At 34.0% G+C, this 939,446-nt stretch overlaps 11 protein-coding genes and 1 pseudogene across 38 annotated transcripts; 6 read left to right on the top strand and 6 right to left on the bottom strand.

The window, feature by feature from the left end:
- The first annotated feature begins 55,469 nt into the window (after nt 1-55,469).
- On the top strand, nt 55,470-126,981 carry LOC141462340 (suppressor of lurcher protein 1-like). The gene is made up of 6 exons (XM_074144129.1): nt 55,470-55,696; nt 68,032-68,222; nt 83,394-83,601; nt 101,677-101,924; nt 117,214-117,351; nt 126,202-126,981. The coding sequence occupies exons 1-5, from the start codon at nt 55,485-55,487 to the stop codon at nt 117,273-117,275; spliced, it is 921 nt and encodes a 306-aa protein (XP_074000230.1). The 5' UTR covers nt 55,470-55,484; the 3' UTR covers nt 117,276-117,351; nt 126,202-126,981.
- On the bottom strand, nt 104,769-108,217 carry LOC141462339 (uncharacterized). Its single transcript, XM_074144128.1, has one exon. The coding sequence runs from the start codon at nt 107,840-107,842 to the stop codon at nt 104,939-104,941; it is 2,904 nt and encodes a 967-aa protein (XP_074000229.1). The 5' UTR covers nt 107,843-108,217; the 3' UTR covers nt 104,769-104,938.
- A 15,562-nt stretch (nt 126,982-142,543) lies between the features above and the next one.
- On the top strand, nt 142,544-190,870 carry LOC141462341 (facilitated trehalose transporter Tret1-like). Of its 4 annotated transcripts, none has more exons than XM_074144133.1 (8): nt 142,544-142,715; nt 154,421-154,526; nt 162,510-162,645; nt 162,777-163,162; nt 165,236-165,452; nt 171,143-171,339; nt 182,067-182,332; nt 185,700-185,794. In XM_074144133.1, the coding sequence occupies exons 1-8, from the start codon at nt 142,693-142,695 to the stop codon at nt 185,746-185,748; spliced, it is 1,380 nt and encodes a 459-aa protein (XP_074000234.1). In that variant the 5' UTR covers nt 142,544-142,692; the 3' UTR covers nt 185,749-185,794. The 4 variants fall into 4 exon arrangements, with proteins under 4 accessions (XP_074000234.1, XP_074000231.1, XP_074000232.1 ...); XM_074144130.1 differs by lacking the exon at nt 185,700-185,794 and adding an exon at nt 189,257-190,870 and having other exon boundaries at nt 142,551-142,715; XM_074144131.1 differs by lacking the exons at nt 154,421-154,526; nt 185,700-185,794 and adding an exon at nt 189,257-190,870 and having other exon boundaries at nt 142,565-142,715.
- Nucleotides 190,871-226,156: 35,286 nt separating this feature from the next.
- On the bottom strand, nt 226,157-644,264 carry LOC141462335 (suppressor of lurcher protein 1-like). Of its 11 annotated transcripts, none has more exons than XM_074144108.1 (17): nt 634,262-634,352; nt 574,367-574,421; nt 554,500-554,566; nt 516,938-517,118; nt 500,644-500,864; nt 468,223-468,364; nt 467,519-467,701; nt 458,516-458,575; nt 444,289-444,485; nt 435,891-435,941; nt 410,843-410,866; nt 305,654-305,840; nt 298,006-298,196; nt 290,009-290,216; nt 235,293-235,540; nt 231,117-231,236; nt 226,157-226,351 (listed from the first exon to the last, which is right to left on the bottom strand). In XM_074144108.1, exons 2-16 carry the CDS (start codon nt 574,370-574,372, stop codon nt 231,181-231,183), a joined length of 2,022 nt encoding a protein of 673 aa, XP_074000209.1. In that variant the 5' UTR covers nt 574,373-574,421; nt 634,262-634,352; the 3' UTR covers nt 226,157-226,351; nt 231,117-231,180. The 11 variants fall into 11 exon arrangements, with proteins under 11 accessions (XP_074000209.1, XP_074000213.1, XP_074000207.1 ...); XM_074144106.1 differs by lacking the exon at nt 634,262-634,352 and adding an exon at nt 644,170-644,264 and having other exon boundaries at nt 226,159-226,351; nt 231,104-231,236; XM_074144105.1 differs by lacking the exon at nt 634,262-634,352 and adding an exon at nt 605,879-606,106 and having other exon boundaries at nt 226,159-226,351; nt 231,104-231,236.
- Nucleotides 545,704-550,522, bottom strand: LOC141462330 (uncharacterized). The gene has a single exon (XM_074144094.1). It carries the CDS (start codon nt 550,266-550,268, stop codon nt 549,339-549,341), a length of 930 nt encoding a protein of 309 aa, XP_074000195.1. The 5' UTR covers nt 550,269-550,522; the 3' UTR covers nt 545,704-549,338.
- On the bottom strand, nt 632,313-632,442 carry LOC141462342 (U2 spliceosomal RNA; annotated as a pseudogene).
- Nucleotides 642,521-656,161, top strand: Sec24CD (COPII coat complex component secretory 24CD). Of its 4 annotated transcripts, none has more exons than XM_074144095.1 (19): nt 642,521-642,677; nt 645,181-645,309; nt 645,385-645,553; nt 645,638-646,275; nt 647,762-647,941; nt 648,822-649,016; nt 649,131-649,310; nt 649,390-649,585; nt 650,199-650,314; nt 650,406-650,609; nt 650,686-650,892; nt 651,004-651,130; nt 651,230-651,390; nt 652,077-652,256; nt 652,332-652,533; nt 652,633-652,827; nt 653,789-653,971; nt 654,054-654,247; nt 655,769-656,161. In XM_074144095.1, exons 3-19 carry the CDS (start codon nt 645,397-645,399, stop codon nt 655,907-655,909), a joined length of 3,456 nt encoding a protein of 1,151 aa, XP_074000196.1. In that variant the 5' UTR covers nt 642,521-642,677; nt 645,181-645,309; nt 645,385-645,396; the 3' UTR covers nt 655,910-656,161. The 4 variants fall into 4 exon arrangements, with proteins under 4 accessions (XP_074000196.1, XP_074000197.1, XP_074000199.1 ...); XM_074144096.1 differs by having other exon boundaries at nt 642,521-642,698; XM_074144097.1 differs by lacking the exon at nt 642,521-642,677 and adding an exon at nt 644,485-644,632.
- Ir8a (Ionotropic receptor 8a) lies at nt 654,052-677,881 on the bottom strand. The gene is made up of 17 exons (XM_074144103.1): nt 677,862-677,881; nt 675,121-675,211; nt 672,874-672,984; nt 671,442-671,648; nt 671,198-671,364; nt 668,556-668,729; nt 668,296-668,445; nt 668,022-668,219; nt 666,816-667,031; nt 666,629-666,728; nt 666,366-666,543; nt 666,003-666,186; nt 665,260-665,381; nt 663,317-663,464; nt 662,841-663,010; nt 662,536-662,657; nt 654,052-662,062 (listed from the first exon to the last, which is right to left on the bottom strand). The coding sequence occupies exons 2-17, from the start codon at nt 675,185-675,187 to the stop codon at nt 661,800-661,802; spliced, it is 2,577 nt and encodes an 858-aa protein (XP_074000204.1). The 5' UTR covers nt 675,188-675,211; nt 677,862-677,881; the 3' UTR covers nt 654,052-661,799.
- Nucleotides 656,664-686,450, top strand: LOC141462332 (uncharacterized). Of its 4 annotated transcripts, XR_012463189.1 has the most exons (4): nt 656,760-656,836; nt 663,725-663,839; nt 663,923-664,015; nt 665,947-666,082. XR_012463189.1 is itself a non-coding variant. In XM_074144101.1 (2 exons), the coding sequence occupies exon 2, from the start codon at nt 683,617-683,619 to the stop codon at nt 686,299-686,301; it is 2,685 nt and encodes an 894-aa protein (XP_074000202.1). In that variant the 5' UTR covers nt 656,664-656,836; the 3' UTR covers nt 686,302-686,450. The 4 variants fall into 4 exon arrangements, 2 of the variants coding, with proteins under 2 accessions (XP_074000202.1, XP_074000201.1); XM_074144101.1 differs by lacking the exons at nt 663,725-663,839; nt 663,923-664,015; nt 665,947-666,082 and adding an exon at nt 683,617-686,450 and having other exon boundaries at nt 656,664-656,836; XR_012463190.1 differs by lacking the exons at nt 663,725-663,839; nt 663,923-664,015 and having other exon boundaries at nt 656,739-656,836; nt 665,947-666,087.
- On the top strand, nt 658,715-661,429 carry LOC141462333 (uncharacterized). Its single transcript, XM_074144102.1, has one exon. The coding sequence runs from the start codon at nt 658,715-658,717 to the stop codon at nt 661,346-661,348; it is 2,634 nt and encodes an 877-aa protein (XP_074000203.1). The 3' UTR covers nt 661,349-661,429.
- A 2,477-nt stretch (nt 686,451-688,927) lies between the features above and the next one.
- Nucleotides 688,928-702,707, top strand: LOC141462336 (scavenger receptor class B member 1-like). 2 transcript variants are annotated; one of them, XM_074144118.1, is made up of 11 exons: nt 688,928-689,076; nt 694,160-694,312; nt 696,944-697,035; nt 697,112-697,272; nt 698,142-698,283; nt 698,373-698,576; nt 698,821-699,069; nt 700,378-700,519; nt 700,774-700,892; nt 701,654-701,782; nt 702,245-702,707. In XM_074144118.1, the coding sequence occupies exons 2-11, from the start codon at nt 694,174-694,176 to the stop codon at nt 702,386-702,388; spliced, it is 1,521 nt and encodes a 506-aa protein (XP_074000219.1). In that variant the 5' UTR covers nt 688,928-689,076; nt 694,160-694,173; the 3' UTR covers nt 702,389-702,707. The 2 variants fall into 2 exon arrangements, with proteins under 2 accessions (XP_074000219.1, XP_074000218.1); XM_074144117.1 differs by lacking the exon at nt 688,928-689,076 and adding an exon at nt 689,309-689,461.
- A 2,017-nt stretch (nt 702,708-704,724) lies between these two features.
- On the bottom strand, nt 704,725-898,717 carry Syt7 (Synaptotagmin 7). Of its 8 annotated transcripts, XM_074144126.1 has the most exons (10): nt 898,233-898,717; nt 842,831-842,842; nt 732,084-732,231; nt 719,922-720,062; nt 718,050-718,197; nt 713,642-713,751; nt 712,508-712,676; nt 711,853-712,065; nt 710,002-710,111; nt 704,725-708,884 (listed from the first exon to the last, which is right to left on the bottom strand). In XM_074144126.1, exons 1-9 carry the CDS (start codon nt 898,295-898,297, stop codon nt 710,011-710,013), a joined length of 1,107 nt encoding a protein of 368 aa, XP_074000227.1. In that variant the 5' UTR covers nt 898,298-898,717; the 3' UTR covers nt 704,725-708,884; nt 710,002-710,010. The 8 variants fall into 8 exon arrangements, with proteins under 8 accessions (XP_074000227.1, XP_074000221.1, XP_074000223.1 ...); XM_074144120.1 differs by lacking the exons at nt 842,831-842,842; nt 898,233-898,717 and adding an exon at nt 818,599-818,653 and having other exon boundaries at nt 711,850-712,065; XM_074144122.1 differs by lacking the exons at nt 842,831-842,842; nt 898,233-898,717 and adding an exon at nt 818,599-818,652.
- Nucleotides 898,718-939,446: the final 40,729 nt, after the last annotated feature.

Below are 939,446 nucleotides of genomic sequence, written 5' to 3'. Positions count from 1 at the left end.
ACATTTCCTTCATATTTCGAATCGCTGTATCACCTGTTTTATTCGTGTAATCTCTGCGGAAATATAGACAATCATAGTACCGTTTACCTCTAAATTTGTGCACAATTCCAGCTGTCTAACTGTATTTATAAAGGAGATATAAGGTGATAAAGTTTGGCATCTTTTCATTTCCTTCATATTTCGAATCGCTGTATCACCTGTTTTATTCGTGTAATCTCTGCGGAAATATAGACAATCATAGTACCGTTTACCTCTAAATTTGTGCACAATTCCAGCTGTCTAACTGTATTTATAAAGGAGATATAAGGTGATAAAGTTTGGCATCTTTACATTTCCTTCATATTTCGAATCGCTGTATCACCTGTTTTATTCGTGTAATCTCTGCGGAAATATAGACAATCATAGTACCGTTTACCTCTAAATTTGTGCACAATTCCAGCTGTCTAACTGTATTTATAAAGGAGATATAAGGTGATAAAGTTTGGCATCTTTACATTTCCTTCATATTTCGAATCGCTGTATCACCTGTTTTATTCGTGTAATCTCTGCGGAAATATAGACAATCATAGTACCGTTTACCTCTAAATTTGTGCACAATTCCAGCTGTCTAACTGTATTTATAAAGGAGATATAAGGTGATAAAGTTTGGCATCTTTACATTTCCTTCATATTTCGAATCGCTGTATCACCTGTTTTATTCGTGTAATCTCTGCGGAAATATAGACAATCATAGTACCGTTTACCTCTAAATTTGTGCACAATTCCAGCTGTCTAACTGTATTTATAAAGGAGATATAAGGTGATAAAGTTTGGCATCTTTACATTTCCTTCATATTTCGAATCGCTGTATCACCTGTTTTATTCGTGTAATCTCTGCGGAAATATAGACAATCATAGTACCGTTTACCTCTAAATTTGTGCACAATTCCAGCTGTCTAACTGTATTTATAAAGGAGATATAAGGTGATAAAGTTTGGCATCTTTACATTTCCTTCATATTTCGAATCGCTGTATCACCTGTTTTATTCGTGTAATCTCTGCGGAAATATAGACAATCATAGTACCGTTTACCTCTAAATTTGTGCACAATTCCAGCTGTCTAACTGTATTTATAAAGGAGATATAAGGTGATAAAGTTTGGCATCTTTACATTTCCTTCATATTTCGAATCGCTGTATCACCTGTTTTATTCGTGTAATCTCTGCGGAAATATAGACAATCATAGTACCGTTTACCTCTAAATTTGTGCACAATTCCAGCTGTCTAACTGTATTTATAAAGGAGATATAAGGTGATAAAGTTTGGCATCTTTACATTTCCTTCATATTTCGAATCGCTGTATCACCTGTTTTATTCGTGTAATCTCTGCGGAAATATAGACAATCATAGTACCGTTTACCTCTAAATTTGTGCACAATTCCAGCTGTCTAACTGTATTTATAAAGGAGATATAAGGTGATAAAGTTTGGCATCTTTACATTTCCTTCATATTTCGAATCGCTGTATCACCTGTTTTATTCGTGTAATCTCTGCGGAAATATAGACAATCATAGTACCGTTTACCTCTAAATTTGTGCACAATTCCAGCTGTCTAACTGTATTTATAAAGGAGATATAAGGTGATAAAGTTTGGCATCTTTACATTTCCTTCATATTTCGAATCGCTGTATCACCTGTTTTATTCGTGTAATCTCTGCGGAAATATAGACAATCATAGTACCGTTTACCTCTAAATTTGTGCACAATTCCAGCTGTCTAACTGTATTTATAAAGGAGATATAAGGTGATAAAGTTTGGCATCTTTACATTTCCTTCATATTTCGAATCGCTGTATCACCTGTTTTATTCGTGTAATCTCTGCGGAAATATAGACAATCATAGTACCGTTTACCTCTAAATTTGTGCACAATTCCAGCTGTCTAACTGTATTTATAAAGGAGATATAAGGTGATAAAGTTTGGCATCTTTACATTTCCTTTATATTTCGAATCGCTGTATCACCTGTTTTATTCGTGTAATCTCTGCGGAAATATAGACAATCATAGTACCGTTTACCTCTAAATTTGTGCACAATTCCAGCTGTCTAACTGTATTTATAAAGGAGATATAAGGTGATAAAGTTTGGCATCTTTACATTTCCTTCATATTTCGAATCGCTGTATCACCTGTTTTATTCGTGTAATCTCTGCGGAAATATAGACAATCATAGTACCGTTTACCTCTAAATTTGTGCACAATTCCAGCTGTCTAACTGTATTTATAAAGGAGATATAAGGTGATAAAGTTTGGCATCTTTACATTTCCTTCATATTTCGAATCGCTGTATCACCTGTTTTATTCGTGTAATCTCTGCGGAAATATAGACAATCATAGTACCGTTTACCTCTAAATTTGTGCACAATTCCAGCTGTCTAACTGTATTTATAAAGGAGATATAAGGTGATAAAGTTTGGCATCTTTACATTTCCTTTATATTTCGAATCGCTGTATCACCTGTTTTATTCGTGTAATCTCTGCGGAAATATAGACAATCATAGTACCGTTTACCTCTAAATTTGTGCACAATTCCAGCTGTCTAACTGTATTTATAAAGGTGATATAAGGTGATAAAGTTTGGCATCTTTACATTTCCTTCATATTTCGAATCGCTGTATCACCTGTTTTATTCGTGTAATCTCTGCGGAAATATAGACAATCATAGTACCGTTTACCTCTAAATTTGTGCACAATTCCAGCTGTCTAACTGTATTTATAAAGGAGATATAAGGTGATAAAGTTTGGCATCTTTACATTTCCTTTATATTTCGAATCGCTGTATCACCTGTTTTATTCGTGTAATCTCTGCGGAAATATAGACAATCATAGTACCGTTTACCTCTAAATTTGTGCACAATTCCAGCTGTCTAACTGTATTTATAAAGGAGATATAAGGTGATAAAGTTTGGCATCTTTACATTTCCTTCATATTTCGAATCGCTGTATCACCTGTTTTATTAGTGTAATCTCTGCGGAAATATAGACAATCATAGTACCGTTTACCTCTAAATTTGTGCACAATTCCAGCTGTCTAACTGTATTTATAAAGGAGATATAAGGTGATAAAGTTTGGCATCTTTACATTTCCTTTATATTTCGAATCGCTGTATCACCTGTTTTATTCGTGTAATCTCTGCGGAAATATAGACAATCATAGTACCGTTTACCTCTAAATTTGTGCACAATTCCAGCTGTCTAACTGTATTTATAAAGGAGATATAAGGTGATAAAGTTTGGCATCTTTACATTTCCTTTATATTTCGAATCGCTGTATCACCTGTTTTATTCGTGTAATCTCTGCGGAAATATAGACAATCATAGTACCGTTTACCTCTAAATTTGTGCACAATTCCAGCTGTCTAACTGTATTTATAAAGGAGATATAAGGTGATAAAGTTTGGCATCTTTACATTTCCTTTATATTTCGAATCGCTGTATCACCTGTTTTATTCGTGTAATCTCTGCGGAAATATAGACAATCATAGTACCGTTTACCTCTAAATTTGTGCACAATTCCAGCTGTCTAACTGTATTTATAAAGGAGATATAAGGTGATAAAGTTTGGCATCTTTACATTTCCTTTATATTTCGAATCGCTGTATCACCTGTTTTATTCGTGTAATCTCTGCGGAAATATAGACAATCATAGTACCGTTTACCTCTAAATTTGTGCACAATTCCAGCTGTCTAACTGTATTTATAAAGGAGATATAAGGTGATAAAGTTTGGCATCTTTACATTTCCTTCATATTTCGAATCGCTGTATCACCTGTTTTATTCGTGTAATCTCTGCGGAAATATAGACAATCATAGTACCGTTTACCTCTAAATTTGTGCACAATTCCAGCTGTCTAACTGTATTTATAAAGGAGATATAAGGTGATAAAGTTTGGCATCTTTACATTTCCTTTATATTTCGAATCGCTGTATCACCTGTTTTATTCGTGTAATCTCTGCGGAAATATAGACAATCATAGTACCGTTTACCTCTAAATTTGTGCACAATTCCAGCTGTCTAACTGTATTTATAAAGGAGATATAAGGTGATAAAGTTTGGCATCTTTACATTTCCTTCATATTTCGAATCGCTGTATCACCTGTTTTATTCGTGTAATCTCTGCGGAAATATAGACAATCATAGTACCGTTTACCTCTAAATTTGTGCACAATTCCAGCTGTCTAACTGTATTTATAAAGGAGATATAAGGTGATAAAGTTTGGCATCTTTACATTTCCTTTATATTTCGAATCGCTGTATCACCTGTTTTATTCGTGTAATCTCTGCGGAAATATAGACAATCATAGTACCGTTTACCTCTAAATTTGTGCACAATTCCAGCTGTCTAACTGTATTTATAAAGGAGATATAAGGTGATAAAGTTTGGCATCTTTACATTTCCTTCATATTTCGAATCGCTGTATCACCTGTTTTATTCGTGTAATCTCTGCGGAAATATAGACAATCATAGTACCGTTTACCTCTAAATTTGTGCACAATTCCAGCTGTCTAACTGTATTTATAAAGGAGATATAAGGTGATAAAGTTTGGCATCTTTACATTTCCTTCATATTTCGAATCGCTGTATCACCTGTTTTATTCGTGTAATCTCTGCGGAAATATAGACAATCATAGTACCGTTTACCTCTAAATTTGTGCACAATTCCAGCTGTCTAACTGTATTTATAAAGGAGATATAAGGTGATAAAGTTTGGCATCTTTACATTTCCTTTATATTTCGAATCGCTGTATCACCTGTTTTATTCGTGTAATCTCTGCGGAAATATAGACAATCATAGTACCGTTTACCTCTAAATTTGTGCACAATTCCAGCTGTCTAACTGTATTTATAAAGGAGATATAAGGTGATAAAGTTTGGCATCTTTACATTTCCTTTATATTTCGAATCGCTGTATCACCTGTTTTATTCGTGTAATCTCTGCGGAAATATAGACAATCATAGTACCGTTTACCTCTAAATTTGTGCACAATTCCAGCTGTCTAACTGTATTTATAAAGGAGATATAAGGTGATAAAGTTTGGCATCTTTACATTTCCTTTATATTTCGAATCGCTGTATCACCTGTTTTATTCGTGTAATCTCTGCGGAAATATAGACAATCATAGTACCGTTTACCTCTAAATTTGTGCACAATTCCAGCTGTCTAACTGTATTTATAAAGGAGATATAAGGTGATAAAGTTTGGCATCTTTACATTTCCTTTATATTTCGAATCGCTGTATCACCTGTTTTATTCGTGTAATCTCTGCGGAAATATAGACAATCATAGTACCGTTTACCTCTAAATTTGTGCACAATTCCAGCTGTCTAACTGTATTTATAAAGGAGATATAAGGTGATAAAGTTTGGCATCTTTACATTTCCTTTATATTTCGAATCGCTGTATCACCTGTTTTATTCGTGTAATCTCTGCGGAAATATAGACAATCATAGTACCGTTTACCTCTAAATTTGTGCACAATTCCAGCTGTCTAACTGTATTTATAAAGGAGATATAAGGTGATAAAGTTTGGCATCTTTACATTTCCTTCATATTTCGAATCGCTGTATCACCTGTTTTATTCGTGTAATCTCTGCGGAAATATAGACAATCATAGTACCGTTTACCTCTAAATTTGTGCACAATTCCAGCTGTCTAACTGTATTTATAAAGGAGATATAAGGTGATAAAGTTTGGGGCTATTACATTTCGTTCATATTTCAATTCGATGTAACTCCTGTCTTACTAGTGTACTCGTAATCTCTAAATTGTGGCTCTGTCCATAATATCCGCTTAAAAAAAGAAGAAGCTAATTGGTATTACTTTTGCATTTACTGGAAAATGATAATAAAAATTATTTTTCCTTAAAGAATATTACGTCCCCCTATTGTTTTTACTTTTTTTACAAAAATAATAATAACACGGTAACATACTAGAAAATGAAAATACAGAATATCCTTTGGCTATGACCCAAAAAGTCTCACATACTCCTGTAAGGACATTTTGTTTGTGTTGAAAATATAGACAAAAAAGAGAAAAGAAAAGTGGCCATGTTAGGAAAGCTGAGGATGAATCACATGTACTGGCATTGCGCTGACAACTGAGTGGACTAGAATTGTCTCTTAGAATTGCAGGCTCGATAGGGGTTGGCAGCCTGATTGCCAAACAAAACTAGATCCAAAAATATTTTTGTGTCAAGATATTTGTATACATTATTATTATATTTTATATCTAATAAATAAAATAGCTTTTTTATTTTTTAAAGTAATAACAGTTATTTTTTCAATTAATACTGATATAACAATTTGTAGCCTCTTATTACGAATTAGCGAAGTCTATCATTGCTTATCATAAATGGATATAGCAAGCGTTGCTTAGCTTCATTTCAAAATAAGATACTAAGCAACTCAACGGGAACAATAAATCGCTTGGCAGTTTTCAAATCAAAGAGATTACGCGATGACCATAATTTATGTTGGTGCTGACCTCCTCTATGTATTATTTACGTTTTTGACGTGAATACGGTTTTAAATTTGCTATCATATGGAGGCAATCCAAAAAACCTAATGATAACAAAATCGGGGGATACATTTTGGCATTATAGTTTCGAATCTATCGTCTACATCCAAAATTAAATTAGAACACTGGTTAGCTAAAGGATCAAAGAATTCATTACGATAAGCGAGGACTGTGACGCATCGCGCGCGGTGGAGGGAGAAGCGCCGCCATTTCGAGATCATTTTGCTGCTTATCAAAATTTGCAACTAGTATAACTTTTGACCTGGAGAAGTTACTAAAGTTTTAATCGTCAGCTGTTGCCACAATCTATCGATTGTATATAAAATATTAGTGTAAAATAGTGACAGTGAATATAATAAGGTGTTAGAATAAAAAAATATTATCAAAAATATATAATGTCGGTCTATACGCGTCGAAAAGCCAAAACCAAATACAGAGATCGTATACCGTTGGAAAGGGCTTCTCAAGAACAATCGAATGGTAATAATAGAACAACATATGACCGAGTCAAGCTGTGTCGGGGACCGTAAAAGATTGAATGCGGACGAGCGGATCAACGACAGTGTCAGTACATCTGCAGTTGGGGTGGTTGAAATTATGCAAGTGGATGATGAAATCGCTTCTACATCGAAAGGGCATAGATTGTGTTCGATCGTCGATGATGAAGACACATTGGGCAGCAGCTAGTGCATGTTTCACTACGACGTTTGTCAACAATCCATTCGGACATAAGTGTGATGTGTGTGATCGTCTATGGTTTCTGCGCTCATTGAAGCTTTAAAAGAAAAACACTTACCGCTGCTTTTTGTTTCCTTGATTTCATCCTAAATACATAAATAAAAATATTTTATATAAAAATTGTAACCCGTTACGTAAACGTATTCACGTACAACACACGGCCGTGTCCATGACACAGTCACAGTATTTTTTTTTCTTTCATTTTTGTGCTGGTATGTTTTTGATATTATTTTATTTGTTTAATTTGCAAACATTGTGGAGTGCAATCAAGAGATAACAATTTAGTTATTTGAACTTAAAAAATATAAATGAAATGAAACATTAAGATAATAATGAATTCATCAAATTCACAGGAAATGGTCGCATCTTCACCGACTTGATTGAAAGTGGTTTGCTAATAAGTTGGTTCCACTGTATTGTTCTCTACTCGCAAACAATTACGACCCACCAAGGAGGTAATTTGTTGGTGGAGAGTATAACTACCATAGAACTCTCGCAACTTCATAATTTGGGGTACCATCTTTGGAATAACTGAGAATGGAGTTGTAGGAAGGGGTTTCATTGGGCACTAGGGAATGGTTAGCCCTGGTTATCCCTCTCTTTCTTCCTAGAACTTTCCTGTACATCCTGGCTGAGTTGTTTCAACACCAGGAGGTGCTGCTGGATTAGTTGGTTGCAGTACAAAATATCTCGTTAACAAATAACGAATTGCATATTGTTTGCACCTACTATTTCCAGTTCCTTATGTATTCATACATTTTTGTTTTGTCCTCTTATTGAATAATTTTTAAAATTATTTAAAAATAAAGAATCTAAATTTGCCACGTACACAATAGTTATTTATTTAACAAGTGTAGAAAGTAGTACTTTTCCTCACGCGAGGCAGGGTTTCACGCACGAGCGAGCGAGTGCAAGTGCAAATTGTCGAGTGTGAGGAAAATACTTGACACTCGAGTTAAATATTATATTTTTTCTGCAACCATTAGATTTATTAACTAAAAAAATTAAAAATTTCATTTTTACAGTCTACAAGAAGTAATTTATTTATTATAAACATTTATTGTTATATTACAATTATTTACATTACTTATGTATTTACATTACTTATTACATTTTCTGCTGTTTCTTTTATTGATGGAGGAGTGTTTTCTAAACAGGAATCACTAGAATCCATTTTAAATTTCTATAAGGTAACACTATAACCTTTATAACTGTTATAATTAAAAATATCTAATTATTTATTAAAATATTATTTTTATTTCTATATTCCTTTCAATTTTTATTTTATTTTTTAATATTCGTTTTTTAATTATTTAGTTACGTTAAATAAGCTTATTAAAGTTTTACAGAAAATATTTAATAACAAAACTTCTTATATCAAGGAAGCACAATAAAGTTTTTTCACTCACCAGTGAGGAAAGTGACACTAATGGGAATTTTTCCCCACTAGTGAGGTAAAGTTGGGCATTACACAGCTGATTTTAATTGAGTAATGAGAACATTCCTACATGGTTGCAGAAAAATATAATTACGAGGCCCAAATATCGCTTTCAGGAAGCCAAACTTTAGTTTCTTGCGGGTCTTCTATACATACTCGTACATTTAATTTCAAATAAACTTGCCTATATTCGATAATAATTTAATAGAATTTTTAATAGATTTCTGCAGCTTGCCTATTCCAGACATTATCTTCTGCTAATGAAACCAGTTGTAGGCGGCCTTATTCTAGAAACAGTGCCAGCGTTATTTTATTAAACGTAAAACAATTATATACATATATCTGTAACCAACAATTGATAATCGTGCCCAGATATTACTTTTTAGTAACTTATGGTAGCTATATTCTGATATCCTGAATTAACTATTACTAAATAATAGAAAACAATAATTTTACTATCCCTTACTCCAGTAGTCAGAGAATTTATTGCTTTCGATTTGGCTTTATCATCCAAATACTATTATATTAGATGTTTAGAGGTCTCCCTTCCATCTTTTAATGAAGATACTGTTGCTATTTATTGAGCAGCATAACTCAAAAAAACAGCTTTTCATACACAAAAGGCCTATAAACTTACGGCGAAATCGGAAAATCGGCACGATTACAATCCTCTCTCTTTCTCCTAGCAAGTGAAGATAAAGAAAAAACATTAAAAAAGAGAAAATCATTATTAATATTACTACAATTTGTATAAAAAGTCCATAACAGTTGCTAAACTTTATTGCGAATTATTGCTTTCAATCATAAAAGAGACATTATTTCCTGAAGACCGGTTAACATTACTGTGATTTGACGAACCGTGATGTGCACAACAATGAGCTGGGATCTGGCTACTGATCAATTTGCCCACCAATTACATTTGGTTGATTTATTTTGAAATTACAATTGTTGTTCGGTCGTTGATAAAATTAATTCTACAGCCAATAAAGTGTTTTCTAAAGTGTAAAACTGTAAAAGTTTTTATTTTGTATCTGTGTGAGAGCTTTACAATATAGCTTAACTTTTACAGCTTAACAATTCATTTACAAAAACAAACGACAATATCGTAATATCAGGATTTTCAGTAATTTTGTTTTTAGGGCAGCCAAACATACAATTAAGTGAAATAGCTCTTAATTAAAAACTCCTAATTAACGTTTGATAAAAAGGTGAGAGCATCCCCCCCAAAAAAGATACTAAATAGAGCTCACCGAAATAAGTGCCTACGTCAAACCCGCGGAGACAGTTTGCGGAAAACTCAGACTAAAAAAAAAAGGCGTTGAACTCTAGGAAAAACTTTTGAGTTTAGTGTATTTTAAGTTAAAGATTGTCTTAAAAAATGAAAGTTGTCTTTTTGTAGTCTTATCTGATATGTTCATTGCTTAGAGAAACCACTTTAGGGATATCAGCTTGGAATTTGAATTGATAAAATTAGGCTGTTCTCATAATAATTTGTATTCCTTTTTGTGTACTTAATATACGAGGGTCGTTTGAAAAGTCCGTGCAAAAATAAAAACTACTTAATTTTTGGGGGTAAACCTTTTTTATTTTTCAACATAGTCTCCTTTTAGGCTTATACACTTCGTCCAACGCTGCTCTAGTTTGTTGATCCCTTCCAAATAATAGGATTTGTCCAAGTCTGAAAAATAGCCATTCGTTTCTGCAATCACCTCCTCGTTTGAATAAAATCTTTTTCCCGCCAGCCATTTCTTCATATTGGGGAACAAATAGTAGTCCGAGGGAGCCAAGTCTGGAGAATAGGGGGGATGTGAAACGAGTTGGAACCCTATTTCCATTAATTTTGCGACCACAACTGCTGAGGTGTGAGCTGGTGCGTTGTCGTGATGGAAAAGGACTTTTTTGTGGGCCAATCGTGGGCGTTTTTCTTGCAGCTCGGTTTTCAAACGGTCCAATAACGATGAATAATATGCACCTGTAATAGTTTTACCCTTTTCCAGATAGTCGATGAGGATTATTCCTTGCGAATCCCAAAAGACAGTCGCCATAATCTTTCCGGCCGAAGGAACGGTCTTCGCCTTTTTTGGCGCAGATTCCCTCTTGGTAACCCCTTGTTTAGATTGTTCTTTGGTCTCAGGAGTGTAGTGATGTATCCATGTTTCATCCACAGTGACGAAACGACGCTTAAAGTCCTGCGGATTCTTCTGGAACAGCTGCAAACCGTCCTTGCAACACTTCACACGATTTCGTTTTTGGTCAAGCGTGAGCAATCGCGGCACCCATCTTGCGGATAGCTTTGTCATGTCCAAATGTTGATGCAAAATATTATGTACCGGTTCATTCGAGATGCCCACAGCACTAGCAATCTCACGCAACTTCACTCTTCTGTCATCCATCACCATATCATGGATTTTATCAATGATTTCTGGAGTAGTAACCTCAACAGGGCGTCCAGAACGTTCAGCGTCACTTGTGCCCATATGGCCGCTCCGAAAATTTTGAAACCACTTATAAACTGTTCTAATCGAAGGTGCAGAGTCACCATAATGTTTATCAAGCTTCTCTTTAGTCTCCTGAGGCGTTTTGTCTTTCATAAAGTAGTGTTTAATCAACACACGAAATTCTTTTTCGTCCATTTTTTGAAAATCACTCGACTTCCTCGATTCAAACGAATGCCAAACACAAAGAAATGGACCGATCTGGCTGAAACTTGGTGTGTGTTCTTTCAAGAGATGCTACTAACTAAAACATAACCTCGATACGCGCCAGTAGTGCTATCTCTCTGACTTTGCACGGACTTTTCAAACGACCCTCGTATGCATAAATGTCAACAACTAGCGCTACATTATGTCCATTCTGATGAAAGTGAAGGAGGGAATAATTGGGATTGAATTGCTCTGTAGTTAGATCTGAACAAGTGCACAATTGTTCCTTATGTAATCTTTCTGTCGTGGAAGACATCTAGTACCATTTCATTGCTGAATGCCCTGCGAGGATTTCGACGGGCAGCTTTTAATGCGGAGTGGTTAGATTTTAATTGTTTTTTGGCATATTTAAATTTGGCGGAATTGGCAGAATTTGTTTATTTTAACTGTAAATGCCATAAATTATAGGCAATCTTTGATAGAGGAAGTTAATTTTTGGTTAATTGCAGGTTAGGTTTACTGTTTATGTTGAATAAATAGAAGGCATTTTATTATTTTATAATAAGGGTTATGTTTTGTTTTGTTAAAAGTGTATCTGTTCGTCTTTTGTTTTGTTTTAGGATATTGTATATATTATGTATGTAGGTAGGCGATAATTTATTTTGTTCATTAATTACTTCTAAAATAAGAGGTCTGTTAATTAAGTAATGAGACTGATTTTTTTAAATTTTTTTATTCAAAAAGAATTACAATTCTATATTGTCACCTTCAAAATAACTTCCTTCTGAAGCCACACAGCGCTGGAGACGTTTCTTCCTCATAGCAGTGCTCGAACTCCGATACAGGAATAGCCTTCAGCTGGACGGTTACAGCCGTTTCAATGATCTCGACTGCCCCAAAATGAGTTCCCTTGAAGTGATTTTTCAACTTCGGGAAGAGAAAAAAGTCACAAGGACTCAAGTCAGGCGAATAAGGAGGAATGTTTTTACTGGCCAAAAACTCGGTTTATTGAAATTGCTGTGTGACAAAGAGCATTATCGTGATGCAACACCCACTTGTTCTTGATGTTTGGTCTCACACGAATGACCCTTTTTCGAAGTTTTTCAAGAACCTCTCGGTAAAAGTTGTTGATTGACCGTTTGACCTTGAGGTAGAAACTGTTTGTGGACGATTCCGTGGATATCGAAAAAAACAAATCAGGGTCATTCGTGTGAGACCAAACATCAAGAACAAGTGGGTGTTGCATCACGATAATTTACAGACTTCGTATGTAAAGATTTAAATAGTTTGTTTTTAAGTTTCATCAGAATATTCTTTCTTTGTTGAAACAACTCTGCAGACGGACATATGTTAGTCCATGTAGATGTATTTGTAATAACAGATGTACTTGTAAGTATTTATTTATTACTACATAAATAAACGCCATTATTATTATTATTATTAAATTAGGCTGAGATAGATAGTTCACTTATGTTTATGGAAGCTCGCTACTTTAATTTATTGTAAGAGCATTCTCATAAGATGGTACTGGCTAAAGTTATAGTTTTATAAGAAAATTGTCAGGTGAGAAAAACTGCATTATGTTTGGTTTTAACCAAACTATTCTTACAATTTAAGCCTATTATTGTGGTCGGAGTTCTCTCTAGCCTGCTTCCTGGGTTTCTGTCTGAAACAGGGTTCATGTAAGTTGTGCTGGAGGGGCAGAAAAGAACCACAGTAGCAACTTACAATGCATTTTCTTACCTAGCAAGGACTCAATTTGATATTCTATATTAGAATAGATGTAAATGTCTAGGGTTCCGTACTATGATTTTATTTAAAAATTCCTGTTTAAGTTGTTTTCAACTGCGGTAAAAACAAATAAAATAAAAAAGTATAAATGAGAAATGGAATCTGAAATAGGAGCTCGTTAACTTCCATACAACCAATTTGCAAACGTATATTGTTTTCCTCTGCTCTCGCGTAAAAACTATAATTTTCTTTTCTTTTTATCAATTTTACAAGTTTTTCTTTATGCGCAGTGGATTGGATGCGTTGGTTTGTTTCATTTTTAAATAAATCGTATACAAAGCTTTAATGGGGCGAGATGTTTTCTTTCTGCAAAACTAGGGTAGCTTTTTTTTTTTTTTTTTAAATCTCGTTTGATTTACATTTTTATTTCTTATTCTCCCATCTCTAAAAAAAAAAAACTTATGTGATTAAAATGTAATTTACAAATACTTTTAAATTGATGAACTTCACATAAACAGTTCATTGCAAAATTTAACCTCAGCTTCAAAGAGGGTTTGTGAAATAGCTGAACAAACAACTCCCCCGCATATTGTTTGAATACAAGGCCAGAATAATCTCTTTGTATATAGTTAAGGCAATAGTTTTGCAAGAATTTAACAAAAACAGATGGACGATCACTTCGACCAGGTTTACTGTAAAATTTTCATTTGAGTTGAAATTTAATAAATGCTAATCTATTCGCTTCTTATACACCTTCATTAAATACATTTTTAGGAGTTGGCAATCAATCTCTTAGAAATAAGGATATTCGATATACGATATAACATATAAGGTAAGTACGGGGAAGACGCCAGTCGGGGAAAGACGCAAGTACCGTCACATTTTGCATATCTACAACTGGATGACAGCAACTCCTACGTTAGAGTGTGTAGTCATCAACTGTGAATACCGTGCTAGTGAATATTTCTATTTATATCTAGTTTAATCGTCGTTAAACTGAAAATTCAGCTCTTTGAACCTGGCAAGTACACATATAATATTTCGTTGTCGATACTTAAGGTTTGGTGACGGATTGACTAGATTAAACGTAATAATTCCTTGATATTTGTGTCGTGTACATCTTGGTGAGTACGTGTTAGCTTGAAACAACATGGCTGAAGCCTTAGTACAAAAATAAATCTATGTGACGTCTTCCGCCAGTACTTGGGGTAAGATGCCACCTATTGAACTGTTTCAATTTCATATTTATTCTCATTCATTATTACATTTTGAGAATTTTAATGAAAACCAAGAAGTCAACGCACCTCTGGCAATAGCTTCAAGAAGCAGCAGCGGTTCCAACATGGCAATTGCTTCAACAAGCAGCAGCGGTGCCAACATTTCTTTTGAAGAAATTAGTCCTATCCCCAGATTTCAGAAACCCAAGCAAACTCGAAGAAAGAAACAAACTGCTGAAGTCCTTAACGACGGTGCAGAAACGGAAGGCATTGAGAAGAAAGGCTGATCTGCCGACGAGAAAAAGGGGGGAAAGTACAGCAGAAAAAGAAAAGGAAGGACAGTTCATCTTCAGCATCCTCCGCTCCCGATAATTTGGTAATGACCAGTGGCGAGGATGACATTGAAGAGGAGGACGATGGTTTTTGTATTGAGTGTAAAGGATATTTTTATGATAGGAAGGGCCCAAAATGCGATTGGCTTCAATGCATAACATGCAAGAGATGGCTACATGAAATTTGCAGCAAAGACAATTTGCATTGCAAAAAATGTTAAAAATTAAACAAAAAATGTCTTTTGTTCGGTGTTCCTTCCCCTCACTGTTTAATGAGAATATTTTGCTGATTACCTAACATTAAATTTGTAATTTTTTCTTTCTCAATTTATATCTTAAGATATTGTTGCATCTTCCCCGTTTCATCTTCCACATGATGGGGAATGCATTCAAATGCATTTTTATCGGTTTTGCAATTAATCTAATATACTAATATATATATGTAATTAAAGAATAAAAAACAACCTGGACGTTGATACATTTGGTGTTGTTTTTCGATCACCCAGTTTCCTACAAAACGGAAATAAGTGTTAAGTGTGGTATCTTCCCCCCACTTACCTTACATAAACATACTTAAGTAAATCTGTTGAATCATTTGAAATGTTGAACAAAAAAGTGTGCAAAATAAGAGAAAACTATCTATTCAAAGCTACGAGTTGAATTTCCAGTAGCTTGGACAGTCCCTATGGAAACGTCGGATTCAGACAATGTAATGGATTGCCAGAATATAGTTAGAGAAAAGAGATACATTTGAATTGATGTAATAATGGAATAATATAGAATTAACTTTATTTTGTTTTTGGTAGGTTTGATATTTTGATATTTTGTTTGAATGAGATTTAGGAGAATATATGAGCTCTGCAAGCAAAAATCAAATTAGTGTAATTTCTAATCTATAAATATTTATGTTTATAGGCTTATGTAGGTACATGAGCCTATAACTATAAGTAATCGCCTATTTTTTTGAGGCGGGGCTTAACGTCCAACTCCCAATTTGGTGTCGTGAACGGAGGCGACTAGCAAACATACTTTACTGTAAATTTCTTTTATTAATAATTAAATAAAATTCAAGGCCTAGGACCGGGAATCGAACCCAGTACCACAATACATTTTAGCTTCGCAGGTCTCGCCTCTAACCACTTGGATGAGCCTATAACTATTTATAGGCTAAATCCTACAATTGTTTTAGTCCTATTTATTGCGTCACCTTGCTTATTAAGCATTTTTTTTCCAATTACAAATGTGAACATGGTTACTTGATATTGTATAATTAAATAATTTAAAAAAAAATGATTTATTTCGTTATTTACATTCTGTATATACATGTATACAATTAGTAAATAGGAAGAATAAAAGATCAATGAATGCGTGAAAGGCATGAGGAGAGAAACTACCTAGCGGCAGCACTCTCTACAGGATATGTATGCTGTTTATGGTCTTCATGCTGCAAGGAAGTCGCAGGGCCACTGGCGATTCAGTCGACAAGGAGGATTGTAAAGGATGTCAGAGGAGGCGAGAGACAGTACAAGAGGATTAGCGCAAGTGAAGAGAGTAGTAACGAATTTTTGATATTTAATCTTGGCAAGTTGGTGTACGAATGAGATGTTGAGGTAGTTGTGAAGAATGAGGTTAGTCACTGTAGAAAGGAGCGTCAAACTCTCTGTCGGAGTAGTTTTGACTGAAATGTTTGCACAGTCCGTAGGTTTGTAGGTTTGGCTGAATCCCACAGCTCTAGTCTGTAAGTCCGCATAGGTTTGAGAATAGTACTGTATATTAAGCGTTTGAGTTCTATGGACAATTTGGAGTGTTGTTCAAGTAGTCTGTAAAGCAGTTTCGCACGTTTTGTCATTGCTTGTCTTTTAAGTCTAGTATGTGGGTTCCACTTGAGTCGTTTGTCTATGTAGAGCCCAAGGTAGCGCACCAGATCTGTACAAGGAAGAGGATTGCTGTTGAAGAGGAATTAAATAAATAAATTTATAAAATATAACATTACATTTTATGTGAATATAAATATGTCTACATATTTCTGTTTTGAATGTCTGCAATGTAAAGAAGTATGCCACTGTTACATTTAGGTTATAGAAGTGGATTCATCTGAATCGTTGCCTATGAAGAGCCAGAAAGAGCTCTAGTTACACTTATCAATTGGTTACAACAGTTATGTGAAATAGGAAGAGAACTGTTATTCCTATAGCCTTCCCAGAGAACACAATTGAACAAAAAAAGACCCTGAACTTTAACCACTTTTAGCTAACAAACAAAGAGAAATCTCCCACAAACGTGCTTTTCCTAATATCCCGTTTCAAACGTCCTGATCTTTTTTAAACTTAAAAGAAGAAAAAAGGTTATATGACATTCTCACAAAACCACGAAGGAGAGAACATCACAGAGATTTTATTTTTATTGTCTTAAATAGCAATTTCTGCTCACTTCAACAAATTTATTAAAAAACTTAACAACCACCTCCACTGTTTTGTGTCAATTCTCCCAGTAAGTCATAAAATTTAATTTTTCATCCGATCGATTTCGGATTCAGCAAGGCTAGTGGGTGTTAGAACCATAGTAGAATTTTTGGCGATGGATAAGTAGGCAAAACTGGCCATAGACAATTTCAAAAACATGCGCCCTAGTATGATAAAACTAAAAGTGTTTTAGTAGTGCAATAAGATAAGATTCTAATAAGGCGGCCCAAGGTCTCTGCCCCTGCGACCCCTTTGGATCTATTGTGGTCCCATCACTGTAGAGCTCGCCCTCTAAAGAGACCCGTCCGTTTAATCAGACTCATAATTCTGGAAAGCTCGCCGGCCTTGGTCTTTCCTCCCCAAGAAGTAACATCCTTAGCCAGACAAGCCTCTTACACTGACACAACACATGCAGTGCCGTTTCCTCCTCCTCCTGACAGAGCCTACTAAGGCTATTATCTGCCAGGGCACCCAGACAGTCCCATACCAGCCTTGAGTTAACCTGATAGTAACCAATAGCTCTTAGGGCAGCCAGGCTGCCCGAGAAAATCACGATCCTAGACTTACTTATTCCTCGTTTAATAATCTCCGCGGCACAGAACTTAATTGCAGCTAGCTCTGCCTGAAAAACTGTGGCTAGTTTACCTAGGCTAACCGGAAAGTCACATTTCGGCTTTGCCCCGTACACTCCGACTCCTACACCCTTCTCTGTCTTGGAGCCATCCGTGTACCACATCGAATCCCCCACAACTGAGGGTCCATTCTTCTAAGCCTCCCGGTCCCAAATAAAGACTTTAAAAGGCTTGACAAAGCTATATTTGGGAGTCATGACATCTAAAGGTTGACGCAAAATAGGGGGTCCAGCTTCTGCTCCTCATATAGCTCCTGATACGCCCCTACATGCCTAAAGCCGATAGGAGATTGTCCCCTCATAAGCCTATAGACAACGGCCGTAGCAACTTCTTGAATGTATATGTGCAATGGAGGCAAAGTAGTGCATTTCTATGAGGTATGAAGTGCCACGATAGCCAAGCGGTTAGAGGCGAGACCGGTAAAGCAAATATGTATTGTGGTACTGGGTTCGATTCCCGGTCTTAGGCCTTGGATTTTATTTAATGGTTAATAAAATAAATTTACAGTAAAGTATGTTTGCTAGTCGCCTCCGTCCACGACACCTAATTGGTAGTTAGACGTAAAACCCGCATGAAAAAATGGGCAATTACTTAATTTGAGGTATGATTGAACTCATACCTCAAAGTTCAACTTTGAGGACATAATCACAGTTCTGACTGATGAAATAATAGACGGGAAAGCAAATTAACATTCTATTCATTTACATTAGAAATAATAAATAAATTGGGTCTAATTGGGAAATCTTTATGGCAGATTATAGAATTTTGATTCAATGAAACAATTCAGTTTTTGTTCACTTATATTTTACAGTTTTTATTTGGAAATAAATCTACAAAGAAAAAAAACAGCATTTTAAGTAAATAAACAAACAAATCCTGAAAAATTGTGAGCCACGTGTTGTCATGTGATTAACAGGATTGCAGTGAGAGAAGCGAATATAAGAAGTTGTCAGGAATTGCCGCTCATCCACATCACTCATAGCGGAAAGCCTGATACCAGGCCATTGGCCTTATCAGGAGTACAGCGCAATAGTAATAAAAACGTAACACGTATTAGTCTGGTGAAGCAGTTAGGTGATATCTCTACCAAGTTATAAAGGTCTTATTTATAGTTATGGTACCAGATCTTTACGGCATCAGCATCACCTACACTGCTCTGCCAATTTCTGTAGATCGCGTCCTCCCCATGTACACTCTCGTTTCACACGTTATTTATTACTGAATTCACTTTATTTAGTAACCTATTTTATTTTTATTTTTTTCATATTTCGCTCTTGCAGGGTTCGTTAAGATGCCACCACGAACAGTTAGAGACCTGCAGAGCTATGCTTTGTACTGGTTTCGATTCTCGGTCTAGGCCTTGGATTTTATTCAATGGTTAATAAAAATAAATTTAAAGTAAAGAATGTTTTTCTAATCGCCTCCATCCACGTCACCTAATTGGTAGCTGGAAGAAAGCCTGCCTGAAAAAAATTAAAAGGTCTCCTATTAGGTATATAAGTATGTTTCCACTTCTGGCTCCATACATACGAAGTGTGGCTATTAAATAACGAGACTGATGCTGCTACAGAAGAACTATGCATGCGCCAAATCCTAACGTCCGACAGCTGTGCAGCGTCTCACGTGTTAGTAGAGAAATCAGTCTGACCGGAACTGTCGTTTGTGTAAGAGGTGTTAGTTTCGTTTTGCCGAAAACATGATACTACATATGTAGTAGAGCAACGAATTGTCGTGAATTTTATTAAAAGAAGTTTATGGTGATGAATGTTTATCACGTGCGCAAGTTTTTGAGTGGTTCAAGCGTTTCCAAGATGGCCGATAAGACGTCGGTGATGATGACCGCTCGGGTGTCGCCCTTCCACGTCCAAAACGGATGAAAATATCGATTATAATTAATCAACATTACTACCGTGAGGTGCTTGCTCAACTCCGTGAAAGAGTAAGGAAAAAACGACCCGATTTGTGGAAGAACAAGTCATGGGTTCTCCAACAAGACACTGCATTGTCTGTCAAGACGTTTCTAGCCAAGCACAACATCCCAGTTTTAGGCCACCCGCCATATTCGCCTGTCCTGGCCCCATGTGACTTTTATCTGTTCCCCAAAGTCAAATCTGCAATGAAAGGGGCACGATTTCAGTCCGTTGAAGCTGTGAAATAAAAAGCGGCACGCGTCATGTAGGAGCACACAGAAAAAGACTTCCAGCACTGTTTCGAACGATGGTAAATTCACATGGAGCGTTGTAGGGATAGGGGAGGGGTGTATATTGAAGGTGATAATAACTAAATATGTATAAATTTAAAATAAAATGTTTTACAGCAATAGTCTCGTTATTTAATAGCCACACCTCGTACCGGCGATACCTTGTTAACACTGAAGATCAAAAGTCAAAAAAACATGTCTCCGATGGCCTGTTTTCTGCCCATCTGAATATTTTCTTTTTCATTTACTATTCTAATTTGACTCTGAAAATTTTGTAAGATCTCTCTTTCCGGTGTTGAAGGCTCCATCCCCTTTATAACCCCTTCTGAAAATATTAGGTTGTCCGGAAACTATGCTTTCAAATTTCCTTTTTTAAAACAATCATTATTACTTAACTTGTTGGCTCGGAGATAGCGGTATCAATTTTCATCCTGTTTTACCCAACAACTCTTACATGAAAAATGACTCGAGCATGTTTGTTATCTTCAAAAGAAATCCATTTGCCAAGAGTAACCCGATGGATACATCTCCCGGTTGCCCTTATTTCCCTCAACAAAAATGAAGTAGGGACCTTTATCACTAGACTTCCTTTTATTTTCTGCCAGTAATTGGAAGGTTTCTATGGCAACATTACCACTGTTTTCTATAATTTCGGTTTCACCCAATTTGGGCTTAGCCCGGATTATATTCTGAGGAGTCCCCTCACGAACCAGCGATCTTTTATTTGTTTTGCCTGCATTAGGATTCACGCTATAGTTGACTGTAGGCGTTAATATTATTGTTATTATTATTACTATTATTAGTAGAATACTTATCTGGTTTAATGGTATGTGTTGGTGGTTCTCTGCCTGTGGCAGTCCATCGCTAATCTCCTCCATGTTTCCTTTTGAGGTTTATTCTTTTTTTTTTTTTGAAACTTTGTTATTGTGCAAATTACAAGTATTAAAAAACTCTTTTTTTCCGCAGAAAAAGCGAAAACATTTTGATGAACGGCTCTTTAAACCCACAAAGTTCCTTATTATAGATAAATTTGAGGAAAAAAAAAAACGCAAACTTTGTAGAGCCAAAAAGTTAAATTGTCGCCATAATTGTTTCCCTTCGTTAATGTATCTAAAACAAAATAGTTTATATTGAGCACATTTGTCTTATTTAGGGGCCGAACCACTCCGAAAAAAGCTATTTATATGTACGAGGGGGTACCCAAAAATAACCGGAATTGCGTTGCCGCGCATGGAGCTTATGTAGTACGCATTTCTGCCGCTAGACGTGTATAGCGCAATTCCTTGCCAGTTCAGTCCTGCCTGTGTTGTCTGCCTGGCTTGTTCTGTTCATCTGCAGTGATTGTTTTTACCAGCGCTGTTTTGTTCTTTTTTCGTTTTTTATGATGGCAAGTTTAAGTGAACAACGTGCAGCTCTGAAATTTTGTTTTCTACTCGGCAAAAATGCTGCTGAAAGTGTTTTAATGTTGAAAACAGCTTACAAAGATGACGCTATGGGAAAAACTCAAGTATACGAGTGGTTTACTCGGTTTAAAAATGGCGACATGTCGATTGATGACAAACCTCGTTCTGGACGTCCATCAACTGCCCGAATCGACGAAAATGTTGAAAAAAATCGAGAGCTGATGTTCACAGACCGTCGACAGACAATTGATCAACTGTCAGAGAGTAGTGGGTTATCTTGGAGCTCGGTTCAGCGAATTTTAACGGAAGATTTGGGGATGAAAAGAGTTGCTGCCAAGTTTGTTCCTCGAGTTCTGACTGACAATCAAAAAGAACATCGAGTTGAAACATGTCGTGCTTTGAAACAACAGCTTGAAACTGATCCAGACTTTCTGTCAAAGGTCATTACTGGTGATGAGTCATGGTGCTATGGTTATGACCCAGAAACAAAGCAACAGTCGAGCCAATGGAAGACGTCATCTTCACCCCGACCAAAAAAATGTCGTCAAGTCAAGTCAAACATCAAAACAATGCTGATTTGCTTTTTTGATGCCAAAGGCGTAGTCCATTCAGAGTTTGTCCCCCCAGGACAGACCGTCAATCAAACCTTGTATTGGAAGTTTTGAAAAGATTGCGCAATAGTGTTCGCCAAAAAAGACCCGATTTGTGGCAAACAGGAGACTGGTTCTTCCACCACGACAATGCACCTGTACACACAGCCATCTCTGTTACACAGTTTTTGGCTAAAAATGGCATGGTTCCGCTGCCCCACGCACCTTACTCGCCTGACCTGGCTCCGTGCGACTTTTTCTTATTTCCACGCATGAAAAAGGGCATGAAAGGTCACCGATTTGACAACATTGAAGAGGTCAAGAAAAAAACGAAGAAGTAGCTGTCAGCCATTTCTAAAGATGACTACAAAAAATGTTTCGAACAGTGGAAGCACCGGTGGGACAAATGTATTAGTTGTAATGGAGAGTATTTTGAAGGGGATAAGGTTGTTCTGTAAAAAATTTGTAAATAAATAGCTTTTAAAAAATAATTCCGGTTTTTTTGGGTACCCCCTCGTAATTATGTAAATTAAAAAACCATTTGTTAATGATGTGAGTCTGTTTTTTAAGGTCACAATTTTTTTAAAGAACGGAACTCTTTTTAATAGAACTTTTTTCTTGCTAAGAATGGAATTGATGCTGTGCTGCTCTTAATCTCAATATGATACTCTCGTTCTTCTTGATGGAAGATTAATATCCATAAAAACAACTTGTGTCTGATGTTTTTTTTTTTAATTTCCACAGAAATGTGTGTCTCTATATTAAAGAAAATAATTGATAAATAATTTCTTAAAAGAAAATAAATATAAATTAAAAAAAAATTGTTTAAATTTTCTTGATTTTCCATTAACCACGCGCAGCATGTTGTAAATTTTCAAAATACTCTCTAAAAATTTTGCAATTTCTAAGTGATAATCCAGAGGCACTGAAAAACAGTGCACTGAAAAAAAGGCTGCGGGCGACAATTAATAACTGAATATTTCAAATTAACCCCTGCAGGAATAGAACCACTTACCATTTTTGCGAGCATAATTTTTTGTTTTTGTTTTATCATTTCGTTTATCATTTGGATGGTTATCTGTTTTTACAATTTATTTTTAGCTAAGAAAATTATTTAAAATTTTCAATTTCGGCTTGCACCTAAATTTCTCGCATTAAATTAAGTTATAACAAAACATAGCTACGTGATTTTAATTTCGGTTAAGCTATAAGGATGGCAGGAATATAGAGTACTGGTCCATCAATTAGTTGTAGTATATGTAAATAGTTGTATATAGTAGAGGGATGAATGTGTGAAGCGAATGTATTTATAAGTAAGAATGGAGAGTGAGAGATATTCTAGTGATAAGCGCCTAGACGATGCTGGCTGTTTGGCGAAAGCCAATGCCAAAAAAAGAAAACAAAAAGAAAAACATAGTTAAAATCTAACTGTTATCTGTAAATTTAACTGTTGACTGTTATTTTTTATTTCATTTACGAAACTGTAATCCCTGCATTTATCGCTTCTTTCATCTTATAGCTTGCCTATCTCTCATGAAAACCGCAGCTGAAAAAAAGATGTGTTTCCTCGTTTGGTCACAAGAATCTACGCAGGAGCAAAGAGCACTGTCAATCAGCTGAAATATATGGAGGTACGATTCCCATCATCACTTAGAGCTTGGGTTGGCATAAATCCCAAAGGCAAATACTCTGCTTTTTTTTTGTGAATAGCGTTCTTTAGTAACGCTTCCTTTAGTGGTCCTGCGCCAATATGGTGAATGAAAGAGAGAGATAGAAAGCAAGGTTTTTCCTCTAAAAGAATGTTTGAGTAAGTAAAGTGGAGTAATTGCCTATTATTTTAGGCAGGGCTTAACGTCCAACTACCAATTAGCTGTCGTGGTCAGAGGCAAAAGCACATACTGTACTGTAAACATTTGTTGGTTTTCTTTTTTTTTTCCTAACAAACAAAAAGTAGCTATACGCAGGTTTCGAACTGGGGATCTCCCTCTCACAAAGCCACGCTGCTAGCCACTAGTCCAACCGACCCGTCCACTGTTTGAGTTCAATGTAAAGTTTTGTTTACAACATATTACAAAGGAACGTTAAATATATGCCGAATTCCCGAGCTTGATAGAACAATCTAGAACTAAAGTTCCACATTACTGAATGAGTTAATCAATTTTTCAAATACTCTCAATTAAGGTTCCATTGATTTATTTTAAACTTTGTATCCTCAATAGTCTACAGTATTGGTTGGTCTAAAACTTTTACCTGTGAAAATGTTTCTGGATACTTTCATTAAGAGGATTGTTAGAAGAAAAGGGTGAATATTCTTTCCACTATTTACCATTCCTGTCTTTAACCATACCTGAATAATCGGTAGTTTAACGTTAAGCTCTGCCTGAAATAAGAGGTGAATACTTTACTTATTCAAACAGTCCTTTAGAGGAAAACCTTGTTTTCTCATTTTCACGCCCCATATTGGCGTGGGACAACTAAAGGAAGAGTTACTAGAGAACACTTTCCAAATTCTAAGGGAAAAACTACGGAAAAGGTCAAAATGCCGGCCTAGTTCGTCCGCAAAAAAAGTGATTTTTCATCTTAAATAATTATCTCCTTAACAAAAACTTAAAAGTTAAGTATAAGAATTGATTAAAAGCCAAAAGGTACACAAATCAGCTAGTGCCCAACATTTCATTAATACTTCTAGAATCATATTTTTTAGAAGGTATTAGATGTCACAGACCCTTGTGCTGGCCTTTTATCACCTATAAATATTTTTCTGTTAGAATAATAAAAGATGTATCCCATCATCATAGTTAGTATTAAAAAGGCACTTCGTTTTAACTCTATTCCAAATTATTCTCGTGATTTATCTTTATTCTGAATAATCATCACATTCACTCGCATATTAAAAAGCAAATGAGAAAGTAAGAGTTGGTCTAATACTGTTGTAATTTGAATTACGGAGTTTGAATTTCAGTCTTGAATTCGTCTTACGTGAGCACAAATTACATAGTTAATAACAAGTAAATCATACTTGCAATTATAATTCATTCATTTTCAACCATTTATTTAATGTACTTGAGTACTTGTAAACACTGAGTACAACTGAGTACTTGTAAAGTTTTATAACCAACTAAAAATTTGCGTGCTTATTACATATCCAGGGTGACCAAAGTTATATGCTCCACCCACTTTTTTTTTTAACGGCGGGAAATTTCAAAAAAATAAAAAACACGTATTTAATCATTTTTAGTCTAGTTTATTTCCAGTAATTGACCCATTTTTTTAAACCCTTCGAGATACAGCATCCAACTGTTGTTTTTCAAATGGAACGTTATATTTTTTGTTGCATATTTTTGTAGTATTTGAGCTCCTAAAAACAACAAAAAAATTATTTTTGAAATCGGTTAGGTTTTTCAAAAGTTATGGTAATTTAAAATATGAAAAACAAATTTCAGTTTACTGTCAAAATTACGTTATTTTTTTTAAAGAATCTATTCAAACTGGGCACAACCAACGGATAGGCAAGCCAAAACTCTGGACTCCCACGCTTTGCTTGTAGCAACACTTATGGTGGCGAAGTAAAGATCTAGGCAGGCTAGAGTTATTCGACGTTCAGGTTGTTTTTTCTACAAACGTTTGGTGTGGAGTTATAGGAAATCAACTAATCGGCCCATACTTCTACAGAGAGAACTTAACTGGTGAAAGATATCCAACTTTTTTTTCAGAGACATTTTGCCAGTTCCGCTTGAAGATGTTCATCTACAACGTCGGCTAGATATGTATTTTCAACAAGATGGTTGCCCGGCACATAATGCGAGAGTTGTTCGAGGACAGAAATTTCCATGAAAAGTGCTTAGGGACTCATTGTCCCATCCAATGGCCACCTCGATCTCCGGACTTAACCCAAATGGGCTATATTTTGTGGGGATACCTAAAAAAATAAAGTGTAAAGTATCCTTAATCCCGTGGCTTCAGTCGATGATCAGAAACGTCGAATTACTCTAGCCTGCCTAGATCTTGACTTCACCACCTTAAGTGCTGCTACAAGCAAAGCGTGGGAGTCCAGAGTTTTGGCTTGCCTATCTGTTGATTGTGCCCAGTTTGAATAGATTCTTTAAAAAAAAATAACGTAATTTTGACAGTAAACTGAAATTTGTTTTTCATATTTTAAATTACCATAACTTTTGAAAAACCTAACCGATTTCAAAAATTTTTTTTTGTTGTTTTTAGGAGCTCAAATACTATAAAAATATGCAACAAAAAATATAACGTTTCATTTGAAAAACAAAAGTTGGATGCTGTACCTCGAGATACAGGTGTTTAAAAAAATGGGTCAATCACTGAAAATAAACTAGACTAAAAATGATTAAATACGTGTTTTATATTTTTTCGAAATTTCCCGCCGTTAAATAAAAAAGTGGGTGGAGCATATGACTCTGGTCACTCTGTATAACATTGTAGGGAGAACACCTAGATTAACAATGTCATTGAGGAAAACTACATTAACAAACTAGATTAATTATTAATTTCGTATTATTATTAATGCTAAACTACTGTATAAATAATTATTTTGTAGATAAGGACTGGTTAACATAAGTTTGAAACAAAATTTCAATGTGTTAATTAAAATAAAAGAAAAACGCAGTTTTTGACCAAATGTTTTAAAAGTCTAATTGAATATACATCATTATCCTTAATAATAATAATAATTACTTTTTTTATTATTTATTTGATTTTTCTGATTTTTACATAAGTAAAATACAGAGAGTTTGCCTTGAGAAATACAAAAATAAAATAAAAATAAATAAAGTATTATTTTATTGCTGCATAATAGTAATGATACTTATAATAATATTTTAATTTTAATAATAATTAAAATTTACATATGTAAATAAAAGTTTGTTGTAAGAGAACGGATTATCATCTATACCTCTTCACCTTGTTCTTAATTACATTTGTCTTAGGTTCTACTTGTGCTGCTGAGAACAATGACCAAAAAGCCCTGATCTAGTTGTACCAAATTAAGTTGGTTTAGTTCGTTTATGTTTTCAAAGCTCGTTTACTTCATAATTAGTTATTAATTAATAGATTTATGCCGTGTGGTATTTTGAAAGAAATTGAGACAAATTTCCTTCCATTAGTCTCTCACATATTGCACACCTGCAAGTTAGCAATACGAGACGTCTATCTTGGTGCATCAATAGCTAACCTTAAGAACTTCTTTTGCAACCTTTGTTTTTTTCTTTAATTTTGTTTCGCATCTCAAATTCCAACATGGAGCTGCATATGTCGATGTTTTGTTGATGGATAACAATATTTTATTGGCAACACTCGCTGAAGAGTTTTTCATTTAGGAATGGAAACGAACTATTAGGCTTGTACTATTGCGTTATTGTGGGAAATGAAAGCAAGAGATCCGCCCAGTGTGACTTCCAGGTACCCTGAATAAATAATTTAAACAAAATCTTTCCTTGATGTCGCTCAGACGTTCGACAGGGTTTGGCACGAGGGACTACTGTTTAAGCTGAGGTAGATTCTTCCTCATAGTTACTACCTCATCTTCAAATCTTACCTAAAAGATCGATATTTCAGAGTCAACTGTGGAGCAGCAGACTCTGATATCCGCCTAGCTCGAGCTGGTGTTCCTCAGGGCAGTGTCCTAGGTCCTCTTCTTTACTCCCTGTATACAGCAGACATACCTCAACATCCAAATACCATTCTTTCTACCTTTGCTGACGATACTGCAATCTTATCTCCTCATTCCGATCCTCTTATCGCTCTCAAATTCCTACTCTACAAACACACATCAACCACTTCAAGTGGAGAATGAAAACCAACGTTACGAAGTCAAAGTTTATAGTATTTACTCTCAGACGGAAAATCCTACCTCCTATCATCTTGAACCAAATTCCAATACCAACTGTGGACAAAGTACGCTACCTTGGACTGCACCTAGACAAACGGTTGACATGGAATCCCCATACTAGACTGAAAAGACAAGAAACTAACCAACGCTACAAACTTCTCGCCAGACTACTTAACAAACGATCGAAACTTAACCTACATAACAAAAGACTCTTATATCTACTGTTACTGCGACCTATTTGGTCATACGGCATCGAAGTATGGGAATCGACTAAGCGTTCCAACTCACTACGCCTCCAGGCATTACAGTCAAAAATACTTCGAAAACTTCTAAACGCTCCGTTCTATATTTCTAACCTCACTATCCATAATGACCTCAAAATTCCTTTCATTACAGATCTTGCTAACACTCGTTTCTTCAAATTTCATTCCTCTACAGCAGCTCATCCTAACCCTCTCATAGAACACCTATCTTCCTCCACATTACCAGGTGATCCTCTAAGGAGATTGAAGAGAAGATGGCCTCGTGATCTTCTCTCATCGTGAGAGCAAAGCACGTTACTGGAGTGGCACCACTGGGGGCCTTCTCCACTCATGATCTCTTCTATTTCTTTTTTCTTATACCATATTTGCTTGTAGCAACAACTGTTGCAGTGGTAAATTACAATAAAAGATTTTAAAAAAACAAACAAAATCGAGTTCCTGAGGGCTGATTTTAGCACTGTAATTCAGCAATTGGTGCAGCTGCCCCATTCATCCTCCCAACTCGGCCCAATCTACATGTAAACACTACATCGATACTGATTTTGATTATGCGGCAAGTTCACATATTATATCACAAAATAATCTGGCTATAAGCACAACATTAAAGAAAGCTTACTATACTTTATTTTCATCAATATTATGTGTATGTTACAGCTTCAATAAACATCAATAACATATCCTCCTTGTATTAAGTGCTTTTTGACAAGCATTCACCCGTTAAATAGATCTCTTCAAAATTTATATTATAACTAAATCGTTTGTTATTCTTCTATCTTTTTTTTGTTCACCCCTTAGGTTATCTTTAAGGTAACCATACTTCCAGGTCATAAAGCGTTAACACGGTTTGTGAATTTATTTTTCCTCACGTTTAAGAACGAGCCATTAAGTTTCCTCCTAGAATATTGTGCAATATCAAAGAAGATTTCCGGTGAACTAACAACTTTCCACTACAGGATATTGTAGCTACATTTTTAAAAAAAATCTCCTTCATAAAAACAAAAAATTATAGCTTCATTTAAAGTATGTTTCTTGCAGAGAGAGAGAGAAACAAATAATAATTATTCTTAACAAACTCTAGATAATATGGTATAAGAACGCTTTATATTTTATAAATCCTCTAGCTCCAAAATCTTTCTTTTAGAACTCTTCCTGACAACCTGACGAGACGTCTTAAAAGACTGTGGTGGCCTCGTGATCTCCTCTCAAGTGAAGAGAGTGACTAACCATATAATGTTTTGGAGTTTTACCACTGGGTAACTTCTCCACTCGTTACCATATCATTTATTATTCAATTGTACCATTGTTATTTATAGCGCTAACGCGCTGATTGTAGCACAATAAAAGCAAAAAAATAAAATAAAAAAATAAAGATTTTACTAACCCTGCAACTCGGAATGCAACTTGAGAAACGCCTAACATGGAACCCCTCACCTGAGACTCAAAGAAATTAACCTCAATCTTAGATATAACATGTTAAAAAGACTTCTAGACAAACGTTCAAAACTGACCCTGACGAACAATCGATCACTATATACCGCTCTACTTGCCCCAATATGGACCTACGGAATACAGCTCTACGGAAGAGCCAAAAAATCGAACATCAACCGACTTCAGACCTTACAGTCTAAAATCCTGAGAACAATAGCTAACGCTTCCTTCTACATCTCCAATCTCGTCTCTTAAATAGCCCTGATCTCGCTACACAAAGCTCCACTCAAATCTACACCGTCATTCAAAACCCTCTGACCCACAAGATGTCCACTACAACACTTCGTTTAAATCCACAGCGCAGACAAAAGCGGCGGTGGCCACGCGACCATATAACATATAACACCGATCTCCTAGGATAGTTGCTGTGTAAGCTTGCCAACCTGGCTAACTAACGGCTTCCATCACTGGATGGCCGTCGTTCACTCCACTCACGTCTCTTGGCGCACATGCATGTGCGCGTGTATGTGCATATATATAAGTGCATGTGTATTTGCGCTGTCCTACTCAACTATTTTGCTTGTTATATTGACTACAGTTGCAAAATAAATTAACAAAATAAAATAAAAAATGAAAAAATAATAAAGATCTAACACTGCCTTCATAATTCTGAAAACTCATATTGATAACATGGTTTAAGCAAATATCTAACCAACAATAAATCTCCTTTTTTTAACTAAGATCCAAATGTAGCAACAAGTTCAGATTGATAATAAGAATTGGATGAATTTCTGTAAAAACATGAGTGGTTCTCATTAAATCTGATTCCTTTACAATCCTAAAATGATTCGTGCAATACAACTGGTTCATTTTATTGATGGATAAAAAGCGAAGTGCTTATCGGTAAGAGTATGTGAGAAGGGCCAGAAATACTTTTTTTATAGGATATTCATGAAAGACAAAACTAAACCCATTTCGGCCATATTATAAACACAAAATTAAATTTAAGAGATCTTAGTTGGCTTTCAAGAATTCGAGTGGTATTATTAAGTTTAAGTAGTGACCCTTGATAGAAGCGGCAAGGCGATGAAGGTTTTTGTACCTTGTGTTCTTTACGACTAAAGGTGGACCTTTTCCATTTACTTGGAACCCAACTATAAGTGAACTCCGACTTCAGATCATGGGTTGGTTCTAGTCTATTTGGCCATTACCTTAGAAATTTATTATCTACCTCGGAATATCTTCCGCTGATTGCCTTTACCAAAAAACGTGTGGAATTTAAAATATGAGGCAAGCTTAAGTATCTTTTTATTTTTACTTTAATTAAGGTTTCTACATTTATTTTGTTTTTTTTAGCGTTTAAATGTTCGCTTTGCTGCTACTTAGTTACAATCTTAGAGTAAAAAGAAATAGTTTTTACTTAGAATTCAAGTATCCATTTTATTTATTTTTTCTTTGGATTTTTGTTTCCACATTTTTAGAGGACATTTTTATTTGTTTTATATTAGCTAACTCAAATAAGCAAAGAAACAATTTATTATAAATAAATATAGAGTTATCATTATTAATAAAGAAAAAATGTAAAATATCCAAAGTTTCGCGTTAGAGAACTGTCACCCAATTTGAATTAACGACTTTTAATATCAAAAATTTCAACTAATTCTTTAGTAATTAAAGAAGATTTATATCACTTTAATAATAAATTCCTGCGCTAATGACTCTGGTAATTGATTCGCCAAAACAAAACTGAAAATATAATTACACGTTTGCACGACTTACAAAATAAATTTATCACCGGCAGCATTTTCTTAGCTCTTTTGTAGTAATTTGGGGTGGAATATAATTAAAATAAATTTCCTTCAGCATCTTCCTTAGCCTCAATTCATTTTACTCATCACATTAAAAACGATTTCTCTAGCCCACTCCAAAAGTTTATTGAACAATAGCAATTAGGGTGAAGGGACCAGTAATTGACATACCAGAAATAAACTGGTTTTATAAGGGATATGAGCCGTTCTTAGTGGTGATTCTTTCAGTTTCGTTATTGAGAAGCCTTTGGGCAGCAGTTCCAGAAAAATATTAATTATTGGAAGTTTCCTTGGTATCAGTGGAAGGTTATTTGTGTTAAAAGTTCAAAATCAAGGAAAAAACAAGCCGTTGCTAAGGAGGATTGATAAGAAAATAATTTTCCTTTTTTCTTATTTTTCGTTTATTTGTTCATATATTCATGTGGTTGTCAATGTTCTGTTATAATTAGTATGACTTGTAGATTTCATTTATGTAGTTTTTTTTTTTAATTACAAGAAGCATTGAGGATTAAAATGGGGCTGTCAATCACTGGTCCTTGAAACGGCTACAGTCCTACAGCTTTTTTTTTTGGAACCAGTGATTGACTTCCAGGGAAAATGGTAAGATAGGTTGATAAATTTTATTATAATTAAAAATTCAATACATTGCAAAATAAAATCATTGATAAAAATCGGCAACATGAAATAAATAGTAAAACTTCCAACAAAATATGTTTAAATTAATGAATTAGCAAATGTACGCCTTATTTCAAGAGGGCATGCAGAATGATTATTCTGTTCAGAACAACAATGTATGAACAACAAACTGGAATAGTCGAGATCGCCGAACAGCTTCCGAGGCCTACGTGATTGATAAAAACGACGCCCACTTATCGGAGTTGAAAAGTCTCTCATTCTCCCTCAGTTTTGGGTCCTTACCACATGACAAAGAAGAAAGGGAGGAAATGGCCGAACTATAGAATTCCTTCAAATAAAACGGCCAGAAAAATGAAGCTCCCTCAAGAGAAGTACCAGGTGCGAAATCAAACATACGTGGAGAGTTGGTGACTTTGTGATGTTACACATTAATAACATAAAATGATTGTAAGATCTATTGTATTTACCAATTGACAGACATGTTGACCGAAGACGAATATATAGCATCCCATAGGCTAAATAGGCTAAACTGTATTTAAAAAAAATGAAATCGGTATGAAAACCATTTTTAATTTCTAAACACGTGAAGGTTGGATCGCCCTGTACTACTTTATGGAGAACGTTACCAATTTAATAAAACCGTTGATGTGTGAGGTTTTCAAATGGCTTGTGATTTCAAGTGGCTAATTATCAATTACATAAGATATATTATGATGTTCATTTCCTATGTATTCCGAAAGAATATTTTGTTTTTTTATTCATTTTTTCTTGGTGTGCCTATTTTAATAACACATATTTTTGTCAATTGGTTACCTAGTTATGTGAATATCAGTGGTTTATTTGTAGGTATGTATATATTAATACCTATCCTTTCCAAGTTAAAGAGTCAATAACAGATATATATTTTTTAATCTAGTTTTTTTTTCATTGACGTTTCACTTATTTATTACTGTTATAAGTGCGAATGCTTACAACCTGTGGCGGGACGCGATGAACGTGCACACAATGTATATATACATGTGCCCAAGAGGCAACTCGGTAATAATAAACAGTAAAATACTGAATAGACGCAGAAAGTAAGAATGAATTACATTCAGATAGTTTGGTTTGCATTGTCTAATTTTAAAATTTTTTAAAACCTAACTCGAATTTTCTTCTGCAAGTTAATACTTTTATTATTCTCTTTCCTTGTAGTAATTATGAATTAAATTCATTCTCAAATAAAACAATGTGCAATAATTGATGCAGAATAAACTTAAGTAAAATTGTTCAATATTTTACCAACTTATTAAATAATATGAGAAACAAATGCCTATTTTTCCTCGTGAACTTTATGTCCCACTGGAATACGAGTATGATCTGGAAAGTCTATATCTGAGTATGATCTGTGTTTACTATCTGGAGTAAATTGGCGTGGAGTTTTGTTTGATTTAAAGTTTTACTTTACGATAAAAATTAGTTGAAGCTGAAGTTGTCTAATTCAAACATTAATAACAAACATAGGATTCAAGATTATCGAGGAATCGATCAAATAAAACAACTCGTCTTTTTTGCCAACGTTTCGACAAATATATTGTCTTCTTCAGGGCCTGGACATTTATTTTGAAATGTGCCACATAGTAAAACAGAACAACACAGTTAACTTTAGGACAGACACGTCGAATTTGGCCGACTGCTACAATTTTGTCCATAAATAGATATCCAAATTTTGTACATAATTATTGCTGGGTTTTTTAAATTTACTTCTAATCTTTTGGTTACTTGTTATTTAGTTCATAAGGGTTATTTGGTTTTTCATATGTTTGTCATTAACGTTTTTGTACTTAAAGAAGTATTCCAACATCTATTTTACTCTTTTGTCAAATTGAGCATTGTAATTAGTCTATTGTATCTGTCCCATCTCTTTATTGTTATTACCGAAATTCCCGTGTAAGTCCTACACGTCTGTATACCTACTTATCCAGTTCTGGCTCTTAGTTTCTGTAACTCAACCAACCCGCACAGCCACGTAAGTTTCAATAATTATATAGAATTTTTTGTATTTTACTGTTTATTTTTGTATTACTGAGTTTTACTGATTTTCTATGCTACTGACTCTGTAAATTGTTTTGTATTTGTAATATCCCGGCCTTGAAGAAGACAATATATTTGACGAAACGTTGGCAAAAAGACGAGTTGTTTTATTCGACCGATTCCTCGCCAATCTTGAATCCTAAGTTTAACAATCTACGGTCGCGAAACCTATATATTCAGTATTAACAAAATAAATAAATAAATAAATCCTACGTATGTATATTTTTATAAATTCAGAAACCCACTCACTGCCTGCCGGCGTTCATATATACACAATTGTATGTATAGCTAACTAGAAATATAAGGGGAAAAAAATGAATAAAAATAAAATACCAAACAAAACCCCAAAAGAACTTTATAACCTTCCTACAAACAAGAATATCTCTTTTTCATAATAAAAGCTGTGGTTGTTTGGAGATTGTCAACCGAATTGTATGACATGAAATTTCTTTTAAAATAATATTTTCATGTTTATTTTTGGTTCAATAAACTTTCTTTAATAAACATTTTTTGATGCCAATCAAACCTAATATGTCGTCGATGTTTTTGCTTGAAAAAGACTGTATGAGAAGGACAGAGGCACAGATGGTGGGGTTGTCGAATGAAGCGCTAAAATAAGACTAAAAAGAAAACGAAAAGAGAGAAAGAATACGGAATGTTGACATACGGGAAGAATTGGATATATACAATATCAATGAATTTATAGAAGAAATTAGAGATAGATGGAGGGAGCATCTTAACCGTATGTCAACTACAAGAATACCTGTAATGGTCAATATGTACAGACCTAGAGGAAAACGTAGTGTAGGACGACCATTGAAAAGATGGAGATGAAAACAAAACAAAAAAAAATAAAAAATAAATAAATACAAAAATAATGAAATAAATAAAATATTGTGAAGACGGAACAGGCATGTTGCCTAATCCCTGAAGTGCAGAAGAAGAAGAAGAAAACGAAACAAGTAAGATAATAAAATGTGTGGAAATAGCTGGGCTCTCGCATTCGTTGCATTTTAATCGTAGATAATGTGCGTGTTTTAAATTTCATGCAGTAATTTTATTTTTCTCTGATTATCATGTATTCTGTCCCATATTTGTCCAGTATTTTATTTGAAATGAACTTCCATGTTTTTATAAAATTGTAACCGGAATTTTATAAGAATTGCTAATTTTAAATTGGAAGCCTCACAGAAATACCAGCGTGCCACGTTTACTCTACGGCGGGGCTCCTGTCCACCTGTCCTCTTCAACAGCAATCCTCTTCCTTGAACAGATCTGGTGCGCTACCTTGGGCTCTACATAGAAAAACGACTCACGTGGAACCCCACACACTAGACTTAAAAGACAAGCAATGACAAAACGTGCTAAACTGCTTCACAGACTTCTTGGACGACGCTCCAAATTACCCATTGAACTCAAACGTTTAATATACAACTACATTATCCTCAGACCTATTTGGACATACAGGACTAGAGCTGTGGGGTTCAGCCAAACCTACAAACCTACGGACGGTACATACATTTCCTCTGACAGATAGCTGACGCTCCTTTCTACGGTGACTAACCTCACTCTTCACAACGACCTCAACATTCCCTTCATAGACCAACTCGCCAAGACTAAATACCAAAAGTTCCATGCTACTCTCTCGACTAGCTCTAATCCTATTGTACTGTCTCTCGCCTCCTCTGACATCCCTAATACTCCTCGTCGACTGAATCGCCAAAAGCACCACGACTTCCTCGCAAGAAGTCTGAAGACCTAAACGTCATTCTTGTCCTATAGAGAGAGCTACCGCTGGATAGTTTCTCTCCTCCTGCTCTCCTCCCGCACCAGTTCCTCACTCTCTCCATATTTACTGATTGTATGCAATGTATACAGATAAATTAAAAAAAAGCCTGATTAATCGCAATGAATTTTACTCTTTTGTCAAATTGAACATTGTAATTAGTCTATTGTATCTGTCCCATCTCTTTATTGTTATTACCGAAATTCCCGTGTAAGTCCTACACGTCTGTATACCTACTTATCCAGTTCTGGCTCTTAGTTTCTGTAACTCAACCAACCCGCAAAGCCACGTAAGTTTCAATAATTATAAAGAATTTTTTGTATTTTACTGTTTATTTTTGTATTAATGAGTTTTACTGATTTTCTATGCTACTGACTCTGTAAATTGTTTTGTATTTGTAATATCCAGGCCTTGAAGAGGACAATATATTTGTCGAAACGTTGGCAAAAAGACGAGTTGTTTTATTTGACCGATTCCTCGCAAATCTTCCATCCTAAGTTTAACAATTTGCGGTCACGAAATCTATATATTCATAAAATTCAATTACAATAAATTTCTTTATATTATTTTATGTACATAGAAATATATATATTTTCTTTTAAAGCTTTTATAAAATATCTATAGGAACAAGTGTGCAACATTTTAAAACTTGAGGCTGCCGCACTTAAACTCTTTTTAGATTCTTGTGAGCAGTGGACATCAGAAACATCTGTCTTAAAATTTTTTGTCCATTAAAAATTTTGTTTATTTATTTTTTGTCTTTACTACAGCGAACAGCGTTTCCTTGTACTGATTCTGTTCATTACCACGGACTATACATGGTCGCAGTTTTTTGTCATGGAGTTTACATGCACGCTTTAAGAGACAATAACTGAAGAAACGTTTCTGCCTTCTGACAAGATTTCTTAACAGTCGACTGGAATTGACACTAAATAACAGATTTACTTTATACGTAGCTTACTTTAGTTACTTATAAATAACACGCTACTGAGACTGATTTGAACTTACTAGAACTGTGGAGTTCAGACAAGCATACCAAAATCTGCCGACTCGACTCCCTGACACTACAGTCACACAAATTCTTCGACTTTTCCATGCAACCGTCTCTAACAGAACCATTCACTTCGATCTAAAGGTGCCTTTAATTTTATTATCTTCGATGCAAGAAGTTTCATTGTAATCTACTCATTGACCGGCTTTCATCTTCTCTACGCTTCCCTGACAATCCCAACCGCCGAATGAAACAGCGATTTACTCCAATAATTGGAAAGCCACCGATGGTAATTCCTCTAATGTCACATCCAGTGTCATTTGTTTTACTTGTTATAGGGGAAATTGTAATTTTCAATAAAATTATTAGCAGAAAAAGAAGATTATTTTCATTCAACAATACTCTCTTAAAATACAAATGTAAAAAGTTAAAAAAATGGCTACCCCAATACTCGATAAAGAGATTTAAGTGTGAGGCCGAACAGTCACCCATTAATTACACAGTGAAAATTAATATCGGACATACAGCAGGGTAGGAAACACGGTTACATGATATGAAACATATCAGTTAAGATTGTAAATTGAACATTTGCATATGATATCTACCAATCAGGGTTTATAATTGAAATTCATTAGTTCGAATCTTTTTTAAGTATTATTTGCACCGAATCCACATCATAAACATCCATTGATATAATTAGAATTACGTTCAAGTTTAAAATTCTCTTGGGCCCTATAAATAATATTTACAAATTTAAATTTGCAAACGCTTTACTAACAACAACTCACAATATAATTCACAGTCCAGACATTCAGCCAGTTTAACGAACTTAACCATACACTTGTTTTAATTTTAATGCCCTCAATTGCCACCAAATATAGATCATATCCGGCAGGAAACGATTGTATTCAGTATTTTACTGATATAAATCCTATAAATTCGAGTATACATGGAAATCCGTTAAAACCCTAGCTGTTTCCAGGTACTTCGGTGAATCCTGGTCGGTAGGCGGAGAAAATTTCATGATAAATACTGTAGTTTATAAGTTCAGATAATGGTTGAATATCACAATACTTGCGCACCATAACACAAAAAAAGGTATTACTGGTTATTAATCTGAGATGCTGGTTATACTCGTTACTTTTGTGATATAGAAATTTTATTATTTAAAATAAATATTACTCCAAACGCTATTTACCCCATATTTTCCTTTTTATTTATAATAGCACTGATGTAATTTATTTAAATATAGGCACCACGGTAGCAGAGCAGTTACAGGCGTGTCCTGCAGTACCTTGTGGTACTGGGTTCGATTCCCGGTTTAGGCCATGGATTTTATTTAATGTTTAATTTGAGAATTTTGTAGTAAAGTATATTTCCTAGTCGCCTCCGTCCATGATGCCTAATTGGTAGGCAAAGCACTCCTGAAAAAATAGTCATTACTTTACTTTTTTACTAAAATATTTATACTTTACAATATTTCAATTCTTCTTTTCGCCTCTCTGTTTTAACAAAATATCAGTTTTACTATTTTCTCCTTATTTTTGTATCTACAGGGTGGCCAGAGTTATATGCTCCGCCCACTTTTTTTTTTAAACGGCGGGAAATTTCGAAAAAATAAAAAACACGTATTTAATCATTTTTAGTCTAGTTTATTTTCGGCGATTGACCCATTTTTTTAAACCCTTCGAGATACAGCATCCAACTGTTGTTTTTCAAATGGAACGTTATATTTTTTTTTTGCATATATTTGTAGTATTTGAACTCCTAAAAAAAACACAAAAAAAGTTTTGAAATCGGTTAGGTTTTTCAAAAGTTATGGTAATTTAAAATATGAAAAAAAAATTCAGTTTATTGTCAAAATTACGTTATTTTTCTTAAAGAATCTGTTCAAACTGGGCACCATCAACGGATAGGCAAGCCAAAACTCTGGACTCCCACGCTTTGCTTGTAGCAGCACTTATGGTGGCGAAGTCAAGATCTAGGCAGGCTAGAGTTATTCGATGTTCAGGTTGTTTTTTCTACAAACGTTTGGTGTGGAGTTTTAGGAAATCAACCAATCGGCCCATACTTCTACAGAGAGAACTTAACTGGTGCAAGGTATCTAACTTTTTTTAAGAGACATTTTGCCAGTTCTGCTTGAAGATGTTCCTCTACAACGTCGGCTAGATATGTATTTTCATCAAGATGGTTGCCCGGCACATAATGCGAGTGTTCAACGTTACCTGGACAGAAATTTCCGTGAAAAGCGCATAGGAACACATTGTCCGAACCAATGGCCACCTCGATCTCCGGACTTGACCCTAATGAACTATTTTTTGTGGGCATATCTAAAAAATAAAGTGTACAGTAACCTTAATTCCGTGGCTTCAGTCGATGATCTGAAACGTCGAATAACTCTAGCCTGCCTAGATCTTGACTTCGCCACCATAAGTGCTGCTACAAACAGAGCGTGGGAGTCCAGAGTTTCGGCTTGCCTATCCGTTGATGGTGCCCAGTTTGAACAGATTCTTTAAAAAAAATAACGTAATTTTGACAATAAACTGATTTGTTTTTCATATTTTAAATTACCATAACTTTTGAAAAACCTAACCGATTTCAAAAATTTTTGTTTTGTTTTTTTTAGGAGCTCAAACACTATAAAATTATGCAAAAAAAAAATATAACGTTCCATTTGAAAAAACAAAGTTGGATGCTGTATCTCGAGGTACAGGCTTTTAAAAAAAATTGGTCAATCACTGAAAATAAACTAGACTAAAAATGATTAAATAAGTGTTTTTTATTTTTTCGAAATTTCCCGCCGTTTAAAAAAAAAAGTGGGTGGAGCATATAACTCTGGTCACCCTGTATATTTAGCCGTAGATCTCACATGTCTAAATATTTGTTATTAGTCAGTCATGTGTGTGATTAAATCTGAAAAAAATTGAAACAAAAAGAAATAGATAAAAACAAAAATAAACTAACATATCACACAATTCCTGAATAATTTTCTTTTTACTCGCTTTGCTTATTTAATTCATAAAGGAAAAAATAAATACATCCTGCTTTATTTTTGAGTTAAATTAGTTTAACGAGCTTCCCCCACCCTGCAAAAAAGGTAGTTTAATAATTAAGTGTAGCTGCCATCCAGGTAGACAAGGCTAAAACTGAGAAAAAGACCTTGGAAAGACAGCAAAGAGAATGAAAGCTTGGAAAGACATCTTATATAGATAGTGCTCATCAGGCCAGAATGTTTAATATGATTAGTTTGATGGATCAAGTTTCTCCAGTACATAATTCGAAGCAAAATGATTGATGAATATTAACTGTAATTAGTCAAGACTTGATATTGACATGTACAAATTTCCTAAACTATACATGCTTTAATTAGATAAATGTAGACAATTTGGAGTAAAGCACTAGCGAGGCTTTTTCTTGCTACAGTTAACATATATTTAATTGGAAAGCAATTATATCTTGCTTGAAAAATTTTACTCTACATTTTTTTGGTCCTTAATTAAAACTGTCCGGTAGGACAGTTGTATTGGGGTTGATCGTCAAATAGTGCACGAAAAAGTGTAAAGCTGAAAAACACCCAACTTTGACAATTTTTTTCTCTTTTTCTATAAAAGATTAAAATTCCCAAATTTTCTTTATAATTTAGGGTGCTACTCATTACTAAACAAATATTTTATGCATGAAAATGGCCAGCATAAGGGTCTCTGTCATCTAATACATTCTAAAAAATATGATACTAGAAGTATTAATGAAATGTTGGGTACTTGCTGATTTGTGTACCTTTTAGCGTTTAACCAACCCTTATACTTAACTTTTTAAACTGTAAGTTTTTGTTAAGGAGATATAATAATAAGTTCATATTGGACCTGTGCAGATAGTCCGATAAAATGTTCTGCAATTTGATTATTGCTGTACGAATTGGAATTACCATAAATTCTTCCGCAGTATCGCATTAGAAAAAACAATTTTTTAGGAACAAAAGTTATACAATAAAAGCTACTGACTTATACAATACACAATTTGAATGCAAAATTTAAATACAATTATTGTAGTCCAAAAAATGTTCGTTAAATAAAAAAAGTCTTCAACTTACCAGTCTAAGTTTATCCCATCTTCTCTTTGTGAAAGTGCTAGCGAGAACCAATTTGTGGAGTTAGGTTTCTAGTCTGGCTAGCCTCCTGGAAGAGTGATGATCTTTAGCATAGATCACGGGCCCCATAGCGAAGATCTGATGATTGGTGATTCTTGGGAGCACTACTCCACCTGCGACAAATGGAGCATCAAATTCCATCATACTAATCTCTTTGCTGGTCAAGGTAAATGGAACACCTCGTCGTAATCCCACCGAAAACTAGCCGTACACTTTGCTCCGGACATTGCCGATCTAATCTGACATTTTTATAGGGTACGTACAGTTAAACTCAGGAAACGTTTTCAAATACGAGGTGTGGCTGTTAAATAACGAGACTGATGCTGCTACAGAAGAACTATGCATGCGCCAAATCCTAACGACCGTCAGCTGTGCAGCGTAAAGCCTTCTCTTTCGATTGCAGCGTCTCAAGTGTTTGTAGAGAAATCAGTCTGACCGAAACCGTCGTTTGTGTGAGAGGTGTTAGTTTCGTTTTGCCGAAAACATGATACTACACATGTAGTAGAGCAACGAATTGTGAAATTTCTCATGAAACTTGGTAAAACATTATCTTTTATTAAAAGAAGTTTATGGCGATGAATGTTTATCACGTGCGCGAGTTTTTGAGTGGTTTCAAGATGGCCGAGAAAACGTCGGAAATGATGACCCCCTGGGTCGCCCTTCCACGTCCAAAACGGATGAAAATATCGATTATAATTAATCAACATTACTACCGTGAGGTGCTTGCTCAACTCCGTGAAAGAATAAGGAAAAAACGACCCGATTTGTGGAAGAACAAGTCAGGTTCTCCATCAAGACAACTGCATTATCTGTCAAGACGTTTCTAGCCAAGTACAACATCCCAGTTTTAGGCCATCCGTCTTATTCGCCTGACCTGGTCCCATGTGACTTTTATCTGTTCCCTAAAGTGAAATCTGCATTAAAAGGAACACGATTTCAGTCCGTTGAAGCTGTGAAAGAAAAAGCGGCACGAGTCAAGCAGGAGCTCACAGAAAAAGACTTCCAGCACGGTTTCGAATAATGGTAAATTCGCATGGAGCGTTGTAGGGATAGTGGAGTGGTGTATATTGAAGGTGATAATAACTAAATATGTATAAATTTAAAATAAATTTTTTTATAGCAATAGTCTCGTCATTTAATAGCCACACCTCGTATAGGTGGTTAGGATCAATCTGTATGCAGCCTATGTTAGAAGAAGAGGGAAATGTCTCTGTTTTAGATGCAATCAGTAGTTTCAAGATGAGGCCAATGATACTTGGAGACTAGAGTATTTATTATGCAAACAAGGTAGGTGGGAAAACACTCGACCTTCTATAAAAGGAACGTTTCTCCTTTAAAACATCAAAGGGGTCTACTTTGGTTGCAGTGTCTGAGTTATCTATGTTCTAGCTTAATCCTAGAATATTAATTCTAAAAGCTGAAAGACTGAAGCTATTACAAGGTATACAGTGAAATCTTAACTTTATCTTTTTTTTTTTTCATTTTTTTTCCACCAACATTACGCTTTTTCGTGCAGTTTTTGACGATCAAATTCTTTTACAACTGTCCTACCAGCAGACAGTTTTAATAAAGTAGACACCTAAAACTGGTTTATCGCAAAAATGAAAAAAGAAATTCTAGTAAAAGTTAAAAGTTCCAACTCAAAACACTTTAAATAGTGTAGAATAACAATTTACTCAGAAGACGTAAATGCACTAACAATTTAATTATGAAATTGGGTATCCAAACTTCTTTAATAAAAATCGCCAAAAGAATTGTACAAAAAACAAATTTATTTTTATAATAATTTGAAGAAGTTTTTATTAAGTTATTCTATTTGATGAAAATAAACTTTCGGTTTCCAAACGAATATTAGTTATTTATTATGTGAGAGTAAGTTATTGTGGCGTTTGAGGTCATTGGAGCTGTAATTGAGTTGTTCTAAGTTCTCATTATTTGTTTTATTGGCTAGTACTACAGAGTTAGTCCTCTAGTTCATCCTTATCTCCCTCATATAATAACAGTCCTTAATAATAATTAACTCCAATTAATACTTACTTTTATAAAATACAACGTAGGTGCTTTGTACTTCAATGCAGCGTTTCCCGTGCAGCTGTGGTACGCGAGTTGCTAGTTGGTGGTACACGAAAAATGATTAATAATGTACATAAAAAAAATTAAAGCATAAAAATAACATAGAAACGTTTTTTCCTATAATTCATAAAAAATATTTTAATTAATAACATTATACAGTAAAGTTGTATGTACAGTAATAAGGTTAGTCTGTCTCAAGATATACGAGAAAATATAATAGGATTAAAATTGTCTCTCATGGAGTATTTTCCAAAACCCGAAAACACAAATGATAATTGGATTTCAAACCCCTTCTATAAAAAGAAAATTTGACAGGATTATCATGTGATAGAACTTAAATGATAACTATGCAAAAATCTGCTTAAAGAGACTGATGGTAATGAGTAAGCATTAATGAGTATCCAAGCAGCATTAAATTTAATTGGTACTTACAGGTAGTTGAATGCTTAAAAGAAATTAATTTAGAAGATTTGGGCACAAATATAATAATCCTAAAGTAGAACTTTGTAAATTAATTAATAATTTTGATGAGAAAAATATGTACGCAATTTTTAATTATTTAAAAAAAGTTTTAAAACTAGGATCTTGCGCTTTACAAAGTTTATAAAGTGAACATGAACTTGAACTGCTTTGTAACAGATACATTGTATCTCTATACAAATACAGATAATTATAATAAAATAGCACACTCGGAATTACAAATTTTACGAAATAAAATCTTTTTTTATGAAATTGTACAAATTAACATGATGTACTACCAAGTGGTTCGCGAGCCAAAAAAATATTGAAAAACGCCGCATGTATAAAGTAAAATGTTTCATTTTGAATTTATAGATTAATAAAATGCAAATATCTCATTTTGACAGTTAATTTGAGCTAATTATGTTTGAACTCCAATTTTACTGAGACATCTTAGAGGTTAACTCTTGAATATATAACTGCATTAAGGGAGATGAGCCCTTTATTCTGTGAATAAGGCTACCATAATGTACTTCAAGATGTGCCATCCCTGCTACCATGATGTTCGCTTCGTTGAACACTTTGACATTTTGCTTTTCATGGAACATAATTGCATATTATTAAGAACCGCCCACTATTTTATTTATTGCTATCACAGTGGAAATAAAATATTAAAAGGTGAATAAATGTTCCTGTCCATTACTAAGGAATTATATGCTCTTTTAGTCGTTTATCAAAGAGAATAAAATTTAATTATTATTTGTGGAGTTTACTGATTTAGTCAGGAGTCCTACATAGTGTATAGTTTACCCAATAACTACGATTTATTTAACCTAAAGTTGGTACCAGATTCAAGAGGCGTGGAAAGATATTGAGAATCTAAATAAAAATAACTCGAAACACGAGGAACAACCCTTATATAAGAGAGCAACATAGTTTTTTTAAAGAAATCAATCAAACGCCTTTTCAGATATCAATGGCGGCTTTTGATACTTCTCTGAAAGCACTTTGAGGTCATGCAGAATACAGCTCTTAGGTTAATTGCCGGAGCTCCTTACATAAAATAGAACTTGTAAAAAGAATTAATATGAAACATCCTTCGTATACGCCGTCGTTTCATGAACTACAATTATTGGTAAATCTATTATTTTGCTATTCATCTCGTGGAAATTAACAAATATTATCACTGAATAATTGATTGCTATTAGTTTTAGATGATTGCCTAGGAATTTTTTTTTTAATTGATCAGTGAATGTATCCAGTAATACTCGTTCTTTCGAACATCTCTGCAGCAAATTAAAATCAAGGCCATACCTACATTTTTTTCCCTTAATCGTCTGCTTAATGTACGTCTTAATAAATTAGTGTTAGTTTCCTTCTCCACTCTACATATTATTGTATCATCATTATTACAAATAAAGTCAGTCACAGTTCAGTTGTGCTTGCTCTATCACATCCTCATATATCACAGTCTACGTCTATAGAAGAAAGTTACAGTAAGTATAAAGCGAAGTTTTGTAAGTGAAAGTACCGAATACTTCAATACAAGAAATAATAAAGAATATGTGCTTTCTGGTCCAGTGTAATAGAACAAAGTCTCTTAAGGTTACCAGATATAAAACTATAATATCTCTATCCGCGTAAGATTATTTAGTTTTTAGTATCTAGGGTGCCCCGAGCTATGCATTAGCAAAAAATAAATAAAACAGTATCTGGTGAGGCGAGCCCCAAAACACAACGGTGTAGTTACGTTAAGATAAATAAATAAGTTTAATACAATAATAAAAGGTTAAAACTCTCTTTTATTGCATCTGTTTTATAGATATTACCAACGACAGATCTAAATGTTTAGAAACGTTTTGTACCACTAACCTTATTCTTCATTTTCAATTCCTCTTAAAATATTCTACATTACTATTATAGTTATATCCTTTTACATAAAATACTGCAGTTAAAGATGTGCATTACCTGATTTAGTATGTTTCACGCCCAGTTATCGTCAAATGTAAGAGTAAATACGATTTCAGTCACAAGATACTGGTAACCTCTATCTTTAGTTTCTTAACCCTTAACTGGTATCCTCAAAATCTCAACTTCAGCTAGTATCGTCGGGTCAGCTTTGACCCAATACTTTAAATGCATATCACTTTTAAAAGGTCATTGATATAATTAAAGTCGATTTAGTTTTTCTTTGAAAATTTATTTAGCAAACGAAAATGATGAATATTTTGTTAAATTTGTTTCATAAGATTAAAAAAAAAAACAAAAAAAGAATAACAAAAATAGTTATTTATTTAACAAGTGTGGAAAGTAGTACTTTTCCTCACGCGAGGCAGGGTTTGCACGCACGAGCGAGCGAAGCGATGCGAGTGCAAGTGCAAATTGCCGAGTGTGAGGAAAATACTTTACACTAGAGTTAAATATTATATTTTTTCTGCAACCATTTATTAACTAATAAAATTAAAAATTTCATTTTCACAGTCTACAAAAAGTAATTTATTTATTATAAACATTTATTGTTATATTACAATTATTTACATTACTTACGTATTTACATTACTTATTACATTTTCTGGTGTTTCTTTTATTGATGGAGGAGTGTTTTCTAAACAGGCATCACTAGAATCCATTTTAAATTTCTATAAGGTAACACTATAACCTTTTTAACTGTTATAATTAAAAATATCTAATTATTTATTAAAGTATTATTTTTATTTCTATATTCTTTTCAATTTTTATTTTATTTTTTAATATTCGTTTTTTAATTATTTAAATAAAATAAATTTAAATAAACTTATTAGAGTTTTACAGAAAATGTTTATGTTAATAACAAAACTTCTTATATCAAGGAAGCACAATAAAGTTTTTCCACTCACTTGTGCGGAAAGTGACACTAATGGGAATTTCCCCCCACTAGTGTGGGAAGTTGGGCATTACACAGCTGATTTTAATTGAGTGATGAGAACTTCCCTACATGGTTGCAGAAAAATAATATTTACTGAAAAACGTTATTTTTCTATAAGAAAAGTCCTAAAGAAAAAACTTTTTTTCCCCCCCTAATTCTGCAATTACTGAATTATCACGATGCGAGTATAACATACTTGTTTTGTTTTGGTACAATAAACCACCGTTTTGTTGCCAGTAAAAACAAACAATGAAGTTCCGATGGTAGTTTTTTTTATTTGGAATGTCCCCGAGTAAGACAAATTTAGCTTTCCTAATTCATGGACCAGCTTAACCAATCATCAGCAATATTAAATATTATGTATATTTACTATATAATATTTAATATAATAGAATAATATTAAAAAATAGAACAGAAAAGAAACACCAAAACATAGAAATAAAAAATATTAAGAAAAAGGGTATAACGTAAAGTGGTATGTCGGGTCAAATTTGACCCAAAACCTGTATTTTATTTACTTGCACTGCTCAAGAACGACTGATTTGTATGATCGATTTGTATGGTGAGAATGAAAGAGGAGAATTCAGAGAAGGGGAGATGTTTACAGGTATTTCCCACAAAATGCCACACAAAAGAAAAACGCGCGGGTCAAATTTGACGAGACTAGTTGAGGGTTAGTAAAGCAAGTATTGCGTTTGTATCTAATTTTAGAAATAGATTATTTGGGATTGTGGAAGAAGATAGATGTTCGATTAAAGGGTTAAAATGGAGCTGCTTAGAGAGGAATAGAAATTTAAGGAAACGATCTTTGACGAAGGGGCTTTTGGGGTCATTATGGCTTCTGAGTGAGGTTACATGCATAAAACGGAGCGTTAAGAATTATTTATTTTTGATTGTAATGACTGGATGCACAGAGAGTTTAGAACGAACGTTTAGTCGACCCCTATACTTCGATATGATCAAATAAGTTGCTGTAGGTTAAAGTATTTTGTTATTTAAACGTCATAACTGTAACAATAAAAGGTTTGATCATCATCATAAGTTTGATTGTAAGATTCAACCTGCAGTAGTTTTTGAGTCATTGTTTCCATAAAATAGCACAGGCTTCAAAGATTTTAAACAAAAAGAATCGAACTAGGGGGGACAATGATTTGTGGTTAATGGAGTGCCCAGAACTGGAATATCAGGTACATATCTTGCTACCATTAGACTTTAATCTTCTTGGAAGTCTACGGCGCATTTTCTAGGGACACCTGCTCTTCCTCACCATCTTCAATTTCAGCAGGACCCTCAGATTTTAGCAATGATATGGGTTCAGTTACCCATGCGTAACAATTTTTGTAGTAAATAAATTTGTAGTAAAATAAACATATTTGGTTAAATTTCTGTAAACTAAATGGTCTATACAATAATACATACATCGTATATAACTATGAGAGATACATTGAACCAACTATTTTTCGGTGTACGTAACACTATTGTACAGTTTGTTGGAGAGTTGTTGCAGAAATTGTGCTAGTTAGAGTGCTGTTGTTGTTATTGCACAAGTATGCTAGTAGATACTTCTTGGAGCAACGCCACATTTAGACAAGTTTCTCCGATCACACTAACTTGGTAAACTCCTCAACAAACTTATGTTCTTCAGTTAACTATTAATCTCACACCCTTTACCGCATAATGTACTTCTAGTTTAATCGATATTAAATATAAACTGTTATTATTGTGTTTACGTTCCGCTTAGGTATAACATAATTTGCTGTGTTTTAATTAGTTTTAATATTTTTAGAATAATTCTTATGTTCATAATTATTATGGTCTTGCCAAGTTTACGGTTTTATTTTATTTTTTAGAGGCGCATAAACTGAGATTGAATGAACCCTAAAATATGTCAATATTCAAGTAACATTGCCATAGAGCTTAGCGATTAGATAGCATTATGGTTGAGCTTCGTATTATTATACTATGTGGGGCTGCTGCTATTTACTCAAACAAATACAATAAGATAATATTATATGAGCATAAATATCTATTGTGAGATGAATCAGTAATGATTTGGATTCATTAGTTTTTAAAATTGATTGGAATACAAATTATTTGATTGGAAGGAAGAACACAAATAGTTAAACTAAAATCTTTTAAATTACTTCCTTTTCCTGTCCTATCTGGGGTTCCTCAGGGTTCTCATCTGGGGCCATTTCTTCTGTTTAACTTATTCATTAATGACATAAAGCACAATCTTCAAGATTCTCCTTTTTTTGCTATTTGCGGATGACCTTAAACTATTTTTGTCAATCTCATCCCTGCTTGTATGTAGGAACTTGCAAAAGGCGTTGAATTCCTTATCTCGTTGGTACCTTGAGAACTGTTTAGATCTGAACTTGTCCAAGTGTAGTGTAATTTCCTTCACTAGGCAGAGTGACCCCGTGTCTTATACGCTGAACGGCTCTTTGCTGATTAGGGTATTGTCAGTAAAGGATTTGGGCATCACTTTCAACTGTAAATTGGATTTTATGGAGCACATGAATAGGATCAGAAGCAATGCTTGGGTTTGTATTTAGGAACAAGAGGAATTTCTCTGACAGCCGTTCTTATATCATATTATGTAATTCCGTTGTAAGACCCCAACTTGAATATGGTTCAAAATTTGGAGTCCGTTTAGCAAGGTAGATATGGCTTCTATTGAGGCTGTTCCAGTACAAGTTCTTTCGGTGGTTAGCTTGCCGTTTGAAAATCCCTAAAGAAACCCTTATCTATTTCGATCTACAGCTCATTCTCAATATTCCTCCACTTGCCACCAGAAGAATTTATTATGACCTCTCTTTCCTCTGCAAACTTCTCCATTCTCAAATAGACTGTCCTTACCTTCTTTCTCTAATTTCTTTTAATATCTCATCCCACACTACACGACATTCTTCTCCATTCAATGTACCGTACTGCAAGCATAATTACGTTTTTTACTCCCCTAACTTTCGTATGATGCGGACAACCAATCATTAGATCTTTTTGGCATTGATACAAAAAAAATTTGTAAATAAAGCCAGAGATCAACTATTACGTTAAATTATTTGTATTATTATTTTCGTAAATTGGATTATTGATCCGTTTTTATTTAAAAGTAAAATAAAATAAAATTGACGAGCAGCAAAAATGTTATTTATTAACTACGTTAATTTGTGGCAATTGAGATTAATCCTATTTTGTTATTTTGACTTTACAATGGAATTTACTTTGTTCAATATTCAAGGAAGAATATTAATGAATCTAATTTAAAAAAAAATTGTACCTTTGAAGGATTTTATTCAGGAGGTAGGGAAGTTGATCTATCTGAAATTAGGTAGCGCTTAGAACATTGGAATTATGTATATCACAGTGTTGTCAGAATAAGGAAAATCCCTTTGATGTGATGCTCCAGGTTATATAACTTTCCTAAAACCTAGGTAAGAGTTTTAATGGCATTAAAGGAAAGTGCCATTATATTTTGGACTAGAATGGAATTTAGTTTTTGACCTTCAGTCTCTAAAACATATTAATCTTTAGTGATAAGGCGTTTTTTTTTTTGTCAAACTTTATTTTATTATTAAGGGACTGTCGCCCATCAAGTAGATAAGAGCCCTTAAAGTGAGAATTGTCATCTAAATTAATCAGAATATAAAATTAATGTGAATAATTGGCTGGACTGAAAATGGGGTATTAATTGTTTGTACTTATTAAACAGGTATCTTGTAAAATAAAGATCTTTGAAAATAAAATTTGTGTACTCTCCATTTTCTCATGTCGCAAATTTTACTTGAGCTAATTCGCTCCACTGCAGTTCTTTCAACTGGGGAATATTATTCCATTTAAAAGTAAACCAAGAACAAATGTAAATTTACAATTCACACAGAGAATTTATAATAGAGAAGCAGTAAAGGTTTTTTTTTGTTCAAAAGTTGGTTACACTGGGTTACCACTGTTTTGTTTAAGCTACAAATTAGAGCTTTATTATTTTCTGTTCGGGTTTATACTTAAAATTCAGGTGTACATAATTAGCAACATTGTTAGTCGTGAATCGTTTACCGAAGAGTGTTGGAAGTCGATTTTAGAAGTAAGTGCTATAAAAATATATCAAATGTAGGCATAACTTTTCAAATTATTGAGTAACACGACTTGTAAAAACTAAGTCACTAAAATGGCGGCGTCTCAAAATACGTTATTTTGGATTTTTTGTTTTTAAAAATCCTGTTTAAGGGTCTGTTATTTTTCAGTTAATGTTAAATTCCCCCAAAACGAATTGGCACAGTATTTGATTTCCACTAGGATGTAGCAGATTTGAATCCATCTTCTTGTCCTTAGATTTCCTTTTTTAAAACACTCTTTACTGCTCACCTTCAGTGTTGTCTAAAACAAGAGGACACTTTCTGGAAGTCGTCTGTCTGGGCCTGGGCACGGAAAAAGGCTTTGAGCGCCTGTAGCTTAAAAGATGTTCACGTGTCTTATTTTTAAAAATGAAAAGAATTACCAAAAGGGATTGGCTCCAATTGTCAGTACTCTGGAATCCCTAGTTTTGAATCCTTGGACTTTTTGGAGCTTCTTGCAGCTCACAGTTCGGTGATAGAGAGTTTTATCTGTTTTGAGTATCAATGTCCGGCATGCCAGTGATCTTATATGTTGAAAGTTTGAAACTTGAGAATTACAGTTAGAGAAAATGGTATGATACGTGATACACACTTGATCTTTTTTGATTGTTTCTTGATGTTCAAAAATCACGAAAGTTCAAAGTTGTTATTTCGTTTTGATACTCCACTTTTTTTAACCTAATTTCGTGAATAGATATGTATATTACTGGATCCAATAAGTGGGTGATTATTGTTAAAAGTAGGACCATTTTTATGTTTATAAACATCGGCATCTAGTTCTTTTCAAAAATAATACATCTTAACGTCAGAAGCTATGCAATTACGAGGGTTGGCTGAAAAGTAATGCACACATGCTAGGAGAGGGGGAAAGAAAAGTGTTATCAAGTTCGGACAAAAAGTATATTAAAGTGCAATTCTTAAGCTTCACAATTGTGTATTACTTTTCAATGCAGTCACCATTAACGCTAATACATTTCTCCCAACGTGAAACTAGTTTTTTCATTCCGTCACTGAAGAATTCTTTTGACTTTTCTTGAATCCAGGACTTGACAGCTGCCTTCACCTCATCGTCTGAGGAGTATTGATTACCCTTGAGGTCTCTCTTGAGTAGAGGAAACAAGATCCGAGGAATAAGGAGGGTGTGGAATTGGTTCAAACTTCAGTTTTTCCAGAGCCTCTGCAGTTTCGCCGCGCGAGGTGTGAGGACGAGCGTTGTCATGTTGCAAGATTATCGGTGCCAAGCTGCCTCTAACATGACAAACTCGACGTCGGAGGTTTCTTAGAGTCTGTAAGTGCCAAGAAGAATTTTATCGTTGTCCCTGGATCCAGAAAATCGGTCACATAAACTTGGTGAGCATCCCAAAACACAGTCAGAAGAATTTTTTTTTTTTTTGCGGACGGTTGTATTTTGAACTTTTTCGGCCGAGTTGAAGACGCATGTCGATATTCAGTGCTCTGCCTTTTCTCTTCTGGGTGTCGTAATGGTGGACCCATGATTCGTCCCCTGTCATCGTCTCAAAAGAAAGTCGATAACTGCACGCTGTTTATCTCGCAGTGGCATAGCACTAGTACACGTGTCCATACTTCGGCGTCTAAAAGTACACTGGCTGAACGCAGCGAATTGAAACTGCGCATACGTAATAAGAGGAAATGTGACTCCCAAACGCCACCTCGCGCGCTTTTGGAAACTCTTCGTTCGCGCTCAGCAAGCATGTGTGCATTACTTTTCAGCCAACCCTCGTAATTCAATAATTATTGTTAATTAGACTTGAATGCTATGATATAAAATAAACCAGATGAAAAGATATTTTTTGAGAGAGTTATCAAAGAAACTTGAAAAATAATAAAGTCTCAATTAAAACCTATCGCTGGATCCATGAAATAAAGTACCACTAGATAATGCTAAATAATAAGTCATATTTAAAAATGAATAGTATTAAAATTTTATAAACTTACAATGTACGAGTATAGTGTTCATAAATAGAAATACATATATTACGGATCAAGAGTTAAAAGAGATATTATAACGGTCTACGGCCCGTTGTTTACTGCTGTTGTTCTCCGCCATTCTGATAACCTTAAACCTCTTTGCCATAAATTCTGTCTCTAGACTCGGTTGTGGAAATAGGGCACAAATAGGGACTTGTGAGAAAAACAGAAAAAATATACTACATTCGCATTGGTTGCACTAGGTGTAGAATTTTCCTTCTCTGGTCTGTAGAAGTGCGTCAGTTTAGAAAGACGAGGGGCAGGAGAGAGTATAAAAGAAGGGATGGTTGCTTTTCCTCATCTACCCAGGAATAGACCCAGTTAGTGTTGGAAGATCCATGAAGTCCTATAAAAGCATTGTTTTATCGTTTCATGCAGTCCTCTGGAACAAAAAATAATGTTAATAGGTTTTGAAAATAATAAACCACAATATTCTTAGTATTATAAAGTCAAAATACAGAAGTTTAACTCCACCATCTTGTGAATAAGGTAAATTTTAGTTGATACAACCTTTGCTAGCTTGTATTGCACCAATCATGAGCAACTACCGGAAATTACACTTCTGCCAAGAGGTTATCCTTTTCCGTTCTAGCAGCTTGTTATAGGAAGTAATATTACTTGTCAAATTTAAATGGGTCCTACAGTAAATTTCAAATTATTTTCAACAATTTGTAATATTTTAGATCGAGTGGTACATTTATAACGGACAGATTGTGAAATTTTAAGTTTCCACTTTCACATATTTTGCTGTCATAAAATAGAATTTTTCTTTTTTTTTTAAATTATGAAAAATCAAAGGGAAAACAAATCTAAAAGAGGTAACAGTGTAACAACCCATTCAGGTTAGTACAGTCGAACTTCTCAATAACGGACACTGGCGGGGGAAAGCAAAGTGGCCGCTGTTTGGAGGTGGTCGTTAAAAGGAGGTAGGCAAGTTTCATAATGAAAATATATGGGTTTTTTCCAAACATCTATTTAAAAAATAATATATTTTATAATAAGGTAAGTGGGGGGGGGGGGGGGGGGAAGATGCCACACTTAACACTTATTTCCGTTTTGTAGGAAACTGGGTTATCGAAAAACAACACCAAATGTATCAACGTCCAGGTTGTTTTTTATTCTTTATTTACATATATTTATTAGTATATTTAATTAAATGCAAAACCGATAAAAATGCATTTGAATGAAATTTGTCAAAACTGGCATCTAACCCCATCATGTGGGGAAGATGCCAGTTGATGCGGGGGAAGATGCAACAATATCTTAAGATATAAATTGAGAAAGAAAAAATTACAAAATTTAATGTTAGGTAAACAGCAAAATATTCTCATTAAACACTGAGGGGGAGGAACACCGAACAAAAGACATTTTTTGCAATGCAAATTTCATGTTGCTATCTCTTGCATGTTATGCGTTGAAGCCAATCGCATTTTGGGCCCTTCCTATCATAAAAATATCCTTTACCCTCAATACAAAAATCATTGTCCTCCTCTTCAATGTCACTCTCACCACTGGTCATTACCAAATTATCGGGAGCGGAGGATGCTGAAGATGAACTGTCCTTCCTTTCCTTTTTCTGCAGTACTTTCCCCCCTTTTTTTGTCGGCAGAGTAGCCTTTCTTCTCAATGCCTCCCTTTCTCCACCGTCGTAAGGACTTCAGCAGTTTGTTTCTTTCTTCGAGTTTACTTGGGTTTCGGAAATCTGGGGATAGGACTAATTTCTTCAAAAGAAGTGATGGCACCGCTGCTGCTTGTTGAAGCTATTGCCAGAGGTGCGTTAACTTCTTGTGTGGCATTCAAATTTTCTTTAATATTGGCAGAAATGGTATAAGCATGTTCTGGAATTTTTTGCGGATCGTATGGATAAATTCCACATGCAGAAAATCCCACGCTGCCATTTCCAACAGTGGCTGCCCTATTCCACGCGGCGCTCAGCAAAGACCCAAATTGAAGTCTGGTGATTCTGCGTCCCGGGTTAGAATGGATCCAGTTGTTAAGGGCCAACTGCCAAAAAGTTTTGTCTTTGATTTCTATTCCCTATAACATGATATTAGTTAGTTTTCCTTTTTATTTAATAGTTTTTAATGCTGGGTCAATATGACCCGAGGTGACGGGTTATGGCACTTCACATAAGGTGACGGCTCAAGGGTTAATAATATTAATGTATTATACAAAAACTATAGTTCGTGTGTCAGTAACTGTTTTATATTGATTTTATATTATAAAATATATCCTTATAATGTAATAATGAATGAGAATCAATATGAAATTGAAACACTTCAATAGGTGGCATCTTACCCCAAGCACTGGATGAAGACGCCACATAGGTTTATTTTTGTACTAAGGCTTCAATCATGTTGTTTCAAGCTAACACGTACTCACTAAGATGTACACGACACAAATATCATGGAATTATTACGTTTAATCTAGTCAATCCATCACCAAACCTTAAGTATCGACAACGAAATATTACAACATGGGTACTCGCCAAGTTCAAAGAGTTGAATTTTCAGTTTAACGACGATTAAACTAGATATAAATAGAAATACTCACAAGCACGGTATTCACAGATGTTTACTACACACTTTAACGTAGGAATTGCTGTCATCCAGTTGTAGATATGCAAAATCTGACGATACTTGCATCTTCCCCCAACTGGCATCTTCCCCCCTCTTACCTTATGTAAATTTAAAAGATTATTGGCGCCTGGAGCTATTTTCAGTGCACTGCCGGTATTCTGACATTGGTCTCTCAGTACAGACAATATTGCCAATCACTGGATAGTGAGCTGTAAGAAGAAGCTCTTAGGAAGAAAAAAATTTAGCGGCCGGTAGCTGGTTTCAAACCCGGGATTTTCGCGTGGGAATCCAGGACTTAGTTTAAATTCTCATTTAAAATTACATATACATTTACTTACTGATTAAAATATAATATATATACCCATAAAAAGATATAATGTCTATATTAATTTCAAATCTAGAAATAAAAATTTGCCAAATCTTTATTGAGAAAAAAAAATGTTTTACTTTCTATTTTGTGCAGGGCCAAGTTGTGACGTGAAAATAAGTAGTGATCAGACAAAAAATGGCAGCATTACTTCGCCAGGTTTTCCTGGACAATACCCGCCGAAGACAACTTGTCAATATGAGTTTATTGCCAGCGGACGCGAGAGAATACAGCTGGTCTTCACAGATTTCTCTCTATTCGCACCAAACGAACTGCCTAAGGAGTAAGTATATGAATTTTTGATAATAAGAGATTATTTTCTTATATGTGAATCTACAATATTAATTAAATGATTGAAGTAATAGAATATATTCGGAAATATCTGGACAGATTTACAATTACAAGCCACTTTCAACTGTGGACTGCAAAACTAATAAAAGATGCTTTGAAAGAAAGATTATTGCCAATTTCAGTCACAATTTTGTATTACTTTTTGCCAAGCTTTCGACCTAGGGACTAAGCATATTCAGGGGCTTGTGCTTGTTTACTTTTATAATATTTTTTTTTACATTTTTAACAACAAAGGTTGGCGTGTCTTTTGTCCTGCATTATTAGGTAATTTTTCTTCCTTACGGATCCAATGAACACCAAAAGCGATGAACACTATTCTACAAAATGTGTTATAGTTTTCTTATTGAGCAAAAAAAAGGAAAATCTCTGAAAATAAATAAAAAATTGATATTTTATGGGCTAAAAAAATTAAATAATTTTTTTCTTATTCTGATATAATTAGAGCAATATGTTGTCAGCTCAGGCATAATATAATGTGCTTTTAATCAGCATCTCTCTTCAAAAAATCATTAATGTGGATGTAAATTTAAGGAAATAAGAAAGTAAAAAGATTTTTTTCAAAAAAAAGCAACTTTTGCAGATATTTGAGAATGTTTAATTTCTTTGTGCTTAAATTTGGGAATATATTGTATTTACAATACGGTCAGCTGGTATAGTGGTATATAATTATGTAAGATAAATAAAGCAAATAACTGTAATGTAAACTTACATATTACAGGGATTATGTTTTGTAGATTACATTTCATCAGGTAGATAAATAATTATGTATTCTCTTGAGTAAAATAAAATAGTACCTGAACGGTACCAGAATATACTATAAGCTATACGAGGCCTTTGAGAAGATAGAACCCGTTCAGAAAACATTAATGGAAAAATAACAGCAGTGAAAATGGTTGCCAAAAAATGAAAGAAAAACCAGGCGAAAAATGTAGTGTAATTGTGATGCGGCAATAATAGCGCCTGTCTAGCCAGCGTCGAAAGGAGTTGATAGAGTTAGCCAATACGATATCTATGAGGTAGAGAACCTGTCCTTAAGGGAGTGGAAAGGCAGATCATTTGGCTAAGAGATGAACAGAGTGCCTAATTCTGCCATTCTTAAAGGATCCTCTGATATAAATTATTGTTCTATTAGGTGCCACGGTAGCCGAACGGTTAGAAGCGAGGCCTGCAAAGCTAATATGTATTGTGGTACTGGGTTCGATTCCCAGTCTTAGGCCTTGGATTTTATTTAATGTTAATAAAAGAAATTTACAGTAAAGTATTGTAATGTTTTTGTTCTTTTACTAAAAACTTCACAACTATAACTAATGCCTGCCACTAGTTAATTTAAATAATATGTGGGTTTGATAAAATAATAAAACTCGCTAAAATTGTAAGTAATAACCTGATTTATTAACACTACCTTTACTCACATTAACATTTACTAGCAACTAACGCTATTCATTACAGTCACCATTTACAACAGTCACAACAGTTTACTGTTACTTACTCACTACGTAACGCCACAAAACTGTTCCACGACTGACCACTGGTCCGCACTGCACCGAATTGCACTAGTCTCTGCTACACCAACAAAGCTCTACTCACTAACTGACTAACCGCCTGACTAGCTAACTTTGAAGCACTCCGCAACTCTGACTCTCTCAAAAAACTGTCACTTCCAAAGTGTCACTCCAAACTAACTTTCCAAGACTGACTCAAAACTCACTCAAAGACTAACTCAAAAACTAAACTCAGAACTGTCTTCTCCAGCTGTGTCTGCCTCCTTTTAACTGCGACTGCCCCACTCCGTCTCTCTCACGCCCACCGGCCGGTCACTGGCTGAGGAAAACACATACTGCCACCACCCCAACTGGGGCCGCTCTCTTCCAGCTCTCTGTCTCGCTCCAACTCCGTCTGTCTCACTCCAACCTGCCGCTCATTGGCTGGAAAACACATACTGCCACCACCTCAGCTGGGGCCGCCCTCCTCCTACTCTCTGTCTCACTCCAACTCCGCCGTCTCGCTCCCACCTGTCAATCACTGGCTGGGAAAGCACATATGCCACCACCCCAACTGAGGCTTTTCTCTTGGCTAGCTTTTGCACAGAGGTGGACCGTTACAGGCTACGGTCACTAAACTCCTTAAACAATCTAGCCGTTTCTTTTCCAGTTCAGGTAGAGACCGGCCTTTTTGTCTACACAGTGGTGGCCTGTTACCGACTTTGGTCGCTTAACCCCTAGAACAATCTAGGCCTTTCTTTTCTCCTAAGGTCAACTTCGTTACAGTATGTTTGCTAGTCGCCTCCGTCCACGACACCTAATTGGTAGTTGGACGTAAAGCCCGCCTGTAAAAATAGGCAATTACTTTACTTTAAATGATAGTCCTATTGTTGCGGCCAACTGGAAGTAAAAAAAAAATGGTCGAGACAGCCGAGTTGGTTCATTTCGCTTACCAGCTACCTCACAAAAAAACATGTTCATGACAAAGTCGAAGAGCGAAGCAGGAGCATGGTCGATGATCAGCAAGCCCTGTTTTTTTTTAGGATCAGCGTATAATGCACTCGGACTGCTAACTCTTGTGCACTTAGTGTTAGACAGAGTGCGAGCTCCTCAGTATAAGGCGTCTTTGTATTAGAAGAAACAGAAGGAGAGAAGCATAGGGTCTCAAAGGCACAAAACGGGGATAATCCCACTTAGAGGAGGTTAGGTTAAAAAAATATGTATGGCCGGCTAAAACTGAAAAGGGACATTTAAATGGAAGAGCAGTGACTCGTTTATCAGATCTCTCCAAAAATTAACTTTACCCAGAAAATGTAAAATAAATTGCTGGGCTTAAGTTTCAGTAGCAATTAGTGGAGAAGAGTTAACGGACAAAAAAAAAAAACATAAATAAATGAGTAACGATTAAAATAAAAATAAATAAAGCAATGATATTTATATAGAACAGATTTAAAAAAAATAAATAAATAACTTATGTAAGTTTGTGTATTTTATATTACAAAGAGAAGTGGGTAAGTCGTGTGGCAAAAATATTGTGGTGCTTGTGTATTGTCAAGTGCAGAGTTTTGCATTATTTTAGTATCCAGTGGTTTTGTGTATATATATATATATATATATATATATATATATATACGAGCGAAATAATTTAGTTAGATTGTGTTGGTGAGTGTATAGTTAGGGAAAGAGAAAGGTTATAAAGAAGGGTCTGGCCGGAAGCAGGGCCTTACAGGTGAATGAAAGTGGGATGCCTAGAGTGCTTTCCCTTAATACCAAATAAAAGGATAAGAACTTCATTTCGTTGCCATCCCTTCTTTCAGGAGGGAAAAAAAGGAAAGAAGCAGGAATCGAATTTTCACTGATAAAACGAAGGAAGAAAAATTAGATTTTATGATTTACTGGGAAAGAAAGAAAAAAAAAACTGAAGAGTTCACATCGAAGAACAGACAGTGATGGAGGCTGATTATAGTGAAGAGGAAAATTTGCTTTTAATTTAACAGTGGTATCTAGAGATGTTTTGATTTTTAGAACTTTTTTTTTTAAATAAACTTCGTAATATTCAATCATAACATCTCTCTATAAAAGAATAACTAAATATTTGAACTTGGCGTAAGATTATTTCTAAGGCTAGAAACATAGTGGAGCGGCGAGCAAAGCGGCGATGATAGTATTCTTCAAATCAAAGAGACCGACGAGCAGCGAGCAAAGAGTCGCACGCACATAGTGACGAGTTTAGTCGCGTTTCTCCTTTCTACGAGACATGATGGAGGAATTATTTCTATATGAAAATTCTTCCTTGAAAAATTGGTGTTTACAGCAGCTTAGAAGCAGGAGCTGCAGCATTCATGATATAAACAGGACTAGACATGAACATGGTGAATTCTATGACTTGTACCAACAACTTCGGGAGCATCCTGACAAAAAAAATCAAAGAAAAACGAGGGAAAAAATGTAGTGTAATTCTGATGCGGTAATAATAGCGCCTGCCTAGCCAGCATCGAACGGAGTTGATGGAGTTAGCCAATACTATGAAGTAGAGAACCTGTCACAAAAGGGCCTCCTCAAGGGAGTAGAAAGGCAGATCATTTGGCTAAAAGAAGCACAGAGTGCTTGTCTCTAGCCTAATTCTGCCATTCTCTGATATAAATGATTGTCCTATTGTTGCGGCCAACTGGAAGCGAAAAAATGGTCGAGACAGTCGAATTGGTTCATTTCGCTTACCAGCTACCTCACAAATAAAACATGTTCATGACAAAGTCGAAGAGCAAAGCCGGAGCATGGTCTATGATCAGCAAGGCCTGTTTTTTAGGATCAGCGTAATGCAAACGGACTGCTACCTCTTGTGCTCTTAGTGTTAGACTGCGAGCTCCTCAGTGTAGGCGTCTTTGTATTAGGGGAAACAGAAGGAGAGAAGCACAGGGTCTCAAAGGCGCAAAATAGGGATAACGCCACATTGATTGACATTCGTATTTTCGAATGTCTATTTCAACATTTAATTACTGACTAACTAGAGTTGAAAGCTTGTTAATTTTATTGCTTAATTATAGATTATTTTATTTATATCTGAGTGCCAACCATCAAATGATTGGCGTAAAAAATCTGCTGTAAGGACCTGAATCTGTCATCATAAAGACTGTTAGTTTTTAGAAACCACTAACAGATTTCTTATCTGTTAATGTAGGCAATCTACTCTCTGATAACTTAAGTAAATGTAGCAAATTTAGGTTTCTAGAGCACACACAATAGGATTTATTCATCAACAAAGCAATAGCTCATTGTTTGGTTGCTTCAAAATGTACAATAGCCCATAAATATTAACCCATAAATAAAAACGCAACTCTTGTAGAAATTGGAACATCATAGAAAAGAAAAACAACTCTGGGTAACAACCAAGAATTTAGCAATAGTGTTGCTTTAGATAAAGAACAGGTTAGCAAAATGTTTTATGCATTCATAGTGTACAGAGAACTTAGCAACAAAAACACAATTATGAATAATATAGGTAAGGTGTTTTGGTGAAATAATTAATTTTTTTTATTCTCTTTCTTTGTTTCATGTTATTATTATTTATATTGTTACAATTTAATTTGCCGCACATATAATTAAAAGTATCGATTCCTTTTAAAGATTCATATTACAAAAGATAAATAGAGCAACGCAAATAACATTATCAACGTTACCATGTAAATAATCAATATCATTGGCTATAAACTAAATGTACATTGCAATATTTTGTGTTGCAGAGGCTGACGGTACGCATTCTCTATTATTTTTATCACAAAATCATCCCGATTCTTCATAATACAAATAGAAACTAAATAAAGTGAAAAAGTTTGTAAATCAACTGGATAATAGTTTTTTTTCAATTTAGCTGAATGTATTTTATTTTTAATCGATTCTAGGTTAGAGTTGGATGAAATCATGTGAAATTAACACTATGGACACACTATCTACTAAATCTTCGAAGTCAATACGTCATTAAAACGCCTAGTGGCCATCTCAACCGCACAATTAAAGAAAATATAAAATACGGAATTCCAATGGCGTAATAATGAGTTGCAGCCATCCTGAAAGGGGTACCATCAAAACTTTCATCAATGCAGTTTTAGCGATTTTTTTTTTTTGGGTCCAGAATTACGGGCGAACATAACTTACTAAAATTTTATTTACAAATTCACAATTTCTGAGTACGTCAAGATGTTTTTTTAAAAACTTTTATGCAGTGAAGGCACCGGTTCGCGCGAACCGTTTTTTTTTTTAAATTATGAATCTTTGGGAACCGGTTATTAAAAATAAATGAATTACTCTGACTTCAGTTTTGAATCGTGCGCCATGCAGTGTTGCAACTGTAGACTGCCTAAATCCGGGAGTCGTACACTATTGCAACTGCAATCTGTGTTGCAATAGTGTACAGAATAGTGGAAAAAGTGGTATTTTTAATGCACAGTGACGTTAAGTGATTTGTTTTCACTCTTAAAAAATAAAGAATAGTATCTTAGATATCACTTCGACTTTATGGAACTGGTTCCTAAAAAATTTTTCAGATGCCATCACGACTTTTATGACACCGGTGAGGGTGAATGCATCGTTGGACATGGATCTTCTGCCAGCTAGTCCACCTTTTCGAGACATCAAATGATTTGGCGATTTCTTAAAACAGCTGAACCCCCCCCTCAAAAAAAGTAATCTTTTCTTTTGGCATTGCTTAAACTTTTTGGAAATTGATTCCATTGAATCCCAATAGCCAAGGTACTACTCCTCTTGATTATATTAGACGAATACTGATTTCACTGGGTGCGCCTAAGAGCGAAAACGCGCTGCTGAAAATGAATGTGTTTTTTTCGTACTTTTATTACTATTTCTATTTATTCAATTTTTCATTTTCTATTGTTAGTTTATGGTGTTTAAAATATACTGAAAGTTCAAAAGGAAACGTAAATAACCTTTTATTAAGCTTCTTTTAAGCTTATTTATAAAGATTAAGGAAATATACATTTGTAACTTTTTATAGGTTTACGATACTGCAATCTTATCTCCTCATTCCGATCCTATTATCGCTACACGAACTCTACAAACTCACATAACCACTTACAGGACTGGCTTTTCAAATGGAGAATCAAAACCAACGTTACGAAATCAAAGTTTATAGTATTTACTCTCAGACGGAAAATCCTACCTCCCATCATCTTGAACCAAACTCCTATACCAACAGTGGACAAAGTACGCTACCTTGGACTGCACCTAGACAAACGGTTGACATGGAATCCCCATACTAGACTGAAAATACAAGAAACTTCTCGCCAGACTACTTGACAAACGTTCGAAACTTAACCTACATAACAAAAGACTCTTATCTAGTGTTACTGCGACCTATTTAGTCATTTGGTCATCGAAGTATGGGGATCGACTAAGCGTTCCAACTCACTACGCCTCCAGGCATTACAGTCACAAATACTTCTTAACGCGCCGTCCTATGTATCTAACCTCCACTATCCATAAGGACCTCAAACATCCCTTTCATTACAGATCTTGCTAACACTCGTTTCTTCAAATTTCATTCCTCTACAGCAGCTCATCCTAACCCTCTTATAGAACACCTATCTTCCTCCACATTACCAGGTAATCCTCTAAGGAGATTGAAGAGAAGAGATGGCCTCGTGATCTATTCTTATCGTGAGAGCAGTATAGCAAGAGCACGTTACTGGAGTGACACCCAACGGGTGCCTTCTCCACTCGTGATTTTCACGTATTTTTTTTATCAGGTACCATATTTGGTTGTTGCAGTTGTAAATTCCAATTAGAAAAAAAGAAAAAACTTCTTATAATACGAATTCCGTGGAACTATTATTTCCTTGATGTACGATAAATGAGGGTGAATGCAGACCGTGAAATTCTCGAGAAAAAGAGAAAAAAAAAACAGACTTCAGAAAGTTGGGAAAGTGGAAAAATGAAAAAAGAAAAGCCTATTAAAACTTTTCTGGACTTTCTTTCTGGAAAGATGAGGAGATACCAACCTGTACAGAGAACTACTTAAAGTGGCCAATTCTTTGGAAAAATATTAATTAACCTGGCAAATTTTTGAGGAATTTCTCGATCTCCTAGTTCTACAAAAACCTTTAAACAAATTCTTAGTCCAGGAAAGTACTTTGAAGCTGTAAGTATACCTCAAAAAAAAAAAAAAAAAAATCAAAATTACTGAGAAGAGCCGAGGTAAACATCACCGCTTAAACGTATTGGTTGGTGGGTTGTTCGTACTGATGAGCTAGTAATTAATTAAGGAATTGCTCTAATGTTTGGTTGGCCTGAACTTGCCAATTAAATTAGTTCGCATCATAACCATGTTATCATAATGACCGCTACCTTAGTATTAAATGGGTCCATAGACAAACGCTGGTTCAGCTCTCAAACGTTCTAAAAGTGGGGCGATAACGTTCCCTTACATTTTAATGTTGGGCAGCAAGTTTTCTGTAAACAGAATCCTCATCATTAAACTTCATACTGTTTGTATGAAGCTTTTGCTTAACTTTTTTTTTTTTGTACAAATACGCTTTGACGATGATGATTTTGGGATGATGTGCAAAAGACATTTCTGTAGTGTACATTTCTATTATATACAGTGTATTTTTTTAATTTTTTTGGCGCATCAACAGCTGAGGTTATTAGCGCCCGGAGCTTTTTCCAGTGCACTGCCGGCCTCCGGACAGTGTTCTCTCGTTACAGACAACACTGTCCATCACCGGACAGTGAGCTGTAAGAAGCTCCTAGGAAGAGAAAATCTAAGGGTCAGCTGCTGGATTCGAACCCGGGACCTCCGCGTGGGAGTCCAGTATGCTAACCGCATAGCTAATCCCTTCCCTCATACAGTGTATTAATTTTGAATCTAGTTTGAGCACTCTGAGACAAAGTGTCAGAATTTTTGAAATTTAAAAAGCAAAGTAATCTCCTATTTTTTTCAGGCAAGGCTTAACGTCCAACTACCAATTAGGTGTCGTGGACGGAGGCGACTAGCAAACATACTTTACTGTAAATTTCTTTTATTAACATTAAATAAAATCCAAGGTCTATGACCGGGAATTGAACCCAGTACCACAACACATAATAGCTTCGCAGGTCTCACCTCTAACCGCTCGGCTATCGTGGCGCCTCATTTTTGAAATAGATTTCTTTATAAGATTACTGTTTATAAATCCACCCTTCATACCGTAAAAATGTGCATACTACCAATTACTTCAGAGCAGCCATAGAACTAAATTTGTCTAGACAATTTTTTACAATTAAAGCTAATGAGCTAATTGAATCTAATGCATTGCACAAATTGTATTTTTAGCCTTGAGTAATTTTATTCAAATGATACGTGAGATTCAAATAGGGTGTGATTGCAGTACATTTCTAATCTATTTAAAGAGAAATAAAAATAAATCGTTAAAAGTTCTTCTCCAAAAATGAGTGTGAGGCGTCTGCTTTTTCGATTTTAGTTTTTTCTGGACTCTCATCAGCGAGTAACAGTGATAACAAGGATCAGTAGATACAAAAGAGTGGAGAAGTTACCAAAAACAGTCTATTCACTTGAGAGGAGAACACGAGGCCACTGTCTTTTAAGACGACTGGTTTGGGTTGTCAGGAAGAGTTCTAGAATTTTGAGCTAATGGATTTGCGCATGATTGCAGTTTGAAATGAAATTTCCTGTATCGTGTTTTGGCGATGAAAAGAATGCTAAGATGTATATATGCAGTATGGTTAGAGACGTAAAATGGAGAGTATGAAAGTATTTTAGATTGTAGCGATTGTAATACTTTGGAGATTGGAGCGTTTGGTTGAACCCCACAGCTCTAATCCATACACCCAGATGGGTTTTAGATCAGTTCTATCAGATCTATCGTCTAAGAGTCTTTCAGGTTTTCGAAAACGTCGAATTTAGTTCTGTTTTAAGTCTAGTGTGAGAATTCTAAGAAAGTGTTCGGTCTAAGTTCAAAAAATAAGGATAATAAGCAAACTAAAGGAATAATTTCTTCAGACAATTCCACAATTTTAGACAACTTTTCTTCAAATTTTTGTTGGTTCTAGCCGTAAAATTCTTATAAATTTTACGAGGGTCGTTTGAAAAGTCCGTGCAAAGTCAGAGAGATAGCACCACTGGCGCGTATCGAGGTTATGTTTAGTTAGTAGCATCTCTTGGAAGAACACACACCAAGTTTCAGCCAGATCGGTCTATTTCTTTGTGTTTGGCATTCGTTTGAATCGAGGAAGTCGAGTGATTTTCAAAAAATGGACGAAAAATATACATTATGGTGACTCTGCACCTTCGATTAGAACAGTTTATAAGTGGTTTCAAAATTTTCGGAGTGGCTATATGGGCACAAGTGACGCTGAACGTTCTGGACGCCCTGTTGAGGTTACTACTCCAGAAATCATTGATAAAATCCATGATATGGTGATGGATGACAGTAGGTGCGTGAGATTGCTAGTGCTGTGGGCATCTCGAATGAACGGGTACATAATATTTTGCAACAACATTTGGACATGACAAAGCTATCCGCAAGATGGTTGCCGCGATTGCTCAAGCTTGACCAAAAACGAAATCGTGTGAAGTGTTGCAAGGACGGTTTGCAGCTGTTCCAGAAGAATCCGCAGGACTTTAAGCGTCGTTTCGTCACTGTGGATGAAACATGGATACATCACTACACTCCTGAGACCAAAGAACAATCTAAACAATGGGTTACCAAGGGGGAATCTGCGCCAAAAAAGGCGAAGACCGTTCCTTCGGCCGGAAAGATTATGGCGACTGTCTTTTGGGATTCGCAAGGAATAATCCTCATCGACTATCTGGAAAAGGGTAAAACTATTACAGGTGCATATTATTCATCGTTATTGGACCGTTAAAAACCGAGCTGCAAGAAAAACGCCCACGATTGGCCCACAAAAAAGTCCTTTTCCATCACGACAACGCACCAGCTCACACCTCAGCAGTTGTGGTCGCAAAATTAATGGAAATAGGGTTCCAACTCGTTTCACATTCCCCCTATTCTCCAGACTTGGCTCCCTCGGACTACTATTTGTTCCCCAATATGAAGAAATGGCTGGCGGGAAAAAGATTTTATTCAAACGAGGAGGTGATTGCAGAAACGAATGGCTATTTTTCAGACTTGGACAAATCCTATTATTCGGAAGGGATCAACAAACTAGAGCAGCGTTGGACGAAGTGTATAAGCCTAAAAGGAGACTATGTTGAAAAATAAAAAAGGTTTACCCCAAAAAATTAAGTAGTTTTTATTTTTGCACGGACTTTTCAAACGACCCTCGTACTTCCCGAAAAAGGAAACCATGTAAACAGTATCAATTTTGATGCCCGGAAATCTCTGTGCTTCATTTTTCACACGAAAAATGCTAAAAAGTGACAGCTTTTTTTGATAAAGCTGACAGTGATGGGTCGGCCATAGAATTCATGGAAAATAGTGTGTCGCTTTGTTTGACGATAAAATTGAGATAGTAGATAATTGATAATGGTTAATTTTCCAATTGGTATATTGTTGAAGCGGATTACAAAATCTTTCACTTAGTGCCACCACATTCTTATAATTCCTATTACTTATTTTTGTATACTCACAATCATAAATAACATTTCTAAATTAGTTCAGCCTACCTTAATATTTACTTATGAATGAGGTTCCTATTTTACTATAAACTAATAATTGTATAACGTCCAAGTGACATAATTGGCGCTGTGCATAGCTAATAATAATTATTTTCACTTCATTTCAGACGTCTTGGCCAATCGTCTACAATATACATACTCTTTTTTTTTAATTCGACATCTTTCTTAGGCAAGAAATTGATTGTACAAGTGGCCAGTCATCATCATCATAATCTATTCCCCTTCTACCGCGTCAGCAGTGTAGGGGCCTTGCATAATCTTTTCCATTCGGCTCTGTCGCTGGCTAGTTCCTTACTTCTTTCCCATTCTATTCCTCTTGATGTCAGACCGGCCCTCACTTCCTCCTCCCATGTTCTTCTAGGACGGCCTCGACGTCTTCTTCCCTCCACTCTGGCCTCATATACAGTTTTCGCCATTCGGTCCTCCATCATTCTTGTCTCTATGGCCGGTTGAACACCCAAGTCTCTTCTTACTGTTGCATTTCTAGCTCTATCTCTTCTAGTCTTCCCTATAACTTTTCTCAAATAGCGCATCTCCATCGCTTGGCTTTGGCTCTTCAATCTTGTTGTAAGGGTCCAGGACTCACTTGAATACGTTAGAATCGGGAGAAATACAGTTTTGTAAACAGAGTCCTTCGCTTGCGTGGAGACTTCCTTTTTCCCAATGAAGGTGTTTCTGGTTGCTTGAAAGAACCTTCCTGCCGCACCAATTCTTTCTCTTATTTCCAAGTGGCCAGTACTTTTATATGATAGTAGATGCTTTTAAAAAATATCCATCATTGCAAAAATATATAAAAAATAAAATAAGTAGATATTAAATAGTGGTCTCTAGTTTTACAGGAGAAAACAAATTAACATTGCTGTCTTGTTTTTGAAAGTATATTTCATTCCTTTCAGTTCTTGAGGATAAATATATCCTTACTATCCAGACAGCTATTTGTCCTTTATCTTGACATGGACAATTTCTACCGCTCACAAGTCAATTTAACTCAATATTAGAACTTTTTCAATTTTCAAGTTTTCTTTATGTAAAGTTTCTTATTCGTAGACATATTATCTACAAATTTTTGTAATTCCGAAATTTAAAAATAGTTTTTAAAATAAAGTTATATATACTTATAGAGTAATTTTGATATAGCTGTATAGGTGCAGACAACTTGGTTGCCTACGTGATGTTGGACAACCGATTGGAAAAGATTGACACATATTGTGGAGTACAAGTTCCGAAAGCTGTTATGTCGAATGGCCCAAGATTGATAGTACATTTTGCTGGCACATATTCATCTAGACACGCCCGTGGATTTAGGGCTAAATTTGCTTTCACCACAAGTAAGTAGAAATTTTTCTTAAATTATTATTATTTTGTATAATATGGTGTGCTTCAACATCTGAGATTATTGGCGCCCGGAGGTTTTCTCAGTTTTACTGCCGGCTTCCGGACAGTGTTCTCTTTGTTACCGACAACGCTGTCCATCACCGGACAGTGAGCTGTAAGACGCTTCTATGGAAGAAAAAAATCTAAGGGCCAACTGCTGAATTACTTAATTATAACCATTAATATGTTTAAATAAGTAGTGGAGAGGGGGGGGGCTCATTTGAACAGAATTTACATTTTCTGTTACAGAGTGCACAGAATCGTATTATTGAACCTTTTTATTTTGTTTTCTACAACTTTCAAGTCTTCTTAACAGATCTATATCAATAAACAGTTGGTACTTTACATACATATCTATATTTTTTTAATTTAAAAGTTTTGTGTCAAATGTTGATATCTGCCCCACTGGTGGGGTACCTTTGAACACAATACAAAATGGAAAGAAATGATATTACTTTACTCTGAATCGACCTTCTATCAGTTATTTCTCTCACTACTACATTACTTTCTCTTTTAAACCACTGAAATCTAGTTCAAAAATCAAGAATGACTCAGTTCGGGACGTTGTACCCGAAGTGATGATGGGTTTAGGAAATTTGAACAAAATATTCGGTTTGTTGCGCTTCTTAATGTAGGTTCGGACCACTTTCCCCTTCTCTGCGATTAAACAAAACAAAGTCACAAACTTGCAGGTCGGTAGGGCGGCACATTTTAACTGTGATGTTGAAATGTGGCCTCTCTCTTTCCATAAAAGAAAATATAATATCCAACACTTTTTGCAAGCAAATAGACTTATGTAAATGCTAGATTTAAGAATACGAATTCCAAATGATAATATGGACTAACAATACTTACACCTTGTCCACTACAATCTTTACAATACACTTCCAAAGCTGCACCAAAAATTTTACTTCCACCCTTGCAAAATATAACATTCCTCAATTCTAACTTTACAAACAATGAAAACGAAGGGAAAACTCTGTCAATTATACAACAGGTCTACCACAACATATGGAGAAAATTACCAATAATAAATGTTTTAAGTATTTGGCGAGAAATGAAAACTGTTCAAAAGTGCCCCCTCTCCACTACATATTTTTCGCATTACATTAGATCTAGTTAATGAAATTAGTGATTCCTAAGGTTCATTTTTCTTTTTCTTTCTACGTAAAGATTCTTCATTGTTAGTATCGAGTTAAACTACTCATACAGAAAAGAAATGTTCTTAACGTTTGAAAACAATTCCTGCAGCATAATTAATGATCTCTTCTTTTCCCAGAAGTTTTACCATTGTAATACTCAGCTGTGTTGTTAGTTGCTGAAAGTAGTAAGTAGCATTGGGGAACATTCTGAATAAAGCATCACTAATGTAGTCAGTTAGAAAAGTATTCACAACAAGTATCAAGCCTAATTTTTTTGAATCAAACTCAAATGAGTTAGACAATGTATGGAGTCAAACGATTCAATCACTTTTCAACTTTGATTTGAGTAACCTCTTCTTATCTCAAGGCTCACTCCTTTGCAAGTTCTACTTGTTCTAATAATAAATAAAGCTAGACTTGTCTTAAACCACCTTTATAACAGAAAATCCATTAGAATTAGTTAAATTTAAACAGTGTTTATTTCAAATTTCAACATTTATTCAATAAACTAACGAACGACTGAAGTAACAGTTTTTACAACAAAATATTTTATTTAGATTAAAAAAACAAAAACAAGTACGATATCTCGGACTACATCTTGACAAACGACTAACATGGAACCCCCACACGAGACTCAAACGAATTGACCTCAATCTGAGGTAAAAAATATTGAAAAGACTACTCGACAAACGTTCAAAAACTTGACAAAAGAGAGGTGGCCACTGAATCGCCCCCTGTGTCGTTATAACACGCCCATCAAATTTCCTATCAAGATATCTCTTTACATGCCTGATGGTGTTATATCGACACAGGGGGCTATTCAGTGGCCACCTCTCTCACCGGATTTGACACCTATGGACTATTTCCTCTGGGGATACCTGAAAAATAAGGTGATTATTCATAACTTTTTTCTTTCTTTTCTTATTTCTGCTTACCTAAAAGCGTTTCTAAATCTAGGTGTATCAGAATCAAGCCGGAATTGCATCTGTAGATGAACTAAAGCAGAGAATAATAGATACCTGTAACTCGGTTAAAGCCGAATCTATTTCTTTGGCAGTAAGGGACAGGAAAGTGCATGTCTATGCATCTCTAATGGTGGAGGACATTTCGAGCATGATCTGTAATATTAATGAGGAGTAAAATTTATAATAAAATAGTACTTTTCTTCTTATTCAATCAAAAAACCGTTATAATATTATCATTTTGAAATTTCTTATAAGAATCATGTTTTCATTCATAACTTGTAAAATATCGCTCACAGAAAAAAACCGTTCAAGTAAATTTTTCTTTAAAAAAATAGAGGAATCTATTTCTGAAATAAAAACCGCACCTTCCTATTTGAAAAAATGAAGTTGGTGCCTGTATCTCGCTTCTGGAAGCACCGAAAAAAATTTACAAATTAAATTTGGATTCCTATCAAAAAACTAAGGGAACACGTATTTTTTAGTTTTTTTCTAGCAATCTTAGTTTCCGAGAAGAAGTCGTTATCCATGTAGCTTGGGACACCCTGTATATGTGCATGTGTATTTGCGCTATCCTTATCACTCATCTCTTTTGCTTATTGTATTGCATACAGTTGCATAATAAATAAACAAATTAAAAAAAAAATGTCTTGCTTTTGGAGGTCAGACAATTGAGACGATCGAGGCGAAAATTAGGTGAAGGTTTTACCAAGGCAAGCAATTGTTGAAGATTGCAGTATCATGGCAACCAGGTGTTAATATGTGTTTTCTAGAGGGCGTATGTATTTTCCTAAAAAATAAGAAAAGCTGCGAGTTTCACTGTTAAAAACCTGCTCATAATATTTTTCAAAGTAAAATTGGGAAGAAAAAGAAAATAAAATTACCACAATAGCCTCGTTCTAATCAGTAACCAATTAAAGGAAAAAACAGGAATTTGAAATTCATTGAGTCAAATCAAATTAAATCGATCAATTTTTATGTAATTGAATTAAGTCACTGAATCAAATAACGCGTTCTTTGAATTTTATAGTACATTATTAATACTAGAGATGAGAGGTTTGAATTTGTAGGAACCAAACTTATAGATCATTTCAAACTCGTGAGTTTGATACTTCAATACTGGCGTTTCTTGGTTCTTATCGCTCACGCTAAGTGAGATATTTCTATACATCCATTGGGGGTAAACTGTCCAACAAAATAATAATAAATTAGACACCAGAAAGTACAGATAAAAGTTGATTTTACTTACCTAAAATATCCCAAATAGAGAACTAGATTAGTATACACTGCAAATATATGATAATTATAATTCAACATTGACTATTAAATTCCGTATGTTGTATTTGTATATTATAGTATATTGAATGACCTAAATCTGGCATGTCTTTGTGAAATTCCCTTCAATTAATTACGTATGCTCATTGCGTACAGAATGTAGTGGACTGCGTACTGGATGTTCTATATCAGTGGCTATCTTGACTCACTATCATCCTATAATTAATAGGCATAACTAAATACATGCTACCCTAACTGCCAACTATTCTACTTATTACTAATTATAGTTATTTATATTCCCGTATACCACCATCTTACACCTTCTCAATGTAACTTTTTACCCGCCATCTTTTTTTTTTCTATTGGTAAGTTTGGATACTAAATAAATGAGATATTGTTCACAAATATATTAAATAAATTTAACTCGTGCGCTGCCTGTTAAAAGTTTCTACAAGTCAAATTTTGGTTCTCTCTATTTTCGTTTATTATTAAATGTAAATTTTTCTCGTTAAAACTTCGTTATTTCTTTTCGTTTAAATTGTGATGCTATGCTAACAAGAGTATTAGAGAGGAGCTAATAAGAGTAATAAGAGAATTATCAATTCAGTGAAAATGGGGCAGAACAATATTGTTGTTCCTTTAACAAATAACTTTTTATAAAAAATTGTGGTAATAATGGTAAAGAAGCGAAGTGTTTTAGGTCTATACAATCTAAAACAGGGTACACAGGAACCTCTTATGCTTTTGCTGTAACAGTTATTTTAGTCTGAAAAATCTGTTCTCTTCAAATGAAAAACTTTCCTTATATTATTAGATAAGTATACATCAGTCAAGGGACTTAGATATTTAGAACTTTTCTGTACACACACCGATATCAAATGTACAATTGCAAAAGCAGCACTACAAAAATGGCAGATACATTAACAGTAATGGTAATAAAGGGAGATTCTATAAAACTATGGTAGATCAGTTACCTAGACAACCATGGTTTATAAGGGAACTGTCATTAATAAATGGGTTACGACTATAAGCAGGCTGAGAGCGAACAACGAGGTGTGCGGCTCGTATCTTCACAGGATCAACAAAAGGTCCTCTCCTCTTTGCGTAGATTGCAATGAGGAGGAAGATTTCAAACATATAATAATGATATGTCCACGTTATGTGGTAGAAAGGAAACGAATGTTTGACGACGTATACAGGTATTTAGATGCACCATTTCGCTACGAAGTCATAATATTCTCCTCCAACATCTATGTGCTTAAGTCTACGAGTATAGCAGAGCTAGCAATGAAATATGAATGTATTTAAAAGTTATAGAATGAATGCAAGGAAATGATTACAGAAGGAGAACGTGATTTTAATTTCGGTTAAACTATAAGGATGGCAGGAATATAGAGGACTGATCCATCCATTAGTTGTAAGGTTTATGTAAATAGTTGTAAATAGTAGAGGGATGAATGTGTGAAGCAAAGGCCAATGCCAAAAAAAAGAAGCAAAAAAAACTTATCTGTAGTTTATAGTTTTGAATTTAATTAAATATACACAGAGATTGTATTTCTAACGTGTGGTGGCTAAATACTTTAACATCTTTACAACTTTGAAGTTCACATATTGAGTTATGCTTCACCTTCTCACCCCTTAAAGTGGCAATGGCATGCACTAGAAGATGAGTATAATTGAAACAATGTTTCTTAACTTTCCAATTCCTTACTCTCGGATTTTTTTGTTTTTTGTTATAAAGATGACCGTAAAAGAGATAGATACAAAATTACGTAATAGAAATGTAGCATACTACTCCGCCATTCATGTTGCCTGAATTGATTTGTGTTAACATGAAGACTTCTTATGCATCTTATTTTTTAAATTCTCTCGTTATGTCTTAGTACTTCGTTCTTCTCATCTGCCTGTGACTAAAACTTCTACTTTTCGAAACCCTGGAGTTTACAACATCTATCAACCAAATGTACTTACATCAGAACTTAAACATTCCAGTTCTCTTGTCCACCATCACCTTCCAGATCATCCTCAAAGGCGATTAAAACGCCAGTGGTCTCGTGATTTTCTCTCTTCTGAAGAGATTAGTTTTTGCCTTTTTTTTTTGGCATTGGCTTTCGCCGTACAGCCAGCATTGTCTAGGTGCTTATCACTAGAATATCACTCACTCTCCATTCTTACTTATAAATACATTCGCTTCACACATTCATCCCTCTACTATATACAACTACTTACATAAACCTTACAACTAATGGATGGATTAGTGCTCTATATTCTTGCCATCCTTATAGCTTAACCGAAATTAAAATCACGTAATCCTTCTCTAATCATTTTCTTGCATTCATTCTAATCGGCTATAAATTTTAAATACATAAATACATTCATATTGCTAGCTCTACTATAGAAGTAGTTGGTGGAGAATATAATGTCTTCATAGAGAAATGGTGCATCTAAATACCTGTATATATCGTCAAACATTCGTTTCCTTTCTACCACATAACATGGACACATCATTACTATATGTTTGAAATCCTCCTCCTCATTGCAATCTACGCAAAGAAGAGAGGACCTTTTGTTGATCCCCCAAAGAGAGTAGTTAACCCTGGAGATGAATTAAAGAGTGGTACCGCTGGGGTAACTTCTCCCCTCAGTTAATGAGGGTGTCGTAGTTTCAATGATGGCAATTATTCAAATAGTGCATTTAGAGCTGGAGTAAATTACAAAATAAATAAATAAAAAATAGTGTTTATTGAAGTTCAAAGTGGAATACGATATTTAAAATTCCATTTTATTAAATTATTTCCTACGGTAACATTTATTGGAATGTCACTGTTCAACGTTCTATTTACACCATTGTAAAATCAATTACAACTGTACCAGGGGAGAATTATGAGTTACCAAATAAAAATAATGTTAACAAATTAGAAGAAACATTAAACAAAAATTAAAATTAAGATTTTTTGAGACGTTTTTACTTTCATTTTTGGAATTGATTATTTATCAAGAAGAATTGAGAGGATAGCGGAGTTTCTAATTTTCGGATTTGAAGGCATTTGTTTCAGTGTTCAAATCGATGAATAAAGTGGAGAGATTGTCTCTTGAGGATAGAGTAACCTTGTCAGCAATGGGAGAGTCAGAAAGATTAATGCAAATCTCTCTCTTTTTTCTAGGTTTTAGCGAGGGTAAATGTTTCTTCTGTGAAGTGCTGTCTGTTCTAGATTATTCGGAACGTTGACAGATCTCTTAGTGACTTTGGGAAAAAATAAACTTTTTCAATTAACCAAAATAATAGTATTTTTATTTAAATATGTACCATTGAGTGCATCTGTGAGTTGGTATTGCAGAATTTTCTCCTTAACTAGGACTGAGTCAACTGTCTTCGTCTGGCGTATCTCCTATTTGATGGAAGTGGTACTATCTCGAATACGATTGGTACAATTCAATAAATAAGATTAATTACTTCAGGTAAACTTTATTTAACACTAAACCTACCACGGCCGGTCAATTGACTGTTTTTTAAATTTGATTTACATTTTCTAATTACAGCGTCATCATACCGCCATTAAACTTCACGACTTTTCCTAAAATATGTATACAATTGTTTTTTTAATATTCACTTCTTTTCCTAATATTTGATTTTTGAGAAAAATTTGTAGTCCGTCTTAACTACCGCGACCGGTCATTTGACCGGCTGAATATTTTCATTTTATTTACTTATTATTTAATATTTTATTTTATTTATTTATTTATTTTTGTAACAGAATTCTCTCAAAATCTCAATTTGATAATGCATTTATCGGATTATTGTTTGCATGTGGTGCATATGAGGCGAAAAATGTACGATATTGCCCTTTTCACTGGAAGAAAAAATAGGGACGGGCATTCTTCTCAAACACTATGAGCAGAAATGTATAGACGGAAATTTTCGAGGTTTATTCGATTGGATCAAAGAAATCATCGTTTACAAACCGATAAATTGGCTTTGATTTCTAAATTTTGGAACAAATTCGTTGAGAACAGTCAAAACTGTTCTAACCAAGAGCATTTATCTCTTCCAAGGACGTTTGTTCCCAACAAAGTCAAGATGCAGATTTCCACAGTACCGGACAAATTTGGTATCAAATCTTGGCTAGCGTTCGATGCAATAAAAGGCTTTCCATTTTTGGGAAAACGTGAAAGCAGAGAACCTATAGTTCCGCTTGGGGAGTTTGTCGCTCTGAAATTATCAGAAATGTATACAGCTCGTGGAAGAAATATAACCGTGGAAAATCTCGGAGATGGCCTCAACAAATAGTTTTCAATATCCTAGACTTAGCAGGGATAAATGCATGGATTGTGTATCAAAAACTACCGGAAGTGAAATTTCAAAGCAAAACTTTATGTTACCATTGCAAAAGCACGACAAATATTAGTACACGAACAAGTGGTCGGAAAATAGCCAAATAAGATACTGCAAAGGCAATAAGACTAAAAAATGCTGTCCTAAATGTAATAAGTAAGTATGCGGGAAATGTGCAATTGAGAAGCCTATAATTATAAAAAATGAAACAAAAAAGATTAAAATCTACGAGATTTATTTTTAAACAAAAGGAACGACGCTTTTTCATTGTTAAATAATTATTATCTTCATTCTAAAATAAGAAATTTAAGTAATTTTAAAGTCCGGTCATTTGACCGGTCACGGTAGGAATAATTATGCATAAATGTCGGTAGGTTTAGTGTTAAATGATACTGCGCATTTCGATAGTGACAACTGCAACGGAAGTAGAAGACGCCCGAAGAAGATTAGAGACAAGAAATAATATAACGCTAGAGAAAAAATAGCTATGTCTCACTCTACAAGAAGCAAGAAGATAGGAATGCCCTCCACTCCAGCACATCAGAAAGATTAATCAGTTAAGCGTGTTTGACGTGTACACGTCAAACCAAATCTTTATTACGGTGCGTTCGACGAGTAATACTCGTTGTGAAAAATATAAAATTGTCATTAACAATAAAAACTCGAAATTTTAATAAAATACAATAAGAATATTATTTGGTGGTATGTTTCCTTTATCTTACCCAATAGAACTGCCAAGACTTTTATACGGAGAGGGTTGGCGGGAGTCAGCCAAATGATGTTGTTAGTACATGTTTGGTCTCCGCATTAGAGATTGGGAATTACGCAAACAAATAGAAGCTCTCAACCCTTGTGCAATGCCGTTTTTTACCTTGAATAGAGATTCAGACCTCAGTACGAGCATGATTTCATTTTGCACAGAATTCAAAGCTCTTTTCTTCCTTGTAAAAAAGCTCTTGCGTCTCTAGTTAACTAGAGCAATGCATACGTGAAGCGGTGCAAGATTTTGAATGAGCACAAAATGCTCTGTAATCTCAAGTCCCAGAAATTGCAGAAAAAGTCGCTTGCAGTGACTATTATGACGTTGTAAACTTTTAGTTGTTTTGCCGCTGCGTTCGACGTGTATACACGTCATTGTCTGATTTTAATCCCGCACACTGTGGATTTTTTTTTTTTTTTTTAAACTAAATTCCACGCTTAACTGGTTTTAAGAGACGGGAACTATCTGGAGTTCAATGCAGTCTAAAGAATTTGCGCCCATCTGCATTTAGTAGAAACTGAGTTTCAAGAAACAGCGTTTTTATAACCACGCTTTCCAAATATTTACCCTTGCTTACCTCTCAAGCAGACAAATCATCACCCCTAATTCATAATTTCTTCATTCATAATATCATTTCTTAATGAAATTCATGATTGTTCGTTGTGAATAAATAAATATATCGTTATGTAATTAATCAATGAGTGCTTCAGGAGAGCTTTTCACTTCCTACTATTCACTCAATCACTTACGTCACACTTCTCAATATATATTTTCACACTTAATATTAAATCCAACAGAAGTCATTCATACAAAAGTTTAGTTCATCATAAGATTGCAGTTTTTTTCAAATGTTCCTTTTACTTCTCCAATTTTTATGCAGGGCTTCATCAAAGATACGAGGTGTGGCAATTAAATAACGAGACTATTGCTGTAAAACATTTTATTTTGAATTAATACATATTTAGTTATTATCACCTTCAATATACACCCCTCCCCTATCCCTACAACGCTCCATGCGAATTTACCATTGTTCGAAACGGTGCTGGAAGTCTTTTTCAGTGAGCTCCTGCATGAAGCGTGCCGCTTTTTCTTTCACAGCTTCAACGGACTGAAATCGTGTTCCTTTTAATGCAGATTTCACTTTAGGGAACAGATAAAAGTCATATGGGGCCATGTCAGGCGAATAAGGCGGATGGCCTAAAACTGGGATCTTGACAGACGCAGGCGCGAACCCATGACTTGTTCTTCCACAAATCGGGTCGTTTTTTCCTTACTCTTTCACGGAGTTGAGCAAACACCTCACGGTAGTAATATTGATTAATTATTATCGATATTTTCATCCGTTTTGGAAGTGGAAGGGCGTGCCGGGTGATGATCATCTCCGACGTCTTCTCTGGCCACCTTTGAAACGCTTGAACCACTCAAAAACTCGAGCACGTGATAAATATTCATCGCCATAAGCTTCTTTTAATAAAATACAAGTTTTAGTAGCGGTTTTACCAAGTATCATGTGAAATTTCACGACAATTCGTTGCTCTACTACATGTGTAGTATCATGTTTTCGGCAAACTAACACCTCTTACCCAAACGACGGTTCCGGTCAGACAGATTTCTCTACAAACACGTGAGACGCTGCAATCGAAACTGAGCCCTATCCATCGCATCCATCCCAAAGCATTTCCGCCGAAAACCACTCAAAACTGGACAAAAGTGTTTCACCATTTGGTTATCACATATCAGTTCTAAGCTTCAGAATACGAGTAGTACGGCAATGAAATTATATTAAAAGACACAAGTTAAATTTAGTATTTATGATTTTAGAGTTACCCCAGAAAGAAACGTGCTCTTAATGAGATGGAACTCTACGTTATTACAGACATTAGTGAAAGTAGAGAAAGTAATGAATACTGCGAGCTGCAAGGCTGCCTTTTGAGAGAGGATATCTTAACATTATGTGCAAAGAAACCCTAGTTATTTCCAGTGTGATTAATCTAATGGATTACGATCATATTCTAGCAACTCTCTTATCCAAATTTGATTAATTTAATTGTATTGCTGTCAATCACCACTACGTAAGTAAATGTAGATGAAATCATTTCAGTTGAATTTGCAGCCAACTTTACCTTTAATTTACATTAGAACCTACCTGCTCTCATTATAATTATACTCATTCAAAGTAATTACTAATTCACTTAACCTAATTTGTGTATGACGTTAACCAATTGGTACACTTTCACTTAATGCTTAATTCACTGAAGTCTTTTTCTTTTTCTTAATATCTCAGATTAAATTCGTTGATAGTGTAAAGAAAATATTTGAAGCTATTTTCGCCAAAATTTAAAATGGGAAAATCATTTCCGAATAGCTCTAAACGAATCAACGTGTTTGAACTTCCTTTGACTTTTCATTTTGTAATATTCTGATTTAAAAAACACACAGACCCTGGCTAAAAACGCTTTATTCGTTTTGTAACACACAACTAACTCACAAAAAACAAAGACCACAAAAACAACAAATAAATAAATGTTCTGTGCGGTACATTGAACGCCGTAGAATGTCGTGTAGTATGGGATGAGATACTAAAAGATATTAGAGAAAGAAGGTAAGGACAGTCTATTTGAGAATGGAGAAGAATTGCAGAGGAAAGAGATATCATAATAAATTCTTCTGGTGGCAAATGGAGGAATATTGAGAGTGTGCTGTAGATTGGAATAGATAACATTATATTTAGGGATTTTCAAACGGTCAGCAAACCACGGAAAGAACTTGTTCTGAACAGCCTCAATAGAAGCCATATGTACCTTGCAAAACGGACCCAAAATTATTGAACCATACTCAAGATGTGGCCTTACATGGGAATTAGATAATATGATATAAGAACGGCTGTCAGAGAAATTCCTCGTGTTGCTTATGTCTTATTCTTACTTTTTATCCCTTTTATTAGAAGCTAGTTTCCTTTACATTATTTTAAAATGTAGGTGCGGAAAATATAGTTGAAGGGACGGGAGAAAACAATCGAGTTGATGATAAAAATAAGTTACACCAGCGCTAGATACACTACGACTATAACTGTCACCACTACAAACTCACTAAGTGAGGGGAGAAGTTACCCAGTGATAACACTCCCCAAGTCGTCTCCCAGAATTAGCTACTCTCTTCAGAAGAGAGAAAATCGCGAGGCCGCTGGGTGTTTTAATCGCCTGGGAGGATCATCTGGAAGGTGTTGAGATGATAAATGGCGGACAACAGGATTGGAATGAGAGTGCAAGTTCTGGTGAAAACTTTTATAGTGAGTTCGTGCAACTTGGACCTACAAACGGAATTTCCAAGTCTGTGTGGATAGTTAGATTTGAAACGTAAAATTGAGCGTTAATGATAGTGCGGAGAGTTTTAGACTGAAGTGATTGAATTCTGTGAAGATTGGAGCGTTTCGTTGAACCATACAGTTCAATACCGTACGTCCAGGCGGGTTTTAGTATAGAATTGTAAATTAGTCGTTTGTTATTAAGTAAAAGATTTGATCGTTGATCTAGTAGTCTTTTAAGGTAAAATCATTTTACTGTTGGTCTTACATTTATAACAGTGTTTGGCGAATCTGAGCCTAGACAACCATGGTTTAAGGGAACTGACACTAATAAATGGGTTGTTACGACAATAAGCAGGTTGAGAGCTAAACACACTGTGTGCGGATCGTATCTTCACAGGATCAACAAAAGGTCCTCTCCTCTTTGCGTAGATTGCAATGAGGAGCAGGATTTCAAACATCGTATAATAATGATATGTCCACGTTATATGGTAGAAATGAAACGAATGTTTGACGACTTATACAGGTATTTAGATGCACCATTTCGCTACGAAGACATTATATTCTCCACCAACAGTTATGTGCTTAAATCTGTAGCAGAGCTAGCAATGAAATATGAATGTATTTAAAAGTTATAGAATGAATGCAAGAAAATGATTAGAGAAGGATTACGTGATTTTAATTTAGGTTAAGCTACATACAGGTATAAGGATGGCAGGAATATAGAGTACTGCTCCATCCATTAGTTGTAAGTTTGTATGTAAATAGTTGTATATAGTAGAGGGATGAATGTGTGAAGCGAATGTATTTATAAGTAAGAATGGAGAGTGAGTGATATTCTAGTGATAAGCACCTAGACGATGCTGGCTGGATGGCGAAAGCCAATGCAAAAAAAAAGTCGTCATCTTTTCAGATTAATCTATTTCTTAATCTTCAACACCTCCTTCAATTCAATTCACATACCTAAATTGAACGATTATAATCATTTCTTTACATAATGAAGGAAGTAAAAAAGAAAAGTCCAAAAAACGCGAGGAAATTTGATTTAAGAACGGATAGAAGGCCGGAAAAGCAGGAATCGTTTAGAAACATCGAAAGTAACATAAAAGTAAGAAAAAGGTTTTCCACTCGCTCATGTACCTAAACTTGAACTATCTAGGGAACTTCTTTGGATATGGCAACAGAGTGTAACAGTGAGTCTTGGTGTTATCTGCTTTACTATCAGTGAGGGGCAGATTCCCTCTCTTTCTCGTAGATGGGCACACGACTACGCTGCCACTTACAGCATCCTCTTTCATTGCTTTATATTCCCCGCTATACCCGTAACATTTTATATTCTTCCCTTCTTAACGTATCTCTGACACATTACCCGCTGGTATACATTACTATATTCACATGCATTATCTTCTTCCTACAAGACGCTATTTCCTTGATGCAGTTTATATTCATACATTTATGTATATAAGTTCTTTTTAAGAAACATTTCTAAGTATATAAAAAAGAAAATTCAGGTCTAATCAAGTTTTGGTGATGTTGTCTTGAACAAATTAGGTTTGACCTGGCAAGTAATGTTTCGCTACCCACATTTTGCTGTAGCAGTGTTGACTTAATGTGTCTCTGAGCCTTTACTTTTTATTAAGGCAGGTTATCAGTGAACGGGTAGTGTGGAAAAGAAGCTATCTATTACCCTGTCTGATCGTGAAGCAATCGTTAGTTTGTAACTTGAGGCCTCAGACACTCGAAGGCCAGAGGAGGTATTGATATAATATACTGATATAATATATGTTTCCAAATATACGGCTGTCTTCATGTCGACTGAGAGATAACCACCAGTATGTTCTTTAAGATTACTTGAAATGAAAAAACTTCTTAATTTCATACACGTCAAATCAAATCTCTATTACTCGTTGTGAAAAATATAAAATTGCCATTAACTATAAAAACTCGAAATTTTAATAAAATACAATAAGAATATTATTTGGCGGGATGTTTCCTTTATCTTACCAATAGAACTGCGGTGGGTAGTCAGCCAAATGATAAGTGGTTGGTACATGTTTGGTCTCCGCATTAGAGATTGGGAATTACGCACACAAATAGAAGCTCTCAACCCTTGGGCAATGCCCGTTTTTACCTTAGATAGAAGTTCAGACCTCAGTAAGAGCATGATTTCATTTTGCACAGAATTCAAAGCCCCTTTTCTTCCTTGTAAAAGCTCTTGCATCCCTAGTTAACTAGAACAATGCATAAGTGAAGCGGTGCAAGGTTTTGAAATTGCACAGAATGCTCTGGTAATCTCAAGCCCCAGAGAGTGCAGAAAAAGTCGCTTGCAGTGACTTATTATGACGATGTAAACTTTTGGTTGTTTTCGCCTGCGTTCTACTTGTGTACACGTCATTGTCTGATTTTAAAACTAAATTCCACGCTTATCTGGTTAAAGAAATTTTGTTTCTTCTTTTATACACAAAACAGATGTTTGTTAAAATGGGATATAATAAACATTTTACAACATCAGTTTATACTTTTCCAATATTATCGCTTTTAAATAAATTTACGTGGTCATTTTCTCTTATTTCAGTTTATATATAATTTAATAGACGTCCTTCTTGACCATTCAGGAAAACATCATTAGAAACTAGAGATTTATATCTCCTGATTAGTTGGGTAAACTTTTAGAAAGACCATTCAGCCAGTGTTTTGTAGAGCTGAAGTCCACTGGGAACTTCCATCCAACAAGTACAAAATAAAGTAGTGGAGACTAGAGTGCAGGTAAGAGATAGTCTAGTCAGTGAGAGGGATGAAATACTGTATCCTAAACTTTCCTCTTCAACTGCATTCCCATAAGGACCATAGTAATGACAGTGTACTGCTAGATTCTTTGTTTTAAATTCTTAACAAGGGCTACGATACACCTCTATCGTTAGAGCCAAATGAAAGGCAATTTCCAAGGTTGTAAAATAACATTTGGACTTCGAAATTGTAGATTTATTTATGTTGAAGCCGGTCAATAAAATGAACTCTTAATTATAAGCAAACGTTCAGTATTGTAATTGTATGGTATTGTAAATAGCTTCCAACTCACCCAATAATAATAACAATTCATTGAAGGAATAATAATAATTAATGATTAAATAATAATATAATAAATAAATAAATAAATAATATTAATAATAATTATAATTAATGTCAGGTCAGCACTGGCTTTTTACTATTTTATTTATGGAATCTTTTTATTGATCGAAACCAATCTTCGCTAGTGTAACTCCTCAATTACCTCTAATTGGAACCATCATTACTGTCACAGCTTTGCAAAATTAGTGTAACATTTTTTCTAATTTTTTGTTTTTTCCAGATTTTGGAATACGTAGTGGTGAACAAGTTGACGATTATCCCTGTGCGTTCAGGTATAGAGCTGGCGCATCATTGGAAGGACAATTTACCAGTCCAAATTTTCCTGGACTCTATCCAAGAGACACTGAATGTCATTATTTCTTCCATGGGTCCGATAATCATAGAGTACGAATTATCTTCCATTATTTTGACGTAGAAGGAATTCATCCGTAAGTTGATTCTATATTTTATTAGTACTTTTTTTTTTTTTTGTTTCACTTTGAGAGATTCTTTTATTACAGTTTTAAATTAAAATGAAATTCTGATTGATATCAAATACTAATTATTTTTAGCAGAGTTAGAATTAAAATAAAAGTAACCGACATTTAATAAATTTAAGAATTAAAAATTAATGAAATTTCGACTGTCATAAAACTGAACATATCGCATTTATTGGAAATGGACATTAGTATTTAAAAATTTTATTTAAATTAGAAATTGACTTAAAAGATTTAGTATTTACTTCTTCTTTCTCCATTTTAATTTCTCTTTTTCTTAATATCTCCTTAACAAAAACAGTTTAAAAAGTTAAATATAAGAGTTGATTAAACGTCAAAAGGTACACAATCAGCAAGTACCCAACAATTCATTAATACTTCAGCTCGTAATTTCAGCCATTTGTATATGTATACGAGGGTCGTTTGAAAAGTCCGTGCAAAAATAAAACCTACTTAATTTTTGGGGGTAAACCTTTTTTATTTTTCAACATAGTCCCATTTTAGGCTTATACACTTCGTCCAACGCTGCTCTAGTTTTTTGATCCCTTCCGAATAATAGAATTTGTCCAAGTCTGAAAAATAGCCATTCGTTTCTGCAATCACCTCCTCGTTTGAATAAAATCTTTTTCCCGCCAGCCATTTCTTCATATTGGGGAACAAATAGTAGTCCGAGGGAGCCAAGTCTGGAGAATAGGGGGGATGTGAAACGAGTTGGAACCCTATTTCCATTAATTTTGCGACCACAACTGCTGAGGTGTGAGCTGGTGCGTTGTCGTGATGGAAAAGGACTTTTTTGTGGGCCAATCGTGGGCGTTTTTCTTGCAGCTCGGTTTTCAAACGGTCCAATAACGATGAATAATATGCACCTGTAATAGTTTTACCCTTTTCCTGATAGCCGATGAGAATTATTCCTTGCGAATCCCAAAAGACAGTCGCCATAATCTTTCCGGCCGAAGGAACGGTCTTCGCCTTTTTTGGCGCAGATTCCCCCTTGGTAACCCATTGTTTAGATTGTTCTTTGGTCTCAGGAGTATAGTGATGTATCCATGTTTCATCCACAGTGACGAAACGACGCTTAAAGTCCTGCGGATTCTTCTGGAACAGCTGCAAACCGTCCTTGCAACACTTCACACGATTTCGTTTTTTGTCAAGCGTGAGCAATCGCGGCACCCATCTTGCGGATAGCTTTGTCATGTCCAAATGTTGATGCAAAATATTATGTACCCGTTCATTCGAGATGCCCACAGCACTAGCAATCTCACGCACCTTCACTCTTCTGTCATCCATCACCATATCATGGATTTTATCAATGATTTCTGGAGTAGTAACCTCAACAGGGCGTCCAGAACGTTCAGCGTCACTTGTGCCCATATGGCCACTCCGAAAATTTTGAAACCACTTATAAACTGTTCTAATCGAAGGTGCGGAGTCACCATAATGTTTATCAAGTTTCTCTTTAGTCTCCTGAGGCGTTTTGCCTTTCATAAAGTAGTGTTTAATCAACACACGAAATTCTTTTTCGTCCATTTTTTGAAAATCACTTGACTTCCTCGATTCAAACGAATGCCAAACACAAAGAAATAGACCGATCTGGCTGAAACTTGGTGTGTGTTCTTCCAAGAGATGCTACTAACTAAACATAACCTCGATACGCGCCAGTGGTGCTATCTCTCTGACTTTGCACGGACTTTTCAAACGACCCTCGTAATTATATATTTTAATATTGTGTTTGTATAATATACATATGTCTACATCTAGTTTAAGTAAGAGTAGAAGTACATACTAGGTGGGGCAAAAGGTATGAACCGGCTTCAAAGGGATGTAAAACAAAAACAATTCAACTTACAGAAATTATGTTTATATTGTTTAATTCAGTACAGAATCTAGTTTTTTACATTAAGTTTGAAAGATGATATCACTTGCCTCAATCTCGCCATTGAAATCCTAGCAGTGTGGGATGTAGCCCCGTCCTGTTGGAATCAGATGTCTCCCTAGGATTTCAATGGCGAGATTGAGGCAAGTGTTCCCCCAGCGCCTCGTCTCTTTGTGGGGTGACGTGGAGTGGGCCTGCGCGCTCACCAGATTTGAGCATTTGTGATTTCTTTTCTTTGGGGGTACATAAAGGAAAACTTTTTAAACATCGTCCACATACCCAGGAAGAACTTAAGGACCAGAATCAGAGAGGAAGTTACGGCAATACCCATCGAAATGTGCAGTAGAGCGGTTGAAAACTTCAGAATTCGCCTCCAAGAGTGCATCGCGGCTGACGGCCGCCACCTACGTGATATCACCTTTCAAACTTAATGTAAAAAACTAGATTCTGTACTAAATTAAACGATATAAACATAATTTCTGTAAGTTGAATTGTTTTTGTTTTACATCCCTTTAAAACTGGTTCATACCTTTTGCCCCACCCTGTACCATTAAACGGTCTACATAACGTGCTTAAAATGTTACTCCGAATTCTTTCTTTAATTGTGGAACAAACATTCCTGTTGCACAAATATTTTAGACGTTGTTGCCGATAGTGAGTGTCTCATTCCTAACTCGCGTGGGGCGAACTCCTCTCTTGAGGATGCGCAGCGTCGAGACTTTTAAAATGTAAATCTAACCTACATAAAATTTCAAAGGGTTTTTCCCAGATTTCAGACTTGGTTTTTTTTCAGGAAGATTTTTAATGATTTCTTATTAATTAATAGTTAATTCAAATGATACTTTATTCACGTTCATCGGTTCACGCGACAATAGTTTGAAAAGATTGCAATACTTCCCCTTAGCAGTTGTAAGAGCAGTAGGCGCTTTAATTACATGGGGAAGCCCTAACCCCTTCATTCTGCCAAATTTTATCCAAATCAGGATAAGATTTAATTTCCTACCGGACAGTTTTAATAGTGTTCAAAATTATTTAAAAAAAAAGAAGTCGCTTTACAGTATGGATTATCATGGTTAGTTGAAAAGAACTAGAGAAGAACAACTTTATCTCCAAGTATGTAAATAAAACATGATTTGCATTAGCTACTGCATGAGAAGAGTAGATTAGGTTACTAAGATCGCTAGGATGGAGTTACTAAGAGAAATCTACTTGAAAGAAGTTAAAATAGTGAAATCTACTTGAAATAATGTGCCTACTTTATTTCTTTTCAGTGATTTACTACTTTTATAAGCTAGAAGTTAATTTTAAGCTAAAAAGAAAGATGAAACAGGAAATGATTGTCCCAATTGGAAGTCCACATACCCAGGAAGAACTTAAGGACAGAATCAGAGAGGAAGTCCATTCGGCTGATAGCGAAGGTCCTTGGGTTTAAGTCAACTGGCTACCATGATTTGCTCTTAACAGAAAACTCTTACAGAAAAGATGACAGTGTTGTCTATAACGAGGAAACATTGTCCGAAGGCTGGCAATGCATTATGTGGCTCCAAGTAATAACAAATAAAGAAACGTTGTGAAATATTTTCATTTAAAATTTTCTCAATCTCGAGATTGTCTCGACACTAATTCTTTTTTAGGCTTGTAAATTTTCCAAGCACCTACGTTTCTGCTCAATGATGTGTGGGAAATTGTTTCTTATTAAAATTTGATAAAAATATGATTAAAAAAGATTAAAGATGAACTTTGATGGTTCTTGCATTTTTTTTAAAAAAGTTTTTTATTTCAACGTCGCAAGTTACTTAAAAACAAGCATAAAAAAGTAACATAAACTGGGAAAGCCAGCACAGTGCTGCAATCTATAAACATAAAAGTTGTTTTTTAATGTAAGTGAAATATAATATTCAGGTTGAAATATAAGGTAAAGCAAAGGAAAGGTTACGAGTTGGAATGGAATATTTCTACCAGCGAGACTTTTTACTAGAGATTAAATAATGTTTCAGACGCCGCTGATACCCCAAACATAACAAACTTACGAAACCCCTGACGAAAAATAATTTAAAAAAAAGATATCCTATACAGTACACTGCGTGATTCAAGTTTTGTTTTAGCAAGGGCTTTAGAAATCACATTTAACCTGCATTAGTGCATACAGTATTTACGAATCCTCTGGATAAGAATTGCCAAGAAGAAATTAAAACAGATTCTTAATGGTGGAGTGCCTTACTTGTGAAACCACAGCTTCATCTAAGATCGCTAGTTAAAAATTCAACCTTGCAGCACTGGTTATCACCGACACGAGGAGACAGAAATCTATTTTGTAAACAAAGGACCTCTGAAGTTTTTATTTTAATACAACTTAACTGAACATTAATATAAGATATTAATTTTTAAACTCAAAGAGTAACTCACTGCCCAATAGAGAACAGCTCCGAAGAAATAAATATGTTCTTTTAAATAATTCAATTGAGTAAAACTAACTGTTAAAATAGGATGAAAAATTAATGCCAGTTTCACTCATGTTAAACTTTATTATGCCGAGCTTTCGACCTAGGGACTAGGTCATCTTCAGGGCTGTGGAACATACGAGGTATGTTCAAAAAATAAGGTGAATTTTCAAATTTCGCGGGCTACGTACATTCGAATTTCGATTGTCTTTTTTTTTTATGTTGGTACACTTGTCTCGAACATATTTTCAAAGTTGTAGCTATATAGCATGTTTAGTTTGTATGTTAGAGGCATAAATAAGACAAGTGTTTTGCGAGTTCGGCGATTTTCTTCTGTCGAAAAAAATGGATCAACGAATTTGCATCAAATTTTGTGTAAAAAATGGAATTAAGTGTTAAAAAACACTTGAAATGTTGAGAGTGGCGTACGGTGAGAGTACTCTGTGTCAAAAAAATGTTTACAAGTGGTACAAGCTTTTCACAGAAGGTCGAGAAGATGTGAATGACGTCGCTCGCCCTGGACGCCCCAGCACATCAACAACCGATGAAAATGTTGAGAAGAATCGTCGAATCACAATTAGAGAAGTTGCTGAGGTTGTCGGCATATCGGTTGGCACATGTCCTGCAATTTTTTTCGGAAATTTTGGGCATGAAGCGTGTAGTAGCGAAGTTCGTTCCAAAATTGCTGAATTTTGATCAAAAAAACCGTCGCATGAGCATCGCTCAGGAATTGTTGAATGACATTATCATGTCTCAGTCACCGTATTCACCAGATTTGGCGCCCTGCGACTTTTTCCTGTTCCCATGATTGAAGAGACCCATGAAAGGACGGAGATTTGCGACGATTGTGGAGATAAAAACCGAATCGCTGAGAGAGCTCAAGGACATACCAAAAAGTGCATATCAGAACTGTTCCGAGGATTGGAAAAAATGCTGGCACATATGTATTATATCTGAGGGGGACTACTTTGAAGGAGACAAAATAAAAATCGATGAATAAATAAATATTTTTTAAGAAAAATGAAAATTCACCTTATTTTTTGAACACACCTCGTATTTACAGGTTGTTAACAATAATTCTATTAAAGTGAATATATACAAAAATTATTTACCTAGTTTAGAAAGTAATATTTTTACATTACAGGGTTGGTGTGTCTTCTATCTTGTCTGTTCATGGACTGAGTGTGATCGGTCTGTGTGTGGTATGTGTTAGGTTGCGTGGAAGTCAGTGTTGCCAATTGTCAAGTATTTTGTATTTTGTAGTAAGTTTGCGTATATGTTGTTTAAATTGTTCGTGTCTGTTTTGAAGTCATTTTAATAGAATTATTGTTAACAACCTGTAAATATGTTCCACAGCCCTGAAGATGACCTAGTCCCTAGGTCGAAAGCTCGGCAAAATAAATGTATCACGATTGAAAACTGTCAGTTATTTTTTCATCCTATTGAAACTATAAATCAGTCACCAAAAATAATGAACAGCTATAACTGTTAAAAGTAAATATTTTTTCCCTTGAAGTAAAGGAAAGTTACTGTAATGGAAAATCCAAGATGCTATGCACGTGATATAAGAAATGCGGCGGAAATGCATCACTGCAATACTCCTACAAAGGTAGTAATAAATAAAACAGCAGCCAGTCTCTAAGGATTTAAGCTGTTAGGCTGAATTCCCTCTGATTTCTCTATTAAGGATGGCACTGAATCTTAACCCATGTTAAGGATAAGAATATTTATTTATAAATGGAATTTTACAATCTTAAAAAATTTATAAATTCATATTCATTTCGTTTAAAAAGAAATACACAAATCAAATTGATATTAACTCACTTGCAAGTAGTAAATACTGTATTTCTTTAGCCCTAATTGGTAAGCAAATCTATTGTCCACCTGAAGCACGCCATTAAAAAGCGTAATTAATGTTACTTGGCGATGTTGGGTAGCCACGTAGCTATTTTACTAGTTAACCATTAATATCTTTTGAAGGATGTTTCACGAAAGAATTTAACGGAGAATCCGTTTGTAGACTAAAAGTTCACGAACAGAGATCTATTGATGAATCTCAGTCCAATACTCATTACAGAACTGGAGTAGGAAGTTAGTGAGCGTCCTCACCCTTACGTCTTGAACTGAAGATTGGGTCTAGACTAACTAGGTTGTCGAAACTTTCTTTCTTTTCCGGTCTAACATACCTTCACACAAAAGTTCTGACTGCCATTACTCATTAGAGGACTTTTTTTTTTTTTACAATCAATGTTGATCTTAATTCAGAGGTTTGCTGTTATTCGATTTACACTACATTGATTTATTGCTGGAGAGACTTTGTTATAGTTTTGTGTCTACTACGAGAATGGGTATTTGTTCTCATCCCTCACGACACCCAAGTTGATGTTCTGTAGGGAGGATGAGGAATGGAACTTTTCGTTGCTAAGAAGCTTTTCGTAGCAACTACTATATCGATGGTACCTTTTGGGGATATCATTACTACTGGTCTACAATCCTAAAAGTGAATCCTACCAAAATAGTGATTGAAAACGGTCATAATAAAGTAAACTAACGATAATGAAGTTCGATTGTCGCGTCAAGATGATGGCCAAAACTCTTGCAGTACAGAGATGGGGTAATGATCTTCCACCACTGACTGATGTTGTTCAAAGGGTTTGCAGAGATGAATATTGCCTTTTCACACTTGGTATTCGCATATATAAATTCAAGGTTATATTCTATTAATTTATTTATTTAATCTTACGCAAACGTTGTAAAGAAACGATTATCGAATACAATTAAGTTTTATTTTTGTCGAGGCCTTTGACAATATAGTTTTTGAAAGAGTCATATCTGTCAATCAATCAAATAGAATGGTCATAGAAATAAGATAAGATCGAGCCGTTTGAATAGGGGTACCTCCTTGATAAAGAGTTGTGATGAGTACCTAATAGTTCAAGAAATTTACCTCAAGTATAATCTCACTTATATAATCAATGAATAGTTTAAAATTAAGGATGCAGAGTTATTGCGTGATTACTAGAAAGCAGTAGCCAATCCTGTGAGAACTGACTAAAAATTTGTATTATTCCCATAAATAACTATAAAATATTTTCAAGCTTATCGCGTAAAATGAGGTAAATATGAGTAATGTAACTACTTCTCCACCTTTATTTTCAAATTCTAAAACCAATTTCATCACACTTTTATGGTATTTAACGTACAAGATCTTTTTTCACAAACTAACCTAAAAAACCACATTGATCTAAAAAAAAATACAGTCAAAGCGAACCCGTCAAATATTCTTGCTACAAATTTCATCAAAATGTAATACCCAGAGTTTAGGAAGCCCTAATCCTTTATCATCACAGAACCAGCTACCAATCCACTTATGATACTGCTGCTTAAGTATGGTTATCGCCAACGTTCTATCCTCTTCAGCCATTGATTTTTGCAATATTTCTTCTTTTTTCTTTACACAGCTTAATTCCTAATTTTAAATGTTGGAAGGGCATAAAACAAAAGTACTCCCAGCACATTCAAGAAAAACTCTCTGCAGTCTAATATACAGGGTGTTCATTTTAAGACGGCTCAAACGCATTTCATGCTTAAACGCTTAATCTGAGCCAAGAATGGCAGAGGAAAAATTTGTTGCCCGTCACCTCTAGTTTCAGAATATGTGACTTGATTTTAGATTCCTGCCCGCATACGCGGCTGACGCGCGACCAAAAGTGAGGATTTGCAGTTGACCCCTATTTTCATATATGCAGTTTTAAAGAGTATAAAAAGTTATGAAAGAAACCGGAAACCGCAATTCGATATCTTCAAAATTAAAGCTACTAGGCCATTTCAAAATCTGGTATTTATTAATCATATTTCAATTTTTTTAACTTGTTATCAAAGAGAAAGAAGAGCACGCGATAGGTCATTTTTATGTATTTTTTCATCCCTTTTCTTCTAAAAAATATTGCCACGGCAGTAAAGCTAGTATTTTTCTTAATATCGGGAAATAAGTAGTTTTCGAGTGATTTTCGAAGCAATAATCAAATGTTAAGAGCCTTCAAAGGTGCCTCCTGTGGCTCGCAAGCCAGGTTAGCCAGGAGGTTACCAACAGGCTTTCTGTATCTGAGGAGGCACCTTTGAAGGCACCGTAAATGCTGCACAAGTTGCATAAAGTGCATTATTTGATAAATTAAGGAATAAGTTTGATCATTTACATGAAAGATATTGATAACTTAAATATGTGGCAGGAGGTTTCCAATTTTTTTGGTAATTAAACGCAACTCTCCCGAAATTACTAAATAATTATTAAACTTTCTTGTTTGTAGCAGATTTAAAATTAATTTTTAACCATTTTGTGTATGCTTGAGAACATCTAAAGCTCTTAACATTTTATTTTTCTTAGAAAAATCACTCGGAAAGCGACTTATTTCCCGATATTAAGAAAAATACTAGCTTTACTGCCTTGGCAATATTTTTAGTAGAAAGGGGATGAAAAAATGCATAAAAATGACCTATCGCGTGCTCTTCTGTCCTTTGATAACAAGTTAAAAAATTGAAATATGATTAATAAATACCAGATTTTGAAATAGCCTAGCACCTTTAATTTTGAAGATATCGAATTGCGTTTTCCGGTTTCTTTCATAACTTTTTATACTCTTTAAAACTGTGTATATGAAAATGGGTTTCAACGGCGAACTCTTACTTTTGGTCGCCCGTCTACCGCGTATGCGGGCAGGAATCTAAAATCAAGTCACATATTCTGAAACTAGTGGTGACGGGCAACAAATTTTTCCTCTGCCATTTTTGGCTCAGATTAACCGCTTAAGCATGAAATGCATTTGAGCCGTCTTAAAATGAACACCCTGTTTAACTACAAACTAGAAACGTTTCTAAATTTTAAAAAAAAATACTCGATGCCAATTGGAAATTCGGTAATAATTATAATTTAAAAAAGGAATGAACGTTCAGAGGTTTTGTGCAATGGAATTTCGCGCGGAGATCTCGGGTTCCAATTCTGCCATTAGATTTGCCTCGATGTTGGATGTAGTATGGGCAGTGCACAAAAAAGGCAGTCATTCCAAATAAGTGTTGAGATGTAGCCTAACATTAATAATGTTTTAAAATAAAGCAGTGTTTAGGTTTCAGTAGTACACAAAGCAAGTCAATGCATTAACAAACTCAATTTTGATAGTTTGTCTCCAACGTAATAACTAAGGAACAGATTTTTATGTATTTAAAAATGCCAAATATTTAATTAAAATATGCATTTATTTTCTTAAAATATTTTCTGGAATATTTAAGTAAAATGGACATTTTTTTTATGAAAATGGAATTTTTTTTGAGGGGAGGCAAGTTATAATTATTTATACAAGAAAAGAACATTTTTACAATTTATAATAATTTATTAGGAACAAAATAATTTGTTTTTACAAGTTATAATGATTTATACAACAAAGAACATTTTTACTATTTATAAAAAGATGTGTTAAATTTTCAATTTTGAAAACTTCACTCTTCGAAATTGTTTGCAACCACATGAAATTTCAAATGTTGTAACGTAAAGTGACGGCGATCTGGGCGTAAGATGGACTTGTAACAACTAAAAGATCGTTCAACATCTACAGATGTTATAGGTGCCTTGCTGAAAGAAGTTATCTCGTTGGTTGTAAAGGGTACACGATGTTCTGAGGTGACTTCTGTTCCACTGATAATATCAGAAATCTGGCAGATGGTCTCCCCCACCCTTTGTTCTTGCTCAGTACTTCTACCAGTTTTGATCTGATCAGATCTCCCTTACTCCCAGATATTCCTTCCACCTTTTCGATGACTTTTTTAACGTTGGACACGTTTTCTGTCAGTCGAACATTTTGGGACTCAAGTTGGGTAATGGCTTGTGCAAGAAATACGCAATTGTCAGAAATGAATGCAAGGTCGTTCCTTAAATTAGGTTTCTCGAATAAAGACTTGGCTGTATTTATCGCTACTGCTTCGTCTTCGAGATGTGAAAGGACATTCTTGATTTTATTGTAGTTTTCATAGTAATACTGAGCTGCTTCCAGCCAAGTACCCTATCTTGTCAATATTGGTTCTGGTGGAAGGCACAAGTCTGGATAGAGATCTTTTAGCATTTTAATGCGACTTGGTGCTTTTAAGAACACTTTTTTAACCGAGGAGATTAAGGAATCTACGGCACTGAACCCAAAATGAAAAATATGAAAAAATATGTACATATTTTGATTAAATATGTAGAAATATTTATTTATTTTAATCAAATATGTATAAATATGCGATAACATCCAAATATGTGGAAATATGTGAAATAAAAGTAGACTCAAACGGCTTAAAAAGTGTCAGTATGAATACTTCTACTTGAAAAACGTCTGTAAATTGCCTAGAAAAAAATATGTAAATACATACGAATCCGTTCCCTAGTAATAAGATTGATTTAACTTGTTAAGCGAAACCTTTTTTGTTCTAATGGGTCTCAATTTTAATTGTAGCAAAATTGTTTTACATTTATATTTATAGCTTAAAGCAACTTTTTAGTTAGAATATAATAATCAAAGAGAATATTTAATTTTCATACAATTTACACAAACAAATTGAATTATAACCAACATCATATATGAAAATTATAATAACATAGCCAATAAAGGGTCGAAACGTTGCTGAGAACAAATAATATGAATATTAAAAAACTACTTCAATATTAGAAACCAACAGGAAAGAAGAGTTTCTTTTCATAAATTAAATTGCTAACTTTAACTGGTCTAGCAAAAACAGATAGAAGTACGAGTAAAAGAAATATAATGGAAATTATATCTCCGAAGTCAGACACATCTGCCATTTTCTTGTTCTGTAAAGTTAAATACCTTTTTATAAAAGTAAATATAAAGCCAGAGGGCGGATTGCGATTGGTTCGTTTCACTGGCTGCCAAGTACCATCCTATCATAATCCTCTATTCACTTTAAAGAACAAATTGATATTCTATTTTCATGATTTTAATCTGGTCGGTGATCAAGAGTAAATAAAACTATACTTTTTGATGAAATAATTGATTGTTTTCAAAACTCAAACCAATCTATAAATTCCATTTAAATATACACTCACACAAATTGAATGTCTGGCCCGCTTTCTAACGCACAATATAATTTTTCGCATTTATATATCTTTCTAATCTGGAGCAAAAATTTCTTATTAGGAGATAATAATGTAGGATTTATGGTCACAAATGACTTTTCAGGTTGACCTGAAAAATTTGCAACTCTAATGTCGAGCTCCAAAATAAGGAATAATTTTCTTCCTTTAAATTGGTCACTTGAATTATGTAAATTATTTTACACATCTTTCTTCTAGAACTCTCCCTGACAAATCGACAAGACGTCTTAAGAGACAGTGGCCTCGTGATCTCCTCTCTTGTGAAGAGAGTGACTAACAGCCTAATGTTTTGGAGTGTTATCACTGCGGTAACTTCTCCACTCGTTACCTTATCATTTGTTACTCTGTTATCACTGTCACTAATCAGGCAACGCGCTGATTTTAGCAAAAATAAACGCAAAAAAAACATATCTTCGCACAATTGTTATTAGGTTTCTCAGCATGAACAAATAATTAATAAGAAATCATTATCCGGCGGGGCTCCTGTCCACCTATCCTCTTCAACAGCAATCCTCTTCCTTGTACAGATATGGTGCGCTACCTTAGGCTCTACATAGACAAACGGCTCACGGTAGAACCCACACACTAGACTTAAAAGACAAGCAATGACAAAACGTGCGAAACTGCTTTACAGACTTCTTGGACGACGCTCCAAATTACCCAGTGAACTCAAACGCTTGGATATACAGTACTATTCTCAAACCTATGTGGACTTACGGACTAGAGCTGTGGGGTTCAGCCAAACCTACAAACATACGGTACGGTACAGACATTTCAGTCAAAACTCCTCCGACAGATAGTTGACGCTCCTTTCTACGGTGACTAACCTCATTCTTCACACCGACCTCAACATTCCCTTCTACTAAATACCAAAAATTCCATACTACTCTCTCGACCAGCTCTAATCCTCTTGCACTGTCTCTCGCTTCCTCTGACATCCCTAATACTCCTCGCCGACTGAATCGCCAGTGGCCCTGCGACTTCCTTGAGGTCTGAAGGCCTAAACGCCATTATTCTCCTATCTCTCCTCTCTCCTCGTATTCTCCTATCTCTCCTCTCTCCTATAGAGAGTGCTACCGCTGGGTAGTTTCTCTCCTCCTGCTCCAGTTCATCACTCTCTCCATATTTACTTATTTTATACAATGTTTACAGATTGTAAATTACAAAATAATTTAAAAAAAGAAGAAAAGAAATCATTAAAAACCTTCCTGAAAAAAACAAGTCTGAAACCTGGGTACTAACGATGATAAATACGACTTTTCATCGACTTGCGACGTTGAAATAAAAAACTTTTTTAAAAAATGCAAGAACCATCAAAGTTCATCTTTAAAAATAATAATAAATTAAAATGAATTAATTATAATTACTTAAATTTTGTTTTTGCTCTTCTTCACAAATGAGACCAATTTTAAGATTACATACTCAAATTTTATTACGGAATAATCCTATATTTAAAGATAAGTAAACTTTTAAATGGTTGCCTAAAATAAACCTGATTGCTAAACCTCAGGAATAATATCTTAGAGAATCATTAGCCTTCTGTCTGAGATATAGAATGGCTGTTAGATGTAAATCGTGAATACATGCAGGCCCACGTTTAAAAACCAACTGGGCCAAGATATTCAATGGTTTGTTGTAAGGTAAAACTTGCGAGTTAAATGGGGTAGAAGTTGGGCTTTATTAGAGGTAAGATTCTACTCCCATATTTGATCCTGAATAGCGGCATGTTAGCCCTTCGCTCTGAACAATTTCTTTCTCTAGTACAAGAATCAAGCTTTAAAAAAGCATTTTCTTATATTCTACAATTCTATGTTTTCCCTCATTTAGAAGAGCAATCCTTCCAGACCACTCCCGGTTATCTTTGTTAGAGGTTTCTTTAAAATGTTATTACATATAAAAGAATGCATTAGTTTGTAAAGTGCAATTTTTTAAAAAAAGAAATTAATTAAAAGCAATTAAAAGTAGATCGCTTGAAAATGTTCATATTGGTGTTAAAACCGTTTTTACAGAAAATTCACGGGAGAAAGAATTGCTTCTATCTTAACTGTGGCTCCTGAACTACTAAGTGTTAAAGTGTACCAAGTCTTATTCTGATCAATCTTAAAGATATTGTAAAGTTTTTCCAAATAACTTTACTTACACAACTAATGCCTGCCACTAGTTATTAAATATGTGGGTTTGATTAAATAATAAAACTCGCTAAAGTTTGTAAGTAATAACCTGATGTATTCACACATTAACATTAACTAACATTAACATTTACTAGCAACTAACGCTATTCATTACAGTCACCATTTACAACAGTCACAACAGTTTACTGTTACTTATTCACTACGTAACGCCACAAAACTGTTCCACGACTGACCCCTGGTCCACACTGCACCGAATTGCGCTAGACTCAACCGCACTAGCAAAGCTCTACTCACGAACTGACTACCTGCCCAACTGGCTAACACTGAAGCACTCCGTAACACTGACTCTCTCAAAACTATCACTTCCAAAGTGTCTCCCAAAACTGTCTCTCAAAGACTCACTCAAAACTAACTGATTAAAACTGATTAACACTCGTTAAGAACTCCTTAAAACTCTAAAGACTCCTTAAAAACTGACTTCTCCAGCGGCGTCGGCCTCCTTTTAACTGCGTGCCTCCCTCCAACTGGGACTGCCCTCCTCCAACTCTCTGAGCATAAGTTTCCACGCCCTCCTGACGTTCATTGGCTGGAGAAAACATACTGCCACCACCTCAGCTGGGGCCGCCCTCCTCCTACTCTCTGTCTCGCTCCTACCTGTCAATCACTGGCTGGGAAACCACATATGCCACCACCCCAACTGAGGCCTTTCTCTTAGCTGGCTTTTACACAGGTCACTAACTCCTTGAACAATCTAGCCCTTTCCTTTCTAGTTCAGGTATAGACCGGCCCTTTTGTCTACACAGTGGTGGCCTGATACCGACTTTGGTCGCTTAACCCCTAGAACAATCTAGGCCTTTCTTCTCTGCCACAGGTAGATACCGCCCTTTTGTTTATGCAGTGGCGGCCTGTTACTGACTTTGATCGCTCAACCCCTAGAACAATCTAGGCCTTTCTTCTATGCCCAGGTCAACTTCGTTACAATATTCTTTACAGGAGCCGTTCACTGCACAAATCGATTAACTCCACTTTTTTAAATATCTTAAATTTAAGTGTCAAAGCACTTTGTTCAGTCATAGCTTTTTTTATTTTTAATAAATCTCCCAAATAATAAAGATTAACACCATTAAACGACCAAAAACATTTGTCCCCAATAAATATTAAATAATTGATTTTGGAAGCCATTTTGATTAATTCCGTGCTCTAAATCGTTAGTAAATCGTTGCAATAATTAAACTCAAATGCAGTAGCAGGCACTGAATGATAACAGTAAATTTATTTAAATTTATAAAGAATTATAACAACAAAGTACATTATTTCATCGCATTTCTCCATTTTGTTGATTTATGGAGTTAATCAAGTTGTGCAGTGAACGGCTAATATAAAAATTGGTATTATTTTTAGTTGGCGAGCAGCACATATTCTTGATAGAGAGAATCATGAATATAAATGACTATGAAGTAGTTTATATTGAACATTATAAAAATATTACACAGGGTGTTCCAATTAAAACGCACCAATCGCTAATAACTTTTTAGGAAAGCGGAAATCCTGAAAAACCCATTAAATAAACTATATTTTTTTGGGTCTACTTTTCAAATTTTCTAACCCCGATGCTGTATCTTGGGTTACGGCCAAAAAACTGATTGGGGGTTTCATAAGGACCACTGGTTTGGCCAATGATTAAGAAAACTACATTAAAAAAATGTGAAAAATGACCCCGTTTCGATATCCCTAATATTTGTCGAGATATTTAAGATCAAAGTTACAATTTTATCTTATTCGTGAACGGTTTTCAATATTAATTTTCCACCAGAAATACACGTTTTGGGAGGTCTTCTGACTGCAAAAAAAAAGAAAGTTATTTGTGACGCAAAGAACTAAAATAATAATAATTGAAGATTTTAAAAAAATGTAGCGTGGGAGAATCAGGATAAATTTGTTTTATCATCAAATAAAAGCAACCAGCACATCAGTTTAAAGTACCTCGTATGCAAGACTTCTTGTCCTATGATTACGATAAGAAAATCTTGATGGATGTTTGCTTTTATTTAATGGATTTTTTTTTTTTTCAGTATTTCCGCTTTCCTAAAACGTTATTAGCGAACTATTATTGGTGAGTTTTAAATGGATCACCCTGTATATTTACTATACGTACAAATTTGTAAAAACAGGACTTGTATCCGAGACAAAAAGTTACAAAAAATTGAAAAAAGTTATTCAAATATGAAAGAGATTGTTGTCAGTAAAAATTATCATCGATTTTGACTTTCGGCGTATTGCGGCTTTATCAAAAAGTTAACTGAGGCTAGGTTTGTTGCCTGGAGACATAAAGAATTCTACGTTCTCGGAAGTTTTCTTTATAGAAGCTTTTATTGACTCGTTGTTTCTTCAGTCGTTTTTTATCAAAGAAAAGAAAATGGGATTTTTTTATGGTTTTAAACAAGAAAATTGTAGATTATAATTGTAGATTATTATAATAAGCATTAAAAAAATTATTAGCACATTTTAAAATCACGAAAATTCAGCAATGTACCAAAACTTTATTTAGGAATAGTGTACGAGGTGTGGCTATTAAATAACGAGGCTATTGCTATAAATCATTTTATTTTAAATTTATACATATCTAGTTATTATCACCTTCAATATACACCCCTTCCCTATCCCTACAACGCTCCATGCGAATTTACCATTGTTCGAAACAGTGCTGGAAGTCTTTTTCTGTGAGCCCCTGCATGACGCGTGCCGCTTTTGCTTTCACAACTTCAACGGACTTGAAATCGTGTTCCTTTTAATGCAGATTTGACTTTGGGGAACAGATAAAAGTCACATGGGGCCAAGTCAGGCGAATAAGGCGGATGGCCTAAAACTGGGATGTTGTACGAGGGTCGTTTGAAAAGTCCGTGCAAAGTCAGAGAGATAGCACTACTGGCGCGTATCGAGGTTATGTTTAGTTAGTAGCATCTCTTGGAAGAACACACACCAAGTTTCAGCCAGATCGGTCTATTTCTTTGTGTTTGGCATTCGTTTGAATCGAGGAAGTCGAGTGATTTTCAAATCGTGTGAAGTGTTGCAAGGACGGTTTGCAGCTGTTCCAGAAGAATCCGCAGGACTTTAAGCGTCGTTTCGTCACTGTGGATGAAACATGGATAAATCACTACACTCCTGAGACCAAAGAACAATCTAAACAATGGGTTACCAAGGGGGAATCTGCGCCAAAAAAAAAGGCGAAGACCGTTTCTTCGGCCGGAAAGATTATGGCGACTGCCTTTTGGGATTCGCAAGGAATAATCCTCATCGACTATCTGGAAAAGGGTAAAACTTATTACAGGTGCATATTATTCATCGTTATTGGACCGTTTGAAAACCGAGCTGCAAGAAAAACGCCCACGATTGGCCCACAAAAAAGTCCTTTTCCATCACGACAACGCACCAGCTCACAACTCAGCAGTTGTAGTCGCAAAATTAATGGAAATAGGGTTCCAACTCGTTTCACATACCCCCTATTCTCCAGACCTGGCTCCCTCGGACTACTATTTGTTCCCCAATATGAAGAAATGGCTGGCGGGAAAAAGATTTTATTCAAACGAGGAGGTGATTGCAGAAACGAATGGTTATTTTTCAGACTTGGACAAATCCTATTATTCGGAAGGGATCAACAAACTAGAGCAGCGTTGGACGAAGTGAATAAGCCCAAAAGGAGACTATGTTGAAAAATAAAAAAGGTTTACCCCAAAAAATTAAGTAGTTTTTATTTTTGCACGGACTTTTCAAACGACCCTCGTACTTGGCTAGAAACGTCTTGACAGACATTGCATTGTGGGCCGGCGCGTTGTCTTGAACCCATGACTTGTTCTTTCACAGATCGGGTGGTTTTTTCCTTACTCTTTCACGGAGTTGAGCAAGCACCTCACGGTAGTAATGTTGATTAATTATAATCGATATTTTCATCCGTTTTGGACGTGGAAGGGCGACCCGGGCGGTCATCATCTCCGACGTCTTCTCGGCTATCTTGGAAACGCTTGACCTTCTCAAAAACATGCGCACGTGATAAACATTCATCGCCATAAACTTCTTTTAATAAAAGATAAGTTTCAGCAGCGGTTTCACCAAGTTTCATGTGAAATTTCACGAAATTCGTTGCTCTACTACATGTGTAGTATCATGTTTTCGGCAAAAAGTAAACTAACACCTCTTACACAAACGACGGTTCCGGTCAGACTGATTTTTTCTACAAACACGTGAGACGCTTCAATCGAAAGAGAAGGCTTTACGCTGCACAGCTGTCATTCGTTAGGATTTAGCGCAAGCATAGTTCTTCTGAAGCAGCATCAATCACGTTATTTAATAGCCACACCTCTTATAATTTAATTTTCTAATTCAGGTTATTTTTTTTTGAAAAATTTAATAAACTGATAGATTGGCTTCACTATTTTGCTACAGGTGTGATCTCAGTTCAGCCAGTGATTACGTAGAATTTTCCAATTTCATTGGTTTAGACAGGAAATATACCAGACAATGTGGACAGATTAGCTCTGGTATGGTAGTGGAATCTGAAAGGAAATTCTTCAGGGTCACCTTTAAATCTAATGATAGACTCGATGCGACTGGTTTCAACGCTTCATATCAGTTTATTGAACAGGTCACCATAGCGCCAACCACAACCATCACGCGCTCTGCTGGTCATCCAGGTATGCAGTTTTATTAACATAATTACGGAATTTGCGAAATATATTACAATGTCACCACATTTACAGTATAACAATATTGTTTATTGGTCAACCTTTTAGAATTTCACGCCTTCAATTTTTTGTATTGTTCAACCACGATCAAATTCACTGTCATTAATTTCAACTCCGCTGCAGTATCCTTTTTTTTTTTTTTTTTACCCCGTCAGATTTCGGATCATCATCCACCTTCAGGGAGTGAAGATATCAGAAAGTGACAATAGTTTTTCTCTGAAACTCAAATTTCCTAGTAATCCTATTTTTGAAAATCCATTTTCAAACAAACTCCGAAACTGGTCAAAATTTAAAGAAACAACATTAACAATATCATTAATTCCTTTTTTTTGTACTATAAATGCATCAATTCTAATCCGACGAATTCATTATTTCGTAAAGTAGTTAATAACAGCTTTAATGGTCGAAATAGATGTGTATGAGCATTGAACTCACAAAGTGATGCATTTTTTTAAAGTAACTTCATATGTACTGCATTCACGAAGATCTATAACCTCTATGTGACCTCTGTTTGGGAGAAAAATTGTTAGCCTATGAAAGCCAGTGAAAGCAAATGAAAATATAAGCCAAAAATAGAATTAGAATTCCGGGACCCAAGCTCCACAGCACTGCAGCCGCAAGAGGCTTGTTGTGCCAGCCCCTTTCTTAGATCTAGGGTACGAACCCTCCCTTCCTAAAGAGGTTGAGGACTTTCCCTACTAGTTCTTTTTGCGCTACTATCTCCTTATTAGGTCTCAGCGTTCCAAAGGTTTCTTAGCGCAACCGCTCGATCGCAACACAATCGAACAACAGGCGAGAGGCCGTCTCCTCCTCTTCCTGACACAATCTGCACAACGGTTCCCAGCTAATAAGTTTCCCATCTTGTGCAAACATAAAATTGTGGAATGAACACAGACTAGTTTCTCTTACTCCGAGAGTTCTAACTTACAATTTTTCTTCAAATCATCTTACCATCATTATACAGCTTGTAAAATATTACCCAGAAATAATTTAGAGAATCTAACCCACAGTACAATTTATGAATTCAGAAAGAGTTACGGGCGATAGAGGTTATTAATTATTACTATACGAGGTGTGGCTATTAAATAACAAGACTATTGCTGTAAAACATTTTATTTTAAATTTATACATATTTAGTTATTATCACCTTCAATATACACCCCTCCCCTATCTCTACAACGCTCCATGCGAATTTACTATTGTTCGAAACAGTGCTGGAAGTCTTTTTCTGTGAGCTCCTGCATGACGCGTGCCGCTTTTTCTTTCACAGCTTCAACGGACTGGCATCGTGTTTCTTTTAATACAGATTTGACTTTGAGGAACAGATAAAAGTCACTTGGCGCCAGGTCAGACGAATAAGGCGGATGGCCTAAAACTGGGATGTTGTATTTGGCTAGAAACGTCTTGACAGACAATGCAGCTGTCTTGATGGAGAACCTGACTTGTTCTTCCACAAATCGGGTCGTTTTTTCCTTATACTTTCACGGAGTTGAGCAAGCACCTCACGGTAGTAATGTTGATTAATTATAATCGATATTTTCATCCGTTTTGGACGTGGAAGGGCGACCCGGGCGGTCATCATCTCCGACCTCTTGGAAACGCTTGAACCACTCAAAAACTCGCGCACGTGATTAACATTCATCGCCATAAACTTCTTTTAATAAAAGATAAGTTTCAGTAGCGGTTTTACCAAGTATCATGTGAAATTTCACGACAATTCGTTGCTCTACTACATGTGTAGTATCATGTTTTCGGCAAAACGAAACTAACATCTCTTACAAAAACGACGGTTCCGGTCAGACAGATTTCTCTACAAACACGTGAGACGCTGCACAGCTGCTGTCGGTCGTTAGGATTTGGCGCATGCGTAGTTCTTTTGTAGCAGCATCAGTCTCGTCATTTAATAGCCACACTTCGTACTCTGACGGAGCTTAAAGAAAGGAAACAGGAACCATCTGCTTATCACATAATTTCGAAAATATGAAGAAGTTCAATTATTTTGAATTCGATTTGTCCGAGAAAAAGAAGTATAGCGCACAAATCGAGTGTAGAATAACGGCAGTTTGTTGGTGTTTTTAAGCCCTACTAAAAGTGTTAAACTTTCTTATCTATCAAGTGAAGCGAATATGGCAATATATAAGACATTTAAGAGCGATAGTGACGTACGCCAGGGAGAAATTGATGATCACAATATTGAAGATAAACAGTACAGAAGAACGTAATTTTGAAGTATTTAATCTATTGCTTTACCCACCTCTGAAACAGTCTTCTACTCTCTATATTCTGAATAGCTTTTTCGCATTATTAAAAACTTCCATCTTTTAGTTGTCTGTGGAGCCTCTGAAATTAATTGAGAATTAGTGTTGAAACAATATAAAAAACTTATTTAAAGATAAGATGTTTCTTATTTTAGTGTGATGAGGGTAGTAGGTTAAGAGGTATAATTACCAATTTGGTGTTTAGAAAACTGATTAATTCAGTGGATCAAGTTTCTTCAAGCAGCGGACGGGCAAATTGGAATCGCTTATTACCAGAGCGGAGTGCGAACGACTCTACAACTAACTTCCCAACTGGCTCACTCTAGCGGAATATTAACTAAACTCAACCATTTAATAACTTCCTTTTTGGAAAATTCACCACAGTCACTACCATTGTTTCATCTACTTTGCTGTGGATAAATTTTAAAGAACTCGAACTTGCAGTTTCTGTAAAAAAAAAAGTGACATTACGAAAACATTTGATAACAATTGTTGTCTCCTTCTTTCTGGGAACAAAAGGAAAACGCAAGAAAGATCGAACGACAACCTTTATTATACACACAGTAAAATCAAAACACAACAGAATACACAATATATAATATCTTTTTTCACATTCTCCGCCATATTACACACAGTAAGTCCCTCGTACACACTCTCTCAAACAGTGTTGCCACATATTCGGCCATCCTACGTTCTAAATTGGCCTCAATTTAAGTCGTAGTCCTGGAAGTAAGCGGGTGCCCTTCTCTTTCGTTTGTGCACATTTAAGGGTGATGATCTGAAGCCCTCTTCCTGTGCATCGACCACTTCTTCTTCTTTTTCCTCTTCTGTGTTTATTTGGCCTTCCTCATCATCTTGTCCGTCTCTCCCGGGTTTCCAAATTTTCATGTCGCTGGCGTGGACTGAGGTGGCAAACTGTCGTCCCTCTTTACCCTCTAGGTCCGTCACCGTGTACGAATCTCCTCCACGTGCAGCAGTAACAACCATCGGTCCTCTATATCGTGGTTGGGTCTTCGTGGGCACTCCAGTGTGCCCCATCGCTCTCCTGACAAACACCAGATCGCCTATCTCAAAGGAAGTCGCTTCACATGCCCTCAGGTCAAATAACTCCTTCATGTATTGCTGACCATCAAGCACTTTACTTCTAATATTATCCTGTAATCTTTCGGGTCGGTTGTATTCGGTCTTTAGGAACTCTCTCAACCCTGAATCTATACTGGGTAATCGTGGATGGTAACCGTACAAGGCCTCAAAAGGTGATTTTCCGGTAGCTCTGTTGATATTAACGTTGAGGGCCATCTCACATTCTTCCATTTTACTGTCCCAATCTGTACCATCTTCCTTTAAGGTTAATGATCTAATCACGGGTAAAACTGTTTTATTCACTCTCTCCACCATCCCGTTGGCCCTTGGGTGTCTCACAGAAATCAGGTTGTGTTTTATGCCATAGCCTTGGCAATACTCCTCGAATTGTTGACTGGTGAAAGCTGTTCCTCTGTCGGATACGATCATGTCCGGTATTCCTCTTTCCATCACTAGCTTCTTCAGGCATTTCAACGTAGTCGTGGTTTTCACGTCCTTTACGGGGTACAGTCTCACGAAACGAGTGAGATTATCAGTGACGACCAGAAGGTGCTGGTTGCCTTTCCCACTCTTCACGAAGGGTCCCAAGTGGTCCGCATGTAAGATAGCAAACGGCCTCTTCCCGGGTGCGATAGGGTGAAGTTTTCCTCTTTTCTTTCCTTTCTTAAGCTTCACTTCTTCATTCGACTCATTTCTTATCATTGTGCAGAAAGTTTCTTCTCCAACAACTGTTTCTACAAGATTGATGCTAGCTGGTGGTAGATTAACATTCTCATGTACCATAATCACAGACTTTGTTGATGCTGGTGAATCTATCTGTATGTTTTTGAAAGGATCCTCTTCTCGGTAACCAATCTTCAACATACCATCAACACTACAATAAGCCACATGAGGTTGGTCTAGCCAACTGCGACCAATTATCATTTCATATAGTTGGGCCTTGTCTGGAACAATTAATAACTTCACTTCCGTGCCCAACACTCCGTCTACGCTAAGTACAGCATTCGTCCATTCTTCTACCTTTAAAGATTCGTGACTTCCTCCAAAACCAATTAGCTCTGTCTTGCCAGGAATTCTTCTCAAGTCAAAACGTTTTGCTACTGAGTCTCTGATAGTGCAATCTGATGCCCCAGTATCTACAAGGCAATGAGTAAAGGAATCTCCATTAATTTGTACCTGTTTTATATATTTCAGACAAGTAGGATTAGGTGCCTGAGCAATCACATTGATCTGACTATCCTTTGTGCAATCCTTAGCCACATGTGTTGTGTCCCCACACTTCCGACACTTTCTTTCACTTGATGAATTTGGACATTCCCTGGACAAGTGTCCCTGTTTGCCACAAGCGTAACATCTAGGATTAAAATTTTCTCGTGGGCTACTTTTTCCTGAGTTTTCTGTGCGTCGGAAGAATTCTGTTTTCTTACTACTGACACTCTTAGCCCTACCTTCGTTAGTATCATCTTCACTTCTACTCGATGAATCTTTATTTTTATTTTTCGACTCTCTACTCTGAGTGCCCCAATTCTTTCTAATTCTCTGCAAACGGGCTTCGTTAACTCTCTCATATTCCTCAATAGAGTCCCTTAATTCGTCTTCGTCGTGATGTGTGATACTTAATAGATGGTCACTAAGCTCTTTAGACCACAGTCCTTCAATAACTTGTAACTTGATCTCCTTAAAGGGTAATTTCAACTCTTTACACAATCTTACCTTTTCCTGCAGGTAATCTTCAGTATCTTCTTGTTTTCCCTGAGCTCTATTTGCCATTTCCCTCCATTTAGTTCCCGCATCAATCTCACCTACATAAGTTCTTTTAAATTTACTTTGAAAATCATTCCAGGTTCGAACACTCTTTGATTGAAACCAGTCTTTAGCCGGTCCGGCCATACTTGCTCTCGCCGCCTCCAATTTAAACTCATCAGGCCATGCGTGTAGTTTAGCGATGCTATTCAAGGCCTCTAACCATGATTCTGCCTCATGCCGTGGAACTTTACCATTAAACTTTGTGATATTATTCTTAAAGTCTGGAATTATCTTAAATTCTTTTGTTTTGTTCATGCTTAAACTTCTGATCAACGCTTCATTTTGCGCTAGCATTCTTAAAAGAATAGAATTCTCACCAACCTCTGCTGTCGCTTGATTTAGTGGGGTTTCGATATCGTATTTTTCCTCCTCAGAATTTTCATCATCAGAGTCATCTTCATCACCCGAGTCTGAAAAAGACCCTAAATCATTTAAACTATAACAAATCTGTCTAGCTTTCTCTTCCACTGAACCTCCAATATCTAATCTAAGAAACTTGCAAACCGCGATTAACTCACTTTCTTCGAATCCCAGGACAATTTCCCTAATTTTACTATTAAACATTTCGGATCCTGGCTCTAACTTGAACCCTTCAAATTTCCTTAATCTCTTTCGGTTCGCTCTATCTCCCTCTCGACTAAAAATTAATTTATAAATGATCTTGATCGTCTTTGTAGAAGATTCTGATATATTTTTTTTCAACCAAATAATCTTTTCCATTGTCTTGTAAATAAATGAAACAATTTCGTCAGCACAGAAATAAAAGTTATTAAAAATTACTTACAGTATATTGTCCAAAAGATATAAACGAACAAAGAAAACAACTTAAAATTTATATTTAACTTCTAAATAAACTTAACTCTACTTAAGCGTCACAATTACACACAGTCTTTCAATCCTTTTACACAATTTGTCTTTATATCTAAATCTACATAAATCTAGATCCCTATCCCACTTCTGAAATTTGTTGTCTCCTTCTTTCTGGGAACAAAAGGAAAACGCAAGAAAGATCGAACGACAACCTTTATTATACACACAGTAAAATCAAAACACAACAGAATACACAATATATAATATCTTTTTTCACATTCTCCGCCATATTACACACAGTAAGTCCCTCGTACACACTCTCTCAAACAGTGTTGCCACACAATATTCTCATCAAACTTTCTCTTTCTGCAGTTGGCGATCTTAAATTTTTCTTACAAATTACAATTTGTAAGGAAAAGTAGTTCAACTCAATATTATACTCGTACATGTCCAAGTCCTGACGGAAATTTGTCTTCAAATTCGGATTATTTGTTATATGTATATTTAATTCTATTTTAATACTTAATAGGTAGTAAGTTCATACATACACTGAAATGGCACTTTCCAGAAAAATTCATCTCCTCTCTTGCCTAAAGTGTCCTTATTGGGATTTCCAATCAATAAAAAAGGTTTCAAAATGAAAAGGTTACACAAACACTTACATTTTTTTTTTTATTTATTTATTTGTAAAGTTACACTAGCGCTAGACACGCTATAAGTAACAATGACAATATCTGACATCGAATATCTAATTGAGGGGAGAAGTTACCCAGCAATAACACTCCCTAAGTCATCTCTAGGATTAGCTACTCTCCTCAGAAGAGGCCACTGGAGTTTTAGTCGTCTGGGAGGATGATCTGGATGGTGATGAGACGATAAATGGCGGACAAGGGGATTGAAATGAAAGTACAAGTTCTGATGAAAACTTTTATAGAGAGTTCGTGCAACCTGACCTATAAACGGAATTTCGAGGTCCGTATGGATAGTTAGATTTGAAACGTAAAATGGAGTGCGGACAATTTTAGACTGAAGAGATTGAATTCGTTGAATATTGGAGCGTTTCGTTGAACCCCACAGTTCAATACCGTACGTCCAGGCGGGTTTTAGTATGGAATTGTAAATCAGTCGTTTGTTGTTAAGTGAAAGTTTTGAACGTTGGTCTAGTAGTCTTTTAAGTAGTCGATAACGCCTGTTAACTTCAGTTCGTTTAAGTCGTGTATGCGGGTTCCAATTCAGTCTTTTGTCTAAATAAAGCCCAAGATAACGGACAACATTGGCAGGAGGAATTGGAATTGAGTCATAGAAGATCGGAGGAAGAGTGATGCGGCGGAGAGTAAAAGTAATATTTTGAGATTTGGTTTCATTTAACTTGATTTTCCATTTTTTAAACCATTCCTCAAGAGAAAAGAGATGAGTTTGAAGGTTTCTGTGTGAAGTTACCGGATCAATGTGAGGAGAAAGTATCGCGGTATCATCTGCATAAGTTAGAAGGACAGTTTCAGGATGGATTGGTATGTCTGCAGTGTATATAACATATAGGATAGGTCCTAAGATGCTTCCTTGAGGAACACCCGCTTCAATACGATGTTTAGCTGAAAACGATGTCCCGATTTGAAAATGACGATCAGACAAATAGGACTTCAAGATGAGGAAATGAGTGAACGGAAGAATGCCCTTGAGTTTCCAGAGCAAGCCCGGGTGAACACTTACATAAAATAGAATTCTGGCTAAGAAATGTCGAATTAATAAAATGTTTACTCTCCGGCAGGGCTCTAGTCCACCTGTCTTCTTCAACCTTGGACTCTTCATAGTCAAACGACTCACGGTGGAACCCACACTCGAGACATAAAAGACAAACAATGATGAAACCAGCGAAACTTCTTTTCAGACTACTTGGACGATGCTCAAAATTGCCAATAGAACTTAAACGTTTAATATACAACACTATTCTCAAACCTATGTGGACTTACGGACTAGAGCTGTGGGGTTCAGCCAAACCTACAAACATACGGACTGTGCAGACATTTCAATCAAAACTACTCCGACAGATAGCTGACGCTCCTTTCTACTGTGACTTACCTCACTCTTCACAACGACCTCAACATTCCCTTTCCATACTGCTCTCTCTACTTGCTCTAATCCTCTCGTAAAGTCTCTCGCCTCCTCTGACATTCCTGACAATACTCGCCAACTGAATCGTCAATAGCTCCAAGTCTTCTTTAATATCTGAAGATTATCATCGATTTACTGTTGGGAGCTACCACTGTGTAGTTTCTACAGTAGTTTCTATCCTTCTGCTCTTCACGCACTATTTCATCTTCAGCAGATTTACTTATTATTTACTGGTACATAAATTTATATACAAATTCTAAGTTGCTAAATAAATTTAAAAATAAAATAAATTAAGTTAACCTAAACTCAAGCATGTTTTATTAAAGATTTAAATACATAGAAATGAAAAAAAATGTAAGTATATACGAAAAAATCTTTTTTCTGCAACCATGTAGGGAAGTTCTCATTACTCAATTAAAATCAGCTGTGTAATGCCCAACTTCCCACACTAGTGGGGAAAAATTCCCATTAGTGTCACTTTCCGCACTAGTGTGTGGAAAAACTTTATTGTGCTTCCTTGATATAAGAAGTTTTGTTATTAACATAAATATTTTCTGTAAAACTTTAATAAGCTTATTTAACGTAACTAAATAATTAAAAAACGAATATTAAAAAATAAAATAAAAATTGAAAGGAATATAGAAATAAAAATAATACTTTAATAAATAATTAGATATTTTTAATTATAACAGTTAAAAAGGTTATAGTGTTACTTTATAGAAATTTAAAATGGATTCTAGTGATTCCTGTTTAGAAAACACTCCTCCATCAATAAAAGAAACAGCAGAAAATGTAATAAGTAATGTGAATACGTAAGTAATGTAAATAATTGTAATATAACAATAAATGTTTATAATAAATAAATTACTTTTTGTAGACTGTAAAAATGAAATTTTTAATTTTTTTAGTTAATAAATCTAATGGTTGCAGAAAAAATATAATATTTAACTCGAGTGTTAAGTATTTTTCTCACACTCGGCAATTTGCACTTGCACTCGCATCGCTTCGCTCGCTCGTGCGTGCAAACCCTGCCTCGCGTGAGGAAAAGTACTACTTTCCACACTTGTTAAATAAATAACTATTTCCGATTCTTTTCTTTATATTTTTTTAAAATAAAATTTCAGTCAATTCATTCAATTCATAAAATTAATTCAATTTGAACCTGCAAAGGCAGAAGCAAAATTATAAATCCTAATGGATAAAACATTTACAATATAAATAAATTACAATAGAATAATGAATCAAGTCGCATTTTTATTGATGAAATTTATCTTTTTATCTATTAAGTTGTCTGAAGAAGATTACTAATCTGGGAGAATTAGCTTCTAGATATTGAACACTAGATTAGCCAGAGCAAAAGATTAAAGAAAAAAGAGTGAATCGTACCAATTTAACTATAAAGAATCTAAATTGCTACAAGTAATTTCATCTTACAATTTTTGTTTAATGTTAGTGTTCGCAAAAAATGTCCAACCCATCTGGTATTGAATTGTTTCAATTTCAACATCTGTGTTTTACCACTTTTTCTATTCCGTGAATGTGTACTGAAGGTATGTGAAAAAAAAATTGCAATGCTTCTGAGTTTGGCAGGTTGACATTATGGAATCACACGACAGTAGGATTTCAACACTAACAACCTCGTTGTAGAATACTATTATCAATACGAAGATCATACTTCAAAACCGGAATGATGTTTTCAATAATCATCATTTTGAAATAAAAATGGGTAGTTTCTAGTTTCTATCCTCCTGCTCTTCACGCAGTATTTACGTCTTCAACAGATTTACTTATTATACACATTTATAAGAATTTATTAAGTTTTTAAAAAAGACCTTCAACGAACGCTAACCGAAACTATAAATGAGAATGGGACACAACTTTATCCAAACGGCTACCACAACAATACTATGTTCATCTGGAACAGATAATTATTGACTATGCCTAATAAGATGCCAAACGATAAAACCACAAAACATTTAGCCATTATTAGAGCTTTCTTTCTAGACTACAATTGTGTAAAATACGTAAAATAACTTTTTAGATTATTATCTTATCGGAGAGACTTAACTTTTTAGAGTAGTTCTTTGAAAAAGTTCAAACGAATTTGAATTCACATTATTAACTAAAATGAATTGTATATAATTTGATTTCTGGGTTAATGAGAAACTGTTTTTAAATGGTGTTGATGCAACGTAAATTCTATCTCCATCAAAGATTGTATAAGGCAAAAGTTATTGTAAATTGAATCTCGAATCGATTTCGTTACGTAACATTTCTAGAGTGAATCCAATATTAAAGGAAATAGAATTTTTTACCTTTTACATTTCCTTATAACATTGTAAAGAAATTAGGTTAGCATAATAAACCTGTGCAGCGTTCTTGTTCAATGAGAAGACTCTAGGTGCCTACGATCAAGATGGTAACGCTTTTTATAAAAGAAAGAAGTGAAAAATCAAGATTTTGCACGTTATACACGACCTCTGGCAAGAAGACAATAATTATAATAACTGGTGGGTACCATGAAACGCCGCTTTTGAGAGGAGCAGATCGATTAGTGCTTACTAAGTCCTAATAATTCTCAATTGTTAAGTACAGTTTAACAAATTTAATTTTTCACTTTAGAACAAGTAGTAAAAACCGAGACCAAATGTGACAGTTAACGTGATTGATTACTCAGAAGAGCAATAATCAAGTAATAACATTTGAGATGGACTTCTGGTGGCGAAATAGCGGATTTTCTCGTTTAGAATATGTTCCTATCAGCAGGGTTAGGAATAAAACTAAATTTAAAAATCCTTCACCATGTTAGCTACAATGCCAGTCTAAAATTAAAGGATGAACCATAGATGCTATACTAGACTATGTTGCTGGGAAGGACGAAGTAAAAGAGGGCCGTCCTAGAAGAAGGAATGAAGTGGAGGAGTAGTTGATGGAAAGAGATTTCTCGTCTTCGGGAGGCCAAATGTCTCCCTACCGGAGATAATCTTTACCAGAACCTAGAGAGGTTTATTCAGTGCACTGGACGATTGAGTCGTCATGCTCCCTAGTGTCCTGTTACTACTTTATTAGTTTATTGTATTGGTATCTGGCAAACTTTAGCCGGATTTGTTGTTTTAAAGCCCTGGAATCCTCTCTTGAGATGAGAGGTGGACGGGGAACAATGGACTTTTTGGATTGCCTGCGTTCCTTCCCCTTTTTGGTGGAACCGCCCTTCTAATAACAATCTACAATTTGATGGAAAGAGAGAATTTAAAACAAAATTGTAATACCACAAGAAAGAGGTTAAGTACTTTAAATTTCTAATAATTGGGACCACGTTGGTTCTAATTCTTGGCTTTTGGTAAGATATTTGCTGAAATTTATTTCTCCTGTCAGGGCTCAAACACTTATTGTGGAAAAGTTCTACGGGAAATGGACATTTCTTTTGAAAAACAGGGTGCACATTTTTTAAATTTCATTTAAAGAAACAAATAATTAACTGCAATGAAACAATTTAAAAGACATGGAAATGACATTATTAGTTAACGATAAATTCCTTTTTAAGGCATTTCCCTCAAATTCAAGTTTTTTATAAGTAAATATAATTCAAATATAAGACCGAAAAGTTTAATTTTCTGCTAAAAATCTGCTGGAGAAGTAAAAGTATGAGTGATTACTGGACATACCTTCTTGCCGAAGGAAGACCTCTGGCGAGTTAAGTGTCGGAGGGCTTGTCAACCGCACATTAAATTTGCTGTAAGGTTTAGTAATTCGCTAAAACAATATTAAACCACAAAAATTGTGTAATTATTTTTGTTTTTCGTTTTAAATGTATTGCGAAGTAACATTGATAATTGACTGGTTTTTGCTAATTCAACAAAATTGAATTTCTATATTATGCAGTTAATAATCAGACAAAACGAATAAGTTTTTGTTTTTATTTCAGTGCTTAGTTCAACCATTAAACAATCAATCATTATTCATTCTTGATACTTTAAATCTTGGTTGTGGCTTTAACGTAAATGTTCTATCTTTAGATATTGTGCTAACATAATTAATAGAACCAGCAACCAGGTTCAATAATGTGTAGAAAAAGACGCAATAAATTTGATTGATTTTGTTTTATAATCTTTTTTTGATCAATGTTTTCAGCTTTGAATATTTATTGAAGCTGATTGAAGTGGTCAAATCGTAAAAGGATTGTGACAGCAAAAAAAAAGCGGTTATTTCTTTGCTGTTAGGATATGAGTTGTTTGAAAATGAATAACAAATAGCTAAATATCAAATGGAAATAAAGGAGGCCGTGGCGCTCAGGATAACCTAGAAATAAATAATGAACTGGAAGTGTGTCCTGGTTGATTTTCAATCAAAACATTCATTTTAAGGATTTTAATTTCTGATGGTTTATGGTTAACATCATTTTTATTTATTCATTAAAAATAATAGAAACCCTCCGACATTAGGCGTTCCCTTCCACTAACAATTAAGCGCGTCACCAAACTTATCATCAATGAAATCCCTGGTATATATGACTTAATTACATTGAAATTCTCCGCCGTCAAAAAAGGAAATCATATATACATCTTTAACTCAATTCAGAACTAATTACTTTTCCGTCTGGTCGAAATTTTCTTTAATTAGAATGCTTCCGTAATTAAACAGGCCTTATTTTACTTTTTCCCTTTGCACTAACTGCTAATTACCTCAATTATGGTAAAAATATTACAGAATTTCTTATTAGTAAGTCCTACGGGCGCGGCGCCAAAATCCGGACAAAATATACATTTTTCCCAAACATATTTTTGATTGCAAAACCGAAAAGATTTACAAAAAAAAAAATTATCCATATTTGTAAGGTCTTAAAGATCACATTTACTGAATAGATCTTCCGCTACTTTGTGCAGGCGCGCTTTAATGTGTCTCGGTCCTTATCGGCGAATGCCGCTTTAATAGCGGCTCTCAATGATGCGACGCTTGGTTGTCTTGACTTGATAGTAACCCTTTCAACTACGCTCCATACGTAGTAGTCCAAAGGATTCAAATCTGGGCTGTTGGGAGTCCAGTATTCTTTCGACCAAAACATGTCGACGTTGTCCAACAACCAATTTTGCACCAAATGACTTGTGAGGGCGTCATACGGCTTTCCAGACGACACAGTGTCCATCCACGGCTTCACTACATTTGTCAAAACGCAAATAAACTTAATTTGTGACAGTTCCTTGGTTGTTAAAAAATGACATCACCCTCACTGGACACAACTCCTAGCACTGAACATTCGCAGGAAATTTCATTCTTGCAACAATGGGGACATCTTCAGGGTCGTGGGCGGGCCAGCGGTCATTCCTTCGATTGACTTTCGTATCCACCGTAAAAATTTTCTCGTCAAAAAAAAAACCTGAGTCGTCCGGCAGCATTGTTTCTTAAGGAACAGATTGCGGCGTTCAACTCGCTTTGTCCTGGCGGCTTCGGTAAGCATCTGTTTCACTTTAATTGTGTAAGAGTTATAGCGGAGGCCCTCCTCGACGACTCGACGCATAGTTTTTTCGCTTACATCAACAACCGACGACATTTTTCGGATCAACTGCCTGGGTTCTTCAAAAATTAACTCCTGAGCCCGTTGAATGATGTCGGGTTTCCTGACAACGCGCTCCTTCTAGTGTGTTTTTCTCGCCGGTGTTGCAAAACCTTTCTTGGACTTCTCCAACACATTATACTTCGCGATGACATCATACAAAGTCGATCTCGGGTCCCCGAAGAACCGAATTATTTCTATCGCCGAGCGCCTAGCGCGAACACTTTCGATAATCGCGGCTCTATGGTTATACTCCGCACTTGGTTTCAAAATTGTGACTGTTTAGAGGTTATGATTGTTTAGTATATGTGTCCAAGCTATGTGAACGCTAATCGCGACATCTACCAGTGGTATAGAAAGGCTGGAATCTCAATTTGTATTTTCTCCGGATTTTGGCGCCGCACCCTGCAATTATGGAAGCTGTACAAGTCATTCTTTCTCATCAATTTGTGGCTTTCGGCACTAATACAAGCGTAATTCATCAATGTCATAGGATAGTGGACGCCACATTGCTTCTTGTCTTTACAGAAAACAATCTAGTGTTTTACTGTATGTGGCTCAAACTTTAGATCGAATATGGCACTCGGGATTATTACAGGAACTAAAGAGAAGTTTTCTGGCAACTTATTTATTTAATTACAAAGCCTCGCTACCTTATCAAGAGCGCCACCACTTTAAAAATATTTATTTATTGAAGTTCACGGTACAGGTTGTAAATATAAAAAAAAAATAATAATATAAAAAATCCTTATAAAACATTTATCTTCAAAAAATTGCAACGCAGATTTTATATTAAAAAGCTCTGGATAGAAGTAAGTGGTGAAAATGTCTGTCAATTAAAGAAGATTGAACTGACAAACAAACTTCTGTACATGTTACATTTAAAATTGAATTTAATTTCAAGTTTGGCAATGTTTATATTTGTATATGAGTGTATGTATACATGTACAGAAGTTTCAAGGGGCATTAATTCTCTAAGAACTAACTTCTAAAATTATTAGCATTCTATTTAATTTTATCTTTATTTCTTGTTTTAAAACTTATCTAATTAATTGAAAACCATATTGTAGTTGAACAATCCAGTTTCTAAGTGCCATTTTATTATCAGTGAAGTATTGCCTTTGTTAAGAAACTCTAAGGATTTACAAACCTGATTATTTTTTCATAGACTTAAAACTTAGATTTTATTTTCTGTTAAAAACATTTTGAAAATGGTTTTTTCCATAATTAAATAATGGCTAGCGCCCGCGGTGGATTTACTTCCAATAAAAGTCTTCGGTCTTTCTAACCTTGTTCCTTTCTTTTGGAGAGGTGCACTCAAGGTTTTTATTTCTCCTTCCTTAATGTGAAATAACAAGGATTGAATTTGACATGACATCAAAATTAAAAGTGGCATTTCTCTTAGTTTTATGCCTTGAAGCAAGATCCCACGTTATCAGCTTTGTTGTACCATAAATAAAGTTTGGTTACTAATTTACCCATACCTATTTACTTTATATTACGAATAAGTTGGGAATCGAAGTACTGCCTTCAAATAATTAAAGTTATCTGACATCGAAAATACAATCTCGAGATACAACAAAGAAATAATATTAAAAATTTTGTGTTTTTTGTGCAGGTATTTTGATACTGAATAACTACTTCCTGATATGCATGCTGGCTGCTGGGTTCATCACGTGATCTTAGATGTCTCCAAGGACTCTATTTAATTAAACCCTCTTCAAATCTGTCCAACACGGAAAAGAACGCCATTGATGTATGTTTATTCTATTTACTTTGAGAATTAATAATGATTTAATTTGATTGGATAAGAAGGGGAGAATCAATTTATTTTATGGATAATTTTTCTTGTTCATTTTGGGCATTTTTTGTTTTTATGGATTGTGCATTTAATTGCAAACTATTGTACCCTTATCCAACACAATCATTCTCTAACAGTATGGATGTTTATGGCTACAAATTGGTTTCATTGGTTAAATCTTGTTAGCAATTATTCTTCGGCAACTTCTAATACCTAAATAACCTCACAGAACAGTATTGGCTGACAGTTTTTGTCAGATCCAGCACTCTAAACTAGTAACCGCACACTCTAAACCTCAAATCCTCCAAAATCTAATTTATAGTTCAAATTTTACGCACGACGTATGAGATGAATTTTAGTAGTGGGATCGGTAACTGAATTTGTTTTATTTAAAGTGTTAATGTGTAAAAAAAATTATAAACAAATTACTTTGGTATCTTCAATTGATTTTATAAACGTAACTGCATTTCAGATTTGCAAATTACTGTGAAAGATTCACTTTTTAATTTTGAAAATGTTTTATGGGAGGGTTATTTGGCGTAAAAAAAGGTAAACAATATGAAATGTCACTGTTGATTTGGGGGAAGAAAAGGTCTGGTATTAGTACTATTGAGTAGTTCTTGTTAAACAATAATATCGAGTAAGGAATCCAGTCACGAAACTCATAGATGCCCGTGAAAAGTACAACAAATTCTAATCAAAAGACAGCATTTTGACTAGTGCATCGACAACGTAACGAACCCTAAGATAAAAGATGAACGTTGAAGGAGTCTACTTGTTTCGATGAAACCTCCTGGAATGTTGTCAGGAAACTTTTTTTTTTTTTTAAATTTATTTGTTAAGTTACACCAGCGCTAGATACACTATTAGTAACAATGACAATAACTGACATCGAACTAACTAATTGAGGGGAGAAGTTACCCAGTGATAACACTCCCTAAGTCATCTCTAGGATTAGCTACTGTCCTCAGAAGAGAGAAAATCGCGAGGCCACTGGCGTTTCAGTCGTCTGGGAGGATGATCTGGATGGTGATGAGATGATAAATGGCGGACAAGAAGAGGATTAGAATGAGAGTGCAAGTTCTGATGAAAACTTTTATAACGAGTTCGTGCAACCTGGACCTAGAAACGGAATTTCCAGGTCTGTGTGGATGGTTAGATTTGAAACATAAAATGGAGCGTTAACGATAGTGCGGAGAATTTTAGACTGAAGAGATTGAATTCGTTGAAGATTGGAGCGTTTCGTTGAACCCCACAGTTCAATACCGTACGTCCAGGCGGGTTTTAGTATGGAATTGTAAATCAGTCGTTTGTTATTAAGTGAAAGTTTTGAACGTTGGTCTAGAAGTCTTTTAAGTAGTCGATAACGCCTGTTAACTTCAGTTCGTTTAAGTCGTGTGTGCGGGTTCCAAGTCAGTCTTTTGTCTAAATAAAGCCCAAGATAACGGACAACATTGGCAGGAGGAATTGGAATTGAGTCATAGAAGATCGGAGGAAGAGTGATGCGGCGGAGAGTAAAAGTAATATGTAAATAACTAAAATCATATGAAACTAAATGTTCATACAAACCAATAAAAAATAAAAGAGTACTCACGAATAAACATTTGTAAATAAATACTTGTTACTAATAGTAATAATAATAAAGAAATCAAACTTAATGTTAAGGTTATACCTGCCTGATACAGATAATTATCACTTTGTTTACATCCTTATTTGTACCCTTAGTTCATATTTCATATTATTCATAATATTTTCTCACAAAAATCTCTTATACCCTTTTCAACCAACTTCCTTTGTTACTCTATTGATTAGAGGACAGTTCTCACTTGTTATTAGACTGTTACTAGCTCTCAGAAAATGGTGTATAAAGTTTATGAGATATTTGATTAGATAGGACTAGAAAGTTAACAGGTTTGTTGCCCTTGATGTTCAGTTGCAATAGCAACTGGCACTATCTTTCATACGGATTCCTTTAGTACATTTTCAGTCTTCATTTCTCTATACTTCATTCTCACTAACAGCTCCTTTCAGGGCTGGCTTCAGATCAGTTATGATCTTTAGTGGTCAGGCATTTAAATAAATACCTTTAACAGTTTTCTTTAATACAAATTTTTTTTACACTGCTAGAGAGCAGAGTTGGGCACTGATTAAAAAAAAAAAAAAATCTAAATTTAATTGATTAAAATTTTTAATTGATTAAATTTATTTTTAATTTTAATCAGAATTTAATCGGCGAATTTAATCGTAATTTTAATCATATGACAATTATTTAATCAATTAAATTTCAGATTTAATTGTTAATCAAACTAATTTAATCAAACTAAAAAAATTATGATTAAATCTGAGAATTAAATTGAACTTTAATTTTAATCACCGAATTAGTTCAATTTCAATCGTTAATCAAACTAATTTAATCATCCACTTTTATTTTTTGGGTCATGAAATTCTGTAAAATTATGGCCGTTCTATATCTCCCACCGTAAACCACGTATTGATATGGAATTTTGTTCTCTTATATACTTTGTTTTTCTCAATTATAAACTATAGTTATTTTGTGCACAGATCTATAAATGTAGAAAATATAAAGGGTTGAAAATTTTTTGGGTCATGAAATTCTGTAAAATTATGGCCGTTCTATATCTCCCACCGTAAACCACGTATTGATATGGAATTTTGTTCTCTTATATACTTTGTTTTTCTCAATTACAAACTATAGTTATTTTGTGCACAGATCTATAAATGTAGAAAATATAAAGGGTTGAAAATTTTTTGGGTCATGAAATTCTGTAAAATTGTGGCCGTTCTATATCTCCCACCGTAAACCACGTATTGATATGGAATTTTGTTCTCTTATATACTTTGTTTTTCTCAATTATAAACTATAGTTATTTTGTGCAGAGATCTATAAATGTAGAAGATATAAAGGGTTGAAAATTTTTTGGGTCATGAAATTCTGTAAAATTGTGGCCGTTCTATATCTCCCACCGTAAACCACGTATTGATATGGAATTTTGTTCTCTTATATACTTTGTTTTTCTCAATTATAAACTATAGTTATTTTGTGCAGAGATCTATAAATGTAGAAGATATAAAGGGTTGAAAATTTTTTGGGTCATGAAATTCTGTAAAATTATGGCCGTTCTATATCTCCCACCGTAAACCACGTATTGATATGGAATTTTGTTCTCATATATACTTTGTTTTTCTCAATTATAAACTATAGTTATTTTGTGCAGAGATCTATAAATATAAAAGATATAAAGGGTTGAAAATTTTTTGGGTCATGAAATTCTGTAAAATTATGGCCGTTCTATATCTCCCACCGTAAACCACGTATTGATATGGAATTTTGTTCTCTTATATACTTTGTTTTTCTCAATTATAAACTGTAGTTATTTTGTGCAGAGATCTATAAATGTAGAAGATATAAAGGGTTGAAAATTTTTTGGGTCATGAAATTCTGTAAAATTATGGCCGTTCTATATCTCCCACCGTAAACCACGTATTGATATGGAATTTTGTTCTCATATATACTTTGTTTTTCTCAATTATAAACTATAGTTATTTTGTGCAGAGATCTATAAATATAAAAGATATAAAGGGTTGAAAATTTTTTGGGTCATGAAATTCTGTAAAATTATGGCCGTTCTATATCTCCCACCGTAAACCACGTATTGATATGGAATTTTGTTCTCTTATATACTTTGTTTTTCTCAATTATAAACTATAGTTATTTTGTGCAGTGATCCATAAATGTAGAAGATATAAAGTGTTGAAAATTTTTTGGGTCATGAAATTCTGTAAAATTGTGGCCGTTCTATATCTCCCACCGTAAACCACGTATTGATATGGAATTTTGTTCTCTTATATACTTTGTTTTTCTCAATTATAAACTATAGTTATTTTGTGCACAGATCTATAAATGTAGAAGATATAAAGGGTCGAAATTTTTTTGGGTCATGAAATTCTGTAAAATTGTGGCCGTTCTATATCTCCCACCATAAACCACGTATTGATATGGAATTTTGTTCTCTTATATACTTTGTTTTTCTCAATTATCAACTATAGTTATTTTGTGCACAGATCTATAAATGTAGAAAATATAAAGGGTTGAAAATTTTTTGGGTAATGAAATTCTGTAAAATTATGGCCGTTCTATATCTCCCACCGTAAACCACGTATTGATATGGAATTTTGTTCTCTTATATACTTTGTTTTTCTCAATTATAAACTATAGTTATTTTGTGCACAGATCTATAAATGTAGAAGATATAAAGGGTTGAAAATTTTTTGGGTCATGAAATTCTGTAAAATTGTGGCCGTTCTATATCTCCCACCGTAAACCACGTATTGATATGGAATTTTGTTCTCTTATATACTTTGTTTTTCTCAATTATAAACTATAGTTATTTCGTGCACAGATCTATAAATGTAGAAGATATAAAGGGGAAAATTTTTTGGGTCATGAAATTCTGTAAAATTATGGCCGTTTTATATCTCCCATCGTAAACCACGTATTGATATGGAATTTTGTTCTCTTATATACTTTGTTTTTCTCAATTATAAACTATAGTTATTTTGTGCAGAGATCTATAAATGTAGAAGATATAAAGGGTTGAAAATTTTTTGGGTCATGAAATTCTGTAAAATTGTGGCCGTTCTATATCTCCCACCGTAAACCACGTATTGATATGGAATTTTGTTCTCTTATATACTTTGTTTTTCTCAATTATAAACTATAGTTATCTTGTGCAGTGATCTATAAATGTAGAAGATATAGAGTGTTGAAAATTTTTTGGGTCATGAAATTCTGTAAAATTATGGCCGTTCTATATCTCCCACCGTAAACCAGGTATTGATATGTAATTTTGTTCTCTTATATACTTTGTTTTTCTCAATTATAAACTATAGTTATTTTGTGCACAGATCTATAAATGTAGAAAATATAAAGGGTTGAAAATTTTTTGGGTCATGAAATTCTGTAAAATTATGGCCGTTCTATATCTCCCACCGTAAACCACGTATTGATATGGAATTTTGTTCTCTTATATACTTTGTTTTTCTCAATTATAAACTATAGTTATTTTGTGCACAGATCTATAAATGTAGAAAATATAAAGGGTTGAAAATTTTTTGGGTCATGAAATTCTGTAAAATTATGGCCGTTCTATATCTCCCACCGTAAACCACGTATTGATATGGAATTTTGTTCTCTTATATACTTTGTTTTTCTCAATTATAAACTATAGTTATTTTGTGCACAGATCTATAAATGTAGAAGATATAAAGGGTCGAAATTTTTTTGGGTCATGAAATTCTGTAAAATTGTGGCCGTTCTATATCTCCCACCGTAAACCACGTATTGATATGGAATTTTGTTCTCTTATATACTTTGTTTTTCTCAATTATAAACTATAGTTATTTTGTGCACAGATCTATAAATGTAGAAGATATAAAGGGTTGAAAATTTTTTGGGTCATGAAATTCTGTAAAATTGTGGCCGTTCTATATCTCCCACCGTAAACCACGTATTGATATGGAATTTTGTTCTCTTATATACTTTGTTTTTCTCAATTATAAACTATAGTTATTTTGTGCACAGATCTATAATTGTAGAAGATATAAAGGGTTGAAAATTTTTTGGGTCATGAAATTCTGTAAAATTGTGGCCGTTCTATATCTCCCACCGTAAACCACGTATTGATATGGAATTTTGTTCTCTTATATACTTTGTTTTTCTCAATTATAAACTATAGTTATTTTGTGCACAGATCTATAAATGTAGAAGATATAAAGGGTTGAAAATTTTTTGGGTCATGAAATTCTGTAAAATTGTGGCCGTTCTATATCTCCCACCGTAAACCACGTATTGATATGGAATTTTGTTCTCTTATATACTTTGTTTTTCTCAATTATAAACTATAGTTATTTTGTGCACAGATCTATAATTGTAGAAGATATAAAGGGTTGAAAATTTTTTGGGTCATGAAATTCTGTAAAATTGTGGCCGTTCTATATCTCCCACCGTAAACCACGTATTGGTACGGAATTTTTTTTTCTTATACACTTGAGAGTCACCAACATAGTGCAGGTGAGACACCAGACTGGTAGAATGAAGGTGCCAAGTTTGGGAAAGGTGTTAATATTGATAGAGAAGAGGCACCAGCTAGGCGGAGTAAAGATGCATTGGTCCGATTCTGGTTTACCCATTGGCAATGTTTGGTTTTAAAAATTTAATCTCTCAAATTTTGATTAAATTAAAAAATTTAATTGTCCAAAGTGATTAAAACTACATTTGGAAATTAATTCAATCAATTAAAATTATGATTATTTAATTTTTGATTAAAAATTTTAATTGATTAAATTCCCATTAAATTAAAATTTAATTTAATTTTAATCAAATAATTTTAGCCGATTAAATTTTTTAATTTTAATCATGATTAAAATTTAATTTCGGTTTAATTCCATTGTTTTTTAATTGATTAGATTTTTTCCCAACTCTGCTAGAAAGAGAAGTTATTGTAATCGTGCAGATTTTAAATTTTGAAATTTTAGAACTATTGGTTTTGAGAATATTTTAATCCGAAAAATTGGTCTTTACTAATTGGTCTGTTTTGATTGGTCTCTTTTGAGAATTGTAAGATCCTATTTCACAAGGTAATGTTAAAAGTGATTAAATATGTTGTTGCAATTCTGTGTTTTAAGCGAATTCCTTAATCGTAGGTCTCTTTACTCTATTAATGTTCGCGTTTTTTAAACTCTTTCGTTAATGGCTCGTAGGATTTTATATATTATAGCCACTTACATTTACAGCTTTTACTTAACCTTCTTTCTAGAAAATTAAGTCTAAGGCTAAGTTAATCTAAAGTGTCTTTTTAGTACAATTTACGGTTTTACAAACTATAACGTAGGTGAGAATCAAATATGACTATGGCTATAAGTGAAGGAACTTGCAAATTGTATTAAAGAAATAGGTCGTATGAGCGTTTACTCTATATTCGTTTTGAGATTTGTAAAAAATAAATTTTCGTTCATAGTAGACCTCAATTCTGATATTTTTGGTTAAAACCTCTGGAATACGAAATGTGGCTATTAAATAACGAGACTGATGCTGCTACAGAAGAACTATACATTCGCCAAATCCTAACGACCTACAGCTGTGCAGCGTAAAGCCTTCTCTTTCGAGAGATTTCGAGAAATCACTTGCTCGAGATTTTGAGTGGTTCAAGCGTTTCAAAGATGGCCGAGAAGATGTCGAAGATGATGACGGCCCGAGTCGCCCTTCCACGTCCAAAACGGATGAAAATATCGATTATAATTAATCAACATTACTACCGTGAGGTGCTTGCTCAACTTCGTGAAAGAGTAAGGAAAAAAACGACCCGATTTGTAGAAGAACAAGTAATGGGTCCTCCATCAAGACAACGCACCGGCTCACACTGCATTGTCTGTCAAGACGTGTTTCTAGCCAAGTACAACATCCCAGTTTTAGGCCATCCGCCTTATTCGCCTGACCTGGCCCCAGGTGTCTTGTATCTGTTCCCCAAAGTCAAATCTGCATTAAAAGTGAACACGATTTCAGTCCGTTGAAGCTGTGCAAGAAAAAGCGGCACGCGTCATGCAGGAGCTCACAGAAAAAGACTTCCAGCACTGTTTCTGAACAATGGTAAATTCGCATGGAGCGTTGTAGTGATAGGAGAGGGGTGTATATAGAAGGTGATAATAACTAAATATGTATAAATTGAAAATGTTTTACAGCAATAGTCTCGTTATTTAATAGCCACACCTCGTACAATAATTTCTACGTATGAGGAGTTAGAGATAGCTGAAATAAAATAATTAATGAAGGTGCGTCTTTAAAATAGACATTCTACTCTTCAAGTAGCGTACCATTACTGAAATTACTGTTTATTAAATTACCAAAAATAAATTTGGGATTAAATTGCAAACATGAAATTTATTCAAGATGAACATTCATCTTGATCAAAATGTGGAAATATGTATCTCATTTATGAAAAGTATGTTTGTTCATTATACATGTTCTTCACTTTATTAAGTGAACTATGCAATAATTGTATAATTAATTTTGTAATCTGTTGTGTGCAGTTATGTAGAATAACAATGATAATTTAATTAATTCTAAGATAATTTTGTTACAGCGGTTTTGTTTATTTGGGTCTTTTGTATATTATTTGGTCGACATCTGACGCGAGGTGGTTGGAAGATCAAATCTCGGCGCTAATTACCATGTTAATAACACTTTCGTTCCGCCAACATTCCACTTCCACTGTTACCCATCTCTCCCCGCCCATGGGCGGTAGAATGTACATTGTCTTCATCCGACCTTCCTCAACAGCTAACCCTTTCAATTCAGTTGTAACTTATCCCATGAATATGCAACACAAATTGTACTATCAAAATTAACTGTAACACAGCAGCAACATCTCAACAAACCAACACAAAGATCAGTCTATCGAACTTAACCGCTCAACCCCAAATTATTCTAAATTATTTTAGTTATCCTATAATAAAAAGTTGGTCTTAATAACTAATTTGTATTCGAAAATAAACTAACTAACACTCACTTTTTATTTAATGCATTAGATTCTGTTTAATATAACATTTATTTAAAAAACAAACATTATTTTAAAGCTAATTTACAGATCCTAGTTTCATAAAACATGTACTTTAGTTTAATCGCTTTATTATGTATGTTTGTTAATTACTTAATATTTTTCATTTAAATTAAATTAAAATGTAAAACTTTATAAAATGTTAATTTATGAATATTTTAATCTGTTCCAGGTTGATAGAATTTCCCAGAACTGTTTAATCCAAAATATGGTGTTGAAACGGAAATTTGCACACCCTTTCATTAAAAATGGCACTTAAATTTTTTTTTTTTAAATGAATTATAATTTTATAATACAAAATATGTGAAATAAACTTTAAAGAAAATCCTCGATCTTTTTTCGAAGGAAAAAAAAATACAGTACGTTTTAGGGAAATCCCAAATCCATATTTTACTACTGCCTCGAAAAAAGACAAACTACTTGTAAATGTATCATGTAAATAAATATATTTTAGACAAAAAATAAAAAAAGTAACGTGTTTTTAAATCAAATTTTCTTCATTTATTGTCAATAATACTACCCATAATGTTTAGGGAGTTTTTTATTATTATTATTGGAATTTCTAAAGCAAAATAAATTATTTATTGAGTGAGTATATAATTATAACAAAAAAAAAAAGTTAGTTCGCCAAAGAAATGCTTACAATAAACAACTTGAGATTAGTAAGAAGTTGTTCGAAATGTGGTTGTTCTCTCAATGCCAAAAATTAACATATAAGTAATTAGGGCCATGAAGGTCCAGAGCTAGGTGAATTTTATCCACACTTTTTGATGTGCTATTTATTTCATTTCCCCTCTTAAATTAATGTATTCTGACAAATGACTGGTGTGCATACTAAAAAGAAGATAGATTATTTAAAGAGATTTATATAAAATAAGTAATGAAAAATATTACAAATTAAGTAAGTAAAACATGTTACAAAATACAGTAAATAAAATCATTATTTTCTCTATTTGGATTATTATTACTTAGATTCAAAAAGAAATGAGGTACGGTGAGAAAGTAAGATTTGCTTAGTTAGTAAAAGAAGTAGTTCACATTTCTGCCCACAGAATGCATGAAAGCTACCATTTGTTGCTCATATCTAAGTAAAGCTAATGTACTACATTTGCCAATTGGTCTACACTTAGGAACAATAAACAATCCATTATACAAAACTCCTTAACAAAAACTTACAGTTTAAAAAGTTAAGTATAAGGGTTGATTAAACGCCAAAAGGTACACAAATCAGCAAGTACCCAACATTTCATTAATACTTCATTGATATTATTTAAGTAATTTTACCGCATTAATTTTCATTAATATTTTTTAAGAATTTATTAGATGTCACATACCCTTATGCTGGCCATTTTCATCTACAAAATATTTGTTCAAGTAGCACACCATTTAACTTAGATTGACTGTAATATCTATTTATCTATAATAATCAAACTATTAATCACTGGTGAAAAAGAAAACGTTATAAAAAATAAAAAAATATGAGGCTAAAAAATTCATAAACTTTTTTAAAAATTGCTTACACCAACTTACATCAATGATTTTATTTATTTTTATTTTTAAATAAAAATCGTCGGTTTAAGTTCATTCTTCGATAAAGTAATTGTTATTTTATGAAGTAGTCAATCTGGCTTTATCGTAAATAATATAGTTTTCTTCAATTACATTCTCCATCTAGGTGTTCTTCCCACAATGTTGTGTATATGTAATATAAAATAAATAAGATATGCATATTTTTAGGACAGCTAATTATTCCAGTATTTTACCATAAGTAAAATTAGGGGAACTAAATTAAATTACAATTGAGAAATGAATAATTGTTGTTGAATAATCTACTTGTTATTAACTGTGTGTTATTTGTCCTCACGAATATTTCGGTAAGACGAATTCAAGACTGAAATATTGCTTTAAATCCTCCGTGATTCAAATTTAAACAGTAGCCGGCTCTAAATTTGTCTTTTTCTAATTTAACATGCATGTATATGTGACAACTTCAGAATCAGAAGAATAATTTGGAATAGAGTTAAAATAAAGTACCTATTTATACGAAGATATAATATACATTTTATCACAATTATAACTATTATGAATGAACTGGCCAGCATAAGGGTATGTGACATCTAATAAATTCTTAAAAAATATTAATGAAAATTAATGCGGTAAAATTACTTAAATAATATCAATGAAGTATTAATGAAATGTTGGGTACTTGCTGATTTGTGTACCTTTTGGCGTTTAATCAACCCTTATACTTAACTTTTTAAACTGTAAGTTTTTGTTAAGGAGATTTTTGTACCTTTTGGACAGATTTTCCTTTTTGTCTATTAGCAAAGTTACATATCTGCTTTACAGATTGGATTTTTTTAAAATTTGGAATAAGCTATTCTATCATTATAACCTGATAAGGTGTTAAATCGGAACCGTAACTACCACTGGAGAGATCTTTTTAAAGAATGGTTATAGTTGCGGTCCCCAAACCATCCTCAATAACAATTTTTTTGAAAAGCCTTTTTATATAAAATAGGAAGGTATTTGTACGTAAATAGCAAAATTAAACTGCGATTTCAGTACTTCCTTTTAAGAGGAGCAAGAAAAATAAACTGCGATTACAGTACTTCTTTCTAAAAGGCAAAGATTTTGAATCGAACGACAATTCATTGATGTAAATCGGTTCACTCATTGATAATTTTAACGATTGCAGTACTTCCTCTTAGTAGGTGTAAGAGCATGATGGCACTTCACAGCCACGTAGAGGAGCTTTAATCACTTCTTCGTGCTAAATTTTATCAAAATCGGGTTAAGCTTTGTAGAAATATTGGTAATAATAGTTTTAGAAAGGGCCTTATTTGGGTGGGGCAAACTCCCCTCCTTATGAGGCATAGCGTCGAGACTTTTAAAGTACAAATCTGTACAAAATTTCGATTCATTCATGAAAATCGGTTCACGTGTCGATAATTTGAAACGATTGCTATACTTCCCCTTAATAAGTGTAAGAGCAAATCGTCGCTTTATTGTTAGGTAGGGGAGCCCTAACCCTATCATCCTACCAAATTTTATCAAAATAGGGCCAAGATTTACAGAGTAATTAGTAATAATAATTTTGGAGGAGGCCTTACATAAAGGGGGCTAACTCCTCTCCCATTCGATGTACAGGGCCGAGACCCCCAAAAGGCACATCTACATAAAGTTCCGAATCGAATGACACCTCATTCATGAAAATCGGTTCACGCGTTTAGGCGCTACGTTGTTTACAAAAAAGGTAACAAGAACAACAACAAGAACAACAAGAAGAAGAAGAACAAGAACAAGAACATTTTTTGAAAAAGCCGTTTTTGCTCATTTTCGGCAACTTTTTTCTCGAAACCTATTAGATCTGGGTGGTTGCAAAAAAATTATAGTTATAAAGGAGAATTTGGAGTAAGATTTAAAGAAAATTTGGGAATTTTATCTTTTATAGAAAAATAGAAAAAAATTGTCAAAGTTGGGTGTTTTTCAACGTTACACTTTTTCGTGCAGTTTTTGATGGTCAACCCTTATACAACTGTCCTACCGGACAGTTTTAATTTTACCTGCAAATTAGCTCTGATAATCTTCAGCCCTGTAACCTTTATTAATTTTAATAGATTTCTACTTATCTACATCTTAAGGATCTCAGGCCAAGAATTGCTACATTGCAATAAAATATTCATCTTATTAATTGCTGTTCATTATTTTTGGTGACTGATTCATAGTTTCAATAGGATGAAAAAATAATTGCCATTTCAGTCGTGATACATTTATTCTGCCGAGCTTTCGACCTAGGGACTAGGTCATCTTCAGGGCTAGTTTTCAAAGTAATATTTTACATTACAGGGTTGGTGTGTCTTCTGTCTTGTCTGTTCATGGACTGAATTACTTTGTTAACTACCCCTGAAGATGACCTAGTCCCTAGGTCGAAAGGTCGGCAGAATAAATGTATAACGACTGAAAACTGGCATTTATTTTTTCATCCTATTCATCTTATTAATGTTCAATTTTAAATGTTCTTAACAAATTTTGTTCTGAAAGAAAGTGCCTACACAAAATTTCTGCTGAAATAATTTTCTAATCAATAAAACATCATTCTGGTGGCTCTGTAACAGTCATAGAATTAAGAAATATCAGTTTCCTCGGCTCGATACATATGAGCAGCAACATAACGGCAGTAGTTCCAGATTAGGAACGGGATAAAGAATTTCAGCGTCGTTAAGGGATAAACCAAATGTAAAGAGAGTTTTCTGCTATTGATACTGGTCTAATCACGGAAAATTTTGAATTTTATTAGACTCAGATGCCTAATTATACGTTGAGTAGTTTATACGGTATGCCCCACGTTTATGGCACGTAATAACTGTTTCTAAATTTACTACAATACCAGATGTAATCTTCCAAGTCGAATGAAGTACCGGTGGCCACGTGATCTTATAGGATGTAGGATGATTGTAATGCACTGCTCTTTTTTAGGAGTTTTACCAGGGTCAATTATTTCCTCATGCCACTCATATAATTTGTTTTGATTAAGTTCAGCTTCATTCGTAGCAGAAATGTGCTGCAGTAGTGAAAATAAATAAGGAGGAAAAAAATGTATTCATTCGTTCTTGTTTTTCTTTATGTATAACACTGATAATAACTCCTTAACAAAAACTTACAGTTTAAAATGTTAAGTATAAGGGTTGATTAAACGCCAAAAGGTACACAAATCAGCGAGTACCCAACATTTCATTAATACTTCATTAATATTTAAGTAATTCTACTGCATTAATTTTCATTAATAAGTTATTTTTTAGAATTTATTAGATATCACAGACCCTTATGCTGGCCATTTTCGTCTACAAAATATATGTTCAAGTAGCACTGTAGATTGACTGTAATATCTAGTTATTTATAATAATCAAACTATTAATTACAGGTTAAAAAGAAAAACGTTATAAAAAATAAAATAAAAATATGAGGCTAAAAAATTCAAAACCTTGTTTAAAAAAATGCTTACACTAACTTACATCAATGATTTTGTTTATTTTATTTATTTATTTTTATTTCTTAAATAAAAATCGTCGGTTTAAGTTCATTCTTCGATTAAAGTAATTGTTACTTTATGTAGTAGTCAAACGTTTATAATAATAGGTAATAATTATCTGGCTTTATCGCAAATAATATAGTTTTCTTCAATTACATTCTCCATCTAGGTGTTCTTCCCACAATGTTGTATATATGTAATATAAAGTAAATAAGATATGCATATATTTAGGACAGCTAATTATTCCAGTATTTTAGTATAAGTAAAATTAGGGGGACTAAATTAAATTACAATAGAGAAATGAATAATTATTGTTTAATAATCTACTTGTTATTAACTGTGTGTTAATTGTGCTCACGAATATTTCGGTAAGACGAATTCAAGACAGTAGCCTACTCTAACTTTATCTTTACTTTAACATGCATGTACGTATATATGATTTATCATAATTATAACAAAAAAATAATATAAATGAAGTGGCCAGCATAAGGGTCTGTGATATCTAATAAATTCTAAAAAATAACTTATTAATGAAAATTAATGCAGTAGAATTACTTAAATATTAATGAAGTATTAATGAAATGTTGGGTACTCGCTGATTTGTGTACCTTTTGGCGTTTAATCAACCCTTATACTTAACATTTTAAACTGTAAGTTTTTGTTAAGGAGATTTTTGTACCTTTTGGATAGATTTTCCTGTTTGTCTATTTTACAAAGTTACATATCTGCTTTACAGATTTTTTTAAAATTTGTAATAAGCAATTCTATCATTATAACCTGATAAGGTGTTAACTACCACTGGAGAGATCTTTTTAAAAAATTATTGTAGTTGCGGCTCCCAAACCATCCTCAATAACAATTTTTTAGAGAAAGCGTTTTGAATAACATAGGAAGGTATTTGTACGTAAATAGCAAAATTAAACTGCGATTTCAGTACTTCCTTTTAAGAGGAGTAAGAAAAATAAACTAGGATTGCAGTACTTCTCCCTAAAAGGCAAAGAGGCAAAGATTTTTTAATCGAACAATTCATTGTTTTAAATCGGTTCACTCATTGATAATTTAAACGATTGCAGTACTTCCTCTTAGTAGGAGCAAGAGAATCAGCAACGTAGAGGAGCTTCAACCACTTATTCGAGCTGAATTTTATCAAAATCGGACTAAGCGTTACAGAAATATTGGTAATAATAGTTTTAGAAAGGGCCTTATTTGGGTGGGGCAAATTCCCCTCCTTATGAGGCACGGTGCCGAGACTTTTGAAGTGCAAATCTGTATAAAATTTCGATTCGAATGACACTTCATTCATAAAAATCGGTTCACGTGTCGATAATTTGAAACGATTGCTATACTTCCCCTTAACAAGTGTAAGAGCTGATCGCCGCTTTAATGTTACGTAGGGGAGCCCTAACCCTATCATCCTACCAAATTTTATCAAAATCGGGCCAAGATTTACAGAGTAATTAGTAATAATAATTTTGGAGGGGGCCTTACATAAAGGGGGCTAACTCCTCTCCCATTCGATGTACAGCGTCGGGACCCCCAAAAGGCACATCTACATAAAATATTGAATCGAATGACATCTCATTCATGAAAATCGGTTCACGCGTTTAGGCGCTACGTTGTTTACAAAAAAGGTAACAACAAGAACAACAACAACAACAACAACAACAACAACAAGAACAAGAACATTTTTTGAAAAGGCCGTTTTTGCTCATTTTCGGCAACTTTTTTCTCGAAACCTATTAGATCTGGGTGGTTGCAAAAAAATTACAGTTATAAAGGTGGGTTTGGAGTAAGATTTAAAGAAAATTTGGGAATTTTATCTTTTATAGAAAAAGAGAAAAAAATTGTCAAAGTTGGGTGTTTTTCAACGTTACGCTTTTTCGTGCAGTTTTTGATGGTCAACCCTTATACAACTGTCCTACCGGACAGTTTTAATGCCGTAATCATATTATAAAATATTAAAATCTTATGAAAACAGCAGAAGACCTAGCTGTAATATTTCTTTGGTTCTTAGAAAATTAAGCAATTCGTTCTAATGAAAATTTTCTCTTGGCAGATTAAATAAAGAAATTTAAGAATTTATAATTAAATTCCTAATTTAATTTATTTCATTTTCATTTTCAAAGAAAAGTTTTCCATGAAAAATTGTTGACATTCTTCATTTCTAATGTTCATTGTACAAAATAATACATCCTATTTTTTTTCTCTTCACAATTATTATTACAAAATTGTATTATAATGGATTTATACTTATATAATTTTCTTTTTTGTTTTAAATCTTTTAATTAATTTACAACTGCAACAAGATTGTTGCAACAAGTAAATCTGGTACATGATTAAAAAAATAACGATGAAAATATACGATTGGAGAAGGCACCCAGCAGTATCACTCCATTATCTTGGACGTATGACAGCAGATTGCGAGGCCATCTCCTCTTCAATCTCCTTGGAGGATTACCTGGTATTGCAGAAGAAGATAGTTTTTCGATTAGAGGGTTACAATGAGCTGCTGTAGAGGAGTGAAATTTGAGAAAACGAGTTTTAGCAAGATCTTTAACGAAGGGGATTTTGAGGTGATTATGAATAGTGAGGTTAGATACATAGAACGGATCGTTAATAAGTTTTCGAAGTATTTTTGACTGTAATGTCTGGAAGCGTAGAGAATTGGAACGCTTTGTCGATCCCCATACTTCGATGCCGTATGACCAAATAGGTCGCAGTAACAGTAGATATAAGAGTCTTTTGTTATGTAGGTTAAGTTTCGAACGTTTGTCAAGTACATAGGTAGTCTGGCGAGAAGTTTGTAGCGTTGGTTAGTTTCTTGTCTTTTCAGTCTAGTATGGGGATTCCATGTCAACCGTTTGTCTAGGTGCAGTCCAAGGTAGCGTACTTTGTCCACAGTATATAATTGTATAATTAAATTTAAAATTCCATCTTCATGCTATTCAAAAAGGAATAAGAAATATGATTACATTAATGTTCGGTAAAATGTTGCGTTATTTAACTTGGAATTTGTTTCAAGCTTGTGTCCTTAATTTATTTTATTGCAGAAGAAGATAGTTTTTCGATTAGAGGGTTACAATGAGCTGTTGTAGAGGAGTGAAATTTGAGAAAACGAGTTTTAGCAAGATCTTTAACGAAGGGGATTTTGAGGTGATTATGAATAGTGAGGTTAGATACATAGAACGGATCGTTAATAAGTTTTCGAAGTATTTTTGACAGATGAATGGATAAAGGACAGATGAATCTACATAGCTTCCATTATTTATAACACCTGGTAATTATCTGGAAATATATAGACATAAATAGATAAACATAGATACCTACATGAATAATGAATTAAGAAATTAACATATTTTACTTTATCCCTGAATCATTAAAAAAAAAGGTTTACTGCATTTACAGCTGAATCCCTGTTAGCCATCAAATTTAACTTTAGATAATTACTTTAAATTAGGAAGTGATTAAATCATTATATCAGTCCTTCAGGCATAAAGGACAGAAACATAGTCTGGTTAAATGCGGTGCCTGAAGCCACATCTGATATTATCTGACATTTATGGTATGATATCTGATAATCTGACATTTCTTAATTTACTCGCAATAAGGCTGATAATAACAATAGGGTGATAATAACTAAATATGTATAATTTGTAAGAGGTGTTAGTTTCGTTTTGCCGAAAACATGATACTACACATGTAGTAGAGCAACGAATTGTGAAATTTCACATGAAACTGGGTAAAACCGCTAATGAAACTTATCTTTCATTAAAAGAAGTTTATGGCGATAAATGTTTATCACATGCGCAAGTTTTTGAGTGGTTCAAGCGTTTCCAAGATAGCCGAGAATACGTCGGAGATGATGACCGCCCGAGTCGCCCTTCCACGTCCAAAACGGATGAAATTATCGATTATAATTAATCAACATTACTACCATGAGGTGCTTGCTTAACTCCGTGAAAGAGTAAGGAAAAAAACGACCCGATTTATGGAAGAACAAGTCACGGGTTCTCCATCAAGACAACTGTATTGTCTGTCAAGAAGTTTCTAGCCAAGTACAACATCCCAGTTTTAGACCATCCGCCTTATTCGCCTAACCTGGCCCCGTGTGACTTTTATCTTTTCCCCAAAGTCATATCTGCATTAAAAGGAACACGAATTTCAGTCCGTTGAAGCTGTGAAAGAAAAAGCGGCACGCGTCATGCAGGTACTCACAGAAAAAGACTTCCAGCTTTGTTTCGAGCAATGGTAAATTCGCATGGAGCGTTGTAGGGATAGGGAAGGGGTGTATATTGAAGGTGATAATAACTAAATATGTATAAATTTAAAATGAAATGTTTTATAGCAATAGTCTCGTCACACCTCGCCACACCTCGAATAGTCTCCGTGCTGTTGTGCCTGATGAGACCACTGATGAACCACATCTAGTTGATACGTATAATAGGTCCCTCAGACTGTCTTGGAATTTCTCGAAGAGCGGAAAAGCTGGTAGATTAATTACTACTTAGTGCCAATACGCATTTCCTTCAAAGGCCCACACTAAATACTCAGAAGAAAACTGCTTAATTTAAAAAGAAATTGAGGATTCTAAGTAAGGTATACACATATTCCCCTCTCATACCTGGTAACTATCCAGGCTGACCAGGAAAGCCCCAGTAATAGTGGAGTACCTTTTTGCAGCAACTCTCTCTCTCTTCAATACCTTTCTGGGTGGAGGCCTCTTTTCTTTAACGCCTGGAGAATTATCTGGTTATTAATTTTTTTCGAAGATGGTATTTTACCAAGTTTTCGCAAGGGCAGGAGTCAGTATATATTTATCATTTAGAAATTTTAGTTATTTAAAGATTTCAGTTCGACATATCTTTAAAAATTTTCTTAAGGATGAGAGAGAGACTTGTTAGTAAGAAAGCCAATGACATTCGACTCTACACCGACATGGGAAAGATATAATTTCAGTTGTACACAAACATTGGCGTATAGCTTTTTCAAGTCATCCAGTCTCAAAGGCCTTCCTATATTTTTCAACTCCTTAAGTTTAAATCCTCGATCCATTCCCGTAACACTAGATCTCGCTCATCCGATCTCTATATTCCCTCTCACCGTACCTCATCCTTTGACAAATTCTTCCTTATAAGTGCTACCTCTCTCTGGAACTCCTTGCCATCATCTGTCCGCCATGCTCCTCCTTATCTATCTTTAAATCCCGTCTATTCAGTTATCTCCTTTCTATTCAGCTTCCTCCGAAATTCTAATTGTTTTAATTTATTTCCTTAATTTCTGCTGTTATTTTTATTTTCACTTTTTGTAAATACTTATTTATTTATTTATTTTCTTTTTAACACAGGCCAAACTATTAAGGCCTCTATTTGTTCCTGTATTTATTCTTAGGGGACAATTGTCCCAGAATAAGAAATTTCTTTTCTATTCTATTCTATTCTATTTTCCATAAATGCAAGGCATGATTCTTTATGATGATTATTATATAAATTTTGGGCAAATTAATAATATGTTCATTTCACAATGTTTAACATTGATTGGTTTATAGACATTCTTGCACTGATAGAAAATCAGTTTTAGTGTCACTGTATATTTTAGTGCTCCGAAGACCAGGATTTAAATTAATGAAAAACTAGGCAGTAAACATGCAATTTTAATACCGCATGTGGACAATAATCTTTGTAAGTAATTGTTCAGTTGTGAGCAGCACATGTTGGCTACTTGTGAAATACGGGAGTCGCATTTCGTGCAAACGAGATTTCAAAACATAAACATTATTTCTGGCAAATCATATTATTCTTGCGAAAGTAAGACAATAGTTTTCTTTGATCTGTGTTCAGGACAAAGCAGTTTTTCAGAAAATTCTGATGTATTCCTTTTCCTTTAGTGCATTTAAAATTTAGTCTTTAAAAATTCTGTCACAACGCAAAAAAGTATGAAAAAAATTGTTGGAATGTAATCATTATTTTGGGCTCTTTGAACTAACTACCTTGAATTAATATTTTATTAGTTATTTTTAGGTCAACAGCCTTGTTTGTTTGCCAGGAAACAACAGAATAATTATAACTTCTAAGGGCACAAACAGTCTGACAAAAATTGAACATTGACAGAGAAAGTCAAAGCATAATAACTCAGCGTTGGAACATTCTGTAAACAATTATCGGCAAGAATTTATTGCGTAACAACTAAATCTTGGATATTATGTAAAAAAAAATTAGACTATATATCAAAGAAAGACAACATGGATTACGTTGAGCTTGTTATGAAACAAATATCCATTTATAAAGAATAATAATAATAATTTTAACTCTGCAATAAAAATCTTACCTATATTGTATGATAAGGACCATTCTTTGTACCATAATGCTTATTGCATTTCTCTGTAGAATGCAATTTTTCAAGTACTCCAGTACATGTTGCGCCGTTTGATAAAATAAATAAATCACCGCTATCAGCTTTGCTACAAATCTTAGATTTAGCAATTTAACACTGAAGAAACTGCAGGTTTAAATTAAATGATCTGTAACATTTCACTTGTAAATTTCTCTGACTTGACCATTTCTACGTTATGTCGTTAGTTAATTTTTTTTCTGAAACTAACCACTTAAAAAAAATCTTAGTTTTACCTTGAACAAAAAGTTGAACTCCACCTAGAATAAAGTAAATACTGGAAAACTGAATATAATTATTATCACACTCACGCCTCCCGAAGATCATTTTACAAAATGAACTCGTTCTCTACCAAGTGGTCAACAGGCCGATGTTAATCAACGCCTGCTTCGCCTGAAGCCTGGGCCTGTAATAATAAATTCAAAAAACTCCCAGACAACTAACAACAAATTCCTCTGACTTGTGATTGACTCTCCTCCATGTTCTAGAATCGATTCCCTCCATGAGATAGCTTTCATAATCCCAGTACACTCTTTTATCCAAAACTATCCACTAAGTTCCCTTCCAATTCAGATTGTTATCCTAACCATTTTTTTTTTTTTTTGCCGCGAAATAGCCTCTACTAACCTTTCCATTTGTTACAAATATTAAATAATTCAACATTCTACACTGGCTGTAGAAGTTTTTCCCTGCACATGATCAATTCCTTATTCTACTAAGCCTTACTGCAACAAATTGGAAGAAGGTTAAAGCAACTCCTTTTTGTTTATATTCTATATGTATATATTTCTAAATAAAGTTTATCTCAAAATATCTATTTAGTTTATACTATAATTACCTTATTACTTACTCTTTTAACGAAAATTTAGTTCGAATTCCGTGTTTAACTTCAAAGGATAAGGAATTATGGAATCACAAGAGGATCAATAAAGCGATGCTACATTCGAAATCCGATGTTTACTATTCTTTTATTTGTTTTTTATATTGGACATCTCTTTATCTCTGCTTTACCAAAAAGTTTCAACAAACAAATTGTTCCAAATATTTTTCTGTCTACTTTTAAAAAATGAAGTATCATTTAATAATTTGCGAAATAAACCTTACTAAACCCTCAATTTATTTTACAAACAGAAATAGCCAACTTTTAACTTAAAATTCCTGAACTCTGTTTCATTGCTTGCAAAAGAAAGTGCAGTATTATTATTAAAAAGTGACATCTGATTATGAAAAAAGGATTATTACTGAAAAGGATTATTGTGTGCTGTGTTTTAACATGATCTTGTAAACGTAAGAATCACAATTTGGGTCTTCAATCTGGTTGCCATTCTAAGATTTCAGTAAAAATTACTATTTTTTAACAATTTTATAAAAAAAAAAAATGGTACAAATTTCTTAGTTGGATTTAGTATTAAAACACCAAATCCTTGCATTAAACCACATATACGTTGTTTTTTCAGGAAATTGATTTTCGGGGGGTTTCAGAGGAATGCAATTTTAGATTCTTCTACAGCAATTCAGGACCGGATACAAATTATTTAATAAAAGTAGATACAGTTAGGATGGAAGTTAAAGTGCTGAAATTTACATGATAAATGAATAGCTTTATTCACTTTCTGTTGCTAGAAATTAAAATTATAATTTCAGTTTGTTAAAAAATAAAAATCGTGAGCTTTTATACTTTAATACTTGTATTATCTCTTGCTCTCTTTTCTTAATAAATACTTCGCAGTAATTCAAAAGAATATATTTGATTGCATAACATATTAACAGCCATATTATATATGTAGACTGTACTGTGCCAACAATGTTCTTAGCCTTAATTCCAATTTATATAAATATTATTTTAAAATAACGCCATTTTATTTATTATAGTTAGAAGATTATAATTTTTTTTTAAATATTTTTGCACTTAAGTTTGTTGTTGTAGTGCTAATAACACATAATCTTTTTTAATTTTTTCACACAAAGTTTTGGCAAAGATTTGTGCCCTCAATTGGGGGTTGCCAAGATATGGAGGGTCGTAAAATGTGAGAAGTCTAATCCTTATGGAAATTACACTCTAGGATGGTTATAATAATCCACTTACAATTGTAACTTAAGCTTAATTGAAACGGGTTCTTTCTTTAACTAAGTAAACATGTCTTTTTTTCCTTTCTCCCCTTATATCCTAATATACTCGTACATTCTTATTTTGTAGGAATAATAAAAATATTGAGTATTTAAGGGATCTAGACTGAAAAGTTTCCAAATTTAATTGAAAACAATTTACAAAATTGTGGAGTAAATACAGCTATTGGAGCTTTAAAAATGCACTGTTTTTCCTTCATAAATGAATTCTCATCAACACAAATGGAGTATAGAATATCTGCAACTCATCTGACAGTGATATAGTTTGTATAATTCCTTCTTTAAAATACATATATATATATATTTATAATGTTATTTTTATACGCGTTCCTGAGTATCACGTACACTGAAAGCGCCTCATTAACGCGATTAATTAGGTCAATTTATTATGTGACTGATTGCAAAAATAAATTTCGGTGCAATCAACTGTGAGCGACAGAATTTACGCGATATCCAATTGATCTCAAGAATGAATCTTAAAGAAGACACCAGTAAAATTTCTGGTCCATCTCTAAATGCATATTCGCATACAAGTAGCGAACACCGTGTCAACTTTTTTCAGCTACGTGATTTCGATTATTTTACTATGTAATTCTCAGGTAGTTAATCTAAAAAATAAAACTTAGACATGGGTATAAATAATTGAGTTGTAAAATAAAGTAAATATTGAAAACGTTATGCTAAATTGGTAGATTATGACGAGGAAGACGTTGGTTAACTTGACGACATAAGTGGAAGTGTTGATATGACGGGATGTTGAACAGATATCAAAAATGTACTAGATGACGACAGGGTGTTGCTAACAGAAGTGATAAGTTAGTAACTCTCTCAGCACTGGGTTCAACCTCCCGCTGCCTCTATTCTCAAGTTCCTTCCTTCTAACCATTGCCTATCGACGCTATCTTGGAGTCTGGCCAAATTTTTAGCACTTAGCATCTCCCTTCTACACATCATTTACCTTCTTATTCTTTTTTCTTATAATACATCATTGCTGCACTGAATTATATTTACCAATTTTTTTGTAAATATTTTATCAAAGATTAAATGAGGTTTAATGTTAAGCCAATCAATGTGTGACGCGAAAACACTGATTTTGATCTTCTCCCGGTGCCAATATATGAATGTCTTCAGAAAATGATTCAAATATAAGTTAGTAGGGAAGAATGTTGCTATGCGGTTAGCGTAGTGGTTCGAATCCAGCTGCTGACCTTTAGATTTTCTCTCCTTAGGAGCTTCTTACAGCCGGTGATGGGCCGTGTTGTTTGTTAATAATAATAATAATAATAATAATAATAATAATAATAATAATAATAATAATAATATAGGGAAGGGATTAGCTATGAGGTTAGCATACTGGACTCCCACGCGGAGTCCCGGGTTCGAATCCAGCAGCTGACCCTTAGATTTTCTCTTCCTAGGAGCTTCTTACAGCTCACTGTCCGGTGATGGACAGTGTTGTCTGTAACGAGAGAACACTGTCAGGAGGACGGCAGTGCACTGGAAAAAGCTCCGGGCGCTAATAACCTCAGCTGTTGATGCGCCAAAAAAAAAAAAAAATAATCATCATAATAATAATAAAAGACAGATAGACCTGCTAGTGTACGAGCATACCTTGTTTAAAGGATATTGTCGGGGTCGTTTTCGTTGAAATTTCAGAACTAGTACAAAAAAAAAAAATTCTACGTAAAATTAAATTTCCAGTCAGCACTTTTAATCGATTGCTTTATTTAATCGATTGTTGAATTTAAAGCGATTGCTTTATTATATAGTCGAATCTTCTGGTGGGACAAAATCGAAAGTATCCAGACATTTAACTTTATATACTGCGGTTTAAGCACATTCTTCTAGAATTGTAAAGAAATCATTTATGGTCTCAACGTATACTTGACTGTAATTTGAGTAAGGACATTTTTATGAGTGCTGAGATGGATTATTAATAATGTATTGTAATTAGATCCTTAAATGATTTTGTAGCTGAGCGCTATTTTATTCAGTGTCTAGTAAGAAAATTCCTTTATCAATTCTAGGAGAAGATTTCATTGCTATCTCAATGTATTATTATCATTACTTATTAATGGTGAGTTTCATATATTCAGGAGAAAAATGGAATATAGTTTTTCCTAGATTACTACATTACATGTTATCTTGTTATTGACAAAGATCTTGGCTTTAATTGAAGACAAAAATTTAGCGAATACTTTAAAGTCATTAATATAATCAGCAATTCAGTAAAAGTACAAGATCTTTTCGAAATCTCTCTTTAAGGATGCTTAATCGAAAATTTACAAAAATCATTTTCCAAAACTTGTTCGTGCATGTTAAAAAATAATATTTAAGATCTCTCTCTGCTGAATTAAAATTTCCTGCTAATTAAGACAACATCCGACTTGTTTCCATTTTTCTTAAATTTTAAGATCACAGATAAATGAGAGAGATATTTGAAGATTACAGATTTAAAATAGAATTTTCACTCCCGGCTACAGACTACCCAGATAAAATTACCACGCTACGCTGCTGAGAAAACATGTCCAATTTCGGTCACTTCCATTCTGTACATAGTATTGACCACTTTTGAATGATTCAGAAATGAATAAACCCGATTTTGTACTGAAACAGACATTATAATGTAAATATTTGTGTTTGTCTAAAAAATACCTCTTAAAACGAAGGTTAAACCATTTTTGTTTACATTTCTTCATTTATACAACCTCGACAATCGTGTTTTCAACTAATAAATGTTATTCATCGAAATGTAAGCTATATTGTAAAACCTACCACTTAGGTAGAATCGATTCAGTTGTTTGGCAGGTCATCTCCAATTTTATTTATGTTAATTATAGGATTCAGTGATTTTAATTAGTTTACATCTTATCTGAGTGTTATTACAGCAAGGGATTTAGTGAACTCTTCTTGAAAGCTGTAATGTGCTAGCGAGCTCTCCGCTATCTGTTCCACATTCTTATATAATGTATTTTATATGTGAGACGTTATAAATTAAAGCGGAGATTGTAATGGCCCTTCGAGTCATAACCAGCCTTTCTACCTTAAACCTCTACACAAAAGGCTATTTGACACCGGCTGCACCGAGCTTGTGACAACTTCATCATCAACATCATCATGGCTCCGAACCCAGCACACAGGTAAGAAATAATGTTTATTTTGTTCGAATTAATTTTTTACCGTTATTAAATGTTCGTCCATAAATTTCTGTTAAAAAGAAGGGAAAAGTTTAATTGAAATGTGCTGCTTTGGAAAAATAATTATGTCTTTAACAACTACCTGCTTATTTTTTACTGTAAAAAGAAAACGAATTCTGGTTTGAAACGCAATTTTCTATGAAACACATTATTGCTGGCAAATTTTAACTGAAGATTTAAAAGTGAGCTATACATTAGGACAAATTTAGAGGGTTAGATTTAGCTACTGGTTCTCCTTCTAACGTTAAGCAATCAAAACAAATCCTTTACACTTTTAATCACGGTTTAATATAAACGCTATACCTTATTTTCCAAATCTTCTCTAAGAGCAAGTTTTTCTTATATTTTAAATAGTATAGTTAGAGCAGTTTGTTTAACTGGTTAATGCGTTCTTAAAATGAAAAAAGGTCATTTTCGAAAAAGTTCTTAAAAAGAAAAGAATCAGCAATCAAGTCAATGGTAAAAGTTGTTAAAACTGCCCGGTAGTATTAACATCTAAACTGATTGTCAAAAACTGCACAAAAAAGCGTTGAAAAACACCCCGGCTTTAACAAACAGTCTCTTTCCGCTTTTAATCTATTGAAGATAAAATTCCCAAATTTTCTTGCCGTTCACTCCATAACTCCATAATACAAAAAAAAAAAAAAAAAAAAAAAATGAAGAAATGCGCTGAAATAATGTATAGTGTTTTTTATAATTCTGCTTATAATTTTTTTTTTTTGTAATTTATTTGTTATTCACAATCTACAATAGAATAAAATGCAATCAGTGAATATGATGAAAGTAGACTTTATGGCTGGATCAGCTTGAGGAGAGAAGCTGCCCTCCGGCAACACTCTCGCTGGAGTTCCTTACATTACTGGAGCTGGTCACGAGGCCAACAGCGTTTCAATCGTCGTGGAGGACGATCTGGAATCGTTGTGGAGGCAAGATTTTGAATAAGAGGATTGGTACAGAATGGAAGAGAGTCAAAGAATTTTCTATATTTAGATTTGGATTCGTCAGTTACGTATGAGATTTTGAGATCGTTATGGAGGGTGGAGTTAGAGACATAAAATGGAGAATTCGTAATCTGACGGAGAATTTTTGATTGGAAGGACTGTATTTTTTGTGAATTAGAAAGTTTGGCTGAACCCCACAGTTCGAGTCCATAAGTCCAGATCGGTTTGAGTACGCTGTTGTATATTAGTCGTTTATGTTCCAGTGGTAGTTTGGATTGTCTGCCAATTAGTCGCAGTAGTAATTTGTTTCGTCGGTTGAGTTCAATTCTTTTCAGTTTAGTGTGCGGATTCCACGTTAGTCTTTTGTCGATGTGCATCCCAAGGTAGCGAACTAAATTAGCAGAAGGAAGAGGAATGGAGTTGAAACTTACAGAGGGACAAGAATTACGACGCAGAGTAAAAGTTATCTGTTCGCACTTTTGAGGATTGAATTTGACTCTCCACTTTTTGGCCCAGGGTTCTAGTTTGTGTAGATGTGTCTGTAGATGAGAGGAAGCGGTAATGGCGTCTGAGTTAGAACAGAGAATAGCAGTATCGTCAGCGTAAGTGCAGAGCAGTGTGTTTGAGTCAGTTGGTAGGTCAGATGTGTACACAGTATAGAGGAGCGGTCCGAGAATACTACCTTGAGGTACACCAGCCCGTGCCAGAGAGTAGTCGGAAGAGGCAGATCCACAACTTATCTTAAAGAATCGGTCGGTAAGAAATGATAGTAGAATTAAGTAATAAGTTGATGGAAGAGCTCTCTTTAACTTCCACAATAGTCCTGGGTGCCAGACTCGATAAAAGGCCTGAGCCACGTCGAGAAAGGCCCCACAGCAATATTGTTTACGCTCCAGAGAGGAAGCAATGGCGTCTACTACTCTGTGACACTGGTGAATAGTGCTGTGCTGTTGTCGAAAGCCAAACTGATGTGTTGGAATTACAGTCGCAGATTCCAATATTTTTCCCATAATAGGTAGCAAACTAATAGGTCGGTAAGAGGTTGGAAGGTGTAAAGGTTTATTAGGTTTCGGTATCATTTTTATTACAGAGAATTTCCAAGTTAAGGGAAAGTATGTTGTCCTGAGAACTGAGTTGTAAATGTAGGTTAGGAAAACGATTGCTTTTTTTGGAAGATTGCGAAGAATTTGTGCTGTTATCAAGTCGTATCCTGGAGATTTTTTGTACGGTAGGGATTTTATTACGTGTTTAACGTCAGACGGAGTGAATGGTTTTGGTGGTAACGAAAGTGGGAGAGGGATGTCTAGGTCTGCTATGACGTCAGTGCTGTGTGACTCGTCTTGAATATCTGGGTGAGGAGTGAATACGTTAGTTAAGTAGTTCTTAAATTCGGTCGCTGTTTCATTGTCGGTAACTGTCCAAGATCCGTCGTCACGTCTAAGAGGAGAGGAGACAAATTTATATCTGAGAAGACGTTTGGTGGCTGTCCAAAGAGATTTGCGGTCAGATACCAGAGAGGTCACGTACTCGTCATACTTCAGGGTACTGTGTTTTTGTAGCTCTCGTTTCAGCTGTCTCGTCAGTCGGTTGAAGGTCAGCTTGTCACTCGGGTAGCGAGTGTGTTGCCACACAGCTCGGGCTCTTCGTTTCTCTCTAATTAGCATTCTTATGGCAATAGGTACATTGTGATGTCGAAAATTATTCTTTAGTGAAGTGCATTTGGTGGATTCGGAAATGGAAGTTTGAATGGAAATAGTAAGTGTCTGTACTGCGTTATCTATTTCATCAGGGGTTTTCAATGATGTTAACAGATTTAGTTTGTTTGCTAAGATAGTTTGGAAGAGAGTCCAGTCTACAGGCCCAGTGTTTAGTATAGGAGGTGAAGGAGTGGGTTTGGGTACTACACTGAGTGTAAGGAGTACAGGGCTGTGGTCGGAAGATAAGTCAGTAAGTGTATAGATGTCTTTGTAAATGGATGTCGTATTAAAAGAGATGAAGATGTCCAGAATGTCAGGTAGTTTGGACTGTGCAGTAGGCCAGTATGTCGGTCTGTCTGGTGATAGAACATCGTACTGTTTCAGTGAAAGAACATCCAGCAGTGTGAGTCCCCGTGGATTGGATGTACGACATCCCCACTGAGGATGCTTGGCGTTGTAATCTCCTCCAGCAAGAAATTTAGGCCCTAGAGAATGGAAGAAAGATTGAAAGTCCGTTGCTGAAATAGCTTTATTAGGAGGGCAGTAAACTGATGCTAGATTGAACCCTAGAGGTTGGCAGTCTAGAGAAATGGCTGTGGATTGAAGGAATTCTCTCTGGTAGAAAGGAATTTGATGATGATTTAGAGTGTTTCTGACTAAAATAGCTGCGCCACCATGAGATGTGTCGTCTGGGTGATCGGTCCTGTACGTTTTGTATCCGGTAATGTAAAAGTTGGATCGTCCAGTAAAGTGAGTCTCGGTAATAAGTGCAACGTCAATTCGTTTGTCATTTAGAAATATCTCTAGTTCGTCTCTGTGAGAGTTCAAACCATTTGCATTCCAAAGGAGAATTGCGAGTGATTGTTGAAGATTAGAGTTCAACGTGAGAGTTTGGGAATGATTTCTGTTACCAGAGAAGTGAGTAGTGTGATGAGTGGAGTGATGAGAGACTTGAATTCGGAGAAGAATGTATTAAGGAGAGAGGTGAGGTCGTGAGAGATGGGGGATGGTTGAGTAAGAGCTGGACGAATCGTTGAAGGCCCCGCAACTTCTGCATATGTGGGTCCATTGCTGGTGGTGGTTGGAAGAGGTTGTTGACGAGTAGATTCTTTAGCAGGAAGCACAGGAAATTCGGAGCTTTTGGAAGGAAGAGCAGTTTGCTGTGATGAACCATTTTGATGTTGATCTGGCCATATTCCATTTTTGGCATAGATGTTTCTTCTTCTGAGGCGCTGAAGTTCTTTGTGAACAATGCAACCTTTGTAATTTGCTGAATGGGCTTCAAGACAAAGTGCACATGTTGGAGGAGTTTCTATTGGTTTCTTGCATTCTGAAGATGGATGCATACCTGCACATCTTACGCATCTGGGATTATGGTTGCAATATGACCTCGTGTGGCCATATTGTTGGCATCTTTTACACTGTAGAATTTCTATTGTTTTGTGTGGTTCTTCGATGTTAATTCTGGTATATACTATCGTTTGTAATTTGAAAATATCTTTGTTATTTGGTTGGGGCTCAAGATCAACGAAAAATAATGGAAGCGGTAATTTTGATTTTGGATGTCTGACGTTGGTTACGTTTCTAACTTTGAAATTTTGGCGTTCCAGGTCATCTTTAATTATTTCAGTTGGGGTGGAGTGGTGAAGGTGCCGAATAACAATGCGGAATGCTTTTTCTGTCTTAATTTGGTAGGTGTGGTATTCTGCTTTATTGGCTTGAAGATAGTGTATTGTCAATCTATATGCTTCCACTGTCTTTGTAGACAGTCTACGACTGTCTACACTGGATTTACATTCGAACGAGTCTGGACCAATAATCTGAGTTAGTACTTTGCAAAATTCTACATAATTGGACACATTTTTGATGAATATTGGAGGTGGTTTGGTATTTTTGGGAGGTTGATTTTCTTCATGTGTTGGTTCATCTTCCACGCTCAGGGGTGCAAATGGATTAGGAGTATAAAATTTAGATTCACAATTGCTAATTTTTACCGGGGAATGATCAATCTCATTGGCTGACGGAGGATTTTCTCGGAGAGATTCTAATGATTGGTGGATACTTGTATTATCTTCGAAGATCTCGTCGTCCTCAGTAGAGGAGGTCTTTCGGGATTTTCCTTTATTTTTTTAATTTTTTTGTTGAGTATTGGAAGATGTATTTGTTCTCTTAGAACATTTATTTATAACCGTATTGATGCTCATGTCATCTTGATCACAGCTGGTTGTTGCATGGTTACACTCCATATGGACACTTAATTAAATTAAATTTAATAAAATATATAAATATAAAACAAAATGTTCAAATAACTTACTAACTAACCTTAAAAGTTCAGTTTATATTTGTAGGACTAAATAAAATATTTTGGTTCCTACATCACAACTTAGAGTTTTAACATGCACTGAAAGTTAAGCTATATGAGAGAAGAATCTCCACACACTAAATTGTATACTTTTACCTTTGAAAATAACACAGATTTCAAGAGCGAAATTTATCTATACTTTCCGTGTCACTAGCCACAGCTGGTTCCTGCTTATAATATAAATTTAAATAAATTTACCGTTATTATTGACCGGCTGCAACTGAATTATAGTTGAATTATTGCAACGATTTACATTAGTGCACTGAGTTAATCACAAAACGGCTTCTGATATAAATCATTTATTAGTTAATAGCCAAAAAATGTATTATAAATATAAAAAGGTATGACTGAATCAAGGGCTTTGACACTTAATTAACTTAAATTATTTCAAAAAGTCGAGTTAATCGACTGTAAGAAGAGAATTCTGAAACCCTACTCGCGATATGCCCCTACCTAGCAAACGAATAGTCCCTTATCCCAACTGACAAAATCTATTCTATCTTCCATCGTCCGACTCTCACCATACAGGTTGTAACCACCTGCCTTATAACCACAAGTCTCGCCGAAATAACCTTTTCAAATCTGTCAGAAACCGGTTCATAAAATTTTCTCTGAATCCAACGAATCCTTAACCTGCATAACACAAACTGTGAGCATTAATTGGTTAATTAACCTCTCTCCAATCTTATACTGTTATCATAATTATCTTCAAGTTGAACAAGTGTCAAGCAACAGGTGAATGTTCGGTTATCAGCGCCACTAGTTTTCTTAGATTCCATCCTACTTTACATTCAGATACTATCTAGAGAATCCTAAGGCTTAAATCTTTGTGTAAATCTCTTCAACGGAGCGTAGGAGTTAAATGGACGCTATATTGACGCTATATCTTTTAGTGCCCACACTTTGATTACTTCTCTTGACTGTTTGAGACCTTACAATAAATTTGATTGGGTCAAAAGATGAATCACGGCATTGTATGTAAAGCGCCTGGGATTATTGACAAACTGCTGCAGTAAAACTCACATGAAATTAAAAAGAAGTAATATTATTCGATTTATTTAATTTTTCTATATGTACAAGGCACGTTAACATCTGCCTGTCTCAAGACAATGTTCTTTAGTTACAGACAACTCTGTCCATTACTAGAAAGTGAGTTGCAAGAAGCTACTAGAAAGAGAATTTGATTTATTTCGGGGGGGAAAAAAAATGAAATAACGAAATAATTTACATAATAAAAAGCCAAACCATGTCAAAACGCAAGTTATATTGTTTACGCGTCGAAGGCCGGTTGTGAATAGTTTTGTTCAAATTAACGGTAACTCCCTTCCGTGGAGTAAGGAAGTTAAATACCTGGGGTTGGTGTTAGACTCCAAACTAACATTCACCAAATATATAAATACAGTTTGCGATAAAGCAAAATTGGTGTTATGTGTAGTCTGTTTCCTCTGTTAAACCGCAACTCTAACATAGATTTTCTTAATACTCATATAAAAAATTAATGTATTATCTCTACATCCGTTCAGTACTTTTATATGCAGTCCATGTGTGGTCCAATACTTGTCGCACCAACTACGGGAAGTTACAAAGAGTCCAAAATTAAAGTTATGGAGTGTATATGTAGGCACTACAGCTTGAAACCTCCTTTGTATAATTTGTATTCTATTTTAAACTGTAAATAAACTTTTTCAATTTCAAAATTTCAAATAAAAATAAGAAATCTAAGGTAAAAAAAAAGGTTATTTTCTAGACATTGGACATGCGCACATTTCTGTTACAAAACACAGTATGATATCGAATTTCGTTATCATTAATTGTATAAAATTGAGCTCTTCTTCCTAGATTATCCAAGGTATTTGAAAAATACAAATTAAAAATAATACTCAGTACAGTTAACGTTTACATAGCTCATTTGTGTCGATCTGTCTTAACTGAAGAAATGTGTGGAAGGCGACAGACGAGATTGTAGGACCTCGTAAACCTAACAGAAAGAAATAAATTTAATCTGTCATTTATTAAATGTATTGGAGAAATTTACGAAAAGCCTGTACAATAATCCATATTGTAGAACAAATAATCAGGTTGGCTAATGGCCTAAATTTAATTGTGTCCTAGAGACAGCTATACCTAGTTATTGCAAAAGCAGAAGATCAAAGTCTTTGGTATAGCGACGAAAGGGATCAAATTAAATTCAAATGCACTATTGGCAAAGGTCTACTGAAAAGCCAGCACCAACTAAAGGCCAATCAAAATGGAGTGAGCACTAGGGTCATTAAGACTATATTGGCTTTATGATTAACACTGACCAAATCTGCGGCTTCATTCCGCTACAATTAAAATACTGTCAGAAAGATTAATGCTGCGCTCCATCAAAAAGGTTTCGCCATTAGCAAACGGCAAACTAATAGTGAAATTATACTTTAAAATTTAATGTATCACAACATAAAAATTCAATTTATACAAAAAAGTATGTACACACAAATGCAAATATTATAATAATGATATACTTAAATTCACATAGGTTTGAACAAATCTTTTATGTTCATTTAAATCATACAAGTATTTACAAAAGAGGCATAAATATTCCTAGATTTATATCTGCGTTTGAAGTCCTTTAAATTCTGGATTAGCTAATAAATTGTATCGTAAAAAAATGTTTAATAAAAACTTAAAAAAAGTTATGGATGCGAATCATCTCTCAAATTATTTTAAATATTAATTTTTCTTACCACTGACTTTAAAACTAAGCAACACTCACGAATAGAGATATGAAAATTTCGGGAGTTTTGATTTTGCTTTGTCGAATGAGTGTGGCAAAGAAGTTCAAAAGGAATTAGAACAAATTACTGTCAGGTATCGTTTTCATGAGCATTTTTGTTATAATATTGGTTTAAGAACAAATTCGTTTAAATGATTTACTTGAAAGTTGATTCACGGACTTACTTAAAGTTGATTTTACAATCAAGTATGTTCTCAAATTTTTTATTTAGTTAGCGTAGGAATTTGTGGCATTAAACTTTACTTGAAAGTATTGTTTAAATTCCAGTTAAATATTTTGTAAAAGTTGTAAAAAAAAAAAAAATCATTTTAGAAAGATCTTGAAAGAGAATTTTATATATAGTAATAATTGTATCTTGCTGTTTATTTCAGGTTTTATTGTTAATTTGCATTAATTTAAAGTGAATTACGAATAATGAATCTATAATAGTCTAAACCCAGCAAACACATGGCGTAAACTGATGAGATTTCATCTCGAACAAACGCTGTTTTTTCAGGAGTGTCATAGAACTTGAAAGGAACCTCATCAAAAATTGAGCCGAAAGATGAATGAAGATGAATAAAAAACAAAGCTTATGATGGGTCTTCGAGGCGAATAAGGAAAGGTAGAAAAGGTTTTATTCTCATTAATAATTACAATTCAAGATGGTTGAATCCTTCAAATACTGATGGGGAAACTGACCAATAAAAATGAAATTATTCGTGAAACAAAACAAGAATAGCAGAGCGAAACAAATATATCTTTCTCTTATAAAAAAAAAAAAAGATTAGAATATCGGAACCTGGCTAGAAGATAGTAAATCATCTCTTTTTAGCAATTTTAAGGGAATCTGATCTTTGGCGAAATTTGAACCAAAGCCTAGACAGAAAAGAGATGAGAAATTACATTCAAAAATGTTATTTCACTCATTCTCTAACGATATTGAATGTATAGTTAATGCAAAGAAGTATGTTTTGTATAATCTATTAAGTCAAAATCCTTGTGTGAACTTATATTCTACCGAATAAATTACGTAACACCTAATCCAGGCTGTAAGTTTTAATCATCTAGACAAAAAAAAAGAATAAAACACATAATTCAGTCGATCGTCATATAAGCAATTGAACCATTACTCTACTGTAAAGAACTGGAAAGAATAGACGTTTTGGAGTAGGAAAGGAGAATGCTTAGAAAGAGTTACTAGTACAATGTTTCGCGATGGCAGTTGAATTAGCAATTCCCAATCAAGGAATTGACGAGGGTCGTTTGAAAAGTCCGTGCAGTCAGAGAGATAGCACTACTGGCGCGTATCGAGGTTATGTTTAGTTAGTAGCATCTCTTGGAAGAACTCACACCAAGTTTCAGCCAGATCGGTCTATTTCTTTGTGTTTGGCATTCGTTTGAATCGAGGAAGTCGAGTGATTTTCAAAAAATGGACGAAAAAGAATTTCGTGTGTTGATTAAACACTACTTTATGAAAGGCAAAACGCCTCAGGAGACTAAAGAGAAGCTTGATAAACATTATGGTGACTCTGCACCTTCGATTAGAACAGTTTATAAGTGGTTTCAAAATTTTCGGAGTGGCCATATGGGCACAAGTGACGCTGAACGTTCTGGACGCCCTGTTGAGGTTACTACTCCAGAAATCATTGATAAAATCTATGATATGGTGATGGATGACAGAAGAGTGAACAGGTGCGTGAGATTGCTAGTGCTGTGGGCATCTCGAATGAACGGGTACATAATATTTTGCATCAACATTTGGACATGACCAAGCTATCCGCAAGATGGGTGCCGCGATTGCTCACGCTTGACCAAAAACGAAATCGTGTGAAGTATTGCAAGGACGGTTTGCAGCTGTTCCAGAAGAATCCGCAGGACTTTAAGCGTCGTTTCGTCACTGTGGATGAAACATGGATACATCACTACACTCCTGAGACCAAAGAACAATCTAAACAATGGTTTACCAAGGGGGAATCTGCGCCAAAAAAGGCGAAGACCGTTCCTTCGGCCGGAAAGATTATGGCGACTGTCTTTTGGGATTCGCAAGGAATAATCCTCATCGACTATCTGGAAAAGGGTAAAACTATTACAGGTGCATATTATTCATCGTTATTGGACCGTTTGAAAACCGAGCTGCAAGAAAAACGCCCACGATTGGCCCACAAAAAAGTCCTTTTCCATCACGACAACGCACCTCAGCAGTTGTGGTCGCAAAATTAATGGAAATAGGGTTCCAACTCGTTTCACATCCCCCCTATTCTCCAGACTTGGCTCCCTCGGACTACTATTGGTTCCCCAATATGAAGAAATGGCTGGCGGGAAAAAGATTTTATTCAAACGAGGAGGTGATTGCAGAAACGAATGGCTATTTTTCAGACTTGGACAAATCCTATTATTCGGAAGGGACCAACAAACTAGAGCAGCGTTGGACGAAGTGTATAAGCCTAAAAGGAGACTATGTTGAAAAATAAAAAAGGTTTACCCCAAAAAATTAAGTAGTTTTTATTTTTGCACGGATTTTCAAACGGCCCTCGTATATAACATTTTAACATTCGTCAAGAGAGAAAGACAGCCCGTAGAAAGGAGGTCAGGGAAAAGAACATCGAAATGGATATTTGTATGGTAAGTGTGATGCTCTGAAAAGCCAAGAGTGGCAAAGAAAAGTGTCAATGTTCTCCAAAATATTAGAGTAAGGAAGGCAAAGAGCCGAAAATCGTCCAGAACCGGCTACAAATTGTTGAGGCGACCATCTGTAAGTCAATCACGTCTACAGCAATAACGCGGGCAGCTAAAAATTAAATGCGTGCCATGTAATAAAACTTAAATAAATATTCTTTACCCTCTAAAAAGGCAACAATTTTTGAAGTAAAAGCAATAAGATGGCGATCTACAGGAAATGAAGGGTTTACATGCCAAACACAATGTATCAAAGCAATAGCTCTATACAGGGTGAAAGATAAAATGTTACAACAAAATTCACCTCGTGATGGTAATATTTACACTGAAATAGAGATGTGGAGGCACTCTTCAAAACCACAAATACCCTTATCAAAAAGTCATTCAATATTTATTTATTTTTTATATTTTCGTTCTAAAAATTGTATAGTGTATTGTACAAAAATATATATAGCAGCCGATCGATTCGGCGATGGCATTCCCAATTGAAGGAGAACTTTGTTCGCGATTTCTAAGCACAAGTTTTCAATCATTATCAACGCTTCGTTGTAGATTCCTGCTGTGAAATCCATGTTCATATTGGAATTTTCCTAGCGTATTCGACGGAAAATATCTTCAGCCATGTGCGATTTATATTTCTCCCATAACTCTGTTGGAGATAAAGGAGAGCAGACGGTCAATATGATTGTAAACAATTCAAGAATATGATTTGGATATTAAGTGTTGCATGCATACATCCCATTGTTCTCCAATAAATTCAGATCTTGACATGCACCGCAGAAAGTGGGATGTGGTAACGCTGCTGACAACTCACAATTGCTAAGACGTTCGACCGGGCACATTTACCTTCCAGCATGCAAAGAAAGAAGCATTCATCTTGATTCAACTTTCAATTTAACAATGCAATCGGAAATATTGAAATGGAATCGTAAAATATTTAGTGTAGCGTGTGTTGCTTTTACGCCCAACAGATGGCGCTTGTCACAGGGGTGACATTTGTATAGTAGGTATATAAAAACACTCCCGTATTCGAATGCAACGTTGTGTCCAAATTTCAAAGCAATCGGTGAAGAACTTTTGGAGATTTAAGATTTCAAACAAACGAACATTTAAATTTTTATTTATATTAATTCTTTATGAAGTTTTATTTAATTTCAGCAAGGCTTAAGATTGATAAAAGTAGCTGAAGAGAATTAATTGAGTGATTGTTGCAGCGAGACATGTCGAGACCCAGAGGAGAAACATGCTGATAGAACCAAGCTGACACTAGATCTTGGACACTACCCAGAAGATCGATCTTTCAGGACTTCTCTTCCACAAGTCAGTCTATTTATATGCTACTACTTGAAATATAATATGTTACTTAAAATAGGGAAGGGATTAGTTATGCGGCTAGCGTATTTAGATCAAACATACTTTTACTATAAATTTTACTCCTTCTGTTAATAATCATACTTGCATTCGATGTGACATCAATCTGTTAAGGTTTTGTAAAATATAATGTGAAAATATAGTAATTGGATATTTCATATTCTTCACACAAAGCGCCTCGCAGCGTTTTTGATACTTTATTCAGACTTGACATTTGTTCCATAGATGTTCAATGAGGTTTTATTAGATGTGGCCTAATTGTTTAACTAATTTTGTCAATTCTTGGCAATAGTAATATTTTGAATATTAACAAAAAAATGTGTGATATTATAACACAATGTTACCATATTTTGCGTAACACTCGCATCAGATTGCGTGAAACTAGTAATGCCTATTACATCCTCAAGCATATTTACATATTAGATTCTGTATGCATATAATAATATAATCTCTCTCAAATCTTAATTACAGCTATTGTCATTTATCTTGTCAAATAAAGTCGCTTTGCAGAATAGTAAAGAAAATTATTTTGTTACAAACAGTCTTATGTTATTAAACTGTGGACATACTAGATAATCTTAAGGAAAGTAATTTAGCCTTAAAACATAAATTTTACTGAAATAAATTGATTTAAAAAAAATACATGTTTTTTTACTTAGGTATTCTTTTTGAGGAATGCGTCAACGGGAAATACAACTTTAAAGAAAGTGTTCCAGTTTTTTCAATTTTCTTTTAATGAATAAAAAAAATAAACAAAATAAGAAATAATCTTCTTCTTCTGGAACTCCGTTCCATGACCTGTGTTTAATTATTATTACATATTATTATTATTATTTCAACTATTTTTTTTTCATTCTACGCAACCCACTCCAATTTGTCTCAGATCTTCTCCACAATCTTATGTGGGGATCTCTTTTTGCTCCTGCACCTTCTAGTTTACCATTTCTCATTTTTTGCAGTGACTACGACTGCTAGGTACTTGCAGTCTTTCACAACTTGTAACTCGTAATCTACTATCCGAAGACTTCCATGGAATCTTACTTCTGATTCTTGCGAATTCGGAGACTACGGCTATTTACTTCTTTATTCGTTAACAGCGCCTGCCAATGCTTGTTTTCTTGAAGGAATGACCACATTGTCGGCTTAAATTTATTTGCTGGCAATCTTCATTGAGATGTTGAATTTATGTTTGCGACAATCTATTTCACCTTGTCTTAGCTGCGTTAGACTTTTTCATGGATGTTTGCGCTGAATTTGTTAATGTAATTAACTTTTTTGGAGGCACTTAATAAGACCATACCCTAAAATAGAATGACCATAGTTAGCCGCTTAGGATGTTACTTCTCGGGGAGGAAAAACCAAGGCCTGAGAGCTTTACCCAGGAGCCGCTCTCCAGAATTAAGAGCCTGATTAAAAGGATGGGTTTGTGAGAGTGAGCTCTAGAGTAGTGGGAACCACAATAGATCCCTTCAAGGCCGCCCTCCTAGGATGCTAGGAAGTTGGTGGCTGGTTGTATTACTGTTTCAATCTACTAGTAAGTGATGTAGTGATGATATCACGTTAAATTCAAGGAATTTTTCTAGCATTTATTTGAATGCGAAAATGTTAATTGTAATAGATGTCATTTTGGTGTTCCCTTCTTGTTCATCGAAGGAATTATTTATTGTTAATGGTTGGAAAATATCTTAAGCATGGTATGCATAAACAAGAACAATAATAAATCGACTCTTCGCAGTTTTGCTTACAATTCTTCACATATCTCTCGATTTCTTTTGTAACCATTACTTTCTAGATTTTTGATCGATTTATTTTCTGAAATAGTAACCCGTTAATACTAGGCAGAGTTGCTACTTGTTTAATTTAAAGCCACAGGCAGCATTCAGTGTTGCGAATTTAAGCCCCATTCGTCTTCTTTGAGTTAAACCTCACCTGACAGTTCTCTAGTTAGTTACACTAAATTTTAATTAATTCTAAGAAGTTCTGCTGCTCGCAAGTAAAAGCTTGATTACAAAGCTTAGAAAGTAACTAAAACGTGTGATTTACATCAAAGAAATTACCTATTAAAATTATTTACCTACATAACTCAGTCAACTTAGAGCTGTGGATGATATTTAGTTTTTGGTATAACTGGAGTTTCAATCTTCTGCCAGGAGTATTTAGGTTAACCAATGGAGAGGGATGTATTATGTGCGCTGATTGAATGTTGTGTTATCTCTTGAGGCGAATGAAGAAAGGAGCGCTTAGAGCAATTATACTCAGTAGTTTGTTAGGAAATAACAGAAGTTGTTTCAGTCGTCACTGTGTCAATGTCTTGTAAAAACAGTACTTTGCAGGAGTGGTGGGTCTTTTCAATTAATAAGTGGGTATTACTAATTAAGTACTTGTAGTTTAAGGTTATTATGTACGTGTATTTTCTTGAAGGGTCTTGTAAACTATCTAGCATTACGCCGAGAATAGAAGAATAGAGTTCTGCTCATAATTGGTGACCTTTACTTATTATTATTTTTAATATAATCGTTAAATGAAGCGAATTAGTTTTTCAGATCGAAAGTATTACCTCGCACATATCATTTTAATGAGTAATAACGCATAATTTCATTTATCAAACTATCGGCTATCTGTGGCTCTTTCAACACGTGTGAATATTACACACGATATTCTCGTATGTTCTTTAACATGAGAGTTTAAACTACATTCTAATAAATTATTAATTTTGAGTATAGAAGATTTTATCTCACCACATATCCTTTGAATAAACACATTATTAAAAACAAAAGTGAAAGGTAATTAATCGTTAAAAATATTTACTGTTAGAATCTCTGAAGATTTACTAAGCAAATAAAAACCTTTATAATCTGCCATAAAGTAATTTAGCATGATCTTAAATTTCATCATACAAGTTATATGAAGATTTATCTTTCTTAAATCTTAATCTATATTTCATAAGATGATGTACGGACACAAAATTACAATTTTTTGTGTTTTTCATGACGCATCGTCTTATTAGTCCATCAACCTGCAGAGTTTCATCAGGCTAACTTATTGTTATAATTTTGGAGAATTGTTAGGTTGGGAGCTGTCCTTCATACCTGTCATTTATATAATTTGTATATATGTACCTGTATTTATAGGTAAAGCAAAGTAATCGCCTATTTTTTCAGTCGGGGCTTAACGTTCTGACTTATTAGGTGTCGTGGACAGGGGACGGAAGTACATACTTTCTTATAAACAATATTTTCTAAAAAATGAAAAGTAGCCATGCACGGGATTCGAACTGGAGATCTCTCACTTACTAAGCCATACTCATGATCAATACCCAATAATTTCTGTTAACGGGAGTACTCGTACCATTTTACTCAATAAATTTTCACATTTCTGAGATTTTTGAAAATGTTTTCTATCAATTTCTCTAAATTTGGTACGTATTATAAACAAACCAAACTCAGATAGGTTACTTTATTTATGTAATTTTCAAGGAATTCAAGGTTGATAAGAGTCAAAACTAAAGATTGACCTGAAATGGCTGCAATTTCCTGTACACTCTTGTTTTCTTTCCTCATAATTAATGCTTCAGTTAGCTTGTGCATCAAAGAGTTAGTACTCAGAAGAGGTTGATGTAATTGCGCTTTGTGGTTCCTTTGAATGCTCATCTAAGACACTCTATTTATACTCCTGCAAAGTATAAATAATGTATTTAGCAATCACCTGTGATTCTATTTCAGTCCCTATTTATACTCTTGCAAAGAATAAATAATATATTTAGCAAGCACCTCTGATGTACTAATTTTTGGATTCCTTAGAATCTTTAGAGAATTTAAAATTTAAAATTTTTCTTTCTTATCAATTACTTTTCATGCGTTATTTTGATTAGTACAGGATTTAGGAATTTGTAATATCTTTTAGTGACCGTAAATTATTAACATTAAGGATTCAAATAGCGAGAATTCGGTCAAAATAAAACAATAACCGACAAATTTATTGGGCCTAGGATATTTCAAATAACTCAACAATAGACTATTGAAACACTGGAAATAACATTCACAACATCTTATTGAAAAACTATAAGAAATTAAATCGATTCTTTAGAACTTATATGAGTTGTTGAGTTCCAAAAAAAACTGAGAACCATAGAATGGAAAACAGATAAATGTCCAAATATAACGGGATTTACATGGGGAATTTCGGTAATGATTATGAAGTGATGAGGCGAATACAATATAATAACAAAACTTGTTTGGACAAAAAACCAGACTATAAATTGGAAAAATTTTTAATACATCAATGAAAACAAAGGAAAAACCACAAAAACTAACAATTATTTAATTGATGATGAATAGATAATTGAAGAACTTCTTAAGACAGTAAATTTGTCGATACGTTGGCGTAAAGACAGAGTTTTTATTTTTATTTTGACCGCATCCTCATTATTTCAATCCTAAATATAGGATTTAGGTTAATATTTAGATATTTTAGAAGTTTTACTGAGAATTCCGGACTTCATATTTATTTAGATGCTATTATGATTTTCTCACCTTTACTCCGTGGAATTTTAGAAGGTATCATGCGCATGGTAAAGAAGTCATCTGACGATGTACGGATCACTGGGCACGGTGAAGTCATCTGACTAAGTACGAGTATTGTTTACGGACAGAGATAAGCGCGACCTTTACATATCCCTTGAAGGATTTATGGGTGCAGAATAGGTCTCAGGAGTGTTGGCTCGCCACCACTGGGCAGAGATAGGCGGAGTTCATTAGAGGCTATTCGCCAAGGCTGACTGCAGAATTAATCCATCAAGGCCGTGGGGCTATAAGGATAATTGTAGGACTATTAACTGGCCAATGTAGGCTCAGAAAACACATACATCGCATGGGCCTGGCGGATGATAGCCTCTGTAGGTTCTGTCAGGAAGAGGAGGAGGAAACGGCACTGCACGTGTTGTGTCAGTGTGAGGGGCTCGTCTGGCTAAGGATGTTACTTCTCGGGGAGGAAAAAACCAAGGCCTGTGAGCTTTACCCAAGAGCCGCTCTCCAGCATTAAGAGTCTGATTAAAAGGACAGGTCTGGAGGGTAAGCTTTAAAGTGAGGGGAGCCACAATAGATCCAAAGGGGTCGCAGTGGCGTTGGCCTTGAGGCCGCCCTAGTCTAATCTAATCTAATCCCTTGAAGGATTATTTAAATTTAAAAAACAATATGGTTCTGATTCTTGTAACTAGATGTGATCACTTACTTTGACTTTTCACAAATAGAAAGCTTCGAAGATTCAAACTCAGAATTTTTGAAATATAATTATAATGGTATGCATGTTGTAAAATCGATTCAGCCATTTACGGGAAACACTCAAAGTAATTGAGAAGTCCATACAGAAAGTGATATTCAGGTTGTTAATTTACATATGTCGAAAACCTTATTGTAGAGTCCCTGATATAAAGTAAACCAAAACATCAAATTTGAAGTTTCTGAAATTTTTCGAGTTGTGAAGCGTTCTTGAATTATGTTGACCAGACACACGCGCATGCTTCCAATCTCACATATTTATAAAAAACAATTTTTTCTTTTTCAGGAGGACGCGTTTTGCGTAAAAAAAAACCAAAAACAAAAAAACACGTACCACTAGGTGTTTAAACATCTCAAATCATTGGCACTCTTTGGTTATAGGCAACACTGTCCAGTGTCCATTGCTGAAGCTGGTGGAAAGAGATAACCAAAAAATAAAAGTAAAAATTGTGGATTTTCAGCCGGCACCTTCATTTGCTTTTCCACATCAATTACTAAGCTAATCGCCTCCATCCCTGTTATCAATTATTTTACAGAGATAATAGATTAGTAAGTGGTATGTACTAAAAAATTAAATATTTGTTCAAACCGGTTATTTCGCCGACATTAACTGTTTGGAGTATCCGAAGAGGATTATGAATGAATAAAGAATGTGAGTATTAGGTGCTATTTATAGAGACAGCGCTTTTGTTTCTTGCGTTTTGTCTACTATCAAATAATTTACTCAGGTTAACTATTGTACACCACTTTATCACGGACCATTTTAACCAGATAAAGTTAAACTTGGATTAACCTTTAACCAGTTTATCTCATGGTTAAACCAAAAATGATTTCCTCATAGCTAGTTAAATCGTCAAACAAATTTTAATTTACAAAAGAATTAAAACCTCCATTTCAGTTAAAAACCAGGACCTCTTTCATCCATTTGTTCTAATCAACATTTCATGGTTAAACCACTGTTAATTTGTTTAAAAACTTTTTAAATCTTTTACAAATCTCTTCACACGCAATCGCATATCGTTCACACATTGAAGAGAATTTTATCCAGTAGACTGAATTCAAGTAGCTACCTAATCCCAAATTGGGTACTGGTGTTGTAATGTGTCTTACCTGGCTCGAAACTGGGTATCAGAGTTTTTAGATCTGCCATTGTTCTACGACTTTCATATATGTTCAAATTTTCTTGCATCTCTTTACCAGCAAGAACAATAAGTTAAGAAAACTGTTTAATCAATGTATTTTTCGTTACTCATTTGATATTTATTTGAGTCTAACTGAGATTGTTCACCTATTATTTGAGTATTCCTCATCAGTTCTTTAATCATTTCTTCAATTTCGTTCGTAGGATCTTTTTTTTTCACGGGTACTAGAGCCCAAGCCTGTGGCCGTTAACTATTGCTTTTCTTCAGATATTTCTTAAGAATTCTGACACTTTCCGTTAAGTTCTTTGCAGCTTTTGAGAATAAAGCCACCATCATTAAATTGTTTTATAAATTGTTTCCATGCATGTTCTTTTTATTTTGTTTTATGAAATGTAATCTGTCTTTTTGTCATTCAAAAACACATTTCTTTGTGGTTACAAGGATCATGGTAAGTTATCTTCCTCTTGGTTAAAGATTTGCATCTTTTATTATCCTCCATAACTTCTCTTTTTTACAAAATTAGCTGAATATTCATGCCAGTTTCAGTCATTATAAAATTTATTCTGCCGAGCTTTCGATCTAGGGACTAGGTCATATTCAGGGCTGATAGTTTCTAGGTCGAAAGCTCGGCAGAATAAATTTTATAATGACTGAAACTGGCATTAATCTTTTCATCCTATTGAAACTATGATTCAGTCACCAAAAATAATGAACAGTAACTAAATATTCATGTTTACAATTATTATTGGCGTAATAAATAAGTCCTAAGATATGATAAACAATTAATCAGTTAAGCCAACTTGGTTTTAAAATAGAGGCATCCAATTTAAAATGAATTAAAACCAAAAAAGTTTGGTTGAAAATAATTTTGAATTTAAATTATCAATTGGTCATACGGCATTGAAGTGTGGGGATCGACTAAGCCTCCGGGCTTTACAGTCAAAAATACTTCGAAAACCTTTTAACGCTCCGTTCTATGTATCTAACCTCACCATCCATAATGACCTCAAAATCCCTTTCATTACAGATCTCACTAACACTCATTTTCTCAAATTTCATTCCTCTACAGCAGCTCATCCTAACCATCTCATAGAACACCTATCTTCCTCCACATTATCAGGTAATCCTCTAAGGAGATTGAAGAGAAGATACCCCTGTGATCTACTCTTATCGTGAGAGCAAAGCACGTTACTGGAGTGGCACCACTGGGTGCCTTCTCCACTCATGATTTTCTTGTATTTCTTTTTTCTTTTACCATATTTGCTTGTTGCAACAACCGTTGCAGTGGTAATCCAATAAAAAATTTAAAAAAAAAAAAAAAATTATCAATATCATTTATACTAGTTTGATTTAATCTAAGTTTAACTGATGAATATGGCCTTGAAGCTGCTACAATAACTGCGGGCCATGCAGCTACACAGAACATTTATGTGAAGATTCCACAAAGATCTTACTAATATATACTGCAATCAGCCTTCATAACACTCATCTAAAAATCAGAATGAATGTTGCAGGTGCTTGCAACAATGGCGCAAAGTATGCTTCTGTTAGCGTTAGGAATGCTGGTCAGTGCACCAACGGTTGTCATTGGTGCGTTGCATAATGCTCCTACAGGCCTAACTCTGAATGATAAACAAGCTTCATGGTTTGGTTAGTATTGTAAAATTATTACCCTACAGTTAATTTAAAATAAATTTAATGCATTTTAGTAAATAATAATACATTAATTAATAGATGGAACTTGTATTTAATGTCATTATAAAATTAATATAATTTTACAGCTGGAATACTCCTTATAATGCAGCCATTAGGTAGTGTGCTGTCCGGTGTTATACAGGATTCGCTGGGCCGTAAACGTTGCATGTTAATGGTTAATCTGCCCCAGTTAATTGGTTGGATACTCGTATATTATGCCAAGTCTGTGGAGATGCTGTTTGCTGCGGCTGTTACCATGGGATTTAGTGTCGGTTTTATGGAAGCACCCACTCTCAGCTATGTGGGTGAGATATCTCAGCCACATCTCAGAGGAACACTGGCCTCCTTCACTAGTGTCTACATATCTACTGGAAATCTTATAATGTATCTGATGGGAACATTCACAGATTGGAGATCAGCAGCGGCCATCAGTACTGCTGTTCCTGTTATAGCTTTTGTAGCCATTTTACAGGTAATTCCAGTTCATTTGTAGCATTATTTTTTTAATAGGTTTTAGAATTCTAGATTTGCAAGCAGTTCTTTGAGTAGTAGTTCTCAATCTTTGTAGAATTGCGGTAACACAAACATACAAAAATGTAAAGTACTTAGTGGGTATTGCAGAATTAATGAACAATTAGAAAGAAATAAACCAAATTGCATGAAATCTGTTACTTTTATTGTATTACTATAAATACATTCAAGGATTTCTTGAAAACAAATTAATACTTGTGACCAACTTAAGAATAAATTTAATATGAAAGCAGGTCGAACAAACTACAATGTTACTCTCATTTCATGCTCTAGGTTTTCGAATTTTTTGCCTTTCATTATTTCATAATAACATGTCTAGCAAAACTAAATTCGAGAGCAGTTATACTTTCTTTTTTTTTAATCGCCAAATATTTGGTTGATATCCTTCGAGTGATATTTTTTAAATTTTAAGCAAATACTAACTTAAAAATTGTGTATAAAGTTATAATCGATTTAACTAGTTACAGTGAAATAATTTGTTATGACTCTATTACACAAATATCTATTCGAAGTAGAAATGATTAAGCTAGAATTTGAAATTTTCTATTGTATGTCTTGAAACATTTTTATAAAATTATTCCTTCTAACCATTATAATAATAATCAATTAAATCCACTTTGGAAACAATATTTTCATACTACATATCATTATTCTAATTTCTTTCAACGCTGAACAGATAAGTATAAAATATACCTCACCCTTTCTTTGCAAAAGATTGCACAAAGAAAACTGCCTTAGCTGTTCACCTTTCTTGGGATTAATAAATAAATTGAACTTCCACCTCCCGAGTCCTAAAGAGCCAGCGCAAATCTCTAAAGCTGTTACTATCAGTGGATTGCTATTCCCTCTGTCTGACAGACTCAGTTGTGCATAAAGTTAAAAGAAGTAGGATTCTTGACACCTTTCCGTGCATTTCTCTTTATAGGCTGCGAACCTCATTGCTTGGGTTTAGCTATTTTATTTTTCCATTTATTTTACTTCCAGTTAGGACTGTTATTAAGGGAGTACCTCGTATATACCTTACTTTATGATTAAAGAGTGTAAAATGTAAAACATAAACTTTCTACATAGTTTCACCAGGTAAATTAAAAATTAAAAACTTAATTATACTACCTCCTGTTAACATGAAAGGAAAGTAATTATCTATGTCATGGTTGGGCCATGTTCCATTAAATAACTTTTTTTAAATTTTCACTCATTTGTTAATGGTAGATTCTGTAATATTTAACAATATTTTCATTTATATCTTTTATGGCTTTATTCTATTTTTTAAGCATAATAGTATTCTTTCATTGCCTGAAATATTTAATGAAATTACTTCCATCAGAATTATTTGTATAATTTTCCAAACCTTGAATGTAAAAAATTTAAGACTTCAAATACTAACAGTCCAAAAATCTTTAACTTATTACCTTATATATTGTGAATTATGTTTGCCAGGATACGGTCAATAAAACCACTTTTATTTTACACCAACGTTTTCGTCAATTTTATTGCCTTTCTCAGAGGGTTGTTGTGTGAATTGGTTGGTGTTACTATACTGATTGTAAACTGCATTATGGTTGTCACAGTTATTGGCCAACACCACAGTTGACATTAGAAGAAAAGAAAAACAGTATAGTAGTATTTGACAGTTTTAGTATTGGTTTGTATTTTATTTATTTTTAGTATTGTTTGGTTGTATTGTAATTCACAAACAACTTATTCAATATCATCCTGGTGATGACAATAAATTTGTAGAAACGACGTAAAATTTAGGGTTTTTTTTCCTCCGAATCCTTGCAAATATAATCTACAATGTATAATATTTAATGGCTAAAAAGAAGAAATATTGATTCTCACTATATCTCATGAACTACCTTACCATTAAATGACTGGTATTTTATTAAAACTGTCCGGTAGAACATTAGTATAAGTGTCGATTGCATTAAGTAGTTTTGGTTGGAAAGTTTTTAGTTGGTTTAGGTTTGAAGTAAAGGGTCAAAGAGATAATATTATTCTTTATTTATATCAGGTACCAGAATCTCCTGTGTGGCTGTTGATGAAGGGCCGGAAGGACGAAGCACGCGCCTCGCTGGCCTGGCTGAGAGGTTGGGTAAAGCAAGAATCAGTGAGCCGAGAATTTCGTGGCATGGAAGCACACTGCGAGGCCAGTAAGCTAAATAGCCCCGTCAGCAGTCCGACAACACCTCCTTTGCCCTATATTCCAGTGCCATCCAACGAAACTGGAGGTAAATATTCACCCATAATTTGTTGGAAAATTTCCAAAAAATATGAAGTACCTATGATTAATAAAAATTAATTTGAAAAGAGAGAACTATTTAATTTGAATGATATAAAGTTTGTACGTTTAGGTAAACAATACAAAGGAGTTTGGTCTTACAATAAATGTGAAAGATAAATACAAAAAATTTGTCAATAAAGTATCTAAACATCAAATTAATTATTAAAGATTAAACATTCAGAGAAAAATTGCAGGGCAAATAAGCTTAACGTTCGTTTTTCTTTTTTATACGAGTATTTATTTATTTTATTTTTTTAAACCTTTATTTTGTCTCTAACTCAGTACTCCGGAGGTACACAACACTGTGTCCAATTTTAAATTTTTTACAAGAGAGCAGATGAAAGAGTTTTTTCGCGATTTTTTCTTACTTATAAGCCCGCGGGAGTTATTTTGCTTAAATCTTTGGTCGACATAGATACACCATGAGTGATGGTTGGGTAATAAAAAAAGAACTATTGTACTAGAAACATTAAACAAAATACATTTTGAAAAAATGGACCTAGTGTTGTGTACCTCCGGGGTACTGTTATAATATTGTGATTATTAATAAAACAGAGGTATAAAATTAATAATAGTTTGCCCAAACTTATTTAACAAATATAGCATGAAAGCTCGTTTAGGTAAAGTATAATTATGTATAATGTTTAAAAAGGAATTATTTATTTCTGTTTTTAAGCACAATATAAAACTAGAAATGTATGATTTGTGCAGACCTTTTTTAATTTTGCAAAAGGAGTCTTCTTTTGCAAACAGATTGTTTGTGCTTAGTGCTTTGCTAAACAATAATTTGCATTATTGTTTAAGGCGAAAGAAAAACGTGGCAAGCGAGATTTTCTTTAAATTTTGGAGTTCCATTTTGGCTTCCACTTCTGGCACACTAATTTCTGTATTTCATTGTGACTGGCACCGCGCCTAATTTTCAATTTATTATGGGAAAAACATTTCCTAAAAATTTGGTAACATAGTTTTAATATTTTGTAAAAGTTATTTTAAATAAATTCTATTATTTTTACTAAAGCAGAGGTGCACGTACTACCGCTAAAGTAGAACTAATGAGCCCTAAACTCAACCAGACCAGTTATCAATTTTCTCTAGGGGAGTTCCAGCAACAGGGGGCAGTTGCCGGCTGTTTCAGGGGTCCACCACATGCATGCCAAAATTCTCTTTCTCACCAGTGTCAAATTCAAGAAATTTGAAAAAGACTTTCCGAAATTAAAAGAAAACTGAATGGATGATAATTCAAATTAATTTTGTTACCGAGGAAGCCCCAGGAAGGAACGGAAAGCAGAGGTTGGGGATAACCACTGTCTGTTGCCAACATATTCCCTTCTCTTAATGCTCCTAAAAAAAATCTTCAATCGACAGTTATAAAAGTCGGTCTAGCAGTTAACTTACTAAGAAAACTTAGAAACTTAGAAAAACTTAACTTACAAAAGAGACAAGAATGGAGTCATATTTAAGTCTGCTATTTCAGTACTTTGAAAAAAATTTCATCAAAAAATTGGTACACCACAGTACCGTGGCGCTCTGATCTGCTTTACAAGTTCTTCTTCAAGAGTAGCCTCTTTCGAGTAAGGATCTTTCCATAATTATTTTTTCACATGTCTAGATTTTAATGCGGATGTTTTTTTTTGAGGGGGGGCATTGGCTTTCGCTATACAGTCAACATCGTCTATGTATACAGCCAGCATCGTCTAGGTCAGGGGTCGGCAACCCGCGACTCGGCAGCATGCGGCTCTTTTATCCAAATTGTGTGGCTCTTCAGCCTGCCCAAAATATATTTATACTTTAATGTTATTGAAACAAATGAAAATTCCATTTATTAAAGGTATTTTTTCAAAAATAATTTTAAATGTGATAGGTTCGAAATTGAATAGAATTGTACAATATCAAAATAAAGTACTGGATTTATTTTGTAAGACTGCCGCCTTTTCATTCCTTAAGTTATTATTTATTTGTTTATTTACTTTGCAATATGTGAAAATAAATATATAAAACATTTAAATGTTATTGAATATCATAAAGTAATAATTTGTGAATACAAATGATCTACAGAGTTGTTTATACTATCATCCTTGCGGCTCTTCGTAAGATTTATTAAAATTATTTAAGGAGAAATGGCTCTCCACTTGAAATAGGTTGCCGACCCCTGGTCTAGGTGCTTATCACTAGAATATCACTCACTCTCCATTCTTACTTATAAATACATTCGCTTCATACATTCATCCCTCTACTAGATACAACTATTTACATAAACTACAGCTAATGGATGGATCAGTACTCTATATTCCAGCCATCCTTATAGCTTAACCGCAATTAAAATCAAGTAATCATTTTCTTCCATTCATTCTAATCGGCTATAACTTTTAAATACATTCATATTTCATTGCTAGCTCTGCTATAGATTTAAGCACATAGATGTTGGTGAAGAATATTATGTCTTCGTAGCCGAAATGGTGCATCTAAATACCTATATATGTCGTCAAACATTCGTTTCCTTTCTACCACATAACGTGGACATATCATTATTATATGTTTGAAATCTTCCTCCTCATCGCAAACTACGCAAAGAGGATGGGACCTTTTGTTGATCCTGTGAAGATACGATCCGCACACCGCGTTGTTCGCTCTCAGCCAGTTTATTAGTTGACAGTTCCCTTAAACCATGGTTGTCTAGGTAACTGATCTGCCATAGTTTTATAGAATCTCCCGTTATTACCATTACTGTAATTTGTCTGCCAAATGCGGATGGTTACTTCTAATAAAACATCAGTTATAATTAAGATTTAAGAAATAATTTTTCAATTAAATCGTTATTATTTTTAACATTATCTTTTTTATTTTTGTACTTTAAAAATACTTCTCTCTTTTGCCTTATGCATTAAATTATATCAAATCAATGACGCTTGCTTCATACAGAGATTAATTCATATTCTAGCCCGATTAAGTTTATTGTGGACTACAGTGGTTTAAAGGCATCTACTTTACATATTTATATACACACGAGTTCAAACAATATATATGTATGTAAAGTAAGGTAAAATAATAGCCTACTTTTTTAGACAGAGCTTAACATCACACTACCACGTGCTAGAGATACAACTAGGGATCTCATACTTACAAATAAACGCTTCATAACCACTAGTCCAACACCCACTCCATATACAGTTATATAAACCCTTGGAAAAGAACGAAGGAAGAAATAGACCACTTTAAAGGACTGGCGTTGCAACTGCGAAATGGCTGCGCTGTTGTTAAAACATTTCTTCATTCATTAGTATGAATATAGCTTTTGAAGAGCAAAGTGTCTAACTACGCAAACATTTACTTCATCACAGTAAATGGACAGGAAACCGAGTGAAACTAAAAGTTAAAGAGACAGAAAAGTGGAAAGAGTGGAGGGAAATAAAGTCATTTAAATAAATGACTTCTAATATTTCTTTGGTTTTGTTTTCTTATCTAAGATAATTTCTACTTGCAGCTTTTAGTTAGAATTTAAGAATACTTTTCTTCTACTGCTATACTTTCTCAACTCTGTTTTGAAAATTGCGTTAATTAATACGTTTCTTTTAAGGAAAAATTTTTTTTTACTCTTTTTGTTTTTAAAAATAAATTTTAAAAAAACCTACTGACTGATTGAAAATGAAAATAACATTCAAGCAAATTTTTTCCCTGTTTTGAAGGGTGATGTGACACCGAAGCATTTACATAGCGGATAATAATTTACATAATCGGGCACACCATTTTTTAATTGGCTAAAGAATAATGCATCATTTGAGTAATCTGCTTCTAATCTGTTTCACGTAGAATAGATATACCAAGTGGTAGGAAAAATCGCTTAAAAATAGATGTAAAACATGGAAAAACAGCTCAATTAGTTTATGATTTATAGTATTTCAATTATCTGCTGTTGCACTAAGAATTAGTGCGAGAATAGTTAATTGATTAATTGTTGAATTTAAAATTTCACTAAGATTGCTCAAAGTTCAGCCCTTGTTTGCTTTGTTTGGTCATTTAAAACTGAACATTTTTGTGAATCAATGAGAATCTCACTCAACAGAAATGTTTATTTATTAAGAGAAACTCTATTATAATTATTCAATCATTGATATTAAAAACTTTCTTTGAGCAAACTTGATTTAAGGCAAATAATTTCGAGGTGTGGCTATTAAATAACGAGACTGATGCTGCTACAGAAAAACTATGCATGCGCCAAATCTTAACGATCGACAGCTGTGCAGCGTAAAGCCTACTCTTTCGATTGCAACATCTCACGTGTTTGTAGAGAAATCTGTATGACCGGTACCGTCGTTTGTGTAAGAGGTGTTAGTTTTGTTTTGCCGAAAAACTTGATACTACACATGTAGTAGAGTGACGAATTGTCGTGAAATTTCACATGAAACTGGATAAAACCGCTACTGAAACTTATCTTATTAAAAGAAGTTTATGGCGATGAATGTTTATTACTCCGAGAAGACGTCGAAGATGACCGCCCAGGTCACCCTTCCACGTCCAAAACGGATGAAAATATCGATTATAATTAATCAACATTACTACCGTGAGGTGCTTGCTCAACTCCGTGAAAGAGTAAGGAAAAAAAACGACCCGATTTGTGGAAGAATAAGTCACGGGTTCTCCATCAAAACAACGCGCTGGCTCATACTGCATTGTCTGTCAAGACGTTTCTAGCCAAGTACAACATCCCCAGTTTTAGGCCATCCGCCTTATTCGCCTGACCTGGCCCCATGTAACTTTTATCTGTTCCCCAAATTAAAATCTGCATTAAAAGGGAACACGATTTCAGTCCGTTGAAGCTGTGAAAGAAAAAGCGGCACGCGTCATGCAGGAACTCACAGAAAAAGACTTCCAGCACTGTTTCGAACAATGGTAAATTCGCATGGAGCGTTGTAGGGATAGGGGAGTGGTGTATATTGAAGGTGATAATAACTAGATATGTATAAATTTAAAATAAAATGTTTTACAGCAACATCTCGTTATTTAATAGCCACACCTCGTATACTTCTACTGTTTAATTTTTAAGCAACTCGATTGACCTTATTTTAAAACTACTTATTAGCGCGACCAAAATATTAATATAGACAGACCAAATTTTTTTTTAATAAAATATGGACCTAACTACATTTTCATCAAAATATTAATTTTCAACCATGTTACTGGCTTTAATCAGAACATTTTTTCGTATTTCATTTTAAATACTATTAATTAAAACTACATGCCTATTAAAACAAAAACAACAAATTCCTATAGTGTGTAAATACAATAAAAATCTAATCTTACGATACCAGATATACGCGGATGTGTTAGGGTTTTTAATAAAAATTAAATGAGTACCTACTATTGAAATAATAAATATGATGATCTGTGACAGATACCCTTAGATACCCTTAAATGCCAAAAGGTACCCTGCTACTTTGTTTGAATAAAGTCCATTTATTAGTTTTTCAGATTTAAGGTATCGTTTAATGTTAGAGTTGACCCTAAATTTTTCTTTTTCTTTAGTTTTAATGCCTCACAATCTATTTTATAGTATGCAGCGTTCCTTGAAATTTGGCTAAAATAGTCTAATCTCTTGATAAGTGATTTAATAAGATTTTTTTGTTTTATTTTATTCTGCAGGTTTCATCATGCACGATTACAAGCCAACATTCGCTGAGAAGATGAAGGATCTAGTGAGGCCTGAAATGTTGCGACCCCTCAGACTCGTTGTATTGTACTTCTTATTCTTACATTGTGCAGCTTTTAACGGCAGCAAACCTTACTTGATCAAAGTATTCAAAAGATTAGGCCTACCAATAGAGCCGTTCGTTGCGACGGTAAGTGATTTCTTTTTTCCATTTTAGTAATAAAGCAATAACATCTAAAGCGTTTCTGATTTTGTTTCAATTGGCGTTTCTTAATTTCGATCTGTTCTATAGGAAGAGGCATTTAAAAAAAATCTATTTTGAGCCTTTTTAATGTCTTTTACATCGTCTTATAGCCAAAAAGATTATTTTGGAAGTGATTTATCAGCTTAAAATCTTCCTTTATTTAAAGCTATTTGAAAAGAAAACTCTAAGCATTTACTTTTATCTATAATTTTATTCGACGTAGTATTTTATTTTCTTTTAATAATAATCATAATTATAATAGTAATAATAATACACTTTGGGAAGGGATTAGCTATGCGGTTAGCGAACTGGACTCCCACGCGGTGGTCCCGGGTTCGAATCCAGCTGCTGACCCTTAGATTTTCTCTTCCTAGGAGCTTCTTACAGCTCATTATGGACAGTGTTGTCTGTAATGAGAGAACATTGTCCGGAGGCCGGCAGTGCACTGAAAAAAGCACCGGGCGCCAATAACCTTAGATGTTGACGCGCCTTAAATCATAAAATAATAATAATAATAATAATAATAATAATACACTTTATTGAAATTAATTTACAAACTTTAGAATGGAAAACACCAAACAAAAGCGTATACGGCTTGGTAGTCCGTCAGCCAGAAGTCAGGTGCTTTTTATAATAATTGGGTAGAAATAAAACAAAAAATGACTCAATAGAAATGAGAGTAGAACTAAACAAAAATCATCACTAATGAGGAAAAAAGAACACAATTATTTTATAAATACAATAAGAAAAATTTTCTCCACGAAGTAATAATAAACATTCACGGGGAAAGTCAAGAGAAAATTAAAAATAAAGCCACAAAAACACAAATAAAATTAATGTACATGTACATCTTCATAATCTAATAATTAAATTCTTGAATTAATTGGTATCTATACAACCAGGCAGAGCGAGCATGATTAATAAGATTGAGACAGTTAGTAGAGTTTAAAAGTTCTCTTAAGTTAGGCAAGGATTCGCACTTTAAATTCTGCCAGGATAGGACAAATAGCCAAAAAATGAACTATGTCCTCTCTGGTCTTTAAATTGCATAGTGAGCACAACTCTACCTCCCTGTCAACCAAAGGGGTAAAATTCAAAATAGAGTAGTTCGCCTCTCATCTTAAACAGCCAACGTAATTCTTTTAAATTTAATACTGTAGACTGAGTTGAACAAGAAAGATAGACAAGCATTAACATTAAGCTCTCTCTATAAAAAAAAAAAGTAATTGTATCTATTTGAATCTTTGGCGCTAGTAACACACACTTCCCGATGAACTATCTTTATTTTATCTGACAGAACAACAAACTTAATCTTCCACAATGACACACACTGAAATTAAGACTATTTTCTTTTATTATAACCGGTCTTGGATTTTCATTCATCTTAAAAGTTTGATTCATCAGAGAGCTCAGGGGTAGCCAAACCACCAGATGTACAATACAAATCTAAAAGAAAGATTTAAATAAGTGATCTTAGAGAGCAGCACTGTCCGGCTCTACAGTATTACTAGTTTACAAATCCCTAATTTCAGCAATATAATTAATTTAGTAAATACAGCATAATTAGATGCGAAATTAATTAGATTTTGGCTATAATAATAGCCGTCCAATACAATTTATCTTCCACTTAATCCTTTAATTAACTTAGGTGAATTTCACTTTAATTCAATGTTACTGCTTCTTTTATTTTACTAGGATTTTAGGATTAGTAGAGATGGGATTAGATACATTGGAAAATCCCCAAACGGGTTGGCATCATGCATTTAATGTTCGATAAGAATGGAGGTACATCTAAAAGCGGTAGAAATAGTTCTGGCTACAAGCAAAGGAGGCTGCAACTACCAGCATATAGACTGGTCGATGCTTCTTTTTGTTATCTCTTTCTCTTCCTTTAAGTAAAGTAATCATGCAAATGAGTGTTCTCGTAAACTATTTTTCTGTTTTAAAAAATTTCTTATCTTTGTTTAAATTGTTGCTGACAATTTTTATTTTTAAATTCACAGATAAAATTGTCTGTGCCGTAAATTCAACATTACTTTTATATTGTATTTTGAAATTATTTACGAAAGTTTTAGGAAACTGGTTGTTTTTAAGAGGGGATAGACTCCCCTTTTTTGAATACATGTAAACTGAGACTGTTTTTTTTTAAGTTGAGTTCTCAGGTTTGTTGATGAAAGGATAAGCACTATTTAAACGAAGTTCTAGTTCTTCTTACAGCCTTAAACAATACCTTGCTGGTCAGCTTTTAAAATATAATGTTCCCCTTTTCAAATGAGAATAACTCATTAGTATTTATTGAAAATTGGTTATTATTCAATATTAAATAATTATTTTCAATTGGAAGCAAGTTATCCTTTATTGAGAATTATTATTAACAATATGATGTTCAGACACCTAATTTGAAGTTGGACGTTAAGCGAAACCTGAAAGAATGGGCGGTTACTTTTCTGATTTAGCTTTACCTTATAAATGAGTTCGAAAAATGTTATTAAGAGAAAAATAAAGTTAATTAAATAAATTATTTAAACAGAATTGTAAACATTCTGAAACTCAAATAAATTGAAGAATGTTTAGTGTACGTAGTAAATAGGTCAACCGTATATTTATTCTCCTATTTAATTAAAAAAAGAAAAAAATACAATTTTTTCATTTCCGAGTAAGATCTTAATTAAAAACATAAATCTTGTCAACTCAAATTGAAATCATTTCCATCATTAATTTATTCCATTTGTTTTTCTTCAAATAAATGATTGTGGACGTCTTACCCCTTCTTACTAAAACCCGAGTAAATGGAGTGAAAATATTAATGGTAATAAATTTAAAATAAAATACTGTTAGCAAGCTTAAAGTGGTAGTGGTTTGTTTTGAAAAGGTTTTTGTTGTGGGGGTGCGCGTTTTAGGGTTGAAGAAATATTGACAACCTTGTGCTCACTAAGTTTTCTCCAACTTATCTCCGCATTAGTCCTTGATGGAAAGCCCTCTCTTCTAAAACAGATCATTTATTTATTTTTACTGACTTTCTCAGTCAGTAATACTTTGCTAACAGGAAAAGTTAATGTAGGAAAACAAAAGTAGCAAACTACAATGTTCACCACCATTTATCATTGTTTCTATTGTTTCTGACTTTAATGAAATGTGGGGTAAAAAGAGAGAGAATGGGGTGAGGAAAAGAGAACCTAAAGAACACAAAAATAACCTCCTTAAATTTAGCACTTTATCATGAATGCGATGGGCACGATTATTCTTCTATCACTTTTCTTCATTGATAATTACAGAAATTTATTAGCTCTTAAAATTAAATATGCGAATTATATATTGAATGAATATATTTTTAATAATTGAGTTGTCTTGCTTTACTTACTCTTTTTTTCGAAACATTCGCAACATAAATAAAAATAAAAAGGAATAAATGGGTGTCTTGACAATCCTAACTCAGTACGTAATTCTATTTATTTATTTATTTTATTTATACTTTTCAAATGGAGAATCAAAACTAACGTTACGAAATCAAAGTTTATAAGTATCTACTCTCAGACTTAAAATCCTACCTCCTATCATCTTGAACCAAACTCCTATATCAACTGTGGACAAAGTACGCTTCCTTGGACTGCACCTAGACAAACGGTTGACGTGGGATCCCCCATACTAGACTGAAAAGACAAGAAACTAACCAACGCTACAAAACTTCTCGCCAGACTACTTGACAAACGTTTCGAAACTTAACGTACATAACAAAAGACTCTTATATCTACTGTTACTGCGACCTAAGCATCGAAGTATGGGGGATCGACTAAAGCGTTCCAACTCTCTTCGCCTCCCAGACATTACAGTCAAAAAATATTTCGAAAACTTCTTAATGCTCCGTTCTATGTATTTAACCTCCTCTATCCATAATGACCTCAAAAATCCCTTTCATTACAGATCTTGCTGACACTCGTTTTCTCAAATTTCATTCCTCTACAGCAGCTCATCCTAACACTCTCATAGAACACCTATCTTCCTCCATATTACCAGGTAATCCTCTAAGGAGATTGAAGAGAAGATGGCCTCGTGATCTACTCTTATTGTGAGAGCATGATTTTCTTTTATTTCTTTTTTTTACCATATTTGCTTGTTGCAGTGGTAAATTCCAATAAATAAAAGATTAAAAAACAAAAAATTCTTATTATTATTTTTTTTTTTTTTTTTTTTTAGCGCATCAACAGCTGAGGTTATTAGCGCCCGGAGCTTTTTCCAGTGCACTGCCGGCCTCCGGACAGTGTTCTCTCGTTACAGACAACACTGTCCATCACCGGACAGTGAGCTGTAAGAAGCTCCTAGGAAGAGAAAATCTAAGGGTCAGCTGCTGGATTCGAACCCGGGACCTCCGCGTGGGAGTCCAGTATGCTAACCTCATAGCTAATCCCTTCCCTAATTATTTATTTATTTTGTACCATAGAGCTAACTGAAATAACTCAACTTTTACTTATTGAGGAAGTTGGTAGCTTTTCTTACAGTATCAGTCCATTTTTATTTTAAATTCAGTGTGTAAAGCATCTTTGCGGTTTGTCGTAATACTAGATCATGACACAGATTATTTATTTTACAAGAGCTATTTGACTTTGTTTGATTGTTTTTATTTTTTTAAATCAGAAGAATGTAAATTTATACTTACATGAAATTTCACAATGCGGGTGTTGGTCTATTGGTCAAGAGCTTGGCTTTATAAGTGGGAGATCCCCAGTTCGAATCTCGCGAATGACTATTTATTATTTGTTAGAAAAAATTGTTTATAGTAAGGTATGAGCTACCGCCTCCGTCTACGTCGTTGGAGTTGGACGTTAAGCCTTGCCTGAAAAAATAGGCGATTACTTACACGTATAAGTATGGAGCTTACTTAAAGTATAAGTAATTAGCGTTATTTTAAATGTTCTGCCTAAAATCTAAATGAAAGATTTAAATGTGTGATCTTAGAGAGCAGCACCGTCAGGCTCTACAGCAGTAGTGGTTTACACATCTACTAATTAATTAAGTAAATACAACATAATTAGATGTGAAATTAATTAGATTCTGGCTATAATAATAGCTGTCCAATACAATTTATCTTCCACTTAATCCTTTAATTAACTTGGGTGAATTTCACGTTAATTCAATGTTATTTTGCTCCTTTTATTTTACGAGGATTGTAGGATTAGTAGAGATGGGATTAGATACAAAGGAAAATCCCCAAACGGGTTGGCCATTGCAGGATTGGTCCATCCTCCAAAAAGTGCTCCATAAATTTCCCTGGTTAAATTTTTCAAATAAATATTATGGGCCTATAAATAGTTAAAGGTCGTAGTTTTGAGGGAAACATTACAAAAGAAAACACAAATCTGATTACCCACTCACATTTTGTTTTTGTTTTTGAATTTAAGGCGCATCAACAACTGAGGTTATTGGGCGTTGGGAAACTTTTTTTTTTTCAGTGCACTGCCGGTTTACGGGCAATGTTCTCCCGTTACAAAACTATATTGTCCATTACCGGGCAGAGAACTGTACAATGTTCCAAGGGAGAAAAAAAATCTAAGAAGCTAGCAGCTGGATTCGAACCCGTGATCTCGACGTTGGAATCCAGTATTCACTAACCACTCAGATAAACCCTTTTTTTACACTGTTGTATTTTATGATAAATTATTTTTTCTATTTATATTATTAAATTACAGAGTGTAATTTTCATTTAATTATTCATTTACAGGTAATTAATTTCATTTAATTAATTAACAATGTGTTATCCGCTCTTCATGTATATTCTGTATTTACTAATTATTTAAATATATATCGTATATTATACATACTAAGGTCTTGCCGCATTATGTAATGTATATTCGTCAATTTATTTTTAGTTTAAATGTACGTTTACCCTGTATATTTAATTTTATATTAATATTTTTTCAATTTCTCTAAAAAAAACTATTGGAACACATTGATTAATTTGTTTTTTAAACAAAAACAGAAGGCTTCAATGATTACACATCCGGTGGAAAGCAGGACGATCTCAATTCTTCCTCTTACGTTTCCCTCTAACATTTTTCTAAGTAAGATTACCATTAACAGAAAACACCTCGGTTAAGATATAGTAAAGTAGTTGCCTATTTTTTTTTTTTTTTCAGGCGGGGCTTTATGTCCAACTATCAGTTAGGTGTCCCATGGGCAAGCGGTTAAAATATATACGATATATATATATATTTGTGTGGAATTTCGAGTGGCTTAATGTCAAGACTTGTTTCGTGAGAGCTTAGACATATATATATATATGTATATATATATATATATATATATATATATATATTATTTTTTTTAAATGGTAGGTTGATTTAGTAAAAAAAAAAAGGTAATGTAGCAACATGACACTACTGTTAATGTGGTGGGGAAACAAAATGTAGTTTTTAACTGAAATATCGTGCTCTGTTGGTGAAAATCGACATATAAAACCTTCGAACGGTAGGTCTTGGATGCGTTGAGGTAGGGGAGGTTATTTTGTCCCAACCTTCATACTTTATTAACAACACAAATTTAAAATTTGTCATATTTTCTTTTGCTATAATCGTAATTTATTTTGTAAAATAAAATAATTTTAATTAAATACATTATGGAACCCAACGAGGTACAGAACACATTTTAATTAAATACATTATGGACTCCAACGAGGTACAGAACACATTTTAATTAAAGGTCAATAACGCGATGTCTCTTTCATATTGTCATCTCTTTCAGATAACAAACCATAAATTGAATTGAAGCTAGCATAGAAATACACAATTTGTTAAACTCATATCCAATGTTAAATGTTTGGAACAGAATGTTTAAATAGAACACTCAGAAGAATTAGGAAGAAAAGTTTACTTTGTTGGCTTGGACCAACAGCCTGATGAACAATTATTGTAAAATTTTCCATATATTTTACCAGCCACATGGCTTTGATAAAACCAACTCGGTTATAAACCCTACAATGTATGACAGTATAAATTATGTTTGGAGAAAATTGCGCTTAATGTTTAACTAGCCTCGTATTTTGTTTTGCATTTTATTGCAGTTAGAATATGTTTGAGTTGAAATGTCAAATAGATTCTTAAAAATTGAAGAAAAGAGAAAAACTCATTGTAATGTTAATTAGATTAATTTATTAGTACTCATTAAACTTTAAATTTCCTAATTGATCTCAGCGAGAGAAAATGCTATATTTTTCTATTATTTATTCACATTTTTCCCTTTAAGTAGTACTCGGCAGCTTTTTCTATCACAAGGCAGGATGTAACAGATTCCTTGAGGTTGTAATTTGTTGGGTTCTTCCTCTTGTAGCTCTCAGAAATAAGTTTATTATTATATTTTTCTTAAAAATTAAAGAGCGTTTTCATTTGAGGTCATTAACGTATGGAACCTTAAAAAATGCACTCTTTATTCTCTACCTTGGAAGTCTGACCCTTCGTGTTTCCATTAAGCTTTCCTTTACCTAAAAGGTTATTTATTTATTTTTTGGCGCATCGATCGCGTTGGTCATTAGCGCCCCAAATCTAGTTTCCTTCTTGTTCTAGAGGTACTCGCGCTGGATAGCACTGGCTTCTATCCTACAAAAGCTTCTACCCGCAACGTCTTGTCCAGCAAGGTAGGGCGGATAGGTCTTTTTGCACGATATCCTCCTCTTACTTCATCCGCACTAGTCGACGAGAGGATGCTTGGAATCTTATTTGTGCCATCCCTCATCTTTCTTGAACTTGTTTCTATAACAGTGTTGAAAGTCTTTCTTATGTTTTGTGTTTATCTTGTTATTTTATAAAAGTGTGCAAAGCTTAAAGACTTTTTGTTTCTTTTATTAAGTATTATTTAAATTTTTATCTAACTTGTAGCCTGTATTTACTATTAACTTTATTTTTTTAAAAAAGTTATCTGGGACTTGCAGTACTTTTAACTATTATTCCTGCCCACTCTAAAATAACCTAACCCTAAAATAAACTCAAATCTAATAAGTTTGAATTACTTTTTATAATTTCTTTCAACCCCAAACTAAAAATACATTAGGTAATAATAATATTAATAATAAAGCCTTTAATTCCAGAAAAAACAATAACTACAAAATATATTTCATTCTTTAAACATGATAAATAAAAGACAAATACGATGGGACCAAAAGAAATCCGTGGGATTGTTGCCTAGAATATACTTAATATACTTATAGCATCACAAAAATTGCTTTAAACTTTAATTATAATTAAAAAATCACAAAAATATTTCTGAATATATCATAGCATTATTTATTAGAATTTAATTAAATCAGATCATTGTGACGAAAATTCCATGCATATTTACAAAAATTTATAATTGATTTCCATTTAAGATAACCATTTAGATATGAATACATTAGTTAAGTTGATCTATTTTTGATCACATTAATTTATTAGATGAAAGAGTGAAATTTTTAAATGATCAGTAGTATTTGAAGGCTTTTGTTTCTGAAGACTCATAGTGATGTACTATCCTAAACGTTTAGAGGCTCTTCTTTCATTTTAGTTTGATTCTAGAGTTTTTGTAAGGGTTGAATGTTTTTAGCGATTGTTTAAAGAACTGATAATTCAAGTAAATACGAGGGTCGTTTGAAAAGTCCGTGCAAAAATAAAAACTACTTAATTTTTTGGGGTAAACCTTTTTTATTTTTCAACATAGTCTCCTTTTAGGCTTGTACACTTCGTCCAACGCTGCTCTAGTTTGTTGATCCCTTCCGAATAATAGGATTTGTCCAAGTCTGAAAAATAGCCATTCGTTTCTGCAATCACCTCCTCGTTTGAATAAAATCTTTTTCCCGCCAGCCATTTCTTCATATTGGGGAACAAATAGTAGTCCGAGGGAGCCAAGTCTGGAGAATAGGGGGGATGTGAAACGAGTTAGAACCCTATTTCCATTAATTTTGCGACCACAACTGCTGAGGTGTGAGCTGGTGCGTTGTCGTGATAGAAAAGGACTTTTTTGTGGGCCAATCGTGGGCGTTTTTCTTGCAGCTCGGTTTTCAAACGGTCCAATAACGATGAATAATATGCACCTGTAATAGTTTTACCCTTTTCCAGATTGTCGATGAGGATTATTCCTTGCGAATCCCAAAAGACAGTCGCCATAATCTTTCCGGCCGAAGGAACGGTCTTCGCCTTTTCTTGGCGCAGATTCCCCCTTGGTAACCCATTGTTTAGATTGTTCTTTGGTCTCAGGAATGTAGTGATGTATCCATGTTTCATCCACAGTGACGAAACGACGCTTAAAGTCCTGCGGATTCTTCTGGAACAGCTGCAAACCGTCCTTGCAACACTTCACACGATTTCGTTTTTGGTCAAGCGTGAGCAATCGCGGCACCCATCTTGCGGATAGCTTTGTCATGTCCAAATGTTGATGCAAAATATTATGTACCCGTTCATTCGAGATGCCCACAGCACTAGCAATCTCACGCACCTTCACTCTTCTGTCATCCATCACCATATCATGGATTTTATCAATGATTTCTGGAGTAGCAACCTCAACAGGGCGTCCAGAACGTTCAGCGTCACTTGTGCCCATATGACCACTCCGAAAATTTTGAAACCACTTATAAACTGTTCTAATCGAAGGTGCAGAGTCACCATAATGTTTATCAAGCTTCTCTTTAGTCTCCTGAGGCGTTTTGCCTTTCATAAAGTAGTGTTTAATCAACACACGAAATTCTTTTTCATCCATTTTTTGAAAATCACTCGACTTCCTCGATTCAAACGAATGCCAAACACAAAGAAATAGACCGATCTGGCTGAAACTTGGTGTGGGTTCTTCCAAGAGATGCTACTAACTAAACATAACTTCGATACGCGCCAGTGGTGCTATCTCTCTGACTTTGCACGGACTTTTCAAACGACCGTCGTATATGTTGGGATGTTTTCTTTGTTTCCTCCTCTGAAAATAAATTAAGTAATGGATGTATCGTTCGTTCCGTCGCTGGCTTCAATTTGTTAAATTTTTTTAGTTTAATTTAGTAAAAAGTAAAAAAAGTAAAGTAATCGCCTAACTACCAATTAGGCGTCGTGGACGGAGTTTTATTTTGTATATTCGCGATATTTTTTTTAAGTCGGTTTAAATTAGATAATAGATTGCACATAATTATTCTGGACATTTTCTTCTATCAATTCATAATCGTGGAGGCACCCACTAGGGAAGGAACGCAGACCAGGTACTAACCATTCTCCTCACACAAACCCTGAAGAGGCGAAAAGGGGTTCGAATAGTCCACACTTACTGTATTCTTTATGCATTTGTATTAGAAATTAACTGCTTGTTAATTCTAAGGCGCATCTATTATATAAAATCAATTCTCTCCCGATTGTGTCTGGAAAGATTGAAGGATTAATAAATCTTTTATGAATTCACTTTTTAGTTTCAGTTTCATTTTTAATGGAAATGGAATTTTTATTTATTTTAATTTCAGCTTCCATTATAATTATTCTGGACATTTTCTTCTATCAATTCGTAATAGTGGAGGCTTTCTCAGACGCCATCATCTTTGGTTTCCCAGTCTAGGATTTCCATAGTCATTCTTCCGTCTTCCATTCTGTTTCCTTTCTTAATCTTTCATACCTTGATATTCGTGCTGGCCTTCTCCAGTAATCCATCTGTCAAAAATAATAAAAACATTTTTACAATTACAGGTGATCGCAGCATCTAGTCAAATTTTGGGGAGTTTCGTCTGCATGGGAAGTGTTCGTCGGCTGGGCAAAAGAGGACTATCATTAATATCAATCAGTGCCTGCTCTTTAATAACTTTATCTTTGGGCATATACTCTATCCTACATGAACATCGTAATGTCAATCTTAGCTGGCTACCTCTGGTATTGTTCTCATTATTATATTTCTTTACGAACTTTGGAATTGGTGTCATCCCATGGACATTATTGGCAGAGGTATTTCCATCCAGGTATGTTATTAACAAAATTGAAAATTGAGTGAGAGAGAGTGAATAAGAGTGATGCTTATGTCCATGATTTGAGGGCATAAATATCAGCGAAATCATTTGAAACATACAATTATGAATTGAAATTTGTATTTACCAATCTATACAAATACAGCATCAAAAAATGTTTCAGGCTAACTGACTTCATACCCTAAATAAAAAATGAAAATAAAAGCATTTACCTTGAGTTAAATCTCAGCATTTTAAGGGAAAAAAATAATTAAAAAGAAAACCTTAACGCAAAAGTTACTGTATAGCAAGATGTGCTTTTAGTCTTTTGTGTTTATATCTTTTGTCCAGCATTGTTATAATCCATGACTTTGGTGACACGAATAGCTAGACTGTTTGAATAAACTGAACAAACCTTTTGGTTGAGTTATAACTAGTGGTAGATACACTAGCAACATCTAGCGGGCATATGGTCAATCGGTGTCCATCTGGGAAAGGTCCCGGACTAACCGCTAACATTTATTTTGCACCAAATTTTAATGGGCTCTTACTAAAGCTGAATTTTCAATAGGCATACTTCGTAGATTTTGTAAATTTCATTGAGACATTAATGTAAATTTCTAAAATTCTTTGAGACTGTTGTGTGAAGAAATTTACATTGAAAAATGTGCCCAAAGTTTAGGGGGAAAATATTATAACTATTTAACTCCTATCTAGTTATTAATTAAAAAACTATCAAAACCCTGCTGAATACCATGGTGTTGATCTGATTCCATTCCAAAATAATAAAAGGTTTAAGGGAAGGTGATTTCAGATTTAAGGGAAAGCTTTGATGGTAGTTGTCTCAAGGCATAAAGTAGCGGTCCTCTAGGATTGCACAGCTTCCTCTACCCTAAAATTTACTTTTCCAGCAATCTTGATTATAAAGAAGAAGAATTCTGAAGGTCCGCAGTGCTTCTTAGAAAGCCATGAGCGCCAATGAATTCAGACAATTGACTAAGTATAAAGTCTTCTTACTAACCGATTGCTGTGTGTCAAGCACCGTCAATAAAGATTAGAAGTAGGTTTAGGAAGCGACTCCTTTCTTTTTTCTTGTACATTGGTTACAGTTATCCCAAGCCTGCATTGGTATTAATGTTATTAAGGTTAAGAAAACTGTAGATATGCCTAATTGTACGTTGATTTTATTACCAACAGAGTAATCATTAGGGAACGGATTCATATGTATTTACATATTTTTTTCTAGGTAATTTACAGACGTTTTTCAACTAGAAGTATTCATACTGATACTCTTTAAGCCGTTTGAGTCTACTTTTATTTCACATATTTCCACATATTTGGATGTTATCGCATATTTATACATATTTGATTAAAATAAATAAATATTTCTACATATTTAATCAAAATATGTACATATTTTTCATTTTGGGTATATTTTCATAATTGGGAGGTGGTTGACAGGAAATGTGAACCACAGACTGTAGGGCTGTGAATCACAGTGGTTAAAAAAGTGTTCTTAAAAGCACCAAGTCGCATTAAAATGCTAAAAGATCTCAATCCAGACTTGTGCCTTCCACCAGAACCAATATTGACAAGATGGGGTACTTGGCTGGAAGCAGCTCAATATTACTACAATAAAATCAAGAATGACCTTTCACATCTCGAAGACGAAGCAGTAGCGATAAATACAGCCAAGTCTTTATTCGAGAAACCTAATTTAAGGAACGACCTTGCATTCATTTCTGACAATTGCGTATTTCTTGCACAAACCATTACCCAACTTGAGACCCAAAATGTTCGACTGACAGAAAACGTGTCCAACGTTAAAAAAGTCATCGAAAAGGTGGAAGGAATACCTGGGAGTAAGGGAGATCTGATCAGATCAAAACTGGTAGAAGTACTGAGCAAGATCAAAGGGTGGGAGACCATCTGCCAGATTTCTGATATTATCAGTGGAACAGAAGTCACCTCAGAACATCGTGTACCCTTTTACAACCAACGAGATAACTTCTTTCAGCAAGGCACCTATAACATCTGTAGATGTTGAACGATCTTTTAGTCGTTACAAGTCCATCTTACGCCCAGATCGTCGTCACTTTACGTTCCAACATTTGAAATTTCATGTGGTTGCAAACAATTTCGAAGAGTGAAGTTTTCAAAATTGAAAATATTTAACACATCTTTTTATAAATAGTAAAAATGTTCTTTGTTGTATAAATCATTATAACTTGTAAAAACAAATTATTTTGTTCCTAATAAATTATTATAAATTGTAAAAATGTTCTTTTCTTGTATAAATAATTATAACTTGCCCCCCCCCAAAAAAACAATTCCATTTTCATAAAAAAAAAATGTCCATTTTACTTAAATATTCCAGAAAATATTTTAAGAAAATCACATATTTTCCACATAATTGACGAAAATAAATGCATATTTTAATTAAATATTTGGCATTTTTAAATACATAAAAATCCGTTCCTTAGTAATCATCATTGACCGCCTAGTATCGAAGGGGCCTTTAACAATCGAGAGAATAAATGTTGAGATCACTTTAAATCTAGATAAACTTAGCTTTTTATAACAATAAAAGATACAGCTGGATAGCTTCAAACTGTCGCTCATGATTATAATGAGTAATAATTAGTATTATACATAAGTAAACCAACAGATGGTTCTTAATAAGACTGGATTTAAAATATTTAAAGAGATCTCATGATCTCAGTTTTCCAGTTGAATGTGTTCTTTTCTTAATTCTTTAATAAATTTTTATTTAATGAATTTTTAAACAGAAATTAATTAAAAAAATGTGAACGTTATTTTTTTAACTGAATAAAATCAGTTTCTGCTCTAAAAGAAAACAAAATAGCTCTAAAGTGAAATAATTTGTGTATTCTTGTACAAGTTACATTGCTACACTTTTTTTGTGCTCTTAATGTAAATTTTCTATTTTTTTTTTTTTTTGCATAAATAAACCTTGATTGAAAAGCCTTTTTTTTAAAAGAAATTAAAATAAAAAAAGTTAGATTGCCAATTGTGATTAATTTACATTACATACCTAATTCTTTTAAAAACATCACCGTTTTCATTTATCCAGTTGTATTAGGGCATCATTCAAATAACTTATTTGTCAAATGATTATGTGATCATTTGTCCGCCATTTGTTAATCACGTAAATAGTTGTTCTAAATCTATCGTAATTTAAAGCATTTGATTTCCCTTCGTTTGTGATTAGAAGATTGCATATAATTAATTATTCATTATCCTTCTTTATAGTGCTCCTAATGAAGGAATTTCAAAATTGTTTTTCACTACAAAAATTTGATTTGTGTTCAAAAAAAATTACATGAGCCGAAACTTATACTGATTTTTTTTTTTTTTTTAGGTATAACCAAAGAAACTGGTATAAAAATACAGTGTCCAAACTTAAATAGCACCAGATGTAGATACATAGTTTAGGATTAAAAATGTTCAATGATACGCTGAGGATTTTTAATTTTTTTGATTATCTTTTTCTTTCATGTTAAAAGTGAACAATTTCCAATTAAGAATAAAATTAATTAAAGAATTGCCAATTTTTAAAGGATTTTCTGCAGTTATATGTTAGCAAACTGTAGCAATAATCAGTGTTCAAGAGCATCTTCTGCCCTAACTTTTGGGTACTGCACCAATAGAAGACACACTAATCTGTTATGTAGAAAATGTAAAAAACAAAATTATAATTTCCAATAAGCTATATCCCTAAAGATGCCTTAATCTCTAGATCGAATGCTTGGCGAAAAAATAATCAAACATTATTTATGAAATTGGCAATTCTTAATTAGGAAGAATTAGAATTGTGAAAGACGCTATTCCTAATTTTTCTAGCTAAATGAGTTATTATTTAATTTAACTCTTTTTATTGATATCTCGGAATAGAGTAGTTCATTCATAGTAAACAAAATAGTGTTTGTTCTTATGAGAAGTTTTAGCTAAACATCGTGTAGTGGAACTATTAGTCTAAGATAAACAGAGTTGAACACTCACTTTCATTAAACTTTCCAGGATCGCCTCACACTCCTAGCCAAGCCCGCTGTGTCTGATAGTCCTTTCTGCAGTAGACAACTTTTGTAACTGTTAACTGCTAGGCATTTATGTTAGTTCACGGCTTTTGGCTATCGCTCGCAAATCCATAGAATACTTACATAATTTTGACCCACGTACACAGTATGTTCCTATTAATCAAATGCAAACACATTCTGAACTATTACTTAACATATTTAAATAATAAAATATTTTCTGTGAAGGGCTGTCCCTAACAACAGGTTGCCCTCTCCTCGAAAATTTGAACATTATCTTGTCATATGATGATGATGATAAATGATAAGATAGAATTAAATGATTTTATTAAAAATAACGAATCGAAATTACCAAAATTAAATTGAAATCACATCAGAAGGAAAAAGAAATAATTGAAATAAAGTAACCAGGACACAACAAACGTCATCCTAAAACTTTCATTTGATTATGGAATTATCCCACTTACAAAACTGGCTGCTTTGCTTAATTCAAAAATAAAAATAAAAAGTAGAATAAAATAAAACTTATAGGAGTACCAGATAAAAACCAGACTTTAGAATGCAATTGTGAATCTAATTTAGAGCAAAATGTTCATTTGTGTCTGAAACCCAAGACTTGCAAATTTTTATTTTTTCAAAATTTCAAGAATTCGCCCATAAAAAATGGTCCTACAGAGAATTAGAGCAATCAAATTTAAATGAACTAATCATTTGAGAGCTTAAAACTTAAACATGCAATATATGTACGAGGGTCGTTTGAAAAGTCCGTGCAAAGTCAGAGAGATAGCACTACTGGCGCGTATCGAGGTTATGTTTAGTTAGTAGCTTCTCTTGGAAGAACACACACCAAGTTTCAGCCAGATCGGTCTATTTCTTTGTGTTTGGCATTCGTTTGAATCGAGGAAGTCGAGTGATTTTCAAAAAATGGACGAAAACGAATTTCGTGTGTTGATTAAACACTACTTTATGAAAGGCAAAACGCCTCAGGAGACTAAAGAGAAGCTTGATATACATTATGGTGACTCTGCACCTTCGATTAGAACAGTTTATAAGTGGTTTCAAAATTTTCGGAGTGGCCATATAGACACAAGTGACGCTGAACGTTCTGGACGCCCTGTTGAGGTTACTACCCCAGAAATCATTGATAAAATCCATGATATGGTGATGGATGACAGAAGAGTGAAGGTGCGTGAGATTGCTAGTGCTGTGGGCATCTCGAATGAACGGGTACATAATATTTTGCATCAACATTTGGACATGACAAAGCTATCCGCAAGATGGGTGCCGCGATTGCTCACGCTTGACCAAAAACGAAATCGTGCGAAGTGTTGCAAGGACGGTTTGCAGCTGTTCCAGAAGAATCCGCAGGACTTTATGCGTCGTTTTGTCACTGTGGATGAAACATGGATACATCACTACACTCCTGAGACCAAAGAACAATCTAAACAATGGGGTACCAAGGGGGAATCTGCGCCAAAAAGGTGAAGACCGTTCCTTCGGCCGGAAAGATTATGGCGACTGTCTATTGGGATTCGCAAGGAATAATCCTCATCGACTATCTGGAAAAGGGTAAAACTATTACAGGTGCATATTATTCATCGTTATTGGACCGTTTGAAAACCGAGCTGCAAGAAAAACGCCCACGATTGGCCCACAAAAAAGTCCTTTTCCATCACGACAACGCACCAGCTCACACCTCAGCAGTTGTGGTCGCAAAATTAATGGAAATAGGGTTCCAACTCGTTTCACATCCCCCCTATTCTCCAGACTTGGCTCCCTCGGACTACTATTTGTTCCCCAATATGAAGAAATGGCTGGCGGGAAAAAGATTTTATTCAAACGAGGAGGTGTTTGCAGAAACGAATGGCTATTTTTCCGATTTGGACAAATCCTATTATTCGGAAGGGATCAACAAACTTGAGCAGCGTTGGACGAAGTGTATAAGCTTAAAAGGAGACTATGTTGAAAAATGAAAAAGGTTTACCCGAAAAAATTAAGTAGTTTTTATTTTTGCACGGACTTTTCAAACGACCGTCGTATATATTTTAATTTGAAGTAAATTTCTCTATCAAAAACTCTTAAGTTAAAAGTTGTCCATATTAAAACTGTACGGTTGGACAGTTCTATTAAGATTGGTCGACAAAAACTGCATCCGCAGTTGCAGAAAAATTGATTTAAAATACAACAGAAAATGTATTGCTTTCTATCCCTTTATGTAAAGCATTGTCATTCTTTATTCTTAATACTCAATAAAAATCAAAGCGGAAAAAAAATCATATACATTTCTGGTTGTAACAATTTCAATCAGTCTCTTTTCTCTCTCAAGTTTTGCAAAAAAGAAAAGAAAGTAAGATCAGCACTGTTGACAGAGGTTTCGAATCCAACTATCTCATAACCTTAGCTTTTTTTATCTTCCTATAAACCACTTACAGCTCACTATCTTTTGAAGGCCGTTTTATAAGGAGAAAACACTAGCCCTTTTTTTCGTTTCATTAACTTTATCATCTTGGATGAAAAGGTATGTTCGGTACAGTTAAATTTCTTCAAATAAGACTTCATGAAAGATTTAGGACAATGTTCTCTCGAAACAGATTTGAAATGTTTATTAATTGATAAAAACAACGTCTTCATAAAAGTAAAGTAATGCCTATTTTTCAAGGAAGGCTTTACGTTACAGTATCTAATTACGCATGGAGGCGAATAGCAGACGAATTTTACTTTAAAGTTCTCATATTTAACATTAATTAAAATCCAAGTCCTAGACCAGGAATTGAACCAGTACAATAGTACATCTTAGCTTTGCAAGTCTTGCCTATAACGTCAGGCGAAACCAACATTGTTTATTTAGTTTTTGTGTCTCTTAATATGTAACTTATGTTTTCAGAGGCCGAGGTGTGGGAGGAGGAGTGTCTGCAGCCACTTACTACTTTTGGTTCTTCTTGGTTACTAAAACATTTTTAGATCTTGAAAATCTAGTACAATTGTATGGCGTATTCTTTTTTTATAGTTTTCTAGGTTTTTGTGGTTTCTTATTTTTGTATACATTCCAACCAGAAACTGAAGGTCGTAAACTTGAGGAAGTTGAAGTATTGTTTCAATCAAAGAAAAAACGATCCAGCCCTTTATAAAAACTAAGAAAAAAATAAAATAAATAAGAAGTGAGTCCAACGTAAAATGTGATTAAGCTAACACATTGTAGAAAAATATCGCTGATATTGTCCGTCATGATTTGCATGTTTTCTTTATAAGTGAGTGACTTCAAAAGTTGATCATCAGTTCGATGCAGAAGTTTCTGTCAAGAAAAAAAGAGTGTGACAAATTCTTCTTCATAAGTGGATTTTTAAACGTTTATATCAAACTTCTTATCAACCTCTATGCATTAAAATCTGAAATCAGCCAGAACTAAAGAATACATGCGTTCATCGATAGATAAAATCATATAATATATACTTTTTTTTACATGAAACTTTTTTAAACTATAAATGAAAACATTTAGTTAGATAAATTATTGTTGGAGTTCATGAACTACAAGTGAAATACGTATTTATTTTTATGCATTGATATTAAATGGAGAAATATGTATTTTTTCAAATGTAATTTTATTGTGAGACGTCTAAAGCAGAAAAAAATAGTACACCAAACGTCATTTTTATTTGTGTTCCACGTACTAACTTCTGTTTTTAATGACTTGTTCTACTCTATTCTATTTATTTTTTTTAAACAGTTTAATTTAAAATTATTAAAGTTAGAACATCCTAATTAATTACAGAAAAAAAGGAGATTTTTTTATTTTTATAAAATTAACATTCCAAATTTTCCTTAATTAGGTTTTAATATTATATCTCCGAACCTGTATGTAGTGAGAGCTGTCAAAAAGATGGCATTTAATACAAAGTCTATTTCTGTAATTTTACACAACTTTGTTTGTTTGTTTTGCAAATTGTAAATAATTCTGTATTTTCAAAAGTGTAATTTTTAACAATACAAATAGCTGAAAACGTCATCAATTGTTAAACTAAATTAATGTATATAATTATAAATTACGATGTTATTTATCTATGAGCAACAATTAACTAAATTTAAAATAGAAAAATCTATACATTTTAGGTAAACAGTAAATTTAAGAGTGCGAAAAGTCAAACAAGACTGATTAAATATATACACAATAAGTTACTATGGGATTGTTTAAAGTTATTGTCAATTAGTAAGGAAAAGTTTGTTGTTCAATAAAATGAATTTAATTATTTCAAAATAAATATATTTAACTGCAATATTTATATCTTTAGCCCACACTGAATCCCTTAGAGAATTTTTTAATACCCAAATTTAGTGTCACCTCATTTCAATCTCATTTCTTTTTTTTCTGACTTTTGCTAGTGAATAACTCATTGAAAAATGAAGGTTGTATAGATTCCTTTGTTAGCTCAGCTTTAGTTACAAGCCTTCTGGTTACACTTACCTCAAATTGTATACAAAAATATAATTAATATGTCTGAAATTTATTTCTATATTTCAATCCCTTAATATCTTTTTGCTTTAATCAGCTACTCTCTCCATCGAATGACATTTCTAAACATACTAGGAAACCCAGACTCTTAACATATATTTCAGTAATGAGTCAAACACTATTTTACGCGGACAACATCCTATATCTCCGCCCCTATTTTATTTTTATTTTTAAATAAAAAACGGATCAATATCCAATTTACAGAAACAACAATAAAATAACATAAATAATACAAATAGTTCTCAGTCTATAATTTAGGTTTATAATTAGGCTTTAGCATTTTATTTTTCCTTTTAGAGGTTATAAAGATTATACAGATTTATACAATACAAATAACTCAAAGAAATAGTTGACATCTGACTTTATTTAGAAAATTTTGTATATCCATGCCAAAGAAATCTAAGACAAAATGATCATACGTAAGATAGGGGAGTAAAAAACGTAATTATGTTTGCAGTACGGCACATTGAACGGAGAAGAATGTCGTGTAGTATGGGATAAGATATTAAAAGAAATTAGAGAAAGAAGGTAAGGACAGTCTATTTGTAGAAGTTTGCAGAGGAAAGAGAGATCATAATAAATTCTTCTGGTGGCAAGTGGAGGAATATTGAGAGTGAGCTGTAGGTCGGAATAGATAAGGGTTTCTTTAGGGCTTTCCAAACGGCAAGCTAACCACCGCAAGAACTTGTTCTGGAACAGCCTCAATAGAAGCCATATGTACCTTGCAAAACGGACTCCAAATTACTGAACCATATTCAAGTTGGGGTCTTACAAGGGATTTATTATAATGTGATATAAGAACAGCTGACAGAGAAATTCCTCGTGTTCCTAAATACAAACCCAAGCATTTGTAGAGATTTGCTTCTGATCCTATTCATGTGCTCCATAAAATCCAATTTACAGTTGATCGTGATGCCCAAATCCTTTACTGGCGATACCGTAATCAGCAAAGAAGAGCCGTTCAGCGTATAGTCATAAGACACGGGGTCACGCTGCCTAGTGAAGGAAATTACACTACACTTGGACAAGTTCAGATCTAGACAGTACTCAAGGCACCAACGAGATAAGGAATTCAATGCCTTTTACAAGTCCCTACATTCAAGCGGGGATGAAATTGACAAAAATAGTTTAAGGCCATCCGTAAATAGCAAAAAAAGAGGAATCTTGAAGATTGTGCTTTATGTCATTAATAAATAAGTTAAAACAGAAGAAATGGCCCCCAGATGAGAACCCTGAGGAACCCCAGATAGGACAGGAAAAGGAAGTAATTTAAAAGATTTTAATTTCACTATTTGTGTTCTTCCAATCAAATAACTGCAAATCCAAAGAAAAAGTTTGCCATGAATGCCATAAGCTACGAACTTCGCGAGTAAAATACAATGATTAACTCTATAGAAAGCCTTGGCAAAGTACCTATTGTACCTAAAATATTACTGTTTATGTCAATTACAGAGCTAGTTATTGTCTACAATCGACAGATTTATTATAGAGTTCTGAGCATAAGAAACCAAGATATTAAGAGTCTAAGTTTTGGTAGATTTGGTATTTTGGGTTTTGATAGTTATAACTATAACCATCGGTGTTTATTCGTGCAAAACTATTGTGATTAGTTCGATGTAAACTTTTGTTATTAGCTGGATATCATGGTTACCTGCGACAGATGAAATGGTGAATTCTTTCCGACACATATATCGTCACCTAGTGTCTTTTAAACGATAACTTATTCTTTTGCTCTAAAATAACTTTTTTTTAAAAATAAAACTTTCCAATTTACCAAAACAAAAGTTGACAAGCGTCCATTGTACTAAAATTGTTTAATTTTTCATGCTGTAAATTAGGACATAATAGAATATATTTTAATTATAGTTGCATTTAATAAATCTTTGGATTTTTTATTTGGATCATTTGTATTCCACTCTTGGTGTGAAAAAAGGATAGTATACACAATAGATAGTCCCAGTTTGGCTGGGATGGGATAAGAGGATATGAATGTTAGATGACATCTTGATATATGAACAGGTAGAAATAGGGCACTCTCCAGTTCTGGGAATCTTATTTTATATCTTGGACCCTTAGATTGGTTGAAAAAAAAATTGCAAAAACTCAGGTCATAAGATATTAACCATTTACTTCTGGATTAGGTACATATATTTTTTAACATACATATATTCTCTGATTTATATTTATGTATTAAAGAATACTACACATAAAAACAAAATGTTATTTCCTCAAAATCTAGACGGTAAAAGTTATTAAGAAATGCTTTTAATACTACATTTTTACTCAAAAAGTATACTATTTTTGGGTTAATATATGCCCATTAAAATGTAGCAGCTTTCAGTTAAGAATACCTTTTTATAAATTTTGTAGGAAGAAAGCATTCTTGAATAATAAATATCCCTGGAAAGGAGATCATATTCAGTATGAATAAGATAAATAAGTAAACACTCAAATCCAGTTTATATTAATATTTTTTTATTATTATTTTAAAGAATACATATCTTCACAGCGTGGAGTTGCTACGAAATAGCAATAAATGTAATAAGAAGAAAAATAAGTTAAACGATACAAAAAAAGCAAATCGAAATAAATACGAAATACACAAGTTTTTATTAATATTATATAATGATTTCTATTTATGTGTTTTCAGTTAGAATTCGCGCGCTCTACCCTTACAAAATGCAACTACTACTTTAAAAATTCTAATGCACTGACCTTTCAGGAGATTTTAACAATTAGCTGATAGAGGGGCACATTTGTACAGGGGGCAACTTTGAACAGTTTGAATTTCTCGCCAAATATTTAAAACATTTATGATTGATAATTTTCTCCATATTTTGTGGTAGAGCTGTGGTATAATTGACAGAGTTTTCCCTTCGTTTTCATTGCTTGTAAAGTCAGAATTTAGAAATGTTATATTTTGTAAGGTGGAAGTAAAATTTTTGTTGCAGCTTTGGAAGTGTATTGTGAAGATTGTAGTGGACAAGGTGTAAGTATTGTTAGTCCATATTAACATTTGGAATTAGTACTTTTAAACCTAGTATTTACAAAAATCTATTTACTAGCAAAAAGTATTGGGTATTATATTTTCTTTTATGGAAGGAGAGAGGGCACATTTCAACATCTCAGTCAAAATGTGTGCCCTACCGACCTGCAAGTTTGTGACTTTTTTTTTTGTTTAATCGCAGAGAAGGGGAAAGTGGTTCGAACCAACATTAAGAAGCGTAACAACCCGAATATTTTGTTCAAATTTCCTAAACCCATCATCACTTCGGGTACAACATCTCGAACTGAGTCATTCTTGGTTTTTGAACTAGATTTCAGTGGTTTAAAAGAGAAAGTAATGTAGTAGTGAGAGAAATAACTGATAGAAGGTAGATTCAGAGTAAAGTAATATCATTTCTTTCTATTTTATATTGTGTTCAAAGCTACCCCACCAGTGGGGCAGATATTAACATTTGGCACAAAATTTTTAAATTAAAAAAACGTAGATATGTACGAGGGTCGTTTGAAAAGTCAGTGCAAAGTCAGAGAGATAGCACCACTGGCGCGTATCGAGGTTATGTTTAGTTAGTAGCATCTCTTGGAAGAACACACACCAAGTTATCTGGCTGAAAAATCGTTTGAATCGAGGAAGTCGAGTGATTTTCAAAAAATGGACGAAAAAGAATTTCGTGGGTTGATTAAACACTACTTTATGAAAGGCAAAACGCCTCAGGAGACTAAAGAGAAGCTTGATAAACATTATGGTGACTCTGCACCTTCGATTAGAACAGTTTATAAGTGGTTTCAAAATTTTCGGAGTGGCCATATGGGCACAAGTGACGCTGAACGTTCTGGACGCCCTGTTGAGGTTACTACTCCAGAAATCATTGATAAAATCCATGATATGGTGATGGATGACAGAAGAGTGAAGGTGCGTGAGATTGCTAGTGCTCGAATGAACGGGTACATAATATTTTGCATCAACATTTGGACATGACAAAGCTATCCACAAGATGGGTGCCGCGATTGCACACGCTCGACCAAAAACGAAATCGTGTGAAGTGTTGCACGGACGGTTTGCAGCTGTTCCAGAAGAATCCGCAGGACTTTAAGCGTCGTTTCGTCACTGTGGATGAAACATGGATACATCACTACACTCCTGAGACCAAAGAACAATCTAAACAATGGGTTACCAAGGGGGAATCTGCGCCAAAAAAGGCGAAGACCGTTCCTTCGGCCGGAAAGATTATGGCGACTGTCTTTTGGGATTCGCAAGGAATAATCCTCATCGACTATCTGGAAAAGGGTAAAACTATTACAGGTGCATATTATTCATCGTTATTGGACCGTTTGAAAACCGAGCTGCAAGAAAAACGCCCACGATTGGCCCACAAAAAAGTCCTTTTCCATCACGACAACGCACCAGCTCACACCTCAGCAGTTGTGGTCGCAAAATTAATAGAAATAGTGTTCCAACTCGTTTCACATCCCCCCTATTCTCCAGACTTGGCTCCCTCGGACTACTATTTCTTCCCCAATATGAAGAAATGGCTGGCGGGAAAAAGATTTTATTCAAACGAGGAGGTGATTGCAGAAACGAATGGCTATTTTTCAGACTTGGACAAATCCTATTATTCGGAAGGGTTCAACAAACTAGAGCAGCGTTGGACGAAGTGTATAAGCCTAAAAGGAGACTATGTTGAAAAATAAAAAAGGTTTACCCCAAAAAATTAAGTAGTTTTTATTTTTGCACGGACTTTCCAAACGACCCTCGTATGTAAAGTACCAACTGTTTATTGATATAGATCTGTTAAGAAGACTTAATAGTCGTAGAAAACAAAATAAAAAGGTTCAATAATACGATTCTGTGCCCTCTGTAACAAAAAAAGGAAAATTCTGTTCAAATGTGTCCCCATCTCCCCTACTAATTTTTATTTAATAATTTTTACAATATGTTTTACGATTTATTAAAATTTTGAATTACATTCATACACACCATGTAACCTCACTCACTCCCTGAAAGTAACGTAAGTGAAATCAAAATGATTAATCCATTTTTAATGAGGAAAGAAAGTCCAAAAATATCGAACAGTGATGCTACAAAGATGGATAAAATCAAAGATCTTATACCAGTCGTGAGGTTTTAACCACAGTTTCCATTCAGAGAGATGGTTTTCGATCTTTATAGATCTTATGAAATCTTATGATAACCACTGTTACATTGAAAACACAGTACGCCACCACAATCCTATATAATACAATTGCAGATAATCGTGGCCTGTAGCAAGACTGAAATTAACCACAAAGTAGTATTTTTTTGGTAGATTTACCAAAGATTTACCGCTGGCTTTTTCTTTTCTATCATTTGATACTATTGCTTCGCTTTTATATTTAAGCTCGGCTATAACTTGTCGATAAATAACTGGCGTGACAGACAGCATTTAATTGCAACTTGCTTCTTCTTTTACCAACCTTGTTATTGCCAAGAATGTTCCTGTAAATTGATATCCACTGCTACATAATCTACCAAGTTTTTGTTATCATGTTACTGATTTTTTTTTTTTCCGTTCTGGTAATTTGTTCACCGTCAGTAATGTACAGAAGGTCGGCGAGTGCCTTTATTACCCACCTGCGAATCTAAGTAATTTGCAAAATTATTACTTGCGTATGACAATGTCTACATTTTCAACCATCACTACCGCCACACTTATCACTTTTCTCTTCGGCTTCAAAATGTGAAGCCAGAGTAATCAACTACCCTCAAAATATTCTGCAAAGTGAATTCTGCTCAGGCGGCCCGCATGTGTCGCTTCTCAGCTTAACCAGTTGTGTTGATGTGGATCCCAGACTACCCTGGGATACTTGTATTGACCACATTCCTTAACCACAACATTGCCTTCAAGTCTAATTCTTAAACAGCCTCTCTCCTTGTATCTGTTCCTATTGAATCGCTTTTTGCGAGCTTAAAATATGAATCAATGGCTGTTCCATGTTTATTCCAGACTCATATTTGTTCGGAACTTAGTCGCTTTTACTAGCAACTTCTTTGGCATTGCCTTGCTGAGTAGTAACAACAGAACTGTAGCGGGGAGTCGCTTTATTTTTCTACCAAATTCCCTGTAATAGTCTCACATCTCGAAGTGGTCTTCGGAAGATGTATTTCCACTGAAAAAAATAGAAGTAGACTTTCAGGTTATTTTTTTATATTAGCGTAACCAATAAAAATGTAAAAGTATACAATACAAATAAACCGAGAGAGTAGAAATAAAAAAATAAATATCTTGTTTATACAGGTAGAATCTCTAGCCTTTTTTTTTTTTTGGCCCTTGGCTAAACTTGTTGCATAACTTGTACAGGACTTTAAAAAAGTTTGTTTGACTTTTGTTATTATTCCTACTTTGAAAACCAATTCCAACTTTACGTTCTAGATATAACTTCGAAAATAAAAGAATCCCTTTTTTTCCCCCATCATTGTCTTAATTATCTTTTATAATAACCAGTGGGTGCCTGCTATTTCTACAAGGCTCAAAGTCTTGAGAAGAACGTCTTTGTAAAATACCTATTTTAAAATGTACTTTATTGAAATGTTCTAGCTAAACTGTTTTCCATTTGTACCTCGTTTTATTTTCAAAGAAGTTGAATTTATTTTGGACCAAAAGATCACTTACAGGTTCAGTTAAGACAAAAATCATTTTACACTAGTGTTGTACATAAAACAAAACGTTGCATTTAAGTAATCAATCAAAGTTGTATAAGGACTTCTACTGATTCGGTATTTTGGGTTTTGATATTTATAACTAGGGAACGGATTCGTATGTATTTACATATTTTTTTCTAGGCAATTTACAGACGTTTTTCAACTAGAAGTATTCATACTGACACTTTTTAAGCCGTTTGAGTCTACTTTTATTTCACATATTTGGATGTTATCTCATATTTATACATATTTGATTAAAATAAATAAATATTTCTACATATTTAATCAAAATATGTACATATTTTTTCATATTTTTCATTTTGGGCATATTTTCATAATTGGGAGGTGGTTGACAGGAACTGTGAACCACAGACTGTAGTGCTGTGAATCACAGTGGGTACAATGGTTATTGTAATTTACACAGAATGCTGCTAAACATGACGGGCACTTGTTAGTTCTTTGAAGTTGTCTGACGTTGTCTGTTCTTTCAGCTCGTTCGTTGAAGTGTCCAATTCATTTCGTTCGGTCACTTAGTGTATTCTTTTTTGGGTGAAATGCCACGAACATCGGCCTCAAACAAACAACTGGTTGCTAAATATCTTCTCGAGTTTCCAGCAGAACTTTTTCGAAGTGATGGAGACATTTTGTACTGCACAGCTTGTGACAACATCTTGTCATATCTCGAAGACGAAGCAGTAGCGATAAATACAGCCAAGTCTTTATTCGAGAAACCTAATTTAAGGAACGACCTTGCATTCATTTCTGACAATTGCACAAGCCATTACCCAACTTGAGTCCCAAAATGTTCGACTGACAGAAAACCTGTCCAACGTTAAAAAAGTCATCGAAAAGGTGGAAGGAATACCTGGGAGTAAGGGAGATCTGATCATATCAAAACTGGTAGAAGTACTGAGCAAGAACAAAGGGTGGGAGACCATCTGCCAGATTTCTGATATTATCAGTGGAACAGAGTCACTTCAAAACATCGTGTACCCTTAACAACCAACGAGATAACTTCTTTCAGCAAGGCACCTATAACATCAGTAGATGTTGAACGATCTTTTAGTCGTTACAAGTCCATCTTACGCGCAGATCGTCGTCACTTTACGTTCCAACATTTGAAATTTCATGTGGTTGCAAACAATTTCGAAGAGTGAAGTTTTCAAAATTGAAAATTTAACACATCTTTTTATAAATAGTAAAAATGTTCTTTGTTGTATAAATCATTATAACTTGTAAAAACAAATTATTTTGTTCCTAATAAATTATTATAAATTGTAAAAATGTTCTTTTCTTATATAAATAATTATAACTTCCCCCCCCCCCAAAATCCATTTTCATAAAAAAAATGTCCATTTTACTTAAATATTTTAAGAAAATCACTTATTTTCCACATAATTGTCGAAAATAAATGCATATTTTAATTAAATATTTGGCATTTTTAAATACATAATAATCCATTCCATAGTTTAAACCATCTTTGTGTCGGTGTTTATTCGTGCAAAACTATTGTGATTAGTTCGATGTAAATTTTTGTTATTAGCTGGATTACATGGTTACCTGCGACAGATGAAATGGTGAATTCTTTCCGACAAATATATCGTCACCTAATGTCTTTTAAACGATAACTTATTCTTTTGCTCTAAAATAACTTTTTTTTAAAAAGAAAACTTTCCAATTTACCAAAACAAAAGTTAACAAGCGTCCATTGTACCAAAATTGTTTAATTTTTCATGCTGTAAATTAGGACATAATAGAATGTATTTTAATTATAATTGCATTTAATAAATCTTTGGATTTTTTATTTGGATCATTTGTAATTCCACTCTTGGAGATCTAACTCAGCTGGTTATAAATCTTTACCTTCTCTGCAGCTTTTCGATTTGGATTTTAACAAGAAATATTCTTATAGAACTATAAATACTAAAAAATGGATTTTTACAAATTGGTCCATCTCTATGGAAGTTAAAATACCGTAACTCAAAAAAATTTGGGAGTTTAAACCTGATTGCTATTTCGATGTAATGTGCAATTTTACCACCTGAATAATGTAAGTGAGATTTTAAACTACGTTTCTAAATTCTAAGTTGAAAAATAAATGTTTCAGTTATAATGAAGATAGTTTATTAAAAAATAAATTGTATGAAGGTTGAAATCAGGATAGTTTCTCTGATAGTTTACTTCTTAAAAACATGAGGGATCTTTTGATATTTCCACATAAGGTTTGGATTCACTTTTAGCAAACAAGTAAGTGTCAGTTCGTTTTGTTCTCAAGTAATAAGAGTTAATCAGGCTCATTTTGAGAACCATCTTTAATATCATGTTAGCAGATAGGAGAGGCGGCGTAGGGCCAAATCAGGGTGAGATATAAACAAGAATGAACAAAAGTATTTGTTCGGTCGTGACCGAGACCATTCGGCCAGTTTGGCTAGCGTCCGTCTCTCGCGAGTCAGCCTCGCGCCCGCGCGCGTACTAATGTACGCATCCGCCTTAATTTCCTTCTTTCTACATACTTCTTATCACTTTTTATTATGTTATTATTTTACACCGTTTTATTCTCTTAAACTTTCTATCGATCTCAACATGTTTCCGTTTTTTACGCCAAATGCGTCACTACCTATAACCTTCTATTTCCTTTCCCCGTTGTTTGTGTGTCTATATTCTAGACCCTTTGCCCCACTACTTCCTTTTGGACCATGTGGTCACTCCTCCAGTCTGTACAGTTCCCTGCTAGTCCTTGCTTAAGACGCTTCTCTGCTCACGCTTTAGCAACTTTTAACGCATCTCAGCCCGCTTCACTTCCGCTGACACCTAACAGTACGCATCATCCGCATCTAAACGCCTCTCCCGAATATCGCTTCACGCATATTCCACCGCATATAGTGCCCTTATTGCACTATTCCCCCTTTACTCTTCCGCTTCCCTCATTTCCACTTCCGATACGCTTCTCTGAGCCTGAGCCCAAATATTGCCTCCCTTTCTCAGAGCTCAACACACACACACACTTACATAAACATATATACACGCTTCCGCTCCACAGCTTCCTTTCCTCTCATCGCTTCTCAGGCAGCTTATCAACATACCTCACGCACATCGCTCCTTGCAAAGAGTAAGTACCTTCCCCTTTTTCTTTTATTTCTCTTTATTTTTTCTATTCTTCTTTGTCTACTATTATTTCGTACAGCGCCCACTTGGGCCTCTTAGCATTTGGGTGTAGGCGGCAACGCGCGCCTACAGTATTCAAAATGGCCTATGCTTTTATTTAATGGAAATGTAACCAAATCCTACTATCCAAAATTGATGTGTGGAGTAAAAAATGAGACTTTACCCATTAAGGACCTTTGTTGCCAAATGACAACGCAAAATTCTTTATATTTTCGACCTATACATCTTGTAATAGGTTTATCGATAATTAGCAGTTATTGGTGTTAAGAAGAAACCTTTTTCTCTGTAATTAGTGGCTTGGTTTTTGTTTATGACGAGTAACTAAGTGAGAGAAATGGTAAAATTATCAACTGATCTCCAATACACTCAGCAGCTCCTAGAGTTAGTTAATTATTATTTGTTTACTGTTTAATTGTTAGTGAACTTTCTCAAAGTCTTTTGTTTTAATAGATGTATGTGTACTACTAGAAAAAACAAAAATTAATTTCGCCATGTTTACATTGAATGTACAACAAGTTAAAGTTTACTGTTGCCATATTATGGCAGCAAAGATCCTTTGTGCTACATCCACTTCTTTTATTTTAGGCCTGGTTTTCCTGCTAAAGTTACGACTATGAGTTGTTCCCTGACTAAATTTTTGTTGAATTCCCAGCGCCTTCTGTTTTGATTGACGATGAATCAGGTGAGGAGGAGGAGGAGGAGAGGATATTACCCCTTTACCCGGTTGTCAGTTACTAGCTCCTGCTGAATTAGTTTTTCGACATTCAGTTAGGTATGACCAAATGGTGCATATTGTAGCGCAAACGGAAGGAAAAAAAGGAAAGGAGATGTGCAGCCACCGGAAGTAAATCAATTATCCGCACAATGTACAAAAAATGTCATGTCGGTCTATGTATCGATGGTTTTGCTGAATTCTTACATTTTTAATTTTCTTTTTCAAATAGGTAATAAATGATAGTCATTTAAATATTAATTAAATTAGGTTTTATTGTTTAAAAATATATTTTTTCCGCAACCATGTAGGGAAGTTCTCATTACTCAATTAAAATCAGCTGTGTAATGCCCAACTTCCCACACTAGTGGGGGGAAATTCCCATTAGTGTCACTTTCCGCACTAGTGTGTGGAAAAACTTTATTGTGCTTCCTTGATATAAGAAGTTTTGTTATTAACATAAATATTTTCTGTAAAACTTTAATAAGCTTATTTAACGTAACTAAATAATTAAAAAACGAATATTAAAAAATAAAATAAAAATTGAAAGGAATATAGAAATAAAAATAATACTTTAATAAATAATTAGATATTTTTAATTATAACAGTTAAAAAGATTATAGTGTTACCTTATAGAAATTTAAAATGGATTCTAGTGATTCCTGTTTAGAAAACACTCCTCCATCAATAAAAGAAACAGCAGAAAATGTAATAAGTAATGTAAATACGTAAGTAATGTAAATAATTGTAATATAACAATAAATGTTTATAAAAAATAAATTACTTTTTGTAGACTGTAAAAATGAAATTTTTAATTTTTTTAGTTAATAAATGGTTGCAGAAAAAATATAATATTTAACTCTAGTGTAAAGTATTTTCCTCACACTCGGCAATTTGCACTTGCACTCGCTTCGCTCGCTCGTGCGTGCAAACCCTGCCTCGCGTGAGGAAAAGTACTACTTTCCACACTTGTTAAATAAATAACTATATTCCTATAAAAGAAAAAAGGTTTTTTGTTCTCTTAAGTCCCTTTGTTGCTATTTGGCATCATTGACAAAAAACCATACTTTTTCCAAAAATAAATTATTTTAAACATTTTTCCTGTGTATTTTTCACCATTATAAAGCAAAATATCGTTAAAAAAATGCATAAAAAAGTTACGGTCCTTAATGGGTAAGGTATGTTAGTTATTTTGGCAGAAACACCCTGAAGGAGTTAATGGAAGAGAGAATGGCTGACCAATCTAGGAAACGGTCCAGTTTGGTGGAAGCGTGTTTGTTTAGTGCTGGAGCTTCGCTAAACGGCCTGAACTTACATAAATCTATGGTTCTAGGAATAAGCCCTGAGTTTACCTTACCGAGATAATTTGCAATATTCCGCTGCCTATGGCTGGAAACATAGTGGAGCGGCGGGCAAAGCGGCGATGATAGCTGCTTCAGATCAAAGAGAGCGACGAGCAGCGAGCAAAGATTCGCATGCACATAGTGACGATTTTAGTCGCGTTCTCCTTTTGACAAAAAACAAGATGGAGGAACTATTTTTATATGAAAATTCTTCGTTGAAACTTTGGTATTTGCAGCAGCTTAGTAGTAGGAGCTGCAGTGCACATGACATAAATAAGTTTAGAAATGAACTTGGTGAATTTCATCACTTGTACCAACAACTTCGGGAGCATCCTGGCAAGTTTCATGCGTATTTTCGTATGTCTATATCAACATTTGATTACATACTAGCCCAGTGTAACCCCATTAATCAAAATCAAATTTTATTGTTTTTGAATAATACAACTCACAACAAAAGTTAGGCACAATATAGAAAAATTAACTAAATACAAATCTGTGTAACCCCATTAATCCTAGCAGTCCCTTTAAGGTAAGAAAGATATAAACAAAAACAAAATAGAAATATATGCAGATAAAAAGAAATTAGTTAATTAAAAAAAACACAATAATTTTATTAAATCACTACACCATGATTTGTCGTAAATTAATGTTGTTCATATGAAAAACTGGAGTAGTACGACGCTACAGAAGAAGGATTGGAGAATTCGTTCTGATCAGAAGTAGTAGGACGTGAAAATGTAATTTAATTTTGCCTAGTATTTAGATGAAAGTTAGCATTAAGGGAAAGAGAACCAAATTAAATGTAGCAAAAATTACCTGAATTCTCCATTAACTACTAATTGTTAAATAATTTTAACTATTAATTATTAATTGTTAAAAACTATTGTAGCTTCGCAAATATTATGGTTCCACAGAGGTTTCTTTAAACAAACTAAACCAATAAATGTAACAATATCCATAACCTTTGAAAAATAACCTTTACAAATTGAGCGCGATGAGAGCGAAGAAATCAAACATGTCATAACGCTTTGCTCTACTCTCTATAGATAGCGTTGCTCTATCTTTGCTTTGCTCGCCACTATGCGCGGTCCCATATGTTTACTTGTGTTTGATTTCGCCGCTTTGCTCTTCGCTATCATCGCCGCTTTGCTCGCCGCTCCACTATGTTTCCAGCCTATTTGAGAAGTAGCAGCGAGCTTATAAAGAGTCTGGCAATGTAGGATACAGCCTACGTGAATAACAACCGCATCGTGCACTGAAATCTGGCCGTCAAGGGCTGATTAATCCTAGCCAGCGTTAAATAGGCAACAGTGCCTGTACACTATTCTTTTCATTATTGACAGAACGCCGATTGTTGGCAACCATACCTTCTCGGACCTAAGCAACGATCAACAAATTTAAAAGTAGATAAATAATTTATTTAAGACAATAATCTTGGAATTTATTTAAAACTTTTAACAGCTAACCATTGCTCAGCCTTCCCTTTCAAAACAATTTGCATAATCTACTTGCGTAAACTTTAGCTTTTATTCTACCGATAAAATGGCAATCAAAAATATAATGTCGCCCAAGTTTGGGGGAGGGGCACATCCTATCCAATAGGTTATGATAGACTCACGGCCAGTGTGAAACTTTTGCAAACAAGCTTTATTTTGCCTTGTTATAACAGTGTCTTCATCTTGAGAATTATAAAATGCTATTCTAATACTTCATACCACTCTAGGGAAATATCTGTCTTCTCCTTCTGTTTCACGCTGCTATCCTTTTTTTCTGAATGTTCCATTCGTTAGCTGAATTTAGTATACGGATGGGGAATAGGGTGTTTTTAGAATAACTTCCTTGTACTTCTTTACTAACCGTTTTTGCCTGAAGATTGTGTTTCATGAGTACTAGCGTTGAATCCATTCATTATTATTATTATTTATTTATTATACACCAAGTAAAAAGAACTATTGCAGCGTGCCAAATGTTTTCATAAGAAATAATCCATAAGAGGTCCTTTAACTGCTAAAATAGTGGTTTTTAGAAATGTGTTTTCATTCTGTGAAGTTGCCAGTATTAAAAAAGTAAAATAAAATAAAACAATAATAGCAATAATAATAATAATAAAAAGGAAAATTAAAAACCGATATCAAGTGTATAATTGCAAAAGCAGCACTACAAAAATGGCAGACAGATTACAGTAATGGTAATAAAGGAAGATAAAACTATGGCAGATCAGTTACTTAGACAACCATGGTTTAAGGGAACTGTCACTAATAAATGGGTTGTTAAGACAATAAGCAGGCTGAGAGCGAACCACGTGGTGTGCGGATCGTATCTTCAAAGGATCAACAAAAGGTCCCATCCTCTTTGCGTAGTTTGCGATGAGGAGGAAGATTTCAAACATACGAGGTGTGTTCAAAAAGTAACGGGAATTTTTAAATTTCGCGGGTTTGGAGAGTCTGATTGTAAAATTTTTTTTTTTATTATGTTGGTACACATGCCCCTGAAGTACGATAAAATTTTCAGTAATATTCATTGTTTACTTCTTAAGTGGCAGCCGTTAAGGTTAGACGTGTTTTTCGAGCTTGGCGATTTTTGTTTGTTAAAAAAAATGGATCAAAGAATTTGTATTAAATTTTGCATAAAAAATGAAATAAAGTGTGTGAAATGTTAATAAAGGCATATGGTGAGCCTGCTATGAGTAAAACAAGGATTTACGAGTGGTATAAGCGTTTCCAAGATGGCCGCGAAAACGTTGAAGATGACGAACGACCTGGACGTCCAAGCACATCAACAACCGATGAAAACGTGAAAAAAGTGAAAGAAATGGTTATGAACGATCGCCGAATCACAATCAGAGAAGTCGCTGATGATGTTGCCATATCAATTGGCTCATGCCATGAAATTTTTTCGGATGTTTTGGGTATGAAACGTGTGGCAGCAAAATTTGTTCCAAAATTGTTGAATTTCGAACAAAAACAGCGGAGAATGGAAGTTGCTCAAGAGTCACTCAATGAAGTCGACAACGATGCGGATCTACTGAAACGTGTTATAACAGGTGACGAAACATGGGTTTACGGATATGATGTCGAAACTAAGGCTCAATCGTCCCAGTGGAGGCATTCTGGATCGCCAAGACCGAAAAAGGCTCGACAAGTGCGGTCGAATGTGAAGGTTATGCTCACTGTGTTCTTCGATTTTAATGGCATAGTGCATCATGAATTCTTGCCACAAGGTCAAACAATCAATAAGGAGTACAAGTTCAACGCCGTTTGCGTGAAGCAATCCGGAAAAAACGCCCGGATTTGTGGCAAAACAATTCATGGATTTTGCACCACGATAATGCACCTGCTCACACTTCATTGCTTGTTCGTGAATTTTTGGCCAAAAACAAAACTTTAACGATGCCCCAGCCTCCATATTCGCCAGACATGGCTCCATGTGACTTTTTTCTATTTTCAAACATAAAGAGAACATTAAAAGGCCATCGTTTTACAAGCATAGATGACATTAAAAGCGAATCGCTGAAAGAGCTGAAAGCTATCACAAAGATCGAGTTTCAGAAGTGTTTCGAGGATTGGAAAAAGCGCTGGCACAAGTGTATTGTATGCGAAGGGGACTACTTTGAAGGCGACAATATTAATGTAGATGAATAAATAAATATTTTTTTCAAAAAAAGGAAATTCCCGTTACTTTTTGAACACACCTCGTATAATAATGATGGCATGTCCACGTTATGTGGTAGAAAGGAAACGAATGTTTGACTACATATACAGGTATTTAGATGCACCCTTTCGCTACGAAGACATAATATTCTCCACCAACATCTATGTGCTTAAGTCTATAGCAGAGCTAGCAATGAAATATGAATGTATTTAAAAGTTATAGAATGAATGCAAGAAAATGATTAAAGAAGGCTTACGTGGTTTTAATTTCGGTTAAGCTATAAGGATGGCAGGAGCACAGAGTACTGATCCATCCATTAGTTGTAGTTTATGTATATAGTTGTATATAGTAGAGGGATGAATGTGTGAAGCGAATGTATTTATAAGTAAGAATGAAGAGTGAGTGATATTCTAGTGATAAGCACCTAGACGATGCTGGCTGTACGGCGAAAGCCAATGCCAAAAAAAAAAAAGTAGAAATCTAGTTTAGGTGCCTTTATCGGATGAGCATTTACATAAAAATCAACCTTTTGAAAGTGTCACTTCACAAAAGCAATTTTTCAGTTTTTTTGAAATCTCCTCAAAAATAAGTACCATGGTTTTCTTTACATTTGGTATACTTACGGTACATAAAAATTGGAAAAACTTTTTATACGTTTTTGCCAGAGAAAATTCAAATAAAAGCATTTTTTGGACAGGGTAGTGGTTGGACTTGTCAGTTACTTTATTAGTTACATAACGATTTATCCCCTAGTAAATATTAAAAAGGATAAAATTTAATGTCTAATCAAATTTCCAAATTTTGACAAAAAACAAGATTATTGTAAATGTTGTTTTGCTATAAAAATTACATTTGCTTTGGTTAACTGAAATACTTTGGAGTAAATTTTGATTACATCCATCTATAATGATTGATTATGTTGGGGATGAGTTATTTTATCTTTCTGTAGCTGAAAAAGTAATTTTGACAAAGGCTGGTTGGTATAACTGCTTAGTACAAAGAAAGACTTCCTCTTAAACTACAATAAAATAATGAATCTTGGGTAATATCTATTTGAAATAAAAATCTAATTATACAATAAAAACAATGAGGATTTTTTAAATGAAATAATGAATTTGAGAATTAATCACTCTTTTTAATGATTGAATTTTGCCTTAGAACTTACAAACCCTTCTTGTTTTTTATTAAATTAAAATGAGTAACATGAAATAGTATGCGTTCCATTAGGGCAGCTGACAAGAAGGAAACCTTTTGTGGTGGAGCATATAAGGGCAGCCTTCTTGTCTCTACACATTCCCTTTCAACACTCTAGAATTCGGGTGGCAAAATTGTAATTTCAACCCTAATTCATTAACTTCCCTTTGCAATCTTCCATCACTGGATACAATGTCTTGTGGTTAGGTCATCTCAAAATATTTTTTGTTTTTTCAATCATAATGTAAGTGGAATTCTCATAATTTGAACCATTAGAAAAAAGTTTTGTTCATTTTTATTTGTCTAACACGCTAATACGCTAAATTGGTAAATTTTATAATCTATTATGGAATACGAGGTCTGTACATAAGGTAATGAGACTGATTTTTTACAATTTTTGTATTCAAAAAGAATTACAATTCTATATTGTCACCTTCAAAATAACTCCCTGAAGCCACACAGCGCTGGAGACGTTTCTTCCACTCCTTATAGCAGTGCTCGAACTCCGATACTAGAATAGCCTTCAGCTGGGTCGGTTACAGCCGTTTGAATGTTTTCGACTGTCCCAAAATGAGTTCCCTTCAGGTGATTTTTCAACTTCGGCAAGAGAAAAAAGTCACAAGGACTGAAGTCAGGCGAATAAGGAGGCTGAGGTGCCACAGGAATGTTTTTACTGGGCCAAAAACTCGTTTATTGAAATTGCTGTGTGACAAGGAGCATTATCGTGATGCAACACCCACTTGTTCTTGTTGTTTGGTCTCACACGAATGACCATTTTTCGAAGTTTTACAAGAACTTCTCGGTAAAAATGTTAATTGACCTTTTGACTTTGAGGTAGAAACTCTTTGTGGACGATTCCGTGGATATCGAAAAAACAAATCAGCATGCATTTGATCTTCGACTTCGCCATCCTTGCTTTTTTGGGCCTTGGAGAGGTTGAAGTGTGCCAATCCATGCTGTGGCGTTTGGTTTTTCTGGGTCGTACTCAAATACCCAAGACTCGTCACCAGAAAATGGGATCAAACCTCAAGGGAGACTCATTTTGGGACAGCCGAAAACATTCAAACGGCTGTAACCGACCAGCTGAAGGCTATTCCATATCGGAGTTCGAGTACTGCTATGAGAAGTGGAAGAAACGTCTCCAGTGCTGTGTGGCTTCAGAAGGAAGTTATTTTGAAGGTGACAATATAGAATTGTAATTCTTTTTGAATAAAAATTTTTAAAAAATCAGTCTCATTACTTAATTTACAGTCCTCGTATGTAGATAAGATTCTGCAAAAATCGACCAAAAAGCTAACGTCAGTAGACTCTGAGCACCTTTTTTCCAGTCCTGATTAATTATACTTTAAGGGCTGGTAAGACAATGTTTGAAGGCTTATAGGCCATACGCACACGCCAGAACATGCACGCACAACACAATGACACAAATAATAGTACACAACCTAGGGCTACCTTCTAGGAGAGCTTGAAAGGAGACGTTGTGGCCTAAATATGGCAGCCCTGCCACTACGCTAAGGCACTGTGGGCGTTTTCCCTCACGTCCCCAAAAAGCTAAAGATTAAAAAAGTAACCAAAGAACCTCAGACGATCCTTGTGGAAAACCTCAACACCAAAGGGTAGATGAGTTAATCGACTGAGACATTATCGTCAGGAGCTTAATCAAAGTTGTACATTAAATGATTATATCAATTGGATTCAGCATGTAATAATGACTACATGGTAATTTATGCTAACGGCGGCTTATACTGGGGGCAGATCTGGTTCGGAACGATCCCTGAAATCTGCATTTAACTGTGCTCTAAATCGGCTTTTCTGGCCATCGATTAGCATTCAATATGTATATAATCTTTCACTGTGCTACTCCATAAATTGCTCGTCAATAGATAAGCCAAACTTGAAAATGCTCTGCGCACTTTCAACAGCAAACTAATCATTCATTTTGTAACTGATAAACATTTATCGAAAGGGCTGTGTTTTTTACTTCGCTGGATACGTCTAGGGCACCACTGTAACCGGAAACTTCCTCTACCATCCATCGCGATACCATTGCGTGTTAATAATAAAAGAAAGGTTTCCTTAATTATGACACAATACCTTTTTTTAATTAGACGTCGACTTAATTACAAAAAAAAAAAAGTTAAATAAAATTTTAAGAGAGGAATGACAGCTCAAGGAAAAGTATTTTGAACTAAAGTTGTACACCACAACAGTTCATCTTTCACGTCTACTTTACTTTTTTCGTGCCGTACGTTTTATAACTTTCTTTTATTCGAAACTTTTACGAGCAAACCGCTATAAATCCATTTCAATTTTTCCTCCAGGATGTGTACTTTGCTGAAAAAACTAGTTGCGTTTTCTTTTTATTGTTTTCTCATTAATTATACATGTCTAAAAAGTTGCAACATATGTAAATGAGATCAACAAATTACTGAATAACTGTATCAATATCTGCACATAATATCTTTGATGTAGCTTAGTTACTATGTTTAGTAACAAATCTTTCACTTTAGCAAGCATCTATTGTTAGAATTAACTAATTCTAAATCACCTAGAACAAATGTAAAAGATACATTAGTGCTACTTATAACTTCTTGAAATGTTGAAACGTGAATATTGGGTGTCACTCTAGAAAAGACATGTCAAAAACTATTAACTGCAGAAAAAATCACTGTCCAAAATTCTCACTGCACATAGAAAGGAATCAAATAAAACATTGAAATTAACAATACTGGACATTCCAGAAAGAAAACGGATGAAATTCTATTCTTTTCAGTCAATTTATTTGAAACTGAACAGATTATAAACATTTACATAAATGTGTATTTACAGAATATAAGTATTTCATTGTGTCACAGAGCTAGCTCAGTGCCATAACCGGTATGACATGATGAGAGAAACCAGCCAGAGCTGGAACTCTCTAGGAATTTGTTGGAGGTTGGGAAGCAATGAGGGCGTTTTAAGCGACGTGGAGGATTGTCAGGATGGGACGATGTGGACAGTGATTGAGCCAGAGGATTTGGGTGATCACAGAGAGTTTGCTGTGGAAATTTAGGAATCCGGGTGTGGATTAATTCATTTACATGGGGAATGCTGAAGTCATGGTGGAGGGTGCGGTTAACGATTCGGCGGAGCACTTTGGCCTGGAAGATTGGATAGAGGTAGGGATTGGGTAGATATCCATTTTAGTCTAAATTATCTTCACTTAAGATCGAATTCAGTAAAAATAAAACAGTCTTACTTAACTCTTAGAAACCCTTTAATTGACTACCGTGCACCTCTAAAATCACAATACTCCTCACTTATACCCATATCTTGTCTCAGATATCTACTGACTTATGCTAGTCACGTCTGGCTAGCTATAGGGGCTACTAAGGCTGTGATGAATAAGTTGCAGGTGTTCCAAACAAAGTTTTACCTAAGGGATACATCAATTCAAACAGAGTGTCCATGGTGGAGCTGGACGTACGAATACACTTAGACTTTATACGCTGGATAACATACAAGATTTTTAAAGCATCTACCAACCAAAGAAACTGGACATACCATCGACTCGGATAGGAAACAGGCAGAAACTAAAATTATTATTGTACATACTATAATCTTACCATGCGTTTTAGTGACGAATAAAGTCAGCCATATCATCCATACATTTTTAAAATGCAGGATAAAATCATGTATTTTATTTTTGATGTAATCAGAATTCCGCTAGAATGAATATTATCAATATTTAGCGAATACAGCTGCTGGCTCCTTAGATTGTCTCTTCCTAAATTCACTACCCAGTGATGGCCAGTGTTGTCTGTAGCGAGCAGGGGCGGCTCTAGCTCGTGTAGCGCCCGTGTGCAATGAAACCCTGGCGCCCCCTAGGCCTGACCCCCCCCCCGCGGCTATAACTATTAACTAAGTTATCGCGTTTGATAACTGCCGCCACCGCGCTGGCTGGCCGCTTCTGTCATATCATTGTTGTACCATGATGGTCCAAGACGATGCTCTTAGCTGTCTCAGCGCCCTGAGACGGCGGCGCCCGTGTGCATTGCACACCCTGCACTATAGGTTAAGCGGCCCCTGGTAGCGAGAGAACACTGTCCAGAAGCCGGGTTAAGGTTTCTCTAAGTAATATTAAAGTAACGTCCAGCACTTACACCTAATGGTAAGGGAGTATTGCTTACAATTGTTTTAAATTATCGACGCGTGAACCAGCTTACGTACTCATAACTTACCATTTTACAATTCTAAAACATTACCTAAGCACAAATTAATGCACATCCCTTTGATACCTTAAAAATATAGGATTCTTTAATTTTATTTCAGCATTTGTACAAAGAAAAAGATGTTCATATAGAAGGATTTGTACCAACAACGTCCGTCATGTTCAAGGGCCGGAACGATTGAAATACTTCCACAGAAGAAGTGTGAGACAAAGTAAAACAAAAAACTGAAACCGTTAGTTTACAAAAAAATTACAAAAACTAATTTACTGAACGTCTTTTAATTGTTTAAGGAATTTGAAAGTCTGTCAGCATCTCAATATGTTAGATCACAATCCCAATAGCAGTTGGTAAAAATCCTTTTTACTGAACGTCTTCTTATTTTGTACAAATGCTGAAATAAAATTAAAGAATCCTATTAGGTATTTAAGGGATATGCATGTTTTGTGCTTAGGTAATGTTTTAGAATTGCAAAATGGATGTTGTGAGAACGTAAGCAGGTAAAACTGAATCATAACTAGTTCATTTGTACTGGGAAATAATTGTTAAATTAAATATTGATGAATACGTGATTCTAATCGTTTAACAAATGAAACGTAAATAAATAAAATCTTAACTAGAACACTTTTAATAGTAGAGAACATGCTACACGCTGGTTACATTCATGCTTTTTTGCGAGGTTTGCTCAGCTGTGTCGGCGTGTTTAGTAGGTAGGGAATGACTTTAAAGAGTGTACCAGAGTTATAGGTTATTTGGTCTTTCGTATTGTTTGAGTAAATGGATTTCTGATTTAAGTTTTCCTTTTTTTTCCTGTATTTGACAGAGTTATTGTGCTATTGTTACTGCCCAGTTAATAATTTTTTTTATAAGGAAATTTGTTTAAGTTCTGTTAGTATACTAGTGGATGTGCTATTTGTATCTATCTTGCATTTTTCTCCTACTCTGTTTTCATAAGGTTTGTTAATGGCCATTTTTGCATTGTTTCCCAGTTTGTTGTTGGTCTTAAGCGCGGGTTTGAGGATCTAGTTTCTTGAAAAGGTTACACAGTGTGTATGTCTTGTTTCCTATTGTAATAAAAGTGGCGAATACGTTGGATGAGTTTTTTGTTTTTGTCTTGCAATATTTGTTTGAACTTAGTAAATTTATAAATAATAACTTGTGGCCATTGTGCGAATGATGTTCAGTCCTCACTCATAGTTGGTCAGTACAAGAGGTTTAGTATTCAATCTGTCAGGTGTCTGAGAGCGACTGGTTTATGTTGAATAGGATGGTAGGAACTGTTGTGTATAATAGTATCAGAGGGCTTTCTGAATATTCCGAATTCTAAGTTGTTGTCTTTTATATTAAGTGTAAAATATATGTTAGGGCGATGTCTGTTTAGTTAAGAAAATAATTTACATATGTCTACATCTAATTTGAGTATGAGTAAAATATATTCGTAATTTGGCAGGAAGAAGTGGCAGAGGACTTATTGCAATCATGAATAGTCTGTTTAGATATCCTAATGTTTATTTATCATTAGATATATTGAAAGTTGTTCAAATCGTGGAACAAAATAAAAATATTCCAACTAAAGGAAAAATTTGAATCGTTAAATGTTAAAGATCGTTCAGGAGTAGTTTTATTAAGTATTCAAATCTCATTATGAAGATTTATGCGTTTACCATTAATTTGTTACTATTTACTGGTGAAGCTTACTTAGGGGAGGTAATGGATGTTTATAAAAGAAAAGAGAATGTAATAAACTGCTAGAGGTAGAGGGTATCCCAATTACAGTCGAGTATAGCGATAAAGAGAACATCCTCTCTGCGGGTGTCTTCTGGGAATATGACTAGCAAGTGGTGAGGTATTCCCCTTTAATGGAATATTTGAAGATGATAAAAACAAAATGGAAGAAGTTTATGTAACACACACAGCCAAGCTGTATCTGTGGTAGTAGGTCAAAACGGCGGGATTAGCTGATCTGGCAGTAAATTGCCTTCCTCGGCTTATACAGCTCAACTTCTTTGAATATGAAAGCTAAATCAAATAATCCCTAATTTGTTTGTCTTATTGTTTATTATTTAAAGTTATTTCCTCTATCAACCGGTTTTTGGTTAGAACAACTGTACGGTAGTGCGAAGGTTTAATTCTAACAATCTCCAGGGTCAAATGGGGCGGAGCTTTTCGGGAAAGACGTTTCGGAAGAAGATTATGAATACTTTCTAGACCTAAAGACTTCTTTTTTTTCTCCTAGATTTAATTATTGATATAGATATTTTTTGGGGCCGGTCAGATTGCAGTCAGTTTATGCAAAATTATTGATAACAGAGTACAAAAGGAGAAAATTTACAAATAGGATGTTACCTATCGATATAATTATTAATCAGGAGCTGGTATTGGTCTAGTGATCAAGTGCATGACTTTGTTAGTGGGAGATTCCCAGTTCGAATCCCGCCTATGACTACTTTTTATTTGTTAGCAAAAAGTTGTATATAGAAAAGTATGAGCTTCCGCCCCCGTCACTTCACCTAATTGGTAGTTGGACGTTAAGCCTTGCCTGAAAAATAGGCGATTACTTTACTTACTAATATTAGAATATAATTTGCCTCTGCAGGCCCTATCAAATATAATTTCAAATCCTGCATAAATTTAAAACGTTATTTAGTCGAAAGGGAAAACGGTCAAAGGTATGTTTCTTTGTGGTTATTAATACTCTTGTTTACTCAATATCGTGACTCAGGAACAATGTTCTTCCTGTCCAGGTCTAATTGCTCCTCGCACTCTTCTGTGGATAAAATAACTGTGGCTGTGTCATGGATACGGCCGTGTGTTGTACGTGAATACGTTTACGTAACGGGTTATATTTTTTATATAAAATATTTTTATTTATATATTTAGGATGAAATCAAATTTGCCATTATTTATCGACGTTGATGAAATTAAACTCATTGAGTCGCGATTTAGAACCCAACTGTGGTGCGATACAGTCCCGTTGTCAATGTAGAAGCGATTTCATCATCCACTTGCATAATTTCAACCGCACCAGCTGCAGATGTACTGACACCGTCGTTGATCCGCTCGGCCGGATTCATTCTTTTACGTTCCCGGCACAGCTTGACTCGGACCATATGGTGTTTTATTATTACCATTCGATTGTTCTTGAGAAGCCCTTTCCAACCGTATACGATCTCTGTATTTGGTTTTGGCTTTTCGACGCGTATAGGCCGACATTATATATTTTTGATAATATTTTTTTATTCTAACACCTTATTATATTCACAGTCACTATTTTACACTAATGTTTTATATACGATAGATTGTGACGACAGCTGACGTTTAAAACTTAAACAAACATCGTAGCTTCTCCGAGTCAAAATGTATACTAATTGCAAATCTCGATACGCAGCAAAATGATCTCAAAATGGCGGCGCTTCCCCCTCTACCGCGCGCGATGCGTCACAGTCCTCGCTTACCGTAATGAATTCTTTGATCCTTTAGCTATCCAGTGGTCTAATTTAATTTTGGATGTAGACGATAGATTCGAAACTATAATGCCAAACTGTATCCCCCGAATTTGTTATCATTAGGTTTTTTGGGTTGCCTCCATATGATAGCAAATTTAAAGACGTATTCACGTCAAAAAGATAAATTTCTTTATTAATACTTGGAAAACAAACTAAATGAAATTAAGTCACTGAAAAAGTCTACAAATTTACGCCTGTTTTTGCATGTGGGCTTTAATTGAAATAAACTCAAAAGGGACTATTAACCCAATTCAATAAATGTGGTGAGCTGCTATTGCAATTCGAGTAAGATCATAATATATTCGAACATCTGGATGATCTTGAATTGTTGTACGAATTCCTATTGTTTTCATTTCAGTTAAACTGATGATGGATTATGTTCCCGCGATTGTCTTAGTCATTTGTAAGTCTCGCTTTATACAGTGAGGGCTGTGTGGTAAAATACTCGTATTGAAGCAAAAAACGAAACAAAAACTTTTCACCTATTACTTTACTGAGCCAATCCGATAATCAGTTTACTGTAGTTCTCGCTAGCCCTCAAAAAGATATATTTAGAATGTATACACTGGAACCCTGGGTTCCAGTTTGTCTAGATTTCTAATTGTTTTGTCACTGTTATCTAGTTTTAAGGGCGATGCTAAAATATACATAAAGGGTAGCCATCTTTTGGAAAATATAGCATAAAATTCAACGGGAAAATATCGAATTGGGTTCCAGTTCGTTTAGATTTTTACTTGTTTTGTCAATGTTATCTAAATAGTTTCGTGGCCAGAGCTAAACATCTTTTTAACAAAAAGTTACAGTTTAAAAAGTTAAGTGTAAAGGTTAATACAGTTAGTAATAATAGTTTTAGAGAGGGCTTTACTTTCGTAGGGTAAACCCTGCTCAGTAACACAGCGTCGAGACTTCTAAAATGTAAATTAATATAAAATATATATTCGAAAACACTTCAGTCATCGGTTCACGCGTTGACAATTTGAAACGTTGCAATAGTTTTCCTTAATAGTTGTAAGAGCACGATTTGGCTTTTGGGTTACGTAGAGGAGTCCTAACCCTTTCAAATTTCATAACAATCGGGTTAAGTTTTACTGAGTTATTAGTAACAATTATATTAGAGGGAGCCATTCATAAATGGCGCTAACTCCTCTGCCAATGCATATACAGCTTTAAGACCTCTAAAAAGGCACATCTTCATGAAATTTTGCATCGAAATGACACCTTATTCATGAAAATCGGCCTACGCGTTAGGCGCTACAAAAACGGTAACAACAAGAACTAAAACATTTTCTGAAAATGCTATTTTTTCCCCCCATTTTCAGCAACTTTTTGCTCGAAATCTATTACATCTGTGTTGTTGCAAAAAATTTCAGTTGTAAAGTAGAAATGGCCCTTTATTATAAAGAAAATTTGGGAATTTTATCTTTTTGTAGACAAAGAGAAAACAATTATTAAATGTGGGTGTTTTTCAACGCTTTTTCGTGCAGTTTTTTTGGCGATCAACCCCCGTACAACTGTCCTGCCGGACAATTATAATTCAACTTCTTGCAAGACAAGATATAATAAATTTCACAACTCTTTCTCTCTTATTGAGGACTAGTTCGGCACTCTTGCACCTTTTCTATTCCTAGGAATTCATAGATAACCTTCGGGAAAACGACCAATACTACCTCCATAGAGCTTTCTTGTGGATGTTCCTGTCGTGTTTATTTCAGTGCAACCCTGTCTGATATTACCTACATTAATGTTAAGATTACTTATTAAGCAGGGTGTAACTTTTAAAAGAAGATATTAAAACTGTCCGGTAGGAGAGTTGTATAAGGGTTTATCGTCAAAAACTGCACGAAAAAACGTGACGTTGAAAAACACCCAACTTTTTCTAAAAAAGATAAAATTCTCAAATTTTCTTTAAAATATAAGGCCAATCCTCCTTTGTAACTTTAATTTTTTTGCAACAACCCAGATCTAATAGATTTTCGGAAAAAAGTTGTCGTAATTGAGCAAAAACGGTATTTTCAAAAAATGTTCTTGTTCTTGTCGTTGTTGTTCTTCTTCTTGTTGTTGTTGTTACCTCTTTTGTAAACAACGTAGCGCGTAAACGAGCGAACCGATTTTCATGAATGAGGTGTCATTCGATTCGGAATTTTATGTAGATATGCCTTTTGTAGGTCCCGACGCTGTACATCGATTGGCAGAGAAGTTAGCCCCATGTATGTGAGGCCCCCTCCAAAATTATTATTGTTAATAACTCTGTAAATAATATATTTAATTTATAAATCTTTCATTTACGAAGTAATGTTAAAAACAATACTTATAGTCTAATGAAGTAAATGAAATTTATCAATGAGTATGGAGTTAACACGATCTAGTATTTTACGCGGATTGTTAAGTAAGAATATCGTAAGTTGGTTTGCATTACTTTTTTTTTTTTTTTTATCTGCAGCCATAAATTTATATGCATTTTAGAAAGCTATTAAAAAGAGCTGTTCGAGGATATTGCCGTACCGGTGTTGCAATCATAACTTCTAACTTCCGCAGGTAACGCTTTAATTGAATTTTCTTCCAACGGATACCATGGAGAAGTAATATACTTTTTCTAAGATCAATAAAGAGGAAAGAGCAAGGCTGCTCAGAGCATTCTTAGATTTAGGAAGCATTTAAAGTAGCAACACAAAATTTCTGTCATGTTTTAAAAATTTAAATTTTTTTTCCACTAATATTTCAAATAGATGAAGGGTGAGATTAAATTAGTAAACGTCGGGCGTCAAAAACTACTAACACTATTTTCACTGTAAATGACAGGTTTACTATATAAGATTATTTTTCATTAAACAAAAAATTAAGATAGCGTTCTCCGTCAGGTATAAGAAAATAAGTCTTTAAACATCTATATCAGCAGCCAGCCAGCGCTTCCATTAAATTAGTCTAAGATATTACTTAAACCGATTAACGTCGCTTTTTCTGTAAATTAATGGAATAAAATTGATAGGAATTATGTGTAAGTTTTTAATTACTAAGTTTAAGAAAAATCACTTTTTTTTTGAGAAAATTCAAAAATTTAAGGGGTGTAGATACGAGGTGTGGCTATTAAATAACGAGACTATTGCTGTAAAACATTTTATTTTAAATTTATACATATTTAGTTATTATCACCTTCAATATACACCCCACCCCTATCTCTACAACGCTCCATGCGAATTTACCATTGTTCGAAACAGTGCTTTAAGTCTTTTTCTGTGAGCTTCTGCATGACGCGTGCCGCTTTTTCTTTCACAGCTTCAACGGACTTGAAATCGTGTTCATTTTAATGGAGATTTGACTTTGGGGAACAGATAAAAGTCACATGGGGCCTGGTCAGGCGAATAAGGCGGATGGCCTAAAACTAGGGATGTTGTACTTGGCTAGAAACTTCTTGACAGACAATGCAGTGTGAGCCGGCGCGTTGTCTTGATGGAGAACCCATGATTTGTTCTTGCACAAATCGGGTCGTTTTTTTCTTTACTCTTTCACGGAGTTGAGCAAGCACCTCACGGTAGTAATGTTGATTAATTATAATCGATATTTTCATCCGTTTTGGACGTGGAAGGGTGACCCGGGTGGTCATCATCTTCGACGTCTTCTCGGCCATCTTGGAAACGCTTGAACCACTCAAAAACTTGCGAACGTGATTAACATTCATCGCCATAAACTTCTTTTAATAAAAGATAAGTTTCAGTAGCGGTTTTATCAAGTTTTGATGTGAAATTTCACGACAATTCGTTGCTCTACTACATGTGTAGTATCATGTTTTCGGCAAAACGAAACTAAAACACCTCTTACACAAACGACGGTTCCGGTCAGACCGATTTCTCTACAAACACGTGAGACGCTGCAATCGAAAGAGAAGGCTTTACGCTGCACAGCTGTCGGTCGTTAGGATTTTGTGCATGCATAGTTCTTCTGTAGCAGCATCAGTCTCGTTATTTAATAGCCACATCTCGTAATAGTATTTCTGATTTGTTTTATTTTTGTTTTTTTCAAAAAAAGAGAATCGTTTCGGGTTTTCTAGAGCTGAGTTTCATTATCAGTTCTAAAGATGCTGTTTGAAGTAGTAATGGTACTACTTAATGCTTTTTTTAATCTTTGAACTCAAATAGATCACGAGCGGCTTAAACATTTAGCTCCATTTTTCCATTTCTCCATTAAGATGAAATTTTTCTCAGAATCATAATCCACTTTCTAAAACACAATATTTTTTTTTAATATGTCACATCCAAAGTTTATCAATTTTGAAGATGAAAGCCGTCTAGGTTTAATATAATGGAAGCTGAAAGTAAAAACGTGGATTGAAAGATATTTTTTTTATCTCTGTAAATGGAGGTATTTTTTTTGTGAATTAAAATAACTTCTCAAAGAATATCCTTTGATCTTTCCAATATTTTTTTTGTTTTGTTTTGTACTAAAAACCCTGATACTCAGTAGCGTAGTGCTTCTAAACCCTAGATAAGCTGTAGCCGGAGTTAATAATATTCTTCAGTCATGATATCGATCCAAAAATAGTCTTTTATTAAATCGAAATTTAATTTTACCAAAAATAGCTTAAGGTTCCGTTATTTTCGCAGTTGCCTACAAAGCTTGGTTAGAAAAAGTCCAATCAAATAAAGCAATACGCATTTGTCTGGCTGCAAAAAAGGTTAACACCCACTAATGTTCTTCTCCTAGTGGAGGCTAAAATTATGCCGTCGAGAATTATGGTTTGGGAAAGTCCTTAAGCAAAAGATTAATTAAGTTTAAACAGGTTTCCTTGTTGAGAATCTCAAAGCTCGCAGAAATGGTGCGCTCACACAAGTTTTGGTTAAAAAAAGAAAACGCCACTAATGTGCAGAAATGTTTTGGGTTTACGGAAAATTTATACTCTAGCGTAGCACTATTTCAAGCGAATCCGCTAAGATTACTAAACTATGATGTATCTTGTCTGCATTTAAGATTTATGTGATAATGAGTCAAATTGTTGAGGGGAATATTCAAACTTAGCTTTTATAGCGCATTTTAAAGAAAACTTAATCAAACCCTATTTACTATTTGACTAGGAAAGGTTAACATACTCTTCTACAATGCTTTTTTAAAAAAGATAATGGAATAATCAGCTGAAATCTAGACGCCAAGAAGAAGCAAGCTGCTTTATTTTATGTCACTCTAGCGACAGTCCTCCGTACAAACTTTGATGTCTTCCTAGATAATATTAAAGGACTAATGTTGCACATCAAACAAGAAGCGAAAAAGTCAGATCTTCCCGGTTTTCTCTAAGCCTTCAATTTGGTATTTGTGCAGAAGCTGTACCCAGCTGTAAAAGTTTTGTTGAAACCCAGAGTTCACTTGTCTTGCTTTCTATCGATTATATCCTATGTACTGAAAGTGCCCCTTCTTTACTTACGTATAGATCTGCGAATGGATCTTATTTTCAATGGATCAAGCTGCACTGAAGGCCCTTACTTCTTTCAGAACTACCTCTCCCCTGGTTTGGGAATGTAAAAAGGCCCTAGAACTACTGGCCCGGCACAATAAAGTTCGGTTGAAATGGATGCCGGGTCGTGTGGGAATTGAAGGGAATGAAACAGCCAATCAACTGGCCAAGAATGGAGCTAACACTCCTTTCATTGGCCCGGAACCTGTCCTGGGGATCTGCCAAGGGTGCAGTTCGTGCGGCTCTCAGAGGCTGGATCTGGAGGGAGCACGAGAAGAACTGGGTGATGTGTCCTGGGGTCGCACACAGTAAGTGTGTAACGCCCTGGCTGTGTAAACAAAGAAGTACCAAAGAGACTCTGTCTGTGCTTGGGCAGAATGCAGATTACTCTGATCACAGGCATATTCACGGGTCGTGGTAGGTTTAGGAATCAGTTCTGTACAAGGTGGGGGCTTATTAGCTCGGAACCGTTGTGCAGATTGTGTCAGGAAGCTGTTCGAGGCAGCTGTCGGAAGCATTGCAATCGAGCGGTTGCGCCATGAAACCTTTGGAATTTTGAGACCAAAGGAGATAGTAGTGCAAAAAGAACTATACTGAGAGGCCAAAAAAATGGCCACCTTTCAGTATGTGTACTGATTTCCAATCAGTTTCTTATTATCGTCTCCACATACTTTTAGAATAAATAACAGGCCACATATAACATACGTACATAGGCTTTAGATCTGAACTACATGCTGGCCACTCTAAACTCTTCGGATTGAAACGTCTTCCAGGTAGCGGGAAACAATCTTTGCTGTATGAGGCCGTGCATTATCGTGCATAAACGAAAATTCTAAAATTGGAGTCTTGGAGTCTACTAAATCCAAAGGGGAAAGGCACAATAAGTCTCTTGTGGCTGCTGTGCCGTGGGGCATAGGTTCCGTACCTCTTTTCCTATTCTGTTCTATTCCTTACAAACGTACTATTTTCTTGCGTAACTTAAATATTATTCCACTTATCCATTATAACGGTCGTTAACATCGTTCCCAAAATTTTACTTATAGAATAAATAAACAATAACCTTCCGATACTGTTAGCATTGTAAAGAATACAAAAAAGAAGGTTATGTAAACAAAAAAGGAAATGTAAGTGACGAAAAAAAGGGGTAAAGGGGAAACAAACAAAAAAATAAGTAGATGAAAGCAATTAAACTGACAAAGTTATCTTAACCAACTTCACTGCTTAAGGCTCTTTTAGGTGCGCAGTTCTGTCAGTTCTCACTTAATTTGACAAGTCTTTTTCCCTACCAGGGTGGGATGTAAAACAAACACCTGTCGCCCATTTCCTTCATCCATCCCTTAGTTCTTCCTTAGAAGCCCTTATCCCTTATTGGTACTTAACCTTTTATGATCTCCTTTTATTTTCCTGTTTAGGTACCAGTCAACTATTGTCCAATCATCCTTTTTGTCTCTTACTCATGAGAGATAGAATTACTCTGTTCTTGAATTAATCTTGACTATCTAAATTCTCGAATATATTCCAGCTACTTTCACTGTAATGAATCCCAATCTTTTGATAGTAGCTATCCAAAACTAGTTTGGATAATACGTAGTATACTGAAATAACATAAGAGGTACTTTTCATACCAAATTTTATTAAAAACATTAAGACGTGAGTAGAATTTCGAGTAGTCGACAAATTTAGAGTACAATGAGTCTTTGATAGTCGATTCAAGATAGACTAGAAAACGGTAAATAAACTCGTAAATTTATAATTACGTATCAAAGTAGGTACATTAAGTAAACATTAAATACGAGGGTCGTTTGAAAAGTCCGTGCAAAGTCAGAGAGATAGCACCATTGGCGCGTATCGAGGTTATGTTTAGTTAGTAGCATCTCTTGGAAGAACACACACCAAGTTTCTGCCAGATCGGTCTATTTCTTTGTGTTTGGCATTCGTTTGAATCGAGAAAGTCGAGTGATTTTCAAAAAATGGACGAAAAAGAATTTCGTGTGTTGATTAAACACTATTTTATGAAAGGCAAAACGCCTCAGGAGACTAAAGAGAAGCTTGATAAACATTTTGGTGACTCTGCACCTTCGATTAGAACAGTTTATAAGTGGTTTCAAAATTTTCGGAGTGGCCATATGGGCACAAGTGACGCTGAACGTTCTGGACGCCCAGTTGAGGTTACTGCTCCAGAAATCATTGATAAAATCCATGATATGGTGATGGATGACAGAAGAGTGAAGGTGCGTGAGATTGCTAGTGCTGTGGGCATCTCGAATGAACGGGTAAATAATATTTTGCATCAACATTTGGACATGACAAAGCTATCCGCAAGATGGGTGCCGCGATTGCTCACGCTTGACCAAAAACGAAATCGTGTGAAGTGTTGCAAGGACGGTTTGCAGCTGTTCCAGAAGAATCCGCAGGACTTTAAGCGTCGTTTCGTCACTGTGGATGAAACATGGATACATTACTACACTCCTGAGACCAAAGAACAATCTAAACAATGGGTTACCAAGGGGGAATCTGCGCCAAAAAAAGCGAAGACCGTTCCTTCGGCCGGAAAGATTATGGCGACTGTCTTTTGGGATTCGCAAGGAACAATCCTCATCGACTATCTGGAAAAGGGTAAAACTATTACAGGTGCATATTATTCATCGTTATTGGACCGTTTGAAAACCGAGCTGCAAGAAAAACGCCCACGATTGGCCCACAAAAAAGTCCTTTTCCATCACGACAACGCACCAGCTCACACCTCAGCAGTTGTGGTCGCAAAATTAATGGAAATAGGGTTCCAACTCGTTTCACATCCCCCCTATTCTCCAGACTTGGCTCCCTCGGACTACTATTTGTTCCCCAATATGAAGAAATGGCTGGCGGGAAAAAGATTTTATTTAAACGAGGAGTTGATTGCAGAAACGAATGGCTATTTTTCAGACTTGGACAAATCCTATTATTCGGAAGGGATCAACAAACTAGAGCAGCATTGGACGAAGTGTATAAGCCTAAAAGGAGACTATGTTGAAAAATAAAAAAGGTTTACCCCAAATAATTAAGTAGTTTTTATTTTTGCACGGACTTTTCAAACGACCCTCGTATAAACGAAGAAACCCAAATTGTTTAGTAAATGAAAAGGAAGGGAAAGAATAAGCTTTTAAAAATAGAAAGCGAAGAAGCAAGAAGTACAGCTGGCGGTAAGATACTCGAATTGGATTTCAGAACTCAAATTTATTTGAGTCAAAAAAGTGATATAATAATAATTTGGACTCCCACGCGGAGGTCCCGGGTTCGAATCCAGCTGCTGACCCTTAGATTTTCTCTTCCTAGGAGCTTCTTACAGCTCACTGTGTTGTCTGTAACAAGAGAACACTGCCCGGAGGCTGGCAGTGCACTGAAAAAAAACTCCGGGCGCCAATAACCTTAGATGTTGACGCGCCTTAAATTATTAAAAAAAATAATAATAATTCGTCTTTATTCAGAAATACAAAATAAAATGACAACAAAATACATTCTTGTAGACATACCTCACTGGTCCATGAACGTCGGAGGGAAAAAAGTGATATATATAAAGGGTGCGGCGCCAAAATCAGGACAAAATATACATTTTTTTCAAACATATTTTTTATTGCAAAAACGAAAATGAATGACCGCTTTTAATTTCGGTCTGAAGCGTGCGCAGGCGCGCTTTAATGTGTCACGGTCACAAATCGGCGAATGCGCCATCAATAGCGGCTCTCAATGATGCAACCTTTGGATGTCTGGACTTGTTCGTGAACTTGAATGATGAATGGTGAATGATGTCGGGCGCCCTGACAACGCGCTTCATCGAGTGGGTTATTCTCGCCGGTGTTGCAAAACCTTTGTTGGACTTCTCAGACTCATTGCACTTTGCGATAACATCATTCACAGTCGATCTCGGGTATCCGAAGTACCGAATTAATATTTCTATCGCCGAGCGCCCAGCGCGAACACTTTTGATAATCGCGGCTCTACGGTTAAACTGCGCACTTGGTTTCAACATTGCGGCTGTTTAGAGGTTATGATGGTTTAGTACATGCGTCAAGCTATATGAACGCTAATCACGACATCTACCAGTGGTATAGAAAGGCTGGAATCTTAATTTGTATTTTTTTTCCGGATTTTGGCGCCGCACCCTGTATATTTAAATTTTAGTCCTTAGGTAGAATGACCTGTTCAGAGCGGTCATCTCATAACGTTGATGAGTCTTTTCAGGAAGCTGAGGAACAATTCCTACCACAAATAGCTTCGATTTTTATCAGTTGTAGCGCGCATGTTTATTGTATATCTCAACGGTTTCGAAGTTTTAACCATCATAAGATTATTGAGTTTGTTGTAGAGATTTTGAATTCATTTATGTTGCCTGCTTGTATTGCATTTGCTGACTACCAAAGTCCGAAACCTGTCACGAGTATAGTAAACATGCGTGCTATCACAGATAAAATCAAAGATATCTTAGCATTGCGGGCCCTAAAACATGAGACTTCCTGGAATGTGTTTTATTATTTATTTTTCAGCCACATTTCGATACAATGAACTGTGTTGTCGTTACCAAGGAAACTACGAGCAGACTTGATTTTATTTATTTATTGCAGATTAATGGCCTCGAATTTTCACCGATCAAATGTATGATCACTTAAGCCTTATTTGCTTTAATGATCTGAGCGGAACATGGCCTTCCCACAAAAGAAAGAAACATTTTAGAAATGGCGATAAACTTTGATTGTTGATAAACAATGCAAAACTGCCAAAAAAAAAATCATTCCATTTTTGCAGTAAATAAATATTCGCAATTAGTGTTCATTTTGCAGTACCAGTTCTCAATAAAAAACGCCAAGGTCAAAGTTTAGGGTATTGTACATAAATGATTTAAATTTTAAATTAAGACAAGTTTGGTTTAAATTAAATTTCTATTCAAATTAAATGTATTAAAATTCAAATTATTTTATTACGAAATAAACAGAAGGCTGTGACCATGTTAATTAGTTTTTGCTGAAGAGAAAACACTGTTTGTTATTCACATGGCCATCAATAGAAGAAGTGTATCTCGTTACGTGATTAGGAAGGTCGCTGGCAGTATTACAGAAGGAAAGTGAACAAGTCCCCAGGATGTCATTACTGGAAGGACCATGTTAATATACCATCGATCCATCATGGTACTGCTATCATAAACCTTCTTTTTTTATCTTATATTACAATATATGTTTCTTTTTTTATGGTAGCTGATGCTCAAAATAGCTCATTCCATATTGTAGCCACTCTCGTTCACTGCCTTCCTAATGAACACTAACAAAAAAAAAAAAAAAAAATACTAGAAATAAAATACTAGCTGGGCAAAAAAAATCAATAAATGTCTATAAATAATTTATTACATTAAATATTTATTTACAAAATTAGGAGCTTACATTTATACATAATTATTTACAATTATAGTTTTCCATTATTTCTGCATTTTTTGAGGGAAGGAAGAAATTTAGAACTTGAAGTAGTATTTACATTCAACAGCCTGGCAAGGAGATATTTACAGGAAATACACCAATGACTTCTTTAGAGTAACCATATCAACTGTAACATAAACAAAAGGCACATTTTATACACTACCGGATTCAAGGATGCAGAATGGCATTAAGAGAATAATTTTTCAAGGATCGCAGTTTCACTAAGATTAAGGAAAATAAAATCCTTACGAAAACTAAAAAAACAGATTTCTAATTTTAAATAAAAAAATATTGGATTACTTGTCAAAAATAAATAAATAAATAAGAATTTAAATGTCAAAATTTAAATTTGAATTCGTAATATCATATTACATATCGCAGTATATTAAATACAAATTAAGAATGGGAAAAACTTGAACACCAAAATGATTAGAAAGTGAAAAGGAAGAGGAAGAATCGGTTTTTAAAAATAGAAAGCGAAAAAGCGTTAAAATATTTCAAATGGAAGTGACTCGAATGAGGAAGGATATGCTGCTGTAATGGAAAGGGATATTAAGGTGTGAAGAGAAGGTCGAGTGCGGCTGAATTGGAAATGTACAGTAGATTTTTAATTCTGAGGAGTTGGAGGAGATAAAAAGATGCTGGGAATCTGAAGGCCTGGAATAGGAAATCTTCAAGAAAACATTGGCGACGTAACTGACGTCTAAGGAAATGAGAGCAACTCTAGAGATCTCGAAGATTTACTTAAGGTACAACTTTTAGTTTATTTTCGAGAACTACTATACAGGGTGTATACAGAGGAGTGGTCGAAACTTCGGGAGGTGATTCAGCAGCTCAAATGCAACAAGTTATTTATTTAACAAGTGTGGAAAGTAGTACTTTTCCTCACGCGAGGCAGGGTTTGCACGCACGAGCGAGCGAAGCGATGCGAGTGCAAGTGCAAATTGCCGAGTGTGAGGAAAATACTTTACACTACAGTTAAATATTATATTTTTTCTGCAACCATTTATTAACTAATAAAATTAAAAATTTCATTTTTACAGTCTACAAAAAGTAATTTATTTATTATAAACATTTATTGTTATATTACAATTATTTACATTACTTATTACATTTTCTGCTGTTTCTTTTATTGATGGAGGAGTGTTTTCTAAACAGGAATCACTATAACCTTTTTAACTGTTATAATTAAAAATATCTAATTATTTATTAAAGTATTATTTTTATTTCTATATTCCTTTCAATTTTTATTTTATTTTTTAATATTCGTTTTTAATTATTTAAATAAAATAAATTTAAATAAGCTTATTAGAGTTTTACAGAAAATATTTATGTTAATAACAAAACTTCTTATATCAAGGAAGCACAACAAAGTTTTTCCACTCACTTGTGCGGAAAGTGACACTAATGGGAATTTCCCCCCACTAGTGTGGGAAGTTGGGCATTACACAGCTGATTTTAATTGAGTAATGAGAACTTCCCTACATGGTTGCAGAAAAAAAATATTCTCTTCACTTTTGCTCGATTCTCAACAGAGTCCAAGATATTTGCATTTTTAACTTTTCCGTCGATATTCGCGTTTTTCACCCTAAAAACGTCCGTAACTTTTCTACCCTTTATCCTCCAACAAATCTGCTTATTCCAAACGAAAGAGCATTAAATTTCCTATAAATCTGCTTAACCCAAAGCCTCAAAAAGTTTCTTGAATGTCTAAAAAAATTAGTTCTCGATGATTTTTGTTAAAATTTTCAACTGCATTTATTCAGTGATTAATGAATCAAGGAGTCACATAATTTCAGAAAAAGTTGCGCATTTATTGAGCTTCAAGACCATATGGATTTTTGTTGGTTTTTAATAAAACCCTACCCCGAACAGAGGGGGGTGTAAATGCAGAAAACTGGGATTTTGCTTAACTGACTTTTCACTGCTAATTTACTCAAATGTCAATTTTTGGAGAAAGAACAAAAAGAAAAGTAACCATTTTAGTTTCTAACAATTATTATTTAATAAAACGGAAGTAAAAAATAAAGTAGCAATAACGACTAATTTCCCGATATTAAGAAAAATATTAGCCTTCGCAATATTTTTAGCAGAAAGGGGATGAAAAAATGCATAAAAATGATCTATCGTGTGCTCTTCTTTATCTTCGATAACAAGTTAAAAAATTGAAATATGATTAATAAATACCAGATTTTGAAATGGCCTTGTACCTTTAATTTTAAAGATATCGAATTGCGGTTTCCGGATTCTTTCATAACTTTTTATACTCTTTAAAACTGTATATATGAAAATGGGGGTCAACTGCGAACCCTCACTTTTGGTCACGCGTTATGCGGCTAGGAATCTAAAATCAAGTCACATATTCTTGAAACTAGAGTTGACGGGCAACAAATTTTTCCTCTACCATTTTTAGCTCAGATTAACCGTTTAAGCATGAAATGCATTTGAGCCGTCTTAAAATGAACACCCTGTATATACAGGGTGTCCCAAGCTATATGGATAACGACTTTTTCTCGGAAACTAAGATAGCTAAAAAAAAAACTAAAAAATACGTGATCCCTTAGTTTTTTGTTAGGAATCCAAATTTAATTAGTAAATTTTTTTCGGTGCTTCCAGAAGCGAGATACAGGCACCAACTTCATTTTTTCAAATGGGAAGGTGCGGTTTTTATTTCAGAAATAGATTCCTCTATTTTTTTAAAGAAAAATTTACTTGGACGGTTTTTTTCTGTGAGCGATATTTCAGAAGTTATGAATGAAAACATGATTCTTATAAGAAATGTCAAAATGATAATATTATAACGGTTTTTTGATAGAATAAGAAGAAAAGTACTATTTTATTATAAATTTTACTCCTCATTAATATTATAGATCATGCTCGAACTGGCCTCCACCATTAGAGATGCATAGACATGCTCTTTCCTGCCAATTTTCCCTTACTGCCAAAGAAATAGATTCGGCTTTAACCGAGTTACGGGCATCTATTATTCTCTGCTTTAGTTCATCTACAGATGCCAACCCGGCTTGATTCTGATGCACCTAGATTTAGAAATGCTTCTAGGTAAGCAGAAATAAGGAAAGAAAGAAAAAAGTTATGAATAATCACCTTGTTTTTCAGGTATCCTCAAAGGAAATAGTCCATAGGTGTCAAATCCGGTGAACGAGGTGGCCACTGAATCGCCCCCCGAGTTGATATAACACCATCAGGCATGTAAAGAGATATCTCGACAGGCTATTTGATTGGCGTGTTATATCGACACGGGGGGAATTCAGTGACACCTCGTTCTGAATTTGACACCTATGGACTATTTCCTTTGGGGATACCTGAAAAACAAGGTGATTATTCATAACTTTTTTCTTTCTTTTCTTATTTCTGCTTACCTAAAAGCATTTCTAAATCTAGGTGTATCAGAATCAAGCCGGGATTGCATCTGTAGATGAACTAAAGCAGAGAATAATAGATGCCTGTAAGTCGGTTAAAGCTGAATCTATTTCTTTGGCAGTAAGGGGCAGGAAAGTGCATGTCTATGCATCTCTAATGGTGGAGGCCATTTCGAGCATGATCTGTAATATTAATGAGGGGTAAAATTTATAATAAAATAGTACTTTTCTTCTTATTCTATCAAAAAACGGTTATAATATTATCTTTTTGGCATTTCTTATAAGAATCATGTTTTCATTCATAACTTGTAAAATATCGCTCACAGAAAAAAAACCGTTCATGTAAATTTTTCTTTAAAAAAAATAGAGGAATCTATTTCTGAAATAAAAACCGCACCTTCTCATTTGAAAAAATGAAGTTGGTGCCTGTATCTCGCTTCTGGAAGCACCGAAAAAAATTTACAAATTAAATTTGGATTTCTAACAAAAATCTAAGGGAACACGTATTTTTTAGTTTTTTTCTAGCTACCTTAGTTTCCGAGAAAAAGTCGTTATCCATATAGCTTGGGACACCCTATATATATATAAAAAATGTAAATAAAATAATCGCCTATTTCTTCAGGCGAGGCTTAACGTCCAGTAACCAATTAGGTGTCGTGCACGGAGCGTAAACTCATATAAAAAATTACTATAAACAATTTTTTTCTAACAAATAAAAAGTAATACGTGGGATTCGAACTGGGGACCTCTCACTTACAAAGCCACGCTCATGACCTCCAGACTCCAGACCAACACCCGTCCCAAACTGTATGTATTGCAAACTAAAAAAAAAAAAAAAAATCTATTGTGTCTATGTTTATATTCTCTATAGTGTGGGTAACAATGTGCAGGAGTTTGTTAGTGAGTTCTCTAAAAGCCCATGCAGTTGCAACATCAATTATTCTTGTAACATTTAGGTTTTATAGTGTGAGTGTTAGGGGAGCCAATAATGGAGTATTGTTAGACTAGGATACCCGCTTGTACGCCAGAACAATATAGCGAATAGAATGCAATGAAGCGGTAAAAATAATGAATATTTCGATAGTAATCTTTACAACAATAAACTTTAAATAAAAAGCAAAAAGTAATCAGTTTTTGGGGTTTAATAAATGACGCTACGAATTCACGAAGTTATTTAAATTAAATGTTTGGCTGTCCTTTAAAAGACTAAAAATTTATTATCAATATTTGCTAACCTAAACATCAATAATGGTTTACAGAAGTCTAAAAGTCTGCTATTTTTATTAGCACCTCACTTGCAGCTAACCGCTATGATTGCATGCTTATCGTACCAAAGAAACTCATGAATACTACAATCAGAATGTTCAACAAACGAATTTCATTTGCTCTAGGGTTCCATTCAATAACTTCTTAATGAAACAGTTCTTGAACTGTAAGTATCATAATTCAAACGACTATTTTACTTGGTATAATTTAGAATATTAAAATGATATACATACAAGTAATTCTTACAAAACTTCCAAAGAATAGATGAGCTTTGGAGGAACAGGTGATTTCATGTAGAATACATCCACAATCACGTTATCTTCCAATATATTATAACTCCAAACACTATTACCATCAAGTTGTAGCCTAAAAAAAATAAAAAAATGTTAGTAATATGATGTTTGAATGGATAAAAAGGATATTTCAAAAGTCATTAGATAGATTGCTAGGGAGATTTAGGTTAGGTTAGGTGGATACTAAAATAGGTTGGTAGTTGTTATTAAAAGTAGTAAGAATTATTTTGTAAGCATTTTAAGAATTGATTGATTTTTTTTAAGAAATTGATAGTTTTTGTGTAATTTCCAAGACGTTTGTAGGAGATATAGCCAAGAAGATTTTGAAGTTTACTAGTTTGTAAGAATCAATTATTTATAAAGATTCGATGAACAAGTAAATCATGCTGGTCCATGGAACAGTGAATAGTGGAAGAATTAATTTCTTGCATTCATTCTATAACTTTTAAATACATTCATATTTCATTGCTAGCTCTGCTATAGACTTAAGCACGTATATGATGGTGGAGAATATCATGTCTTCGTAGCGAAATGGTGCTTCTAAATACCTATATATTTGATTTATAGGAGTATATGTCGTCAAACATTCGTTTCCTTTCTACCCACATAACGTGGACATATCATTATTACATGTTTGAAATCCTCCTCCTCACTGCAATGTAAGCAAAGAGGAGAGGACCATTTGTTGATCCTATCCCAACATTCATTAAGTGAATCTTGACATTCTCCTATTTCGGTCTTTCACGGTAACTTCTCTGCAAAATGAGCTAATACTTAATATTAATAATAAACTTATTAATTCTTCCACTAAATAAGTCAAATGAAAGCGAATGGAGAAAGTTATTTTAAATTTCTACAACAAACTGAAGAGAAAAGAAACTTTAAAAGTTAATAACTGAAGAGGATCAAGGATACTTAAATTTCAAGAATATTAGAAAAGCTTCAAAGAAGTGCAAATGAAAATTAATATTAAATTCATTAAAAAGTACTCTCTCATTTTCAAACTAAATTAAATACTTTGAAAAGTCGATTAAAGTTTTCAACTTTAAATAGGAAATTCCATTTTACCCCCATTACAATGTGATATTCATTTGAATAAAATATTAATGGCAAACAAAAAAAATTTTTTTTTTTAATCAGAGTATATATATATATATATATATATATATATATATATGTTTTTTAATTAAAATTTTAATTCTAAATCTTTTTGCTGAACGAGCGATGTTCGTGTGGAATCGATGTTCAATTTTCTCTCCCTCTAAACTCTACCCAGTGGATGTAGTCCGCATTAAATCTGGGCCTTTAGCATTGTCAGTCACTATTATACCAGTTTTCCGCATGGAATTCAATTCTTTTCTGGGGGGTTTAGTCGCAAATTTGTTTTCAATGTCCATTAAATTGTTTAAATTCTTTTCCAATATGGCTGAAATGTTCTATCTATGATAGGAAAGTTCATCTAACCATAATGTTTGAAACACAGTATTCCTTTCAATGTGCCAGCGAGACTTTTTAATTTTTTTTTAAATAAGGTCCTTAATTTCCTTAATTCGACCTTACTAACTATTGCTTGTTTTTCTATGTTTTTCTCTACATGTACACAACAGGCAAGTTTTAGTTTTAGTGCATTTGTTGGGTTCCTGAGAACCGACTTAATCTCAAATATCTTCTACTGTTTTTCATTTCAATGTAAGGTGCAAAAAAGTAGTCATTGAGCTACAAGAAGTCAAGATAGCACACCTTAAGTATCCTTCTAGATCCATTCATTTTCACTATACGCGTCCTGCCCAAGATCACAGTCTCCTGCATAATGAAGGCTTTCCTCTAAGCAGAGAAACTAGTCCAGTAGAGATGAAACCGATTACCAAGATGGCCACAGGCATCCAATTCCACTGACATGCAACTTCAATGTCAGACCCTACCATTATCTGTCATAGTTGGTTATTATTGTGATTACATTAAGTCAAGGGCATGAACATCTGAGGTCCTTGCTGTCCCGAGCGTATTTTTCAATGCAGTGCTGGTCTCTAGTCACAGTGTTCTTCTGTTATAGACAACACTGTCCATCACTGGACAGTGAGCTGTAAGAGGTTCCTAATGTAGGATACTATAATCTTTAATTTTAATAAACTAATCCTGTAACACAAGAAACTAACATTTATCAAGTGCGAGATTGAATCGTCTCTTAAAGAATTGGAGTATAGTTAGATAAAAAAATTAAAGTTCAATACTTTTTGAATTAATAATGCTTTGTACTTATTAAATGTGTGGAGGAGATTATTCTGCGAAGTAAGGGATAGGATCGCATTACTTAGCAGAGAGTAAAACCAATTTGGCCGAATATATAATCTTCTGAGTCAACTATATTGCTCGTAATCCTCATATATTGGCCACCCTGATTATTACATTCTGTTATCGTGGCTATTTAATACATTCAGCTGACTTACATTAAATACTTGGATCTAATGGCACCTCTAAATTCTCTAAAATTGAAAATTTGCATCACAAAGTCTCAGATTAAATTCATCCCTTTTCTCGACCAAATTCTTATATTTTCTTTTTAATCTTTGAAGGACTAGCTCAACACTAAGTTGTCCACTCAGATCAAGCCTAACACTAGAGAACAATCGTTTCTTATACAACACTTTACTGAAACCAATATGGATCCTTTATGGAGACAAACCATGGTTCCGCCAAGCCCAAGCGTTTCAACCTCCTAAGAATCCTAGGGTAAAACTGGCTCCGCTCAATTCTCTCTTCTTAGTATTCATAAAAACCTCGATACTCCTTTTCTATCTCCATTAAACTCAATCGCTATAAAATAAAAATCCACATCGCCTTATCTACACATCAGATATGCATCCTTTAACCAGTTAAGCGCGTTTGTCGTGAATACACGTCAAACCAAATCTCTATTACAGTGCCTTCGACGTGTACACACGTGAAAAATATAAAATTGCCATTAACTATAAAAACTCGAAATTTTAATAAAATACAATAAGAATATTATTTGGTGGGATGTTTCCTTTATCTTACCAATAGAACTGCGGTGGAAGTCAGCCAAATGATAAGTGGTTGGTACATGTTTGGTCTCCGCATTAGAGATTGGGAATTACGCACACAAATAGAAGCTCTCAACCCTTGTGCAATGCCGTTTTTACCTTAGATAGAGGTTCAGGGACTCAGTACGAGCATGATTTCATTTTGCACAGAATTCAAAGCTCTTTTCTTTCTTGTAAAAGCACTTGCGTCCCTAGTTAACTAGAGCAATGCATACGTGAAGAGGTGCAAGATTCTGAATGAGCACAGAATGCTCTGGTAATCTCAAGCCTCAGAGATTGCAGAAAAAGTCGCTTGCAGTGACTATTGTGACGTTGTAAACTTTTGGTTATTTTGCCCCCTGCGTTCGACGTGTATAAACGTCATTGTCTGATTTTGATTCCGCACACTGTGGGTTTTTTTTTTTAAACTAAATTCCACGCCTTAACTGGTTAATCCTTTTAATCTGTTGCCTTTCTTCCTGAACATTTCATGAAGATCCTCTAATCAGAGGTGATTCGTGTTGTCTTTGACAAGAACTGGGCATAAGTTTAAGTTAAAATTAATCATTTTACAGGTTTTTGTTTTTACTTTAAAATTTTATAAGATTTAAATTAATGGAAATGAAGCTTAGACTGCGTATTTATGCAGAAGTTTAAAGTATGTCAAATTCAATACTTTTTTCAATTCAATACTCCAATACAAAGATAGAGACCTCATCCAGAAAAAGAATAGAAAAATTGAATTCCGCTTTAAGGAAAAGCGTGTTTTAAAAAGTTCAATTGTCTTAATATTGCCTAAATGTAAGAAATGTCAGTTCATAAACTTAATTCTGTAATACAGGGTACAACCGCGACGTTTTCAAGGCACCAGCCGCCGTTACTGGTTCAACGAAAATACTACGTAAAATCAGCATTGAATTAATTAACCTGATACAAAAAGTTAAATAGAACTAAAATAATTGAAACTTATCCTACCAAATAATTGAATAAGATCTTAACATTTACTGATTCAAGGGAAGAAAACCACTTTTGCTAATGTATATAAAAAAACATTTAATAATATAGAAAAGAATGAACTTGTCTCTTACTCAATTGGCTGGTGGTGCTGGCAGGAGCAACAGTTGGTGCCACTGTCACCTGTTCAAGAAACTGATATGTTGCATTGAAGCCAGTCGCGTCCAGTCTGTCGTTAGATCTAAATGTCACCCTAAAAAACTTTCTCTCGGATTCCACGATCATTCCAGAAGTGATCTGTCCACATTGTCTAGTATATTTACGATCTAAACCCATGAAATTGGAAAATTCTACGTAATCACTGGCTGAGCTCATATCACATCTGTAACACACAAAAAATAATTATACGTGGTACGATTAACTGAAAGCAATTTTCATTATATCTATACTAAGTAGGAAGAAGAAAAACTGATGTAGAAGAATCGAGGTCCAACAACCAGAAACCCAGAGGCTTGTAGGCCCTACATCGCTGAACAAGAAGATGCATTATATGTTTATTGCATTCAACGTTCAAAGAAAATGACAGCTTAGAATAAAAAGAAACAAAAAAAGTGAATAAATAATTGTAAAACACTAATTTAGAAGGTATCAAAAGACCAAACAAGATGTAATGCTGTGCTGATCAATTCGAACCACCATTTAATGAGTCAAATGTACAAAATAAATGATCTGATTTAGATAATCATACACAAGCAAAATGCGAGCTAGGACTGACAACCGAGGTAAACAAGGCCACTACATCAGTAATGGAATTGAGAGCTGTAGCCCTGGAGACTAACGCTACCAGATACCCTTCACCCCCCTGGACGCATATATATACAGAAGGCTCGGCTTCTTCAGCCAATAGCAATGCAGGCGCAGGGGTTTACTCCCTTCTGAGCCGGTGGGTAGCGTTGCGACCAATTTCGTTGGCGAGATCAGGGCCATTCTTCTTGCCCTCTCTCCGGTGAGCAACAGAGCTGAAAGCAACCTGGTAATCCTGGTCGACTCTAGAGCAGCAATCTCTGCACTGAATGGAGACCTTGACGAGATGCACCCGTATGTGATCAAATGCCTCATACTAATTAGTAAAGCGGAGTCGGAAGGAAAAGAAATAATATTTCAGTGGATCCCCAGCCATTGCGGATTGTACGGCAATGAGAGAGCGGACGCATTAGCGCGAGAAGGCTCATTGAAGGCCCAGCCGGTGAATGACCTGACGTTCCACTCTGTGAAAAGGATCACGCAAAGCCACTACAAAGCAATTCGAAATGAGAAAAACTCCCAGGCTGCAGTAGGGAAACGATGGGAAAGTTTACTTAACATAACATCCCACCTGACCTGAGGAGAGACATGGCAGTTGCATGTTTTCGATTGGCAACCGGGCATGACTACCTTCCTAAGCATCTGCATAGAATTGGTGCGTTTGACACCTCCATTTGCCCACTATGCAGACAAGACGAAATGGATGCCGAGCACCTCGAGGAGTGTTCTGCTTTGGCAGACGCTCGGGAGTCGGCTAAAGACCTGAATCAATATAGCCGGGCAGGATGCACTATTGGGTTGCGCGTGGTCTAGTGGCCGCAAGGCTGGAGACCGGCGTAGGTTAAAAAAAAAAATTTAGATAATCAAGGACCGAAGTTCTGTTTAGTTTCCTCGTTATAAAATCAATCGAAAGGTAAATGAAGGACTAGTTAAGCGAAAAGAAGTTGACTAATTTAAAAGTCTGGAGAAGTGCAGTTGCCATTTGTTCGGACTTTTGGCGTCAGATATCCCACAGTAAATTAGAACGTTTCGACGATCGCAGTAAGTGCAAAAAGTCTTATTATTTTTCACACCAGATTTCTTATTTTATTTCAAAATTAAAACACTAATAAAAGTGTTGTTTACAAAAAACCTAAACGGAGTTAACGCTAAATATTTGTTGTGTCCACAATTTTGGTTAACATTCCAAATCACGCTCCTTTGGAAAACGCCATTGCAGCCGAGTGGATAGAGGCGATACCTGCAAAGGTAAGATGTGTTGCTTAATTCTGGGTTCGATTCCCGGTCTGAGCCTTGGATTTTATTTAATGTTTAATACCAGAACTTTACAGTAAAGTATGTTTGCTAGTAGCCTCCGTCCACGGCCCCTAATTGGTAGTCGGACGTAAAGCCTGCCTGAAAAAATAGGCAATTACTTTAATTTGACTTTTATTCATCTAGATTTTTTCCCCAATTTCAATCAAAAATTTAGATAATAGTTTCTACTACATTAAAATTATTTTTATTTTATTTTATTTAAAAACCCTGTTTGCTTTGAGAGGGCTTTCAGAAAAACAAACTCACTTTACAAATAAAATTCAGAAAGCCATATTAATAATGAAATAAACCAACAAAAGGATATATGCTCTCTCCGAAACTCTCTTTTCTCTATATACTCGTACAATATAATATAATACAGATCATTCTCAAACAAAAGAAGCGTTCTCTCCAAAACTTTTTTTTTGCACTCCCATCACATTTACATTCTTGAATATGATTGAATAAACAATCGAAACGTCAGAAGAGAAAAGAATAATTTTTATTCTTTCCAGTTCAACTTTCTAGAACCAAGAAATATTCTATATATACATATATATTATAAAATAAAACTGGCAATCCGCCAATCCACATACCCCTCTTAATGGCACTCTTTTAAAACTAAAGTTCATTATGGCTTTTTAATTTTTACTTCCTTACTCATCTGATTTTTTTTTTTTTAAATCCAAATTGAATCCATTTTTTTCAGTAATTCCAGAAACATTCTCTCCAGTTCAGCGTTCAATTACGTAGATGAAAAAGACTCTTTTTTTTGTCATCAAACAAACGGATTTGTGGGAATGTAAAAGTTATGAATTACATTTTGTACTCTTCTTTTTTTGTTACTAAATGCTCGTACTTAGATTCTAAGTCTTAGAATCTAAGTGTGATTACAAAAGAAGTCTTTAGTCAATTAAAAAAATATATATATAAATATAAATTGCTTAAATATGTATAAATTATAGAATTCACAAATTAATAAATCAAATATTAATAAGAAAAACAAAAAATCTATTTTGAATTTTTACTTATATTTAGCCATAAAGACGTCCACGTGGTACTCTGGCCGTCAAGGGATGATTACGAATCGTGGCTTGATCCTGGCTTCTTCCTCTTCGTCCCCAGGAGGCCTGCTTAAGTATAGATAAGAACGATGTTTAAGATGATCTTAAATATATTTTTAGTTGCAGAAACAGGAACTATTTTCCGTCTCCAATTTCAAAAATAATGGTTCCTAACCGAAATAGATATTTCATATTCCTGGATTATTTGAATAAATAAAACTTTGCCATAAACCACTTGTTCAAATATTTCTCTTTAAAAGCTTCATTTATATTTCAGATAGTGGAGGCCTTGTGCTCTCCAGTTCTGCTGCATGTAGGCAGGAGTTATGCATACTTTTTTTATTAGTGGACAGTATTTTACAGGAGCCTCACTGTTTCTGCTGGCAACTTACTCCCATTTAGTTTCCATTTCATCTGGATTAGCTTCTACTTTATCTGATTAGTTAATATTTTATCCAGATGATACTTTTTTTTTGGACAAAAGAATACTTAATCAAAAAAATGGCTAATACACTCAGCTAATAATCTTAGAGCAGGCCTGTGCAGTCCTTTTCTTAAATTAAACTCAACGAGCTTTTTGGAAACATTTTGAATTGCTGGTGGGTACCTGCTTCGTAATGCCCCTTCACGATTCGAAAAATATTTTTTTAATTTCTCTGAAGTATGTCTTAAGAAAGACCTGCAGTTATTTTTTTTTATTTTTTTGAAAATAAATTGACAATTATTTCAGCCCTGATCCACCCACAACTGTCGCGTCATTCTGAAGAGAAATTGTTTGGATTCAACTGATGTGTCGCACTATTTTTTTAAAATATTTTTATTGATTATAAGAACGGAAAATAAACTTGATTCCAAAATAAGTAATTAAAGTAAATTATTGCCTATTTTTTTTCAGTAGGGCTTTTTCAGTCTAACTACTAAATTAGGCGTTCTGAACGGATGCGGATAGCAAACTTTCATTACAATAAACCGTTATATAAAATCTAATACATTTTTATATAAATGGTCATTCTTACTTCATCGATGCCACATTATTGTGCACTGTCTGCAACCTACATGAGCTGGAGACGTTAGAACACATCCTCTTGAAATGCCCTATTTATGCACCTGTTAGGAGCCATTACCTATCCAAGTATATCCAAGGCGAAGTTGATTGTAATACACTAATTGATGTTTTGCAGGTGGACAGTCTTCGGAAGTTGAATGACATCTTCTGTTGCATTGCGGGCGTCATGAGGCTGAGGTCCTTCGCGCTCGACGAATGAAGTTATTTTTATGTTCCATATTTTTTATTACTTTAATTTTTGGTTATTCGTTGGGTGCGAACGATCTTGCCTTCTTGACGCCGCTGTTGTGGGGTGTCTTTTGACTTTGGGAGCTGCCCTCTGGCTAGATTTTCCGTTTAGAGGTTGACTGAGGCAGACTATTTTTCACTGAACCTCTTAATTGACTACAGGTTATTTTGGGTTTATTGAATTGCTATTAAATTTAAAACATTGAAATATTTGATTTAAATATTATTTAATTAAAGTATTTGTATTATTATTTAAAATATTAAAATTATGTTCAATCTAGTTTCGACTGGTGATATTTAATTGGCTTTGTATAACTAATTTGAGTTCAATTAATTTTGTATTTTGTTTTTAAACAAATTATGTTATATGTTATTTGAAATTGTACCCTACTCCTTGCTACAAGGAATTCCCTTATAAGCAATAAAGTTTATTATTATTATTATTATTATTATTATTATTATATAAAATCCAAGACCCAGATCAGGAATCGCATCCAGTACCACAATACATTCTGTAAAAATTTCAGTTTAGTTTTGGAAATGAATCGATCAATCATTCGGTCGATGATTGCAAACATGTGGGTGTTAAAATTGTGAAATATAAAAGAGCAAAATATTTGTATAAAGCTAAATTAATGATACAGAAAAATAAAATGCGAAAAATATATATAAATAACATTGCAGAGGAGAACTCAGCGATTCTTTGTACGAAGAATTCTCTTCTGTTTTTTGGAAAACCTTGACGATTTTCAGTATCGCGAATCCAACCATATTCAGAAGGTTAAAAAAATATATTAGTTTAAAATATTGTAAAGTTTTTGTCCTTTTACTAAAAACTTTACCTATAACTAATGACTGCCATTAGTTATTAAATAATATGTTGGTTTGATAAATAATAAAACTCGCTAAACTTATTAGTAGTCGGATTTATTAACACAGTAACATTACTAACAATTAACATTTACTAGCAACTAACGGTATTCATTACAGTTACCATTTACAACAGCCACAACAGTTTACTGTTACTTACTCAGTACGTAACACCACAAAACTGTTCCAAGACTGGCCACTGGTCCGCACTGCACCGAATTGCACTAGTCTCAGCTGCACTAACAAAGCTCTACTCACTAACTGAGTGACTGCCCAACTGGCTACCTCTGAAGCACTCCGCAACACTGACTCTCTCAAAAACTGTCACTTCCAAAGTGTCTCTCCAAACTAACTCTCAAAGACTGACTTTCCAAGACTAACTTTCCAGCTGTGTCTGCCTCCCTTTAACTGCGACTGCCCCACTCCGTCTGTCTCACTCCAACTCCGTCTGTCTCACTCCCACCTGCCACTCATTGGCTGGAAAACACATACTGCCACCACCCTAACTGGGGCCGCCCTCCTCCAACTCTCTGTCTCACTCCAACTCCGTCTGTCTCACTCCCACCTGCCACTCACTTGCTGGGGAAAACACATACTGCCATCACTCCAACTGGGGCCGCTCCCTTAGCTTGTTTTTACACAGCGGTGGACCGTTACAGGCTACGGTCACTAAACTCCTTGGACAATTTAGCCCTTTTCTTTTCCAGCTCAGGTAAAGCCTTGCCTTTTGTTTACACAGTGTCGGCCTGTTACCGACTTTGGTCGCTCAACCCCTAGAACAATCTAGGCCTTTCTTCCCTCCTCAGGTCAACTTCGTTACAATATGTATTTTGAAAAAAAATAATGAATTCTCGGTCATGGACACAATATTAAAAAATAATAATTCAGAACTGAATTCTGATTATCCTAAACGAAAAATTATAAACAGTTCGCATTAGTTTCCAATTTTAAGACCATACCTTGTTGAATTTTGTGGGTAAAATGTTCATAACAAGTTTCCAAAAATACTTTAAACATTTAATGAGCCCACAATAAATTAGAATTTGAAGTTAGCAAGCAAAATGACCATGTTTACCATAAGCTTTCAAAAATCTAACCAATATTTTTTGACAGCCAAGTATTTCCAGCTGGTTTACCAACTGGTAATTTACGTACAGATTTTCTAGTTGAATGTGATCAATCATCCAAATTAATAAAACTAAGAGCCATCGCATAAGCAGTGTACGAGTTTCTGCAGAGTGATCAATACGTTGCCATATTCTCTAAATATTTATGTTTTCCCAAAGGGACTATACATTATTCTTTTTGTACACAAACTTTCGCTTGCAGTATAGATAGATGGTTGAACAGTATTTTGATAAATTTATTTTTGTTGCTATTTCTTTTTTTAACTTATTGTTTATGCGCGAGGACAAATGAATACAATAATTTTTCATCAAGATACACAAATTTTATTTAAACAAAGCAAACGGCCTTTCACTGTAAAACTGGTCATACGTCTACAAAATTTTCACAGTTGCAACAAATTAAAATTCATTAGAAGTGGTAAAATTGTAAAATACACAGAAATGGCACTTTACATGGAAGCCTAACTCTATTCATGCCTCTTTTCTGCCTTAAATTTTGAATTTTCTCTCAAAAAAAGTAAGAGGTTTAAGGAAAATTACCCAGCGGTAAATTTGCTTGAAAAGATTAATTATGTTAGACTACCACAGCCACTCCAATACGTTTGCCTATAATTGTTTCTCCCAGTTGAATGGAAAATTGTTAGCGGTAGGAATAGCTGATATAACTAATATTGATTGTATTAAAGCCCACAAAACAATAATTCGAAATATAGTGGAGAAAGTCAAAAATAATAATTTCTGCCTTGATATTGAAGTGGTACTGCAATCCAGATATAACCCCCTTTTCCGAAATATATGTAATCTAAATTTAGAAGAATATTACCCGCGTCGTTTCATGTTAGCTTTTGGAAGTTAAGAATTATCAGCCAGCTAAGGTTGGCACCACTTGGATATTTAAAAATATATTTTAAAGGAAAGAGTTTCTTATTTTTTTTGAAGAAAATCTATAAAGAGAACATAGATTTTCTTCAAAAAAAATAAGCTTGAAAACCCCTATCATCTATTCTTTAGATGCTCTTTTCACAAAGAAGCTAGGTCTCAATATTTAGGGAAACATATTGCTCATAATTTTAATGATGAAGAGAATTTAGCGAACATATTACAAATTGAAAGCTGTGCTAAACTCAATGATATTTATTATTACATTGTTAATTGTTTAAAAAGACTAGAATTTCTGGAAGATTTATAAACATTTATATATGGTTTATTTATTGGACTGAGCTATTTTAATATAAAAATAATGATTAATTTAAGTTAATTATAATTTATGCATTCATTTCTTCTTATTATGTTTTCTTTTATTTCTGCATTCTTCTTTGTTTAGTTTTTTAATTATTTTTATTTGCTTAATTTTCATTTATTTATATTTACAACAAGCAAGAAGCGCAATATTCTTAATTTACCATTTTGTTATCTTATGATTCTTAGTTTAATTTGTACGTAAATTGTAAGCAAGTTTGTAAAAAAATCTATTGTAATACGAGTATGTCAACTCCTTGCTAAGGGAGACTTACTCTCAAAAGCAATAAAATAAATAAATAATAATAAAATAGGATATCGCGAGGCCACCTGTCTTTTAATACGTCTAGAAGTGTTGTCTTGGAAATGTTCTGGAAGATAGATGTTGTACAAGTGGATTGTGATGTGTTTGAATGTTAAGATGGAGTTTTCTGTATCGTGTTTTAGCGATGCGACGAAAGGAATGTTCAAGTCTGTGTGAATGGTTTGATTGGTGACGTAGAAAGGAGCTGTTTACTATAGAGCGAAGAATTTTAGGCTAAAGGACTGGATCCTTTGGAGGTTTGAGCGTTTGGTTGAACTCCAGTTTTTGATCGTGACCGATTTGGAACCCAAACGCTTGATATAGTTTGATCAGCTGGTAAGTTTTTCCTCAAGTTTTAGATATTTTTAACAAATACCCAAATACAGACCATTTTTTTGTAAAAAACAATTCATTCTCAAGGTACGAGTACATCAAAACATATTTTTTTGAACTCTTATCCCAGTATAAGTGCTAGAAAATAGATGTACTCCTAAAATTAGCTCCTAGCAGCGGTAACAAGAAGTTGGTTGGTTTTTCTAGTAAGATGATTCTAATGGAAGTATAAAAAATGATACTATTTTGTACATACTATATACCGCTGGAAGCTAGTGATTTACGGTGGTTAGCCTCTGGGCATATTTTACAAGGAATGGGCTTACTCTCTTAGCTAGGTCAGCTTCTCACAAGCTGAACTGCAGTATATCGTATATTACTTGTTACTTGCCCGCAGAGCATTACCAATACTCACCAATTCCTCAGGAAATAGTACCATCTCTTATCAATGATAAGTACTCAACTATTATTGCTTCTGTTAATTCATTAATTACTTGATGTTACAATAATCTATTTTAAAATTAATTAAATTAAAATTAATTTTTAACAAAATATCGTTTTCTTTGTGCATTTTTCTCCCATGTGCCATTTTCGTCTATTTTTCGGTTTTACGAATTAGTAACTTTTTAAAATGTCGAAGATTGCAAATATACGAAGAAAATTTAAGATTTACGGTGATACAACTGTTTGTTTCACACTAAATTTCTACTTCTCTTATCCCTTGTAAAAGAAAGTACCAAAATCTTGCCGATTTTAGAATATCGAAAAGTTTATAGAAAATGCACGTTCAGAAGTCCTCTGCGTGCGAGCAAGTAGGTGATTTTATTTTCTAATTAACGTAGGGTAAGGAGTGAAAGGTACCTTCCAAACAGAATATTGTTGGCAGTTCAAATTCCATAATTGGTTTATGTTTTACGATGGAATTCGACAGTAAATCGAAACCGAAGTGGAATCTTTACTGAATCTGTTTTTATTTAGGAGTTTTCACTAAAAAAAAGCTCAAGTTATTTTGTTTGAAATCTATACTTCAATACACATGGATTTTTTAGCTTTTACGTGAAACTCTCCACGAATTTATAAGCTTGTTTTTTTCTATGATACGAAGTGCTTGATAATTTTAAAAAAAGCTTGATTTTTAAGCAAAAAGCAAGCAAAAAATGTTTCAATCAAACAGATAGACGAATTTTCTCTTTAAACAAGAATTTTTTAAAAGACTTTGATAGAGCTTTAAAGTACACCTAAATAATATTGCCTCAAGATTAGGAATTTCATTTCGGCACAAGCTCTGTAAAAGCTTACGAGGGTGGTTTGAAAAGTCCGTGCAAAAATAAAAACTACTTAATTTTTTGGGGTAAACCTTTTTTATTTTTCAACATAGTCTCCTTTTAGACTTATACACTTCGTCCAATGCTGCTTTAGTTTGTTGATGCCTTCCGAATAATAGGATTTGTCCAAGTCTGAAAAATAGCCATTCGTTTCTACAATCACCTCCTCGTTTGAATAAAATCTTTTTCCCGCCAGCCATTTCTTCATATTGGGGAACAAATAGTAGTCCGAGGGAGCCAAGTCTGGAGAATAGGGGGGATGTGAAACGAGTTGGAACCCTATTTCCATTAATTTTGCGACCACAACTGCTGAGGTGTGAGCTGGTGCGTTGTCGTGATGGAAAAGGACTTTTTTGTGGGCCAATCGTGGGCGTTTTTCTTGCAGCTCGGTTTTCAAACGGTCCAATAACGATGAATAATATGCACCTGTAATAGTTTTACCCTTTTCCAGATAGTCGATGAGGATTATTCCTTGCGAATCCCAAAAGACAGTCGCCATAATCTTTCCGGCCGAAGGAACGGTCTTCGCCTTTTTTGGCGCAGATTCCCCCTTGGTAACCCATTGTTCAGATTGTTCTTTGGTCTCAGGAACGCAGTGATGTATCCATGTTTCATCCACAGTGACGAAACGACGCTTAAAGTCCTGCGGATTCTTCTGGAACAGCTGCAAACCGTCCTTGCAACACTTCACACGATTTCGTTTTTGGTCAAGCGTGAGCAATCGCGGCACCCATCTTGCGGATAGCTTTGTCATGTCCAAATGTTGATGCAAAATATTATGTACCCGTTCATTCGAGATGCCCTCAGCACTAGCAATCTCACGCACCTTCACTCTTCTGTCATCCATCACCATATCATGGATTTTATCAATGATTTCTGGAGTAGTAACCTCAACAGGGCGTCCAGAACGTTCACGTCACTTGTGCCCATATGGCCACTCCGAAAATTTTGAAACCACTAATAAACTGTTCTAATCGAAGGTGCAGAGTCACCATAATGTTTATCAAGCTTCTCTTTAGTCTCCTGAGGCGTTTTGCCTTTCATAAAGTAGTGTTTAATCAACACACGAAATTCTTTTTCGTCCATTTTTTGAAAATCACTCGACTTCCTCGATTCAAACGAATGCCAAACACAAAGAACTAGACCGATCTGGCTGAAACTTGGTGTGTGTTCTTCCAAGAGATGCTACTAACTAAACATAACCTCGATATGCGCCAGTAGTGCTATCTCTCTGACTTTGCACGGACTTTTCAAACGACCCTCGTAAGTTTGTATCTCAGGCAATAAGTAAAACCCATGAATATCTTTTAGGTACCAATTTACCACTGTTAAAAATTGTTCAAGCTTGGAACAGACATGCTATTATTGTTAAGAAAATAATTTAAACATCTCTTTCATTTTTGCAAATTATACTGAATTAATTAATCGATTTAATGTATTTTGGTACACAAATCTATAATAATGCAAGGAAACCATTTCCTTATTTTGACATGAACTTCACTCACTCTGAATGATAAAAAAAAATAGTGCTTCTAGTGAAAATATAATTGTAAGCACAAATAGGTACGTTCAAGATTCTACGGAGATGATCCACTATTGTAGTGCAGATGATGGGGCAACGTAATTTTCACGAATTGATACCAAAAACTTATTTTTTTATTTAGGTATGTATTTAGGATGAAATCAAGGAAACAAATAATTACTGTGTTACAATATAACTTTATCTATTATAGGTCTGTGGTACCACAGTGTCCACATCCACGGGTACATTAATGACTTGTCCGATGATACCATAGCTGCCGTCGTAATGCAACCTACGTACCTGCATGAATGGCAGTCGCGGTGATACTAGACTTGCACTGATCAGATCTAATACGGGCAACCCGTGTTGCTTAGGTGGATACACAAATCCGTTCGAACATGACAACGTGGGCACTTTGTCCGAGTCCAGTGATTTTTTTTACACGTACCGCACAGTTTAAAGTCCGCTACTGGCGCTTCAGGGAAAGTATTATTAAGCAGAGGTAAGTGTTTTTCTTTTGTTAGCTTCAATGAGCGCAGAAACCATAGACGATCACACACACATCACACTTATGTCCGAATGGATTGTTGACAAACGTCGTAGTGAAACGTGCACTAGCTGCTGCCTAATGTGTCTTCATAATCGACGATCGAACACAATCTATGCCTGTACAGTCCGTTGTCAGTTTTTATTATCATTAGATTTTTTGGATTGCCTCCATATGATAGCAAATTTAAAGACTTATTCACGTCAAAAAACGGTGAAGTTTTTTTTTGTCTGCATTCTTCAATTTCATTCCAGATTGGAGTTGTGAAAATGAATTTGCAGAGACATTTTTGATTGATATTTTTTTTTTTTTTAATGTTTTATTAGGGATATGAAAGAACCTCTGGTTTTCCGGAAAATTGCTAAATTAACCATAACTGAAATTAGCTATTAATTCACTTTTTGGCTGGAAATTACACAAACATTCTTTCAAAATGTTTAAATCTAATATTGATAATAAAATAAATACACAAACATTCTTTCAAAATGTTTAAATCTAATATTGATAATAAAATACACAAACATTCTTTCAAAATGTTTAAATCTAATATTGATAATAAAATACACAAACATTCTTTCAAAATGTTTAAATCTAATATTGATAATAAAATACACAAACATTCTTTCAAAATGTTTAAATCTAATATTGATAATAAAATACACAAACATTCTTTCAAAATGTTTAAATCTAATATTGATAATAAAATACACAAACATTCTTTCAAAATGTTTAAATCTAATATTGATAATAAAATACACAAACATTCTTTCAAAATGTTTAAATCTAATATTGATAATAAAATACACAAACATTCTTTCAAAATGTTTAAATCTAATATTGATAATAAAATACACAAACATTCTTTCAAAATGTTTAAATCTAATATTGATAATAAAATACACAAACATTCTTTCAAAATGTTTAAATCTAATATTGATCGTAAAATACACAATAGTGCGCTCGCATAAAACTTGTGGTTAAGGATTGATTGCTTTCAGACAACACTGGCAAAATATGTTTATTCATACTTATTTTTCTCTACGCTTTACTTCTCATCAGACTAAGCAACAAAACAATGTTAAAAAACTACCATAGATCATCTAGGTTGCGGTGTATTTGCCTTAGTAGTTAGTCTCATTTAATGTAAAACATTGTGTAAGGTTGCCAGACAGAAACCCCCAAATGCAATATTTTGTTGTTTTTTTATTCACAAAGTGAAAAAGCAAAAGTAATGAAAGTCCACTATGAATGCTTGGGTGTAATTGAAATGAAATACATTTAGAGTATTAAGGGAGTTACAAACTCACACATGCACACCCACCAAGTACATTTTTGGATGAAAATGAATAAAAAAAGTTTGCTAAAGCACGAAATATGTATGTACGCTACAGTTGGGTGAACAACTTTTTTCTCGGTCTGAAGTTATGACGACTGACGAAATATGAATATGGTCAACCCAGTTTTGGCGGGAGATAAGAGAATGAAGTTGGTAGAAGCATCATATAGAGTGTGCCTATCAAAATAAGAAAGGGAGATATCAAAACGTCTGTTGAAGTGGGGGTTATCTTTGATGAAAGTTTCTACTCCTTTGAAACAGATCTGAACTGGGTTGCCTCAGTAATGTACCCCCAAGAACTTTTCCATCATTATCAGCAAACTTACTTACAAAGAACACTTTTACCGCACAACAACTTATTTGTAGAACAAAAGCGAAACTTTCCTTAGGCCGACCTCTCATCTCAGGCCAATGATTATTTAGAAATATAAAAACTTTTTACATCGAAAATATCTTCTTTATTTTTGGCATCCTCGCATTAACCCTTGAGCCGTCACCTTATGTGAATTGCCATAAGCCGTCACCTCGGGTCATATTGACCCAGCATTAAAAACTATTAAATAAAAAGGAAAAACTAACTAATATCATGTTATAGGGAATAGAAATCGAAGACAAAACATTTATTTATACTTTAATAAAACAGAAATACAAATTTAAAAAAAAATCAGTAACATAAAGATGTAATTTCTAAATGAGGTGCTGCTTAGCTTGTAATGAAAAACAGAGAAAATATTTACAGTTTACAATTAAAATTAAAACAGTTAATTAATTACAATTATTTCTACAGTTAGTGCAAATAGTTACTGAGGGTATCTTACATACGTAATTTTTACAGTTACTGCAAAAAGTAGGATATTTATTGTCCCTTGTACTAGGGCATATGTGGCATCTTCTTCGTTTTTTAGGGTTAGGAATGACTTCTTCATTTGTTGCAATCGAAAGAATTGTTGCGTCTTCTTCTTGCAGATACATATTGATCCTCACCTTCAAATTCCGTAGGATCACGGTGCTCAGCGACCTTCTGCTAATGACGTTTCGCAATAATTGATGCCCCAAACTTTTGAGGAAGGTGCGACGGTCCATTTTAAAATTTATATTTTTACGTTGAGCATTATTTTTACATGTGATATACGCATTAATGCCTGACACATTAAGTAAGTGGTAAAAAATTGCCAGAGGCTATCTATTTGTTTTTTCTTCCTACACAACAATTTGCACAAAGTTGGTCATTAGTATCTACCCCTCCTTTGGTAGCATTGTAAAAAGTTATAATTTCGGGTTTATTTTTGTTCCCTGTTCCGCTGCCAATGGATCTATCGCTGTGCATTGTAGATAAAAAAATTACTGCTCTTGATTTTTTGGGTACATAAGACACCATAGAGAGACTTCGGTCACTCAACTCCCAGAACAATCTCCACGGACAATACCTACATCCCCCTCGGCGGCAAGGCAACTTTGATACTTGTACAATATTATTAGTAGCAATAACAATAAAAAAAATTCCTTTTATTGAATAAATTAAAGAAATACTTGCTTCGGAGACAGTTTTATTGGAGAAGAAAAATGTTACTCAAGGAATCACCTCGGGTCAAAACACTAAGAAATGAATGACACAAGCCGTCACTACGGGTCAAAATTGCTGGTTCGAGCCCGTACAGCTGGCGGCGGGAAAAAATCCTATGCCATCTCAATCAAAATACGTCAAAAAGTATAAATAAAAAAGATAAATAAAAATTTCGCGAGCCCAGCCCTTATAGATATTAAAATAGAAGACTTGAAAGTATGAGTCGGGTCAATATGACCCGACGTGACGGCTGAAGGGTTAACTTTGCTGTGGTTTTATTGTCCTGGCTCCGTTTAGATTAGGTTAATTGAGAAAAATTCAAACTACTAGGTGTACACGAAGTATTGTATTCAAGCAGCGCGAGAGTTTTGAAATTTGGGTATTAGATGTATCCAACAGGATGGGATCTGACAATAAATCTTTAAGCGCAACTTAAAAGATATTTCAGCGCATTATAGATAGATAATCCTATTGTCAAAGCTAATTTAAAGTGGTGCAGTAGTTGGAAGTATTTTCTCAATATAACCTTAGTTATAATTTAAAACTTACCCTGTCAATATGACCCGACGTGACGGCTGAAGGGTTAACTTTGCTGTGGTTTTATTGTCCTGGCTCCGTTTAGATTAGGTTAATTGAGAAAAATTCAAACTACTAGGTGTACACGAAGTATTGTATTCAAGCAGCGCGAGAGTTTTGAAATTTGGGTATTAGATGTATCCAACAGGATGGGATCTGACAATAAATCTTTAAGCGCAACTTAAAAGATATTTCAGCGCATTATAGATAGATAATCCTATTGTCAAAGCTAATTTAAAGTGGTGCAGTAGTTGGAAGTATTTTCTCAATATAACCTTAGTTATAATTTAAAACTTACCCTGTCAATATGACCCGACGTGACGGCTGAAGGGTTAACTTTGCTGTGGTTTTATTGTCCTGGCTCCGTTTAGATTAGGTTAATTGAGAAAAATTCAAACTACTAGGTGTACACGAAGTATTGTATTCAAGCAGCGCGAGAGTTTTGAAATTTGGGTATTAGATGTATCCAACAGGATGGGATCTGACAATAAATCTTTAAGCGCAACTTAAAAGATATTTCAGCGCATTATAGATAGATAATCCTATTGTCAAAGCTAATTTAAAGTGGTGCAGTAGTTGGAAGTATTTTCTCAATATAACCTTAGTTATAATTTAAAACTTACCCTGTCAATATGACCCGACGTGACGGCTGAAGGGTTAACTTTGCTGTGGTTTTATTGTCCTGGCTCCGTTTAGATTAGGTTAATTGAGAAAAATTCAAACTTCTAGGTGTACACGAAGTATTGTATTCAAGCAGCGCGAGAGTTTTGAAATTTGGGTATTAGATGTATCCAACAGGATGGGATCTGACAATAAATCTTTAAGCGCAACTTAAAAGATATTTCAGCGCATTATAGATAGATAATCCTATTGTCAAAGCTAATTTAAAGTGGTGCAGTAGTTGGAAGTATTTTCTCAATATAACCTTAGTTATAATTTAAAACTTACCCTGTCAATATGACCCGACGTGACGGCTGAAGGGTTAACTTTGCTGTGGTTTTATTGTCCTGGCTCCGTTTAGATTAGGTTAATTGAGAAAAATTCAAACTACTAGGTGTACACGAAGTATTGTATTCAAGCAGCGCGAGAGTTTTGAAATTTGGGTATTAGATGTATCCAACAGGATGGGATCTGACAATAAATCTTTAAGCGCAACTTAAAAGATATTTTAGCGCATTATAGATAGATAATCCTATTGTCAAAGCTAATTTAAAGTGGTGCAGTAGTTGGAAGTATTTTCTCAATATAACCTTAGTTATAATTTAAAACTTACCCTGTCAATATGACCCGACGTGACGGCTGAAGGGTTAACTTTGCTGTGGTTTTATTGTCCTGGCTCCGTTTAGATTAGGTTAATTGAGAAAAATTCAAACTTCTAGGTGTACACGAAGTATTGTATTCAAGCAGCGCGAGAGTTTTGAAATTTGGGTATTAGATGTATCCAACAGGATGGGATCTGACAATAAATCTTTAAGCGCAACTTAAAAGATATTTCAGCGCATTATAGATAGATAATCCTATTGTCAAAGCTAATTTAAAGTGGTGCAGTAGTTGGAAGTATTTTCTCAATATAACCTTAGTTATAATTTAAAACTTACCCTGTCAATATGACCCGACGTGACGGCTGAAGGGTTAACTTTGCTGTGGTTTTATTGTCCTGGCTCCGTTTAGATTAGGTTAATTGAGAAAAATTCAAACTTCTAGGTGTACACGAAGTATTGTATTCAAGCAGCGCGAGAGTTTTGAAATTTGGGTATTAGATGTATCCAACAGGATGGGATCTGACAATAAATCTTTAAGCGCAACTTAAAAGATATTTTAGCGCATTATAGATAGATAATCCTATTGTCAAAGCTAATTTAAAGTGGTGCAGTAGTTGGAAGTATTTTCTCAATATAACCTTAGTTATAATTTAAAACTTACCCTGTCAATATGACCCGACGTGACGGCTGAAGGGTTAACTTTGCTGTGGTTTTATTGTCCTGGCTCCGTTTAGATTAGGTTAATTGAGAAAAATTCAAACTACTAGGTGTACACGAAGCTCTGCTTCCCAGTCTATGTATTTAATTTATTACGCAAATCGTAATATGGCCATTATGCAGATAATTTTTAAAAATGTTAACGAAAAACTGTTGCGAAAATATTTAAAAGCCTAAGGGTCAGAATTTGTACTGAAGTAATGAAGAAAATAATCTTATTAGTGTTTTATAGTACGATACTATGAGGGGCGGGTGTTGGTCTAGTGGTCAAGAACGTGGCTTTGTAAGTGGGAGATCCCCAGTTCGAATCTTGAATATGACTACTTTTTATTTGTTAGAAAAAATTGTTTATAGTAAAGTATGAGCTTCCATCCTCCGTCAACGACACCTAATTGGTAGTTGGACGTTAAGCTCTGTCTGAGAAAATAGGCGATTACTTTACTATAGTACAATAAAACTATAGATTATAAAATAATTTTCATACCTAACAAATTAATGACTAATTTAATGTGAATTTTTTATAATAATAAGAAAAATAGCCTTAATAAGAATACAGATACTCAGGTACGAGGTGTGTTCAAAAAGTAACGGGAATTTTCGTTTTTTGAAAAAAATATTTATTTATTCATCTACATTAATATTGTCGCCTTCAAAGTAGTCCCGTTCGCATACAATACACTTGTGCCAGCGCTTTTTCCAATCCTCGAAACACTTCTGAAACTCGATCTTTGTGATAGCTTTCAGCTCTTTCAGCGATTCGCTTTTAATGTCATCTATGCTTGTAAAACGACGGCCTTTTAATGTTCTCTTTATGTTTGGAAATAGAAAAAAGTCACATGGAGCCATGTCTGGCGAATATGGAGGCTGGGGCATCGTTAAAGTTTTGTTTTTGGCCAAAAATTCACGAACAAGCAATGAAGTGTGAGCAGGTGCATTATCGTGGTGCAAAATCCATGAATTGTTTTCCCACAAATCCGGGCGTTTTTTTCGGATTGCTTCACGCAAACGGCGTTGAACTTGTAGGTAGTACTCCTTATTGATTGTTTGACCTTGTGGCAAGAATTCATGATGCACTATGCCATTAAAATCGAAGAACACAGTGAGCATAACCTTCACATTCGACCGCACTTGTCGAGCCTTTTTCGGTCTTGGCGATCCAGAATGCCTCCACTGGGACGATTGAGCCTTAGTTTCGACATCATATCCGTAAACCCATGTTTCGTCACCTGTTATAACACGTTTCAGTAGATCCGCATCGTTACCGACTTCATTGAGTGACTCTTGAGCAACTTCCATTCTCCGCTGTTTTTGTTCGAAATTCAACAATTTTGGAACAAATTTTGCTGCCACACGTTTCATACCCAAAACATCCGAAAAAATTTCATGGCATGAGCCAATTGATATGGCAACATCATCAGCGACTTCTCTGATTGTGATTCGGCGATCGTTCATAACCATTTCTTTCATTTTTTTCACGTTTTCATCGGTTGTTGATGTGCTTGGACGTCCAGGTCGTTCGTCATCTTCAACGTTTTCGCGGCCATCTTGGAAACGCTTATACCACTCGTAAATCCTTGTTTTACTCATAGCAGACTCACCATATGCCTTTATTAACATTTCACACACTTTATTTCATTTTTTACGCAAAATTTAATACAAATTCTTTGATCCATTTTTTTTAACAAACAAAAATCGCCAAGCTCGAAAAACACGTCTAACCTTAACGGCTGCCACTTAAGAAGTAAACAATGAATATTACTGAAAATTTTATCGTACTTCAAGGGCATGTGTACCAACTTAATAAAAAAAAAAAAATTTACAATCAGACTCTCCAAACCCGCGAAATTTAAAAATTCCCGTTACTTTTTGAACACACCTCGAATAACGCACGAAAAAAACTGGTTTGTCAGAGCAATCAGTAATAAAACGCGAAAAAAAGCGTTTGTTAGAAGTTTTCTAATCATTTAAGGCAAACATAAAACAATTTAGAAAAGGCGATTTTCTTTAGATTTGAAATTCTAGCTTTGCTTTTAATGACTTCAAGATATTTCGTAAGATGTAGGACAAGTAAATTGTTCATCAAGATCTTTAGAGGGTAGCTTAAGATTGCAGCTCTAAGAATCTCAATAAAATCAACTTTCTGGGCTAGTTCAGGTAAAGGTGATTTACACTAACAGTATTTAACTGTTTGAGTAAATTTGAATGATTTTGGTGGAATAGTTAAAAAATATGCTTAGCAGTAATTCGTCCATTCATGTTATGATCTTAATATCGCAGATTACTTTTTAATGAAAGTTGGTTTCCCAAAATGTTTAATCTACTTCTGAAGGGTGAAAGATCGAAAGCGATCAGAGATGCAATACACAAGCATGCTACGACGGATAAAATGATATTCCCGGAGGAAAAAATTGTCAAAGTTGGATGTTTTTCAACAGTACGATTTTTGGGCAGTTTTTGATGATCAACCCTTATACAACTGTCTTACTAGTTAGTTTTAATAAAAGTTTAAATCATAAGTGATATTTCGATGTGGACAATATTTAATTTGAACAAAAATGGAAGAATAAGTAAGGGAAAACCTTCTTTCTTCAACATAGCGACTTACCAGAGACTGATCGAAACTGATCTCCAAAAATCCCAAGCAGTCAGAGTATCAATCGGTTGGTCTCATTCTCCTCACAAACACTACAAAGGCCCTGCAAGTCATCTAGCTAGGAAACTGAGAGTAAGATACAGCTGCTGTGAGAACAGCATTTTGAGTGCAACGACAACTCAACCAAGTTCAAATGCGGGTGTAAACTGTATTCTGAGAGATTTTTATAAATACACTGGTTCAATGGTGATAGACAGTTACATATATGTTGGCTTGATGACTGATTGCATTTGCATTTCGTTCAGTTTTATGATTGATTTCATTCGTATTTCAGATTTTTAATATGGACCATATTAACTGTTAAAAAAAAGAAAAAAAAAGATACGAGGTCTGGAAGATTTAGAGATGTTCAAGTTTTTACAGAAGAAATCCTCTAAGTCCCTAAAATTCATATCAGATAAATACATTTCACTAAAAACAAAGTTTTCTTCCCAAATGAACGTGAACATTGCAGGTAATTTCAAAGTACTGACCGCAGTTCTACTGGCAACAGGAGAAAAAGGTAGAGATCGTTATTAAGTAGATATAAAAACCATTTTAAGTGCAGTAACTATTGCTAGTACTCACAGAAAAGTAATTTAGAAAGCCTCTAGAGAAGCGAATAAAACATTTATACTTCCTTTATTTACTCGAAAAAGATATAAACAAGAATAAACTAAACTTGGTTAATATTTGCAGCAGAAAAGTAGATTATGGAGAGGAGTACTTATGAATACCCGGGAGGCCCTAATAAAGGGTAAAAAAAAAGCAAAAATGATAAAAATTAAAACAAAGAGTAAAAATGTTGGGCGAGGAAATAATTCATCTCAAAGAAGGAGAACAGACTGACACAAATTTAATTAGCATAAATTTAATTGCAAAGTATTGAAAATTGCCTGCCGCAAAAGTTTCTAAAGGAGCCTTGACCCAAATATTTAATATATATTAAATATTTATTATATAAATATTTATATATGTATATTATTTCTTATAAGAAAATGTACATTTCTATAGCAAGAGTTTGGCCTCTGCTTAGTAATAACATTTATGATAAGAAATAGACACTACTTATTACTTTCAAATTTGGAGAAAAATAAACGAAAATAAAAATAAGGCAAACAAAATTAAACCTTCATAAAATTATGTCTTTAAAACAAAGAAATTTAATGACATCTGAAATATTACCTTAATCAAAATATTGGAAATACGATTTCATTTGTAGAGAGCCTATTTATGTGTGCATTTGTCTTTTTTTGGTCTCATTGCATTTGCTAGATTATATCGTCTAAAAGACTTTTGCATGTTGCAAAAAATGTTTTTTGTTCTTAGCATAGTTTTTTTTTGAGAATGTCAAATAGGTTTTTTTGTTATTAATATTGTCAAAACTAGTTACAATCGTCTTGGTAAGAATACTTGTCTTTTAGGAATGAATGAATGAATTATTACTATAAATATATAAGTACATAAAATAAATACAGAAGTGTAAATGTATTATACATTTTAACTTTTTTAACATGGCAGATCAGTAACCTAGACAACCTTGGTTTTAGGGAACTATCACTAATAAATGGGTTGTTACGACAATAAGCAGGCTGAGAGCGAACCACGCTGTGTGCGGATCGTATCTCCACAGGATCAACAGAAGGTCCTCTCTCCTCTTTGCGTAGATTGCAATGAGGAGGAGGATTTCAAACATATAATAATGATATGTGCACGTTATGTGGCAGAAAGGAAACGAATGTTTGACGACATATACAGGTATTTAGATGCACCATTTCGCTACGAAGACATAATGTTCTCCACCAACATCTATGTGCTTAAATCTATAGCAGAGCTAGCAAAGAAATATGAATGTATTTAAAAGTTATAGAATGAATGCAAGAAAATGATTACAGAAGGATTACGTGATTTTCATTTCGGTTAAGCTATAAGGATGGCAGAAGCACAGAGTACTGATCCATCCATTAGCAGTAGTTTATGTGAATAGTTGTATATAGTAGAGGGATGAATGTGTGAAGCGAATGTATTTATAAGTAAGAATGGAGAGTGAGTGATATTCTAGTGATAAGCACCTAGACGATGCTGGCTGTATGGCGAAAGCCAATGCCAAAAAAAAAAAAACTTTCTTAACTAGTGAAGAAAGAGAAAAGTTAGATGAGGAGGATTGGAATGCAGGGAAAAAAGGAGAGGAAAAACCTGCAGCTATGTCTTTTACGAAAATATTCTTTCAAACCTACGATTGCTATGAAAGGAGATGCTTTAAACCATATACTTGAGGTAGTAAAAATGTTTAAATCAAATCTTAAACTAAGAATAAAATAAAGTCTAATATTTTACCGGCGAATAGATGTTAGGTGATTGTTAGAATCTCCCAGCGATTTTAGATCGCAGGAAAGTAGTGTTTCGATCAAAAAAAGTAGTTTATTTTAATTTAAGGCACTTCTACAAAAAACTTAGTTGGAATTGAGAGCAATTTCAATGCTCTGCCTTTCTTTGGATACAGTTAGTCACATCATCAGAAATCAATGAAAATTTGAGAGCAGAAGTCTGGATCTAGTGTCACCGGCATCAACTCCTGTGCTCTAACAAATCAGCTAATTTTGTGTTCCCACGTTTTACTCCTGATATAATATGGAAATAATAAAGGAAACTCCCAATTTGAAAAAAATATCACGTATAAAAGATTCTTCATGTAATTTTTGCTTTCTCAAAAAGAGGAAGTATTGTATTCAAGCAGCGCGAGAGTTTTGAAATTTGGGTATTAGATGTATCCAACAGGATGGGATCTGACAATAAATCTTTAAGCGCAACTTAAAAGATATTTTAGCGCATTATAGATAGATAATCCTATTGTCAAAGCTAATTTAAAGTGGTGCAGTAGTTGGAAGTATTTTCTCAATATAACCTTAGTTATAATTTAAAAATTACCCTGTTATTCGGTAGAGTGATTTGGATTTTAAGGTATGCATAAGAAATGAAAGGAACCAACCTTAATTTGTACAATTGACCTTTACAACTTCCCAAAAAGTACATCTAATTTTGAAATTAGAGTGGGCACTGGAACATTCAAATAAAACGATTATTAAAATTCACATTCAAGTATTTAGATTGAGAGTTTAGAAATGAACCTGTCCAGATATCGGACATTTGTTACAAAAAATTACCAGAGATAACAGCGGTTAACTGGGTCATGCAAATCGTCAGATCTCTTAAATCAAATTGAATTAGATTTAGCGATTTATACCACAAACAGATACATAAATTGATTGAATTGATGTTTAGCGGTTTTAATAAATAGCGGCTTAAAATACAGCAGGCAATAGTTGAGTTGCATCTACACCACTCTTCGCTTGATTAGATCATTATTACACATTTAGTAAATACTTTCAACGTTAGTATCCTGAGTCTAGGATTTAAAACATCCATTGAAAACACTTGATAAAATTAAAAATCCATAAAACGATGAATAAAACTGAAACTTGTTCAATATTCTGTTTGATTACTCGTAACTAATCTCGTTCAATTGCCGCAACCAAAAGTGTGACTTCCTAACTTCGCGGACTTTAGAAACGGCTACAACTAAGTCTTTCTAACTTTTAACACGTTCCGTGTCAAGCCATTTTTGCCTGACTTGTCATTCAAGCCATTTGATATTTTGACTAAAGGTTGATATATTATAACTAGGGAACGGATTCGTATGTGTTTACATATTTTTTTCTAGGCAATTTACAGACGTTTTTCAACTAGAAGTATTCATACTGACACTTTTTAAGCCGTTTGAGTCTACTTTTATTTCACATATTTCCACATATTTGGATGTTATCGCATATTTATACATATTTGATTAAAATAAATAAATATTTCTACATATTTAATGAAAATATGTACATATTTTTCATTTTGGGCATATTTTCATAATTGGGAGGGGGTTGACAGGAACTGTGAACCACAGACTGTAGGGCTGTGAATCACAGTGGGTACAATGGTTATTGTAATTTACACAGAATGCTGCTAAACAGTGACGGGCACTTGTTAGTTCTTTGAAGTTGTCTGTTCTTTCAGCTCGTTCGTTGAAGTGTCCAATTCATTTCGTTCGGTCACTTAGTGTATTCTTTTTTGGGTGAAATGCCACGAACATCGGCCTCAAACAAACAACTGGTTGCTAAATATCTTCTCGAGTTTCCAGCAGAACTTTTTCGAAGTGATGGAGACATTTTGTACTGCGCAGCTTGTGACAACATCTTGTCACATCTCGAAGACGAAGCAGTAGCGATAAATACAGCCAAGTCTTTATTCGAGAAACCTAATTTAAGGAACGACCTTGCATTCATTTCTGACAATTGCGTATTTATTGCACAAGCCATTACCCAACTTGAGTCCCAAAATGTTCGACTGACAGAAAACGTGTCCAACGTTAAAAAAGTAATCGAAAAGGTGGAAGGAATACCTGGGAGTAAGGGAGATCTGATCAGATCAAAACTGGTAGAAGTACTGAGCAAGAACAAAGGGTGGGAGACCATCTGCCAGATTTCTGATATTATCAGTGGAACAGAAGTCACCTCAGAACATCGTGTACCCTTTACAACCAACGAGATAACTTCTTTCAGCAAGGCACCTATAACATCTGTAGATGTTGAACGATCTTTTAGTCGTTACAAGTCCATCTTACGCCCAGATCGCCGTCACTTTACGTTACAACATTTGAAATTTCATGTGGTTGCAAACAATTTCGAAGAGTGAAGTTTTCAAAATTGAAAATTTAACACATCTTTTTATAAATAGTAAAAATGTTCTTTGTTGTATAAATCATTATAACTTGTAAAAACAAATTATTTTGTTCCTAATAAATTATTATAAATTGTAAAAATGTTCTTTTCTTGTATAAATAATTATAACTTGTCCCCCCCCCCAAAATTCCATTTTCATAAAAAAAAAAGTCCATTTTACTTAAATATTCCAGAAAATATTTTAAGAAAATCACATATTTTCCACATAATTGACGAAAATAAATGCATATTTTAATTAAATACTTGGCATTTTTAAATACATAAAAATCCGTTCCTTAATTATAACACAATCTTTCATTACATCATTAATCGATAAGTAGCTCTCATGTTTAGGAGTAGCTATCACACCGTGTACCACTTGTGGTATGTAAATAACTTGGAGGATGAAAATAACAACTCGTCTTCAGAAACTGCGACCAACTCTAGAAGACACCACGAAATTCAAAAGAAAGAGGGCAAAGCGAGGACAGCAAGACGAACGTTGCATTTCTTGCTGCAAACAAAATATTAAAAAAATTCGGTATTGAAGCAGCAAGGGAGAAAACTATAAGAGTGATGACGTTTTGCAGCGATTGCCCGAAATAGCCGTCTCTATGCCTCCCTCTGCTTTAACAAAATCCATTATTAAATGTAATTAATTGTATAGATAACAATTAAATAAAATTATGTGTTTTGATCTATACTCCATTTTGTATAATGCATCATTCTTTTGGTAGAAATATATTTTACAGAATTACATTTGTCATAAAAAAAAATTTTTTAACGCATTAAATAGATGTGACTCTCACCGGTGGTACACGTGGCACGGAACGTTTTAAGTTAATTAAAAGACGAAGTCTAATTTCATTTACGAAATTACAGAATCTCTCAAAATTATACCGGACCATCAGTTTGGTTTCAGAAGCTGCCACTAGACGATCCAGCAGGCCCATCGTGTTGTAGACACCATCGCTTCTTCACTCGAGCGAAAACAATACTGCGCTGGAGTATTCCTCGATGTACGATATCTCAAGCCTTTGACCGAGTCTGGCACGAAGGTCTACTGTGGAAACTAAAACGCATCCTTCCTAGCACTTATTACCTCATACTCAGCTCTTATCTCTCTGACAGATTCTTTCAAGTTCTTCAAGGCACTACTCACTCTTCCATCTATCCTGTCCTTTCTGGTGTGCCACAGGGAAGTGTCTTAGCTCCTCTTCTTTACACAGTCTACACTGCCGACTTACCTTCTAACCTTAATACCTCTATTTACACCTTCGCTGATGACACTGCCATTCTCTCCACACACTCTGACCCTATCCTCGCAGTACGCTCTCTACAGTCCGACCTTCACTCAATAGAACCTTGGTTAGAAAACTGGTGTATAAAAATTAACCCAACTAAGTCTAAATGCATAGACTTCTCACTCACACGTCAAACTCCACCACCTGTCTTCTTACATCATACACCTCTCCCACCAGCCGACCATGTGCGGTACCTTGGAATGCACCTAGACAAGAGACTTACATGGAACCCCTTAAACGTACCGAACTAAACAAACGATTCAAACTTCTAGCCAGACTACTCGACAAACGCTCAAAACTCTCACTACAGAACAAACGACGACTCTATACAGCTCTTCTCACACCAATATGGACTTACGGAATCGAACTTTACGGAACAGCTGAAAAATCAAACATCAATAGACTGCAAACCCTACAATCCAAAATTCTCCGCCGCATAGTAGACGCTCCATTCTATGTTAGCAACCACACAATACACACAGATCTCCAAATTCCACTCATCTCCGAACTTGCCAAAATTCGATATAAAAATTTTCACCAAAAACTCTCACTTCATCCCAACCCTCTAGCTGTAAACTTATCTTCAACTACGCTACCCTCCAATCCTCGAAGACGGCTGAGGCGCCGTTGGCCCCATGACCAACTGGGTGATTAATGGCGGCCATCACGTCTGCCACGTTATTCACATACACTTATCGCATTTACCTATTGTACTCTGTAGGTACAGGTGTAAATTACATTAAATGGATAAATAAAAAAAAAAATTCATTTAATATTAAATCTTAACTTTGTAGGGAAATTGGAATGTGAGTGGCCGCCCGGTTGAGGGTATCTGAGAAGGGATGACCGCTAGGGGTGGCAATAAAGTTACAGGTAGCAAGGGACATTCCTTTTTCCATTCCATTACTGTGTGTGATGTGCGTTGGGCCTTGTGTTGGCGTTAGAATCTTATGTCTTATGTGAATAAACTATACTTATGATAGATTGGTGTTTATTTCTACCCTTAGTATTTAAAGTATTAATTTGTGTTTTGTTTTCTTTAGTTTTCCTTTAACTCATTTTATATTCTACAACTTTAAAATATTGAAAAAAAATCCTACTTGAAGAGTCAAGAACTTGCTGATGGAAACTACGCTGCCTTCTAGTTCGCATCTGTGCTAAAAACTATTTTTTGTATGAGACCCACAGAATATGTATTTCAGTAAATCAACAATAAAATAATATTTAAATATAAACTCAGGAACAATATTCAGGACAGTGAATATGTCGTCAACCACCATTTTGTTTTGTTTAAATTTTTTTTATTCAAACATTTCTTTTCTCTTCCCGGGACTTTTTTTTTTGTTTTTATATTCAAGCACCTGTCGTATCCATCATTCGCACACCCGCATTGTTCTAGTTATGTGGTGGCCATGACACCTGTAACTGTACCAAAAATTAATCTTTTTCGCTGCTTTTTACAGTTCTTTTTACTTTCATTGTTTCTCAAAAATAAGTTTTCGCAATTCTTTTTCATTTTATTGTGAAATATCGGTGCCGCATTATTTTGATTTTCTTTATTATGGGCAGGTGTTCATCTCAAAGTCCATCGAAGATGTAATTCTGGTGAGAATCAATGACTTTCCCCAAACGGTAGATGATCAAATTAAAAATGATAGATAGATAGATAGATAGATAGATAGATAGATAGATAAAAATACTGTATTTTATGTATTTACATATTACAGGGGGTTCTGTTTGTGTGTTAATTTCCATTAACAATCTGGTAGTGTTTAGTAAACAAATAAAATTAATTACTCAGTTACAAAAATAAATTATACATAAATAAAAAATATCTAATGACAAAAAAAATTAAATAATAATTAATAATAATAAGACAAATAATAATAAAATACTTAACTAAACTCAAGACTTGACATGACAAAGTAAATAAAATAGAAATAAATAAAATAGAAATAAATAAATTAATTCCGACTAAACTTAAAATATTACCTTCATATTCGGACTGTATACATTGAAGAGGATTCAAAATTAATTTATCTTTTGAATTAGATTTAAACGATAGTAATTAAGGCTCAATAAAAATTTTCAATTATTAACATTATTATTGTACTATTATTCGTTTATTATAAAAGATCTTAACTTGAGTACTTCTATAGTATATTGGTACACACTGTTCAACTGTCGGATTGAGCAGATTGAGAGTATAGCAGTTAAATTGGTGTAATTCTCTACATTGAGTATATATTTAGGTAGGTGATGCTTTCTAAGAGGTGAATGTATTGGACAGACCAAGAGGATGTGTTCCAGGCTCTCTTTGCAGTTCAAATTACAGAGGGTACAGGTAGAGCTTGTCTCGATGGAATGGTATCCATTTCTATTTCTTATTCTTAAAAATCTGTCACTAGAAACTCTTAATTGACTAAGCACCCTGAGTTTGTCTATAGCACATGTATAGTGAATATATTCCTCTGGAATTCCTAACAAACTTATTTCTCTGTAAATGTAACTATAACCGGAATGAATAGCTCTCTCCACATCCAATGAGATCGCATGGTTAGTCCACTTCTCAATTAAATCGGGGATATTCTTTGTAATATACTCCACACTATCAGAGTGAATAATATCCAACTCCCCAATGTTACTTAGCCACTCAGAAAGCTGTGTGAACCAGTTCCACTCATCTTTATTATACCCTGAATTATGTAGTTCTCTCAACCTGAGGAAACAAATTCTTGGCAGCCCATCTTCACTCATTTTCAATAACCTCAGCCAATGGTTCAGAGTTCTCTTAAACACTTGCACACTCAAGGGATTAAATTAAAAATGATCAATTTACTTCAATTTGGGATATTTTAAGACAAATATTTAGCATTGACATTACTTGTGAATATAGGTAAGGAGGTCAGAGTTAAGTGCTTTGTTAACTGAGTGGCAGTTTAATCGAGAATAATCAAATTCTCTCTAGCAAACAATCTTACAAGTTTAGGCCAGACTTCTAGGACTAGCTTAATCAATTCAATGGCTCTTACAAACTAACTAAGCATAAAATATGCTCTTCAATTAAATGTAATTTTATTTGTGAGTGAATTAATTTTTTAGAGAACATGTTGCAGTTCTCTTCAGAGTTACTCAGAACCAAATTTTTAGAAATATTATGCAAATTAATGATAGTTTTGGTTTTCGACAGTTGTTAATTGATGATTTCCCCGTAGGGGAAAGTGGATTAGCCACTTCTTCAGGGTAATTGGCGTCCCTGCGGGTATACCAGCCTAACAACATGAACATGAGCAACATATACTGGTTATACCCCAATACATTTACACAGTACTCACAGAGCATAGTCATCTGTAGTAAGGTGCGGGCTTATTAGCTCGGAACCGTTGTGAAGATTGTGTCAGGATGAGGAGGAAACGGCCTCTCACTGGCTATTCGATTGTGTTGCAATCGAGTGGTTGCACTATGAAACATTTTGGATCTTTGAGGCCAAAGGAGATAGTGGCGCAAAAAGAAATAGTATGGAAAATCCTCAATCACCTTAGTAGGGAGGTTTCGTCTACTAGATCTCAAAAGAGGAAAGCACAATAAGCCTCTTTTGGCTGCGTTGCCGTGGGGCATAGGTCCCACCCTGATAATCTAATCTAATTAATGATTTTGGGGTGATATTGAGGTGGGGTCAATAAATTCAAAAAGAAATTTTGTTTCTTCATACCAACGTTTCGGGTAAATATATTACCTTCTTCTTGATGATATAGCTAAACATTAAACTCCACAAATTTTACAATACCCAATACAATTATGTTAATATAAATGTTAATACAATATGAAGAAACAAAATTTCTTTTTGAATCTATTGACTGCACCTCAATATACACCCCGTAATCATTATGCAAATTATTTGTTACTTCATGCGTAAATGAAATACAATATTTAGCAAAAATTATTATCCTTTACTTTTCACTTAGATAGCATTTAATATAAAATTGAATATGTATTTTTTCGATGTTATACAAACATTCATACTCGTACATTCATATTATATTTTATTAACAAATCCAATGCTTATTATAGCCATAATTTAGCTTTCTAAACTTTGAATAAAGTGGTTAAAAAATGCTGTTAACAGATTTTTTTTTTTTTAATATAATAGAATTTTGGTGTAACTTTAGTTTGTTCTTGTAATATAAGAAAAAGATGGCCTAGGAAAAAGAGTAGGCGATGCAAAAGTGTTGGAGTTGAAAGTTGGAGAGTTCGTGAGAAGGGTTAAGGTTGAGAGCGCGATGAATGGATTTGAATAGCGGGATAGTTTGGAATGAAATTTCAGGTTCCGAAATTAGGCCTTCGTGAAATTGAAGGGAATTGGTGAGGTTTGAGGATACAGATAAAATGAGTTTCTTATAAGCAATATTCTGACAATAATCATAATGTTAGTTAATTTCCTGTAGATTTAAATTCAAACTATCCGGTAGGTCAATTATATAAGAATTGATCCATAAAATATTTGATAAATTTAATTAATAATAATAATAATAATAATAAGACACTTTATTGAGAATAATTACAAACTTTAGAATTGAAAACAAAACAAAACAAAAGCGTATACGGCTTGGTAATCCGTCAGCCGGAAGTTAGGTGCTTTTTTAATATAATATAATTAAGAGGGAAGGGATTAGCTATGAGGTTAGCATACTGGACTCCCACGCGGAGGTCCCGGGTTCGAGTCCAGCAGCTGACCCTTAGATTTTCTCTTCCTAGGAGCTTCTTACAGCTCACTGTCCGGTGATGGACAGTGTTGTCTGTAACGAGAGAACACTGTCCGGAGGCCGGCAGTGCACTGGAAAAAGCTCCGGGCGCTAATAACCTCAGCTGTTGATGCGCCAAAAAAAAAAAAAAAAAAAAAAATAATTAAGCAAAAATAAAACAAGAAGTGACTTAATGAAATGAAAATTGTATAAAACAAAACCTATTATTAATAAAGAACCAGAAAATACATAATATTACAAATAAGATAAAGAAAAAAGAAAAAAGAAAAAATCGCCTCCATAGAGTACAAATAGCCATTCATTGAAAAAGTAAATAGAAAATTAAAATTAAAACAAAAATAAAATTAATGAACATGAACATCTTCATAAACTAATAATTAAACTCTTGAATTAATTGGTATCTGTACAACCAGGCAGGGCGAGCGTAATTAATAAGATTGAGACAGTTAGTAGAGTTTAAAAGCTCTCTTAAATTGGGCAAAGTTAGAGAACGAACACCGAGGTGTCGCAATCTAAATTCTTCCAAGATAGGACAAATAGCCAAAAAATGGAATATGTCCTCTCTGGCCTTTAAATTGCATAGTGAGCACAACTCTACCTCCCTGTCAACCCAAGGGGTAAAATTCAAATAGAGTAGTTCGCATCTCATCTTAAACAGCCAACGTAATTCTTTTAAATTTAATTCTGTAGTCTGAGATGAAAAAGAAAATAGACCAGCATTAACATTAAGCTCTCTATAAAAAAGATATCTATTAGAATCTTTGGCGCTTGTAACACACACTTTATCTTTATCTTTATTTTATTTGACAGAATAGCAAACTGATTCTTCCACAATGAAACATTATTATAGGAGAAACAGAAATTAAGATTGTACTTTTCAGCCAGTTTTATCCAGCTGTCAAACCAAAAGGTTTTGTGTTTAACGATTTCTAGTGCAACTACTCTAGGGAGTCTATATGCCGGTAATTCAAGGATTTTCAGAATGTATCTGAAATGGAGCCCTAAAGTAAACGTAAATAACAAATCGACACCAGTTTCAAGATACAGCATGAAGTTTGGAGTAATTGAAGGCAGGGAATATAATTTCTTAATAAAAAAACGCAATAATTTCTCCAATACATCATACTGCTCATACCCCCAAACCTGAGCAGCATAACAAGCGATAGATCTGAAAACAGTATTAAAAAGTTGGAACTTATGGGACAAGGGAACCATGCACTGAGCAACAAGGACTGACCAGACTGTATTAAGGGCCATTTTAGCCATAAAGACTCTCTCCTTAATGTACGTTTGGAAGGAAAGGCGAGGTGTCAGAGTAACCCCCAAATATTTATATGAATTGACCACATCTATCAGCATATCCCCATATCTCCAACTTTCCCTTGACGAAAGCCTACCTCCTCTTCTAAAAACAACAATCTTGGACTTCGCCAGATTTACCTCCAAACCCCACTGATCACAGTTAAATTTAATTACTGTACATGTGATGTTATACATAAAGAAATTAGCAAATACTGAAAATGGGGACTCGCAGTTTGTATTATTATTATATTATAAAGGTTATTATATTAACGGTTATTTCTCACAAAATCAGTCTGTTCAAATCGTGAATAGTAAAGTAAAGTAAGTAGTAATTGCCTATTTTTTCAGGCAGGCTTTACGTCGAATTAGATGTCGTGGACGGAGGCGTCTAGCAAACATACTTTACTGTAAATTTCTTTATTTTTAATTATAATTTTATTATAAATAAAATCCAAGGCCTAAGACCGGGAATCGAACCCAGTACCGTGCAGACAAATCGTGAATAAATTCAATAGATATTAAAAAACTTTTTCTGCAATACTGTACGAGTATGTCCTCCGTATCAACTACCTCGGATTGTTTCCTGATGTCATCACCTTCCTGAGGCTTCAGGGACAATAAATATACTAAATTATTGAACAGAATGGAGGTAAAAAAAACTTCTGAAAAATAATTAGCGTGATCGAATTAAAAAATTCAATCTAGTGATTTATACAAAATGGCTGAATAATTTAATAAGGAAAACAGAATACAGGTTATTAAGGAAGAGCTAACATTTTGCATAATTCATTTATGATATCCTTTTTTATAAGGAGCAAGTAAGGAAGAGAATTAGCGGGCTGAACGGTGAAGTAAGAAGCAGCAAACCAAAGTACAGAGCCCTTAAGGCCTCTGATACCCTTAATGGTTACTTGCCCTTTCTGCTTAACTCTAACAGCTTCAAAAAAAAAATCCAAGCCATTACTTCAAGGGAAACTATAAATTATACTGAGTCTAGAGAGTGGCGAAATCTTTACAAATAAATTCAAGATTATGCTCTTTTTTTTTTTTAATTTATCGTAGGTACTGTCTTTCACTTTAATCCTCTAACCAGAAATATTGCCGATCTTGTTAAATTTCAATTTAGAGAAGTGGTCTGAATCTATAAGTATTTCCGACGGAACGTGTAACCAAGATATTCAAAAATGAAGAGTTTGTATCAAGCCAAATTTTATATCAAGTATTGATACCATTATCGAAACCGACAATAAAGTTTTGGGATAAAATAAAAATTTAATTTCCTGCGTAATTAATTTAATATCTGCGGTAAGAGAATGCTATTTGGGTTTCCTTCTCAGCTATATTTTCTTAAATCCTAAAAACTGACCAGAAAACCTTTTTTTGAGGCTCCTGAGTCTGGGTTCTTCAAATACGGTCTGGATTTAAGTGAACTTAAACTTGACCATCAAAATTCCTCTAACAGCAAGATTACTTTATGGAAATAGTTTGGCAGTTTTTTAAAAATTAAAACTGTCCGGTAGGGTTGATCATCAAAAAGTGCGTTGAAAAACACCCAACTTCGACAATTTTTTTTCTCTGTTTCTATAAAAGATAAATTCCTAAATTTTCTTTAGGTTTACCGACATCTTTCAAGGGTTGGAACCTTAAAATGTTTGTGTTTTTCTTTCAATTTCGCTATAATTCATGTTTCTCTGCAATAGTTGGTTCATTCATTTTTAAGATTGATTTTGTATAATAGTATGGAACATCATCATAGGATCTCCCAATAAACTTATTAAAAAACTAAGAGAGAATTAAAACTAAAACAAAATCAGTCTTACAAAAGCCTAATTACTAAAAAAGAATGATGAGATTGTCCTGTGATATCGTCTTAAATGGTTCGTGTGGGTCCCATGTTTGAAAGTAGAACGTTCAATGGCCAAAAGTAGGGAAGTCACGCACTGTACTCGCCTGGTGAAACAACTATGGTTTCAATTTCGGGTCTTTATGGGATCTGCGAGCGAATGGGCACTAAAATAGTTGATATATTACTGATACTTTTAATAAAAGGCGTTAGGCTATATTTAATATGGAACAAATTATGTTTGCTCTGAGCTATGGTACACATAGAAACAAATACTAAAAAATTATAAAAACTATCAAAATATTCACAGATTTCTGTGTTTTTAAGGAAATATCTCTAATTGGAGAATCAACCAGGTCAATGCAGGCCTAACTTTGCTTATCGCTTCAAGAGCCGATAATTTATTTTTATTTATTTATTTATTTGTATTTAAGGCACGTCAACATTGTCACCCAGAGTTTTTTTTCAGTGCACTTCTGAAGACTATAGACAACAAAGTCTTATCACCGTACAGAGACCTGTAAGAAACTCTCAGGAAGAGAAAAAAATCTAAGAGCCAGCAGCTGGATTTGTACCTGAGATCTCCGCGTTGAAATCCAGTATACGCTAACCGCTCAGCTAAGGAAATACGATATTGTTCTGCACTTTCCTTGCCACCTAATTCCATGCCTTGCACATGCATTAACTCGATCACTATATTTAACTAACAGCTAATTCATATAGTCAAAAGATCATGCTTTACTATTAACATTTTTTCGACCAGTAGAAAAATAGTACCAGCAGAGGGATCTCGAACTGACCAGTTCCCGTTTTTAACCACAGTCAAAACCCACCTGATGGTGATTTATATATTTTTCTATTTTATTTAAACTTTTTTTAGAATATTAATTTTCAATTTGATTTTGCAGTATTATCAATTTAAAATAAGGCTAAAATGAATGGCTAAGGCCGTCTAGGAGTCTCATAATAATATAAATTAACAGTGATCCACCAAAATGAACTATAAATAAATCAAAACAATCTTTCGCAAACATTAATAAACATTAAAATCAGAATGTATAATAGAGAAACGTAAAATTATATTGAAAACAATAATAAAAATAAGAAAGAAAAATTACGATAGACTTTTACAAAAACAGTTTACGAGGGTCGTTTGAAAAGTCCGTGCAAAAATAAAAACTACTTAATTTTTGGGGGTAAACCTTTTTCAACATAGTCTCCTTTTAGGCTTATACACTTCGTCCAACGCTGCTCTAGTTTGTTGATCCCTTCCGAATAATAGGATTTGTCCAAGTCTGAAAAATAGCCATTCGTTTCTGCAATCACCTCCTCGTTTGAATAAAATCTTTTTCTCGCCAGTCATTTCTTCATATTGGGGAACAAATAGTAGTGCGAGGGAGCCAAGTCTGGAGAATAGGGGGGATGTGAAACGAGTTGGAACCCTATTTCCATTAATTTTGCGACCACAACTGCTGAGGTGTGAGCTGGTGCGTTGTCGTGATGGAAAAGGACTTTTTTGTGGGCCAATCGTGGGCGTTTTTCTTGCAGCTCGGTTTTCAAACGGTCCAATAACGATGAATAATATGCACCTGTAATAGTTTTACCCTTTTCCAGATAGTCGATGAGGATTATTCCTTGCGAATCCCAAAAGACAGTCGCCATAATCTTTCCGGCCGAAGGAACGGTCTTCGCCTTTTTTGGCGCAGATTCCCCCCTTGGTAACCCATTGTTTAGATTGTTCTTTGGTCTCAGGAGTGTAGTGATGTATCCATGTTTCATCCACAGTGACGAAACGACGCTTAAAGTCCTGCAGATTCTTCTGGAACAGCTGCAAACCGTCCTTGCAACACTTCACACGATTTCGTTTTTGGTCAAGCGTGAGCAATCGCGGCACCCATCTTGCGGATAGCTTTGTCATGTCCAAATGTTGATGCAAAATATTATGTACCCGTTCATTCGAGATGCCCACAGCACTAGCAATCTCAAGCACCTTCACTCTTCTGTCATCCATCACCATATCATGGATTTTATCAATGATTTCTGGAGCAGTAACCTCAACAGGGCGTCCAGATCGTTCAGCGTCACTTGTGCCCATATGGCCACTCCGAAAATTTTGAAACCACTTATAAACTGTTCTAATCGAAGGTGCAGAGTCACCATAATGTTTATCAAGCTTCTCTTTAGTCTCCTGAGGTGTTTTGCCTTTCATAAAGTAGTGTTTAATCAACACACGAAATTCTTTTTCGTCCATTTTTTGAAAATCACTCGACTTCCTCGATTCAAACGAATGCCAATCACAAAGAAATAGACCGATCTGGCTGAAACTTGGAGTGTGTTCTTCCAAGAGATGCTACTAACTAAACATAACCTCGATACGGGCCAGTGGTGCTATCTCGCTGACTTTGCACGGACTTTTCAAACGACCCTAACGTAAAGCTAACTGTATTGTATTACAAAATTTAAAAAAAATATTAACTTTTTATCATTACATAATTATCATAAATTCATTTTTAATTTTTTCAATATAAACACCTATTTTTTAGCAAGATTGAATTTTTGTAAACAATTTAAGGTTAAAAAAATAAAAAATTTTGATTTAATCCTGTAAGAATAATTTTATTTTCTCCACAATTTTACTGTTTCATAATAGAAGAGAATAACGAGAAATAATATGATGTTTTCCTTCTATTGCGATAAGAAACTACAATAGTCGTGTACTTACTCAGTGATATTGTTTGCTTTTCTTTCCTCAGGTTTAGCAGGTTATTTTTATAAGATGTTTTTTCAAGTGCTTTATTCAGAAATTGACTTATTCCATGAAGTAACTATGTCAACTACAGCATATACCTTGAAAAGGACTGCAGTTCAATACAATATATTTTATTCTTAGATTATTTTTAAGAGTAGTATACTTTTCTGGGAGCTGGTAATATTTTAATTTATTTGCTATTCACAATTTACAAAAGAATAAGATGTAATCAGTGAATATTGTAAAAGAAGACTTCATGACTGAATCAGCTTGAGGAGAGAAGCTGCCCACAGGTAACACTCTCGCTGGAGTTTCTTGCACTACTAAAGCTGGTCACGAGGCCAACAGCGTTTCAAGCGACGTAGAAGACGAGCTGGAGTCGTGCTGAGGCAAGATTTTGAACAAGAGGATTTCTTGCAGAAAAAGAAGAGAGTCAAAGAATTTTCTATACTTAGATTTTGATTCTTCTGTTACATATGGAGACCTTGAGGCCGTTATGAAAAGGGTAGTGTTAAAGACATAAAATGGGAGGAATCCATTAATGTGACGAAGTATTTTTGATTGAAAGGAGTGTATCTTTTGTAATTTGAATGTTTGGAACCCCCCACAGTTCAAGTCTGTAAGTACAGATCAGTTTAAGTACGTTCCTGTAAATTTGTCGCTTATGTTCAAGTGGTAGCTTCGATTGTCTGTAGTCGCAACAGTACTTTGTCCCGGCGTTTAAGTTCGTCTTTTTAGTTTAGTGCAGGGGTTCCCAACCTAGGGGTAAATAACAGAATATTATTATTATTATTCAAATATTTTTCATATTTTTATTTCTCTCGCAAATATTTCAAGGAAATTATTATTTTTTGTAAAGTATACTTTCTTTGTTATATACTCCATGTGTTTGATTTTTTTTTTGTCATATTTATCCTCGAGCAAAATATAACTTTCAAGAGGTGTGAGGTGTTCGAGTGAAATTTCTTTAGGGATAAGGGGCGAAAAAAAAGGTTGAGAACCACTGGTCTAGTGAGTAGGGACCACGTTAGTTGCCTGTAGATGTACATCCCAAGGTAACCAACTAAGTTAGCAGAAGGAAGAGGAATTGAGTTAAGTCTTATAGAAGGACAAGAGTTAGGACGCAGAGTGAAAGTTATCTGTAGACGCTTTTGAGTATTGAATTTGACCCTCCACTTTTTGGCCCAGGGTTCTAGTTGGTGTAAGTGAGTCTGCAGATTAAAGAAAGCTGTTGTGGCGTCCGAATTAGAAGATACAATGGCAGTATCTTCAGCGTAAGTGCAGAGCAGTACCAGTTGGCAGGTATACAGTATAGTGAAGCGGTCCGAAAATACTACCTTGAGGAACAATAGCCTATGCCAGAGAGTAGTCGGAAAAAGTAGACCCACAATAGAGTGAAATTGAAGAACTGAAGACTGAAGAAATGATTGTATAGTTGTAATTATAGCATAATTAAGTAATAAGTTGATGAAAAACTTCTCTAGGAGCTGATGTATTTTTTTTTTTAAGATGAATTTCGACGTTTAAGAAAATTCGAAATTAAGAAATTAGAATTTTGGTCGCTGTCTTTTTTATTTTTTAATACCAGAGCTATCACTATTAGTAAGAATGACGAAACTGTGAATGAACACAATGAACCCACTAACTGAAGGGAGAAGTTACCCAGTGATAACACTCCCTAAGTCATCTCCAGGATTAGCTACTCCCTTCAGAAGAGAGAAAATCGCGGGACCACTGGGCGTTTTAATCGTCTGGGAGGTGATAAGATGATGAGTGGCGTACAAGGGGATTGGAATGAGAATATATTGTTTTTCGAGCTAGTTGATTTACAAACAGAATTTCTAAGTCCGGGTGTACGGTTAAATTTGAAACGTAAAATGGAGTGCGGAAAATATTCGACTGAAAAGATTGAATTCTTTGAAGATTGGAGCGTTTCACTGAACCCCACAGTTCAATAACCTAGAAAGGGTTTTAGAATAGAATTGGAATCGAGTCTTAGCAGATCAGAGGAAGAGAGATGCAGCGGAGAATGAAAGTAATGTTTTGAGATTATCTTAATTTTTAAAATTAGAAAAACATTCCTTTTGCTTTTAAGACGTATTTTTTTATTCGTTTCAGAGACTGAATTGCTTTTCTAAAAAAGGTTTGGTCGAAGCGAAATTAAGTTTTATATGACAGAAAGATGCACAGGGAATGAGCCAAGGCTGTTGCCAAGAAAAACCTCCTGGATAAGAGTAAAACTTTCCCGCCTATAAGGGATTCACTGGGCCGCACTGTCTGTAGAGCGGCCACAAGATCTGCTGAGTTTTATTCTATCACAAAGGCCGCTATTCTCTGAATTCAATGAAAGTTTTCTTTTCTTTACTTCGACTTTTCTTCTTAAATTCGATAAAAGTCTCTTCTAACTGTTAATTTTGTCCCAACAGTTTACTTTTAAAGAACTAGTAACCCAGAGGAAAGGTGTTAGAAGTAACATCGTCATAAGTTAGCCACCAAACTGTAAGAGTAAACTAGGCCCTGTTCTGGCTCAATATTTCAATTCGCTGCGTCATATTATCTAATATCGGCCCCTCCTAATGCTGTTGATCAAGCATATTCCGCTTATTGAGAAGGTATAAAACATTCATTAAACGCATTTTATAATTTTTATAGAAGTAACATATTAATAATGTTCATTTTTGATCCTAGTATTGTAAGCTTGGCCACATTAAAACGAAATATTCTCTCCAATTAACGTTAATGACATTAATTACTTCATTAATAATATCTTTGGCAATTTATCCATTTGGGAACATAATAATTTGATATTAATAACGATGTTTGTAATAATTCAAATTAGTTAATAACAAATTACTCGGCGTATTACAGACGTTGTGATTAGCCTACTGAGATTCTCGGTACTGTATTTTTAAATCCTGGATAGGAATTAAAACATATTAATAATAAAGATTCAAGAATGAGAAACAATTAATTTCATTTAATACCACCGAACCCACCCATTTAGATCTAGATAGTACAAGGATTGGCCAAAAAAGCTTACCGCCATTGGGTACTAAAGGGGTCTATTCTGGCACCCAGTAATTAGAGCACTACTAAACAACCAGTCCTGTATGTTTGACTGGATTTAGAAGTCTGCCCATACGCAAAAATTAAATACTTGATTAACTTAAATAGTCTAGACTTTTTTAAATATTTCTATTTACAAACAATTAAGTTATTTATTCATTACCGCTATTTTTTAATAGAATAAAATAAAATTCCAAATGGAAATGAAACAGAATAATTAAAAAAAATAAAAACAAACTTCTTAAGATAAAGAGCAGTAAATTTTCTATTAAAGAATATTTAAATGCCAAGATTGAAGCTGAAGAAAAATGGGAAATTAAGATTAACCAACTTAAGGATATAATAACCTTAGTGGAAACGATAACTCCTTTAAAAACCTGGATACTTATCAGGTTAACAGATTAGTTAATTGGAACATCTGGAGTGAACAGCCTCTCGTCTTTCTCTAACTAATCTTTCCAAAGTTTAGAAACTTCGCTTTTTTATTTTTAAACTGACTGTTTAAAGTTGTACAGTTTTTAAATTCTTAAATTTACTGAACTGACACTTTGGAAAGAAGATTTTCTCCTCACAGAACTGCCATAGAACGATTTAACCAGATATGTACATTAAAGTAACAAAATTTATTGAAAATCTGTTGTATATAGTTTAGAAATTTGCGTACGAACTTTGTGAGATAAGAAGTGTACGTATGTTTAAAAGAACAAAGATAATGCGTTTAGATCAAAAACTATTTAAACTATTTTCCAGAATATCCGAAACAAGCGAACAGTTCATTCAGTAAAATGGTACAAAAACTTATAATAGAATTTTAGCAACTCATTTTATCTAATTAATTGTACTAAAATTATCTGCGTTAAAATCTTTTGAGTAAAATGACAACTCTCTCAAATGTTTTAATTAGGATCTCATGATCTTGTCCAGTACTTCGTAGGATCGAGTATAACTAAGAGAACACGATAAACTTAGAACTGGAGGTGTGGAATAATCGAACCAACAGGCTAGTACGGGAGATAGAAAGGTTGATGTGTTAAGTTGAGGCTGCAAACTTACTTTTCGTCCGCCTTCCTCAACTGTTGTCAGAAAGAATTAATTAGAAAGCAAACCTTATTAGAATTTTTTAAAGTTAAGAACTATAATTAAAACATTATTTCCTTAACACTGCGTTTCCCAACCCGTGGTACCGGCGAGTTGCTGGTTGGTGGTATGCGAAAAATAATCAATAATGGTGGACATAAAAATGTAAAAAAATTAAACCATTAAAATATCACAGAAACTTTTTTTTTCCAAAAAATTCTTATAAATTATTTTAATTAATAATATTTTGCAGTAAAGTTATGAATATGTGCAGTTGGTCCTGTACTAATAAGGTTACGTCTGTCTCAAGATATACAAGAAAAGATATAATAGCAAATTTAACAGGATTAAAATTGTCGGACTATTTTCCAAAAACCGAAAACACAAATGATAATAGGATTTCAAACCCCTTTTATAATGAAAATTTAGGAAAAGCTACATCATTATCGAAAAAGATAAAGAAAATTTAACAGAATTATCATGTGACAGAACTTAAATGATAACTATGTAAAAATGTGCTTAAAGAGACTGATTGTAATGAATAAGCTCTATACAAGCAACATTAAATTGGTACTTACAGGTAGTTGAATGCCTAAAAAAATTAATTTAGAAGATTTGGGCATAAATACAATAATCTTAAAGAAGAACTTTGTAAATTAATTAATAATTTTGAAGAGAAAAATATGTACGCAATCTTTAATTGTTTAAAAAAGTTTAAAAACTAAGATCTTACACTTTACAAAGTTTATAAAGTGAACATGAACTTGAACTCCTTTAGCAAGATGTACTACCAAGTGGTACGCGAGCCAAAAAAGGTTGGGAAACGCTGCCTTAACACATACCCACTTCAGGGACTAAAACTTCAGGTTTTTTTTTTGAAGAACTATGTAACTCCTACTTATAAAAGCATCAGCACTTCGTGGCACCGACTCATTCTAAATTCGAAATAATCTAATGCAAACTGTAAGATTTTTTTTTTTCTTTCTTTTTCTTTTAACTGGGTAGAAATACCAAAAAAACTTAACGTCCAACACTTGGACGGAGTCAATAGGTCTCTTAACAGTTTTAATGTTCGTACTTATTTTTGGAACTGAACTGATTACTAAGACGGAACGTATAACGCGGACGGAGATCCGTTAACAAACCGTATTATGCTAATTAACTCCTTTTATGAACCGTAAAACTGAATCCAAGAACTAAATTTGGAATCGAACCCAGTATCACAATACTATAACTATAATTACGAATTATGTAGTTTTTGTTTCAATAAAAGTACAATTGAATATCAGAATTTCAGTTTCCGTCCATTAGGACCCAAATATAAGGGTGTACGTGAACATATCAGACCCTGTAGTATCCCAATGCATCTTATCAAAACTAGGCTTTACGAGAAAAATAATAATCAATTTATAATCATTGCAATAAAACATTTCAATCTGTTTAATTTTTGAAACAAAACTCTTTAATTGCTAAGATACATACTGAAAACTTGTTATAACGGTAGCAATTTCCATCATTTGTAATTGTATTACATTTAACTTTAAAAGAAAAGGAACACTTTCTTAAACAGTTGTATTTACTCTTTTAAAAGAATCGAAGTGAGAAATAAAAAAAACCTTTGCGCTGAAGTTAATTAAGTAAACCTGTCCAGCAAAGTATTAATCTAAAGTATTCAAGCAGATAGAAGTCGCGGAGATCTGAATTAACGACAAGTGAGGGGAGTAGATTTAAGTTAGCCTTAACTAGTCTCTTTGGAGTGCTTATTTGGGTCTTTCTGATTTCAAAGCGTGCCACTGGTCCTTACATAATGAGGTTCAAACATGAGGAAATCTGTTTGAAAAAAGCGAGTAACTTTCACTTTGAGTCTTCACTTTAATCTTTTCATAAATACACCTTGATCTTTTTAACTGTAGCCAAATTAAGTTTAACGTTAATTTTTCTATTTGCTTCACAAACTAAAAGAGAAGTATTGCTACAAACAACTAACCAAAATCATTATCTCACTGTATTATTTATTTATCGAGTGAAGGATGAGGCCCTTGTTCCCCAATGCATCGCAGCCAAAGCGGCTAATTGTACTATCCCCTAGACCAGGGGTGGCCAACTTTTCTGTATATAAGATCTACTATTTATCTTAAAAGGGTGTCGCGATCGTCTTGTTGTCATAGGCGTAGTCTAAGGGGGAAGAAGGGGTGTGAAATGCATACTATGTTTGTACACTGTGTTTCAGTATAAGGTGCATTCCAGCGAGATATGGGTAGATAAGTGAAATATATTATTATTTTAAATCACTTATTAAGTTTTCGAGATGTAGGCTCATGAAGAAAATAAATTTCCAGACCAACTTTTGATAGCAGCATTTGGTTTTCCGACACTTATTCAAGATAGATTTTTACTAACTTAAAATGCAATTTAATTTTTGTTTATCAACTGCAATGTATAAGTTGTTGTACTATTTGTTCGTAAATACGAGAAAGTTGTTATAAAAATGCACAATATGGCTGATAATTTGATTTCAATATTTCATATTCGCGTTTCTTTTTTGGGGCCAGGAAAATTTATCATGAAAGAATAATATGAGTTACTTTTTGCTAATCTATCAATAGCTCGCTGAGTACACCTCGTACTGAAATATAGGTATACGGCTTATCTACCTACGCAAAAAACAACAACAATTATTTAAAAGGCCAAGAAAAGCCGATTCGCATAGGTAACTACATAGATACGAAACAAGAATAGATATATTTGCTACATTTGGTGATAGGTACTGGGACATTTTTCTTGGTTGATATATTTCTTCACGTTAACAATATTACTTCACGTTAATTGTTAAAATTAATAAATTAAGGATTATTATCCAATTAAGAATAGCAAATAATAAGGTAGTTATGCTATTGATAAATGGTGAAGTATATTACTTATATTAATGGTTAATATTAATAAATTAAGGATTATTAGCCAATTAAGAATAGCAAATAATAAGGTAGTTATGCTATTGATAAATGGTGAAGTATATTACTTATATTAATGGTTAATATTAATAAATTAAGGATTATTAGCCAATTAAGAATAGCAAATAATAAGGTAGTTAGGCTATTGATAAATGGTGAAGTATATTACTCATATTAATGGTTAATATTAATAAATTAAGGATTATTAGCCAATTAAGAATAGCAAATAATAAGGTAGTTAGGTTATTGATAAATGGTGAAGTATATTACTCATATTAATGGTTAATATTAATAAATTAAGGATTATTAGCCAATTAAGAATAGCAAATAATAAGGTAGTTAGGCTATTGATAAATGGTGAAGTATATTACTCATATTAATGGTTAATATTATTAAATTAAGGATTATTAGCCAATTAAGAATAGCAAATAATAAGGTAGTTAGGCTATTGATAAATGGTGAAGTATATTACTTATATTAATGGTTAATATTAATAAATTAAGGATTATTAGCCAATTAAGAATAGCAAATAATAAGGTAGTTAGGCTATTGATAAGTGGTGAAGTATATTACTTATATAAGGAAGAGGTTTGCAAATTATGCAAGCATTTAATATTGAATTCTGTTGAACACCTCTTGTTGGAATGCCCTATATAGTATACTATATTCCAGCATTCGATCTAAGTTTCTGAAACAGTATATTGTATCTCATGAGAGCACATCAAATCTGGTTAATATCTTAAATTTTCATAGTGTTGAAAAAATAAATAATGTCTATTTTTACATATTAGAGATCTGTGGACTGTCAGCAGAATTAAAATGAAAACCAACAGCATTTTCAATATTAATAATTAATATTTTGTAAAGTTGAGGAACTCTGTTTCCAATAATTAGGAGCTTAAACAAAAGTTTTCTTTCCTTTTTTGTGCAATATGCGAAATTTTGAGAGCTAAATTTTAATTTATTTTTCTACCATGTACCTTATTATTTTGTAACTACATTATTTAATTACTCCTTAACAAAAACTTACAGTTTAAAAAGTTAAGTATAAGGGTTGATTAAACGCCAAAAGGTACACAAATCAGCAAGTACCCAACATTTCATTAATACTTCATTGATATTATTTAAGTAATTTTACCGCATTAATTTTCATTAATATTTTTTAAGAATTTATTAGATGTCACATACCCTTATGCTGGCCATTTTCATCTACAAAATATTTGTTCAAGTAGCACACCATTTAACTTAGATTGACTGTAATATCTATTTATCTATAATAATCAAACTATTAATCACTGGTGAAAAAGAAAACGTTATAAAAAAAAAAAAAATATGAGGCTAAAAAATTCATAAACTTTTTTAAAAATTGCTTACACCAACATACATCAATGATTTTATTTATTTTTATTTTTAAATAAAAATCGTCGGTTTAAGTTCATTCTTCGATAAAGTAATTGTTATTTTATGTAGTAGTCAAACGTTTATAATAATAGGTAATAATTATCTGGCTTTATCGCAAATAATATAGTTTTCTTCAATTACATTCTCCATCTAGGTGTTCTTCCCACAATGTTGTGTATATGTAATATAAAATAAATAAGATATGCATATTTTTAGGACGGCTAATTATTCCAGTATTTTACCATAAGTAAAATTAGGGGAACTAAATTAAATTACAATTGAGAAATGAATAAATAATGTTGAATAATCTACTTGTTATTAACTGTGTGTTATTTGTCCTCACGAATATTTCGGTAAGACGAATTCAAGACTGAAATATTGCTTTAAATCCTCCGTGATTCAAATTTAAACAGTAGCCGACTCTAAATTTGTCTTTTTCTAATTTAACATGCATGTATATGTGACAACTTCAGAATCAGAAGAATAATTTGGAATAGAGTTAAAATAAAGTACCTATTTATACGAAGATATAATATACATTTTATCACAATTATAACTATTATGAATGAACTGGCCAGCATAAGGGTATGTGACATCTAATAAATTCTTAAAAAATATTAATGAAAATTAATGCGGTAAAATTACTTAAATAATATCAATGAAGTATTAATGAAATGTTGGGTACTTGCTGATTTGTGTACCTTTTGGCGTTTAATCAACCCTTATACTTAACTTTTTAAACTGTAAGTTTTTGTTAAGGAGATTTTTGTACCTTTTGGACAGATTTTCCTTTTTGTCTATTAGCAAAGTTACATATCTGCTTTACAGATTGGATTTTTTTAAAATTTGGAATACGCTATTCTATCATTATAACCTGATAAGGTGTTAAATCGGAACCGTAACTACCACTGGAGAGATCTTTTTAAAGAATGGTTATAGTTGCGGTCCCCAAACCATCCTCAATAACAATTTTTTTGAGAAAGCCTTTTTATATAAAATAGGAAGGTATTTGTAGGTAAATAGCAAAATTAAACTGCGATTTCAGTACTTCCTTTTAAGAGGAGCAAGAAAAATAAACTGCGATTACAGTACTTCTTTCTAAAAGGCAAAGATTTTGAATCGAACGACAATTCATTGATGTAAATCGGTTCACTCATTGATAATTTTAACGATTGCAGTACTTCCTCTTAGTAGGTGTAAGAGCATGATGGCACTTCACAGCCACGTAGAGGAGCTTTAATCACTTCTTCGTGCTAAATTTTATCAAAATCGGGTTAAGCTTTGTAGAAATATTGGTAATAATAGTTTTAGAAAGGGCCTTATTTGGGTGGGGCAAACTCCCCTCCTTATGAGGCATAGCGTCGAGACTTTTAAAGTACAAATCTGTACAAAATTTCGATTCGATTGACACTCCATTCATGAAAATCGGTTCACGTGTCGATAATTTGAAACGATTGCTATACTTCCCCTTAACAAGTGTAAGAGCAGATCGTCGCTTTATTGTTAGGTAGGGGAGCCCTAACCCTATCATCCTACCAAATTTTATCAAAATAGGGCCAAGATTTACAGAGTAATTAGTAATAATAATTTTGGAGGGGGCCTTACATAAAGGGGGCTAACTCCTCTCCCATTCGATGTACAGGGCCGAGACCCCCAAAAGGCACATCTACATAAAGTTCCGAATCGAATGACACCTCATTCATGAAAATCGGTTCACGCGTTTAGGCGCTACGTTGTTTACAAAAAAGGTAACAACAAGAACAACAAGAACAAGAAGAACAAGAACAAGAACAAGAACATTTTTTGAAAAAGCCGTTTTTGCTCATTTTCGGCAACTTTTTTCTCGAAACCTATTAGATCTGGGTGGTTGCAAAAAAATTATAGTTATAAAGGAGAATTTGGAGTAAGATTTAAAGAATTTTATCTTTTATAGAAAAATAGAAAAAAATTGTCAAAGTTGGGTGTTTTTCAACGTTACACTTTTTCGTGCAGTTTTTGATGGTCAACCCTTATACAACTGTCCTACCGGACAGTTTTAATTTTTTATTTTGCAAAAGTTATTCTTTTAATTGTAATACTGAGAATGTCATCTCCATGCTACAGGTGTATTCTAATAGCAATAAATATTTTTTTCATATTTTTCTACAATCGCTTCAAAGTCCAATGGTAAACGGAATTCCACCCCAGACATTGCGAGCGATTGACCGGTCCATCGCGATCGACTTGTTGGCCTCCTCTGCCCTAGACAATCTAGCAGATAAATTCTTCCCTTTTTTTAAGGTACAGGGTAATCTCCAGTCTTTATTGTCATATGATCTCTTCGGTCAGCAGAGAGCCAAATATCTCTTGTCGCTACATCGCTTTTGCTAAACAATCAATTTAGAATAATCGGCAACCAACCCTTGGGTCCAAGAAGCATTTTGAACTCCATCTGCTCAAGAAGTAGGTATATCAATACTCAGATTCTGTCCATTAAGATGCACAAGGGCGTTCGTGAACATATCGGACCCTCTCTTCCTAATACAGGGAAGGGATTAACTATGCGGTTAGCTTAATGGATTCTCAAGCGGAGATAACTCTGTTCAAATCCAGCAGCTAGCCCTTAGAGTTTCTCTTTCTAGGACCATTTTACAGCTCACTGTCCGGTGATGGACAGTGTTGTCTGTATCGAGTGAAGACTGTTCGATAGCCGGCAGTGCGCTGAAAAAAAGCTCCGGGCGCCAATAACCTCAGATGTTGACGCGCCTTAGTGAAAAAAAATAAATGAAAAACTGAAAAATTATTAAGTTGAATGGTTCTTCTGATTCGCCAAACCGCAATTGATGCGCCCACTGGTGTGCGGTACTGCTAGACAAAAATCGAATTAAATTTTAATAGATCTTTGGTAGTACCCATGGATACTCACGTACTCACGTACGTACCAATACCAAGTATGCTATCAATTTATAAAACCGATACTGAACAAAATAAATTTTAAATTTACATATACGAGGGTCGTTTGAAAAGTCCGTGCAAAGTCAGAGAGATAGCACCACTAGCGCGTATCGAGGTTATGTTTAGTTAGTAGCATCTCTTGGAAGAACACACACCAAGTTTCAGCCAGATCGGTCTATTTCTTTGTGATTGGCATTCGTTTGAATCGAGGAAGTCGAGTGATTTTCAAAAAATGGACGAAAAAGAATTTCGTGTGTTGATTAAACACTACTTTATGAAAGGCAAAACGCCTCAGGAGACTAAAGAGAAGCTTGATAAACATTATGGTGACTCTGCACCTTCGATTAGAACAGTTTATAAGTGGTTTCAAAATTTTCGGAGTGGCCATATGGGCACAAGTGACGCTGAACGATCTGGACGCCCTGTTGAGGTTACTACTCCAGAAATCATTGATAAAATCCATGATATGGTGATGGATGACAGAAGAGTGAAGGTGCTTGAGATTGCTAGTGCTGTGGGCATCTCGAATGAACGGGTACATAATATTTTGCATCAACATTTGGACATGACAAAGCTATCCGCAAGATGGGTGCCGCGATTGCTCACGCTTGACCAAAAACGAAATCGTGTGAAGTGTTGCAAGGACGGTTTGCAGCTGTTCCAGAAGAATCTGCAGGACTTTAAGCGTCGTTTCGTCACTGTGGATGAAACATGGATACATCACTACACTCCTGAGACCAAAGAACAATCTAAACAATGGGTTACCAAGGGGGAATCTGCGCCAAAAAAGGCGAAGACCGTTCCTTCGGCCGGAAAGATTATGGCGACTGTCTTTTGGGATTCGCAAGGAATAATCCTCATCGACTATCTGGAAAAGGGTAAAACTATTACAGGTGCATATTATTCATCGTTATTGGACCGTTTGAAAACCGAGCTGCAAGAAAAACGCCCACGATTGGCCCACAAAAAAGTCCTTTTCCATCACGACAACGCACCAGCTCACACCTCAGCAGTTGTGGTCGCAAAATTAATGTAAATAGGTTTCCAACTCGTTTCACATCCCCCCTATTCTCCAGACTTGGCTCCCTCGGACTACTATTTGTTCCCCAATATGAAGAAATGGCTGGCGGGAAAAAGATTTTATTCAAACGAGGAGGTGATTGCAGAAACGAATGGCTATTTTTCAGACTTGGACAAATCCTATTATTCGGAAGGGATCAACAAACTAGAGCAGCGTTGGACGAAGTGTATAAGCCTAAAAGGAGACTATGTTGAAAAATAAAAGAGGTTTACCCCAAAAAATTAAGTAGTTTTTATTTTTGCACGGACTTTTCAAACAACCCTCGTACATCAATGTCGGACAAGGTAAATTTTTCAAAATTAATTTCCCTTGCAGTTTTAATGTTATTAATTTTTAAACATAATTTTTCGAGAAGCCAGTTTTTTATTTAAACATTGTTTTATTCCAATCCTTGATAAGAATGTTTAAACAAAATAAATAAAAAATTGAAACCAAAACCATATTGCGTAATTAATTGTTGGAAAAACAAGCCATAAGAATGGCAAAGGGGTGGTGCCCGCTATGCTGTACGTGCTGCGAATACATAATAATTAAAATATCGTGTATACTTTGCGCATGGTAATTCGACATCATGTTAATTACATTTGTTATTAATGTATTCATTAGGTTGAGTAAATGGTATTTCCGATTCAACGGGCCAAAACTTATCTAAGCGAAATGTTAAATTTCAATGCTAGGTCCCACGTAAAATGGTTGCAAATTTTTCTGTACTACTTTTTAGTATTTCTGGCTCGAAGATGGTAAAATAATTATTCATTACCCTGATGAACAACCTCACAATCCTTGAGTTCGGGTACGTATTTCATCTCACAGTATGTCCAGAGTAATCTCGGAGCCAGTATTCATTCTTCAACAACTCTTTTAAACACAAATTTAACTCTTCCTTCGTGATTACTAAAAAAAAAACACAAGTACCCTAAAAAGAGATCGTAGCCTGCATTTGCATGTTCAGCAGGTTCTTTACTCCATTAAACTTTTTAGCCATTTTCAAAATTCCTATACAGGGTGTTCAGCATAAGACTACCGTAACTTCGGGATGCGATTCTGGGCATTATTGGCAACAAAAAATTCCATATAAACTATGGCTCGATTCTGCTTCGTTTTGTAGATATTTTTAATTTTCTATTTTTTTCAAGGTACTACTACTTTCTAGCAAATAGTTGCCTATATTTCTTAAACTATTAAAGCTACAGCAATTTTAATAAGCTCATTAGAAAGATGGTTAAATTTCCTTTTAAATAAGCTAATTTGTATTACAAAATAATAATTACAAGTATTTTACTTTGTGGCCCAAACATAAGGAATAGCAAGTTTCTAATTTTTTCCAAAAACATTTGACTTCATTTTTCTCAAAAATATTATATATGAAAAAAACGTGCACTATTCATGAAAAACATCTACATACAATTACCTTTCGAAAGGTATACAATGCAATGGGGTTATTTTAAAAATTGATGCAGAAATCTGTGATTAATTGCAAAAAAGTAGGCCTCAAAACAGCGTCGGCATTATGAAAGGAATTCACCTACCATAAGAATATTGTAACATAGTGTGTTGAGTGGTGGGAGTCTAAGGGACCCGCCGCCAAAAGGGAAGGAGAGGGAGTTAGTTGTAGAAAAGTAAGGAGTGGACACGCACCTACCGTCCGCCAGGGCCCGAAGACCAATTGGTACAATATTTTTTTGAGCTCATTATTTTTAAATCTTAATTAACTTGATTATTTAAATTTTGTATTTTAAAGGAAACTTTAACTGTTTTATTATTTTAGTTTATTTATGGTTTATATAACTTGTTACCCAGCTGGCATCATTATTTAATTTAAAGAAATATACTTTGGTTTGTTCAGTTTTGATATGCGTTTTTATTTTTTATTTATTTGATATATCACCACCTCTGAGGACAACCATAACGTTGCAATATAACTGATCAGAATCATCAAATCCAGTACGATTTTTTGCAAACGTGTAATTTAATAATTATTTAAGAACTATATTCAAAAGAATAAAATTTACATTACAAATAATAATAAAAAATAAAAAGAAGAAAATGGTGTATGAGTGTTAGGTACCAATTCCGAAAGAAAGAATTTTCGTTTAACGAGTTCAGATCTGTGTGCTATTCTTTAGTTAATTAAAGAAATATGCCAAATAATGTGAATAAAACACAGATTTTCTTGAACTACACAATAAACTTTTGGAATTAACAGGTTGTTAAGAGCTAATGAATAAGCCGAAAGTGGCTATTACAATTCTGATTCCATCTTCTTGAGTTCGAGAAGGAGGTCAATGGATGGGCTAAAGAAATTAAATGAGAGCCACACTATATTGTTTAGGAATAATCAAACCAAAAATAGATAAAAATAAGAAAAAAAAATTCTATATATTGTAAATAAAAATTTGAATGTTGGTTTGTTCAAAATCTTAAATCTCCAAAAGTTCTTCACCGATTGCTTTGAAATTTAGACACATAGTTGCATTCGATTACGGGATTGTTTTTAAGTAACTGTTATATAGATGTCACACCAGTGACAGGTAAAAACATGTTAAAAAAACAAACAGTGCTATCTGTACGTAAAAATATCACTAAATATTTTACGATTCCATTTCAATGTTTCCAATCGCATTGTTAAATTGAATGTTTCTAGATTTCAATGTGCAAATGTGCTATTTAGCCCTGAATCCACAGGCTACAACGTTAACTACTTTTTTCACGTTATGTCAAAATGAAGCTTTTACGAAAACACTGCTGTATTCGAAAGTGCCTAGGTATTATACATGGAATGAGAGTAGAAAATCATTTGAACTACGCAAACGAGGAGAGCGAGTAGATGGACAATCTAGCATATTTAAAGGAACTACGAAAGGCAGACTGTACACCTTGCATCCCAATCAAGATGAATGCTTCTTTCTTCGCAAGCTGTTGGTAAATGTGCCCGGTCCAATGTCTTCCAGCAATCGAGAATGGCTGAAGATAATTTCCGTCGAATACGCCAAGAAAATTCAAATATGAGCATGGATTTCACAGCATAAATCTACAACGAAGCGTTGATAATGATTGAAGATTTGTGCTTAGAAATAGCGAACAAAATTCTCAATAAATCGGTAATGCCATTACCGAATCGATCTACTGCTGCTTCGTTCGATATAGGATTGAAAGGCATTTACGATCAAATAATGGAAAACTGTCAATAACAGGGTTGGAGAAATCTTCTTAGATGCGCCAGGAGTAATGGTAAAAGGTTTCTAATTCGATTGTTTTTGACAGCGATTGGCTACAAAATGAAATATCGTTAGCTCTTGCGTCGCCAGGAATAGATCCATATATCCAGACTGAGCGACAACAACCCGTGGCCGGGTGCAGCTAGTAAAAAATAAATAAATACATAAAATAGATAATTAAATAGAACAGTAATAACTGACAACTAAGGGAAGGGATTAGCTATGAGGTTAGCATACTGGACTCCCACGCGGAGGTCCCGGGTTCGAATCCAGCAGCTAGCCCTTAAATTTTCTCTTCCTAGGAGCTTCTTACAGCTCACTGTCCGGTGATGGACAGTGTTGTCTGTAACGAAAGAACACTGTCCGGAGGCCGGCAGTGCACTGGAAAAAGCTCCGGGCGCTAATAACCTCAGCTGTTGATGCGCCAAAAAAAAAAATAAAAAAAAATAACTGACAACTGAAATAGATAAAAAAGGAAAACTTAAGATGAACCAGAAATAATAAAATGAGTTAAAAAACAAATATAAATAAAATAAAATGAAACTAAAATTAACTGACGAAGGGTCTTTTGGAACTCAGCTTTGCAACACAGCGTAGCGTGGTACTGTTTTCTTCGACATGTTAGCTTCTTATTAGTCGTGCTTTTACACCTTACGATCAGATCTGATGCAAATTTGGGAAGCCTCCACCTCAGGTTGTAATAAACTCTTTTAATTTTCCTTGTCCAAACGAGCCTGTACTTTCAAAAAAAAAAGTGGAGCAATCCGATTCTTTCATATTTTGTGGTCCATTTTCCTCCTTAGTCGTCTTCAAATATTTTGGAGAACATTGCTAGCCTGCTCAAAAGGGCTCTAATATTGTGCTTTGTGATTTTGTGCATACATCTACCTTGCGATTTACAAGTGCTGTTAGAATATGTTTATGTTTGGTGATTTCATGTTAGTTTAGTTAATTAATTTCTGTTTTCGTTAAGCGGAGTAGTTGATGTTTATGTTCTGAACTTCTAAAGTGCTATCCTTGATTTAGGTATATTATTTGCTACCACTATACCCTTTAAATTTTGTGTTTTCGTTAACTAAAAGGGTCGTGATTTGATTATGTTTATAAACTTCTGCAAACCGCGAATTAAAATTCTTGTTTCAGTTAAGACGAAACAAAACTACCTATATTTCGATTTGCATCTATTTTTTTTTCTTTCATTTTCGAAAAAATAGCCAAGTTTATTTCATTATTTTAGATTACAATTAGAGTATCATTGCAGTATAAAAGATATTTTACTATTTTTTATTTGTCTTTAGCGATAGAACCACCTTTTGCAGTCCTTCAAATAGTTCTCGCTTAAGAGTAACGACTCTTATGATCAACATGGTGCTGGAAAAGCAAGCAGTCGGCATAGGACATAAATTACAATTTACCAGAATTAGTTGCTACAAAATTTTGACTTATAGAAAATTCAACGAGTATCGTTTCAGTTTTGGGTATTATTAGAATTTTTTTTTAAAGAGGACACTATTTTCATTGCAAAATTTAGTTGGTGAACTTCTAATCTGAATAGTAGAATAATTAAATTTGGACTTTATTTATTTATTTATTTATTTGAGGCACATCAGTCAATAATGGCGCCCGGAGCTTCTTGTTTGCAGAGAGTGCACCATTGGCCTCTGGACCAAAACTGACCATCACCTAACAGTAAGCTGTAAGAAGCTACAAGGAAGAGAAAATTTAAGGGCCAGCAGCTGGATTCGAACCCGGGATCTCCGCGTTGGAATCCAATACGCTAACCACTGAGCTAATTCCTTCTTCCATGGATTGTTTGAACAGTTTTTTAAATGTGTATTTTCATTTGTTGGAATGTTTAATTTCGTTTTTTGTTTTTTAGTAAGTTGAGGTTAGATGTGTCTGTCTACTTAGACCAAAAGCTAAAAACGATCTTTCTAGTCGCTATACACTCAAACCTGTTTTTGTGCGGTGGATAGGGACCGAATAAAAGAAAACGCATAAAAAAAATTGCATAAAACTTCACGAGTAACCTATAAGAAATAGTTTTCGAAACAATATTAAAAAAAATCTCACTTATAAAATAACTCATAACCATAACTAGCAATTGCTTTTTTAAACGAAATCAAGACACGAGGCTTGGCAGCTCTTCGAATCTCGCAAAACCTTTCGGAGCCTGATTTAGAAAAAACACATGCGAACATTGTTAAATATTTTAATTACATATGTATTTATTTTATACATACGAAACTGCAGATGTCCTTTAATGTTTATTTGCGATCAATGCATTTTTGCATTGCTACCCAAAAATTCAATCGCAACATTGTATTGCACATTTTATTCGTTGACATTGAAATTATTGTCAGTTCAATAATTAAATTATGAGATCGCACAAAAAAAAAACGCACAAATAAAAAATCGCATAAAAAAGGACCGCATAAAAACAGATTTGAGTGTATTTAGACAATGTTTTAACATTTGTATTTAAATCTATTTCTGATAGATTCTTTAAAAAATTATAGCAAAGATTGATTTATAATTTAAATAGTTAATTCAGAGAAATAATTAAACAGATATAATACTTACGGGTGTACTCCTTCAATGTCGAAATAATGGAATATTATGCGAACTCTATGATTAGCTGCACCATGGAAAAAGTAATGACATTCAGTTTCCCTTGGGTAGAGGCCAGGGAAATTTGGACTGGTAAATTGTCCTTCCATTGATGAGCCAGCTTTGTATCTGAATGCACAAGGATAGTCGTCGACTTGTTCACCACCGCGCATGGCAAAATCTGTAATCAAAGAGAATATAAGAATATTACTAAAGTTCTTTTCGCTGGTAATGATTATTATTAGTCTAAGTGGTGAGTCCCTGCTCTGCATCTTCCAGAGTCTTTGTAGAGCAAAATATTGGCTACAAAGCCCTCTGAGTGCGCCCAGATTCCTGAAGAAGTGACGAGTCCAATTCTATTCAAGAAGCACGCTGAACAAAAAGTCCTTAACGAGTTACACCCACACCAAAAAGCAGTAATTTACTTTAAAAAAAAACTATCTTAATTGAAGATTAATTGAATTGATTTGCAGCTCAGACGACCCTTACACTGTTTAAAGGTATAGAACTGGGAGTGAAGAGTGAATATTGAATGATGCGCTGGCCGCTCCCTCGGCGATGGTCAGTACTTAAACATCAGTGAGTGATGTGATGACTCTACTCAGCGGCATTTTTCAAAGAACTATATTGATATAAATTATTATTATTATTTTTTTTAATTTATTTCGTAATTTACAATCTGTATACATTGTATACAATCAGTAAATATGGAGAGAGTGATGAACTGGTGCGGGAGGAGAGAAACTACCCAGCGGTAGCACTAGAGAGTTCCTATAGAGATAGGAGAGAGGAGAATACGAGGAGGAGAGAGGAGAGATAGGAGAATAATAGCGGTTAGGCCTTCAGCCTACAAGGAAGTCGCGGGGCCATTGACGATTCAGTTGGCGAGGAGTATTAGGGATGTCATAGGAAGCGAGAGACAGTACAAGAGGATTAGAGCTAGTCGATAGAGTAGTATGGAACTTTTGGTATTTAGTCTTGGCGAGTTGGTCTATAAAGAGAATGTTGAGGTCGTTGTGAAGAGTGAGGTCAGACACCGTAGAAAGGAGCGTCAGCTATCTGTCGGAGGAGTTTTGATTGAAAGTCCGTATGTTTGTTGGTTTGACTGAACCCCACAGTTCTAGTCACTTAGGTTTGAGAATAGTACTGTATATTAAGCGTTTGAGTTCAATGGGTAATTTGGAGCGTCGTCCAAGAAGTCTGTAGAACAGCTTCGCACGTTTTGTCATTGCTTGTCTTTTAAGTCTATTCCCAAGGTGAACTAAATTATAAATTTAGAATACATGAAATATTTGATTAAAAAAATTAACTTTAATAAAAATGATTTAATCCAAGGACCAAATTCCAGATGAAATTATTCACAAGCAGCATCATCATCACTAGGCCTTTTTTATGCATTCAAAGAAGAGGTTTGGAAAATATGAAATTATATCTGAGGAAAGTAATCAGGGCATTTATAAATAAAGTGAAATATAATGTTCAGATAGATTTGTGTTTTGTTATTGACACTTAAAAGAGTCAGGGCCATTTAAAAGCATTACTGCACAGAATACTATAAATGTACAGACAATTCTGAAAGCAACCATCTGGTGCACAGCCTCAAAAAAAAAGAAACAGTGTATAATTCAAAATGTAATAAGTAGATGTAGAAAAGCAATCGACAAAATAATGCATGCGTGCTATCTAGGTGGCAGACCAAAGGTTCGTGGGTGGCTAGAATTGAAACCATTTTAGATAAAACGTATATTCTAGGTTATTCTTATTTATGAGTACAATTTTCTACCTTTGTATGTTGTTTTTTTTGGAATCTAGCTAGAATCTTTTTTCGCAACTAGAATGTTAATAAAACCTAAGGAAAGCATATGATTGTGATTTATCGGATTTAAAAAATAAAAACTAATCAAGAATATTCTTCCGAAGTCATGAAAACAGTTCATTACTGTTTCATACATTTTGCAGGCTACAAGTTGGGGCTTCCGATAGCGACTGTACTAGCACGATTGCTCTAATTGTTGGTATTGACCGCTAGAAATCGCAGGAATAACAATTTTCCGTTTTAATTTAGTTATACTGATAATTCGTTTAACCCAATTTTTTGATCACGTTTTATATTTTTTAAAAAAGACGTTTCAATTTTAAGCTGTCTTTATTTTATATTATTGAGTTTTACTAACTTAAAAAGAGAGAGGTTGGCCACATAGTTTCTCTAAAAGATTCTCGTAACTCACATATAGTGTCTGTACCAAGACCAATATATAATTGGTTCTCTCAACTGTACAGCTGGTACTTGGTATTGATCACAAGCATGAGAAATTGAGTTGCAATAGCTACTTATTTTTTTTTCAAAAAAATTGTTGTTTGCTCAGTAAGAGATAATTTATTAGAGCGCTATAGATAACTTCTTGAACAATTGAACATCAAATCGTTCACCGATAAGAACTAGATAAATCAATTCCTCAATCAGCGGTTAGATAGATTCTCTTAATAAATTTTCGTGTACCTCATCATGTTTTCGTTCCGATGCATTTCATTCAAAGAGGAATCTCAAGAAAAATAGCTGGACTCGAATCCTGGACCTCCGAACCTGAGACCAGTTAATCTGATCTCTCATGATTACAAGCTAAAAATAAATTATGCGCTTAACATCGTGGATAGTATTTCTGGATTGATTTAAGAACGAACAAAAGCAAGCAAGTGAATGGAGCTTCTTCATAACTATAGAAGTTTGTATAGTGAGCATTTAAAGTTAAGCCACCTTACGAGTTCTACCAACCCAATTATCCTCATAGGCATTTTTGTTCCGACCACTATCTGACAATTTATCTACATAGCTGCTGTACTAACTATCCATCAGGAACTATGAATTCTAACTATGCGCCAATGGAAAGTTTTTCAAAAAAAAAATTTCGTCTAGAACAGCGGTTTTCAACCTGTGGGTCGCGACCACGGCGGGGGTCGAACGACCAAAACACAGGGGTCGCCTAAAGCCATCGGAAAATACATATTTCGCAATTCGAAGCACTTTTTAGCGATAAAACTGAGCTGCAGGAAATAGCTTACTTGGTGGACATCTTTGTCATTTTGAATGATTTAAATTTATCACTGCAAAGGACCAAATGCAACGTGCCTCGATTTGTCCGAAAAAATTAGATCATTAGAAATAAATTGGATAAAAATAGAATTTACATGTTTCCTACATTATCTGCCTTCTTTGAGGAACATGACATTGAGCCAGACAAACAAAATTATGATGATAACTTCTGTGAAAGAACATTTGCACATTAGATTAGATTAGATTAGATTAAATTAGGGTGGCCTCAAGGCCTGCGCCACCGCTACCCCTATGGATCTATTGTGGCTCCCCGGCTTTAGAGCTCACCCTCCAGACCCGTCCGTTTAATCAGACTCTTAATTCTGGAGAGTGGCTCCTGGGTAAAGCTCTCAGGCCTTGGTTTTTCCTCCCCGAGAAGTAACATCCTTAGCCATACGAGCCCCTCACACTGACACAACACGTGCAGTGCCGTTTCCTCCTCGTCCTGACAGAACCTACAAAGGCTATCATCTGCCAGGCCCATGCGATGCATGTGCTTTCTGAGCCTGCAGTGGCCCGTTAATAGGCCTACAATTATCCTTATGGCCCCACGGCCTTGACGGATTAATTCTGCGGTCAGTCTCGGCGAATAGCCTCTGCAGCACATGCTTGCAGACAAAATTTCATCATACTTTCCTAATCTAACTGACACCCAATTTGCACTTGCCAGAAGTCCATTCACAGTGAAAGTTGAAGATGTTCCGGAGTTTATTGACCTAATTAACAATGATGCAGCGAGAACAGATTTTTCTACGATGCCACTGACAAAATTCTGGATTAACTGTTTACAGTTAGATCCTATTCTGTCTGAGACAGTGTTGCGCCTTCTTCTTCCTTTTCCAACAACATATCTTTGCGAAACAGGGTTTTCTAGCTTGCTAGTAATCAAGTCTAAATACCGAAGTAGACTTGTTGTTGAAAATGATCTTCGCTGTGCTCTTGCAAAGACAACCACAACCATCACACTGAATTTGGCTGCATACTGTTGTAAAATATTGCACTGTTGTATAATGTTACATTACTGTTGTTATATTTAAACCCATGCTATGCCATGGTGAAAATTTATTGGAATTAGTAATAGATATTTCTCAATTTATAATTAAATATTGTTTTTGTGATTAATCACTATGTTTAAATTATGTTTGATTTGTCGCAATGAGAATAATGCATATCTACATTCCGAATCATAATTGTAGCAAAATTACAGTTATGAAGTAGCCACTAAAATTATTTTTTGGTTTGGGGTCACCGCAACATGAGGAACTGTATGCAGGGCCACGGCATTAGAAAGGTTGAGAACCACTGGTCTAGAAGGATATATAGGAACTCCTTTTCAACCCTATCTGGACTCACAATCGGCTGAAGCTGATTTTCGCCTGTTATTCCATTCCAGAAGTGAAAAAAAATACACGCATAATGCAAAACATTCAACTGAAGATGAACCACCCTCTAGATCAAGGGCTTGGACTATTAATCAAACAAAATATTTATAGGAATTGGCAATAATCTTTCTTCTCCTTAGAATTATGAATCAGAAAAAAAGATGTTGAGTACTCTACACTATTTATTGTATAAATTTATAAGTTTTACCCAGAAATTCTTACGAAACCTCTTCATTTCTATACATTAATATCATTTAAAGCAATGTTTTTTGCTATTGGCTCCGAAGACATTCTCCTTATCGTAGAACCCTGGTACACTGCGTACCCATTTCCACAGCCTTGTAGACAGTTTTAGAAACAAGTTCCTGTCTGAAGAAATACAGTTTGTGTTGAACTCCAGATATAAAATCTTATACAGGCATATACTACAGCAAGCACCTTGGTATTGTCAGAAATTACATTTCAGTTCAAATATAAACAAGATAAAGCTTCTGAGCCAAATTCGCGTAGCCAACCTCGAGCGCCAGAATACTATTTAATAATGAAAAATTTATTTTTTGTCAGTGATGAGAAGTGTAAATTTTGTGGCGACTGGCATTCACTGACCCATTGTTTAGTGGAGTGTCCGATATTCGATGGCGCAGAAGAGATTTAATCTCCGCATATTTACAGTCGAGTCCAGAAATTGGACTGAAGTATTTTGCAATTTATTTTTATTGACGATCACTTCTCAAATTAATACTGTTTTCAATTTTTTAGTCAAAATTTTGAATTACAGGAAATTGTTAACCAGTACTTGGTTTTGTTTGCTTCAGTTTATGTCAAGTTATCTATTTCTTTCTTTCCTTTGTTTTATTTATATATTTATAGAATCTCTTTGCTTTTAACTTAGTTTTTTATTTTCATTTAATAATTATTAAGCTATTAATCTGTAAAAGGCGAAAGATTTATTCGTTTTGAAGAGAGACCAGAGTCGCCGGTGCTTTTCTCCATTTATCTGAATGACCTGCATCATGAAGTCGGTGGAGGTATATATCTAGGGGGTTGGAATATCCGTTTGTTATTGTATGCAGACGATGTGGTGCTGATGGCTGATAGGCCAGATGTGTTGCAAAGGATGATAGACGCCCTGGGTAGTTATTGCAGAGTGAATTTAGCAAAGTCCAAGATAATGATTGCTAGAAAGAAGGGAGGAAGACACGCTGTCAATGAAAAATGGAATTTAGAAGGAGAAAACATAGAAATAGTTAACAGATACAGCTATCTAGGAGTCTGCCTTACACCGTCTCTCTCCTTTGAATTAACGATAAATTGCGCTTGTCTAAATTCGCCATCAACTGCACTTGGGCAAAATTAATTAATAATTGTAATACCCCTATTAATGCTAAATTAAAGGTTTTTTATGCAACTTCCCGCTCGATAATGACATATGCAGCCCAGGTTTGGGGATTTAAAAAATATGACAGTTGAAAAATTGCAACGGTTTTTTTGTGAAAAAATTGTTTAAACTGCCGAAAAATACTGCAAATTATATAATCGAGTTAGAAACGGGCTTGAACTGCATGTATGTGTATACATTAGGACTCCAGATAATATATGTTTTAAAAGCAATAAAAATGTCTGATAACAGATTACCAAAATTAATAGCCCATAGAATTTTATCTAATAAAATGTTATGGTGGCGAGACTGGGAAAATCTGTGTATACAGCTGCAAGTGCCACTATTTCAAATAGAAAACACAGAAACTTGGAAAGGTAATTTGGCACTTCTTTTACAACGTATAAGCGAAAATGAGCGATTGAATGCTATATCCAGGGCGAGACAGGGACAACACCACATTGTTTACCCGAAGCTGGTGTATGACAGATGCGATTACCTCTATAGCGAAAAGTTTGAGGATGCACTGTTGATTTTGAAAGCAAGGTCAGAATCGCTAAATTTAAATTACAGACCGTTTGATCCGGGAGCCTCCCAAACTTGTGCCTTATGTAATTTAAATGAGGTGGAAAATATTGTACATTTTATTGGAGTTTGCCCGATTTTGGCGCCTTACAGAGTACATTATTTAAAAAAAAGAATCCTATCCACAGATGAGGTCTGTTTTATTTTGAACGGAGACAACTGGCAGAATTTGATTAATTACTTAAAAGAGGCACTGCAATGTAGGAAGGCACTTGTTGACGAGTTTAATTATTGATCTTTGTTTTTTCAATTTTTATATTATTTTTTAGCTGCAGGAGGGTTATCTGATTGTATAAGATAAAGAGGAGAAAAAGAGAAAGGAAGAGTGAATAAATAAATTTCTCTTTTGTAAAAATGCAACTCGGCAGACGGATATTTCCATTGCCATTAAGAGTTTTTTTTATTCTTTTTATTTTTATAAGGAATTTGATTGTTTATTTCGTTTTTTATCTTTTTACTTATTTTTGTGTTTATAAGAATCTTTTGGCAATAAACTCTATTATTATTATTATTATTATTATTATTATTAATCTGTAATAATTTATAATCTTACATTTTGGTATCATTAGTCGTAACAATTAATTATGAATCTTTATTATATTAATAATTACTTATATTCATATTAAGTATTAATCACTTATTTTATAATGGTTTAATGTTTCTTTTGTACGTATATTTGTATTTTGAGTTAACTCCTTGCTGGATGTTTATTGTTTTCTTTAATCAATAAATAAAATAATAATAATGTACATTAATATCAACGATTATCAAAAAAATACATTTTCGTGGACTGAATAGAGGCAAAGTGGATACTTCGGTTCTTTAGAGAATAGAGATCTTTACTTTTAATTTGATGCGTTATAAGTGCGGCTTTGATTTCACTTATTGTTAATGTCTTAAATTTTAACCTCTAAAATGTATGTAGTTGATCGAAGCCAAGTTTTTGATCTTCAAATACTTTTTTAAACTAATGAAAAAATGACAGTATCTTTTCTTTTCCAGAAAATATTACGGTGCAATTAGAATAACTACGACGAAATGCTGCTAACAGATCTCACTAATTACAGCATCTGTATTCCAAATACAAGCTAGCCATGAAGTAGCATTTAAAGTGGACAGCAGCGCTCAACGATAAACAAAGAACATTTCAGTTTGTGATGAAGTGTTGAATATAAATCAGAATTTCACGTAGCTTGCACATGTTCGCGTTGAACTAACACGGCCACAGATGACCGTCCCCTTAAGGAGAACCTAATTTGTGTTGGTGTCCCATTTTCATAAAGCCTGGTTCTCTGGCTTTTCTCTGAATCATTTATTAATTAAATTATTCTGAGAAGAAGTAAATGGGGCAATTAAATTAAATTTTTGTCCTAAAAAAAAATTAGCCCAACAAACGTTGTCTTAATTAAAATAACAATTCATTTTTAAAAGACAGATATTACAGTTGAAATTAACTCTTTACCATGGCTGAACATTATCTTGAAATTTTATAAAACAAGATTATTTTAGATTTTTGTTAACTGCAATTACTTACTTGTGGTAAAATGAAATTTAGCTCTAAAACCTCGGGCATGCCTGGACGAATGTATTGCGGTAAACCTTACAAGTAACCGTGGACCGTTGGACATAATTGACTTTGGTATGGTGACACCGCAATAGCTGTCGATTTTCTCCATTCTACCGTCAAGAATGACGAAAGCGACAACTCTGTCAACACCTTCGCAACTGTAACAAAATAATTTTAACTATGGTAAATATAATCGTTAATTTTGTTGTTATTGTTTAAATGCGTGTAATAAATGCACTTTGGAAGGGATTAGAATTATTCCTCTTACTAGTTAGATTACTTCGATAATTGTAAGTTAAAGTTGTATCCTTATACAAAAAGATCAAATCAAGAACAGAACTGTAGGAGACCACAGTTTTACTCAAAACAAAAGGTGTACTTAAATGCAACTGATTACGTAGATATTAGGTTTACTCGTAGATTCCGTGATGATAGTGCTCCCCGCGCAGGTATCACCGAAAATGTCAACGGATATTTTCTGATAGTCAACCTTCTCAGAAACTCTAAGGAAACAGGAAAATGCAACTGCAATACTGGCAATGAACAAGTGACTGAAAAATATAGTCTTAATTTCAGATTTGCCTGTAATAACGTGTCATTGAGGAAGAATCAGTTTGCTATCCTGTCAGATAAAATAAAGATAGTTCATCGGGAAGTGGGTGTTACTAGCGCTATAGATTCAAATAGATACCTTCTTTTTTTTATAGAGAGCTTAATGTTAATGCTTGTCTATTTTTCTTGTTCAACTCAGTCTGTACATAGACAAACGGTTGACATGGAATCCCCCCACACTAGACTGAAAAGACAAGAAACTAACCAACGCTACAAAACTTCTCGCCAGACTACTTGACAAACGATCGAAACTCAACCTACACAGCAAAAGACTCTTATATCTACTGTTACAGCGACCTATTTGGTCATACGGCATCGAAGTATGGGGATCGACTAAGCGTTGCAACTCTCTACTTCTCCAGACATTACAGTCAAAAATACTTCGCGAAACTTCTTAACGCTCCGTTCTATGTATCTAACCTCACCATCCTTAATGACCTCAAAAATCCCTTTCATTACAGATCTTGCTAACACTCGTTTTCTCAAATTTCATTCCTCTACAGCAGCTCGTCCTAACCCACTCATAGAACACCTACCTACCTTCTTCCACATCACCAGCTAATCCTCTAAGAAGATTGAAGAGAAAATGACCTCGCGATGTACTCTCATCATGAGAGCAGTTTAGCAAGAGCACGATAATGGAGTGCCACCACTGAGTGCCTTCTCCTATCCATATTCATGCCATTGTTATAATTATATTTCCTTGTTGCAACAGTAGTTGCAGTTTCGTATTTCAATGAAAGATTTTTAAAAAAAGTCAGTCTACAACATTAAATTTAAAAGAATTACGATGAGAGGCGAATTACTCTATTTTGAATTTTACCCCTTGGGTTGACAGGGAGGTAGAGTTGTGCTCACTATGCAATTTAAAGACCAGAGAGGACCTAGTTTATTTTTTGGCTATTTGTCCTCTCTTCGCAGAATTTAAAGTGCGAATCCTTGCCTAACTTAAGAGAATTTTTAAACTCTACTAACTGTCTAAATCTTATTAATCATGCTCGCTCTGCCTGGTTGTATAGATACCAATTGATTCAAGAATTTAATTATTAGATTATGAAGATGTACATGCACATTAATTTTATTTGTGTTTTTGTGGCTTTATTTTTAATTTTCTCTTGACTTTCCCCGTGAATGTTTATTATTACTTCGTAGAGAAAATTTTTCTTATTGTATTTATAAAATAATTGTGTTCTCTTTTCCTCATTAGTGATGATTTTTGTTTAGTTCTACTCTCATTTCTATTGAGTCATTTTTTGTTTTATTTCTACCCAATTATTATAAAAAGCACCTGACTTCTGGCTGACGGACTACCAAGCCGTATACGCTTTTGTTTGGTGTTTTCCATTCTAAAGTTTGTAAATTAATTTCAATAAAGGGTCTTCTTCTTCTTCTTCTTCTTCTTCTTCTTCTTATTATTATTATTATTATTATTATTATTATTATTATTATTATTATTATTATTATTAATTATCGTTATTATTATTATTATTTACTTGCAATGAACATAGGTAAAGTTAGGAATGAAATTGCAATCAATTAAAACTTTTTGCCTAATATTCTTTTTGTTGACAGGCGCAATTTAAGTCAAATCAAACTAATGACTTAAAAGGTCTTTGACGAAATCATTTGCCGTGCATACTGACGTCTCGTCAACGTCATTTTAAAGTGAATACATGGAAAGGCATTTTTAAAATTTCTTTTCTTTCAACAGAAATGGTAACACAGAAAGAAGTTTCAATATTATTTATTAGTCACGTAACTGCAAATGCTGCACCAAAATTACGATGAAGCCACCAATAGCCCAGAAAACTGTTTAACAGGCATCAATCTGATAGGTGGTAAGTCTCTTGGTGTGCTAAAAAATTGATCCATAAAGTCGCTCAATCTAAAATCTTCTTTATATTTATATACGGCTTTATTTCAGAATGCATTTAGGAGACACCTTGAATAAGACCCTTTATTATTTATTTATTTTATTTTTTTACCCGCATTCTGTGACAGAATGTGTTCCTTACTTTAGATAGATAGATAGATTAAACTAGGGCGGCCTCAAGGCCTACGCCACTGCGACCCCTTTGGATCTATTGTGGCTCCCCACACTCTAAAGCTCACCCTCCAGACCTGTCCTTTTAATCAGACTCTTAATTCTGGAAAGCGGCTTCTGGGTAAAGCTCACAGGCCTTGATTTTTCCTCCCCGAGAAGTAACATTCTTAGCCATAAGAGCCCCTCGCACTGACACAACACGTGCAGTGCCGTTTCCTCCTCTTCCTGGCAGTACCTGCAAAGGCTATCATCTGCTAGGCCCATGCGATGCATGTGTTTTCTGAGCCTGCAGTGGCCAGTTAATAAGCCTACAATTATCCTTATAGCCCTACGGCCTTGACGGATTAATTCTGCAGTCAGCCTCGGCGAATAGCCTTTAATGAACTCAAGCCACCACTCTTGAGACCTACTCTGCACCCATAAGTTAATGGCCGCAGTCTTCACACACTTGGGAACCTCAAAACAAGGCTCCGGGCCAACGAAGTTTCCCGCAGAGCCTTCCCGGGCCAATAAATCTACCGCTGCGTTTCCCTTATGACCTGAATGACCAGGTACCCAAACCAGAAAGACCTTATTTTGGTCACTAATTTCCTCCAGGGCACCCAGACAGTCCCAAACCAGCCTTGAGTTGACCTGGTAGGAACTAATAGCTCATAGAGCAGCCTGACTATCCGAGAAAATTACGACCTTAGAATTAGTTATTCCTCGTCCGACAATCTCGGTAGCACAGAACCTAATTGCAGCTTGCTCAGCCTGAAAAACTGTAGCTAGTTTTCCTAGGCTAACCGAAAAGCTACATTTCGGCTTCACCCCGTACACTCCCGCTCCCACACCCTCCTCCATCTTGGAGCCATCAGTGTACCACATCGGATCTCCCACCACTGGGGGTCCACGTCTCCATGCCACCCGGTCCCCAATGCAGACTTTGAAAGGCTTGTCGAAGTTATATTTGGGAGTCATAAAATCCGAAGGCAGGCCCAGTCCTTACCTTAATTTGATGTATATGAAATCCATTATTAGAAACAATGGATCCAAATTTCTGTTTACAGTTTATCTCAAAGCTTAAAATTATTCTTTTTCCAGACATTACGAAGAATTCCTTATTTTCAAGGAAGCAGCTAAGTTTGAAAAGCCTAAAAAAAAAACCTCTCTTGGTTTAAAAAAAAAAAATAAAGTGACGTGAAATGAGAGAAAGAAGGTTATGCATGAAATGTGTGGAATTTCATTACAATGTACCGTCTGAATAATATGTAAGAAAAATGTAAAGGCAGTCTAAGTATCAGATTTCTTCCTAACTTTGTAGAAATGAAAGCAAATCTTAGCCACAGTTGGACACTTGGCTGTAAAATTTAATAATACACAAGAAAATGTTTTTAATTCTTACAGTGGATAGCAGTAGGGATGTGGAGGAATTAGTAACGCTTAGCTGGTATTCTGAAGGAGTTCTCATGCAACGCATCATAACAACGTAAGACTCCTTTACTTTCAGAACTAGTTCTTTATTTTCGCACCCTATCTGGAAGAACTCTTACTCAAATATCATTTGTCTTATTATAAACTTTAAATACAGAAGTAGGTTGAGCAGACTTCATGGGCTTTTTGTCCAAAGTGGTTCTGACATGTTAAAAATTCATTAAGTAGAATTTTTTGTTTCGAAGCTTTTGTTTAACTATTTTCCAGATAGAATGAAAGAAAACAAAGCCTATATGGGCAGTCACAATATCCAAACAATACCAAACTAACTGATTGGCACGTCCTACACCCCATTAATCACCTTTCCAAACAAAGGTTACCCACACTATTTTATCTCAATATTTCACTCAAACATATTTTTTCCGTATTTATGATTTATTGTTCTCAATTTTTGCACTTTCTCATAAATGTTAATAAGTTACCTCATCGCTAAGTCGAAACTCGTAAATCACCATCTTTTACTTGGTCTTTTATAACTTGAAGTAGGCCTACATAGTTACTTTTATGGTATCATCGATGTCGAAACATTTTTGCTCCAGATCTGCTTCTCTTTCCTTCATGATAACTAGTCTCTGCCTCTCCACATATTCCTTATCAGAATTCACTGCCAAACCAATTCAGGCTATCTCTCAGACGGCATTCTTCTTTTAAATCAGCGTTTCCCAACCTTTTTTTGGCTCGCGTACATCATGCCAAATTGTACTACTCCGTAAAAATTATTGTATTTCGTGAAATTTGTCTTACGAGGGCATTATTTTACAGATACAATGTATCTGTTACAAAGGAGTTCAAGTTCATGTTCACTTTACAAACTTTGTAAAGTGTAAGATCTTAGTTTTAAAACTTTTTTTAAATAATTAAAAATTGTGTAAGTATTTTTCTCTTCAAAATTATTAATTATTTTACAAAGTTCTTCTTTCGGATTATTATATTTGTGCCCAAATCTTCTAAATTAATTTCTTTTAAGCATTCAACTGCCTACCTCTAAGTACCAATTAAATTTAATGATGCTCGGATAGAGCTTACTCATTACAATCAGTCTCTTTAAGCAGATTTTGGCTTAGTTTTCATTCAAGCTCTGTCACATGATTTTCTTTATCTTTTATTGATAATGATGTAGCTTTTCCTAAATTTTCTTTATAGAAGGAGTTTGAAATTTGAAGGATTTTATGTCCGCCATTATTGATTATTTTTCGAGTACCACCAACGAGCAACTCGCTGGTTACCACAGGTTGGGAAACGCTGTTTTAAATTACTGAACCATCCTAAACTTCTTTTTTTTTTAATCTTTTGAGCCGCTGATTCTTCGACACCTGACGGAACACAAAATTACTTATTTTGTTCCATTCTTGTTTTCTTTAGACACTCTTTAGAGTGATCAATTCTTCCACTTCTTCCTCTGCAAGGCTTTTTTTTTTGAGTAGGAAAACAGTTTACTGCCCTATACTTTTATCTTTTTTATAAGTAGCCCTGTTCTACAGCAGAGTGCACAGAGTAATGCATTCTCCCAATCTCTTTCAGTGACGTCTATAATACTGTCCACCCTCAGCTTTATCAGTAGCTCTATAATGCAACATAAACGAAGAACTTCTTTATTGGAAAATCTAGTTAGAGGTTCGGTTCGCTTTGATGGATAAATCTTTGCTTTATCCGTCACAGAATACTTTTATTGTATCCCTTGCCGGTTTTAGAAATTCATGAATAGAAATAGATGAATCAGTCACTTATGGGTCAATCTCGCACTATACTTGCAGACTTAGTAAAAAAACAAAAATACAAATAAACACTACCAGAGTTGGCAAAATGTATTGCTAGACGAAAGGGAAGTCAAAATCTTTACACAAGACTGATATTATTCTTAATAAAATCTGGTGAAATGAATCATGGTCAGAGGTACAATAAACAATACGTGCTATGACGAATAGAATATAGGAATGTAAAGCCTAAAAATAATCATGATATAGCAGAGAATTTCTTTCTGCTTTATCCAAAAAAGCATTTGGACAGTTGAATCCACAAAGCGTGTTGCTAAAAAGACCAAACTCACACGAACAGTCTCAAAAGCTTTCCGAAGTATTAAGGAATTGTTGGGTCCATTTTTAGAAGATTGCAGATGGATTGTCCAATTTCCTTCTATTCAGCTTCATTTTTCAGCCTAACTAAACTGTATCTCAAGTATTTTAGTGCCTGCATTTAAAATAATTTTTTGTACATCAATTTGATTCAGTGCATGACCATCGTGGTAAATGGTAGAATTATTAGAAAACACGCAAAAGTAGAATTACAAGGTACATTTGATACGTTACAACATTCGCCCTTTCTTTGTCGAGAAAGAGTATCTCCGCCATTAAGAAGATGAATGAACATTGCCCATTCTACCACTTTGAACTAGAAAATTAGATCAGTTATTCAATCAATGCGCTGCAATTAAATAACTAATTTAAACTCATTTTCAAGGAAATATTTTGATATTATTTAAATTTTAAATACTAGCTCAGTAGTTGCCCGCTACCTTGGACTTTACTTAGACCGAAGACTTTCTTGGAACCCCCACTCTAGACTATAAAGAACAGAACTAATCAGACGCTATCAACTACTTAAAAGACAGAAAGATCAAAACTCCCTCTAGACAACAAAAGACTAATTTATACTTCTATTTTGAAACCCATCTGGGCGTATGGAATAGAGCTGTGAGGTTCAACCAAACGCAACATACCTCCAAAGGATTCAATCCCTTCAATCTAAAATACTTCGAACTATTGTACACGCTCCATTTTATCTCTCCAACCTGGACTATACACACTGACCTTAACATTCCTTTTATCACCGAAGTTGCTAAAACACCGTACAGAAAACTCCACTTCAACCTGCAATCACATATAAATCATCTAGCTAAAAAAATCTTTCTTCAAGAACTCTTCCTGATAACCCGGACAAGACGCCTTAAGAGACAGTGGCCTTGTGATCTCCTCTCAAGTGAAGAGAGTGACTAATAGCCTAATACTAACTTTTTCATGATATAATAGAAAGTAATAAATTAACTTCACTAGTAAATATTCAATTTAATAAAAACTTAGAATCAAGTTTTGCCGTGTCCAGAGAAAAAAAATAGTAAATTTATTTGCAACACGCTTATTAAATTCTCAGCCTTTACCCAAATGCAGTTTATCCGGCTCATAAATTTAAAAATATGTAAATCTAAATCATAGAACTTCCTGCCTCTAGATACCATTGCGTAAACAACACATTGCTAACAAAGAAGTCGTAAACAGAGCGAGAAATATGCGATTCGTGTAGTTTCATGTGGAAACTAGATATATGTTCTGGATATATGTTTACATCATAGTTCCTACTGAGTTTGCATTATAAATTGCATTAAGCCAAAACTAGTTGGATTAGATGTAATTTGTTATTTTATGAATGAATAATGTAAGCACATAAAACGTAATATATCAATGGATGTGAAATTGAACATAATTTACTTACTCCTTAGGCAGTTCGTTTGGTGCAAATAGAGAGAAATCTGTGAAGACCAGCTGTATTCTCTCTCGACCGCTGCCAATGAACTCATATTGACAAGTTGTCTTCGGCGGGTATGGTCCAGGAAAACCTGGCGAAGTAATGCTGCCATTTTTCATTATATCGCTATTTAATTTCACGTCACAACTTGGTCCTGAAAATGAAAAGGAAAATTACATTAATCTCAAATATTCATTAACAGCATACTTAAAGATAGATTCAATTTTTTATTAAAATCTGCTTAAGAAACGTCTGGCATTTAATCTCTGCATCATATACGAGGTCTGTAAATTAAGTAACGAGACTGATTTTCTTAAATTTTTTTGTTCAAAAAGAATTACAATTCTATATTGTCACCTTCAAAATAACTTTCCTTCTGAAGCCACACAGCGCTGGAGACGTTTCTGGAGAAAAAAGTCACAAGGACTTAAGTCAGGTGGGTTTGAGTGCGACCCAGAAACCAAGCGCCAGAGCATGGAGTGGCACACTTCAACCTCTCCAAGGCCGAAAAAAGCAAGGATGGCGAAGTCGAAGATCAAATGCATGCTGATTTGTTTTTTCGATATCCACGGAATCGTCCACAAAGAGTTTCTACCTTAAGGTCAAACGGTCAATCAACACTTTTACCGAGAGGTTCTTGAAAAACTTCGAAAAATGGTCATTCGTGTGAGACCAAACATCAAGAACAAGTGGGTGTTGCATCACGATAATGCTCCTTGTCACACAGCAATTTCAATAAACGAGTTTTTGGCCCAGTAAAAACATTCCTGTGGCTCCTCAGCCTCCTTATTCGCCTAACTTGGGACCTTGTGACTTTTTTCTTTTCCCGAAGTTGAAAAATCACCTCAAGGGAACTCATTTTGGGGACAGTCGAAAACATTCAAACGGCTGTAACCGACCAGCTGAAGGCTATTCCAGTATCGGAGTTTCGAGCACTGCTATGAGGAGTGAAAGAAACGTCTCCAGCGCTGTGTGGCTTCAGAAGGAAGTTATTTTGAAGGTGACAATATAGAATTGTAATTCTTTTTGAATAAAATTTTTTTAAAAAAATCAGTCTCATTACTTAATTTACAGACTTCGTACTTTCGAAACCACAAATAAGCAAAAACTGTTGCAATTGCATAGTTTCTCGTTTCGCTAATAAAAATAGTTACTGTTCTAGGCTTGAAAAGGTAGTCTTTTTATTGAATAAGTTTGTTAGTCTTTTGATCGACAGCACGATTCTCGGAACCTCTGCGAGTGATGAAACTCAGAATAAATACAGTCAACAAAAAAGTTGGACAAACAGAAAATATAGAAACTTACTTAGCCCTTTGAAATGAGGTTCTTCAGTAAAGAAGAATCAATTGTATTGACTAAAAATGATAACAATGTAATCACGTAAGACAATAATAGAACTGTAATACTACGTACTTCAATCTTTCAGTTAAATTTTAATACTTCACTATTTAGACAGCGTAAAGGACTCTAATATGTAGAAAAACGCCGCGGGGAAGCGATTATACAGCATTATCATAATTACCACTCCACTGCTGAAGTTTCTTTGGTTACAATGCTCAAATTGGTTTAGCGCTTTCCAGTACTTCAGAAGATTGTAAAAACAGTTTATTCTTTTGTTGAATTATTCAAATAAAGCAAAAAATAATGTTAATGGTTTAATGCAAATTTAGTACAAGAAATAAACTTTTCAAGCTTATTTTTGGGAACTTTAGGACAAAGACATCATTTCATGCTGTTTACAATCCATTATTTAGTAATTTTCAATATTTTGATTATTCTCTGATCTTACAGTTTCCTAAAATAGGAAGTATGATTAATCTGTGTAACGTTTTGTGCAATGTGCAACAAAATTGAACATTGTAATTACTCTATTGTATCTGTCCCATTGTCATTACCAAAATTCCCGTGTAAGTCCCGCTATATCTGTATATACAGGGTGATCCAAAACGCACCAATCGCTTATAAATTTTTAGGAAAGCGGAATTTCGAAAAAACCCACTATATGTTTTTTTAAGTCTAGTTTTCAAATTTTCCACCCCAAATGCTGTATCTTTATTTTTGGCGGAGTTACGGCCAAAAACCCACTTAAGGTTTCATAAGGACCACTGGTTTTGACAATGATTTTGAAAACTACATAAAAAATTGTGAAAAATGACGTTGACCCCGTTTCGTTAAAAATATCTTGCCAGGGATGGGCGGGTGTTGGTCTAGTGGTCATGAGCATGGTTTTGTAAGTGGGAGATTGCCAGTTCGAATCCCGCGGGTGCAGTCATTCACAATACTTGATACATCATAACACTTTTTTAAAATAAAATGTAGTCATACGTGGGATTCGAACTGGGGACCTCCCACTTACAAAGCCACGCTCTTGTTCACTAGACCAACACCCTGGCAAGATATTCTTACCGTAATCATAGGTCAAGAAGTCTTGCATACTGGGTGCATTAAAATGATGTGATGATTACTTTTATTAGATGATAAAACAAATTTATCCTGATTCTCCCATAACCATTACATTCTCTACATTCTTTAAAATCTTCAGTAATTATTATTATTTTACTTTGCGTCAAAAATAACATTTTTTGCAGTCAGAGGACCTTCCAAAACGTGTATTTCTGGTGGAAAATTAATATTGTAAACCGTACACGAATAGAAAAAATTGTAACTTTGATCTTAAATATCTCGACTAATATTAGGGATATCGAAACGGGATTAACGTCATTTTTCATAGTCTTTTATGTAGTTCTCATAATCATTGTCAAAACTAGTGGTCCTTATGAAACTTTAAGTGGGTTTTTGGCCGTAACTCCGCCAAAAATAAAGATACAGCATCAGGGGTGGAAAATTTGAAAACTAGACCAAAAAAAAACATATAGTTTATTTCGTTGGTTTTTCGAAATTCCGCTTTCCTAAAAAGTTATTAGCGATTGGTGCGTTTTAAATGGTTCATCCTGTATATATCTGCTTCTCCAGTTCTGGCTCTTAGTTTCTGTAACTCAACCAACCCACATAGCCACGTAAGTTTTCAATAATTATAAAGAATTTATTGTATTTTATTTTAATATTACTGATTTTCTTTGTTACTGAATCTCTAAATTGTTTGTATTTGTGTGTTTGTAATATCCAGGCCCTGAAGAGGACAATAGATTTGTCGAAACGTTGGCAAAAAGACGAGTTGTTTTTTATTTGACCGATTCCTCGCCAATCTTGAATCCTTAGTTTAATAATTTACAGTCACGAAGCCTATATATTCCTATTAAGCACTAAACCTAACTTTTTGTATTTGTTTCTTTCTCTCAATTTGTATTTTATTGTTTAAATTCTCTGTTGTTGTAATATCAACTCTTTTTACAGAGCGATTCCCTTATAGCAACTATAAATTGAGGAATGAACTGGAAAAACGAAGACAACGGTCAGAGCTAAATTTTTCATGAAACTTGCTTTCGAGCTCCTCGTTTCGAGTACTAAAAGTGCCCTACACATAGCAGGCTTTTCTTTTTTTTTTTTTTGGAATTTAAAAAGCTAAGTAGTGTTAACTTAATAATGTACAGCGTAGAATGGAGTCCACCTAGTATGATGGTAGATCACAATTACATTCTAGGTTGGAGGTTATAACCTACATTCTGCAAAACTCTTTACAAGCCACATATTATTTGAAAAGACTATTTCTTGGACATAGCCGATTCATTTTTCTTTTCATAATTTTATTCCTGATGAATCACGAACTATGACAAAGAACTGAAATATTCGAGTTCTTGACCTGCAAATGTCTGATATGTGCAAATGGCAATTATTATACTGGAATCTCAGTAACATTAAATCTATGTATCATCGCAAAAGACATGCATAAAGTACTTATTTAGTTATGTAATTTAATGAGATGAAATAAAATAATATACTATAATGCAACGTTCATGAAATAAGATTGAATAAATGCAGCGGGAAAGACACATTCATTAAAAAGGGTTATGAAGTTCGAAATTGAAAAAAAAAAAAAATATTATTTTAATTAAAAGCAACTAAAAAAAAAGTGAAGTTGCAAGAAACCCATTAAGCCTTTTTATTTGCAAATGGCTAAAGCTTGGTAGGCTACTTAACTCTTTGTTTCAATACTTTTAACACTAGCCTACTCTTAAGCCTAAAATATTCCTTTTTCTTGCAACCATTTACTGAGAGTTTACAGTTGGTAAGCTACTTACAGTTTCTATTGGGTATATAAAGACAATATACACTGCTCTTTCAAACAATATCCAAACACAAGCAATTCTATGTTTAAAATAAATTTAAAAAGTACTTAAAATGGAAATTCTTATTTTTGGTACTTTTTTATATTTACATGTTGCCAATAGGCAGTTGTAAAGTAAATAAAGATAGTTATAGAGAATATTATAATACGGTATTATGTTTGTTTTATATTATGTATTATACAAAGAAATACCTATTTTTCAGGCAAGCCTTCCTAATTAGGTGTCGTGAACGGGGGCAACAAGAAAACGTACTTTACAATTTAATTATCACATTATCTATTAAATAAAATCCAAGGCCTAGACCGAGAATCGAGCCCAGTACCCACAATACAGATTAACTTAGCGGCGGTAGCCTTTAATCGCTCAGCTATCGTGGTGGGGTCATTTATACATACGAGGGTCGTTTGAAAAGTCCGTGCAAAAATAAAAACTACTTAATTTTTTGGTGCAAACCTTTTTTATTTTTCAACATAGTCTCCTTTTAGGCTTATACACTTCGTCCAACGCTGCTCTAGTTTGTTGATCCCTTCCGAATAATAGGATTTGTCCAAGTCTGAAAAATAGCCATTCGTTTCTGCAATCACCTCCTCGTTTGAATAAAATCTTTTTCCCGCCAGCCATTTCTTCATATTGGGGAACAAATAGTAGTCCGAGGGAGCCAAGGCTGGAGAATAGGGGGGATGTGATACGAGTTGGAACCCTATTTCCATTAATTTTGCGACCACAACTGCTGAGGTGTGAGCTGGTGCGTTGTCGTGATGGAAAAGGACTTTTTTGTGGGCCAATCGTGGGCGTTTTTCTTGCAGCTCGGTTTTCAAACGGTCCAATAACGATGAATAATATGCACCTGTAATAGTTTTACCCTTTTCCAGATAGTCGATGAGGATTATTCCTTGCGAATCCCAAAAGACAGTCGCCATAAACTTTCCGGCCGAAGGAAAGGTCTTCGCCTTTTTTGGCGCAGATTCCCCCTTGGTAACCCATTGTTTAGATTGTTCTTTGGTCTCAGGAGTGTAGTAATGTATCCATGTTTCATCCACAGTGACGAAACGACGCTTAAAGTCCTGCGGATTCTTCTGGAACAGCTGCAAACCGTCCTTGCAACACTTCACACGATTTCGTTTTTGGTCAAGCGGGAGCAATCGCGGCACCCATCTTGCGGATAGCTTTATCATGTCCAAATGTTAATGCAAAATATTATGTACCCGTTCATTCGAGATGCCCAAAGCACTAGCAATCTCACGCACCTTCACTCTTCTGTCATCCATCACCATATCATGGATTTTATCAATGATTTCTGGAGTAGTAACCTTAACAGGGCGTCCAGAACGTTCAGCGTCACTTGTGCCCATATGGCCACTCCGAAAATTTTGAAACCACTTATAAACTGTTCTAATCGAAGGTGCAGAGTCACCATAATGTTTATCAAGCTTCTCTTTAGTCTCCTGAGGCGTTTTGCCTTTCATAAAGTAGTGTTTAATCAACACACGAAATTCTTTTTCGTCCATTTTTTGAAAATCACTCGACTTCCTCGATTCAAACGAATGCCAAACACAAAGAAATAGACCGATCTGGCTGAAACTTGGTGTATGTTCTTCCAAGAGATGCTACTAACTAAACATAACCTCGATACGCGCCAGTAGTGCTATCTCTCTGACTTTGCATGGACTTTTCAAACGACCCTCGTATGTTCCGGAATTAATAATTTTATAGGCTACTGGTCTGGATATTGGGATGTAGGTTCTTGTTTCAATTTATATCAAGAATGAACTCAGTGCCCAGCGAACTTAAGGCTCTAAATGCATAAAATCAAATTTGACTTCAAGACCTACATGTTCGATTAAGACTCAATACAAACATTTGGTACGATTGCAACAATTATTCACTCTAAGGAGATTTGACAGAAAAGAAGGAAAAACTAAATAAAAAGAAGATAAATTTTAAGAGGAATTTCAAAACAGAAAAAGGTAAATAACAGCGTTGAAAGTGAGATCCATACACACTTAACACTGCATTGCCAAATCAAAAAAATAGGAATGGTCTCTGCATCCCACATCTCATAGCAGCAAAAACTTGTAGCGAATTGGGTAATTTCCGATCTGTGTCAACAGCGCACTGTAATTGAAAAAATAGTGAAAGTAATTACAAAAAATGAAAAAGTCAATCAGGGTTCTAGAAAATACTGAAATTACTGCGATCCTAAGTTGAAGTTGATTCCTTCTGCGTGAAATGTTAAAGCCGATTTGTGGACAGCGCCAAAATTTGTATTTTCGTTCTTAATTCCTTTTCTTTCTCATCCTTTAATGCAAATTTGATTATTAAATTTGAAATCAATACAAAAAAAAAAAATTTTGGAGTCAATATGACTCCACGTTGGCATTAACTGACTAAGTTCGAGCATTAGCAATGCATTGTTAAAGACCAATCCTGACCATGAATGACTCTAAATGGATAATTACTTTTTGTTTGATTATGCACTACTATTAGAAGGAGTTTTCTGTACCAAAAACAGAAATTATTAAGTAATGATATTGACAATGATATGTTCATTATTAAAGTAATTTTAAAGAAGCGATTGATCTAAAACGGCCAGAACGATGTCAAAATTAGAAACAGTTTATTGTATCTTGGTGGCAGAAGAAGTAGGCAGCGCTGTTACTAGAACGTGCAAACAAAGAAAAACAATTACATTCAGGATGAAACTGAAGGATAAAACAGGATAAATGAAAAATGATTAATTACTAGTTCTGCAAGAAATTACAGGATAAATGGAATGATTAAAAGTTGAGAGAAGATGTTGAGGATTATTGTTAAATTAGATATTTCCGTAAAATGAAGGCAGAGAATCTAGATATCGATTGCCAACTAAATCGAAACTGATACGATTCTGTAACAACCTTATCTATATAATTAAACAAGTATAATCTCCAGCTACTGCCCGCATGTTTGCGGTAATCTAGGTTTTCCAGTCTTTCATAGCTCTAAAACATTTCCGTCATTTAATTAATGAATCACGTGTAATTATTTTATCATTTATACATACATTTAAGTCATGCTCACCAAAGAAACCCTAAAAAGGAGTCGACAGTTGAAAATAAAACACTCGTTGAACCAAACAAATCCTTCCACTCTAATGTCTTCACCAAGAATTTCAGAAGAACACTGCTCAAAATTAAAAGAAGCTGATTGGATACTAATCAAATCCAATTTTCTCTCCAAGGAAGAGCCCCACATAAAACGTGCAGCCCCAAGATAGAGATAGCCCCTCTCTGATGCCGACCCTCCATGCCCCCAGTGAGGATTCATCCACCTCCTTACATCAACTCGTCAACTCAGAAAAGAGTCAAGGAATGATAGTCTGCTATTTCTCGACCCCAGAAAAAGATTTTTTTTCTGCTCAATAAAGTAATTATATTTAAAAATCACGTCACACCTTTCTGCCAAAGAAATGACAGTTATGTCATTTTTATCACAGAATATGGTTTAAACTAATTTTATTTGGGACATAAAGCAGAGGCACGTCGCTTAGGGAAAACCTTGACAGCAAATAATTAGAGAAAATGTTGAAATATTTAATTAATGAATGGAAACGACTGTAATTTTCGTAAATACTTCATTAGAGTGAGATGGCGCACGTCACCACTATCATACAAAAGACTTGGACGCTAGAAATAAATGAGTGGCAGTTAAGCCAAGCAGTTTTAGGGCTGCTGCTGAAAAGTCAGTTCTATAACATGTTAACAACCGCTTACAGAATTTGAGCATAGCTTTTTTTAAGATTACAAAGAAGCCACTGATAAAAGTGCATGGAAATTCTTGCTAAATACTTCAGCCCTAAAGAGAAAAGTATTTTACTTTCATTTCACTCGTTCTCAAGACAAACAAGAACTTTAAAGTTAATTGTTCTGACAGAAATTTTACGAGTTTAATATTTAAAAATAGAAGTATTGAATTCCAAATCTTTATTGTACAAAATACAAATTGAGAAACATAACCACGTACGAGTGGAAAATAAATACATTTTTCTAAAACTAAAAACGTTTTTCTCTAATTTTGTTTCCAGGTTTTTGAAGATTTTCTTTGTCAAAAATTTTCCATTCCAGACTTAAACCCCCCCTTAAAGAACCTCTTCAGATTGATCTTGGTAAGTTAATAAGTTGCCCAAGATAAACTTGTCAACCCATTTCAATTTTCTGTTTTTCGATTTTATACATGCGGTTTGTTAGGGGGCAAAATGGTTTTTCTTTTTTTATTTAATTTTGTAATTTAAAATCTGTATACATTGTATTCAATCAGTAAATTGAAAAGTATGATGAACTGGTGCGGGAGGAGAGCAGGAGGAGAGAAACTACCCAGCGATAGCACCTTCTACAGGAGAAGAATGACGTTTAGGTCTTCAGGCTGCGAAGAAGTCGCGGGGCCATTGGCGATTCAGTCGGCGAGGAGGAGTATTAGGAATGTCAGAGGAAGCGAGAGACAGTACAAGAAAATTAGAGCTAGTCGAGTTGCCTTGGCGATTTGGTGTACCAATGGAATGTTGAGGTCGTTGTGAAGAGTGAGGTTAGTCACCGTAGAAAGGAGCGTCAGCTATCTGTCGGAGTAGTTTTGACTGAAATATCTGTACAGTCCGTATGTTTGTAGGTTTGGCTGAACCCCACAGCTATAGTCCCGTAAGTCCACATAGGTTTGAGAATAGTACTGTATATTAAGCGTTTGAGTTCAATGGGTAATTTGGAGCGTCCTCCAAGTAGTCTGTAAAGTAGTTTCACACTTTTTGTCATTGCTTGTCTTTTAAGTCTAGTGTGTGGGTTCCACCGTGAGTCGTTTGCCTATGTAGAGCCCAAGATAGCGCACCAGATCTTTATAAGGAAGAGGATTGCTGTTGAAGAGGACAGGTGGACAGGAGCCCCGCCGGAGAGTAAACATGGCATGCAGGCATTTCTGTGGGTTCATTTTAAAAATAAAATAATTTAATAAAATAAAGTAAAAAATGGCTTTTCAGTTTATTTCCAGCAATGCTGTTTTGTATAATGCATTCAATTTTTTTTTACATTATACTAAAACCATAGCAAAAACACTGTTTGAAACATTTAAATCAACAAAATAATAGAAATGCTACATTGCTGTTTTTTCCAAATGAATGTTGTAATTTTTTTAAAAAAATACTCTTTGCTCAACACAGCGAGCGATTATCTGAACGACCTGGTCTACATTAAAATAATCACATAATTATTATGGCTTTTTTAAATCGATATTTTACCCCAAAGGCTACAGCAAATTGTTAATGATTTCCTAAACTTCTTCTCTTAAAATAAAGGTACCACGTCCAAAAAATGGCTTCATCCATTTCATTACATGGTACTTTTCTGACTCTTAACCAAAACATTAAAAGACTTAAAACTTTACTAAATAAATCCACTTTTTCGTGAATAAATAACTTTTTTTATGGAAGTTGGCAAATACCCACTTTTTCCTGTAGAGGTGTTGAAGAGGATGAAAGCTTTTAACCTACATTTTTTGTTTTTTTTTTAACGCATCCTAAAGCCTTGGAAAAAATACTGGCTAGTGATCATGTACTTCTTTAGATAATACAGATGCCTGGGTTAGTGGTAGTGAAGCGTGGGTTTGTAAGGGAAAGATCTAGTAGTTCGAATCCCGGCTGGTAGCTACTATTTATTGGTTAAAAAAACGTAAAAAGTTTTTAATAAAATACGTAAAAAATATAATCCCGCGTCTCCTAACCTCGGCACCTACTTGGTATTTAAACTTTAAGCCTCTATGAAAAATAGGCGATATACTTTACATGCATACAGAAAAGAAATCCTATTAGTTACATTAATACCAAGCAACAAACAACTTTAATACAAGTAAAGAACTTAAAAAAAAAGCATTTTAACAATTTTAAATACTTATCACGCAACTTTTAAATCTTCTTAACAATTTTCAATTTAAAAAAAGTTAAGTATAAGGGTTGTTTAAACGACAAAATGTACACCAAATCAACTAGTATCTAACGTTTCATTCATATTTCAGCTGGTAAATTCAGCCTTTGAAAAAAGTTTAATTAAGTAATTAAGTTAAATTTGTTTACTAATTTTGTTCGTAATCTTTCTGAACTGATTTCATTCGCCTACTATTGGGTCATTTTATGCACTATTTCCTCTAAAATCTGTCTATGAACAATCTTTCTTAATTCCTTACAAAAGATATTAAAATAAGCAACAATGTGCTGTATTTTTGGAAATTTAATTTAAACGCTACCTTGGGCTGTACATAGGCAAACGACTCACGGTGGAACCCACACACTAGACTTAAAAGACAAGCAATGACAAAACGTGTGAAACTTCTTTACAGACTACTTGGACGACGCTCCAAATTGCCCTTAGAACTTAAACGTTTAACATACAATACTATCCTCAAACCTATGGTGGACTTACGGACTAGAGCTGTGGGGGTTCAGCCAAACCTACAAACATACGGACTGTACAAGACATTTCAGTCAAAACTCCTCCGACAGATAGTTGACGCTCCTTTCTACGGTGACTAACCTCACTCTTCACAACGACCTCAACATTCCCTTCATAGAGCAACTCGCCAAGACTAAATATCAAAAGTTCCACACTACTCTCTCGACTAGCTCTAATCCTCTTGTACTGTCTCTCACTTCTTCTGACATCCCTAATACTCCTCGCCGACTGAATCGTCAGTGGCCCTGCGACTTCCTTGTAGGCTGAAGACCATTATTACTCTCCTCTCTCCTCCTCGTATTCTCCTCCTCACATTCTCCTCTCTCCTATAGAGAGTGCTACCGCTGGGTAGCTTCTCTCCTCCCGCACCAGTTCATCATAGTCTTCTTATTTACTTATTGTATACTGTACGCAGATTGTAAATAACAAAATTAATTAAATAAAAAAAATAATAAACAACAGATATCATTTAAATAATTTTATTGCATTTTATTTTCATTAATAACATCCAATAGTCCTTTATGTTGAACCGTTTTCACCAGTGAATTATATATTTAAATATAAATATCTACCTCACTGCTCATCCCTAATTATCAAACACACAACACCACATTAAAACGGGCCAAAAAAATGCAGATCTCAACCAAATTTCAGATTCAAAGAAAATCCGGTCTTTTTAATCAAAAATTAGTCGCCAATTTAAAGAAAGCTCCATTTTATGTCTCAAATTACTCATGGCAGTGATTTGAAAATGTAAAATGTAACTGAAGCAGCACAAACTAAATAACGTAAAATTTTCTCCTCTATCTTCATTTCCACTTTAGTTGCCGTTGGCCTCTTGACCAACACCATCAGTGAAATACAACCAATTCCAGCGAGAGGGTTGCCAGTTGGCAGCTTCTCTCCTTCAGTAATGCAGACAAGAAGAATGCATTATCACTTTCACGTATTACATATTTCTCTGTAAATTGTGGACAGTATATAAATTACAAAAAAAAAAAAAAAAAAAAAAATACAAATATTATTCTCAACCAAACAACTTATGGGAAGAAGCTCAAATATCATCAGAATTAAAATATTTCAAGACCAAGAATAGAATAAATATTGGTCAAAAGAAGAAAAAAAGACACAAACACCCTTTGCAGGACCAAAGTTCGAACAAACTGCAGTAAATATTTGTGCAAACTGGGGGAAGGTGTTGGTAGTGGTCACGAAAGCGGATTTGTAAGTCGTAGATCCCCAGTTCGAATCCCGTGTGTAACAACTACTTTTTATTTGCTAGAAAAACAAAAGAAATAGCAGTGAAGTATGTGCTTCCGGCCCCTCCATGATACCAAATTGGTAGTTTGACGTTAAGCCCACCCTTATAAAATAGGCGATTTACTTCACTATTTTTTGCAAACTATTCTGTAAACTATTTGTAAACAAGTTCTGGAGAAGACAAGTTTTCACTCTAAATGGCCAAACGTTCTAAGTAAACGTTTTAATTGACTGCCCCAACCCAAACGAAAATGTGCTATTACCTAACACTATCCTACTCATATTACTTCATTAAATGGAACTAAATACAATACCCTAACATACAGTGGAACCAGAAAGGTCAATGTAAACCTCGTGCCTATCCACACTGTAACCTGAATCCCTATCTCTGCTTAGTGCACACAATCTGAATGTATCTCTCTTTGTTTAGCTCTGTGTTTACGCTGTGGAGCGTCACTAAACGTCGCTGCTGTATGGGATGAGTTGTATAGCTGATATAGATCTGAATAAACCTTCCGTAACTTAATGCAATGATCGTGTGCACAACTTCTCCATTAATTGTGACCAACAACGTGATAGTTTCGTCACATTGTAGACAGTCATAATGAATACCAACTATTCTGTAACTATACTATCCTGCTACTATGTTGATCTGAATTAGATTGAAACCGTACTGCATGAAGCGCAATCACGTGAAACCTTTCATTACAAAGAGTATTTAACTATGAATACTTGATTTACAAAATTAAGCTAGACTTCCTGTAGGATCTATTCTACCTAGCTTCCGACTCTAATAAATATTAACAAAGAAAACAAGATAATATTTATAATTTATTCGCCTTTGACAACGGCACATGACAAAATACTTGGAAGCGTGTCTGAAAAAATTGGAATTACAATCGAACCTCTCAATAACGGACACTGGCGGAGGAAAGCAAAGTGGCCGCTATTTGGAGGTGGCCGTTAGAAGTAGAGCAGGCAAGTTTCATAATGAAAATATATGGGTTTTTTTTTCCAAACATCTATTTAAAAATTGTTTATTATTAATAGATTTAAAAACGTACATAACTGCATAATTATTTAGCTATATGATATGCATCAAGTTTCTCTTATTTATCCAAAAAAATTATCAAAAAACTACATATTATTGACTTAATTAATAATTTTTATAATAATCATCACATTTATTCGTAACAATAATAATTTATGGTAAAATTATCATCATACTATCATCTATTATTAGAAAAATAGAACAAACCTTTCGGCAAGTTGACGATGGCTCGATTTGGTTTTTGCAAAATCTTCCAACACATTTATTTTCTCTTCTAGAGTTAACCACTTTCGTTTGGGAGACATATCGGAAAAAATAATATTGTTCGTCCAAAGTAATATTGAAAAATGATTAAAATGGTACAAGTGTTCTAGCTTATATAGGAAACTTTAGGAAAAACCAGAAAAAAAGAAAAACTTGAGAGGGGATAATTCTTTTTATCACCGCGTCAAACGAACTTTTAATAATAAGGTGGTCGTTGGTGGGAGGTGAAACATTTAATCCGTTCCCCAAAAATCAATGTCCGCGGTCGCTATGTAGAGTGACCATTAGACGGAGGTTCTTTTATATAGAAAGTGTATAGGGGTAAAACGGGAAAATCCAAAAACTTACCGTAAATGGAGGTGGCTGCTAGTGAGAGTGTCCTTTATGGGAGGCTCCAGTGTACTATTCTTTTCTTATTTCAAATATTCAGATAGATTTGAAAATTTATGGAATTTTCGCCAAGCATAATTAGAAAGTTCATATCCTCGATCCATTCTCGCAATACTAGATCTCGTTCCTCTGATCTCTATATTCCCTCACACCGTTCTTCATCCTTTGACAAATTCCTAAATTTCCTAATTCGCGCTACCTCTTTCTGAAACTCCTTACCTTTATCTGTCCGCCATGCTTCTACCCTTTCCATCTCTAAATCCATTCTGTTCAATTATCTCTTTTCTACCCAGCTTCCTCCGAAATAATAATTAAATGCCTTTATTTCCTTCATTTTTTAGTAAATACTTGCTTATTTTTGTACATAGATATCTAAAATACAGCCCAAACCAATAGGGCCTCCAATTGTACATTTACTTATTCTAAGGGGACAATTGGTCCCAGGATAATAAATTTATTTTCATTCATTCGTTCAAAAAAGCTTTGAGCGCCAAATAGTTCAGATGTAGACCTGCGTTAATTAAAAACAAGTTAAGAAAATTACATTGGGATGTAGTCAACCAGCAATAAATATTGATGCGGTAAAGAAATATAACAAAAAAATAGATAGAATGTCTATTCTTAGCCAATCCTCAAGGAATTCCGTCTAGCTTTATTTAGTACAGCTTAACTTAATATGGAATAGTTATTCAACTATCTTAACGGAAATGATTATATTAATTTAGTTCATTTTGTAAAAGTGGAAATGAAATACAGGTGCGCCCAAAATTTATTTATTTTATAAGCAGATTTGGATGTAAGTATATCCTGTGTCTCCCATTATAATTTCTACTATCGTATTATTTTCATTTTCCAAACATGAACTCTGAAAGGGATGAGATTTGTAACCTTTATTCCATTTTTAACTGGAGCAAGTTATTTGTTTCGTTCCTTTTCTTGGTTATACGGATTTTAATTTTTTTAAAATTATTTTATTCAGAAGGAAGAATAATGCCAGTTTTTTAGTAATTATTATTTTGCTTTTGACATAGAAACTAGGTCATCTTCTGGGCTGTGGATCATATTTTATAGTAGAGTTATAATAATTGTGTTATAATTAATTTGTATAATGTTATTCATTATAACATTTATTCTAGCTGTACTGTATAATATTTATTTTTATTTATTGTTTTATAGTAAACTGAACTTTAAGAGAGTTGGCTTGATATACTTTTGGCAATACGTAATAATATGGATCAAACTAGAAAACAAAAGCAAAATTCTTACTGAATTAAACGAACACAAAAAATTATAAAAATAATAACACAAAAAAAGGTAACAAACAGACAATACTATCATAGAATAAAACTTCGAAAAAATCAACATATTAAAGTGAAATTTAAAATAAATATATAATTCAAACTTAAATATATGAATGTAGCATAAAACAAATAGTTATTTATTTAACAAGTGTGGAAAGTAGTACTTTTCCTCACGCGAGGCAGGGTTTGAACGCACGAGCGAGCGAAGCGAGGCGATTGCAAGTGCAAATTGCCGAGTGTGAGGAAAATACTTGACACTCGAGTTAAATATTATATTTTTTCTGCAACCATTAGATTTATTAACTAAAAAAATTAAAAATTTCATTTTTACAGTCTACAAAAAGTAATTTATTTATTATAAACATTTATTGTTATATTACAATTATTTACATTACTTATTACATTTTCTGCTGTTTCTTTTATTGATGAAGGAGTGTTTTCTAAACAGGCATCACTAGAATCCATTTTAAATTTCTATAAGGTAACACTATAACCTTTTTACTGTTATAATTAAAAATATCTAATTATTTATTAAAGTATTATTTTTATTTCTATATTCCTTTCAATTTTTATTTTATTTTTTAATATTCGTTTTTTAATTATTTAGTTACGTTAAATAAGCTTATTAAAGTTTTACAGAAAATATTTATGTTAATAACAAAACTTCTTATATCAAGGAAGCACAATAAAGTTTTTCCACTCACTATTGAGGAAAGTGACACTAATGGGAATTTTTCCCCACTAGTGTGGGAAGTTGGGCATTACACAGCTGATTTTAATTGAGTAATGAGAACTTCCCCACATGGTTGCAGAAAAAAAGAATTTAATATTTAAAATTATAAATATTTGAAAGTTATAACCTCCCAATCATTCAAGATAAAACCTATATATCTAATTGCCTTCAATTAAATGTCAATAATTGTTGATACCAGTCATGCAAAGATATTTTAACATCATTACTTACTGGCAGATTGGTACTAAATAGATTTAATGTAGGACACTCAAACAGAAAATGCAATAAAGAGTCGGGCTTCATCATACTACTAATTATACAAATATTAACATCAAATTCAAATTTACTATTAATGAAATATAAAGTAATTTTTTTTAAAATACGAGTTCTACAGCCCTGAAGAAGACCTCGTCTCCAGGTGGAAAGCTCGGGAAAAAAAGAAGTAATCATGACTGCAATTGGTGTTATTTTGTCTTCTTTTTGGATTAATGAATCAGTCACCAAAAAATAATGAAGAAAACTATTTCATTCAGTTATTTCACTCGCTTATAATAATGAATAATTGATCTTGTAGACCAAATAATAACCTTTTCTTGGATAGTTTTAACTAAGAAATTTATACTTGAGTAATTATTCAAGGATAATTAGTTTAAGTAAATACCTTGCTATATACTCTTGATTCATTAAGAAGTTTTTCATTCAATTTCGCACCGCGGGTCGCCCATAACTCGTCTAGTCTAGACGTCTGGAGTAATGAGGTTTCCAGAGGTGTCCGATGGTTAATTAGTGGGTTCTGCTATCTGAGAGTTTGTTGGGCCTGTCTTAATTTCAGTGTAATATATCTAATCCACAGGTTTGCCTCGTGCCAATTTAAGTGTAACTAAAAATTGTCACTAGAAGATTGTTGCTTTATGGTCCCTAACAAAAATTAATATTAATAATAATAATTTTTTTTTTTTTTTTTTTTTTTTTTTTTTTTTTTTTTTTTTTCCCCGGGGAGTAAAATCTAATGGATACCAGGTGGGCCAGTCCTGGTGATGTGGGACTCACACCCACTAAAAACCTCCCCGTCTCCTAGCTAAACCTTCCACGGAACCGTTTACCACATTACTTCGTGGAAGGCCTTCGCTATTTGCCCTTTCGGGCTTCCACATCTTTAGGCCACATCTACTCTTTCTCCCTCTCAAGTGGCACGGGACACTTGATTAATAATAATAATAATAATAATAATAATAATGGTAATAATAATAGTAAATGGAAAGTATATCTATTTAATAAAAATGTAAATGTTCGTTTGTTCAATATCTTAAATGTTCGAAATTTCTTCGATTGCTTTGAAATTTTGACAACGTTGCATTCGAATACAGGCGAGTTTTGTATACCTATTATACTGATGTCACACCAGTGACAGGTAAAAAACATGTTTTTTAAACACGCTGTACCCTAAATATTTTACGATTCCATTTCAATTTTTCCGATAGCGATGTTAAATTAAATGTTAATAGATTTCAATGTACAACAAATAGCCCTGAATCCACCGGCTACAATGTTAACTGCTTTCTTCACGTTATGTAAAAATGAGGCGTTTGCGAAAACACTGCTATAGTCGGAAATGCCTACGTATTACACATGAATGCGAGTAGGAAATCATTTGAACGACGCAAACGAAGAGAACCTGGCATATTTAAAGAAACTACGATAGACATACTGTACACCGTGCATCCCAATGCAAGATGAATGCTTATTTCTTCGCAAGCTGTTGGTAAATGCGCCCGGTCCAACGTCTTCCAGCGATTGAGAATTGTCAACAGCATTACCTCATATCACTTTCCGTAGTGCATGTCAAGCTCTGAATTTATTGGAGAACGACCGACACTAGGATGTATGCATTAATTACGCGAGCAACACGTCACATCTAAATCAAATTCGTGCATTGCTTGCAATCAGATTGACCGCCTGCTCTACCTTCATCTACAAGGAAAATTCAAATATGGACATAAGATTTCACAGCAGAAATCTACAACGAAGCGTTGATAATGATTGAAGATTTTTGCTTAGAAGTCGCGAACAAAGTTCTCAATCAATTGGGAATGCCATCACCGATCGATTTGCTGCTGCATCGCTGCGGACTGAGCTATACGAGGGTCGTTTGAAAAGTCCGTGCAAAAATAAAAACTACTTAATTTTTTGGGGTAAACCTTTTTTATTTTTCAACATAGTCTCCTTTTAGGCTTATACACTTCGTCCAACGCTGCTCTAGTTTGTTGATCCCCTCCGAATAATAGGATTTGTCCAAGTCTGAAAAATAGCCATTCGTTTCTGCAATCACCTCCTCGTTTGAATAAAATCTTTTTCCCGCCAGCCATTTCTTCATATTGGGGAACAAATAGTAGTCCGAGGGTGCCAAGTCTGGAGAATAGGGGGGATGTGAAACGAGTTGGAACCCTATTTCCATTAATTTTGCGACCACAACTGCTGAGGTGTGATCTGGTGCGTTGTCGTGATGGAAAAGGACTTTTTTGTGGGCCAATCGTGGGCGTTTTTCTTGCAGCTCGGTTTTCAAACGGTCCAATAACGATGAATAATATGCACCTGTAATAGTTTTACCCTTTTCCAGATAGTCGATGAGGATTATTCCTTGCGAATCCCAAAAGACAGTCGCCACAATCTTTCCGGCCGAAGGAACGGTCTTCGCCTTTTTTGGCGCAGATTCCCCCTTGGTAACCCATTGTTTAGATTGTTCTTTGGTCTCAGGAGTGTAGTGATGTATCCATGTTTCACCCACAGTGACGAAACGACGCTTAAAGTCCTGCGGATTCTTCTGGAACAGCTGCAAACCGTCCTTGCAACACTTCACACGATTTCGTTTTTGGTCAAGCGTGAGCAATCGCGGCACCCATCTTGCGGATAGCTTTGTCATGTCCAAATGTTGATGCAAAATATTATGTACCTGTTCATTCGAGATGCCCACAGCACTAGCAATCTCACGCACCTTCACTCTTCTGTCATCCATCACCATATCATGGATTTTATCAATGATTTCTGGAGTAGTAACCTCAACAGGGCGTCCAGAACGTTCAGCGTCACTTGTGCCCATATGGCCACTCCGAAAATTTTGAAACCACTTATAAACTGTTCTAATCGAAGGTGCAGAGTCACCATAATGTTTATCAAGCTTCTCTTTAGTCTCCTGAGGCGTTTTGCCTTTCATAAAGTAGTGTTTAATCAACACACGAAATTCTTTTTCGTCCATTTTTTGAAAATCACTCGACTTCCTCGATTCAAACGAATGCCAAACACAAAGAAATAGACCGATCTGGCTGAAACTTGGTGTATGTTCTTCCAAGAGATGCTACTAACTAAACATAACCTCGATACGCGCCAGTAGTGCTATCTCTCTGACTTTGCACGGACTTTTCAAACGACCCTCGTAGCAACGCGTGGCCGGGTAAAGCTAGTATATTATATAAAATAGATAAAATCTACCGACTCCTCTGAAGGACTAAGAGCAATGAACAGTATTTTAAAAATATTTTCTCAACTTTGAGCACTATTTTTCTGTGATAATGGCTGCTGGGTCATTAGCGCCCAATTATTATTATGTTTATAATTGAGAAAAGTCCTGTGTCACATGTGATTTTTTTCTCTTCTTCGACTTGGTAACACAAATTATAAATTTTTAATAACTGAAAAAACTTAATGACAGCCATATAGACGTACGTAAATTCAGAAATAAGAGGTATTTTCACAAAATAGTTCTCAGCGGTGTCTACCACGTAAGAATCTAAATATTAAATAGAAGTTTGACTCGTCAAGTATGCACACTTCTGCAAACATTGAGCATTGCTCGTAGATTTGTTGACTGAATAATAAGTAACTCCTTGTTGGCTTCGATTCTCCGTTTAAGATTTATGTGGTTTGGAATTAATATGAATTTTGCTAAGTAAAGTTTGTAAACCGCTTCTAGCCAGAACGTCTGATTGGTATTCAACTTATTGAATAATTGAACAATTTACGATTCCACTTTCAGTGCCAAAAAAAAATTAATAATTTAAAAATAATTCAGATCGTTTTAACTGCAGTGTCCCATAATAAATTTATGAAATTAGGAAATGAATTCAAATTAATCGTTATTACGAGTATTTAGTATTTTACTCCGCGAACTTTGGTGTATGTTGTGTGCCAAAATTTCTCTCAATTAAATTATTGCCGACCTAGTAAATTGAACACGACCATTTCTTTATTGCTATCTGGAAATCCAATTAAGTTTACTTTATCGGGACTACCAATTAACTCAGTCATAAATGCTAACTAAATATTTACTTTAAAAATTTAGTTTATCATCAGAGATTTCTAAAGTGATCAACTTTATTTCTGTGGCCATCGATTGATTTTGTAGTGTCCATGAATTTGAAAGTTCTGCTTCTTTGACTATGAATATGGGTTAGAGTATTTACTCGTATTAATAAGTTTACTTGATTATCTAAAGCACCGAGTGTTTAGTAGTAAGAACGGCAAAGCTGGGATGTATTGTGCAACGGAGTTAGTTTGCCCGGGCTGCGCTATGAACTTTACTTAATGTGTTAAACCAAACTTAAAAGACGGGAACTTAACGATGGTTATAAACTACTGTACTAACTACTAGGTAGGCGATTGAACGTTCAATGCGAACGTTAACTATTGATTAACAGCACTATAATCAAACCGATGTGAATTTGCGAACTAGAATTGCCGGGTTCAACCTAACGCACTAAAATTCAAGTCTTCCAATTCTCCGACAATTTACAAAAGCTCCTTTTTATGCTTCACTACAAAGATCTAATACACTCCGCACATAACAGATACTGCGAATTCCCAATATTTTGTATAACTCTCTTTCTTCCTAACAAGATATCAAGGACGGTGGCGACTAGCAAACATACTCCATTAGGAGTATAGACTAGTACCGCAACACATCTTAGCTTTACGGGTCTAGTCTATAAACTCTCGGCTATCGTGGCGCATGGGTAATTGTAATTGTGTGGTACGGAGAGGGGGGCACATTTGAACAGAATTTACATTTTCTGTCACAGAGTGCACAGAATCGTATTATTGAACCTTTTTATTTTGTTTTCTACAACTTTCAAGTCTTCTTAACAGATCTATATCAATAAACAGTTGGTACTTTACATACATATCTATATTTTTTTAATTTAAAAATGTTCTGTCAAATGTTAATATCTGCCCCACTGGTGTGGTACCTTTGAACCCAATATAAAATAGAAAGAAATGATATTACTTTACTCTAAATCTACCTTCTATCAGTTATTTCTCTCACTACTACATTACTTTCTCTTTTAAACCACTGAAATCTAGTTCAAAAATCAAGAATGGCTCAGTTCGGGATGTTGTACACGAAGTGTGATGGGTTTAGGAAGTTTGAACAAAATATTCGGTTTGTTGCGCTTCTTAATGTAGGTTCGGACCCACTTTCCCCTTCTCTGCGATTAAACAAAAAAAAAGTCACAAACTTGCAGATCGGTAGGGCACATTTTAACTGAGATGTTGAAATGTGCCCACTCTCCTTCCATAAAAGAAAATATAATATCCAACGATTTTTGCGAGCAAAAATAGTTTTTTGTAAATACTAGGTTTAAAAATACGAATTCCAAAGGGAAATAAGGACTTACAATACTTACACCTAGTCCACAACAATCTTCACAATACACTTCCAAAGCTGCTACAAAAATTTTACTTCCACCTTACAAAATATAACATTCCTCAATTCTGACTTTACCAAACAATGAAAACGAAGGGAAACTCTGTCAATTATAAAATAGGTCTACTACAAAATATGAAGAAAATTACCAATCATAAATGTTTTAAATATTTGGCGAGAAATTAAAACGGTTCAAAGGTGCCCCCTCTCCCCTACAGTAACTTTATAAATAAATTTATTATGGGAAATAAGCTTTTATTTGTTGAATATGAAAATTGACATAATTTTTTTCCTAAAAATTAAATTTGAATTCGAGTTGGTTAATCTACATTCCAGTAAATACTTAATTAATTTACTTTTTTAAGATTGGGCCTACAACTGTTTTGTTCCAATCATCCGGCATTGTTCCGTTGTCCCTTAAGTCCCAAATAAGAAGGTATATTCCATTTTGCAAGAATTCACTTACATGCTCGTGGGATTCTGCTTTTAGCCAGGAGGTTATCAACTGCTCTCTGTATCTGAGGAAGCACCTTTGAAAGCACAGTACATACTGCACAAGTTGCGTAAAGTGCATTATTTGATAAGGAATAAGTTTGATCCTTTAATGAAATATATTGATCACTTAAATATGTGGCAGGAGGTTTCCAATTTTTTTTGGTAATTAACCGCAACTCTCCCAAAATTACCAAATAATTATTAAACCTTCTTGTTTGTAGCAGATGTAAAATTAATATTTGGCCATTTTGTGTATGCTTGAGAACATCTAAAGCTCTTAACTTTTGATTTTTCTTAGAAAAATCACTCGGAAAACGACTTATTTCCCGATATTAAGAAAAATACTAGCTTTACTGCCTTGGCAATATTTTTAGTAGAAAGGGGATGAAAAAATACATAAAAATGACCTATCGCGTGCTCTTCTTTCTCTTTGATAACAAGTTAAAAAAATTGAAATATGATTAAAAATACCAGATTTTGAAATGGCCTAGCATCTTTAATTTTGAAGATATCGAATTGGGGTTTCCGGTTTCTTTCATAACTTTTTATACTCTTTAAAACTGTGTATATGAAAATGGGGGTCAACTGCGAACCCTCACACTTGGTCGCGCGTCAGCCGCGTATGCGGGCAGGAATCTAAAATCCAGTCACATATTCTGAATTTTTCCTCTACCATTTTTCGCTCAGATCAACCGTTTAAGCATGAAATGCATTTGAGCCGTCTTAAAATGAACACCCTGTATAATATAAAAAAAAACAAAAAAAATGAAATTGACAATATTTTGTTTAAAAATTTTATAGTGTCCTTTACCCATTGGCCTTCACATAGTGACAAACAAAAAATTAATTTCAAATAATAATTTCTGAATTTATTTCTAAAATTAACCAAACAAAAAGCATGAGAATAATAATTAGTTTAAAATCTTTTACAGCGTAAAACCTCTTAAGTGAAAACACGTTGATTTAAAAGAATTATGGCATTCTTTGTGTAGTCCAGAATGAAAGAATTTAAATTTATTTTGCTAGAAGTAAGGGTTTTGGTAAATGCCGGCTAACAAACACTGCACCTCTCGCTTAAATACAAAAGAGGTTTATTTATTTGTCGCGCACAAAGTGATAGAAATAAAAAAGAAATATAATCTTTCAGCAAAGGGGGCCAACAGAGACCAATTCTCTTGCTTACAAAGTATAAATCTTGACGCCCCTTCTTGTGTCCTGGAGTGGCTAAAGCACTCCTCTTGATACTTCCAAACCTAACTTATTCATTTACTTAAAGTGGCTCTGCTTGTAATCTTTAAAATAGATAAGAAATAAATAACTTTAATAGCAAAACAGTGCAAGTAGAAATATAGTAAACAATTATTTCTTTAATAAATTTTTACTTATATGCGACATTTTTTCCCATTTTGTGGTTCCCCGAGTCCGAAAATGTGTGTTTTTGTTTATGAGTGTGGTGAGAGGAATCCATCGTAACTCAAAAAACGGTAAATAGCAGAAAGTCCAAATTTTATTTTTTAGCTAAGGTGTAGATTAGGGTGTTTCAAAAAATCCAAAACTCTGGACTCCCACGCTTTGCTTGTAGCAGCACTTATGGTGGCGAAGTCAAGATCTAGGCAGGCTAGAGTAATTCGACGTTCAGGTTGTATTTTCTACAAACCGTTTGGTTTGTGGAGTTTTAGGAAATCAACTAATCGGCCCATACTTCTACAGAGAGAACTTAACTGGTGTTAGGTATCTAACTTTTTTAAGACATTTTACCAGTTCTGATTGAAGATTTTCCTCTACAACGTCGGCTAGATATGTATTTTCAACAAGATGTTTGCCCGGCACAGAACCGGCGAGAGTGGTTCGAGGTTACTTGGACAGAAATTTCCATGAAAAGTGCTTAGGGACTCATTGTCCCATCCAATGGCCACCTCGATCTCTAGACTTAACCCAAATGGACTATTTTTTGTGGGGGATATCTAAAAAATAAAGTGTAAAGTATCCATAATCCCGTGGCTTCAGTCGATGATCAGAAACGTCGAATTACTCTAGCCTGCCTAGATCTTGACTTCGCCACCATAAGTGCTGCTACAAGCAAAGCGTGGGAGTCCAGAATTTTGGCTTGCCTATCCGTTGGTTGTGCCCAGTTTGAACAGATTATTTAAACAAAATAACGTAATTTTGACAGTAAACTGAATTTGTTTTTCATATTTTAAATTACCATAACTTTTGAAAAACCTAACCGATTTCAAAAACTTTTTTGTTGTTGTTTTTTAGAAGCTCAAATACTACAAAAATATGCGACAAAAAATATAACGTTCCATTTGAAAAACAAAAGTTGGATGCTGTATCTCGAGATACAGGGGTTTAAAAAAATGGGTCAATCACTGAAAATAAACTAGACTAAAAATGATTAAATACGTGTTTTTTATTTTTTCGAAATTTCCCGCCGTTTAAAAAAAAAGTGGGTGGAGCATATAACTCTGGTCACCCTGTATAAATAAAATTAAAATTAAAAATAAAAATGAAACTCAACTCAAACAACATAAAATGAAACCTAAAGAGCTGAAAATAATAATAATAATTAATAATAAAACAATGTTAATAATACTAACATAATTGCATAATGTAGTATATCGTATATAGACCACACCCATTCTCAAACATCAGAGTTTTAGAATTACACAGGCTTTGAATTACACAATTATTTGAATAGACTTTGTTGGTATGTCAGGGCGGCATTTACTTACAGAGAGGTTTTCTAGTTGCCCAGTACATTGGTTGAATAATGTTATTGATCTGTATAATGCGACTAAAAAGAAGTGTATTCAGCCGTGTGATATTTTCGTTTGACTGATTTTTGAAATCTAAATTTCATCTAACACCTACACTAGGGTATTTCAAAAAATGATGACTTTTAAATTTTAAAGAGCACCGGGCGGAAAATCAAAGTTCATTTAAAAACAAAAAGTTTTGTCCGTATTAGAGCAAAATCGATTAATATTTAGAGGTCGATACCATTGATCAAAAGATTTTAAAAAAATCCTAATTAAATGTTTTGTATCTTTTCAAATTATTAGCAAAACATGTAATTGTACAAAGTTTATTTAAATATAATTTGCTATAAAGTCAATGCAGTTGGAATCATTTTGATGGCCTTTTTATTTTCAAAGTTATGAATAATTAAAGAAGCTGTATTTAATTGATTGATTGATAGGTTAGGTTTTTCAAAAGTTATGGTAATCTAAAATATGAAAAACAAATTCAGTTTACTGTCAAAATTACGTTATTTTGTTTAAATAATCTGTTCAAACTGGGCACAACCAACGGATAGGCAAGCCAAAATTCTGGACTCCCACGCTTTGCTTGTAGCAGCACTTATGGTGGCGAAGTCAAGATCTAGGCAGGCTAGAGTAATTCGACGTTTCAGATCATCTACTGAAGCCAGAGGATTAAGGTTACTGTACACTTTATTTTTTAGATATCCCCCACAAAAAATAGTCCATTTGGGTTAAGTCTAGAGATCGAGGTGGCCATTGGATGGGACAATGAATCCCTAAGCACTTTTCATGGAAATTTCTGTCCAAGTAACCTCGAACCACTCTCGCCGGTTCTGTGCCGGGCAACCATCTTGTTGAAAATACATATCTAGCCGACGTTGTAGAGGAAAATCTTCAATCAGAACTGGTAAAATGTCTCTTAAAAAAGTTAGATACCTAACACCAGTTAAGTTCTCTCTGTAGAAGTATGGGCCGATTAGTTGATTTCCTAAAACTCACACACCAAACGGTTTGTAGAAAATACAACCTGAAAGTCGAATTACTCTAGCCTGCCTAGATCTTGACTTCGCCAACCATAAGTGCTGCTACAAGCAAAGCGAGGGAGTCCAGAGTTTTGGCTTGCCTATCCGTTAATTGTGCCCAGTTTGAACAGATTATTTAAACAAAATAACGTAATTTTGACAATAAACGGAAATTTGTTTATTTGTAGAGGAATGAAATTTGAGAAAACGAGTGTTAGCAAGATCTATAATGAAAGGGATTTTGCGGTCATTATGGAGGGTGAGGTTAGATACATAGAAGCTTTCGAAGTATTTTTGACTGTAATATCTGGGAGGCGTAGAGAGTTGGAACGTTTAGTCGATCCCCATAAACGAATATCGTTTATTCGATGCCGTATGACCAAATAGCAGTAACAGTAGATATAAGAGTCTTTTGTTATGTAGGTTAAGTTTCGTACGTTTGTCAAGTAGTCTAGAGAGAAGTTTGTAGCGTTGGTTAGTTTCTTGTCTTTTCAGTCTAGTATGCGGATTCCATGACAACCATTTGTCTAGGTACAGTCCAAGGTAGCGTAAATTTCTAAGAGAAATTATTGCAATCATGTGAGATTTCGATGCCGAATAAAAGCTTTGAGACTTAAAAGCGTGCTTAAATTTTAATTTTACGGACGGTCCATAAATAAGAGGACAAGAAAGAAATATTAAGTGAAAGAATTCACCAAGGAGAATAATAATCAAAATGGAAGAGCTTTTCGTAAAGCTCTCTTTCTGAAAGAAAGTGTAAAAACACAAACAACTTAAATGTCAAGCAAACAAAAGTAATGGGTTAAGAAAAGAAATAACACAAGGGTTTAGTAAAATGACAAAAGAATTATTTACTCAAGTTCAGCAGCTTCAGATAAATGCTTTTGAGTAAGAACAGAAAGAAACATAACGCAGTTTGTTGGGGTTAAAAGAGGTTCACTAAAGACGTAAACAACCATTTTATTATTATAAGCTTCAAGATCTCAAAAGAAGTTGACGCTTTTTATTTTATTGAATAGCTGTAAATCAAGAAAGTCTACACACTTGGTTGACCAGTCATCAAGAAGGATTGCATTACCTAAATTTATTTACATTAAATTGAATGGAACAAATGGAGCGTGGCTCTATTTCCTAAAAGCGAACACGAAGCAGTTTGTTACGATGAAGAAAGGAGATGAAGTGCGTTAAGACATAGATTTAGAGAAGCGTGGGCCAAAGGAAAACGAGGAGGGATTGAGTGATGACGGAATGAAAATGACAGCTTCATTCTCTTTATCGGAGTTCTGCCTACAGCTGAATGAATTGTTTTCCTAGATGCTTAAATTTTAAGTCGCACTACGGTCAGAAGTAAGATGTCCTTTCCATTATAATGAAAACTAAGATCGTCTTATTTTTTGATTAAAAAAGAACCAAGAAAATTGTTTTTATTGAATAGATGGCTTGTAAAGAGAAGCTGATACGTCTATATAAAAGAGTAACAAAGAGTTTTTAAAAATATAACTTTTACTAATTAAATAATAAATAAGAAGACAAAAAATTGAACTTAAAATTAAATAATATTTGAAAAATAACGCTTAAATTTATGATAGTTTTATAATCCACTATTATCACTAAAACAATGCAATTTATATCAGTTGTAGAGCTAACTTTTCTCTACAATTCGATATAGAATTCATTAAAATCGGAACAATACAAAGAGAGATACAATATAAAGGTTTGAAATTTGAACGATTTACAAAACCTCTAAAATTTAACCTTCTACGAGGGTCGTTTGAAAAGTCCGTGCAAAAATAAAAACTACTTAATTTTTTTGGGTAAACCTTTTTTATTTTTCAACATAGTCCCCTTTTAGGCTTATACACTTCGTCCAACGCTGCTCTAGTTTGTTGATCCCTTCCGAATAATAAGATTTGTCCAAGTCTGAAAAATAGCCATTCGTTTCTGCAATCACCTCCTCGTTTTAATAAAATCTTTTTCCCGCCAGCCATTTCTTCATATTGGGGAACAAATAGTAGTCCGAGGGAGCCAAGTCTGGCGAATAGGGGGGATGTGAAACGAGTTGGAACCCTATTTCCATTAATTTTGCGACCACAACTGCTGAGGTGTGAGCTGGTGCGTTGTCGTGATGGAAAAGGACTTTTTTGTGGGCCAATCGTGGGCAGCTCGGTTTTCAAACGGTCCAATAACGATGAATAATATGCACCTGTAATAGTTTTACTCTTTTCCAGATAGTCGATGAGGATTATTCCTTGCGAATCCCAAAAGACAGTCGCCATAATCTTTCCGGCCGAAGGAACGGTCTTCGCCTTTTTTGGCGCAGATTCCTCCTTGGTAACCCATTGTTTAGATTGTTCTTTGGTCTCAGGAGTGATGTATCCATGTTTCATCCACAGTGACGAAACGACGCTTAAAGTCCTGCGGATTCTTCTGGAACAGCTGCAAACCGTCCTTGCAACACTTCACACGATTTCGTTTTTGGTCAAGCGTGAGCAATCGCGGCACCCATCTTGCGGATAGCTTTGTCATGTCCAAATGTTGATGCAAAATATTATGTACCCGTTCATTCGAGATGCCCACAGCACTAGCAATCTCACGCACCTTCACTCTTCTGTCATCCATCACCATATCATGGATTTTATCAATGATTTCTGGAGTAGTAACCTCAACAGGGCGTCCAGAACTTGTGCCCATATGGCCACTCCGAAAATTTTGAAACCACTTATAAACTGTTCTAATCGAAGGTGCAGAGTCACCATAATGTTTATCAAGCTTCTCTTTAGTCTCCTGAGGCGTTTTGCCTTTCATAAAGTAGTGTTTAATCAACACACGAAATTCTTTTTCGTCCATTTTTTGAAAATCACTCGACTTCCTCGATTCAAACGAATGCCAAACACAAAGAAATAGACCGATCTGGCTGAAACTTGGTGTGTGTTCTTCCAAGAGATGCTACTAACTAAACATAACCTCGATACGCGCCAGTAGTGCTATCTCTCTGACTTTGCACGGACTTTTCAAACGACCCTCGTATATCACACTAACTATTATCTTTAAAACAATGCAATCAATATCTGTTACAGAGCTTACTTTTCTCTACAATTCGATAAAGAATATATTAAAATCGAAACCATATGAAGCGCGATATAGTGGTTTGAAATTAGAGTGATTTACAAAACTTCCAATTTTTTATAAGACAAATAAGTCTTACTCGCGTGGAAGCGAACTTCCCGCCTAAAGATTCACAGCGTCGAGACCTCTAAAATGAACATCTACATAAAATTTGAATAAAATGACCCCTTCATTCATGAAAATCGGTTGAAGAAACGATAATACGAACGTCGCTTTAATGTTACGTACGGGAGTTCTAACCCTTTTATATTGTCAAATTTCATCACAATCGGGCTGAGATTTCCAAAGATATTAGTAATATAATTTTGAAGGGGCCTTACATACATGGGAGCCAACTCCTCACCCGTTCGATGTACAGCGTCGAGACTCCCAAAATACACATCTACATGAAGATTGGTTCGAGCGTTTAGGCGCTACGTTTTTTTACAAAACAAGGTAACTAGAAGAAGAATAACAACAAGAAGAACAAGATCATTTTCTGAAAACGGTGTTTTGGTTCATTTTTGGCAATTTTATTTTCGAAATCTATTTTATCAACGTAGTTGCGAAAAAATTACTCTTGTAAACGATCTTTTGCCCTATATTTTAAAGAAAATTTGAGGATTTTATCTTTTATAGAAGCAGAGAAATTTTTTTTTCAAAGTTGTGTGTTTTTCAACGTTACGCTTTTTCGTGCAGTTTTTGACGAACATCCCTTATACAACTGTCCTACCGGACAGTTTTAATAATAAAAAGAATTTTGCATTGGCGATAAAAATAGGTTCAACACATACACAGCGCTTTGCATATTCTAATCGACAAGTAAACGCGAACGTCACAGTGCCGAGCTAATATTGCTTCTCCAGCACAATCAGTTCAATACATCATTCTCTCACCGTCCTTTGTCGGTCATGATCTCTTCAATGCCGTTCTTCTTCTATCTATGAAGGCTTTCATGCATCCTGCTTTCTTATTTCTTTTTAAACACCAGCGTAACATACTAATTTCCTGTTTTCAATTTCTTCCAGAATAGCGCACATATTATTTCATTTTATTTATTTTCTTTGTTTGCCTCTTGCTTTGTGACGAAGTGCCATTCCATTATAGGGCTACATAAAATGTAAAGCCTATTTTTTGTAGGCAGGCTGCTGGCTTTAAGTCCAACAACTTGGACAGGTGTTGTGGATGGAAACGACTAACAAAAATACTTTACTATGAAGTTCTCAAATTAACCATTATAAATAAAATTCTAGGGCTAGACCGGGAATCGAACCCAGTGCGACAATACTTCTTAGCTTTGTGGGCCTCGCCTCTAACCTTTCGGCTATCGGACCGCCTTTTAGGGCTACATAATTATTTTAAAAATTTACATCAAGATTTGAGGTGCCTGCAATCTTCTCAGTGTGCTGGCGTCTTCAGGATAGAGTCTTCTCAGCGGAGAAAAACGTAACAGAAAGGTCCTGTTTGACGACTTTTCCATCTGCTGGATGTCCACAGGCTACTACAGCTCGCTATTCCCTCTGCTATGAAAGTTTAGCACGCTAGAATTCATTTTTTTTTCTCGAACTTTTTAACTTTATTTGAAATTTACAATTGCTGGTGCGATAAGAAGTTTTAAAATGACGATGTATTTTTTTTTAGGTTTAGGAATCATTTGTTACCGCAGAAAATTTCCGCTAGATTGGGAAGTAGGTGGTCCTGAGAACAGAATTTTATGCAGATCTGAGAGAAACTTTTAGGGAGGTTAGAAAAAAAGTCTTCTGATGTGATTAGATCGAAACCTGGGGCTTTGCTTTCTGGCAGATGTTTAATTATGAAAGAGACTTAGGAAGGAATAAATGCTTTTAGATTGGAGGCGGAGAGAGCTTCATTGTTCTAAATGAATTGACTTCTTTGATCATTTTTTTTTCTTTAAACAAAGAGAAATTTTAAATAGAATTATTAATCTGATTGATGACGTAAAATAGTTGCGCTTAATTAAATTAAAACAAAGATACGCAAAAAGTACCGCAAGCATAAAGCCTTCTGATAAGTAATTTCTAATAATTAAAAGTTTTTTTTAATATTAAACTTTAAAAAAAAAAATGAAGTTTTCTCATTAATTTTCAGCTAAAGAGAGCGGATCTTGATGAGGAAACCCGGTCAAACTGGATTGTTCGACTCTTCAATACGGTTGAACCAACTCTTTTAATCTGCTTACCCGTTTATTAATCAATAATAACACAGACTCTATGAAAATATAAAGTAATTGATTAATCCCCTTTTTTTAAAAAAATCACTGATTAGTGAAGCCATGATTATGCACAAATTTAAATGAATTTAGAATACTAGAGAGACTACCAAATAATAAGTATGCAAAGATGAGATATGGTACTGGTTTCGATTTTGGATTAATATTTAATGTGATAATTGAGCCTTTTTAGTTAAATTCATCCGTGCAAAACACTTTCACTGATAGTTAGGCGTAAAGTCCGCCTAAAAAAACAAAAAAGCATTACATACTTAATGATTAAAGGGGAATGTATCCATCCCTATACTCCAAGTCCTCCTCAACATCGTCAAGCCAACGTCTTCGCGGTCGGCCAACTCTCTTCTTCATGCCTACGAAGGACAACGCGCCGGCACACACTGCATTGCCTGTCGTTTCTAGCCAAGTTCAACATCCCATTTTTAGGCCATCCGCCTTATTCGCCTGACCTGGCCCCATGTGACTTTTATCTGTTCCCCCAAAGTCAAATCTGCATTAAAAGGAACACGGATTTCAGTCCGTTGAAGCTGTGAAAGAAAAAGCGGCATGTGTCATGCAGGAGCTCACAGAAAAAGACTTCCAGCACTGTTTCGAACAATGGTAAATTCGCATGGTGATAGGGGAGGGGTGTATATTGAAGGTGATAATAACTAAATATGTATAAATTTAAAATTATATGTTTTACAGCAATAGTCTCGTTATTTAATAGCCACAACTCGTATTCTTTTACAACCTGTGGTACATTTTTAGGACCATAAGATTTTAAATTTAAGATAAATGGCGACCATAGCTTTTAGAGCACTGATGAATTATTTTTAAATAAAAAAATAAACTTTCTCAAACTTAATTGAATGTAAAAAAATAAAATGATTCCATAAAAGACTAGGAAACAAGTTAAAATGAAATCGTCCAAGCAAAGCAGTTTTTAAACAAAAAATATTTAAAAAAAAAATGGAATTAACAACTGGTTTGATTGCTCTTGTAAACACAAGATTGAAGAGATCACGAAATAATGTTCGACGAGCACGTATTTTAAATCACAAATGTTTACTACCCACCGTGCGAACATTCTAGCACATTTTCACAAAATGGGGCGGAAATATGAGCATGTATTGGAGGATAGTACATGTTTTCGCTATTGTAACGCCCCTTAACACGAATATCCTGAAATATTTTGTGGCAAATAAGAAACCTCGGAACATGAAATAACAGAATTGTTTACTAACATAACATTAAAACATGATTGAGTGCTATAACTAAACTATAACTATAGTTTATAACTATAAACAAACTATAGTTATAACTAAACAAAATCTAAAGTACTTTAGTGGGGGAAAAAATGAACTTTAGTGAAAGAAATTTTGGTCAGCAGAAATCGCTGAGTTTAACAATTCGCAGTCTGCTTCAATTATGCTGAACAGAGAGTTGTGACTTTACTGAATCCACGCTCAACTAAATAAGTTGAAAGAAAAGCTTTTAATAACTTTTGTACGTCAGCATTAATAGGATCCATATATTTGCTTCTGTGGCCACCAATGTTGATAATCGGATTTAAGTTAAAATTAAAACGACGCTGGCTCAGATATTTACTCCACTTCGCCTCATACTCTTAACTTTCAAAGTAAGTTACATTAAATAGGAGGACAGCATCCCCAGTTTTCAAACTTTTTATCATATCATGATTTTGCACGCCTATATCTTATAATAATTAAAAATGAAAGCCCGGTAAGAATAATTTTATACAGGGTGGGGCAAAAGGTATGAACCGGTTTTAAAGGGATGTAAAACAAAAACAATTCAACTTACAGAAATTATGTTTATATTGTTTAATTCAGTACAGAATCTAGTTTTTTACATTAAGTTTGAAAGATGATATCACGTAGGTGGCGGCCGTCAGCCGCGATGCTCTCTTGAAGGCGAATTCTGAAGTTTCCAACCGCTCTTCTGCACATTTCGATGGGTATTGCCGTAAATCCCTCTCTGATTCTGTCCTTTAGTTCTTCCTGGGTATGTGGACGATGTTTAAAAACTTTTTCCTTTATGTACCCCCAAAGAAAAAAAATCACAAATGCTCAAATCTGATGAGCGCGCAGGCCACTCCACGTCACCCCTCAAAGTGACGAGGCGCTGGGGGAACACTTGCCTCAATCTCGCCACTGAAATCCTAGCAGTGTGGGATGTAGCCCCGTCCTGTTGGAACCAGATGTCTCCCAGTTTAGTTGCTTCACTCAATTCTTCCAGCTCAGGTTCAAAAAACTCTTCCAACATTGTCACATGGCGCTCAGCGGTGACAGTGACGGTTCGCCCATTATCCTCGAAAAAGTAAGGACCAATAATCACAAATTGGGATACTGCACACCATACAGTCACTTTAGGGGAGTTACGGCAATACCCATCGAAATGTGCAGAAGAGCGGTTGAAAACTTCAGAATTCCCCTTCAAGAGTGCAGCGCGGCTGACGGCCGCCACCTACGTGATATCATCTTTCAAACTTAATGTAAAAAACTAGATTCTGTACTGAATTAAACAATATAAACATAATTTCTGTAGGTTGAATTGTTTTTGTTTTACATCCCTATAAAACCGGTTCATACCTTTTGCTCCACCCTGTAGTAAATCCCTCTTGTAATTTTTCACTAAAATTTGAACGCCTTATAATGATTTTGGCATGTTCTTTTTTAAAATATATTTCAATTATCTTGGTCTTTAAATTTTTTATACAGAAATTTTTTCACAAATGAGAAATAACAATTTTTGATTCAGATGCAGATTGTTTTTACGAAAATCTGTAGCCTTCTTTCACCCTTCAGATGACAGACGTTATGGTATAAAATGATTATTTAGTTTAAACCATTATAAATGTGAAATTGTATAGTACTATTCCTGTATTTACAGAATGTCAAGGTGGTAATGTTTTACAAAACATTTGAACAGGCACTGGATATAAGAAATCTAATTGCTCTCTAATTATACAGTTCTACTGGAAGGGCTAATTCTAATTGTAAGGCCTACTATCATTTTACAGAATCAATTTCCAGAATATCTAACGCAGGCAATAATAGTAACCCGAGACTATGTGTGTCTTTAAATAAAACGCTCATTATATCTTTACTCAAATTGTTTAAAATAACTCAAATTTATTTTTAAGTAAACAATAATTTGGATATAATCTTAGTTACCTTTTCAGTACAGTTAGACTTTTAGTGCATTAAGAAGTAAAAAAGAAGATGGAGCAAAAAAAAAAAGCCTATTCTACCAATGCTAAGATTTGCCCAGAAGATTGAATACACAAGATAACTGCATCCAATTTTCTCTGGCATGACATGTAGCACCAACTTCTAGACTTTGCCAGAAGAAATGCAGCGTCTAAATGGGGTGTCACTGTTTTCCAAAGAGATTTTATCATTGTTATAAATAAAATCTTGTCTTCCCATTTTTACCTCGTAGAAAAAGTAGTACTACATTTCATTTTTAATGGAATATCTTTAATTTGATTTTTATCACAAAATCGGCTAATAATTTTTTGCCTTAACAAGAAAATATGCAAACTGCGTTATGTTCTGCCTACAATTAATATCATTACGACCTGCTCACCAGTAATGGAAATCACTTATGTTATACTCCTCTTTCTCAAAAAAAGACCACAATTAAGTATAAGCAATTGCAGAATCATCAAAATGTCTTAAAACTTTTCTCCCATTTTGTCAAAATAGGATTCTAGAAATTTAACTGTTATACGCAAGCCGCCAATCCTTATACCGTTAAAAATAAATTTTAACTATTCTCTATTTTTAAATATATTATTTGAAAAAGTTATATTGTTGTAATTCAATATTTTCTACAGTAAATTACATGATAACAATCAATGTACGTGATGATGATAATACAGAAAAGATAACATAATAAATTATGTATAATGTATATTATAATTTATTACTGTTCATTCTTTTTGGTAACTGATTCATTGTTTCAATTATATTATAATTAGTTTTATTTTCAAAATTATTCAACCCATACATGACCCATACATGTATTGTTTTTAAATAATACAAAATACATGAGTGAAAAAAAAAACACAGCGTGTTGTTATATTTAGATAAAATTGCAAACAATCTCTGCTTAAAATAAAAATAAATTTGCGCTATAATATTTCAAAAATTTATTATTAACAACTAGCTGCAACATGTTGGTGTGGCTCAGTTTGCAGTGAAGAGGTAGCAGATCGATTCGGGTGTTCCAGCAAACGAGTCATTTGGACATAACGTGAAGAAAGCAGTTAACGTTGGTAACCGCCGGTGGATTCAGGGCGATTTGTTGCACATTGAAATTTAATGAACATTCAATTCAACAGTGCAATCGGAACCCTTGAAATGGAATCGTAAAATATTTAGTGCAGCGTGTGTTGCTTTTAGGTCCAACAGATGGCGCTGTTTTTTTTTTTTAAAAAAAGCATGTCATAGGGGTGACATCTATATAATAGGTATATAAAAACACTCCCGTAATCGAATGCAACGTTGTGTCAACATTTCAAAACAATCGATCAAAAGAACTTTTGGAGATTTAAGATTTTGAACAAACGAACATTTACATAATTTATTTACATAGTTACTGTTTTGAAAGTAAATGAAATAGTATTTAACTAAACATTAAATTTGAAAGGACTTTTTTAGCTTGTTGATATAATAAATTATATCTATGCCATAGAAGTTGATTTTATCCGTTTATTGTTCCCTTGACTAGTTTCGGACCTATCAACCATCACAGCTAGATTTATCAGTTTGGATCAGATAATTAATTACTTATGCTTCCGTCTAACACTAAACTTGCTAACTCTAAAATCCGTCAGGAACAATCCAAATAACTTGATATAACTTAGGCTGATGGGCTCATGTTTTATAAATGTACTCATTTTATAAAGCTTTTAGATTGGTAGCCGGTGGATTCAGGGCGATTTGTTGCACATTGAAATTTAATGAACATTCAATTCAACAGTACAATCGGAAAAATTGACATTGAACCGTAAAATTGAAAATTTGGAAATTATAAATGGATTGTAAACTGGATACATTGAAATAGAATCGTAAAATATTCAGTATAGCGTGTGTTGCTTCCAGAGAGATCTAAAGTACGAATCTCGCAAGAAGCTACTTATTTATTTATTCTTATTTTTGTTTGGGCTTCTAGCCCGTACAAAAAGAGTTGGATACATAATTGAGTACAAAATACATTCCTACAAATAATAGTGAATACAGAAATAAAGAATAATGAAGCACATTTTATGTGTATATACAAAACAAAACAAAAGCAAGTATAAGAATGACAGAACAAGACAGCACAAAATATCAAAATTAAGAAAAAGTGAAATTTAGAATTTTAAATTTTATTAACGTGTTAAGTTAACCTAACAAATCAGACAAATTCTCTCTACAAATGCTGATACCAAAAGTAATGAAAATTATAATTTATTCATATTTAATATAATTCATAATTATATTTATTTTTTGGGCATATTTCTCACACAAAGAGAGAAATAACTGGAAACAAAATACATTCTTACAAGTATTAGTAATACTTAGGATTAGAGTAATGAATATAAATAAAGAAAAAATCGAGAGCAATGGGGAATAATGTTCTAAATTAAATTAGCTTATCAGATTCAGATGATGAGTCAATCGAGTTCACTTCCTAAGTGCAGATACCATAAAGTAATAAAGGTTATACAATTTATTCGCATCATCGGCAGAGCTGTATGATAAGAGCGAGACAAGACCCATAGAACTACCGAGCAGATATGTCTGTAAATACTTTGCTCTAAGGCCTTTGTAAAAAGGACAATATGAACAATAAAATGTGACAAAATCATCCGAGAAATTATCGAAACAAGTTGGGCGCAATAATTTTCCAGGTGCAATTTGTACTTGACCCTATTTATATAAAAAATGGGGGGAACTTGCCACTGGAAAGCCCTAAGTTGACAGAGCAATCGTAACACATTCATGTCCACACAAATTTGTTTAAATAATCCTCAACTTCACCAAGAAGCTACTTATTATTTTCTAGAAAAAAATGTACAGTATGCGCACATTTTAAAAAATTGTTTACTTAGGATTAAAGGTCATCAAAAATATTTATTGTGGCAAATAGAAATAATTGTGAGAATATCCTAAAGTTGTTTGTTAAAAATTTAATCTAAAAAGAGAAAAACTATTTGAATAATTTACTTTCTAATTGATCTTTTTAGAACAATATCCCCCTTTCTAGAAGTAAATGAGAGATAGAGGTCATGATGCAATTATTTTATTTAATAAAGCTGCAATAAGTTTATTAACTGAAGGGTGTATTATGTTTTAGGCAAAAGTAGGAGATGATGAAGGTACTATAGTTCGAAGATAGAACGGCCCATATTATGCAGCCAGCCGACTGGTGCGGCCATCAAAGCACCGCTTTGGTCACCACAATTGGTCTGACCAGACTCCATTACCTCGCATAATACCTTTGCCAGCGGCGTCACTATCATACTATCCACAACGCTGCACACAGAAAGAGAGATAGCTTTTTTTTCCATGTTTTGTAAGGTCAAATTTCCTGACCAGGAAATACACATTTGTTAGAAAACCAATTACATTTAACGGTTTCAAAAGGCTTTGGTCATTTCTCTCCCTTCAAATTCTCATCAAAGTTTTTAGTCTTCAGTTAATCCCTTTTCAAGTAACTTCACCACAAAAATTAAAAAAAAGAAAGTTAAGAAAATACGAGGGTCGTTTGAAAAGTCCGTGCAAAGTATACAAACGCCTCAGGAGACTAAAGAGAAGCTTGATAAACATTATGGTGACTCTGCACCTTCGATTAGAACAGTTTATAAGTGGTTTCAAAATTTTCGGAGTGGCCATATGGGCACAAGTGACGCTGAACGTTCTGGACGCCCTGTTGAGGTTACTACTCCAGAAATCATTGATAAAATCCATGATATGGTGATGGATGACAGAAGAGTGAAGGTGCGTGAGATTGCTAGTGCTGTGGGCATCTCGAATGAACGGGTACATAATATTTTGCATCAACATTTGGACATGACAAAGCTATCCGCAAGATGGGTGCCGCGATTGCTCACGCTTGACCGAAAAAAGAAATCGTGTGAAGTGTTGCAAGGACGGTTTGCAGCTGTTCCAGAAGAATCCGCAGGACTTTAAGCGTCGTTTCGTCACTGTGGATGAAACATGGATACATCACTACACTCCTGAGACCGAAGAACAATCTAAACAATGGGTTACCAAGGGGGGAATCTGGGCCAAAAAAGGGGAAGACCTTTCCTTCGGCCGGAAAGATTATGGCGACTTTTGGGATTCGCAAGGAATAATCCTCATCGACTATCTGGAAAAGGGTAAAACTATTACAGGTGCATATTATTCATCGTTATTGGACCGTTTGAAAACCGAGCTGCAAGAAAAACGCCCACGATTGGCCTACAAAAAAGTCCTTTTCCATCACGACAACGCACCAGCTCACACCTCAGCAGTTGTGGTCGCAAAATTAATGGAAATAGGGTTCCAACTCGTTTCACATCCCCCCTATTCTCCAGACTTGGCTCCCTCGGACTACTATTTGTTCCCCAATATGAAGAAATGGCTGGCGGGAAAAAGATTTTATTCAAACGAGGAGGTGATTGCAGAAACGAATGGCTATTTTTCAGACTTGGACAAATCCTATTATTCGGAAGGGATCAACAAACTAGAGCAGCGTTGGACGAAGTGTATAAGCCTAAAAGGAGACTATGTTGAAAAATAAAAAAGGTTTACCCCAAAAAATTAAGTAGTTTTTATTTTTGCACTGACTTTTCAAACGACCCTCGTAAAGGGACAAGGTTCTTTGGTACTGAATTAACGAGTTATAATCAAAAGCAAATTCTAGTCGGTAAAAATACAGAAAAATGAAATAGAAGTGGGATTCCACAGTTTGTTTTGTTAGCTAGTTTAACTTAATTTATAAATAAATAATGGTTAAATTTATTATTATTTACAAGTGTTAATTCACTAAAGAGTAGAAATGCAGAAAACTTCAATTTTGACCAAAGAATTTTCATTTTCTTTTTTGCAGTTTTCAGATAGACTAACATACTTCCGTTTTGATCGGAAATGTCTCGTTACAAATATTCGGTCTTAAAAAAAAAAAAAAAAAAAAAATCAATGAATAAATTTGTCGTAGTTGCATTTTAAATATTGTAACGAAGATGACCTAGGCAGAAAAGAAAGGCCTAGATTGTTCTAGGGATTGAGCGACCAAAGTCGGTAACAGGCCACCACTGTGTAGACAAAAGGGCCGGTCTCTACCTGAACTGGAAAAGAAAGGGCTAGATTGTTCAAGGAGTTTAGTGACCGTAACCTGTAACGGTCCACCGCTGTGTAAAAGCTAGCTAAGGGAGCGGCCCCAGTTGGGATGGTGGCAATATGTGTTTTCCCAGCCAGTGAGTGGCAGGTGGAAGTGAGACAGACGGAGTTGGAGTGAGGCAGTCGCAGTTAAAGGGAGGCAGACACAGCTGGAGTCAGTAAGTCTTGGAGAGTCAGTTTCGGAGAGACACTTTGGAAGGAACAGTTTGAGAGAGTCAGTGTTGCGGAGTGCTTCAGAGTTAGCTAGTTGGGCAGTTAGTCAGTTAGTGAGTAGAGCTATGTTAGTACAGCTGAGACTAGTACAATTCGGTGCAGTGCGGACCAGTGGTCAGTCGTGGATCAGTTTTGTGGCGTTACGTAGTGAGTAAGTAACAGTAAACTGTTGTGACTGTTGTAAATGGTAACTGTACGAGGGTCGTTTGAAAAGTCCTTGCAAAAATAAAAACTACTTAATTTTTTGGGGTAAACCTTTTTTATTTTTCAACATAGTTTCCTTTTAGGCTTATACACTTCGTCCAACGCTGCTCTAGTTTGTTGATCCCTTCCGAATAATAGGATTTGTCCAAGTCTGAAAAATAGCCATTCGTTTCTGCAATCACCTCCTCGTTTGAATAAAATCTTTTTCCCGCCAGCCATTTTTTCATATTGGGGAACAAATAGTAGTCCGAGGGAGCCAAGTCTGGAGAATAGGGGGGATGTGAAACGAGTTGGAACCCTATTTCCATTAATTTTGCGACCACAACTGCTGAGGTGTGAGCTGGTGCGTTGTCGTGATGGAAAAGGACTTTTTTGTGGGCCAATCGTGGGCGTTTTTCTTGCAGCTCGGTTCTCAAACGGTCCAATAACGATGAATAATATGCACCTGTAATAGTTTTGCCCTTTTCCAGATAGTCGATGAGGATTATTCCTTGCGAATCCCAAAAGACAGTCGCCATAATCTTTCCGGCCGAAGGAACGGTCTTCGCCTTTTTTGGCGCAGATTCCCCCTTGGTAACCCATTGTTTAGATTGTTCTTTGGTCTCAGGAGTGTAGTGATGTATCCATGTTTCATCCACAGTGACGAAACGACGCTTAAAGTCCTGCGGATTCTTCTGGAACAGCTGCAAACCGTCCTTGCAACACTTCACACGATTTCGTTTTTGGTCAAGCGTGAGCAATCGCGGCACCCATCTTGCGGATAGCTTTGTCATGTCCAAATGTTGATGCAAAATATTATGTACCCGTTCATTCGAGATGCCCACAGCACTAGCAATCTCACGCACCTTCACTCTTCTGTCATCCATCACCATATCATGGATTTTATCAATGATTTCTGGAGTAGTAACCTCAACAGGGCGTCCAGAACGTTCAGCGTCACTTGTGCCCATATGGCCACTCCGAAAATTTTGAAACCACTTATAAACTGTTCTAATCGAAGGTGCAGAGTCACCATAATGTTTATCAAGCTTCTCTTTAGTCTCCTGAGGCGTTTTGCCTTTCATAAAGTAGTGTTTAATCAACACACGAAATTCTATTCGTCCATTTTTTGAAAATCACTCGACCTCCTCGATTCAAACGAATGCCAAACACAAAGAAATAGACCGATCTGGCTGAAACTTGGTGTGTGTTCTTCCAAGAGTTGCTACTAACTAAACATAACCTCGATACGCGCTAGTGGTGCTATCTCTCTGAATGCACGGACTTTTCAAACGACCCTCGTAATGAATAGCGTTAGTTGTTAGTAAATGTTAATGTTAGTAATGTTAATTTGTTAATAAATCAAATTACTACTTATAAGTTTAGCGAGTTTTATAATTTATCAAACCCACACTTATTAAATTTAACTAGTGGCAGTCATTAGTTATAGGTAAAGTTTTTAGTAAAAGGACAAAAACTTTACAATATGGAGAGCAAAATGCCGACGTTGAAAAGATATTTTCAATAATTAAAAAGATGTAGTCTGAAAAAAATGATATAAAACGACTGCTTCAACAATAAAAGTTTGGTTGCGCTGCATCAGTTGAACTAAAAAAGGTTCATGTTAGTGATAAATATGTTAGGTATCGAAATGTATGCGCTAATCGTAAAACTTGAAGGTAGTCATTATGTTTCTTTTTTAATATGATCAACAATTATTGCCTAAATGCTTATTTGATAAATTTATATAATTTTCATAGAAAGTATCAAGGCACAAAACAAAAAGCCTCTTTCTAGAATAGATTTTCTGTCCGAATTGCAGCAAAAACTTGCAGCGAATTGGGTAATTTCCGATCCGTGTCAACAGCGCACAGGACTAGAAAAAATAGCGAATGTAATTAAAAAAAATGAAAAAGCCCCTAATCAAAAGGCAGCCAATCAGTATTCTAGAAAATACTGAAATTACTGCGATCCTAAGTTGAAGTTAATTCCTACTGCATGAAATTTTAAAACCGATTTGTGGACAAAATTTGTTTTTTCGTTCTTAATTCCTATTCTTTCTCATCCTTTAATGCAAATTTTATTATTAAAATTGAAATCAATATAAAAAAAAGATAAAAATAAATTATGGAGTCAATATGACTCCACATTGGCAATAACTGACTAAGTTCGAGCATTGGCAATGTAGTGTTAATTTGTCAATAAAACTGTCTGCGAGTTTTGTAGGACTGTCTTAATTTTAGTGTAACTTGTGGAGTCCAGATTAGTCTTACGTCGAGTTTAAGAATAACTAAAATTTATTACTTAAAAAATTGAGCTTTTTGGTATGTATTACGCAATTTAACTTATTATAGTTCAACAAATAACGTAGAAGGCCTTGCTTTTTGTTCAAAACAAACTGTTGATGTTATCCCGGTTTAAAACAAAATATTATAAAAGTATATTTCTTTACCATTTCTAGAGAAGTATCTTCTGAAAATAATCATGAATTCTTTAAATTATGTTATGTAAATTTAAAAATGTTCTTGTAACCAAATGTTTTATTTTTTAAAAACAAGTACTATAGAACGGATAAACTCGTGGTTAGCGAAATGGATTCCCAAGTAGACATGCTGGGAAAGAATAATTTTATACTACTGTAACTTCTTTAAAATCTGCCTGTCCGCAAAAATATGGCCGGTGGTTTCTATCTCATTCTGAATCCCCACTAGTATTCACGAGAATTCTTTCACCCTCAATACCAACAGTCTGTAAGAGATAGCTCAGGATGGTAAGTGGCATATAGTTGAGAGCAGCACAACTACTCTTTAATTCTTGTAATCCAAATTGTCTCCATTTTCTTTTGCGCCTGGATTTTGCCCAGACTGTAGCCTTAAGATTTTTTTCTACTTAGGAGCGCTTACAACTCCACTATCCTGTGATGGATTGAATTGTCTGTAACGAGAACACTATCCGGAGGCCAGCAGTGCACAGAAAAAGAAGATATGGTCGCTAATGACCCCATATATTGACGCCCCTTAATTTTTTTTTAAAAAAAAGCACGTGTGTACAAGAGTTAAAACATGTGAATCTGCCCCACAGAACATTAAAAATAGATTGGAATAATCTCACTAAACAAAGAAATAAAAAAATTATCTCTTTAAAAATTAACTACTACATGCACAACCAGACTATGTGCATTTGACTTTATGACTTCTCTACAGAGTGAAAAAAAGCCAGATAAGTTAGTCAGAAGCCATAAGAGACGCATAGTAACGTCCAGACTATTTTATGGCAGAAATTAAGTGCGACCAACCTTAAAACTAGAAAATCCAATTAAACGTAAAGTTTTAAAACTAATGCCTAAAAAAGAAGAAAAGTACTTCATAAATGAAGGATGAAGCAAAATTTCAAGTGAAGATATCCCGATTCAGGAAAAGTGGAACATAACAACTCGGAGGAAATCTCTGCAGAATAAAACGTGAGGCAAGAGAAACATTTAGATTTAGATCAAGTTGGCAAGAAGTTTATACAGAAAAGGACAAGATCTAGAAGAAGGAGGATTGTGGAAGAAGAAGAAGAAGAAAAGGTTATAAAAATCATTTGAAGACGAAAGAAAAGGCAAAAGGAAGCCCAAAAATTATTACAGTATGTACTTCCAGACCAAAAGCAAAAGAACGTTTCACAATGGAATGAGAGAAATAACAATCGGCTTCCAACTCGGGGAGGATTACTTAGAGATGAACAAGAAAACATGTTATTGCTGTCATAAGTACAGCACTTTCAGAGTGTTCAACGAATTCCTATATGATAATAAAGATATTCTGGAAGAGGATGAAACTTCAGAATGCTCTCTTTCTCGAGAAATAAAATGAGAAACAAAAGAAATGAAGAATATCTTCTAAACTGGGCCAAATGCAGGTGCAACTACTGAAATCTGGAAAAAAAGAGAAGAGCCAATTTATAAGCATATGCGGGAAGTAAGGCAGGACAAGAAGTTCTCCGAATGTAAAGCAATCCTTTAACCAGGCGAAAGAGAAATAGAAGACAATTTGGATTACAAGATTTAAAGAGTAGTTTAACTATGTGCAACATACAATCCTGAACTATCTCTCACAGACTGTTGGTATAGTATAGTGCAGGGGTATCAAACTAGCTGCCCCTGAGGTAATTTCTTGTGGCTCACGTTGCACTGAAATAAAATGAAAATATATAAAATTTTAAATATAAAGTAGAATTATAAAAACAAAATATGAATAAAATAGCGCTTATGGGAGATTGAGACAATACCGTATACACCAATTCCTTGTTAACCCTTTAATTACAGAAGACGAGTTTACGCGTGGCCCAGGGCCTTTCCTGGGGGATCAGGGGACATGTATAAACGCGCTGACTCAGTTCCAGAGACGTTTGGAAGCCATACATCTGCCACTCTCAGTGGAATTCCAGAATGATTCGGTTTTAAAAGACGAAGTAGGAATTCCCAAAATATATTCTTATTTAGGTGAGAAATATCCAAAAATGTATGCTGAACAAATTTTGTGTTACTTTAAGAGTATGTCCTTGTGTGAACATCTATTTCCGTCTATGAAATTAAATAAAAACGGCATACAGATCAAGATTGATACTGGATAAACATCTATCTGCCTTAATGAAGATTGTCTGTTCTCAGTCTCTGTATACAGATATTGGGAAACTAGGAAAAATTTGTAAATATGTTGTGGCCAGCGTGAATCTTGTTTTTCGCACCATGTGGCCCGTGGTTTAATCGAGTTTGACACCTCTGGTGTAGGGTGAAAGAATTCTTATGAATACTAGTGGGGATTCAGAGTAAGATGAAACCATCGGCCCATATTTTCAAGGACAGGCAGATTTTAAGAAAGTCATTCTAGGATAAGGGTTAATCTACATTATTTATTAGTCCGAAAAGATAGGAATTACCAAATGAAATAAGCCTTCACATAATGTGTGAGCAATTTTGGTGAATGGTAAATCTAAGGGAATGATTCAAGTATTTTTCAGTGAGCCGGATAATTAAATAAACAATAAATTAGTTTAAGATAGCTCGTGCATGTCAATGGTAGTCGCAAGATAGACCATCAAAGAAAGCTAACAGGAAGTGAAAGAAGACGAAGTTGTTCTCGGATAAGATGATGTAGAAGTAGATGTAAGTAGATGGCGTCAAGTAGTTATTTATTTATTTTTATTTTATTTATTTAAATTTACAAGTGGTTTAACCATATATGGTATACAGTTGGAGATAGACCTCAACAAATACAACGAAAAATAAAATAATAATAATAAATAAATATATAAGTAAACTTTTAATATAAGTAAAATAATAATAAATAAGCAAATGGAATACATATTTTTTTTAAAAATAAGAAAAAATAATAAAATTAATTCTAACATAAACAAGAGTCTCATACGGCAAAAGAAAAACAAAAATACTCTTATGTACCAACAAAACAAGAACAAAAATAAGAAATACTTCTGTGACCTTAATAAAAAAGAAAAAATTCCTCCTATTTAAAAAGTAAATAAATTCAAGAGTACTTAGTAAAAAACAAAATACTAATAATAATAATAATAACCAAAAAATAAATATAAAAGGCAAGAATAGTAAAAAAATAAATAAAATGATAGAATAACTTTGAAAACTAACAAAAAATACTTCTTAATTTAAAAAGATTTTGACAGAAAACAAAAACATCATTCAACTTACTGAGATGACCTGGCTCCGTAAAAGAAAGAAAATTTACAAAGATGTCATCACAATTGTCCACAGCACCACAGTATTTCTGAACAAGTGGATCTCTAAAAGATGAAAGGGTAGGGCACCTTGCGATGGCATGAGCAATGTCATCAGGTTCATTTAATGAACACAGTTGACATAATTTATTATTATTAAATTCAAATTTTTTCCGATCGAAGTATATTTTACAGATTTTTTTGTAACTTAAACGGAGCTGAGCCATTAATCTCAACTTTTCAATATGAACATTGTAAGTAAAGGAAACTTCTCCAAAATTTAAATTACTTAAATGTCTGTAAAGCGGATTATAGCGACTATTCAGGACTGACTCGATATCTTTAGACAGTAAATTGTTCCTGAACGAATCCAATACTCGACGGAATTCTTCACGAGCCACATCTACGCTCTGACCAGCCCACAGGTCCTAAACACCGATAGAAGAGAAGCAATGTCTCAACGAACTCATCCAATTATATGGTATATTACCACTACCATCCAATTCGTTCAACCTTAAATAGCACAGTTTGGGAAGGCTACAATCTGGCATTTCTAGCAGCCTAAGGCTGGAAACATAGTGGAGCGGCGAGCAAAGCGGCGATGATAGCGAAGAGCAAAGCGGCGAAATCAAACACAAGTAAACATATGGGACCGCGCATAGTGGCGAGCAAAGCGAAGATAGAGCAACTCTATCTACTTCTAGTTTTTGTTTTTGCCGCTTTGCTCTTCGCTATCATCGCCGCTTTGCCCGCCGCTCCACTATGTTTCCAGCCTTAACCACCAGTCTAATACTCTTTTAAAGATCTTAAAACCAGTATGTACCCTTCCCGTTTCAATCCGTACAAAACAATCAGGTGTATTCCTTGGTAAATGCAGCAGTAATTTTAAAAATTTCAGTTGTAGTTAACAATAAACTTATTGAGGAGGACTAGGTAATGGTATTAGAAAGAAAAAAGGAAATGAGCAATTTAAGCTTGGTACAATTAAGCTTAAATAACTAAAGGTGCAATTAACATTCCGCTTTTTAACGCAGTTTTTGAGAATCAATTTTTAATACCATCAATAATCTATTTTAAAGGTTTGAAAGAACCAAATGAATTTCCAAAGTTTAAAAATGAAACAATGAAAAATAGGGTAAAAAATAATAATTAAAAAATATAATATTTAACAACTAAATCGATAAATTTGCGATAAGTTTATCGACAATTTAAATATTAAGATGATTTAAATATACTTTATATTACGAGTAATTGCCTTTGCTCACCCGTCTCAGACGTTTGAATTTATACATATACGAGTATAATAAATCAGCAAATGACTGGGAACTGTTGGACGGGCTCCGTACATAGCAACCGATTTACGACATTGTATGCGGGACACCAGCGGAAATAATAATTTACGGACATTAATCCATGTGATTGTTGTTTCCCCACTCATCAATGAATGAAGTTGTTGATGGTTCAGATATTTTAGAAAATATCAGTGATTCAGATCCATTTTAATTTAAATTGAGCCGCGAGCTGCAACATATCGTTCCTAATTCTTTTGTTTTCATCTTAAATGAAGTTCACTGTAACAAAGCATGTACCGGACATACATTATTCAACAATGCTTTTCACTCATTCCGTTTTAAGATTAAAACCGTTGCTATACAACGGAAACCTTTTTCCAAACCATTTCACAAACGCTACGCACAAATTAATTTTTACTTTTACTTATTTTATATTTTTATTCTATAACCCATACTAAATATGAGAAATAACTGTTCAACCTCTAAAAATATTCTCTCTATATTATTATTTTTTTTTTTTAATATAAATAACATTTGAAGTTGGAGTAGGTTAAAACATTACAACATACCCAATATTTGATGTGTATCCTGGGCATGACATCTCATTCATTTTAAAATTGAGCCACAATAAATGTAACATTGAAACAATTTTACAACAATGCCCCAGTAGTACGTGAAAGAGCTTGGCATAAGCTCGTTCTAAAGTTAGATTAGCATTAAAATACTAGTTTGAATCAATTGCACGACTGCGCGAATCCACAAACTAAAAATCAATTGCAAAAATTCTGTATAATTTCATTATTGAATGAATCAATGAGAAACAACTACAAAACTGACTGAGTAAACGTGAATTTCGAATTATCATTTGGAAACAAATGAACTTTTTGGTACTCAGTAGCGCGGCCTTTACACTTTGTGTGGTTGCAGTACGAGTACATTGTAACTATTGGTAAATCTGGATCTGTTACTGCAACCAACATTATGAACGTGCTGTAATAAGTACTGTAAAGTAAAGGATTTTGGTATTAACTTTGTCTGTATTCCGATCATATGTTACTCGTAAACGTAATTTAAAACTGAACTTAAAAATATTAATTGAGAGAGTTAAAAAAATCACAAACTATCCCTTGATATCCAGACAGTCATAAATTCTCACTTTAATTCCAACTGTAAAAGTAATAGTAGTTTCGAGATAAAAGAAGAGCAATATTTACATGAAAGAACGCCTACATATTTCCAAGCTCAGCATTAGCCAATTACGAATGATCAGCCTTCTCTACTTTAGAATCGTTCACGATGGTAGACTTTATCAATTTCAAAGCGACATTGATTGCCCAGTGTGTAATACCAGCGACCAGGACAGTCTAAATCACATTCTGGTTATATGCTCTAATTATAAACTGCCAAGAAATAAAGATATTTTGGAGTAGAAATTATTAATAATCTACTGCTAATTTCAGATAATGTTAAATTAGACGATATCTGCTACTTTACCATTAAATCATTAACAAAATGAGCAACATCAGTTGGAGATATTTTATTGTAAATTACTTTTCAAAGTTGAATAAATGTAAGTTTACGTTAATGTATTGCAAACTAACTCTATTTGTACGGATATCCCTAAACCAAGTAAATGAATCTTTTTCCTGCGGCCCGCGTCACAAAACGTCAAATATTAAACTTATAAATCATAAAAGATTTCAAATTTTATGCTAATAAAGTTTGGTAATTTTCGCTAGTACAATTATTTTCTCAGCGTTCAAATCTTATATTAGTAATCCGTGCTCTTTCTTTGTATGATTACTGGTCTATCTATCTATTTGCGCAAAATTATACAAGGTAAAATGCCAAGTTTCTCCCAATGGAAGTACTCCCTAGTTTTACTTGTAAATACTGTTGCAACTGTAGTTAATTAAACAAAAATTTTAGTTAAACAATAAATATTGCAGATTAATATTGTCCAAGCCAGGTTAACACCCAAAACAAAGTTAATACTAAAATCCTGAATTTACTTTGACATAGCTGAGGGAATATTAGGACCAGTACGGTTTAAGTCTTCTGTGGGAGACTGTAGGGAGCCAGGACAGTTTTTGTTCAAGTGGGTAGATGAGAAGATGTGAATCTTTCGTAGCAGGATGTTATTAGCTGATGTTCAAAGGAGATTTTAAGATCTTTGTAGAGGAAGACCTGAAACATAGAAGCACTGTCCTATTTTACGAAGCACTTTCAACTAGAATGCTTTGATAGGTAAGAATTGGGAATTTTTGGCTGAATCCTGACACCGTATCCGTTGTAAATCTAGTGCTTCAATTACTTTTGCTTGTATGAGTTTTATGTTTTGTGAGCTCGGTACAAAGGGCGTCGGTTTCGCAGATTAGAGTGAAGTTTGTAGCGTTAGTTTAGTTTCTTCTACAGTCTTGTATGTTGGTTCCAGGTGAGTCGCTTATTTAAATAGAATCCAAGTTAGCGAACTGTAACAACGTTGGTAATTTTGGTCCAATGAAGGTTAGGTGGAAGGGCTGTATGCAAAAGTTAAACTGACTAATTCTAACAGTTTTCTTTGTTTAGGCACAATATTGCCATTCATTTTACAGCATACTATAACTTTAAGCATGTACAAAATTTGAATTCTGGTTAACTTAAACTTAGACTGTTCTCTCTACTTGCTCTAATCCTCTCGTACAGTCTCTCGCCTCCTCTGACATTCTCTGACAATCCTCCTCGCCGACTGAATCGTCAATGTGCACCACGAATTCTTTGCAATCTTAAGATCATAATTATCATTATTATCCTGTAGCAGAGGTGGGCAAAGTGCGGCCCGCGAGCCACTTGCGGCTCTTTTAACATTTTCGTGCGGCCCGCGACACAAAACGTCAAATATTAAACTTTTAAATCATAAAAGATTTCAAATTTTATGTTAATAAAGTTTGGTAATTTTCGCTAGTACAATTATTGTCTCAGCGTTCAAATCTCATATTTGTAATTCGCGATGATCACTCGACATTTATTACGCCACTTTTACACCGAACAAAGCGTGTTCTCGCCAACGAAGCTACAGATTTTCGTTTCTTCTCTGGTAATTTATTTTATGGTGCAACAGTTGATGTATAAATATGTGAATGCAATCGCATTATTTTTATTTCGTCTGGCTTTTTAATTTTAAATAGAAAAAATGATATGAAACAATTTCATAAACATCACATGCCGTTTTTATGTTGATTTGTTAATAAATTTCATTATTATTAATTAATAAATTATATTATAAATAAGTATGAATACATAGTTTTCGTGACCGCAAATTGTTAACCTTAGGATGGAAGATTTGCGAGGAATCGGTCAAATAAAACAACTCGTCTTTTGGACAACGTTTCGACAAATATATTGTCCTCTTCAGGGCCTGGATATTACTAATACAAAACAATTTACAGAGTCAGTAACATAGAAAATACAGTAAAAATCAGTAATATAAAAATAAACAGTAAAATACAATAAATTCTTTATAATTATTGAAACTTACGTGGCTATGTGGGTTGGTTGAGTTACAGAAACTATTCCATTTCTGGCTCTTAGTTTCTGTAACTCAACCAACCCGCAAAGCCAAGTAAGTTTCAATAATTATAAAGAATTTTTTTGTATTTCACTGTTTATTTTTGTATTACTGATTTTCTATGTTACTGACTCTGTAAATTGTTTTGTATTTGTAATATCCAAGCCCTGAAGAGGACAATATATTTGTTGAAACGTTGGCCAAAAGACGAGTTGTTTTATTTGACCGATTCCTCGCAAATCTTCCATCCTAAGATTATAAATAAATAGAAACAATTAATAAATAAGAACCCGAAATAAATTAATTTAAATAAAAAGAAATATATATATATATACTGCGGCCCTCGGTAATAAACCAATAACCTTTTGTAGCCCTTTATAGAAAAATTGTGTCCATCCCTGTCCCATAAGAGAGTGCTACCGTTGGGTAGTTTCTCTCCTCCTGCTCTTCACGCACCAGTTCATCTTATTTACATCCTAATTTACTCTTTGTATATATTTATACAAATTTTAATTTACTAAATAAATAAATAAAAAAGTTCTCTTTTAAATAAATAGTTATTTATTTAACAAGTGTGGAAAGTAGTACTTTTCCTCACGCGAGGCAGGGTTTGCACGCACGAGCGAGCGAAGCGAGGCGAGTGCAAATTGCCGAGTGTGAGGAAAATACTTTACACTAGAGTTAAATATTATATTTTTTCTGCAACCATTAGATTTATTAACTAAAAAAATTAAAAATTTCATTTTTACAGTCTACAAAAAGTAATTTATTTATTATAAACATTTATTGTTATATTACAATTATTTACATTACTTACGTATTTACATTACTTATTACATTTTCTGCTGTTTCTTTTATTGATGGAGGAGTGTTTTCTAAACAGGAATCACTAGAATCCATTTTAAATTTCTATAAGGTAACACTATAACCTTTTTACTGTTATAATTAAAAATATCTAATTATTTATTAAAATATTATTTTTATTTCTATATTCTTTTCAATTTTTATTTTATTTTTTAATATTCGTTTTTTAATTATTTAGTTACGTTAAATAAGCTTATTAAAGTTTTACAGAAAATATTTATGTTAATAACAAAACTTCTTATATCAAGGAAGCACAATAAAGTTTTTCCACTCACTAGTGAGGAAAGTGACACTAATAAGAATTTTTCCCCACTAGTGTGGGAAGTTGGGCACTACACAGCTGATTTTAATTGAGTAATGAGAACTTCCCTACATGGTTGCAGAAAAAAGATTTTTGTTCCTTTAACTGAAAGAATGATACAAAAAAATCATTTGAATTGTAAGATTTCCGTTATTTACACCTAAAGAGATTGAAAAACACTAGATTTTATTCAACAATTTGGTTTGAAAAATTCGTTACCCCCCAAAAAAAAGAAGTATGAATATATTTTTTCGAATGTATGGAAGCTAGAGTCAATCATCTGGAGCTCCACAATCTTTTGATGGGCAAGATTTTGTATCAGTTATCAAACTGGGTGAAACATTATAAAGCCATTTAAGCTCGTGAGGATACAGTTCGCGGAGTGGAAAAGACGAGGGACGCTAATATCAACAATTATCGAGGCGCCTTTAAACCAAATAATAATATAATAAATATAAAAAGTTATAGTATATTACATAATGCAACTAGTATATAACAGTGCAATGAGGGAAGGGATTAGCTATGAGGTTAGCATACTGGACTCCCACGCGGAGGTCCCGGGTTCGAATCCAGCAGCTGACCCTCAGATTTTCTCTTCCTAGGAGCTTCTTACAGCTCACTGTCCGGTGATGGACAGTGTTGTCTGTAACGAGAGAACACTGTCCGGAGGCCGGCAGTGCACTGGAAAAAGCTCCGGGCGCTAATGACCTCAGCTGTTGATGCGCAAAAAAAAAAAAAAAAAAAAAAAAAAAAAAAAAAAAAAAAAAAAACAGTGCAATGAAAATGCCTACATACTTAAAAAATATGGCGTCCCAATTTTGGCCAAAACTTCATTGTAACTCTGTTGGCCGCTGAGTAAAATTTACAATTTGGACTTTTTTTTCACTATCACGTAAGCCGATTCGTAAAATACCACTTAAGTTCACGGACCTCACATAGACAGCAACTCAAAATCAGAAATCTGCACGACCACAATACTTCCTTTTATGTAAGGTTACTTTTACTCAAAACAGTGTAGGAATGTGAAATGATTGTTCGGTCTAAAATATATTTTTTTGTGGATATAACGTGGAGCATGATGCGATGGCCATTGGCGCCCCTAAACATTTTTTTTTCCATCTCTTCCATTTTTCTACTCAAGCTGAGGTGGCGTGTGACTGATGGCTTCTTTTCACGACAACAAGACTCTGGAAGCCCAGATTCTATCAACACAGCCTCTCTTATTACCACCGATTTGATCGAAGAGGAGGAGTCTGGATTTATTGTTTGTTGTGTCATCTCTTTCTTTTTTTTCCATCGCTCACTTCTTATTAGTAGAAATAAAAATCACTTTTGTCCGTAAAAAACCAAGGTATCTAGCAGAAGACAGAGTTTTTTTTATTCCAATGATATTTAGAAATAAGTATTTCAAAAGCTTTCCATTTGAACATTGAAAGCATAGAAGGCAATTCGCGTAATGGATATCCAAATGCCCAGTATCTACTTTTAAGCAATGTTCCTGCAAATCGTGGAATAACATAACTAAACATAACATAAGCCCATCGGAAAATACAGACTTCTTTTAATCGCGGAAGAGCAAGAACAATGTTCTAATACTATTTATTTAATAAATAACAACTAGATGAAGCCTGCCGAGACCTCTATTTTGGAAAGAATTATTACATAAACTGGGAAAAATAGTAAAATTAAATATAACAAATATAGTAAAGTAAATGCCTATTTTTTCAGGCGGGGCTTAACGTCCAGCTACCAATTAGGAGTCATGGACGGAAGCGTTTAGCAAACATACTTTACTGTAAATTTCTTTTATTAACCATTAAATAAAATCCAAAGCCTAAGACCGGGAATCGAACCCAGTACCACAATACATATTAACTTTACAGGTCTCGCCTCTAACTCCGCTCGGATACCGTGGCGCTTAACATAACAAATATAAAATTCGAAAATGTTAAGCTGAAATATAATAAAAATAAATAGATTAAATCGTAATTTAATCAATTTATATACCTTATTATTGTAGTTAAATATAAATCATTAAAATTAAGTCTACATAAACGTTATTCCAAAAGATTGATTAAGTTCATTGATAAGTGTTTCGCGATCTTCTGTAACTCTTTGCTCACTAAATCATCTACTTTATTCTGGTGTGCTACTAAGTTTTTAGTTTATTACAGAACTTGGTTTTTTAGTAATTTGGGGATATACTTTTAACACTGATATTTGGGAATTTATTCTGATTTACTGAAACACCTGGGCTTCCAATGCTTCGGATTTCCCTCAATTGACGTTTTTTTTTGTTTTGTTTGTGTTAAATTGATGTTCGGTACTAATCCGAAATAGATATATTGAGGCCTCCACTCAAATCACTTAGCGTTTCCCAACCTGTGGTACGCGAAAAATAATCAATAGTGGGGAACATAAAAAATATACAAAAAATTAAAGCATAAAAACATCGTAGAAACGTTTTTTCCTATAATTCATAAAAATTATTTTAATTAATAATATTATACGTACAGTAAAGTTGTTAATATGTACAGTAATAAGGTTGGTCTGTCTTAAGATATACGAGAAAATATAATAGTACATTTAATAGGATTAAAGATGACTTTTCTGGTGTATTTTCCAAAACCCGAAAACACAAATGATAATTGGATTTCCAACCCCTTCTACAATATGACAAAATTTAGGAAAAGCTCCATCATTATCGATAAAAGATAAAGAAAATTTGATAGAACTATCATGTGAAAGAACTTAAATGATAACTATATAAAAATCTGCTTAAAGAGACTGATTGTAATGAGTAAGCTCTATCCAAGCAACATTAAATTTCATTGGTACTTACAGGTAGTTGAATGCTTAAAAGAAATTAATTTAGAAGATTTGGGCACAAATATAGTAATTCTAAAGAAGAACTTTGTAAATTAATTAATAATCTTAAAGATAAAAATATGTACGTAGTTTTTAATTATTTAAAAAAAGTTTTAAAACTAAGATCTTACAGTTTACAAAGTTTATAAAGTGAACATGAACTTGGAACTTCTTTGTAACAGATACATTGTATCTCTATACAAATAAAGATAATAATAAGAAAATAGCACACTCGGAATAACAAATTTCACGAAATACAATCACTTTTATGAAGTGGAACAATTTAGCATGATGTTCTACCAAGTGGTACGCAAGCCACAAAAAGGTTGGGAAACGCTGCTACAGATAATTAAACAAGTTACCCATATCCTCTAGGGTAGTACTTAGAGCGATGGAAGCCGGCAATCAAAGGTCAAGGGTTTAATCAGCCTTGCTCTCCGGAAAAACATTGGGAAGAAGCCGGCAGTTGGCGATAACGTTAACTGATGTTCTTCGGAAGCCGCCAGTCAAAGGCCAGTACTCGCTTTCAGTTCAAATCTTTCAATTCCTTCCAACGCCTTTTAACAATTTACAAAAAAGATTTCCCCAAAATAAAAGTTGCTAATTGAAATCTAGTTTCCGCTTTAAGGAAATCCTTAGAAAGGGAGGAACAGGATGATAGCACACGTTATTGTGGTGTGATGGAAGAAATTAAATTTCTATTTTCAAAACTAGCCGAAGAACAAACGAATCCTGGAAACAGTAGGAAGAGAAAAGTATATTTAAAAGGCTGGAAACCGAAAGTTAGGGAACAACTGACACCACATTTAGTAAAAACTAAAAACCTTTTGTTCATAATTTTCAAACAACAATAATCAAACATTACTGATACTATTTTTTGTTTCACATAAAAAAAGTAAAATAAATAAATACAATATAATTTGTATAAATTAGGTACTAAAACCTGTCAAATAAATTTATCAATTAAAAAGAACATATTTCATACAATGAAAATGCAATAAACCTATTAATAATTTTACAATGTAATCAACTACATTAAAACTAATTAAAACTGTAAGCTGGTAAGCCTGGTATGAAGTAAATTTCCCATGGGTTATTAAAGTTATAGCGAGTGTAAACGATATCAATCATTCATTGGTTGTGAACCAAATAAAAATGGCGAGAAAAAGTGATTACTCACACTCGACAAAAATTGGATTAAAACTATTTTCAAACGGCTTTGCCACATTAAATCACCAGGTTCATTAACTTTTATTTTTTGTTTAATTCACTTTGACGTTCAGCTTGTCAAAATTAGCATGGAACTCTGCGCAAGTGATTCTAAGCATTTAATTGATAAAGCTTTTTAATAAAAGCTGGCCGCCCTAAACTCTAACAACAGTTCTCTGAATTTACAGTAGCTTAAAATCCATTCAGGCAACACTGTGGGAAACTATCAATGTGGTTTTTGGTAAAATAAATTGAATTACTATTTTCAGGACTAACCGAAGAATCTAGGATCCATTGAAACTGTAGAGTGGGAAAAGTATTTTTAAATAAATTTTCGTTTACCTTCTTTTCGTAAAGTGTACTCGTAAATTATAGTGATTATGTTTCTAAATGTTATCTTATTAGATATACAGGGTGGGGCAAAAGGTATGAACCGGCTTCTTAGGGATGTAAAACAAAAACAATTCAGCTTACAGAAATTATGTTTATATTGTTTAATTCAGTACAGAATCTAGTTTTTTAGATTAAGTTTGAAAGATGATATCACGTAGGTGGCGGCCGTCAGCCGCGATGCACTCTTGAAGGCGAATTCTGACGTTTCCAACCGCTCTTCTGCACATTTCGATGGGTATTGCCGTAACTTCTTCTCTGATTCTGTCCTTAAATTCTTCCTGGGTATGTGGACGATGTTTAAAAACCTTTTTCCTTTATGTACCCCCAAAGAAGAAAATCACAAATGCGAACCGTCACTGTCACCGCTGAGCGCTATGTGACAATGTTGGAAGAGTTTTTTGAACCTTAGCTGGAAGAATTGAGAGAAGCAACTAAACTGGGAGACATCTGGTTCCAACAGGACGGGGCTACATCCCACACTGCTAGGATTTCAATGGCCAGATTGAGGCAAGTGTTCACCCCAGCGCCTCGTCTCTTTGAGGGGTTGACGTGGAGTAGCCTGCGTGCTCACCAGATTTGAGCATTTGTGATTTCTTTTCTTTGGGGGGTACATAAAGGAAAAAGTTTTTAAACATCGTCCACATACCCAGGAAGAACTTAAGGACAGAATCAAAGAGGAAGTTACGGCAATACCCATCGAAATGTGCAGAAGAGCGGTTGAAAACTTCAGAATTCGCCTTCAAGAGTGCATCGCGACTGACGGCCGCCACCTACGTGATATCATCTTTCAAACTTAATGTAAAAAACTAGATTCTGTACTGAATTAAACAATATAAACATAATTTCTGTAAGTTGAATTGTTTTTGTTTTACATCCCTTTAAAACCGGTTCATACCTTTTGCCCCACCCTTACATTTAGAGCAGTGATTCTCAACCACTGTGCCGCGGCACGCAAAAGTGCCGCAAAAGTTTCGAAGTGTGCCGCTAAATTTTAGAAATGCACACAACAAAAATTGTAGAAGACGATATGAGAGTAGCATTATCATTTATACAACCACTTATAAACGAAATTATCAAAAAAACATCAAGCTCAAATTTCTCATTAAAAGTATTCTTATTATTAACTTGAGATAATTAATCCCTTACTAAACATGTACAGTTTCACATATTATTTTATTTTATATTGAAAATAAACTATTTTAGATAGTGTATTATGGATAAGTAAAAATACTTTTAAACTTATTGTTAGTGTATCGCCAAATTTTGAAATTGTTAAAAGTGTGCCACGACAAAAAATAAAAAAGGTTAAGAATCTCTGATTTAGAGGATAAACATGCCCGACCGTACAGGACATATCGACAACCCATCTAATCCTCTACAGGATTTTGTCAGGATATTACATTTATATGAAACCCATTTACCCGACTGAAAAGACAAGAACTGGACAGGAGATATTCTACTAAAAAGACTGAATTCCACTGTAAATTTAATATTAATAAAAAAATGTTACATCCCTTATGAATATACGGAGTGGGGCTCTGGGGATCCGCCAAACCAACTAACATCAAGAGAAGGAAATCCTTTCAATCTAAAGTACTCAGACGAATCATCAATGCTTCTTATTAACTCCACAGTAATACCCTCCATAACAAAGTACATCATGCCTTTCCAAACTACTCCAACCTCTTTCCTTACAACAGGATGAAACAAATAACAGCCATTTTCAGTCTAGATATACTTTTATTACGCCGAGCTTTCGACCTAGGGACTAGGTCATCTTCAGGGCTAATTGACAATGTAATATTTTACATCGTTAAAAGGTTGGTGTGTCTTCTGCCTTGACTGCTCATGGACTGAGCCACTCTTTCCTTATACTAACCTACCCGTTTCACCAAGGCTTCTTTTTCATTGCGACAATCCGTCTGGCTGCTTGATGGCCTCGTGATTTAGTGATCAACCTTGACATGAAGAGTTCATGAAGGTCTAACAATACAGAACCCAGTGGGAACGGGATTGGTGCCCATTGCATGACATGTACGATATTCAATCAATACAGCAATATGTCTATCCTTTATTTGTACAGGATGCAATAAAAAATATAATAAAATAAAACTTGTCTCTGCACAAAGCGTATTAAAAATTAAAAATTCTGTTTTTATACATATTGAACTACTTTATTAATACTAGTCCAGTTTAATATGCTTGCAGCGATTAATTAGTAGTACAGTATTGTTCATCGTTTTGGTAGACTGATGTATCATTACAAAAAGTGTTGGCAATTTCAGTGATTACTTCTTTATTTTTTGCCGGAGCTTTTAACCTAGGACTAGGTCATCTTCAGGGCTAATGCTATTCGCAATTATAATTACACATTGTTATTTGTGAGGGTTCGTGTGTCTTCTGTCCAGACTGTTTAAGTACTAAAAATACCGACAAATTGGGAAAATTCTTCCCTTCCCTTTGTTTATTATTTATTGTTGGATATTAACTCGTGATACGGGTAATATCATTTCTAATTTTAGTTATTCTTAGTTTGGGGTTGCAGTAAGTATGATAAAGTTGAAGTATTGTTTAAATATTTTATTAAAAAAGCTTACAATCTGCCATTAAATACCCCGGATTTTATTTTATATTTAGTAACAAATCTAATGCCCACCTTTCTGTACACTGTTAAAAACCATCTAAATTACATCTATCGATGCCAACAACTACCACCTAATAGGAACCCAAAAATTCTAATAAATGAAATAATGGAGAAAAAAAATCTTTTTTTACAAAGAATGGGAGAGGCTTAGTTCAGAATACGAGTTCTCATTAGAAGAATTAATCAGTCAGAAAGCGAAAACTCAAGACATTTTAGTAAATATTTGAACAAAATTAATAAATGAATTTAAAATAAAAGCCCAGAATAGTCAACACTATTCAACATATAAGGAATTAAATTTAGAATGTAATCTTTTATACAAGACGTTTGATTCCCAAACCGTAAGCTGGACCATTAAATGTAGGGAGGAATTATTGTATTTAAATAAATACACTTTTGGAGATAGAGGTAAATTATGCTCATTGTGTAAGAACTGATGAAAGGATTGAGGATGTTTTTCATTTCACAGCTATTTGTCCAGTCCTACGAGAATTTAGAGTTCAATACTTAAATAATATACTATTTGTTCCTGTATTTATTCTTAGGGGACAATTGCCCCAGAATAATAAATTTCTTTTCTATTTCTATTTCTATTTACGTATGACGAATTTATTACAATCTTAAATGGGAATAATTGGATGAATTTGGTTAAAAATTTGTATTTTGTTTAAACTTTGTAATACTTTAATAAAGACTTTATTATTATTATTAATTTTAGTTATTCTTGAATAAACCTTTTACACCTTTGAGCCCAAATAGAACTAGGACTGATAATATTTGATTCTTAATTAGAGCGATTAGGATAATAGTTTAGCACTTGAAGGAAGATGTGTACAAAGGTGGGCTTTGGCTTACGTATTCTGGAGAATTGGTGGACAGATATTCGACAGATTATGTGGAAAGAATAAGTAGGTTCTTTTGATGGTGGCGCAAAATATCTTTAGACCTTTTTCGTTACCATTTTTTTCATAACTATTTTCTACTAGGTGCGTTTGATCTGATTTTATTACTATTTATTTTATTTTTTCAAAAGATCTTTAGACTGGTGAAGGCGTAATTCCTTTGACTTCAGTACTTAGTTGTAATTAAGACAGTAATTGCATATTAATACAGAGTACTTTCATGATGAACATAAATAGCGTTACACCTGTAGAACATAAATTAATTAACAAAATCAAAACTTACGAAGACAAAAACAAACTAAATACGAACAGTAGTACAATTGGTTAAGTTTATAGTTTCAGATCGTTTGTAACATTTAAGTTACTAATTAATACTTGGCTATCTCCAACTGAGTGTTCCAAGTTGGAGCGAACTTGAACGGAACAACTGTTACCACATGAACAAAACTCCCAAGTTCCAAAATGTAATCTACTTACTTTATCAATCCGTTCGTTAAATTTGTTTACAAACTTTTTTTTTTTTTGTAGTTACTATTTTTAGTAAAAGGGGAAAATAGGCAAGATCCTAGATTATTAGTTCACATAACTTTTTCTGTGTGCCGTTGCAGTTTTCATTTTGGAGATAATATAATTAATGAGGCTTATTCGTGAAAGAAATAGCATGCAATGATCATAGGATGCATTGATTGTTGCATTAGTTTAAGCGCTAATTGTGAAAATAAGGGTACAATGGATTCAAGTAGTGCTTGATCACTAAACTGATGGAATCAATCAACCACAATCCTATTAAAATGAAGCTTATTCGCAAGTTCTTGTTACAATCTCTCCAAAATCAGCAGTATAATTGAAAATAAATAATTAAATATTGTAATTTAACTCCTAATACAGTTTAAAGAAGGATTTAAAATTGCTTGTTTCGAATCGAAATTACATTAATAAAATTATATTCACATTATTCAGAGTATTTAGAATTAGTCTAAATACATAGTCTTCACACTCAAACGACAAACTCCACCACCTGTCTTCTTACAACATACACCTATCCCACCAGCCGACCATGTGCGGGGTACCTTGGAATGTACCTAGACAAGAGACTTACCTGGAACCCCCATACGAGACTTAAACGTACCGAATTAAACAAACGATACAAACTTCTAGCCAGAATACTTTACAAATGCTCAAAACTCTCACTACAGAACAAACGACGACTCTATACAGCTCTTCTCACACCAATATGGACTTAGGGACTCGAACTTTACGGAACAGCTAAAAAATCCAACATCAATAGACTGCAAACACTTCAATCCAAAATACTCCGCCGCATAGTAGGCGCTCCATTCTATGTTAGCAACCACACAATCCATACAGCTCTCCAAATTTCACTCATCTCCGAACTTGCCAAAATTCGATATAAAAATTTTCATCAAAAACTCTCATTTCATCCCAACCCTTTAGCTGCAAACTTATCTTCAATTACGCTACCCTCCAATCCTCGAAGACGGCTGAGGCGCCGTTGGCCCCGGGACCAACTGGGTGACTAATGGCGGCCATCACTGGATGACCGTCATTTACGTCTGCCACGTTACTATATACTTTCATCACATTTACTTATTGTACCCTGTAGGTACAGGTGTGAATTTCAATAAAAGGATATTTAAAAAAAAAAATTATTTAGAGATATAAAATAAAAACTAAAAAAAATTAAAAAATCCTTCTATAAAATGAGACAAGAGAGTCCAGTTTTCTAACCAGAAATGTTTTTCTTTCTGGGGGCCCATAGCTCATTGTTCCGAGAAAAATATTCATAAATAGCTAAGGCGCGATCATTTCTGAGGTTATAAGCGCCCTAAGCTTTTTTTTCCAGCTTTGTAGCTACTGTTATTAATCAATTTGAAATCACGTGAAGTTCAAAATGCAATCTCTATTTGCTCCAATCCTTTAATTACAGTATCTCGCCTCCTCGGCCATTCTTGAAAATTCAGCCGACTGAATCACCAGTGAACCTGAGACTTCCTTGAGGTCTAAGGATATTATCGTCATCATCGATTTCCTGTGGAGATTGCTACCGCTTAGTAGTTTCTCTCCTCCTGCTCTTCACGGATCATCTTCAACACTCTGTTTTTTTACAATTGTATATAAATTATGTGCTTTTAACCAGATTTTGTACAGAACATGCTTGTAATCCTTGATCGGTCTTTGTACTAGACTTATATATAAATCTAAATTAGTTATGTTTAAAAAAAGGTAACAAGAAGAAGAATGTCAAGAAAAAGAACAAAAACTATTTTTGAAATTGACGTTTTTGCTCATTTTCGGCAAGTATTTACTCGAAATCTATTGCATTTAGGTTCTAACAAAAAAATTACTCTTATAACCGAGGATTTGCTCTATATTTTAAAGAAAATTTGGCAATTTTATCTTTTATAGAGAAAGAGAAAAAAAATTGCTAAAGTTGGGTGTTTTTCAACGTTACGCTTTTTCGTGCACTTTTCGACGTTCAATCCTTGTACAACTATTCTACCGTACAGTTTTGATAATTGGGATTATTCTATATAAAACAAATTATGAGTTGTCGCTGAATTAAATGCGCTGTTATATTTAGAACATAACTGTCAATAACAACAGTGGGCTAATAGATTTTACTTTTCTTTGTGTTTACTTCGTCAGCTGTGATAAGTTTGTTTTGGCATCCATCATCTAGCCGTTGATGTTCTCTAAAAGTTCATCTCACGGAACAATTTCTCCAGGGAATGTGTTTGTACTTTCAACCGCAGAGTAGTCTATAGCATTTGAAGGAATAAGGTGGTAGCAGTGTTTGTAGATTAATAAGATAAATATTGTATTTAAGAAAATAATCCGTCTATTTTTGTTCTCTTTTTCAGTTTGTAATGATTTTTCTTAAAAACCATGGCTATTAAACTTCTAATACTACTTTTCGATCTAAAAACTTGTCACTTTTATTTAGAACCTCTTAAAAAAGAACTGATTTTAAGTGAATTTTGGTCACTAAAACAAGTTAATTAAAAAGTCGAATTAATGTCCGCTCTTTGTTTTCCAATAACATGCTGTATAAAATATGTAAATGTAAAGGAAGACTAATATACATTATTCAAGATGTACCAACTCTAAGACAAGATTAATGGCTTATCTCTCCTATATCTGGATAGAAACAAAAATCCATCTGGTGTCTGCATTCTAAACATAATTCTTTAATTTAAATATTGGCCCGTAATTTTACGATTAAATTAGCTACAATGAAAGGGTTGTTGGACAGCCTGTAACTCCACGGCCATCGGATTTATTGTGGCACTTTTAAGAATGAAGTTACCTCGTCTGTTTGATTAAATCTAACAGTCTAGAGAGGAACTAAATCTAAAGTTGGCTCCATCATTACTGCACCAATTTCCTTTGATGTAAATGGCTACATGATCTTTACAGCAATGTTCCGCAAACGGTGGTCAGCAGGCTTTGTCTAGGGCAGAGGTTCTCAAACTAATTTCGTCTATCGCCCCACTTTGAGAATCAATTATTTTCTAGGGCCCCCTAAAATTTTTAACTTCGCCACATCTTAAAAATCACAATCGCAATCATTACTTTAGTTTAATTATAGCGTGTCATATGAGTCTAATCCTGTTTCTGAGTTCAAGCTTACATTTGAAATGAAACTGTTCTAATCAGAGCAATAAAACGAAACTTTATAAATAATAAAAAAGAATTTATTCAAATTAAAACAAACATTTCAATTTAAATTTTAAAACTAATCTAATGTGGAGGATAGTGATCTCAGATCACTGATCTGATGATTTTTAACAAGTTTGTTAATATCAGGCTCTAATTTACTCAAAATAAGGAATTAACCGCAAAATATATGGCCCAGTTAGGTACGGGCAGATATGGAGAAGAAGGAAGAACCAGGATCTTTACAGTCTAAATGAGGAAATGGATGTGGTAAGGTTTATAAAATTAGGAAAGCTAAGATGGGCAGGACACGTCATTCGAATGGAAGAAGGCGAGGTAGCCAGGAGAGTGCTGAAAGACGAAATCCACAGTCTAAGAAAGATTGGCCGTCCGAAGGCAAGGTGGATTGATGGTGTTGCCGCGGACGCAAGTTCATTACTTGGCGACACAAACTGGATGGCTGCCGCACAAAATAGGGATGCCTGGCGGAGGCTTATTGAGGAGGCCCAGACTCATTAGTGGGTTGTTGCGCCATTTAAGTAAGTAAGTAAGTCGAATTTACTCAAAGTCACCGCGTTTGGTAACATGCAAACGATTTCTCTTTCTAGTTAGCAGCGTTCCTACAGCACTAAATCCACGTTCACCACAAATACGACGATGGGAATGCTACCAAAAGTCGTTGAACAATCCAAGGTACAATTTGTAGCCAAAATTAACGAAAAAGCGAAACAAAAAACAACAAAATAATCGATGTAGTGTAGTAGGTTTGAATTTAGTTTAAAATATTAGAAAAACACGGGCGTCACGATAGCCGAGCGGTTAGAGGCGAGACCTGCGAAGCTAATATGTATTGTAGTATTGGGTTCAATTCCCGGTCTTGGGCCTTGGATTTTATAACAATAATAATAATATTTATTTTTGAAAACGTAATTTACATTAGATAATATATACAAAATATACTAGCAATGGCTTTAGCCGTCTGCCAGAGTTCACTGCAAAAGTAATTAATTTTTCTTCTTGTAACTAAACAAATTAAACTACAAATAAATAAATCAAACCAGTATAATAAAATAAAAAGGTAAAAAACAAATAATAAAAAAAAAAACAAAAACAAATAAGTAAATAATTAATCCAAAAATATAAATGAAATAAAGAGTTATTTAAAAAAACAATAATTACATACAAATATACAAAAATGAAAATCACGCCTAGAAGATACAAACTAGTTGAGATATAAAAAGGGAAATAAAAAACAAAAAAAAAAAAAAAGAAAGAAAGAAAGAGAGAGAGAGAAATAAATAAGGCTACACAAAAACTAATTAGAGTCAGATAACCAACCATACCTAACCTTCCAGGCATGGCGAGCGAACTGGAGCAAAGGACGGGCATGTTCTTGGCCTGATAAAAAAGAAACTACATCAGCTCTCGAGAGAATGTGCTTATTAAAATAGAGTAAACGAAATTCTGCCAAAAGGGGGCATTCTCCAAGGAAATGATACATATCTTCCGGCCTACCAGAATTACAAAGTTGACACCTTTCCAGATCAGAGTCTCTTTCGAGTCAAGGTCTGAAATTCAAGAATAAAAGTTCACCCCTTAGTTTAAATAACCAGCGCACTTCATTGAAGGAAAGATCGTGCGATAATGAGGCTGTAACCTGGTCCCTATACTCACTTAATAGAAACCTATATAAAAGGAATCTATCTGAAGCAACCGCTCGACTCACAGACTGTTCGAGATGAGCTGCACAAATCTTAGATCTCAAAGGAGAAAGCTGGCTACCCCACTTCGAAAGATCGTCTAAACTACCGTTAAATTGGCAAGAATATGTTCGTGATAGGGTGAGCCAGTGCTTAAACCAGTAAGATCCCCCCTTTATCACCTCAAGCACCACTTTCTTAGGCAGTCTGTAATCCGGGAGAGAGAGTACCTTGAGGCAATATTTAAGATGTAAATGAAGTGTGAAACACTCCAGAGGTTCCATAGCTGTTTCTATTGCTAACATATAATTAGGAGAGGATGAAGGTAGGGAAAACAATTTCCTGATGAAAAATCTCTGAAATTTTTCCAGCACATCGTACGACTGAAAACCCCATACTTGGGCACCATAGCACACAACTGCACGCGAAATACTGCCGAACACCCGGTACTTGGAGCTTAAAGGTACATTTCTATTCAGAATGAAGTTTGACCAAACTCTGTTTACGCCTATTTTTGCTTGTGATACCCTGTCTTCTAGGTGGGGAAGGAAGGAAAGACGAGGAGTCAAAACTACTCCAAGGTATTTATATCTGTTGACCACCTCAATTCTTTCACCCCTATATGTCCATTTTTCCGAAGAAGCAAACCTACCGCCTTTTCGAAAAATAATTATTTTTGACTTCTGTAGATTGACAGAGAGATTCCACTGGTTACAATATACCTCTAAAATATTAATATTTCTCTGGAGTGTTACTGGATTATCTCTCCTTGGATTTTATTTAATGGTTAATAAAAGAAATTTACAGTAAAGTATGTTTGCTAGTCGCCTCCGTCCACGACACCTAATTGGTAGTTGGACGTTAAGCCCCGCCTGATAAAATAGGCGATTACTTTACTTTTTTATTAGGAAAACACTTATCAGTCATCGCCCTCCTCAACAGCTACAACACCTCCCCAATTTTCTCTGAGCCCTTTACCGCTCCCTGTAGACCTTCGGCGTCCACAAGGGGACGTTATCGCCCACCTTGAGAAAGACTGGTCTAGGAGATCCTCGAGTAACCTAGTCAAATTATACTAAAGTAGAACAATGGTTTAAATAAAATTTATCAAAATCATAAAATACAAAAGACAATAAAAATTGTAATTAATAGAATTCTTAAATCAGAAACGAACATTTTTATGATCGATTTTTTAACGTAAATCTTTCAATTAACGTATTTTTTTTTTTTTTTTTTTTTTAATCGATGTTTTTAAGGTTCAATTTTAAAAATAGTGTTTTTTTAAAACACATCCTTAGAATAAGGGGTCCGCTAGAATTCAGACATCTTGGGGGGAGATGTCCTGAAGCCAATGGTGATGCGAAACACTGCTTTGGAGGGGTTTCTAAAGAAAGGATTTCCGAGCCAGGATAACTTCCTACTCATTACGCTTTTGTCCAATCGTAGAACTTATTAACCCAGTAGTGCCAACTGAATGTCGGAGAAAAATATAACTGCGGATTTGTTTCTCCTTGTTTTATAATCTCAACAGCGCAGATTATAACAACAACTAGCAGCACTGTCTTCTGTTAAGCCAAGTTATTCCTAGGCAATCCGAAATATAATACCTCCGCGGATTGGCACAGTAATCCCTGGCTGCCAATTTCTCTGTCCTAGAGCCGTCCCATGACGTCATAATGGCATAAATTTAAAGCAATCACTTTATTATTAAAGACTGTCAAGTCTTTATTTTGGTTAAACATTTTCTCCGTAAACTTTTTATTAAAAAAGTGATTGCGCGGTATCTTAAATATTTTTAAAATGAATAATACAATAGCAATGGGGACCTATCATCCCCTCCAAAAAAAATTCTGGGTTTGCCTGATATTTTTTTTATGAATAAAAATAGATCATTCGACGAAAAATTTCTATCACAATTATTTAATTGAAATCTTGAGTGCTCTCACCAAATTTTTATTTGATTCGTTTTGAAAAAACGAACTTTTATTCAATTTTTCATCATGTTAAAAGCCATGAATTTCATCACGAATAGAACATATTCTATTCAAAAAAATATTTAAACAAATTATTGCCTTTTTTCTGAACTTTTCAATTATTACTTTTTAAATTACATTTACATATCATCCCCTAGGTAGTCAGGCGTCTATATTGAATTGAAAGAAACATATAACCAGCTGAAACATCTCATTTTCACCCAACAATAAATTCAATTATGTAGATATTAAGAATTCGGAGCTTCCATTCTTGGGAAGATATGAATAAATAAAATTTGGTAGGCAGAGATCACGAACAGGAGCGACAATAATTGACTCAGATCTGTGTGTGTTTTACCAATCTGAAAATAGAGCAGGAAATGTGAAATAAATGTACTATACAGGGTGTCCCAAGCTATATGGATAACGACTTTTTCTCGGAAACTAAGGTAGCTAGAAAAAAAAACTAAAAAATACGTGTTCCCTTAGTTTTTTGTTAGAAATCCAAATTTAATTTGTAAATTTTTTTCGGTGCTTCCAGAAGCGAGATATACAGGCACCAACTTCATTTTTTCAAATAAGGAGGTGCGGTTTTTATTTCAGAAATAGATTCCTCTATTTTTTTTAAGAAAAATTTACTCGAACGTTTTTTTTTCTGTGAGCGATATTTTAGAAGTTATGAATGAAAACATGATTCTTATAAGAAATGTCAAAATGATAATATTTAACGGTTTTTTCACTGAATAAGAAGAAAAGTACTATTTTATTATAAATTTTACACCTCATTAATATTACAGATCATGCTCGAAATGGCCTCCACCATTAGAGATGCATAGACATGCTCTTTCCTGCCAATTGCTCCTTACTGCCAAAGAAATAGATTCGGCTTTAACCGAGTTACAGGCATCTATTATTCTCTGCTTTAGTTCATCTACAGATGCAATTCCGGCTTGATTCTGATACACCTAGATTTAGAAATGCTTTTAGATAAGCAGAAATAAGGAAAGAAAGAAAAGAATTATGAATAATCACCTTGTTTTTCAGGTATCCCCAAAGGAAATAGTCCATAGGTGACTACGGTGAATTCCCCCCGTGTCGATATAAAGCCATCAGGCATGTAAAGAGGTATCTCGATAGTCAATTTGATGGGCGTGTTATATCGACACAGGGGGCGATTCAGTGACACTTCTCTCACCGGATTTGACACCTAAGGACTATTTCCTTTGGGGATACCTGAAAAACAAGGTGATTATTCATAATTCTTTTCTTTCTTTCCTTATTTCTGCTTACCTAAAAGCATTTCTAAATCTAGGTGTATCAGTATCAAGCCGGAATTGCATCTGTAGATGAACTAAAGCAGAGAATAATAGATGCCTGTAACTCGGTTAAAGTCGAATCTATTTCTTTGGCAGTAAGGGACAATTGGCAGGAAAGAGCATGCCTATGCATCTCTAATGGTGGAGGCCATTTCGAGCATGATCTGTAATATTAATGAGGTGTAAAATTTATAATAAAATAGTACTTTTCTTCTTATTCAGTGAAAAAACCGTTAAATATTATCATTTTGACATTTCTTATAAGAATCATGTTTTCATTCATAACTTCTAAAATATCGCTCACAGAAAAAAAACGTTCGAGTAAATTTTTCTTAAAAAAAATACAGGAATCTATTTCTTAAATAAAAACCACACCTCCCCATTTGAAAAAATGAAGTTGGTGCCTGTATCTCGCTTCTGGAAGCACCGAAAAAAATTTACAAATTAAATTTGGATTTCTATCAAAAAACTAAGGGAACACGTATTTTTTAGTTTTTTTCTAGCTATCTTAGTTTCCGAGAAAAAGTCGTTATCCATATAGCTTGGGACACCCTGTATATTGACTATATTTAATATCCATTACACAACGAACATAAGTATTATTAAAAGAGAAGTAGTGTAGCGTTATTTTTTTATCTAGGTAGGCTATAGGTGGTTTGAATTTTCAATTTTAAACTAGCAAATATTTGCCTAACTTTAAATAAATAATATTATCGCATATTTTATTATAAATAATTATTTTCAAATGTACGAATATTAAAAGACAGTAGGTAGGAATGTAAATATAGATCAGTGGCGAGAGACGTACCCTCTAATAGTATATTACGTAGTAATACAATAGTTTTGTAGTAGTGGGTACAGCGAATTGTGCAGAAGTATTGTGTGAAATTGCAAGGCTGTTGCAAAGCCTTTGTTATTGTTTTATCAGACTGATAACCATTATACGTAGGCTATATGTACATGGCCTTCTCATTAGCCTTTACCCGAAGGAAATCGCTCCCACTTTATGTATCCGTTATTTATTTCTAGATACATTTACATAAGAAAATATTTGATAAATGTATCTATTTAGCTTTCATCATATTCATCTCACAATAACTGCAAAGAATATCGCACTTATGATGTCATTGTCATAAAAAAAATAGGGTATGACATCTTGTTGTGAACTATCACAATTGGGAGGAACATCATGTACAATTTTAATTTAAGAGAAATCTTAAACACTGTTTTGAATTTCTTGACCGAAATTCAGGATTTTTTTTCCTTTAAACATAAGAAATTATTTTTAGAAAATAGAGACAATTTTCCTTCAAGTATCCTTAAAGAGAGGTTGTAAAGGTTAGTAGGCGTTTGTGAGCCATCAGAGATTTTATTAGTATCGTACATATCGACAGTTTAATTTTTAATAAAAGTCCAAAGTAACAATTTTCCCAATAAATCAGAAATTCCTTTCATAATCAAAAATAATTATAATTATAAAAAAAACAAAATACAAACTAATAAAGCAAGACAGCAACAATACCCTAGTCTAGAATTATAGAAACTAAACGAACTCGGCACTGAACAGGACAAAGGATTAAAATTTTACTTAAGTCTTAAGGTAAAAAAGCAGTGATATCAATGCTAGCCAGAAGTCTAGCCTTTCAGATCCTTATTACTAATAAGCAGTAACCACAAATGGAGTAGATTACTGCGCACTTGCAGGATGCTGCGAAATGCGACAGTTTTTGGCATATTCATGGAATTTTAGGTTAGTTCTTTTATTCGTAGAGCATAAAGTTCAAAATAATTTTTTTTTTTTAATGTAGCATTTAATACTGAAATAAATATTGTAATAAAAGCAATGTTTTCTTTATTCGAAAATTATTGGATAGCTTAGCCTGGAAGCCTAAAGGCAAGCGAATCCCTACTTCTGTGGAAACCTTGATTCTACTTCTCTAAGTGTCTATTGTGCTTGAGAGGTTAAACAGACTGAGCTGGAGTTCTATCACATCGCAATCTCTCACGATCTTCTTACTTTTCTGAGCGTTTTCTTCTTTCATTATATTTTCTCTATTTTATTTATTTTTTCTCAGGTATCATTCCAGCTTCCCCGCATAGTAAAATTGTTCACTTGAAAACTTTCAGATAACGATGAAAGCTTGGCACATAACCCGTATCTACGCTAAATGTTATAATTTTTCCTTTCTTTGTATTTTAATTTTTAAAATTTTAATTATCATCCCTATATCAAACTTTAGATCAACTACAATCTTAGTAAGAACAAATAAATAGTATTTGACATAAATTACTAGTAACGGGCAACAAAACCTAATGACTGATTGAAAAACTAGCCGTCAGCGTTTTTCCCTCGATTCTTTTTAAAGACCAAACATACCATAACCAAGTAAAAAGTCTTTTTATAATGAAAAATTATGGTTAAACTGAAAAAGTAATATAAATAGTTTATACTATTCAATTATTAGGATATAAACTTCATCATCAATTCCACAATTGAATGCTTTAATGTTACAAAAGATTCTAAACAATTCTGAGATGCAGTAAAAGTATGTATAAAGCAAAATTTTCTCTACATTGCCAAAATTATGATTGAGTAAATTTATAGTATCATTAAAAAACATGATTTTAGTCAACGGCAGCATATTTCTGCAATAAGTGAAGCTGATACAACATGATACATAGTGTAAATACATGAGCAGCATGAGGGGAGAATTCGTCCAATGGTGATATTCCACTATTGTACACTGGCACCTTACTTCATTGAGAAGATCACAATGCAACTACAACCGTCTTGGAGGATTTTCTGGCCAAGCAGTAAGTTGGAAAACTAGAGGACTAGAATTAGAGTGAATTGAAGTGTGGAATTTAACAAAACTGGATTTTGCAGCTTTAGATACATAAGAGAACAAGAAGAACTCGGTGTAAGGTAGAGTTTGATACAAAGTAAAGAGCTTTAGCGATTCTATGGAGTGTTTTTGACTGGAAGGATTGGATTTTGTAGATATTGGAAGCTTTGGCTGAGCCCCAAAGTTTTATTCCGTAAGTCCAGGCAGGTTTCAGTATCTTAGCGTAGATAAGTCGTTTATTGTTTAGTGAAAGATTCGATTATTTGTCGAGAAGTCTAGGTATCTCTACAATAATAATAAAAAAAAAAAGGTTTATAGTAAAAATTAATTTGTAAATCAACTATCCTCAATAAACATGAACAACCAAGAAGTACACGATAAATAATATTTTTCCAGATTAAAAATATTTTTTATGCTGGTATTTCGTTTCTAACTGAAACTTCTATGACAGTTCGTTAAACTAACAAAAAAATGCGAACAAACAGAAGAACAAGAACATTGTTGAGATAGAAAATGTTGACTTTTCTATTGGTGGGAGAACAAAAAAAACCTACTATAGGACTTTGCTGATTCAATTTCCATGAGGTTATCAAGCACTCTAATAAATGAAAGAAAGATTGGAATTGCCTTTTTGGAAGTTACAGAGGATCGGAAGTTTGTTTTTTGAAAAACAAAAGTTTAAATTGATTACACATTCATCGTTTTTTCGCATCAATAAAATTTCCATAGTTTTTTATTTACTTTAAAACATTAATAAAAGATTATACAGATAGAAAGTAGTATTAGTCCTAAGAGAAATATAATAACGTAACATGTGTTCCAGAAGCAATGAATTACGTGTGTTACACTCGTAAAACATTTCTCAGAAAGTTAAGTCTTCTTCAAACAACAATCTGCCAAGAAATGTTATGCAGTAGCATTACGCAACTATTTCACCAAGTAGTAGCAAGAAAAGTACTCGAAAGAAATCTTTAATAAAGTTCAAGTAGATTTGTATGGGAAACTGAACGCCAATGGTGGAGGTAATAACAAATATTAGCAAAAGGCTACAATATTAGACGACCATTATTTTTATTCTAGTCGATAAAATATTTGTTGTACGTGTTAACAACGAGTGAAATAGCTGAATAGTACGCATATAGTTTACTTTCAAAACTGCCTTAAGTGGAATTAAACAGTCAGTTTGTGTTTCAACTACTTGATCTTTTTCAGATTTGTACGGTACTGTTCGTTATGAAGTAATGCCTGTTTTTACAGGCAGGCTTAACGTCCAACTACCAATGAGGTGTCGTGGAGAGAGGCGATTAACCAACATACTTCACTACAAAGTTCTTATATTTAACATTAAATAAAATCCAAGACCTAGATCTAGGAATCGAACCCAGTACCACAATACATATGTATTTTTTTGTTAAGACATGTTTTATGTTAACATACTCATACTTTGTACCCAAGTGGTAACTATTAAATTAGAAGATCCTCCGCCAGTTCGTCACTATGGTTTTGTAAAAGAGACTTTTAACTACAAATGTAGTTCAAAAAAACTAGATAGAAAAGGTATGACTTCCTAAAGTTCAATCAATAATCCTTTATTTTTATAAAAAAAATAATAACATTACAAACTACAAAATTTAGGAAATTGCATAGCTTATAGCCGACTGCAGTCTGCAGGAGTTAGCCTTTAGGTAAAATAAGAAAAAAAAGAAAAGGATACAGGCATCGTCCAAACTCCTCACCAAACCACGGAGAAGTATATTGGTAGATGATCAGAGATGCAATAAAAAGAGACGCAGCACAAATCATTCACCAAACACTCCGGACCACCTATGCAAACTGACTTTCCCTGTCACCGCAGCCTGTACCATTTAAAATAGCCAAGCCGTAATCATCGCAAAGCTCCAAAAATCTAGACCCCCCATTTCGTTTACTATTTCATCTCTTGACCGCCTAACTGGAGACCATAATGCAGAATCTAGAATTAGCCCCTCGGGAAGAGTCTGGAAGATACCCACCCTCGCATTTACACTATGATATCATACTCCTGTGATAAAACATGTAAAAAAATATTTAATTCATTAAAGTTATTCAACCAGAAACTGGGATTAATTAGACTTGTATTAAATTAAATCATTCATATACTTTATAAAGAAAATTTGGGAATTTTATCTTTTATAGAAAAAGAGAAAAAAATTGTCAAAGTTGGGTGTTTTTCAACGTTACGCTTTTTCGTGTAGTTTTTGATGATCAACCCTTATACAACTGTCCTACCGGACAGTTTTAATTTACGAGTATAGTCACTTATAAGGCCCAATTTTAAACCGTACCACATTCCTCCGTTAGACTTCCTTAAGTTTTAATATAGATTAAGTTATATTTACATACTAGCTGTACTCGGCCACGCGTTGCTGTGGCTCAGTCTGGTTTTAAATGGAAAAGATAGAAAATAGAAAGCGATCGTTGGACCGGAGCACATTTACCAACACAGCATGCGAAGAAAGAAGCATTCATCTTGATTGGGATGCACCGATGTACAGTCTGTCTATCGTAATTTCTTTAAATGTGCCAGGATGTCCGTCGTCTCGTCTCCTCGTTTGCGTCGTTCAAATGATTTTCTACTCGCATTCCATGTATAATACGTAGGCAGTTCCAAATACAACAGTGTTTTCGCAAATGCGTCACTCTGACATAATAATCTTAAGAAAACAGTGGAACGTTGTAGCCATTAGATTCAGGGCGATTTGTTGTACATTGAAATCTATGAACATTCAATTTAACAATGCTATCGGAAACATCGAAATGGAATCGTAAAATATTTAGTATTGAGTGTGATGTTTTTACGTGCAACAATTGGCACCGTTTTTTAAAATTTCAAACCGATAGGTTATGAAGTTTCGGAGATACAATACAATATTTTGAATAAAACTTAAATGTTTTAATATTAAATAGAACTGAAGCTTTCTAGAGCACTGCCGGCCTCTGGAGAAAGGTTCTTTCGATATTTACATCACTTTCCTTCACTAGACGAGAGCTTTACTGTCAAAGGAGCCAAAATATACAAAATAAAGGTTCCCCACAAGATTTATTCTAAAAATACAATGAACTCTTGGGCTCTCCAATCCTTTCTACCGCCTAAAGCTTAATTAGCTTTAGAATTAATTATTCCTCCGACATATAAGCTCCTTATCGTCGACTTCCAAGAGTTTATTATTTTTGAATTATTGCTCTGTTGCCAGGTAGATTTCCTTTAGGGCAACTTATCTTTTAACCAAGTTGCTGCCAGAAATAAATAAAAACGAAAAAGAGATCCGCAGCTCACATTATCTACGCAAAGTAAAATTATATTTATATTATATAAGTAAGTTTGCTAGTCGCCTCCGTCCACGACACCTAATAGGTTGGACGTTAAGCCCCGCCTGAAAAATTAGGCGATTACTTTACTTACTTTACTTTTAGTCCTGAAGCTGTTGTTAGCATGTCTCCTAGGTCATGTCTAATCAAGCTTCCAGGATTAGACGGTTTCACAAACCTTCACCTTTGAAGATGAGTTTAATGCATTGTGGGCAGTTTAAAAAAACTTGTTGATTATTGGTCCGTACAGCATTTTCGCGAATCTATCTAAAAACTTCTGTATAGTTTCCGTATTTGGCAGGTTACATGGGTTCAGGGAGATATTCTTACATAATAACGAGGCTATACAAGTAATTATTTTGTGAATTAGTGAGATATAAAAAGAAATGCCTATTCATCCCACGATAGTTTATAGAGTGAAAAGATTAGGTTCATAGTTCGGATTTGGATGCCTACGGAAGATAGTCTGTTATCCGCGATTTATTTGGGATAGCTATACATCCCTACTCTCCCTTAGGCACTATTCAACCCTAAAGAAAATAGTATGAAGCCCTAGTCACTAAGAAGAAAATTAATTAAAGTTTAAGAAGATCTTAGCTGCGATCTAATTCTAAGTTCACTCCAACTAAGGCAGGAATTGACGAATAAGTAAAAACTTGCAGGCATTTAGTTCATTCATCAAAAATTAAAAGCATCTTTTGTTCAGATAAGTCTTTAAGGTAGTTACTAAAGAAAAAGCTAACTTATTAAACATTAATTAGAATGTTTTTTTGTAATTAGAGCAAGATGAGCTCCCAAAAAACCCTTCAGCGTTAGCGCACGGGTAGAAAGTTAGGAAATATAATCAGGGTTGTTAAAGAAAATTAGTTAAGAAGTGGTTAGATTGGTTAGAGCGGAAGTTTCCAATGCGAAGGACTTATATCCGTCGAAGAATCTTAATTACTTAAGAAATATATTTAGAATATGACTAAGAGTTCTGGAAAGACTAAATTAATCCTTTGCACGTAAGAAAATTGCCTTCAACTTTCAATGTGTTTTAAGATACATTAATTTACCATACTTAAGTTCAACTTCTCTAATTTATGTAAAACTCAAAACTTAATTAAAAATTTGGTAGTAGTAATGTGTATAAATGTTGCACCGACAAAAATACAGAGTTTAATGCACTACATCACCACGTAGGGGAAGTGGTCTAGCCACTTCCTTAAGATTTCTTGCGTACTGGTGAGCCTTAATGCACCTACACCGACGTCCCGAACACAAATCAAAGGAATTTAGGATGAGGAAATTAGTTAATGTAAACAACTAAATTAAAGTAAAGTAATCGCCTATTTTTTCAGGCGGGGCTTAACGTCCAACTACCAATTAGGTGTCGTGGACGGAGGCGACTAGCAAACATACTCGTACTTTAACCTTCCAGCGGGCGCGCCCAAAAAGTTACAAAAACGGGCTCGCGTATCTTACAGATAAACTTTGGTATTTTTAATTTTTTCTATCAATAGAAGAAATGAAATTAATTAAATAACATCTATAATTATTAATAATGAAATAACAAATAAAAAAAGACTCAGAAAACGACAGTACTTTTTATTTTTTACAAGCCAATAAGTGTAATTTTACAATCACCATGTTCAGCCACTAGACTGTCTGAAAGTATTCGCAGATATTTCCTCCTCGTATCTGAGATATACAAAGTCTTTTTCTGTCAGTAGAAAACAATATTCTTATAAACAATGTTGAAAATAGTTCAATTTGATGAACACGTAAAAAAGAAAAAATATAAATAATTGATAAGTCAGGAAACTTACTCGAATGGTCGCGAGTATAAGTCAGGCACGGATCGACAATTGAAAAGAAATGTACAACCCCAAACAAGATAAGATTTTTACTGAAGGAAACTAGTCATCAGGGAGTAGCATTGCTTAAAGGACAGCATCCTCCGCCGCTCCGTCTCTAAACTGCGATTATTTTAGTCTAAGCTTGTATCTGTGAGATACGCGCGCCCGCTGGAAGGTTAATGTACTCGTAAATTTCTTTTATTAACCATTAAATAAAATCCAAGGCCTAAGACCGGGAATCGAACCCAGTACCACAATACATATTAGCAGTTCACTACATCACCACGTAGGGGAAGTGGTCTAGCCTCTAACCGCTCGGCTACCGTGACGCCTATCGGCAGCAAACTAGCTCTTCATCAATAAATCGATGCGCCATTCTCTGTGTACAAATCGATTAAATCCATTTTTTGAAATATCTTAAATTTAAGTGGCAAAGGCACTTGGTTCAGTCATAGCTTTTTAAATTTATAATAAATTTCTCAAGTGATAAAGATTAACACCATTAAAAGTCCATTGAATAATAAATAATTAATTACAGAAGCCATTTTGATTAACTCCGTGCTCTAATGTATAATTCAACTCAAAATTCAGTAGAAGGCGCTGAATGATAACGGTAAATTTATTTGTATTTAAATTATAAACAGAATTATATAAAAAAAAATTACATTATTTCATCGCATTTCTCGTAACTTTTTGTTTTATGTAGTTAATCGAGTTGTGCAGTGAACGGTCCATATATAAAGAAAAATTGATTTAGAACCTAATGCTTGTTTAAATGCAGTTTATGCAATAATTCTATTTATATTATTGTAATGAAAAAATAAAATAAAATGGCCACATTATTAGATTCATCTCCGTTGTGTTGTATGCTGCACTAGTTAGTACCGATACCATTGTAATCAATTACCAAATTAATCAGTTATTAGAGAGCCAAGGTCAATATGTCCTAAGGTTAATTGAAACATTTCTCCGGAGAATACCAATGCACCTGCATGCAGCATTTGGAGTTACCATTGTGTCAACAATAATTGATAGAAACGTTTGTAAGCACCCTGCTAACGTAAGGGGTTATAGGCAGTCAGAGGCGCCAAAAAAGTCATTTTTTCAAATTTTTTTGGGGGGAAAAACGTGTTTACTTTTTTATTCGGGAACTTTTGCGTCATATCAGTCCATGTTTAAAGAACTTATTGTAATTTTTTCGTTACAAATTATACTAATAATTGTACTAATGGCGAATATTTTAATGCAAGACGTCAAAAAAATGCAACCCTCTCGTGGACATGATATCTTGAGACTGGGTCAACTGAAATCAAAATTTCGAAAAGATTTCGTTAGTAGATGACTTTATCTCGTACTTGACCGAAGGATTTAGAAAAAAATTGAATTTTTAATTTTTGGGACAACTTTAAAGTTTGATTCACGATTTTCACTAAAAAAAATTGACCATTTTATGTTTGTAAAACAAGTTCTATTCATTGAGAAAAAAAAATCCTTCGTCCAAGTTCGATTTTAATCTGTGTAAAAGAAATACGTAAAATTTCAAAAAGATCGGTGCAGTAGATTTTGAGATATCGTGTCCACCGACTTTGAAAACGTAGTTTTGAGAAAAACGCGTTTAAAGTTTTCAGCGGTTAAAGGTTTGCGAATAAAACCTGGATAATCTTTTTTTCAACTTACACAGTGTCATCGATTCCAGGCCCATAAAATAAGTCCTCCATGTCTTCTAAAATGTCCAAGTTTTCCGATTTCTGCTGTCTGCGTAGGATTCTTGAGCTCCCGCGTAGCAAGTTGAGCTCTGTGCTCAGCGATGGTAATTCGAACGGTCGGGGCTTGTAAACACTTTCACTCTTACAATTTTGCTCGGATCGACTTGAAATTTTAGGACAACATTCCTAAGATACTATACTTTAATATAAAAAAATTTAAAAAAAATCGATTTTTTTCAAATTTCTGACTGCCTATAACCCCGTAAGCGTATTGCTAAAAAATTGTGTATTATAGTCTTAATATCTTTTCAATATAGGAAATTAAAACTGTCCGGTAGGGCAGTTGTATAAGGGTTGATCGTCAAAAACTGCACGAAAAAGCGTATCGTTGAAAAACACCCAACTTTGACAATTTTTTTCTCTTTTTCTAAAAAAGATAAAATTCCCAAATTTTCTTTATAATGTAGGGCAAATCCTCCTTTATGACTGTAATTTTTTTACAACCACCCAGACCTAATAGATTTCAAGATAAAATTTGCCGAAAATGAGCAAAAACGGCATTTTCAGAAATTGTTGTTGTTCTTGTTCTTCTTGTTGTTACCTTTTTTGTAAACTGCGTAGCGCCTAAACGCGTGAACCGATTTTCATGAATGAGGTATCATTCGATTCGGAATTTTATGTAGATGTGCCTTTTGGGGGTCTCGATGCTGTACATCGAATGGGAAAGGAGTTAGCCCCCTTTATGTAAGGCCCCCTCTAAAATTATTATTACTAATTACTCTGTAAATCTGGGCCCGATTTTGATAAAATTTCGTAGGATGATAGGGTTAGGGCTCCCCTATGTAACATTAAAGCGACGATCTGCTCTTACACTTGTTAAGGGAAAGTATATATTAACAGAAAAGGCTGAAAAAAAAGTAAATAAAGTAATCGCCTATTTTTCAGGCGGGGCTTAACGTCTAACTACCAACTTCGTGTTTTGAACGGGTACACAAAATATGCTAATGCATATGCTAATTGAATGCAGTTATTGGCTTTATTTTTCCTTTAGATATATCATGAATATTTTTAGTAATATTGAATTCATAAGCTTGAATCCTTTAAACTTGAAGGCACATTACCTAACACAGTATCAAGTCTTCAGATGGATTTATATTGGCTTTTGAGGGTGTTATCTTAAGTTACGTCTTCTTCCCTTTTTTTGGTGCTACAGCCCATTTTGGGCCTTCAACTTCCACAGTAATGGCTCTCCAAAAACTATCCTATCATGAGCGTTTTACTATTTGGTTTCCTAACAATTTATTTTATTTATTTTTAGTTTTGATAATCCTAAGGATAAACACCCGCTGCTTTGAAGGACCTAGAATTTTTAGGTTTTCCACAACAGAGACGGAAATCCTTAGATGTGTACTGTGATGCCTTTATATTTGACTGCACCTTAAATGTAGTGTGTTTAATGTATTGATCACTGTTCTAGTGTTCTGAGCTCAGCTATCAGTAGAGTCGCTCCAACCAAAGGTGATTGGCATGCGGGTTAGGCTCCCTATAAAATTGAAAGCAAAATAGAATGCGCTGAAAAATCAATTTAATCAGGACTGTATGAATAAGAGAGGAGCTGAATAGATTATACCTTCAGGCAAAGAGAATATAAATTGCGAAATGCCATTGTTATATAATCAAAGAGATAAAAATTTCAACCTACAATATAACCTATAACAAGCACTGATTTCTCTTTGATAATTTTACTTTTAAATTTTCTCGAATAAACCAACCTCAGTATAAAGTATTTGTTAATAAAGAGATTATCTTTGTGGCTTAGTCAAATTTAAATACAAAGTATTACACTCTAAATAACAACTAGATTACTATATTAATACACTTCATGAATACATATTTATTTCTAATTAATAAAATAGGTAATGTATTACAGATTTCTTCACAATTTGGAGAACGGCACCATCCCTCCAGTAGTGGGGAGAGAAGTATCCCCCAAAAAAAGATTCCATTCAAGAGAAAACAGTTTTTGGTTTTTGTTTTTTGTAGAGAAAGGATTTTGTGTTTTGAGAGGAATTTTTGGTTAATGAAAATGGCGATAAAGAAAAACTTATTAAAGATTTAAGACATATCTATAACTGTGTACCACGGGTACTTCACTTTAGTGCACTACCGGCCACTAAACAGAGATCTTTTGTTACAGAGACCATAGAGGGGATCGGTGTAGTAATTATGACTTGCAACTAATAAGAGATGAATCAAGGTCAGCGTGTAGCTCTTCTTTTAGTTTGCTGGTAAAACGTTAATAACTAAGTATGAACTACTGCCTTACGACACCTAATTTTGTACTCTTTGACATTAAGCAAATTACGAAAAAAATATGCAATATTTTAATACATTCTCAACGTTTTATAAAAATTATCGTACAAACGCTGCGATAGTCAAAAGAGGCGATGAACCGTAAATCATACCATACTTGGTTTGATTCCCGGTTAAAAAGGCCTTGGAATTTACTTCAAAAGTTAATATGTGATATAAATAAAGTATGTATGGCAATTGCTTTCGTCCACGAAACCTAATCAGGTAGTTGGACGTGAAACCCAGCCTGGAAAAACAGGCATTACATTAATATTATTTTACTGATCGCATCATGGAACAGTTAGCTGTAAAAAGCCAAGAAAAGACAGATAGATTCGAACTTAATTTTGATAATGTACTCATGACCTACAAAATTTTATACGAATAATCTTTGGTTTACTGTGGAAGTTATAAGGGCCCAATTTTACTGCAAACCATGACCCAAAAAAATTTCAACTCTTAGTATCTTCTAACTTATGTATCATACTCAAGAAATTAGTTGTAATCCCTTTTTAGCACCATAGAATAATCTTATTTCACTTCAGTTGGCATTTGGTTCATCCTAAGAGTTTTATTAAAGAAAATACAAAGCGCCCCAAGGAGTTGTTTTTTTTAAAAAACATCTTTTAATATATCCTTTGCAATATAATCATCATCACCAGGTACTTTATTTGACATCAATTTTCATCAGACTGCCCTACTTCACCGATCATTCTGCCTTCATTATTTCTCTACTTGTTATTTATTTTTCTTTTACCATCTACTGCTGCACAATTTTTTATGGAATTCTGTCGCTACAGAGTTTTTTTATTTTCCTTTCGCCCTTCTATAGTTTCTAAAATCGTCCAGCAAACGCCTGAATATCGCTATTTCTTCAATTTTAATTTCTTTTATTTCCAGTAAAATAAAAAAAATATTAATCGAACTGATTTTCAATTTTTAGATTTTACCGAAAATAATATTTTTTTTGAAATATCCATTATAGGAATCTGTAATTCATGAAGTTTAGATGCCACCATCGAGAAATTAGATAACCCTTTATTTCAAAGAAATGAAAGCACAAGTTGGAGCTTTTCGGAATACCATAATATTAATAATAATAATAATAATAATAATCATGTTTATTGATACATTCAAAGGATTAAAAGCTTATAAATTTAATAAAAGATATATAATATAATAATAATAAAATTTAGAAGATTCCTAAGATTGCTCTGGTATCGAGAGACAAAAGCCGGTGACATAATGGAATTTACTGGTTTGAATACTTTACAGTTTCGTAGACAAGCCACAGACATAATTTTTATTTTCAAAATACTAAATAATAATATTAACTGTTCTGAACTGTTATCATTGTTAAATTTTCATGTACCAACAAACAGTACTTGACAAAGATACGTGTTTTCTAAAGTGTGCCATAGTACTAATTATCGTAAGTTCAGTTATTTTCCAAGAGTTGCGGATCAATTTACCCGCTGATTTTGATTTATTCAATACCAGCATGATTGAATTGAAACGTTTTTTAAATAACTGATTTTGCAATGATTGGTACTAAGCAAAACTTCTTACCAGTTATTTGTGATTTAAGATTTATTAATTATTAAGTAAAGTTTATCTATTTTTAAAGTATATTTTATAGTATATATTTTAAAGTACATCTATTAAGTAAAGTATATCTATATATTATTTCTATTTTATTTTTATTTCTATTTTATGACTATATATGTATACAGGGTGACCAGAGTTATATGCTCCACCCACTTTTTTTTTAAACGGCGGGAAATTTCGAAAAAATAAAAAACACATATTTAATCATTTTTAGTCTAGTTTATTTTCAGTAATTGACCCATTTTTTTAAACCCCTGTATCTCGAGATACAGCATCCAACTTTTGTTTTTCAAATGGAACGTTATATTTTTTGTTGCATATTTTTATAGTATTTGAGTTCCTAAAAAAAACAAAAAAAAAATTTTTGAAATCGGTTAGGTTTTTCAAAAGTTATGGTAATTTAAAATATGAAAAAAAAAAATTCAGTTTATTGTCAAAATTACGTTATTTTTCTTAAAGAATCTGTTCTTACTGGGCACAATTAACGGATAGGCAAGCCAAAACTCCGGACTCCCACGCTTTGCTTGTTGCAGCACTTGTGGTGGCGAAGTCAAGATCTAGGCAGGCTAGAGTTATTCGACGTTCAGGTTGTTTTTACTACAAACGTTTGGTGTGGAGTTTTAGGAAATCAACTAATCGGCCCATACTTCTACAGAGAGAACTTAACTGGTGCAAGGTATCTAACTTTTTTTAAGAGACATTTTGCCAGTTCTGCTTGAAGTTGTTCCTCTTCAACGTCGGCTAGATATGTATTTTCAACATGATGGTTGCCCGGCACATAATGCGAGAGTTGTTCGACGTTACCTGGACAGAAATTTCCATGAAAAGTGCTTAGGAACTCATTGTCCCATCCAATGGCCACCTCGATCTCTGGACTTAACCCCAATGGACTATTTTTTGTGGGGATATCTAAAAAATAAAGTGTACAGTAACCTTAATCCCGTGGCTTCAGCCGATGATCTGAACAGATTCTTTAAAAAAATAACGTAATTTTGACAATAAACTGAAATTTGTTTTTCATATTTTAAATTACCATAACTTTTGAAAAACCTAACCGATTTCAAAAACTTTTTTGTTGTTTTTTTTAGGAGCTCAAATACTATAAAAATATGCAACAAAAATATATAACGTTCCATTTGAAAAACAAAAGTTTGGATGCTGTATCTCGAGATACAGGGGTTTAAAAAAATGGGTCAATCACTAAAAATAAACTAGACTAAAAATGATTAAATACGTGTTTTTTATTTTTTCGAAATTTCCCGCCGTTTAAAAAAAAAGTGGGTGGAGCATATAACTCTGGTCACCCTGTATATGTATGATATATGTATATTCTATAAATTATTATATGTTGAGTTATTATTAAATATTATTTTAAATTATATTTATTTGTAACTGGGTGATTGCCCGTCTTGTAAATAAATAAATAAATATAATTACAAGCAATATAGGCATGGACATCAGTCCGTCTGCCGAAATGTTGCTAATATTAAAACAAAAGTCTCCCTGAATATATAAAAATTAAAAATAATACAAATTCTTCAGAACTTAAGCTTACTTCAATAATTGAACTCCAAAACCAATTCCCTCCTATACTTCAGTGCTAATATTGTATAATTGAAAATGCCTGCCAGTCGTTACCATTGAGACCACAATAGAAACTGTGTCCTATCCATCGCATCCATCCCAAAGCATATCCGCTGAAAACCAATCAGAACTGGACAAACGGTCATAAAATGATACGTATCCTCTATAGACAACATACGAGTATTATGCCGATCAGCTGTCTGGGTCACAGAGTAATTTAATGGTAACACCACCCCTCTAACCTTCATTATAAGCGACATGAACCTTAGCTTATTCTCATCACAGACATATCTTTTACTTACTTTTTATAAACTTAGATCTTAGGTAAATTTTATAAAATTTTGATTCAGCCCTTTTACATAATAATCCATTTTGAAAATCTATTTTCATTAAATCTAACAATTTATTTACAGAATCATAACCTTGGTATATGTTATTAGCTATACGAAATAGATGTGTCACTTTTTTGAGATTATTAGGGAAAAAAACAAAGAATTTAAATTGAATAAAAATATTTTGAGCTCCATAAAAACAAATTTTTAAACAAAGGAAATTGTTTATAACCATCTAAGGAATACAGATAATCACGGTAGTTATGTTTACAAAAGTAGAGCGGTACAAATATTACTAACAGCAGCGATCTCTACAGCAACTGAATTCTGACAGCTGATGAATGATGGACAGAGTATTTTTCCAGTTTTATATTCATCTATAAACAGCAAGAAGAGAGGGAGGAAAGAAATAAAATTCCGCTCAACAACGGAATAAAAAAGATACTTTAAAGACAACCAATCATTATTCACGCTGAATAAAATTTTCCAATGGATTTAGAAATCGTAAATTGAGCCTGAAGAAAACAAACTAAAAACTGAAAAATTGAAAAATAAAAATGTATTGTCTAATGGAGAACACATCTGAAAACGTCCCAAGATATCTTTCTAGGATACAATATCGCCATCTTATTCTGATAATTATCCTGATTCTGTTGTCTACAGCTTCCAAGCAGACAGGATAAAAAAGTAACGATTAGATTAAAATATTGAAGCACACTGCCCCTACTGTCTGTTACCTCAGAGATTAAATTTTAACAAAATTTTCGAAGTATAAGAAAAAGGTAGTTGACATCAATATGTGTATGTTCTTTGAATTTATCTGTCTTTAACACACATGATTATTGTATCCCTTACTGGTATCAGACCTTCACTCAACATCAGAGGTATTAAAACTGTCCGGTAGGACAGTTGTATAAAGGTTGATCGTCAAAGAGTGCACGAAAAAGCGTAACGTTGAAAAACACCCAACTTTGACAATATTATAGAAGATGAAATCCCCAAATTTTATTTATAATATAGGGCAAATCCTCCTTTATAACTTGGCAACAGCGTATATCAAATAGTTTTCTAGAAAAAAAAAGTAGCCGAAAATGTGCAAAAAATGGCATTTCCAAAAATCGTTCTTAGATCCAAAAGATGCTCCTTTCGGATGATCACCATAGTAAAATAAGGATCATTTGGATTAAGGGTCATGCCAGTATTGGCGGCAATAAAGTGGTGGATGCCTTGGCGAAAGAAGCAATCACTTCGGGAATAGCCTACTCAGAGCCATATTTGGCAGCTGATATCAAAAATCTGGTCCGACGAAGTAACTATACCGCTGTGGCAAGAGGAATACGATAGAAGCAAAACCGTTAAAGCGAAATTTTACTCCGCCATACAGCCCTCTATTCCAGTCAAACCCTGGTATGACACGTTAAGTGAAAATAGAACATTCTACACAGCTATAGTCCGATTAAGATTGAACCATAACCGAACTCCAAGCCATCCATTCCGCATTGGGGGTTCTCCCCGATAAGCAGTGCACATGTGGGGAGGAATCAGAAGTTGATTCCAACCACTTAATTTCAGCATGCCCTCAAAGGAGTAAAGACCGGAACTTGCTTTGGGAAGCCATATTGGAAAATAAGTTGGAACTACCGACGTACTTAAAACAGATATTGACAAAAGTTAATGTGGTAACACTGGAGGCAATAGTAAACCATATCAAACATAATAAAATTCTAATATAATTAATTAGTTATCTACAGAACGATTAAATATACCCACACTCCGTATTAATGGCTAATCTGCACGCATAGAAGGCCAAAAAAAAAATCGTTCTTGTTCGTGTATGAACCAGTTGAGTGTATAGTATTCGACTTCACCCACATTACCGTCTAGTACTAGTCTTGTTGATTGAGTGACGGTGGATGTGTATAGGGGTTATTCAAAATGTTTAATGAATCGTAAAACATTTTGTAGAAAATTGTTCAAAACACACGTCATAAAAACAAAAATGCAAAGGCGATAGGAGACCCATACTTAGAAAATGAGATAATTCCTTCTATAATTCATACAGCATTGTTATAGTCATTAATTGGGTCCATTATTATTCATTCGTCCTTTATTTAGTATTTAATTACTTATTTCTTCTTTAATTTATCTTTAATGTATGCTCATAGTTTAACACAAGCTTAAGATAGTTTGATAATTTAAACAATTTAAAAGGAAACCTCCCTAGAACTGTATTCAGTTTCATAATTTTAATTATCTAACAATAATATAAATTAAATATTTCGCTTAATTAAAGGGAAAAATAAGATTTCTGAAAGATGAAAAGAATGAATTTTAGATGATTTAGAATCAAATAAAAAAGAAGTAAATTGGCAATTTTCCATCGCATTTACTTTATCTCAAGGATTATCCTTATTCAAATTAATGAGTGTAATTCAATGAGAGTAAAGAATTATCTTCAACGAATTCAATAAAGAAAATATTAAAAATCTTCTCAATAAAGATTTACTGAGATAAACTTTCTTAAAGAAGCTCATAAAATATTCTCTTGCAAATTATCAACCTGATTCCAGCACTAAGAACTACAATTTCCGTTTTCATACAGTGGAAAACAATAAAGACGACTGTCGTAAACAAAATCCAGATTTGGAACACAATTTCCTCTCAATGCTCGTAACTACTAAATTTGTCTACAATCTTTGAAATTCAGGTGAAATTAGGTGCTTCAATATTGTAACGAAGTTGACCTGAGGAGGGAAGAAAGGCCTAGATTGTTCTAGGGGTTGAGCGACCAAAGTCGGTAACAGGCTGACACTGTGTAAACAAAAGGCCGGTCTCTACCTGAGCCGGAGAAGAAAGGGCTAGATTGTTCAAGGAGTTTAGTGACCGTAGCCTATAACGGTCCACCACTGTGTAAAAGCCAGCTAAGGGAGCGGCCCCAGTTGGGGTGGTGGCAGTATGTGCTTTCCCCAGCTAGTGAGTGACAGGTGGGAGTGAGACAGACGGAGTTGGAGTGAGGCAGTCACAGTTAAAGGGAGGCAGACACAGCTGGAGTCAGTTAGTCTTGGAGAGACAGTTTTAGGAGACACAGTTTTGAGAGAGTCAGTGTTGCGGAGTGCTTCAGAGTTAGCTAGTCGGGCGGTTAGTCAGTTAGTGAGTAGAGCTTTGTTAGTGCAGCTGATACTAGTGCAATTCGGTGCAGTGCGGACCAGTGGTCAGTTGTGGAACAGTTTTGTGGCGTTACGTGGTGAGTAAGTAACAGTAAACTGTTGTAGATGGTAAATGTAATGAATAGCGTTAGTTGCGAGTAAATGTTAATGTTAGTAAAGGTAATGTGTTAATAAATCAGGTTATTACTTACAAATTGAGCGAGTTTTATTATTTTATCAAACCCACATATTATTTAATAACTAGCGGCAGTCACTAGTTGTAGTTAAAATTTTTAGTAAAAGGACAAAAACTTTACAATATTATAAAGGTTTAATAAAAATAAAACGGTATTTTTAAGACCAGAGTAACGTGCCAGTTTCCCCTTTTAGAAGCTGAAGTTTGAACCAAATTTCATTAAAAAAAAGTAAATCTCAAAAGTTAAAAAAAAAGATAAATACATTTTCATTCAAAATAAAAACCATTCTACGGCATGGAAATTCCGTCTGCCGGAGGGTTAACGCAGAATAAATAAAACAAAATAATCACTAAGTAACACACAGTACAAAAATTACAGAATTAGAAAGAAAAATTAAATAATAAATTGAAATCTTGAAAAAATGAAAAATAAATGGAAACAGAATAATAGATACCTGCTAATCTAAAAGATATAAAAGAAAATTATGTATACTCTGGAAAAAGACTTTGAGAAATACATAAGTAAATAGAATAGAAAATAAGAAAACTGAAAAGTACCTTATTAGATGGCAAAAATGAAAAACTAAAGAATGTAATATACCTAATTAATATATAAAGAAATACACTCAAGCCTTGAAAAGAATAAGACTGTGATGGCCAAATCATATGTCGGCGATAATGCCAAGCAGGTCGCGCAAAGTCGATTAACTGTTTGTAATCCTTCTCGGAAGATGCGTTAAGAAAGGGTATCAGTGCTGATGCACCCGCAGTTTGCAGTACACTCGCACAAAAAATGCTACAAATCCTCCCTCACAAAGGGATCACAAAGAGGGCAGTTAATATCAGGAGATCAAGCAGCCATGGCATGAAATTTAAATGTAAGAGCTCACATCTGAGCTTAAACAATCATTTTAAATCATTCAGCACTCAGTCTCAAGACAAAAAAGTTTAACATAATTAATGTTTAGTAGAGTATGATTTCCGGATAATTGGAATACTTCAAATATTGACTTTTTACAATTAATTTGATTGTTACATCGGTTATTGATTTAAAACTAAATAAAAAATCTGAATGATGGAAAAACTCGTACTTCGTTTTACCTCCAATGGGAATTGAAAAAGTAAATAAATAAAATAGAATCAATGAAGGTTAGAATGTATATTTTATTAAAAAATAACTAAATGGAATTGATAATCTATCAATGGCCTACACAATTTATGGTAAACTGGGCACTACGGAAAAGCTATCTCTGGAATTTATTGTACTAAGTTCCACCGAAAATCCTATCCTACGGAATTTAAACCAAAATGTTTGGAATTTAAATAGTTCATGAATTTATATTAATTTCCAATTAATACATTTGTTAAGGTGAATGTAAACAATCAAAAGCTACAAGTTCTAATACTTACCTTCTGGTAAACCTTTTGAGGTAATATCTTTGAATTAAGTATAAGTTAAAGCATTCAAAAGGTAACTTTTACTTAAAGCTCCTTTACCATGAAAATTCCATTCTGTTTTTCCGACTAAAGAGCATTTCTACTTGTTAGATAAGACCCCTGGGTTTTGTCTGAAATTCTTGCGTTGCAAACTGATTTTTATTAGAGCTGAGATATTAGGATTCCTCCAGAAGTCCTTATATTTCAGCGCATCCATATTAAAAAAGTAGTAAAGAGAAATTCGTTTTTATATAGTGTTCACATAGGCTTATTCTAAATGATTACGTTGTTTATTGTTATTATTATGATTTAAAGCACGTCAACATCTATGTTGTCATTGGCGCCTGGAGCTTTTCCTAGGAGGGTACTGCCTCCGTACAGTGTTCTCTTGTTACACTCACCATCATGGAGGCAGTGAGCTGTTAGAAGTTGCTAGGAAAAGGAAATCTAAGAGCCAGCAGTTGGATTCAAACCCAGGAGAAATGATTAGCTATCAACACCTTCGTCGTTGGTATTAAAACCTTGGCAGACAAAGCAGAAGATGATTGTACAATTTGAAAATAACTAGCATTTCCTGAAATATATTTTTCGGAAACTGATATCAATGAAGGTGTCAGGTTTAATAACTGCATCAGCCCTTACATAATACACACAAAATTAAATATATTAATAATAATTTATGAGAGAAGAAATTAGCTTAGTGTTTATCGCATGGTGGATTCCAACGCGGAGATCTCAGGTTCAAATCCAGCAGCTGGCTCTCAGTTTTCCGTTTCCTGAGAGTTTTTTTTTTTTACAGCTCACTGTCCGGAAGTCAGCAGCGCACTGAAAGAAAGCTCCGGATGTCAATGACTTCAGATCTTGACGCTTCTAAAAATTTTTAAAAATAAAAATAATTGATGAGTAAAGTGTTATTGCGCTGGATTGATTGAGAATCCGGATTGAGGCCTGCCCTCGGACTTTATGACTCCCAAATATAACTTCAACAACCCTTTCAAAGTCTGTATTGGGGACCGGGAGGCTTGGAAAAGTGGACCCCCAGTTGTGGGAGATTCAATGTGGTACACAGATGGCTCCAAGATGGAGGAGGGAGTAGGAGCGGGAGTGTACGGGGCGAAACCGAAATGTAGCTTTTCGGTTAGCCTAGGAAAACTAGCTACAGTTTTTCAGGCTGAGCTAGCTGCAATTAGGTTCTGTGCTACCGAGATTAAAGGGCGAAGAATTATTAACTCTAAGGTCGTAATTTTCTCGGATAGTCAGGCTGCTCTACGGGCAATTAGTTCCTACCAGGTCAATTCAAGGCTGGTTTGGGACTGTCTGGGTGCCCTGAAGGAAATTAGTGACCAGAATAAGGTCTTTCTAGTTTGGGTACCTGGTCATTCAGGACACAAGGGGAACGAAGTGGCAGATTTATTGGCCCGGGAAGGCTCTGCGGGACACTTCGTCGGCCCGGAGCCCTGCTTTGGGGTTTCGAAATGTGTTAAGTCTGCGGCCATCAATGTATGGGTGCAGAGTAAGGCTCAGGAGTGGTGGCTTGCCACTACTGGGCTGAGACAGGCGAAGGAGTTCATCAGAGGCTATTCGCCGAGACTGACCGCAGAATTAATCCGTCAAGGCCGTGGGGCCATAAGGATAATTGTAGGCCTATTAACGGGCCACTGCAGGCTCAGAAAGCACATGCATCGCATGGGCCTGGCAGATGATAGCCTTTGTAGGTTCTGTCAGGAAGAGGAGGAAACGGCACTGCACGTGTTGTGTCAGTGTGAGGGGCTCGTATGGCTAAGGATGTTACTTCTCGGGGAGGAAAAACCAAGGCCTGAGAGCTTTACCCAGGAGCCACTCTCCAGAATTAAGAGTCTGATTAAACGGACGGGTCTGGAGGGTGAGCTCTAAAGCCGGGGAGCCACAATAGATCCATAGGGGTCGCGGTGGCGCAGGCCTTGAGGCCACCCTAATTTAATCTAATCTAATCTATTGTGAGTTTAATTAGACTTATTTTGTTTAAAATATTCGTAAAAGATAGTGTAAAGGAATGTCTAAAAATATTTCCTCTTCACTATTGCAGGAAAAAGTTGAATTTGTTATCGAATGAAATTGCAACCGTCCTTTAGAATAAAATTTCTCAAATCTAATAACAAAGGATAGATATCAGTTTCTCGTTTTAGCCGCTTTACTTTGTTACAAATCAGTACGGCGCCACCGCTTTCTAAATATCAATAGCTTCCGACTCAGTGTAGGGACATTATTGCCCCCGGGATATTCCTCGATATTGCCAAACCTTTTTTTTTGATTGAGTTTGACATCGTGGATTGTTGAAAGTTAAAGGCGTTCTTCGGGAACATTTATTTACTAAAAGTTTTATTTATTTGAGAGAAAAATTCTTCGGCGTTGACTCTACTTTGATTACAAAGATCTCAACTTTTTGTTTAAATAAATAATCTTACTTCAAACAAAAACCTTGGACCTTTATAATTCTCTAACAATCAATGAGACTATTCACAGATGATAAGAATATAAAAATTCCAAATTTGGTACATGACTTTTTTTTTTACTAAAAAATAGGCGTCACATTTTCTTACAAACTCAAAATTCCAGCAATATTTATGTGTACTTATTTCAAATCAGTTTGTTAATAACGTCTCCACATATATTAGAATAAATAACAGGCCACTTGCAACATACTTAGGAATATTCAAAGTAAATAATAACAAGTGGTATTTTAAAAAGAAAAATTATTAAGTAATTTGAAATTAACAAAATGTTAGGGTATGTTTCCGCCTCTTACGTTTATTAGGGCTTGCATTCGAAGGGGGCATTGACCTAATAAGATTTTGAATAATTTCCTGAGGGATATTCTCATATTCTTCTGCTAGTGCAACCCTTTGGGCAAAAACCTTGCAGGTGGGTGGAGTCCGGGCGCTCAGTGGTATTCAAAGGCTAGCTTGCCTGAGTGTCACTGGTACCATGAGGACCTCCCCTACTGCGGCCTTGGAGGTTTTGTTAAATCTGCCCCCACTGCACATATACATTCAAGGCGTTGCAAGGGCCGTTGTCGTTAGGCTTATGGAAGGACAAGCTCCTATTACCGTCAGGCATGGAGGAGCATATCAAGAGTTATATGAGGAGCTGGAGGCCGATTCTATTTTGGGCCTGCCTTCGGATTCTATGACTCCCAAATATAACTTCGACAAGCCGTTCAAAGTCTGTATTGGAGACCGGGAGGCTTGGAGACGTGGACCCCCAGTGGTGGGAGATTCAATGTGGTACACTGATGGCTCCAAGATGGAGGAGGGAGTGGGAGCGGGAGTGTACGGGGTGAAGCCGAAATGTAGCTTTTCGGTTAGCCTAGGGAAGCTAGCTACAGTTTTTCAGGCTGAGCTGGCTGCAATTAGGTTCTGTGCTACCGAGATTGAAGGGCGAGGAATTATTAATTCTAAAGTCGTAATTTTCTCGGATAGTCAGGCTGCTCTACGGGCAATTAGTTCCTATCAGGTTAACTCAAAACTGGTTTGGCACTGTCTGGGTGCCCTGAAGGAAATTAGTGACCAAAATAAGGTCTTTCTGGTCTAGGTACCTGGTCATTCAGGACATAAGGGTAACGAAGCGGCAGATTTATTGGCCCGGGAAGGCTCTGCGAGATAATTCGTTGGCCCGGAGCCCTGTTTTGGGGTTCCGAAGTGTATTAAGACTGCGACCATTAACTTATGGGTGCAGAGTAGGTCTCAGGAGTGGTGGTCTGCTACCACTGGACAGAGACAGGCGAAGGAGTTTATTAAAGGCTATTCGCCGAGGCTGACTGCAGAATTAATCCGCCAAGGCCGTGGGGCTATCAGGATGATTGTAGGTCTATTAACTGGCCACTGCAGACTCAGAAAACACATGCATCACATGGGCCTGGCAGATGATAGCCTCTGTAGGTTCTGTCAGGAAGAGGAGGAAACAGCACTGCACGTGTTGTGCCAGTGTGAGGGGCTTGTTTGGCTAAGGATGTTACTTCTCGGGGAGGAAAAACCAAGGCCTGTGAGCTTTACCCAAGAGTCGCTCTCCAGCATTAAGAGTCTAATTAAAAGGACAGGTCTGGAGGGTGAGCTTTAAAGTTAGGGGAGCCACAATAGACCCAAAGGGGTCGCAGTGGCGTAGGCCCTGTGGCCGCCCTAGTCCAATCTAATCTAATCTAATCTAGTGCAACCCTTAACTCCTGAAGCGAATCTGCTAATGTTGGACGTCTTGACAACTCATTCCATAGCTTTTCTATAGCTTTATATCTGGACTACATGCTGGCCACTCTAAACATCGGATTGAAACGTCTTCCAGGTAGCGGGAAACAATCTTTGCTGTATGAGGCCGTGCATTATCGTGCATAAACGGAAATTCATCGTCAACGTTTGGTACGAATGGGACAACAGCATCCGAAAGAATGTCGGTCTATGTAGCCCGCAGCTGTTATGGAGACTACTCTATAAAAATTAATTCAGTCCGAGCTTCAAATTAATCCTGGCTCAAGCTCAAACCACATCACTGTGAATTTTAAGGATTACAGACCAAAGTTTACAAAAACAAACGGTGTACTAGGGATTGTTTGTGTTATTTTCTTAGTATTTTCTATATTTCTTTATTTCCCCATTTTGAATTTCCTTATCATTTCTTTAAGTTCCTATACGTTTATCAATAATGCATGCTAAAAATATTTTCTTTTTGCAATAACGAATAAAGAGTGGTTGAATACATTTTTTTAAGGGTGGCAACATTTTTTGCCGCTCATTGTATTTAATTCGAAATAACATCACTTAGGCAATGCACCCGTAGAAAACTCCGAAATGGCTCTTCAAAGAAAGAAACTCAAACACTCATTCTAACAGGAACCTTCCAATGATTTAGTTTCTTACATTAGTAGCTGTAACCAAGTTCAAAGCACCATGGTAACCAAGTGGTTACTGACGGGGCCCTCAAAACTGAAACTGGGGCCGCTTCCCGGTCTACGACAGTAGAACGTGAGTTCTTTATAATTAGCTGAATACATCTACATAATTTGGTAGCTGGACGTAAAGCTAGCCTGGAAAAACAGGACTTACTTTTTCAATTTTCTACACTGAATTAACCAATTTCAAAGAGTTCAGCACAAATTATTTTTTTGAAAAAATCCAGAAAAAGATCCTCCCATACCTTAATTTTCCCCAATGGCTGGTGTACTTCACCAGGTAATCCGAAACAGCCTCCAGTTAAGTCTGAGTTAAATTTACCTTCTTCTTCTTCTTCTTCTTTCCTGGCTCTACAACCCAGTGATGTGGGTCTTGGCCTCCTCATCATGCTTCCGCCAGTCGTCTCTATCTCTAGCGGCAGCCATCCAGTTACGCAGTCCGAGGATATTCCTCGCGTCCTGGGCAACTCCATCAGTCCAACGCAATCTAGGTCTCCCTACCCTCCGTCTCCTATCCGGGGTCCCGCGCAGCAGTTTGGAGAGAATCTCATCGGCACTCAGCCTCGCCACATGGCCTGCGCCCATCTCAGCCGGTTTAATTTAATCCAGGCTACTACTGGGGGCTCCTTCATTAGATCATATAGCTCTCTATTCTTCCTACGTCGCCAGGTCGTGTCTTCACGTACTGGGCCGTAGATTTTGCGCAGTAGCTTTCTCTCGAACACCTGCAAACGACGTTCGTCTGTCTTTGAGATGGTCCAGGTTTCTGAGGCGTATGCCAAGACAGGCCGAATGAGGTTCTTGTACAGCCTAAGTTTGGTGCCTCTTGTCAGCAATTTACTTTTAAGGTGCTTATTTAGGCCGTAATAGCACCTGTTAGCCGACATCAACCTCCTTCCTATTTGAGTTAAATTTGCCAGAATTAGAAAACTACAGTATTATTGATGCGTATAATTGAAAAAATATCCTTATCTATTTCTTTCGCTTACAACTTCAAACCACTTACAGCCAGCGAAGTCTCTAGATACCCAATCGAACGCATGATCGGTTGTCTAGATCGCCTTTAATGTAGCATATCTAGGGTCCTTTAGGGCAGTGGTATCCAAATAATGGGGTTTGCTTCTCTAGATGAATGTGAAAAATTTGCAAAAAAAGCTTGCAACTTTGGTCAAAAAGAAAAAACGTTTTTAATCACAAACAAGCCACAAAAGTATAAATGAAGACTACACGGAAAAAAAGGGTTTAGTCCAATTTCAATGACAATGAGTAGTTCATCACACAAACTTTCAGATGGGTCAACTTAGTTGAATGTAATGGTTTAAGTCTCAGAGTTATAGCCAGATAGAAAATATGAGCTGTTATTTTTGAAAGTGGTATAAGTCCAATTTTTAAAAAAATGAGTTAATGGTAATTTCAGAAAGATATAGACACATTCTTTCCATATTTATAATAATACATTCAATGGAGTACGATTTTTTTTATAAAGTCAACAAAAGAATTTTGACTATAAAATGTTATCACAAAAATATTTTTTTGAAAGTGGAATAAGTCCATTTCTAATAATTATAATTAAAACAACTTTCTTATTGCAATTATTTTTGATTATTGCTACTTCTGTTTTTTTTTTATTTATATTTTTAAATATAATATTTTTAAAATAATTCAAATGCAAAACCTTAAATATCTCGATATCTTGATGGAAAAATGGACTTATATCACTTTAAAAAATAACAACTCATTTGATATACACAGAGAAAAGTCCATCCAAAACACGGTCAGAAAGAGTTAAGTCCTGCAGGTGTGGATTTCTAAGCTTTATTAATTTTTTTGTCCGCTTTTATGAAAGTTATTTATGAAAGGTATATATTATAATTTACAAAAAGTTCATTCAAAATAAAAGCAGAAAATTTGTAAACAACATTATTATTTTCTGAAACTCTATTAGTCATGAACACCCTGTATGATAGACGACTAGACTCACAGATGAATAGAAATTTTGTCGTGGGAGTTGCATGGAGTTTATCTAGTGAAATATGATCTCTAAATTACATTACTCTTATTTTCACAATCTGATTCGAGGGTTATACTAAGAAACTAGAAACTAGACATACAGACAAATAGACACGGAGGCCCCACAATTTTTAAAAATATTTGTTCGGAATACTAAAGAATGGTCCATTCAATGCACTGTATAAATTACAAACGCATATTTCAATAAACACTGAAACTGTAACGTTTCAAACTTTAAAGTTGCTCTCCTGAAAAATCTATAAAATGGACATAACCCTTTCTTCCCTCGTAGTCTTCAAATGTTATTAGCCTAATTAGGCCACAAAATAAGGAATGAAAGATGAAAAATAAGGGGTGTATAAGCAACATTACTAAGAAATTTGTATGCCACAATTACAGCGGTCTATTTAACTACAAATGTAACTTGGTTAGGCATAATTGTAATTATTGGGGTGATATTTGTGAGCGCGATTGTATTTATAAGCAAGAATGTTAGCATAAATGTCTAGGTTAGTATTCTAACTTGGGATGTGCAGGATTTTTTCTTTTTTCCAAAATACTTCTTCCCCAAATGTAGCTGTAGTTATTATAGTAGTTACATTTTGGGTTAGAGAATTAAATAGAATGAGTAGTTATATTAGATTATTAAATCGAATAAGCAAACAATTAGAAAATGTTTCTGATCTAAGATCTCTACAACCCACATACAACTACCGGACAGTTTTAATCACTCATCGACTGGTTTCGATGGACAGATGAACTAGAAGGACGGCAATTGCTACCAATCTCGAGCCGTGATAGTGAAGTATAAAGTCATTGATCTTTTCGCAATTTGAGAACACCGGTAATAAATATAATGTATAATTAACAATAATCCCCCATTTTTTAATAATAACTTATTTTGACGATTATGGAAATATATAATATATAATTTTATTTTATATTTTTGCCGAAATAATATATTTCTGTCTTTATTGATAAGAGAGTTCTTGAATGTTGAGAACAATGGTAATAGCACAAAGAGGTTCGGAGCCAGTAGTACATCACGATTTTCTCTTTGAAGATAAATTGAAGATAACATACATGTCAGTCTCAGCTACAGCTGTAATTCAAAGCACGCTTGCATAGCACTATATTATTAATCCTTAATTGATAATGCCGGCATTCATAAGCTCGCAGATTTCGAATGTATTTGGTACAACAAAAAAGATCCTTTCAAAAAGTTTAAATTAAAAAACAAAAATTAAAAGTGACAGCTTATTAATTAAGTTTTGCAACTAAATGTATACATAATAAAATTAAAACAATTACCCCATTTATGTAGATACAGAGATTAGACTCATATAAAGAATTTAGTGTTTTTTTTAAGTTTAAGTTTTTTATCTTATGACTTGAATTTAGTCATTGTAAGTTTTAATTACGTTCTCCTATGACTCTTTATTACTTCAATGATTAATGTTCAAAGTTACTTTGCAACTAAATTAAGATTAGGGTTAAATCACGGAAAAATATTTTACATACGAGTGAAGTTTATTATCTACGCTTTTTATTCTTCCTTTTTTAATTTTTTTTTTTTTAAATGCTCTTCACGAAATAAGGTCATTGGCAACCGGCCAGCCTCCTGAATATGTTCTAACGGGGAGGATGTGAGTCGGGTTCAAGGAAGGCACAAAAAAATGTAAGAGAAGCCAGCCGGATTCGAACCCTTGATCTTCTCCGGTCTCCAAGATAAACTATCCCTGAGCTAGTATTCCAAATTTAACAAGTCAGCGATTGTTGGTTTTTCCTTACAAGCCTAATAATTAAGAAAATGTGGCCTTAAATTTCCGGAGCTTCCAGCAAGGGCTATAGATAAAATAAATATATATAAACACAGATTTGACCAGGTTGGGTAAAATTGATTCAAAAAAAAGTTTTGAAAATTTAGGGGATACGTCCCTTCATTTGCAACTAGGACTAAACAATGCTTATAATTTTAATAATCTATAAGATCTGGGTTGTTACCAAAAAAAATACAGTTATAAAGGAGGATTTGCCCTATATTATAAAGAAAATTTGGAAATTTTATCTTTTATAGAAAAAGAGAAAAAAATTGTCAAAGTTGGGTGTTTTGGAACGTTACGCTTTTTCATGCACTTTTTGACGATCAATCCTACCGGACAGTTTTAATAAGATATTATTATTGGAAAATAACACTGAAAATCTGCTTTAAAACTTAATTAATAATATAAAACTGATAAAATTGATAAAAACTAAAAAACATTATTAAACTCTCTCACGACTCCTCCCACAAATAAATACCGAAATGGTGGGGAAATGCAAATGATTCTGAACCTTTATGAGTATATTAATGCACTGCAATGTAATCAAGTCATTTGCTCCCTTAACATGCGATAAATACCCTTCAGAGCCTAGAATCCACTTAAAGTACCCAGTATTGGAAAAAGGTTTAGAGATAACTATTAACAACTGGGGTGGGTACTTTGGCCCTTAGAGGTTACTTTGGCCCAATGCCAGAAAAAAAAAAAAAAACAATGTTTTAAATTGCTTCCAAAATTCATGATAGATTGAAAATTCAGCTCATAAACAGTAGGGCTTTAGTTTTTGTAGTAATAATGAGTATTTTATAAACATTACGCAAGAATTATCATAGATTAAGCGCTACAGAACTATTAATTGCGTATCCACGTTAAAAAAAAGAAAGATAAGTACTGCAACTTTCAACTAATTATTACAGTGATGGTAATGAAGAGAGATTCTATAAAACTATGGCAGATCAGTTACCTAGGCAACCATGGTTTAAGGGAACTGTCACTAATAAATGGGTTGTTACGACAATAAGCAGGCTGAGAGCGAACCACGCGGTGTGCGGATCGTATCTCCACAGGATCAACAAAAGGTCCTCCCTCCTCTTTGCAATGAGGAGGAGGATTTCAAACATATAATAATGATATGTCCACGTTATGTGGTAGAAAGGAAACGAATGTTTGACGATATGTACAGGTATTTAGATGAACCATTTCGCTACGAAGACATAATATTCTCCACCAACATCTATGTGCTTAAATCTGTAGCAGAGCTAGCAAAGAAATACGAATGTATTTAAAAGTTATAGCCGATTAGAATGAATGGAAGAAAATGATTAGAGAAGGATTACGTGATTTTAATTTCGGTTAAGCTATAAGGATGGCAGGAATATAGAGTACTGATCCATCCATTAGTTGTAGTTTATGTAAATAGTTGTACATAGTAGAGGGATGAATGTGTGAAGCGAATGTATTTATAAGTAAGAATGGAGAGTGATATTCTAGTGATAAGCACCTAGACGATGCTGGCTGTATGGCGAAAGCCAATGCCAAAAAAAGAAAAAAAAAACTAGTTAACAGTTAGTTACTTCTGTTAACAATGTGTTACAATAAACTAAATGAAAAAGCCATTTCTTAAAGTTAATTTTACAGAGATTAATTCCAAAAAAAACAACATGATAGATTTTTGAATGGGCTGGGATTAGGAGAAAAATAAAAACTCGCGAGTTTCGAGTAAAAAAGAACACATACTAATTTAAGTTCGTTTAACATGATTTAATCAGCAACTACATACATGTTTTGGCGTAAAATATTTCTTATGTGTTTATTTTGGTTTAAGTGTAATTAAAGGTAATAATGAAAATATTTTTCAACAGTACGAGGGTCGTTTGAAAAGTCCGTGCAAAAATAAAAACTACTTAATTTTTTGGGGTAAACCTTTTTTATTTTTCAACATAGTCTCCTTTTAGGCTTATACACTTCGCCCAACGCTGCTCTAGTTTGTTGATCCCTTCCGAATAATAGGATTTGTCCAAGTCTGAAAAATAGCCATTCGTTTCTGTAATCACCTCCTCGTTTGAATAAAATCTTTTTCCCGCCAGCCATTTCTTCATATTGGGGAAGAAATAGTAGTCCGAGGGAGTCAAGTCTGGAGAATAGGGGGAATGTGAAACGAGTTGGAACCCTATTTCCATTATTTTTGCGACCACAACTGCTGAGGTGTGAGCTGGTGCGTTGTCGTGATGGAAAAGGACTTTTTTGTGGGCCAATCGTGGGCGTTTTTCTTGCAGCTCGGTTTTCAAACGGTCCAATAACGATGAATAATATGCACCTGTAATAGTTTTACCCTTTTCCAGATAGTCGATGAGGATTATTCCTTGCGAATCCCTAAAAGACAGTCGCCATAATCTTTCCGGCCGAAGGAACGGTCTTCGCCTTTTTTGGCGCAGATTCCCCCGCAGGAGTGTAGTGATGTATCCATGTTTCATCCACAGTGACGAAACGACGCTTAAAGTCCTGCGGATTCTTCTGGAACAGCTGCAAACCGTCCTTGCAACACTTCACACGATTTCGTTTTTGGTCAAGCGTGAGCAATCGCGGCACCCATCTTGCGGATAGCTTTGTCATGTCCAAATGTTGATGCGAAATATTATGTACCCATTCATTCGAGATGCCCACAGCACTAGCAATCTCACGCACCTTCACTCTTCTGTCATCCATCACCATATCATGGATTTTATCAATGATTTCTGGAGTAGTAACCTCAACAGGGCGTCCAGAACGTTCAGCGTCCCTTGTGCCCATATGGCCACTCCGAAAATTTTGAAACCACTTATAAACTGTTCTAATCGAAGGTGCAGAGTCACCATAATGTTTATCAAGCTTCTCTTTAGTCTCCTGAGGCGTTTTGCCTTTCATAAAGTAGTGTTTAATCAACACACGAAATTCTTTTTCGTCTATTTTTTGAAAATCACTCGACTTCCTCGATTCAAACGAATGCCAAACACAAAGAAATAGACCGATCTGGCTGAAACTTGGTGTGTGTCCTTCCAAGAGATGCTACTAACTAAACATAACCTCGATACGCGCCAGTGATGCTATCTCTCTGACTTTGCACGGACTTTTCAAACGACCCTTGTATGTGGCGTCATTTTAGTAAAAATAACTTCCAGCATAAGTACTCGTACTTTAAATGAAAATTAATAAATGGGACGTATAACCTTTTGATTTGGGTCACGTTGGAACATTTTTAAAAATACGCAGAAAAAACTGAAAGATTAAAAAACAGAATTAATTCAAAACAATGCCTACATGTTTGTAAAAAATAATTTGAAACACATGTAATAACCCTGTTAGCAAGTTCACTACTAGCCGTAGTTACAGGGCAATGTAGCTTCTGGTTGTTAGAAGCAGGTACTTAGGTGTTGTTAGGTATCTTTTAAAAGGCTCGCAATTATTGTTGCAGGGAAGTCAAAATATGGTTTCGGGTGAAAATTTGAACTAAAGAGTGTTCAGAGAGGAGGCAGAATACTTTCACAATAAAAATTTACATTTTTTAAAGGTTAATTAGAATTTAAATCGCCTCAAACTACATTAGTAAAGTAAAGTAATCGCCTATTTTTTCAGGTTACTAGTTATGCCATGGTTAATAGTTACACTTAGGTTACAAACTATCACTATTTAATACAGGAAACTATTTAAATTTATTCAATAAGCGAAGCCTAGTTCATTTGTTCAAAATCTTAAATCTCCAAAAGTTCTTTTGATCGATTGCTTTGAAATGTTGACACAACTTTGCTTTCGATTACGGGCGAGTTGTTATACACTCAACAGCAAAAAAAAAACCGGACACTCAGATTTGGTCTCATAATTTTGTTAAATACGCTAATCTTTTTAATTTATGGTAAGAATTGGTTTATTTATAAGTTATTTACAAAAAATCTGCCACAAATGACTAATTTTTATTAATTATTAAAACAATATTATAAAATAAAGAAAAAATAAGAAATTAACATTTTTTTTTTAAACTTTATTCTTCATTTTTATCAAGTTTTCTGACAAGGGATGTTCTTCTAATAGCGGGTATTTCTCCCTCTTCTACGTCGAAGGGCCCTAACCCTGTCAGGCATAGAAGAAATTAAATTTTGGACGTAATCCACCGGCAGAGCATCCCATTCTTCACGAAGAGCAATTTGGAGCTGATTTAAGTCACTAGGAGGAGGATGACGATGTCTAACACGCCTTCCTAAATTATCCCATAAATGTTCTATGGGATTCATATCAGGAGTTCGTGCAGGCCAGTCCAGAACTGTGATTCCCACTTGCTCCAAGTATTCGGTAACAATTCTGGCGGTATGTGGGCGAGCATTATCCTGCATCAAAATGAATTGGTCACCAATAAATGGAGCCAACGGGATCACAGCCTCTAGGAGCACTTCCTCAATGTACCTCCGAGCAGTCAGAGCCCCCATTATCAATGAAAATCAGTTCAGTACGGACGTGGAAATTGATTCCACCCCAAACCATAATTGATCTCCTTTCCAAAGGTTGTGACTCGCGAAGAGTACATTGAGCAAATCGCTCCCCTGATCGTCTCCAGACTCTGTCTCGATCGTCTGAGTGGTATAGACCAAAGCGAGATTCATCTGTGAATAAAACTGTTCCCCATTGCTCTACAGTCCAATGAAAATGTTGGTCGGCTAATAATCGCCTTTCTCTACGATGCCTTTCCAGGAGTTGGGGCCCTGTCGCGGGGCGCCTTGCTTTAAGTCCACGCTTCCTTAGTCTCCGCCGTACTGTGTCCGAGCGCCACTTGAAGCCTGTCCCGAACCTCAGGAGCAGTTAAATGGCGGTCTCTCAATACTGAGAGCGTGATAAATCGATCGTCAACTTCAGTTGTGGCCCTTAGTCGGCCACTGCCAGCCCTCCGCTCGTAAACTGCCAGTCTCCCGGAAACGCCGGAGTGCATCATTAATGGCGGACTTCGCTACTCCAAGGGTTTCTGCGATAGATCGGACGCTCCGGCCTTCTGTTGCCAAGGCATCAGCTCAGGCTACGTCTACATTCGAAAGAACCATTATTCTGGACCAAAATGAAAAAAATCACGTCTATTAATGACAGAAAGGCGCGGTTAATAAATTAAAGATCTCTCAAGGTGCGAAAACCTGCTTACAGTTTAGAAGAGTTCCGTCAGGTAAAGCAGCCTCAAGACAAATAAGCCACATCTGAGTCTTATCTCATGCCCTACTAATCCTGACTAACCCTTCCTTCTCTGTAATAACCAGATTACCCACAAAAGCAAACACATTACTGATAATCAGCTTTTAATATAAAAAATATTAAGTGTCCGGTTTTTTTTGCTGTTGAGTGTATATCTATTATATATGTAGATGTCACCTCTGTGACAAGTAAAATTGATGAATTGAATGTCGAACAAATAATCCCGAATCCACCGATTACAACGTTCAACTGCTTTCTTCAAGTTATGACAAAATGACGCTTTTGTGACATTGCTGTATTCGGAAGTGCTTAAGTATTACCCATGGAATGCGAGTAGAAAATCATTTGAACAACGTAAATGAGGCGAGCGAGTCGACGGATAACCTGGCATATTTAAAGACACTACGATAGACAGACTGTATACCGGTGCATCCCAATCAAGATGAATGCTTCTTTCTTCGCATGCTGTTGGTAAATGTACCCCGATCCAACGTTATCTCTTTTCTTTCTTTTCCATTTAGAACCAGACTGGCCGCAGCAACGCGTGACCGGGTACAGCTAGAATATAAATATAACTTAATCTACATTAAAACTTAAGAGAGAGGAGTTCATACCTTTTCTATCTAGTTTTTTAAACTATATTTGTAGTTAAAAGTCTCTTTTACAAAACCTTAGTGGCGAACTGGCGGTGGATCTTCTAATTTAATAGTTACCACTTGGGTACAATGTTAACATAAAACATGTCTTAATAAAAAAATATGTATTATGGATACTGGGTTCGATTCCTGGTCTAGGTCTTGAATTTTATTTAATGTTAAATATAAGAACTTTGTAGTGAAGTATGTTGGTTAATCACCTCCCTCCACGACACCTCATTGGTAGTTGGACGTTAAGCCTGCCTGTAAAAACAGGCATTACTTCATAACGAACAGTACCGTACAATTCTGAACAAGATCAAGTAGTTAAAACACAAGCTGAGTGTTTAATTCTACTTAGGGCAGTTTGAAAGTAAACTATATGCGTACTATTCAGCTATTACACACGTTGTTAACACGTACAAGTATTTTATCGACTAGAATAAAAATAATGGTCGTCTAATATTTTAGACTTTTGCTAATATTTGTTAAATTAAAATCTAAACAAAATCTAATAAATTGAACAGGTACTTTGTCTAAACTGATTTTAATCATCTTTGATCTATTTTCAGGAAGGCAAAACAGTGAATTGTCCTTGGTATATTAATGTTAGAAGAGAATCTCTATCAATAGGAATCGCAAGCTATTAAGAAAGAAATGGAGCACCTAAAAATTTTATGGAGCTTACAACGAAAGAAACAGATGCGATAAGAAAGTAACCTTTAAATACATTTTCCAGAAATTCATTGATAAAATTGATATTAAAATAAAAATGCAAAATCAGTTTTGACCCTTCAAATATTGCTTTGGTTAAATTTTTTTAAAAAAAATTGTATCCAGCTAATCTTAAAATAGAAATTTACGGGAAAACTCAATTTGGATAAATTTGATGCAATCGCAACATGCGTAGGAGAAATCAGATTGAAAAATTAGAGTATTAAATAATTACAATTAATTAAAATGAAAACTTCACCTGCAAATTTATATTTTGACATATTTCAGTTTGCTTAGATATTCCAAGCGATTTGTTGTAAAAGTTATTTCTAAAAAAGCAATGTCAAAAAAAAATTTAATATAAATTGAATAAATGAGACGGCGTAAATTTAACATTGAATTGCATGACCGAGACACACATATCTGCCCATGTATTATCATCGATTAAAAAAAAAGGTGCCTTTTGGATAGATAATAATTTGTTATTCAAGTCAAGATTTGATGTTCAATAGATAATCTAGAAGGTAATTTAGAACGTCTGTTTCAGACGTGCCTGTCGTTTCAGACGAAGGACCAGTGTTCAGTTAATCTCTTTTCAATGAAATCTCCACGTATGCACGGTGTTCGTAGGAGGTATTCAGTACTATTAAGGTAATTTACAGGTACAAGGACCAGTAAAGAACTTCATAGATTAAATATTATCTTCCAAAATTGTCTAGAAGTGTAAAGTATGGCAAGTAAAAAAAAAGCAGAGTATCGAAAATAAAAAATAACGTTTACCTCAGCAAGAGTTAAGAGTAGAGTTATTTTCAAAAAGACAAGTAGACAAAAAGATAAAATGCTACCTTAGGGAGACATTCGCCGCCACATGGAGGATAAATGATAAAGAGCCATTATCACTTGACAATACTTGGTTTGACAAAGAAATAACAAAAAAGGATAAACAGTATTTTAAGTTGTTGTGAACTAGGTCGAATGTCAGACACAATTCAAAGGCAATTTGGGAAAATGCAACCTAGCAACTCGCTCTGCTAAGAATAGTAAAAGAGAAGTACAAAAACTTAACGGTAAAATAACAATAATATTAATGTAACTACGCTTTATACTTGCGTTAATACGCTGGTCAAATAGTCTTTTAGATAGATAAATAAATAGTTAAAACTTGAGATAAATGACAGACGATAAAAATTGAATTGAATGATGAGAAAATGAATTACTTACTGTGCTGGATAAACCTATCGTAACCTAAAAAAATAAAGAAAAATCACTACATTTAGAATAGGTGTAAATCTATCTTATCTAATAAAAATCAATAAAAAAATCACACTTTTTTACTACTATTAAAATTTAAATTAATTTATTAAAATTCTAATGTAATAAAATATTTCATGATAATCATGAAATCTCAAAAAAACAGTTAAATAATTTTATTTTTCGTATTAAAATGATAAAAATAAAAGTTTAACGAAATTGCAAAAAAATAAAGAAATAACGAGTAGAATACCTCTCAACACGTCTTGGGCGGTGATATAGAGTAGTTGCCAAGTAATGCACGTAACTAACAGAAAGAACATCGTGGCATGACTGAATACTGTTCATGCTTCTCTAATGGCACAGACCAGAGCCAAGTGCTCTGGCTACAATTCGCTACCAGTTTGGCGGCATCCAGTTGGCGCTTGCGCCCCATCATCACCATCTCGGTAACCCCAGCTGACTACTCATCCCCAAAGGAGCCGTACAGTGCTGTTGTAATTATTTTTTAAAAAACCTACACATGATCTGTTTAATTTGTTTACAAATTGTTTCCACATCTCTAACGCCTGGGGCCTTAGGGAGTATTGCCAGCCTACTAAAAAGTGTAGATATTTTGCTGGCAAATCCAGAGTATTTTTTTTTTTTTTTTTTAAAGAGACCGGTTTCCTTAAATTGAAAACGCTGTCCTCAGACTAAGCCTAGAAAATAGCCTACGTTTTGGAGGAGAAATTAATGTACCTAGAATCGACTTGGTTTTCACTAATTTGGGAAAATATTCTTTAAATCATCAGGAAAGGCACTGAAGGGATGGAGTGGCATGGGTGCAGTTATCCCTGGATTTCTGGCTTTCTGCTCTTCCTAAGACTTCCATAGAGAAAATGGGAATATGGTTTCGTCAGCTTGGGATGCAGTTCAGTGAATTGGACGGATTAACGAGGTTTATAAAATTATCTTTACTTCTAATTTTCGAATGTAATAATAATAATAATACGAGTAATAATAACAATAGGGAAGGGATTAGCTATGAGGTTAGCATGCTGGACTCCCACGCGGAGGTCCCGGGTTCGAATTCAGCGGCTGACCCTTAGATTTTCTCTTCCTAAGAGCTTCTTACAGCTCACTGTCCGGTGATGGACAGTGTTGTCTGTAACGAGAGAACACTGTCCGGAGGCCGGCAGTGCACTGGAAGAAGCTCCGGGCGCTAATAACCTCAGCTGTTGATGCGCAAAAAAAATAAATAAAATAAATAATAATAATAACAATATAAGGGAAGGGATTAGCTATGCGGTTAGCGTACTGGACTCCCATGCGGAGGTCCCGGAGGGAAGGGATTAGCTATGAGGTTAGCATACTGGACTCCCACCGGATTCGAATCCAGCTGCTGACCCTTAGATTTTCTCTTCCTAAGAGCTTCTTACAGCTCATTGAACGGTGATGGACAGTGTTGTCTGTAACGAGAGAACACTGTCTGGAGGCCGGCAGTGCACTGAAAGCTCCGGGCACCAATAACCTTAGATGTTGACGCGCCTTAAATCATTAAAAAATAAAAATAAATAAATAATAATTGTAATAATAACAACAATAAAAAGTAAAATAAAGTAATGCCTATTTTTTGAGGCGGGCTTTACGTCGATCTGCCAATTAGGTATCGTGAACGGAGGCGACTAGCAAACATACTTTACTGTAAATTTCCTTTATTAACCATTAAATAAAATCCAAGACCTAAACCGTAATCGAACCCACCAGGTTCGTTTGCAAATCCGGAGAACTACTAATCGGGCCACATAGTTTCGAGGGAGTGAGGAAATTCAAATATTTAGGAGGTAACCCTCACCACCATGAATGAGGTCGGCGAGGAAGTTAGTAGCAGAATATCGTCATGTAACAGATATCAAAGTACACTTCGTAATAAGCAAGTCTCTAGGACAAGCGAAAGTCACCATATATAAAACAATTCTACGACCGGTATTAATATGGCTAGGAGGCAAGGGTGTAGACTGCAGCAGATGAGCTGAGATTGAACTGTTGGACTGGGAAGACTTTCGAGGTGTATTTATGGCCCAATAGTTTCAAAAGGGCGTGTACTGGACCACGTAAAAACACTGAATTGTATCAGCTCTATAGAGAAGAGACTCTTGTGGCTGCCATCAAAGTGGGAAGTATGCGCTCGTTGGGTCACTTCCCCAGAATGAATGTGGAAAGAGCCCCTCGAAAGGTATATGAAGGACACCCAAGGGAGGTAGAAGACCTAGATGTAGATCAAGGTTGAATTGGCTGCAGGATATGAGTGAGACAGTGGAAAAGTAAAAGCCTGTGGTTGGGACTGTCTGCTAATGAAGGCTAAGGCACTGCAAGGGCTGTAGCGCTTAAGGAAGAAGAAGGACAATGTAAGCGAAGAAGAAGACAACACTGCGAAGGGCTCCATTTACTCAGAGCGTTTCAAAATTAAAGAGTTTTGTATTATTTTCCTTAAACATTTTTTTGATGCAAGAAAAAAAAAATAGAAACCCAGGAATTGAATTCAATCAAATCAACAATAAAAGGTTAATAAAGTGCAAACATAAATGAACAAAAATATGGTAAGAACTAAAAACAGTAGAAACTCAAATCATTGGCTATATTAAACATAGGTATTATGTAATAGGTATTAAATCCAAAACCCTAAATATTAATATTGTATTACGTAATTATGTAATAAATAAACATGAAGAGAGAAATATATGCATGCAATGAGTGTCAGTTTGCATACAAAATGAGTCATTAACAGTTTGACGAGTAATAATCCCGCTTAGCGTCAGCAATATCGTTACAGCCACCTGCTAGATTTAATATTTTGCTTATACAGCAAAGTTTATACTAGTATGGGCCAACAATATTTACAAACAGTAAACATATGCACAGTATGTTGCTTGTAGTATTGCAAACAATGCTGAACTGCTCTTAGTAACCATATATCCTAAATCGAGTGTGATTAAATTATACAAAGATATTGCAAAATGTAATCTTTTTCGGTTAATACGAGTTCTGTAAATTAAATAATGAGACTGATTTTTTTAAATTTTTTTTATTCACAATGAATTACAATTCTATGTCACCTTAAAAATAACTTCCTTCTGAAGCCACACGGCGCTGGAGACGTTTCTTCCACTCCTCATAGCAGTGCTCGAACTCCGATACTGGAATAGCCTTCAGCTGGTCGGTTACAGCCGTTTGAATGTTTTCGACTGCCCCAAAATGTGTTCCCTTGAGGTGATTTTTCAATTTCGGGAGGAGAAAAAAGTCACAAGGATTCAAGTTAGGCGATAAGGAGGCTGAGGAGCCACAGGAATGTTTTTACTGGCCAAAAGCTCGTTTATTGAAATTGCTGTGTGACTAGGAGCATTATCGTGATGCAACACCCACTTGTTCTTGATGTTTGGTCTCACACGAATGACCATTTTTCGAAGTTTTTCAAGTACCTCTCGGTAAAAGTGTTGATTGACCGTTTGACCTTGAGGTAGAAACTCTTTGTTGGACGATTCCGTGGATATCAAAAAAACAAATCAGCATGCATTTGATCTTCGACTTCGCCATCCTTGCTTTTTTGGGCCTTGGAGAGGTTGATTTCAATAAACGAGTTTTTAGCCAGTAAAAACATTCCTGTGGCTCCTCAGCCTCCTTATTCGCCTGACTTGAGTCCTTGTGACTTTTTTCTCTTCCCGAAGTTGAAAAATCACCTGAAGGGAACTCATTTTGGGACAGTCAGAAACATTCAAACGGCTGTAACCGTCCAGCTGAAGGCTATTCCAGTATCGGAGTTCGAGCACTGCTATGAGGAGTGGAATTAACGTCTTCAGCGCTGTGTGGCTTCAGAAGGAAGTTATTTTGAAGGTGACAATATAGAATTCCAATTCTTTTTGAATTAAAAAAAAAAAATTTAAAAATCAGTCTCATTACTTAATTTCCAGACCTCGTATATCTCCTAAATAAAGAAGAAAGATGGAGAATGAATTAAGAGAAAGAATAGGTAAAGCATAGCGTTCTAGAACAGTTTCCTTGGAAAGTAGGTAGCTGTTTTAAAAAAATTATGTTCCGACCCATTTCAAAAAACTCAAAATGACTCTTGGATCTTAACAAAGAAACTAAAAAGCCAGATCTAAGTGATGGAGTTGCGCTATTTAAGAAGAGTACAGGGTAAGGCCTACGCCCGCAGGGGGTGTCTGATGCATGCAGGCACTTGGGGAGTAGCGTCCCCACGGGTTACCATGCAAACTCACCAGAACAGTACACACTACCTAATACACTGACAAAAGCACACTCACAGTACACATTGGGGTGTTTCGAAAAATGATGACTTTTAAATTTTAAAGAGCGCCGAGCGAAAAATCAAAGTTCATTTAAAAACAAAAAGTTTCGTCCGTATTAGAGCGAAATCGTTTAATATTTAGAGATCGCTACCATTGATCAAAAGATTTTTGTTTTGCTTTTTCTTTATAATAAAAAATCCTTATTAAATGTTTTGTATCTTTTCAAATTATTAGCAAAACATGTAATTGTACAAAGTTTATTTAAATATAATTTGCTATAAAGACAATGCAGTTGGAATCATTTTGATGGCCTTTTTATTTTTAAAAATATGAATAATTAAAGAAGCTGTATTTAAATAAAAAAATATTAAGAAAAATATACATTTTTGAAAAATTGCGATTAATTAACGTTAAAATCACTTCATTTTTTTGTGTTTCGTACAGAATTTAAAAAACAAATAATTTTGGTTACTGAAACGTCTAAATTAGGGAATATTTTGCATTTATTGTTTTAATTTGAAATTAATTACTGTCAATCAATCAATTTCAAATTAAAACAATAAATGCAAAATATTCCCTAATTTAGACGTTTCAGTGACCAAAATTATTTGTTTTTTAAATTCTGTACGAAACACATAAAAAATGAATTGATTTTAACGTTAATTAATCGCAATTTTTCAAAAATGTATATTTTTCTTAATATTTTTTTATTTAAATACAGCTTCTTTAATTATTCATAACTTTGAAAATAAAAAGGCCATCAAAGTGATTCCAACTGCATTGTCTTTATAGCAAATTATATTTAAATAAACTTTGTACAATTACATGTTTTGCTAATAATTTGAAAAGATACAAAACATTTAATAAGGATTTTTTATAAAAAAAAAAAAGCAAAACAAAAATTTTTTGATCGATGGTAGCGACCTCTAAATATTAATCGATTTTGCTCTAATACGGACGAAACTTTTTGTTTTTAAATGAACTTTGATTTTCCGCTCGGCGCTCTTTAAAATTTAAAAGTCATCATTTTTGGATGACACCCTAGTACACACCCTAGGGTTACCGCCCCTAGGGAGCCGCCTCGGATAGGGGAGCAGATCTGGATGTTCTAAGGTAGCAGCCCTATCACCCAGACTCGGGTGCTGTGGGCTAATCCCGCACACATCCTAAATCAACTGATTATGGAACCTGATCGAGGAGGCCAGGACCTAACTAACTGGGTTGTAGAGCCATTGAGAAGGAGAAAGGGAGACATGGCAAGGCCAGGAAAAAACAGGATTAATAATGTAACTATAAAAAGAAACCGAGGCTTAGAGGCGTCTTTAAACGAAAACAAAATCTTCAAAAATCGCAGCAGAATGGTCCGAAAACCAGTTCTTTAAGGCTGCCTATGATGCTACAGCGGAAGAGAGAAGAGGGGTTCCGAGGCCGCTTCCGAAGTAATGGAGGAAGAAGTGAGATAAAGCTCTTAGGCTGGAGGGATGGTTTGATGTAGTGTGACATTGGTTAGGGATCAGAATGAAGAAGCTTTATAAGACCTTTATATTGCCAAGGCGGTAGCTGAGGATTTGGTCGAGTTGGAGAGAGATTGGGACTGACTTGGGAAGTATTTAAAGACATTAAAGAGTTAAGCGGAGGATTTTCTTGTTCTTCCTTTTACTAATGTAAGAGGATTTATCAGAAGAGATTTTAAAGTTATGATTGATCTAAAATAAATATAAATGCGCATTTAGAATGATGAAAAGAACGACAAGCACTAAGCTGTACAAGATATGTCTAATAAAATCCATGGAGAGATAGAAAGCAATAGCAACTAATAACTTTATTCATGGTTCGACGATTTTTATCTGCATTTCAACAATTTATTGGTTAACGATAAAAAGAAGGTACAAAAATGTGAAGGGAGGTTAGTAATCCTTGGGAACTTGCCTTATCTAGAAAAATATTTAGCTAGAGGAATCGATGTAACGGGCAAAGTGGTAACAAGCTGAAGTAGAGACAGAGAGAGGCCAAAGTCAGGAAGCAATGCTGTGGTCCATATTGGCAACCTGCCCAAACTAACCACCACACTAGGTTACTCTCTAGCTTTTTGTTGGCTAGTAAGAGTGCCGCGTGAATCTAGGCGCCACACTGAAAACCACTCAAAAAAAGTGTATGACCGCAACAACAAAAATAGATTCTAAGTCCGGTCCTGTACCGCCAACTTTTATTAATTACAAATGTTACTTCTTATTAGCACTAAATCTAATCGCTTGTACGTGTTACACCTTGTCTTATAGTTAATACCTTTTTTCTGCAACCATGTAGGAATGTTCTCATTACTCAATTAAAATCAGCTGTGTAATGCCCAACTTCCCACACTAGTGGGGAAAAATTCCTCACTAGTGAGTGGAAAAACTTTATTGTGCTTCCTTGATATAAGAAGTTTTGTTATTAACATAAATATTTTCTGTAAAACTTTAATAAGCTTATTTAACGTAACTAAATAATTAAAAAACGAATATTAAAAAATAAAATAAAAATTGAAAGGAATATTGAAATAAAAATAATATTTTAATAAATAATTAGATATTTTTAAGTATAACAGTTAAAAAGGTTATAGTGTTGCCTTATAGAAATTTAAAATGGATTCTAGGGATTCCAGTTGTTTTTTTTTTTTTTTTAGTTAATAACCCTAATGGTTGCAGAAAAAATATAATATTTAACTCGAGTGTAAAGTATTTTCCTCACACTCGGCAATTTGCACTTGCACTCGCCCTGCCTCGTGTGAGGAAAAGTACTACTTTCCACACTTGTTAAATAAATAACTATTTTTTCACAAACTTATTGGCTAGTTATTCCATAGTTTTTCACAGTCATTAAATTTTTTAAACCATTTTTACCATTTATGTGTTTAGAAGTAAACTTTTTAATATCCGATGTTACATTGTGCAGTCAAAAATTAACTTAATTTTATTTTAAGTAACAATACAACCGAAAGAACTGCAGAAATTACCGCATTAGAAGGAGTTTGTTTATTTTTAAGTCTAAGCAACCACAAAATGTTAAACTAAGAGGCAGTGTTTACAAAATCGGCAAAGAATATAAAGTAGGTCATTAGCAGCAAAGGAAAATATACACTGGAGAACCCACCACCAATAGAGAATCTCTTTGGTTTTTTTTCAGAGTATACTAAAGGAAAAGAATTTCCTGAAATCGGCTGAACTAGACAGCTAGCTCATTGTGCGTTTCTGAACGTGAAGAGATAAGAAATATCCATCACTTGCTTTTCACTAACGTTAAAGTAGCCAAAAGTAATAAAATAGTACGTTAAGTGAAACTACCAAGATTAGGGCATGTTTTTCTTTTGTAGTAATTAAAAATTTTAATTAAGAAAAACTTAAAACGATTTTCTCATAAAGAATTAAATTTTTAATGAAGAGAATGACAAGTAACTACAAAAACTGAGCTACAAAGAAATCCCATTGCTCTTTAACTCCTTGGCATTGTTCAGTTTATTCTAATCATAAATCAGGTGAGAGAGAGAAATATTATTTTTCAGGATATCTGTACAATATCCTGAAAGATAATAACATTAATAGTCTTTATGCGTTTTATTTTTTTATTTTTCTTTTTTTTCATAACTTTTCAATCTGAAAAGTAGTTGTACAAAATAATAAATGGAAAAATATTTCAGAATGACCTAAATCAGTTGTACTTAGGAGAAAAAAATTTCTATCTAATCCAAAAAAAAATATGAGGTATGAGGAGTGTCTTTTAAAATTAATTTATAATAATGTAAAGTAAGTAAAGTATAACTGCCTATTTTTTCAGGCGGGCTTAACGTCCAACTACCATTTACTAGGTGTCGTGGACGGAGGCGACTAGCAAACATAATTTACTGTAAATTTCTTTTATTAACCTTTAAATAAAATCCAAGGCCTAAGACTGGGCATCGAACCCAGTACCACAATGCATATTGGTTTTGCAGGTCTCGCCTGTTAACCGCTCGGCTACCGTGGCGCCTTTAATTATGTATTAAATAATCTATAATAATGTAACAATAATAAGGCTAATTTATTGAAAATAAACGTACTTTAGGGAGAAAAAAATGGAAGATACAAAAGTAATTTACATCACGGTATAAAATCATTTGCTGGAGGTTGATGGAACACAGAAGTAAACAATAAAGGATTAAAAATTAATTAAAGTTATGTTGTTACTCCAAAAACTCTACGTTAGAATTAGGCACCATGTTAAAAAACTTATGAAATACCCGATCGACGAAATTAACGAAATTCCAGAATAAAATAATGCAAATAATAAAGATAAATTAATTTCCGCTAAAAAGAACTGAAGAGTACCAACTTCTGCTCAAATTGAAACCAATTAACTTGCTCCGAAACTGTCTTTCAAATAACTTCCTTCAAAATTTTCCTTTAAAACTGTCACTTAGCCGTAAGTAAAATCGACAAGAAAGAAAGATAATATAAAGTATATAGCTCCAGCGCTTACCTCATCTTTCGATCTATTTATTATATTATTTTCTTTCATATTGTCAGAAATGGTATAAGCATGTTCTGGAATTTTTTGCGGATCGTATGGATAAATTTCGCATGCAGAAAATCCCATGCTGCCATTTCCAACAGTGGTTGCCCTATTCCACGCGGCGCTCAGCAAAGACCCAAATTGAAGTCTGGTGATTCTGCGTCCCGGGTTAGAATGGATCCAGTTGTTAAGGGCCTGCTGCCAAAAAGTTTTGTCTTTGATTTCTATTCCCTATAACATGATATTAGTTAGTTTTCCTTTTTATTTAATAGTTTTTAATGCTGGGTCAATATGGCCCGAGGTGACGGATTATGGCACTTCACATAAGGTGACGGCTCAGGGGTTAATAATATTAACGTATTATACAAAAACTATATTTCGTGTGTCAGTAATTGTTTTATATTGATTTAATATTATAAAATATATCATTATAATGTAATAATGAACGAGAATCAATATGAAATTGAAACACTTCAATAGGTGGCATCTTACCCCAAGCACTGGAGGAAGACGCCACATAGGTTTATTTTTGTACTAAGGCTTCAGTCATGTTGTTTCAAGCTAACACGTACTCACCAAGATGTACACGACGCAAATATCACGGAATTATTACGTTTAATCTAGTCAATCCATCACCAAACCTTAAGTATCGACAACGAAATATTATAACATGGGTACTCACCAAGTTCAAAGAGTTGAATTTTCAGTTTAACGACGATTAAACTAGATATAAATAGAAATACTCATAAGCACGACATTCACAGTTGTTTATTACTTTAACGTAGGAATTGCTGTCATCCAGTTGTAGATATACAAAATCTGACGATACTTGCATCTTCCCCCCACTTACCTTATGTATATTTATATTGTAAAAGAGGAACACCCCAAGTAAAGGTAGGTAACTAGAGAATGAGGCCGATATATGCTCAATCGTTTCTCTACGCGGACGATGTAGTACTGTTAGCTGTGTTCCAAAGAGCATCTGCAGCATTCAGTAGCTGAATGGAATGAAGTGCTCAAATGGAAAGGAATGGCGCTGAACGTGAGTAAAAGCAACGTAAATGCACGTTGGACACAGGAATCAATCCGGGTGGAGTGTGAAGGGGCATTCATGGAACAGGTAGAGGAGTTTAGGTACCTTGGAGTCTTGTTTAGCCGGGATGGCAGAATTGATAAAGAGGTGCTGAATCGGGTGGGTGTAGCCAATAAAGCCTACGATCTGATCAGAAATACTGTGGCCGGTAAAAGAGAGCTCAGCAAAAAAGTGAAAATGACCGTCTTGAAGACCGTCTACTTACCTCTTCTTCAGTATGGGGTAGAATCGTGGACTATGCTGGGATAAGCATGCCAGCCGGGTTACAGCTACCGAAATGAGATTTCTCCGCCGGGTCGAAGGGAAAACTAAGCGAGATAAAATTAGAAATGAAACAATAAGGAGCAGCTTAGAGGTACAACCCGTCGTAACCAAGTTGGAGAATTTGGGGTGGTTTGGCCATGTCTGCACGGAGAAGAGAAGAGGAGAAGATTAGGTGCTTGATGGAGGCCAAATCTGAAGGCCGCAGACCAAGAGGCAGGCCAAGATTGGGCTATTTGGATTACATCGGGCGATTGGCACAAAAGCGAGGTCAGACTAGGTCTGCTATCCGAAAATTGGCAAACAGGGAAGTTTACATCCGTTGGTTAAAGGCCTAAGTTATCTAAAGCTCGAAGCTGGAAGGCATAAGAGCATTAGACAAAGAAGATATTTATATTATTGGAGAACAAAAAGTCCAGATCAAGGAATGTTTATTTACCTTTTTATCCTTCCTTTTTTTAAAACATTTCCTTAATTGCCTTTTTAAATTATTCCGATACTGATTTCCTCAAATGGAACAAAAAATCAATTAGAAACAATATAAAATATTATTTAAAAAACAGAACAAAAAAGGTGGAAAGAAATATATAAAATAAGGAGAAGCTTTGCATTAAATACGAAAATGAAATAGATGAAAAATATAAATAAATAATAATAATAATAGTAATGTCTTCAAAACAGTCTTATTTTCTTCCTTGCAACTGAGATACTAAATGGTTATTACGAAAATTTATAATAATCTCAAAGAAGAGAATTTATACGTACTTCTTCAATAAAACAACCATTTTGGGTGCATCCGTCGCATATTTCAGTTTCGGTACTGTTGTCGATCCTTTCCCTAAACAGCTCTGTTCAATCAAGACCTTTCTATTTAATTTTCCTCGCGTTCAATCCCCTTCCAGCTTCACTTTGACTACTTAGCGCTGATTCCTTAGAAAAGTACAAGCCGCCGGCAACACCCAACGAAAAAATGTCTTAAAATCAGCATTTATCGTTCCTCGTGCTAAGCCTAGCATCAATAAACTATAAAAAGTAATAAATTTAACTTAAATAAATAAAACTTACTATCACTTCTTTCCAAAATCCTCGAAAAGCTACTTCTTAAAAGACTTTATCCTTTGATGTCAGAACAAAATATGATTCCGGATCATCAATTCGGATTTCGGAGACATCACTCAACTTCTCACCAGGTGCTTCGCGTTGTAGTCACTATCGCTACCTCCCTCGAGCGAAAGCAGTATTGCCCGAGTGTTTTCCTTGACGTCGCTCAGGCGTTCGACAGGGTGTGGCACGAGATTCTTCCTCATACTTACTACCTCATCCTCAAATCTTACTTAAAAGATCGATATTTCAGAGTCAACTGTGGAGCAGCAGACTCTGATATCCGTCTAGCTCGAGCTGGTGTTCCTCAGGGCAGTGTCCTAGGTCCTATTCTTTACTCCTTGTATACAGCAGACATACCTCAATATCTAAATACTATCCTCTCCACCTTTGCTGACGATACTGCTATCTTATCTCCACATTCCGATCCTCTTATCGCTACACGAACTCTACAAACACACATCAACCACCTACAGGACTGGCGTTTCAAATGGAGAATCAAAACCAACGTTACGAAGTCTAAGTTTATAGTATTTACTCTCAGACGAAAAATTCTACCTCCTGTCATCTTGAACCAAACTCCTATACCAACTGTGGACAAAGTACGCTACCTTGGACTGCACCTAGACAAACGGTTGACATGGAATCCCCATACTAGACTGAAAAAACAAGAAACTAACCAGCGCTACAAACTTCTCGCCAGACTACTTGACAAACGATCGAAACTTAACCTAGATAACAAAAGACTCTTATATCTAATGTTACTGCGACCCATTTGGTCATACGGCATCGAAGTATGGGGATAGACTAAGCGTTCCAACTCACTACGCCTCCAGACATTACAGTCAAAAATACTTCGAAAACTTCTTAACGCTCCGTTCTATGTATCTAACCTCACTATCCATAATGACCTCAAAATTCCTTTCATTACAGATCTTGCTAACACTCGTTTCTTCAAATTTCATTCCTCTACAGCAGCTCATCCTAACCTTCTCATAGAACACCTATCTTCCACCACATTACCAGGTAATCCTCTAAGGAGATTGAAGAGAAGATGGCCTCGTGATCTACTCTTATCGTGAGAGCAGTGTAGCTGAGCACGTTACTGGAGTGACACCACTGGGTGCCTTCTCCAATCATGATTTCCTTGTATTTCTTTTCTCTTTCACCATATTTGCTTGTTGCAACAACTGTTGCAGTGGTAAGTTACAATAAAAGATTTAAAAAAATAAATAAATAAATAAATAAAAAGAAATGAAAATGAAAAAATAAATAAAATTCATGAAAATAATAAAAAATGGAGCACATTCTTTTATAACTCACGACTTCTTTTGTCAGCAACACCAATCAACGTTCGTTTTCTTTTCCAAACCATGATCTGCTTTTTCAACTCTACTTTAACATTCAATTTTTTTTATCTAATTTACGGGAATTACGTAGAAACAATGAGCATTGAGTTCACGACATTACAGGCATTAGGAATGAATGAGTTTAGTTGCAAGAGATAAAGTTGCAAGCTAAATTTTTATAAATCAAGTATTTTATTTATTAAAATAATCAGGTAAGGAAACCTGATTTTCTAATATGGCTAATAGCAAGTTTAGTTTGGATAGCAGATATTAACTACCAGAGAAGCTCAAGTTTCCCCAATGGTAGTAACCAACATCGCCAAAGTATTTACAAACTCTCTTAAAAGGTATTTAGAGAGGTTATTTAAAGAGGTGAAATATTGAAAGTTAATAAACATATATTTTCCTTTACTCATTGCCATTATCATGTGTAAATCATCATATTTCAACCACTAATCATCAACCATGTAACCTTATTTAAGTGTTTACAAGTAATAATGACTAAGAGTTCTCAAGTATCTGATTATTTTATATCAAATACAATCACTTAGATGGGAAAATTAAAAAAACCTGGTTACTTAAACTAATTTAATCATCCCTTTCCTTTAAACATTTTAAAATATAAATCTATTGTACTGGCAACTGCGTATTATTGTAGTGGCACATCAAGCAAATGTGATAAATGTACCAAAGTAAAGCGTACAAATCAAAACAAGATAAAAATAAACAAATGTAAATAGCAATATTATAGAACAAAATCGCCTGAACAGCAACATTCCGAAAGTACTGAATTGAATTCGAAGGATATCCTGTTTATATGTTCGACCAGGTTATCGCGAAAGTAGTAAGGATCAAGAAGCTGAATAAGAGATTTTGGTGTAGGAAATGCTTGGATTGGAAACTATTAAAGCAGGACTAGGTGAATCGCGTTTCAGTGGGATGGTTGCTGACTTATAAAGGCGCTTCCGTGATTTTTCTGAATCGCTTTGCTGTTCCACATTGTTCAAGTTCTTAACTCCGTACAGAAGCGAGCAGAGCTATGTGTAGGAATTTTCTTGTTTGTAACGATCTGTTTCAATACTTTGTCAAATAGTATTTTGTGCATTAGTCATCACTTTGAGTTCCAGTTGTTTCGAGTCCAAAGTGTGGATAAAACTTGTGTAGCTTTTCAAGGTAAAGAGTAAGATGTTGAACGGTAAAGTAATATGGTTCAAATATTCTGGAGAAGTGTTTGTTCTATTAATAGTGAATGGTATGCAGTGGGATTTGTTTCCATTGACCTCCACAGCGTACAAGGATATCAAGATTAGCCTGAAGGAAAGTAGCGATAACAGGATCAGTATTATGGTAGAAAATTGGAGTATCGTCTGAGATCTATGTTTTAAATTCAATTTAACTTCAATAAATATATTTTTTTTTTTTTGCGTTTATTGTGCTACAATCAGTGCGTTAGCGCTATAAGTAACAATGATACAATAGAGTAATAAATGACAAGGTTACGAGTGGAGAAGTTACCCAGCGGTAACACTCCCAAATATTGGATGGTTTGTCACTCTCTTCACAGGAGAGATCACCAGGCCACTGTCTCTTAAGACGTCTTGGCGGGTTATCAGGAAGAGTTCTAGAAGAAAGCTTTTGAGCTAGAGGATTTATGTGAGATTGCAGGCTGAAGTGGAGTTTTCTGTATCGTACTTTAGCAACTTGGGTGACAAAGGAATGTTAAGGTCAGTGTGTATAGTCAGGTTGGAGACATAACATTGGAGTGTTTAAGGTAGTTCGAAGTATTTTAGATTGTAGCGATTGAATTCTTTGGAGATATGGAGCGTTTGGTTGAACCCCACAGCTCTATTCCATACGCTCAGATGGGTTTCAAAATAGAAGTATAAATCAGTGTTTTGTGGTCCAGAGAGAGTTTTGATCTATCGTCTTAGAGTCTTTTAAGTAGTCGATAGCGTCTGTTTAGTTCTGTTCTTTTAAGACTAGTGTGGGGGTTCCAAGAAAGTCTTCGGTCTAATAAATATAATTAGGTAAATATCTTTACGGGAAACAGAAACTTTTAATTAAGTAGAATAATACCAACTGAAGATACTTATCACTATAGTTACAGACTAACTTTTAGATAAGCCCCTTATCATGAATATAGAAACAATAATAGACTTAATACATAACTTGAAAAGCCCTGTTGAGCCTACTTGTCATTTGATCCTGCTGCCTATAGTTCTACTCCCAATTTATAGAAGATAATATAGAGAAAATACCTCCATTTATATTGGGGGCAAATACGGTACAGGTTTCTTTACAGGCTAAATTTACAGCGAGCCTATTTAAAGTTGGAAGCCATCGTACCAGAACATATAATAATTTCGAGAAAAAGTTTGTGAACACCGAGCTATCGATATGTGACTCAATAAATGTTGAATTGAAATTGTAAAAATCCCATTAAACAAATGACTTTCATTCGAAGTGATCATAGTAATAAATCAAATTCCATGGAAAGGGCAATACCAAATTATACCAAACTTAAACACCGTATTTGACGGCATATAAGACGCACCCTTATTTAGAAGGCCACACACAAGGAAAAAAAGTTTCAATAGTCCGCGCGACAGCGCGGTACCACAATAACTTAAAATGTGGTTTCTTTTAGTTCTCACGTTTCGTAAAAGCCAAATAATCATTGAATGCAATTACCAAACATATTTTTATTAAGGGAAATTAACAAACGGCAAGCTAGTTTGAACATGATATGTAAATTTCAGTTCTATGGGCGCAAAATTGATCCAAAACCAAAAGAGAGGGTTTTCTTAAGAGTCCACCAGGTCGCCTCGCCCATACGTTCTGTAACCACAGTTTCATTCCAGCTTCGTCCATCCAGCCTTTCGGATGAACAGTCAATTATAAATTAAAGCATCGCAGTTTGGTCATTATTAAACCTGATAAAATAATTATGGCAGATGTAGAAAAAGTTATGTGTGTCTAGACCTTATCCGGGCTAAAAATAGCATTCAGTATTGAAAGTTAACCTGTGTCCATCACGTATAAGACGCAGGTAACTTTTTTGAGACCTAATTTAGGCAAAAAAGTGCGTCTTATATGCCGTCAAATACGGTAATTAAATCCAAATTCCCTGAAGACCAATTGGTTAAACTCACATACAAGCGTTATATTCATTATGAATACAAAACAAAAAATAAATAAATATACAAAATACTCGTAATGAAAGATCTTTAAAACTTGATTCCACAACAATCTACCATTCAACGTAATCCAATATCCAACAATTTCATTTAAAAACTTCAGCGAAGCACACAGAATTCCTTTCTATTTTTATATTTTAGCGATTTATAAGAAAATAAAAAAAAAAAAATGTTCCGCTAGCCTAGCAATTCTGTTAAATTAAACTTGTTCGCCTCATTCTGCTTTCTTAAGAATCGAGTTAAGTTATTGTTTTGAACGGAAATTATAAAAAATATTCTGAGCATAAAAGTATTTAACTATTAATAAATACTTTCAAATAATATTTAGCACCAGCTTCTTTCTGTCTTTCGAGTTAAGACTAAAAGTATTTAACTTTTAATACTTTCAAATAGTATTTAGCACCAGTTTCTTTCTGTCTTTCGAGTTAAGACTAAAAGTATTTAACTTTTAATACTTTCAAATAGTATTTAGCACCAGTTTCTTTCTGTCTTTCGAGTTAAGACTAAAAGTATTTAACTTTTAATACTTTCAAATAGTATTTAGCACCAGTTTCTTTCTGTCTTTCGAGTTAAGACTAAAAGTATTTAACTTTTAATACTTTCAAATAGTATTTAGCACCAGTTTCTTTCTGTCTTTCGAGTTAAGACTAAAAGTATTTAACTTTTAATACTTTCAAATAATATTTAGCACCAGCTTCTTTCTGTCTTTGAGTTAAGACTAAAAGTATTTAACTTTTAATACTTTCAAATAATATTTAGCACCAGCTTCTTTCTGTCTTTCGAGTTAAGACTAAAAGTATTTAACTTTTAATACTTTCAAATAGTATTTAGCACCAGCTTCTTTCTGTCTTTGAGTTAAGACTAAAAGTATTTAACTTTTAATACTTTCAAATAATATTTAGCACCAGCTTCTTTCTGTCTTTGAGTTAAGACTAAAAGTATTTAACTTTTAATACTTTCAAATAGTATTTAGCACCAGCTTCTTTCTGTCTTTCGAGTTAAGACTAAAAGTAATTAACTTTTAATACTTTCAAATAGTATTTAGCACCAGCTTCTTTCTGTCTTTCGAGTTAAGACTAAAAGTATTTAACTTTTAATACTTTCAAATAGTATTTAGCACCAGCTTCTTTCTGTCTTTGAGTTAAGACTAAAAGTATTTAACTTTTAATACTTTCAAATAATATTTAGCACCAGCTTCTTTCTGTCTTTGAGTTAAGACTAAAAGTATTTAACTTTTAATACTTTCAAATAGTATTTAGCACCAGCTTCTTTCTGTCTTTCGAGTTAAGACTAAAAGTAATTAACTTTTAATACTTTCAAATAGTATTTAGCACCAGCTTCTTTCTGTCTTTCGAGTTAAGACTAAAAGTATTTAACTTTTAATACTTTCAAATAGTATTTAGCACCAGCTTCTTTCTGTCTTTCGAGTTAAGACTAAAAGTATTTAACTTTTAATACTTTCAAATAGTATTTAGCACCAGCTTCTTTCTGTCTTTGAGTTAAGACTAAAAGTATTTAACTTTTAATACTTTCAAATAGTATTTAGCACCAGCTTCTTTCTGTCTTTCGAGTTAAGACTAAAAGTAATTAACTTTTAATACTTTCAAATAGTATTTAGCACCAGCTTCTTTCTGTCTTTCGAGTTAAGACTAAAAGTATTTAACTTTTAATACTTTCAAATAGTATTTAGCACCAGCTTCTTTCTGTCTTTCGAGTTAAGACTAAAAGTATTTAACTTTTAATACTTTCAAATAATATTTAGCACCAGTTTCTTTCTGTCTTTCGAGTTAAGACTAAAAGTATTTAACTTTTAATACTTTCAAATAGTATTTAGCACCAGTTTCTTTCTGTCTTTCGAGTTAAGACTAAAAGTATTTAACTTTTAATACTTTCAAATAGTATTTAGCACCAGTTTCTTTCTGTCTTTCGAGTTAAGACTAAAAGTATTTAACTTTTAATACTTTCAAATAGTATTTAGCACCAGTTTCTTTCTGTCTTTCGAGTTAAGACTAAAAGTATTTAACTTTTAATACTTTCAAATAGTATTTAGCACCAGTTTCTTTCTGTCTTTCGAGTTAAGACTAAAAGTATTTAACTTTTAATACTTTCAAATAATATTTAGCACCAGCTTCTTTCTGTCTTTGAGTTAAGACTAAAAGTATTTAACTTTTAATACTTTCAAATAGTATTTAGCACCAGCTTCTTTCTGTCTTTCGAGTTAAGACTAAAAGTATTTAACTTTTAATACTTTCAAATAGTATTTAGCACCAGCTTCTTTCTGTCTTTCGAGTTAAGACTAAAAGTATTTAACTTTTAATACTTTCAAATAGTATTTAGCACCAGCTTCTTTCTGTCTTTGAGTTAAGACTAAAAGTATTTAACTTTTAATACTTTCAAATAGTATTTAGCACCAGCTTCTTTCTGTCTTTCGAGTTAAGACTAAAAGTAATTAACTTTTAATACTTTCAAATAGTATTTAGCACCAGCTTCTTTCTGTCTTTCGAGTTAAGACTAAAAGTATTTAACTTTTAATACTTTCAAATAGTATTTAGCACCAGCTTCTTTCTGTCTTTGAGTTAAGACTATAAGTATTTAACTTTTAATACTTTCAAATAGTATTTAGCACCAGCTTCTTTCTGTCTTTCGAGTTAAGACTAAAGTATTTAACTTTTAATACTTTCAAATAGTATTTAGCACCAGCTTCTTTCTGTCTTTGAGTTAAGACTAAAAGTATTTAACTTTTAATACTTTCAAATAATATTTAGCACCAGCTTCTTTCTGTCTTTGAGTTAAGACTAAAAGTATTTAACTTTTAATACTTTCAAATAGTATTTAGCACCAGCTTCTTTCTGTCTTTCGAGTTAAGACTAAAAGTAATTAACTTTTAATACTTTCAAATAGTATTTAGCACCAGCTTCTTTCTGTCTTTCGAGTTAAGACTAAAAGTATTTAACTTTTAATACTTTCAAATAGTATTTAGCACCAGCTTCTTTCTGTCTTTGAGTTAAGACTAAAAGTATTTAACTTTTAATACTTTCAAATAATATTTAGCACCAGCTTCTTTCTGTCTTTCGAGTTAAGACTAAAAGTATTTAACTTTTAATACTTTCAAATAGATTTAGTACAAGCTTCTTTCTGACTTTGAGTTAAGACTATTTCTTTATAACTAATTTTATATAAAAAAAAAAGAAAAAGTAATTGTAAATTTCGTCTTCATTTTATTAAGAAGAAAAGATAAAAAAAACTTCTCTTACAAAATCTAAAATGCTAAAATATAGAACAAAAATAAATAATAATTATAATAGATAAAATATTACACTCAAGCTTTTGAAATCCCTTTGCTGTTTTCATATAAAGTTTAGAGAAGAGTGAACGAACATTATTCTATTAATGAAAGCAGCTTTCCGAGAGCATACCAATCTGGCAACAAAAACAACGGTATTATCCCTTACGAACACACATCAGGTGACATAAAATCCACTTGAGATGATGATAGATATCCTTAGGGAACATAATTCATTTTCTAGGATGCAACGAAAAGCAAATTAATTCCAACAAAAAAGGCTTCCTGCAAATAGATTTTCTAATTTTAGGAGTCTCTTTGTGTGCACTGTGATGGGCAGGATTGACTCAGAGCACGATTTGTAAAAAAAAACTTATACTTACATTTAACCATATTAATTTCACTCATTCATACGGATAGATTTGAGATACCCCAATTAGCGGACTCAGTGAACAAAATTAGAAATAACTCTTCTAATTCAAATCAGTGATCAGTCGAACGCCAGCGATCCCTATGGCAGCTACTTAAATGTTAAATTTCTTACGGTTTATCATCAGAAAGTCGCATAAAATTTTGTTGTAATCTTTTTCTTGCACGAAATTTATATTAACAAACTAACTGCATCACATAATAAATAATGGAGAGATTTAAATGGAACCTTTCAGATTTAAAATGATGGTAACAATAACTGACTGGAAACAAAATAAATTTTCTCGTACAACCTCAACAAATGGAAAGCTAGGAAAAATTGGCGAGATGTTGAAGAAAAGTTAGCAGCGTACCCGCTGGAATGTTAAAAAATGATAATTCCGTGAAAACGTTAGACGAAAACACGTCTTACAATATCGAAGTAATGTAAAAATCTGGAAGTAGAATATTCCTTAAAAATATTTTATCTGATTGATGCCTAACGTAGACACTTTTTTTTTTTTTTAAATTCATTTGTAAAGTTACACCAGCGCTAGACACGCTATAAGTAACAATGACTATAACTGCAGAGAAGTTACCCAGTGATAACACTCCCTAAGTCATCTCTAGGATTAGCTACTCTCTTCAGAAGAGAGAAAATTGCGAGGCCACTGGCGTTTTAATCGTCTGGGAGGATGATCTGGAAGGTGATGAGACGATAAATAGCGGACAAGAGGATTGAAATGAGAGTACAAGTTCTGATGAAAACTTTTTGTAGCGAGTTCGTGCAACCTGGGCCTACAAACGAAATTTCCAAGTCTGTATGGATAGTTAGATTTGGAACGTAAAAATGGAGCGTTAACGATAGTGCGGAGAATTTTAGACTGAAGCGAGTGAATTCGTTGAATATTGGAGCGTTTCGCTGAACCCCACAGTTCAATACCGTACGTCCAGGCGGGTTTTAGTATGGAATTCAACGTTCAAAACTTTCACTTAACAACAAACGACTGATTTACAATTCCATACGTTGACACTAAAAGTAAAAAATAATAAAATAAAATAAATCAAATACTCCTTTTACAGGCAGGCTTTACGTCCAACTACCAAATTAGGTGCTGTAGACGAAGGCGACTAGCAAACGTACTTGACTATTTTAACAAATAAATAAAATCCAACGCCTAGATGGGGAATCGAACCCAGTACCACATCCAACCTTGCGGGCTATTAAACCTCTCAGCTGCGCAAGGATCATACTAATCTTCTCTGTATCATTCTAATTTTTAGTATATGTACCCCCGAAGTGAGGACAAAATTGACATTATAACAAATCCTTAACAATAAGAAAAATTCATCGTTACTCATCCTTACAAATCCTTAACAAAGTCTCTGATTTTGTCTTTCTCTCTTTTAGAAAAATGGATGGATTTTTCTAATCTTTTGTAGATGGAGTTCAGCTTCTTTGTGATAAGAACTTTAATTGAAAAAAAAAAAAATTGAAAGTTACCAAAAGTTTTATGAAATATCAAACTTGGTTTGGTTTCCAGGAAGCTGGTAAAAAGAGATTACTATTATTATTGCTTATAATCGAGAATAACCTGAAGAAAGAATAAAGCCAGTTTGACTACTTCACCGTTCCTTTCAAAGAGAAAACTTTATCAAACAACTTTTCTTAACTTCCTGCCACACTGACACATCCGAAAATATTTAGAAGTGTCTAGGAACGATATTCTCGCGTCACTTCCGCCAGCTAGTAGCTAGTTCTTTCTTTGACATTTAATAAAGTTAATCTCTTATTGAGTTGGGTTGACTAGAATGAAAGAAGAAATGTGATTACCGGTAAAGTTTCGAAAAAGTTTTACCGCCCATTGGAGGGGGGGGAGAGGGAATTAACTGAGAAAAATATCTTGATATAATCAGTAATTGTTTTAGAAAACTTTTTGGCCATGAGAGAAATCTTGTAGGTAGGGCTTTTGACAAGATGAAACTGATGAAATTGATCTTGATTATTAGTCAACTCTCAATAATAATAAATACAACAATAATGATAGGGAAGGGATTAGCTGTGCGGTTAGCCTACTGGACTCCCACGCGGAGGTCCCGAATTCGAATCCAGCTGCTGACCCTTAGATTTTCTCTTCCTAGGAGCTTCTTACAGCTCACTGTCCGGTAATGGACAGTGTTGTCTGTAACGAGAGAACACTTTCCGGAGGCCGGCAGTGCACTGAAAAAAGCTCCGGGCGCCAATAACCTTAGATGTTGACGCGCCTTAAATGATACAAAAATAATAATAATAATAATGTAAGTAAAGTAATCGCGTATTTTTTCAGGCGGCGCTTAACGCCCAACTACCAATTAGGTGTCTTGGACGGGGCGGAAGATCATAAATAATTGTAAACAATTTTTAAATTATGGAAACTAACTAATAAAAAGTAGCTATACGCAGGATTCGAACTGGGGATCTCCCACTTACAAAGCTGTAGCAACAAAGTCAAAAGAACATTACACTGAAATGTTCACTCTAATGTGACGCTGAACCTTCCCAGGCTGTAACCTAACATTCAGGTTGTATCGCGGTGTCGTCAGCACCCTCTCTCTGATGCACTTTTACATATACATATATTTATGATAAACGGTATATTCAATTTTTATGTCCGCTAAAAATTTATTAAATACCTTATTTTTTTTTTCCTTCCAACAGAAAGGATGAACAAAAACAGAAACCTGCTCCCAAAAATAACCCCAACTTATGGAAACTCGTCGAGAACTTAGCCCATGAAGGTAATAAGGCTGTCCTACAAAAACACTATTGTCATAGATCTTCAATGTCGCAATGGAATATTGAATATTAATACACCTAATATTTTGTTATAAAAACTGGAAGATCGCATATTCTGACATAGTTAAGAAGCCAAAATAGTTCATCATTTTACTATCATAACAAATGTAAAATTGAATACACAAAATGGAGGAACAATCGCATAAGCGCATTAGGACAGAAAGGTGTTCACTGAAGCGTATTTCAAACAATTCGAATTAACCGCTTTGAAAGGTAAAAGGTATATAGTATATCCAAGCTGGTATTAACGTGTAACAGCCTCTCTGATAATCTCACCAACTTATTAAATTTCAGCGAAACTGGAATCCCACTTTGTAATACTTATAATAAATAAAAAAAAAAAAATACTTCCTCCTAAAAAATATTAGAGTAGAGGATTAATGATTAAATGACTGGCTATTCTAGCAAAACTTTAAATTAATACCAAGAAATATGAATAACTTGAAAGTTGAAATTATCTCCGAATATAAGGGTGTTGAGGTACTTAACATAATGCTATAATTATTTATCATGTTCACACCCATCAACCACAACAGTATCTGTACAATTACACTTCTCTAAATCGCATATACGCTCAATTAAGAACTCCTGGCCACTTTCATAATTCATTTTAATAATCCTTACAAATATCTGTTCTCATTATACTATTAGATATCCTAGAAAATTTAGTTCGAATCCTAACAAATTAAAATGATATAAAGAAATAAATTTAAAATCTCTCTTTGGATTTTCTGATTAAATAAACATAAATAAGAAAAACCGATGCATCTATACAGGGTGTTCAGCATAAGACTACGGTAACTTCGAGTGGCGATTCTGGGCATCATTTGCAACAAAAAATTCCATATAAACTATGGCTCGATTCGGCTCCGTTTTATAGATATTTTTAATTTTATGTTTTTTCAAGGTGTTACTACTTTTTAGCAAAAAGTTGTATATATTTCTCAAACTATTAAAGCTACAGCTATTTTAATACGCTCATTAAAAAGGAGGTTAAATTTCCTTTTAAATGAGCTAATTTGTATTCCAAAATAATAATATTAAGTATTTTACTTTGTGGCCCAAACATAAGAAATAGCAAGTTTCTAATTTTTTCCAAAAACTTTGACTTCATTTTTCTCAAAAACATTTTATATGAAAAACCGTGCACTATTCAGGAAAAACATCTACATACGATCACCTTTCGAACGGTATACATTAATTGGGGTTATGTTAAAAATTGATGCAGAAATCTGTGATTAATAGCAAAAAAGTGGGCCTCAAAACAGCGTCGGCATTATGAAAGGAATTCTCCTACCATAAGAATATAACTGATCAGAATCATCAAATCCAGTACGATTTTTTGCAAACGTGTAATTTAATAATTTATTTATTTAAGAACTATATACAAAAATATATAATTTACATTATAAATGATAAAATAAAATAAAAAGAAGAAAAATGAATATGATGTTAAATGAGTGTTAGGTACCGATTTCAAAAGAAAGGATTTTCGTTTAACGAGTTCAGATCTGTGTGTTATTCTTTTTATTTTATTTTATTATTTATGATGTAAATTTTATATTTTTGAATATATTTCATAAATTAATTAATTATTAAATTACACGTTTGCAAAAAATCGTACTGGATTTGATGATTCTGGTCAGTTATATTCTTGTGGTAGGTGAATTCCTTTCATAATGCCGACGCTGTTTTGAGGCCTACTTTTTTGCTATTAATCACAGATTTCTGCATCAATTTTTAACATAACCCCAATTAATGTATACCGTTCGAAAGGTGATCGTATGCAGATGTTTTTCCTGAATAGTGCACGGTTTTTTCATATAAAATGTTTTTGAGAAAAATGAAGTCAAAGATTTTGGAAAAATTTAGAAACTTGCTATTTCTTATGTTTGGGCCACAAAGTGAAATACTTAATATTATTATTTTGGAATACAAATTAGCTTATTTAAAAGGAAATTTAACCTCCTTTCTAATGAGCTTATTAAAATAGCTGTAGCTTTAATAGTTCGAGAAATATAGACAACGTTTTGCTAAAAAGTAGTAACACCTTGAAAAAACATAAAATTAAAAATATCTATAAAACGGAGCCGAATCCAGCCATAGTTTATACGGAATTTTTTGTTGCAAATGATGCCCAGAATCGCCTCCCGAAGTTACAGTAGTCTTATGCTGAACACCCTGTATATTAATGAATTTATGGAAAAGTTTAATATAAGAAAAAATGTATTTGTTATTAATTAAAGACGGTAATACATCTTTAATAATTAATTTTATTCAAAAAATACAAAATAAAATAAAATATTTAAATTATATTTTTATTTATTCATTTATTTTTAGTGTATGAACAATTTCCAATGGGTGGTAATAACTGCATTTAATAATTTCAGGATTAATTGCATCTGCAGTTGTAAATCTATAATGTAATTTAAAAAAAAAGAAAAAAGTATACCTACGTATATAATGTAAACATTTATATTTTAAGCTTATTAAATACATTTAAGCTTTATCTTTTGCTTAGAAATTTTAAATGGCCAAATCTTTGGGATTTAGAAAAAAAAAATCAGTTATAAATATTATTATTATTATTTTACTCATCGAAACTGAGCTTATTAGCGCCTATTTACTATGACTTGTTAAAAAAGAAGGTAGAAATGTTTCATGCAAAACTCACTAGTTGCGCTAGCTGCTGGACCCACTTCTTGACTCTCCTCATTATCCGTTTCTGCAAACAATCATCTTACACATTATATACTACATCAAAGTAATTTTAATAAATTTATATAATTAATAAATTATTTGATATTTTGGTCCTTTTTTTTTAGTTTAAATTCAGTACACTCTTACTGGTATGAACGGTAGAGTTTGGTAATATTTTAACTTTAACAGATATTGGCTCAGCAAAGAACTGGAGGTAAATCTTGAAAACATTTTCAATAAATAATAAAAGAATAAAATACTTAAAAATAAATTGAGAATGTGATTTTAATTTAAGTTCTGAAAGCACATTTCATTTTAAGAAAAACAAGATATCAATAATAATCCAACTTTTTGATGAAAGTTGAATACAGAAATCAATTTTATTTAGGTAAATGATTTTGAAGTACTTGATCTTTTTTTCCAGTATTTTCTGATCTGAACCAAAGTGAGTTCAAAACCAAACTCATTACCCTTAGACTTCTTTCCCAGGAGTCACAACAGCTCATGTCCGGTGATGGTGTTAAAGAAAAAAAAAAATATCTCAGAAAATTGTCTAATTATAATTTCAATTGTTTAAAGGCACGTCTCTGTCAGAGATCGTTGGCACTAGAAGCCTTAATGCTTTGCCAGCACACCAAAAGTGACACCAATTGACAGTGTTGTTTGTGACAAACTACAGGCAGTGAGCTGTAAGAATTTTTTAACAAACAGTATAGCATTTCTTTGATATTAAATATAATCCATAATTTTTTGCTATTTCTAAATTAATAATTTAATTTTATAGCACTACTGCCCCCTCAATTTTGAAACATTTTTTCAAACCGCTGTCATGTTTTCTGAGATTAGGGATTATCTCAGTACTTAGTGCACAAAATTCCCACACGGGAGGATCCCGGGTATAAGATCAGTTGCTCTTAAATTTTCTCTGAATAGGATCCTCTTACAGCTCAATATCTCGTTGACGGACAATATTTTCTGTAAAAAGAGAAAATGTTTCATTTAAACACTGAATGAACACCATGGCCTTGAGCAGCGCCCAAATTAAAACGAAAAGATTATTGGATTACATGAAATAAAAGAATAGTTGATTTAAGAACTTTTTTAGATTAAAAACAAAATAATAAACCATATATAAAAAAATCCGTTTTTCTTAAAAATATTTAATAAAGAGCACTACTACAGTGAAATGTATAATTTACAGTGAGTTACACATTATGCAAACTGATAAAGTTTAAAGATATTCTTCTGAATTTGAAGTTTGATCCTATTGTTAAAACGCAGTATTGTGAGCAGAATGAAAAGTAACTACAAATTTAGCCGCTAGATTGCAGCAACTTAAAGTACTGAGATTGGTTCCTACTGGTGTCCATAGATGGCAGAAATCTATACTTGGCACAACCAGCAATAGCAATAAACCATAGGCAATATTTAATTAAGTCGCTCATGGCTTTAAAGAGAAATAAATTTTTAAAGCGCTCTTGGCAATTTTCTATAATAATAATAATAATAATAATAATAATAAACTTTATTGCTTATAAGGAAATTCCTTGTAGCAAGGAGTAGGGTACAATTTCAAATAACATATAACATAATTTGTTTAAAAACAAAATAAAAAATTAATTGAACTCAAAATTAGTTATACAAAGCCAATTAAATATCACCAGACGAAACTAGATTAAACATAATTTTAATATTTTAAATAATAATACAAATACTTTAATTAAATAATATTTAAATCAAATATTTCAATGTTTTAAATTAGTAGCAATTCAATAAACCCAAAATAACCTGTAGTTAATTAAAGGTACAGTGAAAAATAGTCTGCCTCAGTCAACCCCCAAACGGAAAATCCAGCCAGAGGGCAGCTCCCAAAGTCAAAAGACACTCCACAACAGCGGCGCCAAGAAAGCAAGATCGTTCGCAGCCAACGAATAACCAAAAATTAAAGTAATAAAAAATATGGAACATAAAAATAACTTCATTCGTCGAGCGCGAAGGACCTCAGCCTTATGACGCTCGCAATGTAACAGAAGATGTCATTCAACTTCCGAAGACTGTCCACCTGCAAAACATCAATTAGTGTATTACAATCAACTTCGCCTTGGATGTATTTGGATAGGTAATGGCTCCTGACAGGTGTATAAATAGGGCATTTCAAGAGGATGTGTTCTAACGTCTCCAGCTCATGTAGGTTGCAGACAGTGCACAATAATGTGGCATCGATGAAGTAAGAATGACCATTTATATAAAAATGTATTCTCTCAGTCCCGCTTAGTCGTAACTGCAAGATCACCCTAATTTTTTGAATGGGGCCATTTAATTTAAGATAATATTCCCCGGCACCCAGGTTACTAACGTGTCTGAAGACCGGATTAGAATTAGAACTGCACACTTTCTCAATGCAATTTTCTATTGTAAATTGTAGATCTGTTGGTATTTAAAATAAATAAATAAATAAAACTTCTTGTTTTAATAATTGCATTTTAATGATGAAGGTTTAAATAATTGTATTATTATTAATCAAAGAATTTACAGTAAGATGTGTAAAGTAAGTGTAAAAAATCCATTCTTCGATGGGAATCAAAATTAAATATTAAGTAAATGCTAGCAATCAAAAGAACAACTTTTAAAAAATCTTCAAAATACTAATTTATTTTATTAAAAATAATTTTTAAACTATTTTTTATTGATGCAAGAGGAATATCTTTGATTATATCATAATTTTGAATTTATGTTGGGTAGAAAATAAATAATGAAGACCCCGTTTTCAGACAGTCAATGTGAACTTCGGTGGAAATCTCAGTGGGGAATCAATCCTACGGTTCAAATGCAACTGAAAATGTGGCGAAAATTTCCCGAATAATCTATCGTTCGGATGATATTTCAGTATTTTTAAACTTTTCGTGATTTTCCGTATTTTCAGACTGGACTGACAAAAAGAAAGAAAAAATACATATAAGGAACGCTCAAATTGAAAGTGATTCTGCTTAAGTTTAAAAAGCAGTGCCAGGTGGTCAAATTTTAGAATACATAAATAATGATGGAGCATGAAACCTAAGGCCTACAAACATTATTAAGGCCCAAAAAGCAGATCTATTGTATCATTCCTTAGTTAATAAACAATAGCTGAGAGCATTATCCATAAGCCCAATGAATCACAAGCAAACCCTAAAGCTTCGTGAGAGATACCTTTAACGTCATAGACTTCTACGCCCAGTTTGAGAGCATCACTAAACTGCCAAAACCTTACTAGATCAGAACAGAGTCTTTCGAAGTTTAAACCAGACCCAGCGAACACACTCTATAACTCTTATAAGAGCCTCCAGCTCTCATGAAGAACGTCTGCCGTATGGTTAAGCTTTAGACTTCTGTGTCCGATTTCTACTATAAACAAAAAATAATAACAATGAGTACAATGCTTTAATCTGCCAATTTGAAGTTCTCAGTAGTACTGCCGCAAGTAAATTAAGGTTATGGATTTTACTACTTCATTATCAACCAATTTTAATGCAATCAATGTACTAGATAGCAGTGCCAAGTCGAGAGAACCTCCTTGCTGCTTCTGAACTTCCTTATCGATACATCTATTTGCATTGTCTGTTCTATTTGATCTAACTATTCAAAGAAACAATATCCAGTGTTTCCAGATAAAATGAAGCTTTATTCAAAACAAAATGTAAAAGAAATAGACTGTATTCAGGGATAGCTTAGAAATATTTTGCTTAGAACAATCACACTATTCCCGAAATAAATATATTTTGTTTCTTCAACAAAACTAAAATAACTTAAGGGAAAGTTTCTGGCCAGCAATATGTTATAATATATTACAAGGGTTTGGAAAAATTCAGCATAAACTTTGGGGTAATGTAGGACCAACACCAGCCCGCAAGGAACATTTTATACAGACTTCTATTTTTTTCTTTTTTTTTTTGTGTACTATAAAAATGGTTCATTTAAATACATATCTTACCTACCAAAAATATTCTAAAGAAATAACCAACAGACGAAAATGCCCGTGAAAATTGGCATGGTGTAGTTTAAACCCAAGATATAGAAAAAAAAAAATATTGTAATAAAAATTACTTTCAAGCAGTATTTGTTTTTGTAATGAAAAACAAAATGGAGAGGAAAAATATGTAGCACTGTTATGATAAGCAAGGTATTCTAAATGAATTTTTTCTTCAAAAATAAAAATAGTAACCTACAAAATGAACGGTGTTCTCGTAAGTGTAACAAAAAGTTAAAATGTACATTTCAATGAGAGGAGTGGAACTGTTTTTGGTCATCAAGTATTTTCTTGATGTTTGGAGAGTATGTTGTAGCAGCCATTCTGATGCAGTTGTCCAAATGTTCATCGGTCAGTCTGTTTCTATATTTGCTTTTTATGAACTTCATACTTGAAAAAGATGCTTCACACGAGTAGGTAGAGCTGAACGTAGCTTTCAACCTCAATGCAACTTGAATTACAATTGGATATTTTTCTTTGGGGGACTAGAGGCCAAATATTTGCAGTGGTAGAAAGGGTTCTTAGAGACAGATAATTTTTGAAAATCGACAAATTCCATTTCAACTGCAGCCTGATCTCCACCCAAATGTTTTACAACACAAGCTGAGAAATCTTCTGCATCGATCTCTACAATAGGAGAGTTGACGAATTGTGCCACAATCAATATGCTTTTAAAATCTTGGAATCGTTGATCGAATTGTTGTCTTAAGTCTGAAAGAATTTCAACGTATTCTTGGTTATTGCTGAGGTGCTGGGGAGGATTTTGTTTGTGGCCGTGAGCTACCGGTAGCTCGCGATCGACTGTTTGGCGACCACTGAGTTAGAGTATTAATCAGATAAATTACTACTAGAACTGTTTACCAGAGCATTTATGCACACTTGACAAAAAAACGATAAGGAATAATGTATCTGTTACTATAAAATTAATAATTAGTCGCTGGATAATATGATCCACATCCTCTGAAGATGACACAGGTCCGAAAGCTTGGCACAAAATAAACAAAAAAGTTATGAAAGAAATAGACAATAATCTTTCTTCCTATTGGACTAATATTTTCAATATTTTTCTTTTTGTTTCTGAAAGTTTTCAAACTTACATTGAAAAAAAAAATGAATTTTCATGGCGGCTTCAACCTTGATTTCACGAATTTTTTATTTTCTTTTCAGCACAGGAATTTGATTCTAAAAAGGAGGATTGGTGCGTTAGATCTTTCTTTGTTATTTGAACTGTTACAACAGAAATAAATATTTCAAACTATAATGGGAAAGAAAACAAAGAGGTTGTCCAAATACGAAATAATTCAAAGAGAAAAAAGTATGTAAAAGAAAGGTAAAATTAAATTGTAAAGCTGAATTTTAAATACCGGAAAAGGAATAATCACATGCACACTCATAAAGCGAAATATTTAAAAGAGAGGCCTACAATAAGATAAAAATTAAAATCACGATTGGGGCAGTGAACAGCCAGGCTCATAATAGATTTAGAAACAATTTTTGAGCTAAATTGATCAAATTTAGAAAATTATAGTGAATGGTTTTTAAATGAAAGAGAAGGGAATTTTGCTTTTCAAATATTGCTGTTTAGTTTTTCAGACTGAACAGATAGCTTTTGAAAGTACATCTGCGCTGTAAGACACAACACAGTGAGCCATTAGATCTATTGTGGTGATAAACAGATGCTTGCTGTTGACGTATTTCATTCTATTGTATTTCTATCATAGTGAAGAGAGAATGACGTAAGATTAATTTTACTGATTGTAAACTTCCCTGGCAACATTTCTATCAAAATCCCCAAACAATAATGACTAGTGAAGTGTAAGCGTAAAGTGAAGAACAAAAATTCAACAGAATTTATTAAATGCAAGGTGTGATTCTGAGGTTTTGTTGATCTATCCGCAAGACTACAAAACCATCAAACCTATTGCAATATATGCGAAACGGGTGTTCAGAAAAAAAAAAAAAAATGAAAAGATCTTTGGGGTCTCGGATAGAATTCAGTAATTAGATTCGGCCTTAGAAATTTTTGGAGAGCAAGGTATAGTCGCCCGATACGTGGAGAGGTTTCTTCAAAAATTATTAAATAAAAAACCAGAAAGCGCAAGAATTCGATGGGGTCCTCGACTTAAATGGTTGGACAACGTAGAAGAAGATCCTCCATCGGGTAGGAATGAGAAGATGGCCGCTTTAAGGCTGCAGACAGCAATGATTGGAGAAAACTTATTGAAGAAGTCCAGGTCCTACTCTAAAGGACTGTTGCAGCGAATTGTAATTAAGTAAGGAAGGTCAGTAGAAGGGCGAAGTTTCATGCAAACAATGACAAGGAATATTGTGACCAGCCTAAAAGCTGTCTCTCTCTAACTGATCGGTTCCCCAAGAATCATTATTATTTGACAATTCTATCAGCGCACTCTATGCGTTATTTACCTTTCGTTAAGTTAGTGACATTAAAAACTACACAATATTCAAATCTACCCTCATTTCCTAGGGCTGTGGGGTTCAACCAAACGCTCCAATCTCCAAAGGATTCAATCTCTACAATCTAAAATACTTCGAACTATTGTACACGCTCCATTTTATGTCTCCAATCTGACTATACACACTGACCTTAACATTCCTTTTGTCACACAAGTTGCTAAAACAAGATACAGAAAACTCCACTTCAGCCTGCAATCTCATATAAATCCTCTAGCTCAAAATCTTTCTTCTAGAACTCTTCCTGACAACCCGGACAAGACGCCTTAAGAGACGGTGGCCTCGTGATCTTCTTACAAGTGAAGAGAGCGACTAATAGTCTATTTTGGAGTGTTACCGCTGGGTAACTTCTCCACTCGTATTCTTCTGTTATTTGTTCTTACTGCTGTTACTTATAGCGCCAACGCGCTGATTGTAGCAAAAATAAACGCAAAAAAAAACTCATTTCCACTATCCTTTTCGATAGACTATTCCTTGCAATAGTCTAGGTTCCATCACAAAAGCTAACGAAACTGCTGGATCAGGAATACCTGGGTATATCTGTTTAATGAAAGTGGTTTTTAAGTTACCATAGGTCCGTTTTGATCCATTCCAAAGATACGGTCCCAACCATGGATTATTTTGTCCCGGCTTTATTTAATAAAAACCGCAAAGTACAATAAAACCGTTTATAGCTCATCTGCAAATTAATTACAGCCAGTACATATATATAAAACAAATTAAGTAATACATTTTACTTCTTGCATTGTAGTAAAGTATAACACAATTAACAGTATTCATTCTATTAATTTCTAATGTTTATCAATTTTTGAAGATAAAGTAATTACTTTTTTAATATTTCATTGATTTTAATTAAAAAACAAACAGCGACTGATTCCTGCGAACCAGTAAGAGTATAATTGCATGGTTACATGCTGTTGTTGACTCTTGTCATTGTTTGGAATTTTGAAGAGCAATATTTATATTTTTTTTCATTAATTTCGTTCTTATTCGTTTCTAATATTATTTTCACTTAAATTAAAGCCTTGTGCCTAAAAAAGTTGCAGCAATGGGCTCATATAATTGATTAAAACCAGAAATAAAGATAACTCTAAGGGTACGTTCACAACGGAGCTGTGAGCATAGATAATAGCGGAGATGGTAGCAGTGAGGCATCAGCGCTTAAAGAAAAACCTAGTACATTCTTATGTGAGCGTGCACAACGAAGCTGCGACTAGTGACTCATACTCGCTGCTATAAACGAGCATAGATGATAGAATTGAATTTTTCATTTTTCTGCTAGCTGAACTCCAGTATCGGAGCTTCAAAATGGACGTAGAAAAATTATTTAGTGCTGTCTTTACTCATTATTTTTGGTTATTATTTTATTATTTACTTTTAAACAATATTTTGTTTTTTAAATCGTGCTTACATTTATTTTCATGTGTATTTGTTTTTCTCAATAAAACCATTACTTACCTAAGAGTAATCAGTAGTTTTTCTTCTATGGTTATAGGATTTCCATGACAATTTTTCCAAAGTTTTCTTAATTTTGACCTTATTTTTTCTAAAATATAGTCGAATGTGGGTGGACCCATCCTCACATATTCAAAAAAACGATCCGGATAATTTCTAAGTTCCTTATATAAATGGTGAAATTCACCCAAAGTACTTGTTTTTTATTTGTGGGATGTACGTGATATTTTCTAAAGCGTTTTTTCTTTAAAATATACCTTTTTGTTGCTGCTGAACATAAAAACTCTTCTTCACTACTCGACATGTTGTGCACACTAATCAGCGATTATATTTTACTCTATCAGTTATCATCTCTGCTATCATCTATACTCACAGCTCCGTTGTAAACGTACCCTAAGTCACTGTAATTATTATCATTTTTAAAAACAATTTAAGTTACCTGCTTTATGTACAAAATGGTATACAGCTTTAAAACCATGGCCGGGCCATATAGAAGTAGAGGTAAACTCAATGAAGAGAGATTCCTTGGTAGATATTACCTCAGTGTTGGCTCCTTGGTTGCATAGGAATTTGATTACAGGAGACAGCGGTCCAGTACCATCATGTACTCGAACAACATCCTCTCGTAGTAAACAGCTGCAAAAAAAATAAATATTGATTAAATGATTTATTAATTAGAGATTTTAGACAATTAAAACAAATATAAAGCAATCTTTTTTTTTTTAATTCTCTCGGTTATTATATTATATTACCGAAAGAATTCAAATAATTCGAAATTACTTGTCTATCGGCATATTTTGTTTTACCAATAACTCATAGGTTTAGAAAGAGGGAGATATTCCCAAACATCCTCCATATCATTGCCATAGTGTCTGCAAAATCAAACCAGAGCCTCGATACGTTTTGAAGAAAAATCCCTACTTAAAAAGCTCTAGTAATGAAAGCCAGCACAGGTTTGCTGCTTTAAGATGGATTAATCCAAAGCAATGCTCTTTTCTTTTTAAGTTTGAGCGTGAATTCAAGCTCAACCCAATCCAAGCGACATGTGCCGAAGGAAAGGTCCCTGGTCCCAGAAAATGTTAATTTGTATAGTTACGGGGGATATCCCATTTAGTGCCAGGGTAAATCTCTCTAGAAGTTTTGCCACTTCCTAATTTTGGGTGCCATCTTTAGAAAAATTAAGGGATAACATTGTGCTGAAAGGAGTACAATTAAATGGACAATTAGAAATTCTTGTACCCAAATAAAAACAAGTTGGTAGAGTGGTTTAAAATGGTTACCTCTAACTTACGACTCTCCAACCTACTGTGGCTTATAAGCCTTTTGAAGTTATCAGGAGTTGCAGCAGAGTATATCCTAACTAGAACCTTCAACGTTTACTACCAAACCACAGAAAGTTTTTTTTTTTTTAAAAAAAAAAAGAACTTGATGATTTCAAACTTCTTTTAAATCTACCCTTTAGTCCGCACGAATAGAATTTGTTTGGGTTCCTGGCTGGAGATAATAAATTTACCAGAAATTGAAATTGGATAACAGGATCCCAAACAAAAAAGAAGTTAAATAGCAAAAGATCCAAAAGCTGGCAGAAAGATTGCATTCAACAGTAAGATGTATTTTGAACTTTAATCAAATATTCACAAAAAGTTGTTTTTTTTAATTGACTTTTGTTTTACAGTTCCCCTACCCTTTGAGTCCACTGAATCCACAGCCTTAGATTGTTATCATGATTTACCTGATCCACAATGGCAACCATTTCACGCACAAAGGGCCAACACTTCTTGTTTGTATAGTACAAAACATAAACATTATTTTTATTTGGAACATTATAACAAAATTATGTGAAATTCAAGTGTTTATGAGAAGTACGAACTTCCATCGCCAAGGTGGTGGACTTACACATAAAAGACTAAAGACTAAGCAAAAAGTTGGCCATTTTTGATGATGATCCCCAGGTAACTTTGTGCAACGTACTTATTATTTAATTCCAACTTACAGGAAAGGCTTGACACCAGATAACCATTTTCAAGGTTCCCCGCGAAAATTAGTCAAGGATGCTGATATCAGCTAGCGAGGGTTTTTAAGTTTCAACATTAATGATACCCCAGCTAATCTTTAAATGTAAGATCATAAATAAAATAGTATTAAAAACTAGATCAGCGACTGAAAACCAGGTTCAGCCGACTAATAAAAGAAAACTTTAAACAAATAATAAGAACATTCAGTATTCATTGCAAACTTCTATTTTCTCTTAGCAAGGCTTACAAAATCATACATATTATACGTATACGTGTGTTAAGGGCTGTATGTAATCCCTGTCCGCAATAATTTCTCATAACAATGGTCTTAACAAAATACTTTTAGTACAACTTCATTCCAACACTGAACAGTGAGTAGATATGGTTGTTTTATTTAGTTTAGTCACGTGACTTTTTTCTTTCCTTGAGCTCAAATAGTGGTATACCACAAAAGGTACTTAAAAAGTATAACATCGTGGAAATATAAACGAATGGATATTATTAATAATTAATACTTTTATAACTTTTAACATAATATAAAACAATTGTTTGTTTGAATGTATTATTAGGCAACAATTATAAATTAGATTTTAGTGTCTTTTTAATTTAAGTTCACTTAATTAAGATAAAGAGGGATGGTTAGAAAAGGAGAAGAAAAGATGGGCCAGGTTATGAAGTTCAAGTACCTAGGAGATGAGGAGATCAAGGAAAGAACGGGTGCTATTTGGTAGTTGTTCATCGCGGTAAGGAAGGGGTTCCTTAATGACAAATTTCCTTAAAGAGTACGAAGTTGTCTGGTCTATAGGTCGATATTTCTGCCAATATTCACTTGGTCATCAGAGTCCTGGACATGGACAAAGAAGCTCAAAAGTAAAATACAGGTAACTGTGGAAGATAGAGAGGAAGACCTGAAGAGACAGGATTCGTTACGTCAATGTACAGTCAAAAGAAGAAATAATAGAACAGAATAGGCATCCAGCGAACACGTTCTACGGATGGAATCACCGGACAGTGAGCTGTAATAAGCTCCTAGGAAGAAGAAAAAATCTAAATGCCAGCAGCTGGATTCGAACCCGGGTTCTCCGCGTTGGAATCCAGTATATGCTAATCATTTTATTATTATTATTTTTGCGTTGGCAGCTAACACCATTAGCTTAATTTATAACTGATATTTTTAATTAACAAATAATTCAATAAAGTTCCGATTCGTTAATTGAAATCAAGGCTTCCTTTTTAGAATAATTAGGTACATAATTATTTTATTGATCATGTGTAAGGATCTCAAGCCAGGATAATATATATTATCAACAATAATAATATATTGTCAACAATATTATCAACAATAATAATATATTGTCAACAATATTGTTGTTATGATGGTTGAAATCAACAGATTTAATCCACTACATCACGCATTTTTCTATATTTCTGAACAATTACATTGTAAACATTTTTGGTGACAGAAGCAAATCTACCTCTCTTTATTTTAACAACGGCTCAAAACATTCTCTAGTTGGTCTATAAATAAGAGAAGGCGCATATTGCACAGGAACCCCATTCTAGCAAACAACTTAGCCCTGGATTAGGTGACGTACTGACATCTGATCCGATGTAAAGACATGTGTTTTGACCTGCAGACCTGAACTAACATCCCTTAACACTGACCAGTACTCTAGTTTTTAGATTTTATATTAGTACTTAAAATATATTCTCTCGCCTCTCTAATTTTCCATATTAATTTAAATGGAGCATTTTGCGTATATAATAAAACAACGATATACTTCTTAATTGTCAACGGGTGGCCTCGAATCCGTCATTACCTTAATAGTAACCGTAATTGCAACCACAAAGTTTTCATTAAATGGTATGATTAAAGAAATATCCCAACATAAAGATAAAGACCTAAGACCAATCTAACCTAAGACAGATCCTTCGCTCGTAATCTTAAAGAAATTAAACGGCCACTCGAATAGGAGTCGACTTGTGACAGACAAATATTGTCAGAGTTAGTTGTCGCGAAGAAAAGAAAAACTTTACCGAGTGATATTGTTAGAATGGAGGAACAAGGCCTTATGCGATCCTTCTTGATTCCTATCATTACACCAATATTAGCGTTTGTTCCAGGAATAAAGACGTTTTAAAGAGAAAGTACGATGAGTGATAATGAGTCAGTGTGTTAGAAGAAACCTTTACCGCAAACATCTGCATTATTCTGGTCATCAAATGTTTGCGCTTGTCGAGAACATTATACCTACTTAGTAAAAAGCCGCAATACCCGGCGGGCTTACACCCAGGTGAAGTAGTCGATTATGAAAAAACAATAGTCGCTAATAATAATCTAAACATAATTACCAACAAGTTAGAGTAAGAAATAATAATATAAAAACAAAAGGCATCGTGATGATATAAATAGAATTATGAATAATGAATGAATGAATGAATGAATGAATGAATGAATGAATGAATGAATGACCCTAAAAATAATATGCCAAAATACAAGCATGAATAACACAATTTCTAAGCCATCCCACTAACTGCAGTAAACAGAAACTAAGTATTTTGATCGAGTTATAAATTAATAATCAATCGAAATTTAAAAGATCGAGATAAAATAACGGACGACGAATTTCAGTGCTTCAAACGCTTTTAAAATCTATTTATCTAAAACAATTTACAGAGACTATGAGCGCAGTTAAAGTACTCCAAAGGCCCAAAATGGGTCGCGTGCCCAGTGCTTCCAATCCGCTGTTATACGACTACAGCACTTTTAAGACAAAACTGATGAGGAAAACAAGTAAAGGAAGTCCACTGCACCACTACGATGATAAAACGAGGAATTTCTGAAGAAAAGGAATCCTGCATTGGATTACACACGATGGGGGGAAAAAAATGAAGAGCACGATGTTGGATCTGTAAAAAATATGGCGCTATGAATAAATGAATAACTTGTTTCTTCAAAGTACACTTCTGAAAATGATAAAGCGCGTCGCAAGGATGAGCAAAATATCTGGTGAGAAATATATACCTTTTTTTTTAAAAAAAACTTTTCACGTTTACTTCAACTTCAGTTACATTCCTGTTACAGAACTATACATTAAAAACAAATGTTTCTGAAAATGTATAATAATAATAAATTATAGTATAAATTACTGAAAAAACTAAATAACAAACCGTACAAACTAAAAAAAAACTGTCAAACGCAAATTTCATTTGAGTGGCTGTATGGAAATTTGTAATGGCACAGTAACGGGACAATCCTGGAACGATATTAACGAATAAGTAAACTTAAATAAAACAAACAAAAAAAATATTTTAAAAAATATTCTTTTAAGATATGAACTTATCTATACCGGCATTCAAATTTGTATTTAAAAGTAAAATGAGCATACACCTAAAAAGCCGCGTATTTCAGGCATGCATCCTCACCTCCTTTCTTTGTGGAATGTAAGTCTGGACCTTGATCAGGAGAGCTAAGTGTCTTCTTCAAGTTACTGTGATGAAAAGGAGCATGTTAGGAACTCAAAGAGCTCAAAAAATTAGAAATATTAGGAAATTAATGAAAGCTGCTTTAGTGCTTAAATAGAACTGATTAGGACACGTGGTCAGAATGAGAGAAGGTAACTGGGCGAGGAGATTAATAGAATGGATCCCGGTCGACAGGACTAGGTAAAGAGGAAGGCAGTTCTTGATATGAAGGATGATCAGGATTAATTCTACTATGGACCAGAGCAGCTCAAAACAAAAGTAGAGGCATTTATCCTAAGATGGGCCTAGTTACCAATTATTTTGTGCTTTGTTAATTTATTTTTATTTTTGTGTGCAAGTATTCGTTTAAAGAGTTATTAAAACTCTCTGGTAGGTCAGTTAGTTGTACAAGGGTTGATCGTCAACAAATGCAAGAAAGAGCGTAAAGTTAAAAACGCCCAACATTGAAAAGATTTGCTCTTTTCCTGTAAGAGATAAAATTAAAGAATATTCTTTAATACAGCCACTCCTTCTTTACAAATGTAATTTTTTTAATAATTACAATAGTTTTAGAGAAAAACATCACTAAAAATAGGCAAAAACGGCATTTACAAAAAAAAGTTCTTGTTCTCGTTCTTCATACATGACAAAAACATGTTCAGTTCATTAGTTCTACAGCGCGTGAAATGTTTTTCGAAGTTAAATATTTAAATTCAACGTAAAACTTATTAATTTTGTTAAATGTATCTTTAAAAATAAATAAAAACTTACGATTTAACTTAGCCTTGGTCTATTGGAAATGTTTAGGAATAAAATAAACGAAATAACTCACAAAAACCTACGAAGTTACGTTATTTGTCAAAATTCCTATCCAAAATTGAAGTAAAATTCTCTTTTAAGACCAGTAGAACATGTACGTGATGGAGCTAGCCGTGACATCTACCAGGAAAGGTTATCACTGATTGGTGGTAGGTACCAGCCAATCAAATATCGCAAAACTGATCTCCATTTTCCCCAATTTCAACTTAGCCAATGCGATACAGGAATCCTACTGGGCAATATAAAGGCCAGCTCTACTACTTCTGATTGGCTGGCTGTTTCTTCCAATCAGAATATACCTTTTCACCAAGAACGTGCAGCGAGCTCCTATGGCATCATTTACCCTTTTTAAGTATGAATTGATGACATTTTACCGTTTTCTTCAAATCCCATTGCATTTTTGGAATTATTTACATTCAATAATACTAACTTCCTGTCTTATTAAACATATCAAAAAATATTTATACTGTCCGGTAGTTGATCGTCAAAATCTGCACGTAAAAGTCTAACATTGAAAAACATTTAATTTTGAAAAGTTTTTACTCGTTCACTATAAAACATAAATATTATAAATTTTATATGAAGTATATTGCAAAACCTCCTTTTTAGTTGTCATGCACTCTTATGTCTGTGACATTTAATAAATTCTAATCAATATTAATGAAAATTTAATGTAGCAATATTACTCAAGTGATTAAAATTTTTATACATATTTGAATTTAATACACGTTTTTTTGATTGTTTCTTAATGGCAGAAATACGAGCCGAAGTATTTGACGTTTAATGTGTACCTTGGACTTAGTTAACTTTTTAAACTGTAGGTTTATGTTAAGTTGATTAATTTATTTATGTTTTAAGATTTTATTCAGGCTAATTCTTTTCGTTTAGTTTTTGGTTTCTTTGTAAATACTTAAATATTTGAATTAATATACATTTATATATTTGTAAACAGATTAAGCTGATAAGAACAGATACTACACTTTGATCTTAGCCAAAAGGTGGAGTGGCGCCACAGTAGCCGAGCGGGTTAAGAGGCGAGGCCTGCAAAGCTAATATGCATTGTGGTACTGGGTTCGATTCCCGGTCTTGGCCTTGGATTTCATTAAATGGTTAAATGTAGTTGGACGTTAAGCCCCGCCTGAAAAAATAGGCGATTACTTACCTATATTTGTAAACATTTAAAATTGGGATTAAAACTAAAATACTTGCGTACACTCTATATTTGTTAATAAAGGCTGTTATTATTATTTTGACGGAATTAGATTAACAAAACTGAAAACCTCTTTCAATCAAGAACTCATTTTGAGGAAAACCAGAAGATAATTTGGTAAATGTTGAAAGATTCAATTGATAAATAAATAAGTGCACTTAATTCGATGTTGTGTTAGAATAAAATTGGACTTAGTTTAATGTACTGTAAGGTGGTTGAATTTCAGACAGTCCCTGTCTGATCATATTAGAACAGTCCTAAATGCTAAATTCACTTTTGTTGTTATACCCTTGAGGGAGAACTTTGACTTGTTACCCGTGCCCTCTTAATGCTATAAATAGGCTTACCAGTCTGTTAGATATCCGATTACGATGAAGACGGTGATGATCATTATTTGGGTACATTAAAACTTGTTCATTACATTATTTATAGTTAACGATTTTTATTAATAATAGGCTGTGATGTAAGAAAACCAATCTAATATAAAAAAAAGTTGAACAGCCTCATTAAGTAATTGGGTTAAAAAAAGAAAAAGTAAAGTCTTAAAGAAATGTAAACAAATGCATAAAAGTTACCATCGTTGAAAAGATAAAAACAAAAGCAGTCTTATCTGGAGAAAAAGAATAATATAATCAAAAATTCAAGCGGACCCTAATGTCCAACTACCAAATTAGGTTTCGTGGACGAAAAGCTTACACAATATAATAAAAATTTGTAATATGATTAAAAAAAGTTTACACGGAACTCGAACTTGAGATCATCCACTTACTAGTTCCCTCTCATAACCACTTTAATAGCGATTTATCAAGGTATTTATGATTTGTAATAAAGATACTAATTGTTCAATATGACAACCGTAAAGCAATAAATTTGTTATAACCTTGATTTTATTCGTCGTAATAAGCGTATTTATTGTATCTCTGACTAATTTCAGACTTTCGTCCATCATTAGAGGTAAATTAATCATTTGGTGTGTATATTTGTACTTTTTGGTGCGAAACGGAAATTTCAGTAAAGTATCGAATTATCAAAGACATTGTCTAACACTAACCAAATCAATACTTTTATTAGATTTAACCTTCCAGCGGGCGCGGCCAAAAAGTTACAAAAACGGGCGCGCGTATCTTACAGATAAACTTTGATATTTTTAATTTTTTCTATCAATAGAAGAAATGAAATTAATTAAATAAAATCTGTAATTATTAATAATGAAATAACAAATAAAAAAAGACTCAGAAAACGGCAGTACTTTTTATTTTTTACAAGCCAATAAGTGTAATTTTACCATCACCATGTTCAGCCACTAGACTGTCTGAAAGTGTTCGCAGTTATTTCCTTCTCGTATCTGAGATATACAATGTCTTTTTCTGTCAGTAGAAAACAATATTCTTATAAACAATGTTGAAAATAGTTCAATTTGATGGACATGTATTAAAGAAAAAATATAAATAATTGATAAGTCAGGAAACTTACTCGAATGGTCGCGAGTATATGTCAGGCACGGATCGGCAATTGAAAAGAAATGTACAACCCCAAACAAGATAAGATTTTTACTGAAGGAAACTAGTCATCAGGGAGTAGCATTGCTTAAAGGACAGCACCCTCCGCCGCTCCGTCACTAAAGTGCGATTATTTTAGTCTAAGCTTGTATCTGTGAGATACGCGCGCCCGCTGGAAGGTTAAGAAAAAAAAAAATCAAAATTACTGTTAATTATTTTTGGTGACTGATTCATTGTTTCAATAGGATGAAAAAATAACTGTCAATTTCAGTCATGATATTAATTTATTGTGCCGAGCTTTCGACCTAGGGACTCTGATCATCTTCAAGGCTTTAATCAAATTAATTACAAAAATTTTTTCATTCTATTAAAAATCAAAATTATTATTTCTACTGATCGTGAGAAATTGTCTATGATGTCTGTCTTCGTGGAGACCAAAGGAGACAATACTTAACTATACAGGGTATTTGCACTTAAAAAAAAAAATACTTTTGATCTCTCTGAAATATTTGAGAAAATGTTAGGAAATATTTTAAACAAGTACTATTTTTATAAACAAAAATTCATACGCACTTACTCCAAATTACAATTAAAAATTGACTACTGGTCCATCTAAAAGAGTTTTCAACGAATTAAACAACTTGATAACTAACACTGTTGAGTGCTCGTGAACACGTTTTCTTGTAAAACAAACGTAATTTCTCATACGAATATAAAAGGAATCCTGGAAAATGATATACCGTTTGAAAGCCCATTAAACAAGGAAACTTTTATAAAAAGTGCCAGCACCTAGGTCTGATAATGATCACGTAAGGGCCGAATGAGTTTTCTTGAAAATGTCGATTACTATTATTTTTCCAGCATCCGGAGGAAGATTGAGGCTGTTTGGAGAATAACTTATGCTTCAAATTGTGTCAATTTTTAGAAAATTTATCTGCCTTTCTAATCGTGTCATCAGAATCGAATTCGGACTAAAACTTTCTGAGTAATAACATTTTTATTGCAAAAAAGTAAGGTTTCTAGACAAAAAAATTAAAGTGACGTCCCTCAAGAACAGTGGGCAATATGAAGTTGGCCAATACTTCATTGAACTCCACTTTAGATGTACTACACACAGTAGGCCTATGGAGATAACTTAATGGTTCACCCTGTAGAGTAAACCATGTAACTTAGAAAAAAAAAAGAGACTTTTCACAACAAAAGGTCGGCACAATAAGCTACTTTTGGCTGCACTGCCGAAGAACAAAACTTACCCGAGACTCAAATCTCAGATGGCCGTGTGGCAAAGGATGGGCAGTGTGCTACCCACTGTATTGAGGACAACTCGAAGAAGTGAAATAAACCATGCGCTAAAATAATACTTTCGGTTTAAGGACATTAATTGCTAAGTTACAGCTAGGACGCATCAGAATAGGCAATCGAATCTGAGCTAAATGTTCACATATATGTAACAACTCTATCTTACACAGAAGTTTAGCGCCCTAGGGGACCTCAAAATGTGTGTATCAGGTGATAAATTCAATTTCAAACATTTGAAACAATTGCAATTCTAATTCTTATCAAAAGTAAGAAAATTTATTTTATTTACTTATGTATTTATTTTTTGGCGTTATTTTTGCTACAATCAGTGCGTTGGCGCTATAAGTAACAGTGATAACAGAACTATGAATTACAGAGGTATATGAGTGGAGAAGTTACCCAGTGGTAACACTCCAAAATAGGCTATTAGTCGCTCTCTTCACTTGAGAGGAGATCACGAGGCCACTGTCTCTTAAGGCATCTTGTCGGGTTGTCAGGAAGAGTTCTAGAAGAAAGATTTTGGAGCTAGAGGATTTATATGAGATTGCAGGTTGAAGTGGAGTTTTCTGTATCTTGTTTTAGCAACTTGTGTGACAAAAGGAATGTTAAGGTCAGTTTGTGTAGTCAGGTTGGAGGCATAAAAAGCACAGTGTACAATAGTTCGAAGTATTTTAGTATTTATTGTATCCTTTGGAGGTTGGAGCGTTTGGTTGAGCCCCACAACTCTATTTCATATGCCCAGATGGGTTTCAAAATAGAAGTATAAATCAGTCATTTGTTGTCCAGAGAGAGTTTAGATCTATCGTCTAAGAGTCTGTTTAGTTCTGTTCTTTTAAGTCTAGTGTGGGGGTTCCAAGAAAGAAAATTTAATGTATATACCTATATATACACGAGGGTCGTTTGAAAAGTCCGTGCAAAGTCAGAGAGATAGCACTACTGGCGCGTATCGAGGTTATGTTTAGTTAGTAGCATCTCTTGGAAGAACACACACCAAGTTTCAGCCAGATCGGTCTATTTCTTTGTGTTTGGCATTCGTTTGAATCGAGGAAGTCGAGTGATTTTCAAAAAATGAACACTACTTTATGAAAGACAAAACGCCTCAGGAGACTAAAGAGAAGCTTGATAAACATTATGGTGACTCTGCACCTTCGATTAGAACAGTTTATAAGTGGTTTCAAAATTTTCGGAGTGGCCTTATGGGCACAAGTGATGCTGAACGTTCTGGACGCCCTGTTGAGGTTACTACTCCAGAAATCATTGATAAAATCCATGATATGGTGATGGATGACAGAAGAGTGAAGGTGCGTGAGATTGCTAATGCTGTGGGCATCTCGAATGAACGGGTACATAATATTTTGCATCAACATTTGGACATGACAAAGCTATCCGTAAGATGGGTGCCGCGATTGCTCACGCTTGACCAAAAACGAAATCGTGTGAAGTGTTGCAAGGACGGTTTGCAGCTGTTCCAGAAACATCCGCAGGGCTTTAAGCGTCGTTTCGTCACTGTGGATGAAACATGGATACATCACTACACTCCTGAGACCAAAGAACAATCTAAACAATGGGTTACCAAGGGGGAATCTGCGCCAAAAAAGGCGAAGACCGTTCCTTCGGCCGGAAAGATTATGGCGACTGTCTTTTGGGATTCGCAAGGAATAATCCTCATCGACTATCTGGAAAAGGGTAAAACTATTACAGGTGCATATTATTCATCGTTATTGGACCGTTTGAAAACCGAGCTGCAAGAAAAACGCCCACGATTGGCCCACAAAAAAGTCCTTTTCCATCACGACAACGCACCAGCTCTCACCTCAGCAGTTGTGGTCGCAAAATTAATGGAAATAGGGTTCCAACTCGTTTCACATCCCCCCTATTCTCCAGACTTGGCTCCCTCGGACTACTATTTGTTCCCCAATATGAAGAAATGGCTGGCGGGAAAAAGATTTTATTCAAACGAGGAGGTGATTGCAGAAACGAATGGCTATTTTTCAGACTTGGACAAATCCTATTATTCGGAAGGGATCAACAAACTAGAGCAGCGTTGGACGAAGTGTATAAGCCTAATAGGAGACTATGTTGAAAAATAAAAAAGGTTTACCCCCAAAAATTAAGTAGTTTTTATTTTTGCACGGACTTTTCAAACGACCCTCGTATATGAATAAAATTAAATATATCTATAAAAATTAAATATGTAAACAAAACAAAAAATCTATGAAGCAATATTGTGAAATAGTAAGCGGCACCTAACTGGCCAGCATAAATTATTTCCACGTCCGCCGCACACCTCTGTTATATTTCCAAAGCCGAGAGGAGCAATAAATCCTGCTTGCCTTTTCCCCTCTGTCTTTAATATTTTTTTTATTTATTTTGGACCCACGGTAAAGCTTAAATGAGATATTACAATTTTTTACATTCCAAGCTTACTACATACCTTCTAAAATATGCAACATACAATTATAAGTACTTTTATTTTCCTCAATTAATATAAATATTTAAATAATTTATTACTGGTTTTGTTTTTCTTGCTTAACATACAACAATATTTACAATGACAACACTAACAAACAACGAGAGGTTGACTGTACTTCAATGCAACAAACAGTCTGATTTAACAAACTTGTAGAGAATACACACTGTAGCTTGTTTGAACATACAATCAGCTAAAGTTGGATCCGCCAAAGTTTAGTAATAATAATGGATCATTTAAGCGGAATAATTTTACTGTTTTCTTGGTTACAAAATATTCTCTAACTCTGTCACTCCAACTTTAAGTATTTCATACTCCTAGATTTTTTTTTTTTTTTTTTTTTTTTACCCTACGCCTTCACGGTCAATGGCTACTACGGCCATGCGACGTCTGGCAGCCCAATATAAAATACTATTTTTTTTTGTGTGGGTCCGTGGGCATGCTCCCAACACACCACAAAGCACACAGATACTGTTGTCCTTAATGCCAATTCGGTGGAGATGCTTCTGAAGGTAATCATGCCCCGTCAATAATCTAAAGCATGCCACAGCTGTTGATCTAGGCAGATCGGTGGGGAGTCTTCCTTTGATATTTTCAAGCACCTCCCACTGCTTCCCTTGTGCTTTTCCCCTTTGTTCTTCGGCCATCTTTGATCGAAATCGGAGCCGGATCTCTCTCTTAGCAGTTCTAAGCGTCAGCGGGGCCTTGAACTGAACTTGATTCGCCCCCTCTTTTGCCAATCTGTCAGCTTCTTCATTGCCCTGGAGTCCAACATGACTCGGGATCCACTGCAGTACAACTTGCTTCCCTTGCGAAAGTAACCTATCTATGAGAGCCCTGCATTTCTTAATAAAGATACTCCTAGATTATAATTGAATTTTATTGTAGTATTTTTATTTTTTAATTAAGCTCATCGTTTGTCGTCAGATTCCCATCTAGAAGTTTTTATACCGCGGCTTTACGAGTATTATTTTTTGTACTATTCTGTAATTTTTACATTAAAAAAAACCTATTTCAGTAATTAATCAGTAAGGTACGAAATAATTTATTTAATAATCAATAACAAAATAATAATTTGTTCAGTCGAACTCATCTTTTCACGGCGCACCCTCCTTTTAAATTTTCGCGCCATGCTTTTCCCGCGTTTTGGTTCCCGCCAAACTTCTGTAGCCTCGCATCTTATAACCTTTGCTGTGTTCTAATTTCTCTTCTTTCTAGGCTACTGTGCATCTCGTTCATCGGCAAGAAGAAGGAGCAACAACCGCTTTCCTGTATCCTTTACATTACACTTCTCTTCAGCATCAGTTTTTCTCTATCTACATCTGCTGGGGTTGTCTCGGTGTCTATTGTTTGCCCTCTTTATGACCCTGGCCCCTTCAGGCCTTGACCCCCACTTGGTGTCCAACCTTGTCGAGGTGGTGGAGCTTACGCACTAAGGGCACTAGAGATTAACCCTCTCTAAAACTCTCGCATTTCCGCTTCTGGGTGTAGGCGTCTTCGCGCGCCTACATAATTAATGACTTCAAGCTTATAAACTATATCACAGAATGGGATAGTAGCAAGCACTTCATCAACACTTGTTAACATTTACTGGCCCTCTAACTTCAAATAGGTTGTACATCCTTTGGTTAAACGGAGACTGGCTACTATGAGTATACAGAACAGTTAACTCACAGTTTGACAAACTAGGTATACTTTATCAAACAGTAGTTAAACGTTTGCTAGGAACTAGGAACTTCTAACTTTTTTTATTCATTATCAGATATTTGTTCTACCAGCTTCTTTTCTGTAAGCTCTGTATTTTTATAAAATAAAAATTTAAGCTGCAATAGGAGTGGGGTGAGAATAAGGACATAAGAATTATAATTTTAAAGATAATTATTTCTCACCTGATATCCCCTCTTTGTAGATCAAATTCCTCAAATATCAGCCTTACTTGTCCTCCTTCTCTGTCAACATTTATAACATATATTGTAAATAATAAACTCTTAGCACAGATTTTTATGTAATAAGTAGGGAACGGATTCGTATGTATTTACATATTTTTTTTCTAGGCAATTTACAGACGTTTTTCAACTAGAAGTATTCATACTGACACTTTTTAAGCCGTTTGAGTCTACTTTTATTTCACATATTTCCACATATTTGGATGTTATCGCATATTTATACATATTTGATTAAAATAAATAAATATTTCTACATATTTAATCAAAATATGTACATATTTTTCATTTTGGGCATATTTTCATAATTGGGAGGTGGTTGACAGGAACTGTGAACCACAGACTGTAGGGCTGTGAATTCACAGTGGTTAAAAAAGTGTTCTTAAAAGCACCAAGTCGCATTAAAATGCTAAAAGATCTCTATCCAGACTTGTGCCTTCCACCAGAACCAATATTGACAAGATGAGGTACTTGGCTGGAAGCAGCTCAGTATTACTACGAAAACTACAATAAAATCAAGAATGTCCTTTCACATCTCGAAGACGAAGCAGTAGCGATAAATACAGCCAAGTCTTTATTCGAGAAACCTAATTTAAGGAACGACCTTGCATTCATTTCTGACAATTGCGTATTTCTTGCATAAGCCATTACCCAACTTGAGTCCCAAAATGTTCGACTGACAGAAAACGTGTCCAACGTTAAAAAAGTCATCGAAAAGGTGGAAGGAATACCTGGGAGTAAGGGAGATCTGATCAGATCAAAACTGGTAGAAGTACTGAGCAAGAACAAAGGGTGGGAGACCATCTGCCAGATTTCTGTTATTATCAGTGGAACAGAAGTCACCTCAGAACATCGTGTACCCTTTACAACCAACGAGATAACTTCTTTCAGCAAGGCACCTATAACATCTGTAGATGTTGAACGATCTTTTAGTCGTTACAAGTCCATCTTACGCCCAGATCGTCGTCACTTTACGTTCCAACATTTGAAATTTCATGTGGTTGCAAACAATTTCGAAGAGTGAAGTTTTCAAAATTGAAAATTTAACACATCTTTTTATAAATAGTAAAAATGTTATTTGTTGTATAAATCATTATAACTTGTAAAAACAAATTATTTTGTTCCTAATAAATTATTATAAATTGTAAAAATGTTCTTTTCTTGTATAAATAATTATAACTTGCCCCCCCCCTCAAAAAAAAAAATTCCATTTTCATAAAAAAAAATGTCCATTTTACTTAAATATTCCAGAAAATATTTTAAGAAAATCACATATTTTCCACATAATTGACGAAAATAAATGCATATTTTAATTAAATATTTGGCATTTTTAAATACATAAAAATCCGTTCCTTAGTAATAAGTGACTGAATAAAACGGGAAAATAATAAAAAACTTTATTATTTGAATGAAATATCGTAAATGAAAGTACTGTGATAGAAGATTTGCTTCAGTTTCTTTTCATATTTTTTCAATTTAATATTTCAAATAAAAAAAATAATATATCTTTTATTTATTTATCGGTGATCCCATAAAGGAACGAAATATTATAAAAACAAAATGAAATTTAAATGAAAGCTTTCAATTTTTTTCAGTATTCAATGTTCGTTTATCAATCTGAAGCGACTGTAAAGAGAAATAAGTCCCTACAGCTAAAAAATTTGGTGTATGAGGTTTTATAAATAATTATGAAACTAAATAATAAATAAATTTAAAAATAAAATAATGTAGTTTAATATGTTGTAATTCGAACGGAAAAAACCAGGTAAGATCCTAAAAATCAATTTTCCTTGAAAATATAATCAAATTCCCTTATATTTTTAAGGTTTATGCACTTACGGGAAGGACACAGAACTGACATCCTCATTGTGCCTCATATCCCTTGACGTTACCTAACTTTACGGTTCTATCCTTGTCAGAAACAGTTTAAATATAAAATAGAAGCAATAAGATTAAAATAAACAGCACATTGACCGACCACCTTACAACTCTACCCGAAACTACGATCAAACAAAATTACTTCAGTCTTAACAATAACTCATACCAAGCTAATGACGGTACACCCAACGTCGACAACAGTGCCAGAAATATTTTTGTGATATCTTAAAGAAAGTATTTAGAATTTACGCACATCATGTAGACGACTCAAAATGTGTACAAGATGTAGAAATAAGCAAATTATTGACTGATTTAAACATCCTTCACCCACATAATTTCATACTCGAGCATAAAAATGACAAAACACAACTTCCTGGATATTACTAGAAGAGACTAGAAGACTATTATGCACAACAGTTACCAGCCACCATCTTACTCCAACATAAACTAGCCGCTCACAGGCACCTGACAAAAAGATTATTAAAAACCATAATTCTTTGCAGCGAACAAACTATAAGCAAGATAACAACACCATTTGCACAACAGTTACAAATAACGGTTATACTTACTGTAAACATTATTAATAAATTACTAGATAATAGTAAATCTTCATAAAAATGAGATGCGGAAAGCTTAAGATTTGAAGGATAAAGAATGCAGAGAAAAAGGAAGGAAAAACCTGCAGCTAGAGTAGAGAGTTAGAGAAGTATCTGTTTTAGTCTTTTGTGTCTGTAGGGTATAGAAGGATCTGTAGGAGGCTACGTCGCGGCAGAGTGGATTAGGATGACAGTCTAGGATGGAAAGGAGTTTGAGCAGAAGATTTTGGATATAGGAGTGTACGGGAATAATGAATGCAGTCTCGTGGAGTGATTTTAGTGTGTCGAGATGAGTCTGAAAAATTTGTTGTGTTGTCCTGGAGTTTCTTGATGTTACTACTACAAGTCAGGGCTCCAGGCGGAGCAGGCGTAGAGCAGCATCGACCTGAATGAATTTCTAAATATAAATAAATAAAATATTGCCCAAACCATGGACAAAATAATAACCCATCAAATATATTCGCCACCTTCACTTATACCAGTAACGTGACATGCAAACTTTTCAAGAAACTAGGCCTCAAAAAATTGCATTTAAGACCAAGAACCAACTGTGAAACAGAATACTTGCACATACCGAAAAACTAATAACCCTTATAAAAACAGTGGTATTTTGTCCAGGCGGAGGCAAGGGCTGGCGCGAATAGACTAGCGAGAAATGGACAATGGAAGCGCATTAGCTCCTCTATTAGACACATGAATATTACAGACAAGGTCAACTCTTTGCCGGTCATAGACATGGTTGGGGACAGTTTCGAGACGCCGTTTCAAGTGATCCTCAGATCAAGAACTGAATGGAGGGTAAACTGGACAGAACAGTGCCGGAAGGGAGTCATGTGGTTTACGGATGGCTCTAAGATGGCCTGTGGGACCGGAGCTGGAGTGTATGGGGTTAAACCTGAGAAACTCATTGAGAGAGCTCTTGGGAAATATGCCACCGTCTTTCAGGCCGAGGTCTTTGCCATTAAACCTTGTGCTGAGGAAAAACCTGCGAATTGGTCTTAGAAATAGGGAGATTTGCATCTTTTCGGACAGTCAAGCTGCGCTGAAGGCCATTGTTTCTTTCAGGATCACCTCTTCCCTAGTCTGGGAATGCAGAAAGACCCTAGAACTACTGGCTCGGCACAATAAAGTTCGGTTAGAATGGGTGCCTTGTCATGTGGGGATTAAGGGGAATGAGACAGCTGATCTACTGGCCAGGAATGGAGCCAACAATCCTTTCATTGGCCCAGAGCCTGTCCTGGGGATCACCAAGGGTGCAGTTCGTGCGGCTCTTGGAGGTTGGATCTGAAGGGAGCACGAGAAGAACTGGGTGATGCTTCCTGGGGTAAAACACGGCAAGAGTGTCATGCCCTTGTGTGTAAACAAAGAACCAAAGAGACTCTGGGCTTGGGTAGAAATCAGATTACTCAAATTGTTTTTACACAATGTTTTACGATTCATTAACAATTTTGAATAATACAAAAACGCACCACATAACCTCCCCCATTCAGTCAGCAAGTACATTACGAAACGAAAACGTAAGTGAAGACGAAATCACGAGGCCAAATTGATTAATTGATCTCTGATGATTGATTGAAGTCCGAAACCGGTCAGGGATGCGATAAACGCGCGTGCTACGATCGATTAAATCAACGACATTTAAAAATCTATTAATTATATATAGATGGAAAATTTGTCAAGAGTAACTTAATGAGTTATTTCTATTTAATAGGAATATGTAGTTGTATGCTGGAGGAAGAGGGGATTGCGATGCTCAGAGGGTGAGAAAGGCAACTCCGCTGGTTCCAGAGGGATGTGAACATACAGCGCACACCCATGTCTGCACTTGCAGATATATGGCTTTAATCTAAAACACCTTCATAATTTATCGCATATGCATTATATCCACTTTCAACGTCATAACCCACATCTGGAATTAATATTAAAAGGAGAATATAATCAAAATCATTACAATCAAAACTTTTTTGCTTAGAGTTTGACTGCAAAGTTTTCCATATTTCTCTCCATTTTCTATAGCTCCCTGCTTTTTCATACTTCATTGCTTCAGAAACGCCCAGCTCATTTTCTCTTTCTAATTAGTTCTTGACTGAGCTTTATCTTTCGGCATCCTTTTCTCATACAACCGTCTGGGAGGTTCATTCAAAAATGAATTTCGAATTACTTTGGCTTGGTCGGAAGTAATAGACAAGTTTTTTTCTTTATCAATTCTCTCTTCTTCATAGCTTTTCTTAAAGTACTCATTTTATTGTTAGGATTGTCTTCCATTTGTATGGACCCCAGAAAAGTTTAAAGTTTAAAAAAGATGAAACCTGCCAATGACTCATTATAATGTAGTAAACCTCACTTCTCTCCTTGTGGACAGTCTTCCAGAAATTGAACAGATACGTTCTCTAGCAGTAACAGTGTTATCACATGAGATAATCAACAAAATGAGTCACCTTTTGACCAAATCAAAACGGATAGGAAATTTTACTTTCTTCTACACCACTAAATCAGAGCGGATTTTTTTTTTTATTTAGAGATTTCGCCCTGAAATATCAGTTTTAAGATCTCCGGAGTTTGAAAAAGTGAAATCTTCGAAAACTCACTATAAACAACGTATGAACCGCTACAACTTCGACAATTCCTCCTCACTGTCCGATTCATGAACTATAATAATTTTTACTGAAATTAACCACAATGAAATTGAAGAAGATAGAACACCTGGTATTATACAAACGTTGAAGTGGTGTCCTCTTGTTGGTATTAACTTGAAGCTACACGAGATTTGCAAGCCACAGATGCTCTGGAGAAAAAGGCTTGAGAGAGAGCCAGTAACAGTTATTTATTTATTTTTTTTGCTAGTTGCAGTTTAAAATTGAAAACTTTTAGACTACATGCTGTATGTACTCTTCTTTATTTTCTATAGCGATATGTTAGGGTACGTTTACAACGGAGCTGTGAGTATAGATGATAGCTGATAGAGTAAAATATAATCGCTGATTAGTGTGCACAACGGAGCTGCGATACATGCAACATGTCCGAGAAGTGAAGAAGAGTTTTTATGTTCACCAGCAACAAAATGGTATATTTTAAAGAAAAAACGCTTTAGAAAATATCATTTACATCCCATAAATAAAAAACGAAGTACTTTGGGCGAATTTCACCATTTATATAAGGAACTTAGAAATTATCCGGATCGTTTTATTGAATATGTGAGGATGGGTTCACCCACATTCGACTATATTTTAGAAAAAATAAGGTCAAAATTAAGAAAACGGAAAAATTGTCATGGAAATCCTATAACCACAGAAGAAAAACTAGTGATTACTCTTAGGTAAGTAATGATTTTATTGAAAAAACAACAAATAAATACACATGAAAATAAATGTAAGCACGATTTAAAAAACAAAATATTGTTTAAAAGTAAATAATAAAATAATAACCAAAAATAATGAGTAAAGACAGCACTAAATAATTTTTCTACGTCCATTTTGAAGCTCCGATACTGGAGTTCAGCTAGCAGAAAAATGAAAAATTCAATTCTATCATCTATGCTCGTTTATAGCAGCGCGTATGAGTCACTAGTCGAAGCTTCGTTGTGCACGCTCACATAAGAATGTACTAGGTTATTCTATAAGCGCTGATGCATCACTGCTATCATCTCCGCTATCATCTATGCTCACAGCTCCGTTGTGAACGTACCCTTAGTCATGTCTGTGAAGCTTTTTAAAACTTTTAATTTAATAAATACTTATTGAAGACTACTTAAGAGTGCGGACAAAACATAAAGAAGTACGGTTCATAAAAAAAAAAAGAAAAAAGCAGAAAGCAGTGAATAAAAATTAGGGCATAAAAATCACTGTAAATATAAAATGGGGAGTAAAAAACATTTACAAGAAGTTGGCGACGTTGTAAAACAAGTTATTTAAGTGAGGAAACTTAATTAAATAAGAAATAAGAAAATATAGTAAAAAGCGACTCCTCCATTCTTTCACTCATACCAACCCACTGTCTCTCTCCCATTCATTGTGGTGTGTATGTTGGAAACTTTTCTTTCTGACCCCCAACTCTAGAAACAAAATTATTTTAACAATATTAAGGGCACTCAAATTGTTTAAGATAAATAATAGAAAAAAGTTAAGAAATAAATGAGAGAGAAAAAAATAATAATGTACCGAATGGCAATCCATTCTGGATTTTCAAAATTGACTTTACAAAAGGTGTTCAATTTTACTTTCTTCTATTGCTGTAGGCTAAGTGGACTATCGTGAACTCTCAAATTAGCTGTGACTGAATTCAGTGGGGAAAAAAAGAGAATTACACGTTAGCAGATAATTAAAAGTGCCAGAGGGGCTACTGGTCTGATAGTAAACACTCTCTAAAAGTAGTTAGTTACTCTTACAAAAAAATTAGAGGATAGATTTACTTTATTTTTTAATTATTTTTGTATTGAGTGTTCCACAACATCGCAAGGTAGATGAGTGAGTAGATACTAAGTATTGAAAATAATAATAATAATTATCATTATTAATAATTTCAATTAATAGTATAATTTTATGGGATTGAAAAAATAACTGCCATTTCAGTCTAGTAAAATTTATTTTGCCGAGCTTTCGACCTAGGGACTAGGTCATCTTCAGGGCTAGTTTAGAAAGTAATACTTTTACATTACAGGGTTGGTGTGTCTTCTGTCTTGTCTGTTCATGGACTGAGTGTGATATACTAAGTATAATTTTATACTATTTTTGAGGTGAATTATTCAAACCAGAAATCAAATTGTCGGTATGTCTAGTTACATTGATTTTTATTTGTTTAATCATCATTTGCTCTCATTTAAAAACGCATCAAATCTGTGAGTAGCCCTCTGAACGTTTTTTTTTTTTTTTTAGAGTACTACCGGCGGAATAGTGTTCTCTCGATACAGACTTCACTGTCCATCATAGGTAGAACCATGCTAAAGGAGAAGGGAACAGAGCGATGGCTCTTGGAAGTTCCATTCAACTTTTTTGTAATCAAGATTATTTATTCAAGTTAAAAATATTTAGAATTTTATTTTTATGGTGAGAAAAAAATCAAAAACAAAAAAAGAGCCGTAAGAAAAACACGCCGACAACTAGTAAAAACTGTACCGCAGAAATCCTCCTAAAATTATTATTTTTTAATTTTCATATGCGCTCAAGACCATCCTTCCAGTCACCTATTTCCTCATTTTGAAAACATACTTGACTGACAGACATTTTAGAGTGAAGATAGGAACTATTCTTTCTCCATTCAGCCATGCTGGGCGCTGGAGTTCCGCAAGGCAGCATACTAGGCCCTATTCTGTACACAATCTACTCCTTAGACCTACTTATTCAACTTCAAAGTACTCTTCTCACCTATGCTGAGGATACTGTCAACTTATCTACTAACAAAGATCCATTAATAGCTCATAGAAACCTTCAGTCTCACCTCACCTCCTTAGAAAAATGGTTCAAAAAATGGGGCTATCAAACTGAACGAAACAAAATCTCAAAACATTACTTTCACTCTTCCTCCTGTCTTTTACAATCTTATTGCTTTACCAGTAGTCAACGTAGTCCGCTACCTTCGGCTTTACCTTGACAGAAGACTTACATGGAACCCTCATACTCGACTTAAGAGAACAGAACTCAACAGACGCTTCCGACAACTGAAAAGACTACTCGACAACAGATCAAAACTCTCTCTGGACAACAAAAGACATATATGTAATAAGTATATTAACGCCAGTCTGGTCTTATGACATCGAACTGTGGGATTCAACCAAACGCTCAAATCTGCAAAGGATCCAGTCCTTGCAATCTAAAATTCTTCGCTCTACAGTAAACGCTCCTTTCTACGTCACCAATCAAACCATTCACACAGACTTGAACATTCCTTTCGTCACACAAGTTGCAAAAACACGTTACAGAAAATTCCATCTTAACATTCAAACACATCACAATCCACTGGTACAACATCTATCTTCAAGAACATTTCCAGACAACATTTCCAGACGTCTTAAAAGACAGTGGCCTCGCTATCTCCTCTCTGATGAAGAGAGTTAGTAGAATTTAAAATGTTTTTGGAGTGTTACCGCTGGGTAACTTCTCCACTCTGATATGTGTGAATGTTATTTATTGTTTTCATTGTTGCTTATAACGCAAAATGCATTGATTGTAACTAAATAAATGATTAAAATTTTCATATGCATCATAGTTCTAAAAACCACCTTGGATTTGGGAGGATTCCCTATAAAAACGAGCATTCCGGATAAGAATTACACATTGAAAATCGTTTCGATCGCATACTTCCTCCTACTATGGAGTAACGGAAAGTAAACACAGGACAACCTGGTACATCGACCGTCCTCCTGTAGTTTGCGCCGAGCCTCCGTGATGGTGCAACGACTCTGACTTACCCTTTCCATTTGTGCAAACTCAAACCTTTAAATTTCCTACAAGAGTTTAGCCACAGTGTTTCAAATATCTACCTAGGAGACCCGGTACTGCCTTCGCACTCTGGCGGAAATGTCAACTCCTGCTTCAGCAAAATCAGTGGAGCAGTCTGAAGAGGGTAGATGTTTATCTCCTTCATAAAGTTTATTAACTTTACCCAGAATACACAGATTGTAAACACCCATAAAGTGGAAAACTTGCAAACTCTAACAAAATCTCTGCAAAAAAATAACATAATAATAATTAAATAAACTTCATTGCGTTAGAATTATTATAAATAAAAAAGGAGGCCTCCGCTACAGTCGTCAGAATTTGGGCAAGATTTGTCTTGAGAGAGTACACCAAAGGATTTATGGTGAAAGGATATGGAGTAGAAGTAATTTTTATACAGAATTCAGGATACAAAAGGAAAGTCATTACATACGGTTTTGTTGGCGACATTATAAGGAACATTGGTGATTTTGCGGCGAATTTTGGATTGAAAGGATTGGATTGTATAGACTGGATGATAATCCTCTGAGGAAGTATAAACCCCTGCAGTAAGTTATTCTACACAAGTTTGTTTTGTAAAGTAAAGTTTGACGAGAAATCTTGAACGATGAAAGCTTTTTCTTCTACTTAGTAGTGAGTTATTAACTTATTAAACAAGAATAGAAACAAAACCGCGGCTCAGATATTGTAAAATAAAAATTAGTGCTGCACCATTAATTAATGATTTAAGAATTACTGGCTAGTTTACCTGGCAGATATGGTGTAGGTACATCTTGTGTTGCGGGGATAACTTGATGGGTATTTAGGTGAGTACAATAGCCCTGTTGGTTTTGTTTCGTATAATTTATAATCACAGCTTCCCATTGTACCTCCTGGCATCACGTACTTTGCTGTAAGTATTAAAAAATGTTTGTTTTAATCATTACAAAATAAATATTTAAATTTTAAAATAATTACCTTTATATTTCTGAATTACGGAATACAGAATTAAAAAATACATCAGTATTGATTGCTTATAAAGTGTCACGAACCCAGAATCCCAATGAACTCAATGATTTAAACATATTGCCAACCACTCGGGAAAATCTCCCCGTTTGATAACGCAATGCAATGGAGTACTGAATACATGGTTATAAGTATGTGCAGGCCTGTGATCTAGCGGCAATTATTCAAACTAATGAGAAAATACAGTTCCAGCTGTCGCGACTAAGTTGTAAGAACATGAATAACAAAACAATACGAAAAGCTATGGGTGAAAAAATAGATACCAATGCCAAAAGTATATCCAGCAAGGTACTAAGGGAAAAGCATCGAGTATGTGATACCAGATATGAATGATAATTATCGATTTGTAAAATTGTAACCTACCACAGCAATGTGTTCATACTATATGATTTGAAAGTAAGCACAGGGTTTGGAGCCGAAGGAAGATTTAATTTTAATAGATCACTAATGGAAGTTTTAGTAAGTAATATTCATTAAATAAAGTAGGTTTTTATTCAATGAAGATTCATGCAACAAGGAATATTATTTCTCTTCTTAAATTCAGATCCTTAAATATATTAAATAATACGGGGTATGAGCGAACAACCCTGCTTCTTAGCCTTCCTCAATTTTAATTTTCTGGGACAGCTTCCCATTCTATTTCACTCTGCATCTTCCATTTTTGTATTATTCCTGTTGCATATTTAATCTTATACATGTTCTTGACATAGACAGTAAAAAAAGAAGTGTAGTGGCGCGGGGTAGAGAGCGCGTGAGAGGTTTTTGTGGACTCTAGTTTTCGCAAAAAAAAATTTAAAAAAATCTAATTTCATTCGATAGCGATGAAACAATTTATAAGACCCGAAAATATGTAGTGAAATGCTCTAGGTTTGGTTTAAGCTTATGCGGCAGAGTTTATACATAATAAAGAGAACCCTAAAAGCCTAAATTTCTAAACTCACCGTGCCTAAACTTCTCCCTTTATTTCCCGATTATGTGTTGTTTTAGCGCAGAGGTAATAGAGACGAATTTTTTGAATTAGTATGGGTACCTGTACAGGTCGATGTTTGAGGGCCTTCTTAAACTATCGTTGGTTATACGACAACATCTAATAGCAAAGATCAGGCTGTTCTGCAAGAGAATCTCACATTTGCGGCTTTTGATCTGAAGATGTGATTACTTAGCGTAAACATGCGACAAACAAGCCCTTCCCATTTATTGGTGAAGTCAAAGAGCAAATCTTCCTCAGATACTGCTCATAACTATTCGGGTGTCTCAAGCTGGACTAGTCTGAGGAGTGCCCTTGATATCTTGAAGCGATTAGAATTGCAGGAGAGGTGAGTAGCAGCTTGGATGCAGTTCAAGCCCTATACCTTATTTTCTGGAAGATAGTAGCGGAAAGAGTAGCTTACCATTCTCCGATCTGATCCGCTTAAGATGGAAAACATGGACATTACCAAATAGAATTAAGGATGGTATGAGGACAGTCAGCATGGGATGATGCGCTAATGTGAGTTCCACCCTGCTCTTGTCAGATTTAAGTACGAGGTCTGTAAATTAAGTAATGAGATTGATTTTTTTAAATTTTTTTATTCAAAAAGAATTACATATATTGTCACCTTCAAAATAACTTACTTCTGAAGCCACACAGCGCTGGAGACGTTTCTTCCACTCCTCATAGCAGTGGTCGAACTCCGATACTGGAGTAGCCTTCAGCTGGTCGGTTTCAGCCGTTTGAATGTTTTCGACTGTCCCAAAATGAGTTCCCTTGAGGTGATTTTTCAACTGCGGGAAGAGAAAAAAGATACAAGGACTCAAGTCAGGCGCATAAGGAGGCTGAGGAGCCACCCAAGACTCGTCACCAGTAATGACACGTTCCAGAAAATGGGGAGCACCTTTCCTTCCTGATGTTCTTTTGGTCTTGCGAAAGGTTTTTTGGAACCATTTTTGCGCAGATTTTTCTCATCCCCAATTCATTGGTCAAATTTTGATGACCGAGAGGTTCTTGAAAAACTTCGAAAAAGGGTCATTCGTGTGTGACCAAACATCAAGATAATGGGTGTTGCATCACGATAATGCTCCTTGTCATACAGCAATTTCAATAAACGAGTTTTTGGCCAGTAAAAACATTCCTGTGGCTCCTCAGCCTCTTTATTCGCCTGACTTGAGTCCTTGTGACTTTTTTCTCTTCCCGAAGTTGAAAAATCACCTCAAGGGAACTCATTTTGGGACAGTCGAAAACATTCAAACGGCTGTAACCGACCAGCTGAAGGCTATTCCAGTATCGGAGTTCGAGCACTGCTATGAGGAGTGGAAGAAACGTCTCCAGCGCTGTGTGGCTTCAGAAGGAAGTTATTTTGAAGGTGACAATATAGAATTGTAATTCTTTTTGAATAAAAAAATCAGTCTCATTACTTAATTTACAGACCTCGTAAGTGCAAGAGAACAAACGAAGAATTGCAGAAACATCCTGTGTCAGCAATGAGTGCCTGATGTGGTGAGACAATGAGCTAAGCATATTCAACCCTTCGAGAGAGTGGGCGAGTAGTAACATTGTGAACAATATATTACCATTAAACATTCTCATGATCTGAAACGCGGGTGACTTTGCTTTCTAGTTTTTAATTGAATCATTTCGAGGATTATGTTACTATATTCATCATTCCGCTTCGCAAAAGCAATTAGAAGATTCACAGAAGATATACGTCAACAGTAAAAGAAGTTTAAAAACTATTTTTAGAGATAATTACTTTTAAGATACTATTCTTTTCTTTATCGATTAATTCTAATGTAATCAGCTCTTAATATAACACGATAATGGAAAAGTAGGATTGAATACAAATTGAAAAATTAAGTTTCTACCAAGTAAGCAATTATTCTTGGGCACTATGTAAACATGTGTGCAACAATGACTTAAAATTTAAAGTGATTAAGCGTTGCATTTAACTATAATTTGGAAATGTGTGTATACGTGTGAGTGAATGAAGAGGAGAGATGAGTGTTTAGAGCATTAGAACATTCAAATAATGAGTTGCACATTCAGTAAACACAAGAGAAGAAAAGGAATTTACAAAAGGATGCTTCATGGAGATTGAGTGCATGCATAGTTCTGAGTAGAAGTAACAGTACCACTGGATTGTAACTAGCTAAGGAACACAAGGAGAATAGACCTTTACCAAAGCTACAGAGCATGCCTCCCACCACATCAACTTTCAGACTGACAAACTGCTTGTAACAACCTAACAACAGAAAAGTTTGTTTTCTAGAAAAACAAACTATAGTAATTGAGTTAAATCAAAACAAACTTCTATTTTCACAAGTAAACACTTAATCCTGTACAACAATCATCGCTTCTATTTCTAAATAATAATACAAAGAGATTTTTTGATATAAATCAATAGAAATTCTTATTGATATTTCCTCACAAAAGTAAAGTAATCGCCTATTTTTTCAGGCGTGGCTTAACGTCCAACTACCATTTACTAGGTGTCGCGGACGGAGGCGAATATCAAACGTACTTTACTATTTCTCATTTAACCATTAAATAAAATCCAAGGCCAAGACCGGGAATCGAACCCAGTACCACAATGCATATTAGCTTTGCAGGTCTCGCCTCTTAACCCGCTCGGCTACCGTGGCGCCTTTATTTCCTCACATTAAATGCTACTTTATTCTTATCAGTATTTCCTCATTATGTTATATTTATTGGCCAACAATTTTTTGTTTAACTTCCACTGAAAGTTTGAGGAATAAAATACCTAGAAAATTGTGGAAATACTTTTAGTGTCCCTACAGCAAAAACTTATTAAATATGCATTTAACTGAACAATGCACGTATAAAGTAAAATAGAACCAGAATCTTGAAAAAATAAAAAGCATAATTGGATTTGTCCTCCAACAAATAACTAGTTTTGTAAAAGATAAATAATCATCGAAGCAGTTCTTAAACATTGCTCCATTTCGTCCAAATTTAGTACAAATATTCTTAGGATTGGCACTCATTCCTAGAACGAACTTCTCCTTTACAGGAAGAAAGGAATATAATTAGGTTTTGGACGGTGCTAAAACATAGAACAAATTTTCAATTTATGTAGTTTGTCTTTACATACAAAAATTCCAGCAAAGAATTTGAAACAAATGGCCACAAGATTAGCTTAATTAAGAATTAACTTTAGTACCAAATAATAAAAAGCTATCAACCTGGAGTCGTTAGCATCCGAATCCTTGTCAATAACTTTTTCCGGCCTCCGGAGTTTGCACCTTCGGCGAAATGTCCTGTACAGATGTTTTTTTCTAACCTACATACATGCCTTATAAGAAGACATAATACACCAAATTAAGACAAGAAGTTCATTCGGCTTGGACCTGCTTTGAGGAGAGACATTTGCCTGATCAGCAGAGGCTATGCTATGAACTTGTACAATATTAAGCATTTGGACCTTAAGAAACATACCTCTCCAATTCAAAAGTCCCAAAGCCCGCTGGTGGGTTTTTGCTACAAAGCTAAGTGCATTTCCTCATCCAACGCATCACTTAAACCATCAATTTATGGAATAATTGGCGCTGGATTCATTTAAACCATAAATAAGTGAGCCTCTTAGTTCAACTGAGTTTCAGTTTACATTTAATTGTTATCTTTTGATCATGCTAGAGAGCTCACACATCTGCCAAAATTAAGTAACAAATAAACCTAATTAAAAGCCTACGCCCTCTAAATACTAGACCTTGCAACCGCTTTGTGATATCACCACGAAGTTGAGCTTTAAGTAGTTACTTTATTTCCTTCAGCCGCCTAAATATATGAAACTGCCCCAACGCAGCCAACTAGCCTATACTGAGTACATGCCCTTCCACGATATTTTGAGAAATGGTATACTTCTAGCAAACTAATTAGTAATAAATTGAATCAATATTACACATAATTAATATATTTATACGGACATCCAATCCAGTAATCGAATCATATCAACTAACAAAAGTTGGTTCCACATTGATTATATGTTATTAAAACCAGCCTAAAACTAATAAGTACTGTACGCTTTCAGGTACGCTGATTTATACTATTTAAATTCCCATTTTATGTTTTAAATCCGCACATCCCAATTCTTTAAGAAATTTTATCAGCAAACTATACAACTTTTGACCATCCATTCCCTTATTTAACCAATTGGTGTTTCACCAACGCATTACATTCTCCGGAATATTATCTGATAAAAGTTTAAACCAGTTTTAATTGATTCTGAGCATGCTTACAAGTTCAATACTTATTGCGATTGTTTTATAATTATTTTTATTCACAAAAAGAAATTAGGTTTGCGTTAAAAATGTAGAAAACTTAATTAATTCAAATATTATGTGGGAGTTTTAATTAAACGCCCAAGCTAAAAAATTAAAAATAAGTATTTTTAATAAATCTCAGAATTATTAAACCTTGTTTTTAAGGCGTTTAGTGGTGTGATTATAAACGAAAGAAAACAAAAATTAAGATGGCAGCAGACCTTGACCAGTTTTTAACAGATACTTTTTTGAGAAATTTTGAGTTTTAGTTAGTTTTTGAAAGAAACAAATCTTTATAAAACATTTCGACCTTACTTCATTATAAGGAGTGCATTAAAAAAGAAGAGATCTGCAAGTATATCAATACAGCAATTACGATTATTCTTCGGTAAAATTCACATTAATTAATGATGAAATTACGTATATTCTCCTGGTGATCAAGTAGCGTGTTTATAACCTTCTTTTTACCTTTCAGTAGATTAACGGCGTTCTTGCGTCACATTCCCCTAGGTCAGGGGTCGGCAACCTATTTCAAGTAGAGAGCCATTTCTCCTTAAATAATTTTAATAAATCTTACCAAGAGCCGCAAGGATGATAGTGTAAATAAACTCTGCAGATCATTTGTATTCACAAATTATTATTTTATGATATTCAATAACATTTAAATGTTTTATATATTTATTTTCACATATTGCAAAGTAAATAAACAAATAAATAATAACTAAACCTGTGTTTGAATGAAAATGGCGGCAGACCTATACATTACGTACTGTATTTTAATATAATTCTATTCAATTTCAAACCTATCACATTTAAAATTCATTTTTGGAAAAATATCTTTACTTTAATAAATGAAATTTTCATTTGTTTCAATAAAATTGAAATATACAATTTATTTTGGACAGGCTGAAGAGCCACAAAATTTGGATAAAAGAGCCGCATGCGGCTCGCGAGCCGCGGGTTGCCGACCCCTGCCCTAGGTCCCTAGGCGGAATTAACGAAGTCCCACATTTAAATTAGATTAGATTAGAATTTAATGGAATGGAACCTAATCTTCAGAAGCAACTGGATCATGTTTTAAATAGTAGTTAAGCTGTATATAATATCAAAAACAAAATACGCCAAAATCTACTTATTAAAATTGTACCCCAAGGATTTTATTACATTATTTCGCAACAAATAATAAATTTCACCAAATAAATTTTGAGACCGGGTTAATTAAAAGTTTGATGTACATTCGTATTTAACGAATAATTGGCGCTGGATTCACTTAAACTCATAAATGAATGGATGTTTCACAGTTTAATTAAGTGTGTTTCAGTTTACATTTAAATTGTTCTCTTCTGATGAATTAGATTTTAGTAAGCTTGAATCCATTGGCAAGCTTTTATTGAAAACTAATCCAGTTTCACTCATTTACTGAAGTTTGTACTTGGGAAACAAAAGGGTCAAGGGACACGTACTATTTTGACAAGTTGGCCCTTTACCTAAATATTTAGTAACCAAATTTTAAACTACGCCTAATTATAAATGTACCGAACTTTAAAAATATCGTGCTATTAAAACAAAATAGCATAATTAATGCAAGCACTTCATCAAAGAATTGTTTAAAAGGTACTTTTAGTAAAACCAAATTCGCCTAAGGAAAGTTTTAAGTAAAAGTTTAATACCTTAGCATCTTTTAATCAATTCTTGCATAAAGCATCTGAAGCTACAATAGTACTAAAACATAAACTATTTTTTGAGCTACATAATGTACACAAAAGAGTCATTGAATATGGTACAGTTATTATCATTGCGCTAGCTGCAGATTTTTCCTTCCTTTTTCCCTGCATCCTTATCCTACACCTTAACCTTTCTTGTTATCCCAACTTGTTAGGAAGGTTACAATGTTTTGTACATTGTTACTTCGTATATACATATACAGGGTGTCCCAAGCTATATGGATAACGACTTTTTCTCGGAAACTAAGATAGCTAGAAAAAAACTAAAAAATACGTGTCCCCTTAGTTTTTTGTTAGGAATCCAAATTTAATTTGTAAATTTTTTTCGGTGCTTCCAGAAGCGAGATACAGGCACCAACTTCATTTTTTCAAATGGGAAGGTGCGGTTTTTATTTCAGAAATAGATTCCTCTATTTTTTTTAGAGAAATTTACTTGAACGGTTTTTTTCTGTGAGCGATATTTTAGAAGTTATGAATGAAAACATGATTCTTATAAGAAATTTCAAAATGATAATATTATAACGGTTTTTTGATTGAATAAGAAGAAAAGTACTATTTTATTATAAATTTTACTCCTCATTAATATTACAGTTCATGCTCGAAATGGCCTCCACCATTAGAGATGCTAGACATGCACTTTCCTGCCAATTGTCCCTTACTGCCAAAGAAATAAATTCGGCTTTAACCGAGTTACAGGCATCTATTATTCTCTGCTTTAGTTCATCTACAGATGCAATTCCGGCTTGATTCTGATACACCTAGATTTAGAAATGCTTTTACATAAGCAGTAATAAGGAAAGAAAGAAAAAAGTTATGAATAATCACCTTGTTTCTCAGGTATCCGCAAAGGAAATAGTCCATAGGTGTCAAATCCGGCGAACGAGGTGGCCACTGAATCGCCCCCTGTCAATATAACACGCCCTTCCATATATCTCTTTACATGCCTGATGGTATTATATCGACACGATGATAGTCCCATGTTTTAGCCAATATAGCCAATTGGGAATGTATAACGAAAGAAGAATAAATATTATAAAGACAACAGATATGTATGGGATACAGAAGATATATACATACGTATGTAGACTGAGTTCAGAGAGTTTACAGTACATTCTGGGTTATTCTCCACTCTACACAGGATTGAGAAACATACGAGGGTCGTTTGAAAAGTCCGTGCAAAAATAAAAACTACTTAATTTTTTGGGGTAAACCTTTTTTATTTTTCAACATAGTCTCCTTTTAGGCTTATACACTTCGTCCAACGCTGCTCTAGTTTGTTGATCCCTTCCGAATAATAGGATTTGTCCAAGTCTGAAAAATAGCCATTCGTTTCTGCAATCACCTCCTTGTTTGAATAAAATCTTTTTCCCGCCAGCCATTTCTTCATATTGGGGAACAAATAGTAGTCCGAGGGAGCCAAGTCTGGAGAATAGGGGGGATGTGAAACGAGTTGGAACCCTATTTCCATTAATTTTGCGACCACAACTGCTGAGGTGTGAGCTGGTGCGTTGTCGTGATGGAAAAGGACTTTTTTGTGGGCCAATCGTGGGCGTTTTTCTTGCAGCTCGGTTTTCAAACGGTCCAATAACGATGAATAATATGCACCTGTAATAGTTTTACCCTTTTCCAGATAGTCGATGAGGATTATTCCTTGCGAATCCCAAAAGACAGTCGCCATAATTTTTTGCGGCCGAAGGAACGGTCTTCGCCTTTTTTGGCGCAGATTCCCCCTTGGTAACCCATTGTTTAGATTGTTCTTTGGTCTCAGGAGTGTAGTGATGTATCCATGTTTCACAGTGACGAAACGACGCTTAAAGTCCTGCGGATTCTTCTGGAACAGCTGCAAACCGTCCTTGCAACACTTCACACGATTTCGTTTTTGGTCAAGCGTGAGCAATCGCGGCACCCATCTTGCGGATAGCTTTGTCATGTCCAAATGTTGATGCAAAATATTATGTACCCGTTCATTCGAGTACTAGCAATCTCACGCACCTTCACTCTTCTGTCATCCATCACCATATCATGGATTTTATCAATGATTTCTGGAGTAGTAACCTGAACAGGGCGTCCAGAACGTTCAGCGTCACTTGTGCCCATATGGCCACTCCGAAAATTTTGAAACTACTTATAAACTGTTCTAATCGAAGGTGCAGAGTCACCATAATGTTTACCAAGCTTCTCTTTAGTCTCCTGAGGCGTTTTGCCTTTCATAAAGTAGTGTTTAATCAACACACGAAATTCTTTTTCGTCCATTTTTTGAAAATCACTCGACTTCCTCGATTCAAACGAATGCCAAACACAAAGAAATAGACCGATCTGGCTGAAACTTGGTGTGTGTTCTTCCAAGAGATGCTACTAACTAAACATAACCTCGATACGCGCCAGTGGTGCTATCTCTCTGACTTGGCACGGACTTTTCAAACGACCCTCGTATAAAGAAATATATAGTGGAATGATTAGAGAAAGAAAATAATACCAAGGTATGTTTCTAAGCAAAATGGAAAAGAAGCCATCTTCGAGACCATATTTCTTATTAAAAGTTTCTAGTGTTCATGAGGAATTCCAAAGGAATGATTGGAAGGAGAAGAAATGATAAAACGGTGGAAAGTTTTGATGAGGATTGTATCAATAGAAATGGCTCCAGATTTCTAAGTTTACGTGAGCAGTTTGATCTGAGGATAGAGGTTTTTTAAACACAAAGATATCCACAAGTTTACTTGGCACCAACCTACAAAAGGACTCTGATAAATAATTGATTATATCATAATGAGTCAAACTGATAAATTTAAATTAGAAGATGTTTAGGATTATGATAAGAGCCGAGTGTTGAACCGACCATTTTATTTTGAAATGGATTTAAATCCCACAATCTTAAAAATCCTAAACCATCCTTAGTTAATATTGCTTCAAATGAAACTGCAAAGTATTCTGTCGAAAGCACCAAGATTCAGTGAAGACTCTAATTTTAGGCTAAAAGAGAAATAAAAAGAATGATTACGACAATAACGATATAAACATATACACAAAGTTAGTAAAAATGCATTCTTGCTGCGGCTACGGAGGCTGTTAGGATCGTGACCAAAAACAAATAGAAGGGTAATAAATATGGTGTAATTAAGTTGTAGACCCTTCAAAGCAAAATAAAAATAAACGCTTATATCATATTTGGTTAAACAGACAAAACGAAGCGATTTTAAAAGCTAAATAATAAGTTTTTAAAAATAGACTTAAAATTTCGTAAGCGAACAGTTTTTAAACCTATAAATTTTTATGGCGTGCAATCGCTTGCCTTGGTATACATTGCTGACAATAGTTAGTATACCTAAAAAGCAACGAATACAGAAATTTTATTTTTCTAAAAAGCAGTAAAAGTTATGGATAAAAGGGATCTTTTAATACCTATTGTGCATTTATCAGGAAATAAATGTTAGTTGATAAAGCTTTGTGTTTTATTGAAATCTAGTTGTTACAACAACAAATCTAGTTTCGTATTTATGTAGATTGTATCTCCATCACTGTATTTCTAACAATTTATTATGCAAATGTGCTGGCCCTTGGCAACTATCCACCATTTCAATTTGTCCAATCAATAGTTTTTAAAGAACCCTTCTTTATTTCTCTCTCAATCTAACCAACTTTTCCTTCCTTTAATAATCAGTTTGGTTTTAGTGAAATTTATAGAATAAGTTTTACAATGAAAATTTAATGGTTGTCATTTAAGAAAAATGGTAAATACGTACTCACGTTGTTATTAATCATTCTTTAGAAAGAGAAATCGTAATTACACAACTTTTACATTAAATTAAAGACATAATCCTACCTTTGACTTGGAAAGTTGATGTTCAATCTTTTGTAAATAGTTTTAACTGAAAGTGAACATACTATAGGAACGAATTCTAACAAAAGTGCAGAAGAACTGCAATAAGATAAAGTTTAGTAAGTGTTTCAGAACAAATCTATTACTAATTATTATTTGTGCATATTATATTAGCTGTCTGCTATTTGTAAAGTGAACACAACATTTTATTAAATTAATAATTCTAAAGAGACAAGAGTATTTATAAGCAGGTAGTAAATTAATATCGCAGAAGATAGAAATACCTGTTATCAAGAAGAGAACTAACACGATTACGAACAAGATGTATAAGTGTAGTTCTAAGTGGAAGATCTTTTCACATAGTCTCTAGAGTGCTTTCAACAAGGCGATTTCCCCAGGGAATAACTGCGGATAGAAAACAATTACCTCCAAAGAAAATAACCATCGTGAGTCTATCTAGAAAGAAATTACGGCGTACTGGTCGTCTTAGAGTGTGGGGTTCCTGCCAATCTTTTACTAACTTAACTTCGTCCACCTTTTACAGAAAAGAAATATATATTATTCTATTTACTATAAGCTTTGATAATATTGCGGTAAAATTTTTACTTTATTTTGTTTTAATAAATATTTATTGAGATATTTACAATTGTACAAATGTGCATCTAGTAAGAGGTGTGGCTATTAAATAACGAGACTATTGCTGTTAAACATTTTATTTTAAATTTATACATATTTAGTTATTATCACCTTCATTATACACCACTCCCCTATCCCTACAACGCTCCATGCTAATTTACCATTGTTCGAAACAGTGCTGGAAGTCTTTTTCTGTGAGCTCCTGCATGACGCGTACCGTTTTTTCTTTCACAGCTTCAACGGACTGAAATCGTGTTCCTTTTAATGCAGATTTGATATTGGGGAACAGATAAAAGTCACATGGGGCCAGGTCAGGCGAATAAGGCGGATGGCCTAAAACTGGGATGTTGTACTTGGCTTAGAAACGTCTTGACAGACAATGCAGTGTGAGCCGGCGCGATGTCTTTGATGGAGAACCCATGACTTGTTCTTCCACAAATCGGGTCGTTTTTTTCCTTACTCTTTCACGGAGTTGAGCAAGCACCTCATGGTAGTAATGTTGATTAATTATAATCGATATTTTCATCCGTTTCGGACGTGGAAGGGCGACCCGGGTGGTCATCTTGGAAACGCTTGAACCACTCGAAAACTCGCGCACGTGATTAAAATTCATCACCATAAACTTCTTTTCATAAAAGATAAGTTTCAGTAGCGGTTTTAGCAAGTATTATGTGAAATTTCATGACAATTTGTTGCCCTACTACATGTGTAGTATCATGTTTTCGGTAAAACGAAACTAACACCTCTTACCCAAACGACGGTTCCGGTCAGAAAGATTTTTCTACAAACACGTGAGACGCTGCAATCGAAAGAGAAGGCTTTACGCTGCACAGCTGTCGGTCGTTAGGATTTGGCGCATGCATAGTTCTTCTGTAGTAGCATCAGTCTCGTTATTTAATAGCCACACCTCGTAAGTGTAATAAGTGCAAAAGATGAAAATAAAAGTGTACAATAGCAGCTACTAACAACCTTCCGAGATATTTATTAATGATTTACGCAGACGATAGTGAATGAAATGAAGGTATTTACAAGAAAAGTTCTGGGAGATGGCGACTAATTGGTAGGCTATCAACGCTTAAGAGTTCAACTATAAAAGAAGGGGAAAGTAATTTTTCCACACTTCATGATATTTGCAACAAAATTTAGAGTTCACTTTTATTCCACTAGTAAATCTGTTGGCATTGGTAAATCTACTTAATTTAGGAATGGAATAGAAAGAGAGTATCTGGATTAAAGGATTGAGATGGAAAAAGAGAAAGAATTATGAAAATTTTAATACCTGGATGATAATGAGGTCGCCGGATACAAGGGACATTCAGATCATTGTGGATGGTCTGATTGGAAACATGAATTGGAGCATTAGTGATTCTGCGAAGGATTTTGTTTTGGAATATTTGTAGCCGGTGTTAAAATCCCTACACTTCTATTCCGAAGACCATTAAGTTTTAAGCGTAGTATTGTAGGTAAGAACTTTGTAGTATAGAGTAAGATGGGCAGATTTCAATTTCTATTAAATACTTACGACCTTCAATGTTTCATTAGCAAGCATTACTAGACATAAACCGAAACTGCAATTTAGAAGGAGACCAATTACTGCCAAAATGTTTCAGATTTTACATGAAAATTAGAAAACGTAACTAAAAATGTTAGGACTTCTTGTGAGTGCCCAGTAGGCAACTGTAAATAAAGATGTCTTTAGGAAAAAGTAATAAAAACTTAAAAAAATCTTCGAATTTAAACTTTCGATCAACCGAATTCTGCAAATTATTTACATAGTTATTGTTTTCAACGTAACCGTTTTTTTGAGAGTTTTTGACGATCAAAAAGTTGACGATGGTTCTTCATGCTGTACTTTTACATCTGCCCTAACTTCAGTATTTTGTAATACCAGATAATTTTAACAATTACTTATAAAATTAGAAAAATGTTCACTATGTCACTAAAAACTATATGATCTTCAGGAACCAATGACCTCCTCTTTCCACTCTTTACTGGACCTCTTTTTTTTGGGGGCGTTTATTTTTGCTACAATAAACGCGTTGGCGCTATAAGTAACAGTGATAACAGAACTATGACAGAGGTTTACAAGTGGAGAAGTTACCCAGTGGTAACACTCCAAAATATTAGGCTATTAGTCGCTCTCTTCACTTGAGAGGAGATCACGAGGCCACTGTCTCTTAAGACTTCTTGTCTGGGTTGTCAGGAAGAGTTCTTGAAGAAAGATTTTGAGCTAGAGGATTTATATGAGATTGCAGGTTGAAGTGGAGTTTTTTGTATCTTGTTTTAGCAACTTGTGTGACAAAAGGATTGTTAAGGTCAGTGTGTATAGTCAGGTTGGAGACATAAAATGGAGCGTTTACAATAGTTCGAAGTATTTTAGATTGTAGAGATTGAATCCTTTGGAGATTGGAGCGTTTGGTTGAACGCCACAGCTCTCTCTATTCCATACGCCCAGATGGGTTTTAAAATAGAAGTATAAATTAGTCTTTTGTTGTCCAGAGAGAGTTTTGATCTGTCGTCCAAGAGTCTTTTAAGTAGTCGATAGCGTCTGTTCAGTTCTGTTCTTTTAAGTCTAGTGCGGGGGTTTCAAGAAAGTCTTCGGTCTAAGTAAAGCCGAAGGTAGCGGACAACGTTCTCTACTGGTAAAGGTGTTAGGTTATAGATGACTGGAGGAAGAGTAATGCGCCGAAGAGTGAAGGTGATATTTTGAGACTTGCGTTTCATTAAGTAGAATAGCCCATCTCTTGAACCACTGTTCTAATGATTACTGAACCTCAAAATACAAGTTCTGCAGAGGTAAGAAAAACAGAATAAACTAGCAGTAATTATAACAGAACGTGCTGGCCTCCAGTCACAGCGGCTAGAAGGTTATTACGGCCATAGACTGATCATAGAATAACGGCAGCCAGAAAACCTAGCAGCCATTTAGGAACAAATAGCTTAAGTTTTAAACATGTTTGGCGAGCATGTATTGTGCGATATTTAGAAATTTTATGCACGTACCGAAGGAGGAGGAGCAGAGATGGTGGAGGATGCCGACAAAGAGCAACCTCCGTCGCATACTTTCTTGAAGAGGGTGAGTTTACTACACAGCCATACAAACAAATCCTGCATAAAAGTGGTTTAAAGTTTGTACGATATTATTAGTAAGGCGGTAAAATAGAGATTGGAGGGCGAACCAGTTGGCCGGAGGCTAACTGGGGGCAGATCGAGGCGATTAGTATTCACAAGTGTGGCTCTCACAGGACCGCCTCCGAACTTCTACAGTACAACAACTCGCCACCCCCGCAGATTGTCTGCCCCTGAAATGCGGCCAACACGCTATCATTATTAAATTTGTCCTCTTCTTCCACATTTTAACGCTAATATTTCTCAATTAACTCAATTAAATAATGGTTTAAATTTGTATTAGCATTTATTTAACAGAAACCTAAACTCTTGTGACTTTTCTCGGCTATTAATTAGAGGAATATTAGAAGAATCGTTAAAATCCGATGAGCCAATGGTTAAATTGGTTTAATGTGCCAATAAATTCTCTTAGTGATGTTTTATGGCATTAACATTTACTCGTAAAGAATGCCTACGTTTCTTTTGACAAAATATACACCAACTTCAAACATTTACTCTCGTTTAAAATATTTTTCAAGAAAAATGCAAATTCCTGGTTCTGCTAAACCAGGAATGGCGAACCTTTTTGAGACGTGGGTCAAATTTTGTTCATTTTTTTTTAACACAAGAGTTAATTTTTTTTTTTTTATCTTTTATTGTAACTTACCACTGCAACGGTTGTTGCAACAAGCAAATATGGTAAAAGAGAAAAGAAATAACAGGAAATCATGATTGGAGAAGGCACCCAGTGGTGTCACTCCAGTAACGTGCTTTGCTATGCTGCTCTCACGATAAGAGTAGATCACGAGGCCATCTTCTCTTCAATCTCCTTAGAGGATTACCTGGTAATGTGGTGGAAGATAGGTGTTCTATGAGAAGGTTAGGATGAGCTGCTGTAGAGGAATGAAATTTGAAAAACGAGTGTTAGCAAGATCTGTAATGAAAGGAATTTTGAGGTCATTATGGATAGTGAGGTTAGATACATAGAACGGAGCGTTAAGAAGTTTTCCAAGTATTTTTGACTGTAATGCCTGGAGGCGTAGTGAGTTGAAACGCTTAGTCGATCCCCATACTTCGATGCCGTATGACCAAATGGGTCGCAGTAACAGTAGATACAAGAGTCTTTTGTTTATGTAGGTTAAGTTTCGATCGTTTGTCAAGTAATCTGGCGAGAAGTTTGTAGCGCTGGTTAGTTTCTTGTTTTTTCAGTCTAGTATGGGGATCCCATGTCAACCGTTTGTCTAAGTGCAGTCCAAGGTAGGCGTACTTTGTCCACAGTTGGTGCAGGAGTTTGGTTCAAGATGACAGGAGGTAGGATTTTCCGTCTGAGAGTAAATACTATAAACTTTGACTTCGTAACGTTGGTTTTGATTCTCCATTTGAAAAGCCAGTCCTGTAAGATCGATATTTCAGAGTCAACTGTGGAGCAGCAGACTCTGATATCCGTCTAGCTCGAGCTGGTGTTCCTCAGGGCAGTGTCCTAGGTCCTATTCTTTATTCCTTGTATACAGCAGACATACCTCAACATCCACCTTTGCTGACGATACTGCTATCTTATCTCCACATTCCGATCCTCTTATCGCTACACGAACTCTACAAACACACATCAACCACTTACAAGAGTTAAATTTAAAAATTTTAAACTGAATATTTTCAAAACTAAACATCTTTAAAAATTCAGTTGGCCTAACGGGTAAAACGGGACGAAACAAGTGCTATGGAAGTCTCTTTTTACAAACATAACTGAACAAAACCTTACAAAAGTGTGTTTTATCTGAAGAAAAATCTAAATATGGTTATTTGCTTTGGGTTGTCTATTTTTTTTTAAAAAACAAAATAATGAGTAAAATTATACATTTTAATTGATATTTTTGTAAACACTTTTGCTTTATTTCAAATATACTACAAAAGCATTCGTCGTCGTTTGCGTTTTAGAACTGTAATGATCAAACTAAAGGTTATAGATAGCATTTAAATTGCTTTTGTGTCAATGTGTGATTGAAAAAAAATACAGATAGAATATAAATTATCCACACAATTAGAAAATCTAATCAACCCGCGTAAACAAACATGTGGTTGCCTAGCAATTGTGTGGGTCAGTGAAAAAGCTTGCGCGGGTCATAGGTTCGCCATCACTGAGCTAAACTTTTATAAAGAGCCAACGCGAAAGGGTGAATGTTTTTCTTCAAATTTTACTCTATTTTCTCTAAAACATCACGCAGTTTTCTTGTAAGTTGGGGGTAAGTAATAACCATCATATAAAACTAACACTTATTTGTAACTTTTCTCCTTGAAAATTGATTTGAAGATGATTTTAGGAAAAGTAGACTGTTAAAACTTATAATTAAATCATTTTTCAACCGTCAGAATTTTTAGTCCTACACAATTGTTAGTATAAATCCATACTTTAACATGAAATTTCGAGATTTATGAGAAAAATCATAACCAAAAGTGCTTTTTGCTCGAAAATTATGGAAGCTTTTCGTAATATTTACTTAGCAAAAGTTCGAAAAAGTGGTTTAAACCAATTAGCGTGCTTGTTATGAATGAATGTTTCCACCATAACTCAAAAATCGCGAAAAATTCTATATTTAAATTTGATATTTAGCTTAGGATTCACAATAAGGTCGTGATCAAAATTAGTCAACCGAGATTATTTACTTTTCAGATACTTATTTTTCAGTTTAAGTTAAACAACTTATTGATAATTCTTTTATTTGAAACGTTCTCCCATGAAAAGTCGTTTAAGGACACCTCTGGGAGAAAGGGTGCGGTCAGACTTAACTCTAAAGCGATGATACTGTTCATTGTATTGGCTAATCTCCTGTGGTACAATTAACAATGAAGAAATGATGGTAATGAAAACACATTAATAACAATTATAACAGTTGAAGAAATAGGACTACTTAAGGCAATGACAGATGAGCTGAGTATAGGTAATTCTATAAATTTTAAATTACGTCTTTCTACTACAATACTTCCATAAGGTCGTTAAACCGCCCAATAAAACTAACAACCTAAAAGTATTATCGCACACATGTCGTGCTAGACCTTTTAGAAATAAGTTGACTGCAAAAAAAAAAAAAAAAAAAATGGAATTGTTATAACTTAAATAATAAACAAACATTAAACATAAATATTGTAATTTCAATGTAAATGCTTGACTAAAGAAAATCTTTCTAAGAGTGTGTAATGTAAACAAAATACGGGAAGTTGTCTTCCTCTTTGGGACACATGATAGACATTTCAGGAGCTTAATTTAGTGATAGAACAAACCTAATAATGGAGTTGGTGTTTGAAAATGTAACAGAACAGGAGGAAAGAAGCTAATCCTGTTACTGTACATGCGCATCAGTAATAAACAAGGTTAGTGGAGCCATTTTTTAATGAAAGGTTAACAAATTTTGTGGTCACTTGTCATGAACTCCAGTAGGAAACAAAGGAGAAAAAGTATTCAATAGAGACAAAAACAAATGAGAATACATATTGTATCGAAGTTGACCTGGGCAGAGAAGAAGGGCCTAGATTGTTCTAGGGGTTGAGCGACCAAAGTCGGTAACAGCCACCACTGTGTGAACAAAAGGGCGGTCTCTACCTGAGGAGAAAAGAAAGGCCTAGATTGTTCTAAGGGTTAAGCGACCAAAGCCGGTAACAGGCCACCACTGTGCAGACAAAAGGGTCGGTCTCTACCTGAACTAGAAAGGAAAGGGCTAGATTGTTCAAGGAGTTTAGTGACCGTAGCCTGTAATGGTCCACCGCTGTGTAAAAGCCAGCTAAGAGAAAGGCCTCAGTTGGGGTGGTAGCATATGTGTTTTCCCAGCCAGTGATTGACAGGTGAGAGTGAGACAGACGGAGTTGGAGAGAGACAGAGAATTGGAGGAGGCGGCCCTAGTTGTGAATGTGGCAGTATGTTTTCTCCAGCCAATGAACGTCAGGAGGGCGTGGAAACTTATGCTCAGAGAGTTGGAGGAGGGCAGTCCCAGTTGGAGGGAGGCACGCAGTTAAAAGGAGGCAGACACAGCTGGAGGAGTCAGTTCTTAATGAGTTGTTAGTCAGTTTCAATCAAGTTCTTAACGAGTTAATAGAGTTTTACAGTTGTTAATCAGTTTTAATCAGTTAGTTTTGAGTGAGTCTTGGAGAGACACTTTGGAAGTGACAGTTTTTGAGAGAGTCAGTGTTGCGGAGTGCTTCAAAGTTAGCTAGTCAGGCGGTTAGTCAGTTAGTGAGTAGAGCTTTGTTTGTGTAGCAGAGACTAGTGCAATTCGGTGCAGTGCGGATTAGTGGTCAGTCGGGGAACAGTTTTGTGGCGTTACGTAGTGAGTAAGTAACAGTAAACTGTTGTAAATGGTGACTGTAATGAATAGCGTTAGTTGCTAGTAAATGTTAATGTGAGTAAAGGTAATGTGTTAATAAATCAGGTTATTACTTACAAATTTAGCGAGTTTTATTATTTAATCAAACCCACATAATATTTAATAACTAGTGGAAGGCATTAGTTGTGTAAGTAAAGTTTTTTTCTTAGTAAAAGGACAAGAAAAACTTTACAATATTTTACATATCTTCATAGAAATGAAATCCTGATCTCCAAAATCTATCTTAATACCTTCGGAAAAGCAAAACAAGCGTTAGCATTAAGTATAAGCAGTTCTTCAGCAAAGTATACACCTGTTGCTTCAATATTCCAGTCTTTTACTACAAATTTTTTGTTCCTCTAGGAGGAAAAGAAAGATGTTTTCTTTCATAGTCAGTCAAAACAAAATTAAAAGATATTTGACTATGTATTTTCATGTTTCAACATGACCAAACATTGTTAAATTTTATTACTAGAGACGACCGTATAAAAGGTAATATGAATTCAGATTGATTTTTGCTTTTTGGAATTTTCTCTTCGACTGTTTATTTTAAGGTGAATTTAATTGAAAACAGTAATTAATAATTTTTATCTTAAAATTTGAAAAGAGAAGGATTTTTTTTGGACTTTATATTTCTTGTATTCAGTTAAGTAAATATGTTGAATTAAAAGATGGGTTGAAAATGAATGAAGATGAGCACAAAGTAGACTGAAATGTTTCAAATTTAAAAAAATTAAAAAGAATTGTGTGACTGTAAAGTTTATTCAACTGCTGATATCCAGCCAAATCTTCTAACATTACTGTTTAAGAAATTTAGAAAAGGAAATAAACTGCGTTTAAAATAATTTGATGTTCATTTTCTGCCATTTTTTATTGTAAAATAGGTATACATTAGTGAGGAGAGTTTAAACAAACAAATAAAACCTAATAATTCACAGTCATTAAAACTGTCCGGTAGGACAGTTTTATAAAGGTTGATCGTCAAAAACTGCACGAAAAAGCGTAACGTTGAAAAACACCCAACTTTGACAATTTTTTTCTCTTTTTCTATAAAAGATAAAATTACCAAATTTTCTTTAAAATATAGGGCAAATCCTCCTTTATAACATTTTTTTTATTTTTCATTAGAATTTTACTACTGCAATTCCAGTAACGTGCATTGCTACACTGCTCTCACGATGAGAGATCACGAGGGCCATCTTCTCTTCAATCTCCTTAAAGGATTACCTGGTAATGTGGAGGAAGATAGGTGTTCTATTAGAGTTTTTGTTTTTTTAGTCTAGTATGGGGATTCCATGTCAACCGTTTGTCTAGGTGGAGTCCAAGGTAGCGTACTTTGACCACAGTTGGTATAGGAGTTTGGTTTAAGATGATGGGAGGTAGGATTTTCCGTCTGAGAGTAAATACTATAAATTTTGATTTCGTAATGTTAGTTTTGGTTCTCCATTTGATAAGCCAGTCCTGTAAGTGGTTGATGTGTGTTTGGAGGGTCGGAATGAGGAGATAAGATTGCAGTATCGTCAGCAAAGGTGGAAAGAATGGTGTTTGGATGTTGACGTATATCTGCTGTATATAAGGAGTAAAGAAGAGGTCCTAGTAACACCAGCTTTAGCTAGACGGATATCAGAGTCTGCTGCTCCACAGTTGACTCTGAAATATCGATATTGTAGGTAGGATTTGAGGATGAGGTAGTATGTATTAAAATTAATTTTAAAATCAATTTTTTCTATTAATATCTCCAGGTTTATTATGAAAATTTTATTAGACTTAGTTTTTATTTGGGTGTAATAATTCTTTAGAATTACAGCAGGTTCTTGGGTTGCAGGTTCTACGAGGGTCGTTTGAAAAGTCCGTGCAAAGTCAGAGAGATAGCACCACTGGCCCGTATCGAGGTTATGTTTAGTTAGTAGCTTCTCTTGGAAGAACACACACCAAGTTTCAGCCAGATCGGTCTATTTCTTTGTGTTTGGCATTCGTTTGAATCGAGGAAGTCGAGTGATTTTCAAAAAATGGACGAAAAAGAATTTCGTATGTTGATTAAACACTACTTTATGAAAGGCAAAACGCCTCAGGAGACTAAAGAGAAGCTTGATAAACATTATGGTGACTCTGCACCTTCGATTACAACACTTTATAAGTGGTTTCAAAATTTTCGGAGTGGCCATATGGGCACAAGTGACGCTGAACGTTCTGGACGCCCTGTTGAGGTTACTACTCCAGAAATCATTGATAAAATCCATGATATGGTAATGGATGACAGAAGAGTGAAGGTGCGTGAGATTGCTAGTGCTGTGGGCATCCCGAATGAACGGGTACATAATATTTTGCATCAACATTTGGACATGACAAAGCTATCCGCAAGATGGGTGCCGCGATTGCTCACGCTTGACCAAAAACGAAATCGTGTGAAGTGTTGCAAGGACGGTTTGCAGGTGTTCCAGAAGAATCCGCAGGACTTTAAGCGTCGGTTTCGTCACTGTGCATGAAACATGGATACATCACTACACTCCTGCGGGGGAATCTGCGCCAAAAAAGGCGAAGACTGTTCCTTCGGCCGGAAAGATTATGGCGACTGTCTTTTGGGATTCGCAAGGAATAATCCTCATCGACTATCTGGAAAAGGGTAAAACTATTACAAGTGCATATTATTCATCGTTATTGGACCGTTTGAAAACCGAGCTGCAAGAAAAACGCCCACGATTGGCCCACAAAAAAGTCCTTTTCCATCACGACAACGCACCAGCTAACACCTCAGCAGTTGTGGTCGCAAAATTAATGGAAATAGGGTTCCAACTCGTTTCACATCCCCCCTATTCTCCAGACTTGGCTCCCTCGGACTACTATTTATTCCCTAATATGAAGAAATGGCTGGCGGGAAAAAGATTTTAGTCAAACGAGGAGGTGATTGCAGAAACGAATGGCTATTTTTCAGACTTGGACAAATCCTATTATTCGGAAGGGATCAACAAACTAGAGCAGCGTTGGACGAAGTGTATAAGCCTAAAAGGAGACTATGTTGAAAAATAAAAAAGGTTTACCCCAAAAATTAAGTAGTTTTTATTTTTGCACGGACTTTTCAAACGACCCTCGTATTTATAATGGCACTTGATGAGTACTCCTAGATCAGCTTGGGATTTAAGAAGCGCCTTTACAAGAAATGGATTTCATTTCTTGCGAAAACTAATTTTATAAGCACGAGACCATTACATTCTTTTTTACATTAAAAAAAAGATAGCAGAGCAGTTTCCTACTCTAACAAAAAAAGAATAAGATCTTTGCTAATGACTTAGGATTAGTCTAGAGAATCTAGCGAATTATTCTAATTATTCTAACTTGTATAAAAAACAAAATGAATTTGGTAAGGAAAAAAAAACCTGGACATCTTTAAAGAACATTAAGTGAGACTGGTACAACTTTATGTGCCAATTATTGGCACAAAAGCAAACTTAATAAAACTAAATGAATTAAAAGAAAGAAAAGTAATTAAATTGATAAAAGCATTAGTGAAGTTTTGGAAGTTAATAATTGACTTTAGTCAAGCCTAATACATTAAGTAAAGCCTTATAAGTTCTAAGTAGTATATTCATGATGAAAAGTAAAGCCAGCAGGAGAAGGAGCATGTTGTGAATTTCATGAATGATGTTGCGGAGAGTTTAGCCAAGTTTTGGGGTTGTACGAACTATCAATATGGGAAGTTGTGGCCACACCTGACCCCAATAGCTGCTTGAACTGCAGGCTGTATACTGTAGCCTCTAACTATACTGGGCAGAGCAGGCCGCAGTCAACTGACTGGGGCCCTAGGACCGACACATCTGTCTTCACTAGCCCAGTTTCCCCCAGGGTTACAGCCCCACTTTCTACAAATAATATCTTCAGCGCAATGGTTGGTGCCATTGTTTGGTGCGATTTTATACGGCAATAATGTCTTCTCTTTTTTTTTGCACTTTTACTATTTTTATTCACAGGTAAAATAGCTCTAAAGTGATTCTTGTTGGGCTCATACAGTTCTCACTTTAAACAAGTTCTCCATGATAACTTCTCACCGCTATACAATATCAAATATTTAAGAGAAACCCAGAGTGCGGCAACCTGTCGAATGCTAGAAAAGTTTAGGAGATTTTACAGGACTGTTTCTTCTCAAACAAGAAAGTTGAGTCACCTAAAATGTAATGAAGTTTTGGGCATAAGTCTGAATCCGAATTAATGGTCGATAAGGTCGATTTTTTAAGTCACAATATCATTCAATTCTTTCATTTTCCAATTAATTTAAGTAAAGATAAGTATGTGGGAAATTAATAACCAAATGTCATGCCGAAATTCCGATTTATTACAACAATAATAAAAAGCTAAATCTAAATCAGGGGAGTATACTTGGTCCCGTTCTCTACACAGTATACACATCAGACATACCTGTACAACCCTCTACACTACTCTGTACATATGCAGACGATACAGCCATACTAGCTACAAGTACACATCCTTCATCAGCTTCATACAAGTTACAGACACACTTACATAAAATAGAATCCTGGGCAAAGAAGTGGCGGATTAAAATGAACCCACAGAAATGCCAGCATGCCACGTTTATTCTCCGGCGGGGCTCCTGTTCACCTGTCCTCTTCCTTGTACAGATCTGGTGCGCTATCTTGGGCTCTACAAAGACAAAAGACTCACATGGAACCCACACACTAGACTTAAAAGACAAGCAATGAGGAAACGTGCGAAACTGCTTTACAGACTACTTGGACGACGCTCCAAATTACCCATTGAACTCAAACGCTTAATATACAACACTATTCTCAAACCTATGTGGACTAACAGACTAGAGCTGTGGGGTTCTGCCAAACCTACAAACATACGGACAGCACAAACTTTTCAGTCAAAACTCCTCCGACAGCTCCTTTCTACGTGACTAACCTTACTCTTCACGACGACCTCAAAATTCCCTTCATAGACCAACATGCCAGGACTTTTTTTTTTTTTGCGTTTATTGTGCTACAATCAGCGCGTTAGCGCTATAAGTAACAATGATAACAGTGAACATGTCGAAGTAAATGAGTGGAGAAGTTACCCGGTGGTAACACTCCAAAACATTATATGTTTAGTCACTCTCTTCACTTGAGAGGAGATCACGAGGCCACTGTCGTTTAAGACGTCTTGTCGGGTTGTCAGGAAGAGTTCTAGAAGAAAGATTTTGAGCTAGAGGATTTATATGAGATTGCAGGCTGAAGTGGAGTTTTCTGTATCTTGCTTTAGCAACTTGGGTGACAAAAGGAATGTTAAGGTCAGTGTCTATAGTCAGATTGGAGACATAAAATGGAGCGTGTACAATAGTTCGAAGTATTTTAGATTGTAGCGATTGAATCCTTTGGAGATTGGGGCGTTTGGTTGAACCCCACAGCTCTATTCCATACGCCCAGATGGGTTTTAAAATAGAAGTATAAATCAGTGTTTTGTTGTCCAGAGAGAGTTTTGATCTATCGTCTAAGAGTCTTTTAAGTAGTCGATAGCGTCTGTTTAGTTCTGTTCTTTTAAGTCTAGTGTGGGGGTTCCAAGAAAGTACCAGGACTAAATATCAAAAATTCCATACTGCTCTCTCTACTTGCTCAAATCCTTTTGTACAGTCTCTCGCCTCCTCTGACATCCCAAATACTCCTCGCCGACTGAATCGCCAGTGGCCCCGCGACTTCCTTACACTCTGAAGAACTAATCGTCATTATTCTCCTATCTCTCCTCTCTCCTACTCATATTCTCCTCTTCACATTCCCCAATCTCATATAGAGAGTGCTACCGCTGGGTAGCTTCTCTCTTCCTGCTCTTCCCGCACCAGTTCATCTTATTTACATCCCATTTACTTATTGTATATATTTAAAAAGATTTTAAATTACAAAATAAAAAAATCTTTTATCTGAATAAAAATCTAGGAGCTGCTTTGTTAACAGGTACTCTAATTCTAATACTGTTAACTGATTCTCTTCCTGTCGAAAATGTTTCTTAATGTTTAAAAGTAAACCGTGAACTTTAAAAGAAGTAAATAAGAATACTTTTGCCATTTTTTTCCCCCTAAGGTAATTATTAAACAAATAGAATGTCTGTTGGTAATATATTCTCACTTTTGACATATTGCAATAGAAGCGGCCGACTGATGGATAAAGCAAGTGACAAGTAAGTGAGCTGTAGTGACTGGATATAGCGGTTCACTTCGTCATACACTTCTTTAGCACCTCCTCCATTGGCTCTCCAGCAGCGTGATGGAGTACACCCTGTTCGTCTCAACCAACCCTACATAATACCCTACTTTACTATAGAATAAAATGGTAAAAATGAAGAAGAGTATTCAAGATTTATAGCCGCAATTATATTCTTTCTTAAATGTTCTGTCCTCACTATATTCTCTATCCTTAGAAAGCAATAAAGTGGATTGTAGTTGTAAAATAATTGTTTTATTCTTGAATAAAATTTATGTACCCTCAACTACCTCTTAAATGTAAGCACATAAGACAATTTAAATGTCAAAGAATGTATTTAGATAAAGAATGTATTTATCAGTTCTTACTTTAAAATAATGCTCTCCCTTCGCAGCAAGCGTAAACAATAATTTCAGGAGATGATCCCTGTTTTCGTCAAAAGCTTGTAATTTTTTTTTTTTTTTTTGAATAATCAGGTGCTTCTTGAGGTTGTAACTAAATACGCTATTCGTCATATTACTACGTCATAACTTATTGTTGTATTAATACTTTTTATCTACACCAAAAATCTTTTATTTAACTTAAATTTAAACTAAATTAAACTAACTGATTAACACCAAAGCAGTCGTTTAAAATTCATCATCAACATCATGGGCGCTACAACTCACTGCTGAGTCCTGGCCTCCTCAATCAGTCTCGTCCGTGCAGCCGTCCTCCAATTAGCTACCCGCAGAATGGCTCGACAATCTTCACTAACGCAGTCCTCCCATCGTAGCCAGGGCCTGCCTACACGCCTAACTCTATCAGGTCGCGCCAGCATCAACTTCTTAGGCAGTTCATCATTGTTCATTCTGGCCACGTGTCCTGCCCATCTAAGCCGACCCAACTTGATCCATTTAACAATATCTATCTTCTTTTAGAGGGTGGCTAACTCTGCGTTCGTCCGCCTTCTCCATTCGCCATCGTTGGAACGAACTGGTCCGTAGATGCGTCGGAGAATTTTGCGCTCGAACACTAACAATTTGTTCTCATCCGCTCTGGTGAGACACCTTGCTTCTGAGCAGTAGGTAAGGACGGGACGGATTATAGTTTTGTAGAGTAGGCATTTAGTCTTCCTGGAAGCAAAGCGGGTACCTAACTGCCGTTTTAGGCCGAAATAGCACTTATTTGCTGCTACGATCCTATTTGCTATTTCTGCAGAAATATGATATATAGAATTCACCTGGGATCCTAGATAAACGAAGCTATGAACTGTTTCAAACTAGTAATGGCCATGGAGATCGGAGTCTGTGGCCTTCTATTTGAATCCATAACTAAGTACTTTGTCTTGCCCTCGTTAATATTAAGACCCATAATTCGGGCAGAGCGTTTGAGAGCAAGAAATGCTTCTTCTACTGCTCGATAAGACCTTCCGATAATATCCACATCGTCGGCATACGCTAGAACTTGGACTGATTTATTAAACACAGTCGTTTAAAATTATATTTCTTTATTACTGAACTTTAATAGCAGGACTTTTTAATTATTATTGTTATTATTATTATTTCCAGCCGAGAATTTTGTTTTGAGCCCTTAAAACAAAAAAGCTTCGGATATAGAGCAGCAATAAAGGTTTTTTTTTTAAACAAATATTCCTTATAACATCAAATAGAGGATGATTTTTTTAATTGTACTTGAACTGTTAGAATAGAAGACACACTAATCTTAGATTACGAGGGTCGTTTGAAAAGTCCGTGCAAAAATAAAAACTACTTAATTTTTTGGGGTAAACCTTTTTTATTTTTCAACATAGTCTCCTTTTAGGCTTATACACTTCGTCCAACGCTGCTCTAGTTTGTTGATCCCTTCCGGATTTGTCAAAGTCTGAAAAATAGCCATTCGTTTCTGCAATCTCCTCCTCGTTTGAATAAAATCTTTTTCCCGCCAGCCATTTCTTCATATTGGGGAACAAATAGTAGTCCGAGGGAGCCAAGTCTGGAGAATAGGGGGTATGTGAAACGAATTGGAACCCTATTTCCATTAATTTTGCGACCACAACTGCTGAGGTGTGAGCTGGTGCGTTGTCGTGATGGAAAAGGACTTTTTTGTGGGCCAATCGTGGGCGTTTTTCTTGCAGCTCGGTTTTCAAACGGTCCAATAACGATGAATAATATGCACCTTAATAGTTTTACCCTTTTCCAGATAGTCGATGAGGATTATTCCTTGCGAATCCGAGAAAACAGTCGCCATAATCTTTCCTGCCGAAGGAACGGTCTTCGCCTTTTTTGGCGCAGATTCCCCCTTGGTAACCCATTGTTTAGATTGTTCTTTGGTCTCAGGAGTGTAGTGATGTATCCATGTTTCATCCACAGTGACGAAACGACGCTTAAAGTCCTGCGGATTTTTCTGGAACAGCTGCAAACCGTCCTTGCAACACTTCACACGATTTCGTTTTTGGTCAAGCGTGAGCAATCGCGGCACCCATCTTGCGGATAGCTTTGTCATGTCCAAATGTTGATGCAAAATATTATGTACCCGTTCATTCGAGATGCCCACAGCACTAGCAATCTCACGCACCTTCACTCTTCTGTCATCCATCACCATATCATGGATTTTATCAATGATTTCTGGAGTAATAACCTCAACAGGGCGTCCAGAACGTTCAGCGTCACTTGCGCCCATATGGCCACTCCGAAAATTTTGAAACCACTTATAAACTGTTCTAATCGAAGGTGCAGAGTCACCATAATGTTTATCAAGCTTCTCTTTAGTCTCCTGAGGCGTTTTGCCTTTCATAAAGTAGTGTTTAATCAACACACGAAATTCTTTTTCGTCCATTTTTTGAAAATCACTCTGCTTCCTCGATTCACACGAATGCCAAACACAAAGAAATAGACCGATCTGGCTGAAACTTGGTGTGTGTTCTTCCAAGAGATGCTATTGTACTAACTAAACATAACCTCGATACGCGCCAGTGGTGCTATCTCTCTGACTTTGCACGGACTTTTCAAACGACCCTCGTATAAAAATGTAAAAAAAATATAACAACTCTCAACAATCACAAGCCCTAAAGATGACTTAGTCCATAGGGAAAAAGCTTGGCAAAAAATTAGTGAAAAAGTATGACTGAATTTAGTAATATTCTTTCTTTTTCCTTCAGGACTTTTTAGTTCCCATTTAGTGTTGAGAAGAGGCAAAATAAACTGTATCAAATCATCTTTTATTTCTATTTTTCTCATTTAATATGACAATTTTAATTTTATTTGTCTGTTAATACGATCCCCAGAAATTTGTTTATAGTATCCCAGAATTTCTGAATAATATTATTACATGGGTAAACCTTCAGAATAAAAGGGAAAGGCAGGTCAAGAACAAGACTAGTTGATTAAAGTGTTGATTAATATTAATAAGTTATAAATTATCCTAACAAGTTATTTATTTAAATATATGCTTAAAGTCTTTTGATAAAACAAAATATTTGAACTATAGAAAATTGCCCGTTTAATATTTCCAAGGAATATTTTATAAACAGATCTCTTCCTTCAAATGACTTATTCCTGAGAACTATTCAAATTCAAATGGCCTTTATAATTCTAATAAATGAGCTAATATATTCCTTTTAGTTGATTCCTTACAGTAATATAATTTTTGAATATAATTAAATCTAATTTCACAGGAGTTTAAAATGTTAAAACCAACTTGATGAACACTTCATTTTAATAAATTATTTTATCATTATCTTTTACCCATTATCTTTTTTACCTTAAATTAGTTATTCTTTAAAAAAAATGATTCATGCTAAGGCCAATATCTGGCTTCAACAATTGTACTACTTAATGAACTGCTCAAAGAAGGGTTAATGTTGAATATTATCCAATATGGCCACTTTTTCCTATAAATGATAAAATTTCTAAATTTTTTTTGTGTAAATACAGAATATATCCTCGTTTATAATTTTTTTTGCAACGCTGCAGATTAAATAGATTACTAGAAAAAGGTTGCCAAAAATTGGCAAAAACGCTATCAATAAGAATATATAATTTTTCGTGACCGCAAATTGTTAAACTTAGGATGGAAGAATTGCGAGGAATCGGTCAAATAAAACAACTCGTCTTTTTGCCAACGTTTCGACAAATCTACAATCGACTCTCGATAATTCGAATTTTTCGATAATTCGAACTCTACAGCTGCTAACTTCGGTAAATCGAAAAAATGCAGTGTATTTTGATACGCTCGATAACTCGAAATCCTTTTCTTAACAGGGGAAGAGAAGGCTCTATAATTCGAACGAGGCCGCCTTCCCCTCTTTATAATTCGAATTTTCCCTAGTAATGTTTACTTCTCATATTCCGCTTATTGTTCATTTCCTGCGTAATGTTTCTCTCCTTCCAGCCCAGTTTAACTTTCCAGTTCTCTTTCTTAGTTTGTCACGATGGGAAGTACTCGTACGTCTCCCTTACTGTGTCCGACAAAAAGAAAAATTATCGCGGCCGTGAAAAATGGTTCGAAAAAAAAAGATATCGCCAAAATTTTCAATATTCCACCATCAACGCTTTCTACAATTCTAAGTCTCTTAACTAAGTCAAGCCACATTGAAACAAAAACTGTTCTTCATTTTTTTAATTAGGTACATATGTATATTATTATTTATTGAAATGTTAATACATATGTATTTTTTTTGTTCTTTTTTGTCGTTTTCATTATTTTTACTATTTTACTCGAGGCTATATATGTCTAAAACTTAGGTAAGCTCATGCGTATTTTCAATATACGTATGTACATACATATATACATAATAAAAACACTTAATAATTCGAATGTTTTTTCCATTCTTGATAATTCAAAGTCTCGTTAATTCGAATTTTTCCTGTAGTCCCTTGGATTTCGATTTATCGAGAGTCGACTGTATCTCAAGGTAACGTTTCGACAAATATATCTCAAGGCAAGGGTGTACCAGCATCAGTATGATTGTAAGACAAAAAAAGACAACAATTCCACCGCGCTACTTAGACACCACATTGACAACAAACACAATTTTGACTTTCAGAATGTGACAGTACTCGATAGGGGAAAAAACCAGTATAAGCGAAATTTTCTTGAAATGTGCCACATAGTAAAACAGAACAACACAGTTAACTTTAGGACAGACAAGTCGAATTTGGCCAACTGCTACAATTTTATCATTAAAAAATAAATAGATATCCAAATTTTGTACATAATTATTGCCGGGGTTTTTAAAAATTTACTTCAAATCTTTTGGTTATTTGTTATTTAGTGCATAAGGGTTATTTGGTTTCTCCTGTGTTTTGCGTTTAACGGTTTTTGTTGTTTAAAGAAATTTCCCAATATTTATTGTATTTACTCTTTTGTTGTAATTAGTCTATTGTATCTGTTCAATTGTAATTACCAAAATTCCCCTGTAAGTCCCGCTATATCTGTATATATATATATATATACCTACTTCTCCATTTCTAGCTCTTAGTTTCTGTAACTCAACCAACCCGCATAGCCACGTAAGTTTCAATACTTATAAAGAATCTAGTGTATTTTACTGTTTATTTTTGTATTACTGATTTTTACTGTTTTTTCTATGTTACTGACTCTGTAAATTGTTTTGTATTTGTAATATCCAGGCCCTGAAGAGGACAATATATTTGTGGAAACGTTGGCAAAAAGACGAGTTGTCTTATTTGACCGATTCTTCGCAAATCTTCCATCCTAAGCTATCAATAAGTAACAGGATTTTATAACATATTTCCTTAAATAAAAGACAATGCTCATGTGTTTTGGATCTTCTTCCCGAAGCAAACCACATAATCCTAGACTGTAATAAATTTAAGAAAGGCAGAGAACAGCTTTGGAACGCTGATAATGACTCAAAATGCCCCACTATCTGCCAACTTATTGATGATACTAGCCAACCAAACCGATCAAATACATACTTAAACATTTACAATTTTTATAAAAACCAATAATCATAAACTATAGACAAACCGTTTTCTCCACAAACCCGATACAAATTATACAAAACTATTAATAAAACCAAATTAAAACTAATAACAACAACATTAAGCCACTATTATAATGTTACCACACCATAGCAGCCATATAACTTCAACAATAAACTCTTTAAAGCAACATAACATAACTTGGCTGTTTGCTAAGAACACAAGGCCAAAACTTTTTTAAATCGATTGCTTTTTTAATTATAAGGTGATTGGAAGTTCGTTGCTAGGAAATATTCAATCTAAGCAATCGATTCACGATAAATAAACTGTATGTTTCAAACCTGTAACCTGTACAGCTGTCTGGGTCAAATTAGCAAGTAATTTAGAAATGTCAATGTAATGGTTGTATGTTGTCGTTTAAGAAATTCGCAGGTGTAATTTAATCGCATATTGCAGTAATCGCAGCCCTGTTTACTTCTTGCAATACAAAGAGTTTTTAGTTTTGGTACCAGTTTTGTATGAACGTTTCTTTTGTTAAGTTCACCATGTATCAGTTATTCTATTTTTCACCATTAATTTGTCTCTGGCCTAAGGGGACAGCTTGCCTCTTCCTGGCCCTCCAGACATCCGCTTCTTCTTCTTCTTCATCCTTTGGCGCTACCGCCCTTGCAGGGATTTTGCCTTTTTTTATTAGACAGCCCAAAAACCATCTTTAGCCCTAGCTTTCCTCAGCCACTGACTGACGCCCATTTTCAGCAGACATTCCACATTCTGCAGCCTACGCAACCTTGATCGACCTCCAGGTCTTCTACATCAAGGGGGATCCTTCATAGACCTTTCGAGCGGCTATTTCCACACTCATTCTATGGAGGTGACCCGATCAGCACAAACTTTCCACTTTTATGGCAGCCACAAGAGCCTTTTCTCTATAGAGCTGACACAGATTAGCGTTCTTAAAAGGACGATTCACACAGTTCTCAATACTGGGCCACAAATACACCCAGGCATCCAGACATTCGCTCATGCTTCATGCAAAAAAAAAAAGTGCTTTTTTACAGTAAGATGAGCGTGTAAAAAATAATTGTGATCCCATCGAACCCCTAAGTCTAACATAAATTCAAAACTACTTTTAAAAAAAATTTGTAAAAATACTTACACGTATCGATAAAACGAAAAGTACCAACAAAACCAGAATAATTGGCGTTAGTTGGACGATGAGAAGTGTGTAGCTCTAATATCAACACAGAACCAGAGCTGTACAGTAAATGTGGAAGTGAAGGTAACGCTGAACAAAGTAGTCCGGTTACTGGACTAAGCTCCGAGACACGGGCGCTGTCCAACTCTAGGTATACCCGCAAATAATCTCCAGTACTGCAACTGTAATCAGCAAAAACGGAATTAGTTTTCATTCGAGACATACAATTAGCAAAGAAGAATTTTGGTAATTCAAATTTCAATAAAAATCAAGCCATGAAAATTTTTAAAAAAAAAATATATACCACAATTATAGAATACTTTCGTTTTGGCGAGCACAAACTTGTCTTTTACCTCTATTTTTAAACTTCTATGACAAATTTGGAAATCTGAATTTTGGGCAATCTATCGCACGGTTCGGCCAGAACGATTTTAACTGAAAAGTTCACCAACATGAAAAAATTTTCTTTCTCCTTATTATTTGGGTCAAAACTAACCAAAATCCACTAAAAAATCGGTTTACGTTGCGGATTTTTTTTTTTTTTAATTTTTCAGGTCAAAAAACGGGAAAAACTACTTTTTTTTGCATTGTTAAGCCTAATAAATGGAAAAACAATACAGTTTTTTGCAAAACCAATACATGCATTTTGAAGTTGAGGGAATTTCCGACAGATTGATGTATTTTATAAATGATAAAAATGAAATTTCGACATTCAAAATCAATAAAAAAGACATTTTTGAGCAAAATAAGGCAAAAACAAGGTGTTTCTCGCATTTCAAAGCTTACTTAACAAATAAATCATCGTTTTTTTTCCGGAAGGGAATGGGACTTTTCAAAAATGAGAAAAATTCCTGCAAAATACAATATTTATACACTGGGTCATTCCATGTCAAATCAACACAAAAAAAGACCATTTTTGACCTCACCATCTCGGATTTTCTTGAAATTTGGCACATGTGTACTATTGGTATAGACTTGGAAAAATATGAAATTTTAATGTGATATGTCAACTGGTTTATGAGTTACAGGGCTGTAAAGTTGCCAAAAATGGACTAAAAACAGGGAACCCCGTGTTTTTGAATTACTGTAGAAGCTTTCCTAATTGAGCTACAGACTTGGAATTGGTGTCATTTTATAGCATATACTCCTTAACAAAAACTTACAGTTTAAAAAGTTAAGTATAAGGGTTGATTAAACGCCAAAAGGTACACAAATCAGCAAGTACCCAACATTTCATTCAAGCTTAGTTGATATAATTTAAGTAATTTTGCTGCATTAACTTTTCCTTCACATTTTTTAGAATTTATTAGATGTCACAGACCCTTATGCTGGCCAGTTCGTTCATAATATTATTTGGTTATAATTATGATAAAATGTATATTATATCTTCGTTTTTAAATAGGTACTTTATTTTAACTCTATTCCAAATTATTCTTCTGATTTATCTTTAATATGCCCTTTATTCTGAAGTTGTCACATCTTATACATGCATGTTAAAGTAGAAAAAGACAAAGTTAGAGTCGGCTACTGTTTAATTTTGAATCACGGAGGATTTAAAACAATATTTCAGACTTGAATTCGTCTTACCGAAATATTCGTGAGCACAAATAACACACAGTTAATACCAAGTAGATTATTCAACAACAATTATTCATTTCTCAATTGTAATTTAATTTTACTTACAGTAAAATACTGGAATAATTAGCTGTCCTAAAAGTATGCAATACTTATTTATTTTATATTACATAACATATATATAACATTGTGAGAAGAACAGCTACATTGAGAGTGTGATTGAAGAAAACTATATTATTTGCGATAAAGCCAGATAATTATTACCTATTATTATAAACGTTTGACTACTACATAAAATAACAATTACTTTAATCGAAGAATAAACTTAAACAGACGATTTTTATTAAAAATAAAATAATCGAAATCATTGATGTATGTTGGTGTAAGCATTTTTTTAAAAAAGTTTTTAAATTTTGTAGCCTCGTATTTTTTTTTATTTTTTATAACGTTTTCTTTTTAACCTGTAATTAATAGTTTGATTATTATAGATTAATAGATATTACAGTCAATTTACAGTGCTACTTGAACAAATTTTTTGTAGATGAAAATGGCCAGCATAAGGGTCTGTGACATCTAATAAATTCTAAAAAATGTGAAGGAAAAGTTAATGCAGCAAAATTACTTAAATTATATCAACTAAGCTTGAATGAAATGTTGGGTACTTGCTGATTTGTGTACCTTTTGGCGTTTAATCAACCCTTATACTTAACTTTTTAAACTGTAAGTTTTTGTTAAGGAGATTTTTGTACCTTTTGGATAGATTTTCATTTTTGTCTATTTTGCTAAGTTACATATCTGCTTTACTGTTTTTTTTAAATTTGGAATAAGCAATTCTATCATTATAACCTGATAAGGTGTTAAGTAGGAACCGTAACTACCACTGGAGAGATCTTTTTAAAGAATGATTATAGTTGCGGTCCCCAAACCATCCTCAATAACAATTTTTTTGAGAAAGCCTTTTTATATAAAATAGGAAGGTATTTGTACGTAAAAAGCAAATTTAAACTGCGATTTCAGACCTTCCTTTTAAGAGGAGTAAGAAAAATAAACGGGCGATTACAGTACTTCTCCCTAAAAGGCAAAGAGGCAAAGATTTTGAATCGAACGACAATTCATTAATGTAAATAGTTTCACCCATTGATAATTTTAACGATTTCAGTACTTCCTCTTAGTAGGTGTAAGAGCATGATGGCACTTCACAGCCATGTAGAGGAGCTTTAATCACTTCTTCGTGCTAAATTTTATCAAAATCGGACAAAGCGTTATAGAAATATTGGTAATAATAGTTTTAGAAACGGCCTTACTTGGGTGGGGCAAACTCCCCTCCATATAAGGCGTAGCGACGAGACTTTTAAAGTGCAAATCTGTACAAAATTTCGATTCGAATGACACTTCATTCATGAAAATCAGTTCACTTGTCGATAATTTGAAACGATTGCTATACTTCCCCTTAACTAGTGTAAGAGCAGATCGCCGCTTTAATGTTACGTAGGGGAGCCCTAACTCTATCATCCTACCAAATTTTATCAAAATCGGGCTAAGATTTACAGAGTAATTAGTAATAATAATTTTGAAGGGGGCCTTACATACAGGGGGCTAACTCCTCTCTAATTCGGTGTACAGCGTCGAGACCCCCAAAAGGCACATCTACATAAAATTCCGAATCGAATGTCACCTCATTCATGAAAATCGGTTCTTGCGTTTAGGCGCTACGTAGTTTACAAAAAAGGTAACAACAACAAGAAGAAGAAGAAGAAGAACAAGAACAACAACAATTTCTGAAAATGCCGTTTTTGCTCATTTTCGGCGACTTTTTTCTCGAAATCTATTAGGTCTGGGGGGTTGCAAAAAAATTACAGTTATAAAGGAGGGTTTGCCCTATATTTTAAAGAAAATTTGGGAAGTTTATCTTTTATAGAAAAAGAGAAAAAAATTGTCAAAGTTGGGTGTTTTTTAACGTTACGCTTTTTCGTGCACTTTTTGACGATCAATCCTTATACAACTGTCCTACCGGACAGTTTTAATAATGCCCTTTCCTGTGATATGCGACACCATATGGGTTAGGATAAATAAAGTTTGTTAAATTTAAATTTAAAATTTAAATTTTTTAAAAAGTACATATTTTAAAATTTTAAAATTAATACTATGAATAGCTAGTAGTGTTATGAATCACTGGGCAAAATATTAATTTGGGACGACAATGGCTTCATTGTTAAAAAAATTTAAGACTAAAGCTCCTTTTCATGGAAAATATATTTTAATAAAATTAAAGTAATAAATAAATTGAAAATAGTAATAATGAATCAATGAATCATAATTAATAATTATTAAGATTTAAAATATTGATTTTGAAATCATTTTTAGAATTAATAATTATGATTACAGTAATTATTCATATTAATTATAATACATTATTTTAATGAAATTATGCAGTTAATCAAATTATACAAAAATAATTCAATTCAATATCTTTGTTCAAGAATAGTCTTCTTTGGCTGAGATATCAGCCTCTTTAAGTTGGTTTAAGTCGGCAAAGGGCCTTGTGATTGCGTAGGGGGTTCGGTAAAGAGACTGGCAGCTCATGCCAGTTTGCAACGACCCTATGAAAATCAAATTCAAACTTCACTACAACTTTTTGAGTGGGCAGTAGAAAACATCACCAACATAGACTTTGCATATTCAACCCAGGAAGACTATGTTGAATCTGAGTATTTTTTAAAAAATCGGTTTGCTCAAGCATTGGCTATTAAAGGAACACAGCAATATCATGCTTTCATTCCCAGAAGTAAATCCAACATATTGGTTAAAAACTTTTTTATGAACTCAGAAGCTTGCGAAATGGAAGTTTCAAAATTCCCTGATAAACTAAAATTAGCCGACATATCAGGTTATATCAGTGTAGTCACTGATATAACCTGATACTGGTGGCTTGGATATTTTTTTAGAGAAAAATGAAGAACTTGATGAAGTAAAAGTAACTTTTCTTCATCCAGCTGGTCCCTCTAAATCATCTCGCATCCAAGAAATGCCGATATTCTTAGGGTCTCAGTAGTGGATGTTTTGATAAAAATTGATCCTGTGACTCTGACTGGAAGAACTTACATATGTCCTACTAGAAAGTGACGCATGTCAAACAAATGAAGCGTTTTCAAGCTTAAAATAATAAAGAGATCCTATTACTTAATAGTATGTTTTACTTTGGACTTGTTAGTGGAATTATTATTAGCATTATTGTATTAACATGAATTCAGAGTTGAATTAATCGGATTGGAGCTTTAGTCTTAAATTTTTTTAACAATGAAGCCATTGTCGTCCCAAATTAATATTTTGCCCAGTGATTCATAACACTACTAGCTATTCATAGTATTAATTTTAAAATTTTAAAATATGTACTTTTTAAAAAATTTAAAATTTAAATTTTAAATTTAAATTTAACAAATTTTATTTATCCTAACCCATATGGTGTCGCATATCACAGGAAAGGGCATCATATATGCTATAAAATGACACCAATCCCAAGTCTGTAGCTCAATTAGGAAAGCTTCTACAGTAATTCAAAAACACGGGGTTCCCTGTTTTTCAGCCCATTTTTGGCAACTTTACAGCCCTGTAACTCATAAACCAGTTGACATATCACAGTAAAATTTCATATTTTTCCAAGTCTATTCCAATAGTAGACATGTGGCAAATTTCAAGAAAATCCGAGATGGTGAGGTTCAGTGGAAAAAGTGAAATTTTCCAATTCGAATTCATTTAATGAAACTTTTTGGATTAAAAGAGCCCAAATAATTTTTCTGTCGGAATTTCCCTCCGCTTCAAAATCAATGCATTGGTTTTGCAAAAAACTGTATTGTTTTTCCATTCATTAGGCTTAACAATGCAAAAAAAAGCCGTTTTTCCCGTTTTTTGACCTGAAAAATTACAAAAAAAAAATCCGCAACGTAAACCGATTTGGTTTTCAGTGGATTTTGGTAAGTTTTGACCCAAATAATAAGGAGAAAGACAAATTTTTCATGTTGGTGAATTTTTCAATTAAAATCGTTCTAGGCGAACCGTGATCGTATAATACAATCAAACAAATTGAAATAATAACTTCCACTCAAGCTTGCTGGGAATGGTTCTTCTGTGTTTGAGGTTTATGGGAGTTACTAGAGCATCTGCCATCCCATCTAAAGAGAAAAAAGTTCAAGAAGAGACGGACGCTAATAACGCTAGCAGCCGATGCGCAAAAGTAAATAAATAAATTAAATAAAAATGAAAACCCTTACCGACAGTGTTCTCCTTTTTTTCCCTTAAATTTCCATTCAAAATGTCTATACAACCTACTGTCAGGTACAGCCCTCCATGCCACTTCATAAATGCAATCAGAAGCAGATAAAATTTGAACACTTCAATAAATTAGAATAATAGGAGTTTAGTTTACGCGCCAAAGAACAAGCTAAAACTACTAAAACTGCTTCAGAGAGTTTGGAAAATATGTTTATTAAAACTGCAGTAAAATAAACGAAAAACAAAGCAATCGGCTTATATAAATGTTTATAAATATTATAAATAAATGTTCACTCTGGTTTGTGAAGTACGTTAAAGTGTAATAATAATATAAAATGTTGCAAATCTAGGCGTCCTAAATATTAATTTTTTTAACCTTTTTGTAAATAGATTTTTGTATAGATTTCTGGAATAAGATTTAATTTTGTAAGAAGAAACAACCAGCAACAATTTAATCATTTAAGTTTAGGGTTTCACTGAACAAAAATTTGGTAAAATAAATACTTAAATATTTTATAAATTTTGGCCTCTTCAGCGACGGAGTCATGATTCAGTAATTTCTGATTAATCAAACCCTATTTTATGCAAAAACTAATCAATACTAAATTAGAAATTTTATCAAAACTTAAATAAAGCGAATTACAAATTACTGTACTTTTACAGATATCTTGCCAAAAAATTAAATAACTTTTTCAGCGTTCAAAACGAAATTGTACTTAAATCGTACTAATCAACAACAAGTTTAATATCATTAGAGAGAGTGACCAGATAGAATGTCTATATTAGTTTGGGATTTACGTTAGGAAATAATATGATAGTTTTAATGAACACGATAGAAGTTTCATGTTTGTTTAGTCGATTTGCACACAATGTTCAACTATTAATGACTCAAGTCCTCAATAGTCCCAGATAAGATTATGCTTGCAATATGGTTTCACTTAAATACACCCAAATTAGACAGAAAAGGCAAACCGAGCCCACACTGTTATCAGCGCAAATCGTGGTAACAAGTTAAAAATCCTGTAAATGCTGGCCTAAATACAATTTCTTTTTTAGTATAAAGGAATAAAAACTTGGTCAAACTTTAAAAAAAAACTTAAAATATATACTCGTACTTGCAAACACAAAAATTTCTATTAGCCATTTTTATTAAGTTAAATACAACTTTTCAATTTATGTAGATAAATTAGGTTTTTACCAAGAAAGATGAACACGAACAATTAGTTTATAAAATGGTTTAAATGGCTTCTTTCAGTTCAACAGTAGTCGTCGTACTGCAACAACTCAAAAACGAAGACGTTCAAGATTTTATATTTCATTTAGGTGCCGCCAGAGGAGAATTGAAATTAAGATTTTGGTCTAATTCAGACAATATGAAGTGCAAATGTAATAAATAAGTCGATTATTGTTTTCTTAGATGTAAATCTGATTTTTTTTTATTATTATGATTTTAATTTTGTATGCTCTAGTACACTTGCTTGAAAGTGTCAATTTCTTGTATTGTTAGAACAAAATTTTTTTAATGTTCTTGCCCTAAAAGCAAATAATTTTTATACTATATCATGTGTTTGAAAAATTTCTCCAGGTAATTATATATCAAGCCTAGATCCCTATTGACAACAACTACATGAGATTATGTTCCAAAATAAATAATGAAAAATGGCTAGCAAGTTTTTGAATAAAGACCATCTAAGCCGATAACTGATCATTAGAGGGTTCACGCTTAACACCAATTAAACGAATTCGAAGAATCTTCTATTTTGCTATCAGATAATCGCTAAGCCTTCAGGGCAGAGGTTCTCAAACTTATTTCGTCTACCGCCCCACTTTGAGAATCAAAATTATTTTCTAGCGCCCCCTAAAATTTTTAACTTTACCACTTCTTAAAAATCACAATTGCAATCTTTACTTTAATTTAATTATAGGGAGCCATATGAGTCTTATCCTGTTTCTGAGTTTAAACTTACTATATTATAAATTTAGACTGTTCTAATGAGACCATTAAATCGTAACTTTATAAATAATATTTAGAAAAACTTTTATTCAAATTAAAACAAACATTTCCCTTTAAATTTTAAATCTAATGTGAAGGATGAATCTGGTCGATTTTTAACAAGTTTGTGAATATCAGGCTCGAATCTACTCAAAAACAGCTGCTACAGGTAGGTTTTGATTTTAGATTGAAATATTAGAAAAACAAAAATCAGCCTAAATCGCTTCAACATCACCCCAATTTTCCCTGGGCCCTATACCGGCCCACCTTGAGGCCTCCAGCGTCCAGGGGGCATTATCACCTACTTTGGGAAATACTACTTTAGGGAAAATTCGAGTAAAGGGTAGTTTTGTAGAGATAACGTACATTATTTAAGGGAATAATGACCACAGCTGTACAAACATACTTTACGACAAAGTTCACAAAATCGTTACCTTTGTAAAGTTATACCTAAGCGTTTTAGTTTTTTGCTTTTAATGAGTAGTCCAATCTAGACAAATTATGTATAAATCCAAATTAAGATCAGCTTATCATAATGATTTCTTTTTTATTGATAATGTCAGTTTATAACGCAAGATACGGGATAAGATTTGTAACAGAGGTGATAAGTTAAAAATGTGGCAACTCTCCCTGAAATATTCGTTCGCTTTCCGGAGACCTCAAAAAATGATTAAGGTAAAGTAATGCCTATTTTTTCAGGCGGACTTTACGTCCAACTTCCAAATTAGGTGTCCCAGACGGAGGCAACTTGCTAACATAATTTACTATAAAGTTTCTCATATTAAACATTAAATCAAATCCTAGGCCTAAACCGCGAATCGAACCCAGTAAACCACAATACGTATTAGCTTTGCAGGTCCCGGGCTCCAACCACTCGGCTACCGTTGGGCCTATAAGTTACATACCTAGTATTATTAGAAAAAAGGCCGATCGAAACAGCACTTAATGTAGCTTTTTACTGAAACATTTATAGGAAATTCCTATTTCATTGTTAGTCGAACTAAAAAGGTATTCCTTCTTTTATTTGCTATTTTACTTTTTTTTATGTTGCAAAGCATTGAGAACAACTAATCCGGGTTTTATTTCGTATTCTTTGTGCAGAGATGTGGGCATGTAATGTGATACACTCATGTTGAACAGTATAAAGGAAGAAATCTCTCTCTTTTCCACTCTCTTCAAGTACACATCGGCTCAGAATTCCAGCAAAGAAATCAGCACTGCTGGCACTAAAACATCCCTACCGTCGTACCATACATGCTGTCTACTTGTATTAGCGATCGATTTTTACTACTTTCCACACAACTTTACTATAAAAATCGTTTCAGATTTTAATACTTCTTTTTTAGTCTGAAAACCTTTTCTATTATCAGGTACTTGAAATTCACCACATCATAGAACCAACGTTCACATTTTTACGTTTTTTATGCTGATAGACGAAATCCACAAAACACTGCAGTATTTTTGTTTCACTTCAATGATATTTAACTTCTTTCAGCGGACATTACAGCCTTTTTGGTTACAAGCCCTCTTCCATCGTTGGTTGAAGAGATAAACTCAAAACTACTCGCATTCCTATATATCTTTCGAAGGACGTTTGGCGTACTTTAAAGACAAATTTCTCTCGCTTTATGTGGCCTAGTCATCAGTAGCTTGGTTAATTCATCTGGGTAGGCAGTATCCAAAGTGAATTTTAAATTTAAATCAGTAAAAGTTCACCTTGAAGGACTACTACAATTTTTCGAACTTATAAATGTTTCGTTTTCAAGGAGGCACTGCATTGACCGCTACTTCTTGTAATTCAGCATTTTTCTGGTTCCAGTTCCCAAAATCTGCGATAAATATGCTGTCTTAGGTAATCATTTATTGCCAGATCATGAAATGAAGTGATCTCGCTTAGTATTGCAACCGACCTTTCTCAAAAACTTGATAAAAGCGGAGGCATCAGGTTGAATTGTCTTTTCTGTATACTGTTAAATAAAATTTGTTAAATTGAAAAATAACAGAAACCTATAAATTGGAAATTAGTTTAAAATTCAACAAAAGCTCAAAAGAGACAAGAAATTCTCGATTGAATTCATTGACTAGCCAGTACAGATTTTAGGGTCCAACAATTAAGCTGTAAAATTAATGCTATACTTCACATATACAATATAAAGTTAGTAAAATGAGTTATTAGTACTGGGAAATTCTGTGAAAGATGGCCAGTTTCGCTAATCCTCTTTTTTCGTGAATAAAATATGAAAATACAACAAACTTACCAATTATGGACTGAGTTTCTGGGAGCCATTCAAACGATTCTCTACTAAATGGCCATCAAATTTGCACGAACGTTTCAGTAGAATATTTCATATTTCATGAATAACAACAAACGATGAAAGAAACAAAATGTATGAGAATAAATATTTTCTCTGCTCTTATATTTTCTCTTCCTAGAAACTTTTTACAGCTCCCCTGCCTGGTCAGTATTGTCTGTAACCTTCCAAAGGCTGTAAAGGGTTAGGATTCGCTCGAAGGTTATGTTCTTTATTTAACTATATTGCCTTACTTCTTCCAAAATCCTTGCTAGGCCCTTATGAAAATGTGCGTAAAACTTCTCACTAAATAATTACATCGGCAGTCTGCAGGATAGCCCCGATCACCTCGGACTAAAGATGGGCACGATAATCACAGATAATCCAAAGTTCACTTTTATTAAAAATTTATATTTAAGTAATGTAAGTGCCTATTTTTTCAGGCGGGCTTTACGACCAACTACCAAATTAGGTGTCGCGGATGGAGGCGACTAGCAAACATAATTTACTGTAAATTACTTTTATTGACCAATAAATAAAATCCAAGGCCTAAGACCGAGAATCGAACCCAATATCACAATACACATTAGCTTAACAGGTCTCACCTCTAACAGCTCGGCTACCGTGGCCGCCTTGATTATTACTATTATACTGTGTTTATGATATAAAGGTTATTTCGTTAATCCGACTTGTGGGTCCGAGAGGTCCTTGTGCCATTGTCATAGTGTATTATATTATGGTTCATCACTTTATGATACTTGCTGAAATTTATATTAATAAAATGCCTTATCTTTAAATTTCTAAATATATTATTATACATATATTTATTATATTATTATACATTTCTAAAGTTAAATTATTTTTTACGCGCCTGTGCTTAACGGACGCGGGAACACTAAAGGGGCAAATATTTAAAAGCAATTTCTATTTATTTATTTTTAATTTAACTTATGCAAGGATAATGATGATAATGATGATAATAATAATAATAACAATAATAATAATACTATAATACCTTATGCAACAAATAATCGGCAGTATACTGTAGTTCTTTCAGTTCAGTTTTTACAAGACATAGTCTTCATACTTTCTTTCAACTTTGGAAGAAGACAACATCATAAATACAGAAGCGTAATCTCAATTAGAGAAATTAGATAAACGAAATTTTCAAAAATTTATATTAATTAATACACTTTTAACACAATTAAAAAATAAAGGAATAAAAAACGATGAAATTAGTTGTAATGCCGGTCTAATTCGCATTGCGTACAATACGTGGAGTTTTTAAATAACATCGGTTAAGGAAATGCTTAAATTAGGAACAACTCTCCTTATTACTCTTTCCGCAGGACCTACATAGCTTAACGCACTGTTTTTATATCTTTTCCTACCTTTACAATTTTAACTGAGCTTACGCATTTCGTTTTGTAGGACCAACTTATACAAATGTAATAAAATAATTAATAATTAATTTGTACATCAAAATTTGGAATGATCACTCTCACAACTTTCCTCTACTTTTCAAATTTGAAACTCACACATTTTCCACCGATTTGATTGAATGATTGAGCCACATATTTAATTTTTAATTACTTTAGAAGGAATCTTCTTTTCAAAATTCTTCAAAATTTACCTCAGAATTATCCTTAAGATACTTTTTGGCTGATCCAATTTGTGACATCCTCTGGTTTGTTGGAACTTAAACTTTATTTTTTGAATCTTTTATTGGAATTTACAAACAAGCAAATATGGTACTGGATAGCAAAAAAATACGTGAAAATCATGAGCGGAGAAGGCACCTGGTGTCACTCCAGTAACGTGCTTTGCTATACTGCTCTCACGATAAGAGTAGATCACGAGGCCATCTTCTCTTCAATCTCCTTAGAGAATTACCTGATAATGTGAAGGAAGATAGGTGTTCTATGAGAGGGTTAGGATGAGCTGCTGTAGAGGAATGAAATTTGAAGAAACGAGTGTTAGCAAGATCTGTAATGAAAGGGATTTTGAGGTCATTATGGATAGTGAGGTTAGATACATAGAACGCAACGTTAAGAAGTTTTGCGAAGTATTTTTGACTGTAATGTCTGGGAGGCGTAGTGAGTTGGAACGTTTAGTCGATCCCCCATACTTCGATGCCGTATGACCAAATAGGTCGCAGCAACAGTAGATATAACAGTATTTTGTTATGTAGGTTAAGTTTCGAACGTTTGTCAAGTAGTCTGGCGAGAAGTTTGTAGCGTTGGTTAGTTTCTTGTCTTTTCAGTCTAGTATGGGGGATTCCATGTCAACCGTCTGTCTAGGTGCAGTCCAAGATAGCGTACTTTGTCCACAGTTGGTATAGGAGTTTCGTTCAAGATGATAGCAGGTAGGATTTTAAACATAAACTAAATATCAAATTTAAATTTTTTGAGAGTTATCGTTTTTTGGAGTGACAACCAGAGACCGTGAGAGGGAGCTAGACTGAATGCGCTCATCTATTTGTAAATAACACTTTTTCAGATTCCTAAAAATAAGCCTTAAATCACAACCTTAAAACTGAGCACTCCTCCAATTCCTGTGTTTAGGCATTAGATTCTGAAGAAAAAAAAGACCCTGAATAAGGCTTTAAAAGCATGAATTTCATACGTGCTCTAAACACTGACAAGAAATACTCAATATGAGTAGTATCTACTTCTTTATGTCCCAAAAACAAAAAGAAAAGTTCTGGGTACGCCTCTGTACACTTAAATGAAAACATTGTTATTCGGAACATTGTTATATACAAGCTCAGTGCCATTTTCCGCTTAAAATTTACGGAAATTGCAGTGAGATAAAGGGGCATATTCTTAATCGTACTTCTCGTATCACCTTTAAAAATTGTTAAGTTTTTTTTAAAAAAATCTTTGATTTGTTCACAGCAAACCAAACAGGAGGTAGCTTCCTAAAGGGTTGGGCAGAAAAAAAGCGCAGTCTTTACCATTATATAAATAAATGAAGAAAAAGAATAATAAAAATTAATTTCTTAAAACTGTTCAATTTTTTAAAAATGAAAGGTAAGATTTAATAATATTTATATAAAAGGAGATAAAGCTTTTGAAAAAGGAGAAAAAAAAAATTAACCATCTAAAAAATAATTAGCTTTAGTTGAATAAAGAGAAGCAAACTGCCCAGAGCGGAGCGGAATGGCGGTGAAGTTCAAAGGCCTGACTGTACCAGTATGATTAGCAGATGTTGACAGAAAGAAAAATTCCAGAATCTTACAAAGTTAGATTTAATTAGCTTAAACATCAATCTTCAGTTGGTGCCCAAAGATCCCAACAAAAAGAAGATCCTTATTAGACGGGAAAATGATTTAAGAGATCAAGTTATACGCATTCCCTAAGTTGTACTGGTAAAATTAAAAATAACTTACGACAACCATCGTAATACTTTTCTTACTGTAACACTGCTATTATAACTGACGATCTTCTTGAAGTACACAGTTAACGAGCCCATAAAAAAAAAAAGGAATGTTATAGCCTTGTCTATTTTCAGTCAGGATTAACATAACGTCCAACTACGAAATTAAATGTCTTTAGCCAAGGGTAACATACTATAAAAAAGAAAAACAACTTTACTATTAATATTTTTCCAACAAATTTAACTTTTAGTTAACTAAAAAATAAAAATAAAATAAATAAATAAAAATGAGCTTGTTGGAGAGAATATCTGAGCTGAACTTGTAAAGTTATATCAAAAGAGCTTAGCATCTTAAACTTAAAAAAGATCACTTTACGGACCCCAAGAAATATCTTTGTATTATTTATATCTTCAATAAAATAACTGATAAGCTACTCAATTTCGAGGAAAGTATTTTTTTTACAGAAATCTTTTATTAAAATTTGCGACTACAGCGATTGTTGCAACAAGCAAATGCGATATAATAAAATGTCGTGAATGAAGATAGGAGAAGGCACCCAGTGGCGACACTCCATTAACGTGAACAGATGCACTATACTGCTCTTATGAGAAGAGTAGATCGCGGGGCCATATTCTCTTCAATCTCCTTGGAGGATTACCTGGCAATGTGGAAGAAGATAAGTATTCAATTAAAGGATTAGGATGAGCTGATGTAAATGAATGAAATTTTAAGAAATGGGTCGTTAATGAAAGGGATTTTGAGATCATTATGAATGGTGAGGTTAGAAATATACGAGGGTCGTTTGAAAAGTCCGTGCAAAAATAAAAACTACTTAATTTTTTGGGGTAAACCTTTTTTATTTTTCAACATAGTCTCCTTTTAGGCTTATACACTTCGTCCAACGCTGCTCTAGTTTGTTGATCCCATCCGAATAATAGGATTTGTCCAAGTCTGAAAAATAGCCATTCGTTTCTGCAATCACCTCCTCGTTTGAATAAAATCTTTTTCCGCCAGCCATTTCTTCATATTGGGGAACAAATAGTAGTCCGAGGGAGCCAAGTCTGGAGAATAAGGGGGATGTGAAACAAGTTGGAACCCTATTTCCATTAATTTTGCGACCACAACTGCTGAGGTGTGAGCTGGTGCGTTGACGTGATGAAAAAGGACTTTTTTGTGGGCCAATCGTGGGCGTTTTTCTTGCAGCTCGGTTTTCAAACGGTCCAATAACGATGAATAATATGCACCTGTAATAGTTTTACCCTTTTACAGATAGTCGATGAGGATTATTCCTTGCGAATCCCAAAAGACAGTCGCCATAATCTTTCCGGCCGAAGGAACGGTCTTCGTCTTTCTTGGCGCAGATTCCCCCTTGGTAACCCATTGTTTAGATTGTTCTTTGGTCTCAGGAGTGTAGTGATGTAGCCATGTTCTAATCGAAGGTGCAGAGTCACCATAATGTTTATCAAGCTTCTCTTTAGTCTCCTGAGGCGTTTTGCCTTTCATAAAGTAGTGTTTAATCAACATACGAAATTCTTTTTCGTCCATTTTTTGAAAATCATTCGACTTCCTCGATTCAAACGAATGCGAAACACAAAGAAATAGACCGATCTGTCTGAAACTTGGTGTGTGTTCTTCCAAGAGATGCTACTAACTTAACATAACCTCGATACGCGCCAGTGGTGCTGTCTCTCTGACTTTGCACGGACTTTTCAAACGACCCTCGTAGAATGGAGCGTTAAGTAGTTTTCGTAGTATTTTTTGATTGTAAAGTCTGAATCCGTAAAGAATTGGAACGTTTAGTCGATCCCCATACTTCGATGCCGTATGACCAAATACAGATCGCAGTTACAACAGGTATAAGAGTCTTTTGTTTTGTAGGTTGAGTTACGATCGTTTGTCAAGTAGTCTGGGTGAGACGTTTTGTAGCGTTGGTTAGTTTCTTGTCTTTTCAGTCTAGTATGGGGGATTCTATGTCAACCGTTTGTCTAGGTACAGTCCAAGGTAGCGTACTTTGTCCACAGTTGGTATATAGGAGTGTGGTTCAAGATGATGGGAGGTAGGATTTTCCGTCTGAGAGTAAATACTATAAATTTTGATTTCGTATTTATTATTATTTAGTTTTGATTCGCCATTTGATGTGCGTTTGAAGAGTTCGTGTAGCGATAATAGGATCGGAATGAGGAGATAAGGTTGCAGTATCGTCAGCAAAGGTGGAAAGAATGGAATTAGGATGTTGGGGTATATCTGCTGTATAGAGGAAAGTAATAAATTGTGAATTTGAAATTTCTGAATTACCACAGTAACCTTACACAGGCCTCTTTTTACATCCACCGATTTTTCAAAATTTAACTATCGATTCTTATCGTTCCAGCACTGGTACTCTGATTGTAGCAATAAATTTTGAATTAATCAGTGCCTAATTGTGGCGCAGTTATCGTATTTACACAATGCGTACGTCTTAAGTTTGCAAACAAATAAATGCTAAAAAATTTGTAATAAATACATAAATGACAATTTAGAGTAAAACTTATAATCACCGCTTTTGGGAGGGGGTGAGGCGCTTCGATTTTTGTTTTGTTTTAGAATGTTTGAAATAAAAGTTAGCCAAATATACTACCATTCTCAGAAATATAGATACAAAACTTGAATTAGAAATATCTGAAAATCATTAATATAGTTCTGTAGTGGTTCAAAAAACTAGAGAAACTAGAGTTTTGTACTTAATTCAATTAAAACTTAATTACTTACTCTTCTGATGAAGGATGTAGATCAAATTGACGGAAATTAATTTCAACAATTTCCGTTGGTCCAGCTATAAAAGTGTACAGGATGCAGTTGATATTATCTGGATAAGATTTAGGATAATCTGGAGTGCTGAATCTGCCGTATTCCTTGCCGAAGGTACCCGTGTAAACTAGACATTCACAACCTGCAATGAAACAGAATTAAAAAACTTGGTAAATAACATACAATTGTTGAAGAAGTTGTAATAATTATTCAACTTTATAATTAGCGAATTTGTATCGTTAGTGTTTTACATTTTGACACTGTATTGTTAAGATAGAATTAATATTCACTGAGTCAGTAAACTCGGAGCTTTTGTAGAAGTAGAAAATTAAAAACAAGTATTGGTTAAAGATATATATATTTAAATATATATCTTTATTATTGTCTCGAAACAGTTTTGTAAGGGCATCCCCCATTAGATTACTAACAGCAAGTAAGTGTATCCAAAAGCAAGTCATTTGAATTTCGATACTAAGGAGATTTTGATGTTCAAAACGTAGATTCGAACTGGCTGCATAGATTTTATTATTTTCTTTTACTCAGCTATTACGTCAAACTTTTAATTGTTGTAAAAGTTACGTCATACTACCCTCTTAGAATTTAGATACTATAAAGGTTTTTCTGATCAACCTTTATAGTATCTAAATTCCATGTGACACGTTATTGTGGCTCCCGCTAGTTGGTGTTGTATGTTTAATTAGACTTAAGAGTCTGGCGACAAGCTCCAGGGCAAAGTATGAAGTTGCATACAGTGGAACCTCGCATAACGAGCACCTCTCTTAACGAGTAATTCGCATAACGAGTAAAACAAATTGATTCTTATAGCGAGCGATGTTTCGCATAACGATAGTTTTCTAATGACATTTCGCTGACTCATCGAAAACTGCGCATTCTTCGATTAGTCATTCCTGTTTACGCATATGCGTTTCATATTCTCCACGTATCTAATGCATTGATACAGTCGAAACCGAACTTCACCGAATGAGTGGTGTATAGGGGAAGTCCATATAGTGACATTTGTGTTTAAATATTATTGTGTATATTTTGTTATCCCTCTAACAAAATGGCTTCGAAAAGAATTAAAATAACGTTAGAATTGAAACGTAAAATCATTGAGAAACGAGAAAATGGTGTAAGTGTGGCTGATCTAGCAATTATCCCCTTTTATTTTAATTTATATGAAAAAAATTGTTTCGCTTAACGAGTATTTCGCGTAACGAGTAAGGTTCTGGAACGAATTATGCTCGTTAAGCGAGGTTCGACTGTATTTTCTTTCCCGAAGAGCTGAACTTTGAATCAAACTAGCTCTTCTATTGATACAATAAGTGCAGTACACTTATTTTCCTTTTTAGGACATGCAGAAGTCCAGTGCCAATGCGATACATGCATTAATACATTCATAATCATCACCCTGGCTCTTAGGAACAATGCAGCAGTAAATTTAGGACGAGTAGCAGCTAATAAAGTTTTTCGCCTGCCCTTGACCTTGGGTTCACATCGCATCATCACACTGCGCGGTGACTTATTATACACAAATTCTCTGATAGTCGCTCTGCAAGGCATTTTTGAGATGCAGCAAAAAGTTTTAGGTGCCGTGAAAACTGCAAGGACCCCTTCTACGGCCAAGCGACCCGTCGCCTTATTACTCTTGTACCCGAATTCACGGCTACCAATTCTTGACAGGATTTGTTTAAATAGTCTCTCATTTAGCTGTGGATAAACTTAATAGATTTCAAATCCGCCTAGTTGTCTCAAAATATATGACAACCCTGGACTTTATTGGAAAATGTGGTTTTTTCCTTAATTTATATGTGGTTGAACGTTTGTCACGTTGTACGTTTCATTCGAGACCCAAATATTACACTGATTTCGCATTAAATTCCAATCTTCCCTCATTACTGTTCAAAATAAGTTTTTTCTTATAGTTGGTCATTCTTATTTGAGTATTATCTTTGCTTAATAATTGAAAATATTTTAAAAACTCTCGAGTATAAAGTGTGAACTAATGGTTTTATTTTTATCGTTTTCCAAGAAGATCCTGGAAAAGATATAAAATACGATTAATTTGTACTAAATTGAAAAAGAATGCCTGAAGATTGTTGGGTGAATGGAATAGATGCGTGGACCAATGAAACAGAACTGAACAGGTGTGAAGATGACCTAATGACCATGTATATGAATTTGAGACCCCTCTGTTATATCTTCTACTTCACATCACAATCTTACCAAAATATCAAAATAATATAATTGTTCAAAAATGTTTTGGTTATGAAGACCAACTTTTAAAAGGTGCCGTTTCTCAAAATTTCACGAAAAATTTATTGAAATATTCAGTAAAATCATCTTCCGCAGCACCTGATTTTTTTTTTCCAAAATTGCCTTCATTATGAAAATGAACTTTTGAACACTGATTTGCTTTCAATGAATAACATTACAGAGGAAACATAAGACATCGCAATTTTGGCTAAATCAAATGGACAGATAAGTTCGACAATTAGAAAAATGAAAGTCTATACATCGTCAAGTCTTAAGACTGACTTTGTTGCTTCGAGTTCAAGTAACATACGAGGGTCGTTTGAAAAGTCCGTGCAAAGTCAGAGAGATAGCACCACTGGCGCGTATCGAGGTTATTTTTAGTTAGTAGCATCTCTTGGAAGAACACACACCAAGTTTCAGCCAGATCGGTCTATTTCTTTGTGTTTGGCATTCGTTTGAATCGAGGAAGTCGAGTGATTTTCAAAAAATGGACGAAAAAGAATTTCGTGTGTTGATTAAACACTACTTTATGAAAGGCAAAACGCCACAGAAGACTAAAGAGAAGCTTGATAAACATTATGGTGACTCTGCACCTTCGATTAGAACAGTTTATAAGTGGTTTCAAAATTTTCGGAGTGGCCATATGGGCACAAGTGACGCTGAACGTTCTGGACGCCCTGTTGAGGTTATTACTCCAGAAATCATTGATAAAATCCATGATATGGTGATGGATGACAGAAGAGTGAAGGTGCGTGAGATTGCTAGTGCTGTGGGCATCTCGAATGAACGGGTGCATAATATTTTGCATCAACATTTGGACATGACAAAGCTATCCGCAAGATGGGTGCCGCGATTGCTCACGCTTGACCAAAAACGAAATCATGTGAAGTGTTGCAAGAACGGTTTGCAGCTGTTCCAGAAGAATCCGCAGGACTTTAAGCGTCGTTTCGTCACTGTGGATGAAACATGGATACATCACTACACTCCTGAGACTAAAGAACAATCTAAACAATGGGTTACCAAGGGGGAATCTGCGCCAAAAAAGGCGAAGACCGTTCCTTCGGCCGGAAAGATTATGGCGACTGTCTTTTGGGATTCGCAAGGAATAATCCTCATCGACTATCTGGAAAAGGGTAAAACTATTACAGGTGCATATTATTCATCGTTATTGGACCGTTTGAAAACCGAGCTGCAAGAAAAACGCCCACGATTGGCCCACAAAAAAGTCCTTTTCCATCACGACAACGCACCAGCTCACACCTCAGCAGTTGTGGTCGCAAAATTAATGGAAATAGGGTTCCAACTCGTTTCACATCCCCCTTATTCTCCAGACGTGGCTCCCTTGGACTACTATTTGTTCCCCAATATGAAGAAATGGCTGGCGGGAAAAAGATTTTATTCAAACGAGGAGGTGATTGCAGAAACGAATGGCTATTTTTCAGACTTGGACAAATCCTATTATTCGGAAGGGATCAACAAACTAGAGCAGCGTTGGACGAAGTGTATAAGCCTAAAAGGAGACTATGTTGAAAAATAAAAAAGGTTTACCCCAAAAAATTAAGTAGTTTTTATTTTTGCACGGACTTTTCAAACGACCCTCGTATATGTATTTATTACACACTGATTTCTTTGAACATTTTAAGAAGAAAATGACTTATTTCTTAGCTGATCGGAAATGCGAACATTTCAAATCGCAACTTCATTACGGTTGGCCGAACACAAACTACTTAATTAAATTCTTGTTATATATATATATGTAAAATATATGCATACAGAAATTAGAAATGACTGTTGTGAATTAGTTGGTACTTTCAGCGGACATACCTCGCTTACAACGCACTTAATTAAAGGTTTAATTAAAACTAAGTATCTTAGTGCTGTCTCAACTCTATATTTCAAATAGTTGTAAAATTTATAACTAGCCGAATTCGTAGTAATTCTAAATGAACATATATTATAATTACTATAAAATAATTTCTATCGTCAGTAAGAGTACGATTAAAGGCTTGTTAATTTTTTTTGAAAGGAATTTTAAACTTGATCCACTTTTTAGGCGGACTTTACATCCAACAATGAAATTAGATGTTGCGGAAGAAGGGAAGTAAACATATTTTACCAAAAATTTCTCATTTAAATAAAATCCAAGGCCAAATAGACCAGGAATCGAACCCAATTACCACAGTACATCTTAGCTTTGAGGGGGTCCTCGCTCTAACCGCTCGGCTACCGGAGCCCCTTTGTAGCAAACTATTATTCAATAAAACTTTACCGAGAAAACTGCAGCATATTGCCACAACGCTAGAAATCTAGAACAAATCTTCTTGGATCCTGCTCTTGGAACCTCCTGCATAGAACCAGCTGAGGTACCACATCAAATTCTCAGACTCCATTAACTAAAATATTAAGGTCCTTTTTCTCCTGTTTATCCTTAAATATGTGAAATTTATGGTTGAAATACCTTTTGTTTTTCAGTTTTCATCAATTTATGTCCCTCATTACATCATCGTTAGTTTTGTAAACCCTCCTATTCAAGACTGGGTAGGGCATCCCTTCCCGTGATTTAAAACTCTGAAATGATACAAATACCTACTCTGGATCATCTCTTGAAATCACTTTCTCAGCTACTACCTTGGGGCATTTGACCAATCAAACTCTCATTCGTCTATAGCAGGGGTGGCCAACAAGTCGATCGCGAGGCCAGTTTTGGTCGATCGTCGTATTGTATCACCAAATGTAGCGAATACATCTATTCTCGTTTCGGATCTACATACCTATGCGAATCGGCATTTTCATACTTGAAGCTAACCAAGACTAAACAACGTTCTGTCTTGACTGATTCCCATATTGATGACTCATTATCATTATCTTTGTGAAGGTTATACTCCTAATTATGATTCCTTGGTTAGAGATATGCAAATCAGTCTTCCCATTAATGTAGTAAATTCTAAATCTGTCCAGTAGCTAATCTGTAGCTACTTTGAATGAATAAATATTGTTAATAATTATCCATGTTCTTTTAATTCCCCTGGATGTGAGTTTTTTTGGCTCTTTAAATAATTATTATTGTTGTTTTTTAGGTAGGTAGATAAGCCGTATATCTATATTTCAGTACGAGGTGTACTCAGCGAGCTATTGATAGATGAGCTTTTGCTCATATGCTTGTAAGTCATATTATTCTTTCATGATAAATTTTCCTATCCTAAAAAATAAACGCGAAAGTGAAATATTGAAATCAAATTATCAGCCATACTGTGCATTTTTATAACAACTTTTTCATATTTATGAACAAATAGGTAGTACAACTTATACATTGCAGTTGATAAAAAAATTAAATTGCATTTTAAGTTAGTAAAAATCTATCTTGAAAAAATAATATATTTTACTTATCTACCCATACCTCACTAGAATGCACCTTATACTGAAACACAGTGTACAAACATAGTATGCATTTCACACCCCTTCTTCCCTCTTAGACTACGCCTATGACAATAAGTCGATCGCGACACACTTTTAGGATAAAAAGTAGATCTTATATACAGAAAAGCTGGCCACCCCTGGTCTATAGCTTAGGGTGGCTCAAGCATTATCCCACCTAAGCATCTTTTACAGACGTTACTCCACGTTTCCAATGAAGTGCATTGCTCTATTGGCCTAGTGTTCCTACCACCATCGTCTCACAGAAATGAAAGCTAGTTCTCTCTCTTCCTTTGCCTTTTGTACACGGATTTCCCGAGCTTAAACATCTTTCACTGTACACTGTATTCTCCCATCTTGTCTTCCTCTTCAATAAATTAACATTTGCAGGGGGGCGGGTGTTGGTCTAGTGGTCAAGGGCGTGGCTTTGGGGGAGGTCCCCAGTTCGAATCCCGCTTATGAATACTTTTTATTGGTTAGAAAAAAATTATTTATAGTAAATTATGAGTTCCGCCCCCGCCCACAACACCTAATTGGTAGTTGGACGTTAGGCCCCGCCTTATTATTTACTTTACTTTTACTTTTAACCTTTGTATGGAGAGCATCTAGTCCAATGGGATTCCTCCTCAGCAACACCTTACTCTCCGGACATACATTATCCTTTAGAATAATTACTATTGCTTGAACACATTAAAAACTGACAAATAGGCAAATTTTGTGTCCAATGCCCCACTATAGAATACAACACAAAATGTGAATGTAGCATAATGTGGGTTGCATTTCCATAGAGGTATACTTAAAAAGTAGTAGAGCTAAAGGTTTATACTTAGTTGGACGATAGTATTCAAGATGTGGAATATTAAAGGTAGGCGCTGACAACTAAAAGTGGGATGGCTGTAACTCGACAAGCTATATTCCTAACAGCCACTTCTTTGATAGTAAAATATGCAGGGCTAGACGTTGGCAGTAAATCTTCGGATAAGTAGGCTACCTGTCAATGGCACTACCTAGAATCACTTGTAGAACCGTTTTGCTTATTCTCACCAAAAAAAAAACATATATATACGAAAATATATAATACCTAATAATAATAAAATTAAAATAATAATAATAAAAATAATAAATACACTTCGTCTAACATTTGTTTTGTATCCCTTTACAAATAACTTTAATAGTAAATAAATAAACGTAATTTAGTTTTTATATAATTTTTCAGGCAGTTTTACTTCCAACTATCGCCAGTCTCGTAGATGGAGCCGTGTAAGTTAAGAATAGAAAGCAGTAGCAGATTACAAAACAGTTTTGCGTTCCAATTTAATTATATAAGAAATTAATAATCTTTCGCTAAGAAGTTAAAATTAAGAGTTCAAAAGAAATGAACTTATTTAGATTAATAGCCATTTTTAATGAGAAGGGGGTCTGCATTAAATTTTCTGCGGGTAAGAGGTCATTGTGATATAAAAGAAAATGAAATTGTTGATAAACTTGCAAAGGAAGCCACCAATATCCATAGTGGGGAAATGGCTAATTATAAATTACCACACACCGATATCAAGTGCATAACTGCAAAAGCAGCACTACAAAAATGGCAGACAGATTACAGTAATGGTAATGAAGGGAGATTCTATAAAACTATGGCAGATCTAAGTTACCTGGACAACCATGGTTTAAGGGGAACTGTCACTAATAAATGGGTTGTTACGACAGTAAGCAGGCTGAGAACGAACCACGCGGTGTGCAGATCGTATCTTCACAGGACCAACAAAAGGTCCTCTCTCCTCTTTGCGTAGATTGCAATGAGGAGGAGGATTTCAAACATATAATGATATGTCCACGTTATGTAGTAGAAAGGAAACGAATGTTTGACGACTTATCCAGGTATTTAAATGCACCTTTTCGCTACGAAGACATAATATTCTCCACCAACATCTATGTGCTTAAATTTGTAGCAGAGCTAGCTAAGAAATATGAGTGTATTTAAAATTTACAGCCGATTAGAATGATTGGAAGAAAATGATTAGAGAAGGATTACGTGATTTTAATTTCGGTTAAGCTATAAGGATGGCAGGAATATAGAGTACTGATCCATCCATTAGTTGTAAGGTTTATGTAAATAGTTGTATATAGTAGAGGGATGTATGAGTGAAGCGTATGTAATTATAAGTAACAATGGAGAGTGAGTGATATTATAGTGATAAGCACCTAGACCAGGAGTGGCCAACAAGTCGATCGCGAGGCCAGTTTTGGTCGATCGTCATATTGTACCACCAAATGTAGCGAATATATCTATTCTCGTTTCGGATCTACATACCTATGCGAATCGGCATTTTCTTACCTGAAGCTAACGAAGACTAAACAACGTTCTGTCCAGACTGATTCCCATACTGAAGGCTCATTAATATTATCTTTGTGAAGGTTATACACCTAATATTCCTTGGTTAGAGACATGCAAACTCAGTCTTCCCATTAATGTTAAGGCAACAATGTAAGCTCTAAATCTGTCTTTATCTGTAGCTACTTTGAATTAATAAATATTGTTAATAATTATCAATGTTCTTTTAATTCCCCTGGATGTGAGTTTTTTGGCCCTTTAAATAATTATTGTTGTTTTTTACGTAGGTAGATAAGCCGTATACCTATATTTCAGTACGAGGTGTACTCTGTGAGCTATTGATAGATTAGCAAAAAGTAAGTCATATTATTCTTTCATGATAAATTTTCCTGGCCCAAAAAAACGCGAAAGTGAAATATTGAAATCAAATTATCAGCCATACTGTGCATTTTTATAACAACTTTTTCATATTTACGAACAAATAGTGCAACAACTTATACATTGCAGTTGATAAAAAATTAAATTGTATTTTAATGCAGTAAAAATCTATCTTGAAAAAGTGTCGGAAAATCGAATATTTTAGGTACCGCATGTACGGAATGCTGCTATCAAAAGTTGGGTCTGGAAATTTATTTTCTTCATGAGCCTACATCTCGAAAACTTAATAAATGATTTAAAATAATAATAGATTTTACTTATCTACCCATACATCACTGGAAATGCACCTTATACTGATACAGTGTATAAACATAGTATGCATTTCACACCCCTTCTTCCCCCTTAGACTATGCCTATGACAACAAGTCGATCGAGATACACTTTTAAGATAAAAAGTTGATCTTATATGCAGAAAAGCTGGCCACCCCTGGTCTATAGCTTAGGGTGGCTCAAGCATTATCCCACCTAAGCATCTTTTACAGACGTTACTCCACGTTTCCAATGAAGTGCATTGCTCTATTGGCCTAGTGTTCCTACCACCATCGTCTCACAGAAATGAAAGCTAGTTCTCTCTCTTCCTTCGCCTTTTGTACACGGATTTCCCGAGCTTAAACATCTTTCACTGTACACTGTATTCTCCCATCTTGTCTTCCTCTTCAATAAATTAACATTTGCAGGGGGGCGGGTGTTGGTCTAGTGGTCAAGGGCGTGGCTTTGGGGGAGGTCCCCAGTTCGAATCCCGCTTATGACTACTTTTTATTGGTTAAAAAAAAAATTATTTATAGTAAATTATGAGTTCCGCCCACGCCCACAACACCTAATTGGTAGTTGGACGTTAGGCCCCTTTTAAGATAAAAAGTAGAGCTTATATACAGAAAAGTTGGCCACCCCTGGATCTAGACGATGCTGGCTGTATGGCGAAAGCCAATGCCAAAAAAAGAAAAGGCAAAAAAAAATTTAGATTAGTCTGTCCATCCTGTTACAGTCTGGTGAGGATCACAATGCTCTAGTGTTATTGTTTTTTGGACGAGGGTCTTAGTTTTATGGTTTTCAAATATGTAAAATGATCAGATATTTTTAAAAACTGATTCGTAATCGTATAGATTGTGCCATTTTTTTAAAAAAAAGCTATGGACCTTGTGATATTTTTTTTTTCTATCTTTGAAATATCCTAATTTTATGACCCTTCGGAATGAATAAACCAAAATTGATGCAACTCGTCTTTTAATTACTGAATTTGTTAGAAACATATTTTGCAAAAGAAAGAAGCAATGAAACTTTTATGAATGAAGTAATGCTTCATTAATAGGATGGTCAATATCGAATTAGGGAGAAACCCCTACGGGTCTCTCTAGTGAATACTCCGTAATGAGGTCATACCCTACCTCAGCTTATGTAAACTACCGCTTTTCCAATTCAGGAAAGAAAATCTAAGATTAATATTTACTTTATGATTAAAAAAAAAACAAGATAAGGAGTATCTTTGAAAATTAATGGGATGTTTTATAAGAAGAAAATGAAATTAAGTTAAACGGGTCAATGGTCATTCAACCAGATGCCTGATTACCTATTAATTTTATAAATTAATTTGACCAATTAACTGATTCTTACACCTGACACTTTCTGCACAATAATTGTTTAAATTAAGTCAATTAAGCTTTAATTAAGTCCTTGCTTTTTTCTTTTTAATGAAATGAAAGTCATGTAAAATGTAACTGGTAATTATTAACTATTATGAGCAAACATAAAAAGTGACAATATATTTTGAGGAATCTTCTAATTGAAAAGCGCTCAATTGGAGGCCAATAGAACTGAATGGGTAGGCGAAAAATAGTTTGGAATGAAGAAATGAGAAAAGTATAGGGTGGTGTAAAAAGAATGGATGTAAAACGGAGTGAATTGATAAGCACTTGTTATGCGTAGATCAAAGGTACTAAAAAAGTAAATAATGAAACCATTATCAATTATCTACAAATACAAGTTTAAAAGATAAATAATTAAAAATACAATTTAGCTAAGAAGTTAGAAGTGATATGTCAAACAATTTAAATGGTAAAGATTTAAATAGAAAACCAATTTAAAAATAGAACAAGACAATTTAGTTTAATACTTGGTTCATTTTTGTGGAAATATTTTAATTTACTTTAGGTTAATTGAATAAAAAAAGATTAGAAGAGACATTTTATTGGAAAGTAATGGAGGAATAATTATAATCAAACCAAAAGCATTGACAGGTGATCACAACTAAGGCTGAGTTGAATGTTGCTTTTTAAATAGTTTAATTTTCATGTGAATTGTAAACTATAGTGACTAATTTTTGATAAAATGGATTATTATTTTTTTTTTTTTTTTTTTTTTTTTTTTTTTTTTTTTTTTTTTTGGCGCATCAACAGCTGAGGTTATTAGCGCCCGGAGCTTTTTCCAGTGCACTGCCGGCCTCCGGACAGTGTTCTCTCGTTACAGACAACACCGTCCATCACCGGACAGTGAGCTGTAAGAAGCTCCTAGAAAGAGAAACTCTAATGGTCAGCCGCTGGATTCGAATCCGGGACCTCCGCGTGGGAGTCCAGTACGCTAACCACATAGCTAATCCCTTCCCTTGTATTATTATTATTATTTTTTTTTTTATGATTTAAGGCGCGTCAACATCTAAGGTTATTGGCACCCGGAGCTTTTTTCAGTGCACTGCCGGCCTCCGGACAGTGTTCTCTCGTTACAGACAACACTGTCCATCACCGGACAGTGAGCTGTAAGAAGCTCCTAGGAAGAGAAAATCTAAGGGTCAGCAGCTGTATTCGAACCCGGGACCTCCGCGTGGGAGTCGAGTATGCTAACCTCATAGCTAATCCCTTCCCTATTATTATTATTATCACTTCATATACTAATTGTAATTTTTACATATAAAATACAGTTTACTGCTTTTTATTTAATGTGTTTAGTTTGTTTTTTAAGAATTATATTTTATTCACAAATGGTAAAATGCATTCTTGCTTCTACGAGGTTACCTATTTCATATTTTTCGATGATATGTAGCTTACGGCTTATTTGCTCTACAAACTAAACATGCTTTATCTCTCTACATTCTACAAAACCCAAACTTAAAGAGTTTGTTCATTCCAATTGGATTGGTAAATAATATTATATATTTCTCTTTTTTGTGCACCATTACCAAACCAGCAATAGCTAACTAACCAGAGACAGCTTGTTTACATTTTTTCCTTTTTCTATTTTTCTTTTTTAAGCATTTTTTTATTTTATTCCATTTTGTTAATTTTTTTTTACAGAATACATTCACAACTCACTCAGTCAGAAAAAATATTCATCACCTTCAATTTATTTCAAGCAACGTAAGTATTGAACTACTAACTTGCAAGTCCTGTCAGTATCTAAACTAAGTTTATAGTTAGAAAAGACAGTAGAAGTTAGTGAAAGCAACTTGTTAATAAAAATATTCTTATCCCAACTTCTACTCATTTTTTTTTTTTTAATTCTCAAATTTCAACTCTTTAGCATAAAACTGCTGCTAGAAATAGAGTCTAAAAAGTTTGAACTTTGCAGGCACTGAGATATTATTACTTCTTATACAGTTTAGTGCATACAGTTAACGATTTAATTCAAACTTTACCGCAGATAATTTATCTTTTAGATGGTGCAACTAGGAAGGCGCAATGAGTGAAGTTATTGCTTCTAAAAAAAACTTCAATAATTCATCTCAAAATTTTCATATTTATTTTTTTCAAAACCATACCAAGGAGCTTTTAGTTAGATAGATTAATTTCAGTTTTCTTAAGTTTCTGTCTACGTGCTATCTGTTTACAGTTTGTAAACATCCTGTAATTACAATGTAAAAAGTAATAACAATAATAATTATATAGGGAAGGGATTAGCTATGTGGTTAGCGTACTGGACTCCCACGCGGAGGTCCCTGGTTCGAATCCAGCTGCTAACCCTTAGATTTTCGCTTCCTAAGAGCTTCTTACATCTCACTGTCCGGTGATGGACAGTGTTGTCTGTAACGAGAGAACACTGTCCGGAGGCCGGCAGTGCACTGGAAAAAGCTCCGGGCGCCAATAACCTTAGATGTTGATGCGCCTTAAATCATAAAAAATAATAATAATAATAATAATAATAACCCAAAACAAAGAAAGATTATCACCAGTTTGTTATAATTTTTTTATTTGTATTAATGCCAAACTTTGAACCAAGGTTTTATAGTCCTCTACAGCTATTTGTTATTTTTCAGTTATGTGTTTCACATTATGGATATTTCCTTTAAAGGCTGCTATCTTTGATTCGGACTGTTTAGGTGATTGTTCTAATAAATAAACTGCTCCACAAAAAAAGTGGCGCAGTTTGAAAAAAGCGTTAATTTTTTGTTTTATCACATTTTGGGGAAAGATTATTAGTTTTAATTATTTTCATAACCTGTCAGGGAACAATTAATCGAATCAAGGTTCAAAGTTTCTTGTAAATAGAGAAGCAATTCCTCGTTTAATCCCCTTCGGTGTTTTTGTGTAAACAACAACGTGAACTTTACCTCAACAGTAAATAAATTTATTGACCTCTTCAGTTGCGTTTCTACTTTTTTCAAGCTGAAAGCATTGCAAACTCTCAATTACAGCAGAGCAAGTGGCCGGTATTATTGCATTAGTTGAGGATGGACGGAGTCAGCGGTACGCAGCACGAACGTTAGGGTTGCCTGAGACCACCGTCCGTAGAGCCATCCATCGTTACCGGGAGACAGGCCTCTGCACTCGCAGGCAAGGTTCGGGTCGACCAAGAGCCACAGAAGCACTTGATGACCGATTTATTAGAATTCACACTCTAAGAAATCGTACATCAACTGCTTCTGAAACAGCTCAAACACTGCTTACTGTTCGTGGAGTTTCAGTCAGTGCCGAAACCGTACGAAGAAGGTTCGCTGAAATGAATTTACGCTCTAGGAAGCAAGCCACAGGACCATTGCTCACCGTAGATCCTCGGAGAGCCCGTCTAGAGTTCGCTAGGAAACACCGCAACTGGTCTGAGGACGATTGGAGAAACGTTCTCTTTTCAGACGAGTCCCGTTTTGCTCTCTATGCATCTTATGGGTTTACCCAGTTTACCGAAGGCCTGGGGAGCGCTACGCTCCGTGCAATATTTCTGGTAGACTACCATTCGGAGGTGGTTCAGAGATGGTGTGGGCTGGGATTTCTATGGGGGCTTAGACTGAGCTCCACGTGTTCAACAGGGCAATCTTGAAGGCAGATTTGTATGTGAGGGAAATTTTGCAGCAATGTGTGATACCCTATCACCATTTATTGGGGAGAATTTTATTTTTATGCAAGATAATGCCCGACCACACACTGCCGCCTGTGTTGTTCAATATCTCCACGATACTTGCTTTCATGTTCTGAGATGACCAGCACGCAGCCCGGATTTAAACCCTATTGAACATCTTTGGGATGAGCTGGGTAGGCGATTAAGATGGAGAAATAATCCTCCCAGGAGCTTAGAAGAGTTGCGAGGTGCTCTGGTGGAGATATGGGAGGAATTAACACAAGATTTCGTGAGAACTTTAATAAGGAGTATGCCGAGGAGATTGGATGCAGTAATGCGAGCAATACACGTTACTAAAATTCTTTTTCTCCTTTTTTAATCGGAAGAAATACTTTTTTTTTCCAAATTCATTTTTTGCCGAGAAGTACTTTTTTGTTAAATTAAAGGTTTTCATTTCTTTTAGATCATTTTTTATTTTATTTTAGCCTTCCCGTAACTTTATACATCTTATATTTGCTAACTAAAATGAAATGTAGAATAAAAAAGTTACATTGAAGAAAAAATAACGCATTTTTAAAGTGCGCCACTTTTTTTGTGGAGCAGTGTATTAGCCCTGAAAGCTTCCTAGGTCGAAAGCTAGACATTAATACAAATAAAACTATTATGGCTGAAATTGGCAATAATCTTTATTCCCTCAGGATCAATGAATCAGTCACCACAAAATATGATCGGCAAACAATTATAATAATATTTAATCAGTCAGTAACTTGTTGAGGTTAGCTACTAGATTTCCACACGGAGATCCCAGGAGATCCAGCTGCTAGACCTTAGATTTTCTCTTCCACAGAGCTTCTTATAGCTAAATAGTAGCTGAAATTGCGGTAGTTAATTGGCAGTGCTTGGAAAATAAGTCCCTTCTGGCCCAAGGATAAACTTCTGACCTAAGGCCTACCAACTCTTTGAATACAAAACGTTCAAAAGCGCAAACTTACTGAAATGGCAAAAGGCTCTTAGAGATACAAATTCATCCATCCACATCCTTGGATAAAGACACAGCGAATGGGGGTTAATGACGCAGAGTTACAGTTTTACAAATGACACCCTTTTTTCAAGGACATACGATGAGAGAATAAATAAAAGCTGGCTATACTAAACAATTTTGGTTGTAGAAGCTATTCTTGATTTTGGGAGGCAGTCTTGATTCAGGAAGTTTTCAATAAATTTAAAGAAGTTTCGCAAGAAATCGGCACAATTCTCGCTTTTAACTACCGCTTCGCCATTTCGTCAACGCTAAATGATTACTCTTTGCTCTGTAACATGATATTATAAATGTAATTCGTGTGCTAGACAGTGAGTTTTGTGGTTTTCTATATTACATCCTAAGCCACAAGTTTACTGTAACAGTCTTTTCGCCCTTTCAACAAAATTATTAATCAGAAAGGTACTAGAGTAAAATATCATTTTTTTCTTTAATTTTTTCACTTTTTTTTCATTTTTTATAAATTTGCGATTGCAACGGTTGTTGCAACAAGCAAATGTGATGTAACATAATGTCTTGAATGTAGAATGGAGAAGGCACTCAGTGGCGACACTGCATTAACGTGAACAGATGCACTATACTGCTCTTATGAGGACAGTAGATCGCGGGGGCATCTTCTCTTCAATCTCCTTGGAGGATTACCTGGTAATGTGGAAGAAGATAAGTGTTCAATTAAAGGTTTAGGATGAGCTGCTGTAAAGGAATGAAATTTTAAGAAACGAGTTTTAGTAAGTTCGTTAATGAAAGGGATGTTGAGGTGATTAAGAATGGTGAGGTTAGATACCTAGTAGAATGGAGCGTTAAGTAGTTTCCGTAGTATTTTTGATTGTAAAGTCTGAATGCTTAAAGAATTGGAACGTTTAGACCATCCCCATACTTCAATGCCATATGACCAAATAGGTCGCAGCAACAACAGGTATAAGAGTCTTTTGTTTTGTAGATTGAGTTTAAATCGTTTGTCAAGTAGTCTGGCGAGAAGTTTGTAGCATTGGTTACTTTTCTTGTCTTTTCAGTCTAGTATGGGGTTCCATGTCAACCATTTGTCTAGGTGCAGTCCAAGGTAGCGTACTTTGTCCATAGTTTGGTTCAAGATGATGGGAGGTAGGATTTTTCGTCTTAGAGTAAATACTATATATTTTGATTTCGTAACGTTAGTTTTGATTCTCCATTTGATAAGCTAGTCCTGTAAGTGGTTGATGTGCGTTTGAAGAGTTCGTGTAGCGATAAGAGGATCGGAATGAGGAGATAAGATTGCAGTATCGTCAGCAAAGGTGGAAAGAATGGAATTAGGATGTTGGGGTATATCTGCTGTATATAAGGAGCAAAGAAGAGGACCTGGGACACTACCCTGAGGAACACCAGCTCGAGCTAGATGGATATCAGAGTCTGCTGCTCCACAGTTGACTCTGAAATATCGATCTTGTAGGTAGGATTTGAGGATAAGGTAGTATGTATGAGGAAGAATCTCCCTCAGCTTAAACAGTAGTCCCTCATGCCACACCCTATTGAACGCCTGAGCGACGTCAGGGAAAACACCCAGGCAATACTGCTTTCGCTCGAGGGAGGTAGCAATAGTGTCTACAACGCGAAGCACCTGGTGAGAAGTTGAGTGATGTCTCCGAAATCCGAATTGATGATCCGGAATCATATTTTGTTCTGACACTAAAGGATAAAGTCTTTTAAGAAGTAGCTTTTCGGAGGATTTTGGAAAGAACTGGTAGTAAGCAGATTGGTCGGTAGGAAGTAACGCTAGTGATGGGCTTCGTCGGTTTGGGTATCATTTTGATGATTGAGAATTTCCACAGAGTGGGAAAGTGCGTCGTTCTGAGGACAGAGTTGTAAAGCAGTGTGAGGAATAGTATGGCTTTTCTTGGAAGTTCGTTTAAGATGGTTGAGGTTATGAGATCGTAGCCAGGTGATTTTTTTAGGTAGTCGGCGAATTTTGTACATTACGTCTGCAGGTGTAAAAGGGTTTAGGGGGTAAGCTTTTTTTCACTGCAACCTAAAACTGAAAAATTATTTCACTAAAATGGTTAGTGATAAAATGAAAGTGATCAGTGTGAAACAGTTACTTAGATAAGAGTTTAAATAGATAAGAAAACAAATAGGACTACGTTCGAACTTACTGGTCTTAAACATCTAAATCTTCCTACTTAATCCTTGAATTAATGGATTCAAATTACCATCCTCTTACTCTGTGCAAAGATCCATTAAGTAAACTTACCAAAACAATATAGTTTACGGACATTCATTTAAAAGGAAACAACTCCAAATAAAGGTTGTACCACAAACATAAATAATTACTAAGGATCACGAAAGGAATTACTTAGCTCATTGTTATTTTCAATAACCTTCCATCGCTCTTAAGACAACAGAAGCGCAATTCTCTAGTTGTAACGTAGCGTGCTTTCTGTGAAACATAATTCTATAAGGTTAAGAAAGAAAAGATGACCAACTGGATAGATTGCGCTAAACTTCTAAATTAAGAGTAACAAATGTAGAAATAATTACTCAACCTAAAAATTCCAAACATGTTTTGAATACAAATTCTTTCTTCAGCCGGATTCATCAGTAATTTCAGAAAACTTATCATTAAAAAAAAGAGTATAACCTGCGATATTAATCTGAATTATTTAAAGCAAAAGTTTAAATAGCCATGTTAAATGGCTAGGGTTCGAGGGAGCTCAGGGATTATAAAATTTAACCAGATTTAATTTGATTAAAAATTTAACGTTCCTAGGGCTATTGCAAACTCTTGAAACGAATAGATTTCATATTCTTTAGCAAAAGAAATGTGAAAACAAGAGACTATTGCTTCTCTGCTCGTTTAAGTGATGGATTGTCGTGATTTTTCCGGAAACAACCTGCTAATACCACGGAACAGTCATAATTGGCGAAATTACTGGCTGTAGATCAAATCCTAGGTGGAAATAGATTATTCCCGAGCGAGACCATAAACCTTATATTTATCTCCTTGACTTGTCATGATAAGTCACGATAATTTGTGAAAGATAATTTAATAGAAACCTCCTTTGTTATGTTCGTAATCGCTACAAATATTACAGCTCGACTCTTTGACCAGCAGTGACCTAGAGGGCCGTGGCATTACCTTATTTGAGCAGATCACTGCACAACTTGATTAACTCGATAAAACAAAAAAATGGAGAAATCCGATGAAATAATGTACATTGTTTTTTAGACATAATTCGTTTTTGTATAAATAAAAATAAATTTGCCATTATCATTCAGCGCCTGCTACTTGAATTTGAGTTGAATTATTGCAATGATTTACATTAGAGCATGGAATTAATCAAAATGGCTTCTGAAATTAATTATTTATTATGCAATGGCCAAAAAATTTTGTCCTTTTACCCTCTGCCCAGAAGGCTGTGGGGTCGGATCCGACCTAGCTCTTACATTTCTGTGAACTGCGCACGTGATACCGTTTTGGCGCCAAAATATACTCAGATATCCTTTCTCCCAATATCGATAAACACGTTCAGTAGGGAGGTTATGATTTTAGTATTCTGTTAACTGAGTTCTAATATCATTTTTACAAAATTTTGTCTCTTGGGGTCGGATAAGACCCCACCTTGTTTATAAAGTGCGAACTTTTTTTTTAAATACAAGTTTCCCAAGACAACTAAATTGTTTTTTAGTCCATCAAAATGAGGAAACAAATATTTTTATTACGGAGGATGAAATAATGGCGGAGTTTTTAAGACATAAGACTGAAACTGATGGCGCATCTGTGGAAGAAACATGTTCTGAGAAAGAGGGTGACGGTTTATCAAATGATGATAATCAGGACGATGTTTTCGATGCAGGAGGTGAGGGACGTAAGTTATAATGGTGACGACGAAGATAGAGAGGAAAGAAATTTGATTTTAGGAAAGAATTTGGAAACTCTATGGTCTGAGAAACCTCTTAAATCAAAATTCTCCAAAACTCCTAAAAGAAATATTGTTACACATCTCCCAAGGCCAAAGGGTGAAGCCAGAAAGCTTTTTGAAGGAGGAGAATTATTCTCGTTTTCTTGAGTAACTTTATAACAGACAAAATGATTGGCACCTTAGTTTGTTGTACAAATAAAGAAATACAAATGAGATGTGAAAAATAGAAGACTAAACAGTGGATATAGAACCACAAACTAACATTTATCATTATTAGTTGATATTAACTTTAAAAAAGCAAAATGAGAAGCAGGCGAAATAAAAAAATGTACAGGGTCGAATTCGACCCCACCTTGTGGAAAAGTGAACGATGATTCACCTTGTGGGCAGAGGGTTAATGGTGCTAATCTTTATTATTTGGGGAAATTTACTATAAATATAAAAAGCTATGACTAAACCAAGTGCTTTGTCACTTAAATTTAAGATATTTCAAATTCAAGTTAATCGATTTGTGCAGTAAATGGCTCATAATAACAGTGTTATGTAGGTGACCAGCTGTCTGTATCTTGCCCGGTTAGTATCTCCAAAAATTGTAAATTACTTCTTCTTGCTTCTCAAGGTACAAAGGAAACACCCAATTGACGTAACCAACTAACTGGAGCTGTGCACTGGACCAGATCTTATTCGTTTTAGACTTTCCCATCTGTCTGTCATCTTTTTGGTCCATCGCCTCTCCAGTAAGCTCATTAAAATGAACAGTATTTACAATATCACTTTGCTTTCCCTGCTAACAGTGTCGCAGCAGTTTTCATAACAATTTTTTTTTCACCATTAAAATGAAGAAAAAGAAGAAAACAACTATTTCCAAGAAAATATATATATATATATATATATATATACAGTGGTCAAAAAAGGTATTCATAAGTTTGTTTACTTTATCTACTGAACTTTTGTTTCTAGGATGACTATTTCTTCTGCACTGAAATCGAAGATTGTAACAATGAATTTAATATGTACTCTCATTCTCTTTTATAAACATAAAGAATTGATTAAAAAGCAGAAAAATAATTTATTATATACAAAATAAGTATTCATACCCTCAGTCTGAATGTTATAATTAACGCAAAACTAAAGACCTAATATTTTATAAGCAATCCCTTTGCATTTATTATTGCCTGAAGCCTCCTTGGCATAGATTCCACCAGGTATAGTGTCTCTTGAGATGTGGTTTCTGCCCATGATTTCTTTAAATTGGTTCTGAGCTCTTTTCTGGAAGAACATTTCAATTTTCGAATTTTTCGCTCCAAACAAGACCATGAATTTTCAATAGGGTTTTATTTTTCTGCTTTTTACTCAATTCTTTATGTTTATAAAAGAGAATAAGAGTATTAAATTCATTGTTACTATCTTCGATTTCAGTGCTGAACAAATAGTCATCCTAGAAACAAAAGTTCCGTAGATAAAGTAAAAAAACTTAGTGTATGAATACTTATTTTTTTACCACTGTATATAGCAGATAAAATACAATTTTGCAAATCCAGAATACGTTATGGAAGTTAAAAAGAGAGGTAACAGGAAATGTGTCTGGAAGTGAGGTGACAAAGTTGGTACACTGAGTTAAATTAATTTCCTCTTCGCTCAACTTTCTGCTTTGGGAAAATTCAGCGACATCTACCGGGTTATGGGGGGCAAGAATGGTGACAGATAACTGGATAGAGTTTGATAAAAGATTGTATCAGTAACACTTTGTCTAACACTAGCAGACGTCATATTATTGCCTTTACTTTCTAGATAAGTAAGAAAAGGATCTCTCGTTCTCACTCCATCCAGAGAGGCTTGTTGGAGCATTGAGTGGTAACTGGGTAACGAACTCATTGAAATATACAAAATATTTATTAATCTAGGTTTTTACAGTATAAAATACAAAGATAAACACATGAAATTACTAAACTAATTATGAACTCTATATTACAATTGCCAACACAGGTTGCGACCTTAACGTATTTATGAATACCAAAAAAAAACAAGAGCCTCTCTCTGTTGCCGCGACCAGAGCACCATCTGAAAAAACCTCCCCTGGTTATCTCCTGTGCCCCACCAAAGAGGAAGGTGGTCGACATCGATAGCTGTTAACTATCGATGTACCTTAGTACTATTTACGGATTCCTCTGGGGGCTAAACGACATCATTGTTAGCGCTCACTACATCACTCCCCCCAATGATGGCGTCGAGGAATCGCACGCTACGTTTGACCTGACGACCGCTCCTCGTGTGATAGCAGCTCTCTTTGTTTGGAGCGGGTTCTTCTGTTGAGGCTGCCAATAAGAAGGCGGGTTTGATACGATCCAGTGACACAGTCAGTTCCTTGTCAGCCAGCTGGATAACGCATGTTTTCTCTCCTCGTTTGAGAACTTTGTAGGGTCCTGAATATGGAGGCTGCAGCGGTTTCTTAACCTTATCTTCACGCAAGAAGACATGTTCGCATGATTTTAACTCCTGAGGTTGGAATACTGCTCTGTTGCTCGAGCGAAAGGCCGCAGGAGTAAGCTTGCGCATCGCTTCCTTTAGCTCCTGTACCAATACGATTGGGTCCTCTGTCGTCGAAGGAGACAGGAACTCTCCCGGGAGTCGTAATGACTGTCCATATACTGCTTCGGCAACACTTGCCTGCACGTCTTCACGAATGGTCGTCCTGAGTCCTAGTAAAACAGTGGGCAACAACCTACTCCAATTAGCAGAATCTAAATGGGCTATCAGTGCGCTCTTCAAGGACCTATGCCATCTTTCCACGCAACCGTTGGCCTGAGGGTGATATGCCGTTGTTCTCACCCGCTGAGTACCCAAGAAAACTGTCAGGCGATGGAACAGATCAGACTCAAACTGGCGTCCTTGGTCGGTAGTCACTTTCGCAGGCACTCCAAACCTGCTTACCCATCCTTCGTAGAAGGCAACAGCGACAGTCTCCGCCGTGATGTCCTCTACGGGTATTGCTTCTGGCCAGCGTGTAAACCGGTCGATGAACGTCACACAGTACCTTTTGCCATTTGATGGGGGCAGAGGACCAATTATGTCCAAATGGACATGTTGAAAGCGTCCCACTTGACCGAATTCTCCGGGCGGGGTAACAGTATGCCTTGTAACCTTGGCCCTCTGGCAAGCTATACATGACTTAGCCCACATGGCTACGTCGCTATTCAAGCGTGGCCAAAAATATCTTTGCGCCATCAACCTTTTAGAGGCGCGGATGCCAGGATGGCTAAGTCCGTGCGTTAAATCGAAAGCTGACCTGCGAAAACTCTGTGGTAAATATATACGCGCGCGTTGGGTGGACGTTTCGCAGAGTACTGGCTCCTTGGTGCCGGGTAGGTGGATGTACTGCCACTGAAGGTTCTCCTGTTCCTTCAGAGGTTTCAGTTCCGGGTCATTCCTTTGCGCCTCAGCAAGTCCTTCTAGATCATTAGTTAGGTCGATCTCCTCAACTCGCGATAATGCATCTGCCACTTGATTTTCCTCCCCTTCCACATATCTAAGGTCACTAGAGAATTGGCTAATGAAGTTTAACCAGCGAATCCTTAGGGGCGAAGCAGAGCTAGCTTTCTGCCTCATTGCATATATTAACGGCTTATGATCAGTAAGTATTGAGAATTGACGGCCTTCCAACACGGGTCTGAAATAACGGACTGCGGAGTAGACCGCCAGTAGTTCCTTATCGTAAACGGAATAGTTGCGTTGGGAGTCAGAAAGCGCTTTAGAGAAGAACCCAAGCGGTATCCAATGATCTTCCTTTTGCTGAAGTACAGCCCCCATACAATTGCTGGATGCATCACATGACAGTGAGAGTTCAGCATCGGCGTTCGGATGTCCTAGTATGGTGGCTGATGCAATACCTGCCTTACATTCATTGAAAGCCTTGTCGGTTTCCACTGTCCACTCAATCGGGGTTTTGTCATTTTTCTTCGACTTATGCAAAAATTGTGTAAGTGGTCCTTGTACGGCTGCTGCTCTCGGAATACACGGCCTGTAAAAGTTGAGCATTCCCAGAAATCTACGTAGGTCTCGTACGTCCTTAGGCTTGGGGAAATCTTCTATTGCTTGAATCCTTCCTGGCAGTGGTTTAATTCCCCTATTAGTTACCAAATATCCCAAAAACTCAATTTCTGAGAGTCCAAATTTGCATTTACCAGGGTTAAGGGTAACGCCATGGTTATCTAATCTTTGAAATATTTCACGAAGATGGCAGCGGTGTTCGTCTTCATCACTTGAGGCTACCAAGATATCGTCGACATAGACGAAACAATATGGCAGGTCCCTGAGTATTGAGTCCATAAATCGTTGGAAGGTTTGGGCAGCATTACGCAGCCCGAAACACATCCGCGTGAATTCGTAAAGGCCAAATGGCGTAATTATGGCCGTTTTGCAGATATCTTCTTCCGCTACGGGAATCTGAAAATATGCTTTAACCAGATCTAACGTGGAGAAAACTTTCTTGCCCTGTAAATTGTTGCGAAAATCTTGTAGGTTGGGTACACTATACCTATCCGGGATGGTTTGCGAATTTAGTTGCCTATAATCTCCACAGGGGCGTAAGGTGCCATCCTTTTTATCTACCACGTGTAACGGGCTGGCCCATGGACTCCTAGATGGGCGGCATATCCCCTCCTCCATCATGCGTTGGAATTCCTCTTTCACTGCCTTATACTTTGCTGGGTGCAATCGGCGAGCTTTAGCGTTTACTGGACGTCCGGTGGTCTCTATAACATGTTGCACCTGGTGTTTAACTTCTCTAGTCATCGCATTTGGCCTGATTATCCCTGGGAAATCCCTCAGGATATCTCCATATTTCAGACTTTCTGGAAGTGTTGAAATCACATAAACGGGTTGGCTTAAAACTTTTCCGAAGGAAGTGCGTCCTGTTTTTTTGTCAATGAGCTGCCTACCGTTTAGGTCTACCAATAACTCGTACGTGTACATGAAATCTGCCCCTATAATGGGTTTGGGAATGTCGGCGACCACAAAGTTCCACTTGAAAGTGCGCCCTAGCCCTAGGTCCAAAGTGCCTGCTCGTTCACCATATGTCTTTATTGTGCTTCCATTTGCGGCATACAAATTAAAATCACAGGGGTTCCGTTTCTGTAGGCTACTAGGTGGCACTACGGAAACGGCAGCACCAGTATCAATCAAAAAATACAGTCCAGACCTCTTGTCTCTGATGTAAAGGCGGCGCCTACTCTCTTCGATGCCGGACGACGCCATTTCCGACATCTCATTTATTTTCCCGATTGATCTTCATCTCTTCGCTTCCACGAGCATGGTTGCTCGCACTTTTTTGCGTTTTGTTTGAACTTGAAATGGTAGAAACAAAGCCAATCAGGACTGTTGGGGTTACGTCCCTTTGAGTTGCTCAGTTTTCTTGTGCGTCCATCGTTGGGTCTTCCGAGCTTCAATTCAGCTATCTCATTCGTTAATCGCCGGATCTCCTCTTTAAGGTTGCCGATTTCATCATTTGCAGCTACGGAATAAACTTCTGCTGGGTAATGAACCTCTTGAATTCGGTCGGCCACCTCTGCCAGTTTTTCCAAGTTGGTATGTCCGGTGGATATGAGTGAAGCTTGCATGCTACTCGGAAGCGACCTCATCCAAAGAGTTTTCAACATTTCATCCGCTATAGTTGCACCTGCCAATTGTTTCATTCGTCTCAATAGGTGAGAAGGCTTTTCATCTCCTAATTGCCGACCTTCCAGAAGTTTCTGTAGCCTCCTATGTTCCGATTCTGTATAGGCGATAACTAGCCGTGCCTTAAGATCTTCGTAAGGGGTGGTAGAAAGAGGTTTCTTAACAATATCACTTGCCTGCTGAAGAACGTCAAACTCCAGCGCGGGTACAATAGTGTGAAACTTGGATGCGCTAGCAGTGATATTATTCTTTTTAAATACAGACTCGACCTGGTGAAACCACAATTCGGGGTCCGTTTTGTGAAAAGACGGAATTCTGAGTACGGGAGAATAAGCTGCCACTTCTACTTGCTGGTTATCCGCTTCCTCCATCTTTGCAGTACCACCTTCTTCTGTCTTTAGAGTAAGACCTTCCATAATATTACCACTACGTAAACGCTAAAAACTACAAAGAAAAGCGAAATGTTGAAAGCTTAAAACTAAATAATGTTCTTTAATTAAAATTGAGAAAGAGAAGTAAACTATTTGTTTGATATAATATAAAAACAAACACTAAAAATTAAAGAAAAAATGAATAGAATCTCAAGAAGAAATGAAATGATTAGATTCGAAAAACATAAACTGATACTTTAACTAATTGGTACATCCGGGCATAAAATGTGAATGATGTACTACCGCCTAATTTATAATTACAACAATTTACTTATATTAAACTTTAATTATTAAAACAAATCACCGTAAACTACAAATAAAAAAACTAATTAGCATTACTCACGTCGGGGTTACCACTGTTGGAGCATTGAGTGGTAACTGGGTAACGAACTCATTGAAATATACAAAATATTTATTAATCTAGGTTTTTACAGTATAAAATACAAAGATAAACACATGAAATTACTAAACTAATTATGAACTCTATATTACAATTGCCAACACAGGTTGCGACCTTAACGTATTTATGAATACCAAAAAAAAACAAGAGCCTCTCTCTGTTGCCGCGACCAGAGCACCATCTGAAAAAACCTCCCCTGGTTATCTCCTGTGCCCCACCAAAGAGGAAGGTGGTCGACATCGATAGCTGTTAACTATCGATGTACCTTAGTACTATTTACGGATTCCTCTGGGGGCTAAACGACATCATTGTTAGCGCTCACTACAGGCTCTCTATTTGGCCTCTCACACAAAGTCTGTTGGTGTTAGTATATTGATCGAAACATTAAACTATCAGCCTAACTTATGCTTACTTTTATGCTTTATACTTTATACTATAACAATTTATTATAAAAAGAATCAATCTTTCAGGTCCTACAAAAAAAATATCAGTAAGTGAGATTGTAGTTGGTGGCCAATTATAACATTTTCTATATAAAGTTCGACAATTATCAACTTCAAATGATCACAAGATTATCCTGGGCCGCAAACGTCATTCATCGGTCTTAAAACAGAATTATGATTTTGACTATTACAAATTCTAAAGAAAGTGGTAATAGTAAGCTTAAAGGAAGGAAATCTCCAAATATTACCTTTACATTTCGTCGCATTACTCTTTATTCACTCAACTATAATCTAATCTTTTATCAGTAGTTTACGTCGCCCGTTTCCTTGGGCCTAAACTTAGAACAGAGAACGTCTTAAAGTAACTGATAAAAAAAAAACAAAACAGATGATGTAGCAAACTTAAAATATTCTTTGAAATCGTTCTAAAGTCCTTCTGGATAGAAAAAGACTCATTTACGTATTTCTCATTTTCAGGGTCTAGCTGATCGCAGAGATTTAAGCATAGAGTTTAACTAAAACGTAACCTTCTTTAAAGAAAGCAATTGCCACAATTAAAAATACTTTTTTCCAAGGTAAACCTCCCTTTTTATGTCTTTAATCAGAAGCCTCTTTTACAGTTCATAATATGTCTTTAGCCAAATCTCTATTACGGTGCGTTAGACGTGAATACTCGTTGTGAAAAATATAAAATTGCCATTAACTATAAAAACTCGAAATTTTAATAAAATACAGTAAGAATATTATTTGGTGGGATGTTTCCTTTATCTTACCAACAGAACTGCCAAGTATTTTATACGGTGGTAGGAGTCAGCCAAATGATAAGTGGTTGGTACATGTTTGATCTCCGCATTAGAGATTGGTAATTACTAATTACGCACACAAATAGAAGCTCTCAACCCTTGCGCAATGCCGTTTTTACCTAAGATAGAAATTCAGACCTCAGTACGAGCATGATTTCATTTTGCACAGAATTCAAAGCTCTTTTCTTCCTTCTAAAAGCTCTTGCATCTCTAGTTAACTAGGTAATGCATACGTAAAGCGGTGCAAGATTTTGAATGAGCACAGAATGCTCTGTAATCTCAAGCCACAGAAATTGCAGAAAAAGTGCTTGTGGTGAGTATTACGACGTAGTAAACTTTTGGTTGTTTTGCCCTGCGTTCGACGTGTATACTACGTCAATTGTCTGATTTTAATTCCGCACACTGTGGGTTTTTTTTAAAAAATTAAAATCCGCGCTTAACTGGTTAAAACCCGATTACCGAAACCCATTTAATTGAATTTCTATTTCAACTAGCCGGCACATACAAATCTTTCATCCTGAACTCTTCTCCATATGAAGACATCCTTAAAAAGGCGGTGATCTTCTGTCTAGAGTAAAGAATGTCTAGAGGGGTTCCTTTCTATTGTCATGGAATGATTTCTCCACAATTTAGTGTTGAATAAAGTAAGTAAAAGTAAAGTAATCGCCTACATTTTCGGGCGGAGCTTAACGTCCAACTACCACTTAGGTGTCGCAGACTGGGGCGGAAGCTCAACTCGAAACAATTTTATCTAACAAATAAAAAGTAGTCATACGCGGGCTTTGAACTGGGGATCTTCCACTTACAAAGCCACGCTCTTGACCACTAGACCAACACCCGACCCTAGTGTTGAATAATTCAATGAGATCATTGTTACTTGTACCTCAAAAGCCTAGATGTAGAATAAGTAAGATGAAATATAGTGAGTACCAGAACTGAATAAATAGGAGATTTAGGGCTTCATTGCAGCATCAACCAAGCACCATCGACGCTATTAATGGTCTTGCTAGTACATAATAAAAACAGAAAAAGTTATTCCTTCCCTTTTATTCATAGAAAAATTTCTGAATCTCTCCTTTGATTGAAATTTTTCTTAACTAATGATAAAAAACAAGAATGACGAACAATATATTTTTTCTGCAACCATGTAGGAAAGTTCTCATTATTCAATTAAAATCAGCTGTGTAATGCCCAACTTCCCACACTAGTGGGGGGAAATTCCCATTAGTGTCACTTTCCGCACTAGTGTGTGGAAAAACTTTATTGTGCTTCCTTGATATAAGAAGTTTTGTTATTAAATATTTTCTGTAAAACTTTAATAAGCTTATTTAACGTAACTAAATAATTAAAAAACGAATATTAAAAAATAAAATAAAAATTGAAAGGAATATAGAAATAAAAATAATACTTTAATAAATAATTAGATATTTTTAATTATAACAGTTAAAAAGGTTATAGTGTTACCTTATAGAAATTTAAAATGGATTCTAGTGATTCCTGTTTAGAAAACCCTCCTCCATCAATAAAAGAAACAGCAGAAAATGTAATAAGTAATGTAAATAATTGTAATATAACAATAAATGTTTATAATAAATAAATTACTTTTTGTAGACTGTAAAAATGAAATTTTTAATTTTTTTAGTTAATAAATGGTTGCAGAAAAAATATAATATTTAACTCGAGTGTTAAGTATTTTTCTCTCACTCGGCAATTTGCACTTGCACTCGCATCGCTTCGCTCGCTCGTGCGTGCAAACCCTGCCTCGCGTGAGGAAAAGTACTACTTTCCGGACTTGTTAAATAAAATAACTATTGTATTTAGTCAAAAGTAGTGATCAGCTACTTCGAATATTCCTCTCCTGACTGAGGGATGTCTGATTACCCAGTAACCAATTATCTACTATGGACTAAATCAAAAAATAGTGGAGCGTATTTTTAGTTCCTTATTCATTTGATCTAATTTTATTATTGTACCATTTTAGTAACACTAATCTTCAGAAAATAAATGTAACTACTCGTATCAGCAGTAAGTATCACCGCCTCTCAATTTTCATTCTCCCCATTTTGAACCATTCCTTATTCTTTGTAACTCTTCAGGAGGTAGAATAAGATTTATTTTCAAAGAAATTAAAAAAACCCTATCACTGAAATGCAATATCCGTCCAATTATGCCCAAGTTAAACTAGGTTTTTTTACTAAAAATAGGTCGTAAAAGAGGTTTTATTAACAGCATAAAACTGCTTGTCAGATTACTTGCTTAAAAATCGAAAAGACCCTTACCTATTTCAATTAAATTGAATTTGTGGGTTTATTGGCTTCTGTTATACGCCATATAAATAAATAAATATAAATAAATAACTTTATTGCTTATAAGTTTACAACTTTTTGCAATGAGTTGGTTAAACATAAATAAACTTCAGTGTACTACATTAAATGAGCATAATGTAAAAAAATAATAATAATATAAACATAAACAAAAATAAATGATACATTTCACTAAAAATTATTGTTATTTCAATTTTTTTTTTCCTTAAATTAATATACTCAACTGTGAATTTTACTTGAGCCCTAATATTACACCTGCTTTTTGCCGCTTTTCCAAAGCTTGAGTTACAAAATGGTATAAATTCTGTAACTCTAATTTAGAGTGGAAAGTCAAAAGGGAAACTATTTCCAATGTATATTTATTCAAATGCTGATACCTTAAGGGACTGTAGTAAGGGCACTCTATTAAGAAATGTTCTAACGTGTCAGATTTAAACAATGAACAGGTAAAACAGAGGTTTTCTGGCTTAAATTTAAATTTCCTCCCCATTATGAAAAAACTTGGAGATTTATTGCTAACAAGCCTTAACTGCACAAATAATCTTAAAACTGCAATGCTCATGTTAACATTAAGAAAGTGCTCCTCGATGCCTAAAGCACTTACTAACCTGTAGTGAAAGTTAAACCTGGAGTTCAGAACATTATTTACATCCTTACACAAAAGGTTATTCTGAAATGAAATTTTTAAATTGGTGAGGTTGTTCTTTAGAAGGACTGGATTTTGACTGTTCCAAATATCTATGGCACCGATGCTGTACAACATATTTTTTAAACGTGAACACCAATTGTAAGGAATATTTGTATTATTATTTTCCTGAACTAATTTTAAATAACAGATTTTCTGAATTTGATTATTAGGTAATGATAACAGTTTGTGCCAGAATTTAATCATTCTATTGAATATATAACATTTTAGGTGATAACTATTTACTTCTAAGCGGATGTAACTATTTGGGGTATTGGAAGATAAATGTAGCAAGTATTTGAAAAATTTTAATTGTACTCTTTCTAATATATCCAAATAATCAGCAGCCCAATTTTCGGAGGAATACAGTAGGGTCGGCAATATTAGTGACTTAAAGAGTTGAACTTTAGAGTTCCAACCATCAGATTTATAGCGAGATAATATGTTCATTACTCTAGGAATAACCACCTCGCTTTTATTCACAAAATAATCGCAAGCTTTTCTAAATTTTCCCGATGAAGACAGTGGCACACCTAAATAATTAAAAGACTTTACTAAATTTAGCGGCTGCTCATTGTACATAAATCTATTATTTATTTTAAAATGTCCAGCTTTTGTGAACGGCATTACAACTGTTTTTGTAATATTTACTTGTAAATCATTTTCAATGCAGTAATCGTTCAATAACTTTAATTTCAGTTGTACATCATGCCATGAGTAGGCTGTAATTGCAATATCATCTGCGTACAATAACATTAACAGGTCTTGTTTACTGTTTATATTAATGCCACATGCTCCTTTTTTCCTAAAGTATTCCACAATATCACTAATGTATAAAGAGAACAGCAGAGGACTCAGGCTTTCACCTTGCAAAACTCCACGGGTAACATCTATTATCTCAGATTGAGTATTATTCTTTTCAATGATAATATTTGCAAGTTTATATATTCCCTTAATGACACGTATATATTTCGGACTTACTCCAATACTAAATAATTTCTGCCATAACTTATCGTGCGGCACTGTATCGAAGGCCTTTCGAAAATCAACGAAAATTACGTACACCTTCCTCTTTTTCACTGTCAGCTGTAGATTGATAGCCGATGAGAGAACAAATATTGCATCAGAACAGCCTCTATTAGCGCGGAAGCCTAACTGTTCATCGGGAATGACATTGTTGTTTTCTGCCCATATTGTCAGACGAGTTCTTAACATTTGGGTAAAAATTTTAACGACGCAGTTTACAAGTGCAATGCCTCTGTAATTGGCCGTATCATGAGGATCGCCCTTTTTATGTAATAAAATTAGTTTTATTAAGCCCCACTTTTCCGGTATGACTTCTTGACTCCATATCTCATTATACATATTCAGTAGGTAATGAGTCCAGGCAGGTGTGAGAGACTTGAAACACTCATTAGGAACCAGGTCTAACCCAGGTGATTTGTTTGCTTTAGAACTATTAATACTTTTAAGAAGTTCATTCATTGAGAATAGGTCATCTAATTCTGGACAATAAACACCAAAATAATCAATGTCAGCGCAGTTAGGCGTGTTTACTTTATACAATTCCTTATAAACCGTTTCCCATGTTTTTAAATCAATGGGGTTAGAAAAACTTTTAGCCTGCAACCTTTTAACCAGACTCCAAAACTGTTTTTGGTCCTTGGTGTTCCTAAACTGTGCTTTGATATATTCACTATACTGTTTCTTTGCCGTAACTAATTTTCTGTTGTAACATTTTTTAGCAGAGGTATATAATTTCAGATATTCTTCAGAGAATCCACTCCTTCTGTAATCTCTTAAACACCTATTAACCAAACTTTTGGCCTCTTTACAGTCTCTGTTGAACCACCTGTTAACTGTTTTAACTGTATTCCCATTAATAGTTATATTTCTAATAATACCTACATCATGCGCGGCAGTTTGAAGAGAATAGATAAAATTTTCACTTAAATCGTTTATTGACCTACTATTAACATAAATATTGGGGGAGCTCTCTAAAACCTCACCAAAGAAAGTCAACGATGTTTCAGTTGGTTTAACTATTGTTTTATTTATTATCTGTGTTTCACAAAAAAGTTCTGTACTAACCGTAATTTCACACAATAAGTGATCTGAAAGATGAGCAAAGTTAGTATTTATTTTAAAATCTACACATTCCTCTAGCATTAAATAATTTACCCAGAGCAAATCAATCACACTGTTGCCATTGTGCCCCAAAAATGTATAATGAGCAGGAGTATCACTCGGAGAGCGACCGTTACACAGAATTAATCCCAAATCTTGCTTAATATCAACTAAATTCTGTCCCCTGCTGTTCACTTTTCCATCCATAGACAAACGATCACAAGAAAAAACAGATTCATAAAAAAGTTCCTGATCGAGATTATTTAAATTACCAACCCTACAATTGTAATCTCCACCAACCAACAATTTTACATTATTATATCTCAAAATAATATCCGCTAAAACATTACCAAATGAACTCATAATTAATTTATCATTGGCACCGGGTTTTAAATAAATTAATCCAATGATCAAGATTTCACTAAAGTACTCAGTTTTTAAGAACAACCATTTATCACTACTCTCCACTTCTTCAGTATTTTGAAAAATATCTTTCCTAAGGAAAATAATCAAGCCACCACTGCTTCTACCTTTCGAACTCACTCGCTCGGCTTTACTGTAATAGAAATTATAATTATTCAAACAACTAGGAACCCGAACTATATCTTTATCCAGCCAAGTTTCACATAAACATATACCATGGTAGCTCGATAGATTTTCAATATCATCATTATTCAAATTATACAAAACATTAAATCCACTCACATTCCAATAAGCTAATTTCAACTCACCAACAGACTCCTTACTAACATTTTTTGGATGACATATCGAAGATAACTCCTGACCATTCCTAGAATTATTACTGAAGTTTCGAAAGGGCTCTTTTCTTCTTTTCTTCACAGCTACTATTTTGCACTCTCCTGGGACGACTTCCGTATTAAAAAAGACTTCATATTACCAAGACCAGCTCGTTTCAACTTTCTTTTCTTGTTTACGCAAGATTTTCCAACCTTTACAGATGAACTGTCAGTTCCTTGCCCATCAGTTTCGCCTTCATCGTCTGAAAACATGCCAACTAGCGTTTCTTGTTGCTCCAATCCAATGTAGGTAATTAAATCCTCTTGTGTAGAAATAACCTGGGGTGACGAATTTTCCAATAACCTGACATATATTTTTCCATTCCTAGTCCATACAGAATGTAAATGGCCCTCTTTTTTGTAAAATTTAGCTTTCTTCAATACATTGTACTTCAAGGAGGAGAGATATTCATTTACGTAAATTAATTCACTTGAATTTGGTTCAAATAATTGTGCTCTTAACTTGCTTTTAGATTGCTTAGAGTGAATTAAAAAATTTGTTTTCACTGAATTCATAACAAACTTTACAATTATAGATGGGCAATCAATCACTCTTTTAGATCTCTGTCTGTAAACAAAATCAATGGAATTCTCGTTCAGTTCTACATTTATTGCGTTGGAAATTGTTTTTAATAAATCTATTAAATTTTCTTTTTCCTTAAAGGGAATATTATCTATTCTAATAAAATTCTGGTAGGGAACTTGTGAAAATTCGACAATTTGCTGTTTAGCGTAACTCATCTGCTGATTTAATATTTTCGTCTGTTTCCTATTTTCAACAACCTCTTTCTTAGTAATCAGAATATCTTTATTTACCTGTTGAAGCGAATTATTCATATCCATTTTAAAAGAATTTAGCTCGGTTTTAATAGTAGCCAATTCTGATGTAATATTATCAAGCTTAGATAATATCAACGTAATAGGGTCTCCAGCCCCACCACCGCACACTTCACTATTTACAACGGCCGACTGTGCCATACTGCCGTTCCAAACTCCAACAAAAATAAAATAAATTCTTAAAGAAAGTCAACTAATATTTAACTTATTTAATAAATAACTATTAATCATTCAAAAGTTAATAAAAATAAATTTGATCACAATGTAAAGCACTTGAAACTGAAAATTCTGGTATAAAATTCAAACAGAAAAAACGAAAGTAAACCAACGAAAAAATACTTTAAACACAGAGCACCAAATTAAGATGTGTACTGAACGCCTACCTTAGGCCAACTCCTATACGCCATATAATAAACTTAGTTTATTGTCTTATTACAGAACTCATTCTTTAAGAATCATTTTTATTACTCTAAATAGAGCTAAGTTATCTTGGGCTGAGAGAAGCAGGGTTATAGATTCCTTAAACCAAGCATAATAGTAATTAGAAAAGACCTACTTATTTGTAGATCCTAGAGGAGTTTGTTTTGTGGTTAACTGCGAATTAATACCTCTATTTACACCTTCGCTGACGACACTACCATTCTCTCCACACACTCTGACCCTATCCTCGCAGTACGCTCACTACAGTCCCACCTTTACTCAATAGAATATTGGTTAGAAAACTGGCGTATAAAAATTAACCCAACTAAGTCTAAATACATAGTCTTCACACTCAAACGACAAACTCCACCTCGTACATCACACACCTATCCCACCAGCCGACCATGTGCGGTACCTTGGAATGTACCTAGACAAGAGACTTACCTGGAACCCACATACGAGACTTAAACGTACCGAACTAAACAAACGATACAAACTTCTAGCCAGACTACTTGACAAATGCTCAAAACTCTCACTACAGAACAAACGACGACTCTATACAGCTCTTCTCACACCAATATGGTCTTACGGACTCGAACTTTACGGAACAGCTAAAAAATCCAACCTCAATAGACTACAAACACTGCAATCCAAAATACTCCGTCGCATAGTAGACGCTCCATTCTATGTTAGCAACCACACAATCCATACAGATCTCCAAATTCCACTCATCTCCGAAAAAAAAACAAAAAACTGCGAATTATGTAAGACAATCAAAGTGATACTCCATAATCTTGGCCAATTGGCAAGTTAATATGTCTTTTACGATGTAACTCACGTATCAGTTTTGTAGTTAATATATTTTTTAATCTTCTTCCTTGAACCAGGAATACATTCTATTGGGAATTATATAGGTAAAGTACTGATAAAAATGTATTTTCACATTTAGAGGGGTTTTAAAAAAATCCAAAGGATAATCGGATTCTCCAGCTGCGATTGGAAAACTCGATCACTCTGATAAAATGTTCAAAACACATGAATCGAAAAAAGATTAGTAAAAATTTTTGTACAAAAGCAATACTTTAACTATCGTTAAAATAAAATAATCTTTTCCGGCTATTGTAAAAATGCCGGCCTCGATTCTGCCATAAGCTTAATATTCAGCTTCCGGAAAAAAAGTCAATTACACTTTTTTCACACTGATGCACCAATGAATGTACAAAATATTAATGAAAACCCAAACTCAGACGAAACAGATTCCAATGTTCGAATAATAAAATGAATATGTAGTTAAAATATTCTTTTGTCAAATAAAGGAACAATAAAATATATTATATTATTTTTTAAAAAATAAATTGAATGTCTGGTAAAAGCAGACGCAAAAAAAAAAAAATAAATAAAATATCTGTGGCAATGTAATTGTGTTACCAATGTCATTAAAACATGAAATAAACTTGAATTGAAATAATATACATACATGTCTGGTTCTACATAAAATTTTGATCACAACTACACGATATTTTTGATATGATTTAAAAACTGCGAACAATCATTTAAAATAAATCACAGTTTTTTTTTTGCTATGTTTTATTGGCTAGTAACAAAACTTCTCAACAACGGAGAGTTCATCTGGTTATTGGTGAAATGATAGGAGAATCCGTGGGATATTTTAGATATGAATGGGGACCAAGAAATATTTTAGTGTTTCCTCCAAGATACATGGATTATCATCAATTTGGATCAATAATTTTAAAAAGAAGGATCAAATCAGCTTGAAGCCTACATCTTACAAGATTGCTGAGAATTGAACTAATTAAAACTGTCCGGTAGGACAGTTGTATAAGGGTTGATCGTCAAAAAATGCACGAAAAAGCGTAACGTTGAAAAACACCCAACTTTGACAATTTTTTTCTCTTTTTCTATAAAAGATAAAATTCCCAAATTTTCTTTAAAATAAAGGGCAAACCCTCCTTTATGACTGTAAATTTTGCAACAACCCAGATCTAATAGGTTTTGAGAAAAAAGTTGCCTTTACTATTAAAGTAATTCAAAAGAAGGGTCAGGATCAGAATGCGGAATATTAAAAATTTAACTATAAAAGTGAATCTCTTTTATTAATTTATTGAAGTGTTACGCTACTGCTTTCGAGAGTTTCGGATTTCTATTAATTTCTATACAAAATTCACTATATCACTTTTCTCTTCAGATTTCTATAGTAGACGACATACAGTTTAAATGATATGCGCATATACGAGGGTCGTTTGAAAAGTCCGTGCAAAGTCAGAGAGATAGCACTACTGGCGCGTATCGAGGTTATGTTTAGTTAGTAGCATCTCTTGGAAGAACACACACCAAGTTTCAGCCAGATCGGTCTATTTCTTTGTGTTTGGCATTCGTTTGAATCGAGGAAGTCGAGTGATTTTCAAAAAATGGACGAAAAATATACATTATGGTGACTCTGCACCTTCGATTAGAACAGTTTATAAGTGGTTTCAAAATTTTCGGAGTGGCCATATGGGCACAAGTGACGCTGAACGTTCTGGACGCTCTGTTGAGGTTACTACTCCAGAAATCATTGATAAAATCCATGATATGGTGATGGATGACAGAAGAGTGAAGGTGCGTGAGATTGCTAGTGCTGTGGGCATCTCGAATGAACGGGTACATAATAATTTGCATCAACATTTGGACATGACAAAGCTATCCGCAAGATGGGTGCCGCGATTGCTCACGCTTGACCAAAAACGAATTCGTGTGAAGTGTTGCAAGGACGGTTTGCAGCTGTTCCAGAAGAATCCGCAGGACTTTAAGCGTCGTTTCGTCACTGTGGATGAAACATGGATACATCACTACACTCCTGATACCAAAGAACAATCTAAACAATGGATTACCAAGGGGGAATCTGCGCCAAAAAAGGCGAAGACCGTTCCATCGGCCGGAAATATTATGGCGACTGTCTTTTGGGATTCGCAAGGAATAATCCTCATCGACTATCTGGAAAAGGGTAAAACTATTACAGGTGCATATTATTCATCGTTATTGGACCGTTTGAAAACCGAGCTGCAAGAAAAACGCCCACGATTGGCCCACAAAAAAGTCCTTTTCCATCACGACAACGCACCAGCTCACACCTCAGCAGTTGTGGTCGCAAAATTAATGGAAATAGGGTTCCAACTCGTTTTACATCCCCCCTATTCTCCAGACTTGGCTCCCTCGGACTACTATTTGTTCCCCAATATGAAGAAATGGCTGGCGGGAAAAAGATTTTATTCAAACGAGGAGAAACGAATGGCTATTTTTCAGACTTGGACAAATCCTATTATTCGGAAGGGATCAACAAACTAGAGTAGCGTTGGACGAAGTGTATAAGCCTAAAAGGAGACTATGTTGAATAATAAAAAAGGTTTACCCCCAAAAATTAAGTAGTTTTTATTTTTGCACGGACTTTTCAAACGACCCTCGTAATCATGCTCAACTAAAGAGAAAAAGAAACGTGTTCAGTTAAGTGAAGTGTTCTCTAAAGCAAACTGGTTTTCATCTCTGATGATGGATGTAAACCAGTCAGGAAAATAATAAAAATGCGTCCTAGAACTGATAAAATCAACGATATTATCCACGAAAGTCGATCGAACATCATTTGAAATAATTATTTATGTTTAGACTAGTAATTAAATAAAAATATATAGAGATTGCAAATTCGTAGATATTATTTTAACATTTTATTAAAGCTTTATATAAATCAGTGAATCAGTAACGTTGGACTAAAAAAGTAATTTTTGTGTTTTTAATTTGCTTACTTTTCATCAAGCATTATTATTTATAAAAAAAATAAAAGTTTATTGTTTTCTTGCTTAAATATTTTAGGTTCGAGAACATCAAACTTGTTTAAAATATATTATGATGTAATATTGCAAATAATACATAAAATTAACACAAAATACATATACAATACCTGGATTGAGAGCCTGTCCGGTGAGCATAAGAATTGATCCCAATGAAACAGTTAAAATTAGCCACCTCTGCAAACAAAGAAATTTCATTTTAACATTTTTTTGTATATAATAGGATTTTGTTAAAATTTAGGAAATTAAATATGCATTTTAGGTTTGTCTTCTGATCTGTCTGCTAGGGCGAACCTCCTTCAGAGGGTTAAAGTTCTATTTGTTTTGAAATATCTTTGGATTCTAAGAGTCTAAAGTCTTATATAGCATTTAATGATAGCAAGGCAATCAAATAAAATTAAAAGAGGACGTTTTCTTCTACTCTCATTTTTCTACACAGGGGTTACAAACAGATATTAGAACCACATTGTGGAGCCTGATGTATCCAGTAAAAAGGCATAACATTAGATCGCATGAGCATTCAGGAAAGTGTGAAACCGAGACACAAGACCAGTTACTGGCCAGTCTGCTTGCTTGCAGGTTTACCATTAGCACTGAGCAGCGAAGATTGTGGGATGGATTTTATACTGCTTTAGCTGGCTGTTAAGCACAGTAAACTACTACTGCTAACCAAAAGCTGTAATTGGGCAAGGGCATCTCAAGTTTCAGCGCTGAGCTTCCAAATAAACCCATACCTCCCACATCATCATAAACTTGGGTTTAGCAGAAATCCTAGACTAGAAATCCATCTTGTAAACTATTTCCTGTTATTTTTAAGTGGCAATAATCCGTTCTCAGAAATAGAGAGTTCTATTTATCCTAGTGACATCGTGAAAAGCAGCCCAGCCAGAGCTACATTTCAAGCCGCTTCATCTTTTATTGATTCCTTTAAAAATGAATTAATTTCGAGACTGAGAGGGTGGAACCATATTTTATTAAAATTTTCGAGACAAATAAAAAGTAGAAAAAGTGCCACCTATTATGAGTATTTTTTATTTTTCAGGCGGGGCTTTACGTCCAATTACCATTTAGGTGTTGTGGACGGAGGCGACTAGCAAACATACTTTACTGTAGATTTCTTTTATTAACCATTAAATAAAATCCAAGGTCTAAAGACCGGGAATCGAACCCAGTACCACACAATACATATTAGCTTTACAAATCTCGCCTCTAACCACTCGGCTACCGTGGCGCCTCCATTATAAGTATACTGTTGCAACAAACACTACAACACCCAGCCCTACTTCTTACTTGAAATGGAATAAAGTGGCTCATTTTAGAGAGTAAATAATCGAAACGTTCTCTTTCAAAACAAAAGAGTCGCCCTTAAAAGATAAAGTAGGAATTCCCAAAATATATGTTATTATTATTTAGGTGAGAAATATTCAAAAATGTTTGCTGTACACATGTTTTGTTATTCTTGGAGTATGTACTTGCGTGAGCAACTATTTCCGTCTATGAAATTAAATAAAACAGCATACCGATCAAGAATGACTTATAAAACAGGTAGTGAGCAAACATGGTACTAGAATCACATAAAAACTATTAAAATTGTTTACAAAAAAAGGTAGAAGAAGAAGAAGAAGAAGAAGAAGAAGAAGAAGAACAACAAGAACATTTTCTGAAAATGCCGTTTTTGCTCATTTTCAGCAACTTTTTTCTCGAAATCTATTAGATCTAGGTTGTTGCAAAAAAATTACAGTTATAAAGGAGGATTTGCCCTATATTTTAAAGAAATTTTGGGAATTTTATCTTTTATAGAAAAAGAGAAAAAAATTGTCAAAGTTGGGTGTTTTTCAACGTTACACTTTTTCGTGCAGTTTTTGACGATCAACCCTTATACAACTGTCCTACCGGACAGTTTTAATACCTCAAAAACTAAATAATACAAATTTCGTTTGTTTTAAATGTATACAAACTAAATCCGTACTGGATAAAACTAAAACGGAAAGATAAAATCACTATTTTACAAAATTTGAAACTAATTTATTGAAGCGGACAATTTGTTCTAATATCAATTTGGAATGTGACAGTGTTATGACGTAGACCCTCTGACAGCTATCCATAGATCAACATTAATTGTTAAACAGTTGCCGCTAATGGTTATAACACTGAATTTCAAACTGGCCCGCCACTATCGCACCACTAGTTTTAATTGGTTCAAAGCAATATTATTAAAAATTGAAAAATGCTTTAGCATTTATTTTTTAATCATTATTTTGTGAACAATATCGCTTTCCATCTCAAGTATTACAAATAAAATAAAACGAATGGTGGACATTCAGCGAACAAAACATTCTCCACTCTGGCAAATCTCGTGGAATCTTAACTGTTGTTTAATCTATCCAAAATTATTGAAAAAATTATCCGCCATTGTAAAATACTACTGAATATCCTCTCTTCGACTCACAATATTTGTTCAAGAATAGTGAAGATTTATAAATACTTATGAAAGCGATATGAAAAAGGATCTGTTATCTTACAATATATGTCACATCACTTGAAGTAAGGCATGCTGATATATCTTTCAAATCTGATTTACCACGGATTTAAAATATAAAAGAATGTAAGATATCCAACTGTTCATGTGATCAAAAAATACACCTCATTCTAAAGATAACCTTTTTTCTTTTATTTATTTATTTATTTTCCAAATAATAGTGTATAGAGAATTTTTGGTTATTCTTTTTCTTTTGAACTTTGGTTGCAAGCTCTTTCAAAATTATGTTTTACTTTTTTAATGTATAGCAATTGATACTTAGAATGGAAGATTTGCGAGGAATCGGTCAAATAAAACAACTCGTCTTTTTGCCAACGTTTCGACAAATATATTGTCCTCTTCAGGGCGTGGCTATGCGGGTAACTCAACCAACTGTAGTTTCTGTAACTCAACCAACCCGCATAGCCACGCCCTGAAGACGACAATATATTTAACGAAACGTTGGCAAAAAGACAAGTTGTTTTATTTCACCGATTCCTCGCAAATCCTCCATCCTAAGTTTAACAATTTGCGGTCACGAAAACTATATATTCGCAATTGATACTCGTATCTTCCTAGTACATGCCAGATAAATTGTAATTCTTTGAGATATAAGAGGGAAGGCTAAATCAATTATTTCAAGAAGAAAATGGTAAGAACCATTTTTACTTATTCTTTACAGCCTATTTAGAGCCCATCGTGCTAAATATACTCCTCTCACTTAAGGACAATAATATAATCCCCGTCTAAAAAACAGATATTTTTTTATTCGTTTATTTATTTTGCAACTGTATGCAGTACAATAAGCAAAAGAGATGAATGATAAGGGATGGCACAAATACACATGCACGCGCACATGCATGTACGCCAAGGGCTGAGTGGAGTGAACGACGACCATCCAGTTGGCAAGCTTACACAGCAACCATCCTAGGAGGTCGGCGTTAAATGTTGAGATGATCGCGTGGCCACCGCCGCTTCAGTCAGCGATGTGGATTTGAAGGAAGTGTTGCAGTAGACATGTTATGGATCAGAGGGTTGTAATGACTGAGTAGATTTGAGTGGAGTTTTGTGTATCGAGATCAGGGCTATTTCAGAGACGAGAGGAATATTTAGATCAGAGTGTAATGTGTGATTGGAGACGTAGAAGGGAGCGTTAAGTATTGTTCTTAGAATTTTTGATTGTAAGGTCTGAAGTCGGTTGATGTTCGATTTTTTAGCGCTTCCGAAGAGCTGTATTCCGTACGTCCATATTGGGGCAAGTAGAGCGGTATATAGTGTTCGTTAGTTTGTCAGGGTCAATTTTGAACGTTTGTCCAGTAGCCTTTTCAACATTTTATACCTCAGATTGAGGTCAATTCGTTTGAGTTTCGAGTGGGGGTTCCAAGTTAGTCGTTTGTCAAGATGTAGTCCAAGATATCGTATTTGGTTAGTAATTGGTGCAGAAGTATTGTGGAAGGAGAGAGGAGGGAGAGTTTTCTTGTTTAAGGTGAATACTATGTATTTAGATTTCAATTAATTCACTTTGATTCTCCACTTTTGCGGCCAAGGCTCGAGAAGATTTAGGTGTGATTGGAGTGTACGGCTAGCTATTACAGGATCTAGATGAGGAGAAAGAATTGCAGTGTCGTCGACGAATGTGAAAGACGGTTAATTTAACTTTTTATTTTATAAAATTTAGGTGATTTCTGATGATCTAATTATCTAATCTGTTTTAAATATCAAGTCCAGCTTTTAAAAGTTTAAAGATAAATGTGTAATGAGTAGAGAAAATAGATAAATTGTTTTACCTGTAGAAGATTTAGAGATTTCAATCGATGGTAACTGAAAAACAAACAAGTTAATTTGGGTTAACTAGCGAGAAAGAGGCCACCACCAAATTTCCATGCTTAATTCGTCTTTAATACATAAATAACTGCTCCAAGAAGTCTTTATAATTGTGTTTAGTTTCTTTAAATAGATATAGCAATTTGCTAAGGTTATAATTACCCATTTGAAAGTTTATGGTCTTGTAGTTTGTGGAGTGAAACTAAGTTTGTACAAGTTGGAAGAAGAGGGCTGGGTACAACACTTGGAATGTAATAGCGACGTTTGGTATCTAAGTTAAGATATCGTGATCGACGAACATTAGGGAACAGAAATCGACAAAAAGGTTTTTAGGTCAGAGCGTACATTTACGAATAGATTTCCCATTCACACATGTAAATATATGCAGTTGTAGCCCAACCGTTGTTTACATTTATTTGTTTTGTTTTATTGAATATCAATGCAAGACAAACAATGCGTTGAAGTTAAAATTTGCAATACAATGCTAGTTTACTAAAACAACAATTTATAATTGTTGACATATTACACAATAAAGCAGTTTATTGACTAAATGCGGGAAGACAAATGCTACAAACTAAATTCCAAACTAAATCATACGTGAAAACGCTGCTACTCTGTTATTACCTGAACTAGTATACTTGCCTTTGAATAGTTTTCTATTGTTGATATTAAACAGATTCACCAAAATTAAGTTGTTTCTGTAAAATGTTCCAACTAACAGGTGAATATGCCTGAATATATCGGACTTGAAGAAATGAGAATGAGTTTTTCATAATATACATGAATGATTCCACAGTGCAACGAACCAAGAAAAAAGTGCATTTCTGGGCAATTGGTGGATGATCCCAGGTATACTTTCTAAACATCGTTAGTTCAGTACCTTTGTTGCAATCAGAGCAACAAAGAAAGAGATTGCAAGAAGACGGTACAAGGAAAACAATGGTCCACACTTTCTGAAAGCTATTGCCGAGCTCGCATAGCGGCTGAATTCAAAATTTGGCAAAGTATAGAAGATCCCCGTAGGGGGGAAGTGGATTAGCCACTTCCTCAGGGTACTTGGCGTCCCTGCGGGTATCCCAGCATAACAACATGAAGATGAGCAATATATACTGTTACACCCCAATAAATTTACACAGAACACAAAGGGCATAGCACATCTGATCAAGGAGGGGCTCTCATTAGCTCGGAACCTTTGCGTAGATTGTGTCAGAAAGAGGAGGAACGGCCTCTCACTCGATTACGTTGCAATCGAGTGATTGCGCTATGAAACCTTTGGATCTTTGAGCCCAAAGGAGGTAGTAGACTCAAAAAGAACTAATAGGGAAAGTACTCAACCTCTTTAGTAGGGGAGATTTCGTACACTAGATCCAAAGGGGATGGCATGATAAGCCTCTTTTGGCTGCAGTGCCGTGAGGCATAGGTCCCACCCCGATTACCTAATCTAAGTATAGAAGAACATATTTAATATTGAAGTAGCCGATAGCCCCACTTGCCCATTTTTTTCGGCAGGAAGAAATGGACGCTTGTGACGAAGTGTGGGTTTGACTGATAAGTAACTTGCTCAGACTGAAATCGCCAAAGCTTGGCGAAATCAGATTGGGTAGCAAGACAAACACCGATGAGTGTTGTATTAAGCTATAATTTTCGAAATTCGTAAAAGCGGGTTACAAATTTCTAAACATTAACTTGTTGAGCACAGCTTAAATGGACGTTGTTTTGTCTTTAGTACAACTCCTGTGGTAGCTTGTTCAAGGAAACGCCAAGGGCTTCTTTCAAGTTCAATAAATGTGTACAATGTGGTTCAAAAGAAGACTGTTCTAAGCTAGGGACCGAAGTTAAGTTAGTTAGACCGTTAGTCCTGCTGAAAACTGAATGCTTACAAAAGATTTGTGTTAATATATTCGCAATAGTACGATAAAAAGGTAGGTATTTTGAGTAAATGGACATGTTTTGATTTTTCAGCTTTTTTTCAAACTATTATTCCCCAAGATAAAAAAAAAAAAAAAAAACGGCTGAAAATTATTCATTTTGGGAAAGCTAAAAATACCGAGGCAGCTGCTAAATGGGATTTGAATACCATCTTTTGTGATTATGACTTCCGCCACTGCTGTGGAACGTAAGCAGCGCTTTTTTGAAGAGGTTAGACTGTAATCTAGTGTTCATTTAAATATTTATATTTAAATACCTATGTAAAAGATTGCAGCTCAGTAAACTGATTTTCATGATTGTACTTAAGGATATGCAAGCGATAATAAAATTAGCCTTTTCCTTAACCTTAATTAGCCTGCTCCTTGTAACCTTTATAATTGTCTGAAGCTCTTGTAAACAGCTCTCATTTTGTTCCATCTTTTTAGGCCCTTCAACCCGCTTAATGATCTAAGTGAGATTATCGTTACTTTAAGGAAATTTTTAAAGAGCATCAATTTTTAATAAAATCAAAAAAATCGATCCTTAAAAGTTGCATTTTCTTTTAAACGTTAATTTTTTCCTTCAAAATTGGAAAACAGGGATGTTTTTAATACTCCAATTCAAAAGTGAAGTGCTCTTGGGTATAAAAGCAGGCCTCTTCTTGAAGTGAAAACCAGTTAAATGTAATATAATCTCTACTTTTTCTGACAGGCTGTTCATCTAATTACCGACCAAGTATCATGAACAGAGGTGAATAGCGAACGTGCTCACTATAAATGTCTATATTAACAAATTGAATAAAATCAAGGTCATGGAACTGTAACCATTATTGCAATACATTTTAGCTTTGCGGTAAACCTGTCAGCTACTTTGGCAACTTACTGAAAAATTTAGTTAACTTAATTTTACTAAATTAAGTAAAAATTACTTAATAAAAAACTTAATTAGAAAATTTTTTGGAGGGAACCTCCATTGAAGAAATTATCGTCAACTATCTTAGTACAGACTATTTCAGACTCAAGATATGCAACCAATTAGTGGTGTCCCCTAGTCTTCTTCTAATTGACATTCTAGTATCCTCTAACGTGTTTAGACTTACCATAATATTTTCGATTCAACAGGGGTAATTTCGCGAGTTTGTTCAAAAAAGAAAATAAGTGCATCCTAAGCAATGTGCTTAAAATTTTAAAAGCTAAATAAATAGCGGATTAATTACTAAAAAGCAACAAAACTCGACACGAGACTAACTCTACTCATTACACTGAAATTAAGCCAGGCTTACCAAATTCTTAGATAGCTCTATCTTCTAGCTAACCGACGGATACCTATGAAATCTCAATTGTCTATTATACCCTCGTATATGCAGAGAATTAGTGACTTAAGCTTACACCGTATGTTTGGTAAGACTACAATGGATATGCTGCATGTTTTTGAATACAAAGTTTTGCGCTTGGAAGTGCCGTGGTTCATCAGAGAGAGTTGGAAGTAGTCTTAATAAAATACTTTATAGACAAGACAAAATATTGCTGTTTCTAGAGCACCTGAGATCCACAAAGGCTAGAAAAATACCATCGGCTTGGATCGCACGAACATAACAAACAACCAGTGATAATTTTAAATTTACAATTTCAATTATTGTAATTATTTTACTATATTATTGTAATTTTTGTCTGTTATCTTGTATACGAGGGTCGTTTGAAAAGTCCGTGCAAAAATAAAAACTACTTAATTTTTTGGGGTAAACCTTTTTTATTTTTCAACATAGTCTCCTTTTAGGCTTATACACTTCGCCCAACGCTGCTCTAGTTTGTTGATCCCTTCCGAATAATAGGATTTGTCCAAGTCTGAAAAATAGCCATTCGTTTCTCCTCGTTTGAATAAAATCTTTTTCCCGCCAGCCATTTCTTCATATTGGGGAACAAATAGTAGTCCGAGGGAGCCAAGTCTGGAGAATAAGGGGGATGTGAAACGAGTTGGAACCCTATTTCCATTAATTTTGCGACCACAACTGCTGAGGTGTGAGCTGGTGCGTTGTCGTGATGGAAAAGGACTTGTTTGTGGACCAATCGTGGGCGTTTTTCTTGCAGCTCGGTTTTCAAACGGTCCAATAACGATGAATAATATGCACCTGTAATAGTTTTACCCTTTTCCAGATAGTCGATGAGGATTATTCCTTGCGAATCCCAAAAGACAGTCGCCATAATATTTCCGGCCGATGGAACGGTCTTCGCCTTTTTTGGCGCAGATTCCCCCTTGGTAACCCATTGTTTAGATTGTTCTTTGGTCTCAGGAGTGTAGTGATGTATCCATGTTTCATCCACAGTGATGAAACGACGCTTAAAGTCCTGCGGACTCTTCTGGAACAGCTGCAAACCGTCCTTGCAACACTTCACACGATTTCGTTTTTGGTCAAGCGTGAGCAATCGCGGCACCCATCTTGCGGATAGCTTTGTCATGTCCAAATGTTGATGCAAAATATTATGTACCCGTTCATTCGAGATGCCCACAGCACTAGCAATCTCACGCACCTTCACTCTTCTGTCATCCATCACCATATCATGGATTTTATCAATGATTTCTGGAGTAGTAACCTCAACAGGGCGTCCAGAACGTTCAGCGTCACTTGTGCCCATATGGCCTCTCCGAAAATTTTGAAACCACTGTTTCAAACTGTTCTAATCGAAGGTGCAGAGTCACCATAATGTTTATCAAGCTTCTCTTTAGTCTCCTGAGACGTTTTGCACCATAGTCGAAATGGGGGAATATAATTAACAACCATAGTCGAAATGGGGGAATATAAGAGAGGAAACTAGGAGTTGCCGGGTCTTAATTGGAAAAAGGTGACGGGAACTATTAAACTGCTTAAGGATATGGATGGAACGACGAGAGATTTGGGAAACATGGTTTTTCCAGGATAGGTTTTGATCGAAAGTGATACCAAGGTTTTTCACAGAGGAACAATATTTTATTGGGGTATTGTAAAGGAAAAGATTAGGAAGAGGAGCCAATGATTTAAGGAGTGGGTTGGAGCCGATAACAATAGCTTTGGTCTTTTCTACATTCAGGGTAAGCTTATTGTTCGTGGCCCATGCTGAGATATTATTGAGGTCTTCATGAAGTATTTATTGTATTTTACTTTTTTTATTTTTATATTACTGATTTTTTTACTGATTTTCTATGTTACTGATTCTCTAAATTGTTTGTATTTTTAATATCCAGGCCCTGAAGAAGACAATATATTTGTCAAAACGTTGGCAAAAAGACGAGTTGTTATTTTTATTTGACCGATTTGAATTCTTAATTACCGATTAGCTTTGCGGGCTTCGCCTCTAACCGCTCGGCTATCGTTGCGCCTTTTCTTACTAACCTTATTCAGCGAATATAAATAGCTCTTTACGATTTTCATTGAAAGAGGTACTGTAGCCAGAACACTAGATCCGAACCTTCAAAACGGGAGGTATGGCTGTCTGAGCATATTCCAATTAATTATCACAAATTACTCCATTTTTTGTTAAAAGATTTTTTTGTTTTGTAGCATTTTTTATTTAGACATTTTTGGAAAGTAAATAATAGAAATAATAGATGAAGGAATGAGTTGAGTCAGCTGACAAGAAGATGGAAGGCAGAAACGTAGTTAGAGAAGGCATGCGAACGGACAATGCGGCGTCCTCATTGTTCAGTTCCAACAGTGATCCTCCCAGTACAACTCCTAGGCACCCTTCCTCCGCTACGAGATATATATTTTTTGCCTCCCGTTCCGGTAGTAATGTCATCAATCACGGTGTTGTGTCGAGAATTTCGTCCAGGTCAAGAAAAGAATAGTAGGTAATCTGTTGTAAAGGTGGTATAGCTGGAAACTGTCCTATCAGCACACTGAACATCACGCTACTACACATGTTTCCTCTCTGATGATACCTGTAATTTCAGCACGCTATCAGGCCATTTTATTATTTAAAAAAAAAAAAAGAAGAAGAAAATGCAACAATATTAAAGTGGACTAATTCATCTAACTTGTGAAAATAAAATAGAACGATTTAGAGAATCCAGGCTCTGAAGAAGGAAATATATTTGTCGAAACGTTGGCAAAAAGACGAGTTGTTTTTTTATTTGACCGATTCCTCGCTAATCTTGAATTAAAACTGTCCGGTAGGACAGTTGTATAAGGGTTGTTCGTCAAAAACTGCACGAAAAAGCGTAACGCTGAAAAACACCCAACTTTGGCATTTTTTTCTCTTTTTCTATAAAAGATAAAATTCCCAAATTTTCTTTAAAATATAGTGCAAATCCTCCTTTATAACTGTAATTTTTTCGTAATAACATAGATTTATTAGTTTTCGAGAAAAGCAATGTGAAAATTGCGCAAAAACAACATTTTCAAAAATTGTTGTTGTTCTTGTTGTTGTTGTTGTTACCTTTTTTGTAAACTGCGAAGCGCCTAAACGCGCAAACCGATTTTCATGAATGAGGTGTCATTCGATTCGAAATTTTATGTAGATGTGCCTTTTGGGGGTCTCGATCCTGTACATCGAATGGGAGAGGAGTTAGCCCCCTTTATGTAAGGCCCCCTCCAAAATTATTATTACTAATTACTCTGTAAATCTTGGCCCGATTTTGATAAAATTTGGTAGGATGATAGGGTTAGGGCTCCCCTACGTAACATTAAAGCGGCGATCAGCTCTTACATTTGTTAAGGGGAAGTATAGCAATCGTTTCAAATTATCAACGCGTGAACCGATTTTCATGAAGTGTCATATTATTCAAAATTTTATGTAGATTTGCATTTTAGAGGTCTCGACGCTGTGCATATTTGGGAGGGGAGTTCGCCCAATGTATGTAAGGCCCCCTCCAATATTATTATTACTGATAACTCTGTAAATCTTAGCTCGAATGATAAAATTTGGGAGGATGAAAGGGTTAGGGCTCCCCTGCATAACAGTAAAGCGATGGTCTGCTCTTACTTTATTATATTATATATGCGTTGTAGTTTTATTTTTTATATGTGACTAAACTAACTGACGGACTAAGTCCGCCAAGCCGGTCCCAAGCCCAGGTGAGAAAGGATGAGGGGTCCGTCGGAGTTACTTATGTTTCAGGATCTAAAGGCTAACTATACGCAGAGCCAGGAGAGGGAGGATATATTCATAAATGTTTATGCTGTGTAAATATGTTATTGTTTGCAACCCTCTATAAAACTATAAATAAATTTATCCAAAAGGTACAAAAATCTCCTTAACAAAAACTTACAGTTTAAAATGTTAAGTATAAGGGTTGATTAAACGCCAAAATGCACACAAATCAGCAGGTAACCAACATTTCATTCATACTTCATTGATAGTTGAGTAATTCTACTGCATTAATTTTCATTAATAAGTTATTTTTTAGAATTTATTAGATGTCGCAGACCCTTATGCTGGCCACTTCATTTATAATATTTTTTTATTATAATTATGATAAAATGAGTGATGAATTATTATGAGTAGTCACATATACATGCATGTTGAAGTAGAAAAAAACCAAGTTAGAGTCGGCTACTGTTTAAATTTCAATCACGGAGGATATAAAACAATATTTCAGTCTTGAATTCGTCTTACCTGTAATTAACAGTTTGATTATTATAAATAACTAGATATTACAGTCAATCTACAGTGCTACTTGAACATATATTTTGTAGACGAAAATGGCCAGCATAAGGGTCTGTGATATCTAATAAATTCTAAAAAATTTAATAAAAAGTTAATGCAGTAGAATTACTCAACTATCAATGAAGTATGAATGAAATGTTGGTTACCTGCTGATTTGTGTGCATTTTGGCGTTTAATCAACCCTTATACTTAACATTTTAAACTGTAAGTTTTTGTTAAGGAGATCCTTAGTTCAGATTATAACTTACAAATTTACTGAATATGAAGAAAATTAGAGGAATATTAAATTAATATTAACATTTTTTAAATCCGTACACTACACTGAAATGTAAACTAACAGATCAGTCAACCTCAATTTTTTCCCCCTGAATTATCCTAAAACGAATTATTACGAGGGCGTTAAGCCCCTCCTGAAAAAATAGACGATAACATTACTTTATATATCGACGAATTCGAAGGTATTGTAAAGTTTTTCTTAAAAAAAAAACTTTACTTACACAACTAATGCCTGCCACTAGTTACGTTAAATAATATGGGTTTGATTAACTAATAAAACTCGCTAAAGTTGTAAGTAATAACCTGATTTATTAACACGTTAACATTACTCACATTAACATTTACAAGCAACTAACGCTATTCATTACAGTCACCATTTACCACAGTCACAACAGTTTACGGTTACTTACTCACTTCGTAACGCCACAAAACTGTTCCCCGACTGACCACTGGTCCGCACTGCACCGAATTGCACTAGTCTCAGCTACACTAACACAGCTCTACTCATCAACTGACTAATTGCCCAACTAGCTACCACTGAAGCACTCCGCAACACTGACTCTCCAAGACTAACTCATAAACTTGACTAATAACTATAAACTCTAATAACTCCTTAAAACTTGCTTAAAAACTCTTAAAAACTCAATTGAAAACTGACTTCTCCAGCTGTGTCGCCTCCTTTTAACTGCGTGCCTCCCTCCAACTGGGACTGCCCTCCTCCAACTCTCTGAGCATAAGTTTCCACGCCCTCCTGATGTTCATTGGCTGGAGAAAACATACTGCCACCACCTCAGCTGTGAGCCGCCTCCTCCCATTCTCTGTCTCTCTCCAACTCCGGCTGTCTCACTCTCACCTGTCAATCACTGGCTGGGAAACACATATGCCACCACCTCAACTGAGGCCTTTCTCTTAGCTGGCTTTTACACAGGTCACTAACTCCTTGAACAATCTAGCCCTTTCCTTTCTAGTTCAGGTATAGACCGGCCCTTTTGTCTACACAGTGGTGGCCTGTTACCGGCTTTAGTCGCTTAACCCCTAGAACAATCTAGGCCTTTCTTTTCTGCCACAAGTATATACCGCCCCTTTTGTTTATGCAGTGGCGGCCTGTTACTGACTTTGGTCGTTCAACCTCTAGAATAATCTAGGCCTTTCTTCTCCGCCCAGGTCAACTTCGTTACACTGCTCCCCTCTTAGAACTGTTCGTCCCGAACAGAAGTCTCCTTCGTGATGTAGGGCAGCAATCGGTCCAAGTGTACCACCTTCATCTTGGATCTGGGCGTGCGTTGAATCCGTTACACCAGGTCGTTGAGCCGACAGGCAATGGTGCAAGTTCCTTCCTAGTAACTTAGGAGGTTTTCCCTTTTTGCGGACACGTTTAAACGCCCAAATTTTCTGGCCTCTCCGGAACGTTCTTCCGATGACCTGCCTGTCATACGATGCCTTCTTCCGGTCACCATCCTGCTTCATCTGGTCGCGTACCTTTTCACGCACAGCTCTCAACTTACGGCGAAGTTCCGCAGTACAGCTATCCACGTCCGATTCGTCCGTCTCTTGGCTGCCAAATAAAATGTCTCTGGGTAGTGGAAGCTCCCTACCGAACACATCGCTAGCAGGTGTCCGGCCAGTGGTCTCCTGAACTGCCGATCTGTACGCCATCGTTATGGGAGGTTACATCGATTACACCCACAAAAACACAAATAATAATTTATTTAGGAAAATTGTTCGAAATAGAAGTGTTTGTTAAATATTTTTAGAATTCTATTCATCGCCTTTTGGTGACGACTCATTTATCCAAATAGAAGAAAGAATTATTGCCAATTTCCGTCGTAATGTATTATTAACTTTTTTTCCTAAAACAAACAGTACTTAAAAAATCAGCTTACAAGACACACCAACCTTTGAAGTTAAAAATATAAATAATATTTATTATTATAATGAATAAGCATAAGCCCTGTAGACGACCTAAACTGTAGATCTAAAGCTAGGCAAAAATAAATAAAAAATTATTATTGGAATTGTCGTTAAAAGTGAAAATTATGCACAATTGTAGAGGTAAATGAGTACTATAAATTGTCTATGTTTTGGAAGTGTTTATTTACTCTAAAAGGACAGGAGAAACTGCAATTCAAAATATGCATAAAATGACAAGTTCACAAAATTTATACCTTATATCAGGAAAACAGGAATTCTGCTCATTTGTATTAGTAAACTACATTCAAACCTTGCCAAACCTAATGAGTATAGTATTCGCTTAGCATGAAAATTCAATGTCAGAAACAGAAATTAAGAAAATCCCAGCAAATCAATGGAAAATTTTGTATTTCTCCCTTGTTTCTGAATCTCTAAGTACAAAACTAGGCGACCTAATGTGTATAACCCTTGCCTGCAGGGAAAATAAAATGATAAAAAACTGAAATTTAAAATTTATCAATTTTTTCACCTTACGTTTTCTTAAAAAATGCAGCTAGAGTGCTGGGATTGTGCACGATTGTCGATGTAAATCAGTACTACTATTGTCAGGGCCGGATTTAGATGAAAAGAGGCCCTAGGCTATTCCATTGATGAGGCACTTTCACCTCCAATTTTTAAGTTTGTAAATTACATGAGAAATAATAAAATACATCACTACTGTTATATATATCAATATGTTGAATGAAACATGTTGCTATTGGCACTGTTTTTAAAATAGTGTAATTTTAATTTGCTAACAATTTGAATGGAGGCCCCTCATGATCTTGAGGCCCTAGGCTGAAGCCTAGTTAGCCCGTAGGAAAATCCGGCCCTGAATACTGTACATCATTTCGCGGAGATTACACGAACAGGACAGGAGATACAGCAATTCGAAATATGAAGGAAATGTAATGATCTCAAACTTTATCACCTTATATCTCCGTTATAAATACAGCTAGGGTGCTGGGATTGGGCACGATTGTAGAGGTAAACGAGTACTATAAATACCCATATTTTCGCTGGTATTACACTAACAGGACTGGAGATAGAGCAATTCGAAATATGAAGGAAATGTAATGATCTCAAACTTTATCACCTTATATCTCCGTTATAAATACAGCTAGGGTGCTGGGATTGTGCACGATTGTAGAGGTAAACGAGTACTATAAATACCCATATTTTCGCTGGTATTACACTAACAGGACTGGAGATACAGCAATTCGAAATATGAAGGAAATGTAATGATCTCAAACTTTATCACCTTATATCTCCGTTATAAATACAGCTAGGGTGCTGGGATTGTGCACGATTGTAGAGGTAAACGAGTACTATAAATACCCATATTTTCGCTGGTATTACACTAACAGGACTGGAGATACAGCAATTCGAAATATGAAGGAAATGTAATGATCTCAAACTTTATCACCTTATATCTCCGTTATAAATACAGCTAGGGTGCTGGGATTGTGCACGATTGTATAGGTAAACGAGTACTATAAATACCCATATTTTCGCTGGTATTACACTAACAGGACTGGAGATACATAATTCGAAATATGAAGGAAATGTAATGATCTCAAACTTTATCACCTTATATGAATCCTCCATTATCAATATTGACAGAAAGCTAATACGACTAACAAACATTGCACGATCCAGAAATATAAGAGCCACTTTCATAATAGTTTTCTAAATCTTGAATACAAAATTTGAAAAATTTGTCTTGCTCTACAGTGAGTAATGCTTAATCTGCAGTTTGATATCTACAATTATCCAATTGCGTTGAAATATAGCTTTCATTTTTCTTGAATACAAATCCAGTTTTCAAATTTTGAATGTCCTAATACAAAGGAAAGAATCACAAACATCTAAGAGACAAAATAAAATAAAATAACTTTTTCCTATAAGTTAGGGCGTGATGCATTTCAACTATGTTTCGTTTACTTATTTCTCACTTTCCATCTACCTACCCATTTCCTATAGAAATATAATGAGCGTGCCACAATAGGCTTTCTGGCCAACTCTCGAAGAATTGATGTATGACAGAATTTATTGTACGATACATTCTCTCCAATTTAGAGTCTATATAGATTCGCTAGGCTCAAGGATCTTTGATCAAAATCTTTTTTGAGAGTGATAGGGTATGAAAGTAATACTGGTTTGTAATTATCATAAAGACAAGCAAAGTTTGCCGTAATGTAGGATATTAATTAAAAAAAAATTAAAAAGCACAGAAATGACTAAATATTTTGAATGTTAGGGTAAGTTTCCCTCACACCAAACCAATAATCAATTTTAGCAGCTAGAGGAGTTCAAAATCTACGTTTTATTCATACCACTTATCAAAAAATATTGTCAAAAATAACAAATGGACATGCGCATATTGGATTGTGACATGGACAGAAAAAGTATTCACGACGGTCCACATTAGTTATAACTTTTTCTATTAAAGTTATATATTGGGAAACTATATTCATAGTCATCGCAAAAGTGGTGATTGGTTGAGCAACAAATATTTTACACCTTAGTTGTTGCGAGCACTTCAGTTCATTGTTACATTCAACTGAATGGTTTATTTCTTGCAAGTTAGTTAGCTGAGGTCAATTTTTAACAACAAAAAGATGTTATTTCATATCAAACAATTCTTCTTCATTTTATAATTTAGTTATTTTATAGAAGGTATTGAACTGTGGGGTTCAACGAAACGCTCCGATCTTCACAGAATTCAATCTTTTCAGTCTAAAATTCTCCGCACTATCGTTAACGCTCCATTTTACGTTTCAAATATAACTATCCACACAGAACTAGAACTTCCGTTTGTAGAACTTGCACTCTCATTCCAATCCTCTTGTCCGCCATTTATCTTCTCATCACCATCCAGATCATCCTCTCAGACTATTGAAACGCCAGTGGCCTCGCGATTTTCTGTCTTCTGAAGAGGTAACTAATCCTGGTAGATGACTTAGGGAGTGTTATCACTGGGTAACTTCTCCCCTCAATTAGTGAGTTTGTAGTGGTGCCAGTTATTGTCATTGTTACTAATAGTGTATCAAACGCTGGTGTAACTTAACAAATAAATTAAAAAAAAAAAAATGTTATTTTATAGAAAAATAAAGTACATTAAAGTGAAACTATTTTTCGTTATTACCCCTACCTAGTTTACATGTTCCTTTATGTAAAGTTTTTCTTCCATAACGTAACCATTTATGACAGATTTTCCCCTGGACATGACGTAAGCATACCATACAACTTGTCACTTTCCATTTACCTAAATTTAATTATAATGAAAGCCTTTGACACTACCTAGTTATATTCGTACCATAATTCTATTTCTGTTTCTACCACTGTTCTGTAACCATAATTCTTGTTGAAACTGGAATAGATAAAAAGTGGAAGGATGAAACTAGACGCTAACTAAATTATTCAGATAAACTTACTCAGTTAGACACAGCTACCCAGTGACACTATCATGCCAACGGTAACCCACATCACAGAGACCAACCTCATTTTTCTACTGACGTTATTACACAATAGTAATTTGCCATCCATTAGAAGTGACCAGTAGGGCTCCGTACGAGGTGTGGCTATTAAATAACGAGACTATCGCTGTACGCTGTAAAACATTTTATTTTAAATTTATACATATTTAGCTATTATCACCTTCAATAAACACCCCTCCCCTATCACTACAACGCTCCATGCGAATTTACCATTGTTCGAAACAGTGCTGGATGTATTTTTCTATGAGCTCCTGCATGATGCGTGCCGCTTTTTCTTTCACAGCTTCAACGGACTGAAATCGTGTTCTTTTTAATACAGATTTGACTTTTGGTAACAGATAAAAGTCACACGGGGCCAGGTCAGGCGAATAAGGCGGTTGGCCTAAAACTGGGGATGTTGTGCTTGGCTAGAAACGTCTTGATAGACAATGCTGTGTGAGCCAGCGCGTTGACTTGTTCTTCCACAAATCGGGTCGGTTTTTTCCTTACTTTTTCATGGAGTAGAACAAGCACCTCACGGTAGTAATGTTGATGAATTATAATCGATATTTTCATCGGTTTTGGACGTGGGCGACACGGGCAGTCAACATCTCCGACGTCTTCTCGGCCATCATAAAAACGCTTGAACCACTCAAAAACTCGCGCACATGATTAATAATTCATCGCCATAAACTTCTTTTAATAAAAGATAAGTTTCAGTAGCGGTTTTATCAAGTTTTGATGTGAAATTTCACGAAAATTTGTTGCTCTACTTCATGTGTAGTATCATGTTTTCGGCAAAACGAAACTAACACCTCTTACACTAACGACGGTTCCGATCAGACAGATTTCTCTACAAACACGTGAGATGCTGCAATCGAAAGAGAAGGCTTTACGCTGCATAGCTGTCAGTCGTTAGGATTTGGCGCATGCATAGTTCTTCTGTAGCAGCATCAGTCTAATTATTTAATAGCCACACCTCATATTTACGGCAGCTAAGGAGAATCTTTGTGTCTCAAGTTAGGCAATCAGCTTCAGTTCTGTGGCGCCCGATTTGTATAATCGTTAATTTGTCTCTGATGTTGGTTGTCTTATTCAAATGAAAATAGTCTGAATCAATTCATATTATGTGTTTTTTAACCTATCTTCTATTAGACGGTGCATCTATGATTGTAATATATCTAAATATAGTATAAGAAAATCTAAAAATAGAGTACAAGTCTAAAGAAAAACCCTAATTAGAAACGAGGCAGGCTAGATGCTAATCAAAACTTTGTAAGAACTTTTGGTGGGATTTAAACAAAAGATCTAGTTGGCACCCTTTTTTTAATGTAGAGATCACATTAACAGTAGACAGGACACACTGGAAAGAATACTTTTTCTAAACACTCGAAGGACTAAAATACAAAATTTTCCTCTAAAACTCATAAAATCAATTCTATTCCATTGAAATACTACCCTCTACAAGAGATGAGGGAAAACAGAAATTAAAAATTATTAACTTGAATTCAGTGCATTGTTGCTCCACCCCAAAAAAGTATCATTTCTATTAATACTTGTGTACCTGTGCCCAAAATATTTCTGAAATTTTACCAGTCTGAGAGGAGAAAACGTGCAATTCGCTTAGAATAAAGCATTCTCTTTTCTTCTAAGTAAAAGAAACCTACAAACTAATATTAAGCTCAAGTAAAGCATACACATTTTTAAACTGGAGTGCGCTGTTTTAGTATAATACAGTTTTATTATAGAATCTGTACTAAACTATCTTTCCGTAATTATCCAATAGTTTGAAAACAAAAGAGTGAATTAAAGAGAATAGTAGTAAAACAAAGACGTGAAGATGCAGCCGATTTATTGTTTATTATTTATGAAAATTTGTGAACGATTTACAACTTAGTCTTAGAAAAGAGAAAAGTAAACTGCAGGGATTGGTTGGTTATGTATTAGGTGAGATAAAGGGAACGTGATAAAGGGAAGGTATTGGACCTCCATGAGTATGTATATTCAGTATCAGGACGACTGGGTTTTGGTTGGATAAAAGTTTTGTTAGATAAAACAACTTCATTTACAATAAAGTAAAAACTGTTCCATCTTCTGAACTCATTCACAAATAATATGAAACTAGCTTCTCTAAATAAAAGATTAACAGTGGTTCCTGTGAAGACAAGATATTTTTTTAATGTGTACGACCCTTTATCAGTATTGCTTATAAGTACGACGAACAATCCCCAGAACTACTGAAGTCTTCAATAATCTCACGCTAATGGGAGAATTAAAAAAAAAGTATATGTATTCCTTGAACTGAGCATGGCAGGAATTCAGTTTTCGAGCAGAGGATGCTAAAGGAAAAAAAAATTGCAATGAATATTGTTATCCTTACCTCCATGCCACTAGCCGGTGTCAATGGATATCCTCTGTCCCGTTATCCTGCATTCCTGTAACAAAATATAATGATTATGACTTGCAGGGTATAGAACTGGAGTGAATGTCTAAAACCTCTTCGAACAGCAGATGAGAGGCCGTTTCCTCCTCTTCCTGACACAATCTGCACCTGCTAATAAGCCACCACCTGGTACAGATACTTCCTTAACCTACCATGTCCCGTGAATAGGCCTGTAATCAGAGTCCCCAGCACAGAGTCTCTTTGGTTCTTTGTTTACACATCCAAGGCATTATACTCTTACTGTGTTTGACCCACGGAAACTTCACCCAGTTCTTTTCTTGCTTTCTCCAGATCCAATCGCTGAGAGCCACACGAACTGCACCCTTGGTGATCCCCAGGACTGGTTCTGGGCCAATGAAAGGAGTACTAGTTCCGTTCCTGGCCAGTAGATCAGCTAATTCATTCCCCTTGATCCCCCACATGACCGGGCACACACTTTATTGTGCCTAGCCAGTTGTTCTAGGGCCTTTTTACAATCCCAGACCAGGGAAGAGGTGGTTCTAAAGTAAGTAAGGGCCTTCTGTGCAGCTTGGCTGTCCGAAAAGATGCAAATCTCCCTCTTTCTAAAATCAATTCGCAGATTTTCCTCAGCACAAGGTTTGATTGCAAAGCAGACACACAAAAAAAAAAAAATAAGGCATTTTTGCTGAAGAAAAAAAATTCACTTGAGACTTAAGTATTCGTTCCACAGCATCAAGACATCAAGAGTAATTGAGGAGCAGTGAACAGTGCAAAAAAGAAGAATGCTTTTAGCTGATCGCGTTCTATCAGTCAATTAAAACAAAAAAGTCAACTCCTTTGTTTGTAAAAACAGATTTTATGAACTAACCAAAGGATACAGCACAGATAGTGATAAAATGTTCAACTAAATTCAAGTGTTTGTAATGAAATATAATGGCATCCAAAATTTGTTGATCTTTCTACGGCTAGAATCACAAACTATTGTTTTAGATAATGAATAATTAATCAAAACAATTCTCTAGCTTTATCAATATCAAATACATAGTTTAGATATTGTTACGGAAGCAGAGGTGTTAAATATTTAATAAATTTCAATAATTATATTTTTAATAAATGAAGATAATTATTGCGGTTAATTACCAATTTGAAAGATGGTTGATAATATTAACTTGTTGAATAAGTCAATTGAAGCCAGTTTTGTGGTAAGAATCTATAAAATTCATAGTTAATATTATCATTACCTGGTGCTTTTCCAGATTTGCAATGGTTTAATATATGGTATACTTCTGAATCAACTATAGGAGCATCTAAAACAGGGTGTCTTATATCTAAAAATGTCAAATCTATAACATTTCTGGCAGGATAGGTGTCCCTGTAATAAGATACCCATTCTCCACACGAAATAGATAATTCCAAGGGAATATTTTTGGCTTTACGATATAGATTAATGGTATTCCAGAAGACCCCACTACTCCTACAGTCACCAAGTTTTTCTATAATAGATACAGTATATGACTTCTTTTTATTTTTAACTAATTCAACATACTTTTTCATTTCGTTAATAAAAACATTCTTATCAGATTCATTATATTTAGAGAGCTTCATCTGTTTTAAAACTTGTTTGACCCTCTTTTTAGACTCGACACATTCCAAATCATACCAGGGTTTATTGGTCCTGTACCTGTTAACACTTCTGATTTTTTGACATTTAAACAATTCTAATTCACTAGAAGTTTCCTGAATAGCAGATACCAAATTATCATACATAATAAACCTTACAACTAATGGATGGATCAGTACTCTATATTCCTGCCCTCCTTATAGCTTAACAGAAATTAAAATCACGTAATCCTTCTCTAATCATTTTCTACCATTCATTCTAATCGGCTATAACTTTTAAATACATTCATATTTCTTTGCTAGCTCTGCTACAGATTTAAGCACATCGGTGGTTCGTAGCGAAATGGTGCATGGTCGTCAAACATTCGTTTCCTTTCTACTACATAACGTGGGCATATCATTATTATATGTTCGAAATCCTCCCCCTCATTGCAATCTACGCAAAGAGTAGAGGACCTGTTACAAATCTTATTCCATAAAGAAATTGGTTTAAGGATGCCTTAAGAGAATTTTGGCACTATATTTAAAATAATGGAAACTCATATTAAAAACAAAAAAAAAGTATAGGTTCTCTTAACATTAAAGCAACTTTAGCTTCTTTAAGGTCCTCTCCTCTTTGCGTAGATTGCAATGAGGAGGAGGATTTCAAACATGTAATAATGATATGTCCACGTTATGTGGTAGAAAGGAAACGAATGTTTGACGATATATACAGGTATTTAGATGCACCATTTCGCTACGAAGACATTATATTCTCCACCAACATTTATGTGCTTAAGTCAATAGCAGAGCTAGCAATGAAATATGAATGTATTTAAAAGTTATAGCCGATTAGAATGAATGGAAGTAAATGATTAGAGAAGGATTACGTGATTTTAATTTCGGTTAAGCTATAAGGATGGCAGGAATATAGAGTACTGATCCATCCATTAGTTGTAGTTTATGTAAATAGGCGTATATAGTAGAGGGATGAATGAGTGAAGCGAATGTATTTATAAGTAAGAATGGAGAGTGAGTGATATTCTAGTGATAAGCACCTAGACGATGCTGGCTGTATGGCAAAAGCCAATGCCAGAAAAAGAAACAAAAACTAGCAAATTGAATTAAGTAAAGTTTGCTAAATAAGGATTTGCACAGCTCCTATTAAGGAAATTATAGACATTTTATCACAGTCATGTGCCAGTTCAGTCATGTCTAAAAAGGCAAGAGAAATGATATTACTAATAATGGTAAAAGAAATGCCTCAACGGCAATTACAATAATAGATAACATTTTTTCTTATTCTTTACAATGAATGTCTTGTTTAGATCATGCAGCCGCTTGCTTTGACCTGCTTCCAAAATTTCAACAAATGAAAACAATTATGGAGTAAAAGATGACAAGATTTTGTCTTATTCTCACGATTCTAACTTACAAGTTTGCTTATTCCGAAAATTTGAATCATATTTAATTAGACATTACCAATATTATACAGTTAGTGAAAAAGGAAACTGAAAATTAAAATTAAACTGAAACTGAAACGGAAAATTAAAAAAAAAAAAACTTACCACAACCCATCCCCATGAAATGCCCTAAAAAAATCACAGGAGCCATTTTTAAGAAAACTGAACAACCCAAAAACTAAAGACGTACTTTTGAAGGAGGAATTTTCTTCAAGCTAGGAATTTGAGCTACACATTTAACGTTTTATACGTTTTTCATCATGACATTTATAAGTGAAGTTTTTGACGTCAAACCCTTGAACAACTGCCTTACCATTTTTTTTGTAAACAGGAGGCTTAAATGTGTTTTCGTGATAAAACTGAATACCGAAAGAGAGACACAATCAAGATGTGAATATTGATAAAAGAAAAATAAACATACTAAATCTAAATTAACAACCATTAACAGTATAGAATCAATTGAATGATCAATATTTGAACGGTTCGCTAAACACTACTAATTTACTGTATAACTAATATGTAACAATTTTCCAAGCAAAAAGAAAATGTCAGTGTATTTCAATTTTCACATCTTGCGATGAAGCAGAAAGAGTTATTTTTTTTTTTTAATTTTCACTTTTCACTTCATTAATCAAAGAAAATTATCTCTTTTAGACTTTGTATTTCATGTATTTATTTCATATCTTTACCGTCACTAAAAACCATTATCAATATGTACAAACTGAGAATCAATAAAATAAATACGATGCCCAATAGATTTTGAGATAATCTCCAAAAGCCACCTTTTAGATCCAATAAATAGCAATTATATGAATAATTAGCTTCGTCCCTCGGCATTTCGTTTATCCTAAACAAATATTATTATTATTACTAAATTAGGACCGTTAAGTTCTAATTATAAACTCAATCATGTAATACATTAAGCATTAATTAGTTGATAATATTGAACATTATATGAGGAGATGCAAAAGCATTTCTATATTGTCATAAAATGCCTCCATAATTCATATTTCGCCAATTTTTCCATTTAATAATTTTATTTTAAAATTGTCGACATAAATTTAATCATTATGTATAATAACTTATAATTTAATTATATGTTATACATTGAGACCGCTGTGGACCTGTTGGAGGTATTTACTTTGAAACTCCATTTTAAATATATTTTAAGAGTTTTAGATCTCCCCCAGTGCCGCTTACCGAGAATCTTAGCGTTGGAGATTATCAATAAAAAGTATTTCTGGTTTCGACATTGGATAGACTTGGCTCAGAAGTATTCCTGCGATTTTTGTGGCCTCTGTGGAAAAGATACCTGCGTGGAAGGATCAATTAGCCTCCCTGTTGATCAAGATGAAAGCAGCTCATCGTCGAGGGTTTCTAGACCGCGTCTCTCTCTCGTCCCGCTTCCTTTTATACAGAGAACTTGACCACTCATTTAACCTTTGTCACCTGAATGAGGATCATTCCTTGGGTCTAACTCTAATTGAACTCCGCTGGATCTTTAAGTTAAGATATGAGCTTGTCTACCTGAATCATACGCCATGGCTGCCTAGGGAGATTGAACTTTGTTCTCTTTGTAATTCAAGGTGCATTGAGGACGTGGTTCACTTTCTTGGTGACTGCTCAATTCTTTCTGAAATCCGGAGACTCTATTTCGGACGTTAAGTACTTACGAGAGAACAACTGATTTCTTTCCTAAATGGAAAGCAAAATTGTCAACCTCTTATTAAATATGCTCACCATGCCTGGTCTTATCGTTATCAGCTGGTTCAGGAGTTTAATTATTAATTTATAATTCTGTTATATATTTGGTTATTTCGTTTTATTTTTATTTCTAGTTCAGTTATATTTTTATTATTATTATTTTTTTTTTTTTTTTGTGATTTAAGGCGCGTCAACATCTAAGGTTATTGGCGCCCGGAGCTTTTTTCAGTGCACTGCCGGCCTCCGGGCAGTGTTCTCTCGTTACAGACAACACTGTCCATCACCGGACAGTGAGCTGTAAGAAGCTCCTAGGAAGAAAAAATCTAAGGGTCAGCAGCTGGATTCGAACCCGGGACCTCCGCGTGGGAGTCCAGTATGCTAACCTCATAGCTAATCCCTTCCCTGATATTATTATTATTATTATTATTATTATTATTATTTGGTTTATTTGTTTTTCTTTTCTCTATGTATGAATGTACATATCACTATATAGTAACATCGACTCCGGCTGACGGATTTTCCAAGCCATACAATATTTTCATTTTGTAATTTGTAATTTATATTTCCTATGAATAATAATAATAATAATTATTATTATTATTATTATTTAATGATTTAAGGCGCGTCAACTTCTATGGTTATTGGCGCCCGGAGCTTTTTTTCAGTGCACTGCCGGCCTCCGGGCAGTGTTCTCTTGTTACAGACAACACTGTCCATTAGGGTGTTTCATTTTGTAGGGAATAAAAAAATTAATATAAAATTTTGGCAGACTTTGCTCGCCTTCCGAGTCTCAGTAATTTAAAAGTTACGCATACCAAATTTCGAGAAGATTTGATCATATTTAGAGGTTGCACACTTTGAACACTTTTATATTGTAGTATTTGGAAAAAATACGAAATTCTCAATCACTGCAGTGTTCTGTCACGTCGTAGATCCCAAATAACTCAAAGAACGTCTTGGTTTTTTTGGTAACGAAATGGCTCACGTCTTTTTCTTCAAAGTCTAGATTTTTACCCTCTAATCTTTACAATTCCTTTTTCTTCGCAGATTTGGTTTCCAAATTTTGAACCATACTTTGTTTAACGTCTTCAGTAATACGTTCTCCAAAAAAGCCAATCACACGTTTGTTTCCGACAGACACTGCACCGTTTTTGACATCTGTATCCGGGTAAGAGTCCAGAAGCTGTAGCAAATCCAAAACATTCTTTGGAGCCCATCGACTTACAGTTGCCTCGTGCCAAAATCGAACATATATGAGACTGATAAAATCGGCTACGCGTTTCATTCCTTTCAATTCTCGTTGAGACATATTCAATTGTACAGCAAAAGGGGCTATTTTAAATGCATATAATGCCTTTGCCATCCACCTTGCTTGATATTAGCAAGTTAGCTAGTTTGAGATAATAGTGACTAATGTGAGCAACCTCTAATTATTGTCCAATCTTCATGAAATTTGGCATATACATCTTTTGTAATACTTAGACTCAGGAAACAAGCAAAGTTGTGAGATACTCACAACTTCGGAAAAATGAAACACCCTACTGTCCATCACCGGACAGTGAGCTGAAAGAAGCTCCTAGGAAGAGAAAATCTAAGGGTCAGCGGCTGGATTCGAACCCGGGACCTCCGCGTGTGAGACCAGTATGCTAACCTCATAGCTAATCCCTTCCCTTATTATTATTATTATTATTATAATTTATAATTTACGTCTGTTAAATAATCTCCACATAGCCAATGTGCAAGCCGTTTTAGACTGTTTAGAAGAGGGTAAAATTTTAAGTAAAAACAGTTTGAGGATTAATGAATAATTAATAAAGAATCAATCAATTGATTTAGCAAAAAGAAGATAAAATTAAAAAATGCGATTTCGCTATAAAATTTGAATTTTTTATTGTCTATGAAAATCCAAGTTAACGCTTAATACAAAAATTTTGTTTCTATCCACCATACACAATGTAATTTAGCAGAAAAAATATAAAAAATATTTATTTTATACAATTTAGAAAATTGAATTAGAACGTTTTTTGTTCAATGAAATGAAAGAAGAAAATAATACATAAATTACTGTGCAGGTTCAAAACAATGCAGGTTTATTTTGAATGTAGATTTAAAACAATCAGGTCCACATGCTGCTCCGCGAATAACTTGTCAGCAGATTTAGTTCATCAATTTTACGGACAAACAATAACGCACTTTCGTAACATTTATAAACTGATAACGAACAAACGAAAGTGTATTTTCTAGTAGAGATTGTTTATAAACACCAGTGATACAGCAAACAACCATACTGAATATTAATGTGACTGATGCCAAACGGTTTCAAATCAAATTTTATTATACTAGCTTATCTTAAAAATTAATTATACTATGTTAGCTTATCTTAAAATTTTTTTAAATAATTTAAGGCGCATCAACATCTGAGTTGATACCGAGAAAGCCCCGCCTGAAAAAATAGGCATTACTTTACTTATGTAATTCGAAGTCAAATAGATGTAGTAATATTGAACATATATCGTATAATAAAATCGTATCTTTTAATAATTAATTCAATACCCGTAAGGATTATTTATTAATAAAGAACACAATTTTATAATTTTGTAGCTAAAAATTAATATTTGAAAAACCGAGACTGAGACCGAGACGAGACTTGAGCAACCGAGACCGAGATCGAGACATGATATATATCTCGTCGAGAAATCTCGGTCTCGTCTCGGTTTTTCAAATATTAATTTTTAGCTACAAAATTATAAAATTGTGTTCTTTATTAATAAATAATCATCAATAATTGAATTAATTATTAAAAGATACGATTTTATTATACGATATATGTTCAATATTACTACATCTATTTGACTTCGAATTACATAAGTAAAGTAATGCCTTAAAATTACATAAGTAATTTTTTCAGGCGGGGCTTTACGTCCAACTACCAATTAGGTGTCGCGGACGGAGGCGACTAGCAAACATACTTTACTGTAAATTTCTTCTACTAACCATTAAATAAAATCCAAGGCCTAAGACCGGGAATCGAACCCAGTACCACAATACACATTAGCTTCGCAGGTCTCGCACCGCTCGGCTACCGTCACGCCCCCTTCGAATTACCTAATTTTTACATAAATTTACTATTCATATCATTCATTCATTCAATTTCATTTTCACTATTAATAATCTAATACTTTGAACTTAGATATTATTTGAATTATATTTTAGAATTTTAGAATAATTTTAGAATAGTGAATTTGAAAAAAAAGACTATCTATGTATCTAAAAAATATTGCCACAAATTTTCGGTTTTAAGACACTCTTTGCCCAAGCATTGATTCATAAAAGAGTATTTACTGAGTCAGAAGTTAAAGAAGATCTTCTATTGGTCATTATCATCGCAGCTTGTGAAAATAATCTTTCCGATGGCACTGAAGTTGCACAGATACTAAAAATATCTTTCGCCATTCTAGACAAATTTTTGAAGGAATTCTCAAGTGTTTTCCACCATTCTAAAATGTCAACGTCTACTGGTGCTTGGTCTAATTTGGTATAATTAATTATTTCTGTCTTCCATGCTTCGGTGATATTTGCTGATTTTTGAGCAAATAGTGCAAAAATATTGATGCAGTCAAAAGGTGGATCATCAGATTCTTTATCTTCACCAACAGCCATAACTAATGGAGTGGGAAGTTTGTTGGGAGGTGTATTTTTTATTTCACGAATCGACTTGTTATAGCAGGCAGATATGTTATTTTGGTCTTTCATTTGGCGCGTTTTTAACATCTTTTTGAAATTATAAAGATATACATATAACAGTAATAGTAATATATGATGCATTGAAGTGTAAGTAGTTGTCTTCTTTTACACACATTTTCATTAACAATATATAAATTAAAATAATTATTAGAAAATAATAACATTTTTTGAAAAGATTATTAATAGCAAAGCACTTTTAATACTTAAATAAAAATTCAAAATAACTGAGACCGAGACCGAGATATCTCGACGAGACCGAGACCGAGATTTGAGCGACCGAGACCGAGATCGAGACTGCATAAAGTCTCGCCTCGTCTCGGTCTCGTGCAGTAATGAATGGTTTTTTGGCTAGATGCTTAGTGTAAAAATTTGCCCTTAGATTTTTTTCTCTTCCTAGGAGCTTCTTACAGCTCACTGTCCGGTAATGATCTTGGTATGCATGGTAATTTGTCTCGTTTCTCGTGCATCACTATTCATTACGAATATCATTAAAGTTTTCACTTGATCACTCATTCTAAGCTTAATCTCTTTTAAATAACATTTTTCTCTTTAGATTATTTTGGCCATGGTCCATATGAAGCACTTTTACATACTTAGCTTTCATTCGCTACTGAGATAAGAAAACAGTAGTTTTCTTGAGCTTTCTTTTCTTTCCATGTAAAAAAGTTTTAAGGGCAATTCAAGTTACGGAAGAGAACAGCTAAGTTCAGGAAGAATGTATTCTGAACTTAGTTTCTCTAGGGGATAATGAATCGATCTTTGCATTAACGGAAGTTGTTGCCGAAGAGTTGAAGATAAGACTCTAAAAAAAAAAAAACAAAACAAAGGAAGTGCCTATCTATAAGTTGATAATTTCGAACTCTTCACTGGTGAATAGCGATCTCTACTGAACATTTAACAGACAATAGTCAGTTTTCTTCCCTTTTGCTGAATTTTATCCAACAATAATGAACAGAATAATTGCTATAGCAAATCAGAAATGGTACGCAGAGTTATTACAAATAGATGATTGAGAAGAACTCTGGACATTACTTGGTCTCCTATCTTCAGAACAGTCTCGGGCGTTAAGCTACTTACTAACGTAATTTTTAGAATTATACCTTACTGTTTACAAGGTTAGCATTTAAAACTTACAATTAAAAACTATAGTCTTTTTTGCCTGAGAAAGATCTTGGAGTTGAGTTGAACTACTTAATTAATTTGTTTTGTTTTAATGTGTAAATTATTCAGAAAAGATCAACATGAATAGACTGACTACATATTTTTGTAATTAAGAGTTTTTTTTAAAAAAAATGGCCAGAATTTTTCAAACTAAAATAGAACTTCCAGTAAAGTGTAGCAATTCATTTTCTCTCCTCACTTTGTAATTATGAATCAATTAAAAAATAATGAATGAAAAGAATTCTGCAGCTAAAAAAAAAAAAATCCGAAATTTTATAGCAACCTGATAAAGAAAAATAAGTTACATGAATTCCTTTAAAGGCAAATAATTATAACTTAAACTTTTCGTAAAACATTCAACTTTTCTCGTCCTTAATCAATACAAGTGAACGACGTCTTAAAAATTTGGGAACTATATATTTAGGGCGATTCAGCTAACTTAAAGTGAATTATCATACCACTTCAAAGCCTATCATCTAGCATAAAGTTCTGATGAGTGTTGCACACTCAGTATTGCTGTATGGGGCAGAAGTTTGGGCGGACGCCCTAAACAGAGATACATATAGGAAACGATTGGCGCGGGTACAGAGGCTCGGTGCTCTCCGGATAGCCTCTGCTTACCGGACTGTTTCGGAGCCAGCTGTGACGGTGATTGCGGGGGTCATTCCTATTTCATTTCTCGCCTCCGAACGAAAGAGAATCTTCGGGAGAAGGAGGGAAATGGACAAGACAGCAGTCACTCGAGAGGAGCGGCTGCGTACTATGTGGGAATGGCAGGCTGCGTGGCTGCAGGAGACCAGAGGAAGGTGGACTGCGGAGTTAGTCTCGGACGTGAATAGCTGGACTGGACGGTCTTTCGTTGAGGTAGATTACTATCTCACCCAGCTCCTCACTGGTCACGGCTACTTCCGAGACTATCTGCGGAAAATGGGCAAGAGGCCGGGAGGGGACTGCCCCCTTGGGGGACGATGCCCATCACACCTTTTTTGAGTGTGAAAGGTGGGGTCGTCTCAGAAGGGATTTGGAGGGGAGCGTCGGCCGGTGGACTCCTGACCGATTCCAAAGTATAGTGCTCACAAGCAGAGCGAATTGGAGTGCGGTCACCACTTTTGCCAGAGAAGTTTTAATAGGTAAAAAAAGGGAGTTGGATGAGGAGGAAGCGAATCCCTAATTAGTTTCAGATTGGGGGGCCTAGCCTGATGTACGAGCAATGCTGCATAAGTGAATCCAGGCTAGGTCCAGGGATGAAGGGGGTTGTTTTAGCCGGTAGGCCATTTTGTTGGGAGTCCGGCACTCTGTGCGTAAAAAGCATTTCACCTCCTTTCAAAAAAAAAAAAAAATCATCTAGCATAAAATGCTAAGTGCAATTTTAAAGCTCAATCTAAAATCTTCTAGCCTGGGAATCCACCAAAAATTATTTCCCAAACTCCAAGTATGTCTTGTAATATCTTCCTTGTCCTGGTTGCGACAAAAAGTGGTTAAATTGCGACTTAAATTTGTGCCGTAATTTGGGGTTTCTCTTTATGGCCATTGGGTTCCCAGCAATCATTGTTTGCGTTCATGCAGTAACTTTCCCTGTTACAAAGAACTGGGACAAAATGTGATTTCTGTTCTCCTCGATGAGCCTCCTGGACCAGGCCAACTAAAGCGGTTTGAGCCCTTGTATTTTTGCCAGGATTTAAGCTATTTCTCAATCTTACACCTCAACATCTTGCTGAGAGGTAGGAAGAAAAGGCAGCAAGATATCCCAAACTGATGCTCCCATACTCTTTCTAGCATTTCCCTAAATTCAACCAAAACGTCAAGCGACTCTTACCGAAAGATTGATGGCAGAATAACTGAATTAGAAAACGGAGTTCCTGATGTACCGATCGCCTTCGGAGTAACATTCTTTTTATAGTTGATGTGGACTTTTTTGGGGGGGGGGCATTGGCTTTCGCCATTCAGCCAGCATCGTCTAGGAGCTTATCACTAGAATATCACTCACTCTCCATTCTTACTTATAAATACATTCGCTTCACACATTCATCCCTCTACTATATCTACTAAACTACAGCTAATCAGTACTCTATATTCCTGCCATCCTTATAGCTTAACCGAAATTAAAATCACGTAATCCTTCTGTAGTCATTTTCTTGCATTCATTCTATAACTTTTAAATACATTCATATTTCATTGTTAGCTCTGCTATAGACTTAAGCACATACGAGGGTCGTTTGAAAAGTCCGTGCAAAAATAAAAACTACTTCATTTTTTGGGGTAAACCTTTTTTATTTTTCAACATAGTCTCCTTTTAGGCTTATACACTTCGTCCAACGCTGCTCTAGTTTGTTGATCCCTTCCGAATAATAGGATTTGTCCAAGTCTGAAAAATAGCCATTCGTTTCTGCAATCACCTCCTCGTTTGAATAAAATCTTTTTCCCGCCAGCCATTTCTTCATATTGGGGAACAAATAGTAGTCCGAGGGAGCCAAGTCTGGAGAATAGGGGGGATGTGAAACGAGTTGGAACCCTATTTCCATTAATTTTGCGACCACAACTGCTGAGGTGTGAGCTGGTGCGTTGTCGTGATGGAAAAGGACTTTTTTGTGGGCCAATCGTGGGCGTTTTTCTTGCAGCTCGGTTTTCAAACGGTCCAATAACGATGAATAATATGCACCTGTAATAGTTTTACCCTTTTCCAGATAGTCGATGAGGATTATTCCTTGCGAATCCCAAAAGACAGTCGCCATAATCTTTCCGGCCGAAGGAACGGTCTTCGCCTTTTTTGGCGCAGATTCCCCCTTGGTAACCCATTGTTTAGATTGTTCTTTGGTCTCAGGAGTGTAGTGATGTATCCATGTTTCATCCACAGTGACGAAACGACGCTTAAAGTCCTGCGGATTCTTCTGGAACAGCTGCAAACCGTCCTTGCAACACTTCACACGATTTGAAAATCACTCGACTTCCTCGATTCAAACGAATGCCAAACACAAAGAAATAGACCGATCTGGCTGAAACTTGGTGGGTGTTCTTCCAAGAGATGCTACTAACTAAACATAACCTCGATACGCGCCAGTAGTGCTATCTCTCTGACTTTGCACGGACTTTTCAAACGACCCTCGTAAATGTTGGTGGAGAATATTATGTCTTCGTAGCGAAATGGTGCATCTAAATACCTGTATATATCGTCAAACATTCGTTTCCTTTCTACCACATAACGTGGGCATGTCATTATTACGTGTTTGAAATCCTCCTCCTCATTGCAATGTACGCAAAGAGGAGAGGACCTTTTGTTGATCCTGTGTAGATACGATCCGCACAACGCGTGGTTGACTGGGCTATTGAACTCTCCCAGAAAATGCTCGTAAATATAGTGAATTAACACTTTAACTGATTCAGTACTTTACACAGTAATTCTGTACCCAACAGTAATAACATTGAGCTGTAAATCAGTGTACATAAATATTTAGTGGACAGAATCAATCTTTTAACAGTGTGAAGCCAACTTTATTGCCATTATCTTTCTCTGTATTATTGTTGTAACTTCGCCTTTACTTCAAACTATATAGTCTGTAATAAACCTATAACTGTATATTTCTTCCGTTCCATTATAACTTTAATATCAATAAATTTTTTTATCAGTAAAGTCAGTTATATACTGAAAAATACAAGTAAGGTTACCTTTTATTTATTAAGGAATTATTTCCTTCTATTTTATCAAAAATTTAGAAACAAATTACAATTTAAATCCTGTCGAGAATTAGGTGTATACTAAATTAAATTATTTTGAGTGCCTTCATCCAACTTGAAGGATGTTCAAAATTTGAAAAAGAAAAAAGAAAATCTTATAAGAGGTTCTCACTTTCTATGCTGTTTCCCAACTGTTAATGGTAATTCAAATTAGCCTCTTTTAATTTCTTTTACCAATAATCTATTTTGATGGTGTCTCACTCTTTTGGTATTGAGTGTTACTTGGTAAAACATGTTCAAGTCTCCTGCAGAACATAGTTGTACATGTGCAGTTCAAATACGAGTAAAATGTAGGAAAATTTAAATAGTTCGTGTCCACAAGTTCCGATAGTTACTTTCACAACTTTTATTTGAAATATTTAATCAGAAAAAATTCGATTAAGAACAAGTTCTAGAAGAGGAGTCGGTGGTTACACTTCTTTGAATAGTGCTGTTTTAGGCTAATATGCATCCCCTAGACCTTACCTATATCGTATTAAAGTAGATTAAATGAATTACAAAAATTCTGCTTTCAAATAAATGACACTTCCCGAAGTCCCTGTTTCTGCTTCATTTTCCTTGGAACTATTTAAACAGTGCTCCAAATTCTAAAGAAAAGTACGCTTAGTTTTCATTGAAATATTTCTCTAGTACATTGATTTTATGAAACAATTTAGTTTAAATTTAGATATTTGCTACACAGTTTGCATGATTCTCACTAATTTATTTAGTTAGCTAAACCGTACAATATGAAAATGTTGACGAATTTAATCAACATCAGTAGATGATGATTGTTGTGTGCTCACATTGAGAAAAGAGACATCTATCCTGGAAGCTGATATTTCAAATTACTGTTTCTCAATAAACAATTATGAAGCTAACGAAAACATTCATCAATTTTTACAGCTTGAATAAGAGTGGATATTACAATATAAAACAAAAATTATCTTTTAAAAAAAGAAGCTTAGATGATATTTTGAAATCCGATTTAAATTGCTTTTGGTGAAATGAAATCAGAGTCCAATTAATTGAAGATTTAAAAATAGATTGTAGTTTTAATAAATGGTACATATATATGAAATGAAACACACGTGTGATTGACTTACCTCTTGCAAAAAAAAAAAAAAATCTATGTTATTTGAACAAACACCGTTCATTAATTACTGTAATCGTTTTTGCGTACTTATTGACTAAGTTAACGGTAAGTGGTTTCCCGTAGATCCAGCCGTAAATAAATACGTGATATGGCGATTCCAGTCAAGTCAGTTTAAATAGGATTTTTCCAATTTTCCCTAGGCTATGTTTTTTTGTTTGTTTACATATACATCCAAATTACTCTAAAATGGAGATATTGCAATCATACAAATTTTTCCCTTTTGGTATTTTATGTCAGAAATTCAATTTTTTAGGCCATCAAATAACAAAAGTTTTGTCTGTAAAGCCAAAAACTCAAAAATGAAAACCACTGGATGTTTAAATTTGTTATTTCTTTTATTCTTTTGTTGGTGCTTTCAGAGGATTCTAATGAAGTCTTTGATTTTATCAGTCGTAGCATGCAACGAATCCCTGACCGATTTCGACTTCAATAACGTTACCGTCTCACTCTACCCTCGAGGTGAGGCTATTGAATAACGAGACTGATGCAGCTACAGAAGAACTATGCATGCGCAAAAATCCTAACGAACGACAGCTGTGCAGCGTAAAGCCTTCTCTTTCGATTGTAGAGAAATCTGTCTGACCGGAACCTTCGTTTGTGTAAGAAGTGTTAGTTTCGTTTTGCAGAAAACATGATACTACACATGTAGTAGAGCAACGAATTGTCTTGAAATTTCACATGAAACTTGGTGAAACCGCTACTGAAACTTATCTTTTATTAAAAGAAGTTTATGGCGATGAATGTTTGTCACGTGCGCAAGTTTTTGAGTGGTTCAATCGTTTCCAAGATGGGCGAGAAGACGTCGGAGATGATAACCGCCCGGGTCGCCCTTCCACGTCTAAAAACGGATGAAAATATCTATTATAATTAATCAACATTACTACCGTGAGGTGCTTGCTCAACTTCGTGAAAGAGTAAGAAAAAAAACGCCCCGATTTGTAGAAGAACAAGTCATGGGTTCTCCATCAAAACAACGCGCCGGCTCACATTGCATTGCCTGTCCAAGACGTTTCTGGCCAAGTACAACATCCCAGTTTTAGGCCATCCGCCTTATTCACCTGACCTGGCCCCATGTGACTTTTATCTGTTCCCCAAAGTCAAATCTGCAATAAAAGGAACCCGATTTCGGTCCGTTGAAGCTGTGCAAGAAAAAGCGGCACGCATCATGCAGGAGCTCACAGAAAAAGACTCCCAGCACTGTTTCGAACAATGGTAAATTCGCATGGAGCGTTGTAGGGAAATGGGAGGGGTGTATATTGAAGGTGATAATAACTAAATATGTATAAATTTAAAATAAAATGTTTTATAGCAGTAGTCTCGTTATTTAATAGCCACACCTCGTATAAAGGAGAACAAAAAAAAGAGATGCTGCAAGTTCGAATTTGAAGCAATCTGCTTGACCAGATGTACGAATGTTCAAAAAGTTTATTTTTTTCAGTTTCTCGCAATTTTCCCTGGATGACCGCCATACTAAACCTCTTAACTAGAATTTCAAGAAACTTATTTATAAAAGAGACCAAATCTTAAATAATTTGAATGGAAATTAATTAATTGATGAGTTAAATTAATTTGAAACCAGTAAAAAAGAAAATGTACACATTAATATAACAAGAAAGCACAGTTACTTCGGACAATAACTGAGCAATAATAAACTTTTACGGACTCTAAATGACGTGTGATTGAAGAGCAGATAGTTTTAAAAGCTCAAATTTGGAGCCTAAAATTGAACCCACTCAAGGAAAAAATAAGCAACTCTACCACGAGTCACTGCTCTACTAAAGCTTTTTTTACCATTGCTAATTTATGAGATTGAAAACTTTTTTTTTTTTTAATTTGTTTATTTATTTTGCAACTGTATCCTGGTACAATAAGCAAAAGAGATGAGTGATAAGGATAGCGCAAATACAGATGCATGTGCGCCAAGGGCGTGGTGAGTGGAGTTAACGACGACCATCCAGTGATGGAAGCCGTTAGTTCGCCAGATTGGGCAAGCTTACACAGCAACCATCCTACGGAGATCGGCGCTGTGTTGAGATGATCGCGTGGCCACCGCCGCTTTAGTCTGCGCTGTGGATTTGAAGGAAGTGTTGTAGTAGACATGTTGTGGATCACAGTAATGACTGTGTAGATTTGAGTGGAGTTTTGTGTAGCGAGATAGGGCTATATTAGAGACGAGAGGAATATTGAGATCAGAGTTTATACGTAGTATGATTGGAGACGTAGAAGGGAGTGTTAACCTTCCAGCGGGCGCGCCCAAAAAGTAACAAAAACGGGCGAGCGTATCTCACAGATAAACTTTGGTATTTTTAATTTTTTCTATCAATAGAAGAAATGAAATTAATTAAATAAAATCTGTAATTATTAATAATGAAATAGCAAATAAAAAATGCTCAGAAAACGACAGTACTTTTTATTTTTTACAAGCCAATAAGTGTAATAATTACAGTCAGCATGTTCAGCCACTAGACTGTCTGAAAGTATTCGCAGATATTTCCTCCTCGTATCTGACATATACAATGTCTTTTTCTGTCAGTAGAAAACAATTATCTTATAAACAATGTTGAAAATAGTTCAATTTGATGAACACGTATAAAAGAAAAAATATAAATAATTGATAAGTCAGGAAACTTACTCGGGCAAGTAGAGCGGTATACGAGGGTCGTTTGAAAAGTCCGTGCAAAGTCAGAGAGATAGCACTACTGGCGCGTATCGAGGTTATGTTTAGTTAGTAGCATCTCTTGGAAGAACACACACCAAGTTTCAGCCAGATCGGTCTATTTCTTTGTGTTTGGCTTTCGTTTGAATCGAGGAAGTCGAGTGATTTTCAAAAAATGGACGAAAAAGAATTTCGTGTATTGATTAAACACTACTTTATGAAAGGCAAAACGCCTCAGGAGACTAAAGAGAAGCTTGATAAACATTATGGTGACTCTGCACCTTCGATTAGAACAGTTTATAAGTGGTTTCAAAATTTTCGGAATGGCCATATGGGCACAAGTGACGTTGAACGTTCTGGACGCCCTGTTGAGGTTACTACTCCAGAAATCATTGATAAAATCCATGATATGGTAATGGATGACAGAAGAGTGAAGGTGCGTGAGATTGCTAGTGCTGTGGGCATCTCGAATGAACGGGTACATAATATTTTGCATCAACATTTGGACATGACAAAGCTATCCGCAAGATGGGTGCCGCGATTGCTCACGCTTGACCAAAAACGAAATCGTGTGAAGTGTTGCAAGAACGGTTTGCAGCTGTTCCAGAAGAATCCGCAGGACTTTAAGCGTCGTTTCGTCACTGTGGATGAAACATGGATACATCACTACACTCCTGCGGGGGAATCTGCGCCAAAAAAAGGGAAGACCGTTCCTTAGGCCGGAAAGATTATGGCGACTGTCTTTTGGGATTCGCAAGGAATAATCCTCATCGACTATCTGGAAAAGGGTAAAACTATTACAGGTGCATATTATTCATCGTTATTGGACCGTTTGAAAACCGAGCTGCAAGAAAAACGCCCACGATTGGCCCACAAAAAAAGTCCTTTTCCATCACGACAACGCACCAGCTCACACCTCAGCAGTTGTGGTCGCAAAATTAATGGAAATAGGGTTCCAACTCGTTTCACATCCCCCCTATTCTCCAGACTTGGTTCCCTCGGACTACTATTTGTTCCCCAATATGAAGAAATGGCTGGCGGGAAAAAGATTTTATTCAAACGAGGAGGTGATTGCAGAAACAAATGGCTATTTTTCAGACTTGGACAAATCCTATTATTCGGAAGGGATCAACAAACCAGAGCAGCGTTGGACGAAGTGTATAAGCCTAAAAGGAGACTATGTTGAAAAATAAAAAGGTTTACCCCAAAAAATTAAGTAGTTTTTATTTTTGCACGGACTTTTCAAACGACCCTCGTATAGTGAACGTTTGTTCGTCAGGGTCAGTTTTGATCGTATAAAACATAAAATTTTAATTCAACAAAATTTGTTGAGGAATTCAAACTCAGCTGTGTTAAAAAAGTTAAAGTTCATTTAAAAGAAGATTGTTTCATCTGATTCATATGATACTCATGATGATGAATCATTGATTGCTCATCATGTGAAGAGTGACTTCAAGAGGTATTTCTAATATATTATAAAAGAACACGCGAAAATGCAATAAAAGGCCTATTGTTGTTTCGTGGCATTACTATCTGCTTTTGTAGAGAGACAGCGAAGTACCCAAGGCCAAATGAAGAGTTAGAATCGAATTCATTTAATTCTGCTTTCAGATGGTGGTAGTGGTGAATGTGATTGGCTTACAACTGTTTGGCCAGTTTTAAAACGATCTAAATGAAGTATTTATTGGCCCACTAAATTCACCCACTCTTATTTATATTTGATTTATTATTTTTGCGTTCGGATTGTCCCTCGTTCAAATATTGAAACCTCTCAATTTAGGTGGGTGGTTTAGTTTTTAAAATTGCAATAAATTTTAAATATAACAGCCAAAAAAATATACCCTGTTATGCAGTTCGTAGGAATGTAGATAGCAGCAAGAAGACAAAATAGACTGGAGAGGAATTAAGAATGACAATCGTAGCTAACATTTTACAGCAAAAAATAACTTGGGTAAATCACGATAATTTTTACTTTAATGTTTCTTGGTTATGTAAATACCAATAATCATGTAATAGCCCAGTTCTATAAACATTATTTGGCTGATCTTGATTATTTTTCTGAACTCTTTAAGTTCTGTTCTGCATTACTCGTATTTCTTCGCTTGACTTAATATTAAGTCACACCTATTTTTAAAATGTTCTCTTCCAAAGAACCTCCAAAGATCACGGTCTGGTGTTTTTGTAAAGAGCTGGTCATGAATGCAGCAATGCACACTGCACAACAAAGAAATTAGTAACTTTTTTCTTTCATTTTTTTTTAATGATTTAAGGCGCGTCAACATCTATGGTTATTGGCGCCCGGAGCTTTTTTTTCAGTGCACTGTCGGCCTCCGGACAGTGTTCTCTCGTTACAGACAACACTGTCCATCACCGGACAGTGAGCTGTAAGAAGCTCCAAGGAAGAGAAAATCTAAGGGTCAGCAGCTGGATTCGAGCCCAGGACCTCCGCGTGGGAGTCCAGTACGCTAACCGCATAGTTAATCCCTTCCCTGAAATTAGAAACTAAAGAACGAAGAGTGATGTGACATTGATGGTGAAAAAAACTATTTGTAAGAAGTTGTTAACATGAACTTGTATTAGCTTTTAGTGACCATAAAATATTTATATTATTTAGTCAAATAGCGAAGTATCGGCCTAAAATAAAACTCAACCAATTCGCATAGCCACGTAAGTTTTCATTTGATATCAATTCTTATAGTTCTTTAATAAGACGTTGTATTTGTATTTATGTGACTCAATAGTCTAATTGTTGTGCTATTTATTTGTAATAACCAGGCCCTGAAGAAATCAATAAACGAATCGTTGGCAAAAAGACGGAGTTGTTGTTTTTTATTCTGGACCGATACTTAATCCTTAACATACTCGAGTTGTTATCATGGTTTATCAAAAAGAGGTACATTCCCATTTCTGGAACCCGTAAATTCTATTCTATTCAAACTTACTAAGAAGTACTGCCATACTTTTTTATACTTAGTATTAAGGCTACTTGCTTCAAAAGTAGAATTTGGTAATTTTTTCTTTAATGTAAAGTAATCAATGATTACAAAGAGTACGGCTAAAATAGATTTAAACAAAATTTAAAAGTTTAAAAAAATAATCACAACTTATAATTTAGAAAATAATCACAACCGGATTATTATTATTATTATAATTCATCATAAATTTGAAGTTTATACCGTGATTATGAATAATACAATTATTTTGGTCAGGGAGCCTCTGAGCCGGATAAAGGGGGATTAATTTGAGTAAATTAATTAAGACAGGTCCCTACCCCTCAATCCCTTTAACACTCACTAACACACTCTCTCTATGTGCAGTGTGTGTGGGTAAGTTTGCAGCAAGTGTGCGTATGTATGAATTGGGCATGCTCCTCAATTCCTAACGCAATCTGATATTAATTCAATCATTGCTTTAATAATAATTTGAAACTTGAAATCTGAAATGGACGGAAGCCATGTTATGTTACAAACGTAGATTTACAAGTTAGATAAAATTATCACCATAATTGATAACAGAACATGGGTTAGCGTGAAGTATGTTCCATATTAATTTTAGAAAAATAGAGCGATTTTTATCCTTAATTTAGTACATATTAAATAATGTTATAAATTAAAGGTGGGTTGTAGTGCATAATTTAATTAAAATTAAAATCAAAAATTGTATGCTCAAAAATTTAAAATTTTCCTTTCTTTCACTTTAATGTTAAATGTCATTTTTAAACGAAGGTCTAAGGGAATAAAATAATTGGTGTTTAATGACTTTAAGTAAATCAGGATTCGTTAGAGAGCTACTCGTTAGAGCTCTCCACCCATCCAGCGATAAATATTCCGAGATGTAAATATGTACAAAAAAAAAAAATTAGCCTCAAGGATTGTTCTCTTTTCTAAGCATTCATTTCTCTATCATAAGAATTTTTAAAATTCAGTTTAGTTACAAATTCAAACAAACTGTTATAAAGTGATGACTGAGTCTAACCAAATATAAATAGACCATAATCAAACTAAATATATATAAATGAAAAGTACAAAGAGTGCCAGCTGATAAATAATTCAAGAGTGAAAATCCACATCATTCTTTTGGTATGGATTTTAATCCACCTTATTCCTTGCAAGAAGTAGGGTTTAATCGGGTAGTTTCTCCTTATGGAATTACCCTTAAATCCATTCATTATATAGGATATGAAGGACCCGAAGTACAAGTGGTTTTTACGAATGATCTGAGAGCGTTTAAAGAAAAACCAAATCACCAACAAATCAGAACATTAATTGCTATACCTTTCTTTTTAAATCTGTTTTTAAATTTAAAAAATCAGGGCAGTGTCCTCTTCTTTACTCCTTATATACAGCAGACATACCTCAGCACCCAAATACCTCAACTTTGCTGACGATACTGCAATCTTATCGCCTCTTATCGCTACACGAACTCTTCAAACGCACATCAACCACTTACAGGACTGGCTTATCAAATGGCGAAACAAAACTAACGTTACGAAATCAAAATTTATAGTATTTACTCTCAGACGGAAAATCCTACCTCCCATCATCTTGAACCAAACTCCTATACCAACTGTGGACAAAGTACGCTACCTTGCACTGCACCTAAACAAACGGTTGACATAGAATCCCCATAATAGACTGAAAAGACAAGAAACTAACCAACGCTACAAAACGTCTCGCCCAGACTACTTGACAAACGATCGTAACTCAACCTACAAAACAAAAGACTCTTATACCTGTTGTTACTGCGACCTATTTGATCATACGGCATCGAAGTATGGGGATCGACAAAGCGTTCCAACTCCCAGACATTACAGTCAAAAATACTTCGAAAACTTCTTAACGTTCCGTTCTATGTATCCTAACCTCACTATCCATAATGACCTGAAAATCCCTTTCATTACAGATCTTGCTACCACTTCTTTTATTCAAATTTCATTCCACTCTGCAGCAGTTCATCCTATCCCTCTCATAGAACACCTATCTTCCTCCACATTACCAGGTAATCCTCTAAGGAGATTGAAGAGAAGATGGCCTCGTGATCTTCTCTTATCGTGAGAGCAAAGCACGTTGCTGGAGTGGCACCACTCATGATTTTCTTTTATTTTTTTTCTCTTTCACCATATTTGCTTGTTGCAGTGGTAAATTACAATAAAAGATTTTTAAAAAAATTTAAATATTTTTTGCATGACATCTGCTTGTATTTTGTTGTGCCAATTTACATATTTTATTTTATTTCTAATTTTCACTGGTCCTTTTCTTTTTTTTTAAATTTAATTAAATGGATCTATACAGGTTATTGAAGGATGAGTTGGCGTATGAGTTAGTCATTAGGGGTATTTCCGGTGAGGGTACAGTCCCCGATTTAAGAAAACGTTTAGTTAAGGCTCTGCAATCTAAGGTACCACCGAGTGGAAGACTGTTTTCTACTCTACCTGCAATACAGGAAGTTGCAGTGTGCTGTCGGAAAGTTGAGGCTATTAAAGAACAAACGGAAGTTATTGCGGAAGATGATCCCAACGAACTTAAGCGACTTAATACGCGACTTCTTCATGTTAAGCTTCGTTTAGAAAGGATCACTGAGCTCGACGGCGATGAGTTACAGAAACAGGAAGCTATGAAGGAGGAAGTAGGCCGGCTTTTGAGAGATGTTAAAGAACTTCAAGTAAAGTCCGAAGGGCAAATTCCACCGATGCCATCCTTATCAAAAGTAGGAACCTTAACCACCTCTGCGATTCCTACGGAAGTAGATGCCAGTTACCATCCGACCCCATCACAGTCCACGCGTGAGCCCAGTGGCTGTAGAGACTTAAAGCTCGACCAATGGGGCCTCAAATACACTGCTGATGTCACGATTTGTTAGGAATCGCAGAGGTGGTTAAGGTTCCTACTTTTGATAAGGATGGCATCGGTGGAATTTGCCCTTCGGACTTTACTTGAAGTTCTTTAACATCTCTCAAAAGCCGGCCTACTTCCTCCTTCATAGCTTCCTGTTTCTGTAACTCATCGCCGTCGAGCTCAGTGATCCTTTCTAAACGAAGCTTAACATGAAGAAGTCGCGTATTAAGTCGCTCTTTTCTGGCAATGGTCGAAGATCGAAGAACAGCCAAGGGGATTTCTAAACATGAACTTTTCCGTTCGGCCAGCGAATTGTTAGGAGGCACCGCACTTGCATGGTAGACTTAGAGGGTAGTCCCTTGGGTTACTGGCACGTGGACCAATTGTAACCCCATCCCAATCCCCCTCCATAATCCCGTTCCGTTCATTCTCTTTCCAATTCCCGACGTTCCTCTCCGGAGGCAAGGGGGGAATTGTTACCGACTAAAATTCGGGTAACAAAATTTAGTTAAACTTTTAATTTTAAATAATTTAATCTATAAAGCAAATGCAAGCCTAGCATAAGCAATACGTAGTTTTTATGCACAAAACAATAGAATAGAGTGAAGGTGTACTTCGGACTGCTGACGAAGGGGAAAAAAAGCAGAGTGGCGCATAGTTAAGAGGTGTGAGGGTCAGTGAGCGCTGGAGCTCGGTGCGAGGCACATGGCCACCTTTTCCTGCGGCTAGGCCGGATTTGGACCTCTAATTTTCCTGGTTGGGAAATTAGGGAAGTTCTGGAAAGGAAAGGGCTAGGAGGACAGTGTGAGAGCTAGCGTGCGGTGTGAAGGACCGGATTTTCCTTTTTCTACGGCTAGGCCGGATTAGTATTCCTAATTTTTTCCTTATTAGGAAATTAGGAAAAATTGTGTAGCGGGTGAGTTACCAGTGGTAGTAGTAGTGCCGTGGTAATATACCCCTGAGCAGGGATTGTACGCTACAAAATAAAAAGGGTGAAAAGGGAAGAAGAAAGTGCGAGGAGGACTGCGCTGGAAAAAGCTCTGGAACAGCATCGTGGGGATCCCGAAGAAAGAAGACAGCGGTCACCTCCGTAAATATCATTCTATGAATTATACCAAAAAGAACAACAACCAGGCCTGGGGTAAGTCCCGGAGAAGCGTCTGCTGGCAGGCTCTGTTTGGATAATCAAAGAACTTTACCTTTTCTTTTAGTAGTTACTAGTTTTACTATTTCGATTCTTTCTTTTGTTGCATGTAATTAATTTTTCTGTGTGGTATTAAGGTTTTCATTTTGAAAAGTGTTTCTAGTATTTTTGTGTTAACATTCAGCTTTTATATAAGTTCTAGTTTTTTTTGTCTGTGTAAGGAAGCTTCCGTAATTAAGGTAATTAGCGTAACGTTCAAACTGGAACAAGTAAACTAGGTTGCATTTGCCATTATTTCTGTTTTTTGTGCTTAATAGTTTTTAATATACGCATTATATACTCCTACTTGCCTTTTCTTTGATTTTCTTCCTGCTCCCCCTTCCCCCGTAGGTTTCGCCGTTTACTACGGGAGTTCATGTTAAAACGGCGTGGCGCCCAAATATAACGCAGGTATATATATATATATATATATATATTTCCAATTTTTATACACTTTATTTTATTTTCTTTTATTTATTTATCTCTGATGCCTACACCTCGGCCCACCCCGCCTCCACTGAAGCTACGCCGGGGTAGCGGAAGTTTAGTGTAACAATTTGTAATCTGATTAAATCTTGGAATGGATGAAAAAGGCGTAAAAGACAGAGGTTTCAAATCAGCACACAGGAAATAGTTACTAAAATTTTTCAAACCTCCCTTTTGAAGCTCAATTTATTCCAATAGTTATTTATTTAACAAGTGTGGAAAGTAGTACTTTTCCTCACGCGAGGCAGGGTTTGCACGCACGAGCGAGCGAAGCGATGCGAGTGAAAGTGCAAATTGCCGAGTGTGAGGAAAATACTTTACACTAGAGTTAAATATTATATTTTTTTCTGCAACCATTTATTAACTAATAAAATTAAAAATTTCATTTTTACAGTCTACAAAAAGTAATTTATTTATTATAAACATTTATTGTTATATTACAATTATTTACATTACTTACGTATTTACATTACTTATTACATTTTCTGCTGTTTCTTTTATTGATGGAGGAGTGTTTTCTAAACAGGCATCACTAAAATCCATTTTAAATTTCTATAAGGTAACACTATAACCTTTTTAACTGTTATAATTAAAAATATCTAATTATTTATTAAAGTATTATTTTTATTTCTATATTCCTTTCAATTTTTATTTTATTTTTTAATATTCGTTTTTTAATTATTTAAATAAAATAAATTTAAATAAGCTTATTAGAGTTTTACAGAAAATATTTATGTTAATAACAAAACTTCTTATATCAAGGAAGCACAATAAAGTTTTTCCACTCACTTGTGCGGAAAGTGACACTAATGGGAATTTCCCCCCACTAGTGTGGGAAGTTGGGCATTACACAGCTGATTTTAATTGAGTAATGAGAACATTCCTACATGGTTGCAGAAAAAAGAATTTTTATAACCACCAGAAATTCGGTAATACATATTTTGAAAATAAATAAATTAAAATGTTCAACTTTTTGTTAATACGTAAATAACTATACCATAATTAACAATTTATTGAATCAAAATCCATCTTATATTTTTTAATCGTCTAACCAGCCAGGATTAAATATGAAAAAGGATAAGAAAGGAAAACATTTTGTTTAGTTTTATTTTTCAATTATTAGCTTCACCCTCTTTAGGCTTCATAATTTTTCTCTTTTATATCTTGGCTCTGAAAGTAGATTTATTAAAATTCTTTTGTTTAGTTTTTTGTTCTTATTTATAATTAATTAATTATAAATTTTATAATTCTTCCTTTATTCTTAATTAAACTGAAGTTAAAAGATTTGAGCTCCTTGCTGCTAATTTAAAAATAATAATAATAAATAACTCCATTTTTGTCCTTAACAAAATTTTTATTGTTACAGGGGATGATGGTCAGATGTAAATATATTCCAACATAGTGATTCGAATTCAACTAGTTACAGCTACGTAGCAGCTTCTTACAACTTCATCCGGTGATGGACAATGTAGTATGTAACGAGAGAATGCTGTACCGCATTATGACCATTCTACTCCGCTTCTTGGACTTCCTTCTTGAGTTTTACTAACTCAGTGAAATGTACGTTAAAACACTTTTACAATATTGTGTTTAATAATTAATTTATGTCATTTTAATCGTTTGTTTGTGCTAATTTGTGGTTACATAACATCTATGAATTATATTCCTTAGACTATGTGTAACAGTGGTTGAGTGCAACGAACCAAAGGTGTAACTTGGTCTTAGTGATACAGATAGTACTCTGTGGTTTTATCTGTGTGTGGGTGTGTTCCGAGTGTGTTATTACCTTCAAGTTTTCTTTTCCTTAAATTATAAGAAGTAAGTTTTCCCTAAATATGAACTTGGATTGTGGGGAAGTATCGGCAAGGCCACCCGATGATGTGGAGATGAAGTGACAAAGGATGAATAAAATGGTAAGTTCTAACGATGCTATTGCAAAGCAGATACATACAGTGCCCGTAAGTAAAAGTACAATTAGTATGGAGTATAGAAGTACTGATTTAGGACCATTCCAGATAATAATAGAAAGTACCGAACGAGACCAAAAAGGGATTGCTAGGATACACCCAATATCCATTGGGAATTACTTTTTGAACATCACGCAGAAATCTCCCAAAATATTGACAACGTAAAAAAAAAAAATTGGCATAAATAGGTTAAGAGTTGAATTGAACAATGGAGTCTCAGCCAATAAATTGCTGGGATCTTCTTTGTTCAAAGATAAAGGATTTAATTTGTACATACCGAGATATCTATTGCAAAGAAGAGGGGTAATTAGGGGAGTGGATACTGAATTGTCTGAGGCCGAAATAAAAGAGGTTCTTAGAGGTCCACCTGGGATTCTTTACGAAATATTAGAAACGCGAAGATTGAAACGGAAATTTAGAGATAGGGAAACTAACAGAGTAAAATTGGGGCCCACCCAATCTGTTTTGATTACAGTTAGGGGACAGCAATTATCGCAATATGTATATGTCTATTACGTAAGATGTGAAGTGAACAAGTATATTCAAAACGTAGTACAGTGTAAAAACTGTCTTCGATTTGGACATTTCCAGGATCAATGCAAAAGGAATAAAAAAATGGGAGAAATGTGGCATGAACCATGATGTATCTGCATGTTCGAAAGATAACCAGCCCAAATGTGTGAACTACAATGACTGATGTCATTAGCAAACAGTAGCTTGTTCCAGTGCAATGCCAGTCTGCAGATATTGAAGACCACACTATCATAGAGAGTTTTAAGAGGCTCCTAGAAAAAGAAAATTTAAGGGATAGTAGCTAAATTCAATCGAAAGATATCTGTTTGGGAAGCCAGTAAGGTATCCTCTGAGCTGATACTTTTATTATTATTATTTTTTTTTTTATGATTTAAGGCGCGTCAACATCTAAGGTTATTGGCGCCCGGAGCTTTTTTCAGTGCACTGCAGGCCTCCGGATAGTGTTCTCTCGTTACAGACAACACTGTCCATCACCGGACAGTGAGATGTAAGAAGCTCCTAGGAAGAGAAAATCTAAGCGTCAACAGCTGGATTCGAACCAGGGACCTCCGCGTGGGAGTCCAGTATGCTAACGCATAGCTAATCCCTTCCCTGATAATTTTATTATTATTATTTCTGACTCCTTATTAGGGAAATCACTCAGGGGGTGGACTTTGCCACAACCCCTTATCTAAATTACTATCATCTATCTCTCGGAATTAAAAACTAAATCCAAATAATAACGGGCTGCACGCAGCGATTGGCTGTAATGATCTGCTTAATGGGCAGCACTCAGGAACTTTCGGACGATACGGACCGTATCTAGGAGCACTGCCTTCTGCGCCTCTACAACCAGATCAATGGATAGGCCCAACTCATTGATAGCAGTCACCGTTGTACTGGGCACGAGGCCACTCGTGGAAAGTATTATAGGCGCAATCGTCGTTTTATCCAGGTTGTACATTTCTCTTAGTTGGAAACTAAGGTCCTGGTACTTCCGGATCTTTTCGCCCCTGCTTTTCTGCATGTTATCATCATTGAGTATGGCGATATCGACGATATGTGCCACTCTACCCTTCCTATCCATAACTAGTATGTCCGGCTTGTTGTTAGCAACACTCCTATCCGTTACTATCTGAGTGTCCCAATATACTTTTGTGTGCGCATTCTGCAGCAGCGTCGGCGGGTTATATTTATAATATGGCACTTCTGTCTTCAGCAGCCCAAACTTTGAGCAAAGTGCTTTATGGATAATTTTAGCCTGAAAAAGTACTCCTTTTATTTTTATTTTATTATTATTATTATTATTCGTACGCTAAAACTTTACTTCCCAAACTAATAAATAAACAGGTAATATCATCAGAAATGTGCCACCTTATTCCTCAACGGGACGGGATGGGTTGTCAAAAGAAATTCAAGCTAACGTAACTTTTCAAATTCAACCAATTTAACCCGTTCTGTTTACTTTGTTCACATTTGGGTATGTTTTTTCGCGCGGACCATACAGTATTATCTGAACCCTAACTGAACTCTAAAACATAATAAGTAATTACACACAATAATGATTCGACAATTAAGCAAAAACTGTGTTTTACATACAGCTGTTTTTGGGCAATATTTAAGAATCATGGGGCCCACGCGTCTCAAAAATTTTTCATTATGTCAAAAAAAAAAATTCGATCCAGAAAAGATGTAGAAAATTCCTCTGACAAAGAAAAAAATTGCTCCAACAATAAAAGCTACTGCCAGTGACAGGGAAAATATAATTTACAATTATGTTCTACAATAAAATAAACCTTATATAATATATATATAATAAAATGAAAGTACCCCATTAAAGCTTTTTCTTCTTTTAATGAAATAATGAGTTTTCTTCAGAAACGAACAAGTTTTTCCAGTTGCTTTCCAAACTTTTATTACACTACAGTTTACTTTTGTACACTTTATATCCCACTTGTTAATTTTCTTTGGGCAGTCTACAGCAATTAAAGAAAATCGTGCTAGCTGTAAGAGTTCTATGTTGGGCACAAGGAGTACTGACCACTGTCCTGAGTCAGGAAAACTAACGCTTTACTCTCAACATAAAGTTCAACTTTTGTTGCAATATTATTTAGTTGTCCGCTCCAAATTATTTATTCTATTTTTGAAAATCTAACATTAATTCCTCTCCCAAAATCCGTAACGACATTTCCATTAAAACGGATTTTTTTTTTAACCTGTGCATGAATAGTTTAATACTTCATCTTATCAATCAATCTAATTTAAATGGGTGCTACACTTTACTGAACAAATATGTTGTATTTGAAAATGGGTGTTGCAAATGGGAAAACGTGTACCTTTTATGGTTTAATCAACCCTTATACTTAACTTTTTAAACTGCAAGTTTTTATTGAGGAGATTTTTGTACCTTTTGGATAGATTTCTTGATTGTTTCACGATTTGAACAACTTTAAATATATCTAATGATAAATAAATATTAAGGATATCTAGATTACTCTAGGCGATTTACTATCGCAATAATTACCCTTCTACTTCACTTCTTCCTGCCAAATTATATTTTACTCATGCTCAAACTAGATGTAGACATGCGTAAATTATTTTCTTAACTAAACAGAATATGAGAGCGACAAAACTCTTAACTTCCTGGATATCATACTTACTATAAGGGTACGTTCACAACGGAGCTGTGAGCATAGATGATAGCGGAGATGATAGCAGTGATGCATCGGCGCTTATAGAATAACCTAGTACATTCTTATGTGAGCGTGCACAACGAAGCTTCGACTAGTGACTCATACTCGCTGCTATAAACGAGCATAGATGATAGAATTGAATTTTTCATTTTTCTGCTAGCTGAACTCCAGTATCGGAGCTTCAAAATGGAGGTAGAAAAATTAATTAGTGCTGTCTTTACTCATTATTTTTGGTTATTATTTTATTATTTACTTTTAAACAATATTTTGTTTTTTAAATCGTGCTTACATTTATTTTTATGTGTATTTATTTGTTTTTCCTCAATATAACCTTACCTCAGAGTAATCACTAGTTTTTCTTCTATGGTTATAGGATTTCCATGACAATTTTTCCAAAGTTTTCTTAATTTTGACCTTATTTTTTCTAAAATATAGTCGAATGTGGGTGAACCCATCCTCACATATTCAATAAAACGATCCGGATAATTTCTAAGTTCCTTATATAAATAGTGAAATTCACCCAAAGTACTTCGTTTTTTATTTATGGGATGTACATGATATTTTCTAAAGCGTTTTTTCTTTAAAATATACCATTTTGTTGCTGGTGAACATAAAAACTCTTCTTCACTTCTCGGACATGTTGCATGTATCGCAGCTTCGTTGTGCACACTAATCAGCGATTATATTTTACTCTATCAGTTATCATCTCTGCTATCATCTATACTCACAGCTCCGTTGTAAACGTACCCTAAGAGACAACAACTTAGAATTCTGAATATTCAGAAAGCCTACTGACACTATTATACACAGCAGTTCCTACCATCCTATTCAACGTGAACTAATCGCTCTCAGACACCTGACAGAATGAAAACTAAACCTCTTGTAAAAAAGTGTAGATATCAATTCCAAAAAATATATACATCGAAATAAAGAATGCTAATTTAAAAAAAAATAAAAGTTAAAAAATGCAGTAAAAGGTAGTAGAAATCCATTCCAAAAACAATTTAGAGAAACAGAAAAACTAATTTATAAAAATAGTCGATTAAATAAAAGTTTAAAGGAAACATTAAATTGGTTTAAATATCAAATTCAAAAAACAATTTGAGGAAACCAAGAATGCTAATTTAAAACTTATGAGATTAAAAAGAAAAAATCAAAGAATACCTCAAAAAGACTTTAAACACAATTTGGGGAAACAACGGTTATTTAGAACTTATATTCAATTAAAAAGAAATAAGGAAGTATATATAAAAATGGTTTTGAATACACTTCAAGACACAACATGGGAGAAAGAACTAATTCCGCTAATTTTGAACTTATAGTTGATTAAAAAGAAAAGATTATAGAATACATACATCACAAAAGTTTAGATATCAATTATCAAAAACAATTTGTGGTAATTTTCAACTTATAGTCAATTACATCTATAAGGTTTAGCCAATCAATCGAAATACTTTTTGTAGCGTTTAAAATTAAAGAATTAACCAACCCAGAATCTAGTCAAGGCGAAGCACTAATATTTTTTCGTAATTAATAATTAAATAATATACAATTTTCGTGCAAGAATAATAAAGGTATAATTTTAATTTAAAATAAGAAATTGATAATAAAGTCTTACCTTGTTTAAGGTTTATAAAAGTTCAACAGCATCTCAATAGATCACCACTCCAATAGCACTTTACACTTGTTAAAATAATTTACAAAACTATTCGCACTGAAACTGTATATCAAGCACTAAGTATAAAATATTCACAATTTGTAAAATAGAACTTCACTTTAACACGCACTAATATTAACTTAAAAAATCACATTAGTAAAGAAACACGACTGGCGAGTTAAAGATGGCCGCCGGAAAATGGCTAGTCAGATCAGCTGGAAGGTAAATTAAGGTTATCTAAGCAGAGTGACCGAATTTTTTTTCCATTTATTGATGAAATAAAATCCCTAATTCGCTAATTAAATATTTCACTAATTTAGTTTATTTTTGTAAATTATTAATGAAAATATTTTTTTTTTAAAAAAAGTTGATCACTCTGCTTAGATAATCTTCATTTACCAGCTGATCTCCCTGTCACGTGACTTTTTAAGTGAATATTAGTGATTGTTAAAGTGAAGTCGTATTATATGAAATATGTTGCGAATTATTTTAAAAAGCGTCACATGCTATTGGACTGGTGATCTATTGAGATGCTGTTGGACTTCTATATCTTTTATAGAAATAGAGACAAAAAATTGTTAAAGTTGGGTGTTTTTCAACTTTAAGCTTTTTCGTGTCCTACCGGACAGTTTTAATAAAATAATATGATTAATAATTAATTTAAATAATAAAAAGTTTAGAGTTGTTTTTAAGGAGTGTTTTCGGAAGCAGAGACATAATTAAAGTGATATTTAATTGTAGTGAACCTTCATTTCCTAGTCCATTTTTTGGTCATCTGATTTTGTATGAGGATCCTAAAGAGTTGCAAATAATCTTCAACGTTGTTGACTCTCTATCATTTCTTTTATTTTGAAATGATAATAATAACCTGCCACCCAGTTTGAACTCATTTAACTTTTTCTAAAAGAAGAAAGAGTGCCAAAGATTGAAATCGTGATCGGATGAAGAAGCTAAGCCTGGACTGTAGGGTGGGAGTAAAAGAAGTTCAATGCCACCTTCAATTTTTCCTTTGTCTATGAGTTATAGTTGTAAGTTACCATATAAAAGTGAACCTGTTTGCGATTAACTGAAGATCGATTAGGCTAGTTCAATTTTTAAGTAAAATAATTTAAAGAAAGAAAGGACTTAAGGTAACTCCATTAAAAGGACAACTTAATGAGCAATTACTTCTTCAAATTTCAAAGATATCTTACTGTAAAACCTCATCATTGTCGAAGAACATATTATCAAAAAGAATGCCGTTTGTTTTAAGGCTGAATTAGGCTATTAAATTTCGAAATCCAAGCAAGAAAGTATAATCATCGAGGATATCTTTCCTATTTACATATTAAACTACGTAATTAAACTCAATTTTTGAAATTAGACTATCTCTAACCCCTCCTTATGTCAGAATAAGAGATAAACTAAGGAAGCTAACAATTTTTGCGCGTTGATATTTAAGTAGTTTTTACCTTTACATTTATTTTAGGTGCACTTAAGAAACATATATTTCAAATCAAGTGCTGGCTAAGGAAACATTAAGGAAAGTTACTTAGGATCGGCTGTTAACCTCTCCACCTTAATACATCCTTAACTGCTTATCGCGCAGGAGACTACCCTTCCTTTATGGTTCCTTTACTTAAGGAATACTTAAGTAGGCAAAAATATCTATTGAAATGATGTAGAAGGGAAACCTACTTCTTTTCGCCTCTTTTAAAAAAAAAATATAAATGATTAACCATTGAATATTAAACACCTTCCAGTATTTATAAATTATTTATTTTTTTAAAAGTAATTTCATTAAATGATTAATATTTTGAGGAAATAAATTATCACTTTCTGTAACTTATCGAACTTTACATATGTGGAGTTTTCACTAGAAATATCTACTATGAGGACAGTTACTTAAGAATGAAAAATCGTAAAAAGTTCCAAATCGATATTTTTCTTAGGTTTTCCCAGTAAATGATTAATATCGACATTAAGGTAATTATATAAAATTGTAACTCTTTACTAAATCGATTGTTCAGCTTTAAGATATACAGGGTGATCCATTTAAAACCCACCAATCGCTAATAACTTTTTAGGAAAGCGGAATTTCGAAAAACTCACTGATAAGATATTCTTACCGTAATCATAGGTCAAGAAGTCTTGCATATGGGGTGCATTAAAATGATGTGATGGTTGCTTTTATTTGATGATAAAACAAATTTATCCTGATTCTCCCACAACCATTACATTACACTACATGTTTTAAAATCTTCAATTATTATTATTATTATTATTTCACTTTGCTTCACCAATAACATTTCCTTGCAGTCAGAGAACCTCCCGAAACGTGTATTTCTGGTGGAAAATTAATATTGAAAACCATTCACGAATAGATAAAATTGTAACTTTGCTCTTAAATATCTCGACGAATATTAGGGATGTCGAAACGGGATTAACGTGACTTTTCACAGTTTTTTATGTAGTTTTCATAATCATTGTCAAAACCAGTGGTCCTTATGAAACCCTAATCGGGTTTTTGGCCGTAAGCGCCAAAAATGAAAATACAGCTTCGGGGGTGAAACATATAGTTTACTTCGTGAGTTTTTTCGAAATTCCGCTTTCCTAAAAAGTTATTAGCGATTGGTGCGTTTTAAATAGATCACCCTGTATATATATATATTTATTTTAAATTCTAAAAATATTATTAATATTTATCACCTCATTTCTTTATCAATATCTAAATGTTTAAAGTATCCCATATTACTGGACTCGTATTTACGCTCACAGGCAAATTTTTGGAATTTATTAAATTTAAATCCATTTATCAGATTACCAAATAATGATTTAATCTTCAAAGCTGGATAGTATTGATTTTTTCTGCGTCAATATCTATTCAGTATTTTTTTTTTGATCAGTTTTTCTTCTTAAATGAATGTCAGATTGAATGGAAATAACCAAGTGCTGTAACTAATAAAAATCGTTACATGAAGTTAGTAAATAAAAGGAAATTCTAAAATCAATGCATGGGTTAGAAATAGTTCAGAAAATCTTTTCAGAAAATCAGTTTTCTGGTAAGAAATGCTTTAGACCCAAACAGTAAAATATTAATAACTTATAATTTACTGGACTTAACTTTAAAAAATGGCTTTAACTTGGGAATGTACCTAGTTCATCTTGTCAGGTTTAGCACAAGAAAGTTTTGAGGTTTCATTAAATATAATTCTGTAACACATTTTCTCATATTTTTTTCATTATAATTAACATAAAATATTCATATATTAATAGAAAATTTAATATATTCCAAACAAAACGATACAAAAAAAGTGCAGTGTCTGCTCAGTCAATTTAGTGGGTAAGCTAAAGCCAATAAAAAAGGACACAATTTCTGCCTCATTAAATGTTAAAGAGAACTAGAACTGCGGACGTCTATATCGAGGATTAACTAGATAGCGGTTTCCCAGCACAATTTCCACCCGTTCATCCACTGTGGGCACAAACAGGCGAGATATCCTTCCCTAAATGGCACCTTGATTATACCATACTAGCACATTAATGTTACACAAAATTAAGGATATTTATATTTGTCACTATTACAACAGTTATACATTGTTTAATCTGTACAATAGCCTAAAATATATGTTTTAGTAATTTCTACATGTGAACTTCATAACATTTAAATGTCTTCAACTGCAAACATACTTTTTAATAAATGATTACGAACACATTTTAAGGCAAAAATAATACACCAAATAAAATAGATCTCTCTCAATGTTCTTTAATATTTATTATCATATTACTCCTTATTATTTATCTCTCTTCAGGGAAAAACCCTATACAAAAAGCAAGCGTATTTAATATGGTGAACAAACGTTAAAAATAAATAATGTAAAATAAAATTATAAACTTACATAACATATACGTACCGCCGAAGCAAGTACGCGGATGATATTATTTTCTCCACGGACCGTCCGCAACTCCGGACTATAATACAATCGTTCGCGAATTGTCAAAGTGGAATTTGGTGGTTAACTTGAGTAACGTAAGTTGCAAGATAGTGGTGTTTAAGAATGGATGCAGGCCGGGTAGCAATGAAAAGTGGTACTTTAAAAATCAGAAAATAAAGATATCTAATTCGTACAAATATTTAGATATAACATTATCATCTAACTTGTCATTAAATGCCCACTTTAAGCGAGAGAATTGAACATTCCCGAATTTGCAATTAACGCCTTTAATACCAATATTGTTTAATAAAAATATTGCCTTTTCTTCAAAGCTGCATATCTTTAATGCAGTCTTAAGGTCAATTATCTGTTATGCCGTAAAACTGTGGGGAAATAAAATGTATCAGGTTCAGGAAACATGCCTACGTACTTTTGTAAAGAAATGCTTCAGTCTAGCGTTGAATACGCCTGGGCTCATTAAATATATTGAAACAAAAATTCTTCCCATATTTTTGTACATCATTAAAGTTCATTTAAAATATGTTCATAGATGTTCACAGCTAGTTCCAACCAGACACCCATGTATGCTTGTAAATGAAATAATTAAAAGGAAAATATTGTGGTGCAACGTCTAGCAACAATTATGAAAATGTATTATATAGATTTTGATTAATTTTTAAGAAGAGAATTTAATATAAATGACATAATTAACAAAATTCAAAGCAAAATAGTAAATTCTTTCAAGTTAAAATCAGTAAATAGCCAAAATCATACATTATATAAATATTTGGAGAAAAACAATTATATTTATAGCAGTATTGACAGCCAGGCGGCAGGTTAGATAACTAAAGTGAGAGAAGAATAGTTGTATCTGAATAGATACCTTATGGGCGACGCTATTAAACTCTATTGGTTTTGCAATAGAAGGGAAAATGAAGATGAATTTTTAAAGATAAAAATAAATTAATTTAAATAATCTGAACAAACAGTATACGAGGTGTGGCTATTAAATAACGAGACTATTGCTGTAAAACATTTTATTTTAAATATTATACATATTTAGTTATTATCACCTTCAATATACACCACTCCCCTAACCCTACAACGCTCCATGCGAATTTACCATTGTTCGAAACAGTGCTGGAAGTCTTTTTCTGTGAGCTCCTGCATGACGCGTGCCGTTTTTTCTTTCACAGCTTCAACGGACTGAAATCGTGTTCCTTTTAATGCAGATTTGATTTTGGGGAACAGATAAAAGTCACACGGGGCCAGGTCAGGCGAATAAGGCGGTTGGCCTAAAACTGGGGATGTTGTACTTGGCTAGAAACGTCTTGATAGACAATGCAGTGTGAGCCAGCGCGTTGACTTGTTCTTCCACAAATCGGGTCGGTTTTTTCCTTACTCTTTCATGGAGTAGAACAAGCACCTCACGGTAGTAATGTTGATGAATTATAATCGATATTTTCACCCGTTTTGGAAGTGGAAGAGCGACCCGGGCGGTCATCATCTCCGACGTCTTCTCGGCCATCTTGGAAACGCTTGAACCACTCAAAAACTCGCGAACGTGATTAACATTCATCGCGATAAACTTTTTTTAATAAAAGATAAGTTTCAGTAGCAGTTTTATTAATTTTTTATGTGAAATTTCACGACAATTCGTTGCTCTACTACATGTGTAGTATCATGTTTTCGGCAAAACGAAACTAATACCTCATACACAAACGGCGGTTCCGGTCAGTAAGATTTCTGTACAAGCACGTGAGACGCTGCAATCGAAAGAGAAGGCTTTACGCTGCACAGCTGCCGGTCGTTAGGATTTGGCGTATGCATAGTTCTTCTGTAGCAGCATCAGTCTTGTTATTTAATAGCCACACCTCGTATATGCGGTACTTTGGAAATTGAGTGTTGCTTCTAAGAATTATATTTAACTACACATTTAAATAGATAGGCTTAGGAAGTTTCCTAATTAGCAAATTAAGGTATAGCAAGGTTCCAGACATTGCTGAACAAATAATAATATATGTAGTACTATAAGTGGTAATTAGAAAAAGTTGGTGTTAAGTAGGGTTACCATACGTCCCGGTTTGGCCGGGACTGTCCCGATTTTAAGCACTTGTCCCAGCGTCCCAGCAGGTTGTTAAATGTGTCCCAGTTAAAGGTTAAAAAAAAAGATTTAATATTTGTTAAATATAAAGAAATCGTTTGCTTGAGTGTAACGTTGGCGCCTTATTATTTTGTAAAACTAATCTAAATTTGAAATGTAGTAAAGTTTATGATTAAATTAGAAATGACGAAAACTTTCTAAAAAAAAGTACAGTCTTCTGAGAAATACTCTTGTACAAGTAAATAATATGCATATATTACTATTATTAATATGTAAGTGCATTTTATTATATTTTTATATTTTATACCTACATTTTTGCGATTTTTTACGATATACGTTTAGTTTTGTGACACTCAATAATATTAATAATTTGTAATAACAAAATATTCATAAAAGTGTAAGTTATACTTTATTAACAATGAAAAAATCTAACAAATTATAGGTACTATTTATTTATTTTTACCTGACTGTCCCGGTTTGGCGTAAAAAATATATGGTAACCCTAGTGTTAAGTAATTGTGGTTTTGTTTGTAGCCGATAGATAGCACTTAAATTCACTTAGTTGAGCGTCTAGTGCAGTGGTAGGCAAACTTTTTTAATGGGGGGCCACAAAGTTTAAGAAATTCTAGAGGAGGGCCAGAATTATAGAAAAAATGCATTTTGTGTTAAAGCTTTTAATTATAATATTATAAAAACATTACAGCATTACACACTTGTGTAACTACGCGGCTAGTTTAGCTTCACCTATAGGTTATGCATCTATTATTCTACTAAGTAGAATCTACTTTATACTTCTCGACCGTCAAAACGTAATTATAGCGGGCCATATACTATCCATGTCGATGGACCCTCGGCGGGCCGGATTAAATACTTTCGTAGGCCGGAGTTGGCCCGCGGGCCGTACTTTGCCCATCACTGGTCTAGTGCATAATATTTTTCAGAAAGATATTATCACAAAGTTCTTTTCTAAGTTTTTTTTTTTATCGTAAGATGTGATAAATTTCCTACTCTCTGTGAGAGTGAACAAAAAACTCATTGGTTCTCCTCATCTCTGGTGGTGGTGCAGTTTTGTGGGGGGGTCAATTAAGCATTCTAATCCTCTAACTAAGCATCCAAAGGTCTTCGCTTCAAGGAAATTCAGCACCCTCAATTCACTTATTTACAAGCCCCAGCAAAAATATACCAAATTGTAGCTGTATTTCCAGGAGGCGGAAGTGTTTTCAGTTAGCCTTTGCAAATGAGTAGATTATCCACTAATCTTTCGTATTTACGAGGGTCGTTTGAAAAGTCCGTGCAAAAATAAAAACTACTTAATTTTTTGGGGTAAACCTTTTTTATTTTTCAAAATAGTCTCCTTTTAGGCTTATACACTTCGTCCAACGCTGCTCTAGTTTGTTGATCCCTTCCGAATAATAGGATTTGTCCAAGTCTGAAAAATAGCCATTCGTTTCTGCAATCACCTCCTCGTTTGAATAAAATCTTTTTCCCGCCCGCCATTCTTCATATTGGGGAACAAATAGTAGTCCGAGGGAGCCAAATCTGGAGAATAGGGGGGATGTGAAACGAGTTGGAACCCTATTTCCATTAATTTTGCGACCACAACTGCTGAGGTGTGAGCTGGTGCGTTGTTGTGATGGAAAAGGACTTTTTTGTGGGCCAATCGTGGGCGTTTTTCTTGCAGCTCGGTTTTCAAACGGTCCAATAACGATGAATAATAAGCACCTGTAATAGTTTTACCCTTTTCCAGATAGTCGATGAGGATTATTCCTTGCGAATCCCAAAAGACAGTCGCCATAATCTTTCTGGCCGAAGGAACGGTCTTCGCCTTTTTTGGCGCAGATTTGGTCTCAGGAGTGTAGTGATGTATCCATGTTTCATCCACAGTGACGAAACGACGCTTAAAGTCCTGCGGATTCTTCTGGAACAGCTGCAAACCGTCCTTGCAACACTTCACACGATTTCGTTTTTGGTCAAGCGTGAGCAATCGCGGCACCCATCTTGCGGATAGCTGTGTCATGTCCAAATGTTGATGCAAAATATTATGTACCCGTTCATTCGAGATGCCCACAGCACTAGCAATCTCACGCACCTTCACTCTTCTGTCATCCATTACCATATCATGGATTTTATCAATGATTTCTGGAGTAGTAACCTCAACAGGGCGTCCAGAACGTTCAGCGTCACTTGTTCCCATATGGCCACTCCGAAAATTTTGAAACCACTTATAAACTGTTCTAATCGAAGGTGCAGAGTCACCATAATGTTTATCAAGCTTCTCTTTAGTCTCCTCAGGCGTTTTGCCTTTCATAAAGTAGTGTTTAATCAACAACGAAATTCTTTTTCGTCCATTTTTTGAAAATCACTCGACTTCCTCGATTCAAACGAATGCCAAACACAAAGAAATAGACCGATCTGGCTGAAACTTGGTGTGTGTTCTTCCAAGAGATGCTACTAACTAAACGTAACCTCGATACGCGCCAGTAGTGCTATCTCTCTGACTTTGCACGGACTTTTCAAACGACCCTCGTATCTCGCTACCAAGTTCACGACTATCATTTAAAATCAATCATTATTATCACAAGCTAGTTACGGCCTTCTCGCCTCAACTGTTAACATTGGTGGTAACATTTGAGCACCAGTGCTAACAGTTAATTAAACTGTTCTTTAATGTCGGAAGAACTTTGTATTCTAGCAAAGTTTAAACTGCTGTTGGCCCAAAGCAATATATATATTATATAAATATATAATCTTCCACAACAATTACTTACGGAAATTGGCTTACTTTAAATGAACACACACATAATATTCTCAACTCAGTTTCATAATGTTTAATTTTGGATCACTTTAATTAATCGTAGTAGACAGCTAGTTTCATTAGGCCGAGACGTGTTTAGGAATGTATGTGTGATTAAAAGAACGTATAAAGGTTAAGTTCACTGTACACTAATTAATTATATAAGCAATAGTATTTAAATAGTTTAGTTTGTAGTGACCGAGAGTATTGTTAAATGTGATGATGATACATTTAACGAAGACATTAGGTAGTTGAAGAGCGTTGTTTTCAGCATGTTAGCGGTAACCCGAATAGACTTTTTGCCCACCAAAACGCGTGAGCGATATGATTATTGCGAACAGTCGAGTAGCAACTTCATGCTGTTAGTAGGACTTTACCACTTACTTAGTTTGTCAGTGGTTCTGATAAATGGGGTCAAGTTACGCCCGTTATTTCTTAGAGAGAAATAGAGTTAGAGATGTGCGAGATCTTCTTCATTTGCGTTGTACAATCTCACTTTCCAGTTACTTTTTTGGACATCTTGTTCTCCAAATATCGCCAATTAACATACAAGAATAAAGCCCAATATTATTATGTGGTACCTCATAACCTAATAATATTTTACACTCCTTAATTCAATCGCAATTTTAGATCTGTAAATTGTAGAGAAAAAAAAAAAAATAAAATGTAGGGGGAGCATTTTAGAGTAGAAATTTATTTAATAACTGCAAATTGAGAAACGCAGATGGTTATAAGAATATAAAAAATTTATCAAAAAAGTAATTTCCTAAGAAAATTGTAGTCATTGACTCTTCACTCAAAATTTATTGTGCATTGTAAGCGATAGAGGAATATAAATTCCACAGAATTCATAAATATGAATGAAATGAGCAAGGTCGAGTAAATATCTGAAACATGTAAAGATAAAGCACGAAGACAGATAGTGACTAGCCCATTTACGTTATTTCTCTCTAATAAGTGAATAAGAAACTAGATTTTGCTAGAACGTAATTAAGTTTGAAGATTTCTAGTTGGACTTGATTACAGTTCGATATTGATAGCTCAACCATCAACATCCTCGTCACTACCGTTTAAACACTTGTAATATTTTTTTTTTCTAATTGAGAAGTCAATTTGTTTAAGTTAGTGTTGTTGCAAGGTGTCAAATATTTAAATATTTATAATTCAAGAATCAGGAAATAGAATGTCTTTGTTTTTCAACAGTATCCGGGATGCCGCACTTTGCTTTAGAGACAATGGTAATATCGGAAACTAGAATTGGAAAAGCTATTTAAAAAAAAAAAAAATATGGTAAAACTCATTGTTCATGAATAGCCGTGAGATACAAAAAAAAGCTCTGAACTTTTTAAGCCCAAATGTTAAATCTGTTTGGCAAATATTGTTGAATATGGATGTTTTTTGTGTTATTCATTTTTGCTAAATATTAACGTAGATAATTGTATTCACCTATACCGGTGCTTGATCCCAATCCTTCGACAATACGAGGGTCGTTTGAAAAGTCCCTGCAAAAATAAAAACTACTTAATTTTTTGGGGTAAACCTTTTTTATTTTTCAACATAGTCTCCTTTTAGGCTTATACACTTCGTCCAACGCTGCTCTAGTTTGTTGATCCCTTCCGAATAATAGGATTTGTCCAAGTCTGAAAAATAGCCATTCGTTTCTGCAATCACCTCCTCGTTTGAATAAAATCTTTTTCCCGCCAGCCATTTCTTCATATTGGGGAACAAATAGTAGTCCGAGGGAGCCAAGTCTGGAGAATAGGGGGGATGTGAAACGAGTTGGAACCCTATTTCCATTAATTTTGCGACCACAACTGCTGAGGTGTGAGCTGGTGCGTTGTCGTGATGGAAAAGGAATTTTTTGTGGGCCAATCGTGGGCGTTTTTCTTGCAGCTCGGTTTTCAAACGGTCCAATAACGATGAATAATATGCACCTGTAATAGTTTTACCCTTTTCCAGATAGTCGATGAGGATTATTCCTTGCGAATCCCAAAAGACAGTCGCCATAATCTTTCCGGCCGAAGGAACGGTCTTCGCCTTTTTTGGCGCAGATTCCCCCTTGGTAACCCATTGTTTAGATTGTTCTTTGGTCTCAGGAGTGTAGTGATGTATCCATGTTTCATCCACAGTGACGAAACGACGCTTAAAGTCCTGCGGATTCTTCTGGAACAGCTGCAAACCGTCCTTGCAACACTTCACACGATTTCGTTTTTGGTCAAGCGTGAGCAATCGCGGCACCCATCTTGCGGATAGCTTTGTCATGTCCAAATATTGATGCAAAATATTATGTACCCGTTCATTCGAGATGCCCACAGCACTAGCAATCTCACGCACCTTCACTCTTCTGTCATCCATCACCATATCATGGATTTTATCAATGATTTCTGGAGTAGTAACCTCAACAGGGCGTCCAGAACGTTCAGCGTCACTTGTGCCCATATGGCCACTCCGAAAATTTTGAAACCCTTTATAAACTGTTCTAATCGAAGGTGCAGAGTCACCATAATGTTTATCAAGCTTCTCTTTAGTCTCCTGAGGCGTTTTGCCTTTCATAAAGTAGTGTTTAATCAACACACGAAATTCTTTTTCGTCCATTTTTTGAAAATCACTCGACTTCCTCGATTCAAACGAATGCCAAACACAAAGAAATAGACCGATCTGGCTGAAACTTGGTGTGTGTTCTTCCAAGAGATGCTACTAACTAAACATAACCTCGATACGCGCCAGTAGTGCTATCTCTCTGACTTTGCACGGACTTTTCAAACGACCCTCGTAAAAGACTGATCAGCCAGTTAAGGGTGAATGCCCGAAAATGCTTATTATTTTCTCACGAATAGATGCTCATTCAGATTGAAATCAGAACCGCAGTATACATTTGTACTTTTGGCCAAACGAAGAGTCTCAATCAAATGCTCTGAGAGTGCTTTATTATAAAATACACGGAGAGATGTATGCGGGCTATAAAACAGAAATATCGCAAGGTTATTAAATCCACAAATTATTGATCATGTGAACAACCCTTTTATTTTTAATAAACCTTTTATTTGACTTAGTTTATATTATATTTAAATAACATATTCAGACTTACATGTAATTCAGAATAATCCATTGCTGTTAAACTCCCTTTTCGAATTTCAAATTATGGATTGTTACAAATGTGAAACAAAAAGTCTTACATGGAAAAATAGAACTGAAAATCAAGTAGAGTGTAAGTTTTGGCTTGTAGAATGGAGCACATAAATCACCTCGAGTTAACTATACTATAAGATATGTCATTTTAAATTATGTTAAACTCAAATGTAATAAATTTATGACAGATATGAATCACATCTCTGAAGATGTCCTCAGGTCGAAAGGCAATAATTTCTCTTGTGATTTATTTCTTCAACTACAAGTCGTTTGGCATATTATGCGTACCAGACTTTGAAGCTTGTGTGCAGCTTGATACTTCAAATACCCAACCAGCCTCACTTTTCTCACTGGTGAAGCTAATTCCCTTGAAACTGGGTGGAAAACAAATTCGGGGTTTACTTATAATTTATGGTTTTCATTCAAATTTTTTTACCATATTCGTGCCAAACTGAATGCTTCAAATTCTAAAAAATTGCTGTCAGATCGTGAGTCGTACTGAGGGTTATGTGAACAAGTTCACTATTTTCTAATCCCACTATTTTAGCCTTTTTTTGCTGCAGCTCTATTTCCCCAAACCTTGGTAATTCTCATCAAAGGCGAGGTGAGCGATAAGACTGCCAGAAAGCATATCGATTCTAGAAACATGTTTTTACGTGAGATTGTTTAAAGCATCTCTTTAGTTTTGTGATGAGTAAATTTTGAACAAGGAGAAACACATCCTCTTGAAATAGTAAAGGAAACTATACTTTTTTTACTATAAATTTAAAATTTTTGTAGTCCAATTAGAGGAACATTACTGGTCTACTTAATGGTGAGAAGACGCTGGCTCTCTCCATGCCTATATTTCTCACGTTGTTAAAAAGAGGGTGCAAAGTCTAGTATTTGGAATTAAATCTCTAGTCTGAGATGCTTAAGAATTGTCGCGAGTCTTGATCCCGATCATGCCGAGTGCTCGTGCCAAATAAATCAGGCCTTATGTTTTCTCATAACGCACGAAAGGTCGGAACAAAGTTTGCCTCAATTGAGTACAGACAGCTATTGTAAAAACTATGACAAAAGGAAGAGAAAACTTCTCTAAAATCCAATCAGATTGCACTGCAAATGCTGGTTTGGTTGTGAGTCTTGGAGTCCACAGGGGAAAATGGGCTAAAGCACCTGGGAAAAAACTCTTAGCCCTTGTAAAAGAGGGAGGTGTTTATTCTACTAGAACTACAATAGGAGGTCATAAGAAGTCTCTTCTCTTCACAGAATAAAGTGATTAACCTAGGATCTCCTTTGCAGACTCAATAGGATCAGAAAATGGCATTTTGATTGTCAGCTTCGCAATTGCGGTATGAAATGTCTTCCACGCAGAGGGGATCAAGGGCTCATAAAACGGCTAGAACAGGGATCACAATATATTTACAAATTTGTCCTAGTTTCCCAATATCTGTATTCAGAGACAGAGAACAGACAATCTTCATTAAGGCGGATAGATGTTTATCAGTCAATCTTGATCTGTATGCCGTTTTATTTAATTTCATAGACGGAAATAGTTGCTCACACAAAAAACTACTCCAAAAATAACACAAAATTTGTACAACAAACAATTTTGGATATTTCTCACCTAAATAAGAATATATTTTGGGGAATTCCTACTTCGTCTTTTAAAGCGTAACATTCTGGAATTCCACTGAGAGTGGCAGACATATCGCTTCTAAACGTCGCTGGATCTAAGTCAGCGCGTTTATTTAAGCCCACAGGCACCCAGGAAAGACCCTGGGCTACGTGTATACTCGTGTATAAATTCCCGGTAACTGGGAATTGTGTGTACTGTATTGCCTCGATCTCTCCTAAACGCTCATAATAATTTTTTTCTATTTTCATTTTATTTCAGCACATCATGGGCCACAAGATACCTCAGCGGCCTGCAGGTTTGACACCCCTGGGCTAGACCATAATTCGCTGGACCTTCGTAAAAAAACGGAGGATGGATCTAGTAGAATTTTCAAGCGCAGCGACTTAGGGAACAGAATCAGCCTCATGTTTGTATAATATAAAATAATATTGTGCTCTGCTTATAACGGAGAACAAGACTCTTTCTAGTTATTATAAGCCTTAGTTTGTATTTCTGAAGACATTTTAATATTACATTTTTATTTAATTTATTTGCAAGATTACTCTTTTATACTTTTGACTTTAAGAAGTCTTCCATTAAACATAATTTTCTGAAAGTAAAATGGTATTAAAGAAATCCTTTTCAACGAATGAAAATATCTTGGGTTTTTGGAGGTAGTTGGAGGAAATGTGCTCTTTTAAATCTTAGAGTCTTCGTAAATATTAAATTGAAATTGAAGAGATAATAATAAATGATTAAATTTCTTTCAATATATATTTATATTATGTATGTCCATGTTCAGTGGATTATAATATATCTGAGGATTAAAACAATTTTAACTGAACTTAGTGCACACCTTGCGTACATCAATAATACTTTTATTTGAAACATTTTTTTGAAAAATTTAGTTAAGGAAGGGAATTTCCGTGGAGCGAGATAGTTTCCTTTTAGATTTTAGAGAAAGGAACGGTTCTATCAATTGTGCAGAGCTTCACAAATGGTGTGCCTTAGTCCTCCAGTGTGAAATGTGCGTTGTCAAGTTTTAAAACAGGTAATCACATAAATAGAAAAAAATCTTTTCCTGAATTATACAAATAAAAAAAAATCAAACAATTCTGTAATCACTGATTTTGAATCTTTGTTAATTTTTTTTTAATACATACTGAAAGTTTTGATATGATTCTTTAGTATAATCAAACATAAATTAGTATAATCTAAAAAATTACAACTAGGTGTTTAAGGAACGAATGAAGCGTTTTCAAAAATGGGCGCTGTATTTGACGGCTGCTAGTATATCAAAATCATTTTTAATTATATTATTGTAACTTAATAATACAACTTTTATGTTTTCAGTATTGAGACGACCATGTTTTTTTTTTATGGCAAAACGATCTATTAATATAATATCCGAAAGATTATTGGGTGGAACACGTTTTGCAATTTTATTTATTTATTTATTTACTCTGTTTATGCCGTTAGGCATACAGAGGGAGTTGGCTACATATGGAAAATTACATAAAATAATACTTTTGTTACAATTATACAAAATTAATTAAAGTAAAAATAAAAATAAATTGAAATTAGAACACTTTCTTTACCTAACAAAATAGTAGTATGTTACTTATGTACATGAATTAAAACAAGTAAACAAAAAACAGAAAAACAAGCAAAAAAGCAGAATTACAAATAAAGAGAAAGAGAGAGACAGGAGATTTCTTGAAGTTACAATAATAAACCAATAACATTAAGATAATAAAGAATTTTTTAATTTAAAACTTTCGGTGCAAAACAAGTATATATCTTTTATTTTCTCTTCCGACGTATTAATAGAAAAACTTAATAATGAAATAAATTTATCGTAGTCTGGGGTTGCTGAAAATTTTTTTTCTAAATATTTAGCCCTGTGTGATGATGAGGCCGGGCAATTCAATAAAAAGTGAAATAAGTCATTTGGTGCTTGTAATTGGCAGAGAGGACAAGTTAAATCTGCATCAAATTGATAGCATTGGTTATTAAAATGTATGCGACACATTTTTTTGTTATAAAGTCGCAACTGCACTATCAACCTAAGCTTGCTTATATGCATGTTTACCTTAAGATGCGGCTCGTCTAGATCATAGGTACTTAGATTGCGATAATTGAGATTATATCTACTATTTACAATGGCTTCAACATCACGACTTACTAGATTATTTCTAAAACTCGTTAAAATAGACTTATATTTTTCTTCAACTAGTTTCAAGTTCTGTGATTGCCATACGTTGTCAAAACCGATACAAGAAAGATAATGTTTCAGCTCTCTTGCCCAATTAAATGGCATGCCTGTATTGTCTATCAAATCTAATTGCTTCAAATAACAGATTTTAGAAACAGATTTTAATGAGGCATTTTCAAAATAGCCACCAACTTAACATTCTGCTGAAAACTTTAAATTGTATGTGCACTCTTCCGCATTCCATTCTAACATAATGGTTGGGAGTACTTCTAGGCAAATGTAGCAGCAATTTAAAAAATCTTAATTGACCCTTCTCAATTTTATCCGAATATCTGCATGCCCAAACCTCTGACAAGTACAAAAGAACACTTTCAGAAATTGCTTCATAAAGTTTACATTTGGTTTCCCAGTTATCGCTTCTACATGATTTTAAAAGAGCTAGGGGCAGATTGAGTGGCAGCCATATTTTTCCCCAGAAAGTACTCAGTGGCCTTTCTAAATTTAGCAGATGAAGCAATTGGGACTCCTAAATAAATAAATTTATTCTGATAATCTATGGGCTCAGTTCCATACTTTAGAAGTTTCTTTTCTGCAAATGTTCCAGATTTAGTAAACACCATTGTTATTGTTTTTTTAATATTTACTTTCAACAAGTTTTCATCCAATTAAATTTCAATTATTTTATTAGGAAAATATTTCTGGAGGCAAATTTGTGGTTATCTTTTATTAATCGTCTGTAAAATATTGATTAGCTATTTTAAGAAAAATGCAGGAGAAATAACGAAACGGGACACTTTTTCCTTTTTTTTATATATATAAACCACAAATAGATTTAAAATCTAATTGCAGAGATATGGGTTAACTCTTGCTTGGAATAATTAAATATTCACAAAACCCAGCTTTAATTATCAACTAAGTATTCTGCATACGTAGCCATAACTGTATTGTTATCTATTGATATTATACCATAAATATAAAAGCTGTATGAACGAAATCAGTATGGTAGTAGCGCCGCCTGTGTTTAATAGCTTTCTTGTAATTGATGTTTTTTACCAAAAAATATAAATAAAGTGATGGCATAATATTTTTTTAAATTACCCCTTATTATCTCCTTTTATCGCAATTAAAAAAGGTAAAAAAGAAATCAAATAATAATATTGCCAATATAATAATAATATTATTAAAGGAATTAAAGGAATGTATTCCGTAGAAAATCCAATTTCGGATGAGATTATGTTCCCGTTTTGAACTCACTTTGTGAAGTTAATAAATGAAATGCTGAATGGAGGTAAAATTTCCCATCTCAATTTCACTAATAGACCAATAAAGAAGCGTGACTCTTTTGCAAATTTACAATTTCCAATTGAAAATGTGGTTAGGTCTACTGCGGATAATATCTTTGAGTTGATCCGTCGTAGCATGCATATTTATTGTATCTCGGACCAGTTTTGGACTTTTTATCCATCATCAGAGATAATAAGTAAAGTAATCGCCTATTTTTTCAGGCGGGGCTTAACGTCCAACTACCATTTACTAGGTGTCGTGGACGGAGGCGACTAGCAAACGTACTTTTCTACTATTTCTCATTTAACCATTAAATAAAATCCAAGGCCAAGACCGGGAATCGAACCCAGTACCACAATGCATATCAGGTTTGCAGGTCTCGCCTCTAACCGCTTGGCTACATCAGAGATAATATTAATAATCAGTTTGGTGAAGATATTTTAACGTAATTTATGTTGCCGCTTCACACTAACTTGCTATCAACTACAAATCACCAAGGGTAGTGCGAGACATACAAATTTTTCAACTTCAAATTATCCTTACAAATAACAGTATATTAGGTTATAATCAGTGTTTAGCGTATACTGAATTCTAACGCGAAGATGCCATGTTCGAATTCAATTAGTGACCCTTAAATTTTTCTTCTCCTATAAGCTTCTTACAGCTCTCTGTCTGGTAATGGGCAGTGTGGTCTGTAACACAGAACTCTGCACCAACAAACTCAAATTTTGACACACCTTAAAGAGTATTGTGTTAATTTTAGAATAGTTTAACGCTGTATTAAGTGCAGAACAGATTGCATACTGAGTGCTGATGCTGCATAAACTGCCACAGTCGACTGGAGGCAGACAGAAGAAGCTTTACAATTTTCCTTTTTTAAAAAAAACTAGGTCCTTTCTCTAAACAGAATACTGATAACTTGGTTTTCATCAAAACACTATATTATATTATTACTTTCAATATTAGATCAAACTATAAACGAGGCGAAATTTTAAACTGCTCTGAAAAAATTATTAAAATTGCTTAGGAAAGAATGTTAAATAAATGTACACAAACAGTCGTTCCATGAACGTAAGACCTTCTTTTTTGTCATTAGCAAGTCACCTCAAAACGGGTATTATGTAAAACATCAGATCAGAAAATTTGACCCTATTCCAGTACTTCCTGTCATATTTAAAAACTAATAATGCCTATTACAGTAATGTTCAATGCCAACAATGCTCTGCTAAAAAATGAAGTATTTTCTATTTGGAAAGTGTCTCTTCAATTCCCATTAAATATTTACTTTTTAATTTCAGTAAAAGAAAAAATCTATGTGGGAAAAACTAGAATGTTACCTTTCTAAAAATAAGACTTAGCTTTCCTTTTCCCTTTAAATAACGTTAAAAAGAAAGGAAAGAAAAGTAAATCACAAATTCTTTGCGTAAAATACACCGTGGGAATAGCAGATGTGAATAAATGGTTTCAGAGGCAACAACTGGCGTACAGAAAACTTATAATACCATTCTAGAGAATATCTGGAAATATTTCTAAAGAAATCTGTACAAATAGTAGGAGAAATTAGGGAATGCTAAATTTGTTTAGGAACAATAGAGTTTCCAATTTTCTAATTATATGTATAAGAGCAGCCTACATTATTTACAATCTTGCAGCTATTAGTGATTAAAATAAAATGTATATAAAAATTGAGACAGATCTAATTCCAACTAGACATTTATAATTTACCTTTTTTTAAAAAAAACTTTTCCAAATTTTAGTTATCCTCCGCACCTAATTGAAAAAATACTGAACCAAGTCACCAATCAACTCTCTCTTACTGACATTGACACTTCCGTACAACATTCTAGTTCACAACCACCAAAGTATATTTCCATACCTTTTATCCATGGCCTTTCAGAAAAAATATCATTAATATTCAAAAAACATAATATTTCGACAGCTTTTAACAACACCAACACCTTACATACCTTATTCACAAAATTAAAAGACCCTACAGCAAAATTGTTACGTTCAGATGTAATTTATAAACAATGTAATTTATAAATCAATTTCAAAAATTGTGATGCCACATACGTTGGACAAACATCACAATATTTAAACAAGAAGAGACTATACCAACATCAACACGACTGCAAAACTAAAAAACCTAATGATACCTTATCTGCTCTCACTAAACACCATCTAGATCTGCAACACGAATTTGACTTTGACAACACTTCCATACTTCTAACTAACACCAACAGAAACAAACGGAACATATTAGAAATGATACACATTAAAAAACAACAAAAATCTATCAACTTTAGGACAGACACGAACAATCTTTCAAATTTCTACAAGCAGTTCTTCAAACAGTAACCTAACAAATTACTCACCACATACCTTAGGTTTTCCAGCCCTATTTTCACCCCTCCCTTACCTCTATATAAACCCGCTTTTCCGTCAATCCTCAACAGTTGTGATGATATACTCGTAGCTCTACATTGAACTTCACAAACTTTTTTTTATAATGTAAGTCTTTCCAAATTATATTTATCTATCTATTTAATTTGATGTATTAGAAATATTTTTTATTTTTTTGGTCTTCAAGTTATAACTATATTAGTGTAATATTCCTTTTGTACAGACCCTGAAGAAGGTAGTAAAAATTACCGAAACGTTGGTATAAAGCAAAAAAGTTGTTTTTAATGATGACCGCACCTCGATATTCCCCAAAAATCATTTAGGCACTAGGTTACCCATTTTAGGAATCTCATCTTAAAATTAAATAATAAAATTCTTAAGAAAGTAACCGTGGCTTTCATTGCTATTATTAAATACCTCTTTCATGAAGTGCCTGATCAGTTACTTTAGTATTTACTCGTACATACTCACACTCCTATATGAATATGTAGATATGTATAAATTAACAACAAATAAATATTATTATTATCGATCAGTTACTGGGTGTTGGAGAGGAATTTACTTCATATATTAGTCCTCAACCATTATTATTATTACTATTTATTTCTTCGTAATTTTAGGAAAGGAATTGAATGTAGAGAAAGTGTGTTTCAAGGTGAGTTATTCCGCTCTCTCTTCATTTAGATAAAAGTTGAGCTTGTATTTTTGGGATTTCTTGCTTATTCCCTTCACTACTTAGCTGTTACTTATTACTCACAATGCTCTTATTACTTAATATGGCGTATAGAATCTCAGTCTGTTAATAAAATTTTCATTCTGAATTAAAACAAATTAAAGGTTTGGAACAATACAGGATTTTCTCCGTTCAATACTCCATAAGAACTAAGAATAATCTTTGTAAAAACGTAATTTGTACAGCAAAATATTTTCTTCGTACGATACACAGTAGAACTAAGTTAAAAACTTGTTAAAACGCAATTTATAAAGCAAAATTTTACATCCCAAGCAGTTAGAGATCAATAGAATAGCCTCTTCTTACTAATGCACTCTACAGAAAGAAGGTCCAATGTTAGGGCCACTGTGGATATTCCAGCGAGGAAGCCAATCAAAGAAATACCCGTGAAAGCACAGCCACTTTCTAACCATCAAAACAGCATTTTGATTACCTCAATAATTCCCCCAAAAAACTTCAACAATTATGAGTGTACCAAGTTTAGAAATTGTTGGAACTGTTTTCGAGCTTATTACTAGATGTACGAGGGTCGTTTGAAAAGTCCGTGCAAAAATAAAAACTACTTAATTTTTTGGGGTAAACCTTTTTTATTTTTCAACATAGTCTCCTTTTAGGCTTATACACTTCGTCCAACGCTGCTCTAGTTTGTTGATTCCTTCCGAATAATAGGATTTGTCCAAGTCTGAAAAATAGCCATTCGTTTCTGCAATCACCTCCTCGTTTGAATAAAATCTTTTTCCCGCCAGCCATTTCTTCATATTGGGGAACAAATAGTAGTCCGAGGGAGACAAGTCTGGAGAATAGGGGGGATGTGAAACGAGTTGGAACCCTATTTCCATTAATTTTGCGACCACAACTGCTGAGGTGTGAGCTGGTGCGTTGTCGTGATGGAAAAGGACTTTTTTGTGGGCCAATCGTGGGCGTTTTTCTTGCAGCTCGGTTTTCAAACGGTCTAATAACGATGAATAATATGCACCTGTAATAGTTTTACCCTTTTCCAGATAGTCGATGAGGATTATTCCTTGCGAATTCCAAAAGACAGTCGCCATAATCTTTCCGGCCGAAGGAACGGTCTTCGCCTTTTTTGGCGCAGATTTCCCCTTGGTAACCCATTGTTTAGATTGTTCTTTGGTCTCAGGAGTGTAGTGATGTATCCATGTTTCATCCACAGTGACGAAACGACGCTTAAAGTCCTGCGGATTCTTCTGGAACAGCTGCAAATCGTCCTTGCAACACTTCACACGATTTCGTTTTTGGTCAAGCGTGAGCAATCGCGGCACCCATCTTGCGGATAGCTTTGTCATGTCCAAATGTTGATGCAAAATATTATGTACCCGTTCATTCGAGATGTCCACAGCACTAGCAATCTCACGCACCTTCACTCTTCTGTCATCCATCACCATATCATGGAGTGTAATGATTTCTGGAGTAGTAACCTCAACAGGGCGTCCAGAACGTTCAGCGTCACTTGTGCCCATATGCCACTCCGAAAATTTTGAACCCACTTATAAACTGTCCTAATCGAAGGTGCAGAGTCACCATAATGTTTATCAAGCTTCTCTTTAGTCTCCTCAGGCGTTTTGCCTTTCATAAAGTAGTGTTTAATCAACACACGAAATTCTTTTTCGTCCATATTTTGAAAATCACTCGACTTCCTCGATTCAAACGAATGCCAAACACAAAGAAATAGACCGATCTGGCTGAAACTTGGTGTGTGTTCTTCCAAGAGATGCTACTAACTAAACATAACCTCGATACGCGCCAGTGGTGCTATCTCTCTGACTTTGCACGGACTTTTCAAACGACCCTCGTAAAACTAAATAAATTAAAAAGATAAAACAGCATTTTCGGTTGAGCGTATTATAGTGAAGTATGAAGTTAAAGCTTGCTGTGATTTGTGCTTAAGGGTTCACATGTATCGTATGTATATAACACACATGAACAGTGAGTGGGTTTTCCTGAAACTTTTCTTTCTTACTTTGTGAAACTGAAATATATCTTTATAGTATTTTATCAGGAGCAAGAGAATGTAAGGAATTTTTATATAATTTCAAGTTGTGTACATATTTGGAAATGAAATAACTATTCCTTTTTTTAATTAATGGAAATGGAAAATGAAATTTCAATAATGTAATCAAAAGCATTTCAAAACCAGAATTCATTTTGAAGAATTTCCTCTGGAAAAATGAGGTTTATATATATATATAAAACTCATCAAAGCCATACGAGGTAATTGAATTAATTTTGGAAATTAGGTAGTTCAATCATCAATTAGTTGTAAAACTGAATTAAGCATTAACAATAAAACAATTTACACAAAAATGGAACTTACATATCAAACTCAAAAATAATAAATGCTAATTTGGTTTTAATAGACTATAAAGTGAAAAATTAAGCATCACAAACGATGGTTACACATCAAGCGATTCACCTCACATTCAAATTTACAGAGTTACTTCACATACTGCAAAATTATGCGAATAATGTTTTCATTATTCAGTGTGAATAAGTTTGAATGTAACTAAAGTTTAAAATTTATTGTTGAATTCATGCCACTTATAGAATTTTATATTATTCACGTAGATTATTTAAAATGCGGTAAAAGAGAAACGTACATTAAGAACATAGCATACGAATTTAACACCATCTTTTTTGCCCCATTACACTCAACTGAGACAGATGAGTAAAAAAATGTAATTAGAATTTAATGCTAAGTTGTAATTAAAAATTTAAATGGGAAAATTTTCATAAATTTTTTGTTTTTATTACGTAGCTGGTGATTATACAAAGGAATAATGGGGAAAAAACTTGCTGCAGGTGTAAGCTAGCTATAATGGAGAGCTGCAAGCATTAGTAATTTAAGTTTTAATTGGGCAAGAAATTTAAACAAAATAGTAGAAAGACATCTTAGCTATATTTTACTGTATTTCTAACATAAATACACTTTTATACACTTTATACCCATTTTCTTAAAGTTTAGCAACTTTTAAAACAAAATTGATGTAGCCCAACATTTGTTTTGAATCTCAAGACAAACAACGTAGATGTTGATTAAAATGGTCATAGAATCAGTAAATGAAATCATAGCGATTGCGCAATCAACAAAAATATTTTTAAATAAAATTGCTAGTCTATGTACTAGAGTACGAATATTTTTTTAAAATATTTTTAGAAAAATCACTAAACTATTACTGGCAGCAATTCGCCTTCAAGTTTCCTATTTTACTGACATATTTAATTTCACTAAATATTATTCCTGTGATGATATTAATGTAAAGTGTTGGTTGTGCGCAATAATAATAATAATAATCGTAAATAATAAATATGTAGAGTAGGTAGAGTACAAAGTGCAGTAAGGTAGGAACCCTGGTGAGTGTTGGGGAGGAGTGACGGAGGCAGAAGGTGCGAAGCCATTGCCGAGAGAAGTCCACGAGTTGCTGCGAATTATATCTCTACCCGAATTGGCGTGAGGTGAGCCAGATTCCAGACTAAGCCCTCTGTGTACCCTTAACCACTCACCAGGGTTCGGGCATTAACTCTTATCAATTAATAATTAACGTATCTATTTTTTTTTTAGTTAGAAGAAATTAAGTTTATTTGGCTTTTAGTTATTTTGCGTTGTAGTTGTTGGTTATTATTTCAAGTTATTTCATGGTTTTTTATGTGGTGGACATTTAGTTATAGTAAGAGAATTTGTAAATATTGAGTGTATGTAGAATAAGTCAGTAGGTAATAAAGAGCTAACAAATTAACTGTAACTTATTCCTAACCCCTACCTGTGTGAATGATCGTGTGAGTGTGAGTGTGTGCAGAAGCTGAATTCTGAAGGACCGCGCGCTGTGCCATAGGTTGGCACTCAGAGAGGTTTACATTAATGTGCTTGTTACTGAAAGATTTCTTTCAGGAGCTTTTAAATGGTTTTTGTTTTTGAGGAATCATTTTAAGTAAAACAATTTTTCGCTTTAAAGTTGCTTCTAAAAGTATCTGGAGAAATTTACCCTTAAATTTATAATTTTAAAAGTTTCAATAAAAGATATTGGAAATTTTTTAATATAAATTCTTTGGAAGAAAATTCTTCATTTAGAAAAGTGCGGATTTCCGTTAAAAATAGCGATGGAGAAAGTGGTTTAACAACAGCTTTTCTTCAAAAGGAAAGGTATTTCTTTGACGTGGTAACTTGACACTAAAGTTTTATTAAACAAAAATCACTTCACTTTTAACTTTGGTCAGTCCTTTTTTCCCCTCAGATATTCTGGCTGTTTTCAATTAAAGCATTACTTTTTCTATCTCTATTAAAAAACGTTAATTTATTTTTTGCTGCAAATAATCACCACTATCGTAAATTGATTATTTTATCTGGTAAATCTTCAAATTTATAACCACAAAACTTCTCCTAACGAACTTCTGCCAATATCTTTCATTTTGAATCATGGCTACAAAAATATTATGTCACAAAAACATGTTGGGAGATGCCTTACTACAGAAGGACACACAATAAAATTTTATTTTAGTAGTAAAAGCATAAATAAAAATTTGCAATACTTGACTGAAAGTTCAGGAAATTGTATATAAGGAACTGTTCTTATCAATTATCTTTAAAGAGTAGTTCAGTTTAGAATTAATTCAATTTTAGTAAGAGAAGAAAAACAGTGTTTGTATTAAATTATCCGTTAAATTTACGTTTTCAAATAAAACCAAAGATCTTTAGCATAAAGTAATAATGCTACAAGAACTTATTTTCATTTTATATTTTACTACGAGGGTCGCTTGAAAAGCCCCTGCAAAAATAAAAACTACTTAATTTTTTGGGGTAAACCTTTTTTATTTTTCAACATAGTCTCCTTTTAGGCTTATACACTTCGTCCAACGCTGCTCTAGTTTGTTGATCCCTTCCGAATAATAGGATTTGTCCAAGTCTGAAAAATAGCCATTCGTTTCTGCAATCACCTCCTCGTTTGAATAAAATCTTTTTCCCGCCAGCCATTTCTTCATACAATATGTAGGGAAACAAAAAGTAGTCCGAGGGAGCTAAGTCTGGAGAATAGGGGGGCTGTGAAACGAGTTGGAACCCTATTTCCATTAATTTTGAGACCACAACTGCTGAGGTGTGAGCTGGTGCGTTGTCGTGATGGAAAAGGACTTTTTTGTGGGCCAATCGTGGGCGTTTTTCTTACAGCTCGGTTTTCAAACGGTCCAATAACGATGAATAATATGCACCTGTAATAGTTTTACCCTTTTCCAGATAGTCGATGAGGATTATTCCTTGCGAATCCCAAAAGACAGTCGCCATAATCTTTCTGGCCGAAGGAACGGTCTTCGCCTTTTTTGGCGCAGATTCCCCCTTGGTAACCCATTGTTTAGATTGTTCTTTGGTCTCAGTAGTGTAGTGATGTATCCATGTTTCATCCACAGTGACGAAACGACGCTTAAAGTCCTGCGGATTCTTCTGGAACAGCTGCAAACCGTCCTTGCAACACTTCACACGATTTCGTTTTTGGTCAAGCGTAAGCAATCGCGGCACCCATCTTGCGGATAGCTTTGTCATGTCCAAATGTTGATGCTAAATATTATGTACCCGTTCATTCGAGATGCCCACAGCACTAGCAATCTCACGCACCTTCACTCTTCTGTCATCCATCACCATATCATGGATTTTATCAATGATTTCTGGAGTAGTAACCTCAACAGGGCGTCCAGAACGTTCAGCGTCACTTGTGCCCATATGGCCACTCCGAAAATTTTGAAACCACTTATAAACTGTTCTAATCGAAGGTGCAGAGTCACCATAATGTTTATCAAGCTTCTCTTTAGTCTCCTCAGGCGTTTTGCCTTTCATAAAGTAGTGTTTAATCAACACACGAAATTCTTTTTCGTCCATTTTTTGAAAATCACTCGACTTCCTCGATTCAAACGAATGCCAAACACAAAGAAATAGACCGATCTGGCTGAAACTTGGTGTGTGTTCTTCCAAGAGATGCTACTAACTAAACATAACCTCGATACGCAGCAGTGGTGCTATCTCTCTGACTTTGCACGGACTTTTCAAACGACCCTCGTATATCTAATACTTTCTGACCGAATGGACAGTAACAGAGTATTTAATGAAGTTTTTTTTCTCTGTTCAAAATGAACAGTGTGATTAAAAGGCTCCTTATCTTTGCACAAAAACAGGAGCTAGCGTAAATAATGTCATTTGAAACTAAATAAATACAATACCGATTGGTCAGTTCTCAATTTTAAGGATATAAAAAAAAAATTCGGCCGACACTGAAACAGATATTTGTTTAACATGAACTTTTATTTCAACAGATACTACACTTTGATCTTAGCCAAAAGGCCGAGAAGCGATATTCTACTGAATTGTACCAGTTTGGATAAGATTAGGCCTATTTGTTTATATTTGAAAGTTTGTTTAGCCTTGGAGAAGGGAAATTGAGCCGTAATTGTCGAATTGAAGTTGAGTCTGCCTTAAGCATCTTAATGATAATAATTAATAAATAAAAGTGAATAAATAGATTTATAGAATTACTGCTATTTGTCTGTTTCGTTAGGGGGACATTGTATTCATATAAACATTTAATCAACTTTCTGTAATTTTGTTACATTTTTTACTCGTGTGTTTAAACTGAACCAATGTAAAACAGCTGAACTCTGGTTATAAATTGTCATTTTGAAGCCAAATAAATAATAATAGTTTTGTTTCAACAGATTTTTTTTACCTAAACTTTTGTTCTTATACACAAAAAACTGTGTTCACAAATATTTTTGTTCTTAAATAAAATGACCAACCAATTAGTTCCAAAAGTCTGTCGCTTTTTATTTAATAATCAAGAACTTCAAAACCTTCATATTACTTGATTATTTTTACGAATTATTTAAGCTTATCCTTAGTAATTTCTAATAACAGAATAATTTAGTTTATTGCCCAAATAAACGTTCGAAATACTTTCGTTAAAGTACGATGGCTAAAGATTTTATTAATATTTTACAAATTAGAGCTAATTTTTATTTAATTTCTTCATATTTCCCGACATACCCAATTATTAATTTATTTATTTCAGCTTTTTGAGAACGTGATTAAGTTCGCTGATCCATCGTAGCATACCCGGTACTGGGCATCCATTCTTCATTAGAATTGAAGTTTAATGTAGAGAACACATACTCAAGTGTAGTGGGAGATGGGAGCACAGTTGAAGCCAAAATCTCTATACCAAACTTATAATTAAACTTTTGATAATGGTTGAAAGCTAAGTCCATCACCGGGCAGTGAGTAAGAAGCTCCTAGGAAGAGAAAATCTAAGGGCCTGCAGCTGGATTCGAACTGATATCTCCGCATTGGTGGCCACTAATATTTTTGCTCTCATTTAAAATGAAAAACATCAAGACTTCTACGACTGTTATTGTATTATTATTCTAATATTAATAATAGGACCAAAATCGCAATGTACACATCTGCATATTTGTAGAAACCAATCCTGCCTTATAATTTGTACCATTCTTAAATTGTGTTTAAAAGAACATGAGTAAAATAAAAATATAATTGAATACGCCCAATTTTCCTTTAAAATAATTAAAAATGATTCTTCAAACCCAATAAATTACACTCAAATAAATGATAATGGATGAAGTAAAAATTTAATATTTATTGTTTGCTCATATTATTGATAACAACATTTCTTATGATAAAGGGCGAAGTACAATTTAGATGCGCTCTCTTAGTTGACTTAACAGCAATAAAACCAATCAACAAACTCATCACAGCTTTAAGTGTATAATGTCAGTTACTTAATGCCTGAAATTTCAAATTTCCTGGATAATTATTACCTAATTATTTTAGGGTTATAATGAATGAATTAATATGTATTGCTGCAGTTAGATTTCAATTTAGATACTTTTTAATAATGTCTTCAGAAACTAATATAATTTAAATTTGGTCGTGAAGATCCATGTACATTCTTCTGATATTTGGTAAAGTAAAAAGTTAAAAAGGTCATCTTAAAATAAAAGTTTAATTGAATCCTCCCCCAAAATATGTCTTTAACTATATATTTTTGAAATAGAAAAATGTATTTCACCTTTTTCTTTAAAATAATGGATTTTATTAATTAAAAAAAATTAAGCTAACTAAAAATTAACCTTGAAATGAAATAAAATTTATCGAAACTCACCAGCAGAGTATGTACACGCGTAGTTGTTAAGCGAGCGCAATACTCAGCGGTCTGAGCGGAATGTGAACACAAACTGAACCGATATGCCCAGACAGGACCCACTGTAACGGCCAACACAACCCCTCCGTTAGTTGCTTTGAGGGGCTGAAATCTGCCTCCCAACTCTCATCTCATATATTTCTTTCTTCTTATTTGTAAATTTTATTACTTTTGCTATATTTATTGCTATTACATTTCCTTTATAAGAAATTGTATTCGTTCCTTAACAAAAGGCCCCATGTTTTATCAAAGAATCTCTACTAAAACAAATATATATCTGTTAGAACTAAGGTCTCATTTCGAACTTATGTGCAAACTTTCGTATAGTTCCAATACAATTACAAGTCCAAAACTCCTAGAATTTTTATTGATACTAATTTTACTAAAAGAATGAAAATTACCTCATATTGAAATCTTTTACAGTCGAGCCTCCCATAAAGGACACTCTCACTAGCGGCCATCTCTATTTACGGACAGTTTTTGGATTTCCCCGTTTTACCCCTATACACTTTCTATATAAAAGAACCTCCAACTAACGGACACTCTACTTAACGACCGCGGACATTGATTTTGGGGAACGGATTAAATGTTTCACCTCCTGCCAACGACCACCTTATTCTTAAAAGTTCGTTTGATGCGGTGATAAAAAGAATTATCCCCTCTCAAGTTTTTGTTTTTTTCTGGTTTTTCCTAAAGTTTCCTATATAAGCTCCATACATCTTGTACCATTTTAATCATTTTTCAACATAACTTTGGACGAACAATATTATTTTTTCCGCTAAGTCTCTCAAACGAAAGTGGTTAATCTCTAGAAGAGAAAATAAATGTGTTGGAAGATTTTGCAAAAACCAAATCGAGCCAACGTCAACTTGCCGAAAGGTTTGTTCTATTTTTCTAATAATAGATGATAGTATGATGATAATTTTATCATAAATTATTATTGTTACGAATAAATGTGATGATTATTATAAAAATTGTTACAAAAATTATTAAATAAGTCCATAATATGTAGTTTTTTGGATAAAAGGGGTAGCGGAATAAGAGGGGTCTGGCGGCCCCCACCGGTTTTGATACAATCGACCCAAAAACCTTGGAGGAGACCGAAAAAAAAATTCTCCAATAAAATCTCAGGTTTATACAATATAGGAGTTGAGGCTTGAAGAGAAAAAAATATTTTTAGTGCTTTACACATCTTAGAACTGTACGTGAGTTTAGTTTTATCTTTAGTCTTCAGTTATTTACAATTATCTGGTTGAAGACTTCAAGAACACACATCAAAGACATGCACAACTTATCTTTAGAGTAAAATACAGTAAGTAATAAACAACAAGTAAAGTAATATACTTACAAATTGACTAATCGATTGTATTTCATTAAATTTTTAAATATCTAGTATCAAAGGAGTTTTCATTTTAAGAATTCGAATAACCCCGTAATTAAATATAGCCTTTGAAATGAAGTATGTAACCCCTACGCTATTTTATACTTCGGAACTGATTGGGTCATGAATTTAGTTATAGAACATTCCTTATTGAATTAACTTTAAATTCTTCGCTTCTTATCTCGCTTCCAGTAAATCATTAAAACGCTTATATATTTTAAATACTTCTGCATAGAAATGTTAAAGACTTTTTTCCATTCGCTTATCGAATAAGTAAAAAATAAAATTCGATATCGTATATGCATCTTTGATCATATAGCTAAATAATTATGCAATTATGTACGTTTTTAAATCTATTAATAATAAACAATTTTTAAATAGATGTTTGGAAAAAAAACCCATATTTTTTCATTATGAAACTTGCCTACCTCCTTCTAACGACCACCTCCAAATAGCAGCCACTTTGCTTTCCCCCGCCAGTGTCCGTTATTGAGAGGTTCGACTGTACTTGGTTATATGTTAAGTAGATAGATAAATTCCACAATTATCTTACTGCTAACAATATTTCAGTATTTATAAGTCAAGTTTCAGTTCTCTGAATATAACCTCCAGTAACTGTTTCAATAATTACGGCAGAAAATTACAAATTTTTAATTTAGAGAAATATTAAATAAATTAAAAAACCCTATGCTGACTACCATGAGTTTAAATAAGAGTACTTTTCATTCCCTTCTTGCTGTACCTAAAGTCAATGTTGTAGTCCCCAATTTATCTGCAGAGCGAGTTATTACTTAGAGTATTAAGTTGGAAGAATTGCTCTGCTTGGTTTGACTAAATTTATCCACCATTCTGCACTTTTCATGTAGCACGGATATCCAGGTAAAACGCGCTGAATCCGTGATTTATTCTGAGAATTTTATGAAACTTGAAAACTTATTCTGACTCACCTGGATACTGGCAGGATTTACAGAAAATCTTTCAACATGCATTCTTTGGAGAGCCTTAATACTTACCCTGATTAGAGGAGATAATGGTTCCCCTTTAACGAGTACTTATCTAAAGGAAAGTTAGCGTGGACCAATTGGGACAGATTGGCCTGAATTACGATTTCGAATTTTATTTTTTACTTATTCGATAAGCGAATGGAAAAAAGTCTTTAACATTTCTATGCAGAAGTATTTAAAATATATAAGCGTTTTAATGATTTACTGGAAGCGAGATAAGCAGCGAAGAATTTAAAGTTAATTCAATAAGGAATGTTCTATAACTAAATTCATGACCCAATCAGTTCCGAAGTATAAAATAGCGTAGGGGTTACATACTTCATTTCAAAGGCTATATTTAATTACGGGGTTATTCGAATTCTTAAAATGAAAACTCCTTTGATACTAGATATTTAAAAATTTAATGAAATACAATCGATTAGTCAATTTGTAAGTATATTACTTTACTTGTTGTTTATTACTTACTGTATTTTACTCTAAAGATAAGTTGTGCATGTCTTTGATGTGTGTTCTTGAAGTCTTCAACCAGATAATTGTAAATAACTGAAGACTCAAGATAAAACTAAACTCACGTACAGTTCTAAGATGTGTAAAGCACTAAAAATATTTTTTTTCTCTTCAAGCCTCAACTCCTATATTGTATAAACCTGAGATTTTATTGGTGATTGATGAAAATTTAAAACAGATCAAAATTTTAAAGCGCGAGGTTTATGACTAGTAAAGAAAATAAAGAAAGTAATGCCTGTGGCTGATAAAATCTCTGATATTATCCAGAATCCACATTTTAATATTTAAACCCTTTATCTATAACATGAGGTACAAAGTAGTTATATAACCTGCATAAGTAGCGATTCACAGTAGCTTCATCTAACAAAAACATTTACCAATGGGAGGATCAAATATCTACATCTACATCAAAAGGTATAAGTATCAATAGGTCACAAGCTGGACTGATCCTCCTTAGAGATGAAAAAAAACATTGTAGTTTTAATACCATTAAGTTTATTTAATCTTATTGTATGATTTAGCAATAAAATTAATGTTTGTAATAGAAAAGAAGTAAAGGAAACTAGGTAATAAAAAGGCGGCTTTCCTAATCCTCTGACGGCCGTTTGGTTTCTCGGATGGTTCATAGATAGCAACACAGTACCGCCGTCATCAATCATGGTACTGGGGAATGGAAGTGCGAAGCCAGCAAGCCAGGGCTCTGTAGGTATGGACTGATGAGCATAATCACTGTATTTGAAAAAATAAAAACAGAAAAAAGCAAGTCTTCCATTTTTCTATTGAAGATTACTAACTAGTCGAAAAAAAGAAAAGAAAAGCAGCAATTGAGCACAGGACACAAAAGCGTCCTTGGAACTGCAGTTTAAACGAAACATATGTCAGACTTTGCGAACTGGTACAGGGGCTTATTGGATGCGGAGTTCCTAAACTGATACCCATCTTAGAAACAACTCGTACTAACTATAGTAGATCTACAGCGTTCACGTACAGTGTAAGTTTTGTACGAGCAAGTTGGAAATACGAGAAATGTTTTTTTAATCGACATACTTCAATAGACTTTTTTTCAGTTTTGATTATCACTCAAGTAGTTTTAAATACCCACAACTAGAGGACATAACCTTCTTACAGTTCCTAATAGGACGGCGCAAATTACTTAGTTAGTAACGCAATGAATGCTTCTTTCAGGGTTTCTTCTCCGACTGTTTTCATTTGTTAGTTTGGTTCCAGATGAGGTTTTCCTTTTCATGGGGTGCCAGCTTGCTTTTTTGCAAAAGTTCGAAATGATTACCTCAACCTAATAAATTTAATAACTGGAATTCCCTGGAAAAAAAATAAGAACAAAACATTCGCAGTTTTGATCCAATCCTGCAAACGAACTCATCGGTAGCCTTTTGGAGATCACCCTAGCAATTAGTATGAAGTTCCAAGTTAGTCTTAAGATCAAAATCAGCGAACTTACTACCCACGCTTTTTTTTTTGCAAACCAATTTATAGTGACAGATAATGTGGTGTTGTTTTTTTTTCAACTTTGTTCTTATAAAACTTTTTCCATTAAATTTAAACATTTATTCTTTTAATAAACTTTAACCTTCACACTTGGATATTCATGTAAAGCAGGTTTCCTCGGGTTAATTACAAGAAGATATTAAAATTTAGACAAGGTGCACTATTTGATGAAGTAAACTCAGGCTGACTTTATGAATATGATCAAGATAATAAAACTGTAAAATGTGTGGCCCATAAAAATATTAATAATTTTTATAATAAGTTTTAGTAAAAACTTTATTTATTTAAAGCGAACACAAGAAAAACTTTGTATATATCTATTAGTAAAGCAATAGCTGTTATTGCCTGTTAAAAAAAAAGTTGAGTTGATTTGATTGATGCAGATAGTGTGTTTTAATTTAGGATAACCTTCACACCAGCGAGCACATAAAATTTGTAAAAAAAAAATCATAATATTAAAAATATGATTAAATTATGATCCGAGTGATTAAATATTCATTTATATTATATAGTACAGAATTAGACTGAAAGGGATTTTAAGATGAGTGGATGATTGGTTGAAAAACTATCAGTTTTGCAATTCGTATCAATTATTAATAATGGAATATGATTTATTGGCAGGATAGAGCAAAAATTCTACTGTTAGAAATACAGATATCTGTATTCTATCTGTACTCTGCGAAAGTGTACGTGTGTCCATCTCATTCCATGGTTTTAACTTCTTGAAAATCATATCTGAAGAAATATGTATGAAAAGTGCGAGGATGAAATGTGGAAATAGTGCTAGAATATTAATTGAGAGTAACCATGAAACTGGACCTGATTCATTGCTAGATAACAAATCTATTTTATACTCTTAAACTGTACTAAACCAAGCATATGATTTACTAAAATGTTTTAGAGTGCAAAGTAATGATACGGCAACGTGTTGAAGTGTTCCCTGTATGCAGTGTTTGCTTTGTTTGAAAAATGAATTGTAATTTTATTCCAATTACTATTATGCAAATACCAAATACTAATATTATGGTACTAGTGGAAATTATGCTAGTATTCTAATACTATTGTTTAGGACAAAAAAGAGAATTTCTTCCTTCACTATTTTATTTTTTTCTTGTTCTTGTGTTTACTGACTTCGCGATATTATTTTGCATAAAAAGATGAAAAATTAGTTAAATAGCCTTTAATAAAAAATAGAATGTTTTACAAATTTCATTCCAATTTTTCAGCATTAAAAGTTAAACCTGCTAGATTCATAACAGACCATAGGAACTGTAAACTGCTATGCTAAATGTATTTTTTAAACAGAATTTTAAATGTCAATAATAGTTTACCAGCAAACTTTAATGTAGTTCTTGTAAAAATATAAAAAGACAATATTAAAATTCCATTTGGGGGGGGGTCTCTTGTAACCAGTTTTTCTAAACCTAATAATAACCTCTTAAAAAGGTTTTTTCATCCTATCAAGAGCTTCGACTTCATTTAAGAACTTCATATTTAATCACAATAATTTAAAACTCCAGGGACTTTGGATGTTGATGCACTTTAAATTAATAAATAAAAATAAAATAATGTGGATTGCAGAGTAATTGCATATGTTAAGTTGAATGGTTAATTAAATGGCGACAACTCGTAATTTAAATAAATTCAACGAGTGCGTTAAATTTTATTACTTGTTTACATCTACATGATTAATTATTTAATTTGTATATAGAACGCATCTACTTTTGTCCTTACCTTATTTTTCTATCACAATAAATAAGCATTGAAAGAATGTCGGGGTTAGAGGAGTAGTCGAATAGGAGGATAATAAGAGGACGGATAGGGTAGAAGTTAACTATACTAACTTCTGTCGAAAGTCCTACCCCTTATGTTCTTAAAAAAAATAAGCTGGTTATTCCTCAGTTAAAAATACAGCAGAAGCGCTTCAATTAATTTTTATTTCAACCAAAGTTTGTAATCCATAATTAAGTTTATGCCAATTTAACTTTATCCTTATTTTAAATCTCTCCCTGCTAAAGTGTTCTTTAAAGATAATTCACACGGCCAAGAAAAGTTTTCATTTTTTTTCCAGAGTTGGATTAAAAATCTTTAGAAGTGTTGGTTTACTTTAAAGAATCAGAGAGAATTTTTAATTTGCAGAAAGAAGTTGGACTGTGGACTTGAAACTTTATCTGTAACCATCGATTACTCTAAAAGTTTATACTGGTACAAAAAGTGAATAACGATAGCTCGTTTTGTTAGAATTTTCTTAATTCTATATGAATTAAAACATAGTTACATATTTGATATTAATTGCCCTTAAAAGGTGAAAAAATCTTGGAAAAAGAAACAAAGTTGTTTAAAGATATCATGTTTTTTGTTTTTTCTTTTGATCACAAAACCAGTAGTAAAGATAATTTAAGATTGACAATATTCTTCACCCAATTGTACGTCTTCAAAAGATTTAATTCAGAACTGTTTATCTAGTTTATAGTTTCCAGTATTAAACAAGTTTCTTTTAAAACCTGTCCCAATTCATTCGCTGTTTTCAAACATATTCCAATATTAAAAATATAAATAATATCAAGTCCCTTCAAATAGTCAATTTTAGCATATCATGACCATGCTAATAAAACAATTTCACATCACAAACTGAAAACTTTGACAAAAAACTACAAACGAAATGGAATAGCATGATCTCCTGCTGGATCAGAGTACTGCCGGCGTTGGTTTCAAAACATTCATAGCTGTGACAGGAACCTTAAAAAAAGAGAAACAGTAACGAGAGTAGTTTTGTTGTGATGGCCGTGAATTTTATTTCTTTTTGCAGTGTAATTTAATGAGTTCAGGCTATATAGTAGATAAAAATTATTTAGAAAAAAAAATCTTTAGTATTTAAAAAAATCCTCTATGAACGTACAAAACAAACTTACACTTTACAAAACACTATTTGTAATGTTCAAATAAATATGTGTACATTGTTAAATTGTGCCTAAAGAATATTAGCTAGTAGGTTTCAACTATCTAAATAAAGTAAATATAACAAAATTAAAGTATTAAATAACTTAATTAAATAAATAAACATTTATCTAACCAAAAAAAGTGGCTAAACGGTGGCACCAAGCGGTTACCCCTTAATGTAGCCCAATTCTGTCACTGATGAGGGCATATGTATGTCCTTGCCGAAAAGTTTGGAAAATAGTAAAAGATCATTTTTATTTATTTTCAGAAAATTTCATCGTTAAACCAATCAAATACATGATCTTAGAATACGGGACGAACGGCAGCCCTACACATATACTTACATACATATGTAATAATTCATTTGGGTTAACGTCTTAAGTTCGGGTTATTAGTTTGAAAAATTCAGAGAAAGATAAAATATTCAATATTTTTATTACTGTATTTAACTCAACCAAAGAAATAATTAGCAGTCAGCTATTAACGATAACACAGTTTTATAGCAGATACATGTAAAAAGAAATTAACAAAAAAAGGCTATGTTAGCAATAGTGTTTCTTCACTTCTATGTAGAAATTTTCATTTAGTTGATTTTTTATTAATTTCCTTTCTATTTACTTAATGATAACGCAAGGATAAGTCGTCTAAGTTAGCAATGTAAGTAGTAAGAAAGTGAGGGCATGTAAATTTAAATAAGTGGAACATAAATTGGAATTACAAAAAAATATAAATTGTATTTAGGGGCAAAAAGTATTTTATTGTATCGATAATACCATAATCGATAAGGTTTTCTGTGTGAAACAGAATAAGTGGTGGCATAAGAGTTCGCAGTGTTGCCACAAAGTTGGGGTCCTCGTTCAACAGAATTACCTTTACTATAATTTGACGTGTCCATTTCACTGCGCAAGTACAGTTCTGCCTTACGTGGCAGTGGGCTGTGAATTGTGAATTTTGTGAGTAATCTAACGGCAGCTGATGAACTAATTATTTATTATTTATTACTTCTATGCAGTGTCTGAATAATGTGTTTGAAATAAATGTTAGTAAACTTCATATTTTGGTAAAGTATCTTTTAATATGAGTATGTGAGGTTATATAATTTCAAGAAGTTTTTTTCTATTTAAACATATTTCTGATAAGTTGATAATGTTTCATTTAATAAGTTCTTAAAATTTATATCTTTAGTAAAGAGAATTCTTCTTTTGAAGCAAACATCTTGTTTCTAAGCTAACCGAAGATCGTTTCAGTTCTGTATTTAAAGTTGTAAAAGTAATTTTTCAGTCATAACTAGCATCTTTAAAAGAAACTTTTATGCCAGACTTAATTACTTTTAACGATTGAATGCTCTTAATAGTTTTTATCATAATGGTTTTAAGAAAAAGGTTAGACTTCCACGTACTCTGTGCCCTTTTGAATAATATATATGTATTTATTTTAAAGTAAACATTCAATAATGATGGCTCTAAAGGATATTTAAAACATTTTAATATAATAGACAAGTATTAGAGGATCTAAAGGATAATCGTTTAGCTAAGATTTTTGTTTACATTTCGAATTTTGATCTAAATTTAGTTACGTATTTTTCTAATGCTTAATTGTTGCCAAAAGTTCTATTGGCGTTTTTATTTTTTTCATTAAGAGTGTACAAATACGAAGTACCCATAAAACATTTTTGAATAATCTTGCTTATCTAACTAATAAGTAGCATATGTTAACTCACATTTAATTTCTTATTACAAAATTTCATTTTATTTCTTTGAATGGTGTAAAGCACTTAGTGAGTATTTGTTGTAAGAAATAAGAAATTTAAGTCCTTAGTTTTCCAAAAAAGTCTACAAAGTTCCAGAGTAATTGATAATTTTTGTTAGTGAAGTTGAATCAATATGCAGAGCTAATTTTTCATTTAATGTTTTATTCATAAAAGGATTAAGTAAAGACTTTTTTTATTTAATATTCTTAGTGTACAAAGACTTCAAATGTAACTTAAATAACTCGACTTTGTAATCTAGCATTGTATTTAAAATCATTAACTTCTTAATTTATTCTGATTCAAGAACATTCATATAAAAAAAGGATTTTCAGTTATGTAAGGAATATAAGACCTAAGATGAAAAATTTACTTTGACCATTTTTGTTAAAAAAAAAAAATTAGTAGTACATCTACTTTATCTTAATACTAATTTTATTATAATATATATATGTACATAATCTCTTAATCATATAAACAAATATAGTTAATAATTGATTATGTAATAAAACGGATAGTAAATAGTGTTAGATGTTGAGAAATTCTATCACTTTAAAACCTTTATGAATTTAGTGGCCGTCTATTTGATAATTAAACACCGTTAAGGAAAAATAATAATTTCTTCGACTTGTATCTGATTCTAACCATTTAGAGCATTTTGACCATATTAGAGATCAAATAGAACGATAAAAATGAATGAATGAACAAATGAAACGATTCCATTTATGTGAAATTACTATTATCTCTAAAGTATACTAAGTGATGGTTTATTACAATTACTTACTTGTTTGGTTCTCACACAAATTTTGCTTGTTTTAAACCTAAATTTCTTTAAAGTACAATATGAATCATGCAACTTCTGTAGTGCGCCTAGGGTAATTTAGTTTAATCATATGTTTTTAATTGCAGCATTGTATTTTTACATTCAAATTATTACTGTTTACCGTTTTTATTCATTATTTCTTGATATTCGTTTGGTTTTGAGCAGTTCGTTCAAAGTTATTGTAGTGTCAAAACAAAAAAATTAAATTTTATCGTCAACAAATGTCTTATCTCATAACAGACTGGAAGTGGGTAGAATGTTTTGGTTATCTTCGAAAAGGTGGCAAATTGGAATTGTTTTTCTTACAGGAAAACAAAGAAGTCTGAAATCAGTCTCTAGAATGACATTTAGTCGTTTCAAAATCAGTTTCTTCATTTCATCTAAGAAAAAATCTCAAATCAAGCTCATAACTTAGATAAAGACGGTATTCCCTCTACATAACCTAGTTTCTTCTTAAGCACTTTCTTTACTGTTACTTAACTGTTTACGGGAGAACCGTTTATGAAAACAGAATTTTGTATCTTTTTTTACCCCCTTGGCAAATTTCTCCCATTTATTTGATCTCCCCCACCCCTCAAAAAAATATGTTGAAATTTATTGTTTGCAACATTTCTACTCTTGATTGAATTGAACGTACAGATTTCAATGTGATATTGTTTTAGCACTCTTTGCAGTTCAACACTTTGTAGCAACGAGACAGGTTGTTTTTCTTTCATAAAATCATCGTACGAAATATTTTGCATGTAGCTTGCTTTTACCTAAATAGTTGGTCACATCTTCGGGTCGTTGGAAGTCATTTACGAATTATCGATTTCTTTCTTTAAAAAAAGTTTCAGAAATCTAGAGGTTTTCATTTGATTGGGTGATTTTTCCTTAGTATTGTAATTACCTTGCAAACAAACATTGTTATCTTTTAGAAGTTAAATTCTTTAAGTAAACTTCGTTTCACATATATATTCATTTTTATTTCAGGTACAAATTTTTGAAACATATCGTTTATAGAATTTAGTTGTCGGATTTTCATTAGTGATTGTACTAGCAAAATTATATAACTATATAAGTAACAGAAAGCATGTCGTTTTAATGAAATTTAATAAAAAGGTAAATTGAATTCTCTTAATTTTTTTTAAAGAATGTCGATGACGTTACTTTACATCAAATGGTTTCTGTTGACAGTAACTAATCGAAATGAATCCACAACTATCTACTCAGCAAGCCCAGTATAATGTACCTCCTAGCGGATACGGAGGTCAGAATTATGCTCCTCAGAATGCACAAGGTCAGATGAAGCAAGGTCCACCACAGATGCCTTTGCAATATCAACAAAATCCTCAACAGTTTCCTAGTAATTTTTTTTTTTTGACATTAATGAATCTAATTAATAAATTAAATCAGTGAATTATTTTTTTAAATTTTTCTTCATTTGCAGATGCTCCCACTCCTGCTTCCCCTATGAGACAACCTACTGTACATATGCAACCAATGCAGTCTCCAGTATCTTCTCAAGGCATGGTGCCACCAAGTAATCAGCAATTCACCACTGGAAATCAGATAAATAGCAATCCAAATGCATTGCCATCTCAAAATACTAATCTTCCTCACACTATGAGACCTCAACCACCAAATGTGAGCGCAATGCAGCCTAATCAGCTACAGTTCTCTCAACCTTTCAACAGCCAAACAATGCAACAAACTAGACAACCTGGTGTTATTTCTAACAATCCTTTGACGAATGTTGGTAATGTACAAGGAATTGCTCAATCCCAACAAGCTCCGCACCTAGGTGGTAGCATGCCACCACATATGTCACAACAGTCATCGCATATAATGCCATCACAGAATTCACTACAACAGCAACCAGTAAGCTCTTCCTTACAAGCTAATCAAAATATGAGTTTAGCGGGCCCAGCTATGACAGCTCCCCAGAGAATGGGAATACCGCCTGGAGGGCCTGGAGGAAGTCAATATCCTCCTGGAGTAGCACCCGGAGGAAGCGTAAATGAAGTTTCTGCTCAGATGGCTAGTATGAATTTGAATGGACCCCAGTCATTCCCTCCTCAACAAATGGTAATTTTAATTTTTCAATTGTTTAAGTAGATATTATAGTTATTATTTGGAGAAGGTGAATTCCTTATATTTATTTAGTGTTCTTGAGAATTAAAAATTGTCCCAAAGAAAAATGTTTTAAATACATTGATAATATGAAAATTTTAATACAAAAAAAAATTTGCGGAATACCCGTGTTGTGCTCCGGACCACTTTATTATTTGAGACATTCGCGTATATAAAAGTAAAGTGATTGACTATTTTTTCAGGCGGGGCTTATCGTCCATCTACCAATTCATTCGCGTATAATTTGAGCATAAGGGATTGCTCGATCCTAGAGCGTTTCTTAAACTGCTCCTAAAATTGATGCTTAAGTACTTTTTAAACAGTTCAAATCACAAATAATAATAAAATGGATAGGTGGGACTCTTTTGAATCTGTTACCATTCCTATTGACTGATCTACTTGCTTTCCATTGGAAATCATTTCCTTCCTCAGATTAAGTGCTCAGGACTGTTAATAATATTCCTGGTTTTTCTGACTCGCTGAAGAGTGAACAGTCAGGAGCTACCTACTAAAATTGGCCAAGATGATGATAGAAGCAGTCATTCCTCACATCCACACCAGCCATTTTCAAACGTGGCTCCAGTGCCATATTGATGGTAATTGCAAAGCACTCCTTGACGGGAAACTGCAAACGTTTAAATTTAAAATGGTAATCTGATGGAATCATAGGAATTAAGTGTTTAAAGACGGTTTTGATGACTGTGCAGGGTTTTCACCTAAAGCCTAATGCCGTTGAACAGTTCTGGATGGCGCATCAGCTTGATTGGAGCACCATTTTTAAGGTTTTGGATTTGTGAGAAATTTTCTTCGTGGGTTGGGAGCATTCAAGAACTCCACAGGGTAATGTGCAGTATGCATAGAGACACATACTTGCTAAGCTTAGTTGGCTTCTCAAACATGTATCATTTGTCAGTTAAATTGGAGATAGATTAGCTCTTTCTCTCATCTATGAAGCACAATCCATTCCATTGAATGTTGGTGTGTGAATTATCAGTCGTACTTTATGCTGTAGAGTCCCCACAACAATGCAAAGGTTCCTTTTTCTTCCAAAAGCATGCCATTACTAATGTCGAGCAGTGATTTAAAAAATTCGTGATGGAGGTGGACACGCATGATATCTCTCAAGGACAAGACTGTGACTTTAGGCCATAATATGTATGACTTGCGACAGTACTTCACTTGGCAGTGGCGTAACAGGCATTGTTAGTCGGAATTCATCTGCTAAAAACTCTGTAATCCCGCCCATTGGGCGGTTGACCCATAATGTCTTAGAGCGCCCTGTTCTGGGTTTATTTCTTTTCTGAAAGAGTAAGAAAAAGTTAATGAGTTGAAAATTTATATCTATTAGAATTAAAGTAAGAGTAATTCAAGGGAATTCTAAGCATATAAAATTTTGTATATGTTATTTATTTTCTTTAGTTTAAATATATATATTTTTTAGGGACTAGGAGGCGCCCCTATGAAAGCAACTAATGCGTATCCCCCTACTATGCAACCTGGACCCAGATATCCTTCAGTAAATGGTGGTCCCCAACCGCATATGAATGGACTTCCAGATTCCAGTGGACCCGGAAGAGGGAATATTCCTCCACCTCAGTTGCAGAATAGATATCCTGCAATGGTTAGTGCACGTTTATTGTTTTAAAGTATTTCACAGATTAAAAAAAAGTTAATCGTGAAACTATCATGGTATCGAAAATAAGTATTTAATATACATAAAACAAATGTGAGTTGAGATGGCAGTTATCTTGTTGATAACAGAGGCTGATGTGGGGTTTTCGATTTGATTCAGATGCGTTTCGGATTTTCAAATATGTTAATATGTTAGATTTTGTCTGATCGTTTGATCTAAGACTTGTCTGACTAAAGTGTATGATGTCACGTGTAATGTCAAGGTGCCACATCCATTAAGGTGGATGGGAACTGTTTCTGTACTGACCAGAACTTAGTTTTGTCACGAATCCTGTCCATGCGCTTGGAATATGCGACTTCTTTAGATTTTCTCTTCATAGGAGCTTCTTACAGCTGCCTGTGCATGGACAGTGATGTCCGTAACAATAAAACACTATCCGGAGGCTAGCAATGCGCTGAAAAAAACTCTAGGCGCCAATGATCTCAAATGTTGGACACACCTTAGAAAAAATAATAATAATTTAAATAAGTAAATTTTGAGGGAAGGGATTAGCTATGAGGTTAGCATACTGGACTCTCACGCGGAGGTCCCGGGTTCGAATCCAGCAGCTGACCCTTAGATTTTCTCTTCCTAGGAGCTTCTTACAGCTCACTGTCCGGTGATGGACAGTGTTGTCTGTAACGAGAGAACACTGTCCGGAGGCCGGCAGTGCACTGGAAAAAGCTCCGGGCGCTGATGACCTCAGCTGTTGATGCGCCAAAAAAAAAAAAAAATAAGTAAATTTTGTGAGACATGTTGGTAATAATAAAAATTTAAGTGATTGTGTTAATTTATCTATTAAAATTAACATTTCGATTGATATTTACAGGATAATTCTGGAATACAACAAAATAGTGGTTATGGTGGCAGCGCCCATCCAGGCATGCCTCCCCAGCTAAGTGGAGGATATGCCCCACCTCAACCAGGATACCCACAACCTTCACCATATCCTGGCCAACAACCAAGTTATCCTGGTCAACAGCAACCTCCGCGCAGATTAGACCCTGATCTAATGCCAAGTCCTGTAAGTTGGGGATCTATTTTTTTTTATTACCTTTAACTTACGTTTTGTCAAGTTAAATATTCTAAAAATCAAGTTATTCTATTTTAATTATCTAACAGATCATTCGAATTTTAGATGCAAGTAATGCAGGATGATCAGAAAACAAAGTCGGGAATATTTTATACAAATCAAAAAGGGTTGGTACCTCCTCTGGTTACTACTGATTTCATTGTTCAAGATCAAGGAAATGCAAGCCCTCGTTTTATACGAGCCACTATGTACAATGTGCCTATTAATTCAGATATGATGAAGCAGGTGATTTTTTTTCAAATTATTTCCTTAGTTTGATAAAAATAAAATATTTCTTGAATTAAATTCAGCATTTTTAATGTAGACATCTGTACCATTGGGTCTTGTGATAAGTCCAATGGCTGAAGTGTTGGAAGAAGAACAGCCACCGCCTTTAGTTGATTTTGGTGAACTGGGTCCAGTTCGATGTGTTCGATGTAAAGCGTATATGTGCCCAAACATGCAGTTTATTGATGGTGGTCGTAGATTCCATTGCCTCCTTTGCAAAGCCTCAACAGAAGGTGAGATTTTTTAATTACTTATTATGATCTTTATTTAATTGAACAGTCCCTGTGTAGTCCAATATTTGTCACACCAACTACGGGAAGTTACAGAGTCCAAAATAAATGCTTAAGGCTAGTTGGGTCATACCCCTGGTGGACACCCTTAAATTATATACATGTAGCACTTGATGTTTACATTTATCTAGTGATACGGAAAAATTTGTAACTTTTTGTGGTGTCCTCACCCACTATAAAAAGTATTATACTATAACTTAAGTTCTCTTAGATATAAAAAATACAAGCATAAAAAGCTTAAGCATATCTTGCTTTAACTAAATGTAGAAAGGTTGTTTTTTTTATGTTTTTTGCCTTAGTATTAAGTTTGACAGATTTACCTATGTAAATATTAAGGTTGTGGAGAGTATATAACCACTGCAGCCTGAAACCTCCTTTTGTATATCTATTTTAAATTGTAAATGAACTTTTTCAAATTCAAAATTCAATATAAATTAAATACACCTTTAAGTTTCCGTTCATACATACAAATACACACATGTATGAATGTATACTATATAAATACAAAAATATGCAGTCATATTTTGGTTATAACTTAATTTTTGTTTAATTTTAGTACCGGCAGAGTACTTCCAACATTTAGATCATACTGGTTTACGAGTTGATAGATTTGAAAGAGCTGAGTTGGTTTTAGGAGCGTACGATATAGTGGCTACAAAAGAATATTGCAGAGTAAGTAATTAGTTTATCAAATAATGATCTTACTTATGTAAAAAAATTTAAAAATTCTTTTTTAACGTTAATTTTTTGTTTTGTTTTTAAGGATAATATACCACCAAAACCTCCCGCATTAATTTTCCTAATCGATGTATCTTACAATAATGTCAAATCTGGACTTGTTTCATTATTATGTAGTCAGATGAAGAGTTTCCTTCAATGCTTGCCAAAGGAGAGAGGTGAAGAGAAATCATCGCTGAGAGTGGGTTTTATTACATACAATAATTCAGTACATTTCTACAATTTAAATGTAAGTAATAAAATTGTCTATTTTTCAACTTATTTATTTAAGTACTTCAAATATTATTCATCTTCGTAATTTTTAGCCGAATTTAGGGCAACCGCAAATGCTTGTAGTAGGAGATACTCAAGAAATGTTTATGCCACTGTTAGATGGTTTTCTAGCTGATGTTGAAGAATCAGAAAGCTTGATTGATACACTCATGGCACAGATCCCTTCGATGTTCGGGGAAACTAGAGAAACGGAAACCATTCTGGCTCCAGCTATTCAAGCTGGCCTTGAAGCATTGAAAGTAAGATTTTGATAGAGGTTTTTTTTTTCTTAATACATCTTCGTCAAATACTATTAAAGATCTTAATTCTTAAATATGTTGAAATTAAATAAACTTACACCTTTTTTAAAGGCATCAAATCGCGCTGGAAAATTACTCATATTCCATTCGTCTCTTCCGATTGCTGAAGCTCCCGGCAAACTTAAGAATAGAGATGATCGTAAGTTATTGGGTACCGATAAAGAGAAAAGCGTCTTAAGTGAGTATTAAATATTGAATCATTTAACTAGAACGGAATCATTATTTTGAAGAATCATTGTGTTAAATGATAAAATTATATTTTGTATTACCATTTCAGCACCACAAAACACTGTTTACAATAATCTGGGACAAGAATGCGTAGGAGTTGGTTGTAGTGTAGATTTATTTATAACTAATAATTCCTTCATCGATCTACCTACAATTGGACAAGTAGCCAGATTGACCGGTGGAGAAGTGTACAAATATACATATTTCCAGGTATTTTACTTAAATGCAATTTGGCCATTTGCGGTCATTATGTGTGATGTAGACATTTTTTAGATCTGCAAATTGCTCTCTTATTTAAAACGTTATTTTTTAAGTAAGGAATTTTTAGAGCGGTATTGACTGTTTTAAAATGGTTACATTAAAAATCTTAAATTGATATCCAAATAAAGCACCTAATCCGTTCATAATTAATTTGTTCAGAATTGATTTCGTGCTTGTCCGGCTGTAGCACCGAAATACCCTACAAGATTATTTACTTCCAGCTTTTAAGTGTTTAAGGAGCACTATTTGTATCTCTTCGTAGAAAACTTCAAACTCTCTTTCGATTTTAGAACAACTAGAACTCATTTAACTATGATGATCCATCGGAGTAAAAGACCTAGCCGCTGACAGCAGGCTTTGCTAATTAGAAAATCATGAAAGAGTTTATTAACATTATTTGTGTTGGAGGGAAGGGATTAGCTATGCGTTTAGCGTATCGAAGATACCGGGTTCGAATCCAGTTGCTGCCTATTAGATTTTTTTCTTCCCAGGAGCTTCTTACAGCTCACTGTCCGGTGTATACAGATGTTATACTTGTCAACCACAATTACTCAAGTTAAAAACTTAACTTTTGAGCAAATTAATGTAAAGAATATAGAATTTAATTAATATATAGATTTAATTTATTCTCTCAGGCTGATTTGGATGGAGAAAGGTTGGTCACTGATGTACAGAAAAATATAAGGAGACTGTGCGCATTTGATGCAATTATGAGAGTTAGAACATCTACGGGCATCCGGCCAACAGATTTTTATGGTCATTTCTTTATGTCGAACACAACAGATGTAGAACTCGCTAGCATTGATCCGGACAAGGTTTGAATAAATTTAAAGAAATATTTTTATTAGTTAGTCATTCACTAACTTTAAAGTTATAAAAATAATTTTTAGGCTATTGCTTTAGAAATTAAACATGATGATAAATTGGCTGAAGAGGAAGGAGTGTATATACAAACTGCACTTCTCTATACTTCTCTTACCGGCCAAAGGAGAATTAGGGTTTTAAACCTGGCTCTTAAATCCTGTTCCCAAATGACCGAACTGTATAGGGCTTGCGAACTTGATACTATTATAAATTTCCTTTCCAAACAATGTGAGTAGTTTTAAAACTTTTTTTTATAATTACATTTGTATTGCAATTCTAAATGGCTCCTACTCAGTTATTACCATTATATAAATTAAATAATTTCAGCTGTCTATAAACTATTGGATTCGACACCAAAAGCCGTCAAGGAATCTCTAATCATTCGGTCAGCCCAAATGCTTGCCTGCTACAGAAAGAATTGTGCTTCTCCCACTTCAGCCGGACAACTGATTTTGCCAGAATGCATGAAATTGTTGCCACTTTATGTCAATTGTCTTCTTAAGTGTGATGCTATTTCTGGAGGTAAATATTTTTATAAAACATTTTAATTGGGATTAACCATGTGGATAGGGATTGGATTTCTATGCGAAGATCCCGGGTTCGATTCCAGCTGTTGCCACTTAGATTTTCTCTTTCTATGAGCTTTTTACATCTCATTGTTCGTGGATGGACGGTGTTGTCTGTATCAAGAAAATACTGTAAAATGCCAAAAAATCATTTAATCTAGTCATATATTCTATTTTTATGAAATCTTGTGCAGTATTGCAGTATAATAGTTACAGTTTATATCTCGTTCATTTTATTTTTTACCGCAATATTTGATCATTCTTTAGGTTCGTTCGAAATTAGCTGCTTGATTAAACCCTTGGATCACTTACTGCAATACAGTCACATAATATATATTATATAAATAAAAGAAGTGCTAATTTTCAAGTAGGCGCCAGAAAATAAGAATAATAATAATAAAGTGTAAATGACGTAAATTCCAGAGAACTCATCAAATATTGAAAGATAATAATAAAACCATGGTTCTTCTTTTTTATAGAGAAAATTACAAACAGATAATTCTTAAGACAATTGATACTTGTACTATAATTACAATTAAGAACCTTATTTATAGCAGCGTTTTTGAGAAACTCTCAATACGCAACCAAACAGTAAGAAGTTTACTTTTGAGTTTTTAAAATTTATCCGATTAATTTACGAGATCAAAGGAATTCCCATCTTCTTTATGGAACTGACCTCTGAAGATTTTCATATGTATTAAGTACATTAGTGCTTATTAAATATTTAAATTTTAATATTTTTTTATTGATAATAAATTTCATAAATCTAAGTAAAAGTAAAATACAATAGTACAAGTCCAAATCATTTTTCTTATCATTAATCTAAATATTTATCAAAGTTCGAACAAAAAATTGTTCAGCTAGAAATTATGAATTTGATTGTATAAGAAAAAAATTGTTATTATAATTTTGTTCAGGTTCAGATATGTCAATCGATGATAGATGGTTTACAATGGCTGCAGTAATGACCATGGATATTCCTTCCTCGCTAAACTATTTCTATCCACGTCTGTTATCATTACATGATATGGAAGATGATTTCCCCAGTTCTATTAGATGTTCTGCTGAAAAAATATCCGATAACGGTGTTTATTTACTAGGTAACTATAATAAGTTCCTTTATGACTAATTATTGTGTTATTATTTTACGAAAATATTATTCATAAACAATTTATATTACAGAAAATGGAATTTATATGTTCCTTTGGTTGGGTCTCGCAGTGCCTTCACAATGGCTAATGTCTGTTTTTGGTGTTGAAAATACAGCTTTAGTTGACATTGAAACAAGTAGGCTGCCAATAATAGATAATCCATTATCACAGAAGATTAGGTCACTTATTAGCAATATATGTTCAAGTCGTCATAGATCTATGAGAGTAAGTATGCAATCACTTAACTAAATTAATGGAAACTTTAGATTTAGCGTACTAGGGAAAACAGAAAATTTTAGCATCTTTCACAAGCCTAAAATTTCGGTTTTATACAGCGGCAATGTGCATTACCGGGAGGCACCCACATTTTTTTTTTTTTCTTGTTTTATTTTGACTGCCGCGGACCTTTAGCCATTTACTTTCATAGAAACGCCGCTCAATGTCCGAATGTGTTTCCCATTATATCTGAATCGGTCTTAAATTTAGACACCCACATTAAAATTAAAGGAGAATTTAAATTTTAGTTTCGTTAGTTAATAATTTAGAAAAATGAATGATTTGTTTGTAGTAGGATCCTAAACCCTATTCATTTCCTTTAAACTGTTTAATAGGTTTAAGCATAATTATTTTAATAATGTTTGGGAAACCATGAACCATACAATTTTCATGATACAATTAAGAATTAAAATACTCAAATTCTGAATTATAGGTTAGAACAGCGTTTCCCAACCTTCTTTGGCTCGCGTACCACTTGGTAGTACATCACGCTAAATTGTTCCACTTCATAAAAATGATTGTATTTCGTGAAATTTGTTATTCCGAGTGCGTTATTTTATATTATTATCTTTATTTGTATAGAGAAGAGATACAATGTATCTGTTACAAAGGAGTTCAAGTTCATATTCACTTTATTAACTTTGTAAATTGTAAGATCTTAGTTTTAAAACTTCTTTTAAACAATTAAAAATTGCTTACACATTTTTCTCTTCAAAATTATTAATTATTTTACAAAGTTCTTCATTAGGATTATTATATTCGTGTCCAAATCTTCTAAATTAATTTCTTTTAAACATTCAACTACCTGTAAGTACCAATTAAATTTAATATTGCTTGAATTTAATAGAGCTTACTCATTACAATCAGTCTCTTTAAGCAGATATTTACACAATTATCATTTAAGTTCTGTCACATGAAAATTCTATTAAATTTTCTTTATCTTTTATTGATAATGATGTAGCTTTTCCTAAATTTTCTTTATAGAAGGAGGTTTGAAATCCAATTATCACTGTGTTTTCGGGTTTTGGAAAATACTCCATGAAAGAGAATTTAAATCCTGTTAAATGTGCTATTATATTTTCTCCTATATCTTGAGACAGACTAACCTTATTACCGTACATATTAACAACTTCACTGTATAATGTTATTAATTAAAATAATTTTTATGAATTACAGGAAACAACGTTTCTATGAAATTTTTATTATTTAACTTTTTTAAAAATTTTTATGTCCGCCATTATTGATAATTTTTCGCGTACCATAAGTTGGGAAACGCTGGGTTAGAATAAACTAAAATTCATCCAACAGAATTTGTTGTTAATTTTGAACTCTAAAATATATCATTTCCATTTTCTGAGAAAATGTCTGTGATAGGATGTATCTTTATAAGGTTGCTTCTATTTCCATACCAAACGCTACGCTTTATTGTATTAACGTTTCAAAGTGATTTATGTATTTCATCTCTTTCAGTTGACTATTATACGGCAAAGAGACAAAATGGAAGTCGTAATGAAGCATTTCCTGGTAGAGGACAAAGGTATCGATGGTTCTTCGTCTTATGTTGACTTCCTGTGTCATTTACATAAAGAAATTAGAAACTTATTGAGTTAGCAACGGATAAATTATGTAAATAATTATCAATAACATCTGTTATGCCAATAAAGGGTCATCAATATTTTATTTATAATGTAAACATTCTTTTATAAAACGGGACAGTGATTGTGAAGTATACGTGGTGCAGTATATAGTTCAATTTTTATTTTCTTCTTAGAAAAAAAAAAAAATCGTTTATATTAATATCAACATATAATTCATACACAATGTACATTATTGGATCTTAAATAAATCTTAATTTTTCTATCACACTTGATTTATGATTTACCTTCTAATTGAACGAGGCCAAATAACTTACAATTATTAATGGCATTTTGTAATTAAATAATTTAAGTATAAAATGCAATTTGTTATACAACACTGCTGATAAAATTTTGTACTTGATGAATTTAGTTTTTATGTACATAACAGGCAAATTATAAATCACAAAAAAATAAATTCTAGATTTGATGAAAATATAGTATATAAATATTATTTGCAAATTATTATTATTATTATTTTTTACCATAAGGCTGTCCTGTTTATTCATTTATTTTCATTTACTCCGAAATTTTGTATTGTGCATTAATCGAAGTTAAACATGTATTTATATGTATCAATATATTGTTATTTTATAATATATTTTTATTTCATAATTTTGAGAGGTAATTGTAGATAATGTTAATGGGATTTTCTTGTAAATAAAAACTTTAATTCACTTAGATCTTAAATGTTTTTTACCAGTTCTTTTAATTCATTTAGGAAACGCAAGATCATTTGCCAAAAGTGATGTTATCAAATAATCTCAAGGTCTTGTTGTATGATTACCTAGATAAGATTATGAATAGTTTTTCGTAGTTTAGTCCATGTTTAATGAGCAGGCCATGAATGTAATAAAAGACAAATTTGAAGTGTTTTGACTTACCAAGATATTTACTTTGAGTCGTAAGTATATTGTAACTTAAAAGCACCTTAAGGGCAGGTTCAAACCATAAATTATTTATTATTCTATTGTTCTACTTTGGATTGGTGGTGTGATTCTTCCGTAGGCTTATTCCAGATTACTTCAATTAAACTGAAGATATTTTCGTTATTACCCAGATTACAGTCATCTGCAAATGCCACCATCTATTCGTAATATCGTCCATCATTAGAGGGAGTCAGTCCATCATCATTGATCAGTTTGGTTTAGAGATTTTGATTTCACTTACGTTACTGACTAGCACAACGTAAGTGTAACTGTTAAGCATACAATAAACAAGCACGCTTCCAAGATATTATCCAGCTCTTGCGGACCTAACCACATTGTCCATTAAACATATTAATTTTTTTCCTACACTTTCTTTGGTTAGCAAAGCCTAAATTCCCATTCTATTTTTAAGAGGAAATTATAAGAGATTCACGATATATTTCATTTTCACTTCTGAAGAAAAGAGAAAAAATTTCTCTTAAAATACAATTTATTTTTTATTTTCAATTTTTTGGTGGAGTGAATGGCAATGAAAAATCGTAATTGGAATTATTGAAGATTACATTTGCAGCAAAGTAAACTTGATTTTTTATTTTCTTTAAACAAGTAGAAATTTCGTAATCAGTTGAGTTATCAAGGGATGTCTCGATTACATTATCTTAAGTGTTGTTTCAATATTCTTTTAAGCTTGAATATTTTTATTATGCTTTTAGTTTTGTTGTCTATAAAGACCAAAAGACAAAATCACCCTCAATTTAGCACCAATAAATGAAATTCTAGGGGAGCCATTTTAATGGCCCAAAATAAAAATCAGTTTCATAATGTTATTTACAAGTAAATAGCAAGAGTGAGTGTAATTATTACCGTTAAAGTAAAATTAACTGATTATTCACTAAAATAATCAGAATATCATAAGGAAAACAAACTTTTCGAGGTATGCAACGAAGATCCGAGATTTTTTTAGAAACAATCAATCACTTTTTTTAATAATCTCAAAAAACTTGAAATTCATTTACTCAATAATAAGCTTGCTAAGAAAATTTATAAGCAAACAAGGTTAGATCCCACAGTATACCCAAAATTTTATCATTAATATTATACTATGAGCAAGAGGAAATGAAAAAGAATTAAGATCATGGAGCTTTTTACCTTTAATATAGATTGCTAACAAAGATATAAACTACTTTATTGATACATGCCTGCTTACGGATGGAGTCACTAGACTGCCCTACCCATTCATGGCATAAACCATTCACAAAGTTTTTCCGAAGCCGAAAAGAAAGATGTAATAATGAACAACACCCCAAAGAAAAAAAGGAGGTGTTAAGTTTTAAGGAAGCTGAGTTCATGGATAAAATTTTAGAATGGATTGAAGTTATATAGCTCTGCTTACTGACCTGGAAAGATTACCAGAAAAACCTCTGGATGCAACTCCTATCAAAGTGGAAAAGTGGAAGAGAGAGTCTCATCGTCCTGCAAGTTTTTTTTTTTTTTTGGATACTTATTTGAATAGAATTGGTGCACAGAGTTGCATTATTCAAGTTTAACCACGAGTAAAATTTTAAAGTAAGAATTTTTACTTTATAAACAGCACTAAAAAACTGGTATTTCAACTCCCATTCGGAAATCTGGATTAGATGACTTAATATTCTAAGTTTCATCTTCTTTATTTACAAAACTAAGGACTTTGTAAAAAGTTTTAGTATTTATCTAGTATACTTCAGAAACCATTTTATTTTAAAATTTTCCTCAAAACACCTGACAGTGTTTAAATGTTTCTATGGTTACACCAGTCAAGTTAGTTGATTACTTAGTTTTCAGAATAGATATTTATTTAAATAATTTCTCAAAAAATGGGTCCAAAAAAAAGAAAAAAATCAAAGAAACAACTACTGGAAGAACAAGAGGAAGCTTTAAGACTGGCTAAACAAGAAGCTGAAGAATTGTCACGAATGAGACTAGCCCGCTTAATCGAAATAAAAAATTTACAAGAAGATGCTAAATTAAGAGAAAAACGCAGTATTAATGAACATAGTATAAGACTATATATTCTTGAAAAAAACGTGCGCCTTTTTGAGAGCGTAAAGAAAAAATTTCTTGATGATAGAATTAATATGAGGCAAGAAGATGAATGGAGACAATATTTATGCTGTGATCGACTACCATTACCCAGTGATCCTTCATCCATGAATACTCATCTTTATTACTGGAGCAGTCTTAAGGAAGCTGAGTTCATGGATAACATTTTAGAATGGATTGAAAAGTATATAGCTCTGCTTTCTGACCTGGAAAGATTAATTGAAGAACCTCTGGATGCAACTCCTACCAAAGTAGAAAACTGGAAGGAAGTTAGAGAGTCTTATCGTTCTGAAATCTTTAAAAAATTCGATCAAGGTACGTTTCATATTTTAAGAAAAATAGAAACTAAAATGAACAGAATTGATTACTGGACTGTCGACTATAAACGAATTACAAAAAATGTGAAAATATGTATGTGGGCTTGGTTAACATTTCCTATTAGTGATATAACCAAACGAGATCCACCATCCGTTGATTTTCCAGACATTGGCATAAAAATACATCTTCCTATTCCTTTTGACAGAAAGTATGTAGTAGTCCGCGTAATATATGTCACGTTTGATCCGTTAAGTGACTCTTCTAAGACATGGAATCAACCTTCTCAGCCTTCTGAAGGATCTGTAGTGGAAGTAGTAGATTACTGGCATCAAAAGAAGACTGAATTTGAAAGGGAGATATGGAATGAACAGTTCAGAATGCTGGAATTAGAAAGGAAACAATTAGGTGCAGAAACAGTCAATGAACCATCAATGAAAAGCCTAGTGCATCATAAGGAAACAAACGATCCAATAAAAGCTCCAGTAGATGATACACAAATAGATGAAGAAAAACAGACTAGTTCAGAAATTGAACAAATTGAGGATGATCAAATTGTTCCGCAGAAAAATTCTGAAATTGTTGAAGATGATGAGACGGTTCCCAATGAGGCTGAAGAAGAATATTATTCCGCAAATACATTACTTACAACAGTACAGGGCAGTTCAGAATTGATTAGTTTGGAAAGTATTGAGGATTTCAACTACGACATTAAAGAAGATATTTTAGATTGTATTTTTGCAGTACAAGAATCACCATCACAAAATGTATCACTAAGAAAAATAACACAAGAAGGGAAGATTTCATATATAGTAAATAATTTACAAAAATTAAAAGTTGATCAAAGTTATAAAGACAACATTTTGAAATATTTTAAAATTCTACCTGCTTTTGATTCGGGAATTAAAGAATATTTAATCGGTTCAAAAGAAACAAAAGAAATTGGAAATCGAGAGATCAATTTCTTAAAAAAAATAAAAACTTTGCTGAGAGTTGAGACAACACCACATGAACTCAATCTAAGGAAATTTACCATTTTAGGAGGAATATATTACTTTGATTTGATAAAACATATAATGCAGCAATTTCCTTTGAAAGATGAATCATGCATTCAGGTACAGGTGGGAATGTATGAAATTGAAAAAGATGATTTTGTTTTTATATATGAACCGCCACAAATAGTCGAAACTGATGAAGATGAAGAAGAAAAGCCACCTCCAGATGACAATATTGATAAATTAATACAGGTAGAAATTTCCTTACCAGAGCACATTTTATGGTTTGAAGCACCAACACCTGTTTTATGGCATAAAGATGAAAAAATATGGTCTAAACAGCATGTATACGACATAAAATTCAATGAAGAAAAACAAGTAATTAATTTTAGAGTAGGCCGTGCACTGCCGATAGGTTTATGCGCCGTTAGATACAATAATCTTCCCTTTCAGACTTGGGAGATGCGGCCTGGTGCAGTTGGCTCAAATACGGTTTTATTTTCCCTAACTGCTTCAACAGTTATATTGGAATTCACAATAAAAGGCGATAAGGTAGCTCTTGAAAGCTTACAAAATGCAACTGGCGCTGCGTTGGAACCTATACTAGGAAAATTTTATTCGATATATGAACTTGTAAACATAATGAAACGCACTGGTCTTGATATATTCCCGGGAAATGATGCTTTTCTGTATGTTGAAGGCCATTCACTTAAAGACTATGTTGTAGAAGACCAAGCATATATGGGTATGGCAATGTTTTCACAATATTTCCAGTTCAGTTGGTCAAGATGGAATATGTTAGCTGGTTGGTCAACTGTGGTGTACCAGACTAGGCAAACCTATTTACAAAAACAATTACCCAACTATTCTATGGTAATGTCAAACTTGTTTCTCTCTACAATTGTTGCATGTTCTGAAGTTAGCCCAGCTTTCTCAGAAGAAAGTATCCCAAATATTGGTTTTAATCCTGATTTATATTCATTGCTTAAAAATATTTGCTCTAAAAAAGTAAGGAAATTAATTAGAAATATTGATATAAATTTGGTTAGCACAGTGTATAACTTTATAGAAAAAACAAAATTTTTTAGTTATTCGTAATTGGTTTGGTGTAACTAAATTTTTCAAAAAACTAAAGAAATAACATATGTAGAGAAGTAAATGCATTTATGCTTACGTGAATCAGGAACTACTATTTTACTTTTATAAGATTTTTAATAGATTTCTGTTTTCACTATTCTGTATGTAAGTTAATTCCATGGATTTACTTCATGTTTGAAACAATATCTTTTTGGTGCCGAAAGTATTTTTTGGGTTTATAATAATGTGTGCATATATACTTTTCTTTAGAGCTTTTAGAATTGGATAAGTAACCTTAAAATAGACATAAGAAGTACAATCTATATAAAAGTAAAAGTATATAGACAATTATGTCTATATAATATCCTTCATACCATAATCAGAGATTACTTCATTTATAAAAAACTTCATTAGAAAACCAGAAAGTGTGTTGTTTCTTGGCTCATAGTTGGATATTGGAAATATATATTTTTTAATACAATTGCCCTCTAGGATAGACTGTAATATAATTGACTTTGGGCTTTTGTTCTGGATTGAACACTGCTTTAATTTTGTTCGTTCTAACATGGCCAAATTCTTTAGCCGTTAAAAATTCATCTCTTAACATATTTGGAATCTTGATGTCTTCCTTAGCTTTAACTTTTTTAGATTTTTTCTTCTTCTCGTATAAAACTTCTGCACCCAATGTAAGCATAGCTAACAGCAGTCCTACAAGAGTTGCAATAAATACACCACCTAAAAATCAATATTCTTAAATTTAGTAAAATTATATATGTATATATTACTTCGAAATACCTTTTGGGAAAATGGTTTAGCAATTTCTTCAGGGATCTTACCGTCCCAACGAACATTCCAGCCTAACACATAAATAATAAATTTTCATAATATACTCATAAAGCTTTTATACGTGAAACTAGAAATCTTAGTGAAAAGAATCCACTGTCTTCACAACATACCCACACACTCAGCATTAGACTCTAAATATGAGGCAACCAGGAACCCTCAATGGAACATTTATTTAAATTACGATTGGATTGGGCCACCTGACTTAAATTTTACTTGCATTTGATGAGTAAGATGTAATAAAAATTAACAATAATTTTAACTCCATGATGCTAAACTCATTGAGCAAATAGACAGATCAATAAATATTCAATTTTTTGGGGGTAGTACAAGTGCCATTGCTAAATTATGAGATTAATACAAACCTAAACTTTCTAGCGTAATGCCTTCATCTTCGTCATAACTGTCACATTTATTTTTCATAGTAGCGTTCCAGAATTTGGCAGATAATGCTTCGAAGTACCTGTCACTTTGTAAATCCAGAATTCTAAGTAAAAAAAAAAAAGAAGAAGATTATTACTTTACCGATGAATTTTACGAGAGATTCCATATCATTTTTGTTGTTGTAATTTCCGGATGGACCATTTAGTTAAGCAAGCAAATCATTGTTAGTGACAGTAAGAATAAATTAGCACAGTTAACTAATTTAAAATTAATTATTATTACTCACCTCCTGCTTATTTCTTCATTTAAGTGACTACCTTGTTGGACTGCAATAGCGTATGGTTGTTCAGCAAAAGGTTCTCCTATTTCAGTTAGATTGCAATCTTTGTACACTTGATACTTAATTTCAAGTGCATCATGGATCATTGCAAATTCTGCATCTTCATTTTCGCTCACCTAGATTACAAGTTTGTTTATAATAAAAAGAACTATTTCGTTGACTAGATTAATAACATAGTTTAATTTGACAATTTATTCCCACTATCAAAGATAAAAGAAGTATATTAGAAACAGGCCTAATGATGATAATATATATAATGTAAATATAAAAATTTGTATAAAAATAAATGAATAATAATAAATATTTGTTATTATTTATTATTTTCTTTGCAGAAAGAAATATTTTAGCTCTGTAGAATTACATTGCAAAAATTATTAATTTTTTCGCGCATAAAACAAACTTCTGAAAAAATAAATAAATACCTTTCTGAATCCTTCCTCCGCAGATTCTAAAGTACCTGTTTTCTCCATTGCAATAAGTATATGCGCATATTGTTCTTTAATTGGATAATCCCAGACTCTGTATTGTGATTGGTCTGCACTGCTATTGAGTGTTATTTCCTTCCATACTCTAAAATCCAAATTAAGTTTAGAAAGAATAAGAATTAATGTTCAAAGAAATAAATGAAACGTAATGGGCGTAGCTTCAGAAACGTAGGCATTAATCATTGAATTTCGAGAAGGTACATTAAAAATGCATCAAGATTATGTGTTATTATGTGTAATTAATTATGTATTGGGTCACAAAATAAAATTTTTTGTTGATTGTCTATAATTTTTTAATTTCAATTTATTGATTGTTTTTTTTTTTTCTTTATCGATCTGTTTAAGAGACTAATGTACATCATTTTCGATCCTGATAGTTCAACGCTTCCATCTCTAATTGCAGTACATATCTCTGTATTAAATGCACTTATCTTTTGGTTCAGTTTCAAAGATAAATGAGGTCAATAAATTGAAGTATTTGTTTAGGAATAGCACAAATAATTGACAACAAAATTTAAATAGTTGGTTTTAACTTAATTACAGATAGAACAGACACATCTGATATCCGTTTACCTGTATCCTTTACTTCTTCTTCTCCAAGGAAGACAATATAAGAGAGATTCATTTTAAAAACTGGTGGGTTTATTGAAACGAAGTATAAAACCGTACCTAAGAAGAAGCTATCATTAATACATATAATATAAATGTATATGTACCCTACCAACATGTGTGAATTGTGGTGGTGATCACTCTGCAAGGTGTTCGGGGTGCCCTCTTCTTAATTAAATCGAAACAAAAGTGAAAATACTTCAAAAGTAAACCATTAAAAAAAAAAAAAACTTCTGACTCAGATAAGTTGATACACTTCGTTAATAGCAACCCTATCCCAACTATTTTAAAATAAGCAGAGCTAAACAATAAATGGTTCTTCTTCTGTCATATAAGGTGAGATCCCATCATTCTAACGTAACGCCCCTTAAGAGGCATCATTAGCCGAAAGACAACAAACAACTATTACCACTTTCTGTGTGAATGATCAAAAGGTGGATTAAAAACAACCTAGGCAACCAACTTCCTCGCAGGCGATTGGAAAACATTAAAGAGAACATTAAAACGCTCCCCCTAATCCCTCCTCCTTCTTATCTTGCAAGAGTTGGGGGAGAGGAATTTCAGTAGAATATTAAACGTCCTCCAAGCGAAAGGTTTGGTCTTCAAAGCAACACTGGTACTTGTTGGGCTATGACATTGATGCCTCATTACCTAAAAGAGACTAAACCCTTCTGACTGCTCTCCCTGACCCAGAATCGGAATAAAGGTGCCACTGACTGAAAAAAATCTCCAGTTCAGTATCCACACATCTCGACCAATGTAAACATCTTGGAAGTAGAAATATTTTATCTGCTTTGGTTGCTTCAAAATACAAACTTGAATGAACTTGTCATTCAATGGAACACGCTGGCTGCATGAATAATGAAGGGTTACGCCAGTTGGTACAATTGATTTTTGCTTGTAGTTAACAAAGATTTGCCAAGGGTAACTCCTACAGATTTCTCAAAGATACCTATTGCCCTAAGAGTAAGAGAGGCGGAGTGACCAAATGCGGAATATCTCTAGCAAGCGGCTGCCCCTCCAAAGTCTTCTCCAAGCATATCCATTGAAGGTTAGTATCTACCAGCTGGTGAGGTGACTTGCAGAATCTGTTCTCATTGTTCCACGATACGAAAAAATGGGAGACTTTAACGAAAATTAGCAATTACTTTACGTTTCTGGCATTTAGAACTATACTCAAAAAGTGATGTACTGAGTTCGCAACGAACATTTTATGTAACATATAAATTGTATAAATGATCTGAAAAAATGTACCTACTAAACAAACATACCTGTACAGAGTTTCCTCAGCGAATTTCATATTTCTAAAATAAGCATGAGCTTCTGAATTTCTTACCACCGTATAATTTATACGTGATTGCCTTGCAAGTTGTTTTAGAGATTGTACAGGATTCTGAAATTTTAAAAATGTTTAAAGCAATTCATCAAAGTTTTTATTAATTGTTTTTTTAGTATTTTAGAGTAAAAAAAAATATTATTTTTTTTCTAAAACCCAATCATTTTACATTATTTCTCTCTCATTATTTAAGAAGAAGGGTGTAAGGTTTCACCTATATTCTGTCAAGCTACCATCCAATTATACCTATAGTTCGATAGGCAATAAATTAAGGATGGTATGCAGAAATGCACGGATTATCAATTTGTAGATAGCTTCGGAAGCGGGGAACTAAGAAGTTTAAGTTTATAGGCGTGGCAGCTGCAGGGGTGAAGTGGTACATCAGAGGGAAGCATCCTATTTTGTTATATTCTCTATATAAATATATATGATTTTTTTTTTTTTTAACATGATTGCCAGTGAAAATTAAATTTTAGCAGTTCACAAGGATGCATCATTTCTTCTTAAGAGCGTAAAAAAATGTACCTCATTTATATATTCTAAAAAAGTATGGCTTAGAGAATACAAATAGGTGAGTCTTTGAATATTTCAAAATAGTGAAACTATATTAAATTATTTACAGGAAAAATCTAAAATTGCATGAGACTTGAGAACAAGATAGTGCCAAATCATGCTTACCTGCATGCGTTCTACTGTGAGAAATGCGGCCAGATTTGCCGTAAATGTTGCTAACATCAAAACTACAAACAGCCAATAAGCTGCTACCAAAGTCCTGGAAGAGAGAGCTTTGGGTGCTTCTCCTCCTCCTTGAGGAGTGAAAGAGGTAACTGCAAACCAGAAACTTTCTCTTAAAGTGAAATCCCTGAAAATAAAACATGAATTTGTTTATTTTACATCAAATAAAAAATAGATTAAATGCTTATCAGTCAAAAATTTTACAGTATCCTTAATTTTTCCAGTTACACAATTAAACTTTCAAAATATGGATATTGGAGTTTCACGTTTAATTACTTATCAATCTTTAATAACAGCGTAAAATACCTGCAAGGATAAGAATATTTGTCTTTGTTATTTTTAGCACTATAAGGAGAATATTTTTCCAGTAGCCATATCATAATTGCAGTTAAACAAAGAGCTCCTAATATACTGATCCATACTTCAACTCTTAGCACAGTCATAAATTTAAAAAGTGAGGTCTTACGGAAAGGTTTTCTAATGACTAGAAAAAGAAAAAACCTAATTGATAAAAAACTACAAAGAAAACATAATACATAAAGTAGAAAGGATACATGAATGTTAAATACCTATTGAAAATCCCGTTTGTTCATAATATGGTGCAACAAAGTCAATAACTTCTTCTCTTTCAGAAGTCATAGTTAGTGCTCCAACTATCATATCAATTTTCTAACCCAAAAATATTGGATCATACACAAAGAATAAAAAAGAAAAATTTATATTTTTACTACAAGAGTGTAGCCAAATTATTATTACCCCAGTGGCTAATTGTCCCACAAGACCACTCCAGGTTCCATTTTCTAACTTTTTCCCATAATCATAAGATGTTGATAGCTCGTACTCGAAATTCATTTCTTGTGATAATCTTTCAATAAGGTCAATACAGTATCCTTCCCATTTTTCACTGCCATCTTCATTATACATTAGTTTTTTTGTATTTCCATCTATCACTGGATAGGCAAAAGGAATGCTCTACAAATAAACAATAAAATATTCATTGTTTTTTGATTACAGATCCGAAATTTATTAACACAGATCAGGAATTCAAATTAAAAAAACCACAAGGGTTAAAATAAATGTAATAACAAAGAATTATCTGAAATTAATAGTGAATTGTAAATGAGAGGATAAATAGATATCAAAGCTTCGATATATTTAATTATTTTTAACAAAAACGTGTAACCTGAGGTGTCTGTTGAATATATTTAAAAAAAAAGATATTAAATATAGCGAAACATTGGTATCTATGCATTTTTTCATTTGTTACAGTCCCTCATTAATATTTTAGATTATTATTGATGGCTGAAACACATAACATCATAAGAAAAAGAATAACTATCCGAAATGGAAAGGATTAGTTTTGAGGTATACGCTAGACTCTAAATAGAGGCCCCGAGTTCGAATCCAAGGACTGGCCTTTGCTTTGTTTTCTTCCCGGGGTTATCTAAAACTCACTATTCGTTGATAGATAGTCTGTCTTGAAAGAACATTATCTCTCATTACGTTAAAGTGAATTGAAGAAGTTTCGGAGGCCAAAGATCCTGAAGGCGCCTTAAATTAAAAGAAAAATGATAGTCTCAAATCGATATAACAGTTTATAATAAGCTTTAATTGAACAAATACCATGGAGAAATTGCTTTGGTCCAATTTTGTGAATATTTTACTTTTTTTTGGCTATTTTAGTTCTGTTAAATGAACAGTTTTTATTTTCACTGCTTTTGACCAAGCAATCTCCTTATAATGGTGTATCACCCATAGAATGTTTAAATTATTTTCCATCCTAAAGCAAGTCCATACCAATTACTTTCTTTAAGAATATAAACACGTTCAACAAAATTCAATATTAGATGTGAGTCGTAATTCACATTGTTGATTTTGATTCTTTGTCAAACGACCATTAAATTAAAATGAAATACAAAAACTTAAATATGGTTTTAGTAAGAGTCAATTGGTCATAATTACATAACCAGTTGCAATACGAAAAAATCTTTTGATGGGCTCAATTTTGCGATGTTTTATTAATCCAGTTTTTGAGTCCCATTTTCCCAATAATTTTGGATGTTGTTGTTGTTTGGTTATTAATTTCCAATCCATTATAATCCTTTGACGAACTAAATTTTCAGCAAGATCCATTTGTAGTAAATGATATCCTCCAGACAGCTGAAATAATAAATTTCATTAGAATAACCAGAATTTCTAGCCAAATTTATTAAAAAATATTATCAATATTTCTTACCTCATTTAACTGGTCATAAAATAATGTATTATCTGATTTAATGTCATTTGTATTTTCACAGTCTACAGTAATTGACAATTCGGATAGTTTAGCATTAGCAATTGCCTCTCTTAGGGCAATTTTAAGTTGTGCTAGGTATTCCTTGTTTAACTAAAACGATAAAAAAAACATTATCTGATCTATCTTAAAATAGAATTAATAATAGTTTGCAATTATTATAATTTAATACCAATAATTAATGTAATTTTAGGTAGACTTACATTGAAATCGTTACTACAAGTACAATTGCTTTCCTCTTCACAGCACAGATTATTGTTCAAATTATATATATTAGTTCGGTGTTCAAATAAAGAGTTATCTAAATTTTCATAATGCATGTCCGTTAAAACTAGAGCCCACCTATCGTGCAGTTTTATTAATTTGTTTTCAAAAGCCTTAAAAAAGGAGAAAAAATCTTTAAAAAAAAGTTAAGAAATGTTTTAATTAACTGCAGTTTTGTCATATTTCATACTTATGCAATTTCAAGTTTTCATTTGAAATCGCATAAATTTAAATTAATTTTAGCAAAGTTCATCGGTGAACCCTAGCGAAAAAAGACTAATATTTTAGTTAAGGTTTTAGTTCAAAAGAAATAATCTTTAGTTCCCCAAGAATATGGTTTAATAAGTATTCGTATTTTTTATTTTTCCATTACGTTATTTCAGATTAGTGTCCTAAATAATTAATTACTGCATTATGACAAATGGGGCATTTATATCCAAAATTAAGTTTAGATCTAATTTATTCAAAAATCTAAGATCTAATCTAATCAAATATCTACTTTATGGTTCAAATTACATGTGTGATACCGTAAGTTACTCTAATACAAATTTGTGTAGTATGATATAAATGAACTACAGTAGTTGCTATGTTAATATACAACGTTATGTGAATTTTACTGCAGCTCTTGTTCGAAGTAAAAATATATAAGACTGTTAGGTATGGATTTTTCTGACAGTTTGTCATACTTTTCAGATAAGATTTCAGCAGGAAATGAAATAGAACATGGAAATAAAATGTAGAGAAAACAACATTTTCCACAGAATCACAACTTCTGTAGTGTATTTACACAAAATTCCCAATCTATATGATTAGTGATTTTGTTTTTGTACTCAGGATTAATGTAATTGTTCGCTTACTGTTTAGACCGCCCTGATATAAAATAAAATTCGAGATGGAGACCTTGAACAATCCCATAGGGAAAGTGGACTAGTTACTTCTATGGGAAATTTAGGCGTTTCTAAGGGTATCCCGGCCTAACATCACATAAACATCTCCTAGGGACTGAGTGGTGAACAATTTAGGAATGCTAATCCACAGGAAAACTCTACTCATCATCACTCCGTTTCATTTACTATCAAACATACATTATACACTTTATAGACGCCTATTTTTAATAAAAAAACATTGCCTCTACAGATCTTTTAGGTCGCACTGGATTTAGTCTTATCAAGGCACTCTATTTTTTTATCTACAAATTTCTAGAACACTATAACATAAAATCCAACAAATTTATTTTAATTTATAAAAAGTTCACGAATAACATTTTTGATTAAACAAATTTATATAAAAAAAGAGTAAGAAATTGTTATTATATCAGAATTAAAGGTTAGATCTTGAACACGGAAGTACATTCAAGGATATCTAGCCAATATAACACAAATAGTTGTACCCATTTTTTAAATTTAGATTTATCATAAAATTTCTGGAACGTGCAATAAAAATTATACGATATATTTTTGGCATGAAAAGTTTTAAATAACTTAATGAACTTAAACAAATTAATGCACAAAAAATTATGGAAATAATAACTAAAACATCGGATTGTTTGCAGTATCAAATGATAAATATTCACAAAAAAATGGTCTAAACAAAGTTTTAACTTTTGGATTATATTTTGCACTATATTATATAAAATATATTATTATTTTACCAAAATTTACGGTGGCCTTTGGAAGACATAACCCTGAAATCCTATCAGGCAGGTTTTCTCCTTTGATAAATTGTTTTCCCCATTTCAATGACCTACGTAATTGATTTCACTCAACTCACGAAGACATCTGATTTACGACTACTGAATAATGGATGAAATGGTTTTTGGTCTCACTAATAGTGGAATATTCAGAATTAAGTTTTAATGAGCATTATAATCTTCTTAGTTTGAGAATCTTAAAATGCAATGTTGGAAAAATGCAGTTTCGGAGCACTAGAACTTTTCAACTGGTAAGTAATCAGTTTAGCATAGAACAGTATTACCATTAAAAAAGGAAGTTAAAAAAGTTAGATAAAATTAGAAGTGGTTCTTAGTAAATCTAAATGCGAGAAGAATTGATAAACACGTTTTTTGAGCGTGAAATCAAACCACAAAACTTCTAAATCCCGATCTAATTTTCTGTACGAGATGATGGCAAGATGGTGTGAGTAAACAGCTTACTGAATTATGCATTAATTATAAAAGTTACCCGTTATAAGCATCTCCTACAAAAGTGAATTATTATTATAAGCATTGGCAAATGCAAACTTCTAATAATTTTAAGAGAAAATATAGGTTAAAAAGATAAAGAATAACAAATCTTATCCTATGCCCTTCAACCGAAAGGTCACGAATACACGGTACGGGACGAATATGTAATTATGGTATTTGTTCCATACATACCAAGAACCCAACGCTATACTACGCCCCGAAATTCCCAAATAGCTTTCCAATAACAATTTTTTTTTAAATAGGTTTTCGCTCCAAACAGTAAAATAGTTCCAGTAAAGTTGCATACTTTAATAATGTCGAGTAATTGTTAACAAGCTTTCTTTATTTATCTTTTGTAAACTTTACTAAAGACTTAGTTATATGAAATAATTAAAGTACCTTTTTATAAATACTAGCAGCTGCTTCTGTTTCACCAAAAATGGCATTAAATGATGGAGTTGGTCGCATATTTATTAATTTAGTTGAAGTTTCATTATCCAGATTATTAAATAATGCCACTCGTAGTGATGACTCGAGTATAAGATATTGTAAACTTTGTTCATAACCTTAAAACAAAAATACTATAAGCAAATAATATCCACGGTGGAAATGGATGAAGGAATTAATCGAGTGAGAACAGTACCCTGAGCATCTTGGAATATTAGTGCTGCATCCACGACGTCTCTAGTATCTGTTATAGTTCTATCTAATGTTCTTAAAAAAGGTACAATTTCAGGCTCTGCTCTTATATATGGTAATCCAGTTCCATTAATAATTTGGAAAACTTCATCTAATCCAGTCCAAGTAAGGTCTAATAGAATTGATATTCCATCTTTCAGAGCTGTACAAACTACGAACAACAGGCACACACAAATAATTGGGAATTATTTCGAAAAACACAACTTGAAAACTATCGAATTCTATTCTGTGCACTATAATTTTCGCACAATATGTTATTATAATATAATATATATTGATAAACTTTTATAAGTGCTCTTAAACTAGAAAGATCTACTGAATCATTAAATAGTCAACAAGTGGTCACCAAATAAGCTGCAGAATAAGAATTTATGGTCTGTGAACTAGAAGAAATGGGAACTAACTAACTAACCTGGGGTACGCGAAAGATTGTTTAGGGGTACGCAAAAAAAAAAAGTTATTATGGCGGAAGATATAAAAATTCGAAAAAATGCTCCTTTATTAACGCTTTGCTGTTTCAATTTACGACCCCTGCAATAGTTATTGGTTTGAAATGTTTACCTATTCATAAATGATTTTTTAATAGGAACATATTCTTTACAAGACACATTATATTCAGATTGTTTAAAAGTTACAATATGTAAAATCAAGAATACGATTATTATATATATATATTAGGGGTACACACTAAGGAAACAATCATGTAAAGGGGTACTCTAATGAAAAAGATTGGGAACCGCTGAACTCAGAGGATAAAGATATTGAGTGCACAGGCCCACATCAAACTCATTATCATGGACGTACCAGCGGAAAAGAAGGTTGAAAAGATCCCAATATAAAAACATAAATAGAAAATTCCAACAATAAAAACTATACAAAAATGTAATTATAAAAGAAAACTATACAATAGGATGAAAAAATAATTGCCATTTCAGTCGTGATACATTTATTCTGCCGAGCTTTCAACCTAGGGACTAAGTCATCTTCAGGGCTAGTTTACAAAGTAATATTTTTACATTACAGGGTTGGTGTGTCATCTGTCTTGTCTGTTCATGGACTGAACAACGAAATGAACAACGAAAACTATATAGTTTGTTTCGGAAATTCCAGCTGTAAGACGATATTAAATAGCTTACCCTTCTACATCTATACAGAAACATAAATCAATCTACTGTTTCCATTCTAAATATGATTTTCTAAACTATAAAAATTAGACTAAAGTTTGGATTAGATTTCTTGGAGGTTGAATGAAACAAAACAAAAAGTAAAAACCGTGAAAACATAAAACCGGTTAAGTTAAAATGAATAATAAGAAAGAATAGTAATACTAAATAACTAATGAACAAATTAACTCCAAATAATGTTTTGGAGTTTACCTTTATTGGTTGAATCTGATTCATCATTTCGGTCAATTGTTATGATTACTTCTTCCATACTCTCATCTCCTAAACCTGTCCACGTCACATCTTCTTGTTCTTTCACAGTTACTAACCACAAAGGAATTTCCACAAATTACATTAAACATAAAACTGATCGTTGAATTAAAAAACAAAATGAAAGGAATAAGTTCCCCTTGTGTCTATAGTGATCGAAAAAGCCTAAAAGTGCTAAACTAAGGTACTAAGATAGTAATTTGGAACAGATGTTTCGTCCAAGTGGAGAACGTTAAAGACAGTTATTCCGTTCTAGAACAGAGTGCCCAGCTAAGTATACTGAATAAATAAAGAGCGACATGTAGATTTGTAATAATGTTACGAGGTGTTATTTAATGGAAGGAGAATGAGTTGACAACGCTGCTGAAAATAAAAAGAATAAATCTAAACAAATAAAATCTGGGCTGAAACGAATCTTTAGCTTATCCTTTTCAAGGTAAAATTTAATTTTCTCGAAATTCAGAATTTGACTTTGATAGTTGAGTTCAAACTACACCATATTCATAATAATGAAATGGTCTGTTGAAGGAAGTTCAACAGTTAGTTGCAAATGCTGAATATTGTCCAACGATTCAAGAATGCATTTATGCATATATATTATATGAGAATACTTGCAGCGGAACTGCTTTCTCTGTCATTGTGGACACACTACAATGTCCGGAACAGTTTGGTCAGCTTCAATGAAGCGAGAAACCCACTCGATAAGATTTTTTTTTTTTTTTAGGTAGCTGCTCTTCCGATTTCTGTCTTCCTTAACAAATGGCCAAATCATTCTGAAGAAATGTAATTTAAAAGCAGTTGGCCATCTTAACATTAATTTACTATTTAAGTCATGTTAATACTAACATAGTACTTTAAAGACATCATAATACATAAAACATCAAAGACTTTGCAGAAATCTATTAATGTTACATTAGACAACCAGTGGTCATAGCTTGTTAGTGGGATGTATTCTTCTTACCAATTTCTATTTAATAGATAATTTCTACTTTTCCAAGATAAACTATTTCTTCAACAAAAAGAACCTTTAAGAAAATGTATTTGATTTAATAGGGTCTAAGGCATCACGTTAGCCGAGCGGTTAGAATAAAGCTAAGATTTATTGTGGTAATGGGTTCGATTCCTGGTCTAGGCCTTGAATTTAATTAATAGTTAATACGAGAATTTAATAGTAAATAATGTTCGCTAGTTGCCTACATTACAACACCTAAATTAAAAGTTGAACCACCTGAAAAATAGGCATTTTCTTTTTCTTTGTTAATAGAGTTTAGTATTTGATTAAACTTAATGAGTAAAATTTGAGCATTAAGATTTGGGTAAAATGTATTTGCACTCATCAGTTCTCTTTCTATAAATAATTTTTTATTTTCGGGTCAGGAACCATTTCAACTACGAGTACTTAGAATTGATATGTTGGTACGCTACCTTGGGTTTTCTTTTTTTTTATCAAGTGCCCAGCGAGGAATCCTAATAGAAGAATTAAAAGATATCAATGGCTTAATGAGCCTAAGGACCTGCGAAGCTAATATGTATTGTGGTACTGGGTTCGATTCCCGGTCTTAGGCCTTGGATTTTATTTAATGGGTAATTAAAGAAATTTACAGTAAAGTATGTTTGCTAGTCGCCTCCGTCCACGACACCTAATTGTTAGTTGGACGTTAAGCCCCACCTGAAAAAATAGGCGATTACCTTACTTTTTAACGAGCCTAACTTCTTAATTGGACGACGCTCTAAATGTCCATGGATTACAAAACAATTGATGTACATATATTATTATCCTCAAACCTACATGGATTAAATAACTAGAGCTGTGTGGTCCAGTAAATCCTATCAATATAAGGATCATATAGGATTCTAATAAAACTCCTCCGACAGATATTTGACGCTCCTTTCTACGTGACAAACCTCACTCTTCACAACGACCTCAACATCCTATTCTTGCAACAAATATCATAAGTTCTAAATTGCTCTCTACTTGCTCTAACTCTTTTGTACAGTCTTGATTATCTATCAGTCCTGATAATCCATCACCCAATTAAATCGCCTGTAGCCCCGAGACATCCTTAGAGATTGAAGAGCAACACCATCGATTAACCTGTATAGAGAGAGCTATCGTTGGCTAGTTTCTCTCTCTCCTCCTATTCTATTGGCACGATTTGCTATAATTTGGGTAATAACTTACATACTTACATATTTTCCCAGCTAAGGATTTTTCTGAAAAAATCACAGCTATCGAAAGCACTATATTTATTTGCATATTTTCCAGGGGATTGTTAGAATTCTGAAATAAAAGGAAAAGATTATATATAAAGTTAGAATCGTGTCTAAATATTCACAAAATTTAAGTAATTTATTTTTTTAAAATCTATACAATACTTTTTTTCATTTAATGAAGAATTATTAGGTTTTATATATACGTAATATCTTTCTGTTATTCTGCTATAGCTTCACTTCAATGTTGAATAAAAGGAATCAGTTGAAGATCTTTTTCATTTTAGACTAGTCTAAATTATGCTAACAATTTGATAAATAGTGAGAACCACAGACTTAGAGAATGGTATGGAATTCTAAGATTTCTATGTCTGGTATTAGATAAATGGAAAAAATAATTTTATTGTAGATTGTTCACCCACAAATCTAGTCAAGCGTGCAGAAAACGACCAAGAACTTAAACGCAATGCCACTTCAGCTTAGATCAGTTTCACCGATGTTTCCAATTAAAAGCAACTGGTTAAAAGGCTACCAAAGCTTTCTCTGAAATTCAGCAGAAACCCAACAGAATGGAACTTACATAAACACGTTAGTGTTTAGAACTCAGCCTAAGGCTTTCAAAATAAAAGCTTAAAAAATGATTTAATGAATATATAAGGTTGAACACTACATTGATGACCCAAAGTAAATATTCATTAAAAGAAGTTGGATTTGCACAATTGAACAACAATGCGATCTTGCCAGACTCCTATTTAATCTTGTATAAAAATCTGTAGCGGACAAAAAAGTTATATTACAATCATTTATTTTCATGCCTATTTCAAATGTTTTCACCTAACTCATATCTTTTCAAAAACTCTTTCTCGGTACAAAGAAAACAATTCATGAAAGGAGTTAAAAATTTGTACAAAATGTTTGTATTAGATTGCTAAAATAATTAATTAAGGCTTAATATTGATTGATGTTCACTGGGTAATTTTCACAAAGATGTTCAATTTTTACCTCTCGTCTTTAAAATGGCTGTTACAATTGAATAGGGCAATTAGATACCGATGGCAATCCTTACATATAATTCACTCCGTTTGGGACAATACTGAATTACTTTTACGTTAATCAGGCATATGTCGTTAGTAACGTTGATCTCTCAAAAATGTACTAATCTAAAAAGGTCTCCTGAAATCAGAATTTCACAAACCACTATTTATATAGACAAACTACCTTCTGCAGTCTTCCACCTACGTCGTTAAATATTCTTACCAGCCAGATGCCTTAATTATCATTAATTATCAACAAATATTTTATTAGGGCCAATTGATCATTTTAAAGTGTTAATTTGGAAATAGCAATTTTGAATTGATCACTTTAATTTCAGTGCGTTAAAACGATTTTGGTAATTAATAAAGATTTGTTTATGTTAGCGTCAACTAGTAGAAAGACAAAGTCAATGTCTAAGTTCTAGTTTTTTTTCTTACCAAAATATTAATTTCTTTTGAAGAAGCAATTGTGGATTAAAACTGTCCGGTAGGGCAGTTGTGTAAGGGTTGATCGTCAGAAACTGCACGAAAAATCGTAACGTTGAAAATTACAGAAATGTCAGAGTGAATATCTAGTATTTTGAGTTCTCATTCTATATCAACTTTTTAATAAAATGGTAGCACAATAGATTTTGCACAATGTTCATTGGTTTGAAAAGTTTGCAATGGTTTCGTCAGTGTGCAACGAGGGTGATAAATCGTAATGTGTTTCTTAATGTGTCCTCAGGTTGCACATAGTTTAGGTAAAAAAAAAAAACAACCAAGAAGACACACAGAACCAATACTAATAAATTATTCAGCACATGATAGGAAGTTGGATTTGCAAAATTAGACAACGTTAAGACTCTAGCCATCTAAAGATGCAAGATTAAGATGGGCGAAAGAGTAACATCATAATTATTTTAGTACTGACTTCATAAGTTCATACTTAAATTATAGCACATTTTCTTCGACAAAGTGCTTTCTCATTACGAAATAAATATGTAAAACAAATTTCAAAACTCTATAAAATATTTGTACTAATTCACTTAAATCATTAACTAATCCTAAGCAAAAACTTACAGTTTAAAAAGTTATATCTAAGGATTGATTAAACGACAAAAACAAATCAGCAAGTACCCAACATTTCATTCATGCTTCAACTCGTTAATTAGAAACGTTCGAAAAAGCTTGTGTTTTATTTAAATTTGTTTCTCATTTTTTCCCCATTTTTATCAACAGATTTTTCTTAATATTGGCTTTTCAGAATACTTTAACATTCGCCTGTGAACAATGTTTTCATGAATCCTTACAGAAAATATTGAAAACAAAATAGAATCCATTGTACTTTTGGAACAATTTTGATCACTTTTAAATTTAATTTTACTGCATTAAATATTCTTTAATATATTTTAGATTTTATTTGATGTCACAGACCATTATCTTGGCCATTTTTATTGATAAAATATTTTTATTCAGTGAACAGTAGCACCCCAATTGACTTAGATTGATTATAATAGAAAGTATTAAACTATTCATGCCCGGTTTTTTAATTAAACGCTATTAAAACATTGAAAAGCAACTAATGATAGTATCTTACTCAATATCAATATTAACAATACATTCCTAAATCATAAAATAATAACTAACCAATGAATAACTAGCATAAATATATTTAATAGACGAACTTGTTAACTATTTACTCACCTTAGCTCGGCTAAAGTCGGGCAAATATTGACTAGCAAAATCAGATATTGTTTTGGAAGATTGGTTAATAAAAATTCCCTTTGATGGCCAAAACCTCACACGTATACATTTTTATGAATAATTGATTGCTATCCATTTAATTTATTATGCATAATGGGAACCGTACATATGATTTTCCTTTATTGGAAATTTTCTTATCGATTTCTGTCTTGTTATTTAGAATAATTATACTTTTCAACATTGAGACTGATTTCCATTCATTTTAAGTTTTATTAATAACATCTTTTTTCATTAATCACATTATTACTGTTAAGTTATATGAGTTAAAGTGACAAAATATCTTAAATTGCTACTTCAAAAGTGGTATAAACCCTCCATTAGCAATATTTAACATTAGATTCACAGGGAGTCTTGTTTACCTTTCTAAAACAGTTTCTATAGAGACATGTTAACAGCAAACTGAATTCAGGATTTTTAAGATCTCTTACATTTGGAAACCGGGTAAATCTTTCGAAAAGAATTTTAATTTAATAAAAATAATATTTTTTTGAAGGTTTAAAGAAGCTTTAAGTAAATGATCTAAGTCGCTTCAATTATCTGACAAAATATCTCAGAAATGAAAATTCGCATGAAGCCTTAATTATTGATCTGACTGTAACTTTGTAATTAAAATTCCTGAACAGCATTGTTTTTTATTTTCATTTTATCTAGAGAGAAAGAGTTAGGGATTTGCTGGAAGAAATAGCTTGTAAAATATCTTGAACGTTTCATTTTGCATGGCAACTATTTAGATGCAGGCCTGGAGTTTATTTCATTTTTTTAAATTCTTTTCAAGAAAATTGCTTTTCAAAAGGTTTCTGTAGACCCAAGGCGCACAGTGGTACAGAATGGCCGATTTGATGAATAAATTAAGGACTTTATTTAGTCTGCGTCAGGAGGAAACGCAAGTCTAATAACATGAACAAAATTTACGAACAAGTGTTGTGCACAATGCATGTACAGTATAAGTTCATTAGAACAATGTACATACGTAAATAACCCTTAAGTTTACTTTGAGCCAACTTAATCGCAACTACCTAAAACGGAGTTTTGTAACCTGTACGCTAAGGCAAACTAGGGAGTCATTTTTTTTAGGTGAAAGGTCTGCCGTAATTTTCAAAATAGATGATTGAAGCAGGAAAAAATATTTTCATTTCCAAGATACTAAAAAAAGTAAACTATAACCTTCATTCTTTGTCCCTCTTCGACTGAGAGTAATTAACATCAAGAAATGTTAATTCCCACCTGCATGCTTTGTAAAACTAGAAACTTTTTGGTGTGCCATACGAAATTTGATGGGCCAAGGATGGACAAAACTTGCGCCACACTCATCCAGGGACTAGGTTCGTTCCAGCTAGCAAATTTTAAGTGAAATATTTAATAAAAAAAAAAAAAAAGCATGGACCAAATTGTAGGAATATTTTACCAACTAACTCACCAGTTTTGTCGACAGGAAGTGATTTCAGACGATGCGGTGGACAATGCTCTCCTACTCCTAGCTAAGCCAGCCAGAGAGAGAGCTACTTTCCAATCCATCTAACGTCATGCTCAATGATCTCTTACTATAAAATCTGATATGGGACCATTTTTGTGTACAGTGAGTTAGCAACGCTTTGACTTAAAACAGTACTTTGTATTTGTAATGTCTTATATTTGTTCTAAAAGGATTTTAAATGGGACAAACATTAAGGTAAGCTAGCCCCAATATTAACCTTCCTTTACTCCCAGAAATCGGGACGAAATTGTGGACATAATCTTCATTAGTAAAACATAATTTTTGGACTGTATAAATTAAAAAAAAAAAAATATTATCAGTCTTTGACTCCAATTTTTGAAATATCTTAAATTTAAGAGTCGAAGTACTTAGTTCAGTCATAACTTTTCATATTTATAATAAATTTCCCAACTAATAAAGATTAACACCATTAAACCACAAAAAATTTTCGGTCATTAAATAATAAATAATTTATTTCAGAAGCCATTTTGATTAATTCCTTGCTCTAAAGTAAATTCTTGTAATAATTCAACTCAAATTCAGTAGCAGGCGCTGAGTGATAACAGTAAATTTATTTGAATTTATATTATAAACGGAATTTTGAAAAACAATGTACATTATTTCATAGCATTTCTCCATTTTCTTTTGTTTTATGGAGTTAAATGGAATTGTGCTGTGAACGGCTCGTATAAACAGAATATGAGCAAAAATAATAATAATGAAAAGCACACAACTTGGAAATTATTGTCGCTTCCGAATACAAAATTTAATTCCGGGATCCGACAGGCGGTAATGTGGTTATTTCAATGATTATTCAGTTTTCGTAATTTGACAGTAGAACACTCTGATGATTTGCTTTAAAGTTTCTACTTTTTTACTTCAATCAGAAAGGCAAGCATGGTGGAACAAGCCAGAAATGATTGTTCAACTTGTACTAATAAATCCAACCTATATTCTTATCACTTAATTCAAAAAATAAATAAATAATTTCTTAAATCAATATATCTTTAAACTTGAAATTGTAAATACAGACATACATAAATATCAGGGCGCCACGGTAGCCGAGCGGTTAGAGGCGAGACCTGTAAAGCTAATATAGTATACTGGTACTGGGTTCGATTCCCGGTCTTAGGCCTTGTATTTTATTTAGTGTTTAATATCGAAACTTCGTAGTAAAGTATGTTTGTTAATCGCCTCCGTCCACGACAACTCGTGGTAGTTTGACGTTAAGCCCCATCTGAAAAAATAGGCGATTACTTTATTTTACTTACATGTATATCACTTTTTAATTGAAATATTTGTTTTAAGATTGAAAGAATTTACAAAAATATTTTGATTTTTGAATGTGTTAGCGAGTAAAATAGCTTGAATGCGATATAATTAATTGCTCATTCAGGTATACTCGTATTTTAGAAAGAGAATTTAAAAATACTGATTCAATAATAGATATAGTGCATTAAATTTAAATGCTTCGAAGTAAATTTTATTAATGGAACTCTTTCAATATAGATAATTCGTTTTATAAAATTGACTTTGTAACCCGGTCCACTCTTAAAAGGTTATCATGAACGTGTAAAAGAGTAGCCACGATAAATTAAATTGGTTTTGCTGACTTTTCTACAACCAGGTCAAATGAAGTGTGGATGAATAGACTGACACACATGGGTCGAAGAATACCATTTTTGTCATTTCACATTTCGTATCAAAAATGTTAGTCTCTATAAAATTATATTTTTTACAATTTATTATATTTTTTATATTATATTAAAAGCGATTTTTAATTTTAAATAGAAATTCCTATATTATAATCTATTACTTTGATCAATATTTAGAACGTCATTTGAGGTTTATTGAAGTAGTCGCTATTTTTAAGTTAATCAATTGGGATGTAGGTTATTCAAATCGCTCATTGAAAACAAAATAAAAAACAACTGTGATCCCATAAATGGTTTCGAGCATTTTAATTATTATCAAAGTTTATTTTTTATTTTTTGCTCACCAATCTTCAAGATATCATTACCATATTTTGTGCAAATCAGTTTTCCAAAAGTAACCCTCACATCTTCTGGTGTTGTCTTTGCCTTTGACAAAATAAGATCCCATTAGTTAAATTTGTATTTGCGTAAAAATGTAATCTTATTATTTTCATACAATCAATATTTTCGCTATTTTTTCACCACTAAAGTATCTCGGGACGAATTCGGGGTGTTAAACCTACTTTTAAACTATTATAATCTATTAATAGTACATTGTTAAAGTGATTTCTAGGATCCCCTTACAATAAACCCATTAAAATAACTAACAAAATGCTGATTAAAAAATTATCCGATATACATATATCAGCTACTATCTCTAAAAGACAGGTTGCTTTAAGTTTTTCATAAAAGATAAAACAAATAAATGTAACTTAGGAGGTACGCACCAAAGTTCGTATAATTAATCATCGAGTGCTGAATAGATTTCTGTATGTGTTTCCATCAGTCAAATGTCTATCTATTAAATAATTTAAGAACTAGCCACTAATCTTATGTTTCATTTTCTTTACATCTTATTTAGATTTGTTTTTTATTACTTACCTTCTTTTTTTGTTTAAAAATTGAATTTAAATATTTGGAAAGGTAGAGTATCGTGATAATTTTTTTTATTAAATTATAAGCGCAATTGAAAGTGCTATTTTTTTTTTTTTTTTTTGGTATTTCCTCACTCTTAGTTTATTGCAGTCAATACTTAAAGCAAAGTGAAAAGGTTAACTATAATTTCAGTCATATTCTAATAGAAAAGTCATACATTTAAGAAAACAGTAAACTGAAAATTACTATTTTAAATCTCAGTAAAAGATCCTAGCCATTAATCTAGACCCATGTCCAGGATTGTAAATAAGAAGTGAATTGTGAGAGTATTTTACTAAAAGAACTAAAAAAATTATTTAAAATTTAATAAATTAACGTTAATAAATCATTGATTATCTTACTACAAAGTGCTGAAAAAACAATCTGTTCTGTATGGATGAAGTTTGTAGTTTTTGCAAGTATAATTTGAAAATGTCTTTATTAAAAGAATTCCAAGTTTTTTTTTTACCACAATTTCATTAACAAAAGAAAGTGTATAAAATTTTCTTTTCCGCTTTGGTAAGCTTCGTTCCCGCAATATAAATGAAATTATTGTTGTTAGATCAATAAAACGAAATTATACGACAATTAAGAAGTAAATACAATTCTAAATGATTACCAATCGGTTTGTCATTGAAGCTTGAAGTGTTAAACAACCGTTTAATAATGTTTATATAAAATGTTTTCCAACTTCCTGAAATTGGACTATTCATTGGTGGTTGAAAGTATTATATAAAATGAAAAGGAAGTAGAAATTGTCTTTAAAGAAATTTTTTTGGTAAAAACCATGGAAGGTCAAGGTCTGCTTGACACTGAGGTTAACTGAAACAGCGTGTCTTTTCCTACTAGATTCTTTAATAACGGTGCTACTGCAGATTGATTAGGGAATGTAGTGTGGATATGGAAAAATCTAAGTAACCTAGAAGAAAATCTAAAAGCTATCCGTGTTTCTGATTGGAGGATTAGTTAGCAAGAGAGGCAGAGGATCTCCTTGAATATTCACCTACAGCCGACACCTAACTTTAAATAAAAAAAAAAGTAAAAAAAAAACTGTACCTTCAACTTCTTTTTTTACGGGATCTGGTCGTTTTGGTACCATTCACCAACATTTCATTTTAGAAAACTTTTGGACAAGAATATTTTTGAAATGGAGGCCACAAATAAAGCTTATATTCGTTTAATGTTCCTATCTTGGCTATTGTTATAAATATTTGCATTTTCTTATTGATGGGCTTTGCATTAATCAATATTGTATATATACCATAAGCGATATTAAATATTCGAATCTAAACTATTCCATTCGGTCCTGACTGGTTTCGGATTCTGATGTTTCATGAGAATAAGTTATCTTATTTGTCTTCCCACACGATAGTCGGTGGCACAACCTTCGTAAATGGGTCTATATAACGTACACGTTGATCTAATCATTTTTATTAGACTCGATCTATCCAGAATGTACTTTATTAATGGGATAAAACGTAATTATACTTTTAAAATATTAAACAATGAGTTGATTGCGTACGATGAAAAATAATTTAATACTATTTGAGTTCATTGTTTTATGTATTCGTTACTTTTTGGACAAAAAACCTTTTATTATAATTTGTTTCAGATGATACTGTGTTTGGTGTTAAATATTCTCGTCCTCAAGACAACCGACGCGATTAAGGTAGAGGACAGCTTCGAGGAAGACCCCGGAGATAAATTTTTTCGCTACGCTGCTTATATTCCCACATTAGCTACAACTTTTCAAGCTCATTTTCCCGTCTTTTTTGTAGAAGATAAATCAGAAATTCCTAGCAAACGTTTTGGTTTTAATGTTATTTATGGCATTCCCAGGAATTATGAAGGCGTACACCCACTTTCTGCGGATTTTAGAAACAACTTTAATAATAAATTACCCGAACATGAAATTTCTTTAAACAAGGGCTCATATCCGTCTAATAAGAATTATGCTAACGATTTTTCAATTGAATCAACCGGATTTGTCGATAATCGTCGGGCACAGAAAAGTCAATCAACTCCAATGAACGATGATTGGTCACACGAAGAAGAAAAATCGCATTACCGTAAAGATTATAGCCCACCATCTACAACTAATGCGTACAAAAAATTTTATAAACCTGGTAAACCATTGCCAGCTTCTCATGTTAGCAATTATAGACCATTTCCTCAAAATACTGGAAATTTAAAAAAGTCTAGGACCCATAGTATCTACGGCTCACCTCAGCGTAAACCATCTTTCATTCAACAACCCCATGGTCCTGTCTTGAAATCTAGTCGCCCTACAGGAAAACTACACCATAGAGAAGCAATTAATTCACACCCAAGAAGGCAAATCTTTACCTCAAGAGCACCATTTCGACCATCACCTCCAGATGTATTTTTAAATTCTCGTCAATCTCACACTGATTTTTCAACAGATTATAGCCATTCTGTGCCTAATTATTCCGAACTTGGAAATTTTACCGATGGTATTAAAGTATTTACGTGCGTTAGAACAAACAAATCAGAGACTCAAAACGAACATCCCCAAAAAAATAAAAATTGCTATACTTGCGTAGATAATAAAACTGGTTCCCGTTACGAACAGTGTAGTTTTGAGGATACACCCTTAAAATATTACCTTCACCATTATGAGCAAGCACCCGTTCCAACTAGAGATTTCAGAAAAAAAAGGGAGTTAATTTTCACAAAATCCAAGAAAGAACAAACAAGATACAAAAGACAAAGTGAATACAATCCCAGCAGCAATGACCAACCGTACAATTCGTACAATCATAATTACAGATTTGGCCCGCAACACTTTATAGATGACGAAGGAATAGGTGGAAATGAAGAAACTAGTTTCGAAACAGACGATCCAAACGAGAAGTGCTGGAAAAGTAGAAAAGGAGAAATGCTGTGCATAGCCTGTGAGAATAGTGACAATGGTGGAACGTATGAGCAATGCTCTTACGCTAGTGATCCTAATAACAGTTCTTATGAACAATTAGGCTCCAGAGAGCACGCAGAAGCTGATGGAAGACCACAGTATCCTGAGTCAATCTCCGATCAACCAACACCCGCGGTTCCTTCGCCTCCTCTACAATCTTACCAAAACGATCGATCTCATTTAAGCTACGCAGATAGACTCCCAAACAACCACCATGTTCAGCAAAGCAGTGGTTACTATAAACCAGATGGCCCACTTCCAACTCCGCAGTACACACAATCTTATAGACCCCCTCCTCCTCCTCTTCCTGTACCACCTGTTTACTCCGTCCCAGCAAATACATATTTTCACCATGATCCAGAATTTAATGACAACATTGGCAGGTACCGTTTTGGTGGACACAGCAATTACAGAAGTCCTTATATTAATTTTGATGATACATTTTCAAATATATTTCCGGAAATAGCCAACAATCCAGAACCGCTCAGTGGATTCGATGATGAAAGTGATGATGATGGAAATTTTTCTGTTTCTTTGGACGACGAAGAAGGGCAATTCTCAATGAATAACAAGCACAAAATCCCACGAAATACAGAGCCCGATTATTTGGATAAAATCAATAGAAAAGATGGATTTAAAAGAGCAATGTACGGAATGTCACACAAGAATAGAACTGGTTGTAAAAAATTAATCAAACAAAAGATGACGTGCTATCAGTGTATAGATGAGAAAGGCACTAAAAGAGAAGACTGCGTATACTTGAGACCCAAACCTATTAAAAATAACAAGGTCTACCGTAATTATTCTGAATTTAATCCAACTCCAAGCAATAATCAAATTCATATAACAAAAAAAATCGCGAACAAGCCAGAAGCTCGGCTTGTAACACCTCGTGGCAGGTACATCCCCCCTCAAGTTATTAACTACAGAAGTAAATTTCCATATCATGCCGTGATAAGACCAAAAGTTTACAATAGTGGGATTGAAGGGATCAGATATGCACGCAGTTCTGATAATAAAGCAAATGTAGGCGATCTAAATAAAGGAATCTCTTTAAATAATTCATCAGAGATGCCTGATCAATTATTTAAAGAGAGTTCTGTCAGAAAGAATGATTCTAACGAAGCAAGTGACAAGTCTTCAGAGAAAGAAATTAAAAGAGATATTAAAATAACTAAAACTGAAGAAAAATACAATTCAGTTTCATTGGAACCCACAGAATTAAACCAAAATATGGAAGGAAAATTCAGTAAAGATACTGAATTAATGTTTGATCCAGTCTTAGGAATCTCATTACCCAAATATATGTTAGAAAAATCAGAGCATGAGGCAATTTTTGACGAAATTTTAGCTTCTGGTTAAACTTAATTGCTAAACTTCAAAAAGACTGATCCTAAATCAACTTAATCTTTTTCTTATGATTAATGCAATGTTTATAGTGCCTTCAATGAAGTTCGATTTATGTGCTATAGTAGTTGTAAATATTTCGTGACGAGCATATTAATTCAAAGTCTGACTATAGTCTGTATTAAATTTATAAAAGAAATGAATTTTATACAAAACTTTTATTTAATAAATTTATAGAAAAATAAATACTTTATTCTATTTCCTTCATTAAAAAATCATTTTTATTTGGTAAGAAAATTAAAGAACCTACTGAGAAAGTGTTTATTATAGTTTATTAAATATGGTAATATAAAATAAAATCACTTTCCAAAAAATGCAAAACTGTTCTTTCTTTGACGTTTTGAATTGATTTTTTTTTTTAAATAATAAAAAAAGTCCGAGAGTACTATGACAAAATTTTGAATGCAAGATTTGGCTGTAAATAAAACTTTAAAATGTCTCAAACTGATTCTCCTCTAAAGAGCTGTATCCTCGAAATGTTGTTTACAATCATCTCAACATTTTATACCTAAAATTTCACAGAAGACAAAAATGAATGCACACGACGAAGTGACAGTTCAGAGGAAAAGAGACACGACCTCTATCATACGTAAATATTTTCACAAAACAAATTTGCTCAAACATTTATTTCAAACCCAGTGAGACACCTACTTAACCAAAAATAAATAAATATTGAAGCGAACGTCTAAACACAGGGTTAATAAAAAATAAGACAATAATTTAAGGTTTGATTTATATACATATAGAGTAAGATGGAGAGGATTTACTTACTGATTACCTATAAAATAAGCAACTTGGCTGCGGTGCCTTGGGGAATAGGAACTGCCTCTTGCCCCAACAATATAACAATAACAAGGTCGAATACAGCATGGTTAGATCTTTGAAGAAAGAATGCTGCAATGATTCTTGATGTAAACGATGGATTCAACAGTGATTATTTTTGTTGCTGTTATGTCGGCGATCAATCTGTTGTTCCTAAGCAGAGTGGATGTTGGTATCGACGGCTGCCATATTATCCAGCTCATCAGGATTGGCATCAGTTTTTCACTTCTTTTGAAGCTTAGGGCCCACTGTTCACATCTTTAGTCCATTCGTGACCTAAAATAAAATTTATCTGTAAACACTTATATGTATAGTTGTGTAATAGACAATCAAGATAGGATGGATTTGTATTGGCCCTAATTGGATCTTTAAACATTGATAAGCTTACTAAGAGATTCTTTGAGAGTTATATTACGGTCTCCTGACCATTTGTTTGTCGGTGGTTAGAAATTAAAATGCGGCAATCTCTTTGAAAATGCTTTGTGTCCACACCGCCTACACGATGTAACGAGTAAATAAAATATATTTCATATATATTATAATTTATACTTTATAATAATAATAATATATTTATTGCTTATAAGGTTACAAGACCCTTTAGGAAGGAGTTTGCGATTGACATTCTTTTATAAACAGAAATAGTTGTAAATTAAATCTCAACTTTACGATACAAGAAGAAAAACAGATATAACTACCAGTAGCATTTAAAAACTATAAAAATCAGAAAATAAAAAGCCAAACTACTGAGATACCAAATCTAGTAATAAAATAAAGTAAACATAAATATAACTGAAATAAAGACTTAAACAGGTAATTTATTCATAATATGAAATTTAATGAATCACAAATGAAATTTGCTACTTGCTTGACCCTCTTTTCTGTAATAGCTGTTGCTGCGGTTCTTTGGTGAAATTATCAAAGGCAGTTGATTCGTTGCTATTTAAAGTTTTAAAGGAATGCTGTTGTATAAAACTTCTTTGCTGATTTTGTAAGTTATGATAAAACAATATTTCTGTTGGGAAAGACGTCCACTCTCTTCCATGAGTCAGACATATATATGTCCGTTTTATTAGCGCCTAAATTTCCACCAGATATGGGGTTGATAGAAGGGATAGCGCCAAGATATCCCTTTAGGATATGAAGCAGTGGGTTATTAGTAAGAATTTTCTTTTGGCTGTGGTAAAGACTACTCTTACTTCTTAATTTAGTATAGCTCTTTGTTTTAACTGGACTTGAGGCACTTCTTAAATCCAATTACTGTGGATCCTTCGGTTGACTTACACTTTAAATTGATGGGCTAAAATAAAGAGTTGAGGAAAATCAGAATAAAAGAAAGGATAAATAAGAATAAATGTGTTATACACTTTTCTTTCGCTTATCAAAGATAAAAAAAAAAAATTAAAATAAGTATATGTAGTTAAAAAATGGTACGTTAAGTCAGTTTCTACAAACTGTAAGGCCTTATAAATACGATAAAATTAAAAAGAAATACGTTACATTGTATTTTTACTGCAAAAAGTATTATATAATGCCTGGGAATAAAAAAAAGGAGCCTAATCTCTCCTTAAACTTTCTAGTAAATTATCTGTTCAAAATTAATAGATTTGTGACCGTTTTATAACATAAGATAACAAAACTATGTCATGTCTTGATAATGAATCGATTCAATCGATTTATTATTAAAATCAAGCGCAGGTCACGATTTCACAGATACAAATTTTACCTAATTAAGAAGACTGAGATACGCAGGTTAGACCTCAATGGATTAGAGTTTGGCCTAGGACAGTTCATCCGTTGGAATTTATTTTGGCCAAGTCTAAATTGTGCAGGGTTTAATCATAGAATGGGCTAATTTAGCCTGTAGGTCGCTAAAGAAGGCGGACAATTACATCAGGATGAGCTAACGAGGTAAAGAAATACATAGTGCCCTATTAAAAGAATACAGAGATCTATGTTGTGAGCAATGTTATCTGCTCCCAATTAGTTATTGTAGTAATCTTTTTTAAATGTGAATAGTAATTAGAATGGTTCATGAGGAAGTATTTCACCATAAAGCAGAATCATTTTATATAGTTTTTTTTTATTTATTTATTATTAAATCTATATCTTGATATAATATTTATTTATTCAAGGAACATTAGTTTGTTATCTTTTAGACAATTTGATAAGAGGGAACGCCAATGTCTTTATTCTGTATTTGTAAAGATTAGCAAGTAAAACTATGTTTATTATCAATAGTGTTTTGTATTTAATGTTGTACGGATCATCCAATAGCACAGAATAAAAGTTCAAGGTATTTAACATTTTTATTGAAATAGATCTCGTTTTAATAAATTCATTGCAACAATGTCATAAATCCCTGATTTTTCCCCAATATTTTCTATGAAATAATTTTGAAAACAGCCAATTTATTTATTAAAATTTTGGGGGAAATTTAGCACATGCTAATAATTGTTTTAATTGCTTGCGTTACACATGTATTTCCATCTTACAGTACCATCATGGGGTCATTCCACGTCAAATCAACACGGGGTCTGAACCTCACCATCTCGGATTTTCTTGAAATTTGGCACATGTGTACTGTTGGTATAGACTTGGAAAAATATGAAATTTTACTGTGATATGTCAACTGGTTTATGAGTTACAGGGCTGTAAAGTTGCCAAAAATGGACTGAAAAACAAGGAAACCCGTGTTTTGAATTACTGTAGAAGCTTTCCTAATTGAGCTAAAGACTTGGGATTGGTGTCATTTTATAGCATATATAATGCACTTTCCTGTGATATGCAACACCATATGGGTTAGGATAAACAAACTTTGTTAAATTTAAATTTGAAATTTAAATTTAAATTTTTTTAAAAAGTACATATTTTAAAATTTTAAAATTAATTCCATTTATAGCTAGTAGTGTTATGAATCACTGGGCAAAATATTAATTTGGGACCACAATGGCTTCATTGTTAAAAAAAATTAAGACTAAAGCTCCAATCCGATTAATTCAACTCTGAATTCATGTTAATACAATAATGCTAATAATAATTCCACTAATAAGTCCAAAGTAAAACATACTGTTAAGTAATAGGATCTCTTTAATATTTTAAGCTTGAAAAGGCTTCATTTGTTTGACATGCATCACTTTCTAGTAGGACATATGTAAGTTCTTTCAGTCAGAGTCACAGGATCAATTTTTATCAAAACATCGACTACTGAGACCCAAAGAATATCGGCATTTCTTGGATGCGAGATGATTTAGAGGGTCCAGTTGGATGAAGAAAAGTTACTTTTACTTCATCAAGTTTTTCATTTTTCTCTAAAACATATCCAAGCCACCAGTTTCTTTATAGACTACACTGATATAACCTGATATGTCGGCTAATTTTAGTTTATCAGGGAATTTTGAAACTTCCATTTCGCAAGCTTCTGAGTTCATAGAAAAGTTTTTAACCAATATTTTGGATTTACTTCTGGGAATGAAAGCATGATATTGCTGTGTTCCTTTAATAGCCAATGCTTGAGCAAACCGATTTGTTAAAAAACACTCAGATTCAACATAGTCTTCCTGGGTTGAATATGCAAAGTCTATGTTCGTGATGTTTTCTACTGCCCACTCAAAATGTTGTGAAGTTTGGATTTGATTTCCATAGCGTCGTTGCAAACTGGCACGAGCTGCCAGTCTCTTTACCGAACCCCCTACGCCATCACAAGGCCCTTTGCCGACTTAAACCAACTTAAAGAGGCTGTTATCTCAGCCAAAGAAGACTGTTCTTGAACAAAGATATTGAATGGAATTATTTTTGTATAATTTGATTAACTGCATAATTTCATTAAAATAATATATTATAATTAATATGAATAATTACTGTAATCATAATTATTAATTATAAAAATGATTTCAAAATCAATATTTTAAATCTTAATAATTATTAATTATGATTCATTGATTCATTATTACTATTTTCAATTTATTTATTACTTTAATTTTATTAAAATATATTTTCCTTGAAAAGGAGCTTTAGTCTTAAATTTTTTTAACAATGAAGCCATTGTCGTCCCAAATTAATATTTTGCCCAGCGATTCATAACACTACTAGCTATTCATAGAATTAATCTTAAAATTTTAAAATATGTACTTTTTAAAAAATTTAAAATTTAAATTTTAAATTTAAATTTAACAAACTTTATTTATCCTAACCCATATGGTGTCGCATATCACAGGAAAGGGCATTATATATGCTATAAAATGACACTAATCCCAAGTCTGTAGCTCAATTAGGAAAGCTTCTACAGTAATTCAAAAATACGGGGTTCCCTGTTTTTCAGCCCATTTTTGGCAACTTTACAGCCCTGTAACTCATAAACCAGTTGACATATCACAGTAAAATTTTATATTTTTCCAAGTCTATACCAATAGTACACATGTGGTAAATTTCAAGAAAATCCGAGATGGTGAGGTCAAAAATGGTCTTTTTTTGTGTTGATTTGACATGGAATGACCCCATGTTAACATGATGTATGTAAACATGTATTACCTGTTTCTTTAAAAACATTTTTGTTCAGTTACCAAACATTTTGGATGATAAACTTTTTAGTGGTTCTGATACAATGATCGTGTGGTTTACTCAGAGTATACTACTATTTTCTTACTTAGTTGAAAGTAGTTGCAATCAGATGACTGCAATGGGATTCTATTGCCGATATCTTACTGATAACGTTATATTCTTCAAACACAAAGGGAAAATTAGGTAATAAAAAATTTACCACACCTTATCAGTACCATGGAGAGAACAGTATCCGTCGAAACATTAAATGCATGATTGTTCAAGAACTATACCCAACAAACCGAAGTTAGAACTTAAAAATGGAGAGAGAGAAAAGAAACGTTTAATACAGAAGTAGTATTTAAATTAATCTTTCCACCATTCGGCTTCCTCAAAATATAGACAGAATGTTACTCTGAGTAAATCTAGTGCAACATTAAACTTCAATCAACAGGGTTAATATTTAGAAACAGCTTAGCGTTTTGTAGTAAGTTTAATGAAAAACAGTTTTCTCTTTTTACTTTCTCTCACCCTACAAAGTAAGAGAAAACTTTATCATCGTACTGATTTTCTATTATGTGTTTTCTGCAGAAATATCCGTTTTGAGGCTTTTTGAGACCCAAAAAAGTGGTTTGTCTGTGTGTGTCAAGTGTATTTTCTCGTTGGTTACTAACAGAAAACATTACAAAAAGAATTTGTGTTGTAATTGGTTAACCACTTTAAAAAATTTTTCAATTTTTTAGTTTCTTAAGATTTCTTTCTTAGGTGGTTTTCGAATTTTAAAATTTTATTTAAACTCTTTGTACTAGTTGCATGTACGGTGATCTATAACTTATATTTCAAATTTAACTCCGGAAAAATTCTTTTTTTAAATTTTTTTGGAGAGGAGATAGATGGTCAGACCAATCGCACTGTCTTGCCACCTAGTATATACTGTTAATAAAAATAGGCGATTACTTTACATTATCTGCCTTCCAGCTCATTAAGTTCAAAGATTCTTCTTCTAGAGCAGGGCTTTCTCATTACCAACATTCTTGATACCTACATCCTTATATTTTAATTTAAGGCACGTCAATTACTGAGATCACAGGCACCAAAAGTTTTTTTCAGTGGAATGCCAGCCACCGGTCGTAGTTCTCTGCTTACAGACAACAGTACACATCAACCAAAGTAACCTGAAAGAAGCTTCTAAGAAGAAAACAAATGTAAGAGTAGGCAGTAAGAAAACCTAAGATCTCTGCGTGGTAGACCAGTGAACTTTTCTTATACTCATAACGCTGCAATATTTAAAAATTAAGTAATCAAAAAATCATAAGTTATTGGAATGAATTTGCCAAATAAGGTAATCAGATAAAATACTTCAATGTAACCTGTGTCGACTTCATTTTCAGCAGTTTCCATATCATATGAGATTAAAGAATCTAAAAATTAGGTATTCGGGTGTATTCACCAAGAAGACCAAAAGGCGAAATGAGTCAAATACAATAATTAGAAGGAATCAAAGTCAATCCCCAACTTGTGAATAGCAGTGATATAAATTCGAAATGAAAGTAACAGGGGCCTCTATGGACCGTGGTAAATATGAATCAAGTGACGCATGAGGTTACAATCAAAATGATAATATTCTTGGAGGACTGAAACTCATCGCGGCAACATCTAACTATCACTTCTAAAATAGTAAATATTAATAAAACATTTAAATTAATATGAATTAATGTAAACTTATATACCTTAAGGTGATGGGAAAACAACAGCAAAAAACAAGGAACTAGAGGAGCAATTAACGCAAAAGCAGCATTCATGAAGAGTGATGCAGAAGACGTATGATTCCATTGAATATCGATATTTATGCCAGCAGTAACGATTAAGGGAAGTATTGTAAAAGGATAAAAGTGAATTAAAGGCAGAAGTGGAGTGAAATGTGATGTCCCTACGAGGTTAAAATGTTTTCCTTCTCTATACAAGTTCAAAAAACAGTAGAAATTTTTAAATCAGATATAGATCGTTCGAAAAGGATTTTAAAACACATGTAATCATTTACTAGAACAGGGCTGGATAATAAAGACTGGGTCGTGTAAGAAAGTGTGAGCTAGTTTGGCGAGAAAAATGGTGTATTTCGGTTTGTACATAATTATATAGGGCAGCAGTAAATGTTATAAATGGGGCAGAAGTTTCACTCCGAAAAGCGAATGAAAAGTAAGAAAGAGTGGCCAAAGGGCCAGAAAAATAACTGCATAAGAGACGGTCGTAGTACTCGTAGACATGGCCACAGTATACTCAAGAACTTCGGAACTAACCCCTCATAACTTTACGTAATTGCTATAATTTAGAAAATTTATGAGTATGAGTATGCTTTATAGCTAATAAAACTTTGCTCCGCGGGAAGGATGGAGATCTTCAGATTATAGCTTTTAATTTTGCAAATTAATAATATGATTTAATACTTTTTTTTCAGAGATTTAGAGAATTATGGAAAATGGTAAGAAATATAAAGTTACAAAGTTTGAAAATAGCGACTTAAAAAAAGAAAAAGATGGTAAAATTTCTAAGAACATTCTAAATAAAATGAAACCTGCCAGACGAAAAAGAAATATCTTTAAAACATTTGGTATGTAAACTACTTAAATCTTTTTCAGTATATTTGTAATTATTTGATTTGATCAGCCCTGTTTTGGTGCTAAGGATATCATAGATTAAAAGGCAACTGTCAAAAATTTAAAATTTTCTTAAGGTGCAAACAGAGAATGCCAAATAAGGTTTTAATCATACTCGTAATGTTTCAATCGGAATTATCACGGTTAAGGGAGTTAAATTAAAACTGTCCGGTAGGACAGTTGTATAAGGGTTGACGTCAAAAAGTGCACGAAAAAGCGTAACGTTGAAAAACACCCAACTTTGACAATTTTTTTCTCTTTTTCTACTAAAGATAAAATTCCCAAATTTTCTTTAAAATATGGGGCAAATCCTCCTTTATAGCTGTAATTTTTTTGCAACAACCCAGATCTAATAGGTTTCGAGAAAAAAGTTGCCGAAAATGAGCAAAAACGGCTTTTTAAAACTGTCCGGTAGGACAGTTGTATAAGGGTTGTTCAAAAAATGAATGAAGGAATGTTCTTCTTGTTGTTGTTGTTGTTGTTGTTGTTCTTGTTACCTTTTTTGTAAACAACGTACAGCCTAAACGCGCGAACCGATTTTCATGAATAAGGTGTCATTCGATTCGGAATTTTATGTAGATGTGCCTTTTGGGGGTCTCGACCCTGTACATCGAATGGGAGAGGAGTTAGCCCCCTTTATGTAAGGCCCCCTCCAAAATTATTATTACTAATTACTCTGTAAATCTTGGCCCGATTTTGATAAAATTTGGTAGGATGATAGGGTTAGGGCTCCCCTACGTAACATTAAAGCGGCGATCAGCTCTTACACTTGTTAAGGGGAAGTATAGGAATCGTTTCAAATTATCGACACGTGAACCGATTTTCATGAATGAAATGTCATTCGAATCGAAATTTTGTACAGATTTGCACTTTAAAAGTCTCGACGCCGTGCCTCATAAGGAGGGGAGTTTGCCCCACCCAAATAAGGCCCTTTCTAAAACTATTATTACCAATATTTCTATAACGCTTAGTCCGATTTTGATAAAATTCAGCTCGAATAAGTGGTTAGCTCCTCTACATTGCTGATGCTCTTGCACCTACTAAGAGGAAGTACTGCAATCGTTTAAATTATCAATGAGTGAACCGATTTAAATCAATGAATTGTCGTTCGATTAAAAAATCTTTGCCTCTTTGCCTAGAAGTTCTGCAATCGCAGTTTATTTTTTTTACTCCTCTTAAAAGGAAGTAATGAAATCGCAGTTTAATTTTGCTATTCACGCACAAATACCTTCCTATGTTATTCAAAACGCTTTTTCAAAAAAAGTTGTTACTGAGGATGGTTTGGGGGACCTTAACGATAATCATTCTTTAAAAAGATCTCTCTCTCTAGTGGTAGTTACGGTTCCGACTTACCATCTTATCAGGTTATAATGATAGAATTGCTTATTCCAAATTTAAAAAAATCTGTAAAGCAGATATGTAACTTTGTAAAATAGACAAAAAGGAAAATCTATCCAAAAGGTACAAAAATCTCTGTAACAAAAACTTACAGTTTAAAATGTTAAGTATAAGGGTTGATTAAACGCCAAAAGGTACACAAATCAGCAAGCACCCAACATTTCATTAATTCTTCATTAATATTTAAGTAATTTTACTGCATTAATATTCATTAATATTTTTTAGAATTTATTAGATGTCACAGACCCTTATGCTGGCCACTTCATTTATAATATTTTTTTGTTATAATTATGATAAATCACACATATGTACATGCATGTTAAAGTAGAAAAAGACAAAGTTAGAGTAGGCTACTGTCTTGAATTCGTCTTACCGAAATATTCGAGAGCACAAATAACACACAGTTATAACAAGTAGATTATTCAACAACAATTATTGATTTCTCTATTGTAAATTAATTTTACTTATAGTAAAATACTAGAATAATTAGCTGTCCTAAAAATATGCATATCTTATTTACTTTATATTACTTATTAAATTTTTTTTTATAAAAAAAAGTTTTGAATTTTTTAGCCTCATAATTTTTTTATATTTTTTATAACGTTTTTCTTTTTAACCTGTATTTAATAGTTTGATTATTATAAATAACTAGATATTACAGTCAATCTACAGTGCTACTTGAACAAATATTTTGTAGACGAAAATGGCCAGCATAAGGGTCTGTGACATCTAATAAATTCTAAAAAATATTAATGAATATTAATGCAGTAAAATTACTTAAATATTAATGAAGAATTAATGAAATGTTGGGTGCTTGCTGATTTGTGTACCTTTTGGCGTTTAATCAACCCTTATACTTAACATTTTAAACTGTAAGTTTTTGTTAAAGAGATATTTTACTAAAATAGAGGTTGAGAAAAATTCTTTACTGTATCAAAATGAATTCTGTAACCCAACGGATTGTTCACTTCCCGATAATGGTTGTCAAAGTTTTTTGTAAAATCGTATGTACATATTTTCGTAGGCGCAACTTTTTCTTACAACATTTTTCTAGAAAATATGGTATTAAAGTAGCATACAGGTAGGTGTTTGGAAAGGCTACTCTGTATGACTTTACAAATTATTATTATGTTGGTGAATATTATGGCTCAATATCCTTTCTAGATTTCTTTCTTCTTTATTTTTAGGATTTTACGTAACTATTATTTTCTTAATTGTCAGCTCTATTGGTTTAATACTAATTTGGGGAACTAATATTTATGATAATGCAATAGTGCAGGTAATTATGAATTTTATTATTCACTTAATCATTTTAATGCTGTATCATATTATTGTGATCTGTGTTATAATTGCAGTTTTTAACAATAAAAGATAATGGTGCATTTTTTAATATTTGGCGAGATCCAAAAATTAATTTAATCGTTCGAATCTATCCATTTAACTATACAAATATCGAAGCTGTTTTTGCTGGTAAGGAGAAACTGAGAGTACAAGAGATTGGTCCATACGTCTTCAGGTATTACTCGGTAATGTTCTTAAGTAAACGTCAATGCATTTTTAAGGGAAAGAGAGATTTTTACTGACTTCTAAAAATGAATTTGTTTCTCGCACTATATGTATGTAAATAATTACAACCATGTAACCTTCCAGTTACAAATGCAGAATCATTGTGCTTAGTTATTAAAAAATATATATTATTTTAGTATTTTACCATTCTCAACTATTTATTTTTATTTTTTGAGAGATTCTCAAGCATTTAAAAGCTTATTTAGTGAAGTAATGTGGCTGTTTAACCGTAACTAGACTAGTGTGGGACTATTTTCAGATTCTCAAACATACTCACCTGTCCAGGGTGTCAGTGTACGCTGATCATGTAGACAATTAAGACACATGAATTAGTTCGGTTAGGTTCATTGATCTGGAACCAGGGAAGTGTATCTAGGACTATGTTGAAATTAGTCGTTAAATCCTGGGATTGCAGCAAATCTGAGTTCTAGTTGGGGTGTTATTGTGCTGGACAAAGGCAAACGAATGAATTTACTCAAAGACTGTTGCCAAATCTTGCGGCAACAGGGTCGAGTTGGGCAGAGGTGATGGACCTGCTGTCCTGGGTACCTACATAATCAAAAGACTCATGAGCCTGCTACGTTTAGTCATTGTAAGTTTTGCTTGATTGCAAAAGTGACAGTTAACCACGTCCTTTGTTATTGCGAGTGCAAGGGAAGAGCGAGTTTTTTCTAATTAGGCATTTAAACTCGACGGCGTTGAGCTTAAACTTGACAGAAGCACTTCACGGGTGACTGGACTTGCAAAGACCTGCTTGTGAGCATTGGGCTAGCGTATGTGCATAGCCAATTGGGACTAAAATTTTAAATAATGTTACAGAGAAAACAATGTTAAATCAAATGTAAGATTCAGTGGAAAGGAATATATAACATTTTCTTACAACAGGACCCTAACATATCTAAGCAAACTATCCAAGGGTTCACTAAATGATACAATAATTACCCCCAATGTTATATCTATTGTGAGTACTAGTTTTATATTTTTATTTTTGTATAAATGTAAAAATATCTTTCAATTTATAGCAATGATTTTTTTTTTTGCTCATCGTAGTCAGCATTAGACAAGGTGTCGAAAGAAAATTTAAAAGAAATGGGATTACGCTTCATATTGGCATTATTTAAGATCAAGCCGTTCAGCACTGTTTCTTCCTATGAATTTATAATGGGATATGATGATAATTTCTCCTTGATGTTGAGAAAGATAAATACATTACTGAAAAAAGAAGTACATCCACCTTTTGGAATTTTAACGAAGGTAAATTTTCACCAATAAATATATTTTGGTAAGTTGGTTTCCTGTTCAAAATATGAAATTTTATTGTAAATAGCTGAAACAGAAGCTTTAATAACTCGAAACTAAATGCTGGACCCAAAATCCAAGCGTTGCTTTTAAAATACACGTATTTACGATGTTTCTACAATATTTTTACTCGTACTTATAAAGTGTTTAATTTTTTTTCAACTTTTTCTATAAAATGTGTATTTAATAAACATTTCAGAGAAAAGGATTAAGTGCAGACAATATAACGATTGGTACTGGAGTTCCAGAAAGTAGTCACATTGGCATAATTAAAAAATATAATGGAAAAGAAAAGCTAGATTTTTGGAACGATACCTCATGCAACAACATTACCGCATCAGATGGCTTTCTCTTTCCTCGAAGTTTTGCGTCAGATAGCGATGTAATATACATATATGCAAAAGACTTGTGCAGAAGGATACCATTGAAATTTCAGAAAGAATTCATTGTAAGCTTAGAATATATATATATTTTTTTTAACGGATCAAACAATGCAGATCAACAAAACCTGAAACCAAAAGATTGATTTTCTTATGCTTTAGCCGCTTACTTAAATCGATGCCAGTCCCTTAAGTGTGCTGTTTTTCATGGCAACTGTAGTAGATAGTTTTCTCCTTATTTTTTCCTATGCATGCTCCTAACCATCTCCTGACTCCTTGAATAGCTGTAATGTCAGTCCAATATTTTCTAATTTGCTCTAGGAGTACAATCAGGGCTCCAGATCTGTAGAGTGGTAAAACATAACATGTCGCAATCCTAAAAACGTCTAGCCAGTAGACGTTTGCCAAGTCATAACAGTTTAGACAGTCCAGCTTACCTTGGTTCATCCTGGGAGAGTTTCGTAATGTGGTAGATTAAGGCGAGCGCCAGAGTCCAATCTTAAAGCAACAGGACTTGCTCCCCTTTCGGGGCGACCTTCTAGGGACGGTAGCCCTAGGGTGTGTACTGTTAGTGCTTTGGTCTGTAGGATGAGTGTGTATGAGTATGAGATGTAAATGTTTGTGTACGGTTCTGGTGAGGGTACATGGTGCATTGAGCAACTGTGGTAACCCGTGGAAACGCTGCACCCCAAGTACCTGCATGGAACGGGCACCCCTTGCGGGAATATGTAGTTTCTAGCATACAAATAAATTATATAAATAATATGTATTATAAATAATAATAATGTATAAATATATAATAATAATATATAAATATCACAAATACAAATAATTAATACAAATAAAAACGATTTTTGGTGAATATCGAGGTGCGGTCTTAAATAAAAACAACTTTTTTGCTTTATACCAACCTTTCGGTAATTTTTACTACCTTCTTCAGGGTATTATAAAAAAAGTTTGTGAAGTTTAATGTAGAGCTACGAGTATATCATCATAACTGTTGAATAAATGAAAAACCATAACCATCACAAATAAAAACAGTGAAACTGGAATAATCTGGCGATCCATTGGTTGTCCCGAATTGCTTGATGACGATTACGGGGCCCCGAAGTTCCTTTTTATGTTTATTTTTCTGATGGTTGTGATATTCTTTTTACAAGTTTCTTTTGTGCTTCACTTTGTGTTTTCCCTTTTGTACTTAGAAAACCTATTACTTACTAAGATGATACCCCGAGTTTATTATGTAAATAAATAACAAAATTTAAAAGTATAACCTTTTGGTATAGTGAGATCAGGTTGTTGTTCAGGTTGCTCTTATGATATTTAGACTACAAAAATATAATTTCTCAAAACTTTTGATATCTTTTACCTTTCAGGATGTGGATGGTTACCCAGTGAGAAGATTTGTACTTCCTCAAAATGTATATTCCACTCCGGACATTAATCCAGAGAATTCCTGCTTTTGTTACGAATCTTGTCCACTTTCTGGCATTCACAACGTGTCGTCCTGTTTTTATGGTAAGCGAACTAAATAGGGTAAGTAGCATACTCTTTACATATGTAGTTAGTTTTTGCTGCTGTTGAAAAGTCTGTTAAAAGACTATTTTGAAATCTATTTGGAGCTTATTAAAAGAATTCCAAAAAATCATGGTACTTTTTTTTTACTAAAATTGGAATTAACAACATATTCAACTAGGAAAATTTATAACTTTTTATTTTTTTTAACCACAAAATTTATTTAAACTTGTTTTCTCTTCTATTTATGTTCATAGATGCTCCACTTATAGTATCTCAACCCCATTTTTTGTACGGGGACCCAATACTGTTTGAAAACATAAAAGGACTTGATCCACAGCCAGAAAAGCATTCATACTACATGGATTTACATAAAGTAAGTATTATATGTTTATGAATAAAAATTATTTATTTTTTATCTTAATGAAAGTTAAAATCATTAACTTCACACAATATATTGAACTGAATAAATTTGCACAATGTACAGATAAGCTTCAAAGAACTAATGCAAACAGATTAAATTGTTTTTACTTCGCTATTATTGCATAAATTACGCCAATTCATCACTCTGTAATTATATTTGATTGCAAGAGAATCACACATCTCCCAACGATAACGAATATTTTACACTTTACAGAACTTATTCAGTTCTTTATATGTGCAAATTTCTACTCGACACTGGATTCGCATATGTATTTATTAGAAACGTACGTTTGAATGAGAGGATCTTCATGAGGTGAAATCATCTTTATTGTGGGCGTCCAAAGTTCTTTATTCAAGCTAGGTTTGCTTGCTTTACTGAATTTGCTTTCCCTATGATTACTTGTATTTTACTTGTTGTGATTTAGTGTGATTATTGTGATTTACTTGTATTTTATAAATATAAGCAATTTAGTGTAAAACATGCACACACTTACTGAGTTACTGACAAATATTTAAAGAGGTTGATGGTTCTTTCAACAATACTTTTAAAGGTACTTTTAAAGGGAAGGATTATCTTCCCTTTACTGGTGTTTACTGTAAGGATTACTGGTGCTTAAGGACTGAGATAATCAATAAAATTAAAAAATATAAATCAAGTTTAAGGTACCAAAATTATAACACTTTATAAATTGATATATACTTTTTGTTCCCTAGGATTTTGGTTTCCCATTACGAGGACACACTCGAGTGCAATTAGGCATTGTGGTTAAGAAAGGTTCACTTTTGTCACGTTTAAAGTCTTACAGCAATGAAACGGTTCTGCCAATTACATGGATGGATTTTGTAAGTAAAATTTTACGAATTATGAAATGAAATTTAAAAAAATTTAACGATCTTTCAAATTAGAAAGTGAGAATTATGTAAATTCAGTTTTTTTAGTCTCATATTACATATACTCCACCTCACTAAATGCTAGGCCATTATCTGTGTAAATGAAGTCTATTCATCTTTTCTTAAATGAAAAAGAAAATAATAAATTCTATCGCTGAGAAAGAGTTCGAATTTATGTAATATATTTTGTAGAAGCCAGTCTTAATTTTGCTCTAACATCGAAGTTTTTATACTATTTATCTTTTGGAAGTATATAAGTATATTCGAAACATAAGTTTCAATCGCTCATATAAGTATCTGATCAAAGAGGCTCTGTTTATGAATCAGTTTGAATCATTATTTAGAAATTGAATTTAGTACCTTATAACTACTTCTATCATACGTATTGCATAATAAATTTCTACTTATTTTCAGGAGATTGCAGGTTTACCAGAAAATATAAATAAATTAATGTATCTCGCAACATTTGTAGCACCAATAATCAAAACTCTAATAAAATGTGGCTTTTTAATATTATTTATTTTTACATTAATTATTTTAATATATTATCTAAGATGAAATTAATTCGCTCAAACATTTATTTGATTTCTGAATTTATTCAATCTAAACTAGTTTCTACAACTACCGACAACTTTGGAAGAAGAAAGAGGTTCAAAGTTTTCTTTTTTATGTTGAGTAGAAGATATTTTTATCAATCAAATAGTATTAAAATATCAGCATTTTTACAGTATAACTGTAATTATAATATGAACAATTTTGGTCAGCTAGACCAACCAGTGGAGTTAGTCTTTAGGGCTAACCAAATCCTATTTTTATAAAGTGCCGAACTATTTATACTCAGTTGTGTATAGAAAAATAAACTAATGTTATAAAATTATTAATTTGTATTTATTTCTCAATTAATTTTTAGAAATTCCGAACTGACTATTTATTATCCACTTAAATTCATTGAAAATCAGTTATATTTCTTTAGATGTTCTCCAGGTGTTTCCAGGTATAATTATTGGGAATCCTTTTAAGCAATTGATCTAAGGGCAAGGCCCTTAGTTAAAAACATTTGATGCGAACACATTTAAGAACACGCTTTTTCTCTCAGAACAATTTACAAACTTAATTTATTTAAACTAATTTAGAATTTGCCGTCATACAATAATTTTACTTCAGTTTTTATATGTACACTAAAATACGTACAAAAAAAATATATTTTAAAAATGTTTATCACTGTATAACTACAATTAAATAACTGTTATAGATGCGTGACTCCGCAGTTTCTCAGAACCCCGAGCAAACATTTTTGAGAAAACATTTCAAGCCAAAGTGGTAAGTCTAACATCTCCACCTGAAATGAATCTTTTTTTCTTAAAAGTCTTATGGCCAAACTTTCAACTTAAATTGAAATTCAATTTGACAACCTTAAGTGTAAAGTAAAGAGTAAAAACTTAGTATATCGTGGACTTGCAGAGAATTATGATTTTAATCGTTTTTGGCTTCAATTTTTGTTTCAATTTGAGTTTGTGTTTAGACGCACTTGAGATTCGCTGAAGGCTAAGCCATATGAAGATTTTGCTATTCGATATATCGGACCCTTTAATGAACTTAATTATTTAGAGCAGATTTCTTTATTCTGTAATGAAGTTCTAGGAATTGAAATTGAAAAAGTGAGTTTGGTAGATGCTCTTCTAATTGGACTGTGAACAGAGAGAAATCAAACTATACTAGTTTGTTGGTTTCTTTTAAAATTAGTCTACTACTTTTTATTTTCTGGTTTTGAGTTACGGTAGATACGGACAGAAAGAATACTCACTCGCACGCACATAACACACATACATATGCCCAGTTCATTTTGCAAAAAAAAACACCTTTTCGAAGTAAGGGAATCTCAAAATGGATATTTCTACAAAAAAAAATCAAATAAAAAATTATGCACGATTATAACATCTTCTATAATAAATAAGAAAAATTAAAAAGGATGACATAGTCGCCGACAATCCTCGTATCTACAAGGCTGAGCAATTCAATGCTCATGGGATTATGATTGAAGTCACAGAACTTAAATCAGAGAACAGATAATAAGATGGCTTGAGATTTATCTAGACCAATTTTTCAAAAATACATAAAATACGTGATTATAATTAACTCTTTTTTGTGGAATGCGATGCACTTCATTCCAACCAAATAAGTTGAAGGGCTATAGAAAAAAGTATAAGATCTAGTCTGATCTAGTCTAAAACTAAATAAAATGACTTTAACGGAAGCTGAGCTTCAAAAATTGTTTTAATGAAATCTCATGCCCATAAGATTCTACTTCCAGGTTGATATTCTTGGCGGTGAATTTCCAAGTGAGACAGGAGTACCTATTATTATTTTAATATTATCATTTATTTATTTGTACATTCAGATTTAAAGTAATACACTGTTAGCACATAAACATATAATGTAATTGGGATACATTATTATCATTCATTATGGGATAAATAATTAATAGTAATTTCCAGAATTAATAATTTGTGCACAAAATATTCTACATTACCTTTTAAAATAAAAATAATCTTATTTTATTCATTTAAATAAATTTTTGTTGATTTCAAATTAATATATTCACTTATAAAATATATATTAAGAAATTTATTTACCTCCTTCGTGATGTACAAATATTTTGTTATACCAATTTCTGGTCCAATGTTTCAAGTAGGTAATTATAAATTATGTATTCACAAAAAATAATACTAATAATAATAAAATAACATTTCATATTGCAGTTTTCTGTTTTGTATTTTGTTATTCTGCCCTCTATACATAGTTACATCAAACACATAGACTACACTATACGTATATATGTCACTTAGTCAAATACATGGATACACCGTAATGATCATTACACTTGTAAATGATCATTTGTAATTTTTTTTTTTTATAAAATATATATTTATGTATATTTATATGACTTATCAATCAATAAAAATTATAAAATTACATTTCTTTTTCATCTTTAATAAATAATTACAGCAAAATTAATAAAAATATGCAGCCTAGAACCAACACTAGAGGCACTACAATTCCAGTGTTAAGTACAAATACACTAAGCAACAACCTTTCAACTTTTTTTTTTGCATTAAAATGTGATTTTTTTTTTCTAAAAAATATTATTGTTTAACAATTTATAATTAACATTAATTTATGTTCATTATTTATGTTTCTTTTACAAAAACAGAAAACTACTGTTCATTTGATGACTATTTTGATGTCGATGTCATAAAATATTGTGGTCGTTCGTCTTAAGTTCACAAGCAGTCATATTTCTTTAAGCACATGTACAATAAATCAATATTTTTTTCTGATAAATTATTTTAATATAGCTTTCCCGGCCCCAATTGTTTAAAATTATAATAAAAGTATTGGAGGTTCAATGTAAAAAACAAAGGGACCTTCTCCTATGTATCAAGGAAATTTATTTCATAGTTTGCAATCATGTGCAACAACTTACAAGTTTTTTTTAATGAAAAAAATAGCAGCTCTTTCAATTAGCAATTAAATTATTTTTAATTTTTAAGAACATTAAAAAATAATACAGAAGAAATACTGATTTCTAGTCACAAATGTTTCTATATTTAGATGATAGTTATTTTTGTCTCCAACAAAGTTATTTAATAGTCAACTTTTGAGAAGTGCTTTGTTAAAAATCAACATTTTATCATACTATAGAAATTGAACAAACTCAGATAAATTTAATGTAAAGTGAAGCGGCAGACCACACTTCAGGAAACCACAATCCAGCTGAACCAAAGTCAAATTGGACATTAGAGAACAATTCTGAGTTCCTTATGCCAAAGTGAAAAGCACATCAATCTAGAATGCAGCAAGTATGTGACTGAAAAGTGAAGAAGAATCTAGGCACCAACAAGATGAAAGGAAACAAATTGAATTATAAAGGAACACATGTTTCTCTGGATTTGGGCAATTTCAACTTTTTAATCAAGGAACCCATGTTCAAAACAAAATTAAATCAAAGTTAATTGTAGAATGAATAAATGCAAGTCCTAAAAAAAATCAACTTCGATTTTCTCGTTTCCCACAGGGCCTTAAGGCCCTAATATTTTGTCCTCCAATAAAATTGTTCTTAAGACGCAAAGCCTAAGAAAAATAACGAGTAAAAGGAAGATTTCGAACAGATATAAATTTATTCACCGACAATCCCCCTGTTCAATTTAACTTTTTGTTAATACGTTTCAAGTTTCAGAAAAAGAATCTACGCTGGTCAAATCTGTTAACTCAGGAAAACAATTGTAACCCTTCCAACCAAATAAATATCATTTCTCAAAAAATAATAAAAGAAAACAAATAGCTTCCCAGATCTTTAACGGTTTATTGTACATTTCTTAAAGAAATATTAATTGTAACAGTAACATTACTTTTCGGGAAGAGTATTATAAAATTAAAAATGATTACAATGAGCGAACAAAAAGTAAGCAATGCATATTCAAAATACTTCTGTTTTTTTTTTTTTTATGTATATATACATTTATATATATTTATTTAAATCAGGGTTATTTTAATCACAACAGTTTTACATAATACTGCATTTATTTATTAACTCTTTTTCTAACAATATCTCTTGCTGTAACTGGTCTGGAAATCTATTTCTGTAGTAGATTTTTGTGTTTGATGGGTCCTAAGTTTGCTAATAAAATAAACTTTTTGATTAAAGGGTATCAAGAGCCAATAAGTAGATTACAATAATAATAATCCAGCAACCGGTCTTTAGAGTTTATTTTTTCTATGTATTCTATGTATGTAGAAGCTTCTTACAGCTCTCTGTCCGGTGTTGGTCAGTGCCATCTTTAACGAGAGAACTGCCCGGTGACCAACAGTGCTCTGAAAAAAGCTCCAGACGCCTATAACCTTAGACTTGACGCGCCTTAAAATAAAATGGAAATAATTAAAGCTAATGACCTCAGCAGTCGACATGCCAAAACATAAAAAATAATAATTAAAGAGATTTGAATTCTATAATTAAGAAAAAAAAAAATTTATTTACAGAAATAAGTAAACATATAAAATTAAATTTCAAATATTTAAAAGAAAAAAATTTCCAGATCAGTTTAAATGGTTTTCATTTTTCATTAAAAAATTGCTATGTATTATCTATGTAAATATTTCGATTAACATAATTTTATTTGCAGACTAAGTTACACATTTTACCGTTGGATCTCTTTGAATATATGAAGGAGTAATTTCATTACTATACTTGTTTATTGTATAACAAAAAACAATTATTTCTCTTCAGGTTAATCAGAAAATGCTCATTTTTTGTTTTGTTTTATTTTTTTTTAATAAAAGAGTGAATGACTGTAGCGCTCAGAAGTTATTTAATGATATTTAATGAATGTCCACTCAGAAATAGATCCAGCTTTTTCAATATTTTATTTTAGTATATTATTAAATAAATGTAAATGATGGCGAGCTCACGAATCCGAATGCCATTTCTTTCTTTTTTTTGTTGCACCTTACAACTTTTATGTAATCCCAAAACAAAGGTGGTGTATTACACGATGGAGTTCTAGTTTTTAAGCATTAAGTAAATAATTGTAACAGTTCCTCAAAGAAATAATAGACAGATCAATCAGTAAAGTGAACTGATACCACTGATTTTAAGCGCAACAATTTGATGACTTCATATTTTATTTAAAAAAATTAATTAAAATTAACAATATTCTCATTTTTCTGAGTGCGCATCTATGGAGAATTCAAAATGCGCTTATATTTTCTAATTTTTTTTGTTCACTCTTTTTAGAAATTATTACTACGAGCTTTTTTTTTTCTTTTCTTCTTAAAGTTTGTCCTAAATAACAAAAATCATTTTAAAAAGTTAGTAGTTTTTCAAGTCATCAAATATAGTGAATTCTTGAAATTAATTTTTTCTTAAAAGAAACGTTTGAAGGGCCCCACTTTTTATATCTCTTTCCGTTTTTAATTCTCAATTTTTGAACTGAATTTACTTTATTGACAACTTAAGGGCCTTTATATTTATTATTTTAATTGGATGGTAAACTATTGTTGGACCCTTTTGTCATCTTAATTTTTTGTTTTTTAATTACATGTTAATTACACCATCAAATTTTTAAAGATCCTTGTTGATTTTATAGATGATATTTACAAAGTTGATTAGAATATTTCAACGCTATTTTTTTTTGTTTCTAGTATTTGGTTGAAGTCACTGTGAACTGATTGTAATATTTGATTATAATATTGTTTACTTTATTTATCTATGTCATCAAACACGGAATCCTTTTGTTTTGTACACAAGCACACTTGTTCAACTATCAGCTATATATTTTTACTAGCTCTTAATTAAAATCTGAGAGTATGTAAATTAATTAAATTAAAAAAAAAAATCTAAGCATAAATTATAGATTACCCATTATTAAAATGGTGTTATGTATTACTAAATAAACTATTTAAATTTTTTAACAATATATTTTTGTATTCACTTATTATTATTACTATTATAATTTTTTACAAAATGCTTTTTTTTAAGTTTCCTATTGACAAGTTAATAAACTACACATTGATCTGGCTGTTAATGATTTTATTTATTCATTTATTTTAATTTTTTTTTTTACATTTAAAATAATTAATTAAAAAAAATAATAAAATAAAAAATTCTAAATTCTTTTACATAAAATCACATTACTTAACATTTAAATATTACATTATTTCTGTTTAAGGTTTTTATTTAATCAGTTCCACATTTTAAAATATATGTTTATTTATAAAGAGACTTTACTTTTTATTTAATTATTCATTTCATGTCTCACAAAAATAGACAATATTATTATTACTTTCAGCCTCATATTAGAATACATGGAGACCCTACCAATCTAATTTAGGGTTAGGGACTTATTTCTTATATTTTCTTACTCCTTTATTTATTTATTTAAATAGAAATCTCATTGGGTTATAGTGTGTAAAATTTCTAAGTCTTTAAAAAGGGGAATTTTTGTTGGTTTTTGTTTTTTAGCGTCTATAATAATTCTTCCTTCTTGATTTAGTTTAACTGAAAAAAATAATAAATTATTATTTTGTTAAAATCGATGGAGAGAAAATAGAAGATAAAATATAAGTCTATTTTGAAGATAAGTAAGGTAAAACAAAAAAATTGTAGAAAATTAATTTTTCCTGCTTGATCAAATTAAGCACGGGATGCATCTTTCGGAGGAGTCTTGCGGAGGACTTTCTCTCCCTAAATAGGGTTAGCCGCCAACTTGGCAGTAATTTCTTATCTGAGGGAGTACAATAAGTGCCCTTCATATAGTCAATTTTAATTTTTAAGATATTGCATACAATTTTTCTGTTTCACCAACGATGAAATGCTACTACATACTAAAGGCGAGGTCGATTATGCCAAAATCTCTTCTAGCGTGAGATTCAGTGTCCCCCTATCTGACGCAGAAGCGTCGCATTTTTTTTTTTTTTTTTTTTTAACATTATTCATTTTTGTAGAGCACATTCTGCGAATAGCAAAGTAGAAGTTGGAACAATTCAGTGCCTGAAGATTTTTTGTTTGGGTTTTGTTGGCATCAGCTAAGAAGATCAGCATTTATATTACATACATATATCCGAGAACTCTGTTCATTCGTATACACAAAATTGGTCATGGAGGATCCATAAACAACGAATTTTACCAATAAGTCAGAAGTGGTCTCAAAACTACAATCTCTTGTCCATAATCTTCTCATTCATACTAAGAAAGGAGAGGCAAAACAGAGACTGTTTCTTAAAAATGAGATGCACTTGGCTTAGCTCGCCTAACAAATAATCTTAATACCTGACAAAATAAATGGGTAACAGAAAGTGGCGAGACAAAACCATGTGCAGGAACAACTAAAAGAATTAAAGTCAAGTAATTGCCTATTCTTTACGTCCAACTACCAATTAGGTGTCATGGACGAAGGTGAACATACTTTGCTACAAAGTTCTCACATTAAACATTAAATAAAATCCCAGGTCTTGACCGGGAATCGAACCTAGTACTCTCGCCTCTAACCGCTCGGCTACCGTGGCGTCTAACTTTAAGAATTATCTTCTAGATATTATTCACAAATTTATTAGGAAATTCAAATATAACCACGGCATAAAAACATTAATTTAAAGAAAAAGGTTTATTAACTTACTTTTTAATTTTATTCCGGTTTTAGCCTGTGCCATTGAACAATGGTTTGCCTTGGCTTTGTAATCATGTCTTGCCAGTGCTTCGTTTCACTTGCACCCGAACCATTCTTACCTAAATCACATTGAAATCATACTTAAGTGCATTAATATTGTAAAAGTGAATATAAAAGTAAATTTAAAGATACAAGTTTACATATGGAACGAGCTGTTGCATGCTTTTTGTAAGAAGCAAATTAAGAAACTCTACTTGAACTAAAGTTTTGGTATTGATTAATTTTAACTTGGATTTGTGTACAATTATTATAAGCAGAATAGATTCTTACAGCAACTATTATTTTTAAACAAAATCAGCAGAAAAGAGGAAAACGGTAGTTTTTCCTTCTTATAGATTTTTCGTTTTAATAGATTAACTTCTAACCAATGCAACAAAGGTGATCATTTACCTACTATTTTCTAGCAGCTAATAGCATTATGCAGCCTGTATTCAAAAAGCGGCAGCAATCGTGGGAATGGGTGAAAATAAATTCAGACTAAATAATAGAGTGTAAAATACATTTCAAATTTGTTTGAATGTTTCATATCTTATTATTAATATTATTATTTTTTAATAAAGTAAGTAGAATAACTAAAATCTTAGAATTTATTGCATAAATCTTGGAAATTTCTAATAAAAAATAAAAATTAGAACCAGCAATCCTGTGTATTTGTAAATTAATCCATAATTATTGTGGATTATATTTGAACATTTTTTTGCGTTCAGTCACTTAACTGAACACAATAACTTGACATTTTCTTTGAACCCAAACCTTCTGTTCGCCAAAGCAGTAGGAAAATTTTCATGCTTTATCTTTATCTTTATCTTTTTTTTTTTTTTGAGGAAAAATTTGTTTACATCTTTTAAGGCAAAGTTTTTTTCTTATACTCAAAATCTTTATTATTTTTGTTAAGCGGTTTTAACGATTCCATTCAAAAATTTTAATTACTTTATAAAATGGATGAATTTATAACTCATGAATATGAAATATTTGAAAGAAGGCTTTGAAGAAACTTTCTATAATCTTTTTTTTTTTTTTTTTAAAGTAATTTCATTTATCTTCCGATTGTTCATTGAAATTAATTGCTGCGAAGTCTCCTAGAAGTTTAAAGTATCCTTTCTGATTGGTAAAAATCATTCAATTTTTCAAAGAACTTATGATACTTATTATGGTAAGGCAATCACAACGAGATGATTATAATATGCCCAATAAACTTCGTCGTTAAACAGACTTTAGATGATCTTATTTTTCTGCACAATAAGCTTAGAGAACATTAATTTTTACACTTCGTGAAAATATGTTTTGAACATGTTAGCGGTATTCTTCTATTCATTTTATTTTATTTTATTTACTGAGGTTGTTTCAATCGTCTTTCCACTCAAAGTGAGCCTCTTCTGAATATGCTGACGATTGGATTAATCATATTGAGGTTTTATAGCCATTTCACATCAACAGAACTGAGACGTCCAAAAATCTTAAACCTCCATTATAAAAATTCTAACTGACAAAATCTGTTCTCTTTTGAACATAAAAGAAAAAACTTCCATTTATGAATGGATGTATGTGATTATGTAAAATACATAACTGTCTTTAGAATTCTATAAAACATATACAAATTATCTAATATCAAGCTTCTTGTAAATAAGCTTTATTTTTTGTCTACACATCAACCTCTCACGATATGCAAGCACATACGAGTATATGATTATTTTACAAACAAATAATATGAGATAATAATTAAAGAATATTAACCTGTGATGCTAAATACAATTTAGTGCAACATTGTAAACAGTGTAAATATCTGTAATACATTACCACCTGCTAGTAAGATCCGTCCAATAAGCTCATTTCTTCCGATATTATCAAAATCCATGACCATGACATCAAGCGAACATTCCCTAATCTTTTCCCAGGGAACATTGAAACTGAATGTTTCATTAAACACAGGATTCAAGGTACATTTAAAAATTGGAGTCTTGCGCTTTTCAATTCTTTTATCCCCAAATTGTAACCACACTTTTACATATGGATCTGGAATAAAAAATAAATTAATTAAATTATTAAATTAATTGTCAACATTTCTTCTTTTATTTTCGTTATATTTTTTTTTAGCGCATTTCGGAATAAGTAATGTTCTTGTTTGCCGAAATATGTCCACAATTCTGTAAGTTCCATTTTAGTTCTATCAACTTTTGAGAGGCGACTTTTGTTTGCACATGTTCAAGAATGCTTCGTTTTCCAAAAAAGGTTTACAATCTAATTTGATGAAATCATCAATAAGTTTGAAAGATGAAAGTGATGTGTAAAATACAATCTCTTGGTACATGTGGCAGTTGCAGATCAAATTATAAACTTACAAGACAAAAATATTTCAGTTGAAAAATCTATGTAGATGAACTTTATACCAGAAGATAGATTTACAATTTCAAATTATAAAAATGATCACCAGGATTTTTAGCAGATTTAGTCTAACCTGATTTGCCGTTGATGTCTTTAGCTTTCAGATTTCTTGCTTTCAGTAGGGTTAATGTAAGTATACTATTACTTGGATGGTAGCAAAGTGAAGTCAACAATTCGCCGCATTTATCCTTTAGTGGAGGTTTTAACGCCTTCCAGAAAGAAGGCTTTTCTGACAGATCCACCTAGCAAAAAAAAAAAAAAGAATAAATAAAGACAAAGATAAAATTTGAAAGTTCAATGGTTTTGGTAATTAATATAAACTTCTTCGGCAATAATTAAAATTTTATTAACTCCACTAAAATCATTAGGTGGTAATTGCAGTAAAACAGAACTTTGAAATTCTTAATAAAATTACAAAAAAAATATATACATGTCCTATATTTTAATGAAAATTTGGGAATTTTATCTTTTATAGTAAAAGAGAATACAAATGTCAAAGTTGGGTGTTTTTCAACGTTACGTTTTTTAGTGCAGTTTTTGATGATCAACCCTTATACAACTGTCCTACCGGACAGTCCGCCCCTCCAATCTATCTACAACAAAGGTAAAGGTATTAGTGGTTTGACAATGGAGGTTGTAGCATGCCCTTTTCTAAGCAGTATCGTTTAAGTTTCTTCCTGCTGGTTACAAACCTACTTTAAACGAAAAATTCAAATTTCGAGACTAAACTTATTGGCCGCCACAATAAATAGGCAAACAGGAGAACTAAGTCAGTAAAGTGAAGTAATGAAGCGTCTGATTGCTACAATACTGGTTAAAATACGTGGAAACGAAACATCTGGAAGTGGTGTTGCGGGTGCAAAAGACCCTCTGGATTGCGGTGGTGTAGACGTTCAGGCTAACCATCGTGGTTTCTAATCAAATGGAAACATCTTATTTAAACGCATTTAGTTTGTGTTCAATTGTTACTACTATTGCGGGACAAAAGCTCATATTTAGCGATTTTCGACAATTCTATTTTTTTTGTCTCGTCTACAAGTTTGTTTGATTAACAGATGGTAAAAAGGTCTGAACTTACTTTTTCATAGTGAATTTCTAAGAAAGATACAGTTCAACCAACAAAATGATAAAAATTTCGTACATATTTATAAAATTGTATGTATTGAAGTAGCCTAAATTATAGCCTAAAAGGCCTATTTGGACTTACTTGGCATAAAGGAAGAAAAACTTCACCAATGGAATCATCTCTAGAAAACCTGTCATAATCAAATACATGCAGGTGAAGCACTCGGCTTTGCAGTTTCTGAATTGGAAATCCTAGAACATATTACACAAATTGTATTAACGTTTAATAGAGTGAAAATAGTATTCGACAAAAGTCAGTTGTTCACAGAAAATCGACTACAAAGTCAAACACAATTCCATAATAAAAGATCATTTTTGTGGGTTATAAATCAGAAATTCTTGGTGAGTTGCAGCATTCTTGCTGGTACACAAAATCCAAGTTAATGGATACACGACTGTGTTCTCTATTAGCTATTTTTATATTGTGTGTATTTTAAGAGCGAGATCTTTGTTTTTGAATGAGATAATAAGCACGAGCGCCGAGATTTTTGAAAAAGTAGCTGGCCTGCTTCTCACTAGGAGTCTTGACAGTTAAAAATCGTCATTTTTAAAGCATGAACTAGTAGTTTTTTCTAGACCATTAGCAAAGAAAATATATCTTTAAATTTTATTTGTAATAGAATGTACAAAGAAAGGCTTTTTGTGCCACATTTAAGTAGGGAGTTTTGTTTCCAGTTTAACAATTTAAAAAATTTAAAGTCAACCCCTCAGACCTGCATGTACCGTTATGCTTAACTTTCTTCCTTTTATAGAAGTATTTTTTTTATCACATTGCTTCGTTGATTTCATTACTAAACTCTTTTCCTATTTTAAAGTTTAATGTGGAGTTTCCTTAAAAATCTTCGACTGAGACAACTTGTAAGTAATTTTATCTCATATGATTTTACGAAAAAAACCATGTGTCATCTCCGAAGATTCGTGTTATCAATGTGAAATAGAAAAAAGAAAGATGTACTTAATGATGTCTTAACATGACTTTAAAAAGGAAAGACAAGTTCAGTGCGGTTATCAAATGACTTTACTGTACGGTAAGCGGTTGAATCTTATAGTAATACAAGTCTCAGTAATACAAGAATTTGCCTTAGAACCGGCAGTGTCTGAAGATAAGACAAAAAAGAAATCCATTTGTATGCAGTTCTACGAATGATTAATGACAGTTTTGAGAATTTATTGGTGAAATTCTGAGACAGTGATGAATAGTTTGTGTTTAGAAAATGACATTTCAGTCGGTGCTTTTGCAGCCAATATAAGAAAAAAAGTTCGATACTGAATTATGTACAGACCAAATTGATCACGAATTTATTTCCAACTGACTTTTGCTATCAACAACTAGTCTCAGACAGCTCTCCAATTTATTCTTTTTCTTGGCCTTCTAACAGAAAGTTCTCTACCTTTGATGTCTACTACAGTAGCAAGAAAATTTACTTTCAAACAGATAAAGGTTAACTTTGTAAAAATTGATTCGTTCAATATTTAATTTTGTTTACTCAACAGAGGCATCCCACTCAGAAATAAAACTTTATATTTCCACCAAGTAGTTATATGTGTAAACAATTATTTTTCTTTTTTATAACGAATATATAACAATTTCATGAACCATTTAATAGTCGTTAATTATCAGAACTACTTTAGTAATCCTTAACAAAAACTTACAGTTTTAAAAGTTAAGTATAAGGGTTGATTAAACGCCAAAAGGTACACAAATCAGCAGTTCCCAACATTTCATTAATACTTCATTGATATAATTTAAGTAATTTTACTGCATTAACTTTTCCTTCACATTTTTTAGAATTTATTAGATGTCACAGACCCTTATGCTGGCCATTTTCGTCTACAAAATATTTACTCAAGTAGCACACCATTTAACTTAGATTGACTGTAATATCTATTTATCTATAATAATCAAACTATTAATCACAGGTGAAAAAGAAAACGTTATAAAAAATATAAAAAAAATAAGAGGCTAAAAAATTCATAAACTTTTTTTACATCAATAATTTTATGCATTTATTTTTATTTTTAAATAAAAATCATTGGTTTAAGTTCATTCTTCGATTAAAGTAATTGTTATTTTATGTTGTAGTCAAACGTTTGTAATAATAAGTAATAAATAATCTGGCTTTATCGCAAATAATATAGTTTTCTTCAATTACATTCTCAATCTAGGTGTTCTTCCCACAATGTTATATATATGTAATATAAAATAAAGAAAATAAAGATATGCATATTTTTAGGACAGCTAATTATTCCAGTATTTTACCATAAGTAAAATTAGGGGGACTAAATTAAATTACAATTGAGAAATGAGTAAATATTGTTGAATAATCTACTTGTTATTAAATGTATGTTATTTGTGCTCACGAATATTTCGGTAAGACGAATTTAAGACTGAAATATTGTTTTGAATCCTCCGTGATTGAAATTTAAAAAGTGGCCGACTCTAACTTTGTTTTTTTCTACTTTAACATGCATGTATATGTGACTACTCAGAATAATTCATCACTCATTTTATCATAATTATAATAAAAAAATATTATGAATGAACTGGCCAGCATAAGGGTCTGTGACATCTAATAAATTCTAAAAAATGTGAAGGAAAAGTTAATGCAGTAAAATTACTTAAATTATATCAATGAAGTATTAATGAAATGTTGGGAACTGCTGATTTGTGTACCTTTTGGCGTTTAATCAACCCTTATACTTAACTTTTAAAACTGTAAGTTTTTGTTAAGGAGATTTTTGTACCTTTTGGATAGATTTTCCTTTTTGTCTATTTGCAAAGTTACGTCTGCTTTACAGATTTTTTAAAATTTGGAATAAGGTATTCTATCATTATAACCTGATAAGGTGTTAAATCGGAACCGTAACTACCACTGGAGAGATCTTTTTAAAGAATGATTATAGTTACGGTCCCCAAACCATCCTCAATAACCATTTTTTTGAGAAAGCGTTTTGAATAAAATAGGAAGGTATTTGTACGTAAATAGCAAAATTAAACTGCGATTTCAGTACTTCCTTTTAAGAGGAGCAAGAAAAATAAACTGCGATTACAGTACTTCTCCCTAAAAGGCAAAGATTTTGAATCGAACGACAATTCATTGATGTAAATCGGTTCACTCATTGATAATTTTAACGATTGCAGTACTTCCTCTTAGTAGGTGTAAGAGCATGATGGCACTTCACAGCCACATAGAGGAGCTTTAATCACTTCTTCGTGCTAAATTTTATCAAAATCGGACTAAGCTTTGTAGAAATATTGGTAATAATAGTTTCAGAAAGGGCCTTATTTGGGTGGGGCGAACTCCCCTCCTTATGAGGCATAGCGTCGAGACTTTTAAAGTACAAATCTGTACAAAATTTCGATTCGAATGACACTTCATTCATGAAAATCGGTTCACGTGTCGATAATTTGAAACGATTGCTATACTTCCCCTTAACAAGTGTAAGAGCAGATCGTCGCTTTATTGTTAGGTAGGGGAGCCCTAACCCTATCATCCTACCAAATTTTATCAAAATCGGGCCAAGATTTACAGAGTAATTAGTAATAATAATTTTGGAGGGGGCCTTACATAAAGGGGGCTAACTCCTCTCCCATTCAATGTACAGGGCCGAGACCCCCAAAAGGCACATCTACATAAAATTCCGAATCGAATGACACCTCATTCATGAAAATCGGTTCACGCGTTTAGGCGCTACGTTGTTTACAAAAAAGGTAACAACAAGAAGAAGAAGAAGAAGAAGAACAAGAACAAGAACATTTTTTGAAAAAGCCGTTTTTGCTCATTTTCGGCAACTTTTTTCTCGAAACCTATTAGATCTAGGTGGTTGGAAAAAAATTACAGTCATTAAGGAGGATTTGCCCTATATTATAAAGAAAATTTGGGAATTTTATCTTTTATAGAAAAATAGAAAAAAATTGTCAAAGTTGGGTGTTTTTCAACGTTACACTTTTTCGTGCAGTTTTTGATGGTCAACCCTTATACAACTGTCCTACCGGACAGTTTTAATGACAGAGATTACGAACGTTTTACTTCTTTTAATAAAGCAATTTAATGTACGGTATAACCAGGTTCAAATCCTAATTTTTTCACGCTAGGGACTAAGTCATCTTCAGGAATGGGAACACATTTGAGTAACAGATTTTAATGTATATTAATTTAATTTAAAAAAACACGGTTTTTACAAAAATGATTTATTTAATATCCTTATAACATAACATATAATAACAATTAGTAAGCATAACGTAGATCAAATTTCAATAAACTGTGTTTTCTTCACATCAAATTAATGTACATTATCTGTTACTGTAAGCCACAGCCTTGAAGAAGTCTTAGTTCCAAGATCGAAAGCTTGGTAAAAAATTTTGACTATAATTGGCAGTGACTTTTTTCGTTTTTGATTAAATAAATCAGTCTCCAAAAACAATGAATCATATTTCTACTTTTGTATTAATTCACTTGTATTTTTGCGAATGTAACTCCAAAACATACCTTCAAAGTAGAATGTTTCGTTCCATCTAGGGTTTAGAGTTCTTCGCTTAATCTTTGTTTCAAGGCGATGCTTTTTGTCTGGTAATAGCGTTACTCTTACATAAGGATCTGAAGTGCCGCTCATGTCTTTAGCTGGCAGTTCTTTTGCCTGTTAAATAATAATAATAATAATAATAATTAATAGGTATTTTGAACATCAATTAATCATTTTATAGTAAATTGTTGCCAGTAAATAATTTATCCAGTTTCTTGAAATCTTTGGCAAGAGATTTGGGAAGGATGATGGATGATGTAAAGAACTTGGATCTCCAATTCATGTTTTTTGGAAAATATGACGCATTTATGAGGTGTTATTTGATTATAAATAATTCAATCAGATGTTAGAAGATAAAATACCTGGGATGTCAAGAAAGTTATTGCGTTGAGTAAACAGTTTTTTTCTCCTACTCTAATTAGATTAGGTTAGGTTTTATAGAGAACGCGGTTGGGAAAATTTTGAATGATCTAAAATCTAATAGAGATAACTTTGCTCTTATCGCATTGTAACTTATTCTATAATGTAAATAAAAAACATAACTTTTCTGTAGATATTGCTTTCTTTTATTCAACCAACATTAACACCTTTTGTTTAAAAGTAAAATAAAAAACATGATATAAGGAAGAATATTTCAACAGCTACAGAAATTACATTCAAGTAAAAGCCAGGCTTATGAGTAGGAAATATTCTTTGCAAGAAAATGTTCTTGGTTAGGAAATTGAGATAATAAATAAAATGATCATATTTAACATTGTTGCCAAGTAAAAGCAATTCCATTTTATAGCGGGTAACTTATATTTATACGCATTTATTTTATGACCAAGTTATTGTAGTAATGTTGTACACTTCAATAATTATATCTCATTTTATGTTGTCTTAATTAACACGAAAATTAATAACAGGACAGTTTCAAAGTTGTTTGGTACTGGATATCAAAGTGGTAGTCTTGGTTCGAGACCAGATTCAGCTACCGCATTTGTTTTCTGTAGTAACTTAAAAAGCTATACCAGGGACCCAGCCTTCATTAAACTAGGACTCCTTAGGGTGGTTGGGTCATGTGGAGCGGAACGCTTGCCCAGAAGGATGCTTTATGGCTCTCCAGGAGTCGATGTCATCGAGGGAGGCCTCGAAAGAGATGGCTGGGATGATGTTGAGGCAGACCTGAAGGAGTACGGGCGTGCGTAGATGGGGTTCTAGAGCCCACGATCGAGAGGAATGGAGGTGGCTGGTTGAGGGATGTTTGGGCCCTTTCAGGACTGTAGCGCCCCAGAAGAAGAAGAAGTAACTACAAGAACTGACATACAAAATTCTAGTTTATTCATGAAATTTATCAACATTCAATTTTAAACTTTCTTTTACAGCTTACATGAACCCCTTTAAACCTTTTGCTCAGTTTTACTACAAAATTTGGACCTTTCTAGGGAATAAGCCTAGGGTTAGAAGAGTACTTTCTTTCAGACAACAAATCAAATAGTACCGCTTCGGGCTCCTTTGCTTTAGGTGATGAGTAGCCTGCATTTCTTTCTTTATAGAATGATTTGACTCTACAGAACGCTACTGGTGATTGAGGACATTTCAGAGTCTTCAAACACACTCGACGCCTTGCTAAATGCTCTCTTTAGGCCACCACTAAAAGACCCATCAGCTAGATTCGAACCTGGGATATCTCACTTCGAGAGTCCAGTGCTTTAACCAGTTGTTTATTGTATGTTAAAAGGATAATAATAAGGAAAAAAAGAAGCTAGCTCCTTAAAGAGTGAGCACTAACAAAATCATAACAAATGATCCACTAATTACAGATAAATATTTTAAATTATAGATATTATTTGGCTCACCGTTAGGATCCTGAGTATAAGTGTTGTGTTCTGGAAGTCGTACTCAAGGCTGAAATGTATTTGGCCAACATTCTCGGATGGTTCCGAATTATCAATATACATATCGACCAAAGATATTGACCTGCTTTGCAGGAAGGCCATCTATGTAAAGGAATAAATACATTAAAGATTTTATCAATAATTATAGTCATTAAAACTATAAAATTGGCATGCATTTAATTATTAAAAAAAATTAATAATAAATAAAAAGAAATTGCATTTGAAAAATCTTAGCATGCATCTGATTACTTTAAAGAAAAATTAAATAAATTAATCGTGTTTTTTACAAACTCTTCAATATTTGACATATTCTTGTTATATAGAAGTGCCATGCATTTATGCTGATATTATGTGCAAAATGCAAAACAGTTTTTTATTTATTAAACATTTAAATTCTTTTCACTTGTTTAGAAAGTTTTTTTTTTAAAGATTAATATTTAAAATAACAAATCTGTATGTCTTTTTATTAAAAAAAATAAAAGTTATCTTTTTAAAGATAACTTAGTATAAATCTATCACTATAATTCAGTTTCTTTTCACTATTTTTATATTTTTTGATGCAAGATATTTATTTATATCATTTTAAATAAAATATTAAATTCAAAAGTATATTTTTTAATTCTTTTGGGCAGGGGTTCTCAAACTTTTGTTACACTTTTAAGAAAAATGAAGTTTTCTAATCACGGCTTATCTATTCTAGAAAAATGAGATGGATTGAAGTCAACGAATTAATTGTGACTTTTATGTTTGAAAAATAAATTCTTCACTGTGTTATTTGTTTAATTTCGAAAAATTAATGCTTCTTTTAATAGGAATGATTTATTAGGGAGGAAATAAGTTTTAATTGTGCGCTGTACTTAGCAATAAGCAATTTTTTTCTGCCTTTATAAGTTTAAAAAAAATAGGATAAAAAAGATTCAAGAAAATAAAGAAAAAATAACAGAAACAAGGTAAAAGCAAGTACTACTAAAGAAATAATGTAATTATTGCATACTGCAAAATGGATCAAAATTTGTGAAGAAAGCAAAATTTTAAAATTTATAACATTTTATGTACTGTTTACCTGTACATTTTTATATTTTTATGTTATTTAATCTAATTAACGTTTAATTTAATTGCTTAATAATTCATGATTTATTTTAGAAAACTTTATTAAGAAAAATATATATTATAAAAAATAATTACAAAAACACTAATAGGGGCCATAATTATTATAATAAGAATATACTACTTTAATACTTATTGTACTCTGCAACTCTGCATTTTGTCTAAATATAAAATTAAAAATAATAATCAAGGAAGGTGGTTAAATTAACTTTTCAGTGTACTGCATGTTTCTGGAGAAAACATGTGGGTTTCATTAAAGCAGTTAATATGGACTCTAGTAGATATGATATCCTAAAGGGCTCAAAAGCAGTTCAAAGGTATATGATACATTGCTTTTGTTTCAGAACGGACTGAAGCCAGGAGGATCCTGTTCATAGCATCTTTATTTGAAGGCCTTTATTTTTATAAATGGTGCTACTCTAAGATAACCGAGGATAGAGGTGAAAGTCACCTAAATGAAAAGTTTAGAATATTATATTCCGCTTCTTTACAGTGTTCGCACCAACGTTTTGCGTTTTATTTGGAGGAACATCTCTATTGTGAATTTTTTTTTTTTTTCAGTATTTTTTAAGGTGCAGAAACAATAAACTTACTTTCCTTGCAAAGATATGATGAAAGTGACTTTCGTAGGTTAGGTTATAAAAAAAAAAAAAAAACTTTGTCAGATCTATATTTTCTAAATGTTTCTATTTGCTACTCGAAAAAAAATCTCTTAAAATACTGCGTGAAGCAAAGTTTTCAAAATTTCCGATCTTATTTATCATTTAGATAAACAATTGCAGCTTCAATTATGATTAGACGATTAGAGTACCAATTTTAAATAATAAAAGTGGAAGAGGAATCTTAAAAAGTAATAACTGTCTAAAATATCAAACTTAGAAATGCAGAATTACAAAAAAATAAATAAATAAAGATAATCAAATAATTATTATTTTTAATCTTTATAAGAGAATAAATTGAAAAATGCAACCTCATGCTTTATGCTATATAAAGAAATAAAATTTTAGTAAAAAATCACAACCATAGAAAAGGAGAACTTTTAAAGTATTTTTAAAAAATTAGTTATTATTATTATTTATTTGAATTATTAAAATAGTTAATGCACTTTTATTAGTTATTGTTAAAATTTAATTGACCATTAAGTGTGCGGTGTATTTGGCCAGTTTTTACTTATTATTAGTGGATTTATAATTTGTTACTGGATCGAAAAAACACATAAATAGTAAAAAAGGACAACCAAATGAACTACTCTTAAAGAACAATTAATAATAATAAAAAGAAGGGTAACAAAAGTAAATTAACACAGAAATTTGACTTTATTAGAAAATTATCTCAACCAACGCATCCTGAACCATGTCAGCTCTAAAAAAAATTTATTTATATCAATAATTTATTTCTAAGATTATTAATTTTAATAGAAATTAATTATCTCCCCTTTATCGGAGGTAATACTATATAAACAGTAAGGGTGTTTAATAATTTTAATTAAAAAATAATAATTAATAAAATTTGCTTAAAATACTGCGTTCCGATAATAATAAATAATATAACCAAATTATATCTGATATTGTCTTTAGTAAATATTTGCCATTTCCATAATTAATATTTTAACAAAGTGCTTTTATATGTAAGGTTTTAAGAAATTATATTACAAAAATGAATTTTTGAATTCCAGAAAAATTTAGTTCTGTGCATTTGAATTTAACAAAATTTTAAGTTCTTGGTCTCACAATTAAAACTTTAAATCGAAAAGAAATTTACAATTAAATTTAAAAGTAAGTTCTGAGCTAGATATAGGTAATAGATTTTTTTTTTTTACAAGAAAATGTCATGGTCAAATTTTCATCCAAGTTAAAATAGTTCTTCTCTTGCATATGTAAATGATTTCAAAATTGAGATAAGAAATGGTTACAATTACTGTGAAGTGAGAAATGAAATTGTTATTGAATTAAAGAACGATGAAATAGTTAGGTGAGTTTAGGGAGAATAATAGGTAAAGTCAAGGTGACATATATTCTCTCGAGTAGCTTAAGCTAATTGAAGCTCAAATATTCCTTAGCTTGACTTTCTTCCTTGAAAATCCTTCAAAACTCACAGTCTGAAAATTATTTAACAAACTAGGTTTGTCTTACGCACTACTCTAGGTATTTAGAATAACTGATATTGGTTCCACAGCCCGTTTAGATAATTCTTAATGAATTTCTCCAATCAATAAATACGGGGGATTTAATCAAATCTACCTTGTTTGAGCCTTTCTAACCAGATTGAACAATTTATTAAGTTAAGGAATCATTGTATCATTAGGAAACTAAATTAGCTAGCATATGGCAGTTATCTCTCAAATAGTGGTAACTTCACTGTCAATTTAGTAAAAAAACAAGTCGTCAAAGCCTTCACAAATTTTCTGCAGCAAAAGTGTTTACTTACCAAATGTCAGAAATGTTTATAAAGGAATATTACAATAACCTGTAATCTCCTGAAAAGGTAGGTTTCATAATGTAACATTAATTCCTAATGCAACACCACAAACCTAGGATAAATATAATAAAGCTTATCAAAATACTTGGTTACCAACTTAAAAGCTATCACCGGCACGCTGTGTTGGATGGGCCTTCTATAAACAAGGATCTAATCCTCATTCCATAATCGTTTCCAGTGCGTACTTTGCAATGTGTAAGGTGCTTTAAACTTTGAACGTTAATTAAAAGTTGTCATTCTATACAAATGATGGGCAACATTATTAGTTCGTATGCAGTAACACTTTTTTAATTCTTGCATTGGGAATAAAGATTCAAATGGATGAGCTAATGCTTAGTTGTTAATAAAAAATACTGAGTAGGGTTTCCAAGGGTATAGATTGTTTTCAGAGGAATCCAAAAAGGAGAAAACCCGAATCCTAGCAAAATGTGGAGATTTCACCTTCTAGGCTCGCAATGGTTTGCTAGCATTTCGTGTTTCCAGGCATGGATGACCTCAGTAATCCAAAAAGTGGATTTGGGGCCCAGCCAGAGGCAATAGTGCCACGCTGTGCTATCTGTCACGGCCCTTTCACAGGCACCTGGCTGGTTTTCTCTCAGGACATTATGGATTAAAGAGATTCCTCTAATAAAAAAAAAAATAGGTTCTCATACTTCATTCTTTCTGCAGTTTGTGAGGTTGAAAAGAAATTATTGAAGTAAGAATTCAACTAATGACACGATTTTTTAGGGTGTGAAGATAATAGTTTTAGGAACTTTGTTAAGAATAGGAGGACTTTGTGGCACTGAGGGTGATTTCCTTAAGATTGGTGCTTTATTTGTTCAATTTAGACGGCATAGGCCACATAATAGTTTCATCCTGGACTTGATTTGTTGCTCTTATTACTTTTTCTGCCCAGTATTTACGTGTGCGAACCCTAGCATTGGATAGAGTAACTTCACTTTCAATAACGAGGGTTTGACAAAATAAACCCCATTTCATTCATTCCAATGGCCAATACAAGATCCGCCATCATTTCATCTAGGATCCTTCTTAGACTCCTTATTGAAAGATTTACAGTATATACCTTAAAGACGTAATTTTCCAAATATATCCTCAAAGTTTCTGAAGTAGAAGACGAAATTACAGTTCGTCATCAATTTATACAGTTTTATTGGGTCAACTGTGGGAGTTAGTTAGGAAGAGCTAATGACATTTTCAACTCAAGATTAAAACCTCCTTTGTTGGTTAATTTATGAATCGTAAAGTCGTTTGACTTCAGAGACTGATTTAAGTGCAATTTCTACTAAGACTAACTAGCGGCTTTGTTTTAACCATGGTTTGGACTCAAACTTTACAGGAGACAAATAATAAAAAGTTTGTAAATATTCTTGTTCCCTCAAAACTGTCGATTTCAAAATCTAGAGTATACATCCACCAATGGCCATAGTTTTTTTTTACTAAAAAAACTTAGCGGTATTTAAGGCTTGCAACACTGATTTTAAAATATGCAGATTGTTCCACGTATAATTTAAATTAATTCATTTAAATATACCGTTTTGGTGTTTTACTATAGTTGGTATAAATGGTTTATTTTTACTCTAATCTTTTGCTGCTTTGAGCTATAATATAAAATGTTTAATGGCTTTCTTTTTGTAAGTTATTAAAATTTTTTTTTAATAAAAACCTGCCGCATAAAAAAAATAATAAACAAAAACTGGCAAAGGAAGGCTATTCAAGGGATACAGGAATCTCAAATGTAATCCGATTTTCAATAACTCCTAAATTTTATGGAATCCAAAAATCTTCTAGTCTTTTTTTTGGTTTTTGAAAGTACAAAGTGCTTCGGACTTATTTCACAATTGCAATCAAACCTTGTGCTGAGGAAAATCTGCGAATTGATCTTAGAAATAGGGAGATTTGCCTCTTTTCAGACAGGCAAGCTGTACTGAAGGCCATTACTTTCTTTAGAACTACCAGTTTCCTGGTCTGGGAATAAAGTTCGGTTGGGTGACGGGTCATGTGGGGGTTCAAGGGGAATGGCACAGGCGATCAGCTGGCCAAGAACGGAGCTAATAATTCCTTTTATTGACCCGGAACTTGCCCTGGGGATCACCAAAGGTGCAGTTCGTGCGGCTCTCAGAGGCTGGATCTGGAGAGAGCATGAAAAGAACTGGGTAATAGGACCTGGGATCAAATACAGTAAGAGCCTGATGCCTTGGCTGTGTACACAAAGAGCCAAAGAGACATTGTGTCTGGGTAGAAATCAGATTACTCTGATCACTGGCCTATTCACGGGGCATGGCAGGTTCTGGAAGCATCTGCACAAGGTGGGGGCTTATTAGCTCGGAACCGTTGTGCAAATTGTGTCAGGAAGAGAAGGAAACGGCCTCTCACTTGCTGTTCGATTGCATTGCAGTTGCGGTATGAAACTATTAGAGAAAGTCCTCAACCTCTTTAGTAGGGAACATTTTGTCTACTAGATCCAAAGGGGAAGGAGGCACAATAAGCCTCTTGAGGCTGCAGTGCCTTGGGGCATAGGTCCCCCTTTTCTAATCTTCTAATCTTAATCTTAATTCGCAATCAAAGATATTGGAATTTCGAACTAATATGTTTGTTTTTAATTCTGAGTAAATGTAAAGATCACATTATTGTGCTAAATAAAGTATATACAAATGGCGTAAATTTTGTCTTTTTTATGGACTAAATTTAAAGAATAAGAAGTAAGTAGAAAAATAGAAAGAAGAAACAGATAGTAAACTTATCTTTTTTTGAAACACAATATTTCATGTTTTACGTTTTTCTAAAGGGTAAAACTTCCTTTTTGACTAAATTTTAGAGAAAAACCGGAAAGATTTTTGTACATCAATTTTTGGTTTTGTTTTTCCCCACGTCAATTATCAACTTACTTTAGTGTATTCATTTTTCTTTATTGATCAACCAATTATTCAATCTTTGTTTTACTTTTTCTTTCTAAACTTCCATGTAAAAGCACTTAGGAAATTGCTGTGTTGTGCACTTTTTATGAATATTGTGCAGCCTAAACAAAAAAAGTGATCGTGGTATGACATTTCTAGATTTTGTGCAATTATTGTTACATGCACACAAAGATATATTGTCATTTAATGAACCATTTTTAGAGGAAAGAATTAGATAGATAGCGCTTCATGATTATAGAATTTCAATAACCGCTTGGTTAAGTAAGAATGTCAATGTTATAATTCATTCAGTATCAAATTTAAATCATTGTTAAAGTATAAAAACTATCAGAAAGCTTCGTGTAACTTGGTAGGAAAGGTAAATTCTCTAAATCTGTCAGTGTAGCATATACAGAACTTCAGCACATTAATTTTTTTTAACCCAAATGTTTTTGTGTCTCCGACTTGCATGACATTTCTAGCTTACAATCACTTTTCACTGCCATTGTTTCTTTGGACAACAGCTTGGAAGGTTTTTCTAGTCCCATAAATGTTGAATAGTTTGGGATAATAAGTTTTTGAGCAATCCAAGAACACATATTATATTTATTTCATATTTTTGGCATCAAAGTTAATTGACGTCTTAAAGAATTGTGTTTTGCCACAATTGTGGCACCTTTCATGAGTTTGAGGGTGCCAAGATGGAATAAGGTCAAATAGTTTAGACTATTCATAAATAATATGGATTTTTTTTTCTTTTGAATCTACTTTTTTTTTTTATCTCTCTCAGGATTAGCTTCATGAGCCCAGAAGAATTTGGAGAATAACGGCTTTGCTCTTCCGAAGAGGAAAAATAATTATAATAGAGGATCAGAATCTCCTAAAGTAATTAAGGATATTTATCACTTAAGAAAATAGATTCTTAATATAGCAGTAGAAAAAATTAGTTTTCTCTGTTATTTTAAGGATTTTGGAAAGATGTTTAGAACAAAAAGATTCCTTTTTTTTTAATTTTTGTTTAGAAATCTATTCCCCAGGATTAATTATATTAAAAAGGCACAATGAATCTCTCACAAAAATGGATCGTAAGGACCAATGAAGTTTTGCATGCATGTACAGAACGAGTTTCACGATTTGGATGTAGTCATCATAAGAGGAAGACTGTCATAGCTGGAATATAGGAAGAACTATGAGGAGTATTAGGACCAAAATAAGTCTGGGATGCCAGAAACTAACTGCTTAGAAGCAGGCATTTGGTTGTAGTATACTGAAATGCAACGGACAGCTCTGGAAAGAAGGCGCCACTGTACGAGGGGGTACCCAAAAATAACCGGAATTGCGTTGCCGCGCATGGAGCTTATGTAGTACGCATTTCTGCCGCTAGACGTGTATAGCGCAATTCCTTGCCAGTTCAGTCCTGCCTGTGTTGTCTGCCTGGCTTGTTCTGTTCATCTGCAGTGATTGTTTTTACCAGCGCTGTTTTGTTCTTTTTTCGTTTTTTATGATGGCAAGTTTAAGTGAACAACGTGCAGCTCTGAAATTTTGTTTTCTACTCGGCAAAAATGCTGCTGAAAGTGTTTTAATGTTGAAAACAGCTTACAAAGATGACGCTATGGGAAAAACTCAAGTATACGAGTGGTTTACTCGGTTTAAAAATGGCGACATGTCGATTGATGACAAACCTCGTTCTGGACGTCCATCAACTGCCCGAATCGACGAAAATGTTGAAAAAATTCGAGAGCTGGTGTTCACAGACCGTCGACAGACAATTGATCAACTGTCAAAGAGTAGTGGGTTATCTTGGAGCTCGGTTCAGCGAATTTTAACGGAAGATTTGGGGATGAAAAGGGTTGCTGCCAAGTTTGTTCCTCGAGTTCTGACTGACAATCAAAAAGAACATCGAGTTGAAACATGTCGTGCTTTGAAACAACAGCTTGAAACTGATCCAGACTTTCTGTCAAAGGTCATTACTGGTGATGAGTCATGGTGCTATGGTTATGACCCAGAAACAAAGCAACAGTCGAGCCAATGGAAGACGTCATCTTCACCCCGACCAAAAAAAATGTCGTCAAGTCAAGTCAAACATCAAAACAATGCTGATTTGCTTTTTTGATGCCAAAGGCGTAGTCCATTCAGAGTTTGTCCCCCCAGGTCAGACCGTCAATTAAACCTTGTATTTGGAAGTTTTGAAAAGATTGCGCAATAGTGTTCGCCAAAAAAGACCCGATTTGTGGCAAACAGGAGACTGGTTCTTCCACCACGTCAATGCACCTGCACACACAGCCATCTCTGTTACACAGTTTTTGGCTAAAAATGGCATGGTTCCGTTGCCCCACGCACCTTACTCGCCTGACCTGGCTCCGTGCGACTTTTTCTTATTTCCACGCATGAAAAAGGGCATGAAAGGTCACCGATTTGACAACATTGAAGAGGTCAAGAAAAAAACGAAGAAGGAGCTGTCAGCCATTTCTAAAGATGACTACAAAAAATGTTTCGAACAGTGGAAGCACCGGTGGGACAAATGTATTAGTTGTAATGGAGAGTATTTTGAAGGGGATAAGGTTGTTCTGTAAAAAATTTGTAAATAAATAGCTTTTAAAAAATAATTCCGGTTTTTTTTGGGTACCCCCTCGTATAGTTGCAATGATGTCAATTGGCCAGACTTTATCCAATTATATTTTGCACAATTTCTCTTTATTTAAAAAAATATATATTGATCTAGCAGAAATAATCAAACATTTATTTGAAAAACCTATCCTGATTCGCATATTTAATGAAAAAAAATTGACCATTTTTAACAATGTCTGAGCTGAAACTATGTGGCTGGTCAACTTCGAACCGACTTCCTTTTTGCAGGTTTACGCAGTTTAAAACGTTGATATTTTATAGTTTTCAGGTGATGAAGAGGAGATGAGGTAATAAAATATTTGCGAATTCTGTTAATTGTAAAAAAAAAAAAATGCAGAAGGGCCTGTATAGTATCTGGTTGCATGCCGTAGGTCCCAATTCAGAATAGGAGGTGTGGCTATTAAATAACGAGACTATTGCTGTAAAACATTTTATTTTAAATTTATACATATTTAGTTATTATCACCTTCAATATACACCCCACCCCTATCTCTACAACGCTCCATGCGAATTTACCATGGTTTTAGTCTTTTTCTGTGAGCTCCTGCATGACGCGTGCCGCTTTTTCTTTCACACAGCTTCAACGGACTGAAATCGTGTTCTTTTTAATGCAGATTTGACTTTGGGGAACAGATAAAAATCACATGGGGCCAGGTTAGGCGAATAAGGCGGATGGTCTAAAACTGGGATGTTGTACTTGGCTAGAAACGTCTTGACAGACAATGCAATGTGAGCTGGCGCGTGGTCTTGATGGAGAACCAATGACTTGTTCTTCCACAAATCGAGTCGTTTTTTCCTTACTCTTTCACGGAGTTGAGCAAGCACCTCACGTTAGTAATGTTGATTAATTGTAATCGATATTTTCATCCGTTATGGACGTGGAAGGGCGACCCAGGCGGTCATCATCTCCGACCGGTCTTCTCGGCCATCTTGGAAACGCTTGAACCACTCAAAAACTTGCGCACGTAATTAACATTCATCACCATAAACTTCTTTTAATAAAAGATAAGTTTCAGTAGCGGTTTTATCAAGTTTTGATGTGAAATATCACGACAATTCGTTGCTCTACCACATGTATAGTATCATGTTTTCGGCAAAACGAAACTAACATCTCTTATACAAACGACGGCGTGAGACGCTGCAATGGAAAGAGAAGGCTTTACGCTCCACAGCTGTCGGTCGTTAGGATTTGGCGCATGCATAGTTCTTCTGTAGCAGCATCAGTCTCGTTATTTAATAGCCACACCTCGTACACATTATTCTGATTGATACGCCTGAATCGTCGTCTCTAAAGTGAAATATATTGAAAAAGTCACTTTGATATTGTTGAAAACATATTTTAAAAGTTAAAACAAAATAAATTATTTTTTGAAAATTGAAAAGCGGTAAACAAAATCAAGCAATTTGATTGATAACAGAACCATTAAACTAAAAAAAAAATTAATAATAAATAACCTTTTTGCATATATTTACATAAAAATATAAAAGCGTGAATGTGCCTCCATATTGGGATACACGTTATGACCGTATTAACCTTTCTATTTAATTAAATTTGGGTTTTAACATATAAAATGATTAGTTCATTGATATCTGTGAAAGAAAAGTGGCTAAGGGTGGTATTTGACGGAAGGTGTAAATGATTAGGAGAAAGAGATGTTTGTGAGAAGGGGTGTATAGTAGGAGAAATACCAATGTGTGCTCTCATCGCGTACGTCGTCAGTAGATGAGGAGAACAAATCGATATCAGTTCTCTAAAACTCACATTCCCTTAAACACTACTCAAAATACAATCTTTCTACAAACTAAAGTTTATTTTTTTAGTAAAAATATCGATTCATACTTTCGATTCATTAGTCAGTAGTTTAATGCTTTATTTTCAACTCGCAATTTTTGATTTCTACTAATTTGATCAAGATTTTACATAACATTTTATCTTCTGCCTTGCTACATCTCAACCATATCCATTTTTGTCGTGCGAGGACAAAGTATCCATAAAAAATAAAAACTTCAAACGGCTAAGTTCATTTAGATAACGAGCACTATCTGTCAGTTTTATCCGTGTCTTTGATATCCGTACGCAGCTATAGTACTATAGTATACTATAGTTCACTATAGTTTTCTAGAATAAATAATAGAACATCTTTAGAGTAAGTGGAAATTAAACGAAGAAGAATTAAATTTGATTCTTGGTAAAGAAGGTTTTACAAGCGGCAAGGAAAGAAAGAAACATCAATACATCCTTTTAAGGATTTAGGAGAAGGAAAATGGAATGAATAAATTTAGAGGAAATATGGAAATTCATTTTCTAAATGACAATATATTGTGCATATAGAAAGAGAGAGAAAGATAGAATTATGTGCGATTAGAGCGATAGCTCAATCCAGTGAAAATCGGTGAACTGATTTCATTCAGATGAACAAACTTGGTGCAAGCAGTTTTAAAATAGTTAAAATAACAATGAACTTCCTGAATCCAAATAATTCAAACTAAAAAATAAATTAAAAAGATACGGAATTGAAAAGAAGAAAAGTTAAATGATTTTTTAAAGTGAATCCTTTTTTACTGTTTCTTAATCGTTTAGATGACAAGTAGTTGTATTGAAAATTATTCAAGAATAAACTCTCTTTTCATTTAAACCAAAATTAATTATTAATGTTCAGAATTTAACAAATGTTTGAAGCTATGTACACTCGAAGAGCTAGCTAAGCTATAATTATTTATTCGCTCAAAAAAAGCCTATTTTTCTAGATTAAAAATATTAATATTTCAAAGAATATAACTTTTTTTCTTTCTAAAATAATTTGCAAGCAAATAATGCAAAGTAAAAAATAAAAAGAAACCTATGCAGCATATTAAATAAATTTGTAATGTTCATATTAAATTTAAATAAATAATTTTAAAAAAAAAGATTGTGGGTCATGTGCAAAAAAATTCTAATAATTGTAAAACATTAAAAACTAAATAAAAGAGCTGATATGATGTAAGCATTATGAGTTAGTTGAGGTCCATGTACATCTTGTTGGTTTGTGTTACTGACAGACGGATGCTCTCCTTTAACATTGTGTAACGCTTTATGCGGGGCTGGAGGTGTCTTAGAATCTGGACCAGAAGCTCCCGGTGTAGTGCCTCCAGGAGACTTGCTACCCCCACTACCAGTCGTACTGTAACAAAAATATTATAATCATATTACTATAATTGGTATTGTAAAATATATTAGGGTTTTATGCTCTACTAGCTGTCTGTAGGAGCTAGGGTTTCATTATTTTTAAAAGATTTGCGGGCTTATTGTCACAAAAATTTGGTTAAGCACCTTAAAAGTTGATGTTTTGTAAAAATATCAGTCGGAAATCGCAGAGGGTGCGATAAAATAATGCATAAACCCGTCTTGGAAGGTACGATGTAAACATACGAGGGTCGTTTGAAAAGTCCGTGCAAAGTCAGAGAGATAGCACTACTGGCGCGTATCGAGGTTATGTTTAGTTAGTAGCATCTCTTGGAAGAACACACACCAAGTTTCAGCCAGATTGGTCTATTTCTTTGTGTTTGGCATTCGTTTGAATCGAGGAAGTCGAGTGATTTTCAAAAAAATGGACGAAAAAGAATTTCGTGCGTTGATTAAACACTACTTTATGAAAGGCAAAACGCCTCAGGAGACTAAAGAGAAGCTTGATAAACATTATGTTGACTCTGCACCTTCGATTAGAACAGTTTATATGTGGTTTCAAAATTTTCGTAGTGGCCATATGGGCACAAGTGACGCTGAACGTTCTGGACGCCCTGTTGAGGTTACTACTCCAGAAATCATTGATAAAATCCATGATATGGTGATGGATGACAGAAGGTGCGTGAGATTGTTAGTGCTGTGGGCATCTCGAATGAACGGGTACATAATATTTTGCATCAACATTTGGACATGACAAAGCTATCCGCAAGATGGGTGCCGCGATTGCTCACGCTTGACCAAAAACGAAATCGTGTGAAGTGTTGCAAGGACGGTTTGCAGCTGTTTCAGAAGAATCCGCAGGACTTTAAGCGTCGTTTCGTCACTGTGGATGAAACATGGATACATCACTACACTCCTGAGAACAAAGAACAATCTAAACAATGGGTTACCAAGGGGGAATCTGCGCCAAAAAAGGCGAAGACCTTTCCTTCGGCCGGAAAGATTATGGCGACTGTCTTTTGGGATTCGCAAGGAATAATCCTCATCGACTATCTGGAAAAGGGTAAAACTATTACAGGTGCATATTATTCATCGTTATTGGACCGTTTGAAAACCGAGCTGCAAGAAAAACGCACCAGCTCACACCTCAGCAGTTGTGGTCGCAAAATTAATGGAAATAGGGTTCCAACTCGTTTCACATCCCCCCTATTCTCCAGACTTGGCTCCCTCGGACTACTATTTGTTCCCCAATATGAAGAAATGGCTGGCGGGAAAAAGATTTTATTCAAACGAGGAGGTGATTGCAGAAACGAATGGCTATTTTTCAGACTTGGACAAATCCTATTATTCGGAAGGGATCAACAAACTAGAGCAGCGTTGGACGAAGTGTATAAGCCTAAAAGGAGACTATGTTGAAAAATAAAAAAGGTTTACCCCAAAAAATTAAGTAGTTTTTATTTTTGCACGGACTTTTCAAACGACCCTCGTAGACGTGGAAAGATTTGTAGAGCAAGAGTATTCAGATGTGAAAACAATTTTTAATGGAATTTGGGTGAGGTGAGCTGTAAAAAACTTCAAAAACTAAAGGAAAGCTTTGGTGTTATTCAGGTTAAGGGACCAACGAGGCGAAGGATTCGAGACTGTTGAATTTGTATATTTATGACCGATTATCTGCACTGTTGACATCCAATTCTCAAGACCATATCAGAGCAAAAACAGCAAGCCTCTCTAATTCTGTAGAGTTAATTTTGAACGCTTGCGAAACAGTCTTGCATTTTGCCTTGTCTAAATATTTTACTTTTTTGAGCTTAAAACGTTTAAGAGTTTTTGGGTGGGTGTTCCAGTTAGCCTCTTTTCAAGGTAAAGTCCAAGAGGAACGTGGTCAAATGGTTAGATTATTGCGATAACGAGTTGGAGTGTGAATACAGAATAAGTTACTGACGTAAAGTTGGCTTGAATTCTTTAAAAGTTCTTTGTGCATATGAACACTGCAGTCAATGCAGGAAAAAGTAAATAAATGAGGCGATATATTTTGTTTTAATTTTTATGTTATTAATGTAAACAAGAGAATGTAGACAGCGAACGGGTAATGCTGGATTAGTATGCATGGAGAGAACCGTAAATCACGAAGGTGTAACTGGAGGTGTGCAGGTTAGCAGGAAAGTCAGCTTTAAGGAGTACAGAAGGGAGCTAGCACCATTTCGTTTGGAACACTAGCTTGTAAAAGATAAATTGACAGTGTTGAAATATATAGTTCAGTTCTTAAAATTTAAAATATAAATAATTTCAAATTATAGACGAATTAAAATAATTTTCCTTGGTTTCCATGTTTACAAAAAAAAGTATTCTGAGAGTAATTCTTAATATGAATTGCAGACTTGTGAGGTAAAATTGAAGGAATTGTGCTTGGAAGCTACAAAAAGGATTTGTTGGCACCATTGATTTTATCGAGTATCGGGGATTCAACACATCTTTAGTTTTTAGGATTGTTGCTGCTACAATACTAAAATGGCTGACAATAGTTTTGTTTCAAAGAAGAAAAAGAAGAAAAACATCATAACCTAACCATTCGACCACATCCTTGGACTTTACCTTGAAAAGAGGCTAATTGGAACACCCACCCAACACTTAAACATACTGAGCTCAAAAAAAGTAAAATATTCAAAGAAGGCAAAATGCAAGACAATTTGAAAAAAATGCTTAAAATTAACGCTACAGTATTAAGAGACGATTGCTCCTTAAAAAATAGAATTTTTACTAAACTATTTGTTTTAGCCCCTCGCCAAATACAGTAAACAAAATAATGTCACTAATTGAACATTTTTAATCATAACTGAATGATTTAAGTTTTGCAGTATAGATTTTAGCTGCTGTCGGATCTGTTTTCTTTCCAAAACGATGGTGCAGTACTTAAGCTAGCTTCCACAGTTATGTGTGAGCTACCCTATCTATGAAGTTCTCGTGTGGGTGATTTTCCCTGTGAATATCTTTATTTATAAGTTCCATGGAATTTCAGTATTAAAAGCTGGGTTTGAAACTATCTTACTGCTTACTTACTACTCTTCTTACCGTTTTTACTCACACAATTTCTACAAACTCAGAATATGAAAACCAATTTAAATCCTAATATTGGACACTATATATTGTTTTAGATTAAAAGCGATTAAAACTTTTATTAATGATTCAATTTAGGAAATAGAACTTGTCTAATTTCCAAATCAAAGTAAATATTTAATTTAGGTAGAGTTATTCTCTTTGCAATAGCTAAACTGTACTTCGAACTTGTCAGGGTCATCCAATAGTGTTGAAACTTCTTATTGATTTAGCATTTCAAACAATTCAGATTTAAGTGTACTTCATAGCAAGCTTATTGTTTCATTCACTGATTAAAACAGGAGATTGTACAATAACTTAAATTGAAAACTGCATATTTAGTGATATGCAGTTATTGTATGCATATGTAAATTAGGACATTATCACAGATTTCGTAACAAAGCCTTATATTTTTATATAAAGTGGATATTGCTCTGATGGATTAATAGATTTAATTTAAGGAAATTGAGTAACACAAATTTTGGTTCTCTTTCCAGAATTCTAATTCTAGTGGCAGACTAACTAACAACAAAATATCCTATAACAAATAAGCATAGATTGGCAGTTGATAAATTAATTTGAATTTATACATAAGACTCGGAATCCTCATTGGCATACGTTTTAAAAGAACAGAACTGAACAGACGCTTCCCATAGCTGAAAAGTCTACTGATAACAAATCAAAATTCACTCTAGACAACAAAAGACTTATACATGTAAGTATATTAAAGCCAGTCTCGGCTTATGGCATCGAACTGTGGGGTTCAACCAAACGCACAAATCTGCAAAGGATCCACCAGTCCTTGCAGCCTAAAATTCTTCGCTCTATAGTAAACGCTCCTTTCTACGTCACCAATCATACCATTCACACTGACTGGAACATTCCTTTCGTCAGACAAGTTACAGAAAATACCATCTTAACAAACAATCTCATAACGTTTCCACTGATACATCTTTCTTCCGGGACACTTCCGGATAACATTTCTATACGTCTAAAAAGACAGTCTCACGATCTCCTCTCTGAAGACGAGAGTCCAGGGATATAGAAATGTTAGAGTGTTAGAACTAGGTAACTTCTCCAGTCTGAGTATGTTGTGAACATTATATATTAATATCCCAGTTCTTAACTACAAACGCATTGATTGTAACTAAAGAAATAATAGAAAAAAATTAAACATAACGTCAAATGCTAGAATATATAAAAACTGTTGACTCTGTTACATTAAAACATAGATAAAACAGACAAATAAAAATGAATATACCATCTTCAAAGTGGGAGCCTTAGGTAGTGGAATGTTATAGCAAAGTCAAATGAAGTCTGTCAATATACTTCTGTCGATTGCAGGGTATGAAATGAAAATGTGAAATATATCCTCCATAGCTTCAGAGTCAATACATAGATTGCAATTTGTATTTTCATTTAATTTAAAAGTTGTTTGTATACACTTGCAGAGACTACGTGGCTATTCATTCTACAAGTTCAGACCCAAGCTTACAAAAGTTACTGTCACAGTTTGTAGAACAATGGGGGAAAAAAAAGGTTAAGAACCAAAACGAAGAACAGAATTGCCATATTTGCAATCCGACGGAGCTTCTGTCTTCCTGACTTCTCCAAAGACAATTTCATTCCTTGTGCTCGTAAGAGAAATACGACTCATTTGGAACCCACATACTAGACTTAAAACACTAGCAATGACAAAACGTGAAAACTGCTTTGCAGACTACTTCCAAATTGCCCATAGAACTCAAACGTTTAATTTACAGTACTATCCTCAAACCTATGTAGACTTACGGACTAGAGCTGTGGGGTTCAGCCAAACCTACAAACATAAGGACAGTACAAACATTTCAGTCAAAACTCCTCCGACAGATAATTCTCAACAATTATAATTATTATTAAATGTTTTTAAATATTGTTCGAAACTTAACCTACATAATAAAAGATTCTTATATCTACTGTTACTGCGACCTATTTGGTATCGAAGTAAGGGGATCGACTAAGCGTACCAACTCACTACGCCTCCAGACATTACAGTCAAAAATACTTCGAAAACTTCTTAACGCTCCGTTCTGTGTATCTAATCTCACTATCCATAATGACCTCAAAATCCCTTTCATTACAGATCTTGCTAACACTCGATTTCCCAAATTTCATTCCTCTACAGCAGCTCATCCTAACCCTCTCATAGAACACCTATCTTCCTCCACATTACCAGGTAATCCTCTAAGGAGATTGAAGAGAAGATGGCCTCGTGATCTACTCTTATCGTGAGAGCAAAGCACGTTACTAGAGTGACCCCACTGGGTGCCTTCTCCACTCATGATATTCTTTTATTTTTTTACTATCAGGTACCATATTTGCTTGTTGCAACAACCGTTGCAGTGATAAATTCCAATAAAAGATAAAAAAAAAAGAAAAAAGAATATTGCTTAACGTTCTATTCTAGTGGGATGCAGTAAATTAGTTATTTCAAAAAACTTGGCACCTCAGAGCGTCTCCCTATCTAACAACATAAACATCTATCTACTTCGGATACCTCTCAACTCAATGATAGTTCTGGTAGAGGAAAACTGATGTATGCAAATACTTGGGTTAAACATACCCTTAGGCAAAACTAGCTCAGCATCAAACACCCAAACTTCTATGGGCTATTCCCAAGCGAGAAGTTTTTAGATAACCGTCCCCTCTTGTGAGTAGCTTTATATAGGTGAACATTTAGACCAACGTCACTTCTCAGCATCGATTCTAGAATCGATTTTTCCGCTTAACAAGATGTGAATAAAAAGAAAACCATACAGCATTAAGTGAAGTCAACCCTATCAACTCTTTCTTTTGGCATTGGCTAATGGATGGATCAGTCCTCTATATTCCTGCCATCCTTATAGCTTAACCGAAATTAAAATCACGTAATCCTTCTCTAATCATTTTCTTGCATTCATTCTATAACTTTAAAATACATTCATATTTCATTGCTAGCTCTGCTATAGACTTAAACACATATATGTTGGTGGAGAATATTATGTCTTCGTAGCGAAATGGTGCATCTAAATACCTGTATATGTCATCAAACATTCGTTTCCTTTCTACCACATAACGTGGACATATCATTATTATATGTTGAAATCCTCCTTCTCATTGGAATCTACACAAAGAGAAGAGGACCTTTTGTTGATCCTGTGTAGATACGATCCGCACACAACGTGGTTCGCTCTCAGCCTGCTTATTGTCGCTATCAATTCTTACACAATATCAAAATAAAAGTTTACATCTATAACCGCATTTAATGAATTTAAACTGAAGTCTTCAGCTGATTCTCATCGGTTATGCTTACCAATCTCTCTTTTCTTCAGCCTCTTTAATCTCTAAGTAATGCGGAACCAACTCTTTTTTATACAATCCGTAAAAAAGACACTTCTATAAAAATTTACTAGACTTAGTTCGGTTTCATTGCATTAGATAAGTGGCACATCTCGGCTATGTTAACACAATAATTTTATTTAGAATGAATAAGATATTGTGACGTTAAACAATCTCAACTGACTTTACTCACTTTGCTACTTAATTGCCAGTCCATCGAAACTGTAACTGTATAAAACTTACTAAATGTTGTTAACTGTCTAAAGAGCGGGTTTTAAAAGGTTATTGTACTATATAAGTATATATAGTACGTATAAGTATATGTAGGTGTACTATATAAGTAACAAAACAATAATTATTGCCTGCTTTTATGGCAGGCTTCACATCCTACAACAAAATTGGGTGCCGCGGATAGAGGCACTCAGCAAAAATAATTTACTGTCCTATACCGGGAATCGAACTCAGTACCACAATATATCGTAACTCTGTGAGCCTTATCTCTTACCACTCGGCTATCGTGGCGCCTTGGAATAATAACAGCTTTTACAGAGGCTTAGTGCTATTTGAATGTGGCAGTTTTGTTGAGATATAGGAGAACCCAATCTTTACTTTTTGTTCGATATTAGGTTGTTGTCTTAAAGGTTGACTGTTGTTGAATAATAAATCATTTTATCAAAGCAAATCTTCATAATTTCGTTTTAGGACCCACGAAGAACAAGGTTCTATGCCCTTTTTAACAATGTGACCTTCTATAACTTTATAGTTTCAATACGAATGAAATAGTGTGTAAAGTGGCAGATGTTATGTTGACTGAGTTAGCACATTAGTTTCGACCTAAAGTTTCGACAAAGTTCAGAACTACAGGTGCTGTCCCAGAACTACATTTAGTTCTTCATATTCCAGCTGTCAGATTTACCAATTCGCCAATATCTTCCTTTCTTTGCACAGAGCTCTTAATCATTCCTTGAAGACATTTTATAATGTAAATCTGAAGATACCCGTATATGTAAAAAGTAAAAAAAAGCAAAGTAATTGCCTATTTTCTCAGGCAGGATTTACGTCCAACTACCAATTAGGTATCGTGGACGGAGGCGACTAGCAAACATTCTTTACTGTAAAGTTCTCATATTAACCATTAAATTAAATCCAAGGCCTAAAACCAGCAATCGAACCCAGTACCATACAACAACACATATTAACTTTATAGGTCTAGCCTCTAAACGCTCGGCTACCGTGGCGCCTTACCCATGTAAATGTAATATGTAAATGATAAACCCAGATAAATGATATTAACGTATTTTAATATATTTTTTTTGTCATAATATTTTAATGGAATGAATCAATCAAATTTGAGTGATGACAGAAATAGCTTTAGATTTCGTCTTCTGAGTAACCAAAGATAAGCCGTTCACTCTGCAGTTCTCCAGAAGTATAAACTTACAGTATAGTAGAAGTGTCCTGATGGTGGCCTATAGATATTAATAAAGTATAGCCTGCTTTATTAGCCACAATAAATCATTTTTAGCATCATTACTTGACCTGTATATTAGCCACAATAAATCATTTTTAGCATCATTATTTTGACCTTAAAATGTACATATCTACATAATTACTAAATAGATTTATGATACTTGTAAGTAGAAATGAATCCCTATAAGATACTACTTCAAATATATTCACTTTTGAAGAAAATAATACCTTCATAATGTTAAATGATGCCTTATGAGAGTGGTTCCTTAACCTTTTTCCTTCCTTTTGATTAATGGTTATTTTGGTGGCCGCGCCTGACATCATTTTTCTACACCAGTGATACCAACAAAATTTCACTCCTCTAATAAGTTGTCTTTCTGATTACTAAAGGCAGTTTTCTTACGAAAGAATTTAGTGCGCTAATCACGTATCTATCTCTCTCCTTACTGACAGATTACAGAAATTAGTTAATAATGAGACACCTATTGCACTGTCAACGCACTATTATCAAATCTGAATCCCACCTCAGATAGGAACAGAACAATCTTCCAATCAATCGGGTGGTAAAGCAGCCAGCAGTAAGATCCAGGTGGCGCTGGCGACAGAATCACAGGTTTTGGACCTATGATCTGATGTGGAAAACCAAAAAGTTGAGGAAAGAAATAAAAGATAGCCCTCATTTCCTGCCACATTCCATTTGTAAATCTAATCCACAGAAAACAACATTCTGTACCAATTAATTCCAAATGGGATCTTTTATTCAATTAACTACCTTTAAAAAACATACTTTAATCACAGGTTATAATTTTCTTTCAAATTTAATAAACCTTAATTTACAATTGTAAGGTTCTCATGAGTTTTTTTGATTTCTTTATTTTTTTAATTTTGTTTTTTGTTAAAATTATATGGAAATTAATGGCTGGTTGCTTTAATTTCACTTCTGATTGGTACATCTACCACAGATATACGAGGTGAGGCTTTTAAATAACGTGACTATTGCTATAAAACATTTTATCTTCAATATACACCCATTCCCTAACCCTACAAAGCTCCATGCGAATTTACCATTGTTCGAAACCGTACTGGAAGTCTTTTTCTGTGAGCTCCTGCATGACGCGTGCCGCTTTTTCTTTCACAGCTTCAACGGACTGAAATCGTGTCCCTTTTAATGCAGATTTGACTTTAGGAAACAGATAAAAGTCACATGGGGCCAGATCAGGCGAATAAGGCGGATGGCCTAAAACTGGGATGTTGTACTTGGCTAGAAACGTCTTGACAAAAAAGCAGTGTGAGCCGGCGCGTTGTCTAGATGGAGGAACCCACGATTTGTTCTTCCGCAAATCGGGTCGTTTTTTCCTTACTCTTTTACGGAGTTAAGCAAGCACCTCATGGTAGTAATGTTGATTAATTATAAACGATATTTGCATCCGTTTTGGACGTGGAAGGGCGACCCGGGCGGTCATCATCTCTGACGTCTTCTCGGCCATCTTGGAAACGCTTGAACCACTCAAAAACTTGCGCACGTGATTAACGTTCATTGCCATAAACTTCTTTTAATAAAAGATAAGTTTCAGTAGCGGTTTTACCAAGTTTTGATGTGAAATTTCACGACAATTCGTTGCTCTACTACATGTGCAGTAACATGTTTTCGGCAAAACGAAACTAACACCTCTTACACAAACGACGGTTCCGGTCAGACAGATTTCTCTACAAACACGTGAGATGCTGCAATCGAAAGAGAAGGCTTTACGCTGTACAGCTGTCGGTCGTTAATATTTGGCGCATGCATAGGTTTTCTGTAGCAGCATGAGTCTCGTTATTTAATAGCCTCACCTCGTACACATTATTCTGATTGATACACCTGAATAGTCTTTAAAGTGAAATCTATTGAAAAAGTCACTTTGATATTGTTGAAAACATATTTTAAAAGTTAAAACAAAATAAATTATTTTTTGAAAATTGAAAAGCGGTAAACAAAATCAAGCAATTTGATTGATAACAGAACCATTAAACTAAAAAAAATATTAATAATAAATAACCTTTTTGCATATATTTACATAAAAATATAAAAGCGTGAATGTGCCTCCATATTGGGATACACGTGATGACCGTATTAACCTTTCTATTTAATTAAATTTGGGTTTTAACATATAAAATGATTAGTTCATTGATATTTGTGAAAGAAAAGTGGCTAAGGGAGGTATTTGAAGGAAGGTGTAAATGATTAGGAGAAAGAGATGTTTGTGAGAAGGGGTGTATTGTAAGAGAAATACCAATGTGTGCTCTCATCGCGTACGTCGTCAGTAGATGAGGAGAACAAATCGATATCAGGTCTCTAAAACTCACATTCCCTTAAACACTACTCAAAATACAATCTTTCTACAAACCAAAGTTTATTTTTTTAGTAAAAATATCTATTCATACTTTTTATTAATTTGTCAGTTGTTTAATGCTTTATTTTCAACTCGCAATTTTTGATTTCTATTAGTAGAAATTAGTTTGATCAAGATTTTACATAACATTTTATCTTCTGCCTTGCTACATCTCAACCATATCCATTTTTGTCGTGCGAGGACAAAGTATCCATAAAAAATAAAAACTTCAAACGGCTAAGTTCATTTAGATAACGAGCACTATCTGTCAGTATAGGTTGGATGTCCGTACGCAGCTATTGAAGTGTGAAATATAAAACTGTATGTATGAAAAAACACACACAAAAAAGAACTGAAATCTCCTAACAGGTGGCCTATCAAGGAGATTAATTTCAATCAGAAATAGCTGGAAACTATTTAGAGAAGACAAACAGCTACAATCTGAACTCTTTTATCCGGTTTCATTTAGAGTATGACAAAATTCGTTCAATCTCGAAGGCATTGGTTGATATTCAAAGTTAGAAGATCTTCTGGTTTAATATTCTGAGCAGGCAGTACCTCGTATTTCTTTTCCTTTTTTCCTCCACGTTCACTGTACTTGTGACCAAATAATCTTTTTATTATTCTCTACCAGGTCATCGCACCTCAGGCAATAAGTTTCACGATTTAAATGCTAAAAAAAAAAAAAGCCTTACTCTTAACAATTTACCAAACCTGGATTACACAGTTTTTTAAAAAATTTAAAATAAAGAACAAAGGCGCTACGATAGCCGAGCGGTTAGAGGCGAGACCTGTAAAGCTAATATGTATTGTGGTACTGGGTTCGATTCCCGGTCTTAAGCCTTAGATTTTATTTAATGGTTAATAAAAGAAATTTACAGTAAAGTATGTTTGCTAGTCACCTCCGTTCATGACATCTAATTGGTACTTGGACGTAAAGCCCGCCTGAAAAAATAGGCTATTACTTTACTTTACTTTAAAATAAAGGACAAAAAAGATCGACTAATTTAGATATAAACTGAAATACGTAACTACGAATTTCTGTCTTGTAAAAGTAAATTTTTGCTTACTACTAATAGCAAAAAAAGTCTTTCGTAATTGCGGGATTCCCAGTTCGAGAACTCACCAAAACGCCCTCTCTTCTCCAGAACATTATCCTAGAAACGTTTATCACATTATTGAGGCAAGGTTCTTTCTACACCCCATCGGCCATAGGTTGACAACTCTCTGGTCTGATCCCCAGGTTGTCCTCCTTTGCCCGGAGAATTACTTGGGCGTAATGCGACAAACAGTTCAAAGAACTTAACCCAATCTTTAAAGATGAGCACCTTTCCAATTCGAAGAAGGTACGACCGCAAAGTGTCCGTGTCCACTGGAACTAGATAATATAATAGGGCGACCTCTCAGGATAGTATTTCAGTCCTTGGCCTCAGTAGCTTGACGAACCTTGTTGTACAGCGTCCTATCTTTCTCCCGGGTCGAGTCATTTTGCCAGTTTTCGAAGTATGGGTATAAACACTTTATATCTTTTATTTGTAAGCAGATCTATAGGAATTACAACATTATGCGGTAGGAGCAAGAGCCTACTCTTTGCACCATATCTTTGCCACCACAGATAGGTAACAATGCACGCTATCTTCCAGAAGAACTTTCTGTTGGTGGCGAAGAACAATTCCTCGCGGCGGCTAAACCCTCGCAAAACTTCTTAGTCTAATTAACAGACATACTTAAGGGAGTTCTCTAACTTGTGTTTGCCTCAAAAGGCCTCCCGGGATAGCAGTTCTAACCAAGCCCCATTGTCTAAACTACGCGTTACAATCCTGGATAGGTAGTTCGGCGAGAAACCTCACCAGAAGTTCATACCTGTCCCTAATTAAATAATAATAATCGTGCAGAAGTTGTATTTGTTGCCGCCCCTTTTCTCGGTGTTTCCGCGACGTGACGAAATAAACATGATAGCAGGAAATAGAGTAAATGGAAGAGCACCATTAGAGGAAGCTAATCCAGAAGCCGAATATTATTATTTAAAACATTCTCCTCTTATTCTTGTGAATATCCAAAATTTTACTTTCCCTTACTTTTCATAAAAGAAGTATTGCAATCGTACTCAGTTTTCACTAAATCTGTCCTAAAATGAAATTTTCCGTTAAAAACAACGTTTAAAATAAAAGTTCTGGATTTACATATCAATTATAGATTTGCATTTATGATGAAAGTGAAAAGAAAATCCATTTTCAAAACAAATCCAGAAAAGTAAATAAATAAATTGATTCATTGTAGTGGCACTTTTCATTGTTTGTAAAGTGATTGATTGCACCTGGTCGTACCTGATACTCAGAATTCAGCCACAGTAAAATGCATACTTTCTAACAGAACAGTTTGCCTTCTCAGGGGAGCTAAAAGCGTGTGTTCTATTAAAATAAAATAGAAAATCTGTACAATTATAGAACTTAGCAAGAAAGAGAAGAGAAGAAAATTTAATAATAATAATAATAGTAATATAAAGATAATGATAAAAACAGATAAAAGTAAGTAATATTGTATGCAAGTAATATTGTTTGCAAGTATACACAAAGTTTTGGATGAAATTGTTTTCAGCGTAGAACAGAGTAAAGTTGACGAAATGTCAGCAGAAACAGAAAAAGCTCATGTGGTTTTAGACAAAGAAAGCAATGAGTATGAATATTGCAATTTACTTTAAATACAGTCGAACCTCTCAATAACGTCGGACACTGGCGGGGGAAAGCAAAGTGGCCGCTGTTTGGAGGTGGTCGTTAGAAGGAGGTGGGCAAGTTTCATAATGAAAAAATATGGGTTTTTTCCAAACATCTATTTAAAAATTGTTTATTATTAACAGATTTAAAAACGTACATAATTGCATAATTATTTAGCTATATGATATGCATCAAATTTTTCTTAATTATCCAAAAAAATTATCAAAAAACTACATATCATTGACTTATTTAATAATTTTTATAATAATCATCACATTTATTCGTAACAATAATAATTTATGGTAAAACTATAATCATACCATCATCTATTATTAGAAAAATAGAACAAACCTTTCAGCAAGTTGACGATGGCTCGATTTGGTTTTTGCAAAATCTTCCAACACATTTATTTTCTCTTCTAGAGTTAACCACTTTCGTTTGAGAGACATATAGGAAAAAATAATATTGTTCGTCCAAAGTTATATTGAAAAATGATTACAATGGTACAAGATGTATGGAGCTTATATAGGAGACATTAGGAAAAACCAGAAAAAAAACAAAAACTTGAGAGGGGATAATTCTTTTTATCACCGCGTCAAACGAACTTTTAATAATAAGGTGGTCTTTGTTGGGAGGTGAAACATATACTTAATCCGTTCCCCAAAACCAATGTCCGCGGTTGCTATGTAGAGTGCCCGTTAGACGGAGGTTCTTTTATATAGAAAGTGTATAGAGGTAAAGCGGGGAAATTCAAAAAACTGTCCGTAAATGGAGGTGGTCGCTAGTGAGAGCGTCCTTTATGGGAGGCTCGACTGTACATACAAATGTTTTTATTATTTACGATGTCTCAACATTAGAGTTCATTGGCGCGCCCGAAGACTTTTCCCAGCTCACTGCCAGCCTCCGATCAGATTCTCTAGTTACGGACAACACTGTCCATTACCAGGCAGTGAGTTGTAAAAAATCATTTCATACAAAGAGAAAATCTATGAATCAACAACAACATTCGGTTCCGGAATCTCTGCGTGGGAATCCAGTACCTTACCACAGAGCTAATCCTCATCCACTTTAAATAATTGTCTACTAAACCAAGTTGATGAATGTATTCTTGCCACAACAGAATTATGATCTGCTTAAAACCTGATTTGAAAAAGTTTACTTGAATATATAAGAAAAAGAGACAGTGTTTACTTTTCTTTTTAGTAGACGTTCAACCGGAAAACATAGGATTTTATCAGAATAAATAATGGAAGAAACGCTCATTTGTTTGTGACTACTTGTTTGTGTAATAAGCACTTTTAATTAAAAAAACAAAAACAAGTCTTTAATAATTGTGCTCGTGGCTATAGCATAACAGGCGTTTTTAAAGATGCAATTGTCCTATAACCATGGAAAGTACATATTATTGGACATTTTGTGTAACATAAAGTCAAAAATGAAACTTTAAAAGGTAAAATGACGCCATAGTTTATACAAATTAAATAGTAATAACAGCGTTATATTTGTGTTTCTATATTATCAAGTACTTAAATAACACGATAGAAAATCTATTGGTTTATTTATTCAACTTTACTAATCGGTCTACATGTAATCTACATACATCTTGTTGTAAGTGCATTTACTAATTGAGCTTTCAATATAAATAGATTTAAACTAGCTTTAATAAATAATATGAAACGTAATATGTATTTAATGTGGATCAATATTAACACTTTGATCTGCACAATTGTAAACAAATATTGTTAATAGCTTAGAAATGAAATAGTAATCAATTTAACCAGTGACATCCTATAAACACAACATTCTCTAGCCCTATCATAAATTTGCGAAATTATTTAAAATTATTAGCCAGAACTCTAGTAACTAGCAATGATTAAACAAACCATTATATTTACGGAAATCTGCTGCAATCGCGTTATGTAAATTACATTCACAATAACAAACTTTTCGAGACTTGCTTTTGTGTGTTATGAGAGTTTGTTAGTTACTACTACAGTCAGAACATTACATGTCAATTGGACAAGTACCATCACAATATGTGTTAGAGAAGCTTTGTGAACGGAAATCAAATTATCTATTCCAATATTGTAAAACATTTTCTTATAATTGGATTAGAATACGAATCCTTTCAGAATTCAAGAAAACAAATGACTAAAACGGGATAAAATCAACGAAGTAGTTTCCTGTTTACGACCAAATTCCTACAGCTATTATCAATCAATGACGTAGTACATTTCACCTTAAAAAATTATTCAAGGAAAACAAAGTTAAAGTAGAGTTTGCACGCTAAGATAGTTGAATAAATTGTTTGCACGCTGCGTGACAATGCCAATATTTATTTAATTTGTTTATTTATTGTTATTATTCAATTTTATTTAGTATTATAACATTTATCTTAGCTATTTAAGTATTTGATTGCAGCAAATACGCTGATTATGAGTTAGAAGGGAATAAAATGTTATTCTATTAAATTGAATTAAATTAAATTGAAAATAAATACTGTACTGCTTTGATTAAAAAAAACAAAAAAATACGTCACTGTTTCCTGTATTGCTGGGACATTACAAACTTTTGTAGTTTGCTGTTTTAGTTTATTGCTTTTATAGTTGTATAGTGATTAATTAGTTTATTAATTAATAAGCACTAAAAAGCTTGAGACTTGCGAGGAATGACGTAGAGGATACTAATCAAAAAGTAATATTTATATTCTGATTTAAACACACTTGGAAATGAAAGGTAGAGATTTTAAAGACAATGAACTCTTTGAAATGAAATCTTGTGCAATGAGATTGGGACTAGATCAAGTGAGTGATTTTGATTAGACAGATTATTATGGTAGTAAGATGCATTAACGACAATGGGCGTTCGGAGAGATTGAAAGCTTAGCTGTGCCACGCAGTTTAAGTCTATATCCAGATTGCGGAAAGTTATGTTCTTGTTCAGTTGAATCAATTAGGATGGTTTAAAAACTAGTTTTTTGTTCATTTCGCAAGCCATGTGTGAGTTTCAGCGGTTGTCAAGGTATAGTCCAAGATATCACCCTTAATCTTAAGGTGTTGAATCTAGCTATAGGAAAGCACCCTTTGAGGAAAACTTTCATTATAAATAAAAAAATAATAAACAATATAATTTTTCAATCAATATTTTCAAGTAACCTAATAATTAATATAAAAAAAAAAACCACTTAACGTAACCTAATCTAACCAAACCTAACCTAACAGAACCTAACCTAACCCAACCCAACCTAACCTAACCTAAACTAACCTAACGTAACCTAACAAAACATAACCTAACACAACCCAACCTAACCTAACCAAACCAAACCTAACCTAACCTAACCCAACCCAACCTAACCAAACGTAACCTAACCTAACCCAACCTAACCTAACCTAAACTAAACTAACCTAACCTAACAGAACTTAACCTAACCAAACCTAACCCAACCCAACCTAACCGAACGTAGCCTAACCTAACCCAAACCAACGTAACCTAACCCAACCCAACCTAACCTAACCGAACGTAACCCAACCCAACCCAACCTAACCTAACCTATTATTTATTAATTATTAAAATTATAATAATAGAATAATAGAATTTTTTTTTCGAAACTAAAATCGGCCATGTCCGCACATTATTGCAACTATGGGTTAACGGGTTCTAGTAAGGGAATGTTTACCTAATTTTCCCCTCAGAAATTCACAAAACTCTTCCGGGATATTCAACAAATAAGTATGTCAGGATCATTTTCATTTGTCACTTACAGAATACAGTTTCAATGTTTTACGAAACAATTGTAAATGGAAACCATGAAATAAAACTATAATTATGTAAAAGTTAAACTTTAAAATTGTTTTCCAAATTCTTGTGTTCACGAACATACTATCACAGCAAGTGTTGTGCAAATGATATGTTGTGCAAATGATATGTTGTGCATATGAATGTTTGCAAACGTCCTTATGTCAATGCATTTTATACAACTCTGAACTTGGAACAACTGTACTCCCTGTTTTCATCATTCAAACATAACTCTTTGTCTTAAAATGTCATTACTACTATCTTATCTGGCTTAGAGAACAATCTCCTTTTCGTTTCCTATTATATTCTGAAGAAAAGTTTTTCCTTCACAATGGTGCTTTCATATATACTTAGATTCAAACACCTTGTGATATCTGATACGGTACTGTTTACTCGTTAAAGCTTCAAATTTATTGCGGTGACTTCCTTCTACATCTTTCATTGTGACCTTCTAAAATAGAGCAAAACATACTTAGGAGTATAAATAACAGTAACAATGAAGTAAAAACTAGTTTTGAAGTTTGGAGTAGTGTAAATACTTAACTTGTCACTAATATATTATTCTGTAGTGAGCAGGAATGGAAGAGATGGTTTAAAAAATGTGAGGTATAAATAATAAACAATTATAAGGTAAGAAAAACCTTCTTTATAATCAAATAAGTACCATTCTCTAGCTAAAGTAATTAATGTCCTAATTACGAATGTAAAGAATTAATGATTATAAAGCAAGAGATATAAGATGTGGATGTTTTTTCGAGCGGATACGGAAGGTAATCTCCAATAATTGATTGCCTTGGAGCTGAGTAGGTAATTCGAAGCGATTATTGATAGTCTATTACCTTGAAGACGAGGGCAATTGTGTTGCAACTACCTCTACCACACTGGACTGCGCTCTTAGTAGCCGTAACCATTTCTAATAGATCCAAAAATAACCCAATTTATTTAGTAAAACATTTATTTATTCATTTTAAAATTTATTCTGATTAGAAAACAACTAGAATTATTTTGGAGAGTTTTGTAGTTTGAGAAGTGATGCATTAGTTTTTCTTTTACTAAAGGCATTCTTTCATTTAAGATAAAACACAATTAATATTTTTCTTAAAGAGATTGTTTGTGAGAATACATTTAAAGATTAATAATTTAGTTAACATTGTCTTCTTAAGTTACAGAAGAAACATTAATAATTGGATCGTTCATTGCACAACTCGATTAGGTAACTCCATAAAACAAAAAATGGAAAAATGCGATGAAATAATCTACATCGTTTTATACAATTCTGTTCAAATATAAATTCAAATAAATTTCCCGTTATCATTCACCACCTGCAACTAAATTTGAGTTGAATTTATTGCAACGATTTACAATCGAGCACGGAATTTCATCAAAATAGCTTCTGAAATAAATTATTTATTATCTAGTGGCCAAAAACATTTTGTAATTAATATATATTTATATTTTAATTCATTTATTTTCACAACTTCAGTATAATTCTGCAACAAGTGAAGCTGATACAACATGATACATAGAATAAATACATGAGGGGAGAATTTATCCATTGGTGAAACTCCCAAAGTGGTACAGTTCACTATTGTGTACTGGCACTTACTTCATTTAGAAGATCGCGTGGCCACCGGCGCTTTAACCGTCCTGGGAGGATTTCCTGGTAGAGTAGTAAGTTGGGATACTAGTGGATTAGAATGTGAGGTAGATTCATGTGTGGAATTCAATGTAACGGTATCTTACAAGTTCTGAAACATAGGGAACAAGGAAATCTCGGTGCAAGATAGATTTAGGGACATAGTAAGGAGCATTTGCGATTCGATGGAGTGTTTTTGACTGGAAGGATTGGATTCTGTAGATATCGGAAACTTTGGCTGCGCCTCAAAGTTCCATTCCGTTAAGTCCAGGCAGGTTTACATTTGAAAAGCTATGACTGAACCATGTGCTTTCACACTTTCAAAAAGTGGAGTTGCGCAGTGAACGGCTCAATTGACAATCATTAATAATTCAAGTAATTATGTTAAAAGAAATTCAGCATAACGCTGAAAATGTTTGAAATATTTTATTCACTCATAGCACAACAATTCGTTAAAATAATTAATTATGTTACTAAAATTCTTCGTTTAATACATCAATTAATTCAAGGTGCTCATTATTCCTTCAATCTCGGAATTAATACATTCAACTGAAAGATTTATACATCTACATTCTGTTTCGAGATTATTTCTATAATCGCACATTTGCCATCTCTCTTCCTTTGGTACCATCTCAGCGAGTAATGTAAGTGAGGAGGCAAGCTCTAATTAAAGCAACTAATTTTATAATGTTAACGAGCAAAAGCTGATCTGCTCGATAAGATTATAAGTAATAAGAAGGAAATATTGTTCAAAGTCTCAAACGTGTAAAAAATTAACGTGTGGCTGTGTCATGGACACGGCTGTGTTGTACGTGAATACTTACGTTTATGTAACGGGGTTATATTTTTTATATAAAATATTTTTATTTATGTATTTAGGACGAAATCAAGGAAACAAATCGACGATCGAACACAATCTATGCCTATACAGTCCGTTGTCGATGTAGAAGCGATTTCATCATCCACTTGAATAATTTCAACCGCACCAGCTGCAGATGTACTGACACTGTCGTTGATCCGCTCGGCCGCATTCATTCTTTTACGTACCCGGCACAGCTTGACTCGGTCATATGGTGTTTTACCATTCGATTGTTCTTGAGAAGCCCTTTCCAACCGTATACGATCTTTGTATTTGGTTTTGGCTTTTCGACGCGTATAGGCCGACATTATATATTTTTGATATTTTTTTATTCTAACACCTTATTATATTCACTGTCACTATTTTACACTAATGTTTTATATACAATCGATAGATTGTGGCGACAGTTGACGATTAAAACTTAAACGAACATCGTAGCTTCTCCGAGTCAAAAGTTATACTAATTGCAAATCTCGATACGCAGCAAAATGATCTAAAAATGGCGGCGCTTCTCCCACCACCGTGCGCGATGCGTCACAGTCCTCGCTTATCGTAATGAATTCTTTGATCCTTTAGCTATCCAGTGGTCTAATTTAAATTTGGATGTAGACATTAGATTCGAAACTATAATGCCAAACTGTATCCCCCGATTTTGTTATCATTAGGTTTTTTGGATTGCCTCCATATGATAGCAAATTAAAAGACATAGTCAAAAGTTTATTTTGAGTTGTTATTTTATTTTGAGTCTTTTACGGATTATAATAACTTCAACATAAAGTGAAATCGAAATAGCAGACATAAACAGAATTAAAGTCAAGTCAGTTTTTACCGGAATCTAGTAAAAATATAAAAAAGTTTTAAAAGCGAACTCCTGTATTAGTAATTTCATGCAATAAACTTCTCCACAGTCCTCTGGAGTAAGAGGTTAAAAAAGATAAAGTGTAAAAGCGCTATCCTTTAGGAAGGAATTTATCCTTGTTTCACAAAGTACACACAAGGGACTTTGTGCTTAGGCTAGAGTACAACAGGATCTCCCAGATATTTGTGATAAAAACTGGTCCACGAGAACTTGGATCACCAAGTTGGTCATGTACGTATTCTGCTAACCTCTCACATCTTTTATGTTTTACCGAGTTACTTATTTTGGACATAAGCTTTTTACTTTTTGAATTATTAAATTATATTCTGGTTCATAACGATTTTGGAGTTTAACGATTCTGGTCTCCACATTATCAATATGAGGATATTACAAAATAAATTTCTTATTAATGCACCTATCAAGCTCAAAATGATGGCTATCAATCTAGATTACAGAAATCTTTGAAATTTCGTAGTTTGAAAGGAAGCTGAGAATAACAGTATACGCGAAAATTGTGTTATTGTTCCACAGTTTGTTATTTGTATGTTATTTTAGAAAATGAACATTAGTGGAATGTTCGTTTGTTGAAAATAGTCCAAATAAACAGTAACCTTACTAGAATCAAACTAAAAAATTTCCTGTTGTAAGTGATTGGTTCGAACTCTTTAAGCAAAATATTTACTTTGCCACACTCGTTCACCGCTCACCAGAAAACGAGATAACAAGAGACAACCAGAGGTTCTAGTCCGGCGTCGCTGTGGCGCTCTAGGGGGGTCTTGCTAGCAAACACTGCCGGAAATAGCCGGAAACGGACGTAGATCCTTCGGAAGTATGTGCACATCACCCCTATCTGATTTAGTGGTTATATTTTTCGGCGCCGTTCCTAAATTAAGGCCTAAATATGATTTTTTTAAAAAAAATTCTGTCTCGTTTTACATAATTATCGGGTAAAATATTTTATTTTTTGCGAAACAGAGTAACTATAGAGTAAACAGAGTTCGCAGTGCTATAAAATTAACTTTTTCCAGATTCCGCCAATGAAACCAAGCGCACCATTGCCCAATTCTCACTTAAAAATGATAGAAGTCTGGACAAGTGTTGTTTAATAGTCAGCTTGTTAAATTTTAAGCAATTGAACAGATAGTAAATAGTTCAGCCACCATCTACGACGGTTAAAGTACGAATGTAAAGCACGCATAGACTACCTCACAAACATTTATTAGACACGAATTTGTAAAATAGGATTTAATGACCGTTCACTACTAATATTTAGGGTTAAACTAGCGAGGATTCGGTCAAAATAAAAGAAAAAAAAACGTCGTTTGTGTAAGAGGTATTAGTTTCGTTTTGCCGAAAACATGATACTACACTTGTGGTAGAGCAACGAATAGTCGTGAAATTTCACATGGAACTTGATAAAACCGCTACTGAAACTTATCTTTTATTAAAAGAAGTTTATGGTGATGAATTTTAATTAAGTACGCGAGTTTTTGAGTGGTTCAAGCGTTTCCAAGATGGCCGACAAGACGTCGGAGACATCCAAAACGGATGAAAATATCGATTATAATTAATCAACATTACCACCGTGAGGTACTTACTTAACTATCGTGAAAGAGTAAGGAAAAAAACGTCTCGATTTGTGGAAGAACAAGTCATGGGTTCTCCATCAAGACAACGCGCTGGCTCACACTGCATTGTCTGTCAAGACGTTTCTAGCCAAGTACAACATTCCAGTTTTAGGTCATCCGCCTTATTCGCCTGACCTGGCGACCATATGACTTTTGTCTGTTCCCTAATGTCAAATCTCCATTAAAAGGAACACGATTTCAGTCCGTTGAAGTTGTGAAAGAAAAAGCGGCACGCGTCATGCAGGAGCTCACAGAATAAGACTTCCAGCACTGTTTCTGAACAATGGTAAATTCGCATGGAGCGTTGTAGGGATAGGGGAGTGGTGTATATTGAAGGTGATAATAACTAAATATGTATAAATTTAAAATAAAATGTTTTACAGCAATAGTCTCGTTATTTAATAGCCACACCTCGTATTAGAAATGATACTTATTACAATTCTGTTAATCAAGCAATTTACATAAAAACAACGTAAGTTTCCCGACGTAAATCTACCATTTTATTCTAAGTTGTGCTTCCAATTTAGTTATTTATTCGTGATATCCAGGCCCTGAGAAAGACAATAAATTTACGTTTGACGTAAAGACGGAATTGCTATTTATTTTTATTTTCACCGAGCTCACGCCAGTTTAATCCTAAATATAAATTTATAATGCAATGATAAAAATTTATTATAAACTCTCTATCCCTGCCAATTATTCTAGATTTGAAAGCTTCTTGATTCCATTCTGGGAGACGTTCTAATTGTCCAACAGATGAACAAATTAGAATTTTTCACCAAAAAACATCCATTTAAGAGTAACCTTAAGTGAGCTAATCTGTGATCTAATAATTTAGTTAAAAATTATTGTCCATGTTTAATATTTTAATCAGTCAATTTAACGAAATGATAAAAACTTTCAATTGCATATATGTATACAAATAACTGCATAGTCTATACATTTGTATGTATATATTTATTTACACACGGAATCTATAAAAATACTTCAAGTAGATAGACGTATGCTTACTGTAAGCACCATCTATCTGGCTAAACTACCATCTGCTGGATTTAGATATAAGCTGTTAGTATCAATATCGGTTTTCAAAATTGAAAGATAAAGTTCTTCTACTTGTCAATAACTTCTGCTATGAGCCTTTAAAGGAAATAAAAAGCAATTCTCTTTTGCTATAAGAATTTAATATAAAGTAAAGTATTATTTTCAATTCTTTATCAAATACGATTTAGTTTTTAAACGAGTTCGCCAACTTGAAACAAAATAAAGATGAAATTCTTTTCTAGGGTGACTTAAAACAAATTAATTACACGTTAAAAAGTTCATTACTTATGATAGCATCAAGTATTATTACATAAACTGTTCGTTTCACGTATTGCTGGGCTACCTGCAAGCAGAAAATTGTACAAATAATCGAAAAAGGAAGAAGAGAATACGAATATTTTGATTAATATAAGAAAGAAAGAAATGCAGTCATATTTTTGAGAACAAAATTAAAAACTGAATCTTAAACTACAAAAATATAAAGTAATTAAACCCACTTAAATAAATTCGAAGGTGCTAAAATAAAAATTTAATTCTACTAGCTGCTCAACTTTTAGTACATATTATTGTTAGGAGGAGCGAATTCCAGAATCTACTGCCTGCAATAATAAAAGCCAAGTGGTCGTACAGGGTACTGGGTATTACTAATTCATTCACGTCTGTGTACTCATTAGTCGTGAAACCTTAGAATCGTAAACAAGGGCTAAGAGATTACAGAGAGATAAAGAGAGAGAATTCCAGAAGGCCTAAGAGATGAGAGCTAGCTGGCTGGTCTGTACTGAATTGAAGATGCACTTACAAAGCTTCCATACTGTAAACGCGATTAAGGAGGAGTGTCTTAGACAAAGATAATGATAAAAGAAAATTCGATATCTTGACAGTAAAATGGCAATGAAATAGCTGTTCGGAGGCCAAGGCAGTCTTCAGCAAGAATATTGCTGTTCGCATAACTTGAGAGTAACCACTTTTTAAACGGCAAATTAAATATTTTGTTATTTTAATAAGACGATGATTCTTTCTACAGAAGATTTATAAAGAAAAACGATATATCTGACTTTACCTCTGTTTAGGTTACAAATACATTTCTTTATCTCCGATCTGTCTCAATACATCAATGACTTATATTCCAAGTGAATCCTTTGGGAACGTTCCAAATAATGAAAAACTTTTTGATTTAGTATTGCACAGCTAATGATCTTGTCTTACGTATTTAAACCTATTTGTATTCCAGGTTTCTTAATAATTAATCCTGAGTTATTTTATTTGGCAGAGCCAGAGTTAGAAGAAAATCATTAAGAACTGGGAAAAAGCTTGATATTAAAATAGAAAATGTTCAGATATTTTTAGGATACGAAGACCAATGTTTTGTTTAGGTCTTAAAGGTGAATTGTTATTTTTTTTTTTTATTTATTTTTTTACTGATCTAAGGGCTACAATTGTGGCTAGAAGCGATCACGCGAAGTAATTAATAAACGAGCAGAAGTTTGCCAAAGAAGGTAATCAATTAAAATCATGCTTAAAGTATCCAATATATATCAGCGCTTGCAGGATTATAAAATATAATTTACAGAAAACTACAGGATAAGGCAATGCAAAGAAGTAGCCGCCGGCAAGAGGAAATTGAAATGCCTAATTAAAGAACCTGCTTCAGATGATCTGTCATAACCGCCTCTAATCTTATCCTATATAGAATTGGGATAGTTAGTTACCCGGAATGACTATGAGGGATAATAATCGGAATACGTTCGATTAAAATTAACACAGATTATGTAGTTTTGTCTTGCTACAGTTTGTTTACGATCATGAACATAACGTAAAATCATTAAGTTCTCATTTACGATAGTAAATGAAGCCGTACCACTTACAGCTGTTATTTCTGTAGGTGTTATAATAACTGCATAAGACATCAAATAACAGCAAAAGAAACACCAATTGTTAGCCAGATCGTACAGAAAGTTATTTGGTAGAAATGCAACATGTTCAGATAGGCGTGTCATAAGAAGCTGACAAGATACGTCATGATATTTAGTATTAGATAACGTCATCATGGTAAACGTCATGATAGCGTCACGATACCTAGCATAGGGATCACTCCAACTAGTTCTGCAGAAAATAGGCCACTCAGTATTCCACAATCTCAGCAGCATTTTTCTGTTTTTATTCACCATTTTTTGATTTATTTTTTTGCATTTTCCTAGCAGGTCATAATCCTTTATCTACTTCAGTTCTCCTCATTTAACAATAACCAACAGAAAATTGCAGATTGTTGAACAGTTTTTGAAAAAGCTTTTCTCTAAGCGATATTTTATCACGTTCCAGTTATTTATCAATATTTGTTTAAAAAAAATATAACTATTTTTCCAATATATTTCTTGCTTTACAAAATTCAGTTTTGAAGGGTGGAAAAAATTAATGGAGTAAATCTTTCTTAAAAAATTTGGAAACTGATGAATGGTGAATTCAAGATGAAATGATGCAAACAGCTGCTGAGACTAACATTTAAAAAAAGAATTGTACAGTAAAAGCTCTTTATTCGCGGGGTATATGTTCCATAAATATGCCGCGAATACAGAAACCGTTAATACGGAATGGTAATTTATATGGGATTATAGGGGATACGTTCCTAGCTGACAAAATAAAAAAAAACATTTATATAAAAAAATCAATTTAATTGAAGTTTTTGAACATTTTGATTAATTATCTTAAGGCTTAGGCAATGGTTTGAAGAATTTTGTAATTTTCTCTTGCTTGGCAGTTTTTAAAAGCTTTTGTTTGCAGTCAAAGTTTGAACTTGCCACTACAACTACCATCAGGTTCTTTAAAATGAGCGTAAAGATACTTTGCCTTCACCCGGACCATTGGGCCACTCAGGGGCACCCTTTTTTTGATTGCGGTCTTCGATCCATAATGGCAACGCCACTTCCATTTTTTCTATTGCTGGATCACGAACAATTGCTTTCATTCTGTGCGTTTACATTCTCAAAAACACCGATCGCGGCGAAGGCGGCTTATGTCAAAGTCCTCGGCGATATCATTTAACAACATACTTTAGGCAAGGTTGTAATAAGATCTATTTTACTTTTTTTATTAGTCCATTTGACGGCATTTACAAAGGATATTGGGTTGGATACCTATTGGAATCCTTTTATTATCATAGTGTACTTCCGCGAATATCCGCGAATATAGGAATTGGTTCGCATTTTTTTAATCCGCGAATATAGGAATTGGGTCGCATTTTTTTAATCCGCGAATAGTGAAAACGCGAATGAAGGAAGCGCGAATAAGGAGCTTTTACTGTATAAGCTTAAACCTTCACCCACAGACACCAGAATCTACCCTTTGTAGAAGTCGAGAAAGAGTGTTCTGATAGATATTTAATCATAAAAATCACCAGTTTACTGTAAAGCTCTATCAGCTTCTTTAAAATTTCCACATTTATAATCGGTTCAAATGTAGCCTTTATTATTAGTATTCTTAAGTTAGGTTCTCAGTTTTAATGAATCTTCGTAGAAGACACTTTTTTGTATCGACTAACAGCTCCATTTCCAACCTGAATCAATATCTTTACAGGATGATGAAAGTACTTGAAACAAAATCTTGCATTATATAATGGCTATTGCGTAACAAAGTATCAATAGCTATGTGTGTAATAGAAGTTTTTTTGAAACAACATGTATATCACAGAAATTATTATATAAAAATTTCAGACGTTTTGTTGGTAGAATCAGTGAATTAAAATATGCTTCTTGCTGCTGTTACATAAAACTCCCACAGTTGGAATCTTCGAACTAAGCTGATTGCTGTATTGTTTGTCCACCTGGAATCAGTAAATGCGCTTACAGCGTTATTCATCTAGCAAAGCTACTACTGAATAAATAGGAAGGATTTAAAAACCAGAAATAATAAAAGAATGATAATCCATCTTTGAATCTTGTTAAATCTACTGAACGTGAGTTTTTATTCCTTTAAATACCAAATGGCGTTATTATTGAAGAATCGTGGTTTTAAATTATTCAAAGGAATTATAGCATTAAAAATGTTAAACCTAATTTTTACATAAATCAACAAAAAAAAATTTAAAGAAGCACTGAAATCCTGTCTAATTCTATGTCCATTTAATTCTTCTAATTAATCCAATTCATGCTTTTTTTCCCAGGTGTTCACCAGATATATTCCTTTTTAGGTCTTTCTGATACCGGAAACTGTTAATCAGACTAAGGCAATTCTATAATATTGTTTAGGTATACCGTGGAAAATGGCGGAAACTTATGGTTTTGTTTTCCTTTTTTGGAGATTTGGAGCCGTTTCCGGTAGAAACTTAATCACTTTACTGAATTCAAGGTTCATTTATCTGAGATTCTTTTAAAAATTGTTTTGGTATGATTTTTTTCTAAACCCCTTTTATAATTTTAGTGTGTGCAGATCTCGTTTTTATTAAGACTATTTCAAAAATTTGAAAAATTTGATATAAATTATAGAATACATTTTCAGCCTACTAGACTTGTCCTAATCTGTTTAACAGTAATCATATTAATGATTAATATGGGATCTGAAAAATTAGTTTGATTGGCTGAATCACAAATAAAACCTTTATTTGTGAACTGAACTGTGAACTAAGTTGTACTGAATTTTCGGCTTAATTAAAAATTAGGTATTTTTATAAAAGCACATGCTAGTGTTAATATGTTTTTTAACATAGGAACATGATTTGTCCAATTAAGAGTAACTTCTTTTTATAAGAAAAATACTTCTAATTTTCGAGGAGTTGGTGAGTAACAAAATAAAATTTGATGGAACACAAGGGCTAAGAGTTAACACAGAGAATGAGAGAATTCCAGAAGGCCTAAGAGATGAGAGCTAGCTGGCTGGTCTGTTTTGCATTGAAGATGCACTTACAAAGCTTCCATACTGTAAACGCGAATAAGGAGGACTGTCTTAGACAAAGATAAATATTAAAGAAATTGCGATATCTTGACAGTAAAATGGCAATGAAATAGCTGTTCGGAGGCCAAGGCAGTCTTCAGCAAGAATAGTAAAGTAAAAGTAAAGTAATTGCCTATTTTTTCAGGCGGGCTTTACGTTCAACTACCAATTAGGTGTCGTGGACGAAGGCGATTAGCAAACATATTTTACTGTAAATTTCTGTTATTAACCATTAAATAAAATCCAAGGCCTAAGACCGGGAATCGAACCCAGTACCCAATACATATTAGCTTTATGCCTCATCTCTAACTGCTCGACTACCGTGACGCCTTCTTCAGCAAGAATATTGCTGTCCGCATAACTTGCAAGTAACCACCTTTTTGGACAGCAAGTTAAATATTAATTTTTTTTTTTAAATAAATTAATTATTTTAATAAGACCATGATTCTTTCTACACAAGATTTATATAGAAAAACGATATATCTGACTTTATCTCTGTTCAGGTTACAAATATATTTCTTTAACTCCGATCTGTCTCAATACATCAATGACTTATATTCCGAGTGAATCCTTTGAGAACGTTCCAAATAATGAAAAACTTTTTGATTTAGTATTGCACAGCTAATGATCTTGTCTTACGTATTTAAACCTACTTGTATTCCAGATTTCTTAATAATTAATCCTGAGTTATTTTCTTTGGCAGAGCCAGAGTTAAAAGAAAATCATTAAGAGCTGGGAAAAAGCTTGATATTAAAATAGAAAATGTTCAGATATTTTTCTGGACAAGAAGAATAATGTTTTGTTTAGGTCTAAGAAGGCGAATTATTATTATTATTTTACAGATCTAAGGGCTACAATTGTGGCTCGAAGCGATCTCTCGATGTTTTCCACTATAAAATTTCCACGTTAGACATTTTTGAAAAAGAATAGTTTCAACTGCTATGAAAAAGAGTTGTAAAAAATATTTTTTATTCAGAATCACTGTTATATAGTATATGTACATAAAACTTCATTTACAATACATATTTTATGATATAAATGGAACAGTAGAAAAGAGAAGAATGTACACAAAGAGAGGAAGAATAGGAAAAATGTTTTCCAGGTGAAAATGGGAGCTGGTAGGAGAATAAAGAAAAAGTAAGAAAAGCGCTGATTGGTGGGTGTGCGGAAAATGAGTACCTAGTAGAAGTATTATTGTTAAGAGTGGATGCTGCTTGGACCGGATCATTGTGGTACTTCACAAAGCTGGCAAGCACACTCTACCTGAGTCAACAGACTGTTCTGTGCAATCCAGCACTTTGACAGCACTAAAGGTGAACAATTTCTAGTATTCTTCACACCAAAATTAACCCAAAAATATAAAGTTTTCTTCCTTCAATGCATTGCGTTGACGATATTTATTTAAGATTGTTACGAAATATTTGAAAATAAAAAATTATATTTTTGAATTTTACTTTCCCTTTTTAGAGAAATTACTTTGAAGTTATTTTACGGTTGACAAAAAAAAAATCTTCAACGTAGATTTGTAAATAGCAGAAATTGATAACCTTTTGACGTGAATACGTCTTTAAAATTGCTATCATATGAAGGCAATCCAAAAAACCTAATGATAACAAAATCGGGGGATACAGTTTGGCATTATAGTTTCGAATCTATCGTCTACATCCAAAATTAAATTAGACCACTGGATAGCTAAAGGATCAAAGAATTCATTACGATAAGCGAGGACGGTGACTCATCGCGCATCGAGATTTGCAATTAGTATAACTTTTGACTCGGAGAAGCTACGATGTTCGTTTAAGTTTTAATCGTCAACTGTCGCCACAATCTATCGATTGTATATAAAACATTAGTGTAAAATAGTGACAGTGAATATAATAAGGTGTTAGAATAAAAAAATATCAAAAATATATAATGTCGGCCTATACGCGTCGAAAAGCCAAAACCAAATACAAAGATCGTATACGGTTGGAAAGGGCTTCTCAAGAACAATCGAATGGTAAAACATCATATGACCGAGTCAAGCTGTGCCGGGTACGTAAAAGAATGAATGCGGCCGAGCGGATCAACGACAGTGTCAGTACATCTGCAGCTGGTGCGGTTGAAATTATTCAAGTGGATGATGAAATCGCTTCTACATCGACAACGGACTGTATAGGCATAGATTGTGTTCGATCGTCGATTATGAAGACACATTTTCATATCACAGACCTATAATTAATAAAGTTATATTGTAACACAGTAATTATTTGTTTCCTTGATTTCATCCTAAATGCATAAATAAAAATATTTTATATAAAAAATATAACCCGTTACGTAAACGTATTCACGTACAACGTATTCATGTACAATTCACGTACATGGCCGGTGTCCATGACGCAGCCACAGTATTTTATTACTTTCCTATTTTCTAAGTGTACAATGTCAGAAGCTAGTTTATAACAAGAGGGCCAAAGCTGAGGCTGTATATAAAACGAGATGTGTCGAGAAGACCAGAACCCGTATTACTGGGTTGTCACGAAAGAATGAATATTTATTAATGCCTTGGGAATGGATTCCCTAGGAAAATTTAGCTACATTGTAAAAGAAAATCTAGTGAAAACGCTCAATACGGGTTTTCTTTTATTATATTCAACAGCGAAAAACGAATTTCACAGTAAAAAATTTATTTTACAAATAAAATCTTTTCATCCACTTATATCGTTTACGTAAAATCGTAGGAAGCATTTTTGAGAAACAATGTTTTTTCAAAAAATATAAAATTCTACAAACTCTCAACTTTAGGAAGACAAATTAAAGTAATGCCTATTTTTTCAAGCGTACTTTACTACCAATCTAGAGGCCACAGACGTAGGCGACTAGAACCTCACTTAGCTATAAATGAACTCCTTACATTTATCTTTAAATAAAATCCAAGAGCTAGATCGGGAATCGAACCGAATACCACCCTATTTCTTAGGTTTGTGGGCCTCGCCTCTAACATATTTGCTACCGTAGCTTTTAGCAAGAAATTTTAACTCTCCCTTTATAACTTAAACACACAAAACCTTACATTTTACTGAAAAGGTACATTAGAAGATAGAAAATTTCCATCCCCTACCATAAAAATTCCTCAAATAAAGGTTGTAGATCAGAACTATCTCAAAAAGTGTGAATAATTCACTCACTAAAAAAGGCCCTTCAAGTTGTGGGTTTTTCCATCTAACTTGAAATTTTAGCAGGATATTTAATCCTTCTTCATCTGAATAACACAAAGCCTTACATTATCCTGAAATGATCCTTTATTGGAAAATCTAGGCAAACTGCTCCAACAGAAGTGCCCTTATCAGAATTTCCATTGTAAAAATGTTTCAAATCAAAGTTGTACTCACGAACACTGTGAATACAGTGTGCGCACAGCGTAAATCGTCGGAGCATTTTCGAATAAATCATCTCCAAAAAAAACGGGGAAAATGCTGTATGATTTCACAACACATAATACAAATAACTGAAAGAAAAAAAAATGAATTATAAGTCAAACAAACACAAAAACAACACTCAATACACAACTTTCACACTCAGCTGATGGATTAACCAAAATGGATGAAAAAATGATGTGTAATAAAAAATAACAATATTACTAAATCTTTCGTACAAAATTCAAAGATGTTGTTAACTTTTTTTTCTGGTCTATTTTCGTTCCAGGTCGTTGATGTCCAATCTCAGCCGCTTTTTGTAACTTTTTTTAGAAATGAATGTGTTGTTCTATAGTAGACATTCATTATGGATACTTCCATTTCTCTATAGATTTTCTCATTGTGTAAGAATTACGGTGCTCCTAAGAATGACTTTATTTTGAAAAACGTGCGGCTTATTCATTCTAGTTATACTGGCGCAAAGAGCATACTGGCATACCAAAGAGGTATGCGTAATTATAACTACACTGTTATAAACTCTACTATTATTAACAACCCTATCTTAAACAATACTATTGTAAACTACATTATTATAAACTAAAAAGTTTACTATATAAGTTTTTTCATCATTCATTTCATTTCAACATTTTTATTTTTGATTGCAACAGTTACAGTAAAACTGTTTGAATATTCTATATCTGATCTTGTTTTTTGTTTAAAGAAACAAAGAATACTTCTTGAAGATGTTTGTTTAGCTACATTCTAGTTAAGAGAACAGCAGAAACACTCTGACGTCAAGAAGGAAAACAAGCCGAACAAAACAACCTTCCACTCCTAGATTGCCGAGTAGTTTTGACATAGATATTATATTATATAAAAAAAATGGTGCTGATTCTGTTTGCAAATATAGACATCTCTTGAAAGTTATAGCTTTAAAAACTATAATTTTGGTGAAAATTAAGTATGAATCAAGATTCAAGAAAATTTAGGTACAGTGGAGTCTCGGTTATCCGTCACCCTTTTATCCGTCTATTCCAATTAACCGTCACTGTCCTCAGTATTTAAAAATTAATGGGTAATTCCACGGATCTTCGTCACACTTGAAAACATGAGGGCCAAAAAAATGGATGAAAATATGATTTTTGGATTGTGCTTCTGGACTAGAATTTACCTGAATTTTTTCAGATTTTTTTTTCAAGGTCATTTATTGTTTATAACATTTTTTATTTATTAAAAATAGGAAAAATCAGAAATTTCAATGAATTTTTGCGCCAATTCTGGCCAATAAACAAAAAAAAAATCCCATATAAAAAGTTTGTGTTTTTGTCCAAATTTTTCAAAAATTATATTAGTTTAACGTTTTATACAATATCTTTATTTCTTATTTGAAAAAACACTTTAAAAATTGCAATTCCCAGAAAACGCCACCTTCTATCAGGCTGTAATTTGGCAATAATATTGGGTGTACATTCCAAAAGACACATACAAATTTTCAGAGTGGACCGCCTAGTAATGCCTGTTTTAACGATGTTGTGACTCCTTCTGTAAGCATCGCTTTGTGATGGGTGAAGCTGCAATTGCATTCAGAAGACTAGAATTGAGCACTTCAACTTCATAGTTTCTGTCGTGAAAAGATTTGTCATTTCCAAAGGATTGCTGTGTTTGCAATGAACCGCCGTTTTCGTCTATCTCATAATCATCCGCAATTTCTTGCTGCTGTCGTTCATTTTGGATCTCCATTTGCTGGCCTTTTTGTTTTTGCAAAGACAGAAAAGTTTCTCGGTCTGCAAAAATGTTGATAACAATAAAGTAATTGACAACGTAACTATGTGTACCATAAACATAACCTCAAAACCTACCTGTGTCATACAATTTCTTCCTGCACTCATTACACAGCCGACCTCTCAGGTAACCAAACTTTTTTTTCAAAGGCTTCGAGGGTTTCCTCAATTTGTCTTGATCAAGTGCCGATCCAAACCGAATAGATTGGAACAACGGTCTAAATGTTTATAATCTGAGCGACTTGCCAAACTCTTTCGTGCGACTTTTTTCTTCGCATTTTTTTTCTTTTTTGCCTTCTGTGTGTTTCGCCGAACTTTCATTTTCTTTTTTCAGAGATCAGACTAGACCGCAATTATTCCAGCGCCATCTACAATGTGTTGCCATATGAAAAATAACAGGCGGGGGAGGTTTCAATCGACAACTGTAGATGTCGCCATATTTAAGTGTTATAAAACTTAAAAATTCGTTAAAACCAGCATTACTTGGCGGTCCACTCTGAAAATTTGTATGTGTCTTTTGGAATGTACACCCAATATTATTGCCAAATTTCAGCCTGATAGAAGGTGGCGTTTTCTGGGAATTGCGATTTTTAAAGTGTTTTTTCAAATAAGAAATAAAGATATTGTATAAAACGTTAAACTAATATAATTTTTGAAAAATTTGGACAAAAACACAAACTTTTTATATGGGATGTTTTTTTTATTTATTGGCCAGAATTGGCGTAAAAATTCTTTGAAATTTCTGATTTTTCATATTTTTAATAAATAAAAAATGTTATAAACAATAAATGACCTTGAAAAAAAAATCTGAAAAAATTCAGGTAAATTCTAGTCCAGAAGCACAATCCAAAAATCATATTTTCATCCATTTTTTCGGCCCTCATGTTTTCAAGTGTGACGAAGATCCGTGGAATTACCTTAATAAAAAACCAAAAAATTATTTTAAAAAGAAAACTTTTGAGATTCTTCCCTTTGTCTTTTAGGTACATACTCGTGTCCATCATTTGACAGTTTGTGGGTTTTTTTCCTAAAAAGATCAACCACAAACAAAACCGCCCACAAAACCGATTAGATGTCGTAGACATTGTATTCATTAATTTTAATACACAATCGAATGAATTGAATAATGAAAGATAGCTGACCTTTAAGGCTTAAGCGTATAAACGTATAAAATATGTATACCAGTTAATACAAAGTTTTATACACGTCAAACAAAATAATCTGGAAATTTTCCTGTTTTTTTCCATTATCCGTCTATTCGACTATCCGTCACGTGTCCGGTCCCGGTCATGACGGATAACCGAGACTCCACTGTATTAAAACGTTGCAAATAGTATGAGAAAGTGACTAAATGAACTCATCAAATTTCTGCCAACTGTTCTGTGGGCGCCTAATATTGCAGGAAACTGCCAAATAAATGACAAGTGAAATTTAGCAAAATCAAAGTTATCTCAAATTAGGTGAACAATCTTGAAAGAGATTCACCCAGGAAAGCCTAACTTGTTAACTGTGCCTTCGACTAGAAAGGTTTAAACTGTGTATTGTTATATCGAGATATTATTAAATTTATGATATCTTTAATAAGTAGATTAACGTTTCCAGAACCGTTTATTGAAGCTAGAATGATTTTGGTTAGAAGAATTGTCCAGGCTTGTCTCAAGATCATAAGAAATTCTTGTAAATTTTAAATGTAATTTATTGTGATTCAATAAATTTCAGCGCTATCTATTGAGCGGGAACAAAACACAATGTTAAGTAGAAGCTTCGCCATTAAAACCATGCGAGTTTACTTAATTTGAATTACAAACATTGGTTTGAATATTCATTTGAATATACTAGGCGCATTGTCGACATCAATTAGTGGGCACAGATGTAAACATTCTTGCGTCGAGGAATGCGATGTAATCAGTTATTGTAATCATCTTAGTCTAAAATCAGTCTCAGGTGGAAACTTTAAGTAAGAAGCTCATTTTTCGCTAGTACAACCAATTTATACAGGGTGTTTCAGGGTTAAGTGCCGTAACTGAAAATATGAATTGAGGACCTCAAAACAAGAAAAAATCTTCCTCTAAAGGAATGCCCGTTAACGCTTTGTTTATGAGATGTTCACGTCTAAAGATTTTAGAACGAATGATAAATTGATTGTATAACAGCTAAAATCACCTTGTGTCTCTAACTGCACATACCAATATTGACATTTTACGGAATAATACCATCTGGAATTTGCACTGTGGACTTTCTAAATAATAACTCTTTCTCAATAACATTTATCAGTTTGACGCTTTTACAGAGTTTGCATCACACTCTGAAGAAGACACACTCACAAGAAATGTTCAGCCAAAATAACTTATCATCTCTGGATGCTCGAAAATCCTCAAGCACCATTTCCAGCGTGAGTTTCAGTGATATTAGATAGTATTTTAATTGCTCCGCATTTCTTACCACCTAGACTTAATGCGGACAATTTTCTGCAGTTTCTTAGTAATGATTATTACACTTTGATTGAAGTTCCGCCTCAACTCAGAAGGAACTCATGGTTTCAATTAGATGGTTGTCCAGCACATTTTGGCAGAGGTCCACGAAAGTGGCTAAATCAACATTATTCCAATCGACGGCTTAGGCTGCTTGCTCTTCAGATCTGACACCAATGGACTGTTTTTGCTTGGGGTGTCATGAAAGGAAAAGTCTATGAAATGCTGGTCAATGATCTTCATTCTTTAAAAAGAAGAGTAATTGAATCAATAACAGCAATCCAGTGCCGTTCGGCTATTGCTGCTGTGGAAGAAAGATACCGATTCCTCATTTTCTTTATTATTTATTTATTTACTTTTAATTGTCATTATTTTCTATTAATAAAGTAGTTGGAAGACACTATTAATTTTTTTTATTATAACGTACCTAATATTACTTCATAAAATGGAAATCTTTATACGTACGTGAATATCTCATAAACAAAGCGTTAACGGGCATACCTTCAAAGGAAAATTTTTTCTTGTTTTGAGGTCCTAAATTTATATTTTCAGTTAGGACACTTAACCCTGAAACACCCTGTATACTTTTCTTGAACAGTGAAAGATCAAGTATTAAAAATCAGAAAAACACCTACAATCGGATCGATCAACGTTTGTATTCTATCGTGTCCCAATAAACAAAATAAATATTTTAAAAAGGTACAAAAAAATAAACACACAAAATATAATGTAATAAAGAAGTTAAATGTAAAAAAATAAATAGGAATAAATAACTTTGTCGTAACCGAACATATTTCAATTATAAGACTGCGGTATCTGAATGAGGTTAAAAGATAGATAGAATTTATGTTCATTTGAGAAAAGGTTGAATGTCACGACCCTGGTTCGATATCTGGTACGTCTTCCTGTAACGTTCGTACGCACGAATAACGTTATTAACGTTCGGTTATTTAAACTAAATATAAATACAGGTTTTTATAGATAATGAAATATTTGGTATTTTCAGGTATTTTTTTGATTTATATTTGCTACATTTTATTAAATGAATACGAGAATTTTAATTTTTAAGGGATTCATTTTTTTTAATCAATTTTTTAAGAAGAAGGGTAATTGAGCTGTTAGAAGCGAGAGCTGCAAAGCTAAAATACGTTATTATACTGGGTTCGATTTCCGGTTCGATTTTATAGAAATAGTAGAATAGAAAAGAAAGTTATTATTCTGGGACAATTGTCCCCTAAGAATAAATACAGGTACAAATAGAGGCCTTAACAGTTTGGCCTGTGATTGAATGAAAATAAATAAATAAGTATTTACAAAAAGTGAAAATAATAAAACAGCAGAAATTAAGGAAATAAATTAAAACAATTAGAATTTCGGAGGAAGCTGAATAGAAAGGAGATAACTGAATAGACGGGATTTAAAGATAGATAGGGTAGGAGCATGGCGGACAGATGATGGTAAGGAGTTCCAGAGAGAGCTGGCACGAATTAGGAAGGACTTGTAAAAGGATGAGGTACGGTGAGAGGGAATATAGAGATCGGATGAGCGAGATATAGTGTTACGGGAATGGATGGAGGATTTAAACTTAAGGAGTTGGAAAATATAGGAAGGCCTTTGAGACTGGATGACTTGAAAAAGGAAAGAAGCTAAAAAATATTGGCGGCGATAGACAGGAAAAAGCCATTTCAACTCATCGTAGCAGTGCGAAATGCGAGAGTCTCTGGAAATGCTGAAAATAAATCTTATGAAGCAGTTCATGAGGCGCTTGAGCTTAGCCTTATACTATAAACACTTTTAGTGTTTAATATAAAGCTTTATAGTAAAGTGCGTTCGCTAGACGCCTCCGTCGACGATACCTGATTGGTAGTTGGACGTAAAGCTCGCCTGAAAAAATATGCATTATTTAACTGAAATTATAAAAGTTTCAGACATGTTTTTCAAGCAGATTCTATTTAAATAACCCGTTTAACACCTTTCTAATGTGCCTGATTTTTACATAATATGAATATTACTTTTAATACTAATACTAATAAAAAGTAATACTTTTACGTAATATTAATCGGCAAAACATGATTTTGAATGAATTTTACTGAAGTCTAATAGAATGCGGTTCCTAACTTCTAAAGAAAGAGATTCTTGGGTAGAGCATACGAGGGTCGTTTGAAAAGTCCGTGCAAAAATAAAAACTACTTAATATTTTGGGGTAAACCTTTTTTATTTTTCAACATAGTCTCCTTTTAGACTTATACACTTCGTCCAACGCTGCTCTAGTTTGTTGATCCCTTCCGAATAATAGGATTTGTCCAAATCTGAAAAATAGCCAATCGTTTCTGCAATCACCTCCTCGTTTGAATAAAATCTTTTTCCCGCCAGCCATTTCTTCATATTGGAGAACAAATAGTAGTCCGAGGGAGCCAAGTCTGGAGAATAGGGGGGATGTGAAACGAGTTGGAACCCTATTTCCATTAATTTTGCGACCACAACTGCTGAGGTGTTAGCTGGTGCGTTGTCGTGATGGAAAAGGACTTTTTTGTGGGCCAATCGTGGGCGTTTTTCTTGCAGCTCGGTTTTCAAACGGTCCAATAACGATGAATAATATGCACCTGTAATAGTTTTACCCTTTTCCAGATAGTCGATGAGGATTATTCCTTGCGAATCCCAAAAGACAGTCGCCATAATCTTTCCGGCCGAAGGAACGGTCTTCGCCTTTTTTGGCGCAGATTCCCCTTTGGTAACCCATTGTTTAGATTGTTCTTTGGTCTCAGGAGTGTAGTGATGTATCCATGTTTCATCCACAGTGACGAAACGACGCTTAAAGTCCTGCAGATTCTTCTGGAACAGCTGTAAACCGTCCTTGCAACACTTCACACGATTTCGTTTTTGGTCAAGCGTGAGCAATCGCGGCACCCATCTTGCGGATAGCTTTGTCAAATCCAAATGTTGATGCAAAATATTATGTACCCGTTCATTCGAGATGCCCACAGCACTAGCAATCTCACGCACCTTCACTCTTCTGTCATCCATCACCATATCATGGATTTTATCAATGATTTCTGGATTAGTAACCTCAACAGGGCGTCCAGAACGTTCAGCGTCACTTGTGCCCATATGGCCACTCCGAAAATTTTGAAACCACTTATAAACTGTTCTAATCGAAGGTGCAGAGTCACCATATTGTTTATCAAGCTTCTCTTTAGTCTCCTGAGGCGTTTTGCCTTTCATAAAGTAGTGTTTAATCAACACACGAAATTCTTTTTCGTCCATTTTTTGAAAATCACTCGACTTCCTCGATTCAAACGAATGCCAAACACAAAGAAATAGACCGATCTGGCTGAAACTTGGTGTGTGTTCTTCCAAGAGATGCTACTAACTAAACATAACCTCGATACGCGCCAGTAGTGCTATCTCTCTGACTTTGCACGGACTTTTCAAACGACCCTCGTAATATGACTTTTTGATTTATTTGCCCTGATTAGACCAAAAAGAAAGATATCGAGATTATGTTGAGGAAGGTGGCAAAGAAATTGTGCGAACTTGGTTAGAAAATGGATTACGATAAATCAACGGCAATTGGTGTAGGAGCTGGGGGGAAAAAAATATATTAGCAGAAAGTTAAAAAAAAGAATGAAGTGCGTTTACAACGAGCGAACGAACACACATTCTAACTTCACCATAAACCGTAACTCTGTTCGTAATCCGAGCATTCGTGAAAATTTATTGGAGTGCTCGCTCTGGGATAATGTAAACAGATGTAACAAAGAAATAAAAATAAAAAACGTGTGCTGGGAGCATTCTTTCGCCAGGCTCAGCGTTTGCCAAAGCGTTCTAAGCAGTTATTAATTCTTTTTCATTTTTCAGAACAACGGTTTTACTTAACGATTTTCTTAAACTTGTTTTTTCTAATCTTTTAAGATTTAATTAATTTTTTTTTTTTTTTAAATCTTTTATTGAAATTTACCACTGCAACAGTTGTTGCTACAAGCAAATATGGTAAAATAAAAAGAAATAAAAGGAAATCATGAGTGGTGCCACTCCAGTAACGTGCTCTTGCTTTACTGCTCTCACGATAAGAGAAGATCACGAGGCCATCTTCTCTTCAATCTCCTTAGAGGATTACCTGGTAATGTGGAAGAAGATAGGTGTTCTATGAGAGGGTTAGGATGAGCTGCTGTAGAGGAATGAAATTTGAAGAAACGAGTGTTAGCAAGATCTGTAATGAAAGGAATTTTGAGGTCATTATGGATAGTGAGGTCAGATACATAGAACGGAGCGTTAAGAAGTTTTCGAAGTATTTTTGACTGTAATGTCTGGAGGCGTAGTGAGTTGGAACGCTTAGTCGATCCCCATACTTCGATGCCCTATGACCAAATAGGTCGCAGTAACTGTAGATATAAGAGTCTTTTGTTATGTAGGTTAAGTTTCGAACGTTTGTCAAGTAGTCTGGCGAGAAGTTTGTAGCGTTGGTTAGTTTCTTGTCTTTTCAGTCTAGTGTGGGGAATCTAAGTCAACCGTTTGCCTAGGTGCAGTCCAAGATAGCGTACTTTGTCCACAGTTGGTATAGGAGTTTGGTTCAAGATGATGGGGAGGTAGGATTTTTCGTCTGAGAATAAATACTATAAATTTTGATTTAAAATTTAAAATTGTTATTGTGATTCAATTTTTTTTATTTTCTGTGAAACAATTAATCTCCTTTCGCTAGCTATAGGTAGGAGAAGTCGTGCCTAATTTTCGAAATCACCTTTAAAATCTGTGAAAATTGGTTTTAAAGAAGTTTGCAGGAGATGTTGTCTAGGCTGAACAGCAAAACGTCTTTTTGGTGTAAAGTGCATGTTCACAGGAGCATTCGCTGGAAAAAGTTCTGAGAAGAATCAAATACCATTCTAAACAAAACGAGAATATTAAAAAAACATTCTTGCTCTTGTTGTAGCTCTAGTTCTAGTTTGTTTGGTGTAAACGCAGCTGAAGAAGTTACCTACGTTTAGTATTTTGAAATGTCACGGGCGGAAGTAAGTTGAGAGGTGAAGAAGATAATAAGGTTGATACAGCAATTTGGGGTTCAGCTTCCCCTAAACAATAATAAAAAGGAAATTTATTATCCCATTGTTAAGCGTATCCTTCTCTAAGTTTCCTTTTCTAAGAAAACGGGCAAATAATAAAGACTGTAGAAATTGGCTTACTGAGATCAAGAAAAACATTTGGTAGGATGGAAATCAAAATGAACAAATAAAGAGAGTTAAAGAGACAGTTCAAAAAGCTAAGACGGCATAAACACGTGCAATGGATAAACCCGAGGATGGTGATAGTGTTGGCGAAGAGTATCTCAGGAAGAAAGGAAGAGAGAAGCTGAGCAAGCAGTGGAGAATCCATCAGAAGAGAGAATAACTGGTTAGATCTAAACCATCTATGGGCGCCTGGAAAGTCCAGAAAAAAAGAGAAAGATTTTTTCAGTTGAATATAGAAACCCTATTTTATTGGGTAGAAACCGGAAAGATATAACTACTTTTCGGACAGCTGTCCCCATAAACACTAGACTTTTTGATTCTTCGTAACTTTGTATTCTTAACCCTTAACTTTGTATCCTCAAAATCTCAACTTCAATTGGTATCGTCGGGTCAGGTTTGACCCGAAACTTTAAATGCCCATTACTTTTGAAAGGTCATTGATATAATTAAAGTCCATTTAGTTTTTCTTAGAAAATTTATATTTCAAAAAATAATATTTACTGAAAAACGTTATTTTCTTAAAGTCAGATGTTCATTCCAAGAAAAGAAAAGTCCTAAAGAAAAACATAATTTTTCCCCCATAATTCTGCAAGTACCGAATTATCACGATGCGAGTATAACATACTTGTTTTGTTTTGGTACAAAAAACCACCGTTTTGTTGCCAGTAAAAACAAACAATGAAGCTCCGACGTTAGTTTTTTTTATTTAGAATTATACAGGGTGAACCAGTAAGTATTGTCCATAGGCCTACTGTGTGTAATACATCTAAAGTGGAGTTCAATGACGTATTGCCCAACTTCATATTTTCAACTGATCTTGAGTGACGTCACTTTAATTTTTTTTCTAAAATCATTACTTTTTTCCAATACTCAGAAAGTTTTAGTCCGAATGCGATTCTGATGACTCGGTTAGAAAGACAGATAAATTTCCTAAAAATTGATACGATTTCGAAGCATAAGTTATTCTCCAAACAAAAGTAAAAAAATAAAAGTAATCGAAATTTTTAAGAAAACTCATTAGGCCCTTATGTGATCATTATCAGAACTAGGTGCTGGCCGCTTTTTATAAAAGTTTCCTTGTCTAAAGGGCTTTCAAACGGTATATCATTTTCCAGGATTCCATTTATCTTCGTATGAGAAACTACGTTTGTTTTACTCAACAGTGTTAGTTATCAAGTTGTTTAATTCATTGAAAACTCTTTTAGATGGACCAGTAGTCAATTTTTAAATTAAAAAGATTGAGGTTGTTTGGAAAATAACTTATGCTTCGGAATGGTATCAATCTTTAGAAAATTTATCTGTCTTTCTAACCGTGTCATCAGAATCGAATTTGGACTAAAACTTTCTGAGTAATAGCGTTTTTATTGCAAAAAAGTAATGATTTTAGAAAAAAAAATTAAAGTGACGTCACTCAAGAACAGTTGAAAATATGAAGTTGGCCAATACGTCATTGAACTCCACTTTAGATGTACTTCACACAGTAGGCCTATGGACAATACTTACTGGTTCACCCTGTATAAGAGGGGTTTTCTTTTCGTAAAGTCCCCGAGTAAGGCAAATTTAGCTTTCCTACTTCATGGACCAGCTTAACACAACAGAACCAGTTATAAGCAATAATATTAAATATTATGTAATATTTACTGTATAATATTTAATATTATAGAATAATATTAAAAAATTGAACAGAAAAGAAACACCAAAACATAGAAATAAAAAAATTTAAGAAAAAAAAAAGCGCGCGGGTCAAATTAGACCCGACTGTACCAGTTGAGGGGTTAAAATTACAAAATAGTCTAAAGATGGCTAGAAATTCGGCTCAATTTCTTCAGTTCTTAAGTTCTGGTAGGTTATTTAAAACTAAAAAAAATCGACTTTTAACAAAAAAAATAGCATTAAAAAGTAATTTTGGAATTCTATGCCCAAATAGAATGAATATTTTCGAAGCATTTGGCTGTTTAGTCATTGAATCGAGATTTCTGTTTATTAGGTGATTGGAACGTAAGACAATGAAATCTTGATTCCCTTTTGATTAAGCCAATAAATTAAACCAGGTAACCAACAAGTGGCCACAGATATTATCTAGTCAAGCATTAATTAGCATTCCAACTTCTACAGATCTTGGGAACAAACCAATTTCGAATCAAACTACTTATTCTACAGCAATTTATAATATATAATTGAAACGTTTAAAATAATCGGTACAAATTGGAGTTACAAAAAATCCTGAAAGTTGAACTTTAAAATTAGTTTTTTTTTTTTTTTAAATCTTTTTATGAATTAAATAATTTGAATACTTTAATTAAAAGATTTTCAGTCAATGTAAGTCTCAGTTGATTATAGAGAAAAGTTTAGTCGGTTAAATTATATTTTATTTGAAGATACAAAATTTTTAATTAAACGAACTAAATTAGCTTTTTAATAAAACACAAAAAAAAACTGGACTAAATTTAAATTTGATTAAATAGAATTAATTTAGCAGGAAAAGCTGTTGGACGCTAACATTCATTTCCACTATTTTAACAAAAAGAGAAAAAAAGTTATTTTTTGGGGGGCCAAAGTAGCGTAGATTAAATAATTCGTAAAAGTTTTAAATCAACTTCTCACACTTCTTTTTCATTTGTCGGCTGGGATGCCTGGAGAAGTTGCACGTGTACTTTCTCTTGACTAAATTTTTGAAAATGAGTTTAACGAAATACTTTTACTTCCTGAGCCTTTCATCATTAAAAATGTACGAATACATTACAAGGTGTGGCTATTAAATAACGAGACTGATGCTGCTAAAGAAGAACTAACCAAATCCTAACGACCGACAGCTGTGCAGCGTATAGCCTTCTCTTTCCATTGCAGCGTCTCACGTGTTTGTACAGAAATCTGTCTGACCGGAACCGAAAGTTTGTGTAAGAGGTGTTAGTTTCGTTTTGCCGAAAACATAATACTACACATGTAGTAGACCAACGAATTGTTGTGAAATTTCTCAAATAACTGGGTAAAACCGCTACTGAAACTTATCTTTTATTAAAAGAAGTTTATGGCGATGAATGTTAATCACGTGCGCGAGTTTTTTTTGAGTGATTTAAGCGTTTCCAAGATGGCCGAGAAGAGGTCGAAGATGATGACCGCCCGGGTCGCCCTTCAACATCCAAAACGGATGAAAATATCGATTATAATTAATCTACATTACTACCGTGAGGTGCTTGCTCAACTCCGTGAAAGAGTAAGGAAAAAAACGCTCCGATTTGTGGAAGAACAAGTCATGGGTTCCTCCATCAAGACAACGCGCCGGCTCACACTGCATTGTCAGTCAAGACGTTTATAGCCAAGTTCAACATCCCAGTTATAGGCCAACCGCCTTATTCGCCTGACCTGACCCCATATGACTTTTGTCTGTTCCCTAATGTCAAATCTGCATTAAAAGGTACACGGATTTCAGTCCGTTGAAGCTGTGAAAGAAAAAGTGGCACGCGTCATGCAGGTGCTCATAGAAAAAGACTTCCAGCACTGTTCCGAACAATGGTATATTCACATGGAGCGTTGTTGGGGAGGGGTGTCTCGTTACTTAATAGCCACACCTCGTATTACTTTTTTCTCACCAATTTGAGTTTTATAAATGCTGTTTCCAATTAATTGGTAGCCAGCCAATTGTTCATTCAGAATTTTCAAATGAGCAGCGATAACGTACTGATTTACTTAAGGTTATTTTTAAAAAACGAACATTTTTTTTGAAATAACCCTTCCTGAAATGTACAAATGATTTCTTTACGCCACTAATTCTAAATCCTCCAAGGACCTATAAATAAAAATCTGGCGTCAATACATATGGTTTTCCCTCAATATTATTATCAAAGTTCAATCTCAAAATAATCCTTGAAGGAAAGCCCCCTGTCCCTCACCCCCAAAAAAACTGTATTGAAAAGAAGAAAAAGATTAGAGAAGGATTAGGTGATTTTAATTTAGGTTAAGCTATAAGGATGGCAGGAATATAGAGTACTGATCCATCCATTAGCTGTAAGTTTGTATGTAAATAGTTGTATATAGTAGAGGGATGAATGTGTGAAGCGAATGTATTTATAAGTAAGAATGGAGAGTGAGAGATAAGCACCTAGAAGATGCTGGCTGGATGGCGAAAGCCAATGCCAAAAAAAAAAGAAAACAAAAAATTAGTCTGCATATAAAAAAGGTAAATAATTTTCTTATCGCAATAATTTAACTTCCATTATTGGTACATAAATGATAGAACCGTACATTACGCAGAAATGGCACAATAGAAGACAAGTCTACCCACGTTTTCTCTCAAAAATGCTCAATCTGAATTGTTCAGGTATTATCTTTCAAATTTGTAGATTTTTTTTTTTTTTTGAATTCGCTGTAATAAATAAACTCGTATTGTATTGTATTATTGTATAGTAATATTATTGTATAATATAGTATTTTTTATTCTTTTATGATTTAAGGCGCGTCAACATCTAAGGTTATTGGCGCCCGGAGCTTTTTTCAGTGCACTGCCGGCCACCGGACAGTGTTCTCTCGTTACAGACAATCACCGGACAGTGAGCTGTAAGAAGCTCCTAGAAAGAAAAAATGTAAGGGTCAGCAGCTGGATTGGAACCCGGGACCTCCGCGTGGGAGTCCAGTATGCTAACCTCATAGCTAATCCCTTCCCTTTATAGTATTATTGTATTTTAAGGGAAAACTTAGTTAGCATTTGATATTAATGTAAATTTAAAAATCTGCGTATTATACGAAAGTGATGACCTAAATTTCTAATGACAAAAAAGAATCTAATTGACATTTGGCAAGTCATTTATTTAATGAAGGGCAAAAGACCTGTCCTGAATATATTTCAATTCTTTTATGACTAAAACATCATTACTAGACCAAAAAATATCAATCCATCTTAATCCAATTTTCATTTTTGTTCCGTCCAGTTACCGTAATGAAAATTTATTTATATAAATTGTAAGTTTTTACGAAGATAAAATCAGCAGAATTCAGACCAAGTTGTTTTTCCTTTTATACGAGCAGATAAAACAACAATAGCCTAGCTTATTTAAGACAATTAAATAAAGTGTGTTCATAAATTTGGCAGGTACAAAGTTGGGCGAAGAGAAATCAAGTGTGTAAATGTTCCCCATCTCTTCACTGCGGTAGCTCTAGCTAGCCCTCTCCTCTAAACGAACATTGCATTGCCCAGCAAGCTTACTCTAGCCCGGACTCTAACAGCCGACACAGCCTGTTCAATATGTTGGCTAAACTACCCTCTAGGGAAATCAATCGGTTATGTTCATTAGTACCTAAACTCATTTAGAGATATGTTTTTTAATTATATCTAAGGAATTTACGGAATTTATTATTTATACAGCAGTAAATCTGTAGAAAAGTTTTCTTCACTTTTAAAAGGGCAGAAATTTAATTTCAATTTGGATTTCCTTCTACTTCATAGAATTCTTGATTAATTACACACTTTAATCCTAACATGCGAAAACTATTTAGTTCAAAATTTCTCTTAATCTAACTTGTGTTCGCACTTAAACCACAATAATTACCTTTAGAGCGTCTTAAACTATTTTCTAAACTTCAACTATTTCAATTCAAATTTTATTAATTTAAACTATTAATTGATTTCATTAGAAAAAAGATTCGATTAGAGACGATGTTAAATAGTCAACATAATTTCTCCTATTTTATGAACCAAAAGAATTTACAAAAACTTGGAATACTAACAATGTCTTATTGCTTCATAATATTGAATGATATTGGGTCTTTATAATTCTTTTTCAGTGACATTTTCAGCGCTGCCCTGCATAAGTAACCAAAAAATAATTTTTTTATTTTGTTTAAAAGATCCAAATGTACTGCATCCTTTACTATTTAATAATTGTAAATAAACAAACACTTACGAGGGTCGTTTGAAAAGTCCGTGCAAAGTCAGAGAGATAGCACTACTGGCGCGTATCGAGGTTATGTTTAGTTAGTAGCATCTCTTGGAAGAACACACACCAAGTTTCAGCCAGATCGGTCTATTTCTTTGTGTTTGGCATTCGTTTGAACCGAGGAAGTCGAGTGATTTTCAAAAAATGGACGAAAAAGAATTTCGTGTGTTGATTAAACACTACTTTATGAAAGGCAAAACGCCTCAGGAGACTAAAGAGAAGCTTGATAAACATTATGGTGGTGACTCTGCACCTTCGATTAGAACAGTTTATAAGTGGTTTCAAAATTTTCGGAGTGGCCATATGGGCACAAGTGACGCTAAACGTTCTGGACGCCCTGTTGAGGTTACTAATCCAGAAATCATTGATAAAATCCATGATATGGTGATGGATGACAGAAGAGTGAAGGTGCGTGAGATTGCTAGTGCTGTGGGCATCTCGAATGAACGGGTACATAATATTTTGCATCAACATTTGGACATGACAAAGCTATCCGCAAGATGGGTGCCGCGATTGCTCACGCTTGACCAAAAACGAAATCGTGTGAAGTGTTGCAAGGACGGTTTACAGCTGTTCCAGAAGAATCCGCAGGACTTTAAGCGTCGTTTCGTCACTGTGGATGAAACATGGATACATCACTACACTCCTGAGACCAAAGAACAATCTAAACAATGGGTTACCAAGGGGGAATCTGCGCCAAAAAAGGTGAAGACCGTTCCTTCGGCCGGAAAGATTATGGCGACTATCTTTTGGGATTCGCAAGGAATAATCCTCATCGACTATCTGGAAAAGGGTAAAAATATTATAGGTGCATATTATTCATCGTTATTGGACCGTTTGAAAACTGAGCTGCAAGAAAAACGCCCACGATTGGCCCACAAAAAAGTCCTTTTCCATCACGACAGCGCACCAGCTGACACCTCAGCAGTTGTGGTCGCAAATTTAATGGAAATAGGGTTCCAACTCGTTTCACATCCCCCCTATTCTCCAGACTTGGCTCCCTCGGACTACTATTTGTTCTCCAATATGAAGAAATGGCTGGCGGGAAAAAGATTTTATTCAAACGAGGAGGAGATTGCAGAAACGAATGGCTATTTTTCAGACTTGGACAAATCCTATTATTCGGAAGGGATCAACAAACTAGAGCAGCGTTGGACAAGTGTATAAGCCTAAAAGGAGACTATGTTGAAAAATAAAAAAGGTTTACCCCAAAAAATTAAGTAGTTTTTATTTTTGCACGTACTTTTCAAACGACCCTCGTTAATAATAATAAAAAATTAATATCAGACGTAAGTTAATAACATCCTAACTGATTTCACACTTAAATCCATAATCAGAGGCAAATTGTTTAGTTTGGAAATTGGAATAAATAAAAATAAAATTTGAGACTGAATATCAAAATTAAAAAAAAATTCCGCTTACCGGATATGACATATTTCTCAGTATTTTGAGGTGTTTCTCAAAAACGGCTCCTACAATTTTATTGAAACATTTTTTTAATGATTACAAACAAATAAATGTAAACTTTAAAATTCCCCGGCAAATTTGATAAATGATCGTTCTAAGAGCGGATAAGTAGATTCCTTTTAACATGTAACGAATAGTCGAATACGTACTGTTAAGGAAAATGATATTTGTTATCAAAATTTGTGATTTTGAAGTGAATTATCAACATAAAGCCTGACGCATGGCAAAAGCTCTACGAGCTGGAAAAAGGAAATTAAGGGTAAATATTACGCTGATTTACAGCCTAGGATCCCCAACAAGCCATGGTTTGTAGAAGTACTGGAGGGGGAAAGGCAATTTTACACAACAATAATGCGACTGAGGTTCAACCATAATCTCACAAATCCGCATCTGCATAAAATTAAGTTATTAGATAGTCCCAAATGTGATTGCAATAGCGGGGAAGATGGGGACATCGATCACCTCCTCTTTAAATGCAGCAGATATAACAGGAATAGAGACAAGTTCCTACAGGAATTGGCAACACATGTACGATTTCCCTGTAGCGCTAAAAGTATTTTAGCAATAATGAATCCTGATGCGCTACGAATTATTTACAAATTCATTAGAGGGAATAAAATAAAAATATAGGATGCAGCGAGACTCCATAGTTTCGATTTTAGTTCTTAATTACTCACACAAATACTATCATAACTACACTACTAATTACACCATTCTAAGCTCACATCAAATAACGAAGTCACATTTAGAGACCATTGTGTTGTTCTAGGAAGGAATGTCAGTACGCAGCGCTCAAGATATGGAAGCCACGAAGAAGAATGTAGTAGAAGAGTGGCAGTCATGATGAAGAAAGAAGTGAAAGAGGCTGCGCTATTCCTCAAATTTGTATATTGGGAAAAGATAGGGCTGGTTTCTTTCCACCAATGTATTGGTAAATTGAGGCATTTGGAGCCAACTGTAATTGTGCGGTACCAATATGTTGGTTTTTTCCAGCCCTCATATAAAGTAATTGGTTAATGTGCAAACAAGACCACCAAAACAATAAATAAACATAAAGCCCGTTTTTAATCCATGGATTGTTCACTTTTTTTGAAATTTTCTCCACAACAGCTTTTAGGATTTTCAAAACTTCGTACATACATTACTTACAAATAAATTACAAACTTACAACTTCTAATGCGGAGAGTTCTCTTGTAATGTTTTACTAACTTTATAATGTTGTAAGAATTAAACATAAATAATGTGGTTTTTAAGAAAATTTTGTGAGCTATAACTTTGGAGAATGTGAGAAAGTCGTTTCAGTATTCACATCGGATTTACAAGATGATGAAGAAACGCTAATCATCTTTTACTCAAAGATGAAAGTATCGTGTAGTCCTTTTATCTGATTCATCCCATTGCTTTATTTAAAAAAAAATCATAATTCTTCTTTTGGTCCTTTTCCAGAAATACGGTTTTTATAAAAGGTAATCCAAGTTATCCAATTTATTCCAGTTATTTCATTCAAAATGGCTTTATGTTTATGTTGTACTACAGTTTAGAGGTCAGTAGAAAAAACTTTACATTTTCAGGGTATAAATTCATTTAAAAACGATATTTTGAACCCCCTAACATTTTAAGCTTGTATATTTAATTTAAATTAATAATATGGGAAATAATCATATTTTAAGTAAATATTATAATATTAAATTAAAATGAAAAATAAATTTTCTATAATGGGGAAAACATTTACAAAATGATGATGTGAGATCTTTGTTAACTCTAAATTATAGATAATAAACCATATATATACAGTGAAAACCCTTCCAAAAATGTTCTGTTAATTTTTGGCTATTTTTTTTAAGGGTCAGAGACGTAAATTCTATTGGACATTGCAAAGAGAGGAAATGGAAAATATTCATTTGCACTCAATTGCAATGGTATTCACACTTAGGGTACGTTTACAACGGAGCTGTGAGTATAGATGATAGCAGAGATGATAACTGATAGAGTAAAATATAATCGCTGATTAGTGTGCACAACAGAGCTGTGATACATGCAACATGTCCGAGAAGTGAAGAAGAGTTTTTATGTTCAGCAGCAACAAAAAGGTATATTTTAAAGAAAAAACGCTTTAGAAAATATCATGTACATACCATAAATAAAAAACGAAGTACTTTGGGTGAATTTCACTATTTATATAAGGAACTTAGAAATTATCCGGATCGTTTTTTTGAATATGTGAGGATGGGTCCACCCACATTCGACTATATTTTAGAAAAAATAAGGTCAAAATTAAGAAAACTTTGGAAAAATTGTCATGGAAATCCTATAACCATAGAAGAAAAACTAGTGATTACTCTTAGGTTAGTAATGATTTTATTGAAAAAAAAACAACAAATAAATACACATGAAAATAAATGTAAGCACGATTTAAAAAACAAAATATTGTTTAAAAGTAAATAATAAAAAATAATGAGTAAAGACAGCACTAAATAATTTTTCTACGTCCATTTTGAAGCTCCGATACTGGAGTTCAGCTAGCAGAAAAATGAAAAATTCAATTCTATCATCTATGCTCGTTTATAGCAGCGAGTATGAGCCACTAGTCGAAGCTTCGTTGTGCACGCTCACATAAGAATGTACTAGGTTATTCTATAAGCGCTGATGCATCACTGCTATCATCTCCGCTATCATCTATGCTCACAGCTCCGTTGTGAACGTACCCTTAGATAGGATGGATGCTAATAGTTTTATTTCCCCCTTTCCTAGCATCAGCTTGCACTATTAGTCAGAACATTGTATTCTTGGTCCTTAATTTTTATTTAGGGCGTCCTTAAGTACGAGTATGTTTATGTAGAGCACCAGTTCATCATATGCTTTTCTACTTTTCAGAATCCTGGGATACGTTATGTCAACTGGCAATAGATTTTTTAATTTTTTAAACAGGAGGTCTCTATGGTATGTGTATTTGGAGCACGTCATAACAATGTGCTCCATGTCTTCTGGGCTGTCACAGGTTGTGCAAAGAGGGGAAGCCTCTTTACCTATTTTATGCAGATATTTTTTGCAAATATGATGGTCACTGCGCAGTCTATTTACGATGGTGGCATACTGCTTGTTTGCATTATCCATCGCGGAACCAGGGTTTTTGCCCTACTTTAGGGACTAATGACTTATAAAAATTATCCCTTTGGAGATTCTATGTAGGAACTTTGCCACTTTTCATTTATTCTCCTTCTAATGCAGGCTTTAAAATCAGAGTGAGGCAGAGACACCGATAGTAACGGACCGTTTAATGCGGCTTGTTTTGCCACTAGAGGCTAATAGAGATAATGTGGCAGTTCCGCTCTCGTGAAGGAAGAAATTTCAGTTCTCCACACCATGGATGAAGAGCAGGAGTTTTCTTAAAATCATAAGACATTTATGAGGATGATGATGAAATCTGAAGCAATTGGCTTGAAGAAAGACATTTCTGCATACCCGATATTGAGAAGCAGATATGTAGCTAAAATATTGAGTTTGCAGAATAAATATGACTCTAACTTCCTATATTCTGAAAAAAATATTGCTTAGAAACTTAGTAAAATTTGAATGGGAAGAAATTTGTCTGCGAAAGATGTTTACACAAACTATCATTATAATAAGTGACAGAAAGTTTATTTTAAGGAAGTGAATATTTGCATATCTGATGATCCAGAGATGATGGATGAAATCCCATTGAATAGAATAAAAGAAAACAATGATGCTGTGACGGATAAAATATTTGACACAATCTTTTTTTTTCAGAAAGTAATCCATAATAAGAGATAAATGGACGAATAGGAGCAGCCAGCAGGCTATAACATTAACTAAATTAAAGTTACGCAAAGTACAAAAATGGCCGAGCATTAAGGTATATGTGCGCCAGATGTCTAACAGCATGGAGTTGTAACTCAAAAAAAAAGGAAGAGTCATCTTCAGACCGTGGAAATAATTTATTTAAGGAAAATAGCTTGGAAAGGACTCGGCCAAGACCGGGTGAGGAACACCATAATCAGAGTTGGGCTAAGAGTAATTCCTCTCCAGGAAATGATTTAAGACGACCTGTTTACGGTAGTACGGCCATGGGCAGTAATAAATTGGTGTCATTTCCTTGTAATGTGTACATGGATTTAGTAATATTTATTTAAAAGAATTATTTCATTTTTACAAATTTTGTTTTAGAGAATTTTAGCAGATTATGGAGGATTTTAGAGGTACGTTAATAAATTATTGGTATTTCTGAAAGTTGGACAGAATAATAGAACTTTTAGAGGTGTTCATATTCTTTGGCCTCTTGTTGAGGAGTAACAATAGTACCATTGTTCCTCAGCTAGAAGGTCTAAGTTTGCCAAAGAGGGACAGTTTAAAAGTTTAAGTATTGAAAAGTGTTATGTTGCCTGAAGATAATCAAAGTTAGTTATTGTAGAAAGGAACTACGCTGCCCGATATGGGGATAATATTTAAGCACTGGAATGAAGTAATATTAAAATGGAGACATTAAAGGATATAGGAGAGTCTTAGGATTTAAAAGCGTAGCTGGATGGCCCCCTAGGAAATAATGGCTTCTATTTTCAGGGAAGAGTTAGTTTAACGGTAGGTAGAACTGGGCGTTGAACGTCTTATGAGGAGTAAAAGTCGAAAGAAATCACCACACGTTCGACTATCTCCAGTCTAGCCAACTTACGCATAGAATAGAATATAGAAAACAAAATTACTGCCAGTGAGATTATTATCTTACTGATGTAATAAGTTAATAAACAAAATGGGATTATAAATGAATTACGTACTTAAATCTAAAATATTATTTTCATCATGAATGTTCCATCTAGCGCGAGCTGGTATTCCTCAGGGCAGTGTCCTAGGTCCTCTTCTTTACTCCTTATATACAGCAGGTATAGCTCAACATCCAAATACCATTTTTTCCACCTTTGCTGACGTTACTGCAATCTTATCTCCTCATCACGATCCTCTTATCGCTACACGAGCTCTACAAACACACATCAACCACTTACAGGACTGGCTTTTCAAATGGCGAATCAAAACTAACGTTACGAAATCAAAATATATAGTATTTACTTTAAGACGGAAAATCCTACCTCCCATCTTCATGAACCAAACTCCTATACCAACTGTAGACAAAGTACGCTACCTTGGACTGTACCTAGAAACAAACGGTTGACATGGAATCCCCCATACTAGACTGAAAAGACAAGAAACTAACTAACGCTACAAACTTCTCGCCAGACTACTTGACAAACGATCGAAACTTAACCTACATAACAAAAGACTCTTATATCTACTGTCACTGCGACCTATTTGGTCATACGGCATCGAAGTATGGGAATTGACTAAGCGTTCCAACTCACTACGCCTCCAGACATTACAGTCAAAAATACTTCGAAAACTTGTATCTAACCTTACCATCTCCAAATGACCTCAAAATTCCTTTCATTACAGATCTTGCTAACACTCGTTTTCTCAAATTTCATTCCTCTACAGCAGCTCATCCTAACCCTCACATAGAACACCTATCTTCCTCCACATTACCAGGTAATCCTCTAAGGAGATTAAAGAGAAGATGGCCTCTTGAGCTGCTCTTATCGTGAGAGCAAGAGCACGTTACTGGAGTGACACCACTGGGAACCTTCTCCACTCGTGATTTTCACGTATTTTTTTTATAAGGTACCATATTTGCTTGTTGCAACAACCGTTGCAGTGGTAAATTACAATAAAAGATTAAAAAATAAAAAATCATGAATGTAATCACTATTAAACATTTCGTACCCAAAAAAATGAAGGTTTTTTGTAAAGCTATCTCCTTTGGTCTCCTTTACAATGCTTATGATCAAAGAAATTTCAAAATTATTCTGAGGCCTTCCTGAAATTAGCCGCAGGTTAAGAACCATTTCATTCAACAAACTTTATGATACTCTTTTAAATTAAAAGTAATAATTAGGGTTCAAAAAATCTAAAAATTGAATAAAATGACTAACTAAATTAACTGTGATAGTTATAACAAAACTAGGGAGAAATCTGTGAATATTTTCTTCTATTTCTATATTTTTCTTCTAATTAATCAGAGCCTAGAATGAACAATTAAATATTCTGAAGTTGAATACACTAATATTATACTGGTGTAGCTTTAATTACCTTGAAGGAAGTCAAATGGGCTTTTTGGGCCATCCATCTCTGTCATAAAAGCAATCAAGGTCGGGCAACTCTGTCCGATCAAATCAGTTGACAATAGATGTCATTTCCACTTATTGTTCTAGTTCATAATATTAAGAAAAATATTTTTTAAATGCTGCTTAAATTCAATTAAAAGAAATTTTCATTGTTATTTTTAATTGTCGGAAAAGTAATTAATGGTCAACTACTTTTGTTCGATTAAATGTTGATTTTCGAGAGTATTTGTTTGTGAACATTAATCGATTATTCAAACAGTTTGTTTATATTAGAGCCAAAAGTTCAAATTGCCTGAAATGGCATCTCTGTTCATTTAATTTAACATTTGACGCTTCAAGATAATTCAACAAACAATTAGCATTGTATGTTCAACTAGCTGGGCTAAGAACAGTACGGAAGTGTTTTTTGCGCTTCCCGGGCAACCGAAAAAATGATTTTTACTAAGTTATGTGACATTCAAAAACGGAAAATTGTACAAAGTAGACATTTATAACTTCGCTGAGTTTCTCAGTCACAATAAGGATTTGGGTAAAAATGGTCAACCCAAAGAATTGTTTGGATTTGAAGATTTTTAAGTTTTTGTAATTCATAGAGAACATTTATTTTATTTATTTATTTATTTATTTGCAACTGTACAAAAATATACATTTAGCAAAAGTGAAATACTAATAAACATTCGATTGTGCCACTGAGCTGTCTCAGTACCACAACCAGGATGACGGGATGAGAGAACCCAGCCAGCGCTGGAACTCTCTAGGAACTTATTGGGGTTTAGGATGCAATGAGGTCACGTGGCCAACGCCGTTTTAAGCGACGTGGAGGATTGTCAGGATGGGACGATGTGGATAGTGATTGAGCCAGAGGATTTGGGTGATCACAGAGAGTTTGCTGTGGAAATTGAGGAATCGGGTGTGGATTAACTCATTTACATAGGGAATATTGAGATCATGATGGAGGGTGCGGTTGGAGACATAGAATGGGTGCGTTAACGATTCGGCGGAGGACTTTAGACTGGAAAGATTGGATAGGTTGGATGTTGGATTGTTTGGCGGAGCCCCACAATTCTGCTCCATATGTCCCATATTGGTCGTAATAGTGTAAGTTTGTTTTGTACGTTCATGGAGGATTTCGGTCCAAGGAGTCTCCTTAGTAGTCGGTAGCGTCTGTTCAGTTCTTGTCTTGTGTGAGGGTTCCAGGTTAGACGGCTGTCTAGGTAGAGCCCTGGATAACGAACCTGTGTGGAAGTCGGTAGGTCAATATTGTTAATAGTTAGTGGAGGGTAGGTCTGTCTTCGTAATGTGAATGTCACCAGTATACAGTTGGTAGTGTTAAGTTTAATCCTCCATTTTCTGCACCAAGCTTCTGTGAGATCAAGGTGTTCTTGGACAATGTTAGAGACTTGAAGAGGATCAGGGTGGAAAGATAGTATGGCGGTGTGATTAGGGTTTGGGGATGGGTAGGGATGTCAGCAGTATAGATGGTGTATAGGATCGGTGCAAGTATGCTGCCCTGTGGCACGCCAGCGTATATTGCATGAAGATCAGAGACCTCTCCACCGCATCTCACCATAGAGAACATTAACACATTAAATCTACATTTCTTCTAAAGTGATACGAATTAAATATACCACATTTTTTTTTTATACGCAGGTTTTATTATAGTGCAAGAAGAACAAAGAACATCGTTATATTCGTTTTTGAGAAAAATCTTAAAAACTAAAAAAAATTAAAAAAACAATTCTGTAAACTGGTTGAATGATTTTGACCCTCTGTTAGCACCTAAGCGAAATAAAATAATCTGGACTTTCCACAATGTTTCATGTTTGAGTTGAGGTGGGTAAATACACAAAGGTACACACACCAGAGAGACCAATTTGCAAACAATCCTTTTTTTTACTCGGGGGCACTTAAAGTGGCCTTTTCTAGTAAAAAAAGAAAAAAGTAAAAACCCCAACATCAAAAAAAAAAAGAAAAGTAAAACAAAGTAAATAATACAAAATCTAATTACAAATACGAATCCTGAAAAAACCAGTATAAGATGGGCCAGCTGAAATTGGACTGATCCCCAATTAAATTGATTTAGCCCCCAATGGAAATATCATTCTAAAAATAAATAAGTGTATGAATAAAACAAATAAAGGGTCCAGAATTAGGCCACGACAAACGCTTATAGGTCAGGTCATTGGAGACAAACAGGCTGCAAGAGTCCGGTGCTTATTTAAACAAACAGTTCACAGTAACGGTGCAAAAATCACTTAATTCAGTAATGTAAAAAAATATTTTATGCAAACCTGTAGGAATGTTCTCATTACTCAATTAAAATCAACTGTGTAATGCCCAACTTTACCTCACTAGTGGGGAAAAATTCCCATTAGTGTCACTTTCCTCATTAGTGAGTAGAAAAACTTTATTGTGCTTCCTTGATATAAGAAGTTTTGTCATTAAATATTTTCTGTAAAACTTTAATAAGCTTATTTAACGTAACTAAATAATTAAAAAACGAATATTAAAAAAATAAAATAAAAATTGAAAGGAATATAGAAATAAAAATAATAATAATAATTTCTCTTCCTAGGAGCTTCTTACAGCTCACTGTCCGGTGATGGACAGTGTTGTCTGTAACGAGAGAACACTGTCCGGAGGCCGGCAGTGCACTGGAAAAAGCTCCGAGCGCTAATGACCTCAGCTGTTGATGCGCAAAAAAAAAATAATAATAATAATAATAATAACAGTTAAAAAGGTTATAGTGTTACCTTATAGAAATTTAAAATGGATTCTAGTGATTCCTGTTTAGTTTTTTTTTTAGTTAATAACCCTAATTGTTGCAGAAAAAATATAATATGTATTTAAGTCAAGTGTAATAGTTATTTATTTAACAAGTGTGGAAAGTAGTACTTTTCCTCACGCGAGGCAGGGTTTGCACGCACGAGCGAGCGAAGCGATGCGAGTGCAAGTGCAAATTGCCGAGTGTGAGGAAAATACTTTACACTAGAGTTAAATATTATATTTTTTCTGCAACCATTTATTAACTAATAAAATTAAAAATTTCATTTTTACAGTCTACAAAAAGTAATTTATTTATTATAAACATTTATTGTTATATTACAATTATTTACATTACTTACGTATTTACATTACTTAATACATTTTCTGCTGTTTCTTTTATTGATGGAGGAGTGTTTTCTAAACAGGAATCACTAGAATCCATTTTAAATTTCTATAAGGTAACACTATAACCTTTTTTACTGTTATAATTAAAAATATCTAATTATTTATTAAAGTATTATTTTTATTTCTATATTCCTTTCAATTTTTATTTTATTTTTTAATATTCGTTTTTTAATTATTTAAATAAAATAAATTTAAATAAGCTTATTAAGAGTTTTACAGAAAATATTTAATAACAAAACTTCTTATATCAAGGAAGCACAATAAAGTTTTTCCACTCACTTGTGCGGAAAGTGACACTAATGGGAATTTCCCCCCACTAGTGTGGGAAGTTGGGCATTACACAGCTGATTTTAATTGAGTAATGAGAACTTCCCTACATGGTTGCAGAAAAAGTATTTTCCTCACACTCGGCTATTTGCACTTGCACTCGCCTCGCTTCGCTCGCTCGTGCGTGCAAACCTTGCCTCGCGTGAGGAAAAGTACTACTTTCCACACTTGTTAAATAAATAACTAATTTGAACTATTAAAAATTAATATATTATTATTATTTTTGTTTTTGATTATTTACCAGTGGAATATTGTCCAATATTAGGATGCACATGAATTTAAGTACTATTTTGGAGATGAGTTTAAAAACTAAAACGATTCATTTACATTAAATAAATACATATCTTTCTTACATCCTAGTACACCTAGGACAGAAGCTAATACATTTTGTTTTGCGAGCTGATTCAGTATTAAATGTTTTTTTTTATTGAAATTCATTTAAAGTAAATAAAGTGAAAAACATCATTTTTCACTTAAAACCATTTTTAAAGTTGACATATTTTCAAAGTTGGGAGTTTCAGCTAGACTGTTAATTGTTTTTGGGTGACTCAATTCAATAATCAAAAAAGCAGAAAGCAAAATGCCTTATTTCAGTCATATTTTGTTATTATTTTGCCGAGCTTTCGACCTAGGAACTAGGTCATCTTCAGGGCTGTAGAACATATTTGTAGAACTGTAGTTATGATTGTGATATTTTGTGATATTTTTTCTTCCTTTTGAATTAAATAATCAGTCATCAAAAACAATGAACAATACCTGTATAGTTAAAGGAGCGACTTATGCTGAGAATTTTTATAGATTATTACAGTTTTATTTCAATGATGCTGTAGGCAGGTTCACTGAAAACTGTTTTCCTCATCCAACTAGTCTAAATAATCTAAAATTGAGGGCACCCCAAGTAGCCGAGCGGTTAGAGGCGAGACCTGTAAAGCTAATATGTATTGTATTACTGGGTTCGATTCCCGGTCTTTAGGCCTTGGATTTTATTTAATGGTTAATAAAAGAAATTTACAGTAAAGTGTGTTTGCTAGTCGCCTCCTTCTAACTATGCATTTCGCCATTAGAGGCAGAAATAGAAACGGTTGGCAATCACAAAGGGGCCTGAGACATAATTCTAGTGAAATCAAAAAATTGAAATTTTGTGAGAATAAAAATGAATAATAATTTGAAACCCTTGTAAATTGAACTCCTTTAGTTTCATTGTTAACTTTCGCAAATACTCTGAAGATAACTAAAGCACTAGGCACAAATAGATCGCTTGTGATGATGATAAAATGCGTCATAATGTGAAAATAGTTTCATCTTTAATAGACATGATATCCAATGAAATTATAATGCAACTGAATGAAGACGCAAAGGATCTAAAAAAGATTCTATCAAAATCAATTTCAGAATCTACATTTAACAGTTTTTCTGACCTACTGGTTGTTATTCAAAACAGTAGTGCTCCAAGCTATAGAAAAGGAGAGGCCAAACCAAGAACAGAAGGTAAACTCTAGAAGAGGCCGTATTAGAATCAACCACCCCCTTAAGCCATTCTCCAAGACCTGAGAGACTAGCTCAATAAGGTGCACTCAACAGAGAAAAAAAAACTCGTCCTTTTATCTAGTAATGAAAGGTAAACAAACAGATCACGTATGGAGCACAAAAGGAAGGCTAAGAGCCAAGAAGAAGACAGTCCTTGAGATGGTAATTTAAATTTAAAAGAATCTTATATCAAGCTGAACTTCAGTGTAGCTAGAAACATCACACCTGTAGCTGTAAAGCCAGGGAGCTGAATTATAAGTTTTACGAATAGCTTTTTGGTTAGATTAACATCAAATTAGCTGGACAAAATTTTAATTCAATAAGAATGTTTACAAAGTTATATTATATACATTTTTTTTCACAATAAAACATTAGTATTTATTGTCCATTTGAAAACAAACATCTTATCCGAACAGCAGTTAAAAAGTACGATAGTGATGTAGCTAAAGTAAGTAAAATAAATACTCATTTGTCAGACTCCACAAAAAGAAGAAGACGTACGTGAAACAAGCTAGAAATTATGAAAAATGATCTTACTTTGATCATTTTGATCAAGTTGATAGTTACTTAGTAAGGTTAAATGTTATGAACAAAGAGACATACCTACATTCTTTAAAAATGAAATAAAAAGTAGTTCAAAGTTTTTTATGTATAACATTAATAGATACTCAGTTATAAAACGGTTGAATGATCTATCACAGCGTCCAATCGGATAGATCACAAACCCGTCCAAGTTTTGGAACGAACTTTATAATTAAAAATAACCCATTAAAACTCCATTTTTTTTTATAAAAAAAAAGTAAACAAATTATTCAAGCAACTCTAACATATTGAGCAAATTTTGAGCTAATTTGACTGAAATTTTTTTTGAGCTAGAAAAAAAGAAAAAGCGCAAGGAAAAATGCATGCGATTATAGTTAAATAGTAGAAGAAGCGGCCAAACTAAATTGGTTTACCATGGCCAACTTCCTTAACTAATTTGCAACAACATCCATCTTAAGAAGTTCATCGACGAACTTTATAAACTCTCACTCCTTTACAAAATAGGCCTCGACCACTTTAAGTTTTACTTAATAAAAAAAAAATTCTTAGTAAAACATTAATTCGATTTACTCTTAATTATTATCTTAGAGTTAATAATATTTTTATAAATATTACTTTTTTTTACCAAAAATTTGATTATCTATTCTATGATATTGTATTCTACAAAATTATAAGAGGAAAGGATCATCTTTCCTCATTCAGCATCATTCACGCTATTATACAGCAATTCGAAAAATGAAGGAAATGTAAAACCCCTAAAATTTATCACCTTATATCTCCTTCATAAATACAGCTAGAAAGCTGGAATTGAGCACAATTATAGAGGTAAAAGGGTACTATAATTGCCTATATTTCCGCAGAGATTACACGAATAGAACAGGTGATACAGTGATTCGAAATATGAAGGAAATGTAAAGATCCCAAAGTTTATCACCTTATATCTCCTTCATAAATACAGCTAGAAAGCTGGAATTGAGCACAATTATAGAGGTAAAAGGGTACTATAATTGCCTATATTTCCGCAGAGATTACACGAATAGAACAGGTGATACAGTGATTCGAAATAAGAAGGAAATGTAAAGATCCCAAAATTTATCACCTTATATCTCCTTTATAAATACAGCTAGAAAGCTGGAATTGAGCACAATTATAGAGATAAAAGGGTACTATAATTGCCTATATTTCCGCAGAGATTACACGAATAGAACAGGTGATACAGTGATTCGAAATAAGAAGGAAATGTAAAGATCCCAAACTTTATCAACTTATATCTCCTTTATAAATACAGCTAGAAAGCTGGAATTGAGCACAATTATAGAGGTAAAAGGGTACTATAATTGCCTATATTTCCGCAGAGATTACACGAATAGAACAGGTGATACAGTGATTCGAAATATGAAGGAAATGTAAAGATCCCAAAATTTATCACCTTATATCCCCATTATAAATATAGCTAGAAAGCTGGAATTGTGCACAATTATAGAGGTAAACGGGTACTATAATTGCCTATATTTCCGCAGAGATTACACGAATAGAACAGGTGATACAGCGATTCGAAATATGTAGGAAATGTAACGATCCCAAATTTTATCACCTTATATCTCCTTTATAAATACAGCTAGAAAGCTGGAATTGTGCACAATTATAGAGGTAAACGGGTACTATAATTGACTATATTTCCGCAGAGATTACACGAATAGAACAGGTGATACAGTGATTCGAAATATGAAGGAAATGTAAAGATCCCAAATTTTATCACCTTATATCTCCTTTATAAATACAGCTAGAAAGCTGGAATTGTGCACAATTATAGAGGTAAAAGGGTACTATAATTGCCTATATTTCCGCAGAGATTACACGAATAGAACAGGTGATACAGTGATTCGAAATATGAAGGAAATGTAAAGATCCCAATGTTTATCACCTTATATCTCCATTAAAAATACAGCTAGAAAGCTGGAATTGTGCACAATTATAGAGGTAAACGGGTACTATAATTGCCTATATTTCCGCAGAGATTGCACGAATAGAACAGGTGATACAGCGATTCGAAATATGAAGGAAATGTAAAGATCCCAAAATTTATCACCTTATATCTCCTTTATAAATACAGCTAGAAAGCTGGAATTGTGCGCAATCACAGAGGTAAACGGGTACTATAATTGCCTATATTTCCGCAAAGATTACACGAATAGAACCGATGATACAGTGATTCGAAATATGAGGGAAATGAAAAGATCCCAAAATTTATCACCTTATATCTCCTTTATAAATACAGCTAGAAAGCTGGAATTGTGCCAAATTGTAGAGGTAAAGGAGTACTATAATTGCCTATATTTCCGCGGAGATTACACGAATAGAACAGGTGATACAGTGATTCGAAATATGAAGGAAATGTAAAAATCCCAAACTTTATCCCCTCATATCTCCTTTATCAATACAGCTAGAAAGCTGGAATTGAGCACAATTATATAGGTAAATGGGTACTATAATTGCTTATATTTCCGCAGAGATTACACGAATAGAACAGGTGATACAGTGATTCGAAATATGAAGGAAATGTAAAGATCCCAAACTTTATCACCTTATATCTCCTTTATAAATACAGCTAGAAAGCTGGAACTGAGCACAATTATAGAGGTAAAAGGGTCCTATAATTGCCTATATTTCCGCAGAGATTACACGAATAGAACCGGGGATACAGTGATTCGAAACATGAAGGAAATGTAAAGCTCCCAAAATTTATCACCTTATATCTCCTTTATAAATACAGTTAGAAAGCTGGAATTGTGCCCAATTGTAGAGGTAAACGAGTACTATAATTGCCTATATTACCGCAGAGATTACACGAATAGAACAGGTGATACAGTGATTCGAAAAATGAAGGAAATGTAAAGATCCCAAACTTTATCACCTTATATCTCCTTTATAAATACAGCTAGAAAGCTGGAATTGTGCACAATTATAGAGGTAAAAGGGTACTATAATTGCCTATATTTCCGCAGAGATTGCACGAATAGAACAGGTGATACAGCGATTCGAAATATGAAGGAAATGTAAAGATCCCAAAATTTATCACCTTATATCTCCTTTATAAATACAGCTAGAAAGCTGGAATTGTGCGCAATCACAGAGGTAAACGGGTACTATAATTGCCTATATTTCCGCAAAGATTACACGAATAGAACCGATGATACAGTGATTCGAAATATGAGGGAAATGTAAAGATCCCAAAATTTATCACCTTATATCTCCTTTATAAATACAGCTAGAAAGCTGGAATTGTGCCAAATTGTAGAGGTAAAGGAGTACTATAATTGCCTATATTTCCGCGGAGATTACACGAATAGAACAGGTGATACAGTGATTCGAAATATGAAGGAAAAGTAAAAATCCCAAATTTTATCCCCTCATATCTCCTTTATCAATACAGCTAGAAAGCTGGAATTGAGCACAATTATATAGGTAAATGGGTACTATAATTGCTTATATTTCCGCAGAGATTACACGAATAGAACAGGTGATACAGTGATTCGAAATATGAAGGAAATGTAAAGATCCCAAACTTTATCACCTTATATCTCCTTTATAAATACAGCTAGAAAGCTGGAATTGAGCACAATTATAGAGGTAAAAGGGTCCTATAATTGCCTATATTTCCGCAGAGATTACACGAATAGAACCGGGGATACAGTGATTCGAAACATGAAGGAAATGTAAAGCTCCCAAAATTTATCACCTTATATCTCCTTTATAAATACAGTTAGAAAGCTGGAATTGTGCCCAATTGTAGAGGTAAACGAGTACTATAATTGCCTATATTACCGCAGAGATTACACGAATAGAACAGGTGATACAGTGATTCGAAAAATGAAGGAAATGTAAAGATCCCAAACTTTATCACCTTATATCTCCTTTATAAATACAGCTAGAAAGCTGGAATTGTGCACAATTATAGAGGTAAAAGGGTACTATAGTTGCCTATATTTCCGCAGAGATTACACGAATAGAACAGGTGATACAGTGATTCGAAATATGAAGGAAATGTAAAGATCCCAATGTTTATCACCTTATATCTCCATTATAAATACAGCTAAAAAGCTGGAATTGTGCACAATTATAGAGGTAAACGGGTACTATAATTGCCTATATTTCCGCAGAGATTACACGAATAGAACAGGTGATACAGTGATTCGAAATATGAGGGAAATGTAAAGATCCCAAAATATATCACCTTATAACTCCTTTATAAATACAGCTAGAAAGCTGGAATTGTGCACAATTATAGAGGTAAAAGGGTACTATAGTTGCCTATATTTCCGCAGAGATTACACGAATAGAACAGGTGATACAGTGATTCGAAATATGAAGGAAATGTAAAGATCCCAATGTTTATCACCTTATATCTCCATTATATATACAGCTAGAAAGCTGGAATTGTGCACAATTATAGAGGTAAAAGGGTACTATAATTGCCTATATTTCCGCAGAGATTACACGAATAGAACAGGTGATACAGTGATTCGAAATATGAAGGAAATGTAAAGATCCCAAAATTTTTCACCTTATATCTCCTTTATAAATACAGCTAGTAAGCTGGAGTTGAGCACAATTATAGAGGTAAACGGGTACTATAATTGCCTATATTTCCGCAGAGATTACACGAATAGAACAGGTGATACAGTGATTCGAAATATGAAGGAAATGTAAAGATCCCAAACTTTATCACCTCATATCTCCTTTATAAATACAGCTAGAAAGCTGGAATTGAGCACAATTATAGAGGTAAAAGGGTAATATATTTGCTTATATTTCCGCAGAGATTACACGAATAGAACAGGTGATACAGTGATTCGAAAAATGAAGGAAATGTAAAGATCCCAAACTTTATCACCTTATATCTCCATTATAAATACAGCTAGAAAGCTGGAATTGTGCACAATTATAGAGGTAAAAGGGTACTATAGCTGCCTATATTTCCGCAGAGATTACACGAATAGAACAGGTGATACAGTGATTCGAAATATGAAGGAAATGTAAAGATCCCAAAATTTTTCACCTTATATCTCCTTTATAAATACAGCTAGTAAGCTGGAGTTGAGCACAATTATAGAGGTAAACGGGTACTATAATTGCCTATATTTCCGCAGAGATTACACGAATAGAACAGGTGATACAGTGATTCGAAATATGAAGGAAATGTAAAGATCCCAAAATTTATCACCTTATATCTCCTTTATAAATACAGTTAGAAAGCTGGAATTGTGCCCAATTGTAGAGGTAAACGAGTACTATAATTGCCTATATTTCCGCAGAGATTACACGAATAGAACAGGTGATACAGTTATTCGAAATATGAAGGAAATGTAAAGATCCCAAAATTTATCTCCTTATATCTCCATTATATATACAGCTAGAAAGCTGGAATTGTGCACAATTATAGAGGTAAAAGGGTACTATAATTGCCTATATTTCCGCAGAGATTACACGAATAGAACAGGTGATACAGTGATTCGAAATATGAAGGAAATGTAAAGATCCCAAAATTTTTCACCTTATATCTCCTTTATAAATACAGCTAGTAAGCTGGAGTTGAGCACAATTATAGAGGTAAACGGGTACTATAATTGCCTATATTTCCGCAGAGATTACACGAATAGAACAGGTGATACAGTGATTCGAAATATGAAGGAAATGTAAAGATCCCAAACTTTATCACCTCATATCTCCTTTATAAATACAGCTAGAAAGCTGGAATTGAGCACAATTATAGAGGTAAAAGGGTAATATATTTGCTTATATTTCCGCAGAGATTACACGAATAGAACAGGTGATACAGTGATTCGAAATATGAAGGAAATGTAAAGATCCCAAATTTCATCACCTTATATCTCCTTTATAAATACAGCTAGAAAGCTGGAATTGTGCCCAATTGTAGAGGTAAACGGGTACTATAATTGCCTATATTTCCGCAGAGATTACACGAATAGAACAGGTGATACAGTGATTCGAAAAATGAAGGAAATGTAAAGATCCCAAACTTTATCACCTTATATCTCCTTTATAAATACAGCTAGAAAGCTGGAATTGAGCACAATTATAGAGGTAAACGGGTACTATAATTGCCTATATTTCCGCAGAGATTACACGAATAGAACAGGTGATACAGTGATTCGAAATATGAAGGAAATGTAAAGATCCCAAACTTTATCACCTCATATCTCCTTTATAAATACAGCTAGAAAGCTGGAATTGAGCACAATTATAGAGGTAAAAGGGTAATATATTTGCTTATATTTCCGCAGAGATTACACGAATAGAACAGGTGATACAGTGATTCGAAATATGAAGGAAATGTAAAGATCCCAAATTTCATCACCTAATATCTCCTTTATAAATACAGCTAGAAAGCTGGAATTGTGCCCAATTGTAGAGGTAAACGGGTACTATAATTGCCTATATTTCCGCAGAGATTACACGAATAGAACAGGTGATACAGTGATTCGAAAAATGAAGGAAATGTAAAGATCCCAAACTTTATCACCTTATATCTCCTTTATAAATACAGCTAGAAAGCTGGAATTGTGCACAATTATAGAGGTAAAAGGGTACTATAGTTGCCTATATTTCCGCAGAGATTACACGAATAGAACAGGTGATACAGTGATTCGAAATATGAAGGAAATGTAAAGATCCCAATGTTTATCACCTTATATCTCCATTATAAATACAGCTAAAAAGCTGGAATTGTGCACAATTATAGAGGTAAACGGGTACTATAATTGCATATATTTCCGCAGAGATTACACGAATAGAACAGGTGATACAGTGATTCGAAATATGAGGGAAATGTAAAGATCCCAAAATATATCACCTTATAACTCCTTTATAAATACAGCTAGAAAGCTGGAATTGTGCCAAATTGTAGAGGTAAAAGGGTAATATAATCTCTTATATTTCCGCAGAGATTACACGAATAGAACAGGTGATACAGTGATTCGAAATATGAAGGAAATGTAAAGATCCCAATGTTTATCACCTTATATCTCCATTATAAATACAGCTAGAAAGCTAGAATTGTGCACAATTATACAGGTAAACGGGTACTATAATTGCCTACATTTCCGCAGAGATTACACGAATAGAACAGGTGATACAGTGATTAGAAATATGAAGGAAATGTAAAGATCCCAATGTTTATCACCTTATATCTCCATTATAAATACAGCTAGAAAGCTAGAATTGTGCACAATTATAGAGGTAAACGGGTACTATAATTGCCTATATTTCCGCAGAGATTACACGAATAGAACAGGTGATATAGTGATTCGAAATATGAGGGAAATGTAAAGATCCCAAACTTTATCACCTTATATCTCCTTTATAAATACAGCTAGAAAGCTGGAATTGTGCCAAATTGTAGAGGTAAAAGGGTAATATAATTGCTTATATTTCCGCAGAGATTACACGAATAGAACAGGTGATACAGTGATTCGAAATATGAAGGAAATGTAAAGATCCCAAATTTCATCACCTTATATCTCCTTTATAAATACAGCTAGAAAGCTGGAATTGTGCCCAATTGTAGAGGTAAACGGGTACTATAATTGCCTATATTTCCGCAGAGATTACACGAATAGAACAGGTGATACAGTGATTCGAAATATGAAGGAAATGTAAAGATCCCAAACATTATCACCTTCTATCTCCTTTATAAATACAGTTAGAAAGCTGGAATTGTGCCCAATTGTAGAGGTAAACGAGTACTATAATTGCCTATATTTCCGCAGAGATTACACGAATAGAACAGGTGATACAGTTATTCGAAATATGAAGGAAATGTAAAGATCCCAAAATTTATCTCCTTATATCTCCATTATATATACAGCTAGAAAGCTGGAATTGTGCACAATTATAGAGGTAAAAGGGTACTATAATTGCCTATATTTCCGCAGAGATTACACGAATAGAACAGGTGATACAGTGATTCGAAATATGAAGGAAATGTAAAGATCCCAAAATTTTTCACCTTATATCTCCTTTATAAATACAGCTAGTAAGCTGGAGTTGAGCACAATTATAGAGGTAAACGGGTACTATAATTGCCTATATTTCCGCAGAGATTACACGAATAGAACAGGTGATACAGTGATTCGAAATATGAAGGAAATGTAAAGATCCCAAACTTTATCACCTCATATCTCCTTTATAAATACAGCTAGAAAGCTGGAATTGAGCACAATTATAGAGGTAAAAGGGTAATATATTTGCTTATATTTCCGCAGAGATTACACGAATAGAACAGGTGATACAGTGATTCGAAATATGAAGGAAATGTAAAGATCCCAAATTTCATCACCTTATATCTCCTTTATAAATACAGCTAGAAAGCTGGAATTGTGCCCAATTGTAGAGGTAAACGGGTACTATAATTGCCTATATTTCCGCAGAGATTACACGAATAGAACAGGTGATACAGTGATTCGAAAAATGAAGGAAATGTAAAGATCCCAAACTTTATCACCTTATATCTCCTTTATAAATACAGCTAGAAAGCTGGAATTGAGCACAATTATAGAGGTAAACGGGTACTATAATTGCCTATATTTCCGCAGAGATTACACGAATAGAACAGGTGATACAGTGATTCGAAATATGAAGGAAATGTAAAGATCCCAAACTTTATCACCTCATATCTCCTTTATAAATACAGCTAGAAAGCTGGAATTGAGCACAATTATAGAGGTAAAAGGGTAATATATTTGCTTATATTTCCGCAGAGATTACACGAATAGAACAGGTGATACAGTGATTCGAAATATGAAGGAAATGTAAAGATCCCAAATTTCATCACCTAATATCTCCTTTATAAATACAGCTAGAAAGCTGGAATTGTGCCCAATTGTAGAGGTAAACGGGTACTATAATTGCCTATATTTCCGCAGAGATTACACGAATAGAACAGGTGATACAGTGATTCGAAAAATGAAGGAAATGTAAAGATCCCAAACTTTATCACCTTATATCTCCTTTATAAATACAGCTAGAAAGCTGGAATTGTGCACAATTATAGAGGTAAAAGGGTACTATAGTTGCCTATATTTCCGCAGAGATTACACGAATAGAACAGGTGATACAGTGATTCGAAATATGAAGGAAATGTAAAGATCCCAATGTTTATCACCTTATATCTCCATTATAAATACAGCTAAAAAGCTGGAATTGTGCACAATTATAGAGGTAAACGGGTACTATAATTGCATATATTTCCGCAGAGATTACACGAATAGAACAGGTGATACAGTGATTCGAAATATGAGGGAAATGTAAAGATCCCAAAATATATCACCTTATAACTCCTTTATAAATACAGCTAGAAAGCTGGAATTGTGCCAAATTGTAGAGGTAAAAGGGTAATATAATCTCTTATATTTCCGCAGAGATTACACGAATAGAACAGGTGATACAGTGATTCGAAATATGAAGGAAATGTAAAGATCCCAATGTTTATCACCTTATATCTCCATTATAAATACAGCTAGAAAGCTAGAATTGTGCACAATTATACAGGTAAACGGGTACTATAATTGCCTACATTTCCGCAGAGATTACACGAATAGAACAGGTGATACAGTGATTAGAAATATGAAGGAAATGTAAAGATCCCAATGTTTATCACCTTATATCTCCATTATAAATACAGCTAGAAAGCTAGAATTGTGCACAATTATAGAGGTAAACGGGTACTATAATTGCATATATTTCCGCAGAGATTACACGAATAGAACAGGTGATATAGTGATTCGAAATATGAGGGAAATGTAAAGATCCCAAACTTTATCACCTTATATCTCCTTTATAAATACAGCTAGAAAGCTGGAATTGTGCCAAATTGTAGAGGTAAAAGGGTAATATAATTGCTTATATTTCCGCAGAGATTACACGAATAGAACAGGTGATACAGTGATTGGAAATATGAAGGAAATGTAAAGATCCCAAATTTCATCACCTTATATCTCCTTTATAAATACAGCTAGAAAGCTGGAATTGTGCCCAATTGTAGAGGTAAACGGGTACTATAATTGCCTATATTTCCGCAGAGATTACACGAATAGAACAGGTGATACAGTGATTCGAAATATGAAGGAAATGTAAAGATCCCAAACATTATCACCTTCTATCTCCTTTATAAATACAGCTAGTAAGCTGGAGTTGAGCACAATTATAGAGGTAAACGGGTACTATAATTGCCTATATTTCCGCAGAGATTACACGAATAGAACAGGTGATACAGTGATTCGAAATATGAAGGAAATGTAAAGATCCCAAACTTTATCACCTCATATCTCCTTTATAAATACAGCTAGAAAGCTGGAATTGAGCACAATTATAGAGGTAAAAGGGTAATATATTTGCTTATATTTCCGCAGAGATTACACGAATAGAACAGGTGATACAGTGATTCGAAATATGAAGGAAATGTAAAGATCCCAAATTTCATCACCTTATATCTCCTTTATAAATACAGCTAGAAAGCTGGAATTGTGCCCAATTGTAGAGGTAAACGGGTACTATAATTGCCTATATTTCCGCAGAGATTACACGAATAGAACAGGTGATACAGTGATTCGAAAAATGAAGGAAATGTAAAGATCCCAAACTTTATCACCTTATATCTCCTTTATAAATACAGCTAGAAAGCTGGAATTGTGCACAATTATAGAGGTAAAAGGGTACTATAGTTGCCTATATTTCCGCAGAGATTACACGAATAGAACAGGTGATACAGTGATTCGAAATATGAAGGAAATGTAAAGATCCCAATGTTTATCACCTTATATCTCCATTATAAATACAGCTAAAAAGCTGGAATTGTGCACAATTATAGAGGTAAACGGGTACTATAATTGCCTATATTTCCGCAGAGATTACACGAATAGAACAGGTGATACAGTGATTCGAAATATGAGGGAAATGTAAAGATCCCAAAATATATCACCTTATAACTCCTTTATAAATACAGCTAGAAAGCTGGAATTGTGCACAATTATAGAGGTAAAAGGATACTATAGTTGCCTATATTTCCGCAGAGATTACACGAATAGAACAGGTGATACAGTGATTCGAAATATGAGGGAAATGTAAAGATCCCAAACTTTATCACCTTATATCTCCTTTATAAATACAGCTAGAAAGCTGGAATTGTGCCAAATTGTAGAGGTAAAAGGGTAATATAATCTCTTATATTTCCGCAGAGATTACACGAATAGAACAGGTGATACAGTGATTCGAAATATGAAGGAAATGTAAAGATCCCAATGTTTATCACCTTATATCTCCATTATAAATACAGCTAGAAAGCTAGAATTGTGCACAATTATACAGGTAAACGGGTACTATAATTGCCTACATTTCCGCAGAGATTACACGAATAGAACAGGTGATACAGTGATTCGAAATATGAAGGAAATGTAAAGATCCCAATGTTTATCACCTTATATCTCCATTATAAATACAGCTAGAAAGCTAGAATTGTGCACAATTATAGAGGTAAACGGGTACTATAATTGCCTATATTTCCGCAGAGATTACACGAATAGAACCGGTGATATAGTGATTCGAAATATTAGGGAAATGTAAAGATCCCAAACTTTATCACCTTATATCTCCTTTATAAATACAGCTAGAAAGCTGGAATTGTGCCAAATTGTAGAGGTAAAAGGGTAATATAATTGCTTATATTTCCGCAGAGATTACACGAATAGAACAGGTGATACAGTGATTCGAAATATGAAGGAAATGTAAAGATCCCAAATTTCATCACCTTATATCTCCTTTATAAATACAGCTAGAAAGCTGGAATTGTGCCCAATTGTAGAGGTAAACGGGTACTATAATTGCCTATATTTCCGCAGAGATTACACGAATAGAACAGGTGATACAGTGATTCGAAATATGAAGGAAATGTAAAGATCCCAAACATTATCACCTTCTATCTCCTTTATAAATACAGCTAGAAAGCTGGAATTGTGCACAATTATAGAGGTAAAAGGGTACTATAGTTGCCTATATTTCCGCAGAGATTACACGAATAGAACAGGTGATACAGTGATTCGAAATATGAAGGAAATGTAAAGATCCCAATGTTTATCACCTTATATCTCCATTAAAAATACAGCTAGAAAGCTGGAATGGTGCACAATTATAGAGGTAAACGGGTACTATAATTGCCTATATTTCCGCAGAGATTGCACGAATAAAACAGGTGATACAGCGATTCGAAATATGAAGGAAATGTAAAGATCCTAAAATTTATCACCTTATATCTCCTTTATAAATACAGCTAGAAAGCTGGAATTGTGCGCAATCACAGAGGTAAACGAGTACTATAATTGCCTATATTTCCGCTGAGATTACACGAATAGAACAGGTGATACAGTGATTCGAAATATGAAGGAAATGTAAAAATCCTAAACTTTATCACTTTATATCTCCTTTATAAATACAGCTAGAAACCTGGAATTGTGCCCAATTATAGAGGTAAACGAGTACTATAATTGCCTATATTTCCGCAGAGATTACACGAATGGAACAGGTGATACAGCGATTCGAAATATGAAGGAAATGTAAAGATCCCAAATTTTATCACCTTATATCTCCTTTATAAATACAGCTAGAAAGCCGCAATTGTGCCCAATTGTAGAGGTAAACGAGTACTATAATTGCCTATATTTCTTCTGAGATTACACGAATAGAACAGGTGATACAGTGATTCGAAATATGAAGGAAATGTAAAGATCCCACACTTTATCACCTTATATCTCCTTTACAAATACAGCTAGAAAGCTGGAATTGTGCACAATCATAGAGGTAAACGGGTACTATAATTGCCTATATTTCCGCAGAGATTACACGAATAGAACAGGTGATACAGTGATTCGAAATATGAAGGAAATGTAAAGATCCCAAACTTTATCACCTTATATCTCCTTTATAAATACAGCTAGAAAGCTGGAATTGTGCCCAATTGTAGAGGTAAACGAGTACTATAATTGCCTATATTTCCGCTGAGATTACAAGAATTGAGAAGGTGATACAGCGATTCGAAATATGAAGGAAATGTAAATATCCTAAACTTTATCACCTTATATCTCCTTTATAAATACAGCTAGAAAGCTGGAAATGAGCACAATTATAGAGGTATACGGGTACTATAATTTCCTATATTTCCGCAGAGATTACACGAATAGAACAGGTGATACAGTGATTCGAAATATGAAGGAAATGAAAAGATCCCAAACTTTATCACCTTATATCTCCTTTATAAATACAGCTAGAAAGCTGGAATTGAGCACAATTATAGAGGTAAAAGGGTCCTATAATTGCCTATATTTCCGCAGAGATTACACGAATAGAACCGGGGATACAGTGATTCGAAATATGAAGGAAATGTAAAGATCCCAAAATTTAACTCCTTATATCTCCATTATAAATACAGCTAGAAAGCTGGAATTGTGCACAATTATAGAGGTAAATGGGTACTATAACTGCCTATATTTCCGCAGAGATTACACGAACAGAACAGGTGATACAGTGATTCGAAATATGAAGGAAATGTAAAGATCCCAAAATTTTTCACCTTATATCTCCTTTATAAATACAGCTAGTAAGCTGGAGTTGAGCACAATTATAGAGGTAAACGGGTACTATAATTGCCTATATTTCCGCAGAGATTACACGAATAGAACAGGTGATACAGTGATTCGAAATATGAAGGAAATGTAAAGATCCCAAACTTCATCACCTTATATCTCCTTTATAAATACAGCTAGAAAGCTGGAATTGTGCCAAATTGTAGAGGTAAAAGGGTAATATAATTGCTTATATTTCCGCAGAGATTACACGAATAGAACAGGTGATACAGTGATTCGAAATATGAAGGAAATGTAAAGATCCCAAATTTCATCACCTTATATCTCCTTTATAAATACAGCTAGAAAGCTGGAATTGTGCCCAATTGTAGAGGTAAACGGGTACTATAATTGCCTATATTTCCGCAGAGATTACACGAATAGAACAGGTGATACAGTGATTCGAAATATGAAGGAAATGTAAAGATCCCAAACATTATCACCTTCTATCTCCTTTATAAATACAGCTAGAAAGCTGGAATTGTGCACAATTATAGAGGTAAAAGGGTACTATAGTTGCCTATATTTCCGCAGAGATTACACGAATAGAACAGGTGATACAGTGATTCGAAATATGAAGGAAATGTAAAGATCCCAATGTTTATCACCTTATATCTCCATTAAAAATACAGCTAGAAAGCTGGAATGGTGCACAATTATAGAGGTAAACGGGTACTATAATTGCCTATATTTCCGCAGAGATTGCACGAATAAAACAGGTGATACAGCGATTCGAAATATGAAGGAAATGTAAAGATCCTAAAATTTATCACCTTATATCTCCTTTATAAATACAGCTAGAAAGCTGGAATTGTGCGCAATCTCAGAGGTAAACGAGTACTATAATTGCCTATATTTCCGCTGAGATTACACGAATAGAACAGGTGATACAGTGATTCGAAATATGAAGGAAATGTAAAAATCCTAAATTTTATCACTTTATATCTCCTTTATAAATACAGCTAGAAACCTGGAATTGTGCCCAATTATAGAGGTAAACGAGTACTATAATTGCCTATATTTCCGCAGAGATTACACGAATGGAACAGGTGATACAGCGATTCGAAATATGAAGGAAATGTAAAGATCCCAAATTTTATCACCTTATATCTCCTTTATAAATACAGCTAGAAAGCCGCAATTGTGCCCAATTGTAGAGGTAAACGAGTACTATAATTGCCTATATTTCTTCTGAGATTACACGAATAGAACAGGTGATACAGTGATTCGAAATATGAAGGAAATGTAAAGATCCCACACTTTATCACCTTATATCTCCTTTACAAATACAGCTAGAAAGCTGGAATTGTGCACAATCATAGAGGTAAACGGGTACTATAATTGCCTATATTTCCGCAGAGATTACACGAATAGAACAGGTGATACAGTGATTCGAAATATGAAGGAAATGTAAAGATCCCAAACTTTATCACCTTATATCTCCTTTATAAATACAGCTAGAAAGCTGGAATTGTGCCCAATTGTAGAGGTAAACGAGTACTATAATTGCCTATATTTCCGCTGAGATTACACGAATAGAACAGGTGATACAGTGATTCGAAATATGAAGGAAATGAAAAGATCCCAAACTTTATCACCTCATATCTCCTTTATAAATACAGCTAGAAAGCTGGAATTGAGCACAATTATAGAGGTAAAAGGGTAATATAATTGCTTATATTTCGGCAGAGATTACACGAATAGAACAGGTGATATAGTGATTCGAAATATGAAGGAAATGTAAAGATCCCAATGTTTATCACCTTATATCTCCATTAAAAATACAGCTAGAAAGCTGGAATGGTGCACAATTATAGAGGTAAACGGGTACTATAATTGCCTATATTTCCGCAGAGATTGCACGAATAAAACAGGTGATACAGCGATTCGAAATATGAAGGAAATGTAAAGATCCTAAAATTTATCACCTTATATCTCCTTTATAAATACAGCTAGAAAGCTGGAATTGTGCGCAATCACAGAGGTAAACGAGTACTATAACTGCCTATATTTCCGCTGAGATTACACGAATAGAACAGGTGATACAGTGATTCGAAATATGAAGGAAATGTAAAAATCCTAAACTTTATCACTTTATATCTCCTTTATAAATACAGCTAGAAACCTGGAATTGTGCCCAATTATAGAGGTAAACGAGTACTATAATTGCCTATATTTCCGCAGAGATTACACGAATGGAACAGGTGATACAGCGATTCGAAATATGAAGGAAATGTAAAGATCCCAAATTTTATCACCTTATATCTCCTTTATAAATACAGCTAGAAAGCTGCAATTGTGCCCAATTGTAGAGGTAAACGAGTACTATAATTGCCTATATTTCTTCTGAGATTACACGAATAGAACAGGTGATACAGTGATTCGAAATATGAAGGAAATGTAAAGATCCCACACTTTATCACCTTATATCTCCTTTACAAATACAGCTAGAAAGCTGGAATTGTGCACAATCATAGAGGTAAACGGGTACTATAATTGCCTATATTTCCGCAGAGATTACACGAATAGAACAGGTGATACAGTGATTCGAAATATGAAGGAAATGTAAAGATCCCAAACTTTATCACCTTATATCTCCTTTATAAATACAGCTAGAAAGCTGGAATTGTGCCCAATTGTAGAGGTAAACGAGTACTATAATTGCCTATATTTCCGCTGAGATTACAAGAATTGAGAAGGTGATACAGTGATTCGAAATATGAAGGAAATGTAAAGATCCCAAACTTTATCACCTAATATCTCCTTTATAAATACAGCTAGAAAGCTGAAATTGTGCACAATTATAGAGGTAAACGGGTACTATAATTGCCTATATTTCCGCAGAGATTACACGAATAGAAGAGGTGATACAGCGATTCGAAATATGAAGGAAATGTAAATATCCTAAACTTTATCACCTTATATCTCCTTTATGAATACAGCTAGAAAGCTGGAAATGAGCACAATTATAGAGGTATACGGGTACTATAATTTCCTATATTTCCGCAGAGATTACACGAATAGAACAGGTGATACAGTGATTCGAAATATGAAGGAAATGAAAAGATCCCAAACTTTATCACCTTATATCTCCTTTATAAATACAGCTAGAAAGCTGGAATTGAGCACAATTATAGAGGTAAAAGGGTCCTATAATTGCCTATATTTCCGCAGAGATTACACGAATAGAACCGGGGATACAGTGATTCGAAATATGAAGGAAATGTAAAGATCCCAAAATTTATCTCCTTATATCTCCATTATAAATACAGCTAGAAAGCTGGAATTGTGCACAATTATAGAGGTAAAAGGGTACTATAACTGCCTATATTTCCGCAGAGATTGCACGAACAGAACAGGTGATACAGTGATTCGAAATATGAAGGAAATGTAAAGATCCCAAAATTTTTCACCTTATATCTCCTTTATAAATACAGCTAGTAAGCTGGAGTTGAGCACAATTATAGAGGTAAACGGGTACTATAATTGCCTATATTTCCGCAGAGATTACACGAATAGAACAGGTGATACAGTGATTCGAAATATGAAGGAAATGTAAAGATCCCAAACTTCATCACCTCATATCTCCTTTATAAATACAGCTAGAAAGCTGGAATTGTGCCCAATTGTAGAGGTAAACGGGTACTATAATTGCCTATATTTCCGCAGAGATTACACGAATAGAACAGGTGATACAGTGATTCGAAATATGAAGGAAATGTAAAGATCCCAAACTTTATCACCTTATATCTCCTTTATAAATACAGCTAGAAAGCTGGAATTGTGCACAATTATAGAGGTAAAAGGGTACTATAGTTGCCTATATTTCCGCAGAGATTACACGAATAGAACAGGTGATACAGTGATTCGAAATATGAAGGAAATGTAAAGATTCCAATGTTTATCACCTTATATCTCCATTATTAATACAGCTAGAAAGCTGGAATTGTGCACAATTATAGAGGAAAACGGGTACTATAATTGCCTATATTTCCGCAGAGATTACACGAATAGAACAGGTGATACAGTGATTCGAAATATGAGGGAAATGTAAAGATCCCAAAATTTATCACCTTATATCTCCTTTATAAATACAGCTAGAAAGCTGGAATTGTGCACAATTATAGAGGTAAAAGGGTACTATAGTTGCCTATATTTCCGCAGAGATTACACGAATAGAACAGGTGATACAGTGATTCGAAATATGAAGGAAATGTAAAGATCCTAATGTTTATCACCTTATATCTCCATTTTAAATACAGCTAGAAAGCTGGAATTGTGCACAATTATAGAGGTAAACGGGTACTATAATTGCCTATATTTCCGCAGAGATTACACGAATAGAACAGGTGATACAGTGATTCGAAATATGAGGGAAATGTAAAGATCCCAAACTTTATCACCTTATATCTCCTTTATAAATACAGCTAGAAAGCTGGAATTGTGCCAAATTGTAGAGGTAAAAGGGTAATATAATCTCTTATATTTCCGCAGAGATTACACGAATAGAACAGGTGATACAGTGATTCGAAATATGAAGGAAATGTAAAGATCCCAAATTTCATCACCTTATATCTCCTTTATAAATACAGCTAGAAAGCTGGAATTGTGCCCAATTGTAGAGGTAAACGGGTACTATAATTGCCTATATTTCCGCAGAGATTACACGAATAGAACAGGTGATACAGTGATTCGAAATATGAAGGAAATGTAAAGATCCCAAACTTTAGCACCTTATATCTCCTTTATAAATACAGCTAGAAAGCTGGAATTGTGCAAAATTATAGAGGTAAAAGGGTACTATAGTTGCCTATATTTCCGCAGAGATTACACGAATAGAACAGGTGATACAGTGATTCGAAATATGAAGGAAATGTAAAGATCCCAAAATTTATCACCTTATATCCCCATTATAAATATAGCTAGAAAGCTGGAATTGTGCACAATTATAGAGGTAAACGGGTACTATAATTGCCTATATTTCCACAGAGATTACACGAATAGAACAGGTGATACAGTGATTCGAAATATGAAGGAAATGTGAAGATCCCAAACTTTATCACCTTATATCTCCTTTATAAATACAGCTGGAAAGCTGGAATTGTGCACAATTATAGAGGTAAAAGGGTACTATAATTGCCTATATTTCCGCAGAGATTACACGAATAGAACAGGTGATACAGTGATTCGAAATATGAAGGAAATGTAAAGATCCCAATGTTTATCACCTTATATCTCCATTATAAATACAGCTAGAAAGCTGGAATTGTGCACAATTATAGAGGTAAACGGGTACTATAATTGCCTATATTTCCGTAGAGATTGCACGAATAGAACAGGTGATACAGCGATTCGAAATATGAAGGAAATGTAAAGATCCCAAACTTTATCAACTTATATCTCCTTTATAAATACAGCTAGAAAGCTGGAATTGTGCGCAATCACAGAGGTAAACGGGTACTATAATTGCCTATATTTCCGCAAAGATTACACGAATAGAACCGATGATACAGTGATTCGAAATATGAGGGAAATGTAAGGATCCCAAACTTTATCACCTTATATCTCATTTATAAATACAGCTAGAAAGCTGGAATTGTGCCAAATTGTAGAGGTAAAGGAGTACTATAATTGCCTGTATTTCCGCGGAGATTACACGAATAGAACAGGTGATACAGTGATTCGAAATATGAAGGAAATGTAAAGATCCCAAACTTTATCACCTTATATCTCCTTTACAAATACAGCTAGAAAGCTGGAATTGTGCACAATTATAGAGGTAAACGGGTACTATAATTGCCTATATTTCCGCAGAGATTACACGAATAGAACATGTGATACTGTGATTCGAAATATGAAGGAAATGTAAAGATCTCAAACTTTATCTCCTCATATCTCCTTTATCAATACAGCTAGAAAGGTGGAATTGAGCACAATTATATAGGTAAATGGGTACTATAATTGCTTATATTTCCGCAGAGATTACACGAATAGAACAGGTGATACAGTGATTCAAAATATGAAGGAAATGTAAAGATCCCAAACTTTATCACCTTATATCTCCTTTATAAATACAGCTAGAAAGCTGGAATTGTGCACAATTATAGAGGTAAACGGGTACTGTAATTGCAAATATTTCCGCAGAGATTACACGAATAGAACAGGTGATACAGCGATTCGAAATATGAAGGAAATGTAAAGATCCCAAACTTTATCACCTCATATCTCCTTTATAAATACAGCTAGAAAGCTGGAATTGTGCCCAATTGTAGAGGTAAACGAGTACGATAATTGCCTATATTTCCGCTGAGATTACACGAATAGAACAGGTGATACAGTGATTCGAAATATGAAGGAAATGTAAAGATCCCACACTTTATCACCTTATATCTCCTTTACAAATACAGCTAGAAAGCTGGAATTGTGCACAATCATAGAAGTAAACGGGTACTATAATTGCCTATATTTCCGCAGAGATTACACGAATAGAACAGGTGATACAGTGATTCGAAATATGAAGGAAATGTAAAGATCCCAAACTTTATCACCTTATATCTCCTTTATAAATACAGCTAGAAAGCTGGAATTGTGCCCAATTGTAGAGGTAAACGAGTTCTATAATTGCCTATATTTCCGCTGAGATTACACGAATTGAGCAGGTGATACAGTGATTCGAAATATGAAGGAAATGTAAAGATCGCAAACTTTATCACCTAATATCTCCTTTATAAATACAGCTAGAAAGCTGAAATTGTGCACAATTATAGAGGTAAACGGGTACTATAATTGCCTATATTTCCGCAGAGATTACACGAATAGAAGAGGTGATACAGCGATTCGAAATATGAAGGAAATGTAAATATCCTAAACTTTATCACCTTATATCTCCTTTATAAATACAGCTAGAAAGCTGGAAATGAGCACAATTATAGAGGTATACGGGCACTATAATTGCCTATATTTCCGCAGAGATTACACGAATAGAACAGGTGATACAGTGATTCGAAATATGAGGGAAATGTAAAGATCCCAAACTTTATCACCTTATATCTCCTTTATAAATACAGCTAGAAAGCTGGAATTGTGCACAATTATAGAGGTAAAAGGGTACTATAGTTGCCTATATTTCCGCAGAGATTACACGAATAGAACAGGTGATACAGTGATTCGAAATATGAAGGAAATGTAAAGATCCCAATGTTTATCACCTTATATCTCCATTATAAATACAGCTAGAAAGCTGGAATTGTGCACAATTATAGAGGTAAACGGGTACTATAATTGCCCGTTTCTATATTTCCGCAGAGATTACACGAATAGAACAGGTGATAGAGTGATTCGAAATATGAGGGAAATGTAAAGATCCCAAACTTTATCACCTTATATCTCCTTTATAAATACAGCTAGAAAGCTGGAATTGTGCCAAATTGTAGAGGTAAACGAGTACTATAATTGCCTATATTTCTGCGGAGATTACGAATAGAACAGGTGATACAGTGATTCGAAATATGTAAGAAATGTAAAGATCCCAAACATTATCACCTTATATCTCCTTTATAAATACAGCTAGAAAGCTGGAATTGTGCACAATTATAGAGGTAAACGGGTACTATAATTGCCTATATTTCCGCAGAGATTACACGAATAGAACAAGTGATACAGCAATTCGAAATATGTAGGAATTTTAAAACCCCTAAACTTTATGATCTTGATTTATAGTACAACGTGCAATATATATTTTCGGTCAGTTTCGAACCAAAATGCGCTCACAACTTCTTGTGCCATATTTCTCATATTAGAAAATTTTTCTTTTGTGACGCGTGTGATAAAAATCTATTTTTTATTTTGATGTTTCAAAAATTTATTTTAATTCATTATTAAATTGTAAGTCGATCAGTTCTATTTAGAGATAATAAACAAATTTTGTAAATTTAGGATGAAATTTGCGGGCCATAAAATTATTCAAACCGAACCACCTGCGTAAGTCCTAGACTTTGGTTTATTGGAGTAAATAACTATAATAATTTATACCATTGTATAAAATAAGAAGACATATTTTTTTAAAAAAGGTTTAATATTTATAACCGATTACAAAAAAAGTAAGAAAGTATAAAACACAGCTTTCATCAAGTTGACGTGGCGTGGTTTAGTCATATTTATATCATGTCGTTTTTCCTTGACATATTCTCGCAAATAAAAAAGAAATAGCTTCAGGGAAATCGTGTTGTTGCTGGAATATTTTTTAAGTAGAGACCACTTTTATAGATTATTTAACAATTAATTATTCGAAAAAAACTATGGAATTATTAAAACATTGTAGGAATATCTCTTTAACAAAAACTTACAGTTTAAAATGTTAAGTATAAGGGTTGATTAAACGCCAAAAGGTACACAAATCAGCAAGCACCCAAAATTTCATTAATTCTTCATTAATATTTAAGTAATTTTACTGCATTAATATTCATTAATATTTTTTAGAATTTATTAGATGTCACAGACCCTTATGCTGGCCATTTTCGTCTACAAAATATTTGTTCAAGTAGCACTGTAGATTGACTGTAATATCTAGTTATCTATAATAATCAAACTATTAATTACAGGTTAAAAAGAAAAACGTTATAAAAAATAAAAAAAAATTATGAGGCTAAAAAATTCAAAACTTTTTTTTATAAAAAAAAATGTAATATGTAAAATAAAGTAAATAAGATATGTATATTTTTAGGACAGCTAATTATTCCAGTATTTTACTATAAGTAAAATTAAATTAAAATAGAGAAATCAATAATTGTTGTTGAATAATCTACTTGTTATAACTGTGTGTTATTTGTGCTCTCGAATATGTCGGTAAGACGAATTCAAGACAGTAGCCTACTCTAACTTTGTCTTTTTCTATTTTAACATGCATGTACATATGTGTGATTTATCATAATTATAACAAAAAAATATTATAAATGAAGTGGCCAGCATAAGGGTCTGTGACATCTAATAAATTCTAAAAAATATTAATGAATATTAATGCAGTAAAATTACTTAAATATTAATGAAGAATTAATGAAATTTTGGGTGCTTGCTGATTTGTGTACCTTTTGGCGTTTAATCAACCCTTATACTTAACATTTTAAACTGTAAGTTTTTGTTAAAGAGATTTTTGTACCTTTTGGATAGATTTTCCTTTTTGTCTATTTTACAAAGTTACATATCTGCTTTACAGATTTTTTTAAATTTGGAATAAGCAATTCTATCATTATAACCTGATAAGATGGTAAGTCGGAACCGTAACTACCACTAGAGAGATCTTTTTAAAGAATGATTATCGTTAAGGTCCCCCAAACCATCCTCAGTAACAACTTTTCTTGAAAAAGCGTTTTGAATAACATAGGAAGGTATTTGTGCGTGAATAGCAAAATTAAACTGCGATTTCATTACTTCCTTTTAAGAGGAGTAAGAAAAATAAACTGCGATTGCAGAACTTCTAGGCAAAGAGGCAAAGATTTTTTAATCGAACGACAATTCATTGATTTAAATCGGTTCACTCATTGATAATTTAAACGATTGCAGTACTTCCTCTTAGTAGGTGCAAGAGCATCAGCAATGTAGAGGAGCTTTAACCACTTATTCGAGCTGAATTTTATCAAAATCGGACTAAGCGTTATAGAAATATTGGTAATAATAGTTTTAGAAAGGGCCTTATTTGGGTGGGGCAAACTCCCCTCCTTATGAGGCACGGCGTCGAGACTTTTAAAGTGCAAATCTGTACAAAATTTCGATTCGAATGACATTTCATTCATGAAAATCGGTTCACGTGTCGATAATTTGAAACGATTCCTATACTTCCCCTTAACAAGTGTAAGAGCTGATCGCCGCTTTAATGTTACGTAGGGGAGCCCTAACCCTATCATCCTACCAAATTTTATCAAAATCGGGCCAAGATTTACAGAGTAATTAGTAATAATAATTTTGGAGGGGGCCTTACATAAAGGGGGCTAACTCCTCTCCCATACGATGTACAGGGTCGAGACCCCCAAAAGGCACATCTACATAAAATTCCGAATCGAATGACACCTCATTCATGAAAATCGGTTCACGCGTTTAGGCGCTACGTTGTTTACAAAAAAGGTAACAACAAGAACAACAAGAACAACAAGAACAAGAAGAAGAAGAACAAGAACAAGAACATTTTTTGAAAAAGCGGTTTTTGCTCATTTTCGGCAACTTTTTTCTCGAAACCTATTAGATCTGGGTGGTTGCAAAAAAATTACAGTTATGAAGGAGGGTTTGGAGTAAGATTTAAAGAAAATTTGGGAATTTTATCTTTTATAGAAAAATAGAAAAAAATTGTCAAAGTTGGGTGTTTTTCAACGTTACGCTTTTTCGTGCAGTTTTTGATGGTCAACCCTTATACAACTGTCCTACCGGACAGTTTTAATTATATATAGAATGTTATATATTATATTATATAATAAGTAAATAATTTGAGATGGTATAAAATTGATTAATTCGAATATAAATGGCAATACAGTGAAGATTCAACAGATCTGTTTTGAATCTGTTTGTGCAAATAAGTGTTAGGTATTCTAGTGTTGTGGTTAGGCTTTAGTTTACCTGTGGTTACGCTAAAACCAAACAATAACCACTTTGGCAGCTCTAAGTGATGGTTTGTGTCCTGGGAGTTCCGTTTATGAGTTGTTCTTATTATTAGGCTGCAATTAGGCAACTGTATTCTATAGTTTGTTGGCATTAGTCTAGTTTAGATGAGATATCCTTAAAAATTCTAGTTTTTTAATAAAATGAAGCGGCTCTATGAAAAACAGAATTGCATAAACACTTTTTACTAGTTGATTTTTTCAAAATGGCTTTTTTGACTGAAATGTGTGCACTGCAAATTTTAAGAACGTATTTATTTTTTAACTTATTATTATTGTTTTAATCAGTTAATCTTAAAATACTTCGAGTGCTTATTCATTTTTCCAAACTTCTTATTTTAAAACATTTTTAATTATTAATAACATAATGCAGATCGTAAAACTGCAGATAACCTCAAAGTGACATTTTAGAGAGTCCCAAAAAAACCAACCTTAGAATGCCCAAAGATTTTCTAAAGAAAAAATTACTTAATTATTTAATTAAAGATAATAATATACCTGAGATTAATCAAAGAAATAAAGAGAAAAATGAAGAAGGCTCTTTTAAATGAGGTATTTTGATGACTGAGTTACAATCGAATCTTCTTGTGAGACCCAATTGAAATATCTAGTTTAGCTTCAAGTGATTTTACAAGCTAGAGATAGGATATTTTGTTCTCTGATTCATTATTTTCAATAACTACCGTTTCAAACTCAGCGAATCTCATTAATAATATCTGACATTATTATACTTATTTTTACCAATAGTTACAAGAAAATAAAATGAAATTAATGAGCTAAAATTTAATTTTTTATTCGGAATATTAACATAAAATATTTTTTATGCTAATATTTTGATCTAATTTTGGTTGGCTACCCCCAGTGGTTCATTCTTTTCGTTTCAGTTTTTATTTGAGACACACATATTTTTGCCAATATTTGAAATCTTGAAAGTGATCTTTACGAAGATGCTAAGATGATAGTTAATTGTTTTTTTCAGTATTAAAGAACTATCTAAACAGTCAAAATTGAAGACTATTGTAAAAAAAATGACCTTAAAAGTTCGACATTCACTTATTATGTCAAATGTTATGAACAAAGAGAGAACTAAATTCTTTAAATATTAAATAAAAAGGAGTTAAAAGATTATTTTTAGTTGTTTTTATAAAAAAAAAACAATAATTTTAAATTCAATGGCAAGTAACACTGTTGGATGGAATCTACACCATTTACTCCCATAACCTTTTACTTTTAACAATATATATTGCAAAGAATATTTTGCAAGCAATCTCGCCCGAGTCTTGTTTTCTCATCCTATTCATTGAGCAAAATGCCGCAAAAGTTCAACCAATACATTCTTGAAATCAGTTAAAATAGTCAAATTATTTAACATGGTTAAAAAATTAATATTATTAGTATAGGTTAATTGGTTTTTGCAACTATTTAAAAAGAAAAAGAATCTAGAATGGTTTTTACTTTGGGAACTAATTATTCTATAAAGTTGGTAAATTATAGTTAATTAATTATAGTAAATTAATTAATAAATTATAGTCAATAATAGTTAATAACATTCTCAAATCAGAGAATGCGATTATAGAAAAACCTAATTTTTTAAGATTTCAAAGGAATGTATCAGTTCTTGCAACTTCGATCGATCCTCAAAGCGAAGAGAAGTTGTAAGCTATTTTGTTTACATTTTCTTCTATCTATAGATACAACGGGTTTTAGCAGATAAATATACCATAATTAAATTCTTCTACGAAATTTGTAAAAATATCATTGAAGCTTTTTTAGATACAGAAAAATTAATTGGTTCCCGAATTTTGAGCTATAAATAGAGCGAATGATTTGGAGTTTGACCCGTTCAGGTCATGCAAACAATAAAATATACTTAAAAGCTATAATATTGAATTGCTTGTGCTTAAAACTACTTAAAGCAGAATTTAGGTTGCCGTGCGCAATTTTGAATCTTTTTTTCTTAATTATAATTTTTTTTTATTTTTTAATCAGCAGGTGTAGCACATGCCAGATACTGCCAATGAGGTACATTATACCAAATATCATTGTAATAATAAAAATAATGTATTAAAGGTAATAATAAAGATAAGCAGGTGCTGGGATAATATGTTTTCTGTAGCGCTATGGTAAATCTAAAAACTTATGGTTTTTTTTGCGATGCAGCTAAAATAAAATTTGTAAAATTAAAAAAAAAATAAATAAATAAAAACAAAAACGAAATAACAGCTAAAATAGTGTGTGTATTGTGATAGAAATGTGTGTTACCCCATTGCGTCTGGGACATGAGTCTGAGAGGGTGTATGGATGCCTACTGGGCTACAAACCGGCTGGATTGGTACGGAAAAAGGAGGGGATTGGCGGCAGTAGGTTCGGAGGCGGCAGTGGGTTCGGAGGCGGCAGTGGGGCCCCTGGGGTTCATCCCCACCATTCTTCATCTACTTCATCCCCTCTTACTCCATTGACGCAATGATCATTGCCATTGTCTCTTTTCATGCACTATTCAATATTAATAGATTTACCAAATCCTTTGTGATTTTTCAGTAAATAAGGTTAGGATTTACATAAAATAAAACGCTAAAAGAAAGAAAGAAAAAAAGATCTGTAAATTGAAATAAAAAAGGTTTTACAACAGTTTGATACAATATAAGCCTGGAAAAGGTGATAAAACTGATTTTTTACTACCCAAGTCGACAAGAGTTTAATTAACACGCTGTTCTAGTCCGCGTAGCCTATTCAGGTAAAAAAAAGGGAAAGAAATAGACTGAGGTAATTATGTCTTTTTCAAATAGGCTATTTATGTGATTGCGTGAACCTTTCATTAAAAACCTGTATTGTTTTCGAGAGATTGCTTATTTGGACAAGGTGTAAATCCTGGGAATAATTGTTTTTTTTAATTTATCTTGCGTCTAATTACACTTTTTTTTTTTTAAGGGGTTACCATTAAAGGTTGGCAGGTCTGTAGCAACTTCCGGCCAAATCGCTACTTCTTAATTAAAGTTTACGCGTTTTTTTTTTATATCTCACAATTCAGTCATTTAAATTAAATCTTATATAAAGTTTGAAACAAAAACGTTTTGACGGTTAACATTGAAAATTGGAAGGAATATCTACTCCTCTTTTCCTTCAATTTCCCTGAATTTTATGAAGTTACGGAAATTAGGTATGTCAGGTATTAGTACTTAAAGCAGATAGATTTTTAATCTTGGTTTTGCTCTTAATTTTGCATGGGTGTGGGTAGTTTCTTGGGAGGCCGTTGGCGTTTTTGAAGATGATTATACTTATCTTGATGGTTGTTCCATTGGTTAGAGCCCTTCCTTCTGTAGCCCTTGGAACTTTTGACCTGGAATGGGGCCAGCTACTAGCCTTTTCTGGTCAAGGCAAAGGATTAAACCTCCAAGCGGCCTCACTAGTCTCAGCGTTTATTAAAGAAAGACTTAACGAGGTAGACTTAAGGGATTATAGGCAGTCAGAAATTTGAAAAAATCGATTTTTTAAAAAAAAATTATATTAAAGTATAGTATCTCAGGAATGTTGTCCTAAAATTTCAAGTCGATCCGAGCAAAATTGTAAGAGTGAAAGTGTTTACAAGCCCCGACCGTTCGAATTACCATCGCTGAGCACAGAGCTCAACTTGCTACGCGGGAGGCAAGAATCCTACACAGACAGCAGAAATCGGAAAACTTGGACATTTTGGAAGACATGGAGGACTTATTTTATGGGCCTGGAATCGATGACACTGTGTAAGTTGAAGAAAAGATTATCCAGGTTTTATTCGCAAACCTTTAACCGCTGAAAACTTTAAACGCGTTTTTCTCGAAAACTACTTTTTCAAAGTCGGTGGACACGATATCTCAAAATCTACTGCACCGATCTTTTTGAAATTTTACGTATTTCTTTTACACACATTAAAATCGTACTTGGACGAAGGATTTTTTTTTCTCAATGAATAGAACTTGTTTTACAAACATAAAATGGTCAATTTTTTTAGTGAAAATCGTGAATCAAACTTTAAAGTTGTGCCAAAAATTAAAAATTCGATTTTTTTCTAAATCCTTCGGTCAAGTACGAGATAAAGTCATCTACTAACGAAATCTTTTCGAAATTTTGATTTCAGATGATCCAGTCTCAAGATATCATGTCCACGAGAGGGTTGCATTAAAATATTCGCCATTAGTACAATTATTATTAATTTGTAACGAAAAAATTACAATAAGTTCTTTAAACATGGACTGATATGACGCAAAGTTCCCGAATAAAAAAGTAAACACGTTTTTCTCCCAAAAAAATTTGAAAAAAATGACTTTTTTGGCGCCTCTGACTGCCTATAATCCCTTAAAGACTTAAACTGACTGGTACAGCCAAGTTGGATTTCTTAGAAAACGAAGATACTGATGGCATAAAACAATTCATATTGAACATCATAAGATACTTTAGTCGATCATATAGTAGCAGAAAGAACAATGAATATCGGATTTGCAGTTCTTTTACGAGTTACGCACAATAGAAGAACTTTGGTCCTCTATCAAAGGAAACGATATTCGAGAATTACGATTCATAAAGAACTAAAGCCTGGACGAGGAAGAAGTATATTATAAACGTTTGGTTACATTTCAAAGGGGTCATTAATCAATTAAATATATTTAGCAAAATTGAAATATATCTCATATTTTGGCTAAAATGTTTGCAAAATTTGACGAGTGCATAATTTTAAAGAAGAAGTAAATGTTAAGTATTTAAAGTAATTCGTCTTTGTTTCAAAATTAAAATCAAATTAGATTGTAGAAAGGAAAGTATATAACTGCAGATGTACAAGTAATTGGAGTCCATCTTAATTAAATTTCTTCCCCTTTCTCCTCTAATTTTTAAGAGATAAAACTTCTTATTAATTAAGAAATTAATTTTATATTTTTCATCTTTTTTGAAATAAAGATTATAACGGAAATTTAAAAGACGTCTTGACTTAATTTCAATACAGAAGCGATTGTAGTAATCCAACTCTGGTAAAAATCCAAAGCAGGTTAGAAATAAGGAAAATATGATTGCTAATGGTGGACAAAATCAAGAGAGTTACTATTTTAGTTAGAAAACAGAATTTTTTTTTTTGGGCGTTTATTTTGCTACAATCAGCGCGTTGGCGCTATAAGTAACAGTGATAACAGTAACAATAAATAAATAAATAGAAGTGGAGAAGTTACCCAGTAGTAGCACTCCAAAACATTAGGCTATTAGTCCACGCTCTTCACTTGAGAGGAGATCACGAGGCCACTGTCTCTTAAGACGTCTTGTCGGGTTATCAGGAAGAGTTCTTGAAGAATGATTTTGGAGCTAGAGGATTTATATGAGATTACAGGCTGAAGTGGAGTTTTCTGTATCCTGGGTGACAAAAGGAATGTTAAGGTCAGTGTGTATAAATAGTTAAGTTGGAGACATAAAATGGAGCGTGTACAATAGTTCAAAGTATTTTAGATTGAAGGGACTGAATTCTTTGGAGATTGGGAGCGTTTGGTTGAACCCCACAGCTCAATTCCAAACGCCCAGATGGGTTTCAAAATAGAAGTTCAATAGAATAAAATAGAAGAATTCAAAATTGAAAAAAGAAATCAAATACCTTTTTTGAGAAATTATACATTTAAGACCAAATTCACTTACTGAAATCTGATAAGTAAAGAAAGTTGATTTTTACGTTTTACTATAAAATAGTTTGTAGGAACAAATTAGCACCAATCATACTCTTTCCTGTTACCTGTTATAAAAGAAATAAAACGCAAACTAAAACTTGTTATATAGTCTATAAAATTTGTTAGCGAAATAAACGCAACAATGTAATGTGGATTGGAAACAATCTTTTATATAGTATATACAACGTATGAAAACACAAGGGAGATATAATGGTGCAATCCCTAACAGGGCAAACTATTTCCCACTAACCCGAGCATGTAAGGCCTACATAATAAACTGAAATGGGGCAACTTATCACTGGCCCTTTGAATAGAAGTATAAAAATACACACAAGTAAAATGACCAGAAAGGCAGTTTGCTATTCACAAAACACGCCGACAAAAAAATGTACTTAACATTCTCAACGTTTATATTATGATATTATTAACTGTAAATATGGAAATATTCATGAATAAATTATAATATTTTATGATGATAATTTTCTCTTTATTTCGAGTTTATTAATTATTTTTTCAAATACCGAATTTCACTCACTCAAAACTCATTAAAATTATCCAAATTGTAAGGCTGCATATTCCACTAAAATGCGCTTTTAACCTTCTCTCATCACACTGCGTACCAATCATATTTTTAAAATTAAAAATAATTTTTTTTAAAAAAAAACTCACTCTACAAACGCACATCAACCACTTACAGGACTGGCTTTTCAAATGGAGAATCAAAACCAACGTTACGAAGTCAAAGTTTATAGTATTTGCTCTCAGACGGAAAATCCTACCTCCCATCATCTTGAAACAAACTTCTGCACCAACTGTGGACAAAGTACGCTACCTTCGACTGCACCTAGGTAAACGGTTGACATGGAATCCCCCATACTAAACTGAAAAGACAAGAAACTGACCAACGCTACAAACTTCTCGCCAAAATACTTGAAAAACGTACGAAACTTAACCTACATAACAAAAGACTCTTATATCTACTGTTACTGCGACCTATTAGGTCATACGGCATCGAAGTATGGGGGTCGACTAAGCGTTCCAACTCACTACGCCTCCAGGCATTACAGTCAAAAATACTTCGAAAACTTCTTAACTCTCCGTTCTATGTATCTAACCTCACCATCCACAATGACCTCAAAATCCCTTTCATTACAGATCTTGCTAACACTCGTTTTCTCAAATTTCATTCCACTACAGCAGCTCATCCTAACCCTCTCATAGAACACCTATCCTTCCTCCACATTACCAGGTAATTCTCTAAGGAGATTGAAGAGAAGATGGCCTCGTGATCTACTCTTATCGCGAGAGTAAAGCACGTTACTGGAGTGACACCACTGGGTGCCTTCTCCACTCATGATTTCCTGTTATTTCTTTTATTAGGTACCATATTTGCTTGTTGCAGTGGTAAATTCCAATAAAAGATAAAAAAAAAAAATGGTTCAAATCAAAATTTGTAAATTACAGATGTGTAGCAAATATTTTGGCAAAAATAAATAAACAGAAATTTGGAAAATCTATTCAGTAAGTGGTACTTCAAATTCAAAGCATTTTCACTAAATTCGGAATTTTAGCAACTAATTTAATTTTTCGTAAAATGAAAAGGTACCTTAAATGTAACATTAACATGAGGTAAGGGATTAGTTCAGTGGTTATCGTACTAGTGCCCACTCAGAGATAGTGGGTTCGAAACCAGTTGCAGTTACTTATTTTTTCTTTTCTTTAGGAGCCAACAATACAGCTCAATTGAATGGACGGTTGTCTGATTCGACAGGTTACTGTCCAGAGGCTGGCATTGTACTGAAAAAAAAAAGCTCCGGGCGCTAATGTTCTTAGATGATGGTGCGCCTTAAATTTAAAAAAACAATAAAATAATAAATAAACACCTTTGAAGTGATTGGAAATGGCCTTAAATGCAACTGGTTACAGCTAAACTGGGTGACATCTTTCTGCAAAATGAGTTCTGTGGCACTCAAATCAATATAATTCACTATTTTCTTTTACGATGGTCCTCGTAAAGAGTTCATCTCAAGTCAGGTGTGTCTCCACACCTTCTTGTCGTTCCAACGATGTGCTAGCCTTCCCTAGCTTCGTGTCTCAGGAGGAATCCACTAACTCACTTTCCTAAGACCATTTCTGTGGACATTCACCGCAAATGCTTTTACCAGTGCAACTTCTTTTTGGCCAATATCCTTCCTTAACCCTATTTCTGTCGTCATTTCCTTATTATTTTGTTTATGTACTGCTCGATCTTATTTACCTGACACATCTTTAATATTCCATTTCCATAATCTCATTTTTGACATTAATTTTTGGACATTTCCCACATTTCCGATCTTTTCAGGTGAATATTTTCTATTATTGAATAATAAATCTTGTTTTTACTTTCTTGAAGGATACAAGTATTCCATAATAAGGCGTAGAGGAGGACCCTACTTCTTATCTTGACAGCATATTCGCTCTGTATTCTCTCTCATAGTCCCAGAATCTTTGTAAATTTTATTGTAGGTTATCAACTTCGAAATCCAATTTCGATCATTCAATTCACAGCTTATTATTGCCAGTTACTCCGTTTTGAGATTGAATTTTCAACCCCATTGATGAGATTGGCTTTTTATGTTCATTAGGATGAATTCTAGAAAGACTTTATCCTGGAACTGACACCATCCGGTTAACCACAGGAAATAAAAGACATTAATCGTCGACAGCGAAGTCTATTCTTTTGCCTTACCCGTATCAATTGTGCAGAAGTCTCTTTTTTTTTAATAAGCCTTCTCTAAATTAATGAAGGCTAAATATAATTCTTTAAATCTAATCCATATAAAAGAAACTAAGTTCATGCCTCTACATTAATGCCATGATAATGCTTCAAGCCTAGCTTGGGCTTGTCTAAAATACCGAAGGAAGAAATCCAAGCTAGAGCTTGGTCCTGGATGTCCCAATGGCATGCAAGAACTTCTTTAAAAACCATCCTTTAAAAAATTAAACTTTCCAAAGAACATTTTGAGGTAACCAAAACTCCTTCTTCACTTTTCCAGTGTCTACAATCGGAGGTGATTTCCACAGTATCTTCATCCACGCTTAAACTCTTCCTCCAAGATAAATGAAAGTAAAAAAAGGGCGAAGATTTGCAAGAGATTACAGAATTTATATCTAGAATATTATTCCGTTAGATAAAAACCAGAGTGGAATATTTACCAGACTAGAGGTGGATTGAAGAAAGTTCTATTAGCCAAGGAAGATAAAATGGATAGAACTCGTCAGGAAACTTGAACCAACTCTGATTAATTCTAAAGGTTTTACTTTAGAGATTGTGGTTAATGAAGCAAACATTAAATTTAAGTTCTCTTCAAAGTAAATGCATAATATTTACGTCTCCATTTACTCCTTCTAAGTTGAATCTATAAATTATTTATGAAAGATTATTTAATTTAAATTATATATGTATAATGGTATCAAAAATATTGATCTAATCCTCTTTACAAGGGGAGTGTTATAATATATCATTCTGTTCAAGAAGGTAGTAAGTAGATAGCAGCACATTACAATAAGTTGTAAATTATGAAGATAGCAATGCTTATTCGAAATATTATTTATGGTTCCATTCGAATATGATTGTTTTGCTAGTCCCAGAGAATAAACTTATACATTACAAAATGTATAACAGATTATTATTTCATTATTATAAAATATAGAACAAACTTTCAAGAATGAATTTAATTTTCAGCATGGTCAAATTCTAGGCAGGCTCGAACATTATCAAAATAAATTCAGAAAAAGAGTTTTGATTTAAATGACTATTTCTAATTAATTGTATGCCTAAATTTATTCTTCAGCTTCACCACCAGAAGTAAATCAGCCTTATAAATTTGGGATTGCCCCTTATCTGAGCGTATCTTTCAATCCGCCATAGAATGTTGCCGACAATTATGTATCTATATTATTAAAATTTGGTCTTTGAAGAGAACGTTACAACCACGACCATAAGAAAAATTTGCTGAAATTGTAAATTTAAAAATTATTTTTTTATAAATATTGAAAACTGGCATTTTAAGACAGAGATCTGCAGTAAGAGAAGTATGGCATAATGACAAAAATGGCCACATTTGGGGACTTACTTAAGCAGCACCGGTCAGTCTTTTATCACTCGTCCATACTAGGCCACCATCAGTTAAATGTTTTGTAAGCAAAAATTCTATTAAATTATCATTGATATTTAAGTCTTCTTAGCTTTTAATATTACTTTAATAATGTATACTTTGAATTTAGTCATCTAGGGGTCAAACTGTCTCTTAGAAGCTCTAAATTCTGTTAATAAATAATAATAATCATGAATTCAATTTTGAAAGAACTCAATTTTTATCAATTATTATCTAAATTTTGGGAAAAATCTAAGTGTTTAATTAGATGTGTATATTTTGCATCTGAGTACTATTTTATTTTGCTGCACAATTAATAAACTAGACTCCCTGCTGCAGAAATTTAACAACGGCAAAGTAAATTGACCTTAAGGCCTTAAAGAATCTTAACAAAACATCATTGAATTCGTCCAACAGCAAATAACCAGTTGAACACAAAGATGAATAAGCATCGTAACAAAGATAATACGTTAAAATCTGGAGAATTACAGAAAGACAAATTGAGTACTGGTTCACTGCAAATTTTTTATGTTGGAACCTATACGGGTATCTGCACATCATCAACAAATAGGGTAAAGACCGTAGAAAATGTATTATTACAGGCAAAAACTTCAAAACGTTTTTGTAATTTCGCAGCAATGTTTCTTGTTATAAGAAGAGTAAAATATACAAATTGATTATTACTTATTCTTTAATCACAAAACATTAAAGCCAAAGAATTCAACAACAATTATAAGCAAATCTGATTCATCTCACATTCTATCTCTTCTTTAAGCAGCCAGTCGTGTCTTTCTTTCTTTTGCAGTCGTTGTTGTTGCCTCATAAAAATTGTGAATGGATTTTTCTAGTCACTTTCCTCTTCTTTTTATTTCTTGCGGAATATTCTAAAAAGACCATACCATCAGTATTCACAGCGCTCAGATTTCTCTGCTTGAATTTCTTATTCTAAACCTAGTGCTTGAATACTAACTATATACTTTTATTATTCTCTCATTTAAAGTTGTTTGGGTTATCCGTAGTGAGTTGCATTGCCCCATTTCTGAGGGAAAAGCCTCAGAAACAATACAGAAAAATAGAAACTTTAGCTTGTACATGCTTACTAGATTGCATTTACTTTTTTTTTTAGCATACTTTGAATTATAGTTAGTTAGATGTAGGTCTTGAAAAAAAGAAGGTTCATCTAACCACCAGCGCTAAGTAGCTGAAAACAAAAGTTTTACAAAAAGCGCACAGATGAGGTTCTTGACAAGGGTCAAAAAGATTTATAAAAGAGACAATATAAGAAATATGACATACCTGCAGAATACAATATTAATGATCACTTGGAGTAAGGAAAGGAATAGAGAAAAATCATCTTGATCGTATGATAACGAAAAGAATACCTGATATGGTTGATAAATTCCAGTCCAAACGAGACATAGAGCAACCATGAATAAGACGGAAATAAACGACGAAAGGAAGTCTTTTAGGCATGTTAGGCACTTGTGATGTAGCCTAATCCTCCTGCTGGACAAAAAGAGAAGAATATCTAACTGCTAAACGTTTCAACCTGGTTTCGAATTCAGTGGTTCTATTGCATTGGGTTTTGATTATGTGGTTATATATTTTGGTTTAAGTAATTAATGTCTTGTTTTGTAACTAATTGATGAAAGAGCTATTGCCAGTTATGTTTTAAAATAAATAAACTCGTTTTGTTTTGGCTATTTATTTGTCCATGATTGAACATGTATTGTTGAACGTTAGTTACAGAGTAAAGTAAAGGTAATATCTTGTTTTTGGTCCCAAATATGCAAAATCTATCCAGCATACATGGCTGAACAGTCATTGCAGTGAATCTTACATTGACGCGGTTTGCATTTTAGGGATGAGTTCTGTTTTTGATTCTTATGTATATTGTTTTTAGATTTATTCTTATGATCTGATTGTATAATGATTAGGATGGACTGATGTAGAAGAATAAAAATTTGAGATAGCGAGTGTTAGCAAGATCTGTAATGAAAGGGATTTTTGAGGTCATTATGGATAGTGAGGTTAGATACATAGATCGGAGCGTTAAGAAGTTTTCGAAGTATTTTTTGATTGTAATGTCTGGAGGCGTAGTGAGTTGGAACGCTTAGTCGATCCTCATACTTTCATGCCGTATGACCAAATAGGTCGCAATAGCAGAAGGTGTAGGATTCTTTTGTTTTGTAGGTTAAGTTTCGAACGTTTGTCAAGTAGCTTTTAATTACCCAAAACCAATAAGTTTATTGGAGCTTAGTTAGTGATGGATAGTTTCGAGCTTCATAACTTGCGAACAAGGTCTAACTAAGGACAAGAGCCTAACTGCTAATGATCAACAAACCTTTTTTGGAGCCAACTTGCTACATGAAAGGAAGCGGAATCGTGAATACAATAATTTGACTGAATCATCGAACGGGACAATCTTAATTGGCAAGGGATTCGGTTAATTGTGGTATTTTCTAGGATTCTTTTGTTTTGTAGGTTAAGTTTCGAACGTTTGTCAAGTAGTCTGGGCGAGAAGTTTTGTAGCGTTGGTTAGTTTCTTGTCTTTTCAGTCTAGTATGGGGATTCCATGTCAACCGTTTGTCTAGGTACAGCCCAAGGTAGCGTACTTTGTCCACAGTTCGTACAGGAGTTTGGTTCTAGATGATGGGAGGCAGGATTTTTCGTCTTAGAGTAAATAGCATATATTTTGATTTCGTAACGTTAGTTTTGATTCGCCATTTGTTAAACCAGACATGTCAGTGGTTGATCTGCATTAAAAGAGCTCTTGTAACGGGTGAGAGGATAGAAATGAATATGAATAATTGTGTTCGGAATGATGACTGAATAGTCCTTGAATAGAATTTAACATGCAGAGATACATACATGGTGGTCGATTTGCTATTATTGAGAGGAACAGTAAGTTATTTAAAACCTGAAATGACTTAGAATATGAAATAAAAGATTCAACGTATGAGTTAAAGAATATTTGTCAATATATAGCAAAATAAATTAGAAATTATAACATTAATTAGATGGACCGAATTAATACCAGATTCTCTTCCTGAGAACCATCTAACGACTCGCTGACCTCATTTGGACGAAGATGTTGCAGTTTTTGTTGAAACTCTTAACAATTGAAGAAAAATAATTATAATAAAATAAATTTAAACTTTTATAAACACCAATTCCAATGAATAAAACCATTTAATATTGGATTAAACAGAGAATAGCTCTAATAAAGCAGCTAAGCTTCTTATTTCAACCGAACAAAATGGCTGAACAATTAATAATCTGGCCAAGTTGCCGTCGGTCGGTTCAAATACTTGAATTGCAAATGACCATTCTTCTACTTTCCACACGGCTAACCGACCCTCGCCGTCGGTATTACCTCCAAGGCCAATACTACTCTTACCTTACATAACTTTTCTCAAATCTTTTTTTATTGTTTAGAAACTAAATTTCTTCCAACGATCTAGCGCCAACTTTTTCCATCCTTTACGTCACTAGTAGGTAATCCTTTTTGAAGATAACAAATTTTTGAACATGTTTTATAATTTTTCTTTCTATTTCTTTTTAATTCACTGGACTTGTTCAGTGAAAAAAATGGTACGTTTTTTATTATAATTTGGACCGTTTATTTTGAAAGTGGTGTAAGTCTATTTTTGAAAAAAATGAGATATCACGTAATTCATGCTTAATTTTATGTACGAGGGTCGTTTGAAAAGTTCGTGCAAAGTCAGAGAGATAGCACTACTGGCGCGTATCGAGGTTATGTTTAGTTAGTAGCATCTCTTGGAAGAACACACACCAAGTTTCTGCCAGATCGGTCTATTTCTTTGTGTTTGGCATTCGTTTGAATCGAGGAAGTCGAGTGATTTTCAAAAAATGGACGAAAAAGAATTTCGTGTGTTGATTAAACACTACTTTATGAAAGGCAAAACGCCTCAGGAGACTAAAGAGAAGCTTGATAAACATTATGGTGACTCTGCACCTTCGATTAGAACAGTTTATAAGTGGTTTCAAAATTTTCGGAGTGGCCATATGGGCACAAGTGACGCTGAACGTTCTGGACGCCCCTGTTGAGGTTACTACTCCAGAAATCATTGATAAAATCCATGATATGGTGATGGATGACTGAAGAGTGAAGGTGCGTGAGATTGCTAGTGCTGTGGGCATCTCGAATGAACGGGTACATAATATTTTGCATCAACATTTGGACATGACAAAGCTATCCGCAAGATGGGTGCCGCGATTGCTCACGCTTGACCAAAAACGAAATCGTGTGAAGTGTTGCAAGGACGGTTTGCAGCTGTTCCAGAAGAATCCGCAGGACTTTAAGCGTCGTTTCGTCACTGTGGATGAAACATGGATACATCACTACACTCCTGAGACCAAAGAACAATCTAAACAATGGGTTACCAAGGGGGAATCTGCGCCAAAAAAGGCGAAGACCGTTCCTTCGGCCGGAAAGACTGTCTTTTGGGATTTGCAAGGAATAATCCTCATCGACTATCTGGAAAAGGGTAAAACTATTACAGGTGCATATTATTCATCGTTATTGGACCGTTTGAAAACCGAGCTGCAAGAAAAACGCCCAGGATTGGCCCTCAAAAAAGTCCTTTTCCATCACGACAACGCACCAGCTCACACCTCAGCAGTTGTGGTCGCAAAATTAATGGAAATAGGGTTCCAATTCGTTTCACATCCCCCCTATTCTCCAGACTTGGCTCCCTCGGATTACTATTTCTTCCCCAATATGAAGAAATGGCTGGCGGGAAAAAGATTTTATTCAAACGAGGAGGTGATTGCGGAAACGAATGGCTATTTTTCAGACTTGGACAAATCCTATTATTCGGAAGGGATCAACAAACTAGAGCAGCGTTGGAGGAAGTGTATAAGCCTAAAAGGAGACTATGTTGAAAAATAAAAAAGGTTTACCCCAAAAAGTTAAGTAGTTTTTATTTTTGCACGGACTTTTCAAACGACCCTCGTATAACTAGTCCGTGTTTAATTTCTTAAAAAATTCCCATGTTTTGTAGAATTTAAAATTGGTCGGTAAATGAAATTGCATAATCATCGATTATGAAAGTGGTGTAAGTCCAATTGACAGAGGTAGGCGGCTTAGCAGATGGTTGCCGATCAGTAGCCGGTTATTTTACATTTGTTTTGTATTAAATACTATCAATATCTTGTAATTTTAACAATGTAATTAGCGTCTAAAATTAAAAATATTACTTCTATTTAATGCCGTGTCATTATTATTTGTAAGCAAAATTGGATTAATATGAAGTATATTATTATTTATTAACATGAAATACTATTGTATATTGGTACATTATTATTTGATTTTTCAAAATTGAAATTAAACGATTTTTACAATTATCTAACTTTGAAAGTGGTGTAAGTCCATTTGCAGCCCGTAAGTATACATCAGTGTAGTAAAATACGCCTAAAACAAATTTATATAACCAAATTACATATCGATAAAACAGTAGAAACGTTGCCAGACTTCATATAATTTGTCTGAATTTTATAATTAACAGGTATTTTAACCTTTAATTTTTTCGAAACAAGAGAAAATGGACTTACACCACTTTCAAAATAAACGGTCCATTTAGTAATTTACTCTACTATTTCGATGTAATATCATTTTGACAAACAAATACTGTAATTAATACATTATTGATTTTACAAAACTGTACTTTTTCAGTAAAACACCCAATTTCACATAAGTTGAATGTCTTTTTTCGCATCCTAGATTATCAAACTGTTTAAACAGCTTTTAATTACCCAAAACCAATAAGTTTATTGGAGCTTAGTTAGTGATGGATAGTTTCGAGCTTCATAACTTGCGAACAAGGTCTAACTAAGGACAAGAGCCTAACTGCTAATGATCAACAAACCTTTTTGGAGCCAACTTGCTACATGAAAGGAAGCGGAATCGTGAATACAATAATTTGACTGAATTATCGAATGGGACAATCTTAATTGGCAATGGATTCGGTTAATTGTGGTATTTTCTAGGTCCAAAGATACACACAGAATTTTTCTCTCGAAGTCCCTTTTTCGTTCATCTTGGAGACTACCCAAGATTCTAAACTGTAGGTGAGTTTCCGTCTATTCAGAGCCTAGTAGAGTACAGCTTTCCTATTTTTCCGGGAGACCTTCTTGCTCCACGGATATCAGGTTAATCCAAAGTAACTCCAGCTTGTCTCCTTTTAATTTATTAGGGTACCTCTTTTTGCCTTGGAGAGCGCGTATTAAAATACATAAAAGCATTTTAGTAGTTCTATCTGGTCTTGTTCTTAAGAGAAAGATCTTAAATTTATCAACATTTAGCAAGACATTCTAAAAATGGGTGAATCTCCGTGGTTCCAAAATGAAGCAGAAGGTATCGACAAACTCGCTGTTTATAAATCCTTAACAAAAACTTACAGTTTAAAATGTTAAGTATAAGGGTTGATTAAACGCCAAAAGGTACACAAATCAGCAAGTACCCAACATTTCATTAATACTTCATTAATATTTAAGTAATTCTACTGCATTAATTTTCATTAATAAGTTATTTTTTAGAATTTATTAGATGTCACAGACCCTTATGCTGGCCATTTTCGTCTACAAAATATATGTTCAAGTAGCACTGTAGATTGACTGTAATATCTAGTTATCTATAATAATGAAACTATTAATTACAGGTTAAAAAGAAAAACGTTACAAAAAATAAAAAAAAATTATGAGGCTAAAAAATTCAAAACTTTCTTTTAAAAGAAACTTCACCAACATACATCAATGATTTTCAAAAATCGTCGGTTTAAGTTCATTCTTCGATTAAAGTAATTGTTATTTTATGAAGTAGTCAAACGTTTATAATAATTATCTGGCTTTATCGCAAGTAACATAGTTTTCTTCAATTACATTCTCAATGTAGGTATTCATCCCACAATGTTGTATATATGTAATATAAAGTAAATAAGATATGCATATTTTTAGGACAGCTAATTATTCCAGTATTTTACTATAAGTAAAATTAGGGGGACTAAATTAAATTACAATCGAGAAATCAATAATTGTTGTTGAATAATCTACTTGTTATAACTGTGTGTTATTTGTGCTCACGAATATTTCGGTAAGACGAATTCAAGACAGTAGCCGACTCTAACTTTGTATTTTTCTACTTTAACATGCATGTACATATTTATGTGATTTATCATAATTATAACAAAAAAATATTATAAATGAAGTGGCCAGCATAAGGGTCTGTGACATCTAATAAATTCTAAAAAATAACTTATTAATGAAAATTAATGCAGTAGAATTACTTAAATATTAATGAAGTATTAATGAAATGTTGGGTACTTGCTGATTTGTGTACCTTTTGGCGTTTAATCAACCCTTATACTTAACATTTTAAACTGTAAGTTTTTGTTAAGGAGATTTTTGTACCTTTTGGATAGATTTTCCTTTTTGTCTATTTTACAAAGTTACATATCTGCTTTACAGATTTTTTTAAAATTTGGAATAAGCAATTCTATAATTATAACCTGATAAGGTGTTAAGTCGGAACCGTAACTACCACTGGAGAGATCTTTTTAAAGAATGATTATAGTTGCGGTCCCCCAAACCATCCCCAATAACAATGTTTTTGAAAAAGCGTAGGAAGGTATTTGTACGTGAATATCAAAATTAAACTGCGATTTCAGTACTTCCTTTTAAGAGGAGTAAGAAAAATAAACTACGATTGCAGTACTTCTCCCTAAAAGGCAAAGATTTTTTAATCGAACGACAATTCATTGATTTAAATCGGTTCACTCATTGATTATTTAAACGATTGCAGTACTTCCTCTTAGTAGGTGCAAGAGCATCAGCAACGTAGAGGAGCTTTAACCACTTATTCGAGCTGAATTTTATCAAAATCTTACTAAGCGTTATAGAAATATTGGTAATAATAGTTTTAGAAAGGGCCTTATTTGGGTGGGGCGAACTCCCCTCCTTATGAGGCACGGCGTCGAGACTTTTAAAGTGCAAATCTGTACAAAATTTCGATTCGAATGACACTTCGGTCGGTTCACGTGTCGATAATTTGAAACGATTGCTATACTTCCCCTTAACAAGTGTAAGAGCTGATCGCCGCTTTAATGTTACGTAGGGGAGCCCTAACCCTATCATCCTACCAAATTTTATCAAAATCGGGCCAAGATTTACAGAGTAATTAGTAATAATAATTTTGGAGGGGGCCTTACATTAAGGGGGCTAACTCCTCTCCCATTCGATGTACAGGATCGAGACCCCCAAAAGGCACATCTACATAAAATTCCGAATCCAATGACACCTCATTCATGAAAATCGGTTCACGCGTTTAGGCGCTACGTTGTTTACAAAAAAGGTAACAACAAGAACAAGAACAACAAGAAGAAGAAGAAGAACAAGAACAAGAACATTTTTTGAAAAAGCGGTTTTTGCTCATTTTCGGCAACTTTTTTCTCGAAACCTATTAGATCTGGGTGGTTGCAAAAAAATTACAGTTATGAAGGAGGGTTTGGAGTAAGATTTAAAGAAAATTTGGGAATTTTATCTTTTATAGAAAAAGAGAAAAAAATTGTCAAAGTTGGGTGTTTTTCAACGTTACGCTTTTTCGTGCAGTTTTTGATGGTCAACCCTTATACAACTGTCCTACCGGACAGTTTTAATAAACCCATACTTATCGAAATTTTAAGAAAAACAAATTAGGTAACATTAGGTAAAATATTATGTTCCTTAAAGCAAAAATTTAATTTGCTTATCCTTCCTTCACCTTATCTTTACGAAACCTATTGTTCACTCACTTTTCTCTCATTTTGAAAACTCATTTTTTAAGTTCAAGATTGTGAAATTTTTAATAGTCTTCTTAATAATTTGTCGTTTACTTTAATAAGCCTAAATTAAATTCTTATTTTCCGGGTGGCTGATTTTATAAATTAAATTGAAACTTCTACATTCAAAAAACTCACTATTTCTATATTTGGACCTGAACAGTCTCTAGATATAAAAATAAATGTTCCTCAGGTTACATAAATAAATTACATAAGCATGGTGAAAAACAGAAATAGAAAAAGCTGTCAGATACATTCTACAAATTATCTTAAGAAAAACGAAGCACTACCAAATTGGTACACTACTTTAATAACTTGGAAAATTGATATTAAATATTTACTGAAAGTTCATCAAGTTATTCAATACATCAGCCGTGATTAACGTTAGTTCTGTGTAACGTTAGTTAAGTGCAATAAACCACCCGGCTGCAACGTATGCAAGTAGTAGCCGATGAAAACTGCTATACTATGTAGCTACAGGCCCATAATATTACTAATAAATGATGTGGAAATTCGAAGAATATATTTGTTTACGGTGTACGTGATATTGCCTTGTTGATATTTCTAATTAACTTGGAACGTATTAATGTGAGCTTTACAGTACAGGTGATAAAACAGTTTGTATGTAGTACTACTGTAAGCTGTAAAATCACAGTGTAAGTTTAACCCAACACAGTCTCGGTGCAGTATTATGTTTGCAAAATAGAACATCTCCTACAATTTTCATACCCTCACTTGTGGTTGACGCGGTTTTATGTGGTATTGAAAGTAACTGTAATATAGAAAGGTTACTTTACAAAATTAACTGTGAACTAATGTAGATTCTTTACATCTTTACTAGCTGAAATTACTTTGAATGTAACTGATCTCAAGGAAAATGGACAACACTAAAAAAATTAATTCTAGCAATTATTATGTTTTAACAAAGTTTTGGATCATTAAGAAAAGATTTTACTTTTGCAAAACTTATTACAGGCGAGGCGCATGTTGAAACACGAAATATGCATGCAGTTTGACGAAAATCAGTTCCAATTTTTGTGGCCACTGAACTCTAGTATAGTACTGCTCAAGTTAACATGCACTACTCTAATTAATACTCTTAGTTCATATTATAATTATCTATTTAACAAATTAGATTGCTGTAAACAGTGACCTTATTTCTTTAATTTTTTCTTTAATAATAAATTATATGCCAATTTTTTATAATATAATTTGAAAGTGCATTACAGACGAACCTCTCTATAACGGACACTGGCGGGGGAAAGCAAAGTGGCCGCTGTTTGGAGGTGGTCGTTAGGAGGTAGGCAAGTTTCATAATGAAAAATATGGGTTTTTTTTCCAAACATCTATTTAAAAATTTGTTATTATTAATGAATTTAAAAACGTGCATAATTGCATAATTATTTAGCTATATCGGGGGTGAGCAACCTTTTTAATCAATGGGCCAATTTAAATTTAATTTTTTTTTTGGCGGGCCGCACATAGATTAACTCTTATTAAGAATATACGAAAGTTCGTACGAAACGCTTCGCGTCCGTATTGCATGTTTGAACAAGTCACCGACAAGTGTGTATCTCGTCACAAAAAAATCGCGCAGACGCGGCGCGTTCGTATTGCATGTTTAAAAACGTCGTCGACAAGTAACCCGCCATAAAAAAATATTTCGGTTTAGTATGTACTACCATTTTATTATAATTAATTTTATAACAATATATTGATGGGAGAAAGTCGATAAAATAAATTCAGTTTTAGAAATGCTTGGCGGGCCGCGTGTTGCTCATTCTTGGCTATATGATATGCATCAAATTTTTCTTAATTGTCCAAAAAATTGATCAAAAAACTACTTATTATTGACTTAACTAATAATTTTTATAATAATCATCACATTTATTCATAACAATAATAATTTATGGTAAAATTATCATAGAAAAATAGAACAAACCTATCGGCAAGTTGACGATGGCTCGATTTGGTTTTTGCAAAATCTTCCAACACATTTATTTTCTCTTCTAGAGTTAACCACTTTCGTTTGAGAGACATATCGGAAAAAATAATATTGTTCGTCCAAAGTTATATTGAAAAATGATTACAATGGTACAAGATGTATGGAGCTTATATAGGAAACTTTAGGGGGGAAAAACCAGGACAAAAAAAACAAAAACTTGAGAGGGATAATTATTTTTATCACCGCGTCAAACGAACTTTTAATAATAAGGTGGTCGTTGGTGGGAGGTGAAACATATAATCCGTTCCCCAAAATCAGTGCCCGCGGTCGCTATGTAGAGTGTTCGTTAGACGGAGGTTCTTTTATATAGAAAGTGTATAGAAGTAAAACGGGGAAATCCAAAAACTGTCCGTAAATAGAGGTGGTCGCTAATGAGAGTGTCCTTTATGGGAGGCTCGACTGTATTTATATTTATATTAATTTTTTTAATTATTTTGTTTTCATCCTCAACTTTATTTAGTAAACATCCATTTAATTAGTATTAATAGTTATTAATGATAATGAATAGTTTGGAGCATTGAACATTTTCGTGTTAAAACTCTGCCTCAAAATGCGCATGAGTGGCCAACAATGCCGTTGCTTGAGTGGTCAATTTAGAGTTGTAGCGCTCATTTACTTAAATGTCACAAACAACATACACTTCTCAATAAGCGCCTACCTTGACTGAAATATTTATTTATATCACTAGCGTCTAGATCTCAAATAGGAAATATCTTTTGAGAGAAATGTTTACAGCTTTTTCATCAAAAAAAAAGTTTTAAATTACAAATTCTCTCTCACTTTTTTGTAAATGTGATTGCGAAAATAGTTGAAATTTTTCCCTCGTAGCACACGATGTAATGGAAAAGAACTTACGCAAAACTTACCAAAGTAAATAAAAGAAACACTGTCCCTCACTCTTCACGCCTCCTTAGGTAGAAGGTAGACCGCTCTACCTTCTACATCAAGAAATAGATGACCTTCACTATCCAAGAATCTAGCGAAATAGTTTTTAACACCACATCAACTCGCAGACTAGGTTTAAACAAGGACAGCGTTTCCCAACCTTTTTTTGGCTCGCGTACCAATAGATAGTAAGTAAATCATGCTAAATTGTACCACTTCTTAAAAATGATTGTATTTCGTTAAAATTATTATTCCGAGTGTTATTTTATTATTATTATTATCTTTATTTGTATAGAGATACAATGTACGAGCATCTATTACAAAGGAGTTCTAGTTCACGTTCATTTTATAAACTTTGTAAAGTGTAAGATCTTAGTTTTAAAACTTTTTTAAATAATTAAAAATTGTGTAGATATTTTTCTCTTCAAAATTATTAATTAATTTTCAAATTTCTTTATTAGGATTATTATATTTGTGCCCAAATCTTCTAAATTAGTTTGGTATTCGCCTCCGACCACGACACCTAATTGGTAGTTGGACGTTAAGCCCCGCCTGAAAAAATAGGCGATTACTTTACTTTACTAAATCTTCTGAATTATTTTTTTTTAGGCATTCAACTACCTGTAAGTACCAATAAAATTTAATGTTGCTTGGATAAGAGCTTACTCATTACAATCAGTCTCTTTAAGCAGATTTTACGAGAAAGTGCAATCGATTGCAATAAGGAGAAAGAAAGAAAGAAAGAAAGATAAATTTATTATGCTCTGGGACTTATGTCCCTTAAGAGCAACCAATAAAATTTACAATTTAAAAAAAATATTTTCTCTGATCTGAGAGATTAAACTAAAATAAATTCTTGACAACTATTTACATCCATAATTTTATATAAAATATGTACATATATAAAAATTACTAATTATAATGAATTAATAAAATAATAATAATAATAGTAATAATAATTATTAATATAATAATGTAAAACAAAAACAAACAAAAAAAAAAAGAGAAAAATATCTTCTATATACAAACTTAAAAATCTCTTTTGTACAATTCAAACAAATGATTGTAATAGAAAAACTTAAAACTAGGCAGTAATTTCTTGTTGGTCAAGTCAGTAGGTAAGTCGTTCCAAAGTCTACTGGCAGCAACAGTAAAAGAGTTTTGATACGTTACAGTCCTATGGGGTTGTATGTAAAGTCTGGAATCGACAGTCCTTGTAGTTATTAAGTCTAGTGCAGCTTTTTGTGTAAACATGTCATATAAGTATTTTGGAGTCTGTGTTCTAAACAATTGGTATATGAAATTACCCATAAAGTATTTTCTACGGTAGTCAACAGTAAGCCAGTTTAAAGTAAAGTAATGTGGTGTAATATGTTCGTCTTTCCTAATATTTAGTATAAAACGGATACAAGAGTTAAGTGATCTCTGGAGTTTGGTGCTAAGTTCCGAGGTAAGATCAGCATATACCAGGCAACAGTAATCAAAATGAGGAAACATGAGAGTACTAACTAGCTGTTGACGGAGAGGTATAGGCAACATATTTTTATGGAGTTTTAGCTGGTATAGAGATTTATGAATACTATTACAAATATTACTAACATGACTATTCCAAGATAACGTGTTAGAAATCGTCACACCTAAACATTTTGCAGTCGTAACATAAGGTATATTTTTTGTTATTAACAGTAATTTTAGAAATTAGGTCCAAATTGATTGTATTTATATATTTTCTACTGCCAATTATCATTGCTTTTGATTTTGTTATGTTAAATGCAATAAAATTTGACTGTGTCCAGCTAAGGATGGAATTCACATCAAGCTTAACTTTCTCAATGCCAGCTTCTAATTCTGACGGTAAACAGTGTAAATATATTTGCAGATCATCAGCATAGAGCACATGTTTGCAATGCTTTATTACTCTTGGCAGATCATTCAAATACAAGCAAAATAAAAGAGGTCCCAAAACAGAACCCTGCGGGACACCAGAATTAACTGACTCCCAAGGAGATCTTTCTTCATTACTATCAGTCACTAACTGCTTTCGGCCACAAAGATATGAACTAAACCATGAGAGAACAGAATCCGAAAAATTTAATAATTTTAATTTATGAAGAAGTAACAAATGGTTAACTGATTCGAAAGCCTTAGAAAAGTCAAAAAGTAGCAGAACAGTAACCATTCTTTTGTCAATTGCAGAACGAATGTCATCTGTTATTCTGAGCAAAACACTCTGAGTGCTGTGTCCTTTTTGATATCCAGACTGGTATGGATCTAATAAATTATTATCACTTAAATATTCTTTTATTTGACAACAAACAATCCTTTCCAAAGGCTTGGAAATTGCTGGAAGTAAGGATATTGGACGTAATTCATGTAAGGAGGAAGGAACTTTAGTTTTAGGAAGAGGACGAATAAGTGATTGTTTCCATATTGATGGATATACTGAATATGTTAAGGAGAAGTTATAAATTTCTAATAACGGAGATATGATAACAGGCATTGATTTTTTTACAAAGTCTATAGGAATTTCATCTATACCTTTGGCTTTAGTTTTACTATGAAAGAGATTAGCTAGAAGTACGTCAAGAGTTATGTATTTAAAGTAGAACTGCTCAAAACTCAAAGTTATAGGTGCATAAGGTAAACTCGAGGTATTAAAGTCAGTAGGATTATTAACAAAGCTACTGTGTGACAAAGAAATCTTGAAAAATACCGATGGCATGCATAAATTTGGAGTTAATGAGTCTCAGTCTTTAGCAGTAAATTACTTTTTGGTTTTTACTGAAAGCTGTAGTAAATGATTTTAACAATCGAAATCATTAAATCGTTCCAATGCCATTCATACAATGCTATTAACAGTAACATTAAATATTGTGGCCAATCCCCTGTTTGGGATTGAAATCAATGAGACCGTTATAGATTAGTGGCTGGTACAATTAATTGTTGTTCTAATTCGACTGTGATTCATTAATAACAATGTCCAGCCGATGCTTGTGTTGGCATTTACAACTGATCTACTAACCGCATTACAACAATCTTAATGGTTGAACTAAATAAATCTTACAAAATATAATTTAGATTTTTATTGCTCCATTGAAAATGACTGCAAGAACGTGATTAGTATTTTTTTCCCCTCCATTTATGACCAATAAAAACTGTTGAAAAATTTCCACACGTTTTCTCTTATTGCGAATAATAAAATTTAACTGGCCAATTTTCCACCAATTTTGATAGTTTTATTTACCCTTGTACGCTCTATTTCGTATGTGAAAAGTATACAAAGTATTAAATTGGACTAGGGCTTATATTTGGTTTTATATGCGCACAAATGGAGGCTACAAACCCCAGCTAGCTGTTAAAAACAGTTTTAAAGTTTAGCTGTACATACAGCCCTTTCTGAACCTCAATTTAGACTATTTAACTCTTATTATATAAACAAAAGGGAAGGTTATAGAACACAATAATGCTTTCCTTAACAAAGGACAGTCAGGTTAGAGGATGATCCACTTTCTAGTTAAGACAAATCGCTAAACAATCTACCGACCAGATATTCATAAAACGTTTTCTAAGTTTTTAAAAACGTCACTTATCATATTACTCATAAGTAATATCATATTTTATAAAGTCTACATTTAATTACACCATCAATTACGCTGCCGTACAATAATTAAACTCATAATTTTGAGAGTTAGGAAGTGTTGAGGTTTTGGTAATATTTGAACTTATGAGATAATTCCAGTCTCACGTGTGGCAACTTTTTATCTACAAAAAATAAGCGGTAATAAAGACGTATGCCCTTCGTCGAAGGCATCTAATGGGTAGTTGGACGTTAAGCCCTGCTGAAAAAAACCTGCGATTATTATAAGCATAATTCATACTTCAACGCCAAACCATATCCCTTCATAATAGAAAACTCCGTTTATGTTTGGTATATAATTTATTATATATAAAATATAAGGGCCGAATGTGTGTAATAGAAATTATGTTAGCAATAATAGGGAGAGAAACCCCTTCAAATATTAACCCAAAAAAGCTAAAAAAAAAGACGATTGGATCTCGCATTATTCATAGTCCCGATGCTATTCTGCAAAGTATAATATATTATACGAAGTAAAGTAATCGCCTATTTTTTCAGACGGAGCTTAACGTCCAACTATCAATTAAGTGTCGTACTACAAACTAGGTGGAAGAAGCACATACTTTACTGTAAACAATTTTTTCTAACAAATAAAAAGCAGTTATAATCGGGATTCGAACTGGGGATCTCTTACTTTCAAAGCCACTAGACCACCCACTTTCAAAGCTCTTGACTACTAGACAAACACCCGCAACCAAAGGGTCCGATATGTCCATGTGTACCTAGGTTTCATGACCGTAAATTGCTAAACTTAAGTTTCAAGATTGGCGAGGAATCGGTCAGATAAAAAACAAATTCGTCTTCTTGCCAACGTTTCGACAAATATATTGTCCTCTTCAGGGCCTGGATATTACAAATAATTTACTGAATTGTTTGTATTTGTGTATTTGTAATATCCAGGCTCTGAAGAGGACAATTTATGTGTCGAAACGTTGGCAAGAAGACGAGTTTGTTTTTTATTTGACCGATTCCTCGCCAATCTTGAATCCTAAGTGTACCTAGGTATGTTATAATATGGCTTAGCCATCAGCGAAAAATCTCAAGTTGTGTCTAAAGACAAACTCGAAGCCCTTGTATGCTCAAACATTTCAATGTTAAACAAATCAATTGAATTGAATACAAGTATATTATGTTATATAATGTATTTATAACATTACATCATGAGTATGTAAATAATTATATTCAAACCATTACCGATAAACCTCAGAAGCTAAGAACAGAATTAGTTATTGAACATTAATTTGACAATACTTATCACTAAAATTACGAACTACTGCATATATAACAGTATAAAGAGGCAAAATTAACTAAATACTCACTCTAATTGCGCTCTGCACACCAAAGGTAAGCCATGAAACAGAAAACAAAACAAAACAATTAAATAAAATTACGCTACAATAAATTGGAGTTATTGATAAAAACTGAAAATGCACTGTAAAACTACGATTTATATCGTATATTTGTTTTTTGAGCAAGGAACCTTTCGATTATTTATCTGCGTTCTTTCTCCATTACTTCGCTCAAGTATCGCGGTGTCAATCCTTCTACAAAATTAAATCTATTAGAACAGCGTTTCCCGTTTTTTTGGCTCGAGTACCACTTGGTAGTACATCATGCTAAATTGTACCACATCTTGAAAATGATTGTATTTCGTGAAATTTGTTATTCCGAGTGTGCTATTTTATTATCTTAATCTTTATTTGTATAGAGATACAATGTGTCTGTTACAAAGGAGTTCAAGTTCATGTTCACTTTATAAACTTTGTAAAGTGTAAGATCTTAGTTTTAAAACTTTTTTTAAATAATCAAAAATTGCGCACATATTTTTCTCTTCAAAATTATTAATTAATTTACAAAGTTCTCCTTTAGGATTATTATATTTGTGCCCAAATCTTCTAAATTAATTTCTTTTAAGCATTCAACTACCTGTAAGTACCAATTAAATGCAATGTTGCTTGGATAGAGCTTACTTATTACAATCAGTCTCTTTAAACAGATTTTTACATAGTTATCATTCAAGCTCTGTCACAATAATAATTCTATTAAATTTTCTTTTTAGAAGGGGTTTGAAATCCAATTATTATTTGTGTTTTCGGGTACTGGAAAATACTCCATGAGAGACAATTTTAATCCTGTTAATTGTGCTATTATATTTTCTCGGATATCTTGATGCAGAATAACCTTATTACTGTACATATTAACAACTTTACTGTATAATATTATTAATTAAAATGATTTTTATGAATTGTAGGGAAGGATATTTTTTTTTTTAATTTTGTATGTCCGCCATTATTTATTATTTTTTGCGTACCACAGGTTGGTTAACGCTGTCTTAGATAATCAAATAGTATTATTTATTTCAATAATAATGATTACAGAAAAAATACAAAGCCATTATTCTTGCTATCATATTACAATTCAGTAGAATTACCCCAATATATTCCAGTTATCCGTTCAATTGTCGATAATATTCATTTTCACAGTTCAGCTTATCCCAAAAAGTTGTTAAGATTTTATAAATAACAATACAGTTCTGTACGATTAGGGAATTTTGGTTTTGGAACATTTCATTATTATGTTTAAAAAAATATATACATATAATATATTGTAAAGTTTTTCTATCTTTTTACTAAAAACTTTACTTACACAACTAGTGCCTGCCACTAGTTAATTTAAATAATATGTGGGTTTGATTAAATAATAAAACTCACTAAAGTTGTAAGTAATAACCTGATTTATTCACACATTAACATTTACTAGCAACTAACGCTATTCATTACAGTCACCATTTACAACAGTCCCAACAGTTTACTGTTACTTACTCACTACGTAACGCCACAAAACTGTTCCATGACTGACCACTGGTCCGCACTGCACCGAATTGCACTAGTCTCAGCTGCACTAACACAACTCTACTCACTGACTAACCGCCTAACTGGCTAACTCCGAAGCACTCCGCAGCACTGACTCTCTCAAAAACTATCACTTCCAAAGTGTCACACCAAAACTAACTCAGAACTCTTGACTAAAAACTGTAAAACTCACTCAAAGACTCTGTATAAAAACTTGATTAAAACTCTAATGTAACTGTGATAACTGCAAAACTAACTTCTCCAGCTGGGTCTGCCTCCTTTTAACTGCGTCCCTTTTGTTTACACAGTGGTGGCCTGTTACCGACTTTGGTCACTCAACCCCGTAGAACAATCTAGGCCTTTCTTCTCTGCCCAGGACAAGTTCGTTACAATATACATATAATTAAACTGCTGGAGAGTCCTTATACAATAAGAAATTAATTCAAATAGACCATCACTATGAAAATATTATGTTCTAAATAAATTTCACTCATTGGTGGTGAACCTTTACGACCAAAAACCGCAAGCTACGTGCATTGAATAAACAAAATTTTGAAATTATATTCTTCAAGCCGTATACAAAATGGGAAATTATTCTAATTTCCTTGATTAAATAAATTAATTGGCAATGCCGAAACACTAGTCACCATTTTTTTTAATTCAATTTTCTAAGATCACGAACAACTTCGTGAATACCTGAGATTTTTCATTTTTACTATGTAAACACCCAAGAGACTTCTAAAAAGTTCTTTTCAGCGTGAACTCAATTTCAATAATAATGTAACAGAAAATAAAAAAATATAAATAAAATAAAAAAAAATCACCATGACTTTGAAAAATAGCTGCAGCTCAATATCTCTAGTCAGCGTCAGTATTTTATTTGTCTCTGGAGAGAGTATGGCTTCATGATTAAAGTTTGGTTTCTGAATAACAAAAATGCAATGAAACATTTCGATCTCTTATAGAACTAGGACAGAAAACGTTCTAAATAAATTAGATAAATAGATAAAATATTTTTCCGTCAGATAATATTTTTGAATCTATTTCGCTTGAATAAAAACCCCGGATTACATAAACTCAATCTTCTGAAGTATTGATCTGAAGTTTCATCAATAACCTATCCTAAACGTATCTTCCACAATTTTCAATAATAATAATAAAAGTGAAGAGCAAGAATAAGAAAAAAGAGAAATGTTGTAAAATAAATATAAATAAAAATCAGAAATTTCAGTTGGCCTTATTTGTAAAATGTATATGTAACAAAAGATTTTATCATGCGAACTCAATCGCTGGGTTCAGGCTGTACAAAGAGGAAAACAAACAAAGGAAAATATTGGTAGAGATAGCAAACTTAAATAAACGAGAAAAAGAGGAAACAAAGTGCTTAAGACAAGAAAAATATAATTTGATCAGTGAAATAAAGACGAAACCCAGCTTCGTCTAGGCAACTAAGATGTAGCTGTAGTCCTTCGAAATACGCTCTAATATAAAATATAGCATTAATTCCTTTACTTTAAGAAACATTTTCTCAAAGAAAAGCTATAAATAGAACTTTAAAAGAGTATCCGGCTTTTATATATAAAACTATTAGATTATCTGATGCTCTCCTTTATGTCCTATGTAGTCTTCCATTCTACTTTTCTCAATACTACAATATCGCAGGCTGATGAACGTTGTAGCTGATGTATTGATATTTTGAGACAAAGCTCGCTTTGAGAAAAACCAGATTTAGTACTCCTTATTTGTTATGGTACTTTTTGCAGTTAAAATAATCCTTATATTTAACTTTTTAACTGTTTTACATAAATAGGGTCAACTCTTCTTTCATAGTATGTGTAGTAACGAGACTCCTAAAAGGCATATCTACATGAAATTTTGAATCGAACGACACCTTTAGGGAAATCGATTCACGGTTGTTTTCAAATATGATATACAGTTTTAGTGCGAACAGTGTTGTGCACGTATTATTTTAACTAGTGTCAAGTGCTACTGGACTGGTGATCTATTGAGATGCTATGCTGGATGGGGACTTGTATTTTTTAAAAATGGTAAGACTTCATTATCAATTACTTATTATTATTACATGCAAATTACATTTTATCATTGAATTATTACATACTTACAAATTAATATCAGTGCTACGTCTTGACAGAATTCAGTGTTAGTTAATTCTTTTATTATGACTACAAAAAGTATTTAAATTTATTTCTTATTATGTATTCTTTAATCTTATCTTTTTAATCGACTATAAGTTCAAAATTACCTTTCTTTCTTCGCCCAAATTGTTTGTTAGTATAGACTTCTATTCTTTTTTAATGTTTTCCTTAATGCTTTTATTTTATTCGACTAAAAGTTGGAAATTAGTATTTTTTTTCTATTCCCAATTTTTTTTTTTTTTTTTTTTGGCCTTATTGTACAACGCAAATTAGCCATTGGTAACGTGTACTTGCGATTAATTTAAAGTTGAACAGTCGGATTTGTGTTGAAACGTACAGCTTGAAAGATGTTACGAGGGGATATAATTTATTTCTTTTATATTGTTATTTTGTTTGTTCGGATGTAGTTGTATAGTTCTCGGTAGATGTCTGTATGGTGCGTCAGTATAGTGTGTAAATCGGCTGGTAGAGGGCAGTCTGTCTTCAGTACTGCCTTCCACAGCTGATCCCTGCCGTTGGTATATTTGTCACAGGCTAAGATTATATGATTGGCATCAGCTATTGACTCGGAATCACAAGGACATGTAGAGTTTATGTGAATTCCGATACGCGCCAAATGGTGTGGTGAATAATTATGATTAAATCTTAGCCTGCAGATGGTGCTGTAAAATGCTCTACCTTCTGTGAATTGATTGAACCACGGTTTGACCGGAATGGAAGGTTGAATGGATGAATAGAATTTACCCTTCAGATTTTTTGATATAGAGTAACTTTCTTCCCATTTTTTATAACTTATTCTCTTGTAATAGCTTTTTATGTCTGAGGGAGATAGTGAGTTAATGGTAGGCTCCCGCAATCGAGTGGCTGCTTTCGCCGCAGCGTCAGCCTTCTCATTGCCGACCAGCCCGTAATGGCCTCTCACCCATATCAGATATACTGACTTACCATTCCTAATCAGTTGGTTCAGCAAGTTTAAGGAATCTATAATCAGGAAAGAGGGGTCTCTGCCTGGGTTTTGTAATTTTTGGAGCACACCTTTGCTATCACTCAAAATAATGGCGTGCTGGACAGTCGATGACAGTAAATATGCTAAGGATTTATTGATGGCTACTAATTCTGAGGTAAAAACTGAGGCTAAATTATTGAGTTTATATTGAGAACAGGAATCTAACTATTCCCAATTTATTATTATTATTATCATTATTATTATGTTATTCATTAATATTTTCTCTTTCAATCGCAGAGGATTGTGTTGCTGCCAACTGCTAGCTGATATTGTTAAGACCACTAAGTAGGTGGAATTGCGTAGGTCACATTGCAGGCATTGGTGTCTTCGAGCCGAAACGCTCCGGAACGTCGTTCCGGTAATTCCTTTTTGGACAGGAACGCGTTCCGGAACTAAAGCTGATTTCTGATTTAACGAAAATTGGTTGATATATTGAGAAAAAAAATTACGTGAATTCAATATTCTACATCTGGTCGCTTGGAGGTCAGATCCAGCTCTGAATTCTCTAATTTATATAAATGTAAGTCTTGTATTTGGTTATTCGGTTATGGGGTAATTCGAAACATGCACATTAACAGATAATAAAGAAATGGCCTTTATTAAAAGAAATCAATTTCTTACTAGTCTCATTAAGAGTATGACTCGAAGACTTATACAGAAAATAATTTAATAAATGTATTTTGAGTATTAGATCCAACGGATATTGAAACTGACTATGGAGAAAATGAAATCCAGTCATTATGCACCAGATTTAATTTAATAACATCAACGACACGATGTATCAATGCGTTTAGATATTGATATTGATATTGAAGGCAAAGAAATCCCTGAATATTTACTAAACTTCTATTATAAATACTATTCCTTGCAGTTCGGCAGACTGTGAGCGAGGATTTAGTAATGTGAGTATTACTTTAAATGTACAAAGAAATAGAATATTAATTGAAAATCTAGCAAATATCCTAATTATAAAAATAAATGGTCCACCGCAACAATTATTCAATCCAGATGATTATGTAAAAATTTGGTTGAGATCTCATCGTTCAGAAGATGACAACAAATAAAGTTAAACCAAAAGATTCTGAACATAATCCTATTTGGAATATTACATAAAAATTATTATTTTTAATGTATTATTATAAATATATTTTATAATTTATTAACTATTTTTATAAAGTGTTCTTATTATTGTACTTAGTAAGTATATAAAGAGTAATACGCCTCCTTACGTTTATAGAAATAAGTTCCTAGAAAGGACGAGAAATAAGTATGTGAATTATAAGCAAATTTTCACTGACGGCTCTAAAACGGCTACTGGAGTGGGATCGGCCTGGTGATAGATGGAAGGAGTTACAGCTGGTCACTGAACAATATTTCTAGTATCTTCACAGCGGAACTTTTTGCGATTTTCAAAGCTTCAGAACACATAATAGATTCCACTGAGAGAAAATTTCTAATTTGTTCAGATTCTCGAAACTCTCTGGATGCGATATGTAAGTTGGATACAGACAACCTACTCATCCAGACCGTGCATAAACGTCTGCATCTTTGTGCTGAAATTGGAAAAACAGTCGTTTTCCTATGGACTCCCGGACATTCAAGGATTAAATTCAATGAAATCGCCGACAAGGCCGCTAGGAATGCAGCCTTAATAAGTAACCCAAAGGAAAATGTTCTGCCGTTGGATTGGAGGGCTTATCTGCGCACCCAAGCCTTATTGCTATGGAAACGGGAATGGGAAACACTTCCATTAATGAATAAGCTGAGAAATATTAAATCCACACCATTGAAATGGATGACTTCAAGTAGACAGTCCCGCCACGAAGAAGTCATACTTGCAAGACTAAGAATAGGCCATACGATGTTAACCCATGGCTATATCTTTAGAGGTGAGCAGCAACCCATATGTGGAACCTGCAATGTAATACTATCCGTCCATCATATTTTCGTAGAATGTACCAGATATACATGGGCTAGGCGGAAGTTAAACATGGGTAATAGCATGAAAGAGATCCTGGACGATAATGAAGACAATGCAAGGAAAGCCTTGCAATACCTTAAAGATATAGATTTATATAGTCTCATATGACACTATGCTGGTCTCTAATTATGAGAGTATGTAAATATGTTTTTATCTTAGATTAGGTTATTAATGTGACGCGAGGAATATCAAGTACTCCATCACAAATCGCGATTAGATTTAATGTGTGTGATTGTATTTATTTGGATGAATGTATTTATATGCATGAGTGTTTTTTATTAGAATGATTGTTTTAGTTTAGAATGAACTAGTGTAGTGTCATTCAGCAACATTGTCAGGTGCGAAGGACCTTAGTTGTTGAGCACCTTTAAAAAGAACACAATAATAATAATATTATTGTACGATAATAAACGTATATAGTATACAAAAAATGGGGTTCGCAATGATTTATACCTAAGCGTTCCGGTAAAAAAAATAATTAACGGGACATCCCTGATTGCAGGATGTTAAAACGGACCACTTGGCGCAGATTTGAGCTGCCCAATTCTAAAATTCTGCTAAAAGAATTGTCACCCGCTTCTAGCAAGAGAAGTATTCTTGAAGAAATGAGGTGTGAAGAAGTGTAAAGCTAGAGCAAGCGTTCGGCTATCCTTCTTTACGTAAAGAAACTATTCCTATTGAATCTTCCAAGATACGTAGCAGCAGATAGCGTTACACACATCACTGGCCTTGCCTTACTTCAGTTTTATCTCCTTAGAACTGGGAACAGATGAATTATCCTCTATTACAAGCTACCCTTTATTACAAACATCAAAAACCACATCTTTCTTTGCTTGGACTATTTTACAGCTGTGTTTTAATTCTCATTGAAATGCACGAGTGCTAGTGAATGAAATTTGAATGACCATAACGTCCTCCAACAACTAACCCTACAACATGTGGCCATCACATTCAACATTATCTCCAAAAAAAACCTAAAAAGTTTTTAGAGAGTAGGAAATGTTATGGTAATCGGCAACTGTCATTATGCAAATGTAGAGTAGATTAAAAAAGAAATAAAAAGTATTTGAAATTTAGAGCAGAATTATGTTTGTGACATTGAAATTAGAGCTGTTTCCAAATGTTGTAAAGCTAATGGAGGACATGTTCCTTTCGATGTAGCCCCTTTCTGTACCCCTAAAAAAGACTTCTGCAAACCTTAATTAGTAATTTCATTAATTATCGTTTTAATTTTTTCCCCTCTCAAAGCAAAACTTGTTTGGATAAAACTTATGTAAATTAATTTTAAGATAATTAAAATAAATATGAGGAGTTAAGTAAATTTATTTAGAAGAAAAGTTCTTATTTTCATTTTAAAAGATTTTTCTTCTTTTTTTTTAAATCTTTTGAAAGTTTAGCCAAACAATGCTGCTGGCACTGTACAATGACAAGAAGGACCTTGTAGTCCTTCCTCTTTATCTTTTCAGATTTAGTTTCCTTTTTTTTCAGGAAACGGACCCGCTTAATTAGCGCCAGTGACCTCATTTCCTGAGACATTCTAATCAGAAGTTTACTCATCTAATAAAAAAAAAAAATTTAAAAACGAGAAATTAAAATTCACTTTTGTGATTTTGTTCCAATTAATTTAATTATTTCTAACTTTTGTTACTCTTAAATGTAATGTGGTGGAATTAGAAGCGCAAAAAATCTCCATTGTTGAAGGGAACAACCGCTTTGTTTCACTCTAATTATCAAAAGTAAAAAGCAGATTTTCTACAAAATCAAACCAGCGCTCTACAATGCTATACATGGTTCGAGTATAATAAAATGGCTGTAAAATAACGAGACTGATGCAGCTACAGAAGAACTATGAATGCACCGAATCCTAACGACCGACAGCTATGCAGCGTAAGGCCTTCTATTTCGATTGCAGCGTCTCATGTGTTTGTAGAGAAATCTGTCTGACCGGAACCGTCGTTTGTGTAAGAGGTGTTAGTTTTGTTTTGCCAAAAACATGATACTACACATGTAGTAGAGCAAGGAATTGTCCTGAAATTTTACATGAAACTGGGTAAAACCGCTACTGAAACTTATCTTTTATTCAATGAAGTTTATGGTGATTTATGTTTATCACGTGCACAAGTTTTTGAGTGGTTCAAGCGTTTCCAAGATGGCCGAAAAGACGTCGGAGATGATGACCGCCCGGGGTCGCCCTTCAACGTCCAAAACGGATGAAAATATCGATTATAATTAATCAACATTACTACCGTGAGGTGCTTGCTCAACTCCGTGAAAGAGTAAGGAAAAAACGTTTTTTAGCCAAGTACAACATCCTAGTTTTAGACCATCCGCCTTGTTCGTCTGACCTGGCCTCTTGTGACTTTTATCTGTTCCCCAAAGTCAAATCTGCATTAAAAGGAACACGATTTCAGGCCGTTGAAGCTGTGAATGAAAAAGCGGAACGCGCCATGCAGGAGCTCACAGAAAAAGACTGCCAGCACTGTTTCGAACAATGGTAAATTGCGCATGTTGTAGGGTTAGGGGAGGGGTTTATATTGATAATAACTAAATATGTATAAATTTAAAATAAAATGTTTTATAGCAATAGTCTCGTTATTTAATAGCCACACCTCGAGTTTAACTGTAATTAACTGAAATTTAGCATTTCACTAAACTGAAATTTAAATATTAATATCACACACTGATATCCATAACATCTTGTATTAATCAAGGTTTAGGTCTTCTGTCAGTGAGTTAGTAACAAATTCTTTGAAGTGATGTTGTTATCAGAGATTTGGAGGTATTGCAATAAGGTTGACCAATGATGTCTTTACAAAATCAGTCACTATTGGTTGTTCTAGTTCTTTGTGAAGCTGTTGATTTCATACAAAACAGGCTGCGCATTCGTTATTATTCTAATAACTTTCTTTTGAAGGACCTGCATCCGTTTTAATTTTGGACTTTACTCCTCCGCCGCATACAGCACAGGCATACATTATTACAGGTCTGATTGGCGAGCTGTATAGTAGCTTACCCACACGTGACTTTTTTTTTAATCTAGATTTCCTTGTTCATTAGGGGATACAGCTGTTAGAGACGAGCTAGATCTAGTTTAGTGTTAAGGTGCTGGTTCCAGGTAAGACGTTCTGTCTGAATGTAGTCCTTAGGTGTTTCACTGTCTAGTCAGGTGATTTATATGGTAATTCAGTTGTTGCTATTGTAATGGTTTGTGGATTGGGCGGTCTAGTTGGTGTGAAGATCATTGCTTCACCAAACATTAACCAATTTTCGTTCTGTTACCAAAAATTAATCGGGATAAAAAAAAAATACAGTCGTAGATAAAATGAAAAGGAAGTTCTGTTTTTAATAGTCAACTGTAATTATTTTTCAAAAAAATAGATATTCAAGATTTTTAGAAAACCAGTTTAAATCACCTTCATGTGTGCAGGGCCACGATTTGAGAGGCACCTCTTGAATATTATATTAAATAAATTTACTTTGAACAATTCACTAACTGTAGTAAAGGGGGTAAAAAATAATTAAAATTTGAGCCTTTTCTGTGTATGGATTTTTTATAGATTCCTTTATCTTAAATTTCATATATGGACAACGGGCGCTTTTGTACCCTGGTGAATTGTATGCAGTTGTGCATTTCAAATGTCTATCTTAGTGAGGTTTTGGCTGTGACTGTCCTCCCTATTATAAAGTGATGGAAGAAAAATATTGCAAATTCCAAGCGTTTTGTCCTCCTAACTCGTCACCATAAATGAGGCTTAACATGATATTATTTCTAGTAAATCTAAATCCACTTACACTTAACCATTTTAGTTGGGAAATTTAGTTTTGGATTTCTAACTGGAATGGATTTTGTTTCCAGTTTTTTATTTTTTTTTGTGAATATATGAAAACTACCTACGATTTTTTTTATGAAATCATAATTTATTGTAGTTATGATTTTTCCCTAACTTTCAGAACTGTGCACAGTTGAAAAAATATGTCCAGTATCTGCGCCCTACTTACAAAATCTGCTCTTTTCTCTTTCTGTTCACTTTATTAGCCATATTTACACCTACAACAAAATGTTGCATCAAGTAAATTTGATCGTACAGGTTAAATTCACTTGAAAGTCATGTTAGAGCAACCACCCATTGATGGAACTCTTTCTCAGTGGATTGCACTCATATCAGTAAGTCCCTAGGCCACTTCCGCTTCAAGCGACGAGAAGGATTGTCTGTCTGGTAGGTGAGAAGAGGAGAGTTGTTCGACGAGATGATTAGGAGACTGTGAAAGTTGCGGTTCAGTGACGAAAGGGATGTGAAGGTCAGTGTGTATGGTAAGGTTAGAAATGTAGTAAGGAGCATTCAGGATTTTCCGTAGGATTTTAGACTGTAGTGTCTGCAGGCGTTTGGAGTTAGAGGGTTTGGTTGAGCCCCACACTTCTGCTCCGTATGTCCATATGGGTCTTAACAGTGCCTTGGAAAATTGTCAGTTTGTGATTCAAGTCGATTTTGTATCTGCGTCTGTTCACGTCTTGTCGTTTCAGTCGAGCATGTGGGTTCCAGGTGAGTCTCTTGTCAATGTACAGTCCTAAATATCGTACTACGTCAGCTGGAGGAATCGTTACACCGTTCAGTTGAACTGGTGGACTCGCAGATTTTCGTAAAGTAAACGTAATGTGTACTGATTTTTGTTAATTAATTTTTATTTTCCATTTTCGGAACCAAGTTTCGAGAAAATTTAAATTGATTTGAATGTTCTGACTGGCTTGACTCTCTTTTAATATTTAAATTGAAGAAATACAATTATAATAAAAAACTGAGATATTCTGCTTTGAATTATCCGATATTTTCAATTGAAAAATAAGATTTCAGAAAAGAAAATTAAAGAACAAGAAAACTTCTTTACCAATAAGGAATAAAGATTTCTTTTTTTTTATTACTTAAATCTCATTTCAAGTTTTTAAAAATGAATAGGACGAAGAATGTAAAACATAGTAAAAGAGAGAGCTGATAAAAAAAAAAAAACTTTGAAAAAGTTAGTTAACACTGGAGAGACTTAAGGAGCAAAAGAAGGATGTGGTAGAGAAGGATCTAGTGGGAGAAAATTTTCATGTAAATATCTAATGCATATTGAGCCAGAAAAGAGGCCTCCAGTAGAGTAAGAAGTTGGGCTGTATCTTGTATAGTTTGATATTTAATAATTTATTCATACACTTGATACAGTGACGCGTCCTATTTAGGATACAGCAGAAACTTGTTTTAAGCCACCTAATATTGTCGCTTCCAAAACTTGGAATTAATATTAAACAGTATTCCTCGATTAATGTTAAATGTTTACTTTGAAAGAGCTACTCTTCACCTGTAATAATTATTGAAGGAGTATTACAATTCTCTCGGAAGACAACAAAATGTGATTAGGAAAAATCTTTTATATCAACTTTCTCCTTTTTTGAGGTACTTTGTTCCTTTAGTTAGAGATTTAATTTTTGGGTTACAATTGCCGGTAAATTCAGAAAGCTTTTTTTTAGTGGTTCTGTGAACTTCTTGATGAATAGATTAGTTGGGAAACCAGGGTATATTGAGGTTTTAGTTTTTTATTTGGGCTTCGACAATTTAAGATCATTAGCGCCTCACTGAATATTTTTCCCCTTGAACCATTTCTAATTCAAACTGAAAGCACGTGGTCACCGCATATTATGGTATCCATCATACACAATCTTAACCTGGAAGTTGTGATGATACTTCAAGGTATCTCGCGATGCCGTATTCCATTCAGACCATCGAACAAGTCGACCGAGTCGGTTGTCCGAGTTTGGTGCCCACCTTTATTTCATTAATCTTAATTAAGAGCAACGTTCTGTAAGGAATACAAATGCTACATCGTTTTCTGAATTGCTCTTGTTTAGTAAATATCATTATGTTTGGTTCTTATTATTGATATTATTTTTGGATGTAGAGACAGGATCCTGCAGGCAAATGCAGCGCATCCTGAGAGCCTTATTTTATACTTTAACCTAGATGATGAAGAAAGCAGAACTTGTTGCAAGGTCTCATGATATTTTCCACTAATCTTTGTGAGGATATGATCTCCTGTGGCTGCATAGAGCTAAATATCTCATATTGCAACCTCGTGATAACATCGCAGTCAAACTAACTAACTAACTAAACAGCTCTACAGCCCATAGTAAGCCTTGGCGTCCCCAACAATGCTCCACCAGTCCTCTCTACACATGGCCCTTCTCTTCCAGTTCTCCACCTTTAGCACTCCAAGGTCCCTCTCAACATCCTGGAGCCAACGTCTTCTCGGTCGCCCTCTTCGTCTCGTACCGAAAACGTCCGCAAGTAACATTTTCCGAGGCATTCTGCCCTCCGTCATTCTCGCAACATGTTCTAGCCAATCAATCCTCCTCACTTTGATAAATTGTACAATATCACAGATCCCTGTATAACTCTTAATAGCTCTTTGCTATTTCTTCTTCTCCATGCACCCTCCTCCAGCACAGGTCCAAATATTCTTCTTAATATTTTACGCTCAAATACCTTCAGCTGTTTGATTGCGCCAGCACATAGGGTCCATGTTTCTGCAGAGTGTCACTACAGGCCTTACTATTATCTTGTACGGTGCTACCTTCGTTGCGCGTGACAGCAAGGAGGAGCGGAAAAACTTTAAATTGGCGAAGTAGGCGCGGTTTCCAACCATGATTCTCCTGTTTATCTCCTATCGCAGTCAAACAGAATACGAAAAGCCGTTGCTTCCTCTTCCTAACAGAGTCTTCATAGAGGTTCTCGGTTAAATACCCTCCAATGGAGATTTTCTGAATCTAACGTATCCTGTAAGAAGGCTAGTCACCAGAATAATCTGGTTCCTGTATAATCTTCGAATTTCCTCAGTTTTGATAGTACTCAGATCACAGAAGTCTTAGTGAAAAGTTAAACTGAGGGTATAAGTACAAAAAGAGATTATATTTTTAAAGGATTGCATTTTTTGCGAATGTAGGACAGTTCCCTTGAGCTTCACAGTTCGGCTCCTTCTGCCTACTAGATCAGTTCTCTAAAGTAATTTTGTACAGAGTTCATTTTATTCGTTAATGGTTGAATTTCGTTTTCACAGCCTTCGCTCTTAAGTTTAATTCCTGTCTTATTTCCCATTTGTTGCTTCTAATTGGAAATCTGGTGATGGTGTTCTGAATGCAAAAGAACGCTTGAGCAGGATTTAGGTGATTTGCAGATAATCTTATAGATACTGCAGTATCTCCTGCAGATTATATTTTAAATTAAAACATTTAAGAGCAAAAAACATAACGGTAATACAACATAAAATTTCTGTTTTACGAATAAAAACGGTTGAGATACGAATCAATGGCAATGAATCGGTTCAATTTACCTTTCAACGATTCTATTGCACAAAGAAGTATTTATTGAGAAGTGCAGGTTAATGGTAAAAGGTATCTGCTACATTCATATTCATTAGAAGAATATCTTGAGTAAGATTGGGTTTCAAACCCGAAACCTCGTATTTTATTCGCACATTCGTTCGCTCCAAACTACATCATTTAACCAACAAAGTTTTGCAGCAAAAAGCAGAAATTAGAAAGACAATTGCAGGAGTAAGAACAAATGAGCAAACAAAATAGGGAAAACATAATATTGTGCATGAAACATTATTTCAACTACTTGCCTACCATACAACAAATAAAATCGATTGCCATGGCCAGAAATCGATTCCAATTCCACACAAAGTGCTCTAAATTAGTTTGGTAACCCCTCCAGTATTACTTGTTAATACTTAAACTGTTCATACGTTACCACTGAAACGTTAAGGGCAGCCCTACAGAACCTTATATAACCCTGCTTGCAACCTTCATGCAAGGCTGTATCAGCTAATCCCTTACTTTTCCGTTTCTTATCTTGCTAAAATAAAGGTGTGGTAGTTCAAAAAATAGAAATAAATACAAGAGTTCTAGAGGATTTAGGGTAATTATAGGATTTCCAGCAAAAGAATTTATTTAATGACATTTATTTAAATCTACCAACCCCTTTTAAACTGCTATTTAACGTAAACATTGTAAAACAGTTTTTTGAATTTTCAAGAAAATCTATGTTTGAAATAGAAATGGATGAACTCAAAATAACTTCATTCAATATTTTCTTCTCCTGTCAAACTCATGACAAAAATTTACAAAAAATAAGAACTAACTGGTCTTGCTTTAATAAAAGGTTTTGAGCTTTCACAAAATTCATGAAATAGTTCCAATCATTTTCATTATTATCACTGTAAATAAATAATTTCGCACTCTGAGAATTATGGGAACAAATTTCAAAATAGAGAAATTATGGGATCTGGATTGCCGTCAGACTTGCACATATCATATATAAAATTTAACTAAAGTTTTCCGACCTCCAAATGAAGTATTTACGACAGAAGCTGAAGTTAAGGTTTCAAATTTGGGTTTCAGGTTAGCAAGAAAAAATATACCCTAATAAAATTTAAATTGAAATTTGTTTACAGGAAACATTTTTTAATGTAAATAAAATTAGTGGTTACATTAACTTATTTCAATTGGCGTATGTCGCGTATATTCCAATCTGACACTACCCTCTTAACAAGGGTATTCCTCGCACGTCACGTGGCGATTAGCATGTTGAAACGCAGTGGTAATGGACGTACGCGTGCACCACTCTAAACTATTAATTATCAACAATAACTATTAATGTAAATTAGATAAATGATTACTAAATGGGGATATGCAGTAATTAATGATGAATAATTAATTTCAATACAACAAATTAACTAATAGAAATGTAATTTAAATATAAAATATTTTTAGATTATATTATAAAAAATTCATAGAATATACATTTGTAATATTACAGGATATAAGTACAATAAATAAGTATGATTAATAACAATAAACTATATCTGGAGTGAACAACGGTCACCTGATTTTCAATTAAGAGAAACCTAGAATTCTCTTTAGGAGTGGAGATATAACGTTGATTAAAGTAATTAAATTAAAATGGAGAAAGGAGTTCATAGATCTAAAATTTGCACTATTATTTCGCTATAGAGTCATTACTACTTACTATTAATATATACTCGCACTATACTATAATGAGCCGTTTATTTTAAAAGTGGGGCAAGTCCATTTTTGAAAGAAATGAAGATAATGGTAATTATAGATAAAACTTATTATGATCTTTTTATTGTTTTTATCTATCTATCTTTGATATTGGTAATCGGTGATGGTACAATATTTCATAATAATATAGTACATCTTAATTTTGTGTTTCGATAATAGCGCCAACATCGGGAAATTTTAGTACTATTGGCTCTGAAAAACTGTAAATTGTATAACATTCGACTGATATTATCGACTATCAAGTAAGTTGTGTTGTTTTGTGCTCGGTGTACGAAAAAAGTATCATTATTTGAAAATTAATAACGGATTATGGTTTATTTTATAAAAAGAAAAAATGGCCGAAACCGATTACAACGGTAATTATAACTCTGATGCATCTGAAAGTGAATTTGGTAGGTAACAAAAATAGAATAAAAATACTTTTCTGGGTAATAACGCCGCCATTTCAATAAAATCCTCATTTGCAAGTAATTTTATTATATTTATTAAGTTTGTAGAAATAAGACCCATGACAATCGGTAATAAAAGAAGAATCTTGGAATCAGAATCTGAATACGAAGGCAATTCGGACCAAAATGATTCAAAAAAAGAAGAAGAATAGTTGAACTATTGATTAGTATTTTGTTGTTATTGTTAAAAAAAGACTGATACGACTGAAATATTATCCATTTAAATCAACGATTACAATAATTCATTAATTTTGAAAGTGAGGCAAGTCCATTTTGTTATAATAAAACCTTTATTTTTCTTAGCCAGCACTATAAACACTATTGGATTATAAACTTACATTATCTAACACCACAAAATAGAAAAAATATGTCTATTAATATTTACCACTATTTTTAAATTTATTGAAACGCAAAAACCTTAAATATCTCGAAATAACAAAAAATGGACTAGTCCCACTTTCAAAATAAACGGCTCATATATTACTATATATTATTATATATTACTATACTATATATTAATTAACTTTTATGCCTTAATTAAGAATTATATTTTAAATTATAGATAGCTTAATAAATTATAGCTTTTGATACAGATCACAAGTCTAAGTTATGTAAATATTTGCACAGTTGATGGTATGGTTTGTGATTATTTAGGTTTGTGTTTGGATTTAAAGCCAGTGTGCAAAAAGTAGGGAATAAAATATAGAATGCAATATTTATAAAATTAGCAGCATGATCTTTAGGTGCACTTTTTTATTTATTTTTATTACTGCAGCTTCTACTTGTGGGAGTTTATAGTCAGGTATATTGTGTTTGAGGGCCATTGTAGTTAGTGAATAGCTAACAGTAGTTGGCAGTTTATAGACTTTTAAAAAGTGCATTTATTTTAAGTTTCTTTTTTTATAGGTTTTATGGTTATGTATTTGTACTTCTCGTTGTTCAGTAGGATAAGTGCAACTGCTTTATATGGTGGTTTCTATTTGGTGTGGATAATGGCCGGCCCAATCTTTTTTCTAGATTTTTTGTTGGTTTGTGAGTATCTCTGTCAGTTGGAGCTTTCATCGAAAAAGCTTAACTATTTCATTTCAGCTGTAAAGTTGTAATTTATATTCCTTTAAATGCGTTTGTTCAATGGTTCAAAGAGATGGTATGGAGCTGACAGAATTTTAAAATCAAAGAAATTGTTAAAATACTTTGTAAATGAAATTGTGTTCAGTATAAAGAAAACGTTCTACAAACATGGTATCAAGTTTGAACACGCTTGTCTGAACAAAGTTTCCCTTAATGTTTAATATTTAGCGATAGGTGTGTTTATTATAGCGTAAATAAGATTTGTACGTATTAATTCAGGAATTATAATACAAAACTTATGAATTGACTTGAACGAACTTTAGCTTTGTCTAAGTTTAAACTCTATCCATGTACCTGCCCGCTTTAGTAGTAAATAACAAATTGTAATCTATATAATGTAAGCTGTTTTGGACATTGTTTATTAAGAGTGGAAAATAACAGTCCTGTCGGACTGCGGATGGTAAATTAGTACGCATCATGCTTCTGAGCTCCCAAAATAAACATGGAATCAACGAACTAATTCTTTGAATAAAACAGATAAACAAATAGAAAATGAAGATGGAATTAATATTCAAACAGTAGAATTCTAACTTTAAATGAAGTCATAATAAAACTGCAAGCGAGGAGCTTTAAAATATGCACAGTATTACAATAAATTGCTCTACACATTTAAAGAAAAGCTGTTCTAAATTCAATCTAAAAAAAACTTATGGATTGGAAAGATTGATAATTTTAAATAATAAAAAAGGTTGAGTATTTGTTGTTTCCAAAAATATCTTTACTATTTAATTATTTGTTTTCAAGTTCAGTACTTGGTCTAGTCCTTTAGTAGGTACATATACGAGGGTCGTTTGAAAAGTCCGTGCAAAGTCAGAGAGATAGCACCACTGGCGCGTATCGAGGTTATGTTTAGTTAGTAGCATCTCTTGGAAGAACACACACCAAGTTTCAGCCAGATCGGTCTATTTCTTTGTGTTTGGCATTCGTTTGAATCGAGGAAGTCGAGTGATTTTCAAAAAATGGACGAAAAAGAATTTCAGGAGACTAAAGAGAAGCTTGATAAACTTTATGATGACTCTGCACCTTCGATTAGAACAGTTTATAAGTGGTTTCAAAATTTTCGGAGTGGCCATATGGGCACAAGTGACGCTGAACGTTCTGGACGCCCTGTTCGAGGTTACTACTCCAGAAATCATTGATAAAATCCATGATATGGTGATGGATGTCAGAAGAGTGAAGGTGCGTGAGATTGCTAGTGCTGTGGGCATCTCGAATGAACGGGCACTTAATATTTTGCATCAACATTTGGACATGACAAAGCTATCCGCAAGATGGGTGCCGCGATTGCTCACGCTTGACCAAAAACGAAATCGTGTGAAGTGTTGCAAGGACGGTTAGCAGCTGTTCCAAAAGAATCCGCAGGACTTTAAGCGTCGTTTCGTCACTGTGGATGAAACATGGATACATCACTACACTCCTGAGACCAAAGAACAATCTAAACAATGGGTTACCAAGGGGGAATCTGCGCCAAAAAAGGCGAAGACCGTTCCTTCGGCCGGAAAGATTATGGCGACTGTCTTTTGGGATTCGCAAGGAATAATCCTCATCGACTATCTGGAAAAGGGTAAAACTATTACAGGTGCATATTATTCATCGTTATTGGACCGTTTGAAAACCGAGCTGCAAGAAAAACGCCCACGATTGGCCCACAAAAAAATCCTTTTCCATCACGACAACGCACCAGCTCACACCTCAGCAGTTGTGGTCGCAAAATTAATGGAAATAGGGTTCCAACTCGTTTCACATCCTCCCTATTCTCCAGACTTGGCTTCCTCGGACTACTATTTGTTCCCCAATATGAAGAAATGGCTGGCGGGAAAAAGATTTTATTCAAACGAGGAGGTGATTGCAGAAACGAATGGCTATTTTTCAGACTTGGACAAATCCTATTATTCGGAAGGGATCAACAAACTAGAGCAGCGTTGGACGAAGTGTATAAGCCTAAAAGGAGACTATGTTGAAAAATAAAAAAGGTTTACCCCAAAAAATTAAGTAGTTTTTATTTTTGCACGGACTTTTCAAACGACCCTCGTAGTCTCTTGCCTCCTCAGTTATTCCCTGCGATATATCATGCCGACCAGATAAGATATTTCGGGAGGGGTTATTTAGCATATTACTAGGTTTTGTTTATTTTTCTGCGTTTATTTGTGCTAAAATCAGCGCATTGGTGCTATAAGTAACAATGATAAAAGAGTAACAAATGAAGCAAACGAGTGGAGAAGTTACCCAGTGGTAACACTCCAAAACATTAGCCTGTTAGTCACTCTCTCCACTTGAGAGGAGATCACGAGGCCACTGTCTTTTAAGGTGTGTTGTCGGGTTATATCAGGAATAGCTCTAGAAGAAAGATTTTGGGCTAGAGGATTTATAAAAAAAAAATGCAGGTTAAAATGAAGTTTTCTGTATCATGTTTTCAACGACTTGTGTGACAAAAGGAATGTTAAGGTCAGTGTGTATAGTTAGGTTGGAGACATAAAATGGATACTTCGAAGTATTTTAGAGTGTAGCGATTGAATCCTTTGGAGATTGGTGCGTTTGGTTGAACCACACAGCTCTATTCTCTTGAATAGACGTAAAATAATAGGAAATAAATAATAAATTTGAAATTCATCTCTGAGAAACGCGGGCTTTATAAGTCGCTATCTGTTGCAATAGATCTGCAGTCATAAATTAAAAAAAAATTTCTTTTATTTTTATTAAATAACAGTTTAATATTATAATAATATAATGTTGCCAACAAAATATAAACAAATATTGTATCATAAAAATGAAAAATGAATATACTAAGTGAACGAAACATAATTTTATACTCAAGGCAGAATTACTAAGTGTTAAAAGATCGGGTGCTCTTTGTTTTTTGTTTTTTTTTAAGTGTTGAAAGAAGCTCTAAAGCGTAAAGCTTTTATGACTCGATCTCAGGTCTAACTATACGGTACCATCGTTGCGGCAAAAAGGTTCTTATATGCACTTAACCTTTAGTATAGCGGTTAAATGATGTAATCAAAAAATTATGTTAAACATAAAGAAGAGAGGTCAGATTTGGAACACTCTAAAAGAATAGCAATAAACTCATAAATGCTGTTAAAAATATTTAATTACATATTATTTATTATCACACTGATTTCTATCCAGATTGAGGATTATCTATCTAGATTAAATTAAGCTCTATTTAAACGAACACCTAATTGGCAATAACAGTACTCATATAAGGGGAGAGATTAGCTGAGAGATTAGAGAATACCTAGGTTCGAATCCAGTTGCTGACCCTTAGAGTTTCTGCTCCTAGGAGCTTCTTACAGCTCACTGTCCGCTGATAGACAGCGTAGTCTGTAAAGAGTGAACACTGTCCAGAGGCCGGTAGGGCGCCAATAATTTCAGACGATGACGCGTCTTAAATTTTAAAAAAACGAAAAAAGGAGTACACTCATATGAATGCGAGGAATGATTTTCATACATTTATTAATTTATTTATTATTTATTTGCGTGAATATATTAAACGATAGGTACACATGCGCATGATGGCCACCTAAACAAAAATGGGGGCCCATGAATGCTCTGAGTGGGAAAAAGTTGGGAGATTCGGCTCGTGATGGGGGCTAGAACAGATTATGTAAAAGTACCTTTAGGGTGCCGCAATAGTCACTATGAATAATAATTTATTTTCGTCAATTTGCAAGTGAATTTCATTTAAAAGGAGGAAATGACAAAAGGCCGTTGACTTGGTCTTGTACAAAATCTTCCTGACAGTATCCCAGCCAAATAACATAAACAACACTTAGACTGATCCATAATGTCAATAAATGTAGGGTAAAAGTGCATATAACTGGAGAGTGTACCTTGCATATTGAGTAAATAAACAAGGGTTTACGTTGGTCTTTGCTAATGCTCAAGGAGCGATGCAGTTTTCGTACTGTTGTAACAGAATATTGCTACAATAAGACTGTTCAAGTAAGGATAGTTCCGTGTCCAGAATCTCCATTATCGATTTGTTTGATTCTCTTAAGAGGCTCCATCTTATCTTGCAGGTTAAAATTGTATGATAGATAGCATAATGGTATGACACCATTCGCCATCACTTTGATTAGAAATTGATCGACGAAGAAAAATTTGGTGAGGTGAAGAAAAAAAAAAAATGAAAAGACATAATTATTCACATTTTATAAACGATTTCATAACAATCTTAAAAACTAATATACATTTGTGTTATTAACGCCGTTTCCACCTGATTGGTAACTGGATACAAAGTAGACCAGATAAAATGGAACTTATTTTACATTTTACAGAAGCCAACGATGTGGCAACTTAGAAAACTTTAAAGATTAAAAAACTTTTTTCCGTCGCAAAGATTAAAAATACAATTTTATGAGTGTCTGACTTTAAGGTAAAAAATTGTCACGTTAACTTCTTGGTTTAAAACCTAAATAATAAAATTTGTTTCAAACATTTTTAATTTCGCCACAATCTGTATTCTGTTATAACTTAATATATAATACTGTGGTAGTTATAATGTAGTGGCAGTGGTACGGATATAGTGCTGCTATCTATGTAATCTATAGGTGAGAGAGTGTTAGTGCAGAATCTGTCGAGTTCTGGGATAGAATAGTGATAGTGAGTTTTTCATAGATTACTGTAGTCTGTGAAGTGTGCTAAGCGTTATATGTGAGCGAATCTGTTGTGTTGATAGTAAATGATAAGAGTTCACGAGTGTGTTTGCTAATCCCAAGTAGTTGCACACAACAACTAACCCACATTAATTGTTGTTATGAGTTGTGTTGTTGATAGGCTGGGACACTGGCAGGAAAGGCAAGATCTAGAGTGGACATAAGATAAGATTCTAATATGGAGGCCCTTAAGGCTCCTTTGGATCTATTGTGGTTCCTCTACTCTAGAGCTCGCCCTCCCGACCCGTCCATTTAATCAGACTCTTAATTCTGGAGAGCGACTCTTGGGTAAAGCTCACAGGCCTTGGTTTGTTTCCTCCCCGAGAAGTAACATCCTTAGCCAGACAAGCCCCTCACACAGTGACACAACACGTGCAGTGCCGTTTCCTCCTCTTCCTGACAGAACCTACAAAGGCTATCATCTATCATCTGCCAGGCCCATGCGATGCATGTGTTTTCTGAGCCTGGGCCGGTTAATAGGCCTACAATTATCCTTATAGCCCCACGGCCTTGACGGATTAATTTAGCAGTCATCCTTGGCGAATAGCCCGTTATGAACTCCTTCGCCTGTCTCTGCCCTATGGTGGCAAGCCACCACTCTTGATACTTACTCTGAACCCATAAATTAATGGCCGCAGACTTCACACACTTCGGAACCCCAAAACAGGGCTCCGGGCTAACTAAGTGTCCCGCAGAGCCTTCCCGGGCCTATAAATCTGCCACTTCGTTTCCCTTATATCCTGAATGACCAGGTACCCAAACCAGAAAGACCTTATTTTGGTCACTAATTTCCTCCAGGGCACCCAGACAGTCCCAAACCAGCCTTGAGTTGACCTGGTAGAAACTAATAGCTCGTAGAGGAGCCTGACTATCCGAGAAAATTACGACCTTAGAATCAATAATTCCTCGCCCGTTAATCTCGGCAGCACAGAACCTAATTGCAGCTAGCCCAGCCTGAAAAACAGTAGCTAGTTTCCCTAGGCTAACCGAAAAGCCACATTTCGGCTTCACCCCGTACACTCCCGCTCCCACACCCTCCTCCATCTTGGAGCCATCCGTGTATTTTATATTATTACTATACAGGGTGTTCAGCATAAGACTACGGTAACTTCGGGAGGCGATTCTGGGCATCATTTGCAACAAAAAATTCCATATAAACTATGGCTCGATTCGGCTCCGTTTTATAGATATTTTTAATTTTATGTTTTTTCTAGGTGTTGCTACTTTTTAGCAAAAAGATGTCTATATTTCTCAAACTATTAAAGCTACAGCTATTTTAATAAGCTCATTAGAAAGAAGGTTAAATTTCCTTTTAAATAAGGTAATTTGTATTCTAAAATAATAATATTAAGTATTTTACTTTGTGGCCCAAACATAAGAAATAGCAAGTTTCTAATTTTTTCGAAAAACTTTGACTTCATTTTTCTCAAAAACATTTTATATGAAAAAACCGTGCACTATTCAGGGAAAACATTTACATACAATCACCTTTCGAACGGTATACAATAATTAGGGTTATGTTAAAAATTGATGCAGAAATCTGTGATTAATTGCAAAAAAGTAGGCCTCAAAACAGCGTCGGCATTATGAAAGGAATTCACCTGCCATAAGAATATAACTGATCAGAATCATCAAATCCAGTACGTTTGCAAACTTGTAATTTGTAAATAAAATAAATAATTAATTTATTTAAGAAATATATTGAAAAATATAAAATTTACATTATAAATAATAAAATAAAATAAAAAGAAGAAAATGGTGTATGAGTATGAGTGTTAGGTACCAATTTCGAAAGAAAGGATTTTCGTTTAACGAGTTTAGATCTGTGTGTTATTCTGTAGTTAATTAAAGAAATATGCTAGATAATGTGAATAAATCATCATTTTGAACTACTCAATAAAATTTTGGAATTAACAGGTTGTAAAGAGCTAATGAATAAGCCAAACACAGGAGATTGTGGAGAGCTAATGAATAAGCCAAGAACTTACTACTCGCTCTGATCCCCAAATTAAATAATAGTGGATGGAATACTTCACCGGACCGCCAGTACACCTCCACGATCGTCTTAGCGTTCGGAACACCCTATCAGAAAACATCTAGAATACTCCCGCCTAGCTTCTCCACTATTCCAATCTACGAAACCGTAGGTGTACAACATAACGCGATATTCAATATTCGAATACGCTGGCATAATGATAGCAAAATGACAACTAAATATCTATTGAAAATGTAGACTTTAAACTATCTTTTCTTCTTCTTGTATTTATTTGTTTTTATAAGCCGTATTAGGATAAAACATATCAGTTTTTAACTTGGAGAATAGAGCGATAAGTAAGTTCCTTTCATAATGCCGACACTGTTTTGAGGCCTACTTTTTTGCAATTAATCACAGATTTCTGCATCACTTTTTAACATAACCCCAATTATTGTATACCGTTCGAAAGGTGATCGTATGTAGATGTTTTTCCTGAATAGTGCACGGTTTTTTCATATAAAATGTTTTTGAGAAAAATGAAGTCAAAGTTTTTCGAAAAAATTAGAAACATGCTATTTCTTATGTTTGGGCCACAAAGTAAAGTACTTAATATTATTATTTTGGAATACAAATTAGCTTATTTAAAAGGAAATTTAACCTTCTTTCTAATGAGCTTATTATAATAGCTGTAGCTTTAATAGTTTGAGAAATATAGACAACTTTTTGCTAAAAAGTAGTAACACCTTGAAAAAACATAAAATTAAACATATCTATAAAACGGAGCCGAATCGGGCCATAGTTTATATGGAATTTTTTGTTGCAAATGATGCCCAGAATCGCCTCCCGAAGTTACCGTAGTCTTATGCTGAACACCCTGTATATCAGTGTATTACAGTGTCTATTTTGGGAATTCCTACTTCTTTTTGTCTTTTAAAACCGAATCATTCTGAAATTCCAATTAGAGTGGCAGACATATCGCTTCCAAACGTTGTAGGGACTGAGTCAGCGTGTTTATACACGCCCGCTGGCCTTCAGGTAAGGCACTGGGCCACGTGACACGTTTGGGAACCACCTTATATGGACGGATGAAGAGAAGGGCAGTGGGCCTGAAGTCGCCGATTGGTGAACATATTAAATATTATTCCAACGTTTTGGTGTGTGAAATACTGATGCATTTTTCTTTCGCCATAAATAGCTGAAGGCTTTTAAAGTTAACATTTCAAGCTAAGTGTCGTTCCATTAAGCTTTTGTCCTGAATGTCTAGCTTTTGTTCTATGAATAATTTCGAAGAGATGGAACAATGTTCTTGAAAATGAAGTTTATTTCTCGCCTTAAAAAACAATCAAACTGCTTATTTAGCTCAACAATGCGGACATAAAATTGAAAGAGACCTATAAAGCCTGTGATGATGCAAGCATTTCCAAATCGTTCAACATTCCACTAGGATTATTGGCTATTTCGTTTTGTTTTGGGTCAGCCGTTTTGGTAGTAAACGACCGTAGGAAATGTTTATAAAGAAAAAAAAGTAAAGAAAAGTAATTCTTTCTGGTGGTTTGCTGTCTTGGGAAAGAGCACTGGCAAGACTAAATCACGTAGCGTTGAATCCTCTGCCTTCGCTACATTATACACGTGACTCAAGTAACTTACAAACGTGCATCATATATTTTCCTTAGTGGGTTCCTTTATTTCTAAAATCGTCATTTCTAGAAAATTTATTTTGTACTATAAACGGGCAAAATCCATTACAAAGTTGATTTGAACTAAAGGTTATGTAACATATTTATTACTATTCACAAAACTTCCAATGTATGACACTGGCATAAACGTAAAGAAAGTTGCTCTATATTATAATGCAGGAGAGGAATGTGAATAAATAATAAAAGAGACTATAGAGAAGTTTTGAAAGGTTTGCCATAAAACTCTAAAAGATAAATGGAAGATACCATGATCAAAAGAGTTAGATGTTCGCATCATTCTAGATAGACCTGTGTATTTAAGGTAACTGTAGTAAAGAAATTGAAGACTAAAAGTTACAGAATTTCGGGTGATTTGAGAAAGAATATTGGGACAGTCAACTATGTTATAAAGAAAATTGTAGTTTTCAACTTGATCAAGTTGAGAAGATAATGTGAAACAATTGGAAATTTAGCCTAAATTCTTCAGAACTGAAATTAGAATAAGACGCAATTGTCCGTAGAGTTTTCTGTTCCTTAGGAGCTTCTTACAGCTCACTGTCCGTTGATGGACAGTGCTGTCCGTAACGAGAGAACACTGTCCGGAGGCCGGCAGTGCCCTGAAAAAGCTTAAGGTGCCAATCATCTTGGATGGAGAAGTGTTAAAAATAAATAAATAAATAAAATAATAATAATACAGTTTATATTTCAAATGCTTATTTTAAAGTCGATCAGTGCTTGTAAGTGGGAGATTGCCGGTTCGAAGCCCGCGTGTAGCTACTTTTTATTTGTTAGAAAAAATGGTATTACTAATAGTATGAAAAAATAATTGCCATTTCAGTCTTAATAGATTTATTCTACCGAGCTTTCGACCTAGGGACTAGGTCATCTTCAGGGCTGTGGAACATGTTTACAGATTGTTAACAATAATTCTATTAAAATAATAATATATTAAAATAAGACAATTGGCAACACTGACTTCCACACAACCTAACACATATCACACACAGACCGATCACACTCAGTCCATGAACAGACAAGACAGAAGACACACCAACCCTGTAATGTAAAAATATTACTTTGTAAACTAGGTAAATAATTTTTTGTAAATTTCATTATATTATATACATATTATATTACTACATATTTTAATAGAATCATTGTTAACAATCTGTAAACATGTTCCACAGCCCTGAAGATGACCTAGTCCCTAGGTCGAAAGCTCGGCAGAATAAATCCATTAAGACTGAAATGGCAATTATTTTTTCATCCTATGGAAACTATGAATCAGTCACCAAAAAGAATGAACAGTTATTACTAATGTAAGTGCCTCCGCTCCACCTGAAAATATAGGCTATTACTTTACATTTTTAATTACATCTGTAAATATATACAGAGTGAACCAGTAAGTATTTTCCATAGGCCTACCGTGTGTAGTACATCTAAAGTGGAGTTCAATGACGTATTGGCCAACTTCATATTTTCCACTGTTCATGAGTGACGTCACTTTAATTTTTTTTTCTAAAATCATTACTTTTTTCGCAATAAAAATGTTATTACTCAGAAAGTTTTAGTCCAAATTCGATTCTGATGACACGGTTAGAAAGGCAGATAAATTTACTAAAAATTGACACCATTTTGAAGCATAAGTTATTCTCCAAACAGCCTCAATCTTCCTCCGAATGCTGGAAAAATAAAAGTAATCGAAATTTTTAAGAAAACTCATTAGGCCCTTGCGTGATCATTATCAGACCTAGGTGCTGGCACTTTTTACAAAAGTTTCCTTGTTTAATAGGCTTTCAAACGGTATATCATTTTCCAGGATTCCTTTTATCTTCGTACGAGAAATTACGTTTGTTTTTACAAGAAAACGTGTTCACGAGCACTCAATAGTGTTAGTTATCAAGTTGTTTAATTCATTGAAAACTCTTTTAGATGGACAATAACTTATGCTTCAAAATGGTATCAATTTTTAGAAAATTTATCTGTCTTTCTAACCGTGTTATCAGAATCGAATTCAGACTACAACTTTCTGAGTAATAACATTTTTATTGCAAAAAAAAGTAATGATTTTGGAAAAAAAAATTAAAGTGACGTCACTCAAGAACGGTGGAAAATATGAAGTTGGCCAATACGTCATTGAACTCCACTTTAGATGTACTACACACAGTAGGCCTATGGACAATACTTACTGGTTCACCCTGTATACATTTCGGGAAAATTCTTATTGTCTTATAAGTAGATTTAAGAATCTGGTAGACTCGTAGTTAAGGTGGGATTATATTTACCAATAATTTGAATAATTATTAGTGAATAGATAATGATAATCATAAAATTAACGATAAATTTATTGTATATTTTTGAGGAAATATCGAAGACAAAATAAGGATTATTCCAATTTATTGAAATTATAAAGGAACATCATCCATATTAACAAATATTTTGTAACTCCTCTCCTAACTTGTTTTATTAATTTATTTTTCTTTTTGATTTTTCCGTGTTGTTTTTTGAAATTAAAAAAAAAAAAAATGACTCGTGACAATAAATATGTCGTTGAAAACATCAAAATAAAATACAAAAAATCAGCGTAGAATTTAAAAATATGACAGTCACAGTAAAAAGCTGTTTCAGATTTGTTTTCCCAAGCGTGCTAAAAACTGACATTTCTTTTTTTTATCTTTTTATTAATTTTGGTAACAACTCCACACGAGTTACCATAATAACTTGTATTTTTATTTTTATAAACCCCTATTATTCAGACTTGAAAATAATTTTTACGTTTAAATTTTTCATTCTTAAAACTTGATAAAATATAGAATCAGTTTTCATATAGAATTATTATTAATTAGGTAAGTATACTAAACAAGTTTTTAGCATGTCTTCTTTTTTAATCTGTTCGGAAAATAAGGGCTTTGAGGTTTAAGGTTTTTTGTTTTTTTTTTTTTATCTCAAAACGATTTGGTGCATATTTCTAGCGAGTAATTTGTACAGTAGAAAGTGCATTATAAATGTAAATTCTCGTCATTACTGAGTGAACAATCCGGCAATTTACTTATACATTTCAAAATTTAGTCGTAAATTTACGTTGCCGGATCAGTTGAAAAAGTATTACAAGAATATGTAGGCATATATTACGAGCGATTCATTGCCTGAAACCTAGTAAAACTGCAAATCTCTTCGATGGTTAACTAACTACCATTGGTTTACACTCGATGAAGTGGCTTTTCGACGAACTTTTCTAAAGCCGGTAATATCTAGGTCTAACTTCATTATTGAGATAAACCACAAATCAGCAGGATCGGAGCTGAAATTAGGGAACATATTCATATAGTGACTTACTAAAGGATTCGTGATGTCAAGACACCTGATCTAAATAAATGGACTGGCAGAAAATAAATCTTTTGCAGTTAATGAACAGTTTCAAACTATAGAAAGTAACTATAAGGCCTTGGGCACACAGAAAGCGGTCTGTCGCGGCGGGCAACGATCTCCGAGGCGGTCAAGCGGTCTAATTGTATTGCACAATGTTGCATCATCTCTGTCAAACAGAACGCGGTCTACCGCTGCGGGATAGTCTTTGTCGCGACGACAAGCGATGTGGTAGTACAAAATTACAGATTTCAACGTGACCGCCTTGCCACCTAGTAAGTACGAAATAAATATTCCAATGTTAAGAAACTTTATTACTCATTTTTTATTTCATTCTAGCGACATACGAAAATACTAGAAGAACCCATCTTCAGGTGACTCCAGTTCGATACATAAGCGGTGGTATTCCCCTAATTGTTCTCTCTTCTTATTGATTTCATGCACCCAACATCGTCTTTTCTTCTTTTTGCTTTGCAAAGCTAATAGCAGAAGAAGTAGCTCTTCGTCCGAGCTCATACTCAATATATAAAAATTAAAACAAAGAACAAGAAAACACACTACGACTTCTCAAGTAGAAAACTACCAAAAGAAAGTATACGAAGTATATAATTCGTACACCGAGACCACCACGTGTGATCCACGAACCAGTTTGTGCTCTGCAGCCCACGTTTCCTAAAGCCGACAGCGTAAAGCACATCGGAAAATCACTTAAGAGATATGACAACATTGTTACTTCTTTGTTTCTATCTTCCTACCTCGAGCAAATGTCACGATTGTGTCAATCTTATTTGGAGTTGCGATTTGTTCTCAGGAGAAATATAAAAAGTGTTGCTAGTAGTTTTTTTGAATGCGAAAAAGGCGAACAAATAATTGATGTTTGGCTCTCCAAAATAATATACCGTCCGTATTTCTTAAAAACCCAAGAAAAACAAAAACAGTGTAGGCGCCACAGTAGCCGAGCGGTTAGAGGCGTGATCTATAAAGCTAATATGTGGTTCTGGGTTTGATAATTTGTTAAAACGAGTGTGTTATTTTATTATCATTATCTTTATTTGTGTAGAGATACAATGTATCTGTTACAAAGGAGTTCAAGTTCATGTTCACTTTATAAACTTTGAAAAGTGTAAGATCTTAGTTCTAACACTTTTTTTTAAACAATTAAAAATTGCTACATATTTTTCTCTTCAAAATTATTAATTAATTTACAAAGTTCTTCTTTAGGATTATTATATTTGTGCCCAAATCTTCTAAATTAATTTCTTTCAAGTATTCAACCACCTGTAAGTACCAATTAAATTTAATGTTGCTTGGATAGAGCATTAAAAAATTTTAAATTTAAATTTTCTTTATCTTTTATTGATAATGATGTAGCTTTACCTAAATTTTCTTTATAGAAGGGGTTTGAAATCCAATTATAATTTGTGTTTTCGGGTTTTGGAAAATACTCCATGAAAGACAATTTTAATCCTGTTAAATGTGCTATTATATTTTCTCGTATACCTTGAGACAGACCAACCTTATTCCTGTACATATTAACAACTTTACTGTATAATATTAATAGATTAAAATAATTTTTATGTATTATAGGGAAAAACGTTTCTCTGGTATTTTTATGATTTAATTTTTTTTTTTAATTTTTTCTGTCCGCCATTATTGATTATCTTTCGCGTACCACCAACCACCAACTCGCGTACCACAGGTTGGGGGAAGAAAGATTATTGCCAGTTTCAGTAATACGAGTAATTTTATATTAATTTTTTGCCGAGCTTTTGGACCTAAGAACCAGGTCATCTTTAGGGCTCGTGCTTGTTGACATTTTTACATTTTTAACATCAATTTTTTCCTCTGACTTCAGTCTAAATTGTTTAGATACTGAGGTGTGGACAGTTTTTAAAATGTTCAGGTGTGTGATAGCGCCACGATAGGAGAACGGGTATAGGCTAGACCCGCAAAGCAAGATGTATTGCTGGTTTAGCAGGTCCAGTTCCCCCAGACTAGGCCTTGGATTTTGTTTAATGTTTATAATGAGAACTTCACAGTAAAGTATGTTTGCAAATCATGTCCGTCCACGACACTTAATTTGGTAGTTGGACGTAAAGCCCACCTGAAAAAAAATAGGCAATTACTTTACTTTACTACAAAAACAGTGTAGAATTAGCAACATTCCACAATTACCAAAAAAAGCAATGAGCAATTAGAAAGCTGGAGATAGTAGTGACGTTTTACGATAAATAAATAAGTCTAAAAACTTATACAAAAGTGAAATCTACAATGTTAATAATTAAAATAAAAATGGAGAATTTAGAAATGAAGGGCAATCATTAAGTAAAAGAAGTGCTCCTAGGGCACTGGACGAAGTACCAAAATGCTTGTCACCTCTCCATAGTTAATAAATTCTAAATTAACATGAATTATAATGGGATCCGTAATAAACAAATAACAAATAAAGCATTATGCAGATTAAATTTATCAGGAAATTCTGTACAGGAAAAAGTGTTCTAAATATAATTTTCTGTTTCATAAGTTTCATAAGAACTACAAATTGTTCCTTGAAATGAGTTCATTAGTAGGTAAATATCAATGTAAACGACAGAATAATAATCTGCCTTAATAATTTTGATTGCCTTAAATAAAAACAGCATTCTTTTACAGTCAATTCCTACCTGTTTACATTTCAGATAGCAAGATTTTAATTATTCTAATTGGATGTTATTCTTTAAGAAATTGCGAATTAATCTATTATTACAATTTTTTAGTTTATTTCATTGAATAGAATTCCTTGCATTGAAGTTCAACATTGATGTCTTTATGGCATTCTTGACGGACTAATACTAATATTGATTAGATCTAAATCCATCACAGTTAATCTACAAAGGAGTGACGGATTTTGGTTTTCAGCTTAAGAGATCTAAAGAGAATTAAGTTGCTATTCTTAACAATATTCGTTTTTTATATCCAATTTCACATAATAACTTCAAGATTGTGTCAAAATTTTAAACAAACAACGAGGAAGTTTCATGACGCATGAAAATAGAGTCGCCATTTATTATTGTATGTTCTTTTATTTTGCATAACATCTTTTATTCCGAACAAGGTTATTTTCCTAACTCTTTTTTTCAGTTTATACCATGTTTGTCTTCAATTTGTGTTTTAATTAAAGGACTTTATTTTAATAGAGAGTGAATTAAAGAGAGCTATAAGCACCAAAAGGAAATTTAGTCAGTACAAAATGGAAAAAGTTTCGTCCTTAAATTTTTTTAACATTTTTGGGTTGATAAAAAGTTGAAAATATCAATAATTAAAATAAGGAAGTCTTCACAAATATTGTAGTATTCTTTTTATATTTCAATATGTGCATATTGAAAATATAGTTGTACCGCACTGTTGCATAATGTAGTATTTATCCATCATAGCATGCATTTTTTTTTCCAAACTAGTTTCGGATTTTCAGCCATCATCATAGAGATTGGATTCAGAAGTTAGGTGTAGAGAATTTGACTTCCATTTACAATGTTTCCGTTTCTCTTTCACATTGAAGTTAATCAGGTCCTCAATTTGTGAGCTAATTCCAAAATTATTCATTATATTAGCGAAGTTTCTAGTTAATTTTAGCCTACACATTTTAATTAAGTTTAATTAAGCGTCAAAGGGAAGGGTTTAGCTATGAGGTTAGCGTATTGGATTCCGACGTGGAGTTCCCGGGTTCGAATCTAGCTACTGACCCTTAGATTTTTCTCTTCCTAAGAGCTACTTACAGCACACTGTGATGGACAGTGTTTTCTTGTTATAAACAATACTGTCCGGAGGCCGGCAGTGCACTGTAAAAAGCTCCGGGCGCCTATAACCTCAGATGTTGACACGCCTTAAATAATTTTTAAAAAAAGTTAAGCGTCAATATTTGTGCCTATTATTTGGCCAACCTTATTGTTCAACAATGTTGTTTATTACCGGGCGGTGAGCTGCTAAATGCTTCGAAAAAGAGAACAGATGGCAGCTGGATTTGAACCCGGTGTATCCGTGTGGAATCCAGTTATCTCTTTCCTCTCAAAAAGAGGGCATATGAGTGTTTGGGTATGTATATTTGTCTGTGTGTGATATACAAATTTTAAATCAAATCTCTGAAAAAATGTGGTTCACCAACATCCACCACAGTCTAATGGGTTTAGCAATCTGTTGGCTACAAATACATACATATTACAGACTACATCATTCTAAGAACAAGAGTGACTACAGAACTTATCTTCCTAAAAAAGGCTTCTTATCCTTTCAATTATCCAGCATCCTCCTCTCCTCAGCCAATACTTAAAGTGGGATTAGGAACGATGTACGTTAAGTGACATAGCCTAAGAACAAGAAGTATTACTATTGAGCTTCCAATTAAAACACTGATGCACTCTAGCGGTTATAGCAAGTACCAAAGCAATGTGTATTCCACAATTATTATTTATATTTCAGTAACGAATGTTACAAGATTTTCAATTTTCAAGAAAAGATCGTTTTCACTGATAATAATCGTGATTGGGCTGTAACGATGTTAGCGACGTGAATCGCCACTAAAAGTCGATCCTAAACCCGGACTTCAGGGCATAGCTCAACCCTGTTGTAGCTCCTGCTGACAAGCTGTGATATACAGGGTGATCCATTTAAAACGCACCAATCGCTAATAACGTTTTAGGAAAGCAGAATTTCGAAAAAAACCCAAAAAGTAAACTATATGTTTTTTTTGGTCTAGTTTTCAAATTTTCTACCCCCGATGCTGTATCTTCATTTTTGGCGGAGTTACGGGCCAAAAACCCGATTGAGGTTTCATAAGGACCGCTGGTTTTGACCATGATTAACGAAAACTTCATAAAAAACTGTGAAAATTGACGTTGAGATATTTAAGATCAAAGTTACAATTTTATCTATTCGTAAACGGTTTTCGATATTAATTTTCCACAAGAAATACACGTTTTGGGAGGTCCTCTGACTGCAAAAAATGTTATTGGTGACGCAAAGTAAAAAAATAATAATAATTGAAGATTTTAAAGAATGTAGTATAGTGTAATGGTTGTGGGTGAATCAGGATAAATTTGTTTTATCATCAAATAAAAGCAACCATCACATCATTTTAATGCTGCCGGTATGCAAGACCTCTTGACCTATGATTACGGTAAGAATATTTTGCCAGAGAGAAGCGGATATTGGTCTAGTGGTCAAGAGCGTGACTTTGTAAGTGGGAGATCCCCAGTTCGAATCCCGCGTATGATTACACTTTATTAAAAAAAGTATTATGATTTTTTAAGTAATAAGAACGACTGCATACGCGGGATTCGAACTTTGTTAAGATATTCTTAACTTAATCGGGTTTTTGGCCGTAACTCCGTCAAAAATAAAGATACGGCATCAGGGGTGAAAAATTTGAAAACTAGACAAAAAAAAACATATAGTTTACTTCGTGGGTTTTTTCGAAATTCCGCTTTCCTAAAAAGTTATTAGCGATTGGTGCGTTTTAAATGGATCACCCTGTGTATCAAAACTTCAGGCTTTCTAATGCAGGTCTTGCTAATGTAGTAAATCCATTCAATGTTGATGTATCGAACATCTAAATAGAGCCTCTGACCATAAAGTTCTGCTGGCCATTTCTACTGTTAAAAGACCATCTTTATGAGCAACCAATTTAGCTTTTATTATCTTATTTACGAATGTTTGACATTGAATGGAAATAATAATAAAAATATATATATCACTATAGGCTTAAGTACGTAAATTTCAATAATAGTAGAATTTAACTTAGTTTTTTGAATTTTCTTTTTTTTTTAAATAAAATAGGAATAATTGAATTTAGGTAGGTTAAAATTCCAGTCATTGCCACCAAAATATAGGAATAACTAGTTGTATCCTTTTATTTTGTAAACACCCGAGCTAACCTTCAATGAATAAATAAAGTTCATCCCTAGATCCAAAGCAGGACCAGGCGCTAGTAGCACGCCTTGTAATGGTCTCCAGGGAAATCTGTGGGATTTTACAAATCCCTGGTACCATTTTTAAACGAGTTTGGAATCTAATGCAAAGCATTGAAATAAAATTAAGATTGGTATGCCTATTTATAAAATTGTTGGCCAAATTTTTTTTTTGTTAACCTTTAAGTTTTGATTTTTCTTTAATTTTTTTGTAGTTTGATTGTTTTTATTCTAATTAGTACACTAATCTTTATTTTATTAAATTCCAATTGGGCGTTTTTGGTGGCCCAGATTGTGTCAAAGGTAACGATCTCTCCTTAAATTTTTTCTGTTTTTAGAAGTACTTACCACTTTTTTACTTACCGATTATTGAAAATAATTTTTTTTTTTTTTTTTTTAACCTTTATTTAGATTTTTACAACTGCACAGAAATCAATGCAACAGGTAAAACAGATGGTCGATAATAGTGTGCTGATAGGCTAGGCCAACAAGCACACATTGACATGTCTGACATGAACGACGGCCATCCAGCGATAGCAGTCGTAATATGCCATATAGCAGGAGAATCACGACTGTCTCACTAGATAGCCGACGCTACATTCGCAGATGGTCGCGAGGCCACCGACGCCTCAACCGTCGTGGAGGATTAGTTGGGAGGGTGGAGGTTGAGAGGGCTTGGACTAAAGGATTCATGTGAGAGGATAGTTGGGAATGGAATTTTATGTAACGGGATTTGGCGAGGACAGAGACGAAGGGGATTTTAAGGTCATTGTGGATAGTATGGTTAGAGACGTAGAAAGGAGCATTGACAAGGGTACGAAGGATTTTGGATTGAAGGGATTGGATACGATGAAGGTTTGAGTGTTTGACTGTCCCGTACAGTTCTATTCCATATGTCCATATAGGGGCTAGTAATGTGTAGTACAGCTGACTTTTGTTAAGTAGCGTCAGTTTTGAACGTTTGTCTAGTAATTTTTTTAATAGTTTATATCTGTTATTTAACTTAGTTTGTTTTAGTCGAGTATGAGGATTCCAGTTAGTCGCTTGTCGAGGTGAAGTCCAAGGTAACGTACTTTTGTAACGGTAGGAAGAGCAATATGGTTGAAATATATGGAAGGGAGGGTTTTCCGGTTTAGTGTGAAGACTATATGTTTGGATTTTTGTTGATTTACCTTAATTCTCCACTTTCGTAGCCAGGGTTCTACGATATTAAGATGGGATTGAAGATGGCGAGTTGCCATGACTGGATCATTATCAGACGATAAAATGGTCGTATCGTCCGCGAAGGTAAAGGTAGCAGTATTTGGATGCAGAAAAGAACTTATTGTGATTGTTTTAGATTGACTTCTTATTCATTTTTCCACTAAAATTTATTTTAGATATGATCTAAGGATCATAAAGAGATTAAATATTGGATTGCTTACACTCATTCTTTTTAATATTATATTTTCATTTGTCGATATAATGTCTTTAATGGACTTCTAAAATTCTAAAATGTAAAAATTGGTTCAGGAGTTTCATGCAACAGAGCGCTGAGAGTGCACGCAAACCTTCAGGCTAGCAGGGGCTAGAATGGAGTTTGCAACATAAACATTAATCAAAATGTAATAAATCAAAACATGGGCGATAAACTTGAATCAAGAAAATGCCTAAAAATTGTTCAGCTGACAACAGCGAAATAAACAAAATATTTTTTATCCAGTCTCTCCCTTACACAACCTTCAAAATTGGTATTTATTTGTAATTTTTGTAATCGATTAAAACAGTAATTGGTGGTATTTGTTATCTTAGACCAATTATCGATTAAAGTGCCTTGCACGGCTGCCGCAAGATAACAAGTCTAGGGAAATTAAGCACGTTTCAGCAATATTGGGGGAGTAAATTCGCCTAAGGGAGGCGTATCCAAGGAGATGAACTTAAAGATTCATAAAGTCGCCATTCTCCCCTAACCTTATATATGCATAAGAATCTGTAAGCATCTTTTGGGGGAGAGACTAGCTTGGTTGGCTCTTCTATTCTCTTTCGGAATACAGAAGGTGGTTCAGCATGTTGAAGTTTCCCAAAAAAGTTGCTGGACAAATTAATCGGAACCACTAAATTGGATAATTTATGGATAAATAAATAATGTAAATTTTTCAGAAGAATTTAAGCTAAAATATATACATATTTGGGGAAATAATATACACAGATTTGAAAATAAGTAAATTTTTATTAAAGTTAAGTAACACCACTTAACGAGTTAATGTCTGAATCATATCCTTTGCGGATTTCGTACTAACAAATTAGAAAATTGGAATCAATCTATCTGTCTTGTGCAATTGCAAGCTATTAACCAGTTAAGCGCGGAATTTAATTTAAAAAACCCCACAGTGTGCGGAATTCAAATCAGAGAATGTGTAATTAGTTTTCGACCCTGCGTCGAACGCAGGGCAACAACAGCCAAAAGTTTTCAACGTCGTAATATAGTCAATGCAAGCGACTTTTTCTGCAATTTCTAGGGCTTCAGATTACCAGAGCATTCTTTGCTCTTTCAAAATCTTGAACCGCTTCACGTATGCATTGCTCTAGTTAACTAGAGATGCAAGAGATTTTACAAGGAAGAAAAGAGCTTTGAATTCTGTGCAAAATGAAATCATGCTCGTACTGAGTCCCTGAACCTCTATCTAAGGTAAAAACGGCAATGCACAAGGGTTGAGAGCTATTATTTGTGTGCGTAATTCCCAATCCCTAATGCGGAGACCAAACATGTACCAACCACTTATCATTTGGCTGACTCCCACCGCAGTTCTATTGGTAAGATAAAGGAAACATCCCACCAAACAATATTCTTTTTGTAATTTATTAAAATGTCCAGTTTTTATAGTTAATGGCAATTTTATATTTTTTACATCGAACATACACGTCGAACGCACTGTAATAGAAATTTGGTGTACACACGTCAAACGCGCTTAACTGGTTAACAAATTCGTATCGATTTACGCAATAAAGTGGGTTTTAGATTAAAAATAAATAATGAAATCCTACTTTATATGTATATTAATATTCATCGTTTTTGGTTTCTGATTCTTTAATTAAAGGAAAAATTTATTATTGATTCTTTTTTCTTCTTTGAATAAATAAAGGTAACTGTGAACATTTTATTGGTACTGAAGAGATGACTAGTCGAGTCTGCTTCACTCATGATAACTATTTTTGTTTTTTTTTACACCGTCTTCACAGTTGTTATTGGCGCACATTTTTCAGATACACCAATTACCCATTTGGTGTTTTTATTGTTAATGGAATGCACTTCAGTAAATTATAATAAGTTATCTGTAACTGAAGAATTAATTAATAAGGCACTTTCAATTAAAGTACTAAAAAGTTCGCAAATTCTAATGGAAATAGGGAAGGAAGGAACAGCACAAATCCGAAAGGAGTAGGTAATCTAGAAAGTGATAAAGTAATTGATCAACCAATTAGGGTGGAGCTTGGAAAGAGCAGGTATAACCTAGAGAAAGGTAAGGAAAACTTCACTGGATGAAGGATCATTTTGCGAGAGAGGTACGACAAATTAGGCGGTTGGAGGCAGAGGTGATCCTAGAATAAAGGGCAGATATATCCTTCAACAAAGCGTCGACAAAAAGCTTCAACGAAAATGAACACAGCCGCCATAATGATCGGGCTAGCTGCCTCCTTACATAATACTTACTCGCAAGTATAAAAATGCAAGCCAATTGCGCATGAACAAAAATCTAATATTTTACTCAAGAAAATATTTTTAATTCTTCTTCATATTCAGCGTACTTACCAGTTAGAATGAAGTTGTACAAATAATTATACTTTGATGAAAATTTATGTTTTGTACAATATAGATTTGGTTCCATTAAGTGATTTGAGATTAGTTTCCAATTAGTTTGCGCTTATTTAGCGCACATCAATCACTTGCATTGGTTAGAATTTAATTAGAATTTGAATGCACACTTTTAAAATGGATTATTTTTGCTAGAAAAAATATAGATACAGCCTCGCTTCAGAATTTAATTATTGATATTTTTCGGATTTTGATTTGTGCCTGGAATTTTGCATAATTTATGATATTGTGGCTCATTCTGTGTGCAGATTAAGTTTAATAATTTAATAAAAATGATAAATGTATTGATTACATTATTTTTTGCTATACCTACTTAATTACATTTTTTATATTACATTCAAATTCATTTGTCTTTTTTTAGTTTCACAAGTAGGTATGTATTAATTTCATTTACCTACTTATTTATTTTTTCCCACAAACTCCGCTGATAGTCAGTGACCAAGCGTAGGTCTTTGTTTATAATTATTTTCTTTATTGTATATATTTATTAAAATTTCAGTTGTAATACACTTTTTCAGCTTTTGCAGCATGAACTTTGTCTTGAAAGGTGCCTCCTCAGACTCGCAAGCCAGGTTAGCCAGGAGGTTATCAACTGCTCTCTGTATCTGAAGAGGCACCTTTGAAGGCACAGTACATGCTTCACAAGTTGAGTAAAGTGCATTATTTGGTAAATTAAGGAATAAATTTGATCCTTTACATGAAAGATATTGATCACTTAAATATGTGGCAGGAGGTTTCCAAATTTTTTGGTAATTAAACGCAACTATCCCAAAATTACCAAATAATTATTAAACCTTCTTCTTTGTAACAGATGTAAAATTAATTTTTAGCCATTTTGTGCATGCTTGAGAACATCTAAAGCTCTTAACATTTGAATTTTTTTAGAAAAATCCCTCGGAAAACGACTTATTTCCCGATATTGAGAAAAATACTAGCTTTACTGCCTTGGCAATATTTTTAATAGAAAGGGGATCAAAAAATACAAAAAAATGGCCTATCGCGTGCTCTTCTTTCTCTTTGATAACAAGTTAAAAAATTGAAATATGGTTAATAAATACCAGATTTTGAAATGGCCTAGCACCTTTAATTTTAAAGATAACGAATTGCGGTTTCCGGTTTCTTTCATAACTTTTTATACTCTTTAAAACTGTGTATATGAAAATGGGGGTCAACTGCGAACCCTCATTTTTTGGTCGCGCGTCGGCCGCGTATGCGGGTAGGAATCTAAAATCAAGGCACATATTCTGAAACTAGAGGTGACGGGCAACAAATTTTTCCTCTACTATTTTTTGCTCAGATCAACCGTTTAAGCATGAAATGCATTTGAGCCGTCTTAAAATGAACGGGTGTCCCGAATTTAAATGTCATAACTTCGGGAGCGTGTAGGGGATCGATAAACTAAAAGAAAAAGTGGTATAGAGATATGCTCGTTTTTGCTTCGTTTTGGAGAAAATCGCAAAAAACATAAAACGTAGTTTTTATTTCTGTACTTATTTATTACTTTTTAATTCATATTTATTTGTTCGCGTTGTCACTTGCCTAATGTAAATATTGTTTTGTTCAAAATATTTTGCCCTCTTGCAGCAATGACTCATCGTTCTGGCATTCATTGAAATCGTACACGGAAACAATAATATTCCGTTTTTTGGTAAAAGCTTTTTTGTTTGTTTACATTTCTGCCTTTCTCCTATAAATTCGTCAGTTACTCATCAGAAGCCATCGAGTGAATTACTTCTGTTACAATATGCCGCGTACATATTCTAACGTTGAATATGCTGATATGGTTTTCGTGTATGGTTTCTGCGACGGTAATGCTGTGGAGGCGGTGCGAGAGTATGCGCGCCGATTTCCAAATAGAAGAGTGCCGGATCGGCGAGTCATTACGATGACTTTTAATAGGCTGCGAGAGACCGGCTCATTTTCAATTCATCAAGATCCGTTAAGAGCCAATTTGCAAGAAAATTGTATTCTGCACCATTTTGATAACAACCCTGAGCCCAGCGTTCGGAGAGCATCAGCTGCATTACAAGTGCCGCGGCAGAAAATCTGGCGAACTTTGAAAGATGATAACCGCCACCCGTATCACATTCAAAGGGTGCAGAATTTATTACCTGAGGATTATTTTAAGAGGTTGAATTTTAGTAATTGGTATCTTGAGCAATTTAATAATGATAATTCCTTTCCATCAAAAATAATGTGGACGGATGAAGCTACGTTTACAAGAAGAGGAATTATGAATCAAAGAAATTGTCATATATGGGCTGATGAAAATCCACGGGCTGTTAGGGAATGGAGGTTCCAGCATGAATTTGCTGTTAACGTTTGGCTCGGAATTTTGAACGAGTCTGTAGTGGGACCATTTTTTTTACCCCGCAGATTAAATGCAGCCAGATATACAGACTTTTTGGAGAACGAGTTGCTTAATTATTTAGAAGATATCAACCTGCAGCAACGCATCGAAATGTGGTTCCAGCTCGATGGGTGTCCAGCTCATTATGGCAGAGCTACTCGAGCTTGGCTAGACAACCATTATCCACGAAGATGGATTGGACGTGGAGGAGTAGTATCTTGGCCACCCCGATCGCCTGATCTGACACCACTGGACTTTTTTGCATGGGGTCTCCTGAAGCAGGAAGTTTATTCGTTACCAATCAACTCAAGAGAGCAATTACAAGACCGAATCGTGGCTGCAGTACACCAAATATCACCAAATCAGTGTTTGGCTGCAACACGAGCTGTCCGTACTAGATGCAATGCTTGCATTGCTGCAGGAGGGCAACATTTTGAACAATATTTACATTAGGCAAGTGACAACGCGAACAAATAAATATGAATTAAAAAGTAATAAATAAGTACAGAAATAAAAACTACGTTTTATGTTTTTTGCGATTTTCTCCAAAACGAAGCAAAAACGAGCATATCTCTATACCACTTTTTCTTTTAGTTTATCGATCCCCTACACGCTCCCGAAGTTATGACATTTAAATTCGGGACACCCAGTATAATAATTGTTAATAAGCTTAAGCCCTGAAGATGACGTAGTCACTAGCTCAAAAAATTGGCAAAAAATAACATGAAATTGGAAATATTCTTTTCTTTCTTTTAGATAAACGAATCAGTCACCAAATAAGGATACATCAATAATATAGACAACCGACTCCCGAGTCGATTTCACACACATCGAACTGCCTCACCTCAAACCATAACCACACCTGCAGATACGGTTTAAACCTGAGCGGTACATCATTTTGCACACCATTGTCTTTGACTTTAATCTAAATCCTTTTACTTTCATTTCTTTTTTTTTTCTTTAACCAGGAACAATAAATCATTGTTCCTTTATAACCCAGTATTAATAACCTCCATATATCCTTCTTAAGAGGGCTTGAAAATTTCAACCAATTAAGGCCAACTACGCTGATAAGGTTTTTTTTCCACTTTTTTTGTTATAAAAAAAATCTCTTGAAGGAATTATCATTGAATACATTCTCATTTTTTTCTTTTTTAAATACGCACCGGAGGCGTTTCTTTTTGATAAATGAATTTGGTCATTAATATTCGAATCTGCCACCAAGGAGTGGTAGATTTCTTTAATAATAAATGGTCACTTCGAGAATAAAAACTTTTAAATAATTTGCTGAATTTGTCATGGTTGTAATAAAAGTAATGAGTTTTTTTGTTTTTTAAATTTTAAGTACCAGTATAATTACGCTTAAGCTTCTATCCCTTATAATTGGCACATTGTAGGAATATTCTTCCCTTAGTTGTTACCTGAACAATGGCGTGTTTATTAAAAAAAAAGAATATACGTTTTGCACGTTAGATAACCTTTGCCACAAACGTAAACCCCTACTGATTAATTAATAATGCATCGTTAGTGCAACTGAAATGAAATCATATTTATCAGTGAATGGCGCAATAAATCGAGCGGCTCTTTAGTGCATATCTTTGAGCGAACTAATAGCTTAGAGGACATTCGCAAATCCACGTAGTTCTCAAGCAGGTGTAGCTTTTTGTGGCCAGTGACCTGAATCTCCTTTTTTGGAAAAAACTTGCCTTCTGAATGGCAGAGTTCTTGGAGCAGGGATATCAAACATTCTACGATTTTTGTTTGTCAGTGCAGACAATATGATTACATTGCTAATTTTGTAAAAACCTTTTTTCTGAATCAACTGTTCCCAAATTGAATATTCCTGATTAACATTACAAATAAATAATCGGCATTATCATCCTGGACTTCTTTTACACAGCTGAAGAACATTTTTCAAGAAATTACGCCTCTAAACAGGGACTTATGTCTTGTTCTTCTATTCTACCTTAGGAGACGTGGAGTTAGCATTCTTCAGACAATTGATCTACAAGAATAAAGATCGATAAGAAAATCTAAATTCGTATCTATAATTCTCCGTTACCCAAGAAAGCTAGAATGAGAAAAGTAGAAATCAAATTGATATCCATTTTTTTCTTCTCAGCGAGGGAATTGAGTTCAAGCAATTTTCACCTCCAGTTAGAGTGACCATCAAGCAGTTTTTCTTGACCATCAAGTAGAAGACTCAGATTGAGGTACGGACATTACACTACTTGAATTGAGTCTCTAGGAAGGAATTTTGTGGCAGGCCTTCCCCTAAGATCTCTTATTTTAACGGATCTTACAAAACAATTGACTATTACAATTAAAACGCGCAAACAACTTGAAATAATACACGCTCACCAAATTTGGCTAAGCCCTCGTTTACTTTAAATCGTTGATCTGTACTTTATACCTCAGAAGAAAATTAGAGTTGTTGGGAAAGTCCACGAGTAGAGAGTTGATGAAATATGATGCTGTGGTGATTGTTAAATGGTGATTCTGCTTGAGACATAATTTAATTTTAAGGGTGTTTTGGTGGAGAATTTTGGATTATACGAGGGTCGTTTGAAAAGTCCGTGCAATGTCAGAGAGATAGCACCACTGGCGCATATCGAGGTTATGTTTAGTTAGTAGCATCTTTTGGAAGAACACACACCAAGTTTCAGCCAGATCGGTCTATTTCTTTGTGTTTGGCATTCGTTTGAATCGAGGAAGAATTTCGTGTGTTGATTAAACACTACTTTATGAAAGGCAAAACGCCTCAGGAGACTAAAGAGAAGCTTGATAAACATTATGGTGACTCTGCACCTTCGATTAGAACAGTTTATAAGTGGTTTCAAAATTTTCGGAGTGCCATATGGGCACAAATGACGCTGAACGTTCTGGACGCCCCTGTTGAGGTTACTACTCCAGAAATCACTGATAAAATCCATGATATGGTGATGGATGACAGAAGAGTGAAGGTGCGTGAGATTGCTAGTGCTGTGGGCATCTCGAATGAACCCGTACATAATATTTTGCATCAACATTTGGACATGACAAAGCTATCCGCAAGATGGGTGCCGCGATTGCTCACGCTTGACCAAAAACGAAATCGTGTGAAGTGTTGCAAGGACGGCTTGCAGCTGTTCCAGAAGAATCCGCAGGACTTTAAGCGTCGTTTCGTCACTGTGGATGAAACATGGATACATCACTACACTCCTGAGACCAAAGAACAATCTAAACAATGGGTTACCAAGGGGGAATCTGCGCCAAAATAGGCGAAGACCGTTCCTTCGGCCGGAAAGATTATGGCGACTGTCTTTTGGGATTCGCAAGGAATAATCCTTATCGACTATCTGGAAAAGGGTAAAACTATTACAGGTGCATATTATTCATCGTTATTGGACCGTTTGAAAACCGAGCTGCAAGAAAAACGCCCACGATTGGCCCACAAAAAAGTCCTTTTCCATCACGACAACGCACCAGCTCACACCTCAGCAGTTGTGGTCGCAAAATTAATGGAAATAGGGTTCCAACTCGTTTCACATCCCCCCTATTCTCCAGACTTGGCTCCCTCGGACTACTATTTGTTCCCCAATATGAAGAAATGGCTGGCGGGAAAAATATTTTATTCAAACGAGGAGGTGATTGCAGAAACGAATAGCTATTTTTCAGACTTGGACAAATCCTATTATTCGGAAGGGATCAACAAACTAGAGCAGCGTTGGAGGAAGTGTATAAGCCTAAAAGGAGACTATGTTGAAAAATAAAAAATGTTTACCCCAAAAAATTAAGTAGTTTTTATTTTTGCACGGACTTTTCAAACGACCCTCGTATTTTGAAGACAAAAGATATTTTCTAATAAATATTGGTCCGCTTAATAGACACTCAATTTAATTTAGTTAATTAATCTTTTTATACTGAGAGGTATACTTATACTGAATTGGACTATACTGTAGTTTGTCCATTATTTATTTTCAATCAAATAATTTGGAATTTAGTTGTTTTGTACCTTACGTACAAGTCTGTTTGTTAACTTTGTTTTATTATGTACAAAAAGAGAGCTACACTGTTGTGGGAGAAACAGAATAAACGATGCTCTTTCCAAGGTTTCTGAGAGAAAGTGAATACTAAAATAGAGATAACATTTCTATTCATAATAAACATATCACTTCAATTATCAAATTATCATTATTAAGAAGATTACTCAATTTCAGCGTTCAGATTAACCTGTGTTCAGAATAACTCCTAGATGGCGAGGAGCATTTGATTGAGTTTAAGTTGATTTTTCGGCTGAATGTACATTTCGATCTTCAACACAGAAAAATAAAAGAAATACAAACTTGTTCAATTCCTTTAAAACCGATAATTATGCTTTAATAAAAATTTGTGGGTTTGTATATATATACATATAGATTTATTCCATCAGGCAATTAGAGATTAGTTGTCAATTGGTTTGCGATTGTACGGCGCGCATCTATCTCCTGCATTGGTTTTGAATTCAATTTGAATTTTTGTTCTGTAGAAACGCTTTAATTATTTTTTACATGCCTGAAAAATTTATAAGAAATTTTTTGAAATCTTCTTGAAGAACTATGTGAAACTGTTATTGTACGATTTGGTTCTCTGACTGCTCTAATCGATCACAAACTAGTTTAAAGTTGGTTTGGGCTCTGTTGGTCTGGGTACCGTCCTGAGGGATTTCGGGTTACGAGGAAAAGGAAAAGTTGGCCAGATCAAGAGCATTATTACATCCCTTCATCGATCTCAAACTGGCTGGTTTGACTTACGAGTAGTTCGAATTTTTCTTCCGTTTTCCGCTGTTAATTTCAAAAAATGTTGAGGAAATTCTTCCAGTTATTTTAAATGGACCGATTCTCACTTTATCCATTTTCCGTCTGTTGAGTTTATTTCCATTTTCTATGTATACTTGATCTCCAACTTTTTAAATTCATATTCTCGACGATTTTTATCAAATCTCTTTTTGTTCGTAGCAAAACTTTGTAAAGAGTTTTCGAATGCTTTTTCCCAATCCTCCATCAGATTAGTTGGGTTAGAAGCAGTTATTGGACAAACTGTTTTTCTCCACGTAGAAGATATGCTGGTGCAAACTTAGTTGAGGTGTGTATGGTTTGGTTGTATTCGGCAACACATTCTTCAGCAATAACGGTCCAAGCCCGCCTTTTCCCGCTATTTATTTTACACCTGATCCTGTAAACGAGGGTTTGGTTTAGGCGTTCATTAAGTCCATTTGACTGTGGGCAATCTACACTAAAGATATATAAAAGTAAAGATATATTCAGCTTGTCTAAATACCTCTTCAGATCTTCTGAGTTTAAACCCGTATATTGATCAGCAAGTATTACTTTGATTTTTTGTTTTGTTTTGCAACTGAAGCGATTAAATGTATAAAATCTTTTGCACATTGGGTACGTGAAGTGGATATCCAAGCAAACCTGCTAAAATAATCAACTAATATGAGCATAAATTTTTTTGTAGATCCATTTCCTGAGAAACCTCCAACAGTGTCGATGGACATGATTTCAAAAGGTTCTCTGGCAGGTCCTAAATGGGACTTCAAGCCAATAAGCCTGCTGCGACGCGTTTTGTTTTCAGTACATACTGAGCATGTTTTACAAAAGTCAGCAATTATTCGATAAAGGTTTCTAAAATAATAGAACGGTGTGATTGTGGAAGCCAGTTGAGCTGCGCCAATGTGACTGTATGTTTTATGTACTAATTCTATTAGTCGCTTCCCAAATTGAACTGAGACAAATATTTTTGGTACCCCTTTTAACGTTTTGAATATAATGTTATTTCGAACATCAGTGTTTTTAGCACATCTTAATTCTTCAAGGTTTTCTTTTTGATCGTTTAAGATTTCCTTCAATTCTAATAAGTTTACTACTTTTATGGCGTCTTCATCCTCAAAATACTCGAGAACAGGTTGTCTTGATAAGAGATCTGGTAGAATATTTTCTTTTCTCTTCTTATAAATAATTTTAAAGTTAAACTGGGATAGGTAATGTACTTATATACGTGAGTTAGGTTCGCTGCGTAGTCGGCCTCGGAGCTCTATCAGCTGACGATGGTCCAAATAGTTGATTCAGGTAGCTTTCGGGGACTTTCACAGAACTCTTGGATATCTTGTTAGTTCCCTCAATTTAAAGAGACACCTCAAAATAAAACTGGGGCTACATGCTCTATTCTTACTGCACAGTTCATGAGACGAAGGAGGATACACTCATCCAACTTATGACTGATTGTTTAGGCTGTGATGAGGCTAGTTTTAGGATCTTCGGCATGAAGGTAGTGGCGCTTAGGATGTTTCGATTGTCGCTCGACTTTTCCATTCATATAAGAATCTTCCTAGATGAATTTTCATTCTAGTTTTGGTCTATTGCTGTTACTGTTTGCTTTTCTTTGGTGAAGCTGTATGGGCCCAAAAAGGCTTTGGATAATCACTACAGCATATGATTAAATTAAATAATGATTAGGGATCTAAAAATTTGAATCTATTTGAATTTTGATAGGAACAACAAACTCTCATCCCGCCTGCCTTGATCCCAAACCATTCAGATGATGAGATGAAACAAATCTAACGGAAACTACATCGCATATTTTTTGTGAGGTTCTTATTTTTGTTGTAAACGTCCTAAATTTTGGTAGTTATCTCACATCGCTAAGAAATACAGCCTGTTACTAACACATAAATTCATCGATTACAAATCATGCGTAACTGCTAACTGCTCTCTAGATTAAGCATTTCTATATATTACAAAGAATAATTTAACTACAAAAACCAATTACAACAACAACAATGAAGTAGGTTAAGAGTTAAGGTTGCTTCTTTACTAAGTTTAAATATGGTCTCAGATAAGCGAGGGATATAAGAAGTATTTAGATTCCAGTCTCTGACAGTTACTGTAATTTGGGATAGGAACGGGCAAGCTGAATAACTTTCCCAATAACATCTTCTATTTCCCAACTTCTATTTTACTTGACCCGATTTTAGAAGCAGTTTTTTTTTCCTCTTTAAAACTGAATTCCAGGTTTAATTTTAAGCGTTTAGTTGTTTCTTTCTGGAAACCAATAATATTGGAACAACTCTTGGTATTAACTTAAAAAAACTTTAATGAAAATATAAATGAAAATGAACTATTTTAAGTTGAACATAATTCTGAGTATTTATTCCCATATTATTTACCATAACGCAACTTAAAAACAGGGCTATTATGGTTCTTCTGGACTTCCAAAATTTTGTTAGATATAAATTGTGCCCAAATTAGTTAGGCCAATCTTGAAACTATAATTTCAATGAATGCGTTGGTTTTTTTCTTAAACTTCAAAATTTGAAGAAAATTTATTGAAAGGAAATGTCTTTGCATTAAATAGATTTTTAAAGCTTAAGCGATTTTTATTTGTGGGAAATAATTACCTCTAAGCGAACATGAATAAACTTAAAGTGAACTTTTAAGAGCAATTCCTAATTAAAGTACGTCAGCTTACGTAAGTGAAAGTTGTTATTGTTCACAGCAGTTTTTTTTTTTTTGTATGTAAACATTTGTGTCTAAAAAGGAAACCTACTCCATAGATTGTAAGTTAGGTCATCTGATGTATCTGATGATAAAACATCTTACGAAATTTATTTATCCAGTGATGACCATCATTAGTCTACCAGTTGGTCACGGGGCCAACGGCGCCTCAGCCGTCTTCGGGGGTTGGAGAGAAGTGTGGTTGAGAATAGGTTTGCAGCTAAAAGATTAGGGTGAAATGATAGTTTTTGGTGGAATGTGTTGTAGCGGGTTTTGGCAAGTTCTGGTATAAATGGAATGTTGAGGTCTGTGTGTATGGAGTGGTTACTGACATAAAAGGGAGCGTTTACAATGCGGCGGAGTATTTTAGGTTAATGTCGCATTTTAAAGCCAGTGGTGGATGCTCAAATTTATTTTAAACTCAAAAATAAAACAAAATTAAAGGAAAACTAACTGTTTGTTAAATATAACACTACGAAATCCCGGATCAATCAATAACTTGGACCATTAATTAAAAGGTATTGAATATTCCGTATTGCGAAGCTTGATCAAAATAAAAAAAAAATCAACGAGAAAGTTAAAAACCACTAAAAAGTTCTTGGAGAAGAATCCTTCATCAATCTACGATGGAAATGTTAGCGAATGAGGATACATGAAGGAGGCATAAGTAAAACGAGAATGCATATCAGAATGCATACGAGGGTCGTTTGAAAAGTCCGTGCAAAGTCAGAGAGATAGCACCACTGGCGCGTATCGAGCTTATGTTTAGTTAGTAGCATCTCTTGGAAGAACACACACCAAGTTTCAGCCAGATCGGTCTATTTCTTTGTGTTTGGCATTCGTTTGAATCGAGGAAGTCGAGTGATTTTCAAAAAATGGACGAAAAACAATTTCGTGTGTTGATTAAACACTACTTTATGAAAGGCAAAACGCCTCAGGAGACTAAAGAGAAGCTTGATAAACATTATGGTGACTCTGCACCTTCGATTAGAACAGTTTATAAGTGGTTTCAAAATTTTCGGAGTGGCCATATGGGCACAAGTGACGCTGAACGTTCTGCACGCCCTGTTGAGGTTACTACTCCAGAAATCATTGATAAAATGGTGATGGATGACAGAAGAGTGAAGGTGCGTGAGATTGCTAGTGCTGTGGGCATCTCGAATGAACGGGTACAAAATATTTTGCATCAACATTTGGACATGACAAAGCTATCCGCAAGATGGGTGCCGCGATTGCTCACGCTTGACCAAAAACGAAATCGTGTGAAGTGTTGCAAGGACGGTTTGCAGGTGTTCCAGAAAAATCCGCAGGACTTTAAGCGTCGTTTCGTCACTGTGGATGAAACATGGATACATCACTACACTCCTGAAACCACAGAACAATCTAAACAATGGGTTACCAAGGGGGAATCTGCGCCAAAAAAGGCGAAGACCGTTCCTTCGGCCGGAAAGATTATGGCGACTGTCTTTTGGGATTCGCAAGGAATAATCCTCATCGACTATCTGGAAAAGGGTAAAACTATTACAGGTGCATATTATTCATCGTTATTGGACCGTTTGAAAACCGAGCTGCAAGAAAAACGCCCACGATTGGCCCACAAAAAGTCCTTTTCCATTACGACAACGCACCAGCTCACACCTCAGCAGTTGTGGTCGCAAAATTAATGGAAATAGGGTTCCAACTCGTTTCACATCCCCCCCTATTCTCCAGACTTGGCTCCCTCGGACTACTATTTGTTCCCCAATATGAAGAAAGGGCTGGCGGGAAAAAGATTTTATTCATACGAGGATGTGATTGCAGAAACGAATGGCTATTTTTCAGACTTGGACAAATCCTATTATTCGGAAGGGATCAACTAACTAGAGCAGCGTTGGACGAAGTATATAAGCCTAAAAGGAGACTATGTTGAAAAATAAAAAAGGTTTACCCCAAAAAATTAAATAGTTTTTATTTTTGCACGGACTTTTCAAACGACCCTCGTACATATTTTAAACAAATTTCTGAAAAGGGCAGTTATCTTTGGAGAGGCTGAAGTACGCTTTCCTGATAAGATTACATTTCAGTGAAATGTCCTAATATTACAAACTGTATAATGTTGGTAATAAATATAATTCTAATATTCGGAATTTGATAAAGATTTGTAAGTCGAACATAGAGAATAAGTAAAAAAAAAAGATGTGACTATTTAAACCAGATTCTGTTTATACATTTATTTAATTTATTTATTCTACCAATTACCATGAGAAAGGGCAGGTCCTGCTCCTCACAGGACTACAGCCAAGTGGCTGTGATCATCCTCCAGGATAATCTACTAGGTAAATCCTCCCCTTCTTACTTAGCTCCAGGATCTTACTCACTAGTTTCTTGTAATGTGATCTCCACTGGCTCTAAAGTGACAAATATCTCATGCCACAAACCATGCTACCAGTAACACAATCGAACAGAATTCGAGAAGCCGTTTTCCTCTCTAAACAGAGTTTCCGCTTTAAATAACCCCACCCTCTAAAGGAGTTTCCTATAGCTGCCATGCCCTGTTATTACTGGCCCTCATTAGGCTTGTTACCAGACTAATCTGATTCCTATCTAGCTACAGGGACAGCACGATTCTGATTTCAAACAGATTGGCCATAATACTTTTACCATGGAACAGAATTTTTCATATTCTCTCCAAAGCTATTCGTCTTTATTTTTCGTAAAAAATAAAAAATCCAAATACTTCGGTCACCGTATACTTCGTGTCCATAGGCGTACTGTGTGTAGTACATCTAAAGTGGAGTTCAATGACGTATTGGCCAACTTCATATTTTCCACTGTTCTTGAGTGACGTCACTTTAATTTTTTTTTTCTAAAATCAATATTTTTTTTCCAATAAAAATGTTATTACTCAGAAAGTTTTAGTCCGAATTCGATTCTGATGACACGGTTAGAAAGGCAGATAAATTTCCTAAAAATTGACACAATTTTGAAGCATAAATTATTCTCCAAACATTCTCAATCTTGCTCCGGAAACTGGGAAAATAAAAGTATTCGAAATTTTAAGAAATCTCATTAGGCCCTTATGTGATCATTATCAGACCTAGGTGCTGGCCATTTTTTATAAAAGTTTCATTGCCTAATGGGCTTTCAAGCGGTACATCATTTTCCAGGATTCCTTTTATCATCTTATGAGAAATTACGTTTGCTTTACAAGAAAACGTGATGATGTGTACACAACAGGGTTAGTTTATCAAGTTGTTTAATTCATTGAAAACTCTTTTAGATGGACCAGTACACAATTTTTAAAGTAGATTGTCTTAAAATAAGGAAGTCAAAGGTTGCAAATTGCTCTTTAAACATTTACTTCTGGTTTCTCTGAAATATTTGAGAAAATGTTAGGAAATAGTTTAATAAATAGGTATGTGGGTGTATTGTGAGGATTTCTTTTCCTGTACGATAATATATAGAAGTAGTACAATCAAAGTAAGCACGTTTAAGATTACTTCCGTTTTTATGTAATTTTTTGACAAGAAAATATCGCAACCTAAAAGAAAAACCACAAGGGTCTGTGGTAAAGGATGAAATTACAATATTTATAAGTAATTTCACACTTGGTAGAATATCTAAAGTTGGATCTAGTAGGAGAAATCGATTACTGACATACGGTGGTTCTACTGCTTCATTTTTTCACATGACGTGTTTCCGTTTTGTTGAATTTTAAAACTTTAAGATTTAAAATAAAATTCATTAAATACATTATTATTTAATAATCTGCTCCCGGAAGTCTTTCTATTTTTGGAGAGGGAGATTTATGGAAAGTGAATATTTTTAAAATCTGGATTTAGCAATATGGATTTTAGTAATATCGTCCATAAAGTAACTAAAAATCGGAAATACTTTACGGGCGAATGCTTGATTAAACAAAATTAATTTAGTATAAACTAGTAGACGTATATCTCAGCAATGTAGTTGGCGATCCAAAGGTGCAGGTTATCGAGAGAAGTGGAGGGAATTTTTTTTAATCTTTGTTTTAAAATAACCGTTCTTGGCCATTGAAAATAAATAGAAAGGCAAATACTAGTTTTTAATAGAATAATTAAAGTTCCAATCGAATGAACTGGGAACAACTAACTGGGAAGACAAACTAGAGTTCAGGATTACGGAGAAAATGGACGGGTCCCATATAAACTTAAATAGGAACTAGAGACAGAGAGAGAGAGATAAAAAATTGAATTTGAGTTCAATTTAGAAGTGAGCTCTAATTTGTTGCCTCTGAATAAGATTTCAACCGGTATAACAACCAACTTGTTCACTCCAATACAGGATGTTCCACTCCACAAAACACTTAACTTTTGTTTGGATTTGGTGACTTCTTTTTTATTCTTCAAGAAAAAGGTATTCTTAAAGAATCATATCTGGAAATCGTTCGAGGAGTTAAGAAAAGAATGGTTCCCCTAACTTATAACAAATAGAAAAACTCAGTTACCGAAATAGAAAACGGGCATCATTATTATTATTTTTTTGGGGGAAAATAGAAGTACTCTCAGATTAAATTTGCTTTTGAAAGCAAGGACAACTTCTTACTAGGCATTGTTATAAAAAAGGGTTTGCTTTTTCTTTTTTAAAATATCTGATACAAAATCCATACCATTGGCGTTCATTAATAACCCTTGGCCTGGAACCTATCCTAAGGATCACCAAGGGTGCAGTTCGTGCGGCTCTCAGAGATTGGATCTGGAGAGAACATGAAAAGAACTGGGTGATGTTTCCTGGGGTAAAACTCGGCAAACCCTTGCTGTGTAAACAAAGAACCAAAGAGAGACTCTGGGCTTGGGCAGAAATCAGATTACTCCTGATTACAGGCCTATTCACAGGGCACGGCAGGTTCAGAAAGCACCTGCACAAGATAGGGGCTTATCAGCTCGGAACCGTAGGGCAGATTGTGTCAGGAAGAGGAGGAAATGGCCTCTCACTTGTTGTTCGATAGCGTTGCAATCAAGCTGCTGCGCTACCGATATCTTTGGAACTTTGAGGCCAAAGGAGATTGTAGCGCAGAAGGAACTGGTAGGGAAAGTCTTCAACCTTTTTTAGAAGGGGAGGTTTCATCTACTAGACTTAGAGGGGAAGGCACAATGAGCCTCTTGTGGCTGCGGTGCCGTGGGGCATGGGTTCCGTCCCGCTTTTCTAATCTCTTTTTACAAGGGAAGCAGTGTAAAATAAATAAATAAATAAATAAATAAAATAAAATAAAGTAAAGAAAAACTTTAATTATGGCAAGAAACGAAGTATCAAGAAGAAAAAATCAGTAAATTGTTAATGATTCATTATTACCAAGTTGGAATTAAAATTTACTTACATACCTATTATACGTACGAAGCTGGAGTCAAATGGATTAAATGGATTCTCTAATTATTTTCCATCACTCCAAAAAAACGAGGAAAAATGGGGTAATTAGTCGTTGAGCAAGGGGCAGTACTAAAATTCAAGGAAAATCGCACATCCATTTGCTTCTTTCTGGTTACTTAGAGATCGCACTACTAACCTACCGAAGTACATGTATTCTTTGTCCAGCAAAGCTGGCGTGGATGTGATCAGCAACTTTCTGTCTGCGGAAGATGTAAAAGAATCGTTACAAGATAATGACTGCGCCAAGAGGAAAATATCAAAGTTAGCAAAAGGATGGAACCTATGCCTCAGGGCACTGCAGCCAAAAGAGGCTCGTGCCCTCCCTTTTTTTGGATGTAGTAGACGAAACCTTCCCTTCTAAGGAGGTTGAGGACTTTCCCTACTAGTTCTTTTTGCGCTACTATCTCCTTTGGTCTCAAAGTTCCAAAGGTTTCTTAGCGCAACCGCTCGATTGCAAAGCAATCGAACAACAGGTGAGAGGCCGTTTCCTTCACATTATGACACAATCTGCACAACGGTTCCGAGCTAATAAGCCCCAACTTGTTACAAGTTATTTGGCTGCACAGAAAAAGGATAATATGTAATAAACTTAAATATAAATGTCAATATTTTTATATTGAATTTTGGCAAGGAAAATGTTTCGAAATGACATTTACCATGGGTAGCTAGATGGACTATTTAAATATAATTTATTTAGGATAATCATTTCATTTTAAAAAGTGCAACAACATATTTTAAATAATCATTCAATCTGTTTGAAAATTAATTGGAGCTCTAAAGGTTGGGTAGAACAATAGAACTGTCAGATTCCTTGGCCTCCCAAATACAAAGTTCTATTGTTGCAAGGAATATATAAGGGATAGAGTTTCGCCCTTAGAAGGAACGATCAAAGTTGACTGCTGTAGAGGGAGCTATATTCCTTCAAAGAATTCAAATTTAAATATTGTTGAGTGTAGTAAAGCTCCTAATGAGTAAATCGTTACAGTACTATTATTCTTCGGTCCAACCAGGGGCCTTTCAGCTGTTTAAAGAAATATATCCTCTGGTAATGAACTGACAAAAATTATTTTGATTATATTATTTTAAATTGTATGTATATTAGTTCATAATTAGGTTTTTTAAAATTATTATTCATCACTCTTTAATGAAGAGTAGCCCAGAGACCCTTTGAAGTAGTCACCAGTAATTATTTAAATTAGGCCTTTATATAATTGAAAGGGATACTAGCCCACCAAAACACTGCATTACACATTATTATAGAATTAGAACAAAGATAAAAGCGAAGTTAAATAAAAGAATTATTTACCTGGCAGCATAATACTCGAAGAATGCCACAAATATTTCGATAGAACGAGTGACGGCGGCCCACATATCTCATGATTGGTGTCCAGTGGCTGTTCTACAGCTCAACGCAACTCATTCACTTCCTCGTCAGTATTTTATATATAATTTTAGTATATTTTTTTTTTTTGCTAATTATATTAAATGTTAACTTTTCATTATTATAATCTTTTCTTTTTCCAATATTTAATTAAATTCATTAATTTTTAAGATAGAGGATTTGTATGAATTGCATTTGTGGCTTTTTAATACTTTCTTCATAGAAGCTGATCTTGAGAGTATGGTTCACATTTAGCAGCAGCAATGTAGCGGCCAACTGCAGTCTACGAGTCTCACTAGTCTCACAATATCCTGGGACAGGTCTGCTGCCAGAAGTTAGGAAACACTGTTGGCTAGTTTTCCCCACTGGATACCCCCACTTCTCGTACACCTATTCAATGGACAAGTTGAGATAACATACATCTCTATGTCACTCTTGTTAAATGCACACTACATTCATACTAGAACCATCAACTTACATCTCTGTATATCATCCATCTACACTATGCATATAAATATATACATAGGAGCAAAGCTATGTATGAGTTTAAAACATTCAATAGTTGTTGAGCGCATTTATGCAGTTGTCACAAAATAACAATAGTTTTATAGTTTATGCATTTATAAGAACACGTTACTTATCTTTAAAATGGAATATTCTGGTAATAATAGTTCGTTCTGTTTCTTAAACCTTGCATAGGTCCCTGACAGACGATTGTTACTCATGTCACTATTCATACTGTTTAAATGTTTATTTTATTTTCTTGTAAATATGTTTACAATAAAGTGTATTTTACTATCTACCTTGCATAGTTTAATAATTAATTTAAATAGATTATTGTTAGAGTGTTGTTCATAGTTTTTGGTGACTGTATCATCGATCCTAATGGAAGAAAAATCATTGCCAATATCAGTCATAATTATTTCATGATAATATAATGATTCTAAAGTAATTGAAGTAAATTTTAAAATGGTCAATTTTTTTTCTCTTTTTGACGTGAATACGTCTTTAAATTTGAATCATATGGTGGCAATCCAAAAAATCTAATGATAACAAAATCGGGGGATACAGTTTGGCATGATAGTTTCGAACGTATCGTCTACAAGATGGATAAAATTAAATTTAAAAAGAGTTAGAATCAAAAGCAAGAAGTTTCGTGACAATTTTTGTAATTTAGAGCCTAAACAATAGTTGCGAGGAAAAGTCGAATGAATGTCTTACCATTTTTGTTCAAATATTTCTGTTGGTTTTGATTTTTCTCTGTTCCCAAGAAATTATTTATCAGCCAGTCAGTTTTACAACAATTAAATTTATTAAACCTATTTAATTTTGTTTTCAGCACAGAAATGTAACCTTACAGGAAAGCCTACGCTAACCTCTTCTCCGAGGAATATTCCAAATGTTGTAAATCTATGTCTACGTAATGTATATACGGAAAATCTCGGGAATCATTTTTGTAAAAAGAAAATTTGGTAAAGTTGAGATTTCATTGAGTGAAGTATGTATTTTCAGTAAATTTTCTTCATTTTTTGGAATCTGAGCAGCACATTTACCCTACTTAACAATAAACAAGAGATAAGACGATAAATTTCTCACAAAAAAAGGTACTTTTTAGAAGTGATCCCTTTTCCAAGTATCCCCATTCCAAGAAGAATCTCTAATCGAATTTTCCGGAAAAAATGATTCGAATCAAAGTTTTAAATATGGAAGTTTAGTTTCATGTTTGATTCTTGTTAATATTACACTAGCGGTAAGACACTATAATGTACAGAGAGAAGTACAATGTACGAGGGTCGTTTGAAAAGTCCGTGCAAAAATAAAAACTACTTAATTTTTTGGGGTAAACCTTATTTATTTTTCAACATAGTCTCCTTTTAGGCTTATACACTTTGTCCAACGCTGCTCTAGTTTGTTGATCCCTTCCGAATAATAAGATTTGTCCAAGTCTGAAAAATAGCCATTCGTTTCTGCAATCACCTCCTCGTTTGAATAAAATCTTTTTCCCGCCAGCCATTTCTTCATATTGGGGAACAAATAGTAGTCCGAGGGAGCCAAGTCTGGAGAATAGGGAGGATGTGAACCAAGTTGGAACCCTATTTCCATTAATTTTGCGACCACAACTGCTGAGGTGTGAGCTGGTGCGTTGTCGTGATGGAAAAGGACTTTTTTGTGAGCCAATCGTGGGCGTTTTTCTTGCAGCTCGGTTTTCAAACGGTCCAATAACCATGAATAATATGCACCTGTAATAGTTTTACCCTTTTCCAGATAGTCGATGAGGATTATTCCTTGCGGATAGCTTTGTCATGTCCAAATGTTGATGCAAAATATTATGTACCCGTTCATTCGAGATGCCCACAGCACTAGCAATCTCACGCACCTTCACTCTTCTGTCATCCATCACCATATCATGGATTTTATCAATGATTTCTGGAGTAGTAAGCTCAACAGGGCGTCCAGAACGTTCAGCGTCACTTGTGCCCATATGGCCACTCCGAAAATTTTGAAACCACTTATAAACTGTTCTAAACGAAGGTGCAGAGTCACCATAATGTTTATCAAGCTTCTCTTTAGTCTCCTGAGGCGTTTTGCCTTTCATAAAGTAGTGTTTAATCAACACACGAAATTCTTTTTCGTCCATTTTTTGAAAATCACTCGATTTCCTCGATTCAAACGAATGCCAAACACAAAGAAATAGACCGATCTGGCTGAAACTTGGTGTGTGTTCTTCCAAGAGATGCTACTAACTAAACATAACCTCGATACGCGCCAGTGGTGCTATCTCTCTGACTTTGCACGGACTTTTCAAACGACCCTCGTATTTGACCAGTTTTTCTTTTTTCTACAATTTGTAATTTTCATTAAAAACAAAAAAAAAATGTTTCAAATATACGTCATAGAGCTACAATAGCAATGTTTTTCAAAAATTGTAGGAATCGTTTTTAGGAAAATCTCAAAAAATGGTATTATTTGGTTTTTCTGTCTTTTTGTAAATAATAGTTAGTAAAAACAACTTTTTTTTTGTATTCAAGAGTCCACAAAACGGTAATACCGCTGCAAAATCTCCCGAAAATGAACTCAAAATACAAAAATTTGAACTGTTTCAATACTTTCTTTTTCAAAGAGACGAGAAATAATAGAAAGTAAAAATTCCTTGGCCGCCAAAAGAAAATACTGTATCACAGGTTAACTTTGACAAAAGTGAGAAAGTTAAAGCAAAAGACTCACGATAGAGATGCCTGGAAAAGAATTGCATTGTGTGCCAATGTTTACTTTGAACTGACAAGCCGATGAAGTAAAAGTTTATATCAAATGTTGAACTAACTTTTTGCTAGGACTTAACTCTAATAATGTGTGTTCTGACCGTGCTATAAATAGTTATGTCATATCAATCAAACAATCAAGAAAACTAGAAGTTGGATAACTGCTCAAATCAGTTCGTAACTAAAACAAAAATAGTAACTATCATAAGGTCAATATCTCAGCTGATCAAAGCTACAAGATTAAAGTTGCACATTGCAGTTTATATTTATTACAGTTCCATACTAAAAGAAATTGCAACAAAGGTATTTAAAAAACTACCTTTGTTTCATAAATCTAAATTAAATAATATTTTAGCAATAATTTCCTAAGACGTGTTACGTGATGGACGAAACTAGTCTAGAACAAATTTCCAAAAAATTCATTAGTCTTTAATTTGTGCGGTTAACCATTTTAATTCCAGCGGAGGAACCATTTTTGGTTAAAATATATAATGTGAACATGATTGGAGTTATTAATTTTTCTGAGTAATTAATTGTAGAATTAATAATCCATCATTTTTTGTAAATAATTAATAATCTAAAAGGAAGAATGTTTGTTGCTAATTTCATTTTTTTTAAATATTTTTTTGCCAAGTAGAGACAGATCTTCTGCTGGACTGTAAAACATAGTCTTACAGAATATAATGTATATGAATTTGGTATAAAAGAACAGTTGTGGCTATTTAAATAGATTTAGTTAGTAAGAAATTAGTTAGTAAGTAAAGTAATTGCCTATTTTTTCAGGTGGGCTTTACGTCCAACTACCAAATTAAGTGTCGTGGACGGACATGATTTGCAAACATACTTTACTGTGAAGTTCTCATTATAAACATTAAATAAAATCCAAGACCTAGTCTGGGGGAACTGGACCTGCTAAACCAGCAATACATCTTTGCTTTGCAGGTCTAGCCTATACCCGTTCTCCTATCGTGGCGCTATCACACACCTGAACATTTTAAAAACTGTCCACACCTCAGTATCTAAACAATTTAGACTGAAGTCACAGGAAAAAAATTGATGTTAAAAATGTAAAAATGTCAGCAAGCATAAACCCTAAAGATGACCTGGTTCTTAGGTCCAAAAGCTCGGCAAAAAATTAATATAAAATTACTCTTATTACTGAAACTGAGCGTTTCCCAACCTGTGGTACGCGAGTTGGTGGTTGGTGGTACACGAAAAATAATCAATAATGGCGGACAGAAAAAATTTATAAAACAAAATTAAATCATAAAAATGTCATAGAAACGTTTTTTCCTATAATACGTGAAAATTATTTTAATTTATTAATATTATAATACAGTTAAGTTGGTCTGTCTCAAGATATGCGAGAAAATATGATAGCACATTTAGCAGGATTAAAATTGTCTTTCACGGAGTATTTTCCAAAACCCGAAAACACAAATGATAACTGGATTTCAAACCCTTTCTATAAAAAAATTATGAAAAGATTCATTATCAAAGATTAAGAAAATTTAAATTTAAAAATTTTTAATGCTCTATCCAAGCAACATTAAATTTAATTGGTACTTACAGGTAGTTCAATGCTTAAAAGAAATTAATTTAGAAGATTTGGGCACAAATATAATAATCCTAAAGAAGAACTTTGTAAATTAATTAATAATTTTGAAGAGAAAAATATGTGCGCAATTTTTAATTATTTAAAAAAAAAAAGTGTTAGAACTAAGATCTTACACTTTACAAAGTTTATAAAGTGAACATGAACTTGAACTCCTTTGTAACAGATACATTGTTTCTCTTCTCTATACAAATAAAGATTAAGATAATAAAATAACACACTCGGAATAACAAAGTTCACGAAATACAATCATTTTTATGAAGTGGTACAATTTAGCATGATGTACTATCAAGTGGTACGCGAGCCAAAAAAAGTTGAGAAACGCTGCTTTAAATAATTGTTATATTTTACGTATACACTACAATAATTATTTATTTATTTATTTTTAGAATTTAGACGAAATAATGGAAACAGATGATCCTTAGATCGCTATTTTGTAGAGTTCCATTGTTCAGAAGAATATATACAAGGGCAATGCTTTCTAATGAGAGACAAATAAAAAAATATAAGCATTTTAGGAGAAGTTACGCTGCGAATTATAACGGCGTTTTGAGTACAATATCAAATTTAAGCATTTTTTTCAATTTCTTTTAAAGGACCTAATCTTAATATTGGTTTAAAATGGAAGTAAGAGTTCTTGCTCCTATATAATGTTGCAGCACATACTTGGACTTATCTATTGGTACCAATAATCATTTCACATGTTGTTGATATTGAGCTAATACTGTTTAATTCCTAGGTTAACAAGATATCGATTTAAAAAGGAAATCAATCCACCTATCTAACCTTAATCGAACGCTTGCAGTGACTAGAGTTCTAAATTCTTTTATAAAGAAATTTCATCTCAAGTCTATAAAAAAGAGTATTAAGCCTTGATAGAAAAAAAAAAATTTCTTTACATAACCTCATGGTCTCGAAAGCCATTATAATATTAAAGCATAAAAGTTTTTTAAGTACAGATAACCTAATGGCAGTTTTATGATACAAGAATTTAGACCAAGTCCAGATTATGACTTAGTAACAATGTTAACGTAAAAGGCATTATTTTTAGTACACTGAAGATGATCTCTAGGTTTTTTAGACAGTAAATATTGGTCGTATAATTATGCAACAATCATACACCGTCCCTCATTATTTGAGCTTTAGATTACTGAAGTAAATGTTAATAAGTTAATACTAGCATTAAATATTCAACATAATCTCCTTCCAGACATTACCAAATAATTCCTACGCATTACCGAAGTTGTTCTCTAAGTTAACTTCTATTTACTGAAAATTATTGGTGTTAACGAGTTCTGATTAAAAATAAAAATAAATAGAAAATATCATCGAAGTATGTAGGTTTTCAGAACGCTTTCACATAAATTAAATCAGGTTTACACTTTAAATAGACACTTTTACTGAAGGGAACAAAAAGAAAATCTGTTTAACACCTCATAAGGCTTTTCTTTTACCACAATTAATACATTTCCTTCCCTTTTTTTAAAACTTATTTTGTGCAAAACAAAAAAATTATTGAATAAACTGAAACGTTTCTACAAATGTTGCATAATGTTCTTAATAGAATTGCTATTAAACGGTTAATGAGACCGATCGTTATTACATTTAAAGGACAATTCAGAGGGAATTCTGTAACTAGATCTACTTTAACAAACGTTTTCCCGATTAAAAGTTTTTCAATTTAACGTTGCAGTTAATGTGTGCAAATGGTCGTAGAAAGTTTAAAGAAAATGTTTAAAAGTCTTTTTTTGAGAAAAGTACAAGAATGAAAAATCGACACAGTAAAGAGGCTTTTCTAGTTGGATGATTTTGTCCACAAGTTTATAATAGCACTAATCCCAAATAAATTAAGAATTGGAACATTTAGAACGTACACAATATCATGAAAATCATGGATAAACACATAATTAGACCGATGACCACTCCTTCAAATCGGATACTGACGTTAAAAAAACAGAATCTAAAATCTCTAAGGTCAAGATAAAATACAAAAGTTCACTAATGCCAATATTTTAACTATGTTTAACTTAAATGCAATAAATTCTGGCAACTACGATTCAGAGCACTAAATACTGAAATTGGCAATCATTTCTTTTTTCTGCAACCATGTAGGGAAGTTCTCATTACTCAATTAAGCTGTGTAATGCCCAACTTCCCACACTAGTGGGGAAAAATTCCCATTAGTGTCACTTTCCGCACTAGTGAGTGGAAAAACTTTATGGTGCTTCCTTGATATAAGAAGTTTTGTTATTAACATTGGGTGAAGGGACCAGTAATTGACTGGGCACCAGTAATTGACATACCAGAAATAAACTGGAATTATAAGGGATATGAGCCGTTTTTAGTGGTGATTCTTTCAATTTCGTTATTGAGAAGCTTTTGGGCAGCAGTTCCAGAAAAATATTAATTATTGGAAGGTTCCTTGGTATCAGTGGAAGGTTATTTGTGTTGAAAGTTCAAAATCAAGGAATAAACAAGCCGTTGCTAAGGAGGATTGATAAGAAAATAATTTTTCTTTTTTCTTATTTTTCGTTTATTTGTTCATATATTCGTGTGGTTATCAATGTTCTGTTATAATTAGTATTACTTGTAGATTTCATTTATGTAGTTTTTTTTTAATTATAAGAAGCATTGAGGATTAAAATGGGGCTGTCAATCACTGGTCCTTGAAACGGCAATCTGCCCAGTAATTGACATGTATGTCAATCACTGGTCCTACAGCTTTTTTGTTTGAGACCAGTGATTGACTTCCTGGGAAAATGATAAGATAGATTGATAAATTTTATTATAATTAAAAATTCAATACATTGTAAAATAAAATCATTGATAAAAATCGGCAACATAAAATAAATAGTAAAACTTCCAACAAAATATGTTTAAATTAATGAATTAGCAAATGTACGCCTTATTTCAAGAGGGCATACAGAATGATTATTCTGTACAGAACAACAATGTATGAACAACAAACTGGAATAATCGTGATCGCCGAACAGCTTCCGAGGCCTACGTGATTGATAAAAACGACGCCCACTTATCGGAGTTGGAAAATCTCTCATTCTCCCTCAGTTTTGGGTCCTAGCCACATGACAAAGAAGAAAGCGAGGAAATGGCTGAACAATAGAATTCCATCAAATAAAACGGCCAGGGGAAAAATGAAGCTCCCTCAAGAGAAGTACCAGGTGCGAAATCAAACATACGTGGAGAGTTGGTGACTTAGTGATGTTACACATTAATAACATAAAAAAGATTGTAAGATCTATTGTATTTACCAATTGACAGACATGTTGACCGAAGACGAATATATAGCATCCCATAGGCTAAATAGGCTAATCTGTATTTAAAAAAAATGAAATCGGTATAAAAACCATTTTTAATTCCCAAAGACGTGAAGGTTGGATCGCCCTATACTACTTTATGGAGAACGTTACCAATTTAATAAAACCGTTGATGTGTGAGGTTTTCAAATGGCTTGTGATTTCAAGTGGCTAATTATCAATTACATAAGATATATTATGATGTTCATTTCCTATGTATTCCGAAAGAATATTTTGTTTTTTCATTCATTTTTTCTTTTATGGTGTGCCTATTTTAATAACACATATTTTTGTCAATTGGATACCTAGTTATGTGAATATCAGTGGTTTATTTGTAGGTATGTGTATATTAATACCTATCTTTTCCAAGTTAAAGAGTCAATAACAGATATATATTTTTTAATCTAGTTTTTTTTTCATTGACGTTTCATTTATTTATTACTGTTATAAGAGCGAATGCTTACAACCTGTGGCGGGACGCGATGAACGTGCACACAATGTATATATACATGTGCCCAAGAGGTAACTCAGTAATAATAAACAATAAAATACTGAATAGATGCAGAAAGTAAGAATGAATTACATTCAGATAGTTTGGTTTCGAAGCCAATGACACTGGCAGCACAGATTGTGGAAAATATTAGCGAAGCGCTCCAAAAGAAAGGAAGTGTAGGAGAAATTTGGTTCACTAGAAGGCACCAACAACTCGAACCCAAAGACGCGTAGATGCCATCGGTAGCAGCGTTATAGGCGGATTGAATGAAACAAGGATGTGGCCACATAGTCTAATCGGAAGTAGAGAGGGTAGTTTGGTAAAGTGAGAACCAAAAAAGTTCCCAAAAAAAGGTTTAAGTAACAAAATATTTAGCGGAAACTTGAAAGGATAAGAGAGCGGAAGAGTTAAGAGAAAGAGATAATAGCGAGCCGACAGACATTGTGTACGATCTAACAAGCATGTTAGCTAATATCTCCTTGGTACTATTGAAAGTAAGGGCTGTTCTTCAAATTACCTGTCTTGGTAGGACAGTTGTGTAAGGGTTGATCGTCAAAAACTGCATAAAAAAGGGTAAAGTTGAAAAAATATTAGATTATTTAGGTTTGCCTATTTAAAACTAATTGTAATTAATTATGAATGACTAATTTTTGTTATAAATCCAATTGAAAAAGTGATTTAGGTGATTTAAGTGATTTATTTAGATTTAAAAGTGATTTTGAATGCATACCTTATGTCGATTCATGAATATATTTGTATGTCAATTACTGGTCCCACCCCATGTCAAACACTGGTTCCACCGAAAATTCGGTATGTCAATTACTGGGTCATTGACATACTTCCAAAAAAAATCATTTTTGGTTGACATAAAGATCGAATTTACTGCTTTTAAAATATTAATAAAATAGAATACATCCTACTGGAGCGGTACAACTTTACAGCCTACACCTGGAGCCAAAATAACGGAAGTTATTCTATCTTAACTCGAATTTTTTCTTAAGCAGTCAATTACTGGTCCCTTCACCCTAAATATTTTCTGTAAAACTTTAATAAGCTTATTTAACGTAACTAAATAATTAAAAAACGAATATTAAACGATAAAATAAAAATTTAAAGGAATATAGAAATAAAAATAATACTTTAATAAATAATTAGATATTTTTAATTATAACAGTTAAAAAGGTTATAGTGTTACCTTATAGAAATTGAAAATGGATTCTAGTGATGCCTGTTTAGAAAACACTCCTCCATCAATAAAAGAAACAGCAGAAAATGTAATAAGTAATGTAAATACGTAAGTAATGTAAATAATTGTAATATAACAATAAATGTTTATAATAAATAAATTACCTTTTGTAGACTGTAAAAATGAAATTTTTAATTTTTTTAGTTAATAAATGTAATGGTTGCAGAAAAAATATAATATTTAACTCGAGTGTCAACTCGCTTCGCTCGCTCGTGCGTGCAAACCCTGCCTCGCGTGAGGAAAAGTACTACTTTCCACACTTGTTAAATAAATAACTATTCCATCTATGGTTAATCTGTATATATTAAAACAAAAATGAAAAACAATCTATTGTTATTTAATGAATTTAGTGCTGTTCGTAAATTGAAAATGTTGCTTTATTCCTCGCATCTTATTCAGAGCGTAAGAAAATATCAATAGTTCATTCAATATTTAAAGTAAATTATTTTAAATTTAGAACAAGAAAACAACTCGTAATATTTTATTAAAAATGTTTAATTTGTAAGTGACGTTATTTCCAATCAAATATTCTCTTCTTCATAAATATTTTATATAAAAAAACTAAATATAAAAGTATTATTGTTTGCACAGCAGAAGTGATCGTTGGGAATTCAAACGGTTCATTGATTTCTGTCAGTAATGTTTGTTTTGCAGCCACAACAGTAAATCATCGACGATGTTTTGAACCAAAAGTCCTGTGCCCTTCTTTACCTTACTCGAAAACAGTACTTTTTAAGTTATTTGCTGGCAAAATATTTTTTTCTGTATGTCAAAAGTTCGGAGCATTAATTTAACATTATAAAATAATATTTTGTATAAATATCAGGGTCAATAAGGATTTTTTGTGACCTAGAAAATTCACTTTAGTGTAAAAAAAATTCAATAATTCAATTACTTTAAATGAAACTAATCTGTTTTATAAAATAATTATAAGAAGAGTTAACTTAGGCAAAGTTAAATGAATATTATTAAAATTTTCGAAAAATAATTTCGATATCTATAAATCTATAAAGTCAAACTTGAACCAATTTTTCATTTTTCCTTGCTTTTATGATATAATAGTGATGCAAGTATGGTTTATAATGAAGGGGCACTTTATGGAAGGTTTTTCTTAAAAGTGTTGTGTATAGCTGTTTTAAAATGCTTCAATTATGGGTGTTAGAAATGCTAAAATTAAAGAAAATCGTTAGAAAAACTCTAAAACTTAGTCGCAACTCTGGAAGAAGTATTTTAGCCAAACTTTAAATTTGGAACGGAAATCTTCAAAGGATTAAAATGGAGATAATTAAGATTAATTTTTTAAAGACTTATCCTTTATCTTGTATGTACCATAAACACAGAGGTGTATGATTTGTAATGTACCTTGTCTGATATCTAATAGATATTGATGCGAGGAAGGGCCCTGGGGCAAACGTGGCTACCCAGACATGGCTAATTGTAGATCAGAAGTCTTCATTCAATTTGCTAAGCGGAAAGAATTCTATCTATCTATCCAATTGGCGTTACAACCCTTGGTGGGTCCTAGCCTCCCCAATGAGTCCATTTCATAGTTCCCGGTCATTTGCAGCCGCTTTCCAATTTCTCACCTTTAGCAGGTTTCTTGCGTCACTGATGACACCATCCTCCCATCTCAACTTTGGTCTGCCTACTCCTCTCTTTCCGCCTATCTCCATCTCGAGCGATCCTCTGGAAATCGATCCGCCATCCATTCTCGCCCAGCTCAGTCTTCCCAACCTTATCACACGTACCACATCCACCTCTACGAACAGTTGATATAGCTCCCTGTTTCGTCTCCTTCTCCACACATCTCCCTCCTTCACAGGACCAAAAATCCTTCGATAGATTTTTCTTTCAAAGAACAGGAACCTGTCCTCATCGACTCTGGGAATAGTCCATGTCTGAGGGGCGTACGTCAAAACTGGGTGAATCAATTTTTTATATAACCTCACTTTCGTGTTCCTGGAGATCAGGCTACACTTCATATATCGGATCAGTCCTAAATAGCATCTGTTAGCTATCGTTATTCTTTTGCCGATCTCCTGCGAAATGATATTGGAGGTATTGACTTAGGAGCCAAGGTACACGAACTCTTCAACTTTAGCAAAAAAGAAGGTGTCTATTTGAATACCGTCTCCAGGAGGCCCATTGCCACGTCCGACATACATGAATTTGTTTTGCTTTCGTTGATCGGGAAAGAATTCTAAAGAAATATAAAAAGAAAATTTCATTAAAAAATGAAATTATAACGAAAAATATTTAATAGTAACAAATGAAATTTCATTGCAACAAAAGTCTCTTGTTTTAATCAAAAATATTGATCGATCAGGTATAGTTTAAATATTTTATCTTACCTATATATATCGCTAGCAAGTATTGATTCTTAAGTTCACCTTATAGCATTTCATACCGATACACTTTTCTTGTATTGTAATGTAACGTTTTTAACGGGGTTATCAGAGGTACAGTAATGAATTGATTAATACGTATATTTAATTTGAACCATTTGTTTAGGACATGAGACTTGATGACATTACCTCTTCACAGCCAAATTTGTTTTTGCAAGTACAGGACGTTTCTAGCCAAGTACAACATCCTAGTTTTAGGCCATCCGCCTTATTCGCCTGACCTGGCCCCATGTGACGTTATCTGTTCCCCAAAGTCAAATCTGCATTAAAAAAGAACACGATTACAGTCCGTTGAAGCTGTGTGAAAGAAAAAGCGGCATGCGTCATGCAGGAGCTCACAGAAAAAGACTTCCAGCACTGTTTCGAACGATGGTAAATTCGCATGGAGCGTTGTAAGGGATAGAGGAAGGGTGTTATATTGAAGGTGATATTAACTAAATGTGTATAAATTTAAAATAAAATGTTTTACAGCAATAGTTTCGTTATTTAATAGCCACACCTCGTACTGTACGAGGGTCGTTTGGAAAGTCCGTGCAAAAATAAAAACTACTTAATTTTTTGGGGTAAACCTTTTTTATTTTTCAACATAGTCTCCTTTTAGGCTTATACACTTCGTCCAACGCTGCTCTAATTTGATGATCCCTTCCGAATAATAGGATATGTCAAAGTGTGAAAAATAGCCATTCGTTTCTGCAATCACCTCCTCGTTTGAATAAAATCTTTTTCCCGCCAGCCATTTCTTCATATCGGGGAACAAATAGTAGTCCGAGGGAGCCAAGTCTGGAGAATAAGGGGGATGTGAAACGAGTTGGAACCCTATTTCCATTAATTTTGCGACCACAACTGTTGAGGTGTGAGCTGGTGCGTTGTCGTGATGGAAAAGGACTTTTTTGTGGGCCAATTGTGGGCGTTTTTCTTGCAGCTCGGTTTTCAAACGGTCCAATAACGATGAATAATATGCACCTGTAATAGTTTTACCCTTTTCCAGATAGTCGATGAGGATTATTCCTTGCGAATCCCAAAAGACAGTCGCCATAATCTTTCCGGCCGAAGGAACGGTCTTCGCCTTTTTTGGCGCAGATTCCCCCTTGGTAACCCATTGTTTAGATTGTTCTTTGGTCTCAGGAGTGTAGTGATGTATCCATGTTTCATCCACAGTGACGAAACGACGCTTAAAGTCCTGCGGATTCTTCTGGAACAGCTGCAAACCGTCCTTGCAACACTTCACACGATTTCGTTTTTGGTCAAGCGTGAGCAATCGCGGCACCCATCTTGCGGATAGCTTTGACATGTCCAAATGTTGATGCAAAATATTATGTACCCGTTCATTCGAGATGCCCTCAGCACTAGCAATCTCACGCACCTTCACTCTTCTGTCATCCATCACCATATCATGGATTTTATCAATGATTTTTGGAGTAATAACCTCAACAGGGCGTCCAGAACGTTCAGCGTCACTTGTGCTCATATGGCCACTCCGAAAATTTTGAAACCACTTATAAACTGTTCTAATCGAAGGTGCAGAGTCACCATAATGTTTATCAAGCTTCTCTTTATTGTCCTGAGGCGTTTTGCTTTTCATAAAGTAGTGTTTAATCAACACACGAAATTCTTTTTCGTCCATTTTTTGAAAATCACTCGACTTCCTCGATTCAAACGAATGCCAAACACAAAGAAATAGACCGATCTGGCTGAAACTTGGTGTGTGTTCTTCCAAGAGATGCTACTAACTAAACATAACCTCGATACGCGCCAGTAGTGCTATCTCTCTGACTTTGCACGGACTTTTCAAACGACCCTCGTACTGCAAGTACTGAAATCAAAATGCAAGCCAATGCTGAATTCAATTTAAATTAAAAAAAGTTTCACCGAAATCTAAAACCGAAAATGTCTAGAGTAACGGAATCTGGATTCGGTAGTACTAAGCAGTATTTGTGCAAAACTCCTTACAACCAAACCCACAATTAAAACACAGTTACATGCTTCTTTTTTTTTACTTGATGTCACCAAAAATGTAGATCTTTCACCTCCTTAGTTACAATTAAATCATACCATTGGGAGGTCATAAACATTAATTACAAAATATTTCTTCATTTCCATATTGCAACAGAGTTGTTGAAAGTTAGTTGCTAAAAGTTTATCTTAACTAGGCTAAACAAGAAGTAGAAGTTGTATAAGGAAATATAGTCGACATTTTGGGTAAAAAAAGATAAACTTCTTTACAAACGATGATTAAAAGCACGCCTTTAATTTTGTTGATAGTTGTTTGTTTACTCCCCTTTCATGTACAAATTGCTTCTATACAGCTCTTAATTGAAAAAAAAAGTTACTTTCAAAAGTCGATAATAGAGAAATGTCGATAATTTTTCCGGTAATTTCGATTAGATTGAACGACTGCCCTTTTTTCAATTCATGTACCACATTCATTCTTATTCAAACTCATTTACTTCACCTAAATTATGTCTGAGGAGCGTAAATTTTACTGAAGATTTTGCCGAAGTTAATCAACTGATTGATCTCATCTATTCTCATTACAATTTAACTAAGAAAATATTTCAAATACAATGTATAAACCTGTGCATGAACGGCCAATAATCTTAAGTTTTTAGAAAATCGTTCATTTTTTTCCAATGGCTTTCATGAAACAGCTACGGCTACTACATCCTTAAACCCAACTAAATGATCTTTAAGGATTAAGTGTATCCTTATGGATTTTTTAATGATATTTTTAGGATGGTTATAAAAGAATCTGTTGAACCAAGAATGTGTTTTTGACGTGAACACGTCTTTAAATTTGCTATCATATGGAGGCAATCCAAAAAACCTAATGATAACAAAATCGGGGGATACATTTTGGCATTATAGTTTCGAATCTATCGTCTACATCCAAAATTAAATTAGACCACTGGATAGCTAAATGATCAAAGAATTCTTTACGATACGCGAGGACTGTGACGCATCGCGCGCGGTGGAGGGGGAAGAGCCGCCATTTTGAGATCATTTTGCTGTGTATCGAAATTTGCAATTAGTATAACTTTTGACTAGGAGAAGCTACGATGTTCGTTTAAGTTTTAATCGTCAGCTGTCGTAACAATCTATCGAATGTATATAAAACATTAGTGTAAAATAGTGGCAGTGAATATAATAAGGTGTTAGAATAAAAAAATATTATCAAAAATATATAATGTCGGCCTATACGCGTCGAAAAGCCAAAACCAAATACAGAGATCGTATACGGTTGGAAAGGGCTTCTCAAGAACAATCGAATGGTAATAATAAAACACCATATGACCGAGTCAAGCTGTGCCGGGAACGTAAAAGAATGAATGCGGCCGAGCGGATCAACGACGGTGTCAGTACATCTGCAGCTGGGGCGGTTGAAATTATGCAAGTGGATGATGAAATCGCTTCTACATCGACAACGGACTGTATTGGCATAGATTGTGTTCGATCGTCGATTTGTTTCCTTGATTTCATCCTAAATAAATAAATAAAAATATTTTATATAAAAAATATAAACCGTTACGTAAACGTATTCACGTACAACACACGGACGCGTCCATGACACAGCCACAGTTCTTTTTTGTTCCTATCTGATTCTATCTAATTCTTTCACTCCCTCGCACTTTCAAGCGATATATGTTATGTATAAATGTAATATATAAGTTTGAGCGAGATTATAATAGAATGTGGGCGTAACACTAGTCCATTGACATTAAACTGTATTGAGATAATAAATAGAAGGGTTATACGTGGCATTATCTTACGCTAGGTACATCAATAATTGTAGCAACGCCTACAACAGAAGTGGGCTAGAACAGCCAGCCATCAGTGAGTAATAGATTTACTAAAGAAGAAAAATGAAATCTTTCTACCTGAGTTAAAGAAGTATCTATAAACAACCTCCTCAAATACTATTAGGTATCTAAAAAACTTCGGAACCACCTTAGAACAAGGTGATTAATTGGTAATACTTCAATTTACCAACAGTAACTCCAACCACCTTTAATTATACTCACATTTTAACCAGTTGAATTTATTTTATTTCTTATTATTTACCTTCGGAATTGAAATTTCTCATTAATCACTCTCCTCTTGAAAACATCCAGCACGAAATCTCAGAAATTATCTGCCTCCTAAGACCGTGGTGATACTCTGATAATCCTAGGCTCCAAGCCTCATAAAACATTTTGGTACATCCAGTACTATTTAAAATTCTCTAAAAACTACTAGTAAAACGTAATATTTATTCCCCGTATGCCAAACTATTCAACCTAATCTATCATTAATTTAGTATTCATTCCCAAAGCTTTAGTGGTGCAAGTAATATCTAAAAAAAAAAAAAGAACATTTGTCTGATGAGTTCTAGGACGAGATTTTTTATAGAACTAATAAAATTTCCCTTATTTTTTTTTTGGAAAGAACAATATATGAAAACGTTTTCAACAAGAAAAGATGAGTTAAAAACATTTTTAAAATGCTTTAAAACTACTTGGTCGATTTTTAAGGTTATTATAAGACCAAACAATAGAATCTAGAATAAAGAAAATAAGAACAAGGTCCCGAATTTTCTAGTTTCTAGTATTATTTATTTCTGTAAAGTAGTTAATATCTGCCCCACTGGTTGGGTAGCTTTGAACACAATATAAAATAGAAAGAAATGATATTACTTTACTCTGAATCTACCTTCTAACAACTAATGTCTGATTAAAAAAAAAAATATTTAAGATTTCAATGTAAAATGGTGAAAATTAAATGTTTTGCAAAGCTATTTCTTTTTCTAAAAAAAAATGAGATAGTTGAGCTTTATTACCATCCAGCTTTAGGCTTTCATTCTAAAAAAAAAAAGTAAAAACTGACAAAAGAGTAAGTCACGTCATTTGCAGAGACTCCATTCACGTGACAAGTCAGCCCAACGAGTTCTTTATATAGAGGGTTACAATTGTGTTACAGAAATACATTTGGACAGAGCGATAATAGTCCAATGGTTTCCAACAAAAAGTGATGACGTTTTGACAGAACCGTAAGCTAACATTATATTGCAAATAATTTGAACGAGAATACAAGTATTTAACTAGTAAATTTCCTATTTTTAAATTTAACGATGCGTTGAGTAGCTAGCACGTCTAAATGAGCTATTTTGCGCTCAAGCAAAGTGCTTATCTTCCAAAATGTATGAAGAAATTTACCAACAATTCATCTGTTGAGCTTCTTGTGGACTACCAACATCATATTGCCGTCCTTAAATTAATATCTTTTAAGGTCAATTCTTTTGAAATTAGCTTAAAGTTCATGCTATTTTTTTGAACCTTCTGTTTTTTAATGAACCCAACTGGAAAACTTTTAGCATAAATTTTATTTTCATTTTGTTTTTAACAAAAATATATTATTAGCTCTGATGTTTTGATTTTGATTCCTAATTGCAAATATCAATTCCGTTTTAAGCATCAACAATTTATAGAGGCTTTGGTACTAATGGGTTAAGAACCTAAGAATAGTTAAGGTTCATTTGAAGGCAATTGATTTATCATTGTTCAGAACTTAAGACGTTTATAGTAATGTTGTAGGGAATTATTTTCTTGTAAACTATCTTAGGACTTTAATTCAAAATTCTCAACCAATACCAAATACATGAAGAGCAAATGAAAGTGAGAAAAAGGTTTGCAGTTAAGTAAATGAGTAAAATAAATAAATGAAACTACATTTGCATTTTTTTTTACAACATTTAACGTAACAAACTGCATACACAATTTATGCTCTAAATATTAGGAACATATAAAGAATTGGCAATTAAACTACTGTTTTAAAATAAGCTTCAGCTTATTAAATATAATAATAATAATTATTATTAGTTAATTTTGATTTCAGTTTTGTTAAGCGCGATAAAATTTCAGCAAGCTCTTTTAACTTAGTGCACAGAGATACGATCTACGAGTATATCGCTTATCTTCCCTTTTCTTTCCTAATGGTGAACATAGATTTGATAAATACTAATACTGCAAAAGTTCACGACGCTCTTGCAGAGTGTACAGCTCCGGCCAGAATGTTAAAAAAAATGAGCGTCAGACTGTGAATTACAAACTCTTGATTTTCTGATTTTGTGACATTAAAATTACCAACAACTTTAGGAAAACTAAATGTAATGCAAGCAAACATTTGTAAACTTATGAGTACTTGTAACATATGTTCCATCTTGTTGCCAACAAAGTAGATTCTAGAAGATAATGAAAGTTTTGGAAGCGATAAAACCTTCATTCTTAATTAAATTTGTGAAACTTATATGTTAGATATATTAAACAAATTTTGTTTAACCAGTTTGCGCTAAGTTTGAATTACTTTTACATATTTAGTGCTTTTGAAGTTTTAAAATTAGCTGATTTATCAAACTAACTGAATTTAACTGATAACCTACGATTTAACCTTAGTTAAATTGTTAAAAAAGTTAAAAGTACAGGAGAATTGTGTTTCTTTCATATTAGACACAAATAGGTACATAGATTTAACCAGTTAAGCGAGGAATTTAATTTTTAAAAATAACCCACAGTGTGCGGAATTAAAATCAGAACAATGACGTGTATACACGTCGAACGCAGGGCAAAACAACCAAAAGTTTACAACGTCGTAATAGTCATTACAAGCGACTTTTTCTGCAATCTCTTTGGGGTTTGAGATTACCAGAGCATTTTGTGCTCACTTCAAAATCTTGCACCGCTTCACGTATGCATTGCTCTAGTTAACTAGGGACGCAAGTGCTTTTACAAGGAAGAAAAGAGCTTTGAATTCTGTGTAAAATGAAATCATGCTCGTACTGAGGTCCTGAACCTCTATCTAAGGTAAAAACGGCATTGCACAAGGGTTGAGAGCTTCTATTTGTGTGCCTAATTCCCCAATCTCTAATACGGAAACCAAACATCTACCAACCACTTATCATTTGGCTGACTCCCACCGCAGTTCTATTGGTAAGATAAAGGAAACATCCCACCAAATAATATTCTTATTGTTTTTTTATTAAAATTTCGAGTTTTTATACTCAATGGCAATTTTATATTTTTCACAACGAGTATACACGTCGAACGCACCGAAATAGAGATTTGGTTTGACGTGTATACACTTCAAACACACTTAACTGGTTAAATATATTTTTCATGTATTTGCAGAGGTGCTACCTAGGAATAAAATCTGGTATCAATTATTGAAATTTGCAAATTCAAGCACCAATTTCTTGTAATTTCAATCCAGATGATGAATTAGTTTAAAATTTGTCTGAATTTAATCCTTGTCTCTCTGCTTGATCATTGTGTTTCTTAGCAAATAGCTTAATTTTTATTTGATATTGATCAGCGTTATGAAGGTTAGAATTACCCGAAGCATGAAATGATTTCAAGGAATCCTTCCATGAGAAAATTTGTTTTATAGAATTGTGCGATGAGTTGGGATTAATTGAATTAAACGGGAGATTTGAAAGCGTCGGAGAGAGCGGGCAATTTACATATTTAGGGATCTCTAGACTGCTGGAATCTCACAGTTACTGCGCATCACTTTATTGTTCTGCTTTTATTAATGGACTTATTTTATTAAAGTATTCCTGCATTATCTGCAATAGTTTTCAAACGATTCCTTCAAGCATTCTCTATTGGAATAAATGAATTCAAATAAGCAGGTTTTTGCAGGTCGTATGCTCAATCTAAATAATCAGTTAATTTTGAAGGAATATTGCTTATAAAATTTAAGCTATGCAATTTTCTTTTAGAATAAAATGGATTTTCAAACTATGTGTCTACTATGATTTTCAAACTATGATTTTCAAAATATGTTTTCTAGAAGAATAGAATTCGTAGTATGTATGGAATAGTTTTAAAACCAATTTAAACTTGCTGAATCATCTTGTATGTACTCATTTCTTGCAAACGAGTGCAGTTTTGAAGGCAGTAATTTGAAAGAAAACTTTAAGAAATCACTTGGCCACCGGTGCTTCAACCATCTTGGAGGATTGCCTGGTAATGCAGTAGTAAGTAGCAAAACTAGAGGGTTAGGATGTGAGGAAAGTGAGGCGTTGAACTTGGCAAACCGAGATCTTGCAGCTGCAGAAGCATAAGGAACAAGGAAATCTCGGTGCAAGGTAGAGTTTGATACAAAGTAAGGAGTATTTGCAATTCGACGGAGTGTTTTTGATTGGAAGGATTGGATTCTGTAGATATTGGAAGCTTTGGCTGAGTCCCAAAGTTCTATTCCGTAAGTCCAGGCAAATTTTAGTTTCATGGTGTAGACAAGTCGTTTATTGTTGAACAAAAGTTTCGATCGTTTGTTAAGAAGTTTAAAGAGAAGTTTGAATCGTCTGTTTAGTTCTTTCCGTTTAAGTCTATTCTGTGAATTCCAAGTTTAGGCGTTTGTTATTGAAAATCCCTAGAAACTTAAGACAATCTGTTGTGGTTTCGGTAAACGGCTGGAAGGCTAGTTCGCCTTACAGAGAATGTAGTAAGTAAAAACCAAACGAAAAATCTCAATTTTACCATGAAATTATTATGAAATTTGGAGTTAAATTAATAAAGTTTACTTACTGACTAGCGCGAAATTTTGTAAGCAGGGTAAACCCTGTTTTTGCATAATGTTAATGGCCGAATATGTTAATATAGCAGAAAGAAAAAACCCAAAGCAATAAAAAGTAACAAGAAAAACAATGTATATCTTTTTTCATTCCTGTCTATTTCGCAATAAAGGAAAACAAACTAAAAACAGTATTACTGGTATTATTATCAGCTCAAATTCAGTAACCATTCCAGTAAACAGTTTATGAAAACTGTTTGCGGTTTTGTACATAGGCTTCTAGCCTGAACATGCAGCAATACTGAAATGATACTGCAAAAGGAAATTTGAATCACAAAGTACTCATATATACATTCAGATATGAATCATGCATGCAGCTGATATTTGCTAGAAACAAGTATATAAATACGAAAAGTACTTCTGAATAAATTTCTGAATGCTGGATCTCTAGATAAGTAATAATATTTACAAAATTATTAGTTATCTAACAACACTTGAATGGCTTTTTAGCATTAACAATTAACAGATTTGGGTTATACATTTATAATTAAGGAACGGATTTTTATGTATTTAAAAATGCCAAACATTTAATTAAAATATGCATTTATTTTCGTCAATTATGTGGTAAATATGTGATTTTCTTAAAATATTTTCTGGAATATTTAATTAAAATGGACATTTTTTTTTATGAAAATTGATTTTTTTTTGGGGGGGGGAAGCAAGTTATAATTATTTATACAAGAAAAGAACATTTTTACAATTTATAATAATTTATTAGGAACAAAATAATTTGTTTTTACAAGTTATAATGATTTATACAACAAAGAACATTTTTACTATTTATAAAAAGATGTGTTAAATTTTCAATTTTGAAAACTTCACTCTTCGAAATTGTTTGCAACCACATGAAATTTCAAATGTTGGAACGTAAAGTGACGACGATCTGGGCGTAAGATGGACTTGTAACAACTAAAAGATCGTTCAACATCTACAGATGTTATAGGTGCCTTGCTGAAAGAAGTTATCTCGTTGGTTGTAAAAGGGTACACGATGTTCTGAGGTGACTTCTGTTCCACTGATAATAACAGAAATCTGGCAGATGGTCTCCCACCCTTTGTTCTTGCTCAGTACTTTTGACAGTTTTGATCTGATCAGATCTCCCTTATTCCCAGGTATTCCTTCCATCTTTTCGATGTCTTTTTTAACGTTGGACATGTTTTCTGTCAGTCGAACATTTTGGGACTCAAGTTGGGTAATGGCTTGTGCAAGAAATACGCAATTGTCAGAAAAGAATACACTAAGTGACCGAACGAAATGAATTGGACACTTCAACGAACGAGCTGAAAGAACAGACAACGTCAGACAACTTCAAAGAACTAACAAGTGCCCGTCACTGTTTAGCAGCATTCTGTGTAAATTACAATAACCATTGTACCCACTGTGATTCACAGCCTTACAGTCTGTGGTTCACAGTTCCTGCCAACCACCTCCCAATTATGAAAATATGCCCAAAATGAAAAATATGAAAAAATATGTTCATATTTTGATTAAATATGTAGAAATATTTATTTATTTTAATCAAATATGTATAAATATGCGATAACATCCAAATATGTGGATATATGTGAAATAAAAGTAGACTCAAACGGCTTAAAAAGTGTCAGTATGAATACTTCTAGTTGAAAAACGTTTGTAAATTGCCTAGAAAAAATATGTAAATACATACGAATCCGTTCCCTATTTATAATATTTTATTGTGATAATTTATATATAATTAAAATACACTTTCAATTTACTCTTCAAAGTTGACAGTTCTCATTCTGACAGAATAAAATAAATAAATATAAATAAACAAATTGAAAATGAAACAATTAATCCAAATAGCAACACAAATGGAATCTCCATAAATATAGTAGACAAAGGTAATGCAATAACTATTTCACTATTTCTATCTTTCCACTGTATCAATGTTTAATTTTGTTTCTCACAAGATGCTAGACTATTAAACCCTTTTAATTTATCTTCATCCTTACAGAATGCTCTTTGCCTTTTATTTCACTGCTGTATTTTAGTTCAGCCATTGATTTCTGCTCAGTAGACTCCTGCGTTCAGATTTAATAAGGGTTTAATGTTCAATCCTTTATTCAACTGCCTTTACTTTAATTGCAGAATTAAATTATTAAAAATTTATATTAGTCTTCAATCATGTTTTCACTCGTAATCGCATCGGTTTTTATATTTCGAAAAGGATATAATGGAAGTGATAATTAAAGAATAAAAGTTCATAGTTTTGTGGAAAATGTTCAACAATTTATTTTATTTTTGTTTTCCATAAAATTGTAATGATCTGCTGGAGCCAAAGTACAAATTCTCTTTAAATTTCTACTTTTCGGGCCCTCTAATGTCCTTTTTCAGGCACTGGAAATGAAATTTTTAAAATTGAAATTGTTGTTGAACAATATATTGCAGAGGGATGATAAATGGAAGGTACTGGAGATTATGATACAATCAGATACAACAAAATTGTAATTGTTTAAATAAAATGGAAGGTACTGAAGATTATGATACAATCAGATACAACAAAATTGTAATTGTTTAAATAAAATGGAAGGTACTGAAGATTATGATATAATCAGATACAACAAAATTGTAATTGTTTAAATAAAATGGAAGGTACTGAAGATTATGATACAATCAGATACAACAAAATTGTAATTGTTTAAATAAAATGGAAGGTACTGAAGATTATGATACAATCAGATACAACAAAATTGTAATTGTTTAAATAAAATGGAAGGTACTGAAGATTATGATACAATCAGATACAACAAAATTGTAATTGTTTAAATAAAATGGAAGGTACTGAAGATTATGATACAATCAGATACAACAAAATTGTAATTGTTTAAATAAAATGGAAGGTACTGAAGATTATGATACAATCAGATACAACAAAATTGTAATTGTTTAAATAAAATGGAAGGTACTGAAGATTATGATACAATCAGATACAACAAAATTGTAATTGTTTAAATAAAAATTTAAGACTTAAAAATGAAGAGATAAGCAATTCTGTTCCATCAACTACCGGTCAATGAACATTTTAGGATTGTGGAGTTTTGCAAATTGAAAATTGAATTAAGGGCTCACAGTGACCCCGCATTGATTAGCAAAGCTAACGAAGTGTGTAGTTCGGATTTCATTATAATATTACTCGCTTAAACTATGCTCTATCCAAAGACCCTTCAGGCATGTTGCTAACCCAAAATAAACGTTAAAATGAGCCGTTGAATAAACGATTCAATTTAGGGCGTAGTTTTTTAAGTTTGAATAGAATAGACAGTTAATTTTAGGCGAGCCACTTCGAAGCTTTTTCATAGACATCATTCAGATTAGTTCTTAACCTTCATGTACTTAAAACTGAAGCTATGTAATCGCCACAAGTTAAAAGACGTATTTTGTGTGTTAAAGAGCAAAAACTGTTGCTTTTTAGAATTTTTTTGGCAATCAAAAAAACCAAAATGCCCTACTTAAAGGAATTTATGAAAGAAAAATCCACATTTCTGCGAACAGAACGGAAATCAAGAGATCCCTCTCGCCTCTCAGATCTCGAAATAGTGAGAAGAGACATAAAAGTAATTCGGACTAAACATTGGAGAAGAGTTACCTAATTTGGTTCGAAACTGATTTCCAATCTACAATCTCGAAATAGTTATTTCAGGTTTTAAATCCTAAATTGACCATCATCAAATGTTACACTAGGATGACCAGGATCCTTGCCTGCTGTGATAGGCCCTGCATTGAATCCTAGATCCCAATAACATTGGGTGATCCTGCGTGGGTACTTTTTGAAAGGTTTTCTTGAACCAGCCGTTAACTTTAACTTTAATTTTTCTGTGAAGTTGGATTACTTTTGCTTAAGTCTTTTGTCAAAGTTGAGAGCGACTTCCTGTAGTTGTGGCAACAGTTTGTATTGTTGGTTTACTTGGTGTTTAATTGGTCTTGTTGGTGGTTTCCAAAAAAATGTTTTTTTGTCTCTAAACAGTCTTACTTTAATTGGTTCACATCAGAAATAATGGCGTGGTAAAAGTATTAGGAGGATATGTTAAGTTCGTAGAGCGAGATATTGGGAGATGGAATTGGTCTACATACTTATAATTTTATTCTTCACTTTCTGAAAGAAGGTGCGAAAGCACTTAGATGGGCTTGAAGATGGTGTCTGCTTTGGAGATGGCTGTTTTAACTACAAAAGAGCAGAGCGCTGTTGCAGGACTACTAGCACAAAAAAAAAAAAGGTCGGAACCTTGGATACTTCCATATGAAACCTTAGTTTTCACAGGGTGACAGGCAGTATGAAGGACGGGCATTACCCTGATTCACACTGAGAGTCGTCAGTTTAATAGGAATGGATAATTAAGTAATAGATGAAGTAATAAAGATGAAAGGCTTGGATGATGTAGAGAAAAGCCTTCCGCTCAAAGAGGAAGCTAAAGTTGAAGAGAAGACATGAAGGTACAGATGGATTGTAGAGGCTGAATTTTGAAGTCCTTAGATAACTGCTGTATTGTTGAGGCTTAAGTGGAAGAGATATGGTGGACGTCGTAGATTGAGGAGGCTTATGTATTTAAAACGTTACCAAAAATCTCCAACAATATTTTAAAATCCCCAGCAATTGTCGCTAAAACGTTCATTCAAATATTTTTAATCGAAAGGACGGTGAAACATTGTCAAATATTTATTTAAAAGTAAACATTTAGTAACGTACTAAAAAAAATGGTAAAGCAATATGCAGAAAACTAACGGAGAAATAATAAAGATGAGAAAAGATTAGGCAGTATGGTCGATTGTTGCGTCACAAAAGGCCTTCACTACAGAACAATGGTTCTCTCTAAGACTTGCCTACAAGCAAGCGCCTTTCACAGTTCTACAACCACCATTTCTTTTAAAGGAACATATCGATTATGCCAAGAACTTCACAATATGTACTTCAAATACAGTTTTCTCTGTTATTGCATTGGAAATAGCCTTTATTTATTAATATTAATCTATTTCACAATTACAGTTTCATTGGATACTTAAATGAGCTCTACATAAATTTCAGTTGAAAATTTCTTTCAAATGTTTGAATAATCTGGATAAACTTTTGTTTCGCATTTCCTGTTTTATTTCTTTTATTTTAATTTATTTAAATAGTTATTTCTTCATCTTTTATTAAAAAAAAAAAAATTATAAGTTGCATCTCTCATCAGGTCCGTTACAATTTGTTTGTGGTCGATGTTAAATGATCGTCAGTGGAATGATTGGCCTTATTGTTCAGTCGTACCCAGCTTTTCTTGGCAGCCCTTTCAACTTTCCCGCCATGCTTTTTCCCGCGCTCCTGGTTCCCGCCAAACGTCTGTAGCCTCGCATCATATAACCTTTGCTGTGTTCTCATTTCTGTTCCTTCCACGCTACAGTGCATCTCGTACATCGGCAAGAAGAAGGAGCAACTTTCCGCCTTCCTGTATCCTTTACATTACACTTCTCTTCAGTATCAGTTTTTCTCCATCTTCATCTGCAGGGGTTGTCTCGGTGTCCTTTGTTTGCCCTCTTTATGGCCCTGGCCCTTCAGGCCTTGACCCCACTTGGTGTCCAACCTTGTCGAGGTGGTGGGGCTTACGCACTAAGGGCACTAGGGATTAACACTCTCTAAAACTCTCGGTTTTTCCGCGTCTTCGCGCGCCTATACTTATTATTATGTAATTTGTGTTTGAGGCATGTCAAGATTTTCAAAAATATAAAACATAAGGAGCTATTTCTTAATAATAACTTAATAATAACTTAATAATAACTTAATAATTTCTTAATAATAACTTAATAATTTCTTAATAATAACTTAATAATTTCTTAATAATAACTTAATAATTTCTTAATAATAACTGAAATACTGCATGATGTATTAACAAGTGGCTCATTTTCTCTCTTAAGTTATTGAGTTATTTTTTACAACACGTGTTACAAAGAGGATGTTTTAGCAATAAAATTAGAGTCCTTTTTTTAAGGTTTATTTTATTTCCAAAGTAATAGTCGTAACTATAGTTCCTATATCCCTTTCTAGGGTTTACGGTGAAAACAGAGTGGAGATACTTGAAGGAAGACTTGTAACGGCATTAGGAGTTACTATAATGTTTCTCCAGACGTCTGCCTCCAGCCGATAATACCGTTAATGGAAGTAACAAAACCACAATAACAAGTGCTATTTGGTGCGTTTATACGATAAGAATACATCAAAATAGCGCTCAAGTATTAAAGTAAATAGTAGAGGTAAGTACTACTGAAATCTGCAAATTTCACTGTACTATATTTCGGATTGTAATTAATGGGAAATTGTTCCTCTCTTCAAATATAATCATCTTGTTCACATTTATAAATAGGCAAACTGCGAGAGAGAAAGACGTACACAGTAGAAGTCAAAAGGACTTGTTACAACTAACTTTAACAAATGAATACTCAAAACTGACTTTCTAAGTACCTAAAGATTATACTAGTTGACATCAATTGAGCTTGTAACCGAGTTGGCTTGATTCTCTTAAAGTATAAAAGGTAGCGTATAGAAATGGTGAGTTATTGAATTCAAAGTTTCCTTCACATTTGAATGGCTTGATGGAAGAAGTATTAGATATGCTAATACTTTGACAACATATATGGAAATGTGGCAGGAAAAATGACGTTCCAAAATAAAACAATAAATGTGACAATTTTCCTGCAGTTGTTTTGCAATAGTTACTGAAATATTAACGAAAGAAAACAAAGCTCTACATAACCCCAAACTGCAGATTCCAAAGATTTAATGATGAGTTTTCCTTTGTTTTCGTTATAAAAGTAGCAATATGGAGGAGTTTGATGTTTTTATGAGCGTAGTTTTGTAAACTTCTGATTGACTCCGTTAATTTCATTTGTTAGAAAAGTATAGATGGTTAAGGATGAACTTTCGCCTCCAAACTGGATACATAATATGGTAGCTGAACGTTTAATAGAGGGTTGGACAAGAAGTATTGGCTTCCGCTTCACAAAAAATCAATTTTATAATTTAGTACTAGTTAGTCTTTGAAAAAGTGCATTAGAAAGCGTGTTCAAGAAGTATTCCAACTTGTTCATAAACAAAAAGAATCATTTTGTAACAAAAAACCATATCCTAAACTCCTTCAAAATAGATCCATTTGACAGTTACACGCATCTCTGCAAATGCCAGAAACTTCTTTTGAGATAGCGGACTGCTAGTCCTCCGCATTGCGCATGATGTATTCAGTGAAATTAGTACCTGGGCCCCTTTCAAGAGCATCTTCAGAATTGAGGACAAGCCCAGAATTCACTCGGAGACATTTAGGGGTCTGAAAAATTGTGTTTGGTCAGAAAACTCTGAAACAAATGTGAAGGCTGGGCGTGTGCATTATCTTGATGGAACTTTATGACTTCCAGTTACCCTCAAATAGTCTCAGCACCTCTTTGGGAGCACTATCCGGTGATGGTGTACATTGGCGATAAACCACGCTACTGAAGTGAAAGCAAATATCTCATGACTTTGGCAATGCCTAATTTAACGCCATACAGCATACCCACACATTCTTCACATTTGTTACAGTTTCCTAGCTATGCACCATAACTTGTGTTTTGTAAACCCTCCTTCTTTACCCGCCAAGGCTACGAACAACTACTACCATTGCTTTTTACCATAAGCTGGAAGTGTCTCTAAAAGAGGCCAGATTTCAGCCCAGAAAATACATCAAGCAGAATTTAACGGGCCAGCTACAAAACTGTTGATTTTGTCAACAAAAAATATTTTTACATAGTTATAGTGTTGTCATTGGCACCAGGAACCTTTTCCAGTGCTTTTACCGCCCCCGAAGTGCTTCTGCGCGTGTTGCAGTCCAACAATCAACCATTTTTACAGCCTATCATTCTCGCAACAAACATAGGCATCCTAAAGTTGTTGATGTATGTAGTAACAGTTTGGTATTAGCAATCCGTCGGCTAATTCAAAAACCTTAATCACACATTTTTTAATGAGTAACTATCATTTTTCTTTTTCAAACTTTAAGTTCTACAATAACTTCCTTCACGACTCAGCCGCTACGCCCAACAAAAATCTAAATCTAAACGTAAATTCCGTCCTTGAATTAGAAGTATGTTAAACGTATTACAAACAACAATCTAAAGTAAATGCAAACTTACTCAGTTTTAAAGAATTGTATAAAAAACTCACTCTACACTTCCACAAAGAGCTCCTGAAGTAACTATTTTGGGCTCATTGCTACTAATTTTTTATAAGAAACATCATTATAATTTATGATACATTAAGTCTCTTGGGCGTGCAAGCTAAAGGTTTTTGATAGGTGCATTTGTTCTGTACTGCTTAATGGTTGTGAAATCTGGGCACTTAGTCATACTGAACAAATTGAGGTGGTACAGACAAAGCTCATCAAGTCATTGTTTTTTGTTTTTTTTTTGGCAACGTAATACTGCAGGTTATATGGTCAGAATAGAGACTGAAAGAGTCAAATTAAAGTATTTTGTTTTTAAACGTTCGCTGAATTGGTTAATCAAGCTGTTAATCAAGGTATGCGTAGAGACAGGCTACTGAAACTCTGTTATAATAAATTATTACAATTGGACACTTCAAAGGCTAATATTGTGAAATATAACTAACTGGCTATCCCAGATCAAGAATTATTTCTTTAACCTCGGTTATGAATGGTTGTGGTACGAACAGGATGCCAGTTTAATAGAAAAATTTAAAGAAAAAATACTGTGCGACCTGAGGCAACTTTTAATTACTGACGATTTGGTTAGAATTAATAATTCTACTTATAGTTCTGTTTATAGATTGATGACTGATCAGCAAAATTTTAATTCATATCTGTGGCTCAATGTTCTATTTGAAATTACCAGAGTGATCACGTGATCAATTAGAATGGCTTCAGATAACTTGTGTGTTATCTACGCTTAAGGTAACCGTTAGTCTTGAACTTTGTCCGCTATGTAATCATGAAACAGAGAACTTGGCTCATATTTTTACCAGTTACCAGGGCTACCGTGCAATGAGACAAAAGTACCTTTCTAAATACTTTCCCATTACTGCCGAAAATGTATTAACTATTAAAGACAAAACTTATATATGGATGTCCATAAATTTGTTATTGACTGTTTAGATTTTAGGAAATCTTGGTTGCAAGTATAGTTTCGTTTTATTTTGATTTTAAATTTTAGTTCTGTTTTATTATGTTTTCTTGATTAAAGTAATTTTTACTTTTGTATTTTACAGCTACGTTCTGATTTTTGTTATTAACCATTACCAAATTTATATAACATATATTAGTATTAGTACTTTTGAGTTGTGACAAATGGTAAGTCACAGTACCACTATTTACTGTACAAATTCGTATTTTTATAGATGTAAAATAAAATAATAATTATTATTATTAAGTCTCGGTAGTCATTAACTTATACATTAAGTTTACTATTATAAACAGTTTCGAATTGAACTATCCTTTTGCTAGATACAATGTTCAAAACGTAAGTGTTACTTCTAAATTCAAAAATTAACTCCTTACTCATACAATTACTTGAGCTAATTCAATAATTAACACCATCTAATTTTAAAGAATGCGTAAATGAATACAAAATGAATCTAATTATGATGTTGTATAAAAGTATTATAGAGCACTAGATCATTTTTGAAGTATTTGCTTAATAATGTCAAACTTAATTAAAATAGCTGAGAACAGGAATATTACAATCCATTTTAGCCAGAGAAATTCTCCGACAATGATAAATGTTCCTTTTCCCTAAAGAAATAATGTTCCTTGTTTTAATTAAATTAAAGTAGGTAATAAAATAAGGAGCATTATGTTTTAGTTACTTAAGGTCGTAATCACCTGATTAACAAAGTCAATCTGGGTTAATTCTTTCGTAATTACAATTAAGATCCAACCCGACTGTAATCTGTAAACAACTGTTTTTAATTAAATGGGGGGGAAAAAAGTTTTAAAATGAAAACTTGAAGTGCATTTGCTAAGAAAGAAACTGCAGTAAGTACGATTGTAATAAGTGATACATAAAATTTTGCGGAATATTAACTTTCAAGCCCACAAACAACATACATTTGTTACATCACAATAAGAAATGTTCGGTTTTAATTGGCAAATTATAATAGAAGTTGCAAATGGATCTAACTAGATTATTTCTGAAATTTTTAAATGTATTTTTACCGGTTTATAGATCAGATCTAGATTTAGGATGATTTCTTTGAACATTGTGGATTTTGAATTCTATATTTTTACACCATATTATGAACGCGGAAAGAGAAAAAAGACTCCCGTGGAAATGTTGGAGAAGATTATCTTAACTTAGAAGATAATCTGCTTAGAATCGAAGTAACGGAATCGAGACAAATTGAGCTCAAGACAAAGAGGTCTGAGAAGCCAAAATCCATCTTGGACTGTAGTGCCAGTTAAAAAGAAGTATGCGACTACAATATTGATCAGTAAGTAAATGACAACCCGGTCTTGTAGATGATGGGAGATCAATCAGTAAGTGATGATCTCTTTAACGATGATGATATAACAACACTCGTTTTCTGCTTGGCCAACGCAATCTTGCAGAAATCTTTGGCATTATTTTGAATAATAACATCTGATCGCAATACTTTCCTTTCAGCAGGGGAGGTTACGTTCAGCTACCAAATTAGGAGCAGCGCACGGGGACGGAAGTGTATAATTTATTCTCACCATCTTTCAAACTAATAATGTAGCTACACACAAGACTGGAACTCGGCATCTCTTTCTTACTGGTCCAGTATTAGTATCAATAAAGTATTGAAGGATAGAAGCAAATTATACTTGTTAATAACTTCCGTTTTAGAAGAACATTTATTGCGAAAACAAAGTCCACTGCCTTCTTTATCTCAGACCTATGCTACCCTTTTATCTCGGATAGGCTAATTGTAAATTTTTTGAACTATTGGCACGCTATATCTTCGTAATTCCCTTCTTTCTACGAACATTATTGTATAGGTAGAAAAGACGTTATGTTTCAAGAATATATTTTCTACAGAAATTCTCATCTAAATTCATCATTTAGCCTCCTTATCAGTCCATTTTGTTTGGGCAGAAAATATTTTAGTATTCAAACAGATGGTGTCGCTTTATTTATTTTTCTCAATTAAAAGAAACAAAAGAAAGTACAAATAAAAGAAAGAAAGAAAGTACTTAACAAATTTAAGTAGTCTCTTAAATGTGAAGTTACAAAATATTTTAGTGTTTAAGCATAATGTGTAAGGTTGTTCCAGTTACTCCTCACAATACCAGAAAAGGTACTTCTTTAGCTTTCCTAGCATTGCCAGGATTTCCAACAGTTTCCACTCTCTTGGGATTGAAAATATAAAAAATTACTTTAAAAAATTACTTAGAGAAACTGAGTCAAAGTACTTACGGAGTAACGATGGATTTAGAAGCAAAGAGCTCTTTTAAAATAAAACTTAACCAGTTAAGCGAGGAATTTAATTTTAAAATACCCCCCACAGTGTGCGGAATTAAAATCAGGACAATGACGTGTATACACGTCGAACGCAGGGTTAAACAACCAAAAGTTTACAACGTCGTAATAGTCATTCGACTTTTTCTGCAATCTCTTTGGGGTTTGAGATTACCAGAGCATTCTGTACTCACTTCAAAATCTTGCACCGCTTCACGTATGCATTGCTCTAGTTAACTAGAAACCCAAGAGCTTTTACAAGGAAGAAAAAAAGCTTTGAATTCTGTGCAAAATGAAATCATGCTCGTACTGAGGTCTGAATCTCTATCTAAAAGGTAAAAACGGCGTTGCACAAGGGTTGAGAGCTTCTATTTGTGCGTAATTCCTAATCTCTAATGCGGAGACCAAACATGTACCACAACCACTTATCATTTGGCTGGCTACCCACCACAGTTCTATTGGTAAGTTAAAGGAAACACCAAATAATATTCTTATTGTATTTTATTAAAATTTCGAGTTTTTATCGTTAATGGCAATTTTATATTTTTCACAACGAGTATACACGTCGAACGCACCGTAATAGAGATTTAGTTTGACATGTATACACAACGGGTTTTTAAGCGCAACAGTACTTAAAATTTATTCTGTGATGCTAAATTAAGCCTTTGTTGAACTTAACTATTTACAAGAACAACTAATCTTGTAAGTAGTTCGTTTTGGCTTCTGTTTACAATTTATTTTACAGAGAACAAGAGTTTTTTGTTTCAATTTTTGTAATTTATTCGAATGGATGAGAACAAGTAATTAGTAAAATAAGGGATTGTAATTAATCACTAAAAAGATTTAATCCTATCCCTTCTGAAATGAGGGACCCTCAACCCTAAACGGTACAATTTTCTTTTTTACATTTATTCAATTGCTTCTAACAATTATAAATTAGCTGCGTTCGTCCATAAATTATTTAAATCTATATTAATTAATGATTTAATTGCTGAAGCTTGAGCTAAAACTTGTAATTCGAAGGATAAAATAAAAGCATTTTTTTAATTAATTTTCTCTTTTTGTTGAAGTTTGACTAAAAACAACTTTTTTTAACATTTGTACACTTTTATAATACTTAAAAGACTCAGGAATAACATCTATTTCATTTACATTATTTAGTGCTGCTTAGAAAGTAAGATCTAGGAGGAATTTAATATTTATTCTAGAATTTAATAAACGTAGAAAGGTACTTTACTCTGCTTTTTCCTCACTTTGCTTAAGAGGAGAGAAAAATCTGCACTACATTATCTCTTATTGCACTTTCCTAAAGTTCTAACTTTACTGTTTCCTTCAGGTTTGGAAATTTAACTAAATTATAGCTTCTTCAATTTTATTTTGATTTATTATAATAAAAGTTTATTTTAAGAGAGAAGCATGGACGAGCCAACAACCTCATATACCTCTAAAATAACTTAGGTACGAAGTGTGGCTATTAAATAACGAGACTGATGCTGCTACAGAAGAACTATGCATGCGCCAAATCTTAACGACCGACAGCTGTGCAGCGTAAAGCCTTCTCTTTTGATTGCAGCGTCTCACGTGTTTGTAGAGAAATCTGTCTGACCGGAACTGTCGTTTGTGTAAGTGGTGTTAGTTTCGTTTTGCCGAAAACATGATACTACATGAAGTGGAGCAACGAATTGTCGTAGAATTTCACATGAAACTTGGTGAAACCGCTACTGAAACTTATCTTTTATTAAAAGAAGCTTATGGCGATGAATGTTAATCACGTGCGCAAGTTTTTGAGTGGTTCAAGCGTTTCCAAGATGGCCGAGAAGACGTCGGAGATGATGACCGCCCGGGTCGCCCTTCCACGTCCAAAACGGATGAAAATATCGATTACAATTAATCAACATTACTACCGTGAGGTGCTTGCTCAACTCCGTGAAAGAGTAAAGAAAAAACGACCCGATTTGTGGAAGAACAAGTCATGGGCTCTCCATTAAGACAACACGCCAGCTCACACTGCATTGTTGGTCTAGACGTTTCTAGCCAAGTACAACATCCCCAGTTTTAGGCCATCCGCCTTATTCGCCTGACCTGACCCCATATGACTTTTATCTGTTCCCTAAAGTCAAATCTGCATTAAAAGAAACACTATTTCAGTCCATTGAAGCTGTGAAAGAAAAAGCGGCACGCGTCATGCAGGAGCTCACAGAAAAAGACTTCCAGCACTGTTTCGAACAATGGTAAATTCGCATGGAGAAATAAGTATATATTTAAAATAAAATGTTTGATAGCAATAGTCTCGTTATTTAATAGCCACACCTAAATATAACTAGTACTTCTAGTTTAGACAAACTTGAATTTAAAAACAAATTGGAAAAATGTTTTCGAAAAAATCTCTCAAATTTAAAAAACATTTAGTAATGGCTGTAAAATCCTAAAAACCAAGTGTTTTATTATCTATTCGTTCCATTCAATAACAGTATATTATGATTTGCATATAAGTACATCTAAATAATATATTTTAATGTTTCAAATTATCGCAATTATACATTATAATGAAGATAGCTTTGAATTTTGTATACGTCTGTATCAAAAATTGAAGTGAATAAATTTGGAAACGATAAAGTAAATTTAACATGCAAATTTTGGAAGTTAATGAAAATACGTAAAATGATAATTTACCTGAACGATGCACTACAGAGCATAATAATACTGGAGGAGTTAGAACAAATGTTCTTGCGCCTAAACACACCTTATATTAACATATGTAATATTCGTGATTCTAAAAAACTTCTTTTTTTTCACATTTTACAAATTTAATTTCAGAATGTTTTTCATGATTCTGTTTGTTTTGTGCTCTTGATAATAATATAGTAGATATTTCTTGATGTTACCCCTTAAAATACTGAAGCGTTTTCAGTTTGAGGATCACTGACGTTGATATAAAATCAGATCAAAGTTCTTGAACATAGGATTGTATTTTATACAGCAGTACCCGTCTGCAAGGTATGAAAGTTGCTTAATGTTTAAACTAAAGTAAGTGATACCTTTTATATCAAAAAAGTCTTTTTCCATTCAACAAAACGAATTCTTTTAGTGTAGCTTGGACTGTTTGGTTTTATTTGTTTTTTGGTCCAGATGTAGGCAGCTACCTTCTTAATCTAATTTCTTTTCACATCAGTGAAAGTATCAACTTTTCTTTGCAACTCCTAAAATCTTTAACAAAAGTTCTTTCTTCAAATCAAAAATTCTTTAGCATTATTGCATTTTTAGCATTTTATATTCTTTTTGATTACAAAGTTTTATCCTGACTTACCTTTTATCTCAAGATACAAAATTCAATCTTCTTTAATTTCCTGATATTGTATTTGTGATCAAATGATTTGAATTAACGCAGTTCAATAGATTAATTAGATACATAAATGAACCTTCTTTTTAACACACCTATACTTAAAATCCTAATTATATGGGCAGCATTATAACCAATAAGGACGCTAAGTATGCCAATGAACTGTAAATATACCAGTAAATAGTTATTAAACAAATTGTTACGCGCCATTTTTAAGGCAATCCTGTAAAATTGTACAGTAATATCAAATTGTAAACTAAAATTTTAAAAAATACTTAAATAAATAATAATAAACTTTACTTTAATGCAGAAATTGATAGCAGGCTCTTTGGAAGGGTTACTTTAACCTCCGCGATAGTCTTTTATCTATCTACTGGCCAATCCTGGTCCTTCTCACTCACTCAAAACTAAAGCTCATTCTGACCCAACTGGAGACACCTATTTGATTGAACACAAAGTTAATTTTACTTCAAAAAATCATATTCTAAGACTCAACAACTACAACGAACAACCATACAAATAGTGAGTGAATTCGAACACTAATAATACTAGACAGTTATTTCAGCAGACGTAACTTCAGAATTCCACACGGTATGGTTTGCTAGACTTCTCTACAAATTAGACTAATACAAGCACCTCTTTTATTACAAACAATACTAATTTCATATCCTACAAAAGAGGATATTGCTACAGGGCTGGGGTTCCTCTAGATTCGTTGGCAGTCCCTTCCTATTGACAATTTACACCAACGACATTCCTGCTTTAAATGGGATCCATTCTTGCAACTTACTTAGATGATACATTCCTTCCTTCAAGACATGCCATTCTCTCTACTGCAATAGATAATAAATAATAATAATAAAAGATAAATCTCATTGAGCAAATCACTAAATGGTTTCAAAATGGAAATTTTACATTAATGTTAAAAAACCCAGGAAAATTTTTTAACTTTTAGTTGGCTGCATTCAAAAGAAATATATGAATACGAATATGAATATATATGTTTCGTGACCCTAAATTATTCAATTAAGGATTCAAAATTGGCGAGGAATCGGTCAAATAAAAACAACAACTCGTCTTTTTGCCAACGTTTCGACAAATATATTGTCCTCTTCAGGGCGTGGCTATGCGTGGGTTGGTTGAATTACAGAAATCTTAGCAAAAAGACGAGTTGTTGTTTTTATTTGACCGATTCCTCGCCCATTTTGAATCGTTTAACATGAATATAATAATGACACTGATGTAACCTGAAGAATAATACGCGTGAAATGTTAAAATATCTTGTTCTAATAAGCAAGTCCAAAACAAAGTCAACTCGTTTTTTCTACAGTAGGCAGAACATTCAGACGAAAAGTTGAGAATTCGAAATAGAAATACAGGATTCAGGAAATGAAATACTAGAAACTGAAATTCAACGGAGATTGGTACGAAGCAGGTAGTAAAAAAACATAGTTTAGTGAATTTAACCAAAAACCTTAAGGTTTTTAAAAGGGAAGCCAAAGAAAGAAAACCATAAAAGCAGTTTGTGTTTGCATCAAAACCAGAAATGACTTGGTGGTTTTTCCAGCTTCTGGAGTTCGTAAATTATCTAGAAATCGAGTAGCTGTATTGACCACCAGCTCCCTGTCGATTTGTTCGTTCTGTTCATTCAAAAGCAGCACCCAAGGCAACAAAGAGTACGTTGTTTTCGAATTCTTGCAGCTTATCCAGTACAGCCTTACCAGCTTCCATTCACACCGAAGAAGGATGAAAAAGGAAGTACAAGGTCTTAGTATGGACGGTTTACTGTGGCTAAGTGACCTGCTAGAAGTACGAGGGTCGTTTGAAAAGTCCGTGCAAAGTCAGAGAGATAGCACCACTGGCGCGTATCGAGGTTATGTTTAGTTAGTAGCATCTCTTGGAAGAACACACACCAAGTTTCAGCCAGATCGGTCTATTTCTTTGTGTTTGGCATTCGTTTGAATAGAGGAAGTCGAGTGATTTTCAAAAAATGGACGAAAAAGAATTTCGTGTGTTGATTAAACACTACTTTATGAAAGGCAAAACGCCTCAGGAGACTAAAGAGAAGCTTGATAAACATTATGGTGACTCTGCACCTTCGATTAGAACAGTTTATAAGTGGTTTCAAAATTTTCGGAGTGGCCATATGGGCACAAGTGACGCTGAACGTTCTGGACGCCCTGTTGAGGTTACTACTCCAGAAATCATTGATAAAATCCATGATATGGTGATGGATGACAGAAGAGTGAAGGTGCGTGAGATTGCTAGAGCTGTGGGCATCTCGAATGAACGGGTACATAATATTTTGCATCAACATTTGGACATGACAAAGCTATCCGCAAGATGGGTGCAAGTGTGTGTGAAGTGTTGCAAGGACGGTTTGCAGCTGTTCCAGAAGAATCCGCAGGACTTTAAGCGTCGTTTCGTCACTGTGGATGAAACATGGATATATCACTACACTCCTGAGACCAAAGAACAATCTAAACAATGGGTTACCAAGGGGGAATCTGCGCCAAAAAAGGCGAAGACCGTTCCTTCGGCCGGAAAGATTATGGCGACTGTCTTTTGGGATTCGCAAGGAATAATCCTCATCGACTATCTGGAAAAGGGTAAAACTATTACAGGTGTATATTATTCATCGTTATTGGACCGTTTGAAAACCGAGCTGCAAGAAAAACGCCCACGATTGGCCCACAAAAAAGTCCTTTTCCATCACGACAACGCACCAGCTCACATCTCAGCAGTTGTGGTCGCAAAATTAATGGAAATAGGGTTCCAACTCGTTTCACATCCCCCCTATTCTCCAGACTTGGCTCCCTCGGACTACTATTTGGCGGCAAAAAGATTTTATTCAAACGAGGAGGTGATTGCAGAAACGAATGGCTATTTTTCAGACTTGGACAAATCCTATTATTCGGAAGGGATCAACAAAGTAGAGCAGCGTTGGACGAAGTGTATAAGCCTAAAAGGAGACTATGTTGAAAAATAAAAAAGGTTTACCCCCAAAAATTAAGTAGTTTTATTTTTGCACGGACTTTTCAAACGACCCTCGTACTTGTATTCAGTATTCAGCTTTGAATTAATTTATTTAAATAAATAGAATCATTAAACGAAAACCGGAATTTTAAACAATTTGAAGTAAATTACTTCATGGCTAGAATAACATTAGAAACTTATACCTACACTAAAGTATAGAACTAGATAGACAATAATAACGCCTAAACAAATGGCATAGGTACAACTAGCGTCCATTAAAACAACCAAAACAGTAAGACTTTCGACAAAATAACACAAAATAATAAATCTAATTTAGCCGTAAATTACTATATTGTTATTTTTGTAAGTTTTGATTGACGGAAATAACCTATCGGCCAAATAAATATATTTTTCTAAAACACAGATCTACATCTATGGATCCACAACTTTAATATATTTTACAATCAACACACACGTAAACAATAACATAAATAGTAAATAAATATTTTTTATCATTAAACCCAGAAACTAATTGGGTTTCTACTTGGTCAGTTGACTCATATGGTACCCATACTACATATATGTCTTAAAAGGCAACTTTCTAAACAATAGGTACAGACAACAAAGACGCAAGATCGGACCTAAATCTTCACTAAGCACACCCAACAAAATAACCTTCAACATTACTTAAACTATTAAATCCCATCTGGAATTACGGATCAGAGCTGTGGGGGGCTCAACTAAATCCTTCAATATCGCCCGCATCCCCAATCCTTCCAATCAAAAGTCCTCCGCCGTATTTAATGCTCCTTCTAAGCTCATCCTTCACAAAGATCTAAATATCTCCTTTGTTCTATCCATTCACGATTCCTCAATTTCCACAAAAGTCAATCCTGCCATCCTAATTCAACAGCTCAAACTCTTTCCTCTATATTTTCATCCTGATTATCCACCAAAACGTCTAAAACGATGTTGGCTTTGTGATCTTCTATCCTAGGTAATTCCAATCACTATAATTCCTGAAAGTGTCATTAGCATTGGTTGATTTCTCTCTTCCTGTGTCCCGTACGGTCGCATTATGCATCTGCTATAAAGGGTAGCTTTTGCACCATTTTGCACCACTATCTGCTGTTTCTATCTTCAGTTTGCCTGATGTACACATGCATTACAAAGGTAGCAATAAATGTAGGAAACAAATTAATTTAGTTCCCATAGAGAGTGCTACCACTGGGTAGTTTCTCTCCTCCTGCTCTTCACGTACCAATTAATCTTGTACTTCCTGATTTACTTATTGTATATATGTATATACAGATTGTAGATAACTTAATAAATTAAAAAATGTGGCCGGGTATTGTACGTGAATACGTTTACGTAACGGGTTATATTTTTTATATAAAATATTTTTATTTATGTATTTAGGATGAAATGAAGGAAACAAATCGACGATCGAACACAATCTATGCCTATACAGTCCGTTGTCGATGTAGAAGCGATTTCATCATCCACTTGCATAATTTCAACCGTCCCAGCTGCAGATGTACTGACACCGTCGTTGATGCGCTCGGCCGCATTCATTCTTTTACGTTCCCGGCACAACTTGACTCGGTCATGTGGTGTTTTACTATTACCATTCGATTGTTCTTGAGAAGCCCTTACCAACCGTATACGATCTCTGTATTTGGTTTTGGCTTTTCGACGCGTATAGGCCGACATTATATATTTTTGATAATAATTTTTTATTCTAACACCTTATTATATTCACTGTCACTATTTTACACTAATGTTTTATATACAATCGATAGATTGTGACGACAGCTGACGATTAAAACTTAAACGAACATCGTAGCTTCTCTGAGTCAATAGTTATATTCATTGCAAATCTCGTATCGCAGCAAAATGATCTCAAAATGGCGGCGCTTCCCCCTCCACCGCGCGCGATGCGTCACAGTCCTCGCTTATCGCAATGAATTCTTTGATTCTTTAGCTATCCAGTGGTCTAATTTAATTTTGGATGTAGAGGATAGATTCGAAACTATAATGCCAAACTGTATCCCCCGATTTTGTTATCATTAGGTTTTTTGGATTGCCTCAATATGATAGCAAATTTAAAGACGTATTCACGTAAAAAAAAAAATAATAATAATTTAGTTCATTAGAATTAATGTCGTTTTAAAAAGCATCTTGGTGCATATTTAAAGATATTTTAGAAAGTTAAAGAACAATTTTGCTAGACAGAAGTCAACTTAGACAAGGCAAAAAGCAATGAAAGTAAATTGTTTCCCTTGCTGTAGTATGTAAAACACATGTTCAAAATAATTATGAAAACATGCTAATTGTTTAAAGTAATAATAGTATATAAAAGAGTGTGTTGAGGATGAAAGCTGACAATGCATGCATGAACGAACTGAACATTACAAGGCCATCACCATGGAGAC

The sequence above is a fragment of the Rhodnius prolixus genome, unplaced genomic scaffold (assembly GCF_049639745.1).
Source record: "Rhodnius prolixus isolate KJV_2025 unplaced genomic scaffold, Rpr scaffold_36, whole genome shotgun sequence".
NCBI lineage: Eukaryota > Metazoa > Arthropoda > Insecta > Hemiptera > Reduviidae > Rhodnius > Rhodnius prolixus.
Note: the sequence above shows the minus strand (reverse complement) of the source record. Positions and strands in the feature narration are given on the sequence as shown.

Excerpts from the sequence above, each read along its gene's own strand:
- LOC141462340 (XM_074144129.1), top strand. The coding sequence starts at position 55,485 with ATGTTTTACTTTCTATTTTGTGCAGGGCCAAGTTGTGACGTGAAAATA. Across the intron at positions 68,223-83,393 it reads TAAATTTGCTTTCACCACAA|ATTTTGGAATACGTAGTGGT; the intron begins GTAAGTAGAAAT and ends TGTTTTTTCCAG. Across the intron at positions 83,602-101,676 it reads GACGTAGAAGGAATTCATCC|GTGTGATCTCAGTTCAGCCA; the intron begins GTAAGTTGATTC and ends ATTTTGCTACAG.
- LOC141462339 (XM_074144128.1), bottom strand. The coding sequence starts at position 107,842 with ATGGAAAAGATTATTTGGTTGAAAAAAAATATATCAGAATCTTCTACA.
- LOC141462341 (XM_074144130.1), top strand. The coding sequence starts at position 142,693 with ATGGCTCCGAACCCAGCACACAG. Across the intron at positions 171,340-182,066 it reads TAGAGCCGTTCGTTGCGACG|GTGATCGCAGCATCTAGTCA; the intron begins GTAAGTGATTTC and ends TTACAATTACAG. Across the intron at positions 182,333-189,256 it reads GCAGAGGTATTTCCATCCAG|AGGCCGAGGTGTGGGAGGAG; the intron begins GTATGTTATTAA and ends TTATGTTTTCAG.
- LOC141462330 (XM_074144094.1), bottom strand. The coding sequence starts at position 550,268 with ATGGCACAGTCGGCCGTTGTAAATAGTGAAGTGTGCGGTGGTGGGGCT.
- LOC141462335 (XM_074144106.1), bottom strand. Across the intron at positions 467,702-468,222 it reads ACCTACACCATATCTGCCAG|AGATTTTGTTAGAGTTTGCA; the intron begins GTAAACTAGCCA and ends ATTTTTTTGCAG. Across the intron at positions 290,217-298,005 it reads TAAATTTCATTTTACCACAA|ATTTTGCCATGCGCGGTGGT; the intron begins GTAAGTAATTGC and ends CTTTGATTACAG.
- Sec24CD (XM_074144095.1), top strand. The coding sequence starts at position 645,397 with ATGAATCCACAACTATCTACTCAGCAAGCCCAGTATAATGTACCTCCT. Across the intron at positions 649,311-649,389 it reads ATTCAGATATGATGAAGCAG|ACATCTGTACCATTGGGTCT; the intron begins GTGATTTTTTTT and ends TTTTTAATGTAG. Across the intron at positions 650,893-651,003 it reads CTGGCCTTGAAGCATTGAAA|GCATCAAATCGCGCTGGAAA; the intron begins GTAAGATTTTGA and ends CCTTTTTTAAAG.
- LOC141462333 (XM_074144102.1), top strand. The coding sequence starts at position 658,715 with ATGGGTCCAAAAAAAAGAAAAAAATCAAAGAAACAACTACTGGAAGAA.
- LOC141462332 (XM_074144100.1), top strand. The coding sequence starts at position 670,420 with ATGAAATGGTTTTTGGTCTCACTAATAGTGGAATATTCAGAATTAAGT. Across the intron at positions 670,558-683,616 it reads GCACTAGAACTTTTCAACTG|ATGATACTGTGTTTGGTGTT; the intron begins GTAAGTAATCAG and ends AATTTGTTTCAG.
- Ir8a (XM_074144103.1), bottom strand. The coding sequence starts at position 675,187 with ATGCAAATAAATATAGTGCTTTCGATAGCTGTGATTTTTTCAGAAAAA. Across the intron at positions 668,220-668,295 it reads TTTATGACCAGTTAAATGAG|CTGTCTGGAGGATATCATTT; the intron begins GTAAGAAATATT and ends TTATTATTTCAG. Across the intron at positions 663,011-663,316 it reads CGGAGGAAGGATTCAGAAAG|GTGAGCGAAAATGAAGATGC; the intron begins GTATTTATTTAT and ends CTTGTAATCTAG.
- LOC141462336 (XM_074144118.1), top strand. The coding sequence starts at position 694,174 with ATGGAAAATGGTAAGAAATATAAAGTTACAAAGTTTGAAAATAGCGAC. Across the intron at positions 698,284-698,372 it reads CCCCCAATGTTATATCTATT|TCAGCATTAGACAAGGTGTC; the intron begins GTGAGTACTAGT and ends TGCTCATCGTAG. Across the intron at positions 700,520-700,773 it reads CGTGTCGTCCTGTTTTTATG|ATGCTCCACTTATAGTATCT; the intron begins GTAAGCGAACTA and ends TTATGTTCATAG.
- Syt7 (XM_074144124.1), bottom strand. The coding sequence starts at position 898,297 with ATGTGGGCCGCCGTCACTCGTTCTATCGAAATATTTGTGGCATTCTTC. Across the intron at positions 712,677-713,641 it reads TTTTTCTTCCTTTATGCCAA|GTGGATCTGTCAGAAAAGCC; the intron begins GTAAGTCCAAAT and ends TTTTTTTGCTAG. Across the intron at positions 710,112-711,849 it reads ACGGATCTTACTAGCAGGTG|GTAAGAATGGTTCGGGTGCA; the intron begins GTAATGTATTAC and ends AATGTGATTTAG.